The sequence below is a fragment of the Manis pentadactyla genome, chromosome 1, assembly GCF_030020395.1.
Source record: "Manis pentadactyla isolate mManPen7 chromosome 1, mManPen7.hap1, whole genome shotgun sequence".
Taxonomy (NCBI): Eukaryota; Metazoa; Chordata; class Mammalia; order Pholidota; family Manidae; genus Manis; species Manis pentadactyla.
This window is the reverse complement of record NC_080019.1, coordinates 99,774,119-100,927,551: the sequence shown is the minus strand read 5'-3', so window position 1 is coordinate 100,927,551 and position 1,153,433 is coordinate 99,774,119. Positions and strand designations below refer to the sequence as shown.

The 1,153,433-nt window shown below is 37.3% G+C and overlaps 3 protein-coding genes and 1 pseudogene across 17 annotated transcripts in view; 2 read left to right on the top strand and 2 right to left on the bottom strand.

Annotated features, from left to right (window-relative positions):
- Nucleotides 1–144,870, top strand: part of MECOM (MDS1 and EVI1 complex locus) — a 526,926-nt gene extending 382,056 nt beyond the window's left edge. For 2 of the 10 annotated variants that reach the window (XM_036898345.2, XM_036898353.2), the window contains exons 3-17: nt 87,393–87,527; nt 99,477–99,579; nt 102,651–102,867; nt 107,858–108,005; nt 109,302–109,458; nt 113,848–115,204; nt 117,571–117,658; nt 122,293–122,319; nt 128,271–128,437; nt 129,509–129,586; nt 133,036–133,205; nt 135,117–135,261; nt 138,509–138,742; nt 139,552–139,732; nt 143,306–144,870. In XM_036898345.2, the coding sequence (XP_036754240.2) occupies nt 87,393–87,527; nt 99,477–99,579; nt 102,651–102,867; nt 107,858–108,005; nt 109,302–109,458; nt 113,848–115,204; nt 117,571–117,658; nt 122,293–122,319; nt 128,271–128,437; nt 129,509–129,586; nt 133,036–133,205; nt 135,117–135,261; nt 138,509–138,742; nt 139,552–139,732; nt 143,306–143,440 (3,342 nt within the window). In that variant the 3' untranslated portion in view covers nt 143,441–144,870. Of the gene's footprint in view, nt 1–83,503; nt 84,533–84,553; nt 84,779–85,239; nt 86,207–87,392; nt 87,528–99,476; nt 99,580–102,650; nt 102,868–107,857; nt 108,006–109,301; nt 109,459–113,847; nt 115,205–117,570; nt 117,659–122,292; nt 122,320–128,270; nt 128,438–129,508; nt 129,587–133,035; nt 133,206–135,116; nt 135,262–138,508; nt 138,743–139,551; nt 139,733–143,305 lie in introns of those variants that run through there. The other 8 variants (XM_036898354.2, XM_036898355.2, XM_036898351.2 and 5 more) reach the window with 8 other exon arrangements.
- A 210,245-nt stretch (nt 144,871–355,115) lies between these two features.
- On the bottom strand, nt 355,116–887,175 carry LOC118918991 (EGF-like and EMI domain-containing protein 1). Its single transcript, XM_057488470.1, is given in 21 exon segments — nt 355,116–356,382; nt 360,926–361,060; nt 364,636–364,722; nt 364,725–364,763; nt 368,914–369,020; nt 370,712–370,796; nt 371,799–371,924; nt 372,289–372,411; nt 374,281–374,403; nt 377,812–377,849; nt 378,225–378,288; nt 378,291–378,371; nt 391,106–391,228; nt 392,914–393,033; nt 434,138–434,260; nt 493,137–493,259; nt 822,019–822,082; nt 822,084–822,124; nt 822,607–822,671; nt 825,889–826,021; nt 886,482–887,175. Coding segments are annotated over 21 exon segments (2,625 nt in total). The 3' UTR covers nt 355,116–356,251.
- A 118,069-nt stretch (nt 887,176–1,005,244) lies between these two features.
- On the top strand, nt 1,005,245–1,074,561 carry GOLIM4 (golgi integral membrane protein 4). Of its 6 annotated transcripts, none has more exons than XM_036898333.2 (16): nt 1,005,245–1,005,578; nt 1,042,458–1,042,532; nt 1,043,813–1,043,862; nt 1,045,399–1,045,452; nt 1,046,721–1,046,871; nt 1,050,362–1,050,444; nt 1,050,955–1,051,038; nt 1,054,138–1,054,296; nt 1,056,367–1,056,699; nt 1,058,177–1,058,421; nt 1,058,866–1,058,945; nt 1,060,251–1,060,360; nt 1,062,953–1,063,120; nt 1,063,444–1,063,512; nt 1,072,754–1,072,834; nt 1,073,149–1,074,561. In XM_036898333.2, the coding sequence occupies exons 1-16, from the start codon at nt 1,005,392–1,005,394 to the stop codon at nt 1,073,290–1,073,292; spliced, it is 2,073 nt and encodes a 690-aa protein (XP_036754228.2). In that variant the 5' UTR covers nt 1,005,245–1,005,391; the 3' UTR covers nt 1,073,293–1,074,561. The 6 variants fall into 6 exon arrangements, with proteins under 6 accessions (XP_036754228.2, XP_036754227.2, XP_036754231.2 ...); XM_036898332.2 differs by having other exon boundaries at nt 1,058,866–1,058,948; XM_036898336.2 differs by lacking the exon at nt 1,050,955–1,051,038.
- A 76,396-nt stretch (nt 1,074,562–1,150,957) lies between these two features.
- Nucleotides 1,150,958–1,153,433, bottom strand: part of LOC118918992 (uncharacterized) — a 25,767-nt pseudogene continuing 23,291 nt past the window's right edge.

Genomic DNA, 1,153,433 nt, shown 5'->3' with positions numbered 1-1,153,433 from the left:
AGGTTAATTCCTTGCAATGATCTGTGCTGGAATAGGAGTAAAGGGGGAGAACTGTATTTAGATGTAATTTCACCGTTCTTTAGGGAATACTGTTGAGGGGATGGGATTATGGTGGGGGGCAAAAAAGGAGTGCTAAAAAAAAAAAAAAAGAAAACAGTCTAATGAATGCAACCAATAGAAAAATTGTAGGTTTGTTTCTCTCCCTGGCCCTCAAAGTTATGATAAATGATAGCACAAGGGAAAGATAACCTACCATGAGAGTAGGATCACCAAGGCCAAATACTAAAACTCCCAGCTGACCGGCCCATACACTGCAGCCTCTGTTCGTGTTTATTTTTTCTGCTCACTCTTGGTTTCGTCAATCAGTATGATAGACGATAAGTCCTGACTAGAGCAGCCTGCGTCCTGCTCTCTCACGGTGGGTAGCATGTTGTGGTTGGCGCCGAGCAGTCGGAGGATCGCCCGCATCAGGAGCACCGAGGGGATGAGGTTCCGAGCCGTCTTCCAGCAGCCGGCTCCTTGGAGAATAGCAGGCAGCAGTGTTATCAGCCGAGAGAGGGGTTGCCAAGAAACTGACCGCACATTAGTAGCTTTGTTTGGGTAGAGTCTAAGGGGGCTGTAGCTCACCGACTTGAGACACTTTCTGTTAAATCATCCCTGGCTTTAAGTGTTAAAAGAAAGCTTGTTCAAAAAGAAACCACTGCTGATTGCCGCAGGCAGTGCTGTGACAAGGATCCTGAGTTAGGGAGTTGTAGTTACTGCGCGGAGCTGCAAATGGACATCATTTAAAAAGGAGGGGAAAAAAAGGAAGAAGACTCCTTTCTTGGGTCTTCCATTTACTTCTAAATAAACTATCTCCTAAAATGTACAAAACGACATTTAAAATGCCTTTAGAAGAACTCTGTATACACAATGGGGAGCTTTAGTCAGTTGGTGACACATGAAACACACTGCTCAGTTAGCCAGCAGCTCATCAGATAAATGGAATTTCCTGAATGCTATTCACAGATCACTGATGTTGTTTATCTACTCTCTCAGCACTAATACTTTTTTACATTTCATTCTGGAAGAAGATGTTGACGTTATTTCACTCACTGGAAACTTTTAGAAAGATTTTAGTGTCACTAACTTTTAAAAAACTCATTTTGTAGAAGCTCAGAGACTTTAAAACATCAAGAATGCCCTGACTTGATTCACTGAAGTAGCCAGAGTGAAATTCTTTTGATATCTTGAGATGCAACATTGGTCAAACATTTCCTGTTCAACTTTTTTTTCGTAGGTATTTGTGGTTCTTTTCCCAAGGACAAATGCCTCAGAAATCTGGGGCTCTCTATTTGTGTAAGAAATCTCAAATTAGTGATCAGCACACCTTCCCCCAAAGTAACGCTTCTTGATAGAAAGAGTAGTAAACTTGACAGTTCTCTTTATGTGAATAACTATTTTCCATTTTAGAAATTACACTAATGTGCCAAGGAATGTTTCCTCTCACCTAAAAGCACATCCCATAAACAAAAGGAATACTTTCTGATTATAAGTCTTTATACCTGGTGTTATTGCTTGTAACTGCTGATGTATGTTAAGGTGAAACTTAACACTGAAATATTAGTTTTATTTCAGTTAATTATGTTACTAAGAGCTCATGAACCCAAAGATTTAGGGTTGGTCTGTTTCTAGTTATCCTGCCAAGTTTTCTACTTGATGGAGGGGGTCTGTTTCATTCTACTTGGCCTCTCCACCTTTGTAACCCCTGGCTTCCTCTTTTCCTGAATCACAAGTTTACGTTCTCCCCTTCTGTGAGAAGATTGAACGCTTATTCAACTCCAAAATGACTATGGTCACAAAATATCAACAGTGATTTTTAATAGATCTTTGCCTATCAAAATATTGTTGCTGAATAATAGGGTAAAGGCAGTTGTGGCTGCTGATAGGAAGGAATCTGACTATTAATAAAAAGCAGACAAGGGTCCTGAAACAGTACTTCCACTGTTACAATTTAGACACTTTATATTACTTTATTTAGTGCAACACCTGCAGCTACTCACATTGCTGGTGGTTGAAATAATCCAGGTCCACACTGAGAGAGTATTACAATTTCATTGTGCTATTTGTGCTTACTGTTTAAGCCTTTCTCACAGGAGAAAGCATTAGCTAAGTGTACAGTAGATAATAAAAAGGGGGATTTGGGCTCATCTGTTCCCCTTAAATCTGTCTAATAAAATCTCCCTTTGTAATTAGTATTTAACTCCTTTTCTACCACTGGCTGGCACCTGGAGGTGGGTAGTGGCATGAACTAGCATTTATTTAAGTTTTTCCATATGTCTTCATGTTTCTTGGTTTTGTGGATTATGCCCTATTCTGAGCCTTGGAAAGCTGTACTCTTCCTAAGATCCACTTCTGCAGATGCTATTATAGATTTTGGATGTAAGATGTCTGAGATGTCAACAGGAGAAAGAGGGTGCCTCGTGTTAAGGCAATAATAACAAAGATGAAGAAAGCCATTCTTCATCTTTAATTGAATTTAGATTTCAGATGGGTCCCTTTTAGTGATAACACTAGTTTAATTTTGACCAAAAATCCTGATAATCATGAATCCAAAGGCATAGTCTATACAGACTTCAAGTTAAACAAAGTTCTGCTTTAGGCATAAAGATGTGGGGTGAAGGGTGGGAGCTGTAGGCTGAAACCAAGCCAGACGTCATTTCTTCCTCATCTTTGTCAGAACAGCTCAGAGTTCGGGGGGGGGGGATTCATACCCTTTTGCTTTTAATTGCTCTGGGCCCACTGAGGCAAAGCTATGGTGCTATTTGTTTGGGGGTCAAAGAGGCAATCACAAAGGCCTTCAGAATATTTTCAAACATTTGGGGGAGATAAACAGTTTTCAGATATTTTATGATCATAAAACTAGTTTCTAGATAGTTGTCTGATTTCCTAAACCATACTTGCTCAAGTTTATTTGGTTATTGAAACATTAAGCTTAACCAGTCATGTTCTTTCTACTTCATGAAAATGTAGACAGGAAATTATCAGCAAATTGCTCGTTTAGAATTAAAGACAGGAAATGAACTTCAGCAGTTGAATTCTTGTAGTAAAAAGCTTCTACCTAAAGCGTAAGTTAAGCCAGCAAACCTTGCTTTTATTTTTAAGTCTGGGCTTTGTTATATCAACACAATAGATTTAGATACTCTGTCTTTTTTCTCCTCAGTATTTCCATATTGCTTTTTACAACATCCATAACTGTTTCTGTTACTAATTTCCTTGTAATTTTTAAATTGTAACTGGTGTTTCTATTCTTTACATATTTGGAAAAATACCATTTCTTGGATTACATTAATAGATTAACGTAGGACATGACTCAGAAATAGTAACTTTGCTAATTTATTAGGGCATCAAAAAATTTAAATATCTTCTTAAGTTCTCATATTAGTTTATATCTGAAATTCCAGAACTTCTTATCAAAATCTTGATTATAATATCTATTCCTAAATAGTTAATAGTTTTCCTTTAAGGTGAACTTTTGAAGCTATTCCTCTTGATAGTTATTACTTAGATTTTATTCTCTCTATATTATATTGTTAGTATGGCCAATAATATATCAGTGTTATCTACAAAGTAATTCTTGTACTTAATTTTCTTTTATATTTTTGTTTTGCCATTTTTATTTCTCTATATATTTCAAATACTCTAATATTTTTTAAAGTTTCCCTTATTGGTATTACATTATTTAAATAAACCACAGACATAATTCTCCTCCAATAAAATGATTTGTACCATGTCTGACTATTTTAATTACCTTTAAGGGAAAATGAACTGCTGTGCATTAAACAAGAAAGGACCTCAAACTTTAGCGAAACTTTGAACCATTTACTCAACTTAACTTGAGGAAGTTAGAAAATTCTGGTTTTGCAATTAGTCTAAATTTTACTTTTACAGCAATTCACATTTCTTAACACTTCTTTTAATATTTTGGAACCCACAAAAGGCAGGAGTTACTCTTTGTTCCAAAAAATATATTATTTATCTATTATTATAGATTCTTATTACATATCTGTTATTATGAACATTTAATATATTCAAATAAGATTTAAGTAAGTGTGAGACATTCCTAGTATTTATTTGGTGTTAAAATTTTATAGGTTCAATCATATTAAGTTGTAGCATACATCAGCTCATAATGTTTTGTTAAATGATTAGATAATGGTTGTAAATATTCATAGATGTTCTGCCATCATTTTGAAAGTAAAAATGTACTTTTCCTTTCTTCATATTCAAACTGAAATTTCCTTAATAGGATTCTATAGAATATTTAAGAGAAAGTTGACTTCCCAATTGGATTTATTTGGGGTGGCTTTATGTCTTAAGCAAATTTTTATAACAAAATCCATGGGATATTCCAGATAAAACTATGGATGAAATTGCCTCCAAATTTTCTTAGTAACTCATTTTCCAGTGGTACATTTGTGGGTTTTCTGTTTGTTTCTTTGTGGTTTTTGTTTACATTTTCTCTATGGTCATCTCAAGTACATCCTACGTTTTATCTTGACTATACCTAAGTATAAAAATTTTTGTGGTCATTTCAGGTAGCAAAACATTAAACTTGATGTTCTCCAAAGTTTCATAACTTTTTTCGTATTACTGTGAATCTAGTTTCTTGATGTGTGAATCCAGACATCCAATGAAAGAAAGATGACTATATTGTAATTAGCAAGTGGTTTGATTTAAATCTGAAATTTGTACTAGAACCATCATTTCTGGATAATTATCAACATTCATTCATTTGAGAGATTTCTGAGGAGGTATTTATTTTTGTAGGAGAAAAATATCTTAATGTTAAAAAGTAATAAAAATGAAATTGGATGCCAGTATTTGAAAACCCCAGTATAAATTTCACAGAGTATTTGACTTAAAAAAAATGGGTGAACTGTAATGTTAAGATTTTACTAGTAAAGCTAGTAAGACATTAGATTTTTGTTCTGGCATGAAATTATGCGATTTTTGGAGAGGACACTTGCACTTACAGTAGACATCCTTTTGTTTATTCAACAAATATTCATTCAACAAATAGAAGGTACCAAGTGCTTTTTTTTGGTGATGGGAACTCAACAGTTACCAAGGCAGACACCTTTCTTGCCCTCATGAAGCTTAAATTGTAGTGGGAGAAACAGATAGTATATCAATAAGGATTATTACAGAAGGTGATAAATGCTATGAAGATAATAAAACAATGTTATGGACAATGAGGGAGTAAGGGTGATCCGATAGCACTTAAAATATATCCTTTTTTGTATTGAATACTGTAGTGAGTCATGCAATCTTTATCTGGATAAAATCTTTGGGTGCCTACTGAAGCAGTAGCTCTGACTCCCATGGTTGAGTAATAAGATGATAAAATTCAGTATTACTTACATTAAAAATGTTTCATTTATAACTTGAATGATTTAGTTTTTTTCTTTTTTAATGTGATTAGATCAGTTTCTCATAGAAGCTGAGTCTTTCCCTTGTAGTTTAACAGTTATGAACTATGTTATGATAATTTGACATATCATAGTCATTTCTAAAAAGTTATTTTCTCCTATTCACATGTCATCCTAATGGATATTACATTACTTACTTATATCTTGAAGTGTTTGATTCTGTATTCCATCCACTCAGACTTACTTCAGGAGGAGCTTCATCCAGATGTTTTGTTTATTTGTTCCCCAATTACATGTATGAGATTTCAGAATTTATGAGATCACAGTTCAATTGAAAGGTCACAGTTGAGAGGTCAAGTGAGAAGCTAAAATTTGCAAAACCAAAGAAATGACAGGACAATGCCAAATGAAAGGTCAAAAGTCAAGTGACAGACTCAGTGTAGATGAAAGCAAATGGTGTTTGTTGAACATCTGAGCACACTGAACTGTCTCGGCATTCATATGAACAAAGTCAAAGGTTCATAATCTTTAAATTCACAATTAATAATCATGTGCCACTTGTTATTATAGAAGTATATCTATTCACAGAGAAAAGCACCATTACATAAAGTAAAAAAAATTTCATTCATTGATTATTATCAATCAGGGATACCCTTCACCTACTCCAGCTCCATGAAGTATGTATAGGGTTGCCCAGTTTGAAAATTCTAAATAGAATTTTTCCTTTTTGTCAGATGTAGGAAATATACACATGGCCGATCATGTGATATGTGAAAAAGCTTACTTAAAATCCGTCTGGGAATGGATTTCTTCTCTTCTAGATTTCAGATTGATACTGTCATGTGGTTTTATTTCTCCACTTATATTTTCATTTCTCCATTCACTGATTTGTTTAACAAATGTTAATTGAAAGCCAAGTCATCTTTGGTTACTTCTATTGTAACACTCCGAGAGAAAATTTACTTATGAGAAAAGTTTCTGCTTGAAATAGCATGGCTGGGGCAGCATTTTCAAGGTTTATGTACTCAAAGTTTCCTGATGGTACTTATTTTTTTAATCAGAGTGATTTGATACTAAGACCTATGAATGAGAAGTCATAATTTTTTGAAATTTGGGAAAACTAAGAATGAAGATGTATGAAGATGTAAATAATTTGTTTTACATGACTATGCCATATTATTACTACTATGTTAATTCATGTGTTTTTTCTATAAATAAAATTTTCTTTTGCTCTAATAACAGAAACATTGCAGTCTAGTTCTAATTTATATATGTTGTAATTTATCCATAGCACCTATCCCTTTATTTTTGAGGAATGGTAAACATTATTAATATACTTAGGAATTGAATGTGTGTGTGTGTGCGTGTGTGTGTGTGTATGTGTGTGTATATATGTATGTATGTATGTATGTGTATTTGTCATTAGCAGTAAATGGTTCTTTGAGGTTTAGGGGCATTTTGTCAGTGACTTGTTTTATGGGTCATACAAAGTGACCATTCTTCAAAAGCTAAGTATTTAAAGGAAGTCTCTTTCCATATTCTAGAAATCAACAGCAACGTTTTATGACAAACTCAAAAAGTAAATTAGTATGTTGGGGATTTCTAGCTCTAAAAGAAAAATTCACCAAAAGAGAGGTTGCTATGCTTTCTGCTGATAAAGGGCATTAGACTGCTTATTTACAAGTAAAATCTCATTGATGATAGCAGAAGTTAGTAGAAAGTGAATAAGAGTTTAGTTTCTACCATACTATAAAATTACACTTTAAATCATAGAATAAGTACTATCATTGTCCAAAAGAAGTGTTTATTTCTCCTAAGTTTTGCCTTTCATATCATTCTCATAAATTTTTTTTAATATATACTTTGAAAAGTTAAGGGCAAGCCCTGAAGGGTGAAATATTGCAAACCAATTAAGAACAACTGAAGTGAAATTCTAAAATATAGGAGTTTTCCAACTCATGAACAATATTTAGAGAGCTGGTTAATTTTAATTCCTCTGGGAACCATAAGTCTGGGCATTAATAGGCTTAGAGTGATAAAAACAGCCATATACTATGCACATATAGATGGTATTGTCAAAAAAGAAGCAATTAGTGGCAAAGAAAGCCCAAGTATGTACACATATGGTGAGCAGGTTGAAATGTGAAATACAGCCAGGAATAAGAGCCAATGACAAAAAAGGAATGGAAGCTGGGCTACTGTTTTAACTTACACAATGGCAAATAAATAAATGATTTGCACACAAACGCATCGACTTAGTGACTGCAAATAATGAAAGGATTTTTAATAGGCTTCTTGAATTTTTTGACCAACTAAGAATCTATAGTGCATGGCTTTCCTTCATTGGCTTCTCTTCTCTTTCCTTTTCTTTTTTTTTCTTTTTTTTTTTTTTAGCCCTTCTTTCTTTCTTTTCCCTTTTCTTCTTTATTCCCCCTAATTTGCTTTTATATCCCTTATCTTCAGTCTTCCTTCTTTCACTTCCTGTCATTTCCTCAGTGACATAATTGACTAAATTGATAGTTTAATTCAATTTGCTTAATTTGAAAGTATTGAAGAAACTTGATGGAATCTAAAACACCGCACCAATTTTCCCAAACAAAAGAAGGCATCCTAGAAAGGGGCCGGGGCCAAAGGACTCTTGGCCAAATGACCGTTTTTCTCAATGGTTATTTTCTGGTGGAATAGAGGACCTCTTTGGGGAATGATAAATGCACACCTTCACAGGCCCCTATTGTTAGGGCCTGTGTGTCCACCCCAAAAATCAGTCTCATCTTCTTTGAAGGAAATAACACCAGAGACAGGTTTCTATAGGAAGGTGATTTTGAAGGACACATTTACATTTCAGTTTTTAAAAGTTATACAGCTGTCACTGTAAAATACCTTATCTACTGTGTTACGGATTTTGTGTCACTTTTGAGAGAACTAAGTAGATGTGAAAGGGAAATACATTAAAAAATCTGATAACTAGGAACACATATTTTACTCCTCCAAAGTCAGGAAATTGGGGAACATGCACAGGTTCATTTCCAGCATGAAAATCATATTACTGTGACTAATTTAGGTGCAGAACACACTTTATAATGGAAGGCACTGTAGTATGGAATAAATACGAATAATTTTTAGTATTATTCTCCATCTTAACCCTGTTTATTTTGGCTAAGAGTTTTTCTTGGGATGTCATCTTTTCCCAAACCCAATTGCTAAAAGCCGGTTTCACTGGCAGAGAAATAAAAAAGACAGTCGAATGAGGTTTAGAGAGCACTGCAATTAGTACTGTGTGTATGGAACTGCTTATCTGCCCACAACTGGGTCTGAGGAAACTCTGCTTAGTATTTATTAGGAGTTAAATTTATATGAGAAAAAAACAGACGCTCAATTTTGCTACCTTTCCTTTTAAAGTTTAATGTGCTGTAAAATACAAGGATCTGTACAATTAAGAAGAAGGTGCTTTACCATTTAACATGTGCCAAATGCCCCCCTCCCCTCCCTTTTTTGCACATGCCCTCCTGTTTCTACAAAGCCCCCATTAATAAGTCCATCCCCAGATGAGATTCCTGCTTCTGTTGACCCACATTACCGTAATTTAGGTGAAGTGACCTGAGGAGTTATCAGATGTGATAGCTGGAATCATTTTCTGTATTCCCTGGTATTGGTCCAGGACTGACCACTGTGTTGAGGATCCAGGTAGTATAAAGAGAATCCTTCTTCAAAGGCAGCTCCAGGGTGCCCCGCAATAATTGAAAAGTAGGGAAACCAGTATCAGACGTCAGTATCTTTCATTTGGATTTGAAAACAGGAAATGACTTGGCATTTCTAATCTTGACTGGGAGACAGGCCCTGACTCCACAATTACAGAGCATAATTACTCCAAGCTCAGTCTACGAAGAACCCCCAACTGCTTGTTGGGGACCTGCCAGGAAACTGACCTGGGTGAATGGTCTGGAAGAGAACATGAGGTGACAAGAGGCTGAGATGCCATTTTCTAGTAAATCTACATGAAAGGGCTGCTTAGAAAGGTAGAGGTTGTTAAAATCAGCTTGGCACAAGGACATGCCAGAGTTTAAGCTGAGAAAAACTGGCAACATGCAGTGTTCAGGGTCTGAATCAAATATTCATTGAAGCTTTGAATTATGTGGTTAAAAAAAAAAAAATCTTTTCAGGAATTTTGTTTGAAAAATTCTCATTTCCAAACCTACCACAAACAAAGCTGAGAACAAGGTATATACATATATGTTTTTCAAAAATGTTACTGGAATTCCACGTAAAGTGGAGCCAGGGTCCCTTATACTCCCTCTGCGACTCAATTCCTCCTGTAAACATATTGCTCTGTATTGATGTGTCTGATGTTACTTCCTCCAAATTCACAGCTCACCGTGATGCTTATGCCAGTTGCAATACATGAGTTCTTTGAAGCTTCCCTCCCTCTTTTAAAAAGATCAACCTTTTCAGCTATTAACTTGGCTCCTAACAAAAGCTTTTGTTGTGGTTTGCTTATATCATGCTTGGAAGGACAGCAAATAATAGGTTACAGTAGTGGAGCTGGAAAATTTCAAAAGACGTGATTCTTGCGTCCAACTCGTTTTTCACTTTTGTTGTAGAAATGGCCTTAGAATAGCAATTTTGGTATGGTCTTTTAGAAAGCCCACCAGAGTTTGGAAACTCAAAAAGGTGAATTCAAGAGAAAAAGGAGAAATTCTCAGGACCCTGGAACTGAATACCTTCTCACATAACCAGAGAAGAGGAAAAGCTCTGAAGTCTTAAATGGGCGCTAGCTACAGGGGTCAGTCATTGTGACCCATATGCATTGAGTTGGGGGCAATGCCATCTACATCCTAAAGGGTATCATGCATGGTGGGGCTTGGGCCACTCAGAACTTGTGCAAGAATGGTTTTAAAGTGACATTAGCCTGTGTCAAATATTGAACGCTAAAAAGACGTTGGGACTAACAGCTTAGAAGGGAAAAGACTGCTATAGCTGAACTTTGGAACACTGTCCAAACTGGACCAAGTATACAGGACAAATATACACATTTGCGTATCATGTCATTAAGTAACCAATACAAAATATTGGTAACTTGTTCTAAGGAATAATATCCAAATTCCCTCCCCAATCATGGAGCTGTACATAATTTGTCTTTTACCTGTTGATCTCCCCTTCACTTACTTTATGTACCTCAGGCACACTGGCTTACTTCTGGCCTCAAAGATTTTTCTTTCTGGGGTGCTTCTGGCTTTTTGTGTGAAGGCTCATTCTCATTCTTCAGGTTTTGGCTCAAATATCACTTTCTCAGTAGAGACTACTCTGACCACAGCTGTCTAAAATTTCCTACTTCTGTTTCTCTTAATCTCATCATCCTGTTTGTTTTATTCCCTTCATGACACTCACCATGGGCCATAAGTATCCTGTTAGTTTATTTACGTATTTCCTTGTTATGGTGTATTCCTCCCGTCCTGCCTGGCAAGAATGTAAGCTCCTGAAAGGCAAGAATTTGAGTGTCTTGTTTGCTTCCTGATCCCCAGTACTTAGCCTGGTGTCTGGTGCAAGTAGGTGCTCAAGAAGTGTTTTATGAGTGAATGAATGAATGAAAAAGTGAATAAATGACAGGATGAACGCCACACATACATTACTGAATATATTATGTTTCTTTTGAGAAGATTTCAATCTGATTCAGCAGATGCAACAAAATGAAAAAATGGAAGAATACAGCTGTCAGAAATTTGAGAGATCAAGACTACAGAAGCAATAACATCTGGGATTATAGCAGATATCATTTTAGCCTAGAAAATTTTGGGAATCATGGTAGAGGAAATATTTCTTATGATAGAATGAAAGATAAGGGATGAAAAGGTATTTAAAAAATATCTATGAATGGTGAGTGAGTAAAGGTGAAAGGTACAAAGTCAAATTAAAATAAGTTATTTATGTTATTATTTGAATACTGAGAACAAATTCATGCTTGTGTTGTGAGAAGTCACTGAAGATCCTATGGTGAAACAATTCTGGATGTGGTAGCCCCTGTCCTTGTTCATTGTGAAAGTGAGCCAATGGTTGGCCATCACAAAGACCAAGTAGGAATAAAATCAAACTGGCCTAGGGTAAAAGTTAGACAATGGACTCTCAAAGGTACAAGCCCTATTTTCTCTTTTCAGCAAAAACCTTTAGGCCAAACCTTATTGCTCTGGGTTCTTTGAAAGCAGGATCCAACCATTCTAGAAAAGAGCTAGATGTGTAGTTAGGGTCTGAAGTGAAACCTTAATTTAGAGCCTGTTACTTAATAGATGTTCATTAAACAACTTTTAAATGATTTGATAAAAAATGAGAAATTAAGTAGTAATGAATTGGTATCATGAAAAACCATACAAACTTTCTTTAGGAAGACTGGTCTATTTATAACATCCCCCATGAAAACCACCTTTGACCTGGTTTCTCAAAGGAAAGCTAATGGTCTTCAGCGCAAAGTGCGATTGCTGCATCATCATGTTATCAAGGAGACAAAATGTTTCCTATTTTATGTGTGTTAAGAAAGGAAAACCTGGCATACATGATAAAGGGAGCCTGCAGGATGGAATTATTTTTCCTTTTGGCGCTGAAATAGAGCATTCAGAGAAAGGCCAAGATGGCAGATTTAAGTCACAAAGATCTTGTGGCCTAGAGGGCAGTGAGGTGAGGGTATGAGTGAGTTAGTGGCTTCTGAGAAGAGGTAGCTGCCTGAAGACACCAGAGAAATTTCTGTAAAATGAGAGGTAAATTCAAAGAGAACGTTTGTATAACCTATAAAGAACTCTCTGAAGTCATTCTTCCTTGACAGAAAATGCTTTGGATTGGGGAAGACAACTCAAAAATGTAATTAAGTTGAGCTCTTTGGCAGTTTTTAATCTTATTTTATTTGGACTTTGTTTAGTTTTATTGTATTTAATCAACTCCATGTTTCACAAATATTTTTGACTTGCATTTGATTGTGACATCAAAAGCATTTGTAGCTGAAGGAATTGAGAATACACATGGTAGATTAGAAAATAGTCCCATATTAATATGATGTAAAGGACAACAGTACCTAGTTGTACAGGCTTTTGAGGAACAGAGAATCTCATACTTATGTTGCTGTTTCCTGGGCATAATTAAAATAGCTGCCTTAGCCAAGCCACTGAGAGATCCAGCTTTTACTAATGGCCTGCAGAAGGGGCCAGAAGCTATGGAGAGTCAGAAATAGAACCATATCCAGAGCCCAGACCTTGGTCAGCTCAGTGGACCGCATTCACCTCTAAGGACCCTTGTGTAACTCCTATCTGGTGACCACTGCTGGCCTGGGCTAGTATCTTCAATTTCTCTGTGGATCCAGGATTAAGCCTCTCCAGTCACTGGGAAACTGATCAGAAGGCCAAGCAAGAGGTACCATGGCCAATCAGAGAACATAGCTTCTGGGCCATAGGTTGCAGGTTTCTGTTAGGATACTATTGAGGCTTCTTCAGTGTCTGCTGACTGCCTCTCCACTTGCCTTTTTGGGGGCCACCAACCATCTCACGGAAGTGGATGGCACTTTCTAGCTAAACTTGTTGTAATCCTAAGTGGCCTAAGGAAGCTCTTTAGTTCCAGTATAAGGGATTGGTAAGGTTCGCCGTTTCTTTTACAAGCAGAGCAGATTTTTATGGAACCCCTCCAAAAGATTTTACTATATGTAAACGGATCATTGACCAGAAAGCCAGAACCAGTGTTTCCAAGCCAGTGCAGTTAACACTCACATATATGTGAGTATGAAAAGCTTAGACCATATAATCAGCATGTACTTTATCGAGTGACTTTGAGTTTTATTTAAAAAATAATGAATAGTATCTTCACTGTGTCCAATGTGATCACACCCAGTAAGCCAAAATATTAGTGCATAGTGTGAGCTCCAGGAGTGGCCTAGTTTGGGCTTTAAAAGGTGTGTTTGAGTCAAGAACATTAAAAAATCTAAAAGTTTTAAAACTGCAGACTATTGTATCCTTCTAACTCCAGAACAGCTCTGTCTAATGCTGTCCAACTTGGCAATAAAAACAAAAAAAAGGAAAGCTGAAACACTTTTAGGCTCACACCAAGTATGCAGTATTTCAGTCTGACAGGATTATTCCTTGGCTGGAGTGACTTACGTTGGAAAGGGAAGTTTGCATGGAAATGCCTTTGAGGTTAATTGTACTGTCATTAGTGTGATGCTATAATCACATCTCTGAATTTCCTTCATAAATTTCTTTTCTATTTTTATCCTGCTTTTATTTTTAATATATTACTTTCTTGAAAAAGTCTACTGTAATTTTTAAAAATACACCCCTCTTTTTTTTTTAAGCCTCTTGAGAAACTGGTCTCTGTATATAGTTTGTAAAAGCATGATAATCTGTCCTCTCCTACTTTTCAGGTCCTTTTTATTACTGGATCATAACATCCCCCTACACAGTGAGTGACTTTAATGATCAAGTGGCAGCAGGTATTGCACTGAAGTTAGGAAATGCAGGTCATGTGGTATTTCCATAATGATTTCCCACTCTAGTATCACCCAAAATATGGCTAAACCACCATAGATAATTCTTTTGAAGAAAGTCATCTACTTAGCCAAATCTGTGGTAGATTTGCGGCATTGACTACAGCAGAGGAGGAACTCAGCTGAAACCACAGAAATTGCTCAGGAAAGCTGTGAGATGGTTCTGATCAGATTGCCTCAGACCGCTTCGCTGTTGTCAGTTCTCTCCTTGGTGATGGAAGCACAGGGCTCGCTGCTGGGTTCTCTGACGTTCCCAGCATTGTCTGTTTCTGTGACCTTTGAGTGCATTGTCTCAATTGTTCTTGAGCTCTGGGAGAAAGAATCTCAAATGAGAAAACAATTGTTCCCATTGGGGACACTGTTCCAAGCCCACCCTTTGTTTGGGGATCACTTTCACAGCAACAAAAAGCCAAATTTGGCAGCCCTCCTGCCTTCTGCATGCTGATTCCCTCCTCTGGAAACATATCTTGTATGGGCCTCATCATGAAATATTGTCATGTTTCTAATCTTGTTTCCTATTCAAAACAAGCTGTTTTAGTCCAGGACTTGCACAGTTCTGCATCTGTATCAATAACTTTTCAAAGATATCCCCCCTCCCCACACAATTCCTAGGCAAAAAGCTACTTTCAGCCTGCTAGTCAGGAATGGCAAAATTTTAGCTCAGGTTGCTAAGAGAGTGGATCTTAAAACTTCTCATCTGTCAGGTGGACTGCTTAACCCTCCCGGTTGGAGTCAGAGCCTGTTCATGGCACCCATGTCCCCATGGCCAAAAGCCAATCACACTGATATGTATCAGCTCTTACAGTCTGATACAGGGAAATGAAAACCTGTACAGAATTTCTCAGTTAGAAACATTTACCCAATAAGGTATTTGACAAATACATTCCTGGTAGAGGAAAAATAAGATATTGTATTAAAATCACAAACAGATACAGGACAGAATTTTAAAAAATAAGAATGATGAGGTTCAGTTTTCATTTATATGTGTTCTCTCTCCCTTTCTCTCTGTGTATATCTTATAATCAAAACATTACAAAGAGAACCTGCATTTTGCTTTTTTCAGATCATAAGAATTTTTTTTTAATTGTGTTGTTCAGGAAAAACGTTCTTGTCCTTTTTCCCATTAGTGAGCTATTGCTAAGATTAAGTACCAAGAGCAGGCTTAACCTACTGCTTCCTTCCCCCAGCGGTCCATCTCCATGGGCTCTTTTATAAGATAAAATAGTGAGTTTGATTAAGTAGTTCAAATATTCTTTTCCAAAGAAGGAATGTACAGTGTCCAGGCAGTGACTTGCCTTCACACAGTGAAGAGTCTAGACTGATGCAGTTAGACCCTCTTACATGAATGGCAAGGATTCCCTTTCATAGTCTACGGACATCTTTTCTCAATTCAAATGACTTCAAAGGCTCTCCTGCTCAGTGCAATGTATACAGTAAAGCAAAATTTTCTTCGGTTAAATGGGGGAAATAGAACTGCTTTTAGTGCAGTTCTTAGATTTAGCATAGGTGAGTTCAATTCCTTGCAACCAATAAGAACTTTATGTAGGAGCTCTGTTTGTGAACCTGGGAGAACTGTCCTGATTCCTCTTTCCATTTCTGATCATTGTGTATAATCTCTTGAATAAAAAGAATGTATCCACGTTGTATGTAGATGTCTGAAGGGTAAAAAGCATAGTTTCAATCCTATGTTACAGTGCTAGTTTTATGACCTTGGGCAAGTTATTTAAATTCTCTATTACTTGATTTCCTCATGTAAAGCAGGGAGAATAACTGTTATTTCCTTGGCCCTTAGTAGATGTTTGATAAATATTAGCTCCAGAAAGAGAACCAGTATGGGGAAAGTACAAAAAGGTTTAAGAAATACAGTCTGTAATTCATGAAGTTTAAATAGATAAAACACTTAATGTGTACCTCTCACAAATTGCTGTATTGATCTTTATAATAGATCTACAAAAAGAACTACTCTGAGGGAGTATAGGCCCTGTGGAAAATCACACTATACTTCAGTCTCCTATTCTTTTTTATTCAGGTGGAATTAGGATAATAATTCCCTTAATGGGTTCATGATTACCAGTAACGTTCATTTCACCCTCCTCACACTTGGGTTAGAAAAGAAGTGTGGAACAGGGGCCGGGGGAACATCCTTGAAGGAAACAAGGAGATAATTGGCCATTCAGGTGGTTCATGGTGGAATATGTGCTCAAAAATTATTTGTTAACTTTATGAATGGATGGAAAGAGGCACTGGAAACTTACAGGCTGAAATCAGGAATCCTTTGCCAATTTCCCTACTTCTATCTCACAGATAGTTTTTGGAACCATTCCCATTGAATGCTGCTTATTTCCCTTACCCATACCTTCAGACAAGGGTCTCAGGATAAGCTACCTAATATTTCATATCCATCTGCAAGGTAAGACCGTGGGTGGAATAGAGTATGCTTGGGCATTGGGCCTTTCTGTGAGTTTTGTATTGCACATCTGGGAGAAGATATAGCTAAGATCACTAGCCCTGGATAAGGCAGAGCTTTTTCTCTCCTATGTGCTTCAAAAACAAAGCAACCCTCCTTATTTTTGCTGACATATTGACTTTAAATTCAATTTAGTTAATCCATGTTAGTTTGGAGATGGTGAAGTCCAGAAATGTACTTCTAAGCAGCTGGGGCAGCAGAATCCTTACTTGGCTAACATTAGTTCTTAACATACAGATTATGGGATGTTGAAAGTAAAATCCAAGTATCTCTCCACGTATTTTTAGGATACATTTTGAAATTTTCCCACAGTTTATATATTCTTAATATTATATAGTTGTGTGGATTTCACGCTAAAATTCACATTTTGGTACTGAATGATGGCATTTCTCTATAAAACTCATTTTAGAGCCCTCCAAATCAATAAATTCTTTAGGATTGTCAATATCATCTCTATCTTAATTTACCTGTATACTGTGTTCATTTAAGTTAAGCAAATATTTAAGCATGAGAAAATCTGACCAATGTATTTCAGAGGCTATGTGAACATTTTTTTTGATAAAACTTGGTTTTGGAAAATGCACACATACATTTTGCCAAGAACTTGCCCCTTAATGTTTAATCTTGTGGCTTTCCGGGGAAATCTAATTTGTATCCTTCATTTATGCTCAACTCAACAGATGGTTGCACTGTTAGCCAAGTGTTGGATGGCCTTACAGCCTGGACGATGGCGCTTTTCAGGTCTCTCGATTCTCTGTGGGCCCCAGTGCCTTGCTTCTCAGTCCCTGGTGGATCACAAATACCTTACATTTTAAACTCAGTCCAGCTATTTTAAAATTAAGTTACTCTGTAAACAATGGGCAAGCTCACTATTTGCAAGGGTTGAGGCATTATTTCTCTCCCTTCTTCTTATCCCCAGTGGCTCTGGGAGGTTTGTTTGGGTAGATCTGAGTATGATGACCGAGGCATAGGGCTTTCCCCTGCAGTGACAGACTCAGGAGAGACTGTGCTTTTTTGTCCGTGGGTAACAGCGTCCCATTGGATGTGCTGGGGTCGGGTTTTGAGAGTGCTACAGCGCCATGGCTTCTCCCTCAAGCCATTCAAATACTACAGCAACTCACTTGGGTTTACATTGTTGGATGACCACTGAAGCCCCACCTGATTTCTCGCTATTGCTTTGAATGTCCATGCACTTACCTCTTATCCACATGCTTCCTCACTGCTGGGCCTTTGTTTTCCACAGACTCTCCTTCGCCTGTCTAGAACATAAGTTTAGGGGGCAGTGTTGTTGGTGATTTGGGGCAGAGGGGAAGGGAGACCTGCAACCAGCCTGCAGGCACTGAAATTCTCCACCTCCTCTTAGGTTATCCTCCCCCTTAACCTCAGGCTGCTTTCCCTCGCGCTCTTAGTGCAGCTAACCCACCACATCTTACACGAAAGGCCCAGAGTTGGTTTGTGTAGTGTGTTGGTTTTTTCTCTCAAATACAGCCTTTCTATGACTTGAGCCTAGACTAGGTGTTCCTGGCCCCTAAGTGGTCTTTGTCTTTTTCTACAAGATATATATGTGTAGAAAAAAAGAATTACTGGGAAGATCTCTACGACGTAGGAATCAAATAGAGCATTCCAGGGTCACAGAAGGGAATTCTAGAGTCAGTGTCTTCCCTGCCTTTGAGAAGAGCTTCTGGGTTTCATCCTTGGTAGGGAGTTCCAGGTCTCCCTCAGTGTTTGTCTCCCATACCCAGACCCTCCCTTACCTCCCCCACCCCACACATCCCATTTCGTCTGCTGTGCTTTTTGTGGCTGGGTCTCTACCCTGCCGGAGGTGCTCCTGACGTGCTAGGAGTCACTACAAGGGTTTTGCACCTTATCTGAGGGAAGACAGAGGGGCTGCAGAGTCTTAAACACAGGGATGCAGTTTCTGACACCTAGAGTAAAGCATGAATACTTTTTCCTATGTACGTATTGTTGAATTGGATGCTATGGTATTGTTTCTACCAGTAACAGAGTACTTGTTCTATTGCCGGACTACCATATTTCATTGTAACATCAAATACAACCGTGAGGTACTGTGTGTCACATTATTTCTAAGGGAAAATGAGTTCTGAGTTCCAAGTGATAAATAGACAGTTGAATTTATACAACCTACCACATGTTTTAATTGGGAGATAATTTATCTCCAAATGTCATATCAGAAATACAGGGCTTTGGACTTGAAATGTGCCAGTATAGAATCACATACAATCAGTGATTCCCACATCCAGTTCCACCATTTTATAGATGGAGAAATTGAGTCCCCGAATGGTGAAGTCATGTATTCTCTGTTTCCTTAGTATTCTTTGCATTTTCTTTACAAAAAATGTAAAAGAAAAAAGAATCTAATTGTTCCGTGGAAGAAGGCACCATTCATTCTTAATGGAATTTCTTTTTATTCAATTTTGCGGTCTCCACAATGAGATTATAAAAACAATAATTTGATTTAGAAATCTTTCCAGCTTCAGCAAGGTTACTTTGCGCAGTTGTAGATAAATGACCAGAAGAAAACTTCACAAAATTAGCGTTTACACTTAATCTGGCAATGAGCTATAATTTGATTGGTAAAAAATTCATTTGGTGTACCTCTGGCCCTTTGCTGCTGGATAATGAAAATTTATATCTGCGTTTCAGACATCTGGGGAGGACCTGACAGCTTTGGGGCCGAATGAAAGATGATGTCACACTGACCCCTGTCAGCATTTCCTCACAGACTGGTTACCCAAAACCCAACAGCAGTCACACTTTTTTTTCCCCCTGCCAGAGCAGACTCTCATTTTATTTTGGAAGGTTAATGACACTGTAAATCTAATAGGCCATTTTAGTGCCATCATGTGGATATTAAAAAATCATGTGACCAGTCAGGGCACCATATGTGGGGTTTGCTGTTGTCTAATGGCAGGAATAAGAGGCTGTAACAAGGCACTGAGGGCAGCCCATGTTTGGAACTAATTTCAAAACCATAGGTACCTTTAATCTAATTTGGAATCTCTGCTAAAGATTATTGCTTGCCATTTCAATTAAGTTTGCTTTAATAAGATAGCTAATATTGGGTAATGGTGGACCCCAGAATATTCTGCGTGACTTATAAGTTGATCAGGAACTCGTATTCTATGAAGCAGCACTGACCAATAGAACTTTCTGAGATGATGGAAATAATCTCTATTTGTGCTGTTCATTACAGTGGTCTCTAGGCACATGTGGCTATTGAGCGCTTGAAATAGAGTTAGTGGTCTGAGGAGACGAATTTTTAAATTAAATTGATGTAAATTTAAATAGCATCATGTGACTAGAGCATACCATCTTGGATAGCACATCTATGGAGCAACTGTGAAATAAGACTAGGATTATCAGAAAACAGCAACAATGAAAAAAGAATTTCATTCAGGCCTCTAGTCTGCCTCTCACTGGTGTCAAGCTACTTGGTGACAGATAAAGTCTGATTTATCCTTATATACCCCATAATGCTTTTGTACATGTAGTTTAGGGTCAGGTGAGTATACTGACCATAGGAACGTCCATTTTCCCCACCTTGGCTTTAACCCTTACCAAGCTCATATTCTTTTAGGCTGTATAATTCAAAATAGACTGTTGCAAAAGGATTCTTTTGGCAACGTATTTGTTGTCAAAATATGCGGAATAAAGCAATGGATAAATGAATGAATGAATGCGGTGAACACATGGATAATGAATAAATGGAAGCAATACATTTAAGTGGTTATTCATATTTTGCCATTTCTTACCTTTTTCTGAAGGACAAGTTGGCAAAAAATCATAAAATTTGGAAGTCAGATGAATCCCTTAATGATAGCTTAGCCCAACCCATTGAAAACCAGAGGAAGAGACTTCCAGGAGCTGCCGACTGACCCTCCTTGAAACATTTCTTTCAGTTCCAGAAAAGCCCCTGGGCTCAGGATGCTCAAAGGCAATGAATGGACAGTTTCTAGGCACGTCATTCAGATCCTTGCACAGAAAAAAGGTGGGGAGGTAAGAAGCAATTCTCTTTGGCTAGTAGGATCATCAATTATGTAGCCAGACAGAAGTATTCAAAGAGAAATGGAAACAATTTGTGAATTTACTCCAAAATACCATTTATTGAAGTATTTAAAAATAACCATTCATGACTGTTATCTAATACCAAGCTCACAAAATTATGATAAGTGTATGGCTGTGGTGATGATGATGATAACATTTTAACATTTTATTTATTACATATTTTTCAGAAGTGGTACATTTTATGCAAGGATTATTTTATTTATTCCTCACAATAACATGAGCTAGTTCTTACTAATGAGAAAAAGGAAATGGTGTAAATAGCTTGCTCAAGTTGATGCAATCAATAAAAGGATGAAGTGGATTTTGAATCCAAACAACCTAAAACTAGAATCTATGCCATTAAGCACCATTCTATACTGTCTTTCCTTAATCTCCCAATTTGGCTCCATTGATTCAGCAATGAATCATTCACTGGGCAAATATTTTTTGAGCCCCAACCATAGACCAGGCATTGATGTAGTCTTAGGAAACATACTAGCCAACAAAACCGACAAATATTCCTGCCCCCTTGGACTTTTCCTTCTGCTAGGAAGGACAGACAATAAACAAGTAAAAACATATGTAGCTTAATATATAGAAATAAATGCTAATAAGAAAAAATAAAATCAAGAAGAGGAATATAAAGTGTTAGCAGCTGTGGGGCAGGTAGAAACTCCAGGTGGGTCTTACCGAAAAGATGATGTTTGAGAAAAGAAGCAAGTGAGTTTTATTTCCTAATTATACATTAAGCCTCCTAATTTTTGGCCTCAAGTTAGCTGTAAGTTCACCTTGAAGCCTTGGAATCATTTTAAGATTTTTAAAAAGACCTTATCTAGGGTGATACTCAGGTGGAGACAGAGCAATAGAAAACTCAGTACGTCTGCCCATAAAATTATTTTCAAGTGACTCCTTTGATTCTGTGACAATTCAGTGTTTGCTTTTATAGCAAGTGAGGATAATGGGCTGAATTTTATAGTGACTACAAAAAAGGCCACAGCAGACACTGGGAGGTACAGTGTGCTGCAGACCTGACAGGTACAGCACACACATGAGCTTGACATAGTTCAGGATACTGGAGAAAAGTGCACACACGTGCAGCGACTTGCGTGGGGCTGGGTGGTGGGGAAGGAGTAAGGAGAGAGTGTTCACTGCTTATCTGCATGTCCACCCCAATCCATTGTAATAAATTTAGTACAGTGTGACATTCTCTATCAAAATAAAGTGTAAAAAATAATTAGAGAGAAAATTTAAATTCCCAGAATGAATTTGGGCAACAAGCAGCAGGCTTTTTACATACCTGTTACAGAGTGATTAAGAAATAAAAGTTAACAGTGATACAGACTTCACTCTGTGTATTTGAACACAAAACAGGACCTTTTCTTAATCTGACGTGGTTTTCTACAGGTTTTGAAATCCGTGTGTGAGACCACAGGTTTTATCTGAGAGACACTCTGCCTCCCCCTGCCTTGCCCTGGGTGCATAGCACCCCTTGGGCCATGAAAATACTCATTCCAATCAGACGGGAAGTGTCCTTTTGTGATTCCTGGCATCACTTCCTGTTTTTTCTTAAAAACTTCCCACCCAAGTCGTGGCATTCTTGGGATCATTGTCTAAAGTAACTTTCCATTACACTGGCAAGTCACTTAGGCTTTTATAGTGTGCATACACCTGAGTTTGCTGTCCTCCATTAAGATTTAAAAGATTCCCTGCACAGGAACTAGCAGCCTGCTCTTACCATCTGTTGAAAGTTTAATTGCCTTATATTAAAATATTTTTTCAGAATGTCACAAACTGTCACATAGCTTTAATTAAATAGATCATTGTCCTGTAGCTTTTCTAAATTTATAGATTTTTAAAAGACTTTAAAGGCACACAGACTCCTCTTTTCTTCAACATAAAAATGTAATTTCTAGATACTCAACTTGCAAACTACATCATGAAACTTTTAGTCTGATATGATTTATAGTAGTCAACTTATTGCTATCATAAACATTAACTTCACTATACACAGTTAATAAAAGAAAAAATATTTATTCAGAAACCCTGAGAATTCGGAATGTATAATGAAATTGTTATTAGTGTCTGGTCTGGGCTGTAAATACCTATTACATTTGTAGGTGAGTGAGATAAAACTACCCTGTATTGGTATTTTTATAACTTTTACATTGTGAACACTGTATTTATTTTAATTATTTCATGTAAGTAGTGGTGAGTTTACCTTAATGGTGGATTATTTACAAAAATGATGAAGATTTTGCTACTTTTTTTAAAGTACAATGTTCTAACTTCTTACAAATCCAGAATGTAATTCTTTATCTGAGTCTTTCCCATTTTTGTTTCATACTTTCTTGCATCCACAAATGTTTTATCAGAAAGTGAAGGAAGACCCTAAGAAAATAAATCCAAATCTAGCTATGTTTCACTAGTGATGCAGGAGGTGAGAGATCTGATCTCTGGAGGTCAGTGGGAGTACAGAGCTCTGTGGTCAGGGCTTCCTCTGGCATCTTATTCTGTACCGTTTTGTCACAATTTCATCCTCTATGTCTGCAGTGCTCACTATCCACATTTTGGATATCCACCCTTCTGTTTTCTAGCTCTGCAAGGAAGGCAAGTTCACCCTATAGGGTTGGGGTGTTCTCTTTATTGTTCTATATGGTGCCATTCCTGTTTATTTGTGTGGCTATTAGTCACTAAATTAAGCTACGGTGGGTTTTTAGGACTTTTAAGTTACGGGACAATATACTTAATCTGTTCTAAGTTGTCCATGTAAATAGTGAATATGGAGATGACTCAGTGTGCCCTTTTTTTTTTTTTAAGACAGAAGGTTTTCTTATATAAATAGTGTGTTTATTTCCCTCCCATTTATTACAAAAAAAAAAAAGAATGAATGCAGGAAGCTTGGGGAAAACCACACCACCTCATGACCTGGTGGCCAGTGGTCAGATATCATTTCAGAGATTGAGGAACATTTCAACTATTGCTTTGAAGTTATACCTCTACCTAAGCAGTGCTAGAAACAATATAACACATTTCTATTTAGGTTTGGTAGGATACCAAGAGATGGTTTTTACTTTCCAAAGAAACCAATTTAACTAAGTTTTCCATATCCATACACTCTGATTAAATCAAAGAGGATTGCTCTGAATTTGGTTAAAACAGTAAATTCTTTGGGGAAAAGAGTTTCAGTGGTGGTCATTTTGACATCAAACAATGGCAACCAAATGTTATTTTTGCCTTCCTACCTTTGGAAAGGAAAGATTTGGAATTTAGAAATCAATGATAGTAGTCAGCAAACTTTTTTATTGTGCAACAAACAAGAGGTGGAAACACTGCTGAGTTGACTCCACTCAGAGGTCCAGAAAAATTAAGGTTGACACTAAAATAACTTTGGCTTACATACCACTCACAGCAAATGCAAATAATGAAAAAATATGTCTTTTGGGTCTAAAATTTTCTAGGTTGTGAGAAAATATGGAGCATAAATCATATCAAACTATTCCTGGCACTCAGCCTTCAGGATGCATTTGTTGGAAATCAAGGGCCAAATTGCCTGGAAGAGCAAAAAACTGCTAGATGCCAGTGGAGGCAGAATGCCAGCCTTGGAACTGACACATCATTTCTGGAGAGATCCATATGCACGACCCTAGTTTGCCTTCAAAGTGGTTCCCTTGAATTGATTTTGTAAATTAACAATATTAGGCCTTCTGTAGGATACAAAGTGCATTAGTCACACTGCTCTTACTTTACCCAGCAAGGAAATCTATTGTTCTTTTGTAATAAAGTGGTCCTGGGGAGGCGTAAGGGTGAATTTTTCCTCATCGGGTAAAAGGTATCACATTCAGTTTTCAGGCAGTTTTAATGAGGAATTTTAATAATGAGAGTAAAAATCAATGAGCATAACTTCACCAAACAGCCCTTAAAAGAAAACTGACCTGGCTCCTGTTTTTACAAGTGTATGTGTCCATTGTTGAATAGGTGCCAAACATCAATTGTTCTGAATGAGTAAGGACATAGGATATAGCAAAAACTCACAGCAATTTATTACCAGAATGTTTTAAAAGAAATGGAGAATTTCAGAAAAGGAGAATTTCCATGGATTCGTGTCTAAATTCACCATAAGTGATTAATCTTTGTGTTCCATTTTTTGTCCAAGGTTGGTTTTACACACCATGTAAAATTACTTCTTTTAGAAGAAAGTCCGCTTTTTTCAAAAAGGGAAAGGGGTGGGGGAGGCAACGGGTCTCCCGGAAAATACTTCATAAGGCTTTTTTCACATTAGTTTTGTTTCTTTATTTATGGAAGTGTTTAACCCAAAAAAATATTGTGTAAGGATTTATTAAATGGCATGGGGTATAATATGAACTTAACCAAACATGACTATGTTCAGTAAATGATATTGGCTTTCTAAAAAATGCCCTTCTGATTTCAAGTTTCTGTAAGAGAAGCCTGGGTATTCGGTTTGCTGAATCTTCACATGCTCTGGTTTTGGCAGAGGAAATTCCACCTTGATTTTAAAAATATATAACATGTATTTTACATGTTAGAGAATATTTTTCCCTTATAAACTTCCAGGCTTGTTGATTTTAATGTTGAAAATATAAAATAACAGTTATTATTTTGTCACCTCTAATTATGAAAATATATTTATCATTAAATCCAGGTGGAGATGAGTATTTTCAGGATCATCCATTACATTTCTTAAATTTCATTTTGAATTACTTACCTCGTAACATCTCTCAGTATCAGTGACTTAAAGGCTAAAGAGAGAGCTAAATGAAAAACAAAAAAACCTTTCCCCTCTTTGAAATATAACCAAGAGCTTCTGAAACCTCTATCTGAGAAAATATTTGTGTTTGTTTTTAATCAGAGTTTCCTAACAGTAGTTTTTTTATGTAAATTTTTAATTTAAGAATAAATGTGCTCCTGGGCTCCACTCTTCCTGTTGAAAACATCAGTGTGTCCCTTCAAATATGTCTTTTCCATTATTTAATATTGAAGACCTGATTATATAATTAAATTAAATTCAACAAGTATATATGGGGCGTCCCTCATGCGTAAATTTAGTTTTCGCCTGCTAGAACTGCAAGCTGAGGGAGGCCTGCTTAATCCCACTAACACCCATTCGTGTTACTTTTTTTTTAAATGTTGGCTTTTACAAAGCCACAAAGGGGAACAAATATAGCTGTATTGCCTGCCTTCAACCAAAATGCTTTAGCAATTGAAAGATGGGGGCAGTGTAGACACTCAAAAATGCTTTGAGATCTTTAGATGAATGGTATATACAGATGTGTATTATTGCTAATTCTTTGTTCTCAATCACTTGTTTTCAAGGACACTAAAATCCATGTAGCCCCTAAAAAAGATAAATAAGGGCAAGTCACTTTTCTTCCTCCAGTCACAGACCAAAGAAATTATTTCAGATAATATATAGCCCTTCAGCCATGGGAGCAGGAAGTGTTTACTGCTGAAGTCGGGGTCCCAGTAGGTAAAATAAACGGAAACTTCTGGTTCAGTTTTAGGACCCTCTTTCAAATAAAAACTTCATTTTCTCCAGGTGGATAAATTGATTTAATTTTGCATTATTGGCAAAAATATTCATTAAGTTGGGACAGTCTTTAAAGAGTACAAAAACACAACTATGCCTGTTTTTTTGTTTGCTGTACCAGCAAGTTTTATTTAAAAAGAAGAACCTAAAACTACAAAAAAAAAAAGTCTATAGCATTTTTTTCTCTGATTATCTTTAAAAGGCTCATCAATTTGGAGTTATTCAGGTGTGTCCCTATTTGAAAATGAACCCATGTCACTCTCTCGATGGGGTGAAGGTTGAGAATGTAGAGTCGAAATAGATCAAAAAGATGCTTATTTCATGTGAGACAAGTATTTTTTTAAAAGTGAAAGTAAAGGAAAAATTTGAAAAGCCAAAACATGATAACTTAACTAAACTCTCATATATTTCTTTTTTTTTTTGCATCCTTTTTGTTCTTTTATCTTTTAAAATACTTGAGTTTGAAACTAAATCTAACTCTACTTTCCACAGGTATATTTCTCACTTTTTCATTACCATAAAGACCCATTAAGTCAACAGATTTATATTGCGATTTACTGCATGCCTAAAGGCTATAGGTCTAGTAAGGCAGACAAACCGTATCTTTGCCCTCATAAAGCTTCCATTCCTGTGGTGAAAATTGATATTCTGTCAGTACATTAAATAAACAAACTCTGAATAGTAAAATATACAAAGAAAGAGACAAAGTAAGGTGGAGTGATAGTGCCTGGGGGTAAACACTGTGATGAGCAGGCTACTTTAAAGGAGGAGGTGGGGGAAGATTCCCTGATGATGGGTTATTCCAGTGAGGTTCGAACGAGAGAAGGAGCTGGTGATATGAAAACGAGGTAGAAGAATGTTCCACGAGAGGCAGCAGCAGCAAGTGCAAAGGCCCTACTGCTGGAAGGAGCTTGCCGTATTTGGGTAACATCAGAAAGGCCAGGAGCATAGTAAGCAGGGGAGGAGCAGGACAACTGAGGTCAATGGGCTAAGTGGGGGCTAGAACTGGTAGTGTAGGGGTCACAGAGTGGAGCCAGCTGATGTACTTGATTGCCTGTGTTGTTAGGTCTTCAGATTTAGTGGTCACTTGCTAAATCTGGTTCCCTTCTGTAACTCCAGGAAGAAAATTCTAGGGCAAAATACCTCTAAAACCAAAATCAGTCAAAGGGAGAAAAAAGGCAAGAAACCCTTTTATTTCTTACAAGCAGTGGACCCCTCTCTCTTGACCAGGCTGCAGCAGAAGAGACTTTCACTCAACCTCTCTAGTCCAGATAAACCCTCACCCACCCTTGTGATTACCTGTTGATATGTAGATGGACTAATTCTCTCCACCCCTTGGAAACACCTATTGAAATGCAGAGGCGCTAAATAAAGCCAGGCGAGAGATTCTGGAAATATTGCAATTTTAACCACACCTTCCAAGCAACTAAAAACATTTTTTTCTACCCTATCTCCTTTATTCATTGACATAACCCTCTAGGCATGGGAATATGGCAAGGCTGTATAGGTCATGATATAGGGAGTCCAGATTTTATTTTAAATGCTACAGGAAGCCATCAGAGCATTTGAAAGTGGCATGATATTATTTATGTTGTCTAAAGATCACTCTGGTTGTTGTGAGCACCAGTTGTAGGGATGTTAGTGGGAAGTTTACTGTATTAAATGGTGGTAGCTTTGAGGGGCATGGTAGAAGCATAGAGAGAGAATTGTAGGGAGTTTCTAGATATCGTTTAAAGAAAGAAGTTCCCAAAAGCTTTTCTGATGGATTGGATGTAGACAGAAAAAAGAGAAGTTGGGTATCACTCTGATGTGTTTGGCTTGAGAAAATGGATGCCAGGTGGGGCCACTCTGGGGACAGAGATGGCCGAGAGAGAGGAGAGGGTGGGGAGGGAGGCACTTCAAGAGCTCCACATTGGAGGGAACTAAATTTGAGATACCTATTAAACACCCAGATGGAGATGTCAGGGAGGCAACCAGATATAAAGGTAAGAAACTCAAAAGTGGAATCAAGATGGAAGGTATACATTTGGGAATCATGAACACTGATGGTCTTTAAAGTCCTGGAACTAGATGAAATATTAGGAAGAGAGTGCAGAGAAGGGAAGAAGAAAGAGGGCTCAAATCTGAACTCCCGGATACTGCAATGCATCCAGAATTGTATGTATTGAAAGGAATCGTTAAAGGAGATGGAAATCCAAGGAAGGAATCATTAAAGGAGACAGAGTAGAAGCTCTCTGTGAAATAGGAGAAAAATCAGGAGTGTTATGTATATACTTCTTATCCATTGAATGGCATATATGGGTAGCTCATTCCTATATTACTGAGTAGTATTCCACTGTAGAAAACACAAAGTTTGTTTATTCATTCAATTATTAATGGATATTTGGGTAGTTTCCAGTTTCTTGATGTTACGAGTAATTGTACAGTGAATATGTGTGAGCATGTCTTTGTGTGGACCCTATGTTTTCATTTTTCTTGGGTAAATAACTAAGAGTGGAATGCTGCATTATACAGTAAGGAATTTCAAAACCATTTCTTGAAGTGGGAGAACAATTTTGTACTCCTACCAGGATTGTATGAGATCTCTCTTTTGAGATGTATTTGTCTACTTTCATGGGCCTAAATATTGCCCCTCTGGGCTTGGGACATGAGCTCAGTGGTTACACAGATAAGCAAAAAAAAAGACAAGAAATAAACAAATATTGACCAAAAACATCCTGCTACATATCAACTATTCCAGTTATTTGGGTAGTGTATCTGCATGTTTTCTACTTGTATCTGCTTGCCTCTGCCTGACAGGGCAAGTAAGGGTCTCCTCCATGCCTCCATGTTCTTACCAAATTAACCGATCAGTGGTTACTTCTCTGACTCCATCTCCCTCAGCAACACCACTGGCCTCTATCTCTTCCTTAAAACATGTTCTTCCATGGACTTGAATGACACAACACTCCTGATTTTTCTCCTATTTCACAGAGAGCTTCTACTCTGCCTCCTTTAATGATCCTTCCTTAGATGTAATATCTGGGAATTTAGATTTAAGCCCTCTTTCTTCTTCCCTTCTCTGTACTCTCTTCCTAACATATTCTGTCTAGTTCCAGGACTTTAAAGACCATCTATGTTCATGATTCCCAAATGTATACCTTCAACCTTTACCTCACTTTTTAGTTTCTTACCTTTATATCTAGTTGCCTACCTGACATCGCCATCTGGATGTTTAACAGGTATCTCAAATTTAGTTTCCTCCATGTGGAACTCTTGAAGTTTCTCCCTCCCCACCCACCCCTCATTAACAGTTTATTTTCTTAGTCATCCTTCTCTAAAATGGCCCCACCTGTCATCCATTTTCTCAAGCAAAATACATAGGAGTTATATTCACTTTCTCTTTTTCTCTCTATCTCTATGGACTTTGTGCTGAGTGAAAGAACTGGACACTAAAGAGTACATGCTGCCTAATTGCATTTATATGAAATTCTAGAACAAGAAAACTATACTTATTAATATAGAAAAAAATAATCTACACTGATCAATGATTGCCTGAGGAGGGTTGTAGAGTAGGGGAAATTGATTGAAAAGAGACATGAAGGAGCTCTCTCGGGAGATGAAACTGCACTGTCTTTGATTGGGGTGCTGGTTACATGGCTATATACACTTGTCAAGAGTTATTGACAATACTCACTTAAAATGAATGAATTATATCACAATAAAATTGATTGATTGATTGAGAGACAGAGCATCTGAGATTACTGTTTCTACTGATTAGTTTTTGCCCTAAGTCATTTTCCGATCACATTTTTAAGATATTCTCCTTCTGAATTACTTTGAGAACTCTTTTTTCTTTTTAGTGTCTGTCAATATGTCACTCAATTACTGAGGAGTGTTGTATATCGTGTAGATTCCTTCCCCATAGACTCCTTAACAGTAATGCCTCTATGCCTTTAGAAATATGCTTCTTCACCTTTACATGGCTGTTTTGGTCTTTACTTTAACATAGAAAGTAATTTAAATAAAATATACCTAAATATGTTCTAAATGCTGACGTCATTTCTTTAGAATATCTATAGCAATGCTACTGACTTGATATCTTTTATGACGCAAATGTCACTCTAACTTTCCTTTTCTAACAACCAACTTCTTGAATTGAAAATAGAAGCTATTATGAGCCTTTGTTTTATAGATAGATAACTGGAAGGAGGGCTCTTTGGACAAGCTGTATCACACATTTCAACAAATGTACCCTTCTTTTGCTTAAAATATTTATACATATATATATATTCATACACATATATATTTAGAAGAGTATATTATAACAGAAAGATCAAGGGCTTTGGAATAGAATTGGACTTAAATCTCAGACTTGCAACCAGTCATATGAGCTTGGGAAAATTTCTTCTCACTGAATTTTAATTTCCTTGTCTATAAAGAGGTAAAGTAACATTACCTTTCTATCTTGTTATAAGGTTTAAAGATAGCATATGTAAACATTCTAGCACAGTGTCTGGATTGTTAGAGGGGCTCAAATATGAGATTTGAAATTCTCCAGGTTGCTACTTCTGTTATCATGCACAGTGTCAGCATGGTAGTAGATGGTAGGAGAACAAGGAAGAGCTGCTTCTTTATTTCTAAAGGACTGCAGATATTGGTTAAAGTACCTCTGCATTCTAAATTATAACCTTTTAATGACAAAGCAATATTTGATGGATCATAACAAAGGCATAAACAATTAGGCATTACCTAAATCTTTTGTGAAGTTCATGATTTTTGAGCTTTTGAAATAGAATATTAGGAAAAACATCAATATCATCTATACATGGAAGCATTTTCTCATTTAGAAATTGACATAGATCTTCACCTACATATATAATACACATAAACCCGCCCCCACATGGACACACAATTATGTAGATATGTAAGGTTTTTTGTTTTTGTTTTATTTTGCTTAAGAAAATTAGATCTTTAGATCTTGTACAACCAGGATTCTGAAAGCTAACAAAAGGCCCTGTTACCCTGTATAGGGTATAGTTTTTGTGTAGTCTTTCTTTTTACATTTTAAATATATTTATAAAATTTTAAAAAGTTTCATAAATTGCTGTTCTTCTGATTTAGCAGCTATTAATTATAGTTCATTTTCTGCTTAAGCTCAACTCGTACTGTAAATGTGACTTCCGGCCTCTGTGTATCTAGATGGGACATTCTGAGATAGTTGTGTCTTCCTCAGGATGCGGGACTCCTTTCCAGGAAACACTGAGAACTATTCTTAACCTGGAGCGCCTATACATCTGTGTCATCCTTCAGAGATGCTGCACCTTTCCCTGCTGCCTTATGGGTCATTTATAGGCTCACTGTTTATTTCCCAGCTATTTTAGGAAACCCTTCTTCCTCTATGAGGAAAGCACATCACCATGAAGTGAGTAGCTGTGGATAATCTTATAACTCCTTGTTTGTTTAGGAAAGAGGTCACTATGTTTCTTAATCTTGTTGCTCTTTACCTTCTGTCGTCATCATATTGTTTACCTAGAAAGAGTGTCAAACTGCTATCACATCATTTTCACATTCAAAATATGTTTAATATATCCATTAGAATATAATAAAAATGATCAATTACCTCCTGGACCAGTATTTGTGAGCCCTTGCCATTCATTCACTAGAATCATCTACAGAATTGTTTTTCAAATATTAGATCTGGGTCTCACAGTTAGAAATCCTGATTGAATCAATTTGCTGTGAGTCTTAACAATTTGAAGCACTCTACAGGTGATTCTGAAGTGAAGTCAAAGTTTGAGAACCAGTGTTCTAGATGCAGAAAGTTTTAAGTGCAAACTTAAAATATCACACCCTTTGGAATAGTAGAAGTTTTACCTCTGGAGAGTCACTGAAATCTAGAACTAATAAGCACTGTTAAGTCAGATAACAAGGAGGTAAATACAGCTACAGTTGCTGATGACCCTGATTTTTAAAGTTTTCTATTTATTTTTCACTGGGGTTATTTTTCTCTCCACAGGGAATTAACTAAGGGAGGCAAGTATGTCAGAGGATAATGTGCTGATAATGCAGAGGGGGAAATGCATAAGATTTGACCCTGCTTTCCTCCCCTCCTTACCACAACCAAGCTTAGGTTCTTGAGCAAGATCATTTCCTGACAGGACTCGCAAACATAAATGCATCAGGGGCCAGGAAGGTAATATAAATATGTGAAACAGGAAGAGGGGACACTGGCACAGAAAAAGGACTCACTCCCATTCTAAGGGGGACTGCCAATACTCAGCTCCCACCAATTGTTTCTATGGGAGAATGCAAGTTAAATGTTGTAAAATCTTTCCATTTTTAAAGAGAAGTAGAAATTCTCCTCGGGGTGAAATTTTCTAATACTTATTATTGGCATCATTAGATTCCAACATTTTTTTGTATGTGTCTTATGTTGTAGGGCTTAATTTGACCCTCAAGCTACCAGTTTGCAGTATCCAGGTTAGGTGATTTTTAAAATTCTTTCAATTCTAACATTCTGAGATTCTATGAGAATTTAATTTGGACAAAACCTGAAAATACATAAGATAGGAAGCTCCTATTGGAGTATGTGCTTATATTAATTTTCCTCTTCCTGATCCTTACTCCACTGGTCCTGGCAGCTTACCCTTCCTATTCCGACCTACCCTAGAGCTGACATTTTAAAAATTTATACAACTATTGCTAATATTCTGTATTTACAATATATAGAGGATCCTGGTGTTATATCAGAGGAAAACCTTGTCTTAACTTTTCAGAAGGGAATGGAATGTATAGTACAGTGTGGCCTATAAATCATTTTCAAATTAGTATTCTGTACATCTGGAGAAGAGTACATTTCTACTCATGCATAAATTGCCTATGAACACATTTCAAAAACCTACGCTTAATCTTAGCAATGAACATTTCAAAAAGTAAATTAATATCTTCAAGGGGAAGAAATACAGTATATTAAACAGGAACCCACTAGAAACTCGATAGTTAAGAGTCTGTCAGCATTTCCATTATAAACCCTGTTTTTGAGGGGTTTATAACTCACTTATAAAAATTCATCACAGGCTAGGATGTGGCATGTAAGGTCTCAGCCCGGCAGCTTGACGTGATATTAGGTCTGAAGGACCTCAGATTCTTGTCAACGGGATACTATTTTAAGGCTCCAAGATGAGGTCTAAATAAAGAGAGAGAGTGATTTAAACCAACAGAATCCAGGAACTGCAGAGTAAAACTAAAATAACCACTCTTAAGATCAGCAGGTTGTGGCTCGGTTTTGCAAACAAAGTCCCACACCACTGTCCACTCTAAACCATACATCTTACACTGTGTGGGGTGGAGTAAGCTTCATTTTCTTGTCTGCGTCACTCTCAATGTAACTTTAATTCACCTTTTAATAGCTTAATATATTGTCTGCTGAGGTTACAGGTTTAGACGAAAGTTTAGAAATGAAGCTAATTAACATTGAACTTGTAACTTTTTTTTCATTCCATTTGAAAAAGGTATTCTTAGGAAGTAGGGAGAGAATATAAAAATATCTTAGGCCATTGTAAATTTCTTGTGTAGATAGCTCTGTGACATGTTGCGTGTTTAAATTAGCACAATATGTATTCATTTTAAATATTGATCTTTAGGAAGCAATGTAATAAATCTGAATACTTTTGCATTACTGTTTACATTAGGTCTACTATAGATTAAGAGAGACAGTTGCCTTGTAAATTTGCTTGCAGAGTAAGCAGAGGCATGTAAATAATTCTGTTTCCAATTACACAAAACAATGATGATAAACTATTAGGAGTGGGGACGATTGTGCTGAGCTTGGCTGAATCACAGACTCAGACCAGGCCTGTGAGAAACCGATGTGCAGCTGGCCACTGGGGCCATTGTTTAGATCAGGAAATGAATGAAAAAGTGGCACAGAACATAATTCTATAAATGTAGCTTCATCAAGCTGTAGTTCCTTTCCAGCTGTAAAGTTTCTAAAGAGTAACCAAAACTATTTAAAAACATAAAAACACAATTGTTTGGCTTGGTAACGGGAGCAATTTGTCTGTAACAATGCTGCGTATGTTGTGGTGACCTTCATGGGGGAAAGCCCTATGGATGGATTTGGCTGTGGTCTGGGATTTCCACCTTCTCTCAGTAGTGGTTCCTGGGCTGTGGCACGAGCTGGCCTTTGAACAACTTGATAGTTTAACCAAATTTCAGTTAGGAATGTTAAAACATAATGGCTGAAGATTAAGAATAAATTTACACCTAGGCCATATAATTCCAAGGCCAAGATCAACCCATTCTCCTTAACATTCCCATCATCTAGTCAGGAGTGCAAATATTCACATGGAAGTGAGGTTGGTTGAAATGTTTAGCTTATATTGGAAAACATATCTGCTAAGCAGCTGAGAAATGTATTCATTTCAGGCTTTCCATTTGACAAGACTCATTCTCCCAAGTAAAATACTAAGAATGCAATGACAGCAACTGAAGCCGTTCCATTTCCTTTCCTGACTTTAATCTGTTCCTAGGAAAAATATTTCTTGAAATGCTGCAATGTGTGTGTACTGACACTCTTACTTAGATTTTTAAATAGGCTTGACCTTCTATTTATTCTCTATGTCCAGAAATGTTCTTTTAATGGTTATTTAAAAGGGTGTTTATTATTTTCATGATTAATAGTGATTATTATAATCACACTGTGCTTTTCAGTTTATAAATTGTGTTCATGTGCATTATTATATCATTACATCATAGCCATCATTATAAGAACTTCAAGAAATGAGTTGGATCAATATTTTTTCTTATCTCAATTTTTTAAATGATGAAAAGAAGTTCAGTGAGGTTAAGTGCTTTCTCCATGTTTATACAGCTAGTAAGTGTCAAACTTACACTCCAGTCCAGCTATTTGAACTCTAAATGGTATGTTCTTTCCACTGTGGTTTTAAAATGACCTGTTTTTTAAAAGGGCTGCATTTAGCATGGGAAGCCCCATGGAAGACATGTGTAGATCTATTGGCATAATGCACATAAAGGGTTCTTGCTATTCATCTCTGAGCTGCTTTCTGTCCAGGTAAAGTGGGTGGTGTAAACCATGGACAGTTCTGAAACTTGGTTTTGATCAATGGCTCTAATAAAGTTCATGGATCACCTATGAAGATCTTCAATACAACATGAAAATGCCTAGCAAGATAGTCAAAACTTGGGAAACAAGGAAATTGCTGAAAAATGGCAGAATGACCACTGTGTTTATTGCGGGCATTTTTGGTTTGTTATTCTAGAATTTTATTTGGTCTTTGCAACCCCTTACGTGTTACATTTCAAGAATATAAGCCTAATATATCCACCTGCTTGTCTGGCAGAACTAATTTTGATTCTTAGATGAACCTAATTGTTAACTCTAAATTTTTACTAGTGGCAAGATACTTCACCAAATGTTCTTAGTGCTGAAAGAGCTTTGGGGAACAAGGATTAAGGGGGATTTCTTGAGATGTGTGGAAACAGAAGCAGTCCGTCGTATACTATCTCCCAGAACATTAATACATTCCTACCCATGCCTGGTTAGGGAAGACTGTACCAGAGAAATGATAATCCTATATATTAAAAGTGTAAAGACTTCTCTATTCATATCCCAGGGAATCCAGGGTATTAAGTAATTGCATTGGACCAAAACTTTGATTTGTGGAATCTATAAAAAAGCTTCAAACTTTAATAAATAATATGAAATATAGTCTATTTTGTTTTAAGCCTTTGGTTTAGTAAAAATTTTCTGGCCAACTCTAGGAAGGAAAACATTCTATAGTAAAACAAAATACTAATGACTCAAGAATACTATGTGACACCTAATTTGATGATTACCACCCAAAATTATTTTCACCAGTTATAAATGAGGCATAGTTATAATTACATTAATAACAGTGGTTTGCTTTTTCAAATTCAGATATTATATGATGAGGAAATGTTCTGACTCTAAATAGTTTTAATTAAAAACTCAACCTCTTAAGGTGGTAAGGAAGTATATTTTTTTGTCTACACTTTTTGTTTTTGGTGCACATGGTTTCAAAGAAAAAGGAAACTACTGATTATAGTAAATTACAGTAGTCAGGCAGTGGGGGTAATTAACAGGTAATTATCAATAAACAATTTAACCACAAAAGCTTGGATCCCACCTACCACTTGTCAACAATAAAGGCTTAGTAGCTCCACATGCCATTGGAAACAGAGCCTACAGGGAGCCCCAGAAAAGACTGCTAATATAAATAAACAATTCTTTCTTGGGAGAATACACAAAGGCCAGGCTGTGAGTGACCACATAGAAGAAGGAAAGAAAAATCCAGTAGACAGGAAAAATATTAGGAAACCAAACATTTGGTTTCAGATTTAGGAGAAAAAATATAAATGTGCTTGGTACTGAAGCCAGAAAAATTATCTATGAATGTCTTTCTCATCCCATACATAAATTTTATGTTTCTTTAAGCTTGGTTAGAAATGTAAGATTATTTAGCCAAGCTGGCATTTTGACACAAGAAAAAAGTGGACCTTATCCAGTTTTAAATATAGTCAGCATGTTTTATATATTGAATGACTGGTGAATAATCTACCATAAAATATATTATGGAAATCTACAACCAGGTTTTGAAAGCACCTCTCAGCTTTATACAAACCTTGATTTGAAAACTCTTCCTTTTTAAAATGGTCCAGGTCTCTATTACTATAGCATGAGGGGGTGAAGAGTTTCTAATTAGTTAGTGAAAAAGGAACCATTTAATTCAGACAAAAAAGACCAGACCCTGCAGAAAATGAATAATAGAACCCCCTATTTCTATTCAACTTTGGCTCTGTTAGGGTGGTATTGGGACACACTTTGAAAAAGCTAAAACAGGGATTGAATTTCATTCTAGAAGGGATTCTGTCTTTCTGAATTTTATTTTGTCTACACACACACACACACACACACACACACAAGTCCTGTGTATCTAAAATGACAGTTGAATATGTCATAATCAAATGAACTTACTGAATATTATCAACACTTGGTGACATGCTAGGCATAATGCAAAGTACATTAAGCAAATATGTTCTGTCATCTAAGGTGTAAGAGATAAAACTGTTAGAACACTTTTGAAAGATGTACATGCAACTGAATAAACATTGAGCAGATGTACATATTCAATAAAGATTTCATTATCTACAGGCCAAGGGGTAAATGTACATTGTGGAGTGATGAGAGTAAAACACCCTGTGGGACTTGCAAGGTTAGATAAGGGAGTCTTGAGGAGAAATCACCATCTGACTGTTGATTAGTCAGTGAAGTCTGGGGAGGAAGGGAGATTCCAGGTGCCATTTGCATGATGGTCTGCAAAAAAAGTCTGGTGCACCAAAGGTAAGGAGACCACTTCTGGAGAGAGAGGGCAAAGCTAGGATGAAACTATGGTCTCAGCCCGAGGCACAGGCCTGGGCACATGGTGCTAAGCGATTTGGGGAAGATCTTACTCTAAAGCAATTGTTTCAATTTTTAGTGTGCTATTTTAAGTCCTTCAAGACCTAATTGCCAAAATTCTGACTGCACTGTGCTCTAAATTTGCCTGAACTTCACCTAAGATAGTTTTCATTTTCTCTCTTGCTTGGCATTATGTCTACCTAAATTTTTTCCTTCAAATTGCCCACATCCAATTGCATTCATTAGAACTTCACTAAATGCCAAGTTTCCCATGGTTTTCTTAATTCCCTTTTGAATTATTTTTTAGACAAACCTAGATCTTGTTAAAAAACCCTCCCACTGTGTCTTCAGTTACTAAAAATTAATTAAATAAAAAGTGAGATTTGTATACATCTATCATTTAATTTGAAATTACATATGAATATAGAGAGGACAAGTGACTTTGAAAGATCAATTCTCAAATTTTGATATAGGAACTGTGTTATTAGCTGAAATAATATGAACTGAAGTCCACTCTTTTGACCTTTGCAAAGTTTAACCTAGTCAATTATTGCAGCAGAGCAGGGAACCAAAGAATGGCTTTGAATCAGTCAGACCCGAACTGATTTAAGTTTGCATGTGGTTAAATAGACATTAGTTAAAAATAATTAATGCTGTCTTTGACCTTTGAAATGAGGAAGGACATGCATAGTCCTCCCCCTGACTCCAACTCCATACAAGTGAATCTACCTAAGTCATTTCATTATTTAAAATAGAGAACATTTTTGTATGCCTTAATATTAAATATCTAGAATAACCTAAGCAAAGCTGTATTCTCCCTAAATGGATGCTGTCAACAACTTTCCCTGGGATATTGGAGCATACATTTTTTACAGTTCACCAGCTAACTTTTGAAAACATGTACATATAAAGATGTTTTATGAAATAACTACTAATCAAATCCTTTTGGCATGGTTGGGCAAGATCCCCTTGGGATTGTTCTGAGAAGATCATTCATCTTCCAAGTTTTAGTAAGACCCAGATATGAATGCAAGTTATGTCCTGTTGTATGTTAAAGAGATAGTATTTTAGGGAAGAATTTCTAAATTGCATTACAATGCATTGCTACCAGAAAGAATGAAGTGTCCTCTCTTTCTTTTTCCTTTCATCATTTTTCCTTCTCCACCAATTACCACTGCAATGTGAGGGAGGAAGACCCCCATTCACCAGGAATCCACTCGGCTATTGCTTGGGTGGAAACAGTAGGGGAAGAGTAGAATGATTACTAAAGCAGTCACTAAATAAACAGTAACTTATAATGTAGTCTTCATTTTGTTCTTCATAGTTTCCAAAATAACTTCTAGTTCAGGGATATTTTGGGGGATTTAAAAAGTATGCCCCACTGTAGCTCTGGGCTGAAGGAGGTTTCAACTCAGGGCAAAATCACTCCGGATTCTGTGAGACCAAAAAATGACAGCAGAACACTGGGGGTAGAAAGGGTCTTATATGCCAAGCTTTATTATCATGGCAGTAGGTTGAGCGCACTAGAATCCGGTTCGTCTCTGTCTTTGCCTCTGGCTCAGTTCTACCCCAGGCTCTGTCTGCTCCAGGCTCTGCCCTTGCCTCCAGCTGCTGTTCTCCTCTGTCCTTAGCACCAGGGTGAATGAAGCTTTTTTATAGCAACACAGGCAATAATGGCTTATCACCAAGGGGTATGCAAATATGTGCCTGCACAGTAAGCTAAGTGCTACATTATTGCACTGTGAAGTGGGCGAGTAGATTAGGATCAGGTGAGGATCCTGGCCATGGAACTTCCCCACACCCATGTTTTCCCAAATAACACAGTTTAAAATCAACAAGTGGAAGACAACTACAGGTGACATAGGAGAGAGACAATCCATTAATATTTAGTGAACGAATGAATAAATGAACTCCAGCTAGGTTCATATCACCCCTCAGTCCCTCTTCTTTGTCTAGAAAACTCTAAATTGTCCATTGGGTTCCTATTTAATTGTTACTCACAATTGACTTTCCTGACTGCTCTTTGTAGACTAAATTATGTTCCAATTATTTGTTACCAGAACATGCTAAATTTCTATCATATCTTTTATCACATTTTATTAAGATTCAGTGTTCAATGAATGCCTATCTTCTCCACAACCCAGGCCTGTTATGTGTGGTGTTCTGTTCCCACTGCCTATATGGTAATTTGCAAATGGAAACTTGAATCTGAAAAATTCTGAAGGAAGAGTGGGTAAGAAGTAGATTTCAACTAGGAAGAAGAAAAAAGAAATGAACCATGAGTAAAGTCTGAAAAGGAAAAAGAGTCCATGGGAAGGGTCAAAATTAGGTAAAGCAAGAAATGCTTTTGATGAAATGAGGGGAAATCAAGACTTTGCAACCATGCTTTTGTGTCTAAGCTGTGGAGGAAGCTATGGCACACATAAAATGAGCATGCACACCCTCATCACTCTCCAAGTCCATGTCCCTTTCTGTAGGTAATTCTCAGAAGCCCCTAAAAGGCGAGAGAATTTTATGATGTAAATTTCAGTTTCTTGTGACTCTAATTTGGATCAGCTTACATTATTGTTGGAATAGCCTTTTACTCAAATAAATGTGTTAAGATCTGAAGCTGCAAGAAAATCTGTTTGGAAACCTATGAAACCTCTGGAGGAGCAGATACCACCTGAACTAAACTGGGGCATACTGAAGAATCCATTTATTATAATTAACACATTGCACTCTATTTTTACTTGAAGTATGAATGGTTCACATTTTTGTTTTGGCCCCTTGTTACTACTGATTTATGGTCCTACCAAAACTTCTCAATAAATAGTTCCAAAATTTAAAAAATAAGGTTAATACGTGTACTAAGCAAAAACCAAAACAAGACCATGTCTTATATTAAAGCTTTATGAAATTGTGAGGCATTCTAATTTGTGTGTGTGTGTGGAGGGTGTGTTTATATATTTATCACAACCCATTTTGCAACTCTACCAACTCTGTTTTACAAAGGCTTTATTATTGTTGTTGTTTTTAAATTTTTCTTTCCTCTTACTTGGAAAATGGTATCTCAGGATGTATGATACCTGAGAATTGGGAAGGAAACATTTGACCTTATGAGCATCAAGTGAGATACAGATATAAAATGCCATCTCATGCAGGTCAGTCATATTTCAAATTATGTTTCCTTTAGCAAAGAATGTACCCACCGATAAGCTATCTCATATAATCAATGGGTGTGACTTCCTGCAAACTCTACTCCTGCTGAATCCCTATAGTTAGTTAGCAGCAATAGGAGAGAAGGAACTTGAAATACTTTTCTTCTATTTGTGAACTATAGAATCCTGGCTATGCAGGAGGTTTAACCAGACAGCATATTGGTTTCAGCAGACTATGGTAAAGTTAATTAAGGATGATTAATGGAGCATTTTCCCTCCAATGATATCTGTGACAGAACAAAGCTGTCTGAGGCTTGTCAAGCAGAATTTGAGTTGAATGAGTATTTATGTGATCAAATCTGAAGGCTGCCTCTTGACAGAGCGAGGATTCATCAATCAATTGCTCTGGCTTGCAGTGGTGGGAAATTGGTCTATCTGAGTAGGTTCTGCTCCCATCCCCCCCTTTTTTTCATTCAATCATCCCTCAGGCTACAATGCATCTTTAGCTTTTACCTCTGACCACCTTAAGGGCTATCAGAGAAAAGTAAAGGCAAGAGCAAAAACATCTATTATGATGGTTATTTCTCAGCTGAACTCTAACAATTGATTTCTTTAAAGCAGAGGGTTATAAAGTGACACAGGCCTGTGCAACGAATTAATTGGCATTAATAAAAGTTATTTTACAGCCTGATGAGAACTGATTGTGGGTTTAGTCAAAAACTATCTATCACATAGCTGTACCCTTTTTGTGCTTGTACCTTTTTTCCTTGTAAGACTGTAAACCATTTCTTAAGCTCCTATAAAGTCAGTTAATTATAAGAATAAAGGAGAACAAACACAGCTTTTGCTTTTAGCCATATTTTACAATCTGCAGTGGTCAGATTTGGATTCTACATGCAATGGTCACTGGCCCTTCAAGGAAAGGCACTGCTGGCCAGATCACCTGGGACAGCAGGTTCATTTTCACTCAGGATTTGCAGAGTCTTGTTTAATTGCCACAGAACAGTGTCACTGCAGAGGTATGATCAGGAATTAGCTAAAATAGCGATATTCATTTATTCTCATGCATTACCTGATTTGATACTAACAAAAGCTTCATGCAAACAGGGGAGCTGTAAGGATTCCTATTTAAATAGTTGTGGAAATTGAGGTTGAATGAGGTTTCATAACTTCCTAGAATGATATGACTGTACTTGGCTGAGATGGATTATGGGTCTAATTCCAGGCACTCCTACTACACCCTTCCACCTCTTTTTGGACTGCAGTCTTTCTGGGTTATGGCTAACTATTTATTTGCTCTTTCAAATGAAGGAACGATATTTGCACCCAGAATTTAAGTGTAATCATGTGAGGTTTTAATGGTCAGTGCCACTTGAGCAAGTTCAGTCTGATAGTACATTGGCTGATGCCATATTTGATTCTGAGGTTGAATAAGTGCAACTGGGAGCAGAGTATTTCTGGCATAGCTAGGCACTAGGCCTCTTCATGATTTCAGAAGTAGCACTCAGCTGCACACAGTCTCTTCAGAGTGTTAGCATGAGAAATACCCAGACAAATGCAGCTTCCCAGAAGAATAGCCCCAAGGATTCCTGGGGCATGTTGTTCAGAAGAAAAGAATACATGCATACACTCACATATTATTATTGTTGTTATTTATTAAGATGTTCATACAGAAGCATTTTTGAAGATTTGTTTTTTTATAGCACAGCAGATACGTTTTTGATTAATTATCAGAAAATTTCACTGTTTTCCTAAGTCATGTTTACTCATCTTGAAACGTTCGGTAATGGTTTTATAATCTACATTCATATCATCTTTAGGAAGCATATATGAATAATTATACAATAAAATACACAGTTTTATGTAAAAGTGTTGCAATCACTTGCCAACACAGTAGTAGTATTTTGGGGGGAAAGTTTTATTTCCTTTGTTATGTGATTTCAGAGTGCAAAGTGAGATACAATAAAGGAAAATGATATAATAAAAGGATTGTCAATAGATTAGATCAGTTTCAGCTGATACTGATTTCTCTTTATACAAAAACTTTCTAATTAGTTTTTTGTGTCTCAACTATCACAGTGAGTTTAGATTTCTAAAATCTTTTTGAAATTGGTGAATTAAAATTTCCAGATAAGCCTTAGATTTTCTGCCCCTTTATCCTTGAAACTTACATTAAATATTTTATGATTTCCTATTTATTTCTTCAGATGTTTTTCTGTGAAAATATTGAAGGGCCTCATTTGTATTTTTCATATATTAACAATATTGAAGACCTCTTCTATTTTTAAACATTTGTACACTAATAATTCTTTATTCTGTAAAATGTTTTAGGATACAAAAATTTATTAGTTTGGCTTTACAGGAAAATTGCAAAGAGCAGAAAGGGATGATCTGAAGACGGCAACACAAAGAACTGAACTCTTCAGTCTGTAGTTTATGTACTCTGCCCACTCGCCCGTGTCGTCAGTGCCAGAGATGTCCAGCAAACACTGAGTAGAGAACTATTTTCTTCCTTGTTATACACACTAAATTTCTAAGAATACTCCTGGACTGCTATACCTATAGGCAGTGCTATCACAGGATGAGCTTTAGCACTTGCAGTTAACCAAAATCCCTATGTCTGTGTCATTTGAACTATTACTAAGTCAGGTGTTTCTCTATGCAATATTTAGGTGAATAATTTATTAGACATAGGTACAGGATATGCATGTCTAATAGATTTAAAAAATTAATTTAGACATACAGCTCTGACCAGGAAGATAACCTAATATCTAGGTTCTGTTGTTTGATGGTCTTTTTACTTTTACTCCAGGCCTACTTTCTTCCTCAGGCTATGTCACTGATATCACCCCTCTCCCCTTTACCCAAATAACTGATAAAATGTCTGAATGGAGTAAGGCGATATCTAGGTTGCTATTGGACTATTGAGGGTCCCGGTTTGCTCATCATTGAGCTCAAATATGCAACAGACTCCACGGATTAAAATGAATAGCAAGGTATCACTTATCTATCGTAGGTGAATACATGAGGTCATCTCACAAATTAGACTTAACAGTGTAGTTAGTGGTAACTCAGGGTGGATTTTTTAGTCAGGTTTGGTAAATTGCACCGTAATTGCAAAATTGACATTCATATTATCTGTGAAAATATGAGAACACTCCCAGTTGGAGTATACAGTTTGGTCAGCCAGTGGACATCATTAATTTTGGTGAGCTGGACTAGTTTAACAAAATTCTTTTTATTAATCCTACATGATCCAAAGTGAATATGGCAAGATACTGTTTTGACAGTTGGTAATTTAAAAATGAAGAGGAATGTCCATGCGTATTTTTTACATATTCTTTTATAACAATGTATACCTTCTTTTATAATGTTTTCAACTGGGTTAATTACAAGGTAATCAAACAGATCATATTTAATTCACATGGAAGGGCATAGGAGTAGAGGTAAAAAATGATTAAAATTTATCTGAGGTTTTGTAAAATGCTAAGAAAATTTTCTCAGCTAGTAGAAGATATATAAAATTTTAGCATTATTAACTCTATCAAAATATTAGTAGCTCTATCTGGATGGTGTTATGTCTGATGTATTCTGTGTCACTGCCTTGAATTATTATGCAATTTTTATAAGATTATAACTAAAAGGTCTGGGTTTTGTTGTTCCAACTTAATATTTCAAGAAAAACTTTCAACCAGAAATATATAAACAAAAAAACACTTGAATATGGATTCTCAGTGAAAAAATTTGGATTTCATTCCAGCGCTACAGTGAACCTTTGGCTACGATCTCAAAATTATGCTCAGAGTTTTTAGGTTCCTGAACAGTTCAGGAAGTAATATGTTTATTGTAAGGCCAGACAAAATCATGAGAGGTTAAATGATTTGATGCCATTGATGCCACCCTAGTCTTTAACCCCAGCACACGTGCAGTTTTTTCTAATTGTTCTGAGCAATCGTTTGCAGTGTAGAAACTCCCACCAAACCAGATTTTGATGCTTTTACTAATGTCTCTCCTTTGCTCACAGATCAACAAGGAATTTTCTCTCTTTCCTCTCCATCTCTCTCTCTCTCTCTTCTCCCAGTCATTCTCTCCTTATACCTCTCCTCACCCCACCAAAAAAAGCCAAACCAAAACAAAACTACCCCAACATATTATTCTCCATCTCACCTCCAGTCTTTAACACAGGGCACTGTCCTCCATTTAATCTGATTGATTCCTTCTTCCCTTTAGATTCCAGCTTAGATCTGCCTTCATTTGGGAAGTCTTACATATGCCCTCCCAGCCCTTTGCCTTCATCCCCAGTCCTGGTTCAGGGAGGTGCTCTCATGTCCTCCTATTGCCCTGACAGTGCTCATTCATATATCTGTGTCCACCAGCAGACTGTAAGCTGAAGTCTAGGCATATGGCTGCCTACTTACGGTCACATAGCCTGCACATAGTAGGATCTCAATAAATAATAAATAATGAAAGAAAGCATTGAATGAGAAAAAGGCCCAGATGGACAATGCCATTTTATAGAAAAGAATTTTAAGAACTTTCTCAAGTGCATCTTCAGATGGAGCATGGTTGCATACCATGAATCTGCAGTAGAGAAGGGAAATAGTGTACCTAATCACAGCCTTCTTATTTGTAAGACCAGCCACTTCCATACCTACTTAAGTTTCAGAGTAGATGTGGACCCTAGTAAGAAAATTTGTATTGATATACAGCATCATTGGCTCCAGTACCCCCTTCCCAACTGCCAGGCTGGGCCTTTGTACTGGTTTTGACTTATTACTGGCCATCTTCAAACTCTGTGCTGAGGACCTAACCTATTATATGCACCATAAAAGTCTACTCCAAATTTCCCTGAGTTAAAATCTTTACCTTCTTTATAAACTGTCTCAGGTACCATGATTAAGAGAATTGGCACCTGTTTGCAAGCCAAAAAGTCTGTTCAAATCTTGGTTCTATCACATGTAAACCTTGGACAAGGTTGTGATGTCACCTTGGACAAGCCACTTTTCTGAACTTTACTTTCCTCTTCTGTTTCCTCATACTTATCCTCCTCAAGTCAGGATACTCACTGGTCCATGTACAAGTTTTTGAGATGATCAAACTCATATTGCAAACTCTAAGTACTATGAGGTTACAAACTGACACAAATTGACAACACAGTCTTGGGTATGGAGCTGTCCATCAAAAGTGATGTTAGTTTCCTTTATCATGAGAAAGAGATCATAATACAGGAGCTTTATTTAATTCTGGAATTATGAAATGGGATTCAGAAAGGTGGGGGGTGTCTCTAAATGGAGATATTCCTAAGTGCCCTCTTTTGTTTTGAGTACCTCTGGAAAAGGCTTCAGACTTTATTGTTTGCTACTAAAAATTTAGCCAGATTTTTAAAATACCTTGAGTTCTGAATGTTTAGATTTAGATTATATTTACATTATGGTTGAGTACCATTCTTTCCTTGCATAGATATGTGAATACTATTTTTGTGTGCAAGTAAGCTTAAAAATTGACTGTCTAAATATTTAACTAGAGTTATTTTAAAAGAATTTCATTATTTATCTTCTTTATGATTTATATTATCACATTCTGTGTCTGTAGTTACAGTTTATCATAAGCAGCCCATCTGCTACAACAGCCAAATTGGAACATTCATATAAGATGAGTTCAGATATCATAAACATGACAAGAGATGGATTACATTTAGTCTTTCTCCATGTTTAACCAGTTTAATTTGTTTCCTATGCAGAAGAGGCTCTAAATTTACTTAATATATGTTAGCACTTAGAAACATAGTTAGAAACAAGGCTAAGGTCTTAACCTATTCGTAAATAAATGAGAAGATTCCTGTCGGAGTGAAAGAGAGAGAGAGAATTTATGTCAAACAATCAGGAATTTAATACATAGTGGTCTTTTAGGATGTCCAGTTTGTATACATACTCTTAAGTCATGATTACGAATAACTTCACATCCTATAAACAATGTGACTGGAGAAATTACTCACAGATACAACAAAAAGGGGAAGAAAGGTAAGACGTTTTAACTAAAGCCAATAAGTGAATTACTTTCCCTGAAAAGGTTAAAAATGGCAGATTTATTTTTCGTTGCCATAATATTTGTCTTCGTTGGCCAGCTATTTGAGGTATTCTCCAGATGATGCAGGGCTCACTGAGACGTCACCACATGACCCCAGGTTCAAAGTTATAGCAGAGTCCCACAGGAGTTTTCCCCTCTGTAGTTTGGGGACTCAAGGAGCCTTAACTGGAGGCTAAGTCGGCTGACTGAATGAAAGTATTGATACCTCTGGTAAGAAAGCTTTCGGTGATTACACTTGATTTCCCTCTGCCCCTGATAAAGGTCAAGTAGAGGACTTTTTAGTGCAAGCAAAAGAGTCATTCACTTTTCATTCTTTAAGTAAAGGACTTATGTCATATTATTAGTGAAAATGTGATTAACTGTTAAAGCAACATAGGTCTTAATGATCTATAAGGCCATTTCTCTCGAAGTTATGGATTCATTGCTCTGCAGTACTAAATATATGTTGTTCTAGGATCATGTAAGTCATGAATACTAAAAATAAAAATAAATATATTTCTTTGATGATGATTTACTGCCAAACAATTTGGAACTAATATATTCACATTATAGGATGCAAATACAAATGTGACATAACAGAGTGGGTCTTTAAGATGAAGTGTCATTACTTTTGGAAATATGGGCAGTGCCTCAACTTCATCACAGCCATTGCAACATAATGTTTTGAGAGCCTGTGACTGATGTTTCAACTTGCAGCAGTTTGGTTCTTAAATTCCACACTTAGCAAGAGAATGGTTTCATTCAGCCTCACTGATGACCTAAAAACCCATACGTGGGGATATTATATGCCATTGTGAATTAGTATGTGAAGTCAGGAAAATGAGATTGGGTGCCTCCTTCCCAGTAGGACACTGAGTTCACAATGAGCACAAAGGCAGAGCCATGGCAGTGGCAGACCCAGCAAAAAAATGGTCCCACAAGCCTAAGGCCCTAAGGGTATGCACCCACGGCTCCTTGATGGGCTCTGCAGACATCCTCGGGAGTACAACATCTTGGCTATATATCAGGGTCGTTTTTCTGTATCAGGACAAAGCCCTCTAGTTACCCAAAACTACTCAGCAAACTAAAAAGCTATACAGAAGCTGAGTGAGTATATGCCAAGTTGACCTTGTTTTCTTCTTCAAGTCTCCACCTCTTCTCTTTCAGGTTCCCCAGTGTCTTATTTATCTCTTCATTTCTCTAATTCTTTCTTATGTTTATTTTCTCTACTCCCTTTCTTTTCCTTTCTATTATTTTTCTTTCCCCTCTCCTTTTCCCATCTCATCCTGTTTCTTGCTTTCTGGATCAGGGTAGAAGATAAGCATTAAGCATATGAATATTTCTGATCCTGGCACTACAAGAACTTACTTAAAGGAAAAAAGGTTTTTGGTATCAAGAGAGAACTACATCCTTGTAACAATTATTATGTGATTCTCTTACTATTCTTATATTGGTATTACTAATTTTATTACTGGAATCTAAGTGGATCCATTATTTTCTCAGCAATTTTTTCTATCAGCACAATATGAATAATAAGATAGTTAAGTAGGTTTTTGTGCAAGGCCTTTCAAAAAGAACTTAACAACTAGGAAGGAGGACAAAAGGAAGCAAATAATGGAGCAAAGCACACATTATCTGAGCACTGCAGGCTACTCTACAAGTGAGACTGCCTCAGCGTGCATCTAATTTATGTAGCTGATAACCCGAGTTAACAGAGACCCTGGCACTATTATGGAAGTAATATTTTCTCAAGGATGTACAGTCTTAAACAACTTCTTCCTGTATTAGATTCATACATGCTTTTCTTTAACATAAAGCAGGTATGTCTGTTCTCTTGTTCCATTTCATTTTCTTGGAAAAAATAGATTTATTACAGGCCAGCTGAATGGAAATTCTGCTTACTGTTTATGACTGGAGTTGCTCTCCCCCTCTCCTGTATTACCTAGGGAATTAGTTCAATATAGAGTCTTATTCCACATCCATTTCTTTATTTTTCCCCGCTCCATCCTTCTTTTCAGGATTCTGTTTCAAAACCTGCATTGCCACAGAGCAGCTGGTAGCATTTAGCTACCACCTGCACCAGTAGTTCTGTTTCCAATGGGAGAAAATTTAGCTTACATAAGGCAAAAAGCTGTAAGGTGTTGGCTTTTCCATTTGTATTTGTATTTGTGTACATTTTCTTACTCATTGATGAATGTTCTGCTAAGTGAAACTTAACTCCTTGGTAAAGAATGAGAAACAGTATGGTGTAGCAGTCATTTGTTTCAGTAAGGTTTGGTTACATTGAAACTCTGTCAGCAAGGTGAGAGAGAGGTTGATCATAGCCAGGAAGAGACTCTTAAAAATCTGTAACTTCTTTGAAGGGCGAGAAGGCACCCTCTCCCATGATTTTCCAGGTAACAGTCCATGTTGAAGATTATGACAAGCATCACGATGTGTTCTGGGCTCCCATGAAAGGCACTGTACAGTCATAATTTTAATACCTAACAGTAAATAAATCACCTTCCTATTGCTTGGGAATAAGTTTAAATTTCTAAGTTTTTATTAAATTAATTGTTCACAGAACTATACACTGAATATTGACTGTAACTGCACTAGAATTGACTAATGTGTAGTGACTTAAGTCAACGTAGCTTTTCGGTAAATGAAACTGGCTTAAAAGCTGGTCATTTACAAATAATATCTGAAGACTAACTGAATGTAAAGTAAACTAAAGCTCCTAAGTCATTCTTTCTTACCTCTCTCATTTAATCCTCAATTGCTTTTTTTTTTCCTAGGTAGAGGAACTGAATCAGAGGAAGGCTATGTGACTTGGTCAAAGTATTTAGTTAGTAGGTGTGAACTCATCCAGATATCTGGCATAGTCATTTTTAAGGAGAAAAGTTCAGCATTTCATATTCTTTTACTTAGGCTTAAAAGTTATTAAGAGCCACAGAATATAGTTATGCAGTTATTCTATCTAGGATCTGAACCATGTAAACAAGCAACAGTTTCCTTTTTGAATCCCATAGTAAGATGGAAAGGATCTTAGGAGAAATTTAGCATGATATCATGGCTTTATAGATTAACAAACCAAAATGTACAGCCAAGGTCACCCACTGTTTAATGGCAATGCTAAGACTAGGACCAAATTAAATCCCTCCCTTTCCTGTGTTTCTTTCCCTTCATTTCTTTCTTCCTCTCTTCCCATTCTTTTATTCGTTCCTCTTTCTTTTCTTTCCTCCATTCTTTCTCAAATACTTGAGCGCTATTTTAAGCCAGTTATCACTCATCTAAGCTAGTTCCTGGAGATAAGCCATGACTCAGACTCCCTCCCTGCCCTCAGGCAGTATGAGGGATATGCAAGGGACTGTTGCAGTGCTGTCAGGACAGAGGTACAGGAGCTCAGGTACCGTGGCAGTTGGGAGGATGCACAACCAGGTCTGGAGGGAGTCAGAGAAGGTTTCCTTGAAGGAATACATCTAAACGAACACCTGAAGGATGAAGGGGGAGCTATACAGGAACAGAAAAGAATGTTCAGGTTATCAGCCCAGCAGCAAGAGAAAGCACCATGGAGTCTATGAACTGACTTGAGTTCTGTGTGAGTGCGGGAGGACAGGGAGAGTGCTGAGAAGAGACTGAGGTGACTTCCCCTGAAAGATAAATTGAATTCAACAGGCATTAGCTGCTTGTAAGGTACCATTAGGAACCACGGAGATGACAAGATAATGCTTTTTAATTGTAATAGAATAAGCTAGGGTAGTGAATGACAGAAGGATAAATCCCCAAACAGATTGTGAGCGTCTCTTGGAGTTCAGAGGAGAAAGAGGTCACTGTGGACTGTAGTAAGCAAATAATATTTCAAGGAAGATTTTGAAAGATGGGCAACATATCTACAGACCACCATATTCTTGCATTCCTTTCCTCTATTAACCAGTAGTCTACCATCTGCCTCTATCTCCTCAATGTCCATTCAGTCTTCATCTTACTGTACCCCTCATTTTGTCCACAATGCTTGAAGAGGTCAGTAAGGATCTCCAACTGTCAAATCCAGTGTGTTTTTCAGATCTTGATCTGCTATAATGTTCTGAAGACTATTTTCTCTTTATTATACCCTATTCCTCCTCTAGCTTCTGGACCATCATTCACTTCTGCATCCCCCCACTAATTCTGTCCCTTTTTCTGGGTTCTCCTCAGTTTCCCCTTCACAGACCTTGAATGTTGGTGTTTCCGAGGGTCCAGACCCTAGCCCCTTTCTTCTTGTAACTGTTTGATTTCCCTGTGTGATAATCCATTTGAAGAGACCATCTATTTATCCATTAAGGATTCCCAAATCGTTAGGCTCCATATATACAATTCCACCCTCCTGCTGAACAACTATACCTGAGTATCTTACCCACTTTGAATGAAGTGAAATCCATCTTCTCCCCTTAGTCCTATTGCAGTTAAGCTTTCATCATCTACTTTGTTTCTCAAGCTAGAACTTGAAGGTCTACCTTGACTTATTGCATTCCTTTTCTCTTCACCCACATCCACTGATTTGACAAATTTAACATTCTGCACCACAGAGGTGTTTCTTGAATCTGTCTGATGCCCTCAAATCACACTGCTTTTCCCTTAATTCAGAGCCTCACCACTTACTGCCAAGACTGCATATATGAGTGCTCTAAACGGTCTCGCTTCTACTCAGGCCCATCCTTTCTAAACATCAGACATCAAACCTGAGATGATCTTCTGTTTGCATAAGACACTGCTCTGGCTCCCTAGTTTCCACAGCAGTAGTTTTTAACTGTATTCTGTTGAGTCCCAGGCCCCTTAAAAATGCCTTAAGAGTAGCACTGAGGAAGGGGAAGCCAAGGGGTCTGTTTCCTATCTCCCTCCCTCGTCCTCAAGCAGTGCAGCACCACTTTTTACCTGGGTGATATTTGCATTTGTGCCTAAGATTTTGCTTGGAAAAAAAAAAAAGTGCTCTGCTAGTAAAATATTCTGAAAATTAGAAAGCAAACTCTGTAATGTGCTATGCATGGGCCTTGGTGATTTAGCTCCAAACCCTCTCTTAGCTTCATGCCTTCCTTCACTCTATCACCGGTCACTCGGGGGCCTCCTGGATGCGCTGTGCTCTGTCACCACTCCCTGTTACTGCTTGCGCTGGTTTTCCCACTCGGAAGTCCCCCATGTTTGCTCTCCATCTTCTCCACCCACTCTCCCTGGCAAATTCCTGATGATGCAACTCAAATCTTGCCCTCACGGCTGTCCCTGAGACAGGAGCCTGCAGAAAGACATTCTTCACGAATCTCGTCTGCAGTCCTTCTCACATCAGTCGCTTGCACCTCCAGATTGCTGTCTCCATGGCCTCCCTGATGGCAGGGAGTGAGTCTTACTTTTATCTGTTTGCCAGCTGGTGGGACAGCATCGCCGATGCAGGAAGGGCTGCTCAGTCCATGTGAGCTGTGCCTGCTCCCCCTCCTGCTGTTGCTACATTGGCAAAGCCAGTGGACATTTTTGAGTAAAAGAGCAAAATATCAAGAATGGTATTTTAGGTATTTAAGGTGGTTGATCTTAAAGTCAAGTGCAGAATGGATAGAAATGGAGTGAGGGACATAGGGGTCTCATGGAAATGCTCAGAATAGTAAGGTATGAGATTAAAATCTACTACAGGGTCATTGATAAACTGATAGGATAAAAGGATAGATCTTAGAGAAAGAAGGAAGACAAAAGTATGTTCATTTTCTTCAGAAATCCTAACTATGGCAATGAGGGCTTTCGTCATTCCCTTGCTTTGCGTATTTAGTCCATGGAGAGCAGATAAGCTGTTTGGTTCGATCAGTCCAGGCCACACCCACCACATAGCCGGAGTGGCAGGAGCCGCAGGAGTAACACGTGCCAAACACTGTGCTATACACCCTGCTCCACTTGCTTTGTGAGAGACAGTGAAGCAAGTACTATTATTTACCTTACAGATGAGGATAGTGAGGCTCAGAGAGGCTAATTAACTTCCACACAGCCTCATGGCTGCGAAGTTGTGACCCAAGGTAGGAACTCAAGTCCGTCTGACCCCAGAACTTGACCTCTGTTCCTCATTGCTCAGTTTCAGCAAGCTCTGTTTAGCCAACTATCTCTTGGTCTAATATCTGAATACTCACCTGTGTTTCAGTAATATCTCCTTTATTAATGAAAATCAGGAAAGTCAGAGCTCCAGAAAGCAAATTCCCTAGATATCTAAAACTCACCTCTTTGAGATTTGTGGCTTGATATTGTTTTAAGGGATGAAAACTTTTCTAAAATCATTAGTCCAGGAAACCAGAAAGCCAGTATTATTGTATTCTTGTCCTAAATCAAGGTAAATTGGCACTGAATGACTCTTGTTTAGGAAAAGTGTATAAGATTTGGCACATTGGCGTAACCTTTGTGCCATTCAAATTAAAGGCAATTTACCTAGACTTGGGAGTTCTCCACCAGGGGTCATGTAACTGAAGTTGTTAGTTAGCTTCCTTGCATTTTGTGCACTTACAATTTGTTTCACAGTGTAGACTTTACACTTTAAACAAGTTGGATTTCTAATATATGTCTAAGTGTGGTAGACTACATGCATCAAAAATTGAGAAACTGTTTTAAAATGCAGATTTCTGGACAACAGATCTCTCTCTTTAGTACATTGGGGATGAGGTCTGAGAGCCTTCTTATTTTTATGAAACAGAGCAGAGAGGAGTATAGTGATTGTCCTTTGAGTGAAGTGGAATGAAAAGTGCTAAGTATGGTCGTTAAAGTCTGCAAACATTTAGTAATAGCTGTGAGCCTTGGCAGCTTTATTTTATAGGGTGCTCTCCCAAAAACCTTTCAGCTAGTGACCTTCTGTGGTAATGGATCTCAAGCACACCAGCTCTGTAAATGTTTAGACTCAGTTTTCAAGCAGCTCTGGCACCTGCACTAGTGATCCCTCTCCCTGTCCTTCTTCATTTTGTTGTCTAGTTTGATTTGTATTTCACAAATCCACATATATATAAGTAGTTTTCTAAGGGCCTCCTCTGAGCAGGAGCTCTATCTGTGTCTCATTCAATTCTCATAAGACTGCAAAGGAGACATTTTAGTCCCATTGCATAGATGAGAAAGCTGAGACTTCAATAGTTACTTAATGTGTCCAAGGCTGCAGAAATAGGGAGTGGGAACTGAAGTTTGAAGCCAGGTCACATAACTCTATAATCCTGCCTTTTCCTAATAGGCCAGGTTGCTTCATTGCCATGGGCTTCTTTCCTGATAGGTACAGCTACAACTACAGTTAAAGGATGCTATGCAAAGCCTCTGAGCACCGTCACCAAAGCCATTTCTGTGACATGCATGTCCATGGTACATTTTGAGTACTCACCTTACAAAGCTACAACCTAGGGAAGAACAAACAGGTAAATGGCGTCACTTAAGCTTTGAGGCATAATTGAAATCTGGAATTATTTTTAGTGGAAGTTTTGTTGTTTTTACCATTCTCACTAACCTAATTATGAGTCAGTGTTTGGAGTCAAGGGATGACCTTTAGTCCAGGCAACTGCTGATTTTTTAGTTAGCAATGATCAGGAGGCCTCTCTGCAACGAGACATGTTCAGAATCTGCACCATTCTGTACAGTTGGCACTGGCCACTTGTGGTTGTAGAACGAGACAGCGTGACCAGGGGACTGAATTTGCCATTTGAATTAATGTATGCAACAGGCACCTGTGGCAAGTTGTCACTGGGTTGAGCGGCACAGGCATAGGGATGTCCACAGAAAGACAGTGAAATCCAGTGGGGAAGAGCAATGTGGAGCCAAAGTGACTGGCTCATCAGCCTGTGGGGCTTTATGTAAGTTACTTGACATCTCGGTTTTTCATTATTTTTATATTAAATGGCAATAATAGTGGTATGTACCTCACATGTCAGTTGTGAGGGCTACATGAACAGGTTTAGGTAAAGATTCTCAGAACAATGACTACTACACAGTATATCCATGTTAACAGCTGTTATTTTAACTATTATTAGCTCAACTTGCTTGTCTTTTTGGTAAGTTGAAAGCACCAATGATAACATGCTAGCTGCTTGGTAAGCATGTATTGAATTACATTTTTGAAATCTCTCAGATTTAAGCCTTTTGATACGCAGCCTGATGTGTATATGTACAGAGAATTCCTGGAAAGAGTCTCAGAAAATGCCTTTCCTTTCTCAGATATGCAATAAGAAAATTCAAGTCTGTTGGTCAAAATGAATGAGAAGGAAAGGAAGTGAAAAGGCTCAAATACTTACAAAGAAAAATATAAAATCCTTTTATTTCTTGTCCCAGGTCACTCAGATACCCATTATTTTAAGACACCCATTTCAAGTTTAAAATGTGTGAGGATGTGATCAAGTGAAGCGGCATTTTAATAGGACACATGGTAAGTAGTAGGAAATTGCTCTCGTCAGGCATATCATAAATTGATCTTGGTGATTTTTATTAGCCAGTCAATATATAAGAACCTTGTACCTTGAAATAACCACACACACCTAGACATTTGCACATCACCTATGGTGTGTGGGTATGTCTGTGTGTGTGTGTGTGTGTGTGTGTGTACCTATATTAATATTGACATAAAAATTAGGAAAACCTTTTCATTTAGTGCCAACTAAGTCTAGCCACAATAGATTGAAAATTTGAACTACCTTGGCATGCCATAGCTTCATAAAGCCTTGCAAATGGCTATATAAATATTTTTCTAACTGGAAATCATATTAGACCTGAGGCTTAGAGGGCTGTAGCTAGGAAAGAGGTAAGTAATTTCCTTTTCACTTTCTGATGGTATTATAAATGCCAGACAATGGAAAAAATTAGTAAAATTAAAAAGGAATTCCTAAAGTAAAATACCATACTGGATCACAAATTGTCTTTATTCTTCATCCGCATTGCAGATTTCTGTTGACTACACTACCAACAACAGAGTTTACTAGAGAACGACTCATGCTTAGTTTAGGCTGGGCTGCAAGTCTAGACCATAGATGGTGGCAGGGGTGGGACTCAAGCGACGCCATGCTATCAGTAATTGCTTATGGCTGCTTGGTTGACAGTTCAGCTCAACTGAAAGAAATCTAATTTGTCCTTTTACTGAGTTGTAATTTGAAGATTTTGAGGAAAAGGGAACCGAGGTCCTTCTGAAGGGCTTTGTTGATCACAGTTGCCAGACTACACCTTGATTAGTTGGTAAAAGGTGCTAAACATATATATTTGTCAGTTTACTATGAAGTAATTCTCTCCTTTTAAAACCTTTCAGTGGCATGCTACTGAGATGGCTCTATTGTTACAGCCTTGTTTAATTGTTGACTTTGTGTTGATTTTATTATTCAGTGGGCCCCACCTATTGTTTCAGAGGTCAACAAGCTTTTTCATTGCATATCATCTGAACTGTAGCCCTGGTCAACCACACTCTTTATTCTTAGGCAAACATTCTGCAGCAGCTGGGTTGGAAACCATCATTCCACACATCACAGCAAATCTCAGACAACTTGAGTTTAATTATTCCCTGTTGACTAGCCTTGCCATTACTAAAATTTCTTTTAACACACTGACATTGAGAGTGGAAGTGTAGGGTTTCGGAGCTCTCAGCACAATAGCTTTTGCATTAATATCTCACAGTTTATTTCATAGAGTAAAAGCCTGCTTGTGGTATCTAAAATTTGTTTAAACATAAATTGCAAAGAAAGACATGGGTGACAAAATATAGCTATATATAGTGGAAAGAAAGTCTGTGAATAGGCTTAGATATTTTTTCTAAAGTGCCTTCCTCTTATAATTTTTTTTTGCCTTTCAAGTACCTGTCAAAATGATTTTAATCACCCTTTTGTTTTTGTTAATTTTTAGAACACATTTATGTTTTATTACTCAGCTAAATAAATAAAGTGGGTATAGTATCCCAAACAGAACTTTTCATGATGTTTAACAAACTGTAATTTCATGATTAATAGTGCCTAATCTGAATGTCCCATGAAACTGTGCAGTGAGAGGTGTTCAGTGTTACTAAGGTTAGCACCCTCACAAAAGGGACAGTTAGTGATTGTTTCCAAGGAGCTTTATGGTCTGACAAGTTATGAGAAAAACAATAAAACTTTGGCATTTGAATCTAGCATAACATACCCTAGGATTTATCACTACCTAGAAGTTAAGTAATGCCAAGGGAAAGAACTGAGCAATTTGTTTAAAATTTTTTGAGATCTCAAACATGGAAGAACCTAGCATGTGGTCACTATTGCTTTAAAGTTACATGTGTTTAGCAAGCTATCTTAGCTGGCAAACACCCTTTGATTCCAGCAAATACACTGCCAGAAACTTCTGCTTCTTTGCTGGCAATACACTGTTTTCCGCATCCAAGCTCCAAGCTTCAGATTATGCCTGTAGAACCTACTGAAAGAGGTGGGATTAATTCTGAGGGGCCAATGTCCTCCATGATGGTGATATCTTGACTCTGTTCTACTTGAGGATTGAAGCACATCCCTCATTTTACAAGTAATATTTTAAAATCCCAAATCTGATTATGTCTCTCCTGTGTCAAAATTCCCCCAATAGTTTCCCATTGCATTCAAGATACAGTATAGAATTCATACCATTACTGTGCAGCCCTCCATCCATCATCTGGCTCCTGCAAACTGCTCAACCAATTCCTTTTTTCCATTCTTCAGTCAGACAGGTCCATTCTCAGTTCCTAAGCTTGCCTACAGGCTTTCATACACTTCATTCATTCATTCATTCATTCATTCATTCTTCCATTCAATGTTCATTGAACACTAACTGTGCCAGGCACCATGTTGGTTGCTGAGGGCTCAGAGGTAAAAAAGATGTGGTCTGCATCCTCCTGAAGTTTATAAACTCATCAGCAAGCCAGAAAGGGAACAAATAACAACAACAGCTCTTCTCTTAAGACTGTTTCTCTTATACATGGCTATCTCATTCTTTATTTCATGTCTCATATTAAACATCCTTTGCTGAGGGACACTTTTCTGATCCTTGCTCTAGGTTAGAGCATCTTGATACACAGTAAAGAAATAAAATACAACTAAATTAATAGAAATTATACTCAAAGACTTTATAAAAGCCCAACTTGACTCTGTGGCTTCTGGATTCTTCTTGAGTTTTCACTGGTGATCTTTACTCACTTGGCGAAGTTTTAGTTCCTGTGGTTTAAGGTCATGACTTGTTTGGGCAAGGGGCTGGCATATAAGATAAAGAAGAATCTCTGAAAGAGTTAGAGGGAATCATTTGTTGAGTATCTATCCATAAATATTTTATTACTATTAAAGTGTTTTATCTTTATACAAACATTGTGAAATGAGTATAGAGACATAGAAGAACGTATAACTACAGCCCGGAACTCTAGGGACAGACCATTCAGATCTGCCAGAGTCCTCCCTGTTTCCTCAACTGTCAACTGGAAATAAAAATATCTCTTAGGATCATTGAGCAAATTAATGAGATAATATATACAAAGCCATCAGAATATGCTGAGCATATTGTAAGTGCTGGCTCTTACTGTTTCTCCCATGTTTTAGAAGAGGAAAAGAGTTTGGAAGGGTTAGGGACCATTTGAATATCATAAAGCTAGAAATAGAAAACAGCAGAACCAGGACTGAGGCATAAGTCGGCCTGATTCCAGACTCTAGCATCTATTCTCTATTCCAAAGCAAGTAAATATCCACTCCTTGAATAAAGGTGACAAAAAAGGCAATTAATGGTTAGCAGAAAAGAAAGAGTCTGCTTTTTAAAGCCTGAATTTTAAGACATTGTCTTCATGCCTGGTTTCTGTGACTTAAGTTGTGCTTGATTTCTTAAATAATGGGCAGCAGTGGTCATCTGAGTAATATGCCAGATGGCTGCATAAATCCTTGGGAAGTAGCATATTCTTCTGTTTAATTTTAAAATACTATATGTCAGGTTGGGGAAGGAAGATAAGAGAGGAATGACCTTGTCTCGTGCTGATAAATTGCTTTCTCCAAATATACCTTCAGTTGAACACCATTCTACAGAGTCTCAGATCTGGCGCCTTTCCTTAGAAGGTACAAGGAAAACCATGGTTTAGGAACAAAATACCTGTATTAACCTGATAATGGATGAAATATGTCTCTTAAAAATTTTAAATAATTGAAGTATTGTTGATGCGGCTGATAATTTAGGTGTGAAATTATTGAGTCTAGACTTTTCTTTATATAAAGATGTTTTCACTCAAGCTTTTTTTTCTTGCATTTTGTCCTTTACAGTTATTACTTTGTCTACCTGCGTTTTGAAGAAGTCCAGATTATTAAACAGGAAACCTCTTTAATTTGATGTCATGCATGCATTCCTGACACTAGTAATATATGGCACTAGTAATATATAACAGTGCTAGAAGGAAATGTTTACTGGTACGACTGTTACCAGTTTATTCAAAAAATTTAGTTCCACCTTAATTGAACATCTAATATGAACCAGGGAAAAAGATATATAAGATTGTTTTCTAGTGTTAGAAATCTTAGAATTTAGTGGTAAATATATATAAAGAAATATTTTTAAGGAAATGGACATAGATTTATGTCTGTGGTATTGTAGAAGCACAGCAAATTGCCTAACATTGCAAGTTTGGGAATTTGCTACACATTTCTAGAGATGAAGTCTTTAAAATGATGTGTATGAGTTAGCCTAGTAAATTAAGGGTAGAAAGGGTGAACTGAGGAAGAGGGGCCTTCCAAAGCAAAGACTCAGAAACTGAACCACAAGGATGATTGTGAACACTTGCAATCTGGTCTGTACTTAGAGACTGCAAAGTATGAAATAGGCAGTAAGAGGAAACAAGTCTGACAAAGCTGGTGGAGGCCACAGGTAGTGTTCTGTGTGTCATGTTCCTTGGCCTTCAGGCTGTCAGTAATGGACAGTTACTGAAGGACTTTAAGTGGAAAATGAACATGGTTTGATTTGTATGCAAGTTAAATCACTGGTTGCATTTGGTAGAATGGGTCTAATGTGGAAAGTCTGGATGCAAGTGGTTAAGCATGATAAGTAAAGGAGAAGGCAAGCAATAGTGAGAAGCAACTGATAGAAATATTTAGGAAATACAATTATAGAGTTTCTGGATTGGATTTGGAACATGAAAGAGGCAGAGAGTTTAAGATAGTGCAAGTAAGAGAAAATGAATGAACATAAAATATTTTCAGAGTTGGCCACACTGAATTTCAGATGCCTCCAACTGGCTATACCAGTCTGGAGTTCAGAGGAGCTTGTGGTTAGAAATATTGTCAGGGAGTTAACAGCACAGGGAGGGAGAAAAGACTCAAGTTTTGAGAATGGTTGGAAGAGACCTTCCTTAGCAGACATGTTAAAGGGAAAATGGTCTAAAGACAAAACCCTGGGAGAAACCCAGCATTTACTCATAAAGGGGAGGAAATAATCCCAGTGGAAGATCCTGAGAAAGAATCCACAGGAGTAGAAGGCGAGCCGGGAGATGAGTCATGAGTGCCAAAGAAGTAGACCATTTCAAGGAGGAAGTGGTTATTAGTGTCAAATGTAATTTTCACCTACATTTTATGGTGTTACTATGCTTACTTTTTATTGCATTTGTTAATGATGGAAATAAGTATGTAAAAACAGGGACAAAAGAAAAGGTGTGTCCCCTCCTTAGGGTAAATTATGGAAAGAACATTTTCATGTTAATACAATAATTATTGCATCTTTTAACTGATAATTTTAATTATATAGTACTTAGAGTTTATACAGTGGCCTGATAGCCAATATCACTTTATTTTTGCAGGGATCCAGTAAGACAAGTATTGAGACCTTAGATTTGTGTCCTTTTTCCAATCGTAGAAAATGATGCACACTGCGGCTAAATGACTTGCTGAGGCTAGCTGCTGGTAGGCTGTAGTGCTTAGACAATACAATGTTATGTCCTTAGCTTCCTGACCCATTGGGCCTTCATGATACTATGTTAGAATCCAAACATGATGAAGAATAGTGTATATTCCTGTAAATGATGGACACAAAATCTTCATATCCATTCTTCAGGTTTATAACTTTCCTTCTAGTTGTTAGCATTCTACATCTTCAATATCATAAAATTTCAGTCATTAAGATGTCATTTGCCCTTTTTATATAATCTCATTTCTGTTCCACTTTCCATACTCATAGAAAGGAATTTGCAGTAACAGTTTGTTTCTTCTGACATTGTTTATTTGGGTGATAATTTCTAGATACTTAGGCCTTTAATTATGTCTACAAGGATATCTGCAGAAGCAAATAAGGTGAAAACCTATATACAATGGAAAGGAAGGAAAGAAATGTACATTTGTTGGGATTTTATAGAATACTGGGAAACATCTTCAAAAAATAAATAATCTGTTCAAGACAACTCAAAAAATTAAATCCTTATCTTTGGAGGTGGCATGATTATATTACTTGATATAAGGTATCTGCCATCCCAGTTCTTAAACAGAAATAGCATTTCTGTGTTGGGTCAAACCCTGAGCAGACTTTACAAAAATTTTGCATATATTTTTCTTAGTGAAAATTTATAGCTCCCTGCTATTCTACATTTCCATCATTTCCTTCCTCTGCTTCAAAGTAACATACATGCAAAGTTAGTACCAAATTATTTATTCCAGTAATTATTTGTTTCATTTATAATTATTTACATTTTGTAGGGGATCAATTTCTAAATACATTTTTAAGATCATTTTTATACTTCTCTGTTTAAAGGATTACAATGGCCATGATATAAAATGTCAAAGAGCTTAATAACTGTTATAAAACAGAATTTCAAATTTGTATTTCATCGAACATGTATTGGTACTTACTATGTATAAACCACTGGACTAGGCATTAAAAGAGATATACAAATGACAAGGGCCCTGTGTCCAAGAAGAATCAAGTCTAGTAGAGAATTCAGGATGAAGGAAAACCAAACAATCTACCTTTTATTAGTATTGGTTAACAGAAGATTTCTTCATGAGAACCAAAGCAATTTAATTCGTTCTTATAATCTCAGCAAACATTTCTAACCAGTAGAAAAATACAATAGCATTTTACTTCCAACCTCTGCTTCCTCCAAATCTTCACTTTTGCTTCTTCTTTGCTTAAAAAGCAAAAAGAAAAGGTGTTTTCTGGTAGAAAATTCACGTTTAAAGTTAAATTATGCATGTATGTACTTAGAGAAGAGAAATATTCTTAATGCAAGGAATTTATAAGCATATAGTGATATAAAAACAAAAACAAATCACAGGACAACATTAGACTATCTATTTTGGAGTTTTATCATATGCATATGGAAGAATGTTCTATAATTTGCAAATGAAACAATGCCCATAGGTTTAGAACTTGCAGTCTCAGAATGGAGAATCAAAAAGTCTATAGTGTTGGGCATGCCGTGGTGGAGAAGAATCTCAAAAGCATAAGTAAGTTTATTAAAAATGGGTTAATATTGTTAGTTCCATTTTCTTATTCAGCTGCTGAGTTCAACATTGAGCGCTTTTCAATAATATGAAAGAGAAAAGATCCCCAGCTGCTACTTTTATTTGAAGGGACACTGAGTCCTCCTGGTCGTAGGTAAATTACTGGGTGAGTCCCTGTGAAGCTTTGTGGAATGTTTCCAGAATTAAAGAAGTTGGCTCATAATGCAGAGCAGAGAAACCACCATAGCTTTAGACACTTTGTGCTGAATAGAAAAAAAAAAAAATTGGCCAAGTTCACATTTTTGGCACCCACAGATGTGTGTGTACCTTTGAATTATGCTTTCATCTTACTTGGTGTAATTAAGTACCATAGGAAACAATATAATTTGAGGGTTACCTCTGAGAGAACAGAGAGGCTTGGTGTTGACTTTTAAGGCCTGAGTTGAAACAATTTTAATGATTAAAATAGATATCTAAATCAAGAGAAGTATAAATGGAATGATTGGATCAGAAGAGGGTTTGCAGCATTGGGCATGCATATGAAATAGCTTTTGTGATAGTCTGGGGATTTCATTTCCAGGATGAACTACATAAATGGCTAAATATAATTTTCCTAAAATATTACTTCATTGGGCCAGTAGTAAGATATCATCTTGGCCTTTGTATTTGGCTGGCTGACATTTTCTTCTTTCCCATGAAAAAAACGTAGAACTGCCCTCATATAGAATTAAGCAGGACAGAGTATCATGCTGCCCCTCTCTGTTTGTTAAGATAAACTTCTGATAAGATGGCTAAGCAGGAAGTTGGGATAGTTCAGGGAAACTTAAGGCTACTTCTTGCTCTCACTGTCTGGGACATATTATTTTACATTTGCGACATCTATTTTGAAGGTTTCTTTTTGTAAAGTACAAGATGTCCTGAGTTTTGAAAGATACTTTAGGTTTTCTTTTTGAAGTGGGTATTGTATAATGAAAATATTTCATTATTTTCATTTGTATTAACACTGAGATCAGGACAAACATTTAGTAATATGAGAGAAAGTATGCCACTTAGCTTCTGGAATGTTTGCAAAGAACACAGCAGAACACACTTGGAAGTATAATTGCCATCAATTCTATTTACAAATAATTTTTAAGGCATATTAATTTTTCAGTCCAAATTAAATTGAGATTAATTTAGCTTCTTTTGGTAACTCCAGACATTGATTTTCTTAACATAGTTCAAGTTTTTCTTCTGCTTAAGATGTCTGAATCAGGGAAAGATTTTGCTGTGACCTAGGATAAGATACTAAGTATTGTATTTCTGCTAAAGATTGTGTGTGACTTTTTCCTACATGAACTAATACAGCAGAAAACAAATCCTTGATAGCTATTTTTCTCAGCTAAAGCACACTGTTACATTAATTTATTCTATGCTTACAGAGTGAACTTGTGCTAGATGAGGGAGAAATATTACCTATAACTTTTTAAAGTGTAGAAAACAAAGTCTGAGCAAATATAATTTGTTTATTCTTACCCACATGCTACCTTTTCTATTAATAATGTGTCTAAATTTAATGTTGATGAATTTTATCTATAATCTATTCTAATTATATTATAATTAGAATTATTTTTAAAAGTATAAATATTTTTACTGTATAGTTTGAATTTTTATGTATGTGAAGGAAATTACCTCTGCATGGAAATTTAATTTTTTTCCTCGTATTCCAACTTTTCTGTGTGGCTTTCCAGTTGTCAGGTCTCAGTTAGAAGAACTCCCTCATTGAAAACCAATGTAGTATTTGGTTATCTACAGTCTAGACTGGCTGTCAGTTTTAAGCACCAAGAATCTAACAAAATGAACTAATGAGGTCTCCAAGACAGTTTTGATGTGGGAAAAAAAGATTGTACAGTCAGCATAGAACCTTTAAGTCGATAGAGTAAATGAGTTTAGAACCTTTTTGGTTTGCCCTTAAACAATTATAATGCAGTTGATGTTAACCTATCTGACCTTAGCAGGATCTTAATCTAGAAACTGGTGACATTTACCAATTTCACAGTTCTAATTCTTTAACTTAATATCGCTCCACCAAAGCAAAATAAAACAATACTGTAATTTAATAAAGAATGAACTAGATTAAAGCAGCATAAAAAAACAGATAATACTGTAAGGTAGAAAATTATCAGTAGTAGCTGTGGAATTTAAGGCATTTCCAACAAGAACTCAATACAAAATGTTTAAAACTGGTTTAAAAATTCTCCTAAAAGACATCAAATTATTGAACAGTAGAACTGAAATTTTTACCCCCTCCTTATGTTATCACGTGACAGGCTGCTATTCTCTTTTATTTCTCAGATGTTTTCTTTTTGTTTATTTTACTTATTTTATTTCATGAATATTTTAAATATATATTCTTAGACGATCAATGTCAGTAGCTGGATGGATAATAACACTGTTAATTGAAGCATGGAAATGGAAAGACAAGTACTTAAGAGCCATTTAAACATTCTGGTGTTTTGATTTTATTAACAATTTGAAGCCATGCATGTATGTGTGTGTGTGTGTGTGTGTGTGTGTGTGATATGCACAGAGTCGATTTTCCTTCTTTAGGGTTGCATATCTATTCATAGAAGTATAGCTCATATATGTATGAAGTAAAATTTCAATTTTCCAAGAACAATATAACCTTTTCTTCTTGGAGGAAGGGTTGGAAGGTAGAAATTAACCATGGTAAAAAGCAATCATAGTGGATTTGTGAAAACAGTTTAAATTTCTGTTAATCATCTGAATCATCTACATATGAGGAATTGTTTATAATTTAGAGCTGCGTAATAGATAGATAATAAATATCACAGCATTTCCTTTACCGTAGATGACCTTGAGTTCTCTGGCCAATCAGATGTGTTATATGTGGAGAAATGCCCTCTGCCTCTGCTCACTGCCCGACCTTAGCGCTTAGGAATGGCTGGCCCATAGAAAAGCCTAGAAGGCTCCAAGGCTTGCAGGAAAACTTCAACATAGATGAAGAGGTAAAAGCTCAGGAAGTGAATATGCAGCTGGGGATGCATTTCCATCCAATTCATCCCCTAGATTAGAGGCAAATAGATGAAGAAAAGAGTAACTCTTACTAGGAAACAATAAATAAGATTTTATAAAAATAGACAATGACATTTTGACTATTTCTTGCCAAGCAGCTTAAATAATTTGTGTACATTTATGAACATAGTTTATTTATGCATATTTAGTGTATGCAAACTTTTGAGCTCTTGTTTTTACTATTTTGGATTTAAAACACTAAACACTAAACCTATAGTTAAATGTTAAATGCACTTTAACTCAGTTCATTTGTATTCAACAATTCTTCTACAATATTAAGGATTTTTATTTTATATCGATTACTTTTGTTTCCACTTGATTGACATTATGTGTGATTGCCATCCACACCTCTTCACTACCTTACTTACTATCGTCACATACATAAGTACTGATGCATAGATACACTTACATACAACTCCACTCCTGGAAAGGGGCTTGAAAATAATCATGAAATATTGAGTTGTTCTGCAAAAACTCCTTTTGAACTTATGTTTGGAGTGATGTTGAAAGAGTGTAAAAATTTAGACAATTCAGATAACGTGTATTGGAATGTTTGGTAGCACCTTTGAGGCAGCTATGAAAGGTCCTAAAAATAAGAATGCAATCTCCTGTTCCTTGTCAAACTATTACTATTGTTATTATTCCAGTGTACATTAACCTGTTGTTTTCTACAACCCATATATTAAGTAGAAACCATTAGCATCTTTTAAGAAAAATTTTGTCTTGTTCAAGGATAAGTTTTTTCAGCAACCACTGCTGTGATTACCTATGAGAAAGCTGTGACCATAATAGAAAGCTATTGAGATGAACAAGCAGCAAGAGCAGGAAGAAAAAAAGGGGGTCTCCTGGTGGTGAAGGAGACGGGACCCTTCAATGGGAGTGGAATTCATGATACACATAGTATGGCCCAGCTGTTTTGGAACATTAAAAATCCCTTCACTTAAGTTGTTGAAAGCTACAAAAAAAGACCAAATGTTTTCCATCTCAAAACACATTTTACTTAGCTGTGTTTTGAAAGCTGTTATCTAAACATTAAAAAAAAAACCCAGCATATTTTAACATGATTTCTTCCTTGGGTGCAAATCAGCAGTTATAATTTAATTTAGGACAGAGTGAAAAAGGTAGAAGGAAAAAGCACTTTTTACTCTCCTACCTACTTGTTTATCTTTCCTTAAAGTACTTGAAGGACATAAAACAGGGAAATAAAAAAGTCACCAGCATACAGTTTTGTTAACTTATCTTGTGAACATTAAACATTATGCCTCAAATTTCGTATGGTACATAAAGTGTTTCGCCTTGCAAGATCATGTGTACAGCACTTCAAAAAAGGCAGTAGGACAGCTCACTAAATGTAATGGATGTGTAACAGCAGATCTTTAGATCTCTTGTATTTAGCATGACAACTTTGGGTTCTTTAGGTGCTTTAAACATGATATCTAAAACCACATATTTTTTCCCCCAGTGATGAAAAACATAGACTGATTACAAACTTCTCTTATGCTGTGGATGACTTGACCATCAGATTCAGTTGCACCATTTTGATTATACTCTATCTCCTTTTGTTACTGAAATTAATCAGTTTTACAACTCTACTTTCTTAGTATATTTTCATGTTTTTCCTCACACGAATGAATTCTTACTGAGCATAAACACAGTTTGGAAATGTGTTGTATAAGGATGCAATAAACAAAGTTTATTTCTATTACCTAATGGTTTTAAGGGGTGAAATCTTAGATGTTTTTTGATTACATGCATCCATATGTGTCTTCACCAAAATCTTCAAGAGCTCTTATTAAGCTGTGTCAAAAGATACCTTGAAACTGAGGAACTGATTCCCACTTTAAGACTTATAAACCAATTTATTTCCAGTCTAAACTTATGTTGATTATTATGTAGACTAAACTTTTTCTCAGGAAACTACTAGGAACATGGCTTAGACAAAGAGAAGGCATGGGATCAGTACCTTGCACCCGGGATGCAGACCACAAGGGGTTTTTGAAGATAAAAGCATAAGGAAGTTTCAAACAGTGTAAATAATCACATAAGGAAGCAGATAGCAAGGGCAGACATGCTAGATTTAGGAGGAAACCACCACTAATAACCCCAAATGACTTTCCTTGGGCTGTGAGACATAATTATGGTTTAATGACATAACGGTAAAAATCAAATTTCATTTTTGTATATGCATCCCTATTATGACATTCATAGTTATGGACAGAAAAGTAACAAATTGTATTATCTTCTCATATTTGTATCCTCTTATTTTTACACAAGTCTAAGTGAAGAATACAAGATGAAGACAGGTGATGTATTTTCTAGGGTCACTTTTGAGAACCTTAGTAGATTAGAATTTTACTTCTAAGATTTGCCTCCTCTCAGTCTGGAATACTGAATTTCTTTTTCATGTGCTTTTTCCTAACAGACTGCAATTAAAATACATTAATTAATAAGAGAGTAATTGAAAATGGTATAATGCCACAAACCAAGATTTGGTACAAATTTGTTCTCACTCCGATTATGACTGAGCCTTGGGAAAATCATGTTTTCACATTTGCAAAATGACTATATTAATAACTAACCTGCAGTATAGATTTCAGGATGTCTCAGGAATCTATATTGGTCTTGAAAATACTCCTAGGGGGGCTTCTTCCTTTATTTATCTAATATTTATATTAAATTAAGGTTAGCATTTCTTGTGTTCCCTGTCAATCAGTGGTTGGCCCAAAGTGACCTGAATGCCAACTCCCAAAATCAGACAGATGACATTTTGGCGAATTCAGAGATCAGTCTTTGAGGTCTTTATGTCTGAGGTAGTATAGCCTTGGGAAAAGATTATGGCAATATGTACAGTCAGATTGATCAAGGTTTGACTCTCATATAATTCTAGGCAACTTATTTACTTAGTCTTATTGAGTTCAGTTTTGTCATCTATAAACAAGGATGATAATCACTTATAGCCTGTTATAATTATTAAATGAAATGATGCATAAGAAGCACTTGACACAAAGTAGGCACTTAATAAATGATGGTATTATGATCATTATATTTTATCATCTTGCCACCATCTCTTGCTTCTATTACTTTAATAGCTTTCTAATTGGTCATACAGTGTCCACTTGCTCAATCCTAGTACATATGTCACTTTAGGGTTTTTGAAGATTAGAATTGGCAAGAACCATGTCTGATTTCTTCCCAGAATGAATTAATAAATGAGTGAATTTAACATGACTAATGTTAGAAATAAAATATTTAAATACACTTGCATTTTTTAAAAAAGGTAATGGATATCTTTTGCCTACATTTCCAATCAAAACCAAATAATTTGCAAAAAAGTTAAATCCATGGGTTGACATTAAGTGATTACAATACAGAAAACAGCAATGGGGCACATGTATTTAGGCATTTTGCTTGTGATTTAAAATTATTTTGTGATTTTTGTTATTATTACTACTATTGCAAATGAGCTACCCATAAAATAAACTATGTTTTTCTTTGTTTTACAAAATAGAGAGATCCATTATCAGAAATAAAAATGTTTTTAGTTTACCTGCAAAGCATTATGCCTAGATATGTACCTTCACTTATTATCAGTTATTCTTAAAATATAACTTCTTAAAAAATAATTACTCCAGAAATTTTATGAGGTTACTTACTGCTTTTAGATTTTACCAGGATAATTATTTTTCAGTGTTCCTTTACTTTATGCTGACAGATTTGCTCAGCATAGAGTATAAACCCATCTGGCATATTAAAATCCATCAGGAAAATTAATCTCTTTGTTTAGAACACACATGAACATACACATATCTAAGCTACTACAATCTACATTTTTAAAACATATTGGCATGATTTTATACACCTAAGAAATAAAAGGATGCTGGATTTTATCAAAACAAACAAACATTGAAAATACATTTAACCTAAGTCCAGCAAAAGTTAAGCTAGGAATGTTCTTTTCCACTTTTGCCTAGCCCTTGATTGAGTGCAAGTCTCACCTCTTCCATAAAGCTTCTCCTACGTGCCAGCTTTTACATGTCTCCCTCCTGTCTGAATCTCTGAAGCACTTATCATTTAAGCCACATAATTTAGTACTTAATGACTTACAGTCTTATACTATTTGCTGTTCTTTCAAGTAGCTTAGTCTTGTCTTTCTAAATAGATTGCATGGGCCTTAACAGCAGGGACAATGGTTTATACTGATGTTTTATTCCCTCTGGCTTCTAAACCTTATCCTGTAGCACATTTAGTTTGATCATTTTCAACCTGTGAATCAAGAGCCAAGAACTTGGAAAGAGTGGTGTGGAGTTGGGGAGATACCCCAGAGTTATTCCAAAACCAAGGAGTCCATGTGTAACTGTGTACTTACATGTGCATGTACATGTGGGTATATGTAGGCATGAAGACATCTGAAGAACTTCAGGTTAGATACAGACTTGCTAACTTCCAGCATGTCTGTGATATATGGTCACATTCGCAAAAAGGATGTAGAATAATATATATCATATAATTCTATTTTGGTAAAAACAAAACATATGTATATATATATTTTTCTCTTTTTTGGTGAGGAAAGAATTCTGTAAGAAAAAAACACACAGGACTCAATACCAATGGCCTCAGAATGGTGAAACACCTTTGTGTTCTGTTGTTTCATTGGTAAAATAAGCATGCATTGCTTTTGTAATTTGAAAGACTTGAAAGAAAATGTTTAAAAATGAAAACTGCAAAGGAAATATCAAAGCGAAGTGGAGCAATAAATAAAATAACTAGATTCTTTAAGAGGAAAATAATTAAATTCAAATCCAACCTCCTTGCATGGATTGGTGGAGAACCACTGGGGATGTGGAAAAAGCATTAGCTAAGAATAAAAAGTTCTGTCTTCCAGCCGCAGGTTCACCACTGACTAGCACTGGGACCTTGGGCGAGTTCTCCACTGTCTGCATTTCTCTTCCTGTTTTTTATTGTGGTGGTAATTAGGCTTGTCATACCCTCTCATGGTTTTGCATCATTAGTGACTTAATTAACTAATTAAAGTGAAAGCCCCTTGAAAAGGATGTTACCCCTACGATTCTCTCTGTCACATCTGATATGGTTTGCTCTGTACTTATGCAAACCTGACAGTCTCTCTGGGACACCAGGGATATGGTTGCCAACAGCCACTTTATCAGAAGGGGCTGCAGCCTCCAGAAGAGGTCCTGCAGGCAGGGGCGAGGTCCTGGCCCATGGCAGATTTGAGAGGGGAGAGAAAAAGACTGCTAATACTATTTTTAATCGATGCATCTGGCACTGATATGGCTGTACTGCCTTTCTTCTAGATGTGGGGTGAAGTTGGGGGCATTCCTGGTAAATAGTTGAGCAGGGTACTTCTATGTTCAATGATCAACATCTTAGCCATTTTATAAGCAATAACCAAAAAAACCAGTCTGAATTTGCAAAAGAACTTAACTATAATTTGGTATATGTCCCCAAACCAACTGAGACTCATGATCTACTATGTGAGGGTTCTTAGAAATAGGAAACAAAGTTTTCTGAAATCTTGTCATAATGTCGCCACTTGGAAACTTCTAATCACTGCCATTCTGTTTTCAGTCCAACATAGCCTAACTTCCAACAGGCTTTGGGAAACTCTTCATAATTTGGCTTTATCAAGTTGTATTCACTAATGCCTCTCAACTTCATGGCCCGTGGGGTGTCCGTATGCTGAGCAACAGTTCAGGCAACTATTTGTTAGATGAGAGTGAAACCGCCCCTTTTGAATTACAACAGGGAAAGGGCCGGTGGAGGCTAAACCCAGGAGAGGGGGGCTGCTCCCTCACGGGCCTGAATCCCCTGATAATCAGAGGAGTCCAAATGACTGAATCCTCCATGTCCACCAAAGAGCTTTGGCTGCAGTATTTGGTATCTATTGCTGTATAACAAATTACCCCAAGCCTTAGTGGCTGATAACAGCCATAACATTTAATGTCCTCAGTCTTTATGGTTTAGGAATTCAGAAACCGCCTGGCTAGTTGGGTGGCTCTGGCCCAGGGTCTCACCAGGTTGCAGTTAAGATGGAGACTATACTCATCTAAAGATTTAACTGGCACTGGCAGGTCTACTTCCAGTGGCCACCCACCCACATTTCTGGCCCCAACCAACAGACCAGATTACATACCCAAACTGAGCTACCTCTGTTGTGATCTGTATTCATACCAACTTCTTACTCTATGTCCTCTTGCCTTTTCCTTGAATTTTTCATCTCCCATTTTCCCCCACATTCTAAAAAATTGTGTCTTTCAATAGCTTGCTTCAAATATTGACCAAAGTGTACTTCAAACTTAATTTTTGTTCAGGGTTTATTCTAAAAACATGTATCACTTCCAGTAGCATTATGAAGATTCCTATTTCTCTTCATGAGTTTCCTTTTATGTATCTTCAAAAAATTTCTTTCTTAGGAAATATTTCTCCCCACTAGGACTGGAATTCCTAGCTTAGTTGTTAGATGAATTTTCATGTATTAAGGAATCTATACATTAAGGAATATAATAATATTCCTATTATAACCTATTTCAGTTATCCTCTGTATTTCTATTTCTGTTTCTCAGAAACAGCTGCTGCCTGAGTTAAATAAATTAGGTGAATAAAAAAATGTTTCTCTTCTCATATAAGGATGTCTATGAAGAAACAAACCATAGCTGGCATTTCTATAGAAGGTAACAACTATTCTACAGTTAGAACTCCATTTAATAATAGTTAATGTTTATTAGGTGCTTATGTGCCAGGCACTGAGCTAAATGCTATGCATGGATTATCTCATTTAATCCTCTCACTAGCTCTATGAGATACTATCATTATCCTCATTTGAAATGAGTAAGCCAAGGTGATAAGTAACTTAGCACATGACACTTGCCTAGCACATAGCAAAGTTGAGATTGAAATACAGTCTGTCCTACTCTAGAGTCTCTGCTTCTAGTCGTATTATTTTCCATCTTATGAGTCTCTACTATGTACCACCATTGTACAGAGTGGTTTATGCACATTATCTCTGTTGTTTATCCTAATAATGTCCTACAATATATGTGTCATTACCACTATTTTAAAGATATTGAAAGAGAGGTTCAAGTAGTTTAAGGAAGTCACTCAGTATCACACAACGAGCGGCAAACTCCGTAGAGGGCTCCAACATCGGAGGATGGTGACTTAGCAGGAAACTGGGATGGACTGATGGCTCATGAGCGCAAGTGATTTCATATTTGCAGAGCGGAAGCCTGGGTCTGCTGAGCCCTGGGAAGATCTTACTTCATGACGACAGCTTATCACATTCAGTCCATCACCCTCCCTGCTGGAGGCCAGGAAAGGTAGATCACTTGTGAAAGCAGACTACTGCCACCACATCCTAGGTGTGAGTGATTTGACTGTAGGGTCATGTAAGTCATGAGCCACTGGGATTATCTAGCCCACATTAAACAAAATTATTGGGGACAGGAATGAATGAGAAAATAAATGTTGGTTTGCCCTCCAGAAATACTGTAGGTACAGGATACATTAATTTATTTGTCTTAATTATTTATCTTGTCAGTACTATGGAATTGTTTTTTGAAACCTAAACTGAATTCAGTGATTTTAAATTTTACTAAGGGCTGAGATTCTGCAGTGAGGCAAACAACTGAAAATTAAGTGAGTCAAAATTTCCCTTGCTCAGCCTTAAACTATCCAGTGTTGTTATGGATCACCTTGGCTTTGGAAGTGGTGTATTTGCACTCAGGCGCTGCATGGTGTGAAAAATACGTATCTCTAAACTTTACAGTCACACCCAATGCAAATGCAAAATGCAAATGCAGAAAAAAGAAAAAGGTACTAGTAATACAAAAGGCATTTGAACACTGATTCCTACAGAGGTAAGATGACTCATGTCACCATCTCATGCTCTTTTCTGGGTCAAGGATCATTCTCTTTCTCTCTGTCGCACACACTCCTTCTGCTCCTGTCTTTCTCTTCCTCCCCCTCTACTTCTTTCTTTCTGTTCACAGTAGTTGGACATTGGTAACTTAAATGTGTATCTGTTACATACCTCTGTGTTTTCTAAAATAAATATTTAGCAAAATACATTTTATAAAGACTTTTAATGACTTTCTTGAAGTTTTCCAGCATTGTTTACCATGGAGATACGTATAGAAAACAATAAACATTCATTATGATAATTTCTGCAGAGACAACAAAAAACACAAAATTAATAGAAACACATTACATAGCTAAAGTGCTTAGTGAATCATTTAAATTTGATTTGTCCAACCATTTTTATTTTGAGGACTTACGAACTTTGCTAGCTCTTGTAAGAGTGGAAGTGGGACTGAAGAATATAAAACTGTGTAAGATACAATGTAATATTATGCAAAAGCATGAGTTGAAAATTTAAAATATGTAGTCATTTCAATTTTACCTTCCTAGGCTTGTAATTTCTATTTTCTCCGTCTCATGACTGGATTGTGTGGTTTATTGTGAATTGATAATCCAGATCATATGGGGAGAGAAATTATGTGTGAATCAGGGTGAGTATTTTTTTTTCCCTCGTAAGTATTTCCATTCATGTCCCTTCTGGCATTCTCCCTTTTAGTTGTAGGGCACTGCATTAGTAAGCCTGGATTTGTTTTCCAGCCAAGAACTACATACCAAAACACAAATACCACTGAGAATCTGCATCTTGAAAATTGACCAGTACTTAATTCTAAAGTTTATAGATAGGCTTTCTTAGGATTTTATTTGAAGTTGAAGAATTGACTCAACAAAATTTTCAGAAAGATATTTTTAAAGCCACAGCTGAAATCAATGTCCATATTTTCACCATGATACTGAGATTTTAACTATGATTGCACTATTTTGACATTTTACCAGCTGATATGAATCAAAAGATGTGACACCTATTAAGAGGATTGTAAGCCTACATACTTTTCTGGCTTCATAGGGTTTTTATTTTTTATTTGTAAAGTATCTGGCTATGGTCATTGACATAATAAAATGGAATTTTAGAATTTCCAACACAGCAAAAAGATAAACATTTCACAAAATCATTGATAAGAGCTTAACATATTGATGGTTTCTTAATAATTCTGTAACAGAGAACATCATAACTGCACCCGTGTCAGAGCTTTGGAGTGGAGCAATAATTCTGCGTCCGTAACTGCCTCCTCATTCCTTCCCCTTTGTTTAGTGTATGCCTGTTTAATTAGAAGTAAGCCCTTTCAATAGATCACAGATTAATCACAGCCATTAGTGCTTTTACAGAGAAGATCATGCGGTTGCTCCTGTGAAATGTTCTGTTCCTCAGGGTGATGAGTTAATTCATCTGGAACAATGTTAGTTCATCAAGGTCTGTGGTTTATCTGAAGATCAAATTCCTGTAATTTTGTATGCCATCTGATTTAATGTCCATTTAGCTTGGCAGTTAGGCAGCCGTGGGCAGGCACAACACATGAATCCAATATCAAAAACTGGAGAACCAGCGAATTCCTAGTTTGATTCAGGCCTCCTTAGCCTGAGATAGACTTGTTGCTTTTCTTTACCCTGAGGAAATACATATCCAGATAATGCCAAATCTATTAAGAAAAGCTTAGATGGTATAAAACATTTTGTGTAAATATGCCTCTGGTAAATCTATGCTTTAAGAGGGCTTGTAGTGGAGAGGATAGGAAGTAGGAGTTGATTTTGAAATGAGGTTATACACATTCTTTTGGAAGGTTCTCATACAGTATTACTCAAGTACAATCACAACAGTTCACAGAGAAGGGATCCACTGGCTAGAATTTACAGACAACCTATTTTCTTTCTGAGTTTGATAGGCCTTCCAAATGCTTTCAAGTTGAATGAAAAGTTGAGGATTGATTTTGCCTCTATTTATGACTATTTTGTAGTAACATTTTTGACCAAGAGATGAAAACAGTTCAGTTAACTGATAGAAAACTCTTCAGGGGAATATTTATATGCTCTGTTGAAAGAGATGCAAAAGTAGTATAAAGCTTTATTCCAGAACTGTTTGCTTTAGGTGTTCTAGTGGAAGGGGAAAGGGACTTGCATACATGTTTTAATATTTTTGTTGATGCCCCATTAAACAAGTCAAATAGGTTTCTTTACTGAGGACTTTTAGAGTTGGAACGTTTACCATATTGATATTCTCTGTGAAGTCCCAAGAGGGAGCTATCTTTATCTTACTGACTCACAGAACACATTTTCAGAGAATACCAGTTAACAAGTCACTGATAGAAAATGCTGGTGTGAAGGATGTTTCTTGCCATCAAACAGTTGATAGGTAGATTGATAGGTAGATTGACAAATAACAGAAATATTCCAAATGACCCTAAATATGATTCCTGACTAGTGAGTGATTTTAACAATGGGGACTGTAAGGAAGGGAAGGGAGACTGGAGGCCTATGTATGAGCTTGATGAATAGAAATACCATTTTACTTCCTTGATCTATTATTTCATCTCCTTAATGCTGTGAATATCAAAGATTAAACAAAAAAGTGAAGGGCCTCTATGACACAGCTGAAGAGCCAAGAGCTTCCACTCATATCCCTAGTTGTACACCAGAGCTAAAAATTTGTGAAGGGAGAAGATTCAGGAAATGGAAAGATACATTTGACATCAGATTATAGAGGAGATTGTATTTTGGATTAGGGAATTTATTTTCTAGCAAATTAGGATCCATTGGGTTTTTATTAATGTGGCTTTTCTTTGTTTCTTTTTTTTAATCTTTTGCTTTTAGGTAAAGCAAAACATTGTTATAACTTTGGTATTCCAGGAAGACTAGTTCCAAGGGTAAAGATGCCACAAAATTCAGGCCCAAAATGACAAGGGCCTCCTGTTAAGCCAGTGCCAAAGAAAGGGAAAGCCCTTAGAAACAATGAACAGATTGACCAAACCAATGGTTGTTCACTGGGGGCAAGGGGGAAAGGGAGGAGTCCAGGATGATGTCAGGGACAGCACCCAGGCAAAGGGCAGATAGTTGGTACAGAAACAAAAATATAGTGGTGGGGGGAGCAATAAAGTGCTATTCCTGAGAAGCAGCAGTAGCATGAATTAATCTCTCTAACTCCTAAAAAAAGTGCATCAGTTGATTCCTAAGGGAAACAGTGTTAAATAGTCCAGTTGACTTGGATATTAAATGTACCAATCTCTTACACATTTAACCATAGTCAGTTCACTCCTGCAAGAGAAGTTGGAAAGCACTTTAGCCTGTTATGAAGAGATGCTACTGAAGATGTCATTCTGAATAAAATTTGATTCTATCCTTAAGAATTTTCCAGGGACCCTTAAAGAGGACCATTGATGATTTTAATAATGAGTACTGAAGAGCATGTCAGATGCAACTGTAAGGTATGACAGAACTGGCTATAAACCAGGAGAGAAGACAGATGATTTGGGGTAAGGGAAGAAAACTTCAAAATCTGGTTGGTAAGAATCAGTAGGCATAAAAATGGGGATGACTTTGAAGGGGAGATAAGATTTCATCCAAGATAAGCAAGGCAAAATGATTTACAGGCTGAGTAACAATAATGATTATAATTACAGTTGTTTTAGTAATACCAATAGTAATAATAGCTGTTTTTTTATTGACTACATGCTGTTTACCATGCCTGATTCTGAGTGATTTACATGCATTGTCTCATTTAATTTTTGAAAATAGGATGAGTTTATACTAGATTGTTATGCAACTGGAACCTACTAAAGTATTTTGAGCAGAGGCATGATTAACAGCTGATGCTTGGGAAGATTAACAGTGTTGAGCATAAACTGGTGGGAGCAGGAAAGGTTGTCAGAAGATCTGTTAGGAGGTCATTGCAATAATTCAGACTAGAGGTAATAAGCATCAAGTGAGGCATCCAAACTAGGTGGGGATGAAAATCAAGTAAGTGCCTGATACATTTTTTTTTCAAGAGACATCTGCTGAATACCTAGTATACGCCTGGTGTTACAGTTGGCTCTGGGCAATAAGGGCAAATAAGATAGACCCAGTTCCTGCCACTGTGGCACTTAAAATCCACCAGAAGACATTGCAGAGAATAGATTTCCCGGCCTTGGTGATAGATATAGACTTAAAAAACTAATCTGGATATGTACGTGTACGTGTGTGTGTGGCCTGTTTTTTAGGGCTCTTGGGTCTCAATGGTATTTTACCTCTGTCTCAGAACTCTCCCTCTTACTGACAGGCAGGGAACACAGTGGGTGGGACAGAACAAACTCAGCTGCAAGCCAGACAGAAGAGGACATCTTCAGGGGAGGCACAGCTTGAGAGAAAAAAAAAACATTTTTCTTAAAATTCTTCTCTTCCATAGGTCAGGGTAAGGATTAGGGCAGCTGACATTGGGATGGAAGAAAGAGAATAGAAAAACGCTTATACTTTGCTATTCTCTGGAATATAGACCAGCCTCTCTTCCTCACTGGGTGTGTATCTAAGTCTATAAGAACCCATTACACAAACACAGATACTGTGAAAATTATAGTATTTTTGACCTGTTCCCATGAACTCAGAGCAGTTCACACTCATATTACCCAATTTATTTTCCTGACACGCTTATGAGGCTGATAGTATGAAACTTTTCTGAAAACGAATTGGAAGGTTAAGTGACTTACCCAAAGGCACACAGCTAAAAGTGGAATCAGGAATGGAAAAAGGTCTTCCAACTCACTTTCCCCACTAGATTTTGAATCTAAAAACATTCTGAAATGGTGCTTCTCAAAACTTCATGGAAGGAGCTGACCCTGGAGTTAAATGCTGTCTTGAATGATCAAATTAACTATAATTAATAAAAATGAAACCTTAATTCCTGGCAGAGTTGAGATTAAATCCAAAAGCATTTAGTTCTTAATTATTTTATCTAAAGTTAGGAAGAATGAGGGATTTGGCTTTTTGAGACTACTTATAATCAGGATCCAAGTTATCTGATATAAAATAAAAAGATAAGAGTAATTTTTGTTCAGTGATCTAAAAATGCCTATTGTCTGAACAAATTGATGCTTACATGGGTATTTTTGGTGAAAATTGTATCTTAGCTTTTGTGAATACTTATTTGCTCATTATTTTTTTCTTGACATCTTTTAATGTAAATACATCAAAGGACCTGGTATTTTTGTCTCCATTTCTCTACCAGAATTTTACTGTATTTTATTTTTTATTTTATCACAGTATTTTAATTTAAACTTGGTATAAATTTTTTGTTGTTGTGCTTTAGCCACAAAATAACCACTCAGTGTAATAGCTTAGGGCTGAAATACATCAAAATAGCCCAACAAAAAGTATTTTAAATATGGCAGCCTTAATTGGAGTTTAGGAAATAAATCTCTGAGTATAATAATTTATTCACTAGAGCTGTTGTCTCAGCAAAGTATTTCATCTTAGTTTCCAAAGAGCTGCTAGTCATTACTAAATATACTTAAAGTGGAAGCAAAAAAACCACTTTCATTCTGGCCCAATATACTATAAAATACACTACTGTTAAGAAAGTGGTCTGCATATTTTTAAAAAAGATCAGATAGGTGATTACACTTGTACAGTTAATTAATAAAAAGGGAAGTAGGTAATGATTGACTGGGGAAACTTTTATATCATAGTATCTGTTATGAGGGATCCTATGCTGTAGGGACAATAACGGGGTGCTAATTCTGAACACACACAGTGCTGTCCTACAAAGACATCAAGATTTGTAGGAAATCAACCCTCCAGCAGTCCTGGCAAGCCAGACTGACCCCAGCAAATGAAAATAATCAAAAGTAATTAGAAGCGTGCTGGACTACTCCTCGGAGAGCCGAGCGGGAGAGTAAACATGCCTGAATCCTCGAGCCACTGCAAAGGCCCATGTCTGAGCTGTTAGGTGCCCTGACCTTGTCCACATAAAGATGTGATTTATGAAGTGCAGGGCACAGCAGCAGGGCTTCTGTCTTCTCCTGGAGAACCAAATTACTGAGGTGGAGATTAACATGCTTTCAGTCGGGCCTGTTTCCAGACCAAGGGAAATTTTTTATTTACATTTTTTTTTTTAACCTTTAATTTCCTCTTTTTTTTTAAACAGCTTTCCCCCATCCCCCACCCAGTAGATTAAAAAAAAAAAAGAAAAAGAAAAAGTCCACCAGGGAAGACCAGAAATGCCTCGCCTGAGCAGTGATGATGTGTGTTGGGGAGCCCTTTCTGTTCATAGACTCTTACTGTGCTGGACTGTTATGTGGGTCTACCTACCCAGAACTACAGATTTCACCTTCGAGTTTAGGGAGTCAAACTTGTGAAATACTCTCCTGATTAAAACATTTAAATTCAAATTAAGCAAAATATTATTTTTGATTCCACTGCTTTCTGATGTAGTTTCTCTTGCCTAAATGTTATGCTTCATTACAAGGCTTACACTTAGGTAAAAAGATTTGTGTGAAGAAAATGTAGGTGGCTCAGAATTTGAAGGGAAGAAAGAAAAGAGCCAACCTAGAGTTTCAGCTCTGGGAGAAATACTTATCTGGGAAACAGGGAAGTCTCTTGAGTCCCAAAGACATATATTTTTCTTATCTTTGTCTCAGTTAGGTTAGGTAAGATCTTACAAAACCCTATTCTGACATGGAAAAGGAAGCATTGATTTTCTTTTTAAACACACATCAATATCTATACATGAAGCTAATTTAATTAGCAAGCAGTTATTGTTCAGCCAAATGTCAATTTCTCAGATTATTTCATGCTTCCTGACATGAACTCTATGAAACAGGATTTAACAGGATCTCCATGAATGAAACTGCATTTCTGCACTTAGGAAATGTAACAGTGCACTTGTATGTTCTTGAAAAACTGCAACAGAAAACAGCGTTAAAACAAAAAATGTCAGGCTGGGAGTTCAGTGTATATTTAGCCACCTCAAGAAAGCCAAAGCTGCAGAATTAAGGGAACTCTACTTAGGCTGAGGTTATAAAGTGCCTTCCTCTATAAACTAAAAACATAATGTCAGGGTGAATGGGAACATACTTTATTAACTTTATGGTATTGAAAACTGCCAGCAAGTTGTCTTGTTTTTAAATATTGTCCTCTGCAGAGTGTTACAGGGCTGTTTGTCCACAGGAAGCCTATTAAAAGTGGACAGTGCAGTCATTTCATCTGGCTTTGGCTGGACTGCTTTTCTTTCCTTTAATGATGTGCTGGAATGTACCATGCCCATAGGGTCTCCATTAGCAGAACTTTTACTTCTGGGACAACCATGAAGTTTAAGGCTTAAAAGAGGCATCAGCTTACAGTCTTGTGGGAATCACTTGAATACTGGGGCACTAACTTCTTACTGCTTTAACTAATATATTGACTTATTTTAAATAAACAGTTACACAATGAAGGCAGAGCCAGTGGCCTTATTGGAAATCTTTGAGTCTTTTAAAGATTCTGCAATCCACGCAGATGGGGGAGGAAGGAAGGGGCCTGAAGAGGGTTTATGCCCTTTTCAAACCAGGAAGAAAACACATTAACCTCTCCCACCCTAGCCCTGCCATCAGCCAAAGGGGGATCTTTACAGCAACCAGAAAATCCATCAACTCACACTCAAACCTCATATTTTTCAATGCCTTCTTCCTAGTAAACAACAATTAACAGAAAGCGACAGAAAAAAACCCAGTAATTCCATCTGGAAAAATGTTTTAAAAATATGATTCTCTTTTTAAACATTGCTGATAAATCACTCTATTTTCTGCTTTCTCCAAAGCTACACATTTGTTGTAGTATGTTCTCCCACTCCATCCCCTTAAATATTTAGATTATCTGTCATGATACATGTTTGCAAATTAAAGCTGGTTTGAGATTATAGTAAAACCATTATTTTTAATAGCCCATTTCAAGGGCAGCGCTAAACACTGCAGAACACGCATGTTACTGATTACTGCTGAGCAGACAGCGGCTTTTGCAGATTAATTTGTAACTGGGAACTACTGTAAACAGATTTCACCAGAAATCCCAAGGAGTAAAGGGAATTGGTGGTGGTATTTGGCTCCTTGTATTTATTTATTGTTTTAGAAATCTCCTGATGGAGAAAGCAAGTTAACCAGGGAGAAAAACAAGCCCCCTGCAAAAATGTTTTCCTCCAGCCCGGTCTCCCCTTATGTTTCACTTCTGATGGGAGGAGGTGGGTTAGGGTCTTCTCCCAAAGTGTTATTATCTAAATAGCGAGTCTCCTTTCATGAGAAACATCTAGCTACTCCGGGTTTCCTGGTTTCTGTTGTTAAATTTCAAGTTGTGTTGTCAAGAAAAGGTGGGGTGACTCTGTCTTTACATGAAGTTACATAATCAAAGGAGAGAGGGGGTGCAGTTGGTGAGAGCAAGAGAGATTGATACTTTTGTAGTGTTTGCCCGGGTCCTTTATTTCCTTTAATATTTCTCCCAACTTATTCCGTGAAGAACAAGACTAATGATGGTATTAGTAAAATAATAATGATGAGGCTAAATAATCTCCCATCTCTCTACATAAAATCTTCCAAGGTTTCAGAGATAAAGTGTTAATTCTTTTTGGCTCTATTTGGGGAAGAGAATTTCATGCGTAGAAATTGCCGAAGCTCAGACCTGTGTCTGCGGACCTGGACTGCAAGTTGCCCACGTCTCCGGGCAGAAGCTCGGAAAGGCGCGGGACGGCTCGTAACGCTGAGGGCGAAGCCTGGCCGCTGGCGTCCAGGGCCGGCGGCACAGGGTTCACCTGGGTGGCTGGGGCCGCCGGCGCCGCGCCTTAATTCGGGGCGCAACGCCATCTACCGGCCTCCTGCCACATCTGCAAGTACCCAGATCTTGAAAGTCGCCCCGCCTCCCGCACCCGAACCCAATATAAGGGAAAAAACTCTGAGGCCCTTTCCACGAAATCCTAATTTAGCCAGGACTTGCCACTGATTCCACACGACCTTTTTGTTTATCCACCGACATTTCCTCCTTTTCAGAGCCGCTTTGTAAAGGGCAAGGAGGTGGGGGCCGCGGGGCTGGGGAGGCGGATTGGGGCGCTGAGCTCTCAGACCCGCGGCTCAGGCCGCACTGTCTGAAGCAATCGGTTCCCCAGATTACTTGTATTTAATACACAATGCATCATAAAACAAATCCCTCATCCTGACAGGAAGAAAATAGAACAGCTCATAGCTCGAGCCGGTCCAATTTATGGCTAAATTAAAAAAAAAAAAGAGCTCCGACAATGGGCAAGTTGAGGAAGGGCAGGAAATCAATGGCAGCAAACCGGGGGCTCTTAAAGGTTCTCAAGCGCCGAACTCTATGGGAATATCTGACTGGGTTTTAGGATATTTACAAAGGATTTTTCCTGTCCTACCTACCATTGCTGTGCGATTTTTGTTCAAACAATGGCCATTATCTGAAATAACAGTTCAATGTCACAGATAACAGGCCACCAAAACGAATTAGTCACCATCTCTTGTCATTCTCTCTCCCCCACATCCCTCCCTTTTGTTACTATTTTTGTTTTTAATTCAGCATTTTGGGGAAATATAGATCTGCTAGATTTACACGTCTATCTGCACTTGGAGAAAACAAAAAGAGGACTTGTGCTGTCCCCGCTTACAGATAAAGTTCAACAGAAGCGCCCTTTCCATCGCGTCTCCCTCCCCCCACCCCGCCGGGGTCCTTTGACTGGCTCACTTTGCTTAACTTTCCATTGTTGAGTTGAGAAGTTGGATTTGTCCATTTGTTTTTATGAATGGAGTTTTGTGATAAAAAGCATTTATTTCCATTTAACCGGTGGGTTTTACTAAATTTTCCAAGGTTGGCTATAAGCGAATCCGTAGCCCCTTTATTTTTGCCACATTCTTTCTTCCAATGTTGTTCATGAAATGTTTTAATAAAAATTGACCATATATATTAGAAAGTTACTAATCAAGGTACAGTATTGACCCCCAAAGCAGCAATTATAATGTTAAAAGTTCAAAAATAATCTAGTTGTCAAATAGCTTAATTCCACTTTTGTTAGTCCATGGCGTTTTAATTAATGTATCAAAGTGTAAGGCAAAAACTCAGCAGACAATCGTCAATCTCTTTAAGCCCATAATACCCTATTTGGGCAGGTTATATGCAAATAGTGCTTCAGATTTTTAAATTCCTTCAAAAACATATAATTTGAAAAAGTGGCATGCTTTTCTGCTGATCCAACTGGAATAATGGAGAGATTAAGTTAGAATACGAATTTCAATAGTAGTAGTAGTAATAATAATAATAATAATAATAATAAACGATACTTGGCAGAAAAGTGGACATGTCCACTTTTCATTCTTAGGCTGCCGTTTTGTGAGAATTTCTGAACTAATTATGTTTAGCATGAGCCAGCGAAACCCTAAACCTCATTCTCGCTCCCCTCCAGCGCCCCACCCCCAGTCTCGATGTACACACCCTCACAACCCCCGAAAGCACTTCTCCACCCCATCACTCCCATCCTCCACCCCAACACACACACACACACACACAAGCACATACACACACACTTACACTTGTGCTTTCAGGACAACGAAACAGAGGATATTTCCCTGGGGAAAGAAATCTTGCCCGGCGAGATCTCCCCATTGGTTGTTTACCCGGAGAAATCTACATGTTTAAGGGGGATGGTGCATCCATAATCAGTCTGTCCCTATAGGATTTGGGTCTTGGCGACCTTTTTGTGACCTCTCCCGCCAGAGGAGGCTGCTGTCACTTTAAAAATTTACTGAAAGAGGAGCCGTCTGGCTTCCGATCACTCTAGGCGGCGGGAGATAGCTCCCTTTCTCCCTCGCCCCGGGTTCTTTCTGGATGGCCGAGCAGATCCTCTTTAAAGAGACAGTTCATGAAATAGAAACCCGGCGGCTGAGCCTGGAGTTGCGAAAGGGGACGATCCCGTGAGGTCTAAGAACCGGGAAGGCGCGGCGGAGGATCTGAAAGGGGGCTAGAGCTCCCCTTGCCTCCCCGGGCCCCCCACCTTTTCAAACTCTCCTCCTCCTGCCTGTCCCCCCCCAACCCCCGCCCTTGGAACTGGGAGAGAGAAGTAGAAGAAGTTTTAGTGGGTTTCAGATAACTTTCATTACACATCGGGCTGATAAGAGCAAGAGAAAGTGAGAAAAGAGGGAGGTGATGTGAACCAGAAGGAATAGCTCGGAGCTCATTTAGGAAGGGGGAAAAAAGCCAAAATACACCAAACGCGGGTCACCCAGACGAAAGGAGACTTCATTTCTGTTCTTAAAAATACACTGTTGGCGGACAATAAATCTGAAACGCGTGGTCCTGGCGAGCCGATCCCAGAGACGGACAAAGTTACCAGAGACCCATTCGGAAATCGAGACGCGAGGTGGTTTTTTTGTTTTTGTTTTTGTTTCTTAATACATCTCCAAATGTGACTCAGGACCGTTTGAAAGGATTGTTCGTGCAGGAAAGCTGGGGGCTGCTGATCATTTTATTTTGTTTTAATTCTTCTGTGATTGCCTTTAATCGCTGAGTTGAGGCCATAGAAATCTTAAGGTAAGAGAACTCACTTTCAAAAAAAAAAAAAAGTCTAGGCGATGTGCACAGTGTGTAACTTGGGACGGTTTCCTGCCCGGGCGCCCCTTCTCCGGCGCCCTTCGCCCCCAGCCGGCCTCCCCAACCTGCCCGCGGTCCCGCGGAGCCGGGCTCCTTATCTACGTCGCTGGGACTGCCGATTTCCTTGTTCCTCCTGCGGAACGGTGCCGTCCGGACGCGTCTCCGGGGTGGGTCGTCCGGCCTTCGGTGGGTCTCGCTGCGGGCTGTCGGCCGCTGTTCCTCGAGCTCTTCTCCTACTTCCCCTCCCTCCGTGTGTCTGTCCGTCGGTATCAGGGACGCAGAAGGTGGGGTTGCCAAAATCTGAATTCCTGGCACCGGCCACGCGTTTTTGGAGCGGCTTTCGGCCGAGTTCCACCTTGCCAAGTAACAGCTTTGCTGTCCAACATCGTGTGCTGCTTCGCGAGAAAGTCACATTCGGACCCTTTGGCTAGGTTGTGGGGATTTTTTTTTTTTCCTTTTGCTATTGGGATTTTGAAAAGGCCTTTCTCTAAAGTCCACCTAAAGGGAAATCTTTTTTTTTTTTAAGCTATCTTTGGAACTTGACAGCTTTTAAAAACACAGTGTGTTAGATGAAATGACGGGATATGTTACTTTATTTTATTCGAGATTTCCTCGATGATTAAGACATTTGGGAGACAAATGCAGTTCTGGTAGCAAATCAAAAGTGAATAATTCACCCATGGGGGAAATGTTTCTGCAGAGGGTTAAGCTTTTGTCTTGGAGCAAGAATATTGAGAGTAAGAAAGTTAATATGTTGGTGAAATATTTGAATGATCATGTAACATATATGTGAAAAGACTTCTTTGGAAATGAACCTGTTTTTAAATTAATTTCACTGTTGACAGTGGCAGTGGCAATAATGTTAACAGGGAATAAAACTACACCTAGAATTTTTATGTGTAGTATATGCAATACTTAACTCCTTGCCCCCGCAAAAGGGAATGCTCACAAGCTGAGGGGATAGATGATTCCTGACTTTAAAAATGGCAAGTTTTCCACGTTTTCTTGCAAATATGAAATGGAACTGGTGTTGTATTTCACTGACTTCACCCTATTTCCTTCATTAAATATTTCTCTAGTGTGTCAGTAGAACTGCTTTTTTTTTTTCCTGGTCATGAAAACAACAAAAGATCAACCAGAAACCAAGAAAACAAACCAAATAAAACAAAACAAGACAAAAAATTCCAACTTCTTACTTTTTTCAAAGGTGTATTGCTATTGTTATTTATGCTTCTTCTAGACATCTAAGGAGGGGGGGAAATCTCAAGTTGCCATTTGAGTTACTCAGCATTGAGGGTTGAAGAAAACAACTTAAAGTTTATAATTTAATAAATAAGAAACTGTTAAAGTCTGTCCTTACTAGAGAGGATATTTAATGTAGATTTTTTGTTGCTGTTAGTGTGAAGAGGTGTCCTTGAAAAATACTTGATTTGTGTGTGTGTGTGTGTGTGTGTGTGTGTGTGCAGTAATTATTGTCCCTATCTTCTGTTTCGATTTTTCTTTTTTAAATTGTGGGTCTACTTATTGCCCTTTAATTGCCTCATGGCCAAAGGCTTATTCATTATGCTCTTGACTAGCGCCCCAGAGCACTGGGCTTCTGACTTGAAGTTTGTGGTGAGTTAATGACTTGAATCTGCAGCTGGGTGATTACCTGAATTCTATGCTAAATTGCTTTTGGTATACATACCCAAGAGTTTAGTTTTGAATTTTATGTAGGTATAGATACAGTAGAGTTCTGTGGGGGTTATTTAATTCATTAATATTTGTTCTAGACTATATTGTTTAGTCTTTGATGGGAAACTTCCTCGAGTCTGCATTAAGTGATTGCCATTAACATTACCAGCCTCTCTAGTTATTCACCATCAGGCCAGCAACTCTGTAGCTTTTAATATTGATGTTTAAAATGTTGCTGCTTATGAATCAGATGCTTCATAAGTACCCAAAACCTTAAAAATGGATGGTTCCCATTTCAATTCTTGTTTAATAAGTGTCCTAGGTAATGATTAATATTTAGCATAGGCCAAATGTAAAATCTCATGAAAAATAACAATATGCCACCATCTATAATAATGACAATTTATTAAAATACTCATATATTTTTGGCTTACTAACAAACTGCTTACTAATTGTACAACTGAGACATGCAGTGGCATGTGCGAAATAAAATGTCAGGTTGCCATATTTGCATGAGGGTTTACCAATCGTTTATTTTCACTTGTTTCTCTTTAGTTTGGTCTGAAGCATCTATTAAGACCAATCTTATTATCTTCTTCAATTAAGTGTATGATTTAATTGTCTAAAGGTAGTGAAATGCAAACTGAAAAGGAATTTCATAATATTTAGCTTGAAGTTTTTTAACTGAGTTAATTTAAAATGCAAAAATGTGAAAGTATGCACTTACATGGGAAGACTATCTGAACCAAAAATGTCGCCTATTTAGTTTATAAGTATCATGTTAATATATGCTGTTCAGTATTATTTTTCATTAAAAAGACACTGCATAAAATTAAGTCAGTAACATTCATTTATACGCAACAAGGACACAGCATCTTTTGAAACCAATCAGTGAGTTTTTGTAAAAATTTACAGTTGCTCCTTTAAAAATGGAGAATATTGCCCCACTTCTAAGATAGCTTACTATTATTGCTCCTTTATTAATATGCCTGCTTTCTGACTTGTTTTCTTTTAAGGATTCCTTTTTGTATATAAGGAATATACATTTGAAAAAAATGTTTTCAAGCAATTAACCATTGTCATGAATTAACTGATATGGAAATTGTTCTCATCTTCTTCTTTCTAGATCTTAGATGAGTTTTGCAATGTGAAGTTCTGCATAGATGCTAGTCAACCAGATGTAGGAAGCTGGCTCAAGTACATCAGGTTCGCTGGCTGTTATGATCAGCACAACCTCGTTGCATGCCAGATAAATGATCAGGTATGTTGTTAAAATTTTCTTGTCTTTCTTTGAGAGCACTAAAGTATCAGTGAAGCCTGAAGAATAAAAATAACAGTGAGCTGCAGGAGACCCTAGTGGCCTGTTTGTTGATATGGTGAAGGGTAATGCACATATAGGTAAGATGCAGAATAAAGTCATTTTCAGTACTACTTTCTTTCAGTACTACTTTTTTGGGTAGTATATTCACTTTGTACTAGTAAACTTCATAAATACTCTAGTTTTCTGAGTGTGATTGAGTGGTTTAAAAACTGAGTGCTATTTTTTGCTGGCTGCTCTTTACCATTTTTTCTTTACCATCATAATAGGGAGACATACAAAGTATTGAGCTAATAAAGAACACTAATTTATGCAGAAATTAGAAGTGATACACTTGAAATATTACATAGATTTTATTTGAAATAGTAAGTTGATATATGTGTATGACCTATGTGTGGACTTACCTGATTATGCATTTTATATTGACTTAACTAATTGTAAGTGAGAAACACTTTTAGATTAATCAAAGTATTTTCTTTTTTTTGTATATGTGAAGTTAAAAAATATCACTGCTGAAAGTTGCTTTATAGAAGCCTATGTAGTGAGTTTAACTTTAATAACTAGGAAATAAGATCATGAAAATATCATGAAACGTATTTTGCACTCAATAAAGTTAGGCTATGAATCTAGTAACTTAGTATGACAATACCTTAAACAACAAGAAGTTCAGCTAGTTCATTTTTGTTTTATAAACATCATTGTGTTAGAATTTAATTATGTTATCATCATTTATTTGTTTTAACCCAATAGTTGCCTAAATCAAATATGTTTCAAAGACCATATTAAAATGGTTGCTTGACAAATCTACTATGAAAATCACCACCAAGAAAAAGAAAAGTTTAAATTAGATGTTTCCAATTGGAAACTGTTAAGTAATGCTAGCATCATATGGTCTAAGACTCTATTTCAATCATTGTTATGAGATAATTCCTTGGCATTTTACCAGCTACCAGATAATTTTTACTGACTAAACTGTATGAGAAGTAGTAAATTGTACAATTAAGCTTAAATAAGAATCATTTAAAAACCTTCAGCATATATTAAAAACAACAAACCAATCATTGTTTTTTCTTCTGCTGTAAGAAAACAAGAGACATTATTGACAAAGGAAAACATTATTAAATTAGCTATTGATTGTGAGCAGAAAATATCCTAACTCCGTCATATGTGTTCTTGTCACATCAACAGCGAACAGTTTTTAAATACCTATTATTTGTAGATGTGGGATATACATAGGTGTAAATGAGTTCATATTATATTATCTAAGAAAGGAACTAGAGGACCTCAAAAGGCAGCTATAAGTTGAAATAATACAATTATATTGTAATAATTATTTTCTATCCATATTTACTGAAATAGGAGCTATTTCCTTAGATAAAACTGTTGTAGGATTAGTGATAAGATGGTCTAAGAATGGGACTTTTGGCTAATACATTTTTTCCTTTAATATTTATGTTTCTAATATTTTGTAATAAATATATTCTTATCATTGGGAATCTTGATTGCATTAAAAAAGGGGAACTGTTTTGCTGTCCCTAACTATGAATTTGATTGCTTATTAGAGTAGGCACTTTATGATTTTTAACATAGAAACTTCTGTGGCGCGCATTGTAAAATGCATTGCTTTCAAAAGAAAATACGCTTGTGTCATGCCATAATGAATAACATGTTTACTTCTTCTAACTGAAGAACCAGGGAAAATAGTTAATCAGGAAAAACATAAAAGGCCAAAATTAGATACATACCTAATAAGTACTTGTTTTAGACTTATATATTATGTTGGCAGAAATCTAAGATGGTAACAGAGCGCATATCAAATAACACAGTTGTGAAATTGACATTACATGGTCAAGTAAGTTCACCCATAAACAATGAGAGAGGAAAGTCAGAGGTAAAAGTCAGATTTGTGTGATAGGCATATATGCATACAGTCTCACTTAGCCCAGTTGACAAGACAAAAGAGACCAGACACCCAAATAGTGTATGCATATATTATAAACATACTAGTCTATAAGCTTGTATGCATATTTCTAAAAGCCAATTAAGACTAGCAATTCCAGACAGCTTTGAAATGTGAATGTTGGACTAGGTACAATAATAAAAAAGCTGATTAAAGGGATTCTCTAACTCTATTTTTTAGCTCTTTTTTTCCATGAGGAATAGGAGCTGCCAAATGGTCAATAAGCACAACTCATCACATAATGAACATTCTTATTGTGTGAAATATTTTTTAATGTCCAGACTAAAAGGGAGACCTGGATCAGGAGTAATTATTAAACATTAACATCAACTTGCCTGCACAACACAAAAGCCAATGAAGCACTCTCAAGAAATTGTAAAAAGTGTTTCTCTTTGCTCTGATTCTCAGAGCTCAAGCTTATCAAAATGAAATAAATAGCAAGACAGGTATACATCCTGGACTATAAAAAGGAATAATTTCAAATGAATCTCTCAATTGTGACCTAGTCATTGTAGCAGTTACAGCATCTATAAAAGAAGGGAAAAGATGACCCAGAACAAAAGAGTGTGTAAATTACAGTTTACTTTTGCTGAGGTAGATACTTGAAAAAAATTCTAATATAAAGATTAAGCATAGTCAATTTGGAGCAGTTTTACAAAGAGGTGAAGGAGTTCTGTAAAAGAGAATAAATGTACTTGATAACATGATAAAACAGGTTGATAATTGTGGGACAGTCAAAACATGTATACTGGGTAAAACCCCTATTTGATTTGTTTGGGGGAAAAGAGCACTTAGAATGGATTTTGGTTTCCAAGTGAAGTTGGTAAAAGATGCTACCTGTTTTGTATCATAAAAACAAAGGCCATTCAATTTCCCTAATACCTCTGTACAAGTATTGTATTTGAGTGGATTTTCCTGAGTTTAAATTTTCTGAAACTTTGTTATTTTATTTCATTTTTTCTTTCAGGCCAGAATGAGCTTTATAGCAAGCTTGCTTTCTTGACAGTGCTGCCTAGAAAGCTCAGGTTTATTGTTTTTAGATATCTTTTTCATTTCATGTTTTTGAAATTATTGCATTGATGTTTTTGGAGATAGAAATTCTGAGAACACTGGCATAACTGCTAAACCATAATTTCTAAGTAGCTGCTGCTTCTGACTGATATTTGTATTCCCCCCAAAAATATTGTATTAACTATAGTAATTTATCTTTGTAAAAGAAGGCCACACCAAAGACACGAGTAAGTTGAGACTACAATCATACTGAAATCATAAAATAGAAGATCCATTAAAAATACCCAAGGTTCTTGATCCTTGAAATGATCATTATTTTTTCCCATATTCTTAGTTTCTATACAGTGGTACATAGCTATAGCTCTGTGGCACAGTGTTTCATTGGAAATCTTTACTGAAACAACAGTGCTCCAATGTTTTTACATTTTAATGATCTGAAATTGCCCTGGGTTGCTTTCAGGAGTAAGAACTGGCAGCAAGAGGTAGAGCAGGGCAAGAGCAGAAGCACATTCAGATAACGAGAGCTCTTTCCAGAGCAGGTCCTCAAGAGGAGTGAATATGCAGAGCAAGCATGAGAATGATTCAGTCATTCAAGATTTCTTATTCCTACTCCTGTATCTGGAATCACCCATGGGTTTAATGTCAAGTAGCCTAAACATCTAGATGATTTGTTGAATTTCTTTTTTATTCTTCATATTTTGATGTCCTAGTCTTTGACATCTTGTAGATGTCTTATTTTTACAAACGATTTCGCTCGGTGGATGGAGCATGTTGCTTTAGATTGGTCTCACCCTGATCCTTTTCCTCCATCCTTGGAAAGTTTCCTCCTGCCTCCGCATTTCTATACCCTTCACCTATGCTGAAGGCAAGACAACCCAGAGGCTCCTGTCCATCTCCCATAAGGCCAGCTCTCATCTATGATATGTTCACAAACTTTGCATACTTATGGAACAGCTCTCTGGACCAAAGTTTTCTTCCAACACTTCTTCATGGTGCAATCATATGGTTGTAATCAGACAGGTCACTAAGGCACACTTCATGTAAGTTGACTTTTTAGATTTAAATAAGACCCTCCTTTCCACTCACGATCTGGGTGTGTGCTTTGGAGTAACATTTTATAAATACATATGTATTCTGCCTCATAGGAAGGAGCACAATTTCATTCAACCTCCTGGCTTATCCTAACGTGGTCTGCAAGTAGAATAAAGTTCTCAGAAACAAAAGACATTATTAATCTTGTCATTTACACCAGGTGATAAGTCCTTTCATTTTTAAACAGGCCCTTGACAGCTGGTATTTAGTAAGTAGAATAAGAGAAGTCTGCTGTTCATTCTGAATAAAAAGAAATGTGTCGATAAGAGATTATCTAATGCCTGATGTACATTTTGAAGAAATAAGATATAGAAGAACTAGGGCCCCTCAGAGAATACAAGGTCAGAATTCACTTAGGGGATTCTGCCAGCTCTCTTGTGGTTAATGAACAGCAGCAAGATTCTACAGCATTTTCAGTTGGAACAGGCATTGTTCTCGTTTGTGCTTTACCTTATAAAGTTTTAACTGCTTCCAGGACAATCATGGCTGAATTGGCACACCCTCTTTCCCTCTCCCTAGGTCCACGTCAGTGGTTCTGTCGGACTGCTGTGTCACTAGAACGGTATTATTATTGCAAGCTTATTATGGGCTCAATTATTAAGTTATTTTCTTTGGCTTTTTACTTAAGAAAAAAACTGTGTTTTTCCTGCATCATTCAATTAATGCAGTTGGTGCAAAAAACAGGGAAGATCAGCTCTGTAAAAAGCAAACTGTAATTTGTTAGCCTCTTTCCACTTTTTAAAAATGTTTGCGTCGACTGTCAGGTAATTTGTTAATTTGCTCTTCCTTTACAAGGATTTCTGTCCACATTTTCTATGACCTCTTTTGATGTTAAAATTATTATTGGCTTTGGGCATTTTCTTTGCTTTGCTTTTAAGTCAAGTTCCACTTTTATACCAAAGTTATGTTCTGCTGTTTTAAGATGATTGCCAGCTGGCAAAACCCAGAGACTGGCTTTGCGAACAGTGCCTAAGCTGATTTTGGGGGGATGTTGCCTGGCTGATAAGCTACTTCCTTCACCCAAAGAAGAAACTGTGTCAGACATAGTTTGCCATTTGATATTTACATGATAAAACAAACAGCATCTCGCTGCCCTACCTCACCACCCCAAAAAAGTTTTCTCTCATAACAATGCCCAGGACGTAATGCAGCCTTAACAGTACACAGACTAGAAATTTTATTAAGATTCATAGACTACAGAAATTAATAAAGAAGGTGACCTGAAGTATTATGTGCACATTTTAAGTAAGTAGTGTTTCCATGTGTACACCTTTCATTCAGGAAGATCTCAAAGTCTCACACCCCATACTAGACTCAGATATTTCTGGAATGGTGCCACAAAGTAGTTGTCAGAACACATTATAAACCATCAAGGAGAAAAAAATGGGTTGGTCAAGAAAAGCCTTAAGCCTAGTAAAAAACCCAAAGGTGATCTTTAGCATCCTCATCATGTAATGATGGAACTCTTCCCAAACATTCTGAGACCCTTCAGAATGATCAGTTTTCATAGAATCAGATGAAATGGCCACATCAAAGACAGGTGGCTAATGGATATTTCTTGTGGGGTATGTAGAGATTACCTTAGAGGTTATTTAAAAGGACAACTTGTGAGATTTCCGGGCTAAGTATACTGTAGGCTCCAGGTATAAATGGATCTTTATCGCTTACACTATTTATGCAAACTAGAACCAACAGTCAATTCTCTTTTGTTTCATCCAGTAAATTATACTTGGCTTTCTCTTCATGTTATTAACAAAATTTGCTATTATAAAACCAGTGTAAAAATGTGGGGGAAAACTTACCTTCCAGTAATATTTTTGTCCTGGAAATGGATATATGTTTTCATTTTGGAAGTGGATATAGCAAGAACAGTACCTGATATTTCTCAATTAATATTTTCTAGTTTTCAGGTTGTCACCCTGAAGACAAATTCAGGATACCATCTTTTTGGAGAATCTAAGGATGGTTTGCTCTGGCAAAACTTGGCCATGATAAAGCTTCCATTCTGTTGGACAAATATCTTTACATTCTGTCATCAATCCTTCTGTCCACTGAGGACACTTCTTGTTATCTCTTACTAATTATGCTCAGAATGTATAATAGGGTTTTTCTTCTAGAGGCTAAAGCTTCACATCACTCCTGCTCTACTGAATTGGGGTTTTCCACATTGCTATAGTTAGGTCAGGGGTCCAGACCATGTTTCCTAAAGCCAGCACAAATGCACACATTGTCTTTGTGGACTTGATGTTACCTTCTACAGCACCAAGACTGACAGATGTGTTCATATCTAATGTTGACTTTGTTCAGATACGCAAACTGTCACCTACCTGCCCTCCCATTCACCATCAAAACATTAAATTTCCATTCAGCTTTTCCTAGTCTCCTGACTGGTAAGTTGAATGCAGCTATAGAAAATAAAGCATTCAGAATGAATTTTGGGAGCTGGAAGAGAAAGAAATCAAGTGTCAGCTTTAAAGTGGAAAAACAGCAATGGTCTGAAAAAGTCTCTCAGTACAGATTTTGCAGGGGGTACATTTCTCTATTATTTCAATTATTACAACTTCCGGAATAGGTTGAAGGTCATTTATAATTCACACTTCTGTCGATTTTAGACATGCCAAATGCAGTCTATTAAGCATAAATAAAACTTCAGAGCTTGACCAGAAAAAATAAATGGGGATTCATAACAGTGAGGACTTCATCTTTTTTAGAGTAAATGATGTTTCCTTTTTTTCTTGTTTTTCCCCTTATGCACTGAATTTTTCTTCTGCCTCAATAGTACAAACATAATGCTTGAAATTGATTCAAACATAGCAAACTAGTCAGCAAAGCTGGTCTGACAGATTCTAGATTTTTTTATTTTATAAGATAATAAACAAGAACCCACGTTACTACCATTTATAGATACAAATGGTAGCATCATTGGTTTGATGGAGGATTAGATTGAACACAGGCCTGGACAGTATAAAACAGCATTAGCTTGAAAGTCTTTTATAGCCCATTAACTTTCCTACCAGAATGCTTATAAGAGTTACTCTTTAGTGGCTCTTTAGTGGCTGATATCTTGGACTTACATAACAGAAGACAATGAATTCTTAGTAAAATGTGATTAATTCTAATTACAACTACATGTAACATATATTACATGCAATATTACAGTATATATAATAATTACATATAACAGATGGTATATAATTAGAATTAATCATATGTCATAAACATTCATTTCTATTAATATATAAAATAAGTGATTGCTAATATTTTATGCAAGTTTTAAAACTTCCCCAAAATGTATGGTGTGCCACATTTATATGTCACATAAAAAATATATAACATATCCAAGCACATATACTTATGTATAACATTGTATGAAAATATACCTTTTGGAAGTCTAAAATTTGCTACATTAAATCCATGTTCTTACTGCATTTTATTCCCAGTTTAGCCTTGTGAATATTAACTGAATGGCTGTTCTTTTGGCATTTGGAAATGGTTTCAAGATTTGATTAAAATAAATTAAGTGTACTAATTATGTTTAGAGTAATTCCTATATACATTTTTACAATATTATATTTATGCCTTAAGTTGTGAATTTTATCAGTAGTAATAATAAATAATTTGGAGGATTTCTAGTTTTATTTTCAAAGATGTGGATGATTTAGAATTAAAAAAAAATTCAGAAGTTTTACCAGTGTGCTATTTTAGCAAATTTTAAAAAATAAAATAATACAAAAAAGAGCTATTAAAACATTTGCTATAAATATTTATTCTTATAAATTGAAGAATCCAGAGATTCAGCTATAATATCCATACTTGCAAAGATAGAAATGTTGCCTTTTGGAAAAATGAAGAGTCCAACAAGATTTTGGGAAAACTAATTTTTTTAAATGATAAAATGAAAAGACCACTTCAACTTTCAAAAGTTTCAAATATATGGAGAGTTAGGCCATGTTTATAGCATGTTGTGTTTCTGGAATTTTGTATTCGCTACCAAATAGAAAACTCTAGGGGAGTGAACACAATTTAAAAATATTTATCATGGCTTTTTAAAAAATGGAGTTCCCATATCATCCTATTTCCTTATATTATAGGGCCCTTTTCCTCTTTTCTTTCACCTATATTGGGGTGAATTGTGTTTTTTCCTTTGAATATAGCATTCGGAGAGATACAGAAGAAATAAATACATCAACATCCCTTTTGTATTAATTCAAACTTTTTCTAAGTGTTTGAAACTGTTGAGCCCCTCTTTATACAGTTGAGTTGAATTTGTCACAGAATCCCATTGTTATTTTGGATCCAGATAACTTTTTCCATAAAACTTTCTGATAAGAGAGGAGACCTTTTCCAATATGGAATTTAATAGAGTAATTGATTCCTTCTATTTTTCTCCAACACAAAAACTAGGGAAGATATGTAGTAGTGTCTCTACTTCTGTTGCATAACTCAGATGACATATATGTCACAGGACTACAATATAGCTGCTATTCTCAGAATACACTGATTTTCAAAACATTACAAATATTTTTTTACAAGCATGGTCAAGCACACATATACAAACCCACAGGCAAAACTTCATAAATCACTTGTTATTTATTACATTTTTATTTGCTAAAAGTCCTGTTTTATAACATAAAGGCATAGATGTGATATCCTGTTTTCTGAAAGGTTTGATACCCCCAAGATTTCATTCCATCCTTTCCCCACGTAATTGTTTTGGGCAACAAATTGTCATGACACTTTCATTTAAACTATTCCTCTCACTTCTCAAATGCCTGTTGGTATATTTTATTGCTAGAGTATAAACTAGCTTTGTAGATACATCTCGGGATTCAAGTATTCAAATTATACTTTGGGGCCATTCTAATTATAGTAATAAAACATAACGTTGCCTAAGTCTCTCTAAGATTCTAAGAGATGAGATAGAATGAAAATTCCAAGTGGTAGTAGCACCTTGAAAAAATACCAGCTCTGTAAGGGCGTGGTAGATGGGACTTTGAGGCACATTCTTACTGCTGTATGAGGAAGCATGCCCAGAATTTGCCCTTATTATGTCTGGGGCCCGCCAGTTCTCTTCAAACCTCAGTTTCATGAGCACTTATAAAAATTCACTTAAAATCGAAAAGAACACCCTGAAGTTAAAACCCACTCTGCTTTGCTTTGCCTTGCCTTTCATGGCCTGGAATGTCACCTTTTACCTCCAGTATATAAAGCCAACATCAACACTCTTCCGTGTCTTTTATTTTTTATGCCCTCAATATTCTTCCATGACAATCTGGACACTTAAAGGGAAATTACAGTAGTGATCTATGTTCCGGCAAAAAGAATTGTCTTCATAATATACAGTTACAATGTATCCATCATTTTCTTTTGTTTCTTGGACGGTTCACATTGAATTGAGTAAATCTAAAATGGAATTAAAAGAGACATGATTAATAGAGAACTACAAAGAAATAATGATATCATAATACTTTCGTAAAATGATCTGGCATGTGTGTCTAAGCAGCGTTCCCCAACAGAGACAATCGCACCGTTTTACAGTCTTGCAGGGTATTGTCTCTTTAACCTCACTGTTTCCGAGAAGCCACTGAAAAGTTCTAATATGTCACAATTCAAATGTCAACATGTTGTTGGAAAGGAAACTAATAAGTCAAACCTTTGAGAGATGCCAAAAAAAGAGGTGATTCAAACTGTTGAGAGAAGTCCATTGTTTTCTAAGGGGAAATAGAACTCCAGAATGAAACAAGGTACTTATAATCATTTAACTGGAAGGTTTAGGGAAAAAAGCAAATAACGCACACTATTTAAAAAAAAATCTGTTAACTTTTTGAGCATATCTGTTCCTCTCAGCATACTTCCAAAGAAGGGAAAATGTGAAGGTTTGGGTTAATAAGATACAAACTGCAAATTCAACTGGTCTTCGTAGAAACAGCACATAACAAGGAGTTAATTTTCCTTAAATAGTATGAATTTTATCTTTGAATTGATATAAAGACTCAGGTTATATTATAACATACAGCAACAGTTTATATTTAGCATTATTGTCTATAAACCAGCTTCCCATAGTTAGATGACTATTGCATGAAAAAAAGATTTAATTTTGATAAGAAACATACTCAGAAGAAAATTCTCCCTATTGAGTTATTTTTTTAATTTAGCACAATTTTGTACTCCGGTGTGTTTAATAGAAAAATAAACAACTGGACTTCAGAGCCACCTACTGGAATAAAGAGGCACATACTTAAGTTTAATGTTCTCTGCTTTTCAAAAAATAAACAGATAAATACAATAAAAGTTATGTACCTTTCTGTTGAACTTATAAGACATAAATTTGCTCTACTTTCCTCAGTTTAAAATATCAGAAGGTCCTGGAAGAAACAATAATTACAGCACTGTCTTCTAAAAATATATTCTTCCCATTTCTTAGTAGGGTGCACTAATTTTAATTTGTCTTACGTGAATTTTTCTCCCATTGGCTTGACACTGAGCCAAAATGAATCCCTAGTCTTATTGTCTTTGTTTGTTTTGGTGGTATTCCTGTGTGTGTGTGTATGTTTGTGCATGTGCTTATGAATATAATCAGTCTCATTTTCACCAGTTAATTGTATAACTTTGTTCTTTCTTCCATAACCTCTATCTAGTTATGGAATTGTTGTTTAATAATAAATAATCTTAGAATAGAATTAAAAACTGATAAATTTTTTTGGTAAAATGAATAAGCACCTTAAATATTTTCATGATAAAATGCTTCCTTTGGATTTAATTGACATATGTTAGTTTCAGGTATACAGCATAATGATTCTCTCTCTATATATACATGTGTGTGTATATATATATATATATATATATATATATATATATACACACACACACACACACACACACACACACACATATGTATAGTGAATTAAATGCTTTCATAAATGAAAAAAATCCTTATGGAGAAAATAAACTGGACAACGACTTACCTGAGGTCACAGAGCTGGTTGGGGAAAGGTAGGCAGGTCTTGGAAATTATAGGTCAGGGTTCTTTCCACACTCGACCCACTGCTTTTTATTCAGTCATTAACAGATTTATTAAATCCTTCCTCTTAGCATTTTGTGAGAAAGCAAGAGGAATAAGCACCACTCCTACCACTGAGGTAAATGAATCAGTTAAAGGTGTTCAACCTGCTTCCAAAGAGAGGGTGTCAAGAGCTGGACCCTGAGGGCAGGTTCTAGATCTGGGAGAACCACTTGTGATTGGTAAGCGAGGGACTAAGATTTTAAAAAACAAAATACTCTCCTTTGACTGTAGTCTCTACAGATCTTGCTGTCATGATTCTTAGGTCAAGTGCTTCCAACCTATTACCTTAGAAACACCTCATTGAGAAGGTGCTATTTTTGAGAACGTGCTCAAGGTGGGGGTAATTGTGTCTCTGCCACCCTTAGACTACCACTGGATAACGCAAGACACATTCACTCTGTGAGTATGTGCAGGCTTCACTAGGTGCTGAATTCAGAGAAAGGAAAGTTCTTCGTTAAACATTACATAGGGTGTATGTGACACAGCAAAGCCTTGCACAAGGAAAATTTGGTTTGTAAAGTAGAATTTGGAAAAGATTTGTGGAGTGGCATGAGAGTCACAGGTTTCCATTTGTCATCGGAAGGCTAATTTTCAGTATATAAAACAGGAAGTCACACTTCTTTGGATAAAAATGAAAAGGAATATTTTTGTTAAGATGTGAGAAAATACACAGATACTTAGTATCTCCCTTGATATTTATCTCTTAGTATCTTTCTTATTATTTATTTTCTCTCTTCCTACCCCACCCTTTTCTTGTCTTTTGAAGATATTTTATAGAGTAGTTGCAGACATTCCACCAGGAGAGGAGCTCCTGCTGTTCATGAAGAGTGAAGACTATCCCCATGACACTATGGCGCCGGATATCCATGGTTAGTAGCCCTACACCATTGCCCTCCTCACCCTCATTTGGAAACTGTGAGGAAGCATCTGAAAGGGCCCATCACACTTGGTGGTTGTTAATTTTCTTGGTTAGTCAATGTCAGTTCTAACAAATTCCTTCTCTTGGAGTGGTTGTTTTCTTGGTTTGACATCTGGCTAATACTACTTTGAAGCTAAAGTAAGCAGAGGTCAAAGACATTTTGAGTATTTGGATTGAGATGTTGCATAGTTAAACCTTTTGTCAATTTCTTAGACTATGGTGAGAATCCTTTCACTGTACAAAAGTCATTCCAGGGGACTCAGTTTGGGGCTTTCATAAATCAGGTGGATGTTTCTTCCCGTCTGATGTTCTACTACTGGGAAAAGTGTTTCTCCTTGAATAAAATCCCAGTTGGCATGACCATATGGGAGGGAGGTTGTTGGGATGGGAATTTGGAAGAATGTACAGGGGAGGAAACTTTAGAGCTGGAAGAAATCTTATTTGCTGGAGACCTATTCTAAATCTGATGAAGGGGAAATCAAAAAGAATTATGATGACTAGCTCAGGAAAGATTAAGAGAAAATTCTGCTTTTCTTGAGTTGTGTGATTTGGATGAGAATTGAATACTTTCTTTTTTTTCTTTCCTATGCCTATCCTCTAATATAATATGATTTGGTTCAACATAAGCTAGTGGTGTCTTGAGAGCGTTTTGAAGCTGGGAGGACACTGCGAAGGGTCACACAACCCAAGGTAGCTGAGAGGTGGGGATTTCATCCCCTGCCGTTGCTCTGGCATTCAGAATGGCAGAAGCTTAGCCACTTCTCTCACTCCTGTCAAGGAAGCTACCACTCTTGGCTGGCTCTTTACTTGAATATTTCCTTCGGCTGAGCCGTATTCTGCCTCTTTATGGGTTATACCAGCTGTAATTTGGGGAGCCTTTGGGAAATTGTTTCCTCTTAGAAACCCTGACAAGCAAATGCCTTTAGAAACCAAGGGGTCACAGCTAGCCTGTTAGAATTTGAACTGGATTGGGGCATCTGACCCCGTGGAAAAGGGCTCAGCGATTGCTGCGAGTGCTTAGATGAGAAAAATGGTGATCTGGGCTTTCTCTGGGGCAAGGCACCTTTCATTAGTGTTAGATCCAAAGTGGTGCTCAATTATTTTTGGAAATATAAATGATTTGTTTATTATTCTAAAACGTCTAAGTAGAAATGACTATTATTTTAGGGCTACCATTCATAAATTACTTGTCTTTATAACACTCTTGAGCTCATCAGCTACATTTGGTTTTCATGTAATATGTGGCCTGGAGGTTCTGTTTGTGTTCAGGCTGGTGGCTGGGATCCTAAATGTAGACCTTAAATAAGTGAATAGTGTTAACAGACAGTAGGAAACATTTCCATACCTAGTGAATACCAGTAAGAAACTGATCTGTAGAGCCAGGTGATTTATTTTAGAATACCTCCCTCTTCCCTAAGCCTCTATATCCGAAGTTAACAGAGCCTTCTGAATCTACGTACTAATTTCTTTACCTTTCTGGCCCCCCATTATTGATTTAGTTTAAACGAGCCCAGTATCGTTGTGTGGATTACAGATGACATCCCACCTGACCTCTCCGGTGGCTTCCCGTGCTGCAGTAGGGCTTTCCAGCTTAGTGGGGCCCTCAGTTCCCTCCTCAGCATGGATCTAAAAAGCCTCCAGAGACCTGCTACCCTTCTCTAACTTCATTTCCTGATCTTCTCCTCTATGTACCCTATAAAGCTGTCATACTTTACTATGACTTTGCCTTTCATGAGCCTGCTCTGCTCTTTCTTGCCTTCATCGTGTGTCCATGCTATTCCTGCTGCCAGAACTGTCCTCCTCATTCCACTTTACCTGGCTGATTCTTACTCATTTCAAAGCCTTTTCTGAACCTCTTCCCATGAGATAAGATGGTTTAGGCATGTTTCTCTGGACTCCTTTAGGCCCTATGCATGCATCTTCATAAAATATGTCACACTCTGTCCACATGTGTATCCCCTTTAGTGTTTTATGTATTTGTTTCCTAGCAAAATGTCTAGCAATGGGCAGGTGACTGAAGTATTCACTCAAAAACATTCAGTCAGTGAACAACTGGCTACCAGTCCTGGTAGGTTTATAAAACAGGGATTATGTATCATGTTGCCCTGGGTGTTTTTCAAGATTGGTAGCTGTTTTCAAGCCTTCTGTGATTATGTCTTTGTTGATCTGGCATAGTATGACCTCACAAGTGGAATAAAAGCTATTCAGATAAGAAGAATAGAAACAATATCATCACTGCCTGACACTTTATGACCTTGTTATCTCTAGTCCTCACTATTACCATTTATTTATCTTACTGATTTAAAGTACATTCATGATATGTTTGCCATTTAACAGGGCAATGCCAGTTAGTACTGACCCCAGGGTAGCATAAATTAGCCTTGAAGGATACTAAAAACATCCTGTGTCCCAGTATCAGTAAGGGTGAATGTAATGAAGCATCTAAGTTTACTGATATTAACCAGCCTTAAGCATAGCTCAGATAAGGACTCTGTGTCCTATGAATCCTCCAGATTACATGGCACAATGAGAAAGCATATGAGACAGAGATGGGTTCAAACCCTGGCATAACCACTTAACTCTATAATCCCCGACTGGTTACTGAACTCTGAACTTCAGTATCCTCATCTAAAAATGGGATAAAAATCTGACATACAGCTTCCCATAATCAGGTTAAGGAATATCAATAATCCATGTACAGAGTTGAGGAAATAGATGATGTAAAGTAAGTGGTCATTAGTACTTTCAATATCCTGTGAATATTAAACCCTAGAAGGGTTTAGTCATAAAGTTTTATCTGATAAGAAGGTTATACTGTAGCCACAGTAATCACTTACGTTACCATGTGAGGCTCCGTCCTGGCTTCTCTACGTGCATTATTTCTAATCTGTATTAAAATTGAAGTGGTGGAAATGGCAACCCCATGATTTCTAATGTCTTCCGTAATTCATTAAGCCTTGCTGGTCTGCGGAGGCACTTCCTGACCGCCCAGTCCCAGTAACATCTGCACTGTTTTCATAGAAGAACGGCAGTATCGCTGTGAAGACTGTGACCAGCTCTTTGAGTCCAAGGCAGAACTAGCAGATCACCAAAAGTTCCCGTGCAGTACCCCTCACTCAGCATTCTCAATGGTGGAAGAGGACTTTCAACAAAAACTTGAAAGTGAAAATGATCTCCGAGAGATACATGCAATCCAGGAGTGCAAGGAATGTGACCAAGTTTTTCCTGACTTGCAAAGGTTAGAAATGACATGTTGCACTACAAAATGTGTTTATTTGCTCTGAAATAAAATGTTATGCTGAATTTTCAGAATTTATGCAGATGGGAAATTTGGAATGGAAATGAGTCTGAGAAGTGTGTTAGTGACATGTTCAGAAATTATTTTTCCCTGGAAATTCTCATCTGTAAAATATTTACAATGAAGTTAAAATTAGTTATTTTGATCCAGATAGAAAATAATATGTTTAGTTTTATTAAAGTAGGGTTATCAGCAACTGAAAGCTTAATATCACAGTAAAATATGACTTAGAGGAAAAAACAACAGTTCTGGAGCAATAGTGATGCTAATTAATCACAGGCCGAGCAGTCAAACTTCCTCTAGAAACATTCAGATGATTAAAGAACCCCAATTGGTTGTGGTGCTTATTTAATGAAAGGTAGATAATTTTTGATAGATCAGTGTAAAAGATACATTTAATCTCAACTATTTATCTAAACTGCACATATGTAAAAGAAAAGAAAATCATGCTCAGTGAAGAAAACGTTACATTTCCCAAAAGGGAAAAAATATACACGATCTAAATGAAATAATTCTTTAGTGCTTATTTTAACAAAATGAAAATCATATTTCAGCACTATATTTTTTATAGCCATTTGAATTTAATTCAAGAACTTTTTAAAAATTTCTATTTAAGAAAACAGCAAGCCTGATTATGCTACAAACATATATAACCAGCTAATAGTTTTGCTGTTTGTTTCTACCAAATGGTTTTTGCCTTGGCCCACAAATGATCTCAGTAATTGTATTCATTCCTTTGCTTTTAAATTTGGAAATGTTCCTTGGAGCCTGTAAGCAAGAGTGGGAATAAGTAAGAGTTTGTCTTGGACACGCCACCTATTTCAGTTTACCAATTTTTGTTCCTTTCTTTCCGTAGTGCCTCCCCTACTTCTTCCCCTTTTCACCTTTATTGATTGTCCTGAATCCGCTTCTCTGGTTAGCCTCTTCTTGGAAAGAATCTCTTTTGGTAGACATTCGTTTTAATGCATAAGTGACTAAGGTATCAAATATAACCCGTTCCTTGAAGAGACTGAGTCAAAACAATGAATCTCTAGGTTTGAAAATTCAGACCTAACTCAGCTATTAAAAAAACATTTTGAAGAATCAGAAGGCTTTTCCAGCACCCTTTAAACTCATCTTTACTACTTAATGTAAATCCACATATAGAATAAAGGTTATATGTATTTAGCAAAATATGGATTTGTAATAAAAAGCACTTCTCCTAAATATAATTGCTTCCAAATGAAGAAACAAAATGAAATTAATAAATACAAATAAAAGTATTTATACAGTAAAGCAGTATCTCTGATGCCAGAGATTAAGTCAATTTCATTCAATTTTTGTTATTGAAAATAATGGACATTGGCATTATAAAACAAAACTTGACAGACTAAACACTAAAATGTAATTCATTCTTCCTACTAGAGGTGTACAGCAACATTTCTTAGGGAGATAAAACTTCTTACGTGAAGATTAATCCTGAGTCAACTCTACCGAATGCCAAAACTAACTCTCAGTTTTAGTTCCTTTGGTCAAACATTCAGTGGAAAACAATAAGGAAACCTAATTATCTGACATTGGATGAAGCTTCAAAACTCAGTTCTTGGTAGCTCAGCCAGATGGGTACAGCATGTGACTATGCTACCTGACATCAATCATCCAAGTGATATTTTTGATTATATAATTTAGCCTCATGTAGAAGCTACATTCTCTGAATATTTTCACTTTACTGAATACTATATTGTTGCTTTATACTTTAACCAAATGAAAAATCCTTTCTTGCATGATGTATTATTCTGTTCTGCATCTTTTAAGTAAAATGTTGGGCAGAGAATACCCTATCCCCCCAAAGAAGGGCAGGGAACAAAGGCTGAAATGCAAAAGATCAAAAGAACCCAGCAGCCTAAGCAAGGCTCTAGAAATTGGGATAAAATTCTATGAAAAGTGGAGAAGTGTCACTAATGACTGACTGGGTTGCTTCTGTGTTCATGAGAGGAATGCACACTTGTTTTTGTGAGAACCACTTGCCTTTTTATTCTTTCTACAACTGTTTAGTTAATAGCTGGTAAATCCATGGAACAACATGGATTTTATGCTAGATTAGAAGAAGCAAAAATAGGAAAATTCCCCTTGCTTTGCCTTTTCCCCCACTACAGGCCATGTACTACTCTTAAAACTGTGTCATACCCTTGGAGTTAGGGTACAGGAATGACTCAATGCACGGGCCAATCCTTACCACTAGATTTCAGAGTTTATGGTTTGACATGCATAATAGAATGTATGTCTTAAAACGGCATGCCTTTATGGGTTGTGAAGGTCATGAAGGCTGTGAGAATAGCAATCTGTACAGTGATTTTGGAAGATGTCCCTGACTCAGTTCAATGTTAACTGAAGTTGTTGATATCTTTCTCTTAACTATCTCAGTAACATTTCAACTTGTGTAGCAAATAGAGGATTGCATACTGTAGATAAAGATAGGGCTGTTCTTGTGACTCCACACACCTGTACTCTCCTGGTACCTTTTGTTCACAGAGATATCACCATTTGTGCTCAAACAGAGTAGCATTACCAACTCACTGACTCATGGGACAGGAAAAATAAGTTTATGTGCCAGTATGAATAGACTTGCAGGGAGGAAGCCAAGGAAGAGAAAAAATACGGGAAAGGTACTTCTAATTTATCAGGACATGAGAAAGGCACTTCGTTTCTTCACACACACTGCCACGTGCATAGTCTACACCATTACCGGAAAGTATGTGGTAGGTGCACAGAGGTCTTAGTTGATACCCAAATTTAGACTGTTCATCTCACAGAAAAATAAAATATGGGAAAGAAAGAGTGCTTGCATGTGTGGTAGTTTTTTTAAATACCCTTTTATTATAGAAAGTATTAAATATACACAAAACTAGATAGGATGGTGTAATAAATCCCCATATACTCAACTTGAATAATTTTCACACAGGGCCAATCTTGTCTCAGTTTTACTCTTTTTCGGTAATTTGAAACAAATCCTGAATATTATGTCATTTTATTCATAAATAGTTCGGTCTGTATCTGTAGAGAGTAGGGACTCTTTTAAACATAGTTCAACACCACCCTCCCTTCAAAAATAATGATTCCTTGGTATCATCAAATATTCCATCAGTATTCAAATTCCCTCTTATCTAATTATTTTAGAGATTTTTCTTTGAATTAAGATCAAAATAAAGTCCAGCATTGCAATTGGATGACATACCTCTTATATTGCCTTTAATTTATAGGTTCCCCCAGTTAGTAAGTCTCTCTTTCTCCTTCCCCCTTTTCTTCTCCCTCCTTCTCTTTCTCTCTCTCATATTACATTTATTTATAGAAGAAACTTAGTGGCTTTTTCTGTAGCATTTCCTCCAGTCTGGATTCTACTGATTGTATCCCCTTGGTATTGTTTAACATCTTTCTGCATCCTCTTACTTCCTGTAAACTCAGTGACATCCCAAGCCTTGATCAGATTTAGGTTCAATGTTTTAGGAAGAATATCTCACTGATGGTAATATTTACCTCCATCAGGAGGCACATGATGGATGGCCTAGATTCATTAATTCTTTATGGGATGTAAAATTCTACTTCTATCATTCTTTCACTATTTATTTTCCAGATTATTTCTGTGCAGAGAAACTCCCCTTCATTGTTTATTTGCTTACCCTAAAGTGCAGTTCATATACAAAAGGCAGAACACGTGGGTGAGATTTTTCCTTTACTAGTTTCCATAGTAATGATTTGGCTTCCCAGCATCTCCCAAGGATGACCAGTGAGGTTCTGTTTGTGTGTTTTTGAATATTATTATTGTTGAAAGATGAGATTGTTGTTTTTATTGAAGCTAACATTTCCCCATCTTTGGTCAGTAGGCGTCTCTTCAGACTGGTACCCCAATTCTTTCGACATCACCTATAACTTTCTCACTTTTGCCATAATGTCTTGTGTGTTCAATGCTTCATATTTGAAACAGGCTATTTTCTGAGGAATTTGGTTGCTTTGTTTGTGGGGAGAATCCCAGTGTGTATGTGTGTTTAGTGTATATTTAATCAGCAAAAATGTTGCAAACATCTTCTGAACATCACTGTAATCCATTATCTACAATATTTGCTTTTCATTATAGTCATTTGGATATCATATACACATTTTTGAAAAGAGAGGGAAACATTTGAGAAGGAAAAATATTCTAAGCTTTAGAATAGAGAAACTATGCTCATGAGAGACTTCCCACCTTATTTTTTTTTTGAGGGGCTTTATTGGTGTATCCACTTATAATATTATATGCTTTTCTCCCTAATTCATAGGATATATGAATTACATATTTCTATATAATATTTCTGTCTATATGTGTATCTACTATATCTCTATACACACATATCCATTCATTGGTACATCCACCTGCCATAAATTCATCCATCCCAGGGTTATATTGGGAAGCTGCTTGTTAAATTGTTAGCTAACAGCTCACTTTCCCATGGTGTGATGTGGATAGAAACAAAAATACTTCTTCAAATCTAAGAGGTTATATACATTAGATAGAATACTGCCTGCATGTTCTTAAACATTTTCTTAACATTTTCTGTTTTGAGTGTTTGCATTTGAATTAAGTGGGTATTAGCATTATGCGTTGTTAGAATTGTAGAGTGAATCCAGAACTGTACAAATAGCTAGTTGATTATAATACCCTATATTGGCAACTAATCCTTCAGAGCTGTATCAGATTCATTTTCTAACAACAGGGGTACTTATCTGTACTAGTGAGACACAGTCTAGGCCACACAAAATGTACCAAACAAGCCTGTTTCTTCTCTTTCCTCCTTCTCACCTCAACTTTTCCTTCTTAGTTCTTTAATTGCCAGTTGGATTAGTAATAAGATGACATTCTCTTTATGAATGTGTTCTTTGTCACCATTTCTTATTGAATCAATTGTTCTCTTAACAGCCTGGAGAAACACATGTTGTCACACACTGAAGAGAGGGAATACAAGTGTGACCAGTGTCCCAAGGCATTTAACTGGAAGTCCAATTTAATTCGCCACCAGATGTCACATGACAGTGGAAAGCACTATGAATGTGAAAACTGTGCCAAGGTACAGTGAATTTGTAGGCTACTTGGCCTCTCTCTGCTATCCTCTCTCTCTTAATCCATCACTTGCTATGAAATATAAAAACAAGCCTTGAGAGGGGAAACTATAAATATCTTGAGAAAAGTAGACTGAGTGTTATATGCTAAAAGGCATTAGTACAGTGTATAAAAAGTTAGTGGGTATCCTTTTATTTTTGTAAGGGAGGAAGTGAGGCTTAATGGTGAGTTCCAGCACTAGGTGTCAGACATCCTTGGTAAATTCCAGGTTCTGCTACTGGCTTGCTAGTGTAGGGTTGTTTTATAGCCTTGTGGAGAATGAAAATTTTATCCAATGCACAGTACTGATTTCTTTTAATAGCAGTTTGTGAGGAAGTCACATAAAGTTTCTGAATGCTTATTCAGAAAGAATGGAAGACTACTACATTTGCAGATTTTTCCACCCACATCTCCACCATAAATCATGACTTGGTTCTAAATTAAAGGTGTAGCACCTTAGTGGCTAGTGCTGACCAGGATTTGGGTGAAATGTAAGCACTGCACCTTGACCATTACTCTGAGCTATTGAACAGTGGTTCACATCATTTAATTTTCATGTTTCTCAATTAACTAAAAAATATCCTAGTGTCATGAAAGTTGACTACTATTTCTAAAAACTTCATGGCACTTGAATATCTTTCCTCATGCCAATGGAAACTGTGACATTTGAAATTATCTTCAGAGATATTTTGTTCCCAGATATGTAGGTGCTTTTTTCATTTCTTTTTTTAGTATAGTGTCCAAAGGAATGATTTTAATTGAATGGTAACCGACTGAAACACAATGTTAGCATTAACTAACACTAGGGGAGATCCTTGAATAAATTTGAGATATGTTAGTCAAAATGCCCCCTATTTTGTACATAGTGTGTCTTTGTTTAAAGCATGGAAATAGCACACCAGTTTTAATTATGTCATGGCTGGCATTTTATTATTGAATACTAAATATTCTAAATGAAATCAAGAAGGCTTTGAATATGGTCCAGTAATGCCGTTAATTATTTTGTTCAATGGAGTCCAATGGACACTATGAGCTAAGGATATAGAGCTGAGTAACTTATAGTCCCTACCTAGTGGAGCTCATGCATTGGAAATATGACAAATAACAAATAAACAAAACAAAACCAATAAAAACCAATAAACACAAACAAAAAAAACAAACAAAAAAAACAAACAATAAACAAAATTCATTCTTGAGTCATTCCTGGTCTTCTTTATTGTGTCCTTGACTTAAGTTTCTTGATTAATCAGTACTCATTTCCTAGCAGGTTTTCACGGACCCTAGCAACCTTCAGCGGCACATTCGCTCTCAGCATGTTGGTGCCCGGGCTCATGCTTGCCCGGAGTGTGGCAAGACGTTTGCCACTTCGTCGGGCCTCAAACAACACAAGCACATCCACAGCAGTGTGAAGCCCTTTATCTGTAAGTTTTTACCACTCAGCCCTCCTTCCTGCATCTGTCTCTTGTCCAAAAGGCACTATGATCAGGAGAGTGGCCACATGTGGCCATTAGAGGGGTCTCTGCATTACCTATTTATGGTCTTATCCAGTAGGGCTATTTTCTATTACAAGAAAATAGTTTATAACCAGATCCATGGTATTTTGTCTATGATCCCTGGGGTGTTTTCTTTTAGATGAAATCAATAACAGGCAGAGAAAAGAGTAGTCGTTAAAAAATGAAAGGGAAGCCTCCCCAAGATGTAGGATTTAATAGAGACAACCAGATTTGTCTTAACACTGAAAATGTTCATGGCTTTGTAAAACAGCAAATAACAGATACCACTAAACAAGATGAAGTGATAAAAGCCTGTTCTGGATCAGAAAGAGCTGGAAGAATCCCACCTGGCAAGTAGGCTCATGACTCTGCATGTATGTGTGTGAGTGTGTGAGTGGGGAGAGGGAAAGAGGAATAAAATGCCCTTTGATCTACTGGTTGTTGCCAATCACAGGCTGCAGATCGGTAGTTCTCAGTTGCTTAGAAAGCAGAACATTTTCACTTTGATGCCGGACATGCTCCTTCTATAACCTACCGCACTAAAGCACATTTACAGGCTGTGTGTTTTTAGGGGACATCCAATCTGACCACCTACATAGAACGTTCCTGTACAGAGCACTTCAGTCACAGTTTAAGTAAAGCAAAACTGAGCCCTTGTTTGCTTCTCGTGTCCACCCACTCCTGTTCTCTGTTTTGTGCTGAAATATTTCACAAGGAAAATCAGTTGTTCTCAGTTCATCTGGGCAGTGACTCTGGACTGCTTTTGATCCATTCTCGGCTGGGCTATAAACACAGTGACTCACTTAGTTGTGTTACAAACCTCAAGGCTGATTTTGGATCCAGATAGGCAGAGAACTGGTTGAAACATACTCAGTAGTTGGCAAGACCTCTGACTTGGGAACCCTTGCATAAGAGTTTTTGGACAAATACTTAATGGTTTGTAGTAGGCATATGAGACACTACTACAGGACCTGATGGAAAAAAAAACAATTTTCAGAGCCAACATGGAGATGCCAGAGACTAACCCTTCTCCTTTTTGCCTTGACACAGCCCTCTTTTGTGCTTCCAAGCATCAAGAGAGTGTCTCTTTTCTCTTTCCAGATTACATTAGAGTCCTATTTTGCTCCCAGGTCCCTGGGTGGTGTGAAGAGGAGTAGCAGATAAACAAAAGGGTGCTCTAGTCTAGTCTCCCTTGGCAAAGCTCTGTTGAAAGTCATAGGAAATAAATTATACAGTAGAAATTTTAGACTTCTTGTGTCAAAAAGGCATTCCTGACTCTAGGTCATAATGCCCTAAAAATGTACTTGCAGGTGTTTACAGGCAAAAAATACCTCATTCATTTCTAATTTTTCAGAAATAAAATTTGATTAATTCATTATGTTTTGGTGAGGAAAAATAAAGCAGAACAGGTTGCAACAAGTTATGATCACCCACTTAATGTTTTCTCTGTTATTGAAAATGAAAAAATCAGAAAATTTAGATTCCTATTTAAGATTCTGCGATCTGGAATTTTAATTGGGCCAAAGTCAAGTGTTTCACTTTAAAGCTCTATAGGGTGTCCCTTTCCAATCAGATTGCACGAACTGTTTCCCATGAATGTATTTTCTGTAATTATTGGTAAATTTAAATAGCAGATGGCATTCTTCAAATGTAAAATCTGACAGAGAACCATGGGGTAATTATGAATAATAGCTGTGTAATTTCAGAACAAAAGAGGAGTTGGTGTGGAGACTCTGGGGTGGAGGAGGTTCACCTAGAGTTGATATCTGTTTCTCACCAGAGGGCCACACACCACGATTTACCCCCACTGGTGTGTTTATGGCAACTGTCTCTTATTACAGTGTACCGCCAGGCTAGGGCCCACAGTCACCAGTGCTAAGGTAATTACTCACTGCCTTTACAGAAACCTCCAGCCTTCCCAAATAGAAACCACATGCTCTAATAGGCTGAACATATTCAAAATACCTCTTAATTTGTTTAATAAGTAGAAAAATGCAATGTTAACTGCTGGCTAATTCCTTATTACTGAGAAAATTACAGCAGAGTATAGACTTCAACATGAATTGAACCATTTACCTGGAGGCCTGATGGTTTGTGGTGGGCCAAGCCAGGCCTTCAAGTGAGAAAAACAAAGCCTCTGCCTAAGGAAACATTCCAGAGTCTATATTCTTGAGACCTAACATGGACACTGCTCATCTGTGTAACACTGGATACAACCAGGAAAGTCAAATACACCTTCTGTTACTCCAATATAGAGAAGCTCTTGATTTTCTTAAATCCATGCAGCTATAAGAAAGAAGTGTAGAGAGCAACATTTCTTTGCCAAAAAATTGCAAACCTTTCAAAAACTTACACTGTGGTTGAATACCCATCAAGACATTTTCTCAGTGCCTTTTAATGCCCAGAGGAGAGGTGTTGCTTTCTTAATGAGTGGACTTTTATAATTTCAATGTCATTCTATTTACTATTTCTCATTATTACTCATAGCTGAATTAGTATAACTAGTGAAAGTCTCATGTTTCTACCCTTTATATATGTTTTCATTAGCATATCAAAGAATTTAAATAGTATATATATTTGTTATATATATGGTTAACTAGTATGTACTTTTAAAACAGACTCTGATCAATGTATTCCAGTAGAATAATTTGAATTATAGAAGAAATCACTCACAATTTTTTCTTTGCATTAAAACTCATGTTACAGCCTACAGATTCATGTTATGAATCACCCCACAGTTGAAAGCTGTTTCACTATTACTAAGCACACTGATATATGTACTAATGCGTTTTAATCATTAGTAGTAAAAGAAATAGATATGGAATCACTTGGTACTTCCTGATTAGTGGTATGTAGGGTAATCTAAGCTCTGGGTGAGTTTTGCATGACTAAAGATCTTTAAAATCTCCTTGAATGATATTTTTCTTTAAATCATCATTGTTTTGACTTAGGAGCTCTTTCTTATTCTGCTTAAAGGCAGTCATCACATGAAAGCAATAAATGTTGCACTTTATCTTCAGTTTCATTTCTTATATAAATTTTTTCAACAATTACCAACAAGGCATATCATGTTTCTGCATGTATTAAGAGTACAACAGAAGCATTAAAGTAAACTCACACATAAAGTCGACTCAGCTCTACTAAAGTAAAATAAAAAGCATGATGCTTAGGGAGCAGATAGTATAATCTTGCTGGACTGTGAAAGTGGGCGGGACTGTTCCCTGGCAAAGGGGTTCTTAAGGGTTATGGAGTTGGGTCTGAAAATACACTCAGATCTGTTTACGTGTATGTGAGGAGGAAGATGTTCTACTTTTCTGGCAAGTTTACGGTGAAGAGGGTTCTTTCCCAGCTGCACCCACTGCTACGCTCTTTCTGGAACAGAGCTCTCCAAGCACTCTTCCCTGCCGACTGTGGTTGGCTGAGCCACCTAGAAATCAAGCCCCAAGATAGCCGGCCAAGATATGACAACAAGTGGACATATTTCCCAAGGACGGGAGTTTCATAAATGCAGGAAGGTTAGCACAACCACTGGTGTGAGGGGAAGTCAGAGGACGTGCTCATAGTTCATGGGAACCAGCAATGCAGGATGGGCCACATTCAATTTAGTTTCCTTTGCAGGCTTAAAATAGAGCCATTGTAAATTATGTCAGTCTTTCTCAAATCATGAAAATGATTGTTAAAAATGTCTCAGAATACACAATGTGCATTGTTGTGTGGCTTTGATGTGTGAATGATGAGAGTGTATGATATAATGCAAATTAAATAATGGTAGAGCAGTCACAGGCTTTTTCCCCCAGGGGAGAGGGAATAAAGGAGAAGTTTCTGGTCGAGGGAAAGGCTGCTTAATTTTATTTTGGTGCCCACGATATGGAATTCTTTAAATGGTATAAGATTTTAAAGGGCTCCTATTAATGTGTCATGCTTAGTACATCTTAAGACTTTAATTTTCAAGATTCTGTTAGTGTAATAATTGGGTGGGAAATCAATGCATGCTGGACTTGGACTTTTCTATATTAAATATTTAAATACACAGCTATGCAAAATATTATGCAATGGGGATGACAAGATATTTTATATATATATATATATATTTAAATATGAAATATTTGTGCTGCCTCAAGACATTTGTCAGGTTGGATGCCTTGCTTTGGAATCTAGTGAAATGGGGTTTTCTGTGTTTGGTGCACCCCGACTGGTGCCTCCAACAACTTTTCCTGGCTTCCTAATTGAAATTTTGGGTAAACCAGTTGTGATACTTGCTAAATTCAGAAGCAATTGCCATAAAGCCTGAGATTGTTTTTTGTTGTTTGCACACAGGTGAGGTCTGCCATAAATCCTATACTCAGTTTTCAAACCTTTGTCGTCATAAGCGCATGCATGCTGATTGCAGAACCCAAATCAAGTGCAAAGACTGTGGACAAATGTTCAGCACTACGTCTTCCTTAAATAAACACAGGAGGTTTTGTGAGGGCAAGAACCATTTTGCGGCAGGTGGATTTTTTGGCCAAGGCATTTCACTTCCTGGAACCCCAGCTATGGATAAAACGTCCATGGTTAATATGAGTCATGCCAACCCGGGCCTTGCTGACTATTTTGGCGCCAATAGGCATCCTGCTGGTCTTACCTTTCCAACAGCTCCTGGATTTTCTTTTAGCTTCCCCGGTCTGTTTCCTTCCGGCTTGTACCACAGGCCTCCTTTGATACCTGCTAGTTCTCCTGTTAAAGGACTATCAAGTACTGAACAGACAAACAAAAGTCAAAGTCCCCTCATGACACATCCTCAGATACTGCCAGCCACACAGGATATTTTGAAGGCACTATCTAAACACCCACCTGTAGGGGACAATAAGCCAGTGGAGCTCCAGCCCGAGAGGTCCTCTGAAGAGAGGCCCCTTGAGAAAATCAGTGACCAGTCAGAGAGTAGTGACCTTGATGATGTCAGTACTCCAAGTGGCAGTGACCTGGAAACAACCTCGGGCTCTGATCTGGAAAGTGACATTGAAAGTGATAAAGAGAAATTTAAAGAAAATGGTAAAATGTTCAAAGACAAAGTAAGCCCTCTTCAGAATCTGGCTTCAATACATAATAAGAAAGAATACAGCAATCATTCCATTTTCTCACCATCTTTAGAGGAGCAAACTGCCGTGTCAGGAGCTGTGAATGATTCTATAAAGGCTATTGCTTCTATTGCTGAAAAATACTTTGGTTCAACAGGACTGGTGGGGCTGCAAGACAAAAAAGTTGGAGCTTTACCTTACCCTTCCATGTTTCCCCTCCCATTTTTTCCAGCATTCTCTCAGTCAATGTACCCATTTCCTGATAGAGACTTGAGATCGTTACCTTTGAAAATGGAACCCCAATCACCAAGTGAAGTAAAGAAACTGCCGAAGGGAAGCTCTGAGTCTCCCTTTGATCTCACCACTAAGCGAAAGGACGAGAAGCCCTTGACTCCTGTATCCTCCAAACCTCCAGCAACATCTGCCACAAGCCAGGACCAGCCCCTGGATCTAAGTATGGGCAGTAGGAGTAGAGCCAGTGGGACAAAGCTGACGGAGCCTCGGAAAAACCACGTGTTTGGGGAAAAGAAAGGAAGCAGTGTTGAAACCAGACCATCCTCAGATGGTTCCTTGCAACACGCGAGACCCACTCCTTTCTTTATGGACCCTATTTACAGGTAAGGGAGGATGGGAGATGGTTCAGTGTGGAAATATATGCGAAAGGTCGTGTTTACACTATGTACTTAGAAATCTTAACAAACCATTTTTATTATGATTCTTACAAAGCAGAAAGTAAACTTGTTTGATCTAGTGAATTCGTTTTTTTATTCAGAAAGTCGACTCATTAGGCTTGGACTTATTTTTGGATGTCTCTGAATTTGGGGTTTTGGAATAGGCCCACAGAGTTCTTTCCCTTGATAATAAATTTATTTTTAAACACAATTTTTTTTGAAGTGGAAAATATGGGAAAGCCATATTTAAAGCAAGTTGTCAAGTGGCAGAAGAATGAGGCTCCTGAAGGATTAATGCAAATATGTGTGGGTACTTAAATAGGTCAGGTTATTTGGAATGAGATGGGATGTAGAACAGCAAGAGCTTACTCTCTGTTCACCTACCGGCACATCCTTAATAAGCACTGGTCATACGCTGTTCCTAAATAAATTGCCTGAGAGCCCCAGTAAATGAAACAAAAGTGTTTAGTATATAATGTGAGTGATCAGCTTAAAAACATGTCTCTGTTTAATGCCTTCATTGTTCAGTTTTCTTCGATGCATCCAAAAATCCTTGGGGGGAAACATATATGCTTAACAAAAAGCCTCTTAGGCAGTATTCTGTCACGCTCATCTGTCCATTCAGAGTGATTTAGTTTTTAAATATTAGCTTTCTTTAAAAAGTATGAATAACGCTTGTTATGTATTTTAAATATTTCCAAGCATTTTCACATTTACTTTCCCACTCAAATCTTGAACATCATCAAGAGTCAGTGGATAATTTTTTATTGGACTTATTTAAGATGGGAGTATTTGCATATTTTTGCCTGATTCAATTATATGAAGAGACAATTTTGTGCTATTCTTTTATTCAACAATATTTGCTTAGCTCCTATTACTTAATAGGTACTAAGGTTGCAAGCTCTTTTCACTTAAAACTCTTTTTCTACCTAAACTATCAGTGATACATTAACCAAGAAATACTGCCAGCGCATTAAGGGCTACTACCACTTGAGCATGGAAAGGGGAATAAGACAGGACAATACAAAAATACCTCAGAACCATGAATACCATGCTTGGGCACTTCAAAAAAAATTTTTTTTTAATTGCTGTGACAGTTCTATTAGTAGAGAAGGAAAAAGAAAGGAAAACAGGTTTTTCCTTTTTTTGTGTGTATCTTGCATGTTACACATTGCCAGTAAGGTGGTATTTCCAACCCAGTGACATATCTTAGTCCTTTGTGAAGATAATTTCTCAGACTTCCTTTCTTAGACCCTCCCAAGGGGCTTCCAGTTCTTCAACACACCCATTATACTCTTCTCTATCACCTCCTAACCTGGCTGTTGCTTAATCTAATTTTAATCTTCTCAGGTATTTCAGTCACAGTTAAGGCTCCAGGTCTGTCATTTTACCAAACTAATGGGAGACCTAAACCCCAGTTTTAGTACAAAACATGGGTTGAAATCTCGGATTCCCTTATCTTAAACTTTTTCATTCATAAAGTGGGTATAAGAATACCCATTTTAATGAGTGAAATAGTGTATGCAAAACATAGCATATATAAAATTTCAAGAAATGATAGCTGTTTTATTCATTTTGATTCTATCTTAAGTGAACTTATTCAACATCATTTAAAAGAAAGTTACCAACAGTTGGTGAAAGAAATTCATTCAATCCATGATGTCATTTCCTATAGGCTTAATAGAAAAGAGAATGACAAACACTTCTAAAAAAAACAGAAGAGATGTACAGATAAGTTTATATGTCTCTCCTATTCTTCAAAAAGTTCCTCCTTCTCTTCCCACACCATCGACTTTACCTGCCTATTTATCAGCAGTGGCATCTAAAAGATGCCTGTCACTTAAAGGGTGTCTAGCAGGGTATAAAGTAAGCTTAGAAATTCTCCTGCTGTCATTGGCAAATATGGAAGAAATATAATGACTATTTGGGATGTTAGAAAATGACTTTAATTTTTAAAATGAACTCTGTCCTTATGATTTCAAAATCACCAAGCATCTTACCTATATTTGAAATGGGAAGGTACAAATTTGTGACCAATGCCTCTGAGTTTGTAACTCCTTTTTTTATATTTTCTCGTTTTATTATTACTAGTCATTCAGTAGGACTTTCCCATTAAAATAGGACCCTGTTTCTCTGATTGCCCAGAAGTGCCATGAGTGTTCTTCAAGAACTGAAAGACTTAATGTTTTTATTGCTGTGCTTCCCAGAAACCTACCATTTGCTTTATTGTCAGCTGCTTTAAATGTCAGTGATTATGTTGTGATGGATATATGAGACTGATTCATCTCCAAAACCTGATTTTAACCTTTCAGAGTAGAGAAAAGAAAACTAACTGACCCTCTTGAAGCTTTAAAAGAGAAATACTTGAGACCTTCTCCAGGATTCTTATTTCACCCACAAGTAAGTATTTTGAATTTGAGACCTCAAGCTTGTAAACTAACTTGTTGATCCTGAAAAGCAGGTGCAATGAAATGAAAGAAATCTTGAGAACATTAGGATTTCCTATGACGCTGGTGTGGAAGAACACAGGAAATTCTAGCAGAATGAAAAACCAAACTCTTTAAGGAAAAAGTAATTAATATATGCATCAAAATAACATAGTTTTGATATTAACTTTTTGTCTACTATTAACTACTTACTGAGCCAAAGTGTGTTTTGGAGTATTTTCAGTGAAGAAAATAGATATTGAAGTTGTCTTTTGGGTTTAAAAAATTACAGATAGTTAGAAAAGGATCATAGTGTGACTTGTCCCAAACTCATGAAGGTTATTCACGTTCTTCTGGTGCTTAGATAAAAACAGGAAATGAGTCTACCTGACAAGTTATTACCATAGAGGGTGAAGGAATTTATCTAGAGATTGCTGGGCATTCCAGCTAAGTTCTGTAATTGTACAAGAATTCACCACAGTACACAGAGCTATTTGCTGAATGGAGTTGTGTCCACTTATCAAAATATGTACAGTTTCTCATTGCAAAGAGAATGCAAAGCAGAATTATCCAATTGTTTTATCCCTATGTCCTACATATATGGTTGTTTTAAAAAACTGGCTTACATGTCAGTCAGAATTGGGTTGAAAGCACAAATGTTTTATAGAAAGTTATGAGGTAATTAGATCAAATAATCTTGGGATATGACTCCCCCTGTTCCCCATTCCCACTTCTTTACCTTTTCTAGTACCTTTTCACAGTCATGAACAACAGTGTATGAGAGCTGAAATACCATCTTCTGGGAATAGCTGGAGAAATCTATCATTGTTCAAAAATCCTATTTCAACTGAAAGAACATATGATTTAGTATAAAAAGGGTTACAAATATTCTAGTTGATATTCATTTTATATAAGAAGGCTAAGGAATGATGTCATTTCCATAATTACCTTAAACAAGTTCTAAAGTAGTTAAGTGTTTATCAGGTACTTATATTTTAAATTTAGGCTGATCTAAATTGCACTTGTAGGCCTCATTGACTAATAAACCTGAATATAATATGCATTTTGTGTCATTGCACAAAAAGTATATCTCTCTTGATAACTTCCTTCTAACTAAATGCTTATAAGGGTGTTATAGTTATATACATTTAATTATAATAATCATATTGTTTTCCTATTCTAATTATCTTTAGAATCTAGTAATTAATCATTTCAAAATTTAGTGCTATGGGTACATGTTATAATGGAGAAAAAAAGACTGGGGATCAGTGTCTTTGAGCAACTAGGTCGATCTGGCTCTCAGTTTCCATATCTGTAAGAGGAGGGAGTTGGGTGTAAGGTCTCTATTTCTGAAATTCAGATTTTAGCTAGCCAAGGTAAATTTACTGGTTCATGAGATGGGCAGTTTTTTCGGCCCACCAGTAATTCCACATGTGCATACAGCTGTTATAAACATAGTATGTGCATATTTTTAATCTAATAATATCAGAAAATCTGCTATGTTTTAATATTCCCACAGTTAAGGAGGGATCACAAAAGATGAGGCACATGTACAGTGCTTGGAGAAGAGCTATCATTCCCCCCAGCCTCCCTCCCCCCACCTTTGTGAGCATGTCTGTGGAAGCACAGAGGCAGAGGATTTCCTTGCCGCATGCCAGGTGTTGGTGTAAGGGACTGCCTATTCCTGCATGTTGCTATTTGAAAGGAACCCCAGAGTGATAATCAAAATATTTAACACCTTGTAGATCATGCATACTGACCAATCAGAATAGACTCTATCATTCTGGAGCAGGGTCCTGAAAGCCTTTGCTGCACCAACTATTAATGCTTTAGCTGTGGGCTGGCAGGGTGCTCAAAGGGTCTTTCAGGAGGAGTCCAGGGCAGCAGGGGAACCTTTGGGTGCTTGGGAAAGAAGCTGTATACAGAACCAACTACTACAGAAATATTTCATTCTTTTTATAGCCATCATGGCCGTTTTCATGTGTACTGGCTATACATTACACTAGTGGCATAAAGACTGTCACCTGGGAGAAGCTTGGCTTACCCCATTTTCACCAAGCCCCCACACCGGTCCCTCTGTTTTCAGAAAATCTGCCTCACATGTTCTGAAGTTTCAGCAGAATTTTTTTGTTCATTCTAGCATACTCTATCAATTCCAACCTTGCCTCTAAGATCCACCTTCCCACAAACAAAAACAAATGCACAAAAAAAGACTGCCCGGGATTTGGGGCCTGAAATAACTGCTTTACAACTGGGTTTACTACGTATTACCAAAAATGCTTAGATTTTGTGCAATGAAGCACCTCTCTCTGAGCCCTCTTTGTCAATGTAATGGGACACCCCCTCCAGTCTTACCAGGGCAGCTGCAGGGGTCAGCCTAGCGTTTGGCATGCAGAAGAGCCTAAAGGAGGAAAAGCTCTTAGTGTTAATGGATGCAGAAGTCTTTTCTCTTGAATACACAGGAATGTCAGTAAAATCCCCTCCTGCCATCCCCCCGAGACCAATTTCTTGGTGGGGCTGTAGTCTGTACCCAGAAGTACTTGGAAAGATGCTCACTGTGTTCTTGGCGCTGCATCTTATTTGACAGCAGTAAGAGTGACCCAGAGCAAGAAGCTAAAATGAAAGGGCTTTCCTTTACTCCCGGGACTTGCCATGATATTATAAGTTAAACATGGGTAAATATAACCATTCACCACTTCATTTCCCATTTAAGTATTGGAGCAGAGCACACAGTCCCTCTGGGGCTTCTGGATCTTTGTCTTCAGAATGGGAGTAAAACCTGCCCCGTCTATTTCTCAGGGCTATCTTAATATCAAAGAGGAGATCATATATTCTCAGTGTTTTTGGGGAAACAAATAAATAGATATGTAAATCCTATAAATAGATATATAAAGTGATATTCTCCAGGCAAGCCTGATTTTACAATTTTTGCATGTCTTCCTATTCTACCCGGCATGTCCCTCCCCAGGGCATAATTCCTAATCAATGAAAGGTGAACACTGCAATAGGTACTTATTGAATTTTATTAAAAATTATTAGGCCATCTTACTGCCTTTTGGAATAGTAATAATATATATTTAAAAAATCATTGTCAAAAATACTTTGAAGTTATAGGAACACATACATCAAAATTAAAAGATACACATATATATATATATATATATATATATATATATATATATATATATATATATATATATATTTTAATCATTCTCCTGGTCTAAATTCCTCTCTTAGTTCATTTCTTAAAGAAGTATGTTTGCTCTGTCAGGCCACTAGAGTACTATTTAACCTTCTATTTTTCTCTTGTAAACAAGTTAGTTCAATATAACTCATAAGGGGAAATAAGCGCCATAGAGGTTCTCCCTGGATACAAGGTTGAAATTGCTTGTGGATTCTTAGTTTAGATTATAATTTTGAAAAGGAGATGTCAGCCACCAGTAGGTGAGCTGGAGAGAGTGGTATCACATGTTCTTTTCATTGGGTTGTTTGCATTTGGGGAACTTTGAATTCACATCAATAGCTCCTTTGAACTGCCATAGGAATCATTTGGTAATTGCACTATTGTAAGATTGGCACTTATTCTTTGATTTGCTTTTCTTATACTTAAAATTTAACTTTTGGTTATTTATGCATTTAATTTTATAGATGTTTGGCTTTGTGTCCATATACAACAAAGACTCGTTTTTACTTCCATTTCTGTCCTGTATGCATTCATTTTTATTTTCTTCCTTTTAAAGTGTCTAACCACCCTGTTACAGCATCCCAGGAAACTGGGAAATTTTTTCTTTCCCCAAGTTTTGATTTATATATTGATGTGAAAAATCACTTCACTCTTTTGCCCTTCCTCTTCTGGTTTGCTTTCAACAAGTATTTGTTACTGTTAGATTTTTCTGCACTACAACTTCTATCCTTAAAAACTATGTATCTTTACTATTTAAAGATACCATAACTTAAGAAAGCAAGATATATTCCCTTTACCAAGTAAAATGGTATTTTTGTGTTCTGGAAAATGAACATTGGTGTCCAAAAAAGCCTTCTAACTTATTGAAGCTTTTCCCAGTTATTCTTTCATAAATAACTAGACATTTGTAGTTCTTTTCATTAATATCTCTAGGTGTTCTGATTACTGATGGTCTGAGTCCCATGCCAGTCAAAGTGAAGCGGTGCCTTATAATACTTTAACCTTTTGTTACTCAGTGACTCTCATTTGAGTATCTTATTTTCTTTTTTATTAACATTTTGAAAATGCAAGAGATTAGATTTTTTTTTGCCAGAAATTGCTTCGTTTTTTATTTATTAAAGTATAGGACTCTTGTGAATGAAAAGTAAGTCTTTGCCTTGCTATATTTAAGATTTGGTAGTAGATAGCCTGTAGTACAACATTCTGGCTTATAACCTTGATTCTAAAATTTAATTTAGGTAAATAGAGGAAACTCAGCAGTATTATGAAAATAGTTAATTTTCATTTCCAGAGCTTTTACTCGAGGTACAGTTACATGATAAGCAAAAATTACTTAGTAAAAATGTTAATTTTTCAAAGGATACATTGTAATAAAGATACTGATCCAGAAGTAATTTTTGTTTTTGTTTCAATTTTGCTCCCAGTTCCAACTGCCTGATCAGAGAACTTGGGTAAGTTTCCTACTTATATTTTTGACTAAAATAATATAGCATTAAAAGCAAAACAACTTAAATTATAAGTTACTGTACAGACATAGGGAATTCTGAGCTCCTTTCCATTATATGATAGGCTTCAGCAGTTCATTTCCCAGCTTGGTCAAGCTGCAAAATATATATATATACACACACACACACACACACACTTAAACACTTTCAATTATACTTGGGCATTTAGTGAGCTATACTTGGTTTATGGAAGGGAGTTTATTCTATAAATATGACCCATTCCATGTGACTATACCTTGATGTAGAACTCTTCCTGGGCGCTTGGCATGTTGCCAAAAAAGGATTCAAGATGGGTCATTAAGTGGAAACAACCATTATTTGGGGGAGCCTGTGTCAGCATATTAAAGATTTTTTTTGATAAAACCTTCAGAAGGATAATGCCCAATCTTATGTGTAGACACAAGCTGACATTGGAATTACACTTCCATATATCCCAGGGCAGAACTTGGTTCTGGCTATTTGGAGTAATAAGAATGAATACATGTTTATCAGTCTCTATCTAACTAGTGAATGGATCTTTTAGCACTGGGGCTCACTTCCTCAACTTTCAGTTACAATTTCCAGATACAGTCAGTTTTCTGGTAATGATACTACCAGACAGCTTTGTTTTTTATTCAAGATACAAAGAATACCGCTTACTTAGTTTTCACTACCAAGTAGAGCTTGGGTCAATGGAAACATGTAAATGCATATACTATAAAATTTCCCCCAAGTATATGTGCTTTTGTTTCTACCTTCTCTTCTTCACTCAAAATTATATGGTTCTGAGCTTTGGGTAAAATTTGGAATATAGTTCAATTTTCTTTTCATCACCATATAATTATACATAAACTATTTTAACATTTACTATTTCTTCTGTCTGGTATTAGTTTTCCTTTACCAGAAATTCCTCCTATTTTATTTCTTCTGTGGGATATGTGATGAACTGTAATTGTTCTCATCCTGATAGACTTTTTTTTTTTTTTGAGAGGGCATCTCTCATATTTATTGATCAAATGGTTGTTAACAACAATAAAATTCTGTATAGGGGACTCAATGCTCAATGCACATTCATTAATCCACCCCAAGCCTAATTCCCATCAGTCTCCAATCTTCTGAAGCATAACGAACAAGTTCTTACATGGTGAACAAATTCTTGCATAGTGAATAAGTTCTTACATGGTGAACAGTACAAGGGCAGTCATCACAGAAACTTTTGGTTTTGATCACGCATTATGAACTATAAACAATCAGGTCAAATATGAATATTCGTTTGATTTTTATACTTGATTTATATGTGAATCCCACATTTCTCCCTTATTATTATTATTATTATTTTTAATAAAATGCGGAAGTGGTAGGTAGATGCAAGATAAAGGTAGAAAACATAGTTTAGTGTTGTAAGAGAGCAAATGTAGATGATCAGGTGTGTGCCTGTAGACTAAGTGTTAATCCAAGCTAGACAAGGGCAATAAAACATCCACGGATGCAGAAGATTTCTCTCAAAATCATCCTGATAGACTTTTAAGGGTTAAGTTCATTTATTTCAAAAGCATAAGAGGAGAGAGAGAAAGAGAGAGACTTCCTTAGGCCAAGTTGTGCAGCAGCTGGGGTTGTTCATTGGTTATCTAGGCCTGTATTTCCAGTGTCCTTGCCTGCTTTTCCTGGCAGAGGTCTGCCCTGTATCCCTCGTCATGGTCCTCATCCATCTAAGGTAGAGAGCTACTTGGCAGTAGCTGTGTTGTTAGCTGCTTCAAGCATGACGTTCTGTCCTCTACATGAGTGGCCAATGGTTCTACCAATTTACAAAGCTAGTGCAGATTTGAAGTTAGACCTTGTTTCCTGATAATACAACTGTGTAGCAGCTGCTACATCAGTGCTTTTGAAACATTCCCATTCTTTGAATCATAGGTTTCAAAGAGTTAGGATTTATACTTGTATTATAAAACATACTAGAGGGAAATATTAAAATATTAAGGTTTATAATATTGAGTGGTAAAAAACTCTAAGTGATTTCATAATCATGACTGCTAAATGTGATATATGGAATGAGATAACCATAAAATATGAATATTTACTTCTTTCTTAAATGGCCATGATTTTGAGATTTCTCAAGATTATCAAGAAAATAAACATAGAAAACTATCAAACCTACAAACTTTCCCATCATAAGTTATTTATGAAAAGCCAGTTATTTTATGATAAAGGCATGTGTAATCTAATTTGCGAAACATTAGGTCACATAATTCATGGTGCCATTGGACATATCATTGTGTATAATCAGGTTGTCACTTTAATAGTTTTAATGAGAAACTTCTTTATGTCATCAATTATTGGCTGCCAGATAATAAATATTAAGTTAAGTGCTTAGGATCCAGTTGATGATATCTTGCCTGCTGAAATGTTTTTAAAAATACTAGCTTTATTTGACTGGAGAGATAGCTACATTTTTTGGTAGGAGCTAGGGAATTGTGTCTACACATTAGTTTGCGTCAGTACGAAGTTAATAGCCTCTTGGGGACTGGAAGGGGGTGAAATGACTTCCTTTTCCAGACATCTGGCTGCAGATACCATCAACAACTATTATATATGTAAATAAAACTTACTGTTCCACAGGAAAAAAAGACTGTCATTTACTGATCAGAGATTAGCCTAGGACATTAATAGGACACAGGGCAATACATACTAAAGTATATGATCTAACTTTTCCTCTTTATTTGCCCTATCCTCAGCAAATTTCTCATTCATAGTAGTGCACATTGCCATTCTCATTGGATTTTTTCATAACAAAAAAGATGTATAGCTAGATTCTGTTCCGTTTGTCCTAATTCATTTTGATTTTTAATGTACAAAGTGAGACTTTAAAATTAATGTCAAAACTTCCTTCTCCTGTAAAATGCATGTTATCTCCTGAGTCAGCGCAGAGAGCTAGATAAAGTTGGGGTTCTGACCCATGTACTAGATAAAGCTCTTCTTAATCTAATGCCTAAACCCAAGGTGCAGACTGGGGCTGATGTTGGTCACAGAAATTGCTAAACTACCCAACTGGAAGATGTCTAACTCACTTCCATCTCTCCTAGTAGGGAAACTTACTCTTTTCAGCTGAGGTCAAGTGCTTTGAGAGCAAATCTTATGAAGATGAAAGGAAGGATTCAGTGATGGCTTTCATGTTGCTTCAGTGATTGCCTGCTGGACAGAAAGTTGTGTGTGTGTGTGTTTGGTGTTTATAACCACCCTCAGCTCACTTCCCACCTTCCTTCTCTCCTCTCCACTTCAATTTAATCCTCTTTTCATTTGACACCAGAAACCAAAGGTGGGAGTGTCTTATAAGAGAGGCGTTTGGGTAACCCCTATTCTATTTCCTATTATCTTTAAGAATGTCTCATCAAACCCATAATATATTTTCTTGTGTCTTGATGATTTTCCCAAATCGTAACAGTTTGAGGTAAGGTAATCACAGTGATCTTTCTTCAAAAGGAGCTATTAGCAGCTACCAAAGCTCAACAGCCAATAGCTCTTAAATAACTTGAAGGGCTTGTAGTTTATGTGTGCTAGAGATGAAAGTGGAGGATAATAATAGTTATGAGTAAGCTATTTTCCATAAAAAAGGAAAAGTGTTTTCTATAAGATGTATTGCTGCAGGAATCTAAGTGTGTCAGCAGGGTGGACACTCAAATGATTTAAAACCACTGGATAATGAAACTTTACTCAAATATTAAATGTACATAAATAAAACATCTATAATCATCACCCAAGCACTTAACTATTCTTCCCAATAAATATATACAATCATGACCCTTACCCTTGCTTGTTACTGCTAATCAGCTTGAAGGCCAGAGGTCATTTTTCACTCAGACAATATATTCTGCAGAGGGTGGAATATCAAAATGATTTTCTGCAAGGAACAATTAGAAGGAATAAATGCAAATAAATTAGTATCATAAAATATTTCTGGATTGATTTTTAATAAATTAAATCCAAAGTAGAATGAAAATGCTAATGCTCTGGCGAGAGGGGGATAATGGCCATATTCTGCGGGGACAGAGTTTCTGCCAACCACTCCAAACAGCAGCATCATTCCATATCTCTGCCCTGTGATCAGTATGTGTCAGAATCCTTCATAGTGACAAATGTGCTGTCCACTTGCATCTGTGGAGAATGTTTTAGCAGCTGAGTGATTATGAATCAAACCCCTGAGCTTCTAGCCCCTACTGCTTCCCAATGCGTTCACATTTGTCGTCTGACAAGTAAATGTGTCTTGACTTTCCTCTGAGAATTTTTTTGCACCGTGTTTGATGAAAGACATTTGGCAAATTGGCAGTGGTACCCTGTACGTTGCAATTTGTAGCCAGCATTAGAGTCTGGGCATGAGATGAGAGAGCAGGCTCCAGGATAAAGGGAAAAGAAAGAGAGCTAACTACAACATAAAGAGTCATTTGAAGAATCAAGCATACAATATTCCCTTTGTAAGAGGAGGACCATGTTCAGGCCATATTAAGATTTTGCTCTAGTTTAAGAAGTCAGCAGTATTCTGTCCAGCTGTGTGTCCACAGAATATTGTATTTTGTCCATTTTCCTTTTGAGTAGTAGAAAGTGTTGCCTTTTACTCTTAGCCTGAGTTCATAAATTAGGCCTCCGACTCTGTCTGGCCATCTCATCAGCAAAAGAATCATCCTCTTGGGTTGAATAGTTGCTTGAATGTACAGTTGTTGCCATTTTTAATCCTTGCGTGGAGACTTCTGGTCTACCACCCTGCTCTTTGGGAAACACACAGAGTGCATAAAGAATGCAGACACCTTTTAAACAGCTTTCTGAGCTCTCCAGTGGCATACTGCCCTGAGACCCAAATAAATAATGGGTGAGTTGATTTAACAAGATGGCCTGAGAGTTTGCTTTTCTACTTAAAAATCCGGCAGTAAGCAGCTTCCAAATAAAATAAGCACACTGTGGAAACAACATTTTGGGAGGGCTGAAGTAAGGTGGAGAATCCGTCTGTGGATAGTAAGGGTCAACTGCTTTTAAAAGTAAATGCCACCCTCTGATTGTGACTGTCAAATACAAATGCAGGTGGACAAAACTTGAAGATTATAATTAGGTAAATTATAAAAACTTGAAGATTATAATTGAAGCAAAATAAATTAGGTTATTTGAGAGAAAGAATTAGGCAGCACAGTTTTTCTTCAAGAATATTTCTGTAATAGTGAGTTATACTACAGCTCCCTAAGTTATATGAAATTATGATAATGTATCATGAACTGTCATTGCAACTCAGTCTTTATTGGAAAAAATTAATATTTCCTCAAAATTCTTTGTACATGATCCCACTTAAAAATCTAGTATACACAAATATTAATTTAGCATAGCTTAGGCAAACCACCTCTTACACATTTAATTTTTTTCCTTCTGCATTATACACATTTGGCTGAAGCAGTAATTTTGGAACACTTGATATTTTTCGTGCTGTGCATTCTTTTCATCGAATTCCATGATTCCTGTGGTTTTTATTACCTAGGCAAGGCATGCAAAACCTTTCCCTATATTTTCCAGGTTACTGTTGATGTCCATAGCATAATGCTAATGCTACCTCTTAATTTAATAAAAGCCTAATTTAACTTTATTATTGCTCATGTATTTCATTGCTTAATTGTATATCAAATAATTATAAAACAGTCTAACCAAGGTCTTAAGGAAAAATTCACCCAGCATTTTATAAACCTGGTTCCACCTTTGTTATTCCCAAAATCAAACAGTTCTTTTGTTTATTTAATATTGGGACCCTATAACCTCTTTCTACAGCCCATTACATGCAGCAGATTTAATGTTTCCATTTTATTCATGATTTCTTCATTTGCTAGAGATTATTATAGAAGAAAAGATGGCAGACTGGTCCTTCATGTTCTTGCGCTTTTGCCTTTCAGATGTCAGCTATTGAAAACATGGCAGAGAAGCTAGAGAGCTTCAGTGCCCTGAAACCAGAGGCCAGTGAACTTCTGCAGTCAGTGCCCTCCATGTTTAACTTCAGAGCGCCTCCCAATGCCCTGCCAGAGAACCTCCTTCGGAAAGGGAAAGAGCGTTATACTTGCAGGTAACTGCAAAGCTAATTACTACCCGCTTCCCAAAAGTCTCCCTTCTGATTTCAAAGGCCCTACTGTTTATTTTGGAAATTATTCCTGATTTGATGATTAATAGCACCCATGATAGATATCAAGCACTTCAAAGTACTCTTAATTTAGTGAGATATAAAAATAGTGGTTTTAAAAAATTATTATTAAATGAGAATTTTAACACAGGCCATTTGGTTGTGATAAATGAGGTTGGAAACAGTCCAGATACTATCTACTTGTTTCACTTTGATATTTATGAATTTTCTTTCACAGTTAATTATTTTCATCCAAAGGTATAATGCTACTGTCCTCAAGCACTATATTAATTGTCATGGCATTGAAGCATAAGGTCATTAATGAAGGACGAATAAGGTTGATGAATGAAGAAAGCTAGTTAATAAGTTTCTTGTTACTCATCAGTAGTACAGTAAAGCTTTTTTTTTTTCTGTTTTCTTTTTTAAGTGAATCATGCTTGTAATTTCTAAATTGTCTTCAGAAATGTTTGGCATCTGACTCAGGCATATCAATTTATCTGCTCTTTGGAAAATGTGTCACTTCCTTTCCAGAACAGCTTTTATAGGAACATACCTTGATAGATGAGGTCTTAGAATCTTGTCTGATCTGATACCACTCAATGTAGAGAGTTGTCATCAAGGCTGACATGTAAAATGAGTTGAAACATTTGAAATCTGTTTACATCAACCCAGAATCACAGACTCTTGTCATTTTTTTATCCCCTTGTCTGGTTCAAATTTGTGAATATAAAAATACATAGTTAATAAAGGAGGTGTATGGGGGTCATCAAAACTAAAGTCTATTTTCATAAACGTCTTGTTTATGCATGAACAAATTCAACCGGATCTGAGCACAGCTTTTATTTGTAGAGTTATTTAGATCTGTAGAATGGTTGTGTTGCGAACTTTAAATACCTAAGACATGTGAGTTCCATATAAGATTAATTAAATCAGGAATAAGCATCTGGCTTCTATGTGGCTTGAGTGAAATAAAGTCAATTGTACTGGCTTCCTCTTATAAACATCTTTTCTTAACAGATACTGTGGCAAGATTTTTCCCAGGTCTGCGAACCTGACACGGCACTTGAGAACCCACACAGGGGAGCAGCCTTACAGGTTTGACAATGCTTTTTACTGAATATCTTGATAAATATTATAATAATTAAAGTGGACTCATTGACACAATTTTAAAGGAGGCTACTTTTCTACATGTTTGAATTGTAAGTCTTTTCAATTTTGAGTCAAAGAAGAATTAACTAACGGTTAGGATAAAAAATTAGAAGAGTTCTAATTTCATTAATGAAGGCCTCTTGTATCTTAGTTTAAAAGGCCTGGCAGTGTCTAGTATGGAATAAGCGTTAAAGAAATGTTAGCCATTTAAAAATTCTTTAAAAAATTATTTGAGTACTTTCTTGTCTCAATAATTAGTGCCATTTTGGTGGACAATAATCATAACATTGCAGACTTCTTTTTTCCAAGCTGTAAGTCTCTGTTAGGCGTTAACACTCATACGTAACTTTGTTTTCCCAGTACAGCTAAGTTAGTGTCCACAGGTCCTAAAAGGAGGTTTAAGGAATAAATCTTAAACTTAAAAAGGAGGAAGAAAATGTAGAACTAGGGGTAGAACAGGTAAAGTAGAATATATTATAAGAGGGACAATTCCACCAACAATTCCTAAATAGCTTATTCTGTTCAAAGTCATGGTCAGCCATATGATACATGAGGCACGTGTCTGATTTTAATATTATTATTTACTAAAGAGTGAAGATAATTAACATTCTGCCTCCCAGTTTTAAAATGTAATGTACCGTTTAATGTGTGATACACTGCACACAGTACTAGGTGCTCATAAATATTTTTTCAAAGAATGAATGTTATTTATGTTAATATCATAATTTCATGCTGCTTTGAAATTCTTATGCATTGCATAGGTGTAAAATTATTTTTCTCTGAATGTTCACTTCTTCCATTAAAATAAATTATTTATCAGGTTTAAGAGATTTTTTTTGCATACGAGAATAAGACAATTCTCATTTGAAGATAATTGAAATTTTAGGAAAAAACTAGAGAGACTTAAACTCAGAAAATAATAGAGTGTTTTCTTACATTTGTTTTTTGCTTTTCTAAATATTTTATAAATCACTAGTCATATTTCTACTTTATGTGATAAAATGCACTTGATATGCTAGGTTTTGGAGAGTTATGAAAATGGGAAGTGTTAGGTGATTTCCCCTTTCAAGAAAATTTCAGATTCCAGAAATCTGCATAAGTGGATTACATTTTGTTTTGGCCAAGGGTCTGGTATGCAGCTATGATATGCTTATTTTGCTCTTTTTTGTATCTGAATTCTGTGATTTTGATCTACCCCATAAGTGGTGCTGTTTTTGTACAAGTATTTTTCAAAACACAAACCAGAATTTTCCATGGCTAGAGACCTTAAACAATTATTTGTCCTGTTCCTCTGTTATACAAGTGAAAAAAAGCTCAGATTCACGGATGCTAACTGCCTTCTGTAAGGCCTGGTACTAATAGATACTGGATTAAAGCCCAGCCCTAGGGTTCTCATGTCAGGGTTTTAATCTCACACCGTGATCTCGGATCTTGAAGACTCTTATAACCCCTGTGTTTACATCCAAATTCTTAATAGTATATGTTTTTCTATGATTTTCATGATTTTGCTATGTGTTTATTTAAAATATTTCTAAATCTTAGGCTTTTAACCACCTTAGGCTTTCAGTGTATTAGAGTAGAATGAAATGCTTTTTTATCTAGGAACACTCAACCTTTTCACCAAGGCATTACCAGAGGAAGGATACAAAGTAACAGACAACTATTCTTTAGAATGTCCTTATTGGCCAATTTTATTCATATTAGAATGGATGATGCTTATTAGATTTGGAAAAGCTCCTTTGCATATAAACACAAAGTTGGAAGCATGTCGGAGACAAAATCTCTCTTCTCTGTGATTTGTGTAGAAAATATTTTCAGTGAAAATTTTTCTAAAGTGTTTGAATGGGAGTTTAAGTTTTCTCTATCAGTTTCCTAGGTTGCTCTGCTTAGTACAACACTACTGTGCTAATTGTACAATTGTTCTAAATGTAGTGGGCCTTGGAAGTCAATGAAGTTACTGTAGAGTAGGCCATGACTCATATATATAAATATATACATTTTTTCAAAAGTAGAGACTAAGATATTATAACTACTGTCAATGTGGGGTTTTACCCATTTTTAAATTAATATAAGAAGAAAGTTGAGGATGATACCAGAACAGATTTTTAAGGAGGAAAAATTAAATGAATCCTTGAGTTGATTTATTGATACAATGACTAAATAAGTAGTTTAACAGATTTATTTTTCCCACTGAACTAACTAGACTTTTGGCATCATGTAGAGACAGCGGTAAAGCCCAAACACTTGGAGTGGAATGCGGTGATTTCTGAGTAGAGCCCTTGAACCACTGAGGCTGCCTTCAGAAGTGGGAGAAGGGCCCTTCACACATGGAAGAATGAGTTAGGGATTTTCTGGCTGCTAAGTTAGAATTTCCACTTAAAAGTCATCTGGAGAAAGTTAACTTTTCTTTTAAGCAATACATATACAAAAAAAAAAAATCACATAAACAAATAAAGCAATCTAATACTCCAGAGGAGAATACTCCATAAATTATCACGTTTCTTCCTCACTGATAAGAGCTGGGGTCAGAGGGGGATTACATTTTAATCTTATGACTAAAGGAGAACTTGAAAGTAATTTATGATTTTTTTATCACATGGAAGGCAGAAACAATTAGCCACCCAACAAGAAATACTTTCCTGAAAAACTGACCTGGTTCAGAACTGCCACAATCTCTTTAAGAAAATAGAAAAGGAGAGTTGGGGACACTTGGGAGAAGGGGATTTAATAAAGACCTTTGTTTTTATTCCAAAAGGAGAATTCAGTGACATGCTTACCTTCTTCTATAGCAGTTTAAACCTTAATAGAGGAAAGACTTGGGGGCTACTAATTACTACAGATGATGAAATAATTGGTATCAGAAGAAACTATTCACATTGCCTCAGTTTTAAAAGTTTGGAATGTTTCATGCTATTTTGGTGAAGATAACAGAATTTCCTTTAGGTGTCGCATTGAGAAAATGAATTTACAAAGAAATTAATCAGACACTGCCGTTTTGAATTAAAAAATGATCTTTTTACTTTATTTGAAGAATACATGAATTTTTCCATGTTTGTTTACAAAGAATTTAAGCAGAAGATAGAACAGTACTACTACTTCTTAATGTCCTTAATTTTGTGAGGTTTATTTAAAATATTGGAACTGATTACCCTAATACATTTGAGACCAGTGAAATTACCAATATTTCATTATGGTTTTTCATAAAGTCATGAAAATCTTTAAAGCAATCCAAGTCCATTGGGATTGAAATCCTGACTGTATGAATAAGACTCTTGCCTCTGCCTTTACTCTAATATGTTGTTTTATGGGTAGTAATTTTGGATATCAGGTTTACTAGCTTCGAGAAGTATCTTTTGATTTTGCTTGCAAATATTTTTTCTGTTTTTATTTTTCAGATGCAAATACTGTGACAGATCATTCAGCATATCTTCTAACTTGCAGCGGCATGTTCGCAACATCCACAATAAGGAGAAGCCCTTTAAGTGTCACTTATGCGATAGGTGTTTTGGTCAACAAACCAATTTAGACAGACACCTAAAGAAACATGAGAATGGGAACATGTCTGGTAGGTGATCCATTGTATTGCAAGATAATGGCATCTTTTTCTTATTTTAAAAGATAATCGTGATCTTTCTTCTCTCTTTCCACTTTGACAGCAGAATCAGATCCTAAAAATTACAGCACATGGCCCTTGAGATTTTAGAATGATGTGAATAGTGTAATTTTTTAATAATATACAGCTTAGGCCCTTAACTGGAGTGTTTTTTAATTCTCTGGGATTCTTCTCAATGGGTAATCTCAAACAAAGAGAACCATGGCGCAAACTCATGGGACACTTGTGAATCTAGGTTTCCTAAATTGCAGGGAACAATCTTTCTACCTGTTGGTACAGAATGTGGCCTCAAGGCATGCAGAATTTCCAGACTGGCAGCCCCAGAACACCACCCTCTGAATGATAACCTGGAAACTGTGGCTGCTTTGCAGAGGGCCTGGGGTTCAGAGAACATCTCCAGGGTAACTTTTTAGAGATCAGCAACAGAAGATTGTCAAAATGACCAAGCTAACCCATAAGGGGGTGTGGTTTGGGCCACAAATCCTGGGGTAGAATTAAGTTGAAAGTGGCAAACAAACCCAAACAACAACTAGCGTTCCCTAAATTCTGACCTGCCAGCATACAATTACCAGAAGAGATGGTGGGTTCTCTTGTGTTGTCTCCTAATAAGCTGTTAGCTAACATCTGCCAGCAGGCCTAAATGTGCGGAGCCACTCTGTGCAGCCACAATTTATTTCTAGAGAATAAAGGAAATAATGGGGCCAAGGGAAGGGGCTGAGCACATAGTCCAGAAAAAGAGATTTTTAAGAACAGAGAAAAGTTGAATTTATAAAAAGTGGTATTTTCTTAAGGGAATTATTTATTATTAATCCATCCTCCACTGTGCAAACACATTGCTATGATCCTGGGTGGTTATAACTTATAACTTATATACTGTTTACTTTCCTCTAAGCCAAAAGTCAAATGGTCATAGTTTAAAAATACCAGATTGTTGAGAAGCCTAATCTGGTACACAAAAGTGGTCACACTTTTGGTGTGCATCCTTACAGCATGCTACCATAATTTTCTAGTCAAAATTATTTCAGAAAATAATTGAATAAATTAAAACTCTGACACATCCACATTCAGTACATATTTGTTGACCCAGATTATATTTCATTAAGCTGAGGAATGCTCTAAACTCTTATTTTTGTCATCTATTGTGATGAATTTATTAAATTATAGATATTTTGTGGTCAAGATAAACAGCACAAAGCAAATGTTGGTATAAAGTTAGACCACATGTAAAGTTTATAGACACCTTACAAAATTTCATGATAAGGTATTATGATTCTAATTTTATAGGTAAGGAAGCTGAAGATCATCTAGTAATCAGCAGATCCAATATGGTCCTCTTAATGCCATAGTGTACCACCCTATGGGCTGGTGTGTTGAGTCTACCCAAGGCTTAGCCTACCATTATCAGAACACAGAATGTTCAGTATGTATTCAGTCTTTATTTGGAAGTGCAGTTCAGCACAGGAGCAATAAATTGCCATTGCCTGCAACCAGGACTGAGCATGCAGCTTCTTCCGGCACAATCTCTTTAGAGATTTACTATTTGCCTCACTCTATCACCTCATTATTTGAGTAAAAATGTTCCCAGGTCCCAGTGGGAATAGGAGGAGGCTAGTGGGAAAAATACCATCTTTGGGAGATTGTACCTCATGATTTCAGTGGTTTGAAATATTCTCCAAGAGATTTTCATGGGCATGTGCACTGTGGTAAATTGGGAGACTTTGACCTCCTAAAAAAATTCCATTATTAATATTCAAAAGAGCCTGTTTTAGAAAACAAGCCTGATCAAGTGAGAAAGAAATAAGGTTCAAAACCAAGTGACCAGTAAGTAATACCTGTTTCACAAAAGGCTTTCTCTCCCCGCAGGTACGGCAACATCGTCGCCTCATTCCGAACTAGAAAACACTGGTGCGATTCTTGATGACAAAGAAGATGCTTACTTCACAGAAATTCGAAACTTCATTGGGAATAGCAATCACAGCAGCCAATCTCCCAGAAACATGGAGGAGAGGTAAGACTGGTGTTCTCCTTTTTAAACTGATTTCTGAAATGAATATGTTTTCAAATACATTTGCTATTCCCACTTTTGTGACACTAACACCTACCACCAATGGCTGGTATTTATTTAATGCAGATTAAACACCAAATGCTCATCTAAGCCCTTTACATGCATTAATTAAATTGAGTATCCTAATGACCTTATGAGATAGTGACTGTTATTATGTAATTTTTTCAGTGAAGGAATGGAGCTACAAAAGATTAAATAATTTGCCAGAGGTCATATAAGTAATTAATAAACAGGATTCAACCTAGGCTGTTGGATTCCAGAGCCCATGCTTTTATCATCATTCTGTTCTTTCTCTCTTCATAGCTAATTAGAATATTTTATCAAAACTTTCCAAGTAGAGGGCAAAGCCAACACAGAGATTCAGTTGATTCAATAGTGGCTACCATTAGATGTCATATATTTTGTGACTGTATGGCTATAATGTATATGTGTGTGTGTATATGTATATGTATGTGTATATATATATATGTATATGTATATGTGTGTATATATATATGTACATATTTATATAAATATCTTTCCATAAAAACCATCTGAGACTTTGTAATAAGATTCCATCACTACTTTATATGCTCTCAGATGGCCGCTCCTTTACGTCTGGCCTGTTTGTTTCAGTGGGTGTGGCCATCCTTGTTTGCAGCCAGGGATGCCCTGGCTCCCTCTGTCATCATCATTAAGCCCACATGGCTTTATTCATAAAGCAAAACTTTTAATGCTGCTGCTAATAATAATTAACAGTTATCTAGTATTTTACATTTTATGTGATGTTAATGAAACATTATTTTACCAAAACCAATGGATTTAATTTTTCTTATCTATCAGTTATAATTAGATAACTGATATTGAGAAGTAGATTTTTTTTCTGAACATAACTATCCAATTGCCTATTAAATTAGGATGCTGCATTGTAAATTTGAATGACAGTTCCATTTCTTTTCATCCTACAAGTGTTATTGTTAGTGTCCTCTATTTTTGATGCTATTAAAAGTCAAAATTAATAATTTTAGGTAGTTTTTCCCTTAAGGCAAGCTTCATATAAACATTATTTCCCAAAATAACAAAAATGTATGACCACTTCTGTTTTTCAACTTGTATAGAAGTCCGATAAGAGCCACAACTCTGTGCAGTTGGGCGTGTTTTTCCTTCTGCTTACCCACACGTGTGTGTGTTTGTGTGTGTGTGTGAGTGTGTGTGTGTGAGAGAGAGAGAGAGACAGAGAGCGAGACAGAGGAGACAGAGAGAGAGAGATAGAAAGAAGGTGAGGCAGATGGTCCAAAGTACAACATAGTAAGAACAAGTAAGAAAGTCATAGTCTTAAATTTTGATAATGATATTTACATGATACAAGTAAGAAATATTGAAAAAACCATGTCAGTTCGGACTCTGAGATTCTATCAGTTTCTCTAGCCCTTAATTGGAGATCTCTGAGCCTGCATATAGCTGCAACATCTGGTATCAACATGTCTAAACAGCACAGAAGTAGAAGACTGAGTCAGCTAATTTTTCCCCCCTCAACTCCTATCAGGGCTACTTTCGATGAATAATTTGTGCCCCATAAACTGCCATGTTTGAAAGTATAATTAGCAAATAGGTTTTCTTCATCTTGTTGGCTTTGTTACTTTTGGTTTTCATCCATGCACTCTTTTGTTCTTTTACTTTTTCTTTCTCTTTTTTTTAAAATAACAATTTCAATCCATTCAAGCTAGCAAGTTGGCAGTGTATCTGGAAACTAATAACTTATGCCTGTGCAAAACATGTTTTCATCATTCTTCGATAAAAGAGGTTAAGAGATCGGCTGTATGAAAAGCTTAATAATTGTGATATTACTTTTTCTAGGATTTTTACTTTGTGCATCTGTCACACCCAAGATTGTTTTATTTATTTTTACCTTGGGAAATCAGAATATTACTTTATACTCATTTTTTTTTTACATGGGAAAGTGATGCAGTGAATTGCTGATACCTGATCTTCCATAATCTGTGAAATAGTTACATTAAATGTGAAAAATCATACATGCATGTAACAATAACTTAACAATTTTGACAAATTTCCTGGCTTAGTAAAGAGGTAAAGGATTGAGATAAAAATGGAAAGGTTATGACTGGCCCAGGAATCAGGACAACTGGATGCCTGTAATGGTTCCATTCCAACAAGCTTTCTGAACTTGGAGAAGTGAACTAACTTCCCTGGTCATGTATCTTTAAAAGGCTGGAGGTTCAGAGGAGATATTCTCTAGTTCAAAACTTATAATCATTGTGTAACTTAATTTCAACTTTTAAGTCTTACAATGAAACTTAAATTCAATTTATATACATACTTTAATGTTTATGTTAAAGCATAAAATGTGTATCATAGTTTCATAAATGCTGTCAAATGTATTAAATTGGTCTTTGATGTAATTAAACTATTTTTTAGCATTAAGCTTTTGAATCATGTAGTAAAATCCTTGCAGCTACATATTAAATATTACATTACAAACTAAAATATTACAAATGACTTTTAAAGTACTATATTCTTGTTTTGTATCATATTAGATATACTTGACTACTGTTTTGAAAGATAGTTACATTTTTAGATCATTTCCCACCTCAGTGTTCTGGGAAACAAGGAACTGTTTTATATCAGGACAATCAAGGATAGAAAATAGTACAAACAAGTGAGGTTTCAATAACTTCCAAGTTTGAGTAGAGTGTCTAAGTAGCATAACCACAAATGTCACCTGGTCCTTGGCAGCTACCTTAATGTTTTCTTTGAACTTTTAGATTCACTTTAGGCCTGTGTGTTATGTTGCTCAGGGATATGAATTTTCTAGAAACCTATTATTTTAAATGGTGGGTAGTCATATGGTAATTAGTGAACATGTAGAGAAAAACATTTGTGAGCTTTTTATATTATATATAATGATATCATTTATCAGGCAAAGGCCTGATAAGGAGAAGACTGAGATTGTTTTTCCAGTTCTGCCAGAAGCTCCATTTATTATCTGAATAATCACCCAATTATTATTTTTGCTTCATTTTCTCATATGTGAGGTTCCATTATTTTCCCATGGCTGCCATAATGCATGAACAATAAAAATTTACTATAGAATTGTTGAAATTCTAAACTATTGTTAGGAAGACATGATAATAAAGCTTACTGCTCGTTTAAAATGAAACCAATAGCTGGGCCTTTTTCTTTCCAATGAAAGAATGAATGGCAGTCATTTTAAGGATGAAAAAGCTTTGGTGACCAGTCAAAATTCAGATTTACTGGATGATGAAGAAGTAGAAGATGAGGTGTTGTTAGATGAGGAGGATGAAGACAACGATATTACTGGAAAAACAGGAAAAGAACCAGTGACCAGTAATATACATGAAGGAAACCCTGAGGAGGACTATGAAGATAGCGCCCTGGAGATGAGTTGCAAGACGTCCCCAGTGAGGTGAGTGCCGCAGGTGACATTAGTGAATAAGCCATCGTAAATACACATGCAGTTGCAATTCCTTCTGCTCTGTTTTTCCACTAGAGCAATATTTCAGGTGGCAAGCAATTTATAAGTAATAAATCATAAAAAGTAAATTTAAATGAGCAATGCATACTCAGTGGATTAATTTTAAACAGATGAAAACAAGGTGGCCGTCGCATAATCTGCAAGAACATAAGTACATACATGAAAGTTATACAAGTGCACAATCATTTATTTCGACTCTACCTATAAAATGCAAAGAAAAAGAGAGATTTCAACATTATCTAATTCATTAAAAATTTTGGTGTATACTAAGTCAAGTAGTATTGAGATAAATTTCACTTAATTTGAAATATATGTAACCTATATAAATAGATTTTTCTAATGGAAAAACTTTAACCAAAAAGTTAAATTTATGGCAATAGTGTATTTTCCTGTGAATAGTGGCTCCTGACTAAATATTATCATAGCTGGCTTTTCCCCCCATTATTTTAAATGGAAATTAAAAGTGTATGAATTCTGTCTCCATTGTATTGCTGATGTCACATGTCATTGACTTTAACTTTTTATCTCAAATATACTCTTGCTTTAGTTATGAAAAATCTTAAAAGAAATATACAGAGATAGTATTTGTAACAATTTTAAAGAACCTAATAATTGATGCATGCTACTCTATACTACAGACATAAAGTTTGAAAGCTGTATAGATTCAAATGAAAAGTGATTTGGTTAGATAACAAACTGAAAAAGAAAACCCTCTGTGCTTTCCCATTGGTTCATTTTAGGTATAAAGAGGAAGAATATAAAACTGGACTTTCTGCTCTAGATCACATAAGGCACTTCACAGATAGCCTCAAAATGAGGAAAATGGAAGATAATCAATATCCTGAAGCTGAGCTGTCTTTTAGTACTTCTCATGTGCCGGAGGAACTTAAACAGCCGTTACACAGAAAGTCCAAATCACAGGTACATATTTTCTTGCAGTAGAGTATCTTGGTGACATTGTACCTTTGATGCCTAAAGGCAGATATTCTATATTTACAGTATTCTAGAATCTGAACGTGTACACTTTACGCAAAACATTCGTATCTTTACTGTCTGTAACTCAATCCCAAATAGTTAATCAATACAGCAATTAATATGGCTGCATTCTATACATAAACTCTGTGACAAACCCTATCCTACAATAATCTTTCCTTTACTTTGCAGTTCTTGTACTTCTGCATAGATAGCCCATGTTTGCTTGCACCTATTTATATATTACTTCAGAATTATTTTCCAATTGCTTTGCATCTATGATTTTTGTCAACTTGATTATGTTTTAAGATTTTTGGAAAGTGAATTCTGCACAATATTTTTTGTCCTTTATCATGTATAGTTAGTTAGTATTAGCAAATTATAGAATTTAGGAGTAAATTGAGGATCGGGGATGAAATGATTTGGCAAGAGTCAGCAGCAACTTAATGGAAGATCTGGAAATAAAACCTATCAATTTTTACTGAATGAATGAACGAATGGTACCTAAGTTCATTGGGCTTTACAGCATTCTTTCAGCACCACTAGGATGAATAAAATAAATCCATTTAAGGATCCATAAATACCAATTAAAAACCGTAGTTCTTCTATCACAAAAATTAAGGAAGTCATTATGTTCTGCTTGACATCTACATCAACCATATTATTCATCTTATTCAGATCAATTAAATGTCAATAACTTCCTCTTATTATCATATTATTGGTCACTTTGGTCTCAATGTTTGATCTATGTGTCTATTTTGGGGTGGCCTAACATGAAACCATGTGACCGTATTGGCTTGTACATTTGGAAATGATTACCTATTTGGCTGAGGTGTTTTGGGGTGGTCATAACAGCAAATGTGGTCAAATCTCAACTAAAATGGAAACAACGTATGCCAATGGGATAATACACAATTTTAAATATCAGTTAATTCAGTAAAGAGTCAAACATATCATGAATGGTAACAGGAAAAATAAATGTTCTTTCTGAATTGAAATAAAAGCAGCCGGCATCAATACTCCATTGCCTAGCTCCATGAACTTGAGAACATGAAATCATGACTATGAGCATCATTTCCTCATTTTAAAGTAGGGGAGAGGGTGAAGAGATCTAGTGTCTTTTCCTGCTGCATGAGTCAGTGGGGATAAAAATGAAATTTTCAGTTTCTAGAATTAAAAGTAAACTAGCCAGAGTGAACATCTCCTTTTTCCTTAGAGGCAATCATAAGAGGTAGCTAGTATTTCTTAAAACCCTTTATATCTCATTCTTCTTCCCTAGGTGATCAGAGATACTGGAGATCTGTGTTTTCTTTCTTTTTTTTCTAAAATTCATTTTAATTGTTCCATCAAAATATTTTTCGTTATGAGACACAAAACCTAAAAATTCCTGAAACTGACAGAAGTGACAGAAAGCAGAAGGGCCGAGTACCTAGAGAGAGTGGATATGATATATTTCAGTATCAGCATTTTGACATAAAGTCCCTGCCCAACTGGGTTAACAAGAAATACTAGCATTTTGCAATCCTAGCTCATATTTTTCTTTCTTGTTACTTGATCATGTCATATGTTTGAAAATGGTCAGGCCTTTTTGCAAACTGGCTTTATTTAATTTTATGTGATTCTTTATTCATTCAGTCAGTCAATAATTGTTGGTTATGTGCTAGGCACTGGTCCTTGTGCATGAAAGTGTTTATATCCTTTGATTACCAAAAGGCAGACATTCTGTGTTTGCCATTTTCTATAGTCTGGATAGAGTTGGTTGATTTACTCAAAACATTCATGTATTTGCTCTGTGATTTTTTAGTGATTGAATCCAAGATAGTTGATCAGTACAACAGTGGTTACATTCCTCATGGACTGTTCTCCCAAAAAATCCTCTCCTACAAAATTAACTTCATGATAATAGGTGCAATTTATGTCAGGTACACTGAACTAAACACTTTGTTAGTTACTGCTTGTGATTCCTCCACAACCCTTGGAAACAAGTGTTGTTATCATCTCCATTTTCTATGAGGAACATTACCTTGAAAGGTTAGGCAACTTGTCCAAGGTCACACAACTAGTTTAGTAGAGGCAGGTTAGATGCCAGGATTAAAACTCAGGATTCCAATATCTTCTCGATACTCCCAAACATTGTCTTTCCAAACATTGAAATAGGTTTTGTTAAGACAATTTTATAGTATTCTTTATCTTAATCCTAAAAGTGGGTACATAATTAGACAGTTTAAGTTTAATGCTCACTTCTTCCATACTTTAAACTCTACAAAGAACAAGGACTCTATTATTTTTCCTTTCTTCCCTAGGATCTAGAACAGTGCCTGGCATAGAGTACATGCTTAAGAAATATTTTTTATATGTCTTCTGAGATTTTGTAGAGGTCCAGAAGGCAAATTGCATATATAAAAGTCACATGTGTACATTTAGTGCAATGACCCGGCAAATCAGAATCAGCCTGCAAGGGCAGATTTGCTAACTGCCATGATTATGGAAGAAACCGCAGAATGGCCACATGTCTCAGCATGACTCCCAGGATGAAATTCTGCTTAACAACAGAGGCATTTTGTCTTTGTTTACAGACAGCGGAATGTCGTTGGCAGGACTTTAATGATTCCACTTCAGCAGCATTCTGACAAGCAAGTTTAGCAATGGATGAGACCAATAATAGCAAATCAACAGTGAAAAGTTCACTCACAAGTCAAGACCAAACATTTCATTTGAATATTTTACTTGGCAGCAAATGGGGGATTCTCTGAACAGTTATGTAGAATTTGACATGATAATAGGGAAAAAAGAGCACTTCCTCACAGTACCTCTGTGTACTTTCTGCGCAACAGAAACTGGCGCTCAAGTTGGCTAGAACGTTGGGTCTTGTGTTTTATCGGTTTTTGATAGAACTCGCTTGATCTACCTCAACTTTTGAGGTCTTTAGATATCAGCATTGATTATTTCAAGGGCAGTGGGGAACTGGAGAAAGGACACTGGATTAAAAGTGGGGCAAAAACAAGTTTTGCTTGTTTCTCTCTACTATCTAGTTGAGAGGCTTGGGCCATGTCTCTTCACCTTCAGGCTCTGCATTGTGGAGTGCGGTGGGAGGTAGGGCTGCTCCTTTCCTAGACCACAGTGCTGTCAAGGCAGTTCTATGTTCTAGTCGTTTGCATTTTCAGTCATAAGCACACAGTAATACTTCTGGTGAGTTGAACATGTACATGAACAGTGGATGAGTGATTCTATCTATGGCTAGCAGGGAGATGACGTGATTTTCAGTGGAGGCACTGTTGGTATTGTAGGTAGGATAAGTAATTTGTTGTTCTGTAGAATGTGTTACTTTGTTGGGCCTTCGGCCCTGAAGGCCAGCAGTAACCCCACGTTATTTAAGAACAACAAAAAGCACCCCATGCTTCTCCAAACACACCACGAGGGCTGTTGCTACTCAGGACCGCTAACATTCACCAACAGTATGCTTCAAACTGAGAGTGAAGTTTTTCAAACGCCGTTTACCGAGTCTCTTCTTTTTTACCCCAGGCATACGCTATGATGCTGTCATTGTCCGACAAGGAGTCCCTCCATTCTACATCCCACAGTTCTTCCAACGTGTGGCACAGTATGGCAAGGGCTGCGGCAGAATCCAGCGCCATCCAGTCCATAAGCCACGTATGACGTTACCAAGGTGGACCACGTGGGACCAAGTCCAACAGTAGCATGGCTCTTTCAAATAGGACTGTTTAAAAGACTGCTGAGCAGAATGCCTTAGAAACATGAAGGGTCACTCGTGTAAAGTCTGGTGACCTTAAACTGAATGATTAAAAAAAGAAAGAGAAAAAGAAAGAAAGAAAGAAAAAAGGAACTATTTATTCTCGATATTTTGTTTTGCACAGCAATGGCAGCTGCTGACTTCTGGAGGATCAATGCGACTTAAAGTGAATCAGTGAAAGCGACAGACTTGCTGGGTGGAAGGCGTCTTCCAGGTCACCCTGCTCGAGGGTGTGGGTGGGTGAGAGGGGTTGTGGGGGCGGCACTGACATGGACCAACACTCCATAGAAACGGAATTCTTTTTTGTTCAAGATCACCTGACACATGATTGGGAACAGTTGCTTTTAATTACAGATTTAATTTTTTTCTTCATTAAAGTTTTATGTAATTTAACCCTTTGAAGACGGGAAGTAGTTGGATGAAATGCACACTTGATTATTATAGAGACTGATAACAGGGCGTACTTGTTCCCCATTAACTTTTGCCTTCTGAAGTACATTGTTTAAAACTAGGGAAGAAGGGTATGTGTATATTGTAAACTATGGATGTTCAATGCTCAAGAGAGGTTAAGTCAGTGGAGTGACCTGTTTATCACCAGTACCGCTGGACCACTACACTAATAAAATGTTTGCCAAATCCTTGTAATAACATCTTAATTTTAGACAATCATGTCACTGTTTTTTAATGTTTAATTTTTTGTGTGTGTTGCGTGTATCATGTATTTATTTGTTGGCAAACCATTGTTTGTTGATTAAAATAGCACTGTTCCGGTCAGCCACTACTCTCTGACGTCTGAGGCACACCCCTTTCTGAATTGCAAGGACCAAGGTGACTCGACCTGTGTGTGGGAGTGCCAGATGTGTTTGGCTTTTCTTAACATTCCTTTTTTTGTTGGTGTTGTTTTGTTTTCCTTCTTAATGAGCTAAATACGAATAGATGCGACTTAGTTTTTGTAATACTGAAATCGATTCAATTGTATAAACGATTATAATTTCTTTCACGAAAGCATGATTCTTCTGATTAAAGACTGTACCCCATATTTTATGCTGGTCGTCTGCAAGCCTGTGCGATGTTATGTTCATGTTAATCCTATTTGTAAAATGAAGTGTTCCAGACCTTATGTTAAAAGAGAGAAGTAAATAACAGACTGTATTCAGTTATTTTGCCCTTTCTTGAAGAACCAGATTTGTTTTCTTTTTGTTTGTAATCTCATTTTGAAATAATCGGCAAGTTGAGGTACTTTCTTCAAATGCTTTGTACAATATAAACTGTTACGCCTTTCAGTGCATTACTATGGGAGGAGCAACTAAAAAATAAAGACTTACAAAAATGGTTATTTTTTTTCCCTGTGTGGTATTTTTCCCTTCTCATGCAATTTTTAGTTTCCCTTTGGGATCCAATGATGTAAAGATATGATGTCTGGGGTCTTGATGCCATAACAGAGACATGCAACACAGAACATATTTGTGTTGTTTTGAGATGACATAGGGATAGCCCTTGGCCGATAGGGAGTTGGGGTATGTCCCGCTCACTGTTCTGAACTTTCTCTGTGTGGTGTAAAGTCAGAGTTCATGTGCAACCCTACACAGTCCTGCTATCACTCCATGTCTCATTTTAGTTAGGACAGAGAGCAACCTACAGATTTTCTATTCAGTTTTTCATAGTGCATGCCAAAATATGTTCTGTTTTTAATGACATAAATACTGTTAACTGACTTACAGGAGGTAAAAAACAAACCTTTAACTTTTCTGTGTTCCTTTGGTCTTCGTCCACATGCAAAATATCATTTTTTTTATAGTTATAACTAGAAAATAGACACGATTTGGGGCTTGCTTTACTTGTGGCAAATAAATAAATAAAAGTAGATGTATATTGCTATAGATTCTTCCAAAGAATCATTTAATGGTGTCCCATATTTCATCAGGTTTGATCTACTATAATTTCAGTTATTTATTTTGTTAAAATTTTAAGTTTTCTGCTCTTCACTAGTGTAAGTAATGTTATTTTAATTTTCATATGTGTGATTGTTTCTGTGTGTCCATATATGTACATACAGGATTGGCCTGTGAGGAGTGGTATTTCCATATGATCAATTCTTTGGTGGGGGAGCAATTATGAATATTTTCTCCTTAAATATAATGCCAATTGTTTTAGATATATGGCCATTCCAATTTTGGCTGACTCTAGAGGTTTTAACAAGGTTTGAAAAATAGATATGATACATGGAAATAGATCCAGACTAATTTCTTCATTCATTTATTCATTCATTCTTAGCTACAATGCTGGCTATATAGAGAGTCTCCTCACATCCTTTCTGAATGCCAGTATTATAGGAATTAAATATACAGAGTATAAATATTGATTTTCTTTAGTAGAAAGTACGCATAAGAAGTATTCAGGAAATATACTGAAGCTATAAATCTGGCTTATAAAGAAGGAGAAGAAATATCTAGTTTTTGGAATATAAGAACAACACATTTGAGAACTTGGGATGTGGAATGTGCTGTGTATTTTTCTTTGTTTTAAGAATATACCTATATATTCTGTAGTAATGCAAATCCTCCCAACATTACTGAACTCTTGTTAGACTCTGAGCATGACATTTCAGATGTTTGCTAACACTTGGTCGCTCCAAATTTCAAAAAGGCTTTCAAGCCTTACATTTCTGATTTTTTTTTCCATTCGTATCACCAGCAACCCTACACCACACAGCCCTGTGGGGAGGGGAGGGACAGGAGAAACAATATTGTATTTGGAAATGAAAGCCTGAGTTTGAGCTCTGGCTCCCCTGCTCTATGGCTTTGAGGTCGTGGGCAAGCCACATACCTTTCAAAATCTCATCTGTGAAACCAGGGTAATCATATTTGATTTCGCTGTTACTGCGTTGTGTTTCTGTGAATATTGAAAAACAAAATATGTTTCTGGGATATTTGGTAAAATGTCTATACATAGAAGGCATTTTATAATTTTCATCATAAAAATTAAGGGAATACACATGTATATACATGTACACATATATTCACAAACACTATGCTAAGAAGAAGTTTTTAGAGTATAGTAGAAATCTATTCTAGACTACAAAAGTGTATATGGACATTTTCTGGAAAAAATCTTAAGGATGTTTCTTAACAAATATGTAGCTTTGAGAAATAAAGCTCAGTCCTTTGAAAACATGAGACGCCCAGTATAACTGATGAGAGCTCTCAAAAAATTCAGGGACAGTTAAGAAAACACATACAAAGAGGAGGAACATTCATAATTTTTATTTTCAGATATTGGCCATCAACCAATCTTATTTCTGTACAGAATAAATAAAATGAGCTGTCCATTTTTAAACTTCCTGCTATATCAGTGTCATGCTGGGAATGTGTATAGCCTTTACCTCAGTTAGTTCATCATAATAGGCCTGCAAGCAGCATTTTGTTTCACAGGTGAGGAAACTAGAGCTCAGAGAGCTTAAGAACCTACCTCACAGTTAACCAGAGAGCAGCTGTTTAACTGAGAATCCAAGGGAGTCTGGTTCCTTGGCCCACACTTAGCCAAGAGTTTCAGACCTCCTGATTTAGGCACAGTTAATGAAAGTCCAAAAAGGAATGTTCCAAACCAAGGAAATGTGCCACTGAGAGTAAGGCTGTCAGAGATGCAACTGTGCCCAAGAGACATTTAGGCATCTGAGTCTTGGCTATAAAGAGTTTGAAAGCTCAAGTCAGAACTAGCAACACTAATACATTTGACAAATCCACTTCCTTAAGAAGAGATGTGCCTTACTCGTGTTTGCAAATTCCTAGCAGGTGGCCTGAGTTTCCTCCTTACCCCTTTTGAGAGAAATGGTTTACTCCAACCTACATTTTGAAATTATTAACATGGCATGAGTTAAGCCTTTTCTAAAATATGATTAGCAGACTCAGAGAAAGCAAACGTGAGGTTAGGAAATGTACTTACTTCATTCTCTTTAGGTTTAAAGAGTTGTTAATGGAAGGAACGTGGGGAGAAGTGGGAAGAGTAGAAGGAAAAATCAAACACATTGAGTCTAGGAGCCCTGAAGAGAATTTAGAGACCCAGCCAGCAGCCTCCTCTTCTCCAAAAGACAGAGGTTGCTATTTAATTGCTAATTACATTCTGCACAACCTGTTTCAGAATACAAGAGACTGACCTTGGTGCAAAATACATTGAGGAAAAGGGTACAGAATGGCTACTATCAAGAAAGAAAGAAATCCAGAAAACAACAAATACTGGTGATAGTATGAAGACACTGGAACCCTTGTGCTCTGTTTGTAGGAATGTACAATGGTGCAGCCTCTGTGGAAAACAGTATAGCAATTCCTCAAAAAATTAAAGATAGCATTACCATATGATCCAGGAATTCCACTTCTGTGTATATACCCAGAGGAATTATAGCACAGGTGCAGAGATATTTGTACTCTTATGTTGATGGCAGCATTATTCATGACAGCCAAAAAGTGAAAGCAGCCCAAATGTCCATCAGTGAGTGAAGTGTAAACAAAATGTGGTACATACATACAATGGACTATTATTCAGTCTTAAAAAGGAAGGAAATTCTGATACATCCTATGACATGGATAAGCCTTAAGGACATTATCCTAAGTGAAATAAGCTAGTTAAAAAAAGACAAATACTACATAATTCCACTCATGTGAGGCACCTAGTCGCATTCATAGAGATAAAAAGTAGAATGGTGGCTGCCAGAGGCTAGGGGCAAGGAGGAACGGGGACTGTTTTATGGGTATAGAGTTTCAGTTTTGCAAGATGAAAAGAGTGCTAGAGATTGGTTGCACAACAGTGCGGATGTTTAAGATAATGAATTTTATGTTTTATATTTTAACACAATTAACAAGAAAAGAAAAACAATACAATCCCTCTATCTATATGGTTTTTTAAGCTGAAGAATCTAATTCTAAACAGGGCAGCAAATTGCCAGGTGGATATGGAAGGGCTCCGAAGAACTGAAGGGAAAGCTGGGGAGCCAGGCCAAGAAGACCCAGAACTAGTGGGCAGACAATAGAAAGAGCCAATGGGCAGCTTAGGTTATTCTCATCAAGACAAATCATTTACCATTATGTTCAGTCCTTCTTGTCACTCTGGATCTATAAAATTTTAGGGATAGAGCATGAAACTGGCTCTGCTTGAAACCATATGTGATCAAAAGCACCATTAAACTTTCCTAAAGGATGGGGCAGGAAAGGCTATTTCCCATATGGCCAAATTGAGAAGCTCCTCCCAAATAACTGGGAATAAATTATGGGTATCAAAAACAACACACCACTTGTATGATAGGAAAATTAAGATATATAAGGGGTAATATTTACAGGGCAGAACACAGGATTTGGTAATATCAGGGGTCATCAGAGGGGCAACATGATAGCACACCCAAAATTAGAACTGTTACAAAAAACAAAAGACCTACAATCCTCACAGGAATTTTAACACAATTAACAAGAAAAGAAAAACAATACAAGGTTTAAAGAGTTGTTAATGGAAGGAACGTGGGGAGAAGTGGGAAGAGTAGAAGGAAAAATCAAACACATTGAGTCTAGGAGCCCTGAAGAGAATTTAGAGACCCAGCCAGCAGCCTCCTCTTCTCCAAAAGACAGAGGTTGCTATTTAATTGCTAATTACATTCTGCACAAACTGTTTCAGAATACAAGAGACTGAGACTGACCTTGGTGCAAAATACATTGAGGAAAAGGGTACAGAATGGCTGTTCTGAGGTTCCAGAGAATTCTTGAAGTAAGGATTTTTTTTTTTAATGCTTCCGTCATAACTCCTACTGACAACTCTACCAAGATCGGCAATCAAATTGTAGCCAAGTTGCCATGTGTTACCCCAAATTAAAGCAGATTCATTCATAAAAGGATTTGCAGACTTCTTTGGGCTGCATGTAATAATCATGGTCAGAAACTCAAGTGTTTGTCTGAATTGAAAGCACTCAGTCATCCAGTGTCTAGAAAGGAAACCAGAAACCACTCTAAATATTTTAAACAGAGAGGGATTTAATGCAGATAGTTGCATGTAAAAGCATTGGAGGTGCTGGAAGAGCAAAAGAAAGAAAAGGATATAAAATAGAGACTAGCAGTAGCTTGCCATTCACCTTGGAGTCATGGGAGCATGGCTGCTGCTGCTGGGGTGGCTCACAAGTTGCCATTATGGCTGTTGCTGGAGCCCTTGGTTGTCCACCTCACCTGTTAACACTACAGAGGGAGTCACTCTTCCTACTGTCTTCTCATCTCCCACCACTGCCTTCCATTGCATCTCACTGGAAACCAACTGGGAAAAGAGGTTTTCCAGCAACTAGGCTCCTGTAATACAGAGGAACGGTGGAAATGGTGCTGGATACCAACAGCCCCTCTCTGGCATAGAATCAACTAAACTGGAAGACATATTCAATTAATGGGGAAATCCTCCAACAGTTTCCCATTGTTTTTAGAATAGATATCAACACATCACTGTGGCCTCCAGGGTCCTGCATAACCTGGTTTTTGCTTACCACTCTAGCCTGTCTGGATGTGCCTATTGGTCTCAGATGTGCTGGATTACTTTCAGCCACCGAGTTCAGCTCTGCTTTCAAGGACTTTGCCTGCTGCACTCTGAACTTGGAACATACCCTCTTACCTCCCTCTCAGTCCAGAACCACCCACCACGTTCTCAGTTGGCTGATTTAACTTATTCTTCAGGTTTTAACTTGCCTGTTTCTTCTTCAGAGAGAATTTCCTGATACCTTCTCACTCTCCTCCACCTATCAATGTTGATTAAGTGGTCTTGTGTAGTGTGTCATCCAACCATTCACTGTATATTCAGTGCACCTATTAAAATCTGTAATTGTACATATAGTCATGGATAATTTAAGCTCTCTGTTCCTAAAATCTTAAGCTCCATAAATACACTATGCCTATTTTGATCAATATCATATCCCCAGTGATTTAAACAGAAGATGGTATACTCTGACTAATCCATAAATTTAAGTCAATGAGTAAATAAGTGAATTTCTTGAAAGGACGTACATCAAATTAATATCAGTGGTTATCTCTAGGACTGGAGTGGAGAAAGTAACTTTTTATAGTATGTACTTTTAATGCTTTCAAAAAAAAGAATTACTGCTGTGTTTTAAAACACACATATTTTTTTTTATGAGCATACCTTATCATCAAGAAACTCAATTCTGAGAATTCATTCTAAGAAACTAGATTACACATTAATATTTGCATGCATGGGTGTTCATTAAGACAACAATAACAAAAAATTATTATCGACATGAAAGTCAAAAGGGTGTTGGTGAAGTAAACTGTGCTATGTCTGCATGTCCATGGGTAGGTACATGGATAGATAATCTCAATGTATTATTAACTGAACAATCAGGTTGCAAATAGCTGGAAGCTATATACTGTAATATTTTAGTGGTTAACAGGATTATGGGTGAATTTCATTTGTTTTCTTCTTGCTTAGCTCCATTTTTATACTATCTAAAAATTAAAGGTGTTACTTTTGAAATAAGAAAAACCATTATTATAAAACCAAAAAAGTTTCTTCCAAATTAGATAGTACAAAAAGAACAAGAAAGAGGTCTTGTCTTAGAAAGTGACATAGGTGCTTCTAAGTCATCAACTTTGAGAGTTGGTGGAGGCCAACCCGCTCACTATACAAGTGACAACGGTGAGATCTAGAAAGGGTAATGCTGGGTTTGTCCTTGGGTCAAGGTCACACACTGATTAGAAGTCCAAACCCCAAATTTCTGCTTTCTGGGCCACTACACTATGAACCATTGTCATGGTGAGGAGTAGGATACGACAGAGTGAGGTGAATTCCCAACGTGCAATAAGGGAGCTAGGGTCAGGTGTTTTCATAACAAGTTCAGGGGTTAAATAACCTTCAAATGTGCCCAAATCATCACCATCCCACTGGTGCTGGACCCTATTTGAACTTACTTTTATGTGTTAACAAAAAGAAAACATGTATTTGAAGCAACAAACTTACTCTGAATGTTAAAAAATAGAGTCACAGTACCTATTCTCCACATGTTGAATCATGTTGATTTCATTTCAGATTGGGTTTCTACCTACTCATCTGAAATGGGGCTCCTTTAACTAACTGATTGCTGTTGAGTTCATGTAGGCAAGAAAGAAGTGGTCAAAAGCATCTTGTATAAAAATCCTGCTCCAATCTTACATTGCAGAAGGCAAAGCAGACTTTTTACATTTTCTTGACCTTATTACCCAGAAGGCTAAAATTTTGGCTTCTTCCAATCATCTCTGAAAGGTGGCAGCATCTCTAAGAATAAATAAATTGGGGAGAACGAAGAATCAGAGATAGCCCAAGGGAGCAAAGTTAACAAGGCTAGCAGGAAGCCAGCTAGTGGTGTGATGTTGCCAAAAAATACCTCCTCACCACCACCACTGAAGTCATCTCCACTGCCAGCAGTCACATTCTCTTCACTTAAAATAATAATGGATTATTCCAGCAGGGGCAACAGAGTAATAAGTGATTTCAGTCAAGGGTATTGTGAATCAATGAATCTGAGCCTTTCTTCTGTGGTAGTGAGGGGAGGGAATATTTTTTGAAGAGGTCAGAGTAGGGAGAAACGTAATGTAAAGGGAGAGATTTGAGGCACTCTCTGAATGGGCGAGACTGGGATGGATGAAGTAGGAGATGGTGGTACCATCTGGGTGTTCCGTTTACCTTGGATGGAAGAAGGTGCTGTATGGGGAAGAGAAGAGGGCAGATTATTTTGTTTTGTTTTGTGTTGCTTTGTTTTAGTCAAGGACCAAGGCTTTCATCAAAATTCACATGCTAAAAGACAAAAGCAAGGATTAAGATATTCAATTTGACAGATTAAAAAGAAAATAATGGAAGAATAAATTGGAAATCTCAATAAAGAATTTCTGAAAAGCACATCTTAAGACAGTGGAAATAGGAAGATTCATTTAGCTCTGTGACTTTGTAAACCTCTTTTTGAACAAAAAATACTGACTAAAAGATAAATATTTGTATTGCTTAGCTGTGAATTTCTTCAACATGAACTTTACAGAAAAGCATCCCTGTTATTAATACTAACTTAGTGTCCACTATTATTTAAACAGGCAAATGGTGACATTTTCTATACTGTCTCTCATGTACTCAAAATCAATACTTGCCTCTCTAAATTCTTCCAATAAGTCCAATCAATTTTGTAGAATTAAGTAAAAGTAATTGCCAACTTATTTGCTAGATCATTTAATTTTTTTCCTAAAATACCATCCAAAGACATAAAAAATTAAAGAATAATGAGAGAAAGTGGGATTTTTCTCTTTAATAGTTTCATTCAAATGAAATTTAAGATTACTACATAGGCTTGATTGGCTACCATAGTTCGTGAAAAGGCAAGAGCAATATGCAGAGGTCACAGAGGCCAAGTCATAGAGACCTAGAATCTTATCATTTTGGCCACAAGCTACCTTGTGATCTTATGTAAGAACAATGACTCACAAATATGAACAATTTATATATCACCATAAATTTTGTTCAATTGTTATTTTTACTTAACATGCCTTCTTCTTGATTCTTTTTTTATCCTTTGATAATCTTAGAAGAACATATAAATAAAAAGCCACATTCCATAAATATCACTTAATTATAAAAAGCACAGTGAAAAACTACAATATTGATAGATTGTAGCAAGATAACTTGTGGCTGATGTTACTACTCTTGGGCCTATGGAAAGGGCACCCTCCTGTTTGAGTTGTCCATATGACTGGTTATGTCTAATGGACTGTAAAGGGAGGTAACCCATAGCACTTCTGGTCCAAATAATATAATTGACAGTGCACAGTTCTCTCTACTTTCTCCCCCTGATGTGACAAAGAAGAAAACTACAATTCTACATAATGCATAATGATTTGGCCTGTAGGATGTTCAAATAGTACCTAAAACAATAATTATCATTTTTAAATCCTTTGTAGGTATCAAGCACTGAGGAAAATGCTTTTTTATTTCTTTTAACTGTCACAATCCTGCCCAAGAGATAGACAGTATTATGATGCCCACTTTATCATCTGGGAATCTGAATCTAAAAAGGTTAAGAAACATACTCAGATTTACACAGCAGGTTAATAAAAGAGCTGGGAAACACCCCAGGTGTGTCTGACTCCAAAGGCTGTCCACCACTCTTCCATCGTGGTGAGAAGAGATGTTGTTTTACTTTTCCACTGATTAACCAGTCATTACATGTTTCTGTATCATCCGTATCCTGCTCCTTGTGTTTTCAATATTTGGAATTTAATCATGAAGACAGCCTAAGATACGTCCATGTGCTTAGCATTTTGCCTGTATAAACAGAACACTTTGTAGAGGAATGCAAGGGTTGAGGGGTGCATGAACAGTCCAGCTATGCAGAGTAGGATGGATGCCACTTAACTTTGACCAATTACTCACATATGTCTTGAGCATGAAAACTATTTGTTGGTTTCCTACAATTATTCATGGAACAGTGCAAGGTTCCGGGTCACTTCATGGTAGGTGGTTGCTTTCCAAACAAAGTTATTTTTGTATGTACATGGGTTTGTGTGAGTATGAGGGATGGAGAGTGGATGCAGAGGGTAAGCAGATAGAGAGATGGATTCAAAGTTGGCTAGTGGCATGTGGCATCATCAAAGTTGGCTTTAAAGATAATTTCAGTAAGTGTGTTGTAGCAAGAGGGAGCACAATGCAAAATGTGCGATTTGAGCCAGGCATACCCGGTTAAGGAGTACAGCTCTGTTACTAACTAAGCATGACCATGGGAGATAGTAGGAGCTACCACATAGTAGGGGAGAAGACTGCAAACATTTGATACATATGAAGAGTTTGGTGCATAATCCACATTCAATAAATAGTAGCAATAAATGGTCAGTACTGAGTTTCACTGTAACCACTCCTGGTTTTTTTTTTCTTTTTAATTTTATTGCTATTTCATTCATCATGATAAAAATTATAAAAGGGAGTACAGCAAAAATACATTTTATTTCTTCCTTTGTATTTCAGTAACTTAGTTCCCCTTTACAAACAAATCCTGTTATAAGACTCTTGGCTATCTCTAGAAGATATACATATTAGTCCTTTCATTTCTTCCACAAATGATAGCATACTATATACTCTTAATTTTTTTTACTTAATTTATCTTGGAGACACTGCATATAAGTTCAAATGAAGTTCTCTTATTCTTATTTTTCTCCTTCTTTCTTTCCCCCTTCTCCTCTTCTCCTTTTTCACGTACAGGGTACTCCATTGTAACATTACTTCTTTGACCAGTCCCCAACTCATGGACATTTAGGGGTGTTTCCAATATTTTCCTGTTGGGAACAATACTTCAATGGATATCCTGGTAGAGACTCAAAGAATCACAAGGTCAAAAAATACGGATATTAAATTCATCTCTAAAGAGTTGTCATCAAGTTGTGTTCTCATTCTTATTGTATGAGAGTGTTTTCTCCCCAGGTAAACCAATATTTTGATCTTCATCAATCTATGATGATAAAACATAGTGCATTTCTTTTCTTATGAGTGAGGTCCTGTGAATCTTTCTGTATGTTTAAAGACCATTAGTTTATCTTTTTGTGTAAAGTATCTATTTAGTACCTGTTCCTATTCTTGCCTGCATTTCTATTGAGTTATTGCTTTGTTTTCCAAGGAGCTATTAAACAACAGCCTTTTATTTGTGATATTAATAATAATTTTTAACTTATCTTGTACAATTTTTCTGTTTTACCTTGCAGAGATAGTTTTTGGAGTGGAGGTCATTAATCTTTTCTTTTTTAGGCTTACTTATATACAGACAGAAGTTTCATGTTTTGATTATTTTAAAACTTCATTTTGTTTATTTATAAAAATGAACTTTTACTTTTAAAAGTGTGTTTTGTTGTAAGATATACCACAGGGGTTCTATTTAGTTTTCCCAATATCATTTAAAAATAATTGATTTTTGCAACTGATTTAAAATGACACCTTTTCATATGCTAGGTTCTATATGAATTTTGGGTTATGTGGGGGTGGTTTTCACTCTTCCAATTAATCAATCTACCTATTAAAAAGCCAATTACATGCTATTTTAATTGATGCAGCTTTTTAATAGTTTTTATGGAGGGTCAAAGCTATGTTGTACAATCTGCACAAAGCTGTTCTGTATGATAGGTCAAACGTTGTAATAGCTCATTTTCAGGACCATTTTTTTACATAAACTATAGGGTTAATGATGCTCCCCTCCCACCCACCGCCAGCAATTGTTTAGTGTAGAGCCCACACAACGAATCAGCCAATCCCATGCAATTGTTTAATGTTTTCAGAATTTCCTGGCCATTACTGATTGTTTGTTTTTTTAAAGGAATCTTACAGTCAGCTGAAATGGTTTTGAAAGGTCGTATTGACTTGCTTTTTTCAACTGGAATTTATTCAATTCACTAATTCAGGGAACAATGACACTGGCCTCATACCATAATAAAAAATAAAATAAATTTCAGGTGAATTGTGTATCTAAAATTAAAATATGAACAACAAAAATTTGACATAAATATGGTTTAGGTATCTTCATGACTTTAATATAAAGAAATTTTCTTAAATGAGTTGCAGAAGTTCTAACCAAAAGGATAATTGGTTAGAACATTTTGCATTCAGAATACATAATGAATTGCTGCTAATCAATATATAGTGATTTACTAATCAATATGGTAGATAATCTCAATAAAAAATATGACATTTAAATAGACACTTCACAAAAGATGATATCTGAATATCCAACTTCATCAAAAATCAAGGAATGCCGATGGAAGCCTTGAGGAGACACCACTTCACACATTAAACTTCATGCAGACTTACTAAAATTAAAAAGACTAACAACACCAAGTATTGAAAGGATGTGGAGCAATGCAAGTCTCAAACATTGCTGATGGGAGCATAAATTGATACAATCATTTTGGAAAAAATTTTTAAACATTATCTGTGAAAATTGAATCCCACTTTTTAAAAGTTCTTTGCATTATACCACTCTGCTTTTATGAAAGATGTACATTAGTACCTGTTTTAATTAACCAAAAGGAACCCAAAGAGGATTTTTGCTGTCATGAGAGAAGGCAAGAAGTCACATCGGCATTCCATGTTGGTGTGGCAGCGAGGCTGTAGAGGCGGGGCGCACCCAAGCTGTGGCTCCTTCCCCAGGAACACACTCGCCCTCTCTGAATCAAGCTGCCATAGCTTTGAACTGTGTCTGTGAGCATCTGCACTTTATCTCAATTTATTTTATGCATCTGTTAACAAGCTGTGTCCTAGGGTATCAGAAAAGCCTAAAAGAGGTTATTTTTCAGGTCTGGGTATGCTCAAATTTTTTTCCATTTAAATTAGTAGTAATTGCCTCTTCACTTTAGGCCATTTCTGCTTATGAAAGTTTTCCTAAGAACACTACTTTCATACAGTGGGGGAAACCTGTATACTATGCCTTATGATCTAGTTACTCAACAGAAATATTTACATATATGCACCATAATTTATGTACATAGGTGTCCACAGCAGCATTATTCATAATAGCCCTGAACTGTGAAAGATCCAATTACCCTTAAGCAGTAGAATAAATATGCTAATGATTGTGGTATTCATATACAAGAAAATACTATATGGTCTCAAAAATTAATGACTGCAGCAACATGAAAATCCATGGATGAATTCCACAAAACACAATTTTAAAAAACTAGAAGAAGCCAGATGCAAAAAAAAATACCATGTTTTTTAATTTATATAAACGTAAAAAACCAGACAGTGCTACAATAATAGGAGATAGGATAATGGTCACTTTTATATGGGAGGGAAAGGTTAATGATGTGGAGAGTATAAAAAGGACTTTCTGGGTACTAATAGGTTCTATTTCTTAACCTGGGTGATGGTTACATGGAGGTGTTCCTCTTATGATAATTCTTTGAGGTGGTATGTATGATTTGTGCCCTTTTCTAATCATGTGTTAAAATATATATATGAATATATATATATATTTATATACACACATGTGGATATAAGCCTTACCTTAAACTGCTTATTTGTTATCAAGTTTTAAAAGTCAAATGATTTTACATATCTTACAATAAATATTTTAAAAAATCCAATGGCCTCCTGTCTGACTCCCTTTTCCTGCTTCACATGCACATAATTTCAAACCTTTTAGGTGTTTAAATATGCATTCTGAAATAATATTCTTATATAGCTATTTATTAATTGGTTTCAGTTTTAGCTACTATCCTCAGATTCCTGCTATGGAAAATAAGAATTTAGCTATCCTATATAATCTCTATACTCCTTCCTCCTAACTTTCCAACTCTGGTATTCCAGCACAATTACTATATAGCTCAAAATTAGGTGTTCAAAATTTATAATAATGTATATATTTTATATATGATTATATAAATTTTATTCATAGCTGACCCATGAATTATATTTTATTATTTATTAATTCTTATTTTCTGGTAGGAAATACTTGACTTAATATCTCTCAATGGTATCTACTCCTTTAAAATGTCCTGACAGTTCTTACCACCGAAATTTTTTCTAATTTAATATGTACATTTTATACATTTCTTCTAACTTGTTTTTCATATTTATCAAACTGAATCATTTAACTACTGTCTGTATTTTGAAGATTCCCCAAATGCTTATATTGCATGCAAACTCAACTTATTATTTTCCATAAAATTTCCCCCCATGATACTGCCTGTGTATTTTGATTCACCAACACCATCCAGTAAAGACTCTGCCTCTACCCGATCGGCCCCATGAGATCTTTTACCAAAGCCTATCACTTCCTCCTCACCAGCTTGCCTCTTGTATCTGTACCACTGCCTTCATACTCTTTTTTTCCTCACTGGCTCCACATTATTCTAGTCCTCTTCTCTTGTTTCATGCCTGGCTAATCAAGTAGACTTTGGTCTGATTTCCCTGGTGCCAGACCATACACACAGCCCTTCATACCACCAGCATATTTATTCTTCAAATTGCATATCTGATCATTTATTTTTTAATGCTATGCGAAGACAATAATGAAATCAATGAAAAAAATCCTTATAATACTGTTATGATACTATATCTCATTTTGCTAAAAACAGAATCGTATATAAGTTATAATTAAAAATTTGTAGTAATTAGCATATTCATGGAAGGAAATACATCAAAGTGTAAATTGTGTATTATTTGTGTATGAGGGGGGTGCATGGAGGGTTTTATGGGTCCCCTGCCCTGCACTGAGGAAAAAGTGTGGAGCTTTGCTGACTATCATGAAACTGTCCATGGTTATCCACACACAGTTGTACCTAAGGAGGTCTCAGGATGCCTCACGTATACCGATAACATGAAACCTACATGGTGTGTAGTAAAAATGAGAGAGGAGAAGGTAGAATGAAGGGAAGTAAGACTAAGGACAGAACTCTGGGAAATACTACCATTTAGACTAGGTATGCACGAAAGACAAATAAGAAAGGGCCGAGAGGAAGGAAGAAAGAGGGAAGCTGAATGAGAGTCTGGAGGAGGGATTGGCTAATTAAGACCAATGGAAAGATGTGGAAAAGGTATATTGATGACTTTAACAGTAAGTGTTGCAAAAGAATGATAAATATATGAAGCCAGCCGATGGTCACTTGAGGGGGGCCACCCTTAATAGTAGCAGGGCTTGGGCAAGAATATCAGTGATGGCAAACATACCGAATGTCTAAAATCTAAAATCTGTGAATCAACAGAACAAACACTTAAATATGTCCTAACCTTCTCACTTGATAAACACACCTGTATAACCATACGGAAGGCTAGGCTTAAAGTTCTAACTCTTGGACTCCTCAGCGTCTTAGAATGTGGTAGCTTGGAGAGGTCAGCCCTGGCCATCTACAACCTACAGGAATCCCCCCTCTTTTCCTTCTTCCCCTGTAACCTCCATCCTGTGAGGATCCCTCCATATGTGTGGCCACCCAGCTTGTAGGCCCAAATTCTATCAACACGTCTTTTCCTGCCCATATCCACCCTGTGATCATCCCTTGGCCCTAGGGGTGTGACCGTCGGTGTTGTGGTTTGCCCTCTAGAAGGCTGAGAGGAGAAGCATCCTCCCAAAACGTGGGTGAGCAAAGGCATATTTATGTGCTTGGGGGAGGAAACTAATCTTGGGGAGATTAGTTGAGAACTTGAAAAGTATGTGAGTGAAGGGATCATAAAGTCCCTGTAGGAGGTAATAGGGGGTCCTCACTCAGCACACAGCAGGGACAGGAAGAGGGCCTGGGCCTCCACAGGAAAGAGGGAAATGATGGATACAGATTAATTTGCGAGTGGAGGGGGAGTTTGGTAGTACTCATACTTCATGCTTTCATTTTCTCTGTGAACTAGGAAACAATCTCTGTTGAGAGAAAGTGGTTGGGTTGGAGGGGTGATGAGGAGAGAAACCCCCATGAATTCATTGCAGTGGCAGGGAGTGGTGCTCAGAGCTGAGTGAAAGACCACCCTGTGGCCGCCAGGACCAAGCTGAGTTTGGGGAAAAAAAAAAAATTCCAAGTTGCTATAAACTGCATGACTGTGGGATTTTTCTTGGCTGTGAAAGAACAGGAGATGTATGTTCACTGAGAGGTAAATGCAGGATCTAGCTCAAACGCGGTTTGGTGAACATTTAATGGGTAATTACATGATTGTTTTTTAGATTTTTCCTTAACATCAGTTCACAAGAAAAATGGAAACAGAAAAGATCTCCTTCCTCTTCCCCAAGCAAAACGGCTTGTTATAAGGGGCTCCAAGAATGCATGCCTCATTTCCAAAGTGCAGGGTAAGGAAGAGATCGCCACTTCCCTTAGGAATTATTTCATAGCCTAACAGTTATTGTAGCCAGGAAGCTTATTTTTTTCTGTTCCTGATATTTAGTCCAAATTATATTCTTCTTGATTTCAACCTATTATTGTTAGTCATTTCCTCATGGTTAACTTAGGAATCTCTATCCTTTCCTGGTATTTGCACCTTCCAAATATTATGTCGACTTATCACCTGACCTGGTGATAACTGTTTAAAAATACACTTTTTGGGTTTTTGGTTGATATATAGGAGGATGGTTTTACATCCTATAAACACACTATACATGGATGTCTGGGGACTTGAGAAAATACCCTTTTGTGTGAGTGAAAATATGTAGGCCATATATACCTGATATATGTAATCACGGTCTTCATAATCATTCATTTTAGATGTGCCAACTTGCACATGTGGAAATGTTCAATTTGTAATGTGATTATAACACAATAACAAAGTATGTTTGATACCTGTGGCTTGGTCGTTTCATGGTAAGTGCAGAGAATTTGAAAAACCATGTTACATTTCGTATTCTGGGCCAAGTCAAACTCTGAAAGTAGCTCTATAATTCTTGGGGAATCTCTTTAAGCAGACTTGTGTCAAGGCCAATTAGAATCCAAACAGCCTTTTTCTAATTGGAGTGAGGTATGCAGCTGAATAATTCTGTCATTAAGCAAACCCCTTATAAAGGTTACAACTCCAAGGCAAACCTCAGCCCCAGGGCTGAATAAACACAGAAGGGTAAGCGTGCAGCATTCCAGGACTGGCACCTTCCCTCCGTAAGTGTTGAAGAGGGGGTTTTGGATTTCTTTCTATGCTATTGCCATACATTTCTCCCTCCACCACTGCCTTTTCTCATACCTGGCAAAGGTACAGCAGAGTTAAGGGGACAAATACAAATTTTCCATTAGTTTTCACCTGGTCAAAAAGCCATATTGGTTTTTTTGCCCTTTTGAGATAGGAGCATTTTGGGGATTCTATGAAACTGGCTTGGTTTTTGGGTAAATCCATGTCCACAGTGGCATTCTTGGCTTATCCCAATTTGAACTCTTTTTTTTCTTATCTCTCCCAACCTTTCCTCATGTACCCTGCCCTGGCTCTACCACAATTTACTACTACCTTTCATTAAATATTCTGTGCAAGTCACCTATCTTTCATATATTATCATCTATCTAGTCTTTATTGCCTCTGACAGAAATATTCAGTCATTCACAGAACTTTGCACAGGTTTACAAAGTGCTGACCTGGTTCAAATCCTGACTACACCAATTATAGACCGTGTCATATTGGGTAAGGTTTTTAGCTTATCTGAGACTCACTTTCCTCAACTGTAATGGGTTTACATTAATATTAACCTTACAAGTTTTTTTGTGAGGGTAGGGGGTAAAATTAAATTAATACATACTAAATGCTTAATAATAATAATAATAATAATACCTACTTCTGTGGTATAGGTTGGGATCTCTGAGAAATAGAATTTGAAATGGAAATTTGTATGCAGAAGTTTATTGAGGAGTGTTCTTGGAATCAACACCTTTGGGAGTAAAAGAGGTAGGACTGGGTAGAGAGAAAAGTTGACTTATGATGCAGTTGTAACAGAGATCTCAGCCCATTTTGCGGAGAACTTTGGAGTTGAGATGGTCTTTATTGTTTTCCTACATTGTGACAAAGGGGCTGGTCCTTTATATCCAGCATCAAAGGCTGATCCTGGGAAGGGAGCATTGTCTTGGGTAAGGTGTCTCCTTTCATTTGAAGGCAATTTCAAGTAGTGGAGGGACTAAGTGAGAAGTACTGAAGTGGGGAAATATGCATAGCATGTCACAGCAACCACAGAAACCACCCTTGGCTTTGCTCAGATCTGCTTTGGAAGTAGCTACTTCATGATTTTGATGGACATATTTTCCTGGAGAAAACTAAAAGAAGAATGTTAGCAAGATGATTTACAACTGCTACTGCTGAAGCTGGTATTAAGACTACCACTGATATTCATCACCGCCCATCTCTATCACTATTTTATATTCCCTTAGCTAGAACACATTGCTGGCCTAGGTGACTTGCCTTGTGGGAAGACCCAGACTCTCATTTCTTAAGAAGTGTGATTTCATAATCTCCTGTCTTTCTCAGTCTGTGCTACTTCACCTATTTACCACTGCAATTGGCGAGAAAGATTCAAAAGACACCCAGGTGGGTCACATGAGTCCCAGACATATCCCTAACCACCCCCCACCTCTGCCTGTTATCTTTGTGTGATATCAACTCCCTCTCCTACTGATGATCAAGGGCAATTTCCCCTGCTGGCATATTCATTTCTCTCCTTGCTTCAGGTCTCCTGACATGACAAGCCCAAAGCAACTAGGCAGCAGCTGTAGTTTAAAGTTTAATATAATGTTTCTGTTGAAATCACTTTCCTCTGGAAGTTAGGGCCTCTCAACCCGCAGGTATGGAAAGCACAAATTCCCCAAGTCAGTGGGATTCTTAATAGTGGGATCACTCCTATTTCTACTTCCTAAATCTTGGACTCAAGCATCCTGTGTAATGAAGACAGAATACCATATAATGATTATTGATTTAGGTTACATTGCATCATGGAAGACGATGCCCCATCTCACAGTGTATCATCTCCAAACTGGCCCCTTAACTACACTCGTCCATCATTCTATCAGCCCAGCTAGGTGATGCAATATGTGATATGACCTATGGATTTTTTGATTATGTGCCCAGTGCCATACTTCCTTTCCTGTAGAGTGTCCTTTAGTCCAATGTAATGTTGTATAGGATTCTGTATTGGTGATGAGACTGTAAATCCTCAGCTAAAAAGGCAAATCCATACTTAGAATATATAGTGATTCTGCTCAAGATGAATTGCTGCCCTATTCAAGGTTGAAGAGGTCTGATGTTATCAATTTTCCACCAAAATTGTACTCTTTGAAATATGGTACAGTACAGAAGATTCAACATGGACCTCCCCTGATGGCAGCTGGGATGTTTGCCAGCGGCAGTAGCCAGTTCAGCTTAGGGAGGGAGAGCTTATGCTTTTGGTTCCATGCAGAACCTTCATTCCTTCCATCAGCCTGTTCCATTCATGCATCTATTGTGTAAGAACTGGGCTGCCAATGACAGAAAGGGTGATAGCAACTGACTAAGTCATTCTTTCTCTTTCGTTGTTTAGGACCTCTTCTCTGTCAGCTATTGTATTGCGAGTGACATTATGTGATACAAAGATCTTTGTACTTTATGACCACCCACATTAATCTACCCATATGCCTTTTTCCTAAAACTCCCTGTCCCTAACTTGCCAGTCTTTTTCCATCAGGTTCCAGAATAACCAATCAAATCAGATACAAGGCGGCATATGTTCTGACCCGGACTGGACTACTTATGCTTTCATGCAAAGTGGGTGACCCATGACCAGGACGACCAGGCTCACTGCCCAATGCTCTTCTTGTTAGGAGAGTTTCCTATCACCCCTCTTCTTCAGTACTGTATGAAAGTGAGGCAGCAGTACATCTACAATTCATTTTTGGCCTGCTCAGTTTGAGCCAATACATCCATGAACCTACCTTGGTGTTTACCCTCCTCCTTCTTTGGGTCATAAGGGACCACCCTCCTTTCACCCTTAACCAGAGGTGTGAGCTGAGGAACAGGTGCTCATAGAGCAGTGTTGGATGCCATGGCAGGGGGCGGGGGGGGGTCTGAGCCACCTGCTTATGTATTTTTCTTGTTTCTCTGGCTCTGTCATTACAATCCTGCAGGCTTGATTTCCAACTTATAATGGGTTTGCTGTTGGACCCATCCAAACTTACAACTTGTTAAGTTTAGAAGAGCCTAGTTTGTAATGGGCAGTTCTAGATACATGTTTGCTTGATATGCCATGACCGGTTACCTATTATGGCCTAGTAGCAAGTTAGGAATCTGGCATCCAAGAAGTATGTAATTCTAATTTGCAAATGGCCTGGCTTTGCTTCAGACTCCAAGGATCAATGCTGTGATATTCTCATTGGTGCTGGTCCTAAAGTTCGTAGAGCATCTCTGTCCTCCACAGGTATACCTCTCATACATATACTGACATCATATTGTCAAAAGAGCAGGGCCACTTACATCATAACTTGTACTTTCCATGCAACCATTTGCTGCTCCAGATATACTCAAAGCTGTCAAACTTTTTGTGTATCCTGGTATTTGAATTAGAGCAGTATTCACAAATGTAGAATATGCTACTTCCATAACCCAAAGAGGCCTACTATGTATTTTGCTTCCTTTTCAGTGGTGAGAGGTATGAGATGTGATAATTTGTCCTTTACATTGGATGGGAAGTTCTGATATGTCCCAGATTACTGCATCTCAAAGATCTTCACTGATATGGCAGACCTCTGAATCTTCATTGGGTTTATCTCCAACCTGGAATGCATGATTTTACCAAGAACTCCAAGACACTTGTTACTTCTTGATCATTCTATCTAACTACCATGGTATCATCAATATAATGGACTAATGTGATTTCCCACAGAATATCTATATGGTCCAGGTCCTTTGGTTGATCCTCTGATAGGTAGTGGGATGTAACATGGCCCCAAAAACAAGAATGTACATATGTACTGTTCTCTGTCTCAAGCGAATGTGAACTGTTCCTGGTCTTCCTTTCTAATAAGATTAGAAAAGAATACATTTACCAGGTCAATAGCCATATTCAGTGTACCTGAGGCTTTATAATCTGTTCTAGCAAAGATGCTACATCTGTCGTAGAAGCTACTACTTGGGGCTATTTCTTGGTTGAGTTTTTAAAAGTCCATTGTCATCCTCCAGGATCCATGCTTTGCACAATTTCCAGAACTGAACCCATATCATTCACTTAGGAAAGGTAAAAAATAAACATTTCAGTAACTATTAGATGCTTCACCAACCTTGCTTCATTGTAATGATTGTTCCCACCTTGCTTCTGTTATGATTTTGGCTCCTCCCATCCCTGTTGTTCTCAGGGAGCACAGCCCTACTGACGTAGCTCCTGCCATCACATGACCTTCTAGAGGACAGCCACTACGGAGTTTCTCAGCAATGCTGATTCCCCTCTGACCTGGGCATTCCTTATCATCTTGGGAAACAGTGTCCTCTGGCCTTCCCACAGAATAGCTCTCTGGTGGGCTTTCTAGCTTTATGAACTGTATGCACTGTAACATGCCCATTTCTCTTAACCTTTTTTATTCCTTCTTCCTTATCTGCCATAATAGCCTCACTTATCATGGGCCATCACTTATCAACAAACTTCCAATAGCCAACTTAGCAGCATATTAGTTTCATTTCCCATAGTCTTTTGCTAGGGAGTTAAATCCTGTGTAATGGCAGAGTGTTCCCATAATAATAAACTCTGTCTTACCCTACTTTGTATTTCACCCTCCTTAATCCAGCATCCTTAGGAGCTAGTCTTATACTTATTCTCCTTCTACCTAAGAATAGGTCCTGCTATGCCTTAGAAATACAGACACTTGTCTCCCATAGCTGACTCCAGCCCTTGCCTGTTTGAAGTATGTTGAGGCCCAACTCCAATTGTTGGCTTAGAAAGCAAAATGGGAGGGAGATCCTAAGGGGGATGGGATGTACTAAAAGGAAGAGAACTTTACATCATTTTTAGACCAAGGATAAGTATTAGCCTTGAACAGGGAGGGCAGGGGTTCAGGAGAATGGGGATGCCAGAGGTTTTAATGCATCAAGGACCCTGACCTTGGCACTGCAGACTTGCCATGTTTGGACACTGAATCTCTTTTGAAGCTCTGTTACTCTTATAATTAAGTTCCAGTCCTCATCCTCACCTTTTTGCCTTCTGGCTGCAGGAACTGAGACTCTCTTTATATGTTGCCAAGGAGACCTATTGATTTCCACACTTAGTCTTTAAATGGTGAATAATCCTGCAAGCCTTTTATTTATTTTCTCCAATGCATCTACTGCCCATATCAATTGCCATACAATTTGATAGTTCTTATAATTACTATTTTCTCAGTACTTCTCTAGCATCTAATATATTGCACCTTTTAATATATTATCTTCCACCAGTATATGTATTAGATATCTACTACTGCATAACAAAGTACTCCACACATTTAGTGGCTTAAAACAGCAATAAACTCTTATTATCTCCCACAATTTCTTTGGATCTCAAATTTGGGAATGGCTTGGCTGGGTCCTGTCTGGCTCATGGTTTGTCATTGAGTTCAGTCACATGTCAGCAGTCAGCCAGGTTTGCGCTCATGTAAAGATTGGACTAGAACTGCAATATTCACTTCATGGCTGGCAAATTATTGCTAACCATTGATGTTAGGGTGCAGGTCCTCTCTACAGAACTACTTGAGAATCGTCATGACATGACAGCTGGCTTTCCCCAGAGAGAGTGACCTGAGATACCAAGTGAAAGCTTCAATGCATTAATAACCTAGCCTCAGAGGTCAGACACTATCACGTTAGCAGTGTTCTATTAAGCACATGGATCACCCTGATTTGAAGTGAGAGGAATTGCATAAAGGCATGAATGTCAGGAGCTGAGCTTCACATTCTTAGAGGCTGCCTACCACAGTACCCTACCCAAGTTCCCTACCAGTGAACATTTTAACAATTGTACCACTAGAGTAAGTCGTGGATTATAGGGGCTTTCCTTAACATCTTTGATGGAGTTTTCAATGCTAATTAGGCAGCAGTGATCTAACACCAAAATTCTATTTTTGAGCCTGATGGACAGATAGATGGAAAAAGATAGATGTATCGATAGATATAGGTAATGTCTGTCTATTATCTCTTTGTCTCTCTCCAGAATTCAACTACTTCCACCACCTCTTTTACTCTTGTCCAAGCTGCCACAATCCCCTGTCATGGTGCTGAGTGCCCCAGTGATCTGAATCCCCACTGCTTTTCCACACTCCTCTCTGACCATGCTTCTTTCTTCTGGCTCACTCCTCTCTAGCACAAATGTCACCTTAACAGACAAGCCATATACCTATATATGTTGAAGAACAGGTAGATGTAACCTCTTTATATATCATATACCTGTCCATCTTAACCTCCTAGTTTTCTCTGTCTCCTTACTTTAAAAGGAAATATATTTTCTCTGTGTTTTCTTTCATAGCGCGCATCCTAAACTGACACTGTAGTAGACATATATGTATTCATTTGCTGTATGTTTATTTTCTACACTAGATAGTCTGTGTAAGGTCAGGGTTTGTTTTATTCCATTTTTTATGCTCAGTGCCTAAAACTGTGCATGGTATACAGTGGGCACCCAATACATATTTTCAAGAAAATGAACGAATGAATTGTTGACAACTTCTCAGTGTGGATCAGATATTACATCAATGACCTTTGTCAGTCATATTTGTGGGACTAGATTGGACCAATGCAAGAAGCCACAGCATTCTATTATGTGCAGAATTGTCTTCTCTGAGTTAAATTTGGCTTAAATTTTTAGATAAAAGGCAACAGTCTGTGTTCTAAGTGGCCCAATTTCCTTTTGCATTAACGTCCATTTTGGAGCACCCATTGTGCTGTGAACTTTGCTCTTACAGAGCCTATTGTTTGGCACCAACATAGAATCCCTTGGAATTAAAACAAAAGAGATTAAAAGGATATCATATCACCCCATTTTCCAATGTTTCTTTTCAAGTCTTGGCATGTAGAATCTCACGTACTCCAGTGGCCATCTGACCTGGGAACTGTCTGGCACCTTGCTCTCTCTTTGAGCTCTCTGCCTCCCCAGCTTTGCCATTGTCTCTTCGTTTAAACCCTGATTGTTGGAGGAAATGAAGAGAGGCAAGGTCCTTATAAACCTCTTTGGTAGAATTTCTTAGTGTGTGATACTTGAGAATCTTAGCTTTTCTGTTGTTTTGAAATGTTTAAATTATCTAAGTTCAAATGATATTTGCCTAATTTAGACATAAATCTCTGTAATGGCAAATATACAAAGAGGTTACATCTACCTCTTTCTTCAATGTTTACACAAAGCTTTATCCTTGTGTCTTATTCAATGTCTAAGAGATTCTTTGGAGGTTAATGGATAAGACAGAAAACACTCCTATTTTATAGGTCTTCTTCAGAAATATTTAGGTTTTACAAAATTTAACTAAGTCTAGGTGAATACTTTAGTGCTTCATTTTGTGTTCTATTCTCGTGTATTTGATTAAACGTGCTATATTATTAGAATATAAACTCCATGAGGGTAAGGATTATTTTCTATTTTTTCAGCCTATATCTAAAACAACTAGTATATTTCCTAGCACTGATTATGTACTTGATTTGTGAACTTCTTGAAAGAAATATATATTTTTATGCTTGCATGAGATGTCTTTATACTAATGTTTAGTTATACCAAACATAACCCACATAAAATTTTTATTGCTTTTCTTTTCAGTGGATAAATAATCTAACACTTCAAAAAATATGCTCTTGATTTTAGAAGTTTTTACAAAGTGTCTTGCTTTCCTTAATCATGTTTATAGGTTTTAAGAAGTGTGAAGTTTTCATCATCTCTGAAAATGTAAGAAAATTAAAATTTCACATCTGCAGAATGTCTAGTATTAGATCTAAGCTTACCATTAATTCATTCTCTCCACAAATATTTACTGAGTTATATTTTATGTCAAGCCTGGTCTTTGCCTTGAAGGTATTAGCAGGTGTCCTCATTGATCTTATACTTCGTTGGGGAAGACAGACATTGAGCTACTAAATGCAACTGACTTGAATGTTGCAAAAGAGCAATAACAGTGTGCCATGGGAGCAAAAATTTAAAAGGGGTGACTTCCCTCAGGATATACCATTTCATTTGAAATGTGAAGACTGAATTTGAACTTTCCCAGCCTCAGGGTGGTAGGACAAAGTGCTCCTTGAACAGGAAATAGTCTTGAGGGGACAGAAAACTTGGTAAATATTCATTTTTGAAAGTAAACTGTGTGACCGGAGCTCTGAAAACAAGGAGCAAAGTGGCATATGATGAGACCAACAGATGGGCAAGACCCAGGCTGTGTGCATTCTTCAAAGGTGTTTTGATTTTGAATGTAGAGCGTAATCAGTCTTGTTTTAAACCAGAGAAAACATAATTAGAATTGTTTAGAAAAGTCTCTCTAGCTGTAGTATGGAGTTAAAATGACCTTAGGATACATTTGAAATATCTCAGACAAGAAGAAATGGTGACTTGAACTAGAGCTGCATTAGTAGCCTAATGGAAAAGTCTATGAAACAATGGGTTATTTAGGAGATAGAGCTACCAGGATCGGTTGGTTGTATGGACTTGGGATGAAAGAAAGGGAGGCATTAAGAATGACTGAATGGCTAAATGATGAGCACATATACTAAGATGGGACACACCAGGCTGGATAAATGGGAGTATGGTCAATCACCTGGGGTGTGATCTGAGAACTTGCCCAAACTCCCCTCCCCACAAATCTGCTTCTTATGTAGAAGTTTACAAGATCAAAATCTAACAGTAGGAGGAATTATAGATAATCTCCCTAATGTACATATTCTTATAAAAATGCCACAGACGATTTTACTGTCTTTCCTCCACTCCTAGCAGGAAGGAGCTCAGTATCATGCTTTAGTTATACAAGTGAATGTCTCCTTTATACTCCCTCTGAAAGAATCCACTCCCTACCTGAGCACTTGGCCAAAGGCCTTAACTATACTGGTAACTCATGGAACCAACTCACTCAGCACAACAAATTGGGTCAGTATGGCAAATTGGATTTAAGAGGAACCAACAAAATCCTGTTGGAAGAATTTGAACTGTAAGACTCAGAAATGGCAGAGAGATCTTGTTGGGTCATGGAATGCTAAGGGAATATAAAGATGTTAATAGAGTTGTTGCTATGGAAAGTTAAAGCTACATGCAAGTTGAAATCATGGAGACACAGAAACCAGAAAGTCCCCAAGGGCAACCCATTCTGCAGAGAGAGGAATGCAGCAGATTTAAAGAATGAAAAAGAGAGAGAAGAGGTTATGTGGTTCCGGAAAGAAAGAAGCAGGAAGAGGAAATACCTGAGACTCTTTGTTTCTACGAAGTCTAACTGCATTGCTTGTAGTTGAGTTCTGTGTTCCTTATTCTTTTTTTTCAATTATCTACTTTTTAAAAATTTTGTTATCATTAATCTACAATTACATGAAGAACATTGTGTGAAATTATCTACTTTTTAACAAATATGCTACAGTGAGGTTTTATTCATTGCAACTGTTTGATGCCTATCTCAGATACTCTTATGAAAAAGAAGATTCTCACTTTTGACACATCTGTAGATACATTTTTCTTCCACACATTGAGATACATCTTTCTTCCTGTACCTTATGTGGTCCTTGGAAACCAGGTTGAACAAGTGTAATTCCTTTACCATAATCACTGTCCACTGAGGATCATGTGGGTGTCCTCTCTCCAAGTTTTCTCTTCTCCACACAAAAATCCATGTTTTGTGGATGTTCCTAATTGTTCTTAACATGATTTTTTTTTCAGACCTCCCCCCTTTTCTGTCATACTATCTGAATACCTTATGATTTGCCTGTCCTTTAGGAAAAAGGAGCCCAGAACTGAAGGAATCACTTCACATAAGGTTTGTCAAGCTCAGGGTAGTAGAAGGCCATCCCTATCCATTGTGATTTTGCAGGTAAACAAATCTTATTTCAGAAAATTTCTGGACTTGAGCTCTTCTTTCTTTCTTTTTTTAGCATAAATAAGTTTGTAGAAAAAAAATTATAATTCTTTTGGATGAAGACAGTCATTTGGTAAAATGAAAGTACTCTTGTATGGTAGGTAATGACGTTAAATTGCTACCAGCTATTCAAATCTTAGCTTAAAATCTCTACAGTGGGTAAGCAGATATCTCCTTATCAAAATAACATGTAAAACATTCATTTTGTGAGAAGAAAGAAGATTCCTGAGCTAGAGCCCACGCACTAACTCAGGGAAGTTGGGTGGGGACGAAGCTTCTAAATCAATACAAATATTGTGTGGGGTTGGAAGAGGGACAAATATAAGTAAGGACAGCAAATGAGAGGTGGAAAGATACAGAAAAGGGCTCAGTTACAGGTAGCAGTCCAGTGCTGACAAGGCACTCTCCAGGGCTCATTTGAGATAACTACCTTCTCAAGACTAGTCCAGGGAGTAGAAAGTAGAGGGCATGCAATTTCTGTACTTCTGGTCATGGGTGGGTATCCGAGACCAGTGAGGATAACAAAAATGGGGCAGAAATCTTCAAAATGCCAGTGATTGGATGTAGATCTATTGTTCTATTAATCTCCTGTTGTGACCAGGCCTCACGAATTGCTCTACCACCTTCAATATATCAGATTAGGTGGTAACTTTAATATCTGATCCCTACAGCTCTTTATAAAGGAGAATCAATGATTGATTGCTAAATTTCATTTTCATTTTGTGTGTGTGGGAAACTGAGAAGCAAAGGTGAGAAGGTTTTTTCCACAGTTACAGACAACGCCAGAGTCAGAGCCAGAAACAGACACCCTTTTTCACTCATAGTTCCATTTCCAGCCATGCCGAGCCTTGCCAATTGCAAACTGATCCAGTTGTGTGCCGGCAATCTGCCTATACGCAGTACAACACACTTTCTGCAGAGAGGCTTTAACATCAGCATCTGGCAAAGGCTGATTTTGCCCAGAGACTGGCTGCCCGACAGCGACGGAAGCTAAAGGAGAGACAGGTCTTTCTCTGTCTTTCTGGGTCAGATTTGCGCAGGGGGACTTTGTCAACATAAGAAATGAAAATAAGCCTTCTTATACCTCCTCAGGTCTGTCTGGGAAGCACCCTGCAGCTGCAGGTTTCATTTAGCTTTCATATGGTTACAATGCTTAATCTCAGTAGGGTTATCAGTTCTGTCGTGTATTATAAACCCTCCAATCAAGGCAGTGGGAAACAGTGTTTCTATTTAATACCCGGAGAAATGGTGGAAGTCAGCGATTGATACCAACACAATGATGGGAAAAAGTGTCCAGAGGTGCTACTCACATAATCTCATTTTACAACATCTTAAAAATTGAATAGAAAGGACTTCACTAACAATACCATTATACACTACTGATTATTGTTCTCAAATGTTCCTAAAGCTCTAAAAGCATAACTTAACAATAAAAATGCTCTATAAATACATCCCAACAATGTACGCAACTGTATTTTTTTCCTTTAAAAACAAAAGCACACAGTGTTAGTCATAAGTCATTTAATTTACTTAAGTCATTTCTTGGCTAAAAGTGCATTATCATTTTTTAACACATTATATGCATATAAGTAAATGAGCTATTCCTTGACATTGGAAAGTGTTTCTGAATCATTTAGAAAAGGTGGAGAATATTGCACCTTGGGTTAACTACCTATTTAACATGTGATCTTTATTGGGAGATATGTTTTAGTATGAGCTCTATGTTATTTACAAAGGCATTTGGAGAAGAAAAAGCAAAAACTCTTGCAAAAAGCATTCATAGTTTTCAAATTTCCTGATATGAATGAGTTGATGATTTTTGGTTTTATCTTTTGTCATTAAGACTTTAGGAATAACTGTATTTTATAAATAAGTTAAAATTGTAGGAAGTTACTACTATATCCTGTCCAAAAAACAAACAAATAAATAGCTGAGAGCCATACATACCAAGTATGTTCCAGCTCTTGAAAAAAGGTTTCAAAGTAGTTTAGAAAAATATATTTTGTGCTTCCTGTTTGTGCTCACACCATGGAACAAGGGGCGAGTACAGACTGATCTATGTTAATGAGAAAAACCACAAATGTTATTTCTCAAACAATATTATATTATTTTATTCTGTAATGGAAAGAACTGACAAGTATATATTGTTTTTTACAAATAAATAATTTTTTACTTAACACTAAAATATCTGACAGTTTAATTTTTTACTTTAAAAAGTGTCAATTTAAATTATTTTAATACTATTGACAACACCAAATATAAAGTCAAGAATGCAATTAAAACAATTTTCAAAACCATTGGGGAAGTCAGTATCCTTTTAAAAAATTCATATTTATATTAAAACTTATTTTCAAAGTGTCATATGGAATTCCTTAAATTTTGTTAACTTGAAATTGTGATTCATATTAAAATTTAATGTCAGTTTTAAATAAAAGGTACATTTTATTTTCAGTAATGTTCTAAAATAGTTTTTATTATTATATGTTATTTATTTCTGTCTTTGAGGAACTTGTGCTATTTAAATGTATCTAGAATACCTTTTTTATAGCTGGACTATGAGGACAAATTTCCAAAACCTGTTTTCTACTAAGAATCTGTAATACTACTATCTTGCATCTTATTTACATGCTTTTGAAAATGATTATTTTAACTTATATTCTTAAACAGTAATTTTATGTGTTTAGTCAGATTTGTTGACACTTTCTCTAAACAACATTTATTAGAGAATGCAAGAAGCACCAGAAAAGAAAGTTTTAACTCCCTCAACACAGTAAAATGATCAAATGTTTGGAACAGAAGCAAATTGTAAAAATGTGTCCTGAGATGCTTTGCCCTAAGAAACTGAACTTTGTGTTTGATGATTGTTCCATAAACCTGAGTTCATTTTAAAAAATTGATCCTTTTAATGTAAGAAAGTTGATGGAGAATCCCACTTACTAGTTTTTCACCTGACACTATAAAACTGCATCAGAGTACCATGCATTTTTAGTATCTGCTGTGAAGCCCACAGTTGAATGTTGCCAGATCTTATTTTGAAAAACGGGGTTGTGTCTATGGGATGCAAATCATCTGGATGAAGATTCAAGTCAAATAGAAAGCCTGCTTGATCCTAGAAGCTCCGTTTCAGTTGAACAGCTAGATGGTCAAAACTTCAGTGGGACATAAAACAATTTACAGGAAGAAACAGGCAAGAACAGAGAGGGTAAAGGGAAAAAGATTCCACTCCATGCTTCTTAGTGCTGTTCCATCCCAGTGGTGTTGCCTTTTCCCCCAAAACAGTGATAGCTGTTCTGTAATGGAGATTCTCTGTGATTGCCCATGGTAGAGATACTTGGCAGTTGAGTTTTACACTTTCCTTTGGATAGCTAGTGATGTTTTAATGCCATTTTCTTTGCTGAATAAATTAAGACTTCCCCATATAACAAAGAATATTTTTCTAAAGTAGGTGTTTGGATACATAAAAAAGATACTAGAATAAAACTTTAATTCACTTGAAAAATTTGGGTGGGGACACTTTTTAGAGAACTGGCTCATTCTTGAGACTGTTAATTAGATAAGAGCTGAAAACTTTTCTTTTTCCAGATACAATTCTTACAATGCAAAATTATTCTTTACTGTTTTACATTATATTTAAAGATATCCTACCTATGTAAAGTCTCATTTTTACCCTGGCTTATATTAAAACTCTTATGAACTATGTACTCAATTTACTGAACAACTAAGTTGATCTGGAAAGTAAAAGCATTTATGGAGAACTCGTATTTACATGAATAGGGGGTTTTGTGGAATTCTGTCTTGTGTGTGCTTTATGTTTCTAAGGACAATGGTTCAAAACCAGTGTTACAATCAGCAGGAGAATAAGAGAGTTACAAACTAAGGAATTCTAAATAATTCATGGATATGCATGGAAATAATGTTTCAAAACTAGAGTCAGAAGCAGCTACTGGGGGAAAGATTTAAAAAAAAAGAATTACAGTCAACAACAGTCATATTATTTCAGGTTAGCTCACACCATTGTGTGCATTTACAATGCAACATTTGTATGCTTCCATTGGTTTGGGAAGGAAAATTTAGAAGACTTAAAACACACAAACAACAAATATAAAGAATCCTTTCTAGTTCTTGCAGACAGCACAATTCAGGAGTGAGAAACACCGTTCTGCTCACAGAATCTACTCTAAAACATGATTCTATATTTTAAAAAGTAAATCCAAACCTTGAGTCTTAGGCCAGAATGTTTCCCATCCAAAATATAAGTACAAAAATAAGATAAGTTATTGCTTCCTGTTTTTTCTCTTTATTTATTTCACAAATGCCCCTTATTCTGACATAGTTTTAGGATAAGGGTCATTAGAAGTGACAAACAATAAATGAAAAACCACATATTATCTTGGTAGGTCATTCATAATTCTAAAACTGAACAATGATGTAGAAGCAAATTATTAAATTTTCATAATCTCTAAGGTAGGAGTGTGAATGTAGTAATGGAAAAAGGAAAGTAAGCAAAACTGAGGATAAATACTTAGGTAAAACAGGATACTCATCAAGATCTCATTTGGAAGATGGACAACTGATAATTATGTAAGTGAAACTATTCATCTTCAATTTACTTAAATTAGTTTTACTCCAACCCCCTTTTTATGGCAGGAACTGTTGTTTCAACTTCCTGGAGTAACATAAAGATAATGGTTATAAATACACTTACTAGCTCTGGGTACTAGATGAATCTAAGTTACCCTAACATTTCAAATAAAATAGTGAATCATAGTGAGCTTGACACTTTATGGAAAAATTCAGTAATATCATAGATTAAACAATTCTTTAAAATAAAATATTAAATACTTAATATTTTAAGGTTATTAATACTAAATATTTTCCTTGAGTGGTGGTGATGTTGACCCTGTAATTTACCTGGGAAAAAATACATTGTTCATCCTTAGCATTCAGGAAAGAGCTAGCTTCTTATCTCATATAACTTAGTGAAAATTTCCAAACTTGCAAGTCAATTTTTCTTCCTACCAAAGTATATGTTTGACCCTATTTAAGCCATGAGGCTATTAACAGTACATTTTGAGGCTTTTTAAAAAAGATATCAAACAGACTAAAATAATTTATATGGTTAAAATCTAAAACAAACTGTAGAATTTTAAGTAGTAATTATTTCTAATCAAGGTTTAGATAGACTTCTTAACCCTCTTTGGATGGTAATGCTTGAATACTGGCCTTGGCTTATCCTGGATTTATTTTCACTCAGTGTTTGAGTTCTTTTTTTCTAAATACTCTTTAAATGCACACATGAAATTGCAATATTATTATTATTATTACTACTAATAATAATATTATCTTCTTTCTTATCCTTTTTTCCCCTTTTAACTATAAAAGGTATTGTTTACAGCTTTTACTTGTTAGTAGTTCTGATACCCAAAAAGAATTTTTGTGCAGTTTATTCAAAGTAAAACCAAATATGTCATCCAGTCTTCAACTTCCATTGATCTGCTCTCCCATAAAATAGCAATTTAAACCGATACCAGCCCCCTGTAAATTGTAGTTCAGACAAAAACTACACTATACCATGTGACTTGACAGTAGAAAAAAGTGAACTCGGGGATGTGGACTTGATCCTGACTGTACTGAGCACTTCACATCTCCGTTTGACCACTTGTTACTGACATACCCTGCATTGATTATCCAATTTAGATTATATATGCGTGATGCAAATGAGCCACCTTTATTGCTCTTTTCTTGTTGTTACAATGACAAGGTTCTCTGACCTTCCTTCCATATTTTTTCAGTCCTGGAAGTTTTTCTCTGCCCTCTCTTTGGCAGTGTATTGAGAGTGTGACATGAGTGAGGTCCAGAGAATCTGGTCTGTCCATTTAGTGTCACATAAAAGACTTGCTCTCATTTGCACATAGGTCAGGAGGAAAAAGGAGGCTTCATCTCCTTAACTAGCTTTCATTTTTCTTTAGCAGCTGCCTGGTGAACTCTGGTTAGGTCTCCCACAGGTTCCAAGAGAAAGCATACTCTGATCAAACTGGAGATGTTGACTCTTGGACACAAAAGTAAAAGATGTCAGTCCAGGTGCAAAGATCAGTCAATGACCAGCTGCTATACTTTGCCAAAGAGCAGAAAATGATGGTGAGTTATTTATTTGCTAATTTTAACTTATTTCTATCTTAATCTGAGAAAAATAAACATATCGATTATACATAAAAATACATAATAAAAAAAACAAATGTTGATTTTTCTATTAGCAATTAAACAAAAATTGGCTGACAGTGGTGGTAACTTTAGGCTGGACTCACCTATCTGCAGGGAGCAGTGCCCTGAGGTTACAGGTTTCTATATATGGAAACACAGGGCATACTGAAAAATGGTTACTCAGTCAAACACTTGGCTTCAGAAAGAACTATTTCTTGGTCTAAAATGTTAAAGCATTTCAAAGAAACATCTACAGTCTGAAAACTAGTTATGATTGAGCACTTCATTCAACGAGATTGAAAACTTTTACAATTTTAATTTTCTTTCTGGTGAAGGTTCCAGTGGGAAGAACTACAGTCATCTTAGACTCTGAAGGAGACTTTCCTACTTTTTTCCCTAAGGTAAGACCCAAGAAATCATTCAAATATTCTGATTACATTTAATGGTTAGAAAGATTTTCCACTCTGGGTTTGATTGGTCTTAAACTGTCGTATTTCTTTTTACTTGGAGGCATAACTAATGAATAGTCATTATAGCTATTTTTTTTTAAGTTTCTATTTTCTAATTGTGTTCCTGAAGCAGAGAAGAGAAAGGTACCCTTTTTTTCCCAACAAAGAAGATTTAAGTTTTGAAGCAGGCTTTTTCTAAATTCCCTCACATGTATGCAGTCACTATTCCTCATCAATAGCATATGTACAGATACAACAGCTCACAAATGTGTCTGATTATTGGGCCATCAATTTCACTCTTAGCAAATAAAGTCGTTTGACTTTATTATTTACATGATTCTTAAAATATGCAGGCCACTGACCACACAAATAAACATGTGCTTTTGGATCGTAGAAAGCCTGGTGTTTATGAACAGGCTTCTTTGTATTTTTAACAATATCTGGCACATTTAAGCAAAACTCTCTACTGAAACATGGAACCTGGATAATTGTGTACTTCATGATCTGTGCCCAGCAGGGGCCCCAACCTCTGCTCTTTAGGCAGACAGGAGTATGAAAATCTGTTATTGCAGTTTGACATTTTCTTTGCATGATTAGGTCAGTTGGTAAATCTCCATTTTGCAGTTCTTAGAAGCCCAGATTTCCTGTTACAAAGCAATGTGGTTCTGATTACAGCCTTATTGAAGTCCAGACATAGTACTGGTGCTCTCCTAGCAGTTCTCCCTCTCATTTTCCATGCGAACATGAGCAGCTTACTGACCCTACCTTCTCCTTCTTTGCCTGCAGTGGTTGGGGAGGTGGAGAATCCAAGGGGTCATAGTGAGAGGAGAGAAGGCTAAGTAAGTATTATCCATATTCTAAGTTCTGGTACAATGCTCTTAAGCTAGAGAAGAGAATCATATTGAATTGAATTAAAAATGAACGTTTCTCCTAGTGTAGATCTGGGCTTGTCTGTTTTGTGCTTTACTTCTGACTGTCACCACCAAGTTCAGTTGCCGAGACACTACGATCTTCCTTCAAAGGAACACCGCCCAAGCCTGCTAAGTAAGAAGCCCTAGTCCTCCTCAACCTCCCTTGATGAATCTGATCCATGGCACTATCTTTGCTCACCTGACTGACACAACTTTTACATAGACTGAAAGAAGCTTCTTACCTAAGTTTATGTAGGCTGAGAAGCTGACCTTTAACAACTTCTGAACACATCTCCAGTCTTACATTCTTGTTCCCCTCCAATTCTTTCCTTACAGAATAGCCTGAATCTTCTTTTATAGAAGAATGTAAATAAGATTATTTCTCTTTCCCATTAGACTCCTCCAATGATTTCTCACTGCACTTTGATCAACATCCAAACTTTTTTCTCTGTCGTCAAAAGCCTGACATGATCTGGGCTCTACTGTTTCCCTGACCTCAGTTCCTTCCACTCTCCTTCTCTTTGAGTGCTGCAGTCCTCGCACAATGGCTTTCCTCCTGGTTCTGCCTAGAAGCCTTTGGATTGGCTCCTCCCCCCTCTTGGAAGACCACCCCCCTGACTCATCACACCACTGCCTTCTCATTTATCCTTTGGGTCTCGGCAGACCCATCATCTCCCCACCTCAGACAACTCTTCCCAGGCCACCTGCTCTAAAGAGCCCTCTGGGGGACTGTCCTTCAGCTACCTTATTTTATTTTCTTCACAATAGTCACTTCTCTCTAATATTGTCTAGATGCTTCATGGCCTTGTGTATTCTGTGCTTTCCTATATGGGAATGTGTGCTCCCTGAGTAAAGGGACTTGACCTTATTCTCAGAGGGCCATTGTCTGGCCTGGCATCACCTCTAAATACATGTTTAGTTGGCTGGATTGATGAAAGACCAAATCATTGAGTTTATCAGAGTCCATCAGCCAGAAAAAGCTCAGGACTGGCCTGAGGGTCTTAATCTACTACCACTAACTCAGGGCTCATTCATTTTCATTCCCTTGGTTCCACAGTCATCTTAATTCTTGCCAGAGCCCTACATTTATTTAGTTTCTATTGGTGCCTAGAGAAAGAACCCAACACATGGTAGGCACCTCACGAATGTTAGTAGAATTGGAATCTGACATTTTGTTCAAGTTGAGCAACTTCATACTTGCCATATAACTTTTATCACTACTTAAAAAAGCCAAGTTTATAAACATAAAAAAATCAGTGATAACAATGCCCCATTTTAATGTCAGTGAGGTACATCTCCAAGATTTATGAAAGTAAGGCTAAGCAACCTGAGAGATAAACATGATACTTGGAGTTTTTATAGAAACATCTTTCAAAGAGGTTTTAGATATTGTGGTATCTGATCCCATAGAATTTCTTTATGGAATTGTTTTTACATCCCCTTTTACAAATGGGATTGACATTAGTTGACTCACCCAGAGCTCCAGGGAGCTGGTGGTAAAGGAAGTACCTGTGTTTCTAATCTCCAGCCCCTCTTCCTTGTCTCCTACATTGCTACCTTCTTGCCCATTTGCTGTGTGACTGTCTTTGCTCCGTTTAGTTCCCTTTAATTTTTTCTTAAGTTCAAACTTATTTTCTTGTTTTCAACATATTGTTTTTAAAGCACACACACACAGAATGCCAGTGAACAGAAAGAGAGTAGTGTTCAGGGAATAGGAAAGACAGTGGATGGGGACAGACTGTGGTAAGAATCAGGAGACCTCAGAGGTTCAAGAAACCTGTTTACTAAAGAGGGCAAAGGCCCAGGCACGGTGAAGTAATTCCTTTTCAAAGGCAGCCTGAAGGGAGGCTGGAAATGACTAGTGCATTTCCTCATTGGTACGGCAATGCTCTCTCTATTGAGCAACCAGAGCTGCCAAAGTCCTGTTTCTAAGCCATCCCATGAGCCACACCTTTGAGAATATTTAAAAGCTCTATCAAACATGAGTTGATTGGCTGCTAAACACTTATTTTCAGATGCGGTGGATAAAACAGAGGTACTTACTTCCTTTTCCGCTTTCTTATCTCCATGACACATTTTTTAATTTTTCTAGGAAGGATAAAACACATTTTTAAGCTGGTTGAGTTTTAAGTGACCAACGACGGTGGCAATACCACCTGTTCCCATTTCACAAAGGGAACCATAAAGTACAACAGGTGGGCAGTTACCTCAGGGTGACGCGGGCCACTGGCAGTAACAGGTGAGAGGGCTCTGAACAGGCCCATGGGGCGCTTGGCCCACACTCACCACCAAAGCCAAGTCACCTCTCCCACAAGTATAGGTGGGGAGAAAATGATAAATACTGAATATTGCTCTTCAAAGGCATCTTGGAGACTTTTTTTTGCATCTGTAACAGTTCAGTGATAGGAAGAAAATGGGCTTCAAATAGCTGAAAAAATGCTATGAAGAAAAAAGGAGTAATTGGGAAAAAGGGCCTCTTCCATGTTAAGAAAATAAAAAAATAATGGACGGTTATGCAGCCTACAGAGTTCAGGAGATTCCCTCCTAGTTAGTTCCACGACGCCATTCTCGGGCAATGCACTGAGCCTCTCTGAGCCTGTTTGCCATCTGAAATTGAGGATAATATTTATCTTGTAGTTTATTTTGAGGTCTACTCTACTACGAGGTTCACAGGTGATATTCAGTAGTGGATAATTTTAGAAGTCATGGAGGCAGTTTGAACAGGGTCAAAAATAAAAAACTGCCCACACAGGATTCCTTTCCATTTCTGCAGTAATTAGAAAGTTATTAGAAGATCTTCAGTTACATAGAACCCACATTCAGTACAAACCTTTTCTAAAGATTTTCATTATTAATTGCAGGTCAAATAGGGCCTGAAACTCAACAAGAATATGATCACTTAGAACATCTAGAAACAAATGAAACGGGTTAGATGTCAGGTAACTGAATTGTTCATGGGTAAAAGGGATGAGGAGGGCTTTGTTTTTTTTCCTCCTAAAAAGCAAAGCTACTCAGGCTATGAAGTAAATCCACCATTTGAATATTTTTTCTTTTAATTTTCACCTATAATAGCAGCACACAGACAGAACCTGCATATATCCCAGTAGCTTGTAGTTATATATTTTTCTTTCATATTATTAAAAAAATGTAAACAACCATAGATCATATTTTATTAACCCATGTTTTCATTGCAACTTGCTATATGGAGATTAAACTGCAATTTTCTTACAAATTCACCAGACCAACTTTTAAAGTTTTCTAATAAACCTTTTCCAAAATAGAAATAGCTTTTTGTGTTATTACTGATTTTGTAAGTAATATGTGCTAATTGATTAAAAACAAACCAACACAAATGCAGACTCTACAGGAAGTTTTGTAGAAGAAAGAAAAAGTCATTCGTGAGAGAAAATTGTTATTCGGAGTATATCACCCAGACGTTTCTCTGTAGTCGTTTGCAATTTCTTCCTAAGTGAAATGATACTATAATGTTTTAAATCTTATTTTAACTTAAAATAGTCTATGGGCTTTCAATGCCAATAAATATGTATGTGTAATAATACTTTTAATGAATTACATAATGGTCCCTTCATATGGTTCTATCCTACTTCATTTAAACAATTCCCCTTTTTAGAAATTTTTTTTCCCAATTGTTTTTACTATTACAATCTATACTTGTATTTGTCCGATTGTTTTCATAGGATTAATTCCTAATATTGAAATTGCAGGGTCGAAGGAAAATAACATTTTGAAAGTTTTTGATGTATATTTCCAAACTGCCCTCATGAAACATGTTGCAACATATGCCCTTATGTTTGAGTGGCTTTTCTCTCTTGTTGACCCTGGACATTACAATTCTTTTTAATTTGTCCTTATCTCGGAATATAAATATACCCCATTTTAATTTGTATTTCTTTGTTTACTTTTAACTGAACAATTTTTTCATATGTTTATTGACTAAGATTCTAATTTTATAACTTGCCTATACATGTCCTTTGTCTATTTTTCTACTGATTGTAAATCTTTTTTCAGAATGATTCTTTATTGTCTTGTACATTGGGGATATTGCTGGGCATTTTGCATATTCATGATTTTTAAATTTTTAAAGAATTTATGGCATCCAGAATTCCAAATAAAAAATGGCAAAAACTGGTATGGAAAAGAAGGGCAGGGACACATCAAAGATAGGATGAACCTTAGGGAAGGATCCTGGGTGTCCCTAGATACTATTAAAATAATAGCTAAATTACAACAGGAGAGACTAGGATTACACCTAAAAATATATTTCCTAACAATTTTCAAATGTTGGCCATGTTCTACAACAGGATGCCAGGATCTCCTGAGGGATTTTGTAAATAGATTATGTACCTTTCTGTCTGTCTGGCACCATGAGAGGGAACGGGCCAGATGACTGCTCTAGATGTCCCTTAGCCCAGAGTCATTATTTTCTTGTTTTCACACATGAACTTGAACTTTGAAAAAGCCCCAATTCAAGGTTCTTTTCAGTTGAAGAAATTCTAAACTACATTTCTAAGCTTAAAAGCAAATAGAGAGAGGAAAAAAAAAACAAAAAAAGGAAATAGAGGTAGGTCTGTCTTTCAATTCTTCCTAATAGCAAAAGACGCATATATTGAGTGTGCCTGAGTCATCTTCCTAAGCTTTAATTTCTTACTGCTCTCTTGTGGCCATTCAAATGAACTGTCAAGATGCCCTTTTTTTTTAAAAACAGATCCTATAATATTAATAAGAACAAATGTTTTAAGGAGAATCATCAAATTCTGTTCGTGTAGCAAATTTAGACTCCCTGACATTTAGACGTGGTACAAAATAATTATTATTAAGTACTTCCTGGGATGGAGTTGCAGAATAGGAAAGGTCTGTAAGTTTCTTCTTGTATTTTTAGTAAAACCAACCACATTATTATTCATTTATGAAGTCATCAAAAGGCTGAAGCTTGAAATAGTCTGGGCTATTATGAAGGTAAATCATGCAATTCCCAGTTTGTTCCCTTAGTCTGGTTTTGTGAATATCAGTAGGATCTGTTTAGTCCTTATAATATCAAACAATCTCTTTTTAGGGAAAATGTAATTCAGAGGCTGACTATACATTAGAGCCCGAATAAGCTATAGCTAAGAAATAAAATTATTCTGTTACACTTTGGCCATACTGTACTGCTCATGAGTAGCAGGACCCAGGAATTACAGTCTCAGCAATCTTAAGAAGGCAGGATGAGTTGAAATGCCTTATTCTTTCAGGCTGAGTGTCAGTCTTGCAAATTTGGATGTTGTTTAACAAGCCTCTAATTCAGTTGACTTCAATTCCTATGACCGCATCTGTTCAAACATGGCAGGTTTTAAGCACAATTAGTAGCTACTCTGCTTTAATTAGCATATATATTCATGTGGCTCATTCTTCTATTAAATAAGGCCCAGGTTTTTCTAGGCATGCTATAGAAAAAGAGCTGAACCTGGAGTGTTCCGGGTTAAGTTACTTCAACCAATAGATATTGGAGCAGCATCTCTGTACCAGGTCCCGGAAACAGCAGTAACAAACTTCCTCCAAAGTCAGAGCTTCATGGAGTTTACGGTCTATTGTATGAGACAGCAATAATCCACAAAGGAATGTAAAACTACACTCATAATAAATGCTATGAAGCAAAGAAGTATGAAGGGCTCATTAGGTCAGGAAGGTTAGATGAGCCTTCCTGAGGATGTGATGATACCAACATGTCAAGATGAATAAGAACCCAGGAGACAATGAGGAGAGAAAGTGCAGAAGGACCAGTTTGTGCAAGGGCCCTGCAGCAAGGGGGAGCAAGGAACTTCTAATGAAATGAAACAATAGTCAATGTCTCGGTAGTAAGAAAGCAGGAGGAAGTGTGAGATGATTTAAAGCTGTTGAGATAGAGTTTTGTGGGCTCAGTCAAGGAGTTAGTCTCTTTTATAAAAGTTTGAGAAGACACAAAGATGCTCTAAACAGATAATAATAGGATCTCCTTGTATTTGAAAGATCATTCTGCTTCACACGTGGAAAATGGAGACCCAGCGGCCAGAGAGGATAAAGAGCTCTTTAAAAGCTAGTGCAATAGTCAAAGTGAAAGACTGTAGCATTGATGGGCTATGAGGAATATCTGAATGAGAGGATACGGGACGTACAATCTTCAGGATGTAGTGATGGATTGGATATTAGAAGTGAGGGTGTCAGAAGTGTTCTTGAGGAGTCCATGGTTTCTAGCTTTAATAACATATTGCCTGCTGGTTATATTTATTAAGAAGGAATACCAGAAGGTGACCAATTTGGGGGAAACAATTGAGTTCAAGTTGTATGTGACATATACAAGTAGAGATGCCAAGAAGATTCAGGGAGGAGTCTGTCATGAACATATATATTTGAGCGAACTTGGTATTCTAATGTGTGCATTTTGATAAGACTGTCAAGGGATAGAAAACTGATAAAAAGAATGGCCATTGTAAGTAGAACTAGAAGAACTTAAACATTTATTTGTCAAGAAAAAAAAGAGAGAGTCTGCAAAGGAGAATGAGAAAAATTATGGGACAGGATAAAGTAAAATTTTGAAAACATGGTGCCACAGAGATGAATGGAAGATTAGGATTAAAGAAGAAAGAAAATGGTTAACATGTCAAGCAGTTAGGTAATAGTAAATAATAATCACTAACACCTGCAGCATTTAATATGTGTCAAATGTTTTCTCAGGGTTTTGCGTATATTTAACTCCTAGAGTCCTTCCACCTGTACTATGACATAGATACTCTTATCATTCCATTTATGGATGAAGAAGGTGGAGCACAGAGAGGTTTAGTACCTTGCTTGAGATCACACAAATAGTAAATACAGGAGTTAGGATTCACACCACGGCAGCCTGATGTCAGGTTTCCATGCTTTGTTTGCCCTTATGCTGTTCTGCCTCTTGATAAGTCAAAGATAGAGAAAAATTATCTTTGACTCAAGTGACATGAAGGTCAGTCATGCCCTTACCACAGACTATTTGAGGGGAATGATAGAGCCAGGCCAACAGCCACACTGAAGTAAACTGTAGTGTTGGTGGGTGGTTATATTTATTAAGAAATGGTCACTGTATTCAGACACAGCTAGAGAAGCAGTTGCCCAGACACATAGTTCTGAGAAATGTAGTTTGAGCCAGTCCCAAGATAGAATCATGCAAGTAGGACTCTTTGTGAGGCCAGAAAACATGGAAGACTCCAAAGTCATCTCTGGTTGGGTATGAGGAAGGAGCTCTGAAATGCATCAGGCCCTGTGTTCTAAGAATAAGACAAAAATCACTGCATTACCTGTGGTACTAAGTTTCTTAGGAGGTTAAAAATGATTGCATCAACCTTAATATCACTTCTATTTTCATACTGAAGCACTTACCAAAGTACTGTATATGTAACAGAGAGAAATGGGGTTCTAGGGAAAGTCGCCTTGAGTTGGAGGACTTGAGTGCTTACCATTCTCTCTACTGGTTGTGACTTTAGACAAATCCAAATCATCTGGTTCTTCAGCCATAAAAGAGAAAAATACAGCCTCCTCTAAGTATTGTTGGCAAAGTTAACTACACAGTTCTACACAAATGTTAGTGCCAATATAATAAATTGTTTTTGAAAGAGGGAAGGATAGGAAGGGGCGGAAGATGGCGGCGTGAGTAGAGCAGCGGAAATCTCCTCCCAAAACAACATATATCTATGAAAATATAACAAAGACAACCCTTCCTAGAATAAAGACCAGAGGACACAGGACAATATCCAGACCACATCCACACCTGAGAGAACCCAGCGCCTCGCGAAGGGGGTAAGATACAAGCCCCGGCCCCGCGGGAGCCGAGCGCCCCTCCCCCCAGCTCCCGGCGGGAGAAGAGCAGGCAGAGCGGGAGGGAGACGGACCCCAGGGCTGCCGAACACCCAGCCCCAGCCATCCGGGCCAGAGTGCAGGGCGCTCAATACTAGGAAAACAGGGCAGCAAGAACAGTGAGCAGGCACTGGAGGCTGGGCGACAGAGGACATAAGAAAAGCGCGCGACCATTTTTTTTTGCTTTTTTGCTGTTTTGTTTTGGCGAGCGCTTTTTGGAAGTCTTAAAGGGATAGGGACCCCAATACTAGGGAAACAGGGCAGAAAGACTGACCGGTGAGCAGAGGCCTGAGGCTGGCACCGGAGAATAAAGAAAAACGAACGACCACCTTTTTTTTTAATTAAAAACTTTTTTTTTTTTTTTTAATTAAAAAACTTTTTTTTTCTTTTTTTTTGGTGGGCGTTGTTTTGTTTTGGCGGGTGCTTTTTGGAAGTCTTAAAGGGGCAGGGTGGGTCACTTAATCCAGAGGTAGGGAATCCGGGATCTCTGGGCACCCTAACCCCTGGGCTGCAGGGAGCAGGGAGGCCCCTTACGGAGATAAATAGCCTCCCAGCAGCTCCTGCTCCAACGCGACTCCACCATTTTGGAGTAGCTGCCCGAGCTAGGCCACGCCCACAGCAACAGCGGAGATTAACTCCATAGCAGCCGGGCAGGAAGCAGGAACCCTGTCTGCGCGCAGCTGCGCAGCACAAGCCACTAGAGGTCGCTGTTCTCCCAGGACAGGAGGGCCACAAACCAACAAGAAAGGAAGTCCTTCCAGGAGTCACTCGTCCCAGTTCTGCAGACTATTCCTATCACCATGAAAAGGCAAAGCTACAGGCAGACAAAGATCACAGAGACAACACCAGAGAAGGAGACAGACCTAACCAGTCTCCCTGAAAAAGAATTCAAAATAAGAACCATAAACATGCTGACAGAGATGCAGAGAAATACGCAAGAGAAATGGGATGAAGTCCGGAAGGAGATCACAGATGCCAGAAAGGAGATTGCAGAAATGAAACAAACTCTGGAAGGGTTTATAAGCAGAATGGATAGAATGCAAGAGGCCATCGATGGAATTGAAATCAGAGAACAGGAATGCATAGAAGCTGACATAGAGAAAGACAAAAGGATCTCCAGGAATGAAACAATATTAAGAGAACTGTGTGACCAATCCAAAAGGAACAATATCCGTATTATAGGGGTCCCAGAAGAAGAAGAGAGAGGAAAAGAGATGGAAAGTATCTTAGAAGAAATAACTGCTGAAAACTTCCCCACACTGGGGGAGGAAGTAATCGAACAGACCACGGAAATACACAGAACCCCCAACAGAAAGGATCCAAGAAGGGCAACACCAAGACACATAATAATTAAAATGGCAAAGATCAAGGACAAGGAAAGAGTGTTAAAGGCAGCTAGAGAGAAAAAGGTCACCTATAAAGGGAAACCCATCAGGCTAACGTCAGATTTCTCAACAGAAACCCTACAGGCCAGAAGAGAATGGCATGATATATTTAATACAATGAAACAGAAGGGCCTTGAACCAAGGATACTGTATCCAGCACGACTATCATTCAAATATGACGGTGGGATTAAACAATTCCCAGAAAAACAAAAGCTGAGGGAATTTGCTTTCCACAAACCACCTCTACAGAACATCTTACAGGGACTGCTCTAGATGGGAGCACTCCTAGAAAGAGCACAGCACAAAACACCCAACATAGGAAGAATCGAGGAGGAGGAACAAGAAGGGAGAGAAGAAAAGAATCTCCAGACAGTGTATATAACAGCTCAATAAGCGAGCTAAGTTAGGCAGTAAGATACTAAAGAGGCTAACCTTGAACCTTTGGTAACCACGAATTTAAAGCCTGCAATGGCAGTAAGTACATATCTTTCAATAGTCACCCTAAATGTTAATGGGTTGAATGCACCAATCAAAAGACACAGAGTAACAGAATGGATAAAAAAGCAAGACCCATCTATATGCTGCTTACAAGAAACTCACCTCAAACCCAAAGACATGTACAGACTAAAAGTCAAGGGATGGAAAAACATATTTCAAGCAAACAACAGTGAGAAGAAAGCAGGGGTTGCAGTACTACTATCAGACAAAATAGACTTCAAAACAAAGAAAGTAACAAGAGTTAAAGAAGGACACTACATAATGATAAAGGGCTCAGTCAAACAAGAGGATATAACCATTCTAAATATATATGCACCCAACACAGGAGCACCAGCATATGTGAAACAAATACTAACAGAACTAAAGGGGGATATAGACTGCAATGCATTCATTCTAGGAGACTTCAACACACCACTCACCCCAAAGGATAGATCCACTGGGCAGAAAATAAGTAAGGACACGGAAGCACTGAACAACACAGTAGAGCAGATGGACCTAATAGACATCTATAGAACTCTACATCCAAAAGCAGCGGAATATACATTCTTCTCAAGTGCACATGGAACATTCTCCAGAATAGACCACATACTAGGCCACAAAAAGAGCCTCAGAAAATTCCAAAAGATTGAAATCCTACCAACCAACTTTTCAGACCACAAAGGCATAAAACTAGAAATAAACTGTACAAAGAAAGCAAAGAGGCTCACAAACACATGGAGGCTTAACAACACGCTCCTAAATAATCAATGGATCAATGACCAAATCAAAATGGAGATCCAGCAATATATGGAAACAAATGACAACAACAACACTAAGCCCCAACTTCTGTGGGACACAGCAAAAGCAGTCTTAAGAGGAAAGTATATAGCAATCCAAGCATATTTAAAAAAGGAAGAGCAATCCCAAATGAATGGTCTAATGTCACAATTATCGAAATTGGAAAAAGAAGAACAGATGAGGCCTAAGGTCAGCAGAAGGAGGGACATAATAAAGATCAGAGAAGAAATAAATAAAATTGAGAAGAATAAAACAATAGCAAAAATCAATGAAACCAAGAGCTGGTTCTTTGAGAAAATAAACAAAATAGATAAGCCTCTAGCCAGACTTATTAAGAAGAAAAGAGAGTCAACACAAATCAACAGTATCAGAAACGAGAAAGGAAAAATCATGACGGACCCCACGGAAATGCAAAGAATTATTGGAGAATACTATGAAAACCTATATGCTAACAAGCTGGGAAACCTAGGAGAAATGGACAACTTCCTAGAAAAATATAACCTTCCAAGATTGACCCAGGAAGAAACAGAAAATCTAAACAGACCAATTACCAGCAACGAAATTGAAGCGGTAATCAAAAAACTACCAAAGAACAAAACCCCTGGGCCAGATGGATTTACCTCAGAATTTTATCAGACATACAGGGAAGTCATAATACCCATTCTCCTTAAAGTTTTCCAAAAAATAGAGGAGGAGGGGATACTCCCAAACTCATTTTATGAAGCTAACATCACCCTAATACCAAAACCAGGCAAAGACCCCACCAAAAAAGAAAACTACAGACCAATATCCCTGATGAACGTAGATGCAAAAATACTCAACAAAATATTAGCAAACCGAATTCAAAAATACATCAAAAGGATCATACACCATGACCAAGTGGGATTCATCCCAGGGATGCAAGGATGGTACAACATTCGAAAGTCCATCAACATCATCCACCACATCAACAAAAGGAAAGACAAAAACCACATGATCATCTCCATAGATGCTGAAAAAGCATTTGACAAAGTTCAACATCCATTCATGATAAAAACTCTCAGCAAAATGGGAATAGAGGGCAAGTACCTCAACATAATAAAGGCCATCTATGATAAACCCACAGCCAACATTATATTGAACAGCGAGAAGCTGAAAGCATTTCCTCTGAGATCAGGAACTAGACAGGGATGCCCACTCTCTCCACTGTTATTTAACATAGTACTGGAGGTCCTAGCCACGGCAATCAGACAAAATAAAGAAATACAAGGAATCCAGATTGGTAAAGAAGAAGTTAAACTGTCACTATTTGCAGATGACATGATACTGTACATAAAAAACCCTAAAGACTCCACCCCAAAACTACTAGAACTAATATCGGAATATAGCAAAGTTGCAGGATACAAAATCAACACACAGAAATCTGTGGCTTTCCTATATACTAACAATGAACGAACAGAAAGAGAAATCAGGAAAACAACTCCATTCACAATTGCATCAAAAAAAAAATAAGATACCTAGGAATAAACCTAACCAAAGAAGTGAAAGACTTATACTCTGAAAACTACAAGTCACTCTTAAGAGAAATTAAAGGGGACACTAACAGATGGAAACTCATCCCATGCTCGTGGCTAGGAAGAATTAATATCGTTAAAATGGCCATCCTGCCCAAAGCAATATACAGATTTGATGCAATCCCTATGAAACTACCAGCAACATTCTTCAATGAACTGGAACAAATAATTCAAAAATTCATATGGAAACACCAAAGACCACGAATAGCGAAAGCAATCCTGAGAAGGAAGAATAAAGTAGGGGGGATCTCACTCCCCAACTTCAAGCTCTACTATAAAGCCATAGTAATCAAGACAATTTGGTACTGGCACAAGAGCAGAGCCACAGACCAATGGAACAGACTAGAGAATCCAGACATTAACCCAGACATATATGGTCAATTAATATTTGATAAAGGAGCCATGGACATACAATGGCAAAATGACAGTCTCTTCAACAGGTGGTGCTGGCAAAACTGGACAGCTACATGTAGGAGAATGAAACTGGACCATTGTCTAACCCCATATACAAAAGTAAACTCAAAATGGATCAAAGACCTGAATGTAAGCCATGAAACCATTAAACTCTTGGAAGAAAACATAGGCGAAAACCTCTTAGACATAAACATGAGTGACCTCTTCTTGAACATATCTCCCCGGGCAAGGAAAACAACAGCAAAAATGAGTAAGTGGGACTATATTAAGCTGAAAAGCTTCTGTACAGCAAAAGACACCATCAATAGAACAAGAAGGATCCCTACAGTATGGGAGAATATATTTGAAAATGACACATCCGATAAAGGCTTGATGTCCAGAATATATAAGGAGCTCACACGCCTCAACAAACAACAAACAAATAACCCAATTAAAAAATGGGCAGAGGAACTGAACAGACAGTTCTCCAAAAAAGAAATACAGATGGCCAACAGACACATGAAAAGATGCTCCACATCGCTAATTATCAGAGAAATGCAAATTAAAACTACAATGAGGTATCACCTCACACCAGTAAGGATGGCTGCCATCCAAAAGACAAACAACAACAAATGTTGGCGAGGCTGTGGAGAAAGGGGAACCCTCCTACACTGCTGGTGGGAATGTAAGTTAGTTCAACCATTGTGGAAAGCAGTATGGAGGTATATCAAAATGCTCAAAACAGACTTACCATTTGACCCAGGAATTCCACTCCTAGGAATTTACCCTAAGAACGCAGCAATCAAGTTTGAGAAAGACAGATGCACCCCTATGTTTATTGCAGCACTATTTACAATAGCCAAGAATTGGAAGCAACCTAAATGTCCATCAATAGATGAATGGATAAAGAAGATGTGGTACATATACACAGTGGTATACTACTCAGCCATAAGAAAAGGGCAAATCCAATCATTTGCAGCAACATGGATGGAGCTGGAGGGTATTATGCTCAGTGAAACAAGCCAAGCGGAGAAAGAGAAATACCAAATGATTTCACTTATCTGTGGAATATAAGAACAAAGGAAAAACTGAAGGAACAAAACAGCACCAGAATCACAGAACTCAACAATGGACTAACAGGTACCAAAGGGAAAGGGACTGGGGAGGATGGGTGGGTAGGGAGGGATAAGGGGGGGAGAAGTAGGGGGGTATTAAGATTAACATGCATGGGGGGGTAGGAGAAAAGGGAGGGCTGTACAACACAGAGAAGGCAAGTAGTGATTCTACAACATTTTGCTATGCTGATGGACAGTGACTGTAAAGGGGTTTATAGGGGGGATCTGGTATAGGGGAGAGCCTAGTAAACATAATATTCGTCATGTAAGTGTAGATTAGTGATACCAAAAACAAAGCAAAAAAAAAAAAAAAAGGGCAGTTCCTGTGTGGTAACCTCCAACGAGTTCTACACAAGGGTATAAAGGGCATATAAAAGTGTAGGCAAAGGGTCTGTTTGTGTTTATACAGAGGATCAAAGCCTAATTGGGCTACCCCAAAAATGAACTAAGATACGATATGAAAAAGAACTTCCAACATCAGCACTCTCTGGAAGACTCATGCCAGAAGATGATCATCAAAAAACCGCAACAAAGATCCACGCACTGCTACAGCTGTAGATGCACTCATCCCACCAGTTCCTGGACTTGCCATGGGAATGAGGAAGGAGATATCTAAGCTGGCCTGTGCATACAGTAAAACAACAAATTTGACTGGATCTATACTGTTGGAACTCAACCAAGAATTTGGAGAAGTGCAAATTGTAGCGCTCCAAACTCTTACAACTACAGACTATTTACTGTTAAAAGAACATATGGCATGTGAACAGTCCCCAGGAATGGGTTGTTTTAATTTGTCTGATTTCTCTCAGACTGTTCAAGTTCAGTTGGACAATATCCACCATATCATAGATAAGTTTTCACAAATGCCTAAGGTGCCTTAATGGTTTTCTTGGTTTCACTGGAGATGGCTGGTAATTACAGATATGCTTTGGTTATGTAACTATACTCCTATTATGTTAATGTGTGTGCGCAATTTAAGTAGTAGCTTAAAACCTATATATGCTGAAGTTACTCTACAAGAAGATTTGTCAAAGAAATAATCAATCTTCCCATGTTTTCTTCCGCCTGCTACTTCTATAGCTTTTCTTCTTCCTTCCTAATTACAACCCTTAAATAGAATTCGTGCCTCATATCAAATTTACCGAATATCATAACTCCTCCAAGTGGTAAAGATACCTCAAGACAAATGCTGGGCATAGAAGCCACAGGGCATAAATATGCAAAGAAGTAAAAAGCTAACCTTTTCAAACAATAAGGCTTCCCTCTCACTTACCAACTTCACATTTCCCTGTATGGCCCCGGAAGATGACTGGTTAGCCAGAGACGGGTAAGATTCCTCAAGGGAGGAACAACCTAAGACAGGCACAGTTGCAGGGGGGCCATCAGGTGAGAAATTGGGGATCAACAGAGGTGAGGCTTAGAATCTCACCCCCCCTGTTCTGAGAGAAATCTTCTGCATATGTGGATGTTTTATTGCCCTTGTCTAGCTTGGATTAACACATAGTCTACAGGCACACACCTGATCATCTACATTTGCTCTCTTACAACACTAACCTATGTTTTCTACCTTTATCTTGCATCTACCTACCACTTAAGCATTTTATTAAAAATAATAATAATAAAGAGAGAAATGTGGTATCCACATATAAATCAAGTATAAAAACCAAATGAGTATTCATATTTGAACTGACTGTTTATAGTTCATAATGCATGAGCAAAATCGAAAGTTTCTGTGATGACTGCCCTTGTACTGTTCACTATGTAACTTATTCATTATGTAAGAATTTGTTCTACATGTAAGAACTTGTTTGTTATGCCTCAGAAGATTGGAGACTGACGAAAATTAGGCTTGGGGTGGATTAATGATTGTGCATTGAGCACTGACTCCCCTATACAGAATTTTATTGTCGTTAACAACCATTTGATCAATAAATATGAGAGATGCCCTCACAAAAAAAAAAAAAAAAAAAAAGGACAGACTTCCAATGGTAAAATAAATAAGTGACCAGGATGTAATGTATAGCATAAGGAATATAGTCAAGATATTGTAACAGCTTGGTAGGGTGATAGCTGGAACCTAGAATTATGTATATAAATGTTCTACCACTGTGTTGTACACTTGAAACTAATGTAATGTAATACTGTGCGTCAACTACCCTTCAATAAAAAATAATTTAAAAAAAAAAAAAAAAAAGAGGGAAGGATAGACAGAAGGAAGGAGTAACCCTGATTTGAGAGTTTCATCAGACTAGAAGAAATATAATCCTACTAAAAATGTGGACACACAATAGATGATCAACAACCATTTGTTGGTGAACGAATTGATTTTTCCATTTGGGAAGGGCTAGAACCAAGATCATGCAAGCACTGGAGTCAGATAGCCATCACCCGGACCTAAGCCTGAACACCATTCACATGACACATTGGCCAACAGAGGGGGAGTTTCATGCAAGCTGTACTGATAGAACAGGCATTTAACATAAATATTTGCTGATTGATTGATTGAACTGGGCACATCATCAACACTTTAGCACAAAGTGTTTCAACAAGTGACTTTGTGAGATTTTAGAGAAAAAGTATGCCAGCCTTACAGCAGGCAGACATTTCCTGAATAGTCACGCTGCAGTACCCCTGATGAATTGCCAACCAGTGCCAATTAACTGTAGTTGTAGTTAAACCTTCAGGGTGGTAGAAAATGATTTTAGGACAGCTTGGGATCCACTGGGGAGTAGCCAGTTCTACAATGTTGTAGTTTCACACATAATTTGAGCAAGAGGTGCAGGAAGATGAAAGACAGCTGATCGAAGTCTGCCTAGACTGGAAATTCTTCATTCAGAGCAAGCCTGAGAATGTTTAAGTTTTTGGAAACAATGAGACTTGTGGCTCCTTTAGACATTATAGTGTCCTCTGATATTTTGCCTTGATTGTATATAACTTGTTTACATAGTTTTTTAAATACTGAATTTTCAAATGAACAAAACAAACAAGAGCAACAAGAACAATAACAAACACAGCAAATGAACCAAAGGGAAGAATAATGTAACTGAAAAAAGAGTTTGTGTATTTATGTTTGGTTCTGCAAGACATGACTTTGTTAATGCATAACTATTGAGAATTTTCTCCATCAGATCTGTAAAGGAGCCATCAATCCACACACTCTTGCACATTAGGACATAACCGGATTTCCATGACTGTGTTCCAGATGTGCAAAACCACAGGGATGCCTGGTAGGACCAGGCACTAGAATAGGTCAAGGTAGAACATGAGGCTTCTCTGCAGTTGCTGATAGAGGTAGCCTAAAGGAGGGCTGTCTCTCTTTTTCTTTTTCTCTTAGATACACATATGCTGTGTTGGCAGGGGTTGCTTTTTGGAGCTTAGTTTCTCACTTCATGCAAATTCCACTTTGCAAAGAGTCTTTCTCTTTTTGGATATAAATTGTCCACAAAATTAATTTGAGACTGGAGTCCGTAAGTTAAAAGCTGGATGCTGTGACATGGCACCAGTTGAATGGAGGACTAAATGTTATGTTCAAAATATGACAGTTTGATTATTTTTAGCACTAAAAATTGACAGACTAGTATGGTACTGATGTGTGAGAAGTTAAACTCTTAAAGATTCTTGCGAGGAAGCCCATGACTACACCCAATTAGTCCTATGAAGCTTCCATATTCCTCCTGGTGGGTTACAGACACTTACCTGGGACTGATATCTGCTGGAGCCCACAGGTGGATTTGCTGCCTCCTCCCTATCTGGAGGGGTTAAATACAGCTCCTTGGGACCCATAGGCTTTCGAAAGGACAACTCCATCCTTCTCTTCTAGCAACCACCCTGCTTTGCTCAGTCCTGAGACTTTCTCTTAGGCTACAGTCTACCTTTTGCCCCCACCTGGCTTGGCCATGTGAAATGTAGCTTGCTCTTATTTAACTCATACCTGATGACTCTATATTCTCTGTATGAATGTATGCCTATTTATGGGAAAGAGAAAAACCACACTTCATTTTTAAACCAGAGTGCCCAAGAGAAGTCTGACTCAGAATGAAGAGTCAGACTGGCTAAGGGCTTAATATCTCCAATCTCACCATGTCTTCATAACTCTCATCTTGTAGGCTTCCAGGAACCAGACTGCAAGGCTAATGCATGCGACCTGTATGTGTGGACTGTACAAAGAGACTCCAGCATGGGAGGGAGACCTGAAGTCAGACAGATTGACATTTCCATGCCCCTCCTGACATCATTCACTTTAGCTCATTCCTTTCAAATTGCTATGAGGTTATTTTTGTAAATAAGAGTATCTCTAGTAAATAACAGTAAGTTATTTACCCTAATTGTAATTGTGTCAAGAACTCTTAATTACCTCTAAATACTTTTAGTCTCATTCCACATTATTCATATATTTAAATATTAAGTGAATATTTAATAAACATTTATTGAGCATTAACTACATGCTAAACTATACCCACGTTCTACAGATGCAACAATGAATAGAATAGTCTCTGTTATCACAGAGCTTACATTCTTAATGGGGAAACATAATAAAAAGCAACTTTATAAGTTTAACAGAGGGTAAATACCAGGTGCTAAAGGAGCAAGTAGTAAAAGGTACCTAATCCCATCTGCAGGTGAGGGTCCCATGACTGCCTGGAAGACATGATAACTGAGCAGCCATTGAGGGATGACTAGGAATGAATCGAGTAAAGGGTCAGAGGTTAAGGAAGGGCATTAAGTCAATTGGAATGCCAGGTACAAAAGTCTCAAGATAAGAGAAAGATGATGCATGCAAAGAACCCGAGATGATGATCTATGTCTGGAGTCAAAAGTTGGGTGTTGAGAAGGGGCAAGATTAAGTAGAAATCAGAGAATATAAGACTTTTAAGCCATGCTAAGAATGTGGACTTTATTCTATGGGCAATGAGAAACAATTGAAAAATCTGAAAAGGTTGATAACTAAAATATGGTAAGATCAGATTTGTATTTTAGAAAGATGGCTTGGACCTCCCCATGGAGACTCCAGGAATCCCTCACTATCTGCATTATCATTACAGTGCATCTCATTGTGCCTCAACCTAGGAGACAGGAGACTAAGGTAAATCCCCACTCCAAACTTTTGCTAGTCACTATACCAAATAGATTTAGATAAATTAATGCCCTTTGCTATATGAACTCTTGCTGTCCAAACTGAGGAATCAAATATGTTCAGAAAAGAAAGAATATTTGTAAATTTAAGTGGGGTAACAATGGAAGCTGGAGATATAATCAAGATAGTAAAATGGCAGTGACCTGAAGATTTGAGACATGTTTAGAGCATCAATAGGCCAGTATGTTAGATTTAATATGGGGGGAAGTCAAGAGTGATAGGGGTAGAAGAGAGAAAGATGATGAATAATTAACATTTGGGGGGGGGAAATCCATGGTATTTCTACAGTTGTGATGGAAAACAAGGGAAGAGAAGTGGTTTTTGGTAAAATGGGGATCACGGAATATAAAAAATTATAAATTCTATTTGGAACATCTGAATTTAAGGTGTAAAAGGGAGATTGAGTTGGAACTGTCCAGTGAACAGATGTTTGAGTCTGAAGCTGAGGAAAGTCATCTGAAGTGATGACACAGAATTTCTAGCTAATGGCTTATAGATGGTGTGGCAGGGACTGCTAGCTATTCACTAAAATCCATCTTCCTCTTTTCTCTGAGGATATGGCAAACTCTCTGTGGAGCCATGTGGTTGTTGACCACATTCTTACCAGTGGATCACAAGTAGATGTGATTGTATGCAACTGCCATGCCATCTGTTTAAAGAGTAGACCCTGCCCTACCTCTGAAATAGCTCATTGACTTTTCCCTTTCTCAGGATCCTGAACTTAACAGAAACCCAGCTTCAAACCTCAGGCAATAATGGTGCAGATGGTACAGAGATGCAGAGCAGCAGGGCATAAGGCGCTGGGTGTCTGTGTGGCTTTGCAGAGCACAGTTGCTGCCGTCCTGGACAGTGTGCACCTTGACTCTTAGATCAGAGAGAGATAAACCTCGTTCTTTAGGCCCCTCCTTTTCTTACAGTAGCCTAACTTTCATTCTAAGAAGTAGAGACAGCAATCCAGAGGAACTATATTAGATACACCAGGGAAAAGTATGAAGAGTGAAAAAAAGAAAGACCCTACGAAGAAACTTATAGGTATTACCAAAAACCAACATTGAAAGAGTGGGAAGACAGGAATCCTGATAAAGGGGGTAAGAAAGTGTAATCTGAAATATATGAGGAAATCAAGGGGTGTGTCTCTCCGCAGATGCTTGGGAAAGAGTGTTTCAGGAAAAAGAGAGAGGTCACTAATGTCAAGTGAAAACAAGGTAAGAACCAGAGGGAAAGTCAAGGGAATTTAGTGCCCAGGAGGCCACTGTTGGCCTCAGTGAGTATAAGTTCAGAGGAATGGGGGTGTGAGGAGATGGCAGAGAGATGAGGAAATGGAGGTTACAGACGCTGGCAGCATTTTAAAGCAATTTGGTGTCGCAGGACGGAGAGAGATGGAGTCAGAATAATGGATGGAAATGGGATCAGCAACTAATAGCTAACATTTTCTGAGTGCTTATGAAGGGCCAGGTAATGTTCTAATCACTTTGCACATATTTTCCCATTCAATCCTCACAACAACCCTATTAAGTTGGTTCTACTACATCTTTTACAGAAAAGCAAGGCACAAAGATGTTAAATAATTGCCCAAGGTCCCACTAAGGTTCGGAGTGCCCTCAATCACCTTGTGCTACAGCTGCTGGCCAGGTAGCCCAGGAAGGTTTTATTTGTTTGTTCTTTCTAACTATTGCAGAATATAAGCTGAGTTTTAAAGTTGGTACCAGAATATTTAACTCCAAGTCAAAACGAATCTGTTGCTCTACCTCAACCAAGGTACAGAAGCTTTTCTTTCTGTCTGAGTCTCTGAGCCTCATTAGTTAAAGAACGATGCTTCCAGATGTTCTGCATTCACAACAGTCACTATCATCTGTTAGCCACACGTGAACTATAGAGTTGATGTGTGGGTCCATTGGGATCTGCTTGCCCTGGATGCCAATATTATTGTTTGCTTGTTTGCTTGAAATAAGTACCAAGGGATCTAGAAAAAGAGCTAGGAAAACATACAAAGAAGGATTTCTGGAAAGCGGTGAGGATCCTGTTGCTGTTGTGTAACTGTTATCTGCACGTGATTTCCTCTAAATTATATTCAGTCATTGAAATGAACATGCTGAAAATGGGAGGTGATGGAGTCCTCTAGGCTGGACTTCTGCCCGTAGATGATGGAAGAATAATGAGCAAAGAAGTTAGGATTTTAAGAACAGAATGGTTGAGATAATGGATCATGGGATGCAAGCTGTGGAGGAAAGGAAAATACAGAGAGTGAAGCAGGGTCAAGGGTTTTGAATGTAACTCCACGAGAATAGGCATCTTTGGCTTCCTGCTTTACACCAGGAATTTCAGAGTCTAGGACAATATGAGGTACCCAGAGGGCTCTCAATACCATTTGTTAAGTGGTTAAATAATGAGACCAACAACTAAAATATTGAAAATAATTAAGCAAAAGTCAGAAAATAAGAGTTGTGGGTCAACTAATTACAGAGTCTGAACTTACAATTTAAGAGAGAGGGCAGTTTCACATAAAGATTAAGGTCCCAGATTTACAACTTGACGGTGGATTCCTGGGGGCAGTGCACAGGAAAGGGAAAGTCACTGGAGATGAGGCCAACATACTGAGAGCTAAGGGTTTGTTTGGGTTCAATACACATCTTTCCAGGCACTCAGAATTTGAGGGCCTGTGGAAGAGAGGAGAATGTAAGCCCAGGTGCCGAGGCAGTTAGTGAGTGAGAGAGAATGGTTAGGTCTGAAGACAGACTGTGAAGGATAGAGGATGATATACAAGTCAGAGATAAAAATCCAGCTAGCTTCACTCAATAATGATTATGGTTAATGTGTTCCATTCATCTGGCTAAAGTGGCTAACAATGGATATTTGATAGACTGATTTACCTGTTTTTATGGTCTAACCTGAAATATTGATTGCCAGTCTAGAAAATTATTTCATTCTGTGCCATATGACATGAATCTTGCTTCTTTTCTTCTTTAATGCCCAAACTGGATGAATCTGTAAAGGCAAATTTATTTGACAGTACTGACCAATCAATTAAAAAAATCAAGCCAGTTTATGAACATGGACTTTGTCTAGGTGTTGTGTTTTTGATGTTTGTCTAACAAATATGTCCAAAAATTCTTATTCACTGTGCTTTCTAGATAAGAATTTTCTATTTATTCTTTATTTTCTTTTCAATGGATGCATGATTTTGAGCTGTATATGTCAAATGTATTTAGTTAGCCAAGTCTTTAATTTTAATGTTGTATATTGCTATTTATTGATGCAGTCTGAAATTAAATTCAAATTTGACAATACATGTTTTTCTTAAGTGATCAGTTCTTATTTTGATATTATATAAAATGCTAAATATTCTGTTGCTTGTCTTGCAACTATAATTTATCTCAGTATTTTTATAATGTTTAAAAACTAATAAAGGTCACAGGTTTCTTTGCATCTCTGGAAGAGAAAATGGAAAATGGAGGCAATCACACTGAATATTTAAGTATAGAAATGACATAGCTATTTCATTCAAAAGTGTATCTTCATTTGAGTTACCTGTATATTTGTTTAACTGTCCCTACCACTCTCTTTCCATATAGAGTCGGATTCTGATAGAAACTAAAGAAAGTTTTAATGTTTTGGTTCAAGAATGGGTAGAAATATTTAATGTTTGTGCTGTAAATGTATAGAATTCCTCATTGCCAAAAAATATTAACAGAGAATCCTTCATATTGATTCTCATTAGTAAAATTTAGGAACAGAATCCAGCCAGTGAGTAAACCATTTCAGAGAGTGTTTTCATGCTGAACTCTTGATTCCCTCCCTTGTCTTTGTAAAACTGAAAGTCACCAGGCACTGTTAGATAGTTCCTTCCACTGTTCTCTGGTATTCCTTTCTTTTCACTATTTCAACTGTCCTAGGCAAATGAGGTTCCATGGCCCTGTCCTCAAAAGTTGTGCAGGGCATGATGGCTTGTTTTGCTTGGCAAAATTCTCTAGAACGTGATTCATTGTCTGCAGGTGATTCATGGTTAGGAAATTAAATCTGAACTCTGCTGGTGATTGTGGTTGATTAAAGTCTAGAAGCCCCTGCTGTTTATTCCCTAGCACTCTTTGTCAACTGGAATATTTCTATAATAAAAAGAGCCAAAAGTAGATGTGCTTGATGCATGAAATTTACATGCGCGTTTGCATCTTTTGAAAGAGCTACTCAAGCCTACACAATTTTAGCACTTGGCATGAAAACCATTCTAAAAGTGTCTGACTGAATGAATCACATTTTACAAATAAATATCTGTCAAATGGTGCAATTACTTCAGATCCAGTCATTAAGCAATAAAATAAAGCAGTAAATAGGATACATCTGCTGCAAAGTGCTATAGAAATGCGAGTTTCCTTCTCAAGTTACTTGTCTTTTAATATTTTAGCCTAATTGGTGGAATGATTCACTAGAAACATCAACCATTCAGTCTAATCATGGCACCAAAATAGGAGGGGAGAAAAGTTTCTTAAACCAATCAATAGGACAAGGAAAAAAACACCCACTTACATGAGAAAAGAAAGCAAAAAATGGGGATGGGGCATAAAGCTTTTCTTTTTTTTTTTTTTCTAGATAATTATTTTTTATTGAAGGGTAGTTGATGCACACTATTACATTACATTAGTTTCAAGTGTACAACACAGTGATAAAACATTTATATACATAATTCTAGGTTCCAGCTATCACCCTACCAAGCTGTTACAATATCTTGACTATATTCCTTATGCTATACATTACATCCCGGTCACTTATTTGTTTTACCATTGGAAGTCTGTCCTTTTTTTTTTTTTTTTTTTTGTGAGGGCATCTCTCATATTTATTGATCAAATGGTTGTTAACGACAATAAAATTCTGTATAGGGGAGTCAATGATCAATGCACAATCATTAATCCACCCCAAGCCTAATTTTCGTCAGCCTCCAATCTTCTGAGGCATAACAAACAAGTTCTTACATGGAGAACAAATTCTTACATAGTGAATAAGTTCTTACATGATGAGCAGTACAAGGGCAGCCATCACAGAAACTTTCGGTTTTGCTCATGCATTATGAACTATAAACAGTCAGTTCAAATATGAATACTCATTTGGTTTTTATACTTGATTTGTATGTGGATACCACATTTCTCTCTTTATTATTATTATTTTTCATAAAATGCTGAAGTGGTAGGTAGATACAAGGTAAAGGTAGAAAACATAGTTTAGTGTTGTAAGAGAGCAAATGTAGATGATCAGGTGTGTGCCTGTAGACTATGTGTTAATCCAAGCTAGACAAGGGCAATAAAACATCCACGTATGCAGAAGATTTCTCTCAGAACGGGGGGGGTGAGGTTCTAAGCCTCACCTCTGTTGATCCCCAATTTCTCACCTGATGACCCCCCTGCGACTGTGCCTGTCTTAGGTTGTTCCTCCCATGAGGAATCTTACCCGTCTCTGGCTAAAGCTTTTCTTTTATGGCCACTATAAGGAATGCTGGGGAATGAAGGACCACAACCTCTGAAAAGCAGTAATAGCCTCTCAAGGTGTTACCTAGTTTCCTTCCATATTGAAACACCTAGTTTTGTACATGCAAACAGAAGTACACTTGAGATTGTTATCTTTGTAAACAAACTGAAATTCTTTAAATTTGATATTTCTTAAATGAAGAAAGTAAATAAATAAGCAGGGAAGATATTAGCTCCATAATTCTTTACCACCTTAAGTTTATCAGTGGTACAGAGTTTATATTCAAAGGGAGACCAGGCAATACCTTAGGTGAGTATGATCTGTTGACATATGGATAGAGATCATATTAGGTCTCCTTTCTCCAGTTGATCTCCCTTCTATATGCATAATTGTTAAAAAGGATAGAAGAACTAGGAAGCCTGTGAAAGTTCAGTTTGGTGAAATATTTAAAATAGTTTCTGTTGGGATTTGTTTATAAAAAGTACATTTTATTGCTGACACTAACAAACAGAAAAAAATTAAACGTCACACATAATGTTATCATTCAGATAACTTAAGTTGGTACTTCAGCATCTCATGGTTTTCCTGTTTTTCACTATATATTCTTGAGCCTGGACCTAAAGTGATTCCTTTATGCCTGTTCTCTCCCTTATTCCTCTATTACCAGCATAAAAAAAACATGCTCAGGCTAGCCTACTCTTCTAAGGAGGATGAGAAACATGTGGAGCAGGACTGTTCCAGTCAATCCACATACCTGCTGCACAAATGTGTGCATGATAATAAATGGTTGTTGTTTTGGGTGATTTTTTCATGAAGCAATAGGTAACAGGTGCAATGTACATACATGTAATATGTAAGAGAGTATCTGTATATACATATATGTGTGTGTATATACACATACATATTTAACAAACTTAAAAGCATAATGTCCTTTAACCTGTTTTTTCAGCTAATACATGACCACTTTATCTCAGGTATAAATAGATTACTATTTCCATTTTTGTCTTACTGTTAGAAGGTGAGATTCATGAAAGGAGATACCACTGCATGGCAGTGACCAGCCAGGGTCCAGCTCACAGTAGAAACTGAAAAGTATGTAGAGACTAAATTAAAATGTTGAATAACACCATTTTAATGGTTGCATTTTATTCCATTGTATATATGCATATATTATGACATTTCTAACTAGTTCCTATTTTTATTTCTGTTGAAATTCTTCTACACTTAGAGTTAAGTCTCTGAGTACATGTATGATTATTTTCTTAGGGAAAATTCTTAGAAGAAAAATTTGGGGCCAAAGTATATAGAAAGGGAAACTATTTAAATATTTATTTAAAAACACTGTTTTGTTTTAAATCAGCATTTAGCAATCATAATTTGGCAAAAGTTTTTTACTTATTTGATTCATACTGTGGCCTTTCTAGATTAAGGTGAGGAAAAAATGTGGTCTCAGACTGTGCTTAATTCAAGGGCAGTTTAAAAGTGGGCATCTTTCCCCCTTAAAAAAAAAAAGGCGTAATCATCTCCTATTCTATCATTTCTCTTTCTCTTTGCTGCTTGTTAGGCTTTCTTTCCCGTCCAGGCAATAAAGGTGTCTTGAGGTGCTACTCTGTGTGGGTGCTTCTCCCATCAATCTCTTCTTTAAAGGCTGTGCCCCTCCACCGGCATTTCACATGCACGCAGATACACGGAGTAGCAGGATTTCAAAAAAGGATTTATCAAAGTCAGGAGAGCCAGTCTTACCTGCTTTTGAACTCACTCCTGTTATCTAGCTAGAGGAACTTTCAATGACTTTTAATGACAGGTTTTAGAGCAAAGAGCAGCAAGTTGACTAGAAGGGCAGAGAACTTAACTAGACAACCGTAAGAGAGGGTGGTCACGCTACTGCAGAGAAACTTACACCCACACTATTATAGTGAGCATAGCTTTTCAAACAGGGCCTAATTGCGTCTGAACTTCTTCCTTCCTCATCTCTAGTGATCATTCTACATCGCAGGCTTCACAGTGAACAAAGACACTTGCTTCCCCACTTTCTATGTAGTACCTGTTCAAAGTATAATAGGCTTGTCAATCTATGGTAATGTTATTCCCACATTCTGCTAAGCACTCTATTTATTATAAAACATAAATGATGGTAGGCTGACAGATTTTCTTAGTACAGACACTAGATTTTAACTATGCCCAATCTATTTTAATTGTTGTGTATTTCTATAGTTAAAAAATCTTTTGTTGGTTGTTTTCTAAAAGTGACTAATTTCTACTTTAGTGCTGATATTATGTTCAGTTCAGGGGTGTAGCTAAGGAAATACAACCAGAAGAATTTAGTTCTACCTTGAAAGAGATATACAGTTTGTAAAGACCAGCATAAAGAAGAGGGTGTGGGTTTCTTTCAGTTTCATATTACTATAATTTTGGCCCACTTCTTATATCAGAACTGTCTTGGACTAATTGGAATATAACCTCTTTTAACAGGGTTGAAACATTTTCTCCAAGATTTAATTCTGTACTTAACAGCTGAAAGGATTTCCTCCTATGCCCCATCCCCAACACACACCCAGAAAGGAGGCCATAGCTTGTCACTCTGGTATGAAGTTGTGCTTGTAAGCAGCCTAATTCAAACCAAAATTGCACTTGGAAGTAGCATATTTCAGTAAAGATTTTCCTATTTGTCCACAAACTTCAATTTAATAATAATAAAAAACCCAATGCATTTTGAAACAAATTAGAAGGGAAAAATGAAAAATAATACTCTCTATTTATGTTGGAAAGATTGGAGACATGATTCAGAGCTCACCCTCACACCCTCCCCCACAAAAAAAGACTAGATTTATACATATATTCAAAACGATATGAATAATTGGACAATTATTCAGATATTTGGCCTGAAATATTCAGACATACTACATAAAAGTGTTTTGGTACTTTTGGATTTGAATTATTGAGGTAATTGGACCAATTCACTATTTCACTTTGCCTCTGTAAGTATAGCAGTACCTTAATTACAGTCTAATTTACAGGGTTTCTTTTCCACCCCAGACACTTTAAGAATCAGGAGACCTAAGTTTGATTCTCTTTCACCCTTATTAGCCATGTGACCTTGGAAAAGCCACTTTCCTTTACCGAGCTTTTTTCTTGATCTAGAACAAGCCCATAATGTGCACCTTATATGTTTCATGAAGTTGAGAAAAGGTGCAATAGCATAACAGGAAGAACTATCAGTTTGCTCATAAATGATTTCATTTAATGTTCACAATAATCACAATTGTGTAGAAGAATTGATGTTTTTAGAAATTAAGAATATCATCAAAGTCATACAGCCAGAACTGCAGAAAGCCCAGACTCAAACCCAGACCTGGATTCTAATGGACATGTTATATGTTCTCTTAAATGAAATAAACTTCACATACATAAAGGATTATTCTTCATATGATTCCAGTAAGTTCAGTGAACCAGGCAAACTACAATGAGTTGAGCAAACTTCCATACTGGTTGGTGTTTAAAATTTATGGATTTTTCACCTTTTCTCAGCAATGATTCTAGGACACTTGAGGAAATGGCTCTCAACAGTGTCACTGTTGGGGCTGTAGCCATATGCTCATGAAGGACATGTGAAACCTGTTAGCTTTGGCACCATCATCAATAATAACTTTGCCATTTCCCTCAGCTTGGGAATCAATCCCTGGGGTTGGGTTTGCTAACACCAGCATGAGGTCCCTTATCTAATCAGAGCTAGACCTAGCCATATTTCAGTACATTTGACAAGGAATGATGTAATGGTCTTAGTTGAAAATGAGATATTCATTTGACATTTGATGTCACACAGTAATATGATTGTCAACTGAATTGCCAATGATAGGTTTAATAGAAGCATAGTTTAAAATTGGGTAATGGCTTTACTCGAGAGCTTTTTCCCCTGATCATCGTGTTACTTACCCGTGCACACATATGTATGTGTTGACACACTTATATATTCACTTATCTGTAAAATAATAATGATATGCTTGTGAAAACAACCAGGTTGTGTCTGCTTTAAATATGGAGAAGTCACTATTTTTCCACACTCAAGATTTTCCCACATACTGATGAAAAAAAAAAGAAATCTTCCTGTTTGGATTTCAGCAGTGAGAAATTCCCCATATGTTCAACATCTCTTTACCCTTTAGATATTTGAAGGTAACAAAATAGTACATTCCATTCTCTGTAAATTTCCACCAAACTTTCTTATCAGAGATACGGATTTTAGGTTAATTAACCAGAATCCTACACAAAATGTATGCGGAAGAGGCTAACTACTATTTGCATAGCTTAAAAAGAAGAAATACTTGCAATGAATAAAGGGGATATTTGACCTTTCTAGAAATAACAGATAAGGTATAATACATAGCACAGCTCCATGAAATATAGAAATGCTACATATAGGTTAATTTTACATTAAACTATTGCTAGAACTGCAAATGGAGGTCAAACTTTGGCAGATCTAAAAATACAACCATGTGGATCAGATTTTCCAGTCATAGCTTCATCTCTGTAGATTTTCTTTCATTTGTAAAAATCTTGCTGTTTCTGCAGAGGACCTGATTAGACTGTCCACTTTAGTGCTGAGCAATGTATTTCTGAAAATGAGCTTTGGCCTACAGCAATGTAGTGCATTTTCTGTGTATTTTTTAATCTGTCCAAGACCAGCTTTTAGGTCTTACATTTCAGATTTGACAATTTGCCTCTGGCATAAACTGCAGTGGCAGCTCCTTGAATTTTCACATAAACAGTATTCCAGTTGAGAACTGTCTCTGTAGAGCCCTGTCACTGGCACATACATTTTAAAGCATCTTTAATGATTAACAAACATTTCCATTTATTGCTCTCACCAAGTTTGTGGCTTCTTCCTCTAAAAGAGAAAATATCTCCCACTTTCACCTTAACACATAAACTAATGTTTTATAACAATTGAGCCAGGAGATAAAACAGTTCTTGGAACATTTTACAAACTATTTTAGAAAACTGGTTTTATCAAAGACTGGGATTTTCCCTGGACCTTAATCACACATGAAAGGGCTTTGTTGTACTGAACTTGGCTACTTCATCACTTGAAGGCTCTAGTAATACTCAGACACTTATTGGAAAAAGGCTTTGAGTAAAATAAATGTTTTGTCTCATATCATAATAAACAATTCAAATGTCCCAAACAAGTGCATTTTGTGTATAACTGAAGTTTATTCCATTAAATGCCAAACTTTCTATTTTTAAAATGTATTCATATTCTGGTAGGATTTTTCTGAAAACTTCCTAACTCAACTGGAGGCCAAATGTAATAGACGTTAATTGTCCTGTTTCTCTGGCCTATAATTTTCTTGCTGGGATTCTATGTGAACTCTTTCTCATGGACACAACTGATTGGCTCACTGTTTAACCTGACTAAGTAATGGGAGACCTCAGCCATGATTTTCAAATGTGACTTAAACCAGGTGTAGTCCCTGGAATTTAGAGTAATGGTAGCTAGAGGAAATAATGCTAAGGTACTGACAGCCATCCTGTCTGCAGTGTGGAGGAAGTCCATCTACAGTAGAAGAAGACACTGAGAAAGGCCAAAGTGAACAGAAAAAGATGGAAAGAGGGGCTCCTAGGAAAGACCAATTGCTTTATGCATTTATCTGTGAGGCTTAGTTCTACCTCGGATTTTCCTGAGGTTAGAAAACTAGCCTTCTGCTAAGTTTTCTTTATTGTCTAAGTTGGTTCCACTTGAATTTCTGTCACTTGAAACCAAATGGTCCTGATAACATTGTCACATATGTATGTAGTCTACAGCTGATTCCGGCAAACTTCTGGACTCCATCACAGAACAGATTGGAGGATTTTTATGTGAGCCTCAGTCAATGTAATTTTCTGAAGCAATGGAACAGTTTACAGGAAACTTTTCCTTAAAAATGGCAATGACATTGATCTTTTTAGAAGCAGCATACTGAACACAACCTCGTATTTTTTTGATGATACGGAATTTGTGTACTTAAATGAATTTTGATTATTGCACTCTTATAATTCACTGACATATTTAAGAGCTTTTTGAAATGGGAGAGGCTGTACCCACGCTAAATGACCCCCAGACAGCTGAGCTTTGTAAGATATTGGATCTGAGTCATAGGACATCTCTGCTCTTTTTTATTGGCCTGCAATTGGCTCTCATCTCCTGCTGCTAGAAAGAAATAGCTTGAGAATCAAAAGGCCATTAGAAGTAGTGAGATCTGGCTTGGTCAGAATGTGTCCTCCTGCTTACTAGCTTTTCGACATTGGGTTATTTCAGTGCTTGAACTTGTTTGTTTTACAAAACTGGTTTAATAGTAAACTTTTCCTAAAGAATAAATTAGGTTTACATATATATATATATATGTAACATGAACATGGTTCAGTGTTACATATATATCCATGGTTTACATATATATATATATATATATATATATATATATATATATATTACATATTAGGGATTCTATAAATTTTAAGTCATTTCTGGCAACCACTTCCTGCTACTTCTAATTTACTGCTCCTAAATTATCCTGGGCTAAGAAAACAAACCTGAAAACATGAAATATGAAGTTATGATGGTGATTAAAGGTGGCTTGGTTTTTCAAAAATCACTTTAAAGATTACTTAAAGTTTATTTAACTTATAATCACTGAACCATGTTCATGTATAAGACACTATCATGTACTTAGACAAATGTTTCCCTACCCCAAAAGATGCCTACTGCTTCACTCTACCCTTGGGCAGCTGTGATTATTAGAAAGTTCTACTTATACTCAGCTCATTGCACAGTGGAATTAGCTACCTTATCATTGTCATATAGTGTAGGTATGTGTGTGTTTCTATTTAATGATTAGTTAAATATTTGAAGGATACTGTCTTTTCCCCTAAATCTTCTTTCCTCTAGGTTAAACATATCTACTCATTTTACTTTATCATCTTTAATTACCTTCTCAATATTATTCCAACTTATCATTTTTAACAAATGTAAAGGTGTTATTTGAGTCATTTGGAATAGAATCAGGTTTCTTTCAGAGCAGCCCCAGATTTTATTTATGATAACTAAGCAGATAGCTCTCAAACAGCGAGATGTTTGTTTTCCAAATGCAATTATCGTTAGTGATGATAAACCTAAGCTACAGCCTAATGTCCCTCCCATGAATCAGTTAGGAAATTTTCTCCACTATCAATTGAAGATAAATCTAGTCTCTTTTGATTTGTCCATAAATATATATCTATGCACCAATTATACCATCCTTCATCTTACCCATTTTTCAAACTAGGTATTTGCATTTTTATGTGATTTTCCAAGATTACCACATGGTTCTGTTATCTCAGTTAAAAGTGTTTTCAGTACATTGAGCAGGACTTATTTAGAACATGTACGATACTAGGTGTTCTTATAATCATGATTGTCATTTTGATCTCACTCTAATCAGTTCAATTCTTGTTCTGTATATTACAGTCTGGAAACATTTCCACTTTCAGAGAATTGCTTTATGTCATTTACAAAAATTGCTCCAAGTAGAGATCCAATATTTTCTTGATTGCTTTTTTTTTCAATATCACTGAAAACTGAAAACTCTACTCATTATCTTTTCAGTGTGTATAGTATATGTGTGTGTGTGTGTGTGTGTGTGTGTGTGTGTGTGTGTGTGTGTGTATTAAGGATCAGGCCATTTAGGAATTTAACCCACATGGTCATATTAAGAGTTTAAGCCAACTTAAAAAGTTTAAAGGAAATGGTCCCCATAAGAGAGAACCCTCAAATTTGATAATTTGGCAGGAGGGTCTCTGAACTCACTAAAACTGATTATACTCATGGTTATGGTTTATTATGGGGGAAGAGATAGAGATATAAAGTCAACCAAGGGAAGAAAGACATGTGCTTGGTCCAGGAAAAATACCAAACCTAGAGCTTCCCTTGTCTTCTTCCTGTGGAGTCACATATGTGTTACTTTCCTGGCCTTGCATTTGACAATACACATGAATTGATAATATGTGGAGTATTGGCAGCCAGGGAAACTCACTAAGCACCAGACCCACTTATACCTTAATCTTGGACTTTCCAGACTCTAAAACTATGAGAAATAAATGCTTATTGTTTGAGACACCCAGTCAATGGTATTCTGTTATAACAGCCCAAGCTGACCAATACATTTCTTATTTTGCCCCATATAATATGATACATAATAGGTGCTCAATATTCTAAGTAAATTAATAAATGCACAAAACTTTCTGTTTTTACTAGGCTCTTACTACTTTCTCACATTTAATTTTCCTTATGTGCCCTTACCATTTTAGTGTGTCCTTGGAAACTCTGAGCTCATTTTACATGAAACCAGATTTCTATCTTCTCTTGTGAATCAGAAACTTAGGCAGAGTTCTAGATGGCAACAATTGTTGGAGCTGGTGAGTGGCCCTCCCCTTCAGACTGGACAACATCCCCCACTTCATCCCATTGTCCTTTCCGCAGCCCTTCATGCTATTCTGGTCATCTCTTCCCAACCAGAATGGGTTATGACCTCTTGTGTGTGTGACAAGAGATTCTGACCTTCTTGAGGTTTCAGAGACAGCTTCAATGGGGCAATAGCCAATAATATTCCATTTAGAATAATAAAATGGGAAAAGAAAGAACATTTTTTAAAAAACATAAAATTATAAGAATAAACTCAATCATATAGTGAGAGAATCTGAATGAATTTAATGTTTTATTGAGAAATAGGAAGCTATCTTTAATTATGTATTGATATATGTCATGTTCCTGGATGTGAATTTTATACAGGTCAGTCTCCTCAAATAAATATAAACATTTAAAGCAATTCCAATAAAGTAGATTCTAAAGCTTCTATGGAAGAATAAATAAGTGAAAATGAGTTAAAAAAAGAGTTATGAAAGAATAGATAATGAAGGAAGGAAGCTTTCAATATCAGTTATCCTGTTATTAAAGTTATAATAATGATCCTGGTATGGTACTAGTATAAGGACAGATGAATTAATGGAAGGGAATAGAAAACTGAGAAAGTGACCCAAGACACATACATCACTGAACTCAACCCAACTGTTTCTAGTCAGAGAGTACCATATCATGCAAATGGGAAATTCATTCCATATTTCAATGAACACAAATGTATTGCTTTGCATATACAAGTCAAGAAAAAGGGGTGAATAAGTATTCTAGGATGACCAGAGAGTACATGTATTTAGTGATATGATAAAGAACCCATTTTAGTTAGTGGGAAGAAAGGTCCAATCAGTGGGAAGAGGGATGCCGTAACTGGTTGAGTAACTGGAAAATATGAAGCTTTATGCCTATCTCTCCATGTTTATTTCAAAATTGAAGACAGATTAAAATATTAAAAGGGACATAATATTAAAGTCATAAAATAAGAAAGTATGGTGGGAAACATATCTGATTTTTTAGTAGAAACAAAGTAAACAATCAAAAATAGAAATGTTAGAAAATTCAAATACATAAAAATGAAAAACTATTTTCACAAAATAGCATAATAAAATAACAATGATAAACTAGTAAAACTAATTGAAAAATAAAAATAAAAGAGCAACTAAGATACCAATAAATGGAAACACATCCTGTGCTCATGGTTAGGCAGAATTAATATATTCAAAATGGCCACCCTACCTAAAGCAATCCACAGACTCAATGTGATCGTTATCAAAATACCAACAGCATCCTTCAACAAACTAGAGAAAAATCATTCTAAAATTCATATGCAACCACCAAAGACCCTGAATAGCCAAAGCAATCCTGAGAAGGAAGAATAAAGTGGGGGGGATTACAATCCCCACTTCAAGCTCTACTACAAAGCCACAGTAATCAAGACAATTTAGTACTGGCATAAGAACAGACCCATAGACCAATGGAACAGACTAGAGAGCCCAGATATAAACCCAAGCATATATGGTCAATTAATACATGATAAAGGAGCCATGGATATACAATGGGGAAATGACAGTCTCTTCAAAACTGGTGTTCGCAAAACTGGACAGCTACATGCAAGAGAATGAAACCGGATTATTGTCTAACCCCATATAAAAAAGTAAACTCAAAATGGATCAAAGGCCTGAACATAAGTTATAAAACCATAATACTCTTAGAAGAAAACATAGGCAAAAATCTCTTGAATATAAACATGATCAGCTTTTCCTGAATGCATCTCCTTGGGCAAGGGAAACAAAATAAAAAATGAACAAATGGGACTACATCATGCTAAAAATCTTCTGTATAGCAAAGGACACCATCAGCAGAACAAGAAGTCATCCTACAGTATGGGAGAATATATTTGTAAACGACATATCTGCCAAGGGGTTAACATACAAAATATATAAAGAACTCACATGCCTCAACACCCAAAAAGCAAATAACCCGATAAACAAATGGGCAGAGGATATGAACAGACACTTCTCCAAAGCAGAAATTCAGATGGCCAACAGGCACATGAAAAGATGCTCCACATTGCTAATTATCAGGGAAATGCAAATTAAAACCACAATGAGCTATCACCTCACACCAGTTAGGATAGCCAACATCGAAAAGACTAGGAACAACAAATGCTGGTGAGGATGTGGAGAAAGGGGAACCCTCCTACATTGCTGGTGGGAATGTAAACTCATTCAACCATTGTGGAAAGCAGTATGGAGTTTTCCTCCATTCCTAAAATTAGAAATACCATTTGACCCAGCAATTCCAGTTATTGGAATTTACCCTAAGAATGTAGGATTCCAGTTTCAAAAAGACATATGCACCCCTGTTTACTGCAGCACTATTTACAATAGCCAAGAAATGGAAGCAACCTAAGTGTCCATCAGAGGATGAAGGGATAAAGAGGATGTGGTACATATACACAATGGAATATTATTCAGCCGTAAGAAAACAAATCCTACCATTTGCAACAACATGAATGGAGCTAGAGGGTATTATGCTCAGTGAAATAAGCCAGGCAGAGAAAGACAAGTACCCAATGATTTCACTCATCTGTGGAGCATAAGAACAAAGCAAAAACTGAAGGAACAAAACAGCAGCAGACTCACAGAACCCAAGAATGAACTAACAGTTAACAAAGGGAAAGTGACTGGGGAGGGTGGGTAGGAAGGGAAGGAGAAGGGGAGTAAGGAGCATTACGATTAGCACACATAACATGAGAGCGGGCACGGGCAAGGCAGTTTAGCACAGAGAAGACAAGTACTGACTCTATAGCATCTTATTACACTGATGGACAGTGAGTATAATGGGGTATGTGGTGGGGACTTGATAATGGGGGAATCTAGTAACCACAGTGTTGCTCATGTGATTTTATATTGATGATACCAAAATTAAAAAAAGAAAGAAATAAATAAAGGAATAAAAAAAATAAAAGAGCAACTGTTCTTATTTATGAAAGGTTTTATAAATTAATAAGGCACATTAATAAGAGGAAAATTGATAAAAGAAATTAACAGGCAATTCACCGTACAAGTTATGAATAATATAAGAAAATATCTACATCACAACGAATCAAAGAAATGCATATTAAAATATTAATACAGATGATTTTTCATATGAAATACTGGCAAAGATAAAAAATGGTAATATTCAATATTGGCAAGGGTGGTGGGAAATGAGGACAGTCATAAATTGTTTAGATATGTAAGATAACACAGCTTTTTAGAAGGCAATATGGATATGATGTAACAAAACCCTTAAAAATATTCTCACATTTAAGCCAGCAAGTTCACTTGTAGGAATGTACTCTAAAAAAACAATTTGAGATATTGAAAAAGATTTATGCTCATTTTTGCTCTTTGTAACATTTTTGTAACATTGTTTATGCTGTCATAAAAATATGCAGCAATAGAAATACAGTTAAATAAATTATGGTCAGTGAATGAATTCACTATAAGCATGAGAGAATAAGTTAAACAAGTAGAGTATAACTAAAGTTTTATAAGTATATATATATATATGTATATATATATATATGTATATATATATATATGTTTGTATAGATAATTACACACTTACAAAAATAAAAAAGTTACTGGAAGGAAATACATAACATAGTAATATATAGAATTAATTTTTTCTACCTTACCATAGCTTTCATATTTTTTAATTTCCTTATTTTTTAATTATAACAAATGATACACAGATAAATGCATTCTTATGCAAAAAACAAAACAATGAGGTGAAATTACCTTACAGCTTCACTTAATCCCATTCATTTCTTCAGAAGTGACTATGTAATGGTGTATGTATCTCTACAGACTTTTTAATATTAAATAGGTATATTATTGCAGTCAGAGATAAAAGCTAATTTAATGAGTGTTCATACAGAAGAGGGTAATTTTTTTTCCCACATTCATAGATCTAAATATTACAGGCAGTAACTACAACAAAACATACAATGGTATAGGAAAATCAGAAATATAAAGATAATTTGCATTATACTAAGATAAATCACTAACCTTGACTATCCCCATCTCACCACTCCTTAAAATAGACCTTCTTAGTTATGACTAAACATTCCCAGAATTTAATAAAATGTTCTACCAGAAGTAGAAAGTACATAACATTTCCAAAAATGACCATACACTTATCAGGGAGAAGGCATATTCTCAAACTTTGGGGTTTTGCCTTGAACACAATAAACTTCTTACATAAATTACTATTCATTTTTAATCAGAAGAAACATACTGCATATAAACTGAGACCTCACTCTTACCTTGTAAGGAGGAACAAGCAATGGCCAGAGAGTGGTACAAATAAATGAAGGATTATCCTGAGTTTGTCAGATGAAACTGGTACAGGTACTTATTTACACCACATGTCCAAAAGTTCTTTGCAAGTTAAAGAATGAAAGAGAAATGGGGGAATTACTCTAATGAAAGGATAACCAATGATATGTTTAAACTGGCCCTTAAAAAATGGCTGACCTGCCACAGGGAGTATTTGAATCATGTGCTCAAAAGCTAAGCATATGGTTCAGCATTTAATTTTAAGAATTAATATGATTAACCTGAGTGCTTTTGATAGGGGAGAGTAGAATCATGCACCTGTTTAACCCTTATTGAGTGTTTTCTATGTAAAATGCATTGTGTTAAGTTCTGGAGGTTTGGGAGGAAGATGGAAAGGTTTTGCCCTCGTGGAGTTTGTGGTCTAGAGGGGAATAGAGATTTCAAGATTTTCCAAAATTTCACTGTGGTAAATGCTATGACATGGGTTCTGGGTGCCATGGAAATGCAAGTGCAGTCAATGGTGCCCAGAGGAAGTGCCATCTAAGGTAAGCACTGCAGGATAGGTAAGAAAAAGGTGAATTAGTAAAGTTAGGAGAGAGTTACACCTCCCCCACCCATAGCCCCTGACTACTATTGATCTGCTTTGTGTCAATATATTTTTTACTTTTTATAGGATTTTATATAAAGCATACCATATATATGTATCAGGCTTATTTCAATTCACTTTTCCAAATTATTATGTGCATCACAAGTTTATTCCTTTTCATTCCAGTGTCGTATTTCATTATTTGGCTATACCACAATTTGTTTATCCATTCACCAGGTCATGGATATTTGGATAGTTTCCAGCTTTTTATTATTGTGCATCAGGTAATTATGAGTTTTAGAGAACAAGCTTTTATGTGAGTTTATGTTTTCATTTCTTTTGGGTAAATATGTAGGAATAGGATTATTGGGATTTTGGGTAAATGTATTTTAACATTATAAGAAAATGCCAAACTGTTTTCCATTGTGAATGTGTATTTTGCATTCTTACCAGCAATGTATGAATGTTTGGTGTTCTTCATCCTTCTGGATACATGCCTTTAAATTTTAGCCATTTTAGTGTGTGATATTTCACTGTTATTTTGATTTGCAGTTTCCTAATGACTAGTAATTCTAAGCAACTTTTTGTATGCCATTTTGCCATTTTTTAGATCTTTTTTGATAAAGTTGCTATTCAAACATTTTACTCATCTTTTTTTGTCCTATTGTTAAGTTGTAGGAATCCTTTATACAATTTGAATCTAGAACCTTTTTAAGAAATCCTTCTGAAAATTTTTTCTCCCAATCTGTGGCATGACTTTTTATTTTCTTAACAGTGTCTTTTAAAGCACATTTTTTATTTTGATCAAATCAATTTATCATTTTTTAAATTGTTCATTCATGCTAGTGTTCCATCTAAGAAATATTTGCCTGACTCAGTGTCACAGATGTTTTTCTCTCTTGCTTTTTTGTTAATTTTTATAGCTTAATCTCTTAACATTTAAGTCCATTATCCATTTCAAGCAAATTTTTCTGCATAATGTGAAGTGAAGGTCTAAGTTTACTTCTTCCCCACGTGCAGATCCAATTTTTATAGCACAATTTGTTTAAAATACTATCATTTCCCAGTTGAGTTCCCTTACTATCTTTGTGAAAAATCATTTGGCCACATATACACGTATCCATTTCTGGACTCCATGTGTCTGTCCTTGCACCAATACCTGATTAATATAGCTTCTTAATAAACTCCAATACCAGGTAATGTAAGTCCTCAGACTTCACAATTGTTTTGGTTGGTCTACATCCTTATATTTTCCATACATACTTTAAAATCAGCTTACAAATTTCTAGCAAAAAAAGTGCTGTTGGAAACAATTGGGATTCTATCGTATCTGTGATTTAATTTGGTGATAATTGATATCTTAAAAATTTCAGTTTTCTGATCCACAAGCATGGTACATATCTCCTTTTCTTTAGCTCTTCCTTAATATCTCTCAGGAATGTTTTGTAGATTTCAATGTTCAGATTTGCACTATTTTGATCAATTTGTCCCTCAATTTTCATATTATTTGATATTATAAATGGCATTTTTAACTTAATTTCTAAGTGTTCATTAATAGTATATAAAAATGTAATGTGTTTTTTGTATTGATCTTCATTTCTGCAAACTTGCTAAACTCGCTTAGTAGTTTTTATGGTATTTTTGTATGTATGTATATATACTATTTGCTCTGTTTCTCAGGTGAATCCTGATTAATACAATATTTAAAGTGAGTTTCTTTCAGACAACATACAATTAGGTTGTACTTTTAAATTCAGTTTGAACTTCACAGTCTTTATTTTTGACAATGAATTTTTTGTTTTATTGTTTGAAAAAAATGTTTTAACTAGTAAAAAGTTGACAGTTTCCTTCCTTCCTTCTTTCCTGACTTTAAAGATTTTACTTTGTCTTCTGGGTTGCATAGTTTCTGGAAAAAAGTTGCTAAAATTATTACATTTGCTCCCTAATCTGTAATGTGTCTTTTCTAGCCACTTTTAAGACTTTATAACTGTTTTTCAGAAATTTGATTCTGATGTGATTTGGCATGCTCTTAGTCAAGTTTATTTTGCTTGGTATTTCTTATGCTTTTTGGATTGGTGGGGAAATTATTTGGATCACATTTCAAAAAATAGAATTTTTTCTTCAAATATTTTTTATTCCGCTCACTTCCCTTGGAATTCAGTTGCACATATATTAGACTGCTTGATGTTGTCTCATAAGTCTCTGATGCATTGTTCATACTTTTCAGTCCTTTTATCTGTGTTCCATTTTGCATAGTTTAATTGATATGTCTTAATAGTTTCTACTACTGCAGTAGCTTTTAAATAGTTTACTGCTACATTTATTTCTGCAGCAATTAATATGCTGACAACTTTATCCAAATTGTTTTTCATTTGCTCATTATTCCTCTTTAGAAGTGCTCTTTTTTACATATTTAATTTTTCTTTTCACCATGCTCAGGTTTTTGTCTATCTCCATGAACATATGGAGCATACTTATAACAATTTCAGTATGCTTTCCTGGTAATTACCTTATCTCTGTCATCTCTAAGACTTTCTATTGATTGATTCTCTCCTGGTTAGAAGTGATATCTTCCTCCTTATTTGCATGTCTGGTGATTTTTTAATGGATGCTAGACATTGTGAATTTTCAATTGTTGGTAGCTGGATCATACTGTACTCCTTTAAAATAGTGCTGGATTTTCTTTTGATGTACATTTATGTTACTTGGATTCAATTATATTATTTTGAGACTTGTTTTAGGCTTTGTTAGAATGGAAGCAAAGGAGCCTTTGGTCTAGGGTTAATTCAGTCCCACCACCAATGCACGACCCTTCTGAGGATTCTGTCCTATCACCGTAATATAATGTCTTCTGCTCTGGCTGGTGGGAACACAAACTACTCTCAGGTTGGTGTGAGCATCAGGAGTTGTTCTACCTACTCCTTTCTAGTGGCCTTTTCTCTGAACTTAGCTCATTTTTTCCCAGCCTTCACTGATTGGTACTCAGCCAAAAACAGGTTTCCACTGCAAATCTTTGGAGCACTCTCTCTGTGCAGATCCCTGAAGCTTCCTCTTTCCTGGTGCTCTAACGTTAAATCCTAGTTGCCTGGGCTCCCAGACTGATTTCTCTGTTTCTCTAATTCAGAGAGACTATAAGACACTCTTGGACTTTTCCTTTCTGATCTGCAGCCTGGAAACTGCCTCTAGGCCTGAGGCTGGTATGACCATATGGTTTACCTGTTTGTTTCCCTTTTCTCAGAGGCTGCAGTCCTGTCTTTGTGCTGCTAGTTTTTAAATGTCTTATAATTGTTGATCATATATAATATATATTATCCCCCCAGCCAGTTTTCTAGATGTTTAGGATGGGACAGTAAATCTGAATCTCTTGCTTAGTTACAGGTATAAGTCAATATACATTAATTTTTGTGATGAAAAATAAAGTTTTTGAAAAACAGATAGTCATCTATGAAATGAACTAACCAAGAGTTATTTAAATGATTGAAGTCTTAATTTCCTTGTACATATACTATTAATAATAATGCTTCCTCCTTGACTATTGGATTATAATTAGGACCCAATATGACAGAGGAAGATCTTTGTAAATCATGAAGCTCGATGCACTGACAATGTGTAGGGCTGTGGAAGGGACGGGGTGAGGAAAATGTTGACGATTGTTTCACCTTCATAACTATTCAAACACAAAACTGTTTTAGAAAGATTTACTTACAAAAAAATCCCATGAGTAATACTAATAACCCATACTCTGGATCTAACATGTGAGCAAACAGTATGCTATCCAACTGGTTTTCAGCAAAGAGAGAATGCATTGGCTCATTAACTGGGAAGACCAGGTGGTGGACCGAGCCTAGCTAACTCCAGCACTCCAGTACTGGTTCCTTTTCTCACTTTATGTCTCTAGTTCTCTCATCTCTGCTCTGCTTTCTTCTCAGACTTTCTCCAGCTGGCAGCAAGAGGCTTGTTGGCAACTTCACCTCATATTCCAACAGCTTGGCAAATGAGTATACAGAATGAGTCTTTCCACAATTGTTCTGGCAGAAATTTTCTGAGACTTGTTTGGGTGATTTTCCCTTTTCTGGACCAATCACTGTGACCAGGAGAAAGGGACAGCCAACTGGCCAGGTCTCTGGAATCAGGGACCTTCTGTTAGATACTGGGGTTTCAGAGCTCAATAGGCTATGATCTTTGATCCTTCAGAGTTAGTGAAGTATTTATAAAGTATACATAGAGTCACAAAGAAAGGTATGGTCAATTGTACTCAGTGATCAGGGAGAAGGCCACAGTGTATTTTCTGTGTTTCAGTACTTTAGCATCCTTGCTCGCTACTATAATACACTGTTCTACGTTGTTATGTGCATTACTAGGAAAGCAGACAAGCAAGCAAGAACCTGTGACAGAAGAATCTTCATAGCAACAGAAAAATACAATGAATCACTCCACTACATAAATTACATGAATATAAGGAAAAAGCATTATCAGCATTGGTCCACCTCTGTTCCCTCCTCTTCTTTTATAAGCTACTTAAGTGATGTTTTTGAAACCTGACATTGTTCTTTTAGCTTGTGCCTATCTCACATAATATTAGAGAGTTAACTACTTGAAGGCAGAAAAGGACTGTGCCTTTTTATCTTTGTGTTCTCCTAAGTCTCAGGATAGTACCCTACCCATATTAGGATCTCAATGAATTATTTGTTGAATGAATGAATGAGTGAATAGCTAATTTATGGTGTGTGAAGTATCTTTCTAAGTGCTTTACATACATTTACTCATGGTGTCCTCCCAGCAATCCTATGAGACACATTTTACTTATTCTTCATTTTCCACATAAGGAAATTAATGCATAGAGAGACTGTTATTCACCCAAGAACTTGTAACTAAAAACTAGGTTTTAAACCCAGGCAACCTGGTTCCAGACTGCTCTAGTTGCTGTCTTTCTTTTTTTTAAAACAAATTATTGGAATACTTTATTAAATAGTAAACAAAAAAAGGAAAATGAATGCTATATACTTTAACAGTCAACAGCAATTGTCCACCTATGAAGGAAACAACAAAATTATATTTAGCTTAGAAATTCGCAAAGTACAAGGGTGTTACCCATTAACTGGATTAGTCAAATGATGATACAATGAAAATTTTCAACGGCAAGCTAGGGCAATCACCGGACTAGCTTTTAGTATTGTATGAGGGCTGAGAAATGATTCTCTCTTTGTTCTCAGGTAGCCATGTAGAAATAAACAAAACTAAGTGACAGGCTGCTTCAACTCTTGGTGATGCAAAGAAACTACATTTTGGGTTCATTAGATAGCAGATTATTTGACTAACACAATAAAGCTTAACAAACCTCAGCTATTGTAGAGGAAACTCAAGGCTTAAACAATACAACAGCAGCAAGAGCAGCCATAGCAGGTAAGCAGGGCCACCAACAGAGCAAACTAGGACTCTGGCTTGCAACTGCATTTGGAGTTATTTTTATTGTCTTTTTGATCTGTGATTATTGCTTGTATTTTAACCCCTATGTTTGAGTAACTTGGTTCAAATATAGTCAATAATCATGAGTGACTCCAAGAAAATTGTAATTTGAGTCGTTTCTCTGTGTTATTTCTTTAATCTTTGAGTATTGTCTTAGAATACTCTTGTCTCTAAGTAACTAAAACCCAGAGTTAAACTAGCTTAAACAATAGCAAAACTATTTTACTCATGCTAGAGGAAGTTTAGAGTTAGGGCAGTCTTCGGAGTTGCCAATTAGTTCACAATGTTATCACATGTTATTGCTCTGATAGCCACAGTGTTAGTTAGCTTAGGCTGATTCTCCTCTTGGTCATAGAAGAGCTGCCAGTAGCAACTGCCATTTTTATTCATGCAGAATGGGTATAAGATTGGATACTTGTGACAACATCTTGAGAAACAGAAAGAATATATTATGTGGAAATAAATTACCACAGATGACAAAGTCCTTGATTCAATAATGAATACAATTACAGTTAAATTCATGAACCAGAAATTGCAAAGCTACCTAATTAAAAATGTTTTTGTGAAGAAGCTGTTGTCATATGATTTTAGAAAATACAAAACATTAGATTAGGCACTAGTCATTCCTAGAGAGAGAATGTTAGGAAAAATGGTTATACCTATAGTTAATCTGTTTATAGTCATCATAAGAGAGTTTGTTTATTTTGGGTGAAAAAGCAGAGTTTTCCTGGGACATTTAAAGTTCATTTCAATGGTTATCTTCCAACTAGTTACTTGAATTATTGAGACATAGTTAAAATGTGGTTTAGTTTGTTGTAGAGAATTGTGTTTGTTCCTTCAATATTGTTATTTGTGGTTAATTTTACTCACCAACCTTGTGGCACATAGATGATGACCAAATTGTCCTTAATGACACGTCCATAGATAAGAGCTGAATGTTGTCTTACTGAGTAAGGAATATATTTTGAAAGTATTTCTCTTCATATAATGGAATGCACATTAACAATTAAAATAAGTGACTCTAACAGATTCATTTAAAAACACTGCAAAATATTATTTTTCTGTACCTAGGAGACTTCACCATGTCTCTTCTCATGTATCATCAGCTATACACAGAGATGCACACACACCACACAATTTTACCAATCTGCTATATTCTCTAGTTTATGAAATCTTGGACTAAATGAGATTGGTCTCACCTCTCAGAGTTGTGTTAAATGTTATTGATTATATACCAAGCTTTGGTTGCTACATTCAGAGAACTTACCATCTATTTCAAAAAACAATGTCCATCCATAAGCAACAGATAAAAATACAAAATTATGAATAGTCAACCCCAAATTCTGTGCTGGAGATTTCAAGTGCTTCAAGCACTCCAACAAGTCAGTAATGGTCAATGCAATTTTGTGTCTCATTGTCTCAGAAACACGTTCCAGTCCAGGAGTTCCAATAAAGGCCCTAAATAGAAATAACTAATCCTGTGTATTTGGTGTTAATACTTAGGTTCAGAAATAAACAAAGGGACTTTTAAAACTGTATGTTTAACCAGAGTTAATGTAAAACAGCAGTGATTAGATTAAAATCTAAAAGTGGGAGGAAAGATTTTTATCAACTCATTCTAAAGACACTCATTGTGCAATAGTGAGTATTGTGAATCTTATAAAATAAGTATTATGAAATACATAAACTCTAAATATAAAATAAATAAAAATATTTGACGCTCCAGATTCTTTATAATTTTGATTCTATATATGCTTAAGTCTGTAATGTTATTTTGTTTTTAAGGAACAAAAGGAGAATTTCATACTTCCAGGAGGATAAAATTCTTTAGCTAGGAGAGTAAAATTCTTCAGATGCTCAATCAATGGTTTTAACAGCTATGGAAGATCAAAAGAAATAGAACACACAGTCCTTGCTCTCAAAGTTTATAATCTAATGAAGGAGAACATAATGAGGTATTTGAACTCACAGAAAAGCAATAAAAAGGTAAATCATGTCTTTTTGTAAAGATGTTTACCAATTGCAACATAATGTTTTAAAATCGAAAGTAGCTCTGCCATGATTTGCTTTACTTGCCTAACTATAGAAATGGGGCTACACTGGGACATCCTTGAGGCTGGGGAGTATTTGATTTAATAATTACTCTGTAATATTTATTTCCTTCCTTGAATCTAAGAATTAATCCCACACTTAGGTGTTAAAGCAAATTTACAAGGCTTTCTATTGAAACTTCAGAGGAAATTCTCGAGAATATTTTATATGCACTTGGCTCTGCAGATCCTCTTCACTTTTAACTCTTGCTTCTATTTTGAGCAAAGATTAAGTGTAACTATTTTGAACTTTTCGTTGGGCTTTGTCTTGTTCTTGGCATTTTCTTTTACATGTTGCAGTGAAGTGGTCTTACAAGATGCAAAGAAGTATCCATCTTAAACCCTGCCACAGTTCCCCCAAAAGTTTGAGTTGGCTTATAAATCAAAGGAAGGGAGAGAAGGGGGTGGGGGGAAGGGAAGTAAGCAAGCGTGAATAGGGTAAGTGATTTGAAAAGGGTGAAAGATTCCATGTTTTTATCTTTGTTTTGTTTTGTTTTTCAGATGAGGGAATGAGGAAAGCCATTTGCTCCTCTGCTTGGATCGCACTGAGTCATGAGCCTCGGGTGGTCGTGGAAACAAAGCTCTCCTCGTTCTCACTGCTCCATGGCATTTCCTGCTGGGTTTTCAGAAGTACATTTTATCAATCCTAAACTTGTCTGATATATAAAACGAACTTAATAAATTTCAGAGCCAAATGAAAATAAAATATGATTTATCAGTCAAAGAATTTCCTGACCAAGGATGCACTGCATTACCTTCAGAACATACCCCAAACCGCATCACTTCTCTAATGGTGCCTTTAAAAATTCCTGACCTCCCACCACTTCTGCTCACACAGATTTTTCTTGTTTTAGCAGTACTCTCTTATCCCATCAAGCAGCTTTCAGTGGCATAATTTATTTGGGTAAAAATAACAGGCGTGGAGAGATGAGGGATTCATTAATTTCAACTTAGGAAAATGACTGAAATTATCTGGTTCTGGAGTTACTTTCTTTTTCACTTCATAAAACATCCCAAACATTCATCACACATCAACTTTCTGATTGCATTTCAACGTGACCACTGTGTGTGACAGTTCAAATAAGTTTCACGGCCTGTCTCTGTTTGCTTGAAGCCGCTGGTGGTTCCGTGGGTTTGCCCCTTGGTTTTCTAGCATTAGCATGAGAAGCTTGGCTTCACCACACGCTTCCAGCCCTCTGTCTCTCTGGCTGCCATTTCCAGGTTCTGAGTCAGAGCCCTGGGAGAAGGATTGCTCTGAAGGGGGGGCCATCTTTGTGGTAGGGAGATAGGGCAGGGACATGGGACAAGCATTAATTATTAATCTTTCCTGCCTATGACGAAAAATGCCAAGATATAAATAGTATAGTAAGAACAGGAGGGGCTCCATCTTAAGGCTAAGATTCCATTTTATAAACCAGGGAGTTAGGAGGTAAGAGATTCCTAACATATTTTATGGTAATCAACCAATAACCTATCCTATCTTAAGGGAGAGCAAGTAGTTCTAAATGATATGTTCCCAGTGCTTGAGGGTAACCACTGTCTTGAGAAGAAAGGATCAAGAAATTCCTTGTGTTTTGTTTATCTTCCAGAATATCCAGAGGACTGACTGTGGATGGTGACATATGTCTCTCACCAGGGAGAGACATCATGAGACCACAGGTCAAGCCTATGTGCTGTCTGGCCCTTTGCCCTATTTCTGAAAGGCAGAATCCTAAGCCTTTAAGCCCGCCTCCTTTCTGAGGTTGTCCACACTCCCCTTTCTTCAAGTGTGTACTTTGCCTTAAATAAATCTTTTCACTGCTCCACTTACTGCATTTTGTCTCTGCATTCTTCCAGTGTTGTGTCTTTGTTACTTCACTATTTCATTCAATTTTCTAGATTTAAGCACATGTCTTCTCTCTGTTTTACTTCAGACAAGTAGGAAGGACTCCTGAGGTCTCTGATTTGAGCTTGCAAGTTCTCGTTGCCAGGGTGACCTAGATCGTACTACAGCTGTACGATCTTGCTCTTTAGTAGCTTGCCTGCAAATTTCCTTTCTTTGCTTTGGGAAGTTCTCAGAACATGATCTCACTCCATACAGTGGTCTTCAGTTCCCCCAAATCCTGGGGTGGTAGGGGCTTAGTTCCCACACCATGCAGATTCAATCACACACTGGACCCCAAATGACTCTGGCTTCAGGAGCTGGCAAGGGATCTGCTATGCTGAGCAGGAGTTCAATGAACTTTCCTTTCCTCCCTCTGCTCTTCCTTGCTCTTTACTGCCTGCACTTCATTGCCATTCACTGCTGCTCTCACTTTAATGAATTCCTTCCTTACCTTCATTCATTTGAACTGTTTGAGAATAATTTCTCAAGCAGAGTCAAGAACCCTCCCCTGCCTGGGTTGAGGTTTCACCTAGTGCACAGGGAGAGACCTCCTTAGATGCAACTGCCTGACAACAGTAGGTTTGGGGCAAGCTGGAAATATACTTCCAGATTGGCCTGAGCACCTTATGTGGAGAATCTGAACTAGACAACTGGACGCAGTGGGACAAGCAGTGGTCTGGAAGTGACCTCAGTGATCCAAGCAACTACTTAGCATCTCTGACTCTTAACCCTCTTCCCTTCTTAAAAATAACACCACCACCCTATTTACCTCACTGATATATTATGATGATCAAATTTCATCATAGATACCAAAATCTTTTAAAACTCTTAAATACTTCATAAATGATCAGCTTTCACTAATTAACATAGATCCCCTGAACACTGAAGTAGTTTGCCCAAGGACTGTGGCTGTGGAGTCAGCTTCTGAGTCCCATGGTCCACTCCCTCCCTGCTACCAGACTACACCAACTACCTGCAAAGGTGGACATGAAACATAAATAACTATGATAAGAACTTTGTCTCTTGCTCCACACCATAGTTCCTAATTAAAACAAAAACACAGTTATTAACATTTCCCTCTTCCTTCATTCTATAAGCTGTGGAGGCTTTTGTGATAGTTTGGATTATGGTGGTGTAAAAAGTTATCCCAAGGTGTTTCCCTTGCAGAAAAAAAATCAAGACATCTGTGGATGACGCACTAAGGTAGTCACTGGCAACTTCTCTTCCATTTCCGGGTTGGCTCATTGTTTACCTAATTGCCAGTAATAATATTTCATTGTGTGAAGAATGTTGGCACCAGGGGCTCGGGTTCCAGTTTATTGATGGCTCAGAGCTTATGAATTGATGCCCTCAGCAGGTTCCTGCTCTGATGAATGGCAATTACTGTGGCTCCCACAGAGGCAATTGTAGCCAGAGCATTTACTCCTTTCAAATAATTGCCCCTGAGAAGCCGAACAGGTAATTGTAACATCTGAAAACCATGCTTTTGGCTCAGAATCAAAGAGTATTAATCTCCATAACAGAGGTGTTTTGGAATGACCCAAAGGAGTTGTTAAAGAGTGGTCTCCAGAGTGTTTAATTTAAGATGAAGTGGAAAAACCTTAGCAAGACCCCCTCCCTAATGAAAATTTAAATGTTGTAAAGACACCCAGGTAACAGGGGTTCCATCTTTTTGAAGTTGTAATACCTTATGGTAACTGCTTGATTTTAGACTTTATACTTACCATTACTCCTCCTTAAAATGCGTAAAGCACCCTGCTCCAGGCAGGCTAATCTGCCTGTTAACTCCTGAAATATTGTCTCCATTCTTGCCCTAGGTTATTTGTTCATACCATTGTTTAATGCCACTCAATAAATGTATGCAATGAAAAAAATGACAAGAAGAGTAAAATTATCTGAAATACAATTTAACTTTGCACTATGATTTAGGTGAATTTATTTAATTAGTAAAGGCCCTTCAATACAGATAGTGGTAAAATCTTGGAGCTATGCATGCGTCTTCTACAGAATCAAAAGATCACCAAAGTTGGACTTCCTACTATATCAATTTGGTGCCATGGGAGAAACGGGAAATAGCTACATAGTATAGCTTCTTTGCTTAAACTTTAACTTTGAGGAAAATATTGCACAAAATGGGAAAGTAACATAAAGAAACTAAGCCATGAAGGTTTTTGGAAAGGGAAGAGTACTGAAAAAGAATGAAAGAGTGGAGTCACACTTACACCTTTGAGGTCTTTCGTGTTGACTCATGGTCAGAAACTTTGAGGAATGACATTAGAGGAAAGGAAGGAAATTTTAAAAAAGAAAAAACTTTCAAAATATATAAGGGTGTAGAAAGATCATAACCTAGTTTTAAATTCTAGAGTAACTTGATGCTTAAATATTTGTTCTTCTCAATTTGTTAGAAATAAATCCAGTGTGCTGCAAAGAGAACTGCCAGGTATGCTCTCCTTAGAGGCAGCTGAGCATCATCGCTCAGAGTGCTTTAAAGTGTTTGAGCGTCGCTGTAGTTCAGACTGACCAGTAATGCTAAGAGGAATTATTAGAAGACTTCAGACTGAACAGTGAGTCAGTTCAGAAACACTCAAAGATTAGAACAAAAACTATAAAAAAGTGATTATGAAAGTAAATATGGGATAGAATAGTGAACATGGGCAAAATTAAGCATGAAGTAATTCTATAAACACACGCAAACATTCATGCCCAGCTAGAAGGATCTAAAGGATACCAAGATAAAGATACAATTATCCATGCGATCATAGACATAAATTACCTTAATTTTGATTTACCTTAGGCCTCAATACTGAAGAGTCTCCATTTTACATAATTATGATCTTGTTCAGCTTATTAGATTATTGGAAGTGAGAGTTTTAGAGGCTTGTAGACCTAGAGGTGAATGTTACTGAACATGTGTTCCAGATGCCTGCCTGAAGGGAGATAACTATCTGAACTGAGGATGACAAATAAGTTTTAACTTAGAGGCTAATTTCGATCCATTTGTAGTTGACTGGGGAGAGCAATGAGGTGGATTCTGAGGCTGAGTCCAGGTGCAATAGGAAGGAGTACTGAGTCTCACTGGTAATATAACGTCTAAATTGCTCAGCCCAGGAAGAAGAGCCCAGACTCACAGCGATGTGAAGGCTGGCTTGAAGGCGATGCATTTGTCCTTCTCAGTTTCAACTATTTGGGTTCAAGAAGGGTAGCACATAGTACAGATACTCAATCAATAGGTATTCTGGGGCATAATTACACACTACAAATATATATAATTTGCGATTTCTTTTTACCAAAATTTTATTTGACTTATTAGTGGGATTTTTAAGATTAGCTTTTATATTCTGAGGAAATATAAAAGATTTCATCACTTAAGCTCCTTGCCCTTCATTCTTTTAAGGTTTGGGAGTTCTAAAAAATGGGGGTGGGGTGAAGCAAGCAAGAGATACGTTCTTTAAGTGAATGGTGTGTCACGCAATGGCTACTCTTTGCCCCATGCTCTTGGCATTCAGGTGGCTATAACAGCCTAAGGTCTCTATCTGGTTCATCATTTTTTCCATAGCTAACTCTCCATAATGCTTGGTTAAACCGTGTAACTATATACGGTAATGGTAGCCATTTATCTTAACTGCATATTATTTATACCTAATGATCACACAGTATAATAAGAATTGTTCATATTAAAGATGTGGCCAATTCACTTTGCAGTGTGCTGTATAGAATCACAGTGAACTCTGTCGGTTCCACCTTCTTTTTGAGGTTCACCTCTTCGGTTTGGTCTTCTGCCACAATTTAAAGCAATCAGAGGACTTTGAAATTCTCCATTGAGTCCCTGATCTTGAACCCTTCTCACCCTCTTCCACTGGTTCACTCCTTCTCTGTGTCCATTTGTGGCTCTTTTTTCCTGCTCTCACCCTACCACCCTAATGTATTCATTTGTTCATAAATTCATAAAACATTCAGTGATATTTACTTATAACACATTGACTATATGTGCCAGACATTGCAGTTGGTACTTTTTAATACTTTCTCCTGGTCCTCCACAGCAGTCAAAAGAGCTCAACATTGCTATCCCCATTTATGGTTGAAGAAATTTAAGGATCAGAGATATCAACTTGTTCTATGTCACACAGCTGGGGAATACCCAGGTTGAGTTTGGAGTTTAGCATCCTCTGTCCAATGATCCTCTTTCACTTACAAATCATTGCTTATTGTGGCATCTACATGACACGTAAGACATTATTTAAACTTCTATGGAACTTAAAAATTAGAAACATACCTAATTCATTATCTACTTATTTCATGTCCTATATCTGCCCAATTACATGGTTCCATTCTGTCCCCCATCACCTCTGCCAGTAACCTGGTCTTGTCCTCATCACCTCATGGTTGGGACTAAAAGCTACTTCACTAATATCCTAGACTGTATATATCCTTTCTTATAGGTAATCTGCATATAGATTTTTTTGTGGCTTAGAGACCTGGCATACTACTTCAAGTGGTTTCTTGGGAATTATTTAAGTGTGTGTAAAGGCAAATGTGTAATGTACAGTTTATTCCACATATTACTGATTGGTTTATATCATATTTGTTCATTCAATAAGTAATCCTTGAGTGTGCAGCCTTTATTAGGCTTTGTCAAAGACATAAGGAAGAATCACTTTTGGTCAAGATCATTTTGGAGAAGAGTGAGACCCTAAGGCCTAGACGCTAAGCACTATGATGCAAAGTACAATACAGTCCTGCAATAAGAAAGGCACAGACTACGAGTTCATGAAAGAAAACAGCTGAATCAATCAGGAGTCATGAAGAAACAGGCAGCATCTGAGGTAGACTTCGATGGGCTATGTTTCAGGCTTGTGGAAATGAGAGAAGAGGCCAAAAACACATTGTGAAGGCATGGCCAGTGAAGGCTTGGTTCTGTGTCGGGGAATACCATGCAGGCCAGCATGCCCTGAGCTGCTCTGGCATCTGTGTGCCTTTGCTCTGAGACACGCTGGGTGGAAGTCAGTACTGCTCTTCAGCTGTGTAACACTCTTCACCTACTTGCTCAGTCTGCGGTTGCCTCAAAGTAAAATTTCTCATTTTTTTACCACACCTTTTCCATACTCTGAAAAGTTTGATTCTATTTGGTCTAGTCAAGGTTGCTATCATGTCTGTGTGCTGATTGTCTTCTCAGTTGGGTCATAGTCTCCTCAAGGCCAAGGGTGCATTCTTTCTAATCTCCCATAAAACACAGCAGGCTTTCAAGGATCACTAGGTAATTTATTGGGTCTTTCGTTATGAATGCAGGAAACTGTCCACAGAAAGTGGGGTCAAAAAATGTTAAATGGATATTTCAGATTTATCCCAAATTATTAGCTATGGAAAAAATCTAAACATCAGTTTAAGAAAGGACAAAACCAAAAAATTTTTGATATACCCTATTTTTGTTAAAGATATTTCTCTAATCAAAAACACTCATGTTGGATGAGTATTGTGGTTTGTATCTAGCTTTGAAGATCTATTCCAGGAAAACAGGGGAAAAAAAGAATGTCAGTCGTTTCAGTTTTAAAGCAACATTCTTAAGCTTAATGTTGAAATGATTCATACCTCATTACCTACTTAGACTGGGTCATAGGCTTTTTGACCAGAATTATTTTCACAACTATAAAGAAGTTTATTTCATTTTTCCCCACTGAAATTCAACTTCACTTATTAATGCAGAATTACCACCAGACTAAGATTCAGAATATAAAACTGCTGGGTAATTTATACAAATTCTGTTATTGAAATCTGTTTATGGGGTTACCTTGGCAGAATTAAACTTAACTTACGTTAGAACTATCAGAAAAGATAAGAACTCAGATTATGTACATGCAGCATGAACATACAGTGTCTGAGCTGACATGGCAACTGGTAAGTGATATCATCTAAGAAAATTAAACAAAGAACACTTCATTCCTTCTCTGACTTATACTTGGCCCAATATTGATTGTTGCTGCCTCCTGACCAAGAATATGTGTAACTCCCCCAGAAAATGATTACCTCTTGCTTCTCATCTGCAAATCTTTCTCATGTGAAAGTTTTAAAACTATGTGTTTTGTTTTCTGTTTTTCCTATCATTACTTATATTTCCATGCAAACTTTCTGTCTTTCCAATTCAGCTGCGACTTCTCTTATGGCAAAAGCTGGCATTTCCCTTTTTATTTTCCTCTGTCAAAGTGTTTTGAACAAGATTTATTAGTTTTTGAAGAAAATAGTGGATGATGAGGTACAGCAACTGAACCCATCTTTTAAGATGTATTTCTGATGGCAGTGACAATTGCTGTTTAATTTTGTTTTGTTTTTAACTAGCAACTTAATCAAATATCTCAAACCATTGTCTATGTAGAAATGTGGCCCAGGACAAGATTAAACTATAGTGTAATGGCACAAATTTTAGATCATACTAGGGTTGCCTGTTATAGAAAATACACTGTTTGGTTGCTGAAAATATACATCCAACTGTAGGATGTGTGCCTGAATCAAAAATGCTCGATAAGTCAGGATTTTGTTGCTGAAGAATATGGCCTTTGGTTGAGTAAGTCACGTTTCATCTCCTGAAAACTTGACTACATGCTCTACATTTTTGGTAGAGGGCTGTTCCCGAGGAGTAACTATGTGGATCAAATTTGAGTTTGGTGCCCACTCAGGGTGCACCTTAAAGCACAGTTATGGTGAGCCAGCGCAGTCCTGCTGCACCATTGATTGAGGCTCCTGGTACCACTGTTCTGTTACACCTTCCCTTTGACTTTGTAATTCTGTGGCAACTGCCTTTGCCCTCAAACCCTTTATTATAGAAGACACAGATTAGTAGGAATGTATTTTTTTCTCATACAATCTGGTTGCCATACTCAGTCAAAATTAGTTAAATATAAAAAAATTGCAGGAAGTCGAAAGTACATTAAAATATGCTTCAAGATGATACTAAATGTATGCACATGCAATTCACCTTTCACATCACAAACATAATGCCAAATAAATCACGTCTTTGTGAGAAATACTTTTTAGACATTCTAGTAAAAGAGTATATTTTACTCAATTATGGATTTGGCTCTATGTGGTGGTGGCAGGGTTTACTAAGGAAATGACACGAGCTGAATATTAAAGAATAGGCAGGATTTTTTTCCAGGGAAGAGGAGAGATTTAAGTACAGGGATGTAAGCAGAATGAGCAAAAGTTCAGAGTGGAAATTCAAAGTCAAAAAGATTCCATTAATTACATTATTTAAACTATGGACTAGGAGTTCAGGAAAAATGGTGAAAAAGGAGTCCCTGCCATTATAGTCTAGTAGAAAAAGCGGTTTAAATAATTGTAAAAAATAATATAAATGGAATGAATGAGCAGGACATTTCTGGGAGACGAAAGAGCGAGAGGGAGTTGAAGCACCCAGAGAAATGTTCAGGGGCTGGTCAGATGCCCTTGGAACAGGAAAGAGGGCTCTTTGGTTGCAAGGTGGAGAAGGAGGCAGTAATGACAGTGCGGGCAGGAATGGGAGCTTGGAGTTGAATGGAGAATTATTTGAATGCTGAATTAAGAAACTTTGACATGTGGGATAAGAAAAGTATCATGATTTGATCTGTGTCTTGAATCAGTAGAGAAGCCAGGCTTAGAGAGATTTTAGGGGGTTGTCCATAAAGAACAGTTAACTGTCAACCTTGGCAGGACACAGCAAAATGACTGTGTTTAATGTGAGGCTGATTGGCTGAAGTCAGAACTTGGGAACATCTTTCATACAAAGAGAGTGAAGAAGTGGGGAAATCAGAGAAGATTAAGAAAGGGAGATGGGGAGAAATATCTGTGCACAAACTGTTCCCTCCTTTCTTTGAAAACATACTTCAACACATCACCAGGGAATTTGTACCACCTTGGCCCGTTGACTGCAGGAAAACCTGGCATCTCTGCTAAGGAACTCTGTGGTGTATTGGGATGATGTAGAACCCTCAGCACCCATCTTTTTTATTTTCTCTCTCACCATGTCATCCAACCCAAAGTTCATTTATTCTATGAATCTACATTGTCACCCTCTAAAACCTTCTAAAACCATAATGGATCATTCTGCACTACATCTGTTAAAGAAGTTCCCAGTAGCCTGTACTTGTCGATAGGAAGGTTAGGAAACGACTGGAATGGTATTCTGAGGAGTCCAAAAAAAGATTTTTTAAAAAAACACACAAAGTATTGACCTAAAATCTACTCTTTAGGGTACTTTAATATCAAGCTAGTAGTTTAGAACACTATTACGTGAAGTCTTTTCTAGACATTTGCCCATTTATTAGCATAAAATATTCTTTTATTTTTCTTATTAGTAATTAAGATTTACCATTTTCACTCTTGGTATCAATAATTAATGCCTTCTGTCTGTTTCTCTCTCTCTCGTTGATCAGTGTTGCTTTATCTTATTAATTCTATAAGTATTTTTTAAAATAATTTTGATTTTGTTGGATATTTCTTTACCTTTGTTTTCTATTTTATTAATTCTTGCTATCATATTGTTTCTTCTACTTTATTGAGTTTCTTCTCTTGCTTTTTCAAAAAATATTTTTGAGATGATATTTAGGCAGTTAATTTTTCAACCTTTTTTCTTCCTAATATATGCACTTGAAGATATATATGGCCCTCTAAGCATAGCTTTAATAAGTTTTCATAGTTGTATTTTTATTACCATTCAGATAATTTTTTAAAATATCCATTGTGATTTCTTTGACCAACAGGTTTTGTAGAAACGTATCACTAATTTTCAAACATTTGGGGGCTTAAACATATTTTTTATTACTGGTTTGTAGCTGTATGCCACTGTGGTTAGATAACACTTTTTAATGGTTTCAATCTTTCATATCCGTTAAAATTTGCTTTGTGAATCAGCATACGCTCAATTTTGATCAATATTTCAAGGACACTTACAAAAAATATATATTCAGCAGGTGTTGTGTTATTTTATGAATGTCACTTAATTCAAATTTATTAATTGTGTCAATTCTACGTGCTCTTTGATTTTTGTCTGTTTGCTTTTATCAGTTTCTGAGTGAAGTATATTAAAATAATTGTAGATTTTTTATATTTCCTTCTAGTCCTATCAATTCTTCTTTTATTAAGGAGAAAAAACTTTAGAATATGAACATTAATAAATTGTTAATTTTAGATCTGGTAGTGATTCTTTCATTAAAATCTATTTGGTCTGATATTAGTATAGCGATACCAGATTTCTTTAGTTCATGGTTTGCCAGATATAACTTTTCCATCCTCTAACTTTAAACATTTTATATTTAGAATGTGCCTCTTATAAATGGCATGTAATTTTTTTTGTCACTTAAGAATACAGTACGATAATATTTGTATGTTATTGTAGCATTAACTCAACTTTAATATTATTTCTTACATATCTGGTTTTAAATCTAGTATCTAACTATTATTTTTTATTTGTTCCAACATTTTTAAATTCCTCCTCACTTTTTATATTGCCTTGATTTATCCTTTGTTAGCTTATTAACTATGCACTTTTATTGGTTACCCTAGATATTTAAAAAAATTCATTCCTGTTTTTTTAAGTCTACTGTCAATTAGTATCTTTTCCCCACATTTCTCACATTTCTCAAACAGTCCAAGTACCTTAGAACAGTTTAACTCTATCACTCTCATGCCTTTTATATGGTTATTGTTGCAATATATTTTAATTCTACATGTTTTAAATTTAAAAGACATTATCTTTATTGTCTTAATCCATCGCTATTTATTTGGATTTATTCTCATATTTGCCCTTTCCATGGCTCAGTATTCCTTCCCACATTTCCATGCTCTCCTCTGGGATCATTTTCCCTCTGCCTGAGGAACTCTCTCTAGCATTTCCATTACTAGCAATTTCCATTTTTATCATCTGTAGAAGACACATTCTTTCAGGTTTTGCTTGTCATAAAATGCCATTATTTTGCACTTTTTAAATAATATTTTTATAAGATACAAAATTATTTGTTGGCAGTTATTTTCTTTCAGCACCTTGAAAATGTCATTCCTTTGGCTTCTGGCCTTCATCATTGGCTATCAGTGTTATTGCCATTAAATTCTAGGGAATATGTATATTTTCTTTGGATTATTTTAAGAGTTTCTAGTTTTAGTTTGGCATTTCAATGTGATGGGCCTAAGTATTGCTTTCTCTATATTCATTCTATTTGGAGTCTGCAGTACTTATGACTCTGCTTAATGATATATTTCGTTAGGATTTAGAAAATTCTCTTTCTTTCTTTCTAGGACTCCAATTACAGCCATGATAATTTTGCTGCCCTTTTACCCCATACCTTAAATGTCTTTTATGTTATTTTCTGGTTTTGTTTTTGTTAATTATTGTTGCTGCTGTTGATTTTAAATACTTTTCTCTCTCCATGCTCCAGTCTGATTATAATTTTCTTTTTCTGATCCATCTTCCAGTTCAATAATCTCCTCCTCAGCTGTGTCTAAATTGACAGTAACCTCATCTACTGTATTTCTAATTTCAATTGTTACACTTTTCATTTCTAGAATTTATTATTTATTGACTTTCAATTCTATGCTGAAATCCTCTTATTGGTTAATTTCTTGAGTACTGGATAACTACTGTATCCAGGATTTTTTTTATTTTGAAGTTTGCTTCTCTTATCTGCTTCCACTCCCCTTCTCCCCAGTTCCCTGCTTGGCTTTGGGCCCTACGATCTTGCAGGCAGTTAAAGGAAGGACAGTCACTTTCAATACAATCAAATGAAATTTAGTCACGTTGAAGCCAATCTAATTCCAATTTACCCTTACACTTAAAGTATGGCCATTTGGGGTATCCCAGTTGCCAGCCTCGGATCTTTCTATGACTCCTTGTTGGTAAGCCCTAAACTTCCATTTTTGCTACCTAGCCTGTTCAGCAGATCTATTCTCTTTCTTACCTCTTAGCTTCTGCTTGTGAAAAAATACATGGGGAAAGAAAGTGGCCTAAGACACTGGGCTCACCTTTTTATATCTTTGTACTTCTTCTTTCTTGGAAATTTTTACTTTTATTATCCTCACTACCTAAAAAGCTCCCCAATTAGAAAGCACAAAAGTTATTTGTCTCTCTATCTACCTATCTAAATAGAGAGAGAAAGAGAGATAGGAACATATACATATATATGTATGTCTGTGTAGTGTCCAGCTTTTCTTACTGTGCTGGGAGGGTTCGTCCACAAAAAGCTAGTTCACCATTACCAGAAGATGAAAAGCACCTGATATAAACTCTAAACATTCACCGTTAGTCTAATTTTAAAAATTGTCTAAAAATAGTTTGCAAGAGATCTTGACATGCAACCCTAAATGTGAAATTGTGTCACAGAATTGGTTTCTAAAAACAAAAATCAAGAAAGAAAGTGACAAAGAAAGAAGACAGAGAGTTCTGCCAAAGGAACTGGAGACAAAGAAAAAGGAAGAAAAAGGGGAGATATCAAGTCAGAGTTGAGACAACAGATATTATAGACCATTTCTGTTTTTCTCATTTTTTAGATTATGTATCTTTCTTGTGTCTGTCACTTCTCATCACTTAAATTAACCCATCTGGTAAGTTCATGGCCAATTCTGTCACTGGATGCAACCCTCTGTCCTTCATTTAGACTCTGTTGGACTGCAGATCTGAGGCATAGACTGCCGGCATTTCTTGTATGCACTCCAGCTGGGGACGGGAATGAACTCTCTCCATTTCGCCTCCTCCACCTCTGACCCCCTTCCAGGCCTTTCTCGTGTTCCTGGCCATCTGCCTGACATCCAGAGTTGCCTGCATTCTGACAAGACAGAGTGGCTCACCTAGCTTCAGCACAACATTAGAGGTGCCAACATAAAGTAGACCAGATGCACCACCCAAAATACCCCTTGGAGCTTATTCCAAACCCAGGCTGAGCCAGGAGTTGTTCCAAAAATACATCACTATGTTTTGGCCTGAGTGTCACTTCCCTACTTGGCAAGCGAGGGCTCGGGAAATTGGAACAGAGATTTCCTTTCAGCCTGTCTTATATTCTTTCCCTTCAGATATACATCTTTTACTTGTCCCATCTCTACGAGGACAGAGTTGCCCCAGCTTTTACAGTGATTTATAGCATATCAGAAAAGAATGAAAGCTCTATATTTGTCTCCTACCCTCTCCAAAAGAATTTTAGCCAAACTTTTCTATTCATATTAAACAAATGTTTTTTGAGTGAATAAATGATCAAGTGAGGGAATATTAGTTGTATATTTGTACTGTTAAAATGTGGTTCACAGAACTCCTTAACTATAGACATTTTCTCTTTTTCTTGGCCTGGTACAATTGTACCTGTCCTTTGGGGCCTTCTCAAATCGTCAAGCCTCTGCTCACTGTCTCAGTCTACTTGATATTTTTTGAAAATTAACTATTAAAGTACTTTTTAACTGCTCATTTGTGATTAAACAAAAGCTTCCTTTAATTAATGCCCGAAATGTCTTATGTAAAGTTGTCTTGCCTCCAGAAATGGCTTGGAAGCTCCTCTGGAGCAGGAAAAAGCCCTCTCTTCATATTACCTATGTCGGCCCTGTGTTTGTAGTCCACAAAGGATAACAACTATTTAATTTTGTCTACCTTAATCTTCAAAGACCAGAGTAGGGCAGGCTAGTGGCCTTATTTAATTTTCAATATGATGAAACTGACATACAGGGAGAATAAGTGATTTTTTCAAGGTCATATCCTTGGTAAGTGAGAAAGCCAGGATTGCACCGAACCTTCTCACTCCAGAGTCTGTGACCCTCCTACTGTAGCATATACTCTTGTCCACTTTTCACAGCCCTCTGCAGCTTCCAACAAAGTCTTTTACGAGCATAAGGGTTCAACAAGGAATGAATGGATAACAAATAGATGTATGCTGTTTTCAACTCACCATTTATATATCTATTTGGAAATATATTTGGTGTATTTGCTTTAGAGTAAAAGAAGAATCCCTCTGAGAGAGTAGAATATATGCATATATGAATATGTGAGCATTAACTGATATAGGAAATGACCAGCAACAACTAAAAGTCTCAGCGCAAAAAGATGGAGTTTATGGTGTTATGGCAGTGTTTCTAAATTTTGAATTAAGCTGTTCTGGGACTTGGGTAAATGGGCTCATTAACAGACCACTTTCTGAATTTGTGCCTTAACTTACTCCTATCTTCTTTAGCTACATAAATAGACCCTGCCTTGTGCTTGGGGATACTTCTAGACATCCAGAACACATAAGGGTAACACAGTTAGATTGATAGCATGATCATCTTCCTTGGCCCAGCTCTTTCGGAGATGTTATGAGGCATTTTGAGTAAGTTCCATTGAAGGGAGAAAAAAGTTGTTTTTGCAGGCTGACACCAGATCTTCCAGGAACTGGCTTCTCCAGTTCCTGGAAAGTTTTGAAAATGTTAAACTCTCTGTATATTGCCTTTCTGTATATTGTCAGTAGAGATTGAAAAGTATTATCACTGCCACTAATTTACTTTTCTAACCAAGAAAACATGTATTTAAAAAAAAATGAGAAAAGAGAGAGAAATCTTAAATGATAGGTTCTTGAACGTTATCAACTTTACTATAAATTAGCCTTTGTGCTCAAGCTGCCTGTTTGGTGCCAGGAACAATTCAAAAGCTTTGCAACACAAAATGGTGAGGTTTTTAACACAATGTAGTCTAGACAGAAATTGTGTGACAATGTAGTCAAATCATTATTGTAGAGTTAAAAAACAAAACAAAGTAAAGGATGCAAAATTACTTCTAATTACCAGAATTGGTGCCAGATCCTGCCTCCCCTAAACTATTTTTTCCTATTACTTCTGTCCCAGAGTTTTTCAAGTGACTGCCCTGGTCACAGGCAGTGATTTACAACACTAGGATTATGGCTGCAGCTTTATGTGCCCCAATTCAGACTGGCCATCCATTCTTCAGCTCAGCTCTGCCATGGCCAGCTCTTCAATATACCTGTGTTGGGGAATTTAGGCTCACAACCCTGACAAGACCAGGGCCAATTGTTTCCTAAGTTGGCAGGCCGGAGAGCAGCTGCCAGGCAGGACAGTGTCCTAGCAACCAAGTGACTCACCTCCAAAATTATCCTATTATTCTCTTACGCTAAATTGGGAGAAAGCTCATAATTTCCTTCCAATATGTTTTTCTGCTACAATTCAGTTTCTCTTTTAATCATATGCAGAAAAAGACTTTTTCATTGTGGTTATGCCTTTTCCTTACCATTGAGAGTCTTCTAAATGAGATTACATTTCTCATGAATATAGATACACATACATACACACGTACACATATAAATTAAAACGTCATCTGTTGCTTCCTTTAATCTATTTTAAAAATATACGTTATTTTTTTTCTGTTAGTTTAGGACTAGTTCCAACTTCCAATCCCCAATTTAGATTACATGCTCTGAAACTAACTCCAAACAGTTACTGAGTTTGAAGGTCACTGTGCTATTGATTGATTTCTAGTTATAATGTATGTTATCCTAACATGAGCTGTGCTTTTTTCTATAACTTTGGGCTGAGTCCAAAAATGCAAAGGATCAAAGCATCTGGGCTTGTCGCTTTCATGTTTGGCATATAAAGGGGCTGGCAGTCACCAATGTGGTCTTGGCTGGTTCCGACTTGTTTTCATTCTCTGATGTGAAACAGTTGGGAATCACAGACCCTCCAACAGCTAGAGTGGACTCAATAAAAATTGGCTTAATAATCCACCAAGCATTTGGAAGTGCCAGTCTGCACAGATTTTCAGCAGTTATTGGCCATGACATTTTTCTTTCTTTTTTTAAGGAAAGAATTTGCTGTGAAATTAGTTTTGAGATCAGCATTTGAAATAGGTAAACTATTCCCCACTGTAAACTGACATTATCATCTTTGATCTTATTTAATTCATTATTTTACATTTCATTTTTCTTATGTGATGGCTTCTTTTATCCAGTTGTTTGTCTGTTTCTCATGACAATTAAACATGAAATATAAAAAATATTGGAGAAGGCTTAAACATTTGAGAATTCTATCTGAAGTTCACGAATTTAAAAAACATTATCTAGTCATCTTAAAGTTTCCAGTTATTTAGATGTAAAGTATTAAATAGTTGAAATACAATTTCAGTAAAAAAAAATAAACATAGTTATAAAGCATTGTCATATACACGAACATCTATTTTTATTGGGGTGAGGAATTTTCCAATTTTTTTTACACTAAATTCCAGGGACATGTTATTCTTTACATTGAATTTTATTGCCATGAACACTATTTAGAAAAGGAGGAATTGCTAGCTAAGGCTTGTAAATATTTTCATTATTTAGGCATTTCATTGGCTTTCAGTGTAGTTTTAAGTTTATCACCATTTTTACTTTTCTCCACTACCTTGTTTTCCATCAAAAAAATAGTTGGCATACATTTTCTATGGATTGTTAAGATCTTTGAAGAGAAGGCTGTACCAGGGTAAATTTAATGGTACTGGGGATGGGGGTAGGGAGTAAAGTTGGGAGAGCCTATTAATATTTTTGCAATTAAACTAGGGCCCTAATTTGAATTTGAACTTCTGCTATAGCCATTGCAATTGGAAAAAAGGAAACAAAAATAAGCTTAAAAATTGAAAAAAGAAAATTATCATTTCATTTTAAAGGTATGATTATTTTTCTAGAAAATTCAAAAATGAATAAAAAACTTCACAAGCAATAGATGCATTTGATAAGTTTGTTGGGGAAATGCTATCATTCTGAAATCATGTATAAAAACAGTGGCATGTTAATAGATAAAATGAACACCCCTTTTACAATAACAATAAAAACAGCATCCAAAAGTGAACAATAGTGAATACAGAAGAGTAAATTAATAGGAAATGCATATGATCATGAGAAGAAAATCGTAAGTACTACTGAAGAAACAAAATAAGATTTAAATCAATGGAAGTGTGTATAATGTTCTTGAATAGGAAAGAAGCCACATCTTAATTTTTCCTTAATCTACATATTTAATGTTAAAATTAAAAAGATATTTTGGAGAAGGAGAAATGTTGCTAACGTTTATGTGGAAAAACAAATGTGCAAGAAGAGTAGCAACAATTCTGAAAAATGAAAATAATGAAGGACCAAGCCCAATGTTAAATCACATTGTGATGCCACAATAATTAAAACAAAGTGATGCTGGCACATGACTAGACAGATAGATTAATGGGATAGACCAAAAAGGCCATAAAGAGACTCAGGGTAGGCATTTTGTATATGATAAAGGTGGCCTTACAAATAATTAGGGAAAAGGCTTATTCAATAACCATTTGGAAACAACTGAGTAAACATCTGGAAGAAAATCAAGTTGAATCACTACCTCATATACGACACCAAAATGAATTCCATAATAGATCAAACATTTAGATCCACAGGAGAATGTTTTTATTATAATCTGAGTGGAGAAGGCCTTTTCAAGTCAGATGTGAATCTAGGAGATATAAAAAGAAACAAATAAATTCAATTGCATAAATGTAAAATAATTCTGCATGAATTAAAAACACATTAAAAAAGTAAAATAAAAATTAAAAGCTAGGAATCTATAAATTATATAAAAATTAAGGAATCATGTTCCAAATATTTGAATATTTCCTTTGAATAATTAGGTAAAATTGAATGCAGTGAAATTTGGGCAAAAAATATCAGAAATTGCAGAAAAGGGAACATAAATGGTTGTGTAACAAAAAGATTTTCAACCATATTTGTCCAGAAATTTAAATTAAAATTCATAGGGCTATATCTTTTGCTTTTCAGTTTGGAAAATAAAATGTGAGAGTTTGATTTATTACATTAATAAGAATGTAGAGAAACCTGCTTTTCCACCAATAAACTGGAACCATCTCTATGACAAATAATTAGGCACCACTTAAGCTTTTAAAATGTGTGCACCTTTTAACCAAGCAGTTCTGCTGGTAGGAATTTTTGCACAGATATGTATGCTCGTGCACAGAAGGGCATGTACCTAGATATTTACTGCAGAATTGTCTTTAATGGGAGCAATAAACAGCCTAGTGGGACTTTGATAGGAGGCAAGAAATAAATCATACTACAACTACAAAGTAGAATATTATGTTACTGTTAAAAGTATGAAGCATAAATTAGGAACTTTATTTTTCTAACATAAAAGCAATCTGTTGCTACCAGAGTGACTCCATTATACCGGCAAAGATTCAGGTTTCTTCTTTCTTTCTTGCATTAATTCTTCCCATGTGGCTTACCACTTGCTTATTGCAAGATGGTTCTATCTCCAACATCTCACTGCCATTTTAGGTAGAGAAAAGTGGAACTATACATTCTGCACTCTTTCAAAGAACATCCTCAGAAGACCCAACTATCAATTTCTGCTTCCATATCATTGGCCAGCCTATATTAAATAGCCACCCAAATGGCAAGGTACTTTGGCAAGGTACTTTGGAAATTTTGTATTTTATCTGGGCACATTTTTACTTAGAATAGAATGGGCTTCTATTATAAGGACGAGGAGATTGTTGAGGACTGGGTAAGAAAAAGTGTGTGTGTGTGTGTGTGTGTGTGTGTGTGTGTGCGCACATGCGCATATGCACCTGCACCCTTTATACATGGTGGATATCTATGAGGAGAAAAAAGAAACAAGCAGTTTTAGTTTCCTCTTAGGAGGAAAACCAAGAACTATAGGTGAAAGTAAAGATGTTCTTTTTACTGTGTAATCTTTTCTCACTTTTGAATTTTATACCTTTTGCATATATTATTTAATGCAAAAGTATTTAAAAACATGGTAAGTCCTTTAAAAATGCTTTTCAATGAAATTCTTCCAAATTTCATATTTAGAAAATATCCTTAATCAAATGCTGTAATATAAGGGTAATTCCTACCATACAATTTGTGCTATTAGAAAAATCTATTAACTCTTTTATGAGCAGAAGGTTTTGGGCTGACACTTCAGTTTTGTCACTTATGGATAGTAAAACTTAGATCAAATTACTTGTAATTTCCCTAAGCTTCCATTTTCTCATGTACAATATGGATACAAGGTTATTGTTGGAACATTAAACTAGATAATGTATGTAATGCATTTAACATGGTACCAAAGGCACAGAGTAGATGGTTCATAAATGGTACCTACTATTTCTATTACTATCATAATAATTACTATTCCTGAGAACATTCATATGAGGCTGGGTATTTTCTCTCTAAATAGCATGAAAAGAAATAAAAATAATATAAATATTGGCTAGATTAGATAAAGTACAGTACAGGAGATCAGTATTAAGAAATAATAGTCTGTTATCATATTTCAACCACAGTCTGAGAACATTATAGTTTCTATAAGCTTTGTATCATGTGATATGAGGAGTTAAATCACTAGGCTTCTGTAGAACGGCTATATCCTCTAGACTGAATGCTATTAATGTTAGGTTCTGGACACTACAAGTGAATAATCAGTCTTGAACACATTTACTGCCAGATTAAAAGGAAATTGAAATTACTAGCTCAACTATAAATTTGTAACACCCTAGCTTTCATTGGCAGTTTGTTGCAAAACTATCTTTCCAAAATGTCAAAAACAGTCAAAATATAGAAAGGTTAACATAACTTGGTAGGCCCAAATTCTAAATAGCACTATTGATATATGTCCCATAATTCAAATGCAATATATAAGTGAAGAAAACCCTACATGTCTCCTTCAGATTGTTAATGATTTTATTAATAAAAGATTAAAGCAATTTGCTAAGGAGTTGGCTTTTTTCCACAAAGAGAAGAAGATTTTCTATAAAAGACATTTTTGCCTATGAAGGTGGGAGAAGAAAATCAGATGGATAAGTAGGTACTGGATGATCAGTGAAACACAAATGCTTTTCACTGTATCAGCTGCACAGTACACCCTTAGATTTGTTCCTTAGGAAAACAAAAGACAAAACATTCTATGTCCTGGTTCTTAAAGGACACCTACAAATAGTGGAAAACTTTTAAGTTACATCTTTGAAAGCCAGAGGACTGATGTACTGTTAGCACATGCCTAGGATCAACACTTAACCCAGTTGACTATTTCGAGGTGTTATTGTTTTTCTTTTTAATTAAATATATATTAAGGTTCAAGGGTGTCTAATATTGATTTAATACTGCATGGACATGAAGTTTCAAAAGTCTTTGTAAATCAACAATTTATCCAAAATTCCCACTTTCTTTGGAAATTGAATCTAACATTTCCAATATCCAGGCAAGACAAATGAAAGAAAGGCATCTGATTTTATCCCAAGGCTCTTGAAATGCTAGAGTGAAAAACAACCAAGTTTTAGTCAGTTGTTCAGAAAGGTTGTCTTTAACTCTTGGCCAAAATATGCAAGTCTTGCCATTTTCCAAGCCATTAACTCTATCGGTAACACAGATACCCAGGGTGGAATGTTGAAGCCAAAAGGAGCTGAATATGTTTCTTTGTGCTCCTTTTTCCTGTGTCCTTCTCCAGGCTGTGTCTTATACATGTCAGACTTTCAGATGTTCACTTGGCTCACTCCCTCATTCCCTCACTGCAAAGCTGCTGAGGAAGGTTCTGAAGAGGCAGGGCACTGCGGCAGTATCCGGCGTGGCACCAGACCGTTGGAAGGAAGCAGCTAAGTAATGATCATTGCAAGCCTCAGATATGTGTATACTCATACTGCTGCTTCTATAGGAAATACTTTGGCATTCATTTCAGATTCCTTTATTAGGTAAAAATTTTAGGGTTGGAAGCATTTCTTTTATCATTTCTTCAAAGCACCAGCAAACTCTCAGTTTTTCACAATTTGCACATATAATCTTTAAAACTAAAAGAGGTACCTCTGTAAGGGAGCATATGTGAGAAATAGGAAGGGGGCAGGGGAGAGAGAAGGAAAGAAAACAATGTTAGGTTATTCAACTCTTGCATCCTTAAAGACAGCTTGGAGACATGGAAACCATATGTGAACTTGTAGCTAATAAAATAAAATGCCAAAATATGGTGACTAAAACTATTGCACCCAAAGTGTAATTGGACATATGTTCATTTACTTGCTTGTAATCAAAACATTTAAAAAAAATTGTTTTGAACTCAAGGTAGGTGTAAGTCTTGGGCTAACTTTATTTTGTAATTATCTCACATGGAAAGAATGCATTTGTGCCATGATGTTATTATTACATTAAGAAAAGTAAACAATGTATAAGCTGGAATAGATAATACTTAAGCAAAACCAAAAAGTGCCTATTGTTCATGTTGAAAAGAGGAAAAAAAATTATTAATTTCACACTGAAGCTATTTTCCAATGAACATGCTATTTGATTAGAGTGCTTGCTATAGATTTATCATGTTCACGCAAATGAATGTCAGTCTATTTAGGTGATCAATGCAAGTTTCATTTCTTCAGTCAAAAATAACATCTTTTACAAGTCTGGTGAAATTGCCAGAATGTCAGGCTTTGGTTGCTAAACTCGGTTTACATACTGCATGGATCTAGATTTCTCATGTGAATTCATTCAAGAATATCAAAATAGAATTGGGCTTCCCCTATGCACAGGCCCTTGTTAGTTGGTCAATTTGTTTATCTTTCTTATTTGTGTCTTGGTCGGTTACCTGGTTGGTTGGTTTATTAAACACTTAGAAAAAAGCACAGTTAAGAAGAAATAAGATCCTGAAATAGGTCATATTCACGGGCATTGAGGATTAAATTTGGAAGAAAAAGCAAAAGCAAACTTTTTTTAAATTTAAGCAGTTATGAGGGATGATAAGAAATTTGACTTAATTAGAAATAAAGAACTATTGACATGTTTTCGTTATCTCAGAAAATATTTAAGTAGGAACTTTAAAGGAGACTAGATGACAGAATTAAGTGGAAAAAATGAAAATCTAATTTCCTTCCTTCCTTAAAACAAGGTAGCATCAGAAACTAAACACACATGAAATGTGTAGAGAACATTTGTGAAGCAACTTTTTAACCCATGTAAGAACATTATCCAAACTCAGTAACCGTGGTAAGCCTTGACTAACACACTATTATTAGTGTATTAGTGTGATCACATACTTCTCTACTTCGTGTCATATGTATCTAAATACATGCTTAGCAAAGACTTCACAAACCATTACCTGTATATAATCAATACCTTATTGAAACGTTTTCTATGCTTAGGATACAAAGACTTAACAGAGGGTGAACTTTGTCAGCAAAAATATTTTTGGACAAGTTAAATGTGAAGATAGAGAGGATGAGAGACTAACAGGTCCAGGATGTATGGCTGTAGAAGCGGAGTCACAAAGCCTGGGGAAAACAAGGTCAGACTGGAAAGAGGGACATTGGTGGGGCTAGAGAAGATGTTCGTGTTAGGAGATAATACGGAAAACTGAGAAACATTCGAAGGTGCTCAAAATAAAGAAACCTTAAATTGACTTGAAGTCTGAAAACAAGGTTGGTTGATTCAGTACTTTAAATTCTGTTTGAAACTTTTAAGTTAAATTGTTCCATGTTTTGGAGGTGGGGGGGTGAGGACTAAGCATGGGGCTTATAGAAGACATGTAGAAGGCCTTGTGGTTAATTCTGTAGTTTAACATACAAGATAGAGTAGAGCAGGGACTTTCCATGAAACTGCGAAGGTATGGTACTGGTTTGTGTCGACACTAGTGAAAGAAAGAAGGGATTCTGCCCCCTAGTGTATAGCCATTGTTAGCATTGTTCCCTTAAGGTGTCTAAAACACTGCTAAAATGTGAAACAATGGATTGATTGAAAAAATATGAATCCAAAAAACATTACAGAAAAAGAATCACAGGATTATATCAACTTATGGCAAAGCTAAACATGAAAAATAGCTTCATTTAATTTTCCATTTCTAAGAAAACCATGTCCTTAGGAACAGATGGGAAAAGATCCCTACCCACTGTCAAGACCAACTCTAGAGCATTTCTGTCACCTCTGGGTTTACATGCAGTGTTGAAAGAGATCTTCCTAAATCACTGACTGGTATAGCGGCCAACTCTAAAGCTCTAACAGCAAATTATCAGTTTATTTAATTTTTTAAGCAAAGTTTACTGATTCTTGCTCAAAATTCCCAAAATGAACCCTGACTATACATGACATATATTGAAATAAGTAAATAATATATATGTGTACACTGAATTCTTTCATTTATTAAATGCTAATTATGTGCCAGACAATATGTCAAGTGAATTATGCCATATTTGTTAAAAATATGGGCTTTGGGTCAAACTGCCCAGTTAAAATTTAAACTAACCTTGTTGCTTTCAGCCAGGTGTCCTTTCTCTTTGTTTCCTCAACTTTTCAATCCAAGTAATAGTACTTCCTTCATGCCTTATAGGGTTGTTGTGAAAATTAAACAAAATATTACAAACTAAGTGCTTAGAATAGTGGCCAGCATATAATAAGCACTCAATATATGTTAATCCTCATGATGCCTCAAGGACGTGAAAATTGAAGCTCTAGACTGTAAGAATTTTGTCCAGGTTCATCCATCTAGTTAGTCGTTGCATATCTGGCTCGTCTGTCTTCACAGTGCTTCATGACTTACTGCTTACAACTTGGACCTCTGCCTTACCCTTCAATTGGCCTACTAGGTGTTAGGACACAGAAATGGGTCAGCCTCTCTGAGCTCCATTTCCCTCCTGCACCAAGACTGTCAAACATTCCTAACTCTGCCCTGACCTCTGCAGAAATTCAGTGAACCTTATCTCCAAATCCAAAAACTTAATTCATTAAGAAAGGAAAAAAATTCAGATTTCTTCAGAAAAACCAGAATGGCACTTCAGTTTGTTTGTTTGCTTAGGATCGTGTAACCTTCCAAGAAAAACATTCGAGATTTTGGAGAGGAGTTGATTTTCAGTGTTGAAAAAAATGACATGATAACTGGACAGAGTTGGCTCCAGAGGGGGCAACAGCATATAAAATCATGAGACACTTCAACCACCCTGTTAAAGTTAGAAAAATCCATTACCAAGTTGTAGAAGGAAAACAACTTGCGGAAATATCATCGAGGGCCGACCGTTTCCAATCACTGGTACTCCATTCATTATATGCTTGAGTGGTTCCAGGAACAACAGAAGACCGTGCACTGTTACAATGCCAAGGACAAGAAAGGCAGGTCAGCCTGTCGGGCTGACTTCCCCTCACAGCGATCCGAACATTTCAGGCTTCGCTTCCCTTGCCCAGATGAGTCAGTCACTGGGGAAGGGGAGCTGTGTCCAAGGACTCCTTTCTCAGAGAAGCCTCACGGCTCTCTTGTGGACCACCGATTGCTTCCACGGTCTTCAGACGTAGCACACACAAACTCTATTTGGAAGGAACAAGAATGGCTTGTCGATTCACCTTCATTCCACCTTTCTTTAGTTTCCTCTTTTAAGCTCTTCCATCATTTGAACACTGTATTTGCAGTGTCTCTGATTCTGAACCCTTGCAAAACGGCTTCACTGTTAGGTGAGGAAACAGACACTTAGGATATTAAGTTTAAAAGAGCACATACTAGCAAGTGATAGGAGTGGGACTTGTACCTAGGTCTGTTGAGCTTCCAAACCCATGATTTTTCCTATGGCAGAGCTTAGGGTGATTTGGAAGGATGAAAAATGCACTCCATACTGAAGTGTAGGGAAATAGACACAAGTTTTGTTTAAGCAAATACAAAAAAACCCTGATAAAATGGATATGAAAGAAATGGACAGTTTTGTGGAGGAGAGTATCTGGTTAAGACAGAAAAAAATGTTTGTCTAGTAAATATTTTTTTCATGAAAGAATAGATGGGGCAAAAGAAGACAGAATTTTAGCTTGTCTGGAAGTCCCAAATACTAGCTTTCAGCCACATACTGTCAGGGGCCAAAATGAATGAAATTATGCCACCATACTGAAGTGTTATTTTTAAATTCCTATTTAATATGCATATCATTTGTATTTTACTCAAACTTTTATACAGAAATAGTTACATTCTTGCTGACTTAAGCACACACATACCAAACATGCTTTGTAAATATAGTTAACAATATGTTTGAGTTAAATCTTTCTAAAGGAACTTAAACTTGGTGGAGAATGTGTACTATTAAGTCTAGATATTGTTTTGATGTGAAGAGCCTGATATTAAGACCATATTAAATATAGATATTAAAGCCACACGTACCTAAAAATAAGAGAGCTAAGTTACTTTGTCTTGAGATGATGTTATTTGATTCACATACCTTGTAATGATTGCATAATTATGTTGGACACCCTTGTGAGAAGAACTAGCAACTGGGGTTTATCACACAGAGATGCCTTGAAAGGTTTCCCAGTACAGTATAGGCCAGAGTTTTTCTTACTGGATACCTATGATATGATGCCTATCATAAGAATCACTGGTTCTGGATTGAACTGTGGTTAATTTGTCCCTTAACCTTTCTATTCTCAAAAAAAGTGATAACTTGGACTAACGAAATTGGCTTCATCAATTCACTTTCTGTTTTCCACTCTCTTTAGAGTTTTGTCCTAATACCTTTAGCTCAAGGGAGAATAAATTTATGTAGGGCTTGAGTTAGAGAACAGCTGGTATTGAAAACGTTTCTCTTCTTTAAGCCCTCTCTCTTCCTTATCCAAACAGAGAAAAGACAGATCTGTTTTTTCCTACTCAACAGGAGTGGAGTGAAATCCAAGTCCTCTAAAAAAGAAATGGAATGCTGTTCTACCTCACTATTCACTCCTACTTCAAACTTTAACTTTTGGACTCATAATTTTTAGACTGTGGAACCATTTTTCAAAGACATTAGTCTCCCAAGAGATAGGGGAGGACTAGTTCCAGTTTAAGCATCATTTAAACGCACAAATTTTTAAAAACACAGCAAAGCAAACAAACTGGACACCTTTTACCCCTTCCTTTTTAGACAATGAAGTTACCACAGTGACAACAGCGCAGAGTGTTTGCAGCATCTCAGACTGCATTCCCTTGACCCTCCAACCCTCCAAAAAGAAGTTCGGGAAGATAGAAGCTGTTGAGACGTTGCCAGTTAAGAAGCCAGTTTGGAAGCCACTTTAAAACAAAGTTGTGTAATCAGAACTGCTGGGCTTAAGTATGCGTTTGAGTATTGTATTAAATGGCATTAACATGGACAGTAAAACTCTTGCATTATTTTCTACCCTGGGGGCATATAATACAAAACGTCACTGACTGGAGCCAGTTTGGTAAATGGGGCAGAAAATACCTGTAGAACTGATGTAATGTTATGAAGAAAGCGGAGCAAAAGATGGCCTATAAACTCTTAATGGTATTGTTTCCTAGATTCTCCCTGTGCAGCAAAGTAGGTTTTGTTGCTACATGTAAGGCAACAGCTCCAATACAATTAAAACACCAGCATGTACTTTTCCTGGCACACATATGACTGTGGGGCAAAGATTAGAATTCATTTCATCAAGCTTTAATTTCATGTTCAGCCCCTTAAAAGTTCCATATCTCTTAAATATGCTGCCAGCAACCTGTTATCTGGTATAATGAAAAGCCGTGTAACCACTCACCAAATAAAAGCCCATATAAAACCTAAACCTCAGTTTCACTTTTCAGGAGCTGGTTTCATTGCTTCTTGCACCCACCCTTCTCCCTGCCAGAGCCCCTAATGAGCAGCAACTCAGGCCAAACCCTGCCAAGTGTGAGCAGGTGGGTTTGATGGGATGTGAAATGCAGCTTGCCTATAACCAGACTACCATTCTCTGGCAAGACCACATGGATATTAGGAGAGGGCAAGAAAAATCTAAGCAGGATGTTTACAAATGAGAATGAAAAGAAATCATACTGTTTAATAATACTATATTATTCATCTGAATAATACTCTTTATGTGGCACACTACATTTAAAGATTTCCTTTGTACTTTGTTCAGTGTAAAATAAGGGAGTTTCTAGAGTGAGGAGTGCATTTCTTTTTTCTTCACAAAGCTTAGAAGCGCAAAAGCTGTTTTGGATGATGTAACCATTCATTTTTTCATTCATTCATTTGCTTTAAAAAAAAGAAATTCCAAGATAATTATTTTCACTTATTTCTTAGACAAATCAGTGAGTAACAACTGTGGTGTTTATGAAACAAAAATGAAGTTTTTAAAATTGTTACTTTGATTTGATTATTTAGCAAACATTTTAACAGAAACGTGTTTTATTATCACAGCTAATACTTTGTTTGGTTCAAGTTATGCTCTATATATGTTATGAGAAGGAAGAAATATGCTAAAGAAACTCAAGGGTGAATGTGAGAATCAAAACAGATGACGTGATATGGAAAGCATTTTGAAAGTGGTGAAACATTTTACCAGACTCACAAGCTTATTATCTGTAGAGGTAGAACGGTGCAGGGGAGAGAGCAGACAAAGAGTAAAAAAATCAAGTACAAACTATGCAGCTAGCCAGTGTGAGGACCTATGTAGGTCACTTATCCTTTTAAAGACTGAGTACCTATTTACTAAAATATTCCCTCCAAAAACTGTCTTATCCATCCACTACCCAAGCTTAACCATGAGAGTTAAATATATTTAAAAGCACTTTTTGAACTGCAAAGCCCAATAATAATTTGAGATTTGTAAAATACGTTCTCAGTATAGTCACCATTTAGGAGAACTATAACTAAATTACAGAATTAGGGAAATTTCAGAAGCCTATTTAATACAAATACAGGAATTCAAGTGCTTCAGAATCTTACACTTACAAATGTGATTAGTATCAATAAAAGATTGTCCAATTAAATGTCTTTGAACCTAGACTTAAAACACAAATTAAATTCAGATTTCTTAACTGACTTATATATTGATAATAGCCATATTATTTTAAAATTTACATTTTCCCTTTTGATACATATAAAATAAGATGTATTATAAGGTGATATGAAATGTAACAAGAAATATGTCAGAAAATGCAGGAATAAGTACATAAGCACAAATGTGTATATTAGACAGAGTCCATGTAGGAAACAGTTGTGATACTAACAAGATTTCTCTGAAAAGAATTAACATTGCATCAGAGATGAGTAAGAGTTTCCATATCTTCAATACTGTGTTGTCTAATTCATAGTTTCTACCATTGAGTGAATAAAATGGTGGCTATCTCACTGCATCTTAATTTTCATTTCCCTGTTTCTAATGAGATTGAACTTTTTTCATAACTTTGCTTGACAAGTATGTTTCATCCTTAGTGAAACTCCTGTACATATCTTTTGCCCAGTTTTCTATAGAGTATTTTTATTACTGACTTACGAGATTTCTTTTTAATATTTGAAATAATAATCTATTGTTGGTTATATATTTTGCAATATCTTCTCAGAGCTTGTGGTTTTTATCTTCATTTTCTTTCGAGGTACAGAATTTGTTAATGTAATGTAATATGCATCATTTCTTTCTTCGGTGGCTAGTGCTTTTTTTTAATGCATTAAGAAAGTCTTCTTACCCTAACCCTAGAGTGATCTCTCCTATATTCAAACATTTTTGCAGTTTTATATTTCATACAAATCTCTTTAAACCATTAGTTTTAATATTGTGAGAGGAAGGGGCCAATTTAATTTTTAGTACGAATTGACTTTTTTAAGGTACATTTACTGAATACTCTTTCATTTCCCCAACAATCTACCATGCTACCTCTTGTATTTGCCAAGATTTCTTTTATGCCTGCACCTGTATACTATATGGTTTTATGGGTCAGTCTGTCTATTCATATGCCAATACCACACTTTCTTATTTACTAGGGTTTTATTTTGATTCTTAATATCTGGTGGGACAAATCTTCTCTTCTTATTCTTTCTTTGAATCTCTTAGTTAATCATGGCTCTATTCTCTTCTATGTAAATATTAGAATATTTTTTAAAATCCTGCATAAAACTGTTAGAATTTTAATAGCATTACACTAAAGCTATAGATAAGTTTGGGGACATTTGTTATCTTTATAAAGTTGACTGTATCTACATAGAAAATATCTCTCCATTAATTTAGGTCTTGTTTAAATTATTTGGATAAAGTTTTAAAATATGTTAAGTTAGGTCTTGCACATATTTTGCCTGATTTCCCCTTAATAGATTATAGTTTTTACTGTTATTACAAGTGACATTAAAAAATATATTTTCTGATCTTTGTTGCTTCTTTATAAAGATATAACTCATTGTTGAATATTAATTTACTGTTGTGTTAACTTGCTTTATATATTCATATTACACTCACCAACTCATATTAGACTCTCTTGGTTTCTTCTTTTTAATGTCTTTAATTTCTTTTTATTTTCTTAGAATACCAGCTATGATGGTTAAGGCTTGCCTTATAGCCTAATAAAAATGTAATCAATTCTTGTAAACATTATAAATGTGCTTGAGAAGAATGTATATGCTATCATTTAGAGTGTAGTATACTATTTAGTTCTAGTGCAGCAAGTTTATTAAAACTTTTCCTTAGCTATGCTGATTTTTTTTTCTGTTGGACTTATCAGTAATTAAAAATATGTTCAGCAAATTCCTTAAAACACATTTTATATATATAATGTGTATATATACACATACATACACACACATCCTATTGGTTCTATTTCTCTGAGGAATGCTGACTAATCCAGAGATTAATAACTATTGAATGCTTTTTAAGAAGTCTTCATGTTGTCTTGGTATCCAGCTGTACTTAAAAATATACCAGCTACCTACAATATAGCTACAACTTTCATAAATTTATTGATGCTAATTGTTCTCTGTCTACAATGTAATTAAATTAGAAATAACAAACAGAAAAATATATGGACAAACTCCAAATGTCTGTAAAGTAAATAATCACTTCTATATATCCTGTGAGTCAAAAATAAGCCATAATAGAAATTAGAAAATGTGTTGACCTAAATGAAAGTGAAAAAAAGTATCAAAATTTGTGACATGCAGGTAATGCTACTATTAGAGGGAAAACTATAGTTTCAAAAGCTCCTACCAAGATAAATAATATCCAAAACAATTATCAGAGCATTGACTTTGAAAATATAAATCAAAGAAGATCAAATTAAATTTAAGATCAGCAGGAGAAAGGAAATAATACAGATAAGAACAGAAATCAATGAAATGGAAAACAATATATGATAGCAATTAGACCAAAAGCTATATTTTAAAAATCTTGATAAATATTTTAAAACTGATAAATCTTTAGCTAGAATGATCAAAGATAAGAGAATATTCAAATTATTAACAGAAGGACAACAAGTAATATCATTACATGAAAGGATAATAAGGAAGTATTATGAATAACTGTGGCAATAAGTTTGACAACTTTAATGAGATGGACAAATCCTTTTAAGACACCAATTATCAAACTGACTCAAAAAGAAATAGAAAATCTGAATAGTTCTATATCTATTAAAGAAATGGAATTTGTGATTAAAGTTTTAAGATATATTAAGGTATAAAAGTAAACTACAGACTCAGACGGCCTCACTAGTAAATTTATACCCCAAATAAAACTTCTTAAGAAAAAATACTGCAGGCCAATAATCCTCATAAATATCAACATATAAGTTTTTAACAAAATTTTAGCAAATTATTTAAAATTAAGTTTAAAATAATTTTAAAATGTCTAATGCATCATGTTAGTGTTTATCCCAGTAATGCAAGTTTGGTTTACCATTTGAATAGCAATCAGTGTAATTCACTATACTAACAAAATAAAAGTGAAAAACCAAATGATCATCAAAAATAGATGCAGAAAAAGGATTTGAAAAAATTTCACAGCCATTCATGATTAAAAACACTAAAATTAGGGTAGGAACTTTCTCATCCAGATAAAAACTATATAAGAAAAATCTATACCTATTATTAAACTTCTTGATGAAAGATTGAAATCTTTCCACTGAATGTTGAACTGCTCAACATTATAGTATTCAGCATTGTGCTAAAATTTCCAGTCAATTAAGTGAGGCTAATACACACACACACACACACACACACACACACACACACACACACTGGAAAGAAAAGATGTAAAAAAAATTTTTGGCATATTCATAAACCTAGAAATTTTTAAGGAACCCACAAATTTGCTAGTATAGCTATTAAGAGAGATTAGCAAAGCTAAAGATATAAGGCTAATAAACAAGAAAATAATTATATTTCTATATACATGCAAAAAAAATAGAAATTGAAATTACATAGTGTTTACAATAGCATAAAAAATATAAAGCACTTAGGGCTAAATTTAATAAAATATGTGTAAAGTACTCGTACTCTGTACTCTAAAAAACATGAAATATTTTTGAAGAAAATAAAGACTTAAATAAATGGAGCATTTACACCATGTTCATAGAAGACTCAATATTGTTCAAACTGACTCATAGATTCAACACAATTTAAATCAGAATCCTAGTGTGTTTTAAAAAAAGAAATTGACAAACTAGTTTTATATTTCACATGGAAAGTTAGAGACGCTATCATTGCCAAAAGAAAGTTGTAAAAGAAGAGCAATGTAGAGAACTTATATTATCTGACCTCAAGGTTTATTTATTTTAAAGCTATAGTAACCAAGGCAGTGTGGTATTGGTGTAAAAATAGCAAGCTCAGTGGAACAAAATAGAGATTCTAGAAATAGACCCATGCATATGTGGTCAACTGATTTTGAACAAAGGTGCCAACGTAATTCAATAAAGAAAGCCTAGTCATTTTAACATACAATGCCAGAAAACTGGATATCCATATGGAAAAAAATTAACATCACCCTTTACTAGACCTCATGAAAAAACTATCTCAAAATGGACAATAGGTTTAAATACAAAAGCTAATATTATGAAAATTTCTAGAAGAAAGCATAGAAGAAAATCTTTGTGACCTTGGGGAGAGCAATGATTTTTGTAAGTAGGACACAAAAAGTATAAACAATAGAAAGTTGTTAAATTTGACATTATCAAAATTAAAAATTGCTGCTCTTTGAAGGTCACCAATAGGAAAATGAATAGGTAAGCCATGGGTTGACAGAAAATCTTCACCATAAATGTATCTGAGAAGGACTTATATTTTGCAATGCAGTAATAAGAAAATAAAATCAATTAGAATAGGTAAAAGATTTGAACAGACATTTTATCAAAGATATATAAGTGGTAATAAATTCATGAAAAATGCTCAAGCTCATTAGTTCTTACAGGAATACAAATTTCATCCACAATGAAATACCATCATATACCCATTCAAACAGCTAAAACGAAGGCAGTGCCAAATATTGGTGAGGATAAGGACATGGAGAATCTGGAACCTCATATGTTGCTGATGGGAATGTAAAATTGTACAACCCTATGGAAAAAATTTGTACAGTTTCTTATAAAGTTAAATATAACTTAACAAATGACTCAGCAAATCAATAATCTATTACCTTCCCTAAGAGAAACAAAAATAATTGTCTACACAAATACTTCTCATAACAACTTTATTCTATAAGTGGAAACAAAGTGTTCAGCAGGTGATTGTAGTACATCATACAAATGAATACTGTGAAGCAATGAGGAATTCATTCCTGGTATGTTCAATGATATGGCTAACTCTGAAAAACATTATGCTGAGCAAATGATAACAGAAACAGAGTTTATACTGTATGATTCATTTTGTATGAAACTAATTTGTAGTGATAGAAATTGAGTTAGTTGTTGCCTAGGTCTGGGAGCAGTGTCAGGACTGACTGGGAAGGGAGGAGACATTTCAAGGTAACAGAAATGTTCTAGATCTTCAGTACAGAAGTGTTTATATTTTCAGGGATAGTTACATTGGTGTATATATTTAAATGAGTGCATTTATTATAAATTGTACTTCAATAGAGTTGATTTAAAAAACAACTCAGTTTAATAAGAAAGATATATACATATATACTACACTAAATGTTAATGTATTATAACATGCTTCTAAAATCATGAGTTACTTGTTGTAAATTTCAGCAGCTATGACATTTGATTCTTTAGATTTAAAATTATTCTTTTCAAAATTCCTTCTAATATTTAGACTTTAAAAAGGACTAGACCCACAGACTCAGGCTCCAGACTCATTCTTTCTCCAGAATGGTCTCTGTTGATACATGCTCCAGACCTATATCCATGGCCCAGGCACCAGACCTGCCTCAGTGGGCTGTGATGACAGGATAGCTTGTGTGGACCCAGGCACCAGGCTTGGTTGCCCACAGACATAAGTAACAGGATTGCTTATCTATAGGCTCTGGTAGCAAGTCTGCTGCTGGCCTGCCCAGAATCTCTGGCTGGGCTGACTGGTGAAGAGCATTCATTGCTAAATCCAGACTGTAACAATTTGAAAAGGTGACTACTTCAAATACACAAACATCAGTGCAAGCTAACAAGAATCACAAATAATCAAATAAACATGGCATCACTCAAGAAACCAAATAATAACTAATCCTAAAGAAAAGGACATCTACAAACTACCTGACAAAGATTTAGTATAATTGTCCTAAGGAACTCAGAGAGCTACAAGAGAACACACATAGACAACTAAATGAAATCAGGAAACAATACATGAACAAAATGAAAAGTTCAACAAAGACACAGAAACCATAAAAAATAATGAAACAAATTCTGAAGCTGAAAAACCCAATCATTGAGATGAAAAATTTAATAGAGAATTTCAACAGCAGACTCAAGCAGAAGAAAGATTAAGTGAGCTCAAAAACACATCATTTATAATTACCAAATTGATAAGATAAGCAAATTAACAAGCTTTTAGCTATCTAAATAAAAAAGAAATATACAAATGAAATTATTAATGAAAGAGATAATTATCAATTTACCAGTCAATAAGATATTTTAACTGATAATACAGAAAGGGTCATAAGAGAATACTATGTACAGTTTTGTGTCAACAAATTAGATAACAGAAGAAATAGATAAATTCTTAGAATTATATGATCTACTAAGACTGAATCATGAGGAAAAAGAGAATCAGAGCAGAATAATAACAAGTAAGGAGACTGAATCAGTAATCAGAAACTCCCCAATATAAAAAAGTCCAGGACCTAAAGGCTTCAGTGACAAAGTCTACCATACATTTAAAGAATTAATGGTAGTCCTTTTGAAACTCTTCCAAAAAATTGAAGAGGAGAGAACACTTCCAAAGTCATTTTATGATGCCAGCATTACTCTGATACCAAAGCCAGACAAAGGCACTACAAGAAAAGAAAATTGCAGTTCAATATCCCTGATGAACATAGAAGCAAAAATCTTCAATAAAATGCTAGCAAACCAGATTCAACAGCACATTAAAAATATAATACGCTATAAACAAGTTGTATTCTTGGGATGCAAGGATGGCTCAACATTTGCAAATCAATCAACATAGAACACCACACATTAACAGAATGAAAGATAAAAATTACATAACTTCAATAAATGCAGAAAAATCATTTGACAAAATTCAACAAACTTTCACTGTAAAAACTTAACAAACTAGATATACAAGGAATTTAACTCAATATAACAAAGGTCATGTATGTCAACCACAAAGCTAACATCACTGTCAATGGTGAAAAGCTAAAATCTTCTCTTTTAAGATCAGGAACAAGACAACAGTGTTTATTCTTCTCAACATAATACTGGCAGTCCTAGCCTGAAAAATTAAGTAAGAAAAAGAAATAAAAGGCACCCAAATCAGAAAGGAAGAAGTAAAATTATGTTCGCAGATGTCAGTATGTTATATATGGAAAACCCTTAAGGCTCCACCAAAATCTGTTCTAACTAATAAATAAATTCAGCAAAGTTGCAGGATAAAAACTTAGCATTCAAAAATCAGTTATGTTGCTATACACTAATAAAATATCTAAAAGAAAAAATGAAGACAACAATCCCATTTACAGAAGCATCAAAAAGAATCAGATACTTAGGAATAAATTTAACCAAGGAAGTGAAAGTTCTATAAAATAAAAACTATAAGCCATAGTAGAAATAAATTGGAGAAGAGACAAATAAACAGAAAGATATCTTGTGCTCATTAATTGAAAGAATTTGTATTGTTAAAATGTCCATACTACCCAAAGTCACCTATAAATCTAACATAATTCCTATTAAAATTTCAATGTCATTTACATATAAATAGAAAAAGCTATTCTAAAATTTGTATGGGATGACAACAGACCCTGAATAGCCAAAGAAATTTTGAGCAAAAAGAAAAAAGCTAGAGGCATCACATCTCCTGATTTCAAATTATATTGTAATGTATATTAATAAAAACAGTATGGTACTAGCATAAAAACAGACACATAGACCAACGGAACACATTAGAGAGCCCAGTAATAATCCCATGCATACATATCAATTAATCTTCACCAAGGGCACCAAGGATACAAAATGGGGAAAAGATAGTTTCTTCAATAAATGGTGTTGATAAAACTCAATAGCCACATGCAGAAGAATGAAAGTAGATCCATGTCAAATACCATATATAAAATTGAACTCAAAATGGATTAATGATTTACACTTAAGAACTGATACCATAAACAGGGAAAAAAACTCTTTGACACGAATCTTGGCAATCATTTAAGATCCAGCAATCCCATCTCCAGGTATTTACCAAAGGAACTGAAATTATTATCTTAAAGAGATACCTGTACTTCCATTGTTCACTGCTGCATTATTCACAATAGCCAAGCTAAGATATGGCAACAGACTAAATGTCTATTAATGGGTGAATGGATAAAGAAAATGTGGTATATACCTATTGAATAGAATAGTATTTAGCCTTTAAAAAAGAGGGAAACAACATGGAGGAACCTGGAGGACATTATGTTAAGTGAAATAAGCCATTTACAGAAAGGCAAATACTACATCTTCTCATTATATGTAGAAGGTAAAATAGTCAATAGTCTCCTGTGGGGAGGAGGATTTGAGGACAGGATGATAAAAGGACACAAAGTTTCAGTTCTACAAAATAAAGAAAATCTGAAGATTTTACTATACAGCATTGTGTCTGTAGCAACTGTGTTGTAACCTTAGTCTGCTTGGGCTACTACAACAAATACCCCAGACTGAGTAACTTATAAACAACAGAAATTTATTTCTTTGGTTTTGGAGTCTGGGAAGTTCAAGATCAAGCTGCCAGCATGGTTGCACTCAGGTGAGAGCAGTTCTCTTGGTTCACAATCAGCACCTTCTTTCTGTGTCATCACGTGGTGGAATGGGCCAGAAGCAATGTGGGATTTCTTTTATAAGAGCATTAATCCCCTTCATGAGGGCTCCCACTAATGACCTAATCACCTCCCCAAATCCCTACCTCCTAATACTGTCATACCAGGCATTAGAATTTCAACACATGAATTTGAGGGTCACAAATATTCAAATCATAGCAATACTTCAGCCTTTCTAAGAAGATAAATCTTATTCTAAGTGTTCTTACCACACCACACAAAATAATAATAATAATAATAAAATAATAAAATATTATTATTATTATTACTATTATTATTATTATTATACAGGGGCTGGGAGGAACTTTGGGAGGAAAGGATATGTCTGCCCTTGATGCTGATGATGACTTATACTTATTCCTAAACTCATCGAGTTGTATACATTAAATATGTTCCACATTTTACACATCAATTATATGACAATAAAGTGGTTTAAAGAAAAACACCAGAGTTTTGTTACTTTTTCAGACCTGTCATCCTGGTATTGATAATGTTCTTTTGTCCTTTTTACTTGCTCAAGGTGCGTTGGCTTCTGACCTAAGGGTTCACATCTGAATTAATCAAATTTTTTAAGTTATTGTATATTAAAGCAAAGTAATGAAGTGGATGGCAAAAGCACTTTATGGAGGACATCTAACCTTCTTTGAAGCTGTGCTTTTTGTGTCGATTCTGAGGAATGAGATAATATTTTACTTTCACCAGAATAAAGGAAGAGGTATGCTTGTGAAGCAAACCTTTAAACAATTGATCTGGAATCAAATTTGGAAAGGAAAAATGACCCATTTGAATGGATTAAATTAGAACAAAACAGGTCTGTGTAAATTCATGATGATGAGACAGTTGTTTTGACAAGATTCATAGTGGCAGAAGGAACTAGTCTTCACCCAGCTTGTGATCTGTCTTCCCTTTCACATAAGTCTTTTGACATTTGAAAGGATGATGGCAGAAAATATCAACATAAGAAGTGACATTTAAAACATATTAGTCATCAATCTACTCTTACATTATGATAATACGTACTTGCACAGAATTCTTTCAGTGGGGAACAGAATACAGAATAAAAATCTCCACTTACCAGGAATCATATGCCAATTGATCTCATTCTCCAAACTGGTTCTTTTGGCCTTGTTTTACACCTCTCAATAAGTAGGTCGCATTGCCAGACCCTTTTCTTGGTTAGCAATACACACTATCAGGTCTTATTTTTTCCCATAGTCATATTTATAAGAGTCCAGGGAAATACAGAATACATTTCATTATAAGAAAATCAGCAATGTTTCTTCTGATGACCAGTACATCCATGCATTGACCTGCAGACAGGGCACATAGGGGGACTCAAAAGTGCCGTGACCGTGCCAGCAGTCTGTAATTAGGCAGACTTAGGTTTGTGCCCCAACTTTCCTGCTTACTAGCTTTGTGATCTTTTGAAGCCTGCTCTCTCATCTTTCAAATGAGAGTTCTAACATCTACCTTGTAGTATTTTGTGAGGCTTCAAAGAAATATAGCATATAAAGCATTGATTGCAGTTCCTGGTACACTGTTCAACATACAGTGGCTCTGATAATCATTACGGGCTTCTTAGAAATAAGGATTCCTGACCTTTAATGCCCACGGACAGCTGTAGTAATAGACAATCTTAAGCTCCAGACCTATGTTTTCTCCTCTCTAAATTGGGAAATAATGCCTTTCTTACCTATCTGATGGGATCATTAAAAGGATCAAATGTAAAGGAACTCTGGCAATTGCATTGGCCTGATCCATAAGTGTGCCCAGTAACTTTGTTATTTGTGGTAAGAGAAATAATAGGAGTCAGGGCAAGTGAAATTTGAAGGAGAATAATATTGGACTCTAGGAAATTACTGCTTAAGACTGCTAGGAAGTGAAGTGAAGCTTGGTCCTTTTTTGGCCTACTTGAACACACACACACACACACACACACACACACACACACACACACACACTCAGTTTCATGTGATTAAGCAGCTTTGTCCCTGTCATTTTCAGCGTGCCGCTGCTTCCTACAGCTTGAGGAGGCTTTGTGGGATCTGGACCCCTGGTTCTCAAGTGTCCCTTCTTGCATAACTCTGGTTTCTGAAGAGGTGCACCAGAGGTGAAGTGCACTGTGTCATTCCCAGGATTTATAGGGAACCAAAAGCTTGGGTCAGAGTTGCCAAGTACACATTTCATTGTGACTTAAAAGACAGTTAATGTCTCAAATTGGAAAGAACACAAGTGATTATTAATAAAAAAGGTAACAGGAACTAACAACTGAGAAGCAGATCTCTTTGACACGCTGCAGAGAAGGCTGACTTACAATTAGGTAGTGAGAGCAGGTGCCTAAGAAAAATGGGAATCGGTTTTCTGAATGGCAGTATTCTGTGACTGAGCGGTGCATCTTCAGTGATGATGAAGAGGCAAAGGAGGCATTTTGATACGTGGCTGGAAAGATCATTTTCTCTGGCTGTACCATAAAGTTCTGTTCGTACCCCTGACTTCAGTGCCACAATAACTTGGCAAGAAGCTACAATGGCTCACAAATAGACGCTTATAGAGGCATTTAAATTGTCCAGGCTTAGCTGCAGCTTGTAGAAAATGAAGGAGCACGTGTGGAGCTTTCCATTGAGTGGTGTGATATATAAGACTGATGACTAATAAACATACCCTACATGGGAAACATTTGAGTGATGACATCTTTTTTTTCTTTCACCCTCTTAACTAGCCACAATGGCTGGGATTTTATTTAAGGAATATATGGGAAACAGACTGAGCCCCAAGGCAGATCACCCTGGCAACTGTAGAAAAAGAGAGCTATTCTTTCCCATTATGTTATCTACATTTTTCTATTGTTTTAGCATCTGCCAGGGAGGTCAGCTTGGTCCCTTGCATGCTTCACATTGAACGCCCAAGTCTGTTGGACAACCAGCGTTTATTGCCTTCAGACAAAAAAGAGACAGACTATCAGGCTGTGACTTTGAGGTCCCTGCTGCTGGCTTTACCCCTGCTGTTTGGGCTTGTGGATGCGTGCACACACAGAGGTTCTGTGTAATCTTGGGCACAATTAATTGTAAAGCCACCTTTTTCCCTGTGTCCCCAACAAAGAAGCTGCTTGCATTTCCTTGATCCTCATAGGAGAGCCATGATCATTAAATGACTAAATGATTGTAATTTTGCAAAACGTAAAGCAAAGCAAAATGTAAAGAAGATCATATTATTGACTAATGCCACTTTGAAGCAAAGTAAGAAGTTTTTTATACCCCTCCATGTGGTTTCTTATGTCCAGTTATATAACTTTTGCCTGCAGATATACATTTCTGAGTACAGAACCAGCCAGGTTTGCCAGACTCTATCATGTCAGAGAGCATGATCCTACTCATTTGTTTAGTCTGTTTTGGTCCTATATTGCTGAGATTTCCCCAATATTTTCTACATTAGTACACATAAACCTGCCTCATTATTTTTTTCTGAATGAGATACGATTGATATATAACATGGTATTAGTTTTAGGTATACAACATAATGATTTGATATATGTATATATTGCAAAATGGTTATTAAAATAAGTCTAGTTAATATCTATCATAGCACATAGTTATAAATTTTTTTCTTGTATGATGATGAGAAACTTTAATATCTATTCTTAGCAACTTTCAAATAAACAGTGCAATACTGTTAACTGTAGTTACCTTACTATATATTACATTTCCAGGATTTATTAATCTATGGCTGGAAGTTTGTACTATTATATCACCTTCACCCATTTTCCCCACCCTGTACCCCCTGTATCTTGCAACTACCAATCTTTTGTATCTATGCATTCAGCTTTTTAAAGATTACACACATAAGTGAGATCACACAGTACTTGTCTTTCTTTGCCTACCGTATTTCACTTAGCCTAATGTCTTCAGGGTCTACCCGTGTTGTCAAAAATGGCAGAATTTTCTTTTTTTTATGACTGAATATTCCATCACATATACATATATCACATTTTGTTATCCATTCATCCATCAATGGACTCTTAGGCTATTTCCATGTCTTGGGTATTGTAAATAATGCTGCAGTCAACATGAAGATAAAGATATTCTTTGAGATAGTGATTTTGCTTTCTTCAGATGTATATCCAGAAGTGGGATTCCTGAATCATATGGTACTGTGATTTTTAATTATTGAGGAACTCTATACTGTTTTCTACTGTGCCTGCATCAATTTACATTCCTGCCAACAGTACACTAGGGTTCTCCTGTTCTCCACAGCCTTGCAGACAAGTGCTATCTCTTATCTTTTTGATGACAGCCATTCTAACAGAGGTAAGGTGATACTCAATACTGCTAATCAATCACTGATGATTAGCAGTATTGTGCACCTTTTCATATACCTGTTGGCCATCTGTATGCCTTCTTTGGAAAAATGTCTCTTCAGGTCCTCTGCCCATTTCTTAATCCTTTGTTTTCTTGGTGTTGAGTTGTCTGGATTCTTTATAGATTTTTGATATTAGTCCCTTATCAGAAATACCATTTGCAAATATATTCTCCCATTCTGTAGGTTTCCTTTTGATTTTATTAATGGTTTGCTTTGCTTTGAAGAAGATTTTTAACTTGATGTAGTTCCATTTATTTACTTTTGCTTTTGTCGCCTTTGCTTTTGGGGTCAAATCCAAAATATCACTGTCAAAACCTATGTCAAGGAGCTTCGCCTCAGGCTTACTTTTAGGAATGCTATGGTTTCAGGTCTTATGTTCAAGTCTTTAATCCCTTTTGAGTTGATTTTTGTCCATGGGGTAAGAAAGGGGCCCAGTTTCATTACTTTGCATGTGGCTGTCCAGTTTCCCCAACACTGTTTACTGAAGAGACTGTGCTTTCCCTATTGTATATTCTGTCATAAGTTAATTGAACAAATATATTCAGGCTTGTTTCTGGGTTCTCTATTCTGTTCCACTGATCTGTGTGTCTGTTTTCATGTCAATACCATACTGTTTTGATACTATAGCTCTGTAATATATCTGAAGTGTGGTGCCTCTAGCTTTGTTCTCCTTTTTCAGGATTGCTTTGGCCATTCAAGGCCTTTTGTGGTTCCATGCAAATTTTTGGATTTTTTTTCTATTTCTGTGAAAAATTGCCATTGGAGTTTTGACAGAGATCACATTGAATCTGTAGATTGCTTTGGGTAATATAAACATTTTATCAATATTAATTCTTCCAATCCATGAACATGGAATATCTTTCCATTTATTTGTGTCTTGTCCAATGTACTTCGTCAATGTTTTATAGTTTCAGTAATCAATTTTTTTTACCTCAGTGAAATTTATTCCTACATATTTTATTCTGTTGGATGTAATTGTAAATGCATTGTTATTTTAAATTTCTATTTCTGATAGTTCATGGTTAACATAAAGAATCACAACTGATTTTTGTATATTAATTTATATTTTTTATTAACTTTATGAATCTGTTTATTATTTCTAACATTGTTTTGGTAGAGGACATTTTTCTATAAAAAAGTAACTTGCTCCATCTTATTTATCCAGTCATGAGTACAAGTTACATGAATTTAAGCACACAGGCAAATTACTCCAGTTTTCTGAATTCTTTCTGCATCTTGATTTTCTGCTACTAGAATCAATCTGCTTATAATGAACAAGATCATATATCTGCCTGCATAAGGATCTTTTCATTCTAGAAAAGGGAAGGGGACACCTTTTTGCTAAGATAGACAGTTCTTTTATATCAACATAAATATAAAATATGCCAAGATGTCTAGAGTATCTCAAACACTATGCACCTTCTTTTTTACCTTCATTATATCACTCAAAGCAGCTCAGAGGGTTCAGCCTCACGAGGATTGAATGGAAGAAGATGTTGACTTCAGGTCAGCATGACCTAACATGACTAGCAGGCCAGTGTGACCATTTTCAGGACTAGGTGCTAATCTGTGGTCAACTCAAAGAGTAATGCATCCCCTCCGTCTCTTTTTAGCACATTTGTTGCTAAATCAAATAGATATTTAGTATCAAGTTTGCAGGCATAAAAGAAATTATAAAGTTAAAAGCTCTTGCTTCCTATTCTCCATTCCAGACCCCCATCCTGCCAACTACATAAACATTAAGATACTATCTAGACCTACCTCATCATGACCCTTGGGAAGATATATTTCTATCGACAATCAGGCACTTAAACATCACTGCACACTGACTACAAAATAATCAGCATTTAGGAAACACAAAGGCATGATTTGTTCTAGATGATTTATTCTTCTGTAGTTTCTTCCAAGATTCCTCTCTCCCCAACACACACACACACACACACACACACACACACACACACACACACACACACTCCTTTTTCCTTTAAATAAATAATCAGATTTGGAAGTCCTTTAATTTTTTTTCTTACAGACATCATTCTAAAGGAAAATAGGGATCTGAGTATTCAGGAAGTTTATGTAAGTTCCAAAAAAGGAGTCACTCTAGTGCAGTTTCAACCTTCACTACAGCAGTTTCTTTATGGTGCCTATGACAAAGGGCAGGCTGTGCTGCAAAAACACCAGCCATCTCTGTGTTCGAAAACCTTCTATCACTCTTCTTGATTTGACATGAAATATTAAACACCAGTTACCAGGAAAAGTTATTGAACACAGATGTCCACTATCATTTTCAAATTGCTAAAATCAATTTAGGTTTATATATTTTCTTTCCTTAAGCATTCGCATGCAACATAAATGTTCTGTGACAGTAATGATTTCACAATACACCCTTTCAATTAGGAAAGCACATCGTATATGCGTTTTCATTTTAAAACATCTATTTTTTCATTCAAAAGCTCTGGGTCCCTCACTAAAAATGGGACCTTGGGATGTAAAATAAACAAAAAGAAAGAGCTCCACCTACTGATTCATTTTAAAAACTTTTTTTGAATCGAAAATGCTCTCTGGTACAACAGAGATCTATCTTGTGAGCATGTGGCTCAAACTCTTTGGTTTAAAGAAAAAACAAGGTATAGGAGTTGCCCCTATGGAAAGGACTAGATGAGAAAGGAGCTCTGTCTGTTACTAGGAAAGTCCCCCCACCCCCTACCTCTTCTGTGCCCTTCAGAAACCCTAATTAATAAGTCTGCTTCAGGTTTAGTGCTCCCCAGGGTTTTGGGTTAACTGTGGTATTCCCTTTACTGGATTTCACAGAATCCCAGTGGGTCACACGTCTTGCTCCCTTACAATAATCATATTCATGTCACTGGTTGCCTCTTCCTTCTGAAGGACTTGGTGGGCGCTCTCTGAAAGGATTTACAGAGCCTTTTCTCCCAGCCAGTGAAACTAGAATTGTTCAGGACCTACCATACCACACCCTGCCCACACCACTGCCAAGACTCAGGTGATTTCAAAGGGGAAGAGAAGAAGAATATCCACAGGGAACCTGGGGGTAATTTAAAGAGGCCAAGAGAAATTACTTGAGGAGGAACTGCTGCGCCAGCCTCCTGGGGCATGAGGACTGGGAGTTGCAGCTGGAACGGTGGCTCTCTGTGATATCTGCCAGGTTCCACCCTGCTGCCTCTTGTTGAGCAGCTTCCAGAACCATTTTTGAATCCCTGCTTGGAGCTCCTTTTCTGAGGAGAGTGCTCCCATGAGTCTCCCACTGTGCGCCAAGCCAGGTAGCTTCACTGGGATATGGCAGATATGACTTACGGGGGGAATGTCCTGGCCACTTTGAAGGGTCACAGTGTTCTGGATGTTAGGTACTCACTGCTTCCTGTATTACAGAATTTCCCTTAAGATGAACAAACACCACACTGTATTCATCTCACACGCCTGAGCAGCGGCTATAGAAAATATTACCAATGGGCAAAAAGATGATATCTGGAAACACACAATGGAGTAATTTAGATTAAAGTCTCCTACCTTTGAATCTGTCTGCTCAGTCATGCATTCCTATAGACATGATTAACTAACCATAAGACCCAGGAATTCAAAGCCTGAATAGAAAATGTCTATTTTACCCCCAAATGAATCACACATCACCTATCACTGCAGAGATGCCAAATTCTATAGTTTTGTTGTCAAACATAAATTCAATAGCTGACCACAGGCAGGGACAGAAATTTCTTATAAATCAAATACCTACATACATTAGAGGGAGATGCAGAGGACCCCTGCCACATTTCAGTCAATCAAAAATATATGTAATGAGCCTCTACTGTGTTTAAGGTGCTGTGCTTGGTGCTGTGGGGGTGTTTAATGACACTGACCTATCCCTAGCCCTCAAGCAAAGAAACACCTACTTCACATTGCTGCTATGAGGATTTTATGAAATTACCTAGCACAGTGCCTGGCACATAGTCAGTGATAGGGAATGGCCACTATGAGCACTACTAGTAATGCAATATAATAGTTAGGTAATATTTAAGACATAAGTGGAAGAGATATCACATGTTGGGTGGGTTACCAAATGGAGATCAGAAGAAAGGGGGAATTCCTGGAGTGTGAAGTAAGTGAGTCTTTCATGGAGATGAATTCAGTCTTAATTAAAATTTACCAGTTTTGGAGGCTCATGAATGTCCAGACATCAGGCTCAGCAAGTGATGTATTTCATCTCTTTTTAACTTTCACAATCAAATGATGTAGATATGCTCATCCCCATTTTACAGATGAGGAAATGAAACTCAGAGAGGCTAAGTAGCATAATCTGTGTCCAAAAGGCCTGACATTAATGCTTAAGGTTTTACCACCTAATCCATCACAGAATTACAGACTATTAGAGCTGGCAAGAAGGGCAGAGAACATGTCATCCTAACTGCTCACTTGACAGGCAAAGAAGCAGAGGTCCAGGGAAGAAAATTAATCTGCACAAGTTCACACACTGAACCAGTGACACAACTGAAATTAGAAACAACTCTGGTTCCAAGTTGGTGCCATTTCCAATATTTTTTCCAAATGTTTTCCAATATTTATCCTAAGTCAATAGCACTTTTTAAATACAAATGTAAGAAAAATATGCTAAGAGAAATCTTATGCTCCAAGTCGAATTTACATCACCTCTCTTCTCTGCTGAGAGGTACTTAATGATTTCCTGTTACTGAAAATCATTTTCTACCTCACATTCCACCCCACCCCATTCCCTTCACACATACACACACACACACACACACACACACACACACACACATACTACACTCAAAATACACATGCCCTGATTTTATTCAGAAGGTAAAATGCAGGCTAAGTTTATGTCACCACATTTGGGGCTTCTATTTAAGCCCAGGATTAACTGAACCATTCCCTCCTCAAATCGTCTTTCAGCAGGAGAAGGATATAATCCATTTGCTGGGAATTGTATAGTTAGGACAAATATGGCAAATATCTACTTATAGTAGATGATATGGTCTGAATGTTTGTATCCTCTCAAAATTCATATGCTAAATCCTAATATTCCATGATGGTGTTAGGAGATGGGAGGTAATTAGGAAGGTAAAAAGGTAATTAATTATCTTTTGGAGTTAACAGGGCGTGAGGGTGGTGCCCTCGTAAATGAGATTAGTGCCTTATAAAAGAAACCCCAGATTTCTCCCAGTCCCTTCCGCTATGTGAGGACACAGGGAGAAGGCACTGGCTATGAACCAGGAAGGGGGTCCTCACCAGAAGGTGACCATGTTATAGCTTTGATCTTGAACTTCCTAGTTTTCAGGACTGTGCAAAATACATTTCTGTTGTTAAAAGCTACCATCAGTGGTATATTGTTATAGCAACCTGGATGGACTAAGACAGTAGGTATTTCTAACTGATTCAGAATACTGTCTTCTTTCACTTACAAGTAGTTCCAAGATCAGTCAGAGTACCAATCAATCAGATTGTTAAATGAGATGAAAACTTTTTCATTCCCTGATCACCTGCTCTTCTTTTGGTTCGAAATGGTTCTGCTGCCCTGTGTCCCTCTTGTTTTCTGTTATAGTGCTCTAACAACTTCTAGAGTTGATCAAGCATAAAATCAAAAGAAACATACAATATGGCACTACAGTAGGCAGGCTTTCTTAACAAAGAAGCTATAACAAAACCAATAGTTGATCTTCCAGTTCACTAATCCAACCACTTTATTTTCTTTTTTGAGAGTGCAATTATTTATCACAAAGCAAAGACCTATACAACTATCAGCACAACCAGGAAATAAAACACTGTCTGTCTAGAAGGCACCTTTGTGTCCTCAATCACTTCCTCCCCTCAAAACAATACTTTGAGTATTAGGACAATAATTTCCTTGCTTTTGTTGATACCATCAAAGTCTGCATTGTTAAGCACTTCAGGTTTTCTTGCTTTAACATATTATTTAAATTGAGTCATACAGTGTGTGTGTGTGTGTGTGTGTGTGTGTGTGTGTGTGTGTATGTGTGTATGTATATTTTATCCCTGGTCTCTTTCACTCAACATTACATCCATCCATTCATGGACAAGCCACAAGTTACTTAGCCACACATATGATGATGAGCTTTAGGGGAAAAATCAGAGAGGTAAGGCATCATTTTCATCATATCATATCAAAGGTACGTACTATCAACGTGACTTATCACTGCTGATATTAACTTCCATCAACACTTTGAGGTAGTGCTCATAAGATTTCTCTCCTGTAAGCTACTTCGTGCTTGGCCCACACTTCAGTAATGGGGAATCATGCTCTCTCCTCTTTGGAATGGATTCTCTAATACAAATCGTTTGGAATTATTCTGCCCAGGAGAATTGTCCCTTCTCCCCCATCTTGATTGTAATTCTGGAATAACTGTTTTAATACCCTGAAAATAGGGGGACTCTACAAATTTAAATTTAAAAATTTTACTATATAATTTTTCTTTAAAACAAAACAAAAAACAGTATTAACATTTTATCTATGACAAAATGAATATCCTGGACCCGATAAATAGAAATAATAATACATACTTTTTAAAGGCTCCCTTTGATGATACAGTCTTAATCTCTTTACCAACAGTGGGAAAATTGGTTCCTAATTACAAAGAACATAAGACGTTTTAACCTTTTCTGTTGTTCCATGGGGAGTTTCATATCCTTGTTCATGTCCCGATACTGCCCTTTCTTCAAGTTTATCCTTTCCTGAGGCAGAACAGAGGACGGAGTGAGAGGGATAAAGCCGAGCCATGGTAGACTATGTCACTAATTGTGGGTATTTCTCAATTCAGATGTTGAACAGTTTGCCTTCTAAAGTATGGAGTTGCATTCTTCAACTCCTTTTTCAGAAAAAACTAGCAAAGTGCTATTTTGGAAAACTTAATGCTTCAAGGACCCTACTAAAGTATACTTAATGCACTGATTTTATTCACTGAGCAAACATGTATGGAGGGCCAGCCATGTACAAAACACTGTCTTTGGTTCTGAGGGAACAGCACTGCAATAGCAGAGATGAGGTCTCTACTTGGACAGAATTTTAAACTGGGTGGAGAAGCCTGGCACTGATTAAGAAAAGTGTATTAGTTCATATGAAGATATTTAGGCTGCTAAGAGGGTGTAAAATGTGACCAGAGAATGGAATGGTGAGCTGGTTAATTTAGTGAAGAGCAGCAAATGCTTTTTGAGAAAATTATGTTTAAGCCAAATTCTGAAGGATGCAAGGAAGTCAGGGAAGCACAGGAGTGAAATTGGGGATGATTACCATATTAAGTGATAATAGTCCTGCTTTGAGGAAGGGTTAAGTTCTCCTTGCTTACAAGACAGAAAGAAACTTTAGAAATGATTTCAAATACGCTATCATTAGTGTTCAGAATATTTTTGGAAAACCAGTTGAAAACTCCTTCCCTTGGAAATTTACTATAAATAGCTAGGAACAATTTATACTGGTATCCTCATTTCAAAAACACCCCATGGTGATAGCAAATATACAGTATTTCTATAACAGATATACTGATTTATAGTCACCTCTCATGCAAATGATAAAAATGGCGATTGTTGGGATGTTTGCTACAAACACACAAAAATATCTGAGGCAGCAATTCCCCCAAATGTGGTGTAGGCTGTAGTGATAGGCTCATCATAAAAGAACATTCTTCCACTTCATTGTTATGAATATGTGAATCATTTCAGTGGTTTAGTATGAATATTTTTAACCACTTACAAGAACACATCTGTTCTAACCAGATGAATGATTAGCTGCAAAACATACAGCAATTTTGTTTTTAAGGATTGTTTTCCAAAATACCCCCACTTTACCTTTTGTTTCATTCAGGTGCATGCATATTAACATAAGAGGTCATTTCCAGAATTTTCTGGCTCAGTTGAAGTAAATTCTTGAGGAGGCTCGTAAGATAAAGTTCTTGCTTCTCTCAGGATTTCAGCATTTCTTTGAAATTACTCCATCCTCTTTTCAAAGAGTTCTATCTGCCTTTCCTGGCCACCTCCCAGGGCATTTCTTCAAGGTTAATGTTTAAGTGTTAATTAAGCCTAGCCATCTCTTAAGAGATAAGTAAGTAAATAGGTTAGCCATGATAACAACGTTTCTAAGACTGGACATAAAGGAATGTTAATGCATCTTTCATAATGGAAACAACACATTTATAATCTAGACTTTGAAGTAACTATGGTTACAAAGCCTTGTGCTGCTTCACCTTCACTTGATTCCTTTCACTGGGGATCCACCTCTGTCATCAGGAGAGTCTCCTTGTCTAATGGCACTCAGTGTGTCATCACGAGAATACAAAGGCTAAATACCTTATGAATAGAGAGTGTACATTTCTTTATCTGCTTCAGAAGTGTCTTTTCAAGACGGAAAACTTGGTCAACAAAGAAGAGAGAAGTGTTCTCAGTTTAAACCAATGTCTAAATAAAAAACACTGTCTTTCTATTGTACCTGAAGTGTTTTGTTAGTGATTACCTGGAAAGTGCTTTAAGTCTTAATAGCCACAGCCCTAATGTTGACTAAGCACTTCAAAAAGAATTTCTGCAGATACTTAGGGTTAAAGGGTCAAGAAGAAGATATTGTCAGGACAGAATTTCAAATACACGATTGAGGATCAGTTGCTGCAGGTATCTTCTCAAAGAGCACTAAGGAGATAGGAAATTGTTCAAGCCATAACATTACAAAGGAGGACTCAAAATTATATTTATAATACATTTTACAAAAAAATGACATAAAATTAATATAGAAGAAAGGATGCACATGAAAATGTAAACGGTGGTATATGGGATTATGGGTGATTTGCCACAATAAACTTATATCACTTAAATAAGCAGGAAAAAAACAGTTTTTATGTAACAATCTACTTTAAACAATTGCTACAGCTTGGCAATTATGAAAAAGACTCACTGTCAATCTGGGATGCTTTCAGAGGAGGTTGGCAAATGATATCAGGAGCCGTTGAAGCACTGATGATTTTTTACCTGGAAAAAAAAGAGTAATGAAACATGAAATCTGGCTTCAATCATTTGAAGGTCTGTCAAGTAGAGGTGTACCAAGACTTATTTTCCAAAGACTAGAAGTTCTATGGAGTCAGCACTTGTCTTAATTAAAGAAAGACATTAGTAACAGGGGAAACAGATTGATCTTCAAGAATGACTGAAGGCACTCAAGAAGAGGTTGGATGGATATCAGACATATGGCTCTAAAATAATTGCTTCACTGAGTGAGAACGAAGTCTATGGAGTTTTTAAAGATCCTTTCAAATCTTGGATTCTATTATTTTAAACACTGTTAGCATGTTTGCCCAACACTCTAGAGGTCAGAAGTCTCGGTTTTCCTTTTCCTCTCCCTTCTTCCTCTCCAGCTCGCAGTTCCACTTCCCTTCCATATTGAGAGAAAATGCTGACTTGTGCAAGGAGTCACTGGGGCAAATTGCCCTTGAGAACAATGCTGAAATAGTAGTAAATTCCTCCAGAGCAAACCTCTGATTTAAATAGAATAAAAGTAGCAGAAATAGTGCCTTGTTTCATTTAACACAATATATTAATTATGCACCGTAAATAGTAGGGCTGGGTTCTCTTGGCTTGGGGTTTGCCAGGGCTTAAGACAAATCACAGAGAATGAGATAGGCTTAGATTTCTACAATTTATCTGATCACACATTTAGACATGACCCATGCTATTCATCCTTTTTTCTATTCCATCAATTTCCATACAATGTTACTCAAAAATAGTCAAAGACATTTTCTGTTCAATCTTCCCAGAAATCCTAGCCCCCTAGTTCAGGATGACCCTTGTGTGATCCCTGATGACTGACATCCTCACCTCTCATTGGCCCCATGTAGCATGTAGGAAGTAAATAGACTTGTTAAGACCATTCTTTCAGGAACCAGCCAAATATTATTAGAAACTTTTCAAATACCAGTAACCATCTATCTACCAGTAAAAATAACAGGTTATAGATATTTAGAATGTTGGGCAATTTTGATATTTAGAAAACTTACTCTACTCAAAGACATACATACTAGAGGGATGATTCAGCCTTTTGGATATGTTTCTTTGATAAATATAAAAAAATGTGTATTTCATTTACCTTGCTTATGGAATATAAGGACATGTCACAAAAGAGAGAATCATAAACTTTTCTGAATTTTCTGAAAGAGCCTCTAATTTCAATTATATCATGTTAAACTCTCCATTGTCACTTTTTATTTCTAATCTTTGATTTGAAAAGTACTGTACTGCATAAGATAGTATTTGTAAGAGATTGCAGGTTGCTCTAAATAAATAAATGAGTATAACAAAAATAACTACCTCAAAGGCTACTGCAGGAGTTATAGAATCAATACACATACAGTGCTTAAACCGCTTTCTGCACTCTGCAGGTGCAGTATCTGTGTGCTGTTATTATTATTGTCTATGGCTTTATTATTAATAGATGAAACTTATATTATGTAGTTCAGATTCCACTTACATTTATGAAGTAAATGTTCCAGGCATGGTGCTCTCTGTTTTCATTTAAACTTCTCAGTAACTTTGAGTGGAGAACTTTGTCTTTTTCTGTTTGGATGAGTAAAATGAAGTTTAAAACAAACTATTTTGCTTGGATCACAAAACTGTGATCAAAGACAGATATGTTAAACTACAGTCTAAGAAACTCACTTGGTACAGGACAAATGTGGGATTCAAAGTCATGTTTCGGCAGCCTTCCTTTCCCTTCTGCTGTGAAGGAGGATGCTGTGAAGTAGAAAACACTATATCTCAAAGTGACAAAACCCAAATGCCTCTGATCATTTGCAACGTCTTGGCCTTTACATGATACACATTGTAATTAATTATTATCAATATAGAGGATCTTTCTTTGCTAATCATTAAATTCCTATGAATTAGTTATATTTCAAGTGCTCTTATTAGTAGATAAAGAAAAAAAAATATTCATCGAAATGGAAGTCTAAAAATGAATACAGAACATGTTGGCCAAGAAAGAAGAGTGAGCAGGTGTTTGCTCTTATCCCACACCCCATCAGACTGGAATATGGAAGAGCAACATTCTTGTTTTGTGGATGTGTGCTAAAGAAAACAGAAAGATCCAGCCAAGTTGTACTGTGAGTCTCATGAATATATGGAGAGCTGTTTACTTGTCTTGAATTGAGAATGGAATTCTAGTCCCTTTAGACTGTGAGGCAGGTTTTAGAAGGTCAGCATAAGCCTGCTTGTATTGTCTAATCATTCTCTCTTCTGGGAACATTCTAATTTAGCTAAAACTAGGATTTGGATTTGGCCTAGCTATAAATTAAAAGGATACTACATGACTATGCAGCTCTGCTCCAGAGTTTATTTGTTCTTACATTAAAAAATAACTCAAGTCACTCTCAATGGATTCATTAAAAAACTGATTTCTTCACTTTATAGCTATTTTGCCTGGCAGATGGGATCTGGTTTTTTCCTTATGCTGCATTTTTCAAACTAAGTATATATGGTGGGATAGTAGTATACTCTCCAGCCAAGAAAAAAGCCACATTCATATTTCAATAAAATCACATTATTTGGCATCTACTGTCCACATATGTTCATTTGGCTATTGCTAGTCCAAGCCAATTATAGCCACAAGGGGAATGAGTGTTTGAAATTTAAACAAGGAGCTCTAAATTTTGTAAGAGAGAAGGGACCTCCTGACAGGCAGATCAGTCTCTAATTCATTTTTAATGCAGTTGACAATTCCATAAATCACTGTTTCCTTCCCATTATGTGCCAGCTTCTGTGCTGTAGAAGCCCAAAAAGAAGACTTCTTTATACTCTGGGGTGGGAGATTTAGGGTGAGGTCAGACTATTTGAATGAGCTTTCAAGGATGATAACTCTGCCAGGCAGAGAATAAAAAGTACTTCAAGCAGAGAGAATGACATGGAGGTGTGGTGAGTTCAGGGACAGAGCAACTTCTCTGATGTGGCTGGAGAGCACATGGTGGAATGGATGTAGAAACACGAGTTGGAAAGGGATGGTAGAGATGATCGGTTTTTTTATGTAGTTGAAGAGGTATATCACCAAAATATTTAAATCAGGAATATAAGCTATATTCCTGTGAATCATGAGAGATGAAGTATTCCAGTCCCACAAAAGTGAATAGAAAAACTGATACTCTCTTCCCATGAAAATATGTCAGTTACATGGGTCTGAAGTTAAATAGATAAGTAGAAGCAAGTGACCTGGAAATATTGCTGTAAGCAAAGAATCAAAGATTACAGTATCTTAGTTAGATTACCCAAGTATTTAATTATTTTTCATTCTGTTTTTAAGAATTTGGTTGGGAATTGGGGGAGAACACATACAGATGGAATTAGTGTAGATGCTTTTTGTCTAAAGTTAAAGTCACCCAGAGATGACATTTGCTTAATCATTGTATATACACATGTCAAAAAAAGCGCACAGGCACACATTTTTTTATGTGCCAAAAATAATGGTGGTTGAAAATGGGATTAAATCTATGTGTCTGGATCAGCATCTGGAGTCTCAACACACTCCCATTTGGAATTGCCAAAATTCTATTACTTTCCAAAATTTTAAGGTATAGATTTTCATCATATATGGTTGTGTACTTAGAATTGCCTGCACAGTATAGTCAAGAGCTTGGCCCCAAGAATCAGGCAGACCTGAGCTCTAGCCCACTTAGGAGTCATGTGACCTCAGCAAGTTATTAGATTCCTTTAAGTCTCAACCTTCTCAACTGTTAAAAAGAAAAATCACATTTGGACTCATATCTACCAAATAATTATTGTGAAGTTTAAGTAACATGCTTGAAAAATGCTTATTATGGTGTCTGCTGTATATTAAGAACTTGATAAATGTCATTAGCCAATTATATAATTATAACCATCATCCAAAGATAAACATACATAATCAGTTGGAGAAAAAACATCTGTAAAAACTACTTTATCTATACACTGAGCCAGTTGATTCACTGCATTTTCCTTGATTAAATAATGATGAAAAGGGCAATAATAACATACATATAATACTTTAGGGTTTAAGAATTATTCCCTCATGGACAAATAATTTGGAACCAACCCTATGAGTTAGAAAAGATAAAATATTCTTATGGTTTACTGAGAAGAAAAAAAATACCTTTAAGTGCCAGAATAGCCCAAGAAGATGAAGAGGAAGGAAAACCTCTCAAAAAGATTAATTTGTTAAAACAAATGCTTTCAAATAATCAGAGTGGGGAAAAAACATCATACCCACCAGTGAATTGGCATTGTCAAATCTAATGATAGAGATCTAACAAATATCAGACATACCTAATCTTTTCTTTTAGAGCTAGCCGTTGGTTTCTCAAGTTTAAACAGTTTATTCCAAAAGTAATATTTCAGTTATTCATCTTACTCTTACCACATACATTATCATAAAGAAAATATATCATTAAAAACATTTGTTTAAAACAAGTACCATTCTTATAGTACACAAGTCTGTAGGAAAAAAATACAGTATTGATTAAAGTTCTAGGTTCTTTATTTTTAAAAAGTATACATTTATTGATTGAAATACATTTGCCATATTTTCCTATTATTTAAATTTTTGAGCAAAAACCATAGTAGGGACTTTGAAGCAACAGTTCTCAAACAATACAATGGTGTGATGAAAACTTGGAAAAGCATTCCATTGTGTTGACATGGCCAATTAATTATTCTCTTAAGTTCACATTTGATTCGTTTTTCTTTAACATTTTGACCAATGAAAATGTTTCTTTAAAAAAACTGATGCCTACTAATTGTTGTGTCTGACAAAGTGACTGTCTTCTACCATAAAACATATATTGATGGAATTTCTCAGGAAGGTGATTGTGCCTAATTGAATGGTTAATACATTTTTGTATAAATTTGCATTTAAGATTTTTGTATTATATTTCTATAATAAAGTTTCTCTATGTAGTACTGATTCCAGCTCATAAAATTATGATTAAATATTCCAATAATTCATATTCCACCTTGAGCACCATGCTTTCTATCCTTTGATAACCAGTGCTTTAGAAGTGTACATATATTCAGATCACTAATTTTTATTTAATTATTCTAAAACTCCTTGAATACGTGTTTGTTCAGAAAGTAAAATATAAGGCAGTACATTTGGTTAAATGTATATGGAGTAGATTAATTGATATCTCTGGGGTTTCCATCCCAAGTGCTCCCACACTAATGGAAAATAAAATATTTGTTAGATCTTTATGGTTCTGAGCTGGGGTATTGACCAATAATGCTCCTCCGAGGTTTCTTTGGCACTTTCATAATAAACTTAAATGAAGAATTCATGTGTGTGTGACTTAAATCAAGGAATTGTGCTGAACATTCATTACAGAAAGTAATAGCTGTGGCAAGTTAATATACTGTTAAAATATGTAGGTGAAACAGTCTTTTAAAATATAAAGTTTGATAATGTATGCCAAAGAAGGTATTAAAATGTTTAAAATTCAGATTATTTTTCTTGGAAGGTCGTGAAATCATTACAGGACCATGAACCTCTCTTTGGCTTTAATTTCTTATATCTGTGTTTAACTATTGGTTCCAGATACAGTGTGGATATCTAATAAATGGTGACACTGTAAGTTTGGAAGCTCTGTGATACTAAAGGTAGAATTCAAAGGGGTTTCTGCAAAGCAAAGTTTACTAGCCCCCCTAGCCAAAAGAATTTCTCATGTGTCTCAGAAACGGCAGTAAGCAAAGGGCAAAAAGTGAAAGACATAAGGGACAGAAGTTTTAGTTTTTTGATTTATTCACTTCGAGACCTAATTTTCTGAGCTTTAGTTTCCTTCTCTATAAAACAGAAAGGCTAGTGGAGCTTTAAAGTCTTTTCCAATTAATTTAATTTTTAAACTTAAATATATATATATGTATATAAAAGTCATGTAGAACTGGAGGTGTTTGCTAGTGAGAAAGATGATTTTTCTGAATATATTTCAGTGTGTACATTTATTTGTAATTATTTAGAATTTTTAACGGTGTTTAAACAGAAAATGTCTTAAATATATACTCCAAAAGGAAATTCTTCATAATATTTCACCACCACCAACGTAAATGTCTGTGTATGTGTGTGTATGTACAGTTGAGGATAATTTATGTTAAATATTTAATAAATGATATGAAAATCATTAGGAATAATACATAATAACTAGTTATTATTAGAATCAACACATTTCAATATGACAATTTATGTAACCATTTAGTGTTTCTCAAAAAGGAATCATATTCTTTTTGGTGTACTGTTGAACATTCTTTCATTGGGATTTTTAATGCATTTAAATAATCCCCATGGGTTATTCAAAATACGGGAGATAAAACTGCTTCAAATGCCCAAATGTTAGCCAAACTTTGGTCTTTTATTTTCTAATACACATTCCTATTTACTTTTTATAATATTTCACTTAAAAAGTATCGTCCTTAATGTTTAAAAAATATTTACTCAATTTCTCATGTTAATCCTATTAGCAAGAAAGCCAGATCTCTTTGAAGACCTTCATCAACATTTTACCTTGATTTTCCAAAGCTCCATTTTGAGAAATACTTACTGGCTCATAGCAAATCCATGGGATATGATAAAGTAATATAGGCCTAGCTTAGAATTCTCTCAGGCAAGTACTAGAAACACCATGAAAATGCGTGATCAGGGTATCCAAACCAAGGATGTTTCTGAGGCATCACTCGGCTATACATTTATTCTCATTTTTCATAAAAGGTATTCCATGGGACACCACTTTTTCAAAATGTGCCTCAAGAAAGGAACCTCTAGTTACATAGTTTGGAATTCTCTGCATACTGTGTCTTCCTAACAGAAATTCACAAGTCACAATAGCACATCAGGGCTCCTAACGAGTTGCAGTACAGTATACTAGTTATCTCTGTTTAACCCAGTTTCCTAATTGCTGGTGGTGGTATTGATAAGACCCAAGAAATTCTCCTCCCTTCCTTTTCCCTCTTTTAGTAAATTACAACTGTAATTCCTTGGACAGCTCACTGGGAAACACTGCTTGAGGCCTCACAAGAGGCTTTGGGAGCCTCTATCTTAGCACTGGTTCTGTGACTGCCTCAAGCCCGGAGTGGAGTCCAAGGAACAGATATTTACAAAAAGCGTGCAAAATCTGTGAAATCCATGAGGGTTGTTCAAAACAGAATTACAAGTTCAATTAATATTTCCTAGAGCATGAGTTTGCCAATTGCTGTTTTTTCAGCATGTTTAGAAATATGAGCACAGGGTATGAGCTACAACTGCGAGAGCCTTAGGGAGAAGTGACAGCTCTTCTAGTCTCTGGATTCCCAGGAAAAAGTGTTAACGGTTTACACGTGAAAAACTTCTTTGTTTCAGAAATGTTTCAGCGAATAGGAAGAAACTTACAGAAAGTGTATTTTCAAATAATTGATGTATTCACAGAATATGAAAAATTTTGCAAGTGCAGACAGTACATAAGTTACTCTATCAGACCAACAAGTTGTACTGAGAACTCTATCCGTCACTCAGTTAACATCAACTTCTTCCTGTATTAAAAGAAATAATCCTTAGTGATTGTAAAACAAAAGTAGGAATACTTTAGGCCACTGAACTGTACACTTATAATGGTTAAGATGGTAAATTTTATGTTATGTGCGTTTTACCACAGTTAAAAAAAAGAAATAATCTAATCTTGTTTTGAGACATAACTAAAATAGCAAGATTTTTTTTTTATTGATAGAGAATTACTTGCACTGTAATAAAATAAGATTCTTAAAAAATGTCTAGAACCATTCTCTATCACTTGGAAGCACTTATCTTGACCAAAAGAGAAGGCAGGAGTAGATGCTGGAAAGGAAGCGACAGTTGTCAAAATAAGAGAAATACTCATTTTTGTTTCCTCTACTTCTATTACCTAAATCCCCGTGCCATTAAGGCTACAGTAACAGATTTGAAAATGGACTTCAATTTTACATTGCAAAAATTAATATACTTTTCTATAAATGTAAAATGGTATTTCATGAGTTTTTAAAAAGTCTTTCATTTCCTATAATGCCAGTAAGAGTAAAATCTATGTGGATTTTTTTAGGGTTGGATAGAAAATACTTAATTTATCAATGTATGTATTAATATAGGAGAATTAACAAATTTGTGAGAAATAGACTTAGGAAAGGATTAATAAGCTATAAGAGGATTGATGAAAACTATAAACCTCAAAAGTTAAGAATGTTTAAAGACATTACTCTTATTTGCAAATATCAATCTACCAGACTGTAAGGTTATGAGTTGGGGGGAACCTGTCCATCTTGTTACCATTATTGTTTTCATGCCTCCAACAGTATCTCATGTTATAGACACTTAAAAATTGTTTTTGAGTGAATTAGTAAATTCAGGACAAATATAAAATACAGAAAATTGCTTTTTAGGCAATGGTTAAAAAATGATACTAATGAAGATATTTTTCAGTCAATAAATGATTCAAAATATTACCAATTGATCATATAAATACCTAATCAGTTACAAATTTCATTATTTATTAAATACATGTTAAACACTTGCTACCAAATTCATCCAAATATTATATTTAGAATTTTATTCACAAACTAATATTCTACATTTCAAGAGACAAATATTGTCAACACTTAAGCACTTAATATCCAATTCTTCACATGTGTCTTCTTGTCTGATGGACTATTGTTGAACTTTTCTCACAAAGTCTAAATAATAAAATTGTGTTTCATAGATATTCTTATATTCTTTTTCAGTGGAGACATTATTATGAAATTTTCTATATATTCTTAAGATATCCAGTGAAAAAATATTAATAGAAATGTTAATATTACTTATTTGAATTAATGAATATTCTTCAGAAGTTGAACTACTTGCACACAAGATTAAAATGATGAATGATTAAATGGCATTTCATGTAATCCTGATATAAGATTTAGAAATGAGAGGATGTCACTATTTGGAAGGATATAAAAAAGAAGTATCTACTGCTTTTAAAAATATTTTCTAGACTTTCACTGTTGGATTTTGTGGTTTTTTATTTAGAAAACTAAAATATAGCAGGAAAATAGAACATAGTTTCCACATGATTAGCTAAAAGGGTCAAACCTTTGGAGTCACTTTGAAATCTATTTTAAAAGCTCAGCTAGTTTGATTTTTTTTCTATTATAGAACCATGAAAAGTTATTTCAACTGAATTGCATACATAACTCCTGGAGTGTAGACAGTTGCTATTATTTGTTCACTTCATCAAAACGCTTTTTTAAATTCTTGCTACATCTGTATTACCAGGTCTTAGAGAAGCCAGGGTGAAAGAGGCCCAGGAGAAGCCAAACCCTCTTTGCTGTTTCTAACAAAGGAAATACCATTCTTGCCACTAACTCTTGGAATGATTTCCAAGTTCTCTAAAAATAATTTAACCTGTGTCAAAGAGCTGTCTCATCTGGAAAACTCAATAAATGGGTGTAGAAGTTAGAAAGAGTCAGGGGAAAGTTAGGTGTTAAACTAAAATGGTATATTCCAGGCATGTTAGATTGAAACTCTAAATTAGCCAGCACATTTCCATGCATCTGCTCCCTTTTCTTTAAACTTGAGCTATATATTATTGCAGAAAAACACAATAATGCCCACTCTGATCTTGTATTTCAAGTGAAAGAGCCTGAAACCTCATAGCATAGGCACCTTTGCAAAGAAGTATTTCGGGTACATGAATTTCTTTTGAGGTCAGCATTTCTACATTCAAAGGGGAGATTATACAGGAAGAAAAACAAGTAATATAAATTGTTTTTATACAATAACAATGATTCCAATCTGACATTGGACTTTTAAAGAGGACATGCCTATTAAATGATGCTTTAAACAATACTTGAATTCTCTAAAATTTTGTGCAAATTATGTCTTGGCAGCCAAGTCACACTTCACTGTACCTGAAAAGTTACTGATATGTAGAAAGCTCAGACAAATGCTTATTGAAGCAAAATAAATGCTTTATTTATTTTTTTCAGAAATATTGGTCATTATGTGTTCTTAATCTGGAGGATATTTTACATGGCCATTATTAAAAATGAATTTTTTAGCTCTGTTATATGATTTTGCAAGGAAATTCTATTTTATTTTTTTCTGGCTGTTAAAATATTTAAGACTAACATTTATTATATGCTAGTCCATGAATGAAATGCCACTGTCTAATATTATTTTTAGACATCTGCTATTGTCCTTATTAACTAGAACTGGAATATTTTTAGGAGGGCTGACTTACCATAAGACTATTAACTTTTGCAATATAGCACCTAAGTCAAGATTTTCAAGGCAACCAAAAGTGAACAGAAACATCCTGGATTTTAAACATTTTTCTATTTTCTTTTTTGATATGAAAGACAACCTAGAAAAAATTTTGTAAAGAAAAGGGGCTAAACTTGGATTAGTTCCTGATGACTGGCATAAGGATGACACTAGAACTCAATTGATCTAGTTATCATGTGATCATGTAAATACCGATTCACACTACAGCTTTGCTTCCCCACTCTCATAATTTGTTTTAGAGCCTGGGGAGGAAAAGAGAATGAAAGGAGATAATATATGGAGCATCTGCCATTTGTGCTTGACATTTTACATATAGCAATAGCTAAGAAAAACATTTATCCCAAAGAAATTGCTTACTCTTTTTTTCCTCTGACAAATCTAGAGTTTCTCATCTGTCTTAAGAGATAACATTTCTAGCAAGGAAGAGAAACCTGGTTTCTTGCTTTTTTCCCCTCTGTTTGCAGTCCTTATTTTTCTTAAGTCTTGAAATGAAGAGAATCCAGCAATGGATGGCAGCCCAAGAGAGAATGCTGCTTTATATATCTTATCATCTTTGTGGGTCACATGGAGAGTGCTGAGAGAAGCTTGAAAAACAAAAGGTAAGGAAAATGAGCAAATGTTCAGAATAAAGCATAGTTTTCAATTGATTTGATAAAAATAGTTAAAATGAACTTAAACATAAAACTTTAATTCCAACTATTGTATTTAGAGAAAAAAAAAGAATAAGTTGATGATGGCTCTGTTAATACTAAACCAAATTTATAAGCAAACTTAGAAAATTATCTAATCAAGTTCTTTATCATTTAATGACATTAAATTTGGCATGCTTGCCTATTACATGTAAGCTGTATCTCTGCTAAGTATGTTTAAATGTATAGGAAGATCAATATTAAATAAAGATCAGAAACTAAAATGAATTGGTAACTCCAAGGATTTTTCATAAATCCTTTAGTCAATTCTATTCTCAATCAGTTTTGATTTAAAAGCTACTGCAGACATTATGCATAATCAAACATCTAGCCATATAATTTCAATATTCTCTATTTTTATCCCAATAAAGTGTGGGTAAAGTGAACAATGATATTCCCAATTAAGAAAATTGTTGTTTTCTAATGTGAATTAGCCAATTGTATGAAATGTTAAAAGCTTATAAACTGCTTAAGGACAAAAATAACACCATATATACTTCTGTATTCTTCTTGGGCTTTTCATAGGACTCATGCTTACAAATGACTATAGAGTTGACCTAAATGATGAGCAATTTGGGTCAAGATTAAAAGCCTGATTCCAGTCAGTCCCTGCTCTGGGAAATTTGTGTCCCCAGAGCACTTGGCTTGATCACTTCTACTCACTTTTTCCTGTCTGCTGATCAATGATGGGGAGAACACCACTAAACATTTTGATGATTCATTATAAGTATGCACGTCACACTTTTACCCCTGACCCTTATGTGGCTAAAGTCTTAATAGTCTCCCACACCAAAAGTCATGTTGAAATACAACACACTAACAGTCTGAAGCAGACTTAGCTATGAAGCAGGATACCAAGAATAAATAGATGAAATTGTAGACATTTCTAAAGAGGATCCAGCTACTTAATGGCCACTGAGGTCGTCAGTGAATAGGTGTGAATATTTCAGTGCAGTCCAACCTGAACTGAAAAGCAGTTCTTACTTCCAAATTTAAATACCGCCTGTGCATATAAAAGAAGAATTTCATTTATAAGCCCAAAATGTTACTATGACTGGGATCTTGGAAAAACATTCTTTTTTTCTTGGGCATGTTCTTCAGCAAAAGGAAGTTGGGAAGAGTAGGCTATGGAAAAGAACTTATGCTTGGAGGCCATGAAGTTGAGATGTCCTGTTTTTCATCTCACAACAGGAGGGCTGGGCTGAAGATAGTTGAGTAAGCGCATTTCTCTGCCAAAGTTAAGATGATGAACGATGGGTGAACCTCAGCAAAATTCTATTCACCCACTGAAAAGCTGTTAGCATTTGGTTTTTGAGGATCGTTCAAACTGTTTTCCTCGCAGGTTGGACCCATTCTCTTGGACAGGCTAGTGTAGTTCCCACTGAGAGGGCGACAGTGAACTCTGTGGCTGCACTGGCCCTTAAGTGAGCAGTTAGATCCATACTGGCCTGACCTGCATTCTGTGAGGGGCAAAAGTACAAATAAAAGCAATTCAAATATGCTTTTCTATCACACAGTCTTTTTACTACTGTTTGTTAGAACTCAGTAAGATAATGATAGCTTTGTAAAGCATTCTGGTTAACCATGTGGCATCTCTTTCCTAGAAAGAATGCTATTTAATAAAAGTAAGGACTTTAATGGAAGACAGGAGGAAATCAGGAGTGTCAAGGAACTTAGGGACACAATGGAAAAGAGAAGGCAGGGCAACAACTTATATTTTTAAAGTGCCTTTCTAGAATTAGATTATTCAATAGAGCTTATAGCAGTGATGTTGTGAGTCTCACAGGGAAAATGTATTAGTTGTTCTGAGGTCCGAAAAAGTAAACATTCACCCTGAATACACAATATATGAAATTTGTCTTTAGGTTGAAACCATGATTATTTGTGTTTATGTTGTTGAAAATGAAATGGTTCTGAATTTAACTCTTCATCTCTAAAAATATATCAAAAGAGTCATAGATCCCCTGTGTGTCTACCTCTGTTGAGTTCTGCTCTCTGTATTAGAGGGATATAGCTATCTTTAAATTGAATTGCATTGTGATTGCAGCCAGTAGAGAAAAGAAGTGAGAGGATAAACTATTAGGTTTATCAAAACAACTGTGGATTAGGAGGGGCCCCCTAAACTACACATCCCATCCTGAGCATTTGATCTTAGTCTGATACCCAGCAGAGAATTAGCAGAGATTTAACAGGTTCTGTTTGTAAAGGATTCTGAGGTTAGGGAGAAAGCCAAGCCTACCCACGGGAACAGAAAATGCGTTCATATTTCCGAGTCAGTCAGGCAAGACTGGGAAGTAACTGAATTTACCAATGTTTAAGGACCAGAGAATTTTATCTTTGCAATAACAATATTCACCTAGCCCAATGCACTTTACAAAGTGGGTTCCTGACAACACTATTTCAGTTGGTTCTAACACACACCTGAAAGGTAGGCAAAGCAGTGAGGTAAGTTGTCTTGTTACAGAGATGAAGCAAGGTTTAGTATGGCTTAAAGGACCTTCTCGAATGGTAAATGGCAGAGCTGGGTTTATAAATTCTCAGCTAGTGCTAGGTCTTCATGCAGCGCTACATCGTGGAAAGACACAAGGTATCAAGCATATGCAGAAGAAAGCCCAAATAAGGAGTACAAAGATGGAAAATGGAAAACTTAGAAACATCAATATAAATAAGAATATGCAGGTAACTGGAGCAAATTCTGAGTCTGTTGGCGTAATTTTGTTAAACATTTCTTTACTGCTTAAAAATTTTATTTGCTGGGTTGGACATTAAGTCTAAGTATTCCACAAGCAGGTGAACATTTATTTTATTTACTTATTTATTTATATTTATTCATTCATTCATTCATTCATTTTATCTTGGATAATGTAGGTTAAGATGTGGCCTAGCTCTCTTGCCTTAACTAGTTAGATTTTAAATACATCATAAATGGAATCTTATAAATCCATTTCACAATGAATTCTTTCTACAGAGGTTCAACAACAGCAAAAAGTAATTCAATCCCTTCCTAAAGGAAGGAAAAACAGGGAGGTAAAAGGAGCTTTGGAGGTAGTGCACATGTTGTTCTGAAATGATTCTTTTCTTTAAACAATCAAATGTTATGAAAATTATAAAAAAGTTCTATGTAATTTCAAATTTAACATAACACACTTACCTCTACCCAGTGTGTGGAGGATTACTAAATTTAGTGGTAAGATCAAGATTTCTTGTTTGAAAAGAGTTATGAGTCAGGATCTCTCCTGAACAGTTCAGAACCTGAATTTAATTTATAAAAATACCACATTTCCATGTTAATAACGATGTGTATTTAAGACATCTGTTTGAATGTCTGCTAATGTTAATTTACCAAGGGGGTGGGGAAATAATCCAATAAAAAGCTGCTGCATTCTTTTATGAATTAACATTATGGCTGTTTAATAGGTCCTTTACCAGAGTTCAAATTAAAATGAGGTCTTTTATCTTTATAGTGCCTGCATAGACACAGCTGCTCACAGTTAATATCACAGATGAACTGTGCCTAATTGAAAGTAAAAATGCAAATAAAAGACTCTGCAGTACATTTGTGTAGGGTGTGGGTGCCCCAAAGAGCTCATGACAAGGGGGCCTTTAGATACCTACCAAGAACTGATGCGTTAACACATGATCCACTGTCACATGGCAATTCACTTGCAGATGAAGGAGACTAGGTGATATGGTAATTTAGTCCATAGAAAGTCCATAGAGTGATGCTTTAATTCCAGCCTGTTCATAAACTCTTTTGGTTCAGTGGCTAGTTTTAAGATACTGTTGTCCAACAGAACTTTCTGCAATGACAACAGTGTTCTATACTATTCAGTACTATAGCCACTAGCTATGTGTGGCCACTGAACACTTGCTATGTCATGTGTGAATGAGGAAGTGGATTTTAAATTAAACCAAATTTAAATTAAATAACAACCTGTGGTTAATGGACAATGTATATTGGATGATGCAGACAGACACCCAACAACAAGTCCTATTCCCTCTTTCCCTTGAGAGGCAGTATAGTGGAGATACTACGAGTTGGGCTCTGGATCTAGATTGCTTGTTTCAAATCCCCAGTCTGTCACTTCCAAGCTGTGTAAACTTGGAAAAGTTATGTAACCTTTTGTGCTTCAGCTCCTTCATCTATGAAATGGAAATGGCGATGATAGTAAATGCACATAATATGCAATCAATAAACATTAGTGATTTTCTTCAGTATTTAGGTGAAACCACACATGCTATAAACATTCTGCCTTCAGTGAGTATTTCATTGGTAATCTGTCCTATGGCTCCACCAAGATGTCATGTGATGTTTATTCTGACAGATTTAGCTTAACTAAGCAAGGTTCAGGTTCTTCTATCCACCATGACACCATGGGGAATGCTGAGAAAGGGAGCAAGAATTCCTTCAATAAAAATTTTCTGAGGACTATCTTATGCTAGACCTTGTTCTAAGATTGTTGATAAAAGATAAATATGGATTCAACTCTCAAGAAGCTTGTAGTGTAGTGAATCACATGGGTTAGAGATTTAAATGAAGAGCTTTGCTAAAAGAAATGTCAGCATCAGTAAGCTCCTGAGCTGGAAGATCCCCAAGAGCTCCAAGTCAATATTCATAACCCATTGGCCTTATTTTACAAGCCCATAAAAAGAGAAGAATAAGGTACAGGAAAGAATATAACACTTTTGATGAGCCATTGAAGGTTCCTTACTTTGGACTGTAAATATACAGATAGTCACACATACAGTATTGTGCACTACTAACATCACCCAAGGTCTGAAACCAGACTGTCTGGGTCCAAATGTTGGTTTTGGCACCTACTACTTTTGTGTGCCTCAGCTTTCTCATCTGTCAAATAGGAATAAGAATAGTAACAATGTCCAGGGTTGTGTTAAAAGATTTAATACAAGCAAAGTGTTTAGGATGGTGCCTGGCATTCAAAGGAAGCAACTCTTATTGCTATTTCTCAGAAGCAAGGTGGTGTGGGGGAGATGGTGCTGGGGGAGTAGCCTGAAAGGTTACTGTGGCTTTCTCAGCATTACTGAAATCGCAGGTTACTGAATCACAGGTTAGTGCTAGAAATGATCTTAGAAGTACATAGCCTCAACCCCTTCATTTTGGCAGATGAAGAAAGTAAATGCTGAGATTAAATGTTCTACTTTAGTTCATAATCTGTGTCAGGGTCAGTGCTGCAGTGCTCTTGTCTTTTCATTTAGTAAGCATCCATTTATTAAGCATCCATTAAGTGTAAGGGCAAATGATGAGCCAATGATTCATTCTACCTACTTTTTCCTCTCCTTAAGACAGTCCCTGAAGATTTAGAACTTTGCATTCTAGCTCATTCTTCCTGTAAAGGGAAATGAATATAAAATACAAATCTCAGTTCACAAAGAATAGCTGGGAACTTGGTTCTTAAGAATACTAGCTGGACAGTATCATAATTGCCTTGATTTTAGTGCTTTCTCTGAATCACTTTAGTGATTGGCGTATTTAACTGCATCACTTTGAAGTACTTATGAGGTGTCCTCTGTCAGTTTTGGTCTTGGTTTTGGGTACCTGTGATGTAACAGCTGCATACCCTGGTTAATCATACTAGGGTGAGGGACAAGCACTGGTGGGGCAATGTTCTTTAATGGAGTAACATACTTAGTATGAAAATGCCTACATGTTTCTGTACAATCCCTAAGTCAGAGGGATGTCGTGGGATGCTTTGGTTCATACCAGCTTCAGATCTGGCTCTAGTTCTCCCAGGTGGGCAGAGGCATTTCCCAGTTACCAGGTGGCATGAGCTTCCTCTTTCACAGTCACGGAGCTGACGGCAATTGTCTCCAGACTTTTCAGGTAAACACTCTACCAGGGAAAGAAATGCTGAAAAATTAACCCCTTAAACTTTCACAGATGCACAAAATTGAGATTAAAGATACAATTTCTCAATATTGATCCCCTAGTAGCGAAGTGGCATGATACAGTTATATTTATTGGTCAGAGGAGGGAGGAATGTTTTAGGAATTCTCAGAGAGAGGCTTCATTTTATACATGATTTCACACTTAGGTCTTAAAATTGACTCACTTGGACACAGGGAATTGTACCTGTTAGAACATATGTAAGCATTTGGGAATAGGAATTTAAAGGAGATAGGCCTACTAGCAAACTGCACTACTTTCAGTATTTTTCCTTAAAAGCATTATTTATTACGTATCTCTCCAAAAGACTGAAAACTCCATGTTTTCCACTATATTCCCAGAATTTAACACAGAAGCAAGTACATAATGGGTGTACATTATATTGAATCACTAAATAATAAATGAATAAATGAATAAAAGATAGACAAGAGATATTATACGTAAAGCCCTCCTGACATATGAGGATATGATATGGGGCTAATACAGAGATCCTTTTTAAAGGCAAAACTTTGACTCACATGAAGTCAAATTACCCTTATCATTATATTATCATTATCACTATCATTATCAAGGCTCTTGTAACAATATATACAAGAGTGTAAAATAATATAGCTAAAATGGAACTTTGAGCTGTTTACTAAGAACCATTGAATCTGGGATTGTTTTGAATGGGCTTTATAATATTTTATTTCAAACTGAGTAGTCTGAATTCTTACCTCTGGATCTTCATCCACATTCTTGACTGCCATTACATTCTAGTGATAAATGCCTAAGTCACATCTTTAAATATTTTCAATTAAGCCCTTGTATCTATTTCAATACCATGGAACCCAATAGATGTCATTCTTTTAAAAGCATTTAATAAAATATTTCTCATAAGAGGTTGAATTTTTGTCCATTAAAAACTAGCAGTTTCAGTAGTATTTTGAGATATTAAGTAATTTCATTTAGGGGAAGATAAAATTTTTTTTACCAATCTTCAACAAAATCATTAAGGCCCATTGTACAAGCTGTAGAGGGAATTCCTGTCACTTCAATGTACAAGTCAGAAGCTTAGGTGATATTTCATGTTTTCATTTTGGGTTTATATGTTTGCCCTCAGATAGGAAGATCTCACAGCCACACAGAATTCCCACATTCACATGCTTAAAAACAGTCTAACTATACCTTTCTCACACTGGCTGCCATGGAAACCTGCTGGGCAAATGCACTGGCCACTCGCTGCATCACAACTGGCTCCATTTTCACAGTCACAGATATGAGCACAATTCAAACCATAAGATCCAGAAGGGCACACTAGAAAATGGAAATGTCAAAATGCTATTTTTGCTTTAAGAATAAATAAACAGGAAAGTTAAAGGATATGTTCTAGGTAATTTTTTGCCAGGACCAAAGAAGGAGATGAGAGAAGAAAATTAGAAAGCAAGAAAAAATGATGTGGAAATACACTGATACTAGTTTAGTCATACAGGTAAGTGAATATGTTAAATGCCATTCTGTATAAGTAATCTAGAAAAATCCTTAAGAAAATGTGCATCTTCAAGTAGATAAAATTTTATTTGCTATGATGTTCTACAGTCTGACAAAGACTTCATCAAAATGCTCCAATTCCTTAAACACCTAAAATTTAGGTTAAATTTTATCAAGGCTAAATTTAGTGTGAATGGCTTTTGAATTGAATTATTCAAATAAATAAAAGTATATCTGTGGAAGATAATTCATATAGTTCTTGATATTTGAAGTCCTGGGAATGGATGACAGAATTGGGTATGAGGGAAAGCAGGGGGAACAGAAGAAGAAAAGGGTTAAAGACAGAGAATATGATTTATACACAGTAAGTTAACATCTCATGAGGAAGTTAGGTTTTAAAATCAGTGAAATTTGATCTTCAAAACATTTCCTTAGATGGTCCATAAAGTACAATATAGAATGTCCTTTAGGAAGCCCAGTATAACCTGTTTTTCTTCCGTGGTTGGATATCAGTATTTTTGTGAATGAACATAAGAAGTAATTGGCTTATATTTAAAGATCACATAATCCAGCAAATGCATTTCTCCAAATATTAGAATTGTCATCTGCCTAAGAGAGGGCTGTGAGACAGCTAAGCTTAACTGCAGAAAAAAGATTCCTATTTCCTATCATGAATTTCCTCTAAGGCTATGCTCACCACTAACCAGCGTGGGTATGATTGGGAGGGGTATAGAATTTCCTTACTCTTCAACGATCAGTTCCTGCTCTCTTGTTCTGGCTTTTGCTCTCACTCTTCTTGTTCTCCCTGTGTCTCCCCCGGCTCCCTTCCTAGAGTTGGATCTGTCTAGGCATCATATGTATGGCACTTCTCCAGCGTGCATGGAGTTACTCAAGACAGATTCAACACATTAGGAAAAATTCGTATTCAAGAAGCAGAAAAAGAAACCAAATGAATAAGGAAGTAATTATTTTATATACTACATACTCTTCCATTTTCTCATCTCATTATAACTTTAAAAAAATGAATAACAAAGGAAAATCTGGTACAGGGTTTCTTCTGTTTGCTCTTGTATAATTGTTATGGAGAATACATAGAAAAAGCAAATGTACTTTATCTCCCTTATTTTAACGATATGTAAAACTGAGCTCATAAAGGCTGCCTTAGTCGACTTCTCTATTTCTCTCAATAATACTATCATTCTTCCAGGTAACCTGGTTTGGAACTTAACAGCCATTTTTTAGTCCTTCATTTCTTAATCTCCATGTCCACATCAGTCACCAAGTATAGTCAATTGTTTCAAAAGAATCTTCTGCTCATTCTTTTCCATTTTTATCCCAGTCCAAATTTTTAAAAACCTAGACCATCACTATAGCTTCCCACCTGGACATTACTGTTGACTCCTTTTCCTAATAATCAATAATGTATCCTCTTTATTGGTACATTTTATTTCACCAGAGTTATGTCTCTTATTGGCTCAAAATCTTGATACCTCCCTGCACGTAGGATGAAATTTATGGGTCTTGACAGGCACAGTCGCAGGGGGCCATCTGGTGAGAAAATAGGGATCAGCAGAGGTGAGGCTTAGAACCTCCCCCCTCATGTTCTGAGAGAAATCTTCTGCATACATGGATGTTTATTGCCCTCGTCTAGCTCGGATTAACACATAGTCTACAGGCACACACCTGATCATCTACATTTGCTCTCTTACAACACTAAACTCTGTTTTCTACCTTTATCTCGTATCTACCTACCACTTCAACATTTTATTAAAAATAATAATAATAGAGAAATGTGGTATCCACATATAAATCAAGTTTAAAAATCAAATGAATATTCATATTTGAACTGACTGTGTATAGTTCATAATGCATGAACAAAACCGAAAGCTTCTGTGATGACTGCCCTTGCACTGTTCACCATGTAACTTATTCACTATGTAAGAATTTGTTCTCCATGTAAGAACTTGTTCGTTATGCCTCAGAAGATTGGAGACTGACGAAAATTAGGCTTGGGGTGGATTAATGATTGTGCATTGAGTATTGACCCCCCTATACAGAAATTTATTGTTGTTAACAACTATTTGATCAATAAATATGAGAGATGCCCTCACAGAAAAAAATATATATATAAACAGACTTCCAATTGTGAAATAAATAAGTAACCGGGATGTAATGTATAGCATAAGGAATATAGTCAAAATATTGTAACAACTTGGTATGGTGATAGCTGGTACCTAGAATTATCATGTATATAAATGTTGAATCACTGTGTTGTACACCTGAAACTAATGTAATGTAATACTGTGTGTCAACTACCTTTCAATAAAAAAAAAAAATTATGGGTCTTGAATAGGTATTTTTTTAAATCTCTTGTATCTCTCATTCCAGTTTTGAAAACAAAATGAACAAATAAAAAAAGCTACAACATGTTTGCTGCCACACTCCCTGACCCACAAAACCTCAGGATTGTTGGCAAAAGTTTTAAACCTTAAAAGGCTTAGTAAGATTTGTTCTGTGAAATACATTTGCCAGAGCCTAAAACCAAGATGAGAGAAGTGGGAAACATTTTAAATCATTTCAGATGATTTAGAAAAATTATTTACTTCTAAATAATTAATATTTGTCAAGCTTTGACTACATGATTCTGAGAACCTGCCCACTAAATGCTTACACGGATCTTTTTTTTTTAATCTTCATGATAACCTTTTCAGGTAGTTGTTATTACCTGCATTTTACACATAATTAAATGGGAACTTGCTCCAGTTCATGGCTTATCCATCTGTATGGCAGAGCTAGGTCACATGTAACTAACTTTAGAACCTGAGCTTTCACATTGTAAGTTTTTAACTGTGTTGTCATCAGGGGTCCCTGATGTCTAAGACAAATTACTATATAATTCTCTCTTTTCCTAATTTTAGATGAAAATATAGAGTCCAAATAATGAAATTACATAAATAAATACATTTAAAGAGAACTTAAAAGCATACCATTCAGACTGAAGCCTAGACCAACATGAAACAAGCAGTTTCCTTAACTGTATTTTGCCTAAAGGTGGCCAGAGGATGGAAAATGATTTTGTTCAAAAAGACCAGAAACTGACTCTTCTGGGTATTTCTACTATGTCTACTCTAGATGATCATAGACCATAGAATTATTTTTTGGACAGCAGTTCCAAAAAAGAATAAGCAAGTCCAATTATTTCATGATGGCAATTGTCAATATCTAGAAATTAAATTAGGGTTATGAAATGCATTGCAAGACTTTATGTTAAAATGTTAAGTTTATCTAATTTGATATAATGTGAATGTATTAATTTTATGATTTAAAAAAGTTAAAACTTAAAACTTATCACAACATAATATTCCCACTTATTTTCTGCTTACCACATTCACAATCTCTTCCATAGTAACCATGGAGGCTTTCACAGCTTCCAGAAAACCTGCTGTAAACTCCATTGTGGTAACATGTACAATTAAAATGGCAGCCTGGGCTGTAATAACCAGAACATTCTGAAAAAGAGACCATCTAAGTAATAGTTCTAGTTAAGGTTACTGAATTTGTAATGTGTTCAAACAGAGAAAAACAAACAGTAGAATCAATGAAAATATAAAAGTAAACAAATCATTAGCTAACCTCATCAAGACAAATGAGAGAAAGCACAAATGCACATATTTTTTTTAAAAATGAGGAATGACCATCAAAAGGAATGAATTTAAATAGAACAAATAGATATAAAAACCTAAATGAAATGGAAAAGTTATAAAAGACAACTTACCAAAATTGTTCTAGTTTGAGGCCAAAAACAAGCTAATTATAATATATTTATAATATATGATATATTATAATATTATAATATAATTATAATAGAAAACAATAAAGAAAATAGTAAAATAGCTCCAGAATTAAAAATAACAACAAAACAAAGCAAAAACCTACCAGTCCTAGATTTCACAGGGAAATTCTACAAATCTTTACAGAGCAAACCATTACCTTACTACCCAGTGCTGAAAAGCAAGGGAACTTTCAAATACATTTTATTGAGTATAACATCAATTCCAAAGCTTGATGAAGATGCATAAAATACTACAGCTCAATTTCACTCATAAACATTGATGCCAAATTCATAAATTGTAAGTACATAGAAACCAACAACATATTATCAAGTCATATGTAATGACCAAATAGAATTTATTCCAACAATGTAATAGCATTTAAAATTAGAAAATCCATTAACAAATCCATCATATTTATCTAAGGACACTAAGGAGATAAATCATATTATTAAGCCCATGATGCAGAAAAGACATTTAAAAAAATAAAATCACTACAAATCCAGTGAAAACATTGAATAAATCAGAAAATTAATAGCTATATCTTAATACGAATACTAAAATCCTGCATTTTACTTAATGAGAAACAAAAGGCTTGAACAAATGAAAAGTAGACCATGATTGTTTTTGGACAGGATGGATTAATATCATAAATATGTTAATTCTCTTTAAGAGAGCAAAAACAGATGACAACAAAATAGTAAAAAATATCTGGGTTTTTTTTTTGCATCCAGATAATTTGATTATAAAGTTCATTTGTAAGGACAAACAAATAAGAACAGTGCCAGGAAATCCCTGAAAAAGAGGAGCAACAAAAGGTGGCTAGTCCTGTTAATATCAAATAAATGTGATAAAGACTCTATAATAAAATAGTATTGCATTTGCACATAAATGTCACAATTGAACAGAGCATCCAGAACCATACCTACTTGTATATAAGTACTGCCTCTGAAATCAGTGGGGAAGACAGACTGGTAAAATCTGATTATGATTATGGCTGAAATTCTTATATGTCTGAAAAGCCATGTAAGAGGAAAATGGATCTATCCCTCACACCATACACCAGGAAAAATATTTAAAATTGATCAGAGAATTAAACGTCAAAAATGACATCAAGCAAGTATTAAAAGAAAACATGAATGAATTCCTCTAAAACCTGAGACAGGGGAATATATTCTTAATTATGACTCAAAATCAAAAGAGGAATAAAAAGAAAGATTTAATACAAAAAAAAAGGTTGACTTGGCAGAATCAATAATCCAAAGACATTCCTAATGAAGTACATCCCTGGGATTCATAACCTTGTGTGATCCCCTCCCACGTGGAATTTGGTTGATTCCATGACTTGCTTTATCCCATAGAATGTGGTGGAAGTGATGGTATATATTATATAAATCTTAGGACGACCTGACAACTTTTGCTTTGGGAAGTCAGCTGTCATATAAGAAACCCAATTATCCTGTTGGAGAAAAGGGCCACATAGGGTGGTCTTAGATGCCACAAGGAGTGTTATGGACTGCATGTTTGCTCCCCCACCATATTCATATGCGGAATTCTTATCCCCAATGTGATATTATTTGCAGATGGGACCTTTGGGAGGGCATGAGGGTGGAAGCATGTTGGGACCAGATTGCTTTAGTGAGGATAAAATGAGAAGGCCATCTGCAAACCAGAAAGGAGGGTTCTCATCAGGAACCAAGGAGGCTGTCACTTTAATCTTAGATTTCCTAGACTCCAGAACTATGAAAATAAATTTTTGTTGTTAAGTTGCCTAGTTTGTGATATTTTGTTACAGCAACTTGAGCTGACTAAGACACAGAGAAATAAGATTGGGGAGGAACACCAAGGTGGTCGATGTACAAATGAAGAGGTTATCTTGCATATTTCAGCCCAGTTGAGTCTCCGGAGAACTCCAGTCCCAGCGGCCATCTGAGAGAAGAATCACTCAGCTGAACCCAGTTAACTTTCAAAGGCATAAAAGGTAATAAATTCTTTTGTCTCTAAGTTTTGGGCTGGTTTGTTATACATACATCAATAGATGATCGATCAGATGGTGAACAAATGATAGGCAAAGTAAAAAGACAAAAGACAAACTTTCTGAAGTAAAGGTGAATAATTCACAACAAAGTTAATATCTCTAAAATATATAGAGCTATTCTAATTTTAGAGAAGAAAAAATCCAACAACTTTTTAGAAAACTGAGCTAAGGTTATGAACAAACAATTTATTGAAAAGTAATGCAAAGATCCTTACCAATTAGCGAAAATGCTAAACATTATTCTTAATAATAAAAACAAAAATTAAAACTCCACTGATAAAATATTTCTCACCAAAATTTTGATAATATTCTCTTTTGATAAAACTGTGAGGTTACAGGCATTATTTATACTGTTCATGAGGAGGCAAAATGATATAACCCCACATGGAGAGAATTTGTCAGTATATTGCAAAATTACATTTGTATTTATCCAATGACTCAGCAACTCATATATGTTTGAAAACTAGGTAGATAGAAGTTGAAACCATGTAGATAAAAGTTCACTATGGATTTTTTTTAACTCAAGATGCCCCAAATTTAGGCCCCAGCACAGTGTTCCCATCCACAACTCCCATGTTATTCTATGCTGCCAAAACACAACATCATCTCCTCAATAGTGCACTCTAAATAGGGAGCATGCTATTTAGTGTTGCACAAAATCCTGTGGTTGGAAAAGAAACCATTAGAACAACCATCAATATTTATTTTTATATATCCTTTATCAATTTAGACCTTTACATACATTTGATAATATACACAATAGAGTAGTTAAGAAGCACATGAATGTCATTTATAAATAAAAATACACTTACAGTGGAACATGATTAAATTTTTCCTGGTAAAGTAAAGTTTGGACACCTCTGTTCCCATAGTCCCTCTCTTTGCACCTTGAGGCTGAGTCTGTTCTTAATGTGAACTGACTCTGCCCAGAGCCCACACCCCCACCCTGCCTGCCTCAAGACTTCAGGGATGATTGAGGCCCTTCAGCATCATGCAGAGAAACTCAAGGTTCAACAGACTGCTGTCCACGGTTCCTTCAGGCTAAAACACCGGTTGGAGTGGGGGTGGAATTTAGGTCTCAGGGGAACTCTTTCACATTAATACTATGTCAATTCCTCAACGGTTTTAACATTTTTCAGGTGGTATTCCAGTAACAAGGTAACAAATTCAATCAGTATTAACATAACACAATAGCTGTACAATAAAGTTATACATTAAGTTATTGTTGTACAGTTAATGGCTGAATCATCATCATGTATAACAGACCACCTTAAATTGTCAATTATTCTTCCTTAGTATTGCCTTGAAGGAAAATTAAGCATAATCAATGACACCAAGTGCTATCAAAATACACTTTCATCTGTTTCCCTTCCATTTTTATCAAACAACCTCATCAGCCAGGACACCTGTTCATCTTCCAGCCTGAACATGGAAATTCAAAGATGAAAGTCGTCTATCTGTGAAGGTACAGGACTCCAAGACAAGAACCAGTAAAGAAAACATCATTGGAAAATCAAGGAGGACTTAGAAAGTTTCTTTCCACAGGACTAAGTCTGAACAATACACACACAGAACTGTGTGATTACATTTATTGCTTTTTAAAGTGAATGTAACTACACAATAAATATTCCAAATAGCATGTAAAGGCATATTTTTCAGAAAAAGGTATTCCATCCCTGTGATCTAGTCTTCCAGGTTCTCTTCTCAAAAACATTGTTACCAGCTTTTCCTGTATCACAGGCATCATTTCTTTCAGAGACTTACCCTGACCACTAGATCTAAAATTCCAACCCACCTACCTCTCTCAGGCTCCATATCATGCATGCTCTATTTTTTCTCTTACAATAGATTTTGCTCCCTTTTAACATGCATATAATTCAGTTTTCAATTATGTTTATTGTTTACTGTCTCTTTTCTCTAACAGAAAGCAAGTTGATGAAGGGCTGAGACATTGTCTATTTCATCCATATACTCCATATGCTTAAAATGGGCATTGGCATTCAATAAATATTTGTTGAATTGGGTGGATAAGTGATTGAATACATCCAGAAATAGTCCTTCTTAATAAAGATTATGTACATGCATCTTTTTTACCCTTTAACACCTTTTTTTTACCCAAAAGGTTAACAAAGATACATAATATTATGAATTTTGCTTTCTTTAATAAATAGAATTTCTTAAGATTTAAAAAATTAGTACATATAATAGACCTGCCTCATTCTTTTTCAACAGCTGCACAGGATGTAAGGCATCAAACAAAATTTCTTTTACCACTCCACTGTTGAGGGACAAGTAGGCTGTTTAAAATACTTTGCTACTATAAACAATGCCCTAATGAATAATACCCTTATGGAAGTCTCCTTACCATCTAATGGGGGTGGAAATTCAAGCTCTCTATGTGGTTTCCACTGACACTGCCAGGATGGTGGGTATATTCCTATCTGGCAGGGATGAAGCCCCAGAGCCATCAGGCATTCTCTTACACCATGCTGATGGTGAGGAACAACTCATTTATCCCTGAGAAGTTTGAAGGGTAGACTCCTTACTTGGCCTTTGCTGATGGGGTTGGGATTGAAGGTGCAGTTTTATTCAATTTTTATTCAGTGTTTTACTGGAGTAGACAGCTTATTGTGTGTTTTCTGTTTTGCTCGGCTGTCCTTTTTCTGGACTGGAGAAACAGGCTTATCCTGGACCTTTTGTTTTCACCCATTGGCCTCTCTGGGTGGCAGACTCTCCAGCACCCAGACCACGATATATGAGATTAAAAAAAGCCTAAGGAACTCACCAATGTGTTGTCCCTAGGTTCCCACCAACCCTAGTAAGTCACCTTTTATATGTATTTCATAGATTCGTATATTTGTTTTCTATATAGTGTCTAAATTTTCACTGGGTTTAGAGGTGCTTGTACTATACCTTTCTCTAAGTTAATGTCTTATAAATATAACTTTAGATAATCTAGGGAAATCTTGCTTAGAAAGTAGATATAATATTCTATAATATAATGAATTTCTGTATTTAGTACACATTGACTCATCATACAAGTGGTGCTGAGATTAATATGATTCTGCTTTCTTAACATTTTGTTCATTCCTTTCCTCTATCTGATTTTAGTTGACTTTATTTTTATTCTTAAATTATTAATTACAGCATTCTAAATTCCAGCATTTTCTTTTATACACTTAAATACACTTGTTGAGTTGTCATATTTAAACAGTATGTTTTGACATAGATCTTTCCATCTCATCCCACAACCATAAATGAAGAAATAAGATAAGCATACTCATTTTTTTCCACCTTCTCTTCCCTTCTAGTTTGTGCTTGTCATGTTAAAATCTCAATATTCTTATAATATAAAATATTTGTATATTCTTCTTTTATCATGTAACCATATTTCCCATATTTATTTTAAACTTAACCTTAATTAAAATACATTTATGCTAATAGTCATTTTACCAGAGATTTTCCATTTATTAGTTGGTTGCTCAAACTTATCTTCTAATGGTTTCTTCAAAATATTTTATGACTACTATATTCCTAGCAACTTTTTATTATTTAAAAAATTGTTTATTTTCCATTACACTATACTTGAATAACACTGTAACTGTGTCTAAAAGTCTTGAGCCATATTTTTTTCCAAGAATTTTGTAGGCATTGATTAACCATATGCTAACAATGAATATCTCTGTGAGGTATGATCCCAGACTGACCTCTTTCTCCCCAATAAGAGATCTCATATTTTTTTCTTATATGCTCATTGGGGTTTCCCCTTGCTTATGATCAATCCGAACTAGTATTTCCAGGGATATAATCTGTTCATTCAATCTGTTGCATCAGATCTTCTTTCATTTCAGAGAAGAAATCTTGAATGTTATATGGGAATGTCTTTCTTTTCCATTTATATATTTGTCTATTTTTTCCATTTCATTGTTTTCACTCTCTCAAGTTATGCTCCATGTTCTGGCTGTTGCATCTACAGATTCCATATCATTACCTGCATTTGAGTTGCTCTTCTTTGGTATGATAGGAGGTTTAATTTTCATTTCCACTTCTTTCTGAGCTCTGTCAGCTTACTTTTTTATCTCTCTTTGTTGTCTTTTCATTTTTTTTCTCATGAACCCTTGTATCTCTGCATTGCACTCACAATTCACAGAGAACACTTTTTCATTATGCCATTCAAATTCTTGGAAGACATTCTAGTTAATATTTTCACATGCTCCAGGACAAACTTTTCTGCTCTATGCTCACCTGCCTTCATCTTTCTGTTCTTGTTCTCCTTTACCCTTCTTACAGAATTTGCACTACAAATGTAATCAAAGCTTTGAATGGTTTCATATTTTGTTTCCAAAATGAGGGGAGGTTTTTTATGCATCAGGTCCTTTGTTTGCTTCTCTAGTATCAGAGGAGTTTTTTGTGCACCAGCTGTTTTTTGGAAGGTGGTATGGATTCAGGGGGTTAGAAAAAATGATTTCAGTTGGAAGCCTCCTTGGCCCAGAGAAAAACTCTTTCTGACACGAAGTCATAGGATATGTGTATGTGTGTGTGTAGAGCTGCCTTTAGCTGCAAGACTGCTTACTGCCCAGATTTCCCTCTGTCCTCATGCAGAGTTGAGAAGATGATATGTCTCTGCACTTCTTGGTTTTACCCCATTTTTTTCTGCCATTCTATGATATCCAGGGGAGTTCAAGGAAGCTCCTGCTGCCTGCCTTTGCACCCAACCTCTGTTTTCCAACAAATGGTCATTAGTTTTGCCCCTCTATGTGTGTCATGAAGAAGTAGCTGTACACTCTGTGACCCCAATCAAGAGCTGTAGGGCTCCAGCATCCTCTCTGCATGTCCTTTCACTGAACTTGACAGTTCTTCTGTTATTATGGTTACTATGATGATAATAATAATATAATTTAGGACAATAAAGTTCTGCAGTTTTAAACAAAGATCAGTGTCTCTTTCCGCTTCTCATTTTTCTTACATCTTTCAATGGGCTTCTGAAAGTTGAAGAGGATATAAAACTCATCAGTTCTTATAGCAAGACATATCCAACATAATTTTAGGCAATTTTACAAAAGTTAGTCAAAGTTATTTTAAAATTTTCTCCTAGTCATGAGTATGCATGATTTTTTTTTTTGTTTTCAGTTTTTGTTTACCCTCCAGTAAGCTATTCCCAGTTTAACTCTACAGGAATGAGTTCTTTGCTGTTATTAAGGCCACATTTAAGGAGAAAGTGTTGTAAACAATGCCATTTAATTATATCCCTTGGCACCAAATCTACTTTCACAGTTGAGTTTAGTTAGTGCCTGGATGGACAAGGTGACCCCACAGTCATGTTACCTTGCTGGCACCTGGCTCCCATTTGTCTAGGTGGACACTGGCACCCTCCACTCACTGGGTCACACTGTCCTGAGCCACAGGAACACTGTAGGATGCAGTCCTGTCCCTAGTGATCTTCAGGACAAGCTTCAGGAAGGAGCAAAACAAAACCAGATTTTTCTTATTACAGCAGTTTGCCCATCTAGATTTTTTAAAACTTGTAAATACATAACCCTTTCTTTTAATCAAATAGGTTTCCCTAACTTGACTTTAGTTTGTTTTTCAATTTAAAAAATTACTTTGAAAAAACAAAACAAAAAAGGAACTCTTCAAATTATTGCTTACTTAGTGCAATGGCAGTTGACATCAGGAATTCCAACCAAATATCTAGTGTCAAACACTTACATATATGATGTAAATGACTCTTATAAACTCAGTCTTGCATGACTCTCACAAATTCATCTTGCTTTACCACATGGCTGTTTTAGCATGTGTGTGTGTGTGTGTGTGTGTGTGTGTGTGTGTGTGTGTGTGTTTCCTTCTTAAGTCCACTCTAGAATATTAGCTTACACTTTATACATTGATACAGGACCCAATTTTCTTGCAACTACAAATATTCCTTTATGTATTTGTAAATTTGTTATTTATTTAAAATAAAAAAAATTGTTAAATTACATTTAGTACATTATGCTTAGGTGAATTATATTAATATAAACCAAACATTAATTGATTAATAAAATAACACATTCATTAACTTGTTTTGTTATAACCTCATTCCACAAATTCATTGAGATACATACTAAAATACAGATAACCCAAAGATAAACTAAATACTGTGAGAATCAAGTGAAGGGAAAATATAGTAACAACACATACAAATGAATATCACAATACTTTGTAGTTGAAAGAGGTGGATTGAAAATTTGGCTCTGACCTACCTACCTAGTTGTCAAAGCAAAGAAGGAGATGTGTCCAGTATAAGATCACAACTTTCTGAAAACAAAAATACTCCCAATATTCAGGGAAACCATAACTTTTGATGACACTTTGGTCTGAGGAAATTTCTCCCACTATCATCTTTGAAGAACAAAGGAACTGGTTAGAACCTTCCTTAGGATATGTGTATCAGCCAGATTTACCTCAAAGGTAACTTGGCCACTGAGACCTCAGAGAAAGTATCCACTGGGTTTCAATGTCCCACTACTTGGAGGCAGCATGTTGTCTTATTCATCTTTTATCTTTAGAACGGCATGGTACTGAGGTAGGGTAATTAAGATTACTCTCATACAACAAAGGCGGAGCAACTACATGCCTGGGTGAAATAAGCATTTCTTTAAGTACATAACCACTTAGTACCCTGCCTGATGACAAATTGATTATTCCTCCAAATAAAGGAATCTAAGTTCACAATTAGTTCTCTATCTTTAAGATCTATTGATGACTCTTTTACTGTTTTAATTGTGAAGTACAAGATACAGAAGAGTGCACGAAAACATAAATGTGCACCTGAATGAAGGTTCACAAAGTAAACATCCTCACCAACAGCACTTGGGTCAAAGAAGACCGTGTTGCCAGGAACACCTCCCCAGTGTGCCCTGGCCTACTCATTGCCTTCCCTGTCCTCCCTAAGGATCCTCGTGATCTTGGGAACTGTCCAAATAGAAAATAGCAGATTGGATACAAGCAAACTGTATTTGCTGAGGATATCCCTGTAACGTCTAAATCAGTGCATTTTTAAGGTTTCCTTTAATTTTACATCTGGTCCCTTCAACTTCCTATCAATAGTTGTTTTTGTGATAGCTAAGGTCTTTGGATTTTAGGGAATGGGTTACTTTTTGCCAAGTATGGGAACTGCTTAATTTCAAGCTGGAAAATTGCTGAGGAGAAATAAAATCGTGGAACTTTAGACAGTGCGTTTGACATTGTGTGCACAGCAATCCCCAGTCTGTTCTGATGTAGCCCAACAGATTTTCTAATCCTGACCGGAGTCCAGTTTTGCTGGGGCAAGAAAGGATATGACTCGATGGCTTTGTTTGACTGCCCTCCCTGACTTCAGCTCTCACTCAGACTCCTCATGTGAGGACCCCTCAACCTAGAATGCAGGTCACTTAGTGTTGTGTAAATTAAGTAAAATCATTGCAACAGTATTTGCACTGTAAGTACAGTTCTTATAAACTCGACTTGAGCATATCCACTTCATAATCAATAGAGTGACTCACATTGACTGCAGTCAGCCCCGATGAAGCCAGGAGGGCAGTCACGGGTGCTGTTCGTGGTGTCATAGTGGCCACCATTCATGTACTTACACGCCCTTTAGCAATATGGACGGTAAGTGCCTCTGGGCATCCTGTGGAAGAACAAAACCGTATGTGGTACTGTAACTTGAAGGAATCAGTGTTTAAATTCACACCTATAGGCATGTGATTAACTCAGCATTTCAGTGACTGTTCTTTTTGGTATTTTCAATCACCTTTAAGCTATTGATGCAAGGCATGGACTGTCTGAAGATATGAGATGATATAGATGGACGCCTTAGAAATACAGATGGGGACATAAAGTTCCTGATGCTGCTCATTAACACAGTATAAGAAACTTAACTTTGAGCTTCCTTGGAAATCTACCAACTTCTAAAAAATGCTCAAAACAGGACACAATTCACCAAACTAGGCTATTTTAATCCAGCATAGATAAATTCATTATTTTGATGAATGCTTAAGTGATATAGTTTGCTTTGGCTAGAATGATCTGGGTTTAATACAAGTAATAATTCACAATGGCACTAGGCAGAGAGGAAGCATCACCATTTTCTATTAAGTTTCTCACTTTACCTTCATATCCATGAGTGTGTGGCCTTCCATGATGATACCTGTATAAGAAAGATAAATGGCCAGACTGCAAAATAAAGGGAGTCTGAACAGAAGAAAGAGTGAGCATAAGTCCACATTATGTGGGCAATTATTGAAAGATTAGAGATGCTTAGCCAGGAGAAAATGGAGCTAAGTAGACAAAACTGTTTTCAAAAATCAAAGAGCAATCTTGTGGAAAAGAAGGCAGGCAGATTTTATCTCAATAAGGAAATACTTTCTGAAAGAAGCTGTCCCAGATTGGAATAAGCTGTTTCCAGGGAGGTGATGAATTTCTCATCTCTGTAGGAGCTCAAGCAGGGATAGGGTAAGTACTTAGCAGAGAAGACATCAAGGGGATTCATGCTCTTGGTTAACCTTGAAGCACTTGCATCTGTGGCATCCTCTTGCTCAACAGCATGACTGGTACTTAACAGTCTGAAAGCTGCATACGTTTGAATTCCAGAGACTGCAGATCTGTCTGGTTCAACTCTTACTTGAAGATGAAGAGGCTGAGGCCTGCAGAGTGAAGTGACTTGGAATATTTATTGCACAGGATTCTGTCACCTGTTTAAGATAACCATCTTAATTCATCATATATTTAAAATATGGTGCTGTAAGACCTTTTGAATGCGCTGTGGTTTGGGCCCTGTGTCTCCCACTTACTTGGGGTGTGGCCTTCAGTAAGGCCTTTCTTTGAGCTTCTGGCTCTTCATTCCCAATGGGGTAATGACACAGCCAGAGGGCTACTGTGGGAATGAGAGCGAACGAGTGGGGAATCTAGCACATTGTTAGACTCATATTCCCAAGTCAATGGTCACCATTATTTTCATTAATGGTGGCAGGATCATCGGCAGGCACATAGCAAGATCCTTTCCCTACTTGCTTGACATGGTGTTCGCCTTAGGTTCTCCTTGGGAAATCTTTCCACTCAGAAGCATAACTCTAAAAGTGACTAAACTCAACCAGATGATACTTGCTTCCTTCCCTTTTATCCTGTATTCTTATGTAAAAATCAGATGGTAAAGAACATTTTTAAGGATTTCACATACAGTGGGTTTTAAAGGTAGAAGCCAAATGATGTTTTTTATTGTGATTCTGATCATTTATAATTTCCATATGTATCCTGGCCTAAAACCCACAGCCCTCACCTAGAGCATCAGACTCAAAGGGTGGCTGCTTCTTTCCCCCCTCTTTTCTTCCAGTTTTAAAATAAATTCTCTGTGATGGAGATGGAAAGCAAAACACTAGAGCTATTCATGACCAAAGTTGTTTCTCTGTTGTAGCCATTGTATTTCTTTATTCCTCCCTATGAAAAATGATCGATTCACTTCATGTTCCCCCATTCCAAGGGAAGTTGGTTCTTTGGTATATAACATTCTTCAGTTCTTCTAGGAAGCAAAAGTGTAGATTTTTATAGTTGTTATCAATAATAAAAAATTGCTCTATATTAGAGAAAATATACATAAAGTGAGTTGAAGGTATGGGGTTTGAAACTGTGTACTGCTGGCATGTTGCTTCCAGAAAGGAAGTTAAATTAATGAGTTGATTGATACAGAAAACTCTGTAGTCACATTACTGTGAAATGAAAGGTGACATGGGTTTCCATGCAAGTAATGAAAAGAGAAAGACCTGATAAAACGAAACTCATGTACTTATTAATGTGGAAAATGTTAAACTATGGATATAATCATGAGCATAAAAGAATGAGCATCTCAGTTGAAAAGATATAAAGGGCTAATCCATACTTATTTGATAAATACATAAAAGCTTGTATTTTGAGAACACTTTCATGTGAGTTGAAGCTACTTGGAAAACATTATTTCCTTCTGACATGTACTCATTTTGCAAAGTATCTTAATGTAGCTGTGCATTTGCTAGAATCATCTTCACTGTTCCTTCTTTGTATATAGAAAAAAAATCCCCTTATTTTTATTTTAGCCTTCAGCTTAATATCCTTTAGAAACTGGAACACTGAATTTGATGAAATTAACCTACTAATGAGTGTACATCTGTTGAAAGTCAGTATACATGCTAACTTCTTAGCCCTGCAACTTATTAAATGTTTATCAAGAGTATGGTATGTATTTGCAAAAGTGCCCAGAACTTTTAATTTTCCCAAGAATAAGTTATTTACTGATAATTCCACTTTCACATAATTCTGTAGCTCTGTGAAAGTTTGACTTCTGGAATCATGCACACATCCTTGCACAAATGTTCATTAATTTAACAAGGAAACACATGCCCAGGGCATATTTATTTCATTTAGCTTGTTTGAGTGAAATTTGGTCTCCCTACCCGCATTTCCTAAAGTTCTGTTTTGATCATTACTTGACCTTTGCTCTATCCTTTACAATTATTTCTCCCAGGGAATTCTGTTTCTCTGGCAAGGGATATAGAAGATGACTGTTTTCTTTTTCCCTATCCCTACACTGTCCTCCCTCCTTGAAGAAGATTGACTAGGAGGAAGGTTGGATGTGAATTCACAGTTCTGATTTGTTTAAATATTAAAGGCTTATACTATGATGATGTGAAGGACAGTTGGTGATTTCATTAGTAACTCAGAACAAGCAAGGCTGTGACTCTATCCTGAGACTCTTAGCTCCAAAGCAAATGAAAAGCCTGAATCTGTTTTTCACAGGATCTGTTTTCCTGGTATCTGACCAGGTTTCTCACACATACACTAGCTGTTGTTAAACACTTTTGTTTTATTCTTAAAAAGGTATACTAAGATTTCTTCTTCCTGGATTTTTGTTGCTAGAGCAAGAGCATGAAAGCCAAGCTTCTATTAATGTCTTGGTATCTCTCCCCCTGGCATGGGGGAGCTATTCCATGGCCCGTGTTTCTCAAAGCACTCTATATTATGTGTGGGTGTATTCTGAAGAATACTGTCAATGGAATTGCTCTTGTTTTTAAAGGATTCTAATGTCTTAAAATCTCTCAAAGAGAGTTTTTGTAAATAGTGAATATTGTAAGTTGGAGCAATAAAAGATTTCCAGGGTCTGTAATCACTTTACAATATCTCATTGGTTAAAAAATACGTTATGAGTTTACATCTATTGGGTAGTTTGTTTTTTCCCACATGCTCCCCACGTTGAGACTGACTTGCCCATTATAAATCATGGACAGGTGGTGAGATTCCTACTGCAAGTTTGTCTGTTTCCTCTGACCTCTGCCCAGAGAAAAGTTTGGTTCTCCACTCAAAACTTGAGAATAGGAAAGCCCAGTTGTTTTTGGCTGCTGGAAGTTTTGCTCTTGAGCCAGCTACACCTTTTATGAATATTTTCTTGAACCTTTTTTCATAGTTTAAATTACAGTGGATGTTACCAAGGAGTCTTTTGCTGCAACTTCCAACCACGTGTTGCCTGAAACTAAGCCAAGCTGACTAGTCAGGGCGCAGCTCCCCAGCTCAGCCTCGCCTTAAAGTTGGAGCCATCCTCCTCCAATCCCAGGTAGCCTGCCTTCTGAAATGAAAGCACTACCAGCTCTCTGCAATTGGATTTTATTTTATTCCAAGAAAACGGCTTTCACATCAAGAAGAAATTCTTCCTGAGAAACGTGACAGAATCAAATGTGAGGAGATAAGTTTCTCCCAGGACAAGGGTGCTTGAAATTCACCATAAACCCAAAATAAGAAATTGAAATTTTACTAAGCCTGAATAACTATAATGGCTATGGGTTCCAAACAAAATACTAATTGAAATGATTTTCATACATACTTCATTGTGTTTTTAGCTGGTAATATTTGAAATTAGGACAAATGTGAGAAGTGATACTCCAAATATATATTGTGTGGCTTGTAGAAAATTAAAATCAATAGCTTGACCATGAGTCTATGTTTTATAAGTGGCATTTGGGGGGAAAAGCTGAAAATCATCCACATGTAGGATCAGGAAAGGAAAGTGAAATTGATGTGCTACAGGAGTGACTAGGAGGAAAGGCAGCAGGTCAAGCTGGGGGGGGAATAAAACTCGGGCCAAATCATTTTATTCTTAAACCTATAACAAGTACATTATAAATAATTACAAGCTTAAAAATTAAGTAGCTGACTGAACATTTTAACATGTTCCTTGGGACATTTTATCATATGTTCTCCTGTGACCATTTTCAATGTTAAAATGTCCTAACAAATCAACATAAGATGCCTGGTCAAGGACTACTCCTTGTTACTACCCAACAGTGAGCCCGCTGGCATTCTGTCCTTTAAGCCACTCACTGTTTTCATTCCAGAATAACAGTTTGTTTAATTTGTTCCTAAGCACATCCTGGAACTAACTTACTTTATGAGTCACCTTAAATATGCTGCCATTTGCTGTATATTAATTTATAATAATCAGTTCATATTCTCCTCTTTATGTCTTTTCCTTTCTTGCCTTTTTGGAGGGGATTTTTTGAATATAAAGGCAAATTAGGAGAACGACTTACGTAAGTATGTTTTCAACCATTCAATTAAAAATTCTCCCAGGGTTTGCTATGAATTAGAGGCCCAAATCAACATTTTCCTTTCAGCATTCTGAGTGATGGCCCACACTATCAGTGTCTCCTCAATAAATCACAACTAAAGTAGAGCACACACTTATGGAGATGACAGTGGTTTCCATGGTAGCCAGGTGGACAGGTGCATCTCGCTGAGACTGGGTGACACTCCTCATTCTCAGCCAAACACTGACACACCTGTTTACAGTCCTTCCCATATGTGCCTGCTGGACAAACCAAGGGAAAGAGGAAATGTAAACCCAATGAATTAAATTTGTCTGTGTAAATATAGCTCTAAAAGTGAAAGCGGGGAAAAATTTATTAAATAAGACCATTGCCTACAGAAGTGTGCTGCCCTTTGGGATTTAGGTTTCATTAAATTTACTTGGGGATTACTTCACTGTTTGATTTTGTTTTGTTCAGTCAATTTGTGACCAACTGTCAAGGGCTGGCTGCAATTTTCTTGTCACTGAAGAAAATCATAGGGTGATGTCAGGTAAAATCAACTGAAATAATAGTATAATTCATGAGGGACCACATATCTGGATACAGATATTTTTTTCTAGTGCAGCCGGTTTAAATTCTCAAGGTTGTTTCTCTCTGCACATTAGCATGTACTGTATTTGTGCCGCTTGTCAGCTATTCTGCTGGGGTGTGCTATTTTCTTTTTCAGGCTGAGCAGTAGAAGCTTTCCCTCCAACTTCTAAATAATATCATGCCATTTTGTTAAGAAAATAAAAAGGCTTTCTGGGTATTCTTCAGCTTACAAAACTGAGTCAAGTACACATTTTAAGTTTCATGGTTGTGTCTAACGGCAATTGAAACAAATGCAGGAAAATTAAAAAATCAGACAATTTTGTAATTATATATCCTGCAGATCTAAAATTGAATAATAATTTATGGATCAATTTCCTTTTTTATTACCTAGGTGGGTTGACGTCATGAAAGAATGAACCTGTTGTAAAAGACCTCACATTGGAGAAGTTATTGGCTTGACTTTTGTGTGCCTGCTGTTGGTGGCAGTCCCTGTGTGCCTAGGCTTCACCTGTTTTCTCAGCATCTACTCTCCTTAAGAATATTTCATCTTCCAGTTTCCTTAAGTAAAAATGACAGCTATCATATAAATTATACCATGGATGTTTGCTTAGAATTAAAAACAGAGATTAATGAAGCACAGAGCAATTAATCAAAAAGGGTTTTTTTTTCCCCCTCTTTCTTGACTGGGATATGTACAAACAACAGAGAATCAGGTAGAATCTGACTCAGTATCTGAACAGCTATTTATGTAGTCTGTTGTTGGTCTTGACATTGTTTTATCTAAGAATCACTGATTGTTCAAACATATCATCAATAAAGCATTTATCCCGAACCTGCCAGGTATGACAAAAAGCACACCTGGCTTTACGCCTGAAAAGCTTATTAACTTTGTTTGTTAATAAGTGGCTAAGTGACAAGTACTCATCATGGCATTTCTGAGGTGACTAAGAGTGGACATTTGTGACATTCTTACTTCCTTCACCTGGTTGTTAGTAAACACATGAGGGCATCACTATGTTCCACTATGATGTGACAAAAAGATCTCCCTAGTGGGAAGTTTCTAACAGGAAAGGCTGACAGACAATCAGACAAATCAAAATATGTTTCATTAGAGGCTTCTGATAACCTTAGCAACCAAAGGCTGCAATTATTACAAATTCTTCCCGTCACTGGGAAGACCTGTTTCTGCCATGGGGTTACCTTGGTCTTCCCATAGCAAATATGGCCGCAAAACCTTGTGCTCTGTGGAGATTAACAACGTTGCCAAGTCAAAGTGGCTGTGCTGAGCACAACAAGACTTGTGTACTAAGCTCCATTCAGTATCCTAACCTATTTAACCACTTCTCAGCTGGAAATATAGGGCCAGCTGACATAGGCCTTTGAGGGAGTGACATTTGGCTGGTCTGCTTTGAGAGAGAACCATCATGAATATCATGGCGAGCTGCAAGCCTCCACTGAAGGTTGTGTGGTCTAGAGGAAATGGCATGAATTTTGGTCAGGTAGGTCCAGCACTGCCATTCACCTTATCTCTGGCTTTAAACTAGTTATTTAAGCTCTAAGACCCTTAAATTCCTCTTCTGAACAATGGGACTAATAAAATCTATCTCACAGGTTGTAACAAATGGGAATATCATAGTATCTCAATAAAATTTGTTTCCTTTCCATTGCAAACCTTATATTTAAAATCAGAATAAACTGTTTCATAAAGGTGCTGTATTTGGACAAACACTCTATAGTATTTGTATCTATATACATTCAGAATCATTTTAGGAAAAATTATCTAATATTTAAAGATCATCTTTATATGAATCTGCTATCAGGAAAAATTATTTCTAAAAAAGACATTGCAATCACATGACATAAAGTTTCTGAAACACATATTAATAAACTGTATCTATATTCTCATTAGCTGTTCAGTGTTTTGTAGCTTTGAAAATATTAATCACTTCTCCATCCCAAGAACTCAGGCACATCCTTAGCTTTGATTCTTGAACTCCAGAGGAATCAAAATTTCAAAAGATAAAAATCATCTATGAAAAATTGACTTCTTCTTTATGTTCTTAAACTCATTTCTTAAATGGATATTTAAATGTCATTGAAGAAATTTATAATTTATGTTGCAAAGCAATAAAATGAAAATGGAAATAAAAGCAAGAAAAAAGCATTCTGAATGTTATCCAAATTTTTTGGAGAAATATAGATTACATATGCATCATGAAAAACATCCATCAATTGTCACTTGGGCAAATAATGATGACTTTGACTAAAACTTCAGAAGTAATCAATGTTAATGCAAAGCCTACCTCATGTCCTCTGAAAGAGGAGGTGGTATATTTGCTTACTGCCTCAAGATACCATGTGTACTGCATTATGGGGCATGCTCTCAACCTATCTTACAAGACACGCAGAATTCTGGAATGTTCTTTTTCAGCCCAGAAAGATTTTGTGGATACCTACAATGTGCCAGATCCACAACTGTGAGAAAAAAAAAAAACATGATTCTTGCATCCATTAAACTTGCAATAGTGGGGAGATAAACACAACAAAATAGTCATTAAAATAAAGTCTAATTTAAAGGGTCATAGGAGTACAGGATTCTGTGAGAGAGAATAACATCAGGGATCCCACTTTAGACTGGTAGGCATGAGATGGGGGCTGTTTAGTTTCACATAATTTCTTTGAGGAGATCACCAACTGAGGTCTGAAGCATTCAAGAGAGTATATGTAGTAGAAAGGGGGAAGTGAGGGAAAAGAGAGTATGGCGAAGGAAAAACTTGCAGAAGGAAATACCAGATACATAGGTTACTGATATGATTCCCAGATAGTATGTTGGCAATGGTATGTATATATATTAGACAGTAGTCAGGCTTACCTTATTATAAACATTTCTGCATTAGTTTCCTATGACTGCTGTAAAAATTATCACAAAGCAATACAAATTTGTTATCTCACAGCTATGGAGGTTGGAAGACTGAAATCAAGGTGTTGGCAGAGCTCTGTTCCTTCTGGACACTTGAAGGGATGGTCTACTTTCTTAACTTGACCAGCCTCTGGAAGCCATCTGCATTCCTTGGCTATGGACCCTTCCTCCATCTTCTAAGCCAGCAGTTTAGCTTCTTCTTCTTTCTCTGATTGTGTACCCCTCTTATAAGAACATTTGTGACTACATTAGGCCCACCCAGGTAATCCATAAAAATCTCCCTATCTCAAAATCCTTAACTTAGGCGCTTCTTCAAAGTCCCTTTTGCCATGTGAGATAACATATTCATGGAATCCAGGAATTAGGATGTGGACATCTTTGCAGGTCCATTATTTAGCCTACCACAATCTCTGTATTCCCATATATTTTAAGTACTTTCTTTTTATTTTTATTCTTTATTTTTTTTATTTTGGTACCATTAATCTACAATTACATGAAGAACATTATGTTTACTAGGCTCTCCCCTTCACCAAGTCCCCCCACATACCCCTTCACAGTCACTGTCCATCAGCGTAGTAAGATGTTGTTAAATCACTACTTGTCTTCTCTGTGTAAGCACTTTCTTATTTATCCCTTAAAGACCATGTTATCATATTGGGTCACATTGCCAATGATAGCCTGACACACAACTCTTTATAGAAATCAATACAGTTACCAAATCTTAAAAGCTGTATGACACAAAAGATTATACAGAAAAACTATCACCTAATTGTGCCTCTTCCTAGTTGAAATAATTCTAGGCAACTAAATGCCCCAAGGCCTTTGTGGTGGCCTCTGTGTATATTTAAGCTGTTTCTCAATGTTGAACTTACATGCTACTCTTTGAATTCACCAATGAATATACTAAAAATCAGGAATGAATTGACAGTGACTTGTTTTTTCTTTAGGTAGAATTTATATTTGACCATGAAGATATTACCTGTATATGGATAAATACCCAAATGATTTTTAGAAGGGGAAACATTGCATTTTTTACTTGTTGGCTTCAGGCATATGATTAACATTTATTAAAAATTGAGGAGTCAGCTTTGCTAAGGTTCAAACTCAGACATAGTCAGTTAGAGAAGTTGGTTAACCTGGATAACTTCATTTAATTGCCCCTCACCTAGTTTTACTATAGGTCAAATTTTCTAATAGTTTTTTTGCTTCTTAGATATCTTCTTCAACGTGATTTCTGAAAGGTAATTCATATCTTTACTTTATTCACTAAAATTTAAAGATAAATGAGATATCAACTAAAGAATTTAATGAGTCTGTTTTTATTTAATTGTCTTATCTACTGCCTTATATAATTATTTTCAGTGAGCAACTAATCAGGCCGGAAAGGATTTTATGAGATGGCATATAGAATTTAAACCATATGTATAAGAAAACTCAATGAATTAACTTTTTTGTTTTGAAATCTACAACTGTCTTTGCATTTAACACAGCACAAGTAACTTCTTATAGTAAGGCCCTGTCTAGCCTGGTAAGAAGATTCACACTGTGTAGCCCCAAGATCACAGTCTCTTCACTGTGACAGTTACAAACTCCAAGGCCATATACAGCAGCACAGTGTCACTGACAAGCTAAATAAGCATAAGCAGAAAAGAAACATGTTTTAGATTGTCAAAACATATACTCACCATCTCACCAGTTGAAAAAAAAAAAGCTGATGGCTTTCATAATGTGTAGAGAGGTACATTCAAATTTCATCTAATACTTTGTTTCTCACAAATTGGGATTGACCTTTGGTGGCTTATGACAGTATATTTTGCTCAGGTCTTTATCAGAGGCCTGGTGATAGATCAGCTGTCATCTACCCGTTCCTCAGAATGTCTTTGTATTAAACTAATGGTCCAGCAGAGCAACCAGCCTGACAGGCAGGTTATTTATTTGCAATCTGGTAAAAGAACTGACAACTCCATTGTTTTAATTGTTCATTTTTCATGGGTTGATGCATTAGCTCACCCAGATCTTTGTGCCGCAGTCAGAGAATAAATATATGAGAGTCAGGTCATCAGAATGACTGGGTCCATCTTCAAGTTCAAGAGGCTGAGCACAGCCTTGGGGAAAGGGCTGTGATCACCAGCGCCCCATAGCATTTGGAGATTTTTTTGGTCTTATCTCTGTTCTGCATCTCTTTCCTCTCTTTCAGGAAGACCTATGATGTCAGCTACTGACCTGATTGTTTCTTGAAACAATGTTCCTGGTTCTCACAGCCCTATTAAAAGAGAAGCCCTGGAATGGGCCTAGAGACTCCATGTCTCAGTCAGGGTGGGGCCTGCCAGAAAGAGGCCCAGAAACCTCTGAGATCAAGATACCATCAAGGACAGATTTAGCTCAGGTCAGAATCTCTCAGAATCACCAGCAAGTTTTTTGCTAAATATATATGGCCTGGCTCCATTCTGGGAGATGTGGTTCTAATTTAGTGAATCTTTGGTGAGGACTAAATATATATATATATATTTAAATACCTATGTTGAGCTCTCAGTTGAGGACCATTGATCTAGAGTCTGGACCAATACCCTTAATTTACAAATATATCTAATATATTGAATAATATGCCCAAGTTCATAGCTAATTCGTAGCAGAGTTTAAATAGAACATAGGGGTCTCATCAAAAGGTTGATGGCCATTTCATTCTCAGATACTGTTCTTCAGGAACCACTGAGACACTCTGAGGAGGCTCTACCAATAGCTTCAGCACATGCTAACGTGTCAGGGCACAAAATGGAAGAGGGGGATCATTTGTGCTCCAGACTAATCTCAAATTCTGGCCTTTACAGAGCAGCAGAATTCTCCACAGTCTAATTATAAACACAAAGAGGGTTCCTAGTAAGCTTCCAGTACCCAAATGATATTATTACTGTACTGTCTCTCTATCCCATTAAAACCAAGAATGCCTCTAGGGCAGAGGCAATGTTTTATTCTTTTCAATTATTTCTAATTATTTTAATGTCCCTCATATTTCACATAGAATCTAGAACACAGAAGGTATTCAATAAATGTTTGAGGAAGGAAACAAGGAAGGAAGGAAAACTTCTCTAGTCCAACATATACTACTGTGTGAAAGATTTATCCTATACAAAAATAGAATATTGGCTCCCTGCATTGCATGTTTATATACTCATTTGCTTATTAAACAATTATTTAACATTTACAATTACTCACGGGTTCCTGTGCTTGGTGCTGATGAAATAAAATTGAACAAAACTAGCATCTATTTTTCAAGAACCTAACTAATTCACGAAGACATGTGAAAAATCAACACAGAACAATCTGACAAGTTCTAATAGAGACATGTGAAAAAAGGCTAATGCATCTTAAAGAAAATAACTAGCCCTATCAGGAAGGAATCAGGATGTGCTCAGAGAGGTGGCAGTGAAGTGAGCCTAGGCAAGAAGAAATTCATCAGTGAGAAGGAAGAGAATGAATGGGTAGTCTTTCATTGAAAGTAATAGATAACATTTGCTTCATGGCTAAAGGACAGGAACAAGTATGATATTGAAGAGCTGTGTCAACCCTTCAAAGTGAAGCATTTTTAATATCACAATGAAGGTTTGATCTGGTGTTCATAGGAGGCCACAAAAGCCTCATGATCAGGCAGATGACAATGTGCATGTTGGACTGGAGGCTGGAAGCCCAACTGGGGGTCATTAAAGGCATCCTAGCAAGAGACAACATGACCCTGAGCTGGAGACCGGTAAAAGCGATGGAGAGGAAGAATTGTACCAAGAGAATTTTTTTTTTTAGATGTAGTGGGTGATACAGATGACAGGTTGTATAAGAGACCAGGGGGAAGGCTCTATCTGTTCCTAAATACTGCTTTCATTATCGGTCGGTTGGTTGTTTTTTCCATATAGTGTCTGTCTTCTAAAATGGCCTAAGATTCTCACATTCCAATTACAAATGGGTGAATAAATATTAAGACACAGACTTCAGAAGGCCACAGCAAATAAGCAACACTGAATCAGATGCAGCTATTCTTACATTTTTGATAATAGCCTTTGCAGCTCATCTTGCCAATCAGAGCTCTGGCTGGAGAGGGCAGGCTGACAGGCAATAGCACTGCAGGAACTACAGAATGTGCGTACTTTAGGGGCGCAAGACTGGAAAGCAGCATGAACAGATCGATCAGAGAAAATAGATGATCCTAAGACAGCGAGGCTGGGCTGGGTCCTGAAAGCAAGGTCCATCTGGTTCATCTTTTTTAGTCTGGACTCCTGAGTATGTGCTCATATGAAGTACAATCCCTGAGGAAGTGTTTGGAGTGTCTTAGTGTAAATCGAAGTGATAATGTCCCTTTTTGAGATGGACGCCTTATGCCCCAGTCACCCTGGCACACCACTAGGGCCTTGGTGACGGCTGCTGCCCCTTCTGTGGACCTTAATGAAGGCTGTCCTCCAGATGTGTAGATAGTACAAATAAACATCTAGCAACAACATTTCCCCTTCATCAGTGCTCCAGATAAAAGCCAAACAATTAGTCAAAATTCTAGAACTGAAACATTTCCATTATATTAATACCCACAGAATAAATGTCCTTATTCTGAAAAACAAAGATTAATTTATTCCTACCTGTTTTTCAATCTTCTCTTGTGTTTTATTCAGCTACTAGAAGGTGAAAATAAGAAGCATGATTAAAATTGTGGTGTGGAGACTCTAACTTCCAGCAGATGTTCCAAATGCAGGAACCGGGTGGAGTAAGTAAAAGAAGGAGAGAAGAACAGGTAAGAGTGACCAGATAGCAGGCAGGAGAGGAAATGGCTTGGGGCCCTGAGGAAAGGATCACGATTAGAAGAGCTGACATGTTCTGAGTGCCCACCAATGCCAGACCTATTCTAAGCTCACTACCCATACTATCTTCTTTGACAACCAAAACAACCCTGTGAGGGAAACAGCTATTATTTTTTCATTTTATAGAGGAAACTAATGTGAAGTGATTTGCCTGAAGCTTGCACAGCTACTCTAGAGTCAGCATCGATGACTCACTGTCATTTTCTTAAATATGACATTATACTTTTCCCCAGGAGTTACTACACTAACAGGGCAGATACACATACCCCATTGGTTTATGGGTTTTTACAGAAGGACCTATGATCCATATCCTTACCTTATTTCATAGAATCAGGATAGCGCAGTGAGAAAATAACTGGACTGAATATTGGATGCTACTGAATCTTACCCAAGTTACTCTGGGAAAGTGACCTCCTCTCTGAGAGCCATACTGGATTTTGTCATTTCTGTAGATTAATTTAGTTTTAAACTTCAGATAATTTTTATTATGAAAATGATCAGCAAAACATCTCCAGTGTTGGAAATCTGGTACATTCTAAAGTATATGAGTAAGATTAATCTAAGGGTATCATAAGTTGATTATACTATATTCAAAACCATAATAACTGATTGTGGATAAAATGAGAGTTCTGTGGCCAGGATTCTCACCTGGCCCTGGTTGACTAGCTCACTGCACACCTGTGGGCAATATATGGCTGTTGAGTCTATATAAAGAGCTCTGCCCAGTGCTCTGGGTGCGGCATGGTGGCAGGGCTGCAAGGCTGCAGGAGAGCAGAGCAGAGGCTGGAGTGGTGGCAGCGCCGAGGACAGAGGCCCAGAGGACAGCTCTGCGGGACGGCTGTACAGGCAGAGAGGCCCAGAGGACGGCTGTGCAGACAGATGGGCCCAGAGGCAGAGACCGGCTTGCTGCATGCAGACTCGCTCTGAGTGAACGGGATTTTAGTGACTGACCTGCCACCTGGAAATAAAGTTGGGTATAACCCATTTATCCCAAGAATGTTTTGCTGTCAATTTCTCTGGTCACATTGAATCCATAGCGAACTTGCCCAGGGCTGAAACCCATTGGCAAGACACTGATAAATAAGATTATAGCTTATATGTTTCTGTTCCTCTATGAAACAATTATATATGAACTCTGAGATGCTATGTCACCAATCACTGCTTTCTTCAAGATCCACAGACTATAAAGGATAAGAATGGTATTCAGAAAAGTCATCCTTGTCCAGTCTGCTGAATTAGTAGATTACACCAATCATACCTGATGCAGGAATTCTCATTGGGAATGGTAATAAAATCTCTCAGTATTGTCCTCTTAGAACTCAGAGATTGGATGGTGAGCAACACGGTGATTTGACAAAGAGGGTAGGACCAGGTAGAGGAGTGTTTACACAGTAGGCAAGAAACCCTGGAATCCAAAATACCTGAGTATTTATGCTTCTGCTCTTTTGTGTTAATACTACTTTAAATACATATATAAGGTAAAGTTTATAGAATTTAGAAGTAGTATAATTAATAGTAATTATTACCTTTTTTTTTCAGATTTGCTACAAGACAAGAGAGGAATTGCATTTTGACTATTATACTAGAGTGCTAATTTTGGTTATCCATATAAAATGAATCTATAATGAAAATATTCTTCATATTAACATTAAGGTTCATGAAAGTCAACAAATGATATTCAAATATACTAATGAGACTTCTGCATCAGTGGTCAACTCAAACCTCACCTGACAAAAACAGTTGCCTAATTTGGCCATTCTGAATATTATTCCTTTATAATTACAGAAAAATAAAGCATCAAAAAAATAAACACAAGGAGGTAGTTAATATGACTTTGGATGATGCATTAAAATCAAATAACTGTGGTGGAGAAACTATATTCTTGTCAGTTCAAATCATAGATTGTGGCCTTTAGGTCATGGCTTGTGAAAACAAGTGCCTTTTCTTAATGCAAATATTTTGAAGACAGATGTAAATTTTCACTCAAACATCCACTGAGGCTTCATTCACTCGATCTGCAAATATTAACTCAATGCTTACTATAAGGCAGGCACTGATTTTATTTAGGAAAAACTCAAAGTTGACAATATCTCAGCATTTTCTTTATTTCCAAGTCACCACTTTGTCTGAATTCTTTTAAGAACAAGATGCTTGAAGGAAACTGGCCCCTAACTTTTCTGAATTGTTCATCTCGACTTCACCTACATTAACCGCCAACTCTCCAAAACAAACTCCAATTCAGTGAGTAATAAAATATTGCAACTCTCCTTGAAGCTCTCTCTTCCTAATGGTAGCTGAGTTGATCCAAAGTAAGGGACTGAAACGAACTACTTCACTTTATCACTCTCTCCTTACATATTGTCCTAAATAAGTCACATTCTTTTTTAATAATTTGAAAGCATTTTCATTTGTGTCCTGGGAATGACTAGAAGAGCTTTTAATATTATTAAGTCTAGATCAAATCAATCCAGTCTAAACAGGGCATGGGACTAACACTTCTTTGACCATTCCTCCTTCTTACTAATTATTCACGACTATATTGGTGGCCTTGTTAGAAAATCCTTGACATCTAAGATCAGAAGGTCCAGACGAAAGCCACTTTCATACATTTTGCTGACAACCTTTGAACCTAGCTGCCAAGTCAAAGCTTACCATTGCCTTAAAATCCAAATGGTGATTCATTGTTTGCAAACAGAGAGACAGATTACCATTGTTAACTTGACCTTAGCCTCTAACATCAAGTCAAAACTGCTCGAAGACATGGGCATCTTAACTAGAGTAAGACATAAATCAAATTACGTTCAACACCACAAAGAAATGAATGATTGGCATCTTGTGAACTGTAAAGTGCAGTGGGTTTCCCTTGGAAGATGAAGTTGAGGCTGATGACAAAAGACCCCATTACTTAATTGAGTTGAATAAAATATGGAGGAACAAACTTTGTCATGGCTTCAAAGTTTGCTGAATAAACAGGGTCATTCTGAGAGCCTGCTAACTGCACAGTTCTTGGGAATGAAGTTTTTCTAAGATTATAAATGAGACAACAAAAGAGGAACTACCCAGGAACAGGGATAATGCCGTCTTCCCTTCCTTGCTGCAGCCAAATCAAATCAGCAGATTCAGATTGTACTGTTTTGATGGGCTTAGGTGGAGGATTTAGAGCAAGATAACAGTAGAAGGGAGAGAGTAAAAAGGCTGCTACAGAGAGATGAGAGGGAAGAACTTTTTCCAGAAAAGATGAACAATTTTAGTAAATAAAGGAGGTGTGTGAGGTTAGGCCAGAGCTAAGGCCAGGCCAAACATGACCATCAAGTAAGAATTTAATGAACGTGTTAAATCTCATCATGTCATGAGCTCGACTGCAATTTTATTAAATGTTGGTTGAACTATATTGAGGCACTGTAGATCCAAAATTGAGGAAAAGAAAGACTTGGAAATTTAAATAATAACAGATCATTATTATTTTTGGTATATGACACTAGCCCTACTTTTTCCAGTGAGTTTTAACTAGAAACTAGCGGTAAAAACTAAAATGTGTATAAGATTTTTTTATAAAAACCTTATAAAATCCAGGTTATAAAGCCAAAGTAAATTTAAGTTAAATGTTGAAAAATGTCTAATATTGATGAGATAATACGAATCCTAATATTTTAGAAGATTGTATTTATTTTTTCTGCTTCAGATCTGGGAGGGAAGAAACTTTCTGTACCAGGCCAGAAATGTGTGACAATTCAATATTATTGCTCTTGAGATCTCTGTACAAGTACTGATTTTGCAAAACAAAACCTTCTTGGAAATTGTTCTAGAGAAAAAAAAAATACACTTTTCTACACAAACAGCAAATAAGCTCTTCACAGGATTTTTCCCAGAATGCTCTGTAATTCAGTTTTCCAGCAAAAGATGATACATCCCAGAAACACTAGAGACATTTCTCCTTTCAATAGTTTGCCAAAGTATAAGCTCTTGTGAAATCTGAAGGTTTTCAACATTGGCACAAGCTAGTTATTTAGAAACATATGAGCATTTCTTTGGGTGTCTGGAGAATGCAACTTAATAGAAAGTGGCACACACATGCACCTGAGGATGCCAACAGTATGTGCATGCATCTAAGGACACAGGCAGGACATGCACACCCCTCTAAGGATACCAGTGCAGTCAGGTACCACTTACTGTGATGTCATCAGCCTACTGTCAAAAGTGCTAGCTGAAATATGAAAAATTCAATTACTCTTCTGGTTATTGTGCCTCTACTAGCTGTCTGACTGTTTTTTGAATTAATTGAGCTGATCAGCGGTGCTTCTCTTTTGGAATTCAGCTTTTATCATCTTTAAGGACTGGAAGAATATAGCTTCTTTCCCAAAATAACAATTTAAAGATAATGTTTTTAAAGTAGATATTTTTGCAAGTCAGCAGAGACAATGAGGCCCAAGGGATAATGTCAGGCTTTGACTATACAAGGTTTGAAATAAAATTCACTTATAAATCAGAGAAAAATAATTCAATGCCTTTAAGTTTAAGTCAACACGCCCATGTATAAGGCATGGGGCAGAATAGCTCTGTGCACTCCCACCGTGGACAGTCAGTGAGGCATCGGGATGTCTGTCCCTCAGATGGACTGAGAGTGTAATATACTTGGTGACAATTCAACCTCTAAAAGTCCATCTGCACAAGCTGAAAATGGAAAATAACAATTCAATTTTCATTTCTCCCTCCTTCCTTTTCCTTCTCTCTTTCTGATGTAGCTCCTGTTTCTATGTACTGCTCCAGAACCTGGTAAATGAACCAATTCTCCTTCTCAGCTTCTGGATATAAACTTTCCAACCACTGGAAAACTTTTTCATTTTTTAAAAGTAGTTTCTCCAATTACACTGAAAAGCATTTGACCCTCTGTCAAATTATTCATTACCTCTCTAAGATAGAACATGGAGAAGTTCGTGCATAATATCTGTTATGGAGAATCTGTAACAATTTCAAAGCATTCAGTCCAACAGTTATTTTACACGACTGATAAGAAATTACTACACAGCTGGAATTTCATGATCCAAAATCACACTTTTAACACAGAAAGTTACAGCACAAAGCAGAATAAATTCAAGTCTGTTTACATAAACATCTTTCCTTTCTGGTTTGTATAAATGTATTTTTATTAAATTATTATTTTTTATAATAACATCACAGTCAGGAAATCGTCCTATATCCATAACTTATTTCTCACAAACAAAAACCATATTCATGTACATAACTAACTCATTTTTTTCTGATTCACATATATTTTCTCCTTTGAGCAATGCCATATTTTTCAAGTTCATAAAAACTAGCAGCTAATAATAACAATTCTGCCTCATTTCACCTACTTTACTTCAAATATATTAGTCAACACCTAAAAGCAGAACTTACATAAGAGAACCTAAAAATTTAAAGACCTAAAAAATACAGAAATTAGTGAGATGCTTCAGTGACACTGGTTCTTATTAGTTGGAGTAGGGACAGGCAGGAGGGGGCTGTCTGTTTCTTCAATGAGTACCAGCCAGCATCCAGCAAAATCCCAGGCCCAGGAAGGCTGGAATGTGGGCTTAAACACATTCTATTCTAAAGCTTGAAGTATGGGTGACCAAAACCAAATCACACACACACACACACACACACACACACACACACACACACACACACACACAGAAAAACAGAGCAGACCACTAAATTGAAAGAAGTAGTGAAATTGCATTCTGTACATCTAACGGCTCCCTACCGCTCCATTTTCCACAGAGGAATTTTGCATTCACACAGAACCAGAGATACTTCATGTAAGTAGGCATAGAAACCACCTATGAAATACTGTATGTTTAAAAATAAATCTCCTCCGCACTGTTCCCTAAATTATCCCCCTGAGAGAGGCTCCCCTTTGGATCTCTGAATAATCTCTATTTATATGCACTTTCCACACCCTGGAAGACAGAGTCAACTAACACTGAAGTTCAGAGTATCTCCCTTCCTGTGCTGATTAGCGACAAAGCACAACACAGCCAGGTGGAGGGTGGATGGAGGAAAGAGGGACTCAGATGGGACAATATGGCCAGGGAGGAGCAGGGGGTTGAGGGGGTCAGCTAGGGAAGCAGTCAAGCCCTGCCTGCTTTGTGGTCCTCCAGGGTGGGCTTGTCCCTTGATGGGATGTTTTTTGGGTCATGTAGGATATATAAGGTTATCACCAAAAGAACCAGTTTACTGTCAGTGGAAACTAAACAAAACTGGTACGACAAACTAGCCAACTTTTGTTGTAATAATTTTCAGTCTGCCACTTGGGTGTATATTGAACCTAGCAATAAAAATATTTTGGTTGGGAAAAGTACTTGACACTTCAATTCTGGGCATTTTTTTTCTTTGCTAAAAACCAAGAGGAAAAGAAGGATGTTATAATTTAGGGTGGAGAGAAAAGAATGGGCAAATTGTGATAGATGGTCTCTAAGGAGAAAAGGAGAAACAGGCTTAGAAGGTGAAGAAAAATTCCAGTAAGAAACTTCAAGATTTCTTTTTGAAATTATTTAAACTGATGATCCTATTAGTGATAAAGTACAAGAACACTGTTCAAAGATTCATTCTCATCTGGATGGTAGAAATAACAATGTCCGCCCACCTTATTTCACAGAATCTTATAATAAAAATTTTCAAATGATCTGAAAGTATTGTAGAAAATACTATTCCTTTAGATATAGCACTAGTTTTATTGTCACTCAGCAGGTCAGTTTGCCCAGTGATGTTTTTTTCTGGAACAATTAACAACTGCTCATCCTGCTCCAATCTTCTGATATAATCTGTAAAACACTGTACACAACTTTTTCTTTTTCAATTTTACATTGAATTCATTAGTTAAAGTAATTTGTCATAGACCTAGAAAATTTTTAAATTGCTGTCAAGATATTATTTTTCCTTTAACAGATTGGCAAAGATTACAAGATCTGACAGACCCAGGGTGTGCTGGTGTCAGGGCAAAGAGGCACTTTCACACATGGTGTGACTGTAAATCAAAGCAAGTTTCTGTCTTTTTTTTTTCAGATAGACACAAGTTACAACAACTTAAAGTTTTAAATGAACGCACTCCGCAATTATGCAGCTAGGGAACTTAACATACAGAGAAATTCTCATGTCTGTACAAAAAATAAATGCAAGAATATTCATGACAGCACTTATTTAGCAAATACTGAAAACATTCTGAATGCCCATTTTTAGGGGATTTATTAGGCCAGTCATTTTAGGGGTTCACAATAGAATATTCTGAAACCACATGGAAGTGAAGGTGGATTGATAGGAAAAAATGTCTACAGTACATAGTTTAGTAAATAAACAAGACATAAAGTGAGTGTTTGGTGCAATCACATTTGTGTAAAAAAGGAACAAAACTGAGGTACGGGCATACTAGGGCGAAACTGGCAGGGAAGCTTTCCACTCTATACCCTTTCGTACCAACATTTAAAAAAAGTATTTTTACTTACCATATGTTTATGAGATATATGGGATATACAACACAATAAATTTCAGGGGAAATCATCTACCTTTCTCCCCCTCCAAGCCTGGCCTAGATGCACAAGGAAGGCGGCCGTGGCCCTCTAGTGGAGAATTTTAGCGATGTACTCCTCTTAACACTACTGAATGCCACATTCTAAAGAAATTCCAACATCTAAATTTACTTTTGGGTAGAATCAATTAGAATTTTATATCAGGTTATATCACAAAAATATAGACATCAATGCCCTCACATTACTTCCATTGGCTGTGATTATGAAACTGTGATCATACTTCCCTTTTTAGTCCTTACCTGTTAGACATACATGTGTATTTACTGTTGAAATGATATGACATCTTTGATTTGCTTTAAAATACCCAGGGGAGAGAAAAGCAGTGATTCTCTTGAGCGTTACTCATGTCACATGTTGGATAGAATTTGGCAGAAGGGATTCTCCAGAGATGAGGAGGCACAAGGGATAATGTTGGGCTTTGACTACACAAAGATTTGAAATAAAATTCACTTACAATTCAGAGAAAAGTACTTCAATGCCTTTAAATGTAAGTCTTACTTTAAAAATTTTGGAAACATCCTGATAAAATTTCAATTTTCATGTATTTTCTCTGTGCAACGTGACAGTACCTACCAATTCACTATATTTCATGGGAAAAGTTTGAGCATGTCTGTTTGCTTTATAAGTATATTTGCTAGCATAGACATTTCAATTACTCTGACTTCTAATGATTGCAAAAGCTTGTTGCTAATTAAAAACCAGTGATTGCTTATGCCAGTCTCTAAACTAGGATCTATGTAGGCCGCTGTCACCTTAAAACTGAATCATTGTATGTGAATAAGAAGGTGCTTATTTTCATGGGCTAATCTAAAACATTTCTAACAAGAGAAACTATTTCAAAACTATATATGGCTATGTCAACCGCCAAATTCCCTCGGTCCAGCTGAAGGCGTGCAGGGTTTCCTGTCAACTTGTGCTCTGAAGCAGAACAGTCTCCAACCCAACCACTGGGCTTGCTCCATATTAAGTATTGGCTACCCTGGAAATGTACCGTCTCTCAGTGTAAAACTCCCCAAAGGGCAATTCAAATCACATTTAGAATTTCCTATTTACATTGCAATAGCCATGGCAGAAGTTTGAACGTCACAGTCCAAATCTGGCACCAAATGCTGAGTGTGTTCAATGGATTCAGTTTCAGAATTCACTTCACATGAGCATATTTTCATCAAGGGAAAGGGGGAGGGAGTGTCATGGGATAAGTTCATGTTATGAACTCTGATCTTAACTCTTTATCATTTTGAACAAGTGAACTAGTGTTTTGCCCTTGCAAGAAAAAGAAAAACTTACCAGACCACTTCATACAGTAACCTTGCTTTTAAAATGCATGTGCAGGAATGCAATCAAGCAAGAACAGGCCACTAATATTTCCAGTTAAACCTTCTGTGTGAGAAAGGGAAATTCAGTTACAACAGGCTAGCAAATAGAGGTAATTTTCCTGAAAAGGCAATTAATTTTTTTCTAGACAAGTAAGGAAGGTGGCTAATTATTTTTCTTTCTCAAACTGTGTCCATCCTCAGGAGAAATTTGGGGACATCATTTTTATCTTCTCATTTCTTTTTTAAAATACATAATTTATAGGGAGAATTTCAAAGGATATATATTCTTTATAATTATAGATACATAGACATAATTTTAAGCAACCTTTGTTTTATGTGCCTTTTGTTTGGTTTTGCCTTTTTTGGGTGTGTGCTATAAAAAATGATCTACAAGGAGAAAATGTTATTCTAACTGGACACGGTCACACACATGCATACCATCTTAATCTTCCAGATTCCAAGTCCACCCAACTGAGGTGAACTTGAAAGAGCTCCTCCAGACAAAGTTGGAAGGTAAACCCCGTGTGAGTGGCGCTGTTTCATGTCGTTATTTAATGACTGGGTAGTTGAGCTCACACCCACAAAAGGTTCCCTATTCCAGACATGAAAATTTATTGGCAGTAATGATGACATGTGTAGCTATTTTTACAATTAACCATTGAAATAATTTATTCTGACCTACTGTAAAGGTACTTAATGGCAATGTGTATTACCATAGACTTTTAGGCTCAGGAAAAAAAAATACTCCTATTATTTGGCCTTTACATAGTTTAGAAAAAATAAACATCCCTTGACTAAGACTGCCTTTGAACAATATTGAATTGGAGATATAAGCCTTAATTTACAAAATAATAGAACCCATTTGGGGCTGGGATTATATGTGTTACTGTCACATGAAGCACAAGAATTCACAAATATATTTGAAGAGAATAGACCTATCACCCTATGGAGTGTTCTTGGGTAGAAGAAAATACAACATTATTTGTTATTCACAATCCACTGGGTTAGTCATTATTTTTCTTTCAGAATTGCAGAACTGATAAAGTTCCTTAACTTTCTCACCTTGACCCAAATCCTGCCTTTTCTAGGAGGACTACCTGGACCTCTCTTTACAACTATAAACCGTTGTACCTACCTTGTACTTCTGATCAAAAATTTAAATCCGTGAGAATGCTTTGAACCAGTCACTTACACTGGGTTTTGATTATACATTAACATTATCAGGTTAACATATTAGATTGAAATTTATACTTTCCTAAATAACTGGGATAAATCTTCCTAGAGACTCAAAATTCACTCCATAAATTTTGTTTCATTTCAAGAGAGAAGCAGCTCCTGTTATATAACAGCTTCAGAGAAGGTAGAGGCTGAATACTTCAGAAAATATGTAAATTAAAATAGTTAGGATTTCTTTTAAAAATCTTAATGTGGCTTTTTCCATTATACAATGCCATCTTATTTTAGCTCCTACTGCCATCTAGTTAAGGAAAATTCTATGACTTCCCTACCCCACACAGTGGCCACCATGGTGTTATCAAACAATAAGGAACTTGGCATTGGACAGATGTACCTTCTATCCGACTCTCCAAAATGAATATGACAATATTTACCGCATATTATGCTGCCAGGTATTAGAGATAGTGTTTAAACAACAGCTGGCCCAGGGCCTGGTGTAGAGTTGGTCACAACAGCAGTGAGTAGCTTTACTCCTGAGTGACATATGGCTAAGCTAAGGGACAGAGGTCAAAGGCAGCAGCCCAGAGCTGCCAGAAGGAGAAGTGAAAAAGTCACAGTTAGAACTCACCCTGCTTATCCAAGTCCTAAACCTTAGTTATTCATTCAAGCACAAGGATTAATCCAGCTCAAGACTTCCCAGTTTTAGTTGATGTATAGATTATTCCCATAGGAAGGAAAGGTTTAGCCAAGTTGCTCATTATGCAGAAACTAAAGTATGTAAACATTTGAGAATTTACGTGAAAAGTGCTTTTTAACAAGACAGAGCATGGCCACTCTTCCGTGCAAAGCCCTTCAGTGGGGCCCCATTTCATGCAGCGAAAATCCAAAGTCTTACAATGGGCCACAAGGTCCTATACAACAACCCCTCCTCCCTACTTTTCTCATTTCATCTCTATGGCTCTTCCTTTCTGTAAACATATCCTGTCCTTTTACTGTTCCTTAACTCTCTCACCTTGATGCAAATCCTGCCTTCTCCAGTAGGCCTATCTTGACTATTCTTTACTATAAAAATTGTTTTGCCTCCCCTGCACTCGTGATCCCATTTACTTTACCTGCTCTACCTTGTCTTTTTCTAATAGCGTATATCACCTTCTCTCATGCTACCAAAAACACTTTTTCATGTTTATCATCTGTTTTCTCCTGTTAGAATGTAAGCTCCAGGAGGGCACTGCTCTTTGTTTTGTTCTTGGGTACATCCCAGGGGCCTAGATCAGCACTTAGCCTGAAAACACATGGGCCTAGGACATTAATCAACAGTTCATGGAAGAGTACACTGGAAATGACAGCGTATAAAAAAGATGCAAAACCTCACCAGTAATCACAGAAATGCAAATATAAAATAATATTTCCTGTAAAAGTCTGACACAACGTAATGCAACAAAGTAATGCAACTGCAACTCACCTCACTGCTGGGCCTGGTTCGGAGAGCAATTTGGCATTATTAAACAAAACTGAAGATGCAGTACCTGATGACCCAGCAAATCCACCCCTGCCGCATGTGCGTGAGGAAACAGGTGCCGAGATATTTGTTGAAATGCTGTTGGTAATGCTAAACAATCCATCGGAACAGCATTGGGGAATGGAGAACAAAGTTGGAGCCCATTTATTCAAAAGCAGGCTTTAAAGCACTTAAGAGAAATGGATCCAGTCAACATATATCAATACAAGACTAACTTCCAAAATAATGCTGAGTGACAAGACAAGTTTCAGGTTGAGGAGCACAATATGAAGTTATTTGTGAATGAAAAATTAAAAAATAATGCTATGTAATTTCAAATTAATATATAATGATACAATAATCACAAAATATTACTGTGTGTTGTTACTGAATACCTTACTTAGTCTTTAACTCTGTATAGTGCTCTGTGCTTTATAAGGCACTTCCACACATTCTACCACACCTTCTACCTCAGTGTCCAACGTGTTCCCTCACCAGGTTTCTGACTTCAAGTTTGGATGAAGTTCAGTAATCCTTCCCCAGGTACGAAGAATAGCAGGTTGTGCCTCTGAACTGTTTCCACGTTGGTTTCACATAAACAAGCCCACTTTAGCTGACTATAGAGGCTGCCCTAAATCTCAAAAGTTGCACACAATGTTTGCATTAAATAATCTAGGTCATTAGAGTTCAGCCATGACTTTTCTAAAGGGCTGTTTTCATAGACTTTATCTTGTTCCATGTGACATATCTTCAGCAATAGACCATTTTAGTTGTTATTTGTAGATACTGCTCTCAGTTTTGCAGGAAATAGAGCCATACTTTGGTTTAAATGCTAGATTATCAGAGAGAGACCAAGATTTTTTGATATGATCTAAATATGTGAAGCTTTAAGTATATAAACAGTTAACTCATACACTTTCTAGAATGCCAGCAACTTCATTTGTTATTTGAAAAAGGGCAAAAAAACATATCAGTTTCTAAATGCACATTAAATGCCTTTTTTTTTTCATTCTGAAACTATCCAATTTTTCATCAAATGCTTTACCTAGGGTGGAAATGACCAAGAAGCTCTCTGGCTACCAGCACAAATTCTTCACTTTCTAAATGTGAACATGTCCCTACTAGAGTAAACATTGATAGAATGAGATTAGGTTGGCCCTAGAGAAAACTGTTAACAATACACAGTTGGTCTATGTTCTTCAAATTCACCTAAAACTTTTCTCACTGTAACTCTGAGGAACAATAATTCTCATCTGACTTTCTGTAACTTAGTTGTTAGCCAACTTGGTGTTTATTAATTTTATTAATTTGAGTCCATGAGTTAATCTGGGGAGTCATGATCTCTCTGGAATTATTAGTAAAAATGAATGTGCATATATATTCTCTAGGGAGAATTTCAATAGCTTTTGACAGTTCCTCTAAGATACTGCACACTCATAAAAGTTAAAAAGTAATGTTTTAAGAACTGGGCATCACTTCTTTTCCAGCAGTGGTTTTCACAGAGAGCAAAAGATTCTGATTCCTTGGCTCAGTCTCTGAGAGATTCTGATTCAGTTGATCTGTGGTAAGATTCAAGAATCTGCATTTTATTAAAGCACCAAAATAGATCTTGATGCAAGTGGAACCTGATGCAAAAGATGACACTAATCTACAAAATAAAATTAATATTTTTTTTAGTGTTGCTTTCATGGTCTATGTCTCTAACCAATCTTTTTAGTTGCCTTGTTTCATAACTTAGTTATACTGTCAGGCATTATTTGTTTGGTTCCTGGTTTCTGTATTTCTCCTGCTCAAGAACCATGTAGAAACCTCTAACATATATGTCTGTTTTCCTCCAGTTCCAAGCCAAATTCCCAGTATTTGCTGTGTGCATAAAGAGGATGTCATGTGTTTATCCCTACCAGGAATATATGCATTTTAGTGAGGTACTCTCGAGACCCAAAAACCCATGAAGAGAAAAAGTAAAGGATTCCTACGGTCAAAACCTGAAGCACAAGGTAGGCTACGGGGCAGGACACTTTGGCTAGGGCATCTTCATTAAATCTGGAAACACATCTGAAGATATACCTCCTCAAGAGAGCCTGCTATTGTACAAGACGGTAGGACTCTTTGTAGGCACTGGTACCTGCGACTAGAATTGCCTTCAGCTCAGAGTGAACACTGGTGCCTCCCCAAGAACTAGGTCTCCAAATAGACAATCTTAAAGATACCATTGCCACAGGGCACACTGGAATTTTACTGGATTTGGAAAGAAACCACAGGGGAAAACCAAGAATCTATCTACACTTGGATTTGTCCTTAAAGTCTTTCAGAAACTCTACAAATTCCAATGAAAGAAAGCAGCGTTTTCTGAATTTTGGATGCCATGATGCCAATGACGTCAAGCTGGAAGGAGCGTGCCCAGCACAGAAAATTCACTTGGTAACTCCTGAGCCAATACTTACTCTTCTATTAATTTATTAAACACTCTTTTTAGAGCCATGGATTAAACAATATAATTATATCATGATTTTTGCTCCAAATTAGTGCCTAAATTTTTTCATAAGCTTGATGTTTTTGAGTATTTTTTATGCTTCTAAGAAAAAGCCACAGGACAAGTAATTTGTATAGCCTCAGTACATTTATTCCATGTATGCTGTGAAATTTGTAAGATTTTAAAAAGATGTGAAAGCATATTTCACATGACAAGAAATATCATGTATTTTCTTTTTAAAGCATGCATGGCAACTCAGAGATGCACTTTTTAAATTCGGGCACCTTTCAGATTCTTGACCTTTCTTCAGCTTGAAGTTACTTCAACTGCTGAATAGAGTATTTCCCTCGTGTGTTGAGACACTAGATATACATGCTTTGTACACATGTACTTATACATATAGTGATGAAAACACATGGACACAAATCAATGTAAGTACAAGACATGCACATGGCCATAAACGTATGTTGAGATTGGCATCACAAGTTTTCCTAAGTGTCCACAATCTATCCCAGAGATCACAATCTGGAGGTCAGCAGACTGAGTCAAAAGGGTAGATACATTTTCATTTTTCAATTTAAGCATGCACTTAAAATGGAATCTACACTTAAAAATCGGAATATTTCACTAAAATTCTGATTTCTGGCTCTTCTTGAAAATCACAAGTCCTGCAGTCCAGGGCCAACCATGTTGCATGGCCACAGCCAATGGAGTTGGGGAGGGGCTGAGTGACAAGGCAGGAATCTTCTTGCCATACCAATATTCCTTAACATTTCTTAAAGCTTTGAAAGGAGGGCTTTCACATTTTTAGTTTCCCTTCATAAAACTGCATTTTTAATGTCTGAAAAAGTAACCTTATATACAATACTGACTATATTAGACTGCTGCTCCAGTATGTTCCCATAATCCCCAAAGGCTGAAATATCTATTGCTAATGGATGATAGCATCTCCTGCAGGTGCAGTTAAAGAGAAAAGAAAGAATAGGCACAGTAGCTGATGGAACAGGAGAGCTCTCGGATTCTGTGCGTCCACCTTCCCAGAGGGAGCTTGGGACCCCTCCCTTCCATCTTCCTTTGGAATTGTTTTCTGGGGTCAGGAGCAGATTTGCTAAATTAGCTCTATCTTGGGAAACATGTGTTAATCTACCCCAGGATAGATATTATCATCGATAGCAGTGGTTGCAAACCTTAGCAAACATCAGAATCACCTGGAGTGCTTGCTAAAAGCACAGATTTCTGGGCTCCACCTCCAGAGTTTCTGATTCAGCTTATGGGATGAAGCCAAAGTTGAATTCGATTTTCTAACAAGTTCCCAGGGATGCTGAGCTGCTGGTCTGAGGACTTCAGTTTGAGACCTACTTGCCCATACACACCTACAGAGAAATTTTCAGATTCCCCTGGACACTTGTAAGTGCCAGATGTACATTTGAAGAAAAGGTCAATGAAGGTAGCATCTCCTAACAAATGTCCTGATGGCATTCACCAGGCAGAAGCTGAATTCTTGACTAATTATGCAGAATTATTAGAATTGTACCTGAACTGCCACTTCTACATTGCCACCCCGTCTTACCACCTGCAATAATCCATGGGCTCTTGGTGGTATAACAGAGGACAAATGAACCAGAAAAACAGAAACAGTACGTGGGTTATTACCATTTTCTTTTTTGTAAGTAAAGACCATTTCTTTGGCTATTTATTTTTAAAATTAGAAAGGGATCTTTACAACCACACGGTGGCAGTGTAATCACGTGAGTGACAACCTCATGGCGCCCGAGTTAGGTTCGTGAACCCATTCTACTTTAAGAAAGAATTCCAAAGACTAAGCATCTGAGATTTGGGCTTAACAATTACTGGCCCGTAAAGTGTAAATGACAAGTTGTAGTCACGCACCTCTACAAAAAGCCTCAGTCAGAGCTCTCAATATTTTTACAATGCCTCAGACAGAATACATTTTTTCCCCTCTGCTGTTGCACAGTGTGAAAACAACTTCACAAGAACAAGCAACAGATCATTTCATGCATGAGCTATGTAACAAATTCAATCCAAAATAACTCCTGCTTCAGTTTAGCAAATTACTGTGTGATAGCAAATTCACTTCCAGACTTTAATCATTTTAAAAAGTGATTTTTTTTTCTCTAGCACTGCTTTATTTTAGGTATTTGCATGTCTACGTTTCTCGCACCAAGTAAAACTGACCTTTCCTAGATTTGTTTACCAAGGTATCTGCTCAGAATTTCTTTTTATAGTGAGATTTTAAGATGGTATTAAGTCTTTGGTGTATTTTAATTTCGCCGGTGAACTATTAACTACTATTTTATAGTCTATATATTCCCAATATTTTATAAGGTGTATAGGATTCTTAGGAGAACAGGGTCCTAAGTGAAGGATAGTCCACTATTTCACTCCCTGTCCTATACCAAAATTTTCTGTACTATCCAAAGAAATGGAAGCTTCCTTAGGGGGCAGTGAAGGAAGGGATGGCTTAGTATTAAACACTCCCTTATTTGTACCTTGATATGGTGCTTCTGGTCACTTGAGCAATGGAAACTGTCAAGTAAGACCATTGCAAATGACAGCAAATATGGGTGTCAACAGAAGGGAACAAAGAACCTAGAAACTTCCACATGCAACATGGGGTTCAGTTCAGTTTGTGAACAAAATCTGCCTTTGCAAAAGATGATGGGACCTAAACACATCATTAACCAGATTAGAGTGGGAAAAGAGAAACACTACTTTTCCCACAAACTGTCCCTCTCTGTCCTCCTGAACATGTGCAGAATCCTCATACCACACAGACATCCCCACCTTGGTTTTGGCTGCTGACCTTACATTTAGGATCAAAGGCTCCCTCTGGGCATTCTGAACCAGACAAAATACTCTCTGGGGAAGTTCCCTGTGACAGAGATGTCCCCAAACGCAGGATCTGAGGGGGAGGGTGTATAGACCAAGAAAAAGACAAGATTCAAGATTTAAAATGATCTCCCCAAATGCAGACTAGAGAATTTATTAAGACGTTACGTGGAGGACATAGCTCCTGCTCTGCTGTGCGTTAACATGCGCTGCCCTTTAGAGCCAGACGTGTTGGATGGAACGGCAGCTCCGAAGCAAGCCAGCCCTGCAGTGCTTCACAGTACAGCAACAGCGGCGACAGTTGCGGCAGTTACAACTCCCCAGGTCCTCATTGCGTTTGATGGGCTGCACACAGCATTCGCAATTTCTTCTTTGGCCCGTATCATCTGGGTTTTTAACGTGCTCTCCCTTTGAGCTCTTCCATATTCAGCCAGCGTGTTTCTTTTAGGTGTCCTACCAGTTTTATTTTCTCCCAGAATCTTAAGATCAAGGTTTAAAAGGATTGATAAGATTTAGAAAAATGACTGTGCAGAAAAATTAGCCTCATGCATATATTCAGTCATGTATGGGGCTAAGCCTATATGAGGTAGGTGTTCTTATCTTCACTTTGGATATAAAGAAGTTGAGGCTTAAGAAAGGTCAGGGAATCTGCCCTTGGATTAACACATCACTAAGGGGCAGTGCTGGGATACCTATGCAGGACGGTCTGGTAACTCTCCAGCCTGTACTGTTAAGTATTGGCAGGGTTAGAAAGACTTGTCAGTCATTCCACTTTCTACCTTCAAAACAGTTATTCTTCTCTCCTAAATTCTCTTCCCATATGAGGACTAAACAACAGATGATCCATTTTTTTTTGTCAGAGCATATATTACAGGCAGTTTATAAAAAGTAGATTCTTTCTCCATGTAAATGCTACTTATTTTTAATACTGACACATATGTTAACATTTAAAAAATATCCCATGTGATATTTATATGTGTAATATATACTAATGATATGATGTTGGATGGTTATAATTTTATCAATGTGCAATTGCTAGGATTGCTATATGAGCTATAATTCTTTTTGGCAATTCAATCAGGCTTCAAAATTTCAAGAGTTTAACTCTCCTCATTGATTGATTTATTCATTATTTATACCCCATCTATTTCCAAAAAAAGAACTTAAAATAACTTACACAAAAAGGAGAAACCCATAACATAGAATCATTAAAGCAAGGATGAAAGAACAAAAACCATGCAATAAAGAGACAAGAGAATTGTGCCAAAAAGCTTAGATTAAAAAAGAATTAATGTAATCGCACATTCTTTGTGAGTTTCCAGAAAGCGAAAGCAAAAACAAACGAGTAAAAGCGTCATTTTCTGATAAAATATTTATTTTTTAAATAAAATCCACATATTTTTGTACTGTTAAAATTACAATGTTGACTTGTATATGTGGTGTGAGGTAGGAATTAAGTTTTTTTTGTTTTCTATACAACTATTCAAGGGACCCAGTGCCATTTATTAAAAAGACTATTATATGTTCAGCCTTGTTCTCATAAACTGAGTCTGTATGAGGAAGTCATTTTTCTGAACTTTTTATTTTCCATTGGTCTATTCATCTATATTTGAACTAATACTACATTATCTTAATTTCTATAGCCTTATCTTATAATGAAGGTTCTCCAGCTCTGTTCTTATTCTTCAAGATTGCTTGGTTCTTCTTAGATCTTAGATGTTTGGTTTTTCAAATACATTTTAGAGTCAGCTTGCCAATCCCAGAAAAACTGTAGGGATTTTGATTCTGATTGAGTTAAAACTATAAATCACTTTGGGTTGAATCTTCCAATTCATAGCCGTGGTACATGCCTCCATTATTTATTTATTTATTTATTTATTATGAAAGTATTGATATACAAGCTTATGAAGGTTTCATATGAACATTGTGGTTTCAACATTCACCCTTATTATCAAGTCATTACCCCCCCCCCCCATTGTAGTCACTGTCCATCAGAGTAGTAAGATGCTAGAGTCATTACTTGTCTTCTCTGTGCTGTACTGCCTTCCCCATGACCTCCCTATATTGTGATTGCTAATTATGGTGCCCCTCAATCCCCTTCTCCTTCCCTCCCTAACCACCGTTTCCAGCCCTTTCCCTTTGGTAACCGCTAGTCCCTTCTTGGAGTCTTCGAATCTGCTGTTGTTTTGTTCCTCAGTTTTGCTTTGTGTTATACCCCACACATGAGTGAAATCATTTGGTATTTGTCTTTCTCTGCCTGTATGCCTCTATTATTTCATTCCTTTTAAATTTCCATAAATAATATTTTGTAATTTTAAGTCAGAGGTATATGCACATTGAGTCTAATTTCTTTTTTGATATTCGATATATTCTAATACAATTGTAAGTGGTATCTTTTAAAATATTAATTTTCTATTTGTTTCTGCTATGTAGAAATACAGTTAGTCTGTTCATTGATATAGTATCCAGTTATCTTGTTAAAGTTATCTATTCTATTAGTATGTAGTTTCTTTTGTGTTTCTTAGCTACATAAGCATGTCACTAGGAATAATGGCAGTTTTATGACTTTATTTTCAGGAAATCTTTTTCTTAACTAATTATGCAGGATGGGACCTCAAGTGCAATACTGTAAAGAAATGATGATAGTAGTATCTTTGTTTTATTTTCCTAATTTGAAGGAGACAGTTTCAGTATTTACCACAATGTATGCTATTTGCTGCATACATTTTTATAGATTTTTTTTAAATATCAGATTTAGGAAGTTCTTTTCCTTACTTGCTAAGAGAATAATATGCATATGTATGTGTGTTTTATCATAATGAGTGTTGAACCTAATCACTTTTCTGCATCTATTAACATGATCATATAATTTTGTCCTATTTTTTTCCTTAATACTGTGGTGCACTACACTGATTTTTCAATTGCAAAACCACCTTTGGATTTCTGTTAGAAAACCCGCTTGGGCAGGTGTATTGTCCTTTTTATATATTGCTAGATGGATTGTAGATTTACATGTGAAAGATGGGACAATAAAGCTTTTAGGAAAAAATATAAGCTAATACAAGAGCAAGAGGAAGCAAACTGGCTCAGTCAAGTCTTCAGGGATTGAGCCTGCCTGTAAATTCAAACACAACCTCATGAGAGACTGAGCTAGAATCCCCCAGTGAAGTTGCTTCCAGGTTCCTGACCCTTAGAAACTGTGTGCGCTAATGTTTGTTCTTTTAAAGTGCAAATTTGTTGCAAATTTGGAGTAAATTGTTATGTAGCAATAGATAACTAATACATCCAACAGTAACATAATGTAAATTATGGAATAATCATAAAATGAAATAATAAACAGCAATGGGGATGAGCAAACTACAACTATATGCAACATGATAAACAAATCTCAGAAACATATTTAGTGAAAGAAACCAGATACCAAAGAGTATATACATTATGATTCACTGGGATAAGGATCAAAAGCTGGCAAAACACATCTATAGTGTTAAAAGTCAGGATAGTAGTTACTCTTCCATGAGGCACAGGGGGTTTTCTAGGAATATCAACAACGTTCTAGTCCTTGATCCGAGTGTTGTTGATATGGCTGTGCTCGTTTTGAAAAATTTATTGTCTCGAACACTTATAATTCATTCACTATCTGTAGGTATGTTACAATGAAATAGTTAAGTTAGGTTAAAAGGTAATGTCTCATGTGAATTTCTGTATATGAGTCTCTGAACAACATAATGAACTATGGTTTGGTGATAGTTTCTTCAAAGTACAGCATCACTTTACATGTTGTCATTTCTTATACTGATGCTTGATAAAAATCAAGCACAAAATAGTGAATCATTGTACCATGAAGATGATTCTCCAGGGAGTTAAATAAATGAGGTCCCAGTATATAGTTTTCTAATAACCAAATTTAATTCTGAGATATGCTTAGCAGTGCTTCTCAAACTTTAATATGCATAGGAAATACGAAGGGGATTGATTTCAAATGGAGATGCCCTGCCTCTGTGCCCCCAGGCTGATTCAGCAGGACTGACAAAGGGCCATGAATGTGTTTTTAACAGATATTCCAGTGAAACGTTTTATAAAATACTGAAATAAAATTGTACTTGTGTTTTTTGAAAACTCTTGGTACATACTTGAGTTTGTGAATTCCAAATAGAAACGTTAGTTTAACTGCACATAAACGTGGTGTTTGATATTTTTACAAAATTCTTTCAAAATGGAGGTAGATCAAAAAAATAAAGCCTGGATATAGAAGCTCGTACTTTCAATGTCTTTGGAGAATAAAAATGATATGAACTAAAAAGAATCACATATACTTTACTGATTCTAATGTACAGCTTAACTTCTGTTGCATGTAGAGGGATGTTAACTACTAAAGATATGCACCTGCTGTACAATTAAATGTCAAGTTAACATGAACATCTCCCTCCCCACAACACACACTGAAACGACCATCTGAATAGCCAATTTTGAATCCTCAGTTAATAAGACACAAGTTCAGAAAGCTCACACATCTCAGCAAGATCACAGTGGTTTCTTAGAAAAGATAAACAGCGGTGTGTCTGTTCCTATGTGTGTCCCTCACTACAGTTCACAAATTTTTTCTTGTCAGTGGAAAAGACTGTGGCAAGGGAAGCATGTGATTCTGACTCGGAGGGAGGAATAAGCAATAGCTCTCAAAGGACAAATATCCAAATAACCTGTTTTCATGCAAATACACTCAGAACAAACAAAGCAAAGCAAAAGGAATCCTGAAGACATAAGCTATGTAGGCAGAATTATTTATAAACTGTATTATTCTGAAACTGCCCAAGAGGCATCAGCAAGTCTTTAAAGGTCCCTTATGATCACTGTTATAAGTACTGCTGGAAATAACATACAGCAGTAATAAACCACGGGTAGCTAGAGAAGCAGGCATACAATTTACTTTACCAAATGGGGTTTATTTTTCCTCTGTAGTCTCCTCTTAATAATATGAGCCCCAAAGTGAGGTCTGTGCCCAGATTTATGAAGTAAGTGAAAATGGAGAGGTCCCAGGTCCTCATGCACACCAGCAACTCTGTAACTGTGCAACAGCTTGCTGGGCAGGGGACGTGGCTACCTCTGTGTTCTGTGCAATAGCTAGACCTGTTGGTGCTCATTAAATTTTTAATGGAGATGACAACACTACAGCCAATGGAAGATTATTAATGCAACTACCCCGGGTGCAAAATTATGGGCCAGATTTTGAACCCCCTCTTGCTGAGCCCATGGATTTCTGTATTAGAACTATCACATGAAGGGATGTGTAAACATGCTTATTAACATTCTCACCCTCTATACAGTAACTATTTGGGCCCTGTGAGCCAAGTACCATCTCCCCCTCCACTGGAAGTGACCTTTAAAATAATCAGTAATCAAGGTGGTGCTTCAGAATGTCAAATAGCAAGGATGCTGGCATACTGGCAGAAGAGGAATAGGAAATGCATATATCCATACAAATGCACACACATGCACACATATATATCCGTCTGTATATATGTGAAAGAAAAAAAGAAGAAACACTTTCAGAACAGGCTACTTTAAAAATCAAGACCATTTAATAGAGAAATTACATCTGTTTTAACCTGAGCAAGATAACAATATGGAGCAATCTAGCTATTTTCCTCAAATGCTAACATCACCAAAGGTAGAGATAATTCAAAACCTCACATCTCACTTTTGACCTGTGGAGCTTACATACAGTGAGTAAAAGAATTGGTGTGATCCAGTGTATGAGGGGCTATTAATATTGTCCCTCATAATCTGAGAAAGCAACTGTGGCCCATTCATGGTAACAATGTCCCCAGTTCTCCCAGCCCTGTATCCCTGTCCTTTGCAACTACCTCCCTTCAGGTAGCGGAGTTGATTTCTCCACCCCTGGAATCTTGGCTCGCCTTGTGACTTGCTCCAGCCAGTAGACTGCAGAAGAAGTGATGGTGGCCCGTTCTGAGATTAGTCCTAAGATGCCATCTTGGGTCAGCCAGCCTTAGCTGACCTGCCAGCTGACTGTAGACACATGAGAGAGTCCAGATGAGTCTGGCTAGACCAGCACTACTGCTCAGTCCATCCATGGACCCTTGTGAAATAATATTCTTTGTGTCATTACATTTTAAGGTAATGTGCCACACAGCAGTAGCTATGCAATCTTGCCCAACATTATGGTGAAAAAGTTACCTCTCTAAATAAAGGATAATTTGTACATTGGTGTCTTGGTCCTAGATTGTAGGCATTATTATCATTTTTGCTAGCTCACGTGAGATAGAGTTCTTGGTATGTTGTACAATTACTACAACTAATTGCTTTAAAAATCCAGACTTCTGGTAGAGTGTTTTAGCTAAATGAGAGATCTGGTTCTAACCACAGAGACACTAGATTCTTGTCATTGACTATCTGCATCAGAAAAGGTAGTTCAAAGGAGCAACACCTTCGCAGGAAAGCAGTGAAAGATTAGAAGTGATCCAGACATGGAGTGACTGGGGACCCAGATGAAAAGTGAGTTGCATCCTGAATAGGCAAACTCTCCACTAACCTTCCCATCCTCAGCTCAGAATTTGAATTGAAATCAACCTCAAAAGCCCAAGATGAAATGCATTCAGGAAAATGACTAGTTACCGTTAAATCCTCATGTACAGGCACCAACTGGGACACTGGTCCCAGCATGCTACTGTATTAGTGAGCAAAAATAAACAACTTAATATTATTTCTTCCTGAAAACCAAACTCTAATTGCTGAGCAGACTATTCCCAGGCAAAGTTATCTGAAAAATAACCTGGTACCAATCTAGTCCATATTTGAATTCAAATGATAAAAGAAACCATACAATCTTACACATGGGCTCCAAAAACACTGGTGATCACAACATACTGGGAAATCTACAGCTTGAAAGAGACTGTAAAGTATCATCAAGACAAAAAAATTAATAAAGATTTCTATTCCCTTGACCCCTGCAGATTTACTTCTTTGGCCCAGAGGTAGCTTCTAAATGAGACCCTCTTCATGAAGACAGAGGTGGGAGAGAGGTCACTGCTATTGCTACTTTTAACTACATGCGCTTTCATGGCCTCCTCCACAAATACCAGTATCACTGGTGGCAAAGAAGTACAAAATGTAAATGAGAGTGAATTTCACACTTGAGGCAACAGGCAGCTTTACATTTGGATGTGACATTCAGAGCTATGAAAAAATACTACTTTGCATACAGATTATTGAACGCTTTATCTTGGAAGCCAATTCATGTTCTATATGCCAGGACCAAGGGAAAACTGGCTACGCTGACTGGCAGAGGCTTTCCTTTAAGTAACAGAAATCCAAGAAGGAATATCATTTCCCCCAAGGCATTTTTAGGAAGAAGGGAAACTGGTAAACCTTTGGGGATGAATTCATAAGGACCTATAATGAGAGAAATAAACCCTTGGAGAAACAGAGAAACTATAACTTCTCCCAAATTTGTAATGAAAATGACCACAGAAATTTTCACAATCATGCTAGATAACAAAGCACAGCACCAGATTACTTTTTTTTCAAACTTGGAGTTTTTGGAAAGTCATGTCTGGATACTTTAGAAATTAACTGTCATAATAAAGAGTTCCTAATTATTGTGGATCTACCTTGTGAAAACTTTTGTAGATGTTTTCATATAGTAACCCTGGTCCTCATAGTAATCCATCAACATAAGTATTATTTTATCCAATTTGAAAGATGAGGAAAATGATGCATTCTTCACCAGTGGTCATGTTAGAAACATATCAGTGATTGAAATGGTTTCAATTTAAAGAATTTTAAGGCTGTTTTTTTGCTTCCTTCCACATGTATCATTATTCATTTTTTCTGACTCTGTGAGAATTATTTAAGAACCCAGACTCCTCTAAACTTTTCTTTTATTCCCTAACTCTTCTTTCCCATTACCTCATAATTCTTTTTTCCATGTAGATATCCATGTCTTATTTAATCTTCTTATTTCCAAGCTTTTGCTGAACTAAATTTCATGGTTATGCTCCATGAACACAGCACACAGATTTTAGCGGCGACTTAATCACAACCAACATACCTCTGAGTGGTCTTGCAGTTAGCAAAGGAGGCTACACAAGGTTTAGGAGGTGACCTGTCTGTCTTCCCTCGAGCACATCCCTCTGTACTAACTTTCTCTACCAGCATGCATACTGACATCATCTTCTCATTCAAATGTTGTCAGAGACCCTTGAGTTGATGTTTGTGTGTATGTGTTTTAAAACATAAGAACTTAAGGTTGGTGAAGAGGGCAGAAAGTCTTGTACTATGTGTTCTTTTCAGAGCAGAGGCATTTTAAGTCAGATAACTAAAAACCACTCCAACTCTTTGACCTCAAATGTGACATGTAATTAATCTTTAATGAGTTATTAATATTCTTTGCAAAGTTTTAAAAGGCCTTGCTAGGGACTAATAAAATTATTAAAATTGAAAAATTAGCCCTGAACAGATGAGTGGGATATTTTACTATCTTGTCAGGTGGATAATGTACTTGAATACTAATTATGTGGAAGGTGCCACTTTGCAAAGGGTGCTTCTGCAAACCTTTGCATGGCACTCTTAAAATTACTCACTGTCCATTGCATAGTCTTTTCAAAATTTTAATTTTTAAAATTTTAAAATAGGAGAGAAAAAGGATATAAAATCTGAGATAGTGAAATATTAAGACTGCACATTCAATACCATGAAAAACACACAATTCAAGACTGATGGCAATAACTTAAGAGACTAAATATAACTGGAATCGGCTTCCTTACCATTTCAATAGTCCTGTGATATTGAAGTGGATATTATTGTTTCCCCTTAGGTAATTTATCAAGTTTGAGTAAGATAACGGATATGAAAAATGCTTTGTAAAGAATAAAACATTAAACAATTTTTATCATGATATGATTATTAGAGATATAAATCAGACTGCTTGATCATAGTTATAGACATTCCCCATAGAAATGCAAACACTTGTAAGTATACTATATACAGGCACATTAGTGCTCTCATTTTGCATTCCCTTAAATTTAAATTAAAATTTGACAACATACAGTGAAATATACAATGGAGATATTTTCAGATTCTATATTTTAATGAAATGTAATTCCCTGGTAATAGCTAACATACATTATCCTTGTGGGAATGCATAAGCAATTTCAATGATATTACAGAACTTCTTCCTCAAGATGTGAAGTTTCAGATTGAGCTTCCAAAACACATTAATTATGTGGAGACTCTCACAAAGGGAGACATCCAGGATGTCTGTGCTCTTTGCTGCTGAGCTGAAGTGAGGCACATTAAGTGGTCTGCAGGCTTCCTTCCCTATATTCAGACAAGTGATTAATGATGGCACAAGAACACAGTAAGATCGACAGTATCTTAACATAGCAGAAAGATTTTTTTTTCCAATTTCTTGGGCCTGTCATTTTTATTATAGAAAAAAGCAAATACAGATCTCTCAGAAACTGAGCATCACTATTGTCTCAGAAGCCAACAGGCAGTTATTTACTCCAGGTTGGAAATAACTATTATGATCAATCAGGCATTTAAAATTGAGCAACTTCAAACTGTTTGAAAATTGATTAATACACATATTTCATCTGATTTTACCCTTCATATTATATCTCCTTTTGGGCTTAGGGGATAGAAATTATTTGTATTATAGTCATAGGCACTTTCTTCCAAAGTGTTCTGAGAGAGTAGATTATGTTAGAAAGTTTACAGATACAGTTATGTATTGTGCTATCAGTTGTAAGACACTCCCTGATTTTAGAGATGTTAAAATATAACAAGATTTGTGGCTTAGGTAACCCTCATGCACAAAACATAAATAAACTCATAAAAAGAACACACAAAACATAAATAGATTCATAAACACGGAGAACAAAGTGGTGGTTGCCATCGGGGAGGGAGATGGGGGAATGAGCAAATGAGTGACAAAATAGAATACATAATCTAATACAGTATTTGTGTGCATATGGGCATGTATGAGAGAGGGAGGAAGAGGAGGAAAAAGAAATTAAAACTTGACAATAGAAAAAAATCGGTGAGTTAAAAAAGTTATTTCCCTAAGTATCTATCAGCATAATTAATTAAATATAATATTTGCAAATTTTATGGGAAAGCAAATTTCCAGGTATTTGATTTCATTTCAACATTAATTACTCTTATAGATTCTGAGTCCTTTTTATCATGATTACATTGGGCTTCACCTTCTCAAGTGAGAAAGATTGAGAATGAATAAGATTCATCTAAACACAAATGATGTAAATTGATGGCCAAGAGGGATACTGCATCTTGGGGTGGCAAAGTATATTTTAAGCATTCTATTAATAGAAAACAAAACAGAACAAATAGGGTAATCATTTTGTTTCCTTTATTGTAAAGCTTTCTGAAAGGGTAGTCTGTGGTGCTATTTTTTTATTTCCTCACTTCCATTTATTCTTTAATGCCATTCTGTATGGCATCCCCTTTTATGAATGTGTCTTTTTTAAATGACTAAGTCTTAAGTCACAAATCCTTTGCTTTTCAAACAGAAGGAACAAACGAGCAGTAGACACACAGACACAGAGAAGGGACTAGCGGTTACCAAAGGGGAGGAGTGGGGGAGGGAAAAGGGGATTAAGGAGCACTATAATTAGTAATCACAATATAGGTAGGTCAGGGTGAAGGCAGTACAGCATGGAGACAATTAAAGACTCTATAACATCTTACTATGCTGATAGACAGTGACTGCAGTGGGAGGGGTGAGGACTTGATACTTTGGGTGAATGCTGAAACCACTGCGTTGTTTATGAGAAACCATCATAAGACTGCACATCAATGATACTTTAATAAAAAAATGAAAATACAAATCCTTTGCTTTTCTACCACCTTTTCTTTTCTTTTTTTTTAGCAGCATACAAGACATGGATTATCTTTTTCTTCTTGAGAATCGCATTTTTGATTCTACATTTGGAAAATTGTAAAAGGAAAGAGGATAACTCAAAGATATAATGCCAGAAAAAGGATGATGTTCCCAAGGGCCAGGCAGATGACACACAGGAGTAACAGGTGGAGTCTCAGCAAGTGAACCCCAGGGAGCAGTAGGGACCACAGCCCACTGGGGGGCGTCTGCCCCACCGAGAGTGGTAGGAGCCAACTTAACGTAGTCATTTGTTTCTGTGCACAATGTGGGCCCACTGTTCCTACATCTTCTCATTTTTTAAAATATTGAATCACATATTTTAAAAGGAGTTTGTCTGTCATTCAAAACACATCTGCAAGTCAAATTTAGCTCTCCGGCTGCCAGTTTGTAACATCTGTTCTAAGTAAATCTTGATCTCATTCACTGTTTTCTCTTCCTCTCTTTCCCTTTAAGTGTAGGGAATTTATCGAGTTTCTGATCATAGTTTTCATGGCTTTTCCCTTCAGTGTCTTCTCCTTGGTGCTCTCATCCAATCCATCTCTATGTTGATGGTTCTCACATCTACACTCCTCCTTCGATCTGTCCTTTGAGTTAAGATCCCGTTTTCCAACATATTATTGTTCATGCATGTCCTGCTCAACATGTCTCAAACTATATATACCAAATCATTGTCAAACTTAATCATCTTTCATATCCCACATCTATTCACTAAAACTATGGTGTGTGTGTGTGTGTGTGTATACATATATATATATATATATATTTGAGAGCTAGCACTGCAGAGTGATTGAATCAGTCGTTGAAATCAAACTTAGGTCCTAATCTTAATTCTTCACTAACCATGTGGCCTTGGAAGATTACTTTACCTCTCTGTGACTCACTTTTCCCACCTGAAAATGGAGATAATAACAGGACCAACCCCACAAGGTTATAATAAGGATTAAAAATATATTGACTAGAGAGCAGGAGAGACCTCAAATTAATGTGTGCCTACACAGTTTCTTCAAGTTTTGCTAAGGGAGTGTTAACCTAGTTCTGTGGTACTTAGCTTTTCAGTTACTTGACGGTATATAACAAGTGCTACAGATTAATTTTTAAAGATTAGTAGAGACTTTCTTTAAGGAGAGAGGTTTTCAGCCTATAATTCACTGAGTATAACTACATGCTAAATGCCTACCAAAAGTATAATACATATTAGACTATTAAGCTTTCATAAGAATCTGATGAGATCAATCTTTTACTAGTCCCATTCTATGGGGGAGGAAACTAAGGCTAATTAAGTACTTATGTAATGTAATGGAGAGCCCAAATGGAGAAGGACAGGAGGCCGCAGGCTCACCCCAGATTGCAGGAATTCATTCCTGCACTGGACAGCATCTTTGGACATGTCAAAGGACTGTACCTTCCTTTTCCCCTATCCATGGAATGCTTTCCCCGCACCTTAAGTCAAGTGTAGAGGGCCTTCAGAGAGCTACTTTGAGAGCTTGGTATGTGCCTTCTGGAAACTGGGAGATTTATAAACCAGTATCAGACCCACATTTAAAGATGAGAGACTAAAATAATAAAGAGGGTATCTTCCACAAAGTCAAACTACAAGAGTGCTTTCCCACAGGCCAGGTGCCAGCCCCACAGAGATCACTGTGGAAAGGGATCCACCAAGCAGCAGGTGGAGCACAAGAACAGGGTGACAACAGAGAGAAGATCCACACCGTTTCTTTCTTCCCTGCTTCTGAGCTTGAGTTGTGCCTAGGCCAGGCAAAGGAACAAGTTTAAATTAGACTAGAAGTTGAAGTTTTGATAAGACAGAACTATGCCTTTTAATTGGATTATGCAGTAAAAATTATGAGTGTCTAGAAAAGCCTTGGGATCTTTCTGGGACCTCATTCAGAAGCAGGGAAAAATGTGTCAACAGGCTGAGCAGAGCAGATATGCTCAGCTGAGATCACATTCATTTACTCCTCAAAACTTGTAGACACTCCTTGCTGCTTCCAAAGGAAGGGTTAAATTCTCTAATTTCACCACTGGATTTTCACTATCTGTCCCTTTTACCTGTATCTTCCACCACATCCAAACCTAAATCTAATCATGCTTCAATGATATGCATTAAATATATGTATATAGTTTCACACCATTAAGCCATTGCTCATGCTAGCTATCCTGCCTGGTATGAATTACACACCAGCACCCCCTTCAAATCCGTACTCATTTTTTAAGGCTCATCTAATACCTCACCTCTTCAATGAAGCCTTCAGGGATTCCCTCCAGTGGGATTAATCAAAACTTTCTCTCACACATCTGCTCACATACCCTCTTTCAAAATATAACCAAAATCAGTGGCTTCTATGCCTTTTTAATCAATGGTGAATGAATTCCTTGATGGAAGGAAGACACCTTTTTTTAGTACCCTTAGCACTTAGAAATGACCTGTACTCAGAAGGCACAATAAGCAATCACAAAATTAAAACATAATGAATATTATGAGCTGAAACCTTTCTCACTTTCAGAACACATGCAAATTTCTCAGGACAATTTATGTCATATGGATCCTTGTCAGATCTTTGCTTATTAATGAAATTATGATATCTGGACACAGTAGTATAGTAGTATCAAAAAACACATGAGAAAAGACATTGTTCTACATATCACACTGTCCTTATATTTAAATATTAAGCAATTACAGTGCTGGAATGAATACATGTCAAACAAGTAGAAATAAACATTCAGTCATAAGTGTATAAAAAATCCAGAATATAGTGGGCCATGAGCCCAACTAATAACACATAAAGGGTCTGTGCATGTGTGTGTATGTATAATATACACATATTTATATGAAAGCCATGTGTGTGTATCAGAAGGCAGAACTTCAGGATAACTCACTTTGTAGAAATTATAATTTATTTTGTGCCAGGTATTCAATTCAGGGCTCTGGAAGCAAGCAGCAAGAGTAATCATGGATTACTAGCCAGCTATATTTACCAACACACAAAGAGAATTTTAAACAGTTCAGATTGGACAGCTCTATAAAAACCAAAAGGACTGAGACTACTCAGCATCTGCAGAACGTGAAAAAAATTTCCTTGAGTCATTAATGTTAGGTGATGAACAGGACTCATAGTCAGCTTCTGATTTACAGCATCTGTCCTCAGGCTTATACACTGGCTAGTAGGGAGGCCCCACTGAGAACTCTCATTACTGACGTGACACAGCAGGCAGCTTAGACTGTGGAAATCGGCCAGACAACCTGCATACAGAAAACAAGCATGCTCCCTCCATCATTACGCAGAGCGTAGGCTGGGAGGGCCCTTGACATTTGAACAATGCTCTTGGTTATGTCAGCCACTCTTTTTGCAACCTGCAAATGTGGAACCAAAAAGAAAAAAACCCTAAACCAACTTCTTGACTACTTAGGTTTTTCTATGGAGCCTTAATTTTCTTTAAATTTTACAAGCAAGGAGCTACAATATTTAATATCAATAACTACTGTCTCATTTTACAGATATGTGTATTGGTATGAACATTACTGATAATCTAGTTCTCAACTACTGATTGCTTGACCTAAGACAAGTTACTTAATTCTTCCTAGATTCAGCTCCTTCATTCACGAAAAGCAGAAAGTAGTAGTACTAAACCCGATTGTTGTTCTGAAGATTGAATGAATTGATGAAAAACACATAACACAGCAAACAGAGTAGGCATTCGATTAACATGAGCTTTGAGTAACATATTTTCACTACACAACATATGCCTGTATTTACCATACAGGCTTATTGTTTACTATCCACTGAACTGTATATTATATATTATTATATAACTATATATATAACTATATATGTGTGTGTGTGTGTGTGTGTGTGTAGTATTGTCTAGTGGAACCCTTTCCTTTTATATATGGAAACTAAGAGCCAAAGGCAGTTACTTTTCTAAGATGGTTCTGTTATATTTAAAAGAAAAGATTGCACACATTTGAGGTGAGTACAGAAAGAAAGAACTCTAGAATCTTGAGAGGAAGTTAAGAATCATAAAAACTTCATCATTGTCTGAGGTTGTTAGTTTCTAATCCTTTGAAAACTTCTGAAAAGTGCTTTCAGAAATGGAATAGAGCCCAGTGACGAGTGGCACTGGGCAGAGAGCTACAGCTTCCCTTCTCTCCTTCAACACCGATTTCACCTTCCAGCGCCTAACAAGCCAATCTAGTTTAGTGTAGGCTACTGATTATTTTTCAGTACTGTAAACTCTGTATTTCTCATGTCTTTTTTTTACTTGGTGGATTATTTCTATGAAACCTTAATCCCAAACTTCTTTACTACGTGGTCAAGAATATTCTTTACTTGAATCTAGCAAGTCTTTAATGAGTAGCCCTTGTATATTGAGAGATAGGGAATACAAAAATGAATGATAGTTTTAATCAGGTACCAACAGACAACTGTAATACAATATGATGACTAAAGCTGTGGAATGAAGAGATTTAGTATTTTTTTTTTTTTTGCTTGTTTAGATAGTCTGGACTTTTAACAGGCAATAAGAATGGAGGGAGAAAAAAAATTGTTAGTGCGAAGAGCAATGAAGAATGGCACCACATAAACATGCGTGATGCTTGGGGCATGACTGAAGAATGGGGGCGGTGAGAGTGGTCAAAATGATGCTAGGGACAGGTCAGTGATGGCCTTCAGTGCCCGAAGCTGGGTTTTTTACTTCATCTCAGTAGGTCACTGAGGGTTCTAAAGTAATAACAGGATTAACTGTATTTTTAAAGACCTGAGACATTACAGCATGTGCTAATAAGCATAGGGGAAGTAGTGGCTGTTGAGCCCGATGCAGTGGGTATGTGATGAAATGTGAGAGCTAATATGAACATTAACTTCTGAAACTACAAGGAAACAAGCCCCCTAAAGACCAGATCCACCCCTCAACATAATGCCATTATATCACTGCAACCGGCCCCCTTGCACTCCCGCAGATGATGATGAGATGAACACACTGGTAATGACACACCCATCAGTCCTCAACCACATCCCTTCCTTAAAACTGAATTTGCACAATAGCTTTTTGAAAAGCCTGTCACTCCTTCAGTGTTGCCTCTCTGTTGCACTTCTCCGGGAGAGCTGACATTTTGCTGATTCCTCATCAGGCTGCACCTCCTGCTGAGAAACAGATTGGTGAGGGATATACATCTCTCTGCTGGAAAGGATGGGAAATGTATTATTTAAACACAATTTACTTTGTCTCAACTTTAAAATCAGATTTAGGATTGCTTCAGAGAGGTTAGAAGCAAATTATTACATCTCACCTCTTTGTCTTTGGGGATGCTTAAGGACTTTTGTTTTCCTAATAGTTTTTTGGTCTGTTAGTTTTGTTTTATTTTGTTTTATGGATACTTTTTCCTGCCGTAGATCACTGTCTTCTTTTCTACAATGGTGTGTCATAAAGGAAATACCAGCCCTTGTTTATGGTAGACGTGTTGCAGGAAGTTGGAAAATAGCTTAGGAGTTGTTTTAGGAACAAATGGTTCCTCTAGATCTGAGTCAATACTCCTAGAAATGAATTTTAGAGTAAAAGAGTGAGGAAGCTGTGTCACAACCCAACCTTTTGTTTTGTTTTGTTTTTAAAATCTTGAATCAGTTCAGACCAACAACTGATTTCTGTTTTAAAAATAAAACAGACTAGATAAATAGTACATTTTTTGTTAGTTGGAACTATCTGTTGGTTAATTTAATTCAACCAAAAAGGTCTAGTTTAGAAACAGCAAAGCAAAACCAACATCTGAAAAGTAATCATTGCTTAATATCAAAAGAGAAAAGTTTAAGAAATCATTCAGTATGTTCAGAATATAATTATTTGATGTCCAATGGCATGTTGGAGCTGTTACTACCAGCTCAGAAAAGCCACCTGTTAAATGTTCAGGAATTCTGCAAACCCGCAGATGTCACACTGGTTACTTGAAATTGCCGTAGTGGGAGTATTACACTGTGGAAATCAGCAAACGCTACAAACCAGGGTTTCTGCATTTCAGAGAACCATTTGTTGAACATTTACCAGTGTAACTCTAGAGGAGGTTCACACTGGTATCCAATATGATTTTCGCAACACTTAGTGCTGTTTGATCAATATCATTTCATGATGTTTGATCATATGCTATTTAAAGCATAAGTTGTATTTGGAATTAGTATCTTCTTTCTATTGTCTTCTTCCCATTCTCCCTAATTTTCTCTGCTTCAGTAGGGAAGAGGCATACTGGTATATGCTCATGGAAAACATGGCAGAATTCAGAGAATCAATAGTAAAATGACTGAGGAATAGAAAAATGGGATTTCTGAAGAGAGGGAAATGAAGTGCATAGGATACATCACTATGTGATTTTCTTTAATGTCTTTAAGAGTTTTAGTGGGGCTACCAAGCTATGCTCAATATTCACATCACGTGAAACAGGAGGAAAGAGTCTTAAATTGAAAGAGCAAAAAGTTCAGTTAGACTGAAGGAAAAACATCTTCAGTATTTTGGGAACAGTCAAGGCCCTCAGATAATGCTTTAAAAATAGGCGATTATCTTACTTAGATATCTAGACAATGAGTGATCTGAAGACGATGTATTTCTCCCCTTGACTGTTAAGGGGAAAAATGGTAAAGTAGTAAATATGGAAAAGACAGAAATGTATAAAGGAGAAAAATATCCACCCATAGTCTCACCATCTAGAGATGGCCACTGGCAACAACTGCTGTTCTTGCTACTGCAACTATCCATAATATATATGGATACATGTTCTCACAGATTTGGATCATTCTCTATACGCATCATTTAACATAAATTTAATGTCAATTCTCCTGACGTTATACATTCTTCTAAGACATAAACTTTGTGGTCTCAAAATTGTCCACTGATGTGTTATATAATTTGTTTACTCATTCTCCTTCTGGTGGTTTTTAGGTTGTTTCTCTTTGGCATAAAGAAAAACTAATGGTGGCATAAAGAAAAAAAAACCTGGGACCACTTTTCAGATTATTTGGGTAAAAGCCCTGACATATAAAACTAAACAGAGATGGAACATTCTTATAGGTGTGAGAATGCCTAGGAAGCCACAGCTGCCCCCTACTAACTCCACGTTGCTTGGGAAGTGGGGAATGGGATGGGATAACATCCATAAACATCCATAAAACAACCTACCATAATCCAGATAGTTTCCAGCACAGTGAAGTAAAACCTGTTTTTTCAAGGGATTTTTTTCCCCCCAAGTACTTGTATTTAAAACTTCCCCAAACTGGAATTTATATAAAGCCAATATCCTTAGAAATAGCTTTTTGGTCTCTCTTGCCTCTAAAACATTACCTTGTATAGCCTATAAGTATTTTTACAGTTCATTATGCAAAGTAAGTGGGTTTTTTAATTCTGTAAGCACCGTAACAAGATATTTAGAGAAATGCTGCATGTTTTTCTCTCTTTTTTTTTTTTCAAATGCAAGCCCCTTTTAAAATGCCACACACATTCTTTGTGGAGTATGCATGAAGCATTTTTAATGAGTCCTGTCCTTTGGTTCCACACATTTTCCTAAATATCTTATTATGATGATTATGTAATTTGTGTTTGTGTCTATGTATGTAAGATCAAATAATAGCATGTAACACTAAAATTGAACTGGACTGCCTATGAGGGAATATTGTTGCTTATTCAACTGAACATACTATTTCATTTACCAAATTGCCAATAAAATTCTAATACTATTACTCATCATTGAAAAATCTCACAGGACTATCAGGGCATATGCTCCTGGGGTGTGAAATTCTAGAATGGAAGACTTGTAACATAACTATTAACATTAATATTTTAAAGAATGAGCAGTTTGTCTTTTTCTTCATTTGTTTTTAAATAGTCTATATCACCTGAGAGTTGGAACAGTGTAAATTTTATCACTACTTGCTTAATAATTATTCCATTAAAATTGAGTTAGACAAGAGAAAATGTCACTTCACTGTGGAAATAGCAGTAACCACCTTTTGAATATGTAAATTTGTACCTTTAAGCCTTTTTTTAAAAGCAAACAGCAGGTTCAGGATAGCCAATGGCTGCTCAGGCAAACTTTTATACCATTTGAAATGCTTGTCAACAGTGCCAGAATGACAGTCCTAAAGTTAAAAGTACCTAGTTAAATCCAGGGAAACTGTCAGGCAGAGACCCTAACCTATTACTTTTGCTTGAGGGTTACCCTTAGGGTCAGTAATGCATTTCCTCTGAAGATCACATGATAAGCTAAGTGCCAAATGCTATCCTAGTGTTACATTTCATATTTACATTTAAGCAAATACATTTATTTGGTGGTTGGTTTACGGAAAGCTCAAAGCACTGACAGCTAATTCAGATCACTCCTCACACTTCAAAAAATCAGAGACAATCACCAACAACAGGCTTTTGCTAATGGTAATGTTCAAAATATCATCATTATCATCTAGCCCACAGCTTCCCTCCAGTTCTAAGGTTACTCTGTTCCACTATAGATGGAGCAGAGATGGTAATACAGGCAGGGTTAACAGAGATTACGTAAGAATCACGAGCCCAAAAGGAGATAGCAGGTAGTGGTTCTACTGGCTCTGTGAAGTGGGTTCAGTTTAACTCATCACTTTTTATAAGTCTATAATTTGTTCCCACTCTGACAAGAATGATAAATATAATCTAGCGGATTCCTAAAGTGCCTTTCTGTGTAACTTTAAAGAGTATACTGTGGTAAATGGGTTCCGAAGATGACTGTAACCATCTGTCCCAGCTTGCAGGCTGTCTGCAATGAGATGTCGCTGCTCCTCTCATCAGACGTAGAGTCACTCTTCTCCCCTTGTATCTGGCTGGCCTGTGGCTTGTTTTCACTGAAGAATGTGGCAGAAATGATGATGTGTGGCTTCTGAAGTTAGGCTTTTCGACAAGTTATAGCTTCTGCTTTCACACTTTTGGGATGCTCCTTCCTGGATTGTTGTCTTCAGACTGCCATGCGATGAAGAGGTCCCAGCTAAACGTGTGGAAATGCTGTGCATGGGGAAGGCCAAGTTCCCTAGTTGAGAAGCCCTGTCAGGCCCAGTTCCCAGCTGATCTGCTGCCTAGCAGCAGCCACGAATGACTCCAGGTGAGACCACAAGGAGAACCATGTCATCAACCCACAGTATCAAAATAAATAATAAATCATTTTTAAAACTACAAACTATTGGGATGGTTTGGTGGACCACAATAGATAACTGAAACATATACATGACATAATGTCTCATAGAGCAGTTCGAAATTGTAAAAAATATTTATAAACCTAACACCTTTATTGACTTTGCTGGTTATCCTGTCTAGGTTAATGACTTACTTATGTTACATACAGGCTTTTCCTGTGTGACCAGGTGGACAGTCACAGTTTCCAGTTTTTTTGTTGCACTGACCTCCATTCTCATAGGGTCCACAGGAGAAGTGGCACTCTGGGTCCCAGAGGCCATCAGGGAAAGCTTGTAAAATAAAAAGAGAGAAAAAGAAAGGAGTCAAAATCCTCAAGATGCCCCCAAGATTTCTGCTATTGCCTAAGTGAGGTGGAAAAGTGTGCCTGTGTGTGTGAGTCTATGTATGAATGACTGAGCTGCAAAGGAAGAAACCTTTCTATGGCCTCTAAGGATTTATAACACTTCCAAAAATATTCGCTGAAGAAATCAGCATGACGCTCTATCTTGTCACTCTGGAAATACAAATACAGGGGTTAGCTTTTTGCTGAAAATGTGGTTTTTCAGACAGCAACAATGGAAGCAATTTTGATATATATTTTTGGAGGCAATTGTACAGAACAAAACCTGAAAATGAGATGTAATTTGTAGAGGAAGCTTAGGAGGTGCCTTGTTTGGGAAGTTGTCCCCAAATGGTTGCATGTTCTCCAATCTTTGCTTTTTTTGTCAAACAGAATAATCACCCCAGGAGTTGTAATTTGTGTATTTTCTGGAACTGTACAATACGTAAGGTGGGGAGAGGGGAGAGCATGCTCTGTTGAATGCCCTTTCTTTGACCTGGAGAAGGGGCCCCTAAGGACTCAGCAGGAGGTGTCACTGCAGGTCCTATCCCAGAATCCACAGGACTGGAAACCTGGTAGAGTGTTCTCTGAACACAGGCCAAACGGTGAGATGTTCCTATATGACAGCTGTAAAAAGTTACATCAAATCAAGCTGGGGTGTAAAGCATTTTCTTGTCCTGAGCAGAGGCTCTAAATAACAGAATTATTTTGTTTTCTGGGATGTTCATACTGTTCCTAGCTATTAACTGTTGACCATTAGTCTCTGCCAAGAATTTTATATAAATTAGCTCACACTTCCATAAATATTGCCATATGACATGAGCAACTTTATTTTGTTTTTACACAAGAAACTGAAACTCTCAGAGGTAAACTGATTTACTTTGGGTCATACACTTAATAGCAAAGTCAGGATTTGAACCCAGATCTTTTGGCCTCTGAAACTGGTGATTTCAGCTATTACCCCCAACTCATGCTATAATACTAGGCTCCTAGCATCTCTCAAGCCAATTAACCTGCTCTTAGAGACCCACCAGAATTCAAAATTTGAAGTTCATTGAATATGGAACTACTGCAATACAAGTGTGTCCTTAATATGACACAAGGGTTGAAGAGGCCTCCTTAGATGGATTCAAAGGTCTCAGTGAGCCAGAGTTCTCCACATTCAGCAGTCTGCTTACAGCTGGGGTCCAAAATACCCCAGGCTACAAACTAATCAAAACAAGGCAAAGACTAGTTATTTTTATTTTTTTGCTACTTCACAAATTAGTGTAGAAACCAGTTCTTCTACTCTTAGAACTCATTGCTCATGGGCTAAATAAGATCTGGTGCTGATTGTGGAGAGCACTATTCATTAGTGCTATTGAAACAATTTGCAGTCTTTAATTAACTATTCATCTGCAATCTAGACACAGGTCTGGAGTTAAGATTTTTTTAAGATATGTCTGGCTCTAGGAGCACTTGGGCTACTTCACTCTTTAAAAAAAGAGAAAGCAAAACAACAGGCCTGATTTTCATCATGACACAACTTAGAGAGCTCTTTTTCCTGTGATTTCAGTTGTCAATCATAGCAATCTCATTCACCTGCTCCAGTCTGATTCCTAATTTCATTTTGTGGTTAGACAAAAATATCAGAATTGGACAAAGTTATCTGATTGAAAAATTGCATGTTTTCCAGAGATTATGGTGACCTCTCTGTTTTGCTGATTTACAAATACTTTCAACTCATTTTCCTTCACAGTGGGAATCTCAGAGGCACTTCCAACATAGTAGATTCAGCAGCTACTTTAAGAAAATGGTATCAGAATAAATTAAATATACCCAGGTGTATGTATACAATGTTGTCTTCTCCTGAGTTGACTTCCAGGGCATGACTTCTCTAGGTAGGGGAAATGAATAAGGGACTGCCTCTAGGCTTAAAAAGCAGTTGAACCTGTAGGAGGTTTAGAGATTTGCATGGGACCCACTCACATACCATATCAAACACATTCATGTGATGTCAGCATTCTGTTTCTCCCAGTTCTTTACTCCTTTGCCTAGAAAGTCACAATCTAGCTACCTAATAGACCTCTCCCCACGAAGTCTAGGTGGACATACTCCAGGTCCATAGCCACAGGACAACATGGAAGAGTCTTACTCTCCTCAGTCAGCTTCAGAAAAGTCCTGCAGACCATGCAGAGAGACAGTGCAAGGAGTGATACGAGTACATGAGGGTCAAAGACGGCCTCCACTCCCAGTACCTGACTCTGTACCCGGACCCGGCAGTATTATGGTTTCCCTTCACACCTATTCATTCCTCTTGGTTTTAAATAAGATGGCTCCTTAAGAACAGGGCAAATCCTACCATTTGCAGCAACATGGATGGAGCTGGAGGGTATTATGCTCAGTGAAACAAGCCAAGCAGAGAAAGAGAAATACCAAATGATTTCACTCATCTGTGGAGTATAAGAACAAAGGAAAAACTGAAGGAACAAAACAGCAGCAGAATCACAGAACTCAAGAATGGACTAACAGGTACCAAAGGGAAAGGGACTAGGGAGGATGGGTGGGTAGGGAGGGATAAGGGGGGGAAGAAAAAGGGGGGTATTAAGATTAGCATGCATGAGGGGTGGGAGAAAGGGGAGGGCTGTACAACACAGAGAAGACAAGTAGTGATTCTACAACATTTTGCTATGCTGATGGACAGTGACTGTAAAGGGGTTTATAGCTCCCCTGGTATAGGGGAGAGCCTAGTAAACATAATATTTGTCATGTAAGTGTAGATTAATGATAACAAAGAAAAAAAAAAGCAGTTCCTGTGTGGTGACCTCCAATGAGTTCTACACAATGGTATAAAGGGCATATAAAAGTGTAGGCAAAGGGTCTGTTTGTGTTTATACAGAGGATCAAAGCCTCATTTGGCTACCCCGAAAATGAACTAAGATACGATATGAAAAAGAACTTCCAACATCAGCACTCTCGGGAAGACTCATGCCAGAAGATGATCATCAAAAAACCCCAACAAAGATCCACGCACTGCTACAGCTGTAGATGCACTCATCCCACCAGTTCCTGGACTTGCCATGGGAATGAAGAAGGAGATATCTAAGCTGGCCTGTGCATACAGTAAAACAACAAATTTGACTGGATCTATACTGTTGGAACTCAACCAAGAATTAGGAGAAGTGCAAATTGTAGCACTCCAAAATCTTACAACTACAGACTATTTACTGTTAAAAGAACATATGGGATGTGAACAGTCCCCAGGAATGGGTTGTTTTAATTTGTCTGATTTCTCTCAGACTGTTCAAGTTCAGTTGGACAATATCCACCATATCATAGATAAGTTTTCACAAATGCCTAAGGTGCCTAACTGGTTTTCTTGGTTTCACTGGAGATGGCTGGTAATTACAGGTATGCTTTGGTTACGTAACTGTACTCCTATTATGTTAATGTGTGTGCGCAATTTAATTAGTAGTTTAAAACCTATACATGCTGAAGTTACTCTACAAGAAGATATGTGAAAGAAATAATCAATCTTCCCAGGTTTTCTTCCGACTGCTACTTCTATAGCTTTCCTTCTTCCTACCTAATTACAACCCTTAAATAAAATTCGTGCCACATATCGAATTTACCGAGTATCATAATTCTTCCAAGTGGTAAAGATACCTCAAGACAAATGCTGGGCATAAAAGCCACAGGGCATAAATATGCAAAGAAGTAAAAAGCTAACCTTTTCAAACAATAAGGCTTCTCTCTCACTTACCAACTTTACATTTCCCTGTATGGCCCCGGAAGATGACTGGTTAGCCAGAGACGGTAAGATTCCTCAAGGGAGGAACAACCTAAGACAGGCGCAGTCGCAGGGGACCATCAGGTGAGAAATTGGGGATCAACAGAGGTGAGGCTTAGAACCTCACCCCCCCCGTTCTGAGAGGAATCTTCTGCATACGTGGATGTTTTATTGCCCTTGTCTAGCTTGGATTAACACATAGTCTACAGGCACACACCTGATCATCTACATTTGCTCTCTTACAACACTAAACTCTGTTTTCTACCTTTATCTCGTATCTACCTACCACTTCAGCATTTTATTAAAAATAATAATAATAAATATATGTATAAATATATGTGGTATCCACATATAAATCAAGTATAAAAATCAAATGTGTATTCATATTTGAACTGACTGTTTATAGTTCATAATGCATGAACAAAACCGAAAGTTTCTGTGATGACTGCCCTTGTACTGTTCACCATGTAACTTATTCACTATGTAAGAATTTGTTCTCCATGTACGAACTGCAAGGGGACAGCTAATAGCAAAGGCTGAGAAGACAAGGTAAAATAACTTTATTGTCCTGTCTCTCAGTTTCCTCACCTGCAAATAGGGGATTAATAAAGCTTACGCATCTCCTGAGGACACTGGTAGATTAACTAATGAATGATCATATGGTGCTGAACAAAGGCTGTGCACTGCTATTAGAGAAGAAAGAAAATTCATCATCAGATTGTACCTTTCTGGCATCTGTTGCCTTGGTAACCAGATTTGCAGGTGCAACTGCCATTTTTGGTGCTGCATTCCAGGGTGTTCTCCTCCACACACTGACATTCTGAAGAGCAGCCAGCAACCTAGGGCCCCTTGGGACAGTCTTCAAGCAGACTGAGGCAAACCAGTCACCTGAAAACCACGCTTCGTGTCTTTTACATTGTTAGCACACAGGCATGTAGTTCTGCAGGCCCTGATTATGGGGAAACAAGCGGATCATCCTGACTGCCAAAAAAAATAGGGAAACAAATGTCTTTCAAATCAGGCAATTCATTTGCTTTTTGGCAACTGGATGTGAACAGTGAAGCCTGAACTACTTAAAAGGCTTTGGTGCTTCTGGGAGAGAAATTGCTTCTCAATGTGCTCCATTGGTGCCTATAGTTAATATTCTCTGAGGACTGCTAAGGCCTGCCAGGCCCCATATCCATCCTGTCACAGCATGGAGATGATGGACAAGCATTGATGTGAAAGCTTGCATTGTTTCCAGCCCCTTTCTTATATGGCAATTGGAAATAATTTTACATCATGTGGATGACACAGAACTTTTGTTGTGATAGCAGCATTATCTCGGCCACATCTTTGGCAAATGGTGCTCGCCTTTCCTTCATTACGTTCCCTGTGCCATTGAGTTTTAGAATTGGTAGTCAGCACAGGAATTCTAATTTGAAAAGTCCCACCTTTGCATTCAGGAAAACCTAGTCTTAGTTTTCTCTTTAAGAAGTTATTTATAGTAATTTGATTCCCTTTCCAAAATATACCTCTGGCAATTTTTTTCTCCCCCATTACAGATGTCCAATTATATATAAGATGACTTATCAAATAAAAGATCCTTCAAGTGCCCTCCAGGTCCAAGGTAATTGTATTGTATGCTTATATATGCTTTGCCGTCAAAAGCTACCTGGAAAGAACAAAATAAAGCCACTTAACTTTCTGGTGGATAGAAATTCTTAACATCTGTTAATATCCACTATTATTAGCAGAGACAATTTAAAGTAGTGGCTACAAAGGCACCATGTAGGGTGGTCCTTGGCCCAGCTGCCACGGACAGACAGAGTTATCCTGAAAGCAGAACAGAATTATTAACAGGTCCCCTTCTCACTATAAATAATATCCCATTTGGATGACAAACTATGCAATCCCTCTCTTATCCTTCCTATGCCTTCTGTATTTTGAGCCTCTCTGAGATCCACCAAGCCCCGGGGTCTCCCAGAGCTGTTGTCTCCCTGAGGGGGGCCCCTTCCTACTCACTTCCCTGGATCGACTTCTATGCACTACTCTTCCAGGCTCAGCATGTAAAATGGTGGGTCAGGGGACAAAGTCAGGCACAATGGAATGACAAGTGTGACAACTCAGTGTATTAAGAACATGTAACTATGGAAATAGGCTTAGAAAAAAAAGGAAAAGTAGATGAAGTAGCCACTTTTGGCAATCCAGTGTCTTTTCAGGGTTTGTTGTACATTGAAATGTGTGCTCTAAAATTTCCTATGTAGAAGTCCTTACCCCCATTACTTCAGAATGTGACCTTGTTTGGAAATTGTGTCATTGCCCATAGAGTTAAGATGAAGTCATACTGGAGAAGAATGGGCCTCTAATCAGAGATGACTGGTATCCTTATAAATAGGCGAAATTTAGACAAAGACTCACACAGGGAGAACCAGGTGAAAAGCCTGGGTCATGCCATCAAGGAACCATGAGGGGCTAGGGGAGAGGCTGGGAACAGATCCTCCCCTGGCGCTTCCCAAGGCGACCTGCCAACACCTTCATCCCGGCTTTCAGCCTCCAAGACTATGAGACAATACATATCTGTGGTTTAAGGTACTCAGTTTGTGGCACTTTATTATGAAAGCTCTAGAACATTAATATAAGGTTGCAAGCTCCTTAGCACCAGACAATGGCATTAACAAATGAAGCCTCAAGTCTAAGCAATAAGTGGACTACAGAACAGGAATACGTATTTTTTCATAAAGATGATCATATTCAAAATCTTAATCATCATCACTACCACATCTGCTCTTTAAATTTTAGAACAGAAGAATTATGATCTCAGTGTTTTTTGTCAAAATATCTAATATTACCTTATAAAATATTTAAAAGTTATTACTAAAAAATGGAGTGTGTCTTGTTACCCTAGAGGGACAATAATAGAAATGGTGTTATCTTTGTTTCTTAGTGAGTTTTCTTCTTGGTGCATCTTGGAAGTTGGTGATATTCTGAAACACACTATCGGCACCTGCACTGTTCACATTTACACGTGCCTTCTTCCCTTTTTATTTTGCTCATTAAGCCTAACCTTTCCTCATGACCCAGGTTCAGTTTTCTATGATACCTTCACTGGCTTTCTTATTGGAGTATTCACAATTCACTCTCTGTTTTCAAGGGGCATGCCCTTTATAAAATAGGTAACATCCATGCACATTCAACTAAAAATGCAATATAAGATTCTAAAAGATCTCTGTTATTAAGAAATGGGTCATGGAATTGTTAAGAGTAGGTACATAGCCAGACATGAGCAGGGAAAGGAGAGGAGGGCATTCAGCCAGATGCTTGTTAATATTCCACAAATTCTGTGTGAGCTGTTTCTGTGAGATGTGGAATGAGAATACAAAACTGGCTGGTTCCAACATGGAGGAGAAATTGACCCTGACTTCAACTCCACATACACTATACACTCACTAACATAGTAAAAAATCACACTTCCCCTTGCAATAAAGTTCCAATGGGGACCAAATACAGTCAAAAACCTCCCCTGTCCCACGTGAGGGTAGAGCAAGCCTGAACTCCAGCAAGACTCCACCTGTTCCCTTTGAAACCTAACCCCGCTTAATGAATATTCATTTCCCTTCATATAAAAAAGGCTCCTATTGTTCCCTTGGCAGTACCCCTCCGGGTCTGCCCAGGCCCCAACTCTCAAGTATGTACTCTTTCCTTGTTCTAAACTCTAAATCTCCAAATAACTCTTAATGCTCAGTGCCTTTTCTGTATCTGTTCTTAAATTGATTTTGCAGAGAGACCAAGGACCCACCTCTGGTAACAGTGTACTGGGGTCCACTCCAGAAGGATTTTCAGAGGGGGGCATAAGGAATAGGTGAGGAGCACGGTGGAGATTGTTTCAGGCTTATTGGTATTTGCCCACAGCTTCCAGATGGGATGGTCAGACCCAGAGCTGCCTCACTGGGAGAAATCCTAAAAGTTACTGATAGGCCGAAGTCCTTATTGATAATTGTGTTTTCTTACAACTTTTGCAAAATGAGATTGATGGTCAAATACAAAATGAACGCCTGTATCAGGCTTTTTAGGGAATGATACTGCTTTTCACTAGAACCAAAAAATAAAAGAGACTTGTTCTGGGTCATTGATATTGAATTCCCATAAAGTATCAAATATCCTTTTAAATGAACTATTAACAATTCTCGTTCAATAATTATGGTAAACACTAACTTGAAAAACAATGTAAAGAATTCATAAATATTTTTCTTTCATCAAAATCTAGATTCTGTAAATCTAGATAATGTAAATAAAGACTGGAACATAGAAATTGTCATATTATATATATTATATATGTGGTACGATGATAAAATACATAATGTTTTTTATTCTATTCCTTTGTCTCACATATTTTGGGTACTTTCTGAGCTTCCTTGTTTCACACAGGGAGCAGATTTAGTGCCTGTGACTCACTCAGATGACAAAATCTCCCACAGCGCCCTGGTGCACACAGACAGGCACCGCACACCCAGCGGCCACGGCCGCTGTCGGCGCAGTTACGTTCCTTTTGCAGTTCTTCCCAAAGAATCCTTTTGGGCATCCTGGAGGGCGGAAGGACAAACAAAGCAAATATTAACCCACATGTAGAAACTTGCTAGAGCTGTTGCTATATGAAATAAAGGGTTGACAAAAGGTAAGATGTTTCTAGTCTGATGGGGCTGAGTCTAGAGAACTCTTTCAAAAAGCACAAATGTGATTTTATGTCTTCTTCCTAAAATTCTACAATGACTTATCATTGCTGCCAGGTTAAAATCTCCAAACTTAACAAGAGCTACATGTCCCTGCACTGGCTGACCTCATGGTGCCATAATAGCTCCCCGACTGACCTTTGTTCCACCAGCTGATCTTCTTCAGCTTCCTCGAGGGCACCTCACTTTTTCCCACTTCAGAGCCAGGCAACATGTGGTTCCCTCAGTCTCACATGTCTCCTTTTTCGGCAGGCTTCTGCTCAAGTGTTAAGTGATACGTCTCTAGAAGATCCCCCCTGGCTTACACAGTCTGCAGTGTGCTCATGGTCTGACCTCAAAGCATACATTAATATTTAATTTGTAACACCTAACATTTGTAACCTAAGTCTGTTTTGAACAAGACAGTAAGTTCCACATGGAAGGAGATCGTAGTCTTATTTATTTAATATATATTTTTTGTTACCATGTAAAGCCTTCCAAACACTTTACATATATTAACACACACAAACACTTATGTGCCTGTGAATATATATAACATGTATATAAACATACATACATATGTATATGTATATATGTATATATGTTTATTGTTATAGTGCATATACACATATAAATTCATTAAATGAATAAACATTGTTCAAGGGGATGAATGACTGGGATGCCAGCATGAGCCTTCCTGCACCTCTCAGAGAGTAGAGTAAACTTGGTTTCTACATCTCTTATTCTGTGATCTCTGAGAATCTAATAAACTCCCATGATTTCTGGCAATCCCTGAAAACCTATATCTTCACTGACTCCGTCTTCTGTTCTTGTGCCTATATAAGCAGTTTCTTTTTTTGTGCTTTATCAACTCATGCAGAAAATGTGGCCCTTCCCTGGTTTCCCTGAAAAATCTACACACATTCAATGGTATTCTGTCAGTTTTTTATACACCATTCCTCCTCTCTTTTCCTTTTTCTCTGCTCTCCATTTCTTCACTAATTTTCATCTCTTTTCCTCCCTGGTTTGCCCAGGAGATCTTTTTTTCTTCCTTCTGTTATGCAGAAAAAATTAATTCCCCTAAGCTCCTATATATCTAAACCTGCACACACAAAATCAAGTTTTTGCTCAGTGGAAGAAAAAGACTTTCTCTGTATAAGGATTCATCCTGTTTAGAGCATAGTTGGAGATTTAAGTATCACTTCTTTTGTTCTGTTACACATGTCATCAGTCAAAGCAGTTGTACTCTTGTCTACATACTCAGTTTTTTACTCTTTCAGAAAAAGCCACCTTGAAAAATACAGATGCAACTTCTGTTTACTTCATTTCCCATCAGAAACCTGAAGAACTTAAAATATTACCTCATATGACAAGCCCAGACCTTCCTACTGCCTGGACAGGCTTCCCAGTGAACCCTCCCCGGGGGGAGGGGCACTGGCACCTCCCCATCAGAGGGTCCCAGGTGCCTCCATTCTGACAATCACAGGCGTTGCCACAGTCTCTCCACCTGGTCTCCCGAAACCAGGCAGTGAAGAACACAGACAAGGTAAACAAGCAGTGCAATATACTCATTGAGATACAAAAGGAGAAAATGAAAGCTGTCTTTCTATTAGACTGAGTAATTAAAATCTCTGCAGCTTGAAGATCCAGAAAGTCTCTGGCTTGCTCCTGGTTTGGATGATGGCCGGGTTGCTGACACAGCTAGTTAAATGACAGTGACCGAAGAACTGCTATCCAGGGTCACTTGCACACTTTACCTCATTCCTGAAACTCCAACCCTCACATTTTTAAAGCTTCCTAGACATCTAGGCTGTATAACTGTCACCAATCTTAATGAGAAGCAAACTGCACCTTCTATTTTGAAAAATGAGAAGAAAATGTTGCAAAGCAATGTCATGTATTTTTAACCAGGAATGAATGTGACTGAGACTGTCTTGAGAGGCCCAAGGTGATCAAATGGTCAAACATTGATGAAGTCAGGCAAACCAGTTTGGCTTTTTGGGAAGTGTTTAGTATTCCAGGAAAAAAAAAATTGAGAGAAATATCTGTAATTTCAAGTTTAACTTGAGGAAATGCCAAGTGTTGAGATAATTTCAGTAGCTATCTTAATGGACATTTTATCATAATGGCTGAATATTATAAAACTACATTTATATCATTTCCTCTACCTGCCCACCCATCCCATTCCAGATGCTAATATGGAAACTTGGCTTCTTAGTTACTTTTTTCTTTGTTTTCAAGGAGGAGGATACTATGAAAAGCAAAGGAAAGGAAATAAGGGAAAGAAACTGGTAGCAAACATGGATTGAGGCCAACGGTGTTAGGTGTTAATTTACATATAATGAGCCTTTGAATTCTTAGAGCAACCATAGAGGGGGATAATTTTTAAAAATATACCTTGAAAAATGAAGCAAAAGAAGTTAAGTAGCTTGCAGAGTGTCTGGATTATAGCAAGTCACCAACATTGGCAAACCAACACTACATCCCTACAAAGTAGAATATGAGATAATAATAGCACAAGAATTTCCTAAATATCTCACCAGCATCAAACAGAGCAATTATCCTGGAGAAGAAAATTTTAAAATAAACATATCCCACACCACAGCTAGATGACTTGGAAGAGGTCAGTTCTGTATGGCTGAGTTTGTCGAGTTGCAGGTCAACATAGGTGGGCATCTCAATACCAAGTTCTACTCATTTGTTCATTCACCCAATGGGAGACACTTGAGTAGGACCTGGCCGATGAGCTCTCAGTCTAGTAAGGGAGACAGAACAGAAGCATAGCTAACTCTAACCCGATGTAGAGAGAGAGGGAGGGGCAGAGAGAGAAAGCCTGACTTGCAACCAACTAGAAATAGAAACAGTTGTGGTTAGACTGGGGCCATTAAATGAAGCTTAGTACAATAAGCGGCAGTAGACGAAGATGGCAGTTTAACAAAAGGCACAAAGCTGAAGAGTGCAAAGCATTAAGCAGTGAGTGGTTTAGTTTGCTGGAAATGATAAGCTTTGTAAAGAGTTGTAATTAGTATAGAAAGAGAAAAGGACTTATGAGGTCATGTGTGTAGATTGTTACAAGTGACTAGATTAGAAGTGTACACTTTATGTAGCAGGAAACAGGACACTCTTAATGTTTTTTGAGCAGCAGGAAAACATGAGCAGAGGGATGCTTGAGGAAGATCTTCAACACCCTAAGTAGTAATTTTGGAATAACCACTTCACTTGTTAAGACTCATGTTTTGCATCTATCTCATAAAAGAAACAATATCTGTGCTTTCTTCCCATACACAGGAGGTTTGAAAGAAGACCTGCTCATATCACCTTCCAAGCCAATCACAAAGACTAAAACATTTGATTAAAACATTTCTAAGGTAAATTTGAAAAGAGAAAGAGGAAACAAAGATAGCCAATACATTTTGTTTTTATTGGCAGTTTAGTATCTGCAGTATACCTTCATTTAAAATACAAAGGGAAAGATTTATTAGAAGTATCAATTTTCAAATCTGTGATATTTTCTCACCAAAGACTCATATAAAAAACCTAAAAGTGTCATTGGCTGCACTAACCTATTTTTAATAGAAAAAAAAGATAAAATACCCAAAAAGAAGCAGCAGTCAAGCAGTGCCATTAATTGCACTTTATAACACAAACCTTTTCTTCTTTTCTTCATTGGGAATAGCTTGCCAGGGCATAATGATTTATTTAAATGGAGAGATTTTTATAGGCCTAGAATATTAGGATCCTTTATTAACTCTCATGTTCTGTGGATAAATGAGACAGCACCAGGTTCCCAGAGAACACAAAATCTCCCTTTTAATCACATGTTCAGTTTAAAACCTCAGTGCTTCACAGGCGTTCTTTATGCACAGCAAATAAATTGGTTTCTCATTCTTATCGATTGCTTACCTTGTTAAGGCATTTTACAGAGAACACATGTAAAGGAGAGCTCATCACCCTCTTACCTGTTCCTCCAACTATTACTTGCTTTCATTACAAAGAATTCCTCCCCAGCCAGCTGGGCACCTGCCTCAGTTCATGTAGTCCCCACAGCTCAGACTGCAATCATGTCTGAAAGTGTGATCTAAACAGACTGGCATGTGAAACAATCTTGGTCTGTCCAAACTGCCTACCTCACTGAAAATGGAAATAAAACTGTGCATTTCTCAAGAAGTGTCCTCCAGTTTGAAAACAGAGAAAAAGTGACTAAGAAGCCAAATTTCTGTATTAGCATCTGGAATGGGATGGGTGGGCAGGTAGAGGAAGTGATACAAATGTAGTTTCATAATATTCAGCCATTATGATAAAATGTCCATTAAGATAGCTACTGAAATTATCTCAACACTTGGCATTTCCTCAAGTTAAACTTGAAATTACAGATATTTCTCTCAATTTTTTTTTCCTGGAATACTAAACACTTCCCAAAAAGCCAAACAGTGGTTTGCGTGACTTCATCAATGTTTGACCATTTGATCACCTTGGGCCTCTCAAGACAGTCTCAGTCACATTCATTCCTGGTTAAAAATACATGACATTGCTTTGCAACATTTTCTTCCCATTTTTCAAAATAGAAGGTGCAGTTTGCTTCTCATTAAGATTGGTGACAGTTATACAGCCTAGATGTCTAGGAAGCTTTAAAAATGTGAGGGTTGGAGTTTCAGGAATGAGGTAAAGTGTGCAAGTGACCCTGGATAGCAGTTCTTCGGTCACTGTCATTTAACTAGCTGTGTCAGCAACCCGGCCATCATCCAAACCAGGAGCAAGCCAGAGACTTTCTGGATCTTCAAGCTGCAGAGATTTTAATTACTCAGTCTAATAGAAAGACAGCTTTCATTTTCTCCTTTTGTATCTCAATGAGTATATTGCACTGCTTGTTTACCTTGTCTGTGTTCTTCACTGCCTGGTTTCGGGAGACCTGGTGGAGAGACTGTGGCAACACCTGTGATTATCAGAATGGAGGCACCTGGGACCCTCTGATGGGGAGGTGTTAGCAGCTGTCCTGTGGGGCTCATGGGAAAACCTGTCTGGGCAGTAGGAAGGTCGGGTGCTCAATAAGAAAAAAAAGCATCATCCTTGAGCATATTTCCTAATACCAGAAAAAAAACGATAGCAAAGAGACATCTTTTTAAATATAGCTTCAGATACAGTCCCTAAACAATACTTGGAATATTTAAGAAACTACAAAAATGAAAAATTACCATTGATTCCTGAACATAAAAATAGTCAATGTTTCTGGCACTTTGATGTTTTTCCTTCTGGGCTTTTTATGTAAAGTTTTTTTTCCAAGTAACCCTTTTTATTGAGTTTTAATATACATGCAGAGCAGTGCCACAAACTTGTGTACATTTCATGCTTTTTTCACACAATGTAAACAGCCCCACATAAATGCCACCAGATCAAGACAGAGATTGTTACCAATTCAAAAACTCAAAGGAAACTCGATTTTAATCATTAGCCTCACAAATAAAACACTCTCCTGGTTGCTATTACCATAGATCATTTTTCCTTATTTTTGGATTTTATATAAATGTAATCATAAAGTATGTACTCTGTTTCAATATAATGTTTATGAGACTCACCCATATTGTGTGCATACTAGTTTATTTTTTATGGTTGTGTAGTATTCTATTGCATAAATATACTGCAATGTGATTTCCATTCTATTCTTGAGAGAGATTACCTTTATCTGAATAAAGATGGAGAAACTTGATTTCATTTTTAATGTTCATTTCAATTTTTGCCCCTATTTCTAGGTTGGGGTCTTTCAGATGTTCTGATCAAAAGTTTGTCATGTTTAGCAAGATCTCTCTCTTTTGGCAGGTTCTGACCTCCCCATCACCACGATACTGTTGATAACTGCATGCAGATCCTCACCCGCGTAGCAGCTATCTGTATACTTCCCGGATTCTCTGCCTGCAGAACCCATACACTAGCAAGTGGCCCAGACATCTCACTTGTCTGAGCTTCTCTTCTTTCCTGATCTTGGCCACTCCAATTTTGAATACCTTGGTAGCCCTAAACTATTTCTATTCTGACTTTGTGTAGCCAAAGTATCAGAAGCTTAATTTAAAAACTTGAAAGCATCTCTATTTTTATATAGATGTCTTTATTGGTATTACAATTGACCACAACATAAAGACACTTTGGCCATTTTACCCAATGCTTTCTTTCTGAAGCAATCATCAAACTTTGATATTGTTAAAATACAACAAATAGAGGGAAAACAAAAAGAGCAGCTCTGTTTTACAAAGAGAAAAGGGAAAAGCAGCAGCAGACTGGCTGCAAACTGTTACTTTTAAAAGAGGTTATGCTAATTTATTTTGATCAGAAGTGATTTGATGGTTGAATTCTGTTGCGTGGGTATATAAAAAAACTGCTCACATTTCTAAAGATATTTTTCTTGGTCCACTTGAGCATAATGAACAATTGGTTTCTGGCATTTTAAAATCTAGAAAGGATCTAAATTTTAAGGTTAATTAAGGTAAATTTCAACTATACAATAGTGACTTCTAGTGGAGTTTTAATAGAATTAAGAGGTCCCATTATGCTAAGATGTTTTTTTACCTATGTTTCATTGTTTCATTGTATTGCACTTCAACAGCCCCCCACCACTGTGAACCCCCACTTCTACACTTACCTACATAACTCTATATCATTCAAAAGAAAGAGGGAAGAAAGACAAATGATGATGAATTTGATAAGAAGCTTCCAAGAAGTAATTTTGTCCCTGCTAACATCATGTGAAAATGTTGGATGGCATTAAGTATTGATAATGAAATTGTCTATAAGAAAATTTATGTGAATTATGTAAAAATAAAGAAAAAAGGTGAGCATATTTAGATAAATTCTTTTTACTCACCCACTCTGTGCAGTCAGTTCTCCTCTAGCATTATTTCCTCTTTTCCCTGTCCTCACGTTCGTAGGTGGGAGGCAGAGAGGTAGCAACATAATGAAGCAGTAGAGGGAGGCCCCTGAACAGAAGGCCTGGAAACCTCACAACTTCTAATTCTTCTTCTTCCTCTAAGTCATCATCATCTAAAGCTAAGACCACACAGCAAAATGCCTGGCTTCAGCATGTGGGTAAAAGAAAGTAAAACTGAGCAAGGGTTCATGAGAGAAATGACAGAGTTTGAACTAGACAGCCAAGCAGGGGGCAACTGAAAGGTACAAGTCTTTGAGAAGGCCATTTCAAAAGGCCTATTGTAAATGTGGGTGAGGAGCAGCATGCACAAAAGTTGAAATTGCAGTAGGGAGAACAAAAGGAAAAGAAAGACCTCAGTCTGTGGAGAGAGAAAGGCGAGGACAGGTAGAGTGAAGAAATACGGGGTCTCTCTTGCTCCTGAAGAACAAAATGAAAGTCAAAGTAGTTTGAAGAGAGAAAATAAAATTCTTCACAGTGACTTACAGATGCAAGTTTTCCCACCACTTCCAATTCCGTAGCCTTCCTCACAAGGGCAGTCATATGTTCCCACAGAGTTATTACGGAGCTGGTCACAGGCTGTAGTGACATCCAGACACTCATCCACATCTAGGAAAATTTAAACAATGTCTGCTTTTAGGTGTTGAGAGATAAAATAGACATTTGAACCCATGGACTTATTTGTGTTCCTTTTGTCACCTTTATTAACCGATTACTGTTTTGCCATAAAGGAGAGCTCCCAAAATCTTCCTGAACTATTTTTCCTTCACTCACTTTCAAGTTCACTGTAGTTCACATAGACAGTGGCTTTCTGAGACCTTGTTCATGAGATTTTGATGAAGAATTTAAAGAATTTAAAACAAATTCAATGGTCTCAGGCTGTGTGCCATTTTATAGAATGTTCACTCACTCTTGAATTATTCAATATCTATAATAAAGCCTTTATTCCATGCATAATTCTGTACAAGGTTTGTGGAGAGTTTTAGCTGGAAGGATCCTGAGCTTTGATCTAGTGTGCCTTACTGATATGTCTGAGCCCAGACTTTGGGCAATGTGTTTATGATACTACAAGTTAATTTATGAAACTGAGTTTCCAAGCACTGCATCAAATTGTGGACACCTTTTCCATTTGGATGTGTGTATCTAAGTATGTATATTCATGCATACAATCATCTCTTGGCTCACTCTGTTTAAGAGCAGATGGTACATGAAATTCAATTTTTTTTTGGCCCTGTTAATTGGATGGAATTTAGTAAATGGTAATGTACTCTACTGTGTTTAAAATATATAGACATCATCGTTGTGTATTCTCTGCTATTATCCACACTGCAAAGTTGGGGGCTTTTGGCTATCTACATAAAGAAACCCATCTATCATCCTCAACAAAATTCAGAAATTTAAAGAAACACTATTTTCTCTGAAGTATTAAATTTTCATATGTAAATTTGACTATTATTGCAATAAATATCAGTCTTCTAACCTTTGCTGTGATTTCAAGAAAAATATGGTTCAAAATAATAATAATAATGATCAGAAATAAGAATTTAAAGATGACATATTTAAGGTAAACTTTTAAAATAAATTATAGCAATGACTTACAAAACTGTTCTTAGTGGTATAAAAAGTGGTATAAAATGGTATAAAAATATAAAAATCTCCATTCACTAAATTAAAACTCTCCTGCAATATATATGTGTGTGTATATATATTTTTATATATGTATGTGTATATTAATACATGTATGTGTATATATCAATATACACATTATGTATATATGCTAATACAAATATGTATGTGCATATATTAACTTAATGCATATACATATGTATGCATAAATGCAAAAGTTAAGGAACATCTGAAAGGTAAGTGAACCAATTTTAACAAATAAACTAGGAAATTGTAAAATGACTCATCTTAAAGCTTGCATTAGCTAGATTAATATCACATACATAGAGGATTGTGATATGGATTTGGACTGTGGCTCATGGACTGGCAATTATTTTGCTATGACTCTAATTAAAATGACTTTCAGTAACCAACTTTTTAATTCCAGTCAAGCTTGCCACGGGTGAGTCCTATGGCAATGTGCTATGGCCTGCCTGAATCTCGCATATGCCTACATATATTAAATTAGTTAAAAGAGATTATGGGCCAATGGATAGTATAATAATAATAGCTGCTTTTAGTTGAGTTATATTTTTTTATGCCAATCACTATACAGGCAATTTACATTTATTACTTTCCTAATCTACCCAGTAATCCTATTATTGTCTTCACTTTACTGATGAGGATCTGAGGCTCAGAGCAATCGAGTCACCCAGGTTCATACAATAGTAAATGGTAGGACCACGTAGAAATCCAAATCTCTCTAGTGTCAAAGCCTCTCCTTCTCCACCCTAACCCTCTGCCCTCACACGTCCCTCCCTCATTGATCGCCACACCAGATCAGTGATTTCATGTTGGATCTCAGAAATTTACCATCACATCCACAACCATCAGAACTGATCTGAAAGCCTTCCTGACAACTGCATTCATAGCTGCCTAAATAGCTGATGTGGAGCTGGGCACAGCAGGCGTCTCCACTCTCACATTCATCAGTGTCTGTGGGGAAAGGATATTTCTGTTATTTAAGAGACAGGAATTTAACCAATCTATAGAAGTGCTGATAAGCCTCCCTTCTAAATTAAAACTGTTTTACTTATCATTTTCTGTTTTTCAGGCTCCATAATACAGATACCATATTACAGAAGAAACTGTAACACAAAAAGAATAAGGACCACATTTGGGTTTATGTTTCCGGCATGCTTCTCCTATGCCTGTTATTTATTTTCGAAGTATATCAAAAAATCTCCAAATGCATTTATAAGCACAGGAAAAGAGATCTCTGCTAGTTTTCCAGTTTAAATGGCAATCTGACTGAATAAACAGAGACCTTGAAGAACAACGATAAAAAAACAACTTCAGAAAAAGAGCCAAGGAATTCTCTTAATGAGCATTAGAGAGCTGCAAAGAGGAGGCAGTGTTAGACTCCATACTATGTTTGTCCTTCTAGAACTTTGGATGAACATTCCCAGGTAAAAGGAACTTACAGCTGAGAAGAGAAGTGGTAACTGCAATTCGAGTGAGGGCAGAAAATCATTTTAGATATTATGTTTTAGATGACAGAATATTTTAGAGTATTTGCTTCAACTTTTCAATGATGTTTTGACTGAGATGAGTGAGGTCTGGGGTTTTTTTTTACAGTTGGTGACACCCTGGCATGTCCTATCAGATACACAACTTTCTAAATGATCTTTAAGTCTCTGTAAACACTAATATTCTAGAATTCTGCAGTCGTGAATGTTTCTTTCTAAGACATACTTGCCTTAGGGAAAATAAAAATGCACCAGAAGATGTCAAATTGAAACCCTTCAGTCAAAGAATAATCCATTTGAGTTTTGAGGTGATCATTTCTAACATAATTGGCTGAGGAGTAGCAATAGACTCTTCACCCACTATTTCCTTAGGCTAGACACCTGAAGTTGTGCTCAGTGGTTCTAGCAATAGGACTACGGTTCAATTCAACTCCCTCTGTTTGTTGAGCTGTTAAGTTGGGTGGCCTGTCAGCACTGAGCTTTCAAAATTCCATTGCTCCACAACTACATGAGCAGCCACAGATAGAAAAGGTCAGCATCTCAATTAACCTTGGAAAGGGTACCAATGTAAGGAAATGCAGATAAGAGAAGGGAATGAAAGAAAATGCCATCAATCAACCAGTGTGAGGGGTCACCATAAAATATCTAAGTGAGGGTCATTTGGATACAAAACACTTTTTCTCTTGAAAAATGTCACAAGCACTGCTACTCACAAAATTCTCAATGATATTTTTTCCTTTATTAAACCTGCCTCTGTCCACTGAATTACCTAGAATGAATATAGGAGACAAAGAAACTTTCAAATAAGTTTGATTTCATCTAACACATTATTCTTTGTGCTTTTGGGGGTTAAACTTGTTTTCTTCTTCATTTCAAGATTTTTAAAGTGTTCTCGGATACCACCAAACCTTCCCAAAACACAGGTCTCAGGATTCCCTGTTCTCAATTAGCAAGGAACACATATGCATCACACAACTGGAAAATTCGTTCCTTAGTCTATTATTTATGACCCATTTTGGATTCTTCTATTGTCATCCCTCTGGGTCTATTTCGAGCTTATCCCATGTATACCATCCTCAGCCTGGAACTCATCTGAAACACCACCCTTCCTCTATCCCAAGCCTTTCTAAAATGGCCTGTCCCTTCAACTCTTATACCATCTGTTTTCTACGGGTTTTTAAAAATTCATTTTCAGATCTTATTTGATGAGATCTTGGCTTTTTTATTTTTCCCTTTGAATGGGCTTCCTCCCTGAGAATCATATTTTCCTATATAGGCCAATATGCAAATATTTGAACATTGTTCGAGAAATTCACCTGTACATAAAAATTTAGCCCTAGTAAAAAATAGAATATCAACCACAGTCAGGCAAAACAAAAATTTCAGCTCTGACTTCAGAAAAGCATGAAAGTAAACTTTGAAAAAACATGATCTTCTCTGTTTTCCATACATAGTCTCTGAATAAAGCTCCAAAGGTTAGAAATTAGAAAAATTATTTTCTAATAACTGTCAATTGTTAAATTTAGTAAACTTAATTGCTGGACAGACTCTTACATTTTGGAAAGCTGTCTTTCAAATGTTAATATATCTCAAGGTTTTAGCCCTAATAAAATTTTGTATTTGGGCAAGACCGATTGACCGTTCGCAGACTGGATGACTCATTTTCACATTCATTTGTACATTCTCATTAAAAAAAAAAAAAGTTAATCCTAAATAAGCTAAAAAGAAATTTCTTTAATTTCCTTCATGTGTGAATGTTTCTATAAAGCATTTAAAGCCTTAATCTGTTCTCAGGCAAATAAACAAAGTATCTATATGTATACTTGAAACAAATCATTGCTTTTACTCTAGTGAATATGTGGTCTTTAGGAATGAGTGTTATTTATTGTTGGAGAAAGAAATAAACTTGAGCCATAAACAATATAATGTTGTCATGTTGACTTGCTGAAATCTCATAAATATGCAATTTTCTACATTTTGACCCTGGCAGATGCTATTTTTTCTAGCTATAAATAAGAAGTTTACTGAATTGTACTTTTCAAAGAATAAGGAAAGATACCAAATTGCAGCAGTTGCAAACATAAGGTTTAGCAAAATTCTAGTGTCCCTTATCCAACAGTTAAAAAAGGAAGATAGGAAGGAAGGAAGGGAAGGAAGGCCTTTATTTTTTCCTGAGATATAAATGTTAGCAAGGTAGACAAATATAAGAATAATTTTCATTATATAAAAAAGAGGCAAAGGAAGCAATCATTTTTGTTAAGTTAATCGCTCTAGACTCTCAGAAAAATGCAGAAGGCAGTGTTGGATCAAGGAATACAAGTAATGACATTGTTTTGGTTAAATAATTTATGAAACCAGAACACTCAAAATCCCTTGAAGTTCACTCTGTCATGTCATAGTGTCAAAATAAAAATCCCAAATACTTAGACCTTTGGAATTCACCTCTTCTTTAATTGATACTCCAATTTGTCTCTAATTATACTGAGTAGCATGAAATGGTCAAAGACTTTTTTTAGTAATTATATCATAATTTTTAGGAAAGGTGATAAAAAGTGTCACAAAAAAAAGAGCAAATCTGGTATCTTAATTTCTGAATGATGGCAAATTTCTTTAGGGGCTTGTCGGTGCCTCAGAACCAGAGCCCAGAGTAATACCACTGCATGTTCACTATCCCTACTTTTAGTAGATATTTTTCTCACAGGCTCTAAATTCAACATGTCATTATGAAGCAAGGCTGGGTGGAATTTATTCTTCTCATTGTCCTGAACGATATAACATCTAATAATATGTTGGAAAATTCATCCATTAAAAATGGGCATGAGCTGGGATTTCCAAAGAACGATATCTTCTGAAGTTTCCTTTGGAATGCAGTTACCTGCCAGACCAAAGCTGGCCACCATCAAAATCACCAAGCTAAAAAGCAACACGTATGATTTAGTTTTCCCTTGAGGTAGAGAGAAGTAGGGTACATGGCAGCATTTGTTGTGTAGATTACAAATTACATTGAAAGATTAGCAAGACCTTGGACTATTTCCCTGAAATAAAACTATTAAACCCATATATTTTGTTAAAGTGTTTAAGAACTCCTTTTACTTCAAGTAAATATCTAAACATGGTGGTGTCTTCTGCCAAGTAATTTTTCTTTTACACTTTTCCAGTAACCAGAAGCATGGTTTAATTCATTTTTCCTTGTAGTTTGAGAGATGTGGCTCACATTTCAGTAATAAGTATTGGAGACAAAAGGACTAAATGAATCCAGGGCAACTTCTGAAGGAAGATAGCATTTACCACACATTCCCTATGCATGTTTTCTCATCTAAGTCAAGCTAGTGTCCATGGTTACAGGAGCAACAGGGCCAGCCAAGGGATGTTCGCAGTTACAGGAACAACCACCATTGTTATTTTCACAGCTATTGATAATTTCCAATTCAAACCCTTTCTAAAACAAGCAAAAAAGGGTTATTAGCATGGCAACAGAAAAGACTGAATGTTCGTCAACAATGGATTAGCTCTGTTGTGAGGATGACAAACTTATTGGAAATTTATCAACTCTTTACACATGTAAAAGTAAAAGTCTGGGGGTTATTAAGCATTGTAAATATCTATACCATATCAAAATCCTAATAAACCTATAAATAATGTTAAATTAACTAAGTGATACAGAAAGGTAATAAGTCCACCAGTGGTTATTTAACACTTAAAAAACACCTCTGAGAATTCCCAGTATTTTCAGGATATAAAATATATGTGCATTGAATCAATGATCAGAAAGCATGTAGATTGTTTGCCACTTGACAGATCTGTTCTCAAGCTAGTGGTATGCTATTTGTCAGTTTTAGAGGCTATGTTGGATACTATTCAAAGTGAAACAGAAGTATGAACACAAAACCACTGAATTATCTGATTCTATGTAAGTAGTATCATGTTGGTATGCAATCAGCTTTGATTTATATGAAAATCACTTATATAAATACTATTACTTTGAAAATCGATTTGCTGATCATGGCACTTGCTACCATGTTGGGGCATTTTGGGAGACATCAGTCTCAGCATATGGAGCACACAGTCATTAGATCGGTCATTTTCTACCTGAGGAAATGAGAAATAAAAGAATGCTTTGAATCAGTGCTAAAAAGATGGACTTTAGGTACTCTGCTATTTTCACCACTGGCCTCTGTTGTTTTTCATTTGTGTTGCTGGTCACGCTTATTAAGGAGTGTATCTACCCTGGCTCATTTCTTTTTGTTCTTAACTCCTGAATCCTTTGGAAGTAGAAAGATGAGAAAGAGCAGGACAAGGGTACTTAGGATTGTGCCAGTTCTTGAAAGCCTATATCTGCATTCAAACTGCTGAGGCGTCTGCTATAGCTACTGTCCAGTCATAGTGCGGACCTCAACCTCTGCGACGCCCAGCATCCTGTCTCCAGTAGGCAGCAGCCCGAAGTGTTCCCAGAGCTCTCAGCGCACATCCCATCATTGTGCTTATCCCTCTGGGCCTTCACCACTCTGCATTACCCAGATCGTAACAGATGTTCAGGGACAGGTCGTGAATGATTAAATAAACAAAAGAAAGATTATGCTAATCAAATTATTGAAAATAAGAACCCTTTTGGGCTTAGAAACAGCTAGTTTAGGACTAAGCAAAATTAGAAAGCTAAAGGAAAGATTAAAATAATGAAGGCACCTGATATTTTTCATATGCTAACGTGCACTCTTTAGGGAGACACTTCAAATTTTGGTTCCTATTATTATTTACGTGCGATCAGTGCAGCTGTAAGACTGCTAGTGGTAACTTAATTTAAAAGTAAATGATATTTGTTCTGAGAGAAATCTTCTGCATACATGGATGTTTATTGCCCTCGTCTAGCTCGGATTAACACATAGTCTACAGGCACACACCTGATCATCTACATTTGCTCTCTTACAACACTAAACTCTGTTTTCTACCTTTATCTCGTATCTACCTACCACTTCAGCATTTTATTAAAAATAATAATAATAGAGAAATGTGGTATCCACATATAAATCAAGTTTAAAAATCAAATGAATATTCATATTTGAACTGACTGTGTATAGTTCATAATGCATGAACAAAACCAAAAGCTTCTGTGATGACTGCCCTTGCACTGCTCACCATGTAATTTATTCACTATGTAAGAATTTGTACTCCATGTAAGAATTTGTTCGTTATGCATCAGAAGATTGGAGACTGACGAAAATTAGGCTTGGGGTGGATTAATGATTGTGCATTGAGCATTCACTCCCCTATACAGAAATTTATTGTGGTTAACAACCATTTGATCAATAAATATGAGAGATGCCCTCACACACACAATATATATATATATATATATATATATATATATATATAAAAACACACTTCCAATTGTAAAATAAATAAGTAACCGGGATGTAATGTATAGCATAAGGAATATAGTCAAAATATTGTAACAACTTGGTATGGTGATAGCTGGTACCTAGAATTATCATGTATATAAATGTTGAATCACTGTGTTGTACACCTGAAACGAATGTAATGTAATACTGTTGTCAATTACCCTTCAATAAAAAAAAAAAAAAAAAAAAAGTAAATGATATTATTGCAACCTCGTTAAAAAATGTGTGGGACTAAAACAAGTGCATACTCAGATCTAAGCCCACTAGAAGCTGCAGTTTTGTATCCTTGATACAGGTGTTAAATAGTGCTTAGCCATCTGACTTAAGAAAATATTATACTTAAAAAAGACTTTTAAAAATGATTCTTACAGTTTCTCATAGATAGCAAATAATCATATTTACTCAATCATTAAATATGTATGAAATTTGAGTTTACCTATTTATTGCTTGGTAATTTGGGAGAAGCCTTATTTAACCATGCAGAATCTGAAGTTTTCCAATTTCTAACCACAAGATGGTGGTAATTCATTCACAGCACACTGTGAAGATTTGATGTTTATGCTATACACTGTTTTGAGAGTCTCTGAGATGAAACTACATAAATTCAAAATATTGTTTTCCTACAAAAAAGTTAAAGCAATATCTTCCTAAAATATTGTTGTGATGTGAAGGACATAATTCACTGTTAAACATTACCATGTTCTGAAAACATTTACTCCACCTGCAGGTTTTGAAACAACTCAAAATACCAGTTTTCACCAAGAAAGTTTTATGCATTGGTTAGTAAATATTGAGATCTGGTGAGAGCTGCACAAAGAACTTAGCCAAATAGTTACATACGGGAAATAAATGGAAAAACACACTGCTACCAAATGTATTCAACTCTAGGGCAAAGTGCTTTCTCAAGAAAATTCTACAAAAAGCCTGTACCTCATAACTCATTAGCAATAATGGAATAATGGCCTCCTCTTTCGTGATAACTGAGAACACACGAGTGGACTGCAAGAGATTTTATTTCAGACATTCGTAAAATGTACTCATCTCCTAAACCACTGGCCACATTAAAAAAACAAATTATTATTAAGAAAGAAAAACTCATTCTTTGTTCTCTCTGCCTAAAAGGACTCCTCAGAGCATTGAGAGAAGGGCTCTCTTCAGAAGAAGTTGTACCCTAATTAGTCGTTAATTCTTCTCCCCCATCTTACTTAATTTATTCTTTTTTTTTTTTTCTGGATAATTATTTTTTATTGAAGGGTAGTTGACACACAGTATTACATTAGTTTCAGGTGTACAACACAGTGATTCAACATTTATATACATGATAATTCTAGGTACCAGCTGTCACCATACCAAGTTGTTACAATATTTTGACTATATTCCTTATGCTATACATTACATCCCGGTTACTTATTTATTTTACAATTGGAAGTGTGTACTCTTTTTTTTTTTTTTTTTTTTTGTGAGGGCATCGCTCAAATTTATTGATCAGATGGTTGTTAACAACAATAAAATTCTGTATAGGGGAGTGAATGCTCAATGCACAATCATTAATCCACCCCAAGCCTAATTTTCGTCAGTCTCCAATCTTCTGAAGCATAACGAACAGGTTCTTACATGGAGAACAAATTCTTACATAGTGAATAAGTTACATGGTGAACAGTACAAGGGCAGTCATCACAGAAACTTTCGGTTTTGCTCATGCATTATGAACTATAAACAGTCAGTTCAAATATGAATACTCATTTGATTTTTATACTTGATTTATATGTGGATACCACATTTCTCTCTTTATTATTATTATTTTTAATAAAATGCTGAAGTGGTAGGTAGATACAAGATAAAGGTAGAAAACAGAGTTTAGTGTTGTAAGAGAGCAAATGTAGATGATCAGGTGTGTGCCTGTAGACTATGTGTTAATCCAAGCTAGACCAGGGCAATAAAACATCCACGTATGCAGAAGATTTCTCTCAGAACGGGGGGCAGAGGTTCTAAGCCTCACCTCTGTTGATCCCCATTTTCTCACCTGATGGCCCCCCTGCGACTGTGCCTGTCTTAGGTTGTTCCTCCCTTGAGGAATCTTACCCGTCTCTGGCTAACCAGTCATCTTCCGGGGCCATACAGGGAAATGTAAAGTTGGTAAGTGAGAGAGAAGCCTTATTGTTTGAAAAGGTTAGCTTTTTACTTCTTTGCATATTTATGCCCTGTGGCTTCTATGCCCAGCAATTGTCTTGAGGTGTCTTTACTACTTGGAAGAATTATGATACTCGGTAAATTCAATATGTGGCACGAATTCTATTTAAGGGTTGTAATTAGGTAGGAAGAAGGAAAGCTATAGAAGTAGCAGTCGGAAGAAAACCTGGGAAGATTGATTATTTCTTTGACATATCTTCTTGTAGAGTAAGTTCAGCATGTAGAGGTTTTAAACTACTAATTAAATTGTGCACACACATTAACATAATAGGAGTACAGTTACGTAACCAAAGCATACCTGTAATTACCAGCCATCTCCAGTGAAACCAAGAAAACCAGTTAGGCACCTTAGGCATTTGTGAAAACTTATCTATGATATGGTGGATATTGTCCAACTGAACTTGAACAGTCTGAGAGAAATCAGACAAATTAAAACAACCCATTCCTGGGGACTGTTCACATCCCATATATTCTTTTAACAGTAGATAGTCTGTAGTTTTAAGATTATGGAGCGCTACAATTTGCACTTCTCCTAATTCTTGGTTGAGTTCCAACAGTACAGATCCAGTCAAATTTGTTGTTTTACTGTATGCACAGGCCAGCTTAGATATCTCCTTCTTCATTCCCATGGCAAGTCCAGGAACTGGTGGGATGAGTGCATCTACACCTGTAGCAGTGCGTGGATCTTTGTTGGGGTTTTTTGATGATCATCTTCTGGAATGAGTCTTCCCGAGAGTGCTGATGTTGGAAGTTCTTTTTCATATCATATCTTAGTTCATTTTCGGGGTAGCCAAAGTAGTCTTTGATCCTCTGTATAAACATAAACAGACCCTTTGCCTACACTTTTATATGCCCTTTATACCCTTGTGTAGAACTCACTGGAGGTCACCACACAGGAACTGCTTTTTTTTTTTTATCATCAATCTACACTTACATGACAAATACTTTGTTTACTAGGCTCAACCCTATACCAGGTCCCCCCTATATACCCCTTTACAGTCACTGTCTGTCAGCGTAGCAAACACTACTTGTCTTCTCTGTGTTGTAAAGCCCTCACCTTTCTCCCACCCCCCTATGGATGCTAATCTTAATTCCCCCCTTTTCCGACCCCCCCTTATCCCTCCCTACCCACCCATCCTCCCCAGTCCCTTTCCCTTTGGTACCTGTCAGTCCATTCTTGAGTTCTGTGATTCTGCTGCTGTTTTGTTCCTTCAGTTTTTCCTTTGTTCTTATACTCCACAGATGAGTGAAATCATTTGGTATTTCTCTTTCTCCACTTGCCTTGTTTCACTGAGCATAATACCCTCCAGCTCCATCCATGTTGCTGCAAATGGTAGGATTTGCCCTTTTCTTATGGCTGAGTAGTATTCCATTGTGTATATGTACCACATCTTCTTTATCCATTCATCTATCGATGGACATTTACGTTGCTTCCAATTCTTGGCTATTGTAAATAGTGCTGCGATAAACATAGGGGTGCACTGATCTTTCTCATACTTGATTGCTGCATTCTTAGGGTAAATTCCTAGGAGTGCAATTCCTGGGTCAAATGGTATGTCTGTTTTGAGCATTTTGATGTACCTCCATACTGCTTTCCACAATGGTTGAACTAATTTACATTCCCACCAGCAGTGTAGGAGGGTTCCCCTTTCTCCACAGCCTCGCCAACATTTGTTGTTGTTTGTCTTTTGGATGGCAGCTATCCTTACTGGTGTGAGGTGATACCTCATTGTAGTTTTAATTTGCATTTCTCTGATAATTAGCGATGTGGAGCATCTTTTCATGTGTCTGTTGGCCATCTGTATTTCTTTTTTGGAGAACCGTCTGTTTAGTTACTCTGCCCATTTTTTAATTGGGTCATTTGTTTTTTGTTTGTTGAGGCGTGTGAGCTCTTTATATATTCTGGACGTCAAGCCTTTATTGGATGTGTCATTTTCAAATATATTCTCCCATAATGTAGGGTTCCTTTCTGTTCTATTGATGGTCTCTTTTGCTGTACAGTAGCTTTTCAGCTTAATATAGTCCCACTTGTTCATTTTTGCTGTTGTTTTCCTTGCCTGGGGAGATATGTTCAAGAAGAGGTCACTCATGTTTATGTCTAAGAGGTTTTTGCCTATGTTTTCTTCCAAGAGTTTAATGGTTTTGTGACTTACGTTCAGGTCTTTGATCCATTTTGAGTTTACTTTTGTATATGGGGTTAGACAATGGTCCAGTTTCATTCTCCTACATGTAGCTGTCCAGTTTTGCCAGCACCGTCTGTTGAAGAGACTGTCATTTTGCCATTGTATGTCCATGGCTCCTTTATCAAATATTAATTGATCATATATGTCTGGGTTAATGTCTGGATTCTCTAGTCTGTTCCATTGGTCTGTGGCTCTGTTCTTGTGCCAGTACCAAATTGTCTTGATTATTATGGCTTTATAATAGAGCTTGAAGTTGGGGAGTGAGATCCCTCCTACTTTATTCTTCTTTCTCAGGATTGCTTTGGCTATTCGGGGTCTTTGGTGGTTCCATATGAATTTGTGAATTATTTGTTCCAGTTCATTGAAGAATGTTGCTGGTAGTTTCATAGGGATTGCATCAGATCTGTATATTGCTTTGGGCAGGATGGCCATTTTGACGATATTAATTCTTCCTAGCCACGAGCATGGGATGTGTTTCCATCTGTTAGTGTCCCCTTTAATTTCTCTTATGATTGACTTGTAGTTTTCAGAGTATAAGTCTTTCACTTCTTTGGTTAGGTTTATTCCAAAGTATTTTATTTTTTTGATGCAATTGTGAATGGAGTTGTTTTCCTGATTTCTCTTTTTGTTGGTTCATTGTTAGTGTATAGGAAAGCCACAGATTTCTGTGTGTTGATTTTGTATCCTGCAAACTTTGCTGTATTCTGATATCAGTTCTAGTAGTTTTGGGGTGGAGTCTTTCGGGTTTTTTATGTACAGTATCATGTCATCTGCAAATAGTGACAGTTTAACTTCTTCTTTACCAATCTGGATTCCTTGTATTTTTTTGTTTTTTGTCTGATTGCCGTGGCTAGGACCTCCAGTTCTATGTTAAATAACAGTGGGGAGAGTGGGCATTCCTGTCTAGTTCCTTATCTCAGAGTAAAAGCTTTCAGCTTCTCACTGTTCAATATAATGTTGGCTGTGGTTATATCATAGATGGCCTTTATTATGTTGAGGTACTTGCCCTCTATTCCCATTTTTCTGAGAGTTTTTATCATGAATGGATGTTGAACTTTGTCAAATGCTTTTTCAGCATCTATGGAGATGATCATGTGGTTTTTGTCTTTCTTTTTGTTGATGTGGTGGATGATGTTGATGGACTTTCAAATGTTGTGCCATCCTTGCATCCCTGGGATGAATCCCACTTGGTCATGGTGTACGATCCTTTTGATGTATTTTTGAATTTGGTTTGCTAATATTTTGTTGAGTATTTTTGCATCTACATTCATCAGGGATATTGGACTGTAGTTTTCTTTTTTGGTGGGGTCTTTGCCTGGTTTTGGTATTAGGGTGATGTTAGCTTCATAGAATGAGTTTGGGAGTATACCTTCCTCTTCTACTTTTTGGAAAACTTTAAGGACAATGGGTGTTATGTCTTCCCTGTATGTCTGATAAAATTCTGAGGTAAATCCATCTGGCCCGGGGGTTTTGTTCTTTGGCAGTTTTTTTGATTACCGCTTCAATTTCGTTTCTGGTAATTGGTCTGTTTAGATTTTCTGTTTCTTTCTGGGTCAGTCTCGGAAGGTTGTATTTTTCTAGGAAGTTGTCCATTTCTCCTAGGTTTCCCAGATTGTTAGCATATAGGTTTTCAGACTATTCTCTAATAATTCTTTGTATTTCTGTGGGGTTTGTCGTGATTTTTCCTTTCTCATTTCTGATACTGTTGATTTGTGTTGACTCTCTTTTCCTCTTAATAAGTCTGGCTAGAGACTTATCTATTTTGTTTATTTTCTTGAAGAACCAGCTCTTGATTTCATTGATTTTTGCTATTGTTTTATTCTTCTCAATTTTATTTATTTCTTCTCTGATCTTTATTATGTCCCTCCTTCTGCTGACCTGAGGCCTGATTTGTTCTTCTTTTCCCAATTTCGATAATTGTGACATTAGACCGTTCATTTGGGCTTGTTCTTCCTTTTTTAAATATGCTTGGATTGCTATATACTTTTCTCTTAAGACTGCTTTTGCTGAGTCCCACAGAAGTTGGGGCTTAGTGGTGTTGTTGTCGTTTGTTTCCATATATTGCTGGATCTCCATCTTGATTTGGTCATTGATCCATTGATTATTTAGGAGCATGTTGTTTAGCCTCCATGTGTTTGTTAGCCTTTTTGCTTTCTTTGTACAGTTTATTTTTAGTTTTATGCCTTTGTGGTCTGAAAAGTTGGTTGGTAGGATTTCAATCTTTTGGAATTTACTGAGGCTCTTTTTGTGGCCTAGTATGTGGTCTATTCTGGAGAATGTTCCATGTGCACTTGAGAAGAATGTGTATCCTGTTGCTTTTGGATGTAGAGTTCTGTAGATGTCTATTAGGTCCATCTGTTCTAGTGTGTTGTTCAGTGCCTCTGTGTCCTTACTTATTTTCTGTCTGGTGGATCTGTCCTTTGGAGTGAGTGGTGTGTTGAAGTCTCCTAGAATGAATGCATTGCATTCTATTTCCTCCTTTAGTTCTGTTAATATTTGTTTCAGGTATGTTGGTGCTCCTGTGTTGGGTGCATATATATTTATAATGGTTATATCCTCTTGATGGACTGAGCCCTTTATCATTATGTAATGTCCTTCTTTGTCTTTTGTTACTTTCTTTATTTTGAAGTCTGTTTTGTCTGGTACCAGAATTGCAACACCTGCTTTCTTCTCTCTGTTGTTTGCATGAAATATCTTTTTCCATCCCTTGTCTTTAAGTCTGTGCATGTCTTTGGGTTTGAGGTGAGTCTCTTGTAAGCAGCATATGGATGGATCATGCTTTTTTATCCATTCAGTGACTCTATGTCTTTTGATTGGTGCATTCAGTCCACTTACATTTAGGGTGATTATTGAAAGGTATGTACTTATTTCCATTGCAGGCTTTAAGTTTGTGGTTACCAAAGGTTCAAGGTTAGCTTCTTTACTATCTTACTGTCTAACTTAACTCGCTTATTGAGCTATTATAAATATGGTCTGATGATTCTTTATTTCTCTCCCTTCTTATTCCTTCTCCTCCATTCTTCATATGTTGTGTGTTTTGTTCTGTGCTCTTTTTAGGAGTGTTCCCATGTAGAGCAGTCCCTGTAAGATGCCCTGTAGAGGTGGTTTGTAGGAGGCAAATTCCCTCAACTTTTGCTTGTCTGGGAATTGTTTAATCCCTCCTTTATATTTAAATGATAATCGTGCTGGATACAGTATTGTTGGTTCGAGGCCCTTCTGTTTCATTGCATTAAGTATATCATGCCATTCTCTTCTGGCCTGTAGGGTTTCTGTTGAGAAGTCTGATGATAGCCTGATGGGTTTTCCTTTGTAGGTGACCTTTTTTTTTCTCTCTGGCTTCCTTTAATACTTTGTCCTTGTCTTTGATGTTTGCCATTTTCATTATCATGTGTCTTGGTGTTGCCCTCCTTGGATCCCTTGTCATGGGAGTTTTGTGTACCTCTGTGGTCTGAGAGGCCATTTCTTCCCTTAGTTTGGGGAAGTTTTCAGCAATTATTTCTTCAAAGACAGTTTCTATCCCTTCTCCTTCTGGTATTCCTATAATGCGTATATTATTCCTTTTTGATTGGTCACTCAGCTCTCTTAAAATTCTTTCATTCCTGGAGATCCTTTTATCTCTCTCTGCATCATTTTCTCTGCGTTCCTGTTCTCTGTTTTCTAGTCCATTAATGGTCTCTTTCATCTCGTCCATTCTGTTTTGAAGTCCTTCCAGAGCTTGTTTTATTTCTGTATTCTCCTTCCTTAGTTCTTGCATATTTCTCTGCAAGTCCATCAGCATGGTTATGACTTTTGTTTTGAATTCTTTTTCAGGAAGACTGGCTAAATCTATCTTCCCAGGTTCCTTCTCAGGGGAAGATGTAGCAGATGCTGAAGCTGTCTGGGTTAGTCTTGTCTGGATCATATTTTTTTGCCTTTTCATGTTGACAGGTGCTATTGACTGTCAGCTGAGAGGGCCAAACTTTTCACTTGCTACTGGCCTTTCTTTACTGGGATAACTGCGTCCCCTAGTGGCTTGTGTTGGGTAATTGCGTGTAGAGTGGGTCTTTGTGTCTTGCCTGGCTGGAAGGGAGGAATTTCCCTTTCTGTGGGCGGGGTTTGCCTTAGACTGCTTCTCTGCTTTCGCAGCGCCCGGAGCGGTAATGGATGGGGGGGCTGTTTGGCTGTTTACCTCCATGAGGGGTCTCAGAGCTGTTGCCCAGGGGGTTAGTGCACCTGGTTTTCCCTGTAATTTCCAGCCACTGGGCTGTGACCTATGCTGTTTCCATCCAGCTGTTAAATCCCTGTCCCTTTAAGACTTTCAAAAAGCCCCCGCTTTTCTTTGTCACAGGGGCATCAGCTTCGGAACCCGCTCAGAGGTCTTGCTGCCCTATTTCCCTAGTTTCCAGCCCTCCATGCATGCACTGTGTCTGCGCTCTGGTGCGGGTGTTTAGCAGTCCTGGGCTCCCTCTCCCTCCCACTGGGAGCTGGGGGGAGGTGTGCTCGGGTCCCGCCGGGCCGGGGCTTGTATCTTACCCCTTTCACCAGGTGCTGGGTTCTCTCTGGTGTAGTTGTAGTCTGGCTGTTGTCCTGTGTCTTCTGGTCTCTCTTTTAGAATTAGTTGTATTTGTTGTATTTTCAAAAATATATATGTTTTTGGGAGGAGATTCCCAGTGTTCTACTCACGCCGCCATATTGGCTCCGCTCTTTAGTTTACTCTTTAAGAGACAAATATCACTGTGGCAAAGCTGTACTGTCTTTAAGCAGTAGAAATATACCAAGAGATCTGAGGGCTACACTTGAAATCTAGGTATTAAAGAAACAGAATTTTATGTAGTGGAGGAAAATTAATAACTTACTGACCCTTAGAATGTCTCTTCATGTGAGAGCTTAGGTAAGAATAAAAAATTAGTTATTCTATTTATCACTATCTTTATTATTTTTCCTTGATTAAAACTGATAGACATATAATGTATATAAGATGATGAAGATGAAAGGATAGTGTATTTGGGGCCCAAAGACCCTAATTTAGTTCCCAGTTCTGTCACTTACTAATTTTGTATCATTGTATTTTTGGTTTTAACACTGACTGGATGAGGATCTTTGGAACTGAGATTATAAATCAACTATTTTAGCTTGCCAAATTTTGTAATGGGCCCGTCTATTTTGTAATGCCCATCAATCAAGCAAGTGGAGATGTTGAGTACATAGTTTGATACAGTCACATGGAGTTAGAGGAAGAAATGAAAATACAAATTTGACATTGAGAGAGGGACCACAGACAGAGAAAAACCAGGAAAGTACAAAAATTTGGAAGAGAAGATAACATTTCAAGAAGAATGGGGGCTAGTCAAGTGTGTTGAAAGCTGCTGGGAGTTCAATTATGATAAAACTAGAGAAGTTAGCATGTATTCTAGCAACATGTAGGTCAAGGGTTACCATGGAGAGATGGAAATATGATTAGTCTGGAAATAATTCAAGATGAGTAGTAGATACAGACTAAGTTACAAACACTTTGCTGTGAAGGGGATCAGATCGAAACTCAAGTGGGTTATGGTTTATGGGAGGGTACTTTCAAGATAAGAGATACTGGACCATGTTGATATGCTGATGAGAATGATCCATTAGATAAATGCAATAGCAAAGATCTTGAGAGAAATGGAATCCAGAGTATGATGGAGAAGTTAGTCTTTGATAGTAGTATAATTATTTTTTCCATATTAATAGTAATAAGGGTGAAGATTTTTCCATGAGATTCTGTGAGTTGTTTTGGATCAATTAACAGATGATGGTAGTTTGCACCTATTTTACTGATAATGTAAGAGACAAGAAAAGGATAAAGGAGAGAGGGAGTCTGATTTAAAAATGGGAGAGAAAGAGAAGGTGTTAAACATTCATTTTGATGAGGATGAAAGTGGACATAGTCTGATAGAGTAAATTTGTCTAGCCATGCTGTTTAATCACTTGAGATTTATGGTCCTGAGTTTAAATTAAAATAGTTAACATAGTTGAGCTTTGAACACAGCAAAATTCATCTGCTGAGGTATAGATATGAAACACAGAAGTCACTGAGAGAAAGGCAGGGTATGAGATCAGAAGATATATGAACTCTTGATGTACCATGATCACGTAAGATGCAGAGGTGGAGAAATAAGCCAAAGAAATAAGGAATAAAATTATTCTGTCTTTTGAAAACAAAGGGAAGAAGCAGAGGATGAGTGAGGATGGGAAATACTGAGGTAGAGAACATGGAATCTGAGGGAATTTGTATGATAGTTTTAAGATTATCCCCCCACCCCAAAGGAAAACATTCTCAGAAACTTCTGCTTTGGCAAGATACTCAGTGTCATTCTTTTGTTCATGACTCTTGTGTAATACCTGTAAAATGCCACACATTTCCAGAGCTCTGATGGTTGCCACCTGCTGTAACACTGTTTCCCATCAGCCCCCAGCTCCAAGCCAGGGTGGCAGGCATGAGTGAGAGATCCCACCGTGTTCACACAGCGATGGCCATGGCGAGCAAGCCCTTCAGCACACTCGTTAACATTTGTGGAGAGAGAGGTACAGCAGTTCCATCTAAGGTGCTTGAATTAAGATTTACCTGTGAACTATAAAAATGAACTACAATAGCCCCTTCCCTGACCCTAGGACATCAAGTAACAGCAAAACATAGGCACCAGATTGGCAAACAAACCAGCCACTAATGACATTAACTCTAGTATTGGTCTAATGCTCTCAAGCATTTCTATTTATTCAAAGTTACTAGTATCTAGTAATTGGGAGAAATAGAAAAACAAACAAAAAATAGATCTTCTCTGCCTCCTGATAATGCAGGTAGAAGTCAATGTAATTTGTCTTTAGGAATATATGTGACATTCTCAACCAAAACTGGTAACTCCCTGATTTAAGGCAGACAGTGTGTAGGGCCAGAGACAAGGCAGATTTGGAGACTTCACATGCAGTAATCCAAAGTGTATGCTGTACATATAGTTGTCACAAGGCTGTGCCATTTAAACTGGTATCCTCACTCTCTCTCCTGACACTGTTGACCAAGTCTATTCAGTGTAACTTCATTTTGTCGACCCAAGTAGTCCCTGCTCCTTCCCTTTCAGTGGATAGATCTCACCATTTTCCTGACTAGTACTTTCTCCTTGTACTACTGTCCTGCCTGTCATCTCAACCAGGGCACTTAAGAGAAATATTCATTCTTCCAAAGGGTTTGTAAAACTCTGTGTAAGTGGTAATTTTGGACATAGACTTTCTAAGAATAATGCATGAGCTTTAAATGTTGGAAAGAAATTGGATATAGATATAGACATACAGACATATCTATATATGTATATATTTGCCAATTTTTCACAGATATTTAATAAGATCCTACTCTGTGCCAGGTGCTGAGTTAGGCAGGTACTGTGTATGCAGAGGACCAAAGCAGAAATTTTCTCTGTCAATAAAGTATATTAACACACTCCATAGAAAATTGTATCTTAGTTTTGGCTTAAAGAGAAAAAAAACCCCACTAATTTTTATGCTAACTCTTTTTGAAATTCTCAAAGTATTTATAAGTCCTACATGTCAGAAAACATTTTGGTATTTTTATAATTAATCCAAATAAACCATTTCTCATTTCATGAGAATGTCATGATAAAAATGAAGGATTCTGTGATTTCTCAGAAGTTATTAAAACAAAGACTGTCCCACAGGAATGACTGCATTTATCAGATTTGGTCATAGAGTAATTTATCACTTTCATCTTTGGATTGAAGTATATTTGTTTTGCTATTTCTAGGAAACAGAAATATGTAACCTTGTATTTATAGAGTTTCTTTCTTTTTGGTTTTAATTACTCCCAACTTCTGAGAAAACTCATTTGCACATACTTGCTTTTCAAAGGTTATCTCCACCTTCTGTAGCCTATAATAAAAAACTCCCTGTGTGGTTATGGGAGGTTTTGAAATATTAATTCTGGAATTCACTTCAAAATGAGAAACAGAAAACAAAAGCATTAATTCTGAAACTATCCCAGAACTTGTTTTTGTAACTAAAAATTTCACTGAGTTTCTATACTATCATAAAAAATACCCTTCAGAATGATCAAATGAGAATATAAATGTTCCTTTTTAAGCATAAATGAAAACACCTTTCTGCTAGCTGTTCTTATTATTCAAAACCGAATTACCACAAAATTTCAAACAATTACACAATTAAGCCATCAGCTTCAACTTCCTACCTCCACAGGTTTTTTTTTGTCTTCAGACAGCTGGTACCGTGGGTGACAGGCACACCTGGCCACACCATTTTCACTCTGACAAATGTGGGCACATCCATTTCCACCTGTGCAGGGGTCCATCTCTGAAAGCAATTAAGCAGGGATAGTTTTCAATGCATTAATTTCAGAAAGAGGTACACAGTGGAAGGACGGAAAAAGGTTCAGGGGGAGCTGGGGCCATTGGGTTTCTCACATAAGGACCGTAAGGCCTCTGGAAAGCCCTTCTCCACTTTTACATCTATGTCTAATCCAACAAAATGTTTCCCCTTTTGTGATCTGAACAAATCCAAACATGGATCAGGGCCAAAGAAGAAGTAGCTTAATTTCACTCTCCTCAAAAGTGTATCTGCTGCCCTCTGGTATATCTGAAGTTAAATGGAGTCGGGAGGAACTCTTCTATACATCTGTATTTTTCAGCTCTCCATACCTTCTCTACTCCTTTGAGCAGCAGAATCATCCTTAGGTAAACCTTTTACCTCCTCTAGGCCTCCCGTGCCTTTGGATAAGTAACCACAGTGTGAGAAGAAGGCTGACTGGAATGACATGGGAAAGTCTTGGGTACAGCTGCTGTGGAGATAGATCCCACCGGAATTAAGTCAGCTGGCCTCCTTCTCCCCATCGCTTGCTCCTGTCCTAATCCATTTTAGTCATATTCTCTGGAGATCCAAAGGAATATGAAGTTACTCATCCTATAGGGAGTATCCCCAGACAGAAATTATACGTTGCATTTATGACTTAACTGATTCTCACTTGACTCTGTGAATCCAGCCATGTCTACATTATAGGCTTCTGGGTAGGACTGCAGAATTTTTACGCCTGTTCCTGTCCTGACTTTTTTTTCTATAATGTATAGAATATAAAAACCAAAATAATATATAAATCTACTCTGTCCCCATGTTTACCCAGTTCCAACCCAACCACTACTATACATAACTGCTTTCCTGCATTTCTTATGAGTCCTTTCTTTATGAAAATATAATTTACACACACGCACACACACACTTTCCACAAATACAATATATACTGTTCTGCTCCTTGCTTTTATGGTAGGGTGAGATTGAGTTGAATCTGTAGGTTAGTGTTGGGGAGTACTGCCAATATTAAGTCATCTGATCCATGAGCATGAGATGCTTTTCTATTTATTTTAGGTCTCATTTATTTCAACAGTGTTTTATAATTTTCAGTATATAATTTTTTACTTCACTTATTCTTATATATCTTAATAAATTTACTATAAGATATTTATTTAAGATATAAATTTATTCTTATATATCTTTTCCTTTTTGATGCTATTGTAAATAGAATTGTTTTAATTTTTACTTTCAGATTTTTCATTCCTAGTGTATAAAAACCAATGGATATTTATGCATTGGCTTTATATTCTGTAACTTTGCTGAACACTTTTATTAGTTCTAATAATTTTTAAGTGAATTCCTTAGGATTTTCTATATACAAGTCATGTCACCTGCAAATAGAGATATTTTACTTCTTCCTTTCCAATATTGATGCTTTTTATTTCATTTTCTTACCTTATTGTTCTGGCTAAAACCTCCAGTACAATGCTGAATAGAAGTGACATGAACAGACATCTTTTTATTTCTTGTTCCTGATCTTAAAGGGAAAGTTTTCATATTTTACAATTAAGTATGATATTAGCTGTGGGTTTTTCATTTTCATAGGTTCCCTTTGTCAGGTTGAGAAAGTTCTATTTCTAGTCTGTTGAGTTGTTTTATCATGAAAGGGTGTTGGAATTTGTCAGGTGTTTTTTTCTATATCTATTGAGATGATCATATAGCTTTTGTCCTTTATTCCATTGACATGGTATATCAAGTTTATTGATTTTCAGATGTCATACCAACCTTGTTTTCCTGAGATAAATCCCACTTGATCATAGTGTATAATCTCTTTTATATGTTGTTGGATGTGGTTTCTTATTATTCTTTTGAGGATTTTTACATCTATATTCTTAAGAGATGTTGGTCTATAATTTTCCTTCTTGTGATATCCTTGTCTGGTTTTGGTACCAGTGTAATACTGTGAAATGAGTCGGGCAGTGTTTTTCTCCTCTTCGGTATTTGTCAAGAATTTGTATTAATCTTTAAAAGTTTTATATAATTCACCATTGAAACCATCTGGGCCTGAACTTTACTTTATGGGAAGTTTTAAAATTATTAATTCTACTCTTTGCTTATTATATGTCTAACCAGATTTTCTATTTCTTCAGAAATCAGTTTCAGTAGTTCTGGTCATTCTAGGAATTTGTTTATTTCATTTAAGCTAACTCATCTGTTATGATCCTGTTATTCCTAGTACTGCCTTCTTCTCTTTCATTTCCTTAGGTCATAGCGATGACCCTTCTTTCATTCTTGATTTCAGTAATTTGAGTCATCTATTTTTCCGTTGTCGGTCTAGCCAAAGGTTTGTCAATTTTATTGATGTTTTTAAATAACCAACTTTTGTTTTTATTAATTTTCTCTCATTTTCCTATTCTCTGTCTTACTAATTTCTATGCTAACCATTATCATTTCCTTCCTTTTTTTTCTTACCTCTCCCTGTCCCTTTCTCCTTGTGCTTCTTCTACCCAGTATGAGCTCTCTAAGAAACTCTTACACTCAGATATGCAGATGCAATCTGGCCTCCAATTTCACACACACACAAAATTTGCTGGACTCTTGGTTTTGTTTGTTTTCTCTGTTATGTCTGCATGCTTTGTCACAAGTTAAGGGAAAGATGTTGACCTACACAGCCATGTTTACACCAGAAACTTATCTTTTTTAAAAAATCTGTATCTCCTACCACCAGCTCTCAAGACAGTGGGATAGGTAACTACTATGAACTCTGAAAAGTGAAGGGTCAATTCCACTAGATGCAAGATTATAAAATAAGTTATAATGACCGATGATATGCTCTTCTCATGACTATTACCTATGGGAACCTTCCTTTTAAACTTCAATCTCTTCTGGTCCTTCTGTTTTTGATACCCAAGTTCTCCAAATATGAATGGTTACCCTGCCAGAAAAGGCTAGATATAATCTCCCTATGGAAGCCCTCTTACTGTCAAAGACTCTTTTGTTTCTGAGACTGATTGTAACTGTGAACTTAACCCATATGAATTAGGAATGAAAGAACTATAAAATAGAAGTGTAATATAGTACCTGGTTAAACTTAAAACTTTTATTCTCAGGTATGGGAGGACAAAGTAGCATGTGTTCACAAGTAATATTTCACTCAAGATTCTAATGCTTCCTTTGTATAGATTTAAAGGGCAGTACCCTATATATACTGACACTTAAATGGGACCTGAGCAAATTTCTCTCATGACCCTGAAAGAGTAGCCAGGATTGGGCTTACCGCCTAGCATAAACAACTAGATAATTATATAAAAATTCATGAAACAACTGTTTGTTAGATAAGGGAAATCAGGCAGCACAGGAGTGGAAATTCCAAGTGAAAAGACAAAGTAAGCTAAATTACTGTACTGGATTTTGCTGGAGATAATTTCTGGATTACAGTAAAAGAAGAAAAAAATCAAAACTGAGTTCAATGATCTTACTAAACTAAAAATAAATCTGTTCATAATTATCAAGATGTCTAGAATTTGTGGAGTCCTAGAAGGGGGATCAGACAGAGGAAAGTGTTACCCAGAGAAAAAGTCTCCAGAAATTTGTGCAATGATCCTTCTGAATCTTTGACTAAATTTTATTCCATATATATCTATTAAATCTCCGTGAATCCAGTCAAAAAAAATAATACACTGAAAAGAAGAATTAGGGAATCTACAAGCCTTTCCCTCTGCAAGACAAAAGTAGAAATTACCCAACAGAAGAATGGAAATAAAATAGACAGGAAAAAATAGAAAAGAATGGGGCCTCAGAGACCTATGGCACTGTAACAAATACATAATATTGTGTCAGTGACGTTTTGGGAGCTAGAAAAAGGAGGGTGGGGATGAAAATGTGTTTAAAGAAATAAAGCTAAAAATTTCCCATATTTGGCAAAATACATAAACCTATACATCCAAGAAGCTGAGTAAACCTCAAGCAAATGAAACCCAAAGAAATCCACACCAAGATACATAATTGTCAAACTTCTGAAAATTAAAGATGAAGGAAAAATCCTTAATATGATGAGAGAGAAATGACACCTTATCTGTATGGGAAAAATGTAAAATAACAGATTTCTTATCAGAGATTATGGAGACCAAGAGGAAATGACATTTTTCAGCTGAAGAAATAATACAACCTAGAATTTTATATTCAGCAAAACTGTCTTGTAGAATTCAAGTAGAAACCAAGACACTTCCAAATAAAGGAAAACTAAGAGAATTTTTCTCTAGCAAACTATCCTAAGGTAATGTCTAAAGGTAGTTCTCTAAACAGGAAGGAAACAATTTTTTTTAAACAAAGGATTTGTGAAACATCAAGAAGAAAGAACAAGAACATCATGAAGAAAGAGAGCAAGAATAAGAAAAATGTATATAAATCAAATAAACTTTCCTTCCCCTTCTTAGGCTCCTAAGTAGTACTTAATGGCTGAAGCAAAAAACTGTAACATGTCTGATGTGTTTCTGAATGTACCTAGAGGAAATATTTGAAGAATTATATATAAATGCACAAGAGTAAAGGGAGAAGTTGAGTTCTACACTTCGTTTAACTGGTAAAATGATGCCACCAGTGGATACATTAATTATATACAATGTAATACCTGGAGCAACCAGTAAAAAGCTATAAAAAGAGATTCACTCAGAACTGTTATGAATAAAACAAAATGAGATTCTAAAAAATGTTAAAGTAACCATAGGAAGACAAGTAAAAGAATCAGAAAAATGAAAAACAGAAAGAACAAACAGAAAAAAAGAAACTAAACCCACATATCCAAGATTCTTAATGAACCTGAGCAAGATAAACATAAACAAAACTGAACCATAACACATTAAGACCAAATCAGTGAAAACCAATGATAAAATCTTAACAGAACCCAAAGGACAAAGAAAGGCACATTATAAATAGAAGAAAAAATAAAAATGACTGCATATATGTTGTCAGAAACCATGCAAACATCTTTAAAATGTTGGGGGAAAATAAAAACAAACCTAAAAAATGCAAGTACATACCCAAACTGGATATGACAAAAATAAAGAAGACGTAAAGACTTTTTGAGAAAAAAATAGTAAGCTGAGAGTATTTATCACCACAGATCTAGACTACAAGAAATGTTGAAGGGAGTCATTTAGTTAGAAGGAAATGACAGCAGATGAAAATCTGAATCTATACAGTGGAATAAAGCGAGCAAGGTATTGCGCATATGTGGATGAAAATAGAAGACAGTTTTTGTCATTTAAAAAATATATATTTAATATGTATCTGTGTGGGTTAAAGCAAACATAGTAATAATGTATTATGGTATTTATAAAGCATTGGAACATAAAGACATGGAAGTATATTGTTGTAAGGTTCTAACATTATACATAAAGCAGTAATATAAGTTTGAATGCAGATTCTGATAAATTAATGATGCAACTTGTAAATTCCAGAGTAACAACTAGTTTTAAGGAGGTTTAACTAGAAATATCAGAGATAAAATGAGATATAAAAATCCTTAATTAACTAGAGAGAAGTCAGGAAAGAGGAAAAATGAATAAAGATCAAATAAGTCAAAAAGAAAATAAGTACTATTCTCATAGATTTAAACCCATATAGAAAAATGAATTAAATGTAAATTATCTAAATATTCACATTACAAGGTAGGGACTTTCAGACTTGAAATATTTCAGACTTGAAATATATGCTATCTCCAATCAACTCACATAACCCACAAAGAATAAAATATATATATTGTATAAAGGATGGAAAGGCTATACTATGATAGCACTAACCAAAAGAACCTCAGAGCTATATCAATTTCACACAAAGTAGATTTCAGACAAAGTAGATTAGTATAACATGGAGTATTTCATCCTTTTTAAAGGATCAACTTTTCAAGAAAATACAAAACCACTCTAAATGTGTATGCACCTAAAAACAGAGCTTCAAAATATATGAAGCATAAATTGACATAAATGAAAGGAGTAGACAAGCCCATATATATAGTTGGAGATATCAATATCCCTCAAACAATAATTGATAAGACAGGCAACAGAATAGTAAAAGGCATATAGACATGACTTAAACAACTATCAAATACCTTAAATTAATTGACATTTGTACCTTCAGTCAATAATTGCAAAATATACTTTTTTCAAGTGCACAAGAACATTTAACAAGATAGGCTATATTCTGAGCCAGAAGCCAAGCCTTGATAAATGTAAATTGATTGCAGATATACAGAATATATTTTCTGATCAAATAGAATTAACTTAAAATACAAAATGGCATCTGGACTTATTCAAATATCTAGAAATTTATCAATATAATTCTGTTGTCTGTGACTCAAAGAATCAATCCCAAAGGAATTAGAAAATATTTTTAACTGAATGAAAACATTACCAATGTGTATAGGAGAAAACTAAAGCTGTGCTTAAAGAATGTATAGCTTGAAGTGCTTGTAGCAGAAAAGAAAGTCTAAAGTTAAGAAACTAGAAAAAGAAAAGTAATCCAAAATAAATAGAGGGAAAAAACAATGAGGATAAGACTGAAACCAGTGAAATAAAAGAAAAAATATTAGAGACAATAAAAATGAAAAGCTGGTTTGTAAAAGGTCAATGAAACTGACAAACCTCTAGCAAAACTGAGCAAGAATAAAGATAGGACACAAATCAATAAGGTGATATTATGAATAATATTTGAAAAATATTTGATAGTTTAAGTAAAATAGGCAAACATATTGATAGGCACAATATACCACATTGTATCAAGCAAAACTCAAGAAGTAATGGGAAGTTTAAATGGCCTTATCTCAATTTTTTAAATTAAATTAATAAAACTCTTCCCTCAAAGAAAATTTGAGGTCAAGATTTCTTCTCTGGTGAATTGTCTTAAACATTTAGATAAGAAATTATACCATTTCTACACAAACTTTTGAAGAATGTAGATGGGAGGGATACTTTTCAACTCACTTTATTAAGCCAGCATTACTCTGTACTCAAACGAGACAAACATTACAAACACTATAGAACAATGATCCTAAGTAAGGTAATTGCAGAAATTCCATATAACCTCTTGACTGAAAATTCCAAGTTTTGACAAGAGGGTAGAGCAACTAGACCCCTCATATACTGCGTGAAAATATTAAGTTGTGCAACTCTGGAAGACAATTTGGCAGTATTATATTAGATTAAATATGCACTTACCATATGGCTCAACAATTCTACTTTTGAGTGTTTATTTCTTAATAAATCACATTCAGTAATAAAAAGGCATGTGCTAAAATGTGCAAAAACACAGATGAATTTCAAAACATTATGCTGAGTGGAAGAATACAGACATAACCAATAACTGAATTATTCTATTTACATGGCACTCTAGAAACACAAATCGATACTGACAGAAAGCATATCATTGATTGCTAGGATTGGGTGTAGAGTGATCATCTCAGAAAGGGCATAAGAGAAGCTTTTGGGGTGATAGCAAATTATTAATTTATAGTGGCAATAGAATACAATATATACATTTAAGTGTATCATATTAAAATTGCTGCATGTTATTGAGTGCAGACTATATCTTTAAAATGTTGAGCTTAAAAATGGCAAACAAAAACAAAATTAGAACTACTGTGGTTTATACTGAAGACAAAGGAATTGCTGTAACTACTCCATTCTTTATGTCCCAGTAGATTTTTGAGGCCCTTTCAGAGCAAGTATCTATCTTATTTATTCTTCTATTCTAAGCCATTCAAAGAGTAAATGAATGTTAATGTTTTAAAGATAACTGAATAACTGAGACTTCTCATTTTCTTTTATATGAAAGCTGTAGTTACACCCTCATCTATTTCCTGCTCTCTTTGCCCACATACTCAGTGTTCTGACTACAAGTCAGGACAAAGATCGACTAAGACCTTTACTTTTTCAAAGACTTGAGCCTAGATACTACCTCCTCCATAAAATCTTTCTCAGTGATCTCAGTGACAGCTTCATTATTGAAAGTAGCCAGTTTACAATAGTAGGTCCCTTACACTAGTAGGTTTAGGAGATGTTAGTAGATGCTTTGTAATAAAAGTTCTAATATCAAATTAGCTTATGAATGAGGCAAAGCTGAATTCTATTGAATTTTCAGAGCCTTGAATATAATATGCTATAACGCATTATGCTCACCCAACATATGATAGAGTATTTAAGTTTGCCATGCTTATTTGAGCAGGACAATCTTTTTATTATAAACCAATTCAGTAAGTTAATGTATCACAGAACAAGTATGGGAAATGATGAATGATGCCATACATTTAGTTCTCTTAATATGCTACCTTAAACTTAAAGAGATCAGTAACAAGACACATTCTATATCTTTGAACAGATTACAATTCCCTGAAGGTAGAGTCCTCACTGATATACCTTGATATCCTCATCTGTCTAGAAACTATATAAAAGGTGCTTCATTAACTGTGGTTTGATGGAAAGAGGAAGTAACTATTGGAAATTTGGTTTCAGATAGGGGTCTATCAGTTGCTAGAAAATCAAGTGTTACCTTGAATGATACTCAAGAGAACACAATGGCAGACTGTACATGCATAGCTACATGTGAAAGGGCCATGTTCCTGCCCATGGGACATTCATTCTGGTGGGTGATATAGACAGAATACGAGTGAACCAATAAGAAAAACTATCACAGGTTACTGTGAGGGCTGTGAAGGGAAAAGCAGTATGATGCGAGACACAGTATCAGAGAAAGAGAGCCTGAATGGAAAAGAGAATATGAGACAGAGGTCTTAAGACAATGAGGAAGAAATGGCCTAGCATATTCAAATAGGGAATCCTCTTTGGCTGCACATGTATGACATTGTGGTCCATGGTAAAGATTTGGGAATTTATTTTAACTTTAATAGTAAGACATCGAAGTTTTTTAGTGGAGAAATGGTAGCATCAGAAGAAAGATTCCCAGGCCTCCTGATTCTTGACACAATAATCCTTTTCCCTTTATTAAAAATTACTGAAATGTGTATTTTATTAAGAAAATGCTTCATTTCAAAATGGTATCCCTAAAGCCACTAACTGCAATCTTAAATCCCTCAGCATTTTGCATGCTTACACACAGTTAAGGCATTTAAAATTCAAAAGAAATTGCTGTTTCTTTTTCCCTCTTATGTATCTTGAAGAACATAAGTAAGAAGGTAATTTGGATGGATGAGTTGGTATGGATTTCACTAAATATGTTAGTTTAACAGTGATTTAAAATAATACATTGCAATTTATCTTGAACAACTCAAACTCTGGCTGGATATCATTTTAAGGACTTGATATATTAGTCACAATTTTGGAAGATGCTTACATAAAAAAAAACTTGTATTTTATGTATTCCCAATACAACTTAAAACCTTCTTTAGGTTTTTGTTTTTTACAAATATCAGATAAAAATATAACTTAAAAATTCAGAACTTGGCTATGATTTTCATTCTTATTCCAAATAAGTTTTGTCATTTACTTCTACTTTCCAAAGGATGTATTGGATAAATAGCCAGAGAGATATTCTTGACTTATTTGTAAACCAGGTACCTATTTTTACAAACAACATGAGCCAATTTGCACTTCTGTATTTTTAAGAAAAAACCTTTTAGAATCTGTACAAATAATACCCAGGCAGGTGTTATTTTATTATAATCAGTGGCACAAATTTCAAGCATAAGCCCAGAATTTTTTCTCCCTTAAAGATGCTCTATTGTACTTCCTTAGGTTTTCCAGGGACTAGTCTTTTGACATTTAAAGAAAGAAGGATTAAAGATGCCATGGAAAGAATCTAGCTACTTCTGTTCTTAGCATGACTACCTCCCAACAAAATCATGTTATACTTTCTCAACATCACTTTCACAAAAACATGTTGGTAACCTCCATGTTCACCCCCACAGGCACCAGAGCATTTGCAAAAGATATTCACTAATCAGGGTCTCTTAATTTTACCTTTCTCTAGATTTGCACTTCTTAACTTTCAAAGATGTTTGAATGCCAGTGATTCTACTCATGAGGCTGAGATATCTATGTTTAACAAGGCACTCGTGTGTAAACAATACACCTCTTCATATATGAGGGTTTGGTGGTATTTTACCAGGGAAGATGCTCTGGCCAAAGAAATTTGTTCCTAATACAAAATTACTTGGATATATGGCAATTAAAGATACCCACTCCAACAACCCGGTAGCTTCCGTAATTGATGTTCGAAACATAAAGGCCTCCCTATTAGTGTAGTCATCCCACAGCGCAGAGAATGTCTGAGACCTTGGCACTTCTCTTCTCTGGACCGATTTTCACTTTTCTTTCAAAAATTAACTTCAGTGTTGTTTCCTCATAACAGCTTTCTCTGAACCCCTTTAAGCTGGTGTAGGTGCGATTCACTGGGCTCCTGCGATGTACTATGCACATCTTTATCACTGTGCTGTTACACTATTTATACTTTTGTGTCCCCCACTAGATCATGAGCTTCTTGAGGGCAGAGGCCTTTGATTTTTTGTATCAAAGAACCCTTCATTTCAACTCCAGTGCCTGGGCATATAACAAAAACTTGAAAATGTCCCTTGCATGAAGATAATGGATCACAAAGCAACATGTGGGAGGATGGTATGGAAGATAAGCAGATTTTCTATCTGGTGAAATACCAAACGACTATTCTGAATCTGAAAGAAATAAATCTTCAAAGCAAAAATGAGATGAAACAACCATTTGGTACATGCTCTTTAAAAAGAAACAGAAAACCCCCCAAACTTTTAGGTTTTCTTTTCAAGTTTTGCTCATTACTAATATTCATTTCATACACTCACTGTATCTTTTCAAGTCCCTCAGAGAGTCAAGACTTATTTCTAGCACAGCATTATGGATCCCTTTCATCTAGTCCTAGATAAAATGCAAGAAATCTATTTAGTTCATGGAGAGAAGTGCGGCTGCTGTTGGAGCTTCCACATGCTTAATGAACTGCATGCTCACTTGAAAGGCTAATCCAAGCCAACCAGAGTTAGGACCATTATGAGGCTTACAAGGGCACTCAGACATGAAATGCTTGCTAAGAATCTAACTGAGACTCGTAATTGACAGCATCTCAGTTTATGGGACAGTAAGATTGTATTCATCAAAGTACAATGTAAGACTTTGTATCGACTGAATGAAGAAACTAACCATATCTTCCTACGCTGCCACAGTTTAGTCTAGCTGTCAATTTGGCAGTTCCTGGGTTGCAAATTGTGGACACTATTGCTTAACATTCATGTCTGGTTCACATCCCAGCAGTGGCAGTTCACCATCGACAATCATGTTTCCTTTCTGCAGTCCAGCCCTGCTGGAGAGCCAATTTCCAACACAATTGCAGGCAGCTCTGACAAGAGGTCTGGTAGTCAAATGCCACATTCTCCGGGGTACTTGAGGACTTCATGCTTTGTGAAGCATTAACAGAAGCAATGAGAAAACCAAGGGACAGGAACATAACATTTTTTTTTAAGTTAAACATATTATTAAAAAATATATATTCCTCAGAATTTCTATGATAATTATTGTCTAGAATATTCAGGTTGACATTCAATATGTTAAACTTTCAAAATGGTGTAAAGAAAAGATCAAAGAGACATGCATTTGTAGTTGGACTCTGCCACGGCCACTAGCACTGTGGCTTGGGGACAATCACTTGACTTCTAGGAGCCTCAAGCCTGGTATCTGTAAAACAGCATAATATTTCTGTCACAACTATTTATGAGTTCTTGTGAATCTTAAGTGAAATAGTGTATGTAAAGCAACTAATACTGTATCTGAACTATTGTAGGCACTCAATAAATTTTAGGCATTACTAGTGCAAATATAAAGAGAGAAACTGAAATGGGCAAAAGAATAGTAAGATAGGATCAGAAAGAGTTTAGAATTTAGGATATTTGAAGTAAAGCAATATGAGTGGTGTGAAAATCTAGAGTGTATTCAGGTTTATGTGTAGCTAAACCTAACTGCACTTCAGGAAATCAAAAGTCCTATGTAGGGAGTTAAAAGAATCAAGACAAATACTAAAGTCAGCAAAGACTGACTGAATTCCTGCTCTGTGTAAGAGAAAGAGAAAGGTAAATAAGGTATTTCCATTGCCCTCGAGGTGCTTACACTATTTGGGGAGATGAATAAGTATGTGCATATAGGGAAAAAAATGAAGAAAAGGAGGATCAAGTATTAGGAAAAGAACCAGAACCAGAGAAACTTAGGACCTCAAAATACAAAGAAAGAGACTTTCAAGAAGGAATTCAGGGCCACACTGTGTCAATTACTGAAGTGTTGAGAGTCAATAGAAAGGGCTAGTTTTTAATGAGGGCTTCCCTTGTGCTAAGCATGGCTTTGGCCACTTCTCACACATTATTTCAATACTTCATTTAAGTAAGAAGGAAAAGTACTTGTTGGATGGTACCAGGGAATAAGGAGATTAATTCAAAAGAGATAATAACTCTGAACTATGTTTGGAAACTTTGAACAACCTATAATTATTATAATTAAGGGTAAATAATTATTAAAATTATTGATAACATTTATATAGCACTTAATGCATTCCAGGCACTGATGTAATTGATTTACATGTGTTCATTCATTTGATCTTCACAACAACTCAATGAGGTAACTACAATTTAAATATCTATTTTATAGATACTTAGGCAGAAGCATACTATACTAAGTACTCGTATAAAGACACTGAGATAGAAAATGCATTCAAGTTTCCAAAGCAAAAAAATCACAGAAGTGTAATTAGTAGAAAAGGGGGCTTTGAACTCAGGAGGCTGGATTCAGACCTGTTTCTTAGCTCCTACACTATATTGGAGGAGGAAAGGCCTGGGCTCTCTCTTGATAGCTATAGAGATGAGATGCTTACAAACGTGGGTTATAAAGAGTGGTGCGCACAGATGAGAAGGGCTTCAGAAGATAAGTGATAAAGAGACCAAGTCAGACAACAATGATGAATGAAGAGGACAAGAAAGTTAAAATGGAAATGCAGCTTTTGTTCCTGGAAGGTGGGAGAAATGACACTGAAGAAAAATTTGAGGGTGTACAGGAACCGATTCCTAAAACTCAGGAAGCAGGTATTGAGAGGCAGCAAAGTGAAACTCCAGGAAAGTTGCATTAGCTGGAGCAGATGTGGTTTGCGCACAGGATCTGGTGTCATGGATAACTCTGAATTCCAGCTCTGATCCTGTCAAGAAATAGCTTTGTAACCCTGAAGCTGAAAATGTACTCCTTTCTGCTTTAGGGTGCTAGCAACTCTTTTGTGAGTCAGGCAACTTACGAAGCTCTTTACATGTATTACTTATTTAATCTTCCTTCACAACCTTATGACATATATACAATCGTTATGCAAATCACAGATCAGAAAACACAAGAGTTTAAATGGTCACCATCACAGCTGGGCCTCCAGTCCAGATCTATCTGATCCTCCAGTCCTTTATGCCAGTGGGTCACACTGCTTCTTTAACAACCCAGTATGACCAATGAAACAAAACAGATTTTATAATTTTTAACCCAATCCATAATTATGGTACATAAATACAGGAAGGCATGAGGATGACAAAAATGGCTGCGGTGGCAATCAGGGATGAGTACTCTGACACTGAATATGTGTGCCACCAACCCAAGGACCCAGCTGGGGTGCTGGCTAGGGTAAACCGATACCCAGTGTGGTGGGCAATTTTTTTTTTTAATGGGGGCACCTGTTGGGTAGGTGGTTGAGGTTAAGGATATGTAGAATTAATCTGGAGAAAATTCAATAACAATGGATCAATAACTAATCTTCATTGTTTAGCACTTCTTATATGTGGAAATTATTTCACAGCAGTTTTCTTTTTAATGGTGCAGTACTGCAGAATGTAGGAGTACTGGTTTACAACTTGGGACACTACATTTTTCAAATAAAGTCAAAATTTCAGGTATATATACAGATGCCAGAGTTTTTATTTTGATTTTGGGTTCAGAAAATGTTAAAATACAAAGAACTCAAATCTTTGCCAAAGTGCTACAGTAGCTTAATATCTGCCATCATAATTACCATGTACAAAGGTATTTCCAGACATACCAATATTGAAAACAGGCACACTTGGAAATTCTATTAAGGCAATGGTAGATATAATTCTTTGATATATTTGCAAAAGGCACAATAGGTCATGGAAGACCATTTGACCTTAATCCTCCAATAGGTCATTTATTCAGCTTGTGGATGATTTCTGTAATTTTCAAAAGTTTCAGACAAACATTTCCTTAAATCAAATATCACAAAAATAGGAAACACAGGACACGTTCCACATCTGGACTAATCAGTCACCAAGCCCTGAGAGCCCATTACATATGCAGGGCATCTGCATCTTAAAGATTTTGTCAGATTTGAATCCATATGAATCATCTTTTAAATTCCAAAATATTTCGTAACTCTAAAGACAGAACAGGATTATTAGGCTTGTTTCTCACAGATACGCAATGGTGATGTGATTTACTAGAAATCAAAAAAGGAATTGAATTTAATGTTCTATTACTTCCAGTTTTCCTCTGTCTGTTGGGCTGGGCTGCCTTAAGATTGAAGTTTGCATAAAAATTGGATGCCGTAAATTGTGCAAAATAACCCTTGGGCCCTAACAATTTTAGTCACTGAAATTTATCTTAAGGAAATTATTATGTATGGGAGCCAAGATTTTTCTGTAAGAATACTTATTATAATTATCTTTAAAATAATGCAAAAGTGAAAATCTAAATATCTATTATCAGGAAATTGGAATAGTGAATAATAAAAACAGTAGTATGTTCTGCATTATACAGTCAGCTTGAAAACCTTGGCTTCCAGAGTTCCAGTCCCTGGATTCAAATCCTGGTTCTGCCACCTCTGTGCTATGAAATCTTAGGCCAGTTACCTAACCTCTACTGTGCTCCATTTCCTCTTCTGTAAAATGGGGGTGTTAACAGCACTTACTTTATATGATTTCTGTGAATTTAAATGAGGCAGTACATATTTTCAGTGACGACTGCCTAAATAAAATTCTAAATAAATTCTAAATAAAAATGAAAAATAAAAAATAAGCGATCATTACAAATCATAATAAAAAATTAAATTATGACATTAAGTAATGCTTTAAATATTTTAATAAAGCAAATCATATAAAAGTATATTTTACAGCATAATCTTATTTCATAAAGGTGTGTTTTACTTATGTGAATTAAATATTTGAAAAGGTATACACCAATAGGTTAAAAATTGTTACTTCTGTAGGGTGGCATGGGTGGTTTCTATTATTTTTCTTTTGTGTTACTTTATTATCCACTTTTTTCCAAATTTCCTTCAACAAACATGTATTGCTTTTACAATAGAAAGTGTAAAGACAAAAATAAAATAAATTGCATGGCATATATTGATCCATGACAAAGTTAAAAGGACCTCAGTAGAAGCTGCTGCTGCCAGTGTGTCAATAGTTCCTGAGGCAAGAGATGCTAATGACACCAGAAAGACCACAGGGAGAGGAGAGGTGTGGAGGGGGACTCAGTGTATTCAATATAAAGTAATAGAATTTGATACAGTAAGACCAGAAAGTCAATTTCTGCTGAAAACACAAAAGGCACAATTTCAACATTTACATCACTACCACTGAAATAGGAAATAACTGTTTCTGATGATCTAGAAATCGAGTGAACTTTGCCTTGCATTAAATATGCAAGGCCCTAATTAATTTCATTAACCGCTTTATGCTTTCTTTGGGGTTATTCCTATTTTCCATTCAGTTACAGATTCATGTCAAAGTCTGGGCAGGTCCACTCCCATGCCAAAAGATAGTGGGACACAATGCTGTCTAAGTCAGAACACCACAAAGCCAGGACCCGTCCCTTTGTAAGGCATCTCATCTGGCATTTTTTACACCCTTTTACTAGCTGGTTATGATTAAAGTTTGCCTCTCCCATGGCTTTTCGGTCTTATTTGCTGCTGTTCTTCCAGCGCCTGTTGCAATCTTTGGCCTAAAGCAGGTTCTCACTAAATATTCATTGAATAAATGGATGAATGGATGAGTTTAAACAACTTATTTAGTCTGAGACTCAATTTTTCCTGCTTGTAAATTTAGGTTTATGGCATTTCAAATCTTTTAAGGCCACCAGAACCCTTTTTAAATGGAATTGTACATAAAAGCCTAATATACTAAGTGGTTAAAAGTGGAGTCTCTCTGATTAAAGAGAAGATCTTAGAACAGCTCCACACCCATATCATCTTCTTCCCACACATGCCACATGCATGTGCACACACACACACACACACACACACACACACACACACACACTCTTCCTTGAGTTACCTTCTTCGAATTATTCACCCTCTTCAATTCAAGCAAGTTCCTGGGAGCATTTGATTTGAAAACTACTGAACTAGACAATCTCTAAGATTCTTTCTATGATCCCAGGTTTCTCAGCAAAGGCTGTTCAGCCAATTGTTTTTTACTTTCCAGTCTCTCCACCAGCTAGCACAAACTTACATTCTAACTTTTGAAAAATTCAGCCATTAGCTCACTTCTCTTACACCTGGTTTGTACTGCCCAAAGGGCAAGCACGGTATATTTTGATGATCTATTCTATTAGGCACACCACGAAGATATTCCTGTGCTCTCTCCTCTGCCTTGCCTGCTCTTCTCTATTTAACTTGTGATGGGGCCTGCACATGGACAGTCCTTTCACCTCCCTCATCCCTCATCATCTTAAACTCAGCAGCCCAATGACTTTGTTATCAGCTTTCCTGTCATCATCGTGGTGTTACTGTCATTCTCGACTCCCAAGCAGGAGACCCTGCAATGATCTCTTTATGTTTAAACTTTCTTCACATCCTCTAGTTTGTTCTTCACCATGGTGATAACTTCTGTTATGTTTTTGCTGAAACTTAATTAATAATACCTGAATCATTACAACAGATTTTTTAATCATCAGTGATTTTCCTAAAGTACCATGTCATTTCCAAGCTGACAGCAGTTATAGACTGCCTTACTTTTTTTGTCTACATCAATTCTAAACTCAACTTGACTTCCAAGACTTCCTAAAATGTGGTTCCTCCACTCCTTATAAAACCTTTACATTCACAAATTACAATTCGATAAAATTGTTTTTGTCTATACACATGCAAGAAAAACAAGTCTGACAATATTATGTTGGTAGATATGAAAGAACTAGCCCTCTTACGCACTGATGGAGATGTAAACTACTCTTTTTTTTGAAGACAGATTAGCAAATTGTATCAAAAGCTTAAAAAGTTGTATGTGTTTTATTCTCAGTTGTCCCACATTTAGAAATCTATCCTAAGGGAATAATATGACAAATTATGCACCAAGCCATTAATTAAAGTTTCCATTTATCAGAGACTGGTCAAATAAACCATGGCAATTGTGATATTGTGATATAACAAGAAATAGATATTTGGTCTTTATCCTCTAGCTCCTGGCACAAGAACTTTTAAAATCCTTGGAATTTCCTGAATGACAGGTAGGGGAGAAACATCTTTTGTTCTTCAGAATAAGTGTCTTTCAATCAGACCTGAGTATATGCCGATGAGGTGAGTTGGTGTGTCCCTAGGTAGCTGCAGGACGGGGGCTGGTTGCCAGAAAAAGCAACCATATGTTCAGAGGATTTGAACTTTCAGGTGCCCCTCATCACCCCAACTTTGGTGATCCAGGGATGGGGAGGAGGGAAGGAAGGCTGGGGATTGAGTTAATCACCAATGGCCAATGATTTAATCAGTCATTCCTACACTGTAGAACCTCCATAAAAACTCCTAAATGATGGAGTTTGGAGAGATTTGTTGTTGAAAGCACTGAAGTGCTGGAAAGGTGATTCACCCAAAAGGTACAGGAACTCTGCAGCCCCTCATCCCCAGCACCTTGCTCTATATGTCTTCCATTTGGCTGTTCCTGAGTTTTATTCCTTATAATAAACAGACAATGGTAAGTAAAGTGCCTTTCTCAGTTCTGTGAGCCATTCTTGCAAATTTTTGAACCTGAGGAAGGGACCACAGGAACCCCCAATTAATTACCAGTTGGTCAGAAGTATAGGAAGCCTGAGACCTGTGACTGGCCTCTGAAGGGAGGGTGATCTTGTGGGACTGAGTCATTAAATCCGTGAGGTCTGTGCCAAATTTAGGTAGTTAATGTCAGAATTGCATTGGTTTGCAGATACTCAGCTGCTGTCTGCAGAGAATTGGAGAATTGCTTGGTGTGGAAAACACACATCTGTAGTCAGTGTTGTGAGGAAGAACAGTTCAGGCAATCATATATATATATATGATTAAACCATGCTGAGATAGTATAAGTCAGATCTTGGAAAATGGCCCCAGTTCCCTGTCTTGAAGTGGGTGGATTCATGTTCTTCCTCTAGGAAAAAAAGGTGCTGCCAATCAAACTTCAGTTTGCAACTGAAGTAGCCTTTCAACTACACTTCTAATGAATAACTTCCTAGGGGCAGAAAAAATCACTCTTAGGCACACTGATCCATAGATATGTGTTAAAAAAATGAAGAAAAGTCTTCCCATATTTTGTTGGATTAGGATTAGGTGACTGTAGATAAAATAATCTGCTTATATCAACACAGAACTTAATTAAGCAGAGTAATTTCTAATGTCAATAGTTGCTGGAAGGCAGCTTTTCCTTGGGACTACGTATTGGAATTTCCTACTATCAAAGATATCAGAAGAAAATGACTCTGTATCTCTGATTTCATTCCAAGTGTGGCAATGCCACAGTCTTAGAAAGTTTGTCTGTACTATACAATATGTCAACTTAGTTCACCCACACAATTCTGAAAGCAAGAAAACCTAATATGTTAATAATTTTCTTTCTCCCACGTTTTTATAAAATTGCCAGTTGTTATTTATTCAACTGGCAAACTGTGGACTTTCTAGGTGATGGACATTAGCCATCACAAGATCATGAACTTACATTTGTAAATTCATGCCCACCTCTGTTGATGCTCAGCATAATGGCCTCTGGTTACATTGAAAGACCACAGAAGAATAATCCACAACTCCAAACATGCACAATTGCCCATATAAAACATGCATAATTCAGTTGCAAAGGACACTGCTATTAAATAGTAAAAAAAAAAAAAAGAAAAATTTCTTTCAGTATATAAGAAAGGTCTGTGCCTTGCCCCACAGCCTTGCAGTGTTAAACTTAATCCAATTGCCCTCTAGTCTTTTGCTCAGAAAAGTAAAGTCTAGGGTGCATGAAAAGCTGTCATTCTTTTGCATAACTTCAAGTGGCCTAAGAAGGATCCCTAAGCAAGGAACCCCTAAAATATACAGACTGAATGGAGCTCACATCTTTGATAGTTAGAAGGTTTGGGGATGGAGGAATTTTTTGTATTAATTCTTCCCACTCCTGAGTCCTAAGACCTTGAGAGAGGTTAGTAAGGACACCATTTTTGTTGTCAGGTGGAAAAATGTTATCTAGGAGACTAGAAGGAGAAAAATCATGGGGGAGTTAGGAAAATAAAATACCAAAAGAATTCATTTGGAGAAAAATGGTATAACCATCTAGGGCATGAGCAGTGGTGGTCCCAGAGTTTCTATACAGAAGTATCTTAGGAAAAAAAACACTGTCTGCAGGAGAATGCTGTCTTGAAGAGAACTGCCATAGAAGCAAGCACACTGCTTATACCTAGATAGTATGCTAGAAATTCATAAGAATACCACAATTTTAAGGGATGGTTTTATTTACATTCCACTCAGAACTAAGAAGAATGTATTGCCCATATTAAAGGAGATACTTATCATTTGGGGAGTATTATTGGGGAACAGATTGAAATTACGGGAGGACAGATACAGCCTCCCCTTGACACCTGTACTGAGTGAGCTGAGGTGAGCATGCCAAGTCTTTTCAGAGAATTTTAATTAATTAAATAAAAATAAATGAGAGAAAACCTGCTTTTTATTAAAAACACCACTATGAATATGTAAAGGGCTTTCTATTGAGTCTGAAGACCATTTCTTCTCCATGTACTGTTACAAAATACACAGTGGAGACTAAAAGCCATCATCCTGCTTGGTTTGTGCATTCAAGCATTTCTGGAGATCTTTGTTCAGGATTTCTTATAAACTCGATAGGATATTCAACATCACTTAAAATTCTTGAATTCTGTCACAGCTCATCACCATAAATCATGTTGCTATAGCTGATTGCCCTCCTTTAAAAGCAAGTGAATATGAACCTAGAGCCACAAATAGTTTCTAAGACACAAAAGGCAACAGCTGTTTATGGAAAGCAACATGTGAAGTTGATCGTAGGGGAAAAAATGATTGTTTCAAACAAACAATCTCACAAAGTGGTGCATAGTGCTGGAAAAATTCTATTGCTCTCAACACGTTGTTCCTTTGCAGCAGGTAAGACGTGTTCACTGTGACTCCCTCTCAGCGTTTTCTGTCTCATTTCAGCTGGTGGTGTGGAAGGCACCAGAGTCAGCAGTGCTCATCAGTGATCTGAATACATCGCGGCTCCTAGCCCCTACTGCTAGCAGAGCAAGAGCTGACAGCTTGGAAGCTAGAAGAAGCAAGAAACAAAATGAAACAGATGTCGAAATTCCTGTGCTTGTTTGGGCATAACTAGCAAGTTGAGGAATCAATTGCTAAAGGAAATCTACTTCTATCTATTTCCTACCTACTCCACAGGGTCTTTGGCTGATATGTTTTGATATTATTCCTCTTCTAAGAGAGAAACATTGTATGTATATTAGTCCCCAAACTCCAGACAAACCACACAATCACTGCCCACAAAACTCTCATTCTAGCAGGACACATTCCTTCCTCAGTGACAGTGCTGAGGACAATATCCTTTCAGGGAGTCAGAGTAATGAGAAGAAAATTTCCAGCTGCTGCTGCAATTCATAGCACATATGTGCCCACTATAGACATTAAAATACCCTCTACAAAGGGCTTTTCTGCTGCTTTATTGGGAATGATTTTTAGAGGATAAAAATAAGTCACTAATTTTATTTTATCTTTACCTAGCTCATAGTAGACTGTCCTGCACACAGTGGTCATGTAAGAAGTTCTGCTAAATGATTATCCAAGGACATGGCAGTTGAGAAACTAGGCTGGGGAAAGGGGCTAAGTATAAAGTAGTCAAATTTACAGCACCAACTCTGAATTAGAGAAGATAATAGAACTATTTGAGGAAATAAATTGGCACTTTTGTGCTTTCATCTACAATGAATCTGAGTTCCACAAGGGCAGTAACCAAGGTAGTCATATGTTTCCCAGTTGTAACACCACCACCTGCCACATTGCATGGGTTGTGTTCAGTCAATGGCCAGTTCTGTGGACAGTAAGCCTACATAGTTGCAAAAGGGCCCCACACCCCACACTTGGTTGAATGCTCTGCTATCACCACCTTGAAATTCTTACTACTTTTTTGAGTAACAGACCCCACCTTTTAATTTTTGTACTTGTTCCTGCAAATTATGTAGCCAGTCCTTCACTCAGTACATGTGCAGAAAGAATTTTAAAAATGAACAAAAGCAATGACTATCTAGCTTTTTCATCTGTGTTTAGAGATCTTCAAATTTATAACCTCCTTATAACTTTCATGAAAGTAAATCCAGCCTAAGTAGTCATTCATGACATGTCTTCATCAATAAAAAGGAAAGAGAAGTGTATGTCTATATGTTTTTTGGGTGCACTTTACTTTTTTCCCTGTTTTCCTACCACATTGTGGGGGTACCTAGATATAATTTGTAATGCAGAGAAATCAAGAGCCAAGTAGTTGACACAGAAAGAAACAATGATCTCATTTGTTCAACACCTGATAAATATTTATTTATGTTGTATCATGTGCTCAATCCTAAAAAAAGAAAATATAGGATTTAAGAAGAAACATGTAGCTCAATGACTGTTTTCAAAAATTGACTGTAGGAGAACAGAAAACAAAAAGAGTGTAGCACTTTTAAATTGCATTTAAACATTTGCAAAATGGCAAAATGCATGGACCAATGGACTTAAATGATGAAGTACAGATGTGTCTATATAAACAAAAAAGGTAAAAAAAATTAGGTATCTAAGACAACCACAATTATCTATCTCTGTGTCAACAGCCTGTTCACTCTGGTGGGTGAGCTCAAATGAGCAGTGAGCTATTGCATAAAACTATAATAATTCAGGCAGTACTTTTGGACATAAATGTAAGCAGATTGACTGATGAAAAGAATATTGTATAAACAAACCCTGGTACATAAAAGAACTTAATATACTTAACATATTGCATAGCAATCTTAAAATCATGGAAGATGAGAAGGATCACTCAAAAATGGTGCTGGAATAATTGTTGAACTATCTGAAAAACACACATATACCTGTGCAGTTTAAGTCCTTGCCTCATACCATACACCAAAATGAATTCCAAACGATTAAACATTTAAATGTAACAAAATAAAACTATGAAACTGCTAGATCAAATTTCCTGTATTTATCCAAAGTTGGAAAAAAGACTCTCAAAACTCAAATGGAAGAAAGACATGCAAAAGACAAAAATAAATAAAATATTTGAAAAGTAGATAAGTTGTGCTATATAATCTTTAAACATGGATATATTAAAAAATGAAAATTGAAAAACAAAATGTTTACAACATATGTGACAAGAAAAAACAAACTGATGAACTATTATCTACATAGAAAAATGGAAGAAAGATATGCAGGTAATTCAAAAAGAAGGAATGCATATGCTACACTGATATAAATAATATAAATTACCATATAATGAGATGACATTTAAAGTGAAGTAATGGATAGCATACTGTATTGTCCAGATCCCATTTGGGGACTGAAATTCTCGTTCCTTTAACTGCTGGGGGTGTTAGCAACTGCCTGATTTCAGCTGTGTCTCTCTCCAGAAGTATCTTTAAATGAAAAGAGCCATTTTCCCTAACATCAAGTTCCCTATTCCAGAGTAGCCTGCATGTACTGACTGGTCCAGTGCAAGACCTGTGCAAAGAATGGAGCCAATGTGAAAAGTCATTCTAGTTCTGAAGTTCCTACAGAATTGGCAGAGGCCAGTTGCAGCTGCATCTCAATCATGCATCTGCCCAATTCTGCTTCTCACACCTCTCACCTGTCTTGTTCCCAAGAGCACTCTTTCATAAATGTCCTGTGTGCACATTCCTTCTGTTTCCCAGAGAGCCCCCCATATGACAGTTGGCAATGGAAATAGGGGCAGAGAAATCTAGACCTATACAGAGAAGAAAGATGTTGACTGTCAGTTTCAGCTTCAAGCCCAGCTGCAGTGGCAGGGACTCGTTTCCTTAACTTCATTCTTGCAAATTTTCTGGAAAAGAAAGCAAGTAGAATCCTGGAGGAGCTGTTTCCACTACTTACTACAAAGCAACTAGATCTGAGTAGTCCAAGGCATGGTCTGCTGTGGCAGCTCTGGAAACACCACCCAACTTTCCCATTTGGAGCCACACTCTCTTCTCAACTGCCAAGTTGGCAGCACACGACCCACGGCCAGCCCTTCTCTGGCACAGCTGCCCTCCACTGAAGAGAACCTCCTCATACAAGGGCATGCCCCTTCCACGGCAGCTGGTAGGTTGTCACAAGGAGTCCTTTGCCTCAAGAATGGACAGTTTTGAAGGAACATCCCAGCTTTTAAGTTCTCTGTAAGCATCAGTAGAACACTTGTTGAAACTGAATTGCAGTTTAATTTCTCTCTCTGCTTTAACCTCCTTCCCTAACCTCTTATTTGCATTGTTCCAAGAAAACCTCTTGCATAAAAATCTTAAGGTCTGTTTTATGGGAACCTAACCTATGACACCTATTATATTGGGGAAAATGATAAAATAAAAGTTAACGTACAGGTTTGGTTGGGACATAATGAGAAAGGGCAGGATTTTCTAAAATATTCTCAATATAAATTTAAGTTGATACTTTCCTGAGGATAAGTTGACAATAAACATAATTTTTAATGATGTAGTAGTCACTCTGTGAATGTTGATTTATTCTAAGGAAATATATTCCAATATTTGGCTATAAATGTGCTCATCAGTAACCATGTTTATTATAGCAAAAGACAGAGAAATCACAATAAAGCTTCAAAACAGATAAATCATTAAAGAAATTATTTATCATGAAATTGAGTATCAGTTGTTACAAATGATTTTGTCATATATATATATAAAGGTGTAAAAAGTATATATATCAAAATTTCAAAATAATTTCTAAAAATTATGTAAAGTATGATTTCATTTCTATTAGGAAAGAAAGTATATGATAACTCATACCCAAGACTTCAACTTTGTCATTTTCCCTCTTTGTGGGAGAACAAATGGGATTGGCACACTGAGGACATTACTTCCTCAAGGCTTTTGTGCCTCTCTTAAGAAACTGTTTTCTTATCCACCATAAAAAGGGAATTCTGCATCCTCTTAGTGGTGCTTTTTGAAAGCTGATCATCATGACTGTCTAATTGTTCTCTTCCAAATTTCTTCTTTAAAATCAATGCATTTAGCCTTTTTTAAAAAGGTATACTTTTTCTACATGATATCATGGAAGAAAGTATCTACTAATTTTAAACCCACGAAGTTTAAAAATATATTCAATCATTGTCACCATAGATCCTTAATTTCTTGTACTGAATACAACCATATCAAAGATATTTTTTCTCATTTGAATGGTTGCTTGGATATCACTGCTAGAAAAAGGATGGTTGACAGGACAGTCCCTCTGCAATGAATTTCCTCTGCATGAGCTCTGGGGCCCTCAGAAGAATCCCACTGCCAGGGACCAGCTATGTCAGCACCAGGAAGCAAGGCCATTGCTAGAATTAGGGAATACAGAGTGCTGGAACCCTCTGAGGAGTCTCTGCCTTGGAGTCCCCAACTTTCCATTTCATTTAATATAAAGAATTTAGGTACAATCACAACTTCATGTGGAGAAGGGAGGGCAGGAAGGTGTAGTTCAAAAGTTCTTCAAACCGTATAGTTGAGTGATTAATAATAGACAGATAGAAAACAAAAGTGCTGGAAGTATATAGGCTGACTGTTAGATCTAGTTCTTGTTCTGGCCCAGGGATCTTTTTAGGCCTCAGTATCCAAATTCCTGCCCAGTACTATAAAAATATTAACATTGGTTAACTCTGCATAGTAATGTTGATGTTTTTTACTTTTTCCCCATTATTTTTACTATATGTTGTGAACCTCTAAATTGTGACACAATTTGCTTTTATGCTCAGAAAAAATGATGGCAATGTATTTGTAATAATGATGATAAATGATTATTATGCTTGCTTTACAAAGCAATATGTATATTTTTAAATATGAAATTCAGACACAAAAAATTACGCAGAGCTCCTTAGCAGCAAATGCATAAAAGGAAATACAAATGACACACATATTTTTAGAATGTGAACTTAATGAAAGAAGTAAAATGATGTACATGGCTTTACTTACAAAATTAATGAACACTGAAAGGGACAATAAAATTTGATGCCAGTAAGGATAAGGCAGGAACTGTTACATTGTGATAATGGATCAACAAACTGAATTAAAATTTGGAAAATATTTTGACAATAGGCATCAATAATTTTAAAAAATATATTTTCTTTTAACTTTTACTCTAATCCACCTGCTTGAAATCGTGCCTAGAAAACAATAAGCAATCTAGACAATTATGCAAATACATATTAATTCAGCATTATTTGGAAGAGAAACAGATCCCATTATATATATGTTTATGTAAATAGACATAGTAAAAGGTATTTGCCACAATTAAAGTGAGTTTTGCAAATAGTTTTAGTATAAGATACATTTAAATGCGAGAGTATGTGTGTGATATGTGTGCTGTTATAAGAATACACCACAAAAAGTAACATCCTCTCAAATACAAAGGGAAACAACAGGTAAACAAAAGGTTGGGATTAAAGACACCCAAGTGGCAACAGAGGTTTGCTTCTTAGTGGCAGGCTTGTTGTCGCTTTATTATCTCCTTATTTGTACTTTCAAAATCTTTTTTTCCCATAGAGGATATAATTTTTCCCCTAAGGATGTAATTGGTAGAAAATCAGAAAAGAACAAAATAAAGAACAAATGAGTTTTAAGAAATCAGAGATTTCCACAGACCTCTCATTGTGCATTATTAAACTAAGGAAGGTATTATATGGTAATTAGCTCAACAGAATATTATTCAAAATATCTGGATTTTAATCCTTGCTCTGACAGTTTCTAGCAGCATGACTTTAGTCTCACCTATTTATTGATTGTTTGATAATAGGAGATTTATTTAAGTCCTCTGAGTTTCAGTTTTCACATGTCTAGAAAGATTATAATGAGTATTTTGCAGGATTGTTGGAGGGCTTAAATAACTTTAAAAGGAAAAGCACCAAACAACCGACCTGACACCCTCTAGGTGGTCCGACAATGTTGGCGGAAGGTGAAACAGCTGGGTGGTTCCGTCACTGAAAATCACATTTTTCAAATGTGTAGAAACAGCCTTACTTCACAGTTTTGGGTCACAATATCCTGCCCAGACAAAAGAATATCCTAAAAATACCGGAGCCTCTGGAAACTAAGCACTGAACAGAGCGGTGGTGGTGGGAATATTAGTCCTGGTTTCAAATTCATTTTCTCCTTTTTGTTTCTCTTATTCTTTATTTTCCTTGAACTTTTTTGCTATTTGCTTGCTTGTTATGGGGAATGAGTCAGCCTGAATTTTCTCCTCAAGTTTGTCCTTTTTTTATGTATTAATTAATAGTGAGCTTTCATCCATTCTACATTTGAAGGGATTATCATTCTATGCATTAAATTCATATAAGAAATTTTTCTTCTAAAGGAGGCACGAGGAAATAAAAAAGAAGGAACATCTATATTCATTTCTGGATATTTCAGACACGGTAGTTCCAAAGGACTGTGAAACAGAAATTAACTCCACTGCCTGTGGAGTTCTGAGGATGAGCAGGGCAGCAGATCTCATTTAGAATCCTCCTTTGCCATCTATTAAGAAGTGAGCATGGCAGAGCTGGCCATGGGGGAGGCTTTTTGATTCTCAATTCCTCTGAACATTGTCAGCGTTTAATCAATAGCTAGTCTGGACATCATTAAACATGTGCTCTCAGTTCAAGGTCCTCTGATCAGGATGGTTGAGGGAATTGCTCAGTTTTTCCGTCAAGGATAAAAAAGGGTGCCTACATTCAGGTTAGCCTACTTAAAAGTGATACAATTTTAAAACATATTGCATTAAGTGAGACCTGTTTTAATGGGTCACATGGAATATCAATTATTCCTGACCTCATAATTTTTGCTTCCAATGCAGGCTATATCATACTGAATTTGAGATTCGGCACTTATTAATTTATGCTTTCTACAAGGAGAAGGATTAGCAAATATGTCAGCCACTGGAATGAAGGAAGCCTATTCTTCCATATCTTAAATTCTGTAGTTCAATGATGCCATACAAGTTTAAATTCCTTGCATTCATGGGCTTAATCAACTGTGTAACAAAGCAGGACAGTCTGTTTCACATTCAAAGTGAGGCTACAGAGGCTTAATACACAGTTTTTTGTTTCTAGTTTCGATCCATCTATCTGATATGTATGTGACATGGCACTTGGTGAAAGCATCCCTAGTCTCGTGAAAATAGTACAGTTGAGATGAATAGTAGAGATGAAATAGTATCTCTTTTACCCCACAGGGTCTAGGAAAAGTTATAATGAGAAATAAGGAAAATTATTAAATCATTTTCTTTTGGCCATAAGACCAGGTTGAAATTAGGCTGTTTTCAAACTTAAAGAATTTTTTAAAAAGTGTGTTTAAGAATCAAGTCGTTGTCCCCAGACAAAAGAAGACTAATTAATTGGCTTAGTATAAAAATGAATTTGCATTTCTTCCCCTGAATCCAAGAGAAATGTTGAAATCTGGAACATTTTTCCAACATACAATATAGAAAATGTTGGAGGCAGAAAACCAATCAAACCATTCCACTGCAATTATTAAAAGTTGAAGTCATATACTCTCTTTATGTGTAAAATAAATTAACGTGGGCACTGAGGTTATGGCAAAGCAGCACAGGCAAAGGCACTCTTCTTGCTATCAGTTTATAACCTACGAGTCTCCTTGGTAGGGGACTCTTCTTGCTGTTGGTTTATAATCACCTATGAGTCTCCTTTGGTAGGGACCAACATGACGGAGGTTTCTAGTAAATAGGAAACCATATAGTATACAATCTTCAAACCAAATCTGAAACAATGTCAAGCAAGAATAAACCTTGGGCTCTTTTCTTTTTACTTTATCACAAGTCATCGTTATTACATAACATAGCAAAATTTTAGAATCTGATGCAAATCTTCATATACTTAGAATGCACGTTCAAACAATGGACTTTGATAAAACCAATTTTAAAACTGAAAAATCAAACTACAATATTTTATATGACCTATATGATACAATTTTTTGTTGTTGTTGTAAAATAACATTAATATGCCTGAGTATACAAAGGAAAAAAGACTGCAGTCGTGGCATTAAGTCTCTTGACTGTTATAATACTCCTAAGTGCCAGGTTCTCTTACTGGTCCAGCCTTATGGCCATGATCTTTTGACCACTCTCTTGTTTCTACATAAGCCTAACCGTTGCCACACAACACTGTGATGTGAGCTCTTTAAATTTTATTGATTTGATTTCCTTCCTTAAGAAGCTCTAACAGTAAAATTCAAATATCTTACTTTTGAATAGGCATGTTTGTTTTAACACAGCTGGACTGATAAGCCTTAAAGGCATATCCCAGATCTACCATGTAACAACACAAATAACCTTCCTCAAGTTGCTTAAACTTTCTTAATCTCATTTTTTCACATTGCTAAAATAGTGATAACAATAGCACCCATCACAGAATTTTACGAGGTTTAAATGAAACAGTGAATAAAAAAGTACTTACCACTGTTCCCTGATATATAACAAACACTCCATAAATATTAGCCACTGTTATCATTTAGCAACAAGCCCACATTCACACAGCTAGTAGGCGCAAAGTTGGGATTCTTACTTAGAACTTTTTGGTGCCAATACTTATGATCTTTCTGCTATACACTCTGCATTATCAGATGTCTTAAGGGAGATTTGGATGAATGCTGGCTCCCATTCAGTTCACAGTCAAATCCTCTAACACAGGCCTGTTGGGCAGAATTTCTATATTGCCGATTGAAGGGAGAGTCATAAAATTTAGACACCAGACACTGGGGAGGCAAGGTTGACATGCTGCTTCTAAAGCTTAAGAATCTTACTTGTATTCCTGCCCAGACAGAAGGTCAGCCCACTACAGGCCAGAAAAACCAGGGCAAATGTCTACAGAATGAGCCAACTGTTTTATTTTCCAACAGGGAACACAGAGAATCTTCTTAAGTTCCCAAACTTGGGATGAAATAAAACTCTAAATTACTATACCATACAACTGGGGAGAGAGAAGTTAAGCAAAGATTACATGGAAGATGTACTCTACTGTCTACCCATCTTGTTCTTCCCCTTCAGAAAGTATAAAGCACACTTTCATATAATTCCCCACAGTGCGTATTGACTTCAGAGCAATCATCTATAGGGTTGCAAACCCAGGTGCTTCCAAAGCTGTATGTAATATTAGCCTCTGTGAACCTTAGTTTTGGTATCTTTAAAATGAGAATGGTAATATCTCTCCCTCTTATGGTTGTATTAAAGATAATTTTTAAAAATCATAGTAATTATTATTATTAATGGGCAGAGTCAAAATTATTTCCACATTGCAATTATCTAGATTCTGGAGTGTCAATCTCTAAATTAATTAACGTGTCTAAAGACAGAATATGTGGACTATGCTGTTCAACCTCGTGATGAAACATGTCAAACTAGAAGACACAGCCTTCAGGGAACCTGACTTTCCCTGGGAATGCCTCACACCCAGGCAGCCTTAATCCACCTGACCAGCAAGCATGCAGAGGCAGGGGACATACAGTCCTGATTAGGTCAATGGCTATATTCTTGTTTTATGACAACTGAGGAGATGTTTCCAGAAACACTTTCAATGTCAGAGTTCAAACTTCTTTCCCGCCTGTCTCCTTATCCGTAGTTCAAACTTGAACCATAACTTGGATTTATGCTTGTGGATACCACTTCCACCTTACCTTCACATCTTTAATTCTCAGAATTTGCATGAATCTACCTATGATTTGGCACATTCAGCCTGAGCTTCTGAAGAGTGACCCCAGCTCTTTCACTCAGGTTTTGGGTCTTACTCCTTGCCCTTATTCTCCAGTTGGAAATGACATACTGGATTCTCACCACAGTTTGCCCTTGGATCCCTATTAATGACTATGTAGATATCCTATCTTCATGAAGAGGCTAGTCAGCATCAGGCTCTAGGCTCTGAGAAACTCTAGGTAGTCTTCCCACACTTGTGGTGTGGAGGGCAGTCTTTGTCCTCCTGACCTGCTCTGTCTCCCTCATGCTTGACACTGACAGTGAGACCCAGGATTTCAGAGAACCAATATGCAAACCATCCAGCTGAATGGCAGGTTCACATCTTTGCTACATCTGGGGCTTAATATTGTCCATGATGTTTTTGCAAGGATACAAGTGATAAATCCAGGCGTAAACTTAATTAGTTTTATTACATTTATATTCCATCTACTTCCAAAGATAATAGACAATCTAAAACACATCTATAATAGAAGCACTAAAGCTAAGGATTAAAAGAAGGGGAAAAAGTACAAAAATAACCATGGCAGCAAAACAAAAACCATGTTATGAAGTGGCATAGAGATAGCTAAATTAAGAATATAGGTTAAAAGAAGTCCTTGCAATTAAGCCTTCAATTTAGTGCTGGGTTTCCTAGGAGCCAAAGCCACGCATTATATAATTCATCTTATCTAATAAAGAGAAGCCAAGATCATAAGAGAGACAAGATCATAAGATCTAAACAAAGCATAATTTATTGCAAGGATCACTCTATGTTAAACACTGAGTGAATGCAGATTTAATAAAATTAAATATTCTTTTCAGTCACACACTAGGTACTGAGTAATTAAAAAGAAATCAAAGTCTACTTTAAAGTCCTGTCTACTGAGGTAGCCAAGAAGAGAAGCGTTCACAATCCACTGGGAGAGGTGTGTGTTAGAGACGCACCCTTGGTTCTACATGATGGTGTAATACAGTATTTCACACGTGCTATCTTGACCCAGTTTTGAAGTCATGGCTCACAACTCTCAGTTCCCCTTCAGTCTGCTAAGCCCCCACCCCCAACTGCTTCACTTATTAGCTTCTAAAATTCCAGAGTTACAAAACTGTCATACCCAACCATCAGAAGTTCCCAGATATAACACCCAAGGATGGCCCCTTCCTTCTTGAACTTGTGGAACTATTCAAAATCCCCAGTCGCCAGGAAGATGGTGACTGTAGCCTAGCTTGACCTGACTTGCCATATAAAAGCTGCTTCTTATATAGGCCCAGCTTGCTGCTCCCTGTCTTGGGTGTAACCCAATGTGTAGCCCTGAGTGGCCCCCCTTCTTTCATCTGGAGCTGTAAGTAACAACGAGGTCTTCCTTTCATCTATCAGTGTCCGGTCTCTAAGTCTTATAGGTGTCAAATTTGGTTTATAAGTGTGGGCATAGAACTGGAAAGTTCTCAGAAGGGGTGATTGAAAACTTTTTCTTGAGACAAGTATGGGTTAGGTGAAGAGAGGTGGGAAGAAGAGAATATGAGGTGAGAAGGGAAAGAGTTGACTTGCATTTAAACCAGGGACAAGCATGTGCAGAAGCAGGCAGTGTTTGACAGGTGGAGCACTAAGAGGAAGGGGCAGGGATGTTGTAACTTCTGGCACACTTAGGGGACTGGGGGACTGTGAATGTTGAGTGTGTATGAACCTGGAGTATAAAGTACAGAACAGAAGCATGTTGGGTGAGAAAGAAGTAACCACGAGTCAGAGCCTGAGGCATCTTGTAAGACATAATAAGAATTTGGGGTTAATTCTGAAAGTTAGACAGAGACAATAAAGGTTTTAAGGATGATAAAATAATTTTTTAAAATTACATTTTGAAGAGATATCTCTGGCGGTAATTTAGATAATGGATTGAAGGGGGCAAGTATGTGGGATGATAGTACTTAAGAGGCGATAAGAATAAACTCTTCTGTATGGGAATAAGGGGGTCTGAATGAAAGCAGTCATAGTGGAGAGAGCTACTACAATCAGCCAGAAGTGAACGAGGTCCAAATCAGTATTACTAAATCAGATCACTCTCGTTGTTCACTTGACTCATACATCTAGCTACTTCTTGAGGCCCTCATTGAGGATGCAATAAAAACTTAGTGGACCTAAAACTAAACATATCTTCCTTCCTGACCCCTGCCCCATTTTTCTCTTCTCTTGTAATCCCCTCTCTGAGTGAGTGGCGACAGCTTAGATGACCCAGTCTGCAGGCCAGTCTGGTACAGCTGGACTCATCCTCAGCTCATCCCCTCTCTAATTCCACGTATCTATTTCTCCAGTAAGACCAATGAGCAATTCCTCCATAGTATCTCCCCAAGAGTGTTCAAAGCGGAAAAGAACATACAGTAGGGAGTAGAGTAAGAGCCAGTCAGAACCCTGAAGACCATCAAGAACATACAGGAGGGCAGAGGGAAAGGACTATGAAAGAAATTAAGGAATCATCACAGAGACGGAAGAGACCCAGGAGAAAGCTGTGTCCTACAAACGGAAGAGGAGAAAACACCAGGAAGGGAGGAGAGGCCATGACTTTCAAGATGCTCAGCAAAGTGACTGAAGAGTGCTCCTTGAAACTAATATTGGAAAATGTATGGATAAGCTGGGCCAAACTAGCTTTAAGGAGGAGTTTTGTTTAAGATAGAGAGAAAGAGATGACAATAGAGGAGAAAGGGAAATATAACACTAGGAGAAAACTTCTATGGGGAGGGCAAGATGGGATTAGCTTAAAATAACAGCAGAGCACTTTTTCTGAGTGAAGAGCAAAGTAGAGCTGAGAGTTAATAGCATAGTTTCTAGATTAGAAAGTTGGGAGGCCTCTTAACTGAGGATTTCTATTTTTTCTGAAAAATAATGGACATGCATTCTGCAATAGATTTTGAATTCATTGCATTAAAAAGAAGTCTACATGATTGTTGTTAGAAAATGCAAACTCTGTAACCATGTGGCTTTTTTCTTGTTAGCAGCTAGAAAACTTCACTGGAATACTAGATTTGGATTTAAGTTTTATGCTCATATCTGGTATTTGCAAGCACTTAATCCCTCTGCTTCAGTTAGATGTAGGTAGTACTATTTTATATTTAATGTCTTTTTGCACTTCTACCCTGTGAAAATGCATAAGCTTCCTGAAGCTTGCTGTGTCCACTGCTTTAGGAAATAGGGAGATAAAAATCTTCAACCTAGTGATAAATTAGAGTAGGAATATTTTACCATACAGTGAAAATATAGTTGTGAATATTGCTCTAAAATTCCAAAAGCATTAAAAATGCAAAAAAAATGAAACAGGGAGCTGTTTAAAAGAATCAATGGATGTATGTTTTGCTAAAAACCTAGCAACAAAGGTGTCCACTGGAAGCCAGTTGATCACCAAAGCAAGCTTATACCTATAGTGTTCAACCCTCCATGATTTTATTTAGTCCTATGACTACAACCAACAGCAAGTATGGAGCTAATGTTAATAATACAAGCACTGCACTAAGGCCTTCACCTGTGCTCTAACTTTTCTTCACTCTCCCCTGTATGTGGAGAAACTGAGTTACTGAATAGCTCAGGGACTACCTCAATGTCACACAGTTTGTATGTGGCATAACCACACATGAAGTTAACAATGCTACTTTGAAAAGGGTGTGCATTTTTCCCAAGATTTCCTGTTTTCAAATTAACATTATTTTTCTCATAATCCTAAATTTCATGTTGTATTTTCATAAATGAATAGTTTAAAGCTAAACTCTTGTACTTCTAGTTGCACACAATTTAAAATCTTCAATTCTCCATATCTCTGTGCATTGATAAGGTACTATGATTGTGGGAAAATGATGTGAAGAAAGATACAAAATAACTATAAATTACTAATGCAAGCCATGATTTATTGAGCATCTACTTTGTGCCAGGTACTGTCACTGGGAAAGGCCTACAGGCTATTCTAAAGGAAGACATGTGAAGATACCATCCACACAGAGAGAAAGAAGAAAAGAATAGGCAACTGGCAAGTACAGAGTTTTAACCTTGGACATAGAAGGTAGAGTTCATCATACTTTTCAGTTCAAAGAATATTCTTATCACTCCCTAGTCCTTGGAAGGACTTCCCTTGTTTTATTTGTTCACTTTTAGCCCCAGAGTCCACTCTCAGTCTCCCGCATTCCCCATGGGCCACCATTCTAGTGCGTTACATACATCCCTCTTTGTAAGGCATGTGTTCTTGTACAATGTATATTTATTTTTGTGAGTTATTAACCTGGTTGTTTTAGGTATAGATACAGATAGAGAGACATAAATAGAGATAGAGATGTTATCAGAGATCAGAGAGACTGAGAAACTGGGCCAAGTTCACACAACTCTTCTATGATGCAGAATTCAGACCTCAGTCTGTCTCTATCTAAAATTGTCGGTCTTGCTTTCCTAAGTGGCAAACTGTAAGAAAGCTGTAGAAAAAAGGAATACTTCTAAATGCATTCCTAAAATCCAGGTAGTTGGAAAAAGTTTTTGAATTGGGTTAACAATCAACAATATGGATGAAAACTTGGGAAGTTTATGACTTTTTGCAAGGCCACACAGGTTGGGGATGAGGAGGACAGAGGGGAAGTGTTCCTTAAATTCAACTTTTGGGAATTAAATTTATCACCTACCACACAAAAGTGATTAGTGTTGCGAGGGTGATGACTTTAAAAATGACTGAGAGATGCCATCAATCTGACAAACTAAACAATTTTTTTAACCTGACATATCCCTATTCAAGACATCAGCTGTCATCTGAAATGAATTCTGTTTCTAATTTGTCTTCATAAATAATGCAACTAATTGAAAGGCAGTTACAATGAAAGTCTTTAACCTCCTTCATCTCTAATTTTGGGGCAATCTCTTTGCATTCCCTGGAAAGAATCTTCCACTCCTTTTATCAAATAAAACTTAGACATCACTGATCAGAACACTGAGATCAAAAACAGAAGGATCCATTGTATGAAGACCATCACATCTATCTAATAGTTTTCTCAATCTTTTTCTTCTTCTAAGTTTAACATTGCCTTAAAATGTGAGACTCATAAAAATCTGATGTAAGAAAATGTATCCAAGTTCAAATTTTACTAAGACTATCTTTGTTTAGTCAAACTTCTAGGTTGTATATCTAACCTCTTTTTGCCACTTAACTTCTGCTTATTTGGAATTAAAATACAACCTCTGCATCTATTATGCTGGACCCTTAATCACACAGAAAATTCTGGTTTCCAGCTTCCAGGTACCCTTTCTTCTCCCTTTGCCCCCTGCTCATTTAAGTGAGAATAAAAAGGGTTCATTGAACAAAAGCAGATCCTGGCCATTCCCAACAACTGGAAATGAAGAGTTCTTGCATTAAACACTAAAATAATTAAAATGTTTACCTGCAGTTTCTCTCTGCAGTTGTGACTCCATTTGTTTATTTGTGAGTACGGGTGTTAATACAGCTATGTACTGAAGACACTAAAGAGAGTAAGAGAATTGTGCAGGCATTAAAGCTTTAGTCACTTACTATTTCACCCCCTTCAGGAAGGCCAATTTCAACAAATACATCAGGGGAAGGACATGATTATGAATGGAGATTTGAGCTGAGTGTGTTTTACAAGGTTGTTATTAAAAATGGGAATTCAAGGAAGATTTTGGAGGTCTAGCAAATTATAGAGCTCAACACAGAAAATTTGAGTAATATCTTTTGGTATTAGCTGCTGGGTATTAAAAACTGGCATTAGAAGTTTAGTCTACATTATCATTACTTATATTTAGTAATAAGGTACTAAAGTGCCTCTCAACAATGAGAATCACTAATGAAAAATCATCATGGGGTAATATATTTTGTAGTGGCAAAGTTTTAAGAGCTAGAAATACTGTAACAAGTTTGAATTTTTCCCCAGCAAATCCATTTGAGCAAAATCTTTATATCTTTATATTCTGTTATAGTAATAGCTAATATTTAATTAATAGTTGCCAGACAGCCTATATGTATTGACTTTGGTCTAAAAGTAGGAAAGTAAAATCGAGATGAAGGAGTAGATAAGAAGAGTAGATGAGTTATCAGTCTGCTCAGGCTGACAGGACAAAGCACCATAGGTCGGATGGCATAATCAACAGAAATTAATTCTCTCACAGTTCTGGAATATGGGAAGTCCAAGATTGGGTTTCTGACAGGGTTTGGTTTCTGGTGAGAGCTTTGTTTAGCTTCAGACGTCCACCTCCTGGCTTCATCCCTACACGGAGGAGAGAGAGAGAGAAAGCTCTCCCGGGCCTCTTCTTACACAGGCACTAATCCTATCGGGAGGGTGTCCCCCTCAGGAGGTCATCTAAACCTATTTATATCTCCAAGGTCTCATCTCTAAATACCATCAGCTTGGGACTTAGTGCTTCAACATGTGAATTTTGGAGGCTACAATTCAGTCCAGAGTAGGGAGAGAACAAGATGATCAAAGGTCAGAAAGCTGGTTACCAGAATGTAAGTAGAGAGAGGCAGAAGTTAACGTGGAAATTGTACTGTCAGGAAGTCAAGAGGAAAATTTAGAAAAATAAGTCGCTAATAGTGTCAGAGGTCATGAAGTAAGGCATGGAAAAGATTCTACTTGAAGCTAATAATTAGGAGGTCATCAGTGTCTTTCATTTGGTCTGAAGCCCAATTGCATGCATATAAAACTATATGCTATAATGTGTCATTAAGGCAACACAAAATGATACGGTATTACAAGAAAAAGAGAGAATGTGTTTAGCTGAGGTAACTAGGAAAGGCTTAACAGGCCAATAAAAAATGTAGGAATTTCATTTTGCAGTATCTTTGTGATTTTTCTTAGTCTTTTTAAAAATATTTATCAGAAATTATTTTAAAGCATTGTATCAGGAGTGAAATTAGCTAGATGTTCCTGAAAACTGCTTTTCTCCTTTTTCTGAGTAGTAGTTACTTGATCTGTTTGGCTCTTAAACTTCTTATCTCTAAGGGGATTGGGCCAGATTATTCTTCAGGTTCCTCCCCATATGAGTTGATAATATAAAAAACAGTATTTTTACAAAAGCAGCAAGGTAAAAAAAATTTTCAAAAAAACATTTAAGTTACATAGCTATTTTTATTAACCAGGATATAAAATTCTCACACTTCTTATGCTTGGATTTTCTAAAGTCTAAGTTCCTCAAACACTTTTCAAATAAAATTAGAGCTTGATTTAATAATTATTATATGTAATCCAATGGAGATTTAAAAATATGATTAGCAGATGATTTGTAATGAATTAGCTCTTTTGGAAACTCCATAAAATTATAACACTTTAGAGATACAGTAACTTCAAGGTCACTGGGTCCAATTCCTGAATTTTACACATGAGGAAACTGGGGTACAAAAATATTAAATGATTCACTGAAGGCCACATGCCAACTTGGACTGCACTATGCGACTATACCTAGTCCCCAGATGAGATTTAATGGTTAGACTAGTTAAGAACATAAACATCTCTGTCTTTCTGATGATTGCTAAAGTCTAGGTTTTTAAGCTGTTGATTTTCAGCTAAATGGCAGTTTAAAGTATATGAATTGCTTGGTAATATCTGCATTAATGGGGACCTCCAATAGCCAAGCCAACCTGGCAAAATTCCATTTTTGTCTGCTTTCCCCTGCTGTGCCTGGGTCCTTTCACTAACCAGGTGTAGCTGGTCTCACTTGCTGTGTCCTCCTCATATGGCGGACATCTCAGACTCTGTTCTGATGAGGCCACAGTGGGCCAGGAGCTGTGCTACTTAAGGACAGGCACCCAGGCTCTGGCCTGGGATCTATCCTAAGGAGGCTATAGAGAAGCAGTCACTGACCAGCTTTGCTTGAAACCGATGACAGATTAATGAGACAGTATTATGAGATCCTCCCGCAGATGCACCTTTTTACAGGATGCCATCATAAGGACAAAAAGATGTATGGAGTAATTTAAGGGGTCATAGACACTCTTATGAACCTGATGAAAATAATAGGCCTTTGCCCCAGAAAATGACACATATTCCAAAAATTTACAGAGAAATTCAGGGGCTTAAACTCAAGGCCACTGAGGCCAAGACCCCTAATTTTATTGGGATCACACTGTATCAGCAGTCCAAGCAATCCCTTATGGGAAACCAAGTGGCTCATAAGTTCATACTCATTGCTACCATAGTCAGATATTCAGATATTATAGGCCCCTTCTCTTACACCACTTCATACAATTCTACCATTCTGGCAGAGGCTGACTCGTAACTGCTGGCCATAAATCACCAAAGTGCACAGCCCTTAGACAATGGACACTTTTTTGAAATGAAGTCATCTGAAACTTTGTAAGTGTTTGGGGGTACAGGGAGTTTACTTTACTGTAGCTGTGATTAAAAGAAAGTACAAAAATCACTAGAGACTCTAATTCAAAAAGTCACACTAGCCTAGGCCTATGACTGATGGCAAAGTGGAGCAAAGGAAGGAAAAGAAGGGAGGGATGAAGAAATGGAAGCAATTAATTTCAAGTACACCAAAGTATCACAAAATCCTAGCTTCTCTTCTGTGACTCTCCCAGGGGTCACGACGAATTTCTTCTACAATTTCTTCCTAACCATCAACCACCATTTTCAGTCTTTTGTCAGGTAAAAAATTCCAAAGGGAAAGTGAGCTAATTTTATCTTCCTGTTTCTAAAAATATCTGATGCTTCTTAAAATATAAGTCAAAATATAAACAACATGAAGCTCAGTTCTCCACAGTAATCCCTCTCTTTCAAAACAAATAACCAAACAAATAATTCTTGTCTTCAAGTTCCCATTATTAGTCTTTTAAATAGAAAGTGCTCATTTTAACAAGATTGCTGTAATTGCATCAACTGAGATTCTTAAGATTATTCTTTGAAACCAAAAATTCAGTGTATGCATGCGAGAGAGGAGTCAAAATTTCCACAAATGTAAAATGCTGGGCACTCACTCTAGTACCTCCTGAAGCATGACATCCACGAGGTTAACACTTTAAAATGATTGTAGCCATGAAATCCACGTTTCCCTTAGCTTAATTTGCCCTATATATATATATATATATATATATGTAATTATATATATAAATTTTGTATACTACTGAAATTCTGCATGGAGAGAAAGTCATCAGATGCAGCTGTACATAAGCTATTACTATAGTATCCATATATCTGTACAATGGAAATTGGCTTTTACAACTACTTAGAAATAGATAAGATAAATTAGAATATCCTTATCCAACTCCACTTTGACCTGATATTAAAACAAAAATTAGAAAATTCAAAGGCAGTGCCGGTGTGAGGAATAAGGAAAGAATTTAATGATTTTACTTAGAAATAGCTAACAACTGCCAGGGTTTAGAAAATTAATTATACCTGGAAATATGACTTACTTGGTTATTAGTGTGTTTATTTTACCTTATCATAACCGGATATCATAGATTTATATAAATCACTACTTGGCAAAATATTTTTATACCAGACATAAAAATTCACCAGCTCAACCTTTACTGATAAATGTCTCATTTGCATATATCAATAATCCTACTGCTTCTAAATTTTGCATTTGAGAGAAGTTATAGGAGCTGTTTGAGGTTGTGAGCTGCTGAAGACCTTACAGACTGGAATAGGGAGAGGACAATAATCCTTGTTGCAATGACCAGTAATTGTGCAGAAAGAAGGGGTTCTTTGACCACATAAATAGGCATGTGCTCCTGCCCCACTACTTGAGCCTGCTCTACAGCTGGTCACTAGGACATTGAGTTCCCTCCATGCTAGGCTATGACTTCTCTGTGTTTCTTCACTTAACTTTGGAAAAAGTCCTTTTTTTGCTCTCAGAGTCTCCATTTTCTCACATCAAAATCAGACCTATGACCAACACCTGTTTACCTGTTCCCCTCTGCCTTCCCCCATTTCCTAACAGATATGGTCAGAAAAAGAAAGAGGAAGTATATGTGATGACACTAGGTAAAATTGGCTCATTTCTACTCCAAGTTTCAGAATTATAGAATAATTATAAAATACTAATAATTTTGAGTGGATGGACTAGTTAACAAGCTTTGTACAAATTAAACCAGCAATTAAATTGTGCTGTCCAAGGTGCTAACTCTTTTAATATGGTAAATATTTTTAAAAGGGACCTGGAGATGAAATTAGAATGTGCTTGATGCTATCTGGGGATCATCATTTAATGAAAAAAAACATTTTTATGTAAATTACTTCAGTTAAAACAAAAAAATTAGCATTTATAAGTCATACAGGGAGCACAGAATTTTAAAAGTTTTTTCTATTTTTTAGTGCATATTCATTTTAATGTAGTTATAAAATTCAAAAATACTTAAAGATTTAAAATATTAAGCTTTTCACCCAAAACTGTTATTTAAGAACATTTTGATGTGCAATAAATATATGGTGACCTCAAATTTAATGTGTGTTGTTTTAACTATTCTTGAGCAACCCTAAACTGCTTAGAATCTAATATGGTATAATTTTTATAGCTATATCATTAAGTCCAATTCTGTGTATGGTCTGAAGTGAGGGAATACCATAGCTAGTGATTTTAACAGCCCAGCATCCTCTCTTCATTGTAGCTTTGTGCTATAATATTGTATAAAGTAACTAACAAATTTATACTGTACTGCATCTGGCAGAAATTATATGCTGTGGAAATATTCGTGCATTTGTTTTCATGCATTAGATTTTGAGTTCTACTTGTGAATGTTAATGTCTATATTTTCTTCCCCATCTTTTTTGTCTTTTTGTCTTCTAATAACAAAACATATTTTTTATTCTAAAAGAGAGAATTATACTTGAAAACTGTCAGCTTCTGTAGATATTTTTACAATAGTAAAACTTTCCTTCCTGCCGCTACATGTGCAGGTCAATTTTCATTGAAAACGACTTCAAGCAGGTTCTAATATTTACTCACTTATGCAGGTGCGTTCATCAGCATGGAGTCTGGATCCTGTATCACATTCACAGTGGAAGGTGCCCAGAGTGTTAATACGGCGCTGCTGGCAGCCTCCATTCACCACTGAACATTCATCGACATCTAGAGGAGAAAGACAGATGGTCAGGATTACAATGTCATTCCAATGTCAGCTTTGGAGAAGTGGCACAATATTTCTTTGATACACAGTGTGTGTTATATTGTACAAAGGCACATCTCTGTTGCCACAAATCTTTGCTTGTTTGATCCATTTTGCTCCACAGCGTAAACAAGAAAATGTAGATAGAAAGTTCATTGAGCTTTTTAAAGCCCAGCAACTATGGGCATAGGGATTGTCTCACAATTTTCTATTCTTCACATACTGGTTAATTAGACAGATCTGAGATATAGATATTTCCTTGGGGAAGGAGAACTGGAGGAGAGAATTACAATGAGCTACTCTATCAGGAATCAGCACACACTACTAGATAAACACCTATTATTGGTTTGAAGCTGCTGAATAAAGCCAGTAATAGAGTTAAGACATTGAATCTCCTACTCATGTCCTAAGGTGAACATTGGGGCAGATAAATTCAAATAAAACTATGATTTGGGGTTCTTAAAAATACATCAATGCATTTGCTCCATTGACTCAGCTTCTTTCTTTTCACTCAGGGTTCCATTTGCTGACATACTTAACATGTGTATAGGAGAGGTTAATTTTAGAAAAAATGAAAAGTAACAAATGAAAATTACTCAAGACTCATGATCATTTATGTCTTATGATCAACCAAGGTCATAATAAATTAATATAATCACCTTCCCTTAGGAAAGGAAAATTAATTCATCTCTCAGAACCTATACTGCCTTTTACCCCATGTACTTCTGAATCTAAAATCATGAAAAAGAAGCTATTATAAACATAGGTAAATCCTTTCAGGGTATCAGTAGAGGAAGGGTTTTGAAATTTTCTTGTTTAGGAAATTTTTTTACTCAGTTTACATCTTTTGGCAGGTGTTGAAGTAAAAACCAGCCTGGGTTGAGATTCAGCACAGGAAATCATATCTCATGCAGAGAATGCCCCTGACTTCTCATGCCCCAAATTCCAAATACTCTATTAAAGAATGGAGGGTAGGAATATTCCTCACTAAAACATAAGTTATTATAATAAACAATTAGCTTTACATCTAGTGAGAACAACTCCACAGGGCAAGTTCCTGACTGGAGGAGGCATCTTTACAGAAAAGAAATACCGCTGCAACACCTCATCAGAGGGCCTTTTCACGGATCCGAAAATCATCGGATCTATATTGGATGTTTTGTATAGTAGTAAATACTAGAGGATTTGACCACAGGGAAGCAAGAGAGTTTTGTTTTACTTGGCATTACTTTTTTTTGAAAAAGAAAAACAAATATGAAGAACATATTCGGTCACAAAATATCACATTTTAAAATTACTTGTTCACTTTATTACACACATTTATACAATCTAGTGCTATCCTTCTAAAATTGATATTCTGGAGTAATTTATGATTTTTTTAAAGGAATTTTACTTTAGGAATGAGAAATACTGACTTTTCTAAATATTAGAATGTTTATTAAACTCTGAGTCTTTGATAAACCTCTAGGTCTTTTTCATGTAAAGTAATGTCAAATCAGAATTTTCATTTGTTACTAGCACTTTATGCAGGGCTTTAATACTTATGCTAGATAAATTTTTCTCTTTCTAGCTTTGGGATATTATGCCACAGGTTTGAGATAAAATTTTGGATCTTAATTCTCTCATTTTAGATATCCTTCCCAGGTCTTCTACTTTAGACAAACAAATAAAACTCTTAATTCCCAAGAGTCATATGTTTTAGATGATAAAGCCAAAATTGCTGTTATAAAATTATTATAATATAACACATACATGTATGTAAATATAGTAAAAAATATCCTAAAGGGTGTGAACAGATAAAAATGATAACTTTTGAGGAGTCAAGAAAGGTACCTTGATTAGGTAGAGTGTAAGGTGTGTTGGGGTGTTAGAGATTTTATCCTTATCTCTAATGTTCTAGTTTTTTACATGAAAAGGTTATTCAGGATATTTGTGTAATAAAAAAAAATTTAAAGAAATCAGTATAATATGACCACCTTCCCGTGCCCCTATTGATCAAGCTTTAATAATTTTCTGACAGAAGAAACCGAGTTAGTGTAAAAAAAGAAATAAAGGGGATAAGAACTGCAAATTTCAAATTAAACATAAATTAGTCACAGGAATGGAAGTACAGCATAGAGAACATAACCAGTAATATTTTAATATCTTGGAGTAACAAGGAGGGTAACTACACTTACCATGGTGAGCATTAGTAGTGTATATAATTATTGAGTCACTATGTTGTATGTCTGAAACAATATATTGCATATCAACTATGTTTCAATACAAAAATGAAAGTACACATTAAAAAATAATAATTGATAAAAAGTGGACATCAATTTTGAGAATGAGTCTTTTTTCAGTGTGTTTTAGTGTGTTCATATTCTTACTCTCCCCCAAAACTATAATTAAAGTACTATAAGTTATTAGAAACATGCACACATACAGACATTCAAAAGCAAACCAAACTTCCTCTGTACTTTGAGTTAGATGGTCTTGGGAAGAATATGCTCAGTATTGAAACTTAATAGCCTGTCACCTTGCCTGATACTCATATCTTCATCTATAAAATAGGATAATAATGACTGCCATGAGTACTATGCCGTGACTTAGATTGCTAATGATTGAGATTATATGTAGAATTAAACAACAGGTAATTTTATTTCATCAAATAATGGAGATCATAAAGTGAGAATTCATGATAACAGCAGTAGACAGCATGGGAATTCAGAGGGGGAGGGGAATCCATTTGGCCTAGAGTGATAGGGAACGTTTGAGATAAAAACTGAGCATTGAGTGCATGGAGAAGAAGGTGGGAAATCCAAAGGTGGAGTAGTTTGGATGTGGACAGTGTCTGATCTTCAGTATTTAGATCTGTCAGGCTAGAGAATAAGATTGTCAAAAGGAAATAAAGTTGGAAAACAAACCTAAACTCCCCTTTTAATTATTTTGGATAGCAAAGTGTTCACCTTCTTGATTTACAAAGCAATACACTTCTGGGCAGGCTGAGACATAATAGGCAGTGTTCACACAGTAGTTAAGCAAACTTATTAACAGTTAAAAAAATCAATCATTTATAGAGTGGTACCAAATACAAAGTAATTGTTTTGACTTCCTTTTTCTTTTATGCACTTTCAGCATATACTAGATTTACAGACTGTTTGGGAATTGTGTAACTGATGGTTCTCATATCTGGCAGTACATTAGTATCACTTAACAAGCATTTCAAAACACCCATGCTTTGGTCCTTCCCTTAAAGGACTGATTTAATTGGTCTGGAGTAAGGCCTGGGAACCAAACATTATAAAAGCACCATAAGTGATTCTAATGTGTAGACAAAGCTGACATCCCCTGAGGTAGTTAATGCTCTAATCATCTATGGATCTTGTTAAAATGCAGATGCTGATTCAGAAGATCTAGAGCTGGGGTGCAGAGATTCTATGTTTCTAACTAAGCCCAAGGCAGTTCTGATACTGATGGCCTGGGAACTATACTGTGAGTAGCAAGATGTAGATAGTCCACTGTTGAAATGTAAATATCACATGGATCACAAATGTCATCATTTGGCTCAACTTCTCAGTTGTTTGGCCAAAGCAGACCAATTCAGTCCAAATGGATTAAATTAATAGTCTAAATACATATATAATATATTGTGTAATTACATTATATTTTAATTTTTACTGAAACCTCTGAAAATAAATCACCAATATTTCCCATAATATTCACTCAATGTAGTTAAATATTTTAAGACAATTTTAGTATTATCTGTTATGAGAAATTGCTAATTTCTGTAAAACATGAAGGACGCCTTAGTTCCTTTTGGATGGAATACATCTGATATAGGATAAAACTGGGTTAAATTGCCATATCAGACACTCATGCTGAAGCTGTCACAAGTGATTTTTTTTCCATCAAGATTCTTCCCAACAGAGTTAAAAACCAGAAATGTCAATATTACATTAAAATGTTATTATCAAGTATACTTCATGTGAAGAAACTATTTCTTCAAAAATTCTGACTTACATCTTCATGTTAGATGCTTACAGAAAGCTCTGCCCTTAGAATTGGAACTCAAGATCACTGCTGGGAATAATGATAAAGTGATTAAGGTTATTCAGTATTATCCCTGTGCTATGCACCAAAGATTTCTTGATTTTTCTACTATAAAGGAATGTCACAAAGAATCACTATGTTTCCTTTTTCCTTTGTAATGTCCTTTCTCTAAATATTTCTGTTGTGTTTATCCCTAAAACTAGTTCCCCAGATGGTCACAGAAGAGCTTAAAAGAATTCACATTATTATCAAATGTATTTTGCACATACAATCTCCCTAAGATGACAAAACAAAAACATAAAGAGCATCCAAATTGATAAGGAAGAAGTTAAACTGTCACTATTTGCAGATGACATGATATATTATACATATAAAACCCTTAAAGACTCCACCAAAAACTATCAGAACTAATACCTGAATACAAAAGTTGCAGGATACAAAATTAATACACAGAAATCTGTTGCATTCCTAAATACTAACAAACTAGAAGAAATAAAAGTCAGGAAAACAAGTCTATTTACAATGGATACAAAAGAAATAAAGTACTTAGGAATAAAGCTAACCAAGGTGGTGAACGACCTATACTCTGAAAACTACAAGACACTCATTAGAGAAATTAAAGAAGATACCAATAAATGGAAATCTATCCTGTGCTCATGGATAGAAAGAATTAATATTGTCAAAATGGCCATCCTGCTTAAAGCAGTTTACAGATTCAATGCAATCCCTGCAAAAATACCAACAGCATTCTTCAACGAACTGGAACGAATAGTTCTAAAATTCCTATAGAACCACAAAAGACCCTGAGTAGGCATAGAAATCCTGAGAAAGAAGAACAAAGTTGGGGGGATTACACTCCCTGGCTTCAAGTTCTACTACAAATATACAGTAATCAAAACAGTTTGGTACTGGTACAAGAATAGACCCATAGATCAATGGAACAGAATAGAGAACCCAGATATTAACCCACACATATATGTATGGTAAATTAATATATGATAAAGGAGCCATGAATATACAATGTGGAAAAGATAGCCTCTTCAACAACTGTTGTTAGTAAAACTGGACAGCTGCATGCAAGAGAATGAAACTGAATTATTGCCTAACTACATACAGAAAAGTAAACTCCAAATGGATCAAAGACCTGAATGTAAGTCATGAAACTATAAAACTCTTACAAGAAAACATAGGCTAAATTCTCTTGAACAATTTTTTCCTGGGCACTTCTCCTGGGACAAGAACAACAAAATAAAAAATGAACAAGTGGGACTGCATCAAACTAAAAAGCTTCTATATATATAGCAAAGGGCACCATCAGCAAAACAAAAAGGCATCCTACTATATGGGAAAATATATTCATAACTGTCTCATCTGATAAGGAGTTAATATTCAAAATATATAAAGAACTCAAACACCTCAACACTCAAAACACAAATAACTCAATTAAAAAATGGGTGGAGTTGAACAGACATTTCTCCAAAGAAGAAATACAAATGGCCAACAGGCACATACATGAAAAGATGATCCACATTGCTAATCATCAGGGAAATGCAAATGAAAACCACAATGAGATATCACCTCACACCAGTTAAAATGGCCACTATCTAAAAGACAAGAAATAACAAATGTTGGTGAGAATGCGGAGAAATTGGAACCTTCCTACACTATTAGTCGGAATGCCAATTGGTGCAACCACTCTGAAAAGCAGTATAGAGATTCTCCAAAAAACTAAAAATAGAAATACCATTCAATCCAGTAATTACACTTCTATGAATTTACCTGAAGAAAATAAAATTCCTGTTTTGGAAAGATATATGCATTGCTATGTTTATTGCTGCACTACTTGAAATTGCCAAGATATGGAAGCAACCTAAGTGTCCATCAATAGATGAATGGATAAAGATGTAGTACATATACACAATGGAATATTATTCAGCCATAAAAAGAAAGAAAAGAAATCCTGTCATTTGCAACAACATGGATGGATCTAGAGGATATTATTCTCAGTGAAATAAGCCAGGCAGAAAAAGACAAATACCACATGATTTCACTAATTTGAGGAATATAAAAACAAAGCAAAACAGAAGGAACAAAACATTAGTAGACTCACAGACACTGAGAACTGATTAGTGGTTACCAAGGGGGAGGGATTGGGGCAGGCAGTGGGGAGGGAGGGGATTAAAGGGGCACAATAATTTGCAATCACAGTATAAGTTGATCACAGGGAAGGTAGTATAACATGAAGTATATAGTCAATGATTTTGTAACATCTTTCTACATTGATAGATATTAACAGCACTAGAGAATGTGAGGATTTAATGGTATGGGTAACTGTTGAACCACTGTATTGCACATTTGAAAACAAAATAAGATTATATATCAATGATACTTTAATTAAAAAAAAACACCCTGAGACAATAACCCACTTTTGTCCCAAACAACCAAATTGTTTCATATTATTTTTCTTAGAGTGTACAACTAAAATTAATATTTTTTCCCATTTGCCTTTAATATACAATTCTCAGATACCTGTTGATTGGAAATAAATGTTCCTGGTTGCTTTATGTTGGAGATTAGATTGTCAAAGTATTAGATTTGGAGGAAATATTGAAGGGTGTAGTAAGGATTCCACTAGATTTTCTATGTGGCTTTATTTGAACACTGTTCTACTATACCACAATCACTCTGACACACTATCATATTTGAACACTTCTGATTTTTCATTTGTAATTCTGTAGTGCCTGATTCAATGAAGTTCTTAAGGTGAAAGATTCTGTTGTATTAAGCATTATCTGGCATATATCAATATTCTATAAATGTTCTTTCTATGAATGAATGAATGTATGGTTTGAGAGTCATCCGCAGTATTCAGTCTTCTTATCTACCCATATTCATCAATGGGATTTCTTAGAATTGAGCTCTGACCACACTTCTCTCTCTTTACCTTGCAAAGACTCTTAAAATTTGTTTTTGACCATTTATAAATAGCTTTAAAAATCCTGGGCACAGAATAATTTCTAAGTGTGAAAATAAATCTGAATTTTGTCTGCAGTAAATATTCAGTGGTTACCTGTTTGGGATCTTATTCATTTTTCTTCTTTACTCATAAAAAATAACTCCCAGGTTTTCCTTTAAGGGATTTTATCTCTTTCATCTTAGAGAATCCATGCATTTTATATGGGATTGATAAACACCACTTCTCTCAAATCCAAGGTAGACTCCATTTGACATATCTCACCTCCATTTGCCATATGATTAGACCAGGTAATCTCTTCTCTTGTATATGGCTTTCTCAGAAATGAATGAGTTCAGATGTGACACATTCAGCATGAAGTTCAACATATAGGTCAGGCATCCTGGGACAGAGATGCTTTCTTGCTCTGGAACTCTTAAAGTGTGGGTGTGAGCCATTTTGCAGTAGATATTTTGCTCTCATAAATGACGACACACTAAAGATAAAATCAATGTACAGGACAGAACTGAAGGACTTGCAGAAAACAGGAGTTGGAGCCATGATCAAACTGTGCCTGAAGTCCTCCCTGCCTCTGGACTTTTCAGTTATGTGATCCAATAATCTCATTTTATTGTTTAAGCATTTTGAGTTGCACAATTCTATTGCTTGTAAATGAAATCACCCTGACACGCACATACTTTAAAACTGGTATGCAGGAGGAAGTCACCAAGTGCAGCTCAAACTCAGCATATACTCTTCAAAAAGATCTACTGTCCTCTAAATGATAAAATGTTTTAATCTATATTTCATCAAGGGTCAGGAAAATTCATGTAGTTCTTCCTTATAACATTTATTGGATTGGAGCAATTATAGTCTATCAAGATTCTAATGAATTTAGGGATTTGTCATACTTTTAGTTTATTTTTATTGCAAATATTAAAGGTTTATCAAACTGCCCGTGCAGTCATGATACATCTGACAGTGCTAGAGAGGTTGAAGATGATGCCTTCTTGAATGGTTTCCTCAAAATCCCCTATTGGTGACCCTTCCCTAACTTTTTACCCAATCCCTGGCCTCTGCTTTTTCAGTCTGTCCTTTTCTTGGTATATAGCCCCTCTGGTAGCTTGGTGCTCAGTTAGTAGGAAATGAATGCATGCTGTTAACTTGCAGATACTATTGTTTCCTACTTTCTGCCCTGATTGTAAAAAAAAACTTACCTGTGCTCCAGCCCAGACATTCATCCAGGAATAGAGGTAGCCTTTCTCAGCAAAAACCACCTACGTCACAAAAAGACAAACAGGTTGGTGATGTGTATTTTCAAAATAATGACAGTACTAGCAAAGAACAAAGCTCAAAAGACTTCTTATATTGTTCTGAGGAGAGGATAATATAGGCTTTCATAGAAAAAGAAATTCATTGGTCTGTGTAAAATAAGGATCAAAGTGAAAAAAGATGATTCTAGAGATGTGGCTGGGGCCTGATCATGGAGGGTCTTTCCAGCCATGCTAAGGAATCTTGTCCTTATAGACAATGCCCATGAGCAGGGTGAGGAATGGATTAGAGGGTGGGATACTGAAGGAAGAGAAGCCCAGTAATGACTATTGCCAAAATTCAGAGGAAGGATGAGGAGGAGGAGGACTTGACCTAAGCTAATAGCAGTAGAAGTAGAGAGATGTGGACAGATATAAAAGATTTTAAGGAAAGAAAAATCAATATGACTTGGGAGAATAAAAAGTCAAGGTCAGCTCATTGGAGCAATTGAATGGATGGTGTGGCATTCACTGAAACAGCACAGGAGAAAGAAAATTTGATACTAGAAGAACAGTTTGGTTCTAGACATAAACTATTTGATGGGCAAGTGAGATGGGAAGTTTGGGATATCTAGTAGGAAACCGAGTATGCGGACTAAATTCAGGAGAAAAAAATAGGCTGATTTTTCAGCTACCATCTGTCTACCTGCACAGCCCTAAAAATTAGAGTAGACATCCTTGACACTTTCCTCTCCTTCAGGCATAGCTAATCTAATAATGAAATTGTACTGTATCGAACTAAAATCCCTCAGATTTGTCCACTTCTCCTCTCCACAGACAGTATTCTAATCTAAACTGCATGGATGATTGCAATAGCCTAGTAAAGTGCCCTTCACATCCACTGTGCGCATATTTGTTTGATATATGTGTTCCTCGTTAATTATTAAGTCCCATGAGAGTTTTTTGCTCACAGTAGTAATCCCAGTGTTTGCCACACAGAAGATGCTCTATGAATATTTGTTAAATAAGAAAATGACAGCGGTATGGAGTGTTGGGTATCTCCATATAGATAGTAAGTAATTCAAGCCACAATAGTAGATGATATCATTAGGCAAAAAAAATGAAAAAAAAATGTAGATAAAGAAGAGAAAGTTGTCTAATAGAAAACCTGAGGAAAATCACCATTTAAGGCAGGCTGATAGGACACACAAAGCTAAGAAGGCCATACAGAGAAGTAGGAGGAAAACCAAGAGAGTCCAGCATTATGGAAGCCTAGTGAGGGGGAGTTTCAAGAACGAAAAAATGGTCAACACAGGGATGTCAAGCAGGAACTGGAAAGTGCTCATTGCACTTAGCAATAAAGATTTCACTGATGTCATTGATGAGGAGGTGGATGTTAATGATAACAATCAACCTAACAATTGAACACTTACTACGTGCCATGCACTACTCTAAATACTTTACATATATTACCACACGTAGTATTTGAAATAGCCCACAAAGTAGATTCTGTTACTAGCCCTACCTACAGGGGAGGAAGCTGAGACATAGAAACTGTTTCAGTGGAGTAGCTGAGACTGATCCCAGATTGGGCAGGTTGGGTTGAAGAAAAAGTGGGAGAGAAAGGGAAACAGAGAGTTAAAACACATACTGCAACAAGTTTGACTGTTAAGGAGTGGAGGTTGTGGTTGTGGAAAGGAGAGTGTGGTTGAGGCAGGGGATTTTAAGGTAGATGAGACTTGTATTAGTTTAAATACTCATGGGAAGGGGCCAATAGAGAGGGGTGATTTAAAAATGTAAGAGAGAGAAGATATTCTCAAATTACTAAGAATCCCAAATCACTTTAGTGCATTCCAAGACAAGTTATATGGTGAGAGAGACAATCCACAGTAGGCTCTGAGCATCCCTACACTTTTGATGTCTGATAAATGTTTACTCAAGCCAGGTTTCAGGGCTGTGTTTGTATGGAGGGATGAGCTAACATCTCCCCTGAGAAAACAAGCAGGCTTGTTTCCAGTAACTATAAAGGCGGTGGATTCCCCAAGCTCAGTGTTTCCGTAGTTTAATACAACCAATTGCATGTGCAGGCATCAGTAATAAGCCCTTGTGTCACAGCTGTGGGATTTGGGGGGACATGAATTGACACAAACAAATAAAGTTTGTGCTTTTTGTGCCAGGAGTAATAAAGTCCTTTGTTTCTGACCCAGGAGTCTCATGTCTTCTGTCAGCAACCATAAACCTGTAACAGGCTAACTTGTTAACATAAAAGCAGGGTAAATTCCCAGAGCCTGCACAATTATTGAGAGTAAAAAGAATAGAAACCACACACATAATCATCTGTTATCCTGGGTTAGAGAGAGCATGCTCATTGCAGAGTGGAAAAGGACCTTAGGATCCACAGAGGATGTTCCCGTCTTCTCCCTGTTCCACTTACGTGTGCCGATTGCTTGTAGGCTTGGCATTATTAGTAAAGCATGAAATTGGGTAGATCTCTTACTTGCCCAAGCCTGCTTTGACAGTCTTTTCCTTTGTATTGGCTCATAAGGTAGAAAGAAAAATATGTCATGCTAGTGAGCCATCATGTGATTCTAAAGAACAGTGAGGAAACAAATACCCAAGCCCTGGAACCAACTATTTTACTATCTTGTTAGCTCTTTGAGGACAGAGATAGTATGTATTTCCTTATCACTGTGTTTTCAGTACCTAAGTCAGTGCCTGGCCCATAGCATATTCACAATAAATATTTGTTGAAAAATTGAAAAAAAGTGAATAAATGAGTAATGGATAGCTGAATTTATAGAGGAAGAGGGCTCAGCAAAAAACTGAGAAAAAAGAGTAAGAGGAGGTAGAAAGGAGCAGGACAGTGCAGAACCCTGGTACCTAAGGAAAAGAGCTTTTTAAAGGGGTGTGAACAGAAGTATCAATGCTGCTGAAAATAAAATAAAATGGGGGCTGAACATAATCTGGCAGATATGGAAATTTTAAGGCCTTTCTGTTAAGAGTACAGAATGTGGACAGCAAGTTAGCACTTTAGGGATGTGTACCTCTTTAAAATATTTTTACAAGCCCAGAATAACCTATTCTTTCTTTGGTATGGAAAACAGAGTTGCCAAGGTCATGCTTTCATGGATCTATTTCATGTTTGCCTCATCTATAACATGACCCAATATCACCCCCGAGGACCGCAGGGCAACAAGACTCTGGTACACTGTGGTACAGCATTTCCTGGCAGTCCCTCAGTGTGAGGGAGCACAAAGAAAGAAAATAAAGCAGGTACAAAGAACTGGCTACAAACATCAATTTGACTTGTACTTAATTATACACAGAATAATTTTTGTACTTCATAGGATTAGACACCAATGGCAAAGGCAAGTCAGTAAAATTGAGCCTGAGTAAAAACTCAACTCATACAGTTGATTTTGCTTAGCTCACTTTCTCTACATTCAGGTCAGCTCATAGTTCAAGCATGTTGATTCTCTTCAAATTTTTAAGGAAGAGTCAAATCTTCTGTGGGCTGAGAGCTAAGGATATTATTACCAGGGATGGAAAAGGCATTCACCGTGGGCACTGGGTTAGAGAAACAGAACCCTTAAGCCAAATTCATTCACTGCCCAGGAAAATGAATGGTATGGTCCTTTGAGAGATTTTTAATCTTGTGCATAGTGACTAAGTGGTGAATGGAGACATAACTACCAGAGGGGCCATAGGAGATGGAGGACCAACATATGCCCTGGCAAAAAGGCAGGTAATGAATAATGGTTGGCAGGGCTGGACTAAGGTAAGTGGGCTGATCTAGAAATTATTCAATTTCTAGATCTGGAATTTGGATATTCTAGAGGTTACTGCTTGAAAAGTGCATCTTCTCCCAGGTGTTGCCATACAGGTCAGAATTTACACTGGAGTTCTTTTATAGATAGATAGATGACAGACAGATGAGATGATAGAGATGACTGATGATAGATTAGAAAGATAGATAGATGATAGATAGATGTGTGTGTGTGTGAGAGAGAGAGAGAGAGAGAGAGAGAGAGAGAGAGAGAGAGAGAGAGATGATAGGTAGGTGGTAGATAGATAGAGGGCTTTTAGGCTCTTTCCCACTGACTATATAAGTTAATAGGAAAACTCTTCACATGTCAGATTCAAGGAAAGAGTAAGATCTCCTATTGATGTGAGAGAGGGAGAGACCGACAACTGGGAGCAGTTGACAGAGAAACTAGGAGTGTGGCTGATATGGGCCCTCAGACAGTTCTAGGTCACTGGGCAGCTGGCAGAGCAGAATGAGGATCCAGAAGCTAGAAATTAAGTCTCAGAAAAGGAGCTCAGAAACTAACCTCTCTCCTTTCCATTATCTCTGATTAACCCTACCTCTTTGCAATTAACTTCCTCTCCACCTCTCAACCTAAGTGGTCAAATGAGCTAAAAGGGGCTGGCCGTTCTGTAACGTCCAGAAACCTTACAAGTTATACCATGCATGGGAGTTTGATGGAAACTGTAATAGTGATGAACTGACATTATGACTTTGGAGGGCTCTAGCAATGATTTCATCTGCACAAAACTTTTCTCCTCCTCTCTTTTTTCTAATTAGAGAGCTCCTCTCTTGTGAGCTGGGATGGAGTGAGGACTGCTGCCACCCCTCTGCCTCATGATCATCCCCAATCTATAGGGTGGGCACAGGACCCTGGCTAAGACGTCCTGAGAGCCACAGTGATTAAATCAAGGAAGGGCATGTGACCCAAGCCAGATGAGCAGAATCGTACCAAAGATTTTTGCTCAGTCTGCTAGGAAAGAAGCACCACCTCTGTACAATGCTTCAAGTTGTTCTTTATTGATGTATTGCAAGGATTGAGTTTGCCTTAAATTTTGTAATTATAGTTAAGTTGTGTGTCACTTGTAATGTCACCTCTATTTCTTTTCTAGTAAAAATTTTTATTAAAATTCTAAGAATAACTGATTTATCCAGTTGTGGAATTTTAAAAGACCTTCAAAGATAAAATAAACTCCTACGTACTGAAGGAGTCCCTTCTTCAACATTTTTAACAAATGGCCTTTAGACTCTGATCAAACACTTCCAGCTGCAGAGCGCTCACTGTTTTGTCTTTTTCATGTCTTTCTTCTGCTCCTTCTTCTCCATCCCCTTATCTCTTTGTACTTAGGTAACAATCATATTAAAAAACATTTGGAAGGAAAAAGTCAATAGTCATATATTTTTTCCATCAGAGAAAGTATTTAAAACATTACAAATATTATAAACAAAATAGTACAAATAAAACCCAACTTCTTGCTAACTTATTTATTTAGTAAAATTGATACCTTTCTTGAATTCACACTTTTTTATTTTCAAGAGTAAACATTTACATTTGTTTATAATTTATACTTCTTTTCTTGGCAAAACATCTATTTAATTTTTGCCTATTATGAAATTGCATTCCCCTGTTCTTTCTCTGCACTTTTCCTTGTCTAATGTTTACCAAAACAGTCACTATGTGTCATATTTGTCATAAAGTATCACACTAAAAACAAAATCTTTTCCTTTTATAACTTTTTCTCTTTGCCAAAAGCTTTCAAACAAATTTCTAAGAAAGATCGATTTACAATGTACCTTTAGACTATCCAAGATTGAAGCATTTAATTATAAATCCATTAAAATAATTGTATTCCCTTTTAATGTAGTCACTTAACCTGTAGTTAAATGTGACTTCTATTACTATAAAAGAGCTCACATATAATCTGATGTAATATTGCTTAAAATTGTCTCAGAAACATTAGAAACTTGTAAATTAAGTATAAATGTGCTGAATTCAAACCCTGAAGTTACTATTCACAGAAATTGGTGCACTGATTATATTTGAAAGCCCTGACTAGAACAAAACACTATTCCCCTTTCACATTTCTTGTGTTAATCATAGCCAAATAAACCAGAACTGGGAGAATATAATCTAGGGACCATTCCTTCTTAAGATTAAGGATCATCTAAAACATTTTGTCCTCCAGAAAGTATTTCCTAGAAAATTACCTGTTGATGACTTAATGTACTGTATATACAGCAAAGCAAATGAACAATGTTAAACCTGAAAATAAAAGCTTTGTCGTCCATGATTAGCTTTTATCTCTAGACCAAACCATTGAAACTTTTTGTTTTTTGAATGTCTCAATACCATAAGACCTAGGCTATTTTTCAATCTGACTTCAAACTTCCATTGGTTTATTTTCTCATTCCTCTTGAGTACCTCCTCTTCCTTTTACTGAGGCTCCAGACTGTCATTTGATAATTTCTCATTTCCTAGAGAGTTCCCATACCTCTTCCCACCCAGCCAGGGTGTCATGCTGTCCCCAGGGGCTCTCCAGGGTCCTTTCTCCCAGTCCCCTCCCACATCAGCTATGCCAATTCTGAATGACATCCACCATCCACCAGGGCCAACTTATCCATTAGGCACAGTGCCCAGGACCCATGATACTTTCAGAAGCCCACATAAATGTTTTAGTATGTTAGCATTTTAGGTTGAAGAAAATATTTTAATATACATAATATATTCACCTTTATTTCATTACAATCATAAAATACACATTTTAATTTTTTTAAAGGATGAAAGGGCCCATTAAGGCAAAAATGCCAAGGGTCCACAGAAAATCATAATGTGCACCTTAGTCTGCTTTACTTAGTGTGCTTTACCTCCAAAGATGCCAACAAGAATGACATTACTGAAGAACCCTCACAACCCAGTCAGCTCATATTCATTCCCTGCTAAATTCTACAATGACAGTCTAAGCTTTTTATATCACACACACACACACACACACACAATCAAAGACAACTTCATGGGCATGTAACTAGCACAGTGGTACAGGGCCCTGGGCTCAGAAGGGTCTGGTGCTTAGGGTTTAATGCTCTATGTTCACCATCTTAAAATGTGTAATAAATTTTATCTTGGCATTTATGTTTTGCAAGTGAAATCAGGTGGGACAACGCAGCATGAATCAGGGACCTGAAGCCTAAGATCACACACATCTTTCCACCTCCCTTCCTCTCTGGGATGGCTCTTTTCAGCTGCCTAGCATCCCGCGTCCCTGCCTGTACCCAGTAACCACTGCAGTTCTCTGCTGCCCTTACCCCTCTGTGGAAGCCTGAGAACAGACCGAGAGAGTCAGGTTTTGGTGATCAGCTCCCATATTATCTTAGCAGGTAATAGCCAAAGCTGGCCCCATGCAGGCTGGCAGAGACAGTGCATTTAGAGGGTGACTCTGCAGGGGTGAGCCTCCCACCCAACTCTGATATAATACTGAGTCTGGGCACAGAGTATCCTTGGATTCATTCGTCCATCGTGGGTAGGTGTGTGAGCTGATAGGAAGGAGAGACTGATTTCCCTGCTCCAGCCAGGGCACTGTGTCGGTGCTCAGGCAAGCCCTGCTGAGCTGCCAAGTGGGAGTTCCAGACCCCAGTGAGTATCTGTCCTTCCCCAAGTATCCCCAAGCCCAAGGAACACAACAGCAATAAAAAAAAAGACCATAGCAGGATGAGAGAGAAACCATTAAAGGATGTTTTAGTATCTATAACAACACTTTTTTCCTGCTTTTGGAACAAAGGCCACACATTTTCATTTTTGCACTGGGCCATGGGGATCATGTAGGTTGCCTTGCATATGCTTCTCAGGTTCTAAGAGCTGTACCCCACCCCCTTCTTATTTCAGACCTTGAGCTGGCTGATGAGAACTACTTTGAGTTCTCCCTTTCTATCACAAAATACCCTTATTTTCACTCCTCTTTCTCTTCTGTCCATGGGTTCTAAAGTCAATTTCTCTACATGATGTCCTCAATCTGATTTCATTTCCATCCTTGGAGTTTCATAACACTGTTATTCCCTTCATCGTAACTCTTCTTCTCTCCCTTGTGATTGGTTATTTTTCCCTGTGTCTTCCACATTCCAACCCCTCTCCCCACCATCCTGCTACTCCTCCAAATCCAAAAGCCAGTGGTCCAGCAATTACTGTCTCTGCTTCAGTGCCATCCTCTCCTCTGGCCGTTTAGCCATTTCATTCATCATGCTGATAAAACTGCCTCATCAAAGGTTACCTGAGATTGCCTAATAGCAAAAGAAAAGAGCATGTCATGGCCTAATACTTTGGACCTTTCTGTAGATGTCAACAGTATTGACAAATCCCTCTCAGTTCTATCTCCTACTTTGGATTCACTGTCTTGACACTTTAATGATTTTCTCTCGCTTCCTTGAAGGCTTCTTCCAAGTCCTGGGTATTTTCCATTCTCTATCCTATCACTTAACAAATGTAAGTTAAACAGAATGCCCAGCAGAGATCTTAACATATCTGAAGCTGGAAGACTCCGTTTTCTGGACCCACAAGTAGTGCATGCTTTTGCAGGAGGAGACTGGAATTCTCTATTGGGATTCATGTTGCCTTTTTCCTAAGAGATTTCTTTGGTATACTCTTTTATTTAAGGAGAAGTCCTTCTGGAATATCAAAAGCAGCAAAGTAACTTAAATACAGATATTTAAGACTAACAGAGAAATGTTCAATTTAGCCATATAAATTAGATGTATTGACAGAACTATACTTCTGCTATTCCATCAAAAAAATTATTCCCTGTGTAGGAGAATTTCATGACCTGATGTCTGAACGTTATTGGTTGTTTCCTGAAAGTTATCAGTATATTGGAAATTTCCAAAATTTTCAGTGTCTTTCTAAATGCCTACAAGATGGAGTGCCAACTCCTGACATGTGGCTCCAGGTCAGCTCTTCTCTGCCTGGACCCTCCTTTCTAAACTTACATTTCATTAGTTTGCTTAATGTTCCAAGGCCCTAATCAAACTGTATCAATCAGTAGTACAGAGGCTTTTTGCTAACTCCATGTACTGGTTCATTCCAATCCCTGTATCCATTTTCTGCAAGTTGAAATGTTACCACCCTTCAGGTCCCACATGCAATTACTCATCTTCTGTAAAGATTTCCTTGGTTCTTCCAACTGGAAATGATTTAGCTCTCAGGAAAACTGGTGCAGCATTTTCTTCTTTCCTTCTCTCTTACAAACATTCTACCTTGCCTTATAGTTTTATAAATACATTTGTGTTTTCCATTCAAATATAAAGTTATTAAGGGTAGGAAACATGATTTTTTAAAAATAATTATCATTTGCATTAATGACTTATAAAGCAATTTGGCATTTGTGTAATTCCTGTGAAGTGAATGAAAAATTTATCATCAGTCTCACTTGAGACATATATGGAAATTGAACTGAAATAGGTTAAGTAATTTGACAAAGGTCTGACAAAAACTAAATGGCAAAGCCAGGATTCAAACACATAGTTTTTGTTGTTAACTCTAGTGCTCTTTCTCCTTCATACTATACTGCCTACAATCATGTTAATGTGATCTAAAGGTGTATGACCCCTGGCACTTGGCATAGTATCTTGGGCATAGTAAATGCCAAGATAAATTTATTAATTAAATTAATGAATGACAACATACACAAATATAAACAAGATAACTTGCTTAATATAAAAGAGATGTAAGACAACAATTCACCTATCAAGAGATAAATCTTCAGGCCAAAAGTCATTGATGCCAAGAGTATAGTTGACCAATATTAGAAACATTCTAAATGTCATGGAATGGATTTAGATTTGAGACATTCATTTTAGAGAATGGATCTGACTCAAAAAGGAACTCTGTTAGCACCTGATATGACAGCACAGGGAAAACACATTTCCAGGTTTATCATTTAAGAGTTTTTGACTGCAGGCAAATAAGACATAGATGAGATTCTCAGTGAGAATTGAACAAGCAGGAGAAATCTGTAGGGGCTGGAGCACTTTAGTAAAGAAAACATGCATTCTGGCCCTTATGCTCTTTCTTCCACTAGTGTTCTGAATGTGATTCTGTGGATTCACAAAGGAAGCACAAATGAAAGAGATGGAAAAGTACAGGCTAGTAACATTCAAAGGGAAGCAAATGCTGTCTGGATTCAGGCTGATAACACTGAATTTCTCTAGGGACAGATTCTCTTGCAATTCACATTTGATGCTCAAGAGGCTGTACCAAGAATTATCAGCTATAAGAAGGTGCTCTAATTTAGCTTATGAAGCAGTTATTGCTCTGGTTGAATGGACATTGATTGGAAATTGGAAGAATGTGCTGTAGTTGGACAGGTTTTTATAATGCATGCCTCAAAAATGGAAAGTTTAACTCAAAATACAAACTTTATTTAGAGGTAGACAATTTATAGGAGTGCACCTATTTATGAAGAACCTGGCATTTGCTATTGCAAATTACATAATGTTGTAGAGGAAATTACATTCTCAGGAAAGATAAAAACACAGAAGAAACTGCTTTACAGAAAAGGAACATATGGAAGAGAAGGATTTAGAAGTATTTAAAAAGTATAATAGAAGATTTATTTTATAGTTAATATCCTAGTCTTTAGAAATATCTAAATAAGCATAAAATATTTAAAGTTTAAAACATTTAATCAGCAAATAATGGAGGAAAAAGATATCACTTTGATCTTAGAAGAAAATAAAATAATACAAAATTATCTATTTAATAAATGAACGCTAATAAATCAAATAAAAACATGTTCAAAGAACACTTATTTACATGCTTTAAAATGGTTAAGTCAAATTGGTAAATCAATCCTATATAATTCTATAAAGCAGGTTTAAAAAATAAGTTTCATTTAAATATGCTGGCATGAAAATATGTCTATGTTATAAAGCTAAGTGATAGAGAATGGAAGTTCCTGTGCAATTTACATGGTATGATAGGGATGTATACATCTATGTACATACACACTTGTGCAAAAGTTTGAAATCTATGAATACATATACAGATATATTTATGCAGATGCATATATATATGTATGTGTACATATTTATATACATGTGGATATATATATTTATATATTAAATATTCACATAAAACTGACCAGTGGTCAAGTCTAGGTAAAGAAAAGGGTAAGCACAAAGGGTTGAAAGGGTTACTAAAGAAAGAATTTAACTTTATTATTTATACATATCAAAATGAGAATGAATTATTTCTATATTTTTTAAATCACATGCATTATGTCTTCAAAACTGGTAACTGAAATCATCAATGGCACCTCGTTACTAATCTGTATCAGAGAGTGAATGTGTTACATATTCTATATGTAATATACTAGCTACACTATGGTTTTTCTAGAGTTTCCTTTTACTTTCTCAGTAACTTAAGACCACGAGTTAGACCTTTGCCTGTATTTCAAAATTGGAAGGAACTTACGGAAAGAAGACCAATATTTACCACATGTACAAGATTTTTCAAAAGTTTGATGTCATCAGAGAACAAATACTCTTTTTTCAAGGCTTAATGTATTCTCAAGTAACTACTACCAACACATGATAGAGTACTTTTACATCTGATCACTATAAAACATATAAGCTTATTTTTTTGGTGGGGGTGACTCTTTACTACTTTTTCAGGCTTTACGCACATATTCTGTAGAAAATAAAAAGGCCAGAAAAGAATCATTACATATAATTCAAAAATAATTACTGTTTCTTCAGTTTGTCTTTTATACCTGAATCACATTTGATCGCTGGCTGGTTGAACATGCTTTTAGCTATTCCACAGACAATAATAATCCTTCTTTCTATCATAAATCTTTTCTGCAAACCATATGGCACATTTAGAAGTTCTGCAGGCTCTAATTAAAAGTGTCCATTCAAATTAAACAAGGTCAAGAGAGAAACTATATTAGATCTACCCAATGTTTTTAGGGATACACATACAGAGCAATGTAACAGACGCATTGTCAGTTAAATCTTTCTGCAATCTTCTTGCTGATTTTTAAAACACAAAAGCGCAGGAAAAAAAGCATATCACTGATTGGCCTTCTAAATGCAGAGAAAACTAAAATGTCAGGGAAGAAAGAGGTAGGTGAGGAAGGCAGCATCTGCTCAATGCTTCCGTTCGCCAGGGCTGTGAAGGAGCCTCAGCTCAAAACAGCTTGCTGTAGATTCAGTGAATATGCCTGTGCTGCTCGTGATAGGACAGGAGGTGGGCACTATGACATACCACCCTGATCCCGCTTTGGGAATGAAGGACTATACCCCAGGTGCCAGCAGTACTGCCAGTACACAGAATTCTGCTGTCACTCCTCTTTGGGAACTGCCTCTGCTAAAGATAGTCTCTTTATTCAAGCATTTGTTCCATTTTGGGGGCGGCTCAAATCCAATGACTGGTGCATGCAAAGTATAACGGACCAGCCCCTGGTCCCAATTTAGCTCAATTGTGAAGGGCCCTCTCAGCTTCAGAACTTCCTCTAAGATCTACTGAAGTTTGTGTGTGACTGCATCACACTCCATTTCCTTCTTCTCCCCATTTGTGTTTCTCTGTCTTCCTTTCTCTGTTGTTGATCCTAAGGGTACCCTAACAAAATTCATACACATTAATCTCCATCTCAGAGTCTACTGCCTGAGAACCTGTCTTGTGACAGTCTGTTTCTAAATCAGGCTTTTTGTGAACATTCAACATATTTCTGAACATGTAACATATTTCTGTGAGGTATTTTATTATTGATATTTTTATTAAAAAATTAATCAAAATCATTTTTATTAACTTTTTTCAAGAAAGAATCAGTGGAAGAAATTATTGGATTTCTTCTGTAGGTAAGGCTCTCATGAGGCAAAATATGTTTATAATAAAGGGAGATAAAAATGTGTCAAGGGCTAGATGTTTATTAAATGCAAGTAAAATTACCTATATTTGAAAACAAATGCTAAGGTCATTAAGGTTGAAGGCCTGCAGTCAAGAACCTGGATAAAGCTCCATAGGCATTGGAATTGAAGGAGATAAGACATAGCAAAGAGTGACAAATTCTTAACGAAGAGATTCATTAAAAACATCTGGAAAAGATTATTTTTAATAGATGTAGTTAAGACACACCCCAAACTATAGATTATTTTGATAGGTTTTTAGAAATACTAATGACAGATAAATTTCTAGCTCACTGAATCAGTAACTGTGTGGAAGACATAAACCATTACTACTTAGTCCCCACCATCAAGAAACTTAAAGAGTAGTTTATCAAAACTTCCCCAAGAAAAGCCTCCCTTGAAGAGGAAACCCAAAACAATTATGAACTGTGAAAATACTTTTAACTAATGATGTGAATTTTTAAAATTGAATGGAATGTCATATAAGGAAAATGTACTTTTCCTCAGTTTCATCCAGTTTTTAATTTATGTTACAAAGAGAAAAGAACTCTATTCTTTTCCTTTTTGAAGTCACCATTATTTTGGCTTACTATGTAAATGCCTAATAATTGTTTCATGTAAAGCAGCAATTACAAAAGTTTAACTATAATCATAATCAACTCTGAGCAAATACATTAAAGATTCTCTCAAAAAATTATTGAAATAAGAATCGTTTTTGTTATAAGTACAAAAATTATAGAATAAGAGTTATTAAAGATATTTGTTTTTAAAATATATTATTTGAAGATAAATTTCAGTACTTCATGCCATTTTCTTTCCTTTTTGAAAAATCTTAAAAGGCTTGACAAATTTAATTGTTTGGAAACACATTTTGAGCCCAGAAAAATAGATTACTTTTAAATATTTTTATATTAAAATGTATGTCTAATATTCTTATGAATAGTTTCATGGAAATTTAATGCACATTTTCCAACTTAAATCACAATGTTATCAAAATGTCATCTCAAAAGTAACATGCTGAATCTTTCTACTGTCAATTTTTGAAAACTTTTGATTGGGAGCAACTTGAGTTACAAAGCTAATGTTTATTTCTTCATAGCGAACTCACAATGTTCAATACTTTAAACATATTTTTTTTCAATTAGAATGGGGAGAAAAGGAGTAATGTAGCAACTAGTCTTAAAACATTTCTAAACATAAAAAGGGAGACATAAATTAGTTTTGATATAGTGAATACAGTTTAACATGCTCATTAACATCTTATCCAAACCTCTCAGAATACTTCATTAAAAACCCTGACACACCCAAAAGGAATGGAGACAATGAGTTTTTTAATACACTAATTTCCTGAAATGTTAGGGACAGCAGAAAGAGTTAATTCACTTTCCTCCACCCGCCCACCCCCAAAAATGAAAGACAAAGAAAATGCCTGCAGACAATTCTTGGGTGGTTTCTAGCTCACTGAGATTCTCTTTCTGATGGTGTTGGAAATACTCATCCTAAAATTTACTTTTTCTTTTAAAATGTAATAGTCAATGCACTCAATGAGAAAATAGAGAAGTGAAGAAGACCAATATTACAGTCTGGAATCCAGGATGAGACCTAAGGAATTATGAGAAATTACTGTCCAGAGGTTATATATTTTCTTGTATCCTTTAGCAGCTTCTATAAACATACACCTTTTTTATAATAAAAGGAGATTTAAATAACCTAGTGTAGCCTATAAGCGAAAAGCTAAAAATTCATTTAATGCAAAAGCCATTGTGTATTAGCCAGTACTCAGATTTCCATTGAAGATGATATAGTAGAATCTTCTCTCCCAAAGAAAAAGTAGAAATCAGAATTTTAAAACCTACAGTTTATGCAATCTTCTTAATCTAAGGAAATAGGGCCTTACTCTGTACTTATACAAGCTTATCATATGCATAAACATTTAAAAATATTTTTATCATGATAAAAGAAACACATTACCATTGTTGACAAAGTGGATATTGCAGAAAAATTTTTTAAAGTCATTCAATATCCCATAAATCCACTATTGGGAAAGAGTGGTGTATTCTCGGTTAATATTCTCTCGGTTAACATTCTCAGTGTATTTCTTCTAGTCTCACATATTGGATCTGTATCTGTATTTTTAATGAATTTCTCTCCAAGCCTCCATACCTCCATCTATATCCATGGCTGCTTCAATTTCTGCTTTATTTATTTTTCAGTCTCTCTGGACACACATCTATCAAGTAGTCTGTGAACCCCAAGTCATCCTCCCATTTCCTTGCATCTTCCTTAAGGGCATCCTTGCAGGAAAATTTTTCCTTCATTTTCCTTTTCTCAAGGACAGTTTCTTCTTAAAAAAACATTGTGGAGGTTAATTGGCATTATTTCTTTTTTTTTCTCCTTCACTTACTTTTTATCAAGGAAAAAAACCAAGTTCTCCATTTCACGGCAATCATCTGTACCTCAACCTGGCACAGCCCCATCACTAGCAAATTAGAGGTTAACTTCATTTCAATCCTGTTTGTGGATCCAGTGATATCTTCTACATTTCCTTTTTCCTTTTTAATATAGAGTCATAATCATGCTGTATATATCTGTATTCTGCTTTTTTTCCCACTGAATAGTGTGTCATAAATATATTCCCATGTTGTAAATGTATTTTCAAAATTGCTGCTTAATATTCCAATGTGCTATTTATATTTCTAATGAACTTTATTGTCTAAAAGTAAGTTCAGCACTAATAAGAGGAATAGGTCAGAAGCTAGGGAAACAGTAAAAGTGAAGAAGAGGTGGAATAACTATTTAAAAAGAAGCAGACCCAATACTTGGAAAGCAGAATGTCCTGTTATGTTGCTTGATAAAAGTAAATATATGCACGTATATGTAACATTCAAGGATAGGCAAAGTTAAATCAATCCATACACTGCTTTAAGAAGCCAAGAAGGGGTGTTTTTCATTTGTGTTAGATATTTCTTTTATTTCACACCACAAGAGATAATACATGTCAGTTTTTACTTTGTCTGCTAAACCAAATACAATCTGTGCTGATCCATGAGACAAGAAATTCTTTCTCAGCTCTTTGGTTGAGGAAAGAGGCTCCCCTTCCTCAGGGCAGCCCAAGTCCCGGGAGAAACCGTGCTCGTTGGGCCACACAATCGCTCCCATGCAGGATCCCCAAAGGCTCTCTTGCAGGCAGCGTCTCTACCACCCCTTGCCGACCTTGGGACCAGGACGGGCCCTTTGGCCAGACTGGGAACCTTCACATCCAGAGGCTACTTGCCTGTGTCTCTAATAGTCCTGGGCATTCTGTGGCCACGGGGCATGATGCTGTTCTCAAGAGCAACACTGACGTGCCCAGCTGCTCCCCAAGTGCCCAGCGATTTCTCCTCACTTCTTCCTCAGGCTGCTTCCGCCTCGTCTCCCCTTTTAATACTGTCCTGAATTCTCACACTTGAGAGTCCAGTAAAATCCTCTTCAGATGTGTAGGCTTCATAACCAGCAGCATGGCAACTGCTTTATGAGGTAAGTGGGCCCAAATCCCAGGGAGGAAGTGCCCACCAGTAGGTAGGGGAGAGCAGGTGAGATGAACGCATGGGTGGAGAAGCCCTTTCTTCCTTTCTTGATTTTTGAGTCCATGGCCACATGAAATTTATTACTGTCCTTACTATTGGAATGTAATTTTTATTTCCTATAATGTTAATTTAGACAAGTTTCCATCAATTTAAGAAGATTTTGTACATAACCATAAAAAAGCTCTAGAAGACTTAGATATTCTAAATGACTAATTCCTTGAGATGCTGAGATTATCTTGGTATCACTGCAGAATTTTTATAAACCGAGGTACATTAACTGATTGCTCTATCAAACATACATCCCAATCATTCAGAATAGAATTCAAAGACCACAAGTAATTCATTTGACTAATATTTCTTAAGGCACTCAGCAGGCTACCATTTGCACATTGTCAAAGATTTAATGAAAAATTCATAGAAGGCTTGATTACACTGGCAATTTTGCTTACATTGGGCCTTTCTGTACTAACCTACACAAAATAATATTAATAAAACTAGCCTACCTATGTACCATGATTTTCAAAATACAGCCTAGTTTGTTACAAGTGTTCCTGGAATGAGAATTAGCTGATACGATACTGGCAAACAGGGGAATTAGGTCACTGTAATGCATTGATTAAGATTCGAATTTTTTCCAGCATGTTAGTATATTAGTGTTTTGTCCCCACCGGGTACCAGCAGCTACTTGCACATTACACAACTGAGGTACAGAAAGTGTTGCAGTCTGTGGAACTCTATGCAATGTCCACTTATTCCTTATTCCCCCTCTGAATTTGGGTTGGCCACATGCTTGTTCTCGGAGGCATATACCCAGGCACTTAGTGTATCCTGACCTGTCCTCATAATTCAAAAGCTTCAACGCTTCCTTCTTTACTACCCTCCTAGCAATCTTTCTTCTCTCTCTCTCTTAAAGTTCTGTATTTACTGCAGAATTTCTTTTTTATGAATTTACCTTGTCTTTCGAACTGTAGTAGTATTTTTATTAGTATAGTTGTTTGAGATAGAGCTCTGGTTATAAATTTGCATTTCTTTTTAGTGGTGTCTTCTTATTTTTAAAGTTGCGTTATATTTATGGCTGTGATTTTTTTTTTCTTGAGAGGGCATATCTTATATTTATTGATCAAATGGTTGTTAACAACAATAAAATTCTGTATAGGGGACTCAATGCACAATCATTAATCAACCCCAAGTCTAATTCTCAACAGTCTCCAATCTTCTAAAGTATAATGAACAAGTTCTTACATGGTGAACAAATTCTTACATAGTGAATAAGTTCTTACATGGTAAACAGTGTAAGGGCAGTCATCACAGAAACTTTCGGTTTTGATCACACATTATGAACCATAAACAATCAGGTCAAATGGCTGTGATATTTTTTAGGAATGCACATGGCACTAGAAAGACCTATACCTTATGCATTTTCATTCTCTTCAGCAACTTACTTCGGTAGGCTTTTTACAGATGAAGAACCAGAGGCTTATATGATTCATTTGCTAGCATGTGGCAAGTAAATGGCAGACAGAGATAAGGCTGGAACCCTGGTCTGCTGATTGCTATTATAGTGCTCTGGACACACTGCCAGACTCAACATCTTTAATCACCATTGGCATCAATTGTTAATTATGACCTGCTTTATGATGTGGCTTCTCTTGATGCTTTACTCTAGTATTTCAGGCTTTGATGCTTATTTATTGTATATGTTCACAACTTACCTGTTTGGCCACTTTTATTTGTGACTGAATACCTACAATGTACTAGAAGCTCTCTCCTCTTCACTTCCTACCCCAACCTTGTCAAACTACAAACAGAATGAATCAGCCACACTGCTCACATATTGAAATCTTAAGAAGAATGCTTCAGTTCACAGGTGAAAACCCCATCACTGTACACTGGTCCTGGTGTCTCGGTAGACCAATGTTTGATGGAAAGGAATTACAGATCTTCCTACCCAAAAGGAAAGGAAACACACCCGGTTAAAGTAGGCTTGTGAATTACTGGATCATCTCGCCACCTTCAATAGAGCTACATAGGATGAATCACTCTAGATTTACTCAGGACTAGGCTGTATGCATTTACTGAGCACCTTTCAGGAATCAGGCATGTTTGTAGGCACCAGAACACAGAAACAAACATGGCACAGCCTCCTGGTCACTGGCACAAGGCAAAAAGGACCCTGCGGAAAGTTCCATAGGAAAGGCACCAGGCAGGAGTCCTCAAACTTTACAGGATCCAATTTACCTAGAGGATTTGTTTAAAAAGTTGCTGGGCTACTTTTTTTAGAGTTTCTGGTTCTTTAGGTCTATGGTGTGGCCTGAGGATTTGCATGTCTATCAACCTCCCAGATGATGCTGAGGCTGCTGGTTACTTAAGCTCACAAAGCTTTTCTTATCTGCAGTAATGGAGTTTTGTAATAGTTCCTAACCCATGAGGTTGTCTTGAGGATTAAAGTAGTCAATAGCATAGAGCCTGGTACATAGTGAGAAGTCAATAAATGGTAACTTCTATTATTATTTTTACTATTTTCATTATTATTAAGGGGTTTCAGGAGGATTCTTCCAGATTCTTTTCCTACTTCAGAATGTCTGAAATCCCTTTAACCAAAGGCAAACTGGTGAAAATTAAAGTTCTCTGGGAGAGTTTACTTCTTGTAATATGAGGAATTAAATCAGCAATATCATATCCTCCCCCCGTTCTGCTTTTGATAAGATGGAGACCACTGGGGCTTTAAAAGGTGTTGATAAAGTGAAAGTATCATCCCGAGGAGAACACGAAGCAACAGGAAAAAAGCTTAAAGTGACAAAGAAAACTAGAGATTCTCCTGAGGTCGGCCCTCTCCCCACTTAACACAGGGAATTCCCTCCAGCAAATCAAGTTCCATCTACATTTTGTCTCTGTAAAACCCACTATTATTATAATAGCAAAACCATTAAAGAAGAAAACACCGGACTCCTTTTTTCAGTTGAAGATCTGTTGCCTCAAAACTCAAGCTGTGCCCAGCTCTGCTGTATGACAGACGCCCTGTACGTTCCCTCAGCAGGGCATGGCGCATGCTGAAAATAAGGTCACTCAGTAAGAAATACAGAAAATAAAGATGGATCTTCCATTGCAAACAGCTGCTTCTTGTTAGCAGCTAAACAAGTGCCCTCTTTCTGTGGTTTGCAAGTGCGTTAATATTGTATGGAAGTAGAAAAATGCCAACGAGGGCACACAGTCGGAAAGTAATACAGAAAATACCTTCTTTTAAGTTAATTTCTTTAAATGTGAAGTATATGAAAATCTCTAAATAACAGTTAATACCCAAAAAAGGGCACTTACCCCCCAAAGTAAATGAAAAAATGAGATGGCTCCTCACTACACATAAGACAAGGCAGGAGAAAATCTAAATCCAAAATTATTTAAGCATTAAGTAATATAAGTAAACTAACCCAGTGTTCCTGTGGTTAGCTGTTCCTTCTTTTGGTTACTTGGGAAGGATGTGATGCCCTATTCAAGTATATGAAGAATATAGTTTCTTTGGATTTTAATTGCTAGGTGAGATTTAATCATTGTCCCAAGGGGAAATGCAGGGTTAGCTTTCTGAGATCCTCTGGTCACAGTATTTTCACTAACCAATCAATATATAATTTTTTTGTGTGTGTTTCTGTTTAAAGACACAATATTTATTATATATTTGGGACTTCTAAAAAGCAAAGTCATAAGCAAAAAGCACAAATATATTGAAAAATATAGCATTAAATAGACTGAGAAAAGAACACTTGTTTACAGTGTAAGAGCTAAAACAAGAAGGCAGAGGGTTGCCTTGTTTGACCCCAGTGGGAATGTGTGCAGGGGGTGACTCAAATTGTTAGCAGCTCGGCACCTCTGCAAACGGGAAAGCACTCTATTGATCTGCGGGTTACAAATGAATTTTAGTGAGGAGGCAAATAGTGAAGACCCACTGTTTATTCTTCATCATTTGGGACACTTTATTCCATTTTTTTATCTAGTCTCTAGTATGACAAATCCTCTGTTATTTCAGACACTCTGTCTTTTCTATCTTGTTGCTTTAAGAATTTCTCTTTATTCTTGATATTCTGGAGTTTCACTTTAATGTAGAGAAGGAAGGAACTTAATTTTAGTCCTCTCTATGACAGTGTTTAATTTCTACCTGAAAATATGCATCTTTCTCTAATTCTGGAGAAATATTTTTCAGTCATAATCTCTTCAAATACTACTTTTCTGCCATTTCTCTCCTATTTTGGGGATTCCACATAGATATAAATGTCTCAGTGTAACACCTATTATCTTAGCTCTTCTTTCATATTCTCATCTCTTCAATAATTATGTTATGTGCTAAATGAAATCTTCAGCATTATTCCAATTCTTAAGCTACATCTACAATTTCTGTGAGTTGTATTTTATGACTCCATTTTGGATTCATATCACCAGTGTCTGTTCCACTATTTTCTTTTTCTCTTTTAGTATTTTCAGCTTTTCCTCTTGGAGGATTGTGAACACACTTATTTAAAAGCCATTTGTGACTGGTTCATTATTTGTTGTATGTTGATAGAAAATTCATCTTCCAACTGTTGAGTTTTTTAGCTCTTTTCCTTAACATTGATTATTTTTCTATGAGCTTTAGAATTTCAGTTGGAAAATGTCAATTTGCATGAAAACATCCTACTTTTTTGCTGTCTCTCTGAGCTCATTCCTCCCTATCTATCAGCTTTGTAGTCACCTGTGTCTGGACACTCCAGAACATGTACTTGTTAGGATCATGCACGCCTGGAATGGAGACATCATAGACGTAGTTTCTGAACAAGCAGGTGCCCTGGCCTGGTTTTTGCTCCTTCTCACCACCTGAGATGTACAAATTCAAGTAAGCAGCTGAGTCAGCTTCCTTTCAACGGTGAAGAAATTCATTCTTGGCCCTTAGTTTCCTGCCATAAGTCTGGTCTGGATACCCTCCTGTTATGGACTGAATTGTGCTCTCCCCAAATTTATATGCTGAAATCCTAACCCTCAGTATCTCAGAATGTGGTCGTGTTTGGAAACAGGGTCAATGCAGATGTAATCAGTTAAGATGAGGTCATACTGGAGGGCTCTATTTCAATATGACTGGTATCTTTAAAGAAAGAATACCATGTGAAGACAAAGACTCAGACAGGGAGAACACCATGTGATGACAAAGGCAGAGCTTGGCATGATGCTTCCACTAGTGATGAACACAGCGCATTGCCAGGAAGTATGAAGGCACAGGACAGCGGGCTGAAACAGACCCTTCCCTAGCACCCTTAGAAGGAGCACGGCCCAGCCGGCACTTTCATCGCAGACTGCTAGCCATCAGAACTGGGACACAATACATTTCTGTTGAAATCACCCAGTGGTTGGTACTGTGTTATGACAGTCCTAGCAAACTAACAAACTTACCATTGGGCTATTTCAGTCTCCAAGTCCAATTACTGGTGTTTCCAGACTTGGAGCCTAATAGGTCTGATGTGAGGCAACCCCATCAATACTTACTTACAACTCAGTGATTCTGTTTCTTTTTATTATACAGAAAAGTTTATCTTTTATATATATATTTAGTTTGGTTATTCTTATGTAATTTTGAAAACATATTTTATTTACCACTATTAGATCTATGGAGAGGATGAAGATGTTTAATATGGGAAACCACCATACAATCTTTTCTGAAAATATCTGTTTTCTAAGTAATCTATCAGAGACATATATTCTTTTTATAATAGGAAAGGACATTGAGAAAAAAAAAAGAGATATTACAAGTATATTCTGACCTATAATTTTAAGGATATTTTACAAAGGAAAAGAAAAATTAGGCAGGAAAGAGAGAAAGCAAGGAAAGGAAGCCAAAGAAAGGAGGCACTCTTCCTCCTCAGAGCATAAGTTAAGATTCCTCTATACACAGATTCAAGGGAGCTGCTAAGATAGAAAAAAAAACCAATTATCAAAGTCTATTGCCATTTCTATTTGCCTCTGATTAGTATAAATATTCTTCTGACCCACTGGTCTAGATGTTACAGTTCCCTTAATTCCTCCATTTGCCAGCTTTCATACGTTTGTTTGGAGAAACATATATACCACATTAAATCAGGTCCCCCAAGTAAAGGGTGTGGGTAGTGCCAAACTTCCCAGATCTTCTGGGAAGCTGGACATGATGATATACTTTGGTACACAGACACTAATATCCATATGCATTTGTGCTATTTTCTCTGATGAACAGCTTGAGAAAGATTAATTAATAAAACCTTTCAATGATTCTAGATTCAGAGTCTCTGCAAACATCAGCCATGACCCAGAAACAAATCAAAGCAGCCTAGAAAATTTTAAATAGACTTGAATTTAGTTTGGAACATGCATTAAAAAGTGTCAAGTAAACCTGGGATCTAGGTCATACTCATAAAGAAAAAAACAACAATAATTATATAAAGCAATGGAATGACCCCTCATTAAATCCTTATCAAATTTTTATTGTAGTTATTAAAGGAAGCATTTCTGGGATATTAGCTAACATATTTTCAACTTAAATTCTTCAGTAGAGGGATTATAAATATTTTTGCACAATATGTATATGGAGCTAGGTGGTATTGTGGAAAGAGCTTTAGATTTGAAGTAAAAAAGAAAAAAAAAGCTGGTTCTACCCTTTACTTATCTTAAGAAAATCTTTTCATCTTTCTAAGCTCCATTTTCCTCACAACTGGAAATAGGAATAATAATATCTTCTACATACATAGTAGCTTATGTGAACTACAAAGTGTTAACACTAAATGTTTATCTACGTTGCTACAAAAATTTAGTGGGGGAAACAATGGAAAGACTGGAAATAAAAACAAAATTCATCATAGACTAATGATCTTAAAAAGTAAAGACACATTGTGGCATTGTTATTTCAACTTGAGAAGAGGTATAAATGTGTATGTATAGTTAGAATGTCTAGGAGACTCAGGTAAGTAGATTGGGCTCAGAAAGGCTGGCCTTAGCAGGTATTATGCTAAGTGAAATAAGCCAGGAGGAGAAAGACAAATATCATATGATTTCACTTAGCTGTGGAATCTAAAAACAAAACAAAACGAAATGCACAAAATGCCAGTAGACTCATAGACACTGTGATGTGACTGGTGATTACCATGAGGGAGCGGGGGGATGGGGGAAGTGGATAAAGGAGCACAAAAATTCTCATTCATAATATTAATTGGTCATGGGGTTGGAAGGACAGCATGGAGAATATCCAGTGATTCTGTAACATTGTCCTATGTTGACAGATAGTAACTGCACTAGTTGTGGTGAAGATTTGAAAATATGGGTAACTGTTGAAACACTATGTTGTATACTTGAAACCAATATATGATTGTATATAAACTATACTTCAGTAAAAAGAAATAAAAAGAAAAGAAAGGCTGGCCTGATCTCCTGCTTCATGTTCTGACTCTCAGCATGGCAGATTAGGAGGATGAATGTATTGGTTCCCACAGAGGGCCTGAGAGGCCACAGGCATATAAGTTCAAATGGATTCCTGTTTATGGATATGTTAGTAGCTGTAAAACCAGGACTGTTCTTCTTCACAACAAATTGTGTGCCTGGGGAGTAGATCTACTCAGGAAACCAGATTATAGATGAGAAGCTGGTTTTGTCAATCTGAACAAAGAAAGTCTCAGGCCTTTAACATATAGTGTCCTCATGCTCCACAAACCCAGTGAATTACTATCTTTTACTGCACATTACTTCTCATTTTTTTAGCAGAATGAGCAGAAAAGCAGTATCTTCCTTAGGCAGAAATATTCAATTAGCCAACATTTATTTATGATCCAAAAATGTACTGGGCCTGGGTACACATAAAGATGTTGAAAAGGGAGCTGTACCCAAGGAGCTTTGAGTCTAATAAGACAACCATGAGAACCACTGTCATAAAGCTAAGGTAAAGGAGTCTTGTGTGCATTTTGTGTGAGTGGTGAAAACATTTTCTTGGGACTTAGATTGGGAAGATAGTAGGCATATCCCATAATATCCCATTCAGTGTAACCCTCCCCAGGATTTCATGAGATAGAGATGGAACCCACACATCAGCTTTGGGCATCTTGTTCTTTAAAGTTCTAGAGAAGATCAGCTCCAATATCCTTCCGCTGTAGCAGGCCTTCAATTGACATGGTCAGTGGATAACCTGGGAAATTATAGGCTCACTCATGGGAGGTTGAAAGTGCTGTCATAAGGCTTAGAGAAAGTGCTAAGAATATCCTTGCTTCCCATGTTTTCATTGATTACATGTTATGAATCACACATATTTAGTTTACATATAAAATGCTTTTATGTTTTAATACTTATAACTATATAATTTGAATTATTTAAGTACGCCACCACCTTTTATTCTCCAAAGTGTCCTAGTTTGGGCAATAAATGCAGGGATTATTTTACTATAACCCCAGTACTCACCTGGCCCAGTGTTCCTGGGCAGGCAACTACAGGAACACTCCTAAAATCACTGCAACTATCCTTGAAGTCCCACCCAACCATGGGGCCCAGAATTTTCTCTACTCATATTTAAGTCTAGTACACAATTGCCATGAGCTAACCAAACATTACCCAGGACCAGAACATACTTCAATCCTCAGCCAAGCCAAGAAACTCCCAGTGGCTACCTGAGGAGGCTTAACCCATCATCTCATCAACCTCACTGTAAAAAGTTAGAGTTTAATGCCACTAAACCTCCAAAATTATATTATCATGATCATATTTCATATTGTTTACTTTCCAAGAAGAAGAAATTTATGGATTATATTTCATGAACCAAATTTCAGTACACATTAATAAAATATGTTTTATGCTCAGATTTTTTATATAATAAATATTTAATATATATATATATACACATATATATATTTAGTAACTCTTAACAAATTGTCTTCATTAAAAAGAATAAGCTCATTAAATCAGGACATTTTTAGAAAATTTGGATAATGTCTTCAATTTCTGTAAAAAAAAAAAATGCCTGGAGTGTTTCCAAATTATAAATCATTTGATGGATCCTTCTAAATGATCCTGAATTATTCTTCTCTAGCTTCAGAAAAAGAATAACAACCTAGATATGAAAATAAATTCCAAAATTATCCTGAAAGAGTGTCACTAACCTGAAAAAGAGTGTTTCTGGCTCCCTTAATATTGAAAATAGCAAACTAAAATTAGCATTAATTGAACAGCAAAATTTTTAAAAAAGGCACTGTAGATTCGGTCATAGAGAATCCCATGAACATAAGCAGGTGAGAATGAGTCATAAAGAAAGCATAATTTGAAAAGCCTAGGTGCTGCTTGGTATAGAGAGGTATCATATAAGGTAGTGTTTGAGACATAACAGTTACAGTAATAACACAGGAGCAATATCCAAAAAAGAAAACAGATATTTTAAAGTATAAAGCAGGTCTTGTAGTTATTACCCTTTGTGGTGAGGCAGGGGAGCACAACACTTTCTATAAGTAAAATAAGTAATTCTTCCAAGGAAGCTATATTGTCTCTGCAGGGCAGAGAACAGTCATTTACTGGATTGTACCCAGGAGCCCAGGATGTTAATTTATCACATTTTTGTCCTCCTTGTGTCATGCAGGATTAGGTAATCACCAGGGATGAAACAATGAGGACAGCCAATGAAAGCCAGAGGAGAAATGATTTCAGATAGAAGATGTCTGCAACTTTGCCCTACATCTAGCCTAATGGTCTTTGGGAATTTAAATTTTGGATAAGTGATCAGAACTCTAAATAGATTTGAGATTTAGACATATGTGACTTAGAAACTAACAAAAATGAACACAAATGCATTAATTTTCATTCTAATTCTGTAATTACAAATCTTAATACCTGATCTAGAATGGCAATAGTGGCTCAACTATCATGCTAAGAACTGAGTATGTTGCCAAATTTAATGCCAAGAGTATACAGAAATGGTGTCTGATGTCTAAGTCGTACAATAAAGAATGAATATCAGCTAACACTCCACTAATATGTGTGGTGGAGAAGGATGACTAGTAGCAAGTGTATGGAATTCCTTTCTGCTTTTGTTCTCATTAAATCCACCGTGAGTGCCAGTAGCCATGGCTTGGATTTCATTTTGTTGTAGTTCATAATAAATAAACATGTGCTTGTATGTTTTCAATTTAATAAGTTTATATTTTATCAGATTTTGTGGTTTGAATATTTTCACTGGATATAAAATACAGTCGTTTTTTAAGGAACCTGAAGAGTGCCATTTTAAATATGTTTTGTTTTCATTACAAGATATTACATACTCAAGGTAAAAAAAAAAAGTAAACAGAACAGAGAAACAATTGAAAATAAAGTCTTTTTGCCTTTTTGACTGCTTTCTCCTATCTTTCCAGACTCTGAAACCATACACTTAATAATTGCTCTAAATTCATCCAGATATTTTCAATACCAGTTCTAGCACACACATTTGCATACATACACACAAGGAATAACACAGGGCGGACAACTTTCATTGCAACAAAACTAACTGTCTCTTTCTTTTTGATGATTACCTCATGGTTTAATTTGCTAATATCTTTTATTAAGGCAGAAAATCTAGGTTAGCAAATACTTTTGTAAACAGGTTTGAAGCCCAAAGGATATTCTCCTAGATAGAGGAGTCAATGAAAAGGACAATTACATGTAAAAGACAATTACATATAATGAATTTTCTCATTGTCCCTTCTGTGAACATTAGGCATGGCAGGGACTCTGGCTTTTTTGTTTTATAGTCAGTTGAGCAAATGCTGTGTGACCGTGGTGTCATTTGTGTTTTAACAAGCTGAGGGATGTTTTTATTTTAATCAACTATTTCTTCTCATGCAGAATCACTTAGAAATGTTGGTATTTTCAAAGAACTACATATTTGAGGAAATGAATGTAAGTCTGTACTTTGAAAATGAGAACAAAATGCAATTTTGTTTGTTAAATTACTCTAAATAGCAATCTAACTGGAATTTTGAATAATTGAGCTTCCTTGTCCCTTCAGCTAGTCTTTAATATTAAACAGCCCACTAACATTTTGAGATAATCATACCTAAAGTAGTGCTTCAAATTGGACTGTTAATGAGAGTACTGGCAGATCTGAGCCTCTTGTGAAATCTATTATGGATTGTTTTAAAACTTTATTAAGGGTATATCAGATGGGTCCATAAAATACAGAGATGTTTCAATACAGAATATGACTTTTATTAGTCCTCTCATGAAAAATGGCATCAGTTGGATCCCAGATAGCAGTAAAAAAATATATAGCCTGTTCTAGGGAACTCTATTTCCCCAATCTTAAGATTTGTGATTAGTAGGCAAAGAATTTATATCACACAGCAGGCAAGGTAATGGACAAAGTAAGATTTACCTTACCAAACATTTCCATTGAAACTCAGATCTCTACAGGGTGGCAGATATGGTATTCCTCCTAATATATCTTGTAAGCATATTTAAGGATTATATACACTCTTCTGTCATGCTAAGATTAAGAATGAGATGACCCATTTACAGATAGTTAATAGTTAAGCTTGCTCAAAAATACCAGAAAATGTTTGAGAGTTCCACACCATCTTTAAGACATCTGAAAAAAAATGAAAGTTAGTGCAGTATTATAATTTAGAATGTGTTAAATCCAAATAATTGCAAAACTTTCCTCTTCTTTTTTTTTTAAATTTTATTTTGGTATCATTAATCTACAGTTACATGAAGGACATTATATTTCCTAGGCTCCCCCTTCATCAAGTCCCCCCCACATCCCTGTTCACAGTCACTGTCCATCAACATAGTAAGATGCTGTAAAATCACTACTTGTCTTCTCTGTGTTGCACAGCTTTCCCCGTGCCCACACACACACTATACATGCTAATCATAATGCCCCCTTTCTTTCTTTCCCACCCTTATCCCTCCCTTCCCACCCGTCCTCCCCAGTCCCTTTCCCTTTGGTAACTATTAGTCCATTCTTGGGTTCTGTGATTCTGCTGCTGTTTTGTTCCTTCAGTTTTCTTTTGTTCTTATACCCCGCATATGAGTGAAATCATTTGGTACTTCTCTTTCTCAGCCTGGCTTATTTCACTGAGCATAATACCCTCTAGCTCCATCCATGTTGTTGCGAATGGTAGGATTTGTTTTTTTCTTAGTTAAATAATATTCCATTGTGTATATGTACCACCTCTTCTTTATCCATTCATCTACTGATGGACATTTAGGTTGCTTCCAATTCTTGGCTATTGTAAATAGTGCTGCAATAAACATAGGGGTGCATTGGTCTTTCTCATACTTGATTGCTGCATTCTTAGGGTAAATTCCTAGGAGTGCAATTCCTGGGTAAAATAGTATTTCTATTTTGAGCATTTTGAGGAACCTCCAAACTGCTTTCCACAATGGTTGAACTAGTTTACAATCCCACCAGCAGTGTAGGAGGGTTCCCCTTTCTCCACAACCTCGCCAACATTTATTGTTGTTTGTCTTTTGGATGGTAGCCATCCTTACTGGTGTGAGACGATATCTCATTGTGGTTTTAATTTGCATTTCTCTGATGACAAGCGATGTCGAGCATCTTTTCATGTGTCTGTTGGCCATCTGAATTTTTTCTTTAGAGAACTGTCTGCTCAGCTCCTCTGCCCATTTTTGAATTGGGTTATTTGCTTTTTGTTTGTTGAGGTGTGTGAGCTCTTTATATATTTTGGATGTCAATCCTTTGTCAGATCTGTCATTTATGAATATATTCTCCCATACTGTAGGATACCTCTTTGTTCTATTGATGGTGTCCTTTGCTGTACAGAAGCTTTTCAGCTTGATATAGTCGCATTTGTTCATTTTTGCGTTTGTTTCCCTTACCTGGGGAGATATGTTCAAGAAGAGGTCACTCATGTTTATGTCTAAGAGATTTTTGCCTATGTTTTTTTCTAAGAGTTTTATGGTTTCATGACTTACATTCAAGTCTTTGATCCATTTCGAATTTACATTTGTGTATGGGGTTAGACAGTGATCCAAATTCATTCTCTTACATGTAGCTGTCCAGTTTTGCCAGCACCATCTGTTGAAGAGACTGTCATTTCTCCATTGTAAGATCATGGCCCCTTTATTGAATATTAGTTGACCATATATGTTTGGGTTAATGTTTGGAGACTCTATTTTGTTCCATTGGTCTGTGTCTCTGTTCTTGTGCCAGTACCAAATTGTCTTGATTACTGTGGCTTTGTAGTAGAGCTTGAAGTTGGGGAGTGAGATCTGCCCCCACTTTATTCTTCCTTCTCAGGATTGCTTTAGCTATTCAGGGTCTTTGGTGTTTCCATATGAATTTTTGAACTATTTGTTCCAGTTTATTGAAGAATGCTTTTGGTAGTTTGATACAGATTGCATTGAATCTGTATATTGCTTTGGGCAGGATGGCCATTTTGACGATATTAATTCTTCCTAGCCAGGAGCATGGGATGAGTTTCCATTTGTTAGTGACCTCTTTAATTTCTCTTAAGAGTGTCTTATAGTTTTCAGGGTATAGGTCTTTCACTTCTTTGGTTAGGCTTATTCCTAGGTATTTTATTCTTTTTGATGCTATTGTGAATAGAATTGTCTTCCTGATTTCTCTTTCTATTAGTTTATTGTTAGTGTATAGGAAAGCAACAGATTTCTGTGTGTTAATTTTGTATCCTGAATTCCGATATTAGCTCTAGTAGTTTTGGAGTGGAGTCTTTAGGATATTTTATGTACAATATCATGTCACTGCAAATAGTGACAGTTTAACTTCTTCATTACCAATCTGGATTCCTTGTATTTCTTTGTTTTATCTAATTGCCATGGCTACGACCTCCAGTACTATGTTGAATAACAGTGGGGATAGTGGGCATCCCTGTCTTGTTCCTGATCTCCAAGGAAAAGCTTTCCGCTTCTCGCTGTTCAGTATGATGTTGGCTGTGGGTTTATCATATATGGCCTTTATTATGTTGAGGTACTTGCCCTCTATTCCCATTTTGCTGAGAGTTTTTAACATGAATGGATGTTGAACTTTGTCAAATGCTTTTTCAGCATCTATGGAGATGATCATGTGGTTTTTGTCTTTCTTTTTGTTGATGTGGTGGATGATGTTGATGGACTTTCGAATGTTGTACCATCCTTGCATCCCTGGATTGAATCCCACTTGGTCATGGTGTATGATCCTTTTGATGTATTTTTGAATTAAGTTTGCTAATATTTTGTTGAGTATTTTTGCATCTACGTTCATCAGGGATATTGGTCTGTAGTTTTCTTTTCTGGTGGGGTCTTTGCCTGGTTTTGGTATTAGGGTGATGTTGGCTTCATAGAATGAGTTTGGGAGTATTCCCTCCTCTTCTATTTTTTGGAAAACTTTAAGGAGAATGGGTATTATGTCTTCTCTGTATGTCTGATAAAATTCTGAGGTAAATCCATCTGGCCCGGGGGTTTTGTTCTTTGGTAGTTTTTTGATTACTGCTTCAATTTCGTTGCTGGTAATTGGTCTGTTTAGATTTTCTGTTTCTTTCTGGGTCAGTCTTGGAAGGTTGTATTTTTCTAGGAAGTTGTCCATTTCTCCTAGGTTTCCCAGCTTGTTAGCATATAGGTTTTCAGAGTACTGTCTAATAACTCTTTGTATTTCTGTGTGGTCTGTCATGATTTTTCCTTTCTCGTTTCTGATTCTGTTGGTTTGTGTTGACTCCCTTTTCCTCTTAATAAGTCTGGCTAGAGGCTTATCTATTCTGTTTATTTTCTTGAAGAACCAGCTCTTGGTTTCATAGATTTTTGCTATTGTTTTATTCTTCTCAATTTTATTTATTTCTTCTCTGATCTTTATTATGTCCCTCCTTCTGCTGACCTTAGGCCTCATTTGCTCTTCTTTTTCCAATTTCGATAATTGTGACATTAGACCATTCATTTGGGATAGTTCTTCCTTCTTTAAATATGCCTGGATTGCTATATACTTTCCTCTTAAGTCTGCTTTTGCTGTATCCCACAGAAGTTGGGGCTTTGTGGTGTTGTTGTCGTTTGTTTCCATATATTGCTGGATCTCCATTTTGATTTGGTCATTGATCCATTGATTATTTAGGAGCGTGTTGTTAAGCCTCCATGTGTTTGTGAGCCTTTTTGCTTTCTTTGTACAGTTTATTTCTAGTTTCATGCCTTTGTGGTCTGAAAAGTTGGTTGGTAGGATTTCAATCTTTCTGAATTTACTGAGGCTCTTTTTGTGGCCTAGTATGTGGTCTATTCTGGAGAATGTTCCATGTGCACTTGAGAAGAATGTGTATCATGTTGCTTTTGGATGTAGAGTTCTGTAGATGTCTATTAGGTCCATCTGTTCTAGTGTGTTGTTCAGTGCCTCTGTGTCCTTACTTATTTTCTGTCTGGTGGATCTGTCCTTTGGAATGAGTGGTGTGTTGAAGTCTCCCAGAACGAATGCATTGCATTCTATTACCTCCTTTAATTCTGTTAGTATTTATTTCACATATGTTGGTGCTCCTGTATTGGGTGGATATATATTTATAATGGTTATATCCTCTTGTTGGACTGAGCCCTTTATCATTATATAATGTTCTTCTTTATCTTTTGTTACTGTCTTTATTTTGAAGTCTGTTTTGTCTAATAGTAGTATTGCAACACCTGCATTTTTCTCTCTGTTGTTTGCATGAAGTATCTTTTTCCATCCCTTGACTTTAAGTCTGTGCATGTCTTTGGGTTTGAGGTGAGTCTCTTGTAAGCAGCATATGGATGGATCATGCTTTTTTATCCATTCAGTGACTCTATGTCTTTTGATTGGTGCATTCAGTCCACTTACATTTAGGGTGATTATTGAAAGGTATGTACTTATTTCCATTGCAGGCTTTAAGTTTGTGGTTACCAAAGGTTCAAGGTTAGCTTCTTTACTATCTTACTGTCTAACTTAACTCGCTTATTGAGCTATTATAAATATGGTCTGATGATTCTTTATTTCTCTCCCTTCTTATTCCTTCTCCTCCATTCTTCATATGTTGTGTGTTTTGTTCTGTGCTCTTTTTAGGAGTGTTCCCATGTAGAGCAGTCCCTGTAAGATGCCCTGTAGAGGTGGTTTGTAGGAGGCAAATTCCCTCAACTTTTGCTTGTCTGGGAATTGTTTAATCCCTCCTTTATATTTAAATGATAATCGTGCTGGATACAGTATTGTTGGTTCGAGGCCCTTCTGTTTCATTGCATTAAGTATATCATGCCATTCTCTTCTGGCCTGTAGGGTTTCTGTTGAGAAGTCTGATGATAGCCTGATGGGTTTTCCTTTGTAGGTGACCTTTTTTTTTCTCTCTGGCTTCCTTTAATACTTTGTCCTTGTCTTTGATCTTTGCCATTTTAATTATTATGTGTCTTGGTGTTGCCCTCCTTGGATCTCTTGTCATGGGAGTTCTGTGTACCTCTGTGGTCTGAGAGGTCATTTCCTCCCCTAGTTTGGGGAAGTTTTCAGCAATTATTTCTTCAAAGACACTTTCTATCCCTTTTTCTCTCTCTTATTCTTCTGGTACCCCTATAATATGGATATTGTTCCATTTAGATTGGTCACACAGTTCTCTTAAAATTATTTCATTCCTGGAGATCCTTTTAGCTCTCTCTGCATCAGCTTCTCTGTGTTCCTGTTCTCTGATTTCTAGTCCATTAATGGTTTCTTGCATCTCGTCCATTCTGTTTTGAAGTCCTTCCAGAGCTTGTTTTATTTCTTTATTCTCCCTCCTTAGTTCTTGCATATTTCTTTGCAAGTCCATCAGCATGGTTATGACCTTTGTTTTGAATTCTTTTTCAGGAAGACTGGTTAAATCTATCTCCCCAGGTTCCTTCTCAGGGGAAGATGTAGAAGATGTCAAAAGTGTCTCGGTTAGTCTTGTCTGGATCAAATTTTTTTGCCTTTTCATGTTGATAGGTGCAGTGGAGTGCTATTGACACATCTATCAGCTGGGAGAGTCAAGCCTCTTTCCACTTGGCTCCTGGCCTTTCTTTACTGGGACAACTGCGACCCCTAGTGGCTTGTGTTGGGCAATTGCGTGTAGACTGGGTCTCTGTATCTTGCCCGGCCGGTATGGAGGAAGCTCCCTTGCTGTGGGCATGGCCAGCCTTAGGCGGCAGCTCTACTATGGCGGGGCCCCGGAGGGTTAATGGATGGGGGGCTGTTTGGCTGTTTACCTCCGTGAGGGGTCTCAGAGCTGTTGCCCAGGGGGTTAGTGCACCCGGAGTTCCTTGGAATTTCCAGCTTCTGGACCGTGACCCGGGATGCTTCCGTCCAGCTGTGGGGTCCCTGTCCCTTTAAGACTTTCAAAAAGCACTCGCTTTTCTTTGTCACAGGGACGCTGGCTTCGGGACCCACTCAAATGTCTTACTGTTCTGTTTCCCTAGTATCCAGCACCCCACACATGCACTGTGTCTCCGCTCTTGTCCGGATGGCTGGGGCTGGGTGTTCAGCAGTCCTGGGCTCCCTCTCCCTCCCCACTCTGACTCCTCTCCTCCCGTCGGGAGCTGGGGTGAGGGGCGCTCGGGTCCCGCCAGGCTGCGGCTTGTATCTTACCCCTTTCACCAGGTGCTGGGTTCTCGCAGGTGTGGATGTAGTCTGGCTATTGTCCTGTGTCTTCTGGTCTCTCTTTTAGGATTAGTTGTATTTGTTGTATTTTAAAAAACATATATGTTTTTGGGAGGAGATTCCCACTGCCCTACTCACGCCACCATCTTGGCTCTGCCTCTCCTAGATACTCAAAACTTTCTTCTTTTAAAAAATAATTATAATATCCTATATATTCTGACAAAGATTCTTAAGCTTTTAGGTTTATATACTAGACACACCACTCTAACTTGTATAACACCTCCTCCTCTATCCTACTCCAGCCTAAAAGTACATTCCTTTTTCAAGAAAACTATTGGTATCTTTTGAAGCAGGATATCAGTTGTTCAAGTCTCATTTTAAGAATTACATACATAAACAAAGATACTCAGACATAGAAATTAATCATGTTTTTCAGGAGCCTGTGAAAAAAAATATCTGCAATTTTATGGACTAATTTTCTATTAAATTTTAATATAAAATGTGTATTGTTCTGTGTTTTGAAAATACTTCCTTAATACTTACGAGGTGTGATGTTTCATCAAAACCTTACTAAATTCAATCTCTTCCTATTACTTCTGTCTGATCTATTTCTTACCCATTCATCCCTTCACTTAACATTCATTGAATATCTGCTAAATTCTAGACCTTATATAAGGTATTGGTTCAAGGCTACTAGAGAACTACTACAGGATTTTACTTTCAAGGCATTTATGGTCTGATAGGAGAGATAGACAATTTAACAAATAAATACAATATGCCATGTGATGTTCTGATAGAAGGTTTGCCCAAAGAGCTGGGAATCATGAAAGGCTGAATGTATTCCCTCCATCCCTACCCCACACCTCTAGTCTGCCATTCAGCCTCTTTCCCATCATCCTAGCTCTTCCCATTTTAGTGATAATACTATATAATTACTAGGGAGCTTATTAGCAGTGAAGTTCTCTATTGCTCGACCAAATTTTTTTTTTTAATTGGACTTTGGGGAATATGATACTTCCTGAGAGCTAAAGTTATAATTAGGTTATTAATGACTTCAGAGGGAGAAATTACATTTGTATCTACCCTTACCTTTTCTTAATACCTTCTGTTTCTTTCTATAGTCGGATATATTTTGAAGACTACTCTTCTGATTTAGTCTTACCCCCTTATCTAGGATCTAGGTCCATTGGGATTTAAGAAGATACCAACATACCATCTATTGTTTCATAACATCAAAATGTTTCACATATGCAAATACCTTTACTATTTACACATCCTTTTCACTGACATATTTTCATTTGACTCTTAAAAATAACTCCTCAGGAGTTTGGAAGGGCAGATATTACTTTCCTCACTAGAGAAAACTGAAACTCTGCAACTACAGCAGCAGAGATTGGACTAGGATCCTTTCTTCTACCTCCTCATTATACATTTCATTCACTTGCCCAAAATTAAGTTAGTTCTAGAACTAATCATTAGTATAGAAACAGGGCCTGAAAACCCTAGCTGCTATTTTTTTGATATCCATAGGAAGTAATATTCCTTGTACTCAAAGAAAAGTATTAGAACTATTTAATTTTTCTTAGTTACTCATATATTTTATATACTTACTAGTATTTGGCCCATGCTTTTAAATATTCAATGATAAAATCCTAGCATGTTCATTCCTATTTCTTATTTTAATTTAAAAATTTATTGAGTAACAGCACAATTTTTCAACTGAATGAAAGCTGATAAATCTAGACTCAGATGGCAGCAAGTATGTATGCATATGTGTGTGTGTGTGTGTATACGTCAGGGCAGGGAGTGCTTTGAGGTTACCAAATATAATGATAGTAACAATGTACAAAAGAGATGAACTACAGTTATAATGGCTAGTAATACAGTTAGTTAGAAAATTATTTTCTCCTAATAGATCAATGAGAAAAGAGAGTCTAGGTAAGTATGCAGTTGGCAGAGTATGCTGACAACTGAAGAAGAATTTATAACACTGTCTAACAAAAAAATTTCCTCTCCACAAAGTTAGGTAGAATACACAACACAAAAGTCTAGTTTATAACAGCAAGTTTTCTAAAGATAAACCACAATAGGATTCCAAGTTATTTGGAGACATTTGATTAAGATTTGGTAAAACGAGGTAAACAGTAATCTTGACAGTTTATCATCCAAACTGGCAAAGGGAGAAGAGGGCTAGCATTTTAGAGGGGTCCTTTGCATTAAAAAAACAGTTGACTACAACTTTTCCATCTCTATCCTTCCCCCGACCAGGGAGTTAATACCTAAGCAAGGCTGAGAGGTCACTGGGGAAGTAACAGAGAGCTGCTGCTTGAGACTTTTCTCAGGTTGACACTGCTGAGATTCATTTCCCTTAATCCAAGGACAGGCTTTGTCTTTACATCCTATCTTCATAGAGCAGACAGTAAAACCAGAAAATAACATAATAGTTTATGCTACAGTTCATGCAGCATGATCATAATAAGCCAAATCAAAATCAGACTTATTTTTCAAGCATGGAAACTGCATCAGTTGGTTTTTGTTGTAATTAAGAAAAAAAAAACCACCCAGGAGTGTATAAGCATCAATACCTTTTCTTTCTGAAGCAGTTACAGGTTGGCTGTGTCTCCTCCACTCAGCTCTGTACCTCATTCTGGGACCCAGATGAAGGAGAAGCCCCACTCCGGGACTTGCTTTCTTAATGGCAGAGGGCAGAAATGCAAGAGGCCATGTCACACTAAAACTTCCACCTGAGCAGGTGCTCTATCACATCCCCTCAAACACTACTGGCCTAAGCAAGTCACACGGCTAAGTCGGCAGTGGCTGGGGAAAATAACTTTGCCTTTAGGGGAGTACTCGAGTCTATGTGACCAAGTACATGTATTTATAATCCTCTTATGGGGTGGGGTAAGCATACTTGGGAATGACGATTGTTGATTTATTACTTCCCGGTTCTAAATTCACTTTTTACTCATTCTGTGAAACAGGGTCTGGGCCATTTGAAAGTTTTGCTCTCTCAGCAGAGAGGCTGTTATGCCTTGGCAGGAAAGGGCACTGAAGAGACATTGTAGAGTAAGGGGCTTTCCTTCCTGGCTCCATCATGCTCTGTAGGCAGGCTCCTGATACAGCTTCTCCAGTGCCTGGCTCCCTGAGCATAGAACTCTTAGCCAGCATCTGGCTCTTGCTGCTCACAGGCTCTCCCGGCCTTTGTAACGCAGGCGGTTTGTCCAGCATCACCTGCAACAGCACGGGAGGCGCTCTCGCAGGCCTGGGGCCTCTCCGTACAGCTCCTCCAGTGCTGGCAGCTTCCTCAGCTCCTGTCACCTGCGATGACAGATGGTCAGCAGCTTCCCCCGGCACACCTTTTGGGCAATGCTGCACGGAAAAGATACCTCTTCATAAAGATTTCTCCAGCACCCTACAGAGCAGATTTCTGGCAAGTTTCTGAGGTCGTATTTCCAGCAAGTGCTGCTGGAGTGGCACCACAGTGGCCTCTCTGCCATCCAGTGAGCCGTGACCACACTCTCTTCCAACAGTGTCAGAGGCTCAGTCCTGGGGAGCCCCCCCTTGGGTTCTCCAGCTCAGCCTTGGGATGGTAGCTGTAATCCTGTATTCTCTAGAGTTCTCTGTATTTCTCACAGGCCAATTACTCTTTATTCCAACCTCCCCTTGTAGTTTACAACTCTTTGTATTAAACTTCCTGTGTTCAAATTACTGTGTGGTTTCTCTTCTTGTAATTGGTTCCAGGCTGATACAGAAACCATATTCTAATATAACAGAGGTCTAGCAAATGGAATTTGTGAGCTGAAACTTATTGTTCAGTGGGGTAAACTGACCCCAGTCATTGGCACATAGGGCTGGGATTCTCAAAGTTTGCTAGTTGAAAGGCTCCATTTCTCTTGGACATGCTTACATAGGCTCTCCTTTTTCTGCATCTTAGTGTCTAACCACCTTCGGTTGGCAAACTCTTTTTCAAGCTCTGAGAGTAGCTTAAGATTGTAGTTGGCTCTCCCAGTTTCTCTGAGAACAGAGTTATGTCTGCTTATTTTTACTCTACTTGATTTTGTGTTGGCCTTCAAAAGACATCTAATTTTATTTTTCTCTCCAAATTCTTGAGTCTGTCCTCACTGGAACCCTCACTTATGCCAATATCACATGCACATAAGAAATGACCCATGAAATACAACTTTTTAAAAGGTACCATCTCCTTAAATCTATAATTGCTACCTTTTATTTATGATACATTTATTAACCTATGATAGCAATTAACTGAATCATGTGAATGTGCATAAAATATATCTAGAAAACCAAGGGTAAAAATTTTTTTTAATACTTGTGTTAAATAAGAATCATATATCCCTTTAAAATTTAAATTTTCTTTCCTAAGAATAAGCACAGAAAGTGTAAACCATTTTATTAGGCAAAAGGACCTTAATTTATTATATATATGTACACACACACACATATATAAATTTTATGGAAGTGTTTATTGAGACTGCAGCAATTCCTCTCAATATAAAAGTGAGCAATTCAAAGAATCTGAGGAAATACAGTGTTTTACTTTCCTGTCTAAAATCTCCTCTAGACTGACTACTAATGTGAATAATCAGTAACAATAAGTTCAAATGAAGATACTGAATATAAGGTAGGCATCTATTACTGTGCTGAAGCTGTGGGAATCCAAGAAAAAATAATTTTTAATGACACAGAAACAAGACCTATATATATGGAAAGCAAGGTTATCTTAAAGTTATGTATAAAAGGCAGGTGGAATCAATGGTTTCTATCATGTCTGACAAAGTCTAACTGCTCTTGTTTGCAGTGTTCCGTACTCTAACCTGCTATGATCTAATGTATCTTACTAAACTCTTAGGTTCCTGTGTAGCCCCAAGGACGAATGAAGCACAGTTGTGGGGATCAGAGCACGTCTTCATGCTGCCATTAACCTCTAGAAGTCTCTGCCTGGCCTCAGAGAACTCCAGGTTTGGGATTATATATACAGTTGTAGGCCTATGCTCTGTGAATCATGGAATTTACAACCTGGAAGAGCTTTGATTCCCAATTCTGAAAGTCTCATTTTACAGATGAAAAAACTGAGGCCAATAGAAGGGAAGAGATAAATTCTGAGTTTTCAGTGAATGGATTTGAAGGGATCACTCATTCAAGTGGTCTCCTGATGTCCACATTACTGTTCATACTGTTGGAGCTCATGTGGCCAGGAAGAGTGAAGTATTACTGATATCAGAAGGCATCACTTGTGAAAATAAGTGGAGACTGAAACAGATGTAGTTTAAGAAAGAATTCTGGCCAGAGGGCTGCCTCCGTGTTGTTTGTGTTGCTCTGACAACATATGGCTCCTAGAGATCCATACTTCTATGTAATTTAAAAACTATCACCCATATTTGTCATATTCTTCCTGATAAACAAAAGTATATAATTAACACACTGAGATTCTAAGCGTGTTTGCGTGTTTTAAGCAAAAGTTTTTCTTCTTTTTTTAAGTAAACATTCTTTCCTGTTTGCTAGCTTGTTTGTATATGAAGTCTTAAAAAAACTGTCATTGCTCACTTCTCTTTGCAAACCATCTGGCAATTCCATTTTCCAGTGACATCCAACAAAAGGAAAACAGTAAATATGAAGTACAGTAACAGGAACAAAAGTAAACACAGGTCATCCCATCAATGACAGGACTTATTTATAACCAGATTGGAGCAGTGCTATATATTTTGCTCCAAGAACATAATTAATAACAACATTCAGGGAAAATTTTCATCTTTAATCTTACTTCTCATTAATTTAAGTTTAAAATGATGTCCAGAATTTGAAGTGATTTGAAATCATTTAACTTGAAATTTAATGAAGAAAAATAGGAATCAGCATACAAAGAGCCTAGGTCCATAGTGAAGATAATAAACAGGCTCTTCCAGATGGTAACATCAAAGCTGTGGCAGGGTCACACACAGAAATCAAGCAGTGAGTCCCAAATGAGAAATGACAAAGAAATGGGCTAAGATTTTCTTACAATGGTAGAAAATTTTATATAGATATTTTAATAAATTTGGTTGGAATGTGATATCTGTTTAGTACTTTATCATATGGCACTTAGAATTTCTGCTACCAGTAATTAATTAAATATTATTTATCATTTCATTTACAAAGACTGGCATTTCCCCTTTCCCTTGGATCCAAAACATCATCATAACTTACTGGTTCTTGTCTCCTTATACTTCTTATGGATAGAAATAGCTGGACAATTGCAAAGGTCCCTCTGTCATTTCCGTATCTTCTTGTCTCACATATCATCCTTCACATCATGGCCAGTACAACTTTCAGAAAGCACACTTCCATCCTATCATTGCTCTAATCAAATATCTCCTATTGAAAATACACCCCTGCTCATGTACCCACAGAATTTAGCTTTTAGTAAAAGCCACCCTCTGTCTAACTGATTAAAATCATTCATGAGTTCCCTGAAATACTCTCTGCCTCATCCAATAGTCTTCTACCTTTAGGACATGCAACTAAACCATTTTTCAAGATGCATATTTCTCTACAGCATCCTCAATCTTTGAGTTGTAAATATTTCACTTTCTAAGATTTCCACACATGTTTTCCCAACATGTTTGGGAAACCTGGATTAAACATAGTTAAGTGGTTCCTCTTTTGCCTGGTTTTCCTTAAGTGAGTTTTGGTTTGCAGTGTTCCTCAAAATTATTTGACCATGGAGCACTCTTTTCATGAATCCAGTTGCTTAATGTATGTCCATCCACATGCATACCCACATAAATATCTATATTTCTAAACCTTATTCATTTATTTAAACTGAAAGCTCTAGAAAAACTAAGTGTAATGGTGTTATATAATACAACAGTTCCATTTCAAGAGAAATGAAAATATATATAAACAAAAACTTGCACACAAATGTTTATAGCAGCATTATTTGTAATTTCCCCAAAGCAGAGACAACCTAATGTCCATCAACTGACAAAGGGGGAAGCAACATGTACTACAGCCATAAAATATAATATTTTTAGCCCTAAAAGAAGGTAATTTTGACACATGGTATATATGGATGAAACTTGAAAGCATTATGTTACATGAAAGAAGTCATAGTCTATATATTGTAGGATTCCATTCATATGAAAGTCCAGAATAGAGATATTTATAGACAAAGAGCAGATACAGGGTTGCTTTTGATCTGGAGCAGAAGGGGGAGGGATAGGGAGGTAATACTAAAGGGTATAGGTTTTCTTTTGGAGGTGATAAAAATGTTCTAAAGTCAACTGTGGTAATGAATACATATGTTTGTGAATATATTAAAAACCATTGACTTGTACATTTTAAAAGGATGAATCATATGGTATGTGAGTTATATCTCATAAAAATTTTTTTTTAAGTTTAAAATGATGTCCAGAATAGCAGATCATATTAAATAATTCTGCAGTGATTCACTATGGCTATATTTAATTAGTAAGGGCTTAATAATTATCTGACAAATGAAATGGAAAATAAACAGGTTAACAAAAGCCCTTCTACTCAGTGTGGCCTATGGACAACAGCATCAGGGCATCCCCCATGAGTCTGCTGGAAATGCAGATTCTCAGGAGGATCTCACACGCACTGAAAAAGGATCCATATTTTAACAAGATAGAAGGTGATTTCATATGCACATTAAAGTTTGAGACAAACTGAAATGTAGCATCTTCTAATTGTTGAGAACACTAAGCTTTACAGAGCTATTTTGCTTTCTCATGCCTTAGAGTTTTTAATAGGTTTTAAATCAATTCACTTTTAATAAGGACAGCATTACAATTAACCTAATTTCTTCAGCTCCAGTATTCATGTTTCCCAGAGCTCAGTCAAGCTTCCAAAAATGCGATGATTATTTAAAATATAAGAACTTATGTAACAATAAATAAATAGCTGCTCAGGTCTTTTGTCCTTTGAATTTGATTTTCAGACACATCATTTTGTATAATCATTGATTTAAATGCAAAGTTAACTTGTTCAAAGATACGTAACAAATTATTTTAAATCAACTTATTTTCTCATCAGTGAAAAGCAATTTATAACCACCTTTTTTATTACTATTGTCAACATTAGTGATGAATTGGCAGGGATCACTTTTAGTCATCCTCAAAAATATTAAATTTACATGAAGTGAAGAGTTTTTTTTTGTTTGCAGAACTCCATTGGATGTCTTATGCTGTTGCTAGGAATGCTGTAAGATTTGAAGCACCACACTTCCATGAGCTAATCAAAACTAGAGAATTTTATACCTGAGAAACTTGTACTTAATGACAGTATAGAATATACATATAAAATGCATTCAAGGATTATTCTTGTTTCTCCTCCCTTCCACCCCTGGTCTCTCATGCCCACACAGACAGGGAAACCTGGGTTGTGCTCTTGTCCATCCTAACCCTGAAATGGGGATTACTAGGACCCAGTGACAAACAGCCCAAGCAGGGCAGACTCCTTTCCCCACCATCAGAGTGCTCTGGGGAAATGAAGATGAGCACAGCCACTTAGCATTGCCAGGTGGTCTATTCCTGGAGTGTCTCAAAGGGTTTTCAAAAAGCCAAGTGCTTTTCTCAATCTGCAAGACAGACTGTACATAAGAATTAATTTGTGATCAATTACCCTAAGTGTTTGGATAAACAGTCACAGAAGCCTATGCTTTTATATAATGCCAGAGGCCCACCATCCCCCTTGTTAAAAAGAGAACATTATTTAACAAAATTCTCCAGTTATGATTCGTTAAATGTATTTTCACTACTTATGAGGAATGATGAACTATATGAACATTTATGTTAGTAATAGCATAAAACACTCTATATATTGACAGTATTTACTCTTCTCAGGAAAGTGCTATTACCTGTGAGACATTTACATAGAAGATACAAATAAACATGCACACACTCATGGGCTTGGTTTTACTAAATATTTATTATATTTACATGTAATATATCCATCAAATGTATCTACCCTAAATAAAATGAGTGCTACCCTTTTATGTTAATATTAATTGTATTAGAAAAAGTGCAGATTTGGCCTGTTAAGAAATTAAGAACTAGAATGAATAATGAAAATTGAAACTTATCTTGAACTTGTGAACTATAGTTTTTGTTTATTTTTTTCAGAAATGAGCAGCTTTAATTCTTCCCATGAGATCCTATACTGAGACGGTCTGGTATTCAGAAGGTTATGAAAAATACAGACACATGAAAGCTATAGGACAGTAACAGTCAATTTTAACTGGCTTACTTCCTGATTAGAAATTACACATATATATTCAAAGTCCCCCTTAATGAGCCCTTATTGAAAGGAAAAATGTCTCCATCATTTTATAAACCGTGACCAGGTTTTGGGAAGATGGTCCCTGGCTGTCCACCATTTTCGAACACTTCCCACAAAGCTGTTCGCCTTGATTGGCTGCTTCTGTATTACTGTTTCTGCAAGTGGCAGGGGCTGCTGAGGCAGTAGGTTTGCCTGTGGTTGATTTTCGTCCTGGCGTATTACCAACGAGAGAGGCCCCTGGAGAGATGTCTTGTTTGTCAGCTTTCTGGGGCCTCTTTGTTCTGGTTTCCCCCTTTTGGCACCCCCTATAGAAGCTGTAGCTGCCATCACTCTCATGTCCCTACGGAAATTGGGAAAGTGAGCCGGCTCATCTTGGAGGATCTGCGTCAGTCATGGTCTCGTCCAGCTTGCCTCACTTCCAAATACACTTGACTATAATTAAAGTGTTAGCTGAAAGCCAAGGAGTTGAAATGATTGCTTTGGATTATTAAGGGAGAAATGGTGGGCTTATTTAAGAGATGAACTTAAAGAGAGATAAAGTGGATTTCCGCTTTCATAGCAGAGTGTCAGATTTGAATTGCATGGGTTTTCTCTCTATTCTAATAGGCACACCTACTTAAGAATACCCTCAGAACTGCTACAAAGAATGACTGTGGGCAGAGCAGGGGCAGTTTTGCAGTGAAGATCGCAGACGCCTTCCAGGGTCAAAAAAGAAAAGAGTGACAGGAAGACAAGTAGTATGAAGCATTACTCCAACAGGGGATTTTTTGAAGAAATGAAGGGAATGGAAGGAGGGTTCATCAGTCCTAGGACTGAATGATTTTTGTCCGTCCCTGTTACTTGCAGCCCATTTTGATTCAACAGTGGGTTCTCTGATAAATTCCCATAGCTCTCTTCTGAGCCTACCTAGTATTTACTCCTACTATCTTACTCTATAGATGTGTGTGTATCCATCTGATCTCCATTATTGAACTGGAAGCTCCTTGGAGAGAGAAAGATAACCTTATACATATTTTTGTCTTCAACAACATATAGCATAGGAGATTTTTAACAAGGAGAAAAGAAGGAAAATTTATTGAGCATGTATTATGCATTAGGCAAATGCAAGGTGTTAGTATATGAAGATATTACAGTAACAAATTTGTGTTCCCTGCCTGACTTTTGAGTTAACTGAAATCTAGTCCAAAAGAGGCAGATATAGACAAAATATCAGCTTTATTTTTGTTAAAGTTGAAACTGGAGAAAAGGATTTAAGGGTGTAACAACAACTGACTTCCTCAAAATGTATGCACAATTAGGGAAACACCCCCACCGAGTCACAGGTATTGCTGGAAAATGATTCTTCCTGATGTGGGGTCCTTGGTTAAACATCACAACAGAGCAGACTAGAGCTAGCACTTTTTGCAGGCACTTACAGATCCTAAAGAGGAGAAAGGAAGGTGGGCTGAACTCTACAATTTATTTCTCCAAACACACAATTACTTTCCCATAATTCACCAGAGAGGTAATTTGCTCCTCCTCCTCTGGGAAGAAGGGGGTGAGTGAGGGGCTAGAGACATATCAGGATTGTCACACTAATGACCATCCCTCTTCATGTGGTCAGGAGGTGGGGGAAGGAGGTTTTGCTGCCACCAAGGTATTTTCATATATCTCACTTAATCTCTCAATCTATATCAGGTTAGGTATTATTAGTCTGGTTTTACACATGAAGAAGGGAAAGCCCATAGATACTAAGTAACTTGCCAAGCCTACAGTTAGTAAATGTCAGAGTCAATATTTAAATGCAAAGTGTGTGCACTTTGTTCAACAGGGTCCACAATGGATGCACCACACCCATATTTGGTAAATAAATGGATGGATGGGTAGATGAAAAGAAAGAAAACTTTGCATACATTTATGTGACACATTTATGTGATAAATCCCAATAATTGTAAGCAGTTCAAGCTTTGTAAACATAATAAATTCCATATTGTAAATGTATCTTGATAAATATAAACAGTATAACTTTTTCTTTAGTATAGGAGGATAGACTGTAGGGGAATTTTCTCAAATTGTTCTCCATTTGTATATCACCCCAATAGACTATCAGCTCCTGGAGGCTGGGGAACTACCACCTTCACATACTTCCTAATACCAGCAGAAGTTCAGGAGGCCTTTTATTAATGACTGTTGAAAGAGGCAATGCTCAGAGGTAGATAATCCTTAATAATGATTTCTTAAAGTGGATTTTATGAACTGAAAACCTAATATGTGTATTTATATATGTAGATGAATGGATAGAGGTACAGACAGACAGATAGCAGATAAAAGGGGATTATATAGAGAGACAGATGGATAATATTTTTCCCACAAGTGCCAACAGCCTCCAGGATTTGGCACAATGCTGTTACGTAGTTGGGGGTGGGGCACAGCAGTGTGCTTTAAGTGTGGAAAGCATTACTATAAAGGAAGATTCCGAGTAGTTAAGTCTCTCTGAACTAAGAAGAAGAGAATAAAGGTTTAAACTTCAGAAGGAGCAATATGGATAACACATAAGGAAGGCTTTCCTGGTAGCGAGGGCTACTGAAGAGACTGGGGAAAGAAGCTGCAGAACAACCAGCTGGCTTAGATACAGTGCTGGCTGGAGGCAAGGAGCAAGGAGCTGGCCTGGGTGAACCCTCAAAGCATATAACTACTTGTACCTGAAAATATTACCCAAGAATTTTGTACCTAGGATGCTTAGTGACACCAAAGGCCTGTGATGGAAGAAACCGTATTTTTTACTACTAGAGTATTCCAAATTCCCTAACACAATGCTGAGCACACAGTAGTTACCCAATACATGTTTACTGACCAGACTGATCAGTCAACTGGGAAGAACAGCAACTAGGAAAAGGAGAACTTGATTCCAGTCTTAGTTCTATGAATAAATTATCTGGGACTTGTAGGAAAGTAGTCAACTTCTCTCGGTCTTGATTTCCCTCTTTTGCAGGTCCCACCGCTTTGAGTTGAGGGTCCCGAGCACCGGCAGCCATGGGACTCCAGCATTCTGATTTACCTGTTCTGTGTCCAGTTCATGCTGCTTATCAATGTCATTGAGGAGAAATATGAAAGCTTCGCTTCTAGTGTCACTTCATCCACCAATCAGCATTTTGAGCTTGTTCAAATCATTTAATTTCCCCCGGATTCCATCTATAGAAGCCTTTTCTTAGCCAAAAATTCTATAATTTCACAACAAAGGCACACTGAGTTACATTCTCTGTTTATTCACATTATCATTTCTAACATGTTTCAGGAAAAAAATTGGATCAAAATATCAAAATTACTTTAAAATACTGTAACAGTTAATTCATTAATGCTATACTTCTATGTTCATTTATTTCTCCAAGATGGCAAATTTTACCTCAAACACCCAATCAGTGATTATTATCTATGTCTGTTCACCTACTAAAAATACAGTAATATTAGTTCCTATTTCATTTAGAAAAATTCTTTGATTCCATGGGGCTCCCATGCTCTGTCACACTAGTTATACTCGTGCACCAATAATTTAGACAAGTCACGTGGAAAAACTTCAGGAAGTTCAAACTAAGCTAAAAGACTTTCATTTGTCCTCTAAAAGTAAAAACGTGATTTGCCTTTTCAAATCAAAGAGACGTGTTATCAGCAAATATTTACACAAAGACCTACTGATAACCAAATTGTTTAACTAATAAAGCTTGCAACTACAAAACCAGCATGATTAGGATCTGTAGATAAAGACATTAATAAAAGGTGTACTGACTGTATGCTTGCATACATTTATACTTGACTGGATGGATATTCATTTATACATTCATTCATTCAATAAGCATTTATGGGATTCTGCTTGGTACTAGACATTGTGAGCTAGGGATGAAAAAGTGATAAGACATGGCCCTTTCCTAGGAGGTATTTCCAATCTAACAGATGGTATAAATATGTAAATAAGTGCTCACTGAGAAGTTCTATACTAGTGGTATCTATAACAAGAAAGGAAAGGTGGAGGGGGGGTAACTAATGGCCTGGACATAAGTAATAGATTTAGATTCCTCCACAAGGACTAGAATCAGACAAAGAATATAGAATAGCTAGTGTGAAATAGTAAAAGAAAAGGATATAATTATAAAAACAAACATAGAGCAGAAGAAAACCTACAGATTTGAGAAAAATGAGACTTCTAAATATGTAGTTAACTTTTGATATCTGAAACTCAACTGACTAGTTGAGTATATACAGTAAAGGGAGAAAAAAAATAGACTATATGGAAGCAGCATGTTTAATACAATGAGGAAGTCTAATATCTATAATTAGAGAAACAGAAGAAGAAATACTCTGGCCTCTACTCACTAGATGACAATGGCACCCCTTTCTATCAGCCATGAAAATCAGCATCTTCAGACATTGCCAAATGTCTCTGGGGGACAAAATCACCCCAGTTGAGAACCACTGCCATAAAAAAACAGGAAATACAAATTATTGGCCTATTTCACTCATGGTTATGGAGGCAAAAATCCTAAATAATGGCAAATTAAATGATGGAATCTAGTTGGGAATTTCTCCTGAAATAAAAACATGCTGGCATATTTGGAAAGCTATGAATACTATAACCCATATTGACAAATAAAAGAAGAAAAACCTCATGTCCTTTCATTATGTATATATGTATATATACACATACATACATATACTGGACCCACAGTGTCCAGCAGTAGGCAGTTCTTTCCCCAGTTTATTTTTCCCTGGGCTCTACACCTTATAATGATCCATCTGCAGTGTGAATTAGAAACCATGCTTTACATTCATTGCCTAAGATAAGAAGGTACTCACGAAACTCAGAAGCCTTCTTCACAAGATTATCACTCTTTAGAGAAAAGGTTAAAGAATAAGACTAGCTAACAAAGCCACTTACAAATGTTTTAATTCCAATGAAGGGTAAACTCTATATTTATTATTAGGATAAACTCTATATTTATTACAATGGTACAATGAATGTCTACTAAAATGTTGATCTATATTTTAAAAGGCAATTCAAATAAATTCAATTCAATTTATATTTATGCAAACGAAAAGTCTTTTCAAATGACTGTTTAATTCTGTAGCATTCAGTACAATGGTCTTGGAAACCAACTGACCTTTACTGTTAGAATCTGGTAAATAAATATGAATGACTCATTAGTGCACTCACAAGAACTGAAATGCTCCTTTGCAGTGGCTGTAGAATGCATTCAATTTAAAATGACCTCTATTACTTCTTATTTAATTGCACATATAAACAAATCTGAGATTTGTTCATATGTTCAATGTTCAACAACTGAACAAGCTGAATTTCTAGCATCACCATGTCTACCAAATAGTCACTTAAGGAAATGAAAAGGGAAAGATGGTAAGAAGTATGAGGCTGAGAGAGAAGGTTCTTTATTCATGAGTTGGTCCACGCCATACCACCTTCCCCAGGCCTGCATCTCAGTCAGTAGGTAGTCAATGCTAACTCAGTATCAAATTCTTGATTCTCATAAATACTGACCTTAATCTTACTCAGTTTGTACAAAGGAACATCAGTTAAAGGAAGCTATGAAAATCACTTCCCTCAATATTTTGACATTTACATGAAGAGTAACAACCTTCAAGTAAAATATGAGATAGCTGTACTTAAGTAAATTAGTGGGTGTAAAGTTTGCCATGCCTTATCAGTCTAATAGATATTATAAAAATAATAGTAACAGTTGTCATACCTAGCAATGGTTAACTGCTGTGCTGGACACTTCAAACATACCTAAAAAGATGATATCATACTCAGCCCAAAAGAAATGAAGAGATCACTGCCTGTCAGGGAAGGGAGGAGTCATGACAAGCAATATTCTAATCATGTGGACCGTTCCATTTTCATAGGCCACTATCCTACCTTTTATTTGCAACCACGAGTCCTTGACTACTTCCATTCTCTAATATTGAATCAACACTGGGAACACCATTGCCAAACAATCTCATCAGAAATATGGATTGTCTCACTTTTATAAAAAGGAGCCTGGGCATATTTAGAGCTTGTCTTTATTAATTTATACCTTTGCTGGTGGAAGACCTTGCTTGGGGTGAAGTCTGTTTCAAAAGGCCCAGATGTTGCCCTTGAACATCTGGCTGCCTACCTGGGACCCTTCCTGCTGCTGCCAGCTGGTGCATTGCTGGCAGGGAACGAAACACGCAGCTCCCTGATCAATTCTTCAGCATACTCGTATCTACAACTTGTCTTCTCTTGGCAGTCCCAATCAAACCCACAACCCCAGTCCCAGTCACCTTCAGGCAGATGTCTTTTGTTTGTTTTGTTTTCTGCTACCAGCTTATTCACATATGCCTCATCAGGAACAGGTGTCAGGGGGAGAAGATGAGTGTGATTTTGTAAGGTTAATGGGAAAACATAACAAATTTTTAAGGGTTTTAAAAAAAAAAGCTCAAGCATTTTAGTAGTATGAATAGATAGGAAAAAAGTCTGAAAGGACAGTTCTAATACATGGTACAAAAGGTCCTTTTAGTTAGATTTTTCCTCTTTTAGAAAAGAGAAGACAATAGTCTCTGGCCCCCATTACATTTCCAGTATAGGCAACAACTGAGTTCATAAATGAGAGTAAAATCATAGTTCTCATTCTCATTTGAACCCCTAGCTGGCACCACTATGTTAAGTGTCTTAGATGCATCATCTTATTTAATTCCCTCAGCAACTTCTGTGATTTTAGGAATTTTCATTATCCTAATTTTTTTTTTTTGAAGATGGGTAAACAGTCTTAGCAACACTAAATAACATGCCCAAGATTATACAAATTTTAAGTAACAGAGCTAAGACTCAAACCCAGGCCTCTTTGAACTCAATGCATTTACTCCATGCTATAAAGCCCTGAAACACCATTCTGTATGGTTTTGGCTTATGTTTCAGTCTTTGCCTCCAATCAGTGAACAACTCAAGGGCAGAATTTATTTCTCATTCATTTTTATATCCCCAGAGCATGGAATAATGCCTGATACAGAGCAGCAACTCGATGACTGTCAAATGAAAAAAATGATGAATTAATAAAGGAAGGAAGGAAGGAATTTTTAAAAGGGACATAAAAACTGAAGTTCGTGTGGAAAAAGAAAGCTAATTCTACACCAAGAATATTACCCCTGTGATTAGTTTTATGCCTCTCATTTCTATTGTAATAAGCATTATTTTTACTTTAGAATTAAATGGAACACTTTCAAAAATAGGTTCTTTAGCAAGGAATGTAAATTAACGATTGAAATTCCATAATCAGAACATGACACAACCAAACCAGCATATAATCATATGTTTCCTATAATAAGCTACTTGAAGTGTTCTTAGGGTTACAATTTTGTAATCTAGACATGAGAGGAAGATCTATGCTCTTGACAACATTCAACACAGGCACTTCAACTGGCTCTGGATAAAAGATAAACCTTGCCTTTCCATCACATGGATGTTCTCTGTTCCTTATCAGTAAGCAGACAGTCCTAACTGTTACCTTCACATCCTCTGCCATCCTCCTCCAGCTTCTGGCCAGCTTGACACTTGCAGTAATAACTGCCAATTGTACTACAGCACCGGTCCTGACAGCCACCATTGTCAGTGGTACATTCGTTTACATCTGCAATTGAATATTTAAACAGAATTAGCCTCCCATAACTAGACACACAGGAAGACTTCTGTGGCTCTCCTAAAAATGAACCATCGCAGAGTGATATCATGCTTTGACTTCAAATTAAACAAGATGAAACTATAATATCTTAAATAAAGCAAATGCACTCTAATTTTGACATAGAGGGATGGGTCATAATCTTTGTATTTGAAATATTTTTGAACAGCATACTAAGGAGTTGCCTTGTCTTAGGGAATTTGGAAACTTATTGTACAGATCTAGAAATTTCATATCCAAGTCATCATTTGAGAGTCAGGTTGAAAACAGAGTGAGAAACTAGTAATTCAGGACACTAGGTCAGCTGTTTGTCCATTAAATATGTTGTTAATGGTTTTCAAATAACTAATTGTTGAGCACCCACCACCCACATATCTGGCATTGTGGGAGACAGTATGGGGAAGGTAAAAGGGTTTCCAATGGTTCAAACCCAGTTGGGGTTGAGGACTAAACATTAGTGTGATTTGTGTCCATGTACTGGATGTGCACACAGCCCATTTCTAAACCTATGGCCAGAAACCATCTTTACAGTTAGGGCTCAATTTCATGTATTCCCTCATCCAGTTTATAGCTGTTTAGTATTGCATTCCATCTCTAGGTTTGATAAGCGGGCCTGTTCTGCTCAAAACTGGCAACTCTACTACATGTTGACTAGCTGACTTCATAAAGTTTGGCCTCCTGAAAGAAGTGTGGCTGAAAGAGAGGATGGTGAGGGCAGAGAGGAAATGGAGAGGGGCAGGTAAGCATGGGAGACAGAAGAGACAGACAGAGAGGAGAAGGAGAATGGATGAGTCAGAAACAGCAGAGGAAGCAGACGCAGAGAAGCTGAGTCGCCCTAACTGTGGAACCATGAAAGCAGAGAACTGAAAGATAATGAGCTAACAGGCAGAGTGAACTGCAGTGTGTCTTGATTGGATATAACTGATTTTGTCTGAGACATAGCTGTGCAGCTGTTGAAACTGCTCTAGGTTTTAGTTAAATTTTAAGTGTGTCATTAACACAGGTAAGTATACAAATCTTAAGTAAACATTTTGATGAGATTTCAAATACAGAATATACCAATGCAACCATACTAAAGAGAACATTTACTGGCCCCCAGGGAGCACCCTTCCTGGCTGCACTTTAATCACTATAGGTTTATTTTGTCTTTTTGAAGTATATAGGTAGAATAATACTGTGTGGATTTTTGTGTGTCTGTCTTCTTTTATTCAGCATTCTGCTTATAACAATATCTATGCTGTTGCATATACTTGTAGTCTGTTTATTCTTACTCCTGCGTATTATTCAGTTCTATGAAAATGCCATAATTTTTATCCATTTCACAGCTGATGGGAATTTGTAAACTTTCTTAATTTTGGTTATTGTAAAGAGTGCTGCTGTGAACATCTTTGTACATGTCTTCAATAAATATACATTTCTGTTGTATAATATATCTAGGACTGGAGCTGCTGGTTAAAGGTCTATGTTACACGTTAGTAGTTATAACCAAATAGTCTTCCAAAGAGCTTATTCAGTTTACACTCCCTCCAGTGATGTATATTAGAGACCAGGTGCTACTCATCCTTGCCAATGTTTGGGGTATTCTGTTTTGCTTTATTTCATTTTTACTCTTCTGGGGAGTGTATAATACTATCACATTGCAATTTTAATTTGCATTTTCCTGATGATTAATTATGTGAGGCACATTTTCATGTTATTAGCCATTTGGATAACATGTTTTTATTTTGAATTGAAATATAACTGACATGATAATATAATAGTGGCAGGTGTACAACATAGTGATTCAACATTTATATACATTACAAAATGCTCACCACAATAATTGTAGTTACCTTCTTGAAGTACTTGTTCAAATATTTTGTACATTTGTCCAATTCTTAAAATATTGATCCTTTTACTAGTAGGTGAATGCTAAACAGAAGTGGTGACAATAGTCATCCTTATTTCTAACCTCAGGATAGTTCTTAATATTTCACTGAGTATGATGAGTAACATAGGTTTTTTTGATATAGGTTAGTTTTATCAGATTATGAAAATTCCTTTCTACTCCTACTTTAAGTATTTGTTTCATAAAATAGGTGTTTTATTTACTTATTTTTTTTGATTTTATAAAGATAATTATATGTTTTATCTCATTAATTCTGTTAAATGTGATGATTCTGGCATTCCTGAAATAATGCTGGTCATGATACACTACCATTTATATGTATTCCTCAACTTAGGTAATACCTTGTTTGGGATTTTTGTGGCTATATTTATGAGAGAGATTTGCTTGAACTGTATCTTTCTTTAATATTCTTGTTAGGTTTTGGCATCCAGGTCATCCTGGATGCAAAAAACAAGTGGGGAAATTTTTCTTATTTTTCTATTCTCTGAAAGAATTTGTGAGACATTGGTGTCATTTAACACTTAAATGTTTGAAAGAGTTCATTTATGATGCCATCTGGGCCTTGAATTTGTGTGTGTTAAGGCTATTAATTACAGATTCAACTAGATATATTCATTAGATATTTAGTAGATATAAGAATATTCACATTTTCATTTAAATACGTGAATAAATTGTGTTTCAAGGAATTTGTCCATTTCATGTAAATGTTTAAATAAATTATTGTTAGTTTTTTCTAATGTCTGTCCAATTTGTAGCAAGGTCCTCTTTTCTATTCCTGATATAAATAATGTGTGCCTTCTCTTTTTTTCTTAATCAGCTTTCATTATCTATCTATCTATCTATCTATCTATCTATCTATCTATCTATCTATCTATCTATCTATCTATCTAATCTTCTTATTTTTCCAGAACAAACTTTTGGATCTGTTGATTTTTCAATATTCCACATTTTCCATTGAATTAATTGAGTGCTGTAATCTTTATCATTGCCTTCCTTCTCCTTTTTTGGAATTTCTAAAAGAAAATTCTGAAAGAAAGAAGCTCTTGTAAATTCTTGAGGTGGAAATTTAGATAATTGATTTTTAGCCATTTTTCTTTGGAAATATTTGTGGTAATCTACAAATGTACAACAAACCACTCCCCAAACTAAGTGGATTAAAAAGGCAATTTATTATTACCTTTTACATTTGTGGAGATTGAAGGGCACAGCTGGGTGGTCCTCATTTGGGATTCCATGTATGGTAGCAGTCGGGTGGTTGGTAGGGTTAGACTTCTATGTAGGCTTTTTTACTCATAAGTTAGGATTTGGGCTAAGATGGGTGGAACATCGGGGGGTGCTGGTCAGGCAACTCTCTCTCCACATGCCTGACTTTCTCACCACTTGATGGTCTCACGGTACAGATATTTGATGTGGTGGTTACCATACCACAGAGAGACCATTCTGAGATCCAAACAGAAGCTGCAAGGCTTCTTATGATCTAACCTTGGAAGCCACATAATATCACTTCTTAGTTGTCTATAGGTTAAAGCAGTCACAGGCCAGCTAAGATCCTAAGATATAGAGAAATCCCTTACCTCAATGTGGGAACTTCAGTGTCCAGGGAAAAGAGAAATTGATGGCACCTTTCTTGGAGAGAGACTATCACATTAATATGTCACTTAAAGCTATATATTTTCTTGAAAATAAAATACTGGCTGCATCCCACAGGTTTTCATGAATTATAATTTATCATTCAATTCACAATATTTCTTAATCTACATTAACATTTCTTGTTGGGGTTATTTAAGGTATATTTTGGGGGTTTTCTAAATATTTGAGGAGTTTCTAATCAATCATCTTATTATGAAATGCTAGATTAATTCCACTGTGAACAGAGAATATACTCTGCATGACTTCAGTTCTTCAAAATTTGTTAAGGCTTGCTTTACATTCCAGTACATGGTCAGTTTTGGTTAAAAAAAAAAAGTCTGTTTACTGGAAAATAAAGTGTATTCTGAAACTGTCAGGTGCTATGTTTTCTCTGTGCATAAATACATATAGATGTAAAATGTGTACATATATGTTTTACATGCACATATTTCAGGTATGTACAAATATGTGTATTAGATTAAGTTTATTAATAATGTTTTTCATATCTTTATATCCTTGAGGGTTTTTTAATATGCTTTTTTTATCAGTTAGTGAAATATAATAGAATCTATTTTTTAATCTGATTTTATATTTTCCCTTTTATGACTGCAATTTTTGTTTTATTTCCTTTGAAGCTGTATTGTAAGTGACATACAAATTCAGAATTGCCACATATTCCTAGCAGATTAACCCTTCGTCATTTCAAAGTGTTTCTTTTTAGATCTACATATATGTCTATTGTTAAAGTTGAGATTTTATGATATTAGTATAGCTGCATCAGTTTTATTTAGGTTTGTGTTTGCATGACATTTTGTTCTCCAGATGTTAACCTTTTTTATATTCATATATTTGAGAAACTACATCTATATATCTATATCCACTTATTTGTGTTATTTTAAATATTCTAAAATCTTTAACTTATGTCTTATATCATTAGCTTTTCATGTAATTTTTGATATATTCACATTTGGATGAAATTTATCATTTTACTGTTTTTCTAAATTTCCATATATTTTGTTATTTTTACTCTGCACTCGTGTATTCTTTTAAGGTACTTTTTTAGAGTTCTACTTGGAGTCCTTATTAGATTGTCAGTTCTTTTATTATTCTTTTAGTGGTTATTCGGTATTACAACATCTATTATTAAAGTCTAATATAAATTAATACTTTCCCAACAATGTTAGAAACTTACACTTTAACTCCCTTTATGCTTTTCCAGCTTTTTATATTATTGTTATCATGTATTTTAATTTCAGATATATAGACTCCATAAGACTTCATTGTTATTATTTTATATAGTCAACGGTAACTTAGGTTTACCCATGTATTTACCTTTTCTGATAGTCATTATTGTTTCTTGCATTTCTGTGCTTCTTTCTGAAACAATGTTCCTTCTGCCTGAAAACTGCTTAGTATTTCTTTTCCTATGGATCTGCTGGCAACAGTTTTTTATTTTAAGATTTTGCCAGGAAATGACATTCGTTCACCTTAATTTTTAAATAAACTTTGAAAAAGTTTTAGAAGAGTTTCAGATTTACAGAAAAATAGCAAAGATAGTACAGAGTTCCCACAGAGCCTAAATATTCCATATTCTGCTATTACAAATATCTTACATGAGCATGGCACATTCGTTATGATTAATGGGCCAATATTGATACACTAAGTACATACTTTATTCAGACTTCCTTAATTTTTACCTAATGTCCTTTTCCTTCCCCGGGATCCTGCCCACAGTACTGGATCACATCTAGTCCCCAGGTCTCTTTCAGTAGGCTCTAGGCAGTAGGCTCCACTTGGTGATGACAGCGTCTTAGACTCTCCTTGCATTTGGTAACCTCGACTGTTTTGACGAGTACAGGTCAGGCTGTTTATAGACTACCTCTTCAATTTGGATTTTTATGACATTTTTATTATTATTCTGGGATTATGTGTGTTGAGGAGGAAGACCACAGGTGTAAAATTCCATTTTCATGACATCGTATTAAAGTACATCCTATCAACATGACGCAGCACTGTTGATGTCAACCTTGATCCCCATGCTGAAGGAGCAGTTTGTCAGGTCTCTCCTCTGTAAGCTCCTAGTTCTTCTCTTTTTCCATATTGTATTCTTTGAAATGAAGTCCTATTTACTGCCCATACTTAAGGAGGAGTGGCAAGTCATGCTCCACCCTGTTTTTGAGGGTGGGGTAGCTACATAAATTATTTGGAACTCTTCTGTACGGATTTGCCTATTCTCCTGCATTATATCTTCATTTTTTGAAGAATATTTCCCACAGAGTAGAATTCTAGGTTGGCATTTGTTAAAGCATTTCAAAAGTGACAGTCCATTGTTTAAATTTCCTTTTGAATATAATGTGACATTTCTCTTTGTCTGCTTTTAAGATTTTTCTCTTTGTCCTTGTTCCTCATGTTTTATATGGTAAGTTTTGGTGTTTGCTTGTAGTTTTCTTCTTTGGAGTCTATAGTACATCTCAATTCTGTGGTCTGATGTCTTTCTTTCAGTTTTAGAGAAATAGTTTCCATTATTATCTGTTCACATATTGCTTTGGCCCCATTTTCGCGTTCCTTTCTTTCTAGTACTCTGTAATGCACATTTGTGAGAACTTTTATCCATGCACATCATGTGTCATGCTTTTTTCTGTTTATCATCTCTTTCCTTTCTTTGCTTTGGTCTAGATATAGTCTACGGAGCTGCTTCCAGGTTATCAATTATACAAACAGCTGTTTATAATATATCATTACTCCATCTCGTCATTCCCAATTAAAGTTAGTGTCTTTTCCTTTCTACTATTTACAGTTGCTTCTCTTCATAAATTGTATTTCTGAGGTGAATTTTCCATCTTGTCATCAGTTTTCTCATTTTTATAAATCCACTTGTCTTAGACTTGCTTTCTGATATTGAAACTGGACCATGTAAACATTTCTTCTGTGCCAGATGGTGCAGTGTTGAACCTTCTAAGTGGAGGACACAGGAGCAGCGCTGCTAGAAGGGACTTAATGTTTCAATACCAGTGCTTTCTGTTTTACAGGCAGGTAGAGAGTGGCTGCCAGCAGGCTGCTTCCTTGTCAGCAGAAAGCTTCTTCTCCAGCAAGAACCTACCCTGCCGGTGGTGTATAGGACCCTAGTGATGCCTACCTTTCAGACAGTCTCACCAGCACCCCACAGGCAGCTTCTCAGTGAACCTCACTGCCACTCCAGCGGACAGATTCCTGCCCACCATCCCTGGCCAGCAGCACACCTCCGTGAACTTTTATGCCACCCAGTGTGCCACAGCCACATGCGAGATCTGAATTTCTAGCTTGAGCAGTTGGCAGTTGGGAGAACCTTCCAAGTTTGTTCCTTTCTTGGGTATTCTCCTTTAGTCCTACACACGGTGGCTGCTTCTTACATCTGTCATTCCTGTATTCATTAGCATTCTCTCTGCCCCTCTTTGTACTTACTTTATCTCCAGTTTCTGATTAATAAATCAAATCCTTGATTCAGATATACCTTTTCTCCATTCTCCTGATCCCACAAATTTTGGCTTCCACAATAGCTCTGAATTCCAATTTGTATCTCTCCAGCTCTGTTTAATGTTTTCCCTATTAGCAGCTACTTCTTCTCACCCTTCTAACCTGTTCTTTTATGCTACTTTTGAATCAATCCCTCTAGGGGAAGACTCACCTCATTGATTTTCCTGGCTGCCATGATATTTTTGATGTCTTCAGATGAGTGATTTTTGTATTACATGAAACTTTTCCAGTTGTTCTCAGCAAGAGAATTGGTCTGCTAGACCACCGGAGCCAGTAAAAGAGTGCCTACTTCACTTTTATGAATACAAAATATTCTTGCTGGAGAAGAATAATATACCTATGCATATATAAACATTTATAACAACTTCAGTGTTCAACCACAAGGGAAAACTAAATAAACATATCACTTCAATGCAGTCATTCTAAGTTGTGATTATGATGGCTATAAAACAAGATGGAAACGGTCATGTTGAAATAGATTACAAACTGTTTCTATGTTTTAGTTATAACTATAAAAGCCCATCTGTTGTTGTTGAAAAACAGTGGACAAATTGAAAAAAAATTTTTAATTAAACAATTTTACATGTAATGGTGGTGGAGTTGTGTCTATTAAAGTTTTAACTTTAATTGTAATATTGCTTATACCATAATTATTTTTTTAAAAAGCAGGACTGAGATTTCTGACAGGTAATGAAAAAGGATAATAAAAGAATGGCTTATGTAATTTTCAGTGACTGTTTCAAGGGAAACATTTGTTTTTCAGGAGGAACACATTTTTGCTGGCATTCAATTCTTACAGAAATTAGTTACATGAGTTTTGAATAATCAGGGTCATTGGATAAAACAATGACAAGGTTTTCAATAGAGGTTTTCAAAAATTGCCAAAATGTCCTTCATTAATTTCTGACTAATATTGACTTGCACTAAAAGGTAAGACCTTGTGTAACAACATATTACATCAAAGTTACATCAGTGGAAGGCCAGATTCATATGACCTAGTCAAATTGCCTCTGCCTGGTTTTACCTGAAATACAGATTTTTTTTGAAGAAAAGTAATGTTTGGTTTGCATAGTCCTGAAGAGAGCTTTGAGAAATAATTTATGCTCTTTGAAGCAAACTCTTACTTTCTTCACCTTTTCCAGCTCACTACAGTCTTTGCAACCTATTCCTTCTCACTGCACAGCCTCACTCGTTCATTGTATTTGACTGGCTCTGGAGGCATCTCTCAGTACTCTCCCTGGTCTGATAGACTTGCCTTCACATCCTTAAGGATTCATGGAGCTCCCGTAGGGAAGGCCTGGGTTGGGATGGAGAGGAAGATGGGGAGGAGGACACCTCTAACTCAGCAAGTGAAAAATTGCTTTTACATACTGGCAGTTTTCAACTTAAAATGTATTTGAATAAAGTCATTATTTTGCTACTAGAAATACTCGAAAGTCCCTTCCTTAGACTACTACATCCTTATGGGGGAGATACAGGCAAGGCCTTACTCCTACAGACTGTGAATGAGTATATCCATATGAAATAATATGAGAGAAAGCTTTCAGTAAAGATACCCAGTTTTGATTCTGAAATATTGAAATAATGAATATCATATGTAAGGATCCCTTTTCACACACATATTTATTTACCTTAAATACCAAGGTTATATATATTATTAACAAACGTCAAACTAAAGTTGGCTCTTCAGAAAATTCATAGACAAACTGATAAGATGGGACTTACACACTGGTAGGAGTGAAGAAATAAAAAAACAATTTGATATTTTGTTGGTCAAAATGAATAGGGTATAAAAATGACAAAAAAGGATTTAAAATCTCTTCTGTTCAGGATGAATTTTACTAGCACACAAAAGAGTGAAAGATATTTTATAAGTATGTTTTATATGTTTGAAACTAAAATAACACTAGAAGTAGAAAGCATAAATGAAAAGGCTGACAGATTTTCCCATGTAAACTTTAAAATCTCCTATTCAGATAAACCAAAGTAAAAGGCAAATAAGAAATGAACAAAACAACATTGACACATATAAGGCAAAGGATAGAAACACTTAATATATGAAATATAGTTAACAAATCAAAAGGAAAAGACAAACTCTCACAAACAGAAATTTGGTCTAATGAAATGAAATTAACAGAAAAGAATTCAGAAATACAAATATCCACTAAAGATCAAATGTAGTTAGGCCTAACTGGCGATCAAGAAATTAAAACTAAAATAAAATTAATGCTATTCTTTCTCTATCAGATTCACACAAAGATTAAAATCAATGCTAATGTGTGCAGGGGGCGTAAGGGGGTGACAAAAGGAGCGTATCACATACTGGTAGGAAGAGTACAATGGGAAAACACTTTCTGAGGTGCAAATGGACACAAAAATCAGAACACATACTTTTCTACACAGCAATTCCACTTTCAAGAATATATCCTAACGAGATAATCACAAGCGTCAATAACGATATATGTATTGTTTAATACCAGAGGAGGAAAATGGGGACTAAAGATCAAATAGTAGAATTTTAAGTAAAATATAATACATCCAAACAAAGGACCACTATATAATAATTAATAATCACATTCCAGAAGAATAATTATTCACCTTTGCAAATGTCATCACATTTTAGGGGTGTGTATACTTACATGCACATTTACAACAGTAACTCCATATATATCTACTTATCCATCAATATATCTTAGAAAAAAATGTAAGGACATACTGAAATAGGCTAACAGGACCTAAGTTTGGACACAGTGATTATGGATAATTTTTGTTTTGCTGGTCTCACTTGCTTCTCACCTTCTTTGCAATGAGAAACTTTGAGAACAACAGTACAATACATTTTTTAAAAATTAAAAATTAAGGCTAAAAGGTTCCTACCAACTCCTTTTCCTTTTTATATACTCTCTGCTGAGGTGCAAAATTATATCACTTTTAGTGTATTCACTTGAATTTTAGAATACTTAAGGTGCTTTTTAAAAATGAATATTCTTGCTATGTTGCTTCATAAAGAGCTTAAAGCCACTCAATGATATAGAATGTCTGCATTCTATCCAGTCCATTTCCCATGGACAGCTGCATCATCCCATTAGTTGGATGCTCCATACTTGAGAAAGCAACAATGTATGTGAAAGTTTCTGACCTCTAGAGAAAACTTCACAGTCAAACGATAAGGAAAGCCTTCTACAATACCCTCAATAGAAGTGATGTAAGAGACCAAGTAGTCTCGTGAAAACTGGATCCATGCTTACATACTGAAGATTCAATGAAAGGAGGGGCTGTCACACTGTGCATACAGCAAAAGCCTCCTGCCACATCTAGTGCAGAAACTGTTTAGAGACAACTGAATGTAATAGGCAGGCAACTTCTCTAGGTAGGAAACAACTCCAAAGGGAATGGCTTTTATCTGGCTTAAATTTTGATGTGCCAGGGCACAGATGAAAAGAGCTCTCCTTTATGAAATACTTTTGCTAACTTCACAGTTCCTAATTTTGTCATCTATACAGTAAAGAAAAAGAAAGTAATTACTTTATAAGGCTTTTGTGAGAATCAAATTATGTAATACATTAAAAATTCTTAGCCAGTTTCTAGCATAAAGTAAGCTCTACAAATAGTTATTATTATTATTATTATCAATTATTTAAACATTAGCTTTATTTTCACATTTGAGAATTCAAACCTGGTTCATAGAAAGCATTCTCAATTACTTTCTTGTTTAATTCATATTGAACATGAATTCAGTTTCAATATAGATGGAATTATAAATTTATAGTAAAATATGCCACATTTCTAGTTCTCCAACACAGAAAGCTCAAAAACAATTTTGCTTTTCCTCTAATAACACTATTTTCAAGCAACCTGGGTGCACTATGAACAATTTGAGATATTTTAAAAGTTGGCTGAATAATCTAACCAAATAATAAACCTCATTACTAGCAATTGTTCACCGGTCAGTTACATATTGACATTAATAAATTAAAATTTAAAACATGCATTTCCACTATTGTTGTTTTCTGCTTTTCTTTTAAAAGTAAGAAAAAGCAGGCCACATTTGTGGCCTCAGATATCAGAAAAAAGTAAGTACATAAATATAAAGTTATTATTATAAACTTAAAATCAGTGTTCATCAGTAAAAAATTTGAAAGTCATTGGTTTTGAAGATGGTTCTGAAAACCAAGTCAGTATTTGGGATTTTAAATTGCAGTTTTATACTCACTGTATGATAGATTTCAGGTTGTTTCATGTGTCCAATGTCATTCAAGGTTGCAAATAAATTTGGCCTTTCAAAAGCAAGATGAATGACAAAAATTCTCTGACATACAGCCAGTCTTCCAGGTTAGGCATGACAAAGTTCAATGATATCATCAAGGCTATCAATCCATCTGTAATGACATACTGCAGTCTCTTCAAGAATTAAATATGTTTGCAGGAGCAGTGTTGCATTTCTGGTTGTAGGACAAATACAACGACCTGCAAACACATAAAAGGTCTGTTCAATTAGCTATAAAAATAAGATACTAATTTCTACTTTTAAACAAAATTTGTGAATTTGGGATCCTTATATTTAATAATTTTTGGAAAACATTTTTCTATTCTAAAATTGTGTGATCCATTTAGTCTGTATTTGTACAGTTTTAATAATAGCTTTTACTGCTTTCAGGAACAGAGCAAATACTGAACAGCATGGCCATAGTGCAGTGTAAAGAGGCAAAATTAGAAGTATTTTAATTTTACTCACATCTTTTGCTAAACTAAATGCAATTGACCCAATTTAGCATGTTTTTTCTAAAAGATTTTGTTTCTAAATGATTTTGTGTTTGCATTGTGGAAATTACCCAAAAAATGTACATATGTCTTATGTATCATAGTCATTTTCAAATCAGTAGGTTTCATTAAGTGATAACCTAAACATCTTACTACAATTAGCTTTTACAGCAAATCAGTCCATTTCTCTTTAGATCCCAGACTTAATATAATTCTCTATAGGGTAAGGTAAGATAAGGCATTAATCAACATCTCTGGAAAATTCATACATGCCCAAACTGTAATTAGGGAATGCATTTAAACAATATGTTGGGTCTTTATGACCTCATTTTGAGATTATAGAATTATACCTGATGTATACTAACAATATTTCTATTCTGAAGAACTTAAAATAATTCCAATAGAATAACTTCTATACATGGTTTTAATTCTAGGATTTCCTTAAAATTGTGTAAATATGGTTTCATTTCAAGACTTGAGCAAGTTTTTATATTCCTTGTCACTAGGGAGCAAACTAAGAACCTCAAAACAAACTTCTTGAGCTTCATGAGTCTTCCGAGGCCTCACCAAATTCCTTCTTGTCCTCATTACTTGGTGGTGGAGAGGAGAAAGGGGGACTGTGGAAATGTGTTAGACTCCTTGAGGAAGTATCAAAGGAGATCATTCCTTACGAGCCAATCATTTCATTCCTTACATGGTCACTGAACAAGGAGAGAGAACCAATCACAGCTCCATGGCAACGGAATACTGAACTTCAGGCTTAGAGGATCTAGGTTTGAATCCTAGTTCCACCACCATGTGAGATGCTGTGTGATGTACTGCACATCTGTGAATCTTGTCTTACTCATTTGAAAAAGAATATGATGATACTTCATGGAAACACTATGAGTAATTCCCATGAAAATGCCTTGTAAATTTTGAGGCCCAACATAAATGATCTCTCAGGCACTAAATATAAATGTATTTTTTTTCTTTCCTATTTCTACTAAGTGATATTTTTAAAAGATTCATCAGAAATTCATCTAACAAAAAGGATTGTGGAAAAAACAAGTTCCATTTTGATAGGAAAAAATTTGCATTAAGAAATGGCTACTTCAAATAAGAGAAACCAGAGGCACAGAAAAAAGAGTCACTATAATGGAGTGCATTCATTTAATGCAGCCGGCATTTCTAGGCTTATGTTTACTTTTACATAATTTTTCAAACGGTGACAAAATACTAAAACTAAAGTTATACTGACTTAGAGTACATGTCATAGCTCACTATATTTGTAATAAATCAGTCATTAAATAACTCTAAAATTATCACCTTCCTACTATATATAGGCCTTATATGTTAATAATTAGAATTTATTTGAAATATTTAGTATTTGTAAAGCTATTTTTAACTGATGTCTTCAATTGAAACTAATAATCACATACTAACTATATCAACATGGTCAAGATTATTGTTGGTATTTGGACTGAATCTGAACATCGGATCCTTTGCTTACTTGGGTAATTCATTTATCCTCTCTACTCTTTGGTTTTCTCATCTGTAAAAAGAGGGAATTAGTATTAGCCCCACAGGTGTATTGTTACATGTACAATGAATGGAACCATTAGTCACATCTTAAGAATGGCCTATTATTAACATTTTTATTATTATTTCCCAAATGTTAGTGACAAATAACATTTGCTCTCTTTCTCTTCTCTTTTTTTTTTTTTTTTTTGTCCTGTTCATAGCAAGGTAACCTTCCAAGCATAAGTGCTTTGAAATCAAATTCTTAATGCAATTTACATTTTATTCTTACCAAAGAGTTGCAAAAAAATAGCTCCACTGTGTGACACTGTGGAAAGTTGCAAGTTTGTTGAATACACAGTCTTACTGAATTATCAGTTCTTGTCCATGAAGGCAAAAAGTCACAGACAAGTCCACAACACAATAAATAAGAACTGATCTGCTCTTTTGGGCTGTATTTCTCTTATCAACAACACAAGTTAGAAATGATTAATAATTATAATTAATAATTATATATTCTTTCAAATAATTAATATTTGAATATTTGTATTATACTTTCATAATCAAAGAGTTACATCTGTACTTCAAAAATCAAGGGAGTACAGCATAATTGATTACTAATAAAGTAGAATTTAACTTTTTGAATTGAGGTAGCCATGGTTGAGAAACTTCTATTCCAGAGGAGTATTAAGAAATCACCCGAGCCTCTGTAGCCTGAAGTATCATTTAGCTGGAAATTCAAACCATTGTATCATATAAGGGACAATGATAGGAACAGATGTCACACTGAAGCTAGTAATGTTTGCTTTACTCATAACATTGATCTATCTTCCATGATGTCAAGAGGGTAAATTTTAAGGCAGTTGTTCATTTACTTATGAAGTACAAGCCCCACCATGACCTAGAAATTTTCCCAGTCCAAGGTATGACAAGTCCTGCTAATTTCTGGAGTACAAACTCAACTATTGACTTACATTTCAAAAACGAGGAGACTGAGGTTCTAAGAGATTATAGTAATTCCTTTTTAAACAACTTTATTGAGATATCTTTGGCATATAAAAATTGTATATACTTAAGGTATTAAGTATGTTTAGATATATGTATACAGATCTCTAATGTTTATATTGATGTTTAGACATATGTACACATTGTGCAAAGATCACCAAAATCAAGATAAGTTATCCATAGCCTCTATATAGTTATCAGTGTGTGTGAATGGAGGTGTGTGTGTTAAGAAGATTTAATATATAAAGAACTCATACAACTCAACAGCAAAAAAACAAAAATTAAAAATGGTCAAAGGCACCACAGAAATATAAAGAATTATTAGAGAATAGGATGAAAATTATATGCTAATAAATTGAATAATATAAAAGAAATAGACAACTTTCTAGGAAAATACAACCTTTCAAGGCTGACCCAGGAAGAAACAGAAAAATCTGAACAGACCAATTACCAGCAATGAAACTGAATCAGTAATCAAAAAACTACTCAAGAACAAAACTCCACGACTAAATGGCTTCACTGCTGAATTTTATCAGACATTTAGAGAAGACCTAATACCCATCTTCCTTAAAGTTTTCCAAAAAGTAGAAGAGGAGGCATTTGTGAAGTATAACAATGAAGCAAAACTGAAGAAACAAAATAGCAGCAGACTCAGAGATTCCTAGAAGGGACTAATGGTTGCCAAAGGGGAAGGGTGTGGGAGGGTGAGTGGGGAGGGAGGGAGAAGGGGATTGAGGGGTATTATGTTTAGTACACGTGGTGAGGGGGGATCACGAGGAGAACAGTGTAGCACAGAGAAGGCACATAGTGGATCTGTGGCATCTTGCTGCACTGATGGACAGTGACTGCATTGGGGTATGGGTGGGGACTGGATAATATGGGTAAATGTAGTAACCACATTGTTTCTTCATGTAAAACCTTCATAAGAGTGTATATCAATCATACCTTAATTAAATTTAACAAAAGAAAAAGAAGTAGAAGAGGAGGGAATACTTCCAAACTCATTCTATGAAGCCAGCATCACCCTAATACAAAAACCAGGCAAAGATACCACAAAAAAGAAAATTACAGATCAATATTCCAGATAAACATAGATGCAAAAACACTCAACAAAATATTAGCAAACCGAATTCAAAAATACATCAAAAGGATCATCCATCATGATCAAGTAGGATTTATTCCAGGGATGCAAGGATGGTACAATATTAGAAAATCCATCAAAATCATCCACCACATCAACAAAAAGGACAAAAATCACATGATCGTCTACACAGATGCTGAAAAAGAATCTGACAAAATTCAACATCCATTAATAATAAAAACTCTCAACAAAATTAGTATAGAGGGCAAATACCTCAACATAATAAAGGACAAATACAAAAAACCCACAGCCAACATCATACTTAACAGTGAAACTGAAAGCCTTTCCTTTAAGATCGGGAACAAAACAAGGAGACCACTCTCCCCGCTTTTATTCAACATAGTACTGGAGGTCCTAGCCATGGCAATCAGACAACACAAAGAAATAAAAGGCATCCAGATTGGTAAGAAAGAAGTCAAACTGTCACTGTTTGCAGATGACATGATATTGTACACAAAATACCCTAAAGAATCCATCCCAAAACTAATAGAACTAATAGCTGAATTCAGCAAAGTTGAAGGATACATTAATACAGAGAAATCTGTTGCATTCCTATATACTAATGATCAACTAGCAGAAAGAGAAATCAGGAAAAGAATTCCATTCACAATTGCATCAAAAAGAATAAAATACCTAGAAATAAACCTAACCAAGGAAGTGAAAGACCTATATCCTGAAAACTAAAGACACTCTTGAGAGAAATCAAAACAGACTTCAATAAAAGAAAATACATCCCATGCTCATGGGTAGTAAGAATTAATATTGTCCAAATGGCCAGCTTGCTTAAAGTAATCTACAGATTCAATGCAATCCCTCTCAAAATACCGACAGCATTCTTTGATGAACTGGAACAAATAGTTCTAAAATTCATATGGAACCCCAAATAGCCAAAACAATCCTGAGAAGGAAGAATAATGTGGGGGGGATTACACTCCCCAACTTCAAGCTCTACTACAAAGCCACAGTAATCAAGACAATTTGGTACTGGCATAAGAACTGGCCTATAGATCAATGAAATAGAACTGAGAGTTCAGTTATAAACCCACACATATATGGCCAATTAATATATGATAAAGGAGCCATGGACATACAATGGAGAAAGGACAGCCTCTTCAGCAACTGATGTTGGCAAAACTGGACAGCTACATGCAAGAGAATGAAACTGGATTACTGTCTAACTCCATACACAAAAGTAAACATGAAATGGATGAAAGACCTGAATGTAAGTCATGAAACCATAAAACTCTTAGAAGCAAACATAGGCAAAAATCTCTTGAATATAAACATGAGCAACTTTTTCATGAAAATATCTCCTCGGGCAAGGGAAACAAAAGCAAAATGAACAAGTGGGACTACATAAAAGTAAAAAGCTTCTGTAAAGCAAAGGACATCATCAGTAGAACAAAAAGGCATCGTACAATACGGGAGAATATACTTGTAAATGACAGATCCGATAAGGCATTGACATCCAAACTATATAGAGCTCCCATGCTTCAACACCCAAAAAGCAAATGACCCGATTAAAAAATGTGCAGAGGATCTGAACAGAAACTTCTCCAAAGAAGAAATTCAGATGGCCAACAGGCACATGAAAAGATGCTCCACATCACTAATCATCAGAGAAATGCAAATTAAAACCACAATGAGATATCACCTCACACCAGTTAGGGTGGCTGCCATCCAAAAGACAAACAACAACAAATGTTGGCGAGGTTGTGGAGAAAGGGGAACCCTCCTACACTGCTGGTGGGAATGTAAATCATTTCAACCATTGTGGAAAGCAATATGGAGGATCCTCAAAAAACTCAAAATAGAAATACCACTTGGCCCAGGATATTCCACTCTTAGGAATTTACCCAAAGAAAATAAAATCACAGATTCAAAAAGACATATGCACCCTTATGTTAATAACAGCACTATTTACAATAGCCAAGAAATGGAAGCAATCTAAGTGTCCATCAGTAGATGAATGGATAAAGAAGATGTGGTACATATACACAATGGAATACTATTCAGATATAAGAAGAAAACAAATCCTACCATTTGCAACAACATGGATGGAGCTAGAGAGTATTATGCTCAGTGAAAAAAGCCAGGTGGAGAAAGATAAGTATCAAATGATTTCCCTCATTTGTGGAGTATAACAATGAAGCAAAAACTGAAGGAACAAAAACAGCAGCAGACTCACAGACTCCAAGAAGGGACTAGTGGTTACCAAAGGAAAAGGGACTGGGGATGGTGGGTGGGGAGGGAGAGAGAAGAGGATTAAGGGGTATTATGATGATCACACATAATATCGGGGGGGACACAGGGAATGCAGTATAGCACAGAGAAATAGTGACTCTATAGCATCTTACTGTGCTGATGGACAGTGACTGTTATGGGGCATGTGGTGGGGACTTGATAATAGGAGGGAATGTAGTAACCACAATGTTGCTCATGTGAAACCTGAGCATAAGATTGTATATCAGTGATACCTTAATAAAAAAAAATGGTCAAGGGATCTAAATGACATTTCTCAAAAGAAAACATACAAATGACCAACAGGTACATAAAAAGATGTTCAATATCACTAATCATCAGGGAAATACAAATCAAAACTATAATGAAAATCACCTCACCCCTGTTGGAATGGCTACTATCAAAAAAATAATAGCAAGTGTTGGTGATGATGTGGAGAAACGGGAACCCTTGTACATTGTTAGGAAAATATAAATTGGTATAGCTGTTGTGGAGAACAGTATGGAGGGTCCTCAAAATATAAAAAATACACTGCAATATGATCCAGTAATCCCACTTCTGGGTACATTTCCAAAGGAAATAAAACATGGATCTCAAAGAGATATCTGCACTCCTATGTTCACTGCAACATTGTTTAAATAGTCATGACATGGACAACCTAAATGTTTATCAACACACAGACGGATAAAATCAGATAGATAAAGAAAATGTGTGTGTGTGTGTGTGTGTATTATTAATCCTTAAAAAATAAGAAATCCTGCCATTTGCAACAATATAGATGAAACTGAAGGATATTATGCTGGGTGAAATAAGCGAGACACAGGAAGACAAATATTGCAAGATCTCACTTTTATGTGGAATCTAAAATAATCAGATTCATAGAGAGAGTAGAATGGTAGTTGGTTGCCAAGGGTAGAGGGGAGTGAGAAATGAGGAGATGTTGGTCAAAGAGCATAAAGTTTCGGTTATGTAAGATGAACAGTTTCTGGAGATCTAATGTACAGCATGATGGAGACAATTAACAACACTGTATTGTCTAGTCATTCCTTCACTTAGTGAATATTAATGGAATGTCTTCTTTATGCTGGGCCCAGAGGATCCAACAATAAAATCCATTGTTGTTTTTAAAGAAAGGCCTCACTCCCATGCTAAGTAAGCTTACTGAATAGTGCAAGAAATGCGATTCAATTAGTTGCTGTAAATTAACTAAAGGCAAGATTGAAACTCAAGCTCACTGAAATCCCAAGTTTCTGGCTCCAGAGAAGTTTGAGTCTTCTCTACTGCAAGACACCTATTCATAAATTTCCCCATTAAATTAACTCTGTTCCCTCCTTACCCCCCATCTAAACTGCCATATCATTTTAATATGGTTGGAACTCATTGCTCATGGAAGTCATTGCTCATGGCATCAGATGATGCAACATATATCTACCTAATCATTGGACAGTCAGCTATTGCAATTATGACAACTGATATGTTTATGATCCTATCAAACATTGTGTTCTTCCTCCTTCATTTAATTTTCAACCATAAAAGAGAAAGCTCTCTATGTAAAAACATTTCTTGCCCCTCGGAATACTGATTTGAAGGAGAGGTTTTTGCAACACTTTCATGAATTGTGGAGGTTTTGCTTAAACCTGAAGGAATGCCCATAAATCTTTTCAGGTTTTATTTTCTGGCGTAAGAGCAAAAGAGGCTCTAGAGTCAGGGTGGGTTAAAATTCTGGCTCTACTAATTATTAGCTGTATCACTCACTGTTCCCAATAGTGTTGCTGTGTAACAAATCACTCACAAATTTAGTAGTTTAAAAACAATTATTTTGTTGTTTCACAGTTTCAGTGGGTTAGGAAGTTGGCACAGGTCTGGCTAGGCAGCACTGGCTCCAGGTCTCTCATGCAGTTGCACTCAGACAGTGCAACTGGAACTAGAAGGGAAGAGGGGGACTAGAGCTGCTAGGGGCAGGCCAGGCAGCATTCTCTCACTCTCTCTCTCTCATTCTCTCCTCATAATCTCAAGTTTCCCCAGCTGGCCTCTCATTTGGGCTACTTCTCCTTACTCAAAGCATGATGGCCTTCAGGGCTGTTGGACTGGTCACATGGCAGCTCAGAGCTCCAGCACAGGTGTTCCAGTGATCAAGGCATATCTTGTATCTTCCCTCCTAGCCTAGCCTTGGAAGTCACTCAGCATCACATCTGCCACATTCTATTGGTTTCATGTAAGTTCCAAACCCATCCAGATTCAAGCAGAGGAATTAGATTTCCCTTCCTAATGTGGAAATGGCAAGGTTTGAGAAGAACACATGGAAAGGAAGATATCACTATGGCCATCTTTGGAAAATACAATCTGCCACAGTGACCTTGGACAAGCCAGCTAACTTTTCTGTGCCTCAGTTTCCTTACCTATAAAGTATGTATAACATGTGGCACTTCATAGAAGTCTTGAGGTTTAAAGGAGTTAATTTAGTTTAAGCCATTAGAACAGTGCATAGCACACAGAACGTCATTCCATAATTCTATTTTTTAAACTGAATTTATATTTCATTACTATCTTCATATCTCAGCACAGCTATCACCTCTTCTGTGGAGCTGTCCCTATTATTCTCATGAAATGAAGAAGAGAAATTTTTCATTCCCTTTTCAAGCTTACCATGGCTATGGCTTTGCAGTTAACTCTTTCCTGAGACACCTTTTCAGACTGTTTTGCAATAACAAGGGCCTACCTCCTCCACATACCATGAACTTCAGGAGCAGGAAACAAAACGGTTGCTCAGCAACCAAGGATTGTTTATTAGGGGATGGCTCAGGCCGAAGTACAGACACAAACAGCAGCCATGAAAATGGTGAAAGATTAAGGAAGATGGTAAAAAACAAGTTAGGATAATAAAAAATACGGAAGGTAGGATATACATGGATAATGAATATATGACTTCCACTTAGGTTTACTCTTCTCTTGAAACTTCAAGGTTGCAACTGGCTTAATAAGGGGCTGTAGGAGATGAGACTTTCAGATAAGAAAACAGAGCAGTGAGGGAATATTGGCCTAAAGTTAACATCTAGAAAGTATATTAAATTTGTTTTAATAGACTAGCTAAAATTTAACGAGCTCTCCTATCACTGTGATTTAGCTTTTAAAGTGTCCAGAATTAAAAACATTCACAGAGAGGAAACTAAATTTGAGAATAAACATAAGCTTTGAACCTGTAAATGATGTAACTCTGCGGCATTCTATTCCTTCTAGAAATCAATATAAATGCCAATCCAGTACAACACATATATCTTTCCTCAAGTATCATATAGCTATCTACAAGATTTTTCATAACAAGAAAGATTGCCAACTCCTTTTACCAACAAGAAAGCACCTGTTAATCATAGGACAGTTCTGTAAAAACAAAAGTAGGAAGTTGTCTCCTGCAGTAAGAGTAATCATTTAAATTCAATAAAAAAAGAAAATCATGGAACATTAAAATTTCAAAAGTCACTTGTGAATAATATAGCCCTAGAATTTTCTTCTTTTCTCCAGAGCCTAGAGATGTTTAAAAATGAATTTTGCCATTGAACTCTAGGAATGTCAGATCTCAGAAACAACAGATGAAGAAACTCTAATTAGCTATGATGAATGTTGATTATAGAGCATGGATATAACAATGATTACAAAAGAAAAAAGAGGTGATACATCAGTCCCACATATCGAGTGTGGTTGTGTAAGTAGAAAAATTTAATCACAACAGGCAAATGTGATATACTTGTATTTGTACCATTTTGTGAATTCACAGGCAGAACTGTCCTCAGAAAATACAAAAAGGAATAAAAACGTTGCTATTTTATATGCTTTATCCCTAAACCATTTAATTCACACAGGACTTTTTTTCTTGGTCTTTTTCCTCCTCCTCACACCCCACAGAAAACCCACTTGTTCTTCAGCAAAATACTCGGTGCTGTTACCTCTTTAGAGTGTTCTTTTCAGAATGTCCATAGCTCACTAGGATTAATAGAAGATACATATATGTTCATAGGGAAAAATAGGCCCTGTTTTATATGAAATAGTTGATTTTAAAGTTATGGTCCCTCATTTGAGTTTCTAAAGGGAACCAAATAAAACAGCTGTGCCTAAAGATGCAGCCACGAGCAGAACCAACCTTCTCAGGTTGTCATCAGCCTGAGCTCTGCTGGTTCATGAATAAATCTCCAACTATATAAGAAGTCACTCAGCCTGCTAACTCCCCAGAAGATTCAGTAACCTGTTAGGAGGTCACGGACTTTATCTTGAACAAGAGTCTGTCTTGCAGCTGCTGTCTTTTGATTTCCTGATTAAGTGATGGATGAGAAGAAGAGGTCACCCAGGCAGTACAGAACCAAAAAAAAAGAACCTTACAGAAACAGAAACCTTGGCTGGCACACGATTCCCAGCAAGAAATTTCTGCTTTGCACTGATTACTCAGAAAGCCTCTTCCCCAAGCAAATCTTTTCCAGTTTTTTTTCTTTTTTTGGCTAATGTTCTATAATGAGGTGTTTCTGCTGGAATTATGAACAAACATAAAAAAGCTGTTCTTGTAATACATTTTCAAAGGTATCTGAGTTATCACTGGTGATGTTAGAATAAGATATATGATTTATCATTATGACAATATACCTGTTTGTCTTGGAAACTCCACCTAGGTACAGTAGTCCACCCTTATACCCAGAAGATATGTTCCCAGACCCTCAGCAGATGTCTGAAACTATGTATAGTACCGAACCCTATGTATGCTATGTGTTTTCCTATACATGCAAACCTATGATCAAGTTTAATCTATAAATGATGCACAGTAAGGGATTAACAATAACTGCTGATAAAATGGAACAATTAACACACTGTAATAACAGTTATGTGAATGTGGCCCCTCTCTTCTTAAAATATCTTATTTTCCTGTATTCACTCTTCTTGTGATGATGTGAAATCATGAAAGGTCTGTGTGAGCAGAAGAGAGGTGACAACACAGGTATTGTGATCAGCTTCGGCTACGATTGTCCTTCTGCCCATACGTCAACAAGAAGATCGGCTGCCTGCCAAAGCATGGCTGACTGCAGGTAACTGAACTGAAACTGCAGAAAGCAACACTGTGGATAAGGGACTGCTTTATAATAAAATAGAGAGACAGCATCACTCATTGGAAAGTTAACGTACACACATACATCTTATATATCAATACTTTGTATAGTATCATTAACATCTTCATATAATCATTTTTCCAGACTCAACCGAATACAATGCAGTATATTCACTCATGTGATAATCTTGCTTCAGATAGTCAGGAGTCCATCACCTTTCAACTTAAATGGCAGAAAAGTTTCTCTTTAATGGAAAATGAATTTTAATATAAACATATTTTGAAAATGGAGAGAAAACATACCCTACTTTCACCAATGTCTGTTAAAGATCTATCACAACAGATTTCCCAATGCCTTTTTGTGAAATATTAATGAAATAAATTAGATGTCATCCCTTGTCTCCAAACACACACATAAAGCACACCTATTTGATTAAACTTCTGTAGCTAACCTGGGGGTTCAAATGCCTGCTGGGACAAGGCAATTATCCCAGTACATGAGTGAACAAGGCACTAGATGCAAATGACCTGTTTACGTGTTGTTTATGTGGTGTGCATGGAAGGCAAAGGTAAATAAATTTGTTGATGAGAAGGAAGCAGACCTAAGAGTGTCAGGTCTTCCACTATGTTAAGGGAAGTTGGATGTTTTTATATGAAATTTCTCAATATTCAATGCTGGCACAATTAATATGGACCATATAAAGCATTCTTGGGCTGATACGACCCAAGAGCAGCCAGTTTGTGAACTCTTCTGTACAATGGCTGCTGAAAGGATTAAAAAGTGTAGGGGGAACCTCCATGACAGGCTGTGGCCAGAGGATGATGGAGCTAAACATGGCAGATTAGAGCCCTACTCACAACGGCCTCGTGGGAAGACCTGTCTGGAATGTGGCATACTTCTGAGTAAATTAATCCAGATCAATAACTTGGAGACCACTGGATCGGCAATAGCAGAGAGCGACTGAGGGGAGAGGAGAGTTACTGAGACGGAAGTGCCAAGGAAAGCTGGTTGTTACAGAAGGCGGGCTGTGGTGGGCTGGGGCAACCCAAAGAAAACTGGCTCACCAAAGACAACCAGATATCAAGCATTCTTCACAGAGAGAGGAACAATAAAGTTTCAGGAATAGCATTAAGAATGAATGAATTCTGGCAACTCTTAATGCCAAAGTGAAAATCTTCAAGCCACCTGTTTGGCTTCTTAAAAACGTAACTACCAGGATGGGTCACAGAAAAAGGGCCTAATGAAACATAAGCCTCTGTGAAGAATTTAACTGTCACAGCAGATGCACATTTTGATAGCTTATAAACTAACACAGGGACTAAACAAGGTTTATAATTTAAGAGTTAACATAACTTACTATGCAGCAATATGGCAACTCAATGTGTAAGAGTCTTCTCTAAAGATCTGCAATTACCTGCTTTCCTGGTATCCCCCTGGATGTTTGAATATGAGGATGAAAATTTAAATTCTCATTTTTATCTTAATGTCTTTCAGCATTCTCAACTTCAGCTGCAGGAAAAGAGCTGCACACATAAAAGAGAAATGGCACAAAACCCATGCCACCTTTAGAACTAAACCATTATATGTGTAGAATAGCCTTTCAGTAACTTAAGATCATTGCTTGAACCAGAACATCATTGCCTTGACAGTCTGATAGGGCTGAAGAGAACAGCTTGATGAGGGGAGAAGGCTCAAAGGCAGGTTAGCAGGAGGTCACCAGTAGGGTGGATTGGGCAGAGTTACTGTATTCGACTTAGAAGACATGCAAGGGCAAAAATTACACCATAGCCAACTCCAAGGTAAGAGAAAATGAGACTCTGTTTTCTGAAAGAATTCACTATTTAGAGAGTGAAGGAGAAGTGAGTTCTTAGATTAGGAAGCAAGGTCAAGCTTATAAAAGCAGTAAGTAGAAATTGTCACTCTATCTAAAAAATAGCATCTAGATTTCAAACCAAATTAAGGGTAAATGCTAGTGCTCCCTTGCAAAGCCTGAAGTATAAAGGAAGGAAGAAAACAATCAGATTCCCCACGGCCCTTCCCTAGCTAGCTTTAGTTCTCTTCCACAGTTACAGCATAATACGGATTTAGGAATAAATGGTATTCAAAGCACTGCTTGCATAAAGATTCATGCTTTCTTTACTTGAGTCCTGGCAGGCAGCTATGATCTAGATACTCCAAAAGGGAAAATGAAGCTCAGTAAAATTCTGTGCCTGTGGCAGCCTAACTGGTAAGCAAAAAACTCAGATTAAAGTCCATTAGGGCTTCAGACACTTAACATAATGACAATCTGAATGCACTCAGATTTTGGGGCTCTCTATGGACATAACCTCTTGATGTTAGCCCCAGTGTTTATGTTTTTTTATCTTGATCAGCATCTTTCTCATGTCCCTGATCCTGCCACCCTTGGATAACCGTCCCCCACTCAGTCAAAGGCACCTAATACAGCATCATTCACTGACTCTGTTAACACAGGGCAGGGTGACCATGAACTCCTAAGAGATTTGCTGGCTTGTTTGCCCAAAAGTACAGGGCAGAGGCAAAGATGATATGAAACGACAATGAAAACAAATTCTTGAAATGAGAAAAAGAAAATGCTATACTTTCACAACAGTAGGACTGGAGAAAAGTGAGCGGGTGTGGGTGGGACAGCGGATAGATAAGAGCTTGTAGCCTAGTGCTATAGCCTAGCACTGACGACCAGAAAAAAAATAAAAGCTTGAATGTCCAAATTGGAAAGAAACAGTGAATTTCAGAGAAAGGGAGAAAAGCATGCATATGATAAGAATTAATTTCCATTTACTACACTCATATGCTCCTAAAGGAGCACCAGGGAGAAGCAGCAATTTGGCAAATATATCTTCTGTGTTTAAACATCAATTTTTATTTGTGATAGATACTTGTCTTTCAAACATTGTATTTTCCATAACCAGAAAAGATCAGGAAAATAAACTCTCTAAGCTGTGTATGAGTTAAATTCTATTTTGACTTTTAAAATAGAGAAGAATTTCAATAAGAATAGAGATCTGTGATAAAAGGAAAAAAATAGACACTGTACTTGGTTCATTTTCCTTAAGGATGAGTGTGTCTCAAAAATGTAACTCAAATTTGGGATATCATAGATACAATTCAGATGATCTTTAATAACAAACAACACATTACCTATAGAATAAATAACCCCCCAACACACACACACACACACACACACACACACACACACACACACACACACACACACACACTGTAGCAGGCTAAAGACTGGAGAATAGACTTGCTTTTCCAGAGCTCGGGAAGTGAGAAGTGCCTCCCACCTTTTCACCCGCAGCCTCATCTCCCAAATGACAGAGGTGCTATTGATCATAACCCATTGTCTGGTGCCGAAAGCTAAAATCCAAATAATTACTGCTGGTGGTTGAAGAGTTTTGTTTGGACGAAGGGAGGGAGTTAGATTGAGATCATTATCTAATAAGTTACAATTCTTTAAACTGCTGGTCAACCTGTATGTCTTTCAAACTAAGCATCTAAAACATTTCAATTGCAGAGAAACTCTTGATATAAAAGTCAGCTACTGATCTGTAGGCAAATTAGTTCACTTGGGCATACACACGGGAAGTCTCCTTCCCTTCCGTCTCCTCCTTCCTCCCCTTGCCCTGATTCCCACTGGCCTTTGGTACCATGAACTCCCTTCCCAAGTGAGAAAGCTATGGTCACAAAACCTGACTCATGAAAATACTAATGAACTTTCTATTTTCCCCTCATGATTTTCTTACAGTGTCTTTATGTAACAAAGAACTGGCTCCCTCCTGCCTTTAGAAAGGGAATCAAAGGATTTCCCAGTTCCTTATGAAATATCTGTCACTTCGGAGAGTAGACTCATTCACAAATTTATCGTCAAATAATCGAAATATTGGATGAATCGCAAAACAGAAGGTATGCCTACACACTTAATAGTGATCTTCCCAGGGTTTGGGTTGAGGAATCTACTTTTTATAATCTTTACACTCGACAATTTGAATTTCTCCCAAAGTCACCAATTTCACTGTTGACACACTCATGTTCATTGTGTATTGTTCTTATATTATAGTGAGTTACTCATGGATTAAAAAATAGAGATAATATTACTTCTTCCTCTGGCTACTTTTTCACTTTCTCTGTGTTTTGCCTCAGCCTGTTCCCCTATACCTGTTACATCTCTTTACTTCTTCAGAAACTTCCTCTTCAAATTGTCGTTGAGCGGATAGCTGTTTCCATAATTTTCTGAAAAAGAGCCTCCTTGTATGTGTGAGCACAGTGGCCTTTTCTCCACTGTAATTCACCTTAAGCCATACCAGGTAAAAAAGGAAGCTTCTGAGTTGATGCCAGGTTTTCCATGTGATACAAACACTGTCTCTTTGTCTTCATCTTTTCAATCTATCATGCCCATTTTATTCTTGGTTTGCAGACTAATTGTCCTTAAAAGGCATTTGCAAATTACTGTTCTCCTGCTCTGATACTGTCAATAGCTCCGACTCCATTACTGCATCAGACCTAAAGGCCATTGCTTTTTTCATATGGTCCTTCATCAGCTTGTGTGCAGAAGTTATTTGTTGAGGGCCACATTTAAGCAAAACTAACCTGGCATATTGTATGTTGCAGCCACTCCCCATGAAGAATAAGAATATATAGGATATAAGAAGGGAAGTAATATTCCTTATTTGATTTCAGTTATTTTCATATTTAATCTCCAATTTCAGATTAGAAAACATTAAAATTTTAGTCCTTATAAAAGTTAATAAATTGTATGAAGGGGAAAATAAGGTTTGTGATAGCTAAAGCGTTCATTGTCTTATTCTGATAAAAATATTTATTATAGCTTTCCCAAATGGTCTTATTATTAGGAATGCATTGATGGCTATGACTGATCAGATACAGAGCTCCAAACTACTCACATGTTTAAGTCTACACTTATCACATATAACACAGGGAAATGATTACTGTTATGAACTCAGTTTATTTGCTAATACTTCATTAGTTTCATGTTAATATTTCTTTCTTGTAGCCTATACACAGAGAATTTCATTACCACTACCATTCAGGTGTCAAATCTCTTTCTAAAACAAAACAAAGGAAAATGCTTTATAAAAGTGGATCTTTAGTGTTGCAGACAAAAGAAACTGTGAAATAGAAGATTAAATCTTCATCAGTTTAACTCACAAAACAAATGCATAGGGAATAGCATTATTCACTATTTAAACTGCCTAATTAGTTTTGGGAGTTTTTTTAGCCTGTCCAAGGTAAAGGAATTCTACACCCAGTTGTAGTAATGCTAAATTCCTAAATAGTAGATTTAAGCAAATCCTCCTTTGAAAGAAACAAATCACTTCTGCACTGAGGAAACTCTATTAAGATACCATCTGAAAGATCTATGAAGCCCTGAAGTAAAATCATACATTTTTAAAAGGATAAATTTGTAGGGGAAAATGTCTGTCATGCTTTACAGTGAATATATCCACCCAAATGTTCAAGAGCTCCCTGATTTATTCCAAAGTAACAACCCTGACTCTTTAAACATTGTTTATGATGGTCAAATGAGAACATACACAGCTTCACTGCAAGCTACCTGCTGGTAGACTTCCTTTAGAGATTAAAACATTCTTAAAGCATCATTTACTTTCACAAACAGCATATGCTCACCATGTGGCGCCATTCTTGTTAACACCAAAGTAGCAATTTGAGCTTAACAGTTTATAATAATAATAGTATGTGATGTCAAGTCCTCAGAGTTTCAGATGTCAAAGGGATCATGAACATAAATGCAAATTCCCAAAATCTGCTCTGCTGGGAAAATGAGTCTTGCCAAGGCCAAAGTATCCAATACAAACACAAATGCTTAGTCTCCAGCTTCTAATAAACCCAAGAATTGTCTTTCCAGTTTCACTGTGTCACCTTCATCTGGTTCTAATGCATACACATATTTAGTGAATTATTTCCCCCGGGGGAAAATTTTGTTGTCTCAAGAGCTTGAGGTTTTTAATGAAGTGCCAGTGATCTGATACAAATTGTTGAAAGTTTTATATTACAATTTTTCTCTTCCTTTTATATGATTCGACTATTTACTTTTCGAGCACCTTCAAACTTTCTAGCATGTCAGAAAAATGTTTAAAACATGGCATTATTAAGAAACTTTAAAATTACAGCTGTGAAAACAGACCTATGTCATTATAATCAGTGAGAAAGTTCCTTAGCTGGGATTTCAGAATATAAAAGGAGCCCTTGCAGAGAATTGGCAGGGTAAGAACCAAAGAGAAAAAGAGGGGGTTTTGGGGGAGTAAAACCCATCAAGCAAAGAGAGGGATTTGTTTCCATTCTTGACAGCCCATTTGAAAAAATAAAAATAATTCACTATTCAAGTAGAAGACTTTTTTCATGCGGGAGGGAGGTACAGTTACTTACTTCATTGGCCTGCATAATCATTTTATATATTGCATCTATTAAAGTACTTATTCTTTTCTAGTTTAGATGGTCATTTACCTATTTTTTCTATAGACTGTGAGCACTTCAAGCTGTATGTATCCTACCAACCAGGACCTAGCACATTGTAGATGCTAAACATATTTTTATGGTTAGAGGCCAGCTAATGAATGATAGGTTGTCAATAACATATAAATGATAGAGACAAAAAATTGCATAGAAAATGCATTTTTGGTCAGACGAAGATACAAAGGTAGGAAAATACTTGAGGAAGGAAAAACGATTCCATGTTAGCATTGTCTTAATGGAAAGAAATATTCAATATCCATTAACCTGCCATGGCAAGATGAGCACAGAGAATAAGCAAATGATATAACACTCATTTAGAGAGTCCTCATCCTTCACGACAGGCTGTGGTCCAACAGTGTGTATGTTTCCTTTGGGCACTGAACTCTCTAGGTTGAGGAAGCAGAGAAGGCAGAAGGTAGTATATTATTTATGTGAATTTTGAAGAATGGTGTCCTGGTAAGTGAGGATGAGACCGCAGAGGTCCTCCTGAAAGAGAAGTTCAGATAAATCCAAACTGGAAAAGAGGGAACAGGTTCCAAAAATAGGCTCTGGTGGGCTGATGGATTGAGGAAAGTGGTGTCCTATTTCAGCTGGGCCTCAGGTACTGCCTTTCAAGTCCTTATCCCTGTCTTGTCAGACTTTGCAGTCCTCTCAGTGTCTATGAGGAATCTTCATCTCTCTCTCCAAGGTTTATGAACAATGTCTGTAACTCTTACCTTATTCTATCACTTCCATCTTAAAAAACATGCCCTCACTGTAGACTGTTCCCACTAAAACATGTCATTTCCTTTCCTTTCCTTTTAATACAAATTTCTTTATCTCTACCTCCACACCAACTTTCCAGTTCTCTACCCACTGGACACTAGTGGATGGAGCTCCATCACTCTGCAGATACTGCTCTCACCAAGATTGCCAATGGCCTTCTAACTGCGAAATCTATGGACATTTTCAGTCCTCATTGTACTAAAGGTTTCTGTTGCATTTGATATTGTTGATCCTTCAATTATTGTTGAACAGCTGGCAATCATAAGCCAGTTATGAGGGTTAATATAGGCAAAGTGCTCAGCATAGTTTTTTGCACAGAGTATGGGCTCTAAATAATGTTTGCTGTTTTTTTCAGTTGCCCTAGTGATTCCTCTTTCTATGTGTCCTTTTAAACGCAGATGGCCTTCACCCAGTACCTGGATTATCCATATACTCTTGCTGGGTAACTTTACGAGTCTTTTGATTTCAACAATTACTGTGCTATGATTCTCATATCTGTATCTTCAGCCCAGTGCTCTCCTAAATCTGTATGCATATATCTAGCTTCCTGATGGAGATCCCTCTCTCAATTGGCAATGAATCCTGGAGGAGTAAACTTACCCTCAGTTGAAAACCAGTGGTTAATGTATATATAGTTATTTGTATCTTTCCTCAGGTGACTTTAAACTTCCTGAGAGCCAGCACAGTATCTTATTCATCCCTATGTCCCTCAAACTTAGCACAGAGCCTGACACGTACTAAGTTACAACTCCAGCTCTATAATTTTCAATTATAAGATCTTAGTTTAATAATGGATCATATTTAGACCCCTTCTCTGTAACAGTCCCTGTAAAGAATGTTACATTTAGTCATGATTTTTCAAAGAAATATTTCAATAATGAGAAAAATACATGTTAAGTGGATGGTGACTAGAATTTTGAGATAAGAGCATATTGTTACATTTAGAAATCAGATGAAACTTTTCTTCAGATATGGTTTGAATAATAATACACTCTATTAAAAGAATGATTTGCTGATTACTTTAAAAATAACCCAAGGAAACAGGAACTTCTAAAAATTTCACAGCAACTTAATCTAAAGCTTGAAAAAAACCATAAAGGATTAGGGCTGCTATGTCTGAAGTCATCACATCTATGGCTCCATGTCAATTTATAATGGTAAATGTGCCACAGAAACAAATTTGTCATGAGAATTTTCACAGCAATAAATATCACAGTCTGGTGGCAGTAGATGGAGTTACGGATCACACCATCACAAGACTTAGGCCCAGTTTGGGGAATGTGACTCATGTAGTGCACATTAGCTGAGATCTTCCAATCATTTCTGCTTCACAAACCAGACCAGACTGGCTGAATTGCAGAATATTTTTGCTGTAACACAATAAACTGTCTCCCTAAGCCACACCCCAGCTGATTGTGGAAGACAAATTAGCTGAAATAAGGTCTTTAAACAAATGTAATACTTTGGGAATGAAGATCAATTTTAAAATCATTTTGATCTGTGAATCATGTTCTTCATTGCTCAAAGGCATGAAACTACTTAAACAGCATGATTTACTAGAATATTATTAATTGAAAGTTAAGGTATTAGAACCTGTAAGTTCCAAAAGTGGTATACTATTGGTATAGCTCTGGAAGTTAAAGGGGCTCCCCTCCTGGGACAAGTTCCCTATGAATCCAGGGAAACCAAAGGAGGACACGGGGAAGGACAGGTTAGGAGAAAGGTTGCTCACAGCGTGCTTGAGTTTGCTAGCCAGACCCAGCTCCATCCACCCCTCTGGCTGTGGTCATGCCCTGCTCCCCTGCCCACCCCTTCCTGTGGGAACTCCATGGGCAGGTCCTTGATGACTGGTGAGCGCTTGACCAATTAGGTACCAGAATGAAGGGTGGGAGAGAATGGCCATTTTATCTCCACCCCTTGACCAGAGGCTCTACTGTAGTTAACATCCATTGGTATGTAGACCAGGGCCAGGTGGGAAATTCTGAGAACTCTGGGTGAAACTTGGATTTGCCCCCCAGTTGGCCTCTAACTTAAAGGCTCTGTAACAGTGGCTCTTATCTAACATCCCTCTTGTGCTTCCATCTCTTGAGACATCTTTCCTCGAGTCCCACCCTCACCTCTGAAACACTTAGTCACCTTGACTTCCTCCTTTTACACACTTCCTTCTTCTTCCTTTGAACTTTTAATTTAACAAATATCTATATTCTAGACACCAAGCCATATACTTCAGAAGAGTCCTGAAAGATTCAATAATAAACTTAGATATAAGGAATTAATAATCTATTACTGAAAAACACGGGTACAAAATTATCATAAAATCAGGTAGAATGTGAAGGTACAATAAAAGATGAAAACTAAGAGCTATGGAAGTTTCTGAGTGAAGAGCTATCACTCTGGCAGGAGGAGAGCAGGAATCTTAAAGAGGGAGATACCTTAAATGAAGTGATATGCTGCAAGTAGAAATTGGGTTGGGATACGTTCGGGAAAACACCAAGTCGACCATTTTTTAACTTACCTGAAAGCAAAAAACACAGTGCTTGACATATAGTAGGCATTCAGCAAACATCATTTTCTTCCTCATGTAGGGGTGTTATGGGCTGAATTGTGTTCCCCATAAATTCATATGTTGAAGTCTTAACCCCCAATACCTCACCATATGACTGTATTTGGAGTTAGGGCCTTTAGAAAAGTAATTTAGGTAAGATGAAGTCAGATGGGTGAGTTCTAGTCCAATATGACTGGTGTGATGATAAGAAGAGATTCAGACACACACACACAAAGGGAAGAGCATGTGAGAGGACACATGGATAAGACGGCTGTCTGCAAGGCAAGGAGAGAGGCTCAGGGGACACCAGCCCTGCTGACAGTTTGTCTCGGACTTCTGGTCTCCAGAACTTGGAGGGATTAAATTTCTATTGTTTAAGCCACCCAGGCTTTACTTTCTTATGGCAACTCAAGCAAACTAATATAAGGGGTCAGTGAATATGGGGCCAAGAAGATACCTCAGATCTCTTTGGTTAAGGGGTTAAGTTTGGGGACTCAATTGGTTTGTCAATGAAAAGACAAATGAGGTTTTTGAGCTGAGAATGTACTGAATAACTAAGTTTAGATGAAAAGATTTGGCTTTTAGATTGTGAGGGTAGAGGAGACAAATTTATAAGACTGATTTGGAGAGTATTGGGTCATTGGATTGGCCCCTGTACAAAACCACTGGGATTTGAATTGGCTCATCGATAGTGGGAATGGGAATTGAAGTAATGTGTATTTAACTCAGCAACTGATTATATAATAGATCATATATATAAAAAAGCTCAATGATACCAAGTTTTTAACATGGTAGAGATATTAATAATAAAGATGCTAGTATAATGTTTTAAAAGGTAAAAACAATGACTCTCTTGGAAATATAGAATAAGTATGCTAAAGATTTTATTAAACTTATTAATGAAAAAAAAACAGTAATACATACACACATACAAAAAACATGGGCAATCAGGAATGCTGAGATTAATTTGCTAATAAATGCCAAACTGGTTAATTTTATAAAGGACAATAAAATTATTTGGGTCATCTTTCCCACAGTGTAGTAATCAAATATGTGTCTATGGGACAAAATAACTTTGTACTACTGTGGAGAAGAATTATTTGCATGACTATCAGTTTTCTACAATTCAACTTCTATGCCTTCAGAGTTGTAAAATAACTTGGCCAACAAAAAGATAATCAAGATAGACTCAGATAATCTTTATATTGTTTCCTAGACAATGCCCAGCACTCCACTGAGAGGATATATCCTGTTATCTTTTTTGCTCATTTCCAAGTCTTGCAATTTTTTTTCTGACAATAAATACAGGAAAGCCCCTTTTAAAATTTTAGATATGTTAAATACACAGGCCAAAAAAACATCAGGGGAGAAAGTTCACCATGCAATCAGAAGCATGAAGCTGCATATCAGTAGAGAAGTGGGTTTTAATAAACTTGCCAACTCTGCTTGATTTTCCACATACCTTATCAATGAGCACATTAAATTGAGACACAATCATAGGCTGAAATTGGAGGCAACTGCTCAAGACTATGTCCTTTCCCTCCTCCTTGCTTATTAATAATCTACTTTATTTTAAGTCTGTGTCTAATAGTCTAAAAATCTTGGTTCTATGTTCTCGACCCAGCTTCCCTTTTTTGGCCCTATGATCCCTGGTGTTTATGTTTCCTTTCTGGTATCTGGACTTCAGCTTTTCTCTTGTGCTAGGCTGACTCCTTAGACCCAGATTTCAGATGATATTTCTTAGGGAATACTTGCTCCCATCTTGGAAAAATCCAATTCTCATTTTAGTCATTTGGCTGGTGCTCGGGTAAGCCCCATCCAAAAAGAGAGAGGCCAGAGAAGTAGATTTGAGTCACCTACACAGAGATGAAAATTTCCATATAAATATCAAGATTTCCGATTGTCTTTCTAGCCTTTAACTTCTGTGGCTCATTGACAGAGTCTCCTTTCCTTTACTGTCCATAGCTGGTTATTTGCCATGTGATTTGTATGTAGTTCTGGTAACCTCTAAGTAATACACAATGCTCATTCATTAATTCATCCATGCTTTAATGCATTCATGAATTTGTCAAAAATTAAATAAATGCCTTATATTTTCTAAGCACTGTAGTAAATGCCAGAAGATAAATAAATAACATATATCCCTGCCCTCCAGATACATAACCACTGAGGGATATAAAGCAATAGATTTTTGACCTTGTCAAGTATAGTTGACCCTTAAATAGCACAGGAGTTAGAGGTACTGACCCCAGTATAGTTAAAAATCTGAGTATAACTTTTCAAAATTTTAATTTTAAATTATCTCCAAGTAATAGAGTTGCAAGAAAGTTATTCAATACTTTAGCATGCACAGAAAACTAGTAGGTAGGTTTGAAAAATGTATATGCATATAATAGGGGGTTGCATTTTCAAAATTTACCTAGGTCATTAATGCTCCACATATAAATGGCCTCCCATTTATCAAATGCCCTGGGGGAAATCAGAAGATAATTGAAATGATAGATGAAGAGATGAAATTCTAGGCTAATGGGCTATATATCAATGAATCAATGTCACATTTATAAAGGGTTTTGGAAAATGATTCCCATTCTTTGCTTGTTTCTAAAGTTTTAAACCTCAGGAAGGTGAGCTGTCAGAGAACTAAAAATTGAATTAGAAAGAGACCCCACTGATCTATTAGAAACATTTTTGCTATGATTTTTCTCATGATATTTTGCATTTTCCTACACTAATTTTGGCAGAATTTATCATTTTCTTCACTTTTGCATTTCTATTGCCTCTCTTTTTCTTTTGTGAAATCATTAGTTCATAAATTATCTCACCCTAGGAATCAATCCTCCTACTTTGTCCCTGACAAATACAGGGATTTTATGTATGAAAATAAAAAAATATACATAGAGAGATCCTCAATTTGGTTAAAATAAAGAGTATTTTATTGACAAAAAAAGTCATTAAAATGAATTCAGGGGACTTAAACTTCCCAAAGAGAAAACTTATTTTCTAGAGCAAGTTATTTAAGGCTAAATCAGACATAGGTCTGTGGAAAACAAATGGTGCTCAAAAGCAAACTTTCTCTGCTCCTAAAAGTGACAAAAATTTGAAATGGAAATCCAAATACTGTACCAGGAGAGACATGTTAAAATACCAACGTAAAGCTGAGCCATTAACGAGTTTAAGGACTGACAAAAGTGTCTTCCTAAGACACTTTTCTGTCTTGGCTTTTCTGTCTTTTGAATAAATATGTATTTTGAGACCTTTAACTGACAATTTAGAAAAGTACCTGTGATGAGTCATTTTTCCTCCAAGTCAAATCCAGATGTTGGGGCTCAATGTGACCATCAGAACTGCTCAGTGAGTTTAAGAGAAGCACTGATAGGTGGCTGTGGGCACAGGTGGTCAGCCTCAGGGAGGGGCCAGGGGAGGAGATCTCCTCCAGTTCTCTGACAGGGTCAGTCCCTTGACAACTGTTTCCATCAGAAGCCACACAGGAAATGATCCTGCTGACTTTTCCACCAGGCCTGTGGTAATTGCCTCTTAGATCTTGACCTGGGAAGCTTGGCCACCCAAGTTCAGCCAAAAGGACAGGACCCTGGGACTCAAAAAGAAGGGATGGCAGGAAACACCTGGAAGAAATCTCTTAGAACTGAAATGTTTGAATTCTAAGTTATGAATAATACTTCAGAGTACGAAATCCTGAACCCAATTCCCCAAATAAATACCATAAAGGAACTATAGTTGCTGATATGCACAGTGGTTGTTAAAATGTTGATGTATTTCCATGCTGGCTGGAAGCAGTCTCTGCCAGAGGTCTCTGGATGCCCCCATCCATTGGCCTGTCCCTCCCCTCCCGAGCTCCTGCAGTCTTCTCCTGGTCCAGATTATACATCATTAAAACCTTGTAGCAGGGAGCCTGGGGGGCCATGGCAGCTCTGGCATCTGCTCTAAATTTGTGAATACCCTGTACCACACAGGTTACTAAATAACTTTTTTCATATACTAAATAACTTTTGCATAAATCCAACACTTAAAATGAACTGCTATGAATTTTATTGGTTTTCTCCTTCCATCCTCACCACAGCCACCCTTCCTTTCATACCAGTCTTCACAAAAATGGAAGCTTTCCCTCCACCATCACCTGTATCTATAATGCTAACAGAAAGGAATATTAATATCACATTTTGGTGCTGAATTTAAAGCTTCAATTATTGTTTCTGATTCCAGGGGCCCTCTCTGAGATAGGCACAGCTTGAAATAAAGGAAATACAATATGTGACTATGAAGTGATGGAACTGATTTTCCCTTGTGGTTTGTGGGATTTCCCTGATTACTTTTCAGTCATGCCTTATATTAGTTGGTAGATAAAACTAGCCTTCTAAGGAGGAAGATTTCTTACATGGCCCAAATAAAAACAAATTTTCTTCCTCACATTCATATAGCTCTTTTATATAGGAACATTTAGAGCTTATAGATAACTTCAGAGCCTAATTAGTCTTTTTTTGGCCTGCTAATTTGCTTTTACAATATTTTGCTCTAAGAGCAGGACACAAAATGTTATCTGGTGTAACAGAATACTATCAATGTCCCTAATGGTCAGCAAACCAATAAATGACCAAAATAGCAAAACCATAGTTAGTAGACAGCTTTAATGAGGATAGAATTGCCAAAGGAGGCCAAACAGGTTATAGTGATTCGTCTTGTCACCACCAGTCACTCTCACATTACTCCTCAGACAGTGGCCAAGAGGTGGGTAAGAAGAAGGCAATAGTGTCACCAAAAGAATTGTCATGGATATTTCAAGACAGCCATTTACCCAGATATTTTATTTATTGGGCTAAATCTTTTTCTTCTATTCCATTTTAGAAATTAATAATATGATGTTTTGGGGTGTGTTTGAGAGGCTGCTGAGTGTTTCTGGAAACTTCATCACTGAACTTTGTTAATGGCACAGCCAAAGAAAGAGGCAACTGTAGCATTGGTGACAGTTTCATTTTCCTTTCTGAATAAAAATCTAGTATTCTAACAAAGTGAAATCTGCTGGTTTTATGCTGTTGAGCCAGCCATCTTCCTCAAAATAATTCACCTAATACAATTGTCCATTTGTGGTAAAAAATCAGAGAGAATCAAGGAAAGAACCAGTGCAGATAGCTGCTTAATCCTAGTATGTTCTTCTAGATGTGCACTATATCCACATGGAGATAATCAGGTACTCTCCATTAATGTCATGCTGGGCATTTCAAGAATATTTCCCTCTGCTTTACAAAGAAAGCCATACATGAGTACATAATACCGTATGTATGTTGTTTTATCAAGATAAGATCACAGTGCACATTCTCTTTTATGAAGCATGTAATTTTATCAACTTGGTAGTCCATGAATATTTTCCAGGTTATGATCATTCAGTAATGTTTTAAGAATTGTAAAGAAGTTTCATGATTTGTATAAAGAGCTTTCTATTAATGGAGTTCAGCTTACTTTTACTTTTTTCCACTATTATCAATAATAACCCTAACATCCTTCTAACTAAATATTTGTGCATATGCATGCTTATGATATGACTCTGTACTGTTGCTGAAAAAAGACACAAATGAAGTTGATCTGTCATGTGTACACCCATCTAAAAGTTCTGTTTGCAAAGGAAATATTGAAAGCATATTCTGCACTTGATACTATAACAATGATATCAGTTTTCTCTCCTCAGGGAGTTATTTCAAATTGCTTGCTGTGTGTACCCTGCATTAGAAATGAGTATCACAATATTTTGCATTTTCAAAGAAGTGTTTTGATTTTTAAAATTTAAACTTAAAATAATTCTTTAGACCAGAAATAGTTTTATTCTCTGGAAAATCTGAATAATTGATAGAGCATCACAAATCACAAGGACATGATAAATTATTCAATAATTTGTGTTTGAATAAATGATAAGTAATCTCGGGGAAAATTCATTTAGAGTCTCACCTCACACCATTTACCAAAACAGACTTAGGTGGATTACAGTTGAGAATTTTTTAAAACAAACTTGAAAAACTGCAATTGGATATTCATCAAATCTCTGAGGAAGGGAACAGTTTTTACAATCAGAGGTTAGAAAAATCACAATGAAAATAATCAATGCATTGGTGCTCACAAAATTGTTTTTTAAACTTTTACCTGTTGTAGAAACATAGATCAAATTAAAGAATGAACTGTAATGTTTGAAAATACATAGAAATAATAGATCACCACCCTCACTAATGAGAACTCACTTATCAATAAGATCACTAAATAAATTCTATTGGAGCAATTCACAAAAGTTGGTAAATTCCAACTTCAACAAACATTTTAAAATTATATTCTCACTAGAAACCAACAAAGCAAGTGAATACAATAATAATAGAACATATTTTAACCAATAAACTATGATAATTTAAAATATAAGATAAGGTACAATGAAGGTATGTTTGCTTTTTCAGATATTGCTAGTAGAAGTATATATGGTTATCAAAACTTTTAGAGAGAAATATGTCAATATGAAATAAATGCTGGTGGAGCCAAGATGGCAGCGTGAGTAGAGCAGCGGAAATCTCCTCTCAAAACCACATATATCTATGAAAATATAACAAAGACAACTCTTCCTAGAATAAAGACCAGAGGACACAGGACAACATCCAGACCACATCCACACCTGCGAGAACCCAGTGACTTGTAAAGGGGGTAAGATACAAGCCCAGGCCCCACGGGACCCGAGCACCCCTCGCCCCAGCTCCCGGTGGGAGAAGACTAGGCAGAGCGGGAGGGAGACGGAGCCCAGGACGGCTGAACACCCAGCCCCTGCCATCTGGACCAGAGCGCAGAAACAGTGCATGCGCAGGGGGCCCTGGATACTAGGGAAAAAGGGCAGCAAGAACAGTGAGCGGGTACCGGAGGCCTGGCGCCGGAGGACATAAGAAAAGCGAGCGGCCATTTTTTTTTTGTTGTTGTTCTGTTTTGTTTTGGCGAGTGCTTTTTGGAAGTCTTAAAGGAATAGGGACCCCAATACTAGGGAAACAGGGCAGCAAGACCGGTGAGCAGATGCCTGAGGCTGGTGCAGGAGAATAAAGAAAAAAGAGCAGCCATTTTTTTTTTTTTTTTTTAATTAAAAAAAATTTTTGTTTTTTTTGGTCATTGTTTTGTTTTGGCGGGTGTTTCTTGGAAGTCCTAAAGGGGCAGGGTGGGACACTTAATCCAGAGGTAGAGAATCCGGGGATCTCTGGGCACCCTAACCCCTGGGCTGCAGGGAGCTCGGAAGCCCCTTACAGAGATAAATAGCCTCCAGGCCGCTCCCCCTCCAATGCGACTCCACCATTTTGGAGCAGAAGCCCGAGCCAGGCCACACCCACAGCAACAGCGGAGATTAACTCCATAGCAGCCGGGCAGGAAGCAGAAGCCCTGTCTGCGCGCAGCTGCGCAGCACAAGCCACTAGAGGCCGCTGTTCTCCCAGGAGAGGAGGGCCACAAACCAACAAGAAGGGAAGTTCTTTCAGCCGTCACTTGTCCCAGCTCTGCAAACTATTCCTATCACGATGAAAAGGCAAAACTACAGGCAGACAAAGACCACAGAGACAACACCAGAGAAGGAGACAGACCTAACCAGTCTTCCTGACAAAGAATTCAAAATAAGAATCATAAACATGCTGACAGAGATGCAGAGAAATATGTAAGAGATATGGGATGAAGTCCAGAGGGAGATCACAGATGCCAGAAAGGAGATTAGAGAAATGAAACAAACTCTGGAAGGGTTTATTAGCAGAATGGATAGGATGCAAGAGGCCATTGATGGAATTGAAACCAGAGAACAGGAACGCATAGAAGCTGACATAGAGAGAGATAAAAGGATCTCCAGGAATGAAACAATGTTAAGAGAACAGTGTGACCAATCCAAAAGGAACAATATCCATATTATAGGGGTACCAGAAGAAGAAGAGAGAGGAAAAGGGATGGAAAGCATCTTGGAAGAAATAATTGCTGAAAACTTCCCCAAACTGGGGGAGGAAATAATTGAACAGACCACGGAAATACACAGAACCCCCAACAGAAGGATCCAAGAAGGACAACACCAAGACACATAATAAATAAAATGGCAAAGATCAAGGACGAGGAAAGAGTTTTAAAGGCAGCTAGAGAGAAAAAGGTCACCTATAAAGGAAAACCCATCAGGCTAACATCAGACTTCTCGACAGAAACCCTACAGGGCAGAAGAGAATCGCATGATATATTTAATACAATGAAACAGAAGGGCCTTGAACCAAGGATACTGTATCCAGCACGACTATCATTCAAATATGATGGTGGGATTAAACAATTCCCAGACAAACAAAAGCTGAGGGAATTTGCTTCCCACAAACCACCTCTACAGGTCATCTTACAGGGACTGCTCTAGATGGGAGCACTCCTAGAAAGAGCACAGCACAAAACACCCAACATATGAAGAATCGAGGAGGAGGAATAAGAAGGGAGAGAAGAAAAGAATCTCCAGACAGTGTATATAACAGCTCAATAAGCGAGCTAAGTTAGGCAGTAAGATACTAAAGAGGCTAACCTTGAACCTTTGGTAACCATGAATTTAAAGCCTGCAATGGCAATAAGTACTTATCTTTCAATAGTCACCCTAAATGTTAATGGACTGAATGCACCAATCAAAAGACACAGAGTAATAGAATGGATAAAAAAGCAAGACCCATCTATATGCTGCTTACAAGAAACTCACCTCAAACCCAAAGACATGTACAGACTAAAAGTCAAGGGATGGAAAAACATATTTCAGGCAAACAACAGCGAGAAGAAAGCAGGGGTTGCAGTACTAATATCAGACAAAATAGATTTCAAAACAAAGAAAGTAACAAGAGATAAAGAAGGACACTACATAATGATAAAGGGCTCAGTCCAACAAGAGGATATAACCATTCTAAATATATATGCACCCAACACAGGAGCACCAGCATATGTGAAACAAATACTAACAGAACTAAAGGGGGAAATAGACTGCAATGCATTCATTCTAGGAGACTTCAACACACCACTCACCCCAAAGGATAGATCCACAGGGCAGAAAATAAGTAAGGACACGGAAGAACTGAACAACACAGTAGAGCAGATGGACCTAATAGACATCTATAGAACTCTACATCCAAAAGCAGCGGGATATACATTCTTCTCAAGTGCACATGGAACATTCTCCAGAATAGACCACATACTAGGCCACAAAAAGAGCCTCAGTAAATTCCAAAAGATTGAAATCCTACCAACCAACTTTTCAGACCAAAGAAAGCAAAAAGGCTCACAAACACATGGAGGCCTAACAACACGCTCCTAAATAATCAATGGATCAACAACCAAATCAAAATGGAGATCCAGCAATATATGGAAACAAATGACAACAGCAACACTAAGCCCCAACTTCTGTGGGACGCAGCAAAAGCAGTCTTAAGAGGAAAGTATATAGCAATCCAAGCATATTTAAAAAAGGAAGAACAATCCCAAATGAATGGTCTAATGTCACAATTATCGAAATTGGAAAAAGAAGAATAAATGAGGCCTAAGGTCAGCAGAAGGAGGGACATAATAAAGATCAGAGAAGAAATAAATAAAATTGAGAAGAATAAAACAATAGCAAAAATCAATGAAACCAAGAGCTGGTTCTTCGAGAAAATAAACAAAATAGATAAGCCTCTAGCCAGAATTATTAAGAGGAAAAGAGAGCCAACACAAATCAACAGTATCAGAAACGAGAAAGGAAAAATCACGACAGACCACACAGAAATACAAAGAATTGTTAGAGAATACTATGAAAACCTATATGCTAACAAGCTGGGAAACCTAGGAGAAATGGATAACTTCCTAGAAAAATACAACCTTCTAAGACTGACCCAGAAAGAAACAGAAAATCTAAACAGACCAATTACCAGCAACGAAATTTAAGCGGTAATCAAAAAACTACCAAAGAACAAAACCCCCGGGCCAGATGGATTTACCTCAGAATTTTATCAGACAGGGAAGACATAATACCCATTCTCCTTAAAGTTTTCCAAAAAATAGAGGAGGAGGGGATACTCCCAAACTCATTCTATGAAGCTAACATCACCCTAGTACCAAAACCAGGCAAAGACCCCACCAAAAAAGAAAACTACAGACCAATATCCCTGATGATCATAGAAGCAAAAATACTCAACAAAATATTAGCAAACCGAATTCAAAAATACATCAAAAGGATCGTACACCATGACCAAGTGGGATTCATCCCAGGGGTGCAAGGATGGTAAAACATTCGAAAGTCCATCAACATCATCCACCACATCAACAAAAAGAAAGACAAAAACCACATGATCATCTCCATAGATGCTGAAAAAGCATTTAACAAAGTTCAGCATCCATTCATGATAAAAACTCTCAGCAAAATGGGAATAGAGGGCAAGTACCTCAACATAATAAAGGCCATCTATGAAAAACCCACAGCCAACATTATATTGAACAGTGAGAAGCTGAAAGCATTTCCTCTGAGATCGGGAACTAGACAGGGATGCCCACTCTCCCCACTGTTATTTAACATAGTGCTGGAAGTCCTAGCCACGGCAATCAGACAAAACAGAAAAAAACAAGAAATTCAGATTGGTAAAAAAGAAGTTAAACTGTCACTATTTGCAGATGACATGATACTGTACATAAAAAACCCTAAAGACTCCACCCCAAAACTACTAGAACTGATATCGGAATACAGCAAAGTTGCAGGATACAAAATCAACACACAGAAATCTGTGGCTTTCCTATACACTAACAATGAACCAACAGAAAGAGAAATCAGGAAAACAACTCCATTCACAATTGCATCAAAAAAAATAAAATACCTAGGAATAAACCTAACCAAGGAAGTGAAAGACTTATACTCTGAAAACTACAAGTCACTCTTAAGAGAAATTAAAGGGGACACTAACAGATGGAAACGCATCCCATGCTCGTGGCTAGGAAGAATTAATATCGTCAAAATGGCCATCCTGCCCAAAGCAATATACAGATTTGATGCAATCCCTATGAAACTACCAGCAACATTCTTCAATGAACTGGAACAAATAATTCAAAAATTCATATGGAAACACCAAAGACCCCGAATAGCCAAAGCAATCCTGAGAAAGAAGAATGAAGTAGAGGGGACCTCACTCCCCAACTTCAAGCTCTATTATAAAGCCATAGTAATCAAGACAATTTGGTACTGGCACAAGAACAGAGCCACAGACCAATGGAACAGACTAGAGAATCCAGACATTAACCCAGACATATATGGTCAATTAATATTTGATAAAGGAGCCATGGACATACAATGGCGAAATGACAGTCTCTTCAACAGATGGTGCTGGCAAAACTGGACAGCTACATGTAGGAGAATGAAACTGGACCATTGTCTAACCCCATATACAAAAGTAAACTCAAAATGGATCAAAGACCTGAACGTAAGTCACAAAACCATTAAACTCTTGGAAGAAAACATAGGCAAAAATCGCTTAGACATAAACATGAGTGACCTCTTCTGGAACATATCTCTCCGGGCAAGGAAAACAACAGCAAAAATGAACAAGTGGGACTATATTAAGCTGAAAAGCTTCTGTACAGCAAAAGAGACCATCAATAGAACAAAAAGGAACCCTAAAGTATGGGAGAATATATTTGAAAATGACAGATCCAATAAAGGCTTGATGTCCAGAATATATAAAGAGCTCACACACCTCAACAAACAAAAAACAAATAACCCAATTAAAAAATGGGCAGAGGAACTGAACAGTTCTCCAAAACAGAAATACAGATGGCCAACAGACACATGAAAAGATGCTCCACATCGCTAATTATCAGAGAAATGCAAATTAAAACTACAATGAGGTATCACCTCACACCAGTAAGGATGGCTGCCATCCAAAAGACAAACAACAACAAATGTTGGCGAGGCTGTGGAGAAAGGGGAACCCTCCTACACTGCTGGTGGGAATGTAAGTTAGTTCAACCATTGTGGAAAGCAGTATGGAGGTACATCAAAATGCTCAAAACAGACTTACCATTTTACCCAGGAATTGCACTCCTAGGAATTTACCCTAAGAATGCAGCAATCAAGTATGAGAAAGACCAATGCACCCCTATGTTTATCGCAGCACTATTTACAATAGCCAAGAATTGGAAGCAACCTAAATGTCCATCGATAGATGAATGGATAAAGAAGATGTGGTACATATACACAATGGAATACTACTCAGCCTTAAGAAAAGGGCAAATCCTACCATTTGCAGCAACATGGATGGAGCTGGAGGGTATGATGCTCAGTGAAACAAGCCAAGCGGAGAAAGAGAAATACCAAATGATTTCACTCATCTGTGGAATATAAGAACAAAGGAAAAACTGAAGGAACAAAACAGCAGCAGAATCACAGAACTCAAGAATAGACTAACAGTTACCAAAGGGAAGGGGACTGGCGAGGATGGGTGGGTATGGAGGGATAAGGGGGGGAGAAGTAGGGGGGTATTAAGATTAGCATGCATGGGGGGGTGGGAGAAAGGGGAGGGCTGTGCAACACAGAGAAGGCTAGTAGTGATTCTACATCATTTGCTATGCTGATGGACAGTGATTGTAAAGGGGTTTATAGGGGGGACCTGGTATAGGGGAGAGCCTAGTAAACATAATATTCGTCATGTAAGTGTAGATGAATGATACCAAAAAAAAAAAAAAGGCAGTTTCTGTGTGGAGACCTCCAATGAGTCGTACACAAGGGTATAAAGGGCATATAAAAGTGTAGGCAAAGGGTCTGTTTGTGTTTATACAGAGGATCAAAGCCTAATTTGGCTACCCCGAAAATGAACTAAGATATGATATGAAAAAGAACTTCCAACATCAGCACTCTCTGGAAGACTCATGCCAGAAGATGATCATCAAAAATCCCCAACAAAGATCCACGCACTGCTACAGGTGTAGATGCACTCATCCCACCAGTTCCTGGACTTGCCATGGGAATGAAGGAGATATCTAAGCTGGCCTGTGCATACAGTAAAACAACAAATTTGACTGGATCTATACTGTTGGAACTCAACCAAGAATTAGGAGAAGTTCAATTTGTAGCACTCCAAAATCTTACAACTACAGACTATTTACTGTTAAAAGAATATATGGGATGTGAACAGTCCCCAGGAATGGGTTGTTTTAATTTGTCTGATTTCTCTCAGACTGTTCAAGCTCAGTTCGACAACATCTACCATATCATAGATAAGTTTTCACAAATGCCTAATGTGCCTAACTGGTTTTCTTGGTTTCACTGGAGATGGCTGGTAATTACAGGTATGCTTTGGTTATGTAACTATACTCCTATTATGTTAATGTGTGTGCGAAATTTAATTAGTAGTTTAAAACCTATACATGCTGAACTTACTCTACAAGAAGATATGTCAAAGAAATAATCAATCTTCCCATGTTTCCTTCCGCCTGCTACTTCTATAGTTTTTCTTCTTCCTTCCTAACTACAACCCTTAAATAGAATTCGTGCCTCATATCAAATTTACCGAGTATCATAATTCTTCCAAGTGGTAAAGATACCTCAAGACAAATGCTGGGCATAGAAGCCACAGGGCATAAATATACAAAGAAATAAAAAGCTAACCTTTTCAAACAATAAGGCTTCTCTCTCACTTACCAACTTAACATTTCCCTGTATGGCCCCGGAAGATGACTGGTTAGCCAGAGACGGGTAAGATTCCTCAAGGGAGGAACAACCTAAGACAGGCACAGTCGCAGGGGGTCATCAGGTGAGAAATTAGGGATCAACAGAGGTGAGGCTTAGAACCTCACCCCCCCTGTTCTGAGAGAAATCTTCTGCATACGTGGATGTTTTATTGCCCTTGTCTAGCTTGGATTAACACATAGTCTACAGGCACACACTTGATCATCTACATTTGCTCTCTTACAACACTAAACTCTGTTTTCTACCTTTATCTTGTATCTACCTACCACTTCAGCATTTTATTAAAAATAGTAATAATAAAGCGAGAAATGTATCCACATATAAATCAAGTATAAAAATCAAATGAGTATTCATATTTGAACTGTTTATAGTTCATAATGCATGAGCAAAACTGAAAGTTTCTGTGATGACTGCCCTTGTACTGTTCATCATGTAACTTATTCACTATGTGAGAATTTGTTCTCCACGTAAGAACTTGTTCGTTATGCTTCAGAAGATTGATGACTGACGAAAATTAGGCTTGGGGTGGATTAATGATTGTGCATTGAGCATTGACTCCCCTATACAGAATTTTATTGTTGTTAACAACCATTTGATCAATAAATATGAGAGGTGCCCTCACAAAAAAAAAAAAAAGTACACACTTCCAATTGTAAAATAAATAAGTAACCAGGATGTAATGTATAGCATAAGGAATATAGTCAAAATATTGAAACAACTTGGTATGGTGATAGCTGGTACCTAGAATTATCATGTATATAAATGTTGAATCACTGTGTTGTACACCTGAAACTAATGTAATGTAATACTGTGTCAACTACCCTTCAATAAAAATAAAAAAAAAAGAAAGAAAGAAATGCTACAAAAAATATATATGCCTTCATTACTGAAAAACTAATAATGACATTATAGCTAATAATATTGTATAAATGTGAGTGCATTCATGTTTAATTAGTTTTCAAAAACTATGAAGCCACATATATGTAAGTTTATAAATATAAAATCACATTCGGTGAAAACAAATATGTATTCCTCATACTTGGCTAGCAAAGTATACCTTGCATGTAGATTCATACAATAAATATTTGTTGAATGAGTTAAATAAAATTTATTTTAGAAATGCATAGGACTTAAAAAAAAAAGAAATCTACAACTAAATGCCCCCAAATTCCTAAGTGTTTTATTTCAGTATGGGTAGGATTATGGATGATTACTTTTCATATCTTGAATGTCCTTATATTACTTTTTATTTTTTAGTTGATTTTTTAAAGCAAAATTATAACTCAATAAACACATATTTTAGTCTCTATCTTATCACAGTTTAACATGTCCAAGCTGTTCTATTTAACACTGGTTCATTCTAATCTTGAAAATCTTCCTTATAGAAACATAGGACAGTTGCTTTACAACATTTCTTCTACTTCTCCAGTGAGACCCATACCTGATTTGGGACATAGGAGAAAACAAGAATGGATTTCTGGAAAGAACCCTTGGAAGAGGTACTGTTTGAGAGATGGCTAGCATTTCCAAATTTCCATAATATTCTTGTATTAGTTTAATTTACATGCAATTACCTGGAATACTCAATCATGTAAACTTAAGAACAGCCATACCAAAGTCCAGAAATGCAAATAGGTCAATGTGATGGGATCAGTGACAGATTTGCAAGAGTTTATAGTTTGTGCAGGGCATTTGGTAACAATCCGGACAGAATCTGGCAAGCACATGAGAAGCCATTGGGGGGGTTAGACTAGGGGAACTGTATGAGCTCGAACTGCTGGTTCTGACAGGGCCTTGCCTCCTCCATGAGACTGCCCTCACTTTGCTCCCTGGAAATCTCTCTTCCATTCCCAGCCCTTTCCTCCCATTACCTTTAAAACATAATTGGTGTCTGTTTTGATTCCCTTGGTACTCTTCCCTCTTCCATGTAATAATGTAACAGCTGGGTAATCTGAACTGATATGTCAGTAAATCTCTGCTTTCACATAGCAAGCACATTTTTAACAAAGGTCTGAGGATAACACCCAACTAAGAAGGGCAAAGGGATTTTTATTTATCAGCCCTCATGGATTTACTGTAGCTTCTTAAATATTGTGGTGAGATAGGATCTGATATGATTTCTGGTCTTATAAGTAAAAATTACCATGAATTTTGCCATTGACGTAAGATAGAGGTTCACTATTGATGTAAGATGGGGTCAGTGATGACACGTGTAGTATTTACCATTCTGGCCTTATCCCAAAACACAGTTATTTCAGACAATCAAAGAGAAATAATTTGCCACAAAACTCACACATGCATGTCACAGACAGTAGGCTGGTCATATACAACAGCCACCAAACAAATGTGAATTGTATATATGCCTGTAAGAGATGGAAAAAAAAAAAGCAAATCCCAGATATTCAAAACCTTCCACAATGGCTCAGGAGCCGCTCAGCATCTATCCTTGGGCTGGTGCCTATCCTATGACCAAGTTTTGTGCTCAGTTGCACCATGATGGAAAAAAAGAAAAGGAAAAGTATGAATTTTTACATAAAGTTTAATTCTTCCTCAATTTAAATACTTTTTAACTGTAAGTTTGTGTCATTCCTTTTTTAGGTACAAAAATGATTTTCTTACCAAATGATAGCAATCATAGGCAGATTTGTTTCCCCTAATGCCCTCACTATGTTAATTTCTCATTAAAAATAAAAAGTAGAGACAAAACTGAAATCTTGGAAACTCTTTTCTAGTTAATAAAGTATTTTAGATAGCCTATCAGAGTTTGCTGCTTTATATAATGCTACATTTTTGACTATGGAAACATAGAAGATAAATCTGCCACCTCTTCCTTTACAAAAAGAAATATTCAATATAATTTCCCTTTTCTTTAGAACTTAGAGGCCATCATTACACTCATTTATTGTACTCTATGTAACAATAAGGAACTTCTTATGTCTATTTTAAATGAACCCAGACTGCCCCTTGACTTGAATACTTCTATGGGATTTTCTCCAAAATTTCTTTATCCTATGGTTTTGGGTTACCAACTATGCCCCCTGCTGGAGTTCACAGCAGTTCATTTGTTCTGCCTGAAGACAAGATGATGCACTCAGCCTAAGCAGTTGTTTAATAACACACACAAATCCACTCAAAACCTGAATCTATTTTAGAAAGTTCTTGCTGTAAATGATGGTGGGACTGGTGTGCGGAAGCTTTCCAAATGTCTAGACATTAGCAGATCTGGTTAGCCAAAACCTAGTCTGCCTGACCCCAAGATTTCAGGTTCCTCCAGGAATATGGAGGGTGCTAAAAACAGAAGTTGTCTCTAGTTAGTTGGGTACATATTCACAAAAATATTTTTTCTCTCTTCCTTTTCCTTCTTGTTTTTTCAAGCCACTCCTGAATTACCTGATTCTTCTTTTGCAATGAAGTGGCTGCTGCATCACAAATAAGAACATTAAGTATAGGAAAAAAGAGAGGCCCAAAAGTAACAGTGACTTGGATAGAAAATCCCAGATGAGCCACTTGACGCATTGTGGGATCACAGTGAATGGTACCACTTGTCATTAATAGTATCTACACAAGTTCCAAGTTAATAAAAGAATTATACAGTTTCCCTAAAAAGATACACTGGTGGTTTCTTTGAATTTTATTTCCATTTGATATTGTTCCATGAACAACAGATAAGTACCATTTTCAGGTAGTATTTTTAAATTACTTGTTAACATTAACTGACACAGAAAGTTGATAAAAGTTTGGCAAATGAATGGCAACAAAGATAAACAGATCAAGTCCTAGGCCATTAAGAGCAGAAAGTAGAAATGTCCATAGGAACTGAACTGAAACAACAAAAATGAGAAATAACAGAAGAGTAAAACAGAATGCAAACTAAATAAATTAAACAAATAAAATCATCCATGAAGTTGATAATTGGTTCTATGTGAGAACCTGAATCTTTGATATGTGAAATAGCATTCAAATCTAAAATGAACATTTAGTGAACTATCAGACACAGTTAAAAAATATTATTTTGCAATGTAGATTTGAAAACCTGTCATGAAAATTTTCAACCTCATCATGTCCCTCTCTAATAAATAATCTAATTGCTAAAGGAACAAGGAACACAGTCCCAATGATTTTAATAACAGTATTAGTAGTCTGTTCAAAAATGTGGACTCTGAAGACAAAAAAAGGCTGGATTCATATCACTTATAAATGTTCAGGCTTTGAAAAAGATGCTTATTATTTCTAGCATTCAATATCTTTTTTTTTTATTAAGGTATGATTGATATACACTCTTATGAATGTTTCACATGAAAAAACAATGTGCTTACTACATTTACCCATATTATCAAGTCCCCACCCATACCCCAATGCAGTCACTGACCATCAGTGCAGCAAGATGCCAGAGATCCACTATATCCCTTCTCTGTGCTACACTGTTCTCCCCATGATCCCCCACACCATGTGTACTAAACATAATACCCCTTAATCCCCTTCTCCCTCCCTCTCCACCCACCCTCCCACACCCCTCCCCTTTGGTAACCACTAGTCCCTTCTTGGAGTCTCTGAGTCTGCTGCTATTTTGTTCCTTCAGTTTTGCTTCATTGTTGTAGTCCACAAATGAGGGAAATCATTTGGCATTTGCCTTTCTCCGTCTGGCTTATTTCCCTGAGCATAATGTCCTCCAGCTCCACCCATGTTGTTGCAAATGGTAGGATTTGTTTCTTTCTTATGGACGAATAGCATTCCATTGTGTATATGTACCACATCTTCTTTATCCATTCATCTACTGATGGACAGTTAGGTTGCTTCCATATCTTGGCTATTGTAAAAAGTGCTGCAATAAACATAGGGGGGCATATGTCTTTTTGAATCTGAGAAGTTGTATTCTTTGGGTAAATTCCAAGGAGTGAGATTCCAGGTCAAATGGTATTTCTATTTTTAGTTTTTGAGGAACCTCCATATTGCTTTCCACAATGGTTGGACTAGCTTACATTTCCAACAGCACTGTAGGAGGGTTCCCCTCTCTCTACATCCTCGCCAGCATTTGTTGTTCTTAGTCTTTTCGATGCTGGCCATCCTTACTGGTGTGAGGTGATATCTCATTGTGGTTTTCATTTGCATTTCCCTGATGATTAGTGATGTGGAGCATCTTTTCATGTGTCTGTTGGCCATCTGAATTTATTCTTTGGAGAACTGTCTCTTCATATTCTCTGCCCATTTGTTAATCGGATTATTTGCTTTTTGGATGTTGAGGCATGTAAGTTCTTTATATATTTCGGATGTTAACCCTTGTCAGATATGTCATGTACAAATATATTCTCCCATACTGTAGGATGCCTTTCAAATGGTACAACATTCGAAAATCCATCAACATCATCCACCACATCAACAAAATGAAGGACAATTTGCACCATCTGTTGATGGTGACCTTTGCCGTACAGAAACTTTTTAGTTTGATGTAGTCTCATGAGTCAATTTTTGCGTTTGTTTCCCTTGCACGAGGAGATGTGTTCTGAAAGAAGTTGCTCATGCTTATATTCAGGAGATGTTTGCCTATGTTGTCTGCTAAGAGTTTTATGGTTACATGACTTACATTCAAGTCTTTGATCCATTTCGAGTTTACTTTTGTGTATGGGGTTAAACAATAATCCAGTTTCATTCTCTTGCATGTAGCTGTCCAGTTTTTCCAACACCAGCTATTGAAGAGGCTATCATTTCCCCATTGTATGTCCATGGCTCCTTTATCATATATTAATTGACCATATACGGTTGGGTTTATATCAGAGCTCTCTAGTCTGTTCCATTGGTCTATGGGTCTGTTCTTGTGCCAGTACCAAATTTTCTTGATTACTGTGGCTTTGTAGTAGAGCTTGAAGGTAGGGAGGGTAATGCCCCCAGCTTTACTCTTCCTTCTCAGGATTGCTTTGGCTATTCGAGGTCTTTTGTGGTTCCATATGAAGTTTAGAATGATTTTCTCTAGTTCGTTGAAGAACACGGTTGGTATTTTGATAGGAACTGCATTGAATCTATAGATTGCTTTAGGCAGGATGGCCATTTTGACAATATTAATTCTTCCTATCCATGAGCACAGGATGTGTTTCCATTCATTGGTATCTTCTTTAATTTCTCTTAAGAGTGTCTTGTAGTTTTCAGGGTATAGGTCTTTCACTTCCTTGGTCAGGTTTATTCCTAGGTGTTTCATTCTTTTTGATGCAATTGTGAATGGAATTGTTCTCCTGATTTCTCTCTCTGCTAGTTCATCATTAGTGTATAGGAGTGCCACAGATTTCTGTGTATTAATTTTGTATCCTGCAACTTTGCTGAATTCAGACATTAGATCTAGTAGTTTTGGAGTGGATTCTATAGGGTTTTTATGTGCAATATCATGTCATCTGCAAACAGGGATAGTTTAACTTCTTCCTTGCCAATCTGGATGCCTTTTATTTCTTTGTGTTGTCTGATTGCCATGGCTAGGACCTCCAGTATGATGTTGAATAGAAGTGGGGAAAGTGGGCATCCTTGTCTTGTTCCTGATCTTAAAGGAAAAGCTTTCAGCTTTTCGCTATTAAGTATGATGTTGGCTGTGGGTTTGTCATATATGGCCTTTATTATGTTGAGGTACTTGCCCTCTATACCCATTTTGTTGAGAGTTTTTATCATGAATGGATGTTAAATTTGGTCAAATGCTTTTTCAGCATCTGTGGAGATGATCATGTGATTTTTGTCCTTATTGTTGATATGGTGGACAACGTTGATGGATTTTCTAATATTGTACCATGCTTGCATCTCTGGAATAAATCCTACTTGATCATGATAGATGATCTTTTTAATGTATTTTTGAATTTGTTTGATAATATTTTGTTGAGTATTTTTGCATCTATGTTTATCATGGATATTGGTCTGTAATTTTCTTTTTTGTGGTGTCTTTGCCTGGTTTTGGTATTAGAGTGATGCTGGCCTCATAGAATGAGTTCGAAAGTATTCCCTCTTCTACTCTTTGGAAAACTTTAAGGAGGATGGGTATTAGGTGTTCACTAAATGTTTGATAAAATTCAGCGGTGAAGCCATCTCTTCCAGGGGTTTTGTTCTTAGGTAGTTTTTCGATTACCAGTTCAATTTCGTTGCTGGTAATTGGTCTGTTCAGATTTTCTGTTTCTTCCTGGGTCAGCCTTGGAAGGTTGTATTTTTCTAGAAAGTTGTCCATTTCTTCTAGGTTATCCAGTTTGTTAGCATACAATTTTTAATAGTATTCTCTAATAATTCTTTGTATTTCTGAAGTGTCTGTAGTGATTTTTCCTTTCTCGTTTCTGATTGTTTATGTGTGCAGACTCTCTTTTTTTCTTAATAAGTCTGGCTAGGGGTTTATCTATTTTGTTTATTTTCTCAAAGAACCAGCTCTTGCTTGCATTGATTCTTTCTGTTGTTTTATTCTTCTCGATTTTATTTATTTCTGCTCTAATCTTTATTTTGTCCCTCCTTCTACTGACTTTGGGCCTCATTTGTTCTTTTTTTTCTAGTTAATTGAGTTTAGACTGCTTATATGGGATTGTTCTTCTTTCCTGAGGTAGGCCTGTATTGCAATATATTTTCCTCTTAGCATAGCCTTGGTTGCATCCCACAGATTTTGTGGTGTTGAATTATTGCTGTCATTTGTCTCCATATATTGCTTGATCTCTGTTTTTATTTAGTCATTGATCCATTGGTTATTTACGAGCATGTTGTGAAGCCTCCATGTGTTTGTGGGATTTTTCATTTTCTTTGCATAATTTATTTCTAGTTTTATACCTTTATGGTCTGAGAAACTGGTTGGTACAATTTCAATCTTTTTGAATTTACTGAGGCTTTTTTTGTGGTCTAGTATATGATCTATTCCTGCAAATGCTCCATGTGCACTTGAGAAGAATATGTATTCTGCTACTTTTGGGTGTAGAGTTCTGTAGACGTCTATTAGGCCATCTGTTCCAATGTGTTGTTCAATGTCTCTGTCTCCTTACTTACTTTCTGTCTGGTTGATCTGTGCTTCAGAGTGAGTGGAGTGGTGAAGTCTCCTAGAATGAATGCACTGCATTCCATTTCCCCTTTAATTCAGTTAGTATTTGTTTCACATATGTAGGTGCTCCTGTGTTGGGAGCATATATATTTATAATGGTTATATCTTCTTGTTGGATTGACCCCTTTATCATTATGTAATGTCCTTCTTTGTCTCTTGTGACTTTCTTTGTTTTGAAGTCTATTTTGTTTGATACAAGTACTGCAACTCCTGCTTTTTTCTCCCTATTAGTTGCATGAGATATCTTTTCCCATCCCTTCACTTTTAGTCTGTGTATGTCTTTGGGTTTAAAGTGAGTCTCTTGTAGGCAGCATATGGATGGGTCTTGTTTTTTTATCCATTCAGTGACTCTGTGTCTTTTGATTGGTGCATTCACTCCATTTACATTTAGTGTGACTATCGATAGGTATGTACTTATTGCCATTGCAGACTTTATATTCATGGTTACCAAACATTCAAGGTTAACTTTCTTACTATCTAAGAGTCTAACTTAACTCACTTAGTATGCTATTACAAACACAATCTAAGGGTTCTTTTCCTTTTCTCCTCCTTTTTCTTCCTCCTCCATTATTTATGTATTAGGTATCATATTCTGTACTCTTTTTCTATCCCTTGATTGTCTTTGGGGATAGTTAATTTAATTTTGCATTTGCTTATTAATTAGCTTTTCTACTTTCTTTACTGTGGTTTTATTACCTCTGGTGACAGCTATTAAACCTTAGGAATACTTCCATCTATAGCAGTCCCTCCAGAATAGACTGTAGAGATGGTTTGTGGAAGGTAAATTCTCTCAGCTTTTGCTTATCTGGAAATTGTTTAATCCCTCCTTCAAATTTAAATGATAATCTTGCCAGAAAAAGTAATCTTGGTTCTAGGCCCTCTGCTACATTGCATTAAATACATCATGCCACTCCCTTCTGGCCTGTAAGGTTTCTGCTGAGAAGTCTGATGTTAGCCTGATGGGCTTTCCTTTGTATGTTATCTTATTTCTGTTTCTGGCTGCTTTTAAAAGTCTGTCCTTATCCTTGATCTTTGCCATTTTAATTACTATATGTCTTGCTGTTTCTTCCTTGGGTCCCTTGTGTTTGGAGATCTGTGGGCTTCCATGGCCTGAGAGACTATCTCCTTCCCCAGATTGGGTAATTTTCCAGCAATTACCTCCTCAAAGACACTTTCTATCCCTTTCTCTCTCTCTCTTCTTCTTCTGGTATCCCTATAATGCGAATATTGTTCCATTTGGATTGGTCACAGAATTCTCTCAATATTCTTTCATTCTTAGAGATCCTTTTTTCTCTCTGTGCCTCAGCTTCTTTGTATTCCTCTTCTCTAGTTTCCATTTCATTTATCATTTTCTCCACCATATTCAATATGCTTTTAATACCCTCCACTGTGCTCTTCAACCATTGGATCTCCAACTGGAATTCATTTCTGAGTTCCTGAATATTGTTCTGTAACTCCATTAGCATGTTAATGGTTTTTATTTTGAACTCCCTTTCAGGAAGAGTCCATGTCATCTTTCTCAGGGGTTATATTAATTTTACTGTGTACCAGGTTCCTCTGGTGTTTCATATTTGTGTATGGCGCCCTCTAGTGTTCAGAAGCTCTATTCTTTGGAACTGCACAGCCCCTGAAGCAATGTCAGGGGTCGCAGGGGAGTGGTATTGGTGCCTGCGGGGAGGGAAGAGCTGTTTCCTGCTTCCTGCCTGCTATGCCTATCTCCACTGCCTGAACCAGTGGGCCGATCACACAGGTATAAACTTTTGTCCCAGAGCAGCCAGATATGGATCTCTGCTTTCCACAAGCAGCTGGAATCTCAGTCTCTCCAGGAATTCTGCCTGTCTTAGATTTCCAACCCTGTAATCATGAGAGTATCATGAAAGCACTGTGAAATGTAGGTTTGTGCTCCGAGAGCAGATCTCCAGAGTTAGGTATTCAGCAGTCCCAGGCCTCCACTCCCTACCCGCTCCATTTCTCATCCTCCTGCTGGTGAGCTGGGGTGGGGGAATGGCTTGGGTCCTGCCCGGCCACAGCTTTGCTATGTTACCCTATTCTGTGAGGTCTGCTCTTTTCTCCAGGTGTATGTAGTCTGGCGCAGTCCTCTTTCCTATTGCTCTCTCAGGATTAGTTGTATTAGTTATATTTTTGTATTATATGCAGCTTTAGGAGGAAGCCTCTGTCTCACCTCTCATGCCGCCATCTTTAATCCTCCAAATCCAATTTTTTAAATTATAAAATATCACTTCCCTCAAAGCTGTTTGAGGATTAAGTAGTATATATGAAACACTAACACAATGCATTGCACATGGTAAACATGTAATAGAGATTAACTATTAATAAAACATCATAAATTTTATTTGGGTACACGAACAAAAAAACACAGGACTAACTTTGGCTTGAGACCCACACTAAAGTCATTGCTATGGAAAAAAGTGACTGAATTTCTTTTGGGGTTGAGGCCCAGGAAGACTGAGTGGCTTTCTGAAATGCTAAAAACCAAGAATTTTTATTTCTAATCTGGAGTCTCTCGGCGTGAGTCAGCACTCCTGTGCCTCGGGGAATTGCAACTGCGTTAGACCTGACTTCTAATGATACGATTAATTTCATCAATGGTATCTCTGACCCATACTTAAGATGGCATGGCTGTATCACCAATACACAGTAAGATCTTTAATGAAACCCAGTGTCCAGGATTAAAGTGTTGTTTTCCAATTTTCTCACACCAGAGTTAAATTGAGAAGGCACTGTACCATAATATCAGAGGAAGAGTTGGTAGAATGAGTTAATAGGGGAAGTACCTGGAGAAAGGGCAGCGTCTTGTTGAAAAGTCTTCTTAAAGTTTTCCTTTTTATGAGTGAAACTTGGCTGTTAGAATATGAAAGCTAAAGCCAATTTCAATCTATATTAGGTATTTTTCCTCATGAATATCTCCCCCCTTGCTTAAAAAAATAAAAGGAGGAAGAAACCAAGGCCATATGTTTAAAGTTCTGAATCATTAAACATAAACTTACAAATAAATTACAGTATCAAATGTCCTTTCTTCCACCTGAATCTTGGGATAAAGAGCATAAACTAGGGATTCAACAACCTATTCCAGGGTAACAGTTCTGGATGGGGGGACCAGAGAAAAACTAGCTCTACTCAGAACCAACAAAGTTCTGGGATGATCCTTACAAAATGTCTGTGTCCTGTTTCCTGAGATGCTGCAGTTGATGTTATATTTCTGCCATTAATAAGATGACCAGTGGCTCCAACCTACTGTGTGTTTGCTGCAAAAGAAAAAGGACAAAAGAACCAGCAGTGATGCAGGGGATACATCTGCATGATAACCAACCACATTCATCCACAGCACTCAGGTGTGAGAAGAGATCTGGGACTAGGAACATAGGACTGGAGAGCCACTGACTGGAACCTTCTCCATCTTATTCTTGTTGCCCATAAATCCAATAAATAAGTATCTTAAAAAGAAAACCTTGTATTTAAGCATACTTAATGGAGTTAAGCTGTATGTGTGGGCTGGGAAAACTATAATAAACTATAATCTTTGAAATCACACACAGAAGTCATTCTGCACCACTTGTTCTTAATGGGAATTCCCAAGACATCATTGACAATGAATTTCACATGTGACTCAAAGGTGAAGAGTGATAAATCAGACATGCACCTAAACAAGGAATGTTCTACAGAGCCACAGCAGAGGGAACTGGAATCCTGAGAGAATCTCTAAAGTTAAAAGACTAAAAATCAGTAGCCTTGGCCTCAAATTAAAGGATCTGTGTATCATGACAAGTTAATAGGGCACTTTTCCTGTTTCCCTGGACTTGTTAACTAGCCCCCAAACTAAGACCAAAGAGATATTGAGGATCCTGTTTTCTTAAAATGACTTCAAACAATTAGGGCTTCTTAAGGTGTCCCATTAGCTCTGCTACCCAGAGGCCCCAGTCCTTACAAGCAGGTGGCTGGGTGGGTGGAGCAACCTGCATTCCTGCCCCTTTGCACAGCAGTGATGTGATTGCTGACAGACCTCCAGCAAACTAGCATCCTGGCTGTCTGCTCAGTACCTTCTAAAGACTGGCCTGCTTGCTGAAGAGACCCCAGCTATAAGGTTCATTAGCTAACAGGAACTAGGGGAAGTGTGAAAGAGAGTTAAAGGTGCCAAACAGGAACCAGAATCCACATAAAGGAATTATGCTTTGGGGAATTCCCACATAACCTCCCCCAAGAACACCTACATTTGTTCCACGAGGAAGTCAGGTGAGGGGCTCCTGCCATACTGTTTCTGCTTTTTCTACTACTATCCATGATGTCAGTCCCTTCTGAGTGGAGGGAGTCCCATAGAGTCTGGCTTTCTCCCGGGAATTCTTGCTTTCTCCCCAAAAACCCAAAAGGTTAGCTCTGTAATCAGAAGACTTATAGCCTAAAAGAAGACTGAAAGAGGTCCCACCTTCTTCATTAAAGCAGTTTCCTGAAACTAGGGTCAAATCTAACCAGGAAAGAGGAGGAAAGATTCGAATTTTTTGAAATATTGGGTTGAGTTTTCATTAACTGAACATGTCAGGAAAATGTGGAATTTTGGAATTTCCAGTAATTCCTCACAAGAATCCTTTCAAGTACTATTATCACTCCCATTTTATAGATATGAAAACTAGTGCATTAAAAGTTAAGTAACTTTCCTGAATTCACACAGCTAGCATATGCGGAAACCAGCTAACTCAGGTCCTTATTATTAATCACAGTAGTCATCTACCTCCCCTAAGAGGCTCTAAAGGGAGACACAAAAGTGTGCTTGAAGGAGAGGACTGGGAAAACAAAGACATTTCATATTATTTTCCTATTGAGTTCGGCTGCTCAATAATATCCATTACAGATTCATATGAGACCCTTAATAAATATTTGATAAAATTCGTTAATTCTGAAGGGACTAGGAACCATCTATCCATCATACCATTTTCAGATATTCTTGTATTTCTAGATTCAAAATATATCATTTGCCTAATCCTTTATAGTATTAATTTAGAATAATATAAAGGAAAGCTCAACACAGATACATTTTCTATTTAGTAGCTTAAAGTTCAGTAATTTTCTAGAAGGGTATTTAGTTAGTTCATTCAATTTTCTAATGAAAAGCCTATGTTTATTGCTAATTAAGACATGTATGCTTGACTTGGGAAGAAATGGCCCGGTTTCCTTCTAAGAATGGAAAGAAATTTGGTTAAATGAAACATATTTCCAACATCTCCTACATTTAAAATCAGCTACAATGATTCCATCTCAAGCTAAATAGTGGTTGATTTGTCCCAAAAGGTCTCTCAAGACTGATTTGTGGAATTTTGTCCAAGCCCCACTGACTCAGTAAAAAAATATTCTCATCCATCTCACTCACTATTATAGATAATCTACTGCACTTCCCTAAAATCAGTAAATATCTAATTGCTTGATGTTTCCTTTAATGACTGTCTCTAAGTCTGTGCTCATGGGTTATATTCAGTCTCTTATTGTACAGGCATTTTTCTTGTTCATAATCTAAAAATAAATAGATATAAAATCTAAGACTTCTCTGTCATGTTTTCTCCCCCCACCCCCCTTATTAACTGAGGAGCCTGTACTTCCTTTCGCCTTGCTCTTATTTCAAATGTGTTATGAAAGGCTTTTTCCTTCTCCTTGGTGACCTGCTCTAATTGGAACTCATTTTGTGTCCTGGCCTCTGTGACCGCCCCGCAGGCTTCTGCTGTTCCCTTTCTCTCGTCCTTGCTGATCTGCCCTTGTTCTATTCAGCAGATAATTGCTTTTTGCATTTCAGACCTTAAAAACAGACTATGTTTTACAGATGGCAGCCTCCTATGGTTTTGTTATCTTTCTTTTCATCAGCATGGTTATCTCTATGCTTTGCCTTTAATGCTGTCACATCTTTTACTTTTAAAGAAATGCCCAGAACTCTTCAGTACCACTTTTCTCTGAGTCAGTGTCCACAGGATAGTCCCCTCAAATATGCTAAGTTCAATCATGCGTCTGTTTTATCCCTCTCTGAATTCTTTCCTTCATTTCTTCCCCTTCCTTAGTGTTCTGCATTCCCCACCACAAGTGACTGAAAAGGTAACATAGAACTATAATTACTCTACTTGTCATGTATTGAATTACTGGTGTGCTTATAGCTTCTTTCATTGAAAACCTCTGCTATAACTTCAAATTTATTCCCATTGTATGAGTGTAAGAAAATAAAACTAAGGCTATATAATACAGAACATTCTTTCTCAGAGGCTGCATTTACCAGAATCTGGTTATTTTCTCTCTGAAGTTTCTTTAATAGAGTCTCTTTTCTTTAATCCAGCTCTGCTAATCATTTTATTTTTATTTACATATTTATAAGGAGCTTTGGCACACATAGAATTTCCCAAGCAGTAAAGAGGACCAAAATCAAAACATGGTCTTTGCTCTAAGCGCTTTTTCATAGCCCAAGTCTATTTTCACATTTCCAGTATTTTCCTGAACTGTCCTAAATTAGTCTTTTAGAGGAAAGCTTGAATATACAATAGTAATTGCAGTATCTTCAGAACCCAGACAGGTCAGAAATAAATTTTATTCCAGACACAGCTATCAGGTTTGTGAATATGTGACTAGTTCTGGCCTTTCACACTGGAATGAATGGATTATATCCTGCAGAAACCTGCTTGGTTTGAGAAATTTAATTAAGACAGAAATGCAAGAGTTTTGGGGGGATAAACAGGATTATAGCATTTCATAGCTAATAGGAAAAATTTATGAACATGTCACAGTCACCAAACTTAACAGTAGTTGGTTGGATTTTCTTGCTGTAGTTCTGGGTGACTTTTGAATACAGCATTGAGCAAAAATCATGATAGTGATGAAATTCTTTGGCAAAGGGGAATGATATTGTACAAACCAGAGATATGGTATCTTGGAACAAACAAGCAATGGGAACCTAGGATTATATACCTGATGTTTTTTTTTTTAACCAGAAAGGTCACTGAAGTCACTCAGAGCTAAAAATATCTTCAAAGATGATTGCTTATAAACATGTGCATTAAAACTAAGAGAAATAAGAATTGTAAGCTCCTTGAGGACAGGGAACATTTCCTATTTCAGTGCGGACTGCATTTGGTCAGTGTTTGGCACCTCATTCTCTCACCTTCCATGATGTTTTCTCATCATCGGCGACTTAACAGCCTGCAGCACTCGCCAGCCCTATGTGCTTCCACAGCATAAAACTTGTGCTGCTCTTGGGTACTGCTATTCCATCTCTGTCTTTACCACAACACTACGAATTCTTTAATGGTGTCTTTGATCCCTGCATCCCCAGGGCTTTGTGCAGAGTATGACACAAAATAGGTTTTTCAATAAATGCTGGTTGATTGAATAAATGAATTAAGGGATGGATAGATAGATGAAATTAATTGAACTGAACTAATCATAAATGGTAATTTTATGTTCTAAGCTTAATCACTGTTCATTCTCTCTCAGGAAATCTATTCATGTTCCTCATTTCTTTTCTCCCTAAATACACAGGCATCAGCTGAATGATTTTAAAGGGTGCTGGGCTGATTAGAAATCTTACTTTTGCTCCCAAAATAGGAATTTCAAAAGTCCTTCTGTGGCTGTATCACCAAATATTTTATTGCATGGAGTGAGCCACTCTCATGCCACACAAGAATAAAAATAAATAAATGGGCAGTTTTGCTATTTGATTCTATAGTAATTATCCAGATAGACTGAATATCTTTTTTATATAGATGAAAATTTCTTCTATCAAAAGAGAATCATCTTTCAAAACACTCTGGAATAACTTATAGTACTGCAGAGATTAAAAGGAGAATCCTTTCATTCCATTTTGCATTTAGAGAACATTTTTTCTCTGTATTAATAGTAAGTTTATTAATAGTATTTTCCTAGGCCTACATGCCAGGTATTGTGCCAGATGCATGAGATATAAGAAGACAAAGTTAGTCTCTAACCTCATGGATCTCACAAATACCATGATCCTGGATGGTAAATGACCTTCTTCAAATTTCCCAAGAAGGGACACAAATATCCATTCCTTTCTCTTTTGTGCCTTCTTGCACACTGGTGTCTGGTGTACCATTTCATCAGCCCTATACTATCTGTGTAAGCCACCATCTCCAATCTATAGCCTTCTGCCACACACCAAGTATTACACAAAAGGGAAAATTAAGCTCTCATTCAACAAATAATTATTGAGGAACTATTGGGTAACATGCAGAGTGCTTGAGACATAATACAATTTTTCATCAGTCTTAATATCTTCCTGTCAAGCTACAGGATGGGAAAACTGGGAGGTGGAATCAGGAAATAGGGCTTGTCAAGAAGAACACAATTGAAATCAGAAACCAGAATCAACTATTAAAAACAATTAAATTAGACTTTTTTATGTTACAAGGAGAACCATTCATGCTTTGATTTCCCTTAAATGAATAATCACAATGAAAACATAAATTTGTGGTAAGACATAGATATGAAAGACAAACTCCCATTTTTCTCCCTTGAGGCATACATATAAATTTAATTGTACAAAGTCAATGATGTCGAGAAAGTAGCAAGTGAGTTTTGTTTGAAAATTCCCTATTTGCAAATGTAATCAATTACAGTAACACAAAGATATTTATTGGCTAATCTAGACAACTGAGTCTTGTTAAGTTTTAACAATATATCCATTTTTTCACCAAGCATAAAACTCTCTTCTCTAAGTATAGGGTACACTGTCCTTTTGGTAATTAAAGAAGTAAAATGTACAGAGGTGCTCTTGGTGTTTTGCGAAAGGCAATTCATAAAAAGTCTTGAAAAAATAAAACAGTGACCTATAGTAAAGTGTCATATTTTAATATAAGAATCAGTTGCCATAATGAGGAAATTTATCTTGCTTTAAATCATAAATTGTCACAGATTCATTTTCATCAAATGACATGAAGCGTGATCCACAACTCTCCTTCGCCCTCCTATGGGAAATTCATCTGAAATGAAATCAGTCACTGACTTCTTTTTATTCAATTTCTAAAACTTCAAGAAAGGTCAGATTTGAGGGGGAGTCTGCTTTAACTTTAAATACAATGTATGTAAAGTGTGAAAAAAAGATCTTTATTTGAAGCTTTCAAACTGGAAGATGAGGGGATTCACAAATTTGGTGATGGTATAGCAGGTTTTACTGTGAAATATCTGATTTGAATTCTATCTCAATTGGCAGTTATCAGATTGCTACCAAGTAGTGAACCCATGAAGACATTTAAGGAAAATAATCATCTCTCACACAGCTAAATCAGTGGCTCAACAGACAACCTAAGTGGAGAAAATAGTTCAACATGGGCCCAAAGAATGAATTAATCTTCAGAAAATTTTTCATTCTATAACATTTAGGTATGGTAGAATATTAATGATATGATATTGCCCATTCATATGTTTAGTTAAATCTAATATTTCTATTTCTAGACCTGAGTTCAAGCACTTAAGTGCAATCATTTATCTTATTCTCATATTATAAACATTATTTTCAGGTATAAGTGAAGTATACTTCCAGTTGAGTTACTCAAATCCAGTAAAGAAATTAAATCTGGGTTGGGTGTTCAAAGACTTAGAGAACTGCACTATTTGTGGATGGAGGGAATGAAGGATAAAGAGGGTGTTACAGGCAAGGTTACTGCCTGGCTTCTATGTGTTTATGGGGCCAGACAAAAATGATTTGTGTTTAAATGTCTTCAGATTCCTACCACTTCCCTGTCTTTATCCCTCTTCAGCTTCTTCCTCGTACCCCCGTCTTCTAAGTAGGATTGCCCAACGGAAGCCTATTAAGTTAACTTAATAGGGAGAAAACTGGAGAGAAGTAGGAAAATGCAGAATGAAATCCAAGAACACTAGGAGTAGAGAAGCTCTTTCCTTAGAGGCCATGAGAAGGGAGCAGAGCCCTGTGACAGTGGTGGGTAAGAGGCATTCATTCTCACAAAATCACACGAGGTGCTACTCTTTTTTACAGAGTAATACTGAGGCTCTAAGAAATGAGTAACCTTGTTAAGACTGAACAGAATCAGAATACACCATACTAAAACACACCACTTTGGCAGAAGGATTATTTTGAGCTGAAGGCAACTGAGAAATAGCAGATTCAAAAAAACTTCTCTGCTCCCTTCTCCCCCTGTTGTTTATACCAGAGACCTAGACTATTATCAGCCCAGATATGGCATGAAGGGAGCCCAGATATCTGCACAACAAACCTTACTAGACAACACTATCTTCAATTAGTTTCCTCATATATTTACCTTCCCACAATTTGCCACTCTTAGAAGTCTAACACTGTCTACCGTTTTCTTGTCATTTTTCTGTAAATTCATTATTCTTTGTTAAAGTGGTATATAAGCCCCAGGTTCTAGCCACTTCTTTGATTGTTTACTATTTTTATATGAAGATGTCCATATGCACACATAATAAACCATTTTTCCTCTTAATCTGTCTTTTTCCAGTTTAACTTGCAGTGCCCAGGTACAAAATATATAAGAGAGTAGAAGAGAAAACACTTTTTCCCTCCCCTAAAGGTCATGCAGCTAGTAAGCATTAGGATGCAAGCACTGGTTAAACTGATTCCAAACACATAATCTTCTCTACACCAAATGTTTTCTATTTGCATGGGCAGGAAAGTATGTGGTGTTTGCTGTGGCTGGAACATGGGGTAAAAGGAGAGCAGGAATATGACTAAGAAGGTTTCAATAGCACAGGTTCAGAATAGCTTCCTAGGAATAACAGAAGAATGTGTTGCCAGGTAAAAATGAAGCAACTAATCTTTTCCCTGCATCCTTATAACAGAAAAGAGTTAGGTCACCAAAACTTAGCCAAAGGAAATGGTTCAAAATAGTGATTCAAGTCGTATTATGAAGAAACCGAAGGTAGATTCCTGGGAGTATAATGGCATATAAGCCTTTTGGATTCGAAAGCCATAAATACCCTTTCGTATGCCTTCCTCGGCTCCACTGTTGTGGGTTCTCAGATGAAGACCTCCACATGCTCTGGTGCCACTCTGTTGTCTGCAGAGGCCCCAAGATGATAGATCTGGGGCCTACTTTTCCAGTTATAAAACAGGAGACTAGCACCTGCCCAATATTGAAGCAGTAAATGAAATAGACACATTAGTGCCTAGCTGAAGCATTTTTGTTTCCCTAATGTAATCAGAAGAATCAGGAAAGGAGGTGGAGGTGAAGGAAAGCACTGAAAGTGAGGAAACTCAAGAGACCCATTACTGGAACTGTCTGAAGCACTTTGTAAAATGCATAAGTATGCCTAGAATATTTTTTCTAATATTTATAGGAAATTTTTAAACTATCTCTTAGGAATCAGGAGAGTAACCCGTGCAGTAAAATTGCCTCATTTCCATCTCAACAATTATTGTTCCCTAAGAATGATAAGGAGAGAAGAAAACACTTGGGCATGTTTTGATTGTTTCTTTCTTTTGTCTTTACCTGTCATCTTCAGGCTCATCCCCTTGCGATTTAATGACTTAACTTTGTTTATGGCAAAGGCTCAATGTACCTTTTATTTAAGCTGAGAATTTGGTTTTTAAAGAGAGATCTAAGCAAAACATTTTACAGACTATTCCTGAGAGAGCTCGGAATTACATTGTTAAATGTTCTACTATAATGAAATTTTGTATAATCAGCAGGGAAGTAGCTGTTGGCCATTTATCAGTTTTTTAGTTGCATTTTTTTTATGCATGGAAGGCATAATTAGAAGCTCCACAGATAGAAAGTCTTATATAATAATATTACATGTTATCAGAAGGGTGCTCTTCACTTGCAAATTTTAGAATATCTTACAGCAATGATCTATTAGCAATAATAACTATGACATCTTTAATTATTTTAATACAGAACTGTATGTAGAAGAGAGAAAACACAAAATTCACTAAACTTAGATAGGGCATGTTATACCCTTGACCTCAATTACATGTGCAATTGGTCAACATCTAGATCTTACATGTTAGAGGGATTGAAAAATATACACTGGATAAAGTGATTGGAATAAGTAAAAATACTTTACATTTTGCAAGTGATTTTTAGTTTTACAAAGACATTTATATGTATCCTTTAATCCTCATTATATTTCTCTCTGTATTTTAGAGATGCAGAAACTCAGACTAGTACTTGAGGTTCTTCATCTGGTAGCTGCCACTCACAGTGAGGCTCACAACATTATAAAACCAGGGACTGTTTACTTCATGCCATGGCTACGCAGTGGTTCGAGATAACAATTCATCTTCTCCCATAGCTCTAAAAGTGCTACGAAGTTGTCTAAGTTCTACTCTAATCAGGAAGAAAAAAGCCTTAATTGCAACTTAAGCAAAATCTGTGCTTTGTAAAAGAAAAGAAGTATGACTTTTATAAAGTCTTAACCACTTTATAGAATATTGAGGTCCCTGAAGACAGACTGCTGAGACTTGTTAAATAAATTAAATAAGGAGGCCATTAGACTGAGGTGGCTCTACTTGCATAGTTGCCTATGTGAACAAACCTAAATCTAAGCCTGTAAATGCCTCAAGATTGTGAAATCAAAACATAAATGCCTCAAGATTAGGAAATCAAAACACTAAAGGCAACCAATTATAAACAGCCACCTAGGCTTTCAGGTATAGCCAATCAAATAATTTTTTTGTTTTTTTGCTTAGACACTGTATATGTCTTTCTCTGGACTGTTCTAGCTGAGGGCTCCTAACTACTTCCAGTTTGACACTGCTCTGGTGGGATTCATTTTTGCTTGAATAAAGTTTAAAAATTTTTAATATGCCTGTTTATCTTTGAACAGGCTCTTCCTTCCCCCGTTACTCCTCCTTGTCCCCTCCCACCTCCTCCTTTTCCTTGTTAGCTTTTTTATTCATAAAACAGAGGAAGAAACTTGCCTGTCTGTCAGTGTTTTAGGGCATCCTTAGTACTTAGAGTACATTTAAACTGAGTCATGACCTGCTGATGGTGTATGAAAATAATTTAGAGCAATATCAGCATTTAAAAACTAAAATAGAATACAATAGAAACTATCAGATTGCAGTCTATTATGAAAAATTAACTAAATTTAGAAGAAATGAGCAATAACTTTAGGTACTGTCTTTCAAAATCACATGAGAGCATTATTAAATATGTCCAACCTAGAATTATTTAGGAGGATAAATTTTGTTTGATTCTACTATTAATAATGGGTCCCAAATTTAGTGAAAGTACATGTAAATTTGTAGACCTTTATATAGCAGATTTGCAAATAATTCTGTCCAGTGGAAAATATAACTATAAAAGATTACAATTGTCTTGTAGCATATGAACCAGTTTCATATCTCAACTACCAATCTTAACACCTCCTTATTAAATTGACTATAAATACCCAGATTCTCAAATACTCTTTCAACCAACCTTAACATCTTAATGGTTCCCTCATTAATAAATTAAATGAAATCTTTGACATGTATTCATTTTACTTTTGTATGAAAATCATGTTTCTGACTTAAAAAATATATTTTGACAATCCCTGTAGTAAGAATAAGCATTGTTTATAAAACTTTGGTTCCAACTATAGTACATGTATGAATATAATAAGTAACATTGTAAATTGTATTTCTTATTGTAGATCCTATTATAGATCTCCAAAAAGTCTGAAACCCTCTGAATTAGAAAATTTATGCCATGACTTTTTGATACCCCATACATTTCTCCAATTCAAATGATCCTACTTTATTTCTTCTCTTTATTTTTTAGCTTAAGGTTTAAATAATCAGTATTTTTTCATGTTTCTCTAAAAATTACCTGCAAGAAGTCTACATCCTAGGAGCAATTTTTAAGGTTACCAAAGTGTCAGAAGACTGATAGCAAATCTCTTCCTGGGGTGGACAGTCCCCTCGGGTGTGAGTTGGTGGTGAGGCCTGAAGCAGTAGATTGTCATTGCTGAAAGGAAGCTCTGCTTCATGGCCAGCTGATTTGCAGGGAGAGATTTGGAAAATGTCAGAAAAAGGGTAGAAGCACAGAGATTTCAAACCCAAAGTAAATACAGTGGTAGCATGAAGCATTTATTGACTTAGCATACAATATCATGTGGCATTTTACAATAACAAGATAACTACATGGGAATTCAATTCATAAATAACTGGAATCCCAGTAATAAAGACAGCTAAATCAGGATGCAACTGGGCTATATTAAAGTGACAGCATGAGGCCTGGCTCAGAATTTTATCATCAGACTTGGGTTGCATCTGCCTGTTGGCATCATTTTAATTTTGGCTTCAACATAAAGCCTTCATTCGGGCTTCTCCACTGGGAGCACAGTTTCTCGCCTTTGATTCTCAACCAAAATAAGGGTGATACAAAAGGTTGGTGAAATTTTGATTGGAAACTGTGTGGCTTTTCCACTATAATTTAATTTGAGAATCTGCACTGATAGAAATTACATTATTATCCTGAGGGGAAGGGCGGGGGCAGGGACAATGTAGTGAATGGCAACTGGTAATATGGTGGATGCTTTTAGAATTTGCTCTGGTCTGATTCATAAACTAGCCTTGTTTTTATATGCAGTAATATAACACATCCATTGAAATTTGTTTTTCCTGTTGTTTAAGAGAAAGTCCTCATTCACGTTTTTGCATGCAATAGACAGAATGCTTATATGTGCAACAGGGCAGATTCCAAAGCTGAAAACTTGGCAGTGGGTAAATTGGACAGATATTTGCAAAATTCTGCAGTGACATGATTCATTCATGTTATCAGAAAGTAGTAAAATAGCTACAACTGTCCAAAAAGAAAGCTTGATCTATTAAATTAAATATTACTCTGACAATAGTAACTATGTATTAATTTCAGTGTATTACAGTAGAGATGATATTAAACTACATCTGTGCTCTAGCCTTTGTTTTGCCACCAACTAGCCAAATGATCTTTCATTAGTCAAGGTAACCCTCTCACTTCAATCTTACCAATTTACAAATGAGATATGTAGTACAAATTCCATAATGAGACAAACAATAATGAAAAATAAGTGAAATTATATAACTGTATGTTTTAAAGATTATAATATACTGGAAAATATTTAACATTTTAACACAATGTATCTTTAAAAATTGCATGTGCATATTCAATATGTTTGAATTAATTTATAATTTATGATAATATTAAACTTTAAGATTATAAGGGATGTCCTTCAAAAAGTTATTAGCATAACAATATAAAACTTAAGAAAAATTCCTGATGCCTCAGAGTTTATTAAAAGTTGGACTGCTATTTAGGAGTTAAACATCTCAAGGACAGATTTATTGAAGTGTGTCTCTAATCAGATAAAAAAAAAATCCCTATATATGATTCCCCAAAGTTGAACATTCATAAGAAGAGAAGGCTGATAAATTAGTGGCAAAATGGAGTTTCTCCTAAAACCTGGGAGTTTTTATAGGTGAGAAAACATGAGGTTATAAGATAGTTGAAGAACATCTGAGTGAATGGAATCTAACATAACATCTTTCATTATATATTTTTTAAAAACCCTGAGCAATTACACATTATATTCAATTTATTACCTAATGGTTTGGAGAAGAGACATGGACAGTTACTGCTCTGACAAGCCACTCCTTAACTGTGGAAACAACCAATATAATGGGATTAATACCCTCAGGTGGCAAGCAATGACTTGGAAATTTATAACCTACTGAAACAACCAATTTTCTACTTCTCTGAAGACAGAGCTTCCATTAGGTCAACAAAGCATGACTTCTACAGATGTCCACAACCACACTCTGATCAGATGGCATCTGCCACTTACTAATTTATGTATAGCAGAATGCTTTAATATAGAAACAGGGATATTAGAGAGTGCCTAGAAAATATGGAATTTGGCAGAGTAGCTCAGTTCCTGCTCCTCAGGGTTGCCATAGATATATCATAGTTTCTAGAATAGTGAATATCCTCACTATTTAAAATGAGCTACACTAAGCTGTGATTGCATTTTAAAAGCCAAGAAAACATATACATCAATATATCTGTGCATGACTGTTTGATATAAACTGTTGGAAAAAGAAGAAAAAGGATTTGAAACAAAATCCTTAAAAAATTCACATTGTAAATAATTCCTTTGGGCATGTTTGTAATGTTTAAAAGAACAATTTGACCTCTTCGGATGTGGCCCTTTGAAAAAAAGCAGGTTCTGTTTCTTAAAGCAAAACAGACCCTCCCTCAGGGCAAAAAAGAAAAACCTTTTTCTTTATTACTCTTAGTACAGTTCAGTGCCAAAAACCACATTTCTTTAAAGTTATATTAATGTATAATATGTATATGATTGCAGATAAGCCTCACAACAACTCTATGAAGTGGGCTCTATACCCATATCTACTTTATATATGTCGTAAGTAAACATTCCAAAAGATAGGACAGGCTTCCTTATGATCACATAGCTTATAAACACTGGAAACAGCATTCCAGTTCAAATTTCACTCAAAAGCAAATGAGCTTTCAATTAGAAAAGATTTTGTATGTATTAATGTGAATTACTGAAGACGTACTATATTTAACTGGGATGATATTTCAGGGATACATTGTTGAGTTTGGAATATTTTTTATCCTGCCTCAAAGGTAGAGCATGCATGTTTTCCTGGCAGAAATTTTGAACCCAACACACCAAGACTGAATGTTAACACCAACAAGGCAAAGCGTCCCTACAGTTATACAAGTATGTGTCAGTGACCAGATGTGCCCAAAAGAAAAACCTTAATTTAATGACAATCAGTTTCTTCTGGCTTCTTCATCTCTGAAGGCATGAGAAAGGTCTTTATTGTTTCATTGTTCCCCTTCTACAATAACCAGAAAGGGTATCAATTATTTTTACTGGACAGGCTGTCACTGCCCCTGGTAAGTAAATACATTTTTAGAGGGTTTCATCTGAAAGGAAGTAAAATATATGTCACTTTCCTAATCAGCTGTCAGGCATCTTTTATTCTAACATGTTTTCAGAGAGGAAGATAGAATTGCCATTTTAGAAAAGTGATGGAAACTTTGGGTGTTGTCTGAGAAAATTATTCAAGAAACATGGTCTTCAAACATGTGGCAACTGGGACAAAGTATTTTTCCCTTCACGAAGTAGAAATGAAAAGATTTAATGGGAGTGTCTAATTTTACTCCAAAGGGTGATGAAAATGGTAAGTGATAGATCATTAAGCATCTGTGATTTGGTGAATAAATAAGAGAGGACCAAGAGGTCTTAATATAGGCTTTCAAATAATTAACAACTACAAGGGTGCTTATAAATTTATGGGTCTGGATCTGAGTAAGTTTCCCTCAGAAAAGGCAGGCTTGAGCCGGCTTGTGAAGGGCCTTTTTTGCCCTGCTGACTTGAACAACAGACAGATAAAAGCAAACAGTCTTCCTCATGTTTCTTGACCAGCCCCTGAATTTTGTTCTATATTTACATATTTAAGAATGAAATCTGAATGTGTTCCTAAAAGAATACAGATACCCAGAGACCACCCAAGGAAACAGAATAAACTCGGAAATGCAATGGATTGTTGCTTTTAATCAGCCTCATTAACAGAGTGTAAAAGGAGAGCTGACAGGGAAAATATTAACAAATAGCATTTCATGTTCCTACTACACTTGGCACTTCATCATATATTGAACAGTGAACCCCAGGATTTTTGGCCCTTCTGGTCAATTTAACACACAAAGCAGAAAGCAAACACAAAGAAGACAAGAAGGAAAACAGCAAGTACATAATTATATAAACAGAACTCAAAGCCTGATTATGATCCTTGTTTCTTTCCACTCTTGATGGAGCTTAAACTATTTTAATAGGAGAGTGAATTTTTATATGGATCAATGACATGATTATGCTTCTGACACTGCAGAATGTATGTTCCCTCTCTAATCTGGATCCCTTCAGGGCATTACAGCGGCTTACAGCCTCTCAGGAAAGTGGGCTAAGGACAAATGCAGTTATTTTGTTTTGACATATTTATTTCTAAAACCAGAAATATAACTTTTTTCTTTGCTATGTCAGTTTGGTTTTCCTAGATTTGCCCAGTTTAATAATTGATTCTGTTCTGTTTATGACAGTCACAGCTGTCAAAGATACTCTTAAAATTGTCCATCTTTGGTTAAAATGAAAATCTCAAGATTAGGGAGAAAAGCTAAACTGTATTTTAAAGTGGAAGGAGGAAATCATGAATATTCTGGAGTCATGTTGCCAATAGAGTTAAAGGACATTATGCTTAGTGGAATCCAACAAAAAGAGGACAATGCCAAGATACCTAACAACTAGGCTGGAAACTTAAGGAAAACCAACCCTTTCCTTGTTCCACAGAGCTAATACCACACATATACACTCACACACACAAAATTCCCTAATGTGTTAACTTCTTAACAGAGATTAAAAGGAAAATTAGGATAAAATATTTGGATGAATAAAATGTATAGTAATATTAATGAGAATTCTTTAAAAAAATACAGACTGTCATTATTGATATTTTACCGAGTTTGGCTTCTTAACTCGCTGTAGAAACCAAATAAGAATGAAAGGAAAAGGGATTGACAATCCTATTGCAGAATTAAAATGCTATATTGTTATTTTCTGGGAGCCAGTGATAATAGTTAATGTCCAATAGCTTAGCATATTGGTCCGTGGTGTAGCTCACAAGTGGGACATACATAATCAGTGGTTTATAATTTCACGTTTCCAATTATATTAGGATGCTGACATTTCTGGAGTCTTCCAATGGTATCGTTCTTCTGCAAAGACAACAATAAGCTCACCAACTGAACACAAAACATAGTAAGCAAGTAACACCAAAATCGATTCTGCCACTAACCTTGCATGTTCAAAAGAACAAATACCTTTCTATTTTGATCAGCATGTTTAGTGAGAAAGCTAGTTTTGAGCTGCATTTGCGTTTTCGAAGCTTACCCCAAGTAGCACTAATGGCAAATTGATGATTCTGTGTAATGGAAACTGCCTAGAATTATTTTTTAATCAGTAAATAACATTTAACAGCATTTTCTACCCTGAAAAAAGATTTTCAGTTGGGTGAGGAAGTCTTCACAGACAAGCTCACTGAAAGGGAGCACTTAGCAACAGCAAATCAAATGCAGCCTTTCAATGAAGTTGTTAGACACACAACACCAGCGACTTATGCCATACCGAGGGCTTGTTAAAAATCGATTCATTCTAGTGATCAAAGCTGAAAAATCGTTCCGCAGCCTGCTTCATATCAATAGACAATTTGTGCAGTACATCACACACACAAAAATAAGGTCTAGTAGCAGTGGAGAACATCACAGATCTGGCTTCCAAACAATATTTTAAATGGATTTCTGTCAGATCATTAAGGATGAGCTTAAGTAGAACACAGTGTCAAATAGAAAGGTTCAGGTTTTTAACAAAATAAAAACAATGAAGTTTCTTTTCTAGTTTCAATATGCAAAAAACGGGGTGGGGTCTGATATTTCAGAATCAGGTTTTGACACACACCTTTAAAAAAATTCTTATCAAGGAATACTTTGCTTTCCAATCTCTGTGTATTATTATAAATGTGACTGTGTGTGGATATGTGGATATGTACACACATACACACATATAATATCAATAAATGAAGTACTGACATTAAGAAACACACAAGTGTCATTCTTGTTTTTTTAGTGAAACAAACTTCAATTTGTTGGAACTGCCTATACAGAGTCACAAAATAAACACACAAATTATTTTCCACAGTGCAGTAAGGAGAAATACATCAGGTATCCAAGTCTGTTATCTTAACTGTACAAGGTAAAAATAGGTGTCTTATACATTTATATGGAAAAAATTCCCAGGTCATTACTGTAAAAAACCTCAACTAAAATTAAATCACACCATACCTATTACAATAAGAATCGAGCAATCAGTCATAATTACAGCCAAAATAAATGAATTGGAAAATAGCTGATTTAAAGAGGTCATACGTAGTCTGAGTTTTAATTTGAAATTAGTAACAGCATGACTTGCGCCTGGTAACAATTCCTTATTAAAAATGAATAAATGTAATGTCTGGAAGTAAATGTTTCCTATTTCATGGTTTTATTCTCCTGATCATTAGCAGAGGCCTGAAGAGGATGGGAGACATGGTTACGGTCCACTGTTGCCCCTCTCCTGTTACAGAATAAGAGAAATCATGTGAGTAGGTAATAGAAAGAAGAGAGGTAGAGAAATCCCAAGGCTAGTAACACTGGTATGCTTTGTTTAGCTATCTCTTCCTCCCAGGAGAGCCTGTCTACAGATCGGCACATTCTACAGTCCCCATTATTTCAAAGCCTGGATCTAAGTAGTTATGATCTTTGGGAAAACCAGTAGAATCTACCCTTGAGAGAACTCATGTTTTCCTCCAAAACAAGGGACACCAGAACCCCCACCCCTGCAAGAGATTTTCTTTGCCTTACTGTGTGTCTTTTCATAGAGCACTGTCTATGCCTTGAGCTGTTATAGTTGGTGTGTAAGGATCCCACATTTCCTTTTGTTTATTATATTTTCCAAAGTATGACTGAATTTCAACCATAACAGACTCTCTCTTCTAAAGCTCCATGTCTCATATACCTTATGATTAGATCTCAAAACATGATTTTTAGAATTATGTACCAATACAAATTTTAGATTGGATATATCATAGAAACCACTCTGTAATAAATAATTTTCAAATGCCTGATTAATTTGTACATGTATCATAGAAACCACTCTTTGATGAACATTTTTCAAACTCCCGATTAATTTAAAAATAATTACCATCTACTCCATAAAACATTAATCAGAATATGTGTTAGAGGATTTTCCCTTTCAGTTTGGGCAATTACTTACTTCTAAATTATGATGACTTCTCTTCAATGCTTAGTGTTTGTGGGGTAAATGATAGAATTTCCAGAATCTCCCACCTAGTCTAGTTCATTTACATATCAGTAGGTGTTTATCACTGCAGAGCCTCCTGACAATCTGGGGTAAGGGTGTGGCGAGAAAATAACCATTCTCTCCTCCCCTCCTTTCCTAGTATGTAACTGGTCTGGTGTCAGCCAGTCACCAGGAACCCACCAACGGTGTTCCTCCCAATAGGGTGGGCAGGGAGTAGGGAGCATCCTGTGGCTGGAGAGCGTAAGGCACGGCTGGAGGAGATGGACAGTGTCTGAGCACGGTCAGTGAATTTCAGCACGCTGTGAGCAATAAAAACAGTTTCTCCCAACCCACCCTTTCCCCTTGACTTATTTCAGTTTCATCATTTCATTGAGGTCTTCACCCCGGGCACGGACACCCTATATGGACACCTAACACGGACACATATTACTATTTCACTCAACTATTCACAGTGCTAAATAAAAAAACAAATAAATAGTTTCTACTTCTCTTGTGGTTCATCTTAACTCCCCCTTCTCTTCTTGATGTTTTTCTAGCCATCTGTGGGCCCCTCCTGAGGTACATTTCCTTTGGAACATTCCAGGGACATGCTTTACCTTTCATTCTAATATACTGATAGTCTTCACTCTGCACTTACTTCCCTAAGGCTACAACATAGTGTACCCCATATGTATTTATTTCCTTTCTGTCCAGAAATGATACTGAAATTTCTGGAAAGATAATATGAAAATCAAACCTACCATAAAAAAAAAGAGAAAGAGAATGAGCCTTTTCTGAATGAGAGCTCTCATTACCATTCTGGAAATTCTTCTGAGCAGATGGAAAAAATGTACAAGAGAAGTGGAATTCAAAATTTAGAGTGTTCACAGAAGGAGGGAAAACCACAAAGGATCCAAGTTGCTGGACAAAAACCAAAAGAGATTTGGTCCTTATAGAATCAGAGAAAAGTGGATAATCAAGGTTATATCTAAGGTTAATAAACAGAGGATTCATTGAAAACTTGCCAACAAAACTATAAACCCCTATACCCACTACACACAGAACAGTAAGGAGAGAGAAAAAAATAAAAGTATAAAAAAAAAGATAGTCTACAAGACTATCTTGGAGATAATCTGGTACATCTCCCTCATTTTCATCATCTAGAGCAGTCCCTCTAAGATGCCCTGTAGAGGTGGTTTGTGGGAGGCAAATTCCCTCAACTTTTGCTTGTCTGGGAATTGTTTAATCCCTCCTTCATATTTAAATGATAATTTTGCTGGATACAGCATTCTTGGTTCGAGGCCTTTCTGTTTCATTGCATTAAATATATCATGCCATTCTCTTCTGGCCTGTAAGGTTTCTGTTGAGAAGTCTGATGATAGCCTGATGGGTTTTCCTTTGTTGGTGACCTTTTTTTTCTCTCTGGCTGCCTTTAAGACTCTGTCCTTGTCTTTGATCTTTGCCATTTTAATTATTATGTGTCTTGCTGTTGCCCTCCTTGGGTCCCTTGTCATGGGAGTTCTGTGCGCCTCTGTGGTCTGAGAGGCCATTTCCTCCCCTAGTTTGGGGAAGTTTTCAGCAATTATTTCTTCAAAGACACTTTCTATCCCTTTTTCTCTCTCTTCTTCTTCTGGTACTCCTATGATGTGAATATTGTTCTGTTTCGATTGGTCACACAGTTCTCTTAATATTCTTTCATTCCTGGAGATCCTTTTATCTCTCTCTACATCAGCTTCTCTGCATTCCTGTTCTCTGATTTCTAGTCCATTAATGGTCTCTTGCATCTCGTCCATTCTGCTTTGAAGTCCTTCCAGAGTTTGTTTTATTTCTGTATTCTCCCTCCTTAGTTCTTGCATATTTCTCTGCAAGTCCATCAGCATGGTTATGACTTTTGTTTTGAATTCTTGTTCAGGAAGATTGGTTAAATCTATCTCCCCAGATTCCTCCTCAGGGGAAGATGTAGAAGATGTCTGGGTCAGTCTTGTCTGGATCAAATTTTTTTGCCTTTTCATGTTGATAGGTGCAGTGGTATGCTATTAAATATCTGTCAGCTGGGAGTCAAGACTCTTTCACTTGCTCCTGGCCTTTCTTTACTGGGACAACGGCGACCCCTAGCGGCTTGTGTTGGGCAATTGCATGTAGACTGGGTCTCTGTATCTTGCCCGATCGGTATGGAGGAAGCTGCCTTGCTGTGGGCGTGGCCAGCCTCAGGCTGCTGCTCTGCTATGGCAGGGCCCTGGAGGGGTAATGGAAGGGGGGCTGTTTGGCTGTTTACCGCTGTGAGGGGTCTCAGAGCTGTTGCCTAGGGGGTGAGTGCGCCCGGAGTTCCCTGGAATTTCCAGCTGCTGGACTGTGACCCGGGATGCTTCCATCCAGCTGTGGGGTCCCTGTCCCTTTAAGACTTTCAAAAAGCACTCGCTTTTCTTTGTCACAGGGACGCCAGCTTCGGGACCCGCTCAAATGTCTTACTGTCCTGTTTCCCTAGTTTCCAGCACCCCATGCATGCACTGTGTGTCTGCACTCTGGTGCGGATGGCTAGCGCTGGGTGTTTAGCAGTCCTGGGCTCCCTCTCCCTCCCCGCTCCAACTCCTCTCCTCCTGCCGGGAGCTGGGGTGAGGGGCTTCGGGTCCCGCCAGGCCAGGGCTTGTATCTTACCCCCTTCGCGAGGCGCTGGGTTCTCACAGGTGTGGATGTAGTCTGGCTGTTGCCCTGTGTCTTCTAGTCTCTCTTTTAGGGATAGTTGTATTTGTTGTATTTTCAAAAATATATATGTTTTTGGGAGGAGATTCCCACTGTCCTACTCACACCGCCATCTTGGCTCCACCCTCCCTCATTTTCATAGACGGCCTTGAAATTAGCAAACTGACACACCAAGTTAGCAAGAATGGAGAATACCATCCTTAACTCTGGAATGCTTCTCACAGCATCAGTGGGCTCCCATTTCAAGGAGCTACCCAGTCCTCAAGCCCAGACATTTTTCTGAAGAATGATTAAAATGATTTTGAAAGTGTCCTTGCTACTGGAATAACTCAGGTGAGATAAGAAAGAAGTCATTTCCTACTTCCTTGAAGACCTTTTTAAATAGTAGGAGTCCACAAAACCATTTTCAGAAGGTCCGTTTAGAACTTTAAAGAAATAAGGAAAAATACTGCTACTTACAGATTTAAGTTATATTGTTTAAATTAATGCATCAGATTTCTAGACATTGGCATGAGATATTGCAAAGTATACTAGATGAGCTGACTGGGACAATGTGGTATCTTCCCTGAGTTGCAATTTCCTCAAATAAACTGAGAAGCATGCCACTCTACCTGATAGCATAATTGAAGAATAACAGTGAAAGGCCACATAAAATATTTAAAGTTGTCCTTAATACAAAATGTGCTCTTAAGATATTAGGTTCTGTTTTGAAATGAATATGTATTATTTTATAGTACTCTGGAGCTTCTTATAAAGTGAATTTATTTGATAGATTAAGATTCACTTTAATATGTTTTTCTTTAAAAGACCATAGATCTTTATTCCAATTTTGTTATTGTGAGTTCTTGGATAGGAGCAAGAAATGTTAAATCTTAAAGAAACATTATACATTATCTTCTGCAACTCTTCCCCCTAAATATACAGAAAAGTTCCCCAAGAAGTAAAGGGACTTAAATGTTATACAGTCAATAAGGCGAAGAGATAGGGCTTGAAGATAATCTTTTAAGTTCAAATACATAGCCCAACTTTGTCTCAGCTTAATTAACTGGTCTCAGTTTCTTTAACATTCAGAAAGAAAAAAAAAAAAGGAATATGTCTATGCTCAAGGTTCCTTCCAGTATAAAAATTCTAGGATTTGGACCGAAGAAAAGGAACAAACATTTTCTGAGTAGCAGCACTGTGCTAGATGACCTGGAGGATAATTGTACTCCCGTATATGAATGGTAATCCCACTGCTAAGATATATATAGATATGTAACCATAAATTATACCATATTTTCCATGAGAAGCTCTAGCTCTTTTTAAACCCACCATTAAAATGATCATCAGGAAGACAATATGGCAATGCTGGTGGTGTAATACTAAGTGGAAAACTAGTCTATAAAATTATGTATTTTCTGTAATTACAACTTTAGGTTCTAGTCTAAGATTTCTTTCTTGCAGAAGTAAGTTGTCATTCTCATTTCTATGTGCCTGTGTCTGGTCCAGGAAGCATATTTTAAATTAAATCACATTAAGTTAAAAAGAAAAAAAACAACAACCATGAGGCTATACCTATTAAAACCATGAACAGAAAGTAGAGAGAAAGAATGGCTGCTGCTGGGTTATTCTAGTAGATTACGAATGAATTTCCCTTCTGTTCTTAGCTTTTTGCTGAATTAGAGGTCTGAGAAAAGATTGCCCTAGATAGTGTGGAGACACTCTGCTTCACTACTGTGCTTTGCTTTCCTATCCTGTATTGTGCATCAGACTCTATTTTTTTTTAAGGAACATAAACATCAATCAGGAAAAGATACAGTCAGCTGAGAAAAGTGCTGTCCTGTAGAAAATGGAATGAACCATTCATTAAAAATGGTGAAAGTGACAGATAATGCATGTTTTACCATTTCTTCCCCATTTGTTTTTGATTTTTTAAAAATTTCAAATGTAAGAAAGCAACCACAGAGAGGGACAAGAAATGTGAAAACAAAGGAGAGCTGTAGCCTAGCTTGTGATGCCTACCTCCTCCATGTGTGTTCAGACAATATAAATCAAGTTTCCCTTTTAAAAAGTTGTATTACATGGAAAGTCTCTTTGCATTGTTGAGAAAAATTATCTAAAACTTGCAAATAAGGCAAAAGGATGACTATGGGCCCTTTTAATGTCATACTGAGGCACTAACAGGCCTACACAAAGGTTATTTAATTTTCTAGAGCAGAATTTCTCAGTCAGACAGAGATTTTGGACTGGATGACGCTCTCCTGGGGGTGTGCGAGTAGGCAGAGAAGGCTGTCCTGCATATTGCAGGGTGTTCAATGTCATCCCTGGACTCCACCCACTCGGTTCCAGGAGCACCCTCCAGGCTGCCAAGGCCAACAATGTCTCCAGACTTTGTTAAATATCCTCTGCAGATGGGGAAGGGGGCAAAATCACCTGGATTCTCAAGAAGTACTGCTCTTGGGAAATGTATCATTATTTGATTTACTATTCACTGGTAAGTGGTAAGTGCCCAGCATTGGTCAAATTACTTTTAACTTGTAGTTTTATGTCTGGTAGAGATAAAATGATTTCTCTCTGATATATCTGAGGAAAGATAAGATCAAAGGTTATGATTTGACTGCCCTATTGGACGTTAATCAGTATTTTCTCAAAGTTAATAAAGGTATTCCATTGGCCCTTTCTCAACTAACTTAATTATTTTCCTCCAAGGCTCTTTAAACCAGCACTGCCATCCCGAGGGTCTTCTCATTGACTAGTTAAATGAACTATGTTATATCCTTACTTAATATTTGTATAAGAGTCATGTTTTTAAGATTTATTAAATTATATGTTAATAGCCTTTCCAACCTTGAAAAGAAACATGCATGACATTGTTTCCTCTTCTAACCATTTCCATAAGCCACAGACTTACTTATGGGCTCCTGGCTGCTGCACCATCAACCACAAACGTTTTTTCATTTAATAAGTGATAATAATGGCATGTTTGTAGATGGACAGATTATCTATTCAAATTCCATTTAATTAACATTAAAAAACTAAGATTATTTAATTATACACTTACTTTCCCTATAAAAGATAATGACAACAAAGACAACCACTGGTAGCTTGAACAAGCTTTGTTTCAGTCAGGAGAGCAAGTCAGAAAACTTCCACAATTATTACCCAGTTTGAAAAGGCACTACACCTGTGCTTGGATGGATAAGCAAATTCATGTAGACACGCATGTGTGCTGACATAGAGCTAAGGGTTCTTGGCAAATCCCTTCTTAAGGCAATCACAAAACAGCCATTCTGGCAGGGCAGACGCTGAGGTATTCGATTCCACAATGGGACCTTGTATATCCCACAGTTTTGGATGTGAAGGAGAGGATCGCTCTTTGTACTGATGTGGGACTACTGTATCCAACACTTCTCAAACGCTCACTTACCTCCTTTATAAGAAAGAGAGCAGGCCCTGTTTAGGCAAGGTGTCTGCCTGGGAAGTTATAGCATAAGCTTTTATTTTTCAGGCATTTATTTCCCAGTTACCCTTTATTTATGATCAATGATATTGTTTACCATTTTCCTTGCAATAAACAAGTTTAAAATAAAGATTGAGAGATAATAGTACAGGTGGTAGAAGGATACTGCAAAACTTATGAATGTGTTAAGTGAACAACTGAAGTTTGAGGAACACTCTGCTAGAAGAAACTGATATTTGAAATACAGCTTGCTTTGTAATTATTTGATCTCAAGCTTTCTTTTTAATGGATTGTAAAGACAATCTCCTCTAAGAGACAGTTGTAAAGACAGACTAGTGAGATGGAGGGTCAGGAGAACCTTAATTCACATCCTGGATGTGTCATTAGTAAATGGTGAAATCTTGAATGGGTGAGCCCACTACACTGCAATTTTTCATGCCTAAAATTCAGAATAAATGAATTCTAGGGATCCTTTAGACTTTAAAGTGCAGAGATTGGCTACTGTGGTTATACTGATCTTACCCTCATGTACACTCCTATTTTGTACAATGGCATTCAGCACTGATTGATTTTTAATTATTTCATGTTTTCTAGTTTTGTCTTTCCAGCAATACTGTAATATTGTTACAGTATTGAGAAGAGCAATTGCATCAAATCCCTTTTTTAGAATTTAAGGAGTAGTTTATGCAATACTGATCAAAGAGTATAGCTCAATTACTGTGCAGTCATTGCTCAATAATTGGCCAGCTTTTAGCTTTCAGCAGAAATCTGATGAACATTTTTATTAAAAATAAAGTGACATTCACAGAAGTAGTTTAAAACCTGGAATATTGTTTTAGTTCACTCAATTGCAGACAGCTTATTGTATAATGACATGGTGATGAATTAAAACTGTTCTAAAATACATAAGCTTAAATTACTAATCAAAAGCTAACAAATTCATAAGAGTACTGAAAAAGGTGAATTTTTAACCTAGAAGAAACTGGTTAAATGACTAAAGTACTTTAGGACTGTGTGGTCCAATACAGTATCCACTAACTAAATGTAGCTATATAAATTTAAATTTTAGTTCCTCAATTGCACTAGCCATTTTCAAGTGTCCTGTGGCTGTTGGCTACCATATTAGACTATAATATGTTATAGTATAGTTAACTTCCATCACTGCAGAAAGCCATCTATTAGGCAGCACTTTTCTAGGCCATCAAGAAAAGTTCTTTAATTGAGATAACAGTTCAAAGGAAACCAAGTTTTTCCAGCTCATGTATCAACAAAGGAAAAGTGTGGGCAAAGAATTTGCTTTAAGTACAGACAAACAAAATGGGATACATTCTTTATTAATTCCACATGTGTATACATTGAACTATCCAAAGTGGAACAAAGGAATACCATTTACAAATAGAAAATATATTACAAATATGGAAGTCAATTAAGGAAATACAGAATAAGTCTTCATGGGAAACAACATTCATCTTTCTCTAAGTAAGCCTACCAAAATCCATGGCCAGGAGGTATCTAATATATACTCAGCAGAACTTGACTTTCTAGCTTAAATTTTTATGCCAAGAATCCAGGTCTTCAGAATTCTCATTAGGAAAATAAAAAACAATTTTGAAATGGTTACTCTGGCTTAAGATATGACAATGTGTATTGATACCACCATTCCCTCCCCATCCTCCCAGCAAAATGAAACGAAAAAGTGTAAGACAAACAAAGGCTAATATATACCAACTCAACAAATACAGTCTACAAATGAATTATCAGCAAAGATACAACGCATGCAGCCAAGTATTTAACAATATATATTTTATTTACCTCAGCTTCTTTACTTCTTATCCTCCCAAATGGGTTATTTGAAATAACTCCAATCTCCTACACAGAAAAGTGGAATTCGGGCAGATCACTAAGTAAAGATTTTTGGCACTTTAGGCAAGCAGCTGGGAGTGGCTGGGCGTGTAAAAAAGATGTGGTCACAAAAAGAGTGGGTAGATGCCAAAGTGTGAGTGAGAGCCCAGTGAATTCCATACTCCTGTCCTTGTGTCTCCCTCCACCTCTGTTAGCCCCCAGGGAGCTAGCTCAGGATGGTGGCAAACTGCCTACCGCAGCTGGAGAGCTGGACAGACAGGAGGTATATCCGTAAGGAAGAAGCAGCTTCATATCTGCACAATGTTTTAAAAATTATTAACAGAGGCATTGAATCATTGTCTGTCAACCTGGTTCCTGTCATTTAAGAGTTTGTGGACCAGAAATGTAAAATGATGATGAACATTTTAGCTCTGTTTCGTATTTGTTTCTTTCTGTAATAAAACAAGGTACCCTGAATTGTTTGTTCTCTGAAAGGCATATACAGACACAAATGGCATTCTCTCAAAACCGTAGGTATTCTCACAGCCTCTGAAACCAAGTATGGGTCGCCTTCCTGTTCTGCACCAGGTCTCACCCACACTTGATTTCATGGGCCACGAGAGCACATCTGGCAGATCTTACAGAGGCCTGAAGTCAGGAGAGAAGAAAGGAAAAGAATAAAGCAAGAGAAGACACAGTAAAATCATTGGATAAATAACATTTTTTGAAAGAGTGGGTAAAAATGGCTCAGAGGAAGACATTTCTGGTGCAATTTTCCATTTAGATGCTCTGTACTGTCTCCAAGATAATTTGTAGTGACAGGTAAGCATCCAACAAACTCTTGAATTTTATTTCATATATATTTCTTTACTGCCTATTTTCTATCACCTGGGAAATTCAACTACACAGTCTCATACAATGTGTTTTACACTAATCATTCTAGACTTAAATGTCTAACATTCTCCATCATTAAATTGTGATTACAAAGCATGCCTTTCCATGTAGGCCACCTCATGCCAGCACACATTAGTATGAACTACGAGAACAAAAAGATGTAAAAACACAATCTACTGTATATTACCACATAAATACACTGAATTTCTTCATAATATCTAAAGCTTCATCTGATAAATTTGATTTTAGAAAATATAGATCTTTCAAAAAAAGCATACTACATAATTTCAAAAAATTCTAACAATGAGTAACTTCTGTTAATTTAGGATGATACAAGTATGTTTCACAACCTTTCAATATTAAAAGAAAAACAGAAACTAACACAGAAAAACCATGCTTACATGACACTTGTAAATTAGCAAAATGCAATTATTGTCCACACAAGATAATTAAATAAAAATAAAACCACAGATATACAGCAGTGTAGAGCTGAAAGATACCATAGAAATAAGCTCCTACTCCCATTGCAATCACAGTCCTTTAGAGATGGCAAAGCTGAAGTTATGGGCCTTCATTTTAATCTAAATTTGAAAATGGAGCAGTAGAGGCTGCTGAAATTGGTGGCATGGGTGAGGCCAGCGTGCCCAAGCCCCCTGCTTTCATGTAGCCTCCAAAAAAATGACAAGCTAAGAACATTTCATGCCTGACTCTGAATGTGGTCCAGAAATCTCTTTGCTCTAGTCAGTACCTGCTCCTATTCAGTACCATTTCTAGCTGATTTCTACTGCTCAGCTTTATCTCATTGTTATCAAACCTCACACCAACATTTAAATTTAGCATTTGCATTTTCTGTCTTAGTTGTGATCTTCAAGGCTCTCTAAAGACTTGGTCTTACACTAGCCTCTTTGGCTTTTACTTTTCTGGCATCCTGAGACAGAAAGGCCCATATGGTCTGGGTCTCCCCACTTCACTTTAACCACCATGACCAGCAGCCCTCAACCCCACACACACATGAGCTCAGACTCTGGTATAGATACTATGCCTTGCAAGTATGCCAGCCTTGAGAGCAAGCACCATTGTTAACAGTTTACAGTTCTTTACTAGGTCATTGGACTTCTTAAAGCACTATGTTTGAATTCCCAACTAGCATTTTACCAACATTAACTTCTTTGTAGAAAGTTTCAATGTCAAGGTAGCATCTGTTCAAAGGGCACACACCTTGTTATAGGGATATCCCATGGGACCAATACTAGTGCCTGATGTTGGACATGGAGTGGTAGAGCAGAATTAATGACACAAAACATGAAAAGAGACTTCCCAGGTGGATAATTATAATATGCAGGGCCTTCCAAGAAGAGAGAGAAGGGTGTGTAAAGGCAAGAGATGTGGAAGATTCAGGAGTTCTAGAAGTTCATTTAGCACCAGAGAAGTAAAGGGAGGGCTTGGGGAGAGAGGTAAACATGGGTGAAGGACCAGGTGTACAAGGGCCACATTGTAAAAGGCCATGAATACAATGCCAAAGAAGCTGGATGGTTTACCAGTAAGTGGTGAGAAGTGAGAGACTAGTTAGAAAGTTGTTGCACTTTTCAAATGAAAAAATGAGGAAGGTCTAAATTTAGACTTGTGGCAGTGAAGGTAAAAAAGACCATTGAACATGAGTGGAGCTGGAAGACTAGACGTTAGGACAGAGGGAGAAAGCATGATGACGCCTGGGTTTCCAGCTTGATGGGAAAAGGGGGTTGTGATGCCATTTATGGAGAGCAAAACAAGAAAACATTAAGAAGTTCAAAGAAGGTAGATAATGAACTTGATTTAAAATATGATACATTTGAAAAAACAGATTTGAGAATCCTAGCTTGTAAAAGCAAAAGGATAGTCAAAACAAGGACGGCACCCTTGAACAACACAGGTTTGAACTGCAATGGTCCACTTTTATGCACCATTTTTCAATAAATACTATACAATAAAAAAAAAAGGATGGCATGTAGAGACAGACTCATGACTGGAGGACAGAACGGGTACCCCAAATTTAAGGAGAAAAGGAAAAAATCAAAAGAAAAAACATGCCAACTTTTGCATAGATCATAGGAAGTCATATCATCAAATCAGAAATATTTTAATATACATAGTTTTTATAGTTTTACCAAATCTAAGTTTTTAATGGTATTTGATATACACATAGGAGACATTGACCTTTTTATTATTTTGAAAGCAAACTTCAGCTTAGTATAAAGACTACAATAATTTCTAACCATACTCATACAGATTCATAACTAAATAAAAACTGCAGTAGAGTTTTATATTGATTTCCATGTAGTATAATTATTTTGAGGACCTCTGATAATCATTTACTTTACACTAAGGCTTGGTGTAAAAATTGCTTTGCCCATATTTACTTGATAAGATTCCTCCATGAAATCAATTAGAGAAATAAAATAAATTTGTAAAGCTCGTCTACACATACACGTCACAGAAAAGACAGTTCTTCTTTGCTCTTGTTTACTCATCTTTACTTCAGGATATCATATTTTGTCCATAATCAAACTGGGTTTCAGTAGAATTCTTGATAAATACAACTAAGCATATATCTTACCTTGCCTGGGGCTCCATCCTCCCCACTTCATTGCTATTCATTGTACTGCACAGTTTACATGCAGATCAATCTCATCAGTTTCTGCATTATGCTTGGGACCCCTAAAATCATTTAAGAAAGTTTGATCCAACCTTTTTTAAGAACAGGGGGCCACTACACAGAAAAACAGAGCTTTAGTATACACACAGAAAAGACACCACAGGAGCTGTCAGTATGCAAAAAGTCATCAGTCACATAGTGTCTATTAAACATGGCACACACCTGACCTCAAAGGACTGGGAATCCTCAAACAAAAAAGGCCTTTTGTTGCAGATTACTTTAGATTTAGCTTCAGGATCAAAGGGATAATTCTATTTACTTTTTAATCCTCAGTCTTAAGATTGAGTTTTTTCCTCAGATGGAATTTTTCATCTCAGTGTTGCTTTTTTTATCCTAGAGACTTGGGTTGAAGCAAAGAGTATCAACATACAGAGATGGCTTCACTGAACTATTTTTCTGGATCCTCTGGAATAAATAAACTTTATAACTGTAACTCCAAAGGTTTCTTGGCATCTTAAATCTTTGAATGCCTGAGTGTATTCTTTACTCCACCAATAACTACTTTTTAGGGAAAAAAAGAAAGAACTATTACCTTCTTGATGGTTTCACCCAGTCTGAGACATTAATCTTTCACTTCAGGTACTCTATTAGATTACTCTCCCTACTCACAATCAAACCTTGATTTGGGACAACACTGGAGCCATCAAGACACTGTTTTTAATCAGCCCTTTTGAAGGTCAACAAATGAAGAGTCCAATTATTTTGGTCCTTTGTGAGTAGCTCGAATACAAACACCTATTCTGTTTGCTATGGAAAATATTAGTGAGAAAGGAGCTTTGCTACCAACAAGCAAAACTGCAGGGGCAATACTACATAAGCTACCTTTCTATCCACCCCGGATTACTCTAGGGCCTTGTAAATTCCCCAACTCCAGTGGTTAATAGTTCTCTCCTATATAAAACAGTGCAACAGGACAAATGGCTTGCTCACTATTTGCAGATATGTTTTTCCATTTCCCGTGAGTAGTATATTTAATAATTTTTAAAAGAAGGTAACACAGTCCCTTGCTCCTTGAAAAGCCTCAATGACTTTTAAACTATATACTTTAAACTCTAGCTGTAAGTGAGCAAAAAATAATCCCACTGGGTGAGAGTACAAATTATAAATCTTATTCTGAATTTTGTTCTTTTAAATGGAGAACAGAAAAATACACTTGGTATATGAAAATCCTTTTATCATTATTTTATCTCTAGCCTTTCCATTAGTAGGGTTTCAATTACTTACATTAGCTCAAATAATGTACAATCACTGATGCTATTTTTTCCTCTATAAATATATTTAAAAATTAGGAACCCTATCAGAAAAGTAGGACATTTTCTCTTCTATCCAATCAAACAGAAAGGTCAATCATTTTTCCACCTTGAGGCACAGCCAATTTATCACCTCTGGCTGGAGGGCCCTGTCCAAACCCAACCTTCCTATTTAGTTCAAATCATTTCCCCGAATCTCCAACACTTAACAAAGCAAATGGTCCTAAATCCTGGCTGCACATTAGACTCTCCTGAGAAGATTTACCAAATATGGATACCTAGAATTTCTGACGTAACTGTGCTTGAGCATCAACATTTGTTACATATACTCTCAAATATTCAAGTAATTTGCTTTTCCCAACCAAATTTCCACAGTCCTCCTTCCAATGCCTATAGTTTCCCACCATCATTCATCACTGATTACAAGAACACAGAAAGACCCACCTTGCCTGGGTAAAGATAAAAAGTAGAGACTGTGTACTTTTGAGTTGTGTGGTAGATGATTACACTAGTGTCCCCTAATGAACTGTACTACCCTATATCCACATCGTTTGCAAAGTGACTTTACATTATGCCCATTGAGAAGTAGACTATATTTCTCTACCTCTTAAAAATGGGCTAGCCTTGTGATTTGCTTTTACCAAGAGAATATGATGGAAACACCATTGTATGACTTCTCAGGCTAAGCCTTAAGAGAGCTGAGGCTTCTATTCTTGCTCTCTTGAATGTTTCCTCTATCATTTGAAGAAACCCAGTCTAGCCTATTAGAAAATAAGAGACAGTATAGAGAAGAACCACTGAGCCACGGCCAAGAAAGAGCCAGTATTAACTGCCAGGCATATGAATGAGATTCTTTTGGATCACTCAGCCTCAGCTGAGCCCAGGCAGGACCACCAGCAGGACTGTCAAAAGAACCTGCCAGTTGAGCTAAACCCAAATTGCAGAATTATGAAAAAATAAGTGGTTGCAGTTTTAAGATAGTAAATTTTGGGGTGGTTTGTTATGTACAAAGAGATAACTGATATAGAAGTTTATACAAAATAGTATTTGAAAGAGCTGGTGATTATTGTTCTTGCTTATATATATATATGTGTGTGTGTGTGTGTGTGTGTGTGTGTGTGTGTGTGTGTGTATATAGTATGTGATTGATAAGTAACTAATTTTTGAAGTCACATCTTCACAAAGTGTTTTGTAGTTAAATTTCATAAAACCATGCATTTACTTTTCATTTTCTTCCATGATTACTTGTAGAAAAAAATAATAACTGCCATAGCCATCTTTAAAATGTCAGTAAACAAATTAGCTTAATGTTCCTCTAAAATTACAAGTTATATAATTCACTCATTTTCCCCTAGAGAAGAAGGCATAAAAAGGAAAATTCCAGAAGGGACTAAAACAAAATTGTCCTATTGCTAAACTAAGGATATTTCCAAGCTTGGCCACCTCTGATAACTTTTACAAACCATTTCACTAAATATTCCACTTATTGGAAAACCCTCCCAGAAGCCTATCTACAAAAACAGTGGCAGTGGAACATTTTGCAAATATTGCACTAGAATCTTCCTTCAGCATGGATCTAGATTATGACTGAAAAGAAACGTAACTTTGTGGCTTTTTCTATTTTTGGTTTTGTATTGTTTTGTAGAGATTGGCAGGGGAGTGGGGCTGATAACTAGATGTTGTTAGTTTCCTATTGCTGCTATAACAATTTACACTTAAACAATACAAATTTATTCTCTTACAGTTGTAAAGGCCAGAAGTTTGAAATCAATTTCACTGAATATGTTAAGGTGTTGGAAGGTCTACACTTCCCCTGGAACTCTATAGGAGGATCCCTTTTCTCCCTCTTTTCCAGCTTCTAGAGCTGCACTCCACACACCTTCATCTCTCTCTGCTGTTTCACAGGCCTCTCACTTTCTCTTCTTCTGTAGTCTCACTGCCTCCATTTCTCTCTTGTAAGGACACTTGTGATTACATCATCAGCCTCATCTGGATAAGCCAGGATAGTCTTCCCATCTCCATATCTTTAATAAATTACCTCTGCAAAGTCCCTGTTGCCATGTGAGGTAACCTACACCCAGGGTGAGGTTGATTAGGATGTGGATTGAGGGGGGCATTATTTAGCCAATCACACCACTTTGGTTCTGTAATGCTTGGTACTGAAGTCATGTTTCTTCAAATAATTTCTGAGTTGAATAGCTCAATTGAGGAAAAGTAATGAAAATCCTTAGTTTACTCTTCCTGCATAGTACACACTAAACTTTCCACTTAAACCAAGCACAATTAAATCCTCAATCAAACTTAGCTAAAGCCCAAATCTGACTGGTTACAAAGAATAGTAAGACTGGTCTTTGAGGTGGAGCTCTTCATTTTTCCCAGCAGTTTATTCTACTTAAGAATATAATTGTCATTATTTGTTTGCCAAGTTCCATAAAAACTTCATCTGGAATGGTTGCTTCAGGAAATACTGGGTAAATATTGCTTTTGTTTCAATTTGAACACAAACACAATTCAGTAGCTTCCTATTTAACTGTAACTACCAGTTTTAATATGTTCTTATGTAACAGAGTTTCATTTTATTAGCAGTATAAAAACAAATTTGCACCATAATTTTTCCACTGACACTGTTGCCTACTTGAAGACATCATAAACTTATAAGCATGGATTTATAACTCATACACTATTTAATAAGAAAAGACCCTTAACACATTTTATCTGCAAAAGAAAGTAATATATTTCAATTGGAAATTATGTTAGTAGAGAGAATGATTCAAGTATGTGTGCAGAAGTATTCTAACCATATAAACTATATTATAATATTTACCTGTATGAAATCTCATTGACTCAGAAAATAAGTAAACTACTTCTAATCTCTTCTAAAGAATACATTTCATAAGGTGAATCAGATAAAGAAAACAAAGTATTAAATGCAAATACTTGTGAGAATGACAGAGAATCAGATGAACATTAAGACATCTTATAAAATAGAGAAGATAAACTTAAGAACATAATCTAAAGTAAAACATTCAAAAGCAACAGTGTACAAATTAACAATTTCCATTTTATTGTAGCTCTTAGACTACTTATTTTTCAGGTTATACAAATAAATGATAAATGATTCTAGTGATTTAACTTCAGAAATGTTAATATCCAAAGTCAAAATACTATTAACCAAAAGTCAGAAGTAATAAATAGATTAATAGCAGTTACTATACATTTTGCATTTATAAGGCAAATATTGGGGCAGTTTCCTCTTACTAGTGAAGAAACCCATAATCTTTATCTCATTGCTTCCCCAAATCTCACTAAAATAGAAATTTTTAAATCAAGTATAAACACAGACATACAGAGAAAATGGGAGATGGGACTTCAGCAATCAAGAGATGGTAGCCAGTTTTGGAAGAAGGAAAGTGGTGGAAGTGGGGTAACTGAATTATCCAGAGAAACTTTACTGCCTGGGGAGGGGAAGTGTATTTACCAGTAGGATGGAAACCAAGTCCAGATCCCTGCCAGATTTAAATTGCCCACAGTGCAAGGTGGGATTGAAAACCGAATTGTTTTTAAGTCTATATAAGGAAATTCAGACTCCCAGATTCTCTTATCCACTCAGAGAGCAAATTAATTGCTCTTTCCCCACCTTCATAAAAGACAAGAACTTTTACTTCCTGAAAAGATTCAGAGACACCAGCTGGGGGTGAGGTCCACGTGCCACACTTATCTATATATTTGCCCATACTAAATAGAGGAAAGGAATCTTTTTTGGGGCAACTAAGTGGCCCAAGAAAAAAAGACCTACAGATTCTGGCTAATATTTGGATACCCTCCAAAACAAGTAAAATAACCTTGGAGGAAAGAGAAAATGCAAGGAGACTCTAAGTATGTACGTATGTGTATGTAAATAAAAGAAAAAGGTAGTACGGATAGTGTTACTATGTAATTTGATCAAGAAACTATAAACAAAAACATTTAGAAAACAGGAGAAAAAACTCTTAGAAATTATAATGATTGTCAAAAAAATCCAATATAATCCTACAGAGAATATAAAAGTAAAACAAATGGATGGAGAACAGGAGCCTAAAAACTTACATATACTAAGTAGAGAATCAATCCAGGAGATAAACATCTGACTAATGTGGGTTCCAGAGAGAGTGAAAACAGAGGGTCAGAAACAATGTAAGGAAATAGAGTACAATTTTCCAGAACTAAAGGCATACAGTGCTGGATAAAGAGAGTCATCCAAATGCAGAGCACAAATGAATGAATAAAGGCTCATACCAAGATACAATATTATGAAATTTCAGAACATCAGGTATAAAGAAAACCTAGAAAAACTTTAAAAATAACCAGTCAGATACAAATAAAGGCTATCAAATTTCTCAAACCAGAGGCAGACAAGAATAAAATGGGTAATTCCCTTTAAAATTCTGAGGTGCAATTTTTTCCAACCTAGAATTCTATAACCAGACATCTGATCAACCACATGAGGGGGTATAAGGAAGATCTTTTGAAACAGTGAAGATTTCAAGGAATTTACTCTTCAGTCAGTCTTTTCCAGAAGCTACTGAAAAGTGTTCTCTGTAATAGTTAGTTACACATGAGATTCAGAAAACAGAGGACCTATTACAAGAGAGAGGCAGAGGCAATCCCCAGAGAATTATAAAGAGAAGTCCCAAGCAACAACCTGCTGCAAACATTAGGCAGCCAACCCCACTGAAGCAGTGACTGGAGGGGCCTAGGAGAGCTGTTTCTAGAGAAGACAGTACAATCAGATTTCTTTCTGGGTTTGGCCTTAGTGAAGTGAGTCTGTAAGTTTTCTCAGAGAGTTTGCCTTCAATTAGTGTTAGTTAGAGAAGAGAATTAAACAGATGAGAAAAATGAAGCAATCACTGGCTCCACAAAAAAAGTCAGAAAAGATTTAAAAAAAGGTAATCCAAGTATACTAAATAACTTATCTGCAATCAATATTTGTATAGTTATATAAATAATGAATATTGATTTAATAAAAACACATGACATAAGTTTTAGAAGGACGGGAGAGAAAATGAATATGACAAAGGGGTGAAGATATATATGAAGTGAGAGAGCTCAATCCCCATTTTCTGTAGTAGAAAGGCACACCATAACTAGAACAGAAATATCAGAAAACAAATACAATCATATTACTTAGAAATATAGAAATCATATGAGAAGAAACATCTATGAAAGAGTTGAAATTAGGTCTGGTCAAAAGAATGAGAGTGGTGGGTGAGTAAATAGCTTTTTAAAAAAATAATTATAGTCCTTATATCACTCTTTGACTTTTAAAACTATGACCATGTACAACTTTCATAAAATACATATACATATTTATAAAAAACTAACATCTAGTAAAAATCCTATAATCCAACAGTGGCAAGCTCTTAATGTTTGTGTTCAAAGGAGTAATCCAAACATGTTTTGACATTGCATACCAAATGTCACTCGATCCATTTGATTTCTAGCATTTCTATGACTGCAATTTTAATTTGCAGTAGCTTCAAGATGGCTCTAAGATAATTCCAAAGCTTTCAGCATAAATTGGCACTCTTAAACACTATGCATAAATTTTCTCAGGCTCAAGCTGACCAAATGGTAATCAAAATGAAGCACAAACAAAATGTTAACATTGCTTTACTGCTCAGTGAGCATGGGAGAAAATAAAGCAAAATATAAGCACCACTCATTGCCTTAGAGGGAACAGTTTCCCATTGGGATGATTATTTATTGTCAAAATGTATTAATTCAAGTGAAGAAGCAAATACATATGTCTATTATGTGCCAGGCAGTATACTAGTAAACAGGACATAAACAGATGTTTAAGATGCAGTCACTTCATTGAAGAAGTTTATAATCAAGGAAATTAAAACACTAGAATTTCTCTTAACTGACCTCCCTTTATATGACTTGCCAGACTAGCCCTCACTAGCCATTTACTCCTTTGAATGCAATGACTGATGTCTGTTGCATGCTGAACACTCAAACTAGTGACTAATCTTTCACCCTTAGCTTCTTCACCCACCAGCTGAGTTGAATGCCTATGTGAGAGGAGAAGTAACTCCCCCTTACTCTCTTAGGCTCAATAGCTGGGCCTGCAAAATAAACTGACAAATACAGATTAACAAGATAAAAACAAACAGAATTTATTAATTGTACATCAAGCATACTTACGGGAGAACTCAGTGATGAGTAACTCAAAGTGGTTAGAACTTGGGTTTTTTTTTTGCTGTTTGTCATTTAATGTTTTTTTTTTTTTTTTTTTTTTATTGAAGGGTAGTTGACAACAGCATTGCATTACATTAGTTTCAGGTGTACAACACAGTGATTCAACATTTATATACATGATAATTCTAGGTACCAGGTATCACCATACCAAGTTGTTACAATATTTTGACTATATTCCTTATGCTATACATTACATCCCGGTTACTTATTTATTTTACAATTGGAAGTGTGTTTATATATATATATATATTTTGTGTGTGTGTGTGTGAGGGCATCTCTCATATTTATTGATCAAATAGTTGTTAACCACAATAAATTTCTGTATAGGGGGGGTCAATACTCAATGCACAATCATTAATCCACCCCAAGCCTAATTTTCATCAGTCTCCAATCTTCTGATGCATAACGAACAAATTCTTACATGGAGTACAAATTCTTACATAGTGAATAAGTTACATGGTGAACAGTGCAAGGGCAGTCATCACAGAAACTTTTGGTTTTGCTCATGCATTATGAACTATAAACAGTCAGTTCAAATATGAATATTCATTTGATTTTTAAACTTGATTTATATGTGGATACCACATTTCTCTATTATTATTATTTTTAATAAAATGCTGAAGTGGTAGGTAGATACAAGATAAAGGTAGAAAACAGAGTTTAGTGTTGTAAGAGAGCAAATGTAGATGATCAGGTGTGTGCCTGTAGACTATGTGTTAATCCGAGCTAGATGAGGGCAATAAACATCCATGTATGCCAAAGATTTCTCTCAGAACATGAGGGGGGAGGTTCTAAGCCTCACCTCTGCTGCTCAGAACTTGGGTTTAAATAGGATTTTAACAAAGAACATTAATTTTATAGAGAAGTAACAAGACAAAGAAAAGAGGTTTAGCCTTTAAGGGTAGCCAGTTGTTAGAAGGTAAATAAATGGGGAAACTAATGGTAGGTAAGAGCTAGTTAGTAAGATTTGTTTGTATAGACTCTCAGTGTCTTCTTGTCTCCTGTTATCCCCTTGTTTGGTATGGGAAATGGGGAAGGGGGACATTTCACAAGGACATTTTATGCTCTTATAGAATATATTTTTAATTATATAAATTTGGTTAAATATTGCAAAAATCAATGGAATCTGAGTATTAACTTTAAAGGAACTATTTGAAAATTTTGGGAAGAGTTGTTAAAGGTTAGGAGTTGAAAAAATGCTACTGAATTAGGTATGGAAAAAGATCACAAAAACCTAGGAGTTTTCACAGCTTGGCAAACAACTTTACATTCTCACTTGTTTTACAAAAAATGAAACTGGGTATGGAGAGGATATGAAATGGATGTAGCTTATACTAAAAGTACAATATAAAACATCCAAGAGAGGGCCCACATTCAAATAAAAAGTCTTATTTCTATATCAAAAAATGAATCACTAGAGGTATATTGTATGCCCTAAGTTAAAAATCAAAGCTCAAGGTTGTATGTACTAGTGACTTTGGGTTCCATACTTTAACCAATGTGTCCATTAACCAGCCAACTATTGGTTCTGATTATTTAATAAGAGAGCTTCCTCTGTTTGCAGAAGTGACCTGGGCCCCCAGGGGATGTTTATAATAGATACCCTTATATGGAGTGGTGATGGAAATGCTGTTCTAGTCACATCCTTTCACCTTATGTCCCCACAACTGTGTTCAGCAAAATTAATTAATAATGTGCATTTCTAAGGTAGCTGACTCAATTTTAGGGGTTTCACATAAGATCTCATTCTTTTGACGACTATTTTTGAAACCACTGAGCTAATTATTAACATAGAAAAAAGTAAATTCTATTAAAGAAAAAATAAGGGTGCAGATCCTCAAGAAAAGGAACATAAAATAGCATAGAATATTAGAATATCAGATTAGAAAGGGCTTTAAATGTCATATGAACTATCCATTCATTAAGAACAGAGATATATTGGAAGCTTAAGAGGAAAGGAGGGACACTGTTCTAAGCACTCATGGCAGTAGTAATTATTTTCTGATGGCAGTAAAAAATAAGCCATCTCAAAACCTTTGCTATTAGGCCAAAGGCTTTGATTTCAGTCATCATGAGAAGAGGTTTTCAAGCTACAGTATGTTCCTCATGATAAGTTGATTTTCTTGAAATGATTCAAAAGTGAAAATGAGAAGATATACTATGACAGCTTATATTTTACTTTCTTTGAGTCTTATTTAAAATTAGAATATGTTGTTTCAGATAACTCTGATTAACCATGTTTAAAGATTGTCACAATCCAGTCTGCAACATAATACAAAGATCCTTCGATTTTACATATCTCAGCAAACTTGTTTATAATTCTCATTTTCTGTTATAAAATCAAAGGCATTCTCCTATGTGGTTAAATACATAATAGATTGGCTTAAAAGCTGGATAAATTATGAGTGGAACCTGAAATGTTATGACAATTGTCATATAAGAATATGTTTGGCCTCATGAGAACTGGAACATTGGCCTAACAGTTTACTCTCACTTTCTGCCTATGGGTTTAACTAGCATCTGAAAATTCACCTTCCTCATCAGTCATTCTGCTGGGAGATTCAGTCCCTCCCCACACTACTCTATGGTTCCAGATTTCACTCTCTACTTTTGTCCTCCTGAAAGCAGACTGACAGAGCTAACCTGCAGTATCAGAATTCCCCAGTGTTGGGGTCACATGATAGAGTACTCTTTAAAAATTCTTACACTTTAGATGATGTTATATAAAATATGGGCTTCCCTTTAACTCTATAAATATAAAATTTTGTGTACTATATTAGAATACAGGAGATATAACTGTACTCTTTTCAAAAGAGAGAAATTTATATTTATGTCCTTTAACCTAGGGACAATGACCTAGGTTAACTGTTCTGGTGTTTTATAAAATTACACCTTTGTAAAAAACATTTAAAAATATATTGAACAGTTATTAGGTTAGGGGCAATGACCTATGTTAACTGTTCTGGTGTTTTATAAATTTACACCCTTGTAAAAAAAACTTTTTTAATATAGAACTAACAAAGTCATAAAATCTCAAATTATAAGGACATTTAAAAATCATCTAGTTCTACCATGTATGCTGGTACCCTCTTTACAGTGTTTTCACCAGTAAGTTATTTATTGGTGTCAAAATTCACCAGAAATAAGGAGTTCTACCTTTTGATGTAGCCCCATTCCATTTTTAGAAAAACTGTTACAGATTAGAAATATGTCTCCCCATTCTTTTATTCCCTATCTAGAGAGCACATATATCTTAAGTCAAGGCTCAAAAATTTAAAGCCAACCATTTGTTTTCCAACCCTTCCTTTATCTTCCATTGTCCCAGTCATTTATTGTAAAAGCATGAGTTCTCAAGCCATGCCCCCAAAATCTTCAGTTTTCTGTCTACATCTTTAGAAACACTGAAAATGTTTTCTTAGTATTTTTATGTTAAGTGCTATTAACCCACTACCTAAATATGCATTTCAGCAAATTCTACCTCATAATGTACCTATTTTCTTTTGCATGTAATTATCACAAGCCAGTTTTGTTCTATGTACAGTTGTATCTATGTCTGTCACTCAAAAGAGAATCTTCCATTACAACAACCTGTTACCATTTTGAGAAGAAAGAAGATGTCACAAGGACAAGTTTTTGAGTTCTGGAGCATGCCACTAATAATTTAGTAGTTGGTTTTTCATGAAGAGATACAAGTGGAAAGCAAATAAGTACATCTAATGTTCTTTACCATGCAATCAATACAGATGTTTACCAGGGTAAGTGATTACTAATAAACAGAAAACATTCTAACAAACTGAAATGGAGAGTAACAAAAGGTAGGACCTAGTTCATTTTTAATAGAATTTCTCTTCTTCATCAACATAACAGGTTTGCATCAAAACTTGTCAAAGTTTCTGTGTCAAAAATTAAGTCCTAAGTATTAAGATCTTACCAAACATTAGCATTTCATTTTAGTGGAATCCTATTTATTTAAATAAGGGGCAACAAAGTTGTTTTTTAAGAAGGGAAATGTCTGTTACATTTCTCATCTTAAAATAATAATGTTTTAGTAAATGTTCTCTTTAGACTATAAAATACTTAACAAAGTATTCAACTATTACTATTATGTTCTCTCAAAATCAACCTGTTTGAAAGACTTTGTTTCACATCTAGTATCAGTTTGTATTTATGTTGTCCATCCTAGTGAAATACAAAATTAATTTGTTTATTGAAGGTTCAAGGTACAGCAACTTGTTCTCCAGATTTTATATAGATTTTGTCATGACTAATTTTCCCCTGGCTTTTTGTTTTGCTGACTTGGCTTCATTTTCTTATCCCTACCCCTACAGACCACACTCTATTCTGTCCTTTGTGGACCGATCTACAGAAATGTGCTACCTAGCAACTGCTTGAGTTTTCTACCTGCTGTTGCATGAGTTTTTGAAGCAAAATATGTATAGGTTAGAAATTTGATGGAAAGAAATAATCTTATATTTTTCCTTCTCCCATCCATAAAATAAGAGAAGCAGTATTCAACCAGAAATACACCAAACTAACAATATCAAGTAGAGGCACATGCACACACAAATGCCCCCCTACAAGGAAAGTGGGCAGACATGTCAGTGGCACAGACAGCAAGAAGCAGAATGCACAATTGTGGTCAGGAGGAACACCTGAACTGTGTCCAAAGACACATAAACTCAAGCCGATTGATCAGTAAAGGGTTTGCTTATCCCTCCGCTTTCTACTCTTCTATCTGAGATCTTCATTCAGTGATGTAAAACATTAAACCAGGATGACATTTCCCCACTGCACTTGAACATAAAAGCCAAGCATCATAAGAAATTTCACATTTTAGAGATTTACAGAAAGTGGCTACTACCTAAAAATATTTTCATCTCTTTGAATTATTTATGAAAATTATTTCCTTACCTAAGTGGATATGACACTTTCAGCTTAGCATTAAGAGTACAATTCAACAACTCCTTTAATGAGGCTTTAAGAAAAATGATTATGCAGACATGGTTCTGCTTCCACATAAGATGAAGGGAGAAGAATCTACTTCAAATTATCTGGATCATATGCTTATTCTGGGTAGCACATAGAGGAAAAAATGATGCTTTACCATATTAACATATGGACCAAGCTACTAGAACTAAGTGGCGAAATTTGTATGACACAAGCAGACAGCATGCATTAGTGTCCAAAGAAGGAATTTGCATTCATTTCAACCTGAATGAGAATTATATTTCTGCTTCACACTAGCCTGGTAAATTTAGACACATCACCGAACCCCCGTAAGACTTAGTTTTTCCATTGTGAACTTGGGATAACAATGTATACATCATCAGATTATTATGAAGATTAAATTATGTCACTTTTTTCAGTCAATTTTCATTCAATATGTGTTAGGACATATGTCAGGCAGTATTCTAGGCACTAAGGGCACTCAACAAATAAAAGACAACCACAGAGGAGATGACATTTGTGCTGAGACAATGAAGGATAAATAAGAATAATCCAAGCAAACAACTTTCCAGCAAGAGAGACCACAAATGCAAAAGCTCTGTCTCAGAGGAGTTTGATAAGATGGAATAATGGGAAGGAAGCCAATGTGGCTGGCAGATCATAGGGAGTGAAGAAGTTATGACAAGTTTGGGGAGACAGGCAGGGTGAATCCTGTAGGAACAATCCTGTAGGAACTTGTTGCTCACTTGGGTCAGTTTACTAGGGCCTATAAGCTTACTGGCACACAATACATTTAATACCTGTAAAGTATGATAATTAATATAATATTTAAAATCAGACCATCTATTTTATTCAGCTCACTTTTCTCTCTCCAGAGTATCTTTTCTCTCTCTCCATGCTACTTGACCCCTAGCATCAATTCTACCTCAATAACTAAGATCAATCTTGAAATCAAACAAGAAGTGTAAAAAGTCTACAGAACACAGAACATCAACATGAGTGACAATTTGCTAGGCTGTAGATTCCAATTGTGGGTGCCAGCATTCCACTCAAATGTCCAGATGGGACTAGTCACACCTCACAGGTACTAGTCCCATGAGTAGATCAGACCATCCACACTACTGCTAGATAAGATATACCCCTGCCACAAGAAACAAAGCCACACATGCCCAACTGGAGAGGAGCAGGATTGGGGTAGGGAGTATCTAAAAGACTGAATATTTTCCTAAAATGTACTGAGTTATCCAAAAGAGATTATTAAAAGTCAAAGCATCAATGATGCTCTATTTACAAATTTAAAGTTTGTTTCATAGTCACGAAGTGGTTTAAAGTATATCACCCCAAAATGTACTATGCTGGCATAAGGATTATTTTTAACTAAAGGTAGAAAAAGCAGACACAGGTAAGTTCTCGGCCTGTCCAAACCCATCTGCCTGAAAGCAGAATATAAATACATAAATTACCCTTGTGAAGGTGCCCCTTCACCACTTTCTCTACCAAGAAGGGGATAACAACCTTGTTACTAGAGATAAGAGCGCACCAAGAAACTACATAAACAAACCTTGCTGCCTGGTCCTTATCTACAGTTAGTTTCCTCATACATTTACCTTCCCACAATTATCCACCCCTAAAAACTCAAAGACCTTTCCTTTGTCATGTCACTTCTCTTCAAACTTATTGTTCTTTTATGAAGATGCTATATAACCCAAGTTCTAACAGCCCTTTTGAGTTAGTCATCACTGAGTTCACAAAATGCACACATTAATAAATGTGTTTCTTTTGTTAATTTGTCTTGCTGTCAGGGTCCCAGCAAATGAATCTAAGATGGAAAAAAGGTCCAGTTTTTCCTTCCCTAACCCATCTACCTTATGTTTGGCAGGTTGAGAGCTCATTAGTTCTTGAAAATAAAATCAGAAACGGAATTCTAAGTCTGCTAATAATTTCTTTCTAATGCATAAGTAAAACTTCAAGTCATTTCAATCTGTGTGTACTTTATAACAAAATGAAAATATCAATATGTGTTTAAGAATTCTGTGTCGAGAATTCAAAAACAAATAAGGCAGAACATACTAATAATGTACAGCAAGCAGATGATTTGTTTTAAAATTTTCAATCAAATTTTAATTTCACCTGCTAATTAAAAAAAAACTGACTAAAAATCACTTAGATTTAAAAACAATAGAAAGAACATTTCAGATGATATCTCTAGCCAATCCAATTTATCCTTTCCTTCCTCATCATTATTGTTGATAATATAATTGTTTCAGTTATTATTTTTCATTTTCTTAACTTCTTTTCTCTGAAGTAATCCTTTTCTGGGAGAGGAAAGATAACCTAATAGATTTTTCTATTTTTAATTTCAGGCGTTCTGTGAATTTTTAATGCTAATGCTTTAAAAATTTCCTCTTATTTAAAAAAAGTATTCCAGATAATCTTCCCATGAAATCTTTAACAGCAAAGCTTTAAAAAAAAAAAAAAAGTTATTACCATATGTTCTTTAATGCCTAAAGCAAAGATCTAGTATGGAATTGAGAATCATAATGAGGTCAATCTCAATTCCATCAATGTTATGTTCTATTACAATCAAATCCAATCACATTCCTCATTTCAACCCAGCATGGCTTGGCTTTGAGGTATATTCAAGAAACGCACTTAAATTAGAAGAGAAACATTAACATTTTATCATATGAATACCACTAATGGCTGAGAAGATTAGTAAAAACACATTCTGGAGACTTCCTCTACTGAAAATGTACTCGTAATAATATTAACACATACCTAACTGCAACTGAGGGAGGTGTGGTTTCAACTAATGATGTTCAGGAGCCCTGACTAAAAGGAAGAAAGAAAGAAAAAATAACTAGCAATGAAAACACCTTAACCAAAAACCTAGTTCTTTCTGCCATTTCACCAGAAAATGATTCCTCAGTTACATCACTCCCAAGTGAAATAAAGTGGTAGAATCATCAGGTGAGTTATGGATCATGTTGGGTAGATTATCTGAGTTATAACTAAGTTTGTTATTTTTCAGAAGGGTTTTTGGCAGTTGAGAGGAGGGGCTTAGATTTCTTTTGCTGTCAAGTAGGCAATGTACAAATTTATTAGGATTCCACTACTCTTCCCAATACTCTATCTGTACAGACATTTGGCCCCCAGGGTCAAAACATCCAGGTATGTGGTCTCTCAATTTGAAGTCTGAAGAAGGTTTGTCTCATCATAAACAGTTTCACAGTTAACCCTATTCCATATGCCAACATACATCCCTGAAAATAAAGAAATATGATAGTCTTTAATGTACAGCAGGAATGTAGTCCTTAATATTTTATTTCCTTTGAATGAATTCAATTTCTTGAGTGCCTAAATTATAACCAACACTGTTCTAGGTATGTCAGATACAGAAGCTATGGCCTCATGGAGATAGTATTAAATACCTAAATATCAGAAATGCATGGAATTAAAGATCTTTTAAACTATAAATTCTCTCAGAGGTCATGGAAGAGTCATTTTACATTTATAGACACTAAAACCCAAAAAGTGCCTTTGCACAAACCACAAAACTAATTAATATTCTCCTGGGATTAGAATCCAGAAGGCTGAATCTCAGCTGTTGCTCATCCTGAATATGAACAAAGAGAAAAGCTGCAGGGAGTGTATGTTATGATACAAAGTATGCAGACATCAATGCTATGAAAACTCAAAGTGTGGAAAAGACTCAGGGAAGGGCCACCTTTTCTCTCTGAATTCAATTACTGCTGAAATCACCTGTTCCCTAGAGTCTTCATCCCTAACAAAAGACAGAACAGATGCCCAATATTCCAAAAGATGTTAAAATAGGAGTTCTCCTCATGCACATGAAGGAAAATGAAATATGCCTCTCTGACATAAAAATTATTTTGAGCTGAATTATTTATTATTAAGAGGCAGCAAAAACAGGGTATGCTCTCTCTACCCTCCCCCTGTTCTGCCTAAAGGCAGGATATAAATTTTCCTTTTACTGGAGACAGACTCTTAACAGCCCAGAGAAGGCACCAGAGGAATCTGTAAACAAACCAGACTCCATTAGTTCCCTTCCATATATTTACCTTCCCACAGTTAGCTGCTTGGGGGAGCCTAAAAGTGTTTTCCTTTGTCCTGTCATTTCTCCACAAATTTACTGTTGTTTGTTGAAGATGATATATAAACCAGAGTTTTCAGTCATTATTTTGATTTACTCTTCATAAAGGTTTCTCCTGCATGATGTGTGCTGCATGCATTTAAAAAACTGTTTTTCCTTCGTTAATCTTCCTTGTTCAAGGGTCCCAGCTAAAAACTTAAGATGGCTAAGGTTTTAACTCCCCTACACACATACATTTCACAAGCGTGAAAAGGTCCTCACCATCCTTAAGCTCTGTAGACCTGTAAGCTAAAAGGCGAAGCACTAAACGGGACCCTCCTGGAACACATCAGACACCATTTCAGTTGAAGCTAAGGACTCTCTGTGAATTTGATTCTGAGACCTTTTTAGGATTGTCTTCTCAGAGGAGTCATAGCTTCTGGTGGCCACACCTTGGCCATGAAGCTCCAACCTGCTTTGTGCACTGAAACAAGTGTAAGTATGGAAAGAGAAGGCAATAGGGAGAGGGGAAGCAAGAAAGTCAGAATTAGGGAACTCCAAAGAAGGAAACAATTCCAGGTGTGTACTCCTAAATTTTGACATGAGCAATAAAATTTTAAACATTTCTTTTTAAACCATTGGTTTCTTGCTAGGTTGTTCTTCCGTGTTTAAAAATGTGTAACATATTGTTCCTGCACAATTAGAAATTTTTCTAAAACTATCATTTTTAAGAGCTCTAGAGAGTAAATAAGGTTTGCTTATTTGTATTAGTATACAAGTGCTATGCTAAATCTTTTGCCTATCAGTTCTTTATTCTAAATTCAAGTATTGTATATGTGAATTTATTCTTAAATATTTGGTCTGTAACCATGAAAAATGGTTCAAATATGCTCAGATGACCAGACTTTACAATTGCGGATAATTAGAATGAGAGCTCTGGGCCCTCATTTTAAAAAACTGACAAAAGGCAGAATAAAAGGCTTTCTTCCCTGACTACCCCCACCCCTATGAAGTCCTGGGAAATGTATATATTCCCAGAGAGACAGAAATAGAGAGTAAGAGAAAAAGAGAAGAGAAGAAGAGGACACAGACCCAGAAGGCCTGGAACAAAGGTTTGGTAACTGCATGATTCAATCAGAACTCATTAAATGTTAGGACAGTGGTTGGAAGAGCCATAACCACATAATGAAACAAAGCATGGCACATTCTAAAGTATTTTCTCAAGACAATGGATGAATATGTTAAAATATTTACTATGGGAAAGGGGTTAGTAGATGGAAATTCTTAAATATAGTAAAAACTTTCACTAATTTTAAGGCCTACAAATTACATTAATATGATGTCTTATTTAGTGTGCTGCCTTAATTACTATATTTTAATGATCATAAAAAATTTATATAAGAACATTCATGGAATTACTCCTTACCTCTGTCCTACAATCCTATTTTTCATTTTTTTCTCATTAGATCTAAAATAATCCAAACTCTAAGTTGTCTACTTTAGAGTTTTTCAGGAACCTAATCATTATGACAAATACATCTCATATATTTTCTGCTTTGTAATTTATCATTGTTGCCTTTGTTAAATTGTTTCTGAAATCCAACTGTTCTATTAAATTTTCCATGATATATTAACAAATTATTTCTCACACCAATTATGAAATTTGTATGATTCACCTTTCACTTGCCACTATCTGAGAGACACTCATTTATTTTAGTCTTACCAAGCAGACCTTTTATAACTTGTGTTAGTATTTCTACAATTTCATATACAGCCTGTACATATTTTAGAAATGCCACTATTTGTTTGTTATTGTTGCTTTATTCAGGATAGCCCTTGCTAACCTAATCATATTAACAATGTCCTAATTAATATCACAAAGCTTATGGTACCTAATAGGAGACTCTAATGCCAATTAGTAGTTTTCTATCCATTAATGTGACAAGGCAACAATGATCTGTATTATTTCCTTCCTATTCTGTTTGTAGTTCAGTATTATCCACTGTAATGGCACCTTACAGACTCTTGTAAGACCAAAAGTAAAATCACTTGTTAAGGCCCTCATGTGATTCAATGCTTCCAAAGGCTTATGCCTTGCTATTACCCATAATCCTCTAATCTACACTTTCATAATCTAAAAAAAGTGTTTATAGGGCAAGATAAAAGAAACAGATAACCTTTCATGATAAATTATTAACAAATCATACCTAAGATGGATCTTGTAACATTAATTTATAGATGTGTATGTTCAATTGCCAAAGGATAAAGATTTATTCAAGGACAAGCAAGCAACTAATAGAAATTAAAATACAAATGAAAGCAAAGGGGAAAACAACCACCACGTTTGCTAAATCTCTAAATGCATGTTCCACACAAAAACATGTCAGAAACACACATGTATACACTTTATACACTTCTCTATCCCTTCATATTAATTAGATGCCCCTTAAATTAATGTTATAATAGAGTATGTGTGAGATGGAAGATGGAATGGGACCTTTTAATGTAGTAATCCACTCTTTGCTGGCATTTTAATACCACCTAAGTCTTCAGAGAGCCACAGAACTTTGCAAATTTCATTGATTTCTTTGATTGATGTAAATTGCAAGCGACTGTATTGTCAGGCCACTCAAATGGTTCCAGCTGACTCTGCAATGAGCCTTTACATGGTCCAGAGCACTATAAGGAACATAGCACATCTTTAACCTCAAGCAATTGAGCTCAATCTGTCATGTTTAAATTAAACACCCCCTAAGTAATTGTGCTCAAGATTTGAAAAGTTTTTGGTTCCTTAAACAGCAAGAGCATGAACTAATAGCATTGCCTTTTCATAATTTTGAGAATAAAAACCATTTGGGGGACCTGAGAAGAAAGGTAGTCTTCAAGGTGTAGGCCTCAAAGCAAGGAATGAAAACATAAAAGCTGTGATGATCTGTTTTAGACATCTTAGAATAGAGAATAATGGTCTCAGCTCCTGTCCTCATTCCCCCTGTGATCAGAGCCCCATTTGCAGTTAATGGCAACTCCTTCTATAGGAGGCCTTTTAGAGGACGTGTAGATTTTGAACAAAATCACAGAACTGAAAAGTGCCACTGAATGTACCTCTGGGCTGCGCACCACTTGCAGGTTCATAGACAAAGGAGAAAAGAGAAGTGATACAATCAGCAGGTATTCCAAGTAGCAAGCGACCTGAGTGGTATCCAAGTGGCACAAGGCAACACACACACATACAATCCTCATGCCAAGAGGTTCAAATCCAGGATAACTTGTTTACTAACTTCTGGAACTTGAGAAAAGTTCTTAGTCTCTCAGAATCTGATTTTTTCACCAGAAAAAGTGTGATAACAATTCTTATATTGCATGGTTATTGTGATTATTATGTGAGATAAAGTATTTAAGATGACTGGACAGTGCCAGGCATCTAGAGGAAGTGCTCTGATAAATGCTAACTATAAGATAACAATGGTAGTGACAATGATGAAGAAGAGGCTGACCTGTGATGGCCTCAGACTATTATTCAGACTATTCATCATCCACTGTGTCATGGTGTTTCTTGCCCTGGAGTTCTTATACAACCCTCTTCACTCCTTTCTAGCTGCTTCACCAAAGTAACACTTGATCATTCTGAAAAATGAGGCAAAGCACCAATGCCTTCAGAGAGACCCCTGAACCCACCTGATGTGGATGCTCCTCTTCTACTCTTCACATCAACCAGAGCAAAGTATAGACAGCTCAGTGAAAGCCACTTGGAGAAGCTGAGTCCTGAAATGGGATTTAAAGATGCTTGGTTTTCTACATATTCCAGACAGTGTGCTAAGGAATGAGGATAGAAGAATAAATAAGATATGGTTATAGACCATAGAGATGCTCCCAGTCTAGACTTAGAGCTACACCAAAATTGTGGCCAGAGCTGTAACAGAAGTATGTATAAAATTCTGTGAGAACACACAAGTAAAAATATTAATGAAATCATGGGGGAAGCTTCATGGAACATTTCAGTTATAAAAGAACATCTGAGAGTGATCGTATAGAAAAAATATGGCGGCGTGAGTGGTGAGACAAAGGCTTCCTCTCAAAACTGCATATAAAATGAAAATATAATTAATACAACTAACCCTGAGAGAGCAATAGGAAAGAGGACTGCACCAGACTGCATATACCTAGAGAAAAGAGCAGACCTCACGGAACAGGGTAACGTACCAAAGCTGTGACCCGGTGGGACCCAAGTCCTTCTCCCACCCCAGCTCACCAGTGGGAGGAAGAGAAACTGAGCAGGGAGTGAGTGGAAGCCTGGGACTGCTGAATACCTAGCTCCAGAGATCTGGTCTGGGAGCACAAACCTACATTTCATGGTACTTTCATCATACTCTAGTGATTATGGGGTTGGAAAGCTGGGACAGGCAGAGTTCCTGTGGAGACTGGGATTCCTGCCACTTGTGGAAAGCAGGGATACATATCCGGGTAGTCTGGAACAAAAGCTTTACCTCTTTGCATGACCTACTGGTTCAGGCAGTGGAGACAGGCATAGCAGCCGGGAAGCAGGAAACAGCTTTTCCTCCCCCCAGGCACAAACACCACTCCCCTATGGCCCCCGAAATTGCTTCAGGGTCTGAGCAGCTCCAAAGAGTAGAGCTTCTGGACACTAGAGGGTGCCACATACAAATATGAAATGCCAAAGGAACCTGGTACAGAGTAAAATTATTAATACAACTCCAGAGAAAGATTTAAATGACATGGACCTTGTGACTCTCCCTGAAAGGGAGTTCAAAATAAAAATCATCAACATCCTAATGGAGGTACAGAAAGACATACAAGAACTCAGGAATGAATTCTGGTCAGAGATCCAATTGTTGAAGAGCACAATGGAGGATATTAAAAGAAGATTGGATATAGTGGAGGAAACGATTAATGAAATAGACACTAGAGAAGAGGAATACAAAGAAGCTGAGGCACAGAGAGAAAAAAGGATCTCTAAGAATGAAAGAATATTGAGAGAAATGTATGACCAATCCAAACGGAACAACATTCGCATTATAGGAGTACCAGAAGAAGCAGAGAGAGAGAAAGGGATAGAAAGTGTCTTTGAGGAGGTACTTGCTGAAAATTTCCCCAATCTGGGGAAGGAGATAGTCTCTCAGACCATAGAGCTCCACAGATCTCCCAACACAAGGGACCCAAGGAGGACAACACCAAGACATATAGGTATTAAAATGGGAAAGATCAAGGATAAGGACAGACTACTAAAAACATCCAGAGAGAGAAATAAGATCACATACAAAGGAAAGCCCATCAGGCTAACATCAGACTTCTCAGCAGAAACCTTACAGGCCAGAAGGGAGAGGCATGATATATTTAATGCAAAGAAGCAGAAGGGCCTAGAACCAAGATTACTTCATCCGGCAAGATTATCATTTAAATTTGAAGGAGGGATTAAACAATTTCCAGAGAAGCAAAAGCTGAGAGAATTTACCTCCCACAAACCATCTCTGCAGTCTGTTTTGGAGAGACTACTATAGATGGAAGTGTTCCTAAGGTTTACTAGCTGTCAACAGAGGTAATAAAACCACAATAAAGAAAGTAGAACAGCTAATTACCAAGCAAATGCAAAATTAAATTAACTATCTCTAAAGTCAATCAAAGAATAGACAAAGAGTACAGAATATAATACCTAATATATAAAGAATGGAGGAGGATGGAAAAGGAGGAGAAAAAGAAAAGAATCCTTAGATTGTGTTTGTAATAGCATATTAAGTGAGTTAAGTTAGACTCTTAGATAGTAAGGAAGTTAACCTTGAACGTTTGGTAACCATGAATCTAAAGCCTGCAATGGCAATAAGTACATACCTACTGATAATCACCCTAAATGTAAATGGACTGAATGCACCAATCAAAAGACATAGAGTCACTGAATGGATAAAAAAACAAGACCCATTCATATGCTGCCTACAAGAGACTCACTTTAAACCCAAAGACATACACAGACTAAAAGTGAAGGGATGAAATAAGATATTTCATGCATCTAAGAGGGATCAAAAAGCAGGAGTTGTAGTACTTGTATCAGACAAAATAGACTTTAAAACAAAGAAAGTCAAAAGAGAGAAAGAAGGACAATACATAATGATAAAGGGGTCAATCCAAGAAGAAGAGATATAACCATTATAAATATCTATGCACCCAACACAGGAGCACCTACATATGTGAAACAAATACTAACTGAATTAAAAGGGGAAATAGAATGCAATGCATTCATTCTAGGAGACTTCAACACTCCACTCACTCTGAAGCACAGATCAACCAGACAGAAAATAAGTAAGGACACAGAGGCACTGAACAACACAATAGAACAAATGGACCTAACAGACATCTACAGAACTCTACACCCAAACGCAGCAGAATACACATTCTTCTCAAGTGCACATGGAACATTTTCAAGAATAGATCATATACTAGGCCACATAAAGAGCCTCAGTAAATTCAAAAAGATTGAAATTGTACCAAACAGTTTCTCAGACCACAAAGGTATGAAACTAGAAATAAATTATGCAAAGAAAATGAGAAATTCCACAAACGCATAGAGGCTTCACAACATGCTCCTAAATAACCAATGGATCAATGACCAAATAAAAACAAAGATCAAGCAATATATGGAGACAAATGACAACAATAATTCAACACCACAAAATCTGTGGGATGCAACCAAGGCTATGCTAAGAGGAAAATATATTGCAATACAGGCCTACCTCAGGAAAGAAGAACAATCCCATATAAGCAGTCTAAACTCAATTAACTAGAAAAAAAAGAACAAATGAGGCCCAAAGTCAGTAGAAGGAGGGACATAATAAAGATTAGAGCAGAAATAAATAAAATCGAGAAGAATGAAACAATAGAAAGAGTCAATGAAAGCAGGAGCTGGTTCTTTGAGAAAATAAACAAAATAGATAAACCAGTAGCCAGACTTATCAAGAAAAAAAGAGAGTCTACACACATAAACAGAATCAGATATGAGAAAGGAAAAATCACTACAGACACCAAAGAAATACAAAGAATTATTAGAGAATACTATTAAAAATTGTATGCTAACAAACTGGATAACCTAGAAGAAATGGACAACTTTCTAGAAAAATACAACCTTCCAAGGCTGACCCAGGAAGAAACAGAAAACCTGAACAGACCAATTACCAGCAACAAAATTGAACTGGTAATCAAAAACCGACCTAAGAACAAAACTCCTGGACCAGATGGCTTCACTGCTGAATTTTATCAAACATTTAGTGAAGACCTAATACCCATCCTCCTTAAAGTTTTCCAAAGAGTAGAAGAAGAGGGAATACTTCCAAACTCATTCTATGAGGCCAGCATCACTCTAATATCAAAACCAGGCTAACATACAACAAAAAAAGAAAATTACAGACCAATATCCCTGTTGAACAGAGATGCAAAAATACTCAATAAAATATTAGCAAACCATATTAAAAAACACATAAAAAAGATCATCCATCATGATCAAGTGGGATGCATCCCAGGGATGCAAGGATGGTACAACATTTGAAAATCCATCAACATTATCCACCACATCAACAAAAACAAGGGAAAAAACTACATGATCATCTCCATAGATGCTGACAAAGCATTTGACAAAATTCAACATCCATTCATGATAAAAACTCTCAACAAAATGGGTATAGAGGGCAAGTACCTCAACATAATAAAGGCCATATATGACAAACCCACAGCCAACATCAGACTTAACAGCAAGAAGTTGAAAGCTTTTCCTTTAAGATCGGGAACAAGACAAGGATGCCCACTTTCCCCATCTCTATTCAACATCGTACTGGAGGTCCTAGCCACAGCAATCAGACAACACAAAGAAATAAAAGGCATCCAGGTTGGTACGGAAGAAGTTAAACTGTCCCTGTTTGCAGATGACATGATACTGCACATAAAAAACCCTAAACAATCCACTCCAAAACTACTAGATCTAATATCTGAATTCAGCAAAGTTGCAGGATACAAAATTAATACACAGAAATCTGTGGCAATCCTATACACTAATGATGAACTAGCAGAGAGAGAAATCAGGAGAACAATTCCATTCACAATTGCATCAAAAAGAATAAAATACCTAGGAATAAAGCTAAACAAGGAAGTGAAAGACCTATACCCTGAAAACTACAAGACACTCTTAAGAGAAATTAAAGAAGATACCAAGAAATGGAAACACATCCCATGCTCATGGATAGGAAGAATTAATATTGTCAAAATGGCCATCCTGCCTAAAGCAATCTATAGATATAATGCAGTTTCTATCAAAATACCAAGAGCATTCTTCAACGAACTAGAGAAAATCGTTCTAAACTTCATATGGAACCACAAAAGACCTCGAATAGCCAAAGCAATCCTGAGAAAGAAGAGTAAAACTGGGGGCATTACCCTTCCCACCTTCAAGCTCTACTACAAAGCCACAGTAATCAAGAAAATTTGGTACTGGCACAAGAACAGACCCATAGACCAATGGAACAGACTAGAGAGCCCTGATATAAACCCAACCATATATGGTCAATTAATATATGATAAAGGAGCCATGGACATACAATGGGGAAATGATAGCCTCTTCAACAGCTGGTGTTGGAAAAACTGGACAGCTACATGCAAGAGAATGAAACTGAATTATTGTTTAACCCCATACACAAAAGTAAACTCAAAATGGACCAAAGACTTGAGTGTAAGTCATGAAACCATAAAACTCTTAGCAGACAACATAGGCAAACATCTCCTGAACATAAGCATGAGCAACTTCTTCCAGAACGCATCTTCTCAAGCAATGGAAATAAAAGCAAAAATGAACTCATGGGACTATAGCAAACTAAAAAGTTTCTGTACAGCAAACGACAACATTAACAGAACAAAAAGGCATCCTACAGTATGGAAGAATATATTGGCAAATGACATATCCGACAAGGGGTTAAAATCCAAAATATATAAAAAACTTACACACCTCAACACCCAAAAAGCAAATAACCCGATTAACAAATGGCAGAGGATATGAAGAGACAGTTCTCCAAAGTAGAAATTCAGATGGCCAACAGACACATGGAAAGATGCTCCTCATCACTAATCATCAGAGAAATGCAAATGAAAACCACAATGAGATATCACCTCACACCAGTAAGGATGGCCAGCATCAAAAAGACTAAGAACAACAAATGCTGACAATGATGTGGAGAAAGGGAAACGCACCTACACTGCTAGTGGGAATATAAGCTAGTTCAATCATTGTGGAAAGCAATATGGAAGTTCCTCAAAAACTAAAAATAGAAATACCATTTGACCCGGGAATCCCACTCCTTGGAATTTACCCAGAGAATGCAACTTCTCAGATTCAAAAAGACATATGCACCCCTATGTTTATCGCAGCACTTTTTACAATAGCCAAGATATGGAAGTAACCTAAATGCCTGTCAGTAGATGAATGGATAAAGAAGATGTGGTACATATACACAATGGAATACTATTCAGCCATAAGAAAGAAACAAATTCTACCATTTGCAACAACATAGATGGAGCTGGAGGACATTATGCTCAGTGAAATAAGCCTGGTGGAGAAAGACAAATGCCAAATGATTTCCCCTCATTTGTGGAGTATAACAATGAAGCAAAACTGAAGAAACTAAATAGCAGCAGACTGAGAGACTCCAAGAAGGGGCTAGTGTTTACCAAAGGGGAGGGGTGGGGGAGGGGTGGGGGAGGATGGGAGGGGAGAGAGGGAAAAGGGGATTGAGGGATAGTATGTTTAGTACACATGGTGTGGGGGATCATGGGGAGAACAGTGTAGCACAGAGAAGGCATATAGTGGATCTGTGGCATCTTGCTGCACTGATGGACAGTGACTGCATTGGGGTATGGGTGGGGACTTGATAATATGGGTAAATGTAGTAACCACATCATTTTTTCATGTGAAGCCTTTATAAGAGTATATATCAACCATACCTTAATAAAAAATAATAATAACATATGAGTTGGACCTCAGAGGGTGAGTACACAAAGTTCCCTAAAAGGATCTAACCACCACTACTTGTCTTCATAGTTGTACAGACAAACCATCTCTAAGGAGTATGGGGGATGCAGACAGCTCTTACTGAAATGGCAATAGATTATTCCACTGTATTAGCAAATAAAGTACAAAGAAGTAGAGGAGAATAGCTTATATTTAGCCCTTCATTTATTCCAAGGGTGATTTTTAATCAAAGCAAGGCTCAATAATGTGAGCACAGAGGCAATTTGGGGCAATAATACCAAGCAGCTCAGGTGGCGATCAGGATACATATGCTTCTCAGTGTTGGGGCTGCTAGGTGGTTAAATGAATTGATGATTGCAAAAATACACAGTGCTGAATAAATGTCACAAATTACTGTTGTTCAGTATACTTGGGAGACAAACTGGTCTCCAAACAGAAGGTCTCCAAAAGATGGACTATGTTTAAAGACACTTAGGAGCTTTCTTCTCACAAAAAGATGAAATTTTTTGCTAGATTTATTCTAAAGCCATCATAATGCCTAAGGATAATCTTTTTAAAATGCCATTATAACAGAATAAATCTGAAATTGCTCATAAATGCTGCTTACAGGGAAATTGAAGAAAAAAATGCATTTAACTAAAACAGTTTTGCCATCTCACTTAAAAATAAATTATAAGACAAAGAAAGCTTCCCATGGGAATGGTAGCTGTGATAGCTGAGAGCAAATAGAAAGAAACAAATTAGAGCTATCTAACCCTTATAAACATATAGAGACAGTGCTTTTAAAAAGATGATGGAAGAAACTGCTAGAAGAAATAATCACTCGAATTTAATTCAAATAATCAGTCCTTACTTCAAATGTTTTTCAGCAATGTTTATGTCTCCACCAACTCTATTCAACATTTACAAAAGATTAAATGGAAGTAAGATTAGTCATATGATAATGGTAGTAATATTGATAATTCCCTACATTGCTATTATACTTTCTAGTTTATATAATATAAAATTTAATTATCTAACTTAATACTCAAAACACTATGAATTAGATAGGACAGATGTACCTTTTTTTTTTTTCTTAAAGAAGCAATTGAGGCAAAGACAGGTTACATGACTAAAGTTGAAACCACAGTGCTAGTAGGTGTCAGAATCTAAGCTATTTAAATTCTAATTTCTGGATTAATGACCTTGGAACTTTATTTTCCAAACACCAAAAAGATCTGTATCCAAAATCTTTATCCAAATAGCAAAGCTTGTGACAAGCATTAAAATAAACTAATAAAACAGATCTCTTTTGACACCACAGAATTCATATTTATAGTACTTAAGAAAAAAATGTATTTACAATAAAACGGAAAGGTAACAATGAATTAAAGAGCCTTCCCTAAACTATGTTTCTTGAACTACTCATTCCATAAAATTCCAGGAAATGATCTGTGTGAAAAGGACCTTGTAGTAAAAAAGAGTTGGAAAATGTTGCTTAGTAGGTTTCTTCTTTTTTACTCTCAATCTATGTTAATACACAAAAAAGCTCCGAGATCTGCAGCCCAAAACCTGTGTGTCTAACTCTGTGGACTCCAAAATTCACATATTCTGTGAATTCACTTATCTCTGTGCTTCTTAAACTGGGATATGCATTTACATGAGTCAAGGACAGATTACCATGTGACAGAAATACCCAAAATCACAAAATAAGTATATGGTACTTACCTCTTAAAATAACAATTTTAATTATTTTTTTTTACTAATGAATAAAAGATGTAAAACATTATTTTAAATTAAAACAAATAATGGCTATTCCACCAATGCACTTTTGCTTATGGAAGTCTTCTCTACCCCACACCCAGACACCCAGGAGGGAGTAAGAGTCCATCTCCCTCTTTCATAAAGATAATTTCAGTAGAAATGTTGAAGGAATGGGATCTGAAACCTAGAGAGAACTGGCATGTCCAATATTCAAAACAAGTTAGTCCCCTCCTTAGGTTCAGATTTATCAGTTAAAAATTTTTAAAAAAGGAAATGAGAAAAACAAGCCTGAACTGATATATTATGTTAAAGAAAGCCTGTTTTCCCACTTTATCTTCTGCAGAAACCACATATTTTGCTGTCATTGTGAAAGCAAATTATAGTTCTAGTTACCCAGATTTAAATGAGTTCAGGTATGAACCTCTTCCACCTGTTTTAGGGAAAGCATTCATTCTGTTAACTAGTAACTTGCTTAGAGCAGTTGGAGATGAATTACTGAAAACATTAAAAGGTTTTTATAATTCCTAAGTAAGCTGTTTAATAATCTAAATATTTAGACTGATGGATCCCTTTGTTTCTTGAATACATAACTTTGTATATAAATTACAAGGTAGTTGTAATTTGTATGATGTCCTGTATGTCTGTAGTGTGGAAGTTTGAGTCTGGGATTATTCTGAGCTAATAATGTATGGAAAGAAAAGGAAATGCAATTATAATGCAGTAAACTGAAGTCCGGAGACCTGTGCACTGACCTCTGCTTTGTCTTAAACTAGCTGTTAATTAAATGACAGCTAGTTTAAGGCAATCTTGTTTAGTTTCTCTAGTTGAAACACAACAATATTTACTGTGATAATCATACAATTCATTTTGAAGGCTGGCAATACACACACAATACACACACGCACACACACAAATCTAACATTAGGATGCAAAGCATAATAAAGAGGTTCATTAGGTAAGACTTGTATTTTTCTAAAATATAATGCTCAAAATATTAAGTGGTGTCTCACACACAGTAGGCACTCTATGACTGGGCACTCAATCAGTAGTTGAACTGATATGGGAAGGGAGAGACACATATTTTTAAGAGAAACACCAATACAAAAAGGCTAAAGAAATAGTAGCTAGCAGGCATGAAAATGTATAATAAAAAGGCAGTACAAATGGAGATTAGAAACAAAATGAAGTGGGGTCTGCTAGTTACTGATAAGGAAACAAAGAACATAGAGAAATTGTGAATATGTGGCTTGAAATTTCACACACAAATGGTAAAACCTTGAGCACCTCAATCAATCTAAAAGGGATCCTTTAATATTAATACATAAATGTAAAAACTAACAAGGCAGGGAAAGCAATTCTTGTTATAAGAAACTCAAAAGATGCCATCATAGGAGAAAGCAAGATATTTCCTTTCCCACAGATTGAATTTTTCATACAGTTTGAACTTCTACCATATGCAGGAATTTCCTTTCCTTTCTTTTGCTTCCATCTCTTTCTCTTTACTTATTATTTAAAAAATAAATAAATAAAAATATTTATAAATAAATAATAAATAAAGGTGTTATAGTACCAATGACTCATTTCTTTAAATAAATGCATTTATCTTAATAAACTTGGAAAATAATTAATTTGGGGGTGAAGTCTGGGATAAATATACCAAGACTGAATTGATGATTAGTATCTTTTACATAATAATTTACATGATAGGATAGGAAAATTAATAACTTCAGGATATGAATATTAAATTGATTCAAAATCCAATGGATCAGTACCATATTGTGAGAGTATGGACCAATTCTTGGAACTTCAGGCAACTACAAAGTTTTCGGGCAGAGTTCCCAGACTGCCCTTACTTCTGATATTAATTTAAAGCTTGGCATACTGCAAAACCACCTTCAGGCTTTATAGTTGTCTGGAAGGACTCACAGAACTCACTCAATATACAGAAAGCAGTATATTCATGGTTACAGCTTTTTACAAGGTAAGGATACAGATGAAAATCACCCAGAGGATGACACATGTAGGGTAGGGTCCAAGGAAGTAACAAAGGCAGAGTTTCTAGCACCCTCTCTCTGTGGAGTCAGGGTGTGCCACTCTCGTCACTGTGGGACAATACACACAGAGGGCTACCGAAAAGGGAGGCTCACCTGGGCCTCACTGCTCCGAGTCTTTACTGGGGCTCTGAGGTAGTAGGATTGATTACCTGCCTACATGGCTGATGTTCATCACCAGGTTGACTGGTACTGTAAGACTCATAGCCCCCACCCTAAATCATCTGTCACTCTCATAATAGAGGTACAACCAAAAATTAAGTAATAGACATGAATTTATGTCAAAATTTTATAATTGCACCACAAAGAAAACTCAGTACTAGCTTTTTTCCTGTAGGCATTCTATAAAAAATCAGGTAAGTCCTACAGCAATAAAACAAAAAAAGTCGTCCTGCTGTAATACAATTTAATCATTCTTTAAAATGCAAAAATTATTTTAAAGGGATTATTTGTGGTAAATTGAGAGTTTTACAACAAATTATAATATTAATTAAATCCATCACAATCTGACATAAATTAATAAAAGCTATTTTTATATCTTGCACAATATCTTGAAGGTCCAAAGGAAAAGCAACAATGTTACTATATAGGAAATGAATTCAGAATCTATCAGACTTTCTCTTTAATGTTCACCAGGAAGTTACCTTTGACTATATATACTCTTGTGTTCATACTCTGTGGAAACTTAATTTTTAGGAATGAGGAGGCTGATCTTACTTGAGAAGAAATGATATAGAAAACACAGGAAAAATTTCTTCCTTTTGTTTCTACCACTTTCATCCACTTTGAGAAAGTTTAAAAATTTAGCTGGGAAGAATAAATGGATGGCACATTACTTTGAAACATGACTAAAGAGGATATAAAAATGTTACAACTTCAAGGTTTCAAGTCACACATAAAAGTCTTTTTCCCCTGGTTAATAGCATTCTATTAGATCTAGCAACACTGTCATTCACTCCTTTACGCTGCTTAGAAACCTATTAGATGCCATAGGGATATAAAAGTTTATAACAAAATTTCTAAAGGTAGAAAAGCCATAGCATGATCTATAAATGAGTGTATAGTGGCATAGTATAGAGGAAATGCATACTTGTTCATGTAAGAAATGTAAAAAAAACAATAACAGTGGGATAGAATAAAGGATATGCAGTGGGCTAGTGCTGTGATCATTGTACCTTTAGATATGTGGAGCCTGTGGCAGCACACAGGAAGAGGAGGGGTTCAGAGGTAGAGTCTTTTTGAAGTCTTTACCTACTCATTGCTCCCAGACATGAAGGTAACACCAATCCAGAAAGCTCACCTTTCCGTGTTCAAAAAATGAGCAGAAAACCTGAGTTCTGTTCTAGCATTTGAATCTTTAGCAGAACAACAGAAAGACTAAAGAATTTACCCATTAGTAACAGTTACACAGAACCCCAGGGTGGCCCTGGGTTCTGCTGTTCTGAAACTATGTTTTTTATTGTTCCTTTAATTTTCTGGGCAACCTCTATAACCTTTCAACAAGTGCCAGCAACATTCTCTCTTTCACTTAAGTTAAAAGTGGTTTCTGATGTCTTCAATCAAAAAGTCCTGAAACAGGCCCTGTATCCTAAAATGGTAAACAGCCACAGTGCTGACATCTTTGCTTGAGAACCTGTCAAGCTGACCCATGCAATTTTTTTATGCACTTGATAAGGAGCTCAATTCTGTAAGAGATCCAAAAAGTATATGAAGTCATGGTTTCTATCTCCCCAATAACCTTTAAATATAACCAGCGAGACAGAAATCACACATGGGAAATGATTACAGAACTGTGAATAACTAAGTTACTAAAAAAAAAAAAAAACACCAAAATCCAAATTTTTTGTGTGATAGCTGTTCTGGAAGGGGAAAGAATGAAATAGAACTACATTCTGAAAACTTTCTGGAAGAAAATCAAGATTGAGTACAAACTGGAATCTAAATAAGTGACCCTAGCTTGTTATTTAGGAGTGTCAGTAAATGAATTTCTGTGAAGAGAAATACCTAGTGCAACACAAAAATAAGGTTAACAAAATCCCTCAACAAATGGCTTTGGAGGGATATGCTGAAGTGAAAAGACTCAGTTAAGTAACTGTTGTAACATTAGTAAGGCATGTGGTAGAGTTCAGCATCGCTAAAAAAGTACACACCACATAAACAATCCCACCTCTGCTCATTACCAGGTGCACTTTGTCCAATGGGCTCTGCTCAGTCTTCAGAAAATGGATAAGCTGGAGGATAGCATGGGAAGGCAACAGGACAGATCCATAGGGATGAGAAGGTGGGAAAGAGAACCTGCAAGAGAAGAGTCAAAGGAATGGGCCTGCTACATAAGAAAAGAGTGACAGGAGATAATACAACAGCACAGAAAGGTGGTATTTCAAAGATTTCAGAAGACAGACTGGCCATCTGGGCAAAATACAAAGTAATACTGACAAATGAAAACAGTTAATGTTGACATACACCATTAGATCTTAGATTTGAAAGTAACTAAGGCCTTTCCACTTACCAAGAGGTTTTTTTTTTTATTTGCTTTAAGGGTCCCATAGGACATAAATTTCTATGACTTGGGGATTTTATGCATGGCTTGACTGAGGGATGGGCCATTCCCTGGGGGTATCTATTCTACAAAGGTTAAGAACATGACAGGAAATCTGGGGAGGCTGAGAAAACTCTTCTTGTCAGATTTCATATTATATATGAGTCAGAAGACATACACTGATAAGTAGGGTTAACTATATAACTTATCATCCAATCTGGAACTATTTGAGAGTTGTAGGAGGGTTATTAATAATTGTGTTAGAACAAGGCAGAGACGACGGAGCTATCCAGCCACTTATTGAAAGCCTCTCAGTGAGGGAGTGGGAATAAGCCTCCACGCAACCATTTCCCCTAAGAGTACTGGTGGTTTGGACAGGTATTTGCTTTGCTGAGTATCATGCAGGTCTTGGGCCAGAGTGTTGCTTAGGACAGCTGCCAGAGAGGAAAAGCCCTTCCTCCTGTATCCCTGCCCCCAGCCTGCCCTGTCAAAATATGTTGAACATATATTTCAAGATTATTGATTTGAAAGGGCACTAAAAATCATTACTCTGAATTCATATAAAAAATATGTATTGAATAGTAAGAGATTCTAGAAAGGCCAGACACTGTTTTTATTCTAAACCATCTATCGGCATAACTAAGTTGTCCTTCTCACAAATATTTCTCCTTGAAATGCTTCCCCAACTTTGTCCTCATAGTGATTTTGTTCAGACTTGTCTCACCCTCATTTCATTAGAGCTCCTAAATCCTCAAAACACTGAAAAAAGCCCCTATAGATTCACAGCTACATCAAGTAAAGCAGAGCCTCCTGGAGCTTATATTACATTAGCCAAAGAAAACATGGGAGCCATCGGTGGCTCGGACAGTCAGTGAGCTGGAGTAGACGTGGGAGCTTCGGGCCAAATCATCTGGGTGATTACAGTTAGCTGCCGCTACCAGGTCATTCCAAACCACGACTGGAGTTTTCTTTCTTTATTTAGCCAGAGACAAAGAGATTGTGTGGGGAGACACATAATTTGCCCCATAGACATAGCTCGAAAGGTCAATGTAACAGCAAAATAAATCTCTGAGGAGAAGGTTTAAAACTCTCCTTAGCTCTAAAGCAAGGAAGTGATCACCTTGCAGTAAGAGATCAGTATGTGATGAGATTGACTTCTCTCATCTGTCCCCTGTGAAGAGGGAAGCAAATGAGTGACAGTGGGAGGATGCCTTGATGGGGCTGCGATCACCTGAGCAGTAAGCAAACCGAAGTGCTGCAGAGCCTGAAGACAGTTCCTGGTAAGGAGACCTCACATACTGGGAGCCTTTAGTTTCACTAATAGTTCTGTAGAAAATCCAAGTCAAGAATGGCAGAGGTTGGGGTGCTGGCTTGTGCCTCCCCAGATGACAACTCCAGGCAATTTTACCATCCAGCTGTTCTGTTTTTCAAAGCTGAAGTAATTGGAATTGAACTACAGAGCTTTGCTAAAATCCTTGCAATTAACAGTGTGATTTCCCAAATTACACTGTAATGGAAAAGTGTCCATCAATCAACCCAGTGAAATAACACATTTTCTCACCAGATGTGAGATTTAATATCTTCATAACTCTCTGGATTTACCACTTACGAATTGTCAGCCTTACGTCGAGCTCTGAGAATTAATGGACTATATCCTTGCTATGCAAGGATGGTTCCCAGTTATAAAATATCCCTACTCTCATTTTAGATATATTTACTAAAATGTTCTTCTTTAAGATGTAATCAGAAAACATGCTAGATGGGAAAATTTTCATTTCTATTTGCTATGTTATATATTATCATTGTCTAGATAAATATAGTGCCCGGAGTCTCAGCACGGCACACTCTTGTAACAATAACCAGTTCATCACTGGCAGTGAACAATAAATTACAGTGCAAAGATGCAATGGCTTTCAGTTTTACACTTTAGGATATCCTTTATGGTGTTCTGGGAACAGACCAAAAAATATTCTAAATTTCTAATTCTGTATGTATGTACAGTTCCTGCTGTTCACCCTGGACTACGAAGAGAATTCAAAGAATTCACTTATATTCATCTTGTCACCGTGGTTCTCAGGTACTGTACTTATTATTTTAGCTTTCGCTCTGATCTCAGACGACTGAGCCATGGCCAGGATGAAGCTGCCTCTTGACAGCAGCCCAGGCACATTCCTGTGATGCCAGAACCTCAAACTTACTCTTGCTTCCACACCACACACGGCAATACTGTAACAGTGAAGACCACCACACAGGCTGAATTCATTTAACAAACTAGTCTTCTTTTCCTGCCTTGTCCCAGGGCTGGTACAATGATATGTGCAGAATGCCAAGCAGACAAAGAGAAGGAGCCAGGAGAGGCTGTAGGAGATTTGGGCATGGGGCACTGTGGTGGCACTTAGGGAAAGTTCCCCAGGCAAGACCATGTCTGAGGTTGTCTTCACATCCCAAAGGAAATACATTGTCAGACATTGGGGTCATCCACATGATCATAGTTATTTCAGCAAAAAAGCCACAGAATATCAGCATTTTGAAAAAACTCAGAGACCATCTATTTTAGTTCCTAACTTCATAGATTCATGAATTGATTCTATGAAAACTGTCAATCACACCACTGCATCAGATGATACAATTCACTTGGCAACACATGTCATCCTAAATAATCTGTCATTCATTCCCAACCGATAACATTTAATTATCTGTGACTACATTAGCTGCCTTGAGAAGCCAATACTTTTTTATTTTGGCAAAAGGAAACATTAGAGGACATGAAGAGATCACTTTACCTAAATAACAAATTTGATATCTCTGTGTGATGTCTTTTATCAGAGATTAAAATCATAGAGTAATAATTATATACTAAGAAATAACTCAAAACTCATAAAAAAGATGATGTACTATTATTAGTAAAAGCAATTCAGATGAGAAGACTCCCCAGCAATAAATAAATTACTATTTAATAGATAGTATTCAACCAATGTAATATCAGTATCAGAAAAAATACCTTAGACCACACTGTATTAATTCCAGATGAGTCAGTTAGACATTTTATTGAAAACTAGAGGAAAAAGAACAGATCTTCTCTAGCTGTGGAGAAGAGACAAATTCCTGGTACTGATGAAATGGAGTATATCAGGATTTCATTGAGGCAAATTGGGTGAGCACAGCTATGTAAAACTAAAGTGTCTGAACTATAACATGTAAAGAAAGAAGCAATATAATGAGACCATATGGTAAATATTTCTAATTAAAAATACTATATATTTCTGTATATAACTATACACTTGCATACACACACACACACACACATTTGTGACTGTATAAAGAATCGATGTGCCATACACATCAGTGTCCAGACTTCCCCAACAAAGGAGATAAACAAAATTTCACATGAATAAAGAGAGAAAATTATTATAAGGGGGAGAAGTAGTTTTATAAATAACTAAAAATGATAACTAAAAATAACAGTAAGGTACAAGTGCATACCTATTGACACCACCAATAAAATTAAAAATGATAAAGCTCAATATGGGACTTAGGGGAAATGGAATATATACCTCAGAAGTTAGGAACTGGGGGTGTATCCAATGGATATATCAAGCCAGTAGAATTTTTCTTCCCACACAGTATTCAAAAACACTTTGAAGGTCTTGCTAATGCTTAGAAGTTGTGAAATTTCATATGAAACCTGGATTTCTAAAGTCTCCATAGAGATTGGAAGTTCTATATCAACACTGGGAACTGTGTTCTCACAGAGGAGGTCTCCTCACAAGGATGTTTGCAGGCAGAGCTGAGTGGAGACTGCTGCCCCCCCAAACCCCCTGCTGCCCCAATGGTGCCGGTGCCCCCCAGACTGTCACTGTCCTCTCTACCCTCTGTTGTCAAACACCCGGGCAGCTGTACTCACTTATTTTACTAGTTTGAAAAACTAGGAAAAGCTCACTTATTGAGAATTTGAGTTTGGGATTTATGTTTATACATTCTGAAGTCATTAAAAAGTTGTTCTTTGTAAAAAGCTCTCTGGAAACATTTAATAAGTTTAAAATCTATTAATATCCTTTTATATAATAATATAAAGTTATTATATAACTTTATTTCAAAGAAATCAACATGTATCTCTCAACTTCCCCATATCCCCAGCCCTGCCTCCCTTCAAAAGAAACAGCAAATGCTCATTCAAAGTAGCAAAAAGCAGAGGAAAATCTAAATATCCAACAGTATATGAATAGCTGCATGAACTAAGGTACAGCAACAGGAGAAACTTCCTTAGAGCTATTACAAATGAAAGCAGAGAATGTGCCTGGCTTGATGAGAATGTGAAAAGTGACTAATGAGAGAAATGATCATATCAAGTAATACCAACTACTTAATGGTCTAGGGCATGATGCTGACAGAGATGAAAAGTTCATGTGTAATGATGCTGAGTTCAATACGTATGAGTTATCTTTCACATCAAGGTGTTGATAATCATAATAAAAGTGTCTGAAAGGAGATACCTGTGCAGTTCCTTATGTTCTTTAGAGGACTGACCCATACAACTAGGAAAGGTGGTTGTGACCTTTGTGAGCTCCTTGAAGATCTCTAATTCAGTCCACAGAGCCCTTTCACTGTTTCCACACCTTGAGATTAACGTCTTCCATGCATCAAATTGAAATCTCTTGAGTTCACTGAAAATCATTTTTCTCTTTGACCTGAAAATTTGAAAAGATGGAACAACTGTCCTACACTCATATAAATGTATTATGTACATTTGAGGCCAGTAGTTAAATTCTAATATTCTGCAAGTCAGTGAGGCAGGGATATGTAACAGTTGAAGTTATAGGCTTTGAAACAAGGTACAATGGGGTTTAAATCCTATCACCAAATTCAAGCCACTTAATGTTTCTGCTTCTCAGCCATCCTGTTAACAAGGGGGATAATGATTTTGGTCTCATTAGGAACACTGAGGGTATAAAAAAGCTAATAAAGATGAAGTACTTAGTTTAGTGACCAGCACATAACACCTTATTATAGCAGTTAATATTTTTATTAAAATAATGCAAGCTTTAGCTTTGTTTTCCTATGAACATTCTAATATAAGTCTTAGTTTTCTCTCTGTAATAATATTTTTATCTTCCTATAACCCTCTCTGGGTTTTCCTGCCTCCTTCTTTCAAAATGTGATTTTTGCTAGGGGGGTGGCAAGAATTTGCAACATTAGCTTCCAACACAGTGTTGGTATTCTAAACCGTGAGGTAAAGACTCCATATCATAGCTGTTATGATAGAGGCATGAAAGACTTTATGCTAACCTTCAGCAATCTGTCTTATAGAAACCATAAAGTACTAAAGTCTACCAAAAGAAAATCTGGAAACCAGAAATTATGTCAAAAACAGAGTTTCTCAGTAAGGGATTATCATCACCACATTAATAAATGAAGTAAGCTACAATTTTGCCCACATATACTCCATACTCTTTCTAAATCTTTTGAAGGAAAGGTGGTCACTAGGAAATAAAATCTGATACAAATTTTCAGGATAAAACTGAGATATTAACATACATTTTCTGTTTTAATAAGGTACATATATTTATTTGCCTCTGATCTAAAAAATCATTTGATGAATCAGCTTTTTGTGCGTGTGTTAAATTATTTCACAGACTCCGAATGAAGTTTCCTTAAGGTGACAAGAATATAGTTGTGACATTTCATATCACTAAAGCATAGGAGATAATGTCCAGATGAAAGTATGAGAGATATTCTTTCAAATGGAAAGGTACATCCACTTAAAATGTCAAATGGTAATAATAAAATCAAAGGGGTGGGGTGGCATTCTGGTTATTTTTGTAGTCTTCACTTGTGATTTTAGTAGTTTAGACTTGATAGAGATTTTAGAAATTTTTTTAGGTTAATGTGAGTTTCAATACATTTGGCAACGGGAGTCAGGGTAAGTATGTCCTCCTAAGACTTAATAGTGTATTCATATCCAAACAGAACCTTAGAAGTAAAATTATACTCATTACTAGTAAGAATATGAAACATGATAGGATGTTATGAAAATACTTGAAACCAGCCATATTTGACCCATAAACCAACAACATATTTGTTGTATGGCTGTGTAAAAAAAGTGACAATTATTGTCAAGTGGGGAGAGAAAAAAAGGAGGGAGAATGAGTGCCATCTGGTGGACAGACCTACCACATCCAAGCTGTGCCCTAAGGTTTTCTTTCTCATACAAAACCTATGAAAGACTTCCTTTAGCCTTCATCCACTTTGCTCTTTTCTTAGTGTAAAGGCAGTACTTAATTTTTTCAATGGAGAGGATACTGTGGGTTGGAATATATATTCCAACCTGATAAATCAATACCACAGTCTAGAAAATGTTAAGAAAGTAATCTTGGCCAGAATGTTAGAACATTCTGAGGGATGTACAGACATTTTACAACCTTGTATACAATTACCAAAGGAGCACTATTCATTTGAGAAAGGGCAGGTCCTAACGGTAACAAAATAACTTATGTGTATGACAATTTGGGACCCTTTAGAATCTCATCTTTTCTGTCACATTAGAGAAATTGAGGCAGTTTACTAGATTCAGCATTTCCAAATTTCATATCATGGTTCATCATAGCAATGCATTCAAAACCCCATTTGTTTATGTTATATTAGATATATTCAACCTGACGCCTTCTTAGAAAGGAGTTTATTTTCAGTATATTTTTAACGGATCACCTGCTAGATAACATAGGAATGATAATGATCACTAGGTGAATTATACTGGTAATAATATTAGTGATAATAATAGAAACAATGATTTACTGAATATAGCATGTTAGGTACTTTAGATATTATATAGAACTTTCCTAACAAACTTGCAAGGTAAATATCACATTATTTTTTATTTAAGAAAGGCAAGTGTCAGAGAAGTTAAGCAAGTTGGTGAAGGTCACAGAGCCAGTAGCAGCAGAGTTGGGATTTGAATCCAAGCTCACAACTATCCTCAACACTAAATTTACTCTCAGGTCTAAAATTTTTGAGACTTCAGAAGTAACTGCAGTCACAAACCTAACCATCTTGAAAAATAAAAGCTTTTCAAAATATGGCCTTAAATCCCATTTATATTATTCTGGCTGTGCACCATTTTCCCAACTTCCCAGCCAGGACTAGAATTATGAAAATCACTGTATATTCCACTGAAAAAGTTCAATTAGTATAGAATGCAATGTAGCTGTTCTTTGGTGGGGGACAAAAATCACCCTCAATTGTCAAAACTTGTTAACTAGAGATGGTTTTTCAGTTGACTATCTCTATTCAATATTAGATAAATGCTAATTAACTATAAACAATGAAATAATTCTATATGAATCTCTACCCCAAAACAGAATTTTCCAAGTTTCAAATTCTGTATCTGATCATGAAACTGTTTTTTTGGATGGAAAAGTTTCCTTTTTAATAATAAAAGATTTTAAACTAAAATTTCAGTAACATTAAATTGAAAGCATACTCTATAATTCTAACTTCTTCATTTTTCCTGGAAGTGTATGTGAAAACTTGTTTTTGTTATCATTGTGTCTTTTAAAAAATTTTTTGGTTTTAATTATCTACCTTAGAAATTTTTAACAATAGATCATATATTTAGGTAATTAGCATTGGAAATTATTGAAGTTACAAATCTTACAGCATCAGCATATTTTTGGATGTTTCTTTATATCAAAGGAAGATGGATCTTATGTGGAAAAGAAATCTACAAATACCAGGAAAATGTTCATCTAAATGCAAATGTATACATTTCCATCCATTTAGGCTCTCTTCATTTGTGTCAAGGCATAGATACCAATAAAGGCAAATTAGATAATATTTTTCTTTATTTGCACTCTTTTTATTTTTATTGCTTAGTTTCTGACCATTTAAATGATTAATTCAGGGGTTGCTTTGGACTTCATTTTCTTCATTTGATTAGAACAATGATTTTTAAAATTTTAGAGGAATCGTTTTCAACTTGTGAGTTTCACACCACTATATATAAGTGGAATGATTTCAAAGAGTCTGAGAATTCTTATGTGTAAATATTTTTTTGTAGGTTGGATACACAATAGGTCCTACATTCTTATAAATAGACACAAATAAGTACACTGTTCATCAAATGTATGCTGTTCCTTTTGATTAATATAATGGTAATTTATCTGATAGTTCATTGGCCTCATCATTGTATGCTAGGTATTCTTAGATATTCTGTATAGTCTTAGTTAGCCAAGACTAAACACAAAATAAATGCAGTCAGATTGGAAAACATTGTCCAGAGGTAACAGAGTCTCTTTGTCACTCAGAACAAAGAGATACATGGAGCTTAATAAAGAAGAGAGAGAATGAAAAGGAATGTTGTGTATTAACAAGTAGCAGTGGCTTTGCCTGGGTTGATACTTTTTCCAATTCTTCTTTAAAGGTGACCTGAAGATCTATTCAGATCAAATATCACACTTCTAGCTAATTGAATGTAGTAGTTATCAGGATGAAAATGCCAAGTACTGAGTAGCTCAATATTTTTTTTCTGTTGCTTTCATACAATGATCCAAACTAACCTTTGGAAATTTTCCTAAGGAAGAAAAGAAAAACTTCTCTACTACCCTCAGCCTCCTTTCTTCACCCTTTTTTGGAAATCATGGGCTATTGGTTTTTTGCCCATTATTCAGGAAATGATCAGTGAGAAAGTACAGGCAGGACCAGAGCAGCCACAGCACTTTGGTTTGGCGCAGGAAGGCAGAGCCATGAAGCCTGGCATCCCAGCGACGAGGTGCAGAGACCACTGCGCCTCCCTGCTCCCATGTGCAAGTTCAAAAAGAATAATTTCAAGGTAAAAGTTCAGTTGGTTGCTCTGTAGTGAAATAAATTATTTCAGCTGCTACATTTTTTAAGTTACTCTATCAGAATTTTAAATCCTTTTCCATACATCCCCTAAGGGCATGTGAGCTGAACCAAACCTCCTTTCTGTTTTATGATTTCTAGTCTGACGGGAGTTCACAGCAAAAATAACTTCCTAACATCAATCAAGCTCTGCCCGTCTGCTCTTTTATTTGACACGCTTCCCTTTCATTGTGATATTATACTCTTCTTTACATTTAAAACATGACATTCAACACAAATCACTTGTTAAGAACTGCATATGAAATGCAAACCTTATCAAATATAGAAAAATTAATAGAAACCATGAAGGAAAAATGAAAGAGTATAATATAGATTCAGTGGAATTATCTTTCATTGTACTTAAAAGGAATACAATTCCATGATGCATTTGAGTGCATTTGTACTCTTTTAAACAAAAGTATGTAGACAGTGCCTTTAACCAATGTGAAAGGAGGAAGGGCATATTACCAAAGAGAATGACCTGGTGTGAAAACAGTAAAAATGTTAATAAATCATCTTAATATTTGTCTAGAGGTCACAAATAATTCCTTGGTCTGTTTCTGGAAGGCAGTCAAAAGTGAAGTGTTTACTTTCTGAAACAGTATGTATCAAACTGCAGGTTGCAGCATTTTAGTGGGTTGTGAAGCCAATTTAGTAGCACTGGTTAATCAAGTAGAATAGAAAATACAAGAGAGCATTGCACAAAGCAAATGTGGAGCTTTTCTTTTTTGTTATAAATGTGTATGTGCCAGCTAGCAGTATAAAATGCATTGCTTACCATGCACCAGACCAAAACGTTTGAACAATTGCACTAGCATATGTTACATCACCTTAGCAGCACATAGCAAGTCAGGTTCTGGGGACAAAACAATACCCTCAACTTCTCTGTCTGTGCTTAGAGGATCATGGTTTGCAAGGTGTTTTGAAATTCTTCTATATAAGTACAAATATAAGTAAAAATCCTACACAGTATATATTACTTAATCCAAGGAAAATGTGCAAAACCCAGCAGGCTATTTTGGGAAACAGATTAGCCAAGAACTATAACTCTTTACTTTGTTTCTAGCTAATATTATCTCTGGTTATTAAAAATATAAATCAAGGTTGCCAAAAGATTTAATTAACATCATGATTGGTATTAAAGGGACAGCACAGTACCTTTTGAAAGCCACAAGCACACTTCAAATCTGTACATTCTGAACACTAGTTGGAGGTTTCCATTACATCCAAGCATCTTAAAATAAATGCATAGAGAGCCAGTTAACAATCATTGGAACACCCAATATTTCTCTTCATGTATGGATTTTTAAGAACTCTAATTTTTAGTTTAATAACAATGATGATAAAATAGTAAAACACTATATGCAACACATTGATGGATGCATTTGTTCAGTAACCCACCATATGTCTCAACATTTACATATATCTCATTTAATTTTCATAATCTATGAGGAAGATTTTTTGGCTTCCATTTTATGAGCAAAAGAAAGTTAGAAAGATTTAATAATGAGTGGAGTATCTCAGAATTGAGACTCAAAAGCCAAAGTTCTCATTGTCTCTCAGGATAATGAGAGATAATACAGAAGCTTTTCCTTTCCTCTATATTAATATTCCAGATTTCTTAGTGCTTTATGGGGAAAGGAAGAAAGGAAGGGAGGGAGGGAGAGAGGGAAGGAAAGGAAAGGAAGGAAGGAGGGAGAAGGGAAGAGGGAATGGGGAAGGAGGAGAAGAGAGAGAGGGGAAAGAAGGAGGAAGGAAGGCAAGAAAAAAAGAACTTAATTTTACAAAACTCAGGTGAAGTGTCAGAACGTAAGGGTATACTTTTTATAGTAACTCATGAAAACAATGGTCTTGTTATCTTTAATTGCTATAGCTCCATTTGAAGATGTGAATATTGGTAAATGGGATGCACAAGATATTAAAATATTCATTCTTCGTTATCTCCATAAGAGAAAGCAGGAGAAAGAAAATGAGAAGGGAGAGAATGGTTAAGTAGGAAAGGAAGAGTCTGGTCAAACAGTCGTTTCAACAGTGTTGAGGGCTCCACCTGCTAGTGCTTAGCCTGGCCTCTAGCACATACAGCCTGAACTATCACTAGCAGAGCTATTCCTCTCAATTACAGCTTAAGCTCCCATAAACTAAGAATGAAAGGAAGCCTAGTATAGAAAAGACTGCATGGTCCAAGAGGTGAGAGGCTGGCATCACAGTCTGGCTCTGCTCTTTCCTGGCCCTGTGACTTCAGAAGAGTTAATTAAGAATTAAAAACAATTTATATGGAAGTATTTAGATCATTGCTTGGCACAGAATGAGTGCTCACAAACTTACGGCTTTTACTAATTTAAAAGACTTGCTACCTTATTCCTCTCCACAAATGTATTAACTTTTATTATCTAATCTAAAGATTGATCAATTGCAACCTACCATACAGTATTTTCCGTATTTCTTTATTCCTACCCCGATGTCACTATTTTGCACAACCGAAGTACCTCCCATACTATAATTCTCTTAATATTTTTCTTTAAATCAACATTATTTTTACTGAATAATTACACTTTTACCATAGATGGGAAATCAGGCACAAAAATATGGAAGGCATTTTCTAAAATACATATCATTAAAATAAAAACTAATTGTTCACCCATATTACTGCCTTAATTCATGAAGGGCCACACTTGACTAAATTCTATTTTAGCAGATATAGAGAGAAAAACCTCAAAGTCATTTAGAAAGAGTTTGGTTCAACAAATAGTGGTGAAACAACTATATATGTCCATGCAAAAGAATGAATTTCTTTGTCCATACCCCATGCCATATGCAAAAACTAACTCAAAATGGATTAAAGACCTAAATGTAAGAGCTAAACGTAAGCTATTAAACACTTAGAGGGAAATATATGTGTAAATCTTCACGACGTTGGACTAAACAATGGTTCTTCAGACCGGACACTAATAGCACAACAACAAAAGGAAAAAAAAACAAATAAATTGGGCTTCACCACAAGTGAAAACCTTTGTGCATCAAATGACACTATAAAGAAAGTGAAAAGACAACCCACAGAACTGGATAAAATATTTGTCAATCTGATAAGGGTCTAGCATCCAGAGTAGCTAAAGAATACTTACAATTAAACAACAAAAAGATTTAAAACATCAATTAAAAAATAGACAAAGAATTTCAACAAACGTTACTCCAAGTAAGATATATAACTGGCTAGTAGCACATGAAAAGATGTTCAATGTCATTAGCCAATAAGAAAATCAAAATCAAAATTACAGTGTGGTATTACCTCATACTCACTGTGATAGCTATACATTTTTTAAAAAGTGGGAAAAAAGTTTTGATGAGAATGTAAAGGTTTGGGCCTTTATGCATTGCTGGTGGGAAGGTAAAAGTCACCATATAACAAGAGTGATCATATGACTCAGCAATTTAGAACGAGGTACCTTCCCCAAGAGAAATAAAAACATATGTTCTCAAAAAATAGTGTACACAAATTTTCATAGCAGCATTGATAATAGCCCCAAAGTGGAAACAACCCAAAAGACCATAAACTGATAAATAGATAGTTTCCATTAACTAATAAATGGATACACAGTTGGTACACTCATACAATGGAATACTATTCAGCCATGAAAAGCAATGAAGTCCTGATACAAGCTAAAATTTGGAAAGACCTTGATAATGTTATGCTAAGTGAAAGAAAACAAAGAAAAATGGCCTACATATTGTAGGATTCCATTCACATAAAATGTCCAGAATAAGCAAATCTATGGAGACAAAAAGTAGATTAATGGTTGCCTAGAGCTGGAGGGATGGAAAAATGGGGAGTGACTATGAATGGGTATGGGGTTCTTTTTGAAGGGAATAAAAATATTCTGGAATTAGATGGTGGTGATGGTTGCATGATTCTTGGAATATATTTAAAATTGCTGAATTGTATACCTTAAAATGGTGACTTTTATAGTATATAAATTATATATCAGTTTTAAAAAGAGGAAAGCAAGCAAGCATGGTTTTGGTGGGTGGGGTGAAACAGGAAGAGAATCTTGGAAAAGAAAATAGTTTGAACATGAATAATTCATTCAGTTATCAACAAATATGTACTCAGCACCTGTTATGTGCCAGACATTTTGGTAATGAGGGAAGCTAAAGGAGACAATTATCATGGAACTTTAGTGTTTTTTTAGAGATTCTGAAATTTAGAAAAATTAATGTTGACTAGATAACAAAGATAATGAACATGATATTCAAGGTTCCAGAGGTAAAGAGTATCTCCATACTATTTTTGTTTGGGGCTAGCAGTAGATAAAAGTCATGTAAAAAAGTATTACTATGGCAGGATTATGTGTAAAATTTTTCTTTTTAAAAATTCATTGTCATATCTTCTGTCCTTTGGGTTTTTTTTAATTGAAAAAAGTTATATAATGTTCCTTCCTGAAGCAGTCCTCCCGTGCATTCACCTCACTGTAACTTGACTTTTCCTTCCTTCCTTCATACTGAATATCAATACTCAGAGAGGGATGGAATGAAGTCTGAAGGTCCTTGATCTTTCTGCTCCATTCCATACATTTTTTGGAACGGCTACTGGCTCATAGGACACTACAACAGTAACCTGAACAAAGCCAGGGTGGAAAAATATGTGTGCAAATTCTAATACTGAAGTCCTTTCTCTCAGTTGTCAATTATAAATATTTGCTTCTGGCTTCTTCAAACTGACATTTTTCCTCTTCTTCTTAAAGGATGTTTCTAAAGAGTGAAGATATGGACCATTTTATTTACTGTTACATGATTTCAAGAACACTATATTATGCAATCAGAATTTAATTATGCATAATCAATACAAAAGAATCTGTTTAGCTACTCAACTATTGCTCCTGATGGTAGCTGAAGTCACTACTGTCCTACAGATAAAAGTGTGTCTCCCCTCAATCTACAAGTCCTCTGCCAAAATGCATCTATGAAATAGCTCATAAAAGTGTTATTAGGCAAAATAAAAATACTTTAATATAAAGGATTTTTTAAAAGAAGGTTCTTGTTCCCAAAGCCATGTCCAAAGATACTCTACCATCACCATCATCTCTTGAATGATCGTATATAGATGCTTAATGTTAATCACAATGGAGAGCACTGAAGCTACACAAGAGAAAAACCAAATGGTTATTATACTATGTTAGTACTAAAACTAACAAGAGCAGAAAAATAAAAACCTAGATTGAAACCTAGCTTAAACTTCCACTGTGATTAACACAACACTTTTTGTGGGCTCTAGACAAGTAAAAAGCAAGAACAACAACAAAAAATCCGTATCAGATATGTTACTGTCACACATATAAGACTGCTTTATTTACACAACTACTTTTGTTTTTATTCCTCTTCTAAAATGCTTAGATCTTATATCCATCAGTCAGGATGGATATAATTGCATTTTTTTTTATGTATGCAATGTGAAAAACCAAGAAGAAAATAGATTTCTATCATTCTTTCTTTCTAGGAATGGCACATAGTGTTACATCATAAGGAGAAGAAAGAATATTAAAACAAGGGGTGTAGAAGGAGCAGAAAAAATCTAACTCCATGGTCATCCAACACCACTTTATTAGAGAACACAGATTGCCACTAAGCTGGCTTTTTCTCATATTCTGAATGGACAAAGTACAACAATGCTCTCACAAATTTACTAGGAATATTTAATTAGACAAATTACACAGTAAGCACATTATAAAACAAATTAATGAATACATGGTAACTGGTCATAATAAGTATGAAATATAAATAAGGAAAAACTCAGTCTTCATGTTTTGTCCTTTTAATTGTTTGTGGAATTTATGATGGGTGAGGGCAGGGATTTCTCTGGTTTGTTCATTGTCTAGCACATAGAATAGCTCCTGTTACAGAGAAGGGACTCAATAAATTTACTGATCTAATGAATGAATGAATATGCAATATGTGTTTTATTTTCCCTTTTGTCTTTTTCTAAAATACACATAAGCTTGGATGGAATCATTAACTTTATTGGCAAGTGGGAACCCTGAATGTTTTTGGACTGTTACCCAGATAGATGGGAGAAATATGGTGCATAAACTTGTTCTTGGGACCTTGATTGGTAGTCAGTAGCTGCAGGTAATTTTAAGCTCAATATGGTAGGATGCTTCTCAAATCGCCCTTGGTCTGGTAGGGTCTCTTCTAGTTCCTAGGATATGGAACTTCCCATTTATCAGGGTAAAGGAGTTATTAAAACATAAGCAACTATTTTAAAATTAAGTGCTGCAAGAAATCAAGAGCAACTATAGACCCCTCATTTTAGTAGCTGTAAAATAGAGCTCAAGACTTTAAGCCAGGAACTGAGAGGAAAGTTGGGCATGTATCCATGTAGACACAAGGTATATACAAACACAGCACATTAGCCTACAGTTGATGCAGAGATAGGAGAGGATGAGGCATGGAAAGCATTAATGCAGGAAATAAAAAAGGAATCTATGGACAGGAGCAGTGATATCTACCCAGAGGGCAAGAAACCTTCTGTGAGCAACTAAAGGGACTCAGTGAATGAGGAGCAAAGGTGTGAGGAAGGCTTACCGTGCTGCTTGCTGTTCCTGATGATGGATTTAATCCTCAGGGCCAGTGTTAAGGGTGGGGGTTAAGATGAAAGAAATATACAAACAAACAAAAAATGGATAACTTTAGCCTCTAAAAGAACTCTTTCAAGACACAGAAATAAAGAAATAATAATAGTCACCTCTGTTCCATGGGCATGTGTGGACATCCCTGGACTTTCAAGAACTTATTTGGCAGGCAGTCCTTACAACGCCTCTAGTCAGTTAGCAACTAAGCTCATTCTATGAAGTTCTGAGCTTTCTCTGGCCCCTCAAAGATGCTACCATCTAAGGAGGTTGAAATATGTGGTAATAAAAGGAGCCAGGAAACTCACCTGGCTAGAGTTTAGATGCTGGCTCCTGCTTTTAGATCCTACTTTTGCTCTGTGATCTCAGGCACTTCCTTGAGACTCAGGATTTGAACACAGTGATGACACATACCTCTCTGGGGATTGTGAACACTAAGACCTTAATGGCTGTCAAGTGGTTGATAAAGTATCTTCTCGCAGGAAGTCGATGTTCCATATGTAGTAGCAACAACATTATCTTTACCATCATTAGCATTATCTACCAGTAGCTTTTGACCTTGGCTGTATTTCAGAACTACATGGATGAGAGAGGGGCTACATAATACCAATGACCTGGCACCTCCCAGACTCTGGGTGAAAGTCTGTAGACACAGAACCCAGGCATAAGATTCCCAGGTGACTCTAACATTCAGTCTGGGTTGAAAGCTACAGTTTCATCTTGAATCAACTCCTTCCCTTGTTCTACAGCAGCTCTTACTCCCTCTGGAATGGCATGCCTTTAAAACTGGCAGGGGCACAACTCTGTACTCAAAAGTGGATTTAACATGAAGTTTCTGAAACTTCAGCTTCTGGCCTCCTGATTTCCACAAGCCCCTTCCAAGGCCCTGGGGCTAATTCTGTAGTCATCATTTTGTATTATTTTTACTACATATGGTTTCCTGCCTTGGATTAGGGCCAATCTCCTTGACACCCAAGTCCCTACGCCTTTGTTAACTTCCCTTGAAGTAAACAGCCAGCAGAGAACCCTAAGTGATCAGCCTGGACCTGGACTGACTCTGCTGTTCAACTCCGGCACTGACTGACTGATTTATTGGCCCTCCCTGAATATTTGAAGAGTTGATGTTACCTTGGATTCCTATTAACTTTCACTGAGCCGTGTCTTAAAATTCCCTCTCTGGTCTTTTTTTTTTTTTAATTTTTAGCTTGGCAAACAGAGGGCCCAGCTGGAAAAGTATGTCAACCACCAGTTGAAAGCTAACCTGGATACCCCATATTTGCACATTTTACACCCAATATCAGCCTGGGAAAACTGGGAGGAGGGCATTGGTAGCAAACTAACTACAACTTCCAGTCTTTTATCCAGGAATCAGAGCAAAAATTAACATTTCCTAAAAGCAATGTTACTCAAGACCTCAATATCGTATTTTCTTATCTCCCTAAAAAAAAAATAATAACCATAATTCTTTATTTTATAAGGAATTTTCTTTAGTTATTTACTCAAATCAGAAATAGTCCTATTTCTCTCAATCTTCTGCTCCCCAGAAAGCTTAATTATCCTGTTGTACATTAACATTTCCAAAAGACATTTCTACCTCAAATTTATTACATGAACTATCCACTTTATTCATGAATGCTATTTTGAAAAAGGCACTGTTCTTCTATTCTTTTAGAATTTGGAGCTTATCTCTATATGAAATAGTATATTTTTCAGTATGACCCTCCTAGAAGGAAAAAAAAAAAAAAACCTCATCACCTAAATTATTCTGTTATTTCAAAGGCTGACAGTTCAATTCTCTGTAGAGAGATGTAGGGTCAAGCTGCACAAGCAAAAGTAGCAGATTTCAACCTGGCATAATTTGGTGAAGACAGAGGGGGAAGGAGCAGCAAATCATCCCACCAGCTTTCACAGGGATAAACATGGCTGCTGATGCTTTGAGCTGGCTTTTCTTCAGGAAGACAAATATGCATTGGATGAGGGTATCATTTTACATTAGAAGCAACAATTAATAAGCAAAATATAGGGTATCTAGGGAAGGGGACCCTAAGTCAGAAAGACTGAATAGTGACAGAAAGGTTAGGAAAGGTATGGAAACAGGCCTTAGGTAGCCTGCGAAAGACAATTCTGCTAAAGAAAGCAAGGGAACAGATCACATTAGATGGTAGTTTGGCACAGTGTGACTGTAAATATTTTCATACTTTTTCCTCTTTGGAACAGAAACACTCTTGGAGGAGCTGTTAAGAAACAGGCAGTAATTTCAAAAGTACAAAGCTTTAAAAATAGATTATTTTAGGTAATTCCCAAAATGTCACTTTAAGTAGATGTCTGTTTTTTCACTAAGTCATCATCCCGGGTTTAAGCTATTGACATCATAGTAATCCAGACAGTAAATATTCCTGTTATTTCACTAAGAAGTTTTATAATTTAGCATCAGGAATATCAGAGCTAAACCTTAAAACTATACAATGAAAAGATTCACCAATTCAAATTCATTTATCATCTCTCCCAACATTTTTTCCAATTATATCTTTCTGAAGCATTATTTATTTCATGTTCTTAATATTTTTTGTTTCGCTTGCTATCTTCTTTGACCTTCGCTGAGTTAAGAGTGTTGCTTTTTCTTTGACTTAAAAGGTTTTCAATATCTGGGGAGCCACTAAATGTCACAGACAGTATCTGATCATGCCTAACAAGAATGTGGCTGCATCTTTAGGAAATGGCATTCTGAGTTTTGCTGAGTCTTGCTGAAATTTGCTGAGTTACTTAATTTGCAAACAAATGTTTTCATCTACTTTGAAAGGCCTAATTGACATAGTAGCAGCATTGACTCAATGGAAATAGGACTATTTTTCCAAAATTTCCTTTTGTAGCTCTTTGCTCTTTATCACCAGGTGACAAAATTATGAACTTACATGGGGAAGTAGTTTAAATATTGTACCAGCTGTGGCATATGACTGCCTTGGGCGGTTAGAAATGTTTCCACTGACACCTCTGAGAAAGAAAATCATCACTCAATCTAAACATAAAAGCTATATAGAGACAAAAATCAATCATTCTAAAAGAGCAAAGAAAAATACCATGTATCATAAATATACACTATATGGTAGCTATACATTAATAATTGGTACATATTTATTTCTTAGACTTAAAAATTATGTCTCCAAGAGCATGCATATATGTACATATAATGAATATAAGCAATAACCAATAAAAAACATCCTAATACTCAGGCATAAAATAATTATTTAATAAAAAAAATAGAATTTCACATTTTAAACCTTTTTGCAGATGAGAATAACAAACTCGGAGACATAAATTTTGGTGCTTAAATGCACATGATTACAGCACACTGTGTGTGAGTCTGCATTCTAATAAGATCACTGAAGACTCAGAAATGTTTTACAAATTGGCTCGAGTCCACAAGTCTTTAAAACTGATGGTCATATTCACTTTACTCTATGTTCTCAGATACCATTTCAACTTTTTAGGTGTTTGCCTCTGTTTTTCTCCAGAGGATACAGATTTCTACAAAGTTACACTGGTTTAGAGCTAAACTTCCATTAATATCACCTTGGAAATCAAAACAGCCCTCAAAAACCATTTCAAAACTTAGATAAAAAGTACTAAGTCGTTCTAAATCTGTACTTCCTCAGTATCCAATATCAATGACAACACAACCACCATTTTCATTTTTTGCAGTGGATAAAGTGATCTTTTAAATCCTTAAGTTATTTTCTGTAATTTCAGAGTGTAAAAATGCAAATAATCAGAGCGAAGCCAAGATGGAGGCATGAGTAGAGCAGCAGAAATCTCCTCCCAAAACTACATATATCTATGAAAATATAACAAAGACAACCCTTCCTAAAATAGAGGCCAGAGGACACAGGACAACATCAGACCACATCCACACCTGCGAGAACCCAGCGCCTCGCGAAGGGCATAAGATACAAGCCCCGGCCCGGCGGGACCTGAGCGCCCCTCCCCCCAGCTCCCAGCAGGAGAAGAGCAGGCAGAGCGGGAGGCAGACGGAGCCCAGGACTGCTGAACACCCAGCCCCAGCCATCCGGACCAGAGCACAGACACAGTGCATGCGCGGGGCCCTGGATACTGGGGAAACAGAGCAGCAGGACCGGTGAGCAGGTGCCTGAGGCTGACGCTGGAGAACCAAGAATCGAGAGCGGCCACTTTTTTTTTTCTTCGGCGAGTGCTTTTTGGAAGTCTTAAAGGGACAGGGACCCAAATACTAGGGAAACAGGGCAGCAAGACTGGTGAGCGGGTGCCTGAGGCCGGCACCTGAGGACAAAGAAAATCGAGCATTTTTTTTGTTGTTGTTTTTTTTTTTTTAATTATTTATTTAATTTTGTTGTTGTTGTTGTTGTTGTTGTTTTGGTTAGGTGAGTGCTTTTTGAAAGTCTTAAAGGGGCAGGGCGGGACACTTAGTCCAGAGGCAAGGAATCTGTGGATCTCTGGGCACTCTAACCCCCTGGGCAGCAGGGAGCACGGAGGTCCCATAGGGAGATAAATAGCCTCCCAACCGCTCCCCCTCCAATGCGACTCCACCACTTTGGAGCAGTTGCCCAAGCCAGGCCACGCCCACAGCAACAGTGGAGATAAACCCCATAGCAGCCAGGCAGGAAGCAGAAACCCTGTCTGCGCGCAGCTGCCCAGCACAAGCCACTAAAGGTCGCTGTTCTCCCAGGAGAGGAAGGCCACAAACCAACAAGAAGGAAAGCTATTCCAGCCATCACTCATATCAGCTCTGCAAACTATCTCTATCACATGAAAAGGCAAAACTACAGGCAGACAAAGATCACAGAGTTAACACCTGAGAAGGAGACAGACCTAACCAGTCTTCCTGACAAAGAATTCAAAATAAAAATCATGAACATGCTGATGGAGATGCAGAGAAAAATGCAAGAGCAATGGGATGAAGTCCGGAGGGAGATCACAGATGCCAGGAAAGAGATTATAGAAGTGAAACAAACCCGGGAAGGATTTATAAGCAGAATGGATAAGATGAAAGAGGCCACTGAAGGAATAGAAACCAGAGAACAGGAATGCATAGAAGCCGACATAGAGAGAGATAAAAGGATCTGCAGGAATGAAACAATACTAAGAGAACTGTGTGACCAATCCAAAAGGAACAATATCCGTATTAAAGGGGTACCAGAAGAAGAAGAGAGGAAAAGGGATAGAAAGTGTCTTAGAAGAAATAATTGCTGAAAACTTACCCAAACTGGGGGAGGAAATAATCGAACAGACCACGGAAATACACAGAACCCCCAACAGAAAGGATCTAAGGAGGACAACACCAAGAGACATAATAATTAAAATGGCAAGGATCAAGGACAAGGAAAGAGTTCTAAAGGCAGCTAGACAGAAAAAGGTCACCTATAAAGGAAAGCCCATCAGGCTAACATCAGACTTCTCGACAGAAACCCTATAGGCCAGAAGAGAATGGCGTGATATATTTAATACAATGAAACAGAAGGGCCTAGAACCAAGGATACTGTATCCAGCACGACTATCATTTAAATAAGATGACGGGATTAAACAATTCCCAGACAAGCAAAAGCTGAAGGAATTTGCTTCCCACAAACCACCTCTACAGGGCATCTTACAGGGACTTCTCTAGATGGGAGCACTCCTAAAAAGAGCACAGAACAAAACACCCAACATATGAAGAAAGGAGGAGGAGGAATAAGAAGGGAGAGAAGAAAAGAATCTCCAGACAGTGTATATAACAGCTCAATAAGCAAGCTAAGTTAAGAAGTAAGATACTAAAGAGGCTAACCTTGAACCTTTGGTAACCACGAATTTAAAGCCTGCAATGGCAATAAGTACATATCTCTCAATAGTCACCCTAAATGTAAATGGACTTAATGCACCAATCAAAAGACAAAGAGTAATAGAATGGATAAAAAAGTGAGACCCATCTATATGCTGCTTACAAGAAACTCACCTCAAACCCAAAGACATGCACAGACTAAAAGTCAAGGGATGGAAAAACATATTTCAGGCAAACAACAGTGAGAAGAAAGCAGGGGTTGCAGTACTAATATCAGACAAAATAGATTTCAAAACAAAGAAAGGAACAAGAGATAAAGAAGGACACTACATAATGATAAAGGGCTCAGTCCAACAAGAGGATATAACCATTCTAAATATATATGCACCCAACACAGGAGCACCAGCATATGTGAAACAAATACTAATAGAACTAAAGGGGGAAATAGACTGCAATGCATTCATTTTAGGAGACTTCAACACACCACTCACCCCAAACGATAGATCCACAGGGCAGAAAATAAGTAAGGACACAGAGGCACTGAACAACACAGTAGAACAGATGGACCTAATAGACATCTATAGAACTCTACACCCAAAAGCAACAGGATATACATTCTTTTCAAGTGCACATGGAACATTCTCCAGAATAGACCACATACTAGCCCACAAAAAGAGCATCAGTAAACTCCAAAATATTGAAATTCTACCAACCAATTTTTCAGACCACAAAGGTATAAAACTAGAAATAAATTCTACAAAGAAAACAAAAAGGCTCACAAACACATGGAGGCTTAACAACATACTTTTAAATAATCAAAGGATCAAGAACAAATCAAAATAGAGATCAAGGAATATATAGAAACAAATGACAACAACAATACAAAGCCCCAACTTCTGTGAGATGCAGCAAAAGCAGTCTTAAGAGGAAAGTATATAGCAATCCACGCACACTTGAAGAAGGAATAACAATCCCAAATGAATAGTCTAACATCACAATTATCGAAACTAGAAAAAGAAGAACAAATGAGGCCTAAAGTCAGCAGAAGGAGGGACATAATAAAGATCAGAGAAGAAATAAACAAAATTGAGAAGAATAAAACAATAGAAAAAAATCAATGAAACCAAGAGCTGGTTCTTTGAGAAAATAAACAAAATAGATAAGCCTCTAGCCAGACTTATTAAGAGAAAAAGAGAATCAACACACATCAACAGAATCAGAAATGAGAATGGAAAAATCACGACAGACTCCACAGAAATACAAAGAATTATTAAAGACTACTATGAAAACCTATCTGCCAACAAGCTGGAAAACCTAGGAGAAATGGATAACTTCCTAGAAAAATACAACCTTCCAAGACTGACCAAGGAAGAAACACAAAAGTTAAACAAACCAATTATGAGAAAAGAAACTGAAACAGTAATCAAAAAACCACCCAAGAACAAAATCCCCGGGCTGGAGGGATTTACCTCGGAATTTTATCAGACACACAGAGAAGACATAACACCCATTCTCCTTAAAGTTTTCCAAAAAATAGAAGAGGAGGGAATACTTCCAAACTGATTCTATGAACCAACATCACCCTAATACCAAAACCAGGCAAAGACCCCACCAAAAAAGAAAATTACAGACCAATATCCCTGATGAATGTAGATGCAAAAATACTCAATAAAATATTAGCAAACCGAATTCAACAGTATATCAAAAAGATCATACACCATGACCAAGTGGGATTCATCCCAGGGATGCGAGGATGGTACAACATTCGAAAATCCATCATCATCATCCACCACATCAACAAAAAGAAAGACAAAAACCACATGATCATTTCCATAGATGCTGAAAAAGCATTTGACAAAACTCAACATCCATTCATGATGAAAACTCTCAGCAAAATGGGAATAGAGGGCAAGTACCTCAACATAATAAAAGCCATCTATGATAAACCCACAGCCAACATTATATTGAACAGCGAGAAGCTGAAAGCATTTCCGCTGAGATCGGGAACTAGACAGGGATGCCCACTCTCCCCACTGTTATTTAACATAGCACTGGAGGTCCTAGCCACAGCAATCAGACAAAACAAAAAAATACAAGGAATACAGATTGGTAAAGAAGAAGTTAAACTGTCACTATTTGCAGATGACATGATACTGTACATAAAAAACCCTAAAGACTCCACCCCAAAACTACTAGAACTGATATCGGAATACAGCAAAGGTGCAGGATACAAAATTAACACACAGAAATCTGTAGCTTTCCTATACACTAAGAATGAACCAATAGAAAGAGAAATCAGGAAAACAATTCCATTCACAATTGCATCAAAAAGAATAAAATACCTAGGAATAAACCTAACCAAAGAAGTGAAAGACCTATACCTGAAAACTACAAGTCACTCTTAAGAGAAATTAAAGGGGACACTAACAAATGGAAACTCATCCCATGCTCTTGGCTAGGAAGAATTAATATCGTCAAAATGGCCATCCTGCCCAAAGCAATATACAGATTTGATGCAATCCCTATCAAATTACCGGCAACATTCTTCAATTAACTGGAACAAATAATTCAAAAATTCATATGGAAACACCAAAGACCCCGAATAGCCAAAGCAATCCTGAGAAAGAAGAATAAAGTGCAGGGCGGGGGGATCTCACTCCCCACCTTCAAGCTCTACTACAAAACCATAGTAATCAAGACAATTTGGTGCTGGCACAAGAACAGAGCCACAGACCAGTGGAACAGATTAGAGACTCCAGACATTAACCCAAACATATATGGTCAATTAATATTTGATAAAGGAGCCATGGACATACAATGGCGAAATGACAGTCTCTTCAACAGATGGTGCTGGCAAAACTGTACCATTGTCTAACCCCATACACAAAAGTAAATTCAAAATGGATCATATACCTGAATGTAAGTCATGAAACCATAAAACTCTTAGAAAAAAACATAGGCAAAAACCTTTTAGACATAAACATGAGTGACCTCTTCTTGAACATATCTCCCTGGGCAAGGAAAACAACAGCAAAAATGAACAAGTGGGACTATATTAAGCTGAAAAGCTTCTGTACAGCAAAAGACACCATCAATAGAACAAAAAGGAACCCTACAGTATGGGATAATATCTTTGAAAATGACAGATCTGATAAAGGCCTGACGTCCAAAATATATAAAGAGCTCACCCACCTCAACAAACAAAAAACAAACAATCCACTTAAAAAATTGGAAGAGGAACTGAACCGACAGTTCTCCAAAAAAGAAATACAGATGACTAACAGACACATGAAAAGATGTTCCACATCGCTAATTATCAGAGAAATGCAAATTAAAACTACACTGAGATATCACCTCACACCAGTAAGGACGGCTACCATCCAAACAACAACAAATGTTGGCGAGGCTGTGGAGAAAGGGGAACCCTCCAACACTGCTGGTGGGAATGTAAGTTAGTTCAACCATTGTGGAAAGCAGTATGAAGGTTCCTCCAAATGCTCAAAATAAACTTACCATTTGACCCAAGAATTCCACTCTTAGGAATTTACCCTAAGAACGCAGCACTCAAGTTTGAAAAAGACAGATGCACCCCTATGTTTATCGCAGCACTATTTACAATAGCCAAGAATTGGAAGCGACCTAAGTGTCCATCAGTAGATGATTGGATAAAGAAGATGTGGTACATATACACAATGGAATATTACTCAGCCATAAGAAGAAAACAAATCCTACCATTTGCAGCAACATGGATGGAGCTAGAGGGTATTATGCTTAGTGAAATAAGCCAAGCGGAGAAAGAGAAATACCAAATGATTTCACTCATCTGTGGAGTATAAGAACAAAGGAAAAACTGAAAGAAGAAAACAGCAGCAGAATCACAGAACCCAAGAATGGACTAACAGTTCCTGTGTGGTGACCTCCAATAAGTTCTTCACAGTGGTATAAAGGCCATATCAAAGTGTGGGCAAAGGGTCTGTTTGTGTTTATACAGAGAATCAAAGCCCAATTTGGAATTTGGCTACCCAGAAAACAAAATAAGATACGATATGAAAAAGAAGTTCCAACATCAACATACTCTGGAAGTGCCATTCCAGAAGATGATCATCAAAAAACTTCAACAAAGATCCTGGCGCTGTTGCAGTTGTAGCTGCATTCATCCCACTGGTTCCTGGAATTGCCATTGGAACGAAGGGGGAGATATCTAAGCTGGCCTGTGCATACAGTAAAATAACAAATTTGACTGGATCTATACTGTTGGAACTCAACCAAGAATTAGGAGAAGTGCAAGTTGCAGCGCTCCAAAATCTTGAGACTACAGACTATCTACTGTTAAAAGAACATATGGGATGTGAACAGTTCCCAGAATGTGTTGTTTTAAATTGTCTGATTTTTCTCAAACTATTCAAATTCAGTTAGACAATATCCATCATATTATAGATAAGTTTTCACAAATGCTTAGGGTGCCTAACTAGTTTTCTTGGTTTCACTGGAGATGGCTGGTAATTGTAGGTCTGCTTTGGTTATGTAACTGTATTCCTATTATGTTAATGTGTGTGCGCAATTTAATTAGTAGTTTAAAACTTATACATGCTTAAGTTACTCTACAAGAAGTTATGTCAAAGAAATAACCAATCTTCCCATGTTTTCTTCCATCTGCTACATCTATAGCTTTTCTTCTTCCTTCCTAATTACAACCCTTAAATAGAATTCGTGCCTCATATCGAATTTACCGAGTATCATAATTCTTCCAAGTGGTAAAGATACCTCAAGACAAATGCTGGGCATAGAAGCCACAGGGCATAAATCTGCAAAGAAGTAAAAAGCTAACCTTTTCAAAGAATATTGCTTCTCTCTCACTTACCAACTTAACATTTCCCTGTATGGCCCCGGAAGATGACTGGTTAGCCAGAGACGGGTAAGATTCCTCAAGGGAGGAACAACCTAAGACAGGCACAGTCGCAGGGGGGCCATCAGGTGAGAAACTGGGGATCAACAGAGATGAGGCTTAGAACCTCACCCCCCCTGTTTTTAGAGAAATCTTCTGTATCCATGGTGTTTTGTTGCCCTTGTCTAGCTTGGATTAATACTTAGTCTATAGGCACACACCTGATCATCTAGAACATTTGCTCTCTTACAGCACTAAACTATGTTTTCTACCTTTAACTTGCATCTACCTACCACTTCAGAATTTTATTTAAAAAAAAAAAATAATAATAATAATAATAATAAGGGAGAAATGTGGGATTCACATATAAATCAAGTATAAAAATCAAACAAATATTCATATCTGACCTGATTGTTTGTAGTTCATAATGCGTGATCAAAACTGAAAGTTTCTGTGATGACTGCCCTTATACTGTTCACCATGTAAGAACTTATTCACTATGTAAGAATTTGTTCACCATGTAAGAACTTGTTTGTTGTGCTTCAGAAGATTGGAGACTGATGAGAATTAGGCTTGGGGTGGATTAATGATTGTGCATTGAGTCCCCTGTACATAATTTTATTGTTGTTAACTGTTAACAACCATTTGATCAATAAATATGAGAGATGCCCTGTCAAAAAAAAAAATGCAAATAATCAGTAACCACTAACTGCTCATCATCTTGAGAAAAGCCATCACACTGTTTAGTAAAAGTCATCCTTAGAAGACCGGCAACAAAGGGGGAGGGAAACACATGCCTGCATATATACACACATATTTGTGTGTGGTGGAAATTTTTGGCAAGTAACATTTTCTCTCTATCACAAAAGCCAAGTTTGGTTTTCTGCCTTTCAGTTATTAAATAAACAGTCAATAACAGTAAAAACAGAACAGATGATTATTTTTAGCAAGAGTTTACCTTCCTCCCGACTTCTTAGCGTTACCAGAGGTACAACACCCCTGCCTGAGAAACCATTACTCCAGAACAATCTGTTCTCATGATGGTAGACAGTGTTTGAGAACAGGAATTTTGGCAAGCATGGTAAAATCTGCTCTCAAAAGCACTTCTATGGGCAGGTTGAGTGCCCCTTGAGAAAGAGGAAAAATGGATTGAGGATGCAAAGGTACAAGAACATTCTATGTGAGTCTTATTGCCCTAACAATAGATACTTTATAAGCCACCTTACATGGGTTCTGAAAGGGGTGTTCATTCCTTATTTATGGAGAGGAAAAAGACAAATTGAAAACCCTCTTCCCTAAAGAAGAAATATTTTCTTGGTTTCAATACGTCACAATAACACTAATAGTGAAAATATTTTCACTAAATTTAGAAACTTCTTTTAAAAGAAAGTCCTACTAAACATAAGTGGACATGTCACAATTTTCAACAATTAGGAATAGTCACTTCTATTTTCAACATAATTTTTAGAAATCAATTCAAAATTTTCAATATTTTCAACAATTTAGAAATACTGCTGAGGGGCGATGGAAATGCATCAGTCATACTGGAGGGAACTATACCACCGTGGTTATTAGCACTGCTTACTTTTTATCATCAGCATAAGGCACTCTTGCAAGTTGCTGTAATTCTGTATTTCCTTATCTGTTAGATTTGGTTAATTGGTGGTAACCTGAGAATGTTTCCCTTCAACCTTCTTCCAGAAGATATGCAAGATACATAGTTTTGGTAGTCCTCTGATCTACGTTGCCAACACAGCCACCCCTTCCATCATCCCCACCACTCTCAGTGTCTCAGAGTTCACAGGGATAAAACAGAAGCAACAGAGCAGGAACATTTCACCTCCTCATCCCTAAACCTGGTAATCTCTCTACATCTGCACCCACATTCTTTGTGTTCTTTCTGTGGAAGACACATTTTGCTCCCACCCAGATAGAAAGTTGTGCCCTTTACTTGAGCCCCAACTCTCCCCCCAACTCACTTCTTGGGGACACTCCAGAAAATACCCCTCTCAACCTGACAGCAACAATTTTTCTCTTTCAGCTGGAGTATTTCCAATAGCATCCACACTCTCTAAAGTTTCTTCTTTAGAAAATCTATTTCTAGTCTTATCCTTCCTTATTGACCACTGTCCTTGGGGGTTCCACTTTCTCAGTAAAACCTATCAGAGGAGTGATCTACTGTCATTTGCATTCCATTGTCTCCAGTTCATTCTTCTACAGTCAGGTATCAGTTCCCTCCCCTCCAACTGAACCTGCTTTACCAAGCCAACCAAACACTTTCATATCACCAGCCCTCACCCTTCAGCAGGAGCAAGTACCTTTGATGGTCTTCATTTTATTGAAACTTTTTTTCCTGTTGGCTCTGTGACACTGCTGTCTTCCAGTTTCCTCCTAGCTCACTGCCTAATGAAAAGTCATCCTTAGACATAACTACACCAAGTGTCAGAGAAAGCACATGTGGTCTGCTGAATTCTCTTCTGGCTGACCTCTAGATGCCAGGCTGCCCCCTGGGCTTCATCCTGGGCCCTGTTTTTTTTTTCTTTTCTTTTATTTATTGTGATGCCATCCCATCCCATAGCCTTAATTAATATCTACCAACTGGAGACTCCTATATTTATAATTTCAACTCAAACTTCTTTCTCTGGACAAGATGCAATAGCATTCTTGATATCTCCATAAGAGAAGATTTGGTTTATTTTTGCAAAAGGGCTCTTTCCACAGTTCTATTTCTTATTGTATTTTACCAGCTTCACCCCTGCTGCTCAAGTTAAAAGTCAAGTAGTGACCTTTTCCCTCACCAACAGATCTGCAATTTCTTGGATTTACCTCCAAAATGTATTTCACATTGTTCCTCTCTCCATCTCTACTACCACCACCCTAAGTCTTAAGTCACATCCATGTTGTGTCTGCCAACTGCCAGATCCTCCTAAGTAGCTACCTCCTGCTTTACCCATTTCCAAAAGGGGTGTTTATTCCTTATTTATGGAGAGGAGAAAGACAGTAACAGTTTTACTTCCTGCTTACGAATCCAGATGCACTTTATTTCTCGTGTTGCTGATGCCACGGCTAGGACCTCCAGTACTGTGTTGAGTCAGAGTGGTAAGAGTGGGCATCCTGGTCTTATTCTTCAACTTAGGGGAAAAGCTCTCAGATTCTCACTGTTACGTATGATGTTGGCTGTGGTTTGTCATATATGGCCTTTATTGTACTGAGGTACATATCCTATATACCAATTTTGTGGAGAATTTTTATCACGTATGGATGCTGAATTTCACCTGCTTTACCCATTTCCCCTTTAAAATCCATTCTCCACACCAGCAAGAATGATCTTTTGAAAACAGAAATTAGGTCACTCAGCTCCTGACATTTTTCAGTGGCTTTCCAGTGTTCTTTGAATAACAGTTTCTCCCATGACTTCCAAGACCCTTGCAGACTACTCATCCAGCTGCATCCCCGGGGGTCTGCCCTGCCGCCCACTGTGCTTCAGCATACGCAGGTCTTCTTTCTGCTTCTTGGATGTTCTGCCAAGCTTGTTCCTACACTGGGTAGTTGGATTTTCTCTTCCCTTTGCCCTGAAAGATCTTCTGTATATCTCATCTAATGGCTCCTTCCTACTGCTCGGTCCTCCCCTAGCTTGTCACCTCCTCAGAGAGCCCTCTGTGTCTGCCTCAGTCAATGTTGCATTCTCTGTGCACCTTGCTCTCATCACTACATTGCCTTTCTATTTTTATATATTAATCACACAATCTAAAATGATCCTCTTTAGCTACTGAGAAGTTTATTGTCTTTTTCCTTTGACAAAACTAGAAGCTTCAGCAGAAGCTCAGGGACTTTCTATGATGCTCAGAACCATGTCCTCCAGCACTTTAGGGCAGTCTCTGACACACTGTCGATATAATTTTTAAAAACTTTAATAAGTGATTGAATGAATAGGGAGGTTTTTCATGATGGATGTCCAAAGTGATATACTCTGTGCCGAGACATCTATACAGAGTATCTGGAACCACCTGGAATTTTGTTGTTGTTCTTACCTTACACAGTTGCTGTGGAATATGATGAAACCTCAGAGGATAAACCTTTCTGAACTGATACAAAATCTACATTGTCACGTTGTTTTTCTTGTAGCTCCCAATAATGTCATTGCTGTTTTTTAAAAAAGTATTTTAATGATGGGAAGAGAGCCATTAGAGCTGTAAAATGTTCCAATGTAGGTGTGGTTTTGAATGTTTTGATTTATAGTAACTCAATGAAAACACATTTTTACAATGGGTTTAGGAAACCTGTCCCCTCCCCAGCATTTCCCATTTTAGTAAATTGCACTACCATTCCCTTAGCTGCTCAAACCAGAAATGTAGAAAATATTTTTGTGCCCTCCTTCTCACTCACTCCACTGCCACTCAATCCATCATCAAGTTCAGGTCTATTGATTCTACATTCAAATATACTTTGGAAATTCATAATTTTCTTCATATTTATTGTTACCATAATATTTAAGCCACAATTTCACTTTCCTTGAAAGCTGCAATGTTCTGACCCTTATTCATATTCCTACCAATCCCATTCTTTATAGGTAATGACAGTAATCCCACTGACACTCAGTTACTTCAATAATTCAAGCTTTTTGCCAATTCAGAGCCTTTGCTTATGAAGCTTTATCTGCCTGTAAAGCCCTACCCCTCAATTTTCATTTGGCTGTGGCTTTCTCATTCTTTAGGTATTATAGTTACAGAAGATGTTCTTGTGTGCTGCCTAGATTTCTCTTTAGAACTGAGGTGTTTGTTCTCATGCTTCTGGGAATGTCAGTGGTAAAGGGCTTTTAGCTGAGCTCCTAACCAGGCAACTGCATGTGGGTTGGGGAAGGATGTACAAAGGCCAAACCAGGCCCTCTTGTGTCAAGACACAGACAACTCTGAAGGACCCTCTCAGCTCCAGAGTGTTCCACAGGATTAGCTAAGCCTATGTTGCAACTGCACTAGACTTCAACTTCTGTCAAATTCTGCTTCTCTCACCCCATATCATCATCCTCAAAAGTACATCCCAATCAAGTCCTCAATCTCAAATCCCAATTTGTTCCCTGGTAACCCAATGTATGACAAAACCTATTCAAAAAGTTCTTCTCTAACACCTCTAGCCAAAGTAAAATACCCCTCACCCCAACTACATTAACACACACCATTATTTCTCTCACAGTATTCTGTTATTTTCCTTCATAAACCCTAATCACAATTTTCAATCCTACAGAACTGGAAGTCCCCAAAAACATCAAAACTGAAAGGGCAAGAAACATCTCTACTTCAGCACTTGGTATATGTGGTTATTGAGTTTAAAATAACACCCTTTTGTCATGGTAGATATCAAACATTAAAAAATACCCTGTGTTGAACTGGTCTCAGATCACTAGGTTAGTCAAAGATACCAAGGGATCATTACTACTTTTCAGCAGAGGATCATAATAGCTCTAACAATTTGAACCCAAATAGAACACTTACCAAGTCCAGCTTCACTGTTGCAAAATAATCAACTTAATAAAGATATTTCCTATTTTCATAAATTGAGCCAATATTTAAGATAATTAAAAACTTACAGGTATGTATGAAAGTATCTCCCAATGAAAGAACATACTTAATTTTTTTTAATCCATTTTTTTTAAAGCTCAAGGTATCAAAACACTGGTGAATTTTGCCTCTTACACTTCAGAATATAGACCATACAGTCCTAGGAAGAGGGTAAAATAGATCCATTTTTTTCTTAAAGTTAGAAAGAAATAAAAATACAAAGAATCTCCTACTCCTGAGAGAAGTCAAGTAAAAACCCTTAGTAAATATGCTTTCAAATTTCAGACATTCAGGTAATATTCTTGCTGAGTAAAGTGGTTTTATTCCTGACCTTGATCCAAGCCTTAAATCTAGCCCAAAGCTACAGTTGAATCACATTTCAAAAGTTTTCCAAGGTAATTATTATGAAAAATTCATTTTTGGAGTCATCTTCAAGAACAATATCATAATAGGATAATAACTTGATTTTCCTCTTCTTTAGAGAATTTCACAGAATAAAGGTCATTTGTTCCACTTTTTTATAATTATATAATCACTGGAACTATGAATAGCATCCTCTATTAAAGTGTCTCAAATGCCTTATTCTCAGTAAGTTTAATCAATCAAACTTTTAGGCCTTGACCCTGAACTTGAAATATGCGTCCAGTATTTGTAAGTGAATATGTGTGTGTGTGTGTGTGTGTGTGTGTGTGTGTGCATGTGTGTGTGTGAGTGGCCTTAGTTGATTTTCTCTAAGTCACATATATCCTGGAAAAGAAAATGGAGATCAGAGATTTTCACCTGTGGTAACTTCTAAATAATGATTTAAGCCCAAGAATATAAACTCTTAGAAAAATTAGAAAACACCAGTTCTTGAATAGATATGAGCTATTCTCAAATTTAAAAAGAGTAAAATTCAAAATATGAGAATGAAAAAGGACTAACATCATTTCTTGCTTAAGAATACAACCATTGGTTTCCATTTTTTTCTTTAGAAACAATATAGTTCAAAGAATCCTAGAAAAATTAATGCTCTCAATTTGGCCAATATGCCCAGTTGGCCATAAAGACTATTTAACAATCAGTTTTCACAAAAAAGAATATTACATATATTCATGATATTCCAGATAAAGTTAAATTAAACTCTAGAGTAATGATTTCATTTAACATTATATCAATTTCTAATATTTTACTGCTGGAAAGTATATTAATATTTATAATGCTTATATGCATATAAGCATTATAACACAATGCAAAAACACAAAAAGTAAAAAGTATGCCCCTTATCCTCAAGAAGTATGGCCAGCGAATCACTGCATGAAAAACACTTCATGATTGTAGGCTGATTCACTCCAGTGCATTTTAGATCTAGTGGTTCATGCTTTTTATGGGTAACATAAGTATTGTAGTATCTACCAAGAAATAGATCTGGAAGAAGATGCTACAATGTTTATAGTGATTATTACCACAGACTTGAACTTTCTACTCTATCTCCAAAGAATTTATATATTTTTTGCAATAAGCACTACTTTGGTAAAAAAAAAAAAATTATGAAAAGGATAGCCAAAACTGTTCAGATGATCTCTGGGTAAGTAATCTGGAGGAAATTTGTTTGTATTCAGTGTAAAGTGAATATCACTCTTCAGATTTTTTTTTTCTTTTCCTTTCCTAAATAGAGTATATGTGTTATTTCCCAGTGTCTGAGTTAAGGTTTCATTAAGATTTTATTTTCAACAAGGATACATTCATCTAAAGAAGTACCAACTAAAAGGAAAATCTTTAAATCACAAGATAACATTGCCAAAGTCAAAGAGCATATGTGATGGATGTACTCCTCTACAGCCAAGCTGATACTGATTCTAACTGTTTTTTGGTCATAGCCACATCACAGTAGAAAAATTTGAGGTGCAAAGATGTTCTCTAGTTTTTTGTTTCTTCTGAGATAAAACTAGAAGTGGCCAGCCAACCTTGTCGCAGAGACAAGACATAGCAACAAATCCAGTTACAAAATTGGTGTGACTATTACCAATTTTGATATGACTTCAGGAGTGACTTATAGCACCTAAAGAAGAGTTGGCGCTTTGTAAAAAGAATATACTATTGAGTTCAAATCTCAGAAAGATAAGCATTGCCTTAAAAGCATAATTTGTTTGACTAAGACCATAATTAGTCACAACTTCTTAGGGACATATATTTTGCATGATGCAAAGTATATTTATATATTGTTTTATATTAAAAAATGGAATCTATATTTCTATTCTGTTTTCCTTTGATATTAGCTGTTCTAAAAGAAATCACAATAAAAGCCTCCACCACTAGCAGTGGTTTTTTCATGTTGGAGAAGATAGAAAACACATGAAATTTTCATTCATTTATTCACTGACTCATTTAACAAATATTAATTGAACACACTATATATTCTAGGTATTACAATGAATAGTAGGCATATAAAAACTGCAGGATCTCATATGTACAGATGTAAGTCAAACTTTATAGAAGGGCTGTAGTCAAGAATGAATGACAATTCAGCAAGTCAGAAGAGGGGTCATTGCGACGGAAGTTCATCACTACCAAAGGCAAGGAGTCATGAAAAGGTTGTTGACAGAAACTGCAATTTTATAGCTCAAAAATGGTAGAATATCTGCAATTTTAAATGACTCATCTCCCTAGCTGGGAATGACTCAAGTGGAGTGTGCACAAAATAGGAAAGGGCAGAAGAAGGAGCTGGAGACACAGGTAGTAATTGCTACATTGTGCTATATTTGGCCTGTTTAGGAAGTTGAATTTAACCCTCTCTGTCAGTGCTTGTCAGACTTTGAATGCAAAATTACTGGACGATGTTGCTAAAATGCAGATTCTGATCAGTAGGTGTGCGGTGCCACCTGAGAGTCTGCATTCCTAACAAGCTCCCCAGGGATGCCCATGCTGTGGGTCCTGGACTTCAAGTGGCAAGTCTCTAGGCCAGAGAACTCAAAATTTCTTGTGTGTAAGAATCACCTGGGAAACCTGTTGAAATGCAAATTTGTAAGCATTTCACTGATCCCATAGTTCAAGAACTACGTCATTTTGGTGAGTACTTGCTTGGAGTGGTATTGAAGGAGGCCATCTTTCATTGAGGGACACACCAAAAAGTGGAGAAGAGGAGGGTTATCATTTTTACATTGTGAAAAGCCAAAGGGATGTCAAGATGAAAGAAGGGTGAGGAGTACTGTTTGTTTATTTTAAAAGAAAAAGAAAAAGACCACATGAACTATACAGGGGGACCTTCAATCATAGAAAAAATATGTTCAAAATGATAATAAGAGACCAATATTTCTGAACTGTATCAGGGAATTCTGACAGCTTTTAGTGCAGATAATTTCATGATTCCCTCCTATGGCTGAATTTTTGCCCATGAAGAGGATGTACCAAATTATACTTCAAGACTGGACTAGTATCTATTCCAGGGGCTCTGCTATTAATTATAGCTCATCATTCCTGGAAAGAAAATATGACATAACTGTAAATTTACCTCGGATAAAATGAGTACATAGATATTTCTGTAGTCTGCAGTTAGTGCTGTTGAGTGTGCTCTCACCAAAGATGAATGTTCCTTAGGGTCACATAAAATATCTCTATATTATGTGTACTGTACACTCAGTTTAGATTGCATAAATAGGTTTAGGTTGCTCAATGGGTATTATAAATGTGCTGAATGAGAAAACTTTGTAATGTTTTCTAACTTTGGTTGAACAGTCATAACATGAAAACAATACCATTGTGCTGCTACAGACTAAACCCAAATGTCTTCCGTTGCAAAGTTCCAGAATATTACCATACCCAGGAAAGACCTGAAGCCAGACAGGTGTGGATGAACACCTTTTACCAGTCTGGGTTAAATAAAGTTGGACAAAGAATTGATGAGGTCTGTTAATTATGGTGGTAGATACCAAGAGGTAGTGCCAGGTAAGCTTGATAAACTTTAGTGTTTACAGAGTCCTGATTTTTTAAAATATATAGATATAAAATTAGAAAGTTGGATTGAACATCTTTCCAAATCCTAGATTTTATCCAATGCCCTTATTTATTTGGGGCTCAGAAGGAAATTTAGTAGCATAAGGGAATTTTGCCATTTATTATTTAAAAAAATAAATACCCAGCAAGGTACTTTTATCACCACTGACATTTTTAAGAAATGAATACAATTTTAAAATCAGGGTTAAGAATCACAGGCTGGTTACTCTTAAAAGCCTAGCTTATGAATTTAAAAGCAATGGGAACAAACCAGCTCTTTCCTTGATTTTTCAGGATATTGCAGTTCTGCCTAAACAGAATGTAAAGAGTCTGTAACCTGTGCAGCAGACTATATTCCCAAAGACAGCTGCAACAATATTTTACAGCCCACATGATCCTCTCAAACATGATCTTGACACTCCAACAAGAAGGGAAGTCTAATTCCTATCCTTTCAGATCTGGGTTGGTCTTAGAGACTCACAGGAAAAATAAAACGTGGCAGAAGCAATGCTCTGAGATTTCTGAGGCCAGTCATGGGCGGCCTTGCTGCTTCTACCTGGGCTCCCTAACTTTCATGCTTCCTCCCTCTGCCCAGCTGCAAGGTGCTGAGAAGGCCAAGCCCTGCGGAGAGACTCATATGGGGGCCTCTCCACATTCCCCCTTAACACTCTGAGCTTCTGAAAAGCCATAAAGATCAGGTTCTCACCTCCAAGTCAGTAAAATCAGATTCTCTCAATGAAGGGCCCAAGCATCAGTGTTTATGAAATGATTTCCAGGGGATTGCAATCTGTAATCAGGGTTGAAAACCACTGATTTACAGCATGGTGCAACCCTCAAATTAAAAAAACTAACTGACCTGTGCTTCACAGATAGCGCACTTTTTCATAAATCAGTTTGTGGCAACCCTGCATGGAACAAGTCTATCAGTGCCATTTTTCCAACAGCATTTGCTCACTTCATGTCTCTGTGTCCACATTTTGGTAACTCTCAAATTGTTATATTTGTTACATTGATCTGTGATTACAAATCACTGAAAGCTCAGATGATGGTTAGCATTTTTAAGCACTAAAGTATTTTAATTAAATTTGCATATTTTTTAGACATAATGCTACTGCACACTTAATAGACTCCAGTGCAGTGTAAACATAGCTTTTATATGCCTTTGGAAACCAAAAAATTCATTTGGCTTGCTTTACTGCAATATTCGCTTTACTGCAGTGGTCTGGCACTAAACCCTCAATATCTCCAAGGTATGCCTGTATGCATAAGTGCCCACTTCTGAATCAAATAAAGTAGAAGATAGAGCTTAAGTAATATTCCTTGAGTAATGCATTTTTGTTTGTTTTGCTTTTCTAGTTAATAAACCTATTATGTGTGGTATAGTAGTTATAAATACAACAGTAGGAATTCCAAGACAGACACTTCTTCCACCAGACTGCTCATTGTGCATGATCTAGTGGGGACAAATATTTGTAAATAAATGTTTGACACATTAAGTAAAAATACAGTAATTGAAGTAAGTAGTTCACAACAGGTGTGCTCATCTTTCAGGGAAGGCTTCAAGAGCATGTATTCAAGTGCAGTGACAAATGGCTTTCATTCTCTGTGGTCACCATCTCAAAATTCTTAATCATCACTGAGTTTGCATCTTGTGACTGAAGTCCAATGGGACATCGGAATACGCACCCAAAACTTCAAACACCAACTCACACTTATTCTCCGTCCCCTGGACAGTTGTTCATGTTCCTCCTGGGCCAGTGCTTACACCCCACTATGGACTGCTGCTGCTCTGAGCCGGGACCAGGGGGGTCAGCTGGGTTAGTCCCTGGTAGGGAGCATGGGTGTGGCCACAGAAAGGCAGGTGAGGTGTGTGCCCTCATTCAAGGCAGGCTGTTAGCGCCACAGTATGCTCAGAGGTCTACCTGGCAGGAAACTGCTACCTACCCCCCGCTCTACTCTTGTCCACTTCCAATCCAGAAATGTGGTGCCAGAGGACACCGCCCTGTGGGAGTCACCTGTCCACCTAGCTAAAGGAAAGAAAATGTACTTCCTCACCAGGTAAGGCTTTGCCCTTTTTTTTTTTTTTTTTTGCCCTACTTAGTTCCACAAATGACATAGCTCGCCCTAGTTATCTTTGTTTCTGATGAAGTGACACATCAACTCTTGGTGAGAAACTCTGAAGCACAAACTCAGGCAAGTCTATCTGCAGCATTTTGTTTCAGTGACGTATGTGTGATGTGTTGGATAACAGCATAAAATTGGACTAATCACTCCATCACATTTCTCAACAGAGGTGCCAAAACAAAACGGATGTGCATTAACTGGATGTCAGGCAAGTGATGAGAAAGTACAAGTCACACTGGAGGAAGATGAATCAAGGAATATCTTCTCCTGTTTGGATAATCCCCAACTTTTTTCAAGTGGGAATTTGACCTTTATCATTTTACAGGGCAAATAAAAATAAATAATCCCCAGTCAAAGAATAGGCAGAAATGCTGGGATAATGGTCCTAAAAGGTCTAGAATAACCCACAAGTCATAAAAAAAAAAAAGATTCTTGTGATTCAAAAGCTGTTATTTGAGTATTGGAATTTTAACATTTAACTTCTGGTTTTAAGAATATCCATCTTGGAACAAATGATCCAGGTACATCAAGAGTGTTCCCAAGATAACTTTTACCTTTATCAAAAGTGAATAAGAAATTTGATGTAACAACTAAAGTGAGATTGCTTTTGGATAAGAGAGAGTGTTAACTATTTGGAATTCTTTGTATCATTTACCCCAAGATGAAATGGTATTATAGAGCTCCAATTATCCCTGGAAACATTTCAAGAGTTTTTGTGACTTGAAAATACTCATTACATGACAGTTTCACTTACCAGGCCAGTGTTAAATTGAGGTTTCGGCACACCAAAATATTTCATTAACATCATATTGCAGAAGTCACAATTGGATGCTTTTTTTCCAGTTCTCTCAACAAGTTCCCACTTTTAAATGGTTGCCATTTGTGGTATTAATTTGGAAAGGAAAATAGAGCAGAAATAAAAGTTAAGAAACATAAGTTGCATGTTTCTCAGTATCACAGCCAATAAACTGTCTCTAAAACAGACTGGCAGACATTCTGAAGTGCTACTAAAACAGGAGGCAGAGGAACATGAGAAGCCATGCAAAGAATACTGAAACACTTAGAAGAGGAGAAACCATTTATTGACTTTCTCACTCTTTCACTCTTCAATGTGAACAGCAAGTAAAGAAAGACAAATGCCTTCTGAGACACATTTCCTAATGTGTAATGGAAAACTATTAGTCCCTGAGCAAAGAGATAGGTGCCCTTGTCTTTGATTAATTAGGTTATGAGTCCTGGGAGGATAACCTGTGTGTTCAAGGACTGATCAGGACTGAGGAAGACAGCTAGAAAAAGTTCAGAGAATATAAGATTCTAAAAACAAAGAGATTCAAAGGTCCTCTCCTTTCCTCCTATCAAATATCAGAGTCAGAAAAACAGAGAACTGGAAGAGCTTCTGAGGTTATCCTCTTCATCCAGTGCTACTGAGGAAACTTCCTTGAACCTGTACAATTGCTCCCCCTAAAACCTGGGGCTGAAATAATAAATGTCTTTACAAATCCTTTATCAGTGTCAACTCTTGCCATGTAGAGAACGTTACAACGTGAAAAGGAGCAGACTATTTCTAATTAGCTAGAGCACTTCTACCTCGTTCCCATTTGAAAACACAGAATGGGATCTCCAGTCTGCTACACCACATATAACTGAATGGCTTTGGACAAGATGCCGTGTTTTCTAAAACTGAAACCACCAATGAATATAAGATACTTTATGTGCCACTCATAAAAATAAAACAACTTATTGGGGTGACGATTTAATAATACATGCAACTGTTGGATCACTATGGGTATACTTGAAGCCAATATAATATTGTATATCAACTATACTTTAATAAAAAATATAAATAAATAAAACAAAACTGCCAGTTACCTTCATAAAATACATCGATAGTAAGATACAGCCCAGTTTCAGAGGTGCTAAAATGTAAAATACGTGTACTATGCTCTGAATGTGTTGCCCCCAAATCCTTATGTTGAAAACCTACTGCCCAATGGGATAATATTAGTAGGGGAGAGCTTTGGGCAGTGATGAGTTCATGAGGGCCAAGCCCTCATGAATGGGATTCATACCCTCAAACAAGAGGGCCCAGAAAGCTCCACAGCCCCTTCCACCAAGTGAGAACACAATGAGAAGTCAGGAGTCTGCACATTGGAAGAGGACCTTCACCAGAACCTGACCACCAGCACTCTGATCTTGGACTTCCAGCCTCCAGAGCTGTGAGAAGTAAATGTCTGCTGTTTGTAAGCCACCTTGTCTGTGGTATTGTAGCACAGTAGCCTGAATGGACTAAAACAACAAGCACTTCAAACCCGATGAATTATAATGCTCAACGCTTCTAAGCAACAGCTTCCTTACCTGTAGTATATGCTGAGAAGATAATTTATGTTACTGAGAATTAATGAGATGATAGGCTGCACAGCAGCTGGCATTTCATAACATTTCCATGAGATTGAATACAAATAATAGCAATAATAATGGTTAAATCTACTTGGACCAAATGTCTTAAAAAATATATCCAATAGCTGAGGTGGGATCAATCCACACTGACCACGCAGACTAATAATCCTGTGAAAATTTCTCTTCTAAACCCAGTGAGCATGGCAGCATTCCAGAACTGCCAGAACGCAGTGCTACAAAAGAGGATCACCAGAAGCACCTCCGACCACCATTTGGCTCTACCACAGGACCCCTCTCAGGGAGGAGACCCAAGATGATCATAGCAAAAGGTAGTATGACTACAGGGGATGATTAACATTGATCCTCTCTTTTTTGTCAGATAGAATTGTTCTCCGTGCTCATTACAAGAGACTCTTCTTTTTGTTTGTATAGAGTGAAAAGGGAACATGGGGAAAGGTAGAAAATGCATGTACTTTTATAAAAATTCTTAAAATTTCTGACTAGCAGTGAAATTAAATCAGCTAAGTGAATCTAAGCTCCAGGTACAAAGGATTCAGTGTTACTTTCCTATGAGTGAAACACCAGAGGCTCGATGCCTTTGAAATGCACTTGTAAGAAATGTGACTGGCATCAGCTATGAGGACAGAGCGACCACGTAGAAATACCCAAGAGGGGAGGCCTGAAGGCAGAGACACCAAGAAGAGCAGTATGAGTATGTGCATGACTGAAGATCAGTATGTTCAGAAGATGATGGAATGGGTTTCAATGAGGGAAAAAACCTGATTCAGATAGTTCCCAAGTGGGCAGAAAGGCCAAGAAGGATGGACAATCTGACACCTGATGTACTGACATGCATGATATGGTGGGAGAAAAGAGCAGGGCCTCCCCCTTATGTGTTGGCAGCTTTTCAGTACCAGGTAAATCAGGGTGTGGTTTGGATGAATAAATGGTGCTTTTCAGAACCAAAGACACTGCATCTTCAAAACTATTTTCAAACTTATGAGTCAATTCTGCTAAAATCTGTTCTAATGAGATGGCAAATCTGCCTAAGGCCTATAGCATGAGTCTACAGTTATCAATCCTTGGAAATAATGGTTAAGTTTATCATCTCTTACAAATCCAAAAATAATCTGTGTTAGGTCTGAACTCTGTCCATCATTGTAGTAACAGTTTCTTCTTACTATTGAAAGTCTCTGGCCTTTTTGTGAAGAAGAGCTACGTGTTGATTTCTTTACTCTGAGATCATCGGAAGGATAAGCATCACTTGTTGCAGAAATCAGCTTGAAGGCCTGCTTGGAAAGGCTTTTTGATCTGAAGCTAGAAAGAGCTAGAAACTACTAGAGCAGACTACTCAAGTGCCCAATTCATTTTATGGAATGGCTGTATTTCCTCCCTTGAATTTATTATCATATTTCCTCTAACTGTTTTTAACATACCTTTAAAAAATGTCTCCTTAAACACATTGCGAATCATCAGGAATTCCCTTTTCCCTTTCCTTCTATATTTTTATTTAAAGGTAGACCCCTAAAATGATCAAATAATAACATTTTGAGATTGCTTTTGAAAGTAATTATTATTAATAGTTAAATAAATCAACAACTTTCCAAGGTAAATCTCTAAGTTATTTTAAAGACTTCATAATTATAATAACAAATTAAACAACATTGTTTACAATCTTTAGGCATTTTCCCATGATGTTGCATGGATCAATTCTAACTTTCTACTTTAAAGATTTCAGGGAAGAACTGTTTCAGTTACATGAGCCTTTGTTTTCAATTCAAAAAGATGTTTCAATTGTATAAGTCCACTCTTCAAAGTAGACAAGTATTGGTCTCACTGGGAAAGTATGAACTGTTCTTTCAACAAATATACATGGTCCCTGACTCCACAGAGCTTAAAGTCTACATACAGGCTGTTAAAGATAAGAACACTCACAACTTAAATACAACATCATAAATGCTGTGATAGGGGACATTCTTATAGACGGGAACATACTGAAGTGGCCCTTCATCTAGGGTAGTGATCTAAAGAAGGCTTCTCAGAAGTATGCTTAAACTGGGGCTTGAAATAATCACTGGGTGAAGACTATGCAGCTTCCAAAGTACCTCCTTGGTTTTCTGGCTTTCTAGATCAATCAGTGTACTAAGTCTCTCCATTTCCCTATTACCCGAAGAAGAGATGTCAGCCAGTGTTCTAGATTTAACTTCCTAGTGTCTTACTCATGGCTCTTTTGGCTAAAAGTAACAGAATCTCTTCAAACTAGTTTAAGCAAAGGAGGTAATGTCTGGGAAAGATACGGGATACTTACAGAAATCTAAGTGAAGAGTGATAACTTTAGGAGGAGCTTAATGCAGAACAGGAAAGCACAGACGATGGTCAGTATCTGCCTCTCTGCCTCTCCCTGCCTCTCTTGCTTTCTCTCTCCATACTCTCCCGTTTCTTGACCGATTCTTACTGCTGTGATGTATATGAACACAGTTAAATAACACATTCGGAACCTGAGTTGATATGTTCTTATTTCATGTTACCCACAGAAATAAATGACACATTTCTCAGGTTCAGTGACACTTTCTAGAAGGAACTGACTGACCTAGCTTGAGCCTCTCTCTGACAATCTGCTGTAGCCAATAGGCTGAGATCATAGAGTAGAAAGGGTTTCCTGGGCACACCCTGAGGGCAGGATAAGCACCTCTCCTAGAAGAAGCTGATCTGACAGACACTTCAATTGTCTATCACACCCATCTCCTCAGGAACATTGCTCCCCACTCTTCTACTGGCTTTCTTCTATGTTCTAACCACCTCAAAACAAAGAAACCTGGGAATTCATCTACTCACCTGTCTCTCCAATGGGTTTCAGCCCTGGGCAAGTTCACTCTTGATTCAGTTAAGACTGAAAATTGACAATAGAATGTTCTTGGGGTGAAAGTGTTTATACCCAGCTTTATTCTCATGGTGGCAGGTCAAGGCTAGAATTCTGTCTACCTCAGGGCAAGTCTGCATGCATCAAGCAGGTCTCTGCCTCTGGGCCTCTCTGCCCCCACAGCCATCTCAGTCTCTGCCCTGGGCACTGCCACCACTCCAACCTTGCTCGCCTGCAGCCCAGAGCACTGGAAGAACTCCTTATATAGAGTCAGTAACAACGTATTGCCCACATGTGTGCAGTGGGCATGCCAACGAGGGTCAGGTAGGAATCCTGGCCATAGAAACTTTCATTTTCTCTACATCATCCTTAATAAGCATTCCATTTCTGCCTCAATTTCCACTGAAAACTCCTTTAACAAGTTGTCTTTATATCAGTTGCTCAACACCTTTTGGTCAAACAATTCTCATACTGCAAAAAACGATTTGTTATCCTTGGATCCTTTCTTTTCCTATCCTAAAACTCCATTCTCCCTTGAGATGGTTCTTCTTTTCCTTCTCCTACTCTTTCACATTTTCACTCTTTCCCCTTGGGAAAAAAAAATGCATCTAGCTGGAGGGGCGGAAGATGGCGGCGTGAGTAGAGCAGCGGAAATCTCCTCCCAAAACAACATATATCTATGAAAATATAACAAAGACAACCCTTCCTAGAATAAAGACCAGAGGACACAGGACAATATCCAGACCACATCCGCACCTGAGAGAACCCAGCGCCTCGCGAAAGGGGTAAGATACAAGCCCCGGCCCCGCGGGAGCCGAGCGCCCCTCCCCCCAGCTCCCGGCGGGAGAAGAGCAGGCAGAGCGGGAGGGAGACGGAGCCCAGGACTGCCGAGCACCCAGCCCCAGCCATCCGGGCCAGAGTGCAGGGCGCTCGATACTAGGAAAACAGGGCAGCAAGAACAGTGAGCAGGCACTGGAGGCTGGGCGACAGAGGACATAAGAAAAGCGCGCGACCATTTTTTTTTGCTTTTTTGCTGTTTTGTTTTGGCGAGCGCTTTTTGGAAGTCTTAAAGGGATAGGGACCCCAATACTAGGGAAACAGGGCAGAAAGAACGACCGGTGAGCAGAGGCCTGAGGCTGGCACCAGAGAATAAAGAAAAACGAACGACCACCTTTTTTTTTAATTAAAAACTTTTTTTTTTTTTTTTTTAATTAAAATTTTTTTTTTCTTTTTTTTTGGTGGGCGTTGTTTTGTTTTGGCGGGTGCTTTTTGGAAGTCTTAAAGGGGCAGGGCGGGTCACTTAATCCAGAGGTAGGGAATGTGGGATCTCTGGGCACCCTAACCCCTGGGCTGCAGGGAGCAGGGAGGCCCCTTACGGAGATAAATAGCCTCCCAGCAGCTCCTGCTCCAACGCGACTCCACCATTTTGGAGTAGCTGCCCGAGCCAGGCCACGCCCACAGCAACAGCGGAGATTAACTCCATAGCAGCCGGGCAGGAAGCAGAAGCCCTGTCTGCGCGCAGCTGCGCAGCACAAGCCACTAGATGTCGCTGTTCTCCCAGGAGAGGAGGGCCACAAACCAACAAGAAAGGAAGTCCTTCCAGCCGTCACTCGTCCCAGTTCTGCAGACTATTCCTATCACCATGAAAAGGCAAAGCTACAGGCAGACATAGATCACAGAGACAACACCAGAGAAGGAGACAGACCTAACCAGTCTCCCTGAAAAAGAATTCAAAATAAGAATCATAAACATGCTGACAGAGATGCAGAGAAATACGCAAGAGAAATGGGATGAAGTCCGGAAGGAGATCACAGATGCCAGAAAGGAGATCGCAGAAATGAAACAAACTCTGGAAGGGTTTATAAGCAGAATGGATAGAATGCAAGAGGCCATCGATGGAATTGAAATCAGAGAACAGGAACGCATAGAAGCTGACAGAGAGAGAGACAAAAGGATCTCCAGGAATGAAACAATATTAAGAGAACTGTGTGACCAATCCAAAAGGAACAATATCCGTATTATAGGGGTCCCAGAAGAAGAAGAGAGAGGAAAAGAGATGGAAAGTATCTTAGAAGAAATAATTGCTGAAAACTTCCCCACACTGGGGGAGGAAGTAATCGAACAGACCACGGAAATACACAGAACCCCCAACAGAAAGGATCCAAGAAGGGCAACACCAAGACACATAATAATTAAAATGGCAAAGATCAAGGACAAGGAAAGAGTGTTAAAGGCAGCTAGAGAGAAAAAGGTCACCTATAAAGGGAAACCCATCAGGCTAACGTCAGATTTCTCAACAGAAACCCTACAAGCCAGAAGAGAATGGCATGATATATTTAATACAATGAAACAGAAGGGCCTTGAACCAAGGATACTGTATCCAGCACGACTATCATTCAAATATGACGGTGGGATTAAACAATTCCCAGACAAACAAAAGCTGAGGGAATTTGCTTTCCACAAACCACCTCTACAGAACATCTTACAGGGACTGCTCTAGATGGGAGCACTCCTAGAAAGAGCACAGCACAAAACACCCAACATAGGAAGAATCGAGGAGGAGGAACAAGAAGGGAGAGAAGAAAAGAATCTCCAGATAGTGTATATAACAGCTCAATAAGCAAGCTAAGTTAGGCAGTAAGATACTAAAGAGGCTAACCTTGAACCTTTGGTAACCACGAATTTAAAGCCTGCAATGGCAATAAGTACATATCTTTCAATAGTCACCCTAAATGTTAATGGGTTGAATGCACCAATCAAAAGACACAGAGTAACAGAATGGATAAAAAAGACCCATCTATATGCTGCTTACAGGAAACTCACCTCAAACCCAAAGACATGTACAGACTAAAAGTCAAGGGATGGAAAAACATATTTCAAGCAAACAACAGTGAGAAGAAAGCAGGGGTTGCAGTACTAATATCAGACAAAATAGACTTCAAAACAAGGAAAGTAACAAGAGATAAAGAAGGACACTACATAATGATAAAGGGCTCAGTCAAACAAGAGGATATAACCATTCTAAATATATATGCACCCAACACAGGAGCACCAGCATATGTGAAACAAGTACTAACAGAACTAAAGGGGGATATAGACTGCAATGCATTCATTCTAGGAGACTTCAACACACCACTCACCCCAAAGGATAGATCCACTGGGCAGAAAATAAGTAAGGACACGGAAGCACTGAACAACACAGTAGAGCAGATGGACCTAATAGACATCTATAGAACTCTACATCCAAAAGCAGCAGGATATACATTCTTCTCAAGTGCACATGGAACATTCTCCAGAATAGACCACATACTAGGCCACAAAAAGAGCCTCAGAAAATTCCAAAAGATTGAAATCCTACCAAACAGCTTTTCAGACCACAAAGGCATAAAACTAGAAATAAACTGTACAAAGAAAGCAAAGAGGCTCACAAACACATGGAGGCTTGACAACACGCTCCTGAATAATCAATGGATCAATGACCAAATCAAGGTGGAGATCCAGCAATATATGGAAACAAATGACAACAACAACACTAAGCCCCAACTTCTGTGGGACACAGCAAAAGCAGTCTTAAGAGGAAAGTATATAGCAATCCAGGCATATTTAAAAAAGGAAGAGCAATCCCAAATGAATGGTCTAATGTCACAATTGTCGAAATTGGAAAGAGAAGACCAGATGGGGCCTAGGGTCAGCAGAGGGAGGGATATAATAGAGATCAGAGAAGAAATGAATAAAGTTGAGAAGAATAAAGCAATGGCAAAAATCAATGAAACCAAGAGCTGGTTCTTCGAGAAAATAAACGGGATGGATAGGCCTCTAGCCAGACTTATTAAGAAGAAAAGAGAGTCAACACAGGTCAGCAGTGTCAGAAACGAGAAAGGAAAAATCACGACGGACCCCACGGAAATGCAAGGAATTGTTGGAGAATACTATGAAAACCTATATGCTAACAAGCTGGGAAACCTAGGAGAAATGGACAGCTTCCTAGAAAAATATAACCTTCCAAGATTGACCCAGGAAGAAACAGAAAATCTAAACAGACCAATTACCAGCAATGAAATTGAAGCGGTAATCCAAAAACTACCAAAGAACAAAACCCCCGGGCCAGATGGATTTACCTCGGAATTTTATCAGACATACAGGGAAGACATAATACCCATTCTCCTTAAAGTTTTCCAAAAAATAGAGGAGGAGGGGATACTCCCAAACTCATTCTATGAAGCTAACATCACCCTAATACCAAAACCAGGCAAAGACCCCACCAAAAAAGAAAACTACAGACCAATATCCCTGATGAACGTAGACGCAAAAATACTCAACAAAATATTAGCAAACTGAATTCAAAAATACATCAAAAGGATCATACACCATGACCAAGTGGGATTCATCCCAGGGATGCAAGGATGGTACAACATTCAAAAGTCCATCAACATCATCCACCACATCAACAAAAAGAAAGACAAAAACCACATGATCATCTCCATAGATGCTGAAAAAGCATTTGACAAAGTTCAACATCCATTCATGTTAAAAACTCTCAGCAAAATGGGAATAGAGGGCAAGTACCTCAACATAATAAAGGCCATCTATGATAAACCCACAGCCAACATTATATTGAACAGCGAGAAGCTGAAAGCATTTCCGCTGAGATCGGGAACTAGACAGGGATGCCCACTCTCTCCACTGTTATTTAACATAGTACTGGAGGTCCTAGCCATGACAATCAGACAAAATAAAGAAATACAAGGAATCCAGATTGGTAAAGAAGAAGTTAAACTGTCACTATTTGTAGATGACATGATACTGTACATAAAAAACCCTAAAGACTCCACCCCAAAACTACTAGAACTGATATCGGAACACAGCAAAGTTGCAGGATACAAAATCAACACACAGAAATCTGTGGCTTTCCTATACACCAACAATGAATGAACAGAGGGAGAAATCAGGAAGACAACTCCATTCACAATTGCATCAAAAAAAATAAAATACCTAGGAATAAACCTAGCCAAAGAAGTGAAAGACTTATACTCTGAAAACTACAAGTCACTCTTGAGAGAAATTAAAGGGGACACTAACAGATGGAAACTCATCCCATGCTCGTGGCTAGGAAGAATTAATATCGTTAAAATGGCCATCCTGCCCAAAGCAATGTGCAAATTTGATGCAATCCCTATGAAACTACCAGCAACATTCTTCAATGAACTGGAACAAATAATTCAAAAATTCATATGGAAACACCAAAGACCCCGAATAGCCAAAGCAATCCTGAGAAAGAAGAATAAAGTAGGGGGGATCTCACTCCCCAACTTCAAGCTCTACTATAAAGCCATAGTAATCAAGACAATTTGGTACTGGCACAAGAGCAGAGCCACAGACCAATGGAACAGACTAGAGAATCCAGACATTAACCCAGACATATATGGTCAATTAATATTTGATAAAGGAGCCATGGACATACAATGGTGAAATGACAGTCTCTTCAACAGGTGGTGCTGGCAAGACTGGACAGCTACATATAGGAGAATGAAACTGGACCATTGTCTAACCCCATATACAAAAGTAAACTCAAAATGGATCAAAGACCTGAATGTAAGCCATGAAACCATTAAACTCTTGGAAGAAAACATAGGCGAAAACCTCTTGGACATAAACATGGGTGATCTCTTCTTGAACATATCTCCCCGGGCAAGGAAAACAACAGCAAAAATGAGTAAGTGGGACTATGTTAAGCTGAGAAGCTTCTGTACAGCAAAAGACACCATCAATAGAACAAGAAGGATCCCTACAGTATGGGAGAATATATTTGAAAATGACACATCCGATAAAGGCTTGACGTCCAGAATATATAAGGAGCTCACACGCCTCAACAAACAAAAAACAAATAACCCAATTAAAAAATGGGCAGAGGAACTGAACAGACAGTTCTCCAAAAAAGAAATACAGATGGCCAACAGACACATGAAAAGATGCTCCACATCGCTAATTATCAGAGAAATGCAAATTAAAACTACAATGAGGTATCACCTCACACCAGTAAGGATGGCTGCCATCCAAAAGACAAACAACAACAAATGTTGGTGAGGCTGTGGAGAAAGGGGAGCCCTCCTACACTGCTGGTGGGAATGTAAGTTAGTTCAACCATTGTGGAAAGCAGTATGGAGGTATATCAAAATGCTCAAAACAGACTTACCATTTGACCCAGGAATTGCACTCCTAGGAATTTACCCTAAGAACGCAGCAATCAAGTTTGAGAAAGACAGATGCACCCCTATGTTTGTTGCAGCACTATTTACAATGGCCAAGAATTGGAAGCAACCTAAATGTCCATCAATAGATGAATGGATAAAGAAGATGTGGTACATATACACAATGGAATACTACTCAGCCATAAGAAAAGGGCAAATCCAATCATTTGCAGCAACATGGATGGAGCTGGAGGGTATTATGCTCAGTGAAACAAGCCAGGCGGAGAAAGAGAAATACCAAATGATTTCACTTATCTGTGGAATATAAGAACAAAGGAAAAACTGAAGGAACAAAACAGCACCAGAATCACAGAACTCAACAATGGACTAACAGGTACCAAAGGGAAAGGGACTGGGGAGGATGGGTGGGTAGGGAGGGATAAGGGGGGGAGAAGTAGGGGGGTATTAAGATTAACATGCATGGGGGGGTAGGAGAAAAGGGAGGGCTGTACAACACAGAGAAGGCAAGTAGTGATTCTACAACATTTTGCTATGCTGATGGACAGTGACTGTAAAGGGGTTTATAGGGGGGACCTGGTATAGGGGAGAGCCTAGTAAACATAATATTCGTCATGTAAGTGTAGATTAGTGATTCCAAAAACAAAGCAAAAAAAAAAAAAAAAAAAGGGCAGTTCCTGTGTGGTAACCTCCAACGAGTTCTACACAAGGGTATAAAGGGCATATAAAAGTGTAGGCAAAGGGTCTGTTTGTGTTTATACAGAGGATCAAAGCCTAATTGGGCTACCCCAAAAATGAACTAAGATACGATATGAAAAAGAACTTCCAACATCTGCACTCTCTGGAAGACTCATGCCAGAAGACGATCATCGAAAATCCCCAACAAAGATCCACGCACTGCTACAGCTGTAGATGCACTCATCCCACCAGTTCCTGGACTTGCCATGGGAATGAGGAAGGAGATATCTAAGCTGGCCTGTGCATACAGTAAAACAACAAATTTGTCTGGATCTATACTGTTGGAACTCAACCAAGAATTTGGAGAAGTGCAAATTGTAGTGCTCCAAAGTCTTACAACTACAGACTATTTACTGTTAAAAGAACATATGGCATGTGAACAGTCCCCAGGAATGGGTTGTTTTAATTTGTCTGATTTCTCTCAGACTGTTCAAGTTCAGTTGGACAATATCCACCATATCATAGATAAGTTTTCACAAATGCCTAAGGTGCCTAACTGGTTTTCTTGGTTTCACTGGAGATGGCTGGTAATTACAGATATGCTTTGGTTATGTAACTATACTCTTATTATGTTAATGTGTGTGTGCAATTTAAGTAGTAGCTTAAAACCTATACATGCTGAAGTTACTCTACGAGAAGATATGTCAAAGAAATAATCAATCTTCCCATGTTTTCTTCCGCCTGCTACTTCTATAGCTTTTCTTCTTCCTTCCTAATTACAACCCTTAAATAGAATTCGTGCCTCATATCAAATTTACCGAGTATCATAATTCTTCCAAGTGGTAAAGATACCTCAAGACAAATGCTGGGCATAGAAGCCACAGGGCATAAATATGCAAAGAAGTAAAAAGCTAACCTTTTCAAACAATAAGGCTTCCCTCTCACTTACCAACTTCACATTTCCCTGTATGGCCCCGGAAGATGACTGGTTAGCCAGAGACGGGTAAGATTCCTCAAGGGAGGAACAACCTAAGACAGGCACAGTCGCAGGGGAGCCATCAGGTGAGAAATTGGGGATCAACAGAGGTGAGGCTTAGAACCTCACCCCCCCTGTTCTGAGAGAAATCTTCTGCATACGTGGATGTTTTATTGCCCTGGTCTAGCTTGGATTAACACATAGTCTACAGGCACACACCTGATCATCTACATTTGCTCTCTTACAACACTAAACTATGTTTTCTACCTTTATCTTGCATCTACCTACCACTTCAGCATTTTATTAAAAATAATAATAATAAAGAGAGAAATGTGGTATCCACATATAAATCAAGTATAAAAACCAAATGAGTATTCATATTTGAACTGACTGTTTAGAGTTCATAATGCATCAGCAAAACCAAAAGTTTCTGTGATGACTGCCCTTGTACTGTTCACTATGTAACTTATTCACTATGTAAGAATTTGTTCTACATGTAAGAACTTGTTTGTTATGCCTCAGAAGATTGGAGACTGACGAAAATTAGGCTTGGGGTGGATTAATGATTGTGCATTGAGCACTGACTCCCCTATACAGAATTTTATTGTCGTTAACAACCATTTGATCAATAAATATGAGAGATGCCCTCACAAAAAAAAAAAAAAAAAAAAAAAAAAGGACAGACTTCCAATGGTAAAATAAATAAGTAACCGGGATGTAATGTATAGCATAAGGAATATAGTCAAGATATTGTAACAGCTTGGTAGGGTGATAGCTGGAACCTAGAATTATGTATATAAATGTTCTACCACTGTGTTGTACACTTGAAACTAATGTAATGTAATACTGTGCGTCAACTACCCTTCAATAAAAATAATTATTTAAAAAAAACAAAAAAAAAACCAAAAAAAAACAAAAAAAAAAATGCATCTAATTCAGTGGTCTTAATTGCCCAGATCTATATGCCTTAGCCAATGATTCCATTGTCCTCTGAGACCCCATGATCGAAATCTTCTGATTACCTTTATCACATTTGCTGCTCATGGCCAGTCATTCCCCAGCTCCTGCTGATGCTTTCTTTGCAATGTCTTTAGATATTTTTTGAGCAACCTAGTATAGATTTCCCACTTTAGCACACCTGAATAACCAGAGCAGTCATCTTTCTGGTCTTCATATTTTCACTTCTGTTATAACTCTCTAAAAAACTTCTTTGGCCAATATTATATCCACCTGTCTCTGTAGCCCAACAAACTAAAACAACAATTTACTGTACCTCAAAATAAAGCCAAACTCTAAACAAAGCCTTGAAAGCTGTATCAATCCAGTCTGTCCAACTCCAACAAGACCAGCTTCTGGGTGAGTTAATATACATTCTGTTTCTTCCTATCCATGCCACTGATTGTCTTGTTTTATCTATTTATATCTTTTAAATTCCCCTTTGCCAGTCTAACTCCAATATATTTTTTAAAGATTTATCTTGCTTCACCCTATAATGATCATTTCCTAAGCACTTACATAGTGTTCCTTGTCCTGTGTTGTTCAGATATTGATTTACAGACATTCTTAGATGTTTACTTCCTCAATTATCTTGAAACATGAGTAAAAGAGACCTAATGCTTTGCATAAAGTCAGGCATGTAACAGACAAGTGGTTGTAAATAGGCAGCCTGTATGCCAAAATGGACTTGAGATGCCATGTATTTCATAGAATTTAAAAAAAAAGTTATAGTTTTAAGCATGTCAACATCCAGGTTGTTTCACCTACAACATGGTTTCCAGCTTCTTCTAAAAATGGAAACTCATTCTGTAATAGTCAGAATGATTGTATCCCCTCACCAAAATATCCATGCCCTAGTCCACGGAATCTGTGAATATGTTATAGTGCATGGCAAGCAGCAATTAAGGCTGCAGATGGAAATAAGGCTGCTAATAAGCTGATGTTAAAACAGTTTATACTGTACTATCCATGTGGGTCCAATATAACACAAGGGTCCTTTAAACAGGGAAAAGGGAAGTAAAAGAATCAGTGTCAGTGCAATGCAGAATGAGAAAGACCTAATCGGCCATGGCTAACTTGAAGGTGGAAGAGGGTCAGGAGCCCCGAAATGCAGGCAGCCTCTAGAAGATGGAGGGGGCAAAGAAACTGATTTGCCCTCAGCACCGCCAGGAGGAGTACAGCCCTGCTGACATCTAGATTTTAGCCCAGTGAGACTTCTCTGTCAGACTTCTCATTTCTAGAACCGAAAGATAATATATCTGTGTTGTTTTAAGTCATCAATTTTGCATATTTGTTACAGCAGCAATAGGAAACTAATTCACATACACACACTGGGCCCCTGTTGCTTCACTGAAGCGTGCCCAGGTGCAGAGCGGTAATCGTACCTTGTAGAGCCTACACTTTTCCAGTTCACAAAGTTGTCACCTCTTCCTACTATTAGGATCACAAGAATTTGACTGGATGACACCAAAAACAGCCATTTATTGATTAAATGACCAAAAGAGATATTAACATTATTAGGTCTAATATTAAAAGCTACATATTATTGTAAGGTTGGGTTTTTTAAATAAAAGATAATGGGAAAAATGAATTGAGTAAGAATGGAAGAATATTATGACATGAAAATATAGCCCATAAAATTGTAGTTTAAGGTATGGCTGTAGCTTTATGTGATAATTTTATTGCTGAGTAGAAATACTTTGATAGACTACAGCTGGATTTCAGTAGACCTGGATAATTTTATTAAAGCACAATGGGCAAGTTATATACTACAGCAAATTTCAGAGACCAAGGCACTATGAACTTGAATCTGAAAGAAAAGTTGAGCATCACTGCAGTTATCCACAGACAATTGAGCTAATTAAGCATGTGTTCCTCATCCTGTTATTTAAGAACATCTGACAGCAAGTGTTCTGCAAAATGAAAAACTCCGTATGTCCAAAACTATCCATTTCTATGTGCTTTACAAGTCTGAAAAGATATTACACAGCACGCTTTTCCCCGACCAAATTCAGATGTTTAAAGCTTTTTATGTCCATAGGATTTCTTTGCTTTATTGAGTAGCTGGAAAGCCTTAGAGAACACTTTTGTTTTGGTCAGTGAAATGATTATTTCAGAATTATTGTGACTTGAAAACAGGTAAAAGAAAATCTAGGTTGCAGTGATTTTATAACAAAATGGACTCAAAGAAGTAAGTTTGAAAGCCAATATGATTTTACTTTTATAAGCTAAATTAAACCTTTGGATCACTGACCCAGAAGAAGCCTCAGCTCTGTCTTACTTGAGTAGAAGGATCACTAGAGACATTGCTAAATCCAGAAGCTGCCCTATCACTGAACTTTTCGGATAGACTCAGGTAACAGTTACCATTCAAACACTTTCGAATTGTCTAAAGGCAAATTACATAGCAAAGAGAACAATTTTACACAACACTTGAGAGAATGTAATTTCATAAGCTGTTGGAGCACTTCATTTCCCCTACAAAAATTATTTTTTTTAAAAGAGAGCCATGATTTTTTGCCTGAGGCAAAGAGTATGGAAATTAATAGATGTCATGATGACGAGATTCCAACCTAACTTCCTTATTCAGTAGTTCAGTCTCTAATTGCCACAGACTTGTGATTCTACTTCCTAATCTCTCCCCTGGACTGGCTGCCAATCAAGTTAACCTACTGAATAAGAAGTTTCTAGGATAAAACCCAACTTGTTCTCTCACTAAAAGAATCTCTGCACTTATGAACTTATCAAAGGCAAATATGAACCCAAACAAATGATAGAAATTTGAAAATTCACTATTCCACAGCAATTTGGTACTAAATTGAATAAATTAGCCCAAGACCTGTTCATGGAGTTCTGTGAAAGACTAACTGCTTGAGTTTTACACCCCACTGTGAATTCACTCTCTAAAATGGCTACTTTCAGAGCCATTAGCCTTTTCAATAATTAAATTTGAATCACCAAGGGAGAATCCAAATTCAAATACAGAGCTAATATTCACTGAATCACTGCTATTTGGCAAGCACTTTCCAAGCCACTTTAAATATGCTTTTAATTTAACAACTTTAATAGGCATTTATTATTATTTTATCCAATTTTCAGATTAGAAAACCAAGGTCTAACGAGGTCACACAGCACAGTGAGGTGAACAGAAAGCCATTGTGTCTTCCTGTCCTTTCCATTACCACAGCCCAACGTCTCCAGATGATCCACTTTCATACAGAGTGCTGTGAAGAACCTCAGCCAGTTCCCACCACAAGCCAAAGATATCTCTGCACAATTTTCTGTCAGTTCATGAAATATTTTATATTATAAATATTTTGTATTACAAATATTTTAAAACATAGTTTTACACACAATAATAAACTCTCATTCATTACCTCTAAATAATTACCATCTGATTTAATTTTCAGGCTAAGAATCCTTTGTGGATTCAATTATGTTTTAACCCTTTACACATTGGTAAGATATCTACATTTTTTTCATAACTACATGTTCTTGGTCATTATATGTTCCTTCTGTAATATGGTTTTATTTGTTCTGGAAAGCTTAATTCTTAGAACAATATAATGTAGTTGAGTAATTAATTTAAAATGTACTGGATAAACCTTTCCCACTTCCTTTTTTTTTTTTTGCTTACAAACATGATTGCTTTGGCATGCATACACTTTTTAAAAGTTATTTATGATTTTCCTGTGACTTTATAATTTCTTATAATTCATACTTATTAAGTGTGATGAGAACAAATAAAATTTTAAATTCCATCGTGTAAAGTTTACTGCTAATAGTATATACATATTCTAGCAGCCTATTTTCTTTCACAGAAAAATACTTTTCCTAAAACCAAAAAATTTAATATGGTCTTTTCATCTCCTTTGTCACTTAATTTATTAGGGATGATTTTCCATGTAATTATTTTAGATCATCATTTTAACGCCTACTTAGTATTCCATTGTTTGAATAGAGCATAATTCAATTAACCTGCTACTGCTGGAGATAAAGATGACTACCAACTTTTTGCCATTATAAAATAGAATCGCTGGGTAAAAATGTAATGCTTCCTGTATAGGACTCACCACCAGCAGCACTCATGAAAATGATATCCCACACTGGAACAAAATGGGCACTGTATTTATTTAAAATATTTGTCAATGTGATCATCCAAACAGTAGTTTATTTTTTAGTTCGCTAGTTCTACATATTCTCCTCTGCCTGACCTATACTGCCATCTTGGATGTACACCTCTGTGCCACAAAAGTGATTTGCAACGAGTCACTACCAAAATACATTTTATCAGCCCTTCCCTGTCTTCAAAGTGGAGTGATAATGGGCCTAGCAGGGCTGCTGACTGAATGAGGTAGATGGATTAAAAGAAAAAAAGCACTTAGAAAAACAGATACTTTCAGGGAAAAGGACACAAATATGGCTAAGTGCACACCATGCAGCAGCTCACTCTCCTTTCTTTTACTGAATGGTGCTTTTACTGAATGGACAAAGAGGGCACAGGGTTCATAAATAGACTCTCTAGCAGCACTTTCTGAGCACTTCACTTCAATTATCATGAATTAACTTTAAAAACAGCATTAACTTTTCAGCATATACAATGTGCCCAAGAAAAACAACCTGCTTAGAAGTCTGTTCTCTGTTATTACACTTTTTCCTCCTTTTGCTTGAAGCTAGTAAGTGGCATTTAAGAAAGGGTTTCTAGTTCCACTGATGAGATGTTACTTATTTTAAAGCTGGGCATAAGACCATCTCTGGTTTGAGAAGCCTGGTTGTTTGGACAGCATGGACTTTTGCAGGAAAAAATGTACAGTCCATTTTTCAACAGAAATGCAGATAAATGTGTGAAAGAAAACTCAATTCCCTGGCCACTCAACTTGGATGTTCTAGGTCCTCAGGTCTATAGGTTTGAATCTTAATAGCCCATCTGATGATGATCAGTGATTGATTTATGATCCACAATTACAATGTTACAATCATACTTTATATATTTCCAGAGCCAGAAAAATTATGCATTTCATTCACAGGTCTTCCTCTTGTCATCAATGTACTTCAGACAAAAAAAAATGTAATTATATTATGCCAATTTTCTAATTAGAATCATACCAGAATCTATTGAGAGGCTTTTTCCCAATTATATGTCTCTATGGCTTTCACTATTTCACTTAAACATCCTAGTACCATCCAGGAACTGCCAGCACATGCCTCTGTTACTGATATGACATAAAGCGGCACCCCTCTGCTGTGGTGAGGCAGAGAAGGATGGTTAGTTACCACAGTGTCATAGCAAAGGAACTGAATTGTATCACAGGTCATTCCAACCAGATTCTCTAGAAAAAAGTAATGCTAGTAAATATTCACTGAACACCTAATAGATACCAGGCATTAGGACAGGTAATTTTTTAAATTTATGCAAAATCCTGTGTTGATATCATTAAACTCACTTCTAAAATGAGGAAAGAGGAGAGAGTTGAACAGTATTTCTAAGGATAGATGTTCAACAAGTGGCAAGATGGCACCCAACACATGCCTTCTGAATCTAAAAACAAATATCAAATCAATTTTATATTACAGAGTACACTTTTCTATTTGGTAAACACATATCCACTAGAGAGAGTTGTCTCCTTAACTTGAAAGTAATTTAGTTCTTTACAATCTTTCAGTTTTCTATATCCTTTACTACCAGTCAACCAGAACATTTATTACAACTTAACCTCAAGATGGAGGAAGAATCTTATAATGGTGACACTTTAGATAACTTCTGGATGATACCATGTAGGAAAAATGGAAGTTCCATGGCCAAGATACTCACCTGATCCTAATATCTACCCATTATATACATGCAATGAGATAATACTTAGTGAACTGCACAGGCTCATGCTTGTATACAATTGGCAATAAACCATTACTGCTGGTATTGCTATAAAGAGAGTTCCTCTGGTGCTAAGAGTGGATTCTAGAGAAGTGAATAAGTGAGAGAAGAGCAGGAGAGCAGATGCTGGGAGTGGAGACAGAGCCTGGAGAGAGGCAGCCACTAGGTGGAAGCTGAGCCGGGGGAGAGACTGAGGCGGGCTGGGTGCATGCAAAGGCAGATGTGATTCTAGCACTTGACCTGCCATGATGAGAATAAAGTTTGGTACGAACCCCTTTTTACTCATAACATTCTGTTGTTGTTCTTTGGTCTCACTGAATCCAAAGTGAACTTGCCTGGGACTGAAACCCTCAGGCAAGACATACCATAATCTTTTTCCTGAGATTTAGAAGATACCTGAGTGATTCTCTAAGTCTTCTCCCTTTTAGGTGGCAATCCATTTGCAGATGCAAATCTCATACATTTTAAATTGATTCTTATTAATGCTATTTTTATCAGGTAACAATTTATAACTGAATCTATAAATTCTATGACAGCATCTACAGTGAGTGCTCAAATACACCAAATTTTTAAAGAAAGCTCTGATTGCAAAACTTCTCCTCTTTAATCTTACATCCTACTCTTTAATATTTCTATACTGGAGAATACAGTGTTTTCTTTAAAAAAATAATAAATTTATCTAAGACTAGACTCCTTTGCAATGAAGAGGAAAGTTGGAGGAGGTAGGAAATGACAGTGGGAAATAAAAATCCAATCTCTACACTAGGCCAAAATGTCTCCACCACACTCAGCCAACAACTGATGGGCTACAACTGCAGAATTTTATAAATAGCAGAAGTATAAATTAATCACTATATACAATTCTGTATTTAGGACTCTTTAGCAGTCCTAGAATTTTTGATTCTGGTGAGTAGGACATGCTAGAAGCTCTTTATCTTTTAAAATGGAAGACTTTCTCTCAGAAGTGTATCTTCACAAGCAGATTTATTTTTTATTATAATTACTTTTACTAAGACCATCTCTCAATAGTCCTGGGGAAACATCTGCCCCTACTAAAGAGCAGGGCAGGACTCATCTATTATATCTGCTACCATGTGAGGCCCTGAGCTCAGTAAAATGAATATAGAAAACTTTCAAACCTTGTTTTAAAAAAAAAAGGTCAAGGGCAAAGTTTGCTGTAATAAATTCTGATATTAATGTGAAAGGTTAAAAAGTCTGTAAAGCAAAAAAATATGCATATATCCTACTGAACTCAATGACTACATAGATTAAGTAATTCTTGAATTTTACTAAACTCTTCCAGGATGCACTCAAAAGTTTCCTCTTTTGTTGAGTAGAAACATAGCACAGCATATATTATAGTTTTTCATTTCAAAGAATCTGTTCTTGCACATTCATCATGTTTACTGGCAGCCCCACCAACTGTTTTTTTGGATATGCCCACACTGTCTGACCCCAGGTTTGGGCACAGCATTCTTCAAACTGGACTTCCCACCTTCCACCTTGACTTAAAAAATTTTTTTGATTCATGTTTTTTTACACATCTTCAGAGCATGTTTTAGATTTATAAATTCTCCATTTAGGGTCTGTAACTCTGGGGATGGAAAATAGGTTCCCAGACCAGGGCAAATAAACCTTTGAAGCTGAAATTAGTAAAAGGGAAAATTAAAGTGGGAGAAACCTGATTATTGCTTACAAGCAATTGTCTACTCCAGCTTACCTGTATCTCTCTGAGTCCAGCTGCAAAAAAGACCCCACCAAACCTCTCTCGTCAAGGAGCTCACTCTCCACCCACCTTGTAATCACCTATTGATATGGAGATGGACTACTTCTCTCCACCCCTTGGAAACAACTACTGACATGGAGATGGACTAGGACCAGGTGAGAGATTCTGGAAATACTGAAATACTGCAATTTCACCCACAGGGTCCTTCAAATTCTGTGTTAAAAGTTTATGTATATGGGGACTTGGATTAAAGATGGTGCGTGAGAGGAGAGACAAGAGGTTTCCTCCTAAAATTGGATACAATTAGAAAATTTAATTGGCGCAACTAATCCTGAGAGAGCGACAGGAAAGAGGACGTGTCAGACTGCACACACCTGGAGAAAAGAGCAGACCTCAGCGAACGGGGTAACGTACCAGAGCTGTGGCTCCGCGGGACCCGAGGCCCTCACCCACCCCAGCTCACCGGCGGGAGGAAGACAAAGGAACAGGGAGGGAGTGGAAGGCTTGGGACTGCTGAATACCTAGCTCCGGAGATCTGCGCTGGGAGCACAAACCTACATTTCATGGTGCTTTCATGAGACTCGCATGACTACCGGGTTGGAAAGTTAATACAGGCAAAGTTCCTGGGAAGACTGGGATTCCATTCCAGCTGCTTGTGGAAAGCAGGAATCCATATCTGGCTGCTCTGGGACAAAAACTTATACCTGTGTGCCCGGCCCACTGGCTCAGGCAGTGGAGACAGGCACAGCAGCCACAAGGCAGGGAACAGCTCTTTCCTCCCCACAGGCACCAGTACCGCTCCCCTGCAACCCCCAACATTGCTTCAGGGGCTGAGCAGCTCCAGAATAGAGCTTCTGGACACTAGAGGGCACCATATACAAACATGAAACACCAAAGGAACCTTGTCCAGAGTAACACTGTTAATACAACTACCGAGAAAGATTTAAATGATATGGACCTCGTGACTCTTCCTGAAAGTGAGTTCAAAATAAAAATAATCAACATCCTAATGGAGGTAAGGAAAGACATCCAAGAATTCAGGAATGAATTTAGGTCAGAGATCCAATTGTTAAAGAACACGATGGATGGTATTAAAAGCTGGTTGGATACGGTGGAGGAGACAATAAATGAAATAGAAACTAGAGAAGAGGAATACAAAGAAGCTGAGGCACAGAGAGAAAAAAGGATCTCTAAAAATGAAAGACTATTGAGAGAACTGTGTGACCAATCCAAGCGGAATAATATTCGCATTATAGGGATACCAGAAGAAGAAGAAGAGAGAGAAAAAGGGATAGAAAGTGTCTTTGAGGAGGTAGTTGCTGAAAACTTCCCCAATCTGGGGAAGGAGATAGTCTCTCAGGCCATGGAGATCCACAGATCCCCCTACACAAGTGACCCAAGGAAGACAACACCAAGACACATTGTAATTAAAATGGGAAAGATCAAGGATAAGGACAGACTGTTAAAAGCAGCCAGAGGCAGAAATAAGATCACATACAAAGGAAAGCTCATCAGGCTAACATCAGACTTCTCAGCAGAAACCTTACAGGCCAGAAGGGAGTGGCATGATGTATTTAATGCCATGAAGCAGAAGGGCCTGGAACAAAGATTACTTTATCCAGCAAGATTATCATTTAAATTTGAAGGAGGGATCAAACAATTTCCAGATAAGCAAAAGCTGAGAGAGTTTACCTCCCACAAACCATCTCTGCAGTCTATTTTGGAGGGACTGCTATAGATGGAAGTGTTCCAAGGGTTGGATAGCTGTCACCAGAGGTAGTAAAATCATGTTAGGGATGGTGGAGCAGCTGATTGAGGCAAATGCAAAATAAAATTGACTATCCCCAAAGCCAATCAAGGGATAGAGGAAAAGTATAGAATCTGATACCTAATATATAAAGAATGAAGGAGGAAGAAAAAGGAGGAGAAATAGAAAAAAACCTTTAGATTGTCTTTGTAACAGCATACTAAGTGAGTTAAGTTAGACTCTTAGATAGTAAGGAAAGTAACCTGGAACCTTTGGTAACCACGAATCTAAAGCCTGCAATGGCAATAAGTACATACCTATCGATAATCACCCTAAATGCAAATGGACTGAATGCACCAATCAAAAGACATAGAGTCACTGAATGGATAAAAACACAACACCCATCTATATACTACTTACAAGAGACTCACCTCAAACCCAAAGACATGCATAGACTAAAAGTCAAGGGATGGAAAAAGATAGTTCATGCAAACACTAGGGAGAAAAAAGCAGGAGTTGCAGTACTAGTATCAGACAAAATAGACTTCAAAACAAAGAAAGTAACAAGAGATAAAGAAGGACATTACATAATGATAAAGGGCTCAGTCCAACAAGAGGATATAACCATTCTAAATATATATGCACCCAACACAGGAGCACCAGCATATGTGAAACAAATACTAACAGAAATAAAGGAGGAAATAGACTGCAATGCATTCATTTTAGGAGACTTCAACACACCATTCACTCCAAAGGACAGATCCACCAGACAGAAAATAAGTAAGGACATAGAGGCACTGAACAACACACTAGAACAGATGGACCTAATAGACATCTACAGAACTCTACACCCAAAAGCAACAGGATATACATTCTTCTCAAGTGCACATGGAACATTCTCCAGAATAGACCACATACTAGGCCACAAAAAGAGCCTCAGTAAATTCAAAAGATTGAAATCCTACCAACCAACTTTTCAGACCACAAAGGTATAAAACTAGAAATAAATTGTACCAAGAAAGCAAAAATGTTCACAAACACATGGAGACTTAACAACACGCTTCTAAATAGTCAATGGATCAATGACCAAATTAAAATGGAGATACAGCAATATATGGAAATAAATGACAACAACAACACAAAGCCCCAACTTCTGTGGGATGCAGCAAAAGCAGTCTTAAGAGGAAAGTATATAGCAATCCAGGCATATATAAAGAAGGAAGAACAAACCCAAATGAATAGTCTAACATCACAGTTATCAAAATTGGAAAAAGAAGAACAAACGAGGCCTGAAGTCAGCAGAAGGAGGGACATAATAAAGATCAGAGAAGAAATAAACAAAATTGAGAAGAATAAAACAATAGAAAAAATAAATGAAACCAAGAGCTGGTTCTTTGAGAAAATAAACAAAATAGATAAGCCTCTAGCCAGACTTATTAAGAGGAAAAGAATCAACACACATCAACAGAATCAGAAACGAGAAAGGAAACATCAGGACGGACCCATACAAAAAATTATTAGAGACTACTATGAAAACCTGTATGCTAAGAAGCTGGAAAACCTAGAAGAAACGGACAACTTCCTAGAAAAATACAACCTTCCAAGATTGACCAAGGAAGAAACACAAAATCTAAACAAACCAATTACCGGCAAAGAAATTGAAGTGGTAATCAAAAAAATACCCAAGAAAAAACCCCCGGGCCAGATGGATTTAACTCGGAATTTTATCAGACATACAGAGAAGATATAATACCCATTCTCCTTACAGTTTTCCAAAAAATAGAAGAGGAGGGAATACTCCCAAACTCACTCTATGAAGCCAACATCATCCTAATACCAAAACCAGTCAAAGACCCCACCAAAAAAGAAAATTACAGACCAATATCCCTGACGAATGTAGATGCAAAAATACTCAACAAAATATTAGAAAACCGAATTCAAAAATATATCAAAAGGGTCATACACCACGACCAAGTGGGATTCATCCCAGGGATGCAAGGTTGGTACAACATTCGAAAATCCATCAACATAATCCACCATATCAACAAAAAGAAAGACAAAAACCACATGACCATCTCCATAGATGCTGAAAAAGCATTTGACAAAATTCAACATCCATTCATGATAAAAACTCTTAGCAAAATGGGTATAAAGGGCAAGTACCTCAACATAATAAAGGCCATATATGATAAACCCACAGCCAACAACATACTGAATGGCGAGCAGCTGAAAGCTTTTCCTCTGAGATCAGGAACAAGACAGGGATGCCCACTCTCCCCACTGTTATTTAACATAGTACTGGAGGTCCTAGCCACGGCAATTAGAGAAAACAAAGAAATACAAGGAATCCAAATTGGTAAAGAAGAAGTTAAACTGTCACTATTTGCAGATTACATGATATTGTACATAAAAAACCCTAAAGACTCCACTCCAAAACTACTAGAACTGGTATCGGAATACAGCAAAGTTGCAGGATACAAAATTAACACACAGAAATCTGTGGCTTTCCTATACACTAACAATGAACCAATAGAAAGAGAAATCAGGAAAACAATTCCATTCACAACTGCATCAAAAAGAATAAAATACCTAGGAATAAACCTAACCAAAGAAGTGAAAGACCTATACCCTGAAAACTACAAGACACTCTTAAGAGAAATTAAAGGGGACACTAACAAATGGAAACTCATCCCATGCTCTTGGTTAGAAATAATTAATATCATCAAAATGGCCATCCTGCCCAAAGCAGTATACAGATTTGATGCAATCCCTATCAAATTACCAGCAACATTCTTCAATGAACTGGAACAAATAGTTCAAAAATTCATATGGAAATACCAAGACCCCAAACAGCCAAAGCAATCCTGAGAAGGACGAATAAAGTGGAGGGGATCTCACTCCCCAACTTCACACTCTACTACAAAGCCATAGTAATCAAGACAACTTGGTACTGGCACAAGAACAGAGCCACAGACCAGTGGAACAGATTAGAGACTCCAGACATTAACCCAAACATATATGGTCAATTAATATATGATAAAGGAACCATGGACATACAATGGGAAAATGACAGTCTCTTCAACAGATGGTGCTGGCAGAACTGCACAGCTACATGTAAGTGAATGAAACTGGATCACTGTCTAACCCTGTACACAAAAGTAAATTCAAAATGGATCAAAGACCTGAATGTAAGTCATGAAACCATAAAACTCTTAGAAAAAAACATAGGCAAAAATCTCTTGGATGTGAACATTAGCGACTTCTTCATGAATATATCTCCCCGGGCAAGGAAAACAAAAGCAAAAATGAACAAGTGGGACTATATCAAGCTGAAAAGCTTCTGTACAGCAAAGGACACCATCAATAGAACAAAAAGGTACCCTACAGTGTGGGAGAATATTTTCGTAAATGACAGATCCGATAAAGGCTTGACATCCAAAATATATAAAGAGCTCCCGCTCCTCAACAAAAAGCAAATAATCCAATTAAAAAATGGGCAGAGGAGATGAACAGACAGTTCTCCAAAGAAGAAATTCAGATGGCCAACAGACACATGAAAAGATGCTCCACATCACTAGTTATCAGAGAAATGCAAATTAAAACCACAATAAGATATCACCTCACACCAGTAAGAATGGCCACCATCCAAAAGACAAACAACAACAAATGTTGGTGAGGTTGCAGAGAAAGGGGAACCCTCCTACACTGCTGGTGGGAATGTAAATTAGTTCAACCATTGTGGAAAGCAGTATGGAGGTTCCTCAAAATGCTCAAAATAGACTTACCATTTGACCCAGGAATTCCACTTCTAGGAATTTACCCTAAGGATGCAGCACTCCAGTTTGAAAAAGACAGATGCACCCCTATGTTTATCGCAGCACTATTTACAAAAGCCAAGAAATGGAAGCAACCTAAGTGTCCATCAGTAGATGAATGGATAAAGATGTGGTACATATACACAATGGAATATTATTCAGCCTTAAGAAGAAAACAAATCCTACCATTTGCAACAACATGTATGGAGCTAGAGGGTATTATGCTCAGTGAAATAAGCCAAGTAGAGAAAGACAAATACCAAATGATTTCACTCATCTGTGGAGTATAAGAACAAAGGAAAAAGTGAAGGAACAAAACAGCAGCAGAATCACAGAACCCAAGAATGGACTAACAGTTACCAAAGGGAAAGAGACTGGGGAGAATGGGAGGGTAGGGAGGAGTAAGGGCAGGGAAGAAGAAAGGAGGTATTATGATTAGTATGTATAATGTGGGGGGTGGGGGAAAGGGGAGGGCTTTGCAACACACAGAAAAGACAAGTAGTGATTCTACAACATCTTACTATGCTGATGGACAGTGACTGTAATGGGGTTTGTGGGGGGGACTTGGGGTAGGGGAGAGCCTAGTAAACATAATGTTCTTCAAAAAAATTAAAATTAATTAATTAATTATTTTTTTAAAAAAAGTTTATGTATATGGTTGAGGCACAGCACAACACAACGCAGCTTGCCTTCATGAAGAGGAGAGTACATCCTCGAATGCAAAAGTTAGACCTGAAGAAAATCAGATAAGGATATAAGAAAAGATCTCCCTTCATTTGCAGTTGAGTCAAATGTTTAATATCAAGTGTAACCTTACTTGTACATTCATTTCAGTTTTCCTTATTGCTCACATACATATTACTTTGAATTCTCCTTTGAAGTAGTTGTAATAGTTTGCTGGTTTTCTCATTAACTAATGAGTCAAAATTTCTCACAGGTGTTCATTTTATATTTGTATAAAAGCCATGATTATTTAACAATTCTTTTATCAACACACTTCTAATTTTTTCTAGCCAGATCATTCAAGCCAAGTCTTTCCATAAATATCTTAGAGACTTTATTCACTTTTTCAGGGAACAGTGAATGTATTTTCTGACCTGAAACTCTTAACTGGTACCAGAATATAATAATGTAATATACGCTAAAAAAAAACCCCACACTTTTAAAACAGAATAAAATATCATTTAAGCTACAAATGAGAGCCTAGGTATCGGTGTTTTAAAAATGATAATCACAAATGAGAAAAAATTCTATGCCTATGCATGCTTGCTGGAAGGACATTTTACAAATCTATCTCTCTTAATTTATCTAAACACTGAACAGAACTGTACGTTGTCTTCTTATTTTTCTTTTCTAAGTTAAGAAATAGATGATAAAATTTTGCTTTAGAAATTGATCTTACTAAGTGAGGAAAACCAGAATTTTTCAGTGTCTAGCACCAATGTCCTAGCTGTGAAAATCTGTATATTGCGGAGGAATCTGCATGATAAGGAATGAACATTTTTTAGGGGTCTTCTTCTATGTGACAACATGTTAATCATCAGACTCCTGAACTGTTCCCCATATAATTATGTTGACCATGATATTCTGGCAAATTTCCAAAAGAGAAAATTAATCCTCTGCTCATTGTTGCTTGAAGGATACTCTCCTTGGAGCAGTTAACATGGTCTTCCAGAAGTGGTATAGCTGCTGTGCATGTGCAAGAAACTCATGTACTTCTCCCTCAGGTCCAGTTTTGCCACTCTGGAAATAAACACATCGTTGGGAATTGCTAAAATTGGAACTTACTTTGCAATTTTATAAAGCACCCAGAGCACAGAAAAGGTGCTGCACGAAACTTTTTCCAACTTGCTTCATCAAGCCAATAAACCCTAATGGTCCTTCAGGAGATATCAAACTTTATTGGACATAGCCAACGAGACTGAAGACAAGAGGAGTTTGTAAGTGTGCCTAAAATACTGGCATATTTTCACCCTGAAAAAAAACTATAAGAAGTTTTCAAATTTATGTAAAGATTCTAGCACAGATACATAAATACTGAAGTGCAGAACTGGCCATTTCTACATTTTATTACTTATTTCATGAAAAGGATTTTTTGAAAGTCTCTTTATCTAGACCTTCTATCTAGACAATCAAATTACCACAATTAATCTTTATACTAACAAATTGTTTCAATGCTTATTTGTTAGTGGTCTAGGGAACCATAATTAAAAAACAAATTTGATGAATGATTATACTTTTCAGAAGCCAGTCATTAAAGCCAAATGATAGTGTTACCTGCTTCATTGTTTAACAAGATATATTAGAGTTAGAACATGAAAACCAGTAACCCTGAAGGAAAAACAGATAGTAATAAACTATTAGATGTATAATTTCACTTCCACGTAACATTTCTAAGCATAAAAAGAGAACGTTCCCTTTCACTATGAGATGGGAAAGGAGTCTCATTACCTCATGCTATCTGTTTTATATGGATAGTCTCTCTGAACAGCTAAGGGTCATGAAAGAAGCAGATGACCTCATTATCCAAAACTTAGAGGATGCAATAATGATTCAAGAGATGAATATAGTGGGCTTCATTTTCTGGGATTACTAACTTTAATTAACAGAAATTATCCAGCAGAATGGATAGCTACATAATGCATAAGAATGTAATTAGAAAAAAAAAATCCAAGACAGCAAATCCAATCTACTCCTTTTGCTAAGTATCTGTACATAAATAATTGTAAAATAAAGAAAGGGATTATAGTTTTGGGCCTAATATATTTATGCTGTAAGAAATAGGTTTGTCTTCAGATAACTAATTGAGGCAAATTCAATACTGTATTATAAAAATCATTTGAATTTTAATGGAAACAATTTCAATTTGACCCTGTTTGCTATTTGTTTGATAGAAAAAATAAACTTGTAGTTAACTTGTTCAAGAATAATTAAAGGAAAATTCTATTCTTATTTTAAAGTTCAGAAGCTGTGCTTGCTGTCCTGTACCCCTAGTTGGAATAGGATGTCTTTTCAGGTCGATAAAGAGTGACATCAAAGAGCACAGCAGATTCAGAGAAAGAAGACATAAAATTAACTTTTCCTTCTTTGATCTTGTAGTTTCCTGATAATTATCAAGTAAGAGGGCACTGTTCCTTTGTTCTTATTACAAAGAGAACCATTTAGAAAGGTCAGTCAAACGATGGGTAAGTTCCATACTGAAAAAGAAAGTGAGAAAATGAAATTAAGAAATAATTTAAAAGTTGATATTTTAACTGATGGAAAGATGTAAGAGTCCAAGAAAAATAATGCCTATGTGAGTTGTTTTAAAACACCTCAAAGGAATAGAAGTTCACACTGTTTCAAGCGTGATTCTAACCATTGTTTTTAGGGCATTTATGAAAAAGTTGCTTCATTGTAGATAGAGGAGCACATTTGAATGATTCTCAGTATCCAAACTGCATGGTTTCTATATATTTCCCAACATAACTCAAAGAAACATTGCATTAATAAAAATAAATGAAAATAAAAATAGTGTTCTCAAAGAGTTTTATTTTGGTTAAGAATAGGGATGGTAAAAGCTTCCCCACAACATCTGTATTAAAAAAAATGGTGCTCTTAAAAATGTATAGTGGTTTTTGTAAAATCTAATGAGATTATCTACTTCAGACTAATTTAAAAGAAAGACAATTAAATCAACAATCTTTTTGGTCCTATGAAGTGAATATTTATCACAGTATTTGGAGATATATATTTAATTTGCAGAAGTCCCATAAAACTACTTAATTGACCTCCTGGTATTTCCAATCAGAAGATTCCATTCGTAAGTTCAATTCATTTAATTATTTTGCAGTTAAAATTAAAGTTTCTTGCCTAACTTTCTTGAGTTTCTTGAAACTAACTCAACTTAAATTCTATTGGCATATATAATTAATTGGTTCGAAAATGAGAGCTGAAATGATTACTAAAACTCAAGATATGAAATGTTAACACAAATAATAACATAAGGATATAATAATCTCATGAATGCTGAAAATTTTTGATCACTTCAGAGCCCACGCCACGGAATTATCCACAGGATAATGTTTTGTACTTCAAAAACAGTTCATTTGGTTATTCAGTTACCCCATTCGGATAGAGCAAACCCCCACCACCAAAACAGAAACACACACACACACACAAGTGAACAATGACAGTTAACGATGTTCTGATTTAACTGCAGGGAAATGAGATTTTTATCATTACTTTTTAGGAGTTTTGATCTCTTTTCTTAAGTGTTCTAAATTTTGATTGAAATTCTTCGATATAATCGTCACTCTACTAATAGAAGCATCCGGTTTTCTTCAGAATGAGAATTTTTCATTTAAATTAAAACTCTTATCAAGCCAGTGGTGTTCAAGCCATTAATAAGCTAGCTAGGCAAACAACTACTACAGTAACTGAAAGTAAACTCCAAACTAAGCTTCTTAAAATTATTTTATAAATAATACATTTTCAATATAGGAACTCTGGAAAGTTACAGAAAATTGTTAAGAAGTATAACCTCATTTAGGAGATTGTAAACAGTTTCTGAATTCTTGGGCAGAAAAGTGAATTGTCTTTTAAGGGAATTTTCTTTCTGCAAGAGGCCACTTTTGCAAGCCTTTTATAGTGAGGTATTTTGTGGGTACCTTTACATTATTTAGGAAATTTACTTCAGATTGAGGAACTAAGGGTTCTTTGCAGTGATACAAATTGATTCTTTTGGCAGGATTCTACCTTTTCAGAGTTAGAAAAATATTTTGTACCCTAAATCCACATTTGGATTACTCTATGTAAAATTTATCTTTAGTGTATGGTTGTGCTCTCTTACAACCATTTAGTCACAAAGAAATTGGGAGATTCAATTATGCCAGTAGGGATATGTCTTTCTGATCAACCTGTCACTTCATACTCTAGGGGTTTATGACCTCAATGGGGCTGTGGTCCCATATAGATGCTATTTAAGACTGAATGATCTAGACTTTGGGAAATGTACTGTAGATACTGTGATAATCATAGAGGTCATGGGGATACATACAACCCCATTATGGGCAAAATTTCCTCTGCAAGAAATGAATGATTCCATCATCAACCATTCCAGGATCAGGACATTCAAGGAGCATTGAATTTTAGGCAGAAAAGTCTTCCTCCTCTCAATGGTTGTAGTGCATTAGAACCCACTCTCTAGATATGGATCTGTCTGGAAATTACTCTTTCTGGAAATTGAGCTAGTACATGGAGACCTAGAGAAGGCTAGTAAAAGAGGTTACAGTGAGGTTACAAGTGCTATGAGTCACCACTGACAGGAGCAAATCTGTGCTCTCTTTCTGTTACTCCAATGCCTTTATAAAGTCCACAGTGATTGTGCTCTGGGGTATTAGGGAAAGAAGGGTCCCCACTTCAAGACTGAAACAGTAGTGTTAGCCACAAGAATCATTAGATGGCAGCCCACATTGTTCTGCAAGATCCATCAGAAGCAAGGTAAAGACATGAAGGCCAGAACAAAGGCAGGAGAAAGATAATGTTATAAAGCATTCACGTAGATAGAATGGGAAACTCTCAGAGATAGAGCAGGGACCCTTAAGGGCCCCACTTTTTGGCAGGTTGGAGTAAAAGTAACATATAACATAAACATCACAGTTTAGATTCCCAAGCTGGTGAGGTTGGTGGCATATGGGAATGAATATGTAAATATGTCATCATATCTACTTCCAGTTTTGTACCCTGCTTTTCATTTTAAGAATATTACAACATGTGCATCTGTATATGTAACTGAATTGTCATTGAATATATCATTTTGATGGTTGCATAATATTCCTCTGTTGAATGTAATCAATTTAATCATTTCCTTTTATTGAGGATTTAAGGTTTTTTTTTCCTGTTCAATAACTGGCTATGTATATTTTTGTACGTAGATGGTTTTCTACATCTGTGGTAATTCTCTCACCCTGAATCAGAAATTCTGATTCTTCCTAAAACGAGTATTTCAAATCTAAATCTAAGGTAGGAAATACTGATATCCAAGAGAGGAAACAAAATTTTAGCTGTCCATACAGAGTCTGAGAGGAAACTGAGGCATTGAGGCAACTTCTTATTTTCTCATAGCATGCAATGAGGTGTTCTGCTGGAGATATTCTGAATCGGATGTCTCTCAGTTGTATGGAATCTCAACCACTCCAACTGACATATGATATTCCTGAATGAATTTTAATATCAGACAAATAAAGCCCTTTCCTTACCTCTTCTTGGGTGAAATTTAGCAATATTAGTTTTCATTTAAAACATAATTGAATCTGTTTTAGATATGACATATAAGCAAAACATCTAGATAGTGTATTCATTTCTAGTTCCAGTTCTTATCCGAGGATGAAGCCAGGTACAACTCGTGCCCCAGGATCTACTGACTTGATGGTGTAAGTGTACCAGCACGAGCAGTGAAAATTGCCAAGGTGTGAAAGCATTAGCTCCAATTGCTCTAGGACTGGAGAGGGTCAGCTAACAATATGATAACAGTAATGACAGAAGTGGTGGGGGGGGATGTCCCCTATAGCTGGGCATAGGAAAAAAGAACAATAGGTTTGGAGTTGCAGAACTAGGCTGGAATTGAGGCAGACAAGTAGAAGGATTGGAACCTGAACCAGAGGACTCAGGAGGAACAGATCTAGATTGGAGACACATAATTTTCAACCACAGGAAAGACAAAGGCTGAGGATATAAACATTAAGAAATATCATTCTTAATAGGTTTTATACAATTTCACAGATAATCAGAGGCACATCCAACAGATTTTGTCTTTATAAATATTAAGACTATTAAATACTAACATTTAATCACTATTAATAAGAGTCCTATTCTGGACTTCTAAAATTAGGATGACTTGACTAATGAAAAACAGCCTAGATTATAATTATTGTGTCTTTTGATGTTACAGTCATAGATTAGTTCTATGAGGCTGTTCATCTGATTCTTGGGCTTAAATGACAACAAAAAGAATTTAGGCTAATGATGAAAAAATCTTTTTTGACAGTTCAAGTTATTAAACACTAAAGTAAGTTATAAGAGAGATTATTGAATCATTTTCTTTCAAAGCCTAAAAGAAAGCATAGATTCCCATCTCATTGAGATAACTTAATAACAGCAGCTTTTCTTGGAGGCAGATGGAGGACTGAATAACTGCCAAATTCCTTCAAACTTGATGATTCAAAGCCTATATAATTTGAAAAAGACTTTGAATGGTGTGACAAAATTTTTCATAGGCACCAGCAATCTATGTCTGAAAGTTACCCTAGAGTACCGATGCTCATCACTTCTGCATTTTTGCTTCTAACTCAGAACTTTATTTGTGGTGGGAAGAAATAAGGAAGCAAGCAGGAACAAAGGAAGAAGAAAGAAAAGAATATTTACTACATTTTCTGTGCAGTAAATAGAATCAAAAGCAGCATTTCATGAGCACATATTATGAATATCATATACAGGTTTTCATAATTCTGCCTGTGGCACAGGCTACTATTCACTGTATTTTCTGTGTCAAGCACTATCATCATGGCACAATTTTACTTAAACTTAAATAACAAGTAATACCATTGTCATTTGGGGAGAAAGAGGAGGAACTCTCTAAGTAAATGACAATGAATTAAAATATCTCAATCTGACATTACAACATGGATACTTAATGGCTTTAGGTTCAATGCTTGGAAACTGCTTGAGTAAAATCATGTAAAGTGAGTAAAAAAATTTTTTTTTAAGTATTTTAATAAGGGCTGCTATAAATTTTTACTTAAACTTTATAAGAATCCCATATGTTCTTTTAAAATGGGAATTGAGAGAGTTTTATGATTTTTCTGGAGAATATTGGAGTCTTCTAGCAACACTTTTTTTTCTCTAAGACCTGGATTCTTTGTTTGTATACACTAAATGCTTAGAATGTTTAGTCTTAAAGAAATCTCACATCTATAACTGAGCTTTTGATTTCATCAATTTAGTGATTGGATAGGGGAAGATAAAATCTAAGTTTGATAAACCAATGAAAAGAATGCTTGAAAAGTGTGAATTGTTTACTACTTAAATATTAAGTTGGGCCACAGAGACAATATAAATGCAAAGGAAAAAATTGGAAGAAAAAGCATTTCTAAGAAAAATGATTTCAGGTTCTCAGTGAAATTACCCAATGAATTACAAAAGATATATTGTTTTTTGGAAAAAAATTAAACAATAAAGGAATGAAGGAAAGAAAGGAGGGGGGATAAAAAGAAGATGTTGATGCCTCCTAAAATGCTGAAGTTTAAGGCACAAAAAAATGTAATTTGTTTAGCTATTTCAATATACATTGTCAGTACAGATGACTTCTTGGAAGCAAACAAATGACTTCTAAGTCTTAAGTACACCAAGCTGCCTGTGAACACGCAATTTTAGAGACAATACATAAAGTACCACAGAGTAAATGGTGCATCACTGATTCAGTTCTGCTGTCATTTTCACCAAGATGCATACACACCAAAGGCAATGTATGAGTGATTCTGGAAGGATATCGAAGAGACGCTAAGCAAACATATGCAGCCATATAAATCGTCTCTCCTCTCTAGATAATTTAGAGGCAGAAATAAACCATGTTATTATATACAATGTAGCTACTCTCAGTACTATAAAGACAATAAACATCAAAAAGACACTTTGAATGGCTCTATGAAGTCATAATGGAAATGACTTTCATATAGAAAATGCCCAAGCACTGTTTTCAAAGATTAATTCACTTGAAATTGATTTGTTTAAAGCCATTTCCAGCTCCTGCATTCTGACAGGCTTGGTTCTTGGTCGTTAAGCATTGAACCCTTTTGATGTTAAACCACATAATCACATTAGTAAAACTGAAATGTACAGCAAAGAATTCTATTAAAAAAAGTATAACTGCCAAAAGAAGATAGAAATTAAAAGCATTTCTACCCAATTACTGAAAATTGTATTCTCAGTAATTTCCTGGGTTAAAGTGCCAGCAACTACAATATGTCTGTTCCAATATTTAAAATGAAGCAAACAGCATTCTATTACCACTAGCTGTTAATATGCACCAAAGTTTATTGTTAAGTAAGGGAAATCAGTTACTATAAATAAAGTTTATTCTGTTCTCTGGAATTATTATCTTGGAATTGTAACCATGGTCAAGAGCAGGACTCCAGGTCAGGCCAGTGTAGGTACCTTTGTTTTTGCTACTTCTTCATTGAGTGACTCTTGGAAAACTATATAAAGTCCTCAGTTTTTCATCATAAACATGGGAGATAAAATATGTTGCTTAAGGGTACACACTTGTATGTAGTAGATAAATAAGTCCCGGAGATCTAATGCACAGCTTAGAGTATTATTGTAATTGGCAACATTCCTGTATTATGAACTTCAGAGCTGGTAAAAGACAAAAGGGTAATCGTGCCCACCACAAAAAGGAACTGATGATTATGTAACATAACAGAGGTGTTAGTTGATGCTATGGTGGTAAGTACACAGCAATATATAAACACATCAAATCAACATAGACACCTTAAATTTACACAGTGTTATATGTCAGTTATATCTCAGTAACAATAAAGTAAAAGGAAAAATCTGGGAGGTAATTTTATACTTGTAAGTTTATGTTATTTTCTTTCAGAAGACCCCCCCTCAATATTCTATTAGATCCTATAAAACTTAAAAATCTTCCCTTTCTTTCTGCCTATCCAGCTACAGATTCCTGGGTCCCATGCAGAGATATATTCACTCCAAGTATCTGGAGGTGAAGTCTAAAATATCTTCATTTTTAATAGGAGCCTGAGTGATTTTATATGAACATTACATTTTGAGATCAATGTCCTGAAAACATAATACAGGTTGCATAATACCAAACATTATGTTTATTTGTTGCAATACCAACTCTGTTACTCATATTAGATCAAAGTAAATAAACCATCAGAGCTACTCTCATTTACATACCATTATCTATGTTGGTACTTACATTTGAACATGAAATTTGTCTGTTGCAGGATTTTAATTGCCCACCATCCCCACACTGCCCCACAAAGACATTTCTACCCAGAAATTGACAATGACTTTGCTTGGAAAAAGGATCTTTGTAGATGTAATTAAGTTAAGGATCTCATGTTGAGATCATCCTAGAATACCAAGGTGGGCCCTGAATCCAATGACAAACATCCTTATAACTCACAGAAGAGAAGACATAGACAGAGGACAGGGAATCCCATGTGATGATGACACAGGCAGGACCTGGAGAGAAACAGCAGCAGACTATTGAGAGCCACCAGAGGAAGCCGGAAGAGGTGAGGAAAGATTCTCCCAGACCCTCAAGAGGGAATGTGGCCCTACTAGCACTTTGATGTGGGGCTTCAGACCCCCAGAACTGTGAGAGGATATATTTCTCCCATTTTAGGCCACCAAGTTTATGTTAACTTTTTAGGACAGGCTCAGGAATTAATATGTCTGTGCAGTCCAATATTTTACATAACATAGAGTTATATTATAAAAACTTGGGCCTTTCCTCTTGAATTATTAGTTGGGTTGACTCTGTCTTTTCCCTGTAATGATGTCTGCCTCCTGCAGACAGTTCTTCCCCACTAGCAAAGCAGGCTGGAAACAGTCTGCTGTTTGATGTGCCTCTAGAAGGAAAGTATTTCAATAAATGGAAAATGTATCCAAGAAAGAAAAATGGGAAAGGTAAGAAAAGATGGTAAGCAAAAAATCACAAACTTGATCATTAATTCTAAAGATGGCAATGAAACTTTTGGTAACTTAAATGTTATACAAGAAAGTGGAGATATAACGTTAAAGAATTACTAATTTCTTGGTGAAATCATAGATGATTATAGTAAAACATAGAATGTACATGTAATAAATATTTATTAACATTAGACACCAAACAAAAAAATTAGTGTAAATATGTGTTTAAGTCTTTTAGGGTAATTGTTCATACAAATGGGATGAGTAAAATCTGAATCAAAGAAGATATTAAACAAAGAAAACTTAATTGAAAAAAAGCAGGAATAGAGAAATAAAGTAGGAATAATAAAGATATCAACTAGAGAACATAAAATAATAGGATACCATAAATAAAAGGAAATAAATTAATACATATAGGTAGGTACTAATTATAGAAGATATAGCCAAATAAAATGGCATAGAAAGATAGAAATAAAGGTAAATCAGACATGTGTGGAAAGTAGGGCTGTTTACTCAAAAGAAACAAGAATAAATTATAAACTGTTTTAAAAGGGAGAGTATTATGGGATATAGCCAAAAATTATATTCACAGGAAAATGTATAAGCTTATGTGCATTTGCTGGGGAAAATAAAGATTCATAGGATATCTTGTGTAAATTGAGACCTGGCTTCAAAATATATTGAGTGAATATGTGAATGAATGGATAAATAACTAAATATTAAATAAATGGCCTAATCAAACCTCCCTTATATAGTCATGGATAAAGAACACTGCTGGGAGTCTAAAAGCCTTGATTCTAGACCTGCCTCTTAGAAATAACTTACATTATATAACCTTGAATGTGTTACCTTTTATATATTTCAAGTTCCACATCTGTAAAATGGAGATGTTGAATTAAATGATCTTTATGGTCCTTTACTACCTATACTCTATAACGCCTTTCTCATTACCACTGTTAACACATTATTAAAATATGTCTATTGCCTGGGCTGACATTGGTGTCACATAACGTAAAAAGAAACAGCTTGTGTTTATGGGTAAGTGTATGTATGCGTGTGTAAATACATTTATTTCTAACAATGGCCAGTGAAGATTTAAGGCTTCATTTGTCAAAAAGCTAATCCCAGATTAAACTCACTAAAAAATGAAAGAAATGTCATTTTAAATTCCTACAACTCAAAATATCACTGTGATCTGAGGATAATCTAGACCTCAAGAATGAGAAACGCTCCTTCAGGACTTATTTTGATAATCTAAAGCTACCTAAACATTTTTGTTGTCAATATGACAAAGTACTTGAATGCACTTCTGATGCTATCCATACGACTTTTCTTACTTGTGATTTGATTTACCAAAGAGTGGTATCTCTCGAATCTTGAATCTCAGTCGGCATTACCTCAACACATTTTTCTTCAGTGTACCTTTGCCATGGAACATGGGAGTATTTTCCCCTCAATATGGGGTAAATGCCTCCCAGTGATTATTAGCCCCTCTAGCTGTTTCCAGTGCAAAATAGCTCTGGCTAACAAACACATCTTGCCTCATGGCCACAATTAGCTTCCTCCTTCCTTGTGATGATCATGCATCACCTTTATCCAGATTTCCATGTATTCTCAACTTCGACCTCAAATCCCCACCAGCATCACCACCACTTTCTGTCTTTCTTTCTCAGGAAGAGAGGAAGATGGAACCAAGAGGGGAAGAGAATCAATACACTTTCTTAGAAATCACTGTGGTGGAGGGATCCGAAGCACATGAATTCTCCCAGTCACAAATACCAAAATCACCTCTGTATTATAATATGGAACTCCTTTTGATCCACAATATTTGCATTATTACCATTTAAATTTTATATTAAACTAAACAAAATAGGCAAAATAAACTTAACATTTTACCTCATTATGGCCACTCCTAATTCTGTAAGACCAAATGACGTTTTTGCATTAGATATGTATGTCAATCAAGTCTAATTATATTCTTTTCAAGAGTCATCAAGTACAAATAAAAATTTAACCCTGTCTAAATCAAATATTACCAGATATCTTGAAGATGTAGAACATTTTATTAAGATGTGGAGAATGTTGAATCATCATCATCTTTTAACTTGCCAATAATAATTATCTTATAGTTTATAATTCAATTACTGCCTACTATTTCCATATCCAGCCCTGGTATTCACTGACTACTTAATAATATCAAGAAAACAATAAAAATAGTGTCACAAAAATAGAAAGTCATTAGGCTGTATCAGAAAAATATTTTTTAATATATATATATATTTTTTAAGTCAAATCTAAATTCATTTTACAAGGAAGCACAAATACAAGTCAATGCTGCTGGAGGCATTTTGTTATAGACAGGATATTCATGAAAATGTCAGCACTATGTTATTATTCCTGTTAAACATAGTATTTGTGGCAATTTCATTCTACCTCATTCATTCATCCAGCAAACATTTATTGAATGACTTACTGTGTTAGGAATCACACTAGGCCAGTAGATTTCAAAGCCTTTTAACAGTAAAGGTTACTACAGATAAATATATAATACAAGTAAAATTGGAGCTAACCAATGAACTAGGTATATAAAGACAACAAAGATGTGATCTTTGCCTTTCAGTAAACATCTAATAAAGATTAATAATAATATTAATATAATCCACTAATTTACTCATCTATTCATTCAATAAATGTATTGAAGTAACTACTAAAGGACAAACATTATTCTAGATCTGAGGATATAGCAGTAAACAAAATAAAGTCATGACATTTACTTTGCAGTGAATGAGAGAGGACAAAACAAGCAAAAAATAGTATGTCAAACAGTGATAAGCGTGAAGAAAATTAAAGAGGTCAAAGGGAAATAAACTGATGGGGTTTCCTTTCTACTTTACATAAATTACTTAAGTGACCTTTGAGCAATAGTCTGTGTGGAACCATTTGGACATTGGTGGGAAGAATGATTCAGGCAGAGGAAACAGCAAGGGCAAAGGCACTGAGGAAGGAGTTCAGATGCCACAGTCAAGGAAAAGTAAGGTTGCCATGAGTGTAGAGTGACAGAGTGTGAAGGGGGAGTGGTAGGAAGTCAGGGCAGAAAGAGAGCTGAAGGCTGGATCCTGCAGGACTGTAAAGACAACAGTTTAAGTACAGGTAATCCCTCACTTTCCAAACTCTCTCTGAAATTCGGACTGAATATTTGAGATAGCAAAAGATAGCAGCTTACATTTTATGCTAAGTATCATGGGAACCCATGAGAATGTTGAGAATAGGAAAGTCACCCAATTTGGTATGCCAAACACTTGGTGATAATCTCAGTTAATGCTGCAAACAATCCTAAGTGGCCCTTTAAGATCTCTATTCTTTAGATGTAAGTAAGAGAGAGTAATTTGCCAAGAAACACAAAGCTAGTAAGAGTTAGACTCAGGGTTCAAACTCAGAGTCTAAACTCCGAACTCCTCTGTAACCCAATTCAGGGTAACTAACTGTTAAAAACACTATACTATATGTAGATGCACAGTTCATTGGGAGGAAATAATGTTCAGTTGTCCTTGAGATTTTCAGATAGAAAAGCTTTCTAAAGTAATTGACATTTTATGTCAGCCATAGCAGATGAGTGGGAGCTCTTAAGGAAGACCATGAAGAAAAGGGCATTTTGTGTAGAGGAAGCAGTGTGAATAAGGTCACGAATGTGCGACAACATGATGCATTTAAGCATCACCTGATGATTCTGTGTGCATGAAACATGAGCTTTAAAGCAGGAGCATGGAGAGAGATGAAGCAAGAACAGACTAGCTCAGGGGGTCTCAACATGATATGACATGGTGTTTGGATTAAACTACAAGAAATGGAAGCCACTGAGGAGTTTAAAGAAAGGCAGTGTCATGAACAGGTAAATATTTCTGAAAAGATCACGGTCTTGCCAATGGGTTTCAACCCTGGACAAGTTCGCTATGGATTCAATATGACCAAAGAAATTGACAGCAAAACGTTCTTTGGGGTGAAAGGGTTTATTACCCGGCTTGTTCTCCCAGTGGTAGGTTGAGCACTAGCATCCCTGCCTCTGTGCTAGCTCTCTAAATAGTGCAATAATAGCTTATTGCCTAAAGGTGTGGAAGCGGTAGCCTAGCAACAGGCCAGTTACATCATCAAGTGGTTTAAGTTCAGTGAGGATCCTGGCCATAGGAACCCCAACTTCCCCACACTCTACCCCTCCAGGATTCCCGCCTTACAATACACATGCTTTCAACCTTCCACAATGGTCCTGTGCAAGAAAGTTGGTGCACTGTAAACAGATTCCACAACAGCAACAGAGAATAACAACAACTTAGAGATAATAACAAAAATTAAGATACAACAAGATCATGATACAGGTAACAAAAATTACAATAATCCTTGAGGCAGAGGAGTTTCCTAATAACAAAAATTGTAATAATCCTCAAGCCAGAGGAAGTTCCCAATCCACAAAGACCTTAGTAGCAACAAGACACATGTTTTAATGACACCAACATATGCAAATCTTGTCCATCAGGTAGGATGCATGCAAGAGAGTGGTTCTGTGATAAGACTGTAGCAGCAAGGGGTCCCTTCAAGGTCTAGTATATCATACTTTTACTCCTTTCCCTGTAGGGGTTACTGAAGGGTCTATATATAGTGCTACTGGAGGTGCATGCACTGGTCATAATGATAAAACAAAACTCCCCAGTAAGATGCTCCTACCTTCTAACTGTTTAGTATATACTACTGTGACTTTTGGGGGCCACTCTGCTGTTATTCCAGGAATACACAGGAGGCCAGCTTCCAGGTCTCGTCTCCAAGGTGCCAGGAGAGCCAGGCATCATTGGTCCATGTGTCGAAAGGTCCAAGGCCACGCCACTCAATGGAGTCTCCAGGGTTCAGTGCAGTTGGTGCTGGCAGCCAGATATTATTATGGTGGCTGAAACTCGGGTTCAGTGATTCTTTCTTGGTTTGTACTTGCAATTGTATAGGGGAGGTAGCGATATGTGTTAACATGGTTACAGGGCTCAGGGCTCCCTCTCGGGGTCTCTCATTCAAACACCATAGCACAGTCCATAAGCAGATTGACCATCCCAGCAGACTATTGGTATATGACTTTAGTCCATATTTTAACAAGCCACTGTGCCTCTCTAACATTCCTGCTGAGGTAGGATTGTATGGCACATGAAACTTCCATTTGATTCCTAGCTGATGCACACATTCTTGCAGTGTATATCCAGTAAAATGGGTGCCCTGATCACTCTGTTACCTGTGGTTGGCCATAGGCAGCAAAGAGATGCTGCAGGCCTCTTTTGGTCATCTGCTGGTCTGCACAACAGGTAGGAAACTCAACCAGAAGTCCAGTAGCTGTGTCCACACAAGTAATTGCATACTGATATCCTTCTGACACAGGCAGAGGTCCAATATAGTCTATCTGCCACCTGACAAGGGGTATAGGCCCCTTAGCTATTGTCCCAAGTTGCTGTGGAACTTGGTGTAAGTCCCTTCTGGAGCACATGACACACTCTTGCCGGGCTCTACTAACTTCTTCAAAGGTCAAAGGCAAGCCCCACTGATGGGCTACAGCCACATTGTCTTTTACCCCGCATGCAACAAACATTGATGTAATCATTGAGCTACATCAGAGGCAAGCTTTCCTTCTAACCAACGTATCGGGGCCAATTTATCTGCTTCATCATTTCCTGGGGATGCCAGTGGCAAATGACCTGTCACATGGTATACTGTAATTATTTAGTCTGACCACAGGCCCATAGGTCTTGCCACAATTCTTGCCCCCAAAGGGGTCGGTGACCAACCAGGCAGTTGGCATGATACCAGGTTGGTAGCCACAGGGTCAAGCCCTGATAGACAGCCCAGCTGTCAGTGCAGACAACTATAGGGGAGGGCTCCAGGCCCATCACAAGCCACACGGCCTGCAACTCTGCTCATTGGCTCCTCTTGCCCTCACTTATCTTCCATCCACATTGTCTCAGTCTTAGGATGGAAAGCTATGGCCCTCCATTTTGGGGGCTGCCTACAGCTTGAGCCATCTGTGTACCATGCGTCTTTGGGTATAGGGGCTCTTCCCTCCCGATAGGGACTCTCTGCTACTAATGGTTCAAAAGCAAGTTCTTCCTGCTTTTCACTAGTATGTGTCACTGGCCACAATAAGCATTGGAGTTCTTCACTCAAGGGGCTACTAGAGAGGGCACTACATTGTTGTATGTAAGCAACCCACTTGGCCAGTGTGGGCATCTGTGTCACAACACTCCTTGGCTTTTGAGTCCAGTCTTGTACCCAATCCAAGATGGGATAGATGGTTATTACCTTTATTGGGGCCATTCCAGTAAATGGGTTCTGTAGCCAGCAAGGTGTGATACACAGCAGCCAGTTGGTTTTCTATAAAACTGCATCATACTTCTGCCCCTTTCCAGAGTTGTGACCAGAATCCAATAGGACGGCGAGTTCGTTCAAGCCCCTGCCAGAGACCCCAGCCATAACCATCTTCAGTCACGTGAACGTCCAGCTCACAGGGTCTTGATGGGTCTATCACACTCAAGGCCTGCATGGCCTTGACTGCCCATTTTTCAGAGGTAAAGGCAGATGCACATGTGTCATCCCAGTTCCACCTGATGCCCTTTCATACCAAATGGTATAAGGGCTTCAGAATTTATGCCAAGTGCAGGATAAACACTCTCCAGTAGCCTAGAATACACAAAAACTCCTGTAGCAATGCTCCAGTTACAGGGGTAGGAAAGGCCTAAACTTTATCTATAACTGCTTCTGGCATCACTTTGGTCTTACCCAACCAGATGACCCCCAAGAATTTGACAGACCAACCAGGTCCCTGAACCTTGGTACTGTTCATAGCCCATCCTTTCTCCTATAAGTGTTGCAGCAGTCTATGTACTGCACATTCTAGATCTAAAAGAGAATCGGACATGAGCATGACATCATCAATATAATGGTACAGCCACACCATTGGCGGTTTCTCCCATGTAGCCAAGTCCTGGGCTATAAGTCCATGACAGATGGTGGGGCTGTGGAGGAATCCCTGTGGAAGGATGGTGAAAGTCCATTGTTATTCTTTCCACATGAAGGCAAACTGTTCCTGACTTTCTTGCTCAATGTCAATGGAAAAGAAGGCATTAGCAAGATCTACCACATAATGGTATGTTCCTAGTTCATCGCTGAGGGTATCCATCAGGCCTGCAATAGAGGGGACAGCAGCATGCATAGGGGGTATGACTTTACTCAGTTCTCTGTAATCCACAGTCATACACCAGGACTGCAACTCTTCCCATTGGATCTATGGCTCAAAGGACTATGGGTGGGCTTTATAATACCCACCTTTTCCAGCTCCTGGAGGGTTTCTCCAATTTCTTTATGCCCTACAGGCAGTTGGTATTAGTCCCCCACCCACTGAGGCACAGGTGAAGCTATGGGTGGGTGCCTAGCATGTCCCCTCAGAACTGCCTTCACCACACGTACTCTGAGTCTGAGCCATAGAACCTGCAGGACATCAACTGCCAAAATATACTCAGGGATAGGAGATACAAACACAGTATACTCTTTTAGGGGTAGACGCCCTATTCCCAAAGGGATTTAGGCTTGTTTCACTCTGATTGCCTTACCCCTATATCCATGTATGATAGTGGGGGTCCCGGGGAACCCCTCAGGGTTACCATGAATCTGTGAACATTCAGCCCTGTGTCCACCAGAGCCAGGACACGTTGTATGTTCACTGGGGACCAATGGATAGCTATTTCAACATGTGGCCTCTGGTCTCCCACTGGTCCCTCAGGGCAGATACCTTGACCTTTCCCTCAGTCAAACCATGTTCCCCAATCACCTTCCTGTGTGGGCTCAAGTGAGGTTGGCTCGCTCTCCAGCAGGAAGTCTTGCAAACATACAGGCCGGACTTGTGACTCTGTCTCTGACCTCTGCTTCTTTAGTCTTAATGGCTGGAACTGCTCCTCTGGTTTCAGTTGTTGCCACAGCTCTAGTAAGATCTTATTTCACTTTCCATCTAATTTCCTTCCATCTGCTCCTGCCCATATTAAATCAACCCACATGTGGGTCCTCTTAACCTTCATGGGGCCCTTTAAATTCTTCTTGTGAGTAGCAGACCTTATTTCTTTCTGGGTTCTCATTGCTTCAGCCTCTCCTAAGTCTGCTACTGTATGTGTCACCTTGCTTATGGGCTGCCCTGAGTGACGGGAAAGAATGGCCACTAGAGACCCAAAGGGGGATGTGGGAGCCATTTGAAGCACAGTATTTCTCATCCCAGTAGTGAAAATATCTTCATCTGGGCCATAATTCTCTGGACTGTAGATGGCATTTCTTATGCCTAGCTCTTGTAACACCGGTTGATGCTCAGCATACATCTGCCATCTAACAGAAGAGGATGGTGGATCACCCTGATTGGGTCGCACAGCACAAAGTGCAGCCATAAGCCAATTGAGGAGGGAGTGACCCCCTGGGGTCTGATATGCATTTTGTAATCGCTGCCTCAAGGCTGGCTGAACTATCAGGGAAGACAGCTTTCCCATGTCTGATTCCGACAGAACAATTCCATTCACCCCTAATTCCCAGACACAGGAGCCAAGCTGATATTGACTCTGAGGGCTTCTGCCTAAACTGGAAGCCCAGATCCACCAGCTCAGCCTGTGTATAGGAGTGGAGCATAGAGTGCTCCATGACCTGGGGAGGGGGCTGCTCCTCTCCTTGGGGAAATTTCAGCTGCTGGGCTTTTATTTTCTTTACAACCACTGGGCATGCTTTCAAGACAGGAGGTGCCAGTGCCTCCGGCACCACGCCTTCATCCTTCTCCAGCTCCTCCATTTCTGGGGCTGATGGCACCTTTCTCTCCCCTCCCCCGAGCACCTCTTCTGCTACAACCTTTACCTTTTCTACCGTGCCTCGCAGCAATACCTCAGTCTTCAGAAGCTCTCTTACCTTCACCTCAATGCTTTGGAGCTGATGCCACCTCTGCCTGTGCTTCCCTCAGGAGTTCGTCTTTTTCCTTGATGGCCTTTTCCTCCTTCAGAGCAGCACTGCCGTCTCATTCTGTAGGGAATCTCTACCTCTTCAACGGCACCTTGCTGCTGGCATTATTCTACTGCCTCCTCTCACATCAATGCCATTTCCTTCTTCAGGGAATCCACAGAAGTTTGTAGCTCACATTCTCGTGCCACCGTTTCTTGGGTCTTTTTCAGGAGCATGTCCTCTTCTGTAGACTTTTTTAATACTGTGAGAAGCAGCCAACCCACAGTCCCTGCTGCCTCACGGGCACTCTGTCTCTCAAAAGACCTACTTACTATACTAAGCATCACCCCTACTGCCTCAGGTGTCACCTCCACTTGCCTCCAGTCCTGGGGTGGGGCCCAGCCCTCTGGGAGGCAAGCCACCTTAGACCACATACCCACTGGGGGATGATCCACTGTCTCCCCATTCACAGGGGCAGCCTGCAGAAGTACACCTCCCAGAAGGGCAGCCTGTCTTTTTCTTTGGTCAACAATGAACCCTGATGACTTCACCAATTATCTTGCCAATGGGTTTCAGCCCTGGGCAAGTTCGCTATGCATTCAATCAAAGAAATTGACATTAAAACGTTCTTTGGGTGAAAGGGTTTATTACCGGGCTTGTTCTCCCAGCGGTAGGTTGAGCATTAGCATCTGCTTTTGTGCAGATTTCTGGGCCTAGCTCTATATAGTGCAGTAATAGCTTATTGCCTAAAGGTGTGGAAGTGGTAGCCTAGCAACAGGTCAGTTACGTCATCAGGTGGTTTAAGTTCAGTGAGGATCCTGGCCATAGGAACCCCAACTTCTCCACAATCACTCTGACTTGATCATAGTACAAATGGATTGATGGCAGTGGAGTTATTACCACAGGAAGAGATAGCCTTCGGGGGTTATTACCAGAGGTCACGTGAGAAATAAGGAGACCATGAACCTAGGCAGTAGGAGGAGAAATGTTGAAGATTGAAAAAGGCTTGGTTACTAAGTGGCTGTTGTTAGAGAAATGAAGGAAGCAAGAATTACCCTAAGAAGACTACTGAATCACTTAGTGCCTTAATTTCTCCTCTGTAAAGTGTTAATAATAATAATAGTTCTCTCATGGAATTTTATGAGGATTTAATTTAAAATAACTTTTTTTTATTGAGTGGCCACCATGTCTTAGACTAAAACTGGTATACATATTATCTTGTTGTTATCAATACCCAAGATAAGAACTACCAGAGAAGAAGTAAATTTGCAGGAGAGGGAAGAAGATAACTTTACTTTTAAACAAGATGATTCTGGGGAGCCTGAGGACCCCATGGAGATATTCCATAGGTGGTAGAATATAATACATGGATCAGAAGCTCAAGAGTGATATAGATCTGTGAGTCCAAAACCCTGTGGGTAGTCTATTACTTTGGTGTGAGCATAAGCAGCTGACAAGGAATGGTTAGAAAAGTAGGAGGAATACCAGGAGAGAAGCATGTCCCAGAAACTAAGAGAGTGTGTCACAGTATACATTCCAGAGTCAGGTCAAATCCAGTGACATGTGGTAAGTTGAGTGGAAGCATAATTTGGAGATGTTGAAGAGCAAATAGTAACTGAAGAAGTGAAGGCAGACATTGAAATGAGTCTTCTAAAGAGAATGTCTGGTAAGGGAAAGACTTGGGTAAGAGGGTATGTAAGGTAAGCCACAGGGTTGAAGAAGGGTTCTGTAAGATTCAAAAGACTTGAGCTTGTTACAGGCAATACGGAATGAGTCAGCACAGTGATGGAGTGAAAAGCGCAGGCAAGGAGAAAGAGACGTCAGCACATATTCTAGGAGCCAGAGAAGAAGAATCAAGAAGAGAGATGGGACTGAGCTTTAAAGAGATGTTTCCAGAGGTTGGGTGTAACTAAAAAAAGCCACAGGCATTCACTGTTATGTTTACTTCCTCAGAGAAAATCCCTAGATGTGTGCTTGCTTTATTTCTTGCGACACTGAGATAACACCTGTTTGTTATAAAGTGAGCTAATGAAAGAAGAAAAGAGGTTTTGAAGTCAGATGCAAAATCATTTGTGGTCTTTTCCACTTGTTTGTTTTGAATCCTTAAATAGGTTACATGAACCTCAGTTTTGTCATTTATAGAGTGGGGATAATATTTATCTTACAGGGTCATCATGACAGCAACTGCCAATATAAGGAGAGTGTCTAGACTAGCCCATGGTGGGAACTCAATAAATAAACAGAGCTTAATATTACTTTAACCATCATGGCAGCCCTGTGAGCTAAGCACACTTGGGGAACTGAAGTTACAAAGAGCTGAACTGATTAGCCTGAAGTCATTTTGTCATTCCATTGAGCAGTGTTTCTTAACCCTTTTTTTTTTTCTTTTCATTATGACTCATTAAGGAGCCTATTTGGACATGTTTTCCCTTATAGGCTGCCCCCACCCTGTGAAATTTTAACATCACCAATATACTATATATCTCATGTTGAGTAGAATCAACCTTTGGAGGGCCACAATGTATAGTAATCTCTAAGACTTTCTTTGCCTACGAAGAACCAATTTTTGCCCCCTTGAAAATCCATTAAGAAAGCATGGTTTAGAGGCACAGATTTTGAACACTGTTCCATTATTTTAATCAATCTATGGATTAGAGTTTCTCAACTTCAGTACTACTGACCTTTTGGGTCCAGTAATTATTTACTATGGAGCACTGGTCCTGGGTAAGTCAGACTGTTGAATATCATCACAGGCCTCTGCCCATTAGAGGCCAGTAGCACCCCCACTCCAATCATGGCAACCAGAAATATCTCTAAACATTACTAAATATCCCCTCTGGAGGTGAGGCGGGCAAATGTCTCCCTGGTTGAGAATTCTTGGGTTTAGAAAATGGATATAAGGAATTTATTCAAAGACACGGGAAAATAAGAAAAATATCCACTTTAAACTGGTAGTTTGTCCACTACCCAAATGCGTACAAAAAAAAAAACTATATAGTTTATAGCAAATGTTACAGAGAAATGATTTATCTTAGCAAATTATCATTTTCTAAAAAGCTAATAATCTTCAATTTTATAATCCAGGGTAAATTAATCACCTTGTCTCCCTCATAAATTGTATTCTCAATACCTGACCTGGCTTTTATTAAAAAGATTCTATAATAATATATAATTCTGAATGTTTGTACCATAATCTTTCATCTATATTTATGTCTGTAAAGTCATCTATGAAAAACTTCCAGGATTTAAATAGACTAAATATACTAAAATTACATATTTGTCTCAAAGAAAATATGTGAGAACAATGAGAACTTACAGTAACTATAGTATGTAAGAAAACAAATTTAGGAGGAAAAGAAAATGATTATCTTGGTTATGAATTATGTTGTAGATATTTTTATCATGTTTTCTAACTATACAGTTCTACAGGTAACTATTATTATGTCTGTTTCACAGATAGGAAAATCAGTTCAGAAATACTAAAATAAGTTGCTTAGGTCCTGTTACATAGCAAATGGCAGGATCTTGATTAAACTCACCCTTATCCAGCTCCAAAATTTCTGCTTAGTCCATACCAGGCTTTTGGATTCAGTTTTCCTCTTAAATAAAAATATTTTTCTTTTTTTTTCTTCAGTCTAATAAATTCCACAAATGATTTCCTCTTACTTTTAATGGATGTTTTGAAAAATTGAGCTTTCCTTTCAACATGCGAGATGCCACTTTATTGATACTTTAGAATGACCAGTCTTATGTTAAAACTGCTAAAGCAGACGAAAGGCAAAAACCCACCTTATATCTAGCAACAACAAATACAGGACAGTTTTGTTTGTTTTGATTATAAAACTTCTGATGTTTTAATACTTAAGCAAAACAGGGACTGTATCTTCTATATAAAATCTACAAATCCAAAAGCCCTTCAGAATAAGCACAATGATGCCAACTTTATGTAAGCAATGAGCAAATGGCCATTATATGGCCACCATGTGCCCAGGCTTGAGACCAGTTTAAGCCCATTCCTGGCTCTTCAACAGTTGGCAGTGTAAAACTAACCAAACACCTTCTTTTCCTGAATGCCGGATGAAGGAAATAAATTTTAGCAGACTGCCAAACTCAAAGACCTAGAGGTGACAAATCAAAAACTCTAGCAACAGAGAGAGCTCTGAAATAGAAGGGTTTCTTGAGCCCTTGTAGATGCTAGCCAGAAAAATGACTGGTCTTGGGACAGGAAGTTGCTGCTTCAATAGTAGCAAGGCCAGTTAACAGAAACAGCTTGTCCACCAACTCAAGAAATAGAGAATACTTATTAAAAAGGGACACAGGAAATAAAGTTCTTTGGATTCACCTTGGCTACAGATAAGGAAGGCAGGTTAATGCAAAATGGGCAAAGTCCAGGAATAGGTGTAGTCCCAAGGGAAGGCTCGTGGCTTGAGTGATGATGGTCAAACACTGGTTACACACAAAGGGGTTGCAGTGGTTCTGGGAACCTTCTAGATGATTGTTGAAATGACTTCATCCAGAAACTTGAAGTCAGGTTAGCTCTGTCCCACGACTATTGACTAATTACCTTCCCTGTCTCTCCCTTATTCTCTGGCTTTTATGTCACTTAATTTAGGACATTTCAGAATGTGTCCTTTTCAGAGGCTAGGTGGAGCCTGAGGAAAACTGGAAAGTCAGATATTTCAAGATATTGAAATGTAACATTTCCTTTAAACAGAATGAGGTAGAGTTGAGGATTTGGTCCTTGGGTTGAGCTTGGGCAAAGATCTCTGGTATTTTCTAGAATCTCTTCCAGGTTTGGTATCTATGATTTGAGATGGTTGCCCTTAATAAGCTTATGTTTTAACCATATAGGTAAGATTTTCAATATGTATTAGAATGAAAGTAGTATACACTTATAAATCTGAATTGTGTGATATTAACTATATAATCTAAAGTCTTATGTCTCACCTGAGGGTTTCAGCCCTGGGCAAGTATACTATTGATTCAGTGAGACCAAAAAATGACAACGGGACACTTTCAGGGAAAACGGTTTATACTTAGCTTTATTCTCATGATGGCAGGTCAAGAACAAGAATCCCATCTGCTTCATGGCACACGGGAATGTGCACACAAGCCAGTTTCTGCCTCACGGCCTCTCCAGCACCTCACAGCCCAGATCACTGGGCAGAGCTCTTTATATAGACCCAATAATAGCTCATACCCACACATGTGCAAGCCTGTGCCTATGAGTACTGCACATGCACAGTGAGCAAGCAGGCCAGGGTCAGGTGAGAATCCTGGCTGTGGAACTTCTATTTTTCTTACACTTACTACTCAGAATATTGTGGCCACTGGGACAAAAAGGTTTGTTAGAAATATCCCACTCCAGAACTGCTTGACCAGATTCTACAGTGTAACAAGACCCCCAGGTGATTCAACTACACATTAAAGCTTGAGAAGTAAGGTAAAAAAATTGTGTTTCTCCAAAGTTGGGTCACCTACAACACAATGACCCTAGTGGGACACTTCACAGTGATGCAAATACCTGGGCCTACTTTAGGCTCACCAACTGAGACTTTCTGAATGTGGAGCCAGCAATCATTATTAATCAGCAGCTCAGGTGATGTTCATGCACAATAAAATGTGAGAACCACCATCCAACATAATTCAGAGATCTAAGAGTTAGATCTTGGTGAGCTAAATGGAGCAAAAGAGATAGAAAATGCTATGAGTTTTAAAACAGAATCTTGAATATTGGAATATTGCTTTCAAAGTTCAAGAGAGCTGTGGTAAATTAGAGCTAATTATCAACAAGCAATTAAGCAGAGGTTAGCTGCAGGGGAAGATGGTTGGCTGGACCACTTGGATGCAGTTTTTCCCAAAAGTTAACAAAAAGGACTCCCAGGGGAGCTATAAAAGGCAGTTTTTCAACATGAGACCTGGGAGATAGGGCCACTGAAGAAAACCTTCCAGTGACCAGAGTTATATTTATCTTCCTGCCTAAGGCACTCAACCAATTATGTGCACTATAAATGCAAGTTGGTTTCCCTGCTAGAAAAAGAAGACTGAAGGGTCAGGAAATGCCTATGTCCTGGTTTATTAGAAAGGAACAAGTTCTTAGAAAAACTTGGGAGCAACACCCCCAAACAAGTTGGAAAGAAAAAGATTCTAAGAAAGTGGTATAGAATTAAAACTGGCATCAAGGTCCTGGAGAGTGGGAAAATATAATGAAGAGGGAACAATAAGAAAAAAATTATTTGTGCTTATTACTCACAGTGTGGCCTATGTACCAGCAGCATCAGCCTCTTCTGGGAACTTGTTAGGAATGCAGACTCTCAGGATCCCATTTAAAGACCACCTGAGAAGGAATCTGCATTATTTCCCATGATCCCCAGATGATTTATATTTATGATTGAGAAGCACGAGCCACGTTAGTGGTTCTCAAAATTGGCTGCACACTAAAATCACCTGAGAAGCTTTTAAAACTTTGGATGCCCCAAATTCTGTACTCCACAATTTTCAGGAATGGATCCCAGACATGAGCATTTTTTTAAAGCTGTCTATGTGTGGCCAAGGTTGGAAACTCCTGCATTATATTCTTAGAGCTCTGAAGTTACATTACAGGTATAAGATGCTGGCCTTTTTCAAAGAATGACCACTGACCCTTTTGATTAAGCTATAGCGTTCTATATGCCACAGAATTTTAAAATGCTAGCAGATAAACAGAATTCTGAATGATTTAATGAACTGCTGCTAACTACAGGGAAGGCACCATATATTCATACATATTTGACAGGTAATAAAGAAGTTTGCTTTCTTCGTGCAGATGCATGAAACCCAACAGGTGCTCATCAATTCAGATAATCCTCTGGGAATAAGTGAAAAACCCTAAAGAAATAAAAAATGCTCCCATAATGGCTTAAGTATTTGTGAGAACAAGTGGTATTTGCATCTCTTCTTCCAGATAAAGGTTATGACATTATAAGAAAACTGAGGATTTGAGATGTGAGTGCAATTTAATAGTCACATAATCTGTCTCTAAGGTAGGTCTTTGCCCAAACCACAACAAACATGTCTTAACTACTTGTGCAATGAACATATATTGATACTTTTATGTGCTGGAAAGCATCCGTTAAGTATATGAATTCCTATGGTAATTCTAGTGTCTTCTTATAGTGAAAGCAATTTAAAATTCAAAGAATGAGATCATAGAATAGACATTCAGTAGGATTTTCTAAATTAAAATGTAGAAGAAGAGTGATAAAACACTCAAATAAACCTCTACAATTAGATGGTAGTGTACACTTATAAATCTACCACACACACACAGTCTAAAAAGGACAACTTGAAGGAGGAATTCATCCATTCTCAGTGCCTAGTAACTTGAAAGGTGGTTAGATATAATCCTTAAAACTAAAACCAGGAGAATGAAAATTTACAGAAAATGAATAATCAATAAAATTACACTAAATGCATAGCATGTTAGTAAATTGTCTTTGTTTTTCTAACATGCTGGATAGGACTCATGACTCAATGCAGCAATAAGAAAGAGAGCACCATGTACAAAACACTGTGTGGCATGGAGAAGATAGGCACTGAATTCTGCAACCTGAGAGCTGAGCATAGTGGCAAGGCATGGGGAAGTGTCTTGCTGTCTTGCCATTGGGTTTCAGCCCCAGGAAAGTTCACTATGGATTCAATGTGACCAAAGAAATTGACAGCAAAACGTTCTTTGGGGTGAAAGGGTTTATTACCCGGCTTGTTCTCCCAGCGGTAGGTTGAGCACTAGCATCTCTGCCTCCGCCCAGAGCACTGGGCCAAGCTCTCTATATAGCGCAATCGCTTATTGCCTAAAGGTGTGGAAGCGGTAGCCTAGCAACAGGCCAGTTACAGCATCATGTGGTTTAAGTTCCGTGAGGATCCTGGCCAAAGGAACCCCAACTTCCCCACACTTGCCAATGGGATTCAGCCCCAGGCAAGTTTGCTATGGATTCAGTGTGACCAAAGAAATGACAGTAGAACATTCTTGGGGTGAAAGGGTTATACCCAACTTTATTTCCACGGCGGGTCAGTCAGTAAATTCTTGTTCACTCAGAGCGAGTCTGCATGCAGCAAGCCAGTCTCTGCCTCTGGGCCTTCTGTCCACACAGCTGTCCTCTGGGCCTTTCTGCCTGCACAGTCATCCTCTGGGCTTCTCTGCCTGTACAGCTTTCCCACCCCCCTATCCTCTGGGTCTCTGTCCTCAGCACTGCTACCACTCCAGCCTCTGCTCTACCCTCCTGCAGCCTTGCAGCCATGCCACCATGTTGCCCAGAGCACTGGGAAGAGCTCTTTATATACACCCAATAGCAATGTATTGTCCACACGTGTGTAGTGAGCTAGCCAACCAGGGCCAGGTGAGAATCCTGGCCACAGGAACTTTCATTTTATCCACAGGAAGGATAAGGAGAGAAAACAGTACACAGAAGACTGAGCTAGAATCAATTACTTATTACATTATTCAACAAAAATTATCGAACTGTTTATCAGACACTGTATTATGCAATGAGACTACTGCTGAAGGATGAATGTGGGGAAAACTGAAGTGCCTATGGCCAGGATCCTCACCTGATCCTAAACTACTTGATGATGTAACTGGCCTACTGCTAGGCTACCACTTCCACACCTGCAGGCAATGAGCTATTACTGACTGAGTCACTATATAAAGAGCTCTGCCCAGTGCTCTGGGTGGAGGCAGAGACAGATGTGGAAAATGGACCTGCAGACTGCCAGATGCAGACATGATTCTAATGCTCAACCTATCGCCGGGAGAACAAACCAGCTAATAAACCCTTTTATCCCAAGGACGTTCCATCGCCATTCCTCGGTCTCACTGAATCTATAGTGAACTTGACCAGGCTGAAACCCATTAGCAAGACAATGAATGACCAGGATTTTGTCACTGGAGCTTTTCTAACAGTGAAGAGAGAATGAACTCAGATGTGATGTCAGAACACACACAGCCTTCAGCTGAACATTCATCCAACTAAGAGCAGAGGATCTGTTGAATGCTTTACTTGCCTAGCTGATGTTTTACCTCTCAGGAAGCTGAAAAGCAAGAACTAACTCTGAACATCTTTCTGACTCAATGGTTGATTAAGTAAATAATTAATACCTTGGAAGAAAATGGTAACACCGTAATTGTGTATAACACCTATGATACTCTTAAGTCCTAAATCCAGGAATGTAAAGTTTAAGGATCTGAGAGGAAAAGTAAGGGAAAAAAAACTGTAAAGGAACATTCAGGATTTATCAGACCATGTCTTAGGTACTATAGTAACGGTTGCATTCCCATCAAGAGATTACGTACACTTCACAAAACTAGTAAGAACATATATGACAAGAAATTCTACAAACAGATCAGAATGCTGAAATTAGAAAACTAAAATTTAAGAAGTAAAGGATGAGAGTCTAGCAAAAAATAGCACATAAGACAGTATGGATGATAATAAATATGTGGGAAAAACAATAGGATACAAATAGCTGCTTAGGAAATTTTTTTAATATTGTTGATCACACTATTTTTAATATAAAAAGATTGTAGGTAACTGTTATATCATGAATTAATAAAAAGCATATATATGGTATTTTCTGCAGTTCCAGGCATAGAGCTCCTAAATCCCTTGTAATTGCCTGAATAATAGGGATGAGAGGAGGGTTTTTGTTATTCACAACAAGCCCCTTTCCACAACTGAACTTTATGCTAATGTGTTGACTCCTGAAGGATGATGGCTGGTTGCCAGAGGAGCTAACCTTGTGATTAGAGGGGTGGAACTTTCAGTCCTCACCCCAACCCCTCCTCCAGAGTAAAAGGAGGGAAGTGTTGCTGGAGATTGAGTTCTTTCATCAAGGATCAATGATTTAATCAATCATTCCATAATGGAACCCCATTAAAAAATATCCCAAATAAAGGGGTTCAGAGAGCTTCCAAGCTGATAAGTACATGGAGGTGCCAGGAGGGTGGGATGCCCCCAGGATCTTGGATACCCCACTCCCCATCCTACATAACTTCCCCTATGCGCCTCTTCCATTTGACTGGCCCTGAGTTGTATCTTATATAATACATTGGCAATACTAAGTAAAGCACTTTCCTGAGTTCTGTGAGCTGTTCTAATAAAGTATCAAACCCAAGAATGGGGTCATGGGAATCCTTAGCTTATAGCCAGTTAGTTAGAAGTACAAGTGACAATCTGGGACTTGAGACTGCATCAAAAGTAAGGGGCCAGCCTTGCAAGATTAAACCATAACCTTGGGAGCCTGCACTCACTCCAGATACTGTCAGAATTGAATTATAGAACACCTGGCTGATTAGTAAATTGTTTTATGTGGGGGAAACCCCACACATTTGGTATCAAAAATGTTGTGAGTTCAGTAAATGAATTTTTCTTTTTAGTAATCTGCAAAATGAAAATTCTGGAAGGGCTCACCATCCCCAAACTCCTTCTCCTTCAGACAGTATGGATACTTATATTTCCTTGAATATGCTGTGATTTCAACTCTATTCTCTTAGCAAAAGAGAAATTAGAGCCTACAACACTTCACTGTGAGAGATAGCTTCATCCAAAATGTTAACAACCTTGTTTTAAGATGAATCACCTTAACTATCAATACTTTGATTAGCCTGTATACAAGAGCCAATCTACCATAAGTAATTTTTTTCTTTCCCTCAATAGGCTTTTAGATGTGTTTTAGAAAATATTTTGGAAAATGGTTAGAGTTGAGAGTTACCATAAGAGATGGATGAAACCTGGCATTTTAAATTCAGGGACAATTGAAATATGAAAATAGATTGAACTTATATTAACTTCTAAAAGTAGACTAGGCAGAGTGAGTTTTTATAGCTTTCATATGAAGGGAATAACACATTGAGTTGTCATTCCTCAGACTTATTCACTCAGCTGTCCATGGCCCATTCATATGATTTGGCAATACATATTGAGCGATCTAAATTTTAATATACTTTAAAGTGTGACACTTAATATTTAGAGTAAAATAGCATATTTCATCCCACTTTAATAGTAAAAGGTTAAAACAAATATTTATCTTTTGCAATATGTAAAGGCCTTTACACAGTAGTGGTAATCGAAATACCAATATTTAGGCTCTTGGAACCAGTTCCTAAAAGATGGATCATTTAGAAAAATCACCCTCTGATAGGAAACGGTAAACATATTTTGTTATGGTTTGACTTCAATAGTGTCCAGCACCATTTAGAAAATCTCTTAATCTTACTTTCAGCCATGCATTAAAATATCCACAAAATGATTAAACTAAACTTCACAAATATTAGGTTAGCCAATTTTTAAACATTCACAAGTCTATTTACATTAAAGGTTGTTTTACCTAGCAAACAAATATCACCTAACTTTTCCTATCACTATCAGGATAAAAATGTATATGACTGTTAAGAATTTTCCTAGAGAATTTTTTGTAGAAAATAAGATGCTCAAAAACATTTTACATAGCAAGAGAAAAAGCATAATATCATACACATCGTTTATTAGTGATTCCATGTGGGCTATTGTTCTTTTCAAATCTGAACTACTGAAACCTCGTGTTTGCAATAGATCATGTATATTGAATAATAGTTTAAGCCCAAGCCCCAAGTGAAACTTTAAAAGATGACTTAAGAAAAAAATTATTAATCCATATCCCCCCACCTTTAGATTTAGACTGATGGTAGATAATTCAAATGTCCTCAAGGGAGAAACCAAACAAATTTTTACAGAGACTTTTATTTTCAAGTTAAATAATACTAAGCCAGAAACATTTTTTTAGATTTCTCAAAACAAAACAACAAAACAAGACAAGAAACTGTTCCATTCTTCTTGAAGCCTGGGATCTTTTTTTCCCCTTAATTTTATTTTTCCACTTTTGATAGATGTAGTGACAAACATTTCCCTCCTAAATTCTCTAAAAGAAAATCAGCAGTACAAGAACAATGAATATGGTTATGGCACCTAATCAGGGAGATTAGGAGGAGTTGGTAAACGGGAGCCTTGTCACATAACTTATATAAAGGGGACACTTCTGATTTTTAAAAAAATCCCAGTCTCTGAATTTTAAATGTTTGCAACTGTAGGACTCTCAGGGCTCTCTGCCTCCTGGACTCACCATAGAACTGCGCTCCCAAGCCCCAAGTGAAACTTTACCGCGAGCCCTGTAGGCTGGATGGGGCCAACGTGACTAGTTCTGCTCACTGACTGGTACAACAGATTTTAACTGTGGATGTATGACTGACTTTCCAAGACTTTTCTTTTTCTTTTCTCTCTGTGTAGCAACTGATAATATTCCAGATAGTGGCGGCTTTATCAAAGCAGGTCCAGAGTAAAGATAATTCAATTCAATTGTCTTCCCATGATATGTGTGCTACATGAATAAAAGATAAAATAGTGTTAAATTAAGCTGCTGAGGGGTGTGTGTGTTTGCTGTAAAAAATGTTATCCTGGCTGATAAGCCACTAAGTCACAAATACAACACTATGTAGACCAACACAGACCTACACACCAATGTGGGCTAAAATTCACACACAGACCATCAGTTTGCAGTTTAAATCATACTGAGTATGCTTAACAGGAGAGTGCACATGCTTTGGGTACAATAAACAAAAACATCTTAGACTGCTACAGAGAGTATATGCTCCTGGCATTAATGAGTGAAGAAGGAGGGCAAGGGATAAGAAGAAGAAGGTGAGGAAGGGGAGAAGCCAGGGGAGGAGGGAGAAGAAAAGAACAAGAAAAGCAGAATGAAATGAAGTGAACATAATAAAAAATTTATTAGGGTGGCCAGACCTGGTTAGTCTCCTAAAACAGTTGAGTCTGTTCAGAAGCCCATATGAGCTATCTTACTTTCACAATGTCCTTTCTCAAATATCCCTAAAGCCTTTGTGAAGCCTTCTCTGTCCACTCATAGCCTGGGTGTCAAACCTTCCCGCCCTCCCTTCCTCCACTAATAAATGAATGGGTCTCAGTTCCCCTCTAGGAAAACCAGTCAGCTCTTTATAAGACCTTTGCATTGTTTAAAGTTATGTATTTATGGCTACTAATATAGTATCCCTCTTTAATATTTTCATCTTTAAAACAGTCTGTATGCATAAATTCTTAACTTGGAGAAATAGAAGTAAAAGGCTTAGTAGCTGACAGTACGGATTCTGGAGTCAGACTAGCTGAACTCAGATGCTTACAGTGTACAGCCTGGGGAACATAATGATTCACTTCCTTGCCTCCACTTTCTCATCTGCAAATTAAGGGTAATAACAGTGTCTACTCACTGGGTTCTCTTAAGTACTTAGAATAGTGCCTGATACATGGTAAGTTCTATATAAATGTTTGTTAAATAAACAAGCAAATAAATAAATATATATATGCTGAAATAATGGCTAGGAGTGGCTAGGCAAGAGGGTAGTGCAGTAACTTTCAACATCCTTCAAGTCCCAGGGTATACTACTAACCTGGCTGATATTCCGTGTATTCATTATTTTCAATAATAAGAGTCAGAGTTGTTGTTTCATCTAAGTAAATATTCTTACGTCAAACTTACACTATCGGTGGTAAGAACTGAATCATTGACAGTCATTTCCATTTTAGTACAACAGATAGGAAATAGTATTTAACAATAATACATAAAAAGAGAGAAAACTTTCTCAGAAGGTAAACAAAAACATCTCTTGCTACTGTCCGTACACTTGAAAAGCTCTAATCCAATCCTGTGAAAGCCATGCCTCATTGCTTCAACTCCAGTGCAAAGGAAAAATGTGTCATTTCAATGAGTTTTGGCTCTTAACTTAGAAAATGACTTGGTCTTTTCAGTTTATCTCTTTTCATATAGTCAAGCATAAAATTTAAGAGATGCCTTCCATCAAAAGGCTGCTTTCTCTAAAACATCTTTCCCAGTGTGTTCTGTATTCACGTCATGCCATAAAAGTCAAGTATGTGCTGACTCTTCTATACCATGAGTTCTATTCACAGACTTCCATTCGACAGTCATCGGAAAAGAAACAGAAGCAGCTGCTTCGCTGTCCTTCCCCCATCCACAGCCCCTTTGGCGTTTTTTGTGGGCTTGTTTTCGTACTGTGACAACAGAATAATGGGTGGTTCACAAGTGTGTGTAATAAATCTTGTGCCTTTGAAACCCACCTTCGAGTTATCTCTTTTTCTGGCAGAGGATGAAGAGGTATATAAACAGAACTTAAACGAATGTTTGATTTTTTCCAACAGATTTAGAAAACAGAATCTGTTTGATTTTTCTAAGTTTAAGACTATCTGGGAGTTAATCTCCAGACACACTTTTACAAGTAACGAAGGAAACAGTTCTGAAACAACCTGTGGAAATTTTCAGAATTGGGAATTACTCTCAAACCTTCAAAAAGGAAACCTCTGAAGCAACTTTCAAATTTGTCATTCAGCATATTACACTTAATGCCGATGTCTTCCGTATCCAACTGTGAATCTCACTGATCTCCTGGAATAAACAGTCTCATTATGAAAGTTGCTAATTTATATGTTTTGCTTTCATTTCCTCCAGACTTGATGTTCCTGGCAAAGTCTAAGAGAATTGGTAAGTTTGAACTCCTATTTACCTTTCTTCAAAATACTGTATTTAAAACTGAAAAAAATCTTGTGGGATAACTAATTTTAATTCTATAGCAACACAATTATCTCTCTTTATGAAATAGATTTCCATTTGTTATCTGAAATCTTTACAAATGTCTTTAAACCATAAACTTCCCAGAGATAAAAAAAATATATGGTAAATAAATAAAACTATAAATACTTTATGGTGATAAACACTAAACTACTCAATACTAATATAATTGCTTATTTTGTATATTAGGAACACTGTATGAAACATAAAAAGCTAGAAGATTTTAAGTTTTTTTCCCTATACTGCTTCATTCTAATCTATATCAGACTACAAGGATTTTTAACACTACCAATAAAAACGCAAATGACAAAAAAATTGAAATATTGTGTTATATTATTAACAGACTAATAACACATTTGGAACTAGATGTCAGCTATATTTTTATATAATATTTCACATTTTATGTGTATACAAGCAAGAGCCTCTTCTACCTTAAATGCATTCACTCTTCCATCCAACATTTGACAGGGCATACCTATTAATTCTTCCACCAAACTGTGAATGCATTCTTTTTTAATGAGAGGAATAGGAAGTCCCATGGGAGATACTGAAATATAAGCTATTTTCCTTACAACAAAAGATGTTTAAAAAAGTGATTCCAGAACTATGTGTGGGAAAAGTTATGCAGGGGTTGAATTTCTGTATCATTCCACTTCCCTTCCTTTTTAAAAGTCTAAGTAGAAAAGTCAGCTGTTTAAAGAGAAAGTAAGAAGAAACTTATAGGAAGTTTATAAAGCTATATGGACTTTCCTTTAGCTACTAAGCAATAGCCATTTACAGAGGTAAATGTTTCATTCTCCATTATATAAATTTGCAAAGAGAATCACCTACAGGGCTGCACAGAACACTAAAGCCGCAGTGTGAAGACCAGGCACACAGAGCCCTCCCAAGCCACAGAATGAGTTCAAGTCTCACAGCCTCCGGAGATCAGCTTAAGTGGCTATCTTTGCCAAGTCTGAAGCAAACAGCAAGAATAAGCATGAAAACCAGAAAGAACAAGCTAGCAGCTGGCATCTTAGCAGGTGTAAGAAAAGGCCATCAGAATAAGAAAAGGAGCACCAATATTGCATATCAAGTATGTAATACTGTCTCTAGCTCTAAGCACGAAAGCAGTTGGGTCAGGTGAAACAGAGGCAGGGAATCTGAAACACATAAGATCTGAGGGTTCTTGGAATATTTGTAGTATACAGAATTCATGCATTCATTCAACATATTACTCAGTACCTACTATCATACAGTGTTCTGAGATGACAAAGATAAAACAGTTCTGGAGGGGCAGAAGATGGCGGCGTGAGTAGAGCAGCGGAAATCTCCTCCCAAAACAACATATATCTATGAAAATATAACAAAGACAACCCTTCCCAGAATAAAGACCAGAGGACACAGGACAATATCCAGACCACATCTGCACCTGAGAGAACTCAGCGCCTCGCGAAGGGGGTAAGATACAAGCCCCGGCCCCGCGGGAGCCGAGCGCCCCTCCCCCCAGCTCCCGGCGGGAGAAGAGCAGGCAGAGCGGGAGGGAGACGGAGCCCAGGACTGCCGAACACCCAGCCCCCGCCATCCGGGCCAGAGTGCAGGGCGCTCGATACTAGGAAAACAGGGCAGCAAGAACAGTGAGCAGGCACTGGAGGCTGGGCGACAGAGGGCATAAGAAAAGCGCGCGACCATTTTTTTTTTTGCTTTTTTGCTGTTTTGTTTTGGCGAGCGCTTTTTGGGAGTTTTAAAGGGATAGGGACCCCAATACTAGGGAAATAGGGCAGAAAGACCGGTGAGCAGAGGCCTGAGGCTGGCACCGGAGAATAAAGAAAAACGAACGACCACCTTTTTTTTTTTTTTTTTTTTAATTAAAAAAAAATTTTTTTTTTTCTTTTTTTTTGGTGGGCGTTGTTTTGTTTTGGCGGGTGCTTTATGGAAGTCTTAAAGGGGCAGGGCGGGTCACTTAATCCAGAGGTAGGGAATCCGGGATCTCTGGGCACCCTAACCCCTGGGCTGCAGGGAGGAGGGAGGCCCCTTACGGAGATAAATAGCCTCCCAGCAGCTCCTGCTCCAACGCGACTCCACCATTTTGGAGTAGCTGCCCGAGCCAGGCCACGCCCACAGCAACAGCGGAGATTAACTCCATAGCAGCCGGGCAGGAAGCAGGAACCCTGTCTGCGCGCAGCTGCACAGCACAAGCCACTAGGGGCCGCTGTTCTCCCAGGAGAGGAGGGCCACAAACCAACAAGAAAGGAAGTCCTTCCAGCCGTCACTCGTCCCAGTTCTGCAGACTATTCCTATCACCATGAAAAGGCAAAGCTACAGGCAGACAAAGATCACAGAGACAACACCAGAGAAGGAGACAGACCTAACCAGTCTCCCTGAAAAAGAATTCAAAATAAGAATCATAAACATGCTGACAGAGATGCAGAGAAATACGCAAGAGAAATGGGATGAAGTCCGGAAGGAGATCACAGATGCCAGAAAGGAGATCGCAGAAATGAAACAAACTCTGGAAGGGTTTATAAGCAGAATGGATAGAATGCAAGAGGCCATCGATGGAATTGAAATCAGAGAACAGGAACACATAGAAGCTGACATAGAGAGAGACAAAAGGATCTCCAGGAATGAAACAATATTAAGAGAACTGTGTGACCAATCCAAAAGGAACAATATCCGTATTATAGGGGTCCCAGAAGAAGAAGAGAGAGGAAAAGAGATGGAAAGTATCTTAGAAGAAATAATTGCTGAAAACTTCCCCACACTGGGGGAGGAAGTAATCGAACAGACCACGGAAATACACAGAACCCCCAACAGAAAGGATCCAAGAAGGGCAACACCAAGACACATAATAATTAAAATGGCAAAGATCAAGGACAAGGAAAGAGTGTTAAAGGCAGCTAGAGAGAAAAAGGTCACCTATAAAGGGAAACCCATCAGGCTAACGTCAGATTTCTCAACAGAAACCCTACAGGCCAGAAGAGAATGGCATGATATATTTAATACAATGAAACAGAAGGGCCTTGAACCAAGGATACTGTATCCAGCATGACTATCATTCAAATATGACGGTGGGATTAAACAATTCCCAGAAAAACAAAAGCTGAGGGAATTTGCTTTCCACAAACCACCTCTACAGAACATCTTACAGGGACTGCTCTAGATGGGAGCACTCCTAGAAAGAGCACAGCACAAAACACCCAACATATGAAGAATCGAGGAGGAGGAACAAGAAGGGAGAGAAGAAAAGAATCTCCAGATAGTGTATATAACAGCTCAATAAGCGAGCTAAGTTAGGCAGTAAGATACTAAAGAGGCTAACCTTGAACCTTTGGTAACCACGAATTTAAAGCCTGCAATGGCAATAAGTACATATCTTTCAATAGTCACCCTAAATGTTAATGGGTTGAATGCACCAATCAAAAGACACAGAGTAACAGAATGGATAAAAAAGCAAGACCCATCTATATGCTGCTTACAAGAAACTCACCTCAAACCCAAAGACATGTACAGACTAAAAGTCAAGGGATGGAAAAACATATTTCAAGCAAACAACAGTGAGAAGAAAGCAGGGGTTGCAGTACTAATATCAGACAAAATAGACTTCAAAACAAGGAAAGTAACAAGAGATAAAGAAGGACACTACATAATGATAAAGGGCTCAGTCCAACAAGAGGATATAACCATTCTAAATATATATGCACCCAACACAGGAGCACCAGCATATGTGAAACAAATACTAACAGAACTAAAGGGGGATATAGACTGCAATGCATTCATTCTAGGAGACTTCAACACACCACTCACCCCAAAGGATAGATCCACTGGGCAGAAAATAAGTAAGGACACGGAAGCACTGAACAACACAGTAGAGCAGATGGACCTAATAGACATCTATAGAACTCTACATCCAAAAGCAGCGGGATATACATTCTTCTCAAGTGCACATGGAACATTCTCTAGAATAGACCACATACTAGGCCACAAAAAGAGCCTCAGAAAATTCCAAAAGATTGAAATCCTACCAACCAACTTTTCAGACAACAAAGGCATAAAACTAGAAATAAACTGTACAAAGAAAGCAAAGAGGCTCACAAACACATGGAGGCTTAACAACACGCTCCTAAATAATCAATGGATCAATGACCAAATCAAAATGGAGATCCAGCAATATATGGAAACAAATGACAACAACAACACTAAGCCCCAACTTCTGTGGGACACAGCAAAAGCAGTCTTAAGAGGAAAGTATATAGCAATCCAAGCATATTTAAAAAAGGAAGAGCAATCCCAAATGAATGGTCTAATGTCACAATTATCGAAATTGGAAAAAGAAGAACAGATGAGGCCTAAGGTCAGCAGAAGGAGGGACATAATAAAGATGAGAGAAGAAATAAATAAAATTGAGAAGAATAAAACAATAGCAAAAATCAATGAAACCAAGAGCTGGTTCTTCAAGAAAATAAACAAAATAGATAAGCCTCTAGCCAGACTTATTAAGAAGAAAAGAGAGTCAACACAAATCAACAGTATCAGAAACGAGAAAGGAAAAATCACGACAGACCCCACGGAAATGCAAAGAATTATTGGAGAATACTATGAAAACCTATATGCTAACAAGCTGGGAAACCTAGGAGAAATGGACAGCTTCCTAGAAAAATATAACCTTCCAAGATTGACCCAGGAAGAAACAGGAAATCTAAACAGACCAATTACCAGCAACGAAATTGAAGCGGTAATCCAAAAACTACCAAAGAACAAAACCCCCGGGCCAGATGGATTTACCTCAGAATTTTATCAGACATACAGGGAAGACATAATACCCATTCTCCTTAAAGTTTTCCAAAAAATAGAGGAGGAGGGGATACTCCCAAACTCATTCTATGAAGCTAACATCACCCTAATACCAAAACCAGTCAAAGACCCCACCAAAAAAGAAAACTACAGACCAATATCCCTGATGAACGTAGATGCAAAAATACTCAACAAAATATTAGCAAACCGAATTCAAAAATACATCAAAAGGATCATACACCATGACCAAGTGGGATTCATCCCAGGGATGCAAGGATGGTACAACATTCGAAAGTCCATCAACATCATCCACCACATCAACAAAAAGAAAGACAAAAACCACATGATCATCTCCATAGATGCTGAAAAAGCATTTGACAAAGTTCAACATCCATTCATGTTAAAAACTCTCAGCAAAATGGGAATTGAGGGCAAGTACCTCAACATAATAAAGGCCATCTATGATAAACCCACAGCCAACATTATATTGAACAGTGAGAAGCTGAAAGCATTTCCTCTGAGATCGGGAACTAGACAGGGATGCCCGCTCTCTCCACTGTTATTTAACATAGTACTGGAGGTCCTAGCCACGGCAATCAGACAAAATAAAGAAATACAAGGAATCCAGATTGGTAAAGAAGAAGTTAAACTGTCACTATTTGCAGATGACATGATACTGTACATAAAAAACCCTAAAGACTCCACCCCAAAACTACTAGAACTGATATCGGAATACAGCAAAGTTGCAGGATACAAAATCAACACACAGAAATCTGTGGCTTTCCTATATACTAACAACGAACCAACAGAAAGAGAAATCAGGAAAACAACTCCATTCACAATTGTATCCAAAAAAATAAAATACCTAGGAATAAACCTAACCAAAGAAGTGAAAGACTTATACTCTGAAAACTACAAGTCACTCTTAAGAGAAATTAAATGGGACACTAACAGATGGAAACGCATCCCATGCTCATGGCTAGGAAGAATTAATATCGTCAAAATGGCCATCCTGCCCAAAGCAATATACAGATTTGATGCAATCCCTATGAAACTACCAGCAACATTCTTCAATGAACTGGAACAAATAATTCAAAAATTCATATGGAAACACCAAAGACCCCGAATAGCCAAAGCAATCCTGAGAAAGAAGAATAAAGTAGGGGGGATCTCACTCCCCAACTTCAAGCTCTACTATAAAGCGATAGTAATTAAGACAATTTGGTACAGGCACAAGAGCAGAGCCACAGACCAATGGAACAGACTAGAGAATCCAGACATTAACCCAGACATATATGGTCAATTAATATTTGATAAAGGAGCCATGGACATACAATGGCGAAATGACAGTCTCTTCAACAGGTGGTGCTGGCAAAACTGGACAGCTACATGTAGGAGAATGAAACTGGACCATTGTCTAACCCCATATACAAAAGTAAACTCAAAATGGATCAAAGACCTGAATGTAAGCCATGAAACCATTAAACTCTTGGAAGAAAACATAGGCGAAAACCTCTTAGACATAAACATGAGTGACCTCTTCTTGAACATATCTCCCCAGGCAAGGAAAACAACAGCAAAAATGAGTAAGTGGGACTATATTAAGCTGAAAAGCTTCTGTACAGCAAAAGACACCATCAATAGAACAAGAAGGATCCCTACAGTATGGGAGAATATATTTGAAAATGACACATCTGATAAAGGCTTGACGTCCAGAATATATAAGGAGCTCACATGCCTCAACAAACAAAAAACAAAGAACCCAATTAAAAAATGGGCAGAGGAACTGAACAGACAGTTCTCCAAAAAAGAAATACAGATGGCCAACAGACACATGAAAAGATGCTCCACATCGCTAATTATCAGAGAAATGCAAATTAAAACTACAATGAGGTATCACCTCACACCAGTCAGGATGGCTGCCATCCAAAAGACAAACAACAACAAATGTTGGCGAGGCTGTGGAGAAAGGGGAACCCTCCTACACTGCCGGTGGGAATGTAAGTTAGTTCAACCATTGTGGAAAGCAGTATGGAGGTATATCAAAATGCTCAAAACAGACTTACCATTTGACCCAGGAATTGCACTCCTAGGAATTTACCCTAAGAACGCAGCAATCAAGTTTGAGAAAGACAGATGCACCCCTATGTTTATTGCAGCACTAATTACAATAGCCAAGAATTGGAAGCAACCTAAATGTCCATCAATAGATGAATGGATAAAGAAGATGTGGTACATATACACAATGGAATACTACTCAGCCATAAGAAAAGGGCAAATCCAATCATTTGCAGCAACATGGATGGAGCTGGAGGGTATTATGCTCAGTGAAACAAGCCAAGCGGAGAAAGAGAAATACCAAATGATTTCACTTATCTGTGGAATATAAGAACAAAGGAAAAACTGAAGGAATAAAACAGCAGCAGAATCACAGAACTCAAGAATGGACTGACAGGTACCAAAGGGAAAGGGACTGGGGAGGATGGGTGGGTAGGGAGGGATAAGGGGGGGAGAAGTAGCGGGGTATTAAGATTAACATACATGGGGGGGTAGGAGAAAAGGGAGGGCTGTACAACACAGAGAAGGCAAGTAGTGATTCTACAACATTTTGCTATGCTGATGGACAGTGACTATAAAGGGGTTTATAGGGGAGACCTGGTATAGGGGAGAACCTAGTAAACATAATATTCGTCATGTAAGTGTAGATTAGTGATACCAAAACCAAAGCAAAAAAAAAAAGGGCAGTTCCTGTGTGGTAACCTCCAACGAGTTCTACACAAGGGTATAAAGGGCATATAAAAGTGTAGGCAAAGGGTCTGTTTGTGTTTATACAGAGGATCAAAGCCTAATTGGGCTACCCCGAAAATGAACTAAGATACGATATGAAAAAGAACTTCCAACATCTGCACTCTCTGGAAGACTCATGCCAGAAGATGATCATCAAAAAACCCCAACAAAGATCCACGCACTCCTACAGCTGTAGATGCACTCATCCCACCAGCTCCTGGACTTGCCATGGGAATGAGGAAGGAGATATCTAAGCTGGCCTGTGCACACAGTAAAACAACAAATTTGACTGGATCTATACTGTTGGAACTCAACCAAGAATTTGGAGAAGTGCAAATTGTAGCGCTCCAAACTCTTACAACTACAGACTATTTACTGTTAAAAGAACATATGGCATGTGAACAGTCCCCAGGAATGGGTTGTTTTAATTTGTCTGATTTCTCTCAGACTGTTCAAGTTCAGTTGGACAATATCCACCATATCATAGATAAGTTTTCACAAATGCCTAAGGTGCTTTAATGGTTTTCTTGGTTTCACTGGAGATGGCTGGTAATTACAGATATGCTTTGGTTATGTAACTATACTCCTATTATGTTAATGTGTGTGCGCAATTTAAGTAGTAGCTTAAAACCTATATACGCTGAAGTTACTCTACAAGAAGATATGTCAAAGAAATAATCAATCTTCCCATGTTTTCTTCCGCCTGCTACTTCTATAGCTTTTCTTCTTCCTTCCTAATTACAACCCTTAAATAGAATTCGTGTCTCATATCAAATTTACCGAGTATCATAACTCCTCCAAGTGGTAAAGATACCTCAAGACAAATGCTGGGCATAGAAGCCACAGGGCATAAATAAGCAAAGAAGTAAAAAGCTAACCTTTTCAAACAATAAGGCTTCTCTCTCACTTACCAACTCTACATTTCCCTGTATGGCCCCGGAAGATGACTGGTTAGCCAGAGACGGGTAAGATTCCTCAAGGGAGGAACAACCTAAGACAGGCACAGTCGCAGGGGGGCCATCAGGTGAGAAATTGGGGATCAACAGAGGTGAGGCTTAGAACCTCACCCCCCCTGTTCTGAGAGAAATCTTCTGCATACGTGGATGTTTTATTGCCCTGGTCTAGCTTGGATTAACACATAGTCTATAGGCACACACCTGATCATCTACATTTGCTCTCTTACAACACTAAACTATGTTTTCTACCTTTATCTTGTATCTACCTACCACTTCAGCATTTTATTAAAAATAATAATAATAAAGAGAGAAATGTGGTATCCACATATAAATCAAGTATAAAAACCAAATGAGTATTCATATTTGAACTGACTGTTTAGAGTTCATAATGCATGAGCAAAACCAAAAGTTTCTGTGATGACTGCCCTTGTACTGTTCACCATGTAACTTATTCATTATGTAAGAATTTGTTCTCCATGTAAGAACTTGTTTGTTATGCCTCAGAAGATTGGAGACTGACGAAAATTAGGCTTGGGGTGGATTAATAATTGTGCATTGAGCATTGACTCCCCTATACAGAATTTTATTGTCGTTAACAACCATTTGATCAATAAATATGAGAGATGCCCTCACAAAAATAAAAAATAAAAAAAAAGGACAGACTTCCAATGGTAAAATAAATAAGTAACCGGGATGTAATGTATAGCATAAGGAATATAGTCAAGATATTGTAACAGCTTGGTAGGGTGATAGCTGGAACCTAGAATTATGTATATAAATGTTCTACCACTGTGTTGTACACTTGAAACTAATGTAATGTAATACTGTGCATCAACTACCCTTCAATAAAAAATATTTATTTAAAAAAAAAAACAAAAAAAAAAACAGTTCTTTACCTCAAAGAGCTAACAATTAATTGAGCAAGTTAGGGTAGTAAAAAGGGACACTTGATATAGCCCAATAAAATCTATGATAAAGGAAAGTTCAAGATGTTTTAGGAACCAAACCAATTCAAACTGAGATTACAGAAAATTCTTCCCAAAGGCTTGTCTTGAAAAACATAAAGATTTTTTTAAATATAATACATGTTTATTTGTTTCCCTCACAAAGAACCATAAAATTTAGACCACAAAAGGGCCTAGAGACATGATAGTTTAGGTAGAGGAAACCGATGTGAAGACATGGAGCTGAGAATACCCACAGTTCATCTGGGGACCCACTGGGGACCCATCTGGTGTGTCTGCACACAGGATGGAAAAAATCAAAATAGCCTGAGAGATTGTTAGGGTCAAGTTATGAAAGGTTTGGTGCACTGAGCCCAGTACTTTGCATTCTATCTGCAGACTATGGAGAAAAGTTTGAGAGATTTAGGCAGTGGAGTGGTGTGATTAGATTTGTGTTTTAGAACAACTGTTCTGGCAGCCTTGGGAAGAACATATAGAGGAGGAGGTGATGATCTACAGATCGGTAAGTTAAGAGGCTACTGCATGGAGAAGACCTGAGGCTTAATCAAAGCAGTGACTGTGAAAGTAGGAGAAGGGGATAGGTTCATGGGGTTTAGAAGACTGAATCATTAGGATTTGGTGATAGGCTGCATAAGGGAACAAATGAAGCTAGTATGGCTACTGGTTTTCTTATTGGGATGTGTCATGGACCCATTTAGAATATGTAGGAGGAGGAGTACATTATAAGGTAGGATAATAAAAGGTAGACTTAAAGCTCCTTGTAGGATATTCAAAAGGATCTGCTATTGAGCATTTGGATACAGAGATATTGAATCCAGAGAAAAAGTACAAATTAGAGATATGCATTTGGGTGGTACTCTAAGCATTGGATTTGAATGAAGACATGAAGGAGAATATGAATACAAGAACAGCAGAGGGTCTAAGATGGATCCAAGGAGAACAAGAGCATTTGAGTGGAGATGACTCTGTCTGGTGTGCCCAAATACAGATATATCACAAAGCCAGATCCAGGCTCAAAAGGGTATGAATGGGTTAAACATAGAGTTCCCATATGACCCAGCAATTCCACACCTAGAAATATACTCAAAAGAAATGAAAACATATGCTCAGGTAAAAAATGCACATGAATGTTCATAGAGGCATTATTCAGAATAGACAGAAAGTTGGAAAACCTAAATGTCTAAGAACTGATGAAAGTTTAACTAAAATGTGGTGTTTCCATACAAAGAAATATTGAGAAAATGATGTGCTATACATGCTACAACGTGGATGAACTTAAAAACTTAAAAACATTATGCTAAGTGAAAGAAGCCAGCTACTTACTTTTGTACGATTCCATTTATGTGAAATGTCCAGAATAGGGAAATCTATAGAGATAGGAACTAGTTTCCTGGTTACCTAGACTTGGGGGATGAAGCGCATGGGGGATGATGGCTGAAAGGTACAGGGTTTCTTTCCAGGGTAATGAAAGTGTTCTAGGATCGATTGTCATAATGGTTGCACAATTCTATGATTATACTAAAAGCCATTGACTCATACACTTTAACTGAGTGAATTGGATGGCATGTGAATTATATCTCAATAAAGCTGTTTAAAAGGGCACTTGAAAGCTAAGATAAATCCAAGTATAAAGGCTTAGAAGTCATTGAAGTCTTTCTCAAAGTTTATCTAAACAGTAATTTTCCATCTATTGCAACAGACAGTAGAAGACATCATGATAAGTAAATATTGGGGTAGAAGAACAAAGGAGTCTAATCAGCCTAATAAAGATCCCCCACCTGTTTGGTGAAAGCAAAGATTAAAGAGCAGGCAGGGAGAAAACAAGGAGATGCATATAGGTAGTCAAGTAACATTTTCAATGTTCCTTGCAACAATTACATGTAGCAGTTCCATGTAATAATGGAATGTTCACATGACAATTCCACATGTAAAAATAAAATATTTGAAAGACAACCTTTGCATTTTTTGTATATGTTAATTTACATGGAGAAAATCCACACTAGGAGACTACTGTTTAGGCTCCCTCTCAGGCTCTGCATTTCCTTCACTGCTGTAAGAGTTGCTGTAAGGAATGGAGAAATTGGGCATCTATTTACAAATAGGCCTACTTCACAAATTTCTCAAAATTTCTGAAAGAAAACTATAAAGCACCTAACAGACTAGCACTCAAAAACAGTTTTCTCTCCTTTCTTTATTCCAGCAGAGCAGTGTCCTGTGCTCTGTCTGGTTGCTTCTCCTAAAAGGGCTTTGCTCTTTGTATCTCCCTAACTTTGTTCATTATCATCACCCTTCCACCTGCCCTCCTCGATATTCAACACTTCTTAAGGAGCCAACTAACATCAGCTCCATCTTAGTACTGGGTCCACAGCAACTTTCTCTCTCCACCAAGTTCCTATTGCACTTAAAGGTGGAATCTCACAATTTGGTGTTCTGTAAGTTATATGTGTGTTTTTAATCTTCATATAGCCAGGACCTAAGTGGCTTAACAGGACAAGATGTTTCTGTATGTTCCCTATGATGTGTAACATGTTTTGAGCAAGTAACAGATTTTTATTAAATACTTAATCATGGAACAAAAAAAATAATTTTTAAGGAATTACTAATGTCCCCAACTTATTTACTATATATGATAAAAATAATTTACAAATGCATTAAAATGCGTTCTTGCTCTGCTCTTAACAAAAATTTGCTGAATACTTGCTGTGTGCAGAGATTCAGCTAAATTCCGTAATACATTATTTAACTTTAGTCTTTTAAAGGTCCTAAAAGGTGCTTACTCTTACTATATTCATACTACAGATTAAAAAGAATAGAGGTTTTGTCTTTATGTGATTTTCTAATTTCACAAGGATTTCCCCATGTAAAATGCAATAAATTTGTTAGGACACTTGTTCTAAAACAATTCTTTAAGGCACATCTCTGTGGTACTGCATTGTTATATAAAAAATACCCTTCAAAATCTAAATCCTACACTCATTTATTTCCCTGTGGGAAAAATCTCATGAACTGATCTACCAATAATATATAAAGTATGAATAATGATTATCTTTCCAGAATATAATCAGGTTGTAGAACAGAGGCAGTGAAATGCATTCAACTGTGTGTATAACCAGTCTACTCTCCTCATTGAACTGGGCAAGGTGCTGTGGCTGTAATCCAAGTATCTCCTAGAAAGGACTTCTAAATTGCACCATAGTTTATAGAGGGGAACTTCCTGTACACATGCTTGCCTTTTTTTCTTAAGGGCCAGGCTAATCCTGCTGATAGATTACAGAACATTATTGACTTTTGTTTTTACCATGGGCTTGACTAATATTTATTGAATGACTACTACATGACTGTATTAAGCAGGATTCTCCAGAGAAACAGAACCAATAGGAGATATGAATAGAAAGAGGTTTATCTAAAACAGAATAGAAAGAGGTTTATTGTGCATAAATGACTCACAAAATCATGGAGGATGCAAAGTCCCACGATCTGCCATCTGCAAGCTGGAGACCCAGGAGAGCTGGTAGTGTGACTCTAGCCCGAGCCTGAAGGCATGAGAACCAGGGGAGCTGATGGTGTGAATCCCAGTTCAAAGATAGGAAAAGATCAATGTCCCAGCCCAGTAGGCAGGCAGGAAACTAAAAAGGGCTGAATCCCTCCTTCTTCCGCCTTTTTGTTCTATTCAGGCCCTGAATGGATTAGATGATGCTGATAAGGAAAAATTCTGAAATGTTCTAAATTAAGTGATATAAGGGCTGGAGAATGAGGGAGAGAGACAAGGGAAGATAATCAGTCAATAGCCTTGGGACAGAGCTAACCAGAAACTCTGTGTTCCTGGATAAAGTCATTTCAGCAATCATCTAAGAAGGTCCCCAGAACTGGTGCATGCCCCTTGCATGTAACCAGTGTCTGATGATCATCAGCCAGTCCATGAGCCTTCTCTATAGACCAACTACCTATTCCTAGACTTTCCCTGCTTTGTGTTATCCTGCCTTCCTTACATGCAGCCAAGGTGAATTTAAAGCACTTTCTTTCCTTGAGATACTTCAGGATGTGCCTTGTTCCTTGAGTTTAGAAGGTAAGTTGTTTCTGTTAACTGGCCTTCTTGTCCCAGGACTCCCTCATTTTTTTAGCTAGCATCCATAAAGCCTCAATAAACACTTTTATTTCAGAGATTTCTTTGTCTCTAGAGTTTTTGTTTTGTCAATGCCCACACACACTGGGGAGAGCAATTTACTTTGAGTCCACAGATTCAAATGCTAATCTCATCCAGAAATATCCTCACAGACACATCTAGAAATAATGTTTAATCTTGGCAGAGTTGACACATAAAATTAACCTCACAATGATAGTACCTTGGAGATACATCAGTACACAAGAAAATTAGTTTTCCTCCTAATGCTTATAATATAGCTTAAAAAAAGATAACAGATGACCATGTAAGTTGTCACCTAAAATAGGACATTTTTGAGAATGAAAGAAGATTCTATTAATAATTAAGCTGGTATAAAACACTCTGGGGGAAACTAGAATATGCATCATATATATACCTTTTACATAAGGAAATGGGTATAATAATTATATTTAAAAGATAACAAGAGGAGAGAGCAATAAAAAAAAAACAGTATTTTTGTGTGTGGATCTTTTAAAACTTTGCTTCCCCACCACAGTATGCAGTTTTGGTAGGTCCCATAATCTCTCCTATCTTCTTTAATTCCCAGAATAGTTCATTTCAGTAATTTGAATATCCTGTCCAGTGTAGTAATCAAAACTTCATTTCCCTTAACAGTGGTTCTAAACTGGGGGAGTGATGTGAAAGGGGAGGGTTTTTCTGCCCTCAGGGAAAATTTGGCAATGTCTAGAGATGATTTTAGCTGTCACAATCATGGAGAGGGAATGCTACTGGCATCTGGCGAAGAGATGCCAAGGCTGAGGCTAAGCATTTTACAGGGCACAGGATTGCCCCCCCACCCCCGCAACAGAGAACTATCTTTCCTAAAATTTCAAAAGTTCTGAGGTCAAGAAACCCTGCCTTCTGTAACTGCTCTTTCCTAGTTGGAGCTTACTTTAGACCTGGAAATCTGCAGACAACAGAGGAATGCTGATTCTTCCTCCTTCCTTAGCTTCATACCCCTAGCACTCACACCAATACGTTCTGATCCTCAGATTTCAGTGCAAGGAAAGAGGAATTAGCAATCAAAGGCATATGCCTACATCTGTTAGAGTAACAATGTGAAATTTTCTCCTTTGGGTGTGGTGGACACACAGACACTGTGGGTGTTCGTGTGGGTGTGATTTATTATAGACAACATGAGAACAGTTTTGCTTACATTTAGTAGCAACAAAGTCCTTGCTGGCCTTAGTGAGCTATATAAAGGGTTACTTGTAAGCAGAAGCCAGATTAAAGAATGAATAGCGGATAAAGCATAGAGACAGTAATTCTATAGATGCATTTTTCTAGATATTTAGCTCAAGACTTCAGAGGAGCAAGAAAGAGTGGCAGGAGGGGTGTTAAGAGCGGAGAGATTTGAGCAAGTGTAAATGGAAATGGGCAGAGAAACAGGGCTTAAGGAGACAGAGAATGGGAATTTTAATGAAGCCTGATCTTTGAACCAATAGGAACAAGAAGGGATGGTATTCAGGCCCACGTATGTGTTGAGCCAGGGATAGTAGGTCTCCTTCATCACTTTTATATGACCTTGACCCAAACTGATTTTGTTCTGTTGTATTTATACCTTCGAGTTAGGTATTTCCTGGACTTCAGTCAATGAGAAAACTGCCTACATGATAACCTCAGAGGGAAACAGCCTGAAATTTTTGTCAGTAGAATAACTCCTTAGTGTTTTGAGGCTTTGCCTCCTGAAGGCTCCCTATTAAAATGTAAATAAGTTACCTGAAAAGTCATCATCTGCAAAGCCATTAGCATATTTGCAAGGATTAGTTTGTGCACTGGCCAGGACAAAATCATTGTATGGGCGTTGACTATGTGTGCACACAGCTACATGGTCCAAGTTTTGTGGCAGAGGGTGATGTTAGAGAGTATAAAAGGAAGCAAGTTCTGGTGTAAGAAAAACTGTCAGAGAAGACTGTGTTGAAACAGTACAACGACAGTGAGACCTCGGGAGACGGGACAGAAAAGCACCTCAGAGGCAACTGCCATACCAAACCCAATCTCCGAGCCCTTACCATTTTGACCCAGATGGCTCTCACGTCATCTACAACCCTGCACAGGAGAAGGAAAAGCAAGTCCTGAGACCCATTAGATTCTGTGACTGCACATCATATTCTCTGGCAGGCAATACTGGCTCAGGGTGTGACTGGTTCTTCCAGAAGCCATCAAGATTTTCCATTTACCATCACAGTGTTTGATTGGCTGTCTCAGCAGAGACCATAATCTATCACCAAGACCCCAGCCCTGCTTGAGACCTTTGTTACTCAGACATTTCAACCTTGAGACCAAAATATTTCCACCGTATTTCATACCCCAACCCCTGCCATCAGGCTTCTGTATCAAAACCTATCCTCTCCTCTATTTCTTACTGTGCATTAGCTGCCTGCTATTGTCCAGATACGGACTTCTTTATAATACAGATTTCTGAGCCAATTCATTTCTGGTGTTTTGGATCCAATAAAATGTATGGCACCAAGTGTCTTAACTCAGGCTGCTGTAACAAAATACCATAGACTTGATGGTTTAAACAAAAGAAATTAATTTTCTTACAGTTCTGGAGGCTGGGAAGTCCAGTCAAGGTGCCAACTAATTTGGTTTCTGCTAATAGCTCTCTTTCTGACTTCCCGAACAGCCCTTCCTCCCTGTGTCCTCACATGGCCTGTTTTCAGGACATGTGGAAAGAGAACTCTCTCTCTCTTCCTGTTCATATAAGATCACCAATCTTGTCAGATTAGGGCCCCACCTTATGACCTCACTTAACATTAATTACCTCCTAAAATACAATCACATGGAGGGTTAGGGCTTCAACATATGAGTGGGGCATGTTTCCACACACAATTTAGTCCACAGCACCAGGCAAGTCTGCATTTTCAGCCAGCATCCTAAGTGAGTCCAAGGCAGTTAATCCAAGAATGTGGCTTTGAGAGGCCTTGCTTTACAACATTCCTATGCATCCTTCCTAAAAGTAATGCAAACTAAATGGCGACTGATTTCAATTCTAAAATATATAATACAGTACCATACACACAACTGCAATTGCACGTTAGTGATGCTGAGAATATCGCACATCACCTAAGTACAAGTCCTCAGATAGATGAGGAAACTGAAGCTTATGACACTAAGTAACTGAAAAAACAAGTTTTCCTCCAGTAGGATATTTAGATAACCTTTGAGGAGCACTGATGTGTGGAAACATCTTTAAAAAGATACTAAGTAAGACAAACATACTTCCAAACATTTACTTAAAAGAAACATTACAGTAGCAGAAACCTTTGCTAATTAAATGCAAATAGTTGGTTAACATGTAGTGCAATTATCTGTTACTCAAATAATTACATATGGAATACTGCATGCATCATTTGCTTGTTGAGGGAAAACAAATTCTTTTAAATCCACAGTCAAATTATCCAACACAAATGCTCCAAATCTTTTGCCAATAGGCCACATGGCAGCTGATGTACTTCTGCACACACCACACAACTCTGTTACTCTTAGTTACTCTGCACCATGTGCTTGAGCATTATCAGAAGTGTTCGTGTCATCCAATTACCAATGTCATCATCTGTTTTCTTCCTCAGAATGTATTATCAATCAAATAATTTAACACATGAATGGATCTTATGTTAATTTTTCAGAAAAGACTGAATGGTATCTTGGTAGCCTTCAAAACTGAGGAGCAAATTGCAGGTTGGAGTGCTGCTTGCAACTGAGCAAGCCAGCAGTAACCGGATCAAGCGAGTAATAAAAGTATTTCTAGGCCCTTAGCTAGCCTCCATAATGTGAAATCTCAAAGCTTCCAGGAAGAAGTATATTTCTATGCAAAGAAAATGTGTGTTGACAAATTTTTTTGAAATGCCCATTAGTTTAAACTGGGCCAGAGATAATAATTCTTGATCTGCCACTGAGGAGACTTCCCATAGGGGAAAAAAACTCTTTATGATTTTGAGGATTCTTGGAGTAAAAAGGAAACTTAGCTGAACAGTGCCAAGAATGGAGAGAAGACCATCTAAATAAAACAATGTATAATTAGCCATGAGAGCATGTTTCTTAAAATGTAACACCTGAACCGTCTTTATTAGAAATAACTGGGGATGTCTTTCAAAAATACAGATTCTAGGCCCAAATGCTTTTATGAACTCCAAAGTCTCTGGGATCAGGACCTGGACCGAGCATTTTCTAACAAGCCCTCCAACTGATTCTTGTATACACAAGAGCTTTACTGAATTGAGAAGGGAAATGAAAGCAATATATGTTATCCTTTTTCTCCATCATGTCCTCCATAATTCTGCAGCCCAAGAACACCTGAGACAAGTCAATGAAGTGCATAAATTCCAACAAAATTTTAAAAAATGATAATTTTTTTAACTTAGATCGTTTGCCTTGCACACCACTCAGATCCTAAGTCTCTTTTCTCACTAGCCCCAGATGGCTCTTAGACACCATGGGGATCTTTTAAACCATCAAATGATTCTCAAAGTCAGATCCCTGACCATTATCAGACCCTCCAAATGGGTTGAAAATCGACGCAGGGAGCTTGTCCTCAAAGAAGAAGATAATCTGTCTGTTTCTCTGGTCTCCTTCTCTCCCCTCTCTCATTCACAGAGGAAAATGAAAAATAGTTTCACCAAGTTTCACTTGTCTGTGTGGCCTAGTTGCCTTTCAACATTCAGTACCTGGTGACATTAGGAAGCTTCTACATATTTCTCTGCACACACGTATCTTACTTTCTCAAAGATGCCCATATTTTCACATTTTATGGCTCTGAAGTCAGGGTGCATCTTACAAATATTTGGCCTTTCCAAACAACTGTGAATTGCTCTATCACTACTTCCCTAATCCTTCCCCCTGTGAGACTAGAACTAGTTATTTTTCCCCTCCTTCTCTTTCCAAACCACTCTTGAGAGCCCCAAACTGTAAACTTGAGAGTTTTATGACACATAAACACGCTGTGGCACCAGCAGGCCTCTTTGCACTGTTGCTTGGTTCTTGTACCTGCCAGCTCAGGTAGTGTAACTATTACAGACTGTTTTAAGTTGAGGAGGACAGAGTCAAGAAGCTCACCTGGCACCCAGAGGCCCTTTAAAGCACCCTGTCAGTACATATAAAATAAGGTGATAACAAAGCTTTAGTTTACTTGGTATATTTTTCTTTCTCAGTGATACCTAAAATAAGGCATGTTCTATACTTATTAGCAAGTTAGTTCTGATAAAATACAGGGGACAGCGGCAAACTTTATAAATGGAAAGTTGAATCAGTGGGTTAGGAGGAGCAAGGAATCTTTTGGCCCCTTTATATGGGCTTTGGCACACATAAAAAAGTTTAGGATTGATTGTTAAATTACAATTTTTCCTTTTCTCTGTTCTGTATAGTATAAAGACTCCCACAGAAGCTGTTGCCACTTCTCGCCTGGAGCCCGGCCTTGATCTCACTTCCAGGGTATTGTCTCCACATATGTTCAACAAGTCATTCACTTCTGTGTCTGTCAATGCAGCCCTCCCCAAACAGGAAAGGGAATCTCCTGTTTGCACCAGTGTAGCGGCAATTCCATTATTTCTCCAAAGCCTGCTCTTCTTGATGTTGCCTTTTCTCAGTTATCTCTCTTGATAAACTGGACAGTTCTCTTCAGAGTTATGCTGGAGGACATTTTGAGGGGCACCATCTAGAGTCACACCAAAATAACTGTCAACTCTGAAAACTGATATGCTTTTCAAGATAAAGGTCAGGCATCTATTTTATCCCAGGATGAACTCTTTGCCTATTTTGAAAATTGCCATCCTAAGTGTTTTTTATTTGTCCTCTTAGAAGACCCCTGATGTCCACAGGCCGATACTTCCTTAAACAAGTATCCCAGAGCTAGACAAGCAGATGGGTGTTACCCAATGTTTGCCATATTGTTGAAAGTCAGTTATTTACCTGTCTCTTGTCTCCTCTAGGCTATAAGCTCCTGAAGAAATAATTTGTTGTCACTCATTCATAACTTTTTCATTGTTATGAGTAGATATAAAGCCTTAGTGCCAGATAACTCTGAATTTTGTCTAGAACATATTATGAATGGTTATAATTAAGGATCACTAAAGCCTAAAATATTAGAGATAGAAGTGATATTAAAGATTGTTTAGCCCATAATCTTATATAGATCGGGGAGTACATTCCAGAAGTTAAGACAACCTTCTCATGATCGCACAGCTAATAAGTAACAGAACCATGAAGACTCAGACTGAGTCTACTGATGAGAGCTATGCAGCTATTTTACTCCAAAACACTATGATCTGCTAAATCATCATTCACAGTTTAATAAGATTCATCTATAAATGAGGGTATTAAATCAATACTTGCGTCGACTCCCTCATCCTGCTGTATTAATGGACCAGGAGCCGAAAGACCCAAAATGTTTTCACTCAAACCATCAGAAGCAAATAATGAGAATAACTCTTTACAGACCTTGTATTTTTACATCACTGCTATAACAAAAGCAAATACATGATTTTTTAAAAGTATGTTTTGGTCCAAGCAGGAAACAGAGAGGACACACAAAACTAGAGTGAGATTTACCTCATTGGCCCCATGTCTCTTAAGTCAAGGGCTATAGTTACTAACTCCAGCATTTCCAAGCAGACGGAAACTGACAAAGAATGAGACGTTTATACCCAGGTGGCATACATTTTTATAGATCATTGTCAGTTTTTCAATGGGACATGGAGGCAGTAATTCTGGAATTTTGACACTAAACACTAACTTTTGCAATAAATGTTTACAGATCCCAATATCCACTTCTAAATATTGCCATCACTTTATTACAATTGCAAATAGTAAAACTACAAGTAGCTGTGACCACCATTTTCAATCATTGTACAATTTAGAAAAAAAAAATTCTACTGTATATAGAAAACTTTCTTCCTGAGGTTTCATATAGCAAAGAATTAAAATAAAAACTGCTGATGTTACCTATTCTATAACTGCCTGTTATTCATATAGGAGGAAACCTTCAAAATGTACCTCTGCTGTCTTTGCCCCATATTCACCTGCTTCCTCTTCAAAGAACCAGTCGAATTTATCTGACAGTAAGCCTTGATTTGGGGAGGTGAGGGTCAGAAGGCAGAACATTATGGTGTTAGTACTAAGTCCCAGACACTGATTTCTTTGCAAAATAAAATGTGCAAAGGGATATCAGGATCATTCATTTCAGCTTCATTACTGGTAATTGATCACACTGCCCAGAGGAAACCAGTCTATTTGTTTTTCATGAGCTAGACTAGACAGAGGTCACTATTCACATCTCTTCTCTATAATGAAGTAATTATCAAAACAATAGGCACTTAATGAAAAGCATGGTCAAGGAAACATGCTTGTCCTCACTCTTTTGAACTTTCAAACTGTACAGAGATATGGGACTCAGATAATTTTCTCTGCTAATCCTTATTAAACAAAACTTGGTTTTTACTTCCACCATAAATTTTGCTCCAAAAATTGACCATAAAATTGTTGATCTTACTCTTCCCAATACAACAGATGCCCACACAAAACATTAAAAGAAGTGTCCACCCCCTCAAAAATGTTCTAAGAAAGCCTCATACTAATTGGTTTGCCTGCCTTGCAAAGAAAATGCCAGCACACATATAAACAGACTGACAGGTTGTCTGATTCCACTGCGACTCTTACAAGTCCCTGTGTTCTCTAAGCTTCCAGAACGTCCTCAGGCAATGCTCATTAGCAAAACACAGCTGATACCTCTCCAAAGGTAATTGGCAGGGGGTCGGGTGAGATGAGTGTATCTCCTTTCTCTCCCTGGAAACAAGTCCAAAGACTATCAAATCTTGTGTATATACTTCAACTCTAAAATTTCCAGAATCACTAAAAAAAAAAAAAAAACAAATTTCTTTCCACTGAAAACAGGTTGGTAACCTGGTTCCATACCCCTTCAGCTGAAATTTCAGCTCTCATTTCCTGCCTTGAGCCACATGAAAGATAAGCACCAACAGATACTGGCACTATCCAGGCACTGACTAGATATTAACCACAGTCAGGGATGACCTTTCTGACAGATTTTAATATACTGACTTCTTACAGACTTTACACAGTCTTAATATACTACCTATTACCCTATCCCCAAAAGGTGGTGATTCATTTAGTTACAACCACTTTAAAATGAATCCAGTATATATTGCAATATGTTCAGAAGTGGCTTATGGCACCAGGGAGTATATAATTATTCCCTCCCAGCTATTCAGTTTTGCTGACAGCAGATAATAATTGTGTAGACTTACACCCTACATAACCCTAGGGGGCCTTCAAAGCAACAAATTTTGAAAAAAAAAATTTTTAATGAAAAATTTTCTGAAAATGGCAGCAGCCATATCCCAGAGTGTAACACTTAAAATACAAGTTAGTTTTGTCAGAAGAGATGTGGAATTGGGGAAGGGAAAAAGAAAAATGTACATATTCTCATACACACACATATATATGTACATACATATATAAATCTGAGAGTAAAAGGATAATTTTACATATGGTGATTCTCTGAATTTTATGTTAATTTCTGAAAATGTTATCCTTTTTGTAGGAATACACTAAAGATCATAAAATTTCAACTAGGAGAGATGGTATGTACTAGATTGTTATTTACTTAGCTCACCTCTTCCCCCTCCTCCCTCCCACACTGTGACTTCCAGGGGAACACGTAAGTCCACAGAAATGTCAAGAAGCAGGCTAGAATCCTGTGCCACACATTCCCAGAGATGAGCGGTAGCCTCATCACTCACGACTGTGACTCCTCACTCTGGCTCTCCCTGCTGGGAAGCTTTGATAGCACTTAACTCTTGTGTGTCCTAGTCTCACATTTTGGAAAGAAGTTTCCCCATTTCAGTTTACCAAAAATAATAGGAAGTAATGACCTAAACACGGCATAAAGATCACTGGGACAAGTCATTTACAAGCATTGGCCTAAGAGGCTGCTCCTGGCCCCTGAAGATGTGGCTGTAGAGGAAAAGAAGAGGAGTAGGTGTCTTCTGTACCTGAAAAACAATCATAACAAACCAATAAAGATGAATAACATGTGGCATGGAAAAGAGGGATTCAGTCTATAAGCTCCCTGTTCAGTAAGACAATTAGTACTGACAAGGTTCAAACTTCTCTATTTATCATCAGTCGTATGCATCTTTATACACATTGGTGCCACTGCAACCGCCACTAGGTCTGTGCCTTGGAAAGTACTGGTTAATACCAGTTTCTACCTTCTGTGGCACTACCTCTAATAACCAAGTAGGATGTTCCCGAACAGAAAGACCTCAAGGCACAGCCACCATGTGGGTCCACTTCTCAGCAGCCCAGGTGAGAACACTGTAATGCCACTGAGGGAGAAGTAAAGCTGGTGGAAATACTTCATGTATTAGAGAAATGACTTAGAGCTATGCTGACTATCACTGGCCCAGATATAATTAGCTTATTTTATTATCTGTAAGTTCCTTTATTTTCTCTGGATCTGCAGGGTCTCAATAACTACTTCCTCTTTTTATTTCAGGCTCTTGTTATCATTATTTTGATATTTCTGTGCTTAGGCGTCTTTTGGAAGGAGGTCAGGCATGTCATAAAGCAACTTAAGTCATCAGCCAGAGTTAAAGAATCTCAAAAACATAAAATAAATAGGTGAAATCAAATAAACCTACTCCACATGTACTTAGAGGAAAATAAGTACGATGTATAGCTTTATACCTCCTAGTGAACAAACAAAACATGAAATATGACACTTAGTCAGTATTCATTATATAATAATTCAGGAGTACTATTGCATCAGTACTATTACTCAGCATACTTTAAGATAAATTCATCATGTGGATGTTTATATAAAGATGACCAAAAATGAAGAATGGGCGAGGTATTTTTCAAGCTTACTAATAAAGCTGCAGAAACCTTCTTCATATGAACATATCTTAATCACTCAGTAAAGTCAAAAGCACAATGTTAAGGCATATAATAAAACCTTTTCCATGATGTCCTAATATATGGTTGCCTGGGGATCTGACTGTACCCAGGCTTGAGAATCCAGAAGAATGGATATTTGGCACCTCTGCATTCACAATCAGGAACAACCCAGATGTAGTACATTCTGCCTACAGGGAAGTGTCTTTAAAGGAAAGCTACCAGGCCTCCTAAAGTGAGAACAAGCTTGCTAACAAGATCTCTCCATGGATATTTGCCAGGTGGAGAAATCCAAGATCAGGAGGCCAGAAGGATAGGCAGGACTGTCAACGTCAAGAAATAACCAACTGGGAAGGGTTCAGACAAGCAAGGGTTGATACTAAGAAGCAAGCAAATGCATCAGAGTAAAAATAGAAGGAGACAGATTCCAGAGAGAGGACACAAATGATGATCAGTCCCTAAGAACATTATTTTATTTTGGCTCCACAGCACCTCTCTGGACCGGCAATTAAACATAGCAAAATGACATCTAGATTTTTTTGGTAAAAATCTGAAGAGCAGACAATTTGAAACTAAAGTCACAGGCAGTGAAACACACAGGTATTCTGTATTCAAACAACATGCTTTTCTTCAATAGAAACCAGATATACAAGGGACAAAGATGATATTTTCTTTTGAAAATTAGAGTATGGTTTGCATTCTTAGTCAGAAAGTAGGAGACTACCCAGAAGGCATTTGGACAGTTGTCATGGTGTTCAAAATCAGTGTCACAGAACTCCTGCAGTGGTTTCCCAACCTGACTTCTCAGAGGTTGTTCAGAGTCATGAAGGAGAGTGGTCTCCGTGAGTCTGGCAGAGAGGATGAGTGGGACCCCATGTGCCCTGAGGAAGCAGCACCTTCTTCTAATTATTACAAATGCTTTACAAGGCCTGGCAGAGCTCTGGGAGCCATAGCCCAGGCAGAGACCGGGGTTTGGCAGGAAGAGAGCAATTGATCCAACAGGAATAGATAAACTGCAGGAGATAAGTTTCCTGAAGAGCCAGCAGTAGCTGCAGAGCTGCATAATTCATGGTGTGGGAAAAAAGCCAAATTGGTGGGTATCATGATTTGGTGTGCTCTCATATGAAAAGAGAAACTATAAGCAAGGGGGAACTATTATAAGCCACTGGAGATTGAGCTGTCACAATGAGTGCTGTACAGGAATATGGAAATTTCAGCACTGATTATTCATATTACATGAGATATATTATACTCATGATTAGTAGCAAATTACAGTAGCCACTTAACAATACCTGTTTTACTTGTAACCTACAATAGCAACTCTTAACAGCAATTGTGATAATATGCTCATAAGAATTCAGAACATTCAAATCTGGAAGAGATAAAGAAATGAAAAATATAGTTTATAGAGTGTCTGAATAGGCACAAGTGTGATAACTGAAAGTGAACTCTTATCTGGAAAAAGAATAGTTGATAACCACTGGGGATGTCCAGGGTAGTTCAGAAATGTGTAACATTCCTCAAAAGCTCCACTCATTAATAAATATACTACATCATTGCTCAGAACCTGTGGGATGCCACTGATGAAAGTGATAATTAAATTAAAATATTTAGGATATTGACAAAGATAAGAAGCCCATTCGTTTTCGAAGATTAAGTAGAGAAACATTTAGGAAAAAGGACTTAGGAGCAATCAGATCTTAGTTAAAATCCCACCTCTGCCTTTTAGCATGTTGCTTTGGATAAGTCACTTAACCTTTTACTATAATATTAAGTTAAAAAGAAACAAACTATGGAAATATTGAATACTCCTTTACCTTTTTGAAGATTATTGAGAAGTCCAAAGAGTTTCTATGTGGTTATATCTATCAGTATTCACCATATTAGAAATTTAAACTGAGAATTAAAAAATACATTTAGTCATTAATTTAAATATAAAATAGTAAACTCATCACATGTAACATATTTTAATGAATAATAACTATATTGCCCCCCAAATAATGAGAATATCATGTTTTATATTTTTGTAAATATCTTTAATGTTTTGACTTAATTCAAATTAGTTGGACTCATACATCTGATTCTGCGTTCAATCTATCACAACAGGTTGTTTTGGTTGAAGTATATAACGAAAATCCTGCTACTCATAGAGATGTTGTTGATATGTTTCAAAAAACTTTTAAGATAATTATGGATATTCTTCTCTACATCAAAGTTGTATGGATTCAACTACATCAAAAATTGACAAGTGGTGATTTCTTTAAGCTTAGTTGAAATGTGCTCTCTGAAGCCATATTAATTAGCTTTGTATAGTCTCTACGTTGCCACCCATTGGTCTACCTTTCATTTGCAATAGATCCTTTACCAACATGGCAGAAGTGCTTTTTGCAAACATCCCATTTTATCACATAAAATATTTTTTAAAGGCATGATTTAATCCAATCACTGATTTTTACAGTTTCATCAAGTGAAATTGTTTCACTTAGGTGAAATTGGCAACCTTTTTTAACAGTGGATGTGTAATGGCAATAAAGAATACAGTGATTATGAGTATAGTTCAGTTCCACAGCCGTATTTGTGCTTAGGGGCATTTTACCCATCATTGCTTTGTACAATCAGTGAAACTGTACCACAGTGAAAATAGCCAATATTAACACTTTACCTTTAGTATTCTTATGAAAATAATTTGACTTCACAGAATGCCAGAAAATGTCTTGGGGACACCCAGGGTTCACTGACCACCTTAAAGAACTTCCACTTGTTACTTCAGAAAAACCAAAGTCTGGAACAGATATGGGGAGAAAAAGTCTGGGCACCTATTCTATGCTATATATTATATACTTTCTTTAAAAAGGAATGTTATTGCTCCTACCTTCAAAGAATTTAGAGTCAAGATGTGCTGAGAAAACAGAGATAATTTCAAAATGATGATGGTTCCACACCACATTCAGACAAGTATTGACAGAGATAAGAGGTTCGCCTCTCAAGGGCCAAACACATAAAAATGGAGCTTATCTTTAAAATATTTTAAGTAATTTATCAATATAAATAACACATGTTTATTATATAAACTAAAAAATACTTTTTAAAAACACAAAGTAAACATAATCAGCAAAACCCCACTCAGATTTAACTACAGCTAGTTAGATAATAGGTTGACATATTTTATTCTTGTCCCTTTCTATAAATATACATAATTTTTTATTTATAAATTTGTGATTATCTTATATTTATATGCAGCTTTATATAGTTTTTAGCTCAATGTTGCATTTTAAGGATTTTCCACACAACTCTAACAGACTCACGACTTTTACTGATATCACGGCATGCTATCAGATGGATAAATCATAATTCACGTAAATTATCTTCTATACTGGGTTTTTTACATTATGCGGTGTTCTTATAATTCAATATAAACACAGATCTGTTCTTCTATGTCAGCTTATGTCCCTCAGGATTGTTTCCTGAAGTGGAGTCACTGGGTAAAGGTAAGACGAGTTTCTAGGTTCTTACCACATAAAGCCAAATTTATTTCAAGGAGCATTATGTTAGTCCAGTTTAAGACATGGGTCAAATACATGGCTCCCTCCCCTCTCTCACAGTTTCTATGGAAAAGACAGACAAGATATTTTTGAAAGAAACCATAATATTTTTAAAAATGGAAGATAGGTTACCAATATGCTCCATATTTGAAGAATTCCCAAAACATAAAAATCAGATGTAATCTAATTACAGAATAATACAGAGCAGAGAAGACCACAGCATGAGACACCAGTGCTTAGCAAGATCCTCCCCAAGGGAGCTCTGTAGAAGTTCAAGTTCAAAGTCAGTGCACACAGTGACAGAAAGGGAGCCAGGGTACATCATGTGAGCAGATTAATTAAAGCACTGTACTTAGAATGGCTGGACCAGATCACCATTCCTTTGCAGATAGAGGCTAGTAAATAACTTTTTCCCTCAGGATTAAGTGCAGAGAACTCTTCTTCTAATAAAATGGGTAATCTTGAGCGGAGGGTTCCACATATGGGTTTGAAGCCTGAGAGAAAGAACAGGATTGAAGGTAATGTCAAGCTTCTATAATACATGACAAGAAAGAATACACTGTTTGACTCAGAAATAAAATTCATTAAAATTCTCCACTCCCAAAGTCAAGTCCTTACTTGCCAGTGAAGAGTATTATGGGACAGGATACTCTCTACAAAACCACACCACTGTGCAGTCCCTCCTTCAAAACACATGCCCTCTCGAGTTTGAAATTAGATCTCACATTCAAGGGATGTTGAGAATACAGACCTACAAAATTACATGATGATCCAAAGTAAGGCAGCTCTACATATGAAACTAGTCCTTTATTCATAAATCTACAGCCAAATAAGAATCACTAGGCATCAAATAGGTATTAAAAGCATTAAAATAAGGAATAAAAATAAAATACATTAACAAACTGGGAGAAAACAGAAATAAATAAGGGGAAAAAGTCCTTCAAAAATATTTATCTTATTATTTATTATTTATCTTATTGTGTTCAGAGAGAGCAAAGAGGATATTATATACAGAAATCAAGATGTGTTTTCTATCACTTGGGAGCAATTCAAGGACAAAAAAGGGAAGACTTGGAAATTCTTTAACAAAGCTAATTAATTATGGGCTAAATCAGTGGCTTTTATGCTTTCTAGATCAATAAATGCATTCAAAGTTGTGTATTTTTGTGTATGTTTATTATATGTATAAAGTGTCACTAAGTAACTCCCCATACAGATACTCTCTATGATAATTCTATTGATTTTTTTTTTAAAGGACTCATGACCCATTGATAGGTTGGGACCCAGAGTTTGAAAACAGCTGGCTTAATGGCAGAATAAAGCAACTGAAAGCCAACGGGGTGGTTTGTAGGATAGAAGTAAGTCTCACAGAATGAAAAGTGAAACAACAAAGAAAAGGATAAAAAGAATAAAGAGTCACAGATGACAAATCCAAGAGGTGCAACATCCATGTCAGAAAGAAATGCTCAGGGAAGAAGTGAAAGGAATAAAGGAAACAATAGAAGAAAATAGAACGAAAAGATGTGTTTTAAAAGGGAATGGCTCAAGTAGAGCTGAGCAAGTTTAATAAAATTTTTTAAATACCTTCAGACTTTTTGGTGATTTCAGTATTCCAAGGATAAAGAAAGGGCTCCAAAAGCTTCCAGACAGAATAAACCAATTACAAACAAAGCAATAAGAACGAATATGTATGCCTGACATCACATCCCGCGTTACCATGTTTCTCTTCAGCAATTCTGAATGCAAGAACACAAAAAAGCAAGATTTCTCAAATCTTTAAGGAAAATAGCATGAAATTCAAAACTTCATACCCTGCCAAACTAGAGGAAGGGGAAAATGAAAACCATCTTTACAAATGAAAGTAAAGTTTTTTCACTCAAAACAGTATTATTAAAAAAATACTGGGCCAGATTGTCCATCAAAACAAAAAGAACTCCAAGAATAGTGATGACAAGGGGAACAAGAAACAGGCAGCTAAAGGAAAAAAAGAAAAAAAGACTAAAAGGTAAAATGTGAAATAACTGAAAAAGAATCAATGACAACTTGATGCCTGAAAGAGTATCCTTTGAGCACCAAAGCTTTGGAGACAAAGAATGTAATTTCTTTTCCTATGGAGACAATTACACTAAGATTTTATGATGACATTGTACATATATAAGAATATGAGAATATTAATATATATAAAATATGAGAATATTAACATATATACACATATGCAGAATGTATGCAGAATCATAACATTTTTCAGTGTTTGCTGGTTTTTAATTTTTAGAAAAACCCCACAGGCAAAGCACAAAATATATATATTTATGGAAGATAACTTAAATATTATAAAACTTGACAATATAATAGAAATACAGTAAATTTTACAAAATGGAGGATGAGAGATGGAAACTAACTCATTTTCTTTAGATTGTGAAAAATGAGTTTTATATACATATGACATACATCAAGAAACCTAGAAGAACTAAAAATTTTAAGAACTTACAAGGACTGGTAGCAACTTTAGGTGTTTAAAAGTCCTCATTTTTCATAAGGGAAGTTGACAAATACTGTCTAAAGTTGATAAGCAACGATATGAAGGTTTTAAGATTCTAAAAGTTACCACCAAAAAAACTAAATATAAAAATATTGATAACAGTGATTGTCTCTAGTGAGTAGAATTGAAGAATTTTATCTTTCTTCTTTTCCCTTCTGTACTGTTTGGATTTCTCTTACCATATGTAAGCCTGTATGTGTATATACACACAAATATGCATTTTTTTTTAAAAGTAAAGTTCTTACCATTTTACCCTATCCTTCTTGGAAACTGTTAATAAATATTTTTTTCTCAATTGACATGAAAAACATAATATTTTCATTTAAATAGTTTTAAAGATCTGTAATTGCCTTTTGAATTTCATTTGTGTCTGTTTATGCCAAAAATCCTAAAAGCCCTCTAGATGTCTCAGATCCAAGAGGAGCAGTGAGTGCAATAACCACAGCCATCTTATTTTTACTGATTTATAAGAATTCTTTATATAATAAGACAAACTTTTGCATATTTGTTACAAAAGAAATTCCTTGATTCTTTGTTTTAATGTTATTTCTAGGGTACTTTTTGACATTAAAAAAGATTTTCTTTTCATGTATATTTGGCTTTTTGTTTTATGTGTAAATTTTCACGTGCCCTGAACTGTCACGCATTAGATATTGATAGCCTTAAAATACCCTTATGCATGAACCTGCATTTTATATGTTGTGATGAAGGGTGATTCTGAACCATTTCATAGATCTGGGACAAAACTTCAGGTACCTGAAAAGGCACCTAGAGGGCAACAGCAGGACAGGGTGACATTACAGGTGGACATAACTTCATCTGTACAACCCCTTTCTCTCAGACAAACTTAGGTAAGGGGGGTGGTATAGTCTCCCACAGAGCCTCTGGCATCTTGGGTCTTCCAGTTGGCTTCCTCAAGCATGACCACTGACTACATCCAGGTGGCTCACCTTCCATATACCTCTCCTCACGTCCTTTTTCCCTTCATTTTGGCTAGGGCACCATGAGGTGCTATGCAATGATGACCAGCAAGGACGCAACAGGACAAGAGCCCTCGGCTACGGGGTATGGAAAATGCTGGGAGAAGAAGGGGTTAGGGAGCTCACAAACCACCCCAGTGCCTCAGCCTAATATGTAGAAAGCCAACTTTCCCTCTCAATCTGCTGCAGGCACCTAGCAGATCCTGTAGAGAGATGAGAGGTCAATGATGGACAGGAAGAGATTTTTTCTGACTTGCTCAATCCTAGAGGAAAATGAGAATGACTAGGGGACATAAAGGCAGCTGCCAAATCCAAAACTTGGAAAAAATCCTAAAAGCCCTCTAGACGTCTCTGATCCAAGAGGAGCAGTGAGTGCAATAACCATATTAGGCGTTTTATTATTTTTTAAAACTTTTTAAAAGTACACACACCTCTCAAAATAAGTGAGCCAGCAGGTCTACTTTGAAGCATTTAAATTTCAAGTTTATTTTTTATGAGTATAATCTACTAACCCAGGGAAGATCTTAGCACATCTCATAGAATTTCCTAAACCTGGAATATAAGTTAAATATTCACATATATGTTCTTCCTAGATTTCTTTAAAGTCTTTAATTTATTTATCTATTTCTTTAAAATTTTTCTATTTAATCCAGGTGGAATCAATTTTTCTATACTTTATGTAAATGTTATCAATTAACTTTTCTTTATATAGACAATATTTGCAATGCATCATTTGTTGAAAAATTTGTATCCTTCCTGTTCTATTGTGGTTAACCAGAGTTCCAATTTTTGGGTGTATTTATGGGAATAACCCTTTATTAGTAATGTAAGTGCTTAAAGGCTCTATTAATAGGACACACACGCACACACCTTCCTAGGATCAAGGTATCTGAGAAGCCAAATAATATACAGAATTTTGTTGGGTAGAGATGGAATCATAATGAAAGATGATAAATATTTTTGAGGATACTTTATCTAAGTCTTGGTAAAAGATGATAAAATAACCTTATAGCACAACAGACCTTCATAGTAAGTGGAACGATTGTCTCAGAGCCAATGTCTGTGTCCCTTGGATAGAAATGGATGCCCATTACAGTTTTTGTGTCTTGATAAATTTCCTTAATTTGAGATGTCAACACTATTATCACCATATTCTATGGGAACTGTGTATACTCTGTTAATTCCATAGATCTGATATTATATACTTAGGATCACTTTAATGAGCATTCTGATCAATTCAATGTATTTTCTTTGGATTTATAGGCATTCATTATACTATTTTCAAATAACAGTATTAATTTCCTTTTCAAAATTTATAATTTTATTTTTATTTCAAAATGCACATATTTCCTTGACTAGAATTTCCAAAACAGTACTTAAATTAATAATGAACACTTTCAACTTGCCTCAACTATACATCATTATGTCACCAACTATATGTCAAAAGTCATTAGAATTTAGTTTTTAAAATTTAACACATTTATTCTAATTTATTTACATTTAAAAAAATTAGTAATGGGTCTTAACTTTTGTAGCATCATCAGACTTAGTGGTGTGCTGTTACCTTAACAGAGTACCTAATGTTAGACCATCTTTGCTTCTTAGAATAACTTTTTAGTTTGGGATAATTTTATTATAATTATGATGAACAATTCTTTGCATGAGTTCCTGATTTCTTTTCCTTTGCCAGTATTTTACTTTGGATTTTTGTCTTTGTATCAGATGATTGCTTCTACATATTAAAAGAAAAACAAAATACTTGTAATAGCGCAGTGATATGTAGTGTGTGTGTGTGTGTGTTTTTTAATTTCAGTTAAAAGGAAAACAAGAGGTGATTTCGGGATTGGGTTATCACTTTAATCAGGTCATCAGTGACCTAAGCTGTTTTATCCTTCTGTCCTCCACCATCTTTAACAGTCAAAAGCTTATGTCTTTCACACTGACCCCTCATGTTTGCATGCTACCACTCTAAATAAGCCTTCCTCCTCTATCTGAAACTTTCATTAGGACATTAATTCAGCTTTTCCCAGATGATTTCCAGCAGAGTTCCCCATAAGTTACATCAGAACTGAGTCAATCAGCCATACCCATGCTATAAAGAGGGTTGAGAAAGTGAACTACTGGCAAAGAGAAACATAATTGTCATTAGTTTAGAGACAGTCAATCATGATTAATCACCTTAGGCTAAGAAGCTTACATTATTTTATAGGATAAAATTAATAATATGTCTGCCACCATATCTATTCTACTTTTATGTGTGACTCAGATGCATAGTCTTTTTGTACTAAATTTACATATTCAGTAATCAAAGTTAAGGCTGTTTTTAGAAAACAGGATGTTCAGTATATTGTTTTCCATGCTCTGCATTGGTGTGTGCAAGTATGTTTTCAGAAGTCAGATAAAATCATCTGATTTTGGAAACTTTTATGGAGGGAATAAACTAACTCTCATTTTGTACTATTTTGTTAGGCTTATTGATCTATGCAACCTTTGATCTCTGCTAGAGTAAATTTTGACGACTGGTCTATTTTCAGAAATATTTCATTATGTTTTCAAATATAATAGCATGGAGTTTAATGTAATATTCCCGGAAAAAAACTGAACTCATTTATAGTACCTGTATCATCTAATTTCAACATTGGTTTTGCTTCTTTCATTCTTATTGATTATATTTTTAATAGAACAAGTTCTTGAATATATTATTAATTTTTAAAGAATGTTTTTAAATGTATTATTTTACTTTTTAATAATTTCTGCCTTCATTTATGTAATATTTCTTACTTTCTTAGTGCTTGTATTGTTTTACTTTTTCTAAATTTGTGATTTCAAACCTTAATTAATTCATATTATTAATTCCTATATAATAATGAAGGACTTAAAGCTAAGTTTTCTTTTACATTCTGTTTTGGCTACACTGCTTAAGTTAAAATACTCTGGCTCCCATTTCTTTGCTTAGGGTATAATTTTTTAGTATTAGAGGATTGTTTTTTCTCTTTCAAACGTCTAATTTCTAGTCTATTTTTCATCCTTAACATTCATTCAATGAATATTTATGCTATCAAAGAATGTACCTAGTACATCTCAATTTTGAGAAATTTATAGAATTGGCATTTCTCAGTTTTTGAAAAGGGTACATTCTTTGAAAGATGCGAAGTTTAATTTACTGTATATTATTTTTAACCTGGTTAATTTATCCTAATTGTGCTTACTTTGTTTAAATTTTCATTGGCTGCACGGAATATCAAATTCTTCTAAAATGTGTCAGTTTTGCTTGTATATCTAACAGTGATTACTTCATTAATTTTTTTGTTATAGGTTTACTGAGATTGTAATTATTCTTTAAATAAAAAATAAATGTTTCTTGTAAATAAATTTGTGTGAAATTAATTTATCCATCTCTGCTCTGTTTGTATTTGTATGGATATTATTACACTAAACATGGATTCTTTTTAAAATTCTCTGTCCTTTGACAAGTAGGAAACAGTCACACTATAGTTTTTAACCAAATGTGAAAGTCTTATATGGTAACTGAGGCATTTAACTTACTCATTTTTATTGCCAGACGATTATACCTGGTCTTCCATTTTACAGTATTACACTGTTTTAAAATGCTTATTTTGATTTACAACTTTTAATATTTTTATATTCTCCAGTAATTTGCAAGGTGTATAGAATATTTTAACTCCACTAGTAGTTATCCTTAAATATTTAAACTATAGATCCCAAATTAGCAATAACCAAAAGATGTTGCATAGCCTTTAATTCCCTACCACCAAGATAAGGAATTAAGCACATTTTTAACCTCTTTTTATCTTCTACTGCATACTTTCAGATCTTAGCTAATATAATCATGGGTTTAATCTATTTTCAATTAAATTATATTTACATTGTCCATTGTACTTGAAGAATGTTTTAACTTTTCCATTGAATTTTATTACCAAGTTTCATCATTACTTAGATTTAAGTCTTTGTTTAACTAAACATTAACTCAAATTTATTGCATTTTTTTAACATACTTTTCTCATTTTTAATATCTCATTTTTAGGTCATTTCAATGAGTAAAGTACTCCCTAAAGTGATTAAATTTTTCAAAACAGTTATTTTTATTTATCTTTTCAATTCAAAATTTTTAATAGTAAATAGATACACATTATCTTCTCAACAATTTTGTGAATTGCAATGAGCTCTATATAAGTTTATGTTTATTTTTTCATTTCACTAATTATCACAAATTGCTCCCATATCCTGGCAATAGATTGATTATAAATCTTGGCTTTCAATGTTATGAGTTGGCTTTTTTCTTCTGTGTCCTAATGGGAATTTTAATGAGAACTCAAGGACTGCTCACAAGATGTCATTTTATCTCAAAACTTGAATATTTGTTTTTTAATTGACAATTGATCCTGAGCTGAACATTACTTTTCCTTGTGAAAATAAGCCTCAGTAAAAAAGAAGTAATATAGAAAGTAAATAAGAAATATCAAGCAAAGGAAATCAAAACTTAGACTCTGAAAGGCAGTTTCAACTATTTAAAAATAAGCACATGAGTTGAGAGCACGAATGTAGTAAACATGGGTGGGAAGGACACTGGTAAAATGACTAGTCTGTAGGCCTGGAAAATGTTTAATTTGCACTAGAACAAATTAATGTTTCTAAACAAAAGAGCCCACTTCCAAATCTCATCCATTCAGTCCAAATTCCAACCCCCTTTCCTTCAAAGTTCTGTTGAATGAGTGGAATCATAAAAACATTTTCAACTTCTAACCTCATTTCAAAAGTTTACTCAAACTCACTCAGTCACAAGTAGACACTCAGTGTCCTTCTGTTGTGGTCTGATAGAGCCTAAGCTTGCTGGTTGCCAGAGTCTATTTAATACATTTTCCTAAGCAGTGTGGATAATGAGATAAGATATTCAGGGGAATTAAAATGTTAATTATGTGTACAGCTTGGTAAATATGCTCAGTGATTTGAACTGATTCATTATATGAGCTTAAATTATTATTGCAACAGTGAATGTCAACTATTCATGATACACACCTTCATCACAAAATGGTGACAACCAAATTCAATCATGTACTTTCCCAAAATTACAGCTACTATAAAATTATCCTCAATTTTATCTTCAATAATTCCAGAAGAGTTCTTCTGACCCTGTAGGCATTCCCCAAAATACCTGTGCCTCACTTCTCTTCTATCTAAAGAACTCAAGAGAAACCTCAAATAATATAACATTCAAGCTGAGTGACTTTAAGTATTTGCCCAAGATAATATAGCTAATATCTAACAAAGATAAAACTTTCAAATGATGTAGATGATGCCCAAGCCTATTTGCTTTGTTATGATTTTGACTACCTCATGTAAATAGCAACAGCTACCAAGTATTGAGCATTCATTATAATCATATTTACTTTTCACAACCCCATCTAAATAGATTTATCTTTCCCATTTTGCAGAGAAGAAATCGAGGCTCAGAAAATTAGAAAAATATTAACTACTCATGGGAGAATAAAAAAATGTGTATCATTTCAAATCACTATACCTGTAGCTTGCCAAAAGAGTAAGCAGGAAATCAGTGTTCATATATCTGTGAAGAACTTACGCTTTTGTTTGGAGATTTGGGGTATGAAAAATCAAGTCAGAATTCTTATTCCAGGAGGTAAAAAAAGCAAAGAATGCTCTCCTGGTCACAGGGACCAAGCCAGGACGGGCACAAGATGCTTATGTGGATTACTCTGTGTGGCTCTCATTTGGCAGTCAGGTAGGACCTAGCACATCAGCACTTCCCACTTATGAATACTGTAAATCTCTCTCCTCTGTATGGCTATCTTTTCAGCTGCCCTCAGCATTTTGGAAAGTGGAAGGTCCCAGTGAGACAGTTACCATTTTGCTCAGGCTAAGTGTATACTCTTTACAGTCCTATCTGCTTGTCGGTTGCCTGTGATATGTGCCAACTTTGTTCATGAGAAACACAAATAACTCCCATGATTCAATTAAAGAGCAGCCCCTAAAATAGAAGATGGGATTAAATCTATACTGTTATAGGGAAATGGTGCAATGAGAAACTGCTATACCTTTTACTGTGTATTAGGAATATGACAATGCTAACCTAACTAAAGAATAGAATATGTTCAGTTTTTCTCATAGATAGTTTATGTGAAGTGCACATGCAAAATAACAATTGTTCAATTTGTACACATATTAATTGCTGAGTCATATATTTTCTGTTTCTGGTTAATCATATGTGAGGTCAGCCTTGCCCACACATCTGTTCCTATCTTAATCACCAAATTTGATTTCAGCTAAGCCTTCACATTTTCACTGGTTGCACAGGGATGTCATCATTCTGTCAAAGATTCTATTCTATACATTCATTAATTTTATGTTATATTCAGTCCCATCCCTCAATAGGTCACAATCTCCACCAACACTGAGATGTCATCTAAACAACACCACCTAATCCATGAATTACCATCACCTCTGTGCAGAGGCAGCCACCATAAAACTGTTGTATGTATTTTAAGGTCACCACCTCTGCCTTAAACCCTTTTAATGATGAGAGCACTTTAAGAGAACAGGCAATTAATGAAATACTAAACATCTGGGTCTATCAACTGGCACCTGATTTTGTGGCACTGGGTCAGTAATTTGACCTGTCATTTCCTTGATAGCAATGGAAAAAACTGTTAGCTAGTCCTCGCCTACCCCACAGAGTTGTTGTGGAGATCAGAAGAGACCATGTGATGCATACCTAAAGATGTGAGCAGAACGTTATTTAAATGTGCTTAAAAATCAAAACCAACCTAAATATTCAACAAAAGGTGAATAGTTTTCTAAATGTTAACATGTTCATATGATGGATTGTGTTTGTTAATAAACTTTAAGATGAATAAATGTTATGCAATATTCTTAAAGGATACAATATTATCTAACTAAGCAAAAATATATATTTAAAATCCTGAAAATACACCTAATAGTTATCGGTGGATAGTAAAATAACAGTTGAGTTAAAAAACAACAATTTTATGAATAAAGTTGTAAAAATAAAGTCACATGCAAGAGAAAAAGTTTACTTTTCTAAAATAAATACATTCATACTTGTAAAAGTATTTGAAATATGTGCAAAATATTTTGTACACCATGTGTTACTGAAAGTAGTTAATATAATTACTTGAATAAAGGCAAAGGTAAAAAAATCTATTTTCTGCAGTTTGTTTCATTTCTAAATATGAATTGAAGTTTTGTTATAATCTAGGATTAATTAAAGAATCAAACTATTCTTCCAATAGTGCAGTTTGAGATATCAAAGCATTAATGATATATCAAGCATAAGTATAATATGGATCTAGTTCATTTGAAATTAATTAACTGAGATGTTAGCATACAATTCTGCTGATAAAGTCAGACTTCTAAATAAAAATTACATAAACATGAACTTGTATCTATAAGTGTGTGGTCAAGCTTACTTAGTAAACACTACAGCTGACGGTTGAACAACACAGGCTTGAACTTCGTGGGTCCACTCACACCCAGATTTTTTTAAACAAATATATTGGAAAATTCTTTGGAGATTTGCAACAATTTGAAAAAATATTTCTCTAGTTTATTGTAAGAATACAGTATATAACATATAATATACAAAATATGTGTTAATTCAATTGTGTTATCAGTAAGGCTTCAGGTCAACAGTAGGCTATTAGTAGTTAAGTTTTGGGGGAGTCAAAAATTGTACATAGATTTTTTACTGCATTTGTCAGTGCCCCAACCCCCATGTTATTCAAAGGTCAACTATATTTGTTAGTGACAGATTCCAGGAGGACGGCCTTTTTGAATAAACCCATCTGCTATCTCAGAGACCTAGGTTTCATCTTAGGATACAAGCATTCCCCAGAGGACACGTCAGCAAGCCACAAGCCCACCTTTCTCCTCACCCTTCCCCTTGAAAAGCCCGCCAAAAACCTGGCCATAAAAAGCCACTTGGCCTGTTAGAAACCCCTTTTTCCTTTGTTCTGCTGTCCAGGACAGAGAAGTCCCTCTCAAGTTTAGCAATAAACCTGCTTGGACTGTTTGAGTTTGCATCGTTTTTTCCTTTCAGTTAGAGTTTTATTTTCTTATAGAAAATATTACACACTCCAAGTTAATCTTCTTTAGCTAATAATTAGTATTAAATTTTTTTAAATAAGACTCAAACTCACTCAAAAATTAGTAAAAAATCAGGATCATGTAATCATTCCAAATACTTTAAAATACTGAGTTACAAAATAATATTTCTGCAGAAGATGTATATCAAATAATTTGGTTCAATAGATGAATAATTTAAAAGCTATTTAAAATTAAGAAAATGCTTAAACTTAATTTATACCCAATATTTATTTGTGAACCCTTGTAATGGGAGTCAAAGAGACAAAATTGTGAGAGGTTATTCGTGACCTCATTTAAAATTTGACCATAGTATTCATATAATCATAGTCTAATTTTTCTATAATATGTATTTAAAATGCCATAGCTACATTCTGAGACTATTAATTTATATTCTATTAAGGCACTAAAAATTATTTTGTATATCTCTGTGCACATTTTATTTTTTTACTATAAATAAAATAGAACAAGTTTCCAAGTGCCCTCTTTCATTAGTCAAGTTAAGAAAGCAATTCGAGCTACCCTGAGATATATTTTTGATTCTTCTTCACCATTAAAGAATGTGAGCCTTGTCCAAAGTCTTTCCCAGTAAATGTCTTGTCTGTCTGTAGTCAAAGCCAACTCACTTTCTACTATACCACACAGCTGTTGAAATTATTGCATAAAATATGAAGTTATCACCCTCAGGATATTTCCCCAAGAGAAAATTCCCTATGGGAAAATAAAGGAATAAACTAAAAATGGAAAGCTACCACATCAACAATACTAAGATAATAGTTTCTTCACATTTCAAAACATCTCTGAAGTTGAGATACATCTTAAAATTGATGCATTTAACAATCAAGAACATTTTACAACATTACTTCTTAAACTATCCATGGTAAAGGGCTAATGTCTGTTTGTTTGTTTGTTTACCCCGATTCTTTATAGCTCTACCCTGGTCAATGGGAGTCCACCAATCATGTATGTGGATGTCTGAAAAAGGCAAATTTATATAAAACTTCTAAATGCTGCTCTCAAATTCTTATAATGCATGTTGTAACTGTTTGTCAATCACATTTCCAGTAGCACTGTGTTAGAGTCAATAAAATATTGTAATAACCAAAGTTAATTGCATATAATTTTGAATCCCTTTTAATCAAGATTTTATTACATATAATGTTGAATAACAGTTAATATATTTTCTTAAATTGGGACATGTAGTAAAACTGACTGTTTCACTTTCTTTGCCAGAAATAAATTAAATGGATGAGGGCATGGATCAAGAAGAAGAAAGAATATTGGGTTATCTGCTGACTTGAAATATAGTTCATGAATAACCAAGAATTAGATGTGTCAGTCAAATTAAATATTTCTTGCTTCCAAGTACAGTCATTTAGTATCTTCTGCTATTCTGGATTACTTTGATCCTTGAGTTATTTTACCATTGGTGGAACACTTGCTTTTCTTCTGTAATAAAATTTGTGTGTTAAAAATGATTCAGTCACTCATTAAAAACAAATTATAATTGATGTTTACTTCCTAATGGTGAAGCTGAATAACCTATGACATGAAAAACAAAATATGTTCTATCTTACTCTCTGCTAAATAGTTTTACAAAAAAATTAAAGATCCTGCAAATAAAAAGTAAAATATGGTAAATCAGTAAGGAAATGTATTTAAGAAATAAAGGGGAAAGTGGGTTAATCCATAAACACAGGTAAAAACTAACCCTGACTTATTCATTATAAGATCTTTCACTTAAATTATCATTTCTTTATCATGCATTTTTACTGACAACTTCTTAAAAAATACATTTTTAAAATTCTTTTGCATGAGGAGAATCTCAAAATATTGTACGGTTATCTCTATTGAAATAGTTCAGGATTCAGAAACTAGTGTAAATGGAGATTTAACTGCTTTCTCAAAGGAACAGTTTTGAGAACTATCCCTATGTCCCTCAGGTACTCTGTAGATAATCAATCCATATTTTGTTGACTTCTGAATGAATGACAAAGAGAGTTGCCTTCAAAAGAGCTATACACTATACCTTGATGGCTCCACATCTATACAAGTGTGGCTTGCACCAATCACAAGGAAAGAAAAGAATTCACTATTTCTAATCCAGGTGGGTTCAACAGGAAAGAGCAAATGAAAGTCCAATCCTGGCAACCCAGCCAAAACAAAGGTGGGTTTCTCTCTAAGGTATCTCTCACCACATCAGGCACCAAGGCTGAATAATATTCTTCTACCTGCTAGAAGAGACATACATTGATTGGCCTGACTGAGTAGTAGAAATCCCAGCTGTGTCTACAACATAGTATAACTCACAGCTAGGAATGTGCTCTGGAGGCTCATTATTTAATTAAGAGTAGGAATTACAAGAGCACTAAATGCAATGAAGCAGCACAATTTGCAAGGGCTCCGAATTTATGGTTTTCATTAATTAACATAAAGTAGTGTAGGCAAGAGAAATCAAGTTATCTGCTCAGCTATTAGAATTTTGAGAGTTAATTAATATAACAGCACAGATCATTGAGCTTAGAAATTATGAGTAACATATAGAATTTTAAAGAGTGTCACGATGTTTTATAATTACAAGATACTCCTCTGCTCCTTCAAATTGTATTATTTTGAAGCTTGGTTCCTTAACTTGTTTCCATATCAGATATGGCTAAATCCATAGGAAGAGAAAACAATTAAAAAATTTGTGAATTTAATTCCACAAACTCTTCTAATAAATGACTTGCTTATTTACCTAATCAGCTGTTATGATTACAGGCCATTCGTGGCTATTAATAAAATTATTTCCATTTCACAAACGTATTTGAATTTGAGACATCTTAAATTTCTCACTAGGGAAAGGAAGAAAAAAAAACACTGTTCCTATGACCACAGTTTAAAATGCAGAGGAGCAAATTCTCATTTCTCTCCTTGACTTGAAATAAACATGAGAAGAATTGGAGGCTGTGAAAATTGCCACCACTGCCATTCTATACATTCTGCATGCCCTGTGCTCCGTGTTGGGCTTCTGAATTTAAGAGCTCTAGAGCACTGAGAACTATTGTTCCTCTTCATCTGAGTGAAGAGCTGTGTAAATAAAAGTCAAGGCTTGCCATTTCCATGGAAGGTAACTTGTTGAAAATAGACATGCATTGTAACCTGAACTGCATTTTCTATGATGTCTTTATAGATCCCTATTACATCTTAGTACATTTTAAATTACTAGGTATATCTAAAATCCCTAGGAAAAAATCCTGTACTTACAAGTCAGGATATCAATGGTCTAAAAAATGTTTTATCTATATGAGCACAGATTTATGTATTTATTTCATAGTTACAATAATTATCATCTACCAAATACCTAAAATGTGCCAGTTGCTTTATTACTGCTTTAAATAGATTATCTCATCATTGCTGAAAAGAATCTTGAAAAGTAGGTTCTCATTTTATAAAAAAGTTAACTGTTATGGACTGAATTGTGTCCCACCCCTAATTCACACATTAAAGTCCTAACCCACGATACCTTAGAATGTGATTGTATTTGGAGCCAGGACATTTAAAGGGGTAATTAAGATAAAATGAGGCTATATAGCTGGGCCCTAATTTAATATGACCAGAATCCTTACAGGAAGAGGCAATTTAGACACAGACAACACACAGATCAAGGGGCATCTGTGTGAGGACCCAGTGAGGGAGCAGCCCCCTGCAAGACAAGAAGAGAAGGCTCCGAGAAACCAAACCAATTAACACCTTGATATTGGACTTCTGGCCTCCAGAGCTATGAGACAATAATTTTCTGCTGTATAAGCCACCCAGTCTGTGGTGTTTTGTTATAGCAGCCCTAGCAAACTGATACAAAAACAATGATGTTGATACAGTAACTCTCAATTCTGGTAGCTGAGTATTTCACTTTACCTGGCTTATGTTACTAATGTCTAAAATACCTAGGAAATAAGTGAGAAAGATGTAAACCCATGAAAGAACAAGCTCTTTCTACTACTCCCATGACTTAAATAGGGAAAAAAAAATAGTTGCAAGAGAAATATTCCACAAAGACAGGATTTTAAGAGAGATAAAAGTAATTCTATTTTGAATAAGGAATGAGTGAAGGTGGAGGATCCCACCTGCTGGGTCATTCCCTTGACACCCCCACACTGACCCTCTCTCCTGGGTGGCAGGTGAAGAGGGGCTCAGTCGGGAAATCACTGCGGGACACAGTGCTGCCACCCTTCTGGACGCTTACCTCGTTTCTACATTTGCGGTTTCAAATATTAAAGATGTTCTGCAAGTTTGTATTTTCTTCCCAACCAGTATCAGTTTCAGAAGAAACTTATCAATATACCCAAGAACTTCCTAAGAGTGAGAACTATCCAAAGTTATAATACATTACTGTTAAGGGGTGGGCTTCATGTTTAAGCAGACCCAGCATGATAAAGCAAGACTGTTGAGAGTGGTAAGGTCACATCTATGCCAAGTTTAAAAACCGATTTGCACAATTTTTCAGTGTTACAGAGCCACTTCCAAAGATGAAGAAGGATTCAACAGAAAGTACGGTTGCTTGATACTAACCAATATCGATTCCACATCTTTATGCATTTTACTGGCAGCTAAAATTGTTTAGGTAGATATTCCCAAAAAGCTGACAAATGGTAGCAGAAAGCCCTCACAATTACACTTTTTAACAGTATTACTGAGGTATAATTGATATGCAATAGAATCACACTTATTTAAAGTGTGCAATTTAAGTTTTAACTTACGTATATGCTCAAGAAACCATCATCAAAATCAACATGAAGAAAATTCTTTACCCCGAAAAGCTTCCTAGTGTCCCTATGTAATGTCCCCCTCCAGCCCTGCTCCCCATTACCACCACCCAACAGCCCCAGCAGGCAGAAACTACTCCACTTGCTGTGATTAAATATCAATTTGCATTTTCTATAATTCTGTATAATAAAATTATGTAGATTGCTGTCTTCTTTGTCTGGATTTTATCATTCAGTATAATTATTTTGTGATCCATCTATACATATCGGTAGTTCCTTCCCTCGTCTCGGGGAACAGCAGTGAATTGCATGAATATATTGCAGTTTGTTTATCAACTCATCTGTTGAGGATTTTTTCCAATTAGGGCTATTATAAATAAAGCTGCTATGAGCATTAATGCACAAATTTTTGTACAAACATTTGCTTTCCTTTATCCAGAATGGCTGGGTGACAGGATAGGTGTGTTAAATTTTTAAGAAATTGTCATACTGTTTACAAAGTGGTTTATGATTTTTACATTTCCATCAATAGTATATGAAAGTTCCAGTTCCTCTACATTCTTGCCAACATTGCCAGTCTTAGTAATCATACACATTCCAAGAGGTACATAGCAGTATTTCCCTGTGATTTTAATTTGCATTTCTTGAATGACTTACAATGTTGAACATCTTTTCATATGCTTATTTGCTATCTGTATGTCTTCTTTTGTGAAGTGTCTGTTTAAACCTTCCATCAGTTTTAAAAATTGGGTTATTTTCTTATTGATTCTTGAGAGCTCTTTATGTATTCATAATACATATCCTTCATCAGATGCATGCTTTGTAAAAATAGTCTCTCATTCTGTGACTTATATGTTCACTCCTTTAACAAGAAGGTCTTTCTGATAGCACAAGTTTTTAATTTTGGTGAAATCTAATTTATCAATTTGTTTTTAAGGATTGTGCTTTTGGTGCCACATCTAAGAAATCTTTGCCCAACCCAAGATCACAAAGATTTTCTGTTATGCTTCTGACAAGAAGTTTTTTATAGTTTTTGTTTTATATGTAGGTCTACAATCCATTCTGATTTTTTTTCCTTTTCTGTTCTTTTTTGTTGCATATGGATATCCAATAGTTCCAGCATAAGTCATTGTGGATTTAAAATAAAATAAATCAAGAAACAAGAAATTATCCTATATCCACTGAATAGGTTTTATGAAAAATCAGCTGTCTATGTGCAGGCCTACTTGTGAGCTCTCTCTTCTATTCCATTGATATATTACCAATATCAATATACCAAGTCAATATCATATTGTCTTGATTATTATAGATTTATAATTTCTTGATATAAGGTAATGTTAGTTCAAGTTTCTTCCAAAGCAAAGCTGTTATAGCTTTTCTAAGTCCTTTACATTTCCATGTGACTTCAGAATAAGTTACCTAAAAAAAAAATTTCTGCTGAGATTTTGATTGGGATTGCACTGAATATATAAATCAATTTGAGGAGAACTGACTTAACAGTACCACATCTTCTAACCCATGAATATGACATATCTCCCCCATTTCTTTAGGTCTTACATTTCTGTCAGCAGTGTCTTGCAATTTTCAGTATATAGTTCTGTCACATCTTTTGTCAGATTAACACCAAACTATTTCATATCTTTTTCATTCTATTGAAAATGGTTTTTCTTTCGTGGTTTGCATATCATATAATTTATTGCTAGCATATCAAAATGTATTTAATTTTTTAATAGCTTTACCTGCAACCTTACTAAACTCATTTTTTTAGTTTCAGCATCTTTTTCATAGATTTTATCCAATTTTCTACCTAGATAATAAGGCCATGTGCAAATAAAGATAGTTTCACTTGTTTTCCAATTGAAACACCTTTTATTTCTTTTTCTTGCCAGGTTTTACTGGCTAAAACCTCTAAACAATGTTGAACAGAATGGTGAGAGTGAACATTCTTTCCTTCTCCATAATCTTTCCAGGAAAACATTCTGGTTTTTTCCCCATATATTCTGATGTTAGCTATAGGTTTTCTGTAGATGCCATTTATCAAGGTGAGAAGGTTCTCTTCTATTTCTACTTGGTTCAGTTTTGTTGAAAGGAATATTAGATTTATCAAATGCTTTTTTCTATCTATTGAAATGGTCATATGTTTTCTTTCTTAGTTTGTCAGTATGATGAAGTATATTACAATCCTGGATAAACCCCACTTGGTCATTATGTATTACCTTTTTTATATATTGTTGGATTAAGTTTTCTAATACTTTTATTTCAAATGTTTACATCAGTGTTCATGAAGGATATTATTCCTTCATGTTTGTTTTTTCTTGCAATGACTTTGCCTGGTTTTGGTATCATGCATAAAATGTCCTTACTGTCTTTTTGATGGGTACAGAATCTGCGGATATATTACCTGTCTCATTTCCAATATTGGTAATTATATCTTCATTCTTTTTCCTTATCAGTTTGGCTAGGAGGTTATCAATTATATTGATTTCCTCAAAGAACCAGTGTTCAGTTTCACTGATTTTCTCTATTGTTTTTCTGTCTTCTATTTCATTGATTTTCTCTCTGATCTTTAGTATTTTACTAGTTTTTCCTGATTACTTTGGGTTTAATTTGTACTTATTTTTTACTTTCTTAAACTGAAAGTTAACACTGATTGGAGGCCTTTCTACATTTCTAATATAGGTATTTAGGGCTAAAGCTTTCTCCCTAAAAACTGCTTTAGCAACATCCTATAATTTCTGATTATGTTATACATTCACTTGCATTCAATTCAAACTACTTTTTATTTCCCTTTTTGACCTTTAGATTATTTAGAACGGTGTTACAATTGGTTTTCACAAATTTGGGGATTTCCCAAATATCTTTCTGTTACTTATTTTACATTAAATTTCCTTATATATTTGTATTATTTGAATCCTCTTAAATTTTTCATTTGTTTTATGGCCAAAATATGGTCTATTTTGGTCACAGTTCTGAGCCACTTGAAAAGGTATTTGGTGACAGTTTGATCTGTCCGGTCTTGCTTTGATGAACTATTGGATAGGTTCAGAGCACTGCTTAGTCTGGGGTTAATTATTCCCCCACTACTGAGCATTTTATCCAATGATTGGCTCATTATGACTTTCTCAGTCTGGCTTTTAGGAACAGACATTTTATCCTGTGAGCATCAGACACTCTTCCCTTTAATCCTTGATATGACTCTTTTCCCCAGGACCTTGGTGGACAGCGCTCTGCTTGAGCAGGGCAGGGGTGGGCTCTGATGGTCCCCGGCAATGTCTCACTGTGTGGTTGTCTCTCCTTTCAGGCACTCTCTCCTGCGAACTCTGGACTGCTGAGTCTCTCGACTCTCAACTTGGTCTTCTCCACCTAAGGAGCCTTGTTAAGTGCTCTGTTGGGTTCTTCCTCCCTGGGAACTCCCTCCAGGCTTAAACTGGAACAGCCACTGGCAACACCTCATTTGTGTTGTGTCTCTCGGATTACTGATTCTCATTGCCTGATATCCTGTGTCTTGAAAAAACACGGTTTCATATATTTTATCTATCTTGGGGGTACTGTTTCAGGCAGGACCCTAAATCCAGTTTCTGCTACTCCATCTTGACCCAAAGTGGAAGTCTCCTCCATTAAATTTTTACCCTTTGACAGAGTTATTTATAACATAGTGTTACTTACTGTTGGACAGCTATGATGGGTTTTTAATTTGGAATAGAGAAAATCAAGTAAGAAGGTGTGATTTTTGAGCTTGAGGCACTGCAGTGTTAGATTGAAAGCACTATACTGAGATAGAATCAGTATTAGGTTTTGCTACTGCAATGAACACCTTAAGCAATTAACAACTTAAAATCATACCTGTCAACTGAAAACAAAATAACAAGGTTAAAGGTGATCTTTAATCTGTCTCCTATTAAATTCAAAAACTTAATACTTTAGGGAAGGTTGGGAATGGGAGAAAGGGCTAGAAATGTTGGACATGGAACAAAGGAAGAGATGTGGGTATCTGGAAGAAGGAAAGAAGAGGTGAGAAGTGGGAAATGTGTCTAGAAAGTAGCACGGTCCTCAGGATGCACAATTATATGTACTGCCTCTGTGCATTATTAAAGATCATATCCATGCTGCTTTTGCCATAGTCACAGGTTGTCAAACCAATGTTAGGACATCAGTTATGGTTGGAAGTTTGCAAATATCACCTTCCAGGGCTGTTTAAACTCTCTAACATGTTCAATCCATACCTCATTACTAAATCCCTTCCTCTTCAGTGCAATGTCTCTCATCTGTTTGATCGCAGAGGAAAAGCAAAAGGATTTAAAAAAAGAAAAAGAAGGCTATAATCCTACAACTTTGTATAAAGAGAAAAGAGGACTTAACAGATGGATCGTTTAACTTTCCATACATTTATTCTAGCCCTCTTTGTTACTGTTTATAAGGATGTGTAACATTTATGGAAATCCTCAAAAAAAATAAGCCTTGTTTCTTTTTTCTGGCCTGATTCTGGATTACCAAGAGTTGATATATTTTTTAAAAGGCAACAAACTGTACATCTACTGAAAAATCATTGTTTAGGACATCATTCATTCTATTTTTCAAAATCTCTCCCATCTAGAAAAACAAAATCATGTTAGAATTTAGAATGAGGGAAAAGTTGGTCTTTCTTATAAATGTATTTCTTTTTTTAATTAGATAATGCACATAACACACTGTGTTGAATGCTTTCCCTTTGTTGCTGAGAGCTCAGAACCAGTAAAATAGTTAATGGAGGAAAATACATGGCATGCATGCCACCCCACTTGATCCTCTTCTAGACATCATTAATCAAGCATGACAGGCTATCCCAGCTGAGCCCAGCTGGACTCAAAATCTTTCTCTATATTATATTCTAGGCAGCTATACACAATTGATCAGAGTTTACACAAGATATGAAATGGCTTCAACCAGCCTAAGTGATAACTGTATTTGCTACCCCTCTTTTAAATGATTTATTTTTTCCTATGTCTACTTGACAGATTCATTGACATATGTCTTTTATTCTATGTATAATCAAATTACTTTTGGAAATTAATGGATCCCATAGCTCTCATGCCGGCCAAAGGTTTTGAGTACACATGAATGGACATGAAGGGGTCCCTGAGGTGTAGTACTTAAAACTGGGAACAAATTCAAATAAAATGAGGTTCAAAAACTTTATATTTCTTTACACTAAAATTATGAAAATAAGCTTATATTTTAAAATATATATATAGTTGTAATTGCAACTGTGTACTAGTTCTTGTAACAAACATGACTAGATAAGTGTGTCGGGGGTGAAAGAGTTCTGTTGTATTTCCCAGTAAAACTGAATGTAAGATTCTATAATCTAAGTCAGAGCTACACAAATTGTGATCTGAGGCCTGGTGCTAGTTAGGAATGAACCAATTATAGACTATTTTCCCTAGTCTATAACAAGATATGTATAAGAATTAAAAGTAGGTATTTGGAAATTTGACAGTAGTTGCCATATTTTTACCACATTTTAACAAAAGTATCAGTTTATACTGCTTGAGAAAAAAGAAAAAAATCCTGGTCCTTCACCATGAGATTCCTTTTGATGATCATAGCAAGATCAAGATAAGATCATATTTGCAAAAATACTTAAGGAATTCCCCAACTTTGAGAAAACTGTCAAATCTGTCCATTCCTAAAATGTCTCATCTATAATTCAGTAAGTTTAAAAACAGGTACTTCACAGGATTATTTGGAGATGAAATAAAATAATCTCAAAGGGCAGAGCCTGCCAGTGGTCACCTGAACACATGGCCAGCAAAAATAAACACTGCGCTTCATTGCCATCCTTGCAGCCAGATGTGGCCCAGGGACTATGTACTTAATAATGGCACATAAGCAGAGATGGCATGTGGTCAGCTTGGATCCTTAAAGGAAAAAAAAAACTGTGATTAGGAGAAATGCACCCAAAGAGAGATTTCTTGAACTGTGTCAGTGAGGCAAGATTCTAGGGAAACAGCAACAGCATGGAAGGAGCTGGGCCTCAAGAGTCTGATGAGCAGCACCACTGCATCAGTTCAGGCTTTTACCATAAAGAAAAATGAACTGCTGGCTTATCTACACTTCTCTGTGACCCTTTGCCACATGTAGCTGAATGAATAGCCCAACTGAGACTATATGTAAGTGCTTGGAATAGCACTTGGCATAAGGTATATATTAATAATTAATACCTATGTGATTATAAATCTTTGACATTTCCAAGTTTTCACTTCAGAAGCACTATCTATAATCATTTGTGATGATTTTTTTCTCTTCTTCAAATGATAAGTGGTAAACTCTCTGCCAGAACCTTGTTTTTTTGATAGTTTTGACAGTGGCTCAACAGTTTGTCAGCACTGTTTCTGGGAACACCACAAAATCCCATATATTTTGAACAATAACTATTTTCATTTAGAAATGACTTGCCTTTTACTGCTTAATATAACCACATATAAAAATGCTGATATATTGATATATACTGATCGAAAAAGATGTTGACTGGATGGGATGAAATTAGAACTGACATTTTCAGAAAGGGATGTTGGAGAGAGGACACATTTTATAAGGAGTTCGGTTATTAATGGACAGTTCATAGATGACTCCTGTTCTTTATTAACTGATGTTAATAAAGTCATCAATTATTTGGGTATCCTGAGGTATAGTTTGTTAAGAAAAACAGGACAAATTCTTGATTCTGTTTTTTTACTTAGAAGTTTAAAAAATTTTATTTAACAATGGCATATTTGAATTGAAGGTAGAGGATCTTGTATCATAGAATCCCCATAACATAAAACTTCTTCTCATGACAATTATTTTTATTTTGTTGGCAGTTAAATACAAGAGCATAAATGATACATCCAAAGCTGGTAGTGACACATACCAACTTAAGCAGGTTCTTCTTGACAGAGAGCTAGAGAAAAATATGATAGGCTCTCAGCTCCTATTTTCTAAAAATATTTTCCCTCCACAGTGACTCCTTTGTTTACCTTAGGTCATTTTTCTCTAAAGAGAAAATGAAAGTCTAATTTACCTTATAATCCCTATGATATCTGACTCAACAGTAAGAGATCCCCGCCATGAAAAACCACCTAAGTCTATCCCAAAATACCTTTATAAGGGTTGATATATGAGGCTGGATGGCAACAGCCCAACAGTCATCATGTTCCTTTAAAATGTAAGCTAGATCATGCCAATTCTCTGCTCACATCTGTCAGTGACTTTCCACCCTACTCAGTAGAAGCTGGATTCCTTACAGGCATCCCTACCCAGGCCACCACCATCTCACAGATCTTATAACCTTCTATTCTTGCTTGTTCCTCTGTGCTATACATACAAGCCTGTGCTTTGCTGACAGCGGACACACCCCTGTCTTTGGGCCTTGCACTGGTTGTTTCTGCTCCCTAGAATTCTCTCCCACCACATAGCTACATCACTTGCTCCCTTACCTTCTTAGGGTGTTCTTATCAAATTCCATCTTCCACCTTTTCTGACCACCATCATCCAAACTTTCACCTACTCTCTCCTTATTCCTGTTTCCTTGGCATATTTTACTTTCTACTCTAACACTTATTACCAACTAACATGTTATACATCTTCCCAATTTAGTGTTTATTATTGGTCTCTCCATACTATGACATGAGCTCTGCAGGATCCTGTATCACCAGCACCTAGAATAGCACCTGGCACATCAAAGATACTTCATCACACTGATTGACTGAATCATAAATAAACTGTTTTAACACCTCATAAGACTGGCAACAACGCTCCTTCACCAATGCTGTTCAGTTTCTGAATTAAAATAATTAGATATACAACATGATGCCACATAACTAAGCCTTGACAGTAATTTAAAAGTAGCCTCAAATGCAAGGCAACATGGGAGATGTGAGGGACTAAATATACAGAGAGGAAAATAACTAGTCCAACTGTAATGTTGTTTGTTTCTCTGTCTTCCATTTCAATTTTATACAGCATTTTCCAAACAGAGATTTATTTAATCTCTCAGCACCTGTATTATGACAGGAAAATAAATGCAAAGACCCAGACAAATAACAAGCAAAACCCTATTTAAATAAAGGGTACTTTAAGAAGATTAAGTCTTGTTAAGAACAAATTAGAACAACTCTTCATATCTCTGACACTCCCTGTCAGGAACCTTAAATATTCAAAACAAAGTCACAGAACTGAAGGCCCGCAATGTACTCTCCTCAGCTCTAAGCTTATAGAAAACTTCTTAGTAAGGAACAGATTTTTTTTTCTTTAGGACAGTGTTCTTCAAAGTGAGTTCTATACCATCTATACCATCTTGGGATATTAACAGATGATACCAAAGAAAGTGCTCTAGAGTCTAGTGCTAGTTCAAACAAGATTCTTTTTTCTTTGAAATTCTTGGAGTCTGTAATATACGGTAAGAAAGCATGGACTTGCCAAAGGAGATAGTATACAGTAGGCATAACTTCCCAACCCCTTTGACCATGAACATCACAACCACCACTCCATCATCACCTACCAATTTTTTCCAGAACATTTAAGGCCACAGACACTTCAGGAATTCAAGGACTCTTTGACCTGAGCCCACAGACCTAGGATCATGTATAAAAATCAAAAACTGACTTAACAAAATGAGGGTTGTTTGTTTGTTTGTCCCGGAAACATTCAGTCTTTCTTAGACTATGACATCTGTTTAGATACAGAGAAGAAGAAAATAAAAGATACAGAGAGAGACAAATAAAATAGCCAATGACCACAAGACAGAATGGCCAACAAGAACATCAAAGTTGCCTCACTCTCTTTGAGGGGCAAGGTAAATCTAAGACACTTCAGTGGCTTCTTGGAACATCATGACATTAAAACAAAGCTCAAATTATTTATACCATAGTAAAGGTTGCATTATGTTCAGAATATACTATATAAAAAGATGGCTTAACTTCCCAGGGTTTCTATGAGAAAAGTGCCACAAACTGAGTGGCTCAAAACAACAGAGATTTATTCTCCTACAGTTCTGGAGACTAGAAGCCCAAAATCAAGCTGTCAGTAGGCTTGGTTCCTTTTGAAGCCTCTGAGGGAGAATCTACTCCATACCTTTTAGTTTCTGGTGACTTCTGGCAACTTCTAGCATTCCTTGGCTTGTAAATCCCTCACTCCAATCTCTGTCCTGTCTTCCTGACATTCTCCTATCTGTGTGTCTATGTTCAAATTCCCTTCTCCTTATAAAGACATCAGCATTGGCCCACTAGAGGTCCATCATAATCCAGTGTAACCTCATCTTCACTTACTACATCTGCAAAAATCCTATTTCCAAATAAAGTCACATATAAAGTCCAAATAAAGCCACACAGGCTCCTGGTGGACATGAATTTTGGAAAAACCCAGTGTAGAAGGTTAACACATATATCATGCTTTTAAGAACTATTTCCACTAAAATAATTATCTTTTGTAAAGTAAAATTTTTTTTTGGTTAAAGAAGGAATGATTTAAAAGGCCCTAGAGAAGATTATTTTTAAGTATTGTAATAAAGGAAATCCTTCTATAACAACGTGGAAAATTGGCCCTGAAATTGTTCTTAGTGTTTTGATTCCCTGTAGAAATATTCTCAAAGGAGACAAATGAGTGATAGCGAACAAGTAGTAACAGAAGAATGAGAGGAAAATATTGAAAGCAAAATATTGTTCCATCTCAACGGGTGCTCCTCTGTAAAACATTGCATTTAATATTTATTCAATCTCTGAGATCTGGCACCTAAAGGCTCATCAACACAAAACGAAAATCTGATTTTCATCTCACAAAGAGTCAAACAGAAAATGAATGTAGTGTAACCTCTTCACTTAGCTGCCACCAACATTTTATTAGGTGATTTTACTCTGGATGTTCACATGTCTCTTGATTTTTTTTTTCCTTAAGTTATTATTAATTATACTACCAAATTTAAGGTTAAAAGAAAAATATGGGAAGACTGAGAAGCTTAGTTAACCCACATTCATCTGCTTTAACAAGGGAAATAGTTGAGTGTAGTTTCATTTAATGATTCTGATTAGGCTGCTCTGATGACCTTCTGATTTCAATACATTGCCTCTCACACACACCAAGAAAGGTCTTATTTCTTAGAAAAATCTTTTTTAAAAATAAAATGAAAACCATTGGGAGAGAACTAAAGCAAAATGAAATACCTGTAATTTGTAATAAGAGAAGGATCACCTTCGGATGAGTCAGAGGTTTAATCGCATTTAAATTAAAGACTCTGACTTCTTATTAAGACAGAATTGGGAATTCAGGTATAATTACTCACACCCTCTGCTTCAAACCTACAGTAATAAAAGTAGCACACACATACATATATTTATACTTTCATGTTATATAATATATATAATATTTTAAAAAGGTAAAACTAAGCTTAAGAACAAGATAAACATCTTGGAACAGAAACAAATAGTAACAGTAACTTACTAGGCTCCTGGATAGAAAGAAAAAATTTCAAAGTGAGGATGGGGAATAACAGAAGCCCAAAATGCTTCACTTATTTCAGGAAGCTGGGACCAAACTTAGGTTATGAAACCAGAAATTGGGTCTAGTGTCTCTGACCTGTGAAAGTAATCTCAACAAAATGGTGACCACTGCACAGGCCTCAGACTCTACCAAGCTTCAGTCAGGTCAGGGAGTGTAAGTCCAGACTCCTCACACTTACCCTGAGTGCACTCATTCTCTGACTCAAAAACACACCAAAACCTCTGCAGGAGTGGAGACCCAACATGCCAGTATGTGACTTAGTCTGAACTAACTCAAGTACAAGAAATCATAAAGACTCATTATCAACCAAGAACAGATAGCCACAATGAAAAAGTTATAAAAGCTACAAAGAAAACTACAGCAACCACAATAAAAACTAAGAAGCTCCTGATCCTGATCTGAACATAGTTAAAGAAAAAATTATTCAACTGAAAGATTGTATTAGAGAGATAAATAAATAAAAATTATTAAAGATAATTTTATGAGATATGCAGAATAGATTGAGAAGTTCCCTATTTTATTGATAGGATAGGTTACAGTACAAACATCCCCCAAGTCTCAGTGGCTTAATAAAAGTATATTTATCATTTATTCAGGGCCTTCTTCCACAATTGCTGAATCAAAAGAAAAGAGACAGAATAGTTTAACGGGGGCTTTTCCCTACCCCAGCTTGGAAACATCACTTCTGCTTATATTTTATTGGCCATAATTAGTTATGTAGTTCTGCTTAACTGCAAGGAGTATAAAAGTATAGTCACCATATTCCCTTGAAGGAATAAATATTCAGATATTTGTGAGCACTAGTAATCACACTCTACCCCTGTACATTGCTAATAGGAGTACCAGAAGTAGCAAGTTGAGAGAATAATGAATAAGCAATATTTAAAAGAAAATAATCACAATGATGCCTGAGAATTTTCAAGAATTGAAGACAAAAGGATTATCAGAAAGTGAAAACTTGGAGAAAATATAAACTAAAAATAAATTCTAATTTAAATCCATCATAAAACTTGAACAAAGATAAAAAGAAAATTTTAAAAGACTCCTAAGACAGAGGAAAAATTATCTTCAGATAAATGACAATTACACTGCCAACATATATCTCAACAGCTACCACGGCAGCCAGAATCTTTCAAAATACTGAGTAACTATAGAGCCAAAGTTACATACCCAACTAAACTAACCATTAACAATAATAGTAAAATGAAGACTTTCAAACATGTAAAGACCAGAAGAGTTTACCATCAGTGGGTTGTCCCTGTGAGAATTACTAAAGGACAGACTTCAGGAAGAAGAAAGGCATAGAAAGGAGGAATGGAATGTATAAAACAGTAACAAACATAACAAGACATATTGATAGTTTTAAATAAACACTGAGTGTAAAAAATTATTTGGAGGGGTTTAAAAATATAAGTGGAAACAAAATTCAGACATTAGACAGATAGTAGGAAAAGGATAATGGAGCTATACAAGAGAGTAGTTCCTTGTTTGTTCTGGACGAAGACAAAAATTGTAAATAAATATAAACTGTGCTAGAAAAAATACAAATGTAAACATATATATTGAAGTAAAGTCTTTTATATATTAATATTCCCCCAAATAACATTTTTTAATGTCTGTAACAACAACAAAACAAAACATAGTCATAGTAATAGTTTCCTTTGTGTTTAATTAACACAATGTTTCTAAGGACTGGTTTGACTAAATGAAAAAGGTGTCTAATGTTCAGTTCTAAAAAATGAAAATTGAAGACTTTACTCTCAATGACACAAAGTTAAGACATGGTCCTTAGAGTAATGATAATAGTACACTGTGAATTCAAAGGCAGGAGACATAGTAGTCATGGGAATCAAGTAATGTAGGTGATGTCTGATTGAGACTGGAAGGGCAATGAAGGTATATGGTAGGAGGCAGAGAGAGGGTAAAAGGAGTCATTTCAGAGGAAAGAAAGGTACCAGTCAAGGCATGGATACAAGGGTTAGGCAGAGTAAGCAGTCCACCCTGGGCACACACATTAAGGGGGTACATTGCCTGTGACTACTGTAAAAACATTAATTAATAAGGTCAGGTTTTTACTACCACCATTGTCTTGCCAATGGGTTTCAGCCCTGGTCAAGATCACTATGGATTCAGTGAGACTGTAAAAGAAATGACAGTGGAATGTTCTTAGGGTAAAAGGGTTTATACCTAACTTTATTCCACGGTGGCAGGTCAATCACTACAAACCCTTCCAGTGAAAGCAAGTCTGCATGCAGCAAGCTGGTCTCTGCCTCTGAGCCTCTCCGCCCCTGCAGCTGTCTCAGTTTCTGTCTTGGGTGCTGCCACCACTGGAACCTCTGTCCTCCTGCAGCCGTGCAGCAGCTCAGAGCACCAAGCGGAGTCTTTAGATAGATTAACAACAATGTATTGCCCACACATGTGTAGTGAGCAAGCTAACCAAGGCCAGGAGAGAATCCTGGCCACAGGAACCTTCACTTTCACAACAACCAAGCATCTACAATTTAAAAACTATTGTGGATAAAGTGAAGGTTCCTGTGGCCAGGATTCTCACCTGGCCCTGGTTGGCTAGTTCACTACACATATGTGGGCAATGTGTCATTATTGACTTATATAAAGAGTCCTGCTCAGTGCTCTGGGAGACACAGTGGCACAGTTGCAAGGCTACAGGAGAGCAGAGCAGAAGCTTGAGTGGGGGCAGCAACAAGGACAAAGACTGAGATGGCTGCGGGGGCAGAGAGGCCCGGAGGCAGAGACCTGCTTGCTGCATGCAGACTTACTCTGAGTATATGGGATTCTAGTGATTGACCTGCCACCCTGGAAATAAAGTTGGGTATAAACACTTTCACCCCAAAAATGTTCTACTGTCATTTCTTAGGTCACATTGAATCCATAGTGAACTTGCCCAGGGTTGAAACCCACCGGCAAGACAACTGTCAATGGCAAAATACCCTGAAACAATATTTTGTTGGTCTAATTTCTAAACGAAGTCATTGTTGAATTTTAACAATATATGCAAGTTTCAAAATCACATAATCTTATTTACCCTTTCATAAACATTAGATTCCATATAGAAGTTCAGAAAATTTACACATACAACTAAATTCCACGTACACAACTAATCCATAGTGAAGACTTAACTACACTCATTCAAATATAATTTTGTAATCATTTTCAATCATTTGAGATGTCTTCAGGTGCAATCCATGTCTCCAACATATGTGGTTGTAAAGAAAGTGAAGGTTCCTATGGCCAGGATTCTCACCTGACCCTGGTCTGCTTGCTCACTACATGTGTGGGCAATAAATTGTTATTGACTCTATATAAAGAGCCCTACCCAGTGCTCTGGGCAGCTGCACAGCTGCAGGAGAGCAGAGGCTGGAGTGGTGGCAGCACCCAGGACAGAGACTGAGATGGCTGTGGGGACAGAGAGGCCCAGAGACAGAGACCAGCTTGCTGAATGCAGACTCGCCCTGAGTGGATGGGATTCTACTGATTGACCTGCCACCCTGGGAATAAAGTTGGGTATAAACACTTTCATCCCAAGATCATTCTACTGTCATTTTTTCAGTCTCACTGAATCCATAATGAACTTGTCTGGGGCTGAAACCCATTGGCAAGACAGTGTTATTATGTTCCTACATTTAATCAGTAGATTTAAAATAAGCAATGGTAGCACAGTCTTTGTAAAGCAGAAACAGAATTTGAATTACTTTAATTCTGTCATTCTATGTAACTATGTGGAATTTGTGTTTAAAATTTAAAGCAGTGAAACACTATAAACAAAAAGGTTTAATAATTTCATTCATTAACTGCAAATTTTATTTCCTTTGTGAACTATCTTGTATTAAAATATAAAGTTAAAATGAATTCTAACAACTGTTTTAAAACTAAAAAAAATCAAAATAATTTTATTACTGATAAGCTCATTATTATTCTTGAAAATAACTTTTTATATAGAAGAAAGGGTGTTAAAAAGTATCAATCTGCATGGGTATAAAACATGTTAGTTATTCAAGCAATGAAGGCAGGAAGTCTCAGTGCTGTACAATGCAGCAAATTATATTTACCTCAAGTAGTTTTTACAGCCAGCTTTGTAATTGAAAACTTGATTTCAAAATTTCTCTATGGAAAATAAAACAAAATAATCTAAGTAAATGAAAAATGCCACATTTTGTGTAACCTTAATAAATTTATAAAGAACCATCATTTCTCAAAACAGTGAGTAAACTGAGTCACAATGAGAATACGTTAATGGGCTCCCTCAGGATTCCTCTGTAATGGTAATCAAATAAGTTATGTACAGTCAGGAGCACCTGGGCCTCATTGGGAAATAGTCACAGTTGGAATCCTTTCCAATTTCCCCCTTTTCTAATTTTACTACCTCATTCCAGTTCAAGCCCACATTGCACTATTGGAATAACTACCTACCTGGCCTGTCTTCGTTTCCCCTACTCATCCACAACATCAGGAGAGTCTCCTTCCTACAGCCTACAGAACCATGACCTCATGATGAGATCACAAAAGAATTTTATGAGCACTGTGGGGATGTTGGGGTTCCTATGGCCAGGATCCTCACTGAACTTAAACCACCTGATGAGGTAACTAGCCTGTTGCTAGGCTACCACTTCCACACCTTTATGCAATAAGCTATTATTGCGCTATATAGAGAGCTCGGCCCAGGGCTCTGGATGGAAGCAGAGATGCTACTGCTTGACCTACCACCGGGAGAACAAGCCGGGTAATGAACCCTTTCACCCCAAAGAACGTTTTGCTGTCAATTTCTTTGGTCACATTGAATTCATAGCGAACTTGTCCAGGGCTGAAGCCCATTGACAAGATAATTGTTATAGTCGGCAGGATTCATTGTTGACCAAGGAAAAAGACAGGCTACCCTTATGGGAGGGGTGCTTCAGTGAGGTGCCCCTGTGAATGGGGAGACAGTGCTTTGTCCCCCAATAGGTATGTGGTCTGAGGTGGCTTGCCTCCTAGAGGATGGGGCCCCACCCAGGACTGGAGGCAAGTGGAGGTGATACCTGAAGCAGTAGGGGTGGCCCTTGGTATAGTAGGTAGGTCTTTTGAGAGTACGTGCAGTGAAGGCAGTTCTGAAGGGACATGCTAGGCAATCGCCCATAGCTTTGCCTGTGCCTTGGAGGGTGACGAATACCAAACAGTACAAACTGCCTGTAGGGTATAAAGAGATTGGAGAAACTCTTCAGGAGCTGGAAAAGGTGTGTATTATAAAGCCCACTCATAGTCCTTTCTATTTCCCAGTATGACCAGTTGAAAAGTCAGATGGCTCCTGGCATATGACTGGATTACAGAGAACTGAATAAAGTCATAGCACCTATGCATGCTGCTGTCCCCTCTAGAGCAGCCTTGATGGATACCCTCAGCCATGAACTAGGAACATACCATTATGTGGTAGATCTTGCTAATGCCTTCTTTTCCATTGACATTGAGCAGTAAAGTCAGGAACAGTTTGCCTTCATGTGGAAAGGATGGCAATGGTCTTTCACCATCCTCCCACAGGGATACCTCCACATCCCCACCATCTGTCATGGACTTGTAGCCCAGGACTTGGCTACATGGGAGAAACCGCCAATGGTGTGGCTGTACCATTATATTGATGATGTCATGCTCATGTCCGATTCTCTTTCAGATCTAGAAGGTGCAGTTCATAGACTGCTGCAATATTTACAGGAGAAAGGATGGGCTGTGAACAGTACCAAGGTTTAGGGACCTGGTTTGTCTGTCAAATTCTTGGGGGTCGTCTGGTCAGGTAAGACCAAAGTTATACCAGAAAAAGTTATGGATAAAGTCCAGGCCTTTCCGGCCAAGGAGAAAAAGACAAGTATTAAATGATTTCACTTATCTGTGGAATATAAGAACAAAGAAAAAACTGAAGGAACAAAACAGCAGCAGACTCACAGAACCCAAGAATAGACTAACAGTTACCAAGGGGAAAGGGACTGGGGAGGGTGGGTGGGAAGGGAGGGATAAGGGGGAAAATGGGGCATTATGATTAGCACACATAATGTGGGGGGGGACACGGGAAAGGCAGTATATACAGGGAAGACAGGTAATGATTCTATAGCATCTTACTACGCTGATGGACAGTGACTATAAATGGGGTATGTGGGGAGGGACTTGATAATGGGGGGAGTCTAGTAATCATAATGTTCAACAAATTGTACATTAATGATATCAAAATTTAAAAATTAAAAAAAAAAATTCCAGGCCTTTCCTACCCCTATAAGTGTAGCATTGCTACAGGAGTTTCTGGGTCTTCTACACTACTGGAGAGTGTTTATCCCTCACATGGCATAAATTCTGAATCCCTTATATGAGTTGGTACAAAAGGGCGTCAGGTGGGACTGGGATGAGACATGTGCATCTGCTTTTACAACAGCAAAACGGGCAGTTAATGCCATGCAGGCCTTGAGGGTGACAGACCCATTAAGCCCTGTGAGCTGGATGTTCATGTGACTGAAGACAGTTATGGCTGGGGTCTCTTGCAGCAGCTTGAACAACCTCGCCAACCTATTGGATTCTGGTCACAGCTTGGAAAGGGGCAGAGGTACAATACACTTTAACATTAAAAACAACTGGCTGTTGTGTATCACGCCTTGCTGGCTACAGAACCCATCACTGGAATGGCCCCGATAAAGGCAATAACTACCTATCCCATCTTGCAGTGGGTACAAGACTGGACCCAAAAGCCAAGGAGTGGTGTGGCACAAACACCCATACTAGCCAAGTGGAGTGCTTATATACAGCAGTGTAGTGTCCTCTCTAGTAGACCCTTGAGTGAAGAACTCCAACGCTTATTGGGGCCAGTGACACATACTAGTGAAAAGCAGGAAGAACTTGCTTTTGAACCATTAGTAGCAGAGAGTCCCTATCGGGAGGGAAGAGACCCTATACCTGAGATGCAGGGTACACAGACAGCTCCAGCTGTGCGTAGCCCCCAAAATGGAGGGCCATAGCTTTCCATCCTAAGGTTGAGACAATATGGATGGAAGATGGTGAGGGGAAGAGCAGCCAATGGGCAGAGTTGCGGGCTGTGTGGCCTGTGATCAGCCAGGAGCCCTCCCCTATAGTTGTCTGCACTGACAGCTGGGCTGTCTATCAGGGCTTGACCCTGTGGCTGCTAACCTGGTACCATGCCAACCAGCTGGTTGATCACCAACCCCACTGGGGGCAAGAATTGTGGCAAGACTTACAGGCCTGTGGTCAGACTAAATAATTACAGTATATCATGTGACAGGTCATTTGCCACTGGCATCCCCAGGAAGTGATGAAGCAGATAAATTGGCCCAGATATGTTGGTTAGAAGGAAAGCCTGCCTCTGATGTAGCCCAATGGTTACATCAGCTTTTGTTGCATGTGGGACAAAAGACAATGTGGGCTGTAGCCCGTCAGTGGGGCTTGCATTCAACCTTTGAAGAAGTTAGTAGAACCCGACAGGAGTGTGTCATGTGCTCCAAAACGGACTTACACCGAATTCCACAGCAACATGGGACAATAGCTAAGGGGCCTATACCCCTCTTCAGGTGGCAGATAGACTGTATTGGGCCTCTACCTGTGTCAGAAGGACATCGGTATGCTATGACTTATGTAGACACAACTGCTGGACTTCTGGTTGCTTTTCCTACCCATTGTGCAGACCAGCTGATGACCAAAAGAGGTCTGGAGTGTCTCTTTGCTGCCTATGGCCAGCCACAGGTAATGAGAATGATCAGGGCACCCATTTAACTGGACATACACTGCAAGAATGGGTGTGACAGCTGGGAATCAAATGGAAGTTTCATGTGCCATACAATCCTACCGCAGCAGGCATGATAGAGAGGCACAATGGCTTGTGAAAATCCGGACTAAAGTCAAATACCAATAGTCTGTGGGGATGGTCAGTCCGCTTATGGACTGTGCTATGGTGTTTGAATGAGAGACCCTGAAAGGGAACCCTGAGCCCCGTAAACATTTTAACACATATTGCTGCCTCCCCGATACAACTGCAAGTACAAACCAAGAAAGAATCACTGAAACCGAGGTTTGGCCACCAGAATAATATCTTGCTGCCAGCACCAACTGCACTGAATCCTGAAGACTCCATTGAGTGGACATGTCCTTGAACCTTTCAACACATGGACCAATGATGCATGGCTCTTCTGGCACCTTGGGGACAAGGCCTGGAAGCGGGCCTGCTGTGTACTCCTGGAATAACCACAGAGTGGCCGCCAAAGGTCATAATAGTATATCCTAAATGGCCAGAAGGTAGGAGTATCTTATCAGAGAGTTTTGTTTTATCATTTTGGTCAGTGCATGCACCTCCAGTAGCACTATATATAGACCCGACAGTAACCCCCACGGGGAAAGGAGTGTAAGTATGGTATACTAGACCTGGAAGGGACCCCCTTCCTGCTACAGTCCTATCACAGGACCACTCTCTTGCATGCATCTTACCTGATGGACAAGATTTGCCTAAGTTGGTGTCAGTAAAACATGTGTCTTATCACCCCTAAAGTCTTTGTGGATTGGGAACTTCCTCTGGCTTGAGGATTATTATAATTTTTATTACCTGTTTCAAAATCTGTTGTATCTTAATTTTTGTTATTATCTCTAAGTTGTTGTTATTTTCTGTTGCTATTGTGGAATCTGGTTACAGTGCTCCAGCTTTCTTGCACAGGGACCATTGCAGAAGACTGAAAGCGTGTAGATTGAAGGCAAGAACCCTGGAGGGGTGGAGTGTGGGGAAGTTGGGGCTCCTATGGCCAAGATCCTCACTGAACTTGCTAGGCTACCACTTCTACACCTTTAGACAATAAGCTATTATTGCACTATACAGAGAGCTTGGCCCAGTGCTCTGAGCGGAGGCAGAGATGCTAGTGCTTGATGTACTGCCAGGAAAACAAGCTGGGTAATAAACCCTTTCACCCCAAAAAATGTTTTTCTGTCAATTTCTTTGGTCACATTGAATCCATAGCGAACTTGCCTGGGGCTGAAACCCATTGTCAAGACAGCAGCCACACCACAGTGGCCCTGGGACCCATTCCCCACACTCAGTGGATAGCTAGCCACAGACCAAAGGGGCCATGCTTTCTCCTGCATTTGAGTTTCTGGCTCCTATAGCTCACCCAACAAACAGTGACTCTTCCTCTTACTTTATTGTGGTTAAATCTTACTTGCTCCTCAAGACCCAATTCATACATTTCCTTCACAAAGCTTTCTCAATTTATTTAATCATGATTAACTCATCTTCCCCCTTCATTTTCAGTCTGTTGCTTACTAGCTAGATGTGTTTGTGTTAGTAAGACTCTTTGAGTCTCAGATTTGTAATCTATAAAATTGACATAATAATGATACAAATCTCACAGAATCATGAGGGAAAAATGAGATATGACAGTACTTTCAGCACTACACAAACTAATATGCCACTTTTTCTATCTCTCTGCAAGCACCTTGATCTTATAGACTTCCCAGCCTCCAGAACTGTGGGAAATAAATTTTTTTAAGTCAACCAATGATATTTTTCTTATAGCAACCCAAAAGAACTAATGCATTCTCTTAATTCCTACTTACAAGAAAGTTAATGCCGTCTCCCCCAAGCAAAGGCCTCCCTCCATTTTACCCCTTCTCCTAGCCCTTTCCCCTATACCAGTACTATGTGTGGCACAGGGGAGGAAATCAACTTTCTAATGAGAAATAAAATGTAATTCCACAGACTACCAGGTTTTCAAAATCTAATTACCCAATATTGCCCAAATAAATTAAAAACTACTATTTTTAAATTCAAAGCTTTTTAGCTTAACATCTTTCACTTCTTCTCTCTCTCAACCATATGCTATAGAAACAAAGAGACCAGAAATAGGAAGCAGCTTCCTAAAATGATAAAAAATAAACAGGAAGCTGTCAATCAAAATATTACCAAATTTACCTGTTTGATTTGTCTGTGAAATACCATTAACTCTAGCTTTTCTGAACTTAACAGTTAAACCAATACTTTTACTTCATATTTGATTCTGTCTGTGTTCTATAAATTGTCAGTACAGATTGAGAGCAAAATATGTTAGCAATAACAACCATTCATTATCATGGTAATAGAAAGTTAAAAAAAAACATTCAGATAAACTGTCTGTCCCCAAAATGAAAATTAAGTACCAAGTTTGAGATTAGCAACTTGTCTCAAGAGGTAACTGGGACGGTAAGTGGAAGCATGTGGCATAGTGCAAGAGCTCCTCCTCCTTGGAAGTTAGACAAGTATTCAAATTCACAAATGACCACCAACTTGCTTTGTGACCTTTGTGACCTTAAGTAAGCTGATTAATTTCTCCAAGTCCCAATTTCTCCTTAGCAAACCAAAAAATTGGGATAATAACTTCCTCAAAAACTGATGTAATCATTAAATGAGTAATGTAATTTAGACATGTAGAAATATGTCTTAACACAGGAGATAAGTTTGATAAATGGTTATCATTATCATTGATCATAATACTGAGAGAGGTTGAAAAATAATGCTCTTGCTTTATGGTTTTGTGAATTCTTAAAAAAATAACTTATTTTACATTAAAACGTAATACTTTTTTTACTTTTTCAATTGAAGAATGATATTCAAACAGAAAAATGCACAAAATACTATCAACATACAGCTTGATAAATTTTAACATATCAATTAACCATTTCTAGATTAAGAAAAGAGAAGATTACCAGCATCCCATAAGCCCCCACCATGGCCCACTTTGAGGTACTACCCCAAGGGTAACCACTAACCTAATTTCTTAGACCATGCAATAGTTTGCCTGTATTTGAACTTTACGTAAATGGAAACATACTGTACCTATTTTCTTGTATATGTCTCTTTTATTCAACATTGTTTCTGAGCTTCATCTCATCATATTGTGTGTAAATGGATAAGCTTTAATTTGACATTTTCAATGACATACTCATAAAACTTAAATGTTTCAAACCATAGTTATCTGGAAATATAAAGCTCTGTGTTACTTACCCTTACCTACTTTGTTACGAATCTAACAAATATAGTCCTCAAATTTTGGGTATATATTAGCATTTTTCAGTTTTCACATTAAGTACTATTTTAAAAATAGTCTGTGGTACCACCCCTTGCTGATTCTAATATTCACTACCATGTACACTGGGACCCATCTAAGGGAGGATGGAAGTTCACAAAACACGAGAACACCACAAGGAAATCCATATGAACGGTAATTACTGTTCACATACATCTGAGCTCTGATGAACAATAAGACCTTTGGGTTTTGTTCTGCCAAGCATAACAAGTACTTTCAAGGTCACCAGTTCCAAATCTGACTCTGACGTGGGGCAAAGGAAACTGGTGACAGATGGGCAGGTTTTAGCATGCAGGTTGGACAGTCTTCGAGATGGAAGTCTTGTTATTTCTAACTTGCTGCCAAGTCCTTAATGTCGCTTTCTAACAGACACCACTGGGGAACTGTAGCCTCAGCCAAAAATACAGACTTGAAAGAACCAGATTTCCTCACTGCTAGTATTTGTAACATCTCACCCACACCAGGCTCTGCTGCAATAATGAAATAGTCACCAGTATGAATCTGAATGTGAAAAAGTATTTTGACACACACACCAGACTAAATTTAAGACTTCTGAGAGAAGCTTATTACATATGGAATTTTCCATTCCTAAACCTATTCTTCAATAGCCTAGTGAGATGTATCAAATTTATTAGTCTTTGTGCCAAGTCTTGTTCCAAATATCTTATTAGAATCAGCTTTAATGAAAGGCACTGACATTTAAATTTCAATATCAAAAATACACTATTTTTTATTTGTGTATAAATGTACTATCCATTATGAAAGCCATACCCACCTTGTTTTTGCCCCTTGAGGGCTGCCACTTGGCCCTTGTCCCCATGGGATCCAGTTACAACCACTGTGTTTAGGTTTTCCAGTTGGGTGCCTGTGGTTCCCACTATAAGGTCTGGCCTACAGAGAAGAGGGACCACAGAGCTCTTTAAGGATACTGTGGCTCCCCTCAAAAATTAATTCTCATGTTGGTGTAAGTGTTATGTATTCTGGACCCTCCTGGTGTGGATGAGTGTGTCCTAAATGATAAGTCGACCTTCACATCAATCTTTCTAAACCTCCAAATCCTCTCCGCTACCATAAACCAAGCCTGGGTGTTTCCAGTTTGCTCACAGTGGGCCATCCTTTGGTCCAACCAATTACAGACTCTTCTAAATCACCAAGCTGCAACATTAAATGTAGAGTCTCTCCTTAGTGAGCCCATATCAATAAATCTGGCCTGATCCAACTTTATGTTTCTTCTACCATTATCCCACACCCTTAGTATCCATTACCACTTGTTTCCAAGAGTTCTGCAGGTATACATCAGAAAACTCAAGTAGTTCTTCCAGAGTATAGCATACCTCCTCATACATCACACTCTCTACCTCATTTTTAGGGGCCTCATTTTTAGGAGAGGTAGGGGTGGGCCATTACAGCTTCCTTGGACAAGACAGAAAAATCTCCACCTCTGGGAGTGGGGCAGCAAACACAACTGGGGGTTACAAAGCTATTTCCACTGGCAAAGGAGATTCATCGGAATTTAGGACTCAATGGCCATAGCTTAATAAGGGTCTTCCCATATATCTTCATCCAAACTTAAGAGATCATGTCCTTTACAGTAAATGCACTCACTTTAAGAGTAGACACCCCATGAGGATGAGAGCTCAACTTGTGCTGTAATTTAGCAAACCATAGGATGAAGTTCTGGGTTTGATCTTCAGCGATTTCAGCCCTGCAGCGACAGGACATAAGGTTCTCTTTCAAGGCATACACTGAAGCTCTTGGGTCATTTATGCGGCCAGTGCCTGAGCAGGGAATTTGAATCCCTAAGCTTATCCTTCTCTTCTACACCTTTGTCCAGAGACACTAAGAGCAACCATCCAATGTCATATTCCTTGGTTTTCCAAAAATGTTCAGAAGTATTATATACAAAATCATTTGATTCCTTGCTTCTTTTTTTTTACTAAGGTATCATTGATATACAGTCTTATGAAGGTTTCACATGAGCAACATTATGGTTACTACATTACCCCCTATTATCAAGTCCCCACCACATACCCCATTACAGTCACTATCTATCAGGCATAGTAAGGTGCTATAGAGTCACTACTTGTCTTCTCTGTGTTATAGTGCCTTCCCTGTGACCCCCCATATTATGTGTACTAATCATAATACCCCTTTATCCCCTTCTCCCTCCCTTCCCACCCACCCTCCCCAACTTCTTTCTCTTTGGAAACCAGAAGTCCATTCTTGGGTTCTGTGATTCTGCTGCTGTTTTGTCCCTTCCATTTTTGCTTTGTTGTTATACTCCACAAATGAGTGAAATTATTTGGTACTTGTCTTTCTTTGCCTGGCTTATTTCACTAACCATAATAGCCTCTACCTCCATCCATATTGTTGCAAATGGTAGGATTTGTTTTCTTCTTATGCAGAATAATATTACATTGTATATATGTACCACCTCTTCTTTATCCATTCATCTACTGATGGACACTTAGGTTCCTTCCATGTCTTGGCTATTGTAAATAGTGCTGTGATAAACATAGGGGTGCATTTGTCTTTTGAATCTAGGATCCTGTTTTCTTTGTGTAAATTCCTAGGAGTGGAATTCCTTGGTCAAATGGTATATCCATTTTTAGTTTTTTGAGGAAGCTCCATATTGCTTTCCACAATGGTTGAACTAATTTACATTCTGACCAGCAGTGTAGGAGGGCACCCCTTTTTCTGTATCTCACCAACATTTGTTATTCCTTGACTTTTGGGTGTTGGCCATCCTAACTTGTGTGAGGTGATATCTCATTGTGGTTTTAATTTGCATTTCCCTGGTAATTAGTGATGTGGAGCATCTTTTCATGAGTGTATTGGCCATCTGTTAATCCCCTAAGCTGCTGTAGGTGGACTAAGCTCCTGCTGGCCTTCAACAATGGCAGGGGTTGCAGGCGAGCCACACCAGTGCCTGTCGGGAGGACAGAGCTCTTTCCTGCTTCCTGACTTCAGTTGCTTGCCTCTGCTGTCAGGGCCAGTTAGCCACACTCACAGGGAGCAGCCTCTGTGTTAAGCCCCTAAGATGCTGTGGGCAGGGCTGCCCTCTAGCTGGCCTGGAGCGATGGCAGGGGTGGCAGGTTTGCATGCAGGTGCCAGCCAGGAGGAAGGAGCAGCAGCCTGCTTATTGCAGTAGGGGGCCTTGGGGCCGTGTTGCCAGCCACAGCAATGGGGAACTTGTTGCTCCTGGAAGTTCCCAACCTGCTAGGCTGAGTGTGCCAGGATGATTTTTGTCAACATGTTCCTTTTCCTGAGCAGCAAGCTCTGTGTAATCTTTACCCCTTTAGCAGCCCCCTCACTGTTGGGAATTCTTTCAAAGCGCCCACCTTTCTTTTGTCCCAGAGCAGTCAGTTGTGGGAACATGTTCTCCACAAGCAGCTGGAATCTCAAGTCTCTCCCTGTCTTCCATTTGACTTTGCTTTCCAACCCCTATAATCTCCAGAGCACCATGCAATGTGGATTTGTGCTCCCAGAGTAGATCTCCAGGGCTGGGTATTTAGCAGTCCTGGGCTTCTACTCCCTGCTCTGTTTTTCTTCCTCCTGCCACTGAGTTGGGGTGGGGGAAGGGCTCAGGTTCTGCTGGGTCACAGCTTTGTTACTTTACCCTTTTCCGTGAGATGTTCTCTTTTCCCAGATGAAGGCTGGCTGGTGCAATATTATTTCTGGTCACTCTTAGGATAGTTGTATTTGCTGTATTTTTGTATTATATGTGGTTTGGGGAGGATATTTCTGCCTTACTTCTCACAACGGCATCTTTTTTCTCCTGCCGACTCCTTGCTTCTTGTAAGTGGTTGACTGATTTAATATATATATTAAAATATGTATATTTTATGTATTTCCATAAACAGTTCATACCATGAACTATCTATGCTCTCTTTACTGCTGGTAATAGAGGTGTTAGCATTTTTAAGTCAGTCAGATTGAAGAGCCAATTCCAAAAACACAGGACCAACTCATTAAACTCAGACTTAAAATACTGTCCTCTAGAACCAATCTTGGTACTTGAATCTGTATTATGGTTTTACAGAGAAAAAGAACCAATAGGAGATGATAGATAGATAGATGATAGATAGATAGATAGATAGATAGATAGATAGATAGATAGATAGATAGATAGATAAATAGATAGATAGACAGATGATAGACTAACTTAGATATTTACATAGATTGAAGAAGAAATTAATTATAGGAACTGGCTTATGTGATGATGGAGGCCCAGAAGTCCCACTATCTGCCATCTGCAAGCTGGTGGTACAATTCAGTTCGAGGCTCAAGAACCAAAGATGCTAAGGGTGTAAGTCCCAATACAAGTCCAAAGACCCCAAAATGAGGAAGGGGTTGGCAAAGATGTGAATCCTAGTATGAGTTTGAAGGCCCAAGAATGGGGAGCCAATGTCCTACAAGGGCAGGAGAAGGTAGATGTCCCAGCTCAAGTCAAAAGCAAATGCACCCTCCCTCATCTTCTTTTCCATTCAGGCACTCAATGTATTACATGATGCCCACCTGCACAGGTGCAGAAGATCTTCATTCAGTTCACCAATTCTAAAGCTAATCTCTTCCAAAAGCATTCTCAAAGACACACATAGTAGTAAAGTTTTACTAACTATCTGGGCCTCCATTAGTCCAAATTGACACATAAAATTAACCATCACACAGTATTAACCATGTTTCAACATCAATAGTTTATGTATATTTCACTATATACCAGCTGGGTGTTTTATGAATATTTTTATGAATAATACAATACTGGTATCATATGAATAGCTCACTAGCTGTCATACCAGTATTTTATAGATAGATCACATTTCAGAGGACCCTAGAATTACCTCCACCGTCCCAGATTCTCCCTGAATCCCTGGGGCCAACTCAGAGAATGATTCTTCAAAATGTCCCTTGAGCCTGCTGCAATTCTATTCCACACTGTGAAGGCAGTTCAAAAGGTCCCTAAAGTTAACGCCGAGTTCAGTGGCACCAGCCAGTAAAAGAGGCCGCATGATGCTGGTAGCTCTCAGCATCTCTGGAGATGACTGGATTGACATGAATCCACTACCTGCTAGAATAATCTAATTATGCCTAAAAGTTTCCACTGAAAAAGCTCTACACCAGGTCCCTGTCACTTTCCCTGTGGGTGAAGTCAGCTATCCAATGACTTTCAAACACTCTGTGCAGGTGGCTTTATAACACTGAAGAAGTTCCTGAAATGTCAATCCTAAGGGACAAGTGTTCATGTCACTGAGGCAATACATTATAACCTCTGTACTTCCTGACTCTTTCAGACATAAGCCGAAATCTAAGAATGCCACAATGAAATTATTCTTTCTACCCAAGAGTTGATATTTCCAAAGAGAAAAATATGTATGTTAAGAGAGTTATGGGGATGAACTTGCACTATTGTAGCTCCTGAAAAGCCTGTATATGCGTAAAAATCCTTAGATTTCTAAAGTCTGGAAATCTGGTAACACAGAGCATATGGATAGTCATTTAAATATGGGGAAAAAAGTTAAAGTGTGATATTTCTTTTAACCCACAATTTTACAGCTGGAAGAAATCTTTTCTACTCTTACATGGCATAATGTGACAATCCAAGCAACCAAGCTTAAGGTCTATAAATTTACCACTTTTCTTCTACTACCAAATTCCAAGATTTATTAAACATCTCCTCTCATACTACTCTGGGCTTTATGAGCAAACCAAATTTGACCTTTAAAATGGTAGAAGCATCTGGATTATTTCAACTGATTTTCCTACTGGCAGTTTCTTTAGTTCTTTATTATATTTTTACTTTCTATATAAACTGCACATGCAAAATATGAGCAGGAAATGTCTGAAGGATTCTTGCATTACTAATTTTTAATACTTTAAGATATATTTAATTTAAAACACCTGGCCCATAAGAACTGATGAATTGCTATACTAGATTTCAAAACACTTCTTTACACTCAGCTGCTAAATTGACTTCACTAGTCCTGATTTCAATTCATATTCCTCACTTTCTATCCCTCTCAAAAATGCTCTTTCATACCTCAGCAGCTGTTCTAAGAGCATAACTCCATTTTGGTCTCATCTCAGATCATTAAGATCAAAGATATATAAAAGGAAGCATGACTCTGGCCCAATATTGTAACTCTTAATGATACACGTTCAGGGTCTTTTATCTCAAGATCTCAAAGGGAAGCTTCTTAATATGGTTCCATAATTATAACAGGCCCAGTGGAATGCAAAAGGGCTGCAGGGTCCTTCTCAGAGTTATAAGGTCATCATTGACTCTGGATAAATGGGATAACACTGTAACTTTGGGGGAGAAGCACCCCCTCTAAATAGAGTTACATTTACTGGATACAAAAAACTGGTCTGTAATCCCAGGTCATTTATTTTCACCTAGTCTTACATTTCCTAAAAATAAAAAAGGAAAACTAATGCTAACTGCTCCACTTAGTACTTGGGATTCTTAATAAGGATAAACAAAAACCTTATTGTATCATGTTCTGTGAAGTCATCATAATGCAACATGTCCATGAATTTTTGTCATTGTAAGAAACAGATTATACAATTATGCAAAAATGCCAACAAGTAGGCAAATCTGGATTCTGGTCCCTTATTCAAACATTTACTAATGTTGCCTCAAGTAAGACTTTTTTCCCTAGTGTATAAAGGACAGATGATCTTGAGGAGTCTTTTCATTCATTCATCGTCAATCATTTGTTCATCCATTCAGCAAACATGTGATAAAGCTATTGTGTTCAGTGTCATGCTGAACAATGAAGATGCTAGATAAAAGCTGGTTCCACTGTACCATATTCCTCTGCCACCAGAGAATCTCAAAGTGCTACTCTTTGACAAGAGGACGCCTAGAATAGACGGAAAATACATGTATTTTGTTATCATCACCAAGTTCATTAACTTCTCTTACAACATGAGGACAAAAACCGTTTATCTAACTTGGGAATATTTAAGAACACTTTTCTAGATAAGTAAATTTACTGTTATAAGGCCTAAATAATAATGACTAATTCTTGTTTTGATTTTATTATATTCTGAACATATCCGTTTAAGCACTTTACATGCATACCTCATTTAATCTTCATAACACTTTTTATAAAGTACATGTATTTTCACCTCCGTTTTATGGATTAGTCCACAAAGATAAATTCAAGGAAAAATGATAGCTCACCCAAGTGATAAGGATTTGTATCTAGACCTGTTTGACTCCGAAGCCTAGTTTAATTTACATATAAAATAATTTCGAACTGCCTGCATTTCTCAGCAAAGCTTGCTTTGATATTTGCACATAACCATATATTCAAAGGCATAGATTTAGAAACCTAGAACTTCAGAAACAGAAGAGATTTTAGAAATCATCTGGTCCGACCTATTCATTAGAGTTAAAATGTAGGTCTTGAAATTAAAGAAAAAATACATATTGAATGACAAGCTGAAAGGAAAAAAGCTGAGTAGAAAAAAGGAAGAGAAGAATCTTGAATTACCCATCTTTGTATTCCTAGTACTTAAGTTAGTCCTTGACAACTAGGGAAAACTCAACATGTTTGGTAAATTGGACTACATTATGTTTTACAGATTTTTTTCAACTAGAATTTCTCAAAAGCCAAGAGAGAAGGTTGGGATGCTTTTATTTGTTTAAGTTTTACAATATACTAAAAGTGAAAAATAACAAAACTATGCTCAATCCTGTTGGCTGATCTTTGTAATTATTCTTATAACTTAATTTGGATATAAGGCCTAAAGTATGGGGTCTAGACAGTGTGTGACAATGAAATATTATGATATATCTCATGTAAGCCTTACAATAGTCCTATTGTCTTGATAATTCATTATTCCTAATTATAGAGCAACAAAGAATTTAGGCAACTCCTATCATACTGACACATTTAACAGTGATTTTACCACTTTATAGTCTATCCCCATTGAGTTTTAAAAGTCCAAAAGAGTGTTTATGTAAGATTTTTTAATTAGCAAAAATCAAAACATACTAATTTCAGACACATTAAATCATTAAATTGCCATTATATAGTAAACCAATAAAAGTTAAAGTTAAAACCAAAATTTTCTCCCCTGGAGAATTCTGAATTCACTGATTCAAAAAAACACATTTAGAGACATTGTAAGGAATTTATTTTTAAGATACACATAATAGAAAAAGTACCAAACTATGTGGATGCTTAGATATTCCTCATATATTAATTACCCAGATGCATATTAGATTTTGCAGGAATGAGATTTGATGTTATCTCCTTATTATGCAAAACTATGGAAAACACTTAATTAAAACTTAATTAAACTCTCCATGATGCTTCAACCCTATGGAGTCCATTTCTCAATAGCAAGGAGCAAAGAAAGCCTTTAGGAAAAACTGTTTTTGAAAAATGGCATATAGGAACTCACTTTTTCAGCACCTACACCTTTGTAACAGATCTTGCTCTTTGCAATTTTTCTTTTGCATCAGCCTTCAGTGACAGATCTATACTAAAACTGGAGATCAGTTATAAATAAATACAAAGGTTTATATCAGTTACTAATACTTCATTTTTTCTAGTGTTTTTACATAAGAGTTTAAAATATTAGAAAACTCAAATAGTAGTATGTCTGCCATATAGTCGGTTCCTAATAGATATTTACTTAATGAAATTAGTCAATATTAGATACGTATCCATTAAAAAGTCTAATACAATTTTTTCTTAAAATACTTATGGCAAAATATGTAAATTATTAGTTGCCACTATGAATGAATAATTTGGGTTATATAGAAATACTTTTTATAATGGGATATTATGAACTGTATGGAGGAAATACTGAAATGCGGTCTTATTCTCAGACTCCAAAGAAAACAGTCCATTCTTCCCACATAGTTTTAAGTTACATCATAAAACGAGAGATCATAGCAAATGATCTCATTCAATAATGAAAAGAATGAACTGACAATAGATGCAGAATCATGGATGAACCACAGCAAACATCACGCTGAGGGAAAGAAGACAGGCACAGTAAAGGACATACGTAATGATGCCATTTATATGATGGTCAGGAACAGGTGTGACTAAGCTATAGCGGAAGTTACCACAACAGTGGTTACCTCAGTTGTGATGGTACTTCAATTCACGGAATGATGGAAGGGAGCAGGAAAAACCCTGAGGTGCTGAGATTGGTCTCTATTTTGATAAGAGTGAGTTACCCAGGTGTGTGCAATATTTAACCATACACTTGTGATCTGTCCATCTTACTGTATGGAAATTATATTACAAGTTTCAAAAAGCAAATAAGTATATGTACCAGACATGATTCATCTTAAGGAGATTAGTCATCCAACTTTGCTGTTGCTGTAGTTCAGAGATGTTGGTACTTCTGTTCTGGAACTGCATTCAGAGGCTACAACACATTTCTTTGATATCAATGGCAGCAAATCTCCTAAGGATGAAATTAACTTTCTGAAATATCCAGTATCATTCAGCGTCAAGTCTGTTCATTACAAGTGATTAAGTTCGAAAAGAACATTTTGCTTGTATGTTGGAGTAGTGACTAATTTAATGAACCTGATTTTTTTTCACAAACATAAATATATATGGCTACTCACAACAAACTGGTGTGATAAATCAGTTTAAGCATTCCAAATGCTTTTGGGTTAAATGTGGAATAATAAGTGTCTAGGCCTCCTTAATTCACTACTTTAAAGGAAGCAATTTTAATCACATGTGGAAGGATGATAGAGTATATATTCTGATACGTTAATTATACTGTTTAGTAATACACTATACTAGAAAAGAAATCTTTCATATTTTTCCTTCATTTTATAGTGTCTGAAAGACACACATATTCTTAGATGAAATTTAACTTGCAACTATGCTCAATTTAATCCCTACTGACCGAGGAGAGATATTTTATCTTTAATGAATCCTATTTACCTTGTAATATGTGTAACACAGTAATCACACTTACCCTTCTATTACTCCTCCCCAATAAGACTGTAACAGTGTAGCATGAATCTTTACCTTTTATAGAGGACAGTAGTCTCTACTACCATGTCTTATTTTATTCCACTGTGGGGTGGATACCATAGATTCTCATAGTAGGTAACCCATGTTAAGAAATTAAAGAAGCAACTGCCAATATGACCATAGCACAACCCTAAAAAAGAATTGGGTCTTTAAACTTAAACAGGTTATACATAGTGGTAAATTCTTTACCTCAGTAGATCTATGAAACTTAAATTTAAGGTCTTATGATCAACTATTTTTTTTGGCTAAAGAAAGCATCCCTAAATGGAAAAGTTAGCTTTATGGAATAAACAACATATTTAAGTCTTAGTTCTCTATCAGGTGCAGTGACAGCCAAGACAGGGTTCTAATTTCTCTATCTTAAAATTGAAAGGTTTGAACTAGACATCCTTCAAAATCCCAAATGGTGTCATAATATTTTTCTATGACTCTATTTGATCTAAGTGAGATAGTAACCCAAAACTAGTTGTAGTTGCTGCAATTACTGTCTTAAGTTAGAGACAAAATGTGACCAAGTAAGTAAGTGAAATGCAAATACATAATCTGATCCTTCCCCTTCACAACATCAGTTTTCTGCACAGATAAGACAATGGGTAAATATATCCTGGATATTTCAAAAGAACTTAAGGATAATTTTGTTAAGTGAGGTACTATATCATAGTCACTTAAAATGTATGTTGCACTTCACAATCATTAAATACACTACTAATCGTTTTACTAGATCTTAATCAACTACGTTCCCTGGGACACAGGGCATTACAGAGATTAGTAAAATGGTTTTTAAAACATCCTTGCCTAAGAACACAAAAGCCCTGAGTACTGATGTAAAGATTAGAATTCTGAATTGTTGGTCTGCTTCTTTCCAGTCCTGTTTGGATTTTATTTTCTAGGATAGTTCTATATCCCAGGTTGTTCATCTCCCAGGGCCTACAGATAATCCTGTTCATATTTCTACAGAAAGTAATCTCAGAAAGATGAAAATTTATACTATTTTTAAAACGTTTCAGGGAGAGTTCACAAACTGCCTTAATAATTCATTCTAAAATGTAACCACTCTCGTTGTCAGGAAATTATCTTTTATGTCAAACATAAATTATGTCACCCAACAGCCTCCTCTTGGTGGAGTTAAACAATTCCAGACCACTTTTCCTCTGGGTCTTTTTCTAATATCTCCTATAATAGCATCCTATTTTAACCTTTGTGATTACTCTTGAAAAATTTTTAAGCCCCTCTTAAGATCAGACTCCATATACTACTGAGTACCTAGCCCAGGAGTTGACAAACTACAGCCAACAGGCCAAATCTGCCTGTTTTTGTAAATAAGGTTTTACTGGAATATAGCCATGATCATTCATTTATGTGTTTATATATTATCTGAAGTGGCTTATGAGCTAACCACAGAGACTCTACGGCCTATAAAGACAACAATTTTTACTCTCTGGCCCTTTACAGAAAAACTTGTGGATCCCTGACCTAGTCAATGAAATTATTTAAAAACCACAGTTATTTCAGGTTTCACCTTATCTGTGAACAAACAGGGCCTGAGCAGTTTTATGCCCTTTCCAACTTTTTCAGACCCTCTCTCTCTACTCTAGGATCTATTAAGCCTGATGCAACATTAGTGGACAGCAAATGGTTAAGTGCGTCATCCAAGATGTGCAATACAAGTTGGTGATTAGCTTTCAGCATCCACTCCAAGTACTGGTAACCCTTTTGAATAAAAATGTTCAGTCTTTCTTCAACGTATCACTCCACAAATGCTTCTTAATTTAAAGGGATTCAAGGGACTCACTGAGAATCTGATAAAAGCTATGGACCCTATGAGAGAAAAATACACATAGATATAAACTTACAAAAAAAAATGGCGTATAACTTAAATGATTTCATATGCTCATGAAGCTTATCTTGCATATCCTTAGGGAGACATGGCTACCAGGCTTAGTATTTTTTAAATCTTCAATATGAAGAGTTCATAATCTTCTAATTATATCATATAAGAAATAATCAAAAGCCTTAAATATTCTAAATAAGTTTCATTTACTGCTTCCATCCATTTATGTGACTGCAATGTCACTTCATTAAACAATAGTAAATTTTTCAGCTGGAACAAGTTCAAAAACTCTTAACAGTGGTTATATAACATTTTTGTTTAAAATGATCAGAACTTTTATTCATATGAATTATAATATCTTTCAGAATAGATCATGTGACTTCAACAAGTCTAAAAGATATGGAGGAAAATCTCTCTCTCTTGGAATAATGATTTGCACTTGTTTTCAAAATTGTCTTGCTGACCAGGTCCCTCTGGGCAAGTGAGCACCTCTGTCTTGCTCTGAGAGCATCCTGGATACTGACCTTACTGCCTTGTTCTAGGATATTTTGCTTCTGTATCTCTAACTATATTGTGAGCCTTTTGAAAGTGGACAGTAACTTATTAAGCTGTGGCACAATGTCTGCCAAATCAGAAGCACTCTGTTAATGTTGGGTGAGTTGACACTGCCCTCCCAAGAGACGTTACCAGGTCTGGCTTAGTCTAGGGCTCCCCTGAAAATATTACATCAAGATATAATCAAGATAAGAGTAGTCTTTTGGTATTTGGTATTTGCCTCCTTCATGATTTTTTTTCTTATACAGGAAATAAGAGGTGAATGATGATTAATTTTGAAAACATTTCTCTATGGCAGGAGTGTAGGGAATTAGCACAGGGAGATTATAAACCACTTCCAAAGGGGTACCTGGCAGGACAGATGTTAATCATGGAAGGAAATATCTATTGTCATTCATCTAGGCCAGTTTCCCTACTTCCATGAGGATGACAAATGGACACATAACGTGTAAACCACTTAGACTGTTATTTCAGACAAGGTCCCACCCACTTGTGCCCTCACTCCAAGTTTTGTGAATTATCTTAGATTATATAACATAAGTAAAATATATATATATATAGCATTTATATATGCAATTATTAAAATGCAATTATTAATAAAGGAGAAAATCAAATAAAATACAGATACAATTAGAAGAATACACATAGTACCCTCGGTGTGAGAATAATAAAATAGGTTTTATATTTTCCTGAATCGGCTTCTTAGAAAAGTTTGTTTTGAAGAGCAATTTTACAAAAGGTTAAGGTTGAGAATTTTAGAGGAACTAATTCATGAATCCTTGGCAAACTCACCATAGTTATTATTAAGCATCTATATTATACAAGGCATTATGTCATGGGGAGTACAAACACGGGTCTTCCTACCTAAGGAGGCAGAGAAGTATGGAAACCCATGAGAGCTACCTTAAAAGGTTAACATTGGGCAAATCTGGAATAATGTGAACATCAAAATAAGTAGTGAGAGTAAAGGATTATAACACACTGAATAAGCACCCATTAGTCCACCTTGATACAAAAAAGCCAACAAATTAATAAATAAGGAAATTTCTTCCCTACAGTAGAAATCCAACTAATAAATGTAAAAGGAATAATTAAATTAGAAAAATCCATATTTGGCAAGATTTATCAGTAGACACTAAAATGAATAGGTCAAAGCTTGAGAAGCAAGAAACTATTTCTATTGCCTCAAAATATTTCCAAACCAAATATTTGCTAATTACAGAAGGAAAAAACAGTAATTTTAGAGTGGTGAAACTTGACAGACATCACCGTAAGCAAGTGGTCAAAGTTAACATCACCAGAAACAGGAACTGACCTCAAGTGCCTCCTGAGGTGATGCACTGAAAATACATCATTTTTGTTATTCTCTTCCCAAAAGCACATAACCAAAATCTCTTCATAAGGAATTCTATCAGCCAAACTCAAAATGAGAGACTTTACACACAATTATCTCCTGTATTATTTAAATATATCAGTATCTTGAAATACAAAAAAACACATTTTCTTTCCAGATTAATGAGGGCGTTTTCCATAATACAAAGCCCAAAGAGATATGACAACAGACTATAACACAGGATCTAAGTTTCCTTTCGCTATAAAGGACACTTAACTAACTGGCAAAATCTGAACAAGGTCTATAGATTATAGTATTATATCCATGTTAACTTCCTGATTTTGATAATTATCCTATGGTTATATAAAAGAATATTTGTACTTAAGAAATACCCAGTGAAGCATTTATGGACATCAGGACTGTAACTAACTAAATAGTTAAGAATACTAAATAAAATATATAAAGATATACACATGTATCTGCATATATCTGCCATAGTTTTAATCAATGGCTCCATTTGATCTTAACCTAATTTGAAGTAAAAAAAAAACATACAAAGACTTTTTTGTTTCCACTGCCTCCTTTTTGTTCATAATTTAGGATCAGTGGGCAAGGAAAACTTAGAGTAGTTCAAGTATAATTCAAAATAACAATTCTTGTTCTATAGCACTACAGATAATCATGCATTGCTAAGACAGTAAATTTGATTTGTATCAAACCTTCTCCATTTTCCATTCTAACCCATAACTCCTTTCCACACACACACAAAAAGTATAACCTATATGGGTAGATATAGATAGACAGATAGATATTTTCAAACAATTTATGAAGTGAAGAACACTTACTTACCCCTCATAGTACCAATTACTTGAAAAAAAGCAAAGCAACATAGTATAAAATGAAAAAATTCCATGTATTGGTCATTTTGATAGCATCCAACCTACTCCCCAACCTCCACTCCCCATGAAAACCTTAATTTCTCTTTGGAGGAAATTGTCCATTTGGCAGCCTTGGCATAGGACTTACTTGCACTGTGGCCTCCCGCTAAGGAGCAGAAGAGAACAGAGTTTTCTATTACGACTCCCTAGCAGCCAATCAGGCAGTTGCTTCTGGCAGCTTGAATCATGAGAAAAGAACTTCTGGAGGCCAGATTCCTTGCAGCAGAGATGGACATGCACAGACCAGACTTTTGCTCTTGACTGTAGTTCCTGCTTCCCCCAAAGCTCCCTGGTTTCTGTAAATTTTCCCTCACAGACTCCCCACCTTCCCATCAACTTTTGTGCCTCCTTCCTCCCCTGCTAGCCCTCCAACAAAGTCCTTTGGGGCTTAAAATAACCAGCCAGTTTCTGTTGCTTGGAACCAATAATCCTAACTGATAAAAAGTTATTAGAATTTCCAGAATCTCAACTTAAAGTAAGTTACTGTTATTTCTACTAATAGGAACCCAGTAAGGGTCTGTTTACATGTGAGTAAATCTCTCTGGGGCACTTGCAAATGTGGAGAGAAGATTGGCTTTACATTTGGGCATGGCCTCTCTGGCTATTTAGGGATGGGCTTCCATACAGATTAATTCCTATAAGAGGCAATTAAACCTAAATTCTTTTGATGTGCTGTAAATTGAGATAAAGATGAAAAACTACCTGACTCTCCCTAAATTTGCTACAACATTTTAATTGAACATGTGGCTGTTTCCAGAGACTGTCCATCTGGTAAAGGCTCTCTTTACCTGGAAAGTGCAATCACTGTTGGCAACCCACATACTATCTCTAAAATACCATGCTCCCTTCAAAAATAAAATTTCTTCCTCTAGGGGCTGTTTTTCTGTCACTAGGAAAAGTCTTTGCTATCACAAAGTAAGAGGATTTCATCCTTAGAACTTTTTCTTTAATGAAGGAAACGAAAAAGTAATTGAAAATGCTGCTAATTAAAAGGAAAGCTTATCATTTGCCCTTTAGCTACAATAATATCAAAGCACATTCAACGATAACAAGTGCAGTAATAACTAGTCTGTTGTGATGGGAAAATAGGAATATCACATCAGCCGTATGATTTTTCTAAAACATGATAAGGTCCAAAGACATTTATTTTACATAGGTCACCCCAGCCCTTGTTCATGTTCAGATGTGCAACTTTGATCCAAATTTGTTTTAGTTATAAATCTTTCCAGGGTTCTCTTCCATGATAATTATGTTGCGAGAAAAACTGCTCTCCATCCTCATCTATACATTTGAAGAGTCCACAATTTTTCAAAAGCATTTACACTGCAGTGACTTTCCTTTCCACAATGCTAATCCAAGCAAGTCAACCCCCATGTAATCTTTTAATGATTCACCACTGCCCACAAGATAATTTCAGGCACCTTGACATGATATGCAAATTCCCCTGATAATCTGTTCTCTGTTAACTATCCAGTGTTTTCCTACAATTTCCTTTCCTACATTCTTGCAGCCCTTCTCCTCTAAATCTTCATACACTGCTCTCTCACTTCTCCGTGACTTTGCAAACTCTTCCTGCTCTCTGAATGCCTCTTGCTTCCTCTCTATCTGTTCAAAGTCTACTCATGAGCCAAGACCTAATTCTCATGTCAAATGGTCCCAGGAGCAGAGAAGAGAATCAAATTAAACGATGGAAGTGAAAATGTATCTATAGTAAGCAGTAAATAAATAAGAGTGCTTATTATTTCACATATGCTATGTGCCAAGCACTGTTCCAGGCTGAGAATATAACATTGAACAAAACCAGCAAAAATCCCTGCCCTTGTAAAGCTGGCATTCCAGTAAACGATGACAGGAAATACAAAATATGTAACTGTATGATCTGCTAATAGGTCATAAGTGCCAGAGAGAAAAAGCTAAGCAGGCAAGGAGGATGGAGAGTGCCAGAGAAACAGTTGTAAGCTTAAAGATAGTCAAGACACCCTCAGGGAAAGGAGACATTAGACGAAGGGAGCCCATCACACAGGTATCTAGGGGAACAGAGTAAGAGCAACAGAGGTAAAGCAGGAACCAGTGCAAACCCTTGAGGCAGGAACATGCACTGGTGTACATGAAGAACAGCAGGAAGCTGGGGTGGTTGAAAGGGGAGAGGGAAGAGACGTCACAGGAGACGGTTCAGAGACAGAGCATTGGCAGGAACAGATCCCACCATTCTTAAATGCCATGGGGCAGTGGGGAGCCACTGCAGCACTTGGTCAAAGGAGTAGCATGCTCTGGCTCTGCTTCTACCAAGGTCACTCTGGCTGCACTGAAGGAAGAGGAAGGAGAGCAAAGGTGGGAGCAAGGAACCAGTTTGGAGGCCACCATGATGATCAAAGCAAAAGATGATGATGGTTTGGGTGAGGGTAGTAGCAGTGGAGGGAATGAAAAGTGATATGTTCTGGATATAATTTAAAGAAAATTGGAAGGCTTTTTTTGAAAGATCAGGTGGGGGATGTAAAAAAGGGGAGAAATCAAGGATGACATCCTGATGTTTGGCCTGAACAACTGAAAGTCATTACCATCAAGGAGAAGGGGAATCAGAGGAAGATGAGGAGCTTGGCTTGGATGTGTCCAATCCTCTTTAAAAAAATGGGGATGGGGGAATGGTCATTGAAGGCGATTTCAGTTTCAAAACATCCAAGCCTCAGATAAAGCTAACTCCCATGCACTCCTAATCATCAAAGAACGTCTCACATGTGTACCATCATCCCCACACTGTTAAGAGAAAGCAAACTTTATACAATTGGAAATAATTCAAGAATAATATTAAGAACTAGTTACTGCTGGATAAGCACGATGTTGTATATGAAAGCATATGAGCCAAACAAGTTTTAGGGATGTCTGGGAACTGAAGATACAACTACAGACCTTTTAGTTAGCTCCTCCACTGATAAACTTGAAAAGTAGAATTTCTGATTTTAGAAAATCTTTAAGAGTCCAATAGAAAACATGATTCAAATCTGCTCACAAAAAGCTTTCTGGATAATTCTAATAATAGTGTCTAGGAATGAGATGCCAATATGGCAAAGAAGGGAGCCCAGAGACCCTTTTCTAGAATACACTATAGCTTAGGTGAGGGATAAATATTAGAAGTCAGATATAAATGCCTGTACCACACATTTTCTAGCTGTTTTCTGCTCCACCAGGTGATTTAAACCTGGATTCAAGATGGACTCCTTGGACAACCTTGGTCTTTTTGTCTGACATAAACAAAGCTGTCCTCACCTGAGAGCCAGGCCTTACAATACTTATTTGAAAAGCCTCTGCCATTTCTCAAAATGGCAAGTTACTATAAATATGCTTTCTGCTTTTTTCAATCCTGTAAGTTTTTAGAGTTTTTTTTCAAGCCCCTAAGTATATTTTGTTCCTAGACTTTAAAATTAAAAAATAGTTAGACATAAGTACTTTGGGGAGTATAAATTAAAACTGCCTGCCAATTCATGCACAGTGCCTTACCTTTCAAATGCTGTCAGTCCAGGCAATCATTAAAGGGTGGAAACTGACTATATCAGTAATCATCATTTTTTATTATAGTTTGACCTTTTAAATAAGCTTTGAATTTCAATGAATCTTACCTTTATTATTTTCATTTTTGTAACCTATTTTACCATCAAATTTCAGAGTCTGTGGCTTATTTGGAGGAAAAATTAGCTAAGTGCATAAAAATATTCTGACTTCAATCCACACTAAATATGGTCACAAATGTGCTGTTTCGATTGAAATCAACTGTTGCCACTTTCTCCTCTTATCAACCAGTGCACACACACACAAGCATATACACCTCTCTGCCGGTTGAATAGATCAAGAGGTACACAGGCAAGGCTACTTATGAAACTGCTGAGACATTATCACAACCAATAAAAAATTAAAAGAATGTGTCTCCCAGGACTGAAAGCAGAATTAAGGCTGGAAAACATCATTGTTAATGCAAGGGGTAAAGCACAAAGCCAGGTATGAGGTGGGTTTTTTTTTATTATAAAATGTCATTTCCTAAAACCTCTGGACCATGAATCTACATGTCTGATATAGATAATTTCTTCAGAAATTGAGAACCACCAATTTGTGTGGGATAGGAGTAAATTGGGGTTGAAAATGAGGTTCCTGTTTGTTTCTGAACCAGTTCAGCAATGTTACAATTATATTTTCATACATTGGCCCATAATTGGGTATTAATAGGGTTTTTTGACAATTATGTGTAAAGGATGCAAAAGCAGCACCCATAGTCTGACTGACGAATACTGTCTTTTCAAACTCTGCAAGCTTCCCTAAGCTTGGAAACAGCACAAGATTACTGTGAAGGAAAACAGATTCAGGTCAGCAACCCTGAATATAAGAGCTCCACTTGCAATATATTTGAAATAGTGAGAAAAGCAATTGCCCATGAATTCTCAGTGAACCAAAAGCAATTAGATTTACAAAAAAAGGAAACTGTTAGAAATAAGTTTTCCATAAAAAAATAAAGCACAGACACTATTCCCATTATTGAAGTACATCAGAACTGATAGTGTTTGTATCAGAATATTCTAAACTTGTTAAAAATAATCGGCATCATTTTTATTCAAGGTGACTAAGAAAGTTGGTATTTTCAACTTTGTTGATACTGTGGCTGGGGCCTGTAGGAATGCATTCAAGAGGTGAAATCAAAGTCTGTCAGACAAGGTAGGGTTTAAATCTCTCAACAAAATGAAATCTAATACTGTTCCTTTAATGCAAGCTGGGAAACAGAGTGTGAGTAACAGTTTAATCAACCCCCAACAGCTAAATGGATAGATGAGAGTAGACAGGAGAAGCAGAGCTGCCAGGCACAGAGAAGAGCAGGAAGAAAAAAACTTGAGTAATATCTTGTTTTAGAGGGTGCTTTTCTTCCAAGCTTGCAAAACACTTCAAATCCCTTCTCTAATTAAGCCCTGCCACATTATATGTAGGGTTGGCTGGGGCAAGAGGGGTCATCTCCTATTATATATATAAGAAAACAGGAAGCGTAAATCTCAGTGTTCATGGTCATGCAGGTGAGAAAGCCAGAAACAGAAACCAGATTTCTGGATTCTACCTTCTGTACTCAAACGTCAGCAGATCTATGAGCTCCTACCTTCTCCTTTAGGTAGCTTTTGAGATAATCAGGGATTAAAAATATATATCCAAAACAAAATCATCCACATGGGGCTTAAGAAGTCTTTTTCTTTTGAATCATACTTTGAAAAACAGGCAAATCTTTTTAATTATTCTTTTGATTTATTAGTCAATAAATGTAGGACAAATTCCCTCAACATTTGTGAATCTCAGTCTGTTAACTCTAAGCTACATGCAAAGGGTGATGTGATTCAGTCAGCTAATATTATCACACTTTTAAAAAATGTATTTATTGAATCACACAAAGAAATTAAGAAAATGATTACCAATTATCTTGGCAAGGATTCCTTAATTAATTGCCAGTACTAATACCATGTTATCTTCTCCATTATTAAAACAATGCAACTTCTATTAAAAACTATCATTAAAGATTCATTCATTCCTTATTGTATCCCGCTGTTTCATATCTTATGTAGCTAAAGGGCTGCTTCCTAGGGTAAGAGGTACTGCTGTGCAGAAGCAAAACCAACTATAGAATTTGTGTTGAGACATTGTGCTTCTGAATGCTCCATCTGGAGTATCATAAGGACATTACTAAGCAAAGCAAAAGCAAACAGAGCCAATGTATAGTCTAGTGTGTATAGGCATGTGTCTGTCTGTCTGTTGGTGTCAGTGTTAAGCACTTAAACTCCAAGGTGTTCGATTTTTTAAATTTTCAAAAATTTAAAACTCTAAGATGTTAACATTTCCTGCAAATATTCCATTCGCTTGGGAATACTGAGCTCAAGACCTGCCCTTCCTGCAGAAGAGTAACCTGACAACACAAAGGGCTTGTTACAATGAGACACTTGTTATACCTTACAAAAGTAACTTGCCTATATTCCTCTCCTAGAATTACAGCAGTGATTCTCAAAGAGGGGCAGTTGTGCTCCTCAGGATGCCAAATATTTGGGCAATATTTAGAGACCTTTTTGGTCTTCACAACTGAGGGAGGGGATTACTGGCCTTTAGGGCATAGAAGTGAAGAATACTGCTCACCATCATATACTGAACAACAGAGCCACCCACAACCAAGCATTATCTGCCCTCAAAATGTCAAGAGTACCACTTGTGAGAAGCCCTGAAATAAAGGGAAAATACTGGATCTCTGCTACCAGTAGCCACTGTTGCTCTTAGCCAGCTCAGTCACAGCTGTGACAGAACTTCAATTGGTATTTAGGTAATACTACTCAGATAATTAGAACCTACGGATTCCTTTCTACATTTCTCCTCATTAATGAGCCACTTAATGCTCCACCCTTAACCTCTCCCTCCCACACCCCTAATGCTAAGAATGGCTAACATTTTATTACATTCAAAAGAAGGAGATGCTGGATCTCTGACATATTTGAATCAAAGCCAAGGAGACAAAACCGAACCTCAGTCTGCAACCTCCCTTGGGAAATCTCTGTTCATTTAAATAGTTGTTCAGTCAGCTGTCTGCCTGAATGACAAGGTTTTTATCTCTAATATGAGTGGCTTTGAAGGCTACTTGCATTATCCATTCCTCACAATTGCTGCTGAAACCACAACATTGCAGGCTGATAATTAAATCCAGCTGCCTCTACTATAAATTCAATCATATCAACATTAGCAGCAATCTTAGTGGTTGTTGGTGGCTTTCTTTTTCCATTTCTAGACAACATAATTAACTTCACTAACCTTCTTATATTACACAAAACTCAGAGCTAAAGAATCCTATGAATTAAACTACTATAAATACTATCTGTGCAAAGGAATGCATTTGATCATTAGGATACTAAATCAGTGCCAATACATTGCTTATCGGTGACCTAATACACATTAATGTTATGTTCAACCTATAGATATAGTTTCAGATATCACTTGCAAAATCTCATGTTAACCAACAATTTACTACTCATGAAAAATTAACTCCAGGTCTTATAAATAAGACATAGTTCATAATGCAAAAGAGTCAACCTGTCAAACATTGAAATGTACCTGCTAAAACAGTATCAAAGTGCTTTCATATTATTTGAACTAACAATGCAAAAGTAATATGTTCTAATTGAGTTTAATCTCTCACAGTTCAAATATTTCAAAACCATCTAGATTTTAAATTATGATGGCACCTTACGAGTATTTAGCCTCAAATGCACTTTAATATACACCATTTAATTAGGTTTTGACATTACTAGCAAGGAGGAAAATTTTTTTGTACTAGCATGTTTACTTGCACAAGTGCAACAGTTGCTTTATTTTTATAGACCAAAATGTTTTTAAATAAACAATTACTGTAATCTTGTTAAGAGTATGTTTTATTCAATAATCATTGACTGCATTACTTTGTTATTGCTGCTGTAAAAAGTTACCACAAGCTTAGTGGTTTAAAAAACATACAGATTTATTACCTTACAGTTCTATAGGTCAGAAATCCTCCATAGGTCTCACTGGGCTAAAATCAAGTTGTTGGAAGGACAGGGTACCTTTTAAAGATTCTTAAAGAGAATTTGTTCCTTTGCTTTTTCAAACTTTTACAGGCCAACTGCATTTCTTGGTTAGGGGCCCTCTTCCCCCATCTTCAAAGATAGCAGCATAGCATCCTTGTATCGTTCTCTTAGAACACAACTGGGAAAAGTCCTCCACTTTTAAAGATTCATGTGATTGGGTAACACCACCTAGATCATCCAGGATGATCGCCCCATCTCAAAGCCCTTGACCTTTATCACAGCTGCAGAATCCCTATGCCATGGAAGGTTCTGTTGTTTAGGATACAGACATCTTTGAGAAGCCATATTCTATCTACCACAGTGACCGTTTACTGAATTTTTACATCAAACAAATTATCAAAATCAAAGGTACATGCTCCTAGATAAGAATATTTATCTTTAAGAACTCAATATCCTTTCTTGTTTTAATCATGTATTAGGAAAGAAAAAAAGTATCTTTCCTAGGAAACACTGGCAATGATATTTAAAGTACTAATAGCATAATTGAAAATAACTTAATGTCATAGAAGAAAGTGACAGAGAGAAACTGTAATGGACATCAGTTTGATCTGGAATCCTACAGGACTGTGTCTGCTTCACATTCCTCTGCCTTCATAAATACTCAGAGTCTTAAGGATTTAGTGGGATTGACAGAATGTTGCAAATTTCAGAATGCTTGATGACAAACTTCACATCCAATAATCATTCTCTTACTTATTTGAAGGTATCCTATGACTCTATACTTCCTTACCCCGTGAAACAATATAGTTTGTTAGTATGTATACATCATCAACGTAGGCTGGAATGATGCTTTCTTTAGGTGCCATTTGGTGGAAGGGGCCTGTGTCTGGTCTGTCTACTCTGGACACAGGACCCTTAAGAGTATCAGCTTTTGATCCACAAGTTAAGATATGTCTCCTTAGCAATTCCCAAATCAGCTCTATAAAATCAAGAACAGACTGAATGAAAAATGAAGAAATCAGCAGGAGGCAATGTACTCTCACCAGTTTACTCTAATGAAATATCCACCCACAATAATTAAGAAGTAAGCAAATATAAACCACACAGGGCTCATTAATTCAACAAGTATTCACTGAGTGCTTCCTATGTATGTGGTACTATTCTAGGCATTGGGATATAAGCAGGGAACAAAACAGACAAATATTCTATCCTGAAAGAAGTTTCCACACTGGTAAGGTAAAAAACAGTCAATAAACGAGATATACGCATATTAGACAATGTTAGGTGATAAGAAGAAAACTAAAGTTGAGCAGGGGAAGGAAGTGTGAGCAGCAGCAAGGAAGACAGATGGGAGGTTTAGACAGGAAGACCAGGGCAAGCCTCAGAGGAAGCAACTGTGTTCAGGGTGGACTGACAACCCACCTCATTAAGCAGGACTAGCTCAGGGAAACATTTCTACCCAGGATCTATCTGATCCTATTCTTCTGTTGACATTTTGGTCAGATGTCACCTGCTGGTAATCTTCTGAATCCCATATTGAAACAAGTCCCCTATTCATTGTGGCTTGTTCATGTCAGGATGATGTGTATCACCAATTCCTGAGACTGTTTCCTCCATACTAATAGTTTTTCAAAACTTAAATTTTAAAGCCCACTCTGTCTCAATAACTGGCTATTTCTATATCTATTTATCAAAACTTGGCTATATACAAGAGTAGGCATTTTAAGGAGGCATAACTCTCCTTCACTGTAATGGACTTCAAAACACGGAGAGTCTTTTAAATTTCCTTTCTTGGCAATGGGGGAGTTATGCTTTAATGACATCGTGCATGGCACAGTCACTCTAAATCATAAGAGCCACCATTTCTGAGTGGTAGCACATGATGCATAGTTGGCCTTCTGCAAATACTTGTTGAATATGTGACCTCTCATATATCAGGTATCTTGCATACAGCATAATCATTATTTTAGCCTTACAAGGTGGGACTTATGGTCCCCATTTTATGTGTGACAAAACAGGCTGAGAAGAGTTAAATCATCTTCCTAAAGTTACACAGATGATAACATAAAGGCAGAAGCTCTGCCAAACTTCAAATCCCTCTTCCCAGGATTTATCCGTCCCCCACCCGTTCTCCCCACCCCTATCAGAGGATTATCACAGCACTCTAACTCGCAGGGTAGCTGTGGGATAAATAATGTCCTCCTGCCTTCCTGGGTATTTTGTGTGTGTGTGATCTGATAATCTACACTACATTTGGATGTTAAAATGGTCTACATTAAGATAAAAAGTAAAGTAAATATTATATGAAATTCTTTGAGAATGAACCATTCTAAGTAAATTTTTTAAAAGATTTCTAAACAGTTAAGCTCTAAATTTGTACACCCTAAATAGTTTTTTAATAGAAATGCTTCTAAAATAGATCATGAATCTTGCCTATTATATAGAAGCCACTGATTGATCAGTAGGTAATATTATCTTCACTAATTAGTGAATAATTAATGACCCAGTGATGATCCTATGTTCAGATGTACTTGTAGATGCACACATAGTTTGTCCTATGAAGATAATCAGGCCTAGAAAAAGTCCAGTCAATCAGGTGACTTGTCCCTTTACAGAAAAAAAAATGAAGAATGTACCTGGCTGTCAGACACTGTAGCACAGCAACCTTTCTGACAGCAGTGATGATGGTGAAGATGATAATGAAAGTGAAGGTAATGGTAGCATTTAGGGGGTGCTTACAACATGCCAGGAACAGTATCAAGAAATTTATATAGACTTCCTCATTTAATCATTCAATAATCCTACCAGGATTAAGATAAATAAGAACTGTTTCCCTTTTTTCCATTTTAAAGATGAAGAAACTAAGATACAGAAAGAAGAAATAAGCAGGGCTTTAAACAGTGCCTGGCAAATATTAAGAGCTGAATAAATGAGTTATTAGTGTCTCATCTACCCTAATGAAGAGGAAAACGCTATCATTTTAAAAATTCATGCAAAAATATTGTGGGGATAGTTTTCCCCACCACATTAACAACTGGGAAATTCCAGCAGAACAGAACAAAATCAGAGCAAATCTTTACTGGGATGCCAGGAAACTTTGAGTTAGAGTCAAGAAGCCTGAGATCAAGTCTCAGCTCTGTCACTAACTGGAATCATAGTAGGCATTCAGATGTACCAGAAGGTGCTGAGATTTTCCATGGGTTTGCCCTAGTGTCTTGGGGCACATATGCCTATCTGGATACTAGTAAATGACTTACAAGATTAAATAAATCAGCATGTGTCTCTGTTGATTAGTCTGTTCACAGCTTTTTGTAATACCATGCCTGTTTTTCAGAACAGTTAATGAAGTGCATAGTCTATTTAGATCATTTCATTTTGGTGCTAAAACTTTTACTCAACTATTTATAAAAACTTTTGGTTACATAATTTTCTGAGTTATTATATGGAGTGCAAAGAAGACAAGGTCACAAAAAACCATCAACTTTTTGTGTCAAGTGCATACTGTGCAGAAAGCAAAGACATGTAAGACTTGATCTCAGTCTTAAAGTGTTTATATCTAGTTGGAAGGACAAGATCCAGACCTCAAATATACTAATGACCACAGAAGGAAGAAGGGCCGAATAGGTGACAAACATGAAAATGCTATAGGATTTGAGAGGACAGAAAAATAATAGTGACTTATTGACATCAGAGTGGACTTCATAGAAATTTAAGACTAAGTTTGGAAAGCTCACAAGTTGTAAACTTGAACTCATTCTTTAATCCCAAAAGGCAATTTCCTTTCAATGTGGTGACTCCTGTTGATAGTGACTTTGTAGAATTCTGTATTCACAAAGATTCAGCCAAATGTGGACTCAATGGGAAAGAATTCTGTAACTGGTATTTACAGCTACTACAGAGAAAAGATGCAGGAATGGAATCCAGCTCTACCCTTTTTGACCAACTCTGCTTCCTCCCCACACTTCTGCTCCCTATTCCTATTAATCTTTTGGAGCCACTATCTACCGGCCTATTTCTTCTCTCTCTCCTTCCTCTTTTCTCACTTCTCTCATTCTCAGTTCTTCCAGCAAATCAACAAAGCTATCTTTCTTTTTTTTTTTTGATTAGTGAACCAAATGAACAGTGTGTTCCATTTGATACTGGAGCTTTAGATGTTCTCAGCTGTCTTTAACAACCCCAGTTCCTGACTTCTGGTTTTGCAGTTTGAGAACCCAAGTGTTTATCATTGTGATCACCAGCACATTAACTACTTAGGTTTATTTAGGACACGTCCCCAAAAAGATGAGAGGAGCATGAAGTTTGCTGGTTCAGACACAGCAAACTGCCCACACTAATGCCTGCCTCTCTCAGATCCATAGAATCCATAGACTGTGAGAGCAGGAAGAGACCTTAGAAATCAAATTTAATTTCTCCCTTGTATAAAGGAGGATGACAATGCCTAGAAAATGAAGTCATTATCCCAAGGAAAACACAAATATTTTTATAACAGAAACAAGGATAGAGATTAGAACTTCTAAACCCATGCCCTTTAGAATTCATTGTTCTAGTTGCCTGCCCCTCTCCCAAACAAAGCAAGATAAAACAAAACATTGTCTACAAGAAGATAAGTCACCGTGCTGGTCTTCCAGTCCGCATTTCTTTTGCTCTTTCACTCACTCTGCTCAACAGCGTCTAGTAGTCTCTTGAAACGCATTTATATATTTATTAAAGTTCACCTCTGAATGCTTCCTAAATCTCTAACACATTTTCATCCCAGCATTGCATGTTAAATGTTGCTTACACCTTGGCTTCTCTACACCCGATATGAATCACATTATACTAATGGTCAAAGAATATTCACTGAAGCCTGTACTATCTGTCACAATGCAGTAGAGAATGCCAAATTTCTGAGGTCCATAAAACTGAGGCATTAATGTTTCATACATAAATGATGGCTAGTGCTTTCATTAATTCATATTAATGCTTCAAAGCAGTATTTGTTTCATCTAGTTAATGATATTTTTGGAAATGCCCAAAAAAAAATACTAATAGGCACCATTTGCTGGTTATTTACCGCCAGGCACTAAAGTGAGTGTTATTCATTCATTTTCTTATTTAATCCTCTCAACAAACCTGAGCCTCAGCATATTGCCTCCATTCTACAGACAGGAACAACATAAAAGCAATTCAAAAAGTGTACAAGACCTTGGAGTGATTTTGTGAGTGAAGTCAGAGATTTTCTAAACTGATCAAATGAAATAATATTATAAAATTGTCCTGTATTCTTTATTCCATGAACATTCTACCATGTTCTGATTCTCAGGTTAAAAAACAGCAACTCTCTCCTTCCAAAATAAATATTTTATTCAGTTCTACCTGTTGAGATACAAAGGGTACAACTGCCAGGAAGTTCAGGTAGATTTCCTGGAAAAGAGGCTTGATTTATATGTCCTCAATCTTCTCATAACCAAAGTCCGAAAGATCACAGGGCAGCCTCAGAGATGCTTCCTGGGCCATGTGAAAGGCTTCTCTTTGGCTGAAATGCACCGGCCCAGACCACAGTTGAACCTTTGACCCATTGTTTGATCAGTACTGACTTTTAACTGCTCTAACTGTCCCAGACAAATTTACATAATAGCATGGCTACAGATATATAATTGAAAAGCCTTCAAAGAAAATAGTTTACTCTCTGTAAACATCAGTTTTCACACCTCAAAACCATTTCCTAGACCCTTTATTCCTAATAAAAATTGCTTGAAAAATGTATATAGGACATCATGTTGGGGCATGCAATGGGATATTTATGCCTATTTATAAACTGCCATCAGAAATCTTGGTGCCACTATGGTAACTCACTCACTGTGTCTCTTTCATTTTGATTAGCAGAAAAATGCAAACCACTTTCTTCTCTGCTCCACTCTTACAAGGTTAGCTAGCACTTTGAGCCAGCAGCAATTGAAAGCTAGTACCGATAAAGTAATTCACTTCTTTGAGTCTCACTCTTCAGAGCCAGTACAATCTGAGCACATTTTTGCACCAAAGACATTAAAGGAGAATTCCTTTTCAAGTGGTTATTCTTGAATTCATTTACTTTTGACACACACAATGAAATCCCAATTCTCCTGCAGGCTGCAGTGCCTTTATTTGCTATTTTGTGCACTATCTCCTGGCATCTTTGAATGAACAGCTGTAGAAGTTTCAGAAACTTGTGAGTACTTCCTCAAGATGGACTATTCACCAGAACTTAGCTGGCTGATGATTTTTTCAATCACCATGTTGCTGTTTCCTTTTTAGAAAGAACGAAAAGTGACAAAAGAGCCTCACTTTTAAGTAGGTTCCATAAAGCCTTTGAATCTGTGGCAAGTGCACTTACAAGTAATGAAACTATTCCTGATGAATAGCACTAACTATGATTTATAAGGCAATTTAAGAAAAAAAAAACATGAAACACCTCTTCAACTCCACAGAAGATATTCCTATTGGCTAGGAATTATTTTAAAAGCTGGAGGCAAGACAAAAGGTGAATTTGCATTACCTAGTTAAACTATGGGATCCCTAACAAGGTGGATGACAACAGTGTTGTGGGATGAGAAACCATGGTGTCAACTGCAAACACAAACTCACAGAAGTATCATGTCTAAGAAGCCAGGTAACAGTAAGATTGTGGGCTCTCTATTTGAGTCCCCTCACCCACATGTATGCAGATCTTGAGCAATTCATTTAACTGTTCCTTGCTTCTAGCTTCTCACCTCTGAAAGAGGGATGATAATAAAATGCTTCTTTCATGAAGCTGCTATGGGGAGTAAACACACTAAATATCACCGAGTCGCTTCCATTTTGACTAGGAGAAAAATGCAAACTGCTCTCTTCTAAAGTACTTATACTATTATACTACACATAGTAAAGGCCAAATATATTCTAACTTCTTTATATGAAGCTGGAGGTCACCAAGAAGCTTAAATTAAAATGAACTGTTGCAGTGGACTGGCTATATGGGTCCATTTTTGTGCTTATGCTTAGTACCCATCCATCTTAATACCAAAAATATAAAACAACTCAGCATGATTAATCAATCCTCCTGCAACTGCGATGAGCCTAAAGAAATACCTCTAAAGAACAACAAACAAGAATAACATATTTTTTTTCCTCCTCATCTTTGACTTTTTCAAATAAATCTCTCTCAGTTTATACTTTTCATTTCTAATGTTTTACCTTCAAAATATGTCTATTTCCTTCTTGTTCTCAAATGCAAAATATGTTCACAGCACTGGAGAAATGATGTTTTATGATAAAGCATGTAACAGAACTTGAATGTTTCTGATACTCAAACTGGTATCTTAGTACTTCAGAAAATACAAGTTAATTACAATCTCAGTCTTCAGCATTCATATTTTAACCTGAAAAATGTCAGCAAATAGAACAATAATGTCATTATGTCATAAGAATTGAATACTTAACAGAAATTTGGCATAAATTTAAATTGCTGACAGTAACTCACAAGTGTTTTGACTTATGCCTCTTGGAAGAAAAGCCTCCTACAGGGGCAGAACTGAAGATAAAGAATGCCACTAGGGTGGCCTGGGCAGAGATGCTTTCCAAGGGTTTGTGCCTTAGGATACACACATGCCCATTCAATACATGCAGACATTTGTGAGCGACTATCAAGCAGGGGCATCTGGTAGACCATTCCCTCCCCCTTATCCCTAGTCAAACCAGCACAGGAAATGAAAATGTCTCCCCAAATACCAGTGTGCCAGAAGACATAATGAGAAAGAGGCACATCTAGACTATGAAACCACGACATCAAAGGCAAATTTATACTAAGAAGATTAGATAGGCAGATCTGCATTCAACTAGTTTCAGTCTAAAATAAGCCAATGTGGAAAAAGATTTCATTTTCAAATGTCCATTACAATTTCATCTAAGTACCAAGATCACCTCTAGAGAAATACAAAAGAAGCATAAGCCATAAATGCATATTTTTTTTCTTTTAACCCAACAGTTTCACTCTAAAATCAGTAAAAAGAAATAAGACAAGCATCTGAGATTCCCACTCTTTTATTCGATAATAAAATCTGAGTTCCTACAGTGGGAAAGGAGCCACTAAGAATTACTGTTTAGGAATCCACTGGCACCACATTTCAACACATAGTTATATTCTGCTTAAGTGTTTATTGGCAAAAGGGTGATCAGATTTGTTTATTAAAAAGATTCTTGCTCAAAGCAGTAGATTACAAATGCTCTAGACCTGCAAGAGTTGTTAAAATGGGATCTTAATTCAATGCACAATAACTTCACAGCTGCTGGCTATAGGGGTTAGAAATTAGGCAAGGTGGAGTGAGAATGCTAACACAGGGGAATCATATTAGAGACAGCCATACGAATGCTTCTGTAATCCTCTTCTGAGTAACTGAAGCCAAGCACATGGTATCAAAAAAGACTGTTTCTCCTTGTGAGAAAAAAAAAGTTGCAGAGTGGACAAAGAAACAAGAGAAAGAAATTGGAAGTCTTCCTATGGCAAATTATTAATACCTTCTCTTTGAGAAATTGCAAGTAGGCAGAAAAAGGTCTAACCTGAAGAGAAGGATCAAAGACTGAAATAAAAGCTTTGATCCCCAAGTTGCTCTGTAGCCCCAAAGCACTGTGGAGCCATGTATGCAGCTGGGAAGATTGTTAACTCCAGAAAAATTGCGGAATGAATTGGTTACTTAATCCCTGGGAGCATACAGGAGTGGGAATAGGTAGTGATTAGTCACTTCTGAAATTTAGTGATGGAATTTAATTTGAAGCTAGATGTTTATATCCCTTTAGATTTTGTCCCAGAGCTTTTACATCTTTAAAAACATAGGACAATGTTTGTGATTGGTTGAATGTTTTATTTGAATAAAGGTTCATTTCTCAGAAAAGAACATTGACTGGGTCATGGGGTAAAGTGAGACTAAGCTATGTATCTTGGGAAAAGCCTGGCTGGGATGATCAGACAGCCACAGTTAGGCTGTGCTATTCATCCTGAGATGAGGCTATAATGACTCAAAGGAAAAGAAACTGCCTTTTAAACTTAACATTGCAGACTCAAACTTAAAGCTACCCAGCCAGGTAAATAAAATTCTGATTAATCCATTAATTTACTCATTTCATATGAACAGTTAAAACACAATTTGTTTCAAGCTTCTTGCTGGGAGCCAGATACAAAGATGCTAAGGTTTCAGTCCAGGCCTCAAATTCACCATCTAGAGACCATAGAACCTTAGACTTTTGAAGTTGTATAAAAGGTCGTTTCTCCATACCATTCAGTATAATTTTGCAATTTCCTTTATGCCAGTCCTACCACGTGGTCATTCGTAATCTAGTTGTACACTTCAATGAGAGGAACCTTACCACTCCCCTGGGAAGAAAGTTCTCCCTTTTTGTTAAAAGTGTTTAAAAAAGATAAAGCAGGACTCAATATTATGCCCCCAAATTAATAAATATACTGAAGAAGTAGCTATTTTAATAAAGACTCTGAAGCTGGATTTCATGCATTTTCTTTTCACTTAACAAAAATGTTTAACTCGATAGACGGCACACATACATTCTCTTTGTTAATGATCAGATTATCAAAAGACTGTCCTTTATGCAAACAAGTTGGTTTAAAATCACGATATTGAGACTCACCTACTGATCCTCAGCTGCTTCCCCAGACATTCTACAACAGAGGCAAGCACGACGTAGTTAAAGCCATAGAGAAATGTCCTGAAAGTCTGTTTCCAGTGTGACCTGATTACTTGTTCCAGAACTCAACAGGGCCAGGACAGGATACACTGTATTTCTACACAATAGGGCAGGGAAGTGTGACAATCATTTTTTTCATTTTTTTAAACAGAGGGAGAAATTTTTGAGTATAGTGACAGTGGACCCTCAGATATGACCGGGACAGTGGACCTTCGGGTGTGACCAGGACAACTTTCCTGATTTTCAAAAGGTTGTTTGGTGGTTGCTGTAGTCATTATTTTTCTTGAACTAGATCTTCACTATTTTATTATAGTAAAACTGATCCAGACTGGGTGAAGCTTGTTCTTATTCTCCGAACAATATGATTTTCTTAAGGTCACATATGCTTTAGAAGGATTTCAAAATATTTAAAAGGGAAATGAAACATTTATTACTAGCTATGACAAACAAAACATTGTTTAAAGCTTCAGAAGGCACCTACCCATTTCTCTCAACCACCAAGAAAATTTCTTTATCATTAAAAGCATTTCACCTTTGTGGTCAAAAGATCTACTTAAGTGTCTGGCACAATGATTTGTTGAATTAATGAATAAATGAACGCATGCATGAATGAATGAATAATGTAACATCTCCAACAGAGAAGCAGGGTTAGCTTTTAAGCATCATCATTTCAGTGACTTCATTAACTTCATTTTTTTTCAGTACATAAATGACTTTGAATCATGCAAAACATCATCATTTCCTATTTATTAACCTATTAGATTTTTCTCAGCTTTAATTTCCTTATTACCCAACTTTCTTAAGTGTTGATTGGTATGAAAAAGCCTTCTTCACCCTAAAATACAGTACTTGCCCTAGTGCATTTACTAAATTTTAATCACTACCTGTCATGAAAATTTTTTTGAGTGACTCTCACAAAAATGCATTTTTCCTTCTTTAATTGTGCTGTATCTAAAATTATGCCATATCTCTTCAAGACTATCTAAGAGAAAACATACTGAAAAAGAAAAAGGCTGTGAATCACATTTTCAAGACATACCCAATATATTAACTTTTATATTTCTTACAATAACACATTAATCTTAATTTCCATTTCTTCCAGTGTAAATCTTCCATTTCATTTGCCTCCTTTCGATCTTAACTTCCATCATGCTAACTCCTTTTCTTTTATCCATTTGCAACATGCTTCCTGTACAGGTGCTATCAGCATTTATCCACAGTTCTCTTAAGTTAGCAATGAAGTTACCATTGATGTTACCTGATATTCAGACCTTCTCTAACCCACTGCAAATTATACATCTATACAGTCAATCTATTCAAGTTATCATTGTGTGTTCTTGTTTCTAAGTGAGTAGAGAGTATCATTACTGATGCCTTATCTCAATATTTCCTCCTTTGCATATGTGAGTTACCCCAGGAAAGCAACCACGTGCCTTCTCTGTTCTGTCAGGGATGCTCTGTCCACAGTGAACACATACTCATGTTAGGAAGAAAAACACAATCCCTCTACTAAACTCCAAGTAGATGGGAAAGCAGCTACATCAACTTGATAGGCTGTAGGGGAAAAACAGTTTTAGTTTTCTCTTCAGGTATTCCTGACATGCTCTTCAGCCAGCTGTAATATATTCTTGCCTAATTCACAGGTTTATTTTGACCCTTCCCCAGGGTTATATGTAATATAAGTATCTCAACATCACTGCAATTGCAGTATCCTGGAGAAGATTTTTTGTGATAAATGAAAGCCAAACAGGGGTCACTAGAACTAACAGAAAAAAACATATCATCTCTTCTGTCAAAATGGAAGAAATAGCCTTCATTTAGTTATACAACTAAATCGCCACTTGTTAAATATTCCTTAGCATACTGTCTTTAAAACAATTTTTAAACCATTATAATAACTTGAACAAATGCTTATTCAAAATGCAGGCAGGCTCTTAAAACTTCAGGTCTCATGTCCTTTATTCTCCTGCTCCCCCACATCCTCCAGTCTCCAGTGTTGTTCAGAACTAACAGATTTTTAAAAATGTAATTTTCGCACTTGCCTTCTGTGGTTTACCATCTGACTCAATAAATGGGTGGGTTCAGTCATTACTTTCAAACCCACTTAGGCAGTCCTGACACTATTGTTCTTTACCAATGATGAGGAAAACCCTCATCCAGTAGCATCCTGCACAGCTGAGCAGCCACAGGCTGTTACTTAATTTTCCATGGTCCCCACACTCACTAGGAAGCAGAACGAAGACCCAGAGCACATTTTATTCTTAAAGGAGAAGGAAAGGGAGAAAAGAGCATTTAGGCCAACTGAGAAGTTAGAGGGAACAGTCCCCACAGGAGACCACTTCACTTCTGACACCAACTGCAAGTTCAGGGGGTTCCCCAAACCAACCCTATGTCCAGTAATTTGTAAGAAGGACTCAGAAATCACAAAAAGCTGTTGTATTAAAATTGGCCACACAAAGAAGTACACAGAGGGGGGAAGTACCAAATGTGGAATTTCCCTTGTCCCCTCCTTTTGCATTCAGAACACTTTGTTTTCCTGACATCAGTGCATGACAATATGCATGGTCTGCTGCCAATCAGGGAAGCTCAGCTGAGTCCCACGTTCAGAGTTTTGAGACTCCATTACTTATACATGAATGATTTACCTATTGATTGCCAATTTGGTAGATTTCAGGCTCCAGTCTCCAGCCCTCTGGGAGTGACCCAAAACCTCTATCCTAAATCACGTCGGTTTTTCTGGTGTGACAAGACGACCACTTAAGACTATCCAGGTATGTCCAACCCCAACCTTAGTAATATTGTTAGACTATCCAGTGACCCAAAGATCTCAGGCAAATAAAGATGCTCCTATGAGATGTGACATTCCAAGGACTGAGAGATTACCTCCCAGAAGCGGAGGTCAAAAGTCATAACTCATTCTCCATAAGGTTAAATTCTTTATGACACATCTTCATTTTCTCATAAGCCTTTGATCTGAGGCACTTATCTCCTTGGTAAACATACTCATTATGGTTGTAACTGTGCCCTTAGGCATTTTGAAGGTCAAGGGAGATTTATTTAATAAAACAGATTAAGAAAGCTATTTTCTAGTAGAATATGTGTGAAGGCAAAAGAAGGGAGGGTGGTAGATGTAAAATGCAGTATGATGCCTGGTCAGAAACCAGCCCTTGGCGTCATGGCTTGACATTTACAGCAGGAGATCTTTGACTCACTCGCAATAATGAAGGAGTGGACTGCCACCAGCATCTAGTACTTGCCTGAAAGGGGGCAGATACAGCTAGTTCCGCACCTCTGGAAGGAAAGAGCACAAACAGTAGCCTGCACAATATATTTAGAAGGATAACTCAGAGCTCCCCCTACCCAAAAAGATCACCCTATAGACTGACTGCCAGGACCTTGGCACCACTTAGGTTAATCTTTGTTTTTTCACTGTTAAAATACAAATACCAACAGTCAAACCAATAGTATCCATGAATACTTTAGTTAGAGGTTGTTTATTGGGAGAAGCAATGCACCTAAATCCTGATGGATGAATGGGAGGAAAGAGAAAAATATGTATTATGAAAACTGTATGTGTGTCTGAAAGGAAAAATATGAGAAAGAATTCCCCAGCCTCACTCTGCCTCCTTCATTTCTTAGCCCAGCATAGTGCAAAGTGCAGCCAAAAAAAAAGTGCTCAGAACTCATGCAAAGTCCTGCTTTTTCCCAGGTACCTGTGAGACAATACCACAGAACATTAGATTAAAGTTACGGTTGAAGTCTTGACTCAGCTACTAACAATCTGTGAGTTGGGCACATCAATTAAGCTTTCTGAGTCTCTGCCACCTCAAATCTAATTTGGGAATAATGTGAACGCCCTCGCAGAGTGGGTGTGAGGCTTAAATGAGAAAACATATGGGAAAGCACCTTATTAAATGTGTTTTTTTAACTACTATGTAAATATGTTCTTATTAGTTGAGCATATTGGAGAAATAGCTTTAGCTTTTTTATTTCTAATTTTGAATATAAAATATATTCCAGAGCAATTGGGTTCTATAAAATGCTTCAAGAATATTATCCAAAAAAATCATACGTTTTGGCTTTTTTATCAAACAAGATACCCTTATAAAAAGGGCTATATATAGTCACATGGGTTTGGAATACATGAGAATCTAGATACACTTCTGAGGGACTCACAGTCCACATTAGCACACTGAAGGCTCTGGAAGGTCCTACAAGAATGAACAAAACATAAACCTACTAGACACAGAATTTCATAAACTGTTATGAAAACAGAAACCTCGTTTCTTATAACACTTCTTTAAATCCAATGGAAATAGTGATCCAGAGAATAAACTTTGAGAAATATAGTAGAGCAGATTATTATGTTTAAAAACATAATAATAAGGCATCATGTCCTGCATATCCTGCTTTTTGCTATGCTTGGCCAGTAGGAAGAGGGTGCCCTGCACAGATGCTACTGTTGAGAACAAGGTCCAAATCCGTGCAGCTAAATTCATACCTTAATTATCATCTAGTCTCTAAATTCTCTACCACCACTACTCTCCTCCCTTCATCTTGCCTAGAATTTGACTTTGGAATTTGTCTTCTCCAGTCTTCTATTTGCCTCTTTCAGGAAATGCATCTTTGTATCACCTCCAAAAAAGTCCATGACCGGGTTAACTGAGACTCTCGGACTGTCTGGTCTAGAAAACACCCCTAAGATAGCAGGCCCCCCTAGGGGCCTCCTCCTGTCTCCTACCCCCACTCACCGAACGCAGACTCCCTGGCCTGCCCTGAGGGCAGAGCATCTTGGAGAGAAGTTTGATTTTGCTTTGCCAAACATAAAGCACCCTAATCACATACAGGGATTTTAATGACTGATTATCATACCAGTACTTTCTAACACTGGCCACCCAGAACTCTAGTGGAGAAGAGTGGAAAGCTCCATTCCATCTACAGCCATTACTAGTAGACTTTTAAGGGTGATTAAGGAACTTACAATTTCAAAAATAACTAAGATGTGAAGTTGTACTACCCAAACAAAGTGATATATTCCAGTGGCCTTTGTTGATGGTGATGTAAGTGCATTTCTAGTTCACTATACGCAGAAATAAACAAGTTTAAGTAAAATCTTAACCACACCCCACCACACACAGACCATATATTTCAAATTGAAATGGCAAGCAAAAATTCAGTTACACTAGTCCAAAAAATAATGGTTATGGAAAACATGCTAACTTTTTTTTATCCAGGATTTCTTCTTTCGAGCCATGTTCATCAAGTTCCTTACACTTAAACGTGCAGCCAAAAAAAACAAAAAAAAAAGACACGACATTTTTAAGTCTTACTTTGTGCCTGACAGAATAAGAGAAATCTGGTATTAAATAAAAGACAAAAAACAAACTTTTGGCAGCAAGCAATGAAGAAAAGAACAGACATGCAAGATAAGGTCATTTCAATGATAAAACTAACAATTTCTTTTCCTTTGGGTTTCCAGCCTCTTTCCATTGTATTGTAGCTGTATCTTCAAAACCCACTTTTACACATAAAATGGCCATCTTAAAATCTTCAGTGGCATTACATGTTGGAGGAGTTGTGATCCAAACTATTCAGCTTGATGAAAATGAATGACATGACATTAACATACAGTCTTATTTGCCACAATTCCCAAAGTCCAACTCCCTAACGTGACCTGGTTCCTCTACCCTTGTTCATGTACTTCTGAGTATACCATTCATCACATTATAATGACTTGTCCTATCTCCATAACCAGAATATAGGCTTTTCAATGTCAGAGCTATGTATTTCTTACACAGGTCCTGAACACTTGCTCAATACCAGTACAAATAATGAGCGAAATTTTAAATGGGAAGAATCATTAAGCTCATGCTTTTTGTAGGAAGAGTGTTTTCTCAGCATACTGATCAGGTTTAAACACTAAAAAGTAAGTACAAGGCCCTCATGTTCCTTTCAGGGAAATGATATCAACTATATTTTTCATAAATAGGAAAGTTTTTCCATTTCAAAGAAGCATCACATAGCGGTTAAAAGGGGGAACTTGGAAGCCAGACTGCCTGAGGCCACACCCTGGTTCCATCATTTACTATATATATAATCTCAGTTAAATTACTTAACTTCTCCTTAAGTCAAGTGTGCCACCTATACGAGGGTACTGTCAAGGGCATGCACCTTACAGGACTGCTGTGAGTAAATGAGCCAACATGCATAGGCCCTTAGACAGCCATTAGCAAGCACAAAGCATGACTCATGAGTCAGCTGTTATTGCCCTTATTATCTACCTTCAACATTTCCTAGTTCGTCACTAATTACATTCTGTAGAACCAAATAACTCTGCATAAAGCTAGGTTAGTCTCCTCTAAGGCAGTCATATTTGCAATATCAGGCAATTCTCATGCAGTCTTTTTAACATTGCATTTTATGACTGCTAACACTGGCCTGGAAGAATATGTAAGTAAAAGCTCTTCCAAAGCTTCCATTTTCAAATCAATGTCAGGGTAGTAAATTTTCTGCATGGATTCCAATAGCAGGATGCTCCTTTACTGGGCTCACGGGAAATGTCAGATAGTTATTACTTTACTTTCCTCATAACTGGTCTACCTGTCCCTCCACTGTACTTGTCCCGATTCCTGTCAGTACTACCATATTCTTCTCACAAGCTCTGTGAGGCAGAATGCAGTCACCTTAATATGGACTGGATAGAACCCTGTCAAGGTTCTAATGTGCTATTATCTTTAGGTGGCAAACAAAATAACATTGAATTTTACAATCTCAGCTCATGTTAAGAATGCATATCAATTTATCTCCATAATACAACCTGCATTCCATTTCATGCTATTGCTTAATAATACTCATTTAGGATTGCAGATTAATAAGTGTGTTCATTAATGATTTTGCGTTTTTTTTCAAATTAAATCTCCTTCTCATGCTGTTTTATAATTCAATTAAAATAAGCCATCAAGTTTTCTTAGCATGATTTGTTCTTTATAAACTCCCTGCCACTTTTCCCCCATTTTCATTGTTTCCGAAGGCCTACTGCTGAAATGAAGCTGCAGATGAAGAGAAAATTTGTTTTCTAAACTTCCTGTAGTACTTTGCCAGGACTGCTATAACAGGTACCACAAACTGAGTGGCTTAAACAGAGCAGTTCTGGAAGCTAGTAGAAGTCTGAGATCAAGCCATCAGCAAGATGCTTCCTTTAAGGGCCTTGCAGAAAAAATCTTTTCCATGCCCCTCTTCTAGCTTCTGGTAGTTTGCCGGCCTTCATTGGCTTGTAGAAGCATCACCCTGACCTGAAGGCAAACCTTCACCTTCCCACAGAATTCTCCTGTGTGCATGACTCTGTGTCCAAATTTACCCTTTTTAGAAGAATATGAGTCATAGAGGATTAGGGGCCGACTCTACTTCAGTACTATTGCACCTTAACTAGTTATATCTGCAACAACCATATTTCCAAATAAGGTCACATTCTGACTTACTGGAGGCTAGGTTTCAACAGATGAATTTGAGGGGGTGACATAATTCAACCTATACCACTTCCCAAATTCAAAATGCTCTTGGGGCTATACCATTTTAAGAAAACCCTTTGGTCCAAACTCCTATCCACATATAAGAGGTATGTCGTGCAGAGAGTTCACTGGACACCTTGACTGGTGCTATTGTTTGGCTCAAAACCATACCTGTGACCCAACACCAAAGGTTGTTCAGATTTCCCACATGGTGGGAAGCAAAGCAACAGGAACCTTTCCCTCTTTGTTTTGTGCACTACACCCAAAGAGTCTCAGAGAATTTACCTTTAATGAAATGAAGTAATGCTTGAATAATACTTTCCAACTCACAGATCACATGCATGATTTCATACAACTCACAAATAACAACCTAGCAGACAGGTAATTATGTCAAGTAGTTTTTATAAAGGGACCATGATTTGAAGGTTAAGCTTGTAGGCTATGGAGCCAGAACATGTGGATATGGTTCCCATATCTCCTGCTGCCTAGTTGTTTGACCTTGGACAACTTTTTATGCCCCAGTCAGGTTCAAAACTGGGGCAAATAAGAGCATGGATAATATAGTCAATGATTCTGTAACATCTTTCTATGTTAACAGATACTAACTGCACTAGAGGGGTGAGGATTTAATAATATGGGTAACTGCTGAACCACTGTGTTGTATACTTGAAACCAATATAAGATTGTATATCGATACTTCAACAACAAAAAAGAGTATTCACCTCAAAGACTTGTTGTAGGATTAATAATTGAATCCATATAAATTGTTCAGAATAATGCCTGGTGCATGGAGAGTTAGAGGTATTATTACTTTACAAATGATGATATTAAGGCTTGAGGATATAAAATGACTTCAAGCAAATGCAAGTCGCCAGTGAACTGGCTAGTTCCCAACCCCAGAACTTCTGAGTGTTTTCCACATCACCAGACAGCATTCCAGCAATGCTCCATTTTTAAAGTGCATGAACATCACACTTGGAAGTAATGGCTATGTTTGGGGACTCTTGCATAGGACTAGAGTACTGTCTTATATTTAAGAAATCTCAAATGATGAACTGCCTGGTCAGAGAACAGAACTTAGGGAAGGCAACATTTTGGCAGACTCCCGTCAGTTAGCCACTTCTGCACAAGGTTCAAGAACAGTTGGTTTGGCTAGACCAAGTATAGCTAAGGAGCTGTTGCCATGGACTTAAACAAAGCCATATTTTTTGCCATATACCAGTGCATCTCTGATGGCAGCCAAGAGAACTACTTGTTCTCTTATTATTTATTATTATTATTCCTTGAACTTGTGATTTTCACGTCTCTGGGAAATATTCTATTCCTTGTGGCCAATTTCATATTATTCTTCTGTTTAACTTTAAAAATAAGTTGTATTTTATATTTTAAACTCTTCTGAGAAATCTTCCCTCATCTGCTGGCATGACCCTATTCTAATTTCTTTTAAGACAGAATCATCCTTCATCACAGCACTTGTGAGCTACCTTATAATCACTGGTTTCCCAGTCTCTATTCCCCACCACACAAAAGATATATTTGTTTTAGTATCCACAGTACCTAACATACAGCCTGATGTATAAATATTCACTGACTAGAAGACTGACTATGAGAATGAATGAATTAATTAATTAATTAATAAAAGAGATAAGAAATCCTCAGAGACTTAGCATCCAATCAAGGCACATTATAATTTAACTTGACTTACAACCAGAGAAGGGAAGATGGAATAAGTGATGAGGGGAAAAGGTGTGACTTTGTGACGTTAATCAGTTAATGAAGCTTCAAGTTGTTTTGCCTGGATGTATAGGATAAAAAAGAAAATTTCACCACCAGCTATCTAGCCTGATTTGCATGTGTTCAAATCTTCAAAATATTCCCTCTGATTCCTTTAATCAATAGCTATTTTAGAAAACTCTTCATTACTTCTTAATTGTCCAAATTCATTTTCTTCATTTTTCCTTATTAGAGGCAAATTTTTCAAATGAGTTAAGTAGATCAGCAATTTTAGAATCATTATTAACTTCAAGCATTTCTCTCAGTTATTAGCATGTCCCTTCTCTCTCTAGGCCTACACTATTTTCTCCATTTGTAATAGGCAATCTGGTTCATTTTCTAGACTTCTTTTTTCCATTATGTCTCAAAGTCAACTTTACCCTACACTATGCTCAATCCATGTTTACCATAACCCTGATCCTCGATACTTAAACTTAACACATCTCTAGTTTGGGATGAAGATGCAAGTGTTCCCTGTTTTATTAACATGTCAAAAATTGAGTAAACAGTGTTCATGTAGATTTTACACTACCCCAACCAAATAAACTGGTAAAGCCATTACCATTTCCTTGAAAACATTTTACAAATAATTTAAATGAATATTTGATACTTAAGTATATTAAAATTAAAAATGCACATATTCATTGATCCCCAATAATTTCAATTCTGGGTATCTGTATCACAGAAACAAAAGCACTATTATTGTGCCAAAGAACTGGAAACAAATGAATGTTCATGAATAATTGGGTGGTTGAAAATGTATGGTACATCTATACCATGGAATATTACAGAGTTGTTTGTATATGATTCCATGAGAATGGAAAAACATACAGAAGAATATTCAGCAGGGTATTCCTGAGGAGGGGGAAGTTGGAGGGAAAGAGAAGAGAAGAAAGGGTAATGTAAGAAAAAAAAAGAGTAGCATTCAAGACAAAACAGTATATAGGATATGATCTAATTTATGTAAAATTACAAACTGCATATGTGTGCATGAATATGAATGCATATACATAAAGAGACAACCACATGGTTACCTGATGGCAATATACTATATTTTTCCTTTCTTACATATATATACTGTTAATATTTTATAATCTGACATTTCTTTAAAATTTGAATGAATTTATCATTTGAATTATTGTTTACATAATTTGACAAACAAATTGAAGGTATTTTCATTGGGATATATATACTATAGATAGAGAAAAAGAGTAGAGTCCGTTAGATCAAGGATTATATACTCCTAGCAGATTCAAATCCAGCCACCAGGTAAGAGGGTATCGACAATACCACCAGACTTTAATCAACCTGCCCAATAAAGTGTTATGTCTTATCAGTTATGCTCTTTTTAAAAACAATCTTTGCTGGTTTTCATTGTTAATCCACTTTCAAGTCTCAGGTAATGTCATTCTTTCTTAATTAGGTTCTTCATTTGTTTCCCCAAATACTTGATTTCCTAGGAAGTCTTCAAAATTCCTCCATAAAACAATCTTAAATTTACATACTCTGTGATGCTACATTTTCCTGGATAATTGTGATAAATTGTACTTGAGGTTGTATATTCCTCGGGGTTCATCAGTTTTTCCTTTTAAATTCAGTAGGAGTTTGACAGTGAGAGAAGAAACGTCAAAATCTAAAGATAAACACATGTGGGCTACAATGCCGAAAACTCCTGGAAGGTATTTCATATGGTTGATCTTCTCTCATGATTTGTGGGATATTTTGTATACAAACTTGTGGAAAAGATACACCAAATCTGCCTATGTTTAAGGTAATCCAATATTTTCACTAACCCAAAATTGAAAAATAAGAAATCTAAGTACTTGAATTTCAGAAAGCATTTTAATTACTTTGGTACATGAAAGTTGTTAAGAAATTGGAGTAATCAAACTATTCAAGTGCTGATGTAGAAAATATAGAATAAATTAATCGAGGTGCAATTTCTAGGCTATTACCGTGACCATATGTCTCTTTAATTACCTTCCCCCTCAGGGACTTAATGTTTTACAAGATTTGCTCTACCAAAACAAATGAATTAATAAAGTAATAATTAATTAAGTTTTGAAGTTCTTAATGAATCAGTGACATGTGTAATTGCCCATCACACCTATTGATCAAGATGAGGAAACCAGAGTTACACATGTAGTTGAAACAATTTATTTAGAGGCAAAAAATTTGTTATCGTGGATCAGCATTTCTGTTAGCTTCTTAAAAAGGATGAAAACAGTTGAAGATACACTGTAAACCTCAAAGTGTACACTGACCTCTGCTTCAGAATCAGTGTTCCATAGTCACAGAATAAATTGGGTTTGAAAAGCAGCCTTATGTTAATTCACAAATTTGTTTTGTAAAAAAGCAAACAACCCAGAAAAGAATATCAGGATAATTTGCAAGAATGGCTTTGAAGTGACCCATGAAAACACGAGCCTTAACCTTAAGCCAAGGGCAAAGGAGACGAATGTGTGATGAGCTCTCAGCAACCTTGCAATTCCACTTACAAAGATTCAAGTAATGGAGAAGAGAAGGTAAACGTAACAACAGAAGATAATGTCCACAGTATTTTCATTAGCTTTTTATACCTATCTCTTTAACTTCTGTAAGATAGTTTTTCTTTTGTTTTTCCTGCCCTGAAAAGATAAATGCAGATGCATTCACATTCTCTGGAGACTAGAATCAGATGCTCAAGTCAAAACAAAGCCTTTTGAAAGCACCCAATCTTACCGCAGAGGCGGTAAAGGATAAATCATGGGCTGTTTTGAAAATGTCCTGCACGAGAAATATCTTAAATGTACATGCCCAGAAATGACCTTGAAAACTAGGTTACCAAGTCTTGAAACTTTGAGAATCATGCAAGTGTTAGGTTTTTGTTTTGTTTGTTTCTAATAAAGGGCACAAAAATAGTAAACATCACATCACACTGAATTTGCGTTAATCACCTTTTTGTTCATTCACAAACCAGATAGCCTAGAAAAACTGCTCTACCAGCACTTTCAAACTGTGGCTCCGTTAAAGATTTAACATCTGAGGTCAGAATGAGGTTTTCTTATTAAGCTGCCATTTCCTTTACAAAATAGACTATTCTGTACTTACTGCTACCCTTTGAACTCTTATAGTGAATAATTAAAACTAAACTGCAAAGCATACTTTGTGATGTTGAGTATGCTATGGGTTGCAGGTTTTTGCTTACTGGCTCATTTTAGAATGCTCACCAATCCCCGGAGGGAAAACCTTGCCATTAGTCTGAATCGACAAAATTGGCTGGACCCTAAAAGCAAAGAAAACAGCTCCAAATCATAATAAAACAGTCTTGTTAGGACTCACCATATTGATAGTGGGGTCCATGAAAACCCTCTGAACACTGGCACCTCTGGGTTTCACCACCTGAGGGACCTCCTTCCATTAAAACAAGTCCCCACTGCAGAGACAGCTAAAAGGAGGGTAGGTAAAAAGGGTGGCAGAACAGAGTTGGAGGGAAGAAAGAAAACCCTCAATGTGAATATATTTCTAATATAAATACAATCTAGAAATTTCCATCAGCCCCTCCATGGCAAGGTTAAGCAGTGTTTTCATTTTAACTTAAGCCTTACTGTTTAAAGCCTTGTAGAACTGAATGTGGTACCATCTCCATCACCTCAAAGCTTAGAGAAATGTTGAATCTCAGGACCTATCCTAGACCTACTGAATCAGAATCCACATTTTAAGATAGTAGGTAATTTATATTCATTTTAGAGTTCGAGTAACACTAGTCTAAAGAAATTCCATGAATAAGATGATCCAGTGGTCAAAGCAAACTAAAAATCAAGCAAGAAATATTAATGCTTAACAGAGGCAAAGGGCTGTGATGGGTGTCATGCAATATTATAAAGCAGTTATCTCACAGGCTTCAATTTCCAGAAGTTTATAACATACCTGAGATGGCATCTTGGGCAGATGTTTTCATGGAGCTTAAACCAGCCAGCTGCAGTGGCCTAGCACTGCATGCACATACATGTGACCCTTGGGGTACCACTCAACATATACCTGTTTAATATGGGAAGCCTCAAGCAACTTCACTAAGACATTTCAAGAGCAGAAAGCGCAGTGGAAGGGAAGCAGAATGCTGACAAAATCCCTACGGTACAGGATAGGAGGCAAGATGAATTGTTGTGCTTTGGTGCTGCATCAATTGTAACACACTGAAGCATTTTAAGTGATTTGCAATAACCACAGACACACAGGTAGCAAGTCACTAAATGAAGCCATTTCTCCAGGAATGAATGACTATATAATGCTACTGGTTCTACTACTTGAGGGCCGTCAAACATATTCTAAAAGTTCTGGAATACCCTCACCAGAGTTTCATAAAAGGACTGCAGACCTCATCTTACAAAGTAGACTGCCTCCAGAGTTCTGCAATTAATCACAGCAAGTTGAGAAATCCCCTTTAGATTTAGTATGGTGATTTCCCTCCAGACTTTCGAATCAACTGCAGATTACACATTTGATGATATGGGAAAGGGGCAAACAGCTAAAAGTCAAGGTGTAACTTGTCTAGCTTTAAATAATCTGTCTTTTAAATAAAAAGATAGACTACAAAGCAGCAGCTCTATGGGTCCTGAGACCTATCATTAGAAACACTTAAGAAAAAGGGTTTTGTGCATTTTTGCACATCATGTGAATTTTCAGTCCAAAGACATACCCTGAATCTGTGGTGATTCCAAAGATGCCTAAAACCTGATAGGAATGATATGACTGGAGCCTAAAACAGCAAAACCATTCCTTATAGTGACAGAGAGTTAGACAGGAAGAACTATGACTTACGGCGAAGGCAGCCAGGTTCACTGTCCAGCCAGCACCAGCCAGAGAAGCACCTGTGGACCGTCTGCTGCTCCATGCTTTACACCTGTCTGTAGATGGTCTAGTAATGGGTCCTGAGAAACACAGGAATCTGGATCAGGAATGCTTCCTCAAGACAAAGCTGTTATCTTAAATGCACTAAAGAAGTACTTCTCCAACCCAAATCTTGCCATTTATACACACAAAAAACTATTTTATTTGTACATATTATATATGCTTCCACACACACACACACACACACCTCAACATAAGCAACCAAGATCCAGAAGTATAGGCTAATGAAAATTAAGAAGATCCCCATGTCCTATGGTATAAATTATCCCCAAAGTCACTCAAGCTGTCAAGAATGAAGCCCAAAATTATGAAAAGAATAATGAAATCTCAAAGGATAATCAAGTACATGCTTTTCTACCTGACACTAAAGGCCCTCATATATTGGTGCCACTGCAGCATGCTTCCTCAGTAACGGTGACACCACCCACAGAGCAGTGACAACGGGCTCTTGGGTGATGGGGGTGAAACTATTCTTAGCTAATACAACGATTTGTGGTCCCACAAGGAGCACAGTAGACAGACAGATATAAAGTACATCTGTAGTATTAAAAACTCAAAGGGGAAGGGGATATTTACTAAAAAAAGTTTTTACAAAGGCTCCTTTGTGTAGAAAATAATGAACAAAAGGATGAAAACAACTATACTATACCTATTCATACTAACCTCTCAATAGACTATACTACCAAACATCTCTAAACTGGCTAATTTCCTTTCCATCAAATCCATAGCATATTTATTATTTATCACAACAGTATTAACATAATCTCTCCCCATTGGGTATGTCTCCTTATATACCAGCCCCAAACCCCTTCATTATTCAAAGCTACTTTCAAGTTCACTTCCTCCAACTTTTCTTGGTATAATGTATACCACCACACCAATGTATACTGCTCTTTCTCTTCTCTCAAAAATAGAACTTATTGGCCATGCCATTTTTCATGAAAATTATTCACCATCTTGAAATGTAATCTAATACTTTGTCTGTGTATCTCTGCAGTTGGGATATAAGTATAGGTTTGCATGCTCATATGCAAACAAAAGGAAATTTAGTTTGGCAAAGATGTGTATAAAACTATTAAGCTCTTGAGAATAAAAATATAAGACATGTTTTACTTATTCATGATTGTTTTCTCAAGTCTAAATGTCTACAGGGTAGTAGACTTTCAACCTAAATGAAAAGCCATTTTTAAAAACAAGTACTCTAATGAACAAACATACTGAAAACCTGCTGTATTCCAAGCATTTTACCACATGAATTAAATACGGCTTCAGTTAATCCTCATAATTTCTATGCATGGTATTTTTTTCTAACTTTACAAGGCAAGGCAGAGAGAAATACAGGAATTTTGCCTAAGGCCACAATAGCTATTAAAAGCCAGGGGAAGTTTTCTGATTTAAACTTAAAGGTCCTGAGAGGAGACCAAAACCAGACTATCCATCTGAAGGTTAAATATACAAACACACACAAACACAAACACATGCACATACTAACACACACAGTGTTTATATAAATATTCACAATTATAAATTATTTATATTTCATTTAGTTCTGTATTATAAGTGTTCTGCTATTTCTATACAGTGACAAACCCAGTTATTTATACATGTCTCCAGCTTTCCTTGACAATACTAGCAGCAGCAATAATAATAATAATAATAAATCCACTAACCTAAAGTCATACTTTTCTTAAGTATCCTGAATTCCAACACAGTTGACTCATTTATATAAAACTTAACCCATTAGCAACTATTTGTATTAAGGGGTATTAGATGTCTATAAAACTATTTTAGAACTGAAAAAAATAAATTCCCTATGAAGCCTTGACTCATAGATAGCACATACTTGTTTTTCTTTCCTCTTCCAGCCTGCTGAGTTAAAGGACATGATAAAGTTAAAGGAGCTCTAGGTTTCAAAGTGGTACAAGAGCACCCAAGGCAAGCCATGGTTCACAGCCGGGGATGCCCCCGATCCAAGTAGTGCTAAATTTAGCCAACCAACACAATATTCCTTGTTTCTCAGTCTTCTGATTGTCAGCTTTTAATACTTTATCATGACACAAGGTAAAATTAGTGGCATCTAACCCAAAATACCTCACAGAGAAATGAGGCCCAAAGTAACAATATTTCTTATCTCCGAAGAAAAATATGTAACTCTGAAAGTTCCTGGTGAGCATATCTTATACTCATTTACTTACTCAAATAATTACATTCTAAAATTTTTAAGATGAAATATTTAGATGCAGCTGAGGTTTTTAGCTTCGATTTTTAGTAATAAAAAGGAAATCGCAGAAGCGGCCTTACCTTCTTTCATAACCCACACACCATCTTGGGCCAGCACAGCCCTGCCTCCAGAGCTTGACGGTGCATGTGAATGCCTGGGCCCACGGGGGTGGAAGGGCCACCACATGCAGTTGCTGCTCTTCACAAACATGGCCTTGAAAATAAAAAGGGAAAGAGAGAGAGAATATAAATTGTTTATGCTCCATACATGAATCATTCATTTCTCCATATTCCACAAAAGCTTGTGGTGACTTACATAAATACGTAAGAGAGAAAAATAGTCAATGTGGAAAAAAAAAATTCAGGCCCAGGAACAAGAAAAATCAGAATAGATTTTAAAAGCAAGGAGAAATTTAGAAGATGACTATAAGAGTCCTTAGAAAAACTGAGCTGCAAATTACGTTCTGAGCTCTTTAGTAGCCAAAATGTAAAAAGAAACAGAACTATATGATTCTCAACACCCATGAGTAAAAGCAGGCCATTTCATCAAAAGAAGTTAAATTTTTCATGGAGATGATTTCTGAACAGTATTTTCCAAGAGCATGTTTAGCTCAGGTTCACACAAAATGCTTGTCTAAGCACAAATATTTTTCAATAGTCATCATTATATTAATATTTTCTCATATAGTATTTTAGACACAGTATCTCTAGTTTTTAAATGTGTGGGACTAGATATCAGTAATAGCCTGTCTGCATTTGAAAACAATACTAATTATAAAAGCAGCCAAGTTAGTCCAACCACTAATACTTTTCATGCATTCAAAGTTACCTGCATGCTATGCCCTGACCTCACTTGGGTGCTGACGCTCTTGCCTCTAGGAAACTCAGTCTCATTTAGTCTCTAGGCTCATAAACTGCTTTAAATAGAAATGACTTCTGAATAAGGATTCTAGCTGACCCTTAAATAATGCTTTGAACTTCTTCAACACAATAATAATACTGATTAGAAACATCTCCAGTGCTTCCTGTATTAAAATCAGCTATATCACCCACTATGGCTGTAGCCCCTTTTGTGACATTTCTTCTGTGGCTCTAAGTCTCACTATCAGATTTCATATATAGCCCAACACTCATTTCCAGATGTGTTTCTGAAAGGTGACTATTTGGACCTCTAACTTCATCTAAATTGAATAAAATAAAATAAAAGTGAAATAAAAATTGAGCTTTATGAATTTCCATGGCACATTCTAATGTTTTTGGTAAATTCCATAATAAATGGAAAAGCTGCACATAAGTCAAGCATCCATAAAATAATCAAGAAGCGGACAATGAATGGGCCTAAAGAAAATCTTACCTTTAAAAATTCCATATTAGATTCTCTGTAAACTGCCTATACCTATGCCTTTATCTGGGCTTACATGCCCCTTGTGAACCAACTAGAATTAGAATGCACTCACTATACCTGGTTTTTCTTTCTATAGTTTGAAACTTTATGCATCATCCAGCCATGAACTCCATTTTGTAATCTTATCTCCATCTATTATTCTGCTCACCCACCCACCTACCCATCCACCCATTCAACAGACACTGTAGCTTACATATGACAGAAGCATTCTACCACAGAAGGATTTGAATATGAGTAGTTTATTTTGGGAGATGCAGGCAACACTGGTAAGGAAGTGGTGAAATGAGACAGAGAAAGACAGTTAGTTAATTAAAAGATGCATTATTAAGGGGAACAAAAGCAAAAATGAACAAATGGGACTACATCAAACTAAAAAGCTTCTGTACAGCAAAGGACACCATCAGTAGAACAGAAAGGCACCTTACAGTATAAAAGAATATATTCATAAACAACTTATCCAATAAGGGGTTAACATCCAAAATATATAAAGAGCTCACACACCTCAAGACCCAAAAAAACAAATAACCCAATTGATAAATGGGCAGAGGATCTTTACAGACACTTCTCCAAGGAAGAAATTCAGATGGCCAACAGGCACATGAAAAGATGCTCCACATTGCTAATTATCAGGGAAATGCAAATTAAAACCACAATAAGATATCACCTCACACCAGTAAGGATGGCCAACATCCAAAAGACAAGAAACAAGAAATGTGATGAGGATGCAGAGAAAGGGGAACCCTCCTACACTGCTGGTGGTAATGTAAGCTAGTTCAACCATTGTGGAAACCAATATGGAGGTTCTTCAAAAAACTAAAAATAGAAATACCATTTGACCCAGGAATTCCACTCCTAGGAATTTACCCAAAGAAAACAAGATCCTTGATTCAGAAGGACATATGCACACAACATGTTTATTACAGCACTATTTATAATAGCCAAGATGTAGAAGTGATTTAAGTGGCCATCAGTAGATGAATGGATAAAGAAGATGTGGTACATATACACAATGGAATATTATTGAGTGATAAGAAGAAAACAAATCCCACCATTTTCAAGAACATGGATGGAGCTAGAGGGTATTATGCTCAGTGAAATAAGCCAGGCGGAGAAAAACAAGTATCAAATGATTTCACTCATTTGTGGAGTGTAACAATGAAGCAAAACTGAAGGAACGAAACAGCGGGAGACTCACAGACTCCAAGAAGGGGCTAGTGGTCACCAAAGGGAGGGGGTGGGGAGAGTGGGTGGGGAGGGAGGGAGAAGGGGATTGAAGGGCATTATAATTAGCACTCATGATATAGGTAGGTCACAGGGAAGGCAGTACAGAGCGGAGAAGACAAGTAATGACTCCATAGCATCTTACTACGCTGATAGACAGTGATTGCAATGGGATTGGGGTGGGGGTGACTTGATAATATGGGTGAATGTTGAAACCACAATGCTGCTTGTGTGAAACCTTCATAAGATTGTATACCATAATACCTTAATTTTTTAAAAATGCATTATTAAACCAAAGAACACTTTAAAGGACAAACCCCCCGAAAAGGTGAGGGAGCTTGGGCATTTGTATACTAATTCCTATCAGTGACTGATTGACAGCTATTCCTTCTTTCACATTTCATGCAGAAGCACCAATAGGCAAAGTCAGCTGCCAGAAGCCAGAAGTCTTTAGGCAAAGAAATGCAAATGCTGCAGTTGGAAGCCTGGAAGGTGTGCACACATGAAGGACAGGGGACATGGTCTGATAGTGCCAGTTGCAGGTGGTACACAAAAGAGAAGTTCCATATTCATTGTACATTGACAATCTATTTAGAAGAAAGGGTAAGTAGAAGCACCTAAAATAAATACAAAATATGAAGTGCTAAAATAGAAGCAATCAGGAGGCTGAAATAGAGGAAGCGAAGATTCATTAATTAGGAAAGGCCTCATTGAAGACATGACACTGTGAACTAAAAGAGTGAAGAGAAGCCAGCCACAGAAGAGCCAGGGAATGCCATTCAGGCAGAAGAAATAGAATAAGCAGAGGCTCCGAAAGGGCAAAACGCTTGGCTTCCAGAGGATCTGAAAGAAGGCCAAATTGGCTCAAATGAATGAGATGCTTGGTAAGGCAGACAGGTCTTTTCAGGCAGACGAGTTTTTATTTTATTCTCAGAGCACTGGAAGCCACAGAGGGTTTACAGAATTCTGATTTCTGGCCTCATTTCCCACAACCAGGATCTAGAGAGGGGCATGTGATACTCTCTTTCTGACATCAACTAGATCTACCCTGTGACAATGACTTTGGTTACATTTGCACCTGGGCACTAAAAGTAACAGCCCCAGCCCAATTCAACCTGCCTACGAAGTCCCAGGGATCCCCCACTTGCTCATTGGAGTTTTCCTGGTTTCTGCAAAGGAAAGAAGTCCTGGCGGGAATTTCTGTATTTTCACAGAGACCCACAGCTAGCAGCACCAGTGAACACGGAAAGACACAGCACAAATTTTATGCATCACAAGGAAACTGTCTTAAAGTTCCTAGAAAACCATTTGCAATCCAGATTGTCACCAAGTAATTACTCTCGTAACATAAGAAATGTTAATGTGACTTCAGAATTTCACATATTCTATTGCCGAACTGTATCAATAAGCAACATAGTTTTGAGATGAGTTTTCATTTTAGGTTAACTCATGCTAGGGAGTGTTCTGGGAAAACATTATCATTTTTGACTTCCAAATGCATGTGGCTAAGTAAAGTCAGTGACTAGGTTATCTTGCAGGTGTCCTGAGTAGATTTCAATTTTTTTAAATTTAGTCTCCTTTCATAACTAGGAAAGCTATAAATGCTGGTAGTGAAAAAAAAACACCTGAATGATGGATAAATATAGAAAATTAAGGTTGTCCTCAATATGCTCCTAGATGTAACCACTGCTAATAATCTCGTGTATTCATATCTAATTCTTTTGGGGGCACACATATTTTTGCATAAATGGGATCACACTCTACTTATATACTTGCTTAAATTGTGTAACAAGTATTGTCTTATAATTTAACAAACAACATGGTATGAATAAATTTCCATTTTGAAATATATAGAATTACTTTAACCCTTGTGTTTCTTTCCAGAGCATGGATATATCAGGATAAAATAGAATTGGTGTAGCCAATATCCTACTGATAGATATTAGTTGTCTCTAATTGTTCGTGACTTTAAATAACTCAATGTCAGCCCCCTTACATAAACACCTGCATTACTGATAAAGTTTTTTCTTCTTAGATTTTCTTAGGAAATATTTGTTTCCTCTGAGTCCTTTTAGCTCAGGTTTTCTTTTTTTAGCCTCTCTCTTCTATATTTTAGTCTTTCTCAAGTATCAGTTTATCATTGCCTGTCTAAATTCAAGTATGAGACACTAGAAGCTGACTGGAGCTATGGATGATAGAAAGAGCTTGTAATTGGTGGGCTCACTGTCAGGGATCTAGGGGTGAACATGTTTTTGAGAAGCTCCTGGATGTCAGTTTATGGAAATCTGAATTCTAGGGCGATTTAGTTTTTCTAGAAAAGAATTCAAACTCTTTTTCCTAGGAAAGCTGACACCTTGTGGTTAGTGCTTGGGGACCAAATAGGGGCAGGGGGCCCTGCTATTTTTTGCCCATACCCACCCCTAGGCAGCGCCAGTCTGCAGCCCATCTGAAGCTTCTGTGGCTCTCGTTCTCCAGAGGAAACAGTCAATGCAATCTCTCTCTCCTCTTGCCTCTCTTTCCTCTTTTCTCTCTCCCTCTCTCTCTCTCTCCTGAATGGGAGTGGGGCAGGTCTATCTGTCCAGCTCTACAGTTTGGAGGAAGGGACTTAGAGATTCTGACAACTTTACATATGTTTTTCAAACAACTCTCTGCCTCCAGTCCCACACATCTAAGAGTGCATCTGTGCACTCTTTGCCTCCACCTAAATGTTAAATGTTCAACCTCACAAGGTTTCCATGTGAAGAACTAGCAATTAACTAAAATGGCATAAAGATTATATCAAAGTGAAAACATCTTATCTGCAGATGCAGACAGAAATCTTCTCTGAACTTGTCCTATCTGATGAACACACAGATTTAATTGTCATCGGCTATAACTGCCTCCTCCCACCATCCATCAGCCACCCTCCGGGGAAGGCTCCAGTTAGGGGGACAACTGCTCTTGGACACCACATCATTTCAAAGCAGATTTGTATAAAGAAGCCTCATTAGAAGCCCTGAACACCCCCTATTCGGCTGGGTATAAACCATTATATGTAGCTGCATGGCAAACTATTCCCTTTAGCTGCATGCATGAATATAAACTCTTCTGTTAATATTTCTGTTGTCAACTACTTTGCAGGCCTCCAAACAGTCAAACCTAAGTTGGTAGAGGAAAATGCTTTTATCCCAACAGTTTTGGCAGCAAGGATGGGAAGGTCAGATACCCTTGTCACTCTGGAGACTGCAGCTGAGCTCTCCAGATCTCTGAGAAAGTTGGCAAAAGTATGTTTTCTTACCAGTCACACTCCCAGATCTCTGCTTGGGGTCTGGCTAAGCCAAGGTGGTGAGAGCCTCTCAGCTTTTCAAAAAGGAATTTTCTAAAATTTAGACTTACACAGGAAAACGTCTTGGTTAGACCTAGTCTAGTTCTTGGGTGTTGTGAGTGTTGGTTTGCCTCCTCCAGCAATAGCCACTGTGTTCTGTTTGTCACTGTCCTTTGGGCTACTCTTCTGTGTTGTGCTGTCTAAAGTGTTGCTTACTATAAAAAAAGAGAACCCTAGGATAGAGGACAGTCATAGGTCCCACAAGCCTGTTGTTTGAGCTGGCCTCCACCTTGCATAAATATGCTGTGGGTCACCCATAAAACCAGATTTTCTCCTTCTGTCTCAATTTTGTGTCCTGACACCTTGACTTGGGACAAGTGCTCTCTCTGGTTTTCTGCCTGTTAGAGGGCACAGAATGTTAGGTTTGTGCTCACAGGGGGCCGATCATTAGGTTGGGAGCTGAGACATGAGGCACACAAGCAAAACTTCCTGCCAACCTTGCCAACTCTCAGAGAGGCTGCCTAGCATAAATCTTAGGAAGTTTCATCCCAGAAGGGTCCTTGCCATCTCTCTTCCCGGTGCCTTTACAATGCTGGGATGTCCCATCTCAGTGTTGTCCACCTGGTATCATAAATCAGAGGTCTTTGATGAGAGGTGGCTCACTTTTCTTGGACAACTGGAACTAAGCATTCTTACTGCCTATGACAATGTAGTTTCCATCTTTACAGCTACAGCTGAGAGTAATTTTATATTGTGGTGGTTGCATCTTTTGTGCCTATTATGTTCATGCCTAAGTCATAAAACATCATAAAATCCATAAGTTATCAGTTTGAGTCATATTCAAACGGGTATACCTAAACAAATCCTAATCAATGGCCAGATGATAGATTATTTGATTTAGAAAAACTTCTGTATTTAAGGGATTTTTATAGAGCTTTCATACTAAGCAAATGCTTTATTGTACCTATAAAAGGATCAAATTGAAAAGAACATAAAAACTATCACACCTATCCTAAAATACTCCCTTAAAAGAACAGAAGTCACTCAAATTTTAGGCCCTTTGCTCCCCATCAGGGACTTTCAAGGGACTCAGGGACCCCCAAAAGCAATAATCTGTGGCTGAAAAGGGAGAAAATGGGGTTAACTGAAAACAGTCTGGATATTTTATCTACTCAGATGAATTTGGAGACACCCAGATAGCTATTGATGCTTCTTCAGTCTCTCACTCAAATTTTAGTCTACAACTTCCATAAGATTATATATGAGAGCAAAAGAAAATCTTAAAAATCTTCCGTGTAAATATTGGTAGAAAGCTTTTAGTGTCATTATTGAACAGATGACTTTTTCCATCTTCCAGAAATACAATTAGATAAAAATATAAAGTGGGCAAAGATAAGAACCAAATCTTATATAAACTACTGAAGTTTGTGTTACTGTGTTATACCTGATGCATGGCTAAAATTTTAGGACAGAAGTTGTAAGATCTCTGTTTACATCCGTCTGTGTGCTTATGTCTATTGTATGTTATGTATATGGGATGTTCTGCTACGTCTGGATGGTGTTACCAATTTATAAAATTCCTTAAAAGAGCTCTGTTCTAATTGGCTTAGAGATAAATAAGCTATTACATAAATTAAATGTCCTATACTACATATAGGAACTAACCTAAATGTTTTTTAGACTCATCTTGACTTAAATAAATCTTTGGCAAGTATCACTAGTGTAATATTATTATTGGTTTAATAAAAATGAGTATGCCTTCTCAGTTATCAACATTCAGCATAATAAAGCATAAATTTCATTTTACCTGGGTTTACTAGTCAAGTAAATTAATATTATATCAACTAGATATTTAAAATAATAAAAATAATAAATTTGCTTTTAATCAGATTGAGTCATTACTTTGAAAACCTTATTTCAGTAATGTGTTTTATAATGTATCTTCCTAAAATCAGTTTCTAAAATTTTTTGGTAACTTGTATCCTTAAAGTGATGCTAAATAATAGATATTCATTAAATAGCTAAATCACTTCTAAATAAAATCAAATGTTGACACATTCATTATGAAGCAAAGTTAGTGTATGTGCTTTTGGTTTCTTATTTTTATATGGTACAGAGAGGCTAAAATATGCCTATAAATAAATATGACCTCTTTGCTACATTGAAAATACTATAAAGAAGTACATATTTTTAAAACTGTGAGATATGTTCATAAATCTGCTAATCTGCTACAAAATGCTGGTATATGACAGACAATTCACAATTGTCTACTTAATTTTCTGTTAAAAAAAAGTATCCTGTATTAGTCATCTCAGGCTGTCATAACAAGATACCACAGACTGGGTGGCTTAAATAACAGACATTTATTTTCTCACAGTTGTGGAGGCTAGAAGTCTGAGATCAGGGTGCCAACAAGGTAAGTTCCTGGTGAGAACTCCCTTCCTGGCTTACAGACAATTATCTTCTCACCATGTCTTCACATACCCTTCCCTTTGTTGGCACACATAAAGAGTAAGTCTCTGGTATCTCTTCCTCTTCTTAGAAAAAATACTAGTTCTATCATACTATGGCCTCACCTTTATAACCTCATTTAATCTTAATAACTCCCATAAAGACATTATCTACAAATGCACTCACATTGGGAAGTATGACTTCAACACATGAATTTGTGGAGGGAGGTACATTAGTTACTAATAATAAAAATAGAATATAATTTTAAAAAATGAGAATGAAATACTAGAAATAGTAAGGGTGAAACAACTTTGTATAACAAATATATAAGAAATGTACATTGTGTTATTGTTAAAAGAAAAAAGAGAGTAGTTTTGTCCTAAGGTAAAATGGCTGGTTGCTCCACAATGAGAAAGAAAAGAATAAGACAAAACCTGAATGGATAGAGAAAGTTGTAGAAGATTTGCAGAAAAGGAATTTTATGTTACATAGTCAAAGCTAGCCAAGGTGGGATGGGCTTATTTATAAGGGTTTATTTTTACTGAGTGTTATTAATAATACATGAATGTAAAACCAGAGTTGGTTTTCTTTTTCTTTTAAAATCACAGTTTTCTTGGGCTATTGGTCTGTTCTTAACAAGGGATTGGTAAAGGGTTTTTTGTTTTTGTTTTTTAAACTTTTAAGTAATCTGCCTAGAATACATATAATTTCCTGTGTTGTCTTCATCATGTCTTCTTGACTACGTAAGAGAACCAAGTCTTCTCACTATAGAAAGAACTAAGTTTTTTTGTAATCATGTCAGTTCTCATAATTACTTTTCAATCATTCATTGTCACTTTGTTGAATAGAAAACTAAGTAATGTTTCATAGTGACCTGTGATCCTATTTAATCAAGAGTTCAAATCTTCTGACATTTTGACAATTTTGATATTTTGCTTTCTCAAAATCAAATCCTAAATAAAGTCTTGATTGAACTGACTTTGAAATTCTCCAGAGGGCCCCTGGAAAATCTCAAAGGATTTGTTAACCTACCTAGTAAAATAAAAGATGTTAAAAATTAATTAGGTATGTTGAATTGCATGAAAAGCATTGTCAAACAAGAAGAAATGCTTAACCTTCCCGAGGTTTGTATGGATAAACACTATTAATATAAGAATTCAGAAATTGTATGAAGTTTCTAAAGATGGGTCAATGCACTCACGGCCCATGAAGGTTCTGGTACTATTTTGCTTGGTATTAGAAAACAACAGTAAATGTTATCAGTTATGTCTCCATTTTTTATTTCAAAATATTGTATATCATAAAAACAACCAAATTTATTTGTCAATTGCATTACTTTTATAATGACTTCTCATCAGCTCTTTAGTTACAGCTATTATAAGTCTTTTGTCAGCCACAGATAATTATTACTTTACTCTGATACTTTCCTGAAAGCTCTTGAAATCAGCTATAGGTCAGAGTGATTTACTTCAACAAAAAGGAAGTTTCTTGAAGACCCAATAAAAGGACTATGCCATGAACACTAGGATATAAGTAGCAATGGTATTGCTTAAATAACTTTGAGATCATACCACCTAACTAGGTCAGGATTTCATGAATTCTAGTGGAGAAGCTGATAGGTTCATAAAACAACTAATCGAAGATCAAGCAGAATAAGAATTAATGACATGCTACTAAATGAACTGATAAAGGATGATTATAGGTTTTGTTTGAAATACTGTCACTGGCTTTAAAGAACCCCTTCCCTTTAGCTATCTATAACTTACAACAATTTTGTAAATTATTCTTTTGTAAACATAAATTAAACACTTAAACATCTATCTTTTTCTCCTTACCTGATTCCCTCCAGAATTTGGAAAGTCTTGTTAAGTATTCTTATTTTCATGGCAATATGATTATTTGCATAAATCAGTAAGAATCTCCCCTCTTTGTAACAGGACATAATTGGAAACATTGATTATATAACCAGGCTTTGACTAGAATGTCATATTTTAAAATGATACATATAATTACATATGATGAGCTGATTTAAAGGAACTAGAGTTGACTTTACGGAGGCAATGCTTACAAAGCTCTCTTGGGAAAACTACCCTGGTACTTGGTTTATAGGGTTCCCAGCCTTACAGGTGAATAAGGAAGGTCACTTCTTGGCGGGCCCAGGAATCAAGAGTACTTTTAAGGACCTTGAGATCAGAGGAATTCACTCAAATTTTTACTGCAGATGAAGTCTAGTGACAAGTTTTTGACTTAGCTTCCTGGCCTTGAGAGGCTTTCAAAGCAATCTGAGATTCTTTATAAAGTTCCAGCACAGTAAATTTCAAAAGGCCTGTGCAGCCAATTGCCATTCTTGCAGCACTTATGCAAATAATTAAGAAAATATAATGATACTACACTTACTTTGTAAACATGACTAATCTTATTTTGATTATTTTTTTAATGGAGATGAGTATAGAGAAAATTTTTATGTTTCAGTGAAAAACCATAACACACCCCTGTGGGTTATCAAATTCTAGTCCTATTTATTGTCTTTGAGGGTTTACCATCTATCTGTAAATTGGACTGGATCCTGCTATCTTACACATTTAGTCAGTCGTGACTAAATTCTCAGTTTTTCTAGCAAGAAGTCAGCTTCTCTCTTCCCTCCCCAGCCCAGGAGAAGCTAGGGCTGTTGGAGGAGATGGAAAGATGCCTCAGAGCACAGCCAGCCCTTATCCTTGCTGCTGCCTTGAAGCTCTCGGGGATAGAGTTCTAGCTTGTGACGGCAAAAAGAAAGAGCAAGAGTTTGAAGATTTAAGTGTTAAGTTGATGTAAAATAAGTTAACAAATGAAAGCGACTAGGAAACTTTGGAATCAGCTTGTGGCTTGTAAAGATGGGAAAAAGGTAAACAACATAACATAGTTAAAAGTAATGGAGATATGAACAGACCCATATAAGTATAGACCCATGAACCAGGGCAGCAGATGGCTTGGCTCAGGGCCTGGTCATGGGGCTGATTCTGTGCTTCCAGTGCTAAATACTCAGCTTCCTGGAAATCAGTGTCCCAGACATCCTGGAGAGGTGAGGGGGCTTGAGGTACCACTGAGAAGTGACAGTTTCTAATTTCATGTTGTGAGTCTGGCTTTGGGGGCACTATTATTCTCCCCTAGCCTCTTAAGCCCCTAAACTACCTCTGACTGCTTCCAGACCCAGACCCCAGCAAGCTAACACTGTACCTCAGCTCACCACTGTTTGGCATTTCTGCATCATCTCTGATCCACCTAGAGGTCTAATTTTAAATTTTCACATAATACTGTTTATAATTATTATTATTAATATGCTTTCAAATTATTTTATCTAGCTTTGATAGATACTTTGAGCAGACAGGTCTCAAATATGAATTTATAATACCATATTGTCCAGAAGTCAGACTTATTTTTTATAAACTCTTAAATACTATATTTTCCCTCCACCTTCCTCTAAAACATTAGTGCTTCCAACCTAATTCAATAGCTGGCACAGAGACGGTGTTCAATGCATGAGTGAATGCATGACTTTTCCTAAAAAGGGCTTCCACATGTGAGTTAATACATGTAAAGCATTTAGAATAGTGTCTGAAACGTGGTAAATGCTTTGGAAATATTAGCTGCGTATTTTTTAAGCTCATAAGTCTGAGACTTGATTTCCCAAAGGAAAATTATTTATAGAATTTAACATCACGGCCAATTTGTACTGCAGTGAAAAAAAAGTAGATAATGTGTCATTTTTCAAAAAATCAGAATCTAATATGGCACTTTCTAATGAAAACACTAATTAAAAATAATAAAAAGGCACCACACTGCCAGTGCTGCCATCTGACCCTCAACTCCCTAGATATATGGGTAAGATTGTGCTCTCCCATAGTATGACATAATTTGAGAACAGGTACCAACTTTCTTGTCCCTTAAGCTATTAATATAATGTCCCATAGTTAACAAAGTGCAATCACCTGAAAGGTACTGTAAGTTATTGAGAAGTTAGACAGAAATCAAAATGAGGGGTTAAAAATGAATCCACCCGTATGTTGCAAAAGTTTCTTATCTGCCACTTCCCTCTTTGTTTTAATGTGCTAGATCCCACCACAGCTGCAAATTAATTTTCTCTGCTCCCTAAATGAATTACACATAACTGTTTCTAAAAATGACTACAGACATGAAAGTCATTTTCACTTAATAACTAACTATTAATCTCATATTTCTTGGTGTCACTTTAGTATGAAATGCAAACGAAAATTATGCTAAACATTGCAAATTTATGGCAAACACCAGCCCTTGATTTATATTATTATAGATGGTTTATCACCAGAAGCAATCTAAACAAAACTCCATCAGATAGATGTTACAATTTGTATTTATTTCTCCCAGCACTAAGTGGTTCTTCAATTTCAGAACTATCATTAATTTCTTATAAATGCAAATCTTTATTTCTTATTTTAATCTAAAATGATTTTTCTAAGTCTTCAGAAGATTAGCTTTTACATAAAATATTCAAATAGCAATTATAAATGATACTTTGTTTTCCCTGGGCAATGTATTAGCTATTATGCATAAACTATTTAAAAGGATTGGGTGGTCTATATTGATCAGGAATATAATGGGCTAATAATGTGGTCCTCCCTCTTTTTAAATGATCCCCTCACAGCTCCAAATCAAATCATTATGAAAAACCTTTTCAATGTTTATGACTACCTTTAAATTGTTTTGCTTGCCCCTTTAATTCTCTACTTTTATTATATTTTCTTTAAGAATATCTGGAAAAATCTAAGCCAACACATTGACCTTAATCAAGAGAAAACTGCAACTATGTATTCCTCACTTACTTCACTGGCCTTTCAGAGCAGAAACACTGGTGAGTCTTCACTTGACCACACATACTGGAAAGCAAAGGAGAAACAGCTCTGACCACTCTGCTCTCCAGACTCAGCACGTGTTCTCTGCACTGGTCCATCCTCACCCGGGTGGGAGGGCTGGCCTCCCACACCCACTGTTCTGAACCAAAGCTCCACTAAAATCATCCTCTTTAAGGACTTCACTAGTGTAAATGAACCACCATTCAAAACCTCCCAGCCCTGTCTCCTCTAAAAATCATAATATAGAACAATGAAATCTTCAGAATTCTGACCTAATCAGGCTTGTGTACTATTTGTCACATCTACCCAGCTGACACCTTCTTGGCCTAAGCCATTCATCTCCATTTTGTCTTCACTGCTCATTTCCTTAGCTTATGAGGAGAGACCCCTTATGCATATGTTATTGATTCTACATTAAAAGGAAAAACACCATTGATTTAGATCCTGTGTTTATCCAAAAAAAAATCTTAATGTTAATATATGTTCAACATCAACTCATAGATAGTGACATCAATAGTTCAAAAATAACAGATATCACCCTACTTTGAAGATAAGTGGTGAAGAATTCATGAATGCACTCCACAAAATTTCCTTGAGCAAATATAATGCATCAGCAGTTGTGTCAGGGACCTAGAACAGAGTCAGAAGTGGGTTGTCCTTGACGTTAACAAAATGTAACCATCAGGGCCCCTCACTAGCATGGGCTGCTTTTTGTTGTGGAAGAAGTTAAATAATCTTGTCACATTAGCATATGTTTTTGTAAAATTTACAAAAACAAGATATATTTGTTCTCTTTAAGAGAGCACCCCAGATTTTATAAATCTAAGGCTACATAAAAACTGGGATTTACACCCAATGTCCAAGGAAAAGTTGCACAACTATTCCATTCCATAGGCTAGGTGTTACATGGGCATAAATTCACTAACAAATGACACCCAAGTGTATCAAAATAAATCTTTGAGCAGAAGCTTTACTCGAAAGAGGCATGCTTCTTTGAGGTCACTTCTACCTGTCATGTCTCGGTCAGATAAACTTCCTTCCAGGAACTTAGATGTCTTCCTGTTAAATCTTCCTTGTACAGGCTAAAAAACTTCAGCCATCTCTCATCAAAGATAATTGGACTTACTATTCAACATCCTTGGCTTATCAAAATTAAATTAAGGTCAGTATCAGGGAACTAAAGCACTATATTACTTAGACCGGGAATACAGGGTGGGAGTAAATAGAGAAGACTGATAATGGTCTTCAGTTACCATATAATGCCACCTTTCCACAGCCAAAAAGTCTAAGACAAATATGAAGTTTCAAGTAAAGTCTTTATTTATAATAGATGAATTTTTCCACTGAAAAACTATTTAAGTAGGTGATAAGGAAAATTATTGTCTCCTTCCTTGAAAACACTTAAACACAGCAGATTTCTTAATCTTCCAAAGAATCATGATTTTTCCAAAAGAGAATACATCTTCCAATGGACATTTTTTTTTCAAATTTACATCTTTAAGGATCAGTAATTGATTCATCCAGTAAGGAAATCTCTTAGGTCTGTTCTCATAGTGTGATCTCAGGACCAGCTGTAACAACTACTCCTGGCTTGCTTGAAATGCAAATTCGTAGGTCCCACCTAGATATAATAAATCAAAAACTCTGGAAGTAGAAGCCTGTAATCTGTTTTAACCAGCCCTCCAAGTGATTCTTATGCATGCTGCAGTTTGAGAACTACAAACCTGGTGATCTACTGGAAATCAACCCAGTCAGTAGCACACATATCTTTTCCTTTGCTCATAAAAGAACTAGCTAATGTCTATAAATTTAGATTTTGTATTTTTACTCTAAAAAGGTCAAAAACCAGATTCAGTTTTGTCTATAGTAGCAGACTCACAATGTTGCGCAATTTGCAATAACGAAATATACATTTTATTGACACATGTCTAGAAACGATCTACATTCATACCTCAAAGTCCCCAGAGATTCTCCATTTGTGACAAGGATCTGCTCATCTCCAGAACCAGACAGGTGTCAAAGGTGAGAACTACTGCTCAATGAGTCTATCCCATCTCAGAGTCTCAGGAACTGCTGCTACAATTCTGAACCCTGCCTCTAAAGATCATTAGAATAATAAAACTGGCAACTTCTCACATCAAGTTCCCAGTTTATTGGATTATAAATGAGATAAAATGTTGAATTAAGGAGAAAGCAGTAGCAGTATATCAAAAGGACTATTCCAAAGAAAGCATGTTCTACAAAGAGCAAGGAAAAATTTGACAGTCATGCATTTGCTTAGGTTTCAAAATATGAGGACTAGTATGAGAGGCTCTGCATAACAGAGATTATTTGCAAAATTCAACAATCATTCATTAGTACCCACTCCCTATTCAACTCCCATGACTGGACAAACAGCATGACCCCACCACTAACTCCAAGACTTAATCTATACAAGTGTACCTCTCGGTATATTGTTTCCTGAAAATAAAGATCATTTTGATTAGTCTTTAAATTCACATTATTCTGCACATATCTGGCACACACCAGCCAGCTGCCATGATCCATTCCCAGATTGAGCAACTGCTCCCACATTCTGCCCCGCCCAGGCACAGAGCAGAAGCTCCTCCGGGGCCATGCTCTGGCCTTCGACGCTCTGGAGGATGTCAAGAGAGGACAGGGAAGCTGTGGCACCGAATGTTAGGTCAGGTTCAAAGACAAACCACTTCTCTGTGGCCACCTCAGGACTATCGTTTAAGAGAGTAATGATGATAAACTGGGTCACACTAAAATACTACAGAATCAAATTCAAAAATTATGATCCCAAACAAATATATGCAGTACCTATATTATAGAAAAGCATAAGAAGACTAGAAAAACTCCAAACCAAATACGAACAATTATTTTATCTGGATGATAGAATTACTTCCTTTTGTTTGGTTTTTATACTTCCTTTATTTATTTTATGGGTTTTCTATGGTGAGAGTGGATACTTACATAATTTAAAAATTATCATTTTAAAAAAACATGCATGGTACATTTGCTCTCTTACAACACTAAACTATGTTTTCTACCTTTATGTTGTATCTACCTACCACTTCAGCATCTTATTAAAAATAATAAAGAGAGAAACGTGGTATCCACATATAAATCAAGTATAAAAATCAAATGTGTATTCATATTTGAACTGACTGTTTATAGTTCATAATGCATGAGCAAAACCAAAAGTTTCTGTGATGACTGCCCTTGTACTGTTCACCATGTAACTTATTCACTATGTAAGAATTTGTTCTCCATGTAAGAACTTGTTCGTTATGCTTCAGAAGATTGGAGACTGACGAAAATTAGGCTTGGGGTGGATTAATGATTGTGCATTGAGCATTGACTCCCCTATACAGAATTTTATTGTTGTTAACAACCATTTGATCAATAAAAATGAGAGATGCCCTAACAAAAAAAAAAAAAAAAAAAACATGCATGGAAGGGCTGAGTCTTGAGTTCAGTCTTTAAGTATGTCTGAGTCAGACTGGCTATGGACGATTTTTATCTGTTTCAAAATTATTAAAAACAAAAAAAGAGAAAAAATTTGACATGATAGAGACATCTTTTCCAAAAATAACTATCCCAGTTACTTAACAACATATGTGGTTTTCTCTAGATGCATATGTATTTTTTAATATGCTTGCACTGTTATCTTCCCTCTAAGAAGTTCAGAGTTGCTCAATAATAATTGACCCAGTCACTATACTATCAAGATATTGCCAAGCAATGACTACTGGAAATCAAACTTCTTCCAAATATGCAACTCTCAGTATCAGATTATTTCTTATAGTCCCTCCCACATGGATTTTTCCCTCTTCTTCCTGGAATGGATCACTAAACGTTTGTGGGGAAAGAGGGTGGAGAAGAGAACCAATACTTACTAAGAATCTAGTATGTTCTATCTCTGTTCTAGTACTTTAGATATATGAGCACAGTACTACTGGAAGGATTAAGAACACAGGTGTAATGTCTTCTACAGGGAACTCCCTAAACAGCCAGCTCTACAGTTCTATTCCCCTGTTCATTAGAGTAGAATTTTTTTTAACCAAGTGTGCCTGATTCTATGCCTAATGTCTTAGAAATACCAGCAGAAAAACAGAAGGAAGGGAGGAAGGTGTGGCAGATAGGAAGATCAAAGAAGCAAGGGAAGAAGGTAGGAGAGACAGACATGTGTGATGCCTGATTATGTGTGTGTATATATATAGATAGATATAGATATATATAATTATATTACTTAAATGTCTCAGCTGTAAATGGATTTAATTGTTATTCGGTTCTTTTTTTTAACAAGGGTCAGAGGATGAAGGGTCTCCTTCATTCTGAAGGGTCAGAGAATAAAGGTCAATTTCAAAATGCAAACTAGGATTCCTGGCCACCATTCTTGATAGAGTAACTGCCAAGCAGAAAAAATACTGGTAGTGTAATGTATATCCTGACGAAACCTTCCACAATTCTTACCTGCAGTGATCACTTCCTCTTCTGAATTCCTATTTTACTTAAGACCTAACTTATATTACTTAGTCATCAATTACATACTATTCCTAGCTTTCTTGTTCTTCATTATTTTCTCATGTTTTAATGTTCCCTTTCCTACAACAATACAGAGCCTTTGAGGACAGGGGCCACATCTTAGTATGTTTCATCAGGCCCAGTTCCTAGGCATCAACCGAGGTACCCAATAAATTATTATGCGAGCCCTGGCCTTATAACTATCCCTTCCTGAATGCCCTGGGCACTGTTTCTCCCACTGCCACGTGTGTAACACTTCCTCTGTCAACTGTTTGGCATTAGTTTGTCTGTTCTTGTTGCTGTAAACACCTGAAGGGCAGAGCCAGTGTCGTGTTCATCTCTGCAACCTCCTCTGGGCTTCATAGTGCAACTGGTACATCATAAGTACTCAATATATATTGATTGGATTAAACAGATTAAGGATGGAATTCTGATGTACCCCCAAGTCAGCTATGTACAGGCAAGTTTTCGTAAGGACTAAGGGGAGGTCAGGAAATTCCCACCCCCTGTCATGGGGTTTTTAAAACACTAATCACGTATTTTAAAAGGTCACATAGTTGAGTAACGTACAAATGTTGGAGTCAGACAGCCCTAGCTGAAATCAGAGCTGCCACCATTTTTAATGTTTTCGTTTTCTAATGTTCCCTTTAGCACCAAAAGTCCTTTGTTTATCCTTAAAGTTTAATTACCCAAACAACGCATGAATTGAAGATTTAAACAACATAAGGAATTACTGAAAAAATTTTGAAAATATCATCCTACTTTTCCTTTCCCCTGCCCAGCCACCTCAAATAACCTCTGTCAGCCATCTAGTCTGTTCAACTCTGGTTCCCTTCAACTGCACTTATGTACAAATGTCTGTGTGGGCATACATGTGAATGTGTACATATATACAGTATATATATAAATATATATATTCACTTATTTTTGTATTATATGTATTTCCATATTATATTCATATTGTTTTGTTATATTTTCACTTAATTTTTTTCTCATTTGATATTCAGCATCACGTTATATGGTTTATCTCATGTTTTAGTAGCACTAGCACTTTGTAGTTACGTACCTTTGAGAAGGACATAATGTTCCGGTCCTCAGTTTCCTCATCAGTAAATTGGAAATAGTATCTGCTTCAGATTTAGGGTAAAGTTTACATAAAAATAGGCATGGGAATAACCTAACTGATTGGTGCTGAATAAAATTGTTATTGTTATTACTTTTGAACCATAGAAGTTAGATTGTGAAATTTCTTGCTTCCTCTCAGGGCTGACCCTTAATGAAATCGTAGAGAATCAACAGTGGAACAAGAACACTGAAAATACCCTCAATGTCGAAATTCACTGATTGCAGGGGAATGCCATTCCCTCACTGATGAAACACAAGAAGTCACTGGGACTCGGATTTGCTTACAGTGCCTCTGTCCCTGTAGGTTACAGAAGTGTAAGGGTGAGGAGAAATATCTCCTTCTTAATTGCCTTCTGGAAACAGCAGTGTGACTTCACCTTTTCATTAACCAGAGCCAGGTTTACAAAGACCTGCCCACTGCAGCAGCGATCGACATGAAATTGTGACAAAAACAATAGCCACTGGTGACTCCAGTCTTAGCTGTTCTCCTTGCATATTTGCCTTCTTGCTACCAGAAGCTTTGTGCTGCGTGTCTATCAGCTCTGTATTTAAGAGAGCATCTCAAAACACACATTTTAAATCAGACCTGAATTGCTGATCAAAACTGTTTGAAGTTTTCCAGATGCAAGTACATTCATCTTCAGCACTTCTAAAAATAAGGGGGAGAAAAGCCCAAAGCCTGTCAGACTTAATTAGATTCATACAAAAAGCTTAACAGTCCTATGCAATGTTTTTACTCTAGTACATAGAAATGTACAATAATTCCGTGAACACTGGGTTTAATTGCTCATAATATTTTAATTAAGGCTATGCTTTGTATAAATATCAACTCATCATCTACTGTGACTACAGTCCTATTTAAATGATGAAGTCAATTTGACAGTACATTCATGAAAGAGGGAGCCTTTTAAGAGTTTTGCTCTTATGTGGTCTAGAATACTAATTGACATTAATTGTCAAAACAAGCCTAGTACAGACTTCAAAATTATCTTCACATTTTAGTGATAGAACGATGTAACCACATTTTTATGTGACCTGCTGACCTAATACCATTAATAACATAATGGCCATTATACATCTCCATGTCTGCTTCTTAAATACCAGAGAGATCCTTTTTAGTATTTACATTTTGTGGCTGCCCTTTAAACAGACACCCTTTAACTACTGTATTTGCGATTCAGATGATCAGATAATTAGATGTAAGATGAGATGCACCAGAAGAGATGGCTGCCTCAATCAATCTTACAGTCTGTGCCTCTGCAAACCACTACTTGGTAACAGAAAATACCAAATTAAGTTTCTAGAGGCAGGGAAATTTCAAGTCTGTAGTCATTTTAATACCATCTGAGGCAAGGATACAATTTATTACTGTATTCAGAACTCAAGTTCTCTTTTTTCAAAACACCAATTTTAATTAGAGAACAGAGACCCAAAAGAGTATAAATAGGTGGTAAAAAATGCCTTCAAGTGCGCCACAAGGATCGCTATCTACTCCTACATAGACGATACCTGTTCTGAAGTCTGTGGCTGCCCTGAGTCAGTATTAAAAGATTAGATAAAGTGGGTAATTTCCTATCAAGTGGCCCTGGCCACCTTCAAAGGAGCAATGAGGCGTCTACCATCCAGAGGCTGCTGTCTTCCCGTGGCTACTGGTTTTCATTTTTAAATTTCACAAATCACTATGTCTTCCAAAAGGATCTAGTAGTTTGTCTCATCAAATACAAGAAGATGCAAAAAAATCTCATACTGCCAACTATATGTACTTTTTTATAAATAGAATTTTTAACAGAATAGAAACAGGACATAAAAATAGACCTAAAAACTAAAAAACAGATGGCAACAAAAGATACCAGTATTTATCCATGGGCGCTATTAAAAGGGAAGAGCAAAATAACCAGCCCATTTTGGATTCTGTTAAGAGTTTTGAATAATGTGAATTCTTATCATCTCTAATGAAGTCACAGGGCCTTTAAAGATGGAGGTGAGGTGGGGGTGTAAGTATTCTAGCTCAGAGCTCACAGATGTGAAATCCAAAGCTTAAATCTTATGCTAAAACTTTATTACAACAAATCCAACCCTAAAATCACTTGAAGGCTTCACTTATCTAGGAATGCTGTATTTGAAAATTGGGATTAAGTTAATTTAAGAAGTCACTCCATTCATTCAACATAATTCAAAATATTTATGAAATGTAGTAATGCTTTCAAAAAGAAGCATCTGCAAAGTAATTCCTAGGGGAAAAAAATCTCCATAAATAACAAAAGGGCAGGAATAACTTGTCGTGAATTTATTTAATATTCCTCTGATCTCTGAATATGAGGGTAACAACACATGGAGACATGCTAACATCTTCAAGAATATGAGAAACAGAAATCTGATAATAGTAAACTGGAACCAGAACCAGTGAGCTTGACCCAATTTATTACTCAATGCATAACAAAATTAGATTACACTTTGCATACTGCTTCTACATTTAGCTTCTGCAGGACAGAGGTTCTCAACCCATCATTTTCTTTTTTGCATTCACACAGCAGTTATATTATCTTTAACTGTGTGCTAATTATTTCATAAGCATTGTTAGATCCTATTCCCCTAACTATATGGTGAGCATTTCAAGGGCAAGGGGATGTCCTTTCCAAGTTTTTCTTTTCCCTGCATTACTTTACACTGCACAAAGCTAGGCATAAAGCCAAGGGTGCGTGTAACAGAGGAAGGAAGGATAGGAAGAAAGAAAAACAACTAGAAGAGGAGCAAACTTTGATTCCAAGGACTTACCAGCATCCTTTCCTGCTCTCTAGTTTGTTAATAGTCTCAATATTCTACCAATCATCCTACTGTTTTTGGTTCTGTCTTAATTCTCCCTTAGCACCCACCCAGGTCTTTCTTCACAGTTTTTTCCTCATGACTCCATCATTTTTGGTTCCTCAGTTGCTAACCAAGAACAAGCAGTCATTTCCCAGGCCTAAGCTAATGCAGTAACTGTCTAACTAGTCTGTTTGTCTCATGTTTTCCCCCAAGGTCATCTCCTAAAATTCAAATGGTGCTCTTTCAACCTCAAAAGGCTTTGCTGGCTTTCAGAAAGCACCACACATTACACACACAACTTCTGTGTGCTACCAACCAGTTCTCTGGGCCTAGGATGCCCACCTCCCTCTGCTTACACACCTCCATCACTCAAAAATTCCATCTCCCCTTCAAGGCCAAGCCCATATGTCATCCCTCCAGGGAAGTCTTGTATGTTCTCCTGTAGCCCAGCCTTGTTCCTGGCAGCTCTCTGCTCTTGTAGAAATGGCTTGCATCTCTCAGAAAACCCTTATGGTATCTGTTACAGTCAAACCTCCCTTGGGATACTGCAAGTTCCTTTTAAAAAATGCATCACATCTTGTTAAATTTTCTACCCCTCACTACCTTATCCTACAATAGTTGCTCAGTAAACATTTGTTTAATGATACCATATGCACTCTGAACCTCATAACACACACTCAGCACCAGCAATTTCAACAATGATCAGGAAATTATAATTTAAGAATTGATTTGGGGAGAGCACTGATTTGATCCTTCAAACGAAAGACACATAAATATCTCAGTCAATTAAGAGTCTGTTACCATTTAATACTCTTCTAAGATAGTAATTCAAAATGTTTTAAATCAAGAGATTTACTTTTTATACATATTTTCCAGCCACGAACCAAAACATTTCTATGAACACACAACTCTTTCCTATGAACATAGCAATCTCCCATTTTCTCTTTTTCTTTATTCTTTTTTCAGTGTGTTTTGCTTTTCTAGATCCTTCTGTGCCTCTTTTCTATTTTGATATGTATTAGCACTTCCACTCTGCCATTGTCTCTGGGATGATATTTTGGAATTTTTTTAGCCTAGGAGCAATTCTTGCTGTTCTTACTTCTCACGAGTCCCACAAATTCTTTATAGCCATGGCTTGTCTACTTGCTTCACATAACCTTTGCTCACAACTCTCTAAAGACTTACTGAAGTGCATTCAGAGGCCAGGTGTGCCTGCCACTCCCCCACCCCACTTTGAGGCCTGAATTGTCTCTCATGTAACCCTTTCCAAAGTTAAATTTCTCATAATGCAGTTTAAGGACATTTTCCCCTCCTTTCCTAACCTTGGTGGATATGGAACACAGTAATTTTCTTCTGTATAATTAGAGTGAAAAAAACCTCAAGGTATATCCCAAGAAACTCTTGCTATTATTTTTTGCTGTTGGCTGATCCTGCTTTTTATATTATTTATTCACTAGAAAGAAAGTATGTCAAATTTTGTATCTGCCAGTGACATCCTATTTCCTTTATCCTGCTGCACAGTTATCTTGTCTGAGCTGATGGATCCTGTTTTAAAAGTCTATGAAGGATTGAAAATTTCAGCATTAAGCTTGGTGAATAGTGGTTGCCAATCCAACTTCCACACATCATGACAGTGTGGCCAACTTCTCTTAAGATATGCATGTTCTTAATGGAGAAATCCAAAAGAGCTTATTAGCTTAGAGGATTTACATGAATTAGCAGCACACTTGAAGTGTCCAATTAATATTGTGTTCTCATATTATATACCAACCAAGCCTTAATAAAGAGTTCACTCAACTGAGTCCAGCAGGTCTGCCACAGACAACCATGGGCACTATTCGGGCCTCATGAAATATACACATAAGATGGAGAGGTTAGAGTGTGCATTCAGAGAAGTCTCTGTAAAGCACTATGGAAGATCTATATCACCAAGTCTAGAAGCTGTCTTGCCTTACGTGCCTAGAACATAACGTGGCTATGCAAGGATCCTTTTAGAAGAGTGGACTATTAAACTGTCTTTCCTCAATTTGAGGAACAAGGAAAAGTTAGCTAGGGATGGAATTTTTCTCAAAGGTTATTTAGAATACAGTCAGAAGAAACTTCACTGATGACACCCATAAATTTAAAAGGCAAACAAACAAATAGCAGTACTTCCTGGGCAGTCAAAGATCTGCTTATAGCTCCTAAGATCCATTAGAATGGAGTACATGTTTTATTCACTTGCCACTGTGTCTTGATCAAAGTAGCCCTCTGAGAATGAGCTCCCGCAACTGTCTATCCATCTTCTCAATAAGAACATTGCCAGTCTGGTAGACAAGCTCCTGAAAAATAACCTGATTCATCTTCTGCAACTAAGCAAAGAGATCACTCCCCAAATCAATGTCCCTTTGACACGTCAAACTGCCTACTCACCCCATTCGGAGTGTCCATTTAGGTTAGCCCTAATATTCATACCACCACTTCACATACTCCACTTGACTGGCACTTAAATCTAAAGTACCAACTCAACACTTACTTAGAAGTTTAACTCCCCTTCATTTTACAACCCACTCAGACATAAGAAACCTCTGTACATTTTTGTATTTTCACAACCGATCCCAGACATACTGCTTGTAAATTTTTAAAAATACTGAGACATAATGGTACAAAATTTCAAGATTTCTCCAGCTCATAAAGCAAAAGGTGTCTCAGTGAAGTAATTAAAGTTGGTGTCCTTTTGTAGAACAATTTAAATATACATATTTAAATTATATACACACACAACTATGTATATATATACATATATGCAAACATATACTAAAATACTGAGTACAATGATATTCATATTTTATAATCAAAAAATTAGAAATAAATTCAAAATACCGATGATAGGGTAACATTAATAACTACAAGATAAAATACTTTGCAGCCCTAAAAGAGCATATTTTTAAATATTTGACATGGGAAATTGCTTATGATTAAAGTTAGGTAAAAGCAACAGATACAAAGCAGTGGTTAAATAGGATCCTGATTTAAAGAAAAGAAACAAAGAAGATGCATATTCTTTACTATGCATAAACATTCTAGGTAGGAAGTCACCCAAGTATTAACAAATGTAATCTCTAAGAAGTAGGTTTACAGGAGGTTTATATTTTCTTATTTATATTTTTTACATATTCCATTGGTCAACAGTAAATATGTTTTATTTTATTAATTTTAACCAATGTCCATCTCTGTAACACTGTACACATGAGAATTCCTGTACCTGTTTATAACCAGACTTTGGAAGACTATACATGAAATCTTCCCAGGAGAGTCCCTTCTATTTTCATTTACTCTTCTGTCATTAACCACTTCCATGCTCAAAAGTGTCCTGGTTTACATGTAAATTAATGGTGACCTTACCCTAACTGAATTTGTAGGACTGGGATATAAAAGTTCGAAGAAAATAAAGAACTCTAATATATGACCAGTCTTCCATCTAAAGGCATGGTAAAGCTCTATTCCAAGTGCAGAGGGAATATTGAGAGAAAGGCCTCACCTCTATTTATATAAATTTTGCCAATTCAGAACAGATTAAAGATAGCCTTTTATCAACCTTGAATTGTCTTGAACTACAAGGACAGGAACCAGGTGCACCCTAAGCTTCATACTGTCAATATAAACACCCAATTATTGATACTTATCCAAAATCTGCATTTTTATAACATTGGGAGAATGAGGGTTAGCAAAGCTGAACAAGTCATATTTAGTGTATGGAGCCTGGCTGTGTTTTAGTGTCTTATGCATATTATAATTAATAGGATGAATTAGATATATTCTCCATTTCCACAGAAATTAGAAAAATAATTATTTTCCTGTGTGTAGTAGATGGGTTAATTTTCATTATCCTAGGTTGCTCCAGAAACCCTAGAATACTAGATTGGTCTAGGAATATATAATTGTTCTGTTTTCTAACCGAAGTCAAAAAATGATAGTTTATGGATTAGTATTAATTACTCTACAACTCAGATTAGTATCTCTGGAAATTTTTCTTAGAAAGGCAATTGGAATGTATGTGTTTGTTTGTTTGTTTGCCTATTTCCACACCCAGGGGCCACACTGCACAACTAATTCCTTTGGCTAGATCTTCAGAAAAGGTTCTTGTTAAAATAAGCCAACCCATGAGAGTTTATTGTGGATGTTTTTATTGCCATAATAATTAGATCAAAATCACTTTGGCTTTGCAATATGATAATAGTTTTCCAAATTTTTATGTGGAATAATTTATTTTACTGTTTATCACATAGTCTTTTGCAGAACCGCAATATATAAAAATAAGTAAAGTTGAACTGCTTAATCTTACCCCTCAAGCATTTCTCTTCCCTTCTCTTCTCTTTCAAGTGCCCTAAAGCACCACTAATGAACTCAAAGTTTCAAGACTTGGTATAGGAACATATTATTATTTTCCTCAAAGAAGAATGACTTTACTAGCTTGCTGGCTGATTTCCACAGCCCAGTTGTCCCTAAAAACTCCCAGCCTAAAATATTCCTCCTCCTGTCCCTTTTTGATCTAGAACCTGTTTTCCAGCTCCTCTCAAAATCTGGTTGAGAATAGTAACCTTAAAGACAAGTATTAAAGGATATAGAGTCAATCTCTAAACTATACTTTGGATCAAGTCAGACCATATGAAGTTCATATAAGCAGACCAAACTAGCTTAGCCTTTCATAACAGTGCCTTTACTGAACTGACATTTAATAATAACCTTTAGACTTTCTTACTAAAGTTGCTTTTAAAAAAAGGGCATTTGCTTCAAAAAATATTGTTGAAAGAGTTGCCTATTAAATCAGTGCTCATTATTATGGCCTGTGGGTAAAACTACAATATTTCTAGAATCCCTTACCTGGCTTTAATTCATCTGCATATCAACAGGTGTTTCCAAGGGGTAGAGAGAAGTAGTCCATCTCAGTTATCATTAGGTATTTCAAGGGATGGAGAGAAGTGGAAAAATTTGACCAGAAGATGGGAAAGTCTTCCCATCTCCATCTCGGCACTGGTACCAACTCCCAGCCAATCGTGGAGGCTTCTTCCTCCAAAAAGTTACAATCCAATCCAGCCATTCAAAAGTACACTTAGGTAGACAGACCTCAGGCCTGACTGATTATGCCCTATGCAAATGAAGCATTGTACTTTCAGCCAATCAGGACCAAGTTGTGATGTCATTAGTTCAGTTGCCTATTAGGTCCGCAGGGCATGGACTTCCTCCTTCCTAGAAGTTTATAAACTTGTAGACCCAGCCAGGCAGCATCCTCTCTTGAAGCCCTACTGGCTAGCTGGAATTATTTCCTTTTCATCCCTCATTAAAAGCCTTGCTGGTTGCTCTGTACTCTTTGTCTGCTGGCTTCCTTCTTCATGGCCTCCAAGACATGACCCTGGGAAGTGCATCTCAGCTGGTAACACTATCATAATACATACACATTATCTCAGTAATCTGGAATGTAATTAGTTTAAAATTGAAAGTGTCAAATTGGGGCTTTCTTGATATCTCTTTAGATCTTAAGATTCAGTTCCTTCTCAACTATTGTTCTACCTTACCAGTCTGAAGATTGAAGATCATTCTCCTCTTTTAATGGTAAGTCTAATCTAATAAGAAAAATGTAGTATTTACTATGTACCAGGCCCTGTTCTAAATATCTTATATGTAATACCTCACTAAATTCTCATAACTATTATTATGTCCAATTTCAGAGATAACTACAGCCAAATGGAGTTGACTATCTTATCCAGGGTCACACAGTTGTAAGTAACATAACCACAATTTGTATCTAGATAGTTTCACTCCAGACTTCATGCTCTTACCCACCATTTTATACTGCTTCTCTTAAAGGATATAAAATAACAAGCTCGAATTCTACTGTAAGAGATTAAGTAAAATATTAATAAGAAAGTTCCAATAGCGTGACTTATATTTTTGAAGGATGATACCAAGAAAAGTTTTGGAAACAATTTTAATGGCTTCCAAACCAGGCAGCATTTCATTTTCTTGAGCCATCTTAAGTGTCAGGCTGCCTAAAGATAAGAATGGGAAAGACATTCTAAAGGTTCCTTCTTGCTCAGTCACCCTAATTTTTACACTTTTGGATGAAAAGAGTCTTATGAAAATACAATTCCCTAGTTTCTGTTTCTTCAGCTCTAGCCCTGTGTAATTTTTGAAAATATGTAAGTATGGCTACTATCGCAGACTATGAAATATTATACTATTCAGATATCACTTTTGTGCAAGGATGGGATGGCAACAAAAGGCAGTCAAATGGAGAAGGGACATTCTCAAGAGATAAAATTCTTCTGAACTTATTTTCTGCAACCAGGGAAAATACACCAGCACCCAAAGGAATATGGGAAACACACTACATTTCAGCACAAGCACATTTTCTACTTCTTAATTTAAAAAAGAAAAGGACAGCATTAAAATGCGCATACAAATAAACAGGCCATTTATTTACTTCTACTAATTAACATCTCTTGAGATCTCCAGGGTCTCTTAACAACTCTAAGGCCTCTCTTAAAGGATGTTCTCATAGCAGGAGAACTAGTGATTCAAAAACTTGCTGAGTCCAAAGAGAGAAAAGTCAGAGAAGAAAAGACACCCTAAAAACAAACATGTTAATTAAAAACATGAGATAAACACCAGCATCTTCCACCTCCATTCACTACCTCTGAGAGGCCAGGAAAAATAGTCTCCATGCTTAGAACTTTAAAAAGGCCAAATTAGTATGAATTCTCCAGAAAGAGTTAACATTTGCTCCACAAAGTCATTTCCTCCAAGAAAGGCAACTTATAAAATGATTATAGCTAAAGAACAGAAGTAGAAATTTCCAACTGCTAAGATTTAAAATATGTGAGAATAAATGACAGTCATCCCCAAAGAGGGTCTGGAAATCCCCATGGCTATTTACAGTAGTGTGGAAAGGAATAAACTAAGACAGGTTGGAGGGATGTAAGAGGGAATGCCAAGGTTGCGAGGAGACCAGTCAGGAAAGGAGGGTAGACTGGGTTCATCAGTAATTTAATTATGTAGCAAAACACAGTCTTAGGTAGAAATATGATTCTTGCTGCTTAAAAGCTGAAAGCAATGAGATGCAGGGCACATTACCCCAAAATATGGTACATTGACATACTGAATATTATTTAAGCTGAAGGAGTCTGAGAAAACAGCAGAAGCAAGGTGATCTCTCTGACATTACCCCACACCTTCCCTTCTCCCCTGAAGCAGGTCATAAGATCCTCATGTGAGATATGCCCTCCCTGAACCCAGAGGAAAGGAGCATCATTATTTCCTAGATGAGGGACACCAAGGAGAAACCGAAAACACAGGACTTGATAAGTTTCTCCCAATTTACATTTAACTCATACTCTTTGTCCTATCGTATATTTCCATAACTGTCCATGCCATCAAATCTAGCATAAAAATTCAGGTTTACCATTTCCTTGGGTCTTCACTTCCTTAGGAAGGCCCCTTTGTCCATGTAAAACTGATATTGAATAAATGTATTTGCTTTTCTTCTTTTATCTTAGTCTAATTTTCAGACCCAGCTAAATACCCTAAGAGTGACAAATAAAACATTTTCCTCCCTTACAAAAATATAGGGAAGGAGAAAAGACTAGAAAAGAACTGGAAGGGAAAATTAACTAATAAATCCCCTAATATTTATTACTTAATTTCCCCTTCCTGTCTTTTTCTAGGAAATTAACTCGAAGATAAACATGTTTGTGGTACCATTCTAGATTTCTCCTTAATTTTACACATATATATATTTTGTTAATTATTTTTTTAATGTAAAAGCACTATTACAAGTTTATCATAATGTTAGGGGATAGTTTTGGAGGCAGACAACCCTAGATTAGGTTCATCTTCTTAGTAGCTATGTGAATTTGAAAAGTTACTTAACTGCACTGAACCATGGTTTTCTCATCTGTAGCATGTTTATGACTGAAAAGTGTTCCAGAACACGTCTCCCCAAAATGTGCATTTTGTCATGTGCACTATTTTGAGCTGAAAGCATTCAGGAAACAGCCAACTCAAGAAAAATGTCTACTTCTCCTTTAAACTATCTAAAAGGAATTATATAGGGGGCCTGGCCCAGTAAGAGAGCTATTACCAAGAGATCACTTTTTTATCTGAATGGCCAATCTGTGTGACAGGACAAACATCTAATTACTGAACATCTGCTCTTCTTATCATCTCATGAATCACCCTCCTCCACTTGGAATCCCTAGGCCCTTATCTCATTTCTTAACTCAAGAAGGCAGATAAGCCTTAACTGCCTAGGGTTCTGGGGTCTCATATATTTATGCCCCCCTCACATATATAATTAAATTTGGTTTTCTCCTATTAATCTGTTTTCTATTAATTTGATTATTAGACCAGGCAAAGAACCTAAAAGGGTATAAGGAAAAATTTTTTCTCCCCAACATTACTATTTTTCCATAAATCTACTTTTAATACATATATATAACAAAAATACAATAGTAAGTGATCTACAATTTTATCTGCGTAAAATAATTCTTCACCTAGCATCATATCAAAGCAGTTTCTGTGCTGCTAAGACTTCATAAGCATTCAAAGTCATGCTAAGACTTTCAATACCTACAAAAATTCTGCCAAGTGGATACAGCACATCCTAAAAGGCTGCTTTCAGTTTCTTCTTGTTATAAATAAGGCAACCATGGACATCTTCATGCTATTGGTTATTCTCCCTATTTTAGATGATTCCTTTAGAGAGAAGCGCTTCCCCGTAGAGGAGTGCTGACTCAACAAAGGACATGAACATTGCTTGTCACTTTTAACAACAAGTAGAAATCTAGTTCTGCCCTTACTAATTGAAAGTGACTAATTATGCCTATATTAATAATTACCATGATCTGTAATCAGTATTTCAGTTTACATCATTTTGTTGTCTTTAAAGAGACTCATATGCTCCTCAAAAATTACCTTAAGAGAATTCCAGATTCTAGATCAACATTTAATTCATGAACTCTCCCAGTACTCTCACCCCTACTTCACAGATATACTTGCACATATACAATATGGATGGAGTTTCTCCAGAGAGCTGTTTGTAGCCCCTATCTGCAATCACCAGGCTACCAATCAATATGAGGTGAAAAATTGCAACCCAGTGGATTCACCCAAAATTCAACTATGAGATATTTGTCCATGGCAACTTGTATATTATTTAACCGAGACCTATGACAACTTTTTCCATTGTGGTTTGTGATAAATGCAATCAATCAGCAAATATACACAGACGGATCATCCACTCTGAATTGTCTGGAAACTTGATTGAAGTACAAAGAAAAATAAGAACTATAATCAATGTAATTGGTAATGCTGGAGGGAAATCAGACTTGGATGTTTTAAGTATGCAGGAATAAGACATAACTTCCTGTCTATTTTTTACTCCCTGCAGGCCTGCTATATTAACTTTAAGTCAAAAATTCACATGGTATTTTATAAAGAAACTGTCACTTTTCATATCAATATCTGCTACTTCATATTACTAGTATTTATCTGCAGACTTTACATCTATCTCCTGTCATATATGAATCTCATATAGACAGCTTCCTTGACAAATAACATTGGGAGTGTGTTACTCTGGGTTTAACCACAAACCTTTCAAAAGGTCATGATACACAAAAAAGATCTAAAAAAAAGGATATAAAAACATTTTCTAAATTTATAAAAGCAGTTGTGCCCATCTGGGTTTTGCATGAGATTATTTATTCTAAAGCACTTCAAATTACTAAGTGAGATAGAGTGGTATAATACCATTTTACTGTTTAAAGAACAATAAAATATAGAATGTGGTTTATCATGCATTAATTTAGTCTTATTAAATCATACAGCAGAGGATTAAATATGATGGCATGAGAGGTGAGACAGAGAACTCCTTCTAAAAACACATATAATATGAAAATATAATTGATACAACTAATCCTGAAAGAGCAAAAGGAAAGAAGGCTGTGTCAGACTGCATACACCTAGAGAAAAGAACAGACCTCACAGAACAGAGTAATGTACCAAAGCTGTGACACTGCGGAACCCAAGCCCTTCTCCCAACCCAGCTCACTAGCAGGAAGAAGACAAACAAAGCAGGAAGAGAGTGGAAGCCTGGGACTGCCGAACACCTAGCCCTGGAAATCTTCTCTGGGATCACAAACCTACATTGCATGGTGCTCTGGTGGTTAGGGAGGTTGGAAAGATAAGACAGGCAGAATACCAGGAGAGACGGGGATTCCAGCTGCTTGTGGAAAACAGGGATCCATATCCAGCTGATCTGGGACAAAAGAAAGGTGGGCAGTCTGAGAGACTTCCTAAAAGTGAGAGGACTGCTAAAGGGACAAGAACTGCACAGAGCTTACTGCTCAGGAGAAAGGACAGGTAGACAAAATTGTCCAGGTGCACTTCACGCAGCAAGTTGGGAACTTTCACGATCTTCAGGTGATCCCATTCCCCTGCCTGGCTACGCAGCTCCAAGGACCCCCACCATGATAGGTAGCCTGCTGCACCTTCCTCCTGGCTAGCCTGCACCAACAAACTGTGCCCTGGCGTCAGGCCAGCCAGAGGGAAGCCCCACCTACAGCAGCTACAAACACAAAGCATAGAGGCTTACACCTGTGTGTTCGGCCCACTGGTTCTGGCAGTGGAGACAAGCGTAACAGTCGAGAAGCAGGAAACAGCTCTTTCATCCCCCCAGGCTCCAGCACTACTCACCTGTGACCCCCAATATAGCTCCAGGGACTGAGCAGCTACAGAGAGTAGAGCTTCTGGGCACTAGAGGGCATCACATACAACTATGAAACATCAAAGGAACCTGGTTCAGAGCAAAATCTCAGCAACACCAGAAAAAGGGTTGAGTGAGAATGAAATAATCTTTCTGAAAGAGAATTCAAAATAAAAATCATAAACATGCTCATGGAGGTCCAGAACAACATTCAAGAACACAGGAACAAAATTAGGACGGAGATGCAATCATTGAGGAACACAATGGAGGGTACTAAAAGCAGATTAGATATGGAGGAGGAGGCAATAAATGAAACAGAAATTAGAGAAGAGAAATATAAAGAAGCTGAGGCACAGAGAGAAAAGAGGATCTCAAGGAATGAAAGAATATTGAGAGAATTGTGTGACCAATCCAAATGAACCAATATTCTTATTACATAGGGTATCAGAAGAAGATGAGAAAAAGGGATAGAAAATGTCTTTGAGTAAGTAATTGCTGAAAACTTCACCAATCTGGGGAAGGACATAGTCTCTCAGGCCATGGAGGTATATAGATCTCCAAACAAAAGGGACCCAAGGAAGATAACACCAAGACATATAATAATTAAAATGGCAAAGATCAAGGATAAGGACAGACTATTAAAAGTAGCCAGACAGAGAAAAAAAGATCACATACAAAAGAAAACCCATCAGGCTATCATCAGACTTCTTAGCAGAAACCTTACAGGCTAGAAGGGAGTGGCATGATATGTTTAATGCAATGAAGCAGAAGGGCCTCAAACCAAGAATACTCTATCTGGAAAGATTATCATTTAAATTGGAAGGAGGGATTAAACAATTTCCAGACAAGCAAAAGCTCAGAGAATTTACCTCACATAAACCATCTCTACAGTGTATTTTGGAGGGACTGATATAGATGGAAGTGTTCCTAAGGCTAAATAGCTGTCAACAGAGGTAATAAAAAGGGATAGACAAAAAGTATAGAATATCATACCTGATATATAAAGAATGTAGGAAGAAGAAAAGGAAGGGAAAAAAAACCCCTTTAGATTGTGTTTGTAATAGCATACTAAGTGATTTAAGTTAGACTATTAGATATTAAGGCAGTAACCCTTGAACCTTTGATAACCATGAATCTAAAACCTGCAATGGCAAAAAGCACATGATCTGAATGCACCAATCAAAAGACATAAAGTCACTGAATGGATAAAAAAAACAAGATCCATCTATATGCTCCCTACAAGAGACTCACTTCAAATCCAAAGACATACACAGACTAAAAGTGAAGGGATGGAAAAAGATATTTCATGCAACTAATAAGCAGAAAAAAGCAGGTGTTGCAGTACTTGTATCAGACAAAATAGACTTTAAAACAAAGACAGTCACAAGACACAAAGAAGGACATTACATAATGATTAAGGGGTCAATCCCACAAAAGGATATAACCATTATAAATATATATGCACCCAACACAGAAGCACCTACATATGTGAAACAAGTACTAACAGAATTAAAAGGGGAAATAGAATTCATTCTAAGAGACTTCAACACTCCACTCACTCCAAAGCACAGATTGACCAAACAGAAAATAAGAAAGGAGACAGAGGCATTGAACAACACATTAGAACTGATGGACCAAACAGACATCTACAGAACTCTACACCCAAAAGCATCAAGATACACATTCATCTCAAGTGAAAATGGAACATTTTCAAGAATAGACCACATACTAGGCCAGAAAAAGAGCCTCAGTAAATTCCAAAAGAATGAAATTGCACCAACCACTTTCTCAGACCACAAAGGTATGAAACTAGAAATAAATTACGCAAAGATAATGAAAAAGCCCACAAACACATGGAGGCTTAACAACATGCTCCTAAATAACCAATGGATCAATCACCAAATAAAAAGAGAGATTAAGCAATATATGGAGACAAATGACAATAATAATTCAACACTGCAAAATCTGTGCGATGCAGCAAAGGCCATACTAAGAGGGAAGTATACTGCAATAAGGCCTACCTCAGGAAAGAAGATCAATCACATATGAACAATCTAAACACACAATTAAGAAAACTAGAAAAAAGAAGAACAAAGGAGGTCCAAAGTGAGTAGAAGGAGGGACATAATAAAGATTAGAGCAGAAAAAAATAAAATCAAGAAGAATAAAACAATAGAAAAAATCAATGAAAGCAGGAGCTGGTTCTTCGAGAAAATAAACAAAATAGATAAACCCCTAGCCAGACTTATCAAGAAAGAAAGAGAGTCTACACACATAAACAGAATCAGAAATGAGAAAGCAAAAATCACTATGGACAACCACAGAAATATAAAGAATTATTAGAGAATACTATAAAAAATTATATGCTAACAAACTGGATAACCTAGAATAAATAGACAACTTTCTAGAAAAATACAACTTTCCAAGGCTGGCCCAGGAAGAAAAAGAAAATCTGAATAGACCAATTACCAGCAATGAAATTGAATTGGTAACCAAAAAATTTTTTTGATTAAGAACAAAACCCTTGAACCAGATGGCTTCATCGCTGAATTTTATCAAACATTTAGTGAACACCTAGTACCCATCCCCCTTAAAGTTTTCCAAAAGTAGAAGAGGAGGGAATACTCCGAAACTCATTCTACAAAGCCAGCATCACTCTAACACCAAAACCAGACTAAGCCACCACAAGAAAAAAAGAAAATTACAGACCAATATCCCTGATGAACATAAATGCAAAAATACTCAACAAAATATTAGCAAACCAAATTCAAAAATACATCAAAAAGATCATCCATTATGATCAAGTGGGATTTATTCCAGGGATGCAAGGATGGTACAACATTCAAAAATCCATCAACATCATCCACAACATCAACAAAAAGAAGGACAAAAACCACATGATCATCTCTATAGATGCTGAAAAAGCATTTGACAAAATTCAACATCCATTCATGATAAAAACTCTCAACAAAATAGGTACAGGGGGCAAGTACGCAACATAACAAAGGCCATATATGACAAACCCACAGCCAACATCATACTCAACAGCGAGAAGATGAAAGCCTTTCCTTTAAGATCGGGAACAAGACAAGGATGTTCATTCTCTCCATTTTTATTCAACATAGTTCTGGAGGTCCTCACAGTGGCAATCAGAGAACACAAAGAAATAAAACATATCTGGTTTGGTAAAGAAGAATTTAAACTCTCACTGTTTGCAGATGAAATGATACTGTACATATAAAACCCTAAAGAATCCACTACAAAACTACTAGATCTAATATCTGAATTCAGCAAAGTTGCAGGATACAAAATTAATACACAGAAATCTGTGGCATTCCTATATGCTAATGATGAACTAGCAGAAAGAGAAATCAGGAAAACAATTCCATTCACAATTGCATCAAAAAGAATAAAATACCTAGGAATAAACCTAACCAAGGAAGTGAAAGACCTATACTCTGAAAACTACAAGACACTCATGAGAGAAATTAAAGAAGATACCAATAAATGGAAACACATCCCATGCTCATGGATAGGAAGAATTAATATTGTCAAAAAGGCCATCCTGCCTAAAGCAATCTATAGAACCAATGCAAACCCTATAAAAATACCAACAGCATTCTTCAAAGAACTAGAGCAAATCATTCTAAAATTCACATGGAACCACAAAAGACCCCAAATAGCCAAAACAATCCTGAGAAGGAAGAATAAAGCTGGGGGGATTATGCTCCCCAACTTCAAGCTCTACTACAAAGCCACAGCAATCAAGACAACTTCGTACTGGCACAAGAACAGAACAAATAGACCAATGGAACAAATTAGAGAGCCCTAATATAAACCCAAGCATATACAGCCAACTAATGTACAATAAAGGAGCCATGGATGTACAATGGGAAAATGACAGCCTCTTCAACAACTGGTGTTGGCAAAACTGGACAGCTACATGTAAGAGAATGAAACTGGATTATAGTCTAACCCCATATAAAAAGTAAACTCAAAATGGAACCAATACCTGAATGTAAGTCATGAAACCTTAAAACTCTTAGAAGATAACATAGGCAACAATCTCCTGAACATAAGCATGAGCAACGTCTTGAGCAAGGGAACGCATCTCCTTGAGAAAGGGAAACAAAAGCAAAAATGAAGACATGGGACTACATCAAACTAAAAAGCTCTGTATGGCAAAGGACACCATCAACAGAACAAAAAGGCATCCTACAGTATGGGAGAATATATTCATAAATGACAGATCCACCAAGGGGTTTACGTCCAAAATATATAAAAAACTCACATGCCTCAACACCCAAAAAGCAAATAACCCGATTAAAAAATGGGCAGAGGATATGAACAGACAATTCTCTGAAGAAGAAATTCAGATAACCAACAGGCACATGAAAAGATGTTCCACATCACTAATCATCAGGGAAATGGAAATAAAAACCACAATGAGATATCACCTCATACAAGTTAGGATGGCAAATATCGAAAAGACTAAGAACAACAAATGCTGGCGAGGATGTGGAGAAAGGGGAACCCTCCTACACTGCTGGTGGGAATGTAAACTAGTTCAACCACTGTGGAAAGCAAATGGAGGTTCCTCAAAAAACTAAAAATAGAAATATGATTTGACCCAGGAATTCCACTCCTAGGAATTTATCCAAAGAATATAATTCCTCAGATTCAAAAAGACATATGTACCCCTATGTTTATTGCAGCACTATTTACAGTAGCTAAGATATGGAAGCAACATAAGTGTCCATCAGTAAATGAATGGATAAAGAAAAGTGGTACATATACACAATGGAATACTATTCAGCCATAAGAAAGAAACAAATCCTACCATTTGCAACAACATGGATGGAGCTGGAGGATATTATACTTAGTGAAATAATCCAGGCGGGGAAAGACAAGTACCAAATGACTTCCATCGTTTGTGGAGTATAACAACAAAGCAAAACTGAAGGAACAGAAGAGCAACAGACTCACAGACTCCAAGAAGGGACAAGTGGTTACCAAAGGGCAGGGCTGTGGGAGGGCGGGTGTGGAGGTAGGGAAAACGGGATAGAGGGGTATTATGATTGGCACACATGGTGTGTGTGGGGTCACAGGGAAGACAGTGTAGCACAGAGAATGCAAATAGTGACTGTGTGGCATCTTACCTTACTGATGGACAGTGACTGTAATGGGTATGGGGGAGATACAACAGTATGGTTGAATGTAGTAACCACATTGATTTTTCTTATGAAAAAAACTGTTGTATTTTTCCTGTTCCAGAAGTCAGAGTTCTGCATAGTCCAGTATTGTGGAAAGAACTTTGTACAGAGGACAATGTCCAGGATTTAGAATCAGAAGATCTTAGGTTTGTGCATGAACTCCATAATTTAACTGCATGACTTGGTAAAGTTCACAGCTGTCCTAAACTCTCTGAAAATTCCTCATCTGTGAAAACAGGATTACAACTCTACCTCATTGAGTTTTGTGATAACTAATGTTTGTGAAGGCACTTGGTCAATGATAAAGTAATGTATGGATTCTAATGTGAATCATGTTTCTTTGACTTTCTCCAACTGTCATCAGGATTTCCACTTTAGAAATCAATTTTTCCTATAACTTGTCCAGTTCTGCACTGATGGTTAATGAGTAACACACAATTTTCCTTTGTCCCCAAGCCCTGTGATATGAGCTGAAGATTAAGAGGGACCAGTTTCATTCATGCAGTGGTTGCTTCTATGGATTTATAGGTTGAGTTGTGTATTCTTTCAATGGATTTGTTTCCTCAAACATTTTCAGAGGCATTGAGCACACAGAGACAATCAAGACAAAACCCAAGGATTTAAATTTTGCCTAGAGGTCTCAGAGGCTTCACAAAGAAAAAAAGGAGTGAACAATGTCTCTAATGCCCCATTCATGATGGCTTTGTCACACTATTTAACATGTTACAATTATAACTATGTGATTTTACACAATTTATTTCATCTTAAAGGTTAACGGCCTTTGAGCTTATGTTTCCTAAAACTACACACTGTCACCTGCATCTGGCACTTCCAAGAAAGATGCAAACATATTTGTACAGAGTTAACCTTACCTCCCCAGAAGGAGGCATATTAGCATCTTTCTATAGCTTGGGCTTTAGGACCAGACAGAGCCAGTCTTGATATTCTAGCCTGTAGGTTGTACGACCTTGGGACATTTATGTTACCTCATTGAAGCTGAGTTTCCTCATTAGAAAAACAGGAAAGTAATGGTGAGGGACCAGCCACGTGCCTGGCATATCACAGATTCTAGCTAAATACGTGTACCTTTCCCCCAAAGCCACCTAAGCTCACCCCTACCATTGCACTCACTGCCACGTACTACAACCACCTGACTCCTTCCTTCACTGCAAGCTCCCTGGGGACAGGGCCTGCTTCTATTCATCTGTGTGCTCTAGTGCCTGGTGTTATGCGTGATTCCCCAAAAGGCACTGTTTGGAGATTAATACCTCATCAATAGTTGAATAGGAACAGAATAGCTATTTCCAAAAGAATATGACACTACTGTGGAGAATAGACAAAGCAACAGAGCAATATAATTAATATTAATATAGCAATATTAAATTGACTTATTTATTCAACAAATATTTATTAATAACTACAGCATGCTAGGTACTTTTCCAAGAGCTGAGGACACAGCAGTAAACAAAATGGACAAAAGCCCTGCCCTCATGAAGCATACATCCTAATGCAGAAATGGACAATAAATAAATAAGATAAGCAAATATATAGTATATGAAATATATCATGGTAAGTTCCATGGGAAACATGGGATAAGGAAGAGGGAGGGGAAAGGTCAAGATCTTAGAGAGTTTGAAGCTTTACTGAGAAAGTTACATTGGAACAAAGAGCAGAAGAGGGAGTAAGTAGTGTGTATGTCTAGGGGAAAAGAATTCTAGGTGGAAAGAACAAGTTCCAAAGCCCTGAAACAGAATCCCTGTCAGAGTCCAGTATGCCTAGAACAGGGTGAACACAAAAGGGATAAATTCAGAAAGACGGGCTGCAGGAAGCAGCTGAGTTCTTGATTACATAAGGCCTTGTGGGCCACAGTGAAGACACTGGCTTTTATTCTCAGTGAGGTGAGAGCCGGTGGAGGCTTCTGAGTAGAAAACTGACATGATCTGACTTATATTTTAACAGAATTACTCCAAAGACAGTGGGAGGAAAAAATCAGGGCATAAGCAGGGAAGTCAGTTGGGAAGCTATGTTGGTAACCCAGTAAGGGTCTGATGATAGCTTGCACCAGGGAGACTACAGTGTAGGCGACAAGTAATGGTCAAAGTCTGGATACACTTTGAAGGTAGAGCTCATAGGTTTGGATATGGGGTGCAAATGAGACAGGAGTTTGCCTGTCTGAGAGCAAGGACTGACGCCTAACCATTTTGAAAGACAAAGAACTAATTCTATGAAACATGAGTTATTCCAGGTTCTAAAAATTAAAATGCAGGTGTAACTTCTGAAAAATAAATGATAACTACTGATTAGGATCTAAATGGACAAAAGAGCAATTAGTACGGAGAAATTTGGCCACAGCCTAAAAGCATAAAAGGGATAAAATGGAGGATATAGTCAGTAGAGTTTGGTGCCCTCACCTCCCTGAGAGAGAGTGTAAGTACTCATGCTCAGATGAAGAACAGCGTCAGGGTGCTGGGAGGGGCAATACCTAGGAGCCAGAGTGTGAAGAGGACAACTGGAATGGAGGAATACTCCCAATCAGTCAAAGAAATGGAAGCCCAGAGTTCCCTATGGTTGCTAGACACAATGTCCTTTGAAAGTAAATTGTCCTCATCCTTGCAAAAGTGACCAATGACTCTGGACTTTGGAAGCACAAGGGTTCCAAAGGGTTACATTGTTTTTAGGAGAATCTCAGGGAAGCTTGAATCTATACTTACAACCCCTGACCTCCAAACCCCAGCATACAATATTCGACTGGGGGGAGTAAAACTGTATATAATCAAACCGTCAAAATTCCCCCACAAAGTGAGAAAAAGCAAGAGTGAAAGAGACAGAACCTACTTACCCTGCAGGAAAAGTTAATTTTTCAGAGTAGAAGAAGGAAACTTTGAAAAGATCTGTAATAACATCAAAGTAACCTCCCACTTCCTCAGCGTTTTAGTTACTTTGTGCCTATGGGAATGAGATAGTGGAGATACACAATAAACGTGACTGAGTAAGTGAATGAAATGTTACATCACATGCTCCACAATTCAACTAGCAAAGAAGTATGTTTCACTTAATTTTGTAGTATTAGATGAAGAGCATTCTATTCATTCCCCGAGATGAAGAAACACACACACACACACACACACACAGAGAGTGTTGTAGTCTCCAGGGACCTAAAATATACTAATTTTCAAGATTTGATAATTCAGTTCCCATAGCAACCCACATCAGTCTCTTGAAGGACACATAGGAAGGATATTCTGACTGGAAACATTCTTTGACCACTGAGAAAAATGAAAACAAAACCAAATCATAGCAACCATGATGACATCGTTCTAAAGGTCCCAAGTTTCCTCTCTTTGACAGTACGAATGCTAAAGCAGGCGCAGCGTCCGCATGCGGAGGAAATGTTGAATTCCGCGGAGCGCGCGGGGGCGCGCAGGAGCGCCGCCTGCCCGGCAGCCCGGGAGCCTCCCTGCGGCGCCCGTGATTGCCTATCGATCTGAGCGCGCAGGGCGGGCCTCCGGTCCATACCGGCAGGTCAGCAGTGAATCTGCACCAGGCTTTGGCTATGCTCTTTTGGGCAATCTTATTTTCTAACGCAGCGCGGTGCATTTTCACAGCATCCTTCATCTCTTTCAAGATTCCGACGCACATCAACAGAGCTAAATTTCCCCACACTCCATTTCAAATGATTGCTAGAAAACCTTCACGGAAGATTCCAGTCTTCCTGATTTGCTCGAGAACAACTCTGAGGAATGTGAACCCGTTCTTCTGTGATACCCCAAACAGAATACTGGAAACTTCAAACTTGTATTAGTAGTATAAACTGGCAATGAAAATGAAATAGACTAAATTAGTTCTAAGGCTGCTAGAAGACCTGCGACCATGACTTACCAGGTATGCTTCAGCCAGCCACAAACAACACTTTGGAGTTTAGTGTTAAGCATAAAAAGTACCCAATTAACTGGATTGAAAAGAGCATTTATCAAAGGAAAGTTAGAATTCAATCTAGTTGCTTAAACACTCCTAACATTACTTGACACAAATGTGTTGAGTTCTCTCTCTGGTGATGTACCTTTTGTGTCTCTCCATTGGCTTTCCAGCCCCTGTCCCCTGCTCTGTCCACTAACATTTCTTCCTTTGAAAATTCAGTTCATTTTCACCATTTCATGGTGATTCTTCTCAAATGAGCACCTTTCCAATAATTTCCAAGGAACTGTTCTGCCCACTATCTCCTGTGCTTTATTTAGCTCACTCCTTTCTCCATTCATGTTACCAGCATAGTGGACTCATCAACAGGTAACTTCCCAACACCACCCTGATTCCAGTTTCTCCCTTGTCCTCCCTGCACCTTAACCCATCCTATTTATAGGTCTAAGTCATTTCCCTCACATCCTGTTTGCATCTCTGCCTTCTGAGAACAGCAGCTGAGAGGGGCATCCTTCTCCCTGCTTCTGACCTTGAGGAGGAGATGGAAGATCAGAGTCCCTGACATCCAGAATTACTGAGCTAGTCAGAGGAACAAGACTCTTCAGCATCCAGTCACCTAACCCAGAGATAATAATGTCATTTTCCCCCACCCACTCCTTTGCCTCCCACAGTCAACAATCAGTAACTTCATTAATTCAACTATTTCCTCTCCAGCACCTTAGTTCAGACCCTGATCATTTCTTACCACAAATGTTTTCGGTCCTAGGAACACCAGACTCTCATAACTCCACAGCCTCCACACATGCTTTTTCTGCCCCCAAACTACCCTCCAGCTCAGCCTGCCATCACTTCCCCCAGGAAGATGCCCCCACCTCTCTGCAGAGTTGTGGACCTTTGTTCTCCCTATGGGAGAATGGTTGCTTGTTTCAGTGCTGGTTTCCCTCACTGCAAAGCAAATTCTTTTTGTCAGGTACCCTACCTCTCCTGACTGCATTGTAATTCCAGCCCATAGCATACTGTCTGGCATATAGTATGTGCTCAAGTAACATTTTTCAATGAATAGAATGAATAAAACAAGTTTTTTGTTCTCTAGTTTAATGTTCTTTCCAAAATACTATGTTATCTTTGAAAGAGAAAGTATTCAAATGAAAGGTGTCATCAATGGTCACATAAGGGCACAGCTTGGTCAGCATGACTGCAGAGTAGCCAAGCTTGCAGGGGGTTTCCCTCACTCAGGAGGCTCCCTGACTGTGTCTGACCACAGAAATTACTGAGGTGAACTCATATACATCAGGTCAACACCATTTCTTGCCGCTCATCCAGGGGTCTTAACACCCCTAACCCAGAACAGTACTCTCGGGAGAGTCTCAGCCATGAGGAGGCAGGGTCCCTCCTAAAGCCTTACTTCACATTCAGCCAGAACACAAGCATGGAAGAGCTATGGCCATCTCCCTTCATGCACAGACTCCAGCCCTATTTCCTTGGAAGTTTACTCAGCCCATGACCCAGTGCCAGAAACAGGATATACTGAAGGAAATCTGATGAAAGAGGGGCTCTTTTAATTCGGTGCTTGGTTCTCTACTCTGTGCTGATGCTTTCCTCACTAATATAATATGTTTCAGATTCACCCATCCTTTACAACAACCACAAGCGCTCACTCAACCTATGTCTTCTCTGACTACAGTCTTTGACTTCAATCAAGCCTCGTGAAAAAGTACCCTTCTAGTTCATTCCACTCACCCTGCTTTTCATTCCTCAGAGCACTGCATCAGGATCTTGGGCCCATCCCTCCAAAGTCACCAGCAAGCTCCTGTAAAAAAAAAACAAAGGACACTTTCTAGCTCTTACTTGGCTTGTCCTGCCTGTTAGTCTACCACAACCTACCTACATTCTGGCCTGATTTAATTTTTGACACCCCTCATAAATGTTCTCCTCTACCCTTTTGACAATACTTATTCTGAATTCTTCACTGGCTCCTTTTTTTTTTGCCAAATTCCCCTTAGTCGTTATAATATTAAAGCTAAATCTATTGAACTTTTATAATAAGCTAGTCCTATTATACATGCCTTATTATATTAACTCATTTTATGGTTCACAACTACCCTATGACTGAAATACATGTCATCTCCATATCAGGGATAAGGAAATTGAAGGACAGAGAGAATAGGTAATTTGCCCTTGTAACTAGTGAACTAGAATTTGAACCCAGACATCAGAGCACACCCTTAAGTCCTATTCTCATCCTTTAAATGATGGTGGTCTTCAAGGATCCCTCTGAATCCACAGATTTTACCTGAGTGATCCTACCCCCTTCCCTGGTTTCACAGTTGTATTCCCAGACAACACCATATCTATTGTTCTAGTCCACTGCTTTCTCTCCGAACAAGGTCTACATATCCAACCACCTGCTGAACATGTCCAAAGCAAAGTCATCGTCTTTGACCTGCCCTCTCAATCTGCTTTATTTGGAGCATTCTTCATTTGCAGAAGATACCACCATGCGTCCAGTCACCTAACTCAGAGATAATAATGTCATTTTCCCCCACCCACTCCTTTGCCTCCCATATTCAACAATCAGTAACTTCATCAGTTCAACTACTTCCTCTCCAGCACCTTAGTTCAGACCCTGATCATTTCTTACCACAATTTAGAACCTCTTCACACAGCTGCCAGTCATTTCTCAAAACCACAGCTGCTTCCCTTATGGCTCCACTGACATTATTTCCAATGACTCCTTGTTCCTTAGAGATAAAATTCTAACTCCTCAGCATGGCACATGGGCTTCCTTGATAGGCCGCAGCAACTCCTCAAGCCTTGTTCCACCTTATAACCTAATCTCCAGGACCCTAACACAGCATCTCGTGCTCAGGTCCCTAAAGCCTTTAGATATGCAAGTCCTCTTCTTGAAATACACTCCATCACCCTTCTTCCCTTTGCCACTCACCTGGCATCTTTGGCTCACTCTCAATCTGCTTATCCACTCAGGCATCCAAAAGACCAAAGAGCCCTCCCAGCCTCCCATGTGCTCCCATAGCCTCCTAAATTCACTTCTTTTCCTCTGACCACCACACTGAATTGTAATTACTTTTTAAATTGTTTTTGTTTTTTATCATTAGACTAGACCTCTCTGAGTACACAGGGCACAGCCTGAACCCCTTTATATTAAATAAGCATCTAACACAGGACCCCACAAAGTAGGTACTCAATAAATCTTTGTCAAATGAAATAGCAAATGGAAACACAGCACTTGGAGGCTGATCCTGACCTCCCCCTGAATTAAGTAGGCTGATGGATACAAAGTTAACTGCATTTCAAGTAAAAGAAGTAGATTGCCTTAAATCACATTCGCTCCAGCCAGAAAATATATCCTCTTCTCCTTTCAAAACATCCTTAAATTATCACTCTCATTTGTTGATCCTTTCTTCTTAAAAAAAAAAAGTTACTTTAAAATGTTTGGTCTAACGAAAGGAGAAAAATGAGAGATCTAAGGCATGAAGATAATTAACCACAGTAGAGCTTCATTGATATGGCATCATTAATAAATGGACTAATTCACATAATTTTGTGGGTTAATATGCATTTTTTCCTTAAAGCGTCAATATTTTAAATTCTTTTTGAAAAAGAGACATTCCCTAATATATACTTATCTACTTTTGTAATCAAAGAATATTTTAAAATATGCTCAATAGCATAGTAAGTGAACATGATTTTAAAAAGTAAACTATGGCCCCATTTTGTAAAAACATAAACATACATATTTATACTTGCATTTATATTGTGCAGCTCTTCCAAAATGTCAACAATGGCTATCTCTGGTTGTATAATTATGAGAGTGTTTTATTTTGTTATCTCATCTGTATATTATAATCTTTGCACAATATAATGTATAAATTACATAATAAGAATATAAATTTATTTTTAAAAATTAGTACTACATCTTACAACACTAAACTAAGTTTTCTACCTTTATCTTACATCTACCTACCACTTCAGCATTTTATTAAAAATAATAATAATGATAATAATAATAATAAAGGGAGAAATGTGGGATCCACATATAAATCAAGTATAAAAATCAAACGAATATTCATATTTGACCTGATTGTTTATAGTTCATAATGCGTGATCAAAATCGAAAGTTTCTGTGATGACTGCCCTTGCACTGTTCACCATGTAAGAACTTATTCACTATGTAAGAATTTGTTCACCATGTAAGAACTTGTTCGTTATACTTCAGAAGATTGGAGACTGTTGAGAATTAGGCTTGGGGTTGATTAATGATTGTGCATTGAGTCCCCTATACAGAATTTTATTGTTGTTAACAACCATTTGATCAATAAATATAAGATATGCCCTCTCAAAAAAAAAAATTAGTACTATATTGAATTTAACATTTTATTGACAAGATAAATCTACTATGGTCAAGTTCCATGTTTACTCATTGATACACTTAGAAGCTAATAAAGTGAACTAGATGCCTTTACCTAGTCAGTGCAGAATATAATGCTTTTAGTATTCTTGGGAATATATTTTAGATTTTTCAGCTCCTCTCACTAACAGTCTACAGCCACATCTTCTTTTTGTTATCAATTTCTGCTTCTGTAAGTCCCCTTTACCTCTTTTCAGATGTGTTACTTGTAAATTTGCTAGTCATCTGAAAAATAGAGCAATCCTTTCTTGGGACCTTGAAGTGTAAAGTCTAGCATTTTTGAACACAGACTTTATGACATGTTTGCACTTTTTACTTATAACAATTAAGAGTATGTTTGGGGTTTGGAATGTAGTTCATCTTCCAGCTTTACAGCAACTAGCTATGACCTTGGACAAACTATTCAGTTCTTCTGATCCTCAGTTTTCTCATCTGTAGGTAGGAACAGCAGTAACAATTGCATATGTTTGTTATGAAAACTAAAGGAGAAATGAGGTAAAGTACTCCACTGTGAGTTTAAAACAACAGCAAGTACTCAATAAATTAGCTATTGTTACTTATGTTTTCTAGTATTGTTTACTTCCTGATTCTCAATTATTTTCCAGGTACATAAACTGCCAGATAATTGAGTTCTGGGTAAGCAAAATATATCTATATGTAAGCAACTGGATACAGAAGTCACCTAAAAAGCCAAATCATGTTAATTTCACTCTTACAAGTAGAAAAAAGGTGATAAACTTGTTAAAGTATTTAGCAATTTTCAGCATATCTAACATCCAGTAAATTAAACTCAAGACTGTGACTCTGAATCACCAACTATAGGTCTGAAAAAGCCATGTCTACTGCCTACTTCTTCCCGAATATGCTTTGTCATTTTACTTGGAGGGAGGTTACAAGATTAGAGCTCATGTGGTAAAAGACCAGCTAGTCCCCCTTGCTCTGAGATGCTTCAAGAGCTTTTAAGCAGAGGAAATTGTCTTTATCTTTTTTTTTTCTAACCATCACTGGAATCAGTAATAGCAACCCAAATAGTGAGTAGACATTGACACATTTGAAATGAACCATGGTCGTTTGGGTGGCACTGGTGGCCTCAACAGGGTCTTACAAAGTTGTCTTCAAGTAGCTCTAGTCAGTAATACATTACAGGTCAGAAAACTATTTCAGAAGGAAATAGAATTTTTTTAAGTATTTTTTAAGAAAAAAGCATTGGATGTTCATTATAGAGAAGCTGTAGATGAGTGAATAAAAATTATCCATAATTCACCACCAGGAGATAAACACTCTTAAAACATTTTGATGTATTTCCCTCCTTTTATGCTTATTATCTTTATATTTATGTATTTATATATAAAACCATACTGCTATAGGTATTTGTATCCTGCTTCTTTTTTGACTTATTATAATACAAGCATTTTATAGAGCACTAAAATTCTTTGTAAACATCATTTTTAAATAGCTGCATAAATGTTCCACTGTAAGGATATACCACAATTTACCTGTTTCCTCATTAAATAAGGACATATAGGCTGTTTACAATTTTGTTGCTAACACAACAAAATATTAAATATGGTTTCAAAAGAAAACAAGTTTTATTTCATAAGCAAATGAAGTATACAATGAAACAGTGATATGTTAGTATAATAGATTCACTGCTAGCCTCAAGTTCAATCAGAATAGGCATTTATCTTTCCTTCAAGCAATAATTCATTTTAATTCAGATTCTCCATTCTTAGCTGCCTCCTCACAAATATATTTTCCAATCTCACACAATTGCAAAGACACAGCCTCATAAAGCTCACTTTTTGACAGATGGCATTTAATTTGTCTCTGGGTCAAAAGCCCTACTATTTCTTGTTGCCACACTTAACAGAGGAAGGAAGCCCGACTTACAGTCCTGCTCAAGTATAACTCTCCTCCTTCGTGAAAATATTTATCTCTTCTTCAAGTTCAGTTCTTGGCCAGGCTATCAGATGTAAAAGTGCCTTCCTTAGGCTTCTGGGGTGCTTTAGAATTAACTTTTCTCCCCAGGCCTTTAGGCTGTCTTGAAGTGCCTCTCTCCATGGGGACCAGAACTTCCTATCAAGGGACTCTACCCACCTTAAGAGGATCTTTATTTCCTTAAGAACAGGTCTCTTTCCTGCTATGGTAGAAAGTCATGCCAGAAACATAAATACCCCACCTATGCCACCAAATGAAGAGCTTACAGTTTGAGATAATTAAAGTAGTCACAGCAAGAATCAAAGCATTGGAAAGGCCATTAATAATGCAACATGCTGTTATGAAGATTTCACATACAAAAGAGAATATTATAAGCATAATTACTATGAACTGCAAGGACTACAGCAAACTGAGTTAGGCATTTCAGTTGACTCTACTTGGAAATTAATTCCTTAGCAGAGTCTAAACAGCTATAGACCTATCAAAATGCAATCTAAAAAATGTAACAGCTTGTTGTGGTCAAAATAGGAGCTTCACAAACAAAATAAAATTTATGAAAAAGATGAAATAATAAAATTTTTGAAGAGAAAAATACTTCAAAGTCCATTTCTATTAATATTGAATCTGTACTAGGGGGTCCAGCAGACTGCTCCTAACCAGACCACCTTACCGTTCAAAAGACTAGCACACCCTCTGGAATTATACATCATAACAAGGAGCCAAGGGGAGGACCAAAGAAGCTTTACCTTCACCACACAAAAATGAAATGAGAATGAATAAAATATAAAAATTGTAGAGAATCAGGTTTTTTCCCCTTTTATCGCTATCCCTAAGTAAGGATTTTTCAACATTGGAAGCATAGTACAATTGCAGTGTTTGTTGTTCAGATTAAATAAAATGAAATAATATAAAAAGCCCTTGTCATGTTGCCTTGCATGGAGTTCCTGTTCAACAGATGTCAAACTGATTTTTTTTCTATACAGAAGCAATGGGCTTAACGGAATGACAACAGAACTTGTTTCTATGCATTACCCTTAATGGATAATCTCATCTTCATATTCTGATCATTAAGATGGGACATATTTAAATGATAAAATATGATAACTTTTCTTTTTTTTACTTTTGGCAAGTTATGTTTATAAAATGTTGGGATTTGGGTTCTCAAAAATCCATTAGTATTCTGATAAGGATTTTTTTTTTCTTGAGAATAAAAGAAGCTGAATCTTCCTCCTTTTACACTAACCAACACCCAGAATTTAAACAAAAAACAGGTGGGTATTTCTTTGCTTAAGAGCAATATCTGATTTTATAAAATCATTCCATTCAAATAAGCAAACTTTTACTTTTAGAAATTTAGATTACCCTTTAAAAATGAGTATGTTCTTTAATAGTACATTTACAAATACACATTAAAAGTATCTGAATGTCTTGGGGCCAAATTGTTTTGGACTTCAGAATTCTTTAGATTTTAGAAAAGCAATTAAGATGCATTGGTGCCCAAAAGCATCTAGAGAATCACATCCTAATCAAACACATTTATGTTTCTTCAGGAAAACTTAATGATTTTCAGATTGAATAAAATAAATAAATCCTATAAATAGACATTGATTCTGTGAAGGTTTTGCCACCAAATTTCTTTGTGACAAATAACAGCAACAAAAATAAACCTGCCAGTGTTTAGAGCTTTTCAAATTTCAGAATTATGGGTAAGGAATTATGAGACTATTTTTTATTTGAACACATACTTTCCGGTAAACTAGTTTACCATGTAAATTTAAGAAGGGTAAATAACTTAATAAAGGACAGCTTATATGCTGATATGTAGATAAAACACTAATGGAAATGAAATAACTTTTATGGAAATTACAAGACAAAAAAAGAGCTGGTGAAACTGAAATATGTATCCCTGAAAAGGATTTCAAGAGCCTGTAGTGCACATCTGACCTATAAATGCACCATCTTGGAGTAATATACCTTAAAATCTACTCTGATCATTATTTACTACTACTAACCAAAATCTTCTGGCTATGAGTCCAAAGACACACTTTTTGAAGTCAAAATAGAGTACTTGGAAATTGAATACACAGTGTGGGCAAAACCCATCAGAGGCACTTCCAGAAACTGACAACCATACAAACATACTTCATCTCACTTTTGTGTTTATAAACTCACAGAAATCACGTGGTTAAAAGGATAAGTGAACACATGCCTCCAGTTACTACTATGTTTGTATGATCTGCATCTTATTATCACTGCTAAGTTCCAAGGTTAAGAATAGATCCTTAGCACCCAAATAACGATTTATAGTAACATGGTCTTGGGTCTTCCTGGCTTTTAATGCACTTGGATGGTATAAGGTTTCTGGACCATTTTTATGATAGTCTTTACCTTTCTCCACCTCAGTTTTTCCATAGAAAACCAAGTATTTTCTCTCTATAAATGAATTAGAGGGTTTCATTATTATCAATCAGAAATGTTCTTTAGAGAAAAAAGATCCTTTAACAGCACCTTATCAGGGAGGGTTTAACATAGACTGGAGCCAAACAGAAAAACTGTTGTCTTAGACAGACATTTCCCTACATTTACCTGCTCACTGTTAAGTAATTGTATATAACAAGTCACATCAGGGACATATTTGAAAGCTGGTCAATCCTTGAAGCACAAGTATCTCCTGGAACATATACCAAAGTTTTAACAGACAAGTGAGAAACTAAAGATCAGAGAGGATCAATCTCCCCAGCTAATCTATAGGACAGCCAGAACAAGAACTCCCAATGCTTTTGAATAATTTAAGTTCAAGGTATAATTTTTATTGGAGGAGACAATATAGGAGGCAAGAAACATGGGTTAAAGGTAATTATTAATGATTAGTTTGAATCCAACAATTATTGGGCTCATACTTTGACCTCAGTGAGTAGAGTTTAGCTGTAGTGTTAACATGGGCAACTAAATAAAAGTTGGCAGGAAAATGTTCAACAGGACTTTGGGAGACCCTAGGATTCAGGTGAGGGAGAAGAGGGGGAGAGTTCTCTGGTGAGGCTGAAATGGAGCGACCCAACAATTTACCTGGGAACATGCTCAGTCACTACAAAGAATCCCTCAGTTGTTCAGTGAGCCAAAAATGTATTTAGAACCTTTGCAACATCACTAGGTTACTAGAGTAGACTATAAACAACCTGGCCCTTAAATTTTAATGAACCTGAGCCCTTTGAAGGCGGCGCTGAGAGCAACTATAACTGTGAAACAATTAAAATGTTAATGGCGTTTCTACTGTAAGTGGATTTATGAAAAGAGAATGCTGACTGAGTTGTTTCCTAACCGACTTGTTACTGTCAGTTGAATTCAAGGAAGATGTGCTCTATGAGAGATGTAAGGCATACCTTTTACTGGTTACTGCCTATTGCATTTCCTGTTTCAAAATTCACTCTGTATTGTACAGAACATGACTAAAAGTCCAATATAAATAGTACTGTTACCACGTAATTGGCCAGTGTGGATGGCTGTGTCTCGATCTTCTACTGATTTTATTTTACATGCGGTATTCCAGTACACTGAAAGGAAACCCGTGTTCATTTTTGCTCATCCTGATCCAGAGAGTTCAAAAGTTCAAAAGATAAGAAGTGGTTCTCAGCATGAGTAAACCATGAAATGCATTGGAAAATAAATTTTTGATGTCAAGTTACATTCCCAGTTTTTTCATGCTGAGAACAGTTTTTTTAATCTTTCAGAGTTTTTAAATTGGGATAGCCAAAATTTGTTTAAACTCCAAAATAAGGAAGCAATATAACTTGACTTTTATCACCATATAATTTTTGTCTATAAACCAAAACCTTCACTGTATAACAGAAATCTGGAAGTACTGCAAACAAATTTTAGTACACTGAGCTCCAGAAAGGACAACTATTTAAAATTAGGTGCCCTTTTCCTGGTTGGAATCTATTACACTAAACCAAGGATATGGCTTTCTTAATTCAGAGAAACCAAACCTCAAGTCTCCTGGGATTACCTCTTCCCTGAAAACGAAAAGCCACCAAAGTTCAGAATTACTGTCAATTCTTAATTAATCCTATCAGTGAAGAGGAACACTAAACACCACTGAAAACTGTCCACTGAAGACTAACAGAAAACAGTTCCCAGATATTAGTTGACAAGTCACTTAATTTATTATACAAGGAGCTGATTTACAGTCAGCCAGAAGTGCCCTTACAAATTCTAATCATGTCCCCATCATTATCATGTAACTATCAAATAGATTTCTTTAAAGAAACTAGAGATCTTCAGACACCTAAGTCAAATAAAAATGTCAGTTAAGATTGCTGAGGCAGACAGACATGCAATTAATCCTATCTGAGGGACCTGGAATTATTTGTGAAATAGATAAGTTTTGTGCTGGGTCTTAGAGATTGGCCTGGAAGAGATGGAAGAGCAGGAAGTCCATTGAGAGCAAAAGCCCTACCGCAGGTAAGTGTGGAGTATACTGGGGGCCCCTGGGATATCCTGGTGAGGGTAGGGCTGCAGCAAGTGCATAAAGATAATGTGATGCCAGCTAACCGCAGTGTATGTCACCCCTGGAAGACAATCTGCTCTTCCAACAGCCTCCAAGGTCTTGCCGTACTCTTCACTCTTCCTTTAATTAATACTCTTCTGCTCCTAATCCTACCTCACCTTCAAATACCACCACTTCCATGAAGCTTTCCATGACTTCTCATGAATTTGGTTTCTCATTCCTTTTTCCTTACACTAATACTTTGGTCTAAGTGGGACTTAATTATCCTGCAGCAAAGAATACAATACTTGATTATAAGCTCGCTGGAGGTGAGACTTATCTCACCAATCTTTACTCTCTCTGCAGAACCTAGGAAAATGCCTTGATGATGAGTTGATCTTAAACTGTGCTCCATTTGTAATTAATTTTGCTGGAGTAGTATAGCAGGAAGTTCTTCCTCCTCTCATTTCTGACAATGGGAATAATGATGCTGAGAATGTTAACAGATACGTAATAAATGTTTAGTCACACAAGAATGCAGACTGCCAACACAGGCAGCCACTCCATAGGAATTCCCACTTCTTGTCATCATGACCGAAAGTGAGGGCTGCTAGAGTCAAGTTCTCAACTAAAACAAGGTTCTTTGGGATGTTTTTAGGTTAACTCTAAGTCGAATATATTTTCAATACTGGCACTGTCCACTTTCCAAATTCCTAATTTATTTAGCTTTCCTGAGGCTTTCCATAGCATTTGCTTCTCACTCTTTCCTTAATCTCCTCCTTGGTACTTTTTCATCCTCCTCCTCTCATATATTAAGATTTCCCAGATTTCCTCTTCAATAATCTTTTCTCCCCCGTTTTCATGTAAACATGTCTCCTGCCACTTCAACATCCAAACGTAGCTCTAGCCCAGACCACTCTCCCAGTCTCAGACCCGTACGTGGAGCTTCTGCAGACAATCTCCACCTGAGCTGCAGATACACGTGTGCCCATGCAGTCGCTGCTGAACTCACCTTCTTCTTCCCTAAAGCTCCCCCTTTTCCTGTGTTTCCGATTTTCTCCATTATCCAGAGGTCATCACTGCTCTCTTACGCCTTCACTTTTGCTCATTTATCAACTCCTCTTGCTATTAACCTTTTGAATCTGCTCTTTTCCTTTCTTTGCCACCACTCTTCCCATATTAGACTCACACCACGTCTCCCTCTGCTACTGAAAGAACCTCTAACTGGGCTCCCTGCCTCTGGCTTCTTCCTTCTACAGCCTGTTTTTCATTCAAAAACACAAATCTGATTAGGTGGCTGCCCTGCTTTCAGTCAGCCCTTACTGGCTCCTTACTGGTCAGTGCAAAGTCCAGTGTTCTCAGCTTGGTGTCCCAGACCCTTTTTTGAGCCATCCTCTCTCAGCTGCCCTCAGTGCTTCATCTCCTCTGGTTCCTGTCATATTCTTCCCTCCAGACATGCCCTTAAGAAAAGAATGCACTGTGTTTCCTAAAGGGGAGATCTTGCCCCTTTCTTCTCACACATGTTCTTCTCACCAACTGAAACCCATCACCACTTCCAACGCTTTCACTACCCACCAAACCTCTACTCAAAGACGAGGCTTCAGAAAAATAAACTCTGAAAAGCCTCCATTGAGGCCTTGGATTCTTTCTTCCCTCCAGTGAGATGACTTGTTCATCTTCCCAACTCCTTTTTGGTAGGTTCTGCTCTGTTCCACCCAGATCTATGCATCGGCTCAAGGGCAGCCGACCATCTTATCCTCTGTGCACTCCCAAAGCCTAGCATACTACTTGACAGTGAATAAATATCTGTTGAGTGGAACTAACAAAAAAAAGGAATCAGCCACATACTAAGCAACTGAATTAGTGATTTCATTTCAGCTTCAATGGAGAAAAGACAGATATTTGGGATTTGAACACAACCCCTTGGGTCAGCTCACTAAACCCCTTTGCTCATCCAGTTCTAGAGTCTTCCGTCCTATTGAAAAAGAGTGGGAAAATCAACTGCTGGTTTCAATGAAAGAGCATAAAACTATGTCCATGCTGCTGAAATCAGAAAGGATGATGTTAGGGGTGTTCGGAGACAATTCTTCAGGGTGTCTCTCATTTCTGCATGTATTTTGAAGAAGCTCTGATGACCTTCGTCCTGGAAAGATGTTTGCCTAGCAAAGAGCACTGGAAGATCTAGAGAGTGTCTCCTGCCCTGGCTAAGGGCAGACTGTTGCCTGAACAGGATAGTAACAATGACATTTCCTCTAAGGGCTAAAGTCGAGCAGGTTTGCTAGCAGCCCCCTTATAATATTGGGGATATTTTAAGGCCTGAACTCCTCAACAGTGACATAAATCCACGGTGTGCACAGTATCCATTTGGGTCACTGCTCGTTGCCCCCATGGATCTTAGTGGACAGAGGCAAGGCAAAGCAGCATGAAGCTCATGCTGGCACTACAGTGTGACTAACAAAGCCCTTTGTCTTCAATCCAGCAGTTGCATATCTTCTGTCAGCAGCACTGAACTGTGTGGCAGACTAACATTTTTCCCTTGCTCATAGAGTAAAATCTTAGATACCTCATAGATCTTGACCAGAAGGGAACTAAAGACAAATTTTAAGAAGCACTCAATAAATGTTGATACAATTGAATAATGCCAAAAAGATGAGATCTTGAATTATACCATAGTAGATAAGATCACAGATTCTAGAGCCAAACAGCCTAAGTTCATGTCCTAGCTTTACAATCACAGTTACTAACCACATAAACTCTCCTGAGCTTCACACTCTTCTACGCAATTTTTCCAGAAAAAATTTAACTTCCTAGATCTCAATTTTCTTATCATGATATATGAATATTACCTTCTGATAGGGTTGTTATGAGGATTAAATGAGTTAAAATATGTAAAGTACTTAAATTGTTCCTGGCATACAATTAGTACTATTTAATAATAATATTCTGATGCTTAAATTTTATTCCATGGCTAATCAAAGTTAAGAAAGAAAATGATGTTAGCAGGTCTTTGCTATAGAAACCAACTTTGATGAAATCATATGGTTTATAATAAAAATAAAGAGGATTAAGAGACTATGAAGAAGATCCAACCAAGAAACAATTGTAACAGCCCAGGAGTTAGAACAGCATGGCTGGCCTTGAGTGTTGGCAACAGGAAAGAGAACTAATTCAAGAGATACCTCATGGCTGGTGTTTATAGGATTTGGCAACTGATAGGAATATAAATATTAACTTATAATTATCTAAATCATCACATACAAAGACCTTTTCACAATCATTTCACCTAAAGCTCATAATCTAATACAAGATAAACTGGGAGAAAAGTGACAATAAACAATTTTAGAAATGAAAGAAGAGGGAGATGAGCTAAGTGCCTAAGAAGAAAATGTAGGAGACAATGATGACGAGAGAGAATTTATGGACATTTTGAGTCTGAAACTCATGGAGATGATAAATTTAGTTGAAAATGCAGGGTGTAGTTCTGAAGAGCTTGGGGCTAGATATATAGAGCTGGGGGTGATGGGAATAGAGGACCTGATGGGAGCCAGTGGAAAGAAAGCAAGCAAGGAGATAAAAGTGTAAAGAATGAAAAGAGAATGAAGATAGGTGGGAGAATGCAGGGGTTAGTGAAGGAGCAAAGCTACATGTGATACTAAGTGGACAAATGAAAAGCACAGGTGAAAAGGTGGAGAAGTAGGAAATAGGAATAGCCTGTCATATCACATGCTCCAGAAAAATGAGTATAGTGAGTTCTGAAAAGAAGACCACCTCTGAGAAGAAATTTTAGCAGAGGCCAAACTGCAATGGGCTAAATGACCAATGATAAGAAAGAAAGCAGCATCAAAGAGTTGTCCTTGAGAAACTGATCCTGAAAAAGAAGCCTAAGGTCATATATAGAAGTAGACATACCATAAACGTGGAATAGACAGATGCAGAAAGGCGAACTTGGATACACTGAAGAAAAGGAAAAAGAAGAATAGGAAGGAAAGACTTGACAATAAAAGAAAGAAAAGAGATGATAGAGAAAATATTTTAAAGAGGGGATTTAGGACATACAGGAAAGGGATTACCTTGAAAAAAGAGTGAGAATTATTCCCATGAGACACAGAAGGAAGAAAAGAAATAAAGATATAGAAAAAAATATTGAAGACAAGGACAGGGAGCCTGACAAAGTTCATACAATGTGAATTTTATCAAAAAAAGTATGGATTGAAGTTGACTGCTGAAAGTACATGGCAAAGGTGAGGTACAGGTCTACTTGGGGCAATGGGGTAAACATATTCAACAGTTGAATATATGTGAACAGACTGAGACTCCTAGAAAGAACAGGAAGGTTGGTTAATTTGAGACCCTGAGAAGAAGAGGTCAAAGGCAGAGGGATCCCCACAGAGATAGTGATAGGAACAAGGCTCTGGAGTTAGAATCTGAGTCCAACACCCATTCCACCACTTCTTAGCTATGAAACTTCAGGCAAGTTAATTAACCTCACTCTGTCTCAACATCCTCATCTGAAAACTATAAATGATAATGTTATATACCTCATATAATTATTGTAAGGATTAAATATATTAGTAAATACAAACTGCTGGAAATAATGCCTTGCCCATAGCACACAGAGCCTTCTCTAGTTCACTGTCTGCTCTTTTGGTGTGGCTGATCTCAAAACATTTTGGACTAATTTATACTAATGAGTAAATGACAGACACCAGGCCTTGCTTAAATTATTTGTAAATTTAAAAGTAGACTATTATTAGCCCCAGACATCTGTAATTGGCTCAGTTTCAGGCTTTATCATAAGAAAAGTGGAAAAACAAGACCAAAACAAAATAAAACAAATTCCAACATGGTGTGCAGTACAAGAAACAACTTTCTCAATTCCCCCTCACAATTCTGGATTATTATAGCTCCTTGACTGTCTCTACTTTTAAATTTAGCAATGCTTAAAAAAATCTAAATCTCTCAGAGGTGAAACAGTTCTTTATACTAAATGTTGGGGGTAGGGATAGGGGGTAGGGATAGATAAACAGTATCATATCAGGCATACTTTGAATTTGTATGTTAAACTGCCTGAATCAGATGCCTGCATTAGAAATAGACAATTTAGGAGACTGCTGAGTCACAAAGTGACCTTTTAAAAATTCCCCCCCAGGTATCATAGAAATTCAAATATCTCAAATCCCAGGACCTTAAGCTATTAGAGCCACCTTTATGTACTTCTGCCTGCAAAATATCTGCAACACTTCCATGTTCACAATTTTCCACATGTTGTACACAATAATTATGCAAGTGTTCACAAGAGAGCATTGCAAAGGATAAATTTTGATAGAACATGTTGGAGCCATTTTCCTTTGATGGCTCAAAGATCTGGAGTAGAGTTTATTTCTTTCTATTTAATCCTTTAGAAAACATTTGCAGAGTTCCATTAACATAAGTAAACTCTTCAATATCCCTTTATCAAAATGCCATCACCAGTTACAACTCTCTAATTCATAATGCACTTGCCAAGGATACCTTTCCCATTCCACAACTCCCAGTTTAAACCTATCATTTCAGTGCTTAAACCCCTACAGCCATGTGAGAACAGGAGAATTTCTTATAAAGAGTCTATAAGGAGGAGAGAAATCAGATTTTCCTTGTGAGGAGCTCTGACTCACTGGAGGACAGTTAACATCCCAGATCCACTCCATACCCAGCCCAAATGCCAACAGAACTCTGCAGCTTTTACAGCAATCAAAAAAGTCCCCACAGATTTCTCAATACACACTAGGTAGAAGGTACCAGCTGCACTCCCACTGAGAACCTTTAACAGTGATGAAAAAGAACTTAAAAGCAGGGCTTGGGTCTGGGCATTCTGAAATGGACCATATTTGTAAAGAATTCCAGTGTTAGAATTCATACTACATGGATCGAAATCTTGTGAATTCTTGGAGTGTGAACTTCACCTTATTGTGTCTCTTTATTCATCATAAAATGGAAATAAGATTGCTTGCCTTGTAGAGCTATTTCCAGGATTTAAATGAAATAATACACGTAAAGAAGCCAGAAATACACCTGGGATTTAAGTAAGAACTCAAACAATTAATTATAACCTGTGATTTACAGTGTCTACTACTTAGATAGTAAGTACTTAGGACTCTTTGTAGAACACTGATTTTATGAATTTGCCTTAGTTATCAGCCAAGATTTCCTAAATGTGATAAGACAAGGTCAGGCAGGTCAATTATCATTAGAGTTGGATAATTATATTTAGAATTATCATCTTTTTCTTCATTAATAAAATTTCCTTTAAAAATGAGCTTACCTGTGGGGGAATGTACAATAAATACAATGCATTAAATTTAGGCTGACCATTATTTAACTGCACAATCATTTCCTCTTTTCATTTGTCACTCCATCTCCAAAATCTGCTCAAGTGCAAGATCAGCTACATAAAACTGTTTCCTTTGTTAACGACCTATAAGAGCTAGCCAGTAAGATGACCCATTCTCATTAATGGTCCTCTCCTCATTAGAAGCCTGATCTCACTGCTAATGGACCCAGAGGTCAATAAAAATCTCAGAAAGAATTCTCTTTAATAAATGGACAAGTGTGTGTAAGCAAAGTGCTATATACATGATGGCATCCCACATGCCTACAACAATTGCAAAGACATCTGCAGAAACCTACCACTAAATCCCAACATGGTTCCTGCTGAAGAAACCATAGCTCAAATACCAGGGAGGACTAAATACAAATTGGATCGGATTTTTTTTCCCCATCCAGATTTCAGAAAGTGGTTAAGAGTCATCAGAGTGACCTGAATAACTCTCCAGAAAGAGCATCTCTATTAAACACTCAAGAATTTATATTGGCTTTAATATCGGATGCCATCTCACCTGATAAATAAATGAGCTCCAATAGCAGTGTCCTTTAAAAGCAAAATGCAATGTCATCCTTCCAGCCTTTTCAACAAAAGTGTCAATATTGAAACATAAAGTAAAACAGTTAAGCCATGTGGTATTTCTATTATTTCTCAGTGCTCCCCAAAGGAATTATTCAGTCTTGTTTTGCATGGGTGGCTATGTAGCTACCTAATAAGCTAACCCAGGAGCCACTTACTAATGGCACTTTCAAAGGTAAGAGTGTGGCTAGCTAGCAAGTTTGCTAAATAAAAAGCAGTTTCTAGTGAGGGCTTATGCATGCACAAGCTATCCAAAGTAAGATGTGTTTTCTGAGACAAACTGGAGAGGAAAAGTCTAAATCAACCTCTTTGAAATAATCAAGATACATCTTATCAACACAAGAGAAATCACCTAACCAGAAACTCCTGGCATTTCTGCCAAATAGGTATTTACAAACTATGTAGGCAAGAAGTTATTCTCTGATGCCACCCACACCTGGACCATGTCTCAAGATTTATAGTTAGTGAGACATTTGCAGGAAGCAAGTAGCAAATGGAATCTCACAAGAGAAGGATGAAATATGGAATTGTAAAGTGAACCCCAAAACTGTATTTTTCTTACAGAAAAAAAGTAAAGCCTCGAAAAGATATAGATGGCTTTGTGTACTTATCTAAACCATTTTTCTATTATAAAATATTCACATTTCAGAAAAGCAGAGATGAAGCAAAGTAGCAATGATGTTTAGATGTTGGAAATACTCTGGTGTTTATTCATAACCGCTCAAGAGCAGAAAGGAAAAGCAGAATTAACCTGCTCCCCTCTCAGGCTGCTCCATGATGACCTTCCTGATGCTACAGAATTCAGCGAAAACTTCTCCAGTCAGTGAGGGGCGACTAGGCAATTTGTAAAGCCTTCCCCTGAGCTTCTTGCTATGCTTGACACAATAACCAAAATTAATATCTCCCAGCCTTCATCACTTCTAACCTAGAAATGAAACCACGCCCCGTCCTCCGACGATGCGTTTCAGGCACCTTCCTACTCCAGTTCTCTCCGAAGAAGACTATCGTCTAAGTGGCCGCACATTCAGCCCTGATAGACTCGTCTCCCCAGCTCCTCACTCCGGCAGACGAGCGGCGTTCGCATTTCATCAAACCTGTGGAATAACGCACTGCTTTGGACTCGGAGATTCCTCTCCGTCCCGCTCCCCACCCCCAAAAATACACCTTACAAGAACTCATTGGTCTCTTAAGAACATGTTAAGAAACTCGCTGCCCGACACGATTTCATTCAAAACCCTTCCAGAAGTGGAACCTGTCATTAGCTAGTTACTCTTCCAAAAATTAACTGAAACACACTCACACTCACCACGCACACACCCAAATCTGGCGGCCATTCTGTCGGGCTCTGAGAAAGTATCAGTCGGGTGGAAAGCACAGAGCCCCTGGTCCCAGTTTCTGGTGACAGCGTTCCCGCCGCGCTCCGCTTGGGACAACTCACAAGATCCCGGCCGGCAGCTCGCGCTCCCCGTCCCTTCGCGGAGGGAAAGGCTCCGGCTGCGCCGAGCCCCCGGTCCGCGCGGGGGGGGAGGCGCACAGGGCCCGCTCTCCCCAGAGTCCCAGAGCGCGCGGGCGCCACTTCCATGCCCGGCCGGAGCGGCAGGGCGCTGCCTGGCGGCCAGCCGGCGACCACCCAGGCGCGGAGGCCCCAGAGCCACAGGCGCGAGGTCCTCTCCGCGGGGCGGAGCGGCTTTGGCCGCCACCCGGACAGCACGCCGTGCGCTGCCCCGGCTCCGCAGGTCCGAGGCCCGCGCACAAGTTGGGCTCGCCGGGCAGAAGTTGGTGTGCGGGGCTCGCGGGGCCGGCGAGGTGCGTCTCCCTGAGGAGGGCGCGGCAGCAGCTCGGTGGCACCAGGCAGCACAGGCTACGGGGAGCGAGGGAGGAGTGGCTGGGCGAGCCCCCGAGGCGCAGCGGCCGCCGAGCTGCGCGTCCCTGCTCCGTCGGGAGCTACTGGAACCCGAGCGCGCACCGCGGCCCCGCGGCCCCCGCAGCCCCGGTGCCATGGAAACGCGCTCGCCGCCCTCCCGCCTCGGCCCCGCCGGAGCGCTTAAAGAGACAGCCGCGCCTCCACCGCGAGCTCCACGAGCCTCCAAGCGTTCGCACCCCTCGCACTCCCCTCACCCCTCCTCTCCGCCGGGTGCCGCAGGGAGGAGGCGTGCGGAGAACCAGACGCTGGGGGCTGGAGGGGCAGTAGAGACGCAAAATACGGGGTTTCTCTCAATACTCCCGCTTAACCCCGCTCCCCACCTCTTCCTTCCCACCCACCAGCCGCACACACCCAAACCCCGCCGCAGAGGTGAAGTGGCTCCGGCTTTCCTCCTCGTACATCAACCTGCTCAGATCCCAACCAGCTGTGCATCGGCCACAAGCAGAGACCAGATGAAGGCTGACTTTTGATTCTCTCCCCTCCTCTCGATCCCACCTCGAGTCTCTGGAGTTAGTCATAACATAGGCTAGGGGAAGGTGTGTTTGAGGTGGGAACCAAATGGCAGCTGATTGAGTCAAGTCTCCTGCCAAATCGGTAGGCTCATCAAAAAATCCTCGTTACTCAAAATGAGAAAATCTCCCTTCATTTTATTTGGCCACCATCTCACCCCTTTCAGGCACCAGTTAGGAGGAGGAGCCAACCCTTTTACAAACCCACTCTCTCCTTCAAACCAGCTCCTCTTCTACCACAATTTACGCAAGAGCAGCCAGTTGCGGCCCCCCGCGGCCCTTCCAGAAGAGGGTCTGCTCTGAAAGGGAAGTTCTGGCCGCGGTGCTGGCCAGGCTGCCTGGGACGCACAGCCAAGCGCGGCGCGGTCGCCAGCAGGTCCGACCCGAGGCTGCGCCTCTGCCCGGAGCCAGCTGTCGTCTGGAAGGCCACAAACCTCTGGAGTCTGTTCCGTGAAAATAAAAACCGATGGTGCATCATGCCCTCCAACAAGGGCAGCCCAGGCTCCGAAGCCATAATCTGCAGAAAATGGATCATTCTGTAGTGGCACAACTTTTTTCTCTGATTCCTAAACTTACCAAAAGTGGCTCTCCATTGACTCATTCACAGTCAGATACTTAAAGTGGTACCACCTGATTTCCTCAGTCCTAAGAGCCCTACAATGATCTTCCCCACATGATGTTGGGGCTCCCTTTTGCCCTTCATACTTAAATTAACCATCTGGCTTTTAGTTTCAGTCTTCGGAGCCTTTGTTCTCCTTTCTTTTCTTTCTGCTTTTTCTGCAACTAAAGAAGCAATTGTACATTTAAAGGAGGCACTGAAGAGCAAACTTTTGGGGTTTCTCTGAAAAGAGAGAAAAAAGATGAGGGTGAGATAGAACCACACTTGAATTCAGCTTTCTGACTTTGTCCTCCTGGATTGGTGGAGTTGGAATTCACTCCACCCTGCAGTGTATTGAAGTTTAACTTTAAGTGAAAAATCGTAAATATAAAAGTACATATCTCTATCTGCTGACAAATATCTTTAACAAAGAAAATTTTAGAGTCATTTGCAAAATAGAAATCACTATTTGAATACCCTTATTTCACAAATGAGGGATTCATTCTTTCTTCTTTTTCTAAACACCATTTACACCTGAACCAGGCCTTCTCCAATCCCAGAGAGTGGACTTGGGGACAGTGCTGATATCTGTCATAGAAATGCATTGTCACGTGGCTAACTCTTAATTAGTTGTGATAATGGCAGTCGCTATAACATGTTGATAATTTTAAAATCTATTTTAACTTCTAAACCTCTTTACCACCTTTGCTAACAAGTGACCAAGTTGATTACTTCATTTCACCTCTTCTTTTTCCTCTCCCTCTTCAGGTGAGGTGCTAATGAACAGTGGAATGACCAAAGGCAGGCAGGGCACTGCGGAGGAGGAAAGGAATAAAAGGAACCTGGGAAACTCACAGTAGTGGTGATCCTGACCTGAATCTACTGACTGCCTAAGGTGGGGCTGTTTCTCCTTCTAGGTGTAAATTTAGGAGAAAAGATGACTCCTCCCATGGATCTTCAATTTCTAGTTTGTCTTTTGGATGAAAGCTAAAGACTCCAAGTTATTTCAATACAGTTTGATCTTAATTACTGCCATGAAAATTTATAGCATACCTAAAGAGGACAGTATAGATTAACTGTGCCCTGAAATTTCCTGTGACTCAGTAAGCCTTTCTTTGCTTCTGGACTAGTTTTTACTCTGCAAGGCTCTATCTTAAACTAATTTCATTCCCTCCTGGAGTGTGGAAAGTTCCTAATCATTTTCTTACTTTATAATACAGAAAGCCTTCCATAAATAATAGATCTCCCTTATTACAAGGCTAAATTTTATATCAGCCACAGCTGAAACTCAGAACTGAAATTTTAAGAGCTAAAGAATAACGGGAAAATCCTAAAATATATGTAAATTATCCAATTGCATGGTTAATTAGTAAAAGACAGCTTAGGTACACAGGAAATGAATCAGTAAATTGAAAATCACAAATCAGAAAATTTTCCTTTTATGTACATTATTTTAAAAGCTTGTTACTGTAGATAAACATTTAAATCACTTTTGATGTGGCAAGCTAAATGTGATTAGTGTGTATTTCATAAAATGGGGTTGATTTCAAGTTATTCTAGCATGGGTAATAATATGAAAGCAATGCCACATAAACATTATCATTAAAACATACTCTTCCAGCATAAGGATCTAAAATGTGCTGTGGACTGGGAAACCCTATTTTGAATGCAGCTCTCCTTTAAGTCTATTCATACAATTTAAACATAATTGAAATTGGTTTGATTGGTTGGTTATGCCGTCTCTCTAAAACAGGGAAGCATTATGAAACCTGTTAGTTACTGTCTTACATATTAAAAGGGCAATACAGTTTGGTGGTTTGGGGATGCTATGAACACACAAAATGAAGCCAGATACAGACTGAACAATTCATTCAGCATTTATTGCCTAAAGTGAAACAAATTTTAAAGTTAACAAAGGAAGAGAATGAGCCAGAAACACAAAGAAACAATTTTTTTAATTAAGAGAGAGACAAGTTTTGTGTTGATGGCCTCTTTTCCTCAGACATAAATTTGTTAGGGGAGAAAAACAGAAACATCATGAATTGGGCTTTATTTTTGTGATTGGTCTTTCACACTCCAACTCAGACAGGCTCTTAAAATGGATTTTGTATAGCAGACAAATGTTCTCTGTGAGAGGAGTCCAAAGGATTTGGGGGGACCTCCAGTGGGAATGCCAATGCCACCTCACTCTCTCCAGACCCTCATCAAAGGAGTAATAATTCTAACCAGCTTTTCCCTTTTCAGAACAAGGCAGGGTAAGCCAATTTCATGCTTTATGTATGCTCATTGTAAAAAAAGAATGCTTACCTAAAAAGAAATAGATTCCGACCAGATGTTCTCAAAATCTTCCTCAGCTGCTGCTTGAAGCTTTGCAGTCACTGAATACTTTATCTTCTCGTCTATCTTCTTCTAATTGAGAAACTGTTGATCCATGCAGTTCGACAGGCAGGCTGCTGCATAAACCTTCCTGCCAATGCTTTTCAGCCCTGCTCTCCTTCTGCACACAAAAACTTCACTGTCTGTATGGGGCTAGGAAAAGAGAGCAGGCCTCTTCATTCGGCAGGTGTTGTGGTTTGAAAGAGGAGGAGGTCAGAAAGCAATTTTTCAAAGGACAGTCCCTGTCACCTGAAAGTGTAATAAATTGCCATTATAGAAATGCCTGCAAGTACTAATGAGCCATGCACATTGAAATCTTGATGTCAGTAAAAAGAGAATGAAATTCACCCAGGAACCAACTGGGATTGCCAAATCAAGATGTGTGTAATCATTCTCACTTTGGTTTCATATGGCACAAAAATTTTGTCCCTGCAAATCAATAGCTCTCTTTCTTTTTAAGGAAAATGATAAATTCAGCATAAAACTCCTAAGATACTTGTCTAGTGATTTATACATGATTTCTCGGTACTGCACATGCATTGGCCATAAAGATTTGGCCAATCAGATGTGAGTTAAAACCAAAATACCAACTCCAGAATTATATATGTTTATTAGAACATAATTAGAAGATTAGTCCAGATACACATAGACTTGTACATTTTTGGAAAGTGTACCTTGCAAAGCTAATTCTTATGTGTGTGTGTGTGTTTAAAAAAACATGTAACATTAAGTTTAGTATCATAACCATTTTTAAGTGTACAATTCAGAAATGTTAGGTATATTCATTGCTGTGCAATAGATCTCTAGAACTTTTTCAACTTGCAGCACTGAAACTCTAGTCTTACTAAACACTAATTCCTCCTCCCTCTCACTGCCCAGCCCCTGGCAAACACCTTTCTACTTTCTGTTTCTATGATTTTGACTATTTTAGATACTCATGAGAAGAATCATACAGTATTTGTTCTTTTATGACTGGTTTCTTTAGCTTAGCACATCCACAGGGTTCATCCATGCTGTAGCATGTGAGGGATGTCCTTTTTAAGGCTGCATAATATTCCTCTGTGTGTGTACCCACATTTTGCTTATCTATTCATCTGTCGATGGATATTTGGGTTGTTTCCACCTGTTGGCTTTGTGAATAATGTTGCAATGAACATGGGTATGCAAATATCTCTTCCATATCCTGCTTTGAATTCTTTTGGATACACAAGCAGGATTGCTGGATCATATGGAAATTCTATATCTTATACTGGGGGAATACTGTTTCCATAATGAGTGCCCCATTTTATATTCCCACCAACAGTGCACAAAGATTGCAATATCCTTATATTTTGCCAACACTTGTCATTTTCTGTTCTTTTTGTATTGGTTATCTTAATGGGTATGAGATGATATCTCATGGTGCTTTCTCTTATGATTAGTGATGTTAAGTATCTTTTCATATATTTGTTGGCATTTGCATATCTTCTTTAGAGAATTGTGTATTAAATCATTTTCCCATTATTTGAGCTGTTTTTTGTTGTTACAGAAATTCCTTCTAATTCTAGATATAAACCCATTATAAGATATATGATTTATAAATATTTTCTCCCACTCCATAGGTACTGTTTCATTCTGTTGATACTTCCCTTTGATACACAGAAGCTCTTAAGTTTGGTGTACCCCATTTGTCCATTTTTATTTTGTTGCCTTTGCTTTTGGTGTCATTTCCAAGAAATCATTACCAAATCCAATGTCCTGAAGATTGTCCCCTTTGTTTTCTTCTAAGAGTTTTATAGTTTTAGTTCTTTAATCCATTTTGAGTTAATTTTGGTGTATGGTGTAAGGTAAGGGTCTAACTTCAGTCTTTTTCAAGTAGATACCCAGTTTTCTCACTACCATTTATTGAAGAGACTATCCTTTCCCGATTGTGTAGTCATGGCACCCCTGTCAAAATTGTCCAGCCATATATGCAAGGTTTATTTCTGGGTTTTCTGTTCAGTTCTATTGGTGTGCCAGCACCAGACCATTTTGATTATATTGCTTTATAGTATGTATTGAAATCAATAACTGTGATGCCTCAAACTTTGTTTTTCAAGATTGTTGTGGCTACTTGGAGCCCCTTAAAACCAATTCTTATGTGCAGAGAAGATCCTCACTATTATTTGAGTAAGACCCACTTTTTCTGATAGTCTTTTCTGTCAAAGAGGAAAAATTGAACATCAAAATCCAATAGAAATGGGCTTCTCAAAAGAAACACCAAGTGATATAGAATAGGGGAGCAATAACCTCAAAGTTTTGTGGGAAAATAGTTTCAAGCTAGAATTCCATACTCAGTTGAACTATCAATCAAGTATGAGAGAAAGGCCCTTTAATATGTTTAAGAGCTATAAAATTTATTTCTAGGCATTAGAATATTTGGGGAGAAAAATAACTACTAATAAATGATAACACACAAAATAATTATCAACTTTAGAAAAAAATGAAATTCATATAAGAAACATCCAAAGATATTATTTGGTTTAGCTGTAAACAATAGACCAAATATAAAAAACAATTAATTTTCATGCAGGTTTGTAGTATAACTACTGAGAACCTAAAGGAAAGGAAGGTTTGGGAAGTTGGGAGTGATTGGGGGGGTGGGGGTGGGGGAAAATGGCTCCAAAAACAAGTCCTCTAAAAGGAAGTCAATAAATACAGCCTAATGGAATTAATTAAGAAATAACAGAATGGGATATTCTGTCAGATAGTGGTTCATACATGGAAAAATAAATGAACATGATAGGACAGAAAGAGAAAAGCAAGACAAACTGTTTTGAATATCTGAAGAATCCAATCATGCCAAATCTGGGGGACCAATAGTCCAGGCAAGCATACTAGCAAGTGTTAAGATTTTGAAGAAGAATGAACTTAGTGTGTGCTAAAAAGCAAGAAGACCAGTAACCACTGAGCAAAGTCAGCAACATGGGGAGCAGTACAAGAGACATATCCAAATGGGAGGGAAAGCCCTGGAGCTTCAAGACTGTGCTACATCTAAGAAGATTCCATGAGTTAAAGAAAAACAGAGTAATACCACATCTGTTTATTTCATGGATTTCCCCTGGCCTGCATTATTCTATCCTATCTTCCTCACCATTTTAGTACCATAACCATTAACACCACAGGGCCCTGTATTGAAGTAAACAGAGAAAAGTTCTTTTGGCTAATACATCTGAATATTTTGTATGTCTGGGAGTTAGTCTATTACCCCATAAATCATGCCCCCTCCTTTTCTATCCACTCTGCTCCATTTTGCATTTCTCAATGTAATCTTCATCCCAGTTTCCTATTCACATTTTAAATAGTAGTAACCTAACAAGATTTTACATTTTCAGAAAAATACAAGACCCTTGTGTAGGAATTATAATTAGGCTGGCTGGGCAATGTTCTATTATTAGGAAGAATTGTGATTTTTAGAGTTGTGGGTTAATTGCTAATAACTGTATGCAGTGTTTTCCCTCAAGATGTTTTCTATTACAGTAATTAACTGAGCAGCTGGGAGAGCAGACATTAACCATTTGTCTTCACAGTAGCCCTCACAGGGGACTCTCCCTAAACCTTTGCACATGGCTTTATTTGCCATTTGATGGGTAGTGTAAGAGGGAAGCATAAAAGATATAGGATGTGGATATCCCATTTGAAATGATACATTTCTTGTTGCAAGGATTCTTTCTTACTCATGTGATAAATAGAAACATAGAATGTCTTTTAGATATATGGACTTGACTAGTTTTTATGTGCATATTTCTCTTCGTATCCTCACATAACAGAATTTTGTCACAGTAATTGTGTCAGAAGCCTGAGCTACCCTGAAGACACCACTGGTTTATCTGTTTACAAATTAGGTTGGACTGACTGAAAAAAATCTGCTCAGTAAACTTTAGGAACCGTCTGGCCTGATAGCCCTATTCTTTTTCATGATATCTGAATTTCCATTTGAATATTAATTCAGGTCTTGCCCTTGGTTTTAGCGCTCCCTTGTGTGAATTCTTTACTGTCTGATATGGCCCCACACTGGGACTCTATGCAAAACCTAATATTTGACCCCAGGTTCTCTTCACCAACCCTGCTGCTGCCTGGACTCCATCTCTGTCAGGTTCTTTCTTACAGTATGTCTTTCATTAGGGCAAAGGCATTCTTTTTTTTTAAAGAAAGAACATTTTATTTGACATACTTTTTAATGAAATGTTCTGAAACACAAGTATAGACTAAATGCAAAATTCAATAATAATAAAGCTAAGCTTTTAGGAAATTGTTAGGTATATAAAACTTCTGTATTTGTCCTCTTGTTGAATAAAATAATAAATTTACTAATGCTAAGATCCTGTTGCTTTACCTTGTTTTGTCAGAGGTGAGAACTTTATTTCCTTAGTTATCCCTTTTCTTTAAACCCAGAAAAGCTCTGGGTTTGTTGAGTATTTGTCTGTAAGAGCCTCAATAGAAAGAATGCTATCTGATTTACACTGATTCCATAGAAACCATACAAACAAAAGCATGCCAGGCCCATTAGTGAATGGGGCAAGCCACAGCTTTCCTTCCCCCTCTGAAAAGATACAGGACTCTGATTCACTATGCTGGGGTTGGTAGTGGCTCAGCATGGCTCCTTAGAGCCACCTGCTCAGTGTCAGTGCTTAAAAGGCAAAGTCTTACACCCACTAGAGACCATGCACCTGTGTCTAAACTTTGCAAGTCTCAAAGGCCCACCTTACTTTGAAGCTTGTCATATAACAAAGGTTATGAAACCAAATGAAGCAGCAGTATAATTAGTGTGAGGGAAACTCTTCATACAGAAATTTCCATCCTTGAAATGTTACCAAGAGCCTGGGCCACTAGCTGGAACAACCCTGAAAACAGGTTGACAAGACAGAGTGAGGTAGAACCTAGAGTCCAATGTAGATGCATTCAAGAGGGCAAGTTTCAACACAGTTCAAGCTAAGATATCAGGCAGAAATGTGTGAAGACTGCAGTCATCAGATCAGTGAGAGCTTCAAACAAAGGTAGAGCAATAACCTTTGACCACGTGGGAGAAAAGCTGCTTCCATCACTTGGTTGGAGGTGAAGGGGCTCTGAGTCAGTCACCCTGCCTCTTCCTCTAGCCACCTTGACTCGATGGGCTCACTCCTTGTACAACATTCAGACCTAAATGATGCTATCTGCTTAATTTTTTATAAACAGTGTCTTGCAAGGAAATGCTTTAATCAATCCCTTTTGATTTACTGGTTGGTTGAACCAATTTTGGAAAGCCCTGCAAAGCATGAATTAAAATACAAATTGAATTTAGAAAATATCAGCTTGTTTCTAAAGGAAGATAAGCTCTTCTTAACTTCCATCACAAATTTTCCTCATGGCAAACCCCTTTCCAGTACACCCCTAACAGTAACTAATACTAGAAGGCCAAACAAACAAAAATCCACATTTTCTGTCTAGTTAAAATGAATTTCATATGATAAAATCTAAGTTGATTGTTTCTAATTAATATCCAAATGTTTTAATTTTCCTGTCTACTTTCTCCATTTATTTAGATTTATTTCAAGTTCCTTAACATGGGACATATGTTTTATACTTATTTATATCACTCCAAGGACCAGAGTGTTTTGGGTGAGGTTATGTTGAATGATTGAAGTGTTTTAATTAAAGTTCAATTTTTCTTAAGGCCAGCCTAGACAACTGTTTAACAAAGGAGCTGACACATAACTATCATTATTACCTTTGTTATCAGGAAAAAAGGGAACATAGATAATAGAAATGCATCTTTTGGCTAAAAATACAAACACCATCCAACTTCAGAAATGAGAAGCAAGGACAAAAGTCTTGACATTTGGTGAGTCCTTCATAAGCAAAGAAGCACACAGGGGTTTGCTATAATTCAAAAACCATTCTTGTCAGTGCTTTAAAGATGGCAGAAATTAAGCTATATTAAAGCTTGTCTTGGCCCAATTATAGAATGAAAGTGAGGCGTGTATGGAATGGTTCCAGGATAGGTTTCAAATCAGTTTGAATCCAGCTATTTGGTCCTTATTAGGACTTCAGGGGACAGCCAAGAATTACATTTAATTCATTATCTTGTTCTGAAAGCGCGACAGTGGCTGCTACACAAATTGAAAGCAGCATTTACACAAGCTAATACCTATGGTATCTTTCCAATTTATCTTTTGGGCATTATCACCTCCCAGTGTACCTCCTTGAAAGTTCGATATGTGGCCTGAATTCTCATTTTGTAGGATGATAGCTATTCATCCCGAAGAGAACACTGAAGAAAATGGTCCTCATTAAAGTGCTAGGAATGCTACCTGAAGTACATTTTTAAAAACTTGAAAATAGCTACAGCCTTGTGGTAGAAATTGTATTATATATAAACTTGCCTTCTAGGCACTCCGTTCTTTCTGGATTGAAGCTGCAGTATTACTGACTTCATTCATTGCTGTTTGACTCACTCCCAGAAATCTGGTGTATTCACAATAGAATTATTGTCCCCCTTTGTGAAACATTCAAGACCCCTGATTTTTATTTTCCATTGTTCTTATAAAGTGAGAAAATTTTAACAATATGTTTATTTTTGTAATGTAAAAGTAAATCCACCTGTTGAAATTTGAGATAGAAAAATGTTCCCTTAGGAAACCAGGAGGATGATACAGGAAGAAATGTTGCCCACATACAGAGTGATTTCTAATACTTCATTGATCTTCCTGTTTAGTGTCCCCCTTTAGAATGTGCATTAACAAAAACCCTGCATGGATATTAAATTGACAGTATAATCCTAGAGTGTTTTATGTAACTAGACACTAGCAGGGGCGAATAATGTATTGATTCCTAGATTTCAGGCAATGTCACTCCAAGAGACTGGTATTAATGCTTTGTATTGATATAAAACTTTTCTTCCAAAAGGCACAAAGCACTTCCTTAAAATTGCCTTATTGGGTTTTGCAACAAGTCAGCAATGCACAGTCTCTGAGACCACAGTGTGTTGAGCTGAGATAATACCTTAAATTTCCTGATTTCTAATCTAGCATTTCAAACATTTAACCATTAGAGTTGTCCTTTCAGTTTCAAAAAATGCCAAAAATTATCCATTTTTTATATAAGACTTCAGAAAGGTTATATTTCAGGGAAGATTCCTTTAGAGTCCACAAACCGTTAAGTAAAACTTTCAAAATCAATTGTGTAAGAATTCAAGTGATGTTTTTCCAGCTAAATCTTTTTAAGTCTATTATTCTATACCAAAGAAGAATTGCATAAATATTAAGAAAAGAGCAACAAAATAGATATTTTCCAGTAATGACACAAAATATTCCAAAAGTTAAGCACAGTCTTTACTGGTTCAAAATGTTTGGCTGATCTTTTAACTACAGAAAATTTTCACCAGATTTTTTAAAAAACTAAGGATTAGGCATATTTGAAAATATTTAGTATCATTTTGATACAGATATCAAAAGAAAGGGTAGTTCTTTCTTTTGGACAGTAATTACATCTCACTCTTTTATAATATTATTTCTAGTCTCTGACTGAACAAAATGCAGTGCCTAAATAACAAAATCTGCCACTAGATATAATGAATGCATCTAGAAACAAACATTAACAGATAAAACTCTATACAGGTGCAGGGTAAAGGGAGTCTTGTGGTCCAAAAGTAAGGCATACAAGTCAAGGCCTCAACCATTAAGTTGCTTTCCTATTTTTGAGTTTAATACTGTGAGCTGAAGCTTAACCCAAGGTATTCTCCTGTTTTTAAAACACATCTTCCCCTCTTTATTAATCAGTTGGTCTTTTGAAGATATTTATAGCAGTGGGAGGGAAAAACCCTTTCCTAAAGCCAGCAGTTGACAGTTAGCATCTCATTGAAGTTTCACAAGGGGGAAGCATGTTCTTTTCCCTTCAGTTTTGATAAGACACATGATAGCTTTACTAACTTCTGCCGTTACAAACTTTTTTTGCCCTTTGCATTAAAACACAACCAAGAAGAAAATTGTGTACATTTCACTTAGACTTCACACTAGCAAAATCATGCGCCATCTTTGCTTTTTCTAGATTCCTTGTCCTTTCTCTTTCATTTGGAGCAACAGTGTGTTTGGTTAATAACCTCACTGTTTTCTGCTGTTAAGGGAACTCAAGTGCCATTAACACATATTAAAGTACCATTGATTCCATTAATGCCGACAAGCACTAAATCCCAATGTCTTTTTAAATAAGCATTAAAACAAATGCAGATGTCCTTTATTAACAAGTAACATGCTGAGCAACACTTATTGCAATAGTTTAATATATGAGAGATGTCTTAAAGACCAAGTTAGAAGCTTAAGGAGCTGAAATGCTGGAACTTGGGTACAGTGAAGGCACACATAAAAATTTTCTAAATTTTCCTATCCAAAGTATCATTTTTTATCTCTCAGATTACAATCATAATCACTTTTCACCTTTACATGTGAATATATGTATATATGACTCTGCATTCATATATTATACACATATAACACCAGAGTAATGAAGAGACACATACTGTAGAATTATAATAAATCAGTTTATGAATCAGGAACCTAAACCGAGGAAATGAACATGGCTTCGATGGGCTCTTTGTGGCTTCTTGATGTGCTCCCCATGATTAGATAAGAATAGAAAAGCACTTTCATTTGTGGAACAGTCTCACAAAGAAGATAATTATGCACCAGGGCAATGGGCCTATTTAAAATATGTGACCATTCTAGGGACCTTTTTCATACCAGAAGAATGATTTCAGCATAAACCTTACAGCGAAATTTAAGCACATACAAATGCATTTCATCTTTTTGTGTTAATCTTATCCCTAAGCACTGTTTTATTTCTTCACCCTTTTTTTTTTAGTCTCTTCTTTACCTGTTTCTTGTACAAATTATGATAGTTGTATATATTCCTTGAAATCTGTTTTTAATAGATGAAGATGGACAAAAGTGAGAGATACTAGCTTGTTTTGTTTGCTACCTCATTTACAGAACCTGGAATAGTGCCTAATGCATAGGAGGCACTCAACAAATATTTGTTGAATAAATGAAAAAATGGTAGATGATAGATAAGTAAATAGAGGTTGATAGGTCATAGGTAGATAGATAGTAATACCAGTAGGAAGCTGGGAAGGGAGGAAAGAAATGCCTGTCTCTTAAGGCAAATGTCCAGGCTTACACTGTGGGGATTTTACCCTCCTTAAATAAGTTTGACAGGGTAGAGGAGGGCTAGAAGCAGTAGAACACTGACTGAAATAACCATTAAGCTATGTGAACAAAAGACAAAGAGCCTTTGTCAGAGACAAAAAGCTATTAACTCACAGCAAAAGTATCAGCTTATTTTTGTTGGTTCCATAAGCTCCAAGTTCCACAGGGCTATACAGAGAGCCAGACAGAACCTGAACATAGAGTGGAGCGTGCCCCAGAAGCACAAGCTTAGGGAATCTGCCACTTCTATAACGAGCACTTTTACATGGTCTGGAAGGAGAAATGTGCTGTAGGACCTGTGAATCCTTACCTTGCTCTCCAGGATAGGCACCTTTAGGATTCCCAATCCAGGAAGACGAGTAAAAAAGGCAAAGAAAGAATAGAGAATACATCTACTATAGCACGTAGCTTCAGAGATAAAACTGTGTTGAGCTACAGTATCTGATGAAGAGATGAAGCTGTGATCTTGTGGGCCATAGGAGCTCGTAAGCATGCCAAGAGGTGGCTGGCCAAGTGGAAGCACGAAAGGAGAAAGTCACCCGCACTCTCATCACACAGGATAGCCTTAGACAACACGAAGTGCCCAGTGATGTCCCCACCCTTATATGCATCAAGCATGGAAGCCATTGGAGTGTTATACAGAGTGTGACCAGAGGTATTGGCCTTGAGTTACTGCTGGGGTGGGAAGTTTCTGGGAGTGTGACTGATAAGCTACTTCTTTGAAAAACACTGGAGCTGAAGCTGAGTTGATGTTCTGGTTGTCCAAAGGAATGGTTGAAAAAGGATGGGGGAGCAGAGGTAAAGGCTTGGATCTATGTGCACCATACAATGTTCCCTGACCAAACCTCTCAGGTGGCTTGTGCATGCATCCTGCAGGAGGGTCTCTGCTAAACCCGCCCTGGCCACTCCCTGCAAGACATCAATGTTGTCATATTCTTCCTCCCTTCTTACAGAGCCTTACAGAAAACATTCTGAGTATATTCTCTTTAGGGGAAAAAATGTGGCTCATTATGATTGGATTTTACATGTAGCTACCTTCTGAAATATTTTGTTGTTGGACGGCAGGGAGGTTGAAAACTGAGAGACACTAATAACATATAAATAGAACATCTTATTACCTTAGGGTTTTAGCAATGTTGGTTACTTGTTTATCTCCTGGAATTCTAACTTCTTTTTGATGTAGAAATCTTAATTTCAGTTCATTGCAATATCAAAAACAAAACAGAGACCATGCTCTTTCAGATGAGCGAAATGCAGCTGGCTATGTGAACTCCTCTGCATGCTTCCTGGGAGCTTAGTGGTCTGTAGTTAATAATTTGTCATTTGTTTTGCTAAAAAAAAAACAAACTCAAAAAACTATAGCTTCACACAGAAATTCAGGAGGACTAACCGAAGACATTTGCTATAAATCTCCTAGGTTTGCTTCCCAGCTGAGGTATTTCCAGGTCCAGGACATTTCTGTTAGTACGTGTTTTTACTTCCATAGAGCTCCAAGCATCATTCCCATCACTCTGTAGGTTCAGGAGGACATCCTCAATGAGTTTTAAGGGCCTCTTCTGGACTGTGCCTTCTATTTATTGCTGCCAGCAGCATATTAGGATTGTAGGAACTGAGCAGTTGGTTTGGTTAGCATTTTAGGATAAAATTACTACAAATTTCCAAGACATTCCACAGATACAGTTTGATAAATATTTCCATATTTGTTTACATATGTTAGACAACATTTTACATTTACTGTAAATAAATTAATCTAATAGAGAAATTCCAAAAAGAAGCAAACAGGAACATAAGTATCAGGAGCATGAAATAAACCTCCTTATTTCACTCAGATGTTTGCTTTTCTCTTGGATTGAACTCAAATTATCCTTGAAGTGATAATTCTATTTGGCATTGCTTTGCTACTTAGCCAAAAGCCACAGGTCTTAAATTACCTTAACTTGTTTAAGTTTCAGAGCATCTTCTTTAAGTTGTCCTCCAACTGGGACATCCTGGAGTGGAATATCTTAGACGAGCAGGGCAAACACTTTCAAACAATGAATAACATAAGAAAGGAGTGAACACTGCAAATATTTTCCATTTATACTTTTTTTGTATTATTGTTAAATAACAAGTTCAGAGAATAACTATAATAAATCATGTTAAAGTTTGCTCCACACTTAAGGACAAAAAATTCTATAAGAAGGAAACAAAAAAAAACAAGAAAACTCATCCAGTTCTCTCCACACTGGTCAGTGGCCAGAGTGACAAAAATTAATGTGAAAAAAAAATCTTTCATTTCCTTGCATAGGACAAACAAGTTTACCCAGGTATGAGATAAAGAAGTTGATCTCTAGTGACCTTGAAGGGCCATTTGACCATGGCAGATTAAAGAGATAATGGACATGTATTAGAGAAGATAGATGTGATGGTATTTGTTCCTATTAATTTCATATGTTTGAGGAGCTTGTTTTGATATTTATGATCAAGTTTTACCCACCAGTATTTATTATCACCTTTGTCTGCAGGAAGTATATTTGTAATCACAGTGACATCTTATGGCATGCCTGGGGTAACTGTTTACTCCCCTAGTTGAAAATAATGTCGTCGAGTCTTTCAAATTGTCAGTATTATTCAGAGGGATCCAGGGTTTTGACGAGAGTGAATTTCGGAAAGAGGAGAGGTCCTTACTTTGGCCACAGAACACTAGGCTTAAAATATTTCATCCAGTAGGTATGAATATTGCAGTCAGCACATCTGAGTCTCTACGGGACATCTCATATTCACCTGATAGAATCAAATTGTTAAGTTTTTCTACAATAAATTAGAAACAGGTCTTTCTTATTCTCAAAAGTTCACTTGACTTCAGGTAGAATTGAAAGAAGTTTGCTTTAAAGGACAGCCCTGCCAGTGCAGATGACATCGGCTCCTGGCACCCAAGAGGCAAAGGAAGGAGACCAGAGGGTGAAAGAAATGAAAGGTAACCAATCATAAAATTAGTCTTCTCTTTACAGTTTTTCCAAGGGTGGAGTCGCTTCTATTCCTCATTATTTTTACCTGGAGACTCAGCCCTATATATATGAGACTAGATTGGAAATGTTTTCTCCCTGGGAGATGAACCAAAGATGGCTATTCAGCTTTAACTGTAAAAGATTTTAAAGGAAGCTAATATTAGTCTCAGTACTTTATAGTGACCAAGACAAATAAAATCATCCTAAGGACAAAAAGAAATACTGCTCTTGCTCCACAAAGTGGGCAGTGTGTCTATTTGGACTGACTGCTATAATTAGTTTATAAAGGCATGCATACTAACTGATTAACCATATAAGACCCAAATTTAGTGGCACTCATGTCTGTATGCTAATTGAGCTGCCTAATATATGTCTCATGCATCTATCATCATGAAGAGAAATACTGCCAAATGTACAAGGGTGAGGAAACCCGGCCATTGTAATTGTAAACTCCAAGAGCGAGTTGGAAAGGCACTGAGATCTGGCCTACTGCTGACTTTGTAACAAGTCCTTTGCCACATTTTTTTACTGCTCTGTCTCCCAACCCCTACCCCAATTGTCCAGGGGGAAGTAGAAAACTGGTAAAGGGCTTGTTATGAAGCTCGTATGTTTATCCCCCCAGGGGCAAAATCCCCTCCCATTGCCCACTCCCATCATTGAGAACAACTGACAACCACCCTTTCCAGAGTCTGCAGTTCCCTCACTTTGCCCCTCCAGCCTAAGAGTTGTACCACACCCTCCACAGCTAACACTGCAGTGCATCTTTATTCCTTTGCTTTTGTGAACAGCTTCTTTACTAAAATTTGCCTCAGTTGTCTCAGTTGATGAGTTATATGTATGCTATTGGGACATTAACAAATATACTCTCCATCCTCCCCCAAACCCACTAACCTGTTTACTATTCACCATTTAAAACATGTTCCCTTTCTTTGAGTCCTTACACAAGTCCTGCTTATAAGAGAAATGGAGGCAGTGTTATTTGAGAGCCCACCGTGTGTTAAATATGGCGCTGGTGCTTACATGTTGTGGTAAAAATGCTGATCAGAAGCACAGATGCTTGAGACAGAAATAGTCCTCCTGTCTTCCTGGCTCTCAGGCCCAGGAGAGAAATGGGGTTGTCTCACCACCACCCATTTTCTCTTTTCAAAAATACCCTAACTGGGTTCAAGTATCCACGCCTCCCACCCATAACCCAGATGCTGCAGGCAGAGCTGACCCATTGCTCGCTTCAGAGGCTGACTATCCTAAGGATAATCCTCTCATCCTTGCAAGTGTTGAGTACAGAAACCCAGGCTGGAGCCATTCAGTGAAAAGAATTAATTACAACTTTGGCTCACAAATGAGCACATGTTAACAGTTTGGTCAAATGAGACATGAGGAGAAGGTTGGTGGGAAAGTTTTGGGAAAGACATTTCCTCCAAAGAGAGGGTTACTAAACTGACTTCTTTGTCTATGAACTGTCTTTTTGAATTACAAGGTCTAGGGCTCCTGAAGCCATCTTAGTGCTGGTATGAGGAAAAGTCAACACAGATAGGAAGGCAGTTAGATAATCACAAAGAAGAGGCCATCAATTCAACCACTCCTGATCATTGCCAACCTTCTCGACTTCCTTAATTATGTATCACCTAATATACTTCTTCCTTTGGAAGAGAGTTTGAATTGGGATTTATGCCACTTGTAGCTATAAGCTTCCTAGCTGAGCCTTCATTCCATTCATTCCACAATTGCTTATTTTGTGCTTAATATAAACAAGGTTCTCTTTTAGGCACTGGAGCTCCTGCAATGGCCCAAAGAGACCAACACTGATGAGCAGAATTATGTAATTAATTTTCACATCATTCTAAGATGTAAGCATCTGATGCTAAGAGAAGAATTTTCAGCTGAAAAACGTTAAGTGACTTATTTAAGACCAAACTAGGAAGGGTTGGAACTGGACTAGATCTGTCTGCCCACCCTCCTCAATGAGAATCAGCAGTATTGAATCATGCAGCCACTGACTTAAGCTAGCCTAGTGTGCACACGAAGAGACACAGTTAGGTAAGTCTTGCCGAGAAGGAAGCAGCAGGAGAGCCGAGGAGTCCGCAGTTGCTGCCATGAGTTTCAGGGGTAACTAAAATGGACACAGTGTTGCTAGCCTCTGGTGACTTGGCCCAACCTTGGCTCCTGCTAACTGTGCAGAGCCTCCTGAGTCGTCTGCCTTCTTCACCTCACAGCCTCAGGGCAGGCCAGGGACCCTCAACCCTGTGCCTCCCTGTGGGGACCAAGAGAACATCGGCATCTTTCCATGTCACATGGAACTTTTGCACAACTATGTCCCATTTCTTCTTTTATGCTATCCCTACATTTCTGTGGGAGGCTAGTGCATAGCTCTGCTTTTAGATTTCTTCTCAGAATAACTACCACTCTCCCAGACGCCCTTCCACATTTCCAATTCAGAACAAGGAAGGCATGTAACCATGTCTGACCAGTTGCCTCTCTTCATTTTTTAGCCTTTCCTCCTTCCCACTCCCACACAGGATGGAAGCAGCATTCTTCACACTTCCACGGGTTTGTCAAGAGTTTACCCTATAGGGTGGATTGGGTGTGTGGAGAAAGGCTACTTTTTTGATAATGTTCCTCCTGAAGTATCCCAGAAATATTTCCTCCATCTCATTACAAATGCCAGCCCACTGACCACATGGAACTTCTTGGAGAATAAAATGAGATTGTATAAAAGTTGTTGAGAAAATGTCACAAAAATGTAAGATATCATATAGGCTTATTAAGTCATAACGGAAACAATCCATTTAGCCCTATATTCCAATTCCAAAATACTTCCCTACTGGAAACAAATTATGGAATTAAAAGATGCCAACTGTATACTGTTATAATACAGAGAAAGAAACCACTCAATAAATGCTATCAGTAAATCGTTAATAAATCTTTGACTAATCAAATAACATTTTAGAAGAGATGGTCTTACAGATTCTTAATCAGTGGCTCTCAGCCTGACTGTACAATAGATTCACCTGGGAAGAATTAAAATAATACAGGTAAGCCCAGGCCGTACCTTCAAACTAAATTAGAATTACAGGCTACTTCTTGAGAAGAATAACACTGAAAGAAAGAAATAAAAGAAGCCAAGAGTTATTTTAATTTTTAAAGTTAAAGCTCCTATGGAAAAATCAAACCTCCACATACATGAATAAACTAAAGTAAAGCCCTGAGATCACTCAGTCAGGCTATAATCTTGCTTTCAGGACTGGAAAAATAAGAAGTGATTCTATCTAGACATATTTCATTTTCGGAGAGTGTAGCATAAAGACATTGCCAGTTTGTCCAAGGGTTTCCTCCATAGCCCACATTCTAAGACCCCTAAATTCCACTAGGCCTCTCAGAGATGGTGAGGGTGCTCTGCTGCACCCCCCAGGGCCCTGCCCTCTGATGCCAGCATTTCGGCATCCACACACACTTCTCTGCCACTCGGCCAAATGAAAGCATGACTTCGGAGAAATGTGAAGTAGTTCCAGTTCCTCCTCACATTTAGATTGGCCTGAAACACCAGCTGATCAGAAGCACAGATGCTTGAGATAGAAATAGTCCTGTCTTCCTGGCTCCCAGGCCCAGGAGAGAAATGGGGTGGAGGCCAAAGCAGCGAAGGAGGTGCGGGTGCCGCCAGCATTCCTGCAGCCGAGTGAGTCATCGCTGCCACCCAAAGTGTGGCCCAGAGAAACCAGGGCTTAGCGGGAGAGGAAGTGGGGTTTCTATCCTGTGACTCTATCGAGGTGGTGCTGACAACAGCTGTGCTTCCTCCGTTAGAAAGTCATCTCATCGTTAGATTCCCCTAAGGAGGAAGCATATGGAGGGAGGGAAGCTTGACTTGCACATATGTGGCTGCTGCTGGCTTTCTTCCTGCTGCTATTGACCCTGGATCGTACAGCGAAATAGGGCTTTGGAGGAGGAAGCAGATAGTTATTCCCACGACTCTTTTCAGACCTGCTGACCTAAAGCCCCAAGGGCACATTAATATTAGGGGTTAACTGTGTCCTTTGAAATTCTTCCAAAGTTGGTGGCAATAGGCTATCATTCTGTGTAATTATGCTTCCTAGTTCCCTAGTAAACATGACACATATGAAGGTGTAACAGGCAAGAGAGCCAGAGGCTGAGCAGCATAGAGTCCCTGGCCACAGGGTGGTTATAGTCAAGTATCCAAGCAGCACGATGAATTGAATCATAGCCTATGTTTTGGCATAATAACCAACATGTTTTCTTTCTACAGACAGAGTACTTCTTACCCTACCACCACCCTGCAGTATACTCCCAGTCTGTGCAGGGCATGATACCCAGGGGAAAGATATAATTGTTGAAAAAGCAAAGAAGGGGGAAAAAAGCCTTGTTTTTCCCAACTTTGCCTCCAAAGATTTAAGCCTTGAGGACATAGTGAATTCCTATAATGGATAAAACATTTACTTGAAAGATAAAGACTCTCTTTTTCTAAAGCAGGGAGGAGAGATGAAAGGGGAGAGGGCGAGGCAGAGAGTTCAATGAGACCGGCAACAGGGGGCCCAACCCATGGCAGCCCTATAAACTGAAAAATACTTTGAGCGAGGGAACCGTGACATTGCTCAGGCATCCAGGGGGTGAATGGGAGCTGAACTGTCATCCCCAGACTGCCAGGCCTGCAGGACACTACATGCTCTCAAGATAACGCCAGCAGTTCCTGCCACAGGCCACTGCATCCACGGAGGGTTTCCCTTCACCATCAGCCAGCACTGTGTCAGGTGGATGCTGCAGCCGACATGTGTCCCAGATCAGAGACTGTTTTCACTCTTCTTGTGCATCTCACGTAGACATGCCTTTGCTGCATCCCAGGGAATGAGGGTGGGCACTGTACCTCACAGGGAGGTAACAGATCACAGGAAGTCTTCAGATCTACTGTTTAACAGTACTTAGTCGAACAAAACAAAACCTGGTCAAAATTCTCCCTGGGCAAGAACTAGCAAGTATATCCCATTACAGGTGTTATGGAGGGAATGATATCATCATAAGCAGAATAGAATGAGAAATGAAAAGAAAGGGTTGTGCATATTTCTGAGACCAGAAAATGAACCCTTTCCTTGAGGCAGCAACACTGGACCACAGTCTAGAAAGATAAGTGCTTTGGTAGAGGCCTTCCAGGTGGAGGGTGCTGGAGGAGCAGAGCATCCAGGGAAGTAGAAGAACCAGAAAGTGGGCGACATAGAACTCAAAGAAGAGGGAAAGAGCAGCAGCGGTCAACCACATCACATGTATCAGAAACTTCCAAAGAATCTAATGGACATGAAAAGAGGCGTCCTTTAGCTTTAGCCGGTAGATTTGGCCATAGGAGAGCGCTGTGACTCAGATCAGAGCAGCGTCGGTGGACGGCAGGGGTGGAAGACAGACTGTGCTGTACTGAACAGAACTAGAGGGGAGAAAACAGCACACCTAGAGCCGTGGTTCTCCAAATATCCCCAGCAGCCGCGATGCCACCTGGGAACCTGTTAGAAATGCAAATCCTCCCACATACACACGTGGGTCATACAGCGAAATAGGGCTTTGGAGGAGGAAGCAGGACTAGAAAACACCCTAAACCATCAGTCCGAGTTTTCACAAGTTCCCCAGATGACTCTGACACTGGCTAGAGTTTGAGAACCACTGATTCTTGTGATGAACTTGAGGTGTTTATTTAATGACGATGAAGAGGAATTTATACTAAGTCTTTCCGTTGAATGGGGAGGGAACATTTCGAACATCTTGGGAACTTGTAAAATATTTCTTAATGATTTTTGGTAATGGTTAAGGAAGCTCGCACACTAAATGAGATCCATAATAGTTATATCAACCAGGAAAATTCCTAAGAACAGGTGACTTGAGTCTAGAGACCCACCCTAAATCCAGACAAGGTGTCTATGGGGAATTTCAAAATTGCAGACTTAAAATTTGCTTGATTAAATGTAATCAATCGTTGTTTTTACTGGAAACAAGAATTTGACTCTGTATATAAAGCCTAGGCAGAGTGGAAGGGCAGGGAGAGTAAGGGGGAGAGGGAATTACTGGTAAGGAGGTGGAGGTGAGGCAGCAGTCAAGAATGGTGGGAGTGGGGTGGTGAAGGGAAATTAAATGGTGATGAAGCCAAAAGAACAAAGAGCAAAGACAGAGCAGCGGAAGCCTTAATCAGTGTCAGGAAGGGTCACACACTGGGGTCTGAGTCAAGGTCACAAGCCTAAAGCACCAAAGCCAATGGATATCCACTCTGGGCAGCCTGGCCGGCTCCAACACCATGTTCTGGGTGCACAAAACGCTGGAACCCCAGAGTTTCCTGCCCAAATGGCTCCCAGTTTGCCCACCAAGCCTATGCTGGCTATTCCCTAGGTTTCACTTTCCAAAGGCAGGCAGAGGAGTGGCCCCTGGGGGGCTGTTTGCTGGTGGTATGGATTGAATTTGCGCTGTGCAGACTGAGGTGTTCACAGCATGGATGTGAGACCCTTGGCAGGGCAGGGAAAGAGCCAGGGATGAGAGAGAGGGGGCAGAGGCTGGAGAGCACAGACACGGAGGCCAGGAGCCATGCATCTGGCGGCTCCCCGCAAGGGAGGTGGAGAACTCTAATCCAAATGTAGCCTTCGAGATTATAATGAAGGGGTATTTGCAACGTAGGAAGACAGAACATATTTTAATCAATAAAATATTAATTGATTACTTATAAACATTTAGATGGTATGTGGTCCTTAATTGGTACTCTTGCCCGAGACCCCACACAAGTTAGGCCAATCATAAACACTCTGGTCATGAAAAAAAGTATTTTCTATTGTAAGTTAGTATATTGGCCTTCTTATTTATAAATAAGTCTCTTGTGGGTTTTCTGATTACAAACCACTTCCTCAACATCCAATCAATTGTGTTCCCTGGTCCTGTGTCCTTGAGAGCTAGAGTCAAACCATACTGACCATCTGAAGCCAATGGCACCTGCATGCTCGGCCTATGTGCTGGCAGGCATCTTGGATGACAGCGATCTTGTCTATAAGAAGGGTAAGAAGGAAGAGCAGAAAAGAGGGTTAAACTAAAGGAGAGCTGAAGGCAGATATAAAGAACTCTTCTTTCTAATACATAATGAAGAAAAATGCCAGCTATTACTCAGCTTCATTTTAAAGATTTAGAATTAATGGCAAAAAAGCAAAAGTTCTCATGCATCAATTTGGAAAAAGCTGTTATCAAGTACTAAGTGTCCCTTAAGTAAAATTATGGAAAATTGGAGTAGAAACTCAATATATTGTACAAATAGCAAAGTATGTAGAAGGCATAAAAGGAACGTGTTAGAATCGACCTAAGCTCTAAAAATTAGGAATACCCTACTGAAACCATTTCTTTACTATTTACCAGAAACCATTTAAAGTGACTAAACCCGAAAATGTATGTGGGAACTGTGGAGCCTTTCAGGCCATCTGCATACAGAATGGCCCCAGGGCCTGAGGGAGGTGATGATGGAGATCAATGACACTGCCCACCCTCCAAGGCAGATAATCTGTACTGTTCTCCTCTGCGGACGCTATGAACTGAGGTTGTGCTTAATGAGAATTGTTTGTTGTAAAGGTAGACAATTTTAATACTTTTCAAAGCCAAAAGAAAGCAATTAAAAGACCTTGTAACATGTCCAAATAGCATGCTTGTCTCTGGCATATACAGCTTGAAAACACAATTTTTCCATTTGAGCTAAAAATCACAAGGAATAGTTTAGACTATGGCTCCATTTCTTACAGATAAATATTTGAGCATTGTGGCTACAGACCGAAGGAATAGCACCCATACTTGTCAACTCTAATTTTTAGAAAGATCCCAAATTTCATCTGAGGGACCAAGCAGAGTAGGAAAGAAAAAAGTAACAAATAAAAAAGGGGGGGGAAAGTACAGACAATGTGGTAACACTGGTAATATCTCACACGTGGTGTAACACTTCCCTATTTAAGATATTTTTACATAATTCTGCTATTTGCTTGTTAAAACCAGCATAAGAGATTGGTATTACTACATTCATTTTACTGAAAAAAAATCTGAGCCCAGGGTTAAATGACTTGTCCAAGATCACAAAGAACTGCTATGTGAAGACTGGGCCAGAATCAATGAAATAACTACCAGTCCTGCAATCATAAGGTTAATAATGACATTTAGCATATTTTGATGGATTGTTGTGTTTTGGGCATTAGAACAGTTATGGGATAGGAATTGTTGTCTCAATTTCATGGATGTGGGGATAGATGCTATGTATCTTGGCTGAGTCACCCAGGTAGCAAAGCATGAAGAAGCTAGAGCTGGCTGGTTCTACCTACCTTTGCTCTTCATCATAACGGCCCCATGTGCAGTACGCAGGTACAGTTCACCTGCCCATATTTGGTTTTCAAAAATTATGAAGGAATAAGTCCTGGGTATCTTTCTATTCCTTCCCTTTAGTACTTTCCTGCTCTTCTTCTTATAGTCCACACAAGTCAACCTCAAACAGTTTTAAAATAAATAATAGCTTTCTTGGTGAACTTGGGCCAAATCAACCTCTCCACATCCCCAACTAGAATTTTCGACCATCCCTCCATTGGTCTGCATTTCTCTCCAATATATTTTCTTTATACACTAAACAATTAGTTAGTTACTGGATATTTTTTAAAATGTATTTCCCTATTCCACTGGACATACAGTCTGTGAGATGTCTGTGGGATCAAGTCTGCCAGTTACTAACCAGTATCTAGTCTCTCCTTCTTTCATACAAAGAGAACATTGGTTTTGGGACCTGCTAAAAGTTCTATTTCCTTACATTCTCAAGGTAGGGTGGTCATCAGGCACAGTTTTGGCTAACACCATGTAAGCATTAGTATGACTAGAGATATCTGGGACAGTTTTGCTTTCCTGATAAGGACACCACCTTTTCTCCCCGTGGCTTTCTTCTTTTTCCACCTGTAGTGTTCAGGGAAGGACAGAGATGAAATAGCTGGGATTCATGAAGTGGTCATTTGAATGAAAGTCATATGCCAAAAATGGAGGAGCAGAAAGAGGGAAAGCAGCCAGTTTCTGAGGTCACCAAGAGCTACTGTAACTGTCCTAGATGGCTGATCCCAGGTCTATTTTCTATGAGAGGAAAATAAACCCTTATTTGGATAATTGACTATGATCTGTTTTATGCAACTGGAACACTCTTATTTGACACAGTGTCTTAAAGCTGAGATAATAGTATAACCACACTGGTACAAAAACAAGAAGAACAAATGTAATAGCAACAAAATCAACAGCAATTATATCCAAAGAGTACATGCTGTGGTTTCAGGGGTATGAGTTTATGCTCCAAAAATGAGAAATCAAAGAGACATTTACTGACAAGAGATAGAATCAATAGAGAAAACAAAATGATATTAAATGAAAACACAAGTGTAAAAGGTGATGCAAAAAAAACATTTATTTTACTCATATGTAATTATCTATGCGTGCTTAACTCCATATAAGCTAAATTTTCTGGGCTGAACTCTACTTAATAGCAAAATTATGAATTTTGGAAATTTGGAAATGCTTTCACTGGTGCTCCTATGTCCTATAGCATGCTTGTCTCCTTCCTTTCTGATTTCCAGTATTAGCAGCCACCTCCAAAACCTCATGACTTCTGCTATAGTGCTTATATACATGTCCTCTGGCTCAGCCAAGGTCAACACTCAAAACTCATTTGCCCTGTTTTCCAAATCTTCAGGCCCCTGCACTTGGCAAGGAAGGACATGGATATGCTAAAGCACGCCCATATGTTACTTAGAAAATATCCCCACACTGATTATATAAAATATCCACATATGTTCCTAGTAGGCTTTTAAGATTATGATTAATCAAAGGGTTTCAGGCACCATGACACCCCAATGAGTCTTCCAGCTCCCTTTAAATGACCCTCTATAGGGAGCTGCCTATTCCTCTTTGCAGAGCCAGCCCTGCTGCCAGGAGGAGAAGCTACCACACAGCAGGTGGTTTGACAGAACAGTTATCACTGACCCCTTTCCTATAGACAAACTCCTTCAGGATATCCCAAGGGTGCTCTTGCCTGCGCATTTTCTACTGAGCTCTTTATGGTTCTCTGGTGGGCACTCTGTAACTTCAAAACTATCTTAGATTTTATAGCATCTGATTACAAGCTTAGAAACCCAGCAGTTTCTATACTTTAATACACCATTTTCCTTCACTAACTTTTGCACACTGTTTGTTGAATCCCTTAGGATATATGGATTAAAATGGCTATTAGAGGAACTTTCATTTCTATTTAATTGAAAGTTACTGGTCAGACAAGTATTCTATATAACTGTCCACATGGGATGGTAAAAAAAAAATCTATACTGTATTTTCCCAGACCTAAGCAGATCTGTATGATTTTCTTTACCTTTGATATGTACTTCTTTTCCAAACAAACCCTGAACTGAATGACCTCACCAGTCTAGTTAGAGTTCTAACTGGGAAAAGAGTTTGTGCTCTTGCGATTCTTTTGTGACTCCAGCTTTTATTTCTTCAATTGATTAGTGGACGGGAAATTTGAACGTTCATTTAAAGTCTCTATGATGGGTGATTTTTAAAAATCAAATAATTCTAATTCTGTATGATTCTTCTTAACGACTTTTTATGACTGCAGCTATTTTATCCATTGTTCCCACTTGTTCCTCTCTTCAGAGGATGAAATTCAGCATTTGCTAAAATAAAATACCCAGTGAACAATTACACTTAATGCGTATTTTCTCTTTTTCTGTCTCATAGTGTTTTGAAGTTATGGATTCAGACAGAATCTCTTTGCAAATGTGGACAGCAGACCACACTCTGTCTTTCCATGCTGTCATATTCCTTTGTTGATATCTCTGTTTTAAGATGAGTTTGCCCCATGCATCAGCAATTGTCTTTTGTTTTCACGCTGCAGGGAAGACTGGGCTAATCCATATGTCACTATGAAACTTCAGGCCTCTCTGTTTGACAGGTAGCAAGCCTGACAGCAATCTATTGAAAATGCATTTTAGACAGAAATCTATTGAAAATGCATTTTATACTATCATTTTTCCAGTCTAATTTACTCTTAATAGAATGATGTGGAAGACAAGGGGTCCATTCTGTGTTGGTTTGCTTCTTTCAGATAATTGCATTTTGAGAAAGACACATTGACAGTTTTCACAAATACAAAAATGATGAAATTCTCTTGGGAATAAAGTAAGATAGCTTCACAATAAATAGCATCTTTTAGCCTAAGTGATCACAAAGTACTTTGGGAACTGTGTGGACATTCAGATGACTCCCCAGGGTAGGGAAGCAGCCAGACATTCATCCAAGCTCTAAAGCAAGATTCACTTTATTTTGTGCAGTGGAAAAACATGGCACCTACCCTCCATGCACACAGCTGTGCAAAACAAGGAATATTTATGTTCTCTAGGTATATGTATATGCATGGCACAATTGCTAGCAAACTTTTACAAAAGTATACCTACAAAATATTATAAAAGCATATGCACAAAACTAACAGCATCAAATTATTTGTTAATAGGACTTCATTTTTAAATTCATGCCATGCATTTACTCATAGACCATTTCTTCCCAATCCAAAGGAGAATAAAAATAATCAAAGTTCATATCTACCATACTTTTACCCATTTCCTGTCACCCCAGCAAAGTCATCACTCACTTAGGGCTAAGATCTCCAAATTTGAAAGAACAATCCCTTATAGATTTTCCTCACATGTTATTTTGAGTAAATGTTGCCAAATGGACACTTGATCACCCAGTTAAAAGTGTTAATTTATAAGGTGTGTGGTATTTTTTAAGCCCTTGAAATATTGCTAAAAAAAATATGTTTCGTAAACTGTATCATCAACAACATAATTGTTAGAAAAAAAAACTACATAGTATGGTTAGAACACAATACCAATAATATATAACTTAGTTAATTTTATAAACTGTTTTAATACTTTAAATCCAAACTATTTTTGCTGCATCAATGATAATTTTGAAATTGAAGAAAAATAATTACAGTTTAAAATTGGAGAAAATGGTTCATTTTACTCTTTGATTTAGCTAGGATGTTGGATGCATAGATTTGTTTTCATTTATCTTTACTATTATTTTGATAAGAGGGAGCTATTCATTGTATTTCTATTCTCAAAGACACATGGTTCTAACAAGGACAGCTTTAGCTCTGAGAAAAGGACAGTGAAGCGAACACTGAGTGAAAACGACAGGGTCCCTGAGGACATTCATGTTCCTCATTGAGCAACCTCCATCATAGCCTTTTGGCCAGAATCTGAAGAGGAAGAAGTGAAAAATAAAGATCTTTTTCTGAAAAAGGCTCTCTCTCTCTCTCTCTCAAGATAAAATCCAACACCAAATATCCTGGTAAATTGAAATGGGCATTTTAATTTCTTTTGGGTTTCTACCTGGGGCTTGGAAAGTCTGGGTTCTTCTCCCTAAAGACGTAGAGGGCTTAATACTTGGAATATAATGTTTTGGTGCCATCTGGTGGGTCATTTTCACATTAGCAGCTTTACTTAACTAAAAATATGTTGCTGAGGGATGGAAGGAAGGGCCAGAGAGAGAAAGGAAGAAAAAGTTATTAATCTTCCCAAGTCATAAATAGTGTAGAACCCACCATAAGACATGCTGGGAATTACTGGTAAGGAGGTGGAGGGGAGGCAACAGTTGAGATGGAGGCAGTGCTGGGGTGGTGACGCCCCAGGGGTGACGAAGCTGAACTAGCAAAAGCTGAAGCAAGAACAGAGCAGCTGGAGTTCTCATCAGTGCAGGAGGGGTCCCACACTGGGCTCTGAGTCAAGGCCACGAGCCCAAAGCACTGAGCCAGCTGACGTCCACTCCAGACAGCTGGGCTGGTTCTGGGATCTGCAGGAGAGGCCAAATCCGAGAGGCTGAGGGGCATGTCCAGTGTGTGGCCCTGGTGTCAGCATTTGATTGTCAGTCTGTGAAGACCAACTTTTCCCAAAGGACAAGGACTGTGCCAGTAATGGGGAAATTAGAGGTGGGATGTTGCAGGAACTGAATTGAAAAGTCAAAGCTAAAACTACATTACCAAAAATCTTTGAGATCCCAAAAGAGTCTTAATTCAAAATTCATTGTCCTCTCTACCACTGTCAACCCAATCCTTAAGGAAAACACATCATTCCAAGCTCTCCTTTTTCCCTGATGGCAGATCATCCAGTTTCCTGGGCAGAGTCATAGAATCTGCTTGATGCCACCCCCACTTCTCCCCCCTCCCACACACAGTCAGTCCCAAAGTCCTGTTGATTTCACTAAGTATTCTGGAATGTGCTCATCTCTCTCTGTCCCTGCCGCCACCTGGTTCAGGCAACTGTCTCACCTGGCTGGCCAGTTAACCTCTTAACCCTTCCATGTCCTTCCACTCCTCTCGTTTCCAGTCTGCTCTCCACAGTGCACTTAGGGCTGTACTTTCAAAATGTAAACTGACTATGAAGCCACTCCCACTTAAAACACTTCTGCCAGAACCCCTTGCCTTTAGTATGAAGATGAAACTTTTAACATGTACTGCAAGACTCTTGAGTGGCCAGGCTCGTTCCCTTCCAGTCTTAACTCTGAATCCTGCACTGCTCTGGTGTGCTCAGCATTAACATTAACCACTTCAGCTTTCTTTACAGCCCATTCTTCTTACCACAGGACCTTTGCATATACTGTTCTTGCTGCCTGGGCACCCTTCTCTTCTTGCTTCATCCAGTTTACTCTTATTCATTTTTCAGACCCAGTTCTAGTTCACTCTTTCTACTCTGGCCTTTTAAATCAAAGCCCCTCATCTTGAGCTCCTAACAGATCTAAATTCCTCTTATTTGGGTAAAAATCACTCAGAGTTTTACTCTAAGAATTTGAATATCTTTCTCCCCTACTAGAATATAAGTCTTCCATGAAGGCAGAGACTGCATTTTTTTGGTTTGCCATTGTATATCCTAGAACTATATCACAGTCCCTGGATGAGTACAGGACAAAAGAAGAAAGAAGAGAGGAAGGAAGAAATGGCAGGAAAGTAGTATAAAAATGGTTACTGTAGTAAAAACTAGAAGTTTTACTAAGATTTAAGTATATAATTAAAATTTGACTGAACCAGATCCTCCTTAACCTCCTTCATGATCCCCTGTATTTTGTGGATGCCCTCCTAGGATCCCTAACAACTAAGGGCCCTGTGTAATGTCCTAGTCAGGCCCCATGCGCTCGGGTCAGACAACAGGAGGCCCCAGCCCAGCTCCTGTGCACACCAGCTGGGAGATCTCAGGCAGCTACTTTCACTTCCAGAAGGCTCGATTTCTTTCAGCTTAAGAAGAGAAGAGAACCCGCCTCACAGAGCTGAGAAGAATAAATCAGGTAGTTCACATGAATCGCTCAGCAAATCTTCAATCAATACTAGCTTTTATCATCACTCATGACTGACCTCAGCTGTGACACACTGTCACCCGTGGGTGGAAGCTCCAGACACACATTTCCTTTGCTTCTACTTTACGGCTTCTTCCCCCTCCCTGCCGCCTGGGCCTGTCCTGGCAAGACCATCCTCACTTTCAAAGGCCTAATTCAAATGCTGCTTCCTTTGAGGTCTGTGCTTCTTTCATTAAAAATCCACACATATCTAAAGTACCTGTGTTGGCGCATTCACACTTTGTAAACTTACAACAGGTACATGGGAAAAGCACCAGACTGTCAAATTTTAATTTGAAAAAAAAAATACACTTAAAATACATCTATCGTACAAGGTGCCTTATTTGGAACTAAATAAGTATGTCTTCTTGTGCAATCTCCTCTCAACCCTGTTATTTCAAACTATAGTAATGAAAGCAATAGAGGGCACCAGGGGTCACCAGAAACAAAAAGAGAACAGGGACAGAGGAAGTGGTGGCTGGAGGACAATGCACTGCTTGCCTCATGCAAGATTCTCAGTGGGGCTCCTGAAAGGTATAGAGGAATGGCCAAGGAATAGTCCATGCCAAAGCACCTGCCAGGCCCAGCGACACAATGCCCTCTCACAGCAGCAGCAAACAACTATGAGTTTTCCACCCCTGCCTTTCCATCTTGCAGATGAGAGAGAAAAGATTTAACTTTAAATCCAATCTGGTGTTTTTACTGTCCTATAGGATCAGACCATTTTCAGAATTGAGGTAGTGTTTACCATCTTGAGTATCTGAAATACTTCTTAGTATCTAGAGTGAAGCAGAAAATTCATTGATCAGCCTGTGTTTTCAACTAGCAGCAGAGGAAGAACTTTCCTGCTTATTCAACATATCCTAGCTCTTACTCAACAAGAGAAAGAAAATTTGTTGCTGTCTGAAATGGCGTCACTATGAAAGGCTGTGGAAATAGTAAACGGTGTTGTAGTACCTGAGAGAAAGCAGCATGAGAAGGAGCAGCGGCCAGAGAAGGAGCGGCATGAGAAGCAGCCGCACCAGAGCGCAGGCTGCCAGGTGCCTTGGGGCAAGGGAAGGATGTAGTGGAGTCGTCAGCCTCAGAAAGGGAGGAGCAGAGATTTGATAAACAGGTGGGGCCAGAGGCCCTGCTGGTGCCGGAGGCATCAGCCCCAACTCCGTTGAAACCCCACCTGGTTGAAAGAGAGTGGAGAGCCCGAAGGACTCAGCAACCATGGGTTTGTCCAGGAGACGGGCAGCCCCCTCCTCAGGTTGTTACGCACTCCATGCTCTGCTTCGGTCCTCAGGCTCAAGTACAAAAGGAAATAGGGTCTGCTTCTCGAAGGAAGAATTTAAAGGTCCCCCCTCCGAAGGTCACAAGGACCCAGATGTGGGGTGGTTTGAAAAGGCAGGAGCAGTCAGAAAAAAATTGGATGACTAGAGCTGTGGCAACAACTGAGACCAGAGCAGCAGTTCTGGGCACTGAGGACAAAGCAGAAGGCAGAGATGAAGCCAAAAGATTGGCCTGTGTGTCTGCAAGACTTTCTGCTGGAGAGGCTGGAGAAGGTGGGTATTGTAAAGCCCACCCATGGTTCTTTTACAAAGTTTCAGCTTTCTTACACAGGGACCATTGCAGAGGATTGAGGGCACATAGACTGAGAGGCAAGAATCCTGGAGGGGTGGGGTGGGGATAAAGTGAAGGTTCCTATGGCCAGGATTCTCACCTGGCCCTGGTTGGCTAGCTCACCACACACATGTGGGCAACATGTCATTATTAAGTCTATATAAAGAGCTCTGTCCAGTACTCTGGGCAACATGGTGGCACGGCGGCAGAGCTTCAGGAGAGCAGAGACAAGACTGGAGTGGTGGCAGCGCTGAGGACAGAGACTGAGAGGCTGTGGGGGCAGAGAGGCCCAGATGCTAAGTCCAGCTTGCTGCACGCAGACTCGCTCTGCGTGAATGGGATTCTAGTGATTGACTGGCCACCATGGAAATAAAGTTGGGTATAACCCTTTCTCCCCAAGAATGTTCTACTGTCATTTCATTGGTTACATTGAATCCATAGTGAACTTGATCGGAGTTGAAACCCATTGGCAAGACAGTAGGTAAGGAAGGAATTTATTAAAGCGCGAGCAGCAGGAAATGACAACTGCCTTGCAGGCCGCTGAGAACAGACAAGTGCAGATGGAAAGAGAGAAAGTTCGCTGAACATTTTCTTGGCATAGGGCAGACTCCCTTGTTATCTCTTAAAGCCAGGGTCACTTGGTGTCCCATGTCCTCTTGGATCTGCCCTGTGTGGGAATCAGCCTCTACTACCCCAGGATTTGGGGGAGCTGCGGAGCACAGGATGGAGTGAGACTATATTCTGAGAACTTCCCAAAGAAAGGAGATTCTCAGGCAGGCTCTTGCAGCTGCAGGTCCCCGGGGCACCCAGGCTACAGGAACTCGCAGGCCCAAATCAGAGCTCTCAGCAGCCCCTCACTCCTTACCAGGAGTAAAGTGGAGACTAAGTGAAGACTTGGAAATAAAATGAAATAACAAAGACACAAAGCACACAGAGACAAACGCAGTAAGAAAGCTTTATTTAAAGGTATGCACTTGAAGTGAGAAACAGTGAGGGCGTCCTTAGAGAGGAAGCATGTTAGAAGGTTGGGGGTTCCCTCTTTTAAGGATTTTTCAAGGGACCAGTGGGGTATAAACTTGTAAAGTGTTCTGAAAATGTTTATCTCCAGGGAAGACATTAAGTCTCCAGGTAATTCTGCAAAATTAACTTAACATAAGAAATTTACTGATCCGATTCCTCCCCAGCATAGCAGCTTCCCTTTGGGAACATATCAATCAAGACCACCTGCCCTACCCTCAAGGTGGGCTGAGTTATTGTCTGTTTGCTAAAGAATATGTTAGGAATCTTACTTCTTAACTTCCTGGGTTTTAAAATGGAATCTTAACTTTAAGATAGAATCTTTCTTATTCTTACTAAACTGTTTATATCTCAGCTTTTTTCATCATAGTCAGGAAAATTAACCATGATGGTTGTCCCAGGTCCCTGCCCTATATCACAATGACTTGCATTTTATAAAGATGGGATCAAAGTTCAAAAAGGTGAAGGGAATGTTTGTTCCAAGTTCACAGTCATTGATTTATGAGTTAAAAGGATTCTCATCTGCTTTTGGCCCAATTCACAATGTACCCCTAAACCCAAGGCCTTGCTGTGCCTTTAAAACACACTAGGGAGGCCCAGAGATGGGTCATGGCATTATGACCCCGTAAGGGGTAGGATGATGTGCTCTTGTACTTGCTTGAGGGAAGAAATGCAAAAAAATCTGAAATGCAAGATCCTGAGGATCCCTCACAAAATAAGCACTTGGAGTGGGAGGCAACCCTATCATCCCCCCAAGTTAGCCTGTTAGCCTCAAGCCACACCCTTGGCTGTGGCTGACTGTGCACACAGGTGTTTTCGTTTAATCATTTAAAATACTTAATTAGCGTCTCCTAAAAATACTTAATCTCCTAATGATTAATGATTTCATTTAATCATTTAAAATACTTAAGTAGCATCCCCTACACAGCAACCCTCTGAGGTAGATTTCACTATTAGCCCCATTTTACTGATAAGAAGGTAGGAAATAGAGAAGTTAATAACTTGTACATGATCACACAGCCCAAGGAACTGTACAGCCTGGACTCAAATCCAGTTCTGATTTTAGCCTAAAGACAAACTTCCTCCTAAAAATAACTTCTCCCTCTTCTATATTTCATTTCTCACTCTGAGCCATACATCATTGCTGAAATTCCACCAATTCTTCCTGGGAGAGAGGGCTTGCTAATAAAAATCAGAATTCTCCCTTTACATTAAAACACTGCAGGGGTTGCCACCTGTCAGTCCTTACTTTACTGTCCCACCTGAGGGGGATTTCAGCTCCAGGGAAGTTCACTCTGGATTCAGTGGGACCAAAGAACCACAGTGGAACGTTGGGGGTAAAAGGGTTTATACCAAGCTTTATTCTCATGATGGCAGGTCGAGTACTAGAATCACGTCTGCCTCTGGCAAGTTCGCAAAACACCTCTGTCTCTGCCTCCAGATCTCTGTTTCCATGCAAACCCCTGGGCAGAGCACTGGGTGGAACTCCGTATATAGCAATACAGACAACTATGGCTCACCATCAACAGTTGTGCAAGCATGCACCTGTGAGAATTGTCCATGTGCAACGGGCAACGGGGATGCCAGCATTGAATGGCCTGTCACATGATATACTGTAACTGTTATAGTCTGACCAGATGCCCATAAGTCTTGCCACAATTCTTGCCCCCAAAGGGATTGGTGACCAACCAGCCAGTTGGCATGGTACCATGTTGATGGCCACAGAGTCAAGCCCTGATAGATGGCCCAGCTGTCAGTGCAGACAACTAGTGGGGAGGGCTTCTGGGCAATCACAAGCCACACTGCCTAAAACTCTGCCCATTGATTGCTCTTCCCCTCACCATCTTCCATCCATGTTGTCTCAATCTTAGAATGGAAAGCTATGGCCCCCCATTTCAGGGGCTGTCCATGGCTGGAGCCATCTGTATACCATTCATCTTCAGGTATAGGCACTCTTCCATTCCAATAAGAGCTCTCTGCTACTGATGACTCTAAAGTATATTCTTCCTGATTTTCATTAGTATATATCATTGGCCCAAGTAAGCATTGGAATTCTCCACTCAAGGGGTTAATAGAGAGGGTGCTACACTGCTGGGCTTAGTAGAAAGAGTGCTACACTGCTGAAGGTATGTGCCCCATTTTAGCCAGTAGGTTTCTGTGCCGTGCCACTTTGTGGCTTTTGGATCCAGTCTTGTACCACCCAACAATGGGATAGGTGGTTTTTACCTTTATTGGGGCCATTCCAGTGATGGGCTCCATAGCCAGCAAGGCATGATGCATGGCAGCCAATTGTTTCTCTATTAAGGTGTATGATACCTCTGCTCCTTTCCAGAGTTGTGAAAAGAATCTAAACGGTTGGCAGTTCTTTCAAACCGCTGCCAGAGACTCCAGCCATAACTGTCTTCCATCACATAAACATCTAGCTCACAGAGCCTTGATGGGTCTATCACACTCAGGGCCTGCATGGCTTTGACTGCCTGCTTTGCTGAGGCAAAGGTAAATGCACATGTTTCATCCTTGTCCCAAACAGTATAAGGACTTCATACCAAACAGTATAAGGGCTTCAGAATTTGTGCCAAGTGTGGAATAAACACACTCCAGTAGTCTAAAAAAACTCAAAACTCTTGCAATAGTGTGATGGTCATGAGGACAGGAAAAGCTTGAACTTTATCTGTGACTGCTTCTGGTATAACTTTAGCCTCACCTGACCAGACAACCCTCAAGAATTGATGGATAAACCAGGTCTCTGAACCTTGATGCTGTTCACGGCCCATCCTTTCTCCTGTAGATGTTGCAGCAGTCTAGGTGCTGCACCTCTAGATCTGAAAGAGAATCAGATGTTGAGCATGATATCGTTAGTATAATGGTGCAGCCACACCATTGGCATTTTCCCTCATGCTGCCAAGTCCTGGGCTACAAATCTGTAACAGATGGTGGGCCTGTGGAGGTACCCCTATTGAAGGAGAGTGAAAGTCATTGCCATCCTTCCCATGTGAAGGCAAACTGTTCCTGACTTTCAATAGAAGAAGGCATTAGCAAGGTCCACAACATAATGATATGTCTCTAGCTCATGATTAAAGGTATCCATGAGGCCTGCAATAGAGGGGAAAACAGCATGCAGAGGCGTTGTGACTTAATTTGGTTTTCTATAATCCACAGTCATACACCAGGGGCTGTAAAGCTTTTTTACTGGCCTCACTGGGGAATTAAAAGGACTATGGGTGGGCTTTATAATACCCACCCCTCTCCAGTTCCTGGAGGGTTTCTCCAATTTCTTTATGCCCTCCAGGCATTGATATTGCTTGGTATTAGTCACCTACCAAGGCACAGGCAAACTCATAGATGGGTACTCAGCATGTCCCCTCAGAACTGCCTTCCCTATACATATCCTCTGTCTGAACTCACCTGCAGTCATCTGAAACCACAGGCTCTGCAGGATATCTATCCCCCAAATATATTCAGGGATGGGAGGGATATATACAGTATACTCCTTTGTGGGTAGATGCTCTATTCCTAATGGAATTCTATCTTGTTTCACTCTGAAAGCCTTTCTCCTGTATCCATCTATAACAAGGGCTGTTCCAGGAAACTGCTCAGGGTTGCCATAAATCAGTGAGCATTCAGCTCCTGTGTCTATCAGAGGCAGAGCACATTGTATATTCACTGTTGACCAATAAACTGATAATTCAATATGTGGCCCTTGTTTCCCCCCTGGTCACCCAAGGTGGGTACCTTGACCCTTGCCTCAGTCAAACCATATCACCCAGTCATCTTCCTGTGAGGGTCTGGGTGAGGTCGGCTCACTCTCTAGCAGGAAGTCCTGCAAGCATACAATCCAGGCTTGTGGTTTTGTCTCTGGCTTCTGTTTCTTGGTCCTCAATGGCTGAAACCATTGTTCTGGCTTCATTTGTTGCCACAGTTCCTAAAATTCTATTTGACTTCCCATGAAATTTCTCTTTGTCTACTCTTACCTTTATCAGATCAACCCACATCTGGGTCCTCATGGCCTTCATGGGGCCCTTTGAGCCCTTTTTCTGAGTGGTCATCTATACTCCATTCTGTGCCCACATCACTCAACCTCTCCTAAATCTGCCACAGTGTAAGTAAACCCATTTAGGGGATGCCCTAAATAAGGGGCAAGAATGGCCACTAATGGCCCAAAGAGTAACAGGGGAGCCATTTGACATACCATATCCCTCATCTCTGCCATAAATAACTCCTCATCCAGGCCATAATTTACTGGGTTCTAATTGGCACTTTTCATGCCTGACTTCCTTAACACCTGTTGGAGCTTGCCATCTGTCTGCCACTTGGCAGAGGAAAATGGCAAGCCACCCTGCTTGGGCCATCCATTGTGAACCAGCACAAATTACCCACTAGGAAAGTGAGTGATTCTCTGGAGTCTGGTGTGAATTCTACAGTTGCACATGCAAGGCAAGATGAGTTGTCGGGGAAGCCAACTTTCCCATCTCTGATCCAGACAGAATGATCCCATCCACGACTACATCCCAAAGGTGCAAAAGCCAGGCTGACACGAACTTCAGGGGTTTCCACTGAAACCAGGAGCCCACATCCACCAGCTCTGCCTGGGTATAAGGGCAGAACATGGTATGCTCCATAACCTGGGGAGGGGGGTTGCACCTCTCCCCAAGGAACCCACCATTGCTGCATCTTTATTTTGTTGATTACTATCAGCTGGACTTTCAATAGAAGAGGGGATGGTGCCTCCAGCACAACCCCACAGCCTCGTACCTTCTCTGATGTATCCTTTATGACTGCCAGAGCTGACAGCAGTTTCATTGCCACTTGCCCAAGCGCCTCCTTTACCTTTTCCTCAGTGCTTTGCTATGACTCCTTCTCATTCTCCAACAAATCTTTTTCCTCCTCCACAGCACCTTGCAGCTTGCATTCTCATGCTGCCTCTTCTCATGCTTCTTGCAGTTTTGCCTTTCCCTTTATGGCTTTTCTTAACATTGTAAAAAACCAACCCAAGGTTTCCACCACTTTACAGGCACTCTGTTTCTCTAAGGATCTCCCAGTTGTGTGGAGGTCCCATATCACTCCCTCAGGTGTCACTGCTACCTCCCACCAGTTGTGGGGAGAGGCCCACTCTTTCAGGAAGAAAGCCACCTCAGTCCACATGCCAACTGGGGGACTCCTAAATTCCTTCTCATTCATAAGGGGTTCCTGCAGTATTTCCCCAGACATAAAGGCAGCCCACTGAAGCACCCCTCCCATGAGGGCAGCTTGTCCTGTTTTTCAGTCTGCAGCAAATCCTTCCAACTACTCCAAATGTCTTGCCTGAGGGACATTTCAGCTCTGGCAAGTTCACTCTGGATTTGATGAGACCGAATAACAATGTTGGAATGTTGGGGGTAAAAGGGTTTATACCAAGCTTTATTCTTGTGACTGCAGGTCGAGTGCTAGAATCACGTTTGCCTCTGGCAAATTTGTAATCCATCTCCAACTCTACCTCCAGACCTCTTTGCCTCCTCATAACCCCCTAAGGAGAGCACTGGGCAGAGCTCCTTACATAACAACACAGACAACTATAGCTCACTGCCAACAGGTGTGCAAGCATGCACATGTACATGCATGAGTAGATTAGGGTCAGGTGAGGATTAGGGTCAGGTGAGGACCCTGACTGTGGTAACTTCCCTTTCCCCTACATGTGCCCAAGGATCATCACTGGGTTCTGCACCACTTGAAGAACTAGATGAAAGGAAAGTGCCTTGACAGGGCAGAGGATGGAGGTGTGGGTGAGGAGCATTGATCTCAAACTGGTGAGACTGGGTGGACTGGCAAAGTAATGCTTTCATACTCCCAAGTAAAATTTGCAGGTCCTGAGTTCTTGGGATACAGGGAAGTGGGGCTACTCAGAGATGAGAATGTTAATCTGTAAATATGCCCATTGTGATTTGCCCAAAGTTAGTCCCAGTTGTATCTGTGTTTTACTTCCAAACATATGTTTAAAGGACTTGCGCTTGAGGCCTAGTTCTTCATATTCTAGGTGGGTAAAGTTGGCCAAATCTGTCCCTATTGTTGGAACTAACTATGGGGAGTCATGCTTTTTAAGGTCTCGGGCTGTTGTCAACAGCATTAGGAAAGCACATGGCCCTATAATATACGATACCACAGGAGGAAGTAGGCTGGCCCTATCTTAAGCCTGACTCATAAAAAGAAACTTTCACTAAGATTTTATTGATGGAAACCTATCTGGTCTTTCAATATTATCTTGTATAGCCTAATTTTACCTGTCCTGTGTCCCTGCCATATCCTACTCCCAAAAATGAATACCAGTAAATAGAAACTTCTGGTATTTTTCTTATAGCCTCATCTTCCTAACCTCCAAAGTGTATAACGTTACCAAAAACAAACAAAATGGAAAATTCGAACAGCCTACAATCAATCTCACTTTTTTCAAATTATGTAGTTTTTATATAAAATACAGGAAACTTGGTTCTCTATAAGGGCCATAAAACAATAAACTCAGGAAAATACAGAATGTAGTACTATTATTCTAAATAATTAGTGAAGAACGTAGAGAACTGAACCCTGCTTAGCTATTTATTAGATGTATGATTTGGGTAAGTTAACATCTAAAAGCCTCAGTTTCCCCATCTGAGTTAGATGCCCACCACTTAGAATATTGTGATGATTAAATATGCTAACATGCATTAAAACATGCTTTTTATAAAGTCTACCATATGGCAAAAACTCGATAGATGGTGGCTAATACTATTAAGAAAAATAAGTCAAATGGCAAACACTGATGTTTCTTTCTTTTATCCCTCCTGGTGTTAATTATCTTTACACACTTACTAAGAAGAATTATAGAGTAGTCTAATAGTCTCATTTCTCTACGATGCCTTCTTATGATACCTTGGGTAATAAAATGATTCATTTCAAATAAATGAGAGAATAGGAAGAAAATTATCCTAGCCAGCTCACCTAATCTTTCTCAGGTTCCTTCTCCATAAAAAAGAGCAAGAACATCTATCAGTGTTGTGTGGAAAAACTTAGTTCATATACGTAGAAATAGTACATAAGTTACATGATGCAGTCTAAGTTCAAGATTTTTTTACTTGTTTGGGATAGAAGTCATTGAAGATATAGGAAGTATTTTTAAATACAAGAAGAAAGAATACTGAATAAATGCCTCATGAAAGAGCAACATTTTCTGCTAATTTTGTCCTTATTACTCAAGGTTAACCCATATCACATTTTTTTTAACATCAATGGCAATGATAAATTATGAGATTAAAAAGATATTAACTACAGGGAAAGAAGAAGCCATTATCTTCACAGGGCCTCATTTCTTCATATTATAGATTCCTAAGTATGTTTAATGAAGAGAAAATGCCTTAAAATGCCCAGGGGCTTACCTGCCAGCCCCTAGAGTTAGCATTCTGGAATGGATCTCTGACTCACATCCTTCCTCCAAAAGAAACAATGGTGCCTACTGTGTATTCTACAATGAGTATTCTAAAATAACTTGGGCTTTTGTTTAGCTTTTTATCTTGGATGGAAACAGTTCTGTCTAAGAGATATTTCACTAGCATCAACTTGAAATTTTTTTATTTAAATATGTTTCACATATAAAGTGAAACCTGGCAAAGTGAACATTTCTATCCCAGATGGTTTCCCTGAGTAGGTCTCATGTAGGACTCACACTGGCAGGCTGATGAGACCATTATAGCCTGTACTTAAGACCTGAATGTTCATGAATCACAGTTTAGTTCTTGAAGTGATAAAAGATTTTTAAACTCTCACTCTCTCTTTATGGTTGGGGGGAACAATTTCCCTTGGAGAGAAAGAATATTATTAGTATGAAAATTAAAATGTGTGATGACTTAAAAACAACACAGTGTAAAAAGAGCAAGTTCTAGAGTTTTACTGCCTGGGTCTGAATCAGGCTCTGCATGTAGTAGCTGTGTGACTTTAGGCAAGTTTCTTAACTACTCTGTGCCTCCGCTTTCTCATCTTTAAACTTTCATTGCACATACACACAAAGCCTTGTAGCATGTGGCAGATTTAAGCATTAAACTGCATGATTAAAGATAAAGAACACCAAGGGCAATAATGAGATCCAGTAGAAGAATTTAGGTTTGTGCATGAATTCCTTGTGCAACCAATTCCACATTGTATTTTTCCTTTCTAGCAATAAGGCAATAGCTTAATTAACTTTGCTTAATGTAGACATTTCAATTAGTGTCTAATTTTAGTCTAGAATAATTTATTTTACAAGTGAAGCTTAAGTTATTAACTTGTGGCAGCATGTTTTAGTGTACCTGTGTAAACATTTATATATGTTGTTTAAAAAAAGAAACAACAAGACCACATGGAGTTATTTGCTCCAGAATTTAGACTTAATTACAGTTTCAACATATCCTGGGAATGTGACCCTTTAACAGTTAATCAGGAATTTTCTGGTCAGCACCACAGAGGTAATCAGTCACAAGGGTCCTAAACGGGAGTGGGGGTGGGGGGTGGGGGGGTAATGTGCATGAGGTCCCCTGCTTCCTGCTGTGGGAGGGTGACCTTGCCTAAAGCAATCTTTCTTTTCTTTTGCTAGTAACTTCTTGCCCTACACTTCTTTCTATAATTATAAACCTTCTATTTTGTACAATTCCTCGGAGCATTTCCCTACTTGCTAGATGGGATGCTACCTGATCGATAAATCGTTTAATAAAGCCAATTTGATCATCAAATTTACACAGTTGTTTATATATAAACTGGGCAAGGGAACTCATGACTTTCATTTCAGAAAGAGTTCTAAGGTGGCAGAAAGGAGAATAAGTTTATATAGTAAAAAGAGGAAACTGTTTTTTAACAGCATAGTTAACTTGACAAATTCTTGTCTTCCTGTTGGTTTCAAGAACATCCATACTCAGTGAAATATGAGCATTTATATATTGTCTTCTGTGTGTCCTGAACTACCTGGGAATTATGTTTCCCATTTTGCAGGTAATCTTTCCTTCAAGGTAATAACAGTCTAGTCCAGAGGCAGGGTCAAGTCAAGCTCACTGCCTGTTTTTATGTAGTGATGAGTTAAAAATGGTTTTGATTAAATAGGTAGAAAAATAATCTAGGGAGGAATAATATTTCATGATACATGAAAATTATATGAAATTAAAATTTCACTACCCATAAAAAAGTGGTATGGGAACACAGCCATACTCATTCTTTTACATATTGTCTATTGTGGTGGCTGCTTTTGTGCCACACCAGCAGAGTTGAGTAGTTAGGACACCAGTCATATGGCCCACAATGTCTAAAATATTTAGTATCTGGTCCTTTAAGAAAATATTGCTGACTCTCCCGTCTAGACTAAGCCTATTCCAGAAAGAAATGAAGATTGTCACTCTAACAAGATCATAGCCAAGGTTCCACTAGGCAGAGGATAAGTTGGTATTTATCTGATGGCTATAGAATAATCTTCTACTTCAAGATGAGAGACAAGAAAAAGAAAACCAAACCAGTTATAAGTAAGAAAATCACCTTAAAGCTGTCTTATCAGAATTTTCTCAAACTGTCTTAGAATGATTATTTGTTCCTAATTATACTAAGTGGGGACATTTTTTGGTTGTTCCATTATAACAGTAAACACGGACAGTGAGTCAGAAATTCAGGCAGTTGAGACCAAACCTAAGCCCATCCCATACCCTAGGCAGTTGATAACATGTTAAATGTCTTTCAGGATCACACCTCTTCTAGGAAAGTGGTGTAGAGAATTCTCCCCTAGGAGGGACTGCCATGTTAGGTGCCATTTAACATTCAGAAACTCACCTCCTACTCTGTACCAGGCATTGCTGTCAGTTCCAAGGATACAGGGATGATCAGGATAGCAATGTTCCTGCACTCACAGAATTTAAAATGCAATGTAGGCATATAAACAAACAATGAACAGATAAATAAATAAGGAATGCTGAAAAATGCTATTAAAATACAAGGTAAAAAATTCTGTATTCCACTTCTATGAGGTAGTCAAATTCAGAGAGAGAAGGAGGTAGTGATTGGTAGGGATTGGGGGAAGGTGGGAATGGGAATTATTATTTAGCAGATACAGTTTCAATTTTGCAAAATGAAAAAAGTTCTGGAGGGATGGTGGTGATGGTTACACAGTATGAATGCACTTAATACCAATGAACTATACACTCAGAAGTGATAAAGATGGTAAATTTCATGCTATTTGTATTTTACCACAATATTAAAATTGGGGGAAAAAACACTTCAGATACAGAGATAGTCCTTGAAGGGCACCCACCCGTAAGATGGCTAACTTCCTGCTTCTCTTCCGGGTCTTCGGTTCCCGCCTGCGCCACCCGAGGCCCAATCACCTCTCGCCGCCCCCCCCAATCCCAGCACCTGGCCAATAGCCACCAGTCCCGTTGAAGTGACAAGAATCTCTCTCCGAATTCCTAGACAGACTCACCCAAGCCCTATTACAGTATACCAGCCTAGACCCAGAAATGCCTGACGGGAGACATGTCCTTATGACATACTTCCTGCCTCAAAGCTACCCCGACATTAAAGCTAAACTCAAAAAGGTAGATCAGGGCCCCGCTACCCCACAGACTGAGATCCTAACAGTGGCCTTTAAAGTCTTCCATAACCGCGAGGAGGAGAAAGAACGCCGTAAACAAAAGGCTGATCAGGCCAACTTTCAGATGTTGGCCCAGCTGATAAAACCACAACCTGGGCACCCCTCCACAAACAAGCCCCCCCCAGGAGCTTGTTTCAAGTGTGGAAAAGAAGGACATTGGTCAAGGGCGTGCCCCTCCCCCAGACCTCCTACCACCCCATGCCCCAGATGCCACAAAAAAGGCCACTGGGGGTCTGATTGCCCAACCACCCAAAGGGGAGACTGGACGAACAACCCCCATCCTAAGCCCGCCGTAGTGGGACTGGCAGAGGAGGATTGACGGGGCCCAGGGTCTTGTCGCCCGACCATTTCCATCACCAAACAGGAGCCCAGGGTTACTTGAACAGTAGACGGTCGCCCCATCTCCTTCCTCCTAGAAACAGGAGCCACCTTCTTGGTCTTGCGAGAATACTGGGGCCCTACCACGCCAGCCATTACTCCTATAGTCGGGGTAGGAGGAAAACAGATCTTCCCATTGAAAACCCCTCCCCTTTTATGCACAATCCAGGACAATCCCAAAACTTTTTCCCACTCCTTCCTGGTTATGCCCCAGTGTCCCATCCCTTTACTATGACGGGACATCCTTTCTCTCCTCCATGTTACCATAACTATATCCATTCCCACAGCACCCAGTACCCCCTTTATGATGGCCCTCATAGCCAATGACTTCCCTCTATCTGATGAAAGCTCCAGTTTCACCCTCATACACCCTGTAGATCCCAAGGTCTGGGACATTACAAGTCCCTCCATGGCTCTATGTCCTCCTGCCTCTATTAAATTACGGGACCCCTCACAGTATATCTGTCAGGCCCAATACCCCCTAACCACTTCAGCCCTCATAGGCCTCCAACCCATCATTCAGGACCTTTTAAACAAAAATTACCTCAGACCCACTCACTCTCTGTTTAATACCCCCATATAAGCTGTTAAAAAAACCAACAGATCTTTCTGCCTAGTCCAAGATCTCCGCCTCATTAACATGGCCATCGTCCCTATCCATCCCTTAGTTCCAAATCCATACACCCTTTTATCGCGGATCCCTGCCTCGGCCTCCCACTTCTCAGTCCTAGATCTCAAGGACACATTTTTTTCTATCCCTCTGGACCCCTCCTCCCAAGATTTTTTCACCTTCACCTGGACGGACCCATACACAAGACATTCTGAACAACTCACTTGGACAGTTTTGCCACAAGGTTTCAGAGATAGTCCCCATATTTCTGGACAGGTCCTAGCTCAGGACCTCAAACAGTTTCATCATGATCACTCCCAGTCCACCTTATTACAATACGTGGATGATCTTCTACTCTACAGTCCCTCGTGGGAACAGTCTCAACTTGACACTGCCTCCCTACTTAACCTTCTAGCTTCCAGAGGTTACCGGGTATCCCCCGTCAAGGCTCAAATCTCTTTCCCTTCTGTCACTTACCTCGGATTCCTTCTATCTCAATAAAGAAAGTCCATTACCTTAGACAGAAAACAGCTCCTCTCTGATCTGCCCGTTCCCAAAACCAAGACAGAAATCCTTTCCTTTCTAGGCCTGGCTGGGTATTTTAGAGCATGAATCCCTAACTTCTCCCTGTTGGCAAGACCCCTATACGACCTCAGCAAGGGCCCCCCTAAAGAACCATTATCCTCCTCACCCCAACACTCCTTCATTAAGCTCCATCAAGCCCTTGTGGAAGCCCCAGCTCTCCATCTTCCTGATTTGTCAAAGCCCTTCTCATTATACATTCACGAGAGGTCCAGTCAAGCTCTAGGAGTCCTAGGCCAATATTATGGTCCATCCTTTGCCCCAGTAGCTTATCTTTCCAAGCAATTAGACCCCACAGTTCGGGGATGGGCCCCCTGCCTACGGGCATTAGCCGCTGGACAGCTCTTGCAGAAGGAAGCTCATAAACTGACATTCGGGGTGCCCCTTACCATTCTGTCCCCACATCACCTAAAAGACCTCTTAACCTACAAAAGTTTACAGACTCTCCCTCCCTCCAGACTCCTGACCTTACTGTCCTCTTTCCTCCAAAATCCAGACATTTCTTTCCTCCCCTGCCTGCCCCTGAATCCGGCCACTCTTCTTTCTCTACCCTACTCTCCTCATACTCCCTCGCATGATTGCCTGGAAGCCCTTCACAACTTCCTTCTGTGCCACTCCACGATCTCTGAAGGAGCCCTCTCACACTTCAACCTCATCTGGTTCACTGATGGGTCCTCCTTTAAACATGAGGGCACCCACTACGCAGGATACACAGTAGTCTCCCTCAAAGACGTCATCAAAGCACAAGCCCTACCCCATGGTACAACCAATCAACAGGCCAAACTCATTGCGGCCACCAGAGCTTGCACTCTAGCCTGGGACACGTCTCTCACACTGTACACTGACTCCAAATATGTATTCCGCATTCTCTTGTCCCATGCGGCAGTATGGAAAGAATGAGGCCTCCTCACCACAAAAGGAAATTCCATCACTAATTCAGCCTTAATTACCAAACTTATAGAGGCTTCACAACTGCCACACCGACTGGGCATAGTCCACTGCAAATCACATCAAAAAGATGACTCCCCCATTACAAGGGGTAACAACAAAGCTGACAGAGTAGCCCAGTCGGTTGCCCTATCAGAAGACGCACCAGACAACGATCCATCTGCCCCTGCGGTTTTAGCCTTATCACAAGACACCCTCTGTTCCCAGGACAAAGAGTCCCTCTTCTGCTTCTTACACGATCTGTTCCATCCTAGCCCCCAATCCTTGATCCATTTTTTACAATCCTTTTTCTCTCTCTCTCCTGAAGACAAAACCCTACTTAACCAAATCACCCGCAGGTGCACCATCTGCCAACGCACTAACCCTAATACCCCCCTCAAGGCCCGACCCTTCCTGGCTCATCAAGCAAGGGGTAATGTCCCCGCCGCAGATTGGCAAATAGACTTCACTAACATGCCCCCTGTATGGCATACCAGATACCTACTCGTGTTGGTAGATACATTTTCAGGATGGGTCGAAGCTTTCCCCACCACTAACAAATGAGCATCCGCGGTTGCCTCTATCCTCCTCACCCAGATCTTTCCTAGGTTCGGGATGCCCACTTCCCTCCAATCAGATAACGGCCCTGAGTTCACTGCCCAAATCATTCAGAACCTCTCCAAGTCTCACTCCCCTGGCATCTACACTGTCCTTATCGACCACAGGCTTCGGGAAAAGTAGAAAGAGCCAATAGGACTCTAAAAGACATCCTGACCAAACTATCTCTAGAATTACACCTTGACTGGGTTCGCTTACTTCCCTTAGCTCTACTCCTCATTTGGGCCCTCCCAAAGAAACCTTCCTTCTTGTCACCCTTTGAGATCATGTACGGCCACCCAATTTTACCCCCGAGGCTCCCTCCCCACAAAGGACCAATTCCTCCCAACATGGCCCTTCTGCTACTCTTTCTCCTCTGCACCAAATTATGGAAATATCAGGATTGGCTCCTCCCGGATCCATCCACTTCCCAAAACCTTCCTGTCTTATGACCCAGTCAACTAGTGTTTTATAAGCCTCCAGAAAATAAGCGCCCTCTCACCCCAAAATGGGAAGGTCCATACCCAGTCATTCTCTGCACCCCCTTGGCCGCTAAGCTCTCACTGCCTGATAACTCTGTCACCCCTTGGATTCATATCTCCAGGTTGAAACCGAACACCCAGGACCCACCTCCTCTGGACACCCAAGACCCAACCCAGAGTCCTTCGGATACAGCCCAAGATGCTGTCTACTCTTCCACGCTTCATCCCCCTGATCCCTTGAAACTCCGCATCTCCCGTTCACCCCCTTTGCCATCCATACCCGAATCATGACCTTTTCTTCCTTTACTGCTCTCTTGCTCTCGTTCCTCATTTCTATCATCTTCCCCGTCACCTCAGACTCCTTTGTATGGCAATTCAAGGTCAGACAGACTTACACACAGCATCAAACAAAAACCACTGCCCTCATTACCACATCAGACTGCCCTCTAAAAGGCTGCTCCAAGCCTTTGTACCTTCACTTTCCTCCCTCCACCGAAGTGTTCACTAGCAGCCCCTTTTCACTCCCTACCTCTGCTTCCTCTACAACCAAAAACAAGCCTCATGCAGGCAGTGGCCAGACACCTATGGGGGATGTCCCTACTGGTCTTGTGCCATTCACTACATGGGTGACTCTCGGTACCCACAGTATTACTCCTCCAACCGTTTCATAAAATATCACAACAGCTCATCCTCCTTATCAATCCCTGATCCCTGGGACCCTCAATGGGCCCCTAGAGTCACAGCCTCAGTTTACTATGGGGGGTCCTTGACCCCCCACGGTACCCTTCATATCTCTCAAGAGTATGTTCCTTCTCATTCCCAGATCTCTCAAGTTGCATCAGATATCGGACATTCCGAAAAAGTCATTATTCAAACATTTGACGGCGCCTCTTCATCTTCCTATCCCCGCCCCTCTTCTAATTTCTCCTCCTCTTGGTTACAGCTCATTCAAGACACCACCATCTTTCTCAACCACACCCTCAACACCGCCAATTGTTTCTTGTGCGCATCACTACAGCGCCCACTGCTGGCTGCCGTGCCCCTTAATATTTCCAACTACTCCTTCCATGCAGAAGGACAACCCCTCCGCCCCCTGGCAGACATATCCCTATGGGAACCAGAATATGCAGATAATCTCACCATCCACCACTGTGTAGGCCCAGCTCCACCCCCCTCCAGCACACTTCACTGCCTATCTACACCCCCACCTCCGACTCTAAAACTTTTACCCAACCAGGACACACACTTCTTTTGGTGTAATGGCAGTCTTTTCAACTCACTGCCTCCCAACTCCAATATACCCTGCATTCTCATCACCCTAATCCCACAGCTTACACTTTACAGCATGGCAGAATTTCTTGAGCTCCAACCTCCCTTGCCCTCACACACAAAAAGGGCTGCTTTCCTTCCCATCATGGTCGGTATCTCTTTGACCACCTCATCCATTGGAGCAGAGTTTTCGGGAGGGGCCTTAGGTTACTCTCTGTGGGCAATTAAAGATCTCAACGCCAAACTTGAGGGAGCCCTGACATCCACTGCCGATTCCCTGGCCTGTCTCCAAAGACAGGTCACTTTGCTAGCTAAGGTCACCCTTCAAAACCGGCGGGCCTTAGATCTGCTTACAGCCGAGAAGGGCGGCACCTGCGTCTTCCTTCGGGAAGAGTGCTGCTATTACATCAACGAATCCGGCATTGTAGAAACTGACATTACCAAACTCACCGACCTTGCCTCCAGCCTCCACTCTGCTTCCAATTCCAACCCATTCTCTTCAATACTAACAAACCCCCTCCTTACCTGGCTCTGGCCCATTGCAGGCCCCATAATAATCATTCTTCTCGCCTGTCTCTTCTTACCCTGTATAATGAAGTTCATCAAATCCCAAGTCGGAAAAATCTCTAATCAAACTTTCAACCAGCTTTTACTCAGGAACTATCAGCTTCTGGCCACAGAAGATCCCTCACCCTCACGTGACCTCCTCACCACACGCTGAGATGGACCCCTCTCTCCACTGAAAATTGCTCCTGGAAACAATGGCCACAGATGCCTGGCTTCTGGCACCCGTATCCTCTTGGCACCATTGAAATCAACAGGTCCTCGACCTATGGTTACAGGGAACCTTCATTAATTTCCAATCTGAAGAAGTCCACATCTACTCGTCCTTACTGTGGGGAGTCCTATCAACCCTTTCCTCCCGGTCCTCAAGCCCTCACTCCCTTCTCTGCCCCTGTTCAGCAGGAAGCAGTCAGAGAGAAAGCAATGTCCACAACCCCATAGAGGAGAAAGGGGGGAATGAAGGGCCCCCACTTGTAAGATGGCAAACTTCCTACTTCTCTTCCAGGTCTTCGGTTCCCGCCGACACCACCTGAGGCCCAATCACCTCTCGCCGCCCCCCCAATCCCAGCACCTGGCCAATAGCCACCAGTCCCGTTGAAGTGACACCTCAATCAGCTTATGTCCCTCCCTATATAACCTAGTACTTTTCCCCAATAAAGTGGAACTCTCCGGTGAATTGCTGCTGTGTGTCACTCCTTCCTTTCAGTCCTAAACCTTCATAAAGCAGTGGGGCGGGGGGGAAACAGGTTACCTATGGAACAGAAAAAAAACAAAAGAGAAATCAATTTCTCATCAGGAACACCATGTAGTAGAAAACAATGAACAAAGATGTATTCAAAATTCTGTGCTGAAATCATATTCCATTTAGATTTCTATATATAAAACATTATTAATTAACAATGAAAGTAGAAAAAGTCATTTTCAGACAAACATATACATACACTTGAGGTATAATATTGGTGGCTGTCTAAGTGGCTGCTGTTCATGGTAATATAGTTTCTATTTTTAAAAATAGTTTGAATAGGTAATTCATTCACATAATTAAAAATCAGAATATATAACAAGACATACAGTGAATCTCCCCATCCAGTGCTCACCTCCATTTTCTTAGATTGTTCTCTCTGCTCCTTCCTAGAAGTAAACACTCTGGTTGGACTCTCATGTATTTTCAAGAGTATTATTATGTATACATAAGCATATTTGAGTGTAGAGTCTTCTTCCCTTTCTTTAAATGGTTGGTTTAAATGGGGTAGTTGGTAAGGACTGAGTAGCAGGAAGATTGAGCCATTTGAAGATCTTGGAAGAGAACATTTCAGGGACAGGAAAAGAGAGACTGGGGACACCAGGGCAGGAACTGGAGTCATGTTTAAGGATCACAGGGAAGGTCAATGTGTGAATGTAGAGTGAATGGAGGTGGGTGTGGCAGGAGAAAAGGCAGAAATGGAGGAAGACTCCACCCCAGAAAAATAGCTGACAGTTACCCTGTCCTCAGTGAGAAACTTCCTGCCTTGGTAGCTATCCCTGCCAATTCCCAAAAAGGCCTGTTATTATAGTGTGATTTCAAAAAAAAAGGATCCCAAGGACCCCCCACTTCTTCTAAGAAATGATCAGCTACAGAACATCCTCCCCTAACACTCAACATTTCCTCCTTTGAAATGTCCTCAGAGGCTCATTTTCCTCTCTGAAGTCAACTAAGAAATGTGTGTGCTAAGTGTGCCTGGAGTCCAAATAGAAAGTCTCCCCCTCTTCTCAAAAATTCTCATCTTCATAAAATACTTGCCAGAGACTGTCTCCTCTTTATAATATATAAACATATTCTCCTTTCTGTCACCTTAGAACTCTTTCTGAAATAAAACTAATGAGTTCCCTTGCCCAGTTTGTAAATAAACAGCCGTTACTCATTTTGCCTGTGACACAGTTTTGTCTTTGACATCATAAAACAGTTACATCTTTGGTCTAAAAGTACAGGCCCTACCTTATTCCAGCTTTTATGATGGAGAGGGAAGGGGGGAGGGAGAAATGAGCAGATGCTTATTATTTTTTTTTTTTGAGCAGATGCTTATTTTATTTCATTTTAGTATTCTTGATGCTTCTTAAACTCTACTTAATCTTCCAATACTGTTTCCAAATACTTATTTTATTTTAGTCCCAATTTTTGGCATTTATAGTAGTTTGGCTTATTTCAGACTGAAGACCTTTATTTTGTCCAATTTATGCACAGATATAAACTCATGAAACTTTCCCAGATTTATTTAAATAGTTCTCTGATGTGGTTTCCATAAAGCAATATTATGACTCAGCGTACATACTTAGAGAAATTACGATGATTTCTTTTAAAATTCTAATTATAGCTTAAATGACTTAATTGCTATTCAAAATCAGGAGCATTATACACTCAATTCAATATACTTCTTTAAAATATTGCCAAGGATTAAAATAAATTATAACGTATAGTGCATAATTTCACCTTAATTATGTATTTCTGTGATTGGTTTCCATATTCACTATTTCTGTTATCTTTGCTGTCTTCCTTCTCCACAGTATTTCTTGTTTGATAAAGGGGTAATGCCACAAAGATAAGTCTTAAAATATTTTAATGTTTTTATTATAAAAATAATGTATACTTGCAAAGATTTAAAACAGTATGGAAGTGCATAAATTAGGAGGTGAAATTTTGTTCCCATTCCCAAGAATTTTACTCCCATGAAGTATTGAAGATGATGATGATGATGATGATGTGTGTGTGTGTGTGTGTGTGTGTGTGTAAAAAAGTTAAGGGTGGGACTTTGTGAAGAGTTTAGCCAAATGCAAAATTAGAGGACACACAGTCCACATAAGACTGCCCTCACTTCTGACACCAACTCCAAGTATGTGGGGATCCCAAAACCACCTTCAGGTTTGAAAATGTTCTAGAAGAAATCACAGAATTCACTGAAAGCTTTATACTCACAGTTACAGTTTATTACATGGAAAGGGTACAGATGAAAATCAACCATCAGAAGTACACAGGGTGAAGTCCAGAGAAGTGCCAAATATGAAATTGCCAAAATGGAGCCCCCGTTGTCCTCTCCCATGGAGTCAGGACACATTACTTTCTTGGCATCAGTGTGTGATAATACATATGGAGTACTAACAAAGAGGGAAATTCACCCAAGCCTCAAGGTTCAGTTTTTACTGGGACTCCTTTATATAGGCATGATTGACAGGTTCATTGCCCACATGGTCGACCTCAGTCAGCAGGTTGTCTGACACAGCATGACTGTAAACAACATTGCTAGGTTTTCTGATGTGGGCGGCCCCACATAAGATCATCCAGCATACCCAGCCTCCATCATGTATCACATTGTCAGACTACCTGTTGGACCAAGGCCCAGGAAAACAAAGACACTCTTTCCAGGCCTGTTGTCCCAAGGGTTTAGCAAGTACCTCCCAGAAGCCAATGTCAAAGGCCAGAACTCTTTCTGGGCTAGGTTAAACTCTTTACTATGCAAGCTTACAAAGGAAGAAACCGTTAGAGGAGTGAAAGCATCCAAACTGATTATTTTCAATTGATTTCAGGCATTATTCCATGAGGGAAATCGTGTGTGATAAATAGTAATTATCCTCTTGCCACTCTACAGATTATTAGGGATAGGAGGACAATGGATACTATTTATTTTACTGTTTTTGGTTTGTCTCTATAGGTTTCTGTTTTCATTGGATTCCCTTTCTCTCCTGCTCTTCCTCTTCCAATCCACTGCTGCTAGTTTAAATTATTAAAATCTCACTCTGAGTTAGAGAACACCTATACAATGGCCCATAGAGGTGGGTAAAAGAGTGAAGTTTCCATGTGAGCTTCGTTCAACATTGATACACTTTTTTGAAGAGTAAACATAAAAGACTATCATTCTTCATTCTTTCCCAGAAAGGAAATCCATTTCCTGTACTTCTCCACTGACCACCTTTTTCTCTTGAAATATAGATCTCTGAGCAAATCTTTTCTTTTCCTGCTTTTGATGGAATGTACAGAAAAGTAGCTTTCTGCTACAATAAAGGTAACAGCTAGGGCATGCGAAATTCATAGCCTAAAATTAACCATTTTAAAATGAACAATTCAGTGGCATTTAGTACATTCACAATGTTGTACAACCACCACCTCTATCTAGCTCCAAAATATTCCATCACTCCAAAATAAAACCATCAATTTGCATTATATTTCTCTGGATTTATCTATTCTGAATATTTTATATAAATGGAGTTGTTCAACATATGATCTTTTGTGTCTGGCTTCCAAAACCACTCTTTTTTAAATGTTGTCATGATGCTAAAAAACAATGCACAACAACACAGGGTTAGATAATCAAACATGAGTTAGTTATGGCAATCTTGCTGCTAGTTAACAGCCTATGCCATGATGCAAAGAGTGAAAGGGAGGCCATAGCTACAAGTTTGATTAAGAGGAAGGTTCCTGGCAAAAATATTCTCTAGACCCAGGAATTGAGCTAGGTTGCCACTGATTTACAAATCCAGTCAAATACACAGAATCCCATAGAGAAAGCTTGTTAGAATCATGGCTTAGATAGGTGAGCAAGTTCAGTGTTCTAGAAAGTCTGAGAAACAAGAAAATAGAGAAAAGTATTCCAAAGTTGGCAATAAGGAAGACTCCACACTTAAAAAGAATGGAGGATAAAAAAAGAAGGTTATGGGGTAAAACAGAAATGCTAGGGATGATGCCAGTTGGAACTCAACTTGAAGTACAGGTTTGCCTTCATACTTAACTTTTTAGTCTCAATTTCTACATGAGAAAAGTGAATATAATTACTAATTGTTCTGGATTGTTAGAATTAAATATACTCTTTATAAAATAGCCAGCACAAAATAAAAGTTGTTAAGTATATTTTATTATAATAATGAGATTGGTATCAGCAAACATAGTTTAAACCACTAATCTTTGGGTAGACTGTTGCTCTCTGGACTGGCTTTCTTTTTCCTGCTAGGTTCAGGGGGAACACCATGTACACATAAGGCAGATCCTCAAACCGTTGAGCAGATGCTATTGTGAGAACAGAGATGTATCTTACAAAAATATATGAAGCAGCGTTACCACTAGTTTAGGGGAATGCCTACAGCCTTTTAAATTAAATCTAAAATAGTTTTACTCATTGGAAAGGATGACAGATGGACAGTGTGACTCCCCCTGTAATCCTTTTTAGTTGTGGAAATCACATTTAGTGAAGGGCTTAAGATTGCCAATGTCACACTGCCAACTGGACAGATCTCAAATTTAGGAAAACTTCTGTGTCAGACTATGTAGGTCAAATTTTTGTGCCTTTTCCACCAAGTCCTCTCTGCCAAGCAGAGGGTAAAGATTCAGAGACACTTGTTGGTTTGAAAAAACTGAGATTTAACTTTTTCAAATTTTTTAGTAATTATCTCAACTTTGAAGAGTAATAGAAAATTAAGTAAACAGCACAACACAACATTTTGGTCTGCTTAAAACCAGTTTTGCATCATAAATGAAGTGATTTAAAGACATGACAACAAGTCTTAATGATTATGTAATCTTAAATCATGCCCATATTTTTGAAACACGATGTGCTCTGTATAATGTAAAAATGAGGGGTAGGGCCATTCTTTACTCCTTAATATTCTATTTTTTATTAGCTTTGCATACATTAATGATAAAAGCCTAACATCCTTTCCAGAAATTATGTCTATTGAAGTAACTAACTTGAGTTAGTCAAGGGGAAAAAAGTCTGATTTTTAGAACTTGATATTTCAAAGAAAATCAAGTCTAAAAGTCTTTTCTCTCTTAAAAAATGAAATGGGCAGGTTTGCATATGAAGTCCTTTCATTAGGGTTTTCAGTGGTCCTTGAGTGGAAGCAGGTCTGATGTTGACAAGAAGGATGTGGCAGCTATAGGACAGATATGGACCCAGCAATTTTAGAAAGAAGGGAACTTAGGGTGAGTGAGTTTCTGTTAGATCCTGGGTCTCAAGAAATTAATAACGCTATTTACTGGGCAGTGTAGGAACAAAACTGTGGAGAGTAAGGTCCTAGTTTCTGGCTGATTGACTTATTGCTTGATTAGGTTATGATTTAGCAAAGGAGCAGGAAGCAAGAATCAGTATTTCCAAAAATACATTGCTTACTGCTGGTGTTAAACAGTTAGGTTACATATACATAATATATTGATATACTTTTTAAATTAACGTATCATTAACATAAAATCTCACGTTGGTTTCAAATACACAACATAGTGGTTCAACAGTTACCCATATTAAATCCTTACCCCCTATAGTGTGGTTACTATCTATCAACATAGTAAGATGTTACAGATCATTGACTATATTATCCATGCTGTACTATCATCCATGTGACCAACTTATATTGTGATTGCAAATTATTTTGCTCCTTTATTCCCCTCCTCCTCACTCCTACCCAAACCCCTTCCCCTTGGTAACCACTAGTCCTTTCTCTATGTCTTTGAGTCTACTGGTATTTTGTTCCTTCTGTTTTGCTTTGTTTTTATACTCCACAAATAAGTGAAACCATATGGTATTTGTCTTTCTCTGCCTGGCTTATTTCACTGAGCAATAAATTAGTATTTCTAATTATCTTCTCTATGATAAGTGATACTGATTTCTATTTGCATTGGTGATATATGGTTTTGTTATACATTTATTTGGTTAAATGAAAACAATTTTAATTAAAAAAATAATAGTAAAATTTTATAAAATGTGTCAAAAACTATGAAGGTTGTATAAGAATGACTGCTTTATGAAACATTCTTTTCAATTAAGGAACAATCATTTTAACTGAAGCACATCTAATCCTATGAGGCACTTGGCATGTGAATTGACATTCTGAGACTCTCAGGTAAAGAACTGTCAGAAACACTAGATTTTAGGTGAGGTCTAGATTTTAATTTTTATCTTTGTGTGTTTTCAATTTTTAAGTACAATAAATATAGCCTAACCGAAAAATATATCATTTCCCTAATATCTAGGACAAAGATGGATAATGCAGATGATCAGAAAACATCAGTCCAACTGTGAAGACTTGGAATACTGACTAGAAAAAGAAATAATAAAAGTCAGTTACCAAGTGAAACACAAATATTTTGGTATTTGCTTGACACATTTACACCTTATAAACTGAGAATTATACCTACAGTAATACAAAATCAATTAAAACCAAGTCTAATTTAGCCATATTAATCTTATTTCAAAATTAATTCACATTATGGTTTTAGACAAAGAATATAATAGAATTCTTAGAAGCGGCTGAGGACATTGGCATAAAAGAAAGATAACATGAATATAGTGGTATACAGCCTGCAGGCTGTGTGGTCCATGCTGGAGGTGAAGTGCCAAGTTGGGTATGAGCTTCCTGACAGCCAAAACAAATACAAATGCGTAATTAGTTACAACAGGGGTGGCAAACTATGGCCGTTGGCCCAAATGCCATCTGCCACCTGGTTTTGTAAATAAAGTTTCACTGGATCATAGCCATGCTCATTTGTTTCTATATTTTCTATAGCTGTTTCTCCACAACAATGGCAGAACTGAGCAGTTGCAACAGAGACCCTAAGGCCTGCAAATCTGAAAATATTCTCTGTCTGACCCTTAAGACAAAGTTGAGCAACTCCTGAGTTGCCAACAACAGAATATCTAAAAAAAATTTTTTTTAATTCACTGTCTCAGTGAATTTTTCAAATTGTTTTTAGTCATTAAAAGCCATTGATATTGATTAAAATATCTATCCAAATTGATGAGAGATTTTTACCATGAAATTTGTGTTCATGTATGATTAGGTTAGCTGAATTAAGTTACATTGCAAATTTCAGTTAGCCAAAGCTCATCTCTTGGATAAATAAATGCTATATATTCAGCATCTCTCTACAATATTAGTCTAAAAAGGGACTGTTCCTATAGGCCCAGATCTAAAACAAATACATTACCTATCAACTGTCCTTTACACAGGATTTTTAAATATAGTCTTCCACCTTTGAAGTGCATCGCATTAATCATTAATTTCAGAGGAAAAGCAATCCTGCAATAAAGGACATTTCCTTCTGCTCATCTTAAGTACAGATCAACAGCAATTGTCATATAATGGATTTAGGGCAATCTACTGAAAGAAAGGGGTAAAAATGTCAATACAGCTTCTTTAAAAAAAAATCTTTCTATGTGCTTGGCCTTCAGAGTGGCAGAAAAGGAAAGTAAAGGATGCAGTCCTGGCTGTGAATATGTGTTGTGTCCATTCTTAGTTTTGACTTTTGGATCCTAAATTTGAAGTCCACCTTACAACCTGGCCATACCTGCTTGATCTAAGAGTGGACTTGATACACGTTGGCAATCAGATTCTCTCTCCACAGAACTGGGAGGAGACTAGGATGTTGGCGCTGACACCCAGCAGGAGTGGCACCCCTGAAACAGGACCGGAAGCTTCGCCACTGAGTGAAACACCAGAACTTCCCTAATCTTGCCTCTGAGGTCTGGCGGTTCAGATCTTCCTTAGATCCTGTGAAATTCTTCATCCTTTTCTAATTTCTAATACTTGTATCCAAAAGAATTGTATTTAATTTATCCAGATGGTATTTTTTCAAATACTTAAAGGATAATTATCATATCCCTCCAAATTTTCTTTCTCCATAAGAAAAATACTTCACTGATCCTTTCCTCAGGATAGTTTTACTGGAGGAAAAAAAATCCCAATAATTTAAACAAATAAATTTTTAAAAATACACTTTAACCTCAAGCCCAGATTATAGCCTCCTTAAACTCTTGCATTGAGAACTGAACACAGTGCTTCAAGCATGGTGTGATCAGCACAGCATAGAGTAGGACAAGACTATTAGCTCCCTGTCCTAAACACAACATACATTCCTAATGTAGCCATAGTTCGCATTTACCTCCTTTTGAGACACATCGTATGACTGACCCTACATCTAACTAAAACATTAGTGATTTTATCATTAAAGTTGACACAATTATGTTGTCATTTTTGGATCCAGGTGTATATATTCATATTTATCCCTAGCATATTTGACCTGCTAATTGACTCATTTTTACAGTTTGCCAAGATATGTTTTTGGATAAGTAATAATTAATTTCATAGTTCCTGTGTGCTAGAAAACATATTAAACATTTTATATCTTTTATATTATTTCATGTTTCACAACAATCCTACAAGAAATGTACTTATTTGTTCCCAGCTTCCTCAGCTCTCTAAATCCTCACTCTTGTGAGGGAAAACATAAGTCTTTTGATAGAAGTTAATTTTCTTAGTGGAGGTGAATAGCAATCTTACAATGATGCAACTGTACAAATAACTATGTGCAAAGAAAAAAAAAACCTAAAAATGCTTCATGAAAAAATGTGTGCATATGTTATGTGTAAACAGATAAGAACAACAGCAGACAGAAAAGTCATAACTAAAAGGATAATCAGACAACAAAGGAATACTCCATTAAAGAAATAATTGATAAGCAGGACTTCATTAAAATTTAAAACTTCTGTTCTGCAAAAGACAATGTCAAGAGAATTAGAAGATAAGCCACAGACTGGGAGAAGATATTTGCAAAAGACACATCTCATAAAAGACTGATAGCCAAAAAAATACAAAAAACTCAATAATAAGAAAACAACTAGATAACAAAATGAGCCAAAGACCATGGCAGATAATTTAACAAAGATATACACATAGCAAATAGGCATATGAAAAGAAGCTCTACATCATATATCATCAAAGAAATGCAAATGAAAACAGCAAGATAACACTGCACACCCATCAGAATGGCCAAAATTTTCAACAGTGACAACAGTAAATGCTGGTGAGGATATGGAGCAACAGGAGCTCTCATTCACTGGTGGTAGGAATGCAAAATGGGCACAGCTGCTTTGGAAGATGGTTCGGTGGTTTCTTACAAAACTCTTACCATGTAATTCAGCAGTTGTACTCTTTGGTATTTACCCAAAGGAGCTGAAAATATATGTCTGTACAAAAACCTGGACACAGATGTTTACAGTAGCTTTATTCATAATTGCCAAAACATGGAAGCAAGCAAGCTGTCCTTCAGTAGGTAAACAGATAAATCCTGGTGTGCCCAGATGTTAGAATATTAATCAGCATGAAAAAGAAATGAGCTGTCAAGCCACAAAAAGATATGGAGGAAACTTAAATGCATTATTACTAAGTGAAAGAAGCCAATCTGAAAAGAAAACATACTGTGTTCCAACTACATGAAATTCTGGAAAAAATGAAATTATGGAGAAAGAAAAATATTAGTGGTTGTCAGGAGTGAAGGCTAAGAGAAGGAGTGAATAGGGAGAGCACAGAGGACTTTTAGAGCAGTGAAAATATTCTCTTTGATATTTTAATGATGGGTACACATCATGAAACATTTATCCAAACCCCACCGAATGTATCATACCAAGAGTGAACTCTAATGTAAACTGTGGGCTTTGGGTGATTTAAGATTTGTTAGTCTACGTTCATCAATTGTAACAAATGAACTACTCTGGTGGAGATGCTGATAAGGGGGGAGGCCATGGATGTATGGGAGCAAGGGGTATATGGGAAATCTCTGTACCTTCTTCTCAATTTTGCTGTGACCCTAAAACTGCTCTAAAAGATGAAGTCCTTTTAAATTATTTTTTAAATGGATAATGAGATTGAGAGGGGTTAGGTAACTTGACCAAAGTTACATAGCCAGCAAATGGTGAAGCTGATCATTAAAACCCAATCTGACTCAAATACCATGCATTTAGCTATCATGTTTTGGTGCCTCCAAAGTTTAACTAATCAATTGCTTCCTAAATGTTACTTCTCTTGATCATCAAGTGTTCTAAGCAGATTTTCTATTCATGCATATCATTGATTTAAGAAATACTGTACAGAAGAAAGCCCAGTGGTGAGCTTCCTAGAAAACCCCTTTTTTTCTATTAAGGTACTATTGATACACACTCTTATGATGGTTTCACATGAAAAAACAATGTGGTTACTACATTTACCCATATTACCAAGTCCCCACCCACACACCATTGCAGTCACTGCCCATCAGTGCAGTAAGATGCCACAGAGTCACTATTTGCTTTCTCTGTGCTACACTGTCTTCCCCGTGACCCACCCCCCCACACCATGTGTACTAAATATAATACCTCTCAATTCCCTTCCCACCTACCCTCCCACCCCCTCCCCTTTGGTAACCGCTAGTCCCTTCTTGGGTTCTGTGAGTCTGCTGCTGTTCTGTTCCTTCAGTTCTGCTTCGTTGTTATACTCCACGAATGAGGGAAATCATTCGGCACTTGTCTTTCTCCTCCTGGCTTATTTCACTGAGCATAATATCCTCCAGCTCCATCCATGTTGTTGCAAATGGTAGAACTTGTTTCTTTCTTATGGCAGAACAGTATTCCATTGTGTATATGTATCACCTCTTCTCTATCCATTCATTTACTAATGGGCACTTATGTTGCTTCCATATCTTGGCTATTGTAAATACTGCTTCCATAAACATAGGGGTGCATATGTCTTTTTAAATCTGAGAACTTGTATTTTTGGGTAAATTCCAAGGAGTGGTATTCCCGGGTCAAATGGTATTTTTATTTTTAGTTTTTTGAGGAACCTCCATATTGCTTTCCAAAAGGGTTGGACTAGCTTACATTCCCACCAGCAGTGTAGGAGGGTTCCCCTTTCTCCACATCCTTGCCAGCATTTATTGTTCTTAAGTCTTTTCAATGCTGGCCATCCTTACTGGTGTGAGATGATATCTCATTGTGGTCTCAATTTGCATTTCCCTGATGATTAGTGATGTGGAGCATCTTTTCATGTGTCTGTTGGCCATCTGAATTTCTTCTTTGAAGAACTGTCTCTTCATATCCTCTGCCCATTTTTTGATCAGGTTATTAGCTTTTCGGGAGTTGAGGTGTGTAAGTTCTTTATATATTTTGGATGTTAACCCCTTGTTGTATATGTCATTTACAAATATACTGTAGGATATCTTTTTGTTCTTTTGATGGTGTCCTCTGCCGTACAGAAGCTTTTTAGTTTGATATAGCCCTGTGTGTTCATTTTTGCTTTTGTTTTCCTTGCTTGAGGAGATGAGTTCAGGAAGAAGTTGCTCATGTTTATATTAAGGAGATTTTTGCCTATGTTGTCTTTTAAGAGTTTTATGGTTTCATGACTTACATTCAAGTCTTTGATCTACTTCGAGTTCACTTTTGTGTATGGGGTTAGACAACAATTCAGTTTCATTCTCTTGCATGTAGCTGTCCAGTTTTGCCAACACCAGCTGTTGAAGAGGCTGTCATTGCCTCATTGTATGGCCATGGCTCCTTTATTGTATATTAATTAACCATATATGGTTGAGTTTATATCTGGGCTCTCTAGTCATTTCCTTGGTCTATTTGTTCTATTCTTGTTCCAGTACCAAATTGTCTTGATTACTATGGCTTTGTAGTAGAGCTTTAAATTGGGGAGCATAATCACCCCAGCTTTATTCTTCTTTCTCAGGATTGCTTTAGCTATTTGCAGTCTTTTGTGGTTTCATATGACTTCTGGAATGATTTTCTCTAGTTCATTGAAGAATGCTGTTGGTATTTTGACAGGAATTGCATTGAATCTGTAGATTTCTTTAGGCAGGATGGTTATTTTAACAATATTAATTCTTCCTATCCATGAGCAAAGGATGTGTTTCCATTTATTGGTATCTTCTTTAATTTATCTCATGAGTGTCTTGTAGTTTTCAAAGTATAGGTCTTTCACTTTCTTGGTTGGTTTATTCCTAGGTATTTTATAATTTTTGATACAATTGTGAATGGAATTGTTTTTCTGATTTCTCTTTCTGCTGGTTCATCATTAGAGTATAGGAATGCAACAGATTTCTGTGTATTAATTTTGTATCCTGCAACTTCGCTGAATTCAGATATTAGACCTAGTGGTTTTGGAATGGATTCTTTAAGTTTTTTATGTACAATATCATGTCATCTGCAAACAGTAACAGTTTAAATTCTTCCTTACCAGTCTGGACGCCCTTTACTTATTTGTGTTGTCTAATTGCTGTGGCTAGGACCTCCAGAACTATTTTGAATAAAAGTGGAGAGAGTGGGCATCCTTGTCTTGTCCCTGATCTTAAAGGAAAGGCTTTCATCTTCTTGCTGTATGATGTCATCTGTGGGTTTGTCATATATGGTCTTTATTATGTTGAGGTAATTGCCCTGTGTACCCATTTTGTTGAGAGTTTTCATCATGAATGGATGTTGAATTTTGTCAAATGCTTTTTCATCATCTACGGAGATGATAGTGTGGTTTTTGTCCTTCTTTTTGTTGATGTGGTGGATGATGTTGATGTATTTTCTAATGTTGTATCATCCTTGCATCCCTGGGATGAATCCTACTTGGTCATGGTGTATGATCCTTTTGATATATTTTTGAATTTGGCCTGCTAATATTTTGTTGAGTATTTTTGCATCTATGTTCATCAGAGATATTACTGTGTAATTTTCTTTTTTTGTGGTATCTTTGCCTGGTTTTGGTATTAGAGTGATGCTGGCCTCATGAATGAGTTTGGAAGTATTCCCTCTTCTTCTACTTTTTGGGAAACTTTAAGGAGGATGGGTATTAGGTGTTCACTAAATGTTTGATAAAATTCAGTGGTGAAGTCATCTCTTCCAGAGGTTTTGTTCTTAGGTAGTTTTTTGATTACCAATTCAATTTCATTGCTGGTAATTGGTCTATTCAGATTTTCTGTTTCTTCCTTGGTCAGCCTTGGAGGGTTATAGTTTTCTAGAAAGTTGTCCATTTCTTCTAGGTTATCCAGCAGATTTTTGCATATAATTTTTCATAGTATTCCCTAATAATTCTTTGTATTTCTGTGGTGTCCGTAGTGATTTTTCCCTTCTTATTTCTGATTCTGTTTATGTTTGTAGATTCTCTTTTTTTCTTGATAAGTCTGGCTAGGGGTTTATCTATTTTGTTTATTTTCTTGAAGAACCAGCTCCTGCTTTCATTGATTCTTTCTACTGTTTTATTCTTCTTGATTTTATTTTGTTTATGCCCTAATCTTTATGATGTCCCTTCTACTGACTTTGGGCCTCATTTGTTCTTCTTTTTCTAGTTTTGCTAACTGTGAGTTTAGACTGTTCATATGGGATTGTGCTTCTTCCCTGAGATAGGCCTGTATTGCAATATACTTTCCTCTTAGCACATACTTCACTACATCCCACAGATTTTGCAGTGTTGAATTATTGTTGTCATTTGTCTCCATATATTGCTTGATCTCTGTTTTTATTTGGTCATTGATCCATTGGTTATTTAGGAGCATGTTGTTAAGCCTCATGTGTTTGTGGGATTTTTTCATTTTCTTTGCATAATTTATTTCTACTTTCATACTTTTGTGGTCTGAGAAACTGGTTGGTACAATTTCAATCTTTTTTAATTTAATGAGGCTCTTTTTGTGGCCTAGTATATGATCTATTCTTGAAAATGTTCCAGGTGCACTTGAGAAGAATGTGTATCCTGCTGCTTTTGGTTGTAGAGTTCTGTAGATGTCTGTTAGGTCCATCCGTTCTAATGTGTTGTTCAGTGCCTCTGTCTCCTTACTTATTTTCTGTCTGGTTGATCTGTCCTTCAGAATGAGTGGAGTGTTGTAGACTCCTAGAATGAATGCATTGCATTCTATTTCCCCTTTTAATTCTGTTAGTATTTGTTTCACATATGCAGGTGCTCCTGTGTTGTGTGCATAGATATTTATAATGGTTATATTTCTTTTTGTTGGATTTACTCCTTTATCATTATGTAATGTTCTTCTTTGTGTCTTGTGACTTTCTTTGTTTTAAAGTCTATTTTGTCTGATACAAGTACTGCAACTCCTGCTTTTTTCTCCCTATTAGTTGCATGAAATATCTTTCTCCATCCCTTCACTTTTAGTCTGTGTATGTCTTTGGGTTTAAAGTGAGTCCCTTGTAGGCAGCATATGAATGGGTCTTGTTTTTTTATCCATTCAGTGACTCTATGTCTTTTGATTGGTGTATTCAGTCCATTTACATTTAGGGTGATTATTGATAGGTATGTACTTAATGCCATTGCAGGCTTTAAATTCATGGTTACCAAAGGTTCAAGGGTAACTTCTTTACTATCTAAGAGTCTAACTTAACTCACTCAGTATGCTATTACAAATACAATCTAAAGGTTCTTTTTTTCTCCTCCTTTTTTCCTCCTCCATTCTTTATATATGAGGTATCATATTCTGTACTATTTATCTATCCCTTGACTGCCTTTGGCGGTAGTTGATTTAATATTGCATTTACTTAGTAATTAATTGTTCTACTGTCTTCCCTGTGGTATTATTACGTCTGGTGACAGCTATTAAACCTTAGGAACACTTCCATCTATAACAGTCCCTCCAAAATATATTGTCGAGATGGTTTGTGGGAGGTAAATTTTCTCAGCTTTTTCTTATCTAGAAATTGTTTAATGCTACCTTCAAATTTAAATGATAATCTTGCTGGATAAAGTATTCTTTGTTCAAGGCCCTTCTGCCTCATTGCATTAAATATATCATGCCATACTCCCTTCTGGCCTGTAAGGTTTCTGCTGAGAAGTCTGATGATTGCCTGATGGGTTTTCCTTTGTACATGATCTTATTTCTCTCTTTGGCTGCTTCTAATAGTCCATCCTTAGCCTTGATCTTTGCCATTTTAATTATTGTATGTCTTGATGTTGTCTTCCGTGGGTCCCTTATGTTGGGAGATCTGTGTACCTCCATGGTCTGAGAGATTGTCTCCTTTCCCAGCTTGAGGAGGTTTTCAGCAATTACCTCTTCAAAGACACTACCTATCCCTTTTTCTCTCTCTTTTTCTTCTTCTGGTACCCCTATAATATGAGTATTGTTCCATTTGGATTGGTCACACAATTCTCTCAATATTCTTTCATTCTTAGAGATCCTTTTTACTCTCTGTGCCTTTGCTTCTTTGTATTCCTCTTCTCTAATTTCTGTTTCATTTATCGATGCCTCCACTGTATCTAATCTACTTTTAAAACCTTTCATTGTATGTTTTGTTTCTGATACCATGTTCCATAATGATTGGATATCTGACTGGAATTCATTCCTGAGTTCTTGAATATTTTTCTATACCTCCATGAACATGTTTATGATTTTTATTTTGAAATCTCTTTCAAGAAGATTCATGAGATCAGTTTCATTTGACTCTTTCTCTGGTGTATGTATGATTTTACTTTGAACCAGGTTCCTTTGATGTTTCATATTTGTATATGACACCCTGTTGTGCCCAGAAGCTCTACTCTCTGGAGCTGCTCAGCCTCTGGAGCAATGTTGGGGGTCACAGGGGGGTGGTGTTGGTGCTTGGGGTGAAGAAAGAGCTGTTTTCTGCTTCCCAGCTGCTGTGCCTGTCTCCACTGCCAGAACCAGTGGGTCAAGCACAGAGGTATAAGCCTCTATGCTTTGCATTTGTAGCTCCTGTAGGTGGGGCTTCCCTCTGGCTGGCCTGACGACAGAGCAGGGTTTGCCGGTTTGTGAGCCATGGGCGGGCTGGCTGGGAGGAATGCTCAGCAGGCTGCATATCACAGTGGGGAGCCTTGGAGTTGTGTGTCCGCCCCGGGGAATGGAGCACCTGAAGATCATGAAAGTTCCCAACCCTGTTCCATGAGGTCTATTCTTTTTCCCTGTGTATGCAGTCTGGTTCAGCCCTGTTTCCTTTTGCTCTTTCAGGATTAGGTGTATTAATAATATTTTCATATTATATGCAGTTTTAGGAGAAGGCCTCTGTCTCACCTCTCACACTGCCATCTTTAATTTCCTGGGTCAACAGAGAGTTATTCTTCACTGCATTTTCTGCCACAACCAAATCACACACCCAGAGTTACAAGCAAACTTTCCTGTTTTCTCATATATGCTATACTATCTGGTTGTGAGTGTTCAAGACAGAATAGCCCTATGATGGCTTCTTGTCAATGTCAAAAGGCATAAGAATAGAAGAGTGTTTTTAAGCTGTCTGTGCCATCCTGAATTCAAAGGGGTGAAGAAGAATCACTGCCATGAGGAAATCTGGTTTGTTCTTCCGGGGATAGGTCAAGCACTAGAATTACATCTGCATCCAACAGTCTGTAGGTCTGTAATCCTCCTTCATCTCTGCCTCCACACCTAGAAAACCTTTTTAAGGCCGTTATCTTTATTTTAAATCAGCATCCATGGGTGCATTAAGTCCTATTTATTGAACTACTATCTGCTCTGCATTTCTCAAATTTTTCCTTAAGGATGAAATAAGTCTTTTCAAATCCTTGTTTACATATAGTTACATTGTGCCTACAATTTTCCATGATAGAGCAGTCAAATAAGTCTGCAAAAAAGAATTTGCATAGCCTTTCTGGAAAATAATTCAGAAGTACCTACCATGGCTCACAAAAATGCTCTTACTTAACCATCTTACAAAATCTCCTTCAGGAATACAGGCCAAGAAAATAATTCAACTTCATATATACAAATATACATAATATCTATTGTTATGCACATAATATAAGGTTATATATATATAAATATACCTAATATATATAAGGTTATATATATAAAAATATACACATATATAAAATATATATGTGTGCATATATATATATACACACACACACACACATCTTTTTCTGGATTTCAATTCTTTTATACTTTTTAATTTATGTTCTGTATCATTTAGAAGGTAAAAAGCAAATAATAAAGTAGAATTACAAATTATGTTACAGCATATAATGAATTACTACACAGACTTTTAAATAATGATTTTAGAAAACATTGATATGGGCAACATGCTCATGATAAGACAAGTGGAAAATAAAGATGCATGTGTATGCAGTATGATCTAATTTTTAAATTATATTTAACATGTATAAATAATGTGTATTATATACATGTATAATAAATAAGTAGACTTTCATATGCTACACTAGTCTATAGGTCTATTCAATATACATATTTATTTAATAAATTTAATCGAGTGATTTAATTAAAGGAGTCTGAGTTGGAAGATAGTTTTTATATAAGGATTATGATATAAACTTCCAGAAAGTTTTCAGGTCTTAAATTTTTTTCATTGTGTCTAGTTTCACCTGTAAACAAATGATTGTGCTTTATTTTGATACATGTCTGTCACTGGCATTTGTCCCATGGTTTCCAGCTCTATTTTGAGTTGTTTAGGTATTTAGAAATATGAAGTGTAAGAGAAAAAAGAGGCAATAGTGAAAAAGTGTGTAAGGAAGCCAGTCTCAAGGTAAATGTGGAGAAACAAGGCTTCTGTGATTCAAAGGAATTTTTTTAAGCACATCCATATCCAAGATGATGAAATCTGAAACAGTCTATATTCCAATCTTTACTTAAAATGAAAAGGGCAGAAAAAGCAAAATGGTCAAAGAGAAAGTTGCAAGGGGTTAATAGAAAAAGAAGAGGGAGAAGAAAAGGGACAGCATTCAACTGACCAAAAAATTAAATTAATTTTCCAAATAGATGAGCCTCATGAGCTGTCACTGTGCTGCTGCAATAAAGCACTCCAGCTGCCCACTGGATAAAATGAAAAGTGATAAAACCTAGTTAGATACATTGTCATGGGGAGAAAAGTCAACTGTCAAGGGGAACTTCTTGATCATAATGGTTTCTCAGCCATAGGAAAACTGGACTCATTAAAAGACAAAATTGAGTGTGGTAGTACTGTGAAAACAATGTCAGACATTACAAAGAAAAATAAGAGTTGACCAAAGTGAATTGTATAAAATTGCAAATACGATCCTGCCGTAAGGATCTCAGCCTGCAAGAAATTAAAGGGCCTATTAACATCAACAGTTGCTACAAACTATGTGATAGGAAATATTAAGGTAACAATTACAAAAATTCTGCCCTGAGACAGAGAAAGGCAAATGACATATGATTTCATTTATGTGTGGAATCCAAAAAAACAAAACAAGGAAACAAACAAACAAAATGAAACAAAAAGCCCAGAAACAGACTCACAATTACAGAGAACAAATTAGTGGGTGCTGGGGGCTGGGAAGGCATGGGCCAAATAGGTGAAGGGGATCAAGAGGTACAAACTTCCCGTTATAAAATCAGTAAGTCTCAGGGATGGAATGTACAGCATAGGGAATATAGTCAGTAATACTGTATTAACTATGTATGGAGACAGAGGGTAACTACACTCATTGTGGTGAGCATTTTGTAATGTGTATACATGTTGAATCATTATGCTTTATACCTGAAACTAATATATTACATCAACTACACTTTAACAAAAAAACTTTAGAAAAGTCTGCCTTATTTCTCCTCTCTCTCTCTCTCTCCACTGCCTCTTCCCAAAAAACCCACCAGGCTTAGATTTGATCACAGATAAATTCTATCTAATATTTAAAGAATAGATAATAACAGTTTTTCACAAACTCTCAGGATATGAGGAGGAACTACTTTGCAACTCACTTTATAATGCCAGCATTATCCTAATCTTAAAACCAGACAAATACATGATAAAATAAAGAAAATTACACACTAATATCCTTCATGGGAGCAGATGTAAAAATCTTTAACGACGTATTAGCAAATGGAATCCAGCATTATATAAAAAGATGACATATACAATTATCTTAGAATCTATCCCAGGAATGTATAATATTAACAAACTAAAAAAAGAAAAATCATATGATCACATTAATGGATACAGAAAACATTTTACAAAATGTAAACCTTATTCCAGATTGAAAATTTCCACTAAAATAAGAATCAAAGGGAACTGTCTTAATCTAACATAATATTCAATGGTGAATGATTGACTATTTCCCCCCTAAGATTGGGAACAAAGCAAGGATATTCACTCTTATCTTTATATTCAACACAGTACTCAAAGTCCTAGGCAATACAATAAGGAAGGGAAAAGAACTAAATGGCCTGTAAATTGGAAAGGACAAACTAAAACTGTCATTATTCACAGGGACTATGTCCAGAAAACCTTAAGTCATCCACCAAAAAGATTGAAAAACTAATAAATGAAACTGGCAAGATTCCAGGACACAAGGTCAATAAAGAAATCAATTATAGTCTATATACTAGCAAAGAACAATTGGAAATTGAAATAAGAAGAATCATATGCAATAGCAACAAAAATCATGAAGTACTTAACGGTAAATTTAACAATAATATACAAGTCATGTACACTGAAATAACAAAACATTGGTAATAGACTGAAAGAATCAATTCCTAAGTAAATGGGCACACATATCATATTCAAAGATCAGAAAGTTCAATTTTGTATTAACTTGCCCTAAACTGATCTGTACATTTAACACAATCTCACAATCATAGTAGGCTTTTTTTGTTGAAATTGACAAGCTGATATTATAATTAATAGGAAAATATAATGAAGAACATGGTTGGAGGACTTTCACTGGTGTAAAGATAGAAATGTAGATTACTGGAACAGAAAGAGTCCAAAAATTGACTCCTCTCTCTTTCTCTGTCTCTTCCTCTCTCCCTGTCTCTGTCTCTCTCTCTCAGTATATATATATGCAATTAGTTAATTTTTGGCAAATATTTGAAAGCAACTCAATAGATAAAGGATTAAATTTTCAACAAATGGTGCTGGGGTAACTAAATAGCCATATGCAAAAAATTGAACCTTGATTGTCACTTCTCAGCATACACAAAAATTATTGTGAAATATATCATGAACCTAAACATAGCAGCTAAACATCAAAATTCTAAAAAGAAAAAACAAGAGAAAATCTTTGTGGTATTGGTTTAGGCAAAGATTTATTACTTAAGACTGAAAAAGCATAAACCATAAAAGACCCCCCCCAAAATCAATTATATGAATTTTATCAAATCTTTTAAAACTTTTGCCTTTTAAAAGATGCTGGTAAGCTTCCTGTCCAGACAAGATGGTGTAAACTCATTTCTCTCTGCTAAATATAACTATAAATACTGATATAACACAGTGACAACCAGAGGAAAAATCAGGAAGGTGGTAAGAAGAACTAGTTTGGGATCCCAGGACTGGAGAAACAACACAGGGGAAGGGACAGCTCACCTCTCTCCCCACCTGACAGAAGAAAGGCACCCCAGATATGGTGCTTCCCAACCTCCGAACTAGCAACAGAAGGTAGTTCAGATAGGCCCATTCCAACCCTAGCTTGAAAAGGAGTCTAACTGAGCCTAACACCAGCAGAGAAGAGGATGTATCTGTTCACAATAATTGTCCAAGGAAGCATTCTCCTTCCCCTCCAGACGTGAGACTTCTATCCCACAACTAGATGGGCCAGCATAGCAGGGAGCAGCAGCAAGAAGGACCCTGCTACAAGCTGTCCAGCCCAGGAAGCCTCTTTGTTCTGCAGGCCTGATGTGCTCCTTCCCCACCAGGAGACACCAGGCTTCCCAGTCTGAGGAAAACCTTCCACTCTCTCAGCAGCCTCAGAGACTACCTGGGAGCCCTGGATAAACCAGGAAGAACAAAATAACATCATACAGTCCCTGAAAATTGAACTGTCACTGGAACCATAGCCCATAGAAATACTCCAGGACCTGCATGCTAAGCCTAATCACAGTGACTGCCAGTTGAAATGAAAATCTCAAAGGAGATTTTAAAAATATAGAGAACTGAAGGAAAACACAACATACCAAAATATGTCAAATGCAGCTAAAGCAGTGCTGAAAGGAAAATGTATTCCATTAAATATTTATATTAGAAATAGGGAAAGGTATCAAATCAGTCATCTAAATTCCTACCTACAGAAACTAGAAAAATGAGAGCAAAATAAACCCAAAGACAAAGGCAGGGGACTATACTAAAGGTATGGGGAGAAATCAATGCAATTGGTTATAGGACACAGAGAGAAACCAATGAAGCAAATACTGGTTCTTTAACAAAATTCAATGACTAAACCTCTAGCAGGACTGATTATAATAAAATGAGAAAACAAATCACGAGTCTCATGAGTAGAGCAAGGGATATCATGACAGTCCCTGACGTTTTTGAAAAGCATAATAAAGGGTAACTACAAACAACTTTATACTCATATACTCAAAAACTTAGAAGGGATGGATAAATTCCTCAAAAATCATAAACTACCAAAGCTCAACCAAGATGAAATTGCCCTTTAATCATTAAATTAGTTTAAGTTGCCCTTTAATCATTAAATTGATTTAGCTAGTAAGTAAAAGACTCCCAAGAAATTTACAGACCCAGATGGTTTCACTGGAGAAGTCTACCAAACATTTAAGGAATTAACACCAATTTTATACAATTTCTTCCAAAGAGAAGAGGGGATACTTTGCAACTTATTTTATGGGGCCAATATTACCCTGATACCAAAACCAGACAAAGACAGCAAAAAAACTACAGCAATAAAAACTATTATGATCTTAGATGAAAAGAATTCCTCACCAAAATATTAGCAAATCAAATACAACAGTATATAAAAAGAATTATACACCATGGCCAAATGAAATTTATTTCAGGTATTCAAGTCTGGTTCAATATTCAAAAATCAATCAGCATAATTCATCACATCAACAGTAAAAAGAAAAAACATCATATCATCACACTAATAGATTCAGAGAAAGCATTTGATAAAATCCAACATAAAATTATAAAACTCATGTTTCCCATGTGAAACCTTCATAAGGGTGTATATTAGTGACACCTTAATAAAGAAATGTATAATGTCACAATAAAAAATAAATAAAATGATAAAATTCTCATCAAAATAAGGATAAAAGAGAATTGCTTCAACTTGATCAAGAGCATTTACAAAAAATCTATAGCTAACAGCTTACTTAATGATAAAAGACTGAATTCTGGCAGACATAGCTAGGATATCTACCCTTTCCACTCTTATTCAACATATTACAGAAAATTCAAATCACTGAAAGAAGAAGACATAAAAGAAAAATATATTGGAAAGGAAGAAATTAAACTATCTCTGTTTGCAGATAACATGATTGTCTAGAACTAATATGTGAATTTAGCAAGCTCACAGGATACAAGAAAAACACTCAAAATCAATCTAATGATGAGCATGCAAAAACCAGAAGTAAAAACATAATAACATTTATAATTGCTTCAACGAAAATGAAATACTTAGGTATATACTTAAAATAGAAACAGGATCTGTATACTAAAAATTATAAAATGCTGATGAAAGAAATCAAAGACCTAAATAAATGACATACTGTGTTCATGAATTGGAAGTTTCAATATAGTATAGATGTCAATTTTCCTTAAATTAATCTTTAGATTTGATACAATTCCCCCTAAGATCCTAGCACATTTTTCTGTAGACATGACAAACTTTTGTGAAATTTATATTGGAAGGCACAGACCCTAGAATTGCCAGGGCAATCCTGACAAAGAATAAAGAGAAAGGAATCACTCTATTCAATATTAAGGTATGTCACATAGCTACTGTAATAAAGACAATGTGGTATGGGTGGAGGAATAGGCATATAGATCAATGGGACACAGTAAAGAACCCAGAAACAGACCCACACAAATCTGCTTTACTGATTTTTGACAAAGGTATAAAAGGAAAATAGAAGAAGCATAACCTTTTCAACAACTGGGCATCCATAGTCAACTAAGCCACACAGCTTATATAAAAATGAACCCAGACTGTATCATTGACTTAAGTATGAAACATAAAACAATAAAATTTTTAGGAAATAAGTAGAAAACCTAGAGATACAGCATGAATCAAAGAGTCCTCAGACTTGACACTGAAAGCACAATCCATAAAAGGAAAAATCCATAAATTAGACCTTAACAAAATGAATAACTTTTGCTTTGAGAAAGACTATGTGAACAGGATGAAAAGACAGATGGTAGAATGGGAAATAATATTTGCCAAGCACATATTCAACAAAGAACTAGTATCTAGAATATATTAAAAACTATAAAACTCAACAGAAAAGCAATGATCCAATTAGAAAGTGAGCAAATGAGGTGAACATACATTTTACTGAAGAGAATATAGAAAATATTAACACACTGAAAGATATTCAACATCATTAGCTCTCAGGGAACTGCAAATTAAAACTACAAGGAGATATCATTACACACCTATCAGATTTAGCTAAAATAAAAAATAGCGACAACAGCAAATACTAGTGAGGCTGTAGAGAAACTAGATCACTCATGCATTTCTGGCATGAATGTAAAATGCTACAACCATCCTGAAAAGTAGTTGGCAGTTTCTTCTAAGTCAAAACTTAAAATTACTCTATAACCCAGCAATTTCACTCTTGGCATTTATCCTAGAGAAATGAAACTTATGTTTCTATAAAACTGTACATGAATGTTCATATCAGCTTTATTACTAATAACCAAAAACTGAAACAACTCAGGTGTCCTTCAATGGGTGAATAGCTAAACAAACTGAGATATACCCGTACCATGGAATACAATTCAGCATTTAAAAAGAACAAACTATTGATACATAACCATCTTTAGAGCATTATGCTGAGTGAAAAAAGAGTAAATCTCAAAAGGTGGTGTGTTGTATGATTTCATTTATATTATATTTTGAAATGACAATATTTTAGGGGCTCTCAGGAGTGGGGTGGATGAGGGCACAGAGGTTCAAGTGGATGTAGCTATTAAAGAGCAACACTAGGAGCCTTGTGGGGACAGAGTGCTTGATCTTGACTGTGGTGGTGGATGAACCTAGACAAGTTTAGAACTAAACATTATAGAACTAAACCACATGCACACACACACATACAAATACGTATAAGAAAAAAGGAAAGGAGAAAGAAGGCAAAAACCAATTTCAATTTATAGTTTGGAGGTAAAAAAAAAAGATAATGTTGAAAAATGGAAAAGCAAGTCACATAGACTGAGAAAATATTTGCAAAACATGTTTGATAAGGGACTTGCATATGAAATAAATAAATCTTATTATTGTTTAATAATAGAAGTCAGCCAACTCCATTTAAAAGTAGACAGATTATGAACAAATAAAATAACACATTGTCAATAAGCACATTAAGCAATGTTCAACATCATTATTCAACATGGAAATGCAAAATAAAACCACAATGAGGAACCATTACATATTACAGTGTTTTACATACGGTTGATACTCATTTGATATTTGGGGAATTAAACTAACGTGATCCAAGTCCCACTCTTCAAATCCAGTTGAATTCCCTTTTACCTGAAAGTCTGCTGATTTCTTCCTCTACCACTAACCAATCCTCCTTTCTACCAAAGGTATTTCTTACTCCTCTACATTCCAAGATTTTTAACTGTGCTTCACTCATCTGTACTTTAATATATACTACTTATTTATTCTATTCATCTATATATATATGGCACATCTCCCCAACTGGATTATACATCCAATATATTCTATAATGCCTTAAAGAGTGAATTCATCTGTTTAATGCTCAAAGTACAATCTGATTACTCTAAACCAAGGAAACATTTTTTTATATTTATTCATATTCCATTTACTTCTTTTTTAAAGATGGATTTTATTTTTTAGACATTTAAAGTTTATAGAAAAATTGAGAAGAGTACATGTAGTTCCAGTATACCCTCTCCCATTTCCCCTGTTCATTGTACATTAGTATGGTATGTTGCTTAGATTTATCTACCAGTATTGATACATGATTATAAACTAAAGCCCATAGTTTGTCCAGATTTATTTAATTTTCATTTACTGTCTTTTCAATGTTCAAGGACCTCATCCAAGATACCATATTACATTTATTATGTCTCCTTAGGCTTTTCTCTGCTGTGACAGTTTATCAGACTGTCTCAAGGAAACATTTTTAGAAGTTTTGATCATGCAATAAATTTTCTTTCTTGAGAATCACCCAGAACACATAGTTTCCTTTTAAGGTTTTTTATGTTTGTTGACTGTATCAAAAGTCTAGTAGAGTAGAAACAGGTAAGAAACTCACAAGGCACATCAGACTGCAGCTTATCACCCTACAGTCATTCCCTGACCTACTTAAGGGCAAGGAGCCAGTGAACAGAGGCTTATTTCCAGACACGTCCTTTCAGGCCCCTGGCTTAGTCATTCCTCTCACTCTCCACTTCCACACTCAGAGGCACCACATCTGGTGGGACAAGACTCATCATTGCACAAAGGCACCCAGCTAAGGGGTGGGGTGAAATCTAGTCCACACTCCGTTCCCTAAGCTAGGTACCCATGGATTGCCTCTTCCCACAGAAACTACTTCTGTATAATTTGCACAACGGTGCTGTTTGGGTGAGGAGAGGTTGAGGTTGGTTTCCAAGTACAGTTAGTTCTTTCAACCACTTCTTAAACTGGCCAATTCTTCTCCAATGCCCAGGTTAGTATCATTTCACCCCTTAGCCAAGCCACTGAAATAGCCTTCTAAGTGCCATGCATTCATACAAAATTCTGTAGTATAACATGCATAATCTTTTGCTATCTGCCCTTGGTTTACCCTGTTGGGCACATCTCCCTTTGCAGTCCAACATGCAGACTGCAACCTAGCCACATAGGGATATTTGAACAAAACAAGCTCTTCATTGCCTTGAAAATGTGGCAGAAGAAGCTCAAGGGAGATTTGGAGAGGGTGTCAAAGAGACCTATGACCCAGTTCCTAGACAAGACCAAGGAAGCATCAAAACACCAGCATAAAATTGTATGTTGAGTGTGTTTAAGAAGATAGGCCAGGAGACAGCCTTACAGGAGCAGCAGAAAGTCTGCAAAGGTAATGGACATAGCCGAGAGGGAGGCAGGTTGGAAGAAACCCTGTGCTGAGAAACAATAACAGACTCAGCAGTGATCTGTGAAGGCCAGTGCCCACAGAGCACACAGAAACAAAACTTTCTCAGAACACCGGGAACGGCAGCAGCTTGGGGCACTAGATGCAGACCTCACCGCGGCTAACCCCAGGGCTCAGATCTAACCAGACCTACTTGAGGGATAGGGACACTAAAGTGGCTGGAATTTAGTTTTCATCAAATGAAATGGAGGTTTGATATCCACATTAATTATGTCATAGAAAAAGTAAAGTTAGAATTTGTGCATGTCTTGGTTTGTAAACTTAACTACTAATCACTACTAAATAATGTCTAGAACTTATTAATGTTCCTGTTATGTAGCAGGTCCTTAATGAATGTTCATTGAAAGAGTGAATTAACTCATATTCATTATTTTAATCCATCTCCAAGTTCTGAAATACTGTTGTCATCCATTTTCTCCAAAACCTTACAGTTACCCACTAGGTGGCATCCTCCATCGGGCGTTCTTTGCTTCCTGAGTTGATACAGGACTTTTTCTCTCAAGCGACCCACGGTTTCTTGTTTGCAGCTGGCAGAGGTATTTTCGACCTTTCACTGGACTCATTCTTTTTCTTCTTATTGCAAAACTGCTAGGGTTTTTCCCCTCTAATCTTTGCCAGGCTGCTGAGGAAAAAGACTCTAAAGAAGCCAGCTTTACCAGAGCAGCTACAGTAAACATGTCCATTTCACTTCCTTGAAAACATTCTCTGGGCATAGATTTTGCAGTATTTTTCTCCTTTATGCATATGTTTCTCAGACATCTCTCATTTTTATACTTCCCATTCCCACTTCTCCATCAGAAGTAATAGTTTATTTTAATGTAAATATTTTTTTTGTTTTTTTATTAAGAATTGCCTGAATTTTGAAGAACATTAAAAAAAAAGAGCAATGAGAAATTCCATAGCAACCAGAAAAACTTACTTAAACAAGCTCCTTGAAATGTAATTTTTAAAATGTGAACATTATCATCTTTTTACTCTCTGAAAAACAAAACTGAAAGAAAAATCTCAGTTACTCGAAGGTGCGTATGTGAGGCACTACAAAGATTAATAAAAAATCCTCTCAAGAGGAGAAAGAAATAAAAATTTAAATATGCTTAATATCAGGCTTGGACCCTGAGAGAACACACAGATGATGTCACTGAGTCGGCAAAGAGCTTTGCAGAGCCTGGTAGTTTCTAGGGATTCTCATTCGCGTCTGCACACTCTGCCGAGGCAGCACCCCAGGCAATTTTGTTCCCCACAGATTCCAGTACCTACCGGCTGTTCCTGGCAGACTCACCAGCCCAGACTTGCTCCCCATATAGAGACACCCTACTGTGCTTTTGCACCTGGAGGCTTCCTGAGGGACTAAATTTCAATAGATCCAAAGCTTGACTCTACCACCACCATTGTCCCCTGTAGCTGGACAATGACATCACCATCCACCCAAGACAGAAGACTGAATTTCCCCTCAAATCTTCCATCTCCCTCACCTCCCACTTAATCAAAATCACCCAGTTCTGTCATTTGTTATTTACTCCACATCTCCTGTTTCTACCCTGTTCACTTTATTCCTAATATCCTTTCCTTGGTTTAAGCCCTCATCAATCCTCACTAGGACTAAAGCTACAAGCTCTTAAAATATTTCCCTGTCTTTCCACCATCCCACTCTTCATCTCCTGTCCTTAGGATGGTCTTCCCAAAACACAAGTGTGATCATGCAACTAACTCCTCAATTTGAAACTCTGTTCTATCTCTAAAATAAAAGTCCACACCCCATTATAAGGCCCTGAGTTGGCCCTTAGCTCCTGTAATGTCATCTACCACTTCTCCCAACTGAAACCCCACATTCCAGCCTTCCAGACAACTTACATTCACAAAGGGGTCCTTCTTATTTATGTCCCGTGCTTTTATTAATGTTAATGTTACATCCTTTTTCTGAAAAGCCTTCTCCTTCTGTCTTCTCCCATGTTCATCTAGAAAACCCCTGATCATTCTTTAAGACCCACATCATCCCCTAAATTGATCACTCCTTCCTCTGTCCTGTCCTGGCATCTTGTATAAAAATCTACTGGAGTATCATCATAGTTTAATACTAAGACTGTGAGTTCCCTGATACAGGGACTGCTCCTTAGTTTTATGTTCTTTAGTGACAAGTACTGTTCCTGAATATACCAAACAATGAATGAAGAAGAGGCAGGATATTAATTATCAAAATGTCCTGATTGCTTAATGAGACAAGTACTGTGCTAAAACTTTATATACAGTATCCCATTTAATTCAGCAGCCCAGTGAGGTAAGTTTTGTTGAGCACTCTATTTGCAGATGATAAGTTTCAGGATGTTAAGGAATATATGCAAAATCAATATAGCAAATGAAGGGCTTGGATCTTTGCTTATTTTGCCGGGCCAGAGGCCAATCTCTTAACCTCAAATGTATGTTACTTCCCCAAAGACTGAATACAAGGAAATACTATTTTGAGTTGCAAAAAATTTTTTTTCAAAGAGATCATAGATTCTTGATCTCCCCTTCTGGGAGACAGGATTACTGGATGGGAAACCAGGGCACTATAATAGGTGTGTGTGTGCTGTGGGGAGGGGTGGGGGGGCTGACCCCCAACATATCCCCCAGCCCTGCCCCACTGCGTGGCAGCCGTGCTATGTTGGGTGCTGACTCCAGCTTCAGGGCTGAGTGCTTTTTGGTCTAAACCAGCTTTTCTCCAAGCACTGGTGTGTGGGACTGCCATCTACAGTGCTTGATAAAAATTAATTTCCCCTTTCCCTGCCCAGAGATTCTGAACAGTCGGTCTAGGTGCTAGGATTCTGCCCCTAGGGAATCTGATACAGGTAGGCCAGAGCCACAATTCAGAAATACATGTCCACACTAAGCCTGAGTTCTCATCCCTTTGCCAGGAGCCTTAAACCAGTCAGGATCAAGTTTATGCTGTTAGCAGTTACTGGTTTAGGGTGTTAGGGTGACCAGCCATTCCTGTTTGCCCAGGACTTTCCTCGCTTTGGCACTGAAAACCCCATGTCCCAGAACATCCCTCACTCCCAAACAAATCAGGATTGTTAGGCACTCTAAAGGTAATCTAGGAGGTTGTCCTGGTTAACCTGAAAGAATAGTCTTCTGTTCACCCTTTCTGCCCTTGTCACCCTCCCTCTGGACACAAATGAAGAATGTTATCCCGCTGCTGATGGCAGCCACCTTACAACCACAAAGGAAGCTGGCCTGAGGACAACACAGGTCAGGGGAGAGCAAACTACAGACGGCAGGACAGCGTCCCAGCCCTGCTAACAGCAAGCCTGGAGCCCTCCCTACCTCTGTGCACTAATAAATGTCCTTCTTGTTTATTCCAGGTTGATTTAGAATTCCACCCTTACACGTAAAAACATCCTAACCAATGCAGATTGGCAAATCAGTATGTTAGGAAGAAATATGACAGTCTTTTTCTGACAAAATGAAGATGTGGAGACTGAGAAACAGGACAGTAGGGTAAATTTGTTACTTTTGAATGTGCATAAGAAATTCCTCTGGGTTCTGTCTTTTTGAAAGTTATGAGAAAAGGTGTGTGAAAACCTGAATCAATACATAAAATATTCTCTGAAAGCTGGCACAATGGCCTAAATCTAACAAGATTAAATTTAATAGTCATAAATGTAAAGCCCTATTTTGAAGCCCAAAAAAGTAATTAATTTCCCAAGTACAAGATGGCAGAAACATCCCTTAAGAACAGAACGTGTGAAAGACTGAGGGACTTGGGTTGACTAAACTCGAAATAAGCCAAGGGGTGTAATGTGGTTGCCAAAAATGCTAATGCGATAGTAGGCTGTCCAGCTAGAAGTGTAACAAAGATTCCCCTCAGGCCACGCCAGCCCAAACCTTTTACAAAACAGCGTTCCTACTTCTACATCCACCTGTTTTCCTGTCCAGCCCACAGGAATTCTGGACACCCTACCTCCACCACCAACTAGTCCTGGGGATCCTTGGACTCTGACTGCAGGCCTGTCCCTCTACTTTCTTTTTTGGAAATGATCTCAGCTGCGGATCAAGCTAGCTATCTGCTTTTTACATTCTCATTCAAGCTACTGAGCACTGACAAAATCAGAGAAATGATAGCACCACACACTCACCAGCACTGTGCCCCAGCTAGACGCTCCGCGCAGACCGGCAATCTTGCATTATCCCGGGATGGGGCTCTGTGCTCTTGCTGCGGACTTCCTCCTCCCGCCTAGATGCCCGTTTCCCTCTGCGGGCAGCGCCGCGCCCTCTGCCTTCATGGCCTGTGAACTGCGTGGCACAGCCCTTGCCTTCTTCACCCACTCCCTCAGGTCCACAGCCCCTGCACATCTTCACAGAGTACACGCTGCAAACTGGGATAATCCTGTGGAGGCCAACGAGCATTCCCAGCTGGCCATCCTCCGGAGACTTCCATGTTTTTCATGGACCCCTTTAGTTTCAAGGTGCCTGTCACTGCAACACAAGGAGCCAAAGCCCATTAGGGGTCCTCTGGGTGCCAGCCAGCCGGGGCTGTATTCCAGCTCACGCTGTTACCTGGTGCCAGCTGGGGCCTCCATCTCTCAAGAAAAACAGAGGGGCTAGAAGGGTTGCCTCTTCTCTTCTCTATCATCCCACCTTCACTTCTCTCACCCCACACCCATCCTGGGCAGTCAACACCTTCTTGCTCTGCATCATTTCACCAAATGATAACTGGAAACTGACTCATATAACTGATCCCTTGACGGATCTGTTTCTCTAATTTACCCATCATGCCAATTTATGCCTCAGCCTGGCGAGAACACAACCCAGGACACGGCCTCAAAAACTGGAGGCCAATGGACAGGAAGTCAAATTCCTGACGTAGCATGTCAAGCCCCGCCTCCTTGCTCTCCCGAGTCCTCAGAAGGGCTCTCTCCCTGGTCTGCACCCCAGCTGGGTGTCTGCCACTTCTCACCTCTTCAGAGCTCATTTCACTCCAGAATCCTCATCCTCTCTCTTTTTAGGCTTTTTCTTTTTTCACATATATACATATTCAAGCCTTGCCAGCCCCTCTAAGAAATAACAGAACAAGAAATTTTTAAAAAATCTTTTGACCCAGTGGCATAACCTAATAAAAATGTGTCTGGGAGTAGAATCCAATGTGAATCCTCCTCCATAAATGGGCTTATATCTTTCTCTCTTTTGAGTATTGTAAGTCGAATCAGCTAAGCAATGACAATCTTTTATTTATTTATTTTTTTGGAGGGGTATGATGTGAGTTGTACAGTGAAGTGAACAGACATAGGGGCCGTGGGCATGTTTCCCTTCTTCTCCCCCACCTTCTATGGTATTGGGGTTGAATTATAAAAGAAGAGAAGGTAGGGTCAGTGTCCTGAGCCCCGTCTCTCTGGGTCGGCTGCACAGACGGGTTCAGAGCCACCGGCGACCGGCCCGCGCCCACTGTCAGCCCCTGTGGTGGTTCGGTGTCCACACATCTTGGCCCTCCTCAGTTTCAGGCTCGTGGGCTGCCACAGAAGAGACATTCTTCCTCTTCAGCAAGCCCCTGAACCACAGCCTTGCTGCCATCAGCTTACTTTTGCCAGCGTTGCCACCTGGTAGACCTCCTTAGCTCTGGCCGTTTCCCAGTGCCCCACCTCTTCTCTCCTCAGCCCACTTCATGTTCCACCCACCTCCCTGGACTATGGGATCCTCTGTCACTGATGTCCATGTTGACCCTTGTTGACAAATTCAATTAACATCCTCCAGGCCCTTTATTACTTGAATTCTCTATAATACTTTTTGCTGGTTTTAGTCCTTTTTTCTTGAGAGTTTTCTTCTTTGGTTGCCATAAAATCAATTGCTTTAGTCCCTCTTTTTACCTCCCAGGCCAGTTAATCTCTGTGCCCTTAGTTCCCATCTCTCATTTCCTTAAGTGTCAGTGTCTCACAAGATCCTGGTCTTTTCCCTCTACTCTTCTCTCTTCGCCCCATCCACATTCCCCTGTTCTCAACCATCACCTACAGACTGCCAACTTACAAAGCTACATCTTTAATATCAGTCTCTCCTCTGAGTTCTTAACCTGTTTACCTCCCTAGACATATGTTCGATATCCAGTAACAGACTTCAAATTCAACGTGTTCAAAACTGAACCCCAAATCATGCTCCCTCCACCCCAGCCTTAGGTCTATGCCTCCGCCTGTGATCTGTGCCTCTGTTAAAGATACTATGTTCACAAACATGGGGGCCACTGGAATTTCTACCTTTCTGCCCTTACCCACAGCTCTTCAGTAGGTTGTGTCTTCTCTGGAGTACTGATTTATTTCAGGTCCTTTTCATCATCTGGATGCTGGCAACAGCCCCCTAAAGGTGTCCTTGCCTCTGATGGCCCACTCTCCCCCATACCTGCCCATTCTCCTCCCTGTTACCAAATAACCTGCTTTTTCTAGCGATATGATCATCCCATTCCCTTGCTTATCATCCTTTAGTAATGGCTTCTCAGAGACTTCAAGACAAATGCAAATCCCTTATTATGAGTTCTAAGGCATTGTTATTTGCACTTGCTTCCCTTCGTAGCCTCTTTATGCACTCTCCAACTCAGTCCTCCTGCTATAGCTACAGGGAGTTACATTTCTCAGCACCATGAGAATATTCTAGTACCATGAAAGAATAAATATATGAATAAATAAAAATAAAGACCTATACCCTGAAAACTATAAGATACTCTTAAGAGAAATTAAAGAGGACACTAAAAATGGAAACCCATTTCATGCTCTTGGCTAGGAAGAATTAATATTGTCAAAATGGCCATCCTGCCTAAAGCAATCTACAGATTCAATGCAATGCCTACCAAAATACCAACAACATTCTTCAACAAACTGGAACAAATAGTTTTAAAATTCATATGAAACCACAAAAGACCCCAAATAGCCAAAGCAATCCTGAGAAGGAAGAATAAAGCAGGGGGCATCTTGCTTCCCAACTTCAAGCTCTACTACAAAGCCACAGTCATCAAGATAATTTGGTACTGGCACAAGAACAAGCTACAGACCAGTGGAACAGAATAGAGAGTCCAGATATTAACCCAAACATATATGGTCAATTAATATATGATAAAGGAGCCATGGACATACAGTGGGAAATGACAGCCTCTTCAATATCTGGTGTTGGCAAAACTGGACAGCTACATGTAAGAGAATGAAACTTGATAACTGTTTAACCCCATACACAAAAATAAATTCGAAATGGATCAAAGACCTGAATGTAAGTCATGAAACCATAAAACTCTTAGAAAAAAACATAGGCAAAAATCTCTTAGACATAAACATGAGCGACTTCTTCATGAACATATCTCCCTGGGCAAGGGAAACAAAAGTAAAAATGAACAAGTGGCACTATATCAAGCTGAAAAGGTTTTGTATAACAAAGGACACCACCAATAGAACAAAAAGGCATCCTACAGTATGGGAGAATATATTCATAAATGAGAGATCTGATAAAGGGTTGACATCCAAAATATATAAAGAGCTCACACACCTCACCTCAACAAACAAAAAGCAAATAATCCAATTAAAAAATGGGCAGAGGAGCTGAATAGACAGTTCTCCAAAGAAGAAATTCAGATGGCCAACAGACACATGAAAAGATGCTCCACATCGCTAGTCATCAAAGAAATGCAAATTTAAACCACAGTGATATATCACCTCACACCAGTAAGGATCGCCACCATCCAAAAGACAAACAACAACAAATGTTGGCAAGGTTTTGGAGAAAGGGGAACCCTCCTACACCACTGGTGGGAATGTAAATTAGTTCAACCATTGTGGAAAGCAGTATGCTGGTTCCTCAGAAAGCTCAAAATAGATATGCCATTTGACCCAGGAATTCCACTTCCTGGAATTTACCCTAAGAATGCAGCAGCCCAGTTTGAAAAAAACAGATGCACCCCTATGCTTATCGCAGCACTATTTACAATAGCCAAGAAATGGAATCAACCTAAGTGTCCATCAGTAGATGAATGGATAAAGAAGATGTGGTACATATACACAATGGAATATTATTCAGCCATTAGAAGAAAACAACTCCTACCATTTGCAACAACATGGATGGAGCTAGAGGGTATTATGCTCAGTGAAATAAGCCAGGTGGAGAAAGACAAGTACCAAATGATTTCACTCATATGTGGAGTATAAGAAAAAAGAAAAACTGAAAGAACAAAACAGCAGCAGAATCACAGAACCCAAGAATGGACTATCAGTTACCAAAGGGAAAGGGACTGGGGAGGATGGGTGGGAAAGGAGGGATAAGGCAGGGGAAAAAAATAATGGGGCCATTAATATTAGCATGTATAATGTGGGGGGAGGCATGGAGAGGGCTGTGCAACACAAAGAAGACAAGTAGTGATTCTACAGCATCTTACTACACTGATGGACAGTGACTGTAATGGGGTTTGTGGGGGGGACTTGATGATGGGGGGAGTCTAGTAAACATAATGTTCCTCAAGTAATTGTAGATTAATGATACCAAAAAAAATACACACACACACGTATATATATATATATATATATATATATATATATATATATGAATAAATAGGAGACAAAAGAAGCCTTCCTTCCCTTAAATACATCAGTGTGACCCCAAAGATCATTGTTATTTGGATACCTGTATGTTTCTCCCAATACCAAATTGTGGGGTCCCTAAAAACAGTAGCATATTCTTTTTTCATATTTTTATCTCTAATGCTTAGCAAAGTTCCTGGCCTATTACATTGTTCAATAAATGGATTGAAGGAAAAAAAAGGTTGGAGGGAAGAAATGAGAGAAAAAATAAGGAAAATATGCAAGAGAAAGAAAGGGAAGAGAAAAAGAAGGAGGGGGGAAAAGAAGGAAAAGGGAGAGGCAGGCAGGTGGGAAGGAAGGAAGGAAGGGAGAGAGGGAGGGAAGGAGGGAGGGAAGAAGGGCGGGCAGAGCTGTCCTTAATGGCACCATTTTTCAATCACTTTTAAACCATAAACTTGTCTCCTTCTGTCTTACAAACACATGCAGCCCCTAAAGCTTACCATATAAGTTTTTTTAGTTAAGCAAACTAATAAAACAATTTTTATCTGAGAGACAGAGGGAATTTTTGCTCTAAAGCATCTAAGAATATTGTTGGGGAGCAAGCATCTAAGCATCAGCCGACAGCTGGAGATCTTTTAAAGAACAAGAGAAATGTTAGGAATTGAAAAGAATTATTAACTTTGTGTCTCATTAATATTTAACCCTAGGTATATCTTTAGCAAACAGGAGAGAGGCTATTAAAGTTCCCTGTTTTCTAACTGAGTATTCTAAGTGTCCTAGACTTGCAATTTAAACAAAACCAGGAGCCTGGAGTGGTAACTGCTGCAAGATTAAACAATGTTGAGTTCCTTTCTTGCTGTTTCTTTACGTGATTGCCCTTTCCCTTTGTCTCAGGTGTTTCACCTTTTCCCCAGATTATATGTGGGACCCAGGATATCCTGGCTAATGGCCCCATGAGGTGAGGCTGCACATGGGGAATGGATTTCAGTGCAAAGGTGTCCAGGAAAAGCCTCCATTGCTAAAAGGACTGCCATAACATGCCACCAGCTTACAGAAAGATCAGAGGGGCTTCTCAGGACGTATTCCATGGGCTAAAGTGAAAAGCCTTAGGATCAAGATAATGTGTGTTCTGTCTCCCAATAGCAGTCATATGATTTGGGAGCTTATGAGCTGATGTCAGGAGAAAAAATATTTCATTTCTGACCTTTCACAGCCTTGGCCAGAAATGTAAACTTTCAAGAGATTTTATTAGTCACATTGCCTATTTCTGGTCTTATGAGGAAGAAATAGATGAAGTTCATGGATGACTCACTGAACAGCAATCAACGTGTTGGGACGTTGCAAACTGTCCCGCACAATGCATGTTTTGCTGTAATGGCTGCAAAGTGCATGTGTGCTAAGAGAGTGTGACTGAACTTAAAGAGGGGAAAGGTTGGCAGGAGCCCTGGTGTCTTCGCTGGGTTGGAGAGGATTTGGGACTTGTCTTTGTAGACAAAGAGAAACCGTTTGTTGAAAGGTTTTAAGCTTACAAGTGAAACAGACCTGGTTTTAGGAAAGGGATTCCGACAGCAGGTACAGGAGAGAGAATGGAGACCAGGAGATCAATTAAGAGGTTTGGGTAATAATCCAACGTAGAGTCCAAATTTCGGCAGCAGAAATGAAGAGTAATGGTGAAAAGAAGAATGAGAGAAAGGAAAAGACTAGGTGAGGGAAAGGTGAATGGTAGTGGGAGACCTATTCCCCTAACACACCCGACTCCAAACAAGTTGTGTGATCCGAATAGCTTCTTCCTAACCTGATGAGCACTCGGGGTGGGACATCTTTTATGCTCTTTACAAATCGAGCATTTAAAGCAGAACCTCTCAGGAGTGTATCCCATTAGCAGCACTTAGGGAGCCTTTTAACATTAATGATTCCTGGGCACTGTGCCACACTCTCTCCTTGTTCCCAGTTCTGTGGGGTACACTTTCTTGGTCAACAAAATCATTGCTTTAAAATGAAATAACATCAATAAATACACGATCCAGACATTAAAATGATGAGCATTCCTTAACTCTTCAGAGGCCTTACCATACCATGCATTTTTAAATTGTCCTAAACAGAAATAAGCAATATGTTTTTTGCCTGTTCAAATATTTGAGATATATTCCTTATTTTATAGTTATTTATAGTGGTCCATTGACTGCTTATCACACATTTTCTTTTGCATATAATTGAAAAAAGAGTCAGTGAAGAATAATTAAAAACACATACTTGCCAGATTAATAAATGATAAGATAAAATAACGTACTTGTCCAGTTATTCTCCCACCTGATGTTCATGAGAATTATGTCTGGTGAGTGCTAAACATTCATCTTCTGACATCTGTCTTTAGAGATTCATATTCAATAGGAATATAGAAGACAGAAACTGAATTGTGTTCAGCAGAATTATATTTCCCAGGTCATTCTGATATGGGTGGCCCATGGGCCATGCTTTAGGAAACATGCCATCTCTCTTTTGCACTTGGCTCATAGTGTAAAATGTGTCTGACTTTTGCCTCATCTACAAAGACTTTTTTATTCTTCCTTCACTGAATTCAGGTGTCATCTCTAGTTTCATCATGGAAATAAGGCACATCAAAGCTATAAGGGAAAATCTTTTGACATTTTATACTGTGGGTAGAGCTGCAGACCAGGGAGGGCTCAGGAGGACCTGCTTTCAGAATGTTCTAATGCTAGCTTCCCTGACTGTGGGCTGCCTCTGACCCCAGTAGGTGGGTATTTGCAGAAAGTGCACTTCATGCTCATAGGGGTTATAAGACTATGGCATTTACTGTCAGACTCAGTCCAAGATCCAAGAAGGTAATAAGTTGTGATTCATGACAAGAGTAGCTCCAAAGTCTGGGGCAGAAAGCTGAGTCAGGATCCTGGTGAAATGGTCAGGAGGAACACTTAAGAGGCAAACCAGTCCCAAGACTGCTCAGACAGCCTGGAGTGGACATGAGGAGGGCCTGCAGAATGCAAACAAAAAAAATACTAATGCCCAGGTCTCCTCCCAGACGAACTAAAGCAGCAGCTCTGGAGGAAGACCCAAGAATAGGTATCCTGAAAGTCCTCCAGGTGAGTTATGTGAAGCCAAGGCCTCCTCCTCTAAATATCTCCTTTCTCTAATAGTTGCCCTGACTGATGTTCATTGGTCCAGTTGCAGTATCTTTATTAAATACCTGCTGATCTTTCAAGACTTAGCTTAGACTCTGTAATGATGTCTCTGTTTATCCCTATTCTTTCTTCCTGTGTGCTTTATTACACACACACACACACACACACACACACACACACATACAGTTTTATCATAGGACTTGTAAATTTCATGCATTCATTTATCTCCTCCATTTGGCTCCTGCAGGGCATGACTTATATGTCTTCATGTCCCCATCCCACTTGGCACATAGTCTGGCAGATGACAGACCCTTAATAAATGCTTACTGAATTCTTCAGAATTCAATAAATATTTATTTAATACATACTTAACCACCATGTAACTCATTTTCAACATCTGCAAAAGGAAAAGACTGAACTATTTTGTCTCTAATTCTTAATCCTTTTGAGTTCTAAAATTCTGTGATTTTTTTCTTGCTGTATCACACACAAAATATATATGTATGATCCCAGAAGTAATGCTTGAGGCCTATGCTTCCCAAACTTTAATATGCATGCTACTTGCCTGGGGATCTTGTTATAACACAAATTATAACTTGGTAGACCTGGGATGAGACCTGAGATTCTATATTTTTAGTAAGTTCTCTGATCATCTTGGTGCATCTGGTCGAGGATGACACTTACAGTAGCACAATTTTAGGAGACAGAGACTGATCCCAGCCATCACCGCGTTCACCTCATGCAGTACAAGGTAGATGAGGCACTTCTAGCACCAGACAGCCTGGTTTCAGGTCCTGGCCCGGACACTCCTGGGAGACAAGGAGTCATTGTAACTTATTTGTGCCTCTACATCCCTCATCTGCAGCAGAGGGAATAACTCAGGGTTATTGTGATATTAATGACTTAATTGACATGCAATCCTTATAGTAATACTTCACACGGCAGGTACAGGACATATAAACTACAATTTCCCTCTTTTTCAGTCTGTTTTTCAGTGGTGATCAGTTCTATACCTTCAGGAGCCTTGATTTTTTTTTTTAATCCTGAAAACAGGAGAAAGAAGGTATTTTTCCTTCCCCAAATTCAGGAAGCAAATAATGGATCCATAGACGAAGAAAGGATTAGAAGAGAGAAAGAAACTCAACTTCATCCACCAGTAACACCATTTGCTGCCATTTCATCCCACCACTGCCCCAGTGCAACATTGAAAAGATGTAATATTGCCATTTTAGAAAAAGTAAAACACAGGGATTAAAATCCATAATAAAAAGAAACTCTGGCCAGGTTATACAAATTGACACTTAGTACAGCATAAATATCAGCATAAAAAAACACTTTTCTTTCAATAACAAGATGCAAACCTCATATCCTGACACAAAGGTATCAGTACTTCAGTAGGCCCATTGTTTTTTAATAAGAGGCATCAAACTCTTCTGTCTGAATGCCAGAAGGTTCACCTCAACCTAAAATAATTTAATGGCAAGCATCAGGCTGTTTCAGAGGAGAGAAAGAAAGATCAGGAAGCGAAAACAACAAAAACAGAAACCAACAATCTGACATTATTAGGTATCTTGTGTTACCTCAAGGAGAAAGAGAAAAAGGAACAAAGTTCCAGAACAATCATTATAGAGTCTTAGTATGTGTCAAGTACTTCAAATACATCCAAGTTTTAAGCATCCAATAACACTGTCTGTGGAAGGGATCCTGAACCTCATTTTACACAGGAGGAACCTGAGAGTAAAAGAGGGTTATACTTGCCAGACCTAGATTTGGCCGAGCGGGACTTGAATCTCCCACTAGTGAACCCTCCGTGGTGCTGGCTAGCCCCATCTCCTGAAACAAACTTGAGAGAACCTCCAGATCTGAGCCGTCTCAAGTTTAAATCCCAGTTAGGGTCATATAATAAATAACAAGCCAGGACAAAAATCAAGTAGAAATGGATTCCTAACACAGCTGAAATTGTGCCAAAGACACATTCCACCTTTTCACAGTTTTCGCTGAAAGAGTAAATCCTAGGACCGGAGCAAGTTAGTCAGGCTTGTTTTCCGTCCTGTTGGTTTGGTTTACATTTCCCCTGGATTCCAGCCAGCTGCAATGTGGTATGGGGCGTCCCTGCTTTTGCTTTAAGGTATATTTAGTGAAGAATGTCTGCCTTGCTGGGTGGTGCAAAGTGCACAACTCACCAGTAGCTTGAGTTCTGCCCCTGGCTGCTGCTTGCGTTAAAACAGACGCGGCTTGAGTTACCAGAGTTGCTTTGATTACTATCCATTCCGTCCGGCCTCTGAGCCCTTGTTAAGTGAAGAAGGTTAACCCAGTGGGGAACAAACGCAGGGCTTTGAAAGACGGTTGGGTTAACACTCAGAGTTTAGTTGACCGACAGTTCGAGCTGTTACTTACTCGTTTCTAAGCAAAACAGAATAGAACACTTGAGCTATTTGTTTAATCTTTATATCATTACGGCACAAGGTCCTTTTAAGACTACAGTTTATATACATTCAGAGATTACATTACTTACTTTTAACACTGAACCTAACATGTTCCTCTTGGTTTGGCCACAGTGAGGAAAACCTTACTCCGAGTTAAAATTTTCAGAGTCTGTATTTCACACTTAGTGAAGTCCAATGATTTCTTCTTCAGTTATAAGCTCCTGTGTTAGAAAAAAGAAAATCACTAATAATGATGCTTTAAGGGGATCAACTGACAATGTTTTATCACTTTGGGTTTTCCTAAATGAAACTATCCAAATATTTGTATTGTAACTTTGTTTTTCATAGAATACATGTATCGAGGGAGAATAAAAGTCATATTTTATAATAATTAGCATGTCAAGAATTTTCAAAATGCTGTAAAGAAGTACTAGAAATGGGAAGTCACTGCAAATTACAGCTTTTTTTAAAAAACAAAACCTAGGGATAAGGTATTCTAATAAATAAAGGATTACTATCTATATTGGATATAAATTAAATATTTTCAAAGAATTAGAATTTTCTAAACAGTGAAATGACTTGAAAAACATATTTCAATCTTTCTATAACAAATCAGAAGATACTTAATACTCTGACACATTTTCAGGGTCATCATAATAAACACTCATTAACATAATTTAACTTGGTACTGCCAACACACAAATGTCATTTTAAGAGAAATGCCATGTTAATAGAGTGGCCAGTAAACCATATTTCACTGCATACATAATATATTGCAAGATATGTCTTTGTGTTTTCATTTGAAGTGTGTTATTGAGAAATAACTATTTTAGTGGTCATGAATTTCCACACACTATGGTTAATAAAAATGCAGAAGTATATGATTTCATGCTGTCATTTCAAAAGTGGGATTTGTCAAGAAAAGAATATTCCTTACTGAAATCCTATGTGACAATAAGTGCCAAACAAGAGCCACAGCTGAAAAATGTGAAAGCAAATCTAAGAGGTTTAATGTTTTCTTATAAACTGATTCTGTCTAAGTAAACTTCCCATTCAACTTAAAATTTGTAAGGAATTAACCAATTTTTCTATATAAACTGGTAACAAAAAACAGATATGCTTATAAAACTATGTGAAGTTGTTATGAGTCTTGAGAGAAATGTGTGTTTGCAATTTTACAAAAGAATCTCTTTGGGAGGATTTATCTGGTAACGATTATTGATATATTGATACAAGTGTAGCTATTTTTTAAATGACTGCATGAAGGCAATCAATTGCTTTTTTTGAATGCTTTAAACTTCCACCAAACTTTAAAACAGAAATATTGACTGGAACATGTACATCCATTATTTCATAATAAAAGCAGACATATTCTTAACATTTCAGTCATACAGAGATTTCTAAAATGTTAAACTCCTTTGTAATAAAAAGATAATTGCTGGGAAGCTGACTCAAGGGTGGAGAATAAGGCCATTCTTCTCATCAAATGGCTCAAAAGGAAAAACTCTTGAGAAAACACAGCTTCCAATTAAGAACCATAGAACAATGAGGACAAAAATCAGACTTGCCCCATAATCATGGAAGAACTTCATGAAGCCAGTTTATCTGGGAAGTAGTTCTATAACTGTGTTCTCAGCAAGGTCTTTATAATTTGTATTTATAGAGAACTAGTTACTATTCTATAATCCCAATTGTCATATTAGCTACATATTTCAATCCTGGTTTCCTGAACTCCACCTTCAAAACACATTTTTATTAAAATGGGTTTATAATTTCAAAACTCATCTTCTAATAGTGTACTAATGATTATGTAATCAACTTGAAGAGATATATAGTTAATCAAAAGTTAAAAATAAAACATGTTAACGTTATCATTTTTCTTTTTCTCCTTTTAGTTTTATGTTTGAATAGGTAATTCATTCACACAGTATGAAATTCAGAAGCTAATAATATTTTACAAACTTTTATAAATTGAGAGACATGACTATGCCTCAAGCAAGCCCTAAAAATAGTAAACATCCATTAATATCATATCTTGCTCCTCCTCCACATCCTGTTATAATATTTCAGCCCTCTAGTTTTAACTCTGTGTATGTATCTTCAGTATTTTGAGGCATTGCTTTAACCAATATGCAGAATTTCATTGTGACATGTTTCAAAAACTGTGTAGCATTTAAATTTATATTTATGGACTTATGCCATCTCTTTATTCTAATGTGTTACCTTTTCTAAGTACCAAAATGACTACTGAAATAAGGTTTCTCCATCTCATTTGGAGAATATGGATAAGGAATGTAATCTTAAGAGGTAGGTTGCAGTTTATTGAGAAGTTGTGCTAATAGTAAGAAACATACCTGGTTTTTAAATCCTTATAACAAAAAAATGCTTGATTATAAAATTTTACAACTGAAAACCATACCATGAAGAAACAAACCACCACAAATTAAGAAAGCACTAAATCTAGTATACAGTCCAAACCTACTCTGTTGTAGATGAGAAGAGTTAGGCCCAGAGAAATTAAGCGGCTTGCTCAAGATCACAAAGCCAATTAATAACAGATCTGGGGCTAAAACCTTGTCTTGGATTCCCAACCCTGATCTCATTTGGTTCTCAAAATTACTTCCTTTAGTGCACAATGCCTTTAAATGTCCTGCAAAGAGGATATTCAAATGATTTCTTCCTCAAATCTTTGCAGGAAGAAATAAATAGGTTTAAGAGGGAATTAGATAAATTTATGGATGATAGATTTACAATAATTTAAGAAAGAAAATTAGAGATGTTTGCAGGCTATCATTGAAATTTTCCCTCAGTTATGCCCTTTCCATTGAAACAGAGCTCTCTAGATTGTTGGCCACACTTTAGGGTCTCCTCAGGGTTGACTATCCTTCAAGGCTGACTAGCTCCACTTCCTGCCCTCTGTGGCACTGCCTTGTCTAGGCCATCTTTTTTATTTCCTTCTTGGTCTCATTCTCTGCTTCCATAATTACAGCCGTTTCTTAAGTCCCTTTGCTACTCACTTGAACTTTTCTTCCATTGTGATCCATCCACATGTACTGTATTTTTCTCTGTAGATACTTCCCAAATTTCCATCTCCGGGTCTTTCCTTGACCTTCACCTTAGGTTATATTTGCAGCTGCCCACAGGGAATCTCCATTTGAATATCCAGCAAGTACCTCAAATTCAACTTGTTTAATAATGATTTTTTTCCCCTTAAAAATGATCTGACCTCCATGTATCTGTTATCCTTCCAATAAATCAGGTTCAAAATCCTAGTCTTCTTTGATTCTTTATCTCTTTTCCCAACACATATCCCATCCCTAAACTTTGTAAACCTTTTCTGTAATTTATCTCAGAGTCCTTAACCCTGTTGCCTCTCTATCATCTATATTGCCTGATGCTTTGACTATCACATAAAACCTGGGAGTCTGTTTTGTCTTCTATCCTCCTGCTTCTCCCCCCAACCTTGGTTAATAGACCCATTCACATTACCTCCAGATGAATCTTGGCAAAGGGCCCTTTACATTGCTTAACATTCTCATACACAAACCCTTCAAATTCCCTCATTCCATAGCCAAGGTATTTAGTCCAGGATTAAAGGATATACACAGCCTACAAGTGTCTCATCTTCCATGCATACTTTGAGCTTTAAGGCCTGCTTCTATTGCATACCTACTACCAAATAGAAGTGAACCTATAAGACGTTTAGTCTTGACCCACTTTCTCTGACCCATCTCAGTTGATGCACTCTGGCCTGCCTGTGGTTCTTCCAGCATTTTCTCTTGAAATTCAAATTCCCTAAACCTGACAAACTTTGCTATTCCTCTGTCTTTTAACTCTTCAACCACTTCTCTTCAAGCCTCCCATCTTGACTGTTGCCTTAAGCTTCAGAGATAAACATTATTCTTTATTCTGGAACATTTAGCTTTGCCAAGGCATTTTAACATTCTTTCTCTCCCACCTGCTCTAGGGATTGCTTTGTCTACTCAAAAACTTTACAGACAACTACATCTGGCCATGAGCTCTCACTCCTGGACATGTAGACAATGTAATATCCCCTATACAGGCTCAAACATCTCTATCTTTGGTTAAGTTAACACAGGCCTGGAATGTCTTCCCCAACTCTCTTCATTGGTTGCATCTTACCTCACATCAGGGCCCATTAAAATTACCTGAGCATTATCCAGAAAGAGCACTCCCTCTGAAATTCTACAGCAATTGTCAGACAGAAATAGAATGTGTGCCACAAATATAAGCCACATATCTAACATAAAACTTTGAGTAGTCTTATTATAAAAGTAAAAAAATAGAGGAAATGAATTCTGTATTTTACTTTAGCCAACATATCCAAAATATCACCATTTAAGTATGAAATTAATATTAAAATTATTAAATTTTTTACAATTCCTTTTTCTTTTATTCTAAGTCCTTATAACCTAGTGTTTTATAATTTTATAGTTACAGAACATCTCAATTCAGACTGGCCACATTTCAAATGCTCAAAAGCAACATATGGCTAGAGGCCACCATAATGGACAGTATAGGTCTATGAACTTTGTTGATTTGTTTGGCATTAGGCATATGCTGGTTTGAAAAATTAATTGCTTTTCATGAATAGATGACTAGACCCTGGATTGTCAGCTCCTAGATATGGGAATAGGCCATGCCAAAAGATCTTGAATAGGAGAATAATACTCAGTTGCTGAGGCACAAACAATCTGTTATAAAACAAATATCATACCCACCAATGTTAACTGAGAATTTATTGTCTTTGCAATGGCATTTAGATATCACATGAACCTTTAGAGCAGTACAATTATCATCTCCTTTATGTGGATGAAGAAATTAGGCTGAGAGAGGCAAGCAATTTGCCTTAATTTATACAGCTATGAAATGGCAGGGACTTGATTTGAACTCCAAGTTTGTCTGCCACCACAACCCATAAACATGTATAACACTGCCTCCTGAATATTGACCAGCCAAGGGATCATAGAATATCAGAATAAGAGGAAGCCAGAATTCTATTTTAAAGAAGACAGGGACAGAGTCATGGGCCTGACTAATTGTATCAAGGAAGACAGAAACTGATTAAAGATCATTGGTTTGGTGATTAGAAAGTCATGCATTCACGGAGAAGACAAGTAATGACTCTATAGCATCTTACTACACTGATGCACAGTGACTGCAGTGGGTTGGTGGGGGTACTTAATAATATGGGTGAATATTGAAACCACAAAGTTGCTCATGTGAAACCTTCATAAGACTGTATATCAATGATACCTTAATTAATATATATATTATTACAAATTTTTTAAAGTAATGCAAAAGAAAAAACAAGCATCATGTACAGAGGTTACTACAATACATCATTATATGGGTTAAAATAGAAATGGAAGCACAATGCAGGGTGGCCCCATTATATAATTCTCTATACCTTTCTTATATCTCTCAGACCTACCCCTGTAAAGTTGCACCCAAGGAAGAAAGTAAGGTACCAGCTACGTTATGTAAAAGTTATTCGTGATTATAAATCTGATAAGTAGAGGAGAAAGGTATTAGGAGGCTCATAACAGAAAACTTCATTGAGTATGCAGGTGAAATTTAAAGCAATACCTGAAGGGGAAGGTAGGTCAAAAGGAAAGGGGAGAGAAGAGTGTTCTAGGCAAATAAGAACACCTGTGCAAAGGCCCTCAGACAGGAAGAATCAAGACAGGCCCACTCCTAAGATCCTAAGGCCTGAGCCTGTCTCCAGCACCCCACACCGAGCTTCACTCAGAACCTGAAGGAAGACAAAAGCAGTGTCTTAGTGACGTTACTTTGTATCAGAGAATTCCTGAGAAAGGCCCAAAGCTAGGAGCGGAGGTTTGACAAACCATCTGGGTCTTTCTTAATGAATTTTCTGGAGGTTTTATATACTTTTCTGCTCATAATCTTTGGGAGATGCAACATAGCTAAAAGCTGCACTCTCTCTCTAAAAATAGGGTTTTATGAGCGGACTTCTGAGGGAAAGTGAGGGCAGCCCCACAGGATTCATGTTTGAGAAATCAGAGGTATCATAGCATCATGTTTAATCATGAGCAATTCCTCGACTGTCTTTGTTTTTAGATTACAAAAAGAAAACTGAAGGGGGGGCTAGTCCTGTATCTCAGAAACCCAACCACTAAATATGAACAGGAAACCTAAAAATAGAATGAAAGACAAATAAAGCAGTTCTATCCAAGTCCTAAGTTTCCCAAACTACCAATAATTAAATGTGACTGAAAAAGTCAAGGCAATGTTGTACACTTATTTTTCATTTGTGTCTCCTGTACTCCCCAAGCCAGAGGAAAAATCTCCAGCTGCTGCACTGGTATGATCACAGCAAAAAGCAGTTTCTATTTTTGAGTTCCTGCTTCCTATTATTCAGACACACTTTGGAATTTTTTCTCCCCTATTTAAATTCTGGTTGCTGCCCTGTTACTTAGCCAACATCACATCACCTTAATTGAGTGTGGCCGCATCTAAGGGAAAGAGCATCAACTTCGTAAAGCAAACATCTTACCAGCATGGCTCAAGGCTTGCTAGTTGTTCTGCTGGCTGAGGTAAGAGTTTTACAGTTGCTGGAGACAGAATCATTTTGGAATCAAAGTCCCCATGAAAATGCTCTATGCATCCTGCTGAATCAGTAGGATATAATAGGTGAATACTGATTTTCCAGTGCAATGGATCAATGGGATATTTTGAAGTTATATATTCAATTCCTCATTCAGTTGTATTGTGAGTTTATCCGATGATTACATAATCCTTCAATCAGCCTACTCTCCTGGGCCCAGAACTCCGGGGACATTCTCCAACACATTTTTCTCCCACCATCAAGATAGTTTACTACTAACAGGTTATATAACATAACAGATTAAGTGATTATTGAAGCAAATTTCTTTTCCATGGAATTTAAGTAAGCGATACTTACACTTAAGAAAATAACTTTTTTTTCTATAAAGACTATGGGTTAGCACCAAGCGCAACTCTGGGGGTTAACAGTAATGACTGTGAAAACAAATGCATATTGCACATGATTCAAGACCCTGTACTCAAAGCCTTCCTTTCATTCTTCTTTGCCAGTAACATTCCAACTTTTTTTTTTGGCTTGACAATGAGCCTAAAAGTATGTACCCTGTTAGATTCCCTTGTATGTTGGGGAGACTGTGTGACCCAGTTCTAGACAATAAAATTTTGGCTGAAATACTTGGTTGATTTCTAGGAAAGCTATCGTTTTCCTGAATGTTAAAAAAAAACAAATGAATAAATGAAAGGAAGAAAGGAAGGAGAGAATGAAAGATAAAAGGGAAGACTTTCCCTCCCTTCCTGGAGTTCAGGAGCGGTGGATGGCTATGAGGCATCCATTCTGCAACGTTGGGGTAAAAACCTCCTCTTACAGAAGATGGAGCAGGAACCTAGATGATGTGTGTCCTTGATGATCCCTTTCAAGCAGCTGTGCATCAGTTCTGGACTGCCTTCTCCCAGGTTTCTTGTTATCTGAGAAACAGAATCCCTTTAGTCAGGATTTGTGACGTGTGGCTGAAAGAGACCCTGACTGATAAAATACTACTGTATGCACCCAGTGCAACTGTGTCACACAAGTCCATTTACTTGTATCCTGTGCACCTACATGGGCTTGTAACTGCCAGAGGCTAAATGTGTTCTAGGGATTGAAAAATTAGTGAAATAATGATTCTGCCTTTCAGGAGCTTCCAAACCTTGAAACAGATTTGTAAGCAGATAGGTATAATATAATATTCTCTGCACAGAGTTTCATAAAGGGTGCTCCCTGGACTATCCCTCAGGTTAAAAAATGGTCTGCCATTCTATAAACTCGGGAAACATACTATATCTTCACAGTGCACTCTGACATGTTAAAGGCATTGAGGAGTCTTATAACAAGAAGCCTATTCTACTGTCTTTGACCTATTACTTTTTTAAAAAACTATTTAGTAATAAAACCCTTTCCCCCCCTAGGCCGTACCTCTTAATATCCTTCAGACTAATTAATGTTCAAAAAGCACATTTGAGGAAATGTGAGGAATTTTTCAGGATTTATAAAAGATATAACCTTAATGTTCTGGCAAGTGTTACCTGTGGCAATAATTTAGCCATACTTAAATTATTCACATATTTGTTTTTTTTTTTTTTAACCTATCTGTTGGTTGAACTGTGTCCTCCCCAAAAAAGGATATGTTGATGTGTTGACCCTTGGTACCTGTGTATATGACCTCATTTGGAAATAGTCTTTGCAGATACAATTAAGATGTAAATTAAGATGAGGTCATACTGGATTAGGGTGGGCTCTAAATCCAGTCACTAGTGTCCTTCTAAGAAGAACAAAGAGTACATAGACATACAGAGAAGAAGGCCACATGAAAACGGAAATAGAGCGTAGACGGATACAGCTGCAAGCTGAGGAGTGCCAAGGATTGCTGGCAGCCACCAGAAGCTAGGAGAAAGCCATGAAATGGAGTCTCTGCTTTGAGTGCCTAAGAATGAACCAACCCTTTGGACACCTTGATTTTGGATTTATGGCTTCCAGAACAATGAGAGAACAAATTTCTGTTGTTTTAAACTACCTAGTTTGTGGTACTTTGTTACCTCAACCCTGGGAAACTAATATTTACTTCTTATTTGGCTTCTATCAATTCTGTTTGTTCTTGAAATTTTTCTTGGTACTTTCCCTCCAGTCTAGCAGCTGTGGGATGGGAAAGGGCGAAATTGAACTCCAGTAGAGTTTGAGCCCTGCCTCAGCCTATTTTTATCTCTTTGAATTTAAGCAAGTTACTTAGATGTTCTGAGTCCCAATTTTCTCAACTCTAAAATAAGGGGAGAAACTCTCATTTATTCATCAATTCATCCATTCCTTTGACAAGTACTAATTGAACAGTAACTATGAGCCAAGCACTGTGCAAGGTACACAGATAGATATTAAGTAGGTAGTTAGCCAAAGCACACCCATCATGTAGTGAAATTAAGTGAGATGTTTGGTAATTGTTCCTTTTTGTCTCACCAAAGAAGATAAAATGTATGCTCGTGTTGACTCATGATGTGGTAGTACATATAGAAAATAATATCAGTATATCAATAACTGGAAAGCAAAGTGCTATTGGTGTTACACTGGTAGAACGTGCAATAAAACACAAGAGAACAAATTGTCTTATCTCAAATATCTCTGAAGTCACGCAGCTGAATATTTTATGTACAGCTCACTAGTACCAGCATGATGAAGGTGCAAAAGATGCATCACAGCAAACCTGCCAGAGGTCATCATCTGATTTCTCTTGGAAGCATCCAGCCAGTCGAGAAACCCCTTCCTTGGCTTTCAGATGACTTGACTTACCCACTCTTGTTAAGTAAGCAGTCAGTGGTTTTCTAGCCAGGACAAGTATTGTCCTGTTAAAATTTTATGAAGTGCCATAAAGCCTTCTTCTTTCAGAAACCAGTTGTATAGTTATTCTATATTGAAATTCCCAACATAAAGGTTCATCCTCCAAATAAAGACTTTGTTAGGCTGCAGAAGGAATCAGAGCAACGGAGCTCTCAATTCATGCACCAAGCAGCTTGATCTACTGGCCTAACTCTTGGACTTCCTAGTTTCATGGGTCAATGACTTACTCCATCACTTTTTCTTCCCAAAATTAAAAAAAAAAAAAATGACACAAGACAAATACTGAAATAAGAATACTGTGTCTTTGTGTAAATACATACACAAAAGTACATACTCTGCATATTTCAAAAAAGGCTTTGAAGCTGCTTTTAAAATATATTGTTTATAATAAAAGACAGATATTCCACTATTACAGGACTTAAATTAAGTCCTGTAATATATTCAGGATTTATTAAATATATTAAGTTTTAATATCACACATTAAGGTTTTAGTATCACAACTAACATTTTTCATGGTACAAATTTAATTTTTAAAAAAGCCTAAAATTGGATTTTTTTCATTTATTCAAGATTCAGAGTAATCATAGCTCCAAACATTGCCAGAATTCAAAATAAACTACCTAATCAGCAAGTGGAGATTTGTTTCATGGACTCTGAGGGAATTCTGGCAACCAAGGCTCATGTGTTTAAGGAGCATCAAAAAATTGTGAGGATAAATAGTATTTGAATAATTATATCTACCATGAGCCACCTACGTTTTTTTGTTAACTGTCCTAAAATCATCCATACTTCTGAAGCTTTTTTGCCATCATATCTTGATCTCTAAATCCTTTAACACCCCCATGGCAGTTCTCATAGGCTGGAGTGGTCCAGCTGAATGGGAAGTGGGTTAATGAGGTTTGAATATGGGAAAGATGTGATTGAACAGTAAAAGACATTTTGAAGTTCAGAGGTAGCAAATGTATGTAAGAGAACATGAACATTGAGAGAAATCGCCGGGAATCACAATAGAGTCCAGAAGGATCTAGAAACACGTGTATATACATACATACACATATATATAGTCAGCTGAGAAGAGGTATAAATATGATATCCAACTATTTGTTTCAAACCCCTAACTTCAATTATGAGGTGCTAGTGTGGAAGAAGGCATAAAAGTCTATGTAATTTTTCTCATTTTACAGTTACCTTAGTCATTTCAAGCTGCTATAACAAACTATGGTAAACTGCTTGGCTTAAACAACAAATATTTCTCATAGTCCTGTAAACTGAGAGGTCTAAGATCAGGGTGCTAGAAGATTCATTTCTGTTAAGAGCTCACATCTGGTTGCAGGCAGCCACCTTCTCTTCTGTCCTCAACAAAGCAGAGAAAGTCCTCGTGCCTCTTCCTCTCCTTATAGGGGGTCCCAGAGCTATCAGATTAGGGCCCCCAACCTTATGACCTCATTTAACCTCCACACAGGCCCTCTCTCCAAATATAGTCAAATGGGGGGTGAGGGCTTCAACACATGAAATTTGGGGGACACAGACATTCAGTCCATAACAACATGTATGCAACCAAGGAGAAGAGAGGAGAAATTGCTCACCCCAGGTCGCCGAGTGTGCAGTCGACTGGAGATGAGCAAGCCAAAACTGGAAGAGTCTATGGTGAGGACAGGAGCCCAGAAGTGAGGGACGCTGGAGAAGAGGAGCCTGACTGGGAAGATTCTGCTCCGGGAAAAAGCCCTCCCTCTGCCTTCCCTTCTCTTCATGGTCCAGAGGCTCATCGCCCTATATGTCACCAGCCACTTGGTTTCACTCCACAGTGCTGTTACTGACGGTCCTAGGGCTCATGTGTGCTTTTTTACTGAAAACCAGCACATTAAATAACAGCAAATCCAGCAATTCTCTACTCATCTATGTACATCTAACAATTATGAAGACATGCCCATTTTATTTATTTGATTGCATGATGAGAATCCAGAGTTTTTTCATCCACTATTATTCATTTTCCTCCTGTGTATTAAAGTGCCTCTGTCTTCAAGGGGAAATAGAATTGCAAATGGATATGAACAGACTAAAGTTTTTATTTAAATGTCACCCTTAAGGTTTTTTTCTGTCCACTATCCACAGTTTTTATGTTTTTTTTAAGTAAGTAATTTTTGAATGGAGTATCATCAATATAACAAAACAAAAGCACAGGGCTGGTGTGTTTTGTGGCCCCCTGGCCTGGAAAGTGTCTGGTCTTCTCACTTTTTCTCCTGAGGCTCAGACTTTGAAGAGAACAAAGGAGTTCTGGAGATTCTCTTCCTTCCCCAGAGTCTTTATTATCGGAAGAGCAAAGAAAATAAAGCAGAATGTTGCTTCACCGCAGCACTTCTCAATCTTTCATGCCTGTTTCATCTTGTGGTCACGTGGCATCATTCCAGGCTATGGGGAAAATGGGCTCTTATACGGAATGCTTAAGCAAACGGTAGTTTATTAATACTAAGGCAGGTGAGTCCATAGGAACTAAAAGGAATAAACAAAGGAAGAAGCCCTTTAGGCAGGCTTCCATCCATAAAGGCACCATTCTCTTAAAGGCCACCCAGAGAAACAGCACTTTCTCTCAGGCCCCCGTCTCTAAAATACCACACCTTTGACTACTTTTTCGCGTGGCACCAGTTTATTCCTAGGTGAACTAGCCTGTCTCTGGTCAGTCACAATAAGAGATTAGAATCAGAAGCATATATGTTATTTACTGAAGTAATATCAGATATAATTGCTCCCTGAAGATGATCAAATTTGAAACTGGCTTAGCTTTTCAGCTTGCAATACAAATTCAATATAGAAATACCTGGCTGGTGATGTGTAGCTGGTCAGTTACCAAGGAAAGAAAACTAGCCAAGCCTTTTTTATTTTTCTCAGATATCAATTATACTTTCCAAATTCTTCCCTCAATTTTTTCTTTTAACACTTTTTAAATGGAAATCTTTCCAAAATGCATGACAAGTTTTCCTGACTCTAACAATTGGGTAAACAAAACATAATTAATTCATTACTGACCTCAGCTCAGGATTATCAAAGTGGGTCTGGTCTTCCAGATTAAGGCATTTCTTTGTCAAAGAGCGACATGGCCTCCCCTAATTGAATTGCTGCAAGCCAGGCAGCTTCTAGGTAGAAAGCACCCTTCTGAGTCTGGCCGATGGTCATCAGATCCTTGGCATCAGGATCTGACATGATATTCTCAGAAGTTCTGGGAAAGAGTCTTATTATCATCTCCAGAGCAAAGAAAGACTTGGCAAGCAACCACAGTTACACCCAGAATTACAGATGGGGCTGTCTCGTGATTCTGTGGAAAGTTTGCTTCTTTACTTGGCTTATGCTACACAGCATGTCATTTTCTGCCCACAGCTTGGTGAAAGAGCACCTCTTTGAGCTCCTCTCTAAGCATGTACATGCAATGCAAGAGCAAGACTTTTGAATGCCATGTGTAACTCGATAAAAGACAAAGGAATAAGATTCTCTGTTCTCTGAAGGTACCTCGAATAATACAACCCAAAGAATTCATTTTACCTTCAAGCCAGCAGCTATTTCAAGTAAATGTTACCATCACTACCTTTGAATTAAATGGATAATTAAAGGTTATAAGCATGTTTTAAAATACTAAAAAATAAGTCATAGTAATGACTGCTTTATGATTTGGACAAAGCGTTAATCTTTGAAGAATACAGATACTATAAATAATTAAAATATCTATAAGAGAAAGACTAATTAAAATCCCTTCATATGCTTGGATATAGTTTGCTAGTCATATGTTTTTGTTGACACTGGCAATGATATTTAAGAAAACATAAACAAAGGCTTGGGAAGTTTGTAATTCATAACATCAAATTTACTTTCCCAAGTTCCTCATTATAAACAATCTTCTTTATTCTTTTTTTAATACTAGGTATATTTTACAATACTTTGATCCTCTTCAAAATCCTGTCATGGCTCCCTTTTATGTATTGAAGCCCACATGTTATTTTACTATTTTCATCCACTTTTTGGCCCCAAATTCTCTTTCCAATTTAGTTTGTATCCTCACTATACAAAACCCATACTCCCATATTATTAGGCATTCTTTCAGAAAGCCTTGCACTGTCCTTTGACCATTTCTAATGTCACTTTCCCCATGAAGCCTCTGTGATTCTTCCAAACAGAAGAGATTGATCCTTTTTCTGAACTTCTGTAGTCCTTTGTATTTACATGTGGCATCCATCATATATTGTGTTGCATGATTATCTGTATACATCTTTTCTCTGTTACTAGATTGTACAGTAACTGGAGTGCAGAATATGAGTTATTTGCCCATATGGGTATCACCCACATATCTAACACAGTGCCTTGCATATAGAAAGATGAAGGTAATGAAATATTACATATGTCTAAGCCAAGTCTCTTTCAGACTTATTATCCTATTATCAATTGGGTAATAAGAATCCAACTCAAACTGGCTTACTTTCTAAAGGAAATTGATTGACTTGTAAATGGCCAATCTAGGGATGCAGCTGACCTCAAGTATAACAGGATTGAGTGGCTAAAAGAATGTCATTACTGTTCTCTCTCTCTATCTCTCTGCTCTTTTCATGCTTCTTTGTCTTCATTTTTCAAGCAGAAATTTTCCTCATGGTGGTCAAGAAAGGCACCAGTGGCCTCAGGTCATACACTCCAGGGAAGACAACCATTGGCTCTGCTTGGGTTCCATAAATTCACTTCAAATACACAAATGAAACCCTAGCTTCCTAATGGAACTCAAAGGCAGATGATAAGAAAGCATGCTGGACAGTAAGAAATCACAAAATTTCAAGACAAATTACAAATTAACTTTTTAAGAATCTTACAGACTAACATAAGGGTTAGCTTTATCATTTTTAAATTTTAGTGAAAATATCAACTCAATAAGCATATGTTATATGACAATGTGTTATGCTCAAGGGATACAAATGATTTAAAAGCTAAAATTTCAACTACTGAGGAATCATAGTCTAGCTGGTGGCTGACAAAATTGTGAGCATGACAAATGAATGAATATAAGCCATTGTATTAAAGTGTTAAGTATTGCAGCACAGACCATAACCTTAATAACTCAGGAAATAAAGCATGCTTGTGGAGTAGAATAATCATTAAAGGTTTGGGGGAGGTGGTGAACACTATTTCGTTTAATGGAAGATGTATTATTTTTGAATGGTTGGAAGAGGGTGGGAAGGACTGAGTGTGGAAGGAAAGAGAATAAAATGGCCCTGAGCTGGACATTCTATTTGTTTAGATATAATTGCAGACCACAGCTCACTTATAATGGAGAATTCATGTTGAGAATAAAGTGAGATGGTTACAGTGAAGTTAACTTAAAAGAGATTTTGAATACTAGGTTTATGAGTTTGAATTTGACTTGGGAGCAAGGGTTAATATGGTGGGAAAGGCCACATGGAAGCTACTAGAACTGCTGTCACCTAGGAAAATAGTAAACCAAAAGCAGTACCATTTTTCTGGAGGGACTGCAGAGATTAGTGCAACTATCAAGGACTAAGATGCAGGGATGTAGATTTCCATGACATCCCCATTCAACTTGCCTATTTGGTCTGTGTCGGAGACAGATGGATCTTGGAGAATGACAGTGGATTTTGTAAACTTAATCAGATGGTTACTCTAATTGCAGCTGCTGTACCAGTTGCTGGTTATGGTTTCAATCCTTGAGCAAATTAACACATCCCCTGGAATCTGATATGTGGATCAATCTGGCACTTGCTCTTCCTTGATACCTGTTGGTGAAGACCACTAGAAGCTTTCAGTGGTCAGTTTGCTTTCAGCTGGCAAGGCCACCAATACACCTTCACTGTCCTATCTCAGGGGTTTATCGACTCTCCAGCCTTATGTCAATTTAGTTCATAGGGACCTTGACCACCTTGCCCTTCCACAATTTATCACACTGGTTCATTACATTGATTACGACAGTATGCCAATTGGACATAGTGAACAAAAAGTAGCAGGTACTCTAGACTTACTGGTAAGCCATTTGTATGTCTTAGTATGGGAAACCAATCCCACAAAAATTCAGGAGCTTTTTATCTCAGTGAAATTTCTAAGGGTCCAGTGATGTGGTGTATGAAAAAGTAACCTTTCTAAGGTGAAGGGAAACTTTTTGTATTGGCAATCATACAAGAAGCTCTATGTTTAGTGGGTGTCTGGATTTTGGAGGCAACATACTCCTCATTTGGGTGTGTTACTCTGGCCCATTTACTGAGTGATGCAAAAAGCTGCTGGTTTTGAGCAGGGCCCTGAACAAGACAAGGCTTGCAACAGGTCCAGACTGCTGTGCCAGCAAATCTGTCATTTGGGCCACTTGGCCCAGCAGACCCAGGAATGCTTTAAGTGTGAATGGCAGATAGGGATACTCTCTGAGGCATTTGGTGGGCCCCCATAGATGAATCACAGCCTTAGCCCTTAGGATTTTGGAGTAAAGGTCTGCCATCTTCTGCAGATAACTATTCTTGAGAAACAGCTCTTGCCCTTAATAGAAGCTGAATGCTTAACCATGGACCACCCCATTACCATGCAGCTTAAGCTGCCCAGTGCAAACTGAGCATTATCTGACTCACCAGGCCATAAAATGAGCCTGCATAGCAGCACTCCATCATCAAATGGAAGTGGTATGTATGTGGTATGTCTTAAATGTATTGAGACTCATTTATACCTTAGAATATGGTCTATCATGGCAAATGGTCCATGTGCCCTTAGAAATAATGTGACTCTGTTGTTGCTGGATGGAATGTTCTATAAATGTCAATTAGGTCAAGTCGGTTCATGCTGTTATTCAAACCTTTATATATTTACAGATTTTCTGGCTACTTGTTTTATCAAGTACTGAGAAAAGACCGTTCAAGGCTCCAACTCTAATCGCGGTTTTGTTTATTTCTCCTTGTTCTATAGTTTTTGCCTGCTATTAGTTGAAAAAACATTTAGGATTATGTCCTCTTGGGAAACTGACCCCTTTATCATTATGAAATGACCACCTCATTCATGATAATATTCTTTTCTCTAAAATTGACTTTTTTGATATTAATATAGCCATTCCACTTTCCTTTTGATTAGTGTTCTCCTGCTAGTTTTTTTTATTTTTAAAACACTTTTATTTTGAAGTAATTTTAGACTTACAGTAAAGTGCAAAAACAGTTTTGAACACCCTTCACCCGGCTTCCCCTCACGCACACGGTCTCACCGCTCTCCCCATTTTGCCTTCCGTGTGGGAGAGACGGCCGCGCTCCACCAGGCTCCCGCCTTCCCTGTGCACCAGCCTTCCTCAGGGCAGTAGTAGGGCGGTCATTGGATTTACCTCCTTTGTTTCCTTTCTCCCTAGGATCGCTTCTGCCTGATGTCTTATTTCTGAACCATTGTTTCATATATTTTGTATAGGTTTTAAGTTATTTCAAGCTATAGGGCAAATATGGTTTGCTTATACAGTATTTGAACCTTGTTTCTGTTTTTCTTTTTCTCACTTAGCATTCATCATATCACAGAGAGTTCTTTTAAAATATCAGGTTAGCAAACATGTCAGTGCTGTACTCATATTTGCTCGGATGCCTTTTTCATTTTCCCACACACAGGCTGCCAGAGTGCTTTCACTCCCACAGAAGTACCTGTGACTCGGGCTGCTGAGGCCACTTTGCTGTTGGCACATAAAGGACAGGAAAATTCCTGGGAATTTACTCCCCTCATCCTACTCCTTAATTAGTGACTCTCTGGAGCAGGAATATAAATATGCCAGCTCCCTTGCTCCTGATGGGAACAACTCTGAGGTATGATCTATACTTTTTCCAAAGCTCTTCTGAGAGATTGAGTAAGTTACTTTTCTATGGAATTGCTTGTTTGCCATTATTCTTGGTACTATATCTTATTCCTAGTATTTCATGGGAATTCTTCCTAATAACCTGCTTTCATACAAATCCTTTTTCAGGGTCCCTTTCTGAGGATCCCAAGCTAAAACAACCAGTTTTAGTGGCTGGTTAATGTTCTGCTCTTTATGTACCATCCATACCATGATTATTGAACTATTTCCCAATACTTCAGCATTTAGATTGGTTCTGTTTTTAGTAACTAGCTTTGTGATGATTATCCTTGCCTGCAAAAAAGTTTTCTTGCATTCTAGATTACTTTCTATGGATAGATTCCTAGAACACAAATTACTAAATCAAAAGGCATGAATATTTTATGCTATTTGATTTGTACTGCCAATTTGCTTTCTGAAAATGTGTATCAACTCATAGTTCCCTTTGAAGGATACCTTTTAAAAAAATTTTTTTACCACATTAAGCCAATCTTAATGTAAACTTTAAAAAATATTGGTAATTTTTATTAGTTATGAGAGTATTAGTATTATTTTCTTTCTTTGACTAGTGGAATATTTCTCACATAGTTCCTAGTTGTTTATCTTCTGTAAATTACCTATTTATGAACTTAGCAATTTCTGTTAATTATCTTAGTGTTTCCTGACAATATACATACAATTATATAATTTAAAGTTGTTAAATCTATGTAATTTATGCAATCTATTTAATCTATACAAAGATGCTATGTATATGTTTGCTTTTAAATATCTTAGTATCATTTGAAATGCAACAATTTTGATTTTCAAGTAATTCAATTATTTGATTTCCTTTGTAATTTCTTCTAATGCTTCCATACTTCCTTAGAAAATGGTAAACATTTAAAAAGAAATATATTTTATCTTACATGTTGCTCTACACCTTTTCCTCTTTTCATATCATCTTTAACATTCATTTTGTGAATTCCTGTTATTTATTTTGACACATGGCAGAGATTGAAAATAGGTTCCATATGTATGCCACATTTATTCACCCACTCAATAAAAATTTATTCAGTGTTTATTGTGTCCCAGGTACAGTGCTAGATACGACTGGTAGAGGCAAATGTTGTGTGGGTGTTGAAGTTCACATCTGAAGTCACTCAATAGGAGAGTGTCCTAAATTGATGGCTGGTGGTAGGGGCTTGGGGAAGGGGGAAGTGTGTGGAATGGCAGCCCCCTGCTGGGGATTTTATCCTCCTTTTTCATGGTGTGATATCAACTCACTTTTTTACAGAAAAACAGATCTTATGATGAGGGATATGTTCATCAATGTTAAACACTGCAAACGAGTAGAAAGTATCATTACCATCAAGAGAATAAATAAATTTTCATGAATTACTGAAAATATCCATCTTTTTTCTTCTTCATCTAATTACTTTAAAGTAGTAAGATATAACAAATTGTTTTTACTATAAGTATTTTAACATGGTTGCAATCATATTATTTATACTATTTTTCATTCTACTTTTTCCATTTAATGATATGAAACATTTGCATATGTTGTAAACTACTTAGTAGGCATCATGTCTAATAGTTAGACACAAAAGATTTTAAATGGGCCAATTACTCTTTTCAAAGCAAAGTTAAGCTCTCTTCTTAAATAAATGGATATTGGTATGGAGAAAATGTAGTTCCTATGGCAAGGATCCTCACCTAACCCTAAACTAAGTCGATGATGTAACTGACCTACTGCTAGTCTAATGCTTCCACACTGCAGGTAGTGAGCAATTATTGACTGAGTCACTGTATAAAGAGCTTCGCCCAGTGCTGTGCAGAGGAGAGAAGGAGGATTACAGATTTGTAGACTGCTGGATGCAGACATGATTCTAGTGCGAATAAAGCCAGGAATAAACCCTTTTACCCCAAGAACATTCTGTTGTTATTTCCCGGTCTCACTGAATACGCAGTAAACTTGCCTGGGGCTGAAATCCTCAGGCAAGAAAATCAGTTTACAGATGTTCTATTTGGGACGTTATCATATGATTATGTCCATTTTCTTGGGTGTATACATTTCATCAAAGTGAATCGATACAAGCACACACCACCTTAAGCCTTCCAACAAATTTCTTTTTCAATTAGACAAGCAATCTTTTCAATTTTGTTCTTTTTAGTAACTGTTAAGACCATTCATTCCATAACTTATTTGACCCTCTAAAATGGGAAATGAACTATAATGGGATTGCCTTAAGAAATAATGCCCCATACATTCTAATGTACTTAATGTAACACTTTACATCTTTAACCTTTCCCTCTCTACTAGCCTTTTCCCAAAAATTCTGAAGTGTATGCTAATCCAAACAAAAACAAAAAACCCCAAACCAAACTCAACCTAGTTTCTTCCTCAAGCTCCACCCAACCTATCTTTCTTCTCATCCAAAATCAGTAAAAGCAAAATCCACCTTTACCATCCTTTTCCCTTATTTACCTGCTATACATTTATTCCCCATCCTATAGCAGTCGTCCACCCCGTCCCCAATCAGTTCACTCTGCGGTCTTGTTTCAGGCTCTCTCTTAACTCGCCCTCTCTATAGTTCTATCCCTAATACTTGCTTCTCTCCTAAAAAGCTCTCTTTCCAATATCTTTGGTTTTCACATTACTTCTCTCACATACTTTTTCTTGATCACTAATTCCTTATTCCTCCTTTAACCTCTGTAGTCATTTGAGGGAATAGTAGAAGCCCTTGACTCTGCTTAATCAGCTCACTGAATCAGGGAAGGCTCTTTCCTCTCTGTAAATCAGTCCCTCTCGGTGCTGCACGGTAGACTGAAGATTCCTGGCACATAAACTAATCCCTAATTGGCCTGTGCATACCACTGAGCTGTATGCGTAGTGGTGTGTTTCAAAAACTGTTTATGCAATTGTGCTTGCTATTTAATTAAATACTATGTAAACTAATGAAATATGAGAGTGAAAAAAATAGTTGTTTCTATCAAAATTAAGATGAATGCTTTGGAAAAGCTCCATAATGGCTGGTAGCTTGAAGAAAATTGCAGTCAAAGTAGATGAAAAACGAGGACAAGAAAAAAAAAACCCTTCAAATGTAGATGTATTTACAAGGAGTTATTTTATCATGCAAGTGTCTTTAAGTTCTTGTATGTGGAGAGAGTGAAGGTTCCTATGACCAGGATTCTCACCTGACCCTGGCTGGCTTACTCACTATGCATGTGTGGGCAATATGTTGTTACTGACTCTATACTGAGAGCTACACTCACTGCTCTGGGCTGCACAGCTGCAGGAGAGCAGAGGCTGGAGTGGCAGCAGTTACAAAGCAACAAGACCAGCCTGTGTCCTGTGTTGACCTGCGACTGTAGCACATTTTTTCAGTATCATTGAAGCCATAGAGAACTTGTCTAGGGCTGATGTCAGCAGGATTCATTGTAGACTGAAGAATGGAACAGGCTGCCCTCATGGGAGGAGTGTTTCAGCGGGCTGCCCCTATGGGTAGGGAGACCTTTGAGTGTCTCCCAGTGGACATGTGGTCCGAGGTGCCTTGTCTCCTAGAGGACTGGGCTCCACCCCAAGACTGGGAAGGGGTAGAGGCAACACCTGAGGCAGTAAAGTTGGCCCTCAGCAAATGGGAAATTCCTCAGAGAAACAGAGTGCCCATGAGTCTGTGGGAATTGTGGGATGTTTTTTCTCACAATATCTAGAAAGGATATAAGGGAGAAAGGTGCCCTGCTGCAGGAAGCATGAGAAGAGGCAGCATGAGAACGAGAGCTGTGAGGTGCCTTAAAGGAGGTAAAAATTTGCTGGTGGCTGAAATGGCATCATTACGAGGTGCTGAGGAAATGGTAAAGGATGTAATGGTAGCACAAGAAGATGCAGCATGAGAATGCAGGCTGCCAGGTGCTGTGGGGCAGGGGAAGGATGCAGTGGTGTCATCAGCCCCAGAAATGGAGGAGTGGAGGTTTGATGAACAGGTGGGGGTGGAAGCCCTGCCGGTGCCTGCGGCATCAGACCTTATACTGTGTGACTTAAACGGGATCATCAACCCCACCTGGCTGAAAGCTGGTGGAAAGCCCAAAAGAAAATAAAGACTCAGCAACCGTGGGTTCATCCAGGAGAGATGCAGCCCCCTCCCCAGGTCATGGAGCACTCTGTGCTCTGCTGCTATCCTCAGGCTCAAGCAATGAAAGCACGGGAGGAAATACGGTCCGCTATTCAAAGGAAGAATTTAAAGGGCCCCATGAAGGTCACGAGGACCCAGATGTGGGTTGATTTGATAAAGGCAGGAGCAGACAGAAATTGTATGGAAAGTCAAACAGACTCTTATCAGAGCTGTGGCAACAACTGAAACCCGAGCAGTGGTTCCAGCTGCTGAGGAAAAGGAAGCAGAAGCCAGAGACAAAGCAGCAAGATTGGCCTGTGTGTCTGCAAGACTTTCTGCTGGAGAGGCTGGAGAAGGTGAGTATTGTAAGGCCCACCCATGGTCCTTTTGGTTAACTCATCAGAATAGAACTGGTTTGAATGCAGCTGCGATGATCACTTGGTAGCATTGTATATTGTTGTACCTTCTGTTGTTATTGTGAAATTTGCTTACAATGTTCCAGCTTTCTCACACAGGGACATTTGTAGAAGATTGAGGGCACACAGATTGAGAGGCAAGAATCCTGGAGGGGTGGAGTGTGGAGAAAGTGAAGGTTTCTATGGCCAGGATTCTCACCTGGTCCTGGTCAGCTTGCTCTCTACGCACGTTGGCAGTAGGTTATTACTGACTCCATATAAAGATCTCTGCCAGTGCTCTGGGATGCATGGCTACAGAAGAGTAGACTGGAGTGGTAGCAGCACCGAGGACAGAGACTGAGACGGCTGTGGGGGCAGAGAGGCCCAGAGGCAGAGATGGGCTTGCTGCATGCAGACTTGCTCTGAGTGGATGGGATTCTAGTGCTTGACTTGCCATCGTGGGAATGAAGTTGGGTATAAACCCTTTCACCCCAAGAACGTTCCACTGTCATTTTTTTTTTTAGTCTCATTGAATCCATAGTGAACTTGTCTGGGGCTGAAACCCACCGGCAAGACACAGTATCACTCAAGAAGCTAAAAAATGCTCTATGGCTTAAGAAAGAAAGCTGAGCTCCAACCAACAACACATCCACACAGGAAGTGAAGGCCTTGACCCCACATCAAAAGAGAATTAAAGAAAAGTATGTTTATATGTTTTAAGGTGTCTGTGCATCACTTTTATCTTCCCCCACTTTATTGACTCTACTGATTAACCTGTCCCAATTGCCTAAGAGGCTTCCTTCTCTAGTTTGCATCATGAGGCCCCCTTTCTTTTCTCTACTCTCTCCTTGCAAAACTTAATTTCCTAATTTCTGATCAGAGCTTTAATTTCGCCTTTAAATAAGTAAGTACAAAATCTGCAAGGTGTGTGAAGAGAACGTCAGTGGTTCATTCATACCCCACCTTCCACTTCCCCATTGCATTGTGCCTTGCACAAATGAACTACTTTTAAAAATTGTTGGGATTTAAAGTATAATGAAGACATTCATCCATAAATTATAACCCAAGAGTTAGAAATCTGGCTTAAAAAGTATATTGTAAGAAAATGCCTTTGTTTTCAAGTCATAACATGCCCTTTTCAATAATTGAAGGAAAGATGCTCAATTAAATAATTATGATTGGAAATTTATCATTTTAAATTGGGTAGCTGAAGTTATTTTTTTGAACCAATTGTAGTTTTCCAGAAATGTACAAATTAAGGTGGACAATGACAAATACTACTACAGCATTTAGTTTTATATAAACGAAGTCTGAAGTTTAGTTTGAATCTTGTGGGTTTGCTCTCTCAGAAGCAATTTTCTCTGAGCTAGGCAGGACAGAAATGATTGTCCCTTCCCTTTTATACATGACTGAATTAAGGCCCTAACAGTTACTTACTCTTGACCTTATAGTGTGTGACTTAAATGGGATTTGTACCCTGTATGAGGCATCTTGAGTCACCTTGTTAAGATTCCTAAGCCCCTTTACAACTGGGCAGGAAAAATCAGGAACTATATAGTGAAAAGTTAAGCCCTTCGATCCACAATTATCCTTCATCTAACCAGGCTGTCTAGGATTATGTCATTAGAGTTCAGTCCTTTGGTTTAATACATTTTCCCACAAAATTCTTGGGAGGAATAATAAGTTAATAACTCATTCTTTAATACTTCCTTTTAGCAATATATCCAGTTTGCTTTCCTTTGATTAAGTGGTTAACTGAAGAAAAGAAAAGGACAGTAATGGGCATTTTGGGGAAGGATTGTTTTAGGTTAGTGTACTTTGTCTTCAAGAAAGATACAATGTATATGTGTGTGGGTGGGTGGTAGGGAGTAAAGGGTGTAGTCATAGACAAAGAATCTGGGCAATGAGAGGGGGTTACTAGAATGTTGGATGCCAGGATTCAAAGAGTTGAACTAGAGAATAAAATGAGAAGGAGCAAGTAACTCAAGACAAATGTTTCTATTTCACAATTTTAATTTGAGCTGAACTTAATGCTAAGGTAACCTGATTCTTATTTTTTTATTTGAAAGTTTGCTCTACTTTATTTCTAGGCGAAAACATTGATAGTCCCGTTGTTTTGATTCAAAATATGCCTGGAAACATAAAGAATGTTTATGAAGCAGATTATGATTTCCCTTAGGAACAGTTCTGAAATTGAATGTTGGTTCTGACCCAAGACTTCCAAGACTTAGCACTGGATATATCATACATATGACCAGCCATGTCTCATGACAATTAAGAAATTACTATAAATACCTATCATATAACAGTAAAATTATAATACCGAATCTATAAAATGGACATGGATAAACCAAGCATGTCTTTTATACAAAGGAATCCAGTAAATTATACATTTCTGGGGAAACATTAAAAATGTCATGTTACATTGGCCACTGATCTTTTCCATGGTTTTTCTGCTCTGGAGTCTCAACTTACCGAAGGCAGTGAACTCATAAAAAGCTGCCTGAACAGGCCAATGGAAAATCTGGGAAGTTTGCTTTACTTCTGAGTCTCACATATGGTCTCTTCCCATTCATTCTAATATTCTATGAATTGAACTATTTTCTAAAATTAAAATGCTAACTATAATAAACATTAAGCAACAATTTCAAAATGATTTTTTGTGTTACCTTAGAATTTGGAGGACTTCAGGTTTTGCTAGATGGTCCTGTTTTAGAAGGTTGTTAAAGTTTGAAATGATAGTTCCTTTTTTCTGAGTCTAGCTATCCATCATTCCCTCCATTAAAAATAAAGTTTCTGTTATCAAAAAGCATTTTACAAATAAGGGCTATTATTCATCTACTTTCTCCTTTACTCCAACTCCTTAAATAGTCAAATTTACCAAGTTGGCAGTTTACAGACAGACCAAAGCAAGGCCCCAAGACATACTGAGTGAAGTTCAGTTGCTATTCTGTGTTTAGTCCCAGGCCTACCTCTTACTTTGTGAATGTGCTAACAATTACCACCAGGTCATTAGCAAAATCTCCTGAAAAAGGAGTTTTAAAACATCTGTCACAGAGTCCTGTGCAAAACAGAATACCTTGAATGTAGCTTTCTTTACTTCTCAAAATAGGGCAGGTATAGGTGGCAAACAGCAAATCCTGTGTGTTACTAGGTGACAGCAAATGGATGAAGTGGCAAAAAGGCAGGTATAATGAGTGGAGTTTTCTGCAAAGGGAAAAGGATAGTTATTTCAGCAATTTTCATATGTAAAGGTTAAAACTATGGTTTATTAATACTAAAACACCATTTAAAATTGTATTTATTTCTTTACTGAGCTATAACTGACATACAATACTATATTAGTTTCATGTATACATGATTCAATATACATATTTATTGAGAAACGATGACCACAGCTAAGTCTAGTTAACATTCATCACCTCACAGAGTTACATGCTTTTTAAAAAATTTATTTAACATTCATCACCTTTTGTAGGTGTTGATTTCTCTTCTAATTTAAAAACTATTGAATTCTATTTGTAATAAATAGCTTTAAATGAAAAATTTCCCAGAGAATGGAAATTATTTTCTCTAATATCTTAAGCATTATTAATTAAAATAATCTATTTTTATAAATTAGACACTGGCTTTATCCCTTGGCTATGTTTTTCTTGCCTTCTGCTTTGAAAATGAACACATTTTATTAAAATGACAAATTTACTAAAACTGGAGAGAAAGCTAAGACTCCCAAATTTTATCTTAGCTCTTCTCAAATGTTAAGATCTTGAATCTCTATAAGTTAATTTCTTCCTGCCCTAGAAATGAAATATTAAACTGGTGAAATTCTTCAGGATTTACAATTTTAAAAATTATACACTGTAAATACGTAGAATATGGAAGAAATTATGTACTATTTTTAAATGATAAACAAAAATAAAATAGAACTAACAACAGACCTAGCAAGATCAGTATAAATAGTTCATTTATTACAAGCTCTACCCAGAGGCAAGTTATGTAAATTCAATTATAGGCTCTGGATAGCTTCCCCAAAGTTGGCCTTTCCATAGCCCTATATTGATATTTTCAAGAAACTATCAGCGTACTTCACCTTGGAAAAGTAATATCATAAAGATACTGCCATTAGTGATTTTATATACTTCTACACACCCTTCTTGAATTTGAAATAATGGATAAGTTCAGGTAATAATTTTTGTTCTCTTTCAAACTTTATGACTAAAATATTGAGTTGTGTTTTATGGCCTACATTTATTACAGAATGTAGCCAGCCAGCAGCTTTAGGCAAAGAACACCTTTGGAGTCTGGAATCAGATACAAAAAATCAGAGACTTAAAATGAGTAATCATGTATTCCAGAAGCATAAGAATCTTCCAAAGATTCTGAAGTACAGTTAAATACTGTGTAATATATAAAGCAAGAATTTTCTAACCCTCTGTACAATTTCTTTTTCTTTTGCAGCTAGAATAATTTTCCATTGAAGTATAGGCCAAGATTGTTGCTATAAAACTTCATATTCTCCAGAGCAGTTTTGGTAGGTTTTATGGAGGAAGACCTTGTTTAGCAAAGTGTACACTGACAGTGTAAAATAATTTTTAGTTATGAGGAATTCTAATAAGGTTACAGGAATTATCCAGTCTCAATTTCTAGGTCAAAATGAAAGAGGGAAATTTAATTAGTGGTAAATTCAATATGAAGCAGGGATATATAATATTTACACAACAGAACAAAACTCTAAAACTTCTTCAGATCTTTTCTTCTTAAATTAGGTTCTCATTTTAATGGACCAGATACAATTTAATATAACTTGCTTAAATATAATGAGAAACTGGCTTCTACAAGAGAAAGGGTTGGAAAGAGCAGAATTCTGACCTACACGTAATCCTGCTGAGCTCCTATCTGCGTGACCTAGAAGGTCCTCGAGCTAACAGTCACTTTGATAGGTTTTGGTTTCTTTATGTGAGCGTAATACTTAATCTGGCTATGGTAAGTGAAATGGAGTCATTGAAAATGAAAGCATTTTGAAAGCTATATTAAATTATTATTTATTAGGGAAAACACATGCTGGGGCACATAGTTTTCATGGTAGTATAGATATATCATAGGTTGATAAATTTACAGCTTTTAGCAGCCTCTAACTTTGGAGTCCACCTAAAAAAATTCTGTACCAGGGATATTCTGCCTTTATGTTGTACTTGGCTACACGGATTTACCCTCATTTTGAGCATTCACTGGCCATTATTGATAGTGATGATTAAGATCTGGTTAGAATATTATAAAAATTATGCAGTATGTAATAAATTCCACAATGTTATTGAGGCATTTGAGAAATAATTTACTTTCTTATTTAGAATTCAGGTCAAGGACAGAAACAAAATTATCATTTATGCATAATCCAGATTTTTGCCCCAAGTTGTACTTGTACAACTCAAGTACACAGAAAGAACAAATGCACTATGGCTTTTCTTTTAAGAGCTTTGTGGTTATTACCTTCGTTTTACTCGTTTTTTACACAGGTAACATTTGTTGGCCTTTACAATGTAATTTAGCAACGTAACTGATGTATTTTGACACCAATAAAACAACTACATATAACAAAATGAATGCATACTCATTTCAGTCTGTAGAACTTGTTTTTAAATTATTCTATTTGGAGCCAAGGGGAAAACACGAGATCATTCTTTCCCCTCTGTCAAAGGCAATCTGCTTTCCCCAATCCACGAGGACAGCTGAGCAGTTAAGTCTAGCGTGGTAGCGTGCTTGAGTCTCCCGACTCCTGTCCTGCCATCTGTGGGCACACACGCATCCACGTTCGTACACCGCATGGGACAAGACTCAGTTGGCAAGGCATCTCCTGGTGAGTATGCACATTGTGCTGACGAAGCAGCTATTCAGTGGGTCGGTCGCATCGGCCTACTGGATAGGGTAAGAAAGAACCGGTACGAGGAAGGGTGTACGCAGTTCTCGGATCCACTCTCTCCCACTTGTCTCACTGTACTCTTCTCTCCACGTGCGTTCCGAGCGGTGGATCACACGCTCACACACGTGCGGCGCACCGTTACCTCGCCCAGTCGCAGGCCAGGACACAGCGCCCGTGCACCCCCAACCTCCCCGACCCTCGCTCTGCCGCCTCTCTCCAGCCACCCTCACTCCTCGTGGGCGCACCCGGGGACAACCGAGCAGCTCACGGGCCCCAAAGGTGGGAGGGAAGGCGCGGTCCTGGGGTCGGACGGACAAAGCGGGCGTCCAATCGAGCCCGGCACTGCCTCCCCGAAGGGAGGGAGGGGCGGCTCGGACGGGCCCAATGAGCAGGGAGCCCGAGTGGGACTTCCTCCCGGAATCCCGTTGGCCAGAATAGCGGGGCTGTGGGTGACACGTAAGTTGGGTGGGAGGTGGCGGCGGCAGCCGAGACTCGGCGGCCGCGTCAGTGACACCGGCCCGTCGTCCCGCAAACGCAGCCGGGGCAGCCGAGGCAGCCGGCTCCCAGCCATCCACCCGCGCCCGAGGCCTCTCGCGGAGGCGCGAGCTGGAGCCCGGGTCCCTTTGTTGGGCGCGCACCCCCTCCTTTTGGTGGCCACAGAGTCGCGCGGTGGGAGCCGCTGCGAGGGGCGGGGAGCGGCCGGGGCGGGACTCCGAGCGCCGCCGGGGGCAGCAGAGCCAAAAAGTGGGGAGGAGGAAAAAAGGCAGGCGGCGTCTGGGGACCGGCACAAGGACCGCCCGCTCGGAAGTATGCGGAGGGCCCCCTCCCGGGCCCGGGCACTCGCGGAGAGTCAGCCTTGCAAAAGTTTAGCGGAGGCTGCCCAGGCTGCGTCGATGGCTGCGCGCCCCGCGGCGCGCGGGGGCTGAGCGGGCGCCACTTCCCCGCCAGCCCGGCTTTTGTGTCTCGCGTCTCCTTTCATGCGGCGTCCGGCCACCTCCCGCGGCGGCCGCTGCTGAGGCGCTCGCTCGGGCAGAGGGGAGGACGGGGGGCGACCGCGGCGCGGGGTCCCGGCGGGACTATGGGAAACGGGATGTGCTCCCGAAAGCAGAAGCGGATCTTCCAGACGCTGCTGTTGCTGACCGTGGTGTTCGGCTTTCTCTACGGCGCGATGCTCTACTACGAGCTGCAGACCCAGCTGCGGAAAGCCGAGGCGGTGGCGCTCAAGTACCAGCAGCACCAGGAGTCCCTTTCCGCCCAGTTACAAGGTACGGTTAACCAGGCGCGCGCGGCTGGTGGCCAACTTTGCGCCGCGCCTCCCATCCCGGCTGGAAAAGTGTTTTTGGTGAGCCTTTGACACTAAGGGTGCCACTTCTGACCTTCAGGTACACAGGAGGCGAGCTCGGTAGGGCTGCCGGGCCCTCGGACTGTCAGGGAAGATGACATCCCCATCTTCCTGCTTCCTCTGGCGGTTACGTTTGAAATTGGAAGCGCCAGCCTGTGGTCGCACCGGGCGTTGGATGGGCGGGTGCACACTGAGTCCTTTACCCCAGCGCTTGTCAAAGGCCCAGCTGCCATCCTGGCTGGCAAACCAGTAGCCCTTTCATCGCTTCTGCCAGCCCGTCTCTGAGGGACATGGCTTCCTGGTTTCTGGGTATTTGCTTTCCATTTGACTTTGTCCGTAGCCTAAGAAATGGGGAGTTTGGCAGAGATTTCTCAAACTGTGCTGTTTTTTAAAGGAAATTAAGTCATGACCCAGCAGCCCAAATTAATGGCCCAATCGAATGGGAAACTTGGTAGTTTCTGTTAATAGGGGGACTTTTGAGATGTTGCATTTATTGGAAAAGTCCATGCTACAACTGTTCACCATTCTGCAGGTATGTTTTTTGGGGGGAAAGAAAGGGTCTGTTTTACTGAGTAACTTTTAGTTTATCACAGAGGTAGGGCTGTGCATGTGTGTATTTTGCAATTAGCCTTGAGAAGTCCAAGAGGAGAAACGGTTTTTCACTTTGCCAGACAACAGCACACACAACTTGAGGAAGACCTGCAGAAAAACTTGAAGCTCCTCCTCTTCTATTTTAGGATCTCATCTAATGTAAATTTCGGAAACATAAATGATTTGTGGCTGCAAAGTAAGCATCATGTGGTCCCGTTAAGAGCATAGTCATTGTATACATATTTTTTGAAAGCTTTTACTTGTACTTGTGGTTAGTTTTCAACACTTACGTGGGTCTCTTCCCAACCAAAACAATAATAAAAAGGTGTGAATAGTGAAATGTTGACAGTGTTTGGTGATAATGCAAATATAGATTGCTTTATATTACGAGGAAGATCCAACTGGAGAGAAGTTTCTGTCAGTGTATGCATAGACAAATATAAAACAGATGCCTTTTCCATGCTTTAGCTATTTTGAGTGTTTTCTAGTAAAAAAGATTAAGATGAGAGAAAATGACACACAGTTGATTGCTTGGTCTTATTTGCTCTTCTGAACTTAGAAGAAAGGAAAATATTTTTAGCTTACTGAAGCTACATAGCCATGGGCAGTGAAAATATGTGAGTTGGGCTTGGTTCAAAAGGAAAACCTGTTTTGATACAGTCTTAGGTTGAAAAGTTTCTTTAGACTTGTTGAAGTTTATCCGTGAATTATTGTTGCTATGTGAAATATTGATAATACTTATTTCCTTATTTCCTTATTTCCTTAGAAGATACCAGTGGCTTTCCTGTGAAGTTCAGTGCAGTTAGACTAAGGGAAAAATCTGCTTTTTATGGTATAATCACAGAACTAGATTTTCACCCATGTGTCTGGAAGGAATGTGTGTGGTGGATTACGTGAGGTTGAAGCCTTGGTCTCTCAGTTGAGGAGGCTCATGAAAGTAGGCGCTGTCATGTTTATCAGTACATCCTCAGCACTGCACAGTGCCTGACTTTCATGAAAGATCAATACATGTTTATTCAAATCAACAAACAAAATTATCCTCAACTGTGGCAAGAAAATTGATTCCATGCACTGTGTCTGCTTTCTCAGGCTTCACTTCCTTGCCTCTGCATTTTGGGGAAAAACAAAACAAAACAAAACAAAAGTGAGAAAAAAACCAAAGTAACAACAACAAAATGTTTTGCCCAAGTAATGCATTTGCCTCAAGTGCCAATGCTGAAGTTCCTTGATGAAGGCCCAAATTTCTGAGTCATGGCCTTTATTTGCAGTGTTCCATTTTGAAAATCAGTCTTGGTTTCTTTTCTTCTTTTGTTTCCCTTCTTTTGGTGGTGATAGTGGGGCAGAGTGGTGATAAGTGGTAATATAAGACACTTAAAATACACAACATTTGCATTTTAGCAGGAGATGAAAAAATGTAGCTAGCAGCTAGTCTGAATGAGTGGTCTTAAAGTCCATTTCTTAATTTACTGTTTCCATTTCCTCTTGAATTGTGGTGCTTACAACAGTTATGATTATGCATGAAGAATTATTTCCCAAGCAGGCTACAGTTTCTTCTTTATTTAATGATCTACAATTGACTTCTGTAGCATTTATTTTGGATTTCACATCTTCAGGCCATTTAATGAAGATTTTCTGAATAGTAGGGAGCTTTTGCTTCCCTTTTCCAATGACAAATAACATTTTACTCTGATATGTACCACCTGTATAGATTTATATTTAGGGCATTAAGCTCTCCATTCTGAAGGCTCATTTTAGTTACGTGAGAACTCTTGACCTGGCATGGATTAAGATCAGAGTTAATTATCAGTGGCCTTCTTTAAGAAATATGACTCTTGAAATGTTTAAGTAGTTGGGCCCTATAATCTGAAGGTATACATTTGTTAAGTGAGCATATTTAGGTCTTCTTCAGTTTAGGAATGGTTCTACTCCAGAGATTATTTTGGAAATAGGTTATGTCTAACTGCAAGTGTGTTTTTTTTGTAGTACAACAGTTCCATAAATAGGAAATGTTGATGGGGAGGTGCAGGGGAGTGGCGACATGGGAAACATTCAACATTAGGCAGTGCCCCATCCACTGAAAACAAGTCTGTGTCTGTCAGCCTATCTATCCATTTAGTTGTTTATGTCCCACCCATACTTAATTATACTGAGGAGTTGGGGTAGAGGTTATATATTGGTGGCAGAGGCAGTAGTAATGACCTTTGACCAGCACAGTGTTTACTTAACCTTTGCAATTTTTGTAAACTGCTTTCAAGTGGGCTGTCCACCCTTCTTTGTGTCTATATACAGTGGTTCTAAGCTTTGACTGCCCATTAAAATCACCTGGGCAGCTCCCAGGCCAATTAAATCACATTCTTTGGAGGGGGGTGGAACTGCACAGGTGATTTCAATGAGTCCCCAATGTTGAGAACCACAGCTTTATCATCTTAAAACTGAGCCCTCATACATTTACTTTGCTTGCTTGGCTGCAAAGACACGTGAGGTTTTCTTTTTTTTAAGCTGAGCATGTGATTCAACTTTTTGTGTAATCTTGGGCCTCATTTTTCTTATTTATTTAATGGAGATCAGAATGACCTATTTCATTAGTGGCATTGTGACAATAAAGTAATTAATACCTATTAGGCTCCTAGCTCATTTTCGGCACATAGTAGGTACTGCTCATTAAAGATAACTGTTATGACACTCTGTTTGAGGTAAGGTATTTCAGCTCTTTCTTTTCCCAGGTTTGTCATGGGTAAAATTTTGACAGAAATTGACAGAATTTGTTTTTATCATTAGCTACCTCCTTTTACTTATGTCCATGAACATCAAAAAATAAACAAACAGGTAAACTGGCATAATCCGGGCATTTTACTCTGGAGAAGGGACCTTCCCTGACAATTTAAACTTAGAGTATGGCTACTGATTAACTCTCTTCTGTATCACATCAGATTAGGAGAGAGTGAAACTGCTAGAGGAAGGCAATGACCTTGTGCAATAAGATCTGAAAGGAAGATAAACTGTTTAGTTTTTTAAAAAGTAGGGACAAAGAACCCCTCATTTCTAAAACACTAGACTGCATTATTGCAGCACTCGTTGTCCCAGTGACCTTAAACCACGAAGAAGTGGTTTTTATGTTTTCTATGTTCCTACTCCAGATTAGTGCTTTACAACTACTTAAAATTTAAAAAGTTTTGTGCTTCAAAGGGTATATTGTCATCTAAGGTAGTTGTCCTTAGAATTGTGTTCCCCTAACAGGCAGGGGCCTGGCAGCCTGAACATAATAAGCTCATCATACTGGAACTGGTTACTTCTTTCTTTTCAACCCACCCTGCATCTGCTGAAAACAAACAAACAAACAAACAAAAAACCATCTCCTTCAGCTCAGAGCCAGATTTATTTATTTTTTTTTACTTCTTTCATTTCCAGTGCCTGGTGCCTGCTATATAGTACATAATGAAGAAACAGTTGTCTATACCTACATGGTATTTTCTCTCTGCCTGTGAACATGCTCATATATGGTGAGCAGTGACATGTATTGGATACAAGCTGAAGAGTCAGTGCTTGGATTTGATTTCTTGCTGTCTTTTCTCACCAGCTGTGTCATATTGTGCAAGTTACTTCTCTGTGACTTATTTTCATCATATATAATAATCAGGATAATAAGGTTTATAATAAATTGTCATAAGGATCCGTAATGTTAGCTGGTGTGCAATGCTTAGAAGGTGTAGCTTGCATTTTGAACTATGGGGAACCTCATGTACAACAGAGTGGCTCACAGACCTCAGTAATCTAGACCCATGAGTGTGGGCCATATGTAGTACATATACTCATTTTCAAGTGCAAAGTTAGGACTTACAAACATCAATTAGATATTGTTTATTAAATGGACATTTTCACTGAAGTTCATCTTGGAGTTGAAGAGATATTTATCAAGCAGTTTTAATTCTCTTCCATGTAAAAAATGGAACAGAAATACTCTTTTTAAGTTCAGTAGTGTTCCTTTGTATGTAAAACCTTGCCTTAAAATTCATTCCCTGAATAAAAGATAAAAGCTTTTAGATATTTTTTGAAAATCAGACTCATGTAAGTATTCTGCTAAATATATACGAATCACATAAATATGTATGATTCCACCTATTGTGTCTGCCTTGGTTGACCTCGTGAGAGAATTGCTCATTATCCTGTGAGCCTTAAAGTTAAGTCCCAAGTGGATTGGAAGCTTTACCTTGGCTTTTTAAATTCTCTCTTACCTTACCAAGGAGTTTTTCTTATAATGCTGTGGCACAAGACCAGGTTTCAGAGACTTAGGGAAAGAGCAGCTCGGAGCTGGGGAAATGAACACTGAAGCTGGTGGGGACCGAAATGCAAAGGACTTGAGAGAAACCAAAAGGGAGAGAGAGAAAAGGGGGCTAATGCCACTTTATGACTTTTCAAAGCGTTGAGGAAGATTCTCGCTCACATCTTTGTGTCCTAAAAGAAAGGAATAAGGAATCGTGATGGAAGGGTGGGTTTGGCATCAGGGGTGGTTTGAATGCCAGCCTGGTGTTTCCCAGCAGAGTGACCTTGACCAGGCAGGTAACCTCTCCAGTTTCTTCTTCTTTAATTGGGGATAACAATGTCTACTTGGCACATTTGTATGGATTAGGAATAATACATCTGAAGTGGCTAGCATGGATCGTGGAGCTGCTATCTTAAGTGACCATGACAACTTTTGCTGGTAAGTATTGGCCTTTTCATTTTGTCCACAATGAAACTGCATCTGCTAGGTAATAGTGTTACTAGTTGTGGCCTAAATGTGGCTCTTTTCAGAGCTATGTGCCCAACTTGACTGAAACTTTTATTTGATGTAAAACACTCTCACCCTCTCTTTTCTACTGTATTGGTAAGAAAAGACCTGAAAACACTTTACTATCAACTAAGAGTTACTGTTTTTCATTTTTGACAACTAACTGTTCTTATTTTATCACCAAGGACAAAATGTTTTTGCTGGTTTTGCCAGTCAGTGGTTTGTGGGTTTTATAGCTTTGGAAGTGAAAGTTATATGTAATACAACCTTTTTTTGTGAAAGAAAAATGCCAAACTATTTTACCTTACAAGTCACTGTTATTTGAAATGAATATTTTTGGATAGAATTTTGGAAATTTATTTGGAGGAGTTAAATTATTTTAAATACATAATATTTAGTGGGTGTTTAACACATTCAGGTGCCATACTAAGCACATTACATGCATTTTCTCATTTAACAGTAACAAAGGCACTTTAATGTGAATGAACTATCTGAGGCTCAGAGGGGTTAATTAACTTGCTAGTGTCAAGGTCAAATCTAATGAAACTGAGCTTAGAACCCTACTCTGTCTTCCTAGCCCCTGTTCTTACCAGAGTCCTCCATTACCTTCACAATTATCTTAGTGTCTCTCATGACAATATTAAGGTTTTGAAAAAGTAGGTTAGATGGGTTGTTTGAGTGCTCAAGATAAAATTTAGAATCAGAATTAACAGATGTGATTATTTGCAGCATTTCTAGACTGAAGGACATTTGCGGCTGTTAGGTGATTTGGGTTGATACGGGAATAGATTGTAGGTGGTATGTGGATGCTGCATAAAATAAGATTGAATCACATAATAAGAAAGTATGCTCTTTTGAATTCCCTTTCAGTGTTTTCATGACAAGTCAAGGAGAGACTACCTCAGTTTGATGCTGGAATCTCTGTCCTAGATATTATATATTTGCTCAGTTGCTTTTTTCTTTTCAAAGAGAGTAGACTTTTGGCAGCCAACAGCCTGATAGCTGGAATTTAGTTATTTTGTTGTTTTATTGTGCTTAAAATTTACAGTTACCATCCATGAATGCTATGTAAGTTGGATATTTTATTTACAAGGTAATAGTGTAAAGTTTTCTTTTTAGAGGTTTATTTTAGAAGAAAAAGATGAGTATTTGACAGCCCATATTACCTTAAAGAACTCATGTTTGGAGTACCTGCATGTCTGAAGTTTAGGAACACATTAACTGATCAAATCTAATACAAACACTGAAATTTGCAATTAAGAAAACAGTTGTGCAGCACGTAAATCACCATGTGTCTCAAGCTAAGCACAGAGCCCACATATGCTGGCTTCCTATACAACGTAGCATTCCTCCACTGGGCTGTGCTGTCTCTGGAAACCAGAAGCACCCTCTTCTCCGTTCAAGCAGAAATGGGCGTTGCTGTTTTTAAACAATGCTATGTGTTTCTGAATGGCATGTTTGTGTTCTTTGTTTTTATTGGCCCAGGAGTGTTTATCCAGTCATTGCCCTTCACTAATAAGCCTCACTAAATAGACTTATAGCCTGGAGGGGCATGAACTTGAAACAAATTGCTGTTTATAACAGTGTGACATTTAAAAAATACAGCTTTAACTACTTTTCTTATATAAAATGTCACAGTGTAATAGATCATGAATAGAAAAGTAAAGATGTGCTGTCATTCTGGAGGATAAGGCACTATAGAACATTTGAATGACACAATTTCCTTTCTTTTAAGCGTGAGTTTAAGAAAATATATAATCATTTCAGGAGAGTCAAACATTCTATCTCCTGTTTCATTTAAACCCATCTTTAAGTGGAATTCTTGTTATTAACAACGAAAAAATCTGTAACTCAAGATAGTTAAGAGAGCTTTGACATTGCTTGTGTGCTTCCAACAATAGCTAAGATGCTATAAAGTAAATACTCTGAACAAAGATTAAAATTGGGCAGTTGATAATTTACTTGATTAGTTTGGTTAATGCAGAACAGTTTATTAAGTTGTACATTACTGAGATTTAATATTATAAATCTGTAATTTCTATTGCACCAATCTCTTAACCTATTAGCAAACATTGATTTTTAAAAGGACTTATATCCTTTCAAGGTTTGCTTTATAGCAACATGTTAAATCATACTGATATCAAACATCATTTTTATCAGAAGATGAAAAATAAATTCTCTTTACAGTATAAGCAAGCATCAGACCAAAATCCAGAAGGCATCTATGTTAGAAATGGGTGTGGATGAGGTTCCTTGGGTGTTGTTCCTCAAATACAGCTTCTCAAGTACAGTTCCTCTCCATCTGTAGATCTGTGAAACTAGAGTGTCAACATATCTGACCTCAACACAACCAGCATACAACAGGGGCAGGCATAAGATACTTACATATTGTTGTTCCAAAATGCAGTAAATACAAGGTTTGTAGGAGTCACTTGTCTGTAGCAGTTCTGAAATCTGGCTAGACATGTGTTTCTTGATGTGTTTCCAGGTCTGAGAATAATTCTCCATGGCTCTTAATGCTACTCTTTGGGCTTTTGGTTCCACTCACTGAGTCATCCTTCCTTCCTCATGAAAGGTAGCATGTGCTTGTAGCTGAACTTTCTCATCCTGCTTCCTGCCAGTAGAATTTTTGAGATGTTTCACCATTTTTTAATTTAGTACCATCTCTCTTTTCTTTCAGTCCAAACTGGCAGTGATAAATTCCTGCTCATAAAATCCTTTCAAAACTTTTGTCAGTCTCTTGGGAAACTTGGTGGGTTTACTCTAGTAGGTAAAATCCACACCCACGTATTTTTCGGAGTAAATCCTTCTCTACCTTGGGCTTCTACTGAGGCAAGGGAGACAATGCCCTTTAACTTCCTGAAGGGAAACCAAGAGGATCTGTGAGTTTCACACCCTAAACTTTTAGGAGACCTGTGGTCTGACTGAATAGCACTCTTGAGACACTACATTTCCAGCGTCTTCACCAGAATTGCAGAAGCCATGCCCTTGGTCTCATCTTTAGGTCACCTTTTTTTGTGACAATTCTCTGGAATTGATCTTCACTCAGAAGCTGCTTCTTAATTTAGCATTGTTTGCTGTCTGGAGAGGCTGAAAAATTTCAAAACCATCAAGTCTTGCCTCATTTTGTTTAGTAGTCCTTCCCTCAATTTATCTTCTCACAGTTTATATAAACAGCAAGAAGAAACCAGGCAGCATCTTTAACACTTTGCTGGAAAATCTCCTTAGCCAAATTACCCAGTTCATTTGGCACATTTTTTACTTCTCATACAACTGCAAGTGATGTAAACCTGGTAACTATACATAAGTGTGAGTACTGTTAAGCCTTCTGCTACTGCATCATTTCGTTTCCAATAAAATTTCCCTCATTTTCACGTCTGCCCTTACTAACAATCTCTTCAGTATCCAAAGCTTGTTTAAAAACGTGTTCAAGGCACTTTGCGCTTTCACTTGCACTCTTAAGGCCCAGTACATGGCTCAAAATCTGTATTTGTTACCCTGTCGCATAGAAAATTATCCCCAAACTGAACTGGCTTGGAACAACCAATATATCTCATAGTTTTTGTAGGAAAAGAATCTGGCAGGTCTCAGAAGACCCACTTCAATCTCTCTCCTCTGGGCTTTTTCGTAGGATTTTCCACGGTTCCAACAGGTAATTTACAACATGATAGTGGCTTCCCTCAGGGCAAGAGATCAAAAAGAGAGCTAGCGAGAGAGTGTGCAAGACCCCAGGATAAAAGTGAAAGTATTTTAATAACCTAATCTTGAAAGTGATAACTCATCACTTCTGCCCTATCCCACTCATTAGAATTGAATCACTGTGTTTAGTCCTTGCCCAAGGCATGGGATTTGTGAAGACACAAACAACGGAAGGTGGGGCTTCTTGGGAACCATCTGAGGAACTGCCTACCACAGATGAGAATGTCATTGTGTACGCTGTTGGCAATATCATTAACAAAGTCACCATAAGCTAACATTCGCTGAGCACTTGCTAGGTACCAGGCACTGTTCTCAATTATTTTCTTGGATTTTCCAGTACACTGCTTTTGTAAAAACATATTACATAGTAAAATGTAATTTACTGTTTAATTTGAAGAAGTATACTAGCAAGAAGTAGCATTTAAAATCATGACACTTCAGAGGGAAATTATTGGTGGTTAAACCATGTAACCTGGAAGAATTAAAGAGAATTCCAGGTAACTCTCTGAAGTATAACCACATACCTGGCTGTCCAGGGAAGTCCCAGAGTGGAAGGCATCATGTCCCTGGGGAGTTTCAAAGTCCGTTTTAGATACGTGGAACTTCCTCGCTCCTACAAGTGACTGTATGTCTTTGGCAAGTACCTATGAATGCAGGACTGTGTTTGTCATCTGTTTTCACTTGTTGTGTATGTTCCTTCAAATTTGGAAGACTGTAGTCCTTGGTGAAGTCCTTGTTATTTGATAGTCAAAAGATAATTTTTTAAATAAAGTTTGACTGGTCTTAGAAAGAGAAATATATTTGATTTAAAGAAGGAGCATTAATTGCATGACTGGTAATTTCAACTTGTTCATTCATTTCTTCTTTGAAAGTCAAGTTTAAAATACTGTATTCTTTTGTGATAGTAATAAAATAGAAAAGAACACAAAAGCATATTATGAAAAAGTCATTAAATCGTTTCTAAACAGTTGCAATTCCAAATTCATGTATGGCCTCACTCTTTTAAACATATTTTAGTAATTAGAAATACAAGAGATAAATGTTTCTATTCCATTTGACTTCCATTATAATTTCCTAAACATTTTGATAAGAGATTAAATTGGGAAGTGGATAAAGAATATATTGTCAATATTGAGGCCATATTCCATTCAAGAATCAGGGAGAATTCTGTTCTTGTCAGTGAGAAGTTGCTGTTGAGTTTCTATAGAACCAGGGAATCTCTTCCTGCCACACTGCTATTAATGTGCTGGTTGCTGCCATGATATTCACTGTTCTATAAGTTGCTGTGGACTTATCTGTGATTCACACTGATGCCACAGGTTCCTGGCGACACATCTTTTTTTTCTGTCCTGAAAGACCAAAATGTGAAAAATTCCCTATGTGGTCTACAATGTAATGATATATTGTGCAGTGCAGTTCTTAGGGATATTTACAGCTTGCACATTGGTGTTTTTCTCAAACACGTTTTGCTCACTGGGTTGGTTTAGGATCCATATGGTATTTGTGGGTGTATGTGAGACCCCTTATTTAGGCCTCAAGAAGTCTTCATTTGAGGGTCCCATGGTAGCAATAGTTTGAGTAGAGGTTGAGCCTTTACAGAAAGACTGCTTTGTTTTTATTGTAGTCCTCCAGCAGTTCTCAAAACTACCTCCTACCTAGCAACAACTCATCCCTAAGGCTATATTGTATGTCTTGGCTGTGACCCCCTGCTCTTAAAGAGTGGCATTTTCTATTTTCTATTTGGAATCCATGGCGGTCCATGGACTTCCCTAAAATATATGTCAATTTTGTATATCTGCCTTTTCCCTAGACAGAAGCCATATCTTTTATCAGATCTGCAAAGCATTGATAACCTGAGAAAGGTTAAGAACCACTGCTTTGGGGCAAATTCCTCCTTCTGAGGTCCTTTCAGGTTCATCTTGGTATTTGCCCTCCCTGGTGCTACCCCATGAACCCCCTAGGAAGTAGCTAAGTTTATAATGGCACAGTCACTGTTCACTGCTGTTCCCCTGAAAGTCCTTACCCATTCCACCCATCTCAAATTTAAGAAGAATCCTGATTAGGGTCTTAAATGGCATTCAGTAAATTGCATTGCTAAAGTCCACTAGTAATTGCTTAGTAAATAATAAAAAATACTTTGCAGTTACATGAGAAATTTATACTTTTCAAATTGCTTTATATTCATGATATCATCTGGACCTGGAAACAACTTTCTGATATAGAGGAAAGCGATATGCTTTGTTATTAACCATTTTAAATTTGGGAAAACAAAAGTCACATGGCCAAACAGTGACACACTTGGGATTTGTGCACCGAGTGCTTATATTCTAATTCAAGGCTCTCACTAATCCTGTTTCCAAGGCTCCCATGCCCTCGACCTAAAGTGAGGTTTTAGTAGTACCTATTCCCAGTTTCTGACTTTGCCTCCTTTTCAGATTCCATCAAACAGTTAAGAATATTCCCAGATAATGACTCACCTGGACTTGAGAACTGTCCTCCGCGGAGTCTACCTGCCACCCCTTACCTCTTCCTGTCTCTGTGTCCAGGGAAGCTGCTGATAACTGCTCAAGCTACTGCTTCCTGCTTCAGCTCTGCAACTTGCCACTGTCATTGGCATATTTGCCTCGTTTCTTTTTGGATCTTATGTGCCCTGGCGGATCCAGGAAGTCGTCCCAGGGCAGTAAGAGTGGTGATCGCTGTGGTGAGCCTGGCTTCACTGCCCTTTCACCCATCTCTGACACATTCTCCTGATCCATATTTGGGGCTCAGGCTGTCGCTTACTGTAGGATGATTCATTTTCAGACTCCTCTGCATCCTGGGGTGTAGACAGAGCTTCAGCTCACACTGGTATCCTGCTAAGTTTCACCACAGGCTGTCGCCTCCTGATAGCATCTGTACTTTCACCTTGACTTTACAGGGGCTTTGAAGCTCACCATTCAACTAAATTCTCCAGCTGTGTTTTTTAGCTTCCAGATGTAAAAGTCAGATTACTCTTAAATAAATCATAGGTTGGTAGAGCAAGAAAGAATGTTTGTAGAACCCAGGATGTAAAGAGCAGCATATGAATATGTTTTGATTTGGCCCACACAGCACTCTGAAAAATTTCACAGCAGTTGTCTACATGGAAAAAGAAAGATATTTTATGTAAACACCAATATTTCCAACTTTGTCTGGAATTTGTAAGATCCCTGGACACTGGGCTGCATTCCTACTTGGTGAAAGGCTCAAGTTTTGAATGGGGCATGCTGGCCTCAGTTGGCCAAAATACCCACTAAGAATTGTTGATGTCAGATAACTTCTGTAGCTTATCAGTGAAGAAAGTGAGCCTCAGGGAGATCTAATGACTTGGCAACTGTGCTGGCCAATATGGTAGCCACAGGTCATGTGTGGGGAAAGCATTCCAGATGCCGCTGGTGTGAATGAGGGACTGCATTTCCAATTTTAAGTAGGTTAAATTTAAAAGTTAAAAGTAAAACATTGTGAAATATTTTTCACTTAAGCACAACTTTATTGTGTTGGTGACACATTCTTTTAACTGTTTTGTCACATTAGATGTTGACGTATTACAGTACACATATACATTCTACTTTTTTTGATGTGGCTACTAGAAATTCATAAGTTACAAATGTGTCACCATGTGTTTCTGTTGGACAGCACTGACTTGGCCAAGCTCGCACAGCTTTTAGTGGCAGGTCTGGAACTGGCCAGCAGGTATCCGCAGTTCTAACCATATTTTTTTTCCATTACTTACGTGTTACCTAACTAATAATTCTCACAACCTTTTTGTTCTAACGTATAATCTCACAAACTCCTGTAGGAATTTGTTTCTCCTCATTTTTACATGGTATGTAACCCAGAAGTAATTTTATGTAAAAGAAAACTTAGCCATGTGTACTGTCAACAATTACACAATAAAGACAATTTTAAAGATAATAAAATTAATATTCAAGATATGTAAAGACCAATTTAATTTGATATTTAATTTTTAGTAACACTGATCGTTTAATTTTCTCTTAATTATTTGTATAAGAAAACAACTTTTAACACATTCAGAAAAACATTGTGTTTGCTTTTGGCACAGATCTATATTAAAATGCAGTCTAAAATTGTTACTTATTACATAGCTAAAATTAGACAAATTACTTTTAGACCTAATATGTTGAATTCTTATATTTTGCAGAATATGAAAGAATCAGTTTGCACATAAAATATTGGGCATGTGAATAGTCCAGTCAAATCTAACATTTGCTTTTTTTTAATACTTTAGTTATTTAATTATGAATTGTAACATACATACATTAACATCCACAAATTGTATGCATCAGCTGCATGAGCCTTCACATTCTTGTTCACTTAACCAGCAACCAGACTTAATAAAGATAACAATCCCAGCACCTCAGCAGTTTCCTTTCAGTCCCTAGCTGTCCCCGCCCCCCTAAAGATAATCACCGTGGATTAATTTTGAGTGTTCTTGTACTTTACATAAATGAAATCAAACAATGTGTACCCTTGTACCTGGCTTCTTTTTCTTAACATTATGAGATTCATCCGAGCTGTTACCTGTAGTTAAAGATTGTTCATTTCCATTTGTGTGCTGTTGTATAAGTCTGTCATATAGTGATGGACATTTGGGTAATATCAGTTCCTGTTACTATTAATGTTCTAGTTCTTTTGACTTTGTTTTTTTAAAGGACCAGCAGCTTCTTAATATGCTTGATGGTTATTTTGAGTAAGATAATGTAACAAGGACTATTTTGAGTACATTTGCAAAATTATTGTCTTCTTATTGCCTCTCTTACTAATGCTAATTTAATATTGCTATGCATCCTGTCTCCAAGCACTGATCTGTTATCAGTACAAATTTTAAAATATGACCAAAAGTAACAACTAAAACTTATGTTCAAAGCAGAAGCATTGGTATCATTATTCAGTCAAGGGTAAAATGTCCAAGGGATTGCCTGGATATGAGGTGGCTCATCTATTCTCTATTAACCATCATTCATGCTCATTTGGTACATGCTGTCTCTATTTGTATTGTGTAAATGGCCATTTAAAAGTAATTCATTAATTTACAACATGTGCTGAAAGGATTGCATCTGCTGGGGTGCTCCTCTCAGGGTGGGTCACAGGAACATAAGACTGCAATGATGTCTCTTAAAACACATGATGCCTCTTAAAACCTGGACTTGGAATTGGCACACCATCATTTTTGTCCATGTTCCTTGACCAAGCAAGTCACATGGTCAGTCCCACATTATGGATTGAGGTGCAGAGAATACTCTGCCCGGAGCAGTAAGCATTTCCAGGGTGCTACTCCAGCAGTAAGCGTGGCAGGGTGTGGATGTATAATTACAGCAGTGAGGGGTGAAGAATTTGGAATGATGCCATCTCCCAATTTTAAAATTGATGCAGTGTGAGATAGAGATAAAAAAGTTTCTTTTTTTATTAAGGAATGATTTTTACTGTGATTTGAACTAGCCTTTTTAAAAAGGTTAACAGTTAGTCAGACTTGTGTATTTCTTGGCAAAGTGTCTAAGTTTATAATGCACAAGCATTTAACATAAGTTCTGAGCAAAAGACAATAAGCAAATATGTTCTTTAATTCAACAGACTTTTCCTAAAGCACGCTTTCTCTGGGCATGTAAATTTGATTATACAGGTGCTGCCATCAAGAGATAGAATGTAAATGAAGTATCCATTAAAGTTAAAAGTGTTTCTATTGGATTTTTATGAGTGCTCTTTTAGTGACATAGAATAAGTAGAACTTCTCTACCAAAGTATTTTCACATTTAATATGCCGATTTTAGCAAAAGCAGATACGATCAAACATAGAATTTATTTTTATATGCTAATTTATATGGGAAAAAAATGAACAATTTAGAACATGGACACATAGAATTGGATGTTTAAAAACTTTTGTAGAATTCTTGTGAATATATATAGTGCATCTATTTTTTTTAAAAGGTGTTGCATATTCACTGAGATATTTTTGTAAAATAATTAAATTTAAAAAATCATGCCATTAATATTTACCTGAAGGTTGTAGTACCTGCTATGGCAACTATATATGTTTATGCCCAAGGCCTTGGGGAAAAATATATGGAGAAATCATAGAAGCAGATACTCTTTTTTCAGTCTCTGTATCTTCTTTTTTTTAAAGAACACTTCTGATTTTAAGCAATTCTTTAAGAAAGTTGCACATTTAAAAATACCATTTCATGTGAGATATTGTGTATGTATGATTGTGCATATATGTGTATATGACTAGTCATTGTTATATAACCTTCTTTGATAACCCTGGTGGCAATTTGTTTATGTTTTTCCTTTTTAAAACTTGATTCTTCATGTCTCAGTTTAATTAGGGGCATTAGAATTCTCTGCTAGAAAAGGGAAGTTGAAGGCTGGTCCCTAGGTACACAAATATGGCCTTGATTTGGTGGATATGTCCCAACATGCTTTTTGTGTATATAATAGAAGAACAGTAAGAAGAGGCAGGGTTTTCTTTTTTTTTCCTGACAAGTTCATTTATGTACTTTTTGTGAACAATGCCTGCTCAGAAGTTTCAGAGCAGGAACAGGTAGATTCTTGTTAAGCTTTAATAAGTGAAACTCTAAAGTTCCATGAAACCAGCAAATAGCTTGCCTGTTACCAGTGGAAGTATTTGTTCTTTAACTTAAAGACATAATTCTTGCCATTAACCTTTGTTCCTTTAGAAATATGTTGATGTGGAAGGAAAAATCTGTCTTTATTTTTATCTTTTTCATCTCTGTTTTTCTGTACTATTATTTTGTTATGTTATTTTGTTCTTACTATTTTTTTGTAAACTTCTCTAGTTGATTTCTTAAACACCATTTTTTTTTCTTATTAAACGTCTGGTTGGTACCAATCAGAACAGACACCACAACAGGACATTTCTATTGACTACTTAATTCTTTTATAAAGGGAAAAGTCTGTCTTTCCATGTACCACAGCATTTTAAGAACAGTGGTTAAAATTTTTAACCACCACATCTAAAATTATATCTTGTATTTTGAGTTACGTCTCAGTAGATCATATGTAATCTGTCCTCTTTCTAGGTCTATTCTGGTGTTACCAGATCCCTCAAAATCTAGAACCTGTTAGCATCGTGTCAGTTACCTGAATAAGTTTTTCATGGAGTTGTATCAGCTCTAATTTCAAAATACGTATCTTGAACTTCACCAGTGTATAATATCATCCTAGTCTGACCATCCTTTCTTGACTGGACTAATCGCAATAGGCTTCCACCTGGTTTTCTTGCTTCCATCTTTATATCCTCCATAGTAGCTCAGTAATTTACAAAGATTATTCTTTGTAAAATTAAATTAGGTAATGTTATTTCCCATCTCTCATTGGAGGAAAATTTGACTCTTACTACTTCATTGTCCTTCACTAGCCATGTGAGCCACATAAGCCTGTTAGCTGTTTCCATTACACGCCAAGCTCACATCCTTCTCAGTCTTTATACCTGCTGTCTGTCTGTCAGGAATGTTCTACCCTGAGATCTGTTCATCACTAGCCCTTATTTACTCAGACCTCAGCTCAGATTTCAGCTCCTGGAAAGGCCGCTGAGTTAGTTATGCATTGCTGTGTAACAAATTTACCCCTACTAAACACCTTCAAGCAACAAACATATAAACATTAACTATTTCACAGTTTTCTGAGGGTCGTGAATCTGGGAGAGCTTAGCCAGATGGTTGTGGCTGACAGCCTCTCATAGGCAATCACGAAGCTGTTGGCTGGGCTGTCATGATCTAGGGGTTGTTTGAGGGAGGAACCACTTCCAGGCTGACTGGTGTGGTCTTTGGCAGGCTCCAGTCCCTCCCTGTGGGATAGCCCTCGTAGATGGCCAGTGTGTCCCTAGAACATGGTCGCTGGTTTCCCACAGAGTCAGAGATATAAGGGAGGAGGCCACAGTCTTTTATAACCCAATCTTAGAATGAGATAGTATCACTTGTGCTGGATACTATTAGTCACACAGACCAGCCCTGGTACCATGTAGGAGGGGAGTGCACGAGGCTGTGAGATTCAGGAGGCAGGATCATGGGGAACAGCCGAAAGGCTGACTACTACTGCAGCCCTGCCAGCGCTAGGGATTTCACTGTTACTTTTGAGAAGCCTGCACCCTTCGTGTTTTTTTCTCTCAACAACCTATGAAAGTCATAACCACATCTCTTCCTTCATATAATACCCTATGTAAGCAGAGTTTACATAATAGTTCATGCACCCAAGTACTATCTATCCCATTATTTTACATTGTTTTCTTATTTGTACTGATGACTATCTGAAATCTCATGTCGTATCTCCTTGTTTTATCATCCCTCTTGTCTGCTATGAGATTGTAAAACTTTGAATTCAGAAAACTGGTATTTTCTGTCCATTACTTTAATCCTTGAGCTTAGAACAGTGCCTGAAATATAGTAGATAGTTATTTGATAAATGAATAAATAAGTTTACCTTTTCAAGCCCTAGAAGTTTTAGTTTAACCATTTTATAAAGAACTGTTTCTACATGCATCCCTGGATTCTAACATTGAGTACAGTGAACATAAATGTCATTAGTTTAATATGTTTTGAGTTTACCTTATGCGGCAGGTTCTGTGCTAGATACTCTGAAGTTACAAACATGAATAAGACGTGGTTCCCAAAGAGTCCTTTTGGTAAGGAAGAGCAGACTATGGCATGGGCCATGTGGGAATAAGTAAAATAAAGAAGGAAAACTGGCAGGGCTAGGGAAGCGTTAGATGGAGGAGGCTCCACTGTAGATGCCCTCGTGATGCCTCAGGGTCAGGGCGTTCTGTGCTGTAATACTGTGTTCCTTTCAATGTGCACCAAATATAAGAAAGAAAGAAACCAAATGTTTTGAGCATCAACCAAAAATTCAGGAAACCTGGTATACATAAGTAGAAATGGGAAATTATTTTATTACGTATTTTTAAAAATCACCTTGCTGAAATGACTAAAACTATATGAAATTGCGTTTCATTATATGCGAGTATCTGTAGAGCAGTTTGCCCAAACATTAAATCACTCTATGTCAGTGGAACTAATTCTTTGATTATTGTCTGTAGTATTCTTTGCTGTTCTTTGCTGCTTACTGTAGTCATTCTATCTCTCTCTCTCTCCTTAAACTTGCTTCATCTAATTTTGCTGTGGACCTGGAAGCACAGTAACCAAACTTGATAGAATTAAGTGTAATGAGAATGAATAAGGCTCTTAAAAAAGTTTTGTTTTCAAGTAATTACTTTTAAGAGAGGTTTTATTTTTAATTTAGCCATTTGTGATCCATTTTTCATCTTATATTCATTTATGTTAGTACAACTTCTCTTAAAAGATGTCATGCTATTTTACTTAGGTTTTCTATTGAACTTTTTGTCTCATTCAATGTATCATAATTGGCTTTGAAGTCAGACTGACTCAAAGGTCTGCCAATTTTTCGTTTTATATCATTAAACAAGTTACATGTTTTGGAGTCCCGTGAAAATGAAAGTCATATCTTCCTTACAGTGTTGGTATAAAAAGTAAATGGATATACTAAGGACCTAGAATGTTACCTGGATGTCTCATTCCATCCCTGCTTTCCTCCTTTCTCAGTCCTTACCAGGTTGAATGGGCTTCACACTCTGTCACTCAGGGCCTAGTGACAAATGCCTTGCTAAGCAGCATTCGTAATGTAATGCGTGTCACTTTGACGAGGATGTCCTGGCTTATCTCTGGTGGGTGTAGGGCTGGACCAGGAAGACCAGGCCAGCACACACTTTCTTTCCTAAAATCATGAGCACAACTTGGACAGCAATCCAAGGTTGAGTTTCACTGTAGAGTTGTACCAGTAACACGGCCCTGTGGAAAATTCAGAATCCAAGGCTGGCCATAAAAGTTAACTTGCTCTCTAGGTATCCTTCAGAGATTTGATACTCAACAAGCAGTTTTTACTGCTATGTGGTAATTTATTCCCTGCCTAGGTTTTACAACAATGCAACTCCAAGGGCTCATAGCCTTTGAGAAAAATAAGGCTGTAGGGGGTTCACTGGGGTGGGTGCAGAGTGTGGCCATCACTGTAGATAAAGTTAACAAAACAGAGCAAGGAATTTTTAAATTAAAGTTAACTTCTACAACATCCATGTAATTGCTTACATTTTTCTACTCCCTCACATATTTTCTTAGCTTACCCACCCTTGTGATTCATTCAGTAACAAAATCAGTGAAGTCAGCATTCTCTTCTAGTCATCAAGCAAAAATGGGTCATCTCCCTGGCCTGCTGGATTGTCTGCTGTGCCCCAGACAATCTCATTTCAGTTCGGGCCTCTCCCTGCTGCCATGTTTCCTTGTTTACTCCTGGCTGGCTCCATCGACCACCAGGAACTTCTCATTGTGGCCAGCCCCTTTACCCCAGGTCTCTCTCTCCTGAATGTTGCATTTCTTGTATTCATTCATCATCCATGCCTTGAGAATACTGCTAGCATTCAGCCTTTTTATTGTTTTAAATTCATTGAAATTCATCGAATACCTGTTCGATGCCATACCCTGAATTAGGCTCTGATATTTAACATTATGGATTAGAAGAATGACGTTTAGCAAATGTGTCCAGAATGGAGAGGTAATAAATGATAGAAGGAATTTGAATGCATATCTGCTGACTCTAAATTCAGTTTTATTTTTTTTTAGCACAGCTCCCCTTTCCTCCAGGCATGCCAAGATGTTGAGAAACACTGATGATGTGAGTTGCAAGGCTTCTTTAGGTAATGCTTGGGTCTGTGCCACTGGCCCGCACCCCTCCTCCCACTCAGGTGACTGCTGGGAGCAGTGTGGGGCAGATGTGCCCCAGGTACCATTCTCCCGGTCCAGTTAGACTCTGTAAAGCTAATCCCTGGCCTGTAGGATGAAGAGAAAGATGTTATCTTCACTATTGATTTAAGAAAATTAAAAAAAAATTGGTCTTAAAACTAGAATTAACAATGTAAGATAGAATCCACTCACTAAGATGAGTGAACTTATTAAATGTAAAGAAGTTGGGAGAACTCCCTGACTTCAACTTTCCCTTTCAAGTTTTCAAGCCATATACCTCTGTCTAGCCAGGTCACAGATGGTGATTTTCTATTTCTTTTTTTTATAATTTCTTTAATAGCCTTAATGAAAATGAAGGTGGTTTCCACGAATTGAAAACAGCAATTATTGATTAATTATTTTATTTTAAGAGAAAATGAAAAAATAATTCATTTTGGGTTTCACATGTTTTTAGAGTTTACCTTTGAACCTGTATTTGAAGAGGTAGAAGGTTTAGGGACTTTATTGAGATCATCGTGTGAACAAACACCAAACTCAGGAAAATGAGGAAATTATGCACTTTCCCAAAATTTGGAATGAGTGTAGGTGCAAATTTGGTCTCCATAACTAAGTATTTAGGTGACTTTTAGTAAATTACCTAGCCAGTTGGCCTGATTTCACTGCCTGTTCACGTAAGCATTATGCTTGCTCTGTGGAGTTATGAGTCTCACCCCTACTGTTCCTACTAGTACATGGCAGATGGTTTGAAAAAGTCAACCCCACCCACCATTTTAATTAGTTAATAAATTACAGCTTATAGGAAAATAAAGTATTTACCTTACTAATGGTTAGTAACTTCACCTTTCTATAAAAGGCTTAATAGTTGAAAACTTGCTACATTATATCGAAGGTTTTATGTAACACAAACTTAGAAAGTAGAAATAGAGATGACATAAAGCTCTAATGATACCCTTTTAAGATTTCCATTAAGGAAAGTAAGTTTAACATTATAAAGCATGATGTTTTCAACAAGCATTTTTATTTCTCTCATGAAGTATATTTTGGAATGGTTTTGGAAAGACTTCCATTTCAATCGTTAATTCATTTTGCTCAGAGACTATGAACATCAAAGCAGCATAACTCAATTAAGTGAAACAATCAGGAAATGGAATATTCTGGTGAATTTAGTTGTTAGTGTTAAACAGAAATTGTATTAACTTCTCCACCCATATGGTTTCTGGTCTCTATTTAAATCATTCCATTGAATTTGAGTTTGTATTGAAAGCTCTGTGCCAAGTAAGTTTTTTTTTTTTCTAGGAAAAGGGAGGGAAATTAATTAAAATCCTTTTCGTTTTAAGTTACATTACCAAAAGGCATTCCAAACTGTATTGAATGCTTGATTTACTTAATCGGTAAGAATGGTCATCATTGGAAACATCAGTTTTCTTTCAATACTGGAAATATGGATCAGATATGAAATTCAACTAAATGTATCCTGCCCTTTGACATAGCAATGAATTGGCTTTATGTCTTGCCAATGGGTTTCAGCCCCAGGCAAGTTCACTATGGATTCAATGAAACTGAAAAATGACAGTAGAATGTTTTGGGGATGAAAGGGTTTTTACCTAACTTTATTCCCACAGTGGCAGGTCAAACACTAGAATCCTGTCCACTCAGAGCGAGTCTGTATGCAACATGCTGGTCTCTGCCTCTGGGCCTCTCTGTCTGCCCAGCCGTTTCAGTCTCTGTCCTTAGCACTGCCACTACTCCTGTCTCTGCTCTCCTGCAGCCCTGTAGCTGTATCGCCCAGAGCAATGGGTGGAGCTCTCTATATAGAGTCAATAGCAACGCATTGCCAACATGTGTGTAGTGAGCCAGCCCACCAGGGCTAGGTGAGAATCCTGGCCATAAGAACCTTCACTTTATCCACACCTTATCAATGGATTTTGGTATTTCCCTTTCTTCGAGAATTTGGAAAAAAAAAAAAAAATCTACTTAGTTAAGTGGAATTAGCCTTGTAAGAAAAGCTAATAATTACTTCGTTTTGTTTGTTTCCCTATATGTACTGCTAAGTTTTATTTAGGTAACTGCTTAATATGTATTCCTAGGTTTATTGCTTTGGATCAAGGACTGGAATTGCTAACTCACACATTTGTGTTGTTGAAAGAATAAGCTTCTTTTGAATACTGTAGTTTTTATTCTTTCATTGAGTAAGTGATAAATTAGCCACAAAATTATCTTCATTAAAAGTAGCATTCAAGAGTGAATTCTTTAAAAATGTTAAAACTGTTTACCTAATATGTTCTCAAGATTCCAAAGCAAAGATAAAGGAATCAAACATGAATATTAACTAAAAATCTTCCTAACCTTCCTGTGGTAATTCATATTTAGGATTCTCCTATGATAATTTATATTCGGCAATAATTATAAAAAAACTTTCTTTTACTGTATACTTATATTCATACAGCTTTATGGGTTAGGAGCTATCTTGTATAAATAATTTTAAGGTAAATTTATAGGTAATAGTCTCCTTTCTCACATTCTCCTGAATGACATAAAATTGTCATAATAAGTGGATTGCTTTTCTTATGAAGTAACTTTTCAGAAATCTAGAATAATGGGCAAGACTATGCTAAATTACCGAAAAGCTTAATGTTTCTTAAGTAAATGGATTTTTAAATACTGTACATGTAAGATGAGCTAATGGCTGAAGAAAGGTCACTAGAACTTCTAATGAATAAATGGGAGTAATTTTTAATTAGCACCTTGTTCACCTACAAATTACATGAGAATTGGATGTAAAAGCTCTTTGTATGTAAACTATAAAGGACTATAAAAGCATAGCTTATGCTTTGCTACCAAAGTCAGTTTTAAAAAACACGATTCCTCTCCAATGCATGTGAGGATTGCACTCACCTGCAAATATATTTAACCTCTTAGTGACAAGTTTATTTACAAGGTGAGAAATAGTAGAACCGAGATATTTAGTGAAGTAACTGTTTGCTCTTCCTGAGAAATTCTGATTTACACTTTGTCAGTAGGAAAAAACAAAATCATAGGTGAAATATCTAGTATGCTAATGAATCTCTTTTTTAAGGACTATGGCTATAATTAATTTTATTCTCTATTGCTTGAAGATCAATATATAGTATAATAATGAATGTCCATTATTCACAGCCAAATTACTATAAATATTGAATTGGTTGAATCTGAAACTGGTGAGGTTATTCTGTGCCTGAACTTCCTGTTTTCACCTACCTCCCAATTACTTGCAGCTGTCAAAATAATTTTAATCATTTTCAGATACTTTGCAGACAGTAAGGGCCTCAAGCCCTTCACCGAAAGAGATGCTGCTGCTCCTCTTATCTTCCTTTGTGGCCCTGCTGGGTCGTCTATTCTGGTCAGGCCAGAGTTCTTTCTGAACATCACTGTTATGCTCTTAGATCTTAAAAATCTATCTAGGTCATTCCCCAATTCTGATTCTGTGTCCTTGCCTGCCAAACGACATGAGAGAATCAAGGGAGTTTGGAGCTGGAAGAGGCCTTAGAAATCAGTTGGTAAGCTCTTTCATTTTACCAATGAGGAAACATATGACGTTAAATAAATACTTTTCAGATTAAAAATTAAACCTAAATCTCTGGACTTCTAGCCTTTAACCCATTCCACCGTGACATGTTGCCTGCAAAGTAAACATGCAGAACTCTGTTTGATCTGAAAGTGTCCCCTGCGTCCACGGGAGGCTGTCCACCAAATATGCTTGGTTATCTCCCAGTGTGTAGAAGAATTATTATAGGGAGAACAGATTGAAACCTATGTTAGGAAAGGGGTAAAAAAGCGAGCAAGCACACTCCTTAGACCCATTTGGGAATAGAGAAGCAGTTGTATCTGTATGCACTTCTTTTATTATTCATTCAGTATCAGATAAGGATAATATGTTTGTATTTTCACAGTCATACCTATAGAAAAGGAGAGCCCCACTACAGGACATCTTAAGTGTGACTTGGAGTCTTAGTTTAAAATAAAAGCTACATAAGCTCTAATAATATTTTATGTATATATAATATATAGCAAAAATGTAAGTTTTCAACTTTTTTTTGAGCACATGTGACAGAGAAGTCTGAAATAGTATTTTATTTTCAAAAAAAATTTTTCTAAAAAATTAGAGCCTTTCCCAGCATTCTGCTAAGCTCTTTTCTCTTAATTCAAATTTAAGGCATTGTGAATATTCAATCTGAAGTGATTTATGTAGGGCCAGTGTCACTGTTCTTCTCCTTTAATGTAAGTATACATAGTTAGAACTTTAGCACTGGTAGGGCCTTGGCACTCAGCTATCCTGCTACTTCATTTTATTGCTAAGAAAACAGATTTAGAAAGGTTAAATTTCTTAAATATGAGCACAGAACTGCTTAGTGTCAGACAGCATGGAGCTCAGGAATCTTGGCTCAGACCAGTGTTATTTTCCCTAAATTACTTGAGAAATCCTCATTAAGTTATCTCTTGGCCCCATCTGTTTCTATTTCTCTGTCAGTGTGTCTCTTTATTCTTTTTTTTCCTCCCAGGCTAATCCATCTCAGTCCTATTTAAGTTATTTTCAATGGATTTGATATGAATTCTAACTGTGGAATGAGGTTGAAAGGAAAAATCGGAAGTCGAACTCTAATGAGAATGCTGTGGTATCAAAAGTTTTTCTTCTTTCGACATCCAGTCATGCACCTTTCTACAGATCTGGAATGCTTTTTGATTTTTCTGTGCTTTCAAAAATCCCCACATACTTTATTAATTTAAACAGTATAGCTATATTGTCTCTATCTTTTATAGAGAAACTTTAAAATTCACGCCACTGAATTCCTGTGCTTATACTGGTGTAGATCAGCTGTATCAAATTTGAAGTTTCTTAAAATTGGATGCTTGGAAATCTATCTTGATGTGTAACCATTAAAACTTTTCATATATAACTTTTATGAAATAATTGATATGAAAGTACGTTGTTAATGTCTTAAGCTGTCTTGGGTTCAGGCATTCATTTGTTTGTATTGGTTCAATCACTTAATAAACATGCAGCAGGTACCCACTTTGTACCAGACCAAGGTTAGTGCACAGATTATAAAGGGACCAACTCTTCAGAAATCCATGATGCAGTAGGGGCGCCATACCTGTACATAAACTATTATAATAAGATTGTAGATAGAGATTTGCCTAGGCCCTTTCTTAAACGATGGAGAAAGGATAGCTCCTTTATTTGACCTTTGAGGGTCTCACCCAGTGATCTTAGCTTTTTCTTTTAAGGACTTTTACATACTGTGCAGTGAATAGTGATTAAAATGTAACCCTACCCCAAATCAGGCCGCACCCAGTGTCTCAGTGTGGAAGATGTTCCTCTTTAGAGCCACATGTATTCTTTGTAACAAACCATCAGGAAAATATTCATTTTCTGTAGCAAATCTGAGGAAAGAAACGAATTGTACTTAATTATACTCATCCCAAAGGTTAAGACATGAATGTCCATAATTGAATGTAGGATATCACTAAGACTTCCAATCAAACTGGTGCTGCAGCTTTCAGAGATCCAGTGTCACTTTGTTCCTAGTCTCTTATCTATTCACATTCCCCCTGTGATAACTACAAGTCTTTCAGCAGTTCAGATGTGGTGGGACAAAGAAATGTCAGGAAGAGTGGTGGCTGTGGAGGGTAGCCTGGGGTTTACCTCCAAGGGGTCTCTGTGTTGAGTCTCAGACCTGTAAGTATGGTGAAACAGACCTTCCCAACAGGTACCTTCTAGCTGCCTGAACATGAGTGTTGCTAGATTACTCTTTATACTTCTCTGGGCTATCTTGACATATAGATAACTTGTCTGACATGGGGTGCATGATTTGCCTCTTCCCCAACCCTGCCCCAATCCTCTTTGAGAGGATTCTGACTCCACCATTCACATAGTAGCCAAAAATCAGAAATATTTGCGTCATCCGTTCAAAGTGCACTTTGAATAAGTCACTCAGGCATTTTGATTTTATTTCATTAGATATATTTTGCTTCTGTGTATTCCTGTCCCTCTGTTAATGATTATTGCGTATGCTTAAATATTATAAGGCAAGGTTCCCTTCATCCTGCACAATTACCACTCAGGAAAGAGGGGACCTTGATGTCTTGGAGCCAGTACTAAGCCTCTGCTATTAATGGGTGCTTTCCCAACTGCTTTATTTTAAACAGCAGAGCACTGTGAGAGGAAGACACATTAGCCTAAAATGACCCCATTTAATGTGGTTAGATATTTATGGAGGGCACCTGACAAAAAACATTTTTTTTGAAGGATGAAGTAGCATTTAAAATAGTGTCAGTATTTATTTTCAGGAACATGTCCTCAACTGAAAATCCAAAATGATTTTAAAAACAAGCCTTTTCACCACTACCCCCAAAACACCCAATACATTCAGGAGTTAGGGATCTAGGAAGCATGAATATGCATCTATAAGACAAATGAAAACATCAGCTATCCTATTTTTTACCAAATATGTGCGGCTGAGGACATTTACAGTGATGAACCAGAGAGAGAAATTCCACAAATGTCGTGTCTCCATGTGAAGATGGTCACTCTTTAGGAAACTCTCAGGGGACTAAAACACTCACCTGAGGTAAGGCAGACACAGATGTCAGCCAAGCATGTGAAGAGTTTGAATCAAATTGGGGAGATGTGGGTGGAGAAAAAGTGACATATCTGAATGTGTTTTCTATTTCATTAAAGAAACTGAAAATAGCACGTACTATGGCTTAGACAAATAATTATACATTCAGAAAAGCATATGAATCATCAGTCTTTTGCTCAGTGAATTTTCACAAAGCAGACGGTGTGGTGAGCACTCAGACCAAGAATCAGAGCATTACTGGCTCCCGCACATGCTCCCCTTGCTCTCTCTCCGTCACTGCCTGCCCACCTCCCACTGCCATATGCATGGTGAGAACAGTATCCTGTCTTCTGTCATCATGAATGAGTTTTGCTCATTTTTGAACTTCTTTATAAGTAGAATCATTCAGTAAGTGCCACTTTGCTGTCTGGCTTCTTTATTCAACATTATGCTTGTGAAATTCATCTGTGTTCTTATGTTTAGTTTGTTCACATTGCTGAGCGATATTTCATTTTCTGAGCAACCGCAGCTTACCCATTCTACTAGGGCAGATGTTTGTATTGTTCCAACTTGCAACTGTTATGATACTGCTGCCCTTAAGATTCTCCTGTGTGACTTCTGTAAACTACATGTCAAGCATTTGGTTGGATACTTGCCTCAGAGTGGAATTTATTGACCACAAGGTATGTCTTCAGCTTTGGCAATACTGCCAAACAGTTTTCTAAAATGGTTGTACCAATTTATACATCCATCAGCAAAGCAGAGAGTTCCTTCCTCCACATTCTTGTCAATTTTGGTATTTTCTGTCTTTTAAAATTTTAGCTATTTTGATGAGAGAATAATGGTTTTGCATTAAGATTTTAATTTGATTTCCTTCATGACTAATTTAATTGACTACTTTTTCATATATTCAGTCACTATTAAAGTATCTTTAAGCGCCTGTTCATATTTTTCTTCCCTTCCCACTCTTTTCACTAACCTAAAATTTGATATATTCCAGTTGGAAAAAAAATCATCTTTAATTGGATTGTTTTATTGGCAGAAGTAGAGATCTTTTTATGTTCAGGCAATGTGGAAATTTAACCTTTGTGTTACTTTATTTTAACTTTTTGCAGTAACTGCCTAACTAATCCATCAACCTCTACAGTCTTGGATTTTCTATCTTCTACACTATCCTTGAAGTTATTTTTCTTAAATCCTAGAGATCTGTTCATGTTAATTATAGCCCCATGTCTTTCATTTTCTCCCCACCCTGATTACCCACCTTCCTATCAACCTGATGCTAAACAGTGTTTCCAGAACTCCCCTATAAAAGTAATGGAGGAGCAGTTGGAGCACACTTGCTATATATGCAAATTATCAGAATGTATTGAATATATTCAAATTAACATCTTCCCTGGAAATTCTAACTTAGTAGATTCAGATAAGGCTGCAGGAATCTGTGCTATTAACAAGCACTCCAGGCTATTGTTATCATCAGGGAAGTTTGAAGAATACTACAAACAGGTTGTTTTGTTTTTGCCTCAGTGCTGTTGCACTGGATTTTTCTGTCCTTCCTCTTTTGTCATCTTTTAACATCCATACAAATGTTACCTCTTGGAGGCTGCCTTGACTCCTGTAGACTGAGTGAGTCACTCTGCAATCACTAAATGTTTATTCCTGATCTTCCTCACAAACCTATTCCACCAAAGGCCTTCCCCATCTCAGCTGATTAACATGTGCTGGTTTATCTTCGGTATAAATGCAGAACCTGTCACAGCTTGCATACTAGTCCTATTCTACCATTACCTCATGCCTGGATTATTGCAGAAGCCTGCTAATAACTGGTTTCCCTGCTTATATTTGCACCCTTGTGGTCAGAGCGACTGTTATTTTAAAATCTAAGTCATCACCACATGTTCCTGCTTGGAACCCTCCAAAGGCTCCCCATGCCTCCTCAGAGTAAAAAGCAGTGTCTTCCCTGAGGTCCATGCCAATCTCCTCCTTCCCCACCTTCACCCTTTGACCTTCCATGCTCACTTCACCTCAGCTACACTGGCCTTCCAGGTTTTCTTAGAATATCCCAGGTATACTTGGACTGTAGCGCTTTTACAGTGCTCGTCCCTCCTCTCTGGAACATTCCCCCTGCTGTCTATAGTCCTAACTCTTTCACTTTTTTCAAGTCTTCGCTCAAATGTCTTCTCAGTGAGTCCTGCCTTGACTGTCAGATTTAAGAAAGAAACCCAACCTGTCCTTCTGACACCTCTGATCTCTTTTACCCTGTTATTTTTTCCCCACCATGGCACTCACTTCTACTGTCATTTATATCTCTCTGCAAGAATATGAGCTCCCCAAAGGCAAGTATGTTTTAGTGTTCATGATGTATTCCCAAATACCAGAACAATGCCTGGCACATGGTCAGTGCTCTATGCATATTTGATTTGTTGAATGAAATATCCAGGATGCAAGAGATAAGAGACCTTGAACGGTATCTCTTTATAAGCAAGAATCTTATGAACTCTCTTGTGAGATTCATTGCGTATTTTCACATTGTGAAGTGCAAACCTGACATTGGGAGTTTAGATGAAGATGGGGTTTTTTGTGTATTGCTGTGTTGATTTGAAGAAGCCAGTATACCTCAGCTCATCCTGCCCTAGTTGTAGACATTCTCTGGGACATAAGTTTATACTAAGTAAAATCCTCCTAGGCACTGGTATTTGAATACTGAATTTCAGGTTGTTTCCTCTTTGCTGCTGTTTACAGAGGCAGGTTCCCGTGAAGAAATCAGATAGCTCATGAAAATGAAATGTCTTTATGTTTGGTTCAAGCACATCAATTTTGAAAAGTATATGCCTAAATTCATAGTCCCATTATAAAACCAATGTACTTTTGCATATTTTAACCCATCTGAAGGGCATTCTTAGACATCCTTGCATCAATTTTGGGTGACCAGAAACCTAGCTTTCTTTCTCTTTCTCTCACGCATTATTTCCTGAAATACTATGATGCTGTCCTGCTCCAGTATGACTGCTGGATAAGAAGAATATTACTGTATGGGGTCTATTTATATAATTTTAGAATAACTTTTGTTTCTATTACTATGTCTTTAAGCTTCTAATATATATGCATATACAGTACATGTAATTTTTGCTTTGCAGAGCACAGCATTTTCATGGGATGGGAGGATATTTTTTCTTTCAGCTTACAAAGAGATTCTGTTTAAAAATCTGCTGATTCAGCAGGCCACTTTGTCAGCCTAGCTCACCTAACCTTTGGTGATCTGTCATTATCTTCTTACTGTTTTACCTGTCTTTGCCTCTTCTCACAACCCAAGTTTATTGATTATTAGCTTTTTATAAGAGTCAGTCCTACACTTTATTATCTCCCAAGGTGTCTGGGACACTGTTGGGCTGTAATGTAATAGCTTTGAGCAGCTAAGAGAAGAATCCTTTCATGAGGAGTGAATCATAAGAATGATTATTAGTAGCTCACCATTTGAAAGAATGCCAAAAAGAAGAAGACTTGAATGAAGAAATATATTGTAAGTCAGCTAATATCATACTTGTTTGAAAAAGCCAAATCTCAATTAGATAGTGTCATTTATCCAGGGGAAAGCCTCAGTATAGTTTTATTCAAAATAGAAAAGGCAGTTAAGCACCAATTCAAATCATGGTTAAAATTTCCATTTAAATGACTTAATAAACTGTATGCATTAGCAAACTTAAAAATAGACACTTGTGTGAGCTATTATAGGAACTTTATTGTGTGATAAGAAAATACTTCAGTTGCCATGCAGAGGAAAATACCTAATCGGACTGTCCTTTTTTCTTGTAGCATTCTGAAAGCTGCTATATTTCAGGGCTATGATTTAATGAATGCTAGTCTTTTGAGTCTCTACATCAAGAGATACATTTATATTTAATTTGTGTTATTCATCTCTTCTCTGGTATATGCGAGTACTAATAAGCCAACAAATGTGGATATTCTGTTTAAAAATGCTGGGACATAGAGGATGGCTGGCAAATGAGGAAAAGAATGAAGTATCTTCTAAACACATTTATTCATTTAACAAGTATTAAGTACAGCTAGATATAAGGAACTGGGGGATAGCTAGGGTTTGGGATATAGAAGAGAAAGAAAGAATAAGAAGACAGCCAATCCCAGCCTTCAAAGCACATAAGGTTCATTCATTCATTATCTATTGAATGACTATAATTCAGTGTACCAGGGATACAATAATGAAATAAACCAAACCAGAACATTTTACCCTGGCTGAGCTTATACTCTAGTAGGATAGAAAACAATAAATAAGACAAATAAGTAAAACAGTGTTGTAGAGTAAGTGCTAAGGAGACAAAGTAGCAAATGAGACTGGAAGTGTTGCTGGTGGGGAGCAGGTGGCAGTTTTAGATAGGCTGTCCAGGAAAGGACTGGTGAGAGGTGTATTTTTAGGAACAGTCTGAAAAAAGTGAGGGAGCTAGTCACACGGTACCCGGAGGAGGGGCAGTGGAGGAGCCAAGGAAGGGCAGTAGGAGGCGCTGAGGTGAAATGTGCTTGGCATGTCAGGGAATAACGAGGAGGCTGCCGTGTGGCTGGAGCAGGATGAACAATGGAGTGAAGCCTTGAAAGAGCTTTGGGTTTGACTGGAGTGATGAAAAGTCATTGAAAGTTTTTGCCTCCAGGCCTGGAACATAAATATGTAATTTAGTAAAAGGAGCTAACCATACAACAAAGATCATGAATACTTAAATTCAGCAATAAGTTGTCAAGCAGACTGGAAAGCTTGAATTGTACTCATAGATGTGGAACTGGGGTTGAATGAGAAGTGCAAACTGGACTTAATGGTGTAGGAGGTATTGTTGAGCGGTCATTGGTTTTAAGAAGACAGATACAGAACTGGAGGAGACTCTGTTGAAAGAGTTAGGCAGAGACCGCAGAGACAGGGCTTTAGGGGTGCCCTTGGCTACTTATGGGGGCTGGCGGGGGGTTCCAGGGGGAGCCTCAAAATGGTACGAGTTGTCCCCCTTCAGTTTTTATTTACTACTTATTTTATGTGGGTTGTTTTCTAAAGAGATCTCTTGTATTCTTTCTCAGACTTTTGAGGTAAAATTACGACAAAAGGAAGGAGAGATAATTGGCAAACGGTACACATGATGTTGTCTTCCTGTTAATTACCAACTCACTGTTCTGCAGAGGAGGGAGATGGATTGGTAGCTGGCCTCCACCCCACTTCTGGCAAGTTAGAACCACAACTGAAAACTATTCTCCAGGACTGTAATACATATCTATGGTTTTAGGCCTAAAAGAACAAAACAAAACCTCAAAAGTGTTACAGTTTTAGAACTATAGTGATTTCAGTTTATTTTCCTTTCTTGTCATCTCTCTCACCATCCTACTTAAACTCTTCAACCATGATTTCAGAAACATGAATTTGTTCATTTTAAATGCTTCTTATCATCTGTAAAATGATAAAGGTACTTAACAATCTTTAATGTTTTCATAAGTTGAATTGTGTGACTTTCATATCAAGCCTCAGTTATTTGTTGTTTTTTTTAATAAAGATAAAACAATACATTATTGTCAGGACTGAAAGCAAAATTTTATGGGTTGTTACTTCTGCCAAAGAATTATTGCCCCTCTTGGCTTAAGGTGTTAAAACACTTAGCAGCATTTTCTGTTTAACTTTAGAGTATTGCTTTCTAATTCTGAACGGGAGCAGTTTGCCCTGAAATGTCATAGATACGTATTTTGCGCATACATGGATGTATACAACTAATTTCTCTGTGACTTTTAAATGGAAGAGTTAAAAGTGGAAAATTGCTGTAGGAAGTCAGTATGATTTTAAACTCTTGAGTGCTTCAAGGGGGAGTAAAACCTCTTTCCATTCTGGACGGCGTGGAAAATATTAAAGTCCTTTTCGGTAAGCAGGCAAGACGATGAGTATTATGCATTTTCATCTTTTTCTCATGAGTTCTTGTGATTCAGATCCTGTCCCTGTCACAGTGTTATTCTGCATTAAATATCTTGAAGCCCAGGATTAAACCATTTGTTTTATACTTATTTTTCCTTAAACTTCCATGGTGCTTTGAGAATGGACATTATGTGCCTTTTTTCTTGCAAATGTCTTAGCAGTATTAGTTCATCTTGACTAATGCCCTTGATGTGAGAATATAAATAGAAAAATAGAGCTAGGTGACAAGGATTGATTAGCAATCCTCCTTCTAAGGGAAACAGTAAACCTATCTAGATAAATTGTTAGCTCAAAAGCCTGGGGTTGAAAGAATAAAGGGTCATGTGTGTGTGTGTGTTTAATTGCTGGAGAAATTTTCTGGAAGAGTTACAAGGATACAAAGATTCTATCTGGTCTGTTTTACTGTCTTTTTAAAAAAACAACTTAGGGTTTTACTAAGCTATTGGAATGATCATTTGCTTTTTCCTTTTTTTAATGGAAGTGTTTTTTTAGTTAAAAGAAAACTGAGAAAAGTATTTTATTGCCTTTCCAGTCTGTCTCTCTCCATATATAGTATTTCATGCATTCATTCATATATATGATTACTTTGTTATTATTAGACTTTAATTGTAGGATATAAAGGGCTTAGGGAATCACCAGCTTCCTTCTCTGGCACTTAGAAGCTAACACAGATAGGTGAAAAATATTTTAGAATTTTCTAGCATTTACTCTGTGCCGGGCAGTGTTCTAAGCATTTGACGTATGTTAACTCATTTAACCCTGACATCCACCTAAAGGGACAGGTCCTATTATTCCCATATACCACATAAGGAAACTGAAGTACAGAAAAGTTCAGCAGTTTGTCCCATAAGGAATGGATGTGGGATTTAAACCCAGACACCAGAATCTGCACTCTCAACTGAAATATCACTTCCTGCCTGTTTTCCTCTCCCCTTCTTTCTAGAATTTCCAGTTCCAATGGTTAATTTTCACTCTCACTCTCCTTTATTTAATGTGGTTTCCTCAGCTTAGATTTTAGGGCTCCTTTTCAGTTTATTTTCCTTTCTCTGAGCTTGATGATGAGCAGGGCGTCTCCAGCTTCCCTCAGGAACTGCCGCTCCATTCTCTCACCTTCCTCCTTGGTGGATTCCCCAGTCCCCAAACCATTTCTGCATTAAGTTGTATTGCACTGGGACCAGAGTCTGGTGCTATAATAATGACTTGACCAGTTCTGAGTAAGATAATATTAATAGTACAGTTATCTCCTGCTTTGTACATATATCCTCTATTCCTGTTTACCACATGTTTTTTTCCTACTGCATTTGCAAAACCACATTCTTCTTGCCTTAGGTCTTGCTATTAGTGATGCTTTTATGTATTCATGAATGTCTCAGATTTTCCAAGACCTTTGAATTTTGACTGTTATCCACAACCATACTTACCTCTTTTTGGACACTGGTATAGCAGCTATTCAGATTATTTATGGAAGTTTGTAACTGTGTGTCCTAGGATCTTCACATGATGTTCTCCCTGTGTGCATGCCTGTGTCCAAAATACCCTTTTGATAAGGACGCCAATCATATTGGATTAGGGGCCTGCTGTACCCCAGTATGACCTCTCTTGGCTCTGGGATACACTGTTACTAATATGTTGAATGTGTAAATTTCCATTGAGCATAAAGCAGTCAGAGACAGTTGTGTGAATCAATAAACTACATGGATATTTGGCACCAGCTTTTGGTACACTATCTTCCTGACTGCAGAGCAGGGAAGAGACTTAAGATTGGAGCATCATCTCCCACCCTCCCTTGTGCAACGCTCCTGTCCCTCCCCTACACTTGCTCTCTACTTGGTGTAATCTAGTGGTCCCTCTACTCTTACTGAAGATAAAATAATGCGGCTGAGTTTACTGCTTCCTAAGCCAAAGATTACATCACCTGATTACCGTGTCCCGCATAACACTGAGTTTACAACAGTAAGTTTGCAGTGATTGCTGCTGTATAGTCAGTAAAGGATTTCATAGGATTGTAATTTGTAAATGCTGCCTTGTTCCAAATATCATTCAAGATGGTACTGTTAGTATGAATCCAAGGAAGCTCTGAGTTTTAATCAGCTTTTAGAAATTGTCTAAGGAACTTATACACCATACAGATAATGTTTCAAAACACATGCTTTCTCAACAATGGGCTTGTAACGTAGCTTTTTGGATTACAACTACCTTTAGCCCAATTTCATACCTTTGTGCCTTTGTCCCTGTTATGTCTCCTAGGAGTGCCTTTCTCTTATGCCCCATCTGCCAAATTGCTGTCACTCCCAAAGCCAAGATATCACCACCTCTGAGATGTCTTCCCTCAGCCTTTCTCATCCAGAGCTCATCCTTGGGTTTCTTTGGGCTTTAATATGCTTTTTTTTTTAAATGCAAAATGTATTTACCTCTCATTATTTACAAATTACCTCTCTCCTATATTAGGCTTAAGCTTTTTTGTAGCCAAAGCCCATGTCTATTCATTTTTCATTTCTACTCATAAGGTGGTACCAGGTATAGAGTAGGGGCTCAGTAAATGCAGAGATGAATTGCATTCCTTTAATCATGGCACAGGGATAAAATGGTCATCTGATGAATAGAGTAGGGACCTGTTGAACAAAGGGATGGGAGCAGGGATTATTGTGATGACTAGTGGGAGGCTGAGAATGAGGGGTAAGAGGAGAGAGGGGTGGCATGCCTCTCAGGGATGACACCATACCAGTGTGGGTGGTGGCAGGCATTCTAGAAGCTGTGAACAGAGATGCAAGGACAGGTAGGGACTGTGGGAGCCGTAGAGGGAGCCCTGGGAATGGAAGGCTCATAGGAGATGACAAGGTGAGAGTTACAGTTTGGGGAGAAGGTGGGGGACCCAGGAGATGACGGCCATGTTGGAAGGAGGGCAGCAGTAGCTGGCAACTGGCATCTGTGACCATGAGGCAAAGGCAGGAAGTGGGAGCAGGCACCCCTTCAAGCAGCAAGGGTTGTAGCAGGGAGAGGGGTGTTGCTGTGACTGTAGCACCTTTGGATGGCCAGTAGTGTGGGCAATTGTACATACTGTACGTGGTGAGACAGTGATTGACAGTTGATTTGTGTCTTAGGTAGCCACGGGGAGCCGGGGCCTGGTAAAAGAATCAAACGACACGTTTGGCGTAGCTTGCCAGGGAATGACTCATATGTGACCACAGTGCTGAGCAAACTGGGCTCACAGGGTGCATCAGAGAGTGACTTGGCTCTCCTCTCCTCTCCCGTCATTGCTTGTCCAGACCACTTTGTGGGGCTGGATTTTCTGTCCCTGGATGAAATCTCAGACAGATTTGGCTGCCTCTTGGCTTCTCTCAGATTGAAAAAAAAGTTTCAGTAATTTTAATGGTAAACATAGTCTTGGTTTAGTAAGTATCACGTCTGGTCCAGTACTAAAGAACTCGATACATATTTTGTACTAGTACATATCCAGCATACTAATGCATATTTGATGCATCCCCGGGTATAGCTTCTCCCTCACTCCCAGCCCATTTGCTGTAGGGGGGAAGCCTTCAGTAGGGGAGAAAGTTCTGAGGGGCTGCTTTTCCCTATTTGCTCCCTGCCACACATACTCTTCCTCCCCACTCACCAGGCAACTCTGGCTTCTTCAGAATAGACTGGGTAGGTAGGGATGATAAACTGCAGGAGGGTCTTAAACAGCAATGACACCAGTTTGCTATTGGTTTCTTGCCATGGCAGTTGTAAACCTGACTGGTTCTTTCATGGGCGCATTTATAGGTGCTTTGGGGAGCCCCTCCCGCCTTCATCTCTGTGGCTCTGTCACCTGCGTTTCCCTTGACACTGGGGAATACACTCTCTCCTCTTTACTCCCAGTGGTATGCTGCTGGGGCTTCCTCGCCGGTCTGAGAAACCTTGATTCAGATTCAGATAATGTTGACTTGGCAGTACTTACGGGATATCTAGGAAGAAAACCCTGTCAGCTTTAGAAATACTATTCTAGTACTAAAGAGAGGTGGGAGCTGGAGATACAGACACGGGGGTAAATGCTGTGTGGATGGATGGTGGTTGAAGTTGGGAGAGTGGACACGTTTGCGTGAGACGAGACATGGAACCTCATAGAAACATTCGCATTTAAGAGGCAAGAGAAGAAAAAGGAGCTGGCAAAGCAGGTGGAAACCTCTACCAGCATATTGGTTCTATAAAGGGCTTCCTGTAGAGGAGTCAGCCCACAATTAGGTCTATTCTTGTGTCTGTTTTTCACTCAGAATGTGGAACTTCTAAATACATCCATTTTAATTTTAATTCTGAGAAGACCCTAAACTGTTTTCCTCCTGTTTTGAAAACTGAAGTTAATTTTACTTTAGAATTTCTAATTCTTTGGAGACAAATTTTCACTTTTTTTTTCCAGTTGTGTATGAACACAGATCAAGATTAGAGAAATCCTTGCAAAAGGAAAGACTTGAGCATAAGAAAGCAAAGGAAGGTAAATATATAATATTATTTGTGTCTTGTATTTTTATCATACTCTTCTTTGAAGCATTATATACTTACTTTAGTGGTTTTTTTTTTTGCTAAGAAATTTCTCAGCTTCTCCCTAAGCCAGTTTTATAAGTGGACAGAAAAAGTCAAGCAGTATGTTATGCATTGTACAATAAAATAATTCCTTCCCAAGATCTAGAATCTTTCATTCAGCTTGTGCCACCTTGAGGTAGTTTGTAGATTGGTCATACAAAATATTTCAGAAATAACAAACAGCTTTTCATCTGAATATTACAGACGGACATTACCTCAAACCTGCAACTTCTGTCCACAGATATCCACAGGAAGTAACAGTGTGTGATATCCAGAATATAACAAATTTTGTATATACACATGCACTTATATGTATGTGTATATATATATACACACTTATACCATAATTGATCACATTGTATGGTGTCTTTTAGGTTATGCGGTTGTTTTTATCTTATAAAGGCTTTTACTGGCACAGCCTATTGGTTCAGTTTAAAAAATTAACACTTAGCACAGGCATTAGGCAATGCAATTGATTTTTGCCAGAATTTTCCTATAAAGCATAGGTTTGTAATTTGAAATGATCTGCAGTTTTACTTTTATTTATTTATTCATGTTTTGTGATAAATCTTGAGATTTAAGGTAGGTCACCTTGGTGTGGTGTGGAAGGGGGAGAACAGAGGCATTGTGTGTTAGGATGCTTACTGACCCTTGGAGTAAGCCTGTGTGAAGAAGAGCAGCTGAACATCATTAAAGTGTTTTGTTAGTATTTGAATTTTTCTTGTCTTCAAATGCAGATTGATTTTATAGAGCCATCTAGTGGATAATAAAACTTTCATAGCATTAATGATGGCTTCCACGGCTTGATTTCTCTTTTCACGTCCTGATGATTTTAGTCCGCCATCTAGTGGACTATAATAAATCATCTCTGTCTTTCGATGTGTTTTATGTTTTTTTCCTCCTTAATTTTGAGAATTAACCACAGAGTGCACGTTCTAAATTCACTTAATCGGTTATAATATGAATTTTTTGTTGATGCAGAATTTATAGCTTTAAGGTAAAAAGAAAAATTGTATAGTCTTTTCAACCCTTTCTGAAGTGTTGAGGCAAAATAAAATATATAAATTACCAAGATTCTTTTACACCTAAAATATTTTGCAAGTCTGAGCAGTTTCCTTTGTTCCTTTAGATGATTAAAAATTTCACAGTGAGTTAACTTACACTCTATTTTTTCTATTTTGCATTTCCTAGATTTCCTTGTTTATAAGTTAGAAGCACAAGAAACACTAAATAAAGGAAGGGTAAGTTTTTTTTTTTTACCTTATTTTTTTTTTTATTTCATGAAACTTGAAGAAGAGGGAAATGTATTTGTAAAATATCTTACTCTGTTGATCATTATGATTGTAGGGCCAAAACTCTACCTCTCTCTCTGTTTCTTTCCTACAAAAATTCCAGGAGGAAGACCTTAAAAATTGTTCTGTTAAAACCTGCCTTTATTTATCACATTTTAATAGTAGTGATAAATATTGGGAATAGCCTAAAGTTCAGAAACAAAGAGAAGATTATTTGTATTTATTTGTTCCTTTGTATTCTCCCTTTTCTAGAGAATGTGATGTGTATCTGGTTTGCCCTTGCATAACATTACTGTTATTTCCACAGACACTACCCTGTAGGACAGTACCTGGCCTAGAGTCAGCATTCAAAAACATTTGTGGAATGAATGAATGAAAGAATGAATGATAGTGGTATTTACAAAATTTTTTAAGTCCAAATTAACTGGAGAAAAATGAGCTTTTACTCTAAGAAAAATATGTAAGCATTAGTTGGATAAAACATTGGCATTTGGGAATATTAAAATGAGAAGAGTCCATTCCTTGGATAGTGAGGAGGCTGTCAGCTTTTACCTCTACCTGCTTTTAAAAGGCCTAACCAAAACTGCATGCATTTTGTTGTGAGTTTTACAATCTAATTTTCTTAAACTAAAATACAGAAGTAAAGCAGTGAAATAAAGTAATAAGGCAAAAATCCAGTTCATTTTAGAAGTTGTAAAAATACGGAAAAAGTGATTTTACTTGTGCTGGCGTTGGGGTAAAAGCAAGGAGTGTGGTGTATAATATAGAACAACACACTGTGGGGAGAGAAAACTGCCAGGTGTCTTGTACACTGACTGCTTATGGCTGCCCAGGACTGTGGACTTTGTGAGGTCCACAGTGCAGTCAGTGCTCCAGCTGCTCACCAAGACACCTTACTGGACCAGGAGTGCAGCTGCTGCCTCAGGCTCAAGTGTCAGTCTGGCTCTGTCACTAAAGGAAATGCTTGCCCTTGGCCTGTCCTTACCCCTTCTGTTTCTCACTCTTCGAAATAGAGTCTCACTGGAGCAAAGTAATATATGTAGAATTTCTTACCCACCGAAGCTCAGGGAAATAAAGCACCTTTCTCTCCCCTCCCTTAAGCCATGCTAAGCTGGCAAGGCCTGGTCCTAGCTCTTCACCTCTCCTCCCCTCTTCCCCTTGGAGCACCTGGCACAATGTATTAACCACACGCTGTGATTATGTCTCAAGACCAGGTCCCCCATGTGTCTGGCCCTCAGTTCTCAGTATGAGAGTGGAAGTAAATTGTCTCCGAGAACCCTGTCAAGCTACTGTTTTATGATTTCATGTTCTGCTTTGTCATTATGAAAATCTAGCCAATGTATAGGAATGATTCAACCTTGGGATTCATTTTAGCTGACATACAAGTAAATAAATGCAATTGTTCCATTAAGAGCTGTAAGTTGTGGTTGGCAAGAGAGCCAGATTTGTTATCTTTGTGTTAACTATTTTCTTTTCAATTTACAGCAAGATTCCAATAGTAGATATAGTGCGTTAAATGTGCAACATCAGATGTTAAAAGTGAGTAATTTAAAGTTCTTCTTCATGAATGAATGAACTAAGTAATTTAAGCAATTAAGCAAATTTTACAGAAAGTTAATTTGTATTGTAATATGGTATATTATAGTGTTATTTGACTTAAAAGATATAGAATTGTAATGCCCCATCATATTTATTATCCAATTAACAAAGCATATTACACATTTTCCTACTAGTCAGGCTCTCTGGTTATCTAATTTTTTTATTTCATTCTTCTCTTTATTATTTAAGGCTTTTTGATTGTTTTCTTTTTTGTTTAATTTCTTACAGTCTTTTTTCTTAGATTCCTTCTTTTAGACACACTGGAGAAAGTAAAATTATTAAAGTGCTTTCTGTTATTGATAGTTCATGTGTTCTTTTACCTACTAGAGGAACACAATTTATATTTAAAGATTCCCCTTCCTTGGTTCTTGTGTAGAACTCATTACTGTGTGTCAGAAAGACTTTTTAAAAGGAGAGAGATTTCTTACTTCTTTCAAGCTAGAAGAGATGAGTAGCATGTCATTATGCATCTGCCCAACAGGAAAACCATGCCGTGATCTCCACCCTGCCAGCCCCCAGCTTTTTGTTTGATGCTGGCTTTCCTCCTTTATCAGAGGGGCAAGTGCATTTTATAGAAACCAGAACCTTTCCTGTTACCAAGAAATCGAAGCAGACCATTCATTCACATAAAGTATTTAGAGACTAGAATGTATCTAGATAGTGGTTACAGCAGAGTATTATAAGCAGGAGTAAGTTATGTAAGAATCATTCTATAAAAAATTTGTTACTTTCCGAAAAGGGAAAAGAGTATTTCTTTTTCTTCTTCTTTAATTGAGTCACCAGGATTTTGCTGAAAATCAAAAAAGGGAAATAAGAAATGTTGCTGGGAAAACATTAGATTGTATGTGGAAGTCCAGGATATCTGTGGAGGAATCATTGTTTCCTTAGCATTACCTTGTTTCCATAGTAATTTCAGTCCCTGGGAATGTCCCCAGGTCCCTTCCTTTTCCATCTCTCATGCTAACTTTTAACTTCTTATTGTTCCCATTGATGTTAAAATTAAGGAGAAAACTATTTTTGGCCACAATCCCAAATATTTAAAAGGTAAAGGGAAGTGGAGGCATCTGTACAAATTAAAAGCAACTGAGGAAAGCCTGCTTCTTCATTTGGCCTTCCTTGTGACAGAAAGGCAAGACTCTCAAGAGGTAACTTAGACTCTGGCACAATTTAGAAAATGGGCACCTCTGCTCAAGTGTTCATCTTTGCAGAGTCAACACGAGGAGCTAAAGAAACAGCACAGCAATTTGGAAGACGAACATCGCAAACAAGGAGAAGACTTCAGTAGGACATTTAATGACCACAAACAGAAATACCTGCAGCTGCAGCAAGAGAAAGAACAAGAACTTTCTAAGCTAAAAGGTATTTGGAAATCTAATTAGCTTGTGTATATGGAAATAAGTACGCATATTAATGTTTCAATAGAACAATAGACTTTTGTTTTGGTTTTTTTTGCATGGTGATTGATTTACATTTATCATGTGGTCCTTTACCAGCCACTTATTTCTTCATAGCAATTTCATATTTATCCTTATCTGTTTGGTTTGGTTTAGGGAAGCAGAATAGAATATATAGTGTTTCTCTACAAATCACTTTGGCCAAGTTGGGCAAGACAGTTCTAGTTCTCTATTTTATGTGCATTGTGGAACATTTAGTATCTCTGACCCCTGCCCACAAAATGCCATCAATGCTCCCCAGTCATTGTAATGATCAAAGATTGCCTCATGCATTACCACGTCTCCAAGGTACCACAAAGACACTCTGTTGATTATTAATAGTAGCTTTGAAAAGCTCAGGCTCTAGACTGCCCTGGTCAACTTGTCCTCTTCGAGTTCTACTTATATGACCACAGGTGAGTTGTGTAATCACCACAGGCTTCAAATGTCTACATCTGTAAAATTGGGATACGTATAAAAAGTATCAACCTCTTTTAGGGTTGGTGTGAGAATTAAATAATTCATGTAGAACACCTAAAATGGTTAGTGGTACATGTAAACCTTCTTATGTAGTAACTGCCATCAATATGAGAATCAAGTACTTTGATAGTAATGTGGAACAAAATGTATCATTTCTCTTAGCGCATGTGAGTTTTGGAAAAGGAAAATAGTGTATTCTACAGTCCCCTATTCAGGTGTTAAAAAGTTTAAAGTGTGAGAATTGGTTTAAAAAGTACATGGTGCTTGCAAAAGTAGTGGTGAAATCCAAGTAAGGTCTATATTCAAGTTAACTGTACTGTTCCAAATAATTTCCTGATTATGTATAAGATGGTATCATAGAGGGAAGCTCATTGATAGGTACTTTGGACTTCTCCATAATTTTTTTGCAATGTTTTGTTTATAATTACTTCAAAATAATAAGTTACAACAACAAGGCACATGGGAGTTAAATAGCTATTGAGGCAGTTTACAAAGGATTAAGGTGGTCTTGATAGAGTTGGCCGGGTGTCAGCAGATGATACCCAAGAGATGTAGACTGTAGGCGCTGTGGCTTGTTGGTTATATGGCAGGTGGTGAAGGGTTGTTAAGGTAACAAATCAGAGAAAGGTATCCTATCCTTACAAAGGTAGGGTAAAGCATGTTTTCTTATGCTTACTCTATATTTACTCCTTTCTTCAAAACAAAGTCCATTTATTATAAAATTTTAACAAATTATATATGGAAGTAAGACATTAGGACAATGGAAAATAGGAGGACTTATGCCATGTGAGTTCTGATACTAAGATAATTCAAGCCTTGTAACCTGGTCTGAACTTCTTGGTTCCCAGAACAAAAGAGGTAAGTTATCATCTGAAAAAGAGAATATACCTATACCTTGAGGGTGCGTGTGAGGGAGGGACAGAGACAGAAGCAGAGGCAGAGGCAGAGAGAGAGTCAGAGAGTAGTAGAGAAAGGGTGAGAGAGAGGACAGTTCTTCTGGTACCAATTATTTTTTTGGAGAAATTTCTCAGATCTTAACAGAGTGTGACAATGCCTTGATGACACTTTTATAAGCAATTTTCACATCAGCCCTTTTGTTTGATTATGATCCTTGAGAAAAGCTTAGAGGAGTAAATAACTTAAAGCATATTGCAATAGATGCAGGTCAGCAGGGGCAAACTAAGGTGTATAGTCCAAGTAGTCATAGGTATTCAGTGTGGTATGAGAGAGAATAATTCAGGATTCCTAGGGAGAGGAGCTGAGAGCATGTAAGCTTAGATAATTATTCTTTTCATTATTGTTATAATAGCTAACAATAAATGTTTACTATATGCCAGTACCTGGTGAAACTCTTAAGTTATTTAATTCTCATAACAACCTGTAAGGTAGGCATTGTATTTAGCCTAATCTAACAATGAAGAAATGAGGTCTCCTAAAATTAAATAACTTAAGGGTAATAGGGCAAAGGCATGGGAGCCACTGCCATTTAGTTTATTCTCTGAAATTCCTTTAAAAACTAATGAAGTTTGGGTATTTCAAGTAACTGTGTGTGTGTACACTGAAGCCCCAAGCAGCCAATGACACACTACTTCCCTTAGATGCCCAGTGGCATCCTGTGTTGACCTTTGAGAAAATCCATTATTTCCTGTAGGTGAACACCCCAGTCACATTTCCCATTTTGTTTTGATCTCTTCCCTAACCCAGTCACCAATCTAATGCCCAGGGATCAGGCATGGACTGAAAAGGAGTGCAGTGAACAGAAAATAGGATGGGCATTTCCCTTCTGTGCTGAGTACCACAGTAGAGAATTAGAGATTTGCCTGTAGCAGGTGACTACCACTTAGGGACAGTTTGCCTGGCACCATCTAGGTTTATACCTGCTGTCTCAGCATAATTATTAACAGTATCCCCTTTCACTTGCAAAAGTTTCTCCCACTGAAAAACATATTGTCACCCTGCCACCATTCAGCTTCTGCTGAGTGTTGTCACATGAGAATTGGCTTTGTTTTGCCAATTTTATCAAACCCAGATTCTTGATTTAGAAATGGTGACAGCTATTCAAATGTAGAGAAGATACTGTATAAACCAACACTGCAGAGGCAAAAAAAAGTTTGTGATTTAGGTTCATCCCAGGAGCTGTCATAAAACATCTAATGTCCAGATACAGGGATATGAGAAAAAAACAAGAGGTTAAGTGAGGTGGGTCTGGAATCTTTAAAGGCACAGCAGTTGTTCTGTTAACAATAGAGTTTGAGATTAGGGAGGTTTTAGGACTTGACTCTTCTAGCTGTAGTCTCACATTGTAGCCCTGGGAAGAGCTGTTCTATAGCTATTAGAATGAGGATTTAGGTCAGTCAAGAGCACAGTGATAGGAGAAGGAAAATATATTTGGAATTTTTCAGCAGGTAAATGGGTTTCTCTCTCTCTCTCTCTTTCCCGCTCTCCCCCCTACTCCCCTTCTCCCTCCTTCCTTCCCTTTATTTCTTGAGTTGCCTTCGTAATTGAAATACCTTTTGGAGTCTGTGGAAGTTATTCATGCTGTGAGAAATAGGATCTGTACTTTTTGATAACTTTGTTTTTAATTTGCGAAGAGACTACAATCTTAGACTACCCCAGCCCATTACATCTTACTCCTAAGGGCTTGCTTATTAACAGAAATATTTCATTGTTACTCCTGCTTAATTCATAATCCTCAATTTCTATACTTCTATATTGTGTAGCTTGCTTTAAAGTATTCAAACAACTAAATCAGATTGTATTGGGATGTCCAGCTGAATCGATACCACATCCCCAAGTTACGAATCCTTGTCAGTTCGGCACATTATACTGTCAAAGTGCAAAACAAATCCTAAAACAAGCTTTAGATATGAAGAGAATAGAATTGAAAGCTTGAAAATCTCAAGACTTTATGGGTGATTTTTCTTTTTTAAAAATAGAAACTGTGTACAATTTGAGAGAAGAGAATAGACAACTAAGGAAAGCGCACCAAGACATACATACACAGCTTCAAGACGTCAAGGTAAAGTGCCACCAAGTGTTTGACTGTGCGGCGTTTGCCTGCTTCACTTTGCAGAATGACTTTAAAGGTCATTCCTTAATTCTGTGCTTTACAAATCCACATTGTTGTTTTGGGCTTTGCATAACCTGGAGTGTGCCCAATACTTCTACCACTTTTTCATTGTAAGCTGAAGGTGGTCTGAAAATGCAAACGTTTCCATTGGTACCTAAATGATTCTTAAGCTACACGGTTACATTTTCATAAGCTTTTTATTTGCCAAGGTTTATTAATAATGAAAGATTTGCTTCTTTGCTTTTGATTTCGTTGTCGCAATTGTGGTATTTGGGCGGCCCCATTTAGGTTCTGGAATAGCACATGAATCGCAGTATCTCTGCGGTAGGTTTTAACTTAACAAATGCTGCCATAACAAGAAGCAAGCGCACTACATCAGGGTGGTCACCCCACTGTCGGCCGAAGAAGAATTTATCTTAGAACGTTCAATCTCAACACATCAAATCCTTTTTTATGTAGCAACAGCACAAGAATTTACTCTCCGAGCATGAACGACTTGCAGTGACTCTGGAGGACCACAAGAGTGCGCTGGCTGCCGCGCAGGTTAGAAGGGTGGCAGCCTCTCTCTTTCAAGTCTGCCTAACCGCTCTGAATGCCTTTGTGCATGCAGTCTCTGACAGGCCCACCTGCGGTGAATTCCCTAGGACGGACCTATCCTGATCCTGATGATCATGCATGCTTTAAAAATTCAATCAAGAGAATATTAAATAAATCTTTGATTATGTTTTGCTTCAGGGTGCATAGGACTGTTTCTACCCTTTACCAGCCCTCCATGTAGTCTAAATCACAGAAATCACACCATACATACGATCTTTGGCCCCTCTCTGACCTGTGGTGATACTTCGTATAGGATCTATAGGATTTTATGATGCTGGCTACCTAAATAAATTAGTCAGACCTTTGCTTGCCTCCCTCCCTCCTGTGCCCCCCGCATTTCAGCCTACACACACGCCTTTTGGGACTAGGCTTATTATGTGTTTGGTCAGGTCACAGGAAATAAGACACCTCATGGGAATACAGACAGAAAAACAAGAGTTGTAAATTCCATTTGTTCAAAGCCTGGAAAAATTCAGTCCCTGGCACAAGGCAGGCCCACAGAAGATATTTGCTGAATGAACAAATGAACAAATGCAAATGCTGGAGAACTTACTAAATAAAGCAATACCATACTGAGTGTTTACAGCTTTCAGGCAGAAGCAAAGGAATAGGAACAGCTAGCTTGGCCAGTAGGACTTCCTTTTCTTCTGAAAGAATTAAGAGAAAGGGGAAAAGGAAAAGCAACTACCTGTCCTCATAGGGAGACCCTGGATTACTTTTTGTCTTTATAAAATTATTAGAAGTGTGAAATGCTGGGCCCTGACCCATCTCAGAGGCTACAGCAGCTGTGTTTGTGGGCTCTCCCTTCAAGCCTGTCCGGGATTGGCCAGCTCCCTCTGACACTGTAGCTGTGTGCTCCTGTTTTATTTGTGTACAAATTAAATTGATTTTAGAGGAGGTTATTTCATTCAAAAACCACCTTTATAAAGTTTTTCCAAGTACTGTTATTTACACTGTTTTTCACACTGAAAAATGTGACAACCAATGTGAATATTCTCTGTGCTCTCATGGCCATAAATTTTAGAATAAGCAACAGTTCGAAAATCCAGAGGAATATAAGTAAAATAATTGATGGACTGACCAAAGCCAAATTCTATAGTAAGCACACTGAGTACTGCTGACAAGGTTTGTAATAGAAAAATTTTTATTTAACTAACATAGAGTTTTGTGTTTCTTTAAATATCTTTTTTGCTCTTTTGAGAAAGTTGAAGTTGTCTTTTTTTTTTAAATAGTTATGCCAGAACTAGGTGCAGTACTTCCTCAGAGTCCCACCTCTAATCCCGATAGTACAACTTTTCCTGGATTTCCTTAGAAAACAAATGCTGTTTCAGGCATCTCTATAGCTTATGTAAATCACTTTACGAGATTCTGTCTTGACAGCTTGATTTTTAAATGTATTTGAGGGAGGAGAGAGCAAGAACAGAATAAAATTTGAGAGTTTCCAATCGGTCAGGGATTATTACAAGAACTTTATGTACAGAATTTTATTCAATATTCACAACCTACTGAGTTATACAATATTAGGATCTTTTTATAACTAAATAAAGTGAGGTCAAAGGGAAATAAAACAGCCCAAGATTATCAAAATAATGCTTAACTCTTAAGCTGGTGTTTTTGGAAAGTTCCCTGCCTCACAGTTATCTGGGCCTTGCCCCAGGCCTACTGAGTTTTAATTTCTAGGGTTGGGGCCCAAAAGACAGCATTTTTAAAAATCCCTTCATGATTCTTAATGCTTATTAATATTAGAGAACCACACATTACTGCCTTCAAAGATTATGTATTTAGCAGGAAGAGAGAGAAGAAAAGCTAGAATTAAGGTTTGCTTATTCTTCATATTTATTTTATTAAAAGTATCATTATGTGCATATCTTTTGTTTTTTTCTTTGACCTCCAGAGTTGCTTTGTAAATGTCTTGAGAGATTTCTGGGATAAGGCCCACTGCTCACTGTATGGCACACCTTTGTACAAATTATATAAAGAAGCACTCCCCCTGAGTCATATTTAGTAAACAGACTTCTTCACCTTTGTGTGAATTAGAAAAAGACAAAAAGGCCCCCCCTTCCTTGGGGTGGAAGAGTACTGTTTCCGGGTGCATGGCTGTGGCAGTGGGATCTAGTCACCTGCTCTGCTGCACATGCGGAGGGGCGCAGCCCCATCTGGGAAGCTGGTTCAGAAGAGGTTTCTGTGTTCTCTGTGTGTATTTACACACACAGCATTTCTGTTTTAGGATAACATTGTTGGTGCATATGATGATCTAAGTAGAAATAGTGTCTATTATTTTCTTAGTTGAGGTATTTGATTTGTTTTCTGCCCTTCTAGCCCTTTATATTAAAGATATTACACATGTATACACATACACACAGATGCACCTGGATGAATATATTACAGTCTTATACCTACATTACTGCCTTTATCGCTTTGGAAGGAAAGGACATTCAGACTTGCGGAGTACAAATCCAGCCTCATTGCATGCCTATGCCATGGCTTTCAAAAAACCACAGAGCACAATGCCTGAAGCTTTTTGGAGAGTAAAGGACCCTACTGGACACAAGTTGACTGGAGAAAGAGGGTTGTCTGAGTGATTTTGTGTGTGTATATATATTCAGTTATTTATTTTAAACTTATTTATTTCCACTGAAAAATGTTACTCAGACCATATTGGTATATCTGCACCTGTATAATTATGTCAATTTTTAATTGTTTTTAATGCTATAAAACTGATTGCATAGCTGCCTTTTAATAACATTTATACTAGAAAGTTGTTTATAAAAATTCTGATTTTGTTTAATGCAGCATGAGAAACTAACATCTGTCTTAGACATTTTTTTCTCTGTCCCTTTAATTCTAATTCTAATCTGCATGTGCTTAAAAATTTAAGCATGTCCAAGTAAGAATAACTAATGCATGCAAAAAATTTGTATATTTTTCCTAGTTTTTATTAAGTATAATATTTTTGTCTAGTTTTCCAGTGACCTCTAGTGCCCATCCATGAGTGATAATCTCTTTCCCTCTCAAATTGTACAATTTGCATCCAATTTATATCAGACTCAAGTTGCAGAATATAAACAACTGAAAGATACTCTGAATAGGATTCCAAGCTTTCGAAAACCAGAACAAGTGGAGCAGCAGAATGTTACCCAGGTGGCACATTCTCCACCAGGTGAAAGCACAGCAAGGGAGAGGCCAGCAGGCGAGCCACGGGAGGTAAGAGGCGTGAACTGGTAATCTGTGGTCACATCACTGTCCCCGTCAAGCTGTCATCAGGTGAACTGCTCTAAATATTGCCAACTCTTTCTTCAGAAGAGTGTTTCTCAAGCTTTAGAGTGTTTGGTTCTCAAACATCAGAGTCCTCAGCAGGGCTGTTAAAACACAGATAGCTGGGCTCCAGCCCAGAGCTTCCAATTCAGTTATTGGGGGTCAGGCCTGAGGATCTGCATTTCTAACTGATGCAGCTGGCCAGGGGAGCACATTTTGAGAATGACTGCTCTAGTATTTTCTAGGAAAGACTTTACTGGCTTTGTCTATTCATATGAGTTAATTTTTTTAAAGAAGCTGTTGTGTCTGAGCTCTTAACTTTTTTTTGTTTATTTGGGTAGAGTGAGAAAGTTAAGTGAGCATGAAGGTATTATGTGACCACCAGTCCACTCAACTGTTACAGTTGATAATGTAGTTGAACTTGCTGCAGCGCTAGGTCGTCACAGAACATGCCAACACTGGAATTAGTAAGCCCTTATAAAAGTACCAAGGGTATGAAGACTAGTCTCTTAAATCCAGTTTTGTATTCCTGTTCTTTAATGAAAATTAAGTCTTGCTTAAGAATATCTCTTAAGTGGAACATCAAAAGTAATGTCATTCCTTATCATTAATTCCTACAAAACTGTTTTTGTAATTACAAATATAATAAAAATGGCAAGTGTGGTTACCTTTCTCCCTGACAAAATTATGTTCAACGATGAATGTTTGAGAAGACATCCCCTAAGCTTCCATCTCAGGGGAATAATGCACTTTATATGAGTGGACTTCATGTGAGTCTTCGTTTGTGCAGAGCTTTCCTTCACAGACAGGTTCTGTGTCTCTTCTAGTTTGACTGCAAGTTTACTGGACTCATCCCTTAATGGCTCAGACCTTTAGTTTTCCCACCTGTGAGGTAGAGATAGTAGTTATGTGCTCTAACCTTTCTAATAGGGATGGTGTAGAGATGAATGACAGGTGTTTGAAAGCACTTAGGGCTCTTCAGAAAAATATTTCATATAAAGCCAGGGCAGTGTGATGTCAAACTTGACAGGTACCTGAGAACGTTAGTATAATAGACATCTCTGAAAGTTGTCCTCAGATATCTGACAAATGACTTTTTTCCTTGGTTTATTTATTTGTACAATTTATTACACCATCTCAGTTATATTTCTGCCAATTTAAGCAGAGGGTGTCATACTGACCTCAATTACAGGAGAGCAGTCTGACCAAGGAAGTTATTTTTCTGATAAAGAAGGTTGGGGTGGGGCAAGAGTGACAGATGTTCTTATTGATATCATATAGTCTCTGTTCTAATTATTGAGGACCACATAGAAATCTCTGCAACTTGCAGGGAAAACTGATTGCATCAACCCGTTTTAGAAGATGAGTTCTCTGCAAAAAGACATCTTTTCTCTATTCAGAGTTTTCTGTATTAACAATACAAAATATTTACAAAAGACTTCTGATTTATGAAGAAGTACTACTTTAATACACTAAAAGTATTATATTGTCTGGTTCATTGGGCTCTACTTTTAGCTAACATGGATGCCCATTAATAAAGGCATTCTTTTTGGGGGCCTAATAAAAAATAAACCCAGCTCATCCTCAATTTGCTTTTATTCTCTTTTCAAATCACTGTTGAAAACAAAACTTGAAGAAAATGATGTAAGCATTTCATTATTTGAAGTGTGAGGTTTTTTTTGTTCCTTTTTATTCTAAGGAAAAACAGAACAGAAATTAGAGTGCTTTTGAGAGAAGGGTCTACTGAGATGTGATTGCTTAGAGGCCTTACTGTTAGGTTATATACTGTATTCCTTTCGAGATGAAATTTTGTTTATGTTACCTCTATTTTATAGGTGAGATTACACAGTTGAGGAGAGTTAAATGACTCCACTGCAGCCATACTTTTCAGTCAGGACTCTATATTCTAGACCCCAGGATTTTGCTTATGTTGTAACCCCATAGACATGGTAAATAAATAAATAATGTCACTACTTTTGAAGTAGAAGAGTGTCATTTCCAGTGATGTGCTTGGCCTAGGTGTCTCGACATAGTGACGTGTGGCAAAAGCATGCGGCAGTTCCTGGAAGAACAGAAGAAATAAAACATTATCCTCCCACCCAGAAGGAGGCAGAATTTCAGGCTCCAGCAGAGCTGAACCAGCAAGGAGTGGAACCCAGAGAGCCCGAGGAGCATCAGGTGGAAGAGGAGCACAGAAAGGCCCTGGAAGAGGAGGCGATGGAGCAGGTGGGGCAGGCCGAACATCTCGTGGAGGAACATGATCCATCACCCGAGGAGCAGGAGCGGGAGTGGAAGGAACAGCGTGAACAAAAAGAAACAGCCAGCCTTCCGGAAGGGCATGCTCATGCTCAGGTGCAAGGCCATCCACTTCAGGTCTAATGAGATTGTATTTTGCTGGCTGGGATAGTGAGCATGGCTTTGTTTTTAAAAATTAAACGGAAAAAACCTCTCCATGGATGACAGTCTCTAAAATAATATTTGAGTGATTTCACTAAATGTTACATGCACATACTAAAGTTTTCTATTGTAATATTGTAATATTAATAGCATAGCTGCTTACACACCTAGAGAGATGATTAGGGAAAAGCAAAAGCATTGTATTTTTTATCAGTCCTGTGTAGTGAGGGAGACGCAGGCTCTCATCCCTTCATCAGCAGGAGAAGCAACAAGCACCAGCTTGGGCAGCGTCCTGCAGCTTGTCAAGTCCTGTGGGCATCCTGAGGCCAAGAAACGTCTCATTTTCTGTGATCAGAAGTCCCCTCCTCCCTGTTCACTTACCGTCCATTGGCTTTTGCACATTTGTCTTCAAGGCAGTTGTTACTCAGCGAGCATGTTTAGCCAGGCTCTGCTCAGCTCCTCCTACTGAGCACACCCCTTTCACATAGTTGAGGCTCTTCCCTTTCTTAGAGCACCCGTCATTATTATAAATGACACAAGAAGAACCTGAAGCAGCACTGAGAGCAACTGGGTACCTTTCTTCTACCACCTAATAGGCGGCTGCAAGGGCTCCACATGGCAGCCGACCGCCTTTCGCTCACGACTCTGAAGGCTGGTTTGCCTCAGGCTCCCAGAGACCTCCAGGTGCTCAGGGCTCCGTGGTTGCAGTCAATGTTTCAAAGTTAACATCTGGAAACCTCTCCCGGTCTTGTGTCCTTTATAGATTTTATCAGAATTGACTCCCACGGGGTTTAATCCCCGCCAGCCGGGCCCCCTTTTTCCTTAGGTTAGCTGGGAGGTGGAGGAGTGAGTGGTGGGGAACCCCCAGGGACGCGGAGTTTCAGAATTCCTGGGTCAGCTTTCCCTTTCAGCAGAAGCTGCTTGTTCTTGGAAGAAACTGGTTTTCTGCTTTTACGGCCTAATTTGACGGTGCTTCGCCTGAGATTAGTATATACATTGCCGGAGTTAATTCGCATCCCGAGGTCGCGAACTCCATGCAAAATCCTCAGCTACAGCTTCAGCTCACCAGCTGCCCCAATTAGTATGAGGTTACCAACTGCCCACTTAGAGCAGAGCCTTTTCAACGTAAATTTAATTACGGTTCAAAGTGATTTCCTCTGTTGTGCCCTTTTCCGTACAAGAGAGAGCACACTGAAAATCTGCCTAAATGCCAGCAAAAGTAGGATGCCCGTTTACTGACCGAAGCCAACGGTGATTCAGAGAGTTGCAGGAGTGCCGAGGCTGGCAGCCTCAGACCCGAGGCACAGTCACAGTTCACCCGACGGGCAGGTATTAGTGAAGCAGCCTGCCTCCTGAGTTGGTCACGGGAGACAAGTGGGGGCTCAGCCAGGGCGCCGGCCTGCCCTCGCTCAGCCCCGGCCCTCTTCCCCAGGTGCATCCTTCCGCCAGGCCGGTCACCAGGTTCCGGCCGCCCTACGAGGAGCAGCTGGAGCAGCAGCGACTGGCCGCGAGGCGGGCGGAGGACGCCCAGCGGCTGCGAGAGCGCCAGGAGGCTCTGCACCAGCACAGGCTGCAGGGCCACTTGCTGCGACAGCGGCAGGAGCATCTTGCCAAAGCGATGGCGGCGCAGAGGCAGGCGGCGCGCGACGAGGGCCGCCCGCGGCCGGAGCAGCCACGGTAGCCTTCCCCTGACGCGGGACGCCCCTCCGCTCGCGTTCACGAGCCGCCAGCGCAGCTCCGTGTGTTCGTCGGCCGTGAACTTGAGGGTCTGGTGTTGCTCACGGAGCTGAGGCAGAACTGCACTCCTGGAGAATTTAATTCCAAATATTTAATTTTTAAAGTTAATAAACTTTTTTTTTTCTGCTTAAAAGTGTTCGGTATTCAAGCTTAGTTTAGTTCTCAAAATAAACTGTCAGGTTTTGTGCTAACTTTATCACTGTAAAGATACTTTTTTAAAGATACCTTTTGAAAGTATATTGGGAATATAGAATCAGTTTTTTTAACTGGATTATTAAAAAATCTTGAAAATTTTGTTTATTACTGTCTTTGAAGATTAATGACTTATGTCAAACTGTACCACTTAATTTGTCACTGGATTGATAATGTTTGTGTCTCTTGCAGGCAGCAAGCTCATTATGATGCTGTGGATAATGATATTGTTCAGGGAGCGGAGGACCAGGGCATCCAGGAAGAGGAAGGAGGTGGTGAGACTTCTTAGATGATGAATATTTTACTAAAATTACTTGGTAATATGTAATACCAACTCAGAGTTGTATGCGTGACTGAGTACATAAACAGGAGCTTTGTATACTGTGTCCTTTGTTGTTGTTACTATGTTTTTCTTAATCCTGCTAAGCAGGGCACATTGGTGGCCAAAATTGTCCAGGATAATCTTCTCTTAGCATTTTTTCCATCGTTTAAGCTTTTTGCATACTGCATTGTTATTTCTGACACATTATCATAGGACTTTTATGCTTTGGGAAACATCTACACTTTCTCCTTACCTTAGAAGCCTTTGTATCATGGCCTTAAAAGTTTTTCAAATCAAGTCAATAGTAGCTTTCATTTATGCTGAGTATTTGGTATGTAACATCAGATATTGCTTACTGTGATAATAGAACTGTAAAGCAGCCATCTCTGGCAACTCTGACACTTAGATATGTATCTTTTTTTTTAAAGCATCTACAGGAAGGTGATTACCCAAATTCTTTCCATAGCCTGTTTTGATATTTTATAGCTCTTACAGTGAGGAAATTGTTTTCCTTATGTTCCCCCTGTGCAGCACTTTTAGCTCTTTTGTTCCATTATCTGTAAGACTAGAAAACAGTTTGTTTTCCTCTCTATTTAATGAATCCCTTGGAGCATTTGAAACATGATGGTAAGTTACCCTGCATTCTTATTTTCTATAAGCTAAATACTCCATATACCTAAACTTTCCTGTTATACCTTAAAAAGTTACTTGTTCTTCTTTTTGTATGTTCTTTCCTAAATTCTTTTTATCGAAATATATTTTTCAAAAAGCAGCAAGTAAATGTCTGTGTGAGTGTAAATGAGCTTTTTAAGCTCCTCAAGTTGGGTGATTTTTCTTTCATCTCCTGAAACATTGCCAATTTCTCCTTTTGGTACCTTGCTATTTCCTCTGCTATTACCAAAAGTCAGTTGATAATTTTACCAATATCCAGTTGACTGGGCTTCCTTTGATTGAGAACATTTTTATTTATTTATTTATTTTGCATAATGGGAAAATTGCAGCTTCATTATAAACATTTGTTTCAGAGGGTTAGAATGGTATTGCTCACCCCACTCTTCAGACACACAATCGAGGAAAAGGACATAACTTTATTCAGAAAAGCTGAGATGTACAGCTTATGTTGAGTCAACCTCCCTGGAGATGAGTTTGGGTGAAATGGTCTGTAGGGAAGCCCACTGGCGGCTTTTCTTTGAAATGGAAAGGGAAGAATCCTGTCTGGTTCTTCTGGGCTGATGTTATTTCCTTTGTCTGCTAGCCTATGAGAGAGACAGCCAACACCAAAATGAGGCAGAGGAAGACCCAGAGAATGGGCATGAGCCTCAAGAACAAGGGCCCCATGGGGCTGACCCAGAATTGGAGGCAGATGTAAGTGTCCTTTTACTTTGTTATGACCCTTAGAAACTCACAAGGTGGGAAAGGAAACTTGAAGGTCTGCCTGTCACCTTGCCTCCGGCTCCAGATACACCTGTTATTTCAGCAGCTCAGAAGGAAGGTGGCTTGCATAATTACATGAGCAATGCTGTTAGCAATAAACCGTGGAGTATGTGTGATGAGACTGGGTCAAAGATTGCTCCGGAAAGACACCAGAAGAGTTTCCCTCTGAAGACTATTAGATAATAAAATTAAAACTGAGAAAAGAAAAATTAAAAGGCATTGAAATATATAGTAATTCTGAAAACTGAAGATAAAGCAAGTGTGGGAGTTGGAAAGAGAACCAGAGAAAGGAAATGAACCGCTATCAAGCATGTTGAACAGTCTGCTAGGGCATTATATATGCCATGTGAGTGACTACTGTCCCAACAGTCAGAGACTGTTTTAATAAATACATGGATAAGGATGTGTGTAGTTTGAGAAATTAAAAAATTGCTCAGGTACCATGATGCTATAGACAAATTAGAATATAAATGGTGGAGACCTAATAACCAGGAATAGTCTTGTGTTTATCAAAAAAAGGACGAAAACTCCCAGGTCAACTGGGTGGTCTGGGAGTGGTGGGGCCTGGTCCTTGCCTGTAAGTGAGGCAAGCATGTGTTGAGTGTGTTCTTGTGCTTATGTGTAAAATATTTTACAACTTGATTTTGCTCCCCTGTCATCTCTTATTAGTAAACCAGCCATCATGTTTATAAAATTAAGAAGGGTCCATGTCCTTCCTTGGTAATCATGGAGGAAGTCTTTCCATAGCTACCTAGCCACCTGCATGGAAAGGGCTTTTCCACTTGACTTTCCACCTGAAGGTGTGGCACAGTACAGTTGCCTGTTGGCCTGGCAATCAGCATTTCTGAATACTGTTTGCACCCAGAATTTCTAGGCCCTGTAATGTTTTTTGGGAAGAACAGAGCTATAGAGAGCAGGAGAGAGCCCGAGAATGTAAAAGGGAAGAGAATGCCCATGGGAGAGTAAGAGAATAAGTGTACAGAAGTGTATTGAATTGCCTAAGGGAGCCTGGGAGGCATGGCAGGAGGTGTAGGACATGCTGTGGGCTTTGACTACTGACCATCTAATCCTTTACTCTCCTGTCATCCACTTCCTTGTTTAGAGAGCACACTGGTGGCCTTACTACCATGCCTACTTTTCATTGAAATTGTTAGTGTGCCTGTCCCTTGTCTCACCTATTTTATTTATTTTTTTAATTAAAAAAATTTTTGTCCATCTTAATGGATCATCTATTTTATTTTAATGTAACAACCGTGCCTATTAGACCTTACTTATTACTTGGTTAGAATTGGAGCTAGCGTGTACATTTTTATGAACTTCCACAAAAGCTTTTGGATCCATTTCTGAAGAGAATGTGTTACATTTTTCCTGTATTGCCACACAAATTGTTGATAATGCACACAAAAAAATCTGCGTGACAAGAGATTGTGGAGTAATGGATGTTTAGTGTGCTGTGATGATTGGCACTCTATTCCCACTGAAATTGTCATTTGCACTTGAATGAGGTACACAGCCAGTTATGAACAGACAGTAGAACAGCTGAGAGTGTGAGGAGCTCAAGCATGTGCAAGACTCTGAAGTGAAGTAGAATCTTGTCCAGAGAACACCTGTAGAGACTAAATCTTACTCTGAGGCTTCACCATCTCTTGGAAGCATTTGCTGCTTCCCTTAGGTGTCCTGCTGGTGACCTTGAAGTGATTGGGAAGCTCATGCACACATCACCGTTTCTGCCCAGCTTAGGCTCTAAAATCTCAATCTTTATGAGGACATGGATTATTTTGAAAGGTGCTTTGGGAGCTTAAGTGGAAAATTGAGCTAGTTCTAAAGATAATAGGAAGGGCATTTGTTGAACCCAATAATAGAACTGCTAGAGAGGCTGGCTGGGTTGGGGAAGAGAGTTTTCAAAAATATATTGGCAGAGACTGGGTTGCCCTTTCTCCCGTCGCTAGCCAGTGCGCATCTCTCGGGCTCATGGCAGTGTTAAAGACATTGGATCCATTCTCGAAATTGGTCATTTACTTTTACTTGTTATCTCTTCTGCAGCCTCTCTTTCTTCAACTGCTTTTCACCCACTTATGTATAAAAAATTGCTTGCACAGGGAAGCTTGACTGTATAAAAATCAACATGCCAGTGAAGGAAGTTACTATTTGCCTATCTAAATCTCCCATTTTTATAATTTCTCTTCCTCAGTCTTTGGCCTTTATTAAGTGTTTTTTTGTTGTTTTTGTTGTCAGTTTAGCTATGCCCACATTAGTTATGATAGTGGAGTTTTAAGGACTATTTCAGAATTGCTTGCCAAAAAGTGCTGTTTGTACTTCATCCCAATTCCTCAGCCTTTAACAAATAAAGCCAGAGTTTCATCTTTTGACGGTATGATGTGTACTTGTGGGTCTTGGCAAGAACAGATCTGAACAATCTGGTGCAGGACGATTTCATTTTCTGCCAGTGTGTGGCCTTTCAAATGAAATTAAATTTGATCCTGGTTTCTGAAGTGATGGTTGCTTTCCATTAAAATTTTACAGAGGGCAGCTGCAGAGGATATAAACCCAGCAGATGACCCTAATAATCAAGGTGAAGATGAATTTGAGGAAGCTGAGCAAGTGAGAGAAGAAAATTTGCCAGATGAAAATGAAGAGCAAAAACAAAATAATCAAAGGCAAGAGAATGCAGAAATGGAGGAGCATTTGGTGGTAAGCAGATGCCACTGTGGAGGGTGATTTGAACTGAGGTATTTTAATAAATACCTGGTTTATGCAAAAGGTCAACCATAACCTATTTACAGAAGATTTACCTTTTCCCTTAGTTTTTAGGCTGTTAAATGAAATGATATGCCCACACTCAGAGAAAAAAACAGACATCTAGGCTTTGTGTTGGAAATGATAATTCATCATTTCCTGGCCACTGATGCACTGAAAGTACACTTCTTATGGCGACATGCTTGTTGTATGTCTCAGAATATTGTAAAATGTATCTCCAGTGTTCAATGACCTGGGCCTCCTCTTTGTTTCAACAGATGGCAGGAAATCCAGACCAGCAGGAGGATAATGTTGATGAGCAGTACCAGGAAGAGGGAGAAGAGGAGGTAGGAAGGTGGCACGTGGAGACCTAGCAAACCCTGTGCATCATACTAACCACAAACAGCAGCAGCGTGTTTGACGTGGCTGCTATAAAAATTCAGGCAGGTTTAGCATAAGAAAGGGTAATTTCAAGAGGCAATGGATCGTGGCAGTAGAGACATTTGGTTAGAATATAATAAAAATAGAGTGGGGGTGGTTAATAGAATCCTTCTCTCTGGTTCTCACTACAAATTTTGAATTAAGACTTTTGGCCTTCCTGGAATGGTGGATGTAGGTTTATATAATCTTTGTAAGAATATTTTGTCCTGTCTTTTCCCCTTATACAAAGAGAAGAACAAAGCTCTGTACATTGTGGAAGGGTCTGGGTTAACCACTGTTGCTTTCTCTGTAGACATTGCCACAGTGCCTGCCTCCTTGGGCACCCCATACACCACAGTGTCTGCCAGGATACACTTAATACTCTCCAGAGATTTAAAAAATCTGACTGTCTCTACTTTTAACCTCTTCCCTCCTAAGAATTTAGTATCTTAATTAAATTTAACAATAAAGAGAAGGAAAAATATGAAGGGTGCTCAGTTGAATAAGATGCATTTGGGTGGAATTTCTTAACTTATATTTTAGTTTGCTTTTTGTTGTATTGTTATTAGGTTTACAGAGCATCTGTCATGGTGCACTAATGTGTGTGCATGGTGAATGGTGTGACTGATGGAGGCTTTTGGTTGTAGCTGGTTGGTCACAGCACCCTCCTGTGTGGACCACTAAAGCTCAGGCCTTGGGTCTGTGATAGGGATGAGGCCATGGCCCCAGACCAGTCTCTCTCTGGACCAGTATATTAAAGCCCAGGCTCAGAGATGCTCCTCAGCCAGGCATCTTGCAAATGTGTGGTATTGGCCTCAAGGGGAACCACATGAGAGGTGGACAAATGACAGCCTGAACAACCACGCCCCCTCCCCACCCCACTGGAGCACCTGCTCAGAATACATGAGCTGTTGCACTCACCTACGCAGCTCCCTTGATTAGTAGGCCTGCTTTCTCATTTTTGCTGCATTTGTCAGCTTTCCAGAGCTAATGCTAAAATTTCTGCTTATACCAGGAAAACATGTTGCTCTTTACAAACACTGGCAACACATATCTCTTCTCATGTGCTCTAACTGGCTTCATCCTTTTTCTCTCTCTTTTTTCATCCTGCTCTTCATCCTAATCAAGACCCTGAGCTGTCTTACCAGAAGAAAGCATAAGAGAAACTAGCAACCTTGAATATTAAGACATTTAGCAAGAAAAAGATATTCATCTGGAGTTCTCTTGTAACAGAATGTCTAGACTAATACACTTTGTTTCATTATGCGGGATGCCAGGAATCTTTGAGGAATTAAAAGAAAATAGGTTCACCTTGACTTTCTTTTAAGAATTCAGAAGGATAAACATAAAATTTTAATCAGTATTTACTGATTGTTGTTTTACTTCCATATCACATAGGTTAAGGTGGAGAGAGAAATTCTGTGATCCAAGAGAGATCTAAGATAGAGAGACAGAGGGACAGAGAGAGAGAGAGAAAGAGAGACACAAGAGGGAAGGAGCATGGGTCCAAGACAGAGGTGACAGACAGGCTAACCTTTGGCAGCTTCTCCTTCAGGCTGTGCTCCTCCCTGAGGCAGGCTGAACTCACCAGAGCCCTTTTCCTCTCTTACATCCAGCTCAGGTCCTGATTCTTTTCTCCTAGTTCCCTGCCCAGAGTTCTTACCTCCGGAATCTCTAAACCTCTCTCGCACAGGCTACAGGTTGCCACACCCTCTAACTCTAGACCGGAGTGTGTGAGCTCCCAGGGGAAGCCCAGCATGCCTTTCTCCTCCCTGTGTACCTTCTCCTCTGCCTCCTGAGCCTCCCTTATTCAGGCTGTGTTATATTTTTCTGGTGGTTCCTGAGATGGTTAGTTATTAGTCTTCCTACCTCTTTCCATCATTCCCAGTCCTTCCCTTGAGGAAGGAGAAGATTGGTTCTCAAATGACATTCAAGACCTAGTAACAGAAATTAAATTCTCAGCAGACTGCTTCAAAATGAGAAAAATAAAGAGGAATGCAGTATGTGAGAACACATATTGTGTTAAGGGAGGTGTGTGTGTGATGTATTTGTGGGGGTGCTCTGAAAACCATAAAATGCTATGTAATGTGCATTGTTCTTATCTCCATTAAGCCTCAGAGCCCCCCAGCTGCCCTTCTGACCGCTGGGACGGAAGGCCCATTGCTGCCACTGGTTCCCCTCCTCCAGCCCATAGTCACTGACTAATGTCAGCATTTGCTTCTGGGAAGGAACTGCATCTTGCCAGGACTGCCCCTGTTCAGGGAGAGGCACGGCCCATAGACTTGGGACTTGAACTCTGAGAGTAGAGGACCCCAAACAAGTGTGACTTCAGGGAATTTGTATTCTCTCTGCTTTCTTTTATCTTAGTGCCAGCGGCATTTCCCATCTAAAACATGAAAGTGGTGGTTATGAACAAGTGTTCACTGTGTATTGTTTGGGATTGTTAGAATGAAAGGCATCCATATGGTGATCCCATCTTCATGTTGCTTATTTTTCAGATTTTTAATCTTATGAGCAAACATGATAAATAATGGCATTGTCAGAAAGTGCTATGTGTGCTTTCAAATTATTTAAATGTTTAAAAAAATATAGAGATAGCGCTTGAAAATTCTGAGTGCTCATTTTCCCCAGTGTAACTGAAAACAGATTGGCTTGAACACTTACAGGAGAGCTAGCACAAGGTTATGTGGCTCCCCTTAGTGGGACTGTTGGCTTGTGAATCACCACATCTAGAAACTGTGCAGTCGGCAAAAACTCTCCTGTTAAACTTACCAAGTAGTTACTTAGCATGTAGTGGCATCACCCTCATGGCTGACGTTGCCGAAGGTCTTCTCTGTGTCCCATTCCATCCATCCCTTTGGATCCCAGCATTCTGCCTACTTAAGGTTCAGCCTTCTGGTTTCTGACTTGTCCCACAACATCTTTGATGTGTAACAAGTAGGCATCAGCACACACAGGGATGGGGTGACTTGCCGAAGCCAGTTTCAGACTCAGTAGATGTTTTGTTTTGTTTTGGCCTTTTGTCAAATTTTGCCATATCACATAGAGACATTTCTAAAATGCCTAATACAGTAGATTTCAGGGAATAAAAATGAATAATGAGGAGCAGTGTTGGGAAATCTTTGACAGAATGTTTGCTACTGCTTTAGCAGGATACTGAACAAGGTTAAGTGTGGAAGACATAGTCGGCATATCTATATCATAAAAGAGTAACTAACATTTGGCTTCTGGTTCTTAGTCTATGCATATTTTAAAATTAGAGACACTATATCATTTTGTTCCTTTTCAGTAATGCCTTTAAGATTAGTTTGAATTACTTTTGGCCCAAACATGAAGAATATATAACTAGAATAATATGGTATATCTATAAATCTGAAATACTACAAATTTCCATTCATGAGTTCCCTAAATTGAAGAGTAATTTAAATCAGGTAATATTGAAAATTGACTAGCAACGTAACTTCTGTACAACAGATCACAAGAGAATGAAGAGGTCATAAAAGGGTGTTTGTCTTTTCTGCCAGAGACATTCTGAACCTGGCACCCACTGTCACTCAGGCAAATGGCTCCACTCTTTGCTCTGGCTAAGAATCACCTTAGAGAGTGTTTGAAAAGTACAAATTCTTGAATCACACCTTACCGATGGAGATTTTTATTTTCTCTTTTGGGGGCCCTTGGAGTCAGAGGTCCTCAAGGCCCCCAGCTGTGCTGATGCCTCAGGAGCACAGTGTTTGGAAAAGCAGTCCTAGGAAAGGTGGTGGTAGGTGGACCTGGAAGTCAAACCTCTTTCAACTTCTGTGCAGAATGTGTGTCTATACTCATTTAATAAAGACTTTCTTACCAAAGTCTTAACAGGGACCATCACTCCCTCTACTACATACCCACACACACACATAGAAAATTAAAAATCATTGATTCTTATCTAGCTGTTTTATTTTACAGATAAGAAATTTGAGCTTCAGTGAGGTTAACTAAATTTTCCTAATTCACAGAGTTTGTAATTGTTAGAACTGTGACTAAAGCCCACCCAGGTATGATTAATTATGGTATACCATAATTAAGTATACCAAGCAGAGTGACAAAAGAGTTGATATGGGCAAGTTTTTGTTTATAGAAGTTAGTGAATGCAGAAGAAATGATGGAATTAGAAAGTGACCATTTTTGTAACTTTATTTAGCTATTTCAAACACAATTTAAAGGTTCTTTTTTTTTCCTCCATTCTTTTTCTTCCGCCTCCATGCTTTATCAATTAGGTGTCATATTCTATACTCTTTGTTTATCCCTTGACTTACTTTTGGGGTAGTTGATGTAATTTTGCATTTGTTTAATAGTTAATTGGTCTACTTCTTTTACTGTGGTTTTTTTTCCCTGGTGACAGCTGTTTAGCCTTAGGAGCACTTCCATCTATAGCAGTCCCTCTAAAATACACTGTAGAGATGGTTTGTGGGACATAAATTCCCTCAACTTTTGCTTATCTGGAAATTGTTTAATCCCTCCTTCAAATTTAAATAATAACCTTACTGGGTAGAGTATTCTTGGTTTGAGGCCCTTCTGTTTCATTGCATTAAATATACCATGCCACTCCCTTCTGGCCTGTAAGGTTTCTGTTGAGAAGTCTGATGATAGCCTGATGGGTTTTCCTTTGTATGTGATCTTTTTTCTCTCTCTGGCTACTTTTAATACTCTGTCCTTATCCTTGATCTTTGCCATTTTAATTATTATATGTCTTGGAGTTATCCTCCTTGGGTCCCTTGTGTTGGGAGATCTGTGCACCTCCATGGCCTGAGAGACTATCTCCTTTCCCAGATTGGGGAATTTTTCAGCAATTTCCTCCTCAGAGACACTTTCTATCCCTTTTTCTGTCTTCTTCTGCTGGTACACCTACAATACAAATATTGTTCTGTTTGGATTGGTCACACAGTTCTCTTAACATTTTCCGTTCCCAAAGATCCCTTTTTCTCTCTGTGCCTCAGCTTTTTTGTATTCCTGTTTTGTAATTGCTATTTCATTTACCATCTCCTCCACTTTGTCTAATCTGCTTTTAGATCCCTCCATTGTATGTTTCATTTTGGCTACTTTATTTTTCGAACTTTCTATCTCTTTCTTGAATTCCTCCTGGAGGTCTTGAATATTCTTCTGTAGCTCCATGAGCATGTTTATGGTTTTTATTTTGAAATCTTTATCAGGAAGATTGGTGAGTTTAGTTTCACTTGGCCCTCTTTCTGGTGTTTGTGGGATTTTGGTTTGTACCAGGTTCTTTTGACGTTTCATATTTGTAGTAATCACTTGGTGAAGATGGCGCCCTCTAGTGCCCAGAAGCTCTACTATCTGGAGCTGCTTAGCCCCTGAAGCAATGATGGGGTCACAGGCAAGCGGTGCTGGTGCCTGCCAGGAGGAAAGAGCTCTTTCCTGCTTCCTGGCTGCAGTGCCTGCCTCCACTGTCAGGGCCAGTGAGCTGAGTGCACAGAGAGGAGCCTTTATGCTATGCCCTCGTAGCTGCCAGAGGCAGGGCCACCCTCCAGCTGGCCTGGAGTGATGATGAGGGTTGCAGGCAAGCTGCATCAGTGCCTACTGGGAGGAAAGAGCTCTTTCCCGCTTCCCAGCTGCAGTGCCTGCCTCCACTGTCAGGCCCAGTGAGCCAAGAGCACAGGAAGGAGCCTTTATGCTACACCCTTGTAGCTACCGTAGGCAGGGCTGCCCTCTGGCTGGCCTGGCATGATGGCGGGGGTCTTAGGTTTATAAGCCAGTGCCGGCTGGGAGGAAAGAGTGGCAGTCTGGGTATCATGGTGGGGGCCTCAGAGCTGCATTGCCAGCCAGGAGGATGGAGCACCTGAAGCTCTTGAAAGTTCCCAACCTGTTGGGCTGAATTCACTGGGACAATTTTGTCCACCTGTCCTTTCTCCTGAACAGCAAGCTCTGTGCACTCCTTGCCCCTTTAGCAGCCCTCTCACTGTTGGGAAGTCTCTCAGAGTGTCCACCTTTCTTTTGTCTCAGAAGGGCCACTTTGTGGGTACCTGTTCTTCACAAGCAGCTGGAATCTCAGTCTCTCTGAGTATTCCACCTGTCTTAGCTTTCCAACCCCACTAATCTTCAGAGTATAAGTATAGCTTTCCAACCCCACCATATAATGTAGGTTCGTGCTTCCAAAGCAGATCTCCATGTCTGGGTGTTCAGCAGTCCTAGGTCTCCACCCCCTCCCTGCTCCGTTTCTCTTCCTCCTGCCAGTGAACTGGGGTGGGGGAAGGGATTTGGTACTTTACCCTTTTCTGTGAGGCCTGCTCTTTTCCCCAGTAGGCAGTCTGTTGCAGCCTTCTTTCCTGTTGATCTTTCAGGTATAGTTATATTTACTGTATTTTCATATTGTATGTGGTTTGGGTGGAGGTTTCTGTCTCACCTCTCACACCTCCACCTTTAAGCCCTTTTCCTGTTTTTGTAACCTTATTTAGAACAGGTGATTGAAAAGCATTCGCCAATGAATGATATCACTAGATGAATGGAGGTCAGGAAATTTTACCATGGAGGGATCAGACTGTCACCATCTGAACTCACTAACCAACTTAGCCTCACAAAAAGTAGGAGAAACAAGCCTTATATGCTTCCTGATATAATGAAAATGTTAAATCTACAGCATCACCTCTGAAAACCCTTGCTTTGCAAACTGAATGTGAATTCATTCAGGCCTCTCAGCCAGTTTCCTTTTATGAGAATTTTTAGAGCTAAAGGAGCTAAGTGATACCTTAATGAAGCAAATGGATCCAAGATATCATTCTACAGGAAAACAAATCAAGAGCATTTTGGAAAAAAGAGGGGAGCAGAAATGATATGAGGTCAGAGTATTTGGGTGATGATTAGAACAAATCAAGTGTAAATACACATTTTTAAGACAATCAAGAAAGTGTTAAGTATGGACTAGATATTGATACCATGGAATTATTTATCAGGTGTGATAATGGCATTCTGATTATATAGGAAAAATCCATTGTCTTTAGAGATGTATACTGAAATGGGAAAAGGTGAAATTACATGATGTCTAGAGTTTTTAAGAATAATTCATCAAAACAAGCAGTAGGTGATACAAGTATGGAATATTGAGATGATTGGTGAATCTTGGTGGTGGCTACAAGGCATTCATTGAACTATTTTTATGTTTGTGTGCTTGAAAATTTTCATGATAAAAACAAATGACCTTATTGTTTATATAGCCAGGAGGGTTGTGGAGCCAAGGTTTTAATCCAGGTCTGTCTGATTCCATAGCCTGTGTTAGGGGTTGGCAAACTCGAGGCACAGCTGTTTTTGTAAGTAAAGTCTTATTGGGACACAGCCATGCCTTTTGTTACATATCTTCTCTACAACAGTAGAGTCAGGCATTTGCTACAGAGACCTCATGAACGAGAAAGCCAGAATATTTATTCTTTGGCCCATTACTCAGAAAAAGTTTACAGACCCTGACTTATATATTCTTTCTACCACACTGAGGTTTTAAGGCAATTTCTCTCCCAACCCCACCTAAAGCATGTTTAGTGTTCACTAGGTACATTTTCATTATTAAGGCTATAGAAGGCATATCTTTGTTCACTGAAGTCCACTGTCTGGGACACTTTAGCAATTTAATGATGTTTCAGTTAGTGAGATCTTAACATGCAGTCTGAAATAAGTACTTCATTGTTATTCCAATGTCTTGGGGAATGTTATGAGATTCTGTGACTCAGGTCAGAAGAGCTGTCGTGGGCCACTAATGGAACCTGCAGGTGAGACAAGGGTGTCTTTTCTTTAGCTTGGCGCAACTGGACATGTGAATACAAAAGATGCTCTATGCCTCAGGCCCCAGAATGTATTTATTTGGTGCCAGTGTAGTTTAAGAGCTTTGAGTCCAGCTGATATTGGGTGGGTTAGAGGGGCTTCTGAAAGTTGGGCTCTGTCTAAGGCATCTTTGAAGGGTCATGTTTGTGGGCTCCTCACCAGCCAGGTTCCTTCCAAAGCTTGTCTGGTAGATTGAAGTTCATTCCTGTTGCACCTGGGCTGGACACCTTGTGGCAGCCTTTCATTTGTTGCTCCTTACTTATACCTGTGTACTTTCTTTGCCCATTTCTGAGATTTTTATCCATACCCCTACCCCCCAAATCAGGTAATTTTATGTGTAATTCAAGAAGGCTTACTCTTATAGCACTGTCCTAGGAGAAATCGTGTTTTCTTTTGGTACCAGGATACTACGTTATGCTTACGTGATGATCAGCAACTTTTTCAATGTATTCAAATGACTTAAGTCTTTTGGCATAGATATGGTTTTCAAAATAGTTAAATTAGAAAATATTTTACCCTATATATTTGTGAAATATCATTAAATAGAGATTATTTAGCAAAAGTATTTGGATGCTTTCTCTGATTTACATTTTGGAAAAAAGAAGTGGGATCAATGACAATAGTAACAGCATACATAAAAGAAAACCATTTAAAATTGAATGTGTTAGACCACTAAAGAGACATAGGGATTTGATGCAGTTTAATAACTACTTCATGAAGAAATATAAATGCCTGTGTTATATGTTTTAGATATTTTAGACAGAGAACTTTATTCTTCATTGTAAAGACATATATACACTTATTTTTTTCAATTTGCCACTACATTATAAATAGAATAGTGGTGTCTGTTTTCTGTGCCTTTACATAGTATATTTGTTTTTGCATAGATTCATTTATTTGTTCATTGACCCATTCATTCAACAACATTTACTACACAATTGCAGTATTTCACATATGCATCTAGGTATTGAAGAGTTAATTGAATAAGGCAGATGGTTCCTACCTTCATAGAACTTACATTTCATCAAAGCCTTCAGATTTATGCAGTTGTCCCATTTGGACAGGGGGATTTTTAATTTCATAAGCTGCATTTCTTCCAGTGTTATACTTGAAATGCTGATCTTTATTCACAACAGAAATTCAAACACGAAAGTCTTAAGTTCTGAATCAAATCACATGTTTTTTTGTAGGAAGTGTATTATACAGTTAGCTAATAGACAAATCAAATCTTTGACATTTATCTTTCTTCAAATTGTTTTTTTGTTTAATTTTGTTTCTGCTACTTTGAATGAGCTTTTTGGAAATCAAAATCTGTTGTTGCAAGTGTTTAAATGATAAAAGTGTCACCAGTATCTCTGGTTTGTTTAGGTTCAAGAAGATTTGACCGAAGCGAAAAAAAGGGAATTAGAGCATAATGCTGAAGACACCTATGGTGAAAATGATGAAAATGTATGTGTAGGATATTTATTTCTACTGTGCATGTGTGTGCATGTATAGGAGATACGTATGTAGAGTTGGATAGCTCTGTGAGAACATCTAAGGTGCCAGAGAGTTTAACAGACCAACCTAGAATTAGAAAAATGTGTGACAATATGAAGATTAGGAAAGACTCTATCACTATTACCTTCTGGAACAATTTTCTTCACTTGTTTCCTTTCTCTAAAAATGAAGAACTTCACACCCTTTTTTAAAGAGGGCATTATTTATATCATTAACTCTATGCCCTATCTCTTAGTTTTTCTTTTTTCTTTTAAAACTTTTAGGCTGATGAGAAAAACAATGGTGGAGACGAACAAGAAGTTCGAGATGACAATCGCCTCAGAGGTGGCGAGGAGCACTATGAAGAGGAGGAGGAGGAGGAAGATGGGGCTGTTGCTGAGAAATCACAGAGAAGAGCTGAAATGTAGCTGTACCCCTGTACCCCATTTTATGGACAATGCTCAGCCAATGGATTCTTTTCAAGCTGCTCAAAAATCAACCTGCCTACTGAACTCTAGGATATTTAATTACAAAAATTAAGAATTTAGACTTTTTAAAAACTTTTGTATTAGAAATGCTCATACATTTATATGAATATATTTTGATAACCTAGGTTATAGAGCTTCTTTTATATTCAAGCTAAACATGAACAAGAAGAAAACAATAAAGTAAACCTTACGCTCTGAATCTTATTTTTCATAGATTACATAATGTTGTTGGAAAGGACATCGATTTTGTATATGGTTTGATTTGTTACTTTTGTATCTTCTAGTTTCCAAGTGTTCTATTGTTTGCCTCTAATGAAATACAGGATTTCAAAATAAGGAATAGTGCAGAATGCTGTGCAAACTTTGAGAATGGCCAGTTTACTAATTGCTGCCTTTCTGAGGTTCTTGTGTATAGTTCTGATAGAATTTTCTCCAGTCTGTGTATCACTGAGTAAGATCCATGTACAGAGTGACAAACAGTTGGAAAGCATTTTTTCTTATAAGGATGTTTTTCAGACTTCAGATCAGTTAGATAAATGTTCGGCTTTACTTAAAAATCACAGCTATTTTTGACAGGACTTAAAGATGAGATAGTACTAAAACTCAAGTGACAGTATTCCGGGCTTAAATATTTTGTTATTCAAGCAAGGTATGACACATCAGTGTATTAACCTTTTTGAAAGACTGACGACTTGTTTAATCACTAATCAAGTATGTAAGGGTGTGTTTTCTTCATAAGCACCCATTGTATTTTTGTCTGAAGTCACCCTCTTGATATCCTTGCTGCAGTATCTAGTTTTCTACAATAATAAATATTTCCCCTGTAAGCTCTGTGCCTCAATTTGTAATCACTTTGATGACAAGTATGAATATGAAGATGTACCAAATTATACAATTGAATAAGATTATTTTTGGAAAAAAAATATGGTGATATACATAGTGATATGATAGACGCTCATGACTTTTCTATTAGCTGTATTATTTCTAATTTCTGGTTATTTTCTAATAGCTGGTTATGAGTCTATTATGTCCATGTATGGGCATTTTAATGGTTATGAATTATAAAAATCCCTTAAAATAAAAAATTTCCCTTGGGATAGAGACATTTCTGTCACAAAGATTTTTAAATATTTAGAATTAGGTTATATAATTCATATGTGTGGTTTTGTAGTAATTCTTTCTAATAAAAACAAATTCCAATTTCCATCATTATTGTATGAATGTAATTTTATTTTTTTAATAACCACAGTCTTGTATGGTTTTGATTATCCTGTTTGAGTGATTGTGTGTGTATGCATCAGAATGTTTTGTTCAAACGTATTTTGGATTTTCAATAATCATAAATCAATCTTACCTTCATGTATAAAAACCCTTTATGTAATGTAAAATGTATAATATTGTACATAGTATTCTGAATACAATTATTTTGGTAAATTAGTTTTTATTTTTAATATTCCAATTGCAGTATTTAATTATTTGAGCCATATTGAAGCTTGGTAATAGTTAATAAAGTTATAAAAAGCAAGTGGTAAATCTTTTAAAGTATTTGGATTCTTACTAGTTTCTGATCTTAACAGCATTCATCCATTTGTTTTCATAAAAGGAAAAATCTAAGAGGTACTTAAATATTAATAAATTATGGGATGTCTTTCCCAGCCTGTTCCTATTCTCCTTATCTCTTTCTCTCTTACTTGGATTGGTATGTGATTTTTTTCCCCTTTCCTAATGAAATTGCCAAGAACTTTTATTTCATTTGAAGTAATTCAAGGATAAGAAAGAAGAAATAGGTGCAGAAATTATGAAAAAGTGTCATGTGACACAGAATTAACAACAACAAAAATATTAAATGCCCCCTGGAAAGCAACAATCACAAACCGCTCTACTCTATGTATGCCACTAAGCAGTAGGGACATTTTAACTGATGTTTGGAGGAGAACTTCTCATCCAGAGCTGACCTACACTAGTAAGAGGGCAGAAATAAAATGTCACTGGTATTTATCTTGCCAATTAGTCTATGACTTTTGGTGCATAAGTCAATGGATCTGGTACCAGTAACATAATCAGAAGGAAAAAAATGGCACATTTATTAGGACAAGAACAGTGGAGCAAAAAAAAAAAGCTACCTTAGTACAAATGCAATGACTGGGTATTTTAAGAATGATTGAAAAAAATCTGGGAGTAAGGGTGTAATCTGAAACACAGTGGCTCACTTACAAAGGAAAATTATTGACTTTATTGGATGCTTTCATAGTACAAGGAGTTTGTGAATGGGACCCCTTTTATCCCCACAGTGTCCCTTAAAAGTTTGATGAAATCTTCTCAAAACTGAAGAATTTTGTCTTCCTGGAGCTTGATATTGTTTGGCTGCTTTAAATTCTTTGTTTTGTTTTTAGTTCTCTTAATATATTTATTGTATCCATACTATGACACATTGCACAGCAATTTAAAAAATGAGGTCATTTCCATTCTTGAATCATCTTCTTTTGGCTTCCATTCTACTATCTGTTCCTAGTTTTCTTCTTACCATCCTGGCTACTCTTTCTCAGTCTTTATTTGCAGGTTTCTCTTCAGCCTATTCCTAAAATACCAGTGTTCTTCAGCTGTCATCCTGGAGGATGAAACACCAAGCTACAGGAGGACAAAACTTCAGTTTTGAGAAGATTTCATTAAACTCAAAGAGACCCTGGGGATAAAGAGGGTCCCATTCACAAACTCCTTGTACTATGAAAGCACCCAATAAAGTCAATAATTTTCCTTTTATAAAAGTGAGCCACTGTGCCTTACATGTGTCTCAGATTATACTCTTACTTTTTCTCTGGTTAGCTCTCTTGCAACCCATGTCTTCAGACACATGTCTCCTAACCCATCTCCTCTGCCTAGATTTCTATAACCCTTCCTACCTCCAATTCATAATTTTCAAAGCTATTTTACCTTCTTTCCCACTTAACACCTTTCTAGGTTATGTATCTCAATTCAGTAAGTTTGCCAAAAGGGAAATGCAGTTTGTCCTTGATTCTGTGCTCTTTCCCTATAAATGGTACCAAAATAACTTAAATTTGCCTATTTCTCTCCATCTCTACCATCTTGGTTTAGACATCTGTAATCTTTCACTTGTACTGTTATAACAATCTTATCACTTGTCTCCTCATTCACTTCCTCCTACCTATCTCTAAAATCTGTGCCAGTGTGATCTTTCTAAAGATAACATTAACACTATACCTTGATGAAATTATTTAGCTATTTACATATAAGAAAAATTCCAAACTCCTTAATATTACCTACATAATTCTTCATGATCTGGCCTCATCTTACCTCTTCAGCCTTGTAATTTACACACCAATATTTAATCATAATAAATGGGACTCATTTTTGTCAAGGACATTCCTTTTCTGATGTCTGAGTAAGAGTAACCAACCTTGCTCCTTGTCCTTGGGTGGGAGGTTGGCCTGAACAGAGACAAGAATACTGACATTGCTTGAACAAAGTACTTGGTCCAAGATGAGCACATGGCCCAAGACACACGAATTTGATTCTTACCCTGGGATTTTTTGTTGGAGGGCAATTCTCCATGGTGTTTATATACATCTCGTGACAGCCTTTATCTTGCTATCTTGTCAGGGATATTTACATAGCAAATAGCTAAAAGCTAGAGATAGTGTCTCCGTCAGGGTCAGAGAGCATGACTAGGATGTAAAGATAATCTTTCCCCATGGGGTGACATTTGGAAAGGTTTGTTAGCAGTCCCTTTATAAGACAATTTCCTAAGATTAGGGATCTTTAGCCATGACACAAGCCCAATGTATGTGTAACATCCAACTGGGATGTTCCACAGTGTCCCCATGACACGTGGGGACCAAGGGGAAACTGATGTGTACATGAAGCTTATGTTACCTACTGAGCCATGAGAAATACCTGTCTCTGAGACAGCAACCTGGAGTCTTCTACTGACACCCATAAAACTGTGGCAAGCTAACTTGTTTGTTGGAAGCTGTAGGTAAAATCTTAGACCTTGCACAGTTATATTTTTGCAGGTTAGAGCAAATGGAAATTAGCACCCCCTTCTCCAATGACAAAGCTACTGTGTTGTAAATCCAGGACAGCTAGTGTCTATTTTCTTGGTTGTATGGAGAAAATAATCTATAGAAGTAGAGGACAAACCTAACCCATAAAGACAAGCAAAAGGCAGAGGCAAAGATCAACAGAGTTGTGCATTTTTTCTGTCTCTACGTCTTGCCATCCCTGATGCCAGCCAAGTCCACCCAGAGGTTGATTAATGAGCCAATAAATTGTGCTTTTTCATTTGAGCTAGTGGAAATGGATTTCTGTGACTTGCCATCTGAAGATCCTTGACTAATACAGTTCCTTAAATCATCATGCTCTCTCATATCCTGGTAAACCGGCTGCCTACTCTCCCCAGAAACACTGTTCAACCTGTTGGCTCTCCTCTCCTTGGCTCATTGCATTAGGTCTCACCTTAGACACCAATTTCTTTGGCAAGAGTCTACCTCTCACTAACCTGCTGCTCCCAGTTTAGGTTGCATTCCTCTTCAATGGTCCCCTATGATATCTTTTATTTTGTATCACAGTACTTATCACAGTGTATGGAAATAGCCTATAAACTTGTCTCTACTCTTTTTGACATACATGTTCTGTGAGGGTTGAGACCTTATTTCTCTTGTCATTGCATCTCAAGCACTGGTAGGTTCAACAAATGTTTACTAAATGAGTATCTTACAGTACTCACCTATAAAGTGAGGATGCTATTTCAAGATCATAAAGTAAGTGACAGAGCTAGGATTTTTTTCCCAGGTTCTGATATTAATTCCAAATACATCCAGGGTTATATGGATCATTATCCAGTGTCACATTCTGAGTTTTTTATGTTAAGAAGGTGTCCTTTAAATGTTGCCAAAACAAATCTAGTGGGATTCAAAAAAAAAAAGTTAAGTCTCAGCCATAGGGTCTTGAGGAGGAAACAAGAAATTGGAATTATTTGACCTGAGAAAGATACAGTCAAAGAACACATAATATGTAAGTCTGTCATCTTTGTAGCAGTAATTATAGCATGAAGAATATCTATTGAGAAACAGGTGAGCAGAGCTGTGAAATCTAGAGAGATTTCAAGTAAGGATATGTTACATAATGATCAGTTATGATTTAGAAGAGCCTTTCCTAAGCTGAGAAATAGATGCAATATCCTCTTAGGACTTCCCGGGGTCTTGTGACTGACTGTTGTGGGAGAGCCCGCTGGCATGGTGGAGTAGGCCATGTATTCATCCAGTGTTTATCTGCACACCATTTCCTCTACATTTGTAGAAAGGCCTGACCCTATAAATGACCACAGAGTGGACCCCAAGCCAATTTATGACAGAGTCTTAAATAAAGAGAATGGTAGTCAAATTTCCACATTGTGGCTTCCTTTGATTTTATTTGCCAGTAACACTCCATCCCTTGTTTTTCCTTGATTAAGTTTGAGGCTCTCTTCCATCACTTACAATCTAAAGAACACTGACTTACTTCAGCATTGTATTTTTCCTTATGGGGCTGAGCATTATGATCAGAGGAAACACTTTTCATTAACTTTGAGTCATATTGCCCTAAAGGCAGCAAGTTTTAATAATAATAATGACATGCTTTTTGTCAATCTCTTCATTGTCATATTTTCTCTTGGATCTGTCTTTAAGGCCCAGAGAATCTGTGATTAAAACTTCAGGGATTATTGTAATAAAATTAAGAATACTCTTATATCTCCATTCCTTAGTCTACACCACAGATCAACAAATTTTTTCTGTAAAGGACCAGGTTGTAAATCTTTTAGTACTTGTGGGCCTTAGGACCTTTTTGAAACTACTCACCTAGGCCATAGCACAGTGAATGTAGACAGAGACGTTACACAAAGGAATGAGCACAGCTGTGTTCCAATAAAACTTTATTTACATAAAAAGAGCACACCAGATTTGGCCTGCTGACTGTAGACACCTGTTCTATATTAACCAAATGCTTGCTGTAAAAGCAATCATGTTAATGGGAAAATGGAGCATTTTGAGATCTTCAGGTATTAAGGCTTTCTATTCTTCTCTATAATCTGTTTTAAGTTGGCAAGCACTCAACATTATCTTAGCTGCTGCATTTGTACACTATTTTAAGCAATTGAAAATGAAATACTTTTGTCCTTTACCATCATGGCTGACCTTGTTCTCACAATTCCCTGTATGTTACTAATGAAGCTTGAAATTAAATGTCATTTCTGTTTATCTGTTAACACATACACAACATTCCCCATAAAGTACATTCCCCTTTTAGAGAACTAATTCATTGGAAAACATGGGTTTGAGCAAGATGAGATGACTTCTTTTGGTCTTGAATGTTCTTTCTCCTTTTAAGACTTAAGGTCTGGGAACCAAATACCATGGCTGACCATTAATACGTTAATGATAATCAAATTTTTTCTCTCAACTCTGAGTTTTTTGGGTTCTGTAGGTGACTGATACCTATTAAGTTTATGCATCCTAGTGGAATTAGGCTTTTTTTATAAGGCAACTCAAGCATGTTTTATATTATCTTAACCCTGGCCTATTATCTGGTTTTAAGATTTGTGATGGTGGTTTTAAGATTTGTCCACAAAATGTTTGATAGTCTTCCCTTCAAGATGGGAATCTAGTTGCCTTCCCTTGAGCATGGGCTAGATTTAATTACTAGTTTCTACCAAATAAAATATAAGGGAAGTGATGGTGTGTGACTCAGAGATTAGGTTGTAAAAGACAATGCAGCTTTCCCCATACTGTCTCTTAGGAGCCAGCTTCCATGTCATGAAGATATTTAAACACTTTACATTGAGACCTAAGTCCATGTGACAATAAATGAGACCTCTGGCTAACTACAGCCAGTGAGGATCTGAGGCCTCCTACCAACAGCCATGTGTGAATTTAGAGCAGTCTCCAGCCCCAGTCAGCCCTTGGGACTAAAACTTGATTGTAACCTCATTAGAAACTCTGAGACAGAACAACCCAGATAAGTCATCTCCTGATTTCTGACCCACACAAACTTGATATAATAAATGTTTATTCTTTTAGGGTTTGGAGTAATGGGTTACACAGCAGGAGATACCCAATGCATCTTCTAGGAGTGTTAAGGACTCAGAATGGAGAGGCCAGTGATGAAGATGACATGCAGCTGCATTGTATGACTGGGCATCTAGCCAGTTGCTATGCTGGAAGCCAGGCCTAAATGTGTTGGTATGGGAAGATGGATTTCAACTTAATGAGCTGAATAAATTTAATCCAATTTATTTGTTCAAAATTATTAGATTATTTTTGGCAGATATTAGTAGCCTCTATCTAATACAGTGGTTCTCAACCTTGGCTACTTACCTAAGGAATTTCTTAACTAGTGATACCTGGTCCCACGCCCAGAGACTGAGTTAGTTGCACTGGGTTGCAGTCTGGGCATCAAGATCTAAAAATTTTCCCAGGTGCTTCTAATGTTAAGCTAAACTTAAGAACTATTGCTTTACAAGTTATAAGTTGGAAAGAGTAATGTTTCCTCCCCTACACCTCTCTACCAGATGGTAAATTACAATGAAAACCATCTCAGACCGTATTTGCAAGGCAAATATTTACAGGCAAGCAGAAACATTGAACTTTTGTGAAGTTGCAATGATGTCTCAGATCCCTATCCTTTTAGGTATTGCAGACAGGCACAAGGCATGAAGGAGTTGCTCAGGACAGATCCTGCAATATTCTAGTAACATAATTCAGCTAAACTGGTCATATCCTGTGCTTTAAAGTCTCCCTTAAAACACCCATTTCCCTGCCTTAGATGCTGGGCTTACCAGGTGCTCAGACTACTTCATAGGATCAGGGAGAATCCTGTGTAAGACTTCCCCTAGGTCTCCCACATATTTTGAACACCATTCATTTCTAGAATGAAAAAAGTCTTTAACAGCCATGGTGCTAACAAAATACTTTGTACTTAAATTTGAGTTGAAGTGATTAGAAAATCTTGTGATAGCATCCTCTGGAGTGTGGGCCCCAATGAGATCATCAGTTTCTTAGCTCTAGGTATATATCAGAGCCACTGAAGAAGTTTTTAAGAAAGACCCCAGCCCCAATCATAGCCCAATTAAATTGGAAACTCTTGAGGGCAGAGCCTGGGCAGGCATTACTATTTTTTTAAAGCCTCTCAACAAATCATGATTGCTAAGGGTTAGGGTAGTTGGTGGTGAGGCCTGACTCTTAAAGGGTAGTACACACAAGAAAGTTTTCGGGTGGTAAAACTCTTTTGGGTTCAGACTGTGAGAGTGTTATCCAGGTCTATACATGTATTAATACTCATAGAACTGTACAAAAAGGAAAGGTATCTTATTCATGATAATTTAAAAAATAAAACATCCTGTTAAATTCTTTTTTAAAAGCCTCAGATGATTCTAATATACAGCTAATTTTAGGAGTCACTGGATTCTTCCAACAGCTGATCCACCATCTCTGGGATGTGCATTGGTAGGACATCACTATGCCCCAGGAAGTTAATAAACCTCCCCTAACCACACATCCACACACATCCACATATACAAGCACACCATATTGTCTATGCTGAATTGTTTTAAAATAAATCATAAATACTATAATGTGAGATATAGCTGTCCTTCGCAGATTCACACTGGGGAATTTCAGAATATTGCAGTGAGGAATCGAATGAATCAGTAGTACTATTAATCTCTGCTCCTGGAGAAAAAACTCAAAATGCAATTGCTTTGCCTCAAAACAATGTTTCTCAAACCTATAAACTGTGAATTTTATAGAATAACAAAGAGTCCCAAAAGGAGAGTAGTTGGCAGTTTAATTAGTTTCATTTCTGAGGATGGCAGGAAGAAACAAATACATTTTATATCACAAAACAGTGTGCATGAACATGTGTGTTTATATTATACAAATGAAAGAAAAATTTCACAAACAACTCCTGCCTTTCTGATTTCATTCTGTTTCATGTCAGTGTTGGTCATGACTCCTTACTTAATATTGCAGTGCACCAAAGGTAAGAAAATCACAATTAAAATACTCTGGGAGACTCCAACCAGGTGTCTGTGCTTCTTCCTGCCATGTGGCAAGGAGGCAGGTGGGAAACTGACCCCTGGATGCACAATTCTCTAGCTTTCTGAAGCACACAAGTTTCTTGATCTTTGTGTGACTCCATTTACTCACTTGTGAAATTGTGAGTGGGATCACTGAATCGTCTTCTGATACACACAACTCCTAAGTTTCTACTGCCTTTCTCTACATTTAAGACTCACTGAGAAAGAGACTGGACGTGGAAACCCTGAACTATTTTTTAGCTTGGAAATCAGAAAATGAAACCTGAATTTATAGTCTTTTTCCTTTGAATGATGTTATATGGTAGCTAGGTGTTATTAGAATTTTCAAAGACCTTAAAAACATTACAAATTCTTTAATCTCCAGGGATTTGGGACACTCTGACTGGAGGCAGAAGAATAAAGTAGTTCTTTAGGCCAAAGAGGATTGATTAGTAGTACTCATCTGCCACGTCTTTGTTTTAAAATAGCCAGGCAAATTTCACATTTGTGGATCTGCCTCATGGAAAACCAGTAGTCTATGAGAGAAAAATGAGATGCTTATTCTAGATAAGGAAAATTTGGTAAACAGTCTCAATGGAGAGGCATAGCCACACAAACAGCCCTAGTTGAATTCCTCACAATTAACTGACCTCCCAGGCATCCTCTGAGGATCTAGAAAACTAAGCAGAGTTTATTCAGATTTTCACTAGGGCACTTCCTAAAACTTTAGAGACATGGGGAAAATATGCTATGTGTGCTGAAGTATAAATCGTGCAAAATACAAGTGAATACCAAGAGGTACATCACCAGGCAAAGAGCTACGTTGTTCAGCCTCTCCTCTCGGTGATTTTGGGTGGGAAGGGTGTTAACTCACGGCAGCCAGTTCTGTCCTTTATTCACAACATGCACGGCAGGTCTGTCATGAACATGTGCTGTTTAGTCCGTCTATTCCAGCCAAGACCAGAAAAATTTTCAAGACATGATGCAAAATTTGTGGTTAAGTTAGGATAGCTCAGTAGATTTACATCTCCAAGCTGATTTAGATTGCAAAAACTATTGAAAAAACTCATAATCCTGTGTCTTGTCAATGGGTTTCAGCCCCTGCCAAGTTCGCTATGGATTGAGTGTGACCAAAAAAATGACAGTAGAATGTTCTTGGGGTGAAAGGGTTTATTACCCGGCTGGTTCTCCCGGCGGTAGACCGCTCCCGATTGGTAGATGGCAGTTACGTAAGCAAAGGATACGTCGCTTGTCTGGGCAGTTTCAAGAGGAGTAGATCTCCACACCCACCTGCCAAATCCTAGAAGTTTATCTAGGGACCTTAACGGGGCTCAGCGATGAATACCAGATGTTCTTAACAGGGTGTTCTCTCAAGCCTGTGTCCTTAAAAATGGCTCCGGCTGTGGGAACATGGGCGGAACGCACATTCCAAGCATAGGGGAGGAGCTTAGGAGCCTCTAATCGTAGGGGACCAGGGCGAGGAACAACCGCGGTGACCTCCTCTCCACGACATCCTCCAACCGCAGGAGAAATATGCTATTTGAAGTGCGACAAAATTACTGAGGTGGTTAAAGAGCACAATACATGTTTAATAAGGATGAAACTGGACTGGGAGAAAAAGCAGCTGTAACATGCCTTTAGAAAGAGAACCGCCAGTGTTGAACCTGTAAACAGCAGGATTCATCTGCCTGGGACCATGCAGGAAGGGACTGCAAAGTGAAACCTTGGCTTCGCACACTCAAAATGCATTTGAGTGTCACGTGGGCACACAGATGAAAGTTATGACTTTTGCATACTACCAGCTGGCTACACCACGGGTCTGTCTGCATCATCTATGTCTGAACGCCCTGTCTCTGGGCCTTAGGAGTGTGGTATTTCACAGGGCTGTGGTTGCTGCAGTGAACCAGAACAAGTGCTCCCCAGTTGCTCTTTTTCGTTCTTGTGTGTGCTTCTTTTTTTGATAACTAGTTTACTAATATTTAAAATGTCCTTAATTAAACCCTGGGACTGGAAGACTTGAAGCCCTCAATCAGAAATGAACATTTTGGAATGGGGTTCTGTCCGGATCAAATATGTTATTCACCTCCACAGAATCTCAGGTAACTAAAATGGGTATCCTGGTGATGTGGGGTTGGGGTGCTGCTGGGTAAAAAGCCAGAGAATGCTGGCTGCCTCCAGACTGGGGAATAAGAAAGGAGGGCTGCAGATGGATTTGCCTGGAGCCTGCCCTACTTTTTTACCTTAAGCTGTGAGTGAAGTTATAACAGTATTTTGCATTACAGTTCAAAGATGATGACCCTGTGAAAACTCTTGAATAATTATTTTCATCCCAATAGATTGCTGGCCCTGATTTCTTAAATGGTTTAGTACTTCTGTTCTGTACCTGTGCTTTGGAATGAGTTTTAACAGCCCTTGGGAGCCTCTTCTGTTCTCCCACTTCATAGTATCTTGGCTGTAGGAAGGCACAGTCAACACAGCTAATGGAATGGAGACCATGGTATCAATTCCTTTCCTCTGTTTTTCCCTCCTTCAGCTCCACATCCACAAATAATACTGGTTTTTGAGGACTGATAGATGAATTAATAAATATTGTGCCTATGCACATGCAGAAGAGGGGCATAGTGAGCTTTAATCCTTTTGGCATTCCCTCTGTGGTCTGTTCTCAGGACACAATTCTGTTTAAAAGTAAACTTGGTAGTGGCGCCCATCCTCTCCACCCTACCATCCATTCTTCTTTCAGTAGCAGCCTGGTAAAGTCTAGATTCTATGAGTCAAGATTACTGTGAGGAACCAGCTGGCCACTGGCCAACATCTCATGGTTTCCTGACCTATTTTATTTTAAATTCGATATGATGAGAGTAACAAGACAAAGTTTACATTAAGCCAGGAGCTAGTTTTTGGAAGGAATCTTAATGATAGACTTTTTTTCTTTTTAGGTAGCTTAGAGAAGCAAACATTCTATAGCTGGATATCAGTACTAGTCTTTATATAACGTCTATGTTCTAAGAGAGTTTCCTCATTTAATAGAGGACTCTCAATAGCCATTTAAGATAGCCATAGACATTAATAAAAATATTCCATGAAAACTTCATAATATAGCGTTAATTTTATGTGTATCTGAGAGCTTGTTGTAAGCATATGATCAGTTTTAACGAAGAGGTAACTCAGCAGCCTCATCCATATGTAGAACTGATGAAAAGGGGAATATAGCATTACCTGTATACATTCCCCTGCCCATAATTTGAGGGGAAATCATTCACTTATCAAACTGCCTCTTCAATTCTTTCTTTTTACTTAGAAATGATAATCATGATTTTACCTTAATATGGAAAATGAATGATCCGTTACTTATATTTTGATGGCTAGAATGAAGAGCTAGTCAGCATCATCATCTCACACTTTTCTCCTCATAGCTTTTGGTTATTTCCCTGGGGATATAGTTCCAGTAGGTCTTTCAATCTGTAGGTGATCTCAACAGCAAGTAAGCCTTTCTAGTGATTTACATTTAAGTTCCAAGTGTAAAATTTGAAAAAAATTCCAACTGTAAATATTACTTTTATGCCAGTTGAAAATCATATATTTCTCCTTGTTGCTTGAAAATGCATTTTGCCTTTTAAGTGGTATTTCTTAGAAAGCCAAGATTGTTAGAATAAGAAAAAATTTAATGATTATGGGTTCCAATTAATGTTGTCATTATTTTAAAGTATATTTGAGTTGTATTTTCAGAATTTAATACATCTGCCAGGTGGTATCAGAGGCAAAGTTTAATACAAATAATTTTTCTTCATCCTTCTTATTTCAAATTGGCAATATTCCTGAGGTAAAAAAGGAGAGATCTGTGTGAGCAAATGAGACAAACGGTTCAAGTGTTTTTGTATAATTACAAATGGCTTCATTTGGTTAGAATTGACTTTAGCAATTTTTTTCTCTTCTCAACTTTGTAAAATAATTGCCACATTCATTATTCAATAATTTAACATTTAATTAATGAATGAATTAAATGTAACATTTGAAATTATTTCCAAAGTTATTGTATTATCTTTATGAACCAAGAAGGAAATGTCATCTTTTTGAAAAGGCACTTGGAGTAGATTTGACTTGCCTTATGCTAAAGGTTCTATCAAATTAATTATACAATATGAGAGGTCTAAAGCATTATCTGTCAGGCAAGAATGAAATGATCTATTATTAATGTTAGTGGAGAAAATAGAATATTAGTTTCACATCACTGTATAGCAACACATAAGTAACTGGCAGAAATTAAGTTTGTTCAAAAGCCAAAATAAGATTTAAATACTGCTTTGAAAAGTGATCATTTTAGATTAAGACTGTGTATGTTTAAAATAGAAAAAAAGAGTGATATTTATAAAATAGTTTTTCTTGCTAATGCCTTAAATAAATGAGGCATCAGCACATTTCTTCACAGTGAACACATTGTTGAATTTGACAGTAGTGTCTGTGTTAGTTTCCTAGGGCTGCTATAATAAATAACCACAAACTGCATAGCTTTAAACAATAGAAACTTATTCTTTCACAGTTCTGGAGGCTAGAAGTCTTAAATCCAGGAGTCTACAAGTCTGGTTCTTTCTGGAGGTTCTGAGGGAGAATCTGTTCCATGCCTGGCTTGTGGTGGCCACTGGCAATCCTTGGCCTTCCTTAGCTTATACATGCATCACCCCAAATCTACCTCTGTCATCACATGGTGTTTTCCCTGTGTATCTCCGTGTTTCTTTGTTGGCATATCGCCTTCTTATAAGGACACCAGTCATTGGATTTAAGGCCCAATCTAAACTAGTATGGCTTCATCCTGACTAATTACATCTGCAAAGATCCTTTTTCCAAATAAAGTCATCCTCTGAGGGTCTGGTAGACATAAATTTTGGGCTGGGGGTGGTGGTGAGGGTACTGTTCAACCCAGTGCAGTGTCTTAACCACTGCAAAGAAAAAATTAATATTTTAAAAGTGTGGCTCAGAATATATTTTTAGTGTTCATGTGCTTGAACTGGTGGTTAAACAATTCTATTTGGGAAGTGTGTTGTGTAAGTTTTATCAGACTAAAGAATTAGAAAATTACTTAATACTTACTATTTTAAGAAATGTGGGCATAGTCTCCATATATTAAATCAAAAAACCTAACAAATACGTATCGAACATTTACTATGCCCAAGGCACACTTTGTAAAATATTGGTCTTTCATTTATCTGAGACATAACTACTATTGATTAAAATGTTTATCATATCCACTATTAATTGCTTGCAGAACATAAAGAAGGGCATGAGATGTTGGAAAAAGGAAACAAACAAGATATAGAACTTTTTCTTCAAAGTTTTCAAGTAAAGATATACTATTATTATAATGAGAGAGGCAGTTAGGTAAGTGAGGGCATGACAGGGTGCTACTAACTAGCCAGGTAATTATGGGCAGTTTAGTAAAGTTCTTCGCATTTCAATTTCCTCATCTGTAAATGGAGGCAGTAATATTTGTATCTAGCTCAGAAGATGGTTAGAAGGATTAAATGAGTAGTTGCCTGGAGTTTTTAGAACCATGGGTGGATATGGGAAGCTTTATGTAAGTGTTGGTTACTGTTACAAGGAAAACTGGTGCATATAAACATTTAAGAACGATGTGGGACAACATTTTAATATCTTTTTGGGACCCAAGTATTCTCCAGAAAGTGGTTTCCAGAGAGCACTGGGTAACGTGGTACTTACAAATAAATTATTTGAGATGGTAAATTGATTTTCTTATTGGCAGAAATCATTTGTCTATTTCAATGTAATGAATGGCTTTTGCTTGAATAGTGTAATGATTTATTCCAGAGTTGAGCTTGTTTTTAAAAGTGAAGCAGGTGGAAAACTTAGAATATTTGAAAAATTTAAATTGTATTAGTGTGTTTTTGACATATATGGGTTTGGATGTTTCCCCCTTCAAGGTCCTGTGACAGTGGTTGTGATAGAAGTCTGGACTTTCCCTCTATTACTCCATAGAAAGAGACACTGGCCTAAGCAAATCAGGACAGTCACCTTGAGCACACATTTGGTTATGGTTTCCTGTCTCCAAAACGGAATCCTCAGCTGCTGTTGACCTCTCAGATCAACTTCCTGGGGCATCTATTGCCACAGACAGAAACGTACCACCCTAGAGCAGTTAGACTCTAATTCTGACATTCTCTTCCCCTAATCCAGGCAAGGCTAGTAGGGGAATTGAATGGAGTCTGAGTTATTACAAAGCTTGAATGAGTGCATCTCTACCACTGGCTACTGGGAAGTGCATTTTTTTTTTCCAATGGTCAGCAATATTTAAGGGGGACAAGAGGTGGTAGGTGGTGGGAGGAAGTAAATTGAACTGGTTAAGACAGGAGCAAGCAAAACCTTCTGCTATAGATTGCAACTGCAGTTTACCAACTTAAAGTGCTGCTGAGCTGGAAAATCTGTGAGAGGCCTGGTTCCACCATTCACTAGAGAATGGTAGACCAGGCATCCCATAGCGAAATGTCCTCCACCTGAAAAGGAGGCTACAAGCCGCATCCTTTTCCCATATGTCTAAATGCATCTTTACATTCTTCTACCATTCCTGCTTCCTGCAAGTGTTTTTTAGGGTTGCTGTGAAGAAAAGGATAAGAGTAAATTCTTATAAAGTTAACTCATGTCAGATATTTTATCTTGAGTATTAATTACAAAAACTATAAAATAGTATTTCCCTGGGAGATTGATAGATGTTAGAGCATAAGCACCTTCCATGGTAAAGTAAGGTTGGGAAACATTAAGTTAAACTATTGTTAAACTAAATTGTTAGGATAGCTATCTATGCCTATAACTTATTGTCTGAACTAGGATATTTTTGAGAGAGAAAGGAAACACTTAATAATTATGCTAAAACAAAGGCATAAACTGGGATCGTCCCAGGCAAACGTTAGTGTATGGTCACCCAACTTCTTATTGTATCATATTAGGGACTTTAGGGTGATAATAAACATTTGCTTAGGAAGGAAATAATGTATGGTATTTCCAAAAAATATGTTTGGAACATGTTGAGGGTTCTGGGTAGAACAGTGTTGTGAAATGTTGGTTTTAAATGTGTACCTAGAAACAATGGATTCTGCATCCTCATCTTCATTTCATATTTAAAAAGAAACTACACAAAATCCAAAATCCAAATCCACGTATAAATTTAAGTGCCTATGGATGATGTTGAATTCTTTTATGGGGACCTTAATTGTGTAATATAAATCCTTTGGATTAGAGGTTTGTAAGGATAGCTGATATCCCAATAACTTTTAATAATGTTATAATACCCCAAGAGGAAATTAGGTCAGTCCCTAAAGATTATTAGAGCAGTCTCCCTATTGTGCCTGCATTTTCATCATGGTGACTTTTGGTTCTAAGAGTTTTCTGAGATTATTTCAGAAAAAATGCTTCAAGTCCCATTCAGTTATGGTGTAACTCTGGGGGGGGTGGGAATATGATCCCAGCATGGGGCAAATTACCTTTGAAGCCAAAATCAGTCAAAGGGAGAAATAAAGTGGGAGAAACCTGTTTATTGTCTACAAGCAGTCATCTACTTCTGGCTCGCCTGTGTCTCTCATGACCTGGCTGTGAAAGGGACCCTGGCCAATCTCTCCTGTCCGGAAATGCTTTTGCTCCCCCTTGTAATCACCTATTGATATGGAGATGGTACTTCTCTCCACCCCTTGGAAACACCTATTGATGTGGAGATGCACTAAGGCCAGGTGAGAAATTCTGGAAATACTGCAATTTTACCCTCATATGGTCATAAGGGCATTTAAGTTCAGAGTTCTGTGTTGCTGGGAACTATCCCTCTCATAATTCTGACAGGTGTTTCCAACTTCTGTGTTTGATGATGAGAGTTTAATGACTCTTCACCCTCGACAAAAAATGATTTCTGGCATGTTAGAAATATAGTGATTTTCTCTTGAAGGACAAAAACAAAAATTAACTCCAGTTCTCAAGCTTTAATTTTTCAATGGTTAATTAGATATTATTCATAGTATTTTTCCATCTGTGTTCAAGGAATCTCAAAATTATTGATTAAAAATTGGCAGCAGAAGGTAAGAGCAGAGTCATGACTTGAAGCATGAACAAAGTAGAACCCTGTAGTTCAAAAGAAAATTAATAGATGTTCAAATAATGGAACAGTATGAATATACTTGTTAGCTATACTCAGAAAACGGGCTTGGGCCAAGGTATACAAAGGGAAGTCAGCGATGTGGTGAGAGGCAAAAGCGTACGTAAAGGTACAAATTGCTGGACGGAGTAAGAGTCACATGGAAAGCCCAGCTTGCCTTAGAAAACCAGTTGGAATATTGTAGGCATTCAACAAACAGGTCAATATATTCAGTGAGTATTTGTTGAATGAATGAATGGCTCACAGTAATGAGATCTTCTGTCAGTGTTCTGCTAGTGTTGACACACTGATTAGGAAATGTTGTTTGAACATAGAGATAAAATGATAATTTAAAACAGTTGCTCTGAAACAGAGAAGATAAAATGTGCATACCCCTCCTTTTCTCTTGAGCAAATTATTATTGAGATTCAAATTCTTTCTAATTTTAGAGTTGATAATCTTTGCTATACCTTTCTCCCCTGACAGAGGATCAAATAAGATAGTTGATAAAGTATATTATACAAGCATATTGGGTTCCTCTTTGAGGGAAAGCAGTGACTTCCTTTAGAAAGTTTTTTTCTCTTCCAGCAAGTGATCAAATCTCTACATACAGAGAAGAAACAATGCAGAGATGCATGGCTGCTGTATGTGTATATGCTATTAATGGTGTAACCTGGATCAATGATTCTGAACTTCTCAGTGTGCATTAGATTCACCAGGACAGCATTTACAGTTCTCCTGTGTCTATGTCTTGCACCAAGAAATTCTGATCTAATTAGCCTGATAGGGACTAGGAATGTTTTTAAAGCTCCCTAGATAATTCTATATGTAGGTAGAGTTGAGAACTACTGTGTAAACCAAAGCTGGGCATGTGGAGAGAGAGAAAGGTGGTGGAAGTAGAGACTACATTTTTTTCTTGTATTAAATTAGGAAATATTTATTGAGTATCTGTTATGTGCTAGATACTATTCTAAGCACTGAGAACATATTAATGATAACATAGAAAACAATCCCTACCTTACTCTTGAGTTTACATTCTAGTTGGGAAAGGCAGACAACAAATACAGATTTCATTGATTTTAAGGCACATATATGTTCCACAATTTAATATCTCTAAAATCATTATGCAGCTTATAGTGGATGTGATAAGAAAGCATTACAACATATAGTCTTAGTGATAAATAGTAGTATATCTTATAATCTTTGAGACTTTAATTTCAATGAATTACAAAAATATGATATAGTCTTAGATAGAGTCAAGGAAATCAACCCCTCTCTAATCCACAAAACATCATCACATAATCCAAAAGTTAAAAATCTCAATTCACAAAGCAATCATTAATGGATTACTCACTTAAACATTGTGATTTCTTCATAAAACTGTGCCACATGTGATATTTTTGCTAGAGCAGAATAATTGGCCTAAAGTATACGTTATGCAATCTTTGATAGGTGAATTCTCCAGCTCTATCACAGAATAGTTTGGATTCACTTGGATCAACAAGAGTATACACATAGGATCTTATTCCAGAACTGTTAAATTTCCTGTATTTTTCATAATATAGTAAAAAAGACCTGGGCTATTGAGATGATCAGCAGAACATCACTTTGGTTCATTAAATCAATTATGTAATAATTAGATGTATGTTAATTAGATCAGAAAAGCAAGATTGGCAAATACATTGAAGTCCAGAAAGGGAAGAAATAAACCTTATGAAAGTTCAGGGTCTTATCTTCATCAGTGTAGGTTATATGACTCCCAGTGGTCTGGGCATGTTGGACTATCTTCTCAGACATAATGAACAAATTGTTGCATGTTGTACCTCTCTCCTTTAGAAGGAAACATGGTACCTGGTAGGCCATCTCAGGCTCTGGAGGCAGTATATTCCAGGATTGGGAAATGATTCTAATTTATTTACCAAGTGACACAAAAGGCTGTGAGCACTGAGTGAACCCTGGCAGTGGGAAGGATTCTGCAGTGGCACAAGGGGCTCTATTGCTTGAGCTACCTGACCCAGAAGCCTCTTTGGTATTAGAGGGGTCATCTGTGGGAAAAGGCAAATGAGTTTCTGGGAATCTTTTCTAAGAAGGTACTTCTTAAAAAATAAAAATAATAACAAGTAGTAGGAGGAAGAAGAACAAGAGGAGAAAGAGGAGGATCTTGCACTTCGATGTTTCTCACAATGTGTTTTTTTCTCTTTCTATGTGTCCAGCATTCTACTCCTCACCATGGCTTTGCCAAGGCTGTCCTTTAACAAACTAAAATTTGTAAGGTTAGTCTTATATGGACACATGATAACACTTCCAGAAAGGTGAGCTCTTTGGCCTTCAGACATAAATAGTATGTTCAATTTAAATGTATTTGAGAGTAGAAAAGAAGAATTATAATAGTTTTCTTATTTGGCTTTTCATGAGATATATCACAAAATTGTTTCTTACAATATTATTTTTATTATAAAATTAAAAACAGCTTAAATTCCAAGGAAAAGAGGACTCTTTTTTTGGGGGGGGGGTATTATGTAGTAATTAACAATAGTGTTTAAGAAAAGTGTTTTCTTATATATGTTTGTGTATACATATACATATATATCACACTGTATAGTAGGTACATAATAAATCGTTATCGCAATCAGCATCATCAACATATTCATGATAACAACAAAGGAAAAGATTTATTCTACAAGTAGTTTTTGAGACCATGGTGCCTGGGTATAAATTACCAATATAATATCCATGAAATCAAGGATTTTTTCTTCTTCATTTCCATATTCCCAAAATCTAGAATAGTGCCTGGCACATTTTTAGGATCTCATTAAATATGTACTAATTTTACATTGACCCTTCATGACAGCATATGAAATAGTTTTTAATTCTCCATAATCTTTCTAGATATACTTTATCCTGGACAATGGGATATAAATATGTGTATTTGTTTTTCTGTATCATCCAAAGACATTTGGCCAACAAGTCAAGTATTATAATGCACATTCTGGAGGTGATTAGTAATATTTTGACAACACTGACCAGGAGTCCATATTCCAGGGGTATCTATACCAGTGTTTTAAATATCACTATGTTATTTTTTTATTAGAGTTCATTAGTTAATGTAAGGATGTTAGAGGTAGTTTTTCACTGGTGAAATGAGTGATGTTCCAACTATGTTTATCAGGTAGAAATATCTTATAGACATGTGCAGATTGGGCTGAATGGTGTATTGCATTTGGAGAGCCCAGCAGCCTACCACCTCTGTAATAGTGCTTCAGATTTCCTGATCTGTTCCCACTAGAAGGATAGCTGATCCTTAAAACAGTGTCAACCTCTTTGCCTCAGAGTGAAAATTCCAAGAAAACTGCTGGGAGGTGACCTAAGAGAGAGAGAGAGAGTAGGGAGGGGTTTCTGATGGCCGTGGAGTGTTCATGTATTTGGAGGAGGTCAGTCTGAGGCTTGCTCCCTTTACTACAGATCCCCTGAGAGCAAGACAGCTGGAAAGGAGTCCTGATTATTGTAGATCGCCAACATTCACCAAAAGAATTCTAACAGTTGTAAGAACACATATTCCCATAGGTTTGATCACAACACAGAAATATCAGTATTATCCCCACTCTATGGAAGAGGAACCTGAGCTTTAGAGAAATAAGTAATTTGCCAAGGTGACAAAAACTAATCAGGGAGAGCCAGATTGGAAATTTGAATATCGTTATAGCACCCCTTTCTTTCTATTTAGAGTCAGTGAAGAAAAGAGATGCCAAATTGTATTATTCTAATCATGGGAAACACTAAACCAAAATTTTTATGCATTAAAAAAACCTAAAATAAATTATATCAAAAATATTACTAATAGTGGGATTATGGGCAATTGTTTTTCTTTCCACTTTCTTTATTATACACAATTTATGCAACATTTTTACATTTATAAAAAGGAAAAAAAAACCCTAAACTCTGTTTTGTTTCTTTTAAAAATATCTCGGGCTGAAGCAAACTATTCTATCAATGTTCCTCAAAATAGAATATGTAGAGATAAAAATATATTCATAGACCAAATACTCTTTGTATGTCATAAAGTATATTTATGGTGTTCACAGAATTTTTGAAATACATGGAATCCCAGACCATGTATTCTTTTTTCTATTATTACAGTATTCCTTAAAAATCAGAATATTGGTTCTATTGAATAAAATATAGTGTTACTCATTATTTCAAACCCGTATCAGAAGAAATGTTGAAAAGGACTAAAAATAAATCAAACCTCTATGTTCTACTTTGAATTTCTTTTTGCATAGTTTATGTGAATATAATAATAAAATGCATTACAAGTCTTACTAAGGATATCATAGATGGAAGAGGAGGTTATATTATATATTTCCTGTTGTTTATAATGGGAGAGCTCTAGTATGTTTCACTTATATGCTGTTTAGATTTCAAGCTGATTAATTGAAATATTACAAAAATATATAGTACTGACACTGTGGATGAGTAACTCCAGTATAGAGACAATCATTATCCAAAATGGTTTTCAGTAGAGCAGTTGCTCACTGAGTTTTGTATTAAGTAACTTATCAATGTGCAAGATATTTTAAGTGCAGGCTTTTAGTTTTGCTAAGAAAAAAAAAAGGAAGCCGATATGATAGTAGGACTTTCCTTATAAAATAAGGGGGGGTAGTGTATTTGAAATGACAGCCTCTCTTTTTCTCTGATTCTTCTCTCTCCACTTATATATGTGCCTAATCATTTATGCTTACACACATGTGCTTGAGCCACATTTTTGTATTGTTTTGCTTTATTTCAGTAAGCATACCGTCTAATGTTTGAGACATGGCCTGATCTTAGTAACAAAGAGCAGCAACAAAAAATTTATAATACCAATTGCTAGAATTGCATTATGTTACTCAGGCAGCGTCATTTGGGCTATTTCTATTTCTTCAATACAAAAGCTAGTATGTTAACAGGTTATAATGGTCCGTTTTTTGGTGGTGGTTATAAAATACGGAATAGTTCATTTGAGTCTGTCATAGAAATAAATAAAAGTGCCTTTTAGCACTGCCAGAGAAAGAGACTGTAGTCTCAGTGATGTTCAGCTGACTGATGAGGGGCATAGATCTGGCCTACGTGGGTCACTGAAGTCTCCACCACAGCTTAGATTCCATAGATTTTAAAGCTGCCTGTTCTAGAATGTGGGAATATATGCTGGGGGAAAGGGAGTCTTTGGCTTGTTAGAGTCAGAAATATCTACCAGACTGTCAGGAATGCTAAATAGCTTCGCACCATTTCACTCTACTGTCCCCTTTTTTGAAGCTCTTCCACATAAAGCAAACATCACCTTATAAATACTGTCACAGAACATTTTAATGGACCCTATAATACATATCCAACCTAAAATAGCAAACTAAGAAAATATATATTTTTTATGTCATAAATGAAAGGCTAATTTTTGCTTAAATAATTGTAGGAGAAAGTCAAATGATCTTTTAGATATAAATATCTGCTTAGGCTTTGAACTAACTGGACTTTGCTTTACTAAAGTTGGAGAACTTTCAAACTATAACTAATTTGTATTTCGGGTTCTTTTATAATAAAGCTAATATTTATAAAATGTGTTACAAGTTTCATTAGTTTGCTTTTAAGATGGCTTTTGTGTGTGTAGTGCATTGTTTGTTCTAAGTAAAGATTAATCTCCAGTTCCCCAAGCATTTCTTAGACTGTATTGTGTTATAATTAGTTTCTGCGTATTTCTTTCTGAGTAGATTGCAAATTCCTTGAGGAGACAGATTATTTCTGAATTTTTTAACCTCTAGAATGCCAATGATAGAGTCCTGTACAGAGTTAGACTTTAATAAATACTTTCTAAATTGAATTGAATTTACACATTTTAAAAGGGAGAAAAGAAGGAGGACGGAGAGGGAAAAGGAGAGGGATTGAGATGGGGAGGTCTGGAGAGGGAGAGAGGAAACTTGGAGAGAAGCAGCGAAAAGCAACCAAGATATTTAATAGAGGAAAAAAATGCTCTTTTAGAAAAGGTCAAAAAAACTGGGATTATTTTGCTTGTTAAAGCAATAACCTTATTATAGGCTTCACATGTACGAAAAAGATGGGCTCCCTTCCATTGTAAGCAGGCAAGATTGACCTGAGACGATGGAGCATTTTTTACCAGAAAAAATGTTAGAATGATGGCACAATATAATAAAATGATCTCTGTGCTTTTGTTATCTATCAGCATTGAGAAAAAAATTAAACCGATGTAAGAAAGATTACTTCCAATATGGGGAGAGGAGAGAACAAAGAAAGATTCATAAAGAGGAGGCAATTAAAAATGGGATTTGAATATCATCGATTTGGGCCCTTGAAGTAGAAGGGGAAGGAGAAGGCATGAAGGCAGAACGTTCAGAGCGAGCAAAGGCTCAGGGCCGTGGGGGTGGTGGTGGAAGGGAGCAGCTGACACACAGCGGGGCCAGAGTTTAGACCCAGATCTGGATTAGAACAGAGGTGCATAGACTTCTGTGACTTCAAACCTTGCCCTTAAATGCTCAGTACTCCTTCTAGTTGTGGGATATTTTCCCTGAGTCTTCTAAGATCAGAATATGAAGGGTGAATAGAGATTTTCTTGTGTAGAATTTCTAAACTGTAAGAAGGGATAGAATGGAAAGTTGGGTGGTAGAGCCCTCCCAGGGTTGTCAAGTGTCTTTCAGACCGTCTCATTCTCCTTTCTCCTTTCAAAAGTCTTCCTCTTAAGGCCCAGGTATTTTAGACAACATGGACAAAACAAATAGCCAGTGAGTTTCAGTGATAAGCCAGGACCCTGGTGGTCTGCTGAGTGCCCCTGGGTTTCTTTAGGGAGGGCACAGTGGTGTCACAGGAAGACCCCAGGTTGTAGAGGGCAGACAGCTGAATTCAAACCCTATCTCCATTCCTCACTGCTGTATGAACTAGGGGATTTAACTGAGCTGTACTTAGCTCTTTACAGGCTTGCCTCGTGGGTTTGTTTTGGCGATAAAATACTTTATCATAGTGGTTAAGAATGCGATAAAGTTCTTAAACAGTCAGTGCCTCAATACGTGGTATGGAATAAATGTTTACATTCCCCTCTTTACCATGTGAGGACACAGTGAAAAGATGGCCATCTCTGAATGAAGCAGTGTGATCTCACCTGACACAGAATCTGCCAGGGCCTTGATCTAAGACTTCCCAGCCTCCCAGGAGGGGGAGTCTTACCAGGAACCAAATCTGTTGGCACCTTGATCCTGAACTTTCCAGGATCCAGAACTGTAAGAAATAAGTGTTTGTTATTTAAGCCACCCAGGCTATAGTATTCTGTTACAGCAGCCAGAAGTAGGACAATACCCTTATATCTAATGGGAGGATACCAGTACTTACTCATAGAATTGTTGTAAGGATTAAATTGGTTAATTCTTCAAAAAATAGTTAATCCATGTAAGTGTTTAGACACTGGTCTGACATATAGTTACTGCTCAATAGATACTAGTTATTATCATCATCATTTTGGAGCAGGATCTAGGGTTTAACTCTGTATCTAACTTCTGACCATGTGATCTTGGTGAACTTCTCTATGCCTCAGCTTCCTCATGTTTTAATAAATAGTATTAACACTTAAACATGAGTATTCCTCATGTTTAAATAAATCGTGATGATTAAATAAGCAAAAAATGTTACAAAGAGCTTAGAGCATGCTTGGTATATGTTGAACACTCCATAAAACTGCTAACTGCTTTTAATCGTCTAAGAATCACCAAAAGATTGCCTTGTGGTTGTCATTTTATGTCCAAGTGATGTAATTTTTTTGATATCTACAAGAACTGTAGAATGTCAGGTTTTGAATGAGTTTTAAAGTGAATATGGAAAATAACCAATGAGAAACACTTAATACACAAAGGTCTGAGTAAAGAAGGATGCAAATCCCAATTATTGACCATATTAGAGAAGTGGAATTTTTGAAAACATTAAACTGATAGAGATAAATTCTAGTTGCCAGTAATTGCTCATTGTAAGGAACTAATAATTACTTCTCTTTGCTCTCAGGCTCTTCATTCATTAAAATTGAAGCAATCATAGCTTCAGGGGAAGAGCTATTCCAAAGAACAAAGAAGTAACTTCTCAACCTGGAGTAATTTAAAATATATAATGACATAGTTTTTATACATTTATATTTTAAGGAAGAAAGGTATATTTTTAAGAATTAAACAAATGTATCTTTAAGATAAAAATGTGTAGGTTTTACAGTCACATAATTCAAAATTCAAGAAGTATGAAACAATATGGAGTGAAAATTCTCCCTTCCTCTTCTGACATTCATTCACCCACTGCCTTTCCACACAATCAAATTATTGCTTATCCTGTAACCTTCTAGATATGTCTCAGATATCTTATAAATCAATACATAAAGAACTACTTCATTATTTTTCATGCCTTCATAATATTCTATTGTGTGAATTTACCATAATTTGTATTTAACCAGACTTATGATGGACAGTTAGGTTGTTTCAAATCTTTCATCATTACAAACAATCCCACAATGAACAACTTCATAAAGTGGCCATTTTTATGAGAGCATGTTTAGAGCTGTGGTATAAATTCCTTAAAGTATTTTTAATACCTATCTAGGGCCTTAGGTATTTAAAATATTTTCAATATTGCCAAATTATCCTCCATAGACATGGTATTAATTTACACACCAACTGGACATGTCTGAGAATTTTTCAAACTAGATGCCTTAAAGTCTACATCAAACATCAGTTTTTTGGCCTCCCCAACTTGAGTTGAAATTCTGGAAAGGAGAGTGGACAATGAAATTATCATTTAAACAGAATATCCAGTCTGACGCTAACTTGTCTGGCCATTTCCTGCAGATGTGACAGCCAGAGTTCCCAGTTTGACATGACTCTTTATTCTGTGTGCCACGGAGGCAGTACCTCAGCAAGGGCAAGGAAAGGTTCCAAGGCTGTGGGTCTGAGAGCAGCTTTGAGGAGCTCTCCTCATACCCTGAGACATGAAAGGAGAATGTGAGAGATTCTGGGACACACTTAAGGCTTGGAAATGCAGGGATAAGCAGTGGAAGAGAAGAGGCCTGGGTTTGGGACCTTGAAGCTATAGAGAGCAGCGATCTTATAACCAACAGTGATGGCCAGACCTGCTGTTATAAGCAGCAAGTCGCACCCAGAAGACCAGATAGGACTTGACAGATACCATGTGGAATGTTTTCTCCTGGGCCAAGTGATGGGGACAGAGGACAGACAGGGTGAGACAGAGCTCAGGTGGGACCAGACATTCATCCCCTCCCTAATGACAGGTTAGTATATAACCTTGAATCCCACTTGAGGTTCGGGTAGGACCCCATATTCTCCTGCTTCACCTTCTCTTCTCAGATATTTCTTCCCTAATTTTCTGTATGCCTTAACCTTCTCTTATTTCACTGTTTGCTTAGGTAATTTACTCCTACTTGTTGACTACAAAATTTACTCCAACTAATTTAAATTTAAAGGGACTCATAAAACATTACTGGAACACTCATAGGAGCTCCAGGATCCTGGGAATAAGGCTAAGGTGTAAACCCAGCAGCAATGCAGCCTGTGGAAAAGCCCAGTAGAAGCCACAGTCCCCACTGCTCATTACTAGGAGTTCATGATGCTGGGGAAGGGATGCTGGAAACTCGGCCACAGCTATCCCAGAAGACTCAGGAACTTTTACCACCATGCCAGCCTGTCTGAACACTTCTTCCCATGACAGGCAGCTGCTTCTTTTTGCTCACTGTCACATCAAAAATGCATATAGACTTTTTGGAAGCTGGCTGCATGTGGGGCCCTAGCCAGAAGGGTGCCTGAAAAAAATGACTGTTAGGATTCTTGGTTTGCAATACAAGAAGACAAGCAAGATATGTGTTGAAATGGGTATTGCATAAACTAAACCAGAGCTTCTCCCTCACTTCACATTTCAACTGTGACCTTTATGTTGAAGAGTTCCAGATATTTATGTCCCTAAGCCTCAGATTTGCATTTTTAGCTTCCTGCTAGACAAAGAAAATGACTTGCTCACAGTGTGGAAGCAACACCTCTTCTGAAGTAACACTATTTTTGAGTGACTCCTTCTCCTAAAGCTAGTCTTGTTGTCTTATATTTAACTATTTTGAATGAGGTCTTGGGTATATGTTCTCACCACCCTGTTTCTGAGTTCCTATTTTGAATGGGTCTCCCTGAGGTGCAGCTTTTTCTTCTGAATGCCAGTGGTATGGTTACCTTGCTTCAGCTGGAAATAAGTGAAAGCATGAGGCAAAACATTTGATTCTGAACCAGCACACCAAACACATTTAATGCTCTCCTCCCTCACTAAACAAAGACTTACTTATTCTTGTGTTTTTTTCTGCATAGGCAGATTTACAGTCTGGAGGTCCCTTGATAACACACACAGTAGTGGTTCCCACTGGGTCTGACCACTTTTTTAGAATATCTTGTTTATAGTTTCTTTCTGCCAATCATTTCCTGGTTTACCATGTAACTTTCTTTTTCTGGTTTTTTTTTTTCTCACGCTTCTACATGTGTTCCTTTATTTCTTTGATTTATTGTTTACTGTTTTACTGTCTTACCTGTTGAGAAGAGTATCTGCCTAACCCTATACATACATACATATATGTGTGTGTGTGTGTGTGTGTGTGTGTGTGTGTGTGTGTGTCTTACAAACAACAAGGTTCATTTCTTATTCATGATAATATACCCTTACTGATCAGTGGAAGCCTCTGCTCCACCTAGTCTCTCAGGCCCAGGCTTTGGTATCTGTTGTGGCAGGGTGACACCTGGAGGGCCATACATGGGCTTTTCTGTGTTTCAGCTTAGAAATGACACAAGAGTTGTACACAGCTCTTTGGTTAGATCTAGTCACACAGATCTACCTTAGAGCAAAAGGGCCGGGATGTGTGGAAGAAAATTTGGAGGGCAGCACTATTTATGCTTTAGATCATGTCAAAGGGGAGGGAGAAAACAGCATTCTTAGTAATGCCTTTTAGCTCCACCCTCCTCCCTTTCACACACCTGCACAAGCATAGGATCAGAGGCCCACGGGGTGTCAAATGTAGACAGACTCTCAGTTTGCAGATGGAGAAGCTGAAGCTGAGAGGGGGTCGTGACTGGCTCAGCTTCCACGGGCAGCCCCTGCTAGGCTGCCTGTGCCGGCTACTTCCCAACATAGCAGTAACCCTCGAGCACTTTGAACTCCCCTGATTTGTCACTGACCCCTTCTTCCTTATAATTTTTATTTCATTATGTTCCTCCCCTCATTCTGCTTCACCACATATTTTAACTGTGACCTTTATGTTGAAGAGTTCCAAATATATACATATATCTGAGCCACAGATCTGCATTTTTAACTTCCTGCTTCTGAACTCCATTTGGTGATTCATTTGCTCCAAAGTAATTTTTATAGATAAAATTTTATATAGAGAGACAGGAAGTGAACACTCACAAAGTAAAAGGAATCTTGTAAGATACATGTGAAAAGGAGAGCTTTTCCCTGAGGGCTGGACCATAGATTTCCAGAGTCAGTGTGCCAAAAAGCATGATTATAAGAGCCAACACAGAGGGTTTTAACTTAAATACATATGGAAGTGCCTGCGGATGCAGGAAATGCAACAGCTTATATTAGCTGGTGTTGTGAGTATCTTTGTTTTCTTGCTCATTTTAATAGATACACAGATTTTCAAAGCAGCAAATATAGTTGAATTAGAGGCTTAGGGGCCACAACCTAAAGGCTACTGATGGTCGTGAAATGTTGACTGCATTTTGCCTTTTTCCATTTAAAGAAAATAGTTTGTATCTTCTCTTTGGTTTCCTGCCTGTAGGTTTTCAAAAGCATATTCTAATAACTCCACTGGCATTTTGCCTGCTTGAGGTCTTCAAGTTAAAGACTATGACATACAGACTATCTCTCCCTCTCTTTTAATTTTCTTGGCTACCACGCACTTCAGTCTTGATTGTTTAGCAAACTTTGTGACGAATTATTTGAGGCTTTTGGGCACTAGCAATGGTGCATTAATTGTCTCATTTTTAAGAGACACGTCTTTTAAACGAATGGAACATGAATAATTTCCACTTCTTATTTATTAAAGCTTCTCTAGAATATGCCCTTGTCTCCTAAGGCATAGATGCTCATTGCTTAAAGCTACAAGGGTGAGTGATTTTATTTTCACTATGGGATTGCTCCATGATTCTTTTTCTTTCAAAAAAACTTGTTCCTTCTTTTTTCTTTAAAGATGAGCATTTTAAATGATCCTGCTCTTTCTGTAAATCACTGCCTATCTTCTCTACATCATTTCATACTTTTTTGGTATGTGTGGCAATAATGAGATAGAAAAGGAATTTGGAGAAGTAAATATAAAAAGACTTCTCTTTTGTCAGATCTGATGAATCTTTTTCCTAAGGGTTTTAAGTGAAGCCATGCACAAAACACTACTAGTGAGGATAAAGATGCAGAAGAGATTTTAAGTTGAAGAAGATATTTCACTTGATGAAACAATAGCATCCTGTATCTATTCTGTATTTATTGAGGAATAATAGAAAACAGTATTTCTTTCTAATAGAGAACAAGTTTATATTGACTATATAATAAGATGGTTATGCCTTTAATTATGAATGCTTATATCATACACCACTGGACTATTTATGGAAGGTAGTTTGGCATTCTCCACTCACCCTTCCCAACGCCTCCCCCAATGATCACCAACTGTCACTTCTCAGGTCTATGAGTCTACTGCTATTTTGTTCATTTTGTTTTGTTGTGTTAGATTCCACAAATAAGTAAAACCATATGGTATATGTCTTCTCCGCCTGGATTATTTCACTTAGCATAATACCCTCTAGCTCCATCCTTGTTGTTACAAATGGCAGGATTTTTTCTTAAAGGCTAAATAATATTCCATTGTGTATATGTACCACATCTTTTCCATATCTTGGCTATTGTAAATAATAACAGTAATAAACAAAGGGGTGCATATATCTTTTCAAATCAGGGATTTTGTTACCTTTGGGTAAATTCCTAGAAGTGGAATTACTGGGTCAAATGGTATTTCTATTTTTAGTTTTTTGAGGAACCTCCATACTGCTTTCCACGGTGGCTGCACCAATTGACATTCCCACCAACAGTGTAGGAGGGTTGCCTTTTCTCCACATCCTCACCAACATTAGTTATTTCTTGTCTTTTGAATAGTGGCCATTCTAACTGGTGTAAGGTGATATTTCATTATGGTTTTGATTTGTATTTCCCTGATGATTAGCAATGTCATACATCTTTTCATGTGCCTGTTAGTCATCTGTATTTCTTTGGAAAATGTCTGTTCACGTCCTCCACCGATTTTTTAATTAGGTTATTTGTGTTTTGGGTCTTGAAGCATATGAGCTCTTTATATATTTTAGATGTTCACCCCATTATCAGATAAATAGTTTACAAATATATTTCCCCATACTGCAGGTTGCTTTTTAGTTCTGTTGATGGTGTCCTTTGCTGTACAGAAGCTTTATAGTTTGATGTAGTCCCACTTGGTCTTATCTTATTTTTTTAATGGATCATCTGAGCCACTCATGCAATAGATTTTCAAAAGATTTCTTATCCTTTTTATTCTCCAAATGAATCAAGAACCCCAAGGGTTCACTCAGTTCGAGGAAGCTAGCTTTGCTTCCAGATATCTCAGGGAGAGGCAACCATAGATACTGATCAGCCCAGGTGGACCCATTTGGGGATGCCATAGCTTCTGTTGTTGTGACATTGTGTTAAAACAAGTTAAAACTAATTCTGTGCAATGCAATACATCTTGTTCTCACCCGCAGCAAAGCTTATTTTAATCAGACCCAAACCTACCCCAGAGCTGTACTATTTTGGCATTTCCAAGATTACAGCTCTTCCATTTACTCCTTGTGGTGGAAGCTGTCAGTATCATATATACCCTTTATAAGGTAGATAGACCCATCCCACAGCCGTTTTGAGTTTCGGTTGCTAACAGCTCACAACTTCAATCTTTTCTAAATACTCAGAGAAACAGGAGCATCTTGTCTGGGGTGTCACACATAGGCATTCCAGTCCTGGGAGAACTATAGCCAATCGCTGATATTAGAATATAGAAAACCAGCCCCCTTGTCTCAAGATGGACTGACTCTGGTGTTAGCACAAGGCCTAGAACATGGTAGAGATTCAATAAATATATACTGATGAATGAATAAATAAGGGGATACTCGAATATACACTGTGGTGTATATAAAGCAAATATTTTATGAAGACTGTGTGTCAATATTTTCTTCTTTGTTTTCTAAGTTGCAAAGCATGGAAAAAAGGTCTTCCCATTGAAAGGTTAGTAAATGATTTTGCTCATGTTTTCTTCAAATATTTTTAAGATTTCTTTTTTACCATCAATCCACAATTGAGTTTCTCACTACTGTGGCTAACTCAGGTCATTGTACCACCGTGGTTTTATAGTCAAGTTGTTGTGTCCTCCAGATTTGAAGCCAGCTTGGTCACAACTTAAACCAAGAACATTTTTTCTTCCCTGGAGTTGCAGTGAGGCAGTGGTGGATGGGGGGAGCTGTCTTTATGTTGTCTTGCAGCATCACATATACCCTTTACAAGAACTCCTACAAAAGAGCATAGAATTTACAAAAGATCAGTTTAAGCCTAACACCATTTCACATTTAGAAGGCGAGGGAAGCCAAAGTAGGAACTTTTTCAGGTAGAGAGCATAGCATTATGTAGACTGTGAGTTGAGGAGGAGCAATGAGTATTTCGGAAGCTGAAAGCATGGCAGAGCTGATATGAGTGGAAATGATAAGAGGCTTGAGATGAAACTTGTGAGACAAGCAGGGGTCAAATCATGCAAAGCCAAAGCATGAAAGGCTAAATTATAAAAGTGACATTATAGCATTATTAATAATAATTAAGACATGCACATAACCTAAGTGTCCCTCAATGGATGAATGGATAAAGAAGATGTGGTATGTATTAAAAATGGAATATTATTTAGCCATAAAAAATAAGGAAACCCTGCCATGTGTGACAACATGGATGGACCTACAGGGCGTTATGCTAGGTGACTAGCTCAGAAAGAAAGACAAATACTGTATGATATCACTTTTATGTAGAATCTAAAAATACTGAACTCATAGAAACAGACAATTGGTTAGTTGTAAGGGGATGAGGGGTGGCAGGGATGGGTGAAGGTGGTCAAAGAGTACAAACTTCCAGTTATAAGATGAATAAGTTCTAAGGATGTAATATAAAGCACGGTGACTATAGTTAACAAAAGCCGATTGTATATTTGAAAGTTGCTTAGAATGCAGATTTTTAAAGTTTTCATACCACACACACACACACACACACACACACACACACACACAATTTTAATTGTGAGGTGATGGATATGTTAACTAACCTTATTGTGGTAATCATTTAGCAATATATACATATATTACCTCATTATGTTGGACATCTTTAACTTACATAATGTATATGTCCATTATATCTCAGTAGAGCCGCAGTAAGAAAGTAACATAGGTCTATTTGAATTTAGCAGATGCTCTAGCTACTTTGTAAAGAATGAACTGGAGTAAGAAGGAATAAAGCCTGAACCAAGGAAGTTGCAGTGGGAATGGAAGATGAATAAAGAGGTGTATTACTAAGACTTGAAATTCTTTTATTGTTAGGAACAAGAAGGAACAGGAGTAAAAGGTAACCAAGATGTTGAGCCTGAGTTGGCTGTAAAAGAAGAAGGAAGGAAGAGCAATACGAAAGGAAAGCTGGTGAGTGCATTGGGGCCCACGTTTGTGGGGCCTGTGGAATACCTAGGTAACTTGGAATGTGCGGCTGTAACTCAGAAGAGGATAAAGGAGGAGGTAAGAATTTGGGAACCATCTATGGAGCAGTGAGGTGAAGGAGTTCTCCCTGTGAGAATGAATATAGAGAAAAGAGAGAAAATGCTTCAAACAGATTCTTGGTTATCTTTAATATACGATTATAAATTGGAGTTTCTCTGCCTGATTTCTGATACCAGTAACTGATAGTCTGAATATTTTTGTTTTCCAGCTTTCCAGTTTAAGTAGAAAGGAGAAACAATTGTTTCAGAGTCCTTGAGGCTTTCAACATGTTAGAAATTAAAGTATATTTATGAGATGTGGATGCTTTGTTTTGAGAAATGCAGAAAGCAGGTCAGACCAAATAAATATTGCTATAAATAAGCACATACAATTCACAACCCCAAAACATCCTAATTTTGGAAATCAAGCTATCAACCATGTAACACTTTTGGCAAGAAAAGAGGAGGCTAAGGCCAAATGAGAATTGTAAAGAACAGATGGTTGTCCTCAGGTGACAAGTATTTCACATGAGTCATAGCAGGCATTTCTCAGTAGGTTGGAAAGATCTTAGTGACCTAAAATTTGTTTCAAATTTGTCTGCTTTGACGAAAGGAACACCCACTTCCCCAGCCTCCTCAGGCAGTTTATTGTGATAAATAAGACTTTAAAGATAAAATTCTGACCTGAGCTATATTGACAAGGTGGAAGAGGGATGTAGGGCAGGCATTACCAAACGTTGTTCATGGTGCCCTCAGTGTTTTAGTGTTTTTTTTCCCTCATCCTTATGCCAAAAGAAATGCCTGACAGTTTAGTTTGTTAAGTAGTTAGATACAAACAATTTCATAAATATTTATGTCCTAGCAGCTCTGTAACCATTTGAAAAAGATAATACACATAAATTGAAAAAAATATTTTATATTATTCTTGAATAACCACAGTTACTTCCTAATGGGATGTGTGCACCTGTTGGGCACTGCACAACTTCTTAAATCTTGGAATTAATTGAATACTATTACCCTCACTTCCTATTCCACATGAACTTTTGTGTAGTACTTGCTTTTTATCATAGCAACTGCAGAAAACCCAGCTTTAAAAAGATACAATGTGATCTAAAAAATGTTATGCAGTCTGAAAATTGTAATTCATGGGCCATCTGACATTTGCTAAGTAGCAATGTGTTTCCCTTAAAAATATAAAACACAGCTCCCTTATGAATTTCTGCATTACCTTGAGATGACTTGGCACAAAATTGGGGCACTACAGGTTCAGCAAATTTGGAGGTAATCAGAAATCAAAATGGATCAGAGAACAGAAGAACATTTAAGAGATCATCTCTTTGGATAGTCAAGTGTTTTCCTCACTGTGAAAAACAAAGACTCACTGAATTCATAAAAGGCCTAATTTGTTCCTATTTCTGCGTCAACATGAGTTGCATAACTCCTTTTCTAAGGAAAATAGTTTTTAAGATAAAGTTATAACCTCTTATCCTAAGATCCCATCAGAATTCTTGAGTAAAACAAGGTCAGGCTGTGCTGCAATTTTGGTGGGCAGAATCCAGGAACCATGTAGGTCTGACAAGGTGTGATTTGTTTTCCTCCTGGAGTATGTTGAGCTGCTCCTCTGGCACTTTGTTAAAGGACACAGTGTTAGAGCTATTATATATCAGAGGGGCCAGGAAATGACTGCATCTAATCACTACCAAGCCTGGAGATATTTTATTAGATGATTGAAATATTAAGCTCCTACATCACCTTAATTGTGCTCCAAATTGGATCCCAAAATTAAATCCTTGTTTCCTGTCTCTTATTGCTTAACGTGCCTTTTTTTCTTTTTACTGCTATGACAACATATTCATTGTAAGTTATAATTTAACAACTGTATAATATAATCATTAGGTAGAGAAGCAAGATTACCTCCAGCTCCAAGGACAATTAGGAAGAAAATTAATTTCCCTTTTTCCCCAGAATCAGCCTGATTCTAAAATGTGCCATCTGTGAAAGGAAGAAGAAAAGGAAACAATTACTTATTTTTTTCCAATGCCTATTCTGTACTAGGTACCCTAATGAATCCCTAAGCTCACAAAAACTCTTGAGGTACATAGAACAGTATTTCTATGTAAGGAAAATCCTCCTCAGAATTAGTAAGTGCTAGAGTGGGAAATCACACACTGACATCCATGTTCTTTTTTACTATAATTGTCTTTCTCTCTCTAGGACAGTTGAACAATGCCTCAGATAATTCAAAGCTCATGTCTGATCTGTGCCTCTCCATTCTAGTGTCACAAGCCCAGGATCGAATCACGTTAAGGCTAGAGTTAGAACCACGGGTTGGGAACGTACAAACCAATGTGCAGAAATCATTCATGTTGTGCTCTCTCAGATTTCCGAGTTGAGATCATGAGAATACTAACACTTAGGACTTTGCCAAAGAATCGAAAGAAAAATGAGCCCAAGGAAGATTAATTTTGGTACTTGGGAATGCCTGAGAGATCAGTTAGTTCATTTCCATGATAATATAAATGAGAAAATGAGGACGAGCATAGTCAAGCTACTGTCTCAAATTAGTGAGGAGCTGGCTTTAGAACCCTTATCACCTGACACAAAATCTAGAGTTCTTTCTATTGTGTCACAAAATGTTTTGTCCACTATAGGCTTTTTTTTAAAAAAAAAAGCAATGTGCTCATTTTAGAAAAATTAGAAAATGAAGGTATATAATAGGTAATAAAATAGAGTTTACCCAGAATCCTACCACTCAAGATAACCACTTCCATTAAGACTTCTTTCTATGCACCTATTTTCACACAAATGTTTAAAATGTAATTCCACTACATATGGTACCTAATAATTGTTTTTTTAACTTCATATTTTGTGCTTTTTTACATAAATAAATAGATCAATATAAATTTTTATAGCATAAGTATGGTGTACAAAACCTTTTTTGTGGGTGTTTAGGTTCTTCCTAATTTGTTGGCTATTATAATAATATTTCCATAAACCTCTTATTATGTACAAAATATACATACCTTTCTATCATCTACATACTATTTGATTAATTTCTCAAGATACATTCCTTGATGTACAACTCCAAGAACTAAGCATGTCTGTTAGTTAGAGTTCTCCAGAGAAACAAACAATAGGATGTACATGGATAGAGAAAGAAAATATTTTGAAGAAATTGATTCATAAGATTGTGGAGGCAGGGAAGGAACAAGAACTGCAGGGTGATTCAGCAAGTTGGAGACCCAGAATAGATCATCAGTGGTGTGGTTCCAGTCAGAGGTTACAGATTCAAGACACAGGAGAGTCCCTGTTCCAGCTTGAGTCCAAAGGCAGGAAAAAACCTGATGTCTCATTTAAAGGCAGTCAGGTAGGAAGAATTCTGCCTAACTCAGGGGAGGGTCAGCCTTTCTGCACTGTTCAGGCCTTCAGCTGACTGGGTGGGCAACTATTTCCCTCTCCATTAGGGAGGACAATTTGCTTCACTCAGTCTACCAATTAAACTGTTAATATTATCCAAAAACACCTCACAAAAACACCAAGAATAATGTTTTACTGAATATCTGGGTATCCTGTGGCCCAATCAGGTTGATACATAAAATTAATCATCACAACATGTGAACAATTTAAACATTTCTGATTCACATTTCCAAGTTGGCCTCTAAAAATTCTGTCATGATTGAAGGCACACTCCAGCAGTGGAGTATTTCCATTGTTGCTCATCCTTCACAACACTAGTCTTACCACTTTTTTTGAAATGTTTGTCAATATATAGTTAATCCACATTATTCAAGAATTCTGTGCTTATAATTTTCTTACTCATTAAGCTTTATTTTTAACCCCAGATACTCATGGCACTTTCCCAGTCATTTGTGGACATCCGCAGTGGTAAAAAATTTGAATCCCACATTTCCAGTTGAGGTCAAGCAAAGTAACACTGCCTTCTCATTTCCACTCTCAAGAGTCTTTTTTACAGTCAACTTAGTGACACAATTTTCACATTTGGGGGGGTTTGTTAGTTATTTTGCTATTTAATATGACCCCCAAGCATTGTGCTGAAGTAGTATCTACTGTTTCTATGTGTAAGAAAGCAGTGATGTGCCTTCCAGAGAAAATACATGTGTTAGATTAGCTTCATTTAGGCATGAGTTACAGCGCTTTTGGCTGTGACCTCAGTGTTAATGAGTCAACCCTATGGTAGATCCAGAGAAAGGAAGAGGAAATTCACTATCTGTATGTGAGGCTGCTATGGAATGGAATGTACTGAGTAAAATCTATAATTCATTATGAAATTATAGAAAAGATGGAAAGTAGCCAAATTTGTAGATTCATTAAATGACTATTGATTGAAAAAAAAGGAAACATAGTAAATAGCATTGTTGTGAGGTTGAAAACCTCCTCCATGTATAAATTATATGTGTACATAACTTTTTCTTATCATATTTCAATATTACCTACTGACTATGTATTTCTGTCTTTTACATTCACCTCTCTTCCCTTCCTCCATCTTTCCAATATCTTTATATTTGCTTAAATAATTATTCCATATTTACTGTGCAGATATTGTTTACTAATAAACCAAGTGATATACTACTATTACATTTTACTTTTTTTCAGCATTTTGCTTTTCCTGGAGTTAATAATTGCTTAGGTACCCTCTTGTTTCATTTGATTTTCAATATACCTTTTTAGATTCTATGTCAGATGACTCAAATATTCATTAATACTATTTTTTTTCAAATTTTCAAATGAACCTGATAATTTGGAGACCTACCCATCTTTCTGTTTCGGTCTGTACTGTTTGTTGCTAGCCTAAGGTATGGCTATACTGGTGGAACTCCATGGTTTTTTGTTTTGGTTCCTCTGTTTCTAGGCACCAGGCTACTTCTTTTTACTGGAACACATCTTACAGTAGCATCCTGAAAATGGACATATGGGATTTAGAGTCCCTGCTCTTTTGCAAATTCCCTATTCACTCCTCAAACATCAACATTTTGGTATAAAATTATTTTTCTCATAGTATTATTTCTATGAGCAGCACTTCTCTTTTTAATAAGGAAGAACTGATTTTCTCTTATTTGTGCTTTAATTGTTATTTTATGAAAATTAATTGTTAATGTATGGCCATTTACTAAAGTGACTATAACTGGTGTCTGCATTTTTAGGTGGGAGTTTTCATATCTGAATATATTTTGCCACAATTAAAAGGAGCTAGATGTTTTACAGTGTCAAATTAGGGCAATATCTTATATATTATCAAAATATGGCTTCTGTTTATTTATAGCCCTTGGGTATTGTCTTTAAGATCCAAGAAAATTTAGTAAACTATAAAAATAGCACATAGGAAACACTCAATAAATAATAATATATAGGATACAGTAATGAATTCGAGTAGTAGTGAATGTTTAAATAAGAAAGTTCAGAGTTGTGGCAGTGGAACACATGTACTTACATAAATTCTGCCCTAATGGTAAGGTAGTAACTTTCAGTATCTAAAAATTTCATTCTCCTTCTTCATTTTTCTCTCGACATCTCACTCAGGCATGGAATTATATGTCTTGTCATCACCATATCTGCCACTTGATTGTGAACTTTGGGAGAATTATGTCATTAATTTATCTTTGCATGTACTTCAACAATTGACCATTTTACTTTGCACATAGAAGATGTTCAATTAGTGTCTATGGAGTTAAATTATTAAGTGCATCTTTGGTTGAATTGACTAATCATCAGTTCAGCAATGTGATAGTACCTTTCTAGTAAAGGAATGAGAAATGGAAGTTGCATGGAAAAAGATATTAAGTTATATCTTGATATTGTCCTAATATTGGGACAATAATGTACAGAAAGTATAGATAAATATAAGGACACATCTTTTAAGAAATTCATCCTAAAACTTCACAATAATTTAATGCCTTTAAGATCTTTGACATTCACTTTTATATAATACAAGGAGGATGTTGATTGTAACCAATAAGAGACCTAATTATGCTCTGCTCTTGTTAGGATTAAAACAATACCTTAATAATAACCATTCAAGGAATTTTCTTTCACAAAATACTTTTTAAAGAAACAGGCCTTTTTAAGCCTATTCATGCAAATACTTGAGGTCTGGAAGCATTAGAAAGTTAGAAAAGTAACTTTTTCTTCATGATTAGAAAAAAGAGAAAATGGACAAAGAAATAGGAGTAAATATAAATACATTAATTTGAGGAGAAAGTTAAAAATTAGAATGGATGACAAGATGACATAGGTCAAGGATCCCTATATTAGGGAACTTAATACATCTGGGAAACTTACTTAAGATCTGTCAGCTCTTTCATCATCTCATTGTATTTGCTCATCTAATAAAAGTACTGGCTCATTATAACACTGATTAGAGGCATCATAAAATTTACCTCTAGATATAATGCCCATAAAATTGCCATCTTTTCTTGCTTACCTCTTCTCTTAATCTCCTTGGCTACTGAGCAAAGTGCAGAGTCCATGAGGGCAGGGCTTGCTTATTTTGCTTAAGTCTAAAATCATGCTAGGCACACAAGATTACACAAAATTACAAAATTTTGTTAGCTTCTTAACTGTTTAAAAGACAATCAGTGTTGTCCCTGTATCAGTTAGAAGGCAGAGGCAATGGCAGAGGATCTAGTCCTGTTACAGTTGTTGGATCATTTTCCCTTTATAGAGGGAATCTCTGTATCCTGACATAAACTCTTCCCTATTTCCAATTGGGTGAGGTGCAAATGTGTGTGAATGGTTCAGAGCAATTTATCGGCAAGCCTGAATGAGCAGATTCAGCGTCATGACTCTGGGTTAATAGTGTAATTTTTACCAAAGCCACAGTCACATTTACTGAGCAATAGGATAAGGTTTAAAGCTGAAGAAAAACTACCATCTCCTGCTATATATTGGCTGCTTAGAGATGCTCCAAATCTGAAAACTTAAGTGTGTTTTGTGTACTTTAAAAATTTTAATGTTTCTTTTCTCCCTGGACTTTTACTAAAAGGCTTAGCTGAGAGGCAAATGGATCTACTTGTTAACAACTTACCATTAATCAAAAGTCACTTATTTTAAAAAGCATTTCTCATCATATGCATATTAGAAAGCAATACCAACTTTGGAAAATTGATAACCTGTCTTTCTAATTTCTCTGCTCCGGTAAGCATGTTGTAAGATTCCTATTTGGCAGTAAATTGTTGACAGACATTAAAATGACAATTTTTAAGAATTAAATACTGAATAATATAAATGAGTAAAAAGAAGAGTCCCGTAGTTCAAATATCTGTTATTTTAGTCAGCTAAATTAAGTTTCTAGGATGATCAAGAATATAAAAAGATAATTTTCTCTTTAATCATGGTTTCTTATGATTGAAAAAATAAATGTTGATAATAGAAAGTTATAAAGAATAGAATGAAGTGGTTTACTCATATCCTGTGATAAGAGTATAACTTGGTATAGTATTTTTGAAGAGCAATCTGGAAATATTTTTTAAGCATATAATCTATAACCTAGCAATCACCTTACAGGGTTTAGGAAATAACTGCCCTAGCAAATGAAGATATATCTGTAAGGACAACCTTGAAACATTTCTCTTAATAGCAAATAACACAAACAAAATAAAATTCATTAATAAGAGTAGAGTAAAACAAGTTATGGGTTTACATTATTTAGAACTTGATTCATTAAATAAATATTTATTGAGAACCTACTATATTTTCGGACTATCCTAAACATGTGGATATAGCAGTAAACAAAGACTTACCCAAGGAAGTATATATTTTATAGGAAGGAACAGACTAAGCATAATACATTAGTGAATTATGTAGCATGTTAGGAAGTGAGCAGTATTACACAACCAATAAAAAGAATGAGGTCCATACATATGTGGACAGGCCTGAAAATATGTCTGCAATGTATTTGTAATTAAAAACAAAAATGTCTTGTACATATATATAAGGACCCCCTAAACAAATATAAGTATGTGGATGTACGTGTAAATATTTGCAATTATGCATATAGAAGCTTAGGAAAGGAAAACATGTGCCAAGACATGTCCTGAACTGTTAATGCGACATAAAAACTCCACTGTGATATGCGGAAAGGGAGAGTACACATCAATGTGTGTATAAACATTGAGGTAGACTTATAGATCATTTATTTTTCTTTTTATATTTTTTAGTATTTTTCAAATTACATAAAATTATTTTTATCATTATTCAGGTAAAATAATTCTTAACCCTTTGATAGGCTTCTTTTCAATATTTTTAAAAATAATTTTAAAATAAAATAATTTCAGGGTTCTTATAATTTTGGGGACTCCATATTATTGAATATTAAGGTAAAGCTATGTACCTTCTTGCAAGAAAACTACACCCACCAAAAGGGGAATTCAGTGTTAATTGATTATCTGAAGCATATCTGGTTTAGAAATGCTGCTGTGAAGTAGAGACTGACTTTCTTTTTAAATACAGACAAATGAACCCTAAATCTCTTTTATGTTATAGTGAGGCCATTTAAAATAATGATACTAACAAAAAAATATGCATGTCAATTTTATATTTATTTTTCTTTATTTGGATATTATATGCTCTATTACCTATCCATGCCAAACAAATTTGTTAAATTTTGACTAAGTCATTTTGAATATTTTAGTGTGGAAAGTCACTTCCCTCCTTTTGGCATAAGGGAAGGTTCCCTATATCATCTTAAATATATTGGGATTTAGTCTGGATTTGGTTTATTCATACACTACTCTGTTCAACTAGCAATGTAGTTTGAATGTGATGTGCTTATAAATAATCAAGATACAAATTGTATATAAATAAAATAATTTTGTTAAGTCAGCGTTCCTTTTGATAATTAGCTAAAACATTTTGCAAAAATAATGAATAAACCTTCCTTCCAAAGATTAGTAATGTTTTAAGAATGGTTAAAGTATGAGTGCTGTCAGAATTCAAAATATACAAAACAATATGAAATTACTCCAATGAGTCAGAATGGATATATGTCTAAGGTGAGAGGAGTTAAATAAGACTTCAAATAAATTTTTAAATTAATTTTCATAGCTAGAAATGTCAGTTATCAAAAGTTGTTTATCATAAGCCAGTATTAATGCCTCCTGGTTCATGATTTTTCTCAAAATTATGTCTTAATCTCAAGAACTATCATACAGTTTAATGACAGTTTCACCTTGCTGCTGAGCAGGTATGCTCCAATTTCCATTTCTCTATCATTTTTATTTTTTGTAGAAGTTTATTGTATATCCATGGATCTACTTGTGGGCTATGCCATTCTCTCCTGCACTAATCATTCAGTAGTGCATTTCTGTTAAAATACCGGTGCATTTTAAATTTGATAGGAAGTGAGGATCAAGGAGTGGATGCAGCCCTTACTTGGTAATAAGGAGGATTAATCCATGGCAGTCTTGGTGATATTATGAAACATAATTAGAAGTTATGGAGTGTTCGAGGGTAAGACTAGCCTAGTCTAGACATCTAGTTGTATGGGTTAGCAATTACTCTGCTTCATTGCTAAAGATGAATACCCACTGGGAATAAGTGCTATCTTGTTTCACATCTGCACAAGTGCACATTTTCAATCAGTCAACGTTAGAATATGGGTGTCATCCATACTGAGTATTAGTCTATAGCTGAGTATAGAATACCACTCAGTCCATTTTTAAAAGTTTGACTTTACTCAGGGGGCTTGGATTGTTGTTTTATGAATACCACCTTGGCTCTGTTAGTTGGTAGGAATATTTCAGTTTTAGAGTTAACATAAAATTTTAAATGCCGTATTCAGGGGACATTTATAAGAGTGTTCCCTGCTGTCTCCATCTTTTCCCACCCATCATCAAAACTTGACAAGTGACCTTGTAATGAACATTTTAAAGGACTGAGAAAGTTACCTTTCATTACGAAATGCCAGCATTGGGATGAATCAGATTTTGAATAAAGGCCAAAGCTTTAATTATGAATGATACTAGGAATACTGTTCATATCTTGGGTATGCCAAAATACCTTGGTTGACATATTATGAATAAATTAAATTTATTATAGGTTTACTAGAGAAGATTCTGATTTCTTTTTGAGCGTTTTCTTTACCTGGTATTGACAATGGCAATGATAATGAGAGCTAACCCAAATTAAGCAAGTACTATGAAAGGTTGCTAAATATTTTACATGATTATTTTATTTGATAAGGATACATCATGTTATGAGATAGCAAGTATTGTTATTTTATATGTGACGAAATGGATACTCTGTGTGTTAGTTTTCTATTGCTTCATACCAAACATATCACCACAAATTTAGCATTTTAAACACCCATTTATTAGCTCACTATCCTGTAGGCAGAAGCCTGGGCATGGCATGACTTGGTTTTCTGCTCAGGATCTCACAATGCTTAAAATCAAGGTGTTGGCTGGACTGCTTTCTCATTTAGAGCCTTTGGGGAAGAATCCACTTCCAAATTCATCTAAGCTGTTGGCAGAATCTCATTACTTGAGACTATGGAACTGAGGTCCTTGTTTCCTTGCTGGCTATTAGTTGGGGGTCACTCTTAGCTCCCAGAGATTGCCCACATCTTTGTCATGTGGCTGCCTACATCTTTAAACCAGGCAATGGGAATGTCTCATGCCACATCTCTGACTCCTTTGTCCCTAACCTTAAGATACAGATTTAAAAGGCTCGTGTGGTTAGATCATGTCTACCCTTTCTTAAAGTCAGCTATGTTACATGACATAATCTGATCGTGGAAGTGACTATCCTGTCATATTCACAATTTGCACCCATACTTGAAGGGGAAGTCATTATACAAGGATTGAATCACTGCAGGTGAACTTAGAATTCTCTCTACTCTGCCCTGAGAGCATAAATAACTTTTCTGATAATACAGCTAAAAACTGGTGGCACCAGAATTTGATACTATGGCTGCCTGACTCTAGAGTGTTACCCATTTTGCTATATAGGCCCTGTATATTGTATTTAAAGCTATAGATTAGTGGGGAATGTCTGACCTTTATATTATTATTGAATAGTGCCCCTTGGAGTTCTGGATTCATCCTGACTAGACCTCATTCTAAACTTATATCTGTTTTATAATTTTAGAATTTTATCATCATGATACATGCATTTAGTTTAAAAAGTCAGAAAGCACCATAAAGCTTATTTTTATTTGGAAATAAATTTAACTTATAGAAAAATGGCAAATTTAGAAATCCCATATGCCAGGTTCTCTAAATGTCAACATTTTACCACATTTGCCTCATTGGTCTCTGACTATATGTGCATATTATTTATTAACAGCTTTATTGAGATATATTTTACATACCATAAATTTCATCTGTTAAAAGTGTACAATTCAATGATTTTTATTATATTTACAGAATTGTGCAATCATCACTCTAATCTAATTTTAGAACACTTCCATTATTCTCAAAAGAAACCTTGTATCCATTATGAGTCATTCTCCTTCTCCCACTCAGCCCCAGCTAATCTATTTTTTGTTTCTAAAGAGCTGCTGATTCTGGCCATTTCATGTTGATAGAATGTGATACTGCTGACTGATATATCATGGAATTGGTTTAGGGGTAAAATTATGCCAAAAGTGGTCAAAGTCCCAGTTTAACAAAGGGTGAAATATTAAAACCTTTTATAAAGAATTATTTCTAAATTCTATGAAATATAGTTCTTGAGACTTCTAGGTTTTTAGAGTTGATATATTAAGAATTTATCAGTTTGATTGACTTCAGTAAATTGTTAAATATCTTCAAATATAAATATATATATATTCAAAAACTTAGTTGGTTTTCCTGGGAATTCAGTTGCCTTCATTTCTTAGATATAACTTAAATGGATGACAATTTCCTTTTTATTGTTTCTTTAAATATATAGCATGTAAAAACTTGTTATTTTAAATATTTAATCAAAACACAAGCTCAAAAAATGTGGTTTTTAGTGATAGGCTTCTTTCATTTAGCATGATGTTTTTGAGGTTCATCCAGGTTGCAGCACCTACCCATACTTAATTATTTTTTATGTCCAAATAATATTCCACTTAAGAGATATACTATATTTTGTTAACCTATTTGTAAGTTGATGGACATTTGAATTGTTGCTACTTTTTTTTGTTATTTTCTATAATGCTGCTATGAACATTTGTATACAAGTTTTGTGTGGACATGTATTTTCATTTTTTGGAATAGATACATAGAATTCGGATTTCTGGGTCATATAGGAGCTCTATGTTTAATGTTTTGAGGAATTGACAATCTGTTTTCCAAAGCAACTGTACTATTTTACATTTCCACCAAGCAATGTATTAGGGTTCCAATTTCTCCACTTTCTTGTCAACACCTGTTATTGTCTGTCTTCTAATTGTTGTTAGAGTGTGTGAAGTGGTATTTCCTTGTGGTTTGATTTTCATTTCTCTAATGACTAATGATAGCATCTTTTCATGTTCTTATTGATAATTTTTCTATCTTTTTTGTAGAAATGTCCATTCAAATCATTTTCCCATTCTTAACTTGTGTTGTCTTTAAATTGTAATTTCTTCATATATGCAGTAGTTCATTACAGTGTCCTTTGAAACACATTTAAAATTTTTGATTAAGTCCAATTTATCTATTTTTTTTCTGCTTCAGCTGTCATATCTAGGAAAATATTAGCTAATTCTATGTCATAAAGATTTATATTTTCAAGTAGTATTATAGTTTAGCTATTACATTTATGTCTTTAATCTATTTTCAATTAATTTTTATCATGTGAAGTTCAACTTCATTCTTTTGCATGTGAATATTTAGTTGTCCCAGCTAAGATGTTAAAAAGATTGTTCTTTCCATTCTTGTTAAAAATCAATTGCCCATAAATATTAAGATTTATTTCTCGACTCTAAATTCTATTCCTTTGATCTGTATTACTCTCTTTATGCCAGTACCACACATTTTTGATTACTATAGTTTTGAAAATCGGGGAGTGTAAATCCTCCAGCTTTCTTCTTTTTTAAGATTGTTTTGGCTATTCTGAGTTCCTTGTATTTCCATATACATTTTAAGAACATTTTGTCAATTTCTAGCAAAAAGTTACCAGCTGGGATTTTGGTAGGTATTGCATTGAATTTGTAGATCAATTTGGAGAATTTTGCCATCTTAACATTAAGTTTTAAAATTCATGATCATGAATGTCTTTCCACTTATTTCAGTGTTTTTAATTCCTTACAGCGTTTCATAGGCTTCAGTGTGTAAGTCTTGCACTTCTTTTGCTGCATTTATTTCCAAGTATTTTAGCCTTTTTGAGGCTGCTATAAATGAAATGTTTTCTTAATCTCATTTTCAGATTGCTCATTGCTGGTGCATTGAAATGCAGTTGATTTTTGTATGTTGATCTTGTGTATTGTAACCTTGCTGAATACCTTGCTGTTATCAGCTCTAGTAGATTTTGGTGGATTCCTTAGGATTTCCTACATAAAAGATTATTGCATCGGCAAACAGTTTTTGTTTCTTACTTTCCATCTGGAAAGCCTGATTAACCTGGCTAGAAACTTCCAATAATGTTTTTAGGTCAAATTGTTTTTTCTTCTGGTCCAAGATTCAGTCCAGAATTAAGGAATTAAGTGCTATGTTCACCTGTAATAGCTCATTAGTCACCTCCAATCTAGTAGTTTTTCTCAGCAATTTTTTGTCTTTTGTGACCTTTATATTTTTGAAAAGTACAGTTAGTTGCATTGGGTAAGATGCTCCTTAGTATGGGCTTGTCTGATATTTTCTCATGATAGATCCAGGTATTGATCTTTGATAGGAAATCCACAGAAATGGTTCTGTGTTCTCAGTGAAGTACATGATGTTGCTTTGCTCCTTTACTCATGATGTTAACTTTAAACATTTTGGTAGAGTGACCCTGCCCAGTTTCGCCACTGTAAAGTTTATAAGTAAGTATCATTCATTCATTGTTCATTGTTATTCAATGAACTTTCATCCTTTGTTTAGCAGTTATTGATGACTCATTCCTGAATCAACTTTTATTGTAATTTTTCTAAATGATGATTCTTTTAATTATCATCCTTCCAATTTTATTAGTTGGCCTCCTGTTTTAATGTATGGCATACCTTTCTTTTCCACTTCAAAATAATTGCCCCTTCACTCATTTTTCTGCTTTCAGTATGGAATCATGAAATCCCTTTTTATTCAACAGGTTGTAATAATTTTTATCATCCTTTTTCTGATGCTAAAAGTACTCAATATTTGGCTAAGGGGAGCCCCATCAAGCTAGCTTCTGTACTGTCTTCACCATTTTTTCAGCCATTTTTTGAACACCTTCTGGAACAAAAAGGTGTTTAGGCTTCTCTTGTACCTTCTCTATTTCAGGCCTGGAATCAGCCATTTCTCCAAGGAGTACTTGGTCCTTGGAGAAATGTTGTTCTAAGAATGTTTTTTAGATACAAAGATCTTTGTATTAGTTTTCATTCCTACTGCTACCGTTACTTCTAGGCCTCCTAGAAAACAAAGGTAAGAAAGGTATCTTCACAGCCACATATATGCATATACTTTTATCTATATCTATTTCTGTATCTGTATTTTTTAAATGAGCTTACACTGACTTGTCTAATAATAACCTAACATTACAGGCTTCATTTTAGCCTTTGTTGTTTCCATATTTGGACCTTGTTCCACAGAATTGCTGATTGAAGACTTCTCCAAAAAATGAAAGGAGGACTAATCAATAAATACTTTTAAAGAGAAGAAAAGGGAAGGAAAAAAGAAAGAAAGAAAAGCGAAGAGGATAAACCCATGAAGGTTTTGATAAGAATCTGTAGTCCTTGCAGTTTTTTACCACCCACGATTACCATAAGGACAATTATTTCAACCTTTTTAGGTGTTTTTTCTGCAGTCTACCACCATGATAATGTTCCTTTTTTCCTTGATTAAAAAATAAGGAATTAGGTATCACCTCTAGCTTTTCTACTGTAGGGGACTATTTCCTTTTTTTTACACCACTGGGCTTTCCCTCCCTCATTCTCACAACATTGTTAAATGGTTTTTTTCATTACCTCAATCAATATTGTTTAAAATATTATGAATATTTAGCTGAGCCACAAGAGATACTATTGTTACATTTTTTTCTTACATTTTGTTTTCCTTGGAGTTAATTGTATGTTTTATCTTCCAGTGTATCTATTACTTAATTAAATGCCAAACTTTCAGACTAAACCAAACATTTTCTCTCAGTGCGAAACAAACCACTTAAGGTAAACCAGGAGTTATTTTTCTTTTTCTTGGTAACAACCTCCCTGGCAGTCATTGCCTCTCTCCCTATTTCAACATGCACCAGTTGCTCTCTAGGGCTTATACACAGTTATTCTTTTGGGATCAGTATCATTTGTAGACCAGTTCAGCCAGAATCCTTTCTCTGGTTTTAGAGAATTTCAGTCTCACCCTCCTCTATCTAGGTGAGCCCTCCAAGCAGAGAGAACAATCTGTGGGGCCAAACAACAGGACATTTCCACCCAGAACCCGTGTATCCTTCTAAGCCATGTTCCAGATATGCAAGACTCTAGAATTCACTGCCCAATGGGTCCCAGTTTGGCATCTGTGGCCCCAGTAATTCTCTTTGCAGAGTGCATCTTTGTGAGGGCAGACTGCCATTTGTGTGTACCCACCCAGCGATGGCCAAGAGGTAGCCGCTGTCAGCTGGGGCAGGGGAGGAGGGTGGAATGCAGTATTGGATGAAGACTGGACAGGTGAGATGGGCACATGTAGGGGGCTTTATTAGTGCCTTTGTCATGGCCCCGTAAGTCTAAGAGTTGACCTGCCTGGGACTTATCTTCACTGCTTCTGGAAATTCTTTGAGTGCTCTTTATCATTTGATTCACTGTTCCTTGGAACCATGTGTATAGGATATTTTCTGTTTGTCCTTCCGGATCCATTTTTAAACTTTTCCACCCTTCTCTGTTCCCCAGGGTACTGACTCTTATGGTTTATGTTTGGGTTCTGCCAATGAAGAGTGCTGGCTAGAGTCTGGTGCCCTGAAAGAGAAATTTGAGGCATTCATCCTCATCCTCCCAGATTGTGCCTGAGAAGGGGCTGCAGGTTGGCTGTGTTCTCTGCCAAAGGTTGCCTTTCCTGGAGAGGTAGTATCTTTGGTAATTGTTCCCTCTTCCTGTACCTTTGGGACTAGGGATATGGTAGCTCCCCACTTTGGTGGTCTCGGGTTAATCCACTGTCACTTTACCAAACTCACATCAATTACCCAGTTTGAGTATATGTCCTCTTTTTAGGCAGAACCCTGACTAATAAGTCATGCTTTCCTTTTTTTTGGTTTACACCTTCATTTTGGTGAAGTACATCATTAAATTCTCTAATATCTTTCTGAGAAAGGGTTAATGGACAGTAAAATTTTTGATATCTTCTACCTGAAAGTTTTTTTATTTAAACCTGCCACCTGGTTAAGTTTAGCTTGGCATAGAATTCTACAGCATTGAAATTTTGAAGTGATATTTTCTATTTTCTTCTAGATTCTTATGTTGTTATTAAGAGTAACAGTGCTAGGTTGACTTCTGATTTTTAAAATAAAGTAAAATAATATTTTTTCTCTTTCTTGGAACTTTTATGCTCACCTCTTTATTCCTAATGTTCTGGAATTTCATATCTATACTTTGTGTGAATCTTCTCCCCTTCACTCTGTTAGGTACCAGGAGAACCATTCCATCTGAAAATTTCATGTTATGCTTTCTATTTCTTAATATTGTTATTTTGAATGTTAGACTTCTTATACCATTACTCATGTTTCTCTCATAATTTTAATCTTTTTGTCTTTTTAAACTATATCCTGTAAGATGTCCTCAACTGTATACACAAATAAGTTGAGACTAATTAACATGTTATATGACAACATGTAGCTACTCTGGAGTTTACATATATTCATATCAAGAAAAGAAAATAGATTTTGAGGCACTGAAAATTCCAGTCTCAAATACTTGGGGCAAAAGATTTGGGCCAGGAATAGGCTGGTTTAGGCCAGATTTCTATCTATAATCCAGTTAGATGGGATTGGGGGGTGAGGAGGGTGGGCATGTGCAGGGACATGTGGTATGAATATTATTCTAGGACCATTCTTACAGGTAGTTATCAAAGTAGCTGGAACACAGACTGGGAAGACATCTTCAAAAATAGAATTCTTAAAAAAAAAAAAATCTTCAAAAGCTACAACGAAATGCCCATCCACTTGGTGGCATTTGCTGGCATCAGAGTTAAAGGATCAAGTCCACCAGAAACCAGTATGATTTTGTTTCCTTGTGCAAATTTGTGTGGTCAAAAAAAAAATAACTTACCATTTGTTCCAGGAAATAACTGCTATTGCAAGCTAAGATGGTGAGACAACAAAAATTAACTTATCAAGACTAACAGTTTACTCATCAGCACTTTAAGTCCTCACCTCACTGTGCTCTCCAATCCAATGCTGTCATGTCATAAAATTTGCCCAGTCCCAATCAGCTCTCCTCCTTGCAAAATATCTAGTATTTCCCAACCTAATGGATAAAAGCCTTCAAACATTTTCCACTGCTTTTTCTCTTCTAAAGACATTACTTAGTTTCTGCCAAGGTGGTATTCTTTCTTATTACAGTGAATCTGTATAAACTAAGCTTTGCTTTAACAGTTGGTTCCTTTGGAGGTCTTCTTAGATATCAAGAGCTGGCACTGAGAACTGTAATTCCTGGGATTTCTCCCATTTGCAATTAATTTCCACATGTTATTACTACTTGCTTCCCAGTGCAGTTATATGTGGTTGACTCTTGCAAAGCAAAAGGTATAATTTTGCAGAAAATCTTATTGAAAAGATTAATTAGTGACAAGTTATATCATGAAGACAGTTAATATACTCTGAAATAAGTTTGTCTAAAACTAAACATTGGACAGTAGTCCAGTTTACTCAAATGTTAGTCACCCTTTAGTTGAAATGTAGGTTGACTATTGAGAGAAACAACATTTGGACTGAGGTGTTGATATTTTATTGAAGTATCATTGATACACAATCTTATACTGCTTTCAAATGTACAACAGTGGTTCAACACTTACACATATTATTAAATCCTCACCCCGCTAGTGCAGCTAATATCTGTCAACAAAGGAAGATGTTCCAGAATCACTGGCTAGATTCTCTTCATGCTATACTACTATCCCTGTGATCAACTTATATTATGATTGAGAATTTTTGTGCCCCTTTATCCCCTTCACCCTCCCAGCCAGCCATCCCAACCCTTCCTGCATGTTAATCACCAATCATGTCTCAGTGTCTGAGCCTACTGCTATTTTCTTCATTTTGTTTTGCTTTGTTTTTAGATTTCACAAATAAGTGCAATCACTGGTATTTCTCTTTCTCCACCTGGCTTATTTCACTGAGTATAATACCCTGTAGCTCCATCCATGTTATTGCAAATGGCTGAATTTATTTTTTATGGCTGAATAATATTCCGTTGTGTATATGTACCACCTCTTCTTTATCCATTCATTTACTGATGGACACTTAGATGGCTTCCATATCTTGACTATTTCAAATAATGCAGCAATAAACATAAGGGTGTATATGTCTTTTCGAATCAGGGATTTTGTTTTCTTAGGGTAAATTCCTAGAAGTGTACTTACTGGGTTGTGCGGTATTTCTATTTTTCGTTTTTTGAGGAATCTCCATACTGCTTTCCACAATGGCTGCATCAGTTGACATTCCTACCAACAGTGTAGGAGGGTTCCCATTTTTCCACATCCTCACCAATACTTGTTATTTCTTGTCTTTTGGAAGTTGGCCATTCTAACTGGTGTGAGGTGATATCTCACTGTGGTTTTGATTTGCATTTTGCTGATGATTAGTGATGTGGAGCATCTTTCCATGTGTCTGTTGACCATTTGTATTTCTTCTCTGGAGAAATGTCTGTTCAGGTCCTCCACCCATTTTTTAATCAGGTTATTTTTTTATTGAGGCATATGAGTTCTTTATGTATTTTTATATATAAAATATAATTCCTATATATTTTTGATGTTAACCTCTTATTGGATAAATCATTAATGAACATATTCTCCCACACTGTATGTTCCCTTTTGTTCTGCTTATGGTGTCCTTTCCTGTACAGAAGCTTTTTAGTTGATGTAGTCACTCTTGTTCATATTTTATTTTGTTTCCCTTGTCCAAAGAGATGTGTTCAGGAAAAAATTTCTCATGTTTATGTTCAAAAGACTTTTGCCCGTGTTTTCTTCTAAGAGTTTTATGGTTTCATGTCTTACATCAGTTTCATTTTCTTGCATGTGGCTGTCCAGTTTTCCCAACACCAGATATTAAAGAGGCTGTCTTTTCCCCATTGTATATTCATGGCTCCTTTATTGTACATTAATTGACCATATATGTGTGGGTTTATATCTGGGTTCTCTGTTTTGTTCCATTGATCTGTGGGTCTGTTCTTGTGCCAGTACCATACTCTGATTACCATAGTTTTTTAGTATAGCTTGAAGTCAAGGAGAGTAATTCCCCCAGCTTTGTTCTTCTTTCTCAGGATTGCTTTGGCTATTTGGGGTGTTTTGTGGTTCCATATGAATTTTAGAACTGTTTGTTCTAGTTCATTGAAGAATGCCATTGGTATTTTGATAGGGATTACATTGCATCTGTAAATTGCTTTGAATAAGACAGTGATCTTAGCAAATCTTCCTATCCATGAGCACAGGATAGATTTCCATTTATTGGTGCCTTCTTCAATTTCTCTCATGAGTGTCTTAAGTTTTCAGAGCAAAGGTCTTTCACCTCCTTGGTTAGGTTTATTTCTAAGTATTTTACTCTTTTTGATACAATTGTAAATGGAATTTTTTTCCTGATTTCTCTTTCTGCTATTTCACTATTAGTGTATAGGAACACAACAGACCTCTGGGTAGTAATTTTGTATCCTGCAACTTTGCAGAATCCAATTATTCTAGTAGTTTTTTAGTGGAGTCTTTAGGGTTTTCTGTGTATAATATCATGTCATCTACAAATAGTGACAGTTTAACTTCTTTCTTACCAATTTGGATGCCTTTTATCTCTTTGTGTTGTCTGATTGCCATGGCTAGGACCTCCAGTACTATGTTGAATAAAAGTGTGAGAGTGAGCATCCTGGTCTTGTTCTTGATCTTAGAGGAAAAGCTTTCAGCTTTTTGCCATTGTGTATGATGATAGCTGTGGGTTTGTCATATTTAGGTTTTATTATGATGTGGCATATAGTCTTTATACTCATTTTGTTGAGAGTTTTTATCGTGAATGGATGTTTGATTTTGTCAAATGCTTTTTCAGCATCTATTGAGATGATTGTGGGAATTTTATCCTTTTTTTGTTAATGTGGTTTATGATATTATTGATTTATTAATATTATACCATCCTTGCATCCCTGGAATAAATCCCACTTGGTTGTAATGGATGATCCTTTTAATGTATTTTTGAATTTGGTTTGCTAATATTTTGCTGAAGATTTTTGTATCTCTGTTCATCAGGGATATTGCTCAATAATTTTCTTTTTTTGTGGTGTCTGACTGGTTTTGTATTAGAGTGATGCTGGCCTCATAGAATGAGTTTGGAAGTATTCCCTCATCTTTTACTTTATGAAATACTTTAAGAAGGATGGGTATTATCTCTTCTTTAAATGTTTGGTAGACTTCAGCTATGAAGCCATCTGGTACTAGAATTTTGTTTGTTGGGAGTTTTTTGATTACCGATTTTATTTTGTTACTGATTGATTTGTACAGATTTTGTTTCTTTCTGGGTCAATCTTGGAAGGTTGTATTTTCTAGGAACTTGTCCATTTCTTCTAGGTTGTCCACTTTATTGGCATATAATTTTTCATGGAATTCTCTAAAAATTCTTTGTATTTCTGTGGTATCCATTGTGACTATTTCTCGTCTCTGATTTTGTTTATTAGTGTGCTCTCTTTCTTGATAAGTCTGGCTAGGGATTTATCTATTTTGTTTATTTTCTCAAAGGACCAGCTCTGGTTTCATTGATTTCTTTTCTATTGTTTTGTTCTTCTTTATTATTTATTTCTGCTCTTATCTTTATTATGTCTCCCCTACTACTAACTTTGGGTTTCATTTGTTCTTCTTTTTCTAGTTTCTTTACAGAGGGGTAATTGAAGAATGACTCATGAGATATTTTGCAGTGTTAAAAATCAACAACAAATTGTAGTAATCAAAAGTATTGCTAATACTGCCAGTTTGAATTCTAACTTCCAAGTTAAATAATATTTTTTATACATATCCTTTTTGTATTCTCCTAGTCCTACTAATCATTGACTTCCACCTGGTAAATATTAATAAAGGGTAGAGTCTGTGTAGTCTTAGAAATTTTGAACACGGCACTTTCCATTTTTTACATTTTCCAATACAATAGTAACACTGAATACAAAATTCAGTATTGTGATGCTGCCTCCATTTACCACTGTCTCTTTCGTTACTAAACATAAAAGTATATTCATGACCATATATAAAATCTGATGCCAAGCAAGAACAAATAGGGTTGGCTTCAGTTGGAGTTAATATGGGACACAATTTCATGTGCAAGTTGTTCTGTTACATGCATATCCAAGGGAGAACCAAATAGTATTGTTTCTTCTCCACATAGGCTATTATCAGCAAGAAGAATACAGGAAACTGTGTGGAGGTCAGTTTTCAAAATATCTTTCCAAAGCATTAACTAACCCACAATATTTCACTCTCTTTCCAACCATAGCTGTGTTGTAATGACATTTATTATTATTGACATACAGGGACATGAGAAATTTAGCAAAACATTTTTTTAAACCTCAATTTACAGTCTCTGGTTGGGTGACCTTGGGTAAGTGAGTAAAATTATTTTTCTGCCACAGTTACCTCTATGGCTATATGTGAAGAATAATATCCACCTTGAAGGTTGTTATGAAGATTAGAGAAAATGTCTTGCAGCCATCCCTTGCTCTCAATAAATGGGAACTGTTGATACTCTATTCAATAAAGAAATAAAGCAAAATAAAATTCAGTTAGGAGCTAACTCATTTGATCTTGAAAAAGTTGAGAAATACATTATGACCCGAAACCTGAAGTAGCTGAGTTAACTTATCACAAAGGGAGCATCTGTAACTGAAAAGCAAAAGGGAAGATTTCAGCAGCTTGCTCAAGCCAGAAAGGAGGCTAGCACGTCACACCTCTTTTGCATCATTCATTGGGGGATTCCGGGCTGGAAACTTGGCAAACCAGATATTGGATAGCGTGACAGAAAAGGAGATAGCAAGTTTGAAATTTTGTTTTGGCATTTAAACAGTATCAGAAGCTCTTAAATATCACCATACAAATATTTGAATGTCTCACTGAAACAATATAAAGCAAATTCTAGAAATAAAAATTTTAAATTTTAGTCACATAGGACACAAAGGAGAAACTTTTTGCAGAGGAACTCTTTACAAATCAAGAATTTTTTGAAATTAAAAGTGAAGGGCCCCTAACCATAAGATGGCGAACCTCCTGCTTCTCTTCCAGGTCCTCAGTTCCCACTGGCGCCACCTGAAGCCCAATCACCCCTCGCCCCCCCTAAACTCAGCACCTAGCCAATAGCCACCAGCCCCATAGAAGTAACACCACAATCACCCCATGCCCCTTCCTATATAACCCAGCACCTTTCCCCAATGAAGCGGAATTCTCCAGTGAATTGCTGCTGTGTGTCGCTCCTTTCCTTTCATTGGTGCCGAAACCCGGGAGATGGGACACCCCAGCTGGGCCCCGTCTTCCCCCGACACCAGCAGCAGCTTGCCCTCGTCCTCTTTTTCCGGCGCTGGCTCCTCACACTCACCACTCCTCTTTGGCCTTTGGGTAAGTTTTCCCCCGGAGCGGGCCGCTCTTCCCCGAGCTATCGCAGCACCATTGACCGTGATCGTCCGGCAAGGCCCTGACGCTCGGGGACGAGGAGGGAACTCTCCCCGCCTCAGGCCTTCACGGCTGCGGTGGACCCCCAGGCCCCTCCTCCAACAGCCATGAACGAGGTGACTCCTTTGCGGGTGAGAACGCTCCCTTTCCCCCCTCCTCCTTCTGTTCCTTCCGCCGAAAACTCCTAGTACTAGGTACCTCGGACTCCGGCACTCTGCCTTCTTAGAGAAGTCTGGGTGACGACCCACACTTCTTAAGAAATTCCGACTCATATACGAGTCTCCACAGACCCCCAAGGATCATCGGGGACGCCCTTGGTCTCCTTGCGGTCTGCTCCCAGTCCGAGGGTCTCTGTTCATCTTCCCCTGTTCATCTCCTTCTCTGTCCTTTAGCCATGGGAGCCTCCTCATCCCTCCCTGAAAGCTCACCTCTTGAACGCCTGCTCAAGCATCTAGCCACCCTCTCCCTGACGCCTGATATAAAACCAAAACTTCTCTGTAAATACTGCTCCCAAGATTGGCCGACATACTCCCTAGACAATCACAACCAATGGCCCGCAGGGGGAACTCTTGATCCTAACATCACTCGCGATCTCTTTAACTACTGCCAGCGCCTTAAAAAATGGAAGGAGATTCCCTATACCGAAGCTTTCCGCCTCCTCCTCCCGCCTCCCTCGCCGCAGCCGCCTCCTCCTCCCCCCGCCTCCCCCCAAGTTCTCCTAGCCTGCAAGCATCTCCCCCGCAGAAGCCTCCCGCCCACTCCCTTCCCCCTCCTCTCCTACAACAGCCCCTCCCCCTTCCTCCACCACCATCTCCTCCCCCACCTCACCCCCCTGCAGATCAAGCCTGAGCCTTTCAGCCCCCCTCTAAGTCCCAGGAGCCTCCTCTGTCTTTGCCCCCATCACCTGTTTCTCCCCCACAGACTGAGCCAGAACCCTTCAGTCCCCCACTGCCGTGGGTCTCTGCTCTCGAGATAATTTTGCCTCCTGCTTAATAGCAGGTCTGAAAAAGGCAGCTCATAAAGTAGTCAATTTTCAAAAGCTCCAAGACATAATTCAAAGGAGGGAGGAGACTCCCTCTGAGTTCTTAGACAGGCTCACTCAAGCCCTATTACAGTATACCAGCCTGGACCCAGAAACGCCTGACGGGAGACATGTCCTTATGACATACTTCCTAGCTCAAAGCTACCCCGACATTAAAGCTAAACTCAAAAAGTTAGAACAGGGCCCCGCTACCCCACAGACTGAGATCCTAACAGTGGCCTTTAAAGTCTTCCATAACCGGGAGGAGGAGAAAGAACGCCGTAAACAAAAGGCTGATCAGCCAATTTCCAAATGTTGGCCCAGCTGATAAAACCACAACCTGGGCGCTCCTCTACAAACAAGCCCCCCCCCCCCAGGAGCTTGTTTCAAGTGCTGAAAAGAGGGACATTGGTCAAGGGCGTGCCCCTCCCCCAGATCTCCTACCACCCCATGCCCCAGATGCCACAAAAAGGGCCACTGGGGGTCTGATTGCCCAGCGACCCAAAGGGGAGGCTGGACGAACAACTCCCATCCTAAGCCCTCCGTAGTGGGGCTGGCAGAAGAAGATTGACAGGGCCCAGGGGCTTCTTGTCCGACCATTTCCATCACCAAACAGGAGCCCAGGGTTACCTTAATAGTAGACGGTCGCCCCATCTCCTTCCTCCTAGATACAGGAGCCACCTTCTCAGTCTTGCGAGAATACCAGGGCCCTACCACACCTGCCATTACTCCTATAGTCGGGGTAGGAGGTAAACAGATTTTCCCATTAAACCACCCCCCCTTTTATGCACAATCCAGGACAAGCCCATACCTTTCTCCCACTCCTTCCTGGTTATGCCCCAGTGTCCCATCCCCTTACTAGGACGGGACATCCTTTCTCTCCTCCATGTTTCCATAACTATATCCACTCCCACAGCCCCCAGTACTCCCTTTCTGATGGCCCTCATAGCCGATGACCCCCCTCTACCCAATGAAAGCTCCAGTTCCGCCCTCATACACCCTGTAAATCCCAGAGTTTGGGACATTACAAGCCCCTCCATGGCTCTATGCCCTCCTGCCTCTATCAAATTACATGACCCCTCTCAGTATATCTGTCAGGCCCAATACCCCCTAACCACTTCAGCCCTCATAGGCCTCCAACCCATCATTCAAGATCTTTTAAACAAAAATTACCTCAGACCCACTCACTCCCCATTTAATACCCCCATATTAGCTGTTAAAAAACCAACGGATCTTTCCGCCTCGTCCAAGACCTTCGCCTCATCAACATGACCATCGTCCCTATCCATCCCTTAGTCCCAAATCTATTCACCCTTTTATTGCAGATCCCTGCCTCAGCCTCCCACTTCTCAGTCCTAGATCTCAAGGACGCATTTTTTTTCCCTATCCCTCTGGACCCCTCCTCCCAAGATTTTTTACAGAAAACGGCTCCTCTCTGACCTGCCCGTTCCCAAAACCAAGACAGAAATCCTTTCCTTTCTAGGCCTGGCTGGGTATTTTAGAGCGTGGATCCCTAACTTCTCCCTGTTGGCAAGACCCCTATACGACCTCAGCAAGGGCCCCCCTGAAGAACCATTATCCTCCTCACCCCAACACTCCTTCATTAAGCTCCGTGGAGCCCTTGTGGAAGCCCCAGCTCTCCATCTTCCTGATTTGTTGAAGCCCTTCTCATTATACATTCATGAGAGGTCCAGTCAAGCTCTAGGAGTCCTAGGCCAACATTATGGCCCATCCTTTGCCCCAGTAGCTTATCTTTCCAAGCAATTAGACCCCACAGTTTGGGGATGGGCCCCCTGCCTACCGGCATTAGCCGCTGGACAGCTCTTGCAGAAGGAAGCTCATAAACTGACATTCGGGGCGCCCCTTACCATTCTGTCCCCACATCACCTAAAGGATCTCTTAACGTACAAAAGTTTACAGACTCTCCCTCCCTCCAGACTCCTGACCTTACTGGCCTCTTTCCTCCAAAATCCCATTCACCCCCTTTGCCATCCATACCCGAATCATGACTCTTTCCTCCTTTACTGCTCCCTTGCTCTCTCTCACTTTTTTTCCTCATTCCTATTGTCTTCCCCGCCACCCCAGCCTCCTTTGTATGGTGAATCAAAGTCAGACAGACTTACACACAGCATCAACCAAAAATTACTGCCCTCATTGCCACATCAGACTGCCCTCTGAAAGGCTGCTCCGAGCCTTTATACCTCCACTTTCCTCCCTCCACCGAAGTGTTCACTAGCAGCTACCTTTATTCTCCCCACCTCTGCTTCCTCTATGACCAAAAACAAGCCTGTTGCAGGCAATGACCAGACACCTATGGGGGATATCCCTACTGGTCTTGCACCATTCACTACATGGGTAACTCCCAGTACCCACAGTATTACTCCTCCAACCCATTCTCTTCAATACTAACAAACCCCTTCCTTACCTGGCTTTGGCCCATTGCAGGCCCTATAATAATCATTCTCCTCGCCTGTCTCTTCTTACCTTGTATAGTAAAGTTTATCAAATCCCAAGTCGGTAAAATCTCTAATCAAACTTTCAACTAGGTTCTACTCAGGAACTACCAGCTCTTAGCCACAGAAGACCCCTCACCCTCACGTAACCTCCTCACCACACGCTGAGATGGACCCCTCTCTCCGCTGGAAACTGTTCCTGGAAACAATGGCCACAGACACCTGGCTTCTGGCACCCGTATCCTCTTGGCACCATTAGAATCAACAAGTCCTCGACCTATAGTTACAGGGAACCTTCATTGATTTCCAACCTGAAGAAGTCCACATCTACTCGTCCTTACTGTGGGGAGTCCTATCAACCCTTTCCTCCCAGTCCTCAAGCCCTCACTCCCTTCTCTGCCCCCATTCAGCAGGAAGCAGTCAGAGAGAAAGCAACGTCCACAACACCATAGAGGAGAAAGGGGGGAATGAAGGGCCCTCACCCATAAGATGGTGAACCTCCTGCTTGTCTTCCGGGTCCTCGGTTCCCGCCGGCGCCATCTGAACCCCAATCACCCCTCACCCCCCTAATCCCAGCACCTAGCCAATAGCCACCAGCCCCGTAGAAGTAACACCACAATCACCCCATGCCCCTTCCTATATAACTCAGCACCTTTCCCTAATAAAGCGGAATTCTCCGGTGAATTGCTGCTGTGTGTCGCTCCTTTCCTTTCAAAAAGTCTCTATGGAAACAAGTTGTCAGATCTTTTATGACTCTGAATCTGAATTTCCTATGGTAATGGCAAAACACAGAATACACTTGCCTTAAAACCTCAGGGAAGGCAGACAAGTCTGTTATTGATTAGTTCAAGGAGGTGTTAGCTCAGATTCAAACTGATTATGTGTGTGGTCGGGGTGCCAGTTTGATCTGAAGCTATGTGCACTGCTAGAGCTAGAACATGACTGGGCATGTCTGGAGGACAAGTAGCTCTGGTTCACCAGAAATCTATATTAAGAATGAATCACCTCCTGGGGGATAAATCACCCTAGGGGGAAGAGGAGTCGGATGCATGAGGCTGGTCCAATGGGAAAGATTCAGATACCCAGTAGGCAGTTTTGAATATAGCATGGTTTAATGTTACTTAGACTCTCAGTTTCTGTCCCAACCTTTCTCTAATTTCTTGGGATTCATATAGGTTTAGGAGGCTATCAATATTTTATTTTAAAGTGCAAATTTTCTTGTGTTAACAGCTCTTTAAGTCATTTAAGTACAGACAGCCCTTTTTGTTTATGCATGTGTTGTAGTGTTAACACCAAAGAGTGAGAGCAGCGGCAGTGTGCAAACCCCACCCCCTTACATCCATTTCTGCATGAAACAGACTCTTCACTGAGCTGAGGACTCGAGGGAACCAAGATCCCTGTGGCCTCCATAGGATCCTAAAAGGTGGTGGGATGCCTGTAAAGGTGCCAGAGGTAACCATCAAGAGCTAAGTCACCTGTGAGCCTCAGATGTTCCCAAATGGGGGGCACCTTCACTTGGCTATGCAGATATACAGGCCCCAGAAGTGAGAGGAAAAAATGACTGACATTCATGTATTTAACAAGGAATTGTTGATTAATTAACTAAATCATAGAATACTTGGATGCTGTGGAGTGGGTCAATTTTGCAAAAGCTTCAAGGTCCTTCAGTGGAAAGCCAGTGCTTGTGAAATATGCAGTATACTTCTTAATGTCAATTCCTGATGCGGGGATTTTGTCTGTTTTAATTACTACTATATCCCCAGAGCCTCCAATGGAAACAAATACATAATAGGAGTTAGTAAATACCTGCCAAACTTGTTCAATGACTATGATTTCATTTACTATCCTGGTAGATTGTCCAATAAAACATGGTGTAATTGTTAATTTTATTTGTCAACTTGACTTAACCATGAGTGCCTAGATAATTAAACGTTTTTCTGGATGCGTTTGTGTTTCTGTATGAGATTAACACTTGAAGCAGTAGAGTGAGAAAAGCAGATTTCCTTCTTCAGTGTGGGTGGGCCACTTCCAATCCAGTAGAGGCCTGAATAGAACAAAAAAGACTGAGCAGGAGAGAATTTACTCTTTCTGCTGGATGGTCTTCAAGCTGGAACACTGGTCTCCTGTCTTTGGACTTGGACTCACTGGAATTATACCATTGCCTCTCTGGGTACCCTAGCTTGCCAGCTGCGGATTGTGGGATTCTCAGCCTCCATAATCTCATGAAACAATTCCTTATAATAAATCTCTTTACATACAAAGGGATTGGTTCTGTTTCTCTGGAGAAATCAGACTAGTACACATGGATTATATGTAGACTATGCAAATAGCTACTGTAGAGGAACCTCATTTTCTATTGCAGAATTCCTTGAAGTTAAAGAAAACAGAATCCAAAAAATTAAATAGCAATTTCATAGAAATAAACAATTTCAGAAGAGATTCACAGATTTTGATCACTGAACTAGACTTAGACCTACAATGGCTGCAGTAGCATAAAACCTTCAAGTTGTATCGAGTATAACTCTGTTTCAAGAAGTAATTATTGAGTGGTTAGAAATCATATCCACCCATGCAGTATAGCAGCTATTGTCTGTTTTCCAGCTATATTCACAGTTCCTGGTACATAGAAGGAACTCTGTATACTTTAGGTGAATAAAAGAATAATTGAGTGAATACTATGAAGATCTGTCTAGGACTAGGATGTGTTGTATTCTTGTCACAAAGTCAGTAGCATGGTGCACCTTTGCCTCCTGAAATTTTGCTACCTTCCATGGTGGGTGCAAGGGAGTGGGGCAGGGGCTCCCTTCTCATGAAATCTCCAAATACCTTCTCTTTTGAAATCCAGGGGATTCATTTCACCAAGGCGCTGGTTCCACCTTGTCCTCTGCCCTCTGGAAGAGTCCTGTGTGATCTTTGTGGTAAAGCCTTAAAAAGGCAATGTTGGTAGGGTGGGAAAAGGAGATGCTCAAACAGTCCAATTTTCTATTTTAAAAAACATCTCATAATAAATTATTTTCTTAGTTTTACTAAAGGAAAGGTCTAAAGTGAGGTTAGGGGCATTGCTAAGGGATAATGAGAATTGCACCAGGACATACTTCCTGAAATAAAGAGAACACTGGGGTTTGAGTAATGACAATGGCTAAGAAATCTGATACATACAAAATTTTTTGAAAAAACACATAATGAGAGGTAGTAATACAGGTTGAAGGTTTAAAATAAATCTTTCCGTTAACCTCTCTAGATAGACAGATAATCATATTAAGTATCAAAGTGGGTTCTTCTGGATTCAGTTCCAGTGTGCAAAATGTTGGTTACTGGTTTGTAACAATATAATACAGAGAAATATAAAAAACGAGAGTACTTAGAAACCATTATAGCAGGCGGCGTACCATAGTATCCAAACTCATGTTTAGTGAATTTATCTTGTTTAATAGGATATGTGTCAGTACAGTTGCTTGTTGGACCTGTGTGGTGTTTGCTTGTTCTTTGGCTACATGTTTGTCATGTGTGATATTTTAAAGTTAGTTTGTCAACTGTAAAACAAAGTATATAAAAATTTGAGGACAGGTAAGCATTAAATATTTATAACTTGTTATTTTGAGTTATTTTACTTTTCAATGCAGAAATTTTAAATTTACAGTTTTAACATTGTTAGCCATTTTTTATAAGTAAAATTTATATTATGTATATTTAACCTTAATTTACAGATGACTTTTTCTAAGCCTATTTTACTGAATTATTTTTTGGTCAAGAGAAAAGACATTATTTTCTGAATATGTCAATAAAATATAAGTGATTACTAACAAAGTGAGACCAGAAGAACCCATCCTAGTTTTAATTGGCAAAATGATGCCTCGTGTATGGAGTTCAGTTTTTTTGCCACTGTTGATGGAGAAGTGCTAAAATCTCATGTGTCACTTGTGAAAATGTTCTAGCAATGTAGTAACAAAACCATAAAAATTTAAGCAGGATTTACATTCATAATGGAAATATGTTCAAGTCTGAAAAAAATTCTTTGAATGAAAAATACTGAAATAAAAAGCAGGCAAAAGTCCAAGTTGACAATTTCACATGTGAACATTAATGCTTCATGGGTTACTGTCATGTAGCAAGGTGTGCAGTTGGTGGGGTATGGGCAAAGGACTGTATTAAAGGTTTCTACCTAGGAATGTTGGGTGACTGCCACAAAGAAGGTAGCCGAAGTACTTTCTGGTGACGCCAGAGCTTGATATACTGGGGAGCTGGCAAATGATACGGAAATCCAAGTCAGAACAGTTAAAGCTAGCGAAGTATTTTTCACCACACTTTGACGGCTACACAGATACTGCTAACATGGCAGTTCTTTTACATATGTGTGGCTTGACCATGATAGTGATTATTCTGTCAGCAAATGTGGCTCAGAGTTTAACTTTAGTTTGGGAGTAAATTCTGATGACATAGTTGTAATGACAGGAAAATAATCTGGAGTAGTTGCCTAGATTAAAGACTTTGTGCCAGAATGTAAATCACCTCACTGCTTTGAACATTAATAAAGTGTTGCCTCAAGGAAAAGAGAAAAGTCAACTAACAGCAAGCTAAGTAGTAAAAACTGTGAATTATGTAAAGGCAAATATATTTAACTCAGGATCACTCCCTTTATTATATGATAATAAGGAAGCCAGATCATAAACAACAACCATGTATGCAAACATAGATGGTTATCGAGGGGGAAAGTTATATCAAATATGCTCAAGTTATGGAACAATTTCTAATGTTACTGCAAATGTAAGAAAACAGTTCGGTCTCAACTTTTTAAAGATATTTAAGGAGATGCCAGTCTTGCCTCCTTGTCTGATAATGGAGGTATTTTAAATGATATTTAATTTTTACATGCAAGGAAGTGATGCAACATTTTTTCCAATAGAAAATGAGATCAAAGGTCAAAATGCACATTAGAAGCTTAGAATAATAGTTTCTGTAGATTGTTATGGCATGTATTATAATTGAACAATTTTCTCTGAAGTAGGTGATGATCTTGATGAAGCACATAAGCTAAATAAAATTCCCATAGCATATTTTTAGAGATGGAAAATGAAAAAATGGTTAATGTTTGTTTTAGGATTTGGATATACGTCTGTCACATAAGCAATTACAATTGTCCTGCTCACCTTGGCTTTTTGTTCAGTCTTATATAGCTCACCTCTGTTTAATGTCTAGAAAGATAAGGTATCATAAATAAAAAATGTGTAATTTAGTATTGGATACTTTTCTTTGCTAAAAGTATTCCTCATTTAGTATTCTTCTTTTTTTGGTAAATCCAGTTTTCTTCCACTCTATCATATGTGCTTCATATAATCCCTGAAGATGATTGTGATGTTAATGATACTCCTGGAGATAACTATAATTTAAAAATCTAAAATATATGTCTCTTTTGTTCTGTTCCTGGAATAGCAAATTCTACATTCAAGTGCACCATTTGACTGTCATCAAAAGAGATGCACTTAATCTTTGGAGATATCTTGGTATAATGTTACAAAAGCTTTTAAGATGGCATTTTAGTAGAAGAAGATGTTCTACCAGGAACTACAGTTATGTACAAATTATTGTTCCAAGTTACCACTTTCTACTTTTTTTGTTTTCTGACCTGAGACTTGCAGTTAAAAAGAAAAAAAAAAGGTTGATTCATTTACTCATTTAACAAATCTTTAAGAACCTATGAAGGTTTATACTGATAACAGATGTTCTCTCTAATCCTTACTCTCTTGAAACAAGAGAAGCAACCGTAACCCTATTCCGATGATTAGTGCAAGTATATATGACCAGTTTCCTGCTAGGCCTATTGTGAAGTCCATGCTGATTGGTGAAAGCACACTCTGGGCAACCGGAGAATGTCTATAAATGGGGTCATGTTAGATTCATGCCAAAAGCTGTGAAGACTGGAGGTGATGTAGCAAGCCCATTGGTTTGGAGGTTAAAGACCTGGGAATGAGCTAGCCACAACACCTACTAGCTGCTTATTTCAAGGAAGTCATTGTAACCATCCTGCATCTCAGTTTTCTGAACCATATAATGGGGATAAGACTACCTCGTGGGCAAACTATGAAAATTACATAAAATAGGATAAGAAATGTTTTACATAGTATACACAAATATATTGCTTCATAGTAATCAGTACTCTAAGCTTTACTCATGAATTTATTTTGCATTATACCCCTAGTACTGCTGCATCAACCAGTTCTTCTGAATGGGAAATGGCTTTTCTTGAACTTTGTATAATTTTGTAGACTTTTCTTGACATTTAAAAAATCTGTTTGAATCTCCTTTTTGTATTCCCCAAGGAGACTAATTTCAAATTTAATTTGAATGTTTTTCAGTGCATCTGCTTTTCCTCTGTTCAGGAATCTGTTCTTTTTGTGGGCTAGTTGCTTAGGCACACAGCTCCAGGCTGCCACATTCAGGCTCTACTCAGGCCTCTCACCATGGCCCTGACCACTAACTGACCTCTGGTGCCCCCTCGGGAATATGCTTTCTCCTCCACCCCCACCCTGTTTCTGTATCTAGTGCACCTCTTTCTCTCCAGTTGGTTTGAAAAACTCCTATACTCTTCACTTTCTTCCTTCAGGGAAGAGAGATAAGGTCTCCTAGTGGAGGAATGTAGGTCTTTACTGGAGAGTTGTCATAGACTTACCACATGGTCCCACTTCTGGGCTACTCTGCCCTCACCTCCAGGCTCGTACACTTTTCCTTGCATAGACTACACCACTAAACCTGGGCTATCATTGCAGGCTTTTTTCTCATTTACAGGGATTATTCATTCAGGAACCCCACTGAGACTCTTTCCAGTCTAATTTCTTGTCCCTCAGTGCAAACTAGATTAAGGTTGCCTTCTATGAGCCTTTGGGGCTTATATGCAAATCAAAGATTGTGCCTAGATACTGGTGAGTATTCCAGCAAATTCCTATGTCAGAGTACCAGAATCTCACCTACAATGCCCATTCACTACAGATAATTTGAAAAAGCGGACTAGTTTGCAAAAATAAACATTATTTATAACTACATAGGCAGTATCATAAAACTCCTCAAAAGAAGAAAGTTTCTTTAATATTAATACAGGTCCTGATGGATTGACCCTGTTATCATTTTAAAATGTCATTGTCTCTAGTACCAGTTTTTGTCTTAGTCTATTTTTTTCTGATATTACTATAGTCACTCCCAGATCTTCTTTGGTTACTGCTTTTAGATTACATCTTTTTCTGTGCTTTTATTTTCCACTTGTTTGAATCTTTGAATCTAAAGTGTGTCTCATATAGATAAATATAGCTTGATCATTTTTTAAAAGTTCTCTGCCTTTCAATTGGTGTTTTTAATTCATTTACAATTAATGTAATTACTGATTAGATAGAATAGTAAGAGTCTACCCAATCAACATGTGTTGTTCATTCAATTGAGAAGACACTATCTTCCCTTACCTAACATGCAAATCCAGCCAATAACAAAATATTTCAACCCCCTAATAGTATGACCTTAATAATTTCTTTTTTTATCGCTTTAAACACATGTAGTTTTTATTTGATCAGTCTGTTCAATTGTGGTCCGATTCTTATGGTCCTTTTTCCAAATAAATGTTTTTTCAGTAATTTCATCTCAATCTTTACTTAACAACATCTCCTTTACTTAAATAAAAGTACTTTAAAAGGAAGCTTTATATGTATTTAAAAAGAAATCCACCTGCTATGTGTATATAATATATATCTGATATAAATCTTATATATATCTATTTAATATATAATATCTTAAGTAGATTGAAAATATAACATTGCTATTAAATATTAGCTAAATACTGCTGTCTGCTCGACTTTGAGCCTGAAATGTACCATCTCTTTCTTAAAACACATTGGCAAGTATTAGCTATGTAATAAAGATATCCCAGCCCTAAACCGAGATTTTTTTTTCTTGACTAGACAAGGGAGAAAACAGAATTAAAAAGGAAAAAGCTTCTACCCATGTAATTCAGCATTATTTAATGCACTATTTGTAGTTCCTTGTACACAGTACACATTTTGCAAAATGCTTCACTAGTGAGAGTTGGCCAATTTCTCAACATTTGAAAGACAACCACTTTCAACATAGGAAATACTTAAGGCTTATTTCAGTGAACTGAGTTAAGCAACTGAGCATGTGGAGCTGCATATGGCATTGCTGCTGAATTGATGTTGTTGTCTGAACCACCCAACAGTCTACAACAGGGAATGACCATTGTACTGAGAAGAGTAGTGGGTTCTTTTAGTTGCTATATATTACTTCAAAGCAGAGACCTTATTTGTATGACTACACTAACATTTTTTTTATACTTGAATCATTCACTGAATAAAGTACCCTTTGAGTTCTCACAATAATGGATTTACGAATGTTAGTGTTGGAAAGTTCATTGAGGACCTTGAAATTCAACACCACATTTTTCATATGAACAAACTAAACCCAGCCAGATAGGTGACTTGCACCCCCTAGATCTTATAGTAGCCCGGACACTAGAGCCCAGTCCCATGGCCTTTCCTTGCACCAGCAGTTCTCTCTTCTGGTTGCATTTTAGAATCACCCAAAGAGCTTAACAAAAACAGTGACACTTGAACTTCATCCAATTGAATTAGAACCTCTGGAGTTGGATCTAGGTCATTGAGAGGTCTGAAAACTCCCCAGGTATTTCCAACATGAAGGCAGGGATGAGAGTCATATTTTATGTCACTCTCTTGCAGAGTAAAAATATTTACAAGTATTAGCTGATGGATTAAGTTTTATTTTATGATTCATTTTGCTCTCTAAGCATAGATGATGAAGCATCCATTGCTTTAGGGTGGGGCAGATAAAACTCAAGGGCAGAAAAGGTAGTGTTCAGCTTTGATTTTTTAAAGATAAGCCTAAAAAAATCACATAGCAAAAATAACAAGTTTTGAAAGCTAGACTTTTAATGGCAAGGACCAGGCACTTGAAAGAGAAAAGGTTTTTCTGAATCCCAAATTCTTTAAGTATGAAAAGTCAAATGCTCATGGACTCAGGCATGGAGTACAAGAAGTGAACCACAGGAGAGGAAGGATTAGGGATATGCTGAAGAAGTCATTTCCAACTACACAAATGAGAGTAAAAACAATGATGACCATTTTCCTAGGTTGGAGGCAGAGAGCTCAGAGTAAATTGGAAGCAAATAAGAGATGCACATCTTAGGCTGATGACCTGGTGTATTAATCAAGGTTCTCCAGAGAAACAGACCCAATAGTGTGTGTGTATGTGTATTTACTTCTTTATTATAAGAAATTGGCTCACACAATTATGGAGGCTGGCAAGTGCAAAATCGTCAGAGTGAGCCTGCAGGCTGGAGACTCAGGGAAGCGCCAGTGTTGCAGTTCCAGTCTGAAGGCCATTTGCAGAATTTTGTGAGGTGAGAGAGTGAAGGAAGAGAGTGGGAGATGGTCTTTTGTTCCACTCAGACATTCAACTGAATGAGGCTCATCTACATTACGTTCAACAATCTGCTTTACTCTAAGTCTGCATATTTAAATGTTAATTTCATTTTTTTAAAAACCTTTACAGAAAAGTCCAGACTAATAGTTGATCAAGTATCTGGGCACTAAGGTCTAGTCAAGTTGACATATAAAATTAACCATCACATGTGGTATATGCCCAATTGTGCTTATACCATACCTACCTCCTTCTCTCTCCTTTCCACTCTGCCCCAGAGCTCAAGGGACAAGAATATCTGCTCTTAAATGGATTTGAGGGTCCAAATACAAAGGGAGTCCTCAGAAACATTTTTGTAGACTGGAGGTCCAGTATGAGGATCCTCACATCCCGAAGCCTTATTTACTGCTAGAATTACATTTTTTTAAAAGGATGGGGGAGAAGATACATATATGATAGCACAGAATCTAAAAATACTAGCATAGAGTTTTGAATATTTGTGGCTGCTAAATAAATGTTAACTGCCCTAGAAATAATATTATTAAGTATCAGATTCATGTACATCAGAATGTACACAAGAGCCTGCTATTGTGGTTCTTAAATCAGAAGTAAATTACATGTGCTCTTTTGTGTAAATTAAAGATTTGTGGGGAGTTAAGTATGGCAGAAGCAGGGGCAAGGATGTGCATAAACCTTCCCCCAAAGTTTCAAGTATTGGAACAATACATGATAAAATTCATTTGCTTTTCATAAATTTATTTCCTCGTGCCAGTGGGCTATTTTCTGTGTTTATCCATGATAATTTACTGAGAGGAAAAGACACAAAGCTTTTTAAAAATGTGTTTTAGACAGATAATGGTTTTAAAAGCAGGGAAAATATATCTAGTCATTGAACAGGTGTGTGCTTTCAAAAGGGAAATAAATGAACCTTCAAGATGCAATTTTTCAGCAAATGAGTTTTACTTCTAAAAAATGATAGCAATATACCCTGTGGATACTTAATATAAATTCATTTGGAAGGCATCCTAGATCTTTTTATCTAGTGATCAATTGCTTTGTCTTTATTTTTATTTTAGAAAGCCAGAGAGAGAGGCCATAATTCTTCTGAATAATACAGACCAATATTCAGCTATTTGCTTGAATTTCACAGCTCTGTGTGAGAATAAATATACATTCATATTAGCTCCTTATTTTAATCCTTACTTTGCACAACAAAGGTTTGCTATGTTATTAGTTTTCTGTGTTATGCAGTATGCAGAGAGAATATCATTAACTTATTGACCCTATTGGCAATAGATGGAGAATCTGTATAAGTGGGATCTATATAACTTAATCAAAATACTGTTTTAATTGTTTTCAGTAGAGTTTACCTTGGTGAAATTCAATGTAATGTTTAGTATGAAATCTATCAACCTATTTGTAGGTAGGTATACAAACTCATACTATAATGTTGAGAGTAGGGTGAGGTTGGCATGCTATTAAAATGGTATTTTGTATAGTAACAAAAAATAATGTCTGGACAGCATAGTTATGGGTCAGCATCACACAATACAGTCTATATGTGTGTATGTATAGATAGAGAGAGTTCCTTTTAAAAAAGGATGTATGTGTATATATATATCCATATATCTATAGCATCACTCCAGGCAAAGTGTCTCAAAGGACATTTACTAGATATGCCACTAATCCATTTCACCGAGTTGCAGTGTACTCTATCTTGAGATTCCCTGTGTTTATCGTGTTTACCTTACAGAGAAAGACAGCCCTGAGCATCTTTCTACCATGTCTTTCTACTGGAAAATAATTATAAAGAATGGTGTACATCAGACCTATATTAAAATAAATCAATTAGAGGAGAAAAAAAATTTTAAGTGATATTTTGGCCATGGGACTCATGACTACCAGAATCCTTCCCCAGAAACATACCTCACACAATTTTCTGGAAGGAGGTGAATGAAGAGAACAATGACTAGTTAAATAAAATAATATTTTCTTACAAATTAGGTCTTCGCCCCAAAAACCACTTGTGCTGGGATTTAGAAGAACTTACACTTGAGCTGGGTATACAAGTGGGTACCAGCCTACCGAGGCCAGATTTGACATTTAGAAATGACCACTCTTATAAAACTAAAAGCTACACCAGCCATCTCAGGAAAACATGGAGACAAGTCAGCAAAAAAGATTATTTGCTCTGTTTGCCTTGCACTGAATTGACCTTGAGCACCTGACTTGTGTGACCCCCCAGACCAGGGCAACGTCTCCTGCTGAGCGAGAGAGTGGGAGACGCAAAGTGTGTAAATTGTGTGTATATGTGAAGAGTGGCGGGGTGGAAAGAGGAGAAGAGAGGGGAAGAGAGGAGAGAGAGTTTTCCACGTATGCAAGGAGGAGAATTAGGAAAAGGAAAAGGAAAGTCCTCTCGAAACTTCACCCATAGAAAATTCAGCAGAGTTTCAGTAATCAAGGTCTAACTATTTCAGCCCTTTGTCCTTGGGTGGAGAAGGAGGGAGAGCAGAACCACTGGTTGGAGGTCTGATTTGGTCAGGGGAAGGAGTGAGAGAATGGTAGGAAGAAGTGCATAGCAACCCCAAGGCTAATATCCATCTCATAGAGAAGTGGATGTCTCCGTGAGATTTTTGGTTTCCACAAAATATTTTTTCATCCCTATAACATTATTTCTTTAAACTCATGAGAAATAATCTTTAAAAATTCCTTTTATTCCAGCACTAGCTTTCTAACATCAAGGAGGATATACTCAAAGTCTACTCATTCACTCAATATTCATTGAGAATGATGTTTAATTTTTGAAGAATACAAAAAGGAAAAGATAACTCCTGCACTTGAAGGAACTTATATTTCAGACATTGTCAAAACAAAATCTAGAATTTAAACTGCTAAGTGAAAAGTACCTTAATAGTACAGAAAAGTAGCTTAATAGTGGAGCTAAAGGACACAGAGTTTGGGGAAAATAATTTTTTTTTAGCAACAGTACATTTCATCATGAATTTTATAAAATAGTATAATAAGTTTTGGAGTTATCTTTTAGAAATTCCAAACAGAATGCAGAATATTTCTTCTTTTGAAGAGGGAAAAAAAAAGGCAGATAGCAAATATGTACCTGCATCATTCAAATATTGATGCATCTGCTCCAAAGCTTTAAAACTAATTAGAAATTTTGTTTCATGACTGCAATTAGCCTTTAAAAAGATGGGCATCCATTAACATAGTTTGGTAGTATAATGACAAGCAATTAGTTATAATTGTTCTATTCTGGAAAGAGATAATAATTGAAATTAGATGACATATAAAGCAATTGAAAAGCAAGCTTGCTAATTGAATTTTTAGAATTTGGTATAGGGAATTCATTTTAGGATCGTCCTCTTTGGTCATATGTAGAGTTTTAAAAACATAAAATTCTTTTTCTTGCTTTGACTCTCTCTAGCTAGTATTTCTCTTCCCTTCATCTTCTTCTTCCCTTGAAATTTAGTTTAACCATTTCCATTTCCATTGTAATATAAGAGAAAATATATGGGTACTTGAAAGAACATGGAAGCTAAGGAAAATTCTCTACAAGATGGAACTAATTCTTTTTTGAGAGATATGAACGCTTAGTTAGAAGCTGCAGAAGACAGATACCAGCTCTATATAAGGAAGAACTTTCCTAGATTAGAATGGATCAAAAAAATTTCCTCAAATATTTATAATCCTCAGTTTGTTCAAATGTGAACTGGAAAATCAGTTATTGGATGTTGTAGAATTGTTACAAGCATTCATTGGGAGCTGGTGAAGAACTGGACTAGTTGATAAGTAAGATTCCTTCCTGTACTGAATGAGCTTCTATGTCTGAAATTATTTTCTAACAGAGGAGTTATTTGCATTGTGCCCTTTATCTGAAGGTTGTGATATCTACACAATTTAATCCCTGCTGCAGTTTTGAATTGAGCCACCCAAATGATCATGAACCTCATGTGCTGCTCAGGAAGAATGAAATTGAGACATAAAATTATATGTGAAATGCTAAGTGACATGAGGACATTCCTTTTATGCCTAATGCCTCCAGTATATTAGAGAATTGAATATTTCAGAAGGATGGAGGTACATAGAAATTTTAGGATGGCAACTTGGTGTGATTCTATTAACTAGAATATGGCTAGAAGCTATCTTTGATGCCTATGTAGAAAATTTCCATATAGTCCTATTGCTGATAAAAATCCCTGCATGTTTCCTAACACTTCTAGTATATTTAGGCCATGGGAGAGAGTGACTCATATCTCTGGGTATTATAGAAGATGCAAGGAAGTATTACACAGGTCAAGAGAGCAGACTTATTTGAAATAATAGCAATACTGTTGTTGGACATGCCACCACTGATTGTTTCTAGAGCTGCTGTACTACAATGAGTAGATAGACTAAATTTTAGATTTCATGTTTTCAGTTCATTGGCTCCCTCCTAGCAGTTCCCTTCTGGCATAGGTAGGCATCACCAACTTAAGTCAACCCCTCTGGCCACACTGCCCATAAAATCATACCTCTTAAGGTCAAAACATCAGAACAACACAGGCTCTCTCTTAGGAGTATGAAGATACACATCTTGAGATACTTACTTACTGGTTAGTCTAGCCATTCTTCCTCATAGCCACCTAGGACCCAGGACCTCTTAACTTCCATGTATGAAATCCATGATTTTTCTTGTCAGTTAGGATGTTTTTGCCTGTAGCTTATAAACAGTTCAAACTAGCTTAAAATATAAAACAATTTGTTAGCTGTCCTCAGCTTCTTGTGTCCACATAAGTATCTATTTCTAACACAGTTGCCCTAATGAAAGTTTTAAACACATTTCACTTAAACTGTTTTAATTGTATCCTACCTGGTAATTCTGCCACCCCAATTCATGGTTTCCTATAATAGACATCCATTCATTCAACATTCTGAGTACTTACTATGCTATTTTGGTGGTGGTGGTGGGGACACATCTTTGAATAGGCTAAATTGTAGTTCCTAAATTAAAGGAGCTTCATTAGGCTTTGGTACAACATCAAATGGAGTCTCAGAAACTGATAACACAGGTCTGTTCTCTCTGTGGGGTGACTCTGACTGTGCCCCATACTGTATTCACCACTGGCCAATGGAGCAGCCTCTATCTGAGTTTGCCTGCTGGTGTGGCCCAGGAAAAGAAAGTGTGACAAAGCACAAACTGTTTCTCAAAATTTCTGCCTCCAACTTTCCTATATCATACTCACTTATATTTCACTGGCCAAATCAAGCGGCTTGACACATCTGACTTCAAGAAGTAGTGTATGCCTCTTCCAGGCACGGCAGTGGGCAGTGATGATGAGTAAAGCGATCAACAACCTCACCTTAAAGTTTAGAGCAGAGGTCAGCTAACCGCAGCCTGCCACATATTTTTTAAATAAAGTTTTACTGGAGCACGACCACACACATTCATTTACATACGGCCTATGGCTGCTTTGCACTACAGTGGTAGAATTGAGTGGTTATGACAGGGACCATATGGTTAACAAAGCCTAAAATATTCAGCCTCTGGTCTTCTAAAGAAAATATCCTACCCTGATTTAGAGAGGCAGAAAGATACATGCATAAACATCTAAAAGGAAGTGTATCCTACTTCCTTACTTATTTCATGATTAAAGACCTCCTTTTTTTGGAATCAGATGACATAATTTTTAAAAATCGAGTTGAGGCTTTATTAAGAAAACATGTTATAAGATGGATTTTTTTTGAAGTACTATGGAGCTGCAAAGGAAACAGACCTGATTGAGAAGTTGAGGGAAGAAGTTTGGAGGAAATAGTATATAAAGTAAGGAAAGGAGGAAAGATTTTCTTGGCGTGCCTTCAAGGGAAAAGTATTGCAGAAAGAAAGAAAAACTTGAACAAGAAAAGTTTAATGTATGTTCAAGGAATGGTGAATACCTGATTATGATTTAAATTCTAGAATTTATAATAAATTATGAGATATCAAGTTGTCCCTGGAAACACAAAATGCCATATTGAATTTTAAAATTAAAACTATTATTAGAAGATGCAGCAAGAGTGTCAAAAGGTGTTTAGGCTTTCTGTCTTGGCTCTGCCATGCAGTGACTGTGTGACCTACCTGTGTGGCCTTATGCACATTACTTCACTCTCTGAGCCTCAGGTATCTCTGCCTCTGAAATGAAAATTGTAACTTCATAGCTTTTGATGATTTAAATTATAAGATGTATAGTGTCTGTCTTGTGCCTGATATGTAGCACATGCTCAAAATTGTAACTATTATTATGAATATTACTCATTTTAAGCAATTGTCAATTATCAATCTACCTCTTTGACTTTTGCAGCCAGGCCCATTATTAATTGACATACACTTTCTGGCCTTTGTGCCCCTTTTTGTGTTGTACCTCCTTATTGGAACAACCTGCTACTACCTGCTACCTATGGAAGTCTACTCTTCTTCAATATCCATCTCAAATGATATTCTCTCTATAAGCCCTCAGAGTGGCTTCCCATAACTTAAAATTAAATATCTTCCTTCCAATTACTCCCATAATTAATATTCATAACCCGCTGTAAGAATATGTCATGTTAGGTCTTATGCGTGTGCTATATTCAATCATTCATAAGAATTTTGAGGGAAGGGACTGCATCTTGGTCTTGTTAGAATCTTTGTTGTATAATTTTACAAGCAGCATTCACTCATGGCAGAATGATCCAGAGAGTATTCTAAGACTCCTAGTTACTTGATGAATCATTTTAGGAAAACCTTAGTTCTGCAACTAAGCTGATCTTTACAAATAAAGAAAAATATAAGGTCATAAGTTGATCTGTTTACCTTTCTCTGAAGTTTGAAAGCAATTAAATTGAATTGTGTTATTTTGCATTAACATACAGGGAAAGCAGTTTTAAAATCATGTTTATGAAATTCTCTGAACAAGAAGCTTTACCATTATTGTTTATTTTCTAAATATTTAATGAATAGCATATGGCTTAGGATCTTACTAAATTTCTATTGTGTTGGAAAGTCACTAATGAATGACAGAACATTTAAAATGAAAAATCCAATGCATGTAGCTTAAAATAACACAAGGCATTTGAATTGTCCCATTTCCTTTAGATGTAGTCAGATATTTAGAGCAGTATTCTCAAATTTAGGGGCTCATGGACCCAAGGGTGGAGCAGATGAGTCCTTGGGGTATGAGAAAGCATGAAGCTCTTATTCGTGTTAAATTTGTATCCAGTATTTAAAGATCTCTACTTTTTAATGATTTAAAATATACATTATATGTTTATCTAGTATTTTATGTATATAATTTACAAATAAAAATAATTACAGGTATGTTCTCAAAATTTATTTACTGATAGGGGTACAGAATATTTTTAAAAACTGGGGCTCACTGGTTTAAAGGAAAGCAATATATATATATGTATATGTGTAATATATATCATAAACAGCAATATTTAGTCAGGCATTTCATGTGTTTATTAGCTTTTAGAGACAGTGGTGATTGGGTTCTTACTATACAGACTGCATTAGGATATAATACATATTTTTGAAAAAATATTGATTTCTGGTGGTGAAGAAGCTTCAGGGTTCCATCCAGCATTTTTAAGTTTGGTAAACAGGAGAACACTCTAAAGCAAAAGTTAAAAAAAAAAAAAAAGTAACTATGTTGAACAAAAGCACTATATTTCACTTTTTTTATAAATGAGGAGAGTGCTACAATAAAGATGAGTGGCTATCACTTCGTTTTGTTTTCCTTATCTTTGCAATGGGGTTAAAATAAATACTCTTCATGTTCATTGAGCTAATGACCCTACCATAGCTTGCCCTGTCCCAGCAAGTTACCAGATAGTTCAGAGATTTTAAGTATTGATCAGAGAAGTGGGACTGCATACAGTCTGTTTTTATAAGAGAATTTCATTCCAGTTTTTACAATGTCCTATAGAGGAAAAAAAAAAGCAATGAGTGGATTTAGCCAACTAACCATGAGAGAAAGAAAGAGATTATGATATATGTGCACACTATTAAGTTAAAAGATTTTTAAAAAAAGAAAAAATAAAGCAAGCCCATGTTAGTGATAGTTAAGGAAAAATTCTTGCTGAGAGGTGTAAGAGAGAGGTCAGGAAATAATATTGTGCTGAGTTATTTTCTTTTGACAGCATTTTTGAAGCTTACATTTCAAATTTGGATAGTCACTTCCAGGTTCAGTGAGGGGCCCTTCACATCAATCCAATTAAACAGTTGTCATATACCTACCAGTGTTATAAAGAAGCTGCTATATTTTGTTTCAAGCAGACAGCTTTTCTAGATCTTGGAATTCTGGGGACTCAGGTCAGAGGAAATGTATGGCACTGGGATTTACCCAGGATAAAAGATACTGAAACCTCTCAGCAGGCCTGCAAAGTCAAAACAATGATGGTAACCTCCTGTACTACTCCCAGTGGCTGCATGATTTTCTCAGAGATAAATGCTTTCTGTACATCACTTAATCCTCACAACAACTCTGTCAAGTTGGTTTTTATCCCGCATTTTAAGTAATTTATCCAAGATCATAAAGCCTGTAGGTGACAGAGCAAAGATTAAAATCTAAGTCTTCTGGCTCCAATGTTCAGACTTAGCTGAACTACTTAGTAACTCCTAGTTACTACTTCCTTTTAAAAAGTCAAACTATGGTGAACTAAGATCACATTGACTTCTGAAGAATGGTGGAAGAATTTGCCTGTGGGTGTTTGACTCCCAGGAAGTGGGACTGCCCTCTACCTACTGGGACTTACACTGTTTAGCTCTATCATTAAGTCCTTTCTCTTTTCAACTGTGCTGTCTTCTTATTGGAGGATCTGAAACAAAGGAGGAAGGGAAAGACAGTCACACTTCTAGGGAACGTTGATCAAGAGAAGCTTATAATAATTCTGATCATGACAAAAAAGGCATTGAATGTCTGGCCCAAATACTTAACACAAAGATACCCAGTGACAAAATGAATGCCGTTATAATCTTTAAAATGTGGTGTTTTGGCTGGGTAACTGAACCCAAATTTGGATGAATTTGGGACTTCAGCTTAGTTCCTCAGCAAGAGTTGATACTTAAATCCTTTCATTATATTTTAAAATGACCACACCTTTCTGTTTAAACTAACCCTGTACTACCTAAATCAATACAACCTGCCTTTTTATTGCTTGAATGCCAGTGTGTATCTACTTGGACTCAGTCCAATAGAGTTAATACTAGAAAAATAGAAGGGCCTCAGTATAACCCTTCTTCCCACAAGACTCTAACACATCATGAATTCTGAAGACAGATTTATAGTGAGACCTCAGGGACTATCAGATTTCAGACAATTAATCTTAACACTATTGTTGAAGGCAGTCTTTGAAGGGAGGCAGGTGATTGAGTTGGGACCGAAATGTTTTATAAAATCCCACATATAAATTAACAAAACTGAAAATATAATATCAATAAATTATCTTTATGACTAGAAATGTACTTTTTTAATCAATGATGATGAAATGTCCAGTTAAATCTCTGCTGATTCTAGGGAACAAAATTTCAAACTTAAAGACATTATTTGGTTAAATATTGGCTCAATATTAAAGCAATTGTGCTGTTAGTTTTTACTTATGTAAAAGCAGCTTGAGAATTTATGATCACAGAACATGAACTTTGCTTTCAGAGTAGTCATAGGAGAGACAACTGCAAAAATGAGATTTATGTAGTAGCAACAGAAATTAGAATTTTTATTTTGACAATTTTTCATTGTACATCAAGAGATGAATAGTCTAATATTTTCCAGGCCTCTGGAATAAAGTTGCTATCATGGAAAAATGGCTGTGTGGGTAAGGAAGGTAGGAAGAATTACGTCTTTTTTTTGAAATTGGATGTAGACGAAGGACTATAATCATAGAACAAGAATGGAACCTAGAGATGATCTTAACCCTTTGTGTGACAAATCCAAACAGACATGAGATGACCTGCAGTCATATGGGGGCAAACACAGGTACTAGAACTCAGTTGCTTGTTTTTCCCCTTGGAATTCCCATAAGTACACTAATAATGGTGCTGACAATTAGCTGAAAATAAATAGGTAGGCATATTACTTGGTGAACATTCTGAGGTTGCTTAGATTCCATTATTATCATTAGGAATATTCCCAATAATGACAAAGGAATAAAAATGGTTTATTCTTGGCAGGTTTTCAAGCTCTTTCAACCACTGGAGTGGATTGAATCAATTATTTCATATTCACCTAGTGGTGCTCTTATGGCCCAAAGAAATGAAAATAAAACCAGAGAATGAACAATTTTTATAATTGTCACATGGATTTTGGTAAGTAATCTATACTTAGAATTTTTAAAAATTTCATAATATCTATTAAACATTAAAAGAAAATGCAAGGATTTGAAAGTCTAAAATGAAACATCTTTGTATATGTAAAGTCACATTACAAGAGGTGCCTAAAATTTGTACAGCAATCATAAATTAATTGAGAGAAGGGTGTATTAAAGACTAAAAAAAGACAAAGATGAGTTCAAAGTTCTTTGGATGAGATTAGAAGCATGAAATGATCAGCACATAGTAGGTATAATAATTATTTGCTGAGTGAATTTAAACAAAAGGGGAACAACTGTTAAAAGTATAATATTCAATGAAGTACAGAAAGTGACCAAAGGTACTAGGGGCCTTAATGTTTCCAGTAGTTTTGGTGGAATTCACAAGGGTTCCTCTTGAGCATAAGTGATTCTGGTGGAGTACACTGTAAGCTGGAGAGCCCAGTGAGCATCTCAGTGTGGTTTTCAGCCAAGGACAAATGCCTTGAGGTATCTTTGGCAATTGTTTGGAAGATGTGAGATGGTTTCTGTTCAAATTTAAAACTCTGCAGCTGGATACAAAATACAAATATCTTGTGATTTGTCTCCCGAAGAGGATGTTTAACTACCAAATCTTGCAAAGGACTAGCACAACCTAGCATAACCTCTCAAAAGTGATATTTTCTACAAATGTGATGTGTAGGAAAAGAGAAACATTTACATTAAAAATTAACAGAAAATAAGCAGGATATATAAGACCATAAGCTTGCTGAGCACAATAATCTGTTTTCTTTTCCAATGTATACACTTGGTACTTGGCATAGTATTTGGTCCGTAGTAGACTCCCAAAACATCCTGAATGAAAGAGTGAATGGCTGCATATAATCTCAGCAGCATAAGAGTTCAACACAAAGAAATATAATAATATATGAAGAGTATTGCCTCTAAGTAGTGAGATTATGG

Bases quoted from the DNA above. Each gene is read 5' to 3' on its own strand.
- GOLIM4 (XM_036898332.2), top strand. From the start codon at position 1,005,392: ATGGGAAACGGGATGTGCTCCCGAAAGCAGAAGCGGATCTTCCAGACG. The intron at 1,042,533-1,043,812 runs GTAAATATATAA...TGCATTTCCTAG, and splicing joins GCATAAGAAAGCAAAGGAAG to ATTTCCTTGTTTATAAGTTA. The intron at 1,054,297-1,056,366 runs GTAAGAGGCGTG...TGCTTGGCCTAG, and splicing joins CAGCAGGCGAGCCACGGGAG to GTGTCTCGACATAGTGACGT.